Here is a 1,015,396-nt window from a genome sequence, read left to right on the forward strand (position 1 = left end):
GAATCACAGATTGGGGTAAGTCTGGGTTCCACATCATTTCCCGTCATCCAGGATCAACTAGGTGCCTCATTCCATTCTGCTGACGTTTCTTTCACTCGACACGGGATTCAAAAGAGTGAGTAGCATCCTGCAAATTGTTTTTTGAATAATAAAGACACGATGCTTGATCAATGTTTTTCTTCTCCACAAAACAGCTGTTGTTTAAAACTGCTGTGCGACCACAAATCACTCCAGCTTAGCCTCTGCTGAGATGACAATTCTTTCTCAAATGTATTCAAATCAGTACTTATCCCAAACCACTAAGCTGGGATAACTGCAGAGAAATAGCTCACAATCAGCATCCTGCATCTTTTCCATAAACTCTTTGTTTCATCATTGCTGTTTTTTCTACCACCCCGCCCTTCATAGTCTTCAGCGTATTGTATCCTCGTGAGTGTTTGACCCTGCCTCGCCCACCCGAGGAGAAATACATCAAATAGCTCCAAAGAAAAGCTGACAGATGTGTTTGAGGGGAACATCTGTCTGGAGCTATCCCCATGTCAAACGAGGTGCCAAGTGCAATGAAACTCAAAGAAAGCTGTTCTCTGAGGATTGAGAAGACAATAAATTTCATTTTATCTCATCACTTGACTTGATGTCCTTAAGGAGCTCTCTCAGCAGACAATTAGACATCAATTTCCTCTCAAGATCTGAGTTTCCTGCTCTTTGACCCCAGATAACTGCACGAAGAGTGGCTTTGGATGCTGTGTGAGAAGTTTTTGGCCGAGTGTGCGTGCATGATCCTCAGCCACCTCAAGGCCAGAAGGCAACAGATTTTTGGAAAACAAAGAACTGAGGTACTCAACATTACTAGGAACAGCACTTTGGACTAGAGGTTGATAACAGCTCGTGGGAAAACATTTCAACATGTTATTCACTCAACTTCCACTTGAATACAGATGGCTTTTCAAGGATGATTCCAGGTTATTACATCTTGGCTTTAGTCTCATGGTTTTGACCTTTATCTCAATTAGCTATGACTTCTTATGTTATGGTGCACTTGGGAAAAAAAAAAACATTAGTGGTCAAATGACCAGACATTTTGTGAACAAGCCAAAGGGAAAGAGATTGCTCCAAAAATGCGGTAATAGTCCCTGATTGCTGTTTGTTCTTATCTCTAAGAAAGCTCGGCAGGTCACTAGGAGGTCGTTCTTTAAACCGTGATGCATGTTTACAGCTAACAGTTCAGATAATAATTTGAACACTTCACAGGTTCACACTACACCTGCCAGACATGTTGTTGCCCTCTCAAACTTCTTCTTTTTTTTTTTTTTCAGAAATTAACCCGCTATGTACGATGTCATAATTACCAACAGAAAAGACTGCCAAATCTGTGAGGCCCAAGTTTTAACACACCTCAAATATCCATTAAAACTGATTAAATAATTGAGTCGCTATTTTTTAAATCGCAAAGAGTTCATCAGGCTATGACGAACTAAATAGCAAACTGATGATCACCACTGAGGTCATGTCTGTGTCCAGTGATTCTGCTGCCTTGAGAATAGTCTGGTCATTACAGTGAAAGTAATAAAATGGGGAGAAAAAAGAGACTACAGCCAATTTGGTGACTTTTTGAGGCTGTAGTTGTGCTCAGAAATAAATTAAAACATGCTCACAATTACAATGCAAGCATGCTGTTGTTTAGTGGATATACCGTAGGAGGAGACTATGGTTGGAACACTTTCTGTCAACATCCTACACCTGTTATTCGCTGATTTTTTGTGGTAGAGCTCTCATATTTTGACACAAAGTACGCTTATTTGTCATCTACGAGAGAGATGTTTCAAACTACTCCAATTGTATCACAGCTATATGATGATGTGATGTCAAATACAATGAGCTCCAACTTGTAACCTGGGGTAAGAGTGAAGAACACACCACAAAACATGTATCTAAATAATATTATTCCCCTTTTCATGAAGCCTGAGAACCAATCGGAGCCCGTTGTTCCCATTCCATGACGGGGTGTTTGAACACAGCTGTAAATTGAAACGTAAACTTCCTGACCCAAGAGAAGGCAAAAATACCTGACCTGAATACCTGAATACACACACATAACAAACTGATATATACTCTACTAAAAAGGTCTAACTTGGGTAACATGTACCTGTCAGATGTTTAGTCTGCCGCCTCACTCATCGAGATACCATTTTTTCCTGGCATTGAAGTTTTTGACTGCTGTAATAGCCAAAGCGGGACAGCTGAGTTTTCTCTCTGAGTCTTTGTTTTGTCATTTCTCGCAGTATCTGCTCAGCGTCACATGGCAGACAGTATTCTTTGGTGACGGACCACTGTCTTTCTCTGTCTCTACACATCTGATGCAGATTTTTGTTCGTGTCCATACACGCCTCCATCAAGTATGATAGCCAAGATGCATTCAGTTGTCATTACTCTGATTGTTGGAACACTTTTTTCAGACGTGTTGCAACCATCCCTACATCAGTCAGCTATTGTTTATCTGGCCGTAGCAGCACGGCCATTTGACATTAGCACAGATGAAATGCCTCACATTAGACCTCCCTCTAATCTAATACATGTACAAGTAGGATTATTCTGACAAATTAGATTCATCATGACTCTGACTGAAAATATTCACTTTGCATTAAACGAATTTGATCTCGGGATTATTAACTTTTATTTGCGTTACTTGCGCAGCACCCAGCTTGGTGAATTTCACCGTCTTTTTCAGGAGCTGCGTCTGCTTTCAGCGCTACCTGTGGCTGACCAGTTAGTTGCCCAGTTCTCAGCTGCAGAGCGCCTGTCCATCTTTGTCTGGTGAGTGGCAGAATATTAATAGGTGTGTTAAAATCACTAATTAGTAACTGTGACCAGCAAGTAGACGTTGGCTGAATTAATCTGTCACACCACAACGGTGTGAACCCAAAACAAAGCGATTTTGCTGTGATCTGACGGCAATAAATGGATCAAAAGGACGGCGTATTAACAACATCATAATGCTGTCAAAAGCCAGAATTCATTATTTGTCAGGTCTGTCGGCGAGACGACAGGCAAACAACTTTTAAAATGCTTGTTCCCTGAATGGAGTTTGGTTGTGGAAACATTAACTGCTAACATTACCGTGGGCTGATGAAAGTTAGGGAATCACCAAGGTACTAAAATTCATCCTATGGGGAACATGAATGTTTGTACAAAATTTCATGACAGTGTGTCCAGTAGTCGTTGAGACATTTCAATTAACACCACCAGCAACGTCAACCTCATGGGAAATGTCAGAGGATCACCGAAGTCAGGCTGCATCTTCTGGGAACCATGAATGTTTGTCTAAACTTCATGGCAATACATTTAATATCTGTTGTGATATTTCAATCTGGGCCAAAATGGTGGAACAACCAACTGACAGACCAGTGTTAGCACATCTTGAATCACACAGCTTTCTAGACTCTGGTGATTAATATTCATCTATTTATCCTCTCAGGTTAGCAGGATTAGCCTCAGTTTTATGCTTTCCATGATTTGTGCCTTTATGCATGCTCCACCTTCTGTCAGAAGAGTCCCTGAACTCAACGACACTCTTTCCGTGATGCGCCACAGCTCCAAACAAATGACATCTGCCTTACATCCAATCCCATACACACTACACTTTCTTCATTTGTGTTTTATGCTTCGGAGCTTCCTTTATCCCTTTGTGAAAGACCTTGTAACTGAAGGCCGCCTTGCTCGTTGCTCTCACTCCATACTTCTTCCTGCTCCCTTTTCACCTCTTTCCTTTCTGTTCATCCTTCACTGTGGAGCTGTAATGGCTTTAACAGATGCTGTTTTGAAGTAGCAGATAGAAGCTACTGTGTGGCAGTAGATGTGACCTGTGTTCTGTTTTTTTTTTTATTGCTGTAACTAAGCCCCGTAGGCCAGTACCAGCCCCGCTGTCTGTCAGAAATCCACCGCAGTCCGCCACACACAGAGGAACCGAGCGGCTTAACGGACCATATTGGTGGTTAGCACAAGCAGCCCAGTAAATCCTTGCTTACAACTGACCTAACCGACACTCATTTCCCAACTCATCAGACTGCTGTTGTCATTTTTATATGCATTTCAGGAGCCCATTGTTTTCTGGTCATTTTTCTATCAAACTCAACTTGCGGAGAAATCAAATCGTATTGAAAAACATATCTGTGCTGTCTTTTGTTGAAGTTACTTAAACTGGCAATAGACAACATTTTTTGCTTAAATGTATCATTCTGAAGTAAATACTGACTGTAAAAAAATAAAATAAAAATGACACTATCCGCGTATACATGTAGATTAGTTTCCTATAAACTTGCTTTCACAATGTTATTCGGTTTGCCACAGGGTTCGATTTTTCGATTTTTCAGCACAAAGGAAGAGCTGCCACTGCACAGCCACAACAGGAAGAGACATGGTTTTCCTTGGTTGCTATCCCCAGGTAACAGTGGAACAACTGGAATAACTGCAAAAGAAAATAACCCCACTGATGGAAGGTGAAGAGGGAGAGTGATAGAAACCAAGGTAAAACAAGAATGCACTAAATGGAGAGCACCGGTGTTGCGTCATAGTCTGTTCCCCTGTTGATATGTGTTTTCCCTAATGTTTCTTCTACTAGATCAGTAAGTAACAAAACCTGCCTACATATTAATACAACAGAGTGTTTTATTCTGCCTTTTCATAGCACTGAGATCAGGGTTTCCAGGTCAAATTGGGATTCTTACGGTTGTTTTTTTGCTTTGGACTATATAGCCGGGCTGCTAGCGGTAGCCATGTTGCTAACACTGTTTTTGCGACAGCGGCGCCAACAGTGAGTCAAATGCTATGATTGGAAACTCTACGGAGAACATCAATTATTATCAAATATGAATGTTGGAATAAAAATTTTAGTTTCACTGTATAATTAAGCTTACTTCAAATTACGAAGAAGTTTTAGTCGAAGTCAGATGTGCGCTGTCTTTGTATAAACAGGGTTGAAAATTCTGCATGCAGGTTAGTAAACTAAAAATCAGTTAGCAAGGTAAGTAACTCTGTGGTGCAGTAATGCTTTCACAACAAAATGTCAGACAGAGAACTGATTCTCCAGAACCCAGAACAGCTGTGTCAGTTTGCACAAGAGTATACAGAGGAAGACGACGTAAGCAGAGAGTAACAGACATTAAAAAAAAAAAAAAAGATGGATATTGCTACTTCATCATCGATTAACCAACCACCAGCCTCAGGAACCAACAGACAGCAGCTGGTGTTCGAGAAGTTGGAATAAGTCAAGTGTGACTCATCATCCTAAGTTTCATCACGATCTTGCAAGTAAACAGCACAGTTGACAGAGTTGTGCATCCCACCCAGCTCGAATGTTTTGGTCTAAAACATGGTGTGAATCACGTGGCGGTCCAATCCGAACTACTCATGCCCAGGACATCTGTCCTGCCAACCAATTAAACATGGACCACGCATAAGAAATGTATAATATAGAGATATTATCTCTGCTGTTAAAATAAGTCAGAGAATAAAATGTTGTTTATGGACAAAATCATAATCAAGTTTTAAGCTGGGTGTATCACCTGAACCATTTATTTTGAAAAATTGTACAATTCAGCAAAATATTATAAAAGCTAAGTACAAAAGTTAAAATATGGCTGCATGCTTTGGCAAATGTCTGGAACTGTAGACATGCAAAACCACTGGTATGGTCCACCAAATCCTGCAGAAAAGCTTCTTGCATAAGGCAATCCAGATTTCGAGAACATGAAGGAAGTAATATTGTTCGAGGAAAACAAATACTTATACTGACACAAACAGACATCCTGAGTTATAAATCTTTGAATTTGCCAGGAAGACTGATTTCAGCAGAAGGCTTATGTAATACAACAGTAGTTGTTTGTTTGGAAACATTCAAGAGTAATCTGAAGTATGTGTTTCTGAAGTATCAGCAGCAGCAGCACGTGCATCTCAGAGTTTCGAGGGAAATTCTTAATATTACTGATGTTTGTTTCAGCAGTACACCATCTCCAGGGCCTTTCCAGTAAACCCTCTGCTTTGGTTAGATCTAAACAATGACAAGCTTCAACGTAGTAGATCTGGTGTGTGTCCTTCTTAATTGTGTTTAAGTGTGTGCTGCTTTGTACACGTGAATTATTTGTCCCTACTTCCAATGCATCCCAGTCCTTGGGTGGCTCCAGAGCGAGCTGGTGAGCTCATTTCCATTACATGTTGTGTTTTGTTGGTATTTCCCATTTAATCCCCCCTTCAGTCCGACACTGATCTCTGTAGTCGAAGGACAGCTCAGGGCAAAGGAACGAGTCTAAAAGCTCATAAAATCTTGAGATCAAACAAACCGTTCATTTTCAATATGTTTGTGCGAGTGACGAGAGCCATACTGGATCCTCTTATCTAAATATTGTGCAATGCCACTCCCTCCAGGACTCATCACTTGATTTGTTAAGCAATGTTTGGTGGTTTTCTCACTTTTTAAGACATAATAAAAAGGAAGTGAGTCAAGTTCAACCGCAGCTTTGTTGTATTAAAAGATAAGGCTAGCAACATTCTACATTTTTGTTATCCTCTGCAATTATTTAAATTATAACAAAGTAGTTTGATTGTAAAAGCCTAAGGCAGAAGATTTACTTGCTGTTGAAGCACACGTTTCTGTAGACAACTGGCTGTGTCGTGAACATACAGTAGTTGTTCACACACTCGCCTATACACTACAGGAGTCACCGGGGGATCCCATGAGATGGTCCCTGTTGTCCGTGCTGCCACTGATTTGCTAATTGACTCCTGACTCTGTCACATCCCCATACTGGCACTACACTGTTCATACCGTTCATGTGCATATTGCATACACGTAGTGTTAATTTCTGCAAAAGTGCACAACCAATGCTCCCAACGGACGCAGGGTACGTGAGCCAGCCCTCATGCGTACCCGAGCACATTAAACAAAAGTATATCTTTGGCCTTACCGAATTGAGACCGATGAAGGTACATGTGTTGCTAGTCACTTAGGTATGAATGCGCCCCCCCCCCACCACCACCACCATGTCTGTCGGGTAAGCGAACACTGAATTTCACTTGAGCTTATTTCACTTAACATTATTCCCCAGATATGATAGGAAAGGTCACTGGTTGCTTCATGCTCCTTTAAGCTTAGAGCAACTTGGATGTGATTCCATTCAGACTGGGGAGGGAACGTCACAACCCACGTCTTCACAGACTGAAAGTGATTAGACTGGTGGTTAGAGGTGTAGGGGGTCATGCCTGAAGGTCTGTGGGGGCGTTAATGAGGCTTTTCCTTAAGTGAGCAATCTCTAACAAGTATAACAATCTTATTCTCTCTCATATGCATTCCAACTAAGTAGAGTAATCACCCTCGGGGTTCTCAAACAGCTTTCACCTGGTTGTAAAACTATTCAGATTAGTCAGCGGTGGAAACACCCTGGGATCTCCATGGTGTCATAAGGTTGTCATAAAATAACTTTACTGTGTAACTGCTGGTATTAACAGGGCTCTTTCCTGTCCTGTGAGGGAAGCCCTTCATTGTGTAACCTGTGATCACAGGTGTACAACACACCGGGGTACAATCTCCTCTTGATGGTCGATTATTAATGTAGAACTGGGGTCTCTGGTTGCCATGTCAGATGTTGTTGATAAAGACTTCTACTTCAAAGACAGTCTGTGAGGACAAGCTCAGTGATGTTTGTCTGACTCAAACACTTCACACTGGTAATGGATCATCTCAGTGTCAACATGCCAAAGACAAAACCATGATTTCAGTCAAACTTAAGGAAACAAACAGGACTTCTTAGAGATTGTGTTTGGACCTGTAAATGTGTGAATAAGTGTATGTGTGTGTGTCTGGCTGTGTGTATATGTGTGTGTATGCAAGAGTGTGCATGCTGACCCGGTTTAACCCTTTAAAAGATTGTCTGTGGGGTTTCCAAGGAGTAAAGCCAAGCCAGCTGCTGCTTTGTTCTTCTCCCAGGTGTCTCTTATAACTCACCCCTGCTGCGCTGCAACTCCTCACCCTCTCCTCAAGCTCAGATTGTGTCACTGAAGAATCCATGTGATAATCTTTAACAAACTTGGCAGCAGAATTTAGTACAAACACTTTGTTGCTTCGGACAAGCCTTTATAATCTCCTGTTTTGGAATTCAACATGCATCATTGCGCAATTGGTATGGCCATATCAGAAGTACATGAAGATAAAAAGGTGAGTGGATCAGTGGTGCCAACACAGGAGCTGTTAACCTTTAACCAACCTACCTTTACCCAAAGATTACACTGGATGCAAGTAGAAGTCCTGCTGGAGCTGGGACGGAGCAGGTACGCAATGCAGAGGAGATGGTGCTGCTGCTGTGGCTGAGCCGTGACGGAGCGGAGTGGAGCCGGACCGGACACGTATCTGGTGGAATCTAGGGGTTACGTTCAAGCCCTTTGTTCCAACAAGTTCACATAATGCTGATTAACCCTTCACCGCCAAGTAAATGTCTGTATTTCACAGGCACAGGACGCTCAGGTTTTTAAATTTGGAATCTGTGGGGGCTCTCCTGCACTGGCGCACTGGTGGCCTTGCATTTTACAAATGTAAAATGTCAAGTCAAATGTAGTATTGTTACCCAATGCTTTGTTATTGACGGTGAAATTATATTTTTAGGAAACTTTACAACTGGAATTTGCAGCAATGATTCATGATACTCTTTTTATTGGATTTCACCGAGCGTCAGCTGTTATTTCAGGCCTGCCAAGCTATGTTAGTCACCCTTGATAATTTATCAGAGTCAAAGGATTACTATGACTATGCTAGAATTAAACAAAAAAAAATCCCTCTCAATGATCACCTGTGAACCACTGAACTGTGTGGCGCTGACTGTCCCTGCAGAGACCCAGCCCTCTGCCTGTGTTTATTTAATTCCTTATTATTTGTTGTGTTTGGGACGTTTCTGTGCATTAGAGATTCTGGAGAAAGATAAATGATTGCTGAGTCTCATTACCAGGCTGTCAAACACTGATGCTTTGTTTATCAACCCCAAGCGTCGGTATTTAACGACCTGAGAATGAGTCTCAATTAATCAATTTTGAAAGGCGTGTTTACAAACAGAAATTGACAAATCCTGCATAGTGTTAGAGATTGAACAAATCTCGACTCGTGACAAAAACAATGAACATTCAGGCAGTTTATTTCTTGTTTACGTCAGTTTTCAGGACACTCCCGTGCAGGCCTTGTGCACACTTCTTTAAATCAATTCTTGCCAAGCACCTTGGTAACCAGGAAACATTTATAAGCCTCAATTAAATTCCAATTTTACACCTTAAGTCATCTGGCAGCAGAAACTGATTACTAAGAGACAACGCCTATGTGTGTACAGCTGTACGGTATAGTGAAATAAGCAGTGAGAGGTGACAAAAGTGAGATAAAGCTTGAGAGCAAAGCAAAGTACTTCATGGGCAATGTTATGTAAGGAGCCATTTTCAGACGTGGAAGAAGCAACGTTGACGTCCTCGTCAAGCTGTTAAAGTGGTGACGGCTTTTTGTGATTCAGATATTTGACTTTGAATAAATGTACCTTCCGGCTTCATTCAGTTGACAGGATATTTACAGACAGAGCCACGTGCTCGCAAAATATTTAGCAGCTGGTGAAATAGAGGAAGCGGTATCACTGGTGGAAAACAGGTGAGTTGAAGAGTTTAATAAAAGAAGGAAGAAGAGTGTTTTCTGTTTATTTACAAACTGCAGTGGTCCTGGATTTAGGCACTGATGAAGGACATTCACCTCCACTTCTCTCAAGTGATTAAACATCGACATTTTTATGTTTTTGTTTTAGATAGAAATTTCTGTATCCTGTTCTATTTAATCAAGCAAACAAGCAATCAGAGTTGTTTTTTTGGATATTGTTCTATTGTTCTACATTTTTCTCTATATTTGATGTTTAAGCGTGGGCTTCGTTAATTGTTTCAGCTGGCAAATGGCTGACTGCAGTTCTAGTCATTTGTAAGGAAACCTGCAGATATTTCCAGACTTTTTTTTTTTTGGGGTGACCAAAACTGTTTTATTTTTCATGGGAAGTTGGACCATCTCCATCCTGTGATCGTGGCAACCAAATCAGGTATTTTAAGCAAAACTATGATGTTTTCCTAACCCTAACAAGTGTATTATGTGCCTTAACCTAAGAGAGCATAAGCACAGTGTTGTGACAAGAGAGAAATAGAAAATTAAATCAAAACAAACGTAAAGTTGCAACATAAAGAAACGTACAGAGTTTTAACTTATCTGTGGTCTTGCAGAAACGTACTTAGCTAACATTTATTCTGGCTATCAGCTTTGTTTTTTTTTTTTTGGCCTTAAGGAGATTCGAGGAACATTAGATTTTGATTTTTTTGTCCCAGAGGGAGATTTGTTTCCACAGCTAGTGCAACACAGAAACATACAGATATAGACAATACGTAAAATCTTCATGTCTACATTCATTCATCGCAGCTCACAGCACTTTCACATTCAGTTGTGTTCAGGGCTGCTACAATAGAAGGGACTGAATGAACAAGCATTCACTCAAAGTAATGTTTCTGAACATCTGATGAATTTAAGTCCAATATTCACTTTTTTTTACATCTGTTTTTTTGTCTTCCTGAATGAGATGTCTCGCGAAATGCTCAAATATTGACCAGATAGTCATTATCTGTGCTGCTCCACCTGGAAAAATACAAGGACATATGTCGTGACATGAATGAGGATATCAGCATTGTGTAATTTGAAAACGAGTTTCGATGGCTATCACATGTTGTTTGTATATTGTGTGAGACATGTATTGGCTTGTGCTCGCAGTCATAAAATATATTGAGTGAAAATGATTTGAAAAAATTCTTGAACAAATTGAGAGGCACTAATTATCAGTGGAGCGTAATACATAGACATCGGAGGACGTGTTCTGGCATGTCTCGAGGATGTGAGTCACAGAAGTCTCACATTTGGCAGAAAAGTGGTGGGTTTTCAGACTGTGGCTTACATCTGTGGAATTCATGTAAAGGGGGAAAAAAAATATCAGAGATGATGGAAGTTTGCGGGAAGAACTGATGGAAAGTGGATTTTGTCAAAAACTTGGGCGTAAGGAAACAATGTCCTTGCGCCATTAAGGCATGACTGTATGATTGCTGCTGGAAAATTGACCACAAAATCGATTTTGATATGTGGGTGAGGACGCGAGCCAAGGGATTTCCTGTTTATAGCTAGTTCCATTTCATTGCATTTATTCCACATGGGTATATACGTATGCAGCTCCACGCATCCTGGGTTCGCTCCCAGATTTATTCCCAGACTTTATGAAACTATTAGTGGCTCCCGTTTGTGAATGCTTTTTATCAGTCTATGATGTACATACTTTGGAAGGATATCAAACCGCAACAATGGGTTTTGAGGCGGAGATCTAAACGTACATGTCTATGAGTTGTGAGCTGTGAGCAACAGACCCTGAGGCTGGGGGCTCCATTACAGGAGACAATGCCCTCTGTGTGTAAGAAACAGCCAGCCGCTAAAAAGCTTTGCAATAGCGTTTGGTTATTCGGCACAGTAACCATCAATGTATAGTCGACTGCAATGCTCAGAAATTGTTTTGTTTCTTGTTTTATCTATTTTTAGAATGAAAAGAGTGTCGTTAGATTGGCCCACTAACTAGATCTTAAAGGAGACATTTTATGCTCCTTTTCAGGTTCATAATTTATTTTGGGTTACTACTACAATAGGTTTACATGCTTTAGTTCTTAAAAAAACACCTGAGTTTTCTCATACTGTCCAGTTCTGCAGCACTGTATTCCCCCTCTGTCTAAAACACTCTGTTTTAGCTCCTGCCTCAGTCTCCTCTGATTGGTCAGCTTACACATGCCTGACCCAGCACCGCTAGCAACAACAGAGCAACTGCGCTAAATCAATTCTCACGTGCCAAACTACCTGCTAGGCATAAATTATGAAAATGTATGACATGGTGATGTAGTGTGATGTCACAAAGTCACAGAATTAAAGGTGGGACTACTGACGAGACGTTTCAGGAGCAGTGTTTTCTGTGTGAGAGATGAGCTTCTGTTGGTGCAAACTTAGACTTTTCTCGCTTTCAAGATCTTTTATGTACACAAGAACCTATAAAACACTGAAGGAAAGGAAAAAAATCAAAAAGCACAATAGGTCTCTTTTAAATCCTGAGGAAAAAAAACAGCAAAAAAAAATTGGGGTCCAGATTTATCACTCATATTAAAAATACATTAAGTTTCAACTAAAACATGGGTGACTTATGTCTCCCCTCTCATGACATAACAAGGACTCCATATCAGTCCAGCTGGGGGATGTACAATAGCATGTGGTCTTAAGACTTGCTCTCATCCCTTAACTCTGGCGTCGACCCAAATGCAAAATTAACACAAGATGTTGGCAGATTCAACATTTTGCCGAAATCTCTGGGAAAGGGTTTCAGTAGCAGTGGGGCATGTCATAGAAACAATGGTGAGAGAGGCTAAAGGTTAATACACTTACTTACCAAGCACAGAGAACCACAGTAACAGACACAGGCACTTATAAACACACACAGGGACTTTGGGTTTAATGAAGTGCTCGGTTTCCACTGAGAGGAGATTAGGGTTGAGGGGCAAACTGTGGGAACAACTGGAGAACTATTCAGCTTGTAAAAAAAAACAACCCAATATGATATGTGAGCAAACGTTTTTTTCCTACAGGTTCAGGTATGCTATGCTGTTGTTTTGAATCCATTTGTACATACTGTACATGGTGTGTATGAGTGTGAGCCAGACTGTTTGCTAGCCTGTGTACACCGCGTGGTGGGACAATAGCAGGATTCTGCCCAGCGAGGCCGTGGGAGGAAGGGGACAGAAGAGTCAATGAGTGAAGAGGCTTCTGGGATGCGTCAGCGCAAGGCCATGATGAGGGTGTAGGAGGACGAGCCCTGAACTCAACAATGCGCAGAGGAACAGCCATTCAGTCGCCTCGCAGGAAGACACGCATGCGACCACGGGCACACAGTCAACAAAGGGTGCAGGTGAAATTAAGCCATTCATCCACCTTCCCTGTGACATATGGATAGCTGGAAAGCCTCAATCAATGACTGCTTCTTTGGAGTAGAATTCACTGGCCATTATGGAAAAGACAGAATGAATACTGAATATTTCAAAAGGTTTCAATACGCATTTTCTGTATTATCAATACACCAGCTTCACTTTCTCACTCTCTCTTCTCGCTGACAGCGAGTTGACGCCCATCATTTTTAAAATGATGTTTCCATAAAATCGCCAGGTAAAACAGGCAGGGCTACGGCGAAGGAAAAAGTTTTATCTCACTGTCTTGTTAAAGACTTACATGACAAGTTATGATGGAAGTGATACACAAAATGTCCAAGTCTCGACCAAATGACCTCATCACTCATCCCCACTGGGCTGAAGGATAGCTGACATGAAAGGTTCACTTGACTTTAATTACTTCTACTTGTATTCTTCTACAATATTTTGTATCCATCACAAAACAGATAGAAAAACTAGTTAAATACAGTTCACACAGTGAAATATCTGGACAAGTGGGATGACTGGACAAAGGTTTTGCTGTTGCGAAATTCAGGAACTTTTTCCAATTTTGCCATTTCCGTTAAGCTTTATATCTTTTGGCCTCTCGTGGGTGTATTTGACTTATTGGCATTGACGTATTTGGCATTACAGCTCAAGAGTGACAGGAAATTGGGATGAGAGAGGGGGGTGATGACATTCAGCAAAGGGCCACAGGTTAGAGTCTTACCTTGGGCCGCTGCAGTGAGAGCACAGCCTCTGTACATGGGGCACGCTCTCTACCAACTGAGCTAGCGCTGCTTGATTCTTTAGCAGATGTAAATCTTCACTGCTTTTAGCATCCTAAACACTGTATCTGTCAGGTTTTTCAGGGTTGAGTGAACTACCCCTTTAAAGCACCTGGATGCGTAATAAATGCAGTCACGTGACGCTCAAATCAGAGCAGTGTGACATCATTCTTGGAACGATTGAGATGAATGGGGATGTGTGCTTGAACACGAGCGTGTGTGTCTGTTTCAGCAGGCTTGTGCGTCCCTGAACAGCAACTCTGCGGCAGGTTAGAAACCTGTCCAACCGCTTCCCTCATATTTGATTGAGATACATATCGAGCGTGGCTAAGGATTAGCCCGCAGTTAAGTGCTTGGAAAAAACAGTCGGGGTATTTAGATTTGGATGTGGATCTCATGCTGGTGCGGGCGCCCTACGGCTGCATATCCGAAGAGAAATTAACAAATATATCGTTCCAGGCCATGCAAATACTGGAGACGGTGCAGTAATGTGCAGAGAGCATCTCGATAGTTCAACCCTGTGTGGTAGTGTCAGGACAAGACTTCAAGTAATGCAGGAATTTACAGAGCTGTAAACTGAAGACCACACATGAAAGCTGGATTGTCACTCATCCCAGGTATGACAACGCATACACTCACACACACACACGCATTGTAAAAAGGATTCACACCCAATTTTAAAAGTACCAAACCCTGACAGAACCACAAACAGTCTTGGTTCAATGTTCATGGGAAGGGTGTGTTCTGTTTATTACTTTTTCTAAAGAACAAATTTGTCATTGCTATTGAACATTAGCTCACTGATATACATTTTATAAATGACAGAAATAAGTGAAACTGGCCAAAAAGGTAAACCTAAACTTGGACAAACCGCCTAAGGTTACAAAACCTGATCAACGACACAGTTTTTAAATCACCTGCATTTAGGTCTAGGCCTGAAACAAGGTCAAACTCACGCACGCACATCCTCCAAACCAGTCCCAGTGTCGAAAATGCCTGAAATATGAGGATATTGGTGCACTCTTGACCTCCTCTCAACCCCTCCAGCCCAAAGTGCTCACCCCTCCTCAGCATTTCTCACCCCGAACCAACCCTAGAGTGGGGTGCGGGGTCATAGTTCACCGACTGGGGTTTCCCCTTTCAGACTCAGCCTCGATAACAAGGGCCGAGGCAGTTTTGACAGTGACACGAGCTTGTTCGCACACACCGCCTCAAGAAGAGCCACGCCAGCTTTAGGGAAATGCCCACTTGGGTTTGAACTCGTCAGCAGGGGTCAAAATTCTTGAGCAGAGAGAGATCCCTCTCAAGTTTTCACCTGTGTTATTCCTTCCAGGGCTCATTTGAACCCAATAAAGTTTTTCTCATTAACAAAGAAAAAAAAAACATCAGCGTTTCAACTCGATGTCAATGGAATTTGCATTTTCCCAGGAGGAGTAGAAAGGGATGACACTGACACACAATCCTTCCTTTCTTTCATTTTTCTTTTTCTTTTTTCCTTCGCTCTCTGTCTGTCGGAGCAGAAGGGTGGGATGTCTGTCTGCTCAGCGCCAGGGGCTCTGACAGCGATACGGTTCAGGTCAGAGAGGAGCTGTGAAAGAGAGAAACGCATAGAACCAGAAAGAGGGTGAGAAGGAAAGACGCAGAGACGGGAAAATAAAGATGCATAAACAAGAGAGAACTGTCAGAGAGCGACTGTTGTGATACTGGAGCCCGGAGGCCCTGCTGAATGCAGGGTGTGGCTGATCTCTACCAGGGTGAGGGGATATCATAGTTGCATGGTTCGACTCTGTCTTCCATTTTTTCTCTCCATTGACAAGTAGCAGCGATTCATTCCTGTTTGCAGTAGACCATCAAAGTTCTATTCTTGTAATTTCATGAAATTCAATGGACTGCGCACATCTTGAATGTTTGGTTTGCGAAAGACTGCATATTTTCAATATCAGCTTCTGGAAGATGGCAGTGAAGCACATTTCTGAAGTGCTCTGTCACTCCTCCGCACCAAGGGCATTCGTGGTTTAACCACAGGCAATGCTGAGTCTTCATCCAAGGTAGCAATGAGTCAGGTGTGGAACAAATAATGGCAATCCTTGGAAGCTTTCACTTCACGAGGCAAAGCCTGACCTCAATATGACGTCAAGTCTCGATGAACAGAAGTTGAATCATCCAGGGGTGCAAGTTTGTTTCCACTAATGTGCGCAACAGACAAACTTTGATGAAACGGTCAATGGAAAGAGAGAATGAATAGCAGCAGCTAGGTGTAAATTATGAGCAGCTGTGAATTTTTTTTTTTTTTCTATCACGGCGCACGTGGAAAGGGTAGGCACTAGGACCTGCAGTGAGCCACACAGGAGGGAGGGAGCAGCTTTGGGACTGCTCTTGCTAAACTTTTAGAACAATCCATTTCCCAAAGAGTGTGGGAGGGAGACAGACAGAAGTGAATGGCCTGAGACCTGGATTCACAGCTTTAAAAGCAGGAGCGGGATTTGGAGTTTGGGATAATTCTGCGCCGGTGCCCGGAGAGAAGTGAGGTGGAATATAGCAGGGTTCATCTGGAAGTTGTCAGTCCCTGGGGCAGAGAAGTGAAGGAGCATTAACAGGGTGGTGAGTCCTACCTTGTTCTTTTAAAACTCTAATTAAATGTGGTGTTAATGTGTGGAGGAGTGTGTGCAGAGACATGGAGAAACGGGAGGAGGGGAGAGCCTCTCTGAGGGGATTCACACTGAAATTGCCGTCATACCTGTCATTAAGTGAAAGTGGAGCCTGGGAATTGAGATTGGAGTCAGCAGCAAGCCAGTTAGTCCTCCTCTGTTGGGGGGAGAAAAATTCCAGCTGAGTACCACACGCTAAGAAAAAGTTTTGTTGGGTGATGAAGTTTGTGTTCTCAGATAAAATGGTTATCCAGGTTACACTTTAGGAGAGGAGAGGGTCTAGAGATAAAGAGAGAATAGAGGTGAGGATTACAAAAAAAAAGTGGGGGTCTCCAAAAACACTTCAATGGGAACCAGTTCACTGTTCAGAAAACTCCTGGGACATCAGGTTACCTTCTTTCTCTCTCTCCCTCTCTCCCCCTTTTTTTCTGTCCGTCTCTCTCTCTCCCCCTCTTTTTCTATCTGTCTCTCTCTCCGCTCATGTTACACAACCCTTAAAGGACTTGTAGATTGTGATGAGCTCCAGTGTCCAACATGAAGTATGCTGCTGCTGAGGTTATCCTCTGCGTCTGCGGGTGCGGCCTGGTGCTTGCACGGGTGTGCAGCTGATCAGTGTTTTATACGCTTTCATATGTATATTTGTGTGTGATTGTGTTTGTGTATGCAAGCGTGTGTGCTAAACACAGACCTCATGCCTGCCACTCCTACCAGGGAATTCCTTTCGGGCTCTGACAGGGGAGGAATGTCACCGCCGACCAACATTTACGCACACAAATAAACATTACAGTAGGCTTTAACAGTGTCCTGTAGATGCAGGGATTTGGTTGGCAAAGTCAGTGTTATGTTGATCTAATTTGAGCCTGAAGAAGATGTAATAAATGTAGGTAGGAGTCAGCTCTTCTTAAAACACACAAATGTCTTGACATTGTCCACTTCAACTTTGTGTGTGTACATCTGTGTTGGATAGTAAAGCGTATCAAAACTTTCGGCGCAGGCCAGCGAGTAAAGCTCTCTCAAGAGAGAGGTGCTCTGTTCTGTGCAAAAATAAATGTTCTAAATTGTTTACGAGCCTCAATTTTGCTGCCAGTGTGTGCCGGAGGGGAGCGGACTGTGTTTTCATCACCTCTCGGTTGGTCCACAGAGGAAGTGGAAAGAGAAAGCTGCAGCAGTCCGGCTATATATCTTCGGTGACATCTCAACAGATACTGTACTTTGTCCATGTGGTTAACACTGGATAATTCAGTGCACATTCACTTTAAGGTCAATGGAAATTAATAAGCACACATTTTTGTGGCCTTCACTGTATTGATTTATGCATTTGATGTCCTGTGTCCTCTTTAAAGGTGCAGTTTGTAGTGTTGGGGAAGACATTTTAATCAGATGAGAAAGGTCTTCTTTGACTGACTTTTTTAATGCCTAAACAAACTAGATAAACAAACTCTCTTTCTTTTCATGACTGACTAAACTGAATAAACAAACTGACCTTAAAATACAATACGATTTCATACCGTTTTACTTTGTTTATATTTGGCGGGCCCTGCCACCTTTCCAGCCTCAAACAGTGTTCTGGGGACCTCATTTTCCTCTGAGAACAGCTAGTTTATTCAGTGTGAGTTTGTATTATCACCTCATTGAGATTGTAAATATTAAAAGTGAGTTTGAATTTCTTCTCCAATATTACATAGTAAAAATTATTTATAATTGTTGGTCTCGCGATGGCGCCCACCGGCTTTTCACATTCTGCGAAGAAGAATAAAAATGTTCTGTAGCCAATCCGAACATTTTATTGTCACTCTCCCGTCATCAGACGACAGGCAGCAGCCTGCATAATCTACATATGTCTGGTAAACCACAGAAAATTAGATCGACCACACATATCATATCTCACATTCTGGCTCTTTGATCGAGTTGGCAAACATCCTCAAACATAACAATGTCAACAACCATGAGAAAGTGCAATCATATTTTGGAGGCTAGATACATAGTCAGCTTTATACGGCTTAACATTTTCAAAACAATTTGTGTGTTTGTTTGTTTGTTGGTATGTCAGCAGTATTACACATAAACTACTGAAAAGATTTCCATGAAACGGGTCTTGGCCTAGAACAGACCCCATTACAGGTGCAATATGTAAGAATTGGCCACATTTAAAACTTCAAACAAATAGGGGGCAGCATATCACCAGAGTCCGCGCTTACCACTCCTTTCTCATGCCTTTAGCTACTTAGCTCAGTTAGCCATGCAGCTAGTGGTCCGGACTGGGGGGTGGGAGTGGTATTATGATAAAGGGCAGGCTGGTGCTAGCTGGTTAGCATGCTAACTTCAGATACCTCTGCAAGACAATACATCAACGTCTTTGAAATAACATAAGAATTCTATTTATTTGCATTCTGTGTATAATTTTAATTAATTGTTGAATGTTTTAAACGTCTGTTCTTACATATTGCACCTTTAACATTCTGTGCGGATTGGGATAAAGGGACTGATCGAGGACATTTTTCTCATTTTTTTCAACAATGTAAGATTTCTTGACTCCACAACAGAGGAGTTGGGCCTTTGCAGAGGTATGCGCTTGACTGAGTGCCATTCTAGTCTTCGGTATGGATCAATACCGCTGCTAACACTCGACCAACTGCCTGTACTTTGGTTTGTAATGTTTGTCTGTTTACAATGTATCTTGGCTCCTGTGACAGCTCACCTGTCCATCACTCATGCAGAAGCTTCCAGACAAAAGGGGCAAGAGTGATACAGCTTCTTTCCTTCAATATTATTATCAACAATACATTTTAAATTATTTTTACATGGCTTTTAATTGCAAAAATGGGTGATATCTGTTACTTGGTTGGAGTTTAAAATGGTCATACTCTATATGTGCTTCAAACCCGGACGTTCACTCAGTGGCATTGCTAAAAACAGCTTCAGCCATATAAACTAGTGTGTGTATGCGTATAGAGGGCAGATGGACAGTGCTGTTTTCCCCGCAGACAAAGATGTCTGTGATTATTCATGACCCTCTCAGGTTTCCCTTTGAAGCTGAATTACAGCTTTCCCTATGTTAGCACCTGTGTGTGCATGTACGTGTGTGTGCATATGTGTGTGTGTGTGTGTGAGCGAGAGAGAAGAGGGAGATAAAGGGTAACACTTTACAATTAGACACAAAAAACTATTGAGTAGTTGCTATGGAACAAATATTGAATTTATTTAATTGTTACTATAATAACTTTTCTCAGTACCCATCGTTAATAAAAAATAAAAATAAAAAAATTTGGTGGGTTGTTCTCTATGTTACTATGCATTTTATTTAACCAAACAAAGGTATGAGCATTTGGAATATTTGCTCTTTTAAAACTTTGAGTTCATCTACATTAGTATTGTTATCTGTCGTATTATTAGCTAAAACAGCCTGGCTAGATGTTTGGTAGTTAACAGGTAAAGCAGACAGTGGTTGGATAGATTTGTCCCCTGCTTATCAGGGGGTATCTTGGGATTTTGTGTACTTTATTCATGAGTTCAGAGTTCATGCATTGAGGCGTGTGCATTATCACAGCTGCAAAAATGCACTGATAAATTATAATCCTGCCCATGTCTAACAAATTATCTTTATCATACAGTTGCCAATATCGGAAAAAAAGTTTATAGATAAATAATTTTGTTCTCAAACAGCTCAACAGTCATTACTGTCAGATTTGTATGTATTTTAAAGGTTATTCAACTGCTGTTTCCAGCATGCAAATCTATGAGATTCTACTCACACAGATTATGACAGTGGAGGATCCACCCCTGAACAAATAAAGGATGGAAAAGTGCGAGCTGTCTAGACTGCAGTGTTGTATAGGACACCTGGGCAGGGGGGAGGTTGTGACAGCACACCTGGACTGTCAATTTAACGGTGGCTATTTCACCTGAGGGCCTCAAACCAACTGAAACAACCATAACAGTCAGGTTATAAACACAAATATTATTAGAGAAAAGGAAGGTTCATTCTCAAAATTATTTTAAAGGCCTTGCAAAGTTTTTCTTTTCTCACCTAAACACAATCTTCTGTTATATCACAAACATTGTTGTTGTGAAACCTAATGCACGGTAATGGATTTCTGTGTGCTAAAGCATTTTTTCTGCAAATAGTTTTCTTTTCCTATTTTATTTATGAACTCATCTTCGAAAGACAAGGTGGCTAAAGGTGACTTTCCGAAAACGACAAACTGGAAAATGTGAATAATTTTTTCCACTTTGCAAAGCTATTTTGGTTGAACTTTCAGTTACTGCTGTTGTCCTGCAGAAAGTGTCATAAAGTCTCCGCACAAACTGTTTGTTCCAACTTGCCCCCAGAAATTCCTCTACTTTGGTAAAGATACCACCAGATTTAGTTTGACTTGAAGACTTCTAGCGTTACTAGAAAATCTGGAGCAGTGCCAGTTGGCAACAAGACAGTAATTAAAGGTTTGTTCACACAGAAACATGACATCGGATCGCTCCATCTAAGAAAATAATATCCTATTTATTTTTGACCCCAGGCCCAGGGAAGCTGACTTCTAGAGCACAGAATTACCTTGTAAAGGCTACGCATTGGATAGTCTTTTGTGTATTTGTCCAGTAATTTTGTGTCACTCTGCAACACCTTATGTGTGCATCGGTTGAGTTATATGTCAACAAAATGTAACCCGTAAATGTGGTCAGCCGTATTAATTTGCTCATTCACATGAATTGTATGGCGAAGAAGGAAGTGCATTTTTAATAAAAGGAACAATAAAATACCATCCTTTTATTTTCTATTGTTTTTTTAAATGTTTACATTTTAAAATTAAGTTGACACATGCTGCATGTTTCTGCATGTTTTACTAGTATGAAATATAAGCATCCATCCCAGTGTCTGTCCAACCTTAACTCAGATGACACAACAGTTACCTTCCAAGAACAAAACATATCATCGAGCAACAGAAGGAATTTCTCTCTGTGAGAAATAGGAGTCTGAACATCTTGAACAAAGCTGGCATGTTTGGGAAAAATGAGGAGACGATAATTCACAGGTCAAAATGTAAACCCAGGCCCTGCTTGGGTTATCTTTTGGGTCACTAGAGCTGCAGTCTGGCACAGGTCAATGCTCAGAATGGGGTAAGAACATCTGGTGTAAAGTGAACCAGCTGAAGTGTTCTGTGTGAAAGCAGTGGGAGAGCGAAGAGGTCAGAGTTCGGGCTCCAGGTGACGTCTGTGTTTGTGGAGGAAAACGGGGGATCTGGAGGGTCACGGCGGGTCAGGATCCTGAACCGTGTGGCACTACGGGAGCAGGGTGGAAAATACGGAAACGTGACATCACCTCTCTGCACTAATTCTTGTTGACGTCTCCTTTACAAACAACTTCTCACAATGTTTGGGAAAAAATTTATCCAACAGAAATCTGGGCTAACGTTGTTTGACATTCTGTAACTTACTGGATTTGGACCGAACTGTTGTCAGGCCTGAGCTGCATTCTTTTGTCCCAGCACCTTTTTTCCCCCCATATGGACCTGGTTTTCAGCTGCTTCGCACTGTACAAAATCAAGAATAATACACTCCTGTGTTTGGACTTCTCCATACATTGAAAACTCAATCCAGGACTGTTGATGCAAGTCGGTCTTTGTGTTTGACTGTTGAAGACCTGATTTAGACAGGTGCTCGATCAAAGGGTTTGCCTGTGTCTGCGTGTTTCTGTGCCGGCGCACATGTTGCACTGCGTATGCTCTTAAAAAAAAAATGACAACTGAATGTGCCGACATGCCTGCTCATTCCACATTAAATGCCTCTATGACTTTCAGCTATGGCTCGCTCTCCTCTCCTCTCACGCAGCCCAAGCACACAGTAGCTGATAAATCACTAAAATTACCGGCAGCTTTTCTTGCTGCTAAAATAACAGTGTTGTGGTCTTAATCTGTTGACTGAGTGCACGTCTGGTGTTTTGAATTGTTTCACCGCAACTTCTTTTTATATGTGTGTGTGTGTGTGTATTTGGATTAATGTGATGACACACTCTCACTCTCGCTCTCCTTCCCCTTTATCTCCATTGCTCGCTTCACTATAGCTTGTCTGGACATGAAACTCCCCGTCGTTGCCATCAAACTTGATCTTGATCTTGATCTCGCTGTCGGACATTTGATGTTTTTTAGCTGTGCAATAATCTGCTCAGGATAATGTTTGCTCCGACGAATAAAGAAGTACAGTGGAAATCTATACATAAACCACACCGACATCGGAGGAATGCCGTTTGTACATGCGTATGAGCAATGTGCGGGAGTGTACGACTGTATGTACATGTGTGTTTGTGTTGGATACTCATCAGACACACACACACACGCCTTAGCCCCAAGGATACAAGAGAAGCCACTTATTATGCACTTATTTGGATTATGCCGATTTGAGAATGCACAGCATGCAGGAGGATGAGCCACTGGCTAGTCATAACAGATTGGTCTCCTACACAATGAGTAGAAAATTAATAAGGCCCCATTCTTCTTGTAGTTGTTTTAGCCAGACAGGATCTCAAAGACAACACAAGGGAGCCGGCGTGAGGGACTTAACGAGGAGTTCTCTCCCTACTCTGACTTCAAACAATCCATTTCGTCCGTCACCAAGTTTTGTTTTAGTTGGGATTGATGGCGACGCGAGGAGTTTTAGGCAGGATGACGCTGTAGGAAGCCATTTCTCTCTGCTTTCCAAGCTCTAAAGTGAATATTAATTCATGTGCTACGTGCAGACTTGCTGGAAAAGAGCCACTATATCTCTTTCAGCATAGCTCTGCTCACACGCTGAACATGGCACACCGCTAACAGACAGAGGATGGGCCTGGGAGGTCCCACGCAGACAGGTGGTTGACATCAGCCAGAGGGAGGGAGGGGAGGGAGATATGGACCGAGGGAAGCAGAGAGATACAGGAGAGAGAAAGAGAGAGATGACAGAACGATGCGGAGACCACACAGAATAGAAAATGGCCGGGTCAAGTCTTCGGTGAGAGGGGTGAGACTGCAATCAAACAAACGGCGGGAGTGGCGACAACATCACATTTTTACACTCTTCAGAGGATTCGATACAGTCCTGACAGGACCATCTGTAACAGTGAAACAAAGTGGACTGTGCTCGTTTGTTGTGTATGATTACATGGAGCATGAGCGTAGGAAGCATTTAAGAAGTGGGTTGGACAGATTTCGACACAGATTTGGGGGCTCTGCCCTAGAAAGTCTTTTAATAAAGTTGATTTCATTTAATGTATTCTGGCCTTTTTAATATTTATCTGGCCATAGTAGCATGACAAAAATGATCAGTAGGCCTACATTTTGCAATTTGAATCCAGAGAAAGTGCCCCAGATCACATATTAGAATATTTTAAAAAAGCTAAAGGTATCTAAATTGATTAAACTACTAATGTATAGCTTTGTGGCACAAACTCATGATATAATGTACTTTTTCTAGCTAAAAATACATTTCAAATCGAAAAATAACTCAAATTCAATGAAATATCAAAATAATGTTACAAAATGAATCGCCAACAATGGCTTTTGCTGTTTTTGCTCCTTCTTTACCTCTTCATTTCGTCCCTTTCTTTCTCTCCCTCCATTTTAGCCTCATGTACCATTTTCCTTTCCTCCTTCCCGTCATGTTTGCCTTCTTCCTACCTCGTTTACTCTCTTTGTTCGAGGCACAAAAATGTGGTGACAGTTTGTGACCTACCTTAACTCAGCTGCCTTGCATCGACACTTCAATGAGTAGTAATGAGTAATGAGTAATGAGTAGGCTGATTTGAATTAGTTTTGAGTTTAAGTTCGCAAAAAGGTTTATGGCAATCCAACCAACAGTTGTTAAAGTACAGTTTTTGGCTGTCAGATATGCATGGTGGCTCTTAAAAGTCACACGGCAGCAGGATGTCATCATGCCAGTGAGATCTTTACCTGTTTTGCTTCAGTATCCTGGAGTGAGGTACTAAATCTCTTCATGCTTCAGAGGTGCCACACTGGCTGGTTGAACTTCCACAGCGAACAACTAAAGAAAATTGAATTAAGTTTAAATTGGTGTAACATGGATTCGATTAGTTAAAGTGGAGGGCATAGCTCAACGCTCAACAGCCTCTCAAATATCTACTTAAATCTGCACTTTTACGTTCAATTTAGTTAATTATGTGTCTCAAGACGAGACTTAACCAAAACCTTTTTCTGACTGATTAACTCTTCTGCCCTTCAGATGTGGAGAATATTTAAACGTTGACTACGAGCGCATACTTTCATTACAGAATACAAGCACTGACGTAAAAAAAAAAAGAATACTGTACATGCATATTCAAATGCCTGACGCATGTTATACCCATTTTTCGTCTACGGGCCCACACCCATGCTGATGGCATCAGACAAAAGCGCAGCACAAATGGGGCGTAATGGAAAACTTGGGTGTCTGAGTGAGCACATCTGTCTATATACGCCCACGTGTCACGTGTCAAATTTACCTGCGTGACTCATTCACCGTCGCTCCTCCGCTGTTTTGTTTACGACGGCATGCAGTCAAAGTTTAACATGCAAATCTATATGCTCAATTGCGTTGACTGTACAAGCTGTGAAAGACGCATTCAAATCATAATGTAGATATCAGACTGTAAGGTGAGTCAAATCGACCTCGAGATGATGAGCTGATGACTCATTCCAACATTAGTCTGTGATCTTTATCTGAAACGCAGCTAAGGTTAATTTCACCTGATCCGTGTCAGCGATTTCAGTCACATACATGCTGATATAGTCATATTCTGCAGGAGGATCAGTATCAACATGAGCAAACCTCTGCTTGGAGAACATAGATGCTTTTCAAGTTCTGCCCCGGTGGATGCCCTGAGAGTAAATAAGCAACATGAGCTACAACACAGCTGAGACAGCTGGGTTTCAACCTGCTGGAGCAGAGACAGCAGACATGTTTTGTTTTCTGTTAAAGCTATTGGGAGGAAAGACACTGCAATGAAACTCTTGTGTCTCTTACTCCTCAGCTCTTTGTAATTCCCCGTAGCCTGGATTCCTCCTTCCTTCCCTGTCCTCGAACTCTTCTTTGTATCCATTTCTGACCCACTACAACCTCTCTGCCTCTTTCTATCACAAGCGCCTTTATTCACTAAATTCCCAAGACATCTCATTGCCCATCTGTAGCCCACCCTCCATTACTCGCTGCCTCTCCCCATCCCTTGATGTCTCTGATTCCTTCCTCTCCATCCCTCCGACTACATCCCTCTCCTCAGCCAGACAGGCATTCTTGCCTCTGGCCTTCCTCCTCTCACTGCTCCGCTGTGGGATTTTAGATTCTCACCAGGAAGGGGGAGTTATTACCACGACCATGCCAAAAGATTAACCACTTGTCATGAGAAGATTGTTGAATGTCAAGGTCATAAAAACTAGGGTCTGGAAAACATGTTAATCATTGTGTTCATCCTGCCTTCAAGGCCTGGAGGACCAGCCTCCCACGTCTGCTGGTCCAGTGCAGGGAGAGGGTGGGTCGACTGGGGATGGGCCTGGTTGTGGGGAGGTAAAAAAACGGGGAGAAGACCTTTTACTCACACAGTCATGGTGCTCCGATTGTGGTTTTGCTTTACTGCCAAAAGAACATCATGCCTGAAGTTCTGCTGGGGTCCAAGACAGCAGCAGAGAGTTCATTATGAGGACATTTAACAGCATCACATCACTGAAATTAATTATCTGTGACAACCCAAGGTCCCATCGATAACATTTTAAAGTAGACAAATCTTTTTTTTTTTTTTTTTTTATTAAATAATACATCAGAACTTGTAGAAAGGTGCAGAATACAAGTATAGTTTTTCCTTAAAAACAAAATCATCACATGATTGTTATGTTTATGTCTGTGTAAGAATTTCAGATGGTTGGCTCCAGCTTCTAACAAGGTTTGTCAGCTAGTAGTATAACGACGGCGTCATCATGCCGTGTCTGTGTTTCATAAGCGATCACGAGTCTTGGTATTTGCCAGTTTGTGGTGGAAAAAACGAAAGACTGGCTGAGTTTTACATTATGCGCCCAGCATACTGTACTTTCCTAATGTTAGAAGCTAGCGTAAGCGATGTTCACGTTAGCTGCCATTAGCAAATGTTAGCTAATGTTGCTAACACTAACTAACGTTTGCTATGTAGCGGTCGCAATGTTAACTAGTAACACAGATCATTCCAACAGCGGTGTTGTCAATTGAATGCCATGTTAGTGGTTACAGTAGGTGGAATGTTATCAATAACACCTTTGAAGAGATGTGACAGCCTCGTTAGGAACGTGTTAAGGCGTTTTCACATTAATGTCTGGAAGGTTAAAGTTTAATGTCCTGAGCTGTGCTGACCTTTGCCATCAAAGCCAATCCCTGTTGCCCACTGCCTGAACAGAAAGATGAGTGAAACACCAGTTACTTGTGTCTCTGAATTTCCAGAACTCCACAACAACAAATTGGCTTCATGTCAAGACATGACTAAAATATACACATATTTGCTCTATGAAATATCAGCATGCATCTGCAGGTGCCAGGTTTGTTTATAAAACACTGTCTGAGTCCCTGAAACGGAGGAATCGACTGCTAGCAGCGTTTGAATTGTAGCCAACGGGAGACATTTGGAGAACAGGGAGTCCAGATTAGTAAATCCTGTGGCAACAACACAGAACAAGACACTTGTTTTTCACTTTGAATGTGAATACATGTTTAATTGTGCTCATTCACAATAGTTTGTGATGTCAATCCAAATTATTTCCGTTGCATTTGCATTGCTGGAAGAATGAGCTCACTCATGTTGCCATAGTGTCTTATACATAAACACAAACATGTTGCCCACCTGCCCCGAAACATCTCCAGAACCATTCCTATTACATAACAACAAACAAAGTAGGCAGTTTCTCTGGGAAAGTTCCACAAACCGCATTATTAAACAACAACAAAAACAATAAAAACCGATATTCCTTGGTCAACAAAGAGCTGCATTGTTCAGTTTACAGTTTCTATTTGCCACTCGTCTCTTTCATCCAAATGTAATTACTGAATTTCGCTCTCAGCTAAAAAATGTTGTTTATTTTGGAGCTCCTTCACAAACACCACAAGGATTCAATCTTTCTATTATGATGATTCAGTGTCCGACTTACTGTAGGACAATGTGGGATGAGTCTGAGGTTACACTGTGGACATGTCTCTGCTTTGCTTTAAGAAACAACTCTGGAACAAATAATGTGCCGAGAGCCGACTTATAAGAGAAGTGTTACGCATAGCTGAATAAGTGTAAAATCTCAGCTGATAAAAAGATCCTCCTCTGGACAGAGAGATACAGTATACACCGAGCTTGTGGTTCCTGGAACTGTGTTTCATTATCTTGGACGGGAATGTGAGCCTTGTCAATGTTGAAGTGCCTTGAGCCTTTTAGGAGAAAGACATAAAGAGTGTATGGAGACTTCAGATTCACATCTGTATGTTTTCGCACCTGTTGACTGACAGGAAGATTGGACAAATGCAATGATTAGGTATTTGGGACATTGGTAGACTTTTTTCCTCTTTGCTTTGACATCTACTGGTCCGGGACAGTTTGCATTAGGGAAAAAGTCAAAATGGAGCCATATGCAGACAAAAGTCCAACTGTCTTAATGATCCCAGCTCTAAGACAAATTCCTTCCACTGTGAATGAAATCCTTTTGTCTGGGATTCTGGCATGTCTTTAGAGAAATCACTCTGCAGCTTCTTAAGCAGTGGCCAATTATTTGTAGCCCATAATGCTAAAATGAACAAAACAAACACAAACCACAGTCTTGGTTTGAGATGGCCAAGTTGGAAAAGAGATAGGGGTATTATCTACGGATATAATCAGAAAATGGTTACGCAAGTTTTCCCAAAACCCAAGGACCTGACCGAGGATCCACCTCTGCACCTGCACATGTGCACTTGAAATCTGTTATTGATGTTTGACCCTGAAATTGCCGTGTATCCAGGGAAGCTACCTCTGGCTTTTAACCGTGAGAGAAAAGACAAACCTAGGTCAGATTCCAGGAGCAGGAAACTGAGAACCTGGATAACTGACAGATTGACAGGCGGAGAAACAGAAAAGGGAACCAGCGAAAGAAACTAAACAGCGGGAAGAAGACAGTGGCTCGTTGCCAAAGTCTTCTGCTTCATCCACAGCTTGGCGCCCTGCTTATTTTGAAGATACTCAGAACAGATACAAAGCCTTTTTTTGATCACAGCTAGTAAAAGGAAACACTGAGCAAAATGGGGCTATATTAAATCCTACAGGCGCCAATGCATATAAATGCACACATGCTAATCAAAACAGGCAATCAACATCAAACACGGACTTCTTGACGACTTCTTCGTATCCCCCCTTTCACAGCGTGGCACCGTGTTCATTTAAGGTTTTATTGCAGGTAAATTTGTTTAAAACGGTTGCTTGTAAAATCTGATGCCACAGGAATATTTCAGAGATCTTGTTGGCAGCGTGTTGCTGAGCTGGAAATCATTCAGTGGATGAGTGAAGTAAAGCGAAATACCCGCCAGTATCAGCCAGCTAAGTTGAATAAAAGGTCAGTCTTTTGAAAGCTACTTGTAGCATTTGAGTGCATGAAATGAATTTACGCCAGACATATTTTATAGCTGCACTCAGTAAACCCATCAAACTAATACAAGCCGATGTCAAGAACTCCACATATGTTCCCTTTTCCGTACTGTAGCAGTTGTTCGGCTCGTACTTCAAGAGTTTTCACAGTAAATGCTCTTTTGTTCTGCATGTCTTACGTGGTTTGTCATTACAAATGGAGTCAAGTGCTTTAACAGGTTGTGCGTGCCTGTCAGTTTGACGTTGCCTGTCTCTCTCTTCCTGTGTCCTGAGGCCGCAGCGGCAGAGTTCAGTGTTTTAAGTATCCCTGATGTACAACAGGTGCCTTGGTTCTCACAGAAAATTTATTTTAAACATGAAGACGAGGGGAAAGGACAGGGCAGAAGCTGATCTCTCCCATCTCTGCTACTCACATTACAACTGTCACATGGATAAAGTCTGATAGCGGTCACTTTTAAGTTTTTTCAGTAAGCTTTGGATTAGGAAACAAAGGTGCAGATAATAACTTTTTACTTGTAACTAAAGGAGTATCTGCCGTTTTGTTGACAGGGATTAGTTTTTACCACCCTCACTTTAAAGTCCGGGATGTAATGTGAAGCAGTTGCATGTCGCTTCATTGTGTACGTAAACGAATTGTAACGTATTTTAAAATTGAGACCATCCCTTTCTTTCTCTGTTGTCTGTGACAGCCTGTAAAATAATTTCTATGTAAATAACTAATGACGTTTCTTTTCTGAGAAAATCCCAGGGATGCGTAATGTTTGTGTTCGCTCTTCCTTGAGCATCTTTTCCACTCTGGTATAGTGCTAACAGTGTGCAACGCTAACGCTAGCTTAGAAACAGAGTCCGCTAATGTCAACAAATAACCAACACTTGCCACAAACACAGTCCAACAAGTCTAAAGTCAAAGTTAACACTGTGTCACCTGTAAAATACATCGTAATATTGTCGTTTTACCTCGCTCTTGTTAGCTAACAGGAGCTTGCTTGCTAATGTAGATGAATTTTTTTGTAATTCGACAACAGTGTTGATTTGAACAAACAATTAATGATATGACGTTAAGGTGTATTCCTTTCGGCTTACTAGCCAACACCGATGCAGAGCAGGGGAAGTCGAAAAGGAGTCTTATTTTATTCTTGCAAATAGCAAGCTAGTTAGTAGGTCTATCATAAATAAAATATAGCAGCATTACAGATAGCAGTTTTATTCTGAATTATTGTAATTTACAACCAGCATTCAGTGTTCGTTTCAGTTTTCAGTCACTTGTATGTCCCATGCCCAGAATAAAATGTTTTTTTAAGTTTCAGACAGTACCTTTAAGGGTTGGGCCGATGGCAGAGCCATGGACTACTAATCCCTGACCATCGTAACATCGTGATTTAAAAGGCTCCCCACCAGAGAGCACAATTAAGTGGCGTGTCCCCTCAGAGTTGCCATAGGGCAAGAGTTGTTGTTGTTTGTTATATGTGAGGAGAGGAAATGAAAAGAAGTATCTTGCTGCTCAGTGCAACATTACGTCTCCATGTCCTGTTAATTATTTTTTCATTAAACGAACCCAGGACTCTCGGTTGAATTTGTGGCTGCAGTGTTTCTTTTCCCGAGGGCCGCTGTTTCTCTCAGTCATGCTGTTTTTATACACAGTCTTCTTTTCCCTGGCTCGGCAGCTAACATTGTTTTATGCACACGAGGCTGAACAAAGCTAAGTCATGGGCATGTGAGTGCGGAGACGAGGAGGCTTTTATACCCGGCACAGGCATGTATGTCGGTGGTAACTCTGCAGGGTGAGACAGTTGGAGATTCATGTCAGAGCAGTGTTGGGAAACAGCGGCGGCAGCGGTGAGCTAATATGCAACTGCTGCCAACACTGACGGGACACGCTGCCTCAAAATCATAAACAACGACGTCATTGTCCATCACGATGTTTCACTGGAGACATCGGCATATGCCAATTCGGCAGACATCGCCCAACCCCAGTACCTTTAAAGCCAAACACAGCTGCACCATGTTGCTGTTGATTTTTTAAAATTGTCTTCAATGTAAAAACTGAGCAATTTGAAATGCAGTTGTATAAAGGTGCACTGAAATATTTAACCGAGAAAATAACGTTTTATTGCTATTTAAATGTTTTCCAAAAGTTGACTTTAAAGTGTATAGGCCTTGACCTGTGCTGTGTATCATAAATACGGGAGTTTTAAAGTGTTTCCAAGAATAGTCAGCTCACTGGCAGCCGTTCCACAATGTTTGGAGAACGTAACTTCATTTTGCTTTGACAGACGCTGCATGACATCATTCTGCGTGACAAAAACTTGATTCGTGGCAGTATCTTGGCTGCTGCATTAGCTTCACATTGCGGCTTGTCCAAACTGTGACAAGCATACTGTCTTAGATGACAAGCTTCAATTACAACTGGGAATGCAAAAGGTGACAAGGCAACACAATGCACATGTAAATGCTGTTAGAAAACCTCCATTTTAACTCTAAACCCTCTATAAAAGTAAGATCTAGTCTGTCCTCAAAAGACTGAGCCTTATAACTCGAAGCATTTTTCGGAAATTGCTTTTCGACCACTAGATACCAGTTCCTCAGAGGAAATAAATATATCCTCAAACATTTGGATGCGTGTAAAGGTGAAGTTGACCTGGCAGTCATCCTTCTTGATAATTATTTCCAGTGGATGACAGCGGGAGGAACTGCACTACATCACCGATGAGAGACACAGAAAAACGGTTTACCTTTCTGGGTTTTTCTCTGCATCACCCTCCCTCTGTCTCTTTTCTCTCTCTCTCCGCAGCTGTCAGTCTCTCGTTCTCACCCCCTCATAATCTGACGCCGTTGTCAACACTCCCGGCGAGAGGTGTGTGTTTGTTTGGGCGAACTGTTGACGTGACACTGTTGCTCGTCTTTTAACAGGGACTTGTATCTAATGACTAATGTATCACACAGAGAGGAAGAAACCTCTGCTAAATGTAAACTAACCTCGGATTGATGGCAGGCAACGCTCTCCAGAATGGGCTGTGTTTTGGCCCACCTGCCTTGTTGTCATTGTATCACAGTCAACACACTGTACTGTAACCACATGCAGTCATTTGGCAGCCTGTAGGTACCAGAGTCTGATCAATGGAGCATCTTGAGGACTGGCAGACTGAATTAAAATGTGTTACTCGCTAACGCTACATAATCAGTATCAGTAGATATGTGGCTGGGCTCCACAGCCTTGGGCTAAGCAATTAGTCTCTGTCTGAAGTATTTTACTCTCATGCTGCATGACTTATCTCTCCACATGCTTTGATCAAATCCTCTTCAACCAGGTAGTGCCACGCGGCGCCTCGAATGCTCGTGACAGTTGAAAGCGATGGATGGCCCAACAGAAATGGTCCTGATTTACAGTTTGGCGTGTGGAATCAGCCTGTTGTGAGAAAAGGGAACCTCCTTAGAGCCGGGGACGTTACAGTGAGCCACATGAGGCTGTTTACATAAACATCCTCCTTGGTGCAAACTGTATGAGGCATGAATCATAAAAGGATATCAAACAACTGCTTTGTTTATGCCAGTGTGTATTAATACAGTATGTGGAGCATCTGGAAATATGAACCATGCTGTGTCTCTCATTTCTCTGGTATTTGCTTAAATGGTTTTGTAATACCTGTGTCAGGACTGTTTTCTAGAAGCTCTCTTATTCTCCCATGCATGTTTTCCAGCCTGGGTACTAAAGAGGAAAGCAGCTCACCGTCCTGTGCACATTAACATGCAGGGAGCTTTACAAAGCACTCCGAGACTTCCTGTTTTGTCTCTGCCATATGGATGGCCTTTACCCCACCGTTTGATATATGATGTACGTTAGCATGTAAAAACCATTGGACCATTTCAAGTGCCATTTTCCTCTCAACACCTTGCAAATGTGGCTGAATTATCTAACTCTCCAGCGTGTCTAGTAAACACAATTTCTGGAGCAGAGCGTGGTTTTGTTTCTGCAAAACGACAACACAAACAAACAGCATTGGGAGCGTGTCCAAACTATGCTCGCTGAAATACAGGAGGGGCATCTCTCAAGCTTGTGTGTGCATGTGTTTGTTATTTTGCATACAGTATTTGTGCGAGGCTGTCGGAGGGATCACCAGACAGGTTCTGATCAAGTGCTGAGGTAATCCCATAAGTCAGAGGTGCTCTCTAAACCGCTCTGACCCCTGTGCTCCTGCGCTGCAGTGTTTACGCTGGCTCCGCTGGCATTAAACACAAGCCACATATTTTTGACATTAGGATCCTCCCGGCTCACCCTGGGCCATGTAAATAGTGTGCTGCCCGTCAGCCGGGATCAATCAGCTCAATGCCTGTTTGGACCATCTCCATATGTGCGCGAGTGAGTAGGTGTGTGTATGTATGATTGCATCTATTGAAGCCAAAATATATCAGTCAGGTTCTCAAAAGTTTCAAACAATCCGCTCACTCCATCTGCAATCCCGAAGTGACCCCATGCAGCGGTTAAAGAAGTGTTCAGATCTTTTTATTTAAGTAAAAGCAACAATATCAGAATGTTCAAGTATTTCATTACATGTCAATACCCTTCATTTAAAGATTTTACTTAAGTATAAATACATAAGATTTATCTGAAAAGGGTAGACTGACCACTTTTGGAGTCACAGACCATTATATTATATTACAATTGCTGATTAATTAACATGTAAGCAGCTTTTAATGTTGAAGCTATTTGGGGGTAACGCCTTTGCTTTTGTGTCTCTTAATCATTGTATTTAAGAGCACATCGCATGCTTTGCACAATATGAAAAACGTGGCCTACAGAACTGAAATCTCGAGCGCTTGAGCATTCTCAAGTTGTGGGAAAATACCTGAAAAATGATTTAAGAGGCTAAACTTCTCTCACGCATCTGAGTGGCTTTTTTTCTTATTGAAACAAAGCCAGTGACATCTTGATATCTCTCAGCTGCTCGGGGCTGTCTTTGAATTCTCGTCCATGCAGGCGATGCAGGCAACACTGACCTCTTCTGGTTATCAGACGCCATACTGGGAGGATTTCAATGCATTTGTCGAGAAGACCTGTGAGACTCAAAAGATTAACATCTCACAAGCGAGGTCGTAAAATCAAACATGTTCGGCTAAACATTTACAACACTACTAAACTTTCCAACACGCACCAGCAGAACGTTGTAGATAAGTCAAAAATACTGACACTCCGGTTTCAACTCACCTCAGCGACCTTCTGAGTGTTTGTGTGGGAGCAGGGTGTGTGTATCCGTACACATCACAGCATCTGAGCATGCAAACTATCCATAAAAAACAGCCCTACATGCATTCCCACATGCACGTGTGTGGCATGTGTTTCTAAGATGTTCATGGTGGATTGCTTTACGCTTGTTATATGTAACATCTCATGAGGTGTGAAATGCCGCACATTCCAATGTATGGCATGTCTAAACTCTGAGAGTTAAACATGGCGGGTGTGAGTGTGTACTTTTCGTGAGATAAGGTCAGATAACGGGAGACTGTGTATGTCTTTCAGGGCAGCGGTGGTCAGGGGAAGACAGATGAGTTTACTGGTGTTATCAAAATCATCTCATCTACCCTACTAGGCATGTTTATGTTGCTTTGTTGCACTTCTTGCACTATTTTACGACTCGTTGCAAGTTGACAGTATTTCAGTTTGAAGAAGAAAACTAGAACTAGTTCAATTTTGTTTTCTCTTGTCCCTTTTACTGTAAACATGGAGACTGTGGTACAAAAATATCTTGCCTGAAATAATGGTGGTTAAAATATGCTGTTTTTCTTTTGGCTGTGTTTTTGTTGCACAAAGTCGTCTTTGCCACTCCACATTAGTATGTCCTGCTGCCCTTAAGTTAAAATTAAGTCTTGACTGATAAAGGAAGACACATCTCTACATATTCTTTACGTTACCAGTATGGATTTAGTAAAATACAGATTGCACAACAATTGATATACTGTGTATGAAAAGCTGAATTGTGAATCCATATGTTTAACTTAATTATTTGGTCTGTATGTGTGTGTTACAGAGCTGTGGTTCAGGGGGTCCAGATGGCAGGCATGAGGGGCCCGGCCTGCACTGGAGTCTGGCTCTAGAGTCCACAGGGGCTCCCACTTCAACTGGACACATTCCACAGGTACGCATGAACACTCAACACGGCAACACACACAATTTAGCTGCGTTTTGGTGTACTGGTAGTACTTTTGGTATAGTACCCACAGAACACGTGGTACTGTACCTGTACCGAAACAATGGATCTGCTTTGCGTTTCCACTGCAGACAGTACTCATATATGTAGGTTGGGGTTGTTAACAAGGGCTATGAGGGTTACCCAGTTAGTTTTTCTAACAGGGACAGAGTAGAGTGGACTTAACTTTTGAGAACCTTTAATGACCAAAGATGCTCCCGTGATTGTAAAAGGAACAAAACCTTTTCTCAATCAAAGCACTAACCCTAACCCTCACTGACAGAAAATCTGTAGGACAAGGCTATTTTTTTAAGAATTACAGCATGTATGCATGCTAGGGCTGCAACTATTTATCATTTTGTCAGTTAAAGGTGCACTATGTAGTTTTGGGGAAGAAAATCGAATCAGAAGAGAAAGATGTTCATTGACTGCTTTTTTTTATGCCTAAACAAACCAAATAAACAAACTCTCTTTGTGTTTATGACTGAATAAACTGAATAAACAAACTGTCAGTACAGGACAACACGATTCCATACTGTTTTACTTTGTTTATATTTGGCGGACCCTGCCACCTTTCTAGCTTCGACCTTATTTTCCTCTGAGAACAGCTTGTTTGAGTTTGTATTATAACCAACTTAAAATTGTAAATATTAAAATTCTGAGTTTGAATTTCTTGTCCAAAACCACATAGTGCACCTTTAATCGAAGAGAAAGCATACCTCCACCATGGCCCGACAGTCCCATCTTATACTCACTCATAGATACCAGCCATCAAGTTTTTATATTATTCCCTGAGGAAATAACAGAAATGTTGAAACATCTGTCAATGTGAAAGAAAGTAAGAAAAGTTTGTAGATCTGTCCCTTTATCAGGATCTGCACCAAAATTTCACAGGGTTTATTCTGGGCCAAGACACATCCTCCATCCAGGTTTTGTAGAAATCTGTTCGGTAGCTGTTGTGTAATCCTGCTGACAAACCAACCAACAAACGGCAGTACTTGACTTGAGTACTGGATACTGGATACTTAGACAACAACCAGCTGAAGCAACATTTTAGTTCCTTAAAAATGTGTTCCTGGGAGTTAAAGTGTCTGTTAAGTGGAAGCGCAACTTCTCAGTCAGCAGATCTCAAGCTGTATGTAGATTAGGTATAGGTCTACATTGTCTGATTTCTTTTTCCTGTGTTCGGCTCAGGACGTGTGCCCATGAGGTCGTCACCACTGGTCCTGCTCCTCTTGATCGGCGTCCAGGCTCTACTGAACATGGGAGGTGGATTGGCCTGGAGCGACGGGGCAGCCAACCACAAAGTAGGACAGCGGACGGCAGCCAATCACAGAGCAGGACAGCAGCAGACAGCAGCAGGGGACCACCTTTCTGAACACCATTCTTCACAGGAACATCGTAGGACCAGCCACCACAGGACCAAGAGGCCCCATCGGGCTGCTTCACACTCCCATGATAGGAGCCCTGTCGCCGGGCACTCTACGTCAAATTCCCCCCCGGACCCATCTAGCCCAGTGGTGGACCCCAAGCTCTTCTCCAAGAGACGTTACCGCTCCTCACCCCGTGTTGTCTTCAGCGAGGTGCCCCCATCACATGATGCCCTGGAAAGCGAGGGCTATGACATTGAAGGGGTGAGGGGGGCGAGGGTAAGGCGCAGAGCAGGATCGCACACCATGCACCGAGGAGAGTACTCAGTATGTGACAGCATAAATACCTGGGTGGGCAACCTGACACGAGCCACAGACATAGCTGGGAATGAGGTGACAGTGCTGCCCAACGTTACAATCAACAACGTGGTGAAGAAACAGTTCTTCTATGAGACCACCTGCCGATCCCCCACGCACAGAGGCTCCGGGACTGCAAGCGGGGGAAGGCAAGGGGGCCGGGGCGGCAAACAGGGCTCCAAATCAGGCAACTCAGGCTGTCTGGGCATCGACAGTCGCCATTGGAACTCCTACTGCACCAACACACACATATTCGTAAGCGCCCTGACCATCTTCAAGGAACGGACAGCATGGCGTTTCATCCGCATCAACGCCGCATGTGTGTGTGTTCTCAGCCGGAAGTCTTGGGCGGGACGACTGGGGCACTGACCGGGGAGGACGACTCGTGACCAGTGAACTATGAACCAAGCACACACATTTCTACTAAACAGCCACTGCAGCTTTATTGCCAATACTGTAATCCTCCTCCCCACCTCCAAACATACACACACGCACACAGACCAAAGCATTCATCCGACACACACACACTCACACACACACACACACACACACACACACACACACACACACACACAAACAGCTTCATCTATCCAACCCCTTGGCCCCTGACCCTACCTCAGTCTGAGAAGTCCTGGTTGTTTTAAGTTATGAGGACTGCATGTCATATTTATGGTTTATACAGTCAAATATGAAAATATATACAGTATGTGTATATATACAAAATGAATCCAAGCTTTTAATGTTGTTGTTATTGTTGTTGTGTTGTTGATGCTGTTATTTATTAAACACCTCAGTACTTGCCTGGTGTCTTGTGTCAGTTGAAGATAGTGTTTATGTCTGCGTTTTGGCTTTAAAGCTGCTATAATCAATATATTTATATTAATAATGAATAAATTGTCATTGTTTGGATGTTTACTGTTTTGGTTCAGTCTCACTGCTCTCCTCGGCATTGATTCAAATGCAACAGGCAGTTTTTTTCAATAAACAAAGCTCTAATAAACCCAACGTACAATACCTGTCCCGCTCTAAACAGCCAACAGAGACAGTTAGCGTCTTGTTTATTTGGCCCGACCAGAGTAGAAAAGAGAGTCAGTATTGTCCAGTGGCACGACTCCAGGTTAATGTAAATGTCAATGCTGCTCTGTTTCTTCTCAATGTGTAAGAAGGCAACTGCTCTCCATAACAACTCTATGAGGTGATCATATTTGATTGTGTTTACTGCCCCCAAGTGGCCAAAAATCTAATAATGCAAGGTTTGATAGGCCCACAAACTGCATGTGTGCTCAAATAAGAGCAATAAGTGCATATGAGCCCTGTCACAAGATGACTCTAGGGAAATGGATTGTGCTCAGAATAAGTGCACAAAGAATAGGGTTTTTTTTTTTACTTTTTTCCCTAATATTTGTTTTATTTGTTTTATTTTCTTGTGAAATAGTTACATATAGTAAACAGTCTGAAAGAGCTTTGGTAGATCTGCTCATAACAACATGTGAATATATTAATACAAGACAGAATATTATGAAGATGAAGATATTGGTTAAATAATTTCCAGATACATCTGACTTTGGTAAAATTAAGTTCCAAGCAGGGTGAAGCCGTTTTGTATGTTGCACTGGTTACCTTCATAAAAACATAGTTCAATATATACAGTCCTGGTCAAAAATGTATTTCAAGTCAGTCTTTAGTCCCAATGATTTCTACAACTCTCATTTTTATGCGATGGAACGAGTGGAACACGACTTTCAAACATTCATGAAGTTTGGTTCAATAATTAATTTATTAAAGTCGTCTGGAAATGTGACCACGTCTGCTGGTTAAAAACTATAAACACAGCAACTTGGATGATTGATTTAAGTGATTATAGAACGTTGTGTCACATGGCCTCTTAACCTGCTCTGAGTGATTATGATTGATAACGGCAGATGGCTTTTCTGAGCCCATTTTAATAGGGCTTGTTTGATACACCCATTAGACTCAGCCACAAACACTACAATGGGAAGGTCTAAAGAGCTCAGCATTGATCTGAAAGAGCTCATTATTGATTTGAACAAGTCAGGAAAGTCACTTGGAGCCATTTCAAAGCAGTTACAGGTCCCAAGATCAACTGTACAAACAACTGTGAGTATAAAGTGCATGGCACAGTTGTGTCACTGCCACGATCAGGAAGAAAACGCAAACTATCACCTGCTGCTGAGAGAAAAAAGGTTAGGAAGAGTCAACCAAAAAAATTAAAAAGCAAGTCTGCAATGAATTGAGAAGATGAGAAGATCATTTAATCTTTACCAAAACAGAAATCTCTGACAGGATTATGTAAGAATATGCCTCCTGATAAATAAACCCGATACCAAAAGAAAAGGAGAAGAAAATGACTGTGTTCTGCATCTCTCCTCACATCACCCCCATCCCCGGGTGTCAGACTGTGCTCTCACCTTCACTGCTGCTTCACAGATCGTACAGAACACGGCGCTTTTCAGCTCGGACTGTGTTGCCAGGAGACCTCATCGCAGCAAGGCTTTCTGATCAAAGGTTTTTGAAAAGGTGACCTCGGGTAACCTTTTACTTTGGCAGGAGCTGCAAACGGGCGGTGTGGTTTGTTAAACACTTTCTCTCATTTCTTTTGCTGCGGCAGCTGTGAAGTTGTACAAGGTGGTAACCTGCACATGAAGAGTGAAAGGTTCAATTGAATTCTGGCTGCAAACTATGAACCACCACAGACCTCCGAGTAGACTGAACGGATGGTCTCTGCATTTTCTTCTACTCATGACTTATTCCATATCTTATACTTTTCAAAATTGGGTTAAAAAATTATAATAAGCATCATGATAAATGGTGAATACAAAGTTAGCTATACTTTAGTTAATAGTCATTTGACTGTTAAAGAAGACCTATTATGATTTCCCCTTGTGTGTCCTCTCTCTGATAGAAAACACTGCAAGTGCCTGAAACTCCTCCTCACCAGTATGTCAACATGTCACACATTTGCATAATGTATGTCCATCCTGAGGACAAAACACCCAGGCATAAACAGAGTAATGTAGTTACCTACAATGCTGTACTGAGTTCCCTCCCCAGAAAGCTTAACAACCATTCACACCTGGGCTCACCTAGCCTTAGAAACCCACATGAAGGCCGGTTTGGTCAACGCCCCACAAGTGGCCGTAACGACTCTGAAACTCAGAGCTCACACTTGTCCTTAACGACTCTGTAAGGACACCCCCACACAGAGTTTAAAAGCCTGCAACTCCCCTCCAGTTAGTAACCCAAAATAAAAATATGAACCTGAAAATGACCACAATATGTCTCCTTTAACGAACACCACAATGCTTTATAAACCATATATTAAGCAGAGTAGGGGTTTTGGATTGTGGCCTTTGATGACCCTGATGAAGGCCACAAGTCGAAACATGTCGGTCTAATAAAGTTGTTCTCTGTACTCCAGGAGCTTTTTGACCTCCTTGAATGATATATTAAGCATTTCAAAAGGTTATAGCTGCAGCTTTACAATAAACAATTGTTTAATAAACGATTTATAAAGCATTTCATTGTTTGTTGTCAGGGAAATAAGTATTAACAAAAGTTAATTAACCATAAATTTACCATTCATTAATGATGGTTATAATAAAGTTGTTTCCTGCTCAAGTAGGCAGATATTGATGTGGATGAATACTGTGAATGTAAAGCACTCCCTACCCTCATCAGCTGCTGTCAAGAAGCCTTTTAAAACACGTCACTGTCATTAACACACAGCACAGCTTTCCACTATAAATAAATGATGCAATGTTCGCAGTGTGACCCGTAGATGGTGCTGTGCAGCCACAGATAGAAGTCTCTTCCCCCACTAGATTCTCCTTCCAGTTTGTTTTATTGCAGCTTGATTACATTACAAAAATTTAACATTGAAAATAAAAAATAAAAATAAAGAAAAGCCTTCAGAGCTTCAGTTTAGCTACAGCTTGACTCGCCTCCTAATAGCGTGAGACCATCGCTGACCCTCGCAGCCAACCATTATCACAGTCTGTCATCAATAATGACCTCAGAGCTGAGGAAAAGGTCCAGGCCCCGACCCAAACATGGGTGTAACAGATAATAACAAGCCTCTACCGATACCACCCATTCAAGGGAGAAGGAGAAAAGCAAGGACTTTATTCAAATCCAGAAGATATTTAAAATAACCAACACAACCCGTTAAATTAATTTAACTTTGTCAGTAATATCGAACGTGGCCGCAGTACTATCTGTTGTCTAAAAATACAGAGCTATTGAGAGGGCCAAACCCACAATGGACCTATGAGCTTCAAAACAACCTCGACAGCTATTATTATGGAGGGTCCTGTTCACATGTTTGGAATCACATAGCTAATCCACCGAGAGGGACGCAGTGGTCTTGTTTCAGAAGTCTTATCAGCCTTTCCTCTTTTGGCTCTGCTCTGGTTGGCGTCCAAACTAAACTGTTTTTGTTTTCTCCCCGTCCTCCACATCGTCCCTTAATGAGTCTGACAGCACAAAACTCCTGCTGCTCCGAGGAGCTTTGAGACAGCCACATGTGCGACTGGCTGAAAAGAGCCACGCGTTGGTTATGATTCACATAAATACATCATCCACGCATTGGTTCTCGCCCCCTCTCTTTCTCCACAATGTTATTCGTGTCTGACCCCTTCTTCCCTCCCTCTGCTTGGCAGACCGCTTTGTTCCTCTATAAGGACATTTTCTAACCAGCGCCTGATTTCCCAGAGACATAAATGCACTGCTCTTTGGATGTCCCCCCTGCTCTCCATGGTTGTGGGGAAAATATTTATGTCGAACATGGTGTTGCTGCTGAGTTTTACGCTCCCAGTCACGGATGACACTGAGGGAAGAAATCCAGCAGAGGGGCCACTCTTTCCATTTCATTAATAGCAGACTAAGTTTGCGTCTTGATGATTTGCACAACGCATGCAGGGATAAGAACTGCTTTGAGCAATAGGTTGACTTTGGTGGAAAACAACTCAAGTAACCGAATTATGTGGGCAGATTGTAACCACCTTATTTTTAGAATGACATTTCCATAAGTGTGCTTTTTTTTGTTCTCCCACAAACGATGACTTATGATGAAAAGCCTTTTTTCTTTTTTCCTGGAACAGATTTTCAGGCCATCTTTAAAGATTAAGTTGAAAGAGGAGGACGGCAGATGATAAACGTGTATGAAGTAAAGCTCTAAGTGAAAAAGCAACTTCCTTTTTTATACATTTGCACATGTATTTACTTCCGTAAGAGGTTTTGCATGTTACTGCACCAACATCTGGTTCGGCTGCACAGGAAATCTTTAGAACAGTTGAGCTACTGCAGTTAGGAAATGCCTCAACGCCTCACCAGTGTGGTTTATCTTGTAAAAAGACAGTGAGTCAATGTGATTACAAAACAGTTCTTCTGAAACATCTGTTCCTGCTGTCTTAATAGCGAGCTATTACAGTAGCCTAATTCTTCCATCAAATAAAATAACCTGCAGGTTCCTTAACTTCATATCTGCTGATAAAATGTTGGGTGGTTCGCCTTTTATGTCTTCATAAACATGAGAACGTAGCCCACTATAAATAGCAGTTAAAGTACAAGATGCCGCTATATTGCAATTTTATCCAAACTGAAAAATATTGCAAGGTTAGTATACTGATGTGGAACTCTGACTCATTACAGGATGTCTGGTTTGAACTGGCACAGTTACTATTTCAAACTCAAACTATGTCACTTGAACCGCTCAATAAGCAGGAAATAATAAGCTTGTACACATGTTATGGTAGAAATGTTTGTCACTACATTAGCTTGCCACCACCAGTAATGAAGAGAGTGTGTCTCAAAATATTAGCTTCAAAATATCAGCTTAATGGACAGAAAAAGCTTCTCAGCTGAACGAAACTGCTGCACAGTAGATTCATGATGCAGTCACCTGTTCCTTGGTTAGTTTCCTCAGTGATTTCAGTTTTCTATCTTATTTACCTTTTTAAAATCAACTTTTAGGTGCAATATTTGCCCTCTTTCCATAGTTTTATTGCTTGTTTTTATATTTTATTCTCAATCTTTTATTATATTAACTATTCATTGTATTGCAATCATTGTGCATTAGTCTTTTAATGTGTTTTTTTCCCCCAGTCACTTGCAAAGCACTTTGAATTGCGTTTTGATTTGTTTGCAAGGTGCTATATGAATAAAGTTTGATTGATTGAGGGCCTGCAGGTAAAAGTCCGGGAACCACTGATCTAAAAATTCATAATTTATCTTATGATTATATTTTGTATTATCAAACTAAACCTGCCAATTAATTAGTGACTTAAGTTTTTAAATACATTTAGTGGAGACAAAAGAATATTTGTCTCTGAGCTGTTAGCAGCAGAGGTATTGAGTAGCAGAAACTGGAAATACTCAAGTGTAGTACAAGTAATTAATCTAAATGTAGCCTACTTAGTTACTTTCCACCATTGTAAGTACCAGTATGTGCCTAAATACAAAAATGGACACACTGAGGTTAAACAACTGCTCTGCCAAACATTTGCCAAGTCCCCATCGTGTAGTCTCGGCCCCCCCTGCGGCCCCCCTCCGTATTATTGAAAGGGGCGGTCTGGAAAGAGTTTAAGCGGATCCTGCGGTGTTTTGTGTGCGTGTGTGTGTGTGTGTGTGAGAGAGAGAGAGAGAGAGAGAGAGAGAGAGAGAGAGAGGGGACCGCTTCTTGATGCACAAGTGTTCTTACCGTTATTGTTGTCACAGCGTGCGGGGCCAACACAACCGTCAGAGCTTTTTTTGCGGGAATAAAGGCGCAACGCAGACACATCCAGCCGACATGGGGAAGGTGGAAGGAGGAATGAAATGCGTGAAATACCTTTTGTTCGTGTTCAACTTTATATTCTGGGTAAGTGCACGCTCGCCGTTGTGCTGTGTGTGTGTGTGTGTGTGTGTGTGTGTGTGTGTGTGCGTGTGTGGATGAGGTGTGCGTTAAATGAACGCGGAGCAAGTGCAGCAGCGCAGACTCCTCACTCAACACAGCTGACTTTCACACCCACGTGTTTATTTTAGGAACAACGCTGGGACTGTTTGGACATTTCGGCATCCGTCCTCCTCTCGTGGGTGTCCTTTGTGCAGTATTTGTCAGTGGCCCGTCCGGCGTGGCGCGGAAAGGGTGACTGCCTGCTGGTCTTTTAGTTTTGGCTCACCAGGCTCAAATCAGATTTTCCACAGAGGGAAAAACCCGCCCCCCTCCCTCCTAATTTTTCCCGGGGAAGCGTGTTTTTAAGACTGAATGAAAAGACAGAGATTGAGGGACAGCATGGAAAACTAACTCGGCAGTTGGCTCACGCACAGCTTCATTAACAAACGCCGGAGAGCTGATTGATAAAGTGGCACCCACCCTGAGGCGCAACACCCCCCTCCACTGCTTCAGGAGGAGACACAAGAGTCACTTTAAAACAAACTGTCAGGTGCATGTGAAAGGTGTGTGTGTGTGTGTGTGTGTGTGTGTGTCCTGCACATAATTTGCACATGTGACATCTTTGTCAACTCCAATCAGAGTGCTTGCTGAGTTTACAAGAAGATTGTGAATGAGCTTTGTGAGTGTGTGTGTGTGTGTGTGTGTGTGTGTGTGTGCCACCGTTCTCACTCCTCAGAGGGGACGCTCCTTTGTGTGTGTGTGTGTGTGTGTGTGTGTGTGAGAGAGAGAGAGAGAGAGATTTTCCAACAAGCATCTGTGGAGTGGATCAGGCGCTGAGTGCACCGTGAATGGATCCATTGTGACAGCGGGACAATAGCATAACTTCAGTCTGCTGCTCCTGCCTGAGCACTGGGCGCTGCAGCTCCACCGGTCCCACCATTAAGTTGTCCTATCTCCACTTCCCCACATCCTGCATGGGTGTGGCTGATGCTGAAATCTCCCTTTTTGATTTCATTGTGCCAGAGAGGTGAAGATGAGAGGGAGAAAGGGGATGGGCCGATGTCAGCAGACACAGGAAAACACAGAGAGGAAAGCAGGATGGGAGAGAAAAGGGTCATTGGGAGATTGAGAGGGATATTCGTGTGTGTGCGTGTGCGCGTGCTCACATGGCAGAAGAGGGACAGTTGGCCTGAACTTGACCCAGATAAAGATAGGAAATGGATCAGTATCAGGATAGCAAGGATATTCTGTGTGTGTGTGTGTGTGTGTGTGTGTGTTTTGCTGCTCTGATTTGGTCTAAACAGTTTTGCACATTCCCCGGGCTGCAGATAAACAGTGACGACACTCTGCTCATCATCACGGCATCACAAACACCCGGGGCCGCAGCCCTCCCTGTTGATGGTGGAGTGAGAGATGATGAGATGAGTGTGTGTGATGAAAGCGGGTGGAGGAGGGGCAGATATGTTTCCCTTTAAACCCCCCCCAGTGAGCTCTGAGTGGACAGCAGTGACACCAAATGTTGTCAGCAGATGAAAGCTGTAAGACATACTGACACTCATCCGCTTCAAACACAAAGATGTCTTCACCTGCATGACAAAGAGTGTCACACACGGCCTCATTTGACAAATCACGGCCATCAATCAGGTCTTCCAGAGTGGCTCTGTGTTTATAAGCCTCCCTGACTTTACGTCACAGCATCATGATGTAGTGAGATTCCTGCACGGCTCTGTTACCAAACCGTCATTAATATAATGCAGGCCAGGCTCTTGTTTATATTACACTGATGGCTTCGAATGCAACAGCCGCAGCAGAACATCAATACCTTTCTGGCTCGTCAGGCCTGTGTTTGTGTGCCATAGTTCACTGACTGCCCTATTTAGTCAAAAATTAAGCCTGTGAGGTAAACAGTGCGGGCCAAACACGGCTCAATGTGCGAGGAAGATGCGGCACAAAGTGTGTTTTCCCACATTTGTCCTTCCAGTGTTTTTTCCTCCACATCAAAAACAACTGATTTCACACATTTTGTTTGGATTAATGATTGATTTGGTTTGTTAATAAAAAACAGTTGGTTTAATGGTTACCTGTGCAACGGAAAGTGTCTTTTTTTGTCCCTTCCTTTTAAAAACAAAAGGCCCCACCAGATTCAGGTAGATAACCAACCCAATCACCGGACTAAATGTTTCTGCCATCCACGGATGTGTTGCAACTTTACATTGCTTTCGGTTCAGTTTTCTATTTTATGTTGTGACCATGTGACTAAACCAAACCATTGTCTGGTTTGGTTTAGTCACAAAAACACTTGGTCGGGGTTTAGGAAAAGATCATGTTTTGGCTCAATATGACTGTTCTGGTTGTCCCGAGGTCTCTTCAGAAACACCAAGTCTGTGGCCACAAACACAGCTGGAGATGTCCCAACCTCTTGTCAAAAATATCAGTTTTTTTGTCGTCTGGAAATTCGTCTGAGGTTTCCCTAAAAATATCCAGTAGTTTAACGCTTATACATGTTAAACGGCTGCCTTGAACTGCAGTCACTGGCATCCCGTCCACCTACCGATATCACAGTCGGGTCATAAACATGTAATCTGAACATGACATGATTTGTAGAAGTGTCAACACGCTACGTAGGACTTTGGCACGTACGAATGCGAGCAAATCAGCAGATTGCAGAAACGTTACCTCCTAACATTTTGTTCCGGCGACTCGACATGAGCATAGTGTTATTGTGTGGCAGCCTTCACCATCTACGTTTGTCAAAAATAGTCGCCTTTAAATGTTTTTGTCTTAATCTGCATTAAGTGGTCCCGATTTCATCGTTGAACAATCTAAAATAAACAAATGTAATAAGCAAATTTAAGAAATGTGTTTAAAGCGGTAAGGTAAGATCAGATTGTCTGACAAAAGGATTATCAGTCTGGTTTTTCTAACGTAAGAAGAAACAGTCACAAAATGGTCACGGTGTTCAGGATTATTTTTCCGATTTTGTACACAGCAGTTATTTTGAAGAGCCGCCCAACATTTTAATGATTTCTGGTAACACGCGCTGAATTTAAAAATCAATACTGACAGCAAACATTGCTCCAGCCCTACAGACACACTCAACTGCGTGTGCTGTTGATGTGTGCCGCCACGCTCCCCCCACCTCGCCCTGTGGCGGCGTACAATGGGATTTACTCCACCCATAATTATCTCAGTCCTATTTACACTTTCCTTCTGCCCATCATTTTTAATATGTGCTTGCATCTGTTTTCCCAAACATATGCCAGACAGAGGGGCCGTGTCTGAGCAGCTTGAATCACTCACCGATCACCGCGGGGTTGAACACAGAAGTAGTTTACAGTTGTTTTGCCTGCATACTTTTGTTTTAATTTACACTAAGACTTTTTCCTTAAAAAAGAAAGTGGATAATGCCACAGACTGTCTCTGACCAAGACCACAGCCCTGTGTCAGCTCTGTCTCTGTTCTCATGGAAATTCCCCTCACAAAAACACTATTTAACTGCGCCGTTAAAAAGTCGGCCTCACGCTGTAAAGGAACCTCAATAAAGCTTTGACAGAGAGATTTCCATCCCCGTCTAGCAAGATCCAGAAACTATCCTCAGAGGTGCGGCTGGTCTCACTCCCATACAGAGACTTATACAGGACATAGATCGGAGCTTTAACTCAACATGATGTCGATTCTGCTGTCTGAAGAAAAAAAGATGACGGCTCCTCTATAACAACTTACTCTCCCTTCCCTCTTTCATTCTCTCTTTCATTGTGTCTCCCTCCTATTGTGCGCCAAAGCGTATAGTCACAGGGAGACACAGGGTCTTTGTCCTTTGGGTGAGGTTGGGGCGGGTGCAGGGGAGGAGGGGAATACATGGAGATAAGTCAGATGGGCAGGCAGGCGGGCGGGCGGCAGGGTAGATTTGGGAGGTAGAGAGGCTGTGAGAAGGGAGGGGTGTGTCTGGTGTCAGACAGGGCGATGATGGCAGACTAAGTGGTGGGGGGTAAAGCGAGGAGGCATGTAAGCAGTGGGGTTAATGGGACCTTTGGGATAGTCGGGCTCATGAGTGCCATAGCTGCGAGTGTACTTAGCACGTCAGCTACTGACTGCAGTGTTGGTTGTAGCCCCCCCTGTGCTAAAACGAAAGCTTTCAGTGTGGTATGCATCTGGTTTTGAAAAGGCTCCTAAATGTAGCCGTAATAGTAATGAGGTTTGGCTGAGCTCTTTGCAATCGCGAAGCAACCACCTGCTCCTCCATACAGCAACAACACAATACAGCTTGGGACGAAACGCCGGCAGCAGTCTGCACCTCACACCTCCAACAACAGCATCGCACCATCGGGTGTTCCCACAAATACCAGTGTTAAACAGATCCAGAGCCCCTCTCCTCCCTAATCCAGCCTGGTTCAGTAAGTCGACATTTCTCCAGCCTTCTCTTCGCGGTGCTTTATGGCTTTGGACCTGCTAATCCTGAAACCCCACGAGCTCAGCTGTCCCATACATCACCACACATGACACTAAATCCTCCGTTTGGGAGGAAGCCGGCTTCCCAACACCTGTCCTTTTCTGATGCTTTACAACTGAGCTCTTGGCTTCACTTCAGACCAACGGCGTAAAATATAACCTGTGGAGCTGGAGCGGAGGAGTTTGTAGAGTCTGAGAGAACGAGGATGAGATGCAGAAGAATGAAAGAAAAAGTTGCAAAGGCAGACAGGCGGGGCAGATTTGGTAAACAAGCGATCACAAAGCAAAATGAAGACACAGGCGTGGAAGTGTTTGTTTGTGCCATGGCAACACGGTTTGTTTCTCTGGATAAATTCACTCGCCAGGGCTCAAGGACATAGAGACAGTCACACAAACAGCGGTCTACCTAGATGCTGGGATCTAGGACAGAGAGACCATGTGACGAGCTCTGCAAATGACTCTCCATTTAGACAAATCATTGTATTTCTCTGCACACGAACACACAGACACTGTGTTGTTTTGGGGGAAGGTATTCAGACTGGATTATCCTCAGTGGGCTCAGTGATCATTAAAACCTCTCAGTATTGATCAAAGCTCCCACCACAGTCTCTCTCTCAGAAATAAAAACAACATTTTACTTCAAGGTTTTCAGACCACTTACAGGATAAAAGTTCTTTTGCCGGAGTCACTTTGTCTTAACGCAAGAGCACTGCAGGGATTTCAGTCGATGTATATTGATGGTGGTTTGGATGAAGGAAAATATGAGCAACTTGTAACCACATTTCCAAACAAACAGGAGAGCCTGTTAAAGCTCAAGGTGCCACACTGCTGCCCGCAGCCAAGAGGGTCATTTCTCCCTACTGGAGAGCCAGAAATCAAGCGAGGTGTTTTACAGTTACATAACTTTTCTGGGGTCTAGCAAACTTAGATGGTTTAGCACACCAGGATGATACAGATGGATATCAGACCCATTGTTTTGACCCAAGATACTACATTTAACAAAACTAACTCTTGAAATGATGCTTCTGTTCGAAGGTCGGCGGGCTCAGAGCGGAAACTCCACAGCACCAGTTGCTTTATTTATGTGGAAAATCACACTTCAAGCCCTCTGAAGGCCTGAAAAGCAGGAACTTCCACTGATGTGCTTTAGATGAAAAGAGCATTGTGTTTGCACTGAAATCAATCCGCAGGAACGAGATAATAAGAGTAACACGCTTCATTATAACATAACGGAACATTTTGATTTTCCACTTTGTAGTTACTGATTTTGTATGTGCCATTTTAACAATTATTATATATTTTACCAGAGGGGAGAAAAGGAGCATGAGGGACGACTAGTCAGCAAATACAGTTGGCATTTATTAGGGTGCGGTTACAGTTTGAAGCCTGCATGCACATTAGACTGTGGACCAATTGTCTACAAAAGTCCTTTATTTGTTACTTTTCCATGCATGATTTTCTTCTAAAGCTTATTACAAGTCTTTCTGCCCTCTCTGTCTCTGCAGTTGATGGGATCCTTTGTTCTGGCAGTGGGACTGTGGCTGCGTTTTGACCCAGAAACTGTGTCCCTGCTGAATGGTGATAAGGCTCCAGACACTTTCTTTATTGGTGAGTACCGTAGCACACCTCAGCTAATCTAAACAGCAGAAGGTGTGCAACAACATGCCGTATCTCACTCAACACAATGCTGTTGATACGGCTGGCCGATATGGTCTTAAAGTAATGTTTCCCTATTGTTAGGCTATATCTTGATATTTAGAAATCTCGTCAAGAGCACTTAATAGATGCTAGGTTTGGACGACAAAAACATCACAATATTTTTGACCACGTATCTCGATAATGTCGATATTTGAGGGATGACGATCAGTAATATGGATAGAGTGACTAAGTGGGTAAGAGCAAGTATAAAACAAAGTAGAGCAGACTGATAAGTTTAGAAAATGTCATAATTTTACTGTAGTGCAGCCTTTAAAACTACCCATTGAAAAGATTGTCACTGTTTTCTGCACATTTGCATTAACTTGCTGCTGCTTCTTCATGCACAACCCAACCTACCTCAATGCTACCTGGCACCTCATGTAAATAGTGTAAATATCTTATTTAGTTTATTTAGTCTGTCTTTATTTGATTCGTATTTATCTTTTCCAAGTTCTAACTTGTTTTAACATGCTGACTTGTTTGTGTCTGTGTACAAGTACTCCGCGTGCCTTAAATTGCCCCCCGGGGACGAATAAAGTATTTTGAGTTGAATGGAATTTAACTGTTGAAAAGACGTTCACAACCGGTTCAAAACTGAACGTTTTTTCACCAAATTTGCACATAAAAGGATAAAAGTTGTTTTTAAAGCAGTAACTAATATTCTAATATGCTGCCAGTGAGGGGTGTAACCTCGTATTTATTTCCTCAGCTTGTGGAGTTTGCTCCACACGTCTTGTGCTTTACAGAAGTAAGCGCAATGTCTTATTTTACATAAATATGTAAAACTGCTCGTATTACAATGTCCTGGAAGCTTTTTGTTCTTAGCACACAGACTATACAGTTCCATATTTATGACATTTTACATGAAAAATTAAATGTGTTGAAATGACATCTGTTTGTAGACCACATCCCTTTGTGTTTTGCGCTCCGTTGATGTTGTTACCGCATTTTAGGCCATTGAAGCGACGACGAAAATAGGTCGTAGAGGCTCAGACCAGATTAAAAATGTAGCACATTATGTTTCTTTTTAAAATTAATTTAGCCAATTGTGACATTTCCACAGTAGTCTGTCCAAAGTGTCATTTATTAGTTATTATTATTAGTATCATTTTTAAATACACCGCACACATACGTATCAAACTGTCATGTTAGTCTCATCTGTCTCTCAGTCAGGAAAGGGGTTGTGAAATGTTTTTTTTTTTCACATGATTCAGTACAACTGCTTCCCATGCACATTCACACAGACACACACACACTCCACAAGCACATATAAAAGCTAACACATGCACAGAAATGCGGTGTAAGGGAAAAGTATTCAGTGCTCCTCTGTAAATCATTCTAACCTCACCTCTGCGTGGTGTTTGACACGCATGGATAGAAATCTACATTTGATTAAAAGTTTTCTGAACGCGGTCGTGCTTCGTTCACACCGGAGATGAGTGTGAATAACAGGAAATGACTGCAGTACATGGAGCGTTAATGCACGAGGGAAACCACGGGGCGGCTCAACACCTCTCCGTCAGTCACCCTGCCCAAATGGAAAGAGAAATCGAGGGAGAGTGACAGAGTTGTTCTAACTGTCTATGGAACATGTCATATGGAAGAGGACAATTATATAAACAGATGGGGATCCATGGCAAAGGTCTGAAGGGAAAACAGGATGGGACGTCAAATAAAAATGACAGTGCAGAATGGGAAAGAGGAGGAGGAGAGAGGAGTGTTTAGCTGTCCCGTTCAGGAATGCCCTTCTCTTACCCTCTACTTAGCAGTAAGTGTGTTAGTCGGGATAATGTCAGTTATTTTAACAGTATCCAGACTAAACTACTCTCCTCCTGATGGGCGCTTTACTTCCTTCTCTGGAGCCAGTTTAGCGCTCACAAGTGATGGCAGTCAAGTGTTCCAGAGATTTACTTTCTTACAAGAGCCCATAATAACATAAAGATATTTCCTCACTTCCTCCTTTGTACAGAAAGTGTAAACTAAGGCTCTTTTGGACTGGAGATGGGTGGCCTGTGTCAGGTCCTCTGAGAGTACAGTGCTACACATGGCTTTGACAGTGAGAGCTCCGTCCCCACAGACACAGCTGAGAGCGGCCAACAGTTGCTACGCCTCGTTCCCAACCCCTTGGCTTCAAGCCCACGCAAAACATGTCTTTAATTTTTTACTTTGAAATTACATACAATAAGAAAATGAGAACAACTTGAGACTAAGAGCTGAAGGGAAAACCAATGCAACATTCAGCCAAGCCAAACCAAGTAGAGAACCAGCGTCTCTTTCAGTTTGTGACGACTGATCATTTCATAATAATAATGATGAAGAAGAAGAAACTTAAGCTGCAACACAAAAACAACACAAGAACTCAATAATTCACATCACATCAAGCTTTTTGTTTGACACAGTGGGACCCTATGAACTGCCTTCCTCTCTGGTTCCCACCTGAGCCCACATCACCTGGGGGTTCACTCGTCCTCTCTCACCCCTCTATGCAGAGCTGTCGCCTAGCAACAAAGTGCACCTGTAGGAGTGCACTAGAGGAACCAATCTGTTGTTGAATTCCTCCCTGCAGACCCACCCTTCATGTATCTTTCCTAATCAGAGGGTTAATGGGAGATCATCTAAGAGGCCGTGAAGAATTTCCCCTAAATCAGGCTCCTGACTACGAGGAATGTCATGAGGACGCCATATAAAAGGCACAATAAAAGTGGGTCCACTCCTAAAACAGGAGCTGACAAAGCCCCGATCACTTTGCTGACCACAAAAGTAATACAGTCTGAAATGTTAATGCCACTGTCTGAGCTTTGCTTGGCAATCTCCAGTAGAGGACTGGTTAGTTTTACATTTCTAGCTCTATAACGCCCACTGCTGGTGACTCTGTAAATTAGACTCGCCAGATGAAATGGCTGGGAAAGGTTTAACATGTTGGAGTGAGGAATCAAACCACAGAAGCACAGTGAATGCAACTTTTTGGGGGCTTTTTAGGCCACTTTATGTTGATGAATAAAATGTACAAGAGTTAAAGTTATTTTAATTGTTATTGTCTTATTTACCTGCCTTCTTGTTTGTTTGCTGACTATTTTTCTCTGTTCCCTCAGGTGTGTATATCCTGATAGGAGCTGGCAGTCTGGTGATGCTGGTTGGTTTCTTCGGCTGCTGTGGAGCTGTTCGAGAGTCTCAGTGCCTGCTGGGTTCAGTGAGTACAAATGCATGTACACTCGAGAGCAAGAACTGAGCAGAAACGCTCATAATGCTTTCCAGTAGTTGGAAAATACCTTAACGTACACATATTTTTCACAAGTACCGTACATTTATCGTCATCTGTGGATTTTTCCAGTTCTTCGCCTGTCTGCTGATCATCTTTGGCGCTGAGGTGGCAGCGGGGGTGTTTGGATTCTTAAACAAAGACAAGGTACATTTATTGTTTTGCAGCTTGAGTAGCAGGACGAGTGTGGTAAATCACAGTGGCAACACGTCATTCATTTCTCCTCTCTCACACAGATTATCGAAGACGTTCAGAACTTCTACGGGACGACCTACAATGAAAACAATAACAGCACGCTAATCATCTCATACCAGAAAGTAGTAAGTAAAAAAATGTGTTCTTCACGAAGAAAACGTTCACATCAAAAGTTACTTGCTTATCAGTGCAAAACAACGAAAAGCTAAAACATGAGAAATAAACTCTGAATTTGAGGAGAAAATTACTTAAAGGTCCAGTGTGTAGGATTAAGTGGCCTCTAGAGGTTAGGAAACAGATTGCAACCAACTGAACACCCCTCATCTCATCACTCTCTAGAGCCAGTGTTAGGTTTGTTCATTCTGGGCTGTAGGAACATGGCAAACTCCATGGAAGAGGACCAGCTCCCTCTGTAGATATAAGATGTTCATTCTAAGTTGAAGAGAACACAACAATTTCTAGTTAAGGTAATTATACAGTAAAGAAAACATAATTCTGAATATTATGTTACTTTTCAGCCAATATATTCACCCAAATCCCCCCTAATGCTACACACTGCACCCTAAATGCTAATGAAACGATCTGTTCCTGCAGCAAGTTAATTTAACATGACAAGGACTAGAAATAAGACTCTGATAGGTGAGGTTAGAGGTTAAAAAAAGATAATTCATCTCATATTTCTAAATCCAAAATTAAAAATTTCAAAGCAAACATAACTGTTAGCAACATGCTCCCAATTCTTTAATGTGTTTCCTTTTTCCATTTCCAGCTGAACTGTTGTGGAACCATATCCAGCCCCTGCCCTGATGCCAAACCAGACACCACGGTAAGATCTATCACCGGCTCCTGACTCAGGACAGAAAATTGAATTCTGCCTCTTTGTTGTCTAATGAATAGTGTACGAATCATCACTCCTCTTTGTTCTGCAGGACTGTGAGACAGGCATCAAGGACTTCTTCAACAGCAAGCTCTACATCATCGGGTACGTGGGCATCGGCATCGCTGGAGTCATGGTGAGTCAGGCTTTCAGAAGAACTGAAAACAAGCAAATACTTTGTTTGTGAGAGAGAATGATTTTTATTAAAAGTCTGTTTTCCTCTCGACAGATCATTGGGATGATCTTCAGTATGGTGCTCTGTTGTGCTATCCGAAACAGCAGGGAGGTCATCTAAGCTGGATCGCTGACCTCTACCCCCCATCCCCGAAAGACTGTATAGCCGTCAGATCAAATGTCAACCTCTGTCCATCTTCCACCCAGGGACCCAGGAATTACCAATACTTCCTTTCCACTATGGTGCTCACCCGGCTCCCCTGACCCGATATTCCGCTATTTTCTCTGAATATTTCAACATTTATTTGCTGCCACAAGTTGCAAACATTCTGATAAGACTTAGACCATTCGCATATCCAGTGGGAACAGTATCATTTCTGCTGCTGACCTGACAATCTGTCAAATTGTTTTTCCACATGGCCATTTGGCTACCGCTACAAATTTTAACCCACATATTGTCGCGGACGTGTCAAAGCTTTTTCACACAGCCTTGACACTGACCCCTCGGCTGTGGGAAACTGTAGCCCGAGAGAGCAATCTGAGGTGAAAGCAGCTGAGTTTGCTTATCCGTGCACACAAATGAGCACACAGACACACAAGCGCAGCAATGTTGTGTTACACGAGACCACAGCCTTAAAAAAGGTTGAAGGAATCTCGTAGGGAACCCTGATTGGTGGAAACAGAGCGTGGTGTCAGGAGAGGGAATGGCCAGCGAATGTTTCGAGCATGCTTTCACCATGCAGAGCGCTCTTCCCCCACACACTTCTAAATAAACTGAACAATCCACGCTGAGAAAGATCTGCTGTGATCATAAAGGAATAGTTCAACATTTTGGGGAATACGCTTATTCACTTTCTTTGAGTTCAATCAATAAAAATGTAACTCTCTGGAGAAAGATAGCTGATTGTTGAGTCTCATCCACAGATCGTCTAATACTGACATAACGGGTCGGCATCGACCAACTGAAGTTGTCAGCATTTAAAGATCTGGGGATGAGACTCAATAATCAACTATCTTTCTCCAGAGAGTTACATTTTGTTGCTTTAAAGCAGAAAACTGAGAGCACTCTCATGTCTGTATGGTAAATATGAAGCTATAGGCAGAAAACATTGGCTTCAGCGTAGCATAAAGACTGGGAACAGCACACGAAAGATTTTGCTTTTTAGGCGGGTTTTGTTACCTTTGAGCAGAGCCAAGCCAGATGTTTCACCTGTTTCTGGTCTTTACTCTGAGCTCAGTAGCCCCAAGGGAAAAAGTCCTCGTCTGTTACAGACACCCGGTTACATAAATACCACTTTCTACAATTTCTTTGTAATGTATATGCTCCCTTACATAACAGTACTCGGAGTCTCTGTTGACTGTATGTCAAGAAGATCTTCCTTACATGTTTACAGGCTAAACATATACCCGCCAGTCAACTGAGAATAGGCACTGGGGCTGTAAATTGAGTTGTCCAAGCCGGCTCTTTGATCCCTTCCAACTTCCGTCTTTTTCCCCTCTGTGCCTTAAAAGTACAAACAACAAAACCAGAACTATCCCTCTCAAGACATGCCCAACCTGGAACCACTTCCTTTTATCCAGGGTAAATCAGGCCACTGTTAATTCTGTAGAGTTTATTAAGTGTCAGGACTCCGGTGTGTAAATATGTGTGAGTTTTCTTCTAGTTGTACATTATTTGTGGCTGATGTGATGCTAATTAACATGCTGTGTGTAGACAGAGGCTTGCCGTAGTTGTACAGTGTTGTAGTCATGACAGTGTTTGCAATAGTCAAAGCAAATCCACACAACTAAAAAGAGCTTCTTAACGTGCCTTTTCTTTGATAACGAGCTATTTTTCAACAACAGGCTGTCCTATCCTGAACGTAGCAGAAGGTCGTAGCACACGTGTACATATGTTTGTAGAGTTGGACTGCAATTAATTGTCACACACATTTGACGAGTAGCACATATGGTTTGAGTCGCCATCAAGTGTCACAGTCGACTGTGTCGCTGTGCCAAAACAGCTGAAGTGGCGAAAGCAACAGTTTCCCTGCCAAGTATTTCAAAATCCTCTTGGTACTAAAAAAAAAAAGAAATCTGTTCTGTGGACTTGAAACATTGTTTCGTACGTCCAAATGATCAAGATGTGCTGAATACAAGCTTCACCATGTCACACTACACTTTGTCAGTGTAATGAGACACAGGTGACGATAAAATTGTGCCACTTCAGGCTGTTTGGGTGCCACTGTGATGGATGAGGTGACACAGCAGAGTCGGGCTGTTGCTTCAGACGCTCTGGTGAGTTAAAACAGGATGAACTGGGAACGGTTTAGTGCAACTCAATCCACAGAGCCGTTGCTGTGTTCCTCAGTTATATTTGTTTGAGCAAATCTGGTGATGTGAAGACACTGTGTACACAGTCGAGCCTTTCGTAGTTGATTGTGTGTTAATTTATTTTAATACCATTCCAGGCTTCTCAGGAAGATAGGTGTTTGAAGTTTAATAAAGCTTTTAAAGTTTTACACAGTTTCCTGTGTCGTATTTCATCATGTTTTTACATCATATACAAATCATGTAATGTCAAATTCTCTGCTTATGGCAAGGTTAAAATATACCACGTATGTGAGTCCACAAGTCCACACACTTCTGATTCTCTCCAGTAACTCTGCATCTTGCCAAAGGTAATTTATACAGGCTGATCTTATCTTAATTATACCAGAATTACATTAAAAAAAAAAGCATAAAAGGATTATTCTTGATAACAGATGACGAAAATGAATCCCCTCTGCGCACAGTTGCAGTTAATTAAATAGTTATATTTAGCTTTCCAAGTGTAGTATACGTATGTGTACTGTAGTTGTGGGTATAAATATAGAATAGATCATGTGATCCCCAGGAAAGCCAGGACTTATCGGCTGTAGTGTGCTAGAGATGTTAGAATGAGTTGTGCAGCTTGTGAAGACTAAAAATGACCAGAGAAGCAATTTAATACAATTATACCTTCAAACTGACAAACATTACGTTGTAAAGTGACGTCTTTTATAGTTCCTCACAGCTGATTTATTTGATATCCCCAACGATTAAGTAGGTTTCCAGGTTTAGCCGCACGAGTTTCAGCTTTCTGCACTTGAGCTTAAAGCACAGCTGAATATTTAGTCGAGGGGCTGGTTATGCGTGTGACGAGCCAGAGGCCTCAGGACTCCCCTGGGTAGAGTTACTCCTGCACTGCAGCATGAGCATTTTTGCTGCCACAAACTTGTCTGTGCCAGCGACGCATGTGTGGAGGAGTACGGTAACACCTCTTTAAGCTTGCATCAGAAAACATATCATCATGTCCACAGTCAACCTGCTGTGATTTCCACCTTCATGTTATAGTTCACAGTCAAGCACCACAAGTAAACACTGCATTTAAAAATATTTATTCAGCATTTAGAAATCTTTATTTACATGCGCAATTCCAGAATGAACTCATAAATAATTATTTCCAACTGATTGAACAGTTTCAAAAGGTCAAAATGTTAAAACTGCTCAGTTTGAGAAAACTGGAAAAACAAACAAACAAAAAAAAGAAAAACAGGAGAAACATTCACATCAGCAAAATAGTCAAAAGTACTTGGACCAATGACATTTTCCAGAAGAGAGAGAGCACAGCCCAGCCCTGCACCCTGTTCTGCTCCTACATACCTGACATGACACGTTCATGCAGGCTCCTGTTTCTCTAACACCTGACCATTCACAGACAACCACAGTCAACTAAGAGAAAGTGGCTATATGCAGGTCATGTTGCACTTTTTTCCAGAAGACTTGGTCCCAAAAGCAAAGCGAATCCCATCAATACAGTCTCGTCCACCATCAGTCTAGTTCACCACCTTCGTGACAAAGGAAGAAAGCAGCTCCCCCAACTGCAAGAAGCCTTGTTGAGCTGCGTAGTTTCAGCTTGCATGTTACATAAAAAAAATTGTGTAGGCTGCCACAGAAGATTCACTGTGCCCAGTAAAAAACACCCAAACACCTCAGCCACATTTGTTCTGAAAAATAAACACCAGTAAGCAACTATGGTCAGCTGCAGTCTTGTGACTAACTATAAAGCAGCGTGGGTAAGCAGGCAAACAATTCACAAGCACTGTGACAGAAAGCAAAACAACACAGAATCCTTGTGGGGGCATCACGGTGGACAGCCAGCCCAAACGTGTTGTTCAACCACTTCAGTAATTCAGATGGTTTCCAAACTACGGTCAGAAGACAAAACAAATACACTATATACAAAGACAGGGGCCAACGTCCATGGCCCAGTTTCACATGTAACCCTTTAAAACAGGATCGAAGCTATTCAAGTTTCAGTATTCTGCCTCTGTTATTACTTTGTAAATGCTCCCAGGCACAGTCAGGTCCCCTTTTGCAACACTGTGTAACAGCGATCACCAAGATGTACAGGTTAGGGTTGCAGTGAAAGGTAACTGATAGGGGGCATATTTAAGGATAGGAGCTAAATGAGACGAAACAGGGGCAAAGGTTTGGTGTTCAGTCTGACTTGGGTGAAATGTTGAGATATGTCAGGCCATCAAGTCCCCCAGTGAAGGAAGGAATCATTTCCTTGTAATAAACTCAGCTGAAGCCCATATAGACAGGCCTGTTTCAACCTCAATCTCCTAAATAAGAGACAGTCATGCTAAAAGGTGTACTTTACAGCCATTTTGAAATGAAATGGCATCTGTCTGGTCCATTTAGCGTTTTACTCTGAAAGCCTCAGACAATAAAGAAGGTACACAGTAACAGAGAGCTGGGTCCATGGCTATGCCAGGGGCATAGCTGCCTGTAATTTAATGAGGCGGCAGAAAATACTAGGAAACAGATTGTTTATGCAGAGTAGATGTTGTGGGGGGTGTACCCCAGCAGGAACTCTCCAACTCCTACAAAGTACACAACCTGGGCAATGCCAAAGAGTGGGGCAATAACCAGAGCACGGCAACTTGCCCCCTTGAGGAACGCCGTGGGACCCTCCTTCTTCAGGATCTTTCTGCAATTCAAACAAGAGAATGAGGGTTAGCATGTAACCAGCCATTCATGTGAACCCTGCATAATGTTTGATGAAAGTCATTTACCTGATACAGTCAGCTACTCCATTGTACGTTTCCTCATTAGCTCCTTTTTTGAGTGACTGCAGCCTCGTTTTTACCACTGAACAAGAAACACAGAGCTTATTTTAGTTGACAACTTAAAACTGAAGTTAAAAATAACACTGAAATTCACACATTAACCAATAATCGGCATTAACCGAGTCGCTCACCGTCACAAGGGCTGACTGTCACAGCAGCAACGCAACCGGCCATGCAGCCAGACAAGAAGGACCAATAGAAGGGCACAGACGGGTCTTCAGATGAGCGCCGGCCGAGCTGGTGCAGATGTGCAAAAAGAGGGAAGTACACGACAGAAAATGGGATGTCCCTGGAAAGGCAACAACAGCAAAAAAAGATCACATTAAGAGACTGTTGAAAAGGTGGAAAAACAGTCCAACAAGAGCGAGCATCCACTCCCATCTCACCTCATCAGTGTGGCTCCGAGTCCCCTGTACAGTCCTGTGACTCCTTTGGTCCTCAGCAGCTCTCTGGTGATTTGTGTGGCGGACACTCGCGTGATTTGAGACGCAGGGCTGGTGTTGTAGGCGCGGCTCAGAACAGCACTGGTGCCCCCCATCTTCAGGGACGTTACTACACTGGGCATCACCCTCTGCTGGGCCGCTGACAGGTACAGGACACGTATTACAATCTGACCAAGGAAATCCCAAAACTGATATATATCCTGTGCATTTCCGTGTAGTTACCTAGCCGGCCAGCATCCTGCATCTGGATCTTGAGCATCTCCATGGGTGTGGTGACAATGACCTGGCACATTCCTGCACAGCATCCTGCCAACATCTCCTTGAACACCGTCAACCTGCTACTGAAGACGCATAGAAACATAAACGGGGTTGTGAACCAAGCATGACAATGCGGTACAGCGTCTGTCTTTTGGCGCCAACACTCACCCGTCTTTGCTCAGCTGGTGGCGGAAGAAGTCGTTAGCGGCTAGTTTGATGGCCTTCTCGGGGGTTACCAATGTGAGATTCACTGCAGCACCTGCAATACCAAGAAATGTCCATGACAAACTGAATTCTGATTAGACATAACTTATTTTAATTTAAAAAAGCAGAGCTATAACAACGACAGCAAGGGGTCTGTAAAGGAAATCCCCTCTCTGGATTACAGAGGTTGTCAATGGGATTAAGCAGTAACAGTTTTATGCGAGGCATAAACAGTCGTAGCTTCAGCGCAGGCCGTGCAGTGACCTGAGGTTTATGTGGTCACGTTCGTACGAGATGGACCGCTGACCCACTTCTCTACGAGCCTATTTATATTTGATCCGAGTAATAAGATATGAGAGCGTGGAGAATGAAAACACGACAAACACATCTGCATGATAGCCATAATCTATTTACGGAGGTCATTCACTAGGCACGTGAAAGAAGATGGCGTGGACAGCGTCCCTGGTCTTACCTCTGTACATGCCAAAGTAGCCTTCGGATTTAACTGTTTTTATTAGGCAATCCATCCTGGAGGGAAAGAAATGAGAGAAATTCAGACTACAATTTGCTCAAAAGGTCTATTTACCACAAAAAAGGATACATTTTCTTTTTTCATTCTGAGAATTTGGACCGTTTCTCAGGTTTAATTCTTGGAAGTAAAGTCACTGACACCTTACTCATCACTAGCTTATCATTCCTTGACATTCAAGGACTGTATTTCCTGCATTCTGGTGACATTTACAGAATGAAAATAAATCAATAAATAAGTAAACTGCAATATTTTTATGTCAAATAATTATAATTTTATTCTTAATTGTCAGAAAACAATGCAAAATAATTCGCCCTCTTCCATAAACGTGCGTATCTGTTGCATAAAGTAATATTTATCACTTTTTATTCATTCATTTTTTGCCCCGGCCTTTTAGAGTCCAGCACAACACTGCCCTATGTTTGCCTGAGGGGGACTGATGGAGATTAGTGACAGAAAGATCGGCATGGCAGATTTTACAGCCCTTTAAAACTTTACGTAAGAAACAGGTTTTTTCCCTTCAGGGTTTCAGAAAGCTATTTAAATGCTCTTTTTCCTCTCCATTATTCTGTCTGTCTCTCACTTCCTGAGGATGACGAGGAGCAGCAGTACAGCAGACTACACGCTGTACAGTGCCAGAAACAGGTTTTGATAACTAAAAAGGGGAGACAGTGTGAAAAATTGTCAACGATCTGGAGAAATATGGAGGAATTGTGACCCTGGGAGGAAACCAGGAAAGGACTGTGAAAATCGTGAGGGTTGGCAGGTCTGGGTTGCGGTGGTTCTTACATGTTCTTGTAGAGTTGCTGCCCGCTGCGTTGGTTCTGCAGGCGGGTCTTGGCCAGGTCGATTGGGAACACACAGGTGACTCCTACCATGCCTGCAACCCCTCCATTGATCAGTTTGGCTGGGAGACTGTTAAATGACAAGTCCAAACAGACATGCGCACAACAGTCATTACTTTTTCTCGTCACATTCCTGCATACGGAGCAAGATGGGGCACAACCAGTTGAAATTAATCTAAACCAGCACAAGGACTTGTCAGCTACAGGACAAGGTCAAGGACATTATCTTCATAGGAGTGTAATTCATTATGGCTTTTAAAGCGTATGTGTAAGGCATCAGGATTGCTACAGGACTGGGTATAGGGTGACTGCTTCTGGGAATTCCCAAAATAACTTGTCGACACAGTACATTAAACATCATATGAGCAGGAGGCATTACACATCCTACGGCTTCTGTGATTACATCTCGAGAAACAACAGCTGGCAAATGAATAGGATTAAACAAATCGAAGCATGCTTTATAAGGAGCATTTGGTGCGTTGTTCTGACAGACAGAGCAGCTTCATACCTAATCTGTTGCTGGGCCATGGTTCTCGGTTGTTGTCAGTGCAGAAGTTGGTCAGCACGGAGGAGGACGAGGCCGCAGAGGGAGAGCAGGCTGAGAGTCCCTGAGAGACGCTGAGCAAGGCGAGAGCAGAATGAAGCACAGGGTTATATATATAGAGAGAGGCAAGTCCAGCCCCGCAGATCCAGGGATAAATTCAACATTACTCTCCACCCACTGCACCGCCAGCCAAGAAATGGAGCCAGGGTCGGTCATTACCCTGCTGAAAAATCAAACCACAATCCAGATAGCTTCCAAGGATGCACCTGACTACTGCGTGATGGATTTAGTTCAAGAGGCAAACAGGTCCTCTGTCTAAAGCCTAACGAACTATATACACCCAAAAAGACAGATTTTAAGATTGCAGTCATGATTAGTGAAGATGATTATTTTTGCATCATAATTTTCATTTTCACTGAAAAAAAATATTAAAATCATGATGTTGAGACATTTTTTGGAGTCTGTACCAAACAAACATGTTTTCTTACAATACACTAGTCACAATTAGTTTTATTATTTTATTTTAGTTTAGTTTTTTTACTTTTATTGCATACCCATGCACATATGCACCCATATCCTAATATCCCTGACTAATTTTGAGTAGTGCATATTTTTTTTTTTGTTTTTTGCTGTCTGTTTCTGTGTCGTCATCTTTTTTTGTTTATTTATTTCTATGTATACATATACATTATGTAAAATTGCTAATGCTGCTTATGCACACATTTTACCTTTATCAAAAACTTGCAGCAATATTATCTAAATTATGCAGCCCTGCCATGGACTGTGTGAAGTCAATAATACATTTGTTTTAGTGAAGAGACTCAGACCGGTTAAATGACATGAATATGGATGTGCAGCTGCTGTCATACATTATCTGGGTAATTTCACTCACGGTAATTAGAAAAGTTCTACAAGAAAAAAAACTATAAGTGAGAATATAACGACTTTTCTCTTAGGCTTTCACCATTATTCCTCTAGATGTGCCTATACATGCAAAGACATGTCGTAAACTCGAAAACGCCTCGAGTTGTTTAACATAGCAATTATGTAATATGACATTTGGGGGAGCAGGCGTCAAATACTGAAAAAAATGAGCATGGATTGGCCAAAAATGTAGTTTCTGGTATCACATTTCAGCTCAAAATAAAACTAAGGGTTCATTATTTTAGATGACAGCTGGTGAAGACTTGCTGAAACTTCTAATCAGAAAGCCTCCAGGTAACAGAGTAAGGTGTAGCACTCATTTCAAAAAGGTAACTGCGTCTTCCTCTGAGTATATCATTAGATTACACAAGCATGGATAAGCCCGCACTTGAACAAAATGTGCACATCTGCTGACAAAGATCTCATAAAAGGTTTTTAAAGCATGCATGAGTAAGAAAGACTCTGGTCACACCAGCTACACTTTAAAAAACGATTGCGCGTCTACATCGCTTTGCACGGTAAAGCGCGTGGGACAAGGCTTCATGGTGCATTCAAGAGCACGTCGTGAACTCAGAAATATGGACTCGAATGGCCACGGAAGTTGTTTAAAACGGGAAAGATTATATTTTTCTTTCTTATTTTCCTTTATTGAAATATTTACTTCCGCCAATTATTAAGAAATGCTGCAGTAAAAGCTGTTGAAAATCACCACACAGATACCTGGTGTGAACAAGAATATGGTGAAGTTTATAGAAAACAATTTGATTTCATTTTTCTGGGATTTCTTTTTAAAATATGCCAGTATAGTAATGAATGCGTATTGGTAAGACGGAAGTATATATTTGAACAAAGACAAATAAGAAAGAAAATAGAATCTTTCCCGTTTCAAACAAACGTTCGTGCGCATATTTCTGAGTTTACGACGTGCTCTTGAATGCACCAAGAAGACCACCAATGCACTTTACCGTGCAAGGAGATGTAGACGCGCAAGACGTTTTTTTAAGTGTAGATGGTGTGACCGCAGTAGAAGAAAAAACCTACCTCGAGATGAAGTTGCAGTATATAAAGTTTAACTGCTGGCTCTTCCTCCGCACCGGGCTGCAGCAGGACTCCCTGAATGAATGACGGCGCCTGCAGCAGCAGCAGCAGCAGAAGATCCGGGACTCTCACACCTGACCTCTTCTTGACCAATGTGAGGAGTTCATTTGTAAAGTGGGATGGACCGACGCCTCCCAGAAGAAAGCTAACCTGCTAAACCAGGTGAGCATGATGCAATGTGTGCTTGAGGTTGTTTCATTGCAGGGATGAGAACTGTGTCTAACACAGGCCACATTGATTAATTCATTATTTGTTTTATTTATTTCTTAATTAATCATTCACTTTCACTATTGCAGTCAGGACTGGTTTGGTGCATGGCTCTCTGACACACTAATATGTCAGACGCAATCATCAACTTCACCTGTGCCTAGATCAATTCAATTGAAGTGAATGCGCAACAAGGATAGTCGGTGTCCCTTTATGCCCGTAAAAAACAAAATAAATGATTAAATCGGAAAAATAACAAATAATCATTTCAGGGGGGCTGCAGAGGAAGAATGGAGGAGTCTCATAGCCAGAGGAAAGAAGCTGCTCTGTAGTCTGTCGATATATACAAACCATTATTAACCATTACAATTAAGAGCATTTGTTGACACCACTCTTGCTAATGTAACAGCTTCCAATAGAGAATAGGTCTGATAAAAGTTTGCAAATGGCACTGGCAAAGAGGCGGAGGAGAGAAACAAGGAGAATCTGTGCTAAATGGGTGAACTCAGCGACAGATTCTGCGATGCTGAATCGCCCAAAAAGCCTCATACAAGGGCCGTCTGGGACAAATTGCACCAACTAGAGCAACTGACGGTCCTGATAATGCCCGATGGCCAACCGTCGGCCTGGTGTATCAGCGCCTAAAGTATGTACAATGTAGGCTACAGAGTGTGTGTCCTGCAGGTGCAGACATGAGACTTTATCGAAATGCACTCACTATGCAGTCATTTATTTCCACATATTCCTTGTTATCGCTTCATTTACACAGGCAACACAATTCACAACAAAGCTATAATGCATGCTCAACAGTGTTTTATTGCAATATCTTGCCTAACAGTCTAGAGATAACAGCATAGCCGAGGAGCTGAAATGCACCACAATAACATCACTGCCAATCGATAAAGTCCAGCAGCTGTATCATGTGCTATCCATGTGCATTGCCGGTATTAGCGTGTTCTCAGGTTGTCAGAGCAGGCTGCCTCTTGCTTTTCATACCGCCAAGAGTTGCGGTGCATCGGTCATAAGAGATTGGGCTGGCGCGGACACAGTGGTGTGTGCGTGCGTCACAGCGCCTGCAGCTGCACTGGTGGGCCACAGGATAATACTGCTGTGGGTTGACATCCTGAGGGCAGCCCGGCACAGAGGTGGTTCGGTACTCCAGGGACAGAGGCACACAGCTACGCTGGATCAGGAAAATTCTCCCGAGCCGTCCCCTCAAATTGGTGTCCTGAAAGAGGGGAGACAGGGTTGTCAGAGGTGAGGTTTGGTAACCCTTCATCACACACCTTCATCACACCCACCTATATGTATAATATGACCTATTGCTTAGTTACCACATACAGTACAGTGCTCTTTGTTCATTTATTTATTCCTGTGGAAAGAGGAGAGAGTGATTTCAAATGTGTCTGAGAAACCTGCCACTTCTGTTTTTTGGGGGGCTCTGGAATTTTCCTCAAGTACATTGAAAAATGTTTTACTTAAAGCCTGGATTATACTCCAAATTGGACAGTTACACAGACAGCTGCATACACCATGGGTGTGTGGAAGTTCTGTTTGAAGTTCTGTTTCACCACCTCGAGACAACATTCTTGCAATCGGATCAGACTCGCTGTGACATCCGTCAACATGCTGATGTTCTGACCCATGAATGGTCATTAATAGATTACATGACACACCTTGATTGCCCGCCCCCTCTTTTGCAATGGATGAAGAAGAAATGCATAAAGAAATACATACGTTTATGGAAATAAATAAGGAGAAGAATACAGAAATAAACACATATACATACACGAATACATTTAGAGATGTAGCGCTTTAATAAAAATAAATCAATTGATGAATAAACTGGAAAATTAAAGTAAATAAATAGCTAATTAAAGCAGAAGCACCAATGTATGTTACATTTTATATACAAGTATTTTCAATGTCTTTGGTGCATATAATGGCATATTAATTTATATATTTGTTTCTGATTTGGCAGTTTCAGTCCTCCATACCCACCTGTGTGCCACTGGAGCTCTTGGCACTCTATCTCAGCATGTGGTACCCACTGTTCAGAACCTTTGACTTATATTAGACCAGAATCTCACCCTTGAATCACCTGTCAAAACTTACCTCTGCCGTATGTCATAATATTAACTATTTTTTATTTGTTCTTATCTGTGCCTAAACTATTTTTATTTGTTGACTGCTGACTGTATTTTATATTGAATGCTTTCTTTTAATTGCCCTTGGGTGTGAAGCACTTTGTAACGGTTGTTTTCGAAAAGTATATACAAAAGTTATTATATTATTATTATTATTATTATTATTATTATTATTATAGGGACACATTTTGTAAATCCACTGCAAAATGAAGCAACTTATTATGCAGCACAAGTGGTTTAACAGGGCAGCGATGTGAAAGCTTTTCAGTTTTTTCTTCCCATGGAGAGGCCACTGCTATATTTGTGCAGTACATCTGTACTGGAAAAGTACTGGATTTCTTTTAAACAGTACCATTTACTTTTGTAAGTTAGAAACCAGTTCTTTCAGTGGAACGCAAGCCTTATCCTACATTATTCACAAGATAAGACACGTAATCTGAAAAGACAAGTAAAAGCCACAAAATAGACTTTGCATACATTAAGCTTTCAACTCAACAAAATCATAAACTAAAATGCTCAGATTAAGAGTTTCCATGAAAAGTGTGACAGAGTGTGTAGCAGTTGTCACCTGGGTGTAACAGTAGCCGCTGCAGATCGTAGTGTTGACAGCCACACACTGGCCACAGTCCTGCCTCTCAATCCATATGGTGTGATTCTTCAGCATACAGGCACACGCCGTCCATCCCGTCATCGTACACAGCAGCATGCATTTCAGCAATAATGAGGGCATGCTAAAAGTGCAGAATGACGTCAATATGTGTTGAATTTAGAAGAATGTGATTGTAAAGGAAATTATTTTAAATATCCAAGAGAGCTGTTGTGTCCACTCTGTTCCCAAACTCTCCACTGTTCCTCTCCTCTGAGAATATCTGAAAAGCTCATGTGCAGCCATCCTCTTTTATCCTAACCCTAACCCTCCTCAAGTGGCCCCAGCACACTTCAGTCTACATCATCATTCCAGAAATCACATGTCAGCCGTCTCAAACGTGTGCGGCTGCTGAAAAACTGATCCATGTGTTGATTCCACACATTTTAGGAAATGAGAAGTCCGCCTACCATCTTGTCAAATAATCATAATCACATAATCAATTGACAAAATAAAATGTCAGTGTCTTCATGAATAAAAATAATAAAATACAGATTAAAAAAAAGAAGTGATTAAAAAACACAAACAGTAGACATGACCCAAACCACTGAAAAAGCAATTAAAAAACCAAAACTTTACATTAAATTAAGTTGATTAATTAAACGGTTTCAAATTGCTATTAAATAAATCTGTATTCAATTTGATTATTAATCGTGATATCATTATGCTGAAGCTGGGTCAGCACACGTGTTTCTGTCTTACCTGAGTGAAAAGGTTATGCCCTCCTTATCTAAGCCTTTAATGCGTCCATTATTACCATCTGTTCCTAATGTGAGTAGCCATGTGCCCTCAGATTTTTCCCCAACAAAGTGGTCAATGAACGTGTTTACCAAACACAATTGAGGATAAAGAGAGCCCATAATTCTTCCTGGTGACTAGAGACTCGGGAACTGAGACAGTTGACAGTTAAACAGTAAACAGATATTATTCTCATTATTGTGAGAAAACAATAGTAATAATATTATTCATAATTATTCATTGCAATTATAACATTACATTTATTCAATTTTGTAGTAGTAGTAGTAATGCCAAATATGGGTATTTAGCCCATAATTCCTAGGGGGGCTCCTGGTGACCAGCTCTTGAGTTTGAGAGTTTGTTTACTGTTTGTAAACACAGGAATAACTCTTTTTCATTTCAGAAACCTAAAAGTACGGACGCAAAGAAGTTCCATGCTTGTGATTAATTTTTAATGCCGTTATCTCAAGATGACAAATTAATTATGTTGTACTCTAGAGATAACAAAGCTTGTTTAATCATGATAACAATCAAAAAGAAAGTTTTCCCTGAGTGATTTGATCTACTGTAGGGGTATTTACATTATGGCTAGGTACTGTTAGTGGTAGGCTTACATACAGGGGTCAGTTTAAGGCAGATGTGTTACTATTCAGTAGGCTACAACCAAAAGCATTTGTATTGGCTTAGGGAAACTACCTTTAGTGGTGAGTTTTTGAATGGTATACTCACCATGACAGTGCGCCATAGTCCAGGTGATATGTGAAAAAAATTTCACTCGGTACAGTCGTACAGTTTGGGGCCCTGACAACAACATCTCATGGCGACCATTTTACTTTCTGCCATGACAGAATTACGCATCTCCCGAACGAAACATATTGATACAGAAAAGGTAATGTATACCCCTATGTTTTAATGGTCAAGGATTACAGTGTCACGATGAACAGTATCATACATTGTTCAGGTAAGCAGTTAATAGTGAATTCAATGACGTTGTAAAAAGGAAACTTGAACCCATCTTTCGACGGGATTACAGAGTGGTGTAGTGATGACGTATTTTTGCAGGCTAACCCGGAAGGTTAGCGTCCAACAGGAAAATTAGGTCCACAAACTTAAGTCAAACATGCATTTTAGATGAACACTTTGAAATAACATGAAAAAAGACATTGAATTGTATGTAAGCTAGTGCGTGATGCAGGGGTTTTCCACCCAGACGTCGTTTGTAAACAAACATTGTGATTCTTTTGGTTTATAAAGTATGTTCATAAATAATTAAGATCGAAGTGTTGATCAATAATGTGTACTAATTGATCTGACATTTTTTAACTTAAATTAGTTGCAATAGTTGTGAAGACGCCATCTATGCATGTAACCCCATGATCTCTGATAAACATCATAAGAAACAAGAGGCAACAACCGTCTTGTCTGTTGATTATTGATGATGTCGTTATCTCGAGATAACAAAGCTAGTTTTCTCAAGATAACGAATAAAATAAAAGTCCTTTTTTAACTCAAAGTTGAATTCTGTAATCATTTACATCAATATATCTGCAATTTACACGGTCAACTAAACTACAAATCTGGTTCTAATTAGACTGTAATTCATTAAAACACGGACAGTTTAATTAGTCCACTTTTACACACCAGACACACCTGATTACCTGATTTTGCCACTATGTTCTGCTTCTGACCCGGCCCCTGATTTTGTTATTCTGTTTTTGCTTCACATCTCTCATGTTGGGTCACAGTTGTGTAACAAATCCATCAGATAATTGGAGAAAGTGGGTCGTGGACAGTTTACCAGCTATCTGCCGTGACACAGATCCAGTTTTTTTGAGACGAGTGGATTATTATTGGTGTGAGTTCATGAGGCAGGACAGCTATCTAAAATATGGATCTATAGTGGCATGCTGACAAACATTGTGAAGAGCAGGTGGGCAGATTATAAATCAAGGTACGATACCTCATAGGACATGAAAGGTTTGTCATACCAGGTCGTCACAGGGTTGTGCTTCGGTCAACGCCACAGATAGAAAGGTCCGGATTTCATTTAGGAACAGGCCAACTACAACTACAACGACTCCGATAAGGCCCTGGAACTGGGTCACACAGAAACATGAACCCCTTCTGTTTTAAAGGGGCCATGCCCCAGCCATGACCCCAGGACAACAAGTTCAGACAGTGTGCTTAAGAAATCTTGAAAATACTGTTTGATTTGGCTTAATTATGAAGACACCTATCAGACCTTTAAAAAACCCTAACACTTTATATTAGTATATTAAGTACTGCAGTGTTACAGTGTCATCTTTTATACAAACTGTGTACCAGAACAGTTCATACCAATACATATAAGGCCTGCGGAAAAAAAATCACTTTCCATTTTCCTATCAGTTGTTGATCAATCAGGAAACGGTAAAATGATGAACATTCATGAGATTCCCTACTTTATAGGACTTGCCTGCTGGAACCCAGCAGGACAAAATTTGAGCTTCCCACCCTGAGCGTGATGGCCGCCGTGTGAATATGGTCTATTCCATTATCACAAATGACCTACTGAACAATTATCTGAACGTTTGGGAGTAATTGACAGAGAATTTATAGGCTACTGTAGTTATTTTTTAACATCTAAGGACTTCTGCATCACTCAATAGCCTATTGGATTTTATGTCAAACAAGCAATATATACTATACATATATACAATATACTTTCATTCTATGGAGAGCCTCTGAAACAAATTTCGTTCTGTGTTCACTTGTTGCTCACTGAATGACAATAAAGTCTAAGTCTAAGTCAAACTAAATTAAACTTGGGGTACTTAAATTAACAAGGGGGTACCTCTGTGTGTTTTACTTTGCAATAAATGTCCAGGGGACACTATATTGTCACGGATACTGTCAATACTGTTGATTGTCTTAATTGTTTATTAACCAGGTGTGGACAGTTTGCATGGTCTATCTAATTCTGTTTTTAAAACTGTCTTTATTAACAACATAGAAGTATAATAACAATTGTCACACAAAAAAGTACCAAAATAAACTTTGTAGAAGCCAGAGGAGTCCAGAGTTAAAAAAAAAAAACACAACAAAAAAAAACAGTGTACTTCCTTTAAAGTGTTTTTATTATTATTGCTATTATTATTTATTAAGGTTTATTATTTTTTTTGTTACCTGATGCTTAAAAAAAAGAACATTTTTTTCATTCAGTGTGAAAAACGGATGAAAATGTGGGGGGAGAGTAGTCTGAATTGGGTTCTGGAGCTGTGCTCCACCTCATACATCGCACTCATTCGCCAGCCGCGAGCGATTCCAAGCCAGTGAGCGTTGCATCCGCTGGCGGTGCTGAGAAACTGCACCACACAGCTTCTCCTGCTATAGATGCTCACAATGACCCATGTTTTCTGTTCACTCGCTCACCCGAGTCAGGTGATGCCCTGCAAGGACAACTATTGGCTCTTGTCTCAGACCTTCCCCGAGGTGATTGGTGGAGTGACGAGCACTCAGCATGTGACCTCTACAATGAGCTTCCGCCCACGGAAGTTAGACTGCGAGACACGTCGTATTAATACAGCGGCAGATGTACATGTACTCTTTGTCACGGTGCGTTTAAATACTAAATATCGTCAGTTGTCGCTGAGGCTGTCAGTGAAACGAAAAACCCCAGTACAGTCATTGTACAGGTTTTGTTTTTACTTCTTTGTATTTTAGGTATATCAAGATGAACAGTTTGGTGGACGCCCGTGGCATGCTGGGAAAAAGCGCCGCTTTTCATTGGTTTCTTTCTAATCTAGTTTAGACTTAACTTGCTCTGACCACCTTTCCAAATAAAAAACAAAAACCTTCGTAATGTCGCGACTTTATAAGCCTACGGGGACGACACAGAAGGTGAATGCTTTATTGTAACTATAGTCAATATTTCTCTTTGAGTAAGTAATTTATTCGGATTATAATCTTCTATTGGAAACTACAAACAGATTGTGGGAACATTTTGATGTTTACTCGTGAAAAGTAACCTACTGATTTGGACCAAAAAGTGTAATTTTCCTGGAACTACATTATGAATGTAGTTGAATTTTGTTTTGTTGTTTGTTTGTTTGTTTGTTTGTTTGTTTGTTTGTTTGTTTTTACTGGTATTTGGTTTATTTAGCAAATTTTCAGTGTTTAATTCCCCAAAAATATACATATGGGGGCAACTGTAACAACACAAATAATACCCTCATATAAAAATCCAAGGACCACAGTAAAGACCCAAGAGTATAGATCTGTCTGTGCTAGTTGCAATTTGAGAATTACAAATGCTACGAACAAAAGGGCCAAAAGTATGTTGTTAAAGAAAATATTTAATACATAAATACACAATTGTATAATTAAATACCAAAATAAATGAATAAATACATAATAATATAACAAAATCTTTAAGTACATGAATTAATATGCAATTGTATAATGAGTGCTTTAATAAATACATGAATAAATCATTATAATAAATAAATCATTTTACAAGTGAATCTTAAATAAATTATTGATAAATAATGATTTAATGTAATGCTTAATTGTCACAATAAATAAATCACAAATTAATGACACATCAAATCTGTCTAATACACTTGTACCCTTATACTTTACTTTTACTTTTAACACTATTACTTTACTTTTATACTTAAACACATTACATGAGCAAAACAGTTGCAGGAAGAAGAAACACTTCTTTGTATTACCTGCCTCTTTATTATACCAGTAGCAATAATATAAAGGGCATCTTGGAAGAATTTCCCATTAAATAAAACAATTCAACATTTGCTTTTACAACACCTGACTGCATTTTTTAACATTACTCAAGGGATCAGTCATTTTCCCACACATTCCTTAAAATGACTCCATTTGACCAGTAGATGGCAGGAAAACTCAATCTCACATTTTGTTCTCAGTCATGATTGTGATACTGTGTGCCTGCATCTCTTGGTGTCATCAGTTTTCTTTTCCTCATAGGCAGCTGTTAACATTATCAGTCACCTGTGCAGCAATGTTTAATAACACTCCAGGACCCCGAGGAGATGTCATTATCTAAAAACTAAAAGCTCGACGTGGCAGGTGTAAAATGAACTTGGCCAGATGTCCCAGCTGGCGAGGAACACATTCGTCCCTCACATCCCTCAGCCCACAGGTAAGGTATTTATTGTCCTTTCATTTGAAGTGTGCGCACATGCACACAGACAGCTCCGTAGGCGGCAGTGAACATCCTGCTCCCTTGGTCATACAATAAGTGGCCAAGGCAATGTCCTCCCCACATAGAGAGACAAAAGCAAAGAAATAGTGGATGATGTTTGACAGAGGAAAAAGAGATTGTTGTGAAAGAATTATGAACTTGTGGTAGACTGTCGAGCTTCACAATGAATGAAATTAGAAAATAAAGCATCTCCAAGGACGGTCGGCTCTACAAGGTGTTTCTTGTCTGCGCACACCAGATGCTAACACATTTGTTTCACCTGCCAATATGGCAAAGAAAGGAGACATCTCTTGAAATTGATTATACAGCTGCCAGTGTTCTGCATCCAAGGTATCATCCCCTAAAAGAAACGGCAGCCTTATTTCACAGAGAGATATTTCTGGGGGCCATTCTTTTTTTTTTTTTTCTCGAGTAACCTTGGTACACCTCAGGAGGAAGAGGAAATAGTTTGACCCAAATCATCATCGGTGTCCTTGAAGACACACTCTTATTAATAACCTCAGGAATCTGGAGACCACCTCTACTCCTCCTCCTGTCTCCTGTACCCTATCCTAACTTTTATTCCACCTCCTTTTTTGGTGTCTGTGCACCTCCACTTTCACTCACAGAGGCCCCCACAGGGCCTCAAAATCAATCTCACAGAGCTTAAAATAATCAACCTAGTTGTAGAAGAGGGCTTACCAGCAGTAACATGTACAGTAGCTCACTTCCTCACGCCTTCCTTTCACTGAGAGTGAGGACTGCCAGCCACCTGAGGACTCACGAGGTTTCCGTTAATTTCAGTGTTGTTTTATTTCATTTGATTCATTTATTTCATACATGTGCAGACTTTTTCCATTTATTTCCCTTTATCTCAGAGTTTCCTTTAATGGGCTTTCCTTTCTTACATTTTTTTGTTTGATGTTTGTTTTTTTGTCAAGGAAGTAACAAATGGGCACCTACGGAGTTCTTACTGGTGCTGGAAATCCTTGAAAATACTTGAACTTAAAGGTGCAATATGTAAGAATCGGCCATCTGTTGAATTCATACGCAAAGCAAATAAGGAGAAGGAGTTGTGTAACCGCTAACTGTAGCTGCCATTAGCTAGTTAGCTCAATTAGCTGTGCAGCTGGCGGTTCAGACTGGGAGCTTGGAGACCAGATGTGTGTTGGTGTTAACACCACTAACACGGGAACCAGGGGCTAGCTGGCTAGCATGCTAACTTCTCTGCAACACAATAAATCTCTTGTTTTAGAGATTGTGTGAATGTAAAGAAATAGCATTTTTTAAGTTACAATATTTATGTATTCTGTTGCACACACTCCCCTGGCCTCCGAGCATCCAGTCCAGCTAGTTGCATGGCTAACTGAGCTAACTAGCTAACGGCAGCCTCAGTTAGCAGCAGTAAGCAGTTACCTAGGTGATATCCTGTCCCCCATTTGGTTTGAGTATGAATTTAACAGGTGGCCAAAAAATCCTACATATTGCACCTTTAATGATGAAGTTAAATAATCGTAATCGCCCTGTATCTTAATATGCAATTTACCTCAACTGTAAAGTGATACTAGCAGACCTGTTTGTCCTTTCACACCAGCAACACGGTGAAAGGGAGAATAACTTGGAAACAAACAAACAAACAGAAAACTTTAAGATAAACTTCATGATACCCTGTAACTGCTGGATAATTACAGTGAAAAGGAGTAAAGAATAGAACCCTTAGTTAAAACATGTAGGAAGAAAACATAACAAAACTAAATCCTGCCTATTAAATGAAAAAGGAAGAGGGAAATAAAGGTTATCGCTGCTCCATAATTGGTGACCCTTGTCTCAGTAAGTTGTGACCCTCAGACAGCTGAAGAAATATCATCGATCAGCCATGCAGGATAAATATAGCACCTGGAGGCTGGCCTGTAGCCACCGCTGCATACGTCTCCTCCTCACTCGTTTGGGTAATTAACGACAGCGTTCACAGTGACGCATCCAGCTAAAACTTCAAACAATCCCTACCCCTGCCTGTTACAACCTTTAACTAATGAGTTCTCCTGCCATTTAACGCTGCCACCACGAGAAAAAAAAAAAAATTGGAAAACTGTAGCCTTACCCAGGTCTGATCTAAAAGACACATTTAATGAAGTACAATCCACTGAAGTCATGGCTCTCTCTCTTTGTGTTCTTTCTACCTTTTCATCCTAATCCCATTGTGTCTGGTGAAACTCTTTTCAGGCGGCTATTGATTTGTAAAGGTATGCAAATTGTTCCCAGTAGTGAAGTCAAGGAGGCATTGCCCGGCCTACATTACAACTCAAATATAGCTGCGCCAATTAAGGCCAACTCTCCTATGCTACATTAAGCATGTGGGAGAAATCATTCTATATTAGCGTATTATTTATCTCCCAATGCCGGACTGTACAGACACATACCTTGTCAGCGGTGAAATCAGCTGTGAGGTACAGCACACTGAATTCCCCACGATTGTGAGCACTTTTGTAGAGAAAACAAAAATCTTTTTGCCCTTTGTTGTTAAAAAACAAAACAAAATCTGAGGTTTTAGTTTTGTCCTGATAGTGTGAATGAATAATGAGTCTGTTTATGTTTTTCTTTATTCCATTTCTCTCTTTTTCTTTCTCTTTTTTCAGCTGTCAGAGGAGGAGTGAAGTAATTACAACCTGCCTCTGACCCACACTGGCCCGCAGCCCAATGAAGGGCTGGAGCAACAAAAAGAGAAGAAGACGAAGAAACAAGACGCATTAATAGACAGGAAAATGGGAGAAAAAGAGGAGGAGGAGATGGAAGAGGAGAAGAAGAAATACAGGAAAGTGAGTGAGTGAGTGAGTGAGTGAGGGAGAGAGGGAGGGATGCTGGAGATGAGTGACGGGAAGAAGAAGAGGGCAGGCGAGATGAGAGGACAGGGGGGCGAGCAGGATGGCAGAGGGAGAAAGGGAGGGTAAGCTTCCGACAAAAGGAAGTGGGAGACAATCCAGCAAAACACATGGTGAGTGAGTAAATTTGTGTGTGTGTGTGTGTATGTGTGTGTGTGTGTGTGTGCACGCATGCACTCACACACACGCCTGAGCAACAACGTGGCAAGAGAGTGCAAGCAGTAGATGGTCACAGCCCTAATAGCATTATATTACTTGATGCCAAATTTAAAATATACGGCACAAGGCTAGATTGCAGGCTGTTAGGGATTTGATTCTAAATTAAGCCTCTAAGGGGAAAATTTGCATGTAAATCCATGTACTAAACCATTTCTCTATGTATGCACAACAATTAGAGGCATTTAAATCAGAGAGTTAAGACAACCGAGTGGGCGCCACGGCAGCTCATAAAGACACGTGCGCACGCACAAAGGAGTGTGCTCGAGTCGGGATGATAATTATTAAAATGCATCGTTTTCTCAGCCCCTATTCAAGCCTGTGAGGTTTATAATAGCTGATAAGTATCTAAACTCGCAAACACAAACACACTCGCGAGCACACACGCACACGCACACACACACACACACACACACACAATCTGCGAGTAAAGTCCCAGTGTAGAAAGGGAGAGCAGGGGAAGCAGAGGAATGGAGATAAAACAGTGTGAGTCGACAGAGAGAGAGAAAGGGGAAGCAGAATGTGACAAAGTGAGTGAAGGAGAGCCAGAGCTCTGAGCCCTCCTTCTAGATGGCTGCTGGCCTTGAAGCCTGCCGGCTCCGAATGGCACATTTGGCACAGGGATGTTTGCTCCGAGTCCACCAGGCTACGATGCATTTTGCTGCGCTGCCTGTTGTGCTTTAATGGCACAATTTAGTTGACCTCTTCTCTCTGCCTCGCTAGAAAACAGTCTTTGTCCAGCAGTGAAGAATGGACTTCAACAGTGAGTGTTTTTTTTTTTTTCGAGCTTGGCTTTGAAGCCCCCGTGGAGGTGAGGGTCAGCGCTTACTGTTGCAAATACAGTGACTCATGGTCATGATTCAGAATGAAATACAGTGGTCATCTCACACCTCTGCACCTGCCAGTTAGAGAGCCGGCATGTAATGATGCTCTCTCGGCCACATACACCCGGTAACGACATCTTACCAGGTTGTTGTGACCTGATATCAGCGTCCACCACATGATGGCCGTGCTCGTTTTCTGACGTTTAATATACCAGAAAGTAACAATCTACTGCACTCAAGTACATTTTAAAGGTACTTGTACTTTGCTTTACTTTGTCTGCTACTTTATACTACTACTCCACCACAATTCAGATACAACTGTACGTTTATCGCCTGGCATTGCTAGAGACGTTCTCCAATGTTTGTTAGTCTGGTCCCTCTCAGTTCATTTGATGAATTTTATTTATTTCATTGTATGTGATCAACAGGTGCAGAAACAAAATCACTCTGTAGACCTTCAGCCAATCAGAGTAACTAAACATGTGACGCAGCACAGAGTGACACATGCAAATTTTGGTGGTTCTTGGTCCGTTTTAAAGCAGGAATAATATAGAAGCCAGGCGTGTTTCTGAAAAAAAAATGGACATGGGTTAGGGTTAGGCAAATGCAGCACCAGAATCTTGACTCATATTTGATTGGTTCTGCCTTGGCAGGTTGATCTGAGTTTCATGAGCCTGGACGGACCTGCAGACTGGATGCTTGAGTAGCTAACGACTGAATTTTCACTTTTGGCCAAACTTACCCTTCAATGATTAGTGGTTTCCAAACTCACAAAGTCCAGTTGGGGCTCCTTGACTTGTGTTAGATGTCTTTCAATTGTTTATTTCACCAAAGAGGCATTTCACCAATAACGTGTCGTGGCTTACTGTAGAATTTTCAGTCCAAAACCTGCTAAATTAATAGAAATTTGTGTATCACGGCGAGTAATTTCCAGTTGACTTTTTTTTTATTCATTGTGGTATTAGTAGAAAGATCTGAATACTCCCTCCAACCTGTCAAATACCCAGGAGAAGGACACAAGAACAGACACAATTCACACTATTGTCAGACTTGATCCCACTTAAAGGTAATTTTTGAGGTTGTATTTGCCCTCAGCTGCACGGTAAACTAGAGATCATCACTCTAAACTGTGATTTACCTGAATTTGCCTGCACATACACTGTGAAGCTGGGTGTAGCTAGTGCAGAACCAGCAGAAACCTTCACTGATGAGACTTTATTCTTGGTGTTTCCACACACACACACACACACACACACACACGTTTGTACAAATGTATTTTCAGCAAATGGAAGCTGCAGCAGACTCAAGGTCTCTCGTGATTGTCGGAGGGAACAGACTGTATGCAACTGGACGAATAGGAAAAACCATAATGCCACACAGCATGTGTGTGTGTGTGTGTGTGTGTTCGTGTGTGTGTGTGTGTGTGTGTGTGTGTGTGTGTGTGTGTGTGTGTGCGTGTGTGTGTGTGAGTGTGTGTGTGTGTGTGTGAGAGAGAGAGAGATAGAGATAGAGAGAGAGATTTGGTAGATAAGCGTTTAGAACAGGACAGAGATATCTGTTGCTTCTGTATCAAAATCATCTCTCTCTCTCTGTCGTTCTCTCTCTCTTTCCACACACACACACACACACACACACACACACGTAAACCACTAACAAGCATGTGCACGGGCATGCAACCTCACAGACACGTAGAAACCCAGTAGTTAGTTCCTGCGTCATTACAGTAGCCATCTGTCAGTATGCAGGCACACACACACACACACACACACACACTTGGCTGTGTGTGTGAATCCACTGCAACACACACATTGCATTTATACAAACACACACACATTCACCCAGGGAATGTCTTGACTGTGCCCTGCTCGCCCAGCTATAGTAGTCTGATGGATTTTGCATGAAGCGTTAGATTAACGTGGATCAATCTGAGAGGTGAAAGGTCTCCCTCTCTCTGTGGCGCTCTCATTTCTCCTCCTCTCCTCTTCCCTCTCTCGTCTCTCTCTCTCTCTCTCTCTCTCCATCCCTACCCACATGAATCTGTCTGTTTGTCTGCGTCTGCCAAAGGCTGATGTCATTGTCCACCAGCGTGCCTCCAGTGTGTGTGAGATGAAATGATGAATGTTGAGGTATAATCCCACGGTTTAATCCCGGCCACTCCCAATCCGCTGTAGCCCGCACACACCGGACAGCCGGAGCAACTCCTCTGACAGACGCACAGACAAGACAGCTCTGCTTTTATTATCACCATGAAAAACGAAAACATGCAGGCTTTTTGGAGGAGGGTGGAGGACACACATTTGGGCCTCCAGCAGCCTTTAATAATGATCTCACATTATTCAAAGATGCCCACCTGCTAGGCACAGAGAAAGAGAGAGGGGGAGAGACACACACACACACACACTCACAGAGAGAGAGAGAAAGAGAGAGAGAGGGAGGGAGAGAGAGAGAGAGATGAAAGATTATTTATTTCTCATGGGTGGGAGACAGTGAGTGAGTGAGAGTGAGTGGGAGGGAGGGCGGCAGTCAGAAACAAGCAAACTAATTCTCACCGAAGAACAGACAGTCGTGCCAGAGCTGGAGCTGCGGTTAGTTCACCTCTCTGACGCTCTGAACAAAGAAGCTTTATCAGCGCTGTGATTTTTCTTTTTTTTGTTCTTTTTTTTTTTTGTTTTGTTTTTTTTTCTCTTCTCATCTCGAGTCCGGCTGCCCAAGTAGGACCAAGAGTTTCCATTTTGGATAGGGGGGGGGTGCTGCAAACACACGCGCCCACACTACTTCTCCAAGCCGCGACAAGTCAAGGTAAGGCTGTAAAACTCAAAGCGTGCTGAATTGTATTCGCGTTAACAATTCCGTTTAATCCCTGCCGGGGGGTCGATACAGAGATGGTTATCTTTTCTTGTTTGTTTTTTTTAAAATCTTTTTTTAAAATAAAACAAGACAGGGACGTTTTCTGCCGCGCTGCTTCTCCTGCTCCTCATGATGATGGTGATGATGGTGGCGATGCGCGCTGTGCGGCCACCGCGCGTAAAACAGCTGCAGTGAAGAAACTGGCACACGGAGAGCCGAGGAGCGTCTGGCTGCTCATCGTGCCAAAATAAAGTTAGACAAGGTGCAGTTTATGCAACAACCGACTTGTTGAATTTACCCTAAAGAAATCACGCCATCACTGGAGCGATTGTAACGAACTTATTGTACATTGGTGTTTTTCTCCTGACTGTAGCCTGCACATTAACTGTCTGTGAGATTTGTTTAATGTTCAGGCTTTCTGCGCAGCATTGCAGTGAACAAAAAAAATGAAGAAGAGAAAAAAAAGATGGTTTCATGATGATCTCTCTGAAGGTTTTAACATTACAGTTGCTCCACTCGGGGTGCTCATTTTGTGCCATTGAGAAGTTCCTCCAACAGAGGTATGGCTGTTTCTGTGATAGTCTGGAAGGAAAAAATAGTCCTCTTTAGTCCTCCTCACACCTTCCTCCTTCGCTGCCTGCTTTCTGTGAATCTGCATCCAGCGTTTTTTCCCCCTAGTTATTCACTTGTTAATTATGCATTAAACAGTCCAGAAGCACTAGCCACTTTACTTTCTCCATACTGGGTCAGCATATTGACTGCAGGCTTGTGCTGAATAAAGGCTGGTGCTGTTAGGTTTTAAAGTTGGCATTTGAAATAACCGAGAGCAAGCTGCCTCGCTGTTGATGCCCAGAGTTCGAGCCGTACGACTGTGGCAGCAGAGCTACGTGAATAATTTCATATAAACATATCAGAATTGATTAAGTGCTTATTACAAGCCACAACAGAGGGTACATCATATTTCATTTTTGCAATGAAAGCAAAGTCCACCCCCTACTGGCCTCATTAACTTGCTTTATATGAGCTTGTGCAATCTGATAAACGAGGAGAGCAAAAGAGAGGAGAGAAAACATCACAGGAAATCTAGTGTAGGCTACTACACTACTGCACCCCAGAGAGGAACTAAAGGAGGTTGCTGAACCAAGAAAGCGAACAAAGTGGCAGAGGAAAAGAGGCTGGGGATGACAAAAGGGGGGCAGAAGAGAGAAAAAGTGAGAAAAGAAAAAAGAATATGTGGTGTGCTCACAGATTCGTCTGAACTGCTGTGTGTTTCCCAGCACAGTTGCTTTTAGCCTTTGGATGGCGAAGAAAAAGCTCACTCTGATTTTACGTAACAGGGTGCAAAGAACCTTGTATCAGGCAACATTTCAGGTGCCTCATCTCTCGCAGTTCACACCTGTCTGCTGAGCTGTGAGCTGCACTGCACATGTCACATGATGGTTTTAACCCTCTATCTATCTATCTGTCTGTCTGTCTGTCTGTCTGTCTATCTATCTATCTATCTATCTATCTGTCTGTCTGTCTGTCTGTCTATCTATCTATCTATCTATCTATCTATCTATCTGTCTGTCTGTCTGTCTGTCTGTCTGTCTGTCTGTCTATCTGTCCGTCCGTCTATCTATCTATCTATCTATCTATCTATCTGTCTGTCTGTCTGTCTGTCTGTCCGTCTATCTGTCTGTCTATCTATAAGTCTCTCTCCCCTCGTTCTTCGTAGTAGCCACTGTCCTTTAAGTCAACCTGTAAGCTGCAGTATTTTATGTTCGAACTCATCTCTCGAGACCTCATTTAGAGTTTGTGGAAAGGCTGCAGCCTAAAGGACAAAAGGCTTTCAAATCATTTGTGTGCCTTTTTCATTGTGTACTGTACTCTTCATGGCCAAAACACATCTGCTATCCTAGGATGTCACTGAGCAAGTCAGATAACTGACGAGCTAACACAACACCCACATAATCAAACAAAGCTGGTTTCAGTGATACACTGCCTGAGTGTGTTTTCAGGTGTGTGTGTGTGAGTATGTACTTTATGTTTTTGTAGTCGCCAACATGCTTTTTTTGAAAAAAAAAAAAAAAAAATTGAGAACGGAAGATGCAGCTCAGGCTATGACCTTCATCTGCATGGTTAAGCCTGCTGCCTTTTAAAAGTCTGAGATTCATTTTTGGAGATTTTCAGTGGACTGACCTTTTATGTGCACTCACTAGTGACAAACATTTGGAGGATGAAGTATATCAGCAGATTATTAATGGATAGATAGATAGATAGATAGATAGCCACCCAAAATTACACATATCAGTGATCCTAAAACAAAATGGCTGTTGCAGCATGACAGTGACACACGTACGCTACCGGAAGTTCGTCATATGGTTGCAGTTTCATTTTGGCAAGAAAAACTTGGTCAGGCTATCAAAAAAATCATTGTTAGGGCTCTCATCACTGGGTTACTTCTGTAACTTCCATAACAAATGTACCTACTTTACTTCATTAACTGACGTTCTGTTACGTATGTGGCGCTACTTGACTACGTTAGCGAGTCAAAATAACTTGGTTTCGAACTGCAGCCTCCTGAATTAAAGTCCTGTTCTTGTTTGACCCATCCGTTCATGGAGTTGTCACCATTTATACTATTTCTTGTCACTTCCTCTTCTACAGCTGCAATACCTACTACAGCCACTAGGGATCGCCACCAAACAACAAACGTAAACATGGGTCGTAATGACCTGATTTTTCAACCCACATGGAGGACAGGCTAATGATTAAATCGTTGACTTTTCACTGTGATGAATATCAGTTTTAATTTTCACGTAACCATTTTATCTCATCTCAATTCTTCATCCATTCACTCACTCATCCTCCTTGTCTGCTGTGGCTAGAAATCCAAGTGTTAACAGAGACAAGTGAACCGGCTTCATGATACCTGTTATCAGGATCATCACTGTTAGTTATTGTGAAACAATTTAGTTAAAGACTGACACGGACCTCAGGACAACTGCTAGCAGTACGGAGGTTGGCTAACAGCCAAGTTCTGCAAGAAATGTTCTTGCCCATGACAAACTGAAATTACAAACTTCAATCAACACACGACATGCTGCCAACACTGTTGTCATGAGTGTTGTTTGTGTAATGCAGTGTCTTGGTGCTTTAGCCTCCTTTGTTTCTTCTTAGACGTACACGGGCGCGCAGAGTATCTTCTTTTGTTTCTTTCATGGCAGACTTCATACAAAAAATGCTGCATCCACCCATCTGAATGTAATTACACGCATGAAAGTACGAGCTTGAACCCGTGATGACGGATGACAATTTTTGTGGGGGTCAAATTTCCCTCTTTTGCACATCAGTGGGGATGCGTTCCCCAGTCCCCTATGCAAATACACACATGAACACGTGCATTTTCATAATCATGTCTATTTCCAGTTGATTGAATGCAGATAAAAGGCATTCCCCAACATTTTTAACATTAGAATAACAAATTAAGAGGAGATGAAGCTTTGAAGAAGGTATTCACTCTCTAGCGTCTGATTAGTTGTGCTGTTGAACAAGCTGAGCATCAATCGCTGGTTATTCTGCTGACTTGCGTCTCAGTTTTGCTTTGGTTTTAATTTACCAGCCGGGTTGTTTTATTTAGTAAAAAAAGAGAAAATGCTGACAGGGTGTTATGGTCATACTGTATAATCAAAGATCGAGAAGTGCCTGTTTTCTGTGTTCATATTTCCATGTTTTAAACTCAATTAAATGGAAGAGAGAGCTCTGATTACATACACCAGCCACTCGCCGTCACTTCTATTGATTAGCAAACAGTCCACCAAGGGGCAATGAATGTAGTTATTACAACACCTGCACAATACAAATAGATTTCAAGTAATGCCTTTATGATGGATAAGCGGCAGAATGGATGAGGATGGTAGAGACGAGTGATCCTCATGTTTACAGTTACATTGGCGGTATCGATCAGCCCACATATTTCTCAGAGTTGACTCACTGCAGTCTGAACTGGGAGGTTGAAGGAAATGTACTATTTTAGACAAAAAAAATCTGAGATATAAAAATCTTCAATATTGCTTATTGATTGCCAATTACAGATTGGTCAATGCTGGAGAGAAGGAGCGCATCCGATCCAGTCGTGGTCCAGCGGATGAGATTTATGTTTGTGTGGATGCTGCTGCAATGCGGGCATCAATATCCCATTATATTGTAATGGTATATCATAATGGCTGATAACAGTGGATGTAGTAAACGCCCTCTGATTCTCGTGTGGTGTAATCTGACTGTTTCCCACTGAGACTCTGCTGCTGAGGCACAGGGAACAGAGTCTTTGCTTCAATCTGCACCACCATGTCTACAGCCACAGAGATCTTCCATCACAGCAACCAGGAACAGTTACAGATGATGGTTGTAGGAGATGAAGAGGTGCATCAATCCATCAACATGACTTTTTGAACCCTCTGTGTAATGTAGCACAGCGATCGCTCCCTGCCACCATATTCGTTGGCCTATAACGATCCTTGCGTGTCCCAGGGGCTTGGAGAAAATGCTGTTGTTTACAAGGATTTGGCAGCATTGGCCAAGCTAGAAAAAGTAGTTGTTAGTGTAGCCAGCCGTGCTTATTTCCACACACATGCCACCTATGTTACATAAGGATGAGCTTCAGGATGAACTGCACACACAGCATATGTTTGTTTTTTTTTCCCTGAACTGAGTTTGGTGCCAGAGGTTTCTCATGTACTGCCCTCCTTGCTCATCTTCTGCCTCCTTGCTCTCACATCTCATCTGCTCCCTGCCTCCTGCAGCTGAGCCCTCTGTCCCCACCTGAACCCCCAATGAGCTTTCTGTATATATCCATCCATCTATCTGTTACGCTTACTGGATATAGTGTATAATATTGATATGATCCATGGGCCTCATGCAAGAAGATTTTCACATTTTTATACAAATGTGCTGTCAGGAAAATACGACTTTAACACCTAGTGGTGGGCTAGCCAGCAACATTTTAAAACATAGGCCTCATTAAAGCGCAACTCCACCAATTTTACACATTAAAGTGTGTTTACAGGTCTTGGAAGGGTACTACTGAATATGTGAAAAAGTACTTTAAAGCCTCTCATGGCTCCATGGGACGCTGCATGTAATCTGATAAACTGTCTCCAGTGATGTCACACATTGGCTAAGTTGCATTGTGGGTAATGTAGGTGCCAAGTTTTGAAGAGGAAGAAGAAAGCGTGGGATTTTGTTTACGTACTCAGGAGTTGAGGTCGCACACCACTTGAGTAAAAGAGTGAAAGCTAAAGGTAGCATGACTATCATTCAAACTTTCATGTGGCTATTTCCCTCTGTGATATATATTTTTTGTAGCGCACTGAGCAAAAAACAGTTAGTTGCTCTACCATGATTTCTGATATAAGCAAATGAAAACACCCATTAGCGGTAGCTGGACTACAAGAGGTAGAGATGTAATTTTGGCTGATTCCAATTTTATTATTCCTAAGAACTATGATTGAAAGCACACACAAATAGTTTTGCAACCTTCATCAAATGAAAAATTCAAATGTATGTTGATAATAAAACATTGCTGTTAAATAATGCCAGGCTCTCTCACTCAAACAAATCTGAAAATAAAGTGCTTGGACGGAGCTATTTTGTACAAATGTGATTTATTCAATCCACCTACAATGCTAGTAAAGAGATGCTGCGGCCTAGCCAGTGGAAGCTAACAGTTGACAGAGCTAAGCTAGTAGCAATTAGCACTCACTGGTTGTAGTGAGGTTAATGGATTAACTGAAAGAAACAATGACTGAACAAACGAATCAAAACAACAGGCAGTTGACTATTGGGTAAGTGTTTTAGTTGCAATTGTAACATTTCTTAATCTAACAATGAGTAATTGATTGTAGGACTAGCCCAAGCGGCAACCAGCTAACACTATGGGTAGGCTAATTATCTAGAACAAACGCAGTTGCTACGCCAGCCACAGCAGGTAGGAAGACGTACTCTACTTTGTATAGCTACATTATCTTTGAGGAGACAGCATTGCTATTACTTTCATCAACACTGCTAGCAAAAAGTGATTCTGGGGTTTAGCAAATGGAAGCTAACAGTTGTAGCCTAACCTACAGAGCTTATAGCAGTTAGCACTCGCTGGTAGAAGTTAGATTCATGGATTGTTAAGCCGTAAGAAAAACGTAATGAACCAGCTAAGAAACAACAATGAGGAATGTGTTTTGGTAGCTATTGCAACATTGTTTAATCTAACAGTTAGTAATTAACTTTTGGCTCAAATGGCCATAAGTAGGTAATTAGCAGAACTGACACGGTAGCTTTAAGCTTATAATTATATAGCTGCACAAATGAGTAGCCGTTGTATAACTGTATTGTAATTGGAGGCGATACAATATTATATTCCACATTTCTAACTCTTTCTGGCTGTTGGATTTTCCGTAGCTTGCATAAAACAGTATTTCAGTCAAAGCTACGAAATCAACAAAACATTCACAGTGGCAGGAATCCCACATTAAGGTCACTGCCAAAATCGGATCATCTGATCCCGGGCCAGGGTTCTGTTCACCAAATTTTAGCCAAATTCACTCGTAACTTGTTGAAATATTTTGCAGACAGAGAAACAAAGATGGGAGAGCACAGGCATCGACCAACTTCACTGGCAGAGGTAATGAAAGAATTTCAGCATGTGTACACCAACACACAGAGACATCAGCGGCTCTCCCTCGCACACAAGCACACTCACAAATGTGTTTTTGATTTTACTTGTACTGTTGCGGTGGGACAATAAATATTAGAGCCAAACTGTAGTGAAACCACAAAACTACAAGCTCTGATTAAAACAATGAATCAAAGTCTACTAACATGTAGCAACACAACACAGCCGGGGAGGAATTAAACTCACAAAATCCTCATGGAAAAAGAGATCAACATCGTGCCAGGCTAAAATGAGATTTGCAAAGCATTGCATACACATGAGTATGGTCTTGCAATGCAGCCATAGTTTACTATAATGTAAAATGAGCTGCGTTGAGTTAGAGACTCAAAGCTCTGTCTGCTGTTAAAGGAAAATTCTGGTATTTTAAAACCTGGGCCCTACATTTATATGTTTTTGTTGGGAAATGATTCATACTCACCAAAAGTTTTGGGAATTGGTCCAGTAGATGACCTCAGCTGGCAGCAGCGACACGGCTGCAAAGTAATCCTTTGGGTCAATTTCAACCATTAAAGTTACGTCCACAGAAAGTGCTTGTTTATGCCATTTGAAGGCTGATGCTGTTATTCTGACAACATTACGGAAATGATTCCGATTCGCTCTGAAATCTCGCAGAGGTGAGTTGTTGTAGGGAAACGCAGGTGGAAAGAGTTGGTGAGAGGAGTTTGTAGTTCATCTAAAGAACTGCCAGCCGCCTTTTATTTCCAAAGTCCTGGCTAGATGAGACAACAACTGTAATAACTTCTCTCTAACACTCATTTCAGTGCGAGACTTCTCCTTACACAGCACCTGTGTTTCTGGTTACAAAAAGCATCTTATTATTTAACAAAAAAATCTCTCTCTAGAGGAATCGTTTCCGTAATGTTGTCAGAGACTTAGAATAACAACCTCAGCCTGTCAGTGGCAAAAAGACGCACTTTTAGTGGACGTAGCATTTGACGATCAGAGTTGCCCCAAAGGATTACCTTGCAGCCATGTAGCAGCTGCCAGCTGAGGCAATCTGCCAGACCGATTCAAAACATTTTGGCAGTATGAATCATTTAAACACCAAAACATGTTAATATAAGGCACTAGTTTAAAAATATGGCAACTCCCCTCAAAGAAAAGACGCTGGTTTTCAATCATCTGTATGCAAACTACTGTTGTATTTCAAGAAGGTGAACAGAGAAAGCAAATGTCAATGATATCCCCACAGTGTTGCTTTCTCCACCCTTGAAAGGTTGTAAGCACACGAAATAAATTACACAGCGAAAAGAAATTCCCTATTTTATCATTGTGGTTCTGTGTTCAGGCACATGTAGCCTTATTTTACATTCATGGAGTCTATTCATTTTACCCCAGGTTATGGCAGCAAATCTCATTTCTTTTCCGCGTTTCAGAAGTTTGCTTAAAATTACCTTGACAGCCGGACAAGAAAACATAGCCATTGATTGCTGACCTTTACTCAATAGTGTCTGACTTCTGCTTTAAAACCTGCAGAGTGGAAGAGTTGGGGGGAATAAATGAGACAAGATAGTCTTCCATAGCCAGCAGTTTAGAGGTAATCATACTGATAAAAAATGTGTTTTTCTGCGCTTTGACGTAGGATAGTGAATAAACCAGTATTATAAATACATGTGGGGGGAAAAAAACAATGAATTACTAATGAGTTATCCTATCCTCGTGGCTCTGTAGTGACAGGAGAGAGAGAGGAAGGGACATTGTAAGTGACAGGGAGACAAGGAGGAGATAGAAAGAAAAGATAGATTAGAGGGGAAAGAGCAATGGAGATGGAGAGACAGAAAGAGTAGTTCATTAAAGTTGCATTCATTACCAGAGTCTGTGTATGATGTCCGCTCTGTCTATAAGTCCTCATCTGTCATTTTTACATCTCCTCTTCCTCTCCTCTTTTTCCCCCATTTCCGCTTTTCGTAATGCCTCATCTCACCTTTCCCGTTCCTCTCAGGCCATCCCTCACTTCCCTGTGCCTGTGTCTCGTCATCTTTTCTCCACCTCTCCTTATTTATGTCTGTCGTTAGACTGTTGTGTGTGTGAAGGACTGCAGTGGCCTTTTGTGTGAGAGGAATGAGCAACAGAGAGAGGAGACAGTGAAACCATCCTGACGTAGTTTTTCTCCAAATTGCCCCGTGGAGGCCAAGAAGCATACTCTGACATACTCCACCTGGCCCAAGTTCACACTATCTGAGTCCATTCACCTGTTAATTGGGGTTTTTCCTCATGCTGGTCCAGACTGAACAGAGCTAAATTTGGAGCCCCTGGCCGTGCTGGCTCACCGTTTCTTTGAGTTCAGTAACAAAGTGTCGAAAACTGGGCTAGAATCTGGGTCAGCATAGCTGGGACACAGATCAGAAAATGACATAGAAGGTACGAATGAAACCCCCAAAATACTATACGCACAATCGAGTTTAACCATGATCACTTTTACGATGATGAAGCTAAAAAAAATTGGACAAAAGTAATTATAACTTAAGTGTCAAGGCTGTCGTTATAAGTAGCAGTCGCTTATTGCTTGCTCGTTATATTTGTCATTAGGATTTATGATGTGTTCTTCCTCCACCAGCCCCAGCTACATCACCCCTTACGTAACACCCCAAGCTGTTGTAAAGATGGATCCAACAAGCTACTGCTTTATCAGTCCTTCAACTGTGGCTCCCCATCCAATCATAACGACGACTGCCAAATCTACTACCCCTCATCTTCTGGTAGCCGTACCCCCGAATGACGATATAGCTAGGGCGAGCTAAGTACAGCCCAGCACAGCACTTTTTAATTGAAAATGATTATGGTTGAGACTTTGCACCAGAGGGGACGGTTAATGTAGAGGAAGACGGATACCTGCAATTAAACATACTGGGACAATAAGGTATATCTGCAATGCACTTTTCATTGTACAGGTGGGAAAGCGAGTGTCGCTTCACTTTGGGATGAATATAGTCTTTAGTTTTGCGATGCTGCTACAAGAAGAAGAGACAGAAATAGGAACCAGGAAGAGTTTCAGCTGCTGAAACTCTTTGCCCGCTCTGTAGCAAAGACAACAAGAGAGACGAAGAGATAGGATGGGAAATGGAAAGAGGTCAGGACTGATCCGGATTTATTGGCTCAGCTGGTCATAAAGGAGGCTTTATCCTCACATTGCATTATGCAAGCCAAGATCTCTGCTAGCTACAGGTGAGAGATGACTGCTCAGCAGACACAGATTCTCTCAGTCTCTCTGTCTCTCTCTCATCTTCCTCCCTCCCTCCCTCCGATCTGTGTATTTCTCTCTCTTAGGATGGATGAGTTTAATACTGAGGTGGTTAGAAACAAAGGCAGATTCCCTCACTGAGGTGCATTCTTTACTCTCTCTGACTCGTGGAATAAAAATCAAGCGTCGCCTCTTCGCCCTCCTCTGATCTGGCTGCCTCTCCTCTATTTCCTCCACCCTTTGGCTTTTGCCTTTTCTTTCCCTTCCCTCTGCTTCCTCCTCCTCTCTCTTTCTCACTGTACCATTAGGCATCTCATCGATTGTATAAATGCATCTAGATGTTTACAGTAAGAGAGAACCAGGTATTGAAAAGGTATTGACACTAATGGATGCGCTCAGTCTCAATGTCTTCCACTCAGTCCTTCACTTATTCCCTCGCTTTAAGCCAGATGCTCGCACACACAATACAGCCTAGGCATCCCAGGTAGGATCTAAAAATGCCTCCGAGACAACAAACCGGTCTTTTCTGGAAATCTCCTCTCTTTTTACAAAAAGACTAAAATAGAAGTACCATCTGGTGCATAGTGACGCACAAACTCGTCAGTTTAAAGTTTCATTGATGACAAATTGGCAACATGGACCGTCAGTAATTTGTCCTCTAACCTCCAAATGTTCAGTACAGTACAGTAAAGTTGTAATTGATACATACACATGCCTACACACCTAATAGATGGGTAATTGAATATATCAGCATGCTTGATGGATAATCCGCTCAGAAAATTCAAAGCCATCAGAAATAGAGACAGGCGGTCTCTGTGCACTCCTAAAGGGACATGGTACTGAGAAGCGGGGAAACAAGTGTCAGTGGGGGAGCAGGATTGTGTGAGGTTGACGGAGACAACCATTCTAGTCTACCTCATCAAAAAAAAAGAGCTAGAGAAGCAACAGCAAGAAAAAATGGCAAGAAAAGCAGCTAAATAGGAGAAAAGCTAGAGCATGCTCTGCCTTTGCTCTGACCTGGTTCCAGTTAATCCGCCTACTTTACACGATGAACATTACCTCCACACTGTATTTATAGAGCCTATTCGTGTGTGTTTTTGTGTGTAAGCCGGTGTGTATATGAATGTGCCATGTTTGGCCATGATTGTAGAGTAAATGCAGTAAGACCATGTCATATAGGGCCAGGAGGTCTGGTAGCACAGTTTGAGAACAAAAAGGACCCATGTTTCCCTCCTTAAGGCTGAATGTTGGAGCCATTGTGGAGGCACAATATAAATCAGTTCCTGTGATGCCTATGAGACGCTTGTTCCAAGAGGAAGCAAAATTCTCACCTTCTCTCTTGAAACACAACGTCAGTAGTTTACTCTTCAATATGTTGTTATTGCTAACATTTATTGGAGTTTAAAGCGAGGGGACTTGTTGGGACATTTGCAGCAGTGCTATGCAACATCATCCAGCAAAGCCCTGTGTTAGCCAGTCGCTACACACATATTTCTGGTGGATAGCTTTGTACGAGTTAAGATAACTGCCTCCAGTAAAATTCTGTCTCGGAGTATTATAAAAATTTGTGCAACAGAAGAAATTGTTGGCAGGTAACCTTTCTATGAAACCACTGGATGTTTGTCAAGGAAACACTCAGTTTCAACATTTGTAAGCGTGACAGCCGTGGGTATTTTTAAGGAGACCTTGGGGCATTTTGAGGTGTGTTGCGCCAACAAAAAAACAAATATTATTGACAGGAATCGCCAGCTGTGTTTGTGGCGCCAAAGTGTTTTAATGAGACCTCGGGACATCTCCAGCCATTATATTGGTGACCAAAACAGGTATTTTAAGCCAAATCACAATCTTTTCAAAAACCTAACAAACTGGGTTTTGTACCCAAACCTAACCTGACCATAAACGCAACACTGTCACAACATAAAATTGAAAATTGAAGCTAATGAAACTTAAAATTGCAACAAAAACAAATGTAAAGTTTCAACATATCCATGGTTTGCATAAATGTACATTGCCAACATTTATTATGGCAACTGGGTTGCCAATCTCTGCTCAGTTTCCATCCTGTTTAACGCCGTCTCTATAAATTCTGTTCAGATAAAACCAAAAATTTCAATACATTTACTGTGATTTGTGATTCACATCAGATTGCTTCCGAGCACCAGGGTGCGTAGTGCCTGGCGCTTATGTTGTTATCGCAGCAACCCACCCAGATAGGTTGGTGTTGTCAGAACTGATCACTTACAAATAATAGTGCGGACACTCCGTCTCCGTCTTAGACTCAGAGAAGGGTTGTCGTCTTCAATTTCGAACAAGACTAGCCATGTTAGCGGCTCTGTGAGGCTGTACATGGGCTGAGCGGTGCTTTGAGCTGAATGCTTAGGTCAGCAACTAAACTGATGTGTAACTAGACAAAAAGTACAGCTGAGGCTGATGAGAATGTCAGTTGATTAGCGGGTATCTGATCATAAACCAAAGTATCAGAGTAATTTACAATCAAATAAATTGAATCAGACAGATCCAATGTTTAGGGATCCCTTAAATCGTCACAAGTCATCTTGAGGTGGACATTTAATGAGTGCGCCAAATTTCATGACAGTCCATCCAATAGTTTACGAGACATTTCACTCCTAACTGCAAATGTCAACCTCAAGGAGAGGAAAAGTCAGGAGATTACTGAAGTTAGTAGGGCAGTAGGAGAACCTTGAATGTCTGTCCAACACATCCAGTAGTGGCTGACATATTTCAGTCTGTGAACAAATTGGCTGACCAACTGACCGACATTGATATCCCTATCACTGCACTGCTAGCTGTGCTACAAAAATCAACACTGGCTGGAATCACAAGACAGGGCGTGCTGAGTTTTTTCCGTATGAATTCTGAATTCTGTTTTTTGTCTCTTACATCATTTTCACTGCACACCCTCCAGCAACCTGTGACTCTGGTGCAGTATAAGAATGTCACAGTCGGCAGACATTACTTGAATGTATTTAGCATGAGTGAGTAGAATGACTTGTCCAAGTTGGCATTTTCTCAGTTGAGGATGTAGAAGCAGTAAAAAAACAAATCTTGACTTTGAGGCAGTGAAGACACCGGCTCCATACATATCGAGCTGCAGTTACATATGCACTTCTGACTCCCAGAACAATATGGCCAGTGAAAAGACAATTTCCAATTCGGGACCAGGAATTCATCTTATTATTATTTGATATCCAGAGGCTGCTCTCTTCTCTACTAAAATGGTAACCCAGTAGAAAGCTCTACATAAGCTCACCTCCAGCAAGCTCCACAGGTATACTGGATGCTATAAGGTGTGAGCGGTATACCCACACACTGTTTAAAAATAGAGAGGGCCCTGACAGTCCTACACGAAGCTTCACAGCAGAGACCTCTCTGTTAAAATGGTCTCTAGCCTTATGACTCTTATCCAAAAACTTCAATCACTACTCCTTTCTCCTCCTCTTCTCTGCTCCTCCTCCCTTCTCTTCCTCTCTTCTTTCTCTCCAGGGAGGGGATTTTGCTTCTATAAGTCTTCTATCACACTGAATATTTCTCAAAAGCACTTTTTTTTTTCGCCCTCCTAGCGCACATACACACACGCACAGTGCCGACTTTCTCACGGAAGTGTTCTCACTTTCATTCCCTCGCGCTCTTTACATCATGTCGTCTTCCATACTTTGTCTTCCTCTTTCATTCTTTCTCTTTCTTGTTATCTTCATCTCAATCTTATTTTCTTCTCTGAATGCTCCTCTTTGTCTAGCACCAGTGCTCACTCTTCATCCTCTTCATTTAGCTCTCTTCTTCTCACTTGCTCTCAACCTAAACCAAACCTCTTTACTCCCTCCTCCCTCATTTTTAACACGTCTCCTACAGTTACTTCCGTACATCCTCGCTTGTTATTACAGGAATGCATTTGAAATATATTGGCCTTAAAAGGATTTAATACTTGAGAATCAATACATTGTCTCCTTGGCCTTGCCATTTGCTATCTCCCTGCTTTGTGTATTGATTATTTATAACCAGGTCCCATCAATCTGTGTACAAATACCACAACTTTATACTTTCAAATTGCCTGCACCGCAAACCAGTTGCCAGAATGAATCTTGGCAATGTACTTTTCTGCAAACCACAGACATTTTTAAAACTTATATTTCTGTGTTACAACATTTCTTCAGTTTCAATTTTCGATTGTATTTTGTGACAAATCTGTGCTTATGATCTGATCTGGTTAGGGTTAGGAAAAGACCTTGTTTTGCCTTAAATACCTGTTTGTGCCACAAACACAGCTGGAATTGTCACGAGGTCTCCTTAAAAATATCCAATGGTGACATGCTTACAAACGTTGAAACGCTGTCTCGAGCTGCAGTCACTGGCTTGGCATCCTTCTGGCCTGTAACTCCACCAGCATGCAGGTGATACATCAAAACCTTCCTGTTAACATCCACAGAGAGCAGATCCAGAGTCAGGTGATGTCATCATCCATAGTCAGGTGACTTTTGTCATCATGGTAACGATAATAAATACATAATGAGCACAGTTTGGTTAGGTGTATAGAAGATATCTTGGTAGTATGTGATGTAAAGTCTGTTAGGTTCACACGGGGCACAAACGCTGGCCTCCTGGGGGTAAAGTCCTGTGTTTATTTGGCCGCTTCATCAAAACTCATTCTCAACCTTTTTGGACTTTCTCACTCAGTATTTGAAAACATCTGTTAATCACAAATCTTAGGGGGAAGGGTTGGCGTATCACCTGCACTGACAGTGATTGGTTGTTGGGACAGTTCAGACACTTTGCTGTAAATTAGCTGTGTTGTGGTTAGCTTCACTGGTCGTTGAGGTTGATCTAAAGGTCCTACACTATTGAAGTAGCTTTTTTACAGGATTAGCCTCACAGAAAGTGCAGCAAAAGTTTCAGAAGAAGTTCTCCTGAGCAATTTCCTCAGCCGAGGTAACTTTTCATATGAATGCACTCCTAATGTTAAATGAGTCAGAGCATCAAGGAAGATTGCATATAGGAATTTTACTCATCTATGAATTATTTATGTGGTGTGCAGGATAAGTCTATTTTACAGCCTTAGACAGAGTGTGTGTATGTGTGTGTCCTGTTGATTCATCCCCAAGAGTTTTAATAATCTGCTTCTCGTCTCGAAAATTAGATTCTTCATTTTGTCATCATTGTTAGTCAAAGCTTGCTCACTACCTTTGTGTTTTGCAATGCCTCCAAGGCTCTAATCCAGCCGCAGAACACAATCACTCCTCTAAATTCCCCCAAAGCATTTAGAGGCATCTCATACAAAAGACAGGTGTGATTCTCACCAAAATGACAGGTCTATCATTTCCCTTCTTCTCATACCCATTCATCATCTTCCTCTGATTGTGATGACAAGACATTTGTACAAAGCAGTTCGAGACATTTGAAAAGAAGTCCGATTAGAGGAACTGGTTAATATTTCATACATAGTTAGATGCCACACAACAGCAAACTACACAACAGCCCAGAGAGTACAGACGCCTGCAGGAGCCTCGGGCTAATTACACCAGAGTCTACACTCACTGTGCACCTCTTGAAGACTGAATGGGGACTGTGAAATTATACTGTCTGCAACTGTTTTTTTGTTTCCTCGAGACTAATAAGAGAAGCAGGCTACAAACCAAGCAGCATGAATACATTTTATCTCTCTGGAGTGAAAAACTGCAGTTTGATAGCTGTAATATCTCCACATTTTGACCAAATGATCTACGTTAACAATGAGAACTTAAATATGGAGGGCGGACTTTAACTCTGATGTAACATAAACATACAGATACAAAGTCTGCAGAATTGTTTAGAATGATATGGAACAAATTGAAAAAAACAAATGCGTATACAGTATATACAGGGTTAACAAATACTGCAGAATTGCATGTTATAATGAGAAAGAGGCCCAACATTGTGGCAGTGTTTGCATTTGTGATTTACAGTCGTTACTTCAAAGTAAAAGTCCCTTTAACATCCCCCTCTGAAGTGCCAAAATAAAAGCAAAGACAATGTTCACAGTTGTCTGTATTGTATATAAGCTGTTTTAATACCACATGTTTTTTAAAAGCTGTAATGCCATGTTGCAAATGTCTTCTCACTTCAGAGTGATGTTAAACTTCCACTCATGTTGTGTTACGTTTCGCGACAGATGGAATTTGAACTGCAGGGTTCTCTGGATAAATAGTTTAGAAATTGGACATCCTGGACAGAAAGCAGCTAAACAGTGGCTGAAAAGTAATCCTCTGACCTGTGTGTCTGTTTGTGTATGTTGGTGGGGTGCCATTTGTTTTTTGATTACATTGTGCGCTGCTGACATGCCCGAGCTGGATCATGCCCAACAGCAATTATTCCATAATCCTCCTCTTCCTCACTGCTCTCTCTTTTCTGTCTTTATCATCTTTTTTTGTCCTTTCACTTACCGTCTCGCTCCCACTCTAACTTTCCCATGTGGCCAGATGACCTCATTTTCATCTCAAGACTCGTGCTTGAGCAGGCTTGTTCTCATCACACACAAACATGCACACATGCAGAGGTGCTTGTGCAGAAGAAGCATGATTAACGACAGTAAGGTGCGTATTATGAATATCTCTCTAAATGCTTCTTTCTGCCCGACACAGACTGTTGCATACACCCATAGACTGTGCAGCATCAGACATTCCAGCACCTACGCTAATCTATTATGAGTTCTACTTCATGCATTTTTATATGTAACACATATGTGTATAATGGTGTGAGCTGTGTCCTTGGTCCCTTTGATGTTTATGCTTCCCTTTTCTTTTTGAGCAGAAATGTGTGTTAGTGTGTGTATGTGTATGTAAGGAAGAAGCCTTCAGGGTTCAGATCGCTGCAGATGTGGCAAAAACAGAAACAACCACCTCTAAAACCTCACAAGGCAGAGCCGTCCCTTATACCCCCAAAACTCAAAGGCTACTCTTGGGAAGCTTATAATGAGCAGCCAAATTAAGCAGAAAGAAAAAAATACAACTTTCTTTTTGTTAGAGGCGTCACAGGTTGAAATACTGTCTTTGAAAAGTCAATTATCTGTCAGCCTTCAATATCAATCAGGAGAGAATAAATTCCTTTTAAATGGGTTTTCAAGGATGAATTAGTGACTGTTTTCAGGCATTTAATTATGCAGAATAATGCATCTGAGTTTCAACATCTACCATATGATAAATTGGCCATTTACTCTGACAAAATGGTTGCTGGAATGAAACATCCACATACACTGGCAGAAGCTGTGCACCAGGATGTGGTACACAAAAACAGCACCAAGACACAAACGATCTTTTCTTGCTGTTTCATAAAAAACAGGAAAGAGAGTCACCATGATGCAGCTCTACTCGTGTGGTTTTTGTTTTTATTTTTTCCTTGTCTTGCAGGGAGTGGAGCAATTTAGGCTCATGCTTTTTTATTGACAAAAGTTTGCCTCAGCACAATAGGAATAGGATTCTTTGCACACATGTATGAGACAAGGGAGCGTATTTGTATTCCCAGGTCCTGTGTCCCAAAGGTCTTATGTTCCTAAGGCTGTATGCTCCCAGGGTGCTTAGTCACCAAGGTCATATGTTCTCAGGGTCCCCCATTTCCAAGGTACTATGTCCTCATGGTCCTATGTTCTCATGGTCCTGCATTTTCAAGGTCCTATGTTCTAATAGCCCTGTGTTGTCATGGTCCTATGTTCCCAAGGACCTTTGTTCTCATAGTCCTATGTTGTCACGGTCCTATGTTCATAGTCCTATGTTCTCATGGACCTATGTTCTCAAGGTCCTATGTTCTCATAGTCCTATGTTGTCATGGTCCTATGTTCCCAAGGACCTTTGTTCTCATAGTCCTATGTTGTCACGGTCCTAAGTTCATAGTCCTGTGTTCTCATGGACCTATGTTATCAGGGTCCTATATTCTCAGGGTCCTATGTTCCCAGTGCCACTTTGGAATAGAGGTCCTGCATTTCAAGGTCCTATGTTCCCAAGGTCCTATGTTCTCATAGTCATATTTTGTCTTGGTCCTATGTTCATAGTCCTATGTTCATGGTCCTATGTTGTCACGGTCCTATGTTCATAGTCCTATATTCTCATGGACCTATGTTCTCACAGACCTATGTTCTTAGGGTCCTATGTTCCCAGCCCCCCTTGGGAATAGAGGTCCTGCATTTGTAAAGTCCTATGTTCCGAAGGTCCTATGTTCTCAGGGTCCTATGTTTCCAAGTTTTATATTCTGCTAGCACTAATTAACCCTCCTACACTAACTCTAGAGCTGGAGAACATAGGACCCTGGGAGAGCACATATGTAGAACTGGCGAAAATAAGACCTACATAGGACACTGGAAAATAGGAATGACTCATGAGAGGGACAGGAAGGACAAGCAGGAATAGAACAAAATAAAGTTGAACTACTTTTGGCATTTAGCTACATTACTTGGCACTTCAGTCGGAGGAGATGTAACATACAGATTCAAGAAAGAGAGAGTTTTATTGTGAGGGAGAAGTGAAGGAATAGAGTAAAACTGTGGAGATGGTGGAGATTTCTCTGCTGCCAATTAGCTGAACATCCCAACTTGGGAGAAATAGTGCTAGAGGGTTATATGACAGAGTGTCAGAATCTGTGAAAGGCTTGTGTCTGTGTGTTAGACTGTATATGTGTATTTATGAGTTTCTTACTTTGTTTACGTGTGCATGTGTGTGTGCATGTGTGTGCATGTATACTGAGGTGTGAATTGAGCCTCTCAATTGAAGTCTGGGTTTTTGGAGAGGCACTCTGTGCGGTGTGTCTAAAGGCCATGTTGGCCACAAAAGGAATGAATTAATGCAGTCGTGATCAATGGAGACACACGTACAACTTCATGTGTGCGTGGACACACACACACACACAAATGGATGCTGCGAAAGAAGGTTTTGCAGTTTAATTTATTCCCCAGAGAGGGCAAGCCTAACAATGAGACCAATGGCTAAACACATGTATGTGTGCATTTGAATTTGCCCGAATGTGAGTGTGCATGTAGGTGTATCGTGGGTTGGTGCATTAGTGGGTATGTATGTGTGAAACACAGAAAGTGAACAGAGGTGTGTGTTTGTGTGTGTGTGTGAGAGAGAGAGAGAGAGAGAGAGAGAGAGTTCTCCCTTGACAGGAGTGTTTCTCAATCATCCAAAAGTGGATGAAGTGTAACCAAAAGTGCCCCTGCAGCACGCACACACAAATTAAGTTGGGCGGTAAAAGTAGCATCAGCTCATGTCCCTGAGGGGAGCTGCATTTTCAGTCATTGATATATTGTGTGCTTCTCGAGTATGTGCGAGCGTGCAACTCTTCAACTCCGTGCTGCAGATTTCTGGGGAGGAAAACCACTTTACATCTGATGTTGTTCTTCCCCACTGGCCGCCCTTGTCACAAACACACATGTATTATACACACACACTCAACAAGGCCATGAGGTTTACACATAGCTTCTCCTTGAGTATCTCATATCCTGCGAATGTTTTATAGTGATCTCACACTTCTCACACTTCTGACACATTAGCAACAATTCCTCCTTCTCTCTGTGTTTTGTCTAAACTCAAATGTCTGCTGAAAGCATTTATGTTGTATTCGGTGAGGTGTGCGTGTGTTGAAGCTGACAGAAGCCGTTCAAATCAGCGCTCTTATCTTTGACACGTGAGCCATGTGCGACATGGCTGTGTCTGCCTCACATGGCAATTTTTTCTGCACCACAAACGCTTTGCATGAAGACAATTTTTCCCAATCTGCATGCGTAAGTGAAGCAAGAAACAGAGTTTGTTGTGTTTTTTAGTTTTGGATATTTTATGAATACAACATTTATTCATAATGAAGACACGTGAGAAAGAGCAGCATTGTTTTCCCCATACTTAAAGGCAATGTAAAGATACAGTGGGGTCCGGGCAGACGAAAAGTCAAACCAACAAACCAACATCATCACATGGAGGATTAGTTAAATAAAGTCCTGTCAAAAGAAGGCTGTCTTGCAGTGGTCTCAGAGGACAAGTAGCAGTTTCTAAACCACTTTCCAGGAGAGGGAACAAGGCCCAATGCTTGAGGTGGGCTAGGAAATGGCAGTTTCAGAGTGGATGGCTGGGAAAAAGTCCTGTTTACTGATGAGTCCAAGTTTGAGATTTATGGCAGTAACAAAAGAGTGTATGCAATTAGACTAACAGGAGAGAGAATGATACCAGAGTGACATGCTCCACCCTCTGGTTTGCATCTTTGTGGAGAAGGATTCACACTGCAGCAGGAGAATGACCCCGAACTCACCTGAAACCTTTGCAAGACCTACTTGAAGACCAAGGAGGACCAAGGAGTCCTGACCAACAAGGAGTTTCCTCCACAGTCACCTGACCTCAACCCTACTGAAAATGTATGCGGGCATTTGGAGACTAAGAAGGCCAAGCCAAGTTCAGCTGTCTAACGGGACAGACTGATATACCAACTACATAAGAGATGCTAGAGTTACCAGAGATAACTGGAAGCAACAGCAAGATGGTTCATTGGTTGTAAGTGGGCATTTTTTAATGTTAGGTCGACCCTCCTCTCAACAAAGCCCACACAGGAGGGTATTTTATATCGTGAAAATGACAGCTAAGGGAAGACGGAAGGCCAAAATCAAGAGAGAATATAGTGTTTTCAATTTAATCCACCTTATTGGAAACAGTCAAAAAGACAAACTACCAGGAATAAAACCTCAAACAGGAGGCAACACAGGTGCAACACAGCTTCAGTCAGTGGTGGACATCTTGGGTAAGATCAGTCATGCATTCACCAGTACACAGAAAGCTGTGCTAATATACACTTGGGGTTGCAAAAGCACACAAACAATGGAGAGTATTGATTGTAATTTAAAAAAAAATTCATTGTTGCACACTGGCAGGTTTAATGTTTGTCCTTGCCCCATTCAGAAGGCACATAGCTCAACAATGAAAAGTGTTGTTCATATAGGATGTGAGACAAAATATGGGTGAGGCGAAACATTAGGTGCATCCATTACTATAATGCAATAAAGGGCAACAAAACCACAAAACTATGACTTCAGACTGCTGAAAATTCAATCAATACTTCTCTGACACAGTCTTATGAAGAACCGAGCCATAGACACTTAACAAATGTGGGTTTTCTTGCAGGGCAGTGGTATTAGATGGTATCACATTGTGCATGTGTTACATTTATTCCATTGTTGCATACTTTTGAGTGTTTAGTTGTGAGACAGTCAGATGCATGGTATTCTGCCACTGGTCAAAGCAAGTCAACCAGATATGCCAAACACAGACATATGGAAAAGTAGTCCTTGTAAACTGTTTGGAAAAGGGGAGGCCACTTCTGAAATTACTTGGCAGATAATTGGATACACTATCTGTCTATCGCTGTCTATCGCAGGCTAACATCAACCAAAGATCAATGAGCCATATGAGTAGTAGGAGAGCAATACCTCCAGCGGAGCCAGTTGGTAACTCAAACTTGCCGAAGCCAGTTAAGAGATGGGTGAAAACATCTTTGCAATCGAGAAGAGCCTTTAGTGCTGTTCTTTACTGTTCTTTCAATGACAAAATATTCTCCAGTTCTGATATAACTGATGTTAAAGCAGCTATGCTAACCTGACTGAACAGTCACTTCCAGGCCTGTAGCTGCCAGTAGGTGCCAGTGATTCACCTGAACCACTGTGGTTCAGACCCAAGCACATGACTTGAAGCCTGGTAGGATGGATACTACTCTCAAGAATCCAGCTGCCTTGCAAAGTAAAAAGCAACTAGCTGATCAATGGATCACAATCACAATGTAATTAAAAGTGCTTGTGCAATTGGATAGGCGCATTAGCCATCAGACTGTCGGTTGATCCAATGCTTTGGTCCAGACTGAAATATATCAACAGCTGTGGATTGGCAGGAAATGTTCTACAGACATTCTTGCTCCCCAGAAGCTGAACTGTACTTTTGACTTTGGTGACTTTTTCCTTAACACCATCAGCAGTTCATTTTCTCCAGGGAATCAATCAGTATCACTTTTATGATCCCTTTTCCTCTTGGCCAACATCATTTCAAAATGTCCATTTTCAGATACAATGCACTTTTTGTCAAGTCCTAATCAGCAAATGTTAGCATGCAAATATTCTAAACAAAGATGATGAACAGGTAAACATTACTTGAAAATACCACAATGTTATGACTGTAGACTCTCAGTTGTCCTCAGCACTAAATAAATGTGATATAATTTAGTAAGTTTAATGTACAGTTATATTAACCATGTGTAACCAGTGGTGTAAAATAAGCATATATTGAAAGACTTTTTAAACTTGTTTTTTATCTTAAAAAAGCTGATGCGCGTATTTAAATCAGGAGTGACCTACAGCCTACAATGCTCCCATCTGAACTTCTATCCTCATGTTGAGGGTGAACTATTACATTACAGGATAAATCAATCAAAGGGTGTGGGGGGGGGAATCCACTGGAACAGATGGCTTTTATTCCACAGGAAGAAAAGTGTAAGACAGACAACACACCAAAACACGAAAACGACACAAAACCTCATGGTAGAGCGATTGAAAAGACACTGAGAGAGAGCAGGCTCTCGCTGTTGTTCATAAATATTTCTTATTTATATAAAAACACTAAATGTGTGAAGCACATACATGCTTTGTGCAATAGCTTTATATAATTTATTTATGATTGCCTTCCTTTCTCCTCCCCAACACTCACTCTCTCTCGCTCGCGATCATGTAGAGCCTCTGATTTTCTTTTGATTCAATGTCTAAATTGAGAAGGAAGGATTCATCCATTTTTCCACACAGTCCTAGATTTAGTCAAAAAGTTACTTACACGCACACACACACACACACATTCACAAAAAAAGCACACACCATCCTTCGTTCAGTCGGTGAATTGTTCACGTACGGTGTGTATGTGTGTGCCTGCAGGTCTTGCCTCAGGCTATTCTGGTGTCAGAAAGAGCGGGCCTGTCAGCCAGACATTGCATCATTCTACGTAAGGTACAGACACACATGCACACAGACACACACTTATGTCCGAATAAAAAAAAGCTACTCTGTGGCCCTTCTCCCTGAGGACACACTTACTGTGTAAGACCTGCACAGATCCACTCTCCTAATGAGGGGACAGGAAACAGAGCACACACAGGAGGGGAGAGTGAAGGTGAGGAGGGGAGATTTTTCTGACAGAGTGGTGTAAGGTTTACAAGCAGATGAAGCCTACAGTATCATTCAGTATACGCCATGTGCTGTGTATTCATACAGTGTGTGTGTGTGTGTGTGTGTGTGTGTGTGTGTGTGTGTGTGTGTGTGTGTGTGTGTGTGTGTGCATGAATTTGGTATATGTGTCTGCATTTGGGGGCGGCTTTCTCCCTCTCTTTCTCTCTCTGGGCAGATGTGATGAATTTTCATTAGAGCGTTTCCTTATTAAGCCTGTTTCTGGCCTTGTGTATGCCTTGCAGCCACACACACACACACACATACACGCACCACACACATGCACAGGCCTTAGATGAGAGCCGCTCCGTGAGCAATAAGGGAATTAGTGTTTATAACAAGCTCAGAGAAGACCCCTTACTGGGAACTCAGTGGAAGAAGCAAATGTAATGGGTACGGATGCAGCACACACACACACAAGCACACGCAGATACATGATACGCACATACGTGTAACTCTTAATACTGTAAGTTGTGCGTATAAGTGTGTGTATTTTGAATGGTAATCCATTCACCCTCTTTCTCATTATTGTATCATTAGTACACTTGATTCTAAGGAGCACAGTAATGCTGATAATTGGCCTTTCATCTGCTTATTCTCTTCATCACTATCAGTTCTTCTCTCCTGCGCCCATCCTCAACTCCCTTATTTGCCCCACTTTCACGTCACAGCATCCTGATAGAGCCTGGGACCGACCTCAGGCGCCGCTCAATATCAAACGCACACGTTCGTCAACTTGGGCAATGAGCTCATTAGGAATCAGTGGACTGATTTCTGTTTAATGTTTAATGTTATTATATTCTTTTTGTAGGCTATACAGATATTAAAGACAATTTAAGTGCTTTTAGCTGCGTCTAGAATATTAATCGCATTATTATTTCCTAATTGCACTTGATGCAATTCTTATATAAGGTTGTGAATCGAATGAAAGTTTAAACCTGAAGCGAAAAGTCAATGTGTGTTAAGTCAAGTAAATCATGGGTGGTCTTGGTTGATCAATAAGGAACAGGCAGCAACTGTCAGGTCTTGTTATGCACAGATGGAGAGACGCACCCTGAATTGCACGCAAGAAACACACAAATGATTGCAGTGAGAGCAAAGTGTTACTGCTAATCTTATTAAAGGTTGAAAACCTGATGGTAATGGTGCGCTTAATTACACCCAGGAGGGCTTTTGGGACACAGAAAATTTCCTTCCATTACGCTGAAGGTGTGAGAAAATGCAAATGTCTCATCAATTTATTTATTTCCTTTACTTGCGCACTCGTTAGATTAGAGGTTAGAGCATATTCACATGGCGGCCATTTTCCTCAGATGTCACACTCAGGGTGGGAAGCTCGAATGCTGGGATAATGTGCTGCTGTGTTCCAGGTTGCAAGTCATATAAACATAGGACATATGACAAAGACTGAGAAGATGATGCTAGTGAGAATCTGATGAAAAATCAGGCCATATTTCAAGACAAAACATCGTATTTGATAACCCATTAGCTAGTGATAGCATTCAACCGCTTCTGTGTCCGAGATGTTTGTCGATATTTTTTAATAAATGTACGCCTCTTCTATCATGTTGTGTATGTTAGCTAGGGAATGGTTGAATGCTAACACTATGATCAAATATGTTGTTTTACCTTGAAAGATGGCCAGATCTCCCTCTACATTTCCATCAGATTCCCTACATTTATAGGACTTATAGGCAACCTGGAGGGCAGCAGTACAACATTTGAGCCTCCCACCCTGAGTGTGATGTCAGGAGAAAATGGCCGCCATGTGAATATGTTCTATCAGTGGCTGTAATGTGCAGGAATGGCAAACATGCCCAGAATCTTCCATTAGTGATAGAACAGTTGGGGTTGCCACATCAGTCGTAACCCCTGATGTTTCTCTCCCCATCTTGGCAAGGAATCGTCGCGACTGAACCTTTTGGGCTCTACAAAAATGGGGATGGGTGAGGGCAAAACGACAAGATGAAAGCCACGTAGAGGCAGCGAAGGGGGGGGAAGAGCAAGACAAAGAGGCATATAAATGAGACGACCCCGTCGTGTTGTTGAAAGGATAAACGTGCAATTCCTTTAGAATCACACACCTGTGTCCATACTGCCTTGATATAGGCAGAGTGACATGTCAAACACTAATGAGGGACACATATATCCAGTATGCCTCTCTGTCACATTAGGACACTCATATAGTGGCACGCACTGAGCCGTATAATTCGTGTGATGTATGCTCCTTGTGGCAGTCATGCAGTTGTGTGTGCGTGTGTGCATGTGTGTAACTCAGGTGGTTAGTGCTGTGACATGCGAGGCCTGTCATCTCTTGTTCACACAGGCAGAAGTAACCTGAGGTCGTCCACAGACCCTCTGCTGCTCCGACTCTTCTCCTCAGGCAAACATTGACATATTTGTCAGTGTATTTTTCACACGCACGCTTCTCTCACGCATCTCTCTCTCTTGTTCATCTTATCGTACCAAAGATCTCGTGTCACCTCTTAACAAAGCCGATGCGGCATCACTTAATCACATTGTGCAGATATCTGGATTTGTGTTGTGGTGATGCCGATAGTGATAATGTTGTTGGTTTATCGCTGTGCTGCATCTGTGTGACAGTGACAAGGACACGCCGACACACCTAGACTTGACTGACAACACAAAAGGACTCCGCAGAAGTAGCTTCGCACAGCAGTCGATGAAATATTGGCATAACATACATAGTCACGCTTGTCACACAGAACATACACTTATACTGTGATAGACTGCTTCCTCTTCAGCATGTCAGTCTATTTGCGTTTTGTATTTAGTGCTGAGCTGCAAAATGCACCATTTTACTGTTCGCCTGTTGGACTGAGCTTTTGCTTAATAGGATAGGATGGCTAAAGAGATGAGTGCCAGTAAATAGCAGATTTTCTTAGAATAACCTTGACGCCGAGAACCTCTGAAACACTTCCCCTCTGAGCTGATAAAAAGATCTTCTATTCCATTTGATTCATTTCTGAGCCTCGCTGCAACCTAAACACAACACTTGTGAACAAGCACACCGACACACTCAGACGCAGAGACACGCAGCAGCAATCTGATTTTAAGGTGCTGAAGATGAAGTGTGATGTTTTCTCGGATAGCACGGCGTTCCTTCACACCTGAGTCTGTGGGTGCCAAAGGGTGTGCATTTCAAAAGCATAAGGAAAATATACTAAACGATGCAATTGTAAAATGATTCTTCATTTTATATCACACGACGACATCCCCTCACCCTTGTTCATAAGGAGGTACACAGATTTTAATTTAAACTATGTGAATTAAAAAGAGATCCATTCAGTGTTTCTCATTTCAGTTTTGTTTCATCATACCAAAGCGTCCCGTTGTCTGGACCCTCATTATGAGCAGAATGTAATTTTGAAGCATCCACACCTGTTACATGATCGGATGAGAGCCACTATGAAGAGACAAGTGCAATCATTGCCTATGATGTCAAAACAGGTGCCTACACACTCCTAGAAACACTGACTCATTTTGAAATTAGGTTGAATCAGTTAAGTAAGGTTAGACATCCCTCACTTACTTTTCAAAACTCATTTGGTCTTTCTCTGTAAGAATCTAGGCACATTTATCTATTTATTTTTAATTTGGATCCCCATAAGCCACTGCCGAGGTAGAAGCTATACTTTCTGGGGTCCGCACAGATATTAATCACATCAGGATATGAAACAATTAAAACCCTGAGGCAGAAAGAGAACAAAACAAATAAATTACAAACACAAAACAAACCCCCCTCCAATGAATCAACAACAATACAATTACTAATGAGAACAAAAGTACTCACAAAGTACAGTTTGAAAGCACAGAAACGCACAGTAAAATGAATAGGAAACATGATGAGGACAGCTCCTCATCAAAGGGTAACTCCACCAATTTTACATAGTGAAGCATGTTTGAAGCATTGAAAAGGAAGAAGAACGCATGTTAAAGGAGGTGACATAGTGTCCATAATGAGTCTATAACAGTGTTATAGGACTGCAATGCTCGGCCAGTAGACTGCTTTTCAAAACCTGGCGCCTACATTACCCACAATGCAAATTAGCCTCCAAGTGACAACACTGGAGGCAATTTATCAGAATACATGCAGCTTCCTCTGCAGCCACAAAAGGCTTAATACTACTTTTTTTCAAATATGCAGTAGTACTCCCCAAGATCTGTAAACACAACTTGGTCTGTAAAATTGGTGGAGTAACCCTTTAATGATCATATAGCCTGATATTATGTAGCAAAACCTGTTTGGCTGGTGTTCTGTTCCATTAGATATTTTTTCAAGGGCCTTTTTAAAAACAGTTTTAATTGTAAAATGTGTAAGTATCATTTCAGAAATAATGTATTCACTGACACGTTCATAAGTGACAGCTTCACCACATACCAATGATGACATTGGATGCAGACTGCAGATTGTTTTAAAAATGTGTTTGACAACATTACTCATTTCTGCCGTTTTAGTGTCAAAGCCGCCAGAGCACAGTTCCAAGTTTTGTTGATTCAAAGCAGCTGTGATATGCTGTGCGATCAGCGGCGGTGCTCGTTTTTATCTCTGGTTTTGTGCCACCTTTCACAATGCGTGCCATGAATTTGTTTTGCAGAGAGTTTGCCCTGTCAGCATGCCTTCAAGCGTTTTCAGACTTTGGGGACAGTCCCCCATTCGCTTCTTTACATGAGTCACACAATGCATTATCACACATAACCTGTTAACACATAGCTACATGCACCCACATGCGCATGGAGACACACATACACACACGTTCACCTGTGCAAACATTCACACACGCATAGCTGTGAAGCTGTGAGGTTGAGAGGTACTCTCAATCTGCCTCTGCAGTTCTGTGTTTTACACTTTGTTCTCATGTACACTATTTTCTCTATCCACCTTTTCACTTAGTCACAGTGTACCTTTCTCCTTGCCTTTCTGTTCCCGTTGCTTCTCACCTCTTTCCTCATCTCCCATCTTTTCCACCCTTCTCCTCTCATCTCCTTTCTTCTCATATCCTCCCATATCGCCTCCTACTCTCCGCCAACTTCAAGGTTGGTACTGACTCAGTATTCTGCAGGTATGGTGTTTTTAAGGCATCTAAGTTTTTAGGGCGAGAAACGATCACCAGTGACAAGAGAGAAGAAGGACCAACGCATACAGTATGTAAAAGAAAGGAAAGACCATAAACTGATCTTCACACCTGATAGTCTTTATGATGCCAGCTGCCTTTCAAGCCTTCCGGGCGTTAATATTAAAAAGGGAAGTAAGAGTAAAGTTGCACCCGTTGTGACTGTGGAGAAATGGGAGGAAAAGTTAGCAAAAAAAGTTAATGCCAGTGTAAAGATACGTTCAGTGATTTTGTCATAACACCAGCACATCACCAACATTGTTATTACTACAGATATTCCCATAGGAATGAATGGACTTCTGGTTGACCCGCCTCCGTACTCATATGTATGTGGAAACGAGGCATACATTTCACAAAAATAATGGAGTATAAAAGTGCCACATGTGTCGTTTTTCCCCTCTGTTTTATTTATTTATGCAAGGAGACTGCATTGCTGAGGGTTCACACTCAAATCAAAAGACTTGATTTGACTCAGCCAAATGTTGTAAACTTTTGGCGTTGTGCACCTGAAATGCTTCCGACTTTGTCTGCATCACACCAGGGCTGTAAGGAATTGTGAGCGCATACCTTATGCCAAAGGAGATAATACAAGAAGGACTTTTCTGTAGCATTTACAGAATTCGCCCAGATGTTATCACAGCTGCTGCTTCGATATTTACAGGTCATTACACCCTGTTATTAACCTTCCTAAGAAAAAAAAGACTGTTTGACCCATGTGAATGTGACTATTCAGGTATATCTTTGAATTTAGAGAATAGAAACAGCTGTGTGGAAACACAGCGCTCAAACATCTGAAGAGTTACTGGCGAGTGTATCTGCTGACCCTTGTTGACAAATGACATGTGGTGCTTGGCAGTTGTCACCATATTTCAGTGGGGACACGCTGTTCCCACAGGGATTCATGTGCTCCATTCACACCAAGCTGGCCTTCACCTTCACTGTCCTGGACCTTGTTTGGGAATGTTGCTGTGCTTACATAATCTCCTGGCAAAACTAGGCCTTTTCAATCCACCATTAAACTCCCCTCAGTCTCAGTGGGGCATTACACTCACACACACAAGGGCGCACATATGGACACACATGTGCGCGCACACACAAACACACACAGATGTATCGGCACATGTGACATATCCCCATCAACCTTTGCTCTTAGTTAGACACACACATATAAACTCATGCATGCACACGCACACACATACATTGCATCCCAGCGCTCTGGATTAGGTGTACAGATTAGAGATTAGGGCCAGCAGTGGGATTACACAGTGCTCTGCAGCCCCGCCTCCATCATAGATCAGAAGCACCTCTGGCCCTGTCAGAGAGAGAGAGAGAGAGAGAGGGTGAGGGTTTTACGTATCTGATATTCATTTCTTAATCCTAAATTAGCATCTGCAAAATGCCATTACCTCGGAGGATTTCAATTGTCTTTCTGTGCTCAGTCCTCTCTATTATAATTCTCTATTTTCTCAATTCCTTCTCTTCCTCCATCTCTCTCTCTCCCCCAACTTACACACAAATCCTGAGGCCATCTTCACAGCAATACTAGCTCCCCCACGCATCATTCACATTAATCTAAGCTTCCTCTCAATTGTCCCCTTATCACATATTTCCTGACTTGGTCAATTCCGCGGATATGTCTTGATGGGCTCCACAGAGACGGAAGATAAACTGTAGGTCCACTCAGGGAGAGTCAAACCAACAGAAATGAATCATCCAGCAGGATTGTGTATGTCAGGTATTTCAGAGAGGAGAAAGGATCTTGAGGATAGATGGCTGAATCTTCCAGGGAATCTGTCTCCTACAGTAGATGGAGTGTTAAAGGATGTGGGTGAGGATTGCCTGAGGACTGTGGTGAGATGGTATATCGATTGCTGATTCACTATCTAGATCCTTGATTTTCTACCTGGGCGTTTGGGACCTCCTGTGGGGTCACAAGCTATTTCAGGGTGGACATGAAAAGAAGAATGTGATGTAAAGTACATATATATATATATATATATACACACACACACTGTATATACTGTATGTAATCATCGGAATGTTGGTTTTTTTCCTTGTGAAAAGCATTTTCAGGCGCAATACTAACAGTGAGCATTGCCATGAGGTGAAACGAGGAGTTTAAAAGGTCATGAACTACTGATCTAGATAGATAAATCCAAACTCACACACGCAAACTCCAAACAAAAAACTAATTTTCCCGTCATTAAAACCCAGCGCTGTCAGTGTGACGCGGGGTCTGCAGTGATTGCTAAACAAGCCAGCTGCTTTAGGGACGCGGGGACACTGCCCTTTATAAATAAAGTTTAACTTGAACTTGACAGACGTTGCACAGAATCTGCAGACTTTAGCACAGTAGATAGAAGCTTAGTGGGTAGCTTAGTATCTGTTGACAAGGCTGGCACGCAACCAGGCTGCCAGAAGCGTTAGTATCCAGATTCGTTCAGAAGTTGACTTGGCTGCGTCTGTGGTTCTCCAATGAACTGTGCATTTTCGAGGCTAATAGTAACACGCTCCCTCAGTGTGTTTTTGACTACAACCACTGGGGGCTTTCATAATGTTTCATCAGTACCTCATTTCCTCTTTAACATGCTTGTCCATGCTGATCTGCAATCCCTTTATCTGTCTGTTACCTAAAGGTATCATCAAAATAATTTATGCTCTCCCCCCTTTGTAGTGAAATGATTGAAATGTTTTTTTGTTCACTTCTTAGGTGAATGCCGTCATGCCATTTGGGTGCCTTGCCCTGCGAGATGGGCGGACTTACGATAGCATGTCTGATGTCACGGACAAATATGAAATCGGACAAGTCCTCCGAGCGTAAGTATGCGTGCATCTCTGTTGCCTTTTTTACCTCCACTCCCATGTAGAATTCATGAGCATGTTCCTATATTCCCCAGCAATCTTTATACTCTTCATGAATTATTTCAAATTGAATTTGATCCATTGTCCCTGTAGATTTGCTTTGGCATATCAAACAGTTTCACTGAAGGAATGACAGAAAGTAATAGCATGAGGCTAGTATGTAACAGGCTTAAAGGTGCACTATGTAGTTTTGGAGAAGAAATTCAAATTCAGAATTTTAGTATTTGCAATATCGATGAGGTAATAATACAAACTCAAAAATATTTATTTTTACAATAGCTGAATAAACAAGCTGTTCTCAGAGGAACTGTTTCTCTGAGCACTGTTTGAAGCTAGAAAGGTGGCAGGGTCCGCCACATGTAAACAAAGTAAAACAATATAAAATTGTGTTGTTTAGTTTGTTTATTCAGTTTAAAGAAAGATGTTTATTTTAGTCTCTTCTGATTAAAATGTCTTCCTCAAAACTACATAGTGCACCTTTAAGAGACAGACCTATTTTCAAAGAGCTGATAGTCAGCTGCTTTGACTGGCCGTTTCCTTCCCCTGAACACCTCTCCTTGACACATTGGAGGCACACACACACACACACACACACAAACACACACGCACACACAAACACACACACACCAATCAGTGTAAGAGGCCATATGGCAACATCAGCATCTGGCCTCAGAGATTTCTGCTCATCTTTTATATAACACACAGGCACACACATTAACTCAGAATTAAGTGCACACATTTGCTGTATATGCGCTCGTCTTACGGGAACGAGGAAGATAAAGTTGCTAAGGCTGTGGTGAAGATATAGTATGTGCTTGTTGCTTTGTATTTTACTTTGTGTTTTGAATCAAAGAAAGAAAGAAAGAAAGAAAGGAAGAAAGAGAAAGAAAGAAAGAAAGACATCAGATTTCCTGGTAGTATTTATTTCGCATGAAAGATTTAATGTGAAATGTTGTAGTGTACTTTTGCCTCACACAGCTTCTTAAACCCATTTGGGTGAAGTACTGTATGCCCCAAAGGCTCAAAACCAGACGATGCCCATCTGATGGCAGCAATAGACCCATTTTAGATTTATTATGACCCTTTTATTCTACCCAACGACTCTCCCCCTAATTAAATTCTTTCACTGTGTTTCACCACCACAACAGTCAGTGCACTTTGTCTCCCTAATTTGAATATTATGCCGTCTCTCTCTCTCTCTCCAAAACACTTCTTTCATGCTCTAACATTATATCTACTTTCTCTGCCTTCCTCTGTCTGTCTGTCTTTCTATTTCCTTTTTTCTTCTTGCGTAGGAAGGAGTTCTGCGAGCTGTGCCTGGCTAAGGACAGACAAACAGACAAGGTGTTTGTCTGCAAGAAATTCCTCAAGAAAGACGGCAGGAAAGTCCGCAAGGCTGCCAAGAACGAAATCATGATCCTGAAATTGTACGCAGTCAGTCTGTGGACAGATGGGTGTATAACTGATGGGTGGAGAGATGAGATGAGATGAGATGAGATGAGATGAGATGAGATGAGATGAGAGAATGTTTTCTTACTTTTCTGTTCATATTTCCAGTCACACGATCCACAAAATGACTTCATTTAACACTGTTAGCTCAAGTGTTTGTAACGTCTGCTTGCACTGATTTTGACGTTTCTACCCAGCTACAGAGATTTTACACCCACATGATCTTCTTTGTATTTAAGATTTTTCAAAAGCCACAGAATGCTTAGCACCTTTCAATTTCCTGCGAGACCCATCGCTTTTGTGAGGTTACAGTCTGTGAACTCTTGTTGCTGTTCCAGGGTCAACCACCCAAACATCCTTCAGCTGATAGACACGTTCGAGACCCGGAAAGAATACTTCATCATCCAGGAGCTGTGAGTGTTTCTTTCCTCTTCATTGCTATTTATTTTCCCTGACAATTTGTTCTCAAGTGTGTGTCTTAATTGTGCATGTGCCTTCATGTACCTGAACACACGCAGATCAATCAGCTAAAGGGTCTACCCTCTTATTACTGTGTGCTCTGTTGCTCCCCTCAGCAACAGAGGAAGGTGTTAGATTTTATGAGATATTTGCTCTTAGTAACACTCAACATTACTCAGTGCTCCTGAAGCACTGCTTTGTCGTAATAGGGTCTCTACAGAGAATTCCGGATCAATGCGCCAGAGCGGGGCCCGATCTGCGTCACTTGTGACTAGTGCACTTTCAACATTTGCGATTTTATTTGAAAGCATTGATCGAAGCCGAGCGGGCAAAATATTTCCCGTCTGATACTGAAATACAGAGACAGACTGCACTCAAAGCGATTGCAATCATCTGTATATCTGGTGTTTGTTCATGGCTCACATTTGCCCAAGCAATAGCCCTCCTGCTGCCGGCAATACGTGATGATCACACCCATCATTTATGCTCTCTCGAAAGTTAACCAAGTCTATCAGAGTAATGACCAATAGTCTAGTTTTTAATTGCTCAGCAGCACTAGCTTTAGGCCCGTAGAAGCAGATTGCCTTTCTAATGGGCAACAAAACAAGAGCACAGGGCTTTTGATAACTGTGTTACCGAAAGCTCAAAGTGGATTATTGTGCTGCAACATGTGGCACCAACTTGCACTAATTTTTATTAGTAGATTTGTTGACGCGTATGCTGATGTTTGTGTGCGTTTGACTGCATGCAGAGCCACAGGAGGAGACGTGTTCGACTGGATTCTGGACCAAGGCAATTACACAGAGAGAGACGCCTCCAATGTGATCAGACAAGTACTGGAGGCTGTGGCGTACTTACACTCCCTCAACATAGTTCACAGGAACCTGAAGGTACGCGCTCACTCTCTTTCTCCCTCTCCTTACTGTTAAAAAGATACACGATCCTCTAAAAATCAGATGTATGTCAAAAAAGCTTATAAAGTGAGTGGCTGTCTTTTCCGTCACACCCCAGAAAGAAGTTTCCAGTCACAAGAAACTCAACTGAGATATTAAAGTAATTCAATTATTGTCCTCTCAGCTAATGACCCAACATTTGATAAGCTTTTTAGCAAGGGAGGAAACACTTTCTTTATTGCTTAATGCAATTTCTAGTGACACACAGGGGCATATGCAGACAGATTCAAATCTTATCCCCTTTCATAAACACATTAGGCTGGAATTGCAGCCTCTCTTGGGCTTCTGACTCCCCCTACTGGTAGAAGCTGTGATTGCCTTTCGGTCTATATGGTGTGGACTCAAATAGACTGTATAAAATGGCATTTTCAGATCAGTGCAGAAATAGACATGAATTCATAAAGGCAAGCCAAGACGCTTCTTTTAATCAAGAACGTGTATTTCTGGCTTTCTCCTCAGTACCCTTCATCTTCAAGAAATGATTATTATTAAGACAAATTTGATTTACCTGATAATCCATTTCTTCTTCGTACTTCAGGGACTTGTTATTATATTTACCTCACTCACTGATCACCTTCAAGATCAAAACACAACTTATAAATCAACCTCAACTTTTAACTTTGACTTAACGGGTTGTCTTTCAGCTTGAACACAAAACACACAAACAGTTAAACATGAATACAATTCATAAAAGATCTGATAAATATCTAAAACATATGCTAAAATAATACAACGGGCTCTTGTCAAACAAGAAATATCTGTCATCATCCAACCCAATCACCAGTGGTTTAAACAGCATCCGTTCATCACAAACCCAAATTATGGCTAATGGCTAATGACTAATGATCAGCTGACTCATCTAAAGCATAAATACAAGAAAAGGTCTTTGTTGACTCTATGATTAGGTTGTAGAATAGTTCTCAGCACACCCCAAACAAGTTTAGCTTCCAAAGGATGTTCCACCAAGTTTTTTTTACAGGTTTCTGTGGTTTGACCATTTGATTTCTGATACTGTATCAGCTCCCATATAGGAGTGTAGTCAGTAGGTGATTTGAGGGGTGATAAAGGGGGACATGATCCCTCTTGCTTGCAAAATGACCAAAATGCACCCCCCTTGTTAACCTGACATCCGCACTCTCCATCACCTTGTCTAGTGTTAGTTGCTAGTCTGGTCTGCCTATATCATTGATCCGTGTTCTGACTGAGGTTTGTGAAAGTTAGAATCTAAGGCCTCGACCGCGGCTCTAAAATATCAGTAACCTAACCACGCTGTGTATTGATAAATGCGTGGCGCTGTCCTTGGTTCTGAAGTAGCCGACGCGTTTGTAATTGTGCGTTTTTCTCAGGTCAGGTTTGTTTTAGAGCCATGATATTATCTAAAATGTATGCTATAAATACTCAATTCTATATTATATTATAGCCTTTAGAGTAGTGTCACCTTCATGATCAAAGTGGCAAGGTGGCGGGTGAACATGGATGCTTCAGTTTGTGTGTGTTTGATATTATGATTTTATTCATTCTGTCCCTCATTTTTTTTAGCTGGAAAACCTGATGTACTACACAGAAAACAACCACCAGAAAGTAGTCCTGCGAGATTTCTACCTGTCCAGGTTTGAGAATGGACCCATCACAGAGCCATGTGGAACACCAGAATACCTGGGTAGGATACGCTCTATTACCCCATCTTCTGATTTTGTATACAACTTTATTCCTTATGTTCCTATATCTCTCTTCTTCCTCTCATCTTTTTCCATGTCCTTCCATTAGCTTTGTCTGCTGTTGTGAATACAAGCCTGCAGGCGTGCTTTACCTCTTTGAGTTCTTTACTTCCTTCTTCCTTTGAAAATGATAATCTGTCAAAGGTAAACTGTGATAGTGAAACCAGTGAAACACATACACAGAGTTGAAAGCACCTAGCCCTCAACCTCCTCCTCCTCCCACTCCTCCTCTCCTTTCATATCTTCTGATCTCCTGTGTACTGTCTCGCTCCGCTCTCGCTCCACTCTCTGAGGTTTATGCGAGGGCAACTTGGAATGCAGAACTGTGCTTTGGCCTTGTTCTCCACAGTGAAAGGTCAGGACAGTTATATGTAGTGCTGAGCTGAGTAATTAGACAAATAAATAAGGGAAGGGAACATAGGCCCTGATGGGAAAGGTAAGAGAAAGGAAGGAGTGCAAAATGGAGCTCTTGTCTACGCAGTGTAGAGTTTTGAATAATGGCCTTTGATGGTTTATAAATGAAAACCGTAACTCTCTCACTCTCTCTCTCTCTCTACGTCTTCTCTTCTCTTTGCTGTCCCTCAGCTCCTGAAGTGGTGGCTCGTCACCGATATGGTCGTCCTGTGGACTGCTGGGCTGTGGGTGTAATTATGTTCATACTGTGAGTCTCCGTCACTAAATACCAAAACTATAATTCAACAAGCACGACAATACAAACCGAGCTGCAGCTGAATAACCGCTGTTTGAGTTGTAACAGACATTTCCAGGAGTTGCTTGCACACTTACAAAATGACTTCCCTTCCTCTGTTTCTTTATGTATGTTCCCCTTTCTGCAGCCTATCAGGTAACCCTCCTTTTTATGATGAGACAGAGGAGGAGAACACAGATTTACATAATCGCATCATCTTCTGTCGCATTGTTGCTGGTGACTTTGAATTTGATTCTCCGTACTGGGATGACATTTCACCTGCAGGTACATAGCTCCACCACACGATGGCAATAAATACCCTGTTGAATTTTCTCTGGCATGAAGCATTGAAGTGTTGGCAGACAAAAGAAGTCTAATATTGTATATACTTGCCCATTTGTAGGCTAAATTTAAACCCGCTGTAAGTGATTTTTTTTTTTCTTAATCTAAGTATCAAACAGCTCTATATTCCAACACTTATCGCTGTTTTGAGTGTTTGGTCAGTAACCCATGTCTCTCCTCCTCCTGCTCATTGCAGTGAAAGAGAATTAACATTTTCTGGTATCCCTGCCCACTTTATCCAATCAGGACAGAGAACGCCAGAAATAGGCAGTCCTGTCTGCTTGTGAACACATGGAGAGCAGGATCCTCCTGTTTGCTACTGTGTCTGGCTAATACCGCTGCGTGTCCATGTAGTGATACAGGGAGGAGGGAGGGCATTGCTAACTGCAAACAGCAGAAAGTTAAGCTAAAAGCCACGACAGCAGCTTTAATAACTTAGTTTTATGACCAAATGTTTAATCATCATGCATGATTTATGACTAACAAAATGTACATTCTCTCTACCAAAAGAAGACTAACTATTGGTATTTTTTCCCTAAATTCAAATCATAAATGATTAGAATACGTCTTTTCTGTTTCTCTCAGCTAAGGAGCTCGTCTGTAGACTCATGGAGGTGGACCAGATGCTGAGAATCACTGCGCAGGATGCACTTTGGCATGAATGGTAATTGTGTGCACAAGAGCAACATTTTGGCACACATCTACAGGATTTGCGCTCACTTACTTACTATCTGTCCTTTGTGCCAGGATTGCAGGAAACGGTGCGTCAGAGAAGAACCTAAAAGATGGTGTGTGTGCCCAGTTTGAGAAGAACTTTGCAAAGGCCAAATGGCGGGTATGGATTCACTCTCACTCTCTTTCTGTGGCAGTAAATGAAATTGGTGATAATACAGCCAAGTAAGCAACAAGAGAAAAGGAGAAGTAGGGGGAAGGATAGTTTACACCAGCGGTTATGACTATAACTGGTTTATTTGTAATGGTGTTTGCACTTAGCGTACAACTCTGCAGAGGTTTGTTTTAAATTTGCAAATTATATGGAGATGATCATAAGGATGTCCTGGAGGTAAGAATGCAGAAGACCAAAGAAGGAAGAAGTCAAGATGGCAGTGCCAACCTAACAGCATAAGTAACAGTCATAACCCTCTTCTCTCTTTCCCCATGTGGTTCCAAGGAGTTAAAGGTATTGTAGTTCATTATGAGGGAGAGTGAAAGGACAGAGCATGGGCAGAAACTCACCTTCTGTCCAGCATGATTCATATTTAGAAAAAGCATCCTTTTAATGGCTGAACATCCTCTTGAATTTAAAAGAGATTTCTATTCGTTAAGTTTTAAAATGAATTCCAGTGAAACATCAGTCAGCCTTGGGATGTATTGATCATGTTCGGGCTGGTGAAACGACTCCTCATAAGCTCTGTTCCTTCCCACTGTCACTCTGCCTGTCCCAGACGAGATCCATCCACTCTGCCCCACTTTTCTTCATCGGATTAGACCCAGATGTTCAAAGTGGCCCACTCTGCTCCTTTCTTACTCCTCATCTGCACTAGTCTATAAACCAGATTGGTTCAAAACAAGATAATGATCAGCAACAGGGAAGATGGTTCGTGCATTGCTTGTCTAGTTTTTATATATGTGTGGATAAGGAGAGGCAGATATGGAAAGGATATAAGGGATATAGGCCACTGTGGACTGTTGAACTGCAGTGATTTGAACTCTAGGGCCCTCTGTCATTCCTTTTACGTGAATCCTGGCTCATCGTCCCATACTGTTCCTCAGTGTTACATTCAAGTCATACTTGAAGCTACTGTATACAGAAGCTGCTCAGTCAAGCCATATTGTATTCAGTGATATTTCTGTGTCCACATGGCTTTTTCACTTCCAGAGAATCAAATCCCTGGTTTAGAAACAACTTCTAAGCTCACACATTTCCCTAACTCCTTCAGTGTTCGCAGATCAAAAGGAGTCCGATGGGTGTAAGAATAAAGGAGAAGGAGATTTACACTTGTCTGGTCATTCACCTTTTCCTGTCAGCTAGCAGTCAAGGAGTGGCTTGGGGAGAGTGAGTCTTGAGATTGATTTAAACCAGGGTACAATCTGTCATAGCCTCCTGGAAGTAAACAACTGGCACTAATCTTACTGCACTGTTCACTTCACACAAATCACATCTAAGCGCTTAGTATGATGAGTCTTGACAGGCTTTTTGTCAAATGCTTGTCTTTAAAGCTTATTTTTTATGCTTTGCCAAAACCAACTGTAGTATCAGTGTTGTTTTTCTTTTAGGGAACTATTCAATATGGATGTTACTGCAAAAACACACACATTGTAAATCGAATTCTCTGTACACCACAATCCTTCTCTACTTTTTCTTCTCCTGTGTCTCTTTTGCAGAAAGCGATCCGTGTCACCACCTTCATGCAGCGCTTGAAGAATTCTGAGGCACTGAATGACAGTTCAGCCGAGGTTCAGGGCAGTGAGGAGGCAGGAGATGGTGAGGGGGGTGTGTCCCAGGGGACAAGTGATGAGGGAGACAAAGGGACAAGTGATGGAGGGGTGACTTCGAGCAGTGTGTCCTTAGAGGTTACGGTTGAAAGTACACCTCCAGGTATGGACGAGGAACAGGGGAGGGGTATTGTCGGAGGAAAACATGATGAGAGAAAGATGAGCACAGGCCCATCTGTAGGAACTTCCCCATCAGATATTCAAGAGCCCCTCTGTCAATCAAATGCAGTCCCCAAACTCGCACAGGAGCAGCCTGATAAGGTTGGTGCAAAGAAAGCACCAGGTGATGGAACCAGGAAAATAGCTGCCAATTTGGGTCAAAATAAAGTTGCTCCAGAATCCCCCGTGATGACACCTGACCCCTCCAAGCTGTCAGAAGGTTCTTCGGGCACTAACCTTGACAAAAGCCACACAACCGCCTCCCCTGAACCCAGCAGCAAACGTAAGATGGCTGCAACGCTCCATGGCCCTCCACCCACAGGCTCTACCGCTGCAACAGCCTTATCAGAGAAGAAGCCACCTGTGCAAAGGGAGCAGAAGGATGAGGCCGACGGGAGCTGGTGTCAGACACAAGTACCTGAGGCAGTGGCAGAGAGGTCAGTTGCAGCCTCAGTCACTCCAGCGATAGAGCCTGGAGCTGGAGTGGATGTAGGACTAGGAGTTAGGTTAAGGGGTGATGGCAGCCCTGTAGGTAGAAGGGATAGGGATGCCAGGAGAACCGACAGACACAGTGCTGAGTTTAGCCTAGCAAGAGTAGGTCCTACGCCTGGACAGGGTTGTTATTCAGTAGGAAGCTCTGCTAGTTTGGGCCGTCATGCCACACCATACAACCCAGACGTTGGGACTTTAGGAATGGGGATAGCAGGCAGCTATGGGAGTCCGTACAGCTCCCTGTATACAAGTGGAGGAGGTCTAGGGATGTACGGGACTGGGCTACAGCCTGGAGTAGGTGGAAGCAGTACTACAAGCGACTGGCAAATGGACAGTGTGATCGAGCAGATAGAAAAGCAAATGGCCGCCGTGCTGGAGAAGATTGAGGGAGACATGCCCTCGCTGCTAGAGCAAATCAGTGACTGCCCAGCTGAACCGCCGCGTGCCCGGAGCACACACGCCTCACCTGCCACCTCCCGCGCACGCTCCTCGCAACACTCCTCGACTGCGACCTCATCCACTCCTCCACCTCTTCCAACCTCTCCCAGGCCTGCGCTACCATCTCTCCCTCGCCTTACTATCCCTCCTCCCTCCTATCCCCCACCCTCCCCGCCCACACAATCCCCATCGCAGGCTGCGGGCGAGCAGGAAGACAGGGACGGACAGAGGGATGCTGCCCGTTCCAGCCAGTCGCCCAGAGCTGGGATGGGCAGGGGGCTATGAAGCTGGTGTGCATGATGCAATACACAACACCTGCAACACTGGATTTATAGTTTAACCTTGAGGATTTAAAGACTCTGAATCACTGAAAAGTATCATCCACTTTCTCCTCAGAACAAAGTAACCATGCACTGTTGTTTGGTTTGGACGTGTGTTCATATTGAGAATACTGCTAAAGAGAAATCTCCCTATGGCATTCAGATACTCTTGTGACTGGAGTGTATAGGGAGTAGTGTACTGTATCTCCTTGTATAAGAGCTACACAGAAGAAAGATCTCAAATCTTTTTTCCATCTCAATTCCAGATTGTATGCATGAACGCTCACCACACAACCTCTTCATACTGTAATCCAAGCACTCTGCGCAGTTTGCAAATCATGAATCTACACAAACAAGACCATTGTGGTAAAGTTCTCTGTTATTCATGAGAGGTAACAGTTGAGGAAGTGTTATGATTTGCGTTATTCCCTACAAAATGTATATACATACAAAGAACTGGGATCCTGATTTTTGCTCTACTCCCATGTGGTATACTTCCTCATATCCAAACTGACTGTACTTTTTTTCAAAGCATCCCATTGCATTATTTTCCATTCCTTTTTATTTATGTAGCTATTAGTTCTATAGTGAGGCTGCAAAATCATGAGCTTGCAGTCACACAGTTGTACAGAAGTATGTGAAAACTGAACTGATCAAGCCTTTCAATTGGCTGCTGCTGGAGATTGTTTTATTATATAGTGTATTTAAACTTGATATGTCACCCAAAGTCTTGCTCCACACCTGTTTGAGAGCTTGAGAAAAATATTTAAATACAAGATATTGTATAAAGGCTTTGCAGTAACACACACACACACACACACACACACACGCACACACACACACACACCTTATTTCCTCATCTTTTTTCCAAGTTTTGCCCAGAAAGTTTGTTTTCATTTCTCTCCAGTTTTGTCGCCACGTTCATTTGGTAGGCTACTGTTAAATGGACAGTGTTGTCTATATTTGCTCCTTTTTATCATGTAAAAAACGTCTTTCTGAATTTCATTCTGCTTTTGGATCTATGTATTACCAGGTTCTGTGCTTTTCTCCCGAACAAGTCTAGCACCCACAATTCTGTCCCTATGTAAACTGTGCTGTTTGCAAGTCTTTCAATAAAAGCACAAAAACTATCTTGCTCGTGAGTTGTTTCCCTTTGAACCTTTAAAAACAGTTTTCTCATAGCTATAAATGCAATTACAAGTATGTTTGTTTTTTCCAGTGAAAGAGTTGAAGTAACTTTTATCCAATGATTTCTCACAGAAGTTTTATGTTGCATCGCCATGCCTACAAGTCCCATCTGGCCTTGCGTGAACTTCGGATTAGTCCATCCTTGTGAAGACAGGGGGGGTGGAAAACATATTCGTGGTTCTAAACAGTTAACATACGATAAAACCACCTAGCAGTGTGGAAATAAATATGTTTAATCCTCTAGATAATGTTATTGAACATTAAAGATGAATAAGAGAATCTACTTATGATAAATCAATCAGATACGCATGTCGGTAAACCCTCCGGGCAAGAATGATGGTTGTGCCTGTAACGTGCACATGTTGCTGCTTTGCTTTGCTTTCAACTGAAATAGAGTGAGGGGAAACGGTTCGGGAACAGCCGGGCAGGCAACCGTCCAGCGGAAAAACTCACACTGAGCCCGCCACCCTGACACACTTTTCAGTTTGCAGTCAACGGCGGTGTTGAATTGACACGTTGTTTGTTAGGATTCTTGCTTAAATACAAGCCGATTTTAATACTACAGATCAGGCCGAGTAATATCGGATGTGGTAAGTTCTGCACACTTGTGTAAGCTCCCGTCTTGGTAATGTTAGCCCCAGCTAGTTTGGCTAACGGTAGCTAGTTAGCTAACGTAGCGGCACAAGTAGGAAAAAGTCGTTGGGTGGCTAGATAGCTTGAAAGCTAGCGCACACAAGCTAACAACTACGCAGTCGTTTGATCTGCGTTATTGGTAGTCGTTAACGTTAGTTGCCGTCGGCTTTCGTAACCATTTCATGTGCCCCCTTCGGCTACGCGTTGCTAACAAGCCACTGTCACCTAACTGTTGATGTTAAATTGGCATTTGCACATTTTATGTGCACGAGAGTGCTGTCTTGATTAACGTTCTGTGATAAATAACGTTAACGGTAGCTGGAAAGCTAGTTGGCTACAAACATGAGATGGACGCAGTGTTCAGAGGCAGACACTAGAGCTAGCTAACTTGCAGCACGCAGCGTTTTATAGAGTATGATAGAGTAGGAGTCTCAACAGATGTATTTCGGTTAACGTTTCGACAGCGCGACAATCGACGTTACCACAGTAACGAGATATTGGCCAGTGTCTCCTCTTAGCTTGTCAAGTTGGGGGGGAAGCCTGTTAACGTGGATGATATTCTTACGTCTCACCTCGGATAGAATAGTGGAAAATGGTGTTTTTTATCATTTCGAAGCAAGAAGATGAGAATGGGGATCCCCTCGACATGTGTACCCGAGAATATGCGGCCCACTCTTTTCCAGGGCCTTTGTCATTTGCCAGGCACCCCCTCCCCCAATACTCCTCCTCGGCAAGGAATGCTCACCCCTAACCTCAATGTGACTGAGGGCCCAGACGCTCAGCATCAATATAGCTAACAAGTAGCCTACCTAATGTTGTACCTGTCTTAATTATCATTGCAGCACACTTGACAAGTGAGTGTTTTGCTGAACTCCGGAAAGTGCATCCTAAAACCACAGTTCCCCAGTTGGCGTTGCAGTGATAATAATGGGTTACACTCTTAACATGTGTTATTTTCTTTTGTAGTGCATGGAGGCATGTCTGGTGTAAGTTTTGTGCGTGCAGTTTAGTTCCACAACGAGGCGACTTCTCGCTGACCTATCACTGAAACAAAGATGCTGTTGTTGATTGTCTCCATTCACCACCGGTGGACGGGTTTTTACTTTGAAAAATGGGGAGAGAACACTAATTTCCTGCAATTGAATCAGTCACGCTCTGTGCACGCTTTAATAATAAATGCATGATGCTTCTTAAATGGATTGCTAGAGGTCCTGCAGTTCATTGTACAGTAATATACATGGCATGCATCTTCTGGTAGCAGGGGCGGGATGAATGCGCTGTGGCTTCGGCTCGGCAGCCAATGAGCAGAGCGCCTGGCTGAGCAGCATGCTCACAGCCACCCTTTCCTGTTGAATATTTCAGCCCATGCGTCACAGCTCCTCCGCCCCTTTCTCCCCATCTGCCATTTTGGTTTTGTTCCCGTCCGCAGTCGCAAAGCCAGCAACGCAATTACATAGAAGAGACTCTCGGCACAACGACATAGTGACTCGACAGTATAGTGCAGACCATCCTAATCCCGCATCGCGTTTCTCGTCTTTGTACAAACCGTCGAATTTCCAGCCATCGATATTACTGACATCTAGATACTGCGGGAGAGGAGCGGGTTCGCATTGGGAAGGGACCGAGAAGGATTATTGGTAAGAAAAGCGATATCAATGGAGCACGAGTGTAATGGCTAGTCTTTCATTCGCAGAAAATACTCAAAATGAGCGTCAAAGTTAAACGGCGTCTCTTTTCAGGCGCTGAAGCGTGAAACCACAGTATTGGAGGAGCTGTGCTAGCTAGCTGTCAAATTAAACCCGTTGCTATCTTTTGCGAGCAGGTTGCAGAATAGCTACAGCTGCTAGCTTGTAAAGTTGTGTTCCGCACTGGGGGTAATGCAGGCCTAGGCCGAGCTGCTAATGGATCGGCTGGCAGTCTGGTGTTTTCTTGCCTTTAAGTTATTAATGTTACGACTCGGTCTACTTGCCAAATCACTTAACTGATTAGCGGCACGCAACCTGCTTAATCTGTTTGCTCTCGTCGTTGTTAACCGACATTTGATCCACCTTTCTGAAACGTTAAATGCTTTAAAATGTTTTGTTACCAGCTATGTTTTAGGTTGTGCAAATGAACTACAGTAACGGCTCGAAGCGGGTGGCTCGGTGCTTTGCTGTATCATGCCGGATGCCTTCATTTTCATTTTTGACGATCAGCGACAGTTCAGGTTACGGTGAAATGTGGATTTTATTTTAAGCCTATTGTGACGTTAATTGTTCAAAACTCGGCCCAACTCGTTTTATTCATTTTACGGTGTAGGAGGGTTTATAGACGGTTGGGTTTGACTTTGAAGGTGCAGCTGGATGCGGAAATTGTGGCTGTTCTCGTTTGTCGTGGGGTGGGAATATGTTCGAGATCCTGCGGCCTATTTCACTTCCCGAAGTGACTGGGTTTGGCCGGATTATTCCGTTATGCACAATTCACTTGGATGTAAAATTTTTCGATATTTTTTCCTGATAAACGCCCTTTTTTGTCTTCATACCGAGGATAGTTCCAACGACATTGTATTGTCCGTGTCCACACCTGCAAGCCATCGTGAGGTGTTGCTCACTTTACCGCAGTGAAGTTTTTAATGATTCAGCTGTTTTTGTTGAAACGATGTTGGCGGTCCTTAAATACCGGTATAATACACAATGGAAGTACATAAACAAGCCAGCGCTGTCTCTGAGCATGAAAAGAACTGATAATGCTGCTATTCATGTCTCTTCTCAGGCAGTTCGTTTTCTAGCAGGTTTGTGTTTGGCCTGCATCCAGCCCAGCTGCTCCCTAGACTAGAAATCCTCTCTTCAGCATGAAGGGGATTGGGTAGCATTTAGCCTGAGCGCTCCTCACAATGGTGGCATAGCTTTGAATTATGTATTTTTCACTTAGCTGAATCTGAATTGGAAGCCATTGTTCCCACAAAATACAAGCATGTGCTCGGTGTTGTCTTTTTTTCTTTTCTTTTTTTTAAAGAATTGTTAAAGCATTCAAACTTAAATTCCCAATATTTTATCTATTGTAAACAAATTGATACAAACTTGTAACGTGAAAATATTGAGCACCTGCATCAAGCAAGTTATTGTGCCTTGTATGACCTGTCGTTAACATTGTCCTTTATTGCACAGATGTCCAGCTCGCCGCTGTCCAAGAAGCGTCGCTTGTCAGGAACAGACACGAAGACGGGATCCCACTGCTCCTCCTCTAACTCTGTCAGAACTGATCTGTCCCACACACCTGCCAACGTAAGCACTAATACATAAACTTAAGACCATTTGATAAACTTGTCTCACAAACTCAAGGCAACTCCTGTTGTGTCTCCCCAGGGCATGGCTAAGAATGGCAATGATGCTGAGATCGATGAAGGCCTGTACTCCAGACAACTGTAAGCATAATCTCTGTAAAATTATAGTCCTATCGAAATGAAACCTGACGAAGCAATGCATAGTTGTAATGATGATACTTTCTCTCCTTCTGTAGTTACGTGTTGGGCCATGAAGCTATGAAGCGCATGCAAAACTCCAATGTCCTCGTCTCTGGTATGAGAGGTCTTGGAGTGGAGATTGCTAAAAATGTCATCCTGGGAGGAGTTAGAAGTGTCACTGTGCATGACCAAGGAGCAGCAGAATGGAGGGATCTCTCCTCTCAGGTGTGTGGAAGCACTCACATTCACATTTTACAATAGATCAAACCAAGGTGACAAGGCTAAGTAAAACGACCGTGAAATCTGGGTAGAAAACTTCCTTTCATCATTTTTAGTCATAACTAACATGTAAAGATACATAGTTCAACGCAGTGGTTTGACCTATCTGACATTTCTGCTGTGCTTATTTAATATACTGTATTGCTTTGCTAGTGTTCTTGATAAACCAAATCAATGCAACAATGGCATCTCGCCACTGGTCAGGCTTACTGTCACTACTAGTTTTGGTTCAACCTCAGCTGTCATCTAGTCAGTGGCCCAACAGGTAAATTAGGTTCCCAGCCTAACCTTTAAGTATTATTATTAATGAGATGATAAAGCATCATGCATACATTTTAGATGAATGAGATGTGTACATGTTAAAATCACATAATATAGTAGTATTTGACGGTGGGGTTATCGATCTGGAAGTTGCCAAACAAATTCTGATCGGTTCTATTGTATATGATTTTCTTTTTCAGTCATACAGACATCGGTTCACTAAGCCATTGTACTTAGAGATTTATCTGGTGTTCCGTGGTCTTTAAGCCGTATTCCAAAGTGCAGTGCCCCTCTATCTGTTATGAGTCACTCGTGTTGTATTGTTGACATCCAAAAACGAGCACTGTAGCCACCCCCACCCTTGCTAACCATGGACTGACCCAGATTTATCAGTGGGTGGCCTCTCCCTGGGTCATAATCATAGTAGAGCTAAAGCCTGTTTTAGGACATCATTATAGTGGAGAGATTGTTTAGGCCTATCTGCCTGAGACCCTGAATTCTGTTGTCTATTTAAAGAACAGGCAAATGAACATGTGAATAGAATGCTCAGGTGTTAAGTCAGGAGGCTCAGCAGAGAGCCTTTTTTTGTGACAGAAATGTATGATTGTGATTAGAGCTGTATGTGAGCTGTGTTTGTGATCATCCAGTCTAGAGTCCAGAGTTTAACCTTGTGCACAGAAATATTTCTATTTCTGCCACTGGCATTTGTCCCAGTCTCCTTTTTATTCAAGCTGATTTGAATAGCCTATTTCTATTTCTGCCACTCACTTGACATGTCATCCATCTTTTATAGGAGGTGGCCTTGAGTCAGCCACTGAATCTTAGGCAATGTCCACAATTAGCTACATTTTGAAAACCCATATTTTTTGCAACAAGCCAGATATTTGTACATCTGAGAACAGATGTGTAAAAAAAGAAATGGAAACTGCTAGCTGGATAAACCTGACCGTCGGTGTCACATTTTCTTAAACAATGACATATTCATGCACAGACCTGTTTTGAGTTGTGCAGCAAACTTGTCAGCTCTAACTTTCTCTGATTGCTCAATTGAATGTCACTGCTGCCAAAAAAATACAAATTGTGTATTTGGCTATATAGAAACACTAAATTAATCATTGTTCATTAGCCTGACCGAACAGAGGTTTAAACTGTGTGAAACCAATTGAAGTCACTACATTTTGTCTCTTTCTGCACTAAATTAAGGCTGTGATTACCTCATTTTTTCAGCCAACAGAATGAGTAGATGGAAATATTTAGACTTTTATTCTAAGTTTAGGGATTTCACTGAGGATGGAGAATTTTCCCAAAATATAGTATGGACAAAAGTGATTTTCAGTTCAATCTGAAAACATAGAGGACATGGCCTCTATCCTCCCTTATAGCCATATTTGGCACTCATTCTCCATTATTGGCAGTTATTTGTTGGTTGACTTTGTATCAATTCTTCCCTGACATCTTATATGTTTTTGTGTGGTCAGTTTTACCTTCGGGAGGAGGATCTTGGCAAGAACAGAGCAGAAGTGAGTCAGACCCGTTTGGCTGAACTCAACAATTACGTCCCTGTGACCGCCTACACCGGAGCCCTCACTGAAGACTACATGACCAAGTTCCAGGTATGACTTTGGTACAAGCTAGCGCCACACTCATTCAGCACTCGGAGAGGAAAGAACATTTTAAATGTCTCTTTTTGCAACCTAGGTGGTAGTACTGACTAACTCCAGTCTGGAAGAGCAACAGCAAGTCGGAGAGTTCTGCCACAACAAAGGAATCAAGCTGATTGTCGCAGACACACGTGGTCTGTTTGGGTAAGATTCTGATCCTCCTCGTTAATTTACTGTTTGCATGAAGTGAATACCCCAGCTCTCAGTCAGTGTCTAAAATGTATGCTCATATATTCTGTTTTGTAGCCAACTTTTCTGTGATTTTGGTGAGGAGATGATCGTGTATGACACCAATGGGGAGCAGCCGCTCAGTGCCATGATTTCCATGATCACTAAGGTTAGTCGTTGGATTGAAATTATTTTTCTGGGCACTCACTTCTTTTAGGAATAAAGAGATGTTTTTATTTTGATCCTAAAAGTTGCTCACTCTTGGTTTCTCCAGGACAGTGCAGGGGTTGTGACGTGTCTGGATGAGGCTCGTCATGGCTTTGAGAGTGGAGATTATGTCACCTTCACAGAGGTTCAGGGTATGACAGAGCTCAATGGCTGCCAGCCAGTGGAAATTAAAGTTCTGGGTAAGATCTGTTTATATTTAGGGAAATGTAATGTAAATGAAAGACACATTTTGGTTAATCTGGTTATGGCTGTTGCAAATTGACATGACTTCATCTCTTTCCAGGTCCCTACACCTTCAGCATCTGTGACACAACTGGCTATACAGATTATGTAAGAGGAGGAATTGTCTCCCAGGTCAAGATGCCTAAGAAGATCGCTTTTGTAAGTGGCTGCCAATTTTCCTCACTAAGTTTGTTTTTTTGTTGTTTTTTTACCACCAGCAAAATGCAGTGTTTCCCACAGAATCAGAATTTAATTGTGGTGGTGGCTGTCCAGCTGGGGTGCCATAGGGCGTGAGCCGGCTCACTTCCAGTTAAGCGCCCAGCTAACTTGAATGAAGATAAAATGTAATTGGGCAGCTCTTTTAGACTCTCCGAATTGCTCAAATTCTGACAGTTTCGCGGGGGTTGTGCGACTTTTATTACCGTTTTACAGATGTCTTTCACAAAGTTGCATCACAGGACGATGTAATTGCACGGCTTGGCTACGGCAAAAACTTGCTTAAAGGCCTGGCGCTCTTTGTTGGGGCTTGATTTCGACAATGAGGCCAGCAGTCTTCTATGCAGAGGAAGTTAGAGTCAGGCCAACTGTGTTTAATAGTCCTCCTCCTCTTCTTCGTTGGTTTTACCGGCGGATTAAAAACCACATCGCCATCCACTGTATCGGGGTATATAACATCGTGCTTTTCACTCACTGATGAGCTGTCTTGAGTGAGTGAGAACGAAATGCATGACTTCAAAGACAGAATCAATATGTGCCAGCCAATGTTGATATTGTGGCGGACCGCCACAAGTAAATTAATGTGTGGGAAACACTGAAATGTCATCATAATAACAGTGACACCACATTATCTGCTGTTGTGATCACCAGTGGAACTTTTTATATGAAGTCCAACCTCACAATCTTGTGTGTCTTTCCCATGCAGAAATCCATCTCTTCTTCCGTGGTTGAGCCAGAGTTCGTGATGACAGACTTTGCTAAGTTCGATCGTCCAGGACAGCTGCATGTGGGCTTCCAGGCTATCCACGCCTTCCAGAAGAAACACAACCACCTTCCTGCACCTTGGAACCAGGTAAGTCTCACTCACGCTGGTTTAGATAACACAAATGGCTTAAAAGTACTGTGGTTTGATTTAATGATTATGGATACACCGAGCTATTTGCTCTATGCCATTAGTCTTTAGACTTGTTGTGGTGACGTTGGGGAACTTGTAATTTAGCCATTACATACAAAGCAAAAAAATAAGATAAAACTGAATTGGTGCTTGTCAATTTTATTCATCATTTTATAAATTGTTGTAACAAGCTGAGCTGTGTGTATTCCAGGCTGATGGTGAGGAGCTACTGACGTTGGCCAAAGAGGTGAACTCTGCCCTGACGGGGTCAGCCAAAGTGGAGCAGTTGGATGAGGCTCTTATCAAAAAGTTGTCATTTGTTGCTGCTGGTGACCTGGCCCCCGTCAATGCCTTCATTGGAGGACTGGCTGCACAGGAAGTGATGAAGGTCAGTTATGTGTTGTTTGGGGATTGAAGTCCTACGGGATCTGCTTCATTGATTTGTTTGTATTTGATTTTTAAACTGTACTACTGAATACTGTTATTATACTGTAAGTGAAGGAAATGGGTTATCAGTATTAATGTTATCAGTGATCATGTTTGGACATTTACTGCCCTTGCATGTCTCAACATAGACTTCTTTGTCATTCTGTTTTGTTTTAAATATTTGTTAACATGCTCTTTGTTCTTTTAGGCATGCACAGGGAAATTCATGCCCATAATGCAGTGGCTGTACTTTGATGCCCTGGAGTGCCTGGCTGAAGAGGAAGGAGTCGAGCTCACAGAGGAAGAGTGCGCCCCGGTGGGTGTTCAGAGCAAATCTCACACTAATAATGAAGACGGATACACATGATGGTGCCAAACGATGGTGTTAAACCTGTTTATCTGTCTTTTCTTTTTTTTTCTCCCAGAGGAACTGTCGATACGATGGGCAGATTGCAGTATTTGGCACCAAGCTGCAGGATTTACTTGGCAAACAGCGCTACTTCCTGGTGAGTTGGCCAATGGAAAACTTTCCAACACCTCCTCTGGCGTCCTGTTGCTAAGGAAGATTTAAAGGATGAGTCTGGTGATGGTGATCGAGTGACAAAATACCAGACGGTTATTTAGTCTGTTTTTTGGGATTTGTCAATAAAAATTTAGATAATATGGCCAGCCTTATCCTTTAACAATCACATGTCTCTGACGTTGCCATATTGAATTATTTTTGACCTGATGTACTGCAAGCATGCCCTGTAAGCATAATATAATACTTGTGTTTCTCTAGTGACCTCTGTAAATGGATGCTGTTTGTTGAATTATGTCTTAACGTGGTATATATAGTACAACTTGCTTTGCTCACTGAGAGGTTTCATCATTCCAGGTTGGAGCAGGTGCCATTGGCTGTGAGCTGTTAAAAAACTTTGCCATGATTGGACTGGCTGGTGGAGAGGGTGAGGTCATTGTGACAGACATGGACACCATCGAGAAGTCTAACCTCAACAGACAGTTCCTCTTCAGACCATCAGATGTTACGGTCAGTTTCATCCCTGCTTATCTGAATCTGTTGGTAGACAAGTAGGTAGTGCACATAAGTTGGGCCTTCATTTATTGATTGAATCTGGTTTTTCTGAGCAGTTCTACATATGGATTTCCTGTTCCTTGTAACTCCTGAGTGCACTTAATCTGACTGCTGCAGATGGATAATGTCATGGTACAACATTAGACGGAGGCACAGAATGCCTGGGGTCATAATAGCTCATTGTTGATGTGTTAGTGCTGGTTATTTCATGCGATGAGAAATGAAATTCAGTGACATTTCAAAGTACAGATTGATATTGGAACAGTGTCATTGTCCCAATTAAATTGTTTGCCTCAGTTTATTCAAGGGAAACATTATGATACATAAATTGTGGAGGAACACACAGCTGACAGACAAATGCTGTAGTAACAATTGTTGGAATGTTGTGATAGATGGCACCTCAATATTAAGGACAGCAAATCATAAACAAAGATCTAATATTTTTATGTGGACTTCTGTCAAGTAATCGAGAAATATTAACACAGTATCAGTTTTCTTTTGTTCAAAATTTCACATTTTCTCTTCATCAGTTGTAATACTGATGGTAGATTTTGTGTCTGTTTCAAATATCCATTTGAAATGTTGGAAGTTGGTCGCTAGTAACATTTCTAATAAGTATGTATGTGGCAACAGAAAATGAAGAGCGACACAGCTGCTGCTGCAGTGAAGCAGATGAACCCCTCCATCAGGATCACAGGTCACCAGAACAGGGTCGGTCCTGACACAGAGAGGGTTTACGACGACGACTTCTTTGAGAGCCTTGACGGAGTAGCCAATGCACTTGACAATGTTGATGCACGTAAGGGACACATGAATTTAAATTAGTGTTAAGTGTTAACTTTAAAAAAATGTTTTATGTATTTGTATGGCCCTCTTTAAGCTCTGTCTTCTGCCTTGTGTTTGTGCAGGTATGTACATGGATCGGAGATGTGTTTACTACCGTAAACCTTTGCTGGAGTCCGGTACTCTGGGTACCAAAGGCAATGTCCAGGTTGTAATCCCCTTCCTCACAGAGTCATACAGCTCCAGCCAAGACCCACCTGAGAAGTCCATCCCCATCTGTACCCTCAAGAACTTCCCAAATGCCATCGAACACACACTGCAGGTTAGTAGGTGCACAGGCATGGGGATGACCAATTTAGAATTGCAGTAATTGATAGTCTTATTAGTCAAACACGCGTGTTGAACTCAGTCATACCACTTTATTCTGATTAGGATAAAACAGTTGTATCATTTTTTGTGTGTGTGTTGCTAGAGCGCAATTGACATGCCATAACAACTTTTGGTAAAAATGTTTTCTCATTCTAATGAGAATTCTGCTGCAATATTTCAGGGAATTTTCACGAAATTATTACATGGAGAAATTAGTTATTGTATTTGCAGCCCCATATTACGATACTAACTTTTTACGTTAAAGTTTTACACATTGTACTCGTACTTTAGTGACTTGAGTTTGTAATTGTGTCCATAATGTCCTCTCTTCAGTGGGCCCGCGATGAGTTTGAGGGACTTTTCAAACAGCCACCGGAGAATGCCATGCAGTACCTCACGTGAGTTGCCTTCTCTGTCATATTTTAAAATGAGCATGTGACATGACTGTAGTTGGCTGCACATACATTGTGCTTGTTTCATCATGAAATTTTAGATTCAGAAAATTTTGCATTAATAAGCCTGCAGACAATGATTTCTTCTAACATTAATAGTTGGAGATGGTGATGCTGTTTATGGAAATTTTATGACTGCATCAAAGGGCATAGCATGGTTGACGTATTTTTTTTAGGGTTTTGATATTAAGAAGCTGTTGGCGTACTTTGAACTATATTTAAACTTTGAAGAAATGCCAAGCTTTAAGGGATCCTGCTGGGTGAACAGCTAAACCAAAAGTGACAGCTCCTTGAACGTTTGAAACCAGCTAATGCAATTTATGATCATTGTTGTTGCAGAGATCCAAAGTTCATGGAGCGTACTCTGAAACTTCCTGGTGCTCAGCCTGTAGAGGTGCTGGAGGCCGTTTACAAGAGTATCGTCACAGACTGCCCCCACAGCTGGGCTGACTGTGTAGCCTGGGCACGCAACCACTGGCAGTGTCAGTACAACAACAACATCCGCCAGCTACTGCACAACTTCCCTCCAGAACAGGTACATATCAAGCTTGCTACATGATGAATATCAAAGTTGTCTTCGAATGCTTGATGTCTGGTCTGGGAGTTCCCCCGATATTTTCATGCAAACTTGAAGTAACCCTTTAAATGTAATTTCTTTCTATGTTAATTATCCAAATTGAACATGCCTTATTGCTAAGTATTGTAGCCACATGGGCACTGCTCAGTACTGAACAGACCTTAAAATCCCCAAGTATTGCTCTTGCAGTTAAAGTATATAAAAATGAAACAACTGGGTGTCAGACAGAGGCAATTAAATGCACGACTCTTGTCATTGCTGGTGTTTGAGCTTCAGTTCTCCCATTCCTCCAAAGAATTTAGATAAAACTCAACTCCTTCTGCATTCTTCACATCATATTCAGCTCTCTCAGCCCCCTGCAGACACAACACAGCAGTGTGTGCACTTATGGAGTTATGTATGTTGTAAAATGCAACACAAAGCATGAAGAGAACTTTAGACCTGCAATGAACTAGCGATCTGTCATTGATGGTCTCCTGCTTTTTGCATCTTTCAAACCGGTTGAGTCAGAGCTTTGTTTTGTCATAGAGAGGCTGGCAATGTCCTAAATAGGTTAGGGTTAAGGCATCGACTGTTAACCACTGTTCATGGAGACATTTGTTACTTGTCATTCCCATCTCTCAACATTTGTCATTGTCAATCCAATTAAGGCATATAATGCCCCAAAACATATTTTTAAATGATGAGAATTGTTGTGGAACAGTTGCTGCAAAATTTACATTTTATCATTTTGCATTTTAATGGTGCTAATAATTTCCTTGTGTCTCAGCTCACCAGCTCTGGTGCCCCCTTCTGGTCTGGCCCAAAGAGGTGTCCTCATGCCCTAGAATTCAGCACTAGCAATGTAAGTATGGCTTTCTAATATACACCTGCTTGACCACTATCTGCTCTGAACTGTTCATCCAGTTTTTAAGATGATTCAATTTAAAAAAAAACAAAAACAAACTTTATTTGTTCCGGGGGGGCATAATGACAGAGGTGCTCTCTTTTGTAGGAGCTGCACATGGACTACGTACTGGCAGCAGCCAACCTGTATGCCCAAACGTACGGTCTGCCAGGCAGCAGTGATCGTGCAGGCGTGATCAAGATTTTGCAGGATGTCAAAGTGCCGGTCTTCACCCCTCGTTCAGGGGTTAAAATCCATGTGTCGGATCAGGACTTGCAGAACAGCAATTCCTCTGTTGGTAAGACGGGCAAATCTGTACATGTACAACAAGGCATCCAAAGTCTCGCACACAGTTTTTGGAGAGCTTCAGCTAAAGAAACGTTTCTGTGAATGATTTACTGTTAATGACCCCGATTCAATGTATAAGCTATTTTGTATCCTATGAGACGCATGCTCAACTGACCTTTTGTTTATAGATGACTCCAGACTGGAGGAGCTGAAAACCCAGCTGCCCTCTTCTGAAACCTTCCAGTTCAAACTCTGCCCAATTGACTTTGAGAAGGTACAGTCTTTCCTCCTATATCTAAATTCCTGTGAGATTTTTTATTCCTGTTAGTCCTCAACACAATCTGGACTGATTGGCGTTCTGTTTGAGTGACGGTGGTGGGCTCTCTGTTGACAGGATGATGACACCAACTTCCACATGGACTTCATTGTAGCAGCATCCAACCTGAGAGCGGAGAACTACGACATTCCCCCCACAGACAGACACAAGGTGGGGGCACACACTTTAGACCTGGCATTGACTTTTGAATAAAAAACATTTTTAAACTCCAGATGATTCTTTGCAAATGTTCTGATCTCTCCCAGAAAGTGCCTGCTGAATGTGACAAATAATAATGTCCTTTTCTTTCCTCATTACGCTGGCACTCGTCAACATCCAATCCAGAGCAAGCTGATAGCTGGCAAGATCATTCCTGCCATCGCTACGACCACAGCAGCAGTGGTGGGCCTGGTGTGCCTGGAGCTCATCAAAATTGTCCAAGGACACAAGAAGCTGGAGACATTTAAGAATGGCTTCATGAACTTGGCCCTGCCTTTCTTTGCCTTCTCTGAGCCCATCGCTGCTCCCAGACACAAGGTGGGCCACTGCATGTGTGTCACTGCTTCGATGTCCAAATGTGTCCCCACTGCAGAAAAATGTTTTGAGCTCCAGTGATGATCCAGCCATGCTAATACTGATGCACCAGGCAGATGCAGTTTGTCTGCCTGGGTGCAAATGAGTTCAACTCACCTTCTCATGCTGATGTGATCAGTGTGTGCTGAGGAGAAAAATCAAAACCTATTTACTAGTTTGTCCTCTACCCTGCTGTTTTTTATACATTTTCAAAAACCTAGGCAATAACTGGTTGTGAAGTCTTTCTGTGACTGACATCATCATTGGAATCAATCCTCTTTGTTTTTGCAGTACTACGAAATCGATTGGTCATTGTGGGATCGCTTCGAGGTCACAGGGTTGCAGCCCAATGGGGAGGAGATGACACTCCGACAGTTCCTGGACCACTTTAAAGTATGTTCTCATCAGCTCGTCTCTTCACTGTGCCACCATGCTGTTTCAGATGTACCAAGTAACAACAATATTTTTCTTCTTCCTTTTTTTTCCTCTTGTCAGAATGATCATAAGTTGGAGATCACCATGCTCTCTCAGGGAGTGTCCATGCTCTATTCCTTCTTCATGCCTGCTGCCAAACTGAAAGAGAGGCTGGACCTGCCGTGAGTGTATATTCTTTACATATATGTGCATCCTATTTGTTGTTTAATTCATTCATTGTCATAATCGTGTTCCTCTGTGTCCTGCAGGATGACGGAGATTGTGACAAAGGTGTCCAAAAAGAAGCTGGGCAAGCATGTGAAAGCCCTTGTGTTCGAGCTATGCTGTAACGACTTGTCAGACGAAGACGTGGAAGTGCCCTATGTCAGATACACCATCCGCTGAGCTCCACACTGAACCCACCCACAGGAGGGTGGGGATGACAGGGGTGGGAGATGGGGGGTGGGTGTTCTAAGTGAGGTGTTGAGGTTGGGGATCGATGGGGTGGGTGGGTTGATCCAAGTCGGCTCTATTGGATCAATCAGATTTTTTTTAGGCCTGTGGTTTGTGTAAACCTGTGCCTGAGTGTACATAGCCCCAGTAAGCTGATTTAAGGATACCTGTATGTGTGTTAGGGATCCAGTTGGTGCTCGGCTGTGGGAACAGGGGTGTCACGGGAGGAAAGGAGCATGTATACTGGACCTCCTCAGTAGCAGAACCTCTCCACTGAGTTCATTTATAAGCCTTAGTGTTCTCTTGACACTCCATCGCCCAGCTAGTGTCCCTCTGAAACATCCTCACACTCTTTACTAGCCTTCAGCACTAAAGGAGGGATCTTTTAATCAAGCCAACTGTCTCCCCTCCACTCTACTTGCTCTCTTCCCTCCTCCAACCCCTGTCTCGTAGACCTGGTCCCACATTACTGTTTTTGTTTGTTTTTTAAAGATGCACCTCATTAAGTAAAAGATGTTCAGCCAAGAATCCCAGAAATAGTTAATACGTTTATTGAAAATCCATCAGCCCCCTTGATTCTACCTGAAACCCCAAATTTGAAACTGTAGAAGCACCTGAGACTCATTTAAAGTAGAGTCAACAGCCTCTCCTGACTGGAATAATAATCAGAGTATCTCACGCCGGCAGAATAGGTACCCTTGCCGGTTTGAGGCGCCCCTGCAACCCACCTCATCCAGCACTCTGTGGCATTGGAGGGGCTCTTGCACATGACATCATTTTTTTTCTCTTTATTTTCTCCTATATTTCATCTGTTTTGTTAATTTCTATTTTATTTTTTGCGGGTGGGAGGGCAGACAAAGTTTCGGCGCACACACCTTGTAGATCATAAACTTTCTTCTTTCTACTTTGTTAACTCCAAATGACATTACAGTATAAGAACAAGGCAATGAGATGTATCTTGAAATGGGAGCACTTAGTGTGATAGTGAATAAACATGTAAAAACATACCTGACTCTGTGTGGTTATTTCACTTCTTGGAAGGTTGTTTGGGTATAAATGTAATTTAGTATCTGATTGAATGTGTCGCTTGTGGTGTAAAACCAGAACTAATAGATATTGATGTGTTTTTTCCTGTGTAACCTGCCTTTGCTTCTGCTTCTGTTCATCAGAAGTGTCATTATAGAGCACATCCAGGAAACACAGCCTGAATCAGCTAAACGCCTACCTGAGAAATTAACATGAAAGCCTAATCAGATTCAGCACTCGTTAAAACTTAAGTTATAAATGTATTTTCACTTCCACTTGTGCATCAAACTGCATTTTCATTTCTTTTGGTCTGGAAAGTAGTGAAAAAGCTGTTAACAGTTTTAGGTAATAAGTTTGAACAACAGTTTTGAACCCTCCTCCCTGAGTTGAGCGGATACATGAGTATGTGCAACTCTAAAGGATGTGGTCGATTTGTGAGATGAGGAAGAAAGTGAGGAGGAAGGAGTACACTGAGCTGTGACAGAGCTCCCTGCAAACAGCTCGGTGCGTTAATGAAACGGTGGGGGGAAAAACACCGGCGTAACCTTGGATTATTTCAAACTTTTCTCACTTTGAGAATGTGTAATGTTTCTGTGAAGATGCACTGAAGAAAGAAGAGAAGATGGAAGTGGAGGAGACCGGTGAAAAAAGGACTTCCTGGTATGATGCCTAACATTCATCGCTAATTTCTACCTCGATGTCCCACAGACTGTATAATAATGTCAAGAGAGGGATTTACATCCACATATCAGTTGGTCTAATTTAATTTATCAATCTTTTAATTTCTGTCAAAATGAGATGGGGGGGGGGGGGGGGGGTTTGCATTAAACTTCACATTACTGATGTTGTAAATGTTCAAACCTACCACTGAACCTAATACATTTTTACTGTATACTTGTACTTACCTGTTGGCTAAAGGCCACGCTAATAACCATTATCCTACATAAAACCTACCTCTGCATGGGATCACATATGTTACACTACATGTGTTACTTATCTGCAATCCTTGAATAAGAAAAAGATGATTTCTCCACAAAAAACAGTCTTAAATTTGGTTTCAAGTATCTTGAAAAGGTCTTAAAAAGTGTTGATTTAAGTGTCAGCTACATATAGATGATCTGATTTAACAGGATTGAATATTTAAATATGTAGGAGGCATGAAAGGTATTTACAGTTCATGGTGATCAAATGTTTTTGGTATTACTGTTCTGTATTCTAAGCTATGTAATCTTTACCTTTCTATGAAACTCTTACTTTTTTACCATACTAACTCAAATCACAGAAAAATCTGCCAAATTGATCATTCAGGCACAAACTAGCAGGATCACAGGCTGTTTTTAGATTTATCTTAAGTAAAATGACAAATGTGTAATGTGATGGTTTGTTTTTGGGGGGTTTTTTGTTTGCTTTTTGTCCTTTTTAGGTACGTGTCACCAGGAGAGACACACTCCATCCCCTGTGACCATGCTGGTGTAAGTCACGTCACCTACCTTATTTATTTAACTCCTTATGTCTAAAACACGTGGCCACTTTCCTACAAAAAACTCACTTGAATGTCTGCTTTCAGAAGAAGAGAAAACAAGACCCAGGCCCTGAGACTGTGATCAGAATCATGGAGGTGAGAGGCACCGTTTCTCTCTGTCTCTTTGTAACTAGCGGAAGTTAGTCAACCGTACCTTTGTGACCACAATATTGAGTGCAGAGCTGAAGAGATACATGAACGCTGTGTTCAGCTCTGCGGCCGCAGAAGCTCTCTGACAGCACAAATCTTGGTTTTTAGGGCGCATTTCAGCCACTGTGATTTTCCACTTTTCCTGTTCTGCTGTTTGATCATGTTGTGAAATAGTCCTTTGTGTAAGAGGACAAGATACATTTTTGCTGCCGGTATTTAAACATGTCTCGCTCTGACTATACAGCTGATGTGGTTAGAGTGTCAAAAACAGGCAGACATCTTGTGTTTTACTACAGAGGCACAGTTTCAGCCTTCTTCCTCTTTGAAAGTGTCACACAGGAAATGAGAGATCTGCACCGTGCACCATCTCAGCCCACTCCACATCTCTCTCTCTCTCTTTCCACTTTCCTGAACTGTCTCGTGTCTGTCTCTCAAGAAGTACACTTCTAACGAATTCTGTTATGTGGCCTCTACTTTCTTACCAGGATGAAGAGGAAGATGAGGAGGGTGAAATGATGTCCGACCACATGAAGGATTCAGAGGTGACTGTTCCTCTTTTGCAGAGTCCCTGATGTGTTAAAGTCTTCTGATGTAAAAAGCCAGTGAAAGTCTAATGAATGACCCCCTTTGATGAGCATGTGCGCCATTTTGTTTCTTAAGTCTTAATGTCTGATTTCATTTAAGGAGCCCAGTAACAAAAGGGTCAAACCTGTGGGGAAGTCCAACAGCCTCACAGGTGTCATAACCCCAGTGAAGACCCCCGCTCTGAAACGCATCGGACAGTCTATTTCGGTAACAGTGCACAAACGCACTCACGCACCTGTTGTCATACAAATGACTTTAGCGTGCAGACGTTCAACCACTCTGCCCTTTTCACAGCGCTCTATCAGTTTTCGCACAGAGGCTCGACCTTTGCCCCCGGCCTCCCTGCGCCCTCGCTCAAAGGCCTCATCATTTCCACGCCGACGCAACAGCCAATGCTGGAGTGACACTGTGGAGAGTCACGACCTCACTGTGAAGGAGATCAAACGTCAAGAGGTAAAAGTGACGGCTAGTGAGAGAACTTCAGCTGCATAAAACTTCATGAACAAAATGCAGTGTGTTGGGGGTATCTGGGTCAGGCTGTGGTTGCAGTGTGTGCAGGGTGATTAGTGTCTGTGCTATTTCTCTGAAGCTGCTCTACACGGTGATTATGAAAGAGGATGTGAGCTGGCACTGCAGGCTCAACTTCCCTTATTGAACAATCAGCTGTAAAAAACTGCCCGTCTGTGTATTTCACATCAAATGCAAGTGTGTTCGCACCCACATGTTGGTGTTAATGTGTTTCGACTCTCCTGCAGGTGATTTATGAGCTGACTCAGGGAGAGAGACAACTCATCGACGACCTCAGTCTGGTCAAGAAGGTGCTTTTCCACTAAATTCTGCTTATGCACGTCAAATGTGTTTCAATGTGCGATCCTACTTCCTGACATCAACATCTCACACTTCTTTCTGCGGTGCATTTATTCTTTCCTAATCTTTGCTACCAGGTGTACTATGAGCCCATGCTGAAGTTGACCATCTTGACAGAGAGTGAGCTTGGACAGATATTTGGGACACTGGACTCTCTCATTCCTCTCCATCAAGGTAAACACTCACTAATCATGTACAAGGCAACGGATGAACAGTTGTGAAATAAGTGTTCAGATCTTCTACTTGAGTAAAAACTGTGAAAATGTTCAACTACACATGAAAATTCTGCATTAAAAAAAGTATGTAAGTATAATCAGCAAAATGTAGTTCTAGTATAAAATGTAAAAGTACCTATAGCGCAGTTAAATGCTCCCTGTCAGTGTTTTACTATTATAACTGATGCATTAATGTGTATTTTGCATTGTATTATGGTAAATGTTTCAGATTGAACTAATTTTAACTTCTTTTTTTATACAGTTGGGTAGTTTAATCTACATCAATGCATCATATTCTATAAGGTCATAATAATAATAATAATAATAATAATAATAATAATAGTAATATCTCTACATACAGAACTTTTCATGAGCTCAGTTTTCAGTTATTTTGACGATGCATTTTGCAGCTAATCCAAGAGGGATTTAAAATGTTTGGTTTTTTAGCTTAAAGATGCAATATGTAAGAATTTTAGTTGCGAATGTTACTGTACTTATGTACTTAGTTTCACCACTGTTGCTGAGTGATAATTAGACACTACGATTAGTTGAGTTCCAGTGTAATTATGGTAATGTTGGTTCAGACAGTTCTGTGCAAATGAAAGATTCAGAGTAAATTCTAACATTAAAAAAATTAGTTATAGAGTCATTTATTACAGAGATATGGTACATATGGCAGTGTAAAAAATACCCAAATGTCATAATTGAGTGAAAGTAAAGATATCATGTTGAATATAACTTTGGTAAAAGTGAAAGACACCCATACGGACAGTACTTGAGTAAAAGTATTTAAGTATTTGATATTAAATGTAATTAAGTATTAAAAGTAATTTCATTTTCGAGCAATACATGTACTTAAGAATCAAAGGTATACAAGTTTACGTAAAAATTATACATATATTATTTTATTGTGTCTTTATTCATTATTGTTCAGCTTTTTTTCTGATTATCAAAATCAGTGGGTTTTTTAAATTTTTTTAATGTGATTTATGTGACTAATGCAGTACGCAACATGCAAACTAACTAGTAACTTGAAATGGATGTAGTTGAGTTAAAGTACCTCAACGTTGTATTTAACTATAGTACTTGAGTATACAGTATGTACCTAGTTACATCTCTCACTGATATATTGTAAATGTTAAGTCAAGATTAATTTGCCTAAAGAGTAAATGTGTAAAGCCTCACTAGGAGACCACGTTTATTCATTCACTTTCTATGTTTCCATGTTATAACTGAGTTTGCTGATGTCATGTCTTTTTTTAACTAAAGGAAGTTGAGTTGAATTAGCCAACTCCGTCTTCGAGATGTAGTAACTCTGGCATTCAGTCAGCAAAAATAAATAAGAGTCCAACACTTGTGTTTGTGTTTCATGCCAGATCTTCTGGGTCGTCTCGAGCGTTTGAGGGGATCAGAGAAGACGGTCGGAGAGGTGGGGCCTACTCTCATGAACTGGGTGAGCATTTCCATGGAAACTGAGAGAAAACTGAGAGAGAAAAAGAGAAAAGGGCTCAACCCACCTTCACTCTCTCCAGCTCCAGTAGTTCCTCTATTATGTTCCTCTCTAAACCAGAGTCACAGAGTTCAGCATGTGAGCATCTCTGCTTATGTTTGACTCATTTGCTCCTCCTTCTCCCTGCAGTTTCCTTGCCTGGAGGCCTACGTTACGTACTGCTGTAACCAGGTGGGGGCTAAAGCCCTGCTGGACCAGAAGAAGCAGGAGAAAAGAGTGGAGCACTTCTTGCGCCTGTGTCAGGAGTCTTCGTTCAGCAGGAAACTGGACCTGTGGAACTTCTTGGATCTCCCTCGGAGCCGTTTGGTCAAATACCCACTGCTGTTGAAAGAGATACAGAAGTGCACACCTGCAGACCACCCGGATGAGGACACACTGCCTGATGCTGTGAGTCGCTGTCCCACACATTCATGTGCATACGAAGGTCAATATGAATATCTCCCATTGACTTCCACAAGATAATTGCTAGATCCAAATGTTAACCTTCTGGACTTGCAGACTCTGACACCCATGTGGGACTTCAGACTCCACTTGTCATAAAAGGATATAACAAGACTATCTGGACTCCACATTGGCAGTTTAATGCAATATGTGTGCAGATTCTGTTGCTCTAAATAGACCTGGGTTTCCTTTAAATTGCAGTAAGTCTTTATAATAACCATGATTAATAAAAAGTAAATTATAGTTAATTAAACTTTTGTTAAGTTATTTTACTGTTAAACAATGAACCATTAATAATACCATAACAAGTATTATCAACATCAGTTGCAACTTTACAATGAACAATTGCTTAATAAATAGTTTAGAAGGCATTTCATTTATTTTTGACAGTAAAATAACTCTTAACCAAAGGTGAATTAGCTATAAATGAATCACTTACGAATGATGATGATGTAGCCAAAATTGCTAATATATTATTTCGTTTTCAGTAAAACATCTAATTATCTATTTCTTATTTTGAAAATCTAACCAGTGGTCAGATTTGTACCTTGTACCTACATAAAAAGTAGCATAAAAACACAAAAATCCTAATTATTAAGGCCTAGGACTGTTATGTATGCGGTGCTATATCGAATATTAAAGCAGCATTATGTAGAAATTGGCAATTTGTGCAGTTTGGTGAGGTAAACATGTATGTGATGCTGTGATCCTACCCTCTCACTGAAGTTACATAGTGCAGAAACAAGTAATGGGGGGGCAGAGTGGCTAGGACAGAGACCTCATTCACTCTATTACAAGACACTACCATCAACATTATTCTGAAGCTGTTATTTTATGGTAGAAAAGTTACATAATGTGGCTTTAATGAATACTAAATAAATACATATGTACATTTAGGCTTTATAGGTTGCTACAAACCCATTAATTTCTTATTATGTGGTCCATCAGTCTGCAAGCGTGGAAAGTCCAGACGTTTGGCTTTAGGTAATATTATGTTGCACACGTGCCACAATATGCAGCAAGAGATCTTTTTCTTACATAACATTCAAGCTCATATTTGAAGCAGGAAGCTATCAAGCAACATACTAAATGTTCACTTAGATTTTGCTTAAATATACAGTATGAGTTGTGTCCCTTTCAGAAGCCAGTCCATCATTTTCCTTTTAACTCTGAGATCTAAGTTGTAGGAGATGGGACTCTTTCTTCATCACCAAAAGGCCACACACAATACATTGTGTCACTCTTTGTTCTGCTCAGTTGGAGCTGATCCAGAGCATCGTGGCGGAGGTGAACAAGAAGACAGGCGAGGCGGAGTGTCAGTTCTACAGGCGGGGTCTCAGCTACCTCGAAGAGAGTCAGAGACTACCAGAGATCCAGCAGTCCCGCTTCCTCTACTGCCACGGAGAACTCAAGAACAACAAGGGCCAGGTAGAGGTTCTTTGTTGTTGTTGATTGACCTTTGAGGGGTTCATCTGAAGTCAAATCTTCCACAATACAGGATCCTGAAATACTGACAGATATGGGACCTCTCTGCCCCACTGCAGATTCTTAGGCCTTTTATATGAGCGCTTTATCACCCTGTATTTAGAAAGAGCACTTTGTATCATCACCTTGTATTGTAATTGTCACGTCTATATAATTTCTAAAAAAAAAAAAATTTTTTGTGAATGACGGATGATATTCTGTGGTAAGCAATATCTCACTGGGTTTCTGTCTCGTCTGTTAGCGGCTGCACGTCTTCCTGTTTGAGCTGGCTTTGGTACTGACCAGACCTGGTGAAGACAGAGATGGAGGTCAGGTGTTCAATGTGTACAGACAGCCTCTGCCCAATGCCTTGCTCAACCTGGAGGAGATCCCAGATGGGGAGGCAGCTGGAGGAGGCACCTTCAGGGGAGCCTTCACTGGAGGAAATGATAAAGGTAACAACTGGCCATAACTACTTAACCATAATTTAAGCTCACCAGACCAAGGCTCGCATCAAGGCTTTAACCTGGAAAAAGTTGGTACTAATTATTGGCCTGGCTTATTCTCTGATCTGATACCATTTTTTTTTTTTTGTCAGATGACCAGAAAAATATGTTTTTTGGCTTTGATGCCAAATGATAATCAAGTATTAATAATCACAATCTGCAAAGTAACTAGAAGTTAAAGTTATCAAATACATGTATCAGAGTAAACAGTTCAATATTTGCCTCTGAATTTTAGTGGAGTAGAAGTATAAAGTAGCAGTGTTTACAAACAAATGTTTTATAAAACATTTATTAAGCAGTTGTAAAGGTTAATAAACATCGGTTGCAACTTTACAATAAACAATTGCTTGATAAATGGTTTATAAAGCATTTCATTGTTTGCTAACTTTGTTAATTTGTTAATTAACTATAAATGTACCATTCACTAATAATGGTTGTTTTACTACAAATGTGTATCAGTTCCTAATATCAATCGTTCTACTTAATTACTATTGATCTGTGTCAGCAATCAGCTTACTCAATTATCAAAACTGTTGACGATGAATGTTTTGTTGATCAACTAATAATTCATTGTTTCAGCACTACAGTAAAATACAGTATACATTCTTTATTATTGCATACATGACCTGCATACTTTATGCCTCTCCTCCCATGTTTGCTGGTGAAGTGAGGGATAAAGGAGTTACTGTACATTCAGGCTTAAACTGAGAGAGAGTCATGCCACTCCACCTCATTACTTGAAGAGAAACTCACTCTTTCCTTCCCTTCTTTCTCTCTCCATCTCACAGTGAGGAACTGTTTCCGTGTGAGCAGCAGAGGACGCTCCAAACTTCACCCGTATTGCCTGCAGGCCAACGACTCCTTCAGCAAGCAGCAGTGGATCACCTGTCTGCGCCAAGCCATCGTGCACTCGCGAGACAAGATGGCTCAGACCAGCCAGTCGCAGCTCTCCCCTCACGCCGATCCCGCCCTGTATCACATAGCCGAGCTCAGCCTCAGCTCGGACACAGAAATGGCAGACCATACCAGTCGCTGACTGTCGGACTGATCAGCAGGAGACCTGGGGAGTTTCTATACACCTGTACATTGATATTAGAGAACATGAGAGACTATCTGTGAGAGATGAATGTGCTTAGACACACGCAAGAAAAAGATCGTTTTCGTGCATTTTGTGACTGTGGTGATATGTGCTTGTGCGTCTTGGGAACAGTATTACTGAATGTAAATGTAAAATGTTTTCATTGTTTTTTTTAAATAAACTGACATGTGAAAGTTTGTCGTGTTACCCTTGGCAAAGTACACAAAGACAGGTCTAAGTATAGCCAACAAGATCTACAAAGAAAAGATTAGTGATGATTATCCTCCCTCCCTCTCCACCTTTCTCTCTCCCTCCGTCTCTCTTTGACACCGGTGACAGTGCAGGAGAGAGAGGTAGACTTTCAGCTCTAGCCTACAGACACACAGTGAAACAGTAGACGTCCCCTTATGCATTTTTAACAGCTCAGCAGGTGATGGGAACAGTTTGGTTGGGACACTTTGTCCACAGATAGAGTGACCAAGTGATCAGGTGAGTCCGAACCGCTCTGTTTGTTCGCTATTTGTGCTTTATTTATCAGGCTTCATTTGCAAACTAACTTTGTTTGCAAGATTATTGCCCTGTAACGGCAACCAGTTTTGGCTTTGGTAACATCTCAGTGCACTGGTTGTGAGATTGGCGTGTTCTTTATAACTTAAATAGTTGACTCTTTCATTAATGATCACTTGATGTGAGATCTACAAACATCTCTTTTTGTAAATATGCACCCTCAAGCTTTCTAGTTGATGTCAGGATCATTGAGATCTATTTCAGACCTTGACTTTCTGAGCAGTCATGCTTGCTGTAATTACGAGAGAGAATTGTGAGCCAGAATGGATCAACTTGATCTATTCAAGATAAGGATTTACCTTAAAGGGATACCCATTCACAAATGAATCCTGTTCTTTTCCCCTCAGCTCTGAATAACGTTCCTCGTCATTTTCCTGGTGAAAAGAGGATAATACTCCATCGTCTGTTTTTTTTTATTTTTTGTTTTAAAGTGGACTCTCTTTCTGTCAGACAGCTTATGAACTGCCCTCACAGTTTGCTCACTTTGACCGTGCATGTGAAAAAACTGAGGTTCCAGTCTGAGGCTGCGAACCATCGCTTTTTTTTCTTTGAGAAGACCTTCGATCTATAGACACTTCTGAGGTTTACCAATAAAAACAGGATGCCTGGAGCCAGTGGCGTCAACGTGGAGGGCTCTTGTGAGGCCCTGTGTCGGACCCTGGTGTCTCAGAACGGCCTCCAAAGAGAGACGGCCGACATCTCCCAGTCTGTCCTCTACACCTCACTGATGGGCCTGCTGCTGGTAGCTGACAACGAGGTGTGCAAAACATAAATGTGATTTGTGCTGTAACCCTCAAATCCGGTCATCTTGAAAGTTTGTTCTTCATGTAGAAGTTATGGGACACTCGTGAGACAAACATAAACACAGACAGAGAAATTAATGGAGAGCACACCAACACACACGTGTTTAAGCACCTGTCAGCACTCCTTGGTCTGTAATAGGATGAATGCTTGAGGCTGACCTCCTTTTAGCCTGTCTTGTTATGTTAATGAGATAAGAAGACTAAATCTGTCCCACTGATGCTGTACACACACACTGACATTGCAGGGTTAAAGCAGACAGGCAGTGACACATCGTACAGACACAGCCAGGGGTCAAATAGTAGGGCGTGCACGCAGGGAACTACATGTGCATACAAGTAAAAAGGTATGCTGTATACTGTACTTGCAGATGTAAGTAAATCGCTTCCTGTGTTGTCTTTGTTTTCCAGAAAGAGCAGCTCACCTTAGGAAGTGGAAGAGTCGGCCTTAGAAACATAGGAAACACAGTAAGTGTTTAACAATGTGGGATGTGCTTTAAAGGATAAGTTCACCCAAAAATTTGAATTTCAGCCATTACCTACTCATCCTCACACCGATGGAAAGTTACATGAAGTTTTGTAGTCCACAAAACATTTCTGGAGCCTCACGGCGAAACGGCATGGCAGCATTCTCCTAAATAACTGCAGTAGATGGGGACTTCTTTTAAAACAACCCCAACAAAAATGACTCCATACAGCTCATCCAGCGTCATCTGAGTCTTGGAAACCCCAAGATCTTCAATATTCACTCCTTGGACGCGTGGTCAAGCTTGTGCACCAACTTCATAGGGGGTGAAGGCTAACGCTTTTAGCTTAGCGGCTACAGTGAAGATTTCGGTGCTCCAGGAAACTTGGAGTATTGAGCCATTTTATCTTATTTTTGGGTGAACTTTACTTTAAACAACCCTCTTTGAAGAAACTCTTCCAGGATACTTTTTTTCAGTATAAACATGCTCACTTCCTCTATGCTTGGTCTCCGTAGTGTTTCCTGAATGCAGTAGTCCAGTGTTTGTCTCACACATGTGGCCTGCGGGACTACTGCCTCCTGAAGCTCTACAGGCAGGAGAAGTTCTCCAAGGAGGATGCTAAGCTCACTGAAGGTATGTTCCTCTCTCCTGCTGTTCCCTCCTCTTTCTTTTATTTGTGTTTTCTCATCACTCCTTATCTTCCTGTGCCAGCCTTCTCTCAGGTGCTGTTGGGCCTTTGGAATGAAAACGAAGGGGACACAGTTGTGAACCCACGACAGTTTTACAATTTTTTTAAAGAAGCTGTGCCATACTTCAGTGGTTACAGGTGAGAATATAGATGATGGATTTGTTTTCCTCAATTTTAACTGCATCTTCCAGTAAGATGTTTGTGCAGGCAACATCATTGCTATGCAAATGCTAGAGCAGTGCTGGGTTGCTTTGGCTCCAGTATTGCTGCTCACAGCTTTCTCGAGAACCGCTCATCCAAACTACTTCACTCTAGACATTGCACTTCCTTAGGACCCCGGCAATACACCTGCCAAGTGTGAAGTCAATTTGGTGAACAGTTGTTGAGAAGCTCAAAGCACAGACAGACAGAGACCCCTTCGATTTTAGTTAGATGCTATCAAACAAAATGCTATTTATTGCTATGATATTTATTCAACAATATTAACCTCTTTATCAGCACAAGGACAAGTGAGGATGTGAACTATTTCAATTCATTTTCCACTTTCCCACGAGTACATATGCTGTTTTTTTGGAGACTTGTATAGAAATAGTTGCCTGTAACATTGACATGAAGAGGAAATCTTCCTGTGTCTCTGTATTTAACCCAGTCAACAGGACGCGCAGGAGTTCCTCAGGTTCCTTTTGGACAAGCTGCACACAGAAATCAACCGCAAACCCAATGTGCGACGAACAGGGAAGGAGACTGAACAAAAGTACACCAGATTTAGGTGTGTGTGTGTGTTTGCGTGGAAAAGATCTAACCTTGAAGCTTTTACAACCTTTACGTGACTTTAGTTGTTTTCTCATATTTTGTCCTCGCTTAGGATTTCCGAAGAGGCAGCAGCCATGTGGAAGAAGCACTTGGAGAGAGATGACAGCAGAGTAGTAGGTGAGGAAAGAAAATCCAGTCATGGTGACCCGTCAATCTGATCTGTACAACCGCTGATGATTCCTGCCACCCGTCTCTCACAGACCTGTTCTCAGGCCAGCTGCGGAGCTCGCTGCACTGCTCGGTGTGCTCCCACTATTCCAACACATTCGATGTGTTCTGTGATCTGTCGCTGCCCATCCCCAAGAGGAGCTCTGGCGGCGAGGTCACGCTGAGGGAGTGTCTGGACCTCTTCTCACAGGAGGAGAAACTGGACAAGGAGAATTCACCAGTGAGTAAACACAGAACTAGCAAACTAATGGATTATAATACAAAAATAGTTTCTAAGTTTGGGGTCAAAGGCCAATGACGTTGACACTGTGAGCTAGGAATAGTGTAGTCCAAAAAATGTGGGTTTTTTTTGTTATCCAGCATAATTTTGATTGTATTAATTTTACTCATTATATATTCACGCTTATTGGAAATGGAGAGTGAATGTTAACTCATCCACTGCCAACACTAAACATTTTTCACTGTCTCCTGCTGCTGAAATCTCCGATTATGCAGTTCATTCATCTCCGATAACAACTAAAGTAGACTTATAAAAAGACACTCAATTGGTTATAGGTTTTCTTTTGTTTCTATCTTCATTTGTTTGTGCATGTTAAACATCATTGTAAGATAAACAGTACAGTTATAGAGCATCAATAGACTACACAATAGAATGTGGAGAAGAAGGAAGCCAAGGGCTTTTACGGCATTGTCTACAATGCAACATATAATCATAAACATCAGACAAAGCACACAAAAATAACAACAGCAGATAAAAGAAAACTTACAATCAAAAACACGATAAAACATAATAAATATGAATATCTAGTATAACATCTTTGGGCAAAAGTAATGTCAATAAAATGATTTGAATATAAATGAAGGTCTGAGGAATTGTAAAGAAGAACGTTTTGGAAAGTGTCAGCAAATCTGTTAATCTATCTATCTATCTATCTATCTATCTATCTATCTATCTATCTATCTATCTATCTGTCTATCTATCTCTCTCTCTCTCTCTCTCTCTATATATATATATATATTAAATATATATACTTCAACACATGCATGTGTTGAAAAGTGTTATCATTAGAGATAAGATTTTTTCTGAATGAAAAGTATCTTGTTTAGGTGATGATAGTAAGACCCCAAACAATATTACAATTGTTAATATATGGTGAATAAAATTGTAGTACAAAACTGCAGTGGATCACACTTACATCAATTTTCCGATGTATTTGATGTGTGTATTTGTGTGTTTCAGATGTGTGAGAGGTGTAACAGGCATACAGAGTGCACCAAGCGGCTGTCCATCCAGAGGTTTCCCCAAGTTATCGTGATCCGTATCCTTGGCAACAACTCTTTTAGAAACCTTGCAGATAATAATGTTATTCAGTGCAGTTATGATGATACTTAACAGTCTCCATCAGATCTGAATCGTTTTACAATGACACGGTGGTCTATCAGTAAAAGCACAGTGTATGTATCCTTCCCACTCACTAACCTGGACCTTGGACCTTATGGACCCATCGACTGTGGTAAGAAAATGTATATGTATATTTCTCATTTATACCTCCGTCTGTGCATTATCTCCTTTTACAGGCATGCTTTGGTGTGTAACTGAGTCAGTATTTGTCTATTTACCAAAAATGGAATTCAGTGAAAGGTTGAAATAATAAAATGTGCAGGAGGGGTTAAAGATACACAGGCCATTTGTGAAGGTTATACCTTGAGAAGAAAGAAAAGGAGCCATGAATTGGTGGTAGTAATCATTTTAACACTCTCACACCACTAGATAGATTTAACAAGATTTTCTAAAGGCGGTTTTATAGAATTTTATTTCAATAGTTGACAGTTAAGTCAACTATTGAAATAAAAAGACATGGAGAGAAAGAGATGTGAAAGAGTTGAGGACAAGGTCTCCAGCAATACTTGAACCATGGATGTTATAGTTGTTTTAATGGCATGTTGGCAACAGGTAGTTTATTCCATGATGTGCAAACTTGGAAAACTGAAACTACTTAGTTCTGGAGAATGGAGTGAGTCATTATGTCAATGTCCGTCCCAACAGGCCCAGTGCTGTATGACTTATATGCAATCTGTAACCACGCTGGGACTGTGAACATGGGCCACTACACAGCCTGCTGTTCAGATGAAAATGGATGGTGCTTCTACAATGACTCCAGGTGAGACTTGCCCTGCACATGAATTTAATAATAATAATTTTTAATCGCAACCTTGTAACGACTGCATGCTATAGACCTACTGTTCAGACAGCCTTCTGCGTATATGTGTCATCTGTATTAAGATCATTCCTATATAAACCTGGAGCTGTTTCTCATGATAACTCTCCATCTACCCACCTACAGTGTGACTCCAGTCTCAGAGAACCAGCTTCAAACCAATCAAGCCTATGTGCTGTTCTACCAGCGCAGCAACAGCACCACCACCACCAACGTTAGGAAATAGACCAGAGACTGGCTGAGCCAGGCAGCCAATCAGAGCAACTTTACCTCCAGTGTCCATAGAAACAAATAGAAGCAGCAGTGCTGCCATCTATGAACTTCTGAATGAGCTCAAATGAACTCTGAGGAGGAAAGAGGAGCTCCATCGCTTTAAGTGGGCTTGAAGAGCTGATCTTCCCTTCTAAATCATGGAGAAGCTTTTGAAGAGTCTCGGTATGAAAGCTGGGACGGCTCTTAGACGGACTGTAGCCTCACGAGTCTGTGTCCTCAGGCAGCAGCGAGTGGGGTACTTGCACATTATGCAGAGCTCTTAATGTGACATGGTCACGATTCATGCTTGCTATCAAACCGAAATATGCAAAAACAAATCTTCGGTGTAATAGAAATAAGGCAACATTTCATTACTCCGTTGTGACTTGCTGTAGACTTACCTACTCAAATTATCTGACTTTATTTCATTTTCAAATTTTAATTTAAAAAATATTAAATTATCTGTAGCCTAACTATCTATACTGTCTTTTTTTTTATCTTAATATCCCGCCACATGGATAGTCACCCTTAAAACCTGAAAATATGAAAATGAGCTATATTTTCCCTCTAACTGAATTATAATTCCTCTCTTTCTCTCTCTCCCTATATATATCTATTCATATGTGTATGTTTATTTATTTTTTACATTTGTGTCTACTTTTATTGTACATATGGACAAATTGCACTGTTGAATGTATTGCATTACTGACATTTGAATCAGTCAATAAATGACCAAGGAAAAAGTCAGTCTATTATTATTATCCTTATTATTATTGTTGTTGTTTTTGTTGTTATTATTATTGGAGTAATTTACATATTTCACTCATTTGTTAATATGCAATAAATAATAAAACTGTATTAATATGTAATATTTTATTAACATTGAGGCATATATTTATACATACAAAAGTAAAAAAAACAAAACAACTTTCTCAGCCTGCTGACGAATGACGTTATTGTGCGCATGCGTACGAGGGGTGGGCGGAGTTTTCCAGTCGGTCAGGAAGAGGAGAAAGGCGGACACAGAAACATCAAGCGGTAATCACATTCAACGGTAGCTTTTAAACTTTAAGCCGACTCTTGTTTAAGTCGCAGACGTATGAGGATAGTGCGATGAACGCTGTAGTTATAATTTCAGGGAGAATACCTTGAATGACAGCAGTCCAAACCACTGGAAACACCGTTAGCTTTGCTGCTAGCTAACGTTAGCTGGTTTGACAGGCCCAGACTACACTGCACAGCCTTTCAGCAGGAATGGGAACACAGCACGGAAATGTTATATGTTTACACCCTTTATCTCCGAGGCAGTCTCTCTGCCGGCTCGTTTTGGATTAGGTTTATGTCGTTCAAAATTATATTTTTAGTGAAACTCTAGGATATAAAGAGGCTGATGTGTTGGCGTTACTAGCGTCCGAGCTGTTAGTTTTACCGTTTAGTGCCAACCAAGAGGAACTGTTGTTGAATCATAGCACGCATTGTAATTGCAGCATAAAGTTTAAAAGGCGTATTCATCCTGTTTGTGCATCGGTGCACTGCTGGTAAAATTATATGTTTGGGTGTGATGTCAGTAGAGGGTAACGTTAGTGACTTGTGGTAACATTTTTCTTAAAGTGTGACCTTATTTTGGACTACTTTATTTTAATAGATGGCTGCTATCAGGAAGAAGTTGGTGATAGTTGGAGATGGTGCATGTGGGAAGACCTGTCTGCTCATCGTCTTCAGCAAGGACCAGTTCCCAGAGGTCTACGTCCCCACTGTGTTTGAGAACTATGTGGCAGACATTGAAGTGGATGGGAAACAGGTAAGATTGAAAAAGCACCAACCCCAAACTGGGGTTATGAGAGAACCAAGGGTCCTTGAAGAGACTGTTTATGTGTTTGTTTGTTTTGCATTTTGTTGTCGTTGTTTACTTAATTATATGTCGCTATCAGATTGTAGAAGTTGTTGTTGGTTCAGACGTGTCAACAAATTGTGAAAATGTTCCTGCCACTTTACCAGAGTCCAAGGTGAAATCTTCAAATTAGGGTTGCAACTATCTAAAAATTATTTGCATTGTCAATTAAGCAGCTGGTTATATTTCCTAGATTAATAACTTGATCTGCTGCACCCAAAGAGGAACGTTTTACTATGATGTCATTGCAGCTCTATTTCAAGTTTCATGTTTTCTCCCACCAATGGTAAAAAAAAAAATCCATATTTTGTGTGTAGAATAATAATAAAAACAGCAAATATTTATACTTGATGAGGTGAAACGAGGGAATTTTTGGCCTTAAGCCTTGAAAATTACTTTACCTTTAAAATGACTTCTAGTCGTCCTTTAATAATATAGTTGCTGATTAATTTTATGTATCTAATTGATGCACCTATTTAATCGTTTCTGCTCTGAGATAAACAATTTTCCTGCAGTTATTTCTGAAAAATGACTGATCAATTTTGACTCCCATTTGCCAAAAAGTACAATACCATAAACTTAAACTAGACATGATTTTCCTGAACAGATGATGGTATTGATGTTGCAAGAGTGAAAGAATAATCTAATCTGGGACTGCTTAATCATGTAACTTAAATGTTTTGATGGCCTTCCTTACGTATCCATTTTTCATGATTCTATCCTCACATGTACAGTAACTTTCTTTCTCTTTTCTCAGGTTGAGCTAGCACTTTGGGATACAGCCGGTCAGGAAGACTATGACAGACTGAGGCCTCTCTCCTACCCTGACACTGATGTTATTCTCATGTGCTTCTCTGTAGACAGCCCTGACAGTTTAGGTATTGTCTCTGCCACAGTCACACCATGTATTGAACACCTTGTGATTGTTAAATTGAGGTATGTTGCTAATTACTGCATTCTCTCCCTCAACTCACTGTAGAGAATATTCCTGAAAAGTGGACACCTGAAGTGAAACACTTTTGTCCGAATGTTCCCATCATCCTGGTGGGCAATAAAAAAGATCTGCGCAATGATGAGCACACCAGACGAGAGCTTGCCAAAATGAAACAGGTCAGTTTTTTTGTTCAAAAGATGCTTAAATGTGCATATTTAGTTGGTATGAATGTTATCATTTAAACTTTCTGTCTGATGTGTGTCTCCAGGAGCCAGTTAAACTTGAGGAGGGCAAAGACATGGCGAACCGCATCAGTGCCTACGGCTACCAAGAGTGTTCTGCCAAAACCAAAGATGGTGTGAGGGAAGTCTTTGAGATGGCAACTAGGGCAGCACTGCAGAGCAAGAAACGTTCCAAGAAGAGCAACTGCCTTCTGTTATAGGCTCTGAAAGAGGAGGGAGCTGCCGCCAAGCACAGATGGAGAGGGCATCTTCCGATAAGATTTGATATGGGGGAAAATATTGGGGGAGGGCCCTGTAAAGTTTTGCGGATGCTCAATTTTTGATCACCCAATAATCCTCAGCAAATTAAAGCAGGTTTCAAATTATTTGATAGGCTTCTACACCTTGGTCCTCGTTCTATACATTAGGTTTTGTGCCATTTTGCTTTTGTCTATCAAAAACTTTCAGATCTATGAGTCTGTAGGGCAGGTGTTGGGGGGGTGGGGGTGGGGTTGGGTGGCGGGTGGCTGACTTGAAGTTGAGTAGATGTAAATGGGTTGAAATGTGCCACAATTTGAATGAAGAGAGAAAAGGTCCTTACCAGGCCAAAGACAATGGGGATATGAGAGAGAGAGAAAAAAAAAAGACATACACAAAAAAATAGGGTTGAATTAAGACCATGTTTAAGTGGATTTCACACAGTATCGCCTACATGTAGTGCCTTGAGAGCAGTGGTCAAGAAGAGTAAGTTGTGGGGTAGGGATTCATAACTTAGATGGGGTATTATTTTGTCATTTGTAGTTTCCACACATCACATTTGTGAATGCTTTCTCCCTGTCATTGGCTTGGCTCCTTCAGGCCCATATTCTGACTCAGGCGCTATGCAGGGGTATGCCTAAACTAGATTGTATGAGATCTTTTCCCATTACTTACCTGTACTTAAGAGTGTGTGTGTTTGTTTGCGTGCGTGTGTGCAACTGTATGGTGGTTTGTTTTCTCCAGTGCAGGTCTGCATGCAGTGAATGTGTGTATATTTGTGCGGGTGTGTATTAACATATGTGTCTATGTACTGTATGCATGGAAAGGCCTTTTGCGTCACTGACCTAACCCCTTGTTTCCATGCCAAAGTTACCCCTGATGGCCGTATTTTATGGCTCCGATGGGTAATGGAATTAACAGCTATTCAGAGTGACATAGAAACCTTCACTTTACTGGAAGACATTGTACTATACCTAGAGGCACAATCAGGTTAAACATATTATCAGTTTTTAGGACCTTTTTTGTGTGTACCGGAGATCCATTTGATTGTGTTAATCAGTGGGTCAAATCATGAGTGGTTTAGTTGATAAGTTGAATATTCCTTCACATAGATGATAGGCTTATGTTATTACTATAATGTCCATTATGTACTGTATGTCTTACAAGGCTTTGTAAGGACATGTTATTGATGTGTATTTCAAGTTTGCCTTTTACTCAACTCTCCCCATTCCCCCTTTTAATGATATTGTCATTATTGTACTATAACTTTTTATTATTGATGTCCCTAATTTTCTTAGTATATTTTAATCATTTTACTTAAACCTGCTGTTATGATCAGCTTATGTCAGTTAACTGATAAATTGTAACCGTAGTATTCTGTTTAATTAACTGAAGGTCAAGCTTGGGTTTCAAGGCTGGAAGGTCCTGGGGGTGGGCTGCTAGAGCAGTTTGTTTATCTTTTTTTGGTTGTTGTTTTTTTTTTTTTTTGTATTGTGACATATAACAATTTTTGGATTTTTTTTCTTCCCCCAAATAAAGCTGATATTAGGGGTTTCTGTTGTAAGGTATTTATGTGTTATTTGATTCATTCATTTATTAATAATTAACAATCTTACCTACATTTCTGGTCTTAATTTACTTTTTTCCCCAAATAAAACACTCATAACCCGTCAAAATATGTGATTCTATGATTTTGTATGTGAAATAATGAAGACATGTACAGAAACGCATCAAATAATACCGTGCATGTCCTCCTGGTTTGTGGAGCACTCGTTTCGGGTTGGCCTGCTTGTCTCGTCCAATCATCATCGACATTAATGTGTTCGCTGTCCAAGCACCAATCACATACCAGAATCAGGTGTAGGTCCCTCCCACTCTGGATTGTTGTCTTGCTGTGGCCATTTTACACTTGGTTCCCTCAAAATAATTACACTTGGCTAGCGCAAAAATAAAACACTCTTCTCTCCTGGGCCTCAACGTGACATTCACACAACTGCCTTTGGTTACATGTGGCACCGGTAAGTGTTTGTCTTATTTCACATACAATTGCGTTAGTTGTGTTTGCAGCGGTTGGCAGGCGTTTCGAAACAGCGGCTCTGCCTGGACTAGCTAGCCAACCTCAGGCTAAAATAGTTAGCTTGCCTGCTATCCGAGATGACCGCCACACGTCATTGGTGAATACTCCTTTTCTACTACTTTATGGATTGTCAGGATGAGAACGTGCATTGCATTACGTCCCACGTGTGTTTAAAAGAGTTGTAGGGCTCTACCTCTGTTAATAGTTCGTGTAATTTGTTAAGCAGTGACAGAAGTGACATTACTGCAAGTTGGAGAAGTCAGTGTTCAAAAATACAGCTCACCCGGTTGCAGAATGTAGACAATGGTATCTACCTCTGGGCTCCTTTTTTCACCTAAAGTCTTCGCTTATACGTTTTGACTCCGTTTTTCTAAAAGGCAAGATGTGTGTATGATAGGGCTGCAACAGTAACTGTGAGTCTCCTGATTAGTGCTCGTCATTAAAAAGAGTAAATTGCTGATGTACTTCCAGGGTATCTGATGCTGTAACCAAATAGAAAAAGGACTGTGACCAGGAGCAGAGTCATTGGATCAGTATGGACTATGAGAGGAGGTGAGTTACACATTCGTGTTATACTTTTGCATCTTAAGGAGTACATGTGTCCCTCACATTGTCTTTCATGGTCAACAGGGGTGGACGAGGTGACCGAACAGGTCGCTATGGCAGCATCCACAACAACGATCACAACTTTCGAGACATGGATTATCGAGGCTATGGCCAGGAGGATGAGGAGGAAGAAACAGACAGATCATACGGCCATGACGAGCAAACGCTAGGTGTCCATGACCTCCAAGAACGCCTGGGGTTTCACCACAGAGGAGATGGGCGGGGGGACATTGGTTGTGAGGGGAAAGGGCTCCTGTGGCCCCCTTCCACTCAGTCGCAGCCTGATCTAGCCCATCCCATGCTCCAGAGAGAGGAGGATGGATCCAGGCGGGAATTTGAGCAGTTACGGACTGGTCCGCAGGAAAGGGGTCGGGGGAGAGGTGGAAGAGGCTTTCCTGAGAACAGTGCCCCTCATTCAGGAAGTAGGGATGGCAACTGGGGTCATGGTGGTGCCCATTCTGAACAGATGGAATACAATATGGCACGACAGAGAGAGGAGGAAAGGTTCTCTCGCGGAGCACTGAAGAGAAGGGTAAACCATAACAAGTCCATCCTTGGTGTCATAGAGCTGCTACTAGAGCCTGGCCGATATATTGGTTGGCTGATATTGGCCTATCACAGATATTTTGGTATCGGTGTATAGGTTGCCCGATATGTACAGATATAGACTTTTAGGGATTAAATGCAGAAAAGTATGCTTGGGATAATTTATAATTATTAAATTCTCAGTGAAGTTTACTGTATCAGTGCACTGATGTTATTTGAGACAAAGTTTAATGTTGGACTGTAAAATATCCTGTCTCCATTTCATATCATTTTAATTTTGTTGTGACATCAGTTGCTAATCTGTGACTGTTCTCTGCAGGCTTTTCCAGTGGGGGCAGAGGAGCATAATTGTGGTAGCGCTGGTCCAGGCTTGTCCCTTGAGGAGTTGGATCAGAGGGACCAGGACTACCGTGCAGATCTAGACCACAACCAGAGGCCAAGCAACATCATAATGCTTCGCATGTTGCCACCTAATGCCACTGCCAATGAGGTACGTTTATGTCTCCCAGGCATGTTTGTGTGTCTACAGTGGTCAATTGAGATGTTGATTGGCATTAATGGCAATAATGTCTCTGTGTTTTTAGATTCGGGCACAACTTCAAGAGCAGGGGATCCAGCCGAGAGAGGTTCGCCTCATGAGGAACAAATCTTCAGGTGAGAACTAGTCCATTGCCCCGAATTTGTTTTCTGTTCTTTACTCTCCCTTCGTGTCACACTCATCCATCACCAGCTCTTTCATTTTCATCGCTCTTTTGGGTTGATTAACCGTATCTGTTCTCTCTTCTTAATAAGCGTCCTCCCTTTTCTTCTCTCTTTTCTGTCACTGTCTTTACTCATACTCTGAAAGCAGGATATATAGCTGATGCAAAGAAGACATTTATACTCATATAAAGGCTATTGCTTAGATTTCTGCTTCAATTCTTTGGTCTGCTGGTGTCTGAATTCGAGCTAGTGCCCACAGCAAAACATCCATGCACGCTTCGAAGGAGAGCAGTAACCATATTTGCCTCTGAGACAGGAAGTCATGCATACAACAATAGGCTTTAGATCTTCACTTCATGGCTTTAATTTTCCTTTTCACCTTGGCTCTCTTATTGTCTTTGCCCTTTCATGATTCTGCCTCATCCATCTTGAAGTGCGATGTGTCTGAATAGATTAACAATGCTCACAAACTAACAGTGTCATCTGACGAATGAGCAGCGGAAGCAGAATCTGTTTGATTGTGTGTATCATTGTAGCTATTTTTGAATGTGCGAGTGTTGGGATATGTTTGTGTGTTGCAGCTACCTCTCAGCTACGTGAGTGTCATCCATACCACTCAGAAAAGCTTGTCTTTTTCTAAAGGTTTCCATTAAGGTCATTGTCTCACTGGCCTCCCTCTTTGCTAACTCACTGGTTGTGTGTAAGGTGTGCCTATTTGAAACAGGCACACTTACCCACACTGCTCTGTCTTAATCACCCCTACGTCACTGTTTCTCTGTTTTTAGAACAAGTCATTCTCAGTTTTAACTGTTTAAAAGATGAACTTTTGTGATTTTCACACAATACATAGCGTTGTTTAAAAAAAAAGTTATAATTTTAAATATGTTGTTTAATGTGTTGTCAATAAGTAATAGTAATGCATGGACAAGATATGCAGTGTTTAAGATGAGACATTACACCACAGTGCTACATAGTTCAGACTGCACCTGACTCTAAGAGTAGCAGATATATGCGTGTGTGTGTGTGCTTGTGTGTCTATGTGTGTCTGTTCTGCCTGGGTGCTTCATCAATCAAAGCCAAAGAGCTCAGACTCAAACTGATGAGTGGCTAGGGTTCTCCCTCTCTCTCCCTCTTTCCTCGACCCTGTTGAGTTGCTTGACATTGCGTCCTCCCACCCTTGTAGAGAATTTGACAGTGGCTCCTCAACTGGCTGTCAGGTGTGTTATTTCCAAGGGAGAGAGGAAGCAATGATTTATTTTATTAGTGCTGATACAGGGTCTCTCTCTCTCCTCTGGACATGAAGCACTAACCCCTCACTGCGTTGTTGTTATGTTGTTGTTGTTGTTGTTCGGTTACCATGGCGCTGGGCGGTGTCCAGGTCAGAGCCGAGGATTCGCCTTCGTCGAGTTTAATGTCATACAGGAGGCCACGCGCTGGATGGAGACCAACCAGGTCACTCTCCCCTACACAGACACACATACACATATATACATGCATACAATGGGACATTTGGGTTAATATCAGGACAAATGTACAGTCACATCATGCCTTGTCATATGCACATGATGCATTCCAGTATGGTATAGACATGCAGAGTGGAGAAATATTTTTTGTCCCTGAGGTGGGTAGGTAAGTCTTCATAGTCTTTATAAATAATTTTTTTTCTACCGACACAGAATTTCACAAACAGGCAAATTCTTTTTACATCATGCTGACATCTGTCTGTCTGGGGCCCAATGGCATAGTTTTCATAACTGGACCCTCCCAGTCACAATGCTCATCATTTGTCCAATACAAGCTCACTCTCTCACTCTCTCCTAAGTTTACAGTACCACCTCTGGGATAGTATGACAGTTTGAATATATTTCCTCACATGGTCTATTGTATGTTGAATCGGAACCACTGTAGCACTTCATTTTCTTGTTTTTGAACCTGTCATATCCGGGTCATCTACCATTATTACATCTTTAGGATGGAGCTATTGTCTATTTTGGGGTTGAAGGTGGTGACAGTGGGATGGGATGTGTGGAAAACTGTGAAAAGGTTTCCCCTTAAGGGGGGAGGGATGACACAATTGAACAAAATACATTGCGTCCTTAAAAATGGATACCCACACACTACACACCATCTCAGTCCGTCCCAGTTTCCTAAAGCTGAAGGTTGCAATTCTCTGGTGTCCTCTTTCTTTCAGCCTCAGCTCTACTCTCTTTCTCTGTCCCCTCTCCCTCTCTCTCACTCTCGTCCCTTTCAATCTCTCTCATCTCTTGTGAGATGAGGCCTTTCTCTGGCATGTGTGGCCTAATTATTGCTGATAATCATTCTTTGTTCCCCCTCCCTCTCTTTCTTTTTCTTTCAGGGCGTGCTGTTGATTCTGGGACAAAGAGTGTCGATGCACTACAGCGACCCAAAACCGCGTGCCAATGAGGACTGGCTCTGCAACAAGGTTGTGTGTGTGTGTGTGTGTGTGTGTGTGTGTGTGTGTGTGTGTGTGTGTGTGTGTGTGTGTGTTGGCATTGTTTTCCATGCATAATGAAAATGTGTATCATCTGCATGTTTGTCAGCCACTGTAGTGGCTCAGTCATTTAAGATGTTTTTTAACAGCAGCTCATGTATCATTTCAACAGTGTGGTGTGCAAAACTTTAAAAGAAGAGAGAAGTGCTTCAAATGCAGTGTGCCTAAATCAGGTAAACTTTAACTCCCTACAGTATATATCACAACTATTCTCCCTTTTATAATAACACAAGCTCTCGCTCATCATATAATGATAAATGCCATGTTGTCCTCCCCCAGAGGCTGAGCTGAAGCTGCCCCAGTTGCAGAGGGATTTGCCTGTTGGTCTCCAGAAGGAACGAGCCCAAGGCTTATTGCCCTTACCAGCACCCTACCACTCTTCTGGTCCTACTGTCAACCCAGGACAGGCTGCACAACAGGCAGATGTTGCCAATGACAGTAAGTCCATTAACTGACATTTTTCCTACAATGGCAATCCACTTTTTGTGTAACCATTGTCATATACCAGAAGGTGGTTTTCCATTGGCACTTTTGGCTGCAAGCTGATTCGAATTTCCGTTACCACTTAACCTCGCCAAGTTGAGCCAAGCCACACCAATGCGCGGCCAAATTGTCCTGCCTCAAGCGATCTCTGGTGGCTTCTCACTACTGCAGCCATCCCAAAATGACCCCCAGTCTCCCTCTCAAACAGGCATATGTTACAAAACTCAAATCTTGTCTGTACAGGATTGCAAAGACAAAGACATTTTTAAAAGTCTTTGTTTTCAGCTCTCAGTACTGACTGTGTCTGCTTCATTTTACTCTTTCATCGTATTTGCTTTCAGCTGTTTGGGGAGTCATGTTAAGTTACTGCTGGTTAAAACCCAACATTTCATAACTTGGCTGTTTCATAATAAAAGCTTGTAAATAACAAAACAAAGGGATTATTTTGTGAATAATTTATGGGAAAACAAAACCCATTTACTCCCAATTTATAGGTGCTTTTTGCAGCGGCGATTCCTTAATAATACTACAAGGACAAAGAGTATTTACAGCCGCTCCTTTGACCACTTCTCAAGTCAAGTGCATCATAAGTTAAAGACGCACCTTCAAGCCAGAGAAGCCCTGTTGAAATGACAATGCAAATCCCTGCCTGCTTTTGCAACACTGTATAATACCTGGTAACTTAACTTAACTTGCATTGTTAATTTTTGTGTTCTCCTATTCTCTCCTACAACAGCTCTGATACTAAGAAATCTTGGCCCGCATACTTCATTGGAGGCCATCTTATCAGCTTTGGCTCCTTTTGCTACTCTCTCCCCTTCCAATGTTCGTCTAATCAAGGACAAGCACACACATCTCAACAGGGGTTTTGCCTTTCTACAGCTCTCTACCATAGTGGTGAGAAACATGAGACGACTGACACACACAAGCACAAATGCTAGACAAATGTATTTGCAAGTTGTCAGTCGCTTAGACAATAACACGCAGTTCTCTGTATGTTTTATCAACAGGAGGCATCTCAACTGCTCCAGATCTTGCAGGCTCTCCAGCCAGCTCTCTCTATAGATGGGAAGACTATTGTGGTTGAGTTTGCCAAAGGCTCCAAACGGTAAATACTTGCACACCCAAACTTGGCCGCAAAGAAAACAAAAGAGTGCTGCATGTTATTGCTATGGCACTGAGAATAATATTGTGGTTTCAAGTCGCCTATTGCCACGTCACCTTAAACTGAAATTGGTCCTGTGAATAACGTGCATCAGAAGTAGCTTAAGAGAGGATTACATCAAATAAATTAGCCTTCAAATAAACTGTTGTATTTTAGCATCACATGAAAAGCTGTTTGAAATGTAGGTTACCAAAACCCACTGAAATCCTCTCTGTGCCTCTTTTCCATGCCAGAGATGTATTCCTGACAGATGGCAACAGAGTGAGTGCTGCTACAGTGGCCAGCACTGCTATCGCTGCCGCACAGTGGGCTGTCACGCAGGTAACCTGTCTGAATGACAAACATGATGTTGCAACTTGTCTTTAATTGTATGCATTAGGGGTGCCAAGATTCCCCAAATCCAAGATTGTAATTTTGTGTTTTTGTCTCATTCCTTAAAACCTTTTTTTTCCCCCAAGACTGCTCAGAATGGATCAGGAGGCCAGAGTATAGATACGGCAGTGTATCAGCAGGGGGCAGCAGTGACATACAGTCAAGAAGGAAATGAATACTCCGGGCTTGACGGCACAACCTTCAAGGCCCATGCAGATGCCAGGGTTGCTGCTTTGCCAAATGCAGGAGCAGCCCTGATGGGGACATACACAGGAGGAGCAACCCCAGGTTGGTATATATAGAGCATATCATCTATATGACCATACATTGAACTGGAACTGCAACTAAACTTAAGCCATCTGCTTGTGTGTGCATGCTGATTTGCAGCTGCCATTTCATCTGAGGCAGTGACATCTGGATCAGCAGTCGTGCAGCAACCACTCACTCATACACAGACTGCTCTCATCACCACAACTACCACCACACCAGCCACGCAGGTACAATATTTCTGTTGTCTCTTCTTCTTCTGTCTCTTGTATTCTTGCATTACTTCATGCCATTGCTTTCTTGTTTTTAAGAGGTCTGTCCCTCGACAGGTTGAAATAGTGGGAAAACCACAGCCAGCTTCTACCAGCCAACCTGCTACCCCAGGCACTGAACACGAGCTCCAGCAATACCGTAAGGCTACATGTGTCCAGTGTTACCTACAAGTTGAGAATTTATTTCAGGTATTCAACCCCAAATCTATGTATTTGACCGTAAAGTGAGTGTCCTGTTTCTTTGACTGCAGCTGTGCCAGATGTGTCCACATACAGTTATGACGAGAGCTCTGGCTACTATTACGACCCCCTCACAGGACTCTACTATGACCCTAACTCCCAGGTCAGGCATGGTGAATGTACTGCACTTTAAATGTTAAGCCAGCACTTTCTGTAAGACATTTCTCTGTCTTCTTACTCAGCATTTCAGTCTAGTTTTGTTTGCCTGTCCTCTTTGCAGTACTACTACAACCCTCACACTCAGCAGTACATGTACTGGGATGGAGAGAAGCAAACTTACATTCCTGCTGCCACTGACCAGTCGAACACAGAGGGTGCTCCCATGAGTGCGGCCCCTTCAGACTCGCTGTTTGCTTCCCCTGGCAGCAAGGAGAAAAAAGACAAACCCAAAAATAAAACAGCTCAACAGGTACTCCACATACTGGATACAAGTTCAAGTGCTGACAAATGTGCAGAGTTAAGTTTCAGTATGTATAATTTAACACCTCAGTTATTTAAAAATGTAGACTTCATCAAGGAAGTATTTATTTAAGGGCTACTGAGATGGATTGCATTATATTGTGCAGGCACTGATTTTACTGGGCCATCCCCAGAGTACGACATTGCAAAATTGTAAATCTTCCTCTGTTCAGTCCATTTAACTGGCTTACTTGCATCTCTTGGGGTTTATATTAATAGATTGCCAAAGATATGGAGCGCTGGGCTAAGAGTCTCAATAGACAAAAGGAGAACATGCGTTCCGTCTCCTCCTCCCCTGCTGTCGGCTCTACAGCTCTACCACCAGGATACACTAGGGCACCTGGCCACAGTCGCCTAGATGACCGCAGAGAGTCTGCTAGTGCTGATGCAGGCTATGCTGTTCTGGAGAAAAAGGTAGGTGACTCTGACACAGACACCCATGTTTAGCTGTTAACACCTGGGGCAGTAAAGTATCATAGTAAATCATGTTGCCCCAGTGCAAGTAATGTCTGCATAGGATAAAGTAGTCCTGGTAATCCCACTGATCTTGTATTTTCGACCTGCAGGGGGCACTGTCTGAGCGGCCTCAGATGTTTCTGGACCAGATCCGACAAAGTACAGAGGTGTGGACCTGGTGACAGTGATCTACTTGTTATGTATCCTGTGTTTGTCTTTGTTCTTTTTGCAGAGGATGTTGGAAAACTGTTTTCAAGCAGACTATCTTTATCTGTGTCTCATCTTATTTCCATAGCGTTCCCCACCTCAGCAGCAGGGTCTGGTCCCAGCCTACAGCGGAGAAACTGATAGTGAAGAAGAAGGAGGCGAGAGAGATGAGAGGGAAGGGAGAATGACAGACTGGGTTAAACTGGCTTGTCTGCTGTGTAGGAGGCAGTTCCCCAGCAAAGAGGCCCTCATCAGGCACCAGCAGCTCTCTGAGTTACATAAGGTGGTTACACAAACAGTTTACATGAATTTTCACATTGTTACAAATGTTGCGAAAAGTGATTAATAGTGAAGTGTTTACTCCTGGCTGGAAAGAAATCATGTCTTAACTTGCACCTCTTTACCTTTCTGCCCTCAGCAAAACTTGGAGCAGAGAAGAGTCCAGCAGGAAGCTGCAGGCAAAGAGGTTGGTCAGGGTCTGACTGCTGGAGTTAGACAGCATTACATAGACTAATTATGTTTGTTACAAGGGATGTACTGTAACAGTACACAGAAGTCACAGTTCAGTACATACGTCAGATTTGGGGTCATGGTTCAGTACGAACAAAAAATCTAAATACATATGGCTGGATGTCTTTAAATTTATTTGACAGTAATGTAAGCTAAAGTTGTTATACCAGGTGTCCACCTAGTTCCACTTTATGGGGGCATAGAAATGCATTAAAAATAAGACATTAGAATATTTTTATAATTGCATTTAAAAGACAACAAAAGCAAGCAAATAAATAGTTACAGATTAAAAATAGGTTATGTTTTGTCACTTATTGGCAAGCCACAGTAATGTTTCATTGCCTTATTTAAACGACCTGACCGAATCAGCAGGCTCAGGTATTCAGGAAGTTTGTTCCACAGGTGGGGAGCAAAGAAACTAAAAGCTGCTTCACCTTGCTTGTTAGTGCATTAGCGGTAAAGACCAAACATAGACAAGTAGGTTATGTATTTTTGAAGGGCTGATAAACAACAAATGTTTGGGTGAGAGTGAGTGTAGATCATAACGGTTAAATTCTCGCCCATTAACGCATTATCTCACCGTAGTGTGATAATCGGGTGTATTTTTCGTATGACTGCAAGCACTGGACTATCTGTTTTATGATGGTTCGGGCAGGATACATGTACTGTAGCGTCGCAGTTTGTTACTTTGTTTGTTTGTTAATTTGATTTCATCGTTCTCTTTCTTTGCAGAGACTTACTGATGGACCTGAAACTCCTGATCCTAAGAGGAGGAAGTTTAACCCCATGTAAGCAGCAGTGAAGTAACAAACAAGACTCTCCATGTCGATTTACAGTTGATGTATGGTGCAGAAGTGGCCTGCAAATTTACAAAATACTGGATAAACCATTCATTGTTTCTCCGTTACTTTTTAAGTCAGGGTGATCTATTTTAACTACAGCTATGTGTGGTAATGTTTGTAATTGGTCTGTACTGACCATGTAAGCCCTGCTGTTAACTCCATACAGCACTAAATTATGCCAATACAAGCGTTTGCCAGAAATTGTGGATGTGACTTTGTCTACTTGCAGTTTCTTTTATGTGTGTGCTTAACATTATTTTGTTCTCTCTTGCCTCTTTAGTGATGGGATCACAGGCAGTAGTCTCGGTGCCAGGATGCTACAGGGAGGTGTGAAAAAGGGGCTTCTATTGCGCAACATGCAAGTGGAGTGAGCAATCACCCTAAAGCCTCAACTTCCTGACCCAGACGGGACAAGGACAGAGCCTAGCACACAACACTTCACCATTAACATTATATAGATATCTATAGATAAACCTCTTAATTTTGGTTTGACTTCACATTACCTCAACAGTGGTAAAAAAAAACTCATGAACTGATCCTGTAGCAGTGGACGTCAGGATATTGCACAGAATGCACTTTTTTGCTTTCTTCCTGAATGATGCAGTTTTAGTTCTCACTTGCTTCAGAGCTTGTATGTGATAAACAAGCTTAATGTGGTTGGGAAACATTTGCTGATGGAAAATGAAAGATCGGTATAGATCTTTATGGCAGCAAATGAGATTTTCTAATATTACTATGCACCATAGATTTTTTTTTTTATTTAATGCTATATGCCTTGTCATTCAGTGAATGACTGATCTGGGCATGAACTGTGTGTACATTTTAGAAAAGACTTGCCTCATGAACTGGACAATGTCACGCTTACAGTGTGTAGATGAAGAGTGTCTGAGTTTGTCATATTGCAGGTATGAATTCACGATGTAATAGTTACGTCTGGAGAATGTTTTTTATTTCTGTATTTGTTCAATAATGTGACTCTGTTTCATCAAGCTTATGTAAATTAACTCAGAATAACACATTTTCATCATTATTGCTTATTGGTGTCTTGTTTGTGCAAGCCAGGAAACTAGCTAATGTTTTGACATTTTTCGTGGAGATGTCCAAATGTGTTTTTGCAAAAACCGTGGTTTGAAAAGAGGAATGCACTCTCAGCTCTTGTTATGAAGTCTCCAATGCAACATCTTGACCTGCTGAAATCAAATGAGACTCCCAACCAAGGACGTTTGTTTACATCTGCTCCCAACACTCTCGTGCTCATGTTGCGACTGTAGCGTTTCCATGGCAACAACGACAAACGCAAATTTTGGTTTGCTAGCCGGGATAGTTAGCTAACGTTAGATTTATCAGGGTCAACACTATCCGCTACCTACTTAGTAAGTGCACGTCGTCGCATTTCATTATTTGTAATAACGGTTTTAATGTAAAGTTACAAAGTTGAACTGAACAAAGTTTAACAGGATAGCTCGCTACTGTAAATTGCAGCAGTCACACACAAAGTAGCTACGAGCTAACTTAGCTAAACTAGAAGATTGTTTCTTTCATTATAATCTAGTTAAACCCAGTGCGGTATAACTAGCTAACAGTTAGTCACTTATCAACTGGTCCGCCGCTACTTTTTGTTAAAACAAGTCAAACTGACCAGGATGTCTGAGATGGATGAAGATGCAGTCTTGTCGGATGTAGAGGGAGAGGAAGAAACGCATCGAGACGGAGTTGGAGAGGGCCATGAGGTAAAGTCATCTGAAGAAAAACTTCTGATTCATATCACGAATCACGTAATTAACTATGATTGCCCCACTTTTGAATATAGTTAAATACTGTACAAGTTGGACTGTAGTATTGTGGTATTATGGCTCTAATTTTTATTACTAATTTTTAAGCAGGTGGAGTAAACAAAGTCACTCCACTCACCGTCTACCATTCTCTAATGAACCCCAGCTGTCATTTACTACCTACCCCAAACATAGAGGTCAGGTCATGTATTTAAAGGATAAGTTCACCCATAAATGAAAATTCAGTCATTATCTGCTCAGCCCCATACCGATGGAAAGGTAGGTGAAGTTTCGTAGTCCACAAAATATTTCTGGAGCTTTACAGCAAAACACTGTTGCCACATTCTCCTAAACAATGGAGGTAGTTGGGGACTTGTTATTTAATAACAGCCTCTGCAGCTTGTCCAGCGTAATTGATTAGAAAGATGTACATTTATGTCTCTCCTTGAGGCCGAAATCTTCACCCTGTCTGACGTGGGTATATGAAGTGGGTGTATGAGCTCCAAGAGACGAGATCAAGTGTGTAAATAACGTCTTTTCAAATAAATGAAAATAATTGGGATCTTAGAATTTTGTGAGACTCGGATTACGCTGAACGAGCTGTATGGAGCCATTTTATATGTTTCAGTTGCTTATATTACTTTTTGAAACAAATCCCCAACTAATTATGTTGTTATGCTGTGAAACTCAAGAAAAGTTTTGTAGACTATGAATCTTGTCCCAACTTTCAATCGGCATGGGGGTGAGTAGATGATGACAAAACAATGAAAAGTGTGTATGTCAGTGGCATCAGTGGTGTAAATGCGGATGTGTGGAGAGATTGTGTGATGTAGATGTTGATAGAGCAAAACAATAGTTAGTAGGAGAAAAGCAAGAAAGACCAGCCCAGTTAGCGACAGGACCTTTATATCCCCCAGAGCACTGATACCAGTTGCTCAGGATCAGGCTGCTACTGCAATCAACTTCCTCTGGTAACCTCAGAGAGAGAGAGACAGGGAAAAGGACTACAGTGACCAGCCTGCACAAACACTCACACTGGGTATTAAGCTTGTCCAGATTTTTGTAAAGTGAGGTCAGTCAAATGAGGGATATTATCATTATTTCTTAGGTGTAACAAACTCTTATTAATCAGCAAGATATTCCTCAGACACCTGGTGCCTAATCTAATATATATTTGAAAAGGCCTTGACATAACATTTTTGCAAACCTGGTAACTTTAGAGCTGAGGGGAAACAAGTTGGATACCACTGAAGGCATCAACCTTCCCAGCCTGCGACGGTTATATCTGGTAATAAAAGTACTACGATTTAGTGTTAATGCCGATATTATGACCCAGAGAACATAGAGGTCAGGTCATGTATTTAAAGGATAAGTTGAAATAAATGAAAATTCAGTCATTATCTGCTCACCCCCATATCGATGGAAAGTCAGGTGAAGTTTGTTAGTCCACAAAACATTTCTGGAGCTTTACAGCAAAACAGTGTTGCAGCGTTCTCAAGTTCGCATGTGAAGCTCCAGAAATGTTTTGTAGATTATGAAACCGAACTTTCAATCGGCATGGGGGTGAGTAGATGATCACAATGTTCATTTTTGGGTGAATTTATCCTTTAATTTGCTCTTAATTGCCTCCCCTACCCCTTTTCAAGGAAGACTCAGAGGCCTCCAGTTTATCCACATGTCAGATGTCATGAAATGCATTAGTTTGGGAATATGCACCATTTAACCCACAACATTAAATGAAAGGACGGGGTATCTAGAAGGGTATCTACTCCTAATACCGTAGTGTGGAGTCTACTATTGACATCTAAGTACTAGTTAAGAGATCATTTGCCCCCTTAACACTGCACTCTGAGGCTGTGTTGCTCCCACAAAGCGTTGAGGTTGTGGATGTTTAAGTTTAGAGATCACTAGTAATTCACGGGAAGTTCTTCCTGGAAGGGTTCATTTCTAGTTTAAAAATTCCATGGGTCGTTTTGAAGGTCCTGTAGATGTTCTTGTGTCTGGACTTGGCCCTGTACACAAACACTGGTTGGGTGTACTCCCCTGTGAGTTAAAACCAACAACACTTTGGATGAGTATAATCCTTCGATGTCTTCCATTTCACAGGTACAGCTTTGCCAACTGACCCAAGAAACCATAAGTCAGGGGCTCTCATTACTGTGCCGAACAGGAAATGGACTTGGACATGCATTTGTCAAACTGGACCTAAAAGAAAAGTAAGAGGGCAGAACTGGCTGCCTTTGCTCTGTAACTTCAAATTGACATTATCCTTCTTTAATTGTGGCTATCTCTTTGCTTTGTTATCACTGTACACCTCAGAAGACTGAACGACATAGCTGCAATCAGCAGTTATATCCACCTACGTTTTCTGGATGTGTCCAATAACCACCTGACTGATCTCTCTCCTCTGGCATCTCTGACCCAGCTGCTCTGGCTGAAGGCAAGGAGCTCTCCTTGATTATACATTTAAAAAAATTACATTTCTGGTGCTGATATCATTCACTCTAACGGATGGTAAATCTTGACTGTGTCTTCTTCTTCTGTAGGTTGACAATAATGCTGTTGCTTGCTTCAAAGGGCAACCATTCGCTCAGTTGAGCTATCTGCAGTGGCTGGGTATGGCAGGGAACAGGCTGACAGAACTGGATGGTCTGGTGGGGCCCGCCATGGAATGTCTCAATCTTACAGGTTTGTCTATTGTATTTGAGTTCGGATAAGTGGTATGTTTATGATATAGAGACTGACTGCTGTCATAACGTGGCTCTAGGCTATGACAAAAAGGATGCAGCGTGCAAAATGAACAAAAGGCATTTATTATGATTAACTTGAGAACCTAAACTATGAACCTTTAAATAAAGCATGTACGTCAGTGGCATTAGTGGTGTAAATGCAGATGTGTGGAGAGATTGCGTGATTTAGGTGTTGATGGAGCAAAACAATAGTTTAAACACAGCAAGAAAAGATGCATGCAAAGGGAGAAAAGCAAGAAAGACCAGCCCAGTTAGAGGCAGGACTTTTATATCCCCCAGAGCACTGAGACCAGTTGCTCCAGATCAGGCTGCTACTGTAACCAACCTCCTCTGGTAACCTCAGAGAAAGAGACAGGGAAAAGGGTTACAATGACCAGCCTGCACAAACACTCACACTGTGTATTAAGCTCATCCAGAGTTTTGTAAAGTGAGGTCAAATGAGGGATATTATCATTATGTCTTAGGTATAACAAACTCTTATTAATCAGCAAGATATTCCTCAGACACCTGGTGCCTAATCTAATATATATTTGAAAAGGCCTTGACATAACATTTTTGAACCTCTCTGGCAGGTAACAGCATTCAGAGACTGAACGGTCTTCAGGGTGGCTGTTTTGCAAACCTGGTTACTTTAGAGCTGAGGGGAAACAAGTTGGATACCACTGAAGGCATCAACCTTCCCAACCTTCAACAGTTATATCTGGTAATAAAAGTACTACGATTTAGTGTTAATGCCAATATTATGACCCAGAGAACAGACTGCCTATAACTATTCTTGCTGTCATTCAGGCTCAAAATGTTATCAAACGTCTGGAGGGTCTAGAAAGGTTGGAGCGCCTCACAACCCTTCACCTTCGAGAAAACCAGTTAGACACTCTGGATGGCCTCAGCTCCAATATGAAGTGTCTGCAATACCTCAATGTCAGGTACACAGTTGTATCACAGTAGTACAGATTTGTGTCATAATTGTGGTTCCCATCATTATTTCAGTAAAACATCAAATACACCAGATCTTGTATCCAATTATATGTGTCTCTCTCTCCCTTAGAGGGAATGCAGTCTTAGATGAGACTGCCCTGAAATGCCTTGGGCTTGTGTCAAAGACTCTGCGAGCTTTGGTCCTTTCTGGGAATCCTCTGGTGGAAATGGTAGACTACCGGCTGAGTGTGCTGATTCTCCTGCCGCAACTTGAGCGACTTGACAAAGAACCTGTGACCCCTCTGGAGAGGATTGAGGCCCAGGAGAGAATAAATGTAAAGATAAGAAACATCTTAATTCTCTTTGCGACTGATGCTCTGCTAGTTTTTCTAATGGCATGTGTGTCTTTTCAGGAACTTAAAGAGGAGGAAATCTCAGAACCATAAAGACTGGTAATGATGTCCAAAAATGAGGAAGTGTTTCACTTCCTTAAAAGCATGGGTCTGGTGTGTGTGTGTGTGTGTAAGTGTGTGCCTGTGATTGTATTGCATAGAAAGTAATGTATATCTTGAGAGATTATCTTGTATGATTGGTAAATTTATACAATAGGGCTGCTGGTGTCATGTTCTTGCACTAACTTTTACAGCCAATCTAATTTTCAAACAATAAAAATGTTGAAAGTTTTAATTTCTGATGTATTAACTTTATACAAATGCAAACTGTAGCTAATGTTTTGACATTTTTCGTGGAGATGTCCAAATGTGTTTTTGCAAAAACCGTGTTTTGAAAAGAGGAATGCACTCTCAGCTCTTGTTATGAAGTCTCCAATGCAACATGTTGACCTGCTGAAATCAAATGAGACTCCCAACCAAGGACGATTGTTTACATCTGCTCCCAACACTCTCGTGCTCATGTTTCGACTGTTGGATTTCCATGGCAACAACGGCAAACGCAGATTTTGGTTTGCTAGCCGGGATGGTTAGCTAACGTTAGATTTATCAGAGTTAACACTATCCGCTACCTACTTAGTAAGTGCACGTCGTCGCATTTCATTATCTGTATACTGGTTGTAATGTAAAGTTACAAAGTTGAACTGAACAAAGTTTAACAGGATAGCTAGCTAGTGTAAATTGCAGCAGCCACACACAAAGTACAGTGGTGCTTTAATGTTTGTGAACCCTTTAGAATTTTCTATATTTCTGCATAAATATGACCTAAAACAACATCAGAATTTCACACAAGCACTAAAAGTAGATAAAGAGAACCCAATTAAACAAATGAGTCAAAAATATTATACTCGGTCATTTATTTATTGAGGAAAATGGTCCAATACTTATCTGTGAGTAGCAAAAGTATGTGAACCTTTGCTTTCAGTATCTGGTGTGACCCTCTGGTGCAGCAGTAACTGCAACTAAACATTTCCGGTAACTTGATTAGTCCTGCACATCGGCTTGGAGGAATTTTAGCCCATTCCTCCGTACAGAAAAGCTTCAACTCTGGGATGTTGGTGGGTCTCCTCACATGAACTGCTTGCTTCAGGTCGTTCCACAACATTTCGATTGGATTAAGGTCAGGACTTTGACTTGGCCATTCCAGAAAATTATCTTTATTCTTCTTTAACCATTCTTTGGTAGAACGACTTGTGTGCTTAGGGTCGTTGTCTTGCTGCATGACCCACATTCTCTTGAGATTCAGTGCACGGACAGATTTCCTGACATTTTCCTTTAGGATTTGCTGGTATAATTCAGGATTCATTGTTCCATCAATGATGGCAAGCCGTCCTGGCCCAGATGCAGCAAAACAGGCCCAAACCATGATACTACCACTATGCTGTGAAATTGAAGAAAAGTTTTGTAGACTATGAATCTTGTGCCAACTTTCAATCGGCATGGGGGTGAGTAGATGATGACAAAACAATGAACAGTGAAAGTGTGTATGTCAGTGGCATCAGTGGTGTAAATGCGGATGCGTGGAGAGATTGTGTGATGTAGATGTTGATAGAGCAAAACAATAGTTAGTAGGAGAAAAGCAAGAAAGACCAGCCCAGTTAGAGGCAGGACCTTTATATCCCCCAGAGCACTGATACCAGTTGCTCAGGATCAGGCTGTTACTGCAATCAACTTCCTCTGGTAACCTCAGAGAAAGAGACAGGGAAAAGGACTACAGTGACCAGCCTGCACAAACACTCACACTGGGTATATTATTAATATTATTCATCAGCAAGATATTCCTCACACACCTGGTGCATAATCTAATATATATTTGAAAAGGCCTTGACATAACATTTTTGCAAACCTGGTAACTTTAGAGCTGAGGGGAAACAAGTTGGATACCACTGAAGGCATCAACCTTCCCAACCTGCGACGGTTATATCTGGTAATAAAAGTACTACGATTTAGTGTTAATGCCGATATTATGACCCAGAGAACATAGAGGTCAGGTCATGTATTTAAAGGATAAGTTGAAATAAATGAAAATTCAGTCATTATCTGCTCACCCCCATATCGATGGAAAGTCAGGTGAAGTTTGTTAGTCCACAAAACATTTCTGGAGCTTTACAGCAAAACAGTGTTGCAGCGTTCTCAAGTTCTCATGTGAAGCTCAAGAAATGTTTTGTAGATTATGAAACTTGACCCAACTTTCAATAGGAATGGGGGTGAGAAGATAGCAGGGAACAGGCTGACAGAACTGGATGGCCTGGTCGGACCTGTCTTGGAATGTCTCAATCTTACAGGTCGGTCTATTGTATTTGACTTTGGATAAGTGGTATGTTTATGATATAGTGACTGACTGCTGTCATAACTTGGCTCTAGGCCAAGACAAAAAGGATGTGGCATGCAAAATGAACACAAGGCACTTATAATTAACATGAGAAACAAACAATGAACATTTAGCATTAATTAACATTCACCTGCCGTAACTTGAGGGGCTTGACAAACCTGTCGAACCTTCTCCCCTCGGGAGAGGATTGAGGCTCAGGAGAGAATAAATGTAAAGATAAGAAACATCTTAATTCTCTTTGCAGCTGATGCTTTGCTAGTTTTTCTAATGGCATGTGTGTTTTTTCAGGAACTTAAAGAGGAGGAAATTTCCAAATGATAAAGACTGGTAATGATGTCCAAAAATGAGGAAGTGTTTCACTTCCTTAAAAGCATGGGCCTGGTGTGTGCTAGGTGTGTGCCTGGGATTATATTGCATGGAAAGAAATTAAAGTATTTTGTATGATTTGTATCATTTGTAAATTCATACATTAGGGCTGCCGGTGTCATGTTCTTACACTAATTTTTACAGCAAATCTAATTTTTAAACAGTAAAAGTTTTGAACGTTTTAATTTCTGATACATTCATTTACATTATACAAATGCACACAATCAGCTGAAGTGACACAGCGATGGCAGTGACTCAGGAATAAGAAGTCAGTAGTGTTTGCAGGCCACACCATCCTGTGTTTCCCTGAGTAAGGATGAGAGAGCAAAAACTGCTTCCATTTCCCTGTTGGCAGCCATCCAGCTGCAGCTTTAAAGGGACAGTGACATACCATGAACATTTATGGAAAACCATGACTGCACACTGAGCCTATTGTGTGCAACACTTTGTTTATGATAGTAGTTTGATGTAATCTTAAGTTGCCAGTGATATTTCATCATCTCGCTGTCACACCTTGACCACAACCAGGAAGTAAGGTGGCCTTTTCAAGGAAGAGATTGCACAATGTGTTCAGGTCTTCAGAGTGTGCAGTGCAAATTTCTGATAATTTAATAACAATGCCATCTAACAACATACAGTTAGATGGCAGATGTTTTAGGATCTTTGCCCATTTACTAGTGATTTGCTCATTTAAAATAAAAAAAAAGGGGAAATGGTAAGAATGCAGTGACATCAGAGTATTGTATTTACATGAACTGAGAAGGATTTGTGAAAGCAGCATCTCCTGCGCAACTCCCCACAGCTCCTCCTCCAATCATTGGATGAGGGGGGCGTGGCTGCCACAGGAGACATAAATCCCCCTAGCCTCTCTCGGTCTTTGGGCTGTACTTTCTCCGGGCAGCTTGCAACGGCGTGGCGCAGCTTTGAACTCCCGACACCTGGAAGCTCCACCTGAAATAACCAAATTTAACTTTCCAGGCGGACTCGGTTCTCACGAAGCAAACCCTCCACAGACACGATGACTAGCTACCACAAGCCCGACGAGAAAACCCTGCAGGGGCTGAAAGACGTCGCTAACAAGCTCAGGATCCTCTCCATCAAGGCGACATGCGCCTCCAACTCTGGGTAAGTCATTCAAAGTTATGTAAGGTTGGATTATTTAAAAAAAAAAATCACACAGCTATATATGAGGAAATAATGGGACATATGCGGTGTAACGTAAACTTGCTGTAGGAGACGCACGTTGTTCCTGCGGGCCCAGGTTGCACGTGCTGCAGATTATGTTCACGCGGTGGAACAGCTAGCAAGTAATTATGCTAACTTTCATAAATGTTCAAGCTAACTTGCGTCGTGAGTTAAGTTTGGTCTCAGTCTACTGTAGTTTAAGCTAGCATAAGCTAACATTTTGTGTGTGTGTGCCCCCACTTTTCTTTTAAAGCCGCTGACAGATGAAAACAAATGACAGCGGCTGTATCGGTAGTTGGGTTGTGTACAGTAAATGCAAGCTAGCGCATAATTTATGTCTTTCAGCGGCAGCTTGATGAAACTTCCTCGTTAGCACAGAGCTGCTTCTTCTAGCTAACAAGAAATCACATGATCACGCCAAAGGACGAGTCTCGTGGTCCCTTTTTTACACTCTAATTTAAAGTTGCAGCCAATTTTAACAAGCCAGACAGACGCACAGCAATTGAATTACTGTCAGGAAATCAGTCATGTATGAGAAGAACCACCGGAGGCAAAGGGGCACCTGTGCTGTTGCCTCATCCTTCATGCCAGAGGTGTTTTATTTTTGGTAACCCGATTACTTCCTCTTCCCTGTCAAGAATGTTTTACTGTATGTTGACGCATGTCCAAGCGGGAAAAGTTAACTAGGATGCCTCATTGTGAAAGGGGCGTAATTTTAAGAGCGTCTGTAATCCAGAGATTATAGTATTTGACCTTTTGACTTCCTAGTGTTCTGCCAATATTACGATTGGGTCTATACATCTGTGTACACATCAGCAATGCCTGTAATTAATTGAATACATCTCATTAGCTGGTTGTCAAATGTTCAGTCACTTATTCATCATCTTATTTATGGCATTTGCAGGAATCCAGAAACCTTCAAACAGGAAATGTTTGTTGGTAAACCGGTTTTTCTCACTCCTGTTTCCTTATATGATGAATATCCAGACTATCAGGCAGCCCATCTTCTGTTAAACAAGTTTTGACGCCCTGCGATCAACGCATAAAGGTCCTCATTGTTTCATAGGGAACATTGCACCGGAGTGTCATTGCTTGGTTTTGGTATTCATGAATTTACTTCGGTTTTTCCTTTAGCAGGTTATCGCTCAACAAAAGGACAAGGGGTAAAGAAGGCACTGGATCTTTTGACTAAGATGTGTGTGTGAATAAGATAAACCGGTGTGTTTCCAGCATGGTTTTAAATGATGCTATTTGTAACTTAACCCACTTAGGGAAGCTGAGATCCTGTTGAGTAACGTGGTATTTCTAAACATGTTGAACAACACTCGACCCACTATGCAGTAACTAATAGTTTCACAAGTTTGTTTGTTTTTTTGTTTTATAAAGGCTCTGGATTGTAACACAATTGATTTGATGATATTGCAGATTAACAATCTATTGACATGTCATATTCCTAATCCAAAATGTGGGTCAGATTTACTCATTGAATGGTTTTCCTGGAATGACTGACTTTTGGAAGTGCAAGGATGCCTAAATGTAGTAACACACGCATGTATATGTGCATGGTGTGTGGATATTTTCTTTATGTCTTTACTGTGAACAGTTATCAACAGGTTGCCTCCATTTTTCTCTCCTCAGTCACCCAACATCATGCTGCAGTATAGCAGAGCTCATGTCTGTGCTCTTCTTCAACACCATGCGCTACAAAGCAAAGGACCCTCGCAACCAGTGTAACGACCGCTTTGTGCTCTCAAAGGTCGGCATGCATTTCTTTTCTGAGATAAATTGATAATCTACAGTTAGTCAGCTGCCTTTAAACACTCCCCCCTCCCCCTCTTGATCTCAGGGCCATGCTGCACCTATCCTCTATGCTGCATGGGCAGAGGCAGGTTACTTGAAGGAGTCCGATCTGCTCAACCTGCGCAAGATCGACTCTGACCTGGAGGGCCACCCCACTCCAGTAAGCGAAGATCCTGAGAACAGAATATAATGTAAAGGTCACTTTTTATATCTGGTTTAATGAATTCCCTCTTTCCTGTTTACCAGAAACTGCAATTTGTTGATGTGGCCACAGGATCTTTGGGACAGGGTCTTGGTGCTGCCTGTGGCATGGCCTACACTGGCAAAAACTTTGACAAATCCAGGTGAGTATGTAAACTAAATATGTGAATTCATTAGGGAGTTCAAATACTTGCAATAATCCTGCTTTTGAAAACTGGTATATGGAAATCTGGACCATCTATTTACAGTTTTAGCCTTCAACAATAGTCACTGATCTAAGTTCACAGTGAGTGTCCAGCCCCTGGCTAATAAAAGCTTGTAGGTTATGAGGTCACTGATTCTGTAAATGTAACAATGTCATGCTTACTGTATAATTCACAAGAGCTTTGTTTACCAAGGGTGTTATGGCTTGAGTGGTAGGCAGGGAACTCCCTTCTTGTGGTGGTGCCTGATGCCAGGTAATCTCTTTAATGGATAAGTCTGTAGTAGTGTAGTTGTAATTGTGTTAAATTACTCCCCAGCAGGAGCCCTCAGTGATGCCAAGAGGTGTTTGCAATACTCGATAAGTAATTGATGATTATTTGATTTATGGTCCGTTTGAGACTAAACTATTTAACAAGGATGCTTCTGTTGGAGTTAATTCATTACTGTTGCTGATTTGATGGGCAGTTTTTGAGTCGCATGGAAATCTAAAGTGGTTAGTAACCGGTGAGCCTTGCGTATACATATGTTTGTTCTAAAATTGTTATTGTGATAAATAACAGATTTGATTAATTCATTGTTTCATAGGGGCAGTTTGCTTATCAATAATTGTACAACAAAATCAAGTATTAGATGGAGATCCGTTCTGCACAGCAGAAGAATGCAATTGTTAATTTTAGACTTTGATATAGTAGAGAGTTGTATGGATAACTGCTTCCAATAAAGTAGCTAGCTTATGTTTCTGTCCGAATATTAAGACCGTACAGTGCAAGAACCAGTGATGGGAACAACTGGCATGAGATTGATTTTGTAATGTTCTTGACTCAAGACCGGTGACTTGTTCTGTAATACAGTCATTGGGCTAAAAGTTCTGCAATCCTGTGGTTTTTCCCTTTTTTGAGAAGTCCACCACAAGCCTCAGCTCAACAGACACTGATTATTACATTATTTTGCAACCATCGTGTAACTCGTTCTTTGGAGAACAACACTAATATTTCGCTTTTCTATATGTGTTGTAGTTACCGTGTGTACTGCATGTTGGGTGATGGAGAGTGTGCAGAGGGCTCTGTGTGGGAGGCCATGGCCTTTGCCTCCCACTACAAGCTGGACAACTTGGTGGCCATCATCGATGTCAATCGGTTCGGTCAGAGTGAGGCCACATCCCTGCAGCACGACTTGGAGACCTACCGCAAGCGCTGTGAGGCCTTTGGGTCAGTACCAGTTTTCCTCAGCTCTTATCTAATATTCTTGGAAACGCTTTTAGGTGATGGCCCTGAATACACCATCAAAATCAAACCTAGCCTTTACTGTCATATTTGTATTTGTGCATAATCAAGTCTCTGCTGCGAATAAGTTAAAAAGCTGCTTCTATAGATTTTAATGTTGTCTTTTTATTATCAAACTTCTTGGGTTGAAAATTCTCTTGGTCACCCCTCTCACATAAGGTTTTGCTGTATGAAGTCCTCTCTACCCTTCTGGCCTCTTGACCTTTCTGTACTCTCTCTGCTCCCCCTTACTCAGTTAATAACTTGACGCTTAACATGTTTGTTCAGAACTCAATGTCCACGTGTTTTGAGTTAATAATTGTTGCAGTGTTTGGTAGAATGTTAAAATTGAGCCATGTTTTTGTAGGTGGAACACATACGTTGTGGATGGACATGATGTGGAGGAGCTGTGCAAAGCTTTCTGGCAGGCTCAGCAGGTCAAGGGCAAACCCACTTGCATTGTAGCCAAAACATTCAAGGGCAAAGGACTGAAAGGTAAGTCTGGTTTTCAGATGGTGAATATTTGAACCATTTTGTTCTTTTATGAGTTTCGTTAAGATTCTTTATTTCTTTGTAGATATTGAGGATCGTGAGAACTGGCATGGAAAGGCCATCCCCAAGGACCGGGCGGCTGAACTCCTCAAGGACCTTGAAGCTCAGATCCAGGTCCCCAACAAGACCTTGAGCCCTGAGCTGCCTAAAGACGACGCGGCACCTGCGGACCTTAGCCCCATCTGCCTGCCCTCACCTCCACCATACAAAAAGGGAGAGAAGGTACTTTAAGGCGACACCCAAAGCATGTTTAACAATGGGTAATAAGCCCCTTCAACAGTCACTTAAAGGGTCTTGTGGGGGTTTAAGGGCAATGATGTTGAGCATAAGTCTATCAGTATTTGCGATAACCTTTTAACCTACATGTAAGTCAGACCTATTCAGCTACTTTTAAAAAAAGGCCAGATTTGGGAGAATGGTGAAGTCTTAAGGGGCCAGTTTGGTTCTCTCAAATTCCCTCTGCTTAGTAGCCTAGGTTAAAACTTTTAAATGGCAGTACTTTTGACATGACTAATGAATGGGCTAATAAGCAAATAATGATCAAAGTGCCAGAATACGGTTGTTAAAGGGCCGCGTTTTCGGCTTCCAGTTCAAGAGGTCTGATTATAATTGCTTTGTCATTAATTACCTTGTTAATTTTTCCTTCCTGTCCTGACAGATGGCCCCAAGGCGTGCATATGGTGCAGCACTGGCCAGGCTGGGCCAGGCAAGCCAGAGAGTGGTGGCCCTTGATGGAGACACCAAAAACTCCACCTTCGCTGAGACCTTTAAGAAGGCCTTCCCTGACCGCTACATTGAGTGCTTTATCGCTGAACAGAACATGGTACGTGTTCCAGAAGACAGACATGAGAACTCAGACTTATAAAAGGGGATTAAACTTAGCTCGCTTGACACTATTCGCTACCATAATCTGCTCCAAACTGGTCTAATCTGTTACTATTCATTCTTTAGCATAGTAATCCCAGCCTCTGCTGCTGCTGCTTGTCACTTGTACCCTCCACGCTTGCTTAATCACATCCACTTACTGTCATTAAGACTAACTCCTATCACTGATGTCTTTGCTCACTGCTGCAGGTTGGAGTGGCCATGGGCTGTGCCACCCGTGACCGTACGGTTGCATTTGCCAGCACGTTTGCTGCCTTTCTCTCCAGAGGCTATGACCAAATCCGTATGGGTGCCGTCTCCCAGACAAATATCAACCTGGTCGGGTCCCATTGCGGAGTCTCCATTGGTAAGCTTTCTGCTCAAGCGTTACCATTTTTCTTTGGAGCAGAGTGTGTCCCCTCTCTGACTGATGTTACTCTGCCTTCAGGTGAGGATGGTCCTTCCCAGATGGCTCTAGAGGACTTGGCCATGTTCCGTGCGATCCCAACATGCACTGTATTTTACCCCAGTGATGCAGTGTCCACAGAGAGAGCTGTCGAGCTGGCGGCCAACACAAAGGTTGGTAGGCACCCTAGTGTTGAAGTTTGTGTACCAAGTTGTATTCACAATGATGTGGGAATCGCATTATGTTCTAACTCAAACCCTACATTCTCAGGGTATGTGTTTCATCCGTAGCAGCAGACCAGAGTCTGAAGTCCTCTACTCTCCTGATGAGAAGTTTGAAGTGGGAGTAGCAAAGGTAATAATCGATACCATGATCATGCGCTTTCATCCTTGTGCATAAAGTACCCATTAATGACAACAAGATATAACCCTGAATGCCCTTACTTCACAGGTAGTGCGCCAGTCTGACAAGGATCATGTCACTGTGATTGGAGCTGGTGTGACTCTGCATGAAGCCCTTGCTGCTGCTGATATGCTGGCAAGTGAAGGTAAGCTCACACTGCCCTCTAGTGGATTAAAGTGGCTATTTAGACCTACATATTTTAACCACCATCCACAATTTTTAATGTTGAATAATCCACTGGATGGAGGCCTAAGCTGCCCAGTTAGCTTATTCTGCCTATAGAACATGTCTAAAGTAACGATTTCCTATAGGGAAGAACATCCGTGTGATTGACCCGTTCACCATCAAGCCCCTGGATGCCTCTACCATTCTGACCAGTGCGAGAGCCACAGGGGGACGGATCATCACTGTGGAGGACCACTACAAGGAGGGTGGGTTTCAGTGTCCCATTGCACGGTTCTGCAGTCATGTGCACAAATGCTTGAAGTGCTACTGGTTTGCTCCAAGTAGCAAGTGTTTAACAGTTTAGTTTTGTGCAGAGATTTTTCTTGATCCTAAGGGTTCAATAAGGGCATCACCCTGTCATCTCTAATGTGAACTGATTGGTTTCTGCTGTGTGGATGTGCTGACGGTCTGTTTCCTCTGTCCAGGTGGTATCGGTGAAGCAGTCCTGTCAGCAGTCGGCGAGGAGCCCGGCATTGTTGTGACCCGGCTGGCAGTGTCCGTAGTTCCCCGCAGCGGAAAGCCCCAAGAGTTGATGGACCTCTACGGCATTAGCGCCAAGCACATCGCCAACGCTGTGCGCCAGACCTTTGCAAACTGAGTGTGCCTGACTACCTGGAGATGATCACATGAAGACCAGTAAACTGATGTGTTCAAGTGCCCTCTTGTGGCTTTCACATAGTGCAGTATACTAACCCTGTATTATTACTCCACTGTGTGCACCCATTGTTCTTCTGCAACGTTCCCTTGTTGTATCCAGATACATTGTCAAAATGCTTCAGATTCAGGCCATGACCATCATTTCTATTTCACATTCCTTACAATCATGCTTCATGTCTTCTCACTTTGTGTAAAACAGTTACTGTTTGTCATGAATCTAAATGTACTTTATAACTTTTTTTAGTTGTGTGCAGTCAGACTATAGTGCTTGTGTTAACGGTTTTCTTCAGCCCCAGTGTGAAAAGCTTAGCCTGTTTGGTCATGAACTGTTATGAACTGAGCATTCCTGTTATGATTCCTGGCCGCACGGCCATCACACAATGTTACTGACGTTCCAGGTCTACAGTGTCATCCTGTTTTTGCTGTGATGTGCTGAATTAAAAATAACAAACCCAATGTGGTCTTTTGTGTTTTGTCATGGTCGGTTGATTAGGTCTATGGAGACGCCCGGGACCTCGTAGCTGGTCAGCTATGTAGTTAACAACAAAATCAGGCTCACTTAGATTGTGCCGCTGATATAGCTGAAGCCTTGCTAGCTGTCTTTAGATTTTGCACACTAATGTGTATATTATCTGTAACAGCAAGGCATAATGCTATTTCAGTCTGTGTCAGGCCTCGACTGAAAAGATATGTGACATGGTGATCGATATGCTCCTGCTCCTCTGAATGTTTCCTGCAATGAGTTAATATACTACAATAGTTTTGTTTTCTCAAGATCTCGAATTACTTACATTATCTCGGAAAACGGCAGTTGTTATTTCGAGATTATAACTCGAGATAAAAACTCGAGATCTCGAGTAAACAAATGAAATTCACTCGTTATCACGGGAAAACGGAGTAAATAAAATGTATGAATGAATGGCCCTTTAGGGCTTCCGTAGAAACTAGAATGGTATACATGGTAAACTTCAGCATGTTAGCATGCTGGCTTTAGCATTTAGCTCAACGCATCACCTTTTGGTTCTGTTTAAAGCTGCTATCATGGCTGTAGACCAGTTAATTTATTTTAATATAAAATACTATAATACTATAAATACTACAATAAAATACTTATATAAAATATACTCCATTAGTTCTTCATTCAAAAACTTAAGTAAAAGTATAATCACCAAAAAAGTCAAAATCACCCGTTTACAGCTAATTAGCAAGTGTTAGCAGGCTTAACTAAAAAAAGTGTCAGTGTTTGTTTTTCGACTATGTTGAATTGTCTATGTTGCATTTTACTGCTGTAAATGAGATGTTTAAGGTTGAGCTCATTTTACAACTTTACTTGAACTACTCTAATAATATTGATTTTATAATATGGAAGTTTCATCTATAACTTCCTCTACTCTACCACTATTTTATTTAGCTTTGAATTCCTTTCCCATGAACACCTAATCCTTCACTTTCTCATAAACAATCCACTTTAAAATCAGCAAAGTTGATTTTCTCCAGACAGGAAAGGTATAAAGAATTCTGAAAAGAAACAAGTAACTGAAGCTGTCAGACAACTTTACTGGAGTAAAAAGTACAATATTTGCCTCTGAGAAGTATTGGAATATGAATATAAGGTAGCAAAACTACTGTTGGTACCTTAAATGTGTACTTACAGACCGTTCTTCAGTAAATATTACATTCCAGCATTGTTTTAGACTCTTAGTTTTGTTATTGTTTATTGAATGTTTGGTCTACGTGGCTTTTACAGATGATGTGATGTGTCATATGTTCTGAGCTAGCAGTGCTCAGACTGTCTAGTATGGGACAACTTTATTCAGTGAGAAAAACGAGGCGTAAATTGTGCCGAGATGTCAGAAAAAGTGCATCACGTCACAGCAGAGACGGTAAAGCGTGCTGTGTGTTGGAGTGCACTGTTCTCTGCAGTGGAAACTGTAAATCCAGGGTGTCGTTAGACTGAGGTTAAGGAAAGGGTTGAATGTGGTCAGCGGATTACTGGACGCTCCTGTCAAGATTTAAATAAATAGTCTTGGGATCACTGTTTACCTTGGATGAACACACCAGGAGTGTTTCAGTGTTTAGTGTTAAGTCGTCCAATGAGCCATTTGGAACATGTCTGGGTTTAGCTGTTGTCTCTGACTCATCAGCTGGAAAACAAAATCGGCCAAAAATGAACACATTAAATTGACGTAACTGATCTGATCGTTAATAATGATGTCGAGGGAGCTTGTTAATCACAGCAGCTGTTGTCTGGGACATGACAGCATGCACACACATTTTTGACAGATTTAGTGTGTGTATGTGTGGTTAGTGAGCAAATAAATAGGGTCTGTCAGCAGCTTTCACCCCACAGTGAAAATCCCAGCTTGGCTCAACACTCAGCCAGTGGCACCTGCTTGGCTTGGCGGTGAGTGTGCAGCTTACACACTCCAGAGTACATGTGTAAGCATCACCCAGACAGTATGCATGTACAAAATGTAAAGACGGGCTCATTGTTCATTTCTCAGGGGTCATGTTTGTCTTCATACATAGACGCTAGTGGAGCTTCGCCAAACAAGACTGTCTCTGAGCTGAACTGTCTACCAACTCTGTCTCCTGTTGGAAAACGTCCAAGATCAGTCTGGAAATACACAAAACTGACTGTGGCTCACAAATTCATGCGTCAACCCACATGATGATGAACCTCCAACGAGATTCTATCACACGTGTATGAAACTTATTGTGTTCCAGTTTCTATCTTTTGCTCCCTGTCTGTCTCTCATGTCCTCCACAAATATCTGCTTTCCACCTAACGTTAGCAGACAGTTATGACAGGGCGAGGAGACGAGGAGCAGGGCGGGTCTGTATATTTCATGGTGCAATGAACCAGGGCCTTTATTAACAATGTGAGAGTTTTTTGTTTTTTTTTACCTCTCCGCCTCCTAGATATTCCTTCCCACCGTTGTGCTCTTACTTTAGTTCAGAGTTGGGGGCATGTGCTATATGCTTAAGTGCTGCTTGTGGCTGACTCACGACAAAGAAACTGCACCACAGCTTTCACTACAAGTGTTCATGATCTCTAATTCTGTTTTGTTTTTTTGAGACTTATCCTCCTGTGTAAACTCTCACGCTGACAGCTCCTCAGAGTTTCCTCTCTTTGGCATAATCGTCTGCACTTTCTGTGGATTTGCTTCATAGTTTTGGACTTCTCTCTCTGACTGAAACAGCTCAAACTGAGTGAACATCCAACCATGCCGATGCCAAGGACTTGTATCTTATTTATCTTTCTGTGTGGCACAGTTTTACCAGGACAAAGCCAGAACTCTTTGCAGGAAATGGATGTGCGCTTGGAAACCTCATCTGAGTCCCCTGAATTAGAAACAGCAGCCAATCACCTGCCAGGAATGGATATGAGGGTGACACATGTTTCAGGTTCAGCCGTCCCTGCTGGTAAGTCCATGGTTTTGTCTTTGAAATGCTTCCTGTTCCTGTCTGCATGATCTTGGTTTTTAAATGCTTTAATAACTCAACGTTTTCTTTCTTTCTTTATGTCTTTATCTGCTAATCTGCTCCGGTTTATGATTGGTGAAGAAGAAAGTGATGATGAGCGTCTCGTCTTGGAGGCAGAGCAGGAGAGGGAGCATCCCGGGGTGGATTTCAGGAAGCTGAAGGCCGGTAGAAGTAGGAGAGGTGCCTGGGGGAAGAGGAAACACGCCGCTACAGTGGAGGCCGCTGCATATAGAATAGTATGGCACTTGATTCTGCTGTGTGAACACAGAAATGCTAATTTATAAATGTAGTAAAAAACAAAAGTTGTACATTTTATCCGCCATGTGGGAAGTTTTTAAATCTCTTTTCAGCTACGTAATATTCTTGTCTAAGACTGTGTTGGTTGTGATGTGCTGCTGGTTATTGTAGGCAGGGTTGGGGCGACCCCTAATGGGCTGGAGAAAGCGTGGAAAAGGAGAGACCAGCGCTCTCCTGGCAGTCCTCAAGGAGCTTCATGCTGAAAAGTGGCAGCTGATGGATCAAGGGAAAACACAAGAGGGGGAAGAAGAGGAAGAGGAAGATGACGATGATGAGGATGAAGATGACGATGATGATGATGATGATGATGATGAGGATGATGATGATGAAGAAGAAGAGGAGGAGGTTTGTTTTTGTTTTGCTTTAATTCATTGAATCACTCAGTTGAGTTAATGAAGTCATTTTTCTCTTGTGTAATTATTTTTGAATTTCCTGTGTCAGGAAGAGGAAGAAGAGGAGGAGGAGGAGGAGGAAGAAGAGGAAGAGGAGGAAGAAGAAGAGGAAGAGGAGGAGGAAGAGGAAGAAGAAGAAGAAGAGGCGACAGAGCCCCCAAGCAATCAAACAGAGACATCCTCTGAGTCCCCTCTCAGTGAGTGTCAGACTGCTGACATAGAAATCAGCTGCAGGGGCATCGGCCTGACTCACCTGCCCATCATCCAAAACCTGCAGGCCAGAAGGCTGGACATGGCAGGTGTGTGTGTCAGAGATGTTGACGTAGATTAATCACACAAAATGAACATGTTCGTGCTGAGTTGAATGGTAGAAAATAGAAGTGGACTCCACTGATTACATATGAACTGGTTTATCATTAAATCGGCTTATTTATTAAGTTTCTCAGGGGTTCTGATTCGTACTTTGACGCCACATGTATTTATTTACCATTTTACCATTTAAACATTGAGGATTATTCATGATTTGCTGTCACAATCACTTTGATATCTTATTAGTATATTTTTGGAGAGAAAATTTGAGGTCAAGATTGTGAATCAGTTAACTGAAATCTAAAAATGACATTCCCTGACCATATATTATTTAAATCAACATCAAAACAAAAGTTCCAGCATGACATAAGTGTCAATCAAGTGACATTCAAGTGAAGCCATTCATCCAACCTAATGACCAGAGTAAGTGTTGACAATGTATGTTTCTGCCAGCCACAGATATGTCTTATGATTGACACTTAATATAGAAATTATGACATGATACCTATGACATGTACACATTTGGACATATCCGTGGTTTACAGGCACTTAAGCAACATTATGTAACTTTATTTATCTTTTTTATTTATCTTTCAAGAAAACAACATCAGACTCATCGCTCCACAAGATTTCTCTGGAGTGCCGAACCTGGACACATTGGACCTGAGCAAAAACAAACTGGATGACGAGGCTTTCAGCCAAAACCCCCTGTCTGTGAGTAACTCAGTCAGCAGCCAACACAGCTGTCCACTTCTTCACTGTCAGTGTGTCAATAGTCCAGTTAAATACTCATCTGCAAGTACATCACACCTAGTTCTATTCTGCATGTTTACATCTTGTAAAGTAGTAAAGTACATCTTACTTCTACATTAGAGTTCAGCTGAAGGGTATCAGTGCTTATAAACACTTGAGTGTTACATGATGTATGTGCCATGCGACACAAGTTCACAGGGACACATATCATATCATCCAATCATAGAACTGCAGTTCCAGACCTGAAGTACCACACCAGCCTGCTCCGCCTGCACTGTCACTGTCCCTTTTATGCTTGCGAATGTCACGTGTAGTTGTTCATATTTAAGATAAATAGTGTGTCATCATGTGACTTTCCTCCTCCAGAACTGGAGAGAAAGCAGTGGTTTCTAGCCAAACTGTAAAAAATAGAAACAACAAATAGGAGAGGCAGAGCCCGAAGGAAAAGAAACAACAAACAGAAAGTTCTCTTTCATGGTGCTACATGTTGGAACTATCTTCTTAAGTGTTACTCAAAATGACTTACCAGTTAGGCTCCTCACTTGCCTCAAACATCTTTATGTTCTGCCAAAATGAGGGAAACCCTTCCAGCTAAAGCTTATTTTGTTTTTAATGTTCTATTTTGAGTATTTAATTGAGTGGTTAATATTCACTGGAGGTTAGAATAACATAACAATGAACACAGAAAACAAAGAAACAAAAAAAGAAGCTACAAAGAGTAAAGCTCACTGCCTGCCAGTGGTACAAATGTTATAATTGCAGCAGATATTGTCATAGGTCCCGGTAAGAGGGGACACTGACATTTCTACACCTGTAGGTCCAAATTGCATTCACTATTGTTTGTCTTTCCTTGGTCTGATATTGACCCAAAAAGCTCCCTCTTGTGGAGAATCTGCAGCCTACTGAATGTGAATGAGTGTGTGAGTTACGAGCCAGTTTTATAAGTCACTTTGCATCTAATTACAACAGAAATCAAGCTGCATCCTGTATCATTACGGTAATAAAAGAGCACTGCAGATTGCATTAACTAATCTTTTCCAAGAATAACCCCTGGTCTAACCTCTAAATGACCACATGCCAAACACAGATCCTGACCACGCCGAGGCAGCACACCACACTCTGACCAATCGTTACACGTCACCATCAGCACACTCACAGTATTGGCTGGACGGACCTGTTGGAATATAGCTGCAGCCAATGATGTGGAGAATAAAAGGAAATTATTTTTAGAGGAAGATTTTTCTTCGTTTTTCTCCTCACATCCCAGTAATGACAGAGGACTGATGGACTGGCGCGAGGGACACTGCAAAAGACTCAGTCCACTGCTTTTACTTGACACACATCAACCACAGCAGCTTTCACTGAGGAGCCACACAGAGTGGCTTTACTAAAAATACGACATGATAGATGACATGGAAGAGATGCACGGATTTTAAATTCTCTCAGTTGGTTTATTTCTGTGAACTCTGTGACTGTGTCCTGCTTGGCAGGTCCGGATGGAAAATTATGGATTTCGAGACTAGCATCCATTTAGTCTGTTTTATGTCTCCTTTTTGCTGCGTGTCATGTAGAACTTGACCTTTCTGAAGAAGCTGAACCTCGATGGCAACCAGCTCACCAGGATCCCAGCGCTGCCGCCATCTCTGGAGGAGCTCAAGATGAACACCAACAAGCTCAGTGCACTCACCCTTCACTGTTTCACCGGTAGGACTTCTGTCTGCGTACATGGAAGAGGAACAGCATCTCTTATTAAAATAATGATGATATTATTTTGCATGCCCCTCTAGGTTTGACGAACCTGTTGAATCTGGAGCTGGAGGAGAATCTTCTCCACGAGGGAAGTGTGTCACCACAAGCCTTCAGACCACTAAAGAAGCTTCTGAAGCTCCAGTTGGACAAGAACCGCTTCTGTTCCCTCCCTCTGGGCCTTCCTCCCTCTCTTCAGGTGCACTGGTATCAATTTACTGAGTCCTGTAGGGAAAATACTCCTCCTCCTTAAAGGGCAAGTCCACCTATTTTTACACATTAAAGTGTGTACTACTACTACTGCTGCATATGTGAAAAAAATATGCAGTAGTAGTCTCTGGTGATGCCACTCAGTGGATAAGTTGCATTGTGGGTAATGTAGGCTCCAGGTTTGGAAAAGGAAGAAGAATGTGTGAAATACAAAATGTGATGTCTCTGGTTCTGCTATATCAATTTAATTATTTGTCCACAAAGAGTGTGCCTACATTACCCACAATGCAACTCAACCACTGAGTGACATCACTCATCTGCAGCTTCAGTTGGAGCCACAAAAGGCTTTATACTACTTTTTTTCCACACATGCAGCGGTACTCCCCATGACCTGTAAACACACTTAAATGTGTTAAATTGGTGGAGTTACCCTTTAAGGACTGTAGCACCTAATAATGTAATAGTTTCCTGAAATTGTAATAAAATGTACACTGAACTCGAACACAAATGAAATAAAACCTCATAATGCAATTACTCAATCAATAATGTATTACATTATGTCATGCCTTATTACATTATTGGGAATGTATTACATTTTCATTGGGTAGTTTATATTTTTTAATTTTGACAGTTAATGTAATAACAAGTTAATTTTCAGTCCAGTATCCTACATTTTGTGTTTGGAGTTTTAGAAAGTTCTACACTTTGGGTTTGAAGTGAATTACTGGGAGGTTAAAGTGCAGACTTTGAGCACCACACAGACATATGAAGATGGGCAGACACTTAGAGACGTGCAACAACATCCTGATCTTATTACGTGGGTGATGAGCTAACTTCTTAGGAGACCACCATGTATAAAGATCCATTTCATGTACAACGAAATGCAAGTTTAAGTCCCTAAGTTCTCTTCAGAAAGCCAGACACTGACATATGGAAATGAACAATGCCACCATGATGCCCTAAATCAGATATCCCTGTCTGTTTGTGTCCTTCTTTTTTTATAGGACCTAGAGATGAATGAGAATCTGATTGGGGAGGCGACAGAGGAGGCACTGAGGGGCTGCATTCATTTGAGAGTGCTGGACCTGAGTCACAACCTGCTGCATGAGCACAGCTTCGGCAACCAAGCCTGGACCCGTCTCAAGTACGTCCATCGATTCCTCCATGAATCCATCCAGAGCTGTTGATTTTAAGAAGAATAATGTTCTGCAGTTCTTCTGTCAGCCACAAGAGGGTAGACTGGTTTCATTTGGGATCCTGAGCCCTTTTGTTATCTTATCAGTTGGTGGTTGAGGCACTTAAAAGATTTAAGATGTTCTGATTACTGCAGTTAGCAAGGCTTTATAGTCCCCCTGGGGTGAGTTCTTTTTAACAGCACTGTCCACAACAGGATGGATTGGCATTGCACTCTCCACACATCATCACACAACAAAGACAGATAGAAATAGATGACTCACAGCACACAGTACCCTACAAGTCCCTCGGCGGGTCACCCTGTTTAGGGCTGCTGTGGCTGTGGGTTACAGACTTCTGCCAGAGTGAGCCCTTCTACACCTCAGGGTCCTGTACCTGCATCCAGAGGCTAGTACATCACCTATCCTCAATATCAATGGATGAGGCAGATGCTCTCATTCACACACAGAAATGCACATCACACACGATCCAGACCAGTACTTTCATCTCCTTTATCATGTCTGTCACTTTCGTGACATGTCTGACCGATGATCACAAACACAGACGCATTCTTCTCCTGTTTTCCTCTTCTTTATTTCTCTCTGTCTCTCACACGCACATACACACTGACACACACAAAGCACGCATGCATACATATCTTAGAAGTTCTGACAGCTGACCTTGTGTACTTAGATGAGCAGGGGTGTGGGGGAGAGCTTGAGGGCAACTGTGTGCCTGCAAGGGTGTGTTTGTGCATATATGTCTCGATGTTTCTGTGATGGTCTTTGTGTGTGTGTGTGTGTGTGTGTGTGTGTGTGTGTGTGTGTGTGTGTGTGTGTGTGTGTGTTGTTTAAATATAGTGAATTCCAGTGGGTTTTTTTCTCTGCTCCCTGGGATCCTTGTGAACCACGGTGGGAGCTTCAGGGAAAACTGAGGAAAAGAAAATGCTTAAGAGAGAAAGAAAGACAGGAAAGTGCTATTAGAGAAACGTTGGTTTTTACTGTATGACTGAATGATTACATTAGAGAGGAGACACAAATCACAAATATAGTCAAGGTAAAAGTGATTGAGGAAATGATGATTATCTTGTTATCGCAGATAGAAAACTGTAAAACACTAAACCTGGTCCAAAAAGTGACAGAGAGATAAAGGACGAGTTTGAGTGAAGCTAAAATGGAGGAAATTCAACCAGGCTGCTCTCTGAGCCTTCGTTTGACATCCTGACCTCATTAGTGGCGAGAGCAGCGGTCCCCTCCTTGGCACTGCAGGCTTATTATCTGGCCCTAAAGCTTCCTTCAGCACTTTGTAGAGTGTGAACAAATTCTGCTGGACCTGAACTCCACCAACACAGCAGGAGATGATACCTTAAAGTTCATTAGCGAGACCCCGAGTGGCGTAAACCAAGACTCCTCCCTGTAGTTGTATTAGATATCATCCTGCAGACCTTTAAAAATGAAATCCACGTTGAACTCTTTGTGGAGAAATGTAGTTATCACGTAGCCCTGTAGAGTGGAGAAATAGCCAGAAAAAATGGAGAAACAGAATGAAAAGTAAATGGGTTAATGCAGAGTGCTGGTTCTGGTTAGTGGTGTGCCTCTGTTCCATGTCATGGAGTCCGTGTTATTGTTACCTCCTGCTGGGGTTCAGCGACTGGAGGCTACCGTGGAGGATACTGGAACCTGGGGAGTGTAGTTTGGCCCACTGCCACCATCTTACCTTATTTTCTTTTAAAATGTAGATGTTAAGCACATGTTTAACTAGCAGAGGTGGAAATAAATCATAGTACTGTATTTGAGTACAGTACAGCTTTTAGGTTCCTGCATTTAACTTGAGTATTGCTGTTAAATTATACTTTATCCCTTAACTCCACTACATTTCAGAGGGAGTAACTGTACACTGTAAATATTAAAAGTTGACTTTACTTGAAAAAAGTACTACTTGGGTAATTTTGAGGTAATCGGTTTCCTCAGTTTTTTAAAGTAAAGTTACTTTGTCAGATTTTACAGTGTACTTTTTTTAATACCACTTCAGCTTTAGCTGCTTTGTTACATTAAGCTTTTACATACAAAGATAAACTTGTTTAGACTAAAATATAATGTTTAAAAAAGATGAAATATGATGCAGTGCATAGTGGGAAGTAACTAAGTACATCTACTCAACAACATTTATTTGACAAGTTAAGTTACTAAAGCTGTGAGGCTCCTGAACTCACCCTTAACATTCCTCTGTGAATAGTTTATTCTTCTGACTTGTCTGTATAGTTTTGTTTCTTGTGTGTTTGTAACTTTGAGAATTACAAACAGAGATGTTTTTATACAATCTGATATTGCATAAGGACAATTAAACAGATCTTGAATCTTGAATCTTGACTATAAAGATTAAGCTACACAGCAGTATTTGAAATGAGACCCACTTTTACCAGCTGCAACATCAATGACTTTGAATGAATGATATTTCTACTCTGTGGTATTAGTAGTTTTCTTTAAGTAAATGATTTCAGTACTTCTTCCACCACTGTGCAGTGTTACAGATTAAACAGTCAGTATGTAAAGTAGTTAAAATCAGCCCCATAATAACATACTGTATATCATGATGATGACATTTTTTGCATAAAGAATCATTTTTGTCTGATAATACGTCTGTGCTGATAACATCGCTCCTCGCGGGATGAAAATGTAAATCACACACAAATCAACACAATCGCTTGCTATCTCCTGCCAGCACTCAATCCCGTCATCTTAAATAACAATCTTAGTCCCTTTTTGTGGTCGATCAAAACTTAACAGTCATCACGTCAGTGCTGCTGGCCGGCAGAGCTGACTCCAAACTCTCCATGTTCACTGAGACAACCAGAACATGTTTTAAATTACCCCTGCGGATTAAAGCTGCGTAAGCATCAGTCCTTCCAAAAGTCCAAAATAATAGAGTGTCATGGGTAATATGTTCTCAATTCTAGCTTCATTTTCTGCCATTTATTTAGATTTTTATTGGGAAAATGATTACAATCAGGCCTTTCTGCATAAATTACCTAATACTACAGGGTATTATGCAGCTTAACACAACAGCCTTGTAAACTGTTTTATCAGTTCAAAGATTATCAGGAGAAACTAGATTGAATGCATTAAGCGTTGTCTACTTTATTTTGTGTTAGCAGTTTGTGTCGATTGAATGGTGTTTTTTGCACATTCGGTTTGAATTAGTTGTGTCATTTTGACAGACAGGCTGTCGTTGGACAGGATCTCTGTGTAGATCATCGCTAATGGCTCAGACTGACTGAATGTAGGCACAGGTTCAGCAGTCATCGCACAAAAGATGTGTCTGTCATGTTATGCTGTGACATGTCCAAGCCTTGTGGGACATGTAACGATCCATCAAATTGGTTTCGTAATAAGCTTGCATAAATGGGAAAACAAGCACACGTGCACACAAAACACACCAATTGATCACACAGATGTCAAGTGAAAACCTCTTACTTTGATTAAGTTAGCTTTGATAAACACATTTCATGTATATATAGTCTGCTACATATGCATACAAATACTCATACTGCAGCAGGTATTACTTACTTACTGCATGTACCACTGAGGTAAATTGTTAAAGTCATATTTTACGTTTCAATTAATACAAAAGTGCCTCAATCTGTCTCCAACAGAGCTGAAAAATTGTCTAAATGATTTCCAGATAGCTGCTTAATAGATTCAGTGCACACAGAAGCCTGCAACATGGATTGAGCTGAAAGCATGCCGTGCCACCATCCATCCTTCATTCAATTTTTTAAAGTCCAGTCTTGGTCTGTCTAGTCTGCATGAAGCAGGCGCTCTTCCTGACCACATTACCTACCTTGGTTAGGTTCCCAAAACGTGTGAGACAGCTTGTGTGTTGCTGGCACGACAGGCTACATAAGTGCCTCTGTATCTACGTGTGTTAAAGAGAGCAAGATCAACGCCTCGGCCTGCTGGTTCCCATTACAACCCAGCACACTGAGGATGAGCAGGGCACCAGATTGATTACTCACACACACATTTGTGCACACAAACCAATTTAGGTTTACGTAAGTTGCGTGTGTAATTAATTACTGTTGGAAAGAGAGTGCTTTTTCAAACTCACATGTTTGTGCCTGTGTGCATGTTTATTTGTCTGTGTATGTTTCTTCTTCACATCATGTTGCACATACTCAGGGTTGCGTATGTGTTGGTGTGAGCGTATGTGTGTAGGTGCCAGTGAGTGGGAGTGCAGAGGGTGGAGGACTCTGAGAAGAGAGGACTGTGTGTCCCTCCGCTCATTAATACCATGTGGAGCTCTACGCAGCGGCGGACTGCTGCTGAGCTTCCTGGCAAAGACTTAGAATACAAATCAGCAGCAAACAACTGGTCTGAACTGGTCCTGCGAAACAGATAGAAGGATAAATATTTAAGGGGTTTAAATTTCAAGCTGAAACCACATGTTCCATTGTACCACATGTACCACAATCCATAACAGCCACAATACATATAAGTTAAACAAAAAGCCTGCTGAGTGTTCTGTGAGTGTTGGCTTGTGTGTTCTGAGTTAAATCTGTCATTGTGCTCCCCTCCCCTCTGCCTCAACTTTGTTTTCTATAAAACATTTAATGGTTGTATTAATGTGATATTTTATTACACCTCTGTTAAGCTGAGAGGCATGTAACCAACGTCAAGTTTCCTGGAGTCAATAGTGGACCTTGCTTTACAGAACTGAGGGAGGAAGGACTCGTGCTAACGAGACCTTACCTGTGATACAGAAAAATTATCAGAAATTGTTAATTTTCTTCCTGCTGATGGTTATTCTTAATGCGGGTCAGAGTCTGAGAATGACAACTATTTTTATGACAGAGGGCTGAGGTTGAATTTAGGAGTCTCACAGCCTGCAGAAAGAATCTGCTCTGTAGTCTGATGGTATGGCAGCAGATACTTATGTATCTTTTGCCAGACGGAAGCAGAACAACTGGCTTATAATATAACATTTTATCTTACAATAGCCTTGCTATTGAGCTATACCTCGCTGTTGGCTTATTATTATAAAGACATAAGATTACTAAGGGATGTTGATAACTTCAACAAAATCACTATTGCAGAGCAACCAAATCTGTTAGCTGTAGGCTTACATGTAACCTGTGTTTGAACCGTAATGTTACTAAAACAAACTTTGACCAAAATACCTATAAAAACAATCTGTAATATTCTGGCAGCAGGGTGCACCAAAACATACAGAAATTAAAATACAGTTTTTAGCTTTAATTTTACAACTAATATAAGATATATCTTTCTTTTGCTCACGTTCGAAACGGAGCAAATGCTAGCCAGATCAAAACCTTTATGAAATGAGGTTGTGGTGCTCATGCAGCCTTTGTCCACTTTGGCCACCAGAATCTGATTTAGCTGCTTCAAGGTACCAACGTTTTGATTTATTTTGTGATTTTAACCCCACTTCTCATTGTTACACATCATCTATCTCATAGAAATCCCAACCCTTAACCCTAAACCCCACAAAAACACCAATAATTAACGTCTCCTGGGAGCTGTAAAGTTCAAGGGAGGAGAGTTAATGCAGAGGCCTTACTGTAAGTCACCTTTACGAGTAGCAGAAGTGCTGAGACACTGAACATCAGTCAACCCAATGCCAGTTCAAGTGCCTCCTCCATCAATAACCCTTCACGCTCTCTCTCCTCATTGGTCTCCATTGCACTTGACTGTGTGGTCATTGGCTGGTCACCTTAGGGTGGTCTGGGCCCATTGGCTGTTCTCTGTGGTCTATGGATGCTAGAAAACAGGAAATGAGGTTCCTCTCCTGCTGTGAGCTGTGCTGTAAACTCACAACAGCTGTGCAGGATCTTCCAACAAAAACACTGAGCCCCTGTACTACATCTTCGCCTCAGACCCCTGAAATCTGGTCCCCCCCTCTATGGCCGTTCATTCTCTTTACTGCAAACCACACATTTTCATTCCCCTATCTGCCACTCAGTCACAAATCCCCCCTCAAACTGCCATGGTCTCTTGCATTATACCTCGCCCCCAGGCCCCATTATATCCTCCCCTGCTGCTCCCCATGAGTCCCCCTCAGCCTAGCCTCCTACTCTGCACTGCTGACTCCCCAACAGCGCTACGCAGGGGTCCAGTAACTATAAAACATGAGGCCTGCAGTTAAAAGCCTTGGATTTAGAGAGGAAATGGGCATCCATTATTATACTTAAGTGTCAGTTTTAGAGAAATTGAATGAATTATGCTAGATTAAAAGTCAGTTGGATTCATTCCCTTGGGACCATGAATGTCTGTAGAGGCAATCTATCTAATAGTTGTTGAGATATTACAGTCTGGACCAATGTTAGGAACTGTCCAACAGACTTAAATTGCCACTAGAATTGCTGAAAATATCTGAGAGTAGAATTTTAAATTGAATGTCGTCCTCTGTGTGTTTCCTCTTAGGTCCCTGGAAGCCTTGGACCTGTCCTACAACCAATTCACCTCCATGCCGCTGAATCTGCCTCGCCATCTCCGTAAACTGACCCTCCAACACAACAACATCAATCACATCCCCTCCTCCGTGTTCCGTCACGTGCGGCCCGGCCTGCAAACCCTCCAGCTATCCCACAATGCCTTGAGCAATGAGGGTGTAGAACGGTTCTCTTTTGTTGGAACGTACCGTTCACTACATGAGCTCCTACTGGACAACAACTATCTGAGGGACGTCCCACGCTGCGTTCGACAGTTTAAGAACCTGAAGGTGCTGCGGCTGGATAACAACCAGATCAGGTAGAGTTGCGCTTTCTGGGAAGTCAGTTTTTCTGAGTGATTTTCATAATGCGGGGATAAGCTAAGTGCTTGCCAGCATGTTACCCAATCCTACCCTAATACCATTAGCTCTGCTGGTGCAGCCCCCTTTGGAATTACTCTAAGGAGCTTGGCAAAGACGCAAAGAAGGATATCGTGGAACATTCAGTGTCTTATGGAAATAAATGTATTCAAATGGACATTTTTAACAACAGTCCTCATCAGCAAAGATATGAAGTCAGTGACTATTGTTGTCTTATTACTGTCTGTGAACTGTACCAGACTACTTGTGACCAAAGCAACAGTTATGACTGAGCTTTACATGACGTGTTTTTTTGTTATCACAGTCAGTAGCCAAAATCGATGGACATACTACAAAACTTCAGTACAGTCAATAAACAACTGTAGAGAAGTGTTAGAAGGACCTTAGATTTCCTGAATTGATGTAAGAACCAGACACAAAGCTGAGTTGAAATGCATGTGGGAAGTTTTGTTACAGAGATCTCAACAAGAGTCTGCAGCCATACCATAAGCACAGCCATCTTTTGAGCTAAATGCTAATGTCAGCATGTTAACATGCTCATAATGACAATGCTTATATGCTGATTCTCCGCAGGTAGCATGTTTGCCGTCATGATGCTGCATGTTAATATTATGTCATGGGCACAAATTCAAGTCCTTTGAAGCAAGTCTTGCCACTTGGCAGCCATCTTGGCAACACCATCAGGCAGTTATTTTGGGTTAACAAGACCACTTTCAATGGTCAAAGGGTCATAAAAGACGCTGAGAAGGTCTGGTGACTTTGCCCCATAATGAGGTTTAAAAGGTCTTTTTAAAATTCTTTTACAGCTCATTCCATCGTGACGCTGTCGGCTCATTCCGTCAGAGTGGTTGAAGAAATGCGAGTTCAATGTCTAATCTTTAAATAACCTAAATTTTATTGGCAATCCTTTGCATTTAGCCTGATATCCCTTTCTCCCCTGCTTATAAGAAGTTTGTCTGCAGATGCACCAAGTCGGTTGAAACTGTCATGAATCTGAATCGCACCTGTTGATCAGTTCAACGAAACAATTCGCTGATATGTTTCCCAGTTCGGTTGTGATAAAGCACATGATTGGCTTTTGGGGGGAATAGGCGGGATACGTGCCATCCAACCGCCATCTCTAGCGTTGTCTCTTGTGGAGATCATATTTGTGTCAAGCGTCTTAACCTTCAGGCTATCAACGTACCCCGCATCATAAGTTTAGCATATATTCGGTCATAAACCAAAGTACTGGAAGAACTGAGGGTGACATGAATGTGTGAACCGAATGTCATGTCAATCCATCCAATTTTGGTTAAGACTTTTAATTCAAAACCATGAGTGTGAACCTTGTGGTGACAAAGAACCAAGGAGATCATCTGACACAGAATACGCATTGTTGTATGTCTAAAGTGTTTGCATTTTGTGTTTGCAGGGTCTTGAGGAAGTGGGAAGTGTGCCATCCTCGTAATTCTGGCTCCACCTTGGCTTCGGTCCACTTGGAAAATAATCTGCTGGAGGTGGAGAGGATTCCTCCAAACGCCTTCACCTGTCTCATTGATGCTCAGGGACTGGTCCTCTATCCACAGCAGGAACACTCATACAACCAATAGACAAACATGAAAAAGACACGTACCCACAATATACAATATACGCATGTGCATCCTTGCTCATGATGACAACCTCATGGAAAAATAGCGCTATCATGTAGTCGGCTTAGTGAGTCATCATCTCACTATCATTTTATCATCTCCAAACCCATCATTTTCTCTCATATCTTGTCTTTGATAAGGACAATGACTGTAATGTTTAAATGTATTAAATCAATGTGTAATTTACACTGTAATGGAGCTAATCTTTTGATTCTGGTGGATGTGTAAAAGGATTAGGATCCAGATCTGCTCGAAACATTGGTTCTAATCTGTCTTTTCATTAAAGTAATTTGTTTGAGAAAATGAAGACTGAAATGGATTAACTCATGTTTCCAGTCTAAGTCTGGGAGCAGCAGGAGGAGTCTTTGAGCAGAAGTAAAGTCGGGGTGTTTCAATGTGACTGGGGGGGTCATGAAGCAGTCAGATCTTTTGACTGCAGCGTGGGGGTCCCTGAGAGAAAGCGGAAAAATGTCTGGTGACATAGTGTGAACCTGAGGGGCCCATTAGGAAGGAAAATATCAACATCACGCAGGTTCCCTATTACCAGATGAGTTCCAACATAAACATCCACCACCAGCCGCTCAGTAAAAACACATAGAGTCACTCTGACTGTGACGGGGGCCTCAGCGAGGGCCTCGAAACATGTATAGGTGACGTCAGCCACTGTAGGATTATGTACGGTGATTGGGGTGCAAGTATGTGTGCGTGAGAGGAGCGGGGCAGCCCATTATTTGGGTTAGCAGGAGGGAACATGTTAGCGCAGAGTGGAGCTGAGGGACAAACAACAATTTGACTTTTAACACACAATACAGCGATTGTTCTGAAAAAGTATCTAAGCTGATCAGTGAAAGCTGAGAAGAGCAGCAGTTCATGTGTAGCTGAGCCCAATAAGATGTGGCTGAAGAAGAAAGAGAGGAGAGGAGATTTGAAACAGAGAAGAGAGGAAGGCAGGCAATTTTGCGTTTAGAGCCATTTTCCTGTTTGAGAGCTAAAGCCGCTGGAGCTCTGGTGTCCTGCCAACCTTATTGACAGAGTGACTTCCCAGAGCTCGATGTTCTCTTGCTTTCTCTCTGTGTGTATCTACCACTATCTCACCATCCATCTTCAGCTGTTTGTCCCTTCTCCCTATGCCCTTTTTTCACTCTCACCCCCTCCTGTACAGTTCAATACACAATACACTAACAATGCACCATTCTCCTTTCTCAACATATCTGTGATCTCGAGCCCCCTCGGAGATGCTTTGAGCTTCGCGGTGACATGAATAGGAGCCTTGTCCACAACATTTCAAGGCCAGGTAGTAGTTATGAGGACAACACAACAGAGCAAGAGGAAAAAAGCACAAACCTTGCTGCACTCTCCTCTCATCCAGTATTATTACCTATATACACTGTATAACTCCATTCAGGAACAGGACATATCAATGAATCAATCAATGAAGGTTATTTACACCCGAGAGATCATCAAAACAAAGGAAAGGAAGAACTATAAGAAGGAAAAATAAAAATAAAAACAAAAAAACCTATGTAAAAAAAACATTTAGTTACATCAAACCCCTAAAATGTTGCAGTTATGCCAGATAATTGAATAGATAAAATAATTATCTAACAATATCTAATTAATAATAATAGTTGGAAGGAAAATAAAAGTACAGTTATGTTAAATGGTGAATGGCGAAAAATACAGTTATTTAAAACATGTAGATGTCTTGATTCACGTTAACGTTGAACGTTCACGTTGCTAAAACGGGCACCAGATGCATGCGCGGGGCCACCAGCCTGCAGAAAGTCGTGATATACTTGTAGTGAAGAGAGGGCCATGTTTTGTCCACTAGAGGGGCACCCTATAGGGCAGTGTTTTTTCAAACATGGGGGCACCAGGGGGGCGATCCCACCGCCCCCTCGAGTCCACCAGTGCATTGTTGTCTGTTGCTTTACACCAAATCCTACTGCAACAAACATTCCACAGAGAAATAAAGCAACCAAACATAATATTTCATGTGAGCTGATGCAAGTGTGAGCAATTCAGTGTTGGGAGTGTGAGCTCTTTAATTTGTTAATCTGCCCGTGCAAGACACAAAAGTATATCACTTAGACTAATGAACGTAATTAAAATGATAAAACGTTGAGTCGCGCTCAGTGTGTGAAGTGGTAATTTGCCGGCTGCTGTGCACTTGCTGTGTTGACTGGCTGGCTCCAGGTATAAGTTTTCAACAGTGAGCAGCTTCTTCTGTGCCTCCAAATGAAGAACAGAAGGTCGCCTGCAGATGCCAGAGTTACAAAAGCAGGAGGGAGGGAGGGAGGGAGGAGGAGATGGACGGTTAATAAGGGAGAAAGGATGAATGGGTTGTCAAGAGGCAAGCAGATGACAAAGTTAACACGGTTATGACAACAGAGAACATGCAGGGTCTGAATATGTGATGTGAGCACACACACATGCACACATATTTATACTCTTCACTCTCTCAGCCTGGGCGTGTAATCACATGTTAGATTTCTGCTCTCAGTCTTGTGCATGTGGTGCAGCCTCCATAATTGTACAGTCATTTTTACAAACAGCACATTACTGTCTAAGAAACTACACATTCACATTTATACTGCACTTCCTACACGTACAGGCAGAGTCGAAGCTGTGCATAAAAAACGACCCAACTGCATCAGCCCTCTTTTTGCAGTTTCCCATCTTTGTTGCACAGATGGATGCTCCAGCTTTGATGTCAAATCCTCCAACCTCCCCTCCACAGCTCGTCACATGGGGTATTTTCACATTTGACAGGCTTGCCACTTCAGTGCCGTCCATCACGCAGCGTGTGACATGGCTAAACTGTTAAACCTGCATCGCGTCACACCAGACAGATGTTTCGCATCCCGCCGAGCTCAGGCCGGAGTCCGTTTGTGAGAGGTTGACCGGAGAGCGGTGTTGTGCTTTTCTTCTCACATGCTCTGCCTGTTCTACCCGGCTACAGCAGCTTCCTGTGTTTGTTATTGGAGGAGTGGGGGAGTGCTGGCTGATAAAATAAAAAGCACCAGTACACAGACACAGAGAAAAGCAGCTGAAGACTTATTTTCCCTGAGTTAGATGGCATCAAAAGCGGGTGAAGCGAGGCGAGGACGTTGTGTCTCATCCTACATGTGATTGGGTTCCAGTGTCAAGGGTCAACCCTTTGGAAACAAGAATGTGCTTACTTAACCGATCGGCCATTAGCCCCGGTGCGATCCTTTTATAGCCAGCAACTTTAATGACTATGAAATAAACTTGCATTGGGCTGAAATCCAAAAACACAGAAACAACAATATGGTCAATATTTTCTTTCTCCTCTCTCCACTGCACACAAAGGCACACACACACACACTAACTGCATGGCAGCACCTACGCAAGAGCGCTAACAAGTGGGTGTGCTAATCTCTGGAGACACGTTAGCTGAACACTCGTAGGACAAAAAAGAGTTTAATTTGGATGCCAAGCCCTCTAGCTACAGACCAACACCATAATCAACTGAACCACAGTGAAAGAGAGCGAGAGAGACGGGCAGACAGCAGAGAAATAAGGAGTGAGAACCAGAGAGCGAGACTGAATCTACAAACCAAGAGAGGAAGCAGAGGGAGGAATGTTATCTGCAAAAGACCTTTATCAAAACTGTGTCCCCCGCCAACACCCCTGCAGGGCATTGATCTGGTCTGCATGCCTTTTCCGCCACTGTGGTTACTGCACTCTGTGAGAGAAAGAAACAAGGCAGGAGTGTCAGCCCCCTCATTTTAACAGAATTGATATGGACGATGAGGGACGTGATTATGATTTTAAAATGCTACTGAAGCAGCAGAGCTCGTGGATAATGTGTACAGATAACAGATAACTGCAAACGTCTGTGTGAGGCCGACTCTGCACAGGGCCGGGGAAGAGTTTCCAGATGGTGTGGCTTGCCAAACTCACTGCCTCTGCTCTGGGTGCTGGCAATAACGGAGCAGAAATCAGAGAGAGTCAGTGAGAAAAACATTTCATCCTGCCAGAGCAAAATTTAATAGAAAACTGCAAGAAGACACAAAATCATACGTTTTATAAACACAGTGCTACAAATACTTTTTTCCGCATGATTTCGGTGGAGCTGGGTGTGATCACAATGTCCTATCCAAGTGCTAATCAGAGAGAAATGTGTTACTCAGTGTTCCTGAACTGTGACTCAGACAACATAATAAAAACCGCTGAGAAGTATAAAGTAAGGATGCGTGATATTGATTTTTTTTCAGCCAATACCGATAATAACCTGCCTCTCAAGACCGATACGGATAAGATTATCAATTATTTTCAAATTTTTTAATTGTAAAAAGAAGTTCAAAACCTGTAGTTTAAGAGGCTCGGATGCAGTGAGGAAAGACGGATGATTTAATGTCCAATATACAGTAGCTCTAATATGATTTGTTGTGTTAAAACTCTCGGGACACTTTGTCTGCTCTTCTCCTCCTTCTTCTCTTTGTTTATTGGCAGGTTTCAAACAAACTGTAAAGGTGCACACCTCTACTTACTGTATCTTGTTGAAGGGGCTCTATTTAACAGCCTGTTGCAGTTTACAATCACTTCTTGATCAGATTTAATTCCCACCCAGTCTTATCCCAGCTGTTCTGTAGTAGCTGTTTGTCTCTGTGCCTGGGAGACCTAACATCATACAGGTGTTTAAAACTAGTGGCTAAACTGTTACACTGCCCCCCCACGACTACCGGAGGTATTGCTCAGTTGGTCCGTATCTGTAAAAGCTTCCAGAAAACAGGAATAAGGACGAAATGAATGCAGAGTGTGGACAGAAGGCCCCATACCCGTATGCCTCTCTAACATTGAGCATAAATGTGCCTTAAGCATATGTTGTTTAAAGCTGCTGGACTTTGGATTTCTTTGAGAAGGACTTGGGTCGATTTTCCTCAACAGTCCAATGGATGTGACTTCCGCTTACGTAAACCAGCGACCGGTTTACACCAGAAAACACAAGTTCCAAAGAGCCCCTTTAAGTCAATGAAAGCAATTTGGTTCGAATCATCATCCATATTTATCAGCTATAATTTCACTGATATGATAGCTATGATAAAAAAAATTTCAATAGGGGGCCGATAAATTTAAGAGTGGTGTAAGGATGACATATTTTTTTAGGATAACTCCTATGGGATTTTTGAACTGGATTTTGGATTAATGCCATAAATAAACTCTGTGGCAAACACAAGGTTATGATACTTACACGTTTTGTTCAGGAACATGATCTTCACAGACGAACACCACCTTTGTAATTTTCGAAGCGTAAATTGAATTGCTAAAAGTAAAAAGCTAACGTTAGGCTATAAACGGGCTACAGTGCAGTCACATGACTTAAACGTCACCACCACAGTCTTTCTACACAATTACTCCTTGCATTTTGTATAAACTGCTTACTGTACAAGTTGTAAAGTTCAAGTTAGAATAGTTTGTAACTGAAGTTGGCCTGTAAAGACTTGTTCGGTGTGATGACGTTTAATGTCCCCGTCTACCTCTGCAGTCTCATTTAGGCACTTGTTAGCAACCGCCATTTTTAAGACACGTAAGCGGTTTATAATCATACAGTGGGACATTTAATGATGTATTTGGTGTCATAGAACAAAATGTGGTGACCACGTACCTTATTTCGGGCATTTGACTGAAGATTCAAACAAATTCATTGACTTTGAAACAAGGGAGCTTTGGAACTGATTTCTGTGTTTTAGGACGCGTTGCGACACCGTTTTTTCCCCCTAAAAATTCAAATGGTGGCTACATAAAGCTAGGTTTACCCTACAAAACCCTCTCCGACACTGAGGTGATGCTGGGCAAAGAATCACATTAATGCCACTGCACAAAGACACATTTTTCTAGCTCTTGACTTTAAGGTTTTATCCGAGGAGCGACAATATTGTGGTTTCCCCGTGGTGTCACTGTAGGCCTATGTCGCAATTACACTGTAGTGAAGTCTGTCTCAGACAATACCATGTTTTACTTTGTGTGCTAAGTGGTAGTGCGAAAATTACAATGTCTTTTCTCAGCAGTGTCTTCTGAAGCAAATTAATTACAGACCTCAGGCGCAAAGTTCAGACACAGAGCACCGTCTCCTTCTCTTTGTTCCTCTTGATGAGACATCACCATGATTTTACCATGGGGGCAATGTTTCATGTACTTGGAACAATCTCATTCAGTGGTTGCACACAGGTTACAAGCCAGTGATACCATGAAATCGAATATTTTTTTTGCTTGATGCCACTTTATGAACCATCTTAAGAGTGCCACTAACTTTATATAACTTTAACACTGTGCCAGCTACTATAGCAGCACTGTACTCAGGCCTATCCTCCTCCTCCTCCTCCTTCCTCCTTCCTCCATCCAAAAAGGGGAGAAAGGAGGCTGGCTCGCTAACTTTATGGGCTTGACCCCCCCACCCAGCTCTCAGTCATTTCCTCGGGTTTGGACTGGAGCGAGCACACACAGTGCCCTGACACGGTTCGCAGTGGCACACGTTGGCGGAGGAGCTGCGGTCGGATGTCAGAGGACCCCGGGGAAATACTGCAATAATCTCTAAATGTGATGAAAATATTAGACGAACTTTTTTTTTTTTTGGTTTAAAAAAGAAAAGTCTCCGGGATAAAAATCAGCCGCACAGAGAGAGAAAACACCCTTCAAGCTACAGTTGTTTGTTTTTTTTGGATTTGGAATTAATATCTAATTTCTGTCTATAAGGTAGGGGAGATGAACTTTAGACTGATTTTACTCGTATAAAAAAGAAAAGAAAAGAATTATAAAGTTTGTCTGACGTCTAGAAACTGTTAAACTGTCGTTATATTGATTTGATATCAAAATAATTTAGATTTAAAGTGCCTGTAAAACTCTTCTGCTACATCTTGACCTGCATTTTCACTTTTTTTTGCACTTTTAATTTGTTTAACTTTTTCTTTCATCGTTGTCTAGTGTGCAGAATTTGCACCACACGGCGACACTTGCGTCTCATTTTCTTGTTATTTCTCTGTCGCGATTATTACAAGAGGAATAGTATCCGTGTCATCGACCTACTTAATGCGACCTGTTTCATCCTCTGGCGCATCTGATGCTGAAACCTCAGCTCTTTACTCCGGACTCACGCTAGATGGCGCAACGAGTCTCTGAACGCTGCTGGGTGGAAGCTATCATTACTGGATGAGATTATAATTAAGCAAAAACTTTTCTCTCCACTCACTTTATTCTCTAATTAATGCACCTTTACGCTCTCACCCTGCTGGGAGTGCAGCAGGGTATGTGCAGCAGCTCTTTGAAGAGTCCCTGCAGCATCATTTAGGGAGAATAATTATAGTGAAACGTGCCAATCAAGTCAACCTCCTCTGGTACACACAGCCCTCTGCTGCCCTCAAATCCAGCCTCTGCACACACACACGGTGCTCAGATCGAAAAGTGTTGAGAGAGATGTTGCCTGAGGGACTGTATTCGGTAGGATGATTGCTGCGCCTTTCATCGCTGTGGTTTTGTCACATAATGTGACGCAGACAAACATAGTTTTAATGGAAGGGCTTTTTTTCCCCCTCATCTGTGCACGTCTCCAATCATTCTTAGCTGTCAGTGTATTTAACTAGGTCACCTTTAAAGAAAGGCGTCTGTGGAGTCAATGGTCGGCCAAGCTGATGCTCCAAATCCGTCTGTTTCCTTCCTGCCAATTAGCCAACCTGTGGGTTGACCACTCTGCACCTGCTCGCTGATCGGGTCTGTCTGTCCGTCCACCTGTCTGTGTCAGCGTTGTGTAATTCACAATTTGCTCTAACTTCCCCTGCAGCTTCATATTTCCCGGGCAGAGTTCAGGTCTGAGGCCAAATCAGTGGTTACATTTTGAATTAAAGGCAGGGTTCAGCTCGAGCTCTGGAAATGTTTCATTTTCCATGTTTTCACAGTCAAACGTGCTGATTGTTCCCTTCTGGTGTTTGAAAAAGCAGCCATTGTTTACAGTCTCTATTCATAGCCCACTTATGAACTGTGGGATACTCCACATTCTTTGATTGAGGCTCATCTGCCCACAGGCACGGACCCTCAGGTCTATTGTCTGTGATTCTGCCCTGCTTTGTTGTCCTGCATTGCTTTTTCTCTCCGTTCCTCTCTGGTTAGGCCTCGTCTCTGCAGCGTTGAGCAGCTTGCCACCACATCCAAGCTTGGCGGCAACAGAGAAGCTGCCAAACAGTTCCTTTTTTTAGGGATAGCAGTCACCAAATTACAGCCGCTGGGGCAGTTAACTCCACCCGAAACGCTCCTACCGGACCCGCCTAGCACTAACTTGTACTGTCTGAAAAGTACATGAAATTGGGTTGTGTGTTTTGTGTGTGTGTGTGTGTGTGTGTGTGTGTGTGTGTGTGTGTGTGTGTGTGTGTGCGTGTGTGTGTTAGTGTGTGTGTGTACCTGTCTGTCTGTGTGTGGAGGGAAGGAGACAGGGAATAAGGAAATGAGGGAGGCCAGCCAAATGACCACATCATTTTGGAGGTGGACTTCAGATTTTGAGACCAAAATTTATGGTTTACATACCATTCGTGTGTGTACATGTGAGTGTGTGTTTGGGCCACAAGCAAACATTTGTGTGGGTTTTCCATTTGTGATTTTTTTGAGGTGTCAGTTTATTGAGCTTGGCTCCTGCTCAGAACACCATGATGGTTTGAGGGGAGAAAAAAAAATACAAAACTTCTATTGAAACAAACGAATATCCCGGAGCAACGCCCTTCAAATTAGATTTGTTGTCTGCAACACAACACTGAACCGTGTCAGATATTTTATGCTCCGTCAGCACTGCGATCACGTCGAGCTGCCATGTGAAGTTAATCGACACTGAGTGTTGACGTGGCGGAAGCCAGTACACCAGCGTTGTGGCGCCAGCTGGCACCTTTGGTAAGCTGCCTGCCCCACCTTAACTCTGCTCACATGACTGCAGACACAATCAAAGGAGTGCCCCTTAATGTGGACGCAATGATAAAATGGGACTGTAGTGTGAGGCTGCACGGATCTCCAGCTCTGAGGTTTCATGCTGGTGTCAAAGGGTTCAACGTCTGCTTAAGAGACAGACAGGAACGCATTAAAACGTGTGGTGATGAAAGGAGTTGTGTGATGGTATAATTTCGTGATTTTACAGTCGTAGAAATTAAAACTTTCTCCGTGGGGAAAAGGTGGAAGCGACTAGTGTGAGCCAAGAGAAAACGGAGCTTGTGTGCACGGGTGGGTGGGAGGTATCACTGCGGTCATGGGAGACCAAACACTCCGAGAAGATGATTATTCTTGGCACCACGGAGAGCATATAGCTTAAATATATGTTTGTTTAGGTTGACGAGGGCAAAGGCCGCCTTGTGGGAACTCACATCAGAGTAATTGCGGTGGGTGTGATGGCTGACATGTGCCCACCGCTTGATGGATTGTGCGTATAGGAAATGTAAAGCTAATCTCAGACACCGAGTGTGGGAAACTCAAACAGCTGATGCACTCGTAGTGGTGGATCCCTGAAGGCACCATCTAACCCAGATGGTGCTTTCAGGGACAACTCAGCGTTTTATTATCAGTTGACATTAATCCATCCCTGTACCCTGTCTCATGTCTTCTTTCTCTGTTGCTTTTTTTCCCTCCTTAAGCCTGTTTTCACCTTTTAAATCCAGGAGTAAACCACTGGAATTCACATCTTCATTCAAGTGTCTGTCTTCTGGTGCCTGTTGTAACAGCTTCAACCACTTTTGGATATGCCTGTGTGTGTGTGCGTGTGTGTGTGTGTGTGTGTGTGTGTGTGTGTGTGTGAAGAGACAGAGATTCACGCTAGGCATGAGCCGACACACCTTCCACACAGACGGGGAATTTCCTCCTCTTTCCTCTCTTCTTTGTTCTCGATCGAAGGAAAGTAATCGTCGCTGCGGAGAGAGGATGGAAGCTAGACTGTACGGCCAAAAGTACGCGGACACCTGAGCATTAAATTCAAACGTAATTGTTTGAGCATCTCATTTAAAAAGCCAGGGACGTCAGTCTGCTGCCACAACAGCTTCCACTCTTTTGGGAGAGAATCGAGCAAGACTTTTTTAAACTGGCTGCAGGGATTTGTTCCCATTTCAAGAACGTTAATGGGGTCAGACACTGATGCTGTGTGACGATTCCTGGATCGCAGCTGACGTCAGACGCTTCAGTATTATGATATCTGTCTATTTGAACTAAGAGGTGTATAAACAGCTCCAGACTAAAAAGAATGCATTTTTACACGGGTGTCCACGTACTTTCAGCCACATAGTGCAGCTGCAAACTCTCACACATCCTTCTTGCCTATGCCGGTACACAACTCCTACTCTTTCTTTCTTTCTTTCTTTCTTTCTTTCTTTCTTTCTTTCTCTCTATCTGACCCCCCCTTACACCCCACAGCGCCTCAGAGACAAGCACAGTGCTCGAGACGAGAATAGCTGCCCATCCATCCATCCATTAAACCGCTCTTGGCCTTTTGGATGGGAGGAGAGGCCGTGGCAATAACAATTAAAATTGAAGCCTTGGGTTTTGTTTTCCTCGCAGACCGGATGTTTGACGGCTCGCGGCATAACTGCAGGGAGAGGAGAGGGATTCATACGTGCACACAGCAGGGCCAGATAAAAGTGGTTATTACAGCCAGAGAGGCTGCGTGATTGTGGGATGTAGTTCAGTCTTAACGTCATGTTGTGTTTATAGTAGTCTTACACGTCCGGTCTCCCCTTTTTTCTTCTCATCTATCATCCCCAGCGCCTCTGCCTGCAAATCTCCATCCACTACCACGTCTCGACAAATCATCGGTTGGACGGATGAGAAATGGCTCCACAGATGAGAGCATGGGTGCCGTATTTTTAGATTTACGATATATGTTGTTGCTCTTATATGTTCAGAAGTGCAGAAATTGTAGGCGTCTGAGGGTGTCTTCTGCGTACGTCCCAGCTCTTTTGAGTGTTGCGTGTCATTGTGTGATGCTGACTATATATGCCCTCGCTGTGTCCTTTTGGCTGCATTCTTCTGGCCAAGCCAAGGCCGGTGGTGTTTTTTTCTTTTTTCTGCAAAATGGTATAATTTGGCAGCTATTTTTATTGCATGGAGCAGACTACAGGGGCCAGTTATTCATGCTTCCAGACCAGGTCCATATCAAGCACAGGCTCTTTGTTTCACTGATTTTAATCTGGCGAAATAATACTTTTATTCCCTCGAATCCAGCTGAAACACTCAACAGTTGCAGTGGATTGCATAAGCAACTTAAACCACCTAAAAATGGATCCTTTACTCATGAACAGTCCCCAAAGATTGGAGGTTATGAGAAGTCAGCAAGTGTTGAATTGATGTGCTGTAAAAATCATCACCCACACGCTGCGATGTGTGTACTCTGACCACATTCTTCTTCGTGGGGTGTTTTTGTTGAGGCTCTACTTTTATAATTTAAAAGATCAGTATCAGTTTAGAAAGTTTTTTTTTTCATGAAGCGTGGAATGAGAAGCATTTCCCCCCAACATTAAAAAGCCCTCAGAACCAAACTCACAAGCTTTGTTATTGCAGCCTCCCTTTTAAGCCTTTCAAAGTTGAAAAAACTGAACAGTCAGTGCTGCTAAAAGTAGTGCCAGGACATTAGGTCAAACAGGCAGGACGTGTGTTTAAATGGTTTCACATTAAGAAGAATGGGATTGAGACAAATTACTGTTTCAAGTTCGGGGATGTCGAAAGTTCTGACACATTTGAACAAACACTCTCAAAAACTCTGTCCAAAGTCTCTCTCAGTCTCTCTGTTTACCTTCACTCCCATTCATTACTGTTATTCCTCCCTCTCCCACCCTCTGCTCTTTAATTTAATCCATCTCTTGGTTCCCAATAATGCTGACAACCAAACTTTGCATCCTGCTTCCAAAGAACATTAGATCATGTTGTGACAGGATCCTACAACTTCCCTGGAAAGCCAACTTGCATGCTAACCACTGGCATCAAGACTTCGCAGCTGTAGGATTACGGAGCCGGGGATCAGAGGAGGAATTAACACGACGGGGTTAGAGATTATCGGGTTTTAGGTCACCCAAGGGTCCAGTGAAGGACTGGGCTTCACTTCACAGGATTAGCTTCAGGTTAGAGGTCACGGCTTCCTTGTCTGAGGATCAATTGGCCTGGTAATAATTAGTTTTTCTAGGCATTAGATCTTAGGTTGAGTGGGAGGGGCCGGCTGCTGAAGTGTTGGTTAGGTCAGTGCAGACGGGATAAAGGAAGGAAACAAACACGCATGTGCTCGCATGTCTGGTGACCTCAATTTGCAGTGTGTGTGTGTGTGTGTGTGTGTGTGTGTGTGTGTGTGTGCAGCTATGACATCATGGAGTCTGTGTTTCATGACATGAGGCTCACACACATGTACATGCACACAGACGCACTTGCACACCCAGTTTCCTCTCGAAATGAATGGCGGCTTTGTTTGACCGCTCGGCTGCAGGAATAAAGTTTTCCATCGCTGAGGTGATGTCCTGCAGACTGTATCTGATTGGCCGGCGAGAGGAGACTTGCCCTCCAGGGAATGGATTCGGTGTGCAGGAAGCAGACAGTGGCACTTCGTCAGTGTGGTTTAAGTGACTTTCTTTCCCAGAGTCGACTCCTGGCAAGTTTCCCCGGGGGAATGAGTGCATTTCTCCTCACCAGCCTGCACCTCCTGGTCTGCCTGTGAGGTGTGGTGTAAACACTGAGGCTTTGTAATTAAGGACAAGCAGACCATTTCATAATACTTCAATGTCCATTTATCGCTCACCATCACCCATAGCTATTAATTTAATGCCCTCGTGCACATGGGTTGGATTAACCTGTGCAAAGGTTTGTTATTGGGCTCCTGGTGACGGCCCTCACAGTGTGCACACACACACACACACACACCCGCTGTCGCTCACACGTTGCCAGTGCATTCAGCAGACTATACATGGCAGCATTATTATTTGCCCCTGAAACCAAACAGTACTTCTATGCTGGATTAAGATGGTGCCAGGTTTTTTGTGCAGTCGTCAGTCTGTGTGGATATTTGGAATAAACACAACTTTTTAGGAATGTGTGCCACGTAAGCACAATATGGCAATAAAGCTCTTAAAACTAGATTTCAGTTTTGTATTCATAACTCTAATTAATTAAATTACAAGTATCAACTGATACACAGTTGGTGTGGGCACTGGTGGATTGGTGGCCCCCATGTTAAAAATTGATAATAATTGATACAAACAGGCTGGAAACACCTTTTAGCATCACGCAATTCAATTCAACAGCACCACAAACTAGGACAGCTCCAAAAAAGACCATTAAGTTGAATCAACACCTCTTTAAAAAACATACTCTTTACCTCCACCAAGGGGGTTATGTTTTCGGATCCAGGAATTTTCTCACTTTCTTTAACATTGCGAGATTGCAGGGCGTTTTTCTACATTTTTGCTAATTTCTCAGGGAATAATACATAAATCTTCAAGTCAGGACAATTTGATGCAGATCCTAGTGGTGAGCTTAAATCATGGTTAAGCAGTAATGGGTGGTTGAACATTTACAGGGCTACCGAGGTTGATATTAGATTAGGCTTGTTTGAATTAAATGGGACTGCAGGGCGTCGGCGGAGGTATGCGCTCTACTGAGTGCCATTTTAATTTCGAGTGCAGGATTTATTGTAGGGCTGCATTACTTCTGAATTGTTACAACCTATAAACTGCCTGCAGAGTGTATATATATTGATGTACATGAAACTGACGCTGCTCTCCTTCCTCTTTGTGTTTCCTCATGTGTCTTAGTTAAAGATGCTGCCACACTGCTCCCTCCTGCTGCTGCTGTGCGTGGTCCGGCTGCTCTCCCCCTCCTCGGCCCTGCCCTTCGAGCAGAGAGGCTTCTGGGATTTCGCCATGGACAGCATGGACAGCATGGACAGCATGATGACGATGATGAGGGACGAGGAAGAAGGCTCGGCCGTAGAGGAGATCCTCCCCCCTGACATACCCATGTGCCCCTTCGGCTGCCACTGTCAGCTCCGGGTCGTCCAGTGCTCTGACCTCGGTCAGTGAGAGTGTGTGAAACAACAGAGATGCATGTCTGGGATGCTTGGTCATCATTTCAGAGTGTGTGTGTCCGTGTGTGTGTGAGCAAGACCCACTCCAGCCTTGCATGACTATCATAGCTTCAGAGACTAAAGCCCCCCTTTGGTGTATTATATAAGGGAGGAATTTCTTCCTTGGAGATAATGCTGGTGTATTTTGACAAGGAAAGGCATGTCTTTGAGGGATTTTGTGTTCCAGACTTTGTGTGTAGATACTGGGTGGGAAAGGAAGACAGGGATGGTGTGAGCAGAAAAAGGAAAAAAGACTGGGACAAGAGGAGGAAGACAAAATAAGACGGAGAAAGACACAGTAGTCGACATAAAAAAGGGAAAAACTTTGATGGGAGGAGATGAAAAGTTTACAATTTCCTCACTGTCTTTAAGGAGCTGTTTCATGTTGTTTTTCGGGATGTAGACGGGATGTTTAAAGGAAAGCCAAAACAGGAGGAAGGGAGGATGGAGGGTTGGTTTTAAAGGGATTTAAGAATGGAGGAGAGGGTTAAAAGGAAAGGATGATAAAATACATAAAAGTTGTGTTTATGTGTACACTCGAAGAGGTTTTGAATGAAAAAAAAAGGACGTGAGGATGACGAATATTTACAGTTATGAGTTCCAGGAGACAAATACACACATAGAGGAAAGGATACAAAAATATTTAGCCATTTCTCGATCTTAAAATATGATTTCCATGATGCTTTTACAGTCTGACTTAATTTTAGTCATGTTTCCATATAAGCACACGCTACAATTTCCCAACTGTGGATATAATAAGTGCACGCTGTTCTTCCTGTGTCTATTCTTACGGGAAGCTGCATGCACTCGTATTTGTGGATATAAAGATTCCTCACTTTATACTGGCTATATAACTCTAATAAGCTGTCTGTCTTTAGACATAATGGTTTTGCCGAATCATCATTTTACAAGCTCTATGTATTTACTGTCCCCAGTCTCTCTCTGCAGCGAGTAAATGTGGAAGCGTATAATTTCCGAGATGTCAAGTGCTTATTTAGAGCAGATGTATTTTGGCGATGGCGTCTGTCTCCTCTCAGTGTGCATCCCGGCATGATGTCGGGTATTTGTGTTCAGGGGCGCTGGGGTTTAGGAGGGTGCTAGTTTTGTCAGTTTGTGGTAAGGGCTTTGAGATTTGTGGCAGATGCGGGCGAGGTGCTGTGGTTTGGAGGGTTTAGAGGGTTAAGAGATTCAGTTAATCACGGTGTCGGCAAAAGTTTTTCTCAGGTCTGTTTATTGTGTCTGACACGGGCGTACGAATGAGAAGGTTTCCGAGAGCTGCAGGTGTTGACTGGAAGGTGAATATTTCCTACCGCATGAATCCGCCTGGAAACATTCTGCACTTGTAGAGTCATATTTCTCTCACAGCAGCTGTAATAGCTTTATTATATTTGAGAGAAGTAAATCATAGAGGCTGAGTTTGGTTTACAACTTAATCTTGATCTTTCATCCACAACTTTAATGAATTGATCTGTGCTCCCTGGAGGCAAAAGGCTCATTTTCTTGGATGAGGCTACACCATTAAGTTCCTCTTCTCTCTCAGCACTGCGAGGACGTGGTTTGAGCAGAATGGCAGAGGGAGCTGCTGAGGGTTTGATCCTGTGTGGTGACACAGGAGGGTGTGGCGCAGTACAACCAAAGCCATATATCTAAACTTAACTCTAGATGGACAGCTCTGGGTAGAGTCCTGTGGGTCAGATGTGGTTGGTGGCAAACTGGATCCCAGTGGGACAGCTGGCGCTTTCTCACCAGCGAGTCTGGTTGCATCATGGTCGTGGTCCAGATGAGGTCGGGCCTGGTCGGCATTCGCTTACAGTGGGCTGTCTGCGCCGCTGACCACATCTGATACACCCGTCCACGTGGCTCTGTGATGTGGTCTTGTTAATGAGCACTGGTTGCTGTGTTTGTGCGTGTGCTGAGTCATTTTTCCAGAGACATCCCTTTGTGGAATTATGCAGGTGTATTTCTTAATGCTGACCAATTGATGAAACCAGTGGTGGAAACTAACTCAGTACAGTATTTGTACTTTATTTGTATTTCCATTTCTTCTGATACTTTTCGGATATTTCACTGTTCACAAGCAATTAAATGATTTTAAATTAAATTAAAATGACCAATAGAATGTGGAGAAATAACTGCTTGGATGTAATGAAATGCTCCGGAAATATCTGCCGAAGATAGCATGCTAACCAGCTAGCCCTGGCCCGTCACGGTCATGGACCTATTACTACTGGACACAGCCTTGCTCAATGGCGCATGAAGCCAAAAGTGCGCACTACAGATGCTTCTTTCACAATATAAGCTTATGGGAAAAAGTCTTCTTGGGATGCAGTGCACCACGTGACGATGTAATTACACGGTTTGGCCACTACGAAAACTGGCTTCAAAGCCTGGCGCTCCTCCTGCGGGCTTGGTCACGGTCCAACACTCCCTTGCTGCTCACAGTCCAAACTGCTAGCTGCACAGCTTACTGAGCTAACTACCTAATGGCAGCTACAGTTAGCACAGGTTACTCTTGTGATTTGCTGCCCCCTATGGGTTTGGAGGATGAATTCGGCAGGCAGCCAATTTTTGCATATTGCACCTTTAAGCAAATGTAAAGGTTTATAAACATCAGCTGCAGCTTTAAAATGATCATCCACATTCATATGTTCAACTTCATTAACAATCTCCAAAGAACTATAAACAGTAATTGCAACTTTGAAACAATAATGCGTAATTAAATTTATAAGCAATTCATTTTTTGTTACAGGGAAAAAACTCTCACCTAAAGTTTATTTAACTATAAATTTACCATTTATTAATAATGGTTATCATAATGTGTACATTTATTTTTACAACATCAGTTACTAGTTACTTTCCAGATTAAGTTTAATTCTACAAAATATAATCAACAGATAAATTATAATATTATTAAATCAATGGCCAATAAACCTGATATATAATAGACATTATTTTAAAATGGGCAATTGTGTATACTGAGTACTTTTACCTTTTTATGCTCACACTTAAAATACTTTTACTTGAGTAAAAGTGTATTTTTACACTGTGGTAATAACAAAATCAAGAAAAAACTCCTGCACACCGTTCACTTCACTTACAATTAAGTTTAATGACAACATTTCGGTACTCAGACCTTCATCAGGTTCTCTCATGACCATCAAACAACCTGATGAAGGTCTGAGTACCGAAACGTTGTCATTAAACTTAATTGCAAGTGAAGTGAACAGTGTGCAGGAGTTTTTTCCTGATTTTGTCGGCCCTTGGTCTTCTCCTACGCACCTGTTGATCCACAGGTATGCAAAGGCTGTACTCCGTGAATCTTTCTACACTGTGGTATTGAAAATTTTAATTAAGAATAACATCCACTTGTTGCACCCTATTCTTGCCCTTTTTAATGTGTTGCTCGGTAATCAACACGTATAAACAACAGTAATCATAACAGCTTTTGGCAAACCTGTCACTGCGTGTGTGTCACGGAGAAGCTGAAATTAAGACACGTGCATTCCCGCATGGAATGACAGCTGCACCGCTTACACATTAACACGCAGCTTGTATAATTTCTCACTTTGTATGTGTCAGGGTTGTGCCCTCTCTTTTATTTGATGTGTGATTTTTTGATTTAAGTCGCATCCTTTGTGACTTCTGTCAAATGGAAACCAGATGGAAAACATCTGCTGTCCCCATCTGGCGTGAGGGGAACACACGTTTTTGTGTGTTTGAGAGAGTGTATATATGTGTGTGTGTGTGTGTGTGTGTGTCGTTGTCAGTGACAAACCAGTAATGTTATGACGTCTCTGGGTGACCTCCATGATTGTGTCTGTGTCCACCTCTCATTAAAATAATAGTCGAGGTGGCCCAAAGTGCTCATTTGCGATTGTGTGGGTGTGATTGGGTGAATTTTTAGGCCTGAAGGAGGTTTTAAATCACACAGTGACTATTTATTTTCCAAGGTCTATGTCTGACTAAGACATCCTAAGAGCTCGCCCATTGAAAACAAACTGGTTTTTTGGGTGTTGGTTCAAAGTCATCCATGGAAGCATTTAATGGAGTGTGATTCCCCTCTGTGTTTTTTCTGGTCTTGTCCTCAGGTCTGACCGAGGTGCCAAAGAATATTCCTCGGGACACCAAGTTCCTGGACCTGCAGAACAACCGCATCACTGAGCTCAAAGAGAACGACTTCGCAGGACTCACTAACTTATACGTAAGAGACGCACACGGTCCGGTCACATTCATAATGTCCCTCTCAGCATTAGATCAGCACCTCTCAAGGATGTGTAATCGACTCAGCTCAGCTTGTGTTGGCCTCAGTGGTGTGAAATGTCATTATGACCCTCCGTCTCCTCAGAGATTTAGGGGTTCATTTCCTTTCTTTTTCGCCCTCCGCCGCCCTTTGCTCTGAGAGCTTTAATTGTATTAAAGTTGGAGCCCGAGGCCAAATGGGAGTATCCAAGCTCACATCCTTGCCTCTCTGAGCAGAAAGGATTTGCTCACTCCTGACCTGCTTTCAAGAGCGCTGACCAAAAGCAATATTAAGTCTGGCAGTGTAGAAAACTCCAGACATGACATTACACAATAACATCTCTATTAAGGTCTGTTTACCTCAGCCTACATCTGTCTCCATCTCCCAGCCAGCGCAGGTGGGAGACAGTCTGTTGGATGATGGACTGCTGCAAACACGAACTCTTGTGCACACTTGTGAATTAATTTAGCCTTCTTTTTATTTTCCGCCTGTCTGGGTGATGTTTTCACACAAATCAAATGAAGTGGCTGTTGAATTTTGCCTCTCCGTTATTGCTTTTTTTTTATAGGGTCTGTCTCTAAGGAATAACCATATTTCCAAAGTCCACCCCAGAGCATTCGTGCCGCTGAAGCACATGCAGAAGCTCTACTTCTCCAAGAATCTGCTGACCACCATCCCCAAGAACCTGCCAGCTTCTCTGGTTGAGATGAGGATCCACGAGAACCGCATCAAGAAGGTGGCAGCTGGAGCCTTCGCAGGACTGAGCAACATGAACTGCATAGGTCAGCATTTCTGATGACTTTAACAAATTTAGGCTATATTCGGAGGTTCCCACCACTGTCTGACATTGGCAGTGGACTTTGAAGATTAAAGAGACTGTATTTTATTTCGTGCCACAAATATTCTCTTCATCTCGCAGAAATGGGAGCAAACCCCATCCATAACAGTGGTTTTGAGCCTGGAGCCTTCAAGGGACTGAAACTGAATTTCCTGCGTATATCGGAGGCCAAACTGACCGGGGTGCCAAAAGGTAACAGCTCATCTGTGTGACTCACATATCTAAACATTCACACAGACATAACACAGGCTGTCTTTGAGGCGATAGTTCAGCATTTTGGGAAATACACTTATTAGATTAGCTGATACTACTGTGACATCTGGATGCTAAAGATGAAGCCAGCAGCTAATAAGCTTCACACAAATGTTAGAAACAAGAGGAAACAGGTGGCCTGGCTCAGAACCTCTAAAATCCATTAACATGATATATCTCATTTGTTTAATCCTTACAACGGTGTCTTCGCTTGTTGCCTGGCAACAACATAGTGACCACATGGCTCCAGGAGGTCACCATTCCCGGAAAAGAAATAATCTGCCACGCAACTGCCTACATAACCACATTTTTTTCAACAAAATCAAATCTCACACTAAAGTAAAGCCTTACAAGTTTGGTGTCTGCCTTTCAGATCTCCCAGAGAGTCTCCATGAGCTTCACCTGGACCACAACGAGATCCAGGCTGTGGAACTGGAGGACCTGAGCCGCTACAAAAACCTGTACAGGTATCTGTCGCACTTCGGCATCACACTCTTTTCCAACCACAACTAATTCCTTCCTCCCTGTGGGATTTGCTTGCATACCTGTTCTTGAGAGATACATGCCCAGCCGGCAGTGCCCCTCAGGGGTAATAATATGAACTACATTGACATGCTGCTAAAAAGTAGCAGGATAACCGGTTTTAGCCAGTTCATGCTTATGAGGGATTTCCCACTGTAATGAAAATAGCAGTTTCTCTCCCTCATCTATCATAAGGTGAAAACTTTCTAACAAGTATCTTAAAGGGACACTTCAGCCCCAAATCAAAAATACTATGATATTGGTGTGATAATTTCTGCCTTCCCTGTTATATAAAATGGAAATAGATGGCACTTGGCCTGCCAAAATATAAACTTGCAAAACTCAACAGCAATGTCTCTTTCCCAAAATCATGAGCCGGTTATAGAGCCGGACCTATTTGTGAGCAGTTTAATGTAACTATTTTCTTTCCGTATTACTGAACCACGCCTACATCGGGGTGTAAACATTAATCATTTGCTCAGCTTTAACGTCATCTTGCTTAGTTAGCTCAGTTAGCTATTGGGTGCCATCTATTTCCATTGTATTTCAAGAGAGTGTCAATATCTGTAAAACTTAGCAACTCACACTCATCACACAATCTAGATGGATAAATTGCACGACAGACAAGAGGAAAAATATGTATTTTTATTTTGGGGTGAACTGTCCCTTTAAGCTGGTTTCTTTAGCAGGCCTTTTTGAAAGCACAGGCTTTCTCTTCTACTCCTTTCTTATGTTACACTTGTGTAATGTAATGTGTTATTTTATGGTCACGGGAGTGTAAGGCTGATGTGGCCCTCATTCTCACCTGGCTCAGTACCTCCGCCTTGCACTGATATTTATCAGGGAATTTGCAGCTACTCATGCTCACACTCGTCAAACAGTTAAGCTAAATGTACCTTGCAGTGGCCTAATTTCTCCCAATTTCACATTTCTCCTTCGTGTCTCACTTTTTCCAGGCTGGGCCTTGGCTATAACCATATCCGTAACATAGAGAACGGCAGTCTGTCCTACCTCCCCAGACTGAGAGAGCTACATCTGGAGAACAACCGCCTCACCCGTGTCCCCAGAGGCCTCCCAGATATGAAATACCTCCAGGTGAGTCTCACATGCATAGATTTTGTTTCACGCGATGCTCGACTCAACCTCTACGTCACTACTCTGCTTTCTAGGTGGTGTACCTTCATTCCAACAACATCGACCAGGTGACCGTGGATGACTTCTGCCCTCGGGGATTCGGGATGAAGAGGGCCTTCTATAACGGCATCAGCCTGTTTGCTAACCCTGTCAACTACTGGGAGGTGCAGCCTGCCACGTTCCGCTGCGTCAGTGACCGGCTGGCCATTCAGTTTGGCAATTATAAAAAGTAAAGATGCTGAGAGGCGGAGACAGAGAGGGGAAGGGGGTGGAGGAGGAGCAGATAATTTAAATAATGAAAGAAACCTGAGAAACAGAGGGAGGGGAGCTCATATTTGAGATGATTATTATTATAATTACTATTGTTGTTTTCTGAGAGATGAGAACTGATGAGTTTGAAAGAGAAGTGAAAAATCCAAACACATAACTTGAAGGGAGTGGAAAGCAAAGTTTTTCTGCATTTTTGAATTTAAGGTTTTGAAGGTTTTGCCATCAGAAATGGATGAAACAGAGGAGACTCTCTGAGAAGAATGTTTTCCCCCGGCCTAAATCGATGAAAAATGAAAACTTGTGAAGCATTTCATCCCATGTTTTGTACACAATAGTTCTTATTGTGATAGAAGTCATTTTTCTTTTATTAACATTTTTAAGATTACGAGTTAAGAAATAGAAAAGCAATGCATTATAGATTTTTTTAAATATACATAAAAGGTGCTCTGTGTGACTTTCTGTGTGTGCTTGATTTGGGAAAAACATCACATCGTCCTGTTTCACCGATGCAAAGCCATTTGGCCCTCATTTCTGTGATTAAATTGTACTGTATTCATAAACAAGTAGTCACAGATTTGGGGCTATTTTTTAATCATTTACAGTCACAAAAACCATCGTACGCAAAAAGTAGAAACTTTAATTCAAGTTAACCAGTCGAAAAACATTTTTGTACATATCATGGCAATAAGTACATTCTAAAATTCCCTCCGCCAGTGCAAAACATTATTTTCTTATTGATCTGAGGTAACTGAACCACGAGCCTGCCTGTGCAAGGAGTCTATTCTGTGCCTTTACTAATATTATGCTGTCTGTATGATACTTTAATACAGTATTCCTTGAGGGGACACTGTAGTGGGGGTTTGCCCCAGTTAGAGAAAACACACATCCGCTTTGCTTTGAGACAATGAAGGCAGTGTGTTTACATAGTGCTACAAACAATAGTAGTGTTAATGCATTGTTTTGCACAGTTTTTCTGTTATGCTTTATCTGCTTCAGGGTCGTATTTAGGTTGGTAGACCTATGTGGAACTACTCTGGCCATAAGTATTCTGTCTCTGTTCTGTTTCTGTTCTGTAATCTGACAAGCTATACTGCTGCATGTGAATAAAGACATTTTTAGCCTGCTGCATAAAGCCAGAGAACAACTGATGCCCCTGGGTTGGATGCTGTGTGAATAATAAAGAAGAAATATCACTTTGTGTAGAGAAAGTTTGAGTCCACACTTTATAATGTACAATTTATAATACAAACACATACAGCAAGATGGAATGATGGGAAATTAGGTTTAGGAGGTGATATTGTGGACAGGATGTGTCATCAGGTCCTTAAGATGTCTTAAATTTAAATCTACTGATACTGGCCCGAAGTCATGAAATTGTCATGGGTTTGAATCAATTATTTTAAATTATTTCAATATGAATATTTAATCTGATATTTAAAAATGGAAAACAAATTCGGAATAGCAACAATAACCATTTGTAATTTGCACACATACTTAAAGGATAGTTCACCCAAAAATTAAAATTCACTCATCATCTACTCACACACATGCCCATGGAAAGTCAGAGGATGTTTTGTAGTCCACACAACATTTCTGAAGCTTCACAGCAAAACAGCAAGGCAGCATTCTCCTAAACAACTGAAGTAGATTGGGACTTGTTTTAAGGTTAAAAAAACAAGACAAAAATAAAAATAAATTGACCCATGCAGCTCGTCCAGCATAACCCAAGTCTCTTGAAGCCCTTAGATCCCAAACTGATTTGAAAAGACGTTATACACAACCTCCACATGCCGTCAAGCTTGTGCCCCGACTTCAGATGGGTGAGCTGTAACGCTTTTAGTTTAGCAGCTACAGCAGAGATTTCTGCTTTAAACAGGTGTGAATCAGTTTGGGATGTCGGTGCATTACGAGACTTGGATTGCACAATCGAGTTTTTAACATCGCATTACATTCTCAAAATTGCAATCAGAATATTTAATCTGATACCTTTAAATGGAAAATAAATTCAGAATAGTCACATTAGTCATTTGTACACACGCTTAAGCTGCCAACCCAGTCGCCACAATAATGTGGCAATACAAATTTCTGTGGATGTGTTGAAACTCTACACTTCTTTATGGTGCAGCTTTCCTATTCTTAAGGATCCATTTTCTATTTTATGTCGTGACAATGCTGTGCTTGTGATTTGGTTTGACTTAGAAATAGAACACACTACACACGTTATGGTTCAGAAAGGATCGTGTTTACTTGCTCAGCTAACAGTCTTTTTCAGATGAAAAGGATGAAAAGTGTTTAATTTATGCTCTGTGATTTTCATGTTCTTTGTGTTTGTGTCTGAGAATTATTTTTAGCTACTACACATGTACCGACTGGTCGCACCACACTTTTTTGGTCACATTCCTACTATATTGTGAGAGTCTTTTGTCTTTTCTGTGGGATTCAATCCTACAATTTGAGGCTCTTCCCCAGATTTCCTAAGTCTGGTGCTTTCACAGAAGACTATCTACAGCAGTAATGATGAACACTCACTCCCACACATTTTCACACTGGCAAAATACACTTAAACACGGGGTAACACTTTATAATATCCATCACTGACAATGGGAAATTTATAGTTAATTTTAAAAGCAACATCATGTCACTCAGAATCATGTTGATGGTACAGTGTCTAGGATCACGGCGTTACATGCATGTTTACTTCAAGATACAAGTTTTAGACACAAAACATTGTTATAATGTAATGAGACAGACCTGAGGTTCGTATTTACAACAGCGGTGTTGCACACAGAAACTGTGGGGGCGCCAAACTGCACAAAATGCCAATTTCTACATAATGTTGTTTTAACTTTACTAAATAGTTATTTCACTGTTTACAGACAATGGAATGCTTAATAAATGTTTATAAACATCGGTTGTAACATTACAGCCATCTGGATAATGTTTCATACGTGAACTACACAGTATTTTTCAACCATTTACAAAGTCTTAAAAACATCAGTTGCTTAATGAATGTTTATAAAGCATTCCATAACAAATAACTGTTTACTAATTATCTGTAAACTTAGCATTTATTAATGATGATAAAGAATAAAAGAATACAGATAATGTGGAGTTACTTATCCAGCAGGTTTGGTGATAATTGGAAGTTGTGGGTTAAAATAATGGTTTAAGTATTATTATTATTATTATTATTATTATTATTATTATTATTATCATTATAATAATAATAATAATAATAATAATAATAATAATTAAAATAAACTTTATTAAGGCCAATATAACACTTTTCTTCACAAAGTTACAAAGTGCTTAACAATAAGAAAATCAAACCAGACAAGGCAGATGAGACAACAAAAGTTAAGATCAGTGACGATCAATTAACTTAATAAAGTAATAAAGTGTTAATAAAGTGTCCCGTGTCTCTGATTTTTCCATGACTTCCACACTAGCGCTGCATTCAGAGGAATGAACGGCATTTATCATCCATAGGTGGCAAAAATCACCGCTTTTCAAATGTGCCGCTGGACGCGTCACCGCCGTGCGCCCCGGCTCCATCTGATCCAATGGCACGGTGAGACAGCAGCGATGAGGCAGAGCGCACTTGCCTGTGTTGACACTGGACCGATATGCGGCGATGCTCTTGCGTGTGAACGCGTTTGCAGCGCTCTCTAAGCAGCCACGGGGAGATTTCGCCTCGGATGAGAGATTAGGAGGAGGAGGAGGAGGAGGAGGAGGAACAGCGACCAGCATCAGGAAGAAAAAACGGTATCCGTCGGTCCATCTTCTCCTTCTCGGTGGTGGCGGCGGCGGCGGCGGCGGCCCGTCGACTGTGAGAGGAAGCCGGGGGCTGGATTTGAAACGTCGCAGGGGATGTGCTGGTGAGTCGGCTGGCGCTGCAGAGCTCCAGTGCAGCCTAGAATAAAATCGTCGGATTTATAAGCGACCTTTGGGGTCTAGAGGAGAAATCCTGCAGCGTCCTGTCGAATAAATGTAAATAATGCATGCTACCACTGGCTGCACAGGCCCAACGATGAATGCTGATAGGCTAATCACCTGAACTGGAGGCTGTCCTGATAACCACGGCGCTGTTTTCTGCTCTATCGTGTGACAGCCACGAACCCTAGTTTCCCAGTGATGTATCCAGCTGCACAGGTTTTTCTTTAACATGTCACTGTTTGGACTGAGGCTAACTGTGGTGCTGGATTAACTGAGCTGCAGGCATCAGCGTATCTTCCATGCACGCCCCATGGAAATGTCACAGCTGAAAATAAGCCCTTCTAAATAAAGAAGCAAACATGACATTCGTTTGTAGCTGCTTGTCATTCCCCCAGCTTATTTTAGCTGACGGAAGATAATGCTGAGCACGGGTGTGTTGCTGCTGTGCTCCCACTCATTCACATCTCCTCTTTTAAATCACAGAAAGCTTGATGATGAAAGGAGGAAGAGGAGGAGAGATGTGGAGCGAGCCCCTCCTGGCCCAGAAGAGGTTTTAATCAGAACCCGTGCAAATCCAGGTACATCAAGACTGACGTGATGCACAATAATAAGAAGCAATAAGTGTAATTAACCAAATATATATTTTTCCTTGCTTCCCAGTGAGGTCAGGAGGTGATGGCAGTGCCGTCTGAGCTTCACCACCACTACTACCCGTTCCTACAGATGGACGCCCGCCTCCTGCACGCCTGAGCCTGCACTCAGCGCTGCCTCCTTCCCCTCCTCTCCTTCTGCCTCTCCTTGCTCATTTCCCACCTCTTCCTCCACCCTCCTCATCCAGCTCTCCTCCCATCCCTCCATCCTTTCTCCCCTTGTTGAATTTTACTCAATTTTACTTTATTATGGCGTGCTTTGGCCGCTCTCTGGACTCCCCGTGCACACTAGCCTTGCTGGTGGGCTTCCAGTTCGCCTTTGTTCTCTACTTCTCCCTCGGGGGCTTCAGAGGCCTGGTGTCCGTCCTGGTGCACTCCACGGAGCCGGAGTTTGATTACTCTCGACCTCACGATGTCTATACCAACCTCAGTCATCTGGGAGTTCCGCCTCCCCCGCCCCGCAACTCTGGCACTGGACCCCCTGCCACGGGAGCACCGCTGAGAGACTGCCAGATCCCCTCCCCGCTGCTGGGTGTGTGCTGTTTTATGTAACACAACAGTGTGGCATTGTGCTAAAGCCAGACAATCAATATCAGTCTTTTCCTTTCCCCTCCTCCAGTCGGACCTGTGTCCGTCCACCTCTCCTCTCCTCTGTCTCTGGAGGAGATCAGACAGAGGAATCCGCTGGTGATGCCAGGTGGACGCTACCGGCCTCCAGACTGTGAACCCCGTCACCACACAGCGATAGTGGTGCCGTACCGGAACCGGCAGACCCACCTCCGTGCCCTCCTCTACCATCTCCATCCCTTCCTGCAAAGACAGCAGATCCACTACAGCATCTATATAGTACAGCAGGTCAGGACATCTATGAGTGAAATACTGGTGTGTTACATGTGAGGGATAGTGCTTCACAAGGTGTCCATTAATCAGGAATTAATGTGGACGCAGAGGCCAGACCATTAATTCCTGATTATTGTGTCACTCTGTCACTTATCCAGAACCAGCGTTTTACATGGTTACAAGTCGCTAATCCTTGTTTCAGAGAGTGACTTGTGATTAAGTCCACGTTTCATTCATTCAAATCTAGGTTAGTGACTGTATTTAGTAAATACTGCTAACATTATTATTGCATAGCCCACTAAGCTAACACTTCTAAAGCCTCGAAAGTACAACCATTGTGTCAGTTACTATGATACTTTAGTTTAGTATCACCCATAATTGTTTCCCTGGTGACCTCCATGAGAAACTCATGCCTTTGGCTCAGCTATTAGCCAGAAAGCTAACAATACGTTATGGAAGCAAGATGGAAAATCAGTAACGCTGTGTATGGTTGAATATAATCTGACGGTATGTTTATGAAAAAGACTAGCTAGCCAGCCATTTCATTGTCCCCAAAGCAATATAATTTAATATGATATAAGATTTCAACAAACAAATAATACGCCATGTGTACTGTCGGCTGCTGCCTGAAGTAGCGAGTCGGGTAGCGATGGGAAGATTTTATCATTCCAGAAAGATGCAGGTGATTTTGTGGGAGAGTGCATTTTATCCAACAACCAAAGCAGGCCTCATGTCAATGCACGTCATTCATGGGCAACAAACACCCCAGCCAAGAACCCTTAAACCGGAATAAATTATGTAATGACGGACATCTCATGTAGATTAGTTGAGCAAAATTAGAGCTGTGCAAGTCTTACTTTGCATCGCACATCCTGCGGTCTGACCATGAAGCCCTAATTAACTGGATATTTAAAATAACAATATTACAAAAAATATCATCACAAGCTGGCATCACAGTCGAGTGCTTTGTACTTGTCCATGTGTAGCTGTGTGTTATATGTGTGACTGTTTCTCCAGTGGGGGAACGGTACCTTTAACCGAGCCAAGCTGCTGAACGTCGGCGTGCGGGAGGCCCTCAGAGATGAAGACTGGAGCTGCATCTTCCTGCATGATGTCGACCTGCTGCCTGAGAACGACCACAACACCTACACCTGCCACAAGCAGTTCCCCACACACCTGTCTGTGGCCATGGACAAGTTCAGATACAGGTAGAAGCACGGGGTGCATGTGTGCGTGGATGGACTCGTTTATAAATGTATTGTGCTGAGACATTATTTTCAAGATTGCACATTGGTGATGTGACCCTCCCAGGCTGCCGTACCCACAGTATTTTGGTGGGGTGTCTGCAGTGACCCCAGACCAGTACATGAAGATGAACGGCTTCCCTAACCAGTACTGGGGCTGGGGCGGAGAGGATGATGACATTGCTGCCAGGTGAGGAGGGTGAATGCACATCCTGCATGAGTGATCTGTAAACTGTGCGTGTTGACATGTTCAGCCTCAGAGCGACATGCATGTGTTTCAGCCTCTCTGCTTCTTGTACTTTCTTTCACCCTCTTCTGTTACTCATTCATCTTTTTTTCTCATATTTACTGTTTAGTTACCACATGTTCTCCTTTTCTTTGACTTTTGGTTTTATGTGTTCTCACATCATCTTTCATCTTCACATCCCCTCCCTCTGCTCTGGCTTTGCTGTGTGTCTCTTGGAGTGGGCTCAGTGAGTACTTTGTTTGCATTGTTAAGCTCACAGTTTTGGGCTGGGTCAGTGCTGGAAGAAGTATTTAGATCCTTCACTTGAGTAAGTACTAAGTACTAAAACAACACTTTGAAAACACTCCCCCACAAGTGAAAGTCCTGGATACGAAGGTCTTGGGGAGTTCTACTTCATATGTGAAAAAAATAGTATAAAGTCTTTTGTGGCTCCAGAGGAAGCTGCGTATGTAAAAATTGCCTCCAGTGAGGTCAATCAGTGGCTCACTTGCATTGTGGGTAATGAAGGCGCCAGGTTATGAAAAGCAACACTGTTGAACTCATTATGGACAGTTTTAAAACAAGTTATCAATATCGATACAGAAGAGATATCAGAGATATCATCTTTTATTCCTAAAACCTGGAGCCTACATTACCCACAAACCAACCTCGCTACTGAGTGACATCACTGGAGGCAATTTATTGGATTAAATGCAGCTTCCTCTGGAGCCACAAAAGGCTTTATACTACTTTTTTCACTTATGCAGTAGAAGTCCCCAAGAGCAAATTAGTGGAGTTACCCTTTAAGTACAGTACTTGAGTGAATGTGTGTACCACCACAGGGCTGGGCTGAGTGCTTACACGTTTTCAGGCAGTTTTCAGGCTAATGAGATTTCTGTGCTGTGGTCCTCTCTCTGCACTCTCTGCTTGTTAGCATTAACTCATTATGATAGAAACTGAATAGTACGATAAAATGTCAATTGAAAAGCATTCGCTTATTATTGCATGAAGCAAAAGTATAAGTAGTATTTTTCTTCTAGTTTTTGGAACACTTTGCCTTTCGTGCGTGCTGTTCACATCCTCAAATACATCATAAACTGCCTATACTTAGATATCTGGGGTGGTACAGAAGCAGCAGAGATGGAAAAAGGGAACCACAGTGTTTCCACCTCCTATAGCCCATAAGAGTATGTTATTCTCATACATCTCCCACAATTCAATGTTCGTTTTCTTTACTTTTCTGCTTTTAAACTAGAGGCTAGATGTACTCAGCACAGAGTGTTGCTGTTGTTTTTGGTTATAGAAAATAGCATAGAAAGTGCTAGGCTTTGTTGATGTAAGACTGTGCTGACTCGAAGATTTAGTTTTCCAGTTAAATTCCTGTGAATGAGAATCTGCGGTTCCTGTTGACCCCTGTTTTGTGCTGCCTACCCAGAGTACGTCTGTCTGGCATGAAGATCATGCGCCCTCCAGTGGCCATTGGTCATTACAAGATGATCAAGCATAAAGGAGACAGAGGCAATGAGCAGAACCCACGCAGGTACAGATGGACACACTCGCACACACACAGAAATTATGTAGGTATGTTTCCCCTTTGATATAATCTTAGGTGATAGTTTTGAACAATAAAACAGTGATTTTCACATTGTCATATAAACACTTACATCCGGCTTCATTCCCATTATTGGAGACATCAAATAATTATCAGAATGATGTTGTATTCCCCTTTTTGTCCCCACCCAGCCCTTCACATGATACGTTTCTACAGTAATGGTTGTTTCTTATTTTGCCGATACTGTTTTGTGTTGGGTTGACATTTCTGCTCTGCTTGTTCTGTCGAGCCAACAATTTCTCCTGCCTCAGGCGGCATGCTTATTTGTTTTCAGATTTAAAAAAACACATAATTTTTCTTTGTCAGTGATGTTCAGCACGATCTTCTTGATTATAAAAACAAGCTCCTGCAAATCAGCTGTAGCGCCACAAGTCATATTCACATGGGAAAATATCTCAAACTTAATTAAGACTGACCTTGTTCCCTGTGTCAGCAGCACTTTATTAACTTGTAAGGAGAGGGATTCATGTGGCGTTGTTAGAGGAATAATTCGACATTTTGGGATGAAGGCTTCTTTCTTGCAGAGAATCACATGAAAAGAGAAATCTCACTCTCATATGTGTCTGTTAGCTTAGCCTAGCATGAAGACTGGAAACGGGGGGAAACTGCTAGCCTGGCTCTGTCAGTTAAAGGTGCAATATGTAAGAATTTTAGTTGAAAACATTCAATAATTCAAGTTATTTAAAGTTATCGACAGAATGTTAAGAAATGACAGTTGTGACATTAGGATGTTTGTTTATTGTGTTGTAGAGATATCTACAGACATTAGCATGCTGACCAGCTAGCCCCAGCTCTTCCCAGTCCAATGCTCCTGTGCTAGCTGTATAAACTCCCGGTGTTCCTAGCTTCCAGTCTGGACTGCTACCTAACGGTAGCTAAAGTTAGCAGCAGTTAGTTATTCTGGTGATATGTTGCCCATTATTTGCCTCATATTTTGAATATGAATTCAACAGTACTCCAATTCTTAGATATTGCACTTTTAACAAAACCCGCCCACCAGAACCTTCGGATTTTGCTAAATCACACATTATATTTCTTTTATTTAGTCTGTACAAAAGCCAAAAAGGAAACAAAAATCTGTACTTAAGTGTAAAAATGACATGTTGTGGTTTTGTAGGCCTTATGTGCTGGAACAGAGGACAGAGCGAAGCTCCAGTATTTATGCTAAGCTAACTGTTTCTTGGCTGTAGACTCAAATCTAGTGCATGAACATGAGAATGGTATGGATCTTCTCATCTCCTGACAAGAAAGCAAGTGAAATACATTCCTATTTTGTCAAACTCTTCCTTTCCCATGTCAAACAAGTTTGACCCTGAAACAAACACAAACTTGTTGCATTATATTCGTCTTTACAGATTTGACCTTCTGAAAAGGACCAGACTCAACTGGCGCTCTGACGGCCTCAACTCTCTGACCTACGAGCTCCTTTCCAGGGAGCTGGAGCCTCTCTACACCAACCTCACCGTCAACATTGGAGAAGACCCGCGTCTGCCTCCGGGGAAACTACCCATCATTGTGAAAGCAACAAACCCAGTCCACCAACGTAGCACCAGCAAGACCGGGGACAAACAGGAGAAGAGGCAAGAGACCAAAGGGGCTGTGGCGGCAAACGTGACTGTGGTCAAGCCTGTTGGTGAAAAGACAGAACCTGCCAGGTCGAAGGCAGCAAATCAGACAACACAGGAGAAGACAGGTGTGATGAAATAGGATGAGGTGAATAATAAAAAGACGGCATCACATCTGTAGCATAAAGTGGCTTCGCCCTTCGAAGGAGAGCAGTGTAGATCTGCTCTGTTGTGGGACATAAAGTACACCAGCTATTTGTGCTCAGTGCAGGTCAGGGACACTTGTGCAAAATATCCGGTGAAGAAGCCACTTTTGTCTACAGGGGTGCGTTCAGGACCACGACTGAGTCACCTCTCAGTTTGACATCCAACGAATGTGACTCTGGCGCTAGTGACTGACCCAAGTCTGCGGTTGGGCTCCCGGCCAATTTCAGGCCAGGCGAAGAATGGTGTAGGACTCAGTCAGATCCGAAACAAACTAAATGAAAGTATGACAGCAAATATATAAATCTCTGCTCTTTTCCAGACATCGCGAGTTGTTAGCAACCCATCTGCTGCCAGAAGACCTGCAGCTTCATCCAGTTAGCTCCTGAAAAACTGCTGCTGTCAGTCCGCCCCACTCCACGGTGGGTTTGTGTTTCTGTGCCTTCTCTCTTTTATGCGCATTTTATAGACTCGTATACTAGTTGCTTTTAGACGCTGACCTGGGGTTGATTTTTACCTCTCCTGCGTCGTGGCAAATGTTTGAAAGCAGGGAGGCTAAAGCTGATCCTAGATCAGAGCAAATGATTCGTTCCAGGACTGCCGTTTTATATTTGTGTGCATTGATCAGGCGCTGACCAACTCCATAGTTATCAGACAATTCCTAGAGTTTATATTTCTATAGAGAGACTTCTTTATTTGTTTACTGGTTTGTTTTACTCGTCTTTCCTTACAGTCTGGTGCCTCTCTCTCTCTCTCTCTCTCTTTCTCTCTCTCTCTCTGTCTGACATTTAGTTTCTAGACAATCAAATCATATGAGAACATAAATCTGTATCCAGCCACATAACGAAGTGAGGAAATATTATCATGACTATCTAGACTGTTTTCTATTATCATGGCATGATAGTTGTCGTCTAGTTTGACTATATTCTCGATACATGGATAGACCTGTGCTTCTGATATTATCTGTGATTTTATTCTTTTTCATTTAGATTAGTCAGGTATGGAAAAAAAGCAAACTTGCAGACAATATTGTAGGCACGTGGCTACACATTTTCCAATTTCAGATTGTGTTTTAATGACAATAGTACTAAGAAATGGTCGTAGTCACAACAAAGCACTGTGTATAGATCTAGGTCAGCTTTTTACTAGAAGGCCTGATGTCCTCACAGAGGGTCTTTCAGTATACTACGAAAGATGCATCTAAAAGCTTATAAATGAGTCTCTCCTTGTCTTTGTTCATCTGCTTGAATGAGGCTTTTGTGTCTTGAAGGAAAGGAGACAAGGAAGAAGGAAACACGTATATATATTAGACTAAAAATTTAGTAGTTTTTATTCTGAGGGCTAGATGCATGTCGGTGATTTTCCGTTCATTTTTCATTGACATTCAGTTTGTTTGTCCACATCAGCTGTCTGGAATGTATTATTTAGAGTTTCGTGAAGGGAGGGTTTATCAGGTGAGCTCTCGTAGGGCATGAGGTTTGTTGCTGCTATTTGACTAGAGAAATGGTTAACTGTATAATTAATTAGCTTGAAAAATGACATACTGTAACACAGAGTTTCTGGTGTGGAATTGTGTTTGTTCTCATACTAACAGGTAATGTGTTATATATGCTATTCTGAATGTATTTAATTTATTAATTTATTTGTCGAGTCGTGACAGAGCTAAATGCACTGCATTTTAGAGCAGATTATTATCCCTTTATACGACATCTCCGTGTTTTTATGTTGACATTGTGCCTCATGAAATAAGCCCATATTACTGGAGGACTGAAGGCATACATCTGGGTTATATGTGAGCGCCCTCAAGTGGCACAGTCTGGCATAGCGCCAGCCAAGAGGAACCAACAACTGAATGAAACTGCAGTGTTGTGACATGAATGTTAATCATTAACGTTGGCCATTCACAGGTTTCAGCCAATCACATCTTTGCATTGCTCTGTGTGGAGGGTTTCTCGTTTTGCGTAGTAACACATGATTGATCCTGCCGGCTTAAAGGCGTAGAGCAACTCTTCACTGGTTAATAGAACCAAAAAAGTACGTGGTGAGAGTTTTATGAATGGAAATAGTTTTATAGAAGGAGTCTATGTTTATTTATGATTAAATATAAACTGTTTTAAACAAAGAGTGCTGTACAAACAGAGTACACTGAGAGATAATAAGGCCTCATTTCTTAGCTTTATAATACATAATAGTTTAGTTGCATATCAATAGATAATATGTCCTCCATTTATCATATTGCCTGGGACAACGCCTGTATTACGTGAAGCAGCGACACACTGAAAGCTTTTAAGGACGTTATGTAATCTCAGCAGATTAATCAGCAACCTGTGTGCTTACCTGGAGATTGTTCTATATTTAATAAATAGGCTAGTTTTTATAAAGGATGTTTTCGCATAAATGTTGGAAATATATACTGTGTAGTCGAATGCAAACTCAGCAAACAGGATTGGAACTTCTTAGTAACATTTTTCATTTCATAGAGTCGCGAGTTCATCCTGTCATTAATCAGTTTGAGGAGTGTAAATGTGATTGCCGAGAACAAATGAGACGTAATTAATGCATTACATCACTCATAATGAAGGACCATGATATTTGTTTTTCGTCATCTTATGTTGCCTTATTTACTGACCTTGTCTGAATATGAAAACTTGTGTGTGTGAGACTGAGTGTGTGTGTGTTTGTGTGTGTGTGTGGAGAGCAAGGTCATCAAAAAAGGCAACAGAAGCAGTGAACTGTGGACAGTGTTGTGACAGAAAGCAAATATGTCTACCAATAAAAACACATGATGATAAAATGTGTCTCTTTCCATGTTTTCTCTCATGAATTCACAAAACACACTCATGCAGTGACAGAAATGTGGAGATACACATAGACACACACATGAACAAACACTGTACTATAAATACATCTAAATACTTAGAGTGATGCTCAGTGATTACTCCCCCACAACACTCGAGGCCTCTTAATGAATACAGGCTTTAGCATTTTGATTAATGCTTCCACAGCTTTAACGTTGCGGAGATCAGATGCTCATGCTAGCTGGTAGATTAGCAGTCATATATCATCATCAACACATGAAGTAGGGCAATCTAAACCTGCGCTAACCTGTTACATCACCCTGTGTATTGCAGGCCTCAGCGTTCTATGTGGGCATAAAGAGCAGGATTAAAAAGTTGGATATGAGATCATACCTATAAATAGACAGTAACCCCCAGCTCTGTACGTTCGATCTGTTTCATAATCCAAAAAAGCTGTATGACTCACCGAGAGAGGGCAAAACACAAACTCATGAACCAGTTGGACAAAAAGAGCACCGTCCCACAGATCCTGATGCAACTCCAGCACAGACTACAGCCTCAAATATAGCACATTATACTAACAGGCTTTCCTGTTCAGAAGAGGTATTAATACTATATACTGTAGCTTTACTTGAAAAGCAACCATCGTGGCAGGTGAAAAGGATGGGATAATGGTAAATGCCAAAACATGGTCTAACAGTCCCACAAGTAGAGGTAAGCCTTACAGACAGCATTATCTCAGGGTTGATAACATTAGCTAACATTAGCCACCATAAGCTGCCAGATCGAGTCAGGCTGTAGCAGCGTGTGTTTCATCAACTCAACCCTTCATTTGTGAGAGAAAGACTGTATTATTTCCTATTTAAAAAATGTGCAGTCCCTATTTAGCTAACTTTCTATAAAAATCATCGAACCATATTTTTTAGTGCTTGATCTCAGCTGTAGGCTGGAATTACTGCTTAAACCCATCTCTCATGGGGAAGCAGACATAAACAAAATGGAGATTTGCGTGGTGCAACAACTTGCTGCATGTAACGTGCTGTAACGTGTTTCAATGAGAAAATCAGAAGGTTAAACGAGTGTGGATGAGTGGAGAGACGTGGTCAACGCGTGTTTTCTATTCCTCAGTGAGAAGTGGAGGTGAGACATTAAGTTTCTGTCAATAGTAGTATGCTAGCCAGTGTTAGCCTCAAGGGCTACAACACAAAATGGAGATTAGCAAAAAACAAAAGCAGAACGATAAATTAGTCTGGATGAGTCACAGTCAACACGTTTTCAATACTTCAGTGAGAACTGGAGGTGAGATTTTAATTTTCTGTCACAGACAGTATTATGCTGGCTAACATTAGCCTCAAGGGCTAGAATGGTTACCGTTGCTTGGCAGCACTGTCAGCTCAAACATGTTTGATATCAATGGACGACCCTGATAAGTTTGTGAGCAGTTCAGGAGGCTTAAGACTGAATCTGTAAACCCCTTACATTACCAGATAATATGTACTGTACAGCATATTTTGAACAGGCACTACACTAGTAAGGGGAAATTAGGATCCTGGTGCCATTTCATACCTCAGCAACACAATAGGCATTTCCTTTTGGCCCATGGCCAACCATTACATTTCAGTTTTGCCCCCTGAAGGGAAAATGGGCACCCCTGGTCTATACTAAACACACTATAGACGGATGTGGGCCTAATGTTATAAGACATCACAGCGTAATATCTTCTTTTAAAGTCGTCACACCTGGGCGTCTGTCTGCGGGACGTTCTGTGATGCTGTCACTCTGTGATGACAGCAGTGACAGTCTAGTTTGCACTTTCCCTCCAGTAGACTGACACACTGGCCTGCTGAAGTGACCGTGGCAGGCAGACGCAGAGGGCTGAGGCAGCCTTTAGTCACCTCCTGTTACTGTATAGGCCTAGGAGACACAGCTGACCTCTCATACCCTCAGCAATACTTCAGCCCTCTGAACACACACACGCAAACAGAATGATATAGACATATGGTCCTGATATACTGCAGCACATAAGTCACACTAAAATGAACACTGGTGAGAAAATTGAGATGAGAAAAGAAAGAAAAATCTAAATCTCACCAGTGTTACAATGTTTTGCTTTTATTTTATCAATTTCCAGATCATTTCCTTACGATAATGGCATTTTCAGTTGTTTGTTTTTATTCTTTCAAGTTAACAGTGGGTTCACCGTAGGCAAGTCATTTTTACAAAGCTATACTAAGCATTGTCCACTTTTCTTAAAGTCTAGTCTGCATCCATTTCATAACAGAAGAAATAGGTCATGCTGAATTACAGGGCAACACACATGCCCAAAATACTACTAACATGGTGAGCTGGGTTTTAATATTTGACTCAATCTCAGCTATGATATAACCTAAAAGCAAAATCCTTGAAACAATCATGTAATGCCTATTCATATTCGTGTCATAGTCATTCAGGGTGGTTTTACTATGGCACATAATGCATATATACACTGTAAGTATTTGCATATGAGCTATTAAAGATCCAGTGTGTAGGATTTAGTGGCATCTAGCAGTGTGGTTGCAGATTGTAACCAACTGAACACCCCTCCTCTCAACCTCCCGTGCGGTGGTTGCTAAAAATGTTAAAGGTAGACCTCACCATCAGCTGAACATCAACACCATTAGGCTACCAAGCGCCTGTGTTTGTTCGAAGGTAACATTACGAGGTAAAGTACCATTATATTGATGCCTCAATCCTCACAGACACATCATATTGTATAGTCACATCTTAGGTTCGCTAATGTTTCTCAAACACTAGCTAACTACCTAGCTAACATATAACGTTTCGCAACGTTACATTAGGAGTGGATAGTGTTCATAAAACTTCAGGGTGCACTGTAGTTCTTGCTGTCGACTTCTTGAAGCTTTTATTGCCTGACTCCCAAAAAAAGATCTAATAAAACTATGGTGGAGCTGTACGGGACTGTACATACATTGTGATGTTTCTTATGGTCAAGCTTGTCCGACCTAGCAACAGTAACTGAGGGGGGTGGGACATCCATAATCATTCACAATATCTCCATAACACAATGACAAAGGCCAAAACTTTTTAGATCAAAATTGGTTTTGAGTTTTAAAACTAGCGTCTGCTTTACGACAGGAGGAATGGAAGATTTTGCACCGCTGCCACTCTTTTAGTGTGATTCATTGCCATGCATCACTGTGACTATCCACGATAGTAGGTCAAAACATTTGGTTATATAACCACTCTTAATGTTCTGCTCTGAAAATCATCGCATCATCATCGGATATGGGAATAAAAGAAAATGAGAGGATGTATCAAGATCCCGGGGGCGTCACACGCATGGGGGCTAAATAATGAGGAGGAAACGGGATCAGCCGTCAGGGTCGACAGGGTTGGACCCTCGTCCCTGTGTCATCCCACGGCTGCTCAGCTGTTCCTGTCATCCATATTTGCAGCCTCAGTGGACAATTTGCTCAGCCGCAGGCCCTCTCAGTGCTCACAACAACACATAGATCAAGTGAATTAATTCTGCTATTGTGGCAGCGATGTGGAGATCTAGGTCATGCAGTCATGGCTCAGTTTTTTCTTGTGTGGCCACCTAAAGTCATGTCAACATCCTCCTATCCTCCTCCAACAATCTGACCTTGACATTCCCAGGTGATTTTCCACAGAGGTGTCTGTGTGCGTGTGTGTGTGTCTGTGAGCCTGTGACGGTGTGTGTAGGTGTGTGTGCCTGTGGATACGTGTGTGAGTGTGTGTGTCTACATGTGTATGAGGGTTTTATCTGTAGGTAGCAAAGGTATGATGAGATGTGTTATGAAAAAGAATGAGCCTGTCTATACTTAGGGCTCGCCTGCGGCTATGTGTGCATGGGAGAGAGGAAGAGAAGATAGAGAGCACAGGAGTGGATGTGGGAGGGTGAGCAGAGTGAGGGAGGCAGAGGGAGGATGACAGAGAAGTGAGTAGGGTGGGAGGGAGAGGAGGGAGGGTGCAGCGGAGGGGACTGTGACGCACGCTGATCGGCCGTGCTCGCCACTGATTGGCTGCCGCCGCTGACAGTCAGAGGAGCTGGGAGTCAGGCACTGCTAGGAGAGCAGATTATGAAGCGGAGCTCAACCAGCGGCAGTCTCCTTTCATTGTCTCAATGGCTGCACACGCGTTCCTCCTCTGCTCCCTCGCCTTGCTGTCTGCTCTCAGCCGGCCCGGGCTCTCCTTCACTGAGGAAGAGCTGCAGCCGGGACTCACCTATAACGAAGTGCCTGAAATCCTGGACAGAAGGTAAATCCATCCTCTCTATGGCTGTGAACAGAGGAGGGGTGTAGAGGAGGAGGGGGTGGGGGGGGAGGGGTACGGGGAGATGCATGCAGGGATGCTGGGATGCTGATGTGTTCTCTCAGGGTCTTTCTTTCTCTCCCTCGCCTCCTTTCTCCCCCCTTCTCCCCATCTCACCTTGGGTGCACCACAAATCGCAAATGCAGGCAGTGCTGGTGTGTCAGAGGGAGCTGAAGCTGCGAAGCTTTGTTTGTCTCAGTCTTGGGGACTGCATCAGACGCTGCTCATCGATCACGGATGGGGCTGTTGTCTCTGTACAGTAGTGTCGGTCTGGCAGAGGGGAGCTAAATAAGGCTGGGGCAGTGGGCCTGCAGGAGGAGAGAGGTACAAAGAGAGAGAGAGGAAAGGAGAGAGGAGAGAAGAGGGGGAGCAGCACGGAGGGAAGGTAAACAAGGATGGGACAGGGAGGAGAGGAGAGGATGCATCAGGGATGGTCTGTTGGGGTCTGTTTACTGATGCAGTCATTGAGAGAGAGAGAGAGAGAGAGACAGAGAGAGAGGGAGAGTGGAGAAGGGAATTCTAGCTGGCCATGTCTGCATAATGCACATGCAGTCCTGCAGGTCAAATCTGGATAAAATATTCAGGGCTCTAACCTGGAGGCACTCAAACCAGTGTCACAGGGACAGGACTGAGCCAGCAGCCGGGGCCTTTGCTAGCACCAGTCCCTGCCTGCTCACAGAGACATCAAGGCAATAATATTGTGCGAAAGCTATGTAAGGCTCTTGAAACTATGCCACGCTCACACAATCCTCTATAGCGCAAATGCTGCAATTTCTGACTTAATGCTGTTTAATCATTGTACACTTTCAGGACAGTAATACACCTCAGAGAATGAAAGATTATGGCGGTCATGCTTTCGTTTACTGCGCAAACAATCTTATCTGTACACATGTTAGGACACAGATAACTTGGATTAAGAATTCAATATACACTCTCAGGGGAATGCTCTCATTGCAGCTCAATCTGGCGTTTGTGAAACCCTGACAGATCCCTATCTTAACTTTTCACCGCAGTCACTCCGACAGAGACCGGCTGCGTTAATTTCTCCTGGGGTTTTGGGCCTATTCCCCAGATCAAACTTTTACGCAACTCTGCAACGTAACAGTTGCGGTCCCCAGTCGCAGCTCCATTCTCAGCTCTGACACACTCCAAGATGCTGTTATATAAGAGCAGCCTTTCATTTCAGAGGGCCTTGTAGGGTGCATAACATCGGTTGGAAATGCAGAGGGAAAGGTACAGCGAGTGCGAAGCCTCCACTGCTGACAGACATGTGGGTTGCAGGAAGATATTGAAGAGAAAATGTTCAGTGAGCATGAGATACTATGACAAATATGGAACTGGACTGAGAATGATAGCCCAGAGCTTTACAAATAATTAAAAAATACCAACCAGAAAGGACCCACTGGATGGGTATATATTTTTCTGCCTTTAACAACCCCATTCATCATCATCCAAATACTTTCTAGGAAATGGGTTAGAGGTACATTTTAGCTATAGTGATGACTTTCTCCTATTTATAACAAAACAACTGCAGTTCAATAGGTCATAAATAATTCAACACATTCCCCATGTTTTATATAACTGTCATAATCTCTGTGCGAGCGATGTTTCAGAAACAATCCGAGCACAAATGCATTTACGCTGAAAATGAATATGGTCCAAATATGGCACCAGATTAGGGTCCAAAGACTAAGTTGTAATTTTGGAAATGACCTCTTTTACTCATCCGAGGCAGAGATAGAGAATGAGAGGAGATTTTTGCAGCCGTAGCTCAAAGTTGTTGAAATGACACGATATTGATGCCGTTATAATCTTTTTATTGCATAACAACGACAAAACAATTATACATTCTAAAAATAAAACACTTGTAGGATTTGTAAACTACAAGTAACAAGTAACAGATGCTTCTGCACTGCAAGACTTACTCGTATGAAGATTTGTTGTTCGTTAATCACCAGTGGCTTATGGATTATTTGTTTACGTCTATTTACTTCTAAAGGTTTGTCAGTGTATCGTAACATGCGCTTAACTTTGTCTTAAAACTGTTAAACACTGACAATCTGACACAAATATAGAAACAGATTAGTAATATGTATTGGATTACCAGTCAGTTATCCCCTTTTCAAAGAAAGATTTTGGTTTACGGTTTTGCTAATTTTAGCAGTTTTTAAATATTTTTTAACTTCATAAGTATACATGCACTGTTGATTTTGCCGATAGACAGATTTAGAAACCAAAAAAGGGACAAAAAGTTCACGTCAAAGGTGAGAGTGCAGTTATGGTGTCAAAGGGTAAACGCCAGCACTGGGTCACAGGAAGATTAAGATAATTCTTACACTTGACCTGAGGTCATATTCGACTCTACTATCAAAGCGACACTGAAATGGCAGCAGGTCTCTCTGAGCAGCATCCTGGTAAACTCCTAAAGCTTAATCTGCACTAATAAATCTATTAATAGGCCAGCACCTGCACAGTGTGGGATTAAGACATGTTTTCCTCCTGCATCAGAGACACTGTTTACCCGAGCATCCAGTACTTTTTAATGATCGAAATACGAAGATGCTTTACGTATACCCCCAAAATAATGCTGTCTTTGAGCGCATAGGTAGTTCAACCTGTACAGTGTGAAATACTATCATAGCTGGGTTTGAAATTTCATGTAGGCATAATATAAGGAAATCTGAGTACAAGAACATATCAATGTAGTCTGATACACTATTGATATACACAATGACAATGACTCTAGTCTCAGAAACTAAAATCTAATGGCTTGAGGTCCACATTCAATGGTTACCTTTTGTGTTCTTCTCATATTTCTACTACAAATAGTAATTCAACATCATGGGAAACAGTTAACTACTATACTCAACAAAACAAACAACTAGATATTACTCCCCAACACTGTATTCCTGTACACACGCTTGGATTGGCTGATCCTGGTTCACGGAGAGTCCGAGCGCAGAGGCTCAGCCCTCTGTCGTAGCAGAGGAGAGGAGGATTTGTTTACAAGTTTGGGAAGCAGGCACCACACCTTCCCTCTGCTCAGCAGCAAGCAGCAGAGCCACAGATGAAGGATGATCATCAGCTATCCATCTACGATCTTGAATAAGGACGTCCAGTGAATATAAGTGTATTGATCGAGATGCCATCAGTAGCAGAGATGGTTCTCAGTGTTGTTAATATTTAAAGCCAGGCACTTACTTATCCAAAAGTAATTGTGATCACAGCAGACTTATAGACATTGTAATGTATCCCGGTTCATATTGTACTGTTAATATGTTATGTGTAGGGGCATGTTTGTACACTTGCGTGCGCGCATATTTGGGGCTATATGCAGAGGGAGCGAGGTGAGCCAAGGAGTGGCTCTGGCATGGCTTTGATTATATAAAGGGCCTGTTCAGCACCCAGGCACCGTGTGACAGGCTGAGCCAATGACGGGGCCGCAGCAGTCCTGGGTTGCTGACCTCGCGAAACTGGCACAGGAACAAACGACTGGGCTTTAGTTAGCACTCACACACACTCATGCTCGCACAGACTCCTCTGGCTCCTTTCAGCCAGCTGAGGCCTGGGTAGGTGCAGAGGAAGGAGTGCTTATTCACTTGAGTTTGGGATGGGCTGGGGCGAGGGGGGAGGAGGCGGGTGCATATGCAGCTTGTTTGAAACGACACAAACAGTTGTTAATCGTGACTGTAGCTGAGCATTGTTAACATAGATTCATAAATATGTAAACCAGATATGGCATTAAGACGTCTAGGGGGATTTTTTTAACCTTTGTGTGGTTCGGTTTCACATATCAGTGCAGGTGATAAGCGTGCAGCGTCCAAGTCGCTACCATGCTGCTGAGGTTTCAGTCACAACTGCCAAAGGCGTAGTGCTTTTGGCAGCTCATTCATACACAAATGCTTACCCAGCATTCACCTGGGCAGATGTAAATATTTAAGTAAACTGTCATTTTGTTACCCGTGAAATAGTGGATGCAGACATAGAAGGAAGCGGAATGTCTTGGTGCCAGCATGTGTTCACAGACGCAAACACACACGCAAATGCCAGAGGAGTCTCTAATAAGCCAATCGCGATGCTGACGTTCGGGCTGGCAACCGCATGGGTTACGGTTGGACACCAGCATGTAGGCCGAAGAGTTTGTTTCCAGGAAATGACCTCAGAGTACTGTACTGTAGGTCCCTGCTGATCCCTTTCGACAAACATCATGAATTTCATTTGATGTATCGAAGAAACCCGCCTGCAAACTCTCCAGCAGTGTGACAGGCGACCCGCCACAAAGTCCAAATCAATGCTAGACAATGAAAGAGTAGCCTGCATCTAAATGTTGCATACCGTGAGCTAGTCTTACTGCAGAATGTGAGCCCATCTGTTTTCTTGCTCTTTGTTTTACTCAGTCAGCTGAGAACATGAAGTACTATTAATGGAAAACAATCAATTATTTTTTAAAAAGTACAACAATAGGATCATGGATGTAATGGATGAAATGGATATATTAAGTGAATATATGTGCAAGAAATTAATCCAATTATGAAGAAAAGTATATGTTTGATCATATTCCACAATGTGACTAAATAACCTTAAAGTGCTCCATTCAACTCAATTACAATGCTCGCGGTCAAAATTCAATTGTACTGGATGGGTGTGGAGCAGGTGCTGATTTGAATTAACACTTGAACTGTCTAGAATGCCGTCAGCTCTGACATCAGGCCTTAATCTCTTCATCTTGTTCACGGCCTACGTCTCTCCATATTTGGGCTCCAGTGGACCTGGCCTGTGCTTACCACTAATCCTAATCCATCTGGCGCTAAACTACACAATATTGCCCAGGTGGAAACTGCACCAGACGGGTAGATAACTGCTGCAGGCTGCTGGAACTGATATGTCTGGACCTGCTAATACCTTTTTCATTCGTTAGCGGCTGCCCAATTCTGTTCACCTTAATCTTGGTCTTTAACTGAGCCGCTGTTCCAGGAACAATATGCATAATTGTTTTAAAAAATGTAAGAATGGACTAAAAGGATGCAAAAAAAAAGATGTGTGGATGTGTCAGGATCTGAGATCCTGTGGATGGCATCCATGGATGAATGAGCCAACAACACAGCCCTAGAGCCAATCAGTGAAAATGTCAAAGTGATGTGAGAAGATGCGCCTTTTCCTTGAATCTGTCCAAAATTGAGATTTGAGCACGAAAATGCAAGTCAAACCTCTTCATACCCTTCACATTCTGAAAGGAAGAATATGAGAAGCTTTATGGGATTTTCTTGCCACCAACAACAATAACGACACCGCCACAAGCGCGATAATATTACAATTTGAGATTACTTGTAAATCACAAGACAAAATGAAAATAAAAAGTAATGTAGTACAAATATAGGTTTTGGGTAGATTTCCTAACCCTTTCTATAACACAATGAAGGTTAGTGTTGCTCTTTATAGATCACTTATCTACAGTATATGGGGTAGTTCCACCAGTGCCTGGTTCACTGTCTGAGAGAAACAAAGTGTGAACAGTCCATGACAACAGTAGTCACAGCTATTGACCGGCTTCTGTGCGTTTATATTTAGTATAAACATTCAGGTCATCCTCAGTCTATCTTGTGTATCTTCTTCTAAAAAGGCTTTTCCTCCAAGATCACAGCGTTACTATTCAACTAAAGATAACAGAGACGATATCACAGATGAACATCACTTTTGTTGTGCCGCAATTCATAAAATGATTTGAAGAACTCGTGACTGAAGCTGATAAACAAACAGACTGCCTGGTGACGGCACACTAAAGAAAGATTCCACTTGTCATGGTTTAGAGGTTTTAGGGTTTACCTTTTACAAGCCCATTATACCTGGCTATTGTGCGGAGATTAGCGAGCCTGACCAGAAGCTCACGGACAAGCAAGGACAGACCAGACAGTCAGTCAGACTATTGGGTGGACCATCACAACAAGCAAAACTGCCCATGTCAGCACCGCTCAGTAAGCCCATTGCTGGCGTATTATGTCTTTGATTAGACAGTTAAAAGGATCAGGCTAAGCTTTAAGAAGTCCAAGGCTATGCCGGGTTTAGTTGTAGGTGAGAGCACGACAGCGAGGGCAAGCACGTGAAGGAAAAGGAAGTGGTTTGTCCTCCGTCCCTTGTGCACTATGTAGGTCAGTCCACCATCAAAGATCGGTCATTTAGAAAAAGCAATATACAGCATGACGACTGAATTCCTGCAACATGGCACTGAACTTTTTTACTTTGTAAACTTGTAATAAAATTCTGTGGGCAACTTTTTTTGCAGCTGTTCACTGTTCATATAAGACTTTATTGGTAATATGTTGCAAAATGTGTAATATAATAGTCAGTAAATTGTACTAAAATCTTTATGCATTAAATTTAACATTATGGCCACTTCCACTACATATACTATATTATATAATATACTTACACTACATTAGGGTAGTTTTGTAGCTACATATATTTTGTAAATACGATGCCATACAGAGAGAATGTAATTACTTATATTATATTACTTATATTATGTTTTCACCCATGTCCGGTTGATTGGTTGATTTGTTGGTTGGTTTGTTGAGTGGTTGGTTGTTTTTTTGGTTGGTTGGTTGGTTGGTTGGTTGAGTATTTTTTTGGTTGGTTAGTTAGTTTGTTGGTTGGTTAGTTGGTTTGTTGGTTGGTTGGTTGGCGTGTCAGCAGAATTACACAAAAACTACTGAACAGATTTCAACAAAACTTAATAATAACTTTTGGTGTGGATCAGAATAAAGGGATGGAGCTAAGGTGTGTAGGTGTGAATGTGAGCATGAATGGCTGTTTGTCCCTATATGTCTGCCCTGTGGTGAATTGGCGACTTATCCAGGGTGTACCCTGCCGTCGCCCAATGTCAGCTGGGATCGGCTCCAGCCCCCCTGTGACCATGAAAAGGATAAGCAAATTCAGATGGATGGATGGATAATGTATGGATCTTGATGAAAAGTAATCAGGCACATTTAGGTGGCTGGTATCTATGAGTGTGTACAATTAGATGTGGATTCTAGATCTTCAATTATGGTGAAGCAGTTACGGGTGACTTAAGTTTAGAGTGATACAGGGGTATTGATTTTGAAATTGGATTAGACTTGATTGAATTAAAGGGGACTGTTGGGCCCTGATGGAGGTATGCACTCTACTGAGTACGATTCTAGTTTCTGGTACTTAGCCTTTAATCGTGTACCGTAACAAAACATGCTTTGTAGACACTAATTAAGTAGCATATAATTACACTAATATGTTGTGTGACGTGTATAAATCATTATTGGACCAAATATGCAAACACTGTCTTCACAAAGACTTATATGTTTATTTATTTTACCACATGAAATGCTCTTGGAGGTGTTCTTTTATGTAGATGAGCCTGCAAAGCTTTTTTTTGTCCCTGTGTTTGCTGCAGCTGCATCAGTACAAAATGAACTTTCCGGCTCAAGGGAAAATGCTAAATCAGCACCCCATACATTAAGGAGCATTATCAAAACAAAATAGAAAGGAAGAAAGAAAACTTCCACGTTTCCCTGCATCTTGTAATAACAAGACCATGTTTTGTCTTCTGTCTTTTCCACAGCAAAGAAAACCCCAAACAAGCAACAAGAGTCACATCAAGTAAGTAACAAATGTGGTATGACACAAGGCCTGATTCAATCAGACCTGCCATGGTTATTTTGATGCTGATGTGTTGGATAGATAGTCCTGACAAAAGCATTTCATTCTTAATGCTGGAGACATCCTTGCCACACCGTAATACTAACAGATTTTGAAGTGTGACGTGTGTGTGTGTGTGTGTGTGTGTGTGTGTGTGTGTGTGTGTGTGTGTGTGTGTGTGTGTGTGTGTGTGTGATCCATACACCTCACTGGCAGTTCAGATGTGTTGTTATATTTAGACCTTTTGACAAAAAGGGCAGAAAAAAATGATGGTGTCGTTCCTTTAATTATGTGATTGCAAATCATATGTTTCTGGAACAGGATGAAGGGTATTTGTAAACACTGAACAATACTACCGTAACTGTGAAACAGACTGCTGATGAGTCACTGTGATGACGCAAAACAACTGGAAATAGATAGGAGCCTGAGCACCGAGGTGTACGCAGGATCTCGTTGTGCTTGTGTGTGTGTCTGTCTGTCTGTGGCGTGTGTGGAATCGGCTGAACTTTTATGATTATGTTGCAATCTGCAATGCAGCATTGCAATCAGCTTAATATGTATACTGATATAATCTCTGTGAGTGCTGTAATGTGTGTACGTGTTTCCAGGTCAAGATGGTGGGTACGGCTTAGAAAGTGAAGAGGTTATTTTGACGCCTGAAGATGAAAACCCACTCAGGAGAATACTGCAGGTACGCACTCTTTTTCCTTCTCCCTCACCATCTCCACCATCTATCTTTAGCTGTACATACAAACACATACACAAAACAAAACAGGCCGCACTCACTCAGCCACACTGCGTGACCTTGGATGTAGGAATATTGTTGGTCTCACATTCACCAGAGGTAAGACATGCTTGCCACCCACACATATGGGAGCACTCTGACTAGACGAGGCACAGCTACATATGTTTCGTAGCCTCTCCTAAGCTACTGTATTCACTGCTGTTGCTTTAAAATGTAAATAAACAAATAATAATAATAACTACCTCATAGCCACTGTGAGCGCCACTTTACGTGTCTTTTAAAATAGTGCTGGATTAGCCCAAATGCCCTCCAATGAGATGTGGCCTTTGAGAAAAAAAGATTAAACAGCCAGAGGGGGCAGTTTTTAATATGCACAGCGAGGAAACGCAGTCTAACAGCAACCAGCGCTATTATGTGCAAATTCAGTAAAGAAACACTGCTCATCCCTCATTTGAGATTCAGCTGTTTGGAACACTGAACTTTACATATTACTGCCATTTCCTGGTCAGAATGAAGCTTAAAAGACAGGGGCAGTTTTTTTTTTGTTTTTTTTTAAATCCCCTGTTAAATAATATATCACAGCATGAGAGGGAGCTGCAGTAGGCTATGCACCATGCAAGCTTGCTGTGGATCAGTTTTCTAGAATGAAGCAAGAGCTGCTAAATGGTGATATACAGATCACACCGACGCATGTTGTAGGAAAGGATGATCTGACTGAAATGGCTGCATATATATATTGAAGAATGGCATAACATGAATGTGTTCCTGTTCGATGTCTGGAACATCCAAAGACTGCATTTCCAGAATAAGGTTTTACAGTTTGCCACTTACATCAGTTGATGACTGGCCTTTATACACTTTGGCCATTTGTAGTCAAATACCTGGTGAAAACTTGATTCAACAGTTGGATAAACAAATCATCTTCATAAAGCTAGACTCTCTTATTCAAAAAGAAAAAAACCTTTAGGGCATTTACCTTTTGTGGGCCACATCCTTTTAAGTATCCAGACACACAGCTCATGAGTATGTCTCTACATAAAAATCTGATCGCCCTCTAGAGGACAGTCAAAGAATACAAAGCTGCTCCTTCCCACACTTCAGTTGCCAGTTTACTGCAGCTTCTTTATTTCTCCTGTGCTTAATTCTTGTCTTCATATGTTTCACAGCCTTTTAACTGGCATCAGCCAGGGATGTCTCTCAGTAAGAGGAAGCTGCTCCAGTCTCTGATGGGGCCTTATGGCCCACTGAGCGTGTCTTACAATGGGAAGACCTGCATTCTGTTCAAGGCAAAGCGCCTGGCAATCCGCTACAGGAACCATACCTTCATTGACCTGACTGAGAGGGTCTTCAACCCCAACTCACCTGTAGACACTAAAGGCTCCATCTGCACCAAGGAAAAGGCGACGTAAGTCACTGACCGAATAAATGTTGGCAATTTATAAAAATATAATTTTTTTGTCACCAGAAACACGGCTGACACTGAGTTGGTATTAGAATTGGTGAGATAATGATAATAATAATAATAATAATAATAATAATAATAATAGCTTTTATAGCACCTTTCACGAGACCCAAGGGCGCTTTACACAGTAGGATAAACACAGACAAACAAACAAACAACCTTATGACTGACAGCTACCTATGAAACATGGATAAAGAAACAATATGATCTAAGATACATGCTGTAGCTAGAATAAAGTAATAGTTATATATTTGTTCAGATCAGCTGGGATTACCTCAGAGTTGCTGCACTAAATCAGAAGTTTTAATATCTGTGTTTTTGTTTTGCCACAGGCTTTCATTAAGGTTTGGCGATGTGGAGGACTTGCGAGGTCTAGTAATCAGGTAAAATACGTGTTTACCTTAAATACAAGTGAACATGTGTGGACTGTACATGTCACTAACCATCTGCCTTGTGTCTTCGGCCAGGCTTCAGATGTCCAACACTTTTTATGAGGCAGCTGGTCAAAACTGGTTCACACTAGACAGCGTCCACATCCACTACAACTGGACCCAAGAGGCCACATTTAACGCCAGCGAGGTCTACGCTCCTGCCACCTCATCCTACCATTGCCAGCACGTCAGCAGCCTGCACAAATATGACACCCTGCTAGTGCCCAGCTCCCACACTGACACATCAGCTAACTGGCACATCACTTTCACTGATTTCCAGGTACACTATCGCACAAGGGGCACTGCTTTTGTTGTGTAATTCTTCTCTTAATGTCGGCACATTCACTGTTATATCATAGCCTTTTGCTTCCTGTTTCCAACATGTGCATGTGTCTGTATGTTTGCCAGCCATTTTACCTTTGTGCTCCGCCTGTTTGGCTGTCAGTCAGTCAGCCTGTCTGTTATCGTCTGTTTGGCAGTCTGTCAATCTGTCTGTACGCTGTCTGTTTAGCCATCTGCTAGGCTGTCTCAACCTGTCCATCTGCCCAGTGTCTCAGTGCCTGGTAAGCCAGTTGTCCTCTTTAGTTTAGCCTAATCTCATCTTTCCGCCTTCTTTCTATGTTCCGGCAGATCCAGGCCTTCAACGTGCAGTCGGACAAGTTCGCGTCGGCCAGCGACTGTGCCACCTTCCTGACGCCGGCCATCCTGATGGGCTTGGTGACATCTCTGATCCTGCTCCTCGTCTTAGCCTATGCCCTGCACATGGTGGTACACCTCAAGCACATCGACCGCTACGAGGAGCACAAAGCCACCGTGTACTTTCCCCGCAGTCCAGAGGCCGAGTTGCCAGACAAGAACAGCCTGTGAGGGAAGCTGGAGGACGACAGTGGGGAGAGAGAAAGCTGAGAAGCAAAGCCGAGGGGAGTGCAAGTGAATACAAGAGTGAAAAAGTATCCTCCACAGAATATTTGTTCAACAAAATGACAACTTTGCCTGTTCATATGAAAACCCTCTAAGTCTTAACTACTTTAAGTAAACGCAGACCGTGGTTGGATACTTTTTCTTCTTTCCTCATTGACCTGCATTTTGGCATCCACATTTTGAAGAAGGCCTTTGGATGTTCAAGCCTCCCCCTGAGAGATGGTTCATGATCCTAATGTCAAAGGTCAAGGACAGACCCAGGGCCCTGAAGGGCAACAGCGTATACAGGCCTTTACCCCAGTCAGCCATTAAAACCACAAACGGCTAGCACCTGTAGCTAATACTGCTAACATCAGATGCTCCTGATTATACGTATGTATTACATGGTGTCATATTACAAGCTTCCATCACACACACATTGTCTTTCCAGCTTTCATTACAGTGTACTTTGTCTGATACTGCTGCAAGAAATATATACTTCAAACAGCCAGTTTTATAGCTGAAATAGCCGTATTAGCTGCATGCCATAAAAGGCTGGTCTATCTGGGCTAGCACAGTGTTTCCTAATTACAAGGATTACAGAGAGTCTTGCATGAGTACAGCTTAAAAATAAAACAACATGGCACAAAGCAAAGGGAGCTTAAAAAGCTTTGGAGTGAAGCAAAAGGAAAATATTGGGAACCACTGGTCTAGCATCTGGCTGGAGTGAACGGACCAGCAATACTGGCCCTTCAGAGCCTCTGGCGTCTCTCAACCCCACCCCTGAACAAGACTGCTGCTTGGGACTTAACTGTGAAACGGCCTTTTACAGACCAGCCAGACGAAGGGGGTTCGACAAACTAGCACAACATTGGTTAGCTGTGAAAGCACTAACTACAAACTATCAAAGACTATACAAGGAACTATGCTGCACAAGACTGCCCATCTGAGGGCGTGGCAGGAATGCGGGCCTTGCGCTGACTTGACTCTCTGAGAGTCAAGCGTTTGGACAAGGGAGGCCATGGGTCCTCCATCCACACCACTGGGTTTGACTGCCAAAGTGAAGCCACAAAGGAGTTGCCATTAAACATGGTGAGAGACGGAGTGAGACAATGTGAAAATGAAAGCTAACCGTTACAGCTATGTACAAAACAAAAACACATACATGTACAGAAGTGTCACTCTGCGGAGGTCTTTTTTTTATATACAACGTAATCATGAACTACTACTAGGTACAGGATGACTATGCTAATCCTCATAACCAAAAGGATATACAAAGCTGTAGATACATTAAGATCTCTATACGATCATAGCTGTTTACTATCTTCAAAATATTGCACAACTAATAAACATAGGTACAAGTAAGACATTGTGCTATGAGGATTGGTGAAAGTATCGATGCATATGATTTTTTCTACAAAGTATTAACATAATACATTGTCTGTCTATTTGTTTTAAGCTGGGCCAGACAATGTGAGGTCCAGTCTCATCTAACTGTAAATTACAGTACAAATTCCTACCATAGAAGGACGATACTATGGAATGCCGTCCACCCACCGGGACTTATAGATGCCATTATTATGCCAGAAGCCACACTAGCAGCAGTAACAGCATCAGTAAGTCATTACTACTGATAAAAACACTCAGCATGACAGTAAATAGATATCTTAACATTCGATATGGCAGTTCTGTCAATCTGTAGCAGTGTGAAATGTGTTCTTTGGTCATAAATGTATCCTACAAACTATGAAATGAGCGGAGGCGGTTTGTCCAAGGACCGACTGATGTAGATTGAACAATAAATGATATTCAGAGGAAAAGGTGTGCTGTGTTTATATGTGTCAGAAGCTGTGTTGTACCGCATACAAGAGCACACTGATCACATATTTTCCACAGAGTTTTCCTTTTGGTTTCAATTGCATCATGCATCTCGCAAAATTTTTGATCATGTTAATTGTTACTTGACCCACAGCTTTCCTGACCAGTGTCCAGGTCTTCTGCCAGCTCCATATCCCCTCCTGAGTGCCATCTGCTCTCTCCTCTCACCTCTCTGACCTATAATGTCAGTAGCCCAACTAGGACAGTTTACCCACCGGCACCTGTCCAATCAAACCTCCCTCCTAGGAAATCAAAGCCATATGATGGATTGCAATCTCAAACCAAGAGCTGCAATCTCTTTCTCATGTCTGCTGCTCATAAGATGCTGCATCCAAGAACCTTTTCCACCATTTCAACTATACAAATGACTCATCTTACAATGTCACACAGCATGTGCCCAGTGTGTTGGCAATCACTGTCTATTGATTATTTTGAATCTGTCGGTATGCAAGGCTCCCATGACATCACATGAAAACACGTTGCTATGGTAATTTTATTCCTCAAATATTATTTTTCAACTTTTTTCAACATCACAAACAGCAGTTGGACTGGATTCAATTAAAAACAAAAATGATGTCCATGTCATTCACACCCCATCAAAACTCAGTCACATTAAAAATTTAATTTTGAATGCTCAGTCAGACATGCTTGTGTGCTACAGTGACACCTAGTGGCTGTAAGTGGTTGTGTAACCAGTCAAAAGAAAGGAAGTAGTAACGTGTTTTAGCTGTGTGATTAGCCGACTTTTGAATGGAGTCACAATTTAAAAGTCAGGATTAAGTTACAGCTACTAATAGGCTCTATTGTTTTGACATCTCTGGGGTGGACTGATGGTTGGTTTCCTCAGGTGACGGACCGGAAGTGAGCGGCAAAATGAAGAGGACCTGCACACCATGAGGTAACCCAAATGTCTGCCCAGGAGTCGTCTTTTTTAGGTGAAGCTAACATTACATGTCGTGTTTGAAAACTTAAAATGAGTAGTTTTTGTTTTCAGATCAGGAGTTCTGCAAGGGCGTCACTAAGTGTCTCATTTAAGTGTCCCCAGCATCCCCAGTGTAAATAAACCTCTATCACAGCAGACATTTTGAGCACAGGTGGAATTAATAACATTAATGATGGCTGCATTCCATTTAGGTGAGAAAAGCAATCCATTACACCTGTGACTCGTCTCTTGGCTTGAAATGGCGAGCTTGATAAATGTACAGTACTCTGAGTTCAATCAACTCATCAAAAGTAGCTTATAAAAAAAAAGTATCATGCTAGCAGACTTCCCAGCATGCATTGTTTGAGAGTTAAAAACAATAATAATTTTAATGACATTTAACATTGAAGAAGGTCGAATAGAGTGCTGCAGAATGAGTCCTAAAACTAATATATAGGTTCCTTGCATAAAACATGGAAATGAGCACTTTCCCTGGTTCCCTGGTTGCAAAGTCAGTGTTTTATATTATATTTGAATCATGAAGTGTTTACGTGTCTTAAAAAAGGCGGTTGCTAAGGTTAGACCTTTCGGGGACATTAAATGTCATAATGCCAAATACAAAGACTTGTCCTTCTTTACAGGCCGACTATTACAGATTGATCAGTGCGTAGTAGGAAGCTTATTGGTGATGACATCAAAGTCATGCGACCGCAGTGTAGTCTGTTTATAACCTAACGTTAGCTTTTCACTTTTGCTGATTGCATTTTGCTCTTCAAAAATCATAGAAGCGAAGTGTGCGTTTGTGAAGATTATCTTTCTGAACAAAGTGTGGGAATATCATACATTTTAGCTTGCCACAGAGCTTGCCACAGGCCTACTTGTGTACCGAACTGAAGTTAATGAAGTTTATAACTCAGCCCATGTCAAGTCGGTCCCTGATAGGAGGGCTGTGATTGCTTGTGTGACTCTAGTTAATGCATGGAGCATGTCAATTTATAATTCATCCACCAGAGGTTAAGAAAGCTATACATTCAGTAAGGTGCACAAGAGTGAACATCGTTAGTTTATACTACAATACATTTACATTATTTTTCACATTGTTCATTGTCAAATGTGGTGATATTCTCCTTAATAGAGCGACCAGATACAATCAGGCCTAGTGTTTAACAGTGTTTTTTAATGTGTTGGAATTTATTTGAATTTTGCAGCAGATTATCTGATGAAGGATTTATGGGACTGTAACAAAGATGTAGTACAGAAACTATATAAAAGATTGTGTGGAAGTTTTGTCTCCCCTTTAAAGGCCCAGTCCTTAATTTTTTGACCATGTAGATCTGGGCTTATTTCTCAGACATATTTATATTAATGGCTGTAATTTATGTAGAGCTGTTATCCAAAGCGTTTTGCCATGTATTCACCTATACTTGCACACAATTTCGGGTAGGAGAAAGGTGTCAGACAGTGGACAACCCCCTTTACCTCCGAATGTACCTCAAATCTTTACAGTTGAGTGTGACTCACAATGGTGCTTACAAAGTGTAGCGTCACACGACATGCTCTAGATGTCAGTGTTTGCTTGTGTCACAGTTCCTGTTGCTACCTCTGGTTGTTATAACTCCTGATAAATGAATTATAAAAGCCACAGTAAGTTTAGCATCTACTATGAACAGTTATGAAAGGACAAGAGTGACAGGATTCAAATCTCTCTTACTCGATGCAGAGAGTAACACGGTCAGTGCCAATAACTTGTGATGACAACTTCAAATCAAATTAATCCGTGGCAGCTTGCAACATGACAGCGCCAAAGCTTCACATTAAATTGAACAAATAATGCACGCAAACTTTCAAGGAGGATGAAAGAAGATTCGTCAACAGCTCTGAACGGCAGGGGAAAAGATTCTATGTGGTGACAGTGAAGCTGGAGGCTTTTATTTAACCAAACTTCCCCTCAGTGATCCACGGTTCCTCTCTGAGACATGGACAGAAGAGTCATGTTTAGTGTTTGTTGTTAATCTCTCCCTGTGCAGAACTCCAGAGCGAGGATCCTCAGAGTGTTCCAAGCTGGGGATTCAGACTTTGTGGCCGCAGCCTGTGCAGAGGCAGATAGGCCTGCCTGTTTTATATGTAAAGCTGCCAGCCAGAAAGCACGGGCCCGCAGGGTACTCCGCACAACTCCTTTGTTGCAGCCAAACTGTGACGGGGTCCCACTGTCTAAGCTGCTTTGCATTCTGGGAGCACAAGGGATGGGAAGGACACTAAGGATGGTAGGTGGGTAAAGTTGGACCTTTTAAGGAATCCATGTTCTTGTGCTTTTTACGCAGCTGGCCGGGCCCCGGACGGCGGCGTCCTGTTTAAAATTGCACTGGCAGGAGACAGGAATACGCTCTCCCTCTAACTCTTTTATTCTCCAACCTTTTCTTCCATTTCTCTTTGTATATTCCTTGTTTGGTGTGTCCACCGCCGCAAACACGTGGAGATAATGTAACTCAGCCCTTTCGTGGCAGGGATTACTCTGCACTGTCAATCACTGATTCGGCCCAATGGGGCACTTTGATGTGCGTTAGGACTCGATGAGTTGACTATTAATTGAACATCACAGTCGAGCCAATCAGAGCCTCCGAGTTCCTCATCCTCTATCAGCACCACCGCAGTGAATGGCCTCATTTTAGCCTCTTGGGTATGTTATCATTGCAAATGAGTTTGTTATCAACAAGACAGCCTAGGCTAAACAAATAAACAGTCCAATGGTGGTTCGGAGGAGCTTCCCTACGTGCTGCTCGACAGTAGCTTGTATATTTTATGAATATGTGTGTTTTGTTTTGCTTTTCGGGTGCAGATCGCGTGCCGTAGAGATAAATATTCGCTGTTATAAAAAGGCTGAAAATTGATTTTTGTGCCAAGTGCTTGGGCTGCGTTTCAGAATCTGACAAAATAATGCTAAACTAATATAATGACTGAGAATATACAGTGTTTGTCACTTGATTTGCAGCTGCGTAGCACAATGTTGCCAAACCAACACAGAGAAAGCAGACTGCAAGAAAGAGGCATGCTATCTGGTTCTGCTCAGTCTCACTGTAATTTCCTGTAACATGGGGCATGGCTCTGGTTCTCTAGGCAAACAGTTCGCCTTTGAAGAATGATTTGGAAATATACATTTTAATAAGGTGCACTGAGGCACGGCCAACCAGACACAAGAAAAAGATAAAAAGGAGATTGCATATCTGAAATAAGCTGATGACGGGAGGGAGGGGGAAATAAAGGAGAGACAGAAAATAATGGGGCTAAGGAAAGGACTTGTAACAGCAAGGTGTTTTTTCTTTAATTGAAGTGGCTGGGGAATGTAAAATGGAATAGCACGCTTTGGGCAAATCAGTTGTGAACATGTTGTGAATGTCGAGCACTTTTTAATCTGCTTCACAAAATAATGCAAATATTGCAGACGTCTTTGTCGGCTCGCCTGTTATTTCTCCACGTAATGAAGCCACCACTCCCATCAAGTCTTTTCTTCCAGGCAATCAGACAGCTGCTTGAGTCATTTCACACTGTTTTTTTTGAAGATGGAAAAGCAAATTGACAAGTTTGCTCTTTAATACAAAAGTCAGACTTATCCAGTTTGTGCAGTGGAGGGTTTTTTCTTCTTCTACTTTGTTATTGCCGTGGACATCCCTCATCCCAGCTCTCTGTCTGTCTCTCGTTTCTTCCTCTTCTCTTGTTTCTACCTCTCTACTCTCTCTTTCCGACCCCTCTATTTTTAGGTAGAGTGCTTTTAATTATGCATGTTGTCATAGTGCTTTTAGCATTACTGTCGTTTAAGAAGATGTGTGTAAGTGTGAGTGTGTCTGCGTGCGTGTGTGTATGTGTGAACATTCCCTACTTTCTGTTTGTTTACCCAGCTTGCTTTGCATCTGAACACAACCCTGGTGTGAGGACACCGTGTCAACTGTAAGCTATGAGAAGCTTTGGCCCTCGGGAGACCAGCAGTGCAGACATGACAGTTTAGAACAGGGCTGTCACCATGTCAGATATTCACTACACGACTGTTGTGGCCACATGAATAAATTCATTTACAATAACATTTTTGTCGCGATATCTATAGGAAATTGAAAAAGAAGCGCCTTCAACCAAAATCATCTTTAACTTTGTAACTTTAAAGTCAGTGTACATCGGATTCCTTAAAATGTCATTGATTTCTAACTGCAGAAGAGCACGCTGAGATGAAAAACCTTGCAAAAATACTTCTACGTTGTTCTCAGTGTACACCACGACACAAACGAAAAGTAAGACTGGCCTGGTTTCCTCACAGACCAGGAGTGTGTGGATCCATGCTGATTCGACACCAGGGTGACAGTCATTGATTTCCAACACACTCTAAACACCAGATTGAGACCGACAAATCTTCCTCTCCCTCTACCTCTGTCACTCTGCGCTCCAGTTTCTTATTTTTCAATTCACTGGCACCTTCTTGTTCCTCTCATCAATCCTTAAAAGCAGATGACTCCTTCCCATCACTTCCAGTCTCTCTCTCTCTCTCTCTGTCGTCCTTTCACCTGTGCTCTCCAACTCCCTTGTTTTCCCCTTTTCCTCATTCAACACTATCCGCCCTCTTTGTCTTTGGCTTCTTTCATCTCCTCTCCGACCATCTCTGTCCCTCCTCGCCCAGGCGCTTCATTGTTTTGATATATGACCTAATTACTTGGCTAATTGAAGTTCTTGTAGCTGCCACACAGTTTAGTGGCGGGGAACTCTGGTCGCCTTTACAGTATGCATGAAGGTCGTGGTCGGTGTGAATGTTTGTCATTCTCCTGTTCTGCACAACTAAGGAAACTTAGTTTTGAATCACATCGAAGGCACATAGATCATCGACTCTTAACAAAATATGCCAGTATTTCTTCGTTTCATAATGTTCTTTGTCAACTACTTTATAGTGGGTCCAAAATACCACAATTCCCCCCACCATTATAGGACTGGCAGTCCTCCATCGGCCTATTTCTTTTTCATAAAGGGTCTAATGTTCTGATTTTTATCTGCGAGCAAAGGAATTGACTGGTGTATAATTGCTTTTAAGCACAATTATGGTCACTAATATGCATCCCATTCTGTAGATTTTTTCAATGACAAATTAATCTTTGGCGTCCTTTAAGAGAGCCCGAAGCACTCATTTCACTCTTGTCTCCTCCTGTTGCTTTTCACAGGATATCTTAGCCTCTTCATTTCCCACTCTTTTCTTTTCTTTTGCTGAAGAAGCTGTTTCTTTCTCGCAACTATTGACTGTTTGTCAGAAGACACCAGATGTAGGACTGTGCCGGTCTGCGTCTCCTCCTGGTCTGTCTGCTGTACAGGAGCTTGTCTTACTTTAAACTACCTAAGTACTTGCTTAAGTAGCTATTTACTCACTTAGTTCTTGGTTAATCCGATCAGAACAGCTTGGAAGCATTTAATCAGTACATGCACTCATTAAGAGCATATATATGTACGGATACAAAATACATTTTGGAACAGTTATACCTTCAAATATCAGCTTTAAAATCATTTTTATGTTATATTGACTTGGATTAAGGAGGATGGTGCCTCTTTCGTTCCCGCTCCGTGCCTCAGACGTCTCTTCTTGCACAATGTAACTTCGGTTGAGCAGGCTTATTGTTCACAAGAATTGTTGATACAAAATTGATACAAATTTATAACGTCATTCACGGATTTTAGTGAAAGTAGATAATATTTTCTGACGTAACCCTAACCCAGGATAATTGAAGGAATTGAGCTAACTGGCTAACGACAGCTACAGATAGCAGCAGTTAGCGGTTACTTTAGCAAGAAGTTAAGCTGTCTGTCCATCACAAAAAGTCAGAGCAGCCTGAAGACATCAGAGGGGAAAAATTCCCCATAAAATATGATCCTGGTCGGAGCTGCTGCAGATTACCTTGATGCGACAGTGGTGTAAAAGTGAATTGCACTGAAACTGTAGGAATACCCAAATGGCAAAAAATACCAATTCTTACATAATGCTGCGTTAAAGGTGTGACATTTAATATGCTCTTTTCAGAATGTATAATATGCACTATAAAGAGATATAAATGAAATGTTTCACCCTTGAATAGAGTAATAAATTAGATGAGCCTTGTAGAGAGCCTTAAAAGACCAAACTATCTTGTTGTTATCAGACTTTTTTGGTAAGCACTTTTATCACAACTACATACCTCTAAGAAACCATGCTGGATGTGAGTGTTCATTAAAACCCTTCCAATCTAAACATGACCCAAGACATTTGGTTCCTAAGCAGAAAACGATATGACCGTGACTGAACAATACCCTTTCAGTGAAGTTCACTAAAGTGCAAACATAAAACATTGAAAAAAAAAAAGATGATTAATTAAAATACCTGAATTATTCAAAAACTGAATAGACGACTTCAAGTTTATGATCTGCTCCTGGAGGCTTTGGGGCCCTAAGCAGCTGCTAACTGCATCGTGCTTGTGCCTTAGGCCAGCAGTACAGATATTCTCAGGTGAAAGTTTGAGAGAAAATGGGAACATTAGCCATGATTGATCGTCTCTTGCGCCATTTATCCAAGAAAGAATTTCTGAACTTTTATCGCTCAGGAACTACTTCCAATCTTACAAACTGAAAAGTATATGGCATGCACCTTCTTTAATATGAGTGAGGTTTTCACACATGTCTAAAGTGTAGATTTTACATGTTATATAATGAATAATGAGTAGTTCCCTTAATGTGACTGAATTGCACCCTGTGGAGAAAACCTGCCTCACTTTTTCGAAATGTGTTAAAATGACATCTCAACATCCACAGCAATTTTCTAAAGAAGAGATGCCAGTGTGGAAAATTAGGCTACCTTTCAGCAGCACCGGAGGAATCTCAGAGTCTATCTCCGAGCATTTTGAATCATCTTTTCAACCTAGTGTACTGTATTCTGACAGCCATGATTTCTCCCAAAAGCCTTCATTCACTCTCCATCTGCTTTAACATTCCTTTTCAAAGAACTTACTTGTACAAGCGCAGACAGCCTTTGCCAACATTAGACATCAAATGTTTAATTCAAGGACACACTTTCCAGTAATGGAGGAAAGCCCAGAAATCATCCTTTCTTCCAGTCCTGATTTCGCAGGTGACACAGCAGGCATTAGCTCACCTCTCTCTCATCATGGCTACCACCGCCCCCTGCTGTTTGCCATGGTGAAGCTTGGTGCGGTTTGTCCTTGTTCTTCGGGCCCATGAATCTTGCATGCAGTGGATATTTTGATCCATGACAGTGCATATTCCACCGGCGGCTGCGTTCCATCTCATCAAATACGGTCGTCTGTTTCTTTGCCAGTGCTGATGGAGGAAAGACATCTCATTATTAATTGAATTAAGGGGAGTATTTCTGGAGCAAGGTGAGTTTTGAGCCTGGTAACAAAGAATTATTTATGGAGTGCTTTGAAATTCCCAGGCACTAATGGGACTGAGCTCCATCACTGTCTATACAGATAAGAACATCGATGCTGCCTCCCGCCTTCTAATGTAAATACAAACCAGCCTGAGCAGAGATGCTTTTGCTCAGCGATACCTCAAAGCATAGAATATAACGACCTAATCCCCATAATTTAATATAAAAATAGTGACTGGATGTCTAATGGAGACTGTTGTAGACCTTGAGGAAGGAAAACTTATCTGATTATGATGACCATAGCGCTGTCAGGGGTGCAATTCCCTATCCCCTGCTCACTATAGGCATGGGATCATTGCCAGTAGTCCAGTAAAAATCTGGACCATGAGGAGCATGATACAAAAGAAAAATCATACAGGAAGCTCATTGAAGTATCAGCATATCCAGTTCAATCATGCCAGTACGCCTGTGCCTTTGCCACTGATCCTTTATTCTGTGGTGGTATGCAGAATTGACCTTGCTGCTAATGAGCTGCTAGAGATACAGGATAGCTGCGAGCCCTGAGGTCAAACTAGGGACAACAACAGAAAAGGCAACATGGCACAGTGATGAAGCTCTCATAGCCACATATAGTCATCTTTTAGTAAAGTCAACAGCATCTCATCAGCTTAGGATCAAGAACAACAACACAACATGTAGCTTCTTCGTGCAATAGTTGTTCCATATACGGTTGTTGGATGTTTTATGATAAATGCATAGTTTTTTGTGTCTTTAGATCCCTCCACTACAATATTAAAGATCAGCTCCAGTCAAACTTTTTTTTTCTCGTTCCTACAGTTGAACGTTTGAGCTTCACTGTGTAGAATGATGTGTGTTCAGAGTTTGACACTATGATTAGTCAATATTTGTTTCACTGAAAAATCTGATTTTAAGGCCCATGAGCATTATTTGTGACATCACCAATAGGTTGAAAGTCAATTGAGGTCCAATTTTCAGCCAAAACAGGTGTAAGAACTTGAAGCCTCCAGTGTCAAAATGTTCTCACTCCCAATTCGTCAAATACAGAAGCTTGTTCAGTGGACGTAAACTTCAAACTGTAATATTCTGCCTACCCCTTTAGGAACAGTTTTGCATGTCGAGGGCTCTGCAGTCAGATTAGCAATAATGTCACAACGTAATGTCAGGTTACACTTTCAAAATAAAGGCTCCATGGTCAAGTTAGCAATAATATGTAATATCCAACATCTGGCTACACTTTCAAAATAAAGATGGCTGACAAACAGTACACTTATTATGACATATGATGATTTTTCGAATGTTATAAATGTTGTCAAACAGTCACGGTTTGGTTATGTGTTTGGGCACAACAATGATTTTTGTCACCAATATCGGGTTAGGCACTGGAAAGGATCATACTTTAAGTTAAAATAACTTCATTCAGTCCTGCAACGTAAGTGACGTAAAGTAAGTTGCGTAATGCACCTATGTTAACTTACCTACGTAACATAATGTGAAAAAAAAATCATTCCTGACTCTGAAGGGAAAGTCCAACCCGGCTCATCCCTGACTTGGACTTTACTCGCTCTTTATACTGCTGCAGTAGAGGGACGCAACGTGCTGCCAGTGCACATACACTGAGAAATCTTGTGTCCAGCAGTTAAACTTTTGGAAATTAAAAGATAATTACATATTCATAGATCCTGGAACTTTTATGGAAATTTTAATAAAGATAATTGAACTTTTGCGAGAGAAAAAAAAAGGACATATCAGTCACGACTTATTATTCAAAATAGAGTGTTTTATGTACGTCTTAAAACTTGTCTGGAGGGGATCATTAATTCAGCAGAGTTGCAGCTAGTTGAGATGAGATGAGGCATTCAGGGACTCATTTATCTAGTCTTTAAAATGAACAAAAAATAATGCTCCTAGTGTAAAAAAAAGGATAAGATAAGGATTTATCTTGTATTTGATGTTGCAGGTTTTACATTAGAGGATCACGGGGGGGATTTAAAGCCAACACTATTGGATAACAAAGGACTGGCACCATCACAGATGAATTTTCAGTATGTTTTTTTTTTTTTTTTTGCTTCGTTGAAATGTCAGGTACAGTCGAGCCCAGTTACCACCAGCTTTGGTACACTCTGCTCTCCAAAGTCAGGTGTGATTACAGCGTTCAGCACCGAGGAAATGGCGGTTCAAGGAGAAACAAGAGGGGTTGTGGGCGTGTGAAGATGGAAACGAGCACTGGGTCATTAGTCTTTGATGTTTTTTTTTTCCCTCCTCTGATGTGACCCATGACTAATTCTTCTCCGCACTCTTTGCATGAATTGTGGGTGTGTGCAGCACTTTATTATCTATGAATATATTAATAAATCTATCTATCACCGCATTATTTTGTTCATGATCTCTAATAATTTCAGGTCTTGCTCGCCACATTATTAACCTCATCCCCGTTGCGGCTGCGTGCTACACCTCGGTTTCAAGGTTGACTATACTGTGTAGGAGAATCCCCTGCTAATCCAGACTTTAGCCTCCTACCTCAACGCCCCATCCATCCAGAAAATCTCCTGGGACATGTCTCCAGCTCACGTGCATGAATCTATCATTAGGAATTATGCAGAAAAATGGTCGGTCCCTAGATAGTTACTGAACTGATATTTTTTTTTATGTTAATGAATAATATCACTGGAACGATTTTATTCTCTCTCCAAACTAGCTGTATCTTTTGGAACATGGCTACAAGCTATTATAAGAATGGATTGGGAGACTAATGGCATCTCATGGGACATGAGTGGCTTTACATAGTGTTGTCTCAAGGGGGGTGAGACAGAAAGAAACAAGCCTTGGGAGTAGATAAGCCTCACGGGGAATTTATGGCCAATAATGTTATTATCATCGGACTTTTGTTTACCTTGAAACCGCTTCAGCGCTTACAAGTATTTGCTCAACTTAAGTTCACAAAATCATCTATCTGTATAACGGCTCCAAAAGCTGGAGTAAATATGAGAGCAGTCCAGACGTCTAGTGAAGGAGATCTGGAGGGTACGGCAATAAAAGGACCAGAATGGGATGAAAATAACAAATAAGAACCGGGGACAGAAATAACTTATCTTCATCCTATCCACCCTCTAGTCCTCATGGCGAAGACTTTCTCGAACTGAACTGCACAGATATTTTTCTCCATTTCATGCTTTATGTCGGTTTTTACTTGGCCATCCTCTCCACTTACTGCTTTTATTCAGGCTGCTTAGAACTGTCAAGTGAAATGGCCCTGCTTCGCTTGGTAATATTCCTATAGACAAAAACACTCTCAGGGGAGACTTTGGCCTTGCGGATAAAACATACATTAGGTAAAGAAAAATCCGTCCGACTACAGCAATTGTTGCAGGTTTCCAGGAGCGAACATCTCATCTGTCATTTTGCAGATACTGTTCTTTGCAGTCGTCTCCCTTAGTATGCATGAGTGTATGTGAGTGGGTATGAATGTGTGGTTGTTTTTATCCTTCTTGTTTCGAGGACATTTTAAATTGTTTATTTGGTGACATTAGGAAGAGATCGAAATTTCACTGCACTGGTAACTTGTTTATTTCGGCACATCACAGTAAAGTATTTTACTCCTTTGAATCCTTAAATCCAAAATAAATTTGCCCTCCGAACACTGTTTGTCATCTCTTGACCTCAAGGGAGATGATGCTTAAAGGATAAGTTCACCCAAAAATTTAAATTCAGTCATTATCTACTCACCCTCAAGTCAATGGAAAGTTGGAGGAAGTGTTGTAGTCCACAAAACATTTCTGGATCTTCACAGAAAAACAGCGCTGCAGCATCCTCCTAAACAACTGAAGTAGATGGGGACTTGTTTTGAATTGTAACAAAACAACTTTAAAATACATAAAATGGCTCCATTCAGCATATCTGGCATAATCCAAGTCCCATTTTGACTTGAAAAGGTGCTAAAAGATTACCCATCTGAAGTGGGCAGTGTAAATATTGTCTTTTCAAATGAATTTGGAGACTGTACTCAGAGCCGTTTTATGTTTTTTTCTTGTGTGTGTGTGTGTGTGTGTGTGTTTTTTTTTTACATTTTAAAACAATCCCCATCTGTTAGAAGAGTGGTGCAAATATTGTTTTGGTGTGAAGCTCCAGAAATGTTTTGTGGACTAAGTAACTTGAACTCAGGCTGGATTTAGACCAAATCAGGTGGTGCGGCCAAAATTGCAGATCTTCCCATTCATTTTAATGAAGATGGTAATTTTTGGTTTTGGCTGCGGCGATGCTGGTCGCAGGGTGTTCTGGAGAAAAATAAGTGCAGCCGGTTGCGGCGAAAAAGTTGAAACATGCTCAACTTTTTGAAAAACGCAGCTTGGACGTCACGTTGCGGTGGCCAATTGCATAAACTGGTGATCAGACGTGCAGCGTGAATGAACCACAGTGGATTGTAACATCATGTGTCACGTGCGACGATCACTGTAGGACCAGCATGCTTAACCTACTCTGACAGAGGCATGAGCGTAGATCATAAACAGAGCAGAACGGGTCAGGAACACAACACTTTCTTCGTGTACCGCTATGTTTCTCTTCTGATCTCACTCGGTTTGGTCTTGACCCACATACTGAGTGTCAAAGGTGAGGGAGGCCTGTAAGCAACAGGGCACCACCTCTGCAGGGGTAGAATTAGGCTGTTCAGTCGGTGTTGATCCCCTGACCGAGCATTGCCAGAATCCTTCCCGCTCTATGTGAAAGCGATCCGTCGCCTGGGGTCCGTCGCCTGGGGGCTCTCTCATCCTCTTTCACCACCCATATGCCAGTGGCACAACGCCGCTGCAGAGCACACTCAACTGTCATGCTTTTTATGCAGCCTAACTGACTTATCATCTGGTTCTTCCCTGCTTCCGCCAAGAGCCCGGACACCCACGTTTCCAACCACACACATGCACGCACACACTTTTCTTTTCTCCTTTCCCCCTCTCTGTCTTTTGTCAGCACTTTGCCAGCAATTCCTGCTTCACTGAACTGGGCATACAGTGCATGACTTGATCTGACATGAAAGCTAAGGGCTAGCTATTATAGCCTCGTATTAGAGCCCATGAGTGGCTGAGGGAGAGAGAGAGAAAGAGAAAGAGAGAGGCAGAAGTATGGCGTAATTCAAAAACAACAATAACAGCATCCTCGGTAGCCTTTCTTCAGATCCTGGGAGTAAGGAGGAGAGAAAGTGAGAGAAAGGGGGAGAGAGAGGGAGGGAGGGAGGGAGTGAGAGAGGACGCTAGTCGCATCACTCAAGAGGAGTAGGCGTGCTCTCCAGTGCGCTGCATCGTTTGATGATCTCCCCGGTTCCCCCCCTCCTGAACCTCCACTCTCTGCTCTCTGCGGGTGAGGTCGGTCAAACAAAGCGCCCGAGCGGACTTTCCCTGCCGGAGGAGTCGAGCTCGACTTTCCGCCGAGCAGCAGCAGAGCCGTGAGCACGGCGCCGGTCAGCGGGGCCACACCGCGGCACTTTGGATAACTCACACAGCTGAGGATCCCGCTGCTTCGCCAGGGCGCATCGCGGCTCATCCGCGTCCCGCACCAAGAACCAGCTGAACACATTGCCATGAACGCTTCAGTCAGTCAGCATAGGTGACTTTTGATTCCCTCTCTCTCTTTTTTTTTTCTCCCTCTCCTTTTCTTTTCATTCTCTTGGATTCACTGGGAGAGAGAGGAGGGGGGACATCCACGGTGGCAGCATAAAAGCTCCAAACTCGCAGTGTGCGTGCAGGGAGGGTGCTTTCGCCCAAGATGCAGGTGGATCGGGGCTGCGTGGTCTCCAGTGCGTGGTGTGCGTGTCTGCTTTTACTTTTCTCAACTCTGAGCACCAGGGTCACCGAGGTGGGAGGAACCCACCAGAGCATCCCTCCGTCCGTGTAAGTACACGCTCCTTTACGCAGAGGTGCCGCGCATCAATTGATTCTCCAAGTTTCAAACCTCGATTAAAAAAATACTCTGCACACAATATTTGATGGCCTGTTTGGATCTCTGTTTGAATTGTTCCCACTGCTGTTTAATGGCGGGCGCATTGTGTGTGATGCTCCCTTTCCCCCCCAAATATCTCACTTTTGTTGTATTAAATAAAAATGAGTAGGGTTGCAAATGAATGTTCATGCATCAGTCATCATCAGTCAAAAAACAGACAATCCCCCTGTACTGTAGCCTGTACTGTATGTATTCAGATGTTAAAATGTCTCTGTATCTTGCTCCTGTGTGTCTGCAGGGTGAAGCTCTGGGCTTCAGCCTTTGGTGGGGAAATGAAGTCCATCTCTGCAAAGTACTCCGGCTCCCAGCTGCTGCAGAAGGTGAGCGCTTTTACTGTCTGAATACAACTTCAGGTGTCAAATTGAAAGTACCTCCAGGAACCTAAAAGGATTCAAATATTATTCAAATATCCACATGGCTCAACTGGAGCTGGGTTTTCTCGTGGACAGGCAAACTCTGGCAAAATATTGAGTATGAAAGAGGAGAGGGGAGATTTTCTTTCAAAAAGGAGCTCAACTATCCATGAAATATATATATTTTTGGTTTTCTTACAGCATCCTAGTGTGTAAGAGACACACACTGCATTTGCTGATTTCTTTTTTGGCAAAGATGAAATTATGTGATGCTGTGTGTAAAGCAACTGTTTATTTAAAAGCTTTAAGCAACCTTTTCAGACTGTTCAAATTGCCGTCAGAGAGGAAATGACTGCTGCTGCTGAGTTGTTTTTTTTTTTTTTTGCGTTGAGAGAAATGTCACTCTTCATCTCTTAAAACTGTGGGTCCTGTGCTTTTTTAGCCACTTGAGAATCGGTAATGCATGTCAACTAGGTAGGCGCAGATTTAAAAGCTTATTCAGAACGCGTGCCTTTCAAATGAGTGTCCAATTCTCAAGCACTCCGGCAGATGCATTCGCACGGGCGTACACACAGATACGCTCCTGAAAGCAGCAATTTTGTTTTCGCTAAGCAACTGAATGTTCCTCACATTTCCAACACCCCCTTACCTCTTTCGTACCTCTCCGCGGTCCCTTTTACACGCCGCTTTGTTGCATTAATGCAAGATTTGAGTGTGATGGAATGCAAATTTTCCTAATGGAGGGTCAGTTGATGAAGCATGAGTCGAAACTGGCTAATGGATAGCCGGTGGATAAAAGGCCAAGCTGCACAGACACAATGCTGTGCTCGGGGGCAACAGTTCAGGGTACTGGTGGATGCAGAAGACCTGCTGCACAACCAGGACGTGTGTCTGTCACTTCCATATGTACCCTATACATGAGTGCACACACACACACACACACACGAAAGTATGCACATGACCACACACTGTATATCCACACGCAAAGCCTCGTAGACACACATGGGGCCGATAGCGTGGATTTCATCAGCCGTTGAGAAGGCAGCGGAGTGGTGTTATCTTTTTGACAGGATAAAAACTGTTCCCCCCTCTCATCTTTTTCTGCCTCCAAAAAGGAGATAACCCTCCTACAGAGTGACGACCTCTTTATGAAATGCAAATGAAGGCCGCGGGGTTAATTGAGCAAAGAAAAGACTGGAGACCTCTTTGTGGGGAAAAAGTGCATCTTTTAGCCCAAACTGGTATGTTGCTGGATTGCATGGTATCGCCAGATGCGTGCAGGATGTATCAGCACACACATGCAGTCACAGTGTCCTGTATGTTGTGCTCCGTTGCGTGTCCGGTACAGTCTATTAGCTGCTGTCCAGAAAAGCTGAGGAGGGACCACAGTTCCCCTGAAGGCACATATGCTTTTAAATAGGCATAGAAAGAATGAGGGATGTACACTGTTGTACATAGAGGGGAGGATGGTACCGAAGAGAAAGGACCAAGGCTTGTGTGTGTGTGTGTGTGTGTGTGTGTGTGTGTGTGTGTGTGTTTGTGTATCCCCTGGGCATGGGACAGATGGACTCAGTCTCTCTTCAGTTATCTCTGTGACCCCAGCGTAACTAAATTCCCTCGGAAATAACCATACCTCTGCAAACAACACACACACACACACACACACACACACACACACACACACACACACACACACACACACACACACACACACACACACAAACACACATACACTATGCATGCAACTCAACCTGAATCATGCTGCGTACAAAGAAGGATTCTTTGATTGTTCAGGCATTTTGCTCACAGTGTACAGCATAGTGTAATTTATTTATGTCTGAATGTTTGAAACCATCAGACCAGAACATAACAAATGGTATTTCATTGTATTGAAATACTTTGAAATATATGTTTTATATATACCATCTTTTTCACTAAAACTCTAAAATGGAAAAAAACAGATGGAGCCAGCAAATGTGAGGCAACTTTTTTCTCCTGGTTTTATATTTAGTTCACATTTTGGTCCAGTTTTCAAGTCTTGAATCCGTTGTGGCTCACGCTGTTACTTTGTGTTCCAAGTCGAAACGCTACAATTAGAATTAGTTATTTCCTTTGTGCAGACTCTGCATTAATCTGATGCCGGATTTGGTTTTTCAATTTAATCCTCTCCAATGAGAGTTATTCTTAAAAAAGTGCAAAAGTGTGATAAATCATAATTGATAACATAAACCCATGCAATAAATGACTTTCTAAATTGACTGACAGCCCTAATCCAAACACATTAGTAGCTTAATTTAATATTTTCATAGATAATTCATTAAGATGCTGTAAGTCATTTCACTTCGAATGAAACAGGGTTGTGGGATCAATTCTAAATAGACAATTAAATTATTTTATGACCATTAAGTTGTGAAACAATATGATTCCCAGACGAGCCTGCTAGGGTAAATTGAAAAAGTTTAATATGACTTTTGTTAAAATAAGTGGATTTGTTGCTGCTGTTTTCACACACTTTTTATAAAAAAAAAAATTAAATTTTTTTTAAAACTCCACTTGGCCTTTCATCTACCTTCCACCCCCACCCTCCTCTTTCCTCTCCTCTCCTGTCCTGATCTGTCCTCCCTTCCCACGCCACAGCCCACTTCCTGTATCCATCGGAAACAGCTCTTGTTTCAAGGTTAGTCAGGGCATATGTGTGTGTGTGTGTGTGTGTGTGTGTGTATGCGCAATTGTGTGTCCCTGAAGAACAAAAAAAAAACACATGATCAATAACTCCTCCAATTTGTTACACCAATCGGATGTTAGCGGTATTCTCATCACTATATGTACAAATACATGCACACGTGGAACACTGTACATTATATAGACAATATGTACTGTATACACACATCCATACTAAAGATGGGAGACTTCTGCTTGAGACCCATTAAACATCTCCCACTGATTGTTAGAATTGGCTCTGTGTGTTTTACCCTCTTCACTGCTATTCTGTTGAAATCTTTAATTTCATGTATCATTGAGCAACCTGTCTATATGAGCCACTCTGGCTGCGATGGCTCAGTGTGTGTGTGTGTGTGTGTGTGTGTGTTGTTGGCCTGGACTGGTTTTCACCTCACTGATGTTATGGCTTCCTGGAATCAAAGTAGTGGGACATTATTCCACGCTGAAGTAACTTCAAGCCTCTTGGTAATGGAAGATACCAGACAAATGATCATTCTGCGGGATCGCCACCGCCGCTGTCTTGAAAGTTATCCTTGCACGTCTGCTTTCCTATTTTTAAAAGCATAAGCAGTAACCTGAGGGCGGGGGATAGTGTTTGCAGTTTGTGTGTGTGTGTGTGTGTGTGTGTGTGTGTGTGTGTGTGTGTGTGTGTGTGTGTGTGTGTTAAGTTTGCATACCTACTTAAAGCATGCTCAATCACACACACACACACACCCCCTCTCTCACACTCAAAGACGCATATACAGAGCAAAAGAGCCGAGGATGATAGGAAGGTGTAATGATGTGTGACAAGAGTATGCTGGAATCGATTTGCCTGGGTGGGGAAGAAGAGTGTGTGTCTGGGTGGTGTGTGTGTGTGTGTGTGTGTGTGTGTTTGTGTGTGTGTGTGCACACGTATGGTCACTGCTACAGAGTGGTGCCACACCGTTCTCCTTTACTACAGCGAGACAGTCACATCTCTGCTGACAATATTCCTAAAGAATTAGCCCACAGAAGACAGAGTTGAGTGGTTCCTCAAAAAGAAGCGGTGGATGAAACATATATAATATTAAAGTCATCCAGTGAAGAGGAAAAAGGCTTAGACGGAGATGCACCACATGCACAAGCTGGTTTATGGAGTATAGAGAGAAAGAGAGGGAGGAGACGAATGTCTTTACATTTGAATCCAGTGATGTCGGCAGTCATCAGCCTTTGCCACTAAATACTTAGTACTTACTTAATAATAAGTTTGTTATCGCTAAGTGATTTGTGTTCAAATGAATGTACGAGCATCAAGTAAAATACAGTTTTAAAATCTTCAGAAAAAAGAAAATATTTATTTATTTAGAGCCCGACTGATATATCGGTTGGCCGATGTCACTGGCCTATCCAAGATATATCAGTCTCTCTTACAGTATATGCAGCCGGAATGGCACCGATACCAAAAATTTTTTTTTATAGAGATCATATTGCAGATGAAGGTGCTTGGGGTAATTTGTAGTTATTAAATTCCCAGTAAGTTAACTATTTCAGTGCACTGATTTAAGACGATAAAGTTTATTGTTGAACTGTGAAGTACCATGCCTCAGTTACACATCTCTGTTACAAGTGTTTGATAGCCATATTTGAGGGATCATCGCAAAAAATGTGTGCGTATCGGCCGACATGTCAGTATCGGAATTTTGCACTTACCTAATATAATCAAGTAACTTTACATAAGTATATTATGTTAGTTCTATACTATACAATATGACAAAATACACGGAAATGAAACCTTACCAGTGTCATCTTTTCAAAAAAATAATAAAACCGACCTTTCTGCTTGAAACTCTATCAATGAATCTTTATTTATAAAGCATCCCTTGTGCATGAATGCTTTGCTTGTCTATTTTGCTTGTGTTTCACATAATTTAACGCGCTTCACTAAGATCAGTGAATTTTGAATCACACGATGACTTAAGTGTCGTGCACACACAACAGCGTTGTGCGTTGATCTACTGCAGACTCGTGTGACAAAAACATAAATTGATATTTCTACAGAACGGGATCTCGGGATGTTTTGTCTGTTTGGGGAAAGAGATCTTTTTTTGTTCTGAATATGTATTTTAGTCACACTAACCAGATTTAAGAGCATGACTAATTACCTAATTCTGAAGTGGAAATGATTATGCATTTCAGTTTTTCACGTTCATTTAAAATTAATTACATATTTGGATGAGAACAGTGAACAGTGGAAGAATGACTCTCGCAATATGAGTTTTTTCCCCGCTCAGTCCTCATATTAAACAGCACTTAAAGTTTTAATTTGATTTGGCCTTCCTTTTTTTATTTACAAACGTTCTGCATTTGTCATACTTGTGTCAAAGAAATGGATGTAGTTTGAGTGCCTTTTATTTCTTTTACCGAATTGCCCTTCATTTGTTGAGAAAAAAGTTTTATTTAGATTAACAATAGATTATGTCTTCAAGCTAATTTGCTAAACTCAATACAAGAATGATTTATGTGTTATTCCTATTGTTCACATATACAGAGAGCCTATAGGAATCTAAGTGCCGCAGCTACAACTTAAGGACACTCAGTGCTGGATATCCACAGTATTGTTATGGGGAATGTGTGAATTTCAGAGGTCGACATTCGTTAAATACTCACAAATGACACTTCAAAGGATGGTGCCGTCAATTTTTTAGATTTTAAACAAGTAAGTCAAAATCTAAAACTATGTCTCCACCTGACTTGTATTCTTGCAGAAGGCTTTTATACGATCCTATGGGGAGATATATAATCAGAAAGCTTTACAGACTTACTTGCTACTATGTTCTGGATGAATTTAGACCACCTCGGTGTTGACTGTATGGCAGCTGTTGTGTTTCAGCTTGATAGGGAAAAATGAGGCACAAATGATAGCTTTCACCTGAGTTTTAGTTGCTACAGTAAGTATTTTTTGTCTATGAAAAATTAAAAATGTGAGTAACTCCATCACTTGTCCTTCAGACCCATTTGAAAAGCATTTTACTTATTTCTCTTTTTGCCCTCTATTTGCTTTTCTTGCACTATGGATGACATTGTATATATATATATATATATATATATATATATATGTATATATGTGTGTGTGTTTGTGTGTGTGTGGAAGTGGAGAGGGAACTATGTGTGATGGTGCCAATCTGCTGCCAAGGGTGGGTGATGGCTGAGGCGTTCCAGTGTAACAGTGTGTCAGTGAGGGGGAGACGGCTGCAGATTAGATTTAGCTTTGGGAAAATTGAATAGCTGTCAGGTTTGGTTCAGCACGGCTGGCGATGAGGTGAGGGACGGGGGTGTGTAGGGGTGTGTACTGATGACTGTCCCTCTTTCCCTAACCTCCCCCTAACCCTCCCATCTCTTCTCCTGCTTCTCGCTCCCTCCCTCTCTTGCTCTCATTGACCAAAGCATGATCTTGCTAAATTTGATTCCTCCACTGCTCATAGTAGAAGGGAGAGGCAAGAGAAAGAGGTGTGTGTGTGTGTGTGTGTGTGTGTGTGTGTGTGTGTGTGTGTGTGTGTGTGTAAAGAGAGAGAGAGGAAAGAAGCAGGGAACGAAGGAGGAATGTCGTGTCACAGAGTTAATTACAGCGTTAGCAGGCGGGAGTGCAGCCTGTGCTGCTATCCTTTCATGTCCTAGCAGGCCAGCTTTAGCCAACACAGCCACTCACTCATACTGTAATTAGTGCTTTGTTGGTGAGAAAAGCAGGAGAAAAGCCACTGTGAATCAAACACCCTGCCTTTACTGTGGAGAGCTCTGGAGCAGGGAGCGGGGCCCTTTGCTACCGGATTAAAGACCTTAAATTCTTTAAGAGCACAACTGCTGACGCCGTGTTTGTGGGCTTAGAAAATCAAACGTCTTTTGATGACTTGTTGTGCGGTTTAACTCTTTGATTTATCCCCAATCTCTGTGACTAAGTTCATTTGCCGGCGTGAAAAGTGTTTGATTTAGTAGTTCATTTGTGTTAGTGAGGAAGTTGATTTTTCTTCCCAGTTTCCTGAAGTTTCTGCACAAGATACAAGTGCACACACACACACACACTCTCAGTGTTTGCATACAGTGTGTGAGTGTGTCTGTGTGTGTGTGTGTGTCTGCGCTGTTTGGATGATGAATGTGAACACTGAAGATAAATATCCACTGTCATCTGTCATCGGCTGTTCAGGTCTGGCTGTGCCTCTGTCGGCCTGCAGATAAAGAGAATCTCACCGTGGCTGTACACCGGACATTAATGGACACACACACGTATACACACACACACACACACGCCAGGCGCACACACACACACTCACAGATTTCTGTAATTATGACAGATTGTTCACCTGGTGTATGCAGCGAGTAAACATTAGCCAACTTGCTAAAGGGGCGGGACCAGTACTATTAAGCACATTAACGTGTGCGGCATTGTGTGAAGGACTGTCTGTGACTTGCTGCTGTCCACATCAATCATCCATGCCGGTTGTTTGGGTCCAGCCTGTGCGCTGTAGGTAAAGATGGCCCGCATAAAGCAATACACCGAACAGAAGAAAGGACAACAGACCCATTACAGCTGCTCCATCAATCACAAATACCTCCTTACACCTCTGCATGCTCAGATAATTCTGGTTTATGCTCAGAATTAAACATGAACTGGCACCCCAGCTCGTTCTCTCTTTTGTCTTCCTCTCTTTCAACCTCTCTGTCAACTCTTCCCTCTATCAACATCTTCACCCATGTGTTTTTGCACCCCTGTTCCTCCCCCCAATTATTTTCCTCGGTCTCTCTCCCCTCCCCTCTCTATGTCTCTCCACCTCTCCCTCCATCCCTCCGCTTTAATAATGGATAGGATGCAGCTATGGCGCTAAAGAATACATGGGAGGGGATCTTGGGATATGCCAGCGTTTGGTGCAAGTGTCGATGCCCACACCCACTAAAAAAAAATTGTTCCGCTGGCCAAGCACAATGTCGTGCACTCGCTGCACTCTCGGACGGCCTCACTATGCGTCCCAAGTCACCCCCCTCGGCCTCTACATCAACTGTGCCAACGTACACACACACTCTCGCACAAACACACGCCTAGTTTGGCTGTACTTTATGGAGGCCCGCACTGCGCCCCATCTGCACAACACTTCTCATAGACTGTGAGAGTGCTGCCAAATCGAGCTCGGTGGGACAACAGCGGCCCCTCCTCCTAATGACCTTCACCTGTACTTGCTATCATCCCGCACAAACACACACTGGGTGGAGGGGTACAGTAATGCACAAACACACACATTTTAGAAGGTTCGTTTTTTTTTAACTCTTATCAGTGTATATTTTAGTTTCCTTTTGTGTCTCTACATGCCCTGTAGTGCACTTATTGGCTAGAGGCCTGCGTTGGCTAATGTGCAGATGACACTGTGGTAATGCTGAGCACTGAGTAAGTGACAAATGATTACTTAGACACAGAGGATCAGTATGGATCGATGTTGAGCCGTATTGATTACATGGTGTTGTTGGCATGTGCAATAACAAAGACAGATACGGTGTGCAGAGTAAGAAGTCCACGTTTAGTCCTTTGAGAGGAAATGTTGCTTCGTCAATAAGGTTTAGCCCGTTTCTCAACTGCACATAACCCATTTTGAATTGAATTGAAATCAAGTAAGTTTTATTTTGGCAGGAATGTTTAAGTTCCGTTATTGCCAAAGCTAAACCAAACATTAAAGAATGATTCTATTTAAAGGATTAATACATTTTTAATATCTTAATCACTTACAAACATTAAGTTTAGAGCTTGTTTCTCTCAGTTTTTGACAATCGTCAGCGCATTTCGTAGCTACTACTGCACACTGACTTGTCTCCCCACATAGACAAGGTTGTATTTGAGTGATGGATGATACAAGGAAGGGTCTGTGGTGTGGTTTGGGTCTGTGGTCTTCAGTGATCTCCTCAAACAGAGAAGTTTGAGTCCTGATGTCTCGTTGAGTTGCATTTCATAATCAGATCTGATAGAGCCATCTCAAGTTGAAGTACCAAAAATCCCCAGGGTGCACTGCGGTCTTCAGAACCAGAACTTTTGAGGTCGCTTCTTTCTGGGAAGTTGGCAGCAGAGATATTTCTCTTGGCATGTGGCCCGGGTATGTGGGACTATCCATAAGTAATATATGTTTTTATTGTTTGAGAGGGCTCACTGAACAGAAGCAATTGGTTAAACTGTCAATTTATGGTAAAGGCTGCGAACAGTTTTTCACTAAAACTAAATATGTGATATTGTCGTGTCAGTCACACACTTGTTTGCAAGAAACCAAAAGTTGTAGTGGGCATCTTAAACCCAAAATTGCTGATGAAAGTGTGAAAAGACGTCTGATGCGCTCAGACTTTGTTGAAAGCGGTGACAGTATGGATTAGACGTGCAGTAGTACAAATTCGTACTTGTCTTCAGGTGTGCGGAGTGATACTTGGCACTCTGACAGCTGAGAAACTGTCCTTAACTTTTAGGGATGCCTGATAGTATAAGCTTTAAAATGAAATACTGACATTTGTCTGAAATGAACATTTCTGCTGATGTGACAGGCATGATAAAGCTTTAATTATGCGTACCCGCTGCGAGCTGTTAACTGAGTAGTTTTCTTGTTTTGCCCTATAAATTGGTATATTTTGGTAAGCATTGTATCTCCACATCTGCCAGTGGGCCATAACAATTAGAAAATGCATTGAATATATGTTAATTCCACTACAAGAGAAACTTGATGTGTTCTGTAATTAGGTGTAAAAGTAATATGTGAATATATCAGTATGGGCATCGACAATTGGACACTTTGATGTGGAAATTAATGGTATATCGGATATCGACAAAAATCCAGTATCCTGCATCCCTTCTTTTTTTTTGAATGACACAGCATTTCCTAACAGTGATGCTGACAGATGCTCCCCACACTGCTACCTTCTACATGAGACCTCCCAGGATCTAATTGATCTGTATCAAGATTGTTTGTTTATCTTTTTTTTATAAATCAGTTATTGTATTATAACCTGGGCTGTAAATGTGTTGTGAATTGTTGATGTTGTTCATTTTCTTTAATATACCCTAAAACAAACTCCTCAGTTTAAACTTCATGTTCTACATTCACTTCAAATTATATTTATATGTTCAGTTCAACTTCACATTCTCCGCTGATGAACGTTTTGCAGTTCTTTCGCCGCCACAGATGGTGCATTTATCCTCTCCCCCTTTCATTGTGAGGCTTCCAAAGCAAACTCGAATGAAACTGCAGGCCAGAAAGTGTAACTTCCCCTTATAACTCTCCACTTGCAAGGATGAATATTACCTTTATACATCTACCACAATGTTTTGCTCTCCCCTTCCACTTTCATGCTGGCTGCTGCTAGAATCAATTTGAGGCTGGGAGACTGCGTGGAGTGGAATAGGGAAGCAGCAGGCCGCATTGTGCATGCCGCTAAGCATGAAAAATGTTTTCCGCGACTCTGCTGAAACCAACTGAATGCAGGCAACTACAGATAGACTGTGGACTATTAATCAGTTCCATGTGAAAAGATTAGACCTGCTCGTGGTGCTATTAAGTTTTTTGGTGAAGTGAATTATGGCTGTCTGAAAGAAAAAGTGGAGAGGAGATAGTAGAGAGACTACTTCCTGTATTTGCCTCTTAAGTTTTGAAAGGCGAGGCTGCCTTCGCTTCATAAAGAGATTATTTCAGAGCAGATATGTTCCCATGCTGGCACCGATGATGTCAGCCTCAGCCCTTTGGGAACTTCTGTGTGCGTGTGTTTCTAGGTGGGGGGTACACCGTGATGGCAAGGCATGTGAGGACATTGAAAGATGGTGGTCATTAAAGGGAGCAGGGATTTGGCACCCACTCTGAGGGGCAATGGTGCATACCCAACAGACGCAGTGCACCCTGGGACAAACTCCTGAGCGTCGCTACCAGCTACGCCATAAGGCCTCGTGTGTGTGTGCGTGTTCGTATTAGTGTACAGCTGTTATTCTAGTGTTCCTCTCAATAGCCCTCAGGCAGCTGTTAAACACTCTATCAGTGCAAAAGCACCCATGAGCTGCGGGAGGATGAATGTGTTGAGGAGTGAAATGGGTGAGATGTTTAAGTGGTTTTAATTATGCTGGAATAAAAAGGAGCAACATGGGTTGTACGGGGTTAAACATCCGTCGTCAGCAGTAAGTAATGAAGCGGGGATTATTTTAATTTTACATTTTTGCCCTATAAGCATCAACGTTCTGTGATCTCTTCCCTGAGTTCCTGGTAGGATATGTTAGGACTCTTTGTCCATTTGACCATATTTGTCACTGTATTGGAACAATAGAAAAAACAGCAGAGTTGCACACCACAAATCCTCTAGAACATCTGTCCAATTACAGAATTATGCTCAGAAAAACTATGAATCACAAAGAAATGCAAACCAAAAGACCGGAAATACAGTCATGTTGAAGCTGTAATCTAATTTCACGTCGCAGTTTTTTTGACACATTTTGGGATAATCTTTCTCGAAGTTTTGTTGAATGGTTTGAAATCCCACATTTCTTTGGGTTTCATTTCTTTTGAGCATACCTTTGCCCGCAGGGAGGATGTGCATGAGGTATTGATTTTATTTGTTTTTCTGAGAGATGTTTCAGTTTTACGCTCCATGGAGGCAAACCACCATTTTCAGCTGGTTTAAAGTCGCAACAATTAGTGGATTAATCAGTTATTGACTGAAAGAAAATTAATTGTAAAATGAAACCTTTCTTTTTCTCATTTTTCAAGCAAAAAAGTCAAATATTTTCTGGTTCCAGCTTCTTAAATGTGAAGATTTGCTGCTTTTCTGTGTCTTTTATGATTAGAGCCCGACCCATTCTGAATATTTCAGGCCACTGCCCTTACCGATATTAGGTTATAAAGGAAACTCTGACATCAGTATATAAGGAGACATTCTTGTATAGAATATAAATATAAACACACATTTTTAGCAATGATCCTGCAGATGTGGCTATCAAAAACATGTGCCACAGATACTCATGTCATGGAGGCAGAATATTTTAAAGTTTAACAATAAACTTATCAATATCGATATATTGGCCGGGCTCTATTTATGATATTAAAGGAAGAGTCTTTGGGTTTTGGACTGTTGGTTGGACAAAAGAAGCGATTTGAAGATGTTACTTTAAGCTCTGAGAAATTGTGATGAGCATTTTTCCTGAAATAATGATTTTTTTTTTTTACTGCACTCATAACCCCCTGCTAATTTCCATTTTTGAGTTGTAAGTGAAGCTATTTACTGTTTTCAACAGTAATTTCTGATTTTTGCTCTTCCAATGATAACACATTGACAGCTGCTGTCACTGCTGTTAACACACTGAAGAATAGGAAACCAGCGTGTCACAGTGATGATAAAGAAAGACTTGTAGGATCATTATTTAGCTGTTGTTATCTGTCTAGACGTAACAGAGCGTTAATCGATCAAAAGCGAAGAGATACCAGATTTGGAACATTGTTATTAAGCCCGACAGAAGGCAGTATTCAGTTATCTTTCGTTGTAATCAATCGTCAATGGAATTACGTTGCGTAAAAGATTCAGTGTTTCTATCTGGCAATCAAAATGCCTCCTGGGTGTGGTTTTGAATATTTACCGTATGTGGTCAAGCATGTATGTTCAACAGGTGCTTTATAACGCCTCAGATGTGGCTCGATGAAGCAGAAGTGAACACCAGATTTATTTGCTTTTAAAGAAAAAAATAGAGACCAGAGTGCCACCTGTTAGCCATCCCACAATCTGGTTTGCCTCTCCAGCCTCTTCGGCCTCTGACTGTGGGTCTGACCATCTGGTAGCCGTCCAAGGCCCAGCGGCAGACCACGATTAAACTTTTCCGAGCTCACTCCTTGCAGCACAGTCTATTTCCTATCAGTCGCTGCCCTCTTCTTACATGATTGAGTGGTCCGTCAAGGCTGTGTGTGCGTGCACGTGTTCTCACAATCCTCCCCGTTCATTCACAGCGCATTGATCTGACTTTGCGACACCCCCGCGTTCTGATCGAATTCTGTATTCAGCCCCATTGATAGATTGCATTATGGCGAATGGAGCAGCGACGAAGGTGCGGCCAGTCAGGCGAGAAGAGTTTTATCCGTGTTTAAAGATGTCTTGTTTTTATGTCTGTGTGATTAGCATTTACACTAAGTGTTTAATTTACATTTTGTCTGTGCGCGCGTGTGTGTTTGTGTGTTTTACAATCCGCGGGGAGTGTCGCTGTGCCACCAGATACGGGACTCAGACCAACATGCTTTTGAGGCAGGGAGGACAAGCGTGAAATTAATTGTTCCACTTCATCTCCGGCCAGCGCTCTTCTTTTGAGGGAACAATTTGTCGGCTGGCATACAAGGGAGGGCATGAAAGGAGGAGGGCATAGCAACGATTTGCCGTTCCTGGGAGATCCTGTGATCCAGCAGTGATTTCCTGCTTTGGATTTGGGCTGACGCTCCTGTCCCCGGCGCGAGTAACAGACTTGGAGTTTTTCACAGAATGCAACATCAGTCAAAGCGCAATTGTTTCTCACCCTCACTTTGTGTTTTTCCCTCGTTTCTGCACATACACACACTCAGACACACACGCAGTAGTTGGCCCGGTGAAACTGTGGCAGAACGCAGAATTAACTTCAACCACGTGATGCCTCTGGGTCCTACCTCTTACCTTTTTCTCTCCTCACCTCCTCTCTCGTCCCTTGTTTCTCCACCCCTCCTCCTCCCAGAGCCATGTTGGCTGTAATTACAAACACGGCTTTGGGGAAAAGTGGCGCTTTTATATGGAATGATGACAATGCAAGATGTTTGTCCACCTGAACATGTTTGAGGAGAATACATGCTCTCGCACTGTAGGCACAGGAATGTAGCCTGCATAAATTATTAAAGTACAAGCACCAGCGGGAAAATACTCCCCATTTGTGGATTTCTGTCCTGGGATTTGAATGTTGAATAATTCAGGCAGGTCATGTCTGACAACATTTTATATTAGGTAATTAAGTTGTTTGGGAAAGATTAAGTTGACATATAGATTAGGCTGCAAATGTTTCGACTGTCTCATGTCAGATAGAGCTTAGATATTATATATCTTTCTGAGGACGCCATTGTATTAAAGGGCTATTTTTGATGTGCAGTGGTAATAGATGTATTTAGATCGTATAATTTAAGTTTGTTTTACATTGTTTTAAAGGTGCCAGTGTGTAGGATTAAGTGTCACCTAGTGGTGAAGATGTAGATTACAACCAACTGAACGCCACTCATCTCACCCTCCCCTACGATGGTCTAGAGTGTTTGACTTGTCCATTCTAGGCTATTGTAGAAACATGCCGTTGCAACATGGAGGACTCTATAGGAAGAGGACCCGCTCACTCTGTAGGGATAAAAGTCTCATCCTTCCGTAACAAAGGCACAACGATTCTTAGGCTGTGTCCGAAATCACAAACTACCCACTATATAATGGAATATATAGTGAATTTGCCATTTTGTAGTGCTGCTGGAATGTATAGTGAGATTTATTATACCCTAGTTCACTCAAAGTATTCCACAATGCATCGTGATAAGTAGTGCACAACTGATGATCACCTACCATTATATACCATCATGCATTGTGCTGGAGGAAAAAAAATGATGTGAGTGGTGTCCAAAAGTGTTTTCTCATTTGACCGACAAGCTCACTGTATAGTCCACTATATCAAGCTCCCTGGGTAGTGAGTGGGGAGCAGTGAATGAGTGGGTGATTTCGGGCACAACCTTAGTTTCAAGTGATCATACACTAATGAAAAGATTATTATGAATATTGTATTCCATTTCTGCCCCTAACTCCTACACACTGGACATTTAATGTATTTATTTACCATTGTAAAGCTGTGATTTGCAGCTACACCCTAACCTAAGTGACGTATGAATAAGAAAAACTAGTCCTTACTACTGTTGTACGAATGAATGAAAGAAAGAAGAGTATCGTATTGAAAAGAGTGACAGGGAGTTCCTCATGTTCCAGTTCTTTTCATACCCCTTTTTTCATTTTTTCCTAAGTCTGTTGTTGTTGATCAGTTTCTTGAAGCAACATGCGTTTTTTTCCGAGCTTCACTTGAAAGTTTGTCATGGACCCTAGAAAATTTCTTGATTGTAAGACATGTTTACTCATTTCAAGGGCTATCAGTACATCAGAGAGTCTGTTAAGTGGACTTAATGGTCTCTATGTCCCTGTGTTGTCCCTCTTGTCTCCTCCAGCACACACACACACACACACACACACACACACACACACACACACACACACACACACACACATTAAGAGGCTTCTCTTAGCCTCGTCTCTTTTGTTCATCAAACCAGACTCATCCGTTTGCAGTCAGACAAGCGGGCGCACAAGCACACAAAACAAACAAGGCTGCTTTTTGTGAATGAAAACCAAATAACGCAGCTTGAATGATGCAGGATACTATAGCGCACAGTCTTGTAATTCAGGGTCGCACGCTCGGCTCCTTGGCGCATGTTTCTGCCTCTTGCTGCTGCAAATGTTCTGCCTGATATACTGAGCCAGAGTGACAGAAAACATCTGAGCGGCAAACAACAAAATCAAATCAATAACGCTGTTTATATGTTTGCTTTTAGTTGTTTACATTTAGCTCACATGCTTCATGATTTTATAATTAATTTGAAATCATGATTTGCTCCTTCGACTTTTAACTATGTAACCCATATATGTGCTGAAAGCAATTTGATAATTAATAAGGGAAGAATCCAAGGAGAATGTTTGTGTCTGTGCACAGATGTCGGAGTGTAAACATACATCTTTTTGCCAGTGAGTGTGTGTGTCTGTGTGTGTGAGAGAGAGACAGAGAGGGAAGGAAAGGAGAGATTCAACAGCTGTGAGATTGTGCGAGAGTGGGCTGAGGTAAAGTGGGCTCTGGTGACGCGTAAAATGAGCTGGGATTTGGGGGATTGGGGTTCAGTCTTAGTGTGAAATGAAGTTTTTCCCCTTCATTAATCACTTTATTGTCAAGCCCCAAGGAAACGAATTACATAGATACAAACACATAAAGTATTATGTCATTCAGGAGTCTACTAACACTTGATTATAACCAGCAGAAAGGCACAAAGACAAACCGTGCTTGTGTGCATCTATGTGTCATACCGACTATGGAAAAATGTTTAGTATGAGAGCTGCCCTCTTCTATATCTGTTAGATCAACTGTATTACTTTGTTTTATTTATTGAGTGTGCATACATGTGGTTGCATGTGTGTTCATGCAGGGTGACACATGCCTATTTTTTCTGTGTGCTAATACGCAGCCTGGATATCGCGACTCTAGCCTCTGATTGTTGTCCCACAGTCAGAGCGCACTGTGTAGGAGAGAGATTAGCAGCATCAGCTCATTCATGTGATGCAGCACAACAAAGGGGGGGCGACAGAGTTACCACAGACCATACAGTATGTGTCACCACTGGTTGTCTTCAACACAGCTGAAACTGCTTTTTTCAGTAGATACATGAGGTAGCGTTAGCAGCCTTATCGTGCCCGGGGAGAATAAATCTGTGACTGGGCTGCGATATTGTTCGTGAGCACACAAAGTTATTTTTGCTTCGGAAAGCTCCGTCTGGAGCTGAACCTTGAGCTGCTCTACTCAGCCCGCCTCAATTGGCTGAATAAATGTTAAAAATATAAGTTTCTGCAAAAAACAGATATTTTGAAAGTTTTACATTTCTTTTTGTTGCATTTCTTAAGGTTCAATTTTCAAAGGTTGCCAAGCCAGTGAACACAGTTGGAGACCTCATTTCAACATTTAAGTGTGAACCCACTGGATATTTTTACGGAGACCTCGGGAGAATGTCCAGCCATGTTTGTTGCAACAGAAACAGGTGTTTGTAACGAGATCTCTCATAACGGACATCTCCGTTTGACTGTATACTTTATGCAAACACAGTGAGTCCCAGCACCCTAAACTACTGCAGATCTCTTAGTGTGGTTAATGACAGTATTGCTAGCTAACTGAAAACTGATTTTTTTTTTTTTAAATCATCCCTCTAGTGACTGTGTTGTAATCAATTAGTTCATCAGTTCCTGACTGGACACTTTGGTTAGGTTTCTGTAAGCACTGAGCACTCAGAGTTCAGAGAGTTCAGCTCAGCAATTTTCTGAAGTGTCATCATGAAGCACACAAGAGTATCTACAGGCTAGAAGAGAAAGAAGCATATGGAACAAGGAGGTAGTTATGAAATGTCAAAGCTGGTTACGCGGGGATGAGCGAGGAAGAGAATCAGCTTGCGTCAGAAGAATAAAGGTTGAATAAAATAGGGCTATGTTCAGGGTTCAGGATGTGCTGAGAGAGGAATGTAACAGAAAGAGAAAAGTCATTCACAACAAAACTGAAAGTTGGAGTTGTGGCTTAAGAATGCTTATGAACAACATATCTAAAACCAAGGCAAACTAGACAATTTCTGCAAGAGGTAGGCAAGAAAATGTTTTTGTTTTTTTTGTTATTTTACATATTTGCATGAACCGACCTTTACAGTACAGCCCACGTCTTAAATATATCTGGCCTACATACGTATATCTCAACAGCTAAGCTGGCAATTAAAATATTTTTGAAATCAAAAGGAATGAGGAACAAAACAAGAGCAATGGGATGTGAAATAAATAAATAAATAAATGAATAAAGGAACAGCTCCCTTGTTGGTTGCAAAAAGTTTGATCTGAAGCCCAGCCCAGATTGTAGGTAAGCAGAAGTCTCCCTGTTGAAATGAGCAGTACATGCGTGACTGGTAAATCAGGTCAGTATCCAGGTGCACAAGCCTGAGCCATTTACAAAAAATGTAACAATCCTCGGGGAAAAGTGAAAGGGAACATTATTTTGTGCTCATATCAGCAGGAGTTAGCAGCGATAGTGGACATGAGCAGGTGCTCCAGCCTAGGACACGTAGAACAACTAGTACATTGCCTGTTCAAAACACGACGTTCGGCACAGATTATCTAGTAATTTAAGGAGTTTACAGATCCAGTCTTAAGCCTCCTGAACTGCTTACAGACTCATTGATATTTGTGATTTAAAATATCCATTACACCAGACCACAACAACCAATGAGAGAGGAATCCCAGAGCAAGTGATGGTGCCTTCAGGCAACGGTAAATATTATAGCCCTTGAGGCTAACGTTAACTAGCATACTCCTGTTGTCAGAAATTTAAAATCGCTGTCAACACGTGTTGACCGCGTCTCTGCACTCACCCAGACTCATTCAACCTTCTGTTTTTGTTTATTTCTCACTCCAACGCTTTACTACAGCAAGTTGTCACACTAATCTCGATTTTGTTTACATCTGCTTCCCCATGAGATCACGTGTGAGGGTCACATGTCCAAATCACACTAAATTCGACACTGCGCTTCCTTGGGTCCTCAGCAATAAACCTGCCAAGTGTTAAGTAGATTGGATGAATGATTCTGGAGATGTACAATGAACAGACAGAGAGACAGACACACATTCCTTGCTTTATATTTGGATATTTGACATTCGATGGGTTTTTTAAACAGCCACAATATTTCTGACACTGCAGTAGCAGCAACCCTAGAGCTGGAAGGGTGTTTCTCTGTCTGGCTCAAGGACACTTCAGCAGAGTCCTTATTAACCGAGGAGCATGAATCTGACTCCTCTGATTGTCGTCTTCTTCACTGCACCACTATCCTGCTGTTAAACTTGCCATTGAAGCCTGCTGTAGAAACTTTCCTCTGCCTCTCCTGGGAAATGGTAGTTCTGGATGTGTGTCAGTTGGCTTTCCTGTGAAGATGATGTGATGTGAAGAGGATAGCTTCAGGCTAATTAGGCCTGGTCTGCCCTGGTCTGCTCTGGTCAGCCTGAATGCACACAGCGCTGCAGACAGCCTGTGGTCAGCTGGACCCTCTCAGCCTCTCACTGACCACACAAACCTGATCGCAAACACATAAACACTTCGGTTCAGGCTGGAGGCACTCGGTGCTTTCCTTATGCCTCTGTGAAGTGTTTAATATGTGTCAGTTCTGGGCTAGTTTAGTAGTGCTGTGGCCAAAAATACACTGGTTTCAATAGAAAAGAGAGAACAATTCTTAGCTATGACTGCGTCCATGAAGTCAGCCCATTCATTTTTATAATTAGCAAAGGAAGTGGGTGCAGTAGAGAAGGAGGGAGATGAAAGAGGAGAACGGGAGTCACACAAAGTAGAGAGAAGAAGCCCTAGTGAGCCAGCGAAGGCAGAGAGGACAAAGAGAAAATTGGTGAAGAAACCAGTCAAGCCAGTTCAGGTTTGAGTTGCTGCTGACCTGTCAGCTTTAACAGCCCACAACCAGCAGCAGCCAGGAACCAGGATTGGCCTAAAAGATGGATGTTCTGTCGCTCTGACATACTGCAGTTGTCTGTCAGGCAGAGGGATTATCGCTCTGATTTTCGTACGGTTACGGTCGCTGTGATTTGGCTTCTGAGTCATCAGCCAGTCACTTTGATTGGCCACAGAAGATGTTACTTGAGGCTGCAATTAATTAGCAGTGCGGTTGGGTGAGGGCTAAAGGTTTGTTTTAGGAAATGTCAAACTTGTGGTTGCGGTGGTTGGTTGGTTCTTTCTTTCTTTCTTTTTCTTTCTTTCTTTCTTTCTTTCTTTCTTTCTTTTCTTTTCTTTTCTTTTCTTTCCCTCCTTGTGACTGATGCAATCTTGCAAACCAAATGCGAGACAGAAGCACTTTTGGATGGCTGCACCGGGGCTTTTGAAGACAATTTTGATACTCCAAACTGTTTTGCCATGACATGCAAATGAATTTGGCAGCGAAGGCGCCACTTCGGCAGCATTTCAAAGACGCACAGACGGTTCAGTGTTATGGCTGTGAACAGGGTGTTGATGCTATGATATGGAGATAAAGATGAAACAGTGAGTGTTTCCCTTCGTGAGCCTGATTTTAATTCAACCTTCCCTGGCTTTTTATTGTCAGTTCCTGCTTCTCCTTGTCTTTAAATCTCTCTCCTGCCTCGCCTTCGCCTGGTGGAAGAACTTTTACACTCTCCCCTCCTCCCAGATTCCATTATACTATAAGTCAGACACTCATCTTCTCGAAAAGTACCTTGATCAATCAGACCCTCTTTCCTCTAATCACTATAATTGCTTAATCTCTCCTACCTTTGCTCTTATTTTAATTCTTTCCCAAGCACATTCCTCTTACACGATGGTTCTGACATCACAGGGATGTTGTACCTTCAGGCTCACTGGCCCTTGCACTTCTTATAATTGGTTGCTTGTAAGGATGAATGTAGTAATTAATGGATTTGACCTTTACCTATTGTCTTGTATAGTGTAAGTCATTCTGCTTACTATTTATGTCATAAAATATTAAAGTCAATGTGAATTTTGAACCTACTTCCCTCTGCTAGTGCCCATCTGCAGCTCTACAAACACAGATAGCATTTCACACACCCCTCTAACCTCCCACTTCAACTCTCTACTTGCTCTTTCTTGTCATCAATCATCCCATTTCTCTAGTTTCTTCCTTCACATCCCTCCACCCTCCCTTTCTTTCTTTCTTTCTTTCTTTCTTTGTTCCTTCCTTCCTTCCTTCCTTCCTTCTTCCCTTCTTTCCTTCCTTCCTCTACCTGTCTTTGCATCTCTTGAATCCCTTTGCGCCCACACAGTGTTTGCTCTCGCTATCACACTCTATCTTGCTCATTCTCTCTTTTTTCTTCCTGTTATCTCTGGTTCCCCTTTCTCATATGTTTTTCTGTCTGGCTCTGGCTTTCTCTTGGGCTGGGGAGTGGAGAAAGCAATGCACTCATAATTCTAACAAGATAACAATCATTGATCAAACCCGGTGTCCCCTCTGAGTGTCCGTTTCTGTGCTTGATTGCTTGCACTTCCATTGCACAATAAACTGACTTGTCTTAGTTTGCTAAAGGGACTGAACATTTTTGCAAAGCCTCTCTTCACTTGCTACCTTCAGCTACAACCACAGAGCCCACCCCCTTATAAAAAGTTCTTGGTATGAAGCAGAAAAATATCGCTCTCTGTTCAGCGATGTCCTGCAGTTTTTCAGATGACTGCCTAAATCCAAAAGCTGCTTGCTGCCTGAGTGTCTTATGCTGTCCCCATTCCTCCTCCCACCGTGATCTCTCTCCCCTTCGCCCTGCTCCTGGTGTGTGTTGTTGCACAGGAGCAGCTGAGAGCATGCGTCTTAGCAGGTTGGCATAACATTAGAGGGGGCATGCTATTTGATATGGCGGTAATCTTCCGTTAAATCCCCCAAGAGTGAAACACAGCCGCCTTCAGCTTTGCACACATTTAAAAAATGGTTTTCTTATTTTTTCCCTTTTTTTTCTGTACAAGTATACCCCCTGCTTACATCAGCTCTGCATATATAGTGTATGTGTGTGTGTGTGTGTGTGTGGCATGTATGGGTGTGGAATTAGCAGGACTTAATGTCACTGTCCCCGGCTAAGGCCCAGTTAAGTTAAGAACCCCGGTATTGGTTTGGAGCAGAATAATGTGATTTAGTGGAGTGCAGATACTGAGGACATTGGTGTGTCATCAATGCTTAATGTGTGGTTGGTAAAATCTGAAGGTGGTTGATAATTCTCTTGGCTGAGCTGATTGGTTTCCGTTTATATATAGATTAATTTGGGGAAGCAACTCCTACTGAGCTGTAGTCCACTGCTGAACCACTGATGCTGCATTCTTGGTATTATAGATGATGGCTGTATACTATTATTATATATTTCTATGTTGTAATTTTACCACTGCTGCATCTCTTAACCCTGATTGAATGTCTGCTCATTGATTGATTTTCTTTTATTTTCATGTCATGCAAGCAAAGGGCCAAACCCTCATCGGTTAAAAAGACAACAAAAGTACAGTTGTAGCGGTCAAACATTTAATTTCGTTACGAAATTACTATTTTGCAGCTCGGTCTTAAATAAAATATTCTGCTAAAATATTCAGCAAAACAACACCTCATCCTTAATCTCACCTGGGTCACGCAACAAATAGAGTCTGTCCTCCTCTGGAGTGTGATTAAACCTGCCGGCCTCTTGGGCTAATGGTGGTGTTCCTGTTCATAACTGTGCACACAGTGATCTTTGTCTTTTGTTTAAATTGTACTTCACATAAGGTTCTGCGCTGTAGCTTTTCCTCATGAGATAATAAGTTCATATTTTTTGCTTATACCATATATGAACAGACCATGTATCTTTATACACAAAGTAACGTCTTCTGGAAAACGAATGACAAATCATTCAGGTAGAATTAGGATTTCAACTCATTAACAATCAAATATCGTGTTAGTGAGTCTCTGATCAGACATTTTCACAAGTTTATTCTAGAGCTGAATTATTTGACATTTATGTCTGATGTTTGGAGGTTCCCATCCAAGTTTTTCCTCAGGTTTCTCTCAGGTTTTTTTTCCCTTGTTAAACTCTGATTTTATGTTTTTTCTATCAAAAATCTTCTGTGAGAATAGATTGTGTCATACACTGTAAACTTGTGATTTTACATATTTAAAGACACTAGGCTATTGCATACTCACCTCCAAAATATACCTACAAACATATTAGAGCCTGACCAATATATGGGTCGATATTGTTTGTCCAGTTTGGTCTATCACAGATATATCGCCTTAAGTGTATATTTTGACTGATTTGTACCAAACTTTTGAACAGAACATTAAACAAAAAAACATGCTTTGGGTAATTTATATTTATTACATTCTCAGCAAAGTTTACTGCTTTTGTTCATGGATATCATTTTGTACAATAAAGATTATTGTTTAACTGTAAAATATTCTGTCTGTGCTACATATCTTAATGTGTAAAGTGCCTGATGACCACAATTGATGGATCTTTGCAGGAATGTCTCTGTGTGGGTGCATATATATAGTGAATATATATTAGACTGCAATGTCATTATTTTATTTCATAACTGATAATTATGTATATTTTTACCACTTAGCCTTATGACTCCAAGCTGCTCGTATACAAGATTACCACATTTTCCCCATCACCTTGCTTTTCCTGACATGTGAGAAAAACTATACTTAGTAAAATTACTGTAGATACAATTCTGAACATTAACATGAGCTCACACTGGGACATGCATGCCATGAAGTGTAAAATGTATTGCAAAGGAAAAGATTTTTCAGATTCACTTTATTGGAATGAAAACACATCCTTTAGTGATTTAACTGGTGTGGTAACTGTGACCTGATAACATGAATGTGTGGTTTTCCTCCAGAAATACAAGGAGTTTGAGCGGGCGGTGCGGGTGGAGGAGATCGATGGGCTGCGGCTGGTGAAGAGGCTAGCAGAGGACATGGAGGAGATGTTTGACAAGAAAGCCCAGGCAATGAAGGTACTTGTTTTCTACTTGAATCTCTAATCTCTTGAACCTTTTAAATTAAAATACAAAACAACTCCTATAAAAGCACTACAAAATGAGATGTATGTTATGTACTGTTGCACTGTTGTACATGACAAATAATGTCATTTTCAGTTGCATTGGTGGATCTATCACTAAAGCTGAAAGTGCTGGTCTGAGGTCCGTGAAATCACTTGGTGGAGTAGTTATTTCTGACCACTGTGCTGACCCCATTGGATGTCTGAAGAGGTGCTGTCATGTCACATTGCCACAGTGTGACGAGACACATCTTGGGTTTGCCGTGTGTGTGTGAGAGAGAGATGTGAGAGACTGGCGGCTGTGGGTGAGGTGACAGACAGAGAGAGGCTGTGATCCACCAATCAGTGTCTGTGTCACTTTATTGATCTGCTCAGGTCAGACATCAGCATCTACTGTAAGAGGCCACTTAAGGACAACGCTCTATAAACTGAAAATCAAAATCTTATTAAAAATCATAAACTAGAATCATATTAATTAGGCTAATATCTAGGTTAGAGTGAGTCTCCATCATCTCATTTGTAGGTTGACCCGCAATAACATGAAATATTTCCAACAGAGTCCAACAGAGTCTGTTTATACCACCAATACACCGACCAAGACACATTCGTCTCAGAGAGAATAAGACCAGGTGCCGCTGTGACACAGGCGGTTAGCTCATTAATCCCTGGCAAAGCTCAGAACTCCTAGAACATCATTGATACCGACCTCAGCCACAGTCGGTTCACTGCTGCCGTCTGGCAAAAGATACAGAAGTACCTGCTGCCGTTCCAACGGACAACAAAATAGTTGTTCTTGTGTAACATAAAAAGACTACAAGTTGCATTTCATTTTATAGCCATGTGTTGCAGAATGACAAATAAATGAACCTGAACCTTGAACTCTAAAGTTGATTCTTATTAGAGCCCAACCGATATATAGGTTAGCCAGTATTATTGGCTGATATTGACTATCACATATATATCGCTATCGGCGTCGATGTGGACCGATATAGTTCTTTTTTAAAAAAGATTATAATGCAGAAAAACATGCATCCGTATTATATTCCCAGTGAAATGTTAAACCACATTTGAGAGATCAGTGCAAAAAATGTGTTCCTCCCTAATATTGGTTATCGGTAAAAATCGAGTATTGGTCGGCCTCTAATTTTTATGCCTTCGGTAAATGTTAAATGGTGATGGGTTTGCCTGTGCAAGTTTGTCCACTTAAATGTCTGTTTCAAGAGCAGACCAACAGAACACTGACAACAAACGTGATACGTCACTGACATAATATCACTCAGCCAGCCTTAACCATGGTTCACCATATTATGTAGTTCTAGGTAAGATTGCAGGTAATCCACAAAATAAATCTCCACAAAATAAATCTAGCTACAGTACATAACATTAAGCTCCACGATGTTTAAAAGTCTTATCATGGCGCAGATTAACCCGTTTCTGCTGCCCTCCCTGGGTGTCTAATAAAGAATTATTATTTCTAGTTTTTGTGCAAATTTATACCACGTACAGAGGATTAATCCAATCATGTCAAATAGTGTCTAATAGCATAAAGATCTCCTATTTGATTTCTTATTAGAGTATCATTTGGTAATAAGGTCTCAGTGTAGTATTTGGTCTCTGACCTGATCTGGATCTGAACGCTTCATTCACCACTGCTGTCAGTACAGTATGAACACACTCATATCTGCGTGTGAGCTAAATGTCTTTTAATAGTATACCTGTGTGTGTGTGTGCGCGCGTGTGCGTGTTTGTCAGTGTTGTAACAGGCGCAGTTCAGGATGTGTCCACGGTGCACTGCCTCTCTGGCAGCAGCTCTAGCTCCAGGTGATAGATCCTATCAGGACAACATGGTGCTGTTAACAGAAATTGGATTTCTCTCTGAGAGTCTGGTCCAAGGATACGAGCTGAAAGGAAAGCGAGGGAGGGAGAGAGAGGGGGCCACAGAGAGTGACACACCATTTCCATGCTTTAGCTGTGCTTCAGCCTGTGTCATTATACTTATGTATGATACCCGCGCCTGCTCGGGTTGCATGACCGTGCCTGTTTGACAGAGTTACCTCCGCTTTGGAAGCATCTCCACCTGTCCACATGCACAACAGTCTTCGCCGAGCGCATAGGGAAGATGATGTATTTCATGCTAACATGAGTCATCTGACATTTAAAAAATATGCCTCCTAGGCTTATACAGTGATTTGCTGGCATGGAAGCAAGGCTCTAATTGAATATTGCTGAATGTTGTGTTATTAACTCCTGTAATAGAAAATTAAGGACTTAATCAGTTTTCTAATAATTATGAACATTGTTTTTGGATTCAATCACTGCTACACCCTTTCCAAACCAGTGTTGAATGTGTTCAACGAACATTTTTATCTGAGAGAAACATGTCTTGTCAGCCCATTTCAACTGTCTGATAAACCTGCATGTTGACAAGCTTTGCGGTTTGTTATATTTAATCTTGTGACATAGTTGTCTGTGTGTGCCACCTCCACGAGAGTGAGCTAAACCCCTGGAGATTCTCTAAAACCGTCTGCCAGGATGCTGGATGCCTGATAATTGTACATCTCGTGGGGGTTGTGTGCGCCACTGTGCTTTCATACGTGTGTTGAATCAAAGTTATGGGGGTTGATGAGAAGATTAGAGGTAATATTGGTCACAGGCAGGATGGAATTGCGCTACTGAAACGACAGATGAAAGTCACGGGAGGAACAGAAGGAAAAAAGGCATCAAAAATTAAATAAACTGGAGGAGCGACAAAAAAGGCCCCGTGCTTACATCCATGGAGAATTTAACTCTCGTCAGCTGCCGTCATGATTCCACTTCACCTCCGCCTTCCTCATTTTGGCCGCTGCCAGTCGTCCCTGTGATGAATTGTTAGTCACGAACACACAATGGAAGTGTACGCGAGTCCTTTTCCCTCTTCTTCTCCATCTTTCTCCAATTTCTCTCCGCTTTTATTACCAAAACTCTCATCTGTCTGGCCCTAGTGTCTGCCCTTAAGCATCCCCTCGCTCCTTTGTCTGTCTCTGCCCTCTCTACTCCGCCTCTTCCCATCTCTCTGCTTTTTGCTAAAGTATATGTGGCGCTTCAGCGATTCAATTTCCGTGCAGGCGCTCTCCCCTGTCCGTCAACGGGGTTTTATCTAACCGTCTCCGCGTCGATTCCCCCCTCTTTATCGCTCGCAACCACCTGCTAAGAGACAGCAGCCTCTGCTGCTTTGAAAGGGTTCACCTGTAAATATGTGTGTATGCCAGTTGATGTCATTCTTTTTAAGTGCATACAGGTCAGAGAAGGTTTATGTTTTCATTCTGCGTGTTAAGAATGATGGCTTTGATTTGGAGAGAGGACGATGATATGGTAGGGGAAGCTTAATTCATGGTATTTAAGCTTCCTGCAGGTTTTGGGCGTGGTGCTGTGTGTGTGTGGAAGAGAGCCCGGCGGAGCATTTGTATGTGTGCGTAATTGCATTTAAAATGGTTGTTTGATTGTGTTTATGTTTCTGTCCCCTCTCCCTTATCATCTCTGCATTATTGTGGCGAGCACAGCCTCCTCTCTGTCTGACAGAAAATAAAACTTTCTGTCTCTTTTCAGTCGCTTCAGCCAATTTAATTGCAACTCCGCTATTAAAGATAAGATTAAAGGCCAATCAGACCGCGTTTGAAAGTAAACATGGGCTTGTGTCCTTGTTTGTAGCCTGCGTGCGCGTCTGCCTGTACTGTAAATCCATAGCGACGTGTGTGTATTTGTGTGTTTATTCCTGGGCTCAGCAAGCATATTAGCTGAGCCATTGTTACTTTTTAATTGCTATTACCTCCATCAGTTCCTGAGTTGGTGGGATATTATCATCGTCTGGCAGACAGCAGCCCCTCTCCTCTCTTGTTCTCTACTCTTTCTATCTCTTGTGAAAAACTTGTCTGCTGGCTGGAAATGGAGGCGACAGCAGACCGTTAAAGAAACAGTGAACATGTTGTTATCAAAGTTGAAAGGCGTGGAGCTATTGTAATGCCCTCTTTGAAGTCAAGCACGGCTGTGTTTCATGTGACAAATGCACTTCAAAGCAGAGTGGATGCCTTGCTGCTAGGGCTGTTTCTCCTGTAATGGCATTCGGGCGCCGCATGCTCTGTACCTGCTGATATCATTTACCTGTGGCAGCTACGCCTCTGTAGTCCTCAACATGATTACCAGTGTAGCGCTGGGGAAGTCTGCATGGGTGTATGTTAAAAATAAAAGGCACACACAGGACTTTAAATGAAATTTCTCTGCCAGCAAAAAACCTCCTATGAACTTTAATTTTGGTTTGCTGACATGCACGGGGAATTTTAAACACAGTTTTAGCATTTGAACAATGTGGCACAACTCGTCCTCTGCAGGAGAAGATTTCAATTAAGATGAACATTTGAAAGGAAATTCTTGTTTATGAAGACTTGGGTCTTATTTTCATACTTTTCGACTGTCATTTTTTGTCGGTAGTGGTAACATTGCATCTTTAATTGCCAAGCACATGACAGCGCTGCTGGAAAGAAGTCTGAAAGAGCAGAAAATCAAACAATCAAACCTCAAGGTTGGCCAAACTCGGAGCCGGTCGAAGAATAATTTGGAGAACACGAAGACGAATGATAAAAACGGTTCTTTTTGCAGCCAACATCCGTCACAGTTTAAAGACTAACTTCTCGCTTCAAATTTGGTCGACTGTACTTACGACCGTTTTAGTGCTCAAACACACAATTTTCTTCAACCATTACAGGGTGTTCACTTTTGATTTCGCCTTCCAATAAAAGAGGTTTAGAAATTCTGGCGTCAGCTATAAAAATAAGACCCAGGTTGAGGTACACCACAAATGTCCTGTAATGTCACATGAATGCCAAGCTGCCATGTAGCACAAACTTTATACGTCGTTCCAGCAGATCAGTTAAAGAGAAGAAATGCATTGATGTGCGTTTCCATATTGTTTTTCATGCCGCTAATTCTCTAGCTGGGTGCCATTAAACCATCATGAATGAGGTCCAGTACTAAACTGTTAATAAGAAGTTTCTTTTTAACTTCAATGTATCACTATGAAGTAAATGTTGATTGCACAGTGCAATGGCCATAGGACACCTTCTCACAGGGTAAAGGCAGTCAGACCGGCAGCCCGGCACCGTTCCTATCTGCTTTCGCACCTCCATCATAGACTATTTTCTGTATAAATGAGGTTACCTTTCGTCCTGTGTTGTTGGTATTTGCTTCTCTAAGGAAAATGGAAAATGTTTCAGTTTTATTTGTGAAAGCACAAATAAAAGCATAAAATCAATAATACCACTTGGAAATGCTAGTGGGGGAAAGTTTGTTCCTCCTTAACCTGAACATTGGTTCATGCCAATATTTTCATAGCCTAAAGTGTGATTGATTGATCGGTTGACTGATTATAGCACTTTTTTTTTTTATTTCTACACCAAATTTCCACCTCTGCCATTCATAAAAAACATATCTTTTGCAATATTTACACTTTTTATTTTTGAATTTCCGGTGCATTCACTCAACGTTTTCATACGCACATTAAAAATATGTATAAACAGGTGGATAGAAACACACTTTTTTTTTGGTGTGTACTTCAGTTCGGGATTATTATGGTGTGGTCCGGGCGGCAGTCTTGTCCTGCCCTTTCCTCCTGTCTGCCCTCCTCGCTGACATACCACGCTGTCACGCTGAGCTCACAGCACTGCTCCTCATTTCCCTCATTATATTAGCTGTCCTCAGTCTCAGATCATTGCCACGTCTGTGTGTGTCTGTCCGTGTGTGTGTGTCTGTTAAGAGTGATGGCTACTAATGACAGGCAGAGGAGCCAGCCAGTGGATGTCAGGACAGCGGCAGTCTCTTCCTCCTTCTCCTTCTCCTTCTCTCTGGTTGTTTTTCTGTCACCAAGAAATCACAGAGATGGAATTGTTTTCTAGAATGATGAAATTGGGATGTGGACAGGAAGGAAGGGAAAGGTAAATGTCAGGGAAAAAAGTTGGCAAGTAGTATGACATGAAAGTGAAGTAAGTTTGAAGAAAGAGACAATATGAGACAGAGGAGAGAGGGATGACAAGGCTGCAAGCACTCCATATCCTCTTCATATTCCCTTTCAGTCAGCAGAACCGCTGAGAACCTGTCAAGTATTGATTATTGGGACTTGACGTCTCAGAACTCCCCTCCCTCTCTCTTTCACATTGCCTTTGAATCTCTCCAGCATGCTCTGACTGCTTGGCTCGTACCCAATCTAAATGTGCAAAATAGAGGAAGCAAAGTGTCACAGAGCACTTTTCCATTTTGTTGATGCTGCAACTCTCCCCTTGTTGGTTTGACAATATTAATTGCTGTCCCCAGTGCTATTGATGGGCTGACCCGAGCCAATCACGCTCAGCCCTGCTCAGGCCTCGATGGATCAGGCCTCTGGCAGGGCCGGGACCCTTAGGACCTGCTCTGATCCAGTAGGGCGAGGCTTAGTTAGCATTTATTCTTACAAAGGAGGAACAGAAGCCAAGTTATTTCAAGTGCATTAGCTTATGCATGTACACTTTATTTGTGTAAGGTCACGCATGTCAAAGCTACTGTCTTCACCTGCGCACAGAGCTGATAAATGCTGCTGATCTAAGTAGCAACTCTGCTGCTTCGAGGCCGATATGTTGAGACGTCCACCACAAATTATAACTCCAGAGGATGATTATGGAGAAAGAGAAAGGGGAAGGAAGAAAAGTTTAAACCCAAAGTACAAATGCATGCTGAACCAACAGCACACAGCACCTCTGGGAATGTTTTTTTATGTGAGTCTACTTAGAACTGGAGTTGACTGCGGTCTTGTTCTCGGCTACCTCGGGAGAACATTCAGATTCAGGCCACTGCCCTCCCCTCCCCTCGGTGGAGGGAATGTGCCGAGGCAAGGCTTAATGTACTGCTTCAAAAAATGTCCAGGACTTCCGCTACCAGTCAATAATGTATGTGACCCCCCATACACCCCTCCTCTGCCTCTCTGGCAGCGGCTGTGAGCGTAGCTCAGCTCTGTATGACAGCTTTCTCTAACTTTCACGGCTTTAGTGTTACATTTATAATGGATAGGCATTTGTTAAGGTCAGTGGCTTCAACCGTCGGGAAAGCTACCACACGGCACAAGAACAATAAGCCAATCAAGTTGACAGCTAAATGAGGGGGATCGTTTATGAACTTTTGAAAGTGTAAACAAGCGCAGTCCTTTGTCAGGCAAATCATAATCACAGGATGTCAGATAATGAAAGGGGGTAGATGAGAGCAAATGTCAGGGAAATAGACTGGGAGGGAGGAAAGGGGCGGATTGAAAAATGATGAAATAGGAACGGAAATTGTGTTTAATTGAGGGGGATGAGATTGCTTCAACTTGAACAAGGAAACTGGGGGAACATTTGAAAAGTAGGATTTGGTTCAGGCTCAAAAAAGTTACTTCTAAACCGGTCAGAACCAAAGAGAAGGACATTTTTAATAGGGACTGGCATGAATCTAACAAAATGCAAAACCGGATCCTAATTTCTTCTTCATAGGTATCGTATTCTGTGATGCTATGCATCACCTCAGCCAACCTGACAGCTTCAAAGCATCACTGAAAGCACCCACAAAGCAACAGAGGGGAGATGTGAGCTTGTCAACACAACACATCGCTTCCTGTGGTTAGTTTTAGGCCAAAAACAAAACGACAAATAAAAAGAGCCTGTGGGAGTTAAGAGAAAATGGAGTCTGACCCCAAGCGGACCAGACTGGTCTGGCTTAATCAGGTTTGTGCCGAGAAACAAAGCAGTAGTGTAGACAGAAACCAGCAGAAACACATCAGGGATCTGTAATCAGGTAGAAATGCCAGACTCTTCTTCCAGCGCTAACAAGGCTTGTGAATGCGGATGTTTGTGTATGAGCGTGTGTGTGTGTGTGTGTGTGTGTTTGGGGAGACAACAGGGCCTGCCTCTCTGACTGTGTCAGTTTAATTATTGCTGTCATCTCGTACCGAGCCCGAGCCGCAGCAGAATGATTTGAGAAAAAAGGAAAAGTCATTTCCTCCCTCTTTTTAAACTGCATCATACACTTTGGCAGGACCACCTATTGACAAAAAGACATGACAGGCTCATTTGAATATATGCGAGAGAGACGCACAAACACAGGCAGGCAGATTCGCCCACAGCAACACAACATACACAGAAAGACAAACGCACCACCTGGAGTGTTCATCCTGGTGATGTGCTGGAATTGAAATTCACAGGAGTGAGTAGTACCTACTTATCTCTGATCTGTTTTTCCAATTGAAAAAGTCCCTGCTACTATGCAAGTTATTTTTGACAGAGAGCTTTAACTCACATCTTCCTTCATGGTTAGTTACACTACATGAATGATATGCCAGAATAGATTATCTGCAGGTGGAATCAAGTGGTTAAATATTCAGCAGTGCAGTAGAGATTAAATTACCATTGGTCATGTACGATGATGACATTTTGTGTAATTTTTACATTTTTGTCATTAAAGGCAATCGTTTTTCCTATGCACAGGAATAAATAGACTCAATACTAATACATTGTTAACAGACAGGAGGTTTTCACAATAACTTCTCACAGTAAACTACTGTAATTATGCTTTTGCAGTGCATGATGGGTAATAATTTTGTATGTAACAACAAAATGCTGCTGCTGCTGAATTTGAGTTTAAGTGACATTCTGAAGCGACAATAAAAAAGTAAAAATGCTACATTACTAGGAAATACTGTAATTAGGCTACAGAACCATACAGTAATTTACCAATACAATGTTGTAGTTTTACAACAATGTACACATGCTAACATACTAAAAGCCTAACATGCTAACATGAAAATGTAACATGAAAACAGCACATCACTGTAATATAACTGTAAGTTGACAACTACCAGTGTTATTACAGCACCACAATGTAATCTTACATCAAAATGCAGTATTTTCACAGTAAACCTCTGACTAGGTTACTATAGAGACATATTGTCTTACTGTGATTTTCATCAATATTCCTGTAAAAATAATTACAGTATACTACTGTGAATTTACTGCAATCATTAGTCAGTAATTTACTGCCAAATTACAGTAATAATCTTCACAGTGTAGTTTCACACATAGAGTTTCAATTTCAGATTACAGATTTCATTACACACACACACACAGACACACTTGCATACTCTCACATTTGATGATTGGCATTTGCAAAAGCAGCTGCGAGACAGAAAAGGTCAAAGGGCTAATATCTTAACACGTGTCAGCGGAGAAAAACATTAACACTCGCGCACGCAAACACACACCATCACCCACTCGCTGAAAAGTGTGTTTCTATCGACACGGGCTTCACAGGCAGCGTCTGACATTTCGCTGGGACTGTGAGGCTAAGCGTTCAGACCTTTAGAGAATGTTATTCTCTCATTCCTCTCTCATCCTCCCTTTATTCCACCGTCCTTATCTTTGTTTGTTCCAAGAGCGCACTTTGTTGTGGATCTCAAGCAGATGCACCTGCCGGAGGTTTTGCCTCTCAGTGCCCTGATGCACACACACGCATAAGAAATTCCTGTTAAATTCTAAGTAAGATCTGACGAAGTCCAGGCCGGAGAGGACACAGAGGCATCCACTGTGTCTGTTGCTGTTCTCCGTCAGACCAGGAAGTAATCAGAAAACAGCGTACACACGAATCAATAGCCAAACTGAGCCAAGCACAGAATGATATGCAACGATATGCAGTGGCCAGGTGTGTTGCTATGGTGAAGGAAATGATTGGCCAGGCTCTAGATTACAGTGTTCGCTTCCCAAAACAGCCTGCCTGCACACACACAGCAGCAGCACAACACACACACACACACACACACACACACACACACACACACACACACACACACACACACACACACACATAACCTCACACATGGCTCAGCTGAAATAAGCCGGCTGATTGCAGTAGTTTTACGGGTAAAGCCATTTGAATGGAAATGGAAGTGCATTACCAAAACTCATAGACACCAGGAGCAGCTGTGAATGAGAGAAATGACTTGCTATGAGAACATACTATGCACATCACAGTTGGAAGTAGAAAGAAGTGCTTGTGTGTATGTGGGGAGAGATCGCTGAGATTCAAGCTGTTAGTCAGGGCCCGAAAACCTTCCATCAGGTCCTTCACCTTTAGCCTGTTCAAAATGCTGCTGTTTGCCAGCTATTACAACCTTGTGCTTCTTTTATTGAACACAATTTTCTTGGCGTCAGACCACAGGCCGTCACATCTTCAACCATCAACACCAGCATAAAAGCTTTTCATGGCAAAGCAGTTGCACAGATCAGCACCTTTAAACATCAATGACTCATTACTCATTACCAATTCCAGCACTGGTCGTCCTGCTTCTTTGTCGTGTTAAACAAACTCACCCGCATCCCACACAACGCCTCCAGAATGATTCCCCTCCCGTACCCCCAATCTTTCAGCCATGATCGACAGAGCCGTGACACGCCTCGCACTCATAATAGCAAATGACACCGATCGCCCCCTCAGTGCATTCTCCAGGGCACTGCTCTCCGGTCGTAGAAACCGGACTTGATGACTTGTAGACTTGTTGACAATGTTTGTAAAGATGTAGCTGTATCTGAGTGTATATATGTGTATTTGAGTATGGGTGAAGAGGGCAGGGTTATGAATGAGTATAGTATATGTTTGGGCCCAGGTGTATGTTTTATGTATTGTGTAAATTGTATGTTTCTTTGTGGAATATGCAAAGTATGTAAATTGAAATATCTCCTAGCGACAGACATGCAAAATAGACGCATATTCACTAGTGCTGAAATAATTAATCAATTAAAGGAGCAACACAAAATAATTGACAACTCATATATCAAAACCAGCTCTGTGGGTCATAAATGAATCATAAATGATTTATGAAAATATACAAAGGTGTCACTTTGTCAATTGTTTTACATAACTTTTCACTAGTTTCCGGCTGTTGTTAAAATTGTTGATTAATTGTTAAAGGATAAGTACACCCTGAAATGAAAATGTTGCCATTATCTACTCATCCTCATGCCGATGCAAAGTCAGGTGAAGTTTCGTAGTTCACAAAACATTTCTGGAACTTCACAGCAAAACAGCATTGTGGTATTCACCTAAACAACTGAAGTAGATGGGGACTTGTTATAAAACTTAAATAAAACAACTGAACACAATGTAAAATATCTCCAAACAGCTCGTCTGGCGTAATCCAAGTCTTAGGAAGCCCCCTATTACAAAACAGACCCGAATTAATTTGAAAAAACAATATTAACACGCTCCACACGTGGTTGAGCTTTGGGTCCCCATTGACTTCAGTTGTTTAGGAGAATGTTTTGTGGACATTAAAACTTCACCTGACTGAATTTTCACTTTTTTGTGAACTGTTCCTTTAAGTCAGAACAAGAAGTACTGATATATTTATTGATGAAATGTACTATTTAACATTTTTTTAGATAGATTAATTGATATTGAAAATCACAATTTTATGCCCTATGACACAGAACACACACTCATGCATTCAGTAATTATTGTCTTACAGCAGATATCCAAGTGCTTGAGTGACATGTGTTTCTCAAACACACCATCCATGAAGCCAGTGTGAAGGTTGGATTCTGATTCATATCAGCAGAATATGAAAAGGAAAGCAAAGGAAAATGCAGCTCATAAAGTAGGGAGAGATGCAACTTACGTTTCTCCGTGATTATCTTTTATTTGAGAATGATGACAGTTACATCTTCCCTGCTTCTGACGAAAAAAAGAGCTATTTCAAAAGATGATGGCGAGAGAATGAGAGAGAGAGAGAGAGAGAGAGCATAACATTGACTCAAAGGCACACAGATACCCACAACACCCTACAGGCACACACAGCAGACGGTAGCAGCGAGAGGGTGATGATGGAATGAGTGTGTGTGTGCTGTGGAGTGTATGAGAGAGAAAGAGTGCATGTGTAAAACAGCATGAACTGATGATGGAGTTTGTTGTGGTAGTGTCCAAAGAACCTGAGGCAGTCATTACCTCTACTGCCGAACCATTTAGGAAAATAGCCTCTTTTCACAAGATGGCCAAAAGTCTGTCCGCTATCACTGTCTGTATGTGTGTGTCCCGAGGGGTTGCAGTGTTGCTCCAGTGCTGAGGGGCACTTATAAAGCCAGTTGTAAAGCTACTTTCTGCATGGGTGTTTCTCTGCCTATTATTATTTGACCCACTAATCAATTCACTTTTGTACTGGCACTATTACATTTCTCCTCTCTGCTTCTCCCTTAGAGACTGGTGGAGGCAGCAGAGTTAGCCCACCTACAGCACGAGGAGGATCCAGACCTACAGGTACGTGTATGCGCACTATGGATCTGACCACACGTACATTACTACAGTCAACACGTTCACTCCCTGTTTTTGTAAGCTGATTAATTAAATCATGCTGTAAATAATTATATCCTACAGAAGCCAGTGCTTGTGAGATTAGTGAGAGAAAAGGCCCAGCGATGACAAGGGCCTCTGTAAACACTACAGAGGAGAGATGGGGAGAAAAGGCATTAAGAGTCTTGTTCTTTAGTCTGTTTCACTTGACTGGGCTTAACAGTCTTTTCTCTTGTAAAAGTGCATGTTAGCCCACATCTCTCTGTGATCATTTTTTTCAGCATAGGTCTCAGCCTGCTGCCGTCAAACTGTCAGGTATTCACAGTCCAGCAGGAGCAGATGCGCCAACAAGCATGCATACAAAAAAAAACATTGGTGTTTTTCATTGAAGTAACGAGTGACGCAAACAGTGACACACAGCTCACACTGTTTTTATGTGCTTATGGCTGTTAATGAATGGTGCCAACGTTTGCCAGACTCTGCAATCAATGCTTTGTGATCAGCTTCACATGCGTCTGTGGTGAGTGCCAGAAGTAATTCTACTGGTCTCCAGCAAGTTGCTTTATTTCTAAATGCTAAAAAAGTTCTTTATATAAACTATCACGACATTGCAGCAATGAGTTTCATACTCTCTGATTATCAGTCTGGCCGATTATTGAATGATTATTCAACATTCAACATACATTAGCCAAGATCACGTTCTCAAATGTCTTGTTTTGCCCACAGCCCAAAGATCTCCAGGTTACTGTCATAGAGGAGTAAAGAGAAAAACAGAAAATATTCACATTTAAGAAGCTGGAATCAGATAATTTTTGACTTTTGATTTGTTTGATTCGATTTGTTTTGATGTTTTCCAACTTGGGTGTAAGGTTTATCATCGTTGGCATCATTCAGTCCTGATTACTGCACACAGGTGTTGATACACTGTTAACAGTCTAGTTAGCTGCCATAGGTTGTCAGCCATTATGATGTAGTGACTCTTGTAACTGTATGTTAAAACATAAATGCCCCAACCTCACTGTAACTCAAATTTCTCAGTTGAAAATATGTTAGATACAAATATGTAAATATGAATATAGCTCACTCAAATGTGTCATGTCTTACAGATCATGTTGGACAACCTTTACTCCACCCAGATCAGATGAGGTTAATATTTAGCAGGAAACCTATAGTCAAACTCTTCAGGTAGAAGCCACTAAGTCAGTGCATCATGATTGTGCCTACAGATGTATGATCGGACGTGGGAAGCATGCATATTTTGTCAGAGGTGAAGCAATTAATCCTCACGATTCTGTGCCAGAATTTACCCTGTGACAAACACATTTTGAGCCGGAAACATAAATTGTGAATTATTTATGGTTTTATATCACTGTCATATTGCTCCTCAAAAATAAAAAAAAACACATTTCAGACTCTTTCCTGTGAGTTCCACCCTCGGTTCTGCAGACTTGGGCAAATGCATTCAGCTAATCATATCTGCATACACACCCCCAAACCCAGCCTCTGCTCTCATGGTTCTGCCTCAAATCCATTTGAGCAGCTTTAATTTTTAGAGTACAGCTTTGTATTGTGTGTGTGTGTGTGTGTGTGTGTGTGTGTGTGTGTGTGTGTGAGCCAGAGAGAGAGAGAGAGAGACAGTGGGCTTGTGATGTTTTCGCCTGAGTTCGCTGCGCCTCGTGCACATCTCAGAACAGAGTTTATAAAAGTAGGAGGAGCGACAGCAGAAACTTGAGTTTTAAAGAGGAAATATGATGCTAAGCTGACTTGGGAGTATTTGCTGCTAAACTACTTATAAAGTCTGTGGCGCGTGTGTTGTGTGTGCCTGTGTCTCTGCCTGTGGCGGTGAGTATGTGTTTACTCTGTCAGCTCTTTAAGGCCTTACAGTGAATGCCCAGAGGTTTTCTGCTGTCATGGGCCATTAAAGAGGATCAATTACTAAATTTAAGCACTGACTGTTGTCCACTCCTGAATCTTCCACTCATAGAGCCCCTTTACTTCTTTCTCTTGATTCTCCAAAGGCTGTGCAATTTCTGCTCCTTTTCCCTCTTTTTTAATTCAACAAAGGTAACAACAACAGACTGAGAATTTATTTTTGATCCTCAATTAATTGTTTAACCAATTTTTAAAAAGAAAACTTTCATATGATTATAAATGTATTGGTCGGCCTACATCGGCCTATCACAGATATATTGGTATTGGGGTATACACTTTCTAATGTACACCGATATGATATAACAATATCAAAATGATTTAGTCCCTAGTATAAGTATCTTTTCCAACAAAAAAACCTTCAGTGCCGTTCTTTGATCTTCTTTTAATGAACAAAAGGTTGTTCAGTTCTGATAAAACTGCTGGGCCACTGTTGTTTACAAGCCAGCAGTCCCTTCTCACCGTCATCACATTTAAACTGTGCCAGTAGCTGCCGCCTCTATTTCCTCAAAGGACGCTGATTGGTCTGATCATTGTTTGACCGGCCACAAGCGTATAGCTTAAAGCCTGGCTAGACCAATTTGCGGGATTAAATATCTGGGATCTTGGGAATTCAGCTGCCTCACAAGGTAAATGCCTTGGTCCCTTGTTAAAAATATCCAGTGGTTTCACACTTACAAATGTTGAAACACAGTCTTGAACTGCAGTCACTGGCTTAGCAGCCTTCTCGCTTAACGCTACCAACATCCCCACCGTCAACCAACACGAAAGCCACGTCACAACATATAATGTGAACATGATATGACACTTATTGTAGTCGTATCAGTTGTTTGCAGAAACATTAACTTCCAACATTTTGTCGTGGCCACTGGGTTGCAGGTACACCAGGAGATCAGCCAATCGAAAATGTTGTGACATTTAATTGCAAAATGGCAATGTGTTTCTGTATTTAAAAAGTATAGACTGCCACCCACTCCCTATAACTGACAGTGAAGAAATTTACAACAGAACAAGAAACTAACACACTCAGTAGAAAAGTTTATCTAATACAAAACACACTAATGAAACGAAATGGGTTGGTTACTGAAGAGTAAATTATGAGATTTCGCTTCTTGTAAACTGTCAAGCAGGTGGAGCACATAAATGTATATTATATATGGTTACCTGAACCGGTTTTATATGAGGTGTACTCGTTATCTTTTAATGCATCTCCCTTTATCTGTACTTGTGTATGAGTGTGTGTTGTTGTGCAAGTAAAACAAAACTACCTTCACAGATACGTGTTTCTCATCGTCAAGTATCTGTAAAGGCAATTTTGTGTGTTCTTGTGGTCATGTGTTTGTGCATCTGCATGTCTGTGTCACTTGGTGACGCTTGTCTGCGTATGTTTGTGTTGTCATATGCTGCTTGAGGGGCTGTAACACTGTGTGGGCTCACAGCGGTGCTTTATGCCAGTAATTACTTGGCGGCGATGAGATGAGCCCAGCAAAGTGAGTGTCCCTTTTGTTTCAGCTTAAATCACATAGCTAGAGAGCTGATAATGGCTGATAGAGAGCCTATACTGTTTCACAATGTCTAGGACAGAGTGAGATGCCATTATCAGGCCAAAATCCCCTCTATTCAAGAAGACCAACATACCTGTATTATGTATGTAGGATGCCAAAAAATGTAGGGATAGTAGGCAGGGGAAGGAGGACAGAGAGAGGGAAGATGAGGGAGAGAAATAATACTATCAATTACACGTACCTGGCAGATGCTTGTTGACATTGGTGTGTGACAATAGTAATAGCATTTACCTTAATCGGAGAATAACATAATGGCAGATGCAGCGTTACTTCATTACAGAGCTTACTCATGACGCTTTGCGTTCTACTGCACAGAACGGGATGCAGGCAGGAAATTTGCATAAAGGCAACACAGATAAACTTGGAGAGTGAACAGAGAGGGACTCCAGCCAGCCAAAACACAAACGAAGAGATCGTGGGCTACCTCTGTCACATGGTCGTGGTTTGGATGTGAAAAGTCTGATATGGACCACAAAACTGTACTTTGCATATTATGTCGCAGATCAGTCCCCACAACAGACTCTAATATTAGTATATATTTTTTGTTGGGTATGTACTGTTATTCAAAATGTAATAAGAAGTAACGTAAAATAAAAGATTACAGATATTTTTTCATTAACTTGTCCTTGCCATGTCCTTAAACGCATTGTTATGGATATAACATTGACCTATGTTGGGATATGAGATGAGGTCATATTGCACAGCCTTACAGCACAAACAGGTTTTCACCGCTTGCTAGTTCAGTAAACTCATCATCAACCTCGTCATCATCATAAATCAGTTAATCAAATTCAAATTCCAAGCAGCTTTATTGGCAGGACAATATAGATTTGTGTTTGCATAACAATTATAATAATAAAATAAACCAACAGATCAGTAAAATCATAACAATACAAATACATAATATAAATACATAATGAGACTGAAACACATAACAAACATAATTATGTTCATGATGGCTGTATTCACGCAGATATGTGTGAATCCAACCAGCAAAATACCACCCGTCAGGGTTCGGTACAATTAAATCACCATATTACAAGTTTACCATAAGACCTCAGCATTGACAGCACAGAATGGTTAAAAGAAACATATGCTTACCTGCATAATGTTTATTATCATCCTCTCTCCTCTTTTATCCTCTCCATATTCTTCATCATTCTCTCCCTCCTCATCGTCACCCTGCCGATCCACTGAAGTTTGTTTGGCCTGCCTAAAGTCTCACTGACTGACTGACTGAAGCAAAGTTACGCTGACTTAAGTGATTACCGAGTAACATCAATGGGAAATAAAGGACCGACAGAAACACTTGCATCATATTTCTCAGAAAATGTATCAAAGTATTGAAAGATCTTGATAGTTACAGACGAAGTGTCAGTCCAAATGTGTGTGTGTGTGTGTGGGAGTGTTCGGCATTGTGTCCCGACACCCGTCACAAATCAATCACTGCTCCACAAGCTTGGTCGTTCTGCATCAATGTTAGAGAGTGTGTGTGTGTGTGTGTGCGTGTGTGTGTGTCTTGGTATTTATCCTTAGTTAAGCAGGTTTTACAGAACCTCTTGGCAAACGATGTCGCAGCCATTAATTTGTCTTTGCTAATTGTGTTTTGATTGCCTGAGCGTAAAATGAAATGGTTGAACATTCTTTAGTTAGGATCGCAAACTGCTGTAGTGTTTTTATGTTGCCGTTTCATGCATGAATATTAATATGCATGTACATTCAGTGTGAACACTGTACGTGTACACCTGTGTGTGCGTGTGTGTGTCTGCACACACTGCTCTGATGGTGGCATTTCTAATGGAGCTTTTTACCGCAGAACATGGTGAATAGATGGTAATTATCACCAGCTGTGCTAAAAATATCACGTCTACGCTGTAGGGTGAAACCTCCTCCATCACTATTCGGGGGTTTATTATAAAATGTTTGTGTGTTTTTTTGCTATTGGATACATATTTGGCTGGCGGGGGTTTGATAGGAATTTCCTTATCTATCCTTTCCAGAGCTCTTCTGCTTCCATGTGAAATTGGCACGGTAATCTGCTGCGATTTTCCTCCCTTGCTCTTTTACCCGCAATGCTCGTGTACTGTAAATAGGAAGGCAGAGAGCAGTCTCCCATGCCCTCTGCAGCCAATGAAATCCTTCCTTGGAGGTTGGAGACAAACAGCCAATTGCCAAGCCCGATGTTGACTGAAAATGTAGCCCCAGTCTGGAGGGAGCAGCGGGAGAGAAATGCTTAATCTTTCCTTTCTCTTGCTCTCCCTCTTTTGTTGTCATACTCCCCTGTCTAGGGCATTACCATGGAGTGCAAGAGAGGTGGCCACATGCTTGTTGATTTGCCTATTTGCTCTTCTTATTACTGGCAAAAAATATTTGACCCGAGTGTATCCAGAGCATCTTCTGCTTCACGGCCAGTGATGCAACGGTGTGATTTAAAAAAAAAAAAATTTTCAGCCATTTATTCAAGAGTTGGCCTTGTGTGTCCAACGTGCACTGCACAAACACACCACACACGCATAGACACCACTTCTTCTGCATCAAAAAACGCATTCTTTTTCACCTGCTTGCCAAATCCAGACTCAAAGCATTTCAAGGCACCCTACGCTACAATCTCAGAGAGACTGGTTCAAAAAGGTCCCCGACAGAGAGCCATGGTGCTACCTTGAATCGCCCACGTCTGGAACGCTTATGTGAAAAAATGAATCAATTTAGTGGAACTCAGCTAATTGTTGCCCCTGCTTTTATATATTCGTATCTCCACAATTCAGTTTTGGGCCTGGAGAGTCAGGAGAGATAAGCACCGACTTATCCAATTATTATTTTCCTTTGGACAGAGAACGTTAGCCACTTATGATGGATAGAACTTTATGTATATTTCAACAAATCCACACTTTTTTATTAACCTTTAATCTTTGTTAAGCATTACTTGTAACATCAAAAGTAAAACTTAGCTTTGATTAACACTGATAATTGTTTGTCTCTTTCTCTGCCACACACACCACTCTGCAGCAGAATAGTTTTTAGCCTCACGTGCCTGCTGTAGAGTTTACTCATGTTTCCCAGAGTGGGCGAGCCCAACATTTAAGATGCGTGAAGAAGGATTTTAAGCACAGCGCATGAACCCCTACTTGGCCTTTCCTCTAAGTTGTTTTCTTAATCTGCCGTCTTGTTTGCTCGCTGATTACCTGTATCCATGCCCCCTGGCTGTTTTCCAGTCACATTTCCACACTCTGGGAGTGGTGTCTCCCCCTTCCCTGACTGTGGAGAAAGAGAGAAGGGAGGTGGGTGAATAGAAAGGGAGAGTTGAAGTGGAGATGAGAGTTTAAAGTGAACACCAGAGGGTGGAGCGTCACGGTCAAACCCCCGCTTCACATGTGGTCTCCTCTCTGTCTCGCTCTCTCTCTTCTCCCCTTGAGGATGTTGACTCACTGTTGTGCTTTTTGCTGCAAGAGTATTTATCAGAATCAACAAGAGTGGTGCACGTGGGTCGCACATATACTGTATCTGCTTGATGTGCACGTAGGCTATTAGGCTGCATAGGTGCTCTTCTATAAGGCAAATGGCACTCCTGCCTGTAATGCAGTGAAAGCAGGTACGTCTTTTTGCCGTACACATTTTTGCCAAGCTAAATTTTGAAAGTGTCCAATCGAAAATATTCAGGACTGCCCCGAGAGCCACTCCTCCGAAACACGTGAATGCTCACTGGCCGACTACACCAACACCTCCATAGTTCTCACTGGCCAGCTGGGAGATGAGGTGGCTAGTTTGCTACTTTCCGGAAGCTTTCTTAGCTTTTTCAGCCTTATTAAGACATAAATAAATCATTGTCATCACTAATCATATCCAACCATATACCTCATGTCTCCCTCACATAAGAAAACACCCAAAATTATCATAATGAACGTAAACAACAAAATAGTATGTTAGTATTGGGAAATTCTAGCTGCAATTTCTTTACCGTTCTTGTGCCACTGGCTCGCATATAGCTTTCGCAATATGTCCACCTAGCCTTGTGGAAGACTCCAGTCATGTGCAGTGAGTGCACGGGGAGATTGCGTGCTGGCAGGCAGGTTCATAAACAGATAAGTAGCCTGTCTAGTCTTCTCAGGGCTGAATGAAATGGCCTCATTAAAAGTCTACAGCAGTCACAGATCCTGATCTCTTTTCTTTCATTTGTCAGTGCGTTTGTTTTATTGATTGCTGTCGGGATGTTAAGAGATTTTCTACAAATATAACAAAAGCTGCTTGTAGAATAACTTAGAAACCCTGGCTTTATAAGTAACATTGCTAAAAGGAGAGCCACTCAACTCAGTGATTGCAGGGAAAGACCTGTAAGTGTTGCCTCACTGTAGCGCCTATCTTCCTACACAAGTCTCACTCAGCAGGCACAAAAATATTCTGACAAGTCTGTAGAAACCAGTTACATGCATGTAGAAAGTATATAGATGTAGCATAATTTCTTCTCCTTCTTTTCAAGTTGTTTTACATGCAATTAAACTTGAGAGAATATTAAAGGGAACATATTTAATGGATAAGGGTCTTCAACTGCCGATTATTTTCTTGATGAATCAAATAATTTTTTCCTCCTGAGAAATGTCAGAAAATGATAAATAACATATGTTCATTACAATTACTCAGAATTCAAGCTGAGGTGTTCACACACACAACAGTCCAAAAACCACAGATATTTGGTTTAATGTAATTAATAAAGAAAGGCAGCAAATCCTCATTTATAGATATGTAAATTGGAAATATTTTGCATCTTTCCCCACTTGAAAAGTGAAATGGTTCGTCAATTAAAAAAAAAAGTCATCAATTTATTTATGTAAATTGATTTAATCAAGTAATAGCTTCAGCTCTAAAATCAGAGGGTGTTTATTTTAGGCAATTAAACTCGCGTATAGGCACAGTTGAAGCCTCACCTGATGAAATACCGAACCACTTTTTTTTTGGTTTGACCTTTTAGACCTGATGAAGCAAAATGTATGAATGTATTCTGCTTCTTTAATACTTCCATTTAATTGTCATGTAAATGAATATGTATTGCTTCCTTTGTACCCTTATGGAGAACACTGTTAAAACAGATACAAACATATCAGTTTTGTTGTCAAACCTTAGATCTATCCCATCTTTGGGCTTGCTGTATGTTTTGAAACAGGAAATATGCTCCGCTGTTTACCTCCAGTAACCCCTCCTCATCCTCTCCCTCTGTGTCTGCACCACACTGAGTGAGTGGGTGCTGATAGAACGTGTGCGATCTCTCAGCGTAATGCACTGCAGCGTTAAAGATCAGGTTGTTAACACCATGATCAGGGACTGCATTAGTGGCACCGGGCACTCCTTCACTGTAAAGCTAAAATGGCATAATTGACTTACTCAACACATACACCCACACTTGGATACACACAGACACACACACAGACACACACACACACAGTTACTGTACACACACAGCTTCAGCTGATGCTCTAGAGCATGCACAAACAGGCGCACACACTCCGTGGTTTGCCCCTGCCTCTATTCACACTCCCACGTTCACTCCCACACCGTTGAAACTCAAAAGCTGATGGGTGCCGTTTTGATCAAAATTAGAGCCCACATGCTGTGAATTTAAACAAAGTCTATTAGCAAACTCATTAGATGTTGTTTGTTTAGCTTTTATTTACTTTACTTTATACTCTCTATACTTTTAACTGCTAATGTCTCTGGTGGCGTTTTCTCCTGTCTCTGCCTTTTCTTTCAAAGTATTTCAAGACACTTACTTTGGTGTATAGAGCCAGAACATCTGTGCAACTTCCATTGTTTCTCTGAATCGAGTCGTAACTGTTCTTTCTTGGATCCTGAGAAAGTCGCTGCCATTGTAAAACCAACTTCTTTGTGTGAGTGTCTGTGTCTGTGTGTTTTGTTAAATTTGCTAGTCCACTGTCTGCATCTGGAGAAAAAATAGCTATAGCTGCTGGAAATTGCTTTTATTTAGGACCTAAAATGTATCCTATTTCCTTATTCCACCTATCATACACAGAGAGAGGAAAGCTGGAGCTCAGCCAGCGAAATGGGAGAGACAAACAAATAGAAATTGAGACCAGACAGATACAACCTTGGCAATTGCAACAATGGTCTCACAGACAGAGCTGATAGTAGCCAAACCTTGCCAATGAGAGCTGCATGCACACGAGGGAACATTTGAGTTAGATACTGGGAAGAGACAGAGGGTGATGAGGAGCTTGATGAGGATTGCATGCAGCCCGTGAACAATGGGAAGAAGGAAGCAGGCTGAGCCAGAAAAGGAAAGGGATAAATCAGGACTGGAGGGAGAGACAGAGGAAGTGAGAGTGAGAATGATACAACAGGTACTAACGAGACAATGGCAGAAGGGAAGACGCGATGGGGCCTGGTCTGCTGCGGGTGCAGTCGGCTCTGCATCTGTGCACCGTGTGTGAGTGTATGTTCCTAAGTGTCGTGTAAACAAAGCCCAACATTTTTAAGAATCCTAATTTTGACTTCAGCCATTGAATAATTTAGCTTGAGGCCTTATCTTGTTTTTTTTTTTTTTTTGGAAAGACGTTGTCATTTACTTTACGAGTCCCTCTGCACTGACAGTTATTGTGTTTTCATAAAAGCAACTCTGACATGTCTGACTTGTGAAAACCTTTCTACAGCTCCCTGTTGCTCCGTTTTGCTTATTACACCATTTGCGGGGAGATAATTGTGCTTGTTCAAAGTGTTGAATGGTTTGAAAAGAACGCTTGTGGCTCAAAATGAAGCAATGAAATAAATGAATAAAATATTAAAGATAATTGAGCAATCACAAAAATAAAAGCAGGAGTCCTAATGCGCTGATTTTCAGTTGATGCCATTCAAGCATTCTTTGCATTTGTGTGTCTATGGATTTTTTGGAACAACATAGTGAGAGTGACCTGGCGAGGTTGTGAAGGTGATAATTAGTTGTGATTAAGGCTGTCTCTGGACACCAGGGCCTGTTTTGGCAGGAAGTAAAGATACAGTTGCCAGGGGAAGAGAAGTGAGGTGCAGAGCAAGCAAGAGATGGATGAACAGGACACGTAAGCAATTCTCCGCATTGAAAAACGGTGCCAGAGTTTCTCACCGCCTGAAGGTCGTCAATCCTGCAAACTCACCTAATTTCTATGCCACGGGACACTCTCTCATGTCAGCGGCGACGATTTTTTGATTGCAGTTCAAATGCCAACAAGGTTTTGTAATCCTCAAGCTGCCTGTTCAATCTAAGAAGAATATTACAAAAATTGCATGAGATATTAGGCCCAGTGAAACAAAACTGTGGGCACAACACTGGCATATTATCCCCTTTAAAGTTGATATTGCAAAGTTGTTAGCAAACAGTTGCCTGTTTATAAATTCAGCTGACACAGAGCAAAATTAGCATTCATTTGGAGCCAGGTTTCTGGACACCTGGTGGTCGTCGTGAAACAAATTGTAAACAACATTTAAATAAGTTAGGTATGGAAATGAAAAACATAATAAAAAAATAGAAAAAAGATACAGATACATATACTGTATAAGACAAACAGTCATCCAATCATATACATGCACAAGCACACAAATCAACCAATAGAGCACCTACAAAGGTGTGTTGGTTTTGTGGTCATGTGGTTTCAGGCCAATCATTGTTAAAGACTGACAGAGAGGTGAGGGGAGTGTCCAATAAAGGACAGGGACGATACCATGTTTTGTCAATAAACTGGTCAAGAGCGATGAGTGGTACTTAAGTTTATATAGAACAGATCTTTCATAACTTTTCATAAAGTGCTATACGTGTACATAGAACAAGTAGGAAGAGCAACAAAGAAAATCATAAAAAGCATAAAAAGGGTAAAAGAAAAAATGAACAACAAAAACAAAACAATTTCTCATAAAAAAATCTTCAAAACCTAATAAAAAATGTCCTTGTAGCTCTATTTTGGTCTAATATCTGCCTCTTTAGCTGCTAAATACTCCAATAGATAAATACACCAAGGCCCTAACTTTGTCTTTATCTGCTGTTTGGTACTTGAAACACACTTACTTTGGTTATTTTAGAGTCTTTTTTTCTTAAACAGTTACAGCAACGTCGCTTAGAGAGCGGTGAGCCTGAACAGTGAGGTTTGAGGGAGGAAAACCAACATAATGAGCTGAAAGACGCGATAATGCTCCGTAATGTAAACTAGAGCATTACATGATGATTATCTGTTGGTTCTTCACTATGAATATACCATTTTCACAAACAAGTAGTCAAGTGATCCACCGCTGATATAAAAATATTGATTAAAGCTACTTTAGAGTAGCCAGAATAGTCACCTTTGCTGCTGTCACAGCTAATTGTCCCATTTTCTTTCCTTTTTCATATGAAATCATATCCCGTCCTGTCCTTCGCTTTTATCCATTCCTGTCATATCCTCTTACATTCTACCCTTTCCTATTCTGCCCTTTCTTTTTGCCTTATTGTATCACATCGTATCATATAATCTGTGCATGTCCTGTCCAGTCTTATCATATCTTATCCTTTATTCCTCTCAATGACTTCCTCTCATCTTCCTCACGTTATGTGGTATCATTAATAGAAGGTTATTTGAGATGGCTGAAGCTTTTTTAACTGATGTTTTGCTTTTATGTTGATGTTTTTCTATGTTGTTGCTTTTCTGTTTGTTAATATCCTGCCTGTGTGATATTTATATCTAAATGCTATTATTTTGAAGCACTTTAATGTTTGTTTTGAAAAGTGCCACATAATTGAATCGAATTACACACTTACTAACCAAAAGTTTACCTCTCTTAGCTGAACTGCCAGGTTCAAAGCAGTCATTTTGAAGACATATGGACTTTTTCTTATTCAGTCTTCCTTGTTTATTCATTTCGGTCTATCCTTTAAAGCACAAGGCTGAAGTTGTTCCCCTAAAGAAACAGCAAAACTCAAATAAGAATGTCCTTGTCAAAGTCAACTCATTTGGATTCTGTTCATCCTGTTGAGCTGATAAAAAGAATAGGTACCATACTGGTCTTAGAAAAAGGCTGGTATCCCAAACATCGTAAAGGTCAATGTAGATCAGATTTTCACAATTGGTGGGTCAAGAAGACCCGAAGGTGAGTTGCATACTAATGTTCTGTACTGACAGAATGAAATGCTGACAATGCCAGTTCTGCACTGACTGGCACTGTATGAGAGGTTGCCATATGTTTGTCTATTGAATCTCACTGTGGCTCTGTAACCTTTGGCCTCCCCAGACTATTTTGTTTTGCATCACTCATTACACATAAAGCGAAGGGGGTTGTTCTTTTACAAAAACACTTCCGTCGAGAGAGGGGAAACATTGGCAGAAATATGCAACTATGTGCTCCCTCACCTTGAAATGGCAGTGTTCCCCTTGATAAAAGGCTAATAAGCCTAATCAGGCCTGATTAATTACACCGATAGGCACTGCGTTTGCCAGCCTAATTGATGGCTTTATCTGTGTTTTGCACCGGGCTGAGGGGATGATGGGGTTCCTCAGGAGGAGCTGGGAAGATTTAGCCCAAATGAAGGTTAGTGGTTGCTCAAATAGAGAGGGAAGGATCAGTGAGGCATTTAAAGAAACATCCACCAAAGTGAGTGCTAGGAGAATGAAATACCTTTGGTGTCAGGATTTGGTGATGAATCGAAACGGTATTGTGACTTTTAAATGTGTTCTCTATGCTGTTTTCTCTGTGCAGATTCCCCCTTTACTTGGACCTGCAGTCTCTAAAAAATCAAAGTCCAGAGAGTGTCTGTCTTCCTCTGAATGATAACACATGTACTGAGGCTCTGTATTGGACTCTTGAGAATAGCAATTCATTCTCCTCAGAGGCCTCTCTTCAAATCCTATTCTCTTGGTCATTACAACAGAAATCAATGTGGCCTTAAGCCATGCAATCACCACCGGTCACCTGTGTAGGGATTGAACCGCTGCCGCTGCCGCCGCTGCTTCTGCTGCTGCTGCTGCTGCTGCTGCTGCTGCTGCTGCTGCTGCCACTGACAGTCAGAAAAGTAGAATCCCTTTTTATTGAAGTAGGAAATAAAGGCTGTTCTCCATCAACCAATATTTGACAGCACTTGTCATGCATAACCAAAATTGTGTTGAAGATGGCAATAATGTATTCATTAACAGTTCAAAGCAAACTTCAGGTTGTTTTTAATGAGATAAAAGTACCTCCAAATACATTGAAAGCACACAGGCTTCACATGCAGCAGTTTTATAGGCCAGCTACTGCACTGCACCTGTGCTTCTAGAAGCCTGTGAAGGATTAATATACAAAGACAGATGACACCTTAAAAAATCGTCCAAGGTTCACTCTTTTCAGCTTGAATTGACATAATTTAATGTTTAGTGTTATTACATGTGTAACTGTAGTTCAGTGAAATCTAAACATACAAAAGTATAGAAGCCTTTTTATTCTAAAATGTCAAATTTTTCCTTTATCTCTTTGTCGTCATTGATTCTGCATCGGCTGTAGCCTTTGCAGGCTGTGGCCCTGTGTGGTAACTCAGACTTCAGAGCCTTTGGGATGCAGGCAGCCATGTGCTCTATATTTATCTAGCTCTATGATTTATTAATAGTCTACCCAGTATGCGCAGTACTAAAAATACAGTGGAGGCAGAGCACCACATGCAGCATCTTGCTAGGAAGGGAGTGTTGGAGCTGAGAAGAGATTTGTCAACTCAGCAGCTTTCCACTGTAACAACATGCACGTCTGGGATGATCCAGGGCCTCGGGTTACCTCAGTACGCAAACTCCTCTCTGACTCAGCACTTAAGTGACCCAGTCATTCTTTGCAGTGGTAACACGATTCAGCAAGTCGAACATATTGACACCGAGGTGCACGATTCCGCGTAAAAGATTCAGTAAACGCCTGTATTTAGATTTATTTCGCTGCATGTGGTATCTCATCACTGTCTCTCTCCTTCTGTTCTCCAGTATGAATACTTCAATGCAGTGTTGATCAATGAGGTGGACGAGGTGGGGAACAGTGTGGAGCTGGGAGGAGAATTCATCCTGCAACCAAACGACCACTTTAACAACATTTCAGTCAACCTCAGTCTCAGCGTGGTCCAGGTGCCCACCAACATGTACAACAAAGGTATGTTCAGCGCCTCTGACACCATCACCATAAAAATACGCACATATTTGCCACTCGGGAGCTGACATGTAAGTGGATTGTTAAATAATTTAGATAATTGAAACCCCAATCTAAACCGATCAGTCCAACAGTTAGTATGTGTGTTGCACATGGACGTACGTCTGCGTCAGGAGGAGGATTTGAGTTAATTAACGGTAACTCTTTGGATCATCCATACCACACACTGACTTAATTAGCAGTTAAATAATCAGACATTGTGCTAATTTACCATCCACTCAAGTCCAACCAATGAAGTCATGGCCCTGTACAATGCTCAGTGGACAGAGTGAATGTCATGTCGGCTTAGCCCAGCTACCAGAGGCAAAGAAATTATAAGGAGAGAGAAAGAGAGAGAGCGAGAGGAAAAGAGGGAGAGAAAGTAAATGAGAGAGAAAGTAGGTTAAGTCAGACTGATGGAAGGTCTGAGCAACAGATTAATTACCGCAAGGTGGAAAAAAGAGAAAAAGCAAGTGAGAGTGGCAGGAGGAGAGAGAATGAAATGGAAAGAAATTGAATGAAATGGCGAGGAGAGTGAGGCTGGCAGAGCGATACGGGGAGAGGAAGAGTAATTTTGATTTGATTCACGGGCAAATGTGTAGAATCACACACACACACACGCGTGCACGCACACACACACACACACACACACAGCTTCGAGAGTTTTAGATCTGCAGGCTTTGTTCACGAGCAGTGATAACGTGGATGTATTGGAGACTGCAGGGAGCTCGTTGGTGGGCAAAGTTCTGCAAAAGGATTCTGAGAGGCTTGCCTTGAGGGAAGGAACATGTGTGCAATTCTATAAAACTTTTGGAAAAACCTTTTTAAATTGCTGTCCTTTAACGTTGCTTAAGTGTGTATGTCTGTTATTAACATAGCATTATCAGTATTGTGAGCAGGGCATCTCTCCTGTTCGGTGTTCACATAGAAAATAGCGTGCACTATGCTACTGGTGCAGGTGTTTATAAATTATGATCCAGTTCATTACAACTTCAGAATTTTTGTCCGGACCTGGCTGAGCCTGTAAAAGACTGTCCCGAAGGGTCCCAACAGGGTCTGGTCGGGTGTCCATGCTCAAGTGACACTCCGAACATCATGTCAGTCATTAATCCCCCGGTGATCATATAAGTCGTAAGGGTCACATGAATTGCTAGGTACTCCCCACCAGTCCATTATAACCCAAGAACCTTTCAGAGAGTCAGAGAGTCTGTCCAGTCCAGTTGCCTTCGTTCAGCACTTACAAGGAAGAGGCTGCGTTCTTTTTCACAGCTTTATTCTGTATCTCAATATAACTCTACCTTTCTCACACATATTACCAAATCGCTGTCCTCTGAACATGTTGTGTATGCTGCTGAAGAGCCAGCTGTAGCCTGTGCACTTCATAAATGGTTTGGTGGCAGCGGTGATGAATTAGAGGTTAAGTCCATCATAGCAGAGAGCTGCATGCCCCCGGAGATTAATCGCAGGAGGAACCACGCCACGTCAAACATCCATCTTCTAAACTCACATCGCAACCACAACACGCCCCACACCGTCATACTTCATGAGGCTACATGACAGGAACACGCATCGTGGATGCAGTGAAGCCATGCGCACATTTACAGCCGGTCGATGCACTCTAATGTCCGTACATTTACCTTTATATAGTCACTGAGATGTTCACGTTCATGGGAGCACATACACACACCCATCACTTCTCACTTCTCTCTGTTTCTGCTCATGCTTCCTCACTCCTCCTTGGTTAAAACCATCCTCCCTAATCATCCTCTAATGAAGTGAAGTTGATTTCAGCTCAGATTGCTCCAGCTGGTGCGGTGGTAAACCTACACAGTCTTCTTTTTTAATCTTAGTCCGTGCTCCATGTGCGAATACATAGAATCACGGGGCACCTTTGATCAGATTGAATTAAAGAGTGCATTAGTTGAGATGAATTTAAATGACAGCTTAGGGGGAAAGTAGAGCCCGTGCTCTCTGCCTCATCATGACGAGTTCAGATCGTAATAGACACTCAAACTGTGCACCAGAAGTGACTGTATTGTTGTGTAAATGGAGCCTGGATCAAATCCAGCCTCCTCTCCACTCCACTCTATAGAGGTGGATGGGTGTTTACTATCAAGAGAGGGCTTTAGTGTGCTAGCTTCCAGAAGACTAATTCAATCATGGCTTATTGGCATGACTGTTGACAGCAGAACAATGTTGCCAGCATAGGAGATGATGGAAAATCTGTTATCTGCTTTTCTTTCTCTCTGTCCATTAGGTGCTTGTCTGTCCGGCTGTCTCCCAGTAATTTTCTGCCTGCCTTTCTGTCTGCTTTCCTTTTTCTTTTCTTTTTTTATCCCTCTCTAAAGGCTTTTGTGTATGTGTCCTACAGTACGATTGTGTCTGTCTGTCTGTTCATCCTTTTCCACTTCCATCTTCCCCACCCTGCCTCTGAACCGATCAGAATTGTGGTGGTAAGCAGCCATAATAAGCTTGGCTGCGTGGTTGCCAACTAGTTACATACATGACACTCTCAGTCTGTAAATTGAAAATAAGCCTCAGCGATTGGATATGCCCCACTATGTATCACAATCAGTTTGGATAGACTTATGAGAAAAAAAGCTGCAACACATATTGTGTAGATGAGACACACAACATATGTTACACATGCACACACGTTAATACTGCCCTAGGAAGGCAGAGAGCAGCTAGCAAACTGTCTTGCATGCCGGTTTAGGCTGACTTTTTTTTTTTACCCCCTTAAATAATTGCAATAGAAGTAACATAATATTCTGGATTAATCTTAATGAAATACAAGGCAAACTGCAGTATCTCCAAGCAAAATTGGTTTCTTCAGGTTTCCTGTTCATTTAAAGCTGCTGTAAGCGTTCATTTCTCATTAAAATAAGTGTTAAATAGCTCTATATTCCAACAGTAATCACTGTTACTAAGTGTTTGGTCAGTATGTCTCTCCTCCCCCTGCTCATGCAGCAAAAGAGAAAATAAATGTTCTGGTATCCCTGCCCACTTTATCCAATCAGGACAGAGAACTCCATAAAAAGGCGGGGCTGTCTGCAGGATCTTCCTGTTTACTGGCAATGGCTTAATAGTGACAGCTGCCAATTCCAGCGCAGCTTATACTACCAAACACGCCAAGGGAAGACGAAAGAAAGTGGCAAAGAGAGCTGCCTTGAGCAAAAGAAAGGAGACGTCCAGGTGTGGTGACGTAGAGAGGATGGAGGGGATTGCAAACTGCAAAACGGACAGGAAGTTAGCTTAAACGACAACAGCGCTTACGGCAGTTCGTAGCTCATAGAAATACAATTTCGCAAAACAAAAAAAAATGACAAAAAACAATTGAATGCATTTTAATATGTGCTTTAAAGGTGGCTTAATGTTTACCACAACAAACTGCATCAGTTCTACTGGAGTCAGAAGCTTGAGATGGGAGCTACTTAGCTAGCTAGCTTCAGCAGAAGTTGTCGTCATGGTTTCAGGATTTAGCTGCTGCTGTGTGCGTGTGTTGAATGATGAACTGAAGTACCAAGATATCGGTTCTTCAAAAGCTAAGGACAAATAAATAAAGAACATTTGTTTTAGTTTGGCCGTCTGATAGATTTTGCTGTAGCTATCTATTCTGCTAGCTGTCTGTGGCAGAGCGCTTTAGGTGAGTTAAGTTCAGCACGTATTACTGAGCTTTAGTGCAGTTGCTGCAGCCAGAACGCAGTAAGTGCACAGCTTTTTACAGAAATTATACTTTTCTATGGCATAACATTTTTATATAGTAAAACAGCTGACACAACGTCTTAACTCGGTTTTGACAAAATATGTACAGTAGCTCCTGCATTTCGCCTTAGTAGAGCAGAATAATCTACACTGTATTCCTTTCATATCATCTTTTATCTCTCTAATTATTTCTCTCTACTCGCATCTTTTAACTCTATTTCACACTTTCCCTGTATCTCTGTGAAATTAATAAGGTCCTGATTGTGATCTGCGGAGGTGCAGTGTATGATACAATGTGGTTCAGCAGGCAATAGAGAAAGCCTGTTCCAACCTCCTGGACTATAAAACATTGTTAACCGTTTTTTACTCAAATAATGTTTTTCTTTCCTCTCCGTGCCTTATCTGTGTCTATCTTTGTTTTTCCCTCCAATCCTTAGACTCTGCAATTGTCAACGGAGTGTACTGGTCTGAGGCCTTGAATAAAGTGTTTGTGGAAAACTTCAAGAAGGACCCATCACTCATATGGCAATACTTCGGCAGTGCCAAAGGCTTTTTTAGGCAGTACCCAGGTAAGTGTGTGTTTGTTTGAGAGGGCCGATGGCATTAGCTACGTGTGTCTGTGTGTGTGTGTGTGTGTGTGTGTGTATGTTTGTAATTAAGTTGCTGTCTCCCCAAAGCAAAGGGTGGGGTATGTGGGAATCAGTGACAGCTAGAGAGACTGGAGGCTAACAGGGTGAGAGAGCTGAGGAGGTTGAGGGGAGAGTAGATAGAAGAAGAGAGAGGGGCGCAGAGAAGAGAGACAGGTGAGAGAGTGTGTGTAGAGATTAGAAAGTGGGTGAAGAGGAAGGGTAATATTAATATTTCCTTGATTGAATAAGAAGCAGCATAATTAAGAAAAGTAGCCTATTGAATGGAATTTGTGAATATATATTCTACATGGAAATCAACGGAAAGGCTTCCTCTCTTTCTTATTTTTTATCTTTTAAACCTCTTTGACCTGCATGGAAGTTATTTTAATTATGCTTTTGTAATGTCATACATTTCAGTATATATCTGACTATCAAAAGGCCTTCTCCACTGACTTAGTTTTCTGACCTGAAGGTCATAACTACATAAAGAGAAATTCCATTCAGCTGTATTCCTTAAAGCTCACTGAAAACACTGGTCGTTGGGACCATTTCCTTCTATTTTTGGTGGACTACTTCGTGTAATTTGGACATGGGGAGAGTTTTCAGAAAAGGATGTTGCTGTTGAATTTTTTAGTGTAATTTTCCAAGGCTCTGAGCACTACATTCACCTCCATTGTACTGAGGTTGCAGCAGAATCTCAAATCTCTATCCAGAAGCCACACAAAGTATGTGACAAAATATATATTTTTGTAGTTCAGGTGAGCCAAATCTATAAAAATTGCATTCTGTAGGGGCAGAGGAAGTTTTGAAAAGAAGATGATGAATTAGCGGTCAAAGAGCAGATGTCATGCCCCCTTTTTATGTTTCAGCCAAGGTAGCACTTTGCTGTCCCTTCATATAGTTGATGCAGATTCTGCACTGTTGTAGTACCGCATTTATCTTTAAATTGTGATGCTGACTCTGTCTCTTCAAGGGATCAAGTGGAAGCCAGATGAACACGGGGTCATAGCTTTTGACTGTCGTAACCGGAAGTGGTACATCCAGGCTGCCACCTCTCCAAAGGATGTGGTCATCCTGGTGGATGTCAGTGGCAGCATGAAAGGCCTCAGGCTGACCATCGCCCGGCAGACTGTGTCCTCCATACTGGACACTCTTGGAGACGACGACTTTTTTAACATCATCGCTGTAAGTCTGTGCAGATGTTCACACAGCTGTGAGGGGGGCTACATGAACTGCTTCACCTCAGTGTTTTTGAGATACACACACACACACACAAACACACATCCTCTTCTCCTCAGATTAGAGGAAGTGCTGGAACGAATCAGCGTTCTCTCCTGTCACGCTCACAACCAATTAGTAGTCAGCTGAATGAAGATTTGAATTGCAAAAGAGACAGTTGTGATTGGATCCCGCCTCAGGCAACCAAACCATTGTTATCGCATCTCATGCTGATGATGTATGTGTGTGTGTGTGTGTGTGTGTGTGTGTGTGTGTGTACGTGCGTGACAATGCACTTGCACATGTGTGTGTCTGATGGTATTTCACATCAAAACCTAGCGAGTCACTTTGCCAGCCTCCCTTCTCTTTCTCTATAGAACAAAGTCTTCATTATCATGTGATATCCTAATCATGTTATTTTGAAAATTATTCCTTTGAAAAATAAAGAAAAGGGGGATTTGGACAATCAGGCGGAAACATATTGTTTTCCCCAAACAGTCTTTAAAGGGATGTGTCATTTTGACTCATCAGTTTCTTCTTTCTTCTTTTAATTTGTGCTAACTTATAAATATATGGAGGAATTTCTCCCACAGAAGACAGGCAGTTGTGTAAAAGTTGTTATGGATTTGGTCTTAAGTAAAATGCAGTGAGAGAAGAAGTCTATCTCATACGGTGAGAGTTTGTGCACGTGCATCTATGTGTGCGTCTGTCATTGTGTGTATGTGCTGCACATGCACACATTTGGGTGCAAATTGCTGGCTTTGGACGAACAGACTTTCATTCTCTTTCTTGGACTTTGAAGTCTAATTCATACTCATGCATTAAATGGTGAGTATTATCACAGAATGGCAGGCACTGGGTACATTGTGTACTGTACAATGTGTGCATACCATGTGTGTGTGGGCTTTTCATCAAGATGAGTGAAGTTTTCACATTTTGTATTTTTAAACATTAGATTAAACATTTATGTAGAGAACATTTTAAGTGACTCAAAATGCTGATGTTAATTATTCCTTTTGTGTTCTTGCAGTACAACGAGGAGTTGCATTATGTGGAGTCGTGCCTGAATGGAACTCTGGTCCAAGCAGATGTCACCAACAAAGATGTGAGTCTCGTTTTCTCCTGTTACAGTCAATTAGGAATCATTGAAGATTTTTAATGATGGAGGCTCTGATTCATGGCTAATAGAAGAAAACACAAAAAGAATTCATTCACAACAGTAGAAAGAAACTTGACGTTGATGATGTATTCTTTATTTATGTCTCAGGAGGAACCACAGGGATCTGCACAATGAAATTTTTGTACAAAGGCACTCTAATTTTAAAAACACAAAAATCTAACAATACAGTATAATGTTGGAAATATGGTGTAGACAGTAAGAGATGTATACTATATGAAAAAATGTCACTGACATATTGGTATTGGCTGACATTGTGCAGTGTGATTATTGTTCATTACGTCCGGTACTTATTCACAGTGTTACACAAATCTACATTGTGCATGCATGTGTGTGAGTGATGATGTGTGCGTGATCTGTTAGGCTTGCAAATAAACTGTCTCTGTGCCAGTTAGTGCGAGTGGTGACACTCTGATAACGATGTCCAGATGGCAAGAGACAGACTAGGGACTGATTGGCGTGACTGGAGTCCTCATGAGGGGAAATCCACTGATTTCACACAAAAGTCCGTGCACAAGTTTTGAGGTATACTACTGTGAGGAATACTAATATTACTACTAATACTACTGCTAGCCAAGCTGATGACTTAGCTCCACACCCTCATCCAAATATGGTCACTTTTGGTCACTCCAAAAAATGAAGATGGCAGTGGGTAAAATGACTCAAAGCTTGAGAACGATGGGCCAAACACTGATGAGTGACTTCAAGGTGGCTACGTCCACTTCTTTAATACAGTCTATGGATTTGCTGAATAGATTGGAGACTTGGTTGTTTGTATATTTTGATTGTGTGTATGTATACTGATTGGACTGTTCTTACCAGACGCTTTCATTAGGATGGCACATGTGAGAGTGTTTGCTATTACTATGGCATGATGCTCCTTTTTTATCTCTGAGTCTGTGCTCCTCTCTGTTGCCTTTAGGCTCCACTTCAGAGTACCCACTTAAAATTCCATCTCTTCTAAATTCTTAAGTCCATTTAGAAGTTCAATTTATAACTGGAATTAAAAAAATTTTATACCTCTAGTCCAGACCAAACCTTTGAGACGCAGCTATTTACGAGCAAATGCATGGACTAGTTTCCATGCACCACGTGCAAGTACTGTAGAATATTGTGTGTGTTCATGTTTGCACGTGTGCCTGTTGGTCTTAAAGTTAATTTATGTTTATTTCTAAGTGAGTGTACACTTATGCATATGGATTAGCATTATGTGTTTAATTCCAGATGGTAGTTTAATGTTGTGTAAGTCAGCCAGCTAAGAGAGGAAGGCAGTCTGTGCCAGCAGATAAGGCTAATGTCTTTTACTTCAGCTGAGGGCAGAAAGTGACTGTCACACTGGAGACTTAAACATTTTCAAAATCTGTTTTTTCGTACCCAAACTTCAACTGGGTCATAAATACCTGTTGTCAAGCTCCCATGGGACACACATTCATCTGGCAATATTACCACGAGTTGTTATTTCTCTAATTAGGCTTGTCAACAGGCGTTTGAAAAAGTTAAATCCGCCCAGCATGATTATTACTCACATGCACAACAGTTCCAGGCTAAAATTTAAAGCCTCAAAGGAAAACATTCACTGATTTTTAACATTATCTCCAAATAACAGTTGTTGAGCAGTTCTCTGAAATGTGACTGAAGGTGCTTCCTCCAGTTATTTCACGGAACTGACACCAGCTGAACAAACAAGTGAGCTTCAGTGTCCCACTTGGGTATTTTGTTTGAATTTTGTTTTAGGTGAGTGCAACCCAAACAAAATCAAGGATATCTAGGTTAGTATTCAACCAAGATAATCAATCAATGCCAATAGAGCTTTGGGTGGTTATTTATATGCCCCATAATCATTTACTCATATGATGTTGAACTACATGTTTGGAAAGTGTTTGATAATACATGTCAAAGCATGTCTATCAACTCACATAACCACACTGGATTCACGGTTTTCGCTCAGCAAAACCAACCTCTTTTTCTGCTCTCTTGCTCGCGGATTTATCAGAATTCCACCTGCCACCATGATGTGATAAATACTTTGCTATAAAATGCAAAACCTCAGGCTTCAACAAGCTGCAATTTAAGATAATTTTGTTCATTTATCATTTTTTCCCTGTGGTCAGGCCTCATTAAGATGACCACTGTGATTATTACTGAGCATAAAAGGTTTCTGAAGCATTAAAGGATTTGATCTCCAATGTACATTTCGGAGCCTTGTGACGAAGCACAAAAGGTTATGCACATCCGGCATTGCGTGTGCACGTACACTTTCTGAATATGCCACTTAAGTACACTGCTGCACAAAGGGATTGAACATAACCTGCTGTGCTGAAACAAATCTCTTCGATCTTAACTCACAATCACACACACACACATTCGCGCGCAGCGTGTGAAGTTTGCTGCGCCCCAGGGTACAGCCTTTTCTTGGAACCGATTAACCTTTTTATCCACATCAAACGAAAGGTTGTGTCTTTTTGCCATATGGGGGTGTTGTTAGGGACGCTGGAGGATGTTTTGGCGCACATATTTTTTGTGCTTATGCCTGTGTGTGTGTGTGTGGGTGTGATGCACGTTTGCATATTTGTTCCCAAGGCAAGCTCTGATATGGCCTCACGCTGCTTGGGCTCCCTACTGTGTCTTGTGAGACTTTTATTCTCCCATCGGTAAGGCGCAGAAGAATAAGCGAGATGAACGTGAGTTAATGGAAAGGGAAGAAAAATAAGACGCTGGGGAGATGGTGATGTAGGTGGTGTAGGTCTGGGAACACCCCAGACATACATAAAAAGTGAGAGATAAGGCGTGTAATGCCTCTGTTGCCAGTGCTAATATAGCAGTATGTAAGAGGGATGCTCACCTACATAGGTGGAAATGGTTTTGACAGAAAGATTCAAAAGGAAATGTTCGAAATGCCAACAACTGGATCTAAATAGCTATAAATAGATTAAACTGGATAATGGGATTTGTCCATCTGTGTGTGTGTGTGTGTGTGCATGAGTGCGTCTCGCCAATGGGCTGCTGCAAATAATGAGACAAGCACATGAGACCTGTTAGGTTGCTGACAACATTAAAATCATCATTAACTGCCATGTAGATAATGTACCCACATCTACAGTATGAAGAGACGCACACACTTGCGTACACAAGCGAAAACAGGTCATTTGAACTCTTTTAGTCAGTGTGTGACATTTCACTCCAAGATAATGTGGCAGTTTGCCTCAAAAACAGACTCAGGGCTGAGTTAAAGAGCCCATTAGACCGTTAAGACCAATTCTGTTCACACACAAATGATGGTAAATCAAGTTCAGTGAGATACGATGAGTAAATTAAGTCATATCTTTACATTTTCATCTTTTTACTGTCACTATCGCCTGCCTTTGTCTCCTTTTTCCACCTTAAAATTACTAATGACCTCTTTTTCTGTCTCCCTCTGTGTTTTTGGCATATTGTCACCTTGATCGTAATGTTTCCTCCGCAAACTTTTATTTTTTTCAGCATTTCCGGGAGCACCTTGACAAACTGTTTGCTCAAGGCATTGGTATGTTAGACATAGCTCTGACTGAGGCCTTCAATCTTCTCAGTGACGTAAGTAATACACTCACGCAAGATCAAACACAGACACGCTCACACGCACACGCACGTACACACAGCTTCATGCACCAAATTAATTAGCGAGCTGTAATTAATAGCTAAATCAACAAAATCATGCAGAAACCAAGTAAACACGGCACTTGATGAGTCAGGTTACTGGTTCGACATTTGCTCATTATGAACAAGCAATTAATCAAACACACAGGCGCACAAACACACACACACTTACCTTCCCTTTGTAATGCTCATATTTTAATAACATGTACCTAAGTGTACACTAGAGTGACAAGTGTCTCCATTCTGCAAAATGACTCCTCTCTGTAATCTTAGGTTGTAATGAACTCTCAAGGTAGCTTGCAGCTTGTGTGCATGTGTGTATTTATAGTAAAAGGCATGCTGACATTTAATCAGCTTTTACAACATAGAAAGGTAAGTCATGTAAGTCACATTCTCTTATTGGAAGACACTAGATGAACTGCATTAACGTCCCTCTTTCTCTCTTTAACTCCAGTTCAACGAGACCGGGAGGGGTAGTGAGTGTAGCCAGGCCATTATGTTGGTGACAGATGGGGCAGTGGACACATACGATGCCATCTTTGCCAAGTACAACTGGCCAGAGAGAAAGGTAGTGTATTAAACACACAAACGCGCAGATCACCAGAGGTGTCGTGTCCATTCGAGCAGGTGGGGCAAATGTACCACCACATTTTTGACATCTTGTATTTTTATTTTTATTTTCTGTTATTACCTCCACCAAGGAGTTTATGTTTCTGTCCTTCTATAGGATAGTTGGTTGGTTTGTTAGCAGGAATACACAAAAACTACTGAACTGATTTCCACAAAACTTGGATGGAGGAGTCTTGGCCCATATTGACCCCATTAACGTTTAATGTGGATGATTTTTTTTCTCACTTTCTTTGATATTGTGAGATAAGGCGTTTTTGTTGATGCATTCATCTTGATGAAAAAAAAAATCTGGTCTATTAAGCTGGCTGGTATCTACTGTATGAATGAGCACATTTTGCTGCAGATCCAAATAAAAATCTGGGTTAAGCAGAATTAAATATGTGTTATTTTATATTCAATTAGAATTGAAGGAGGCTGTTGGTCCTTGGCGGAGGTATACACTCGACTGAGTGCCATTCTAGTTTTATTTCATTGTATCACTATTTTGTTTATAATAAGCATGTTATGATGATTTTATACTATGAGCCAGACTTACTTTTGTAATTATGTCATCAAAAACCCTTTTTTCCTATGGTTTTGGTTTCTTCCAAAAATTGCCTGATGAATAGGTTTGCTAACAGCAGGTACGCGCGCACACAACACTTACAGGTGAAGGTGTGTCGCTGAAGTGGTTAGAAGAGCAAGATCCCTGTTTTAAACATGTGAAAATGAATTGAATTAGTTATAATTGCCTTTGAGAAATATAATGGGATCAGCTAAGCTCGATTTACCATTACGCCTCCTTCGTAAACCTGGTGTTCCAGTGGAGGATAAGCAGTGGAGGGCAGTGGACTAATGCCCTCATGTGGCTATGGATGTCTTTTAAAGTGGTTATTGAGAATGTGCTGTCCAAAAATGTGTAACTAGGAAGTAGATCCATTTGACGTCATTTAAAATGGAAACCAGGGGATACATTATGGTCAATCCATCAATTAACAGATAAAGTGAGAGGGATTATGTTTCATAGAGTTAGAACACTGATTACAAATAATAAACAGTACAACAGAAAGTTTCTAGAGAAAAACTTCACCTCATGCTTCATCTGACCAAGAGGACTGAAAGAGAAAGGCAAGCAGGATCACTCGAAAACAAGAAGTGTCAGTGTTTCCCATGCGGATATTTTGTTTTTTGTTGTTGTCACATTTCAGAGCATGTTTTTGCAAACTATTAGTATTTGGCTGAGTTGTTAGAGAAAGTTTTTGACAAGCAGAAGGTATTGAGCGGGCCCAGTATGGGGTCCTTTCAGGGTGCTCTAAAACAGAGTTAAGTATGGCCCTGTCTCTGAGGACTGAGCTGTCTCTCTGCTGTCCTGCAAGGTAATTGTGGTGCTCTTCTGACATGCCATGAAATGAAATGGGAGGAGAGAGGAGATGGGGAGGAAGAAAAAGGGTTATTCTTAGGTAATTTTCTTCTGTAAAAGAAAGCCTGCAGGGTCTTCACTCTTAAAAGGTCGAGGATAGAAGTACCGTACTAAAGGCAATGGTGGATGCATATACCGTAAATGCATGCTGTATTAAGGCATAAGAGCGTGACTGTAGGGGTACACATAGAGTACAAACTTCCATCTTTTTATACACATTATTGGCCTATCGTAATCGTGAATATGCTTGAGCATAAATTTCTCTGCACTCGTATGAGTGCCTTTATGTTACTGTAAATGCTGCACTTCTATTGTCATGTTTTTGTGTGTGTCTGCTGGTCGCTGTTTGCACCCCACCCCCTTTCTTCGCTCCTGCCTCAAGGCTGAACAGCAGTGAGCGGAGAGGGGACAAGGCTGCTAGATAGTTCCATTTAGAAGAAGCCCCGCTGATAATAGAAGTCTTCGGTCTCTGTCACTCTTTCCAGTTTCTCTCTCTCTCCACTGCTGCTGGTTTTTAATGGCTTCCTTCCAACCAGCCCTGCCAGATTCACCACTGTGTAGCATCACACTGAGAATATAGGCATGCTTCGGAAAAAAGCTGAATGCAAATATAACTATCTGCATACAGATGGAATTTATTACAAACGGCTCTGGATAAAGGATCATAAAGAAAGCATTGCCAAAATACAGAAAAACTTCAAATACATCACATAATGACTTTTTATTTTACTTTAAACCAGTACTTTCAGAGTGATACAGAAGACAGATAACTGCCTTTAGTAGATATAGAACATTTTTATGTCTGACCTCAAAAGGAATTATATATATATTATTGATCACAATAATTGAGTTAAAACAAGAGATGAAAGTATCACACATCATCACGCCCACTCCCAGACTCCAGACTAACTTTTCATACTGGTTGCACTGATGTGTCTAATTTCTTTATTTAGGTGCACCAGCACATAATTTAGGTGCAAACAATAATCAATTTGAATTGTATTTCTTCATAAAATATGTGAATGATTGTAAACAGGAATAAAGATGAAAATACATGTTTTTCGTCATTTAAATCACAGCACATGCAACAAGAAATTACCTCAACTGTTTAAGAAATAAATTGCTAAATTTCAGGCGCACCAGTATGACCAACGAAAATGTTGACACTTGACAACGCTGACGCATTTGACAGATATTTGGGCACGTGCGTGACCAAAGGAGCCTTGCATGCATCTGAACACACATAGCCATAGTCTCAGCTAGTCTTGTTTGAATGACAGCTGTAATACTTTTCTGAGCATGTTTGCTTGTTGTCTTATTTATAATTCAGTACTGTCCTCCTTCACGTTTATTTTATATATATAGTTGAGAATTTGACTGCTCCAGTTGTAGCTGCTCAGTTATCATAGGATTTTTGTTCCGTTGTCATTTTCATTACAGAAGATTTGTTCAGTTGTTCCCATGGCAGTTAAAAGCTTTAATTTCCAGGTCTCACTTGGTCTCACATTTTATTTTAGGTTGTTTTTCTGTTATGAAGAACAATACAGAGCAATTAAGCACAGTGCGACAAACTGCTACAAACAACCAGAGAATAATTAATCAAAGAGCACCTGGCGCTTGGTCACATGTGTGAGACCAAATGCTGTTTTAATATAATAGCTTGTGCTATGCATCTACGTTTGCCTAAAGTGGAAGTTCAGAGCCAAATACAATCAAACCCAGCAAGAATTACCCGCTAAAATAAAATGAGGAATAATTATTGCCGGTGAATTGGGAATCTCAGCACCTTTTAAAGTGCCAAATAATGAAATAGGGAAAGAGAACAGGAAAACATATGGCATTGATTAGAAAAGCAGTGGTTGTCTCCCTCAGAAAGGTTGGCCACTTTCTGTCTGTAGTGGCGCCAAAAATTCTTTTTACCACCTGAAGCCCAGAGTCCTCCGGGCCCGTTTGCATCGCGCTCCAGCCAGGGATGATAGCAGCTATTCTAAACAGTGCTTGTGGCTCCACCAGGTCCAACATGGTGTGTTTCAGAAGCGTCCCTGAAGTGGTCTCGACTCTGCTCCGTAGATCATGTGCGCGTAGTCTATTTATAACAGAAGCAGGAAGTCAGACAGGAACGACAGAGAGCATCTGGTCAATTTTCAAAATAAAACACCCCTTGCAGACTCAGGATCCAGTTTTGCCTTAATACATCATCATTAATTACATAGCCCATGGAAGATTCCCAAAAAAAAAAAGATTATGAAGCAGGAACAGCGCTCCACTTCTGAGGTGCTCCTGGTGGTGTCATCACAGAGATGGGCCCAGTGGAATCGAGGCTTGAGAGTGTAGCCTGCTTGGCTCTCCACAGACACCTGAGCTTCTGACAGATTGTCTGTGTTTGGCACATGGACCACGCTCGGGGACAAAAATCTGGGTTGTGCCATCAATGTATTATGAGAACAGGATATGGTGTTGCAAGATGGCACAGATTCATGCCAATTTAAGTTGTTCGCTGGTCGCACTGAAAAAAGTTCTTTAGCTATTTCACATTAGTATCTTTAGGCCTGCACTGAAATGTCATAAAAATGAGTGTGTTCATATGGGTCTAGTCTAAAAAAAGGGATTTCTTTGTGATTTTTAAGCCAGAGCATTTACATGATTTGCAGTTTGGACAGTGGCCACAATGCCAAAATCTCTGCACAGACCAGCACTGATTGTAGTGGCTTGTGGTGCATAGCCACAAATGTGGGCCATGTTGCAGAGGAAAGGGGAAGCTAAACAAAAACAGATGCTGCATGTTGTCCGTCCTTATTGGCATGGGCTGACCTTGAAGGTAAAGGTATGAAAAATCGTTCACTACATCTACTTCTCTCAGCTTCATATGCTGGGCTACACACAACCTTGCCCATGCCTGATTGTGCACCGTCCTTTGTGCACTGCCCATACCTTATCTGTTGCCACCATTTGGCAGTGCATCATGAGAACCCAGTGCCCGTCCTTTGCCATCATTGTTTCTGTTGTCCCAATAGTTAAGGGCTAACCATCATTGCCTGGCGGACTCCAAACGAGAGGCACAGTTGTACATGTGTCAGCCAGAAGAACAACCTAGACTGGTGATACCATGAGCCCGAGGAGACAGGGTGACGGTCTCCATGTGGCCTTGTGTCCCGACCTGATATGTGTGAGGTACTCCCTGAGCTGCATCTGTTAGAGTCAGTAGTGCAACCTGGGAATCCACCACTATGATCAGAAACCATGTCCTCTGAAAAGACTCCAGCCTGCTCAGAGCCCGTCCTCTCACACAAACTCACTGTGTATTTCTTACATACACTTCAACCTGCTCCCGTAAAACCAGTCTCAAAAACACCAGATAGATTTTCAGATAAAATATTATTTTTGTAAAAAGTTGAAGTTTGTTAAAAGTGATTATCAGCAATTCCTGAGTCTTTGCCAAGTGTGATCGAGTTGGACCTGTATTTCTTTAAAAGTGATGGTTCACCTGCTTTGAGTAATAGTAGAAGAAAGGCAGACTTTGAGATAAGGAGATTTCATTAAAAGAGAAAAGATAGATTAATAAGATGTGTTGGTGAAGGAGAAATAAAATCAGTTGCTAGCTTCAGCAAGTGCGTCACAGGGTTATCAGGGTCTACTGATTTTCTAATGTTTAAAAGCTTGAATGCCTTGTGTACCACCGCGGTAGAAACAATTAAAATGAATTCAAGCTGACCTAGATTTGAAACCAGCTGGGCTTTTATAACCAACGGTAGACCTGTCTGGCCCTAGTTTATGCTACATATTGCATGAGACCATTAACATCAGAACAATTAACCCTCTTTTATTTTGTAACAGTGGGAATTGTGACTATGTTACCCGGAACATTAAAACACGTGTAGCCTCACAGAATCGCTTTAAACGTTTGTATGAATGTTTACGCTGGAGAATAACTTAATGAATTATTGATTTGAGTGCTGAATACATAATGTAGGAGCGTGAACAAACAAACATTTCTGCATATGTTTATACAAAAAAGGTGTTTTAAACGACTGTACAGTGCGTGCATCAGCCTGACACTTGTACATGTGTTTCTCTCGTACATGCCTGTGCATCTGTGCGCGCATGGATACATACAGATATACTTGCATGTCTGTGCCTTTGTATGTGTATGTAGTTTTACTCCTGCCTATGTACAATTTGTGCAGTCAAGTAGGTTGAAGGTTGCATGCTGTGACTCAAGCCCATACTAGTTTTTATCTCCACTGAACTTAACTCAACTGTAAACCTCTTCAATATTTAATAACCAGCCCGCTGCAGTTTGACCTCCAACTTGGTAACGAGTGAAGGATAAAACATAAATAGAAAGCCCCGCTGTGACACCTCTCACCCGTAGCTCTACATGGGGCAGTTTTTATCATATTGACTGTGTTGTGTTTTCCTGTCATTTTGGCAATGTTATTCAAATGGCTGAGGTTTGTATGAATAGAGGATGATTACGGTCTAGAAGATAATGAGGGCGGCTTAAAAATGACAGTCTGACAACTGCACTTATTCACAGTGAAACTCATTACAGCTGACAATAGAGCAGAAATATCCATACTAGAAAATGAGAGCCTAGAATTAACTGTCTGTAGTTTATATCTCTGTCAGCAGAAACTGTTACAATCGCTATGATTTATAAGGAGTTCATCTATCACACGCTGCAGTAACAATGAAATAAATATAATTTAATACAGAAGTATTCATCAAAAAAGAAATGGCATTCACATATAAATAATATTTTTGCAATTTTCAGACCCTTCTATTGAGAGCCAATCATCCAAAATCAGATAAAGACACACACATACCCACATACGCACATGTCTGTATACATACACGCAAACACAAATACGAACAGACACAGGCTGTCAGGGTGAAGGGAGGCAGTGAAAAATGCAGGCATGGGAGCTATGGCAGCTGTGCCCCCAGAGGCTTGCATCTGGTCCAATCCAGCAACCTGCTCTTCACACACACATACATACACACACCTGCCAACTACACCTGCTGCTAGAGCCAACTGAGTACTGGCGGGCAAAAATGGGTTTGGCAGCAGTGAGTTTAAAAGATTTTGTGGATTGAGCACATGAAGCTTGTGTTTGGCTTCTTTAACTCACAATATTTACTTCACAGATTTGTGCTCATTCTAACTGCAGATTCTTGACATCGACATCTTATTTCGAAACCTCTATCTGTTAATCCTTAATTGTCTCGTTTCTTGAGTTGATAATATTGATTTGAGTTATTTAAACTTTAAATAAGATCTAAAAGACAAATTTCAGGCTTTCATGAGTCCATAATTGACTTTATTAAACAAGGAGAAAAGGTCTGCTAATCACTGGCAGATAAAGAATGAGTCTTCTGCCTGCCTTTGGCAGTGTTATCTTCTGTTTGGTGGTGTGGTGGGCCCTATCAAAATGCGATTAAAATGACTGACGGAAGCTATCTGCTCTCTCTCTGCAGGTCCGCATATTCCCTTACCTGATTGGTCGAGAGTCAGCCTTCGCAGATAATCTGAAATGGATGGCATGTGCTAACAAAGGTGGGATCTTACAACACATGCATCCACTGCTGTACTTTTTTTCCCCTTCTAATCTCTTTTTGCAGAAGAAAGTTGCTGCATGCTGCTGTCAGCTGGGCGAAAACGAATACATTATGGAGCTCAGGATTTGTTTGGGGGTGTTTGTGTATGTGTCTGTGCGTGTGCATGCAGTTACATAGACATGTGTTTGTCAGTGCTCATCAGTATTAGCACATGTATTTGACAGCAGGCATCTGGTGCCAGTTGCACAGACCAGATATGTCACATTACATCTTCCTCTAAGCCTAAAGTCCAAACTATCTCGACGATACACCACTCTCCAGCTGCTTTGTGTGTGGTCATGGTTGTCTCAGTGCGTAGAGCACTTTCCTTCAGGTTCTATATTTAGCCTGGAGGTGGGTGACAGAGACAGTCTGGCTCCATTTCCTCAGGCAGCCGTAGATAAGACAGGCGAGCCACAGGTCACAGAAGGGGTGTGCATGTGTTTTTAGCTGTGTGTGTATGTGTGTGTAGATAAGAGAACAAGGGCATCCACAGTTACTTCGAAGTGATATCAGAGAACTCTAGTCAGTTTGAGGGTGTTAGTGCTGATGATGAGACCGTCGTGTGTGCGCTTGTGTTGCGCTACTTAAGTGCGTGTGTGTGTTCGTATGCCGCATGATGATTCAGACTTGTGAAGGCGACATCCTCTCCAGCCTGCAGGAGCTGTGCAGAACAGTCTTCTACAGAACATTTGGTTGTATTTCTTCACTGCTTTTGAAGTTTCTCAGGTGAAAAAAAAACTACCATGTGTGCAATGTCACCAAAGGCTGTCATGTCAAAATCTCCCCCTATTGCCTTTGAGTGGCGCATAGAAAATTGTGAAGTGTCACAGCACATGGAGTAATGATAAAGTAATTGAAATAATTGTAGGACTGTGGGATTTAATTACCGTTAACGCTTATGGCTGTACCAGCTACTAACAGGCCACACATATTGCCAATCAACTGAAGTTGGATGAGCTTGACTAACTTTCCGCCATTGCTCCACCAGTTCCCTGCAGTGTCGCTCACTCGATTCTTGGCTCACGTAGGTCCACTCCGGTCCTTTTGTTGTTTTATCAACCGTGCATTGAGCTCATTTTGGTTTAGGGCTGCACTATATTGGAAAAAAAACAACACTGGAATATTTTGGTTTTCTGCTAAATTTATTGCAATATGAAGAAAAGATAACTTTGCTGGCTCTATTTGGAAATAATTTATCATTCTAAAAAGATTGGGAGAACATTTTGTCAAACAATTGATCATGAATGAATGTGATTGGTGGTTGACTGTGCATACACAGACTGTTTGTCGCTCACAAGAAACAAACTCCCATATTATATCTATAAATCCGACTTAAGTATGTAATATCAGACAGACTTCTCTTGTAGATTAGCCATGAGTTGAAAACAGTGTGATTTTCCTTTTGTATTACGTATAACGATAAATTATGCAGGCCTAGTTTGATTTCAGTTCAGCAACCACAGACTGAAACATAATACTTCAGGGATGAAGGTTATCGTTCATTGTCCATCAAGGTCTTGACCAAAACAGTTACGCCTTCAGCCACACTTTTTCCACTACTCTCGCTCCCCTGGCGTCTGCTAGGTTTGACTGGCTACCAACCAAATACCTTGTATACAACGCTTTTCATGGGACAAATAATTCAATTCAAAAGTTGACCACAAAAAGAAATCAGAGTGAAGTTCTCTTTAATGTCTATGGATTTGGAATCTTATGGGTTTTTCGCCTCCACCTCGTCCATTATTTTCATGTACCGTGACACCTCGTTGTGTATTTTTGCTTACATATCACCCGAACCAAGGTCCTTTTTAAATAAATTAATGCCCTCATCCTGACCAGACCATGCTGAGGCTGTCCTGTGCTGTATGCACGACAGGTGCAACATGTCACTGAAAGCAGGGAGCATTCATTTTTTTCCCCACTCGGCTCATCTCGCTGGCCCCGGTGGCTCAGCCCGAAGGACGCCCTCAGCCTTCCAGAGGGAGCAGTCATTCTTCACTCACTGCTGTGATGAACGATGCAGTTAGACTGAGGCAGCTCGCTTTGTGTGCGACGTGAGTCTGTGTGTGTGTGTTGTCATTGTACTGTCTGCTGGAATAATAGCTGGACCAGAATGTCTCTGAGGATGAAAAGGAGGAATCTGTCAAGGTTCACTTCCAGGTCAAGTTCGGGGGCAAGTGCATTCTTGTTGCCATAGTGATTGCAGTAGTTGTGTGATTTTAATGTTTCCAGTGTTGGTGTGAGATTTTTGTATTAGTTAATTTTTTTATGGTTGCAGATTTAAAATGAGATTATCAATGATTTATCCTTACTGTAGCTATTGGAGAGGATACTCGGCATCCCTCATAGATCTGTGTCTAGACGCTAACTCTTCTCCCTGTGGAGTAAAGGTCGTTGCCGGGAACAATGACCCCAAAAATCTGTTTCCTCCAGCTATGATTTTCTCCTTGACTGCCTCACGGTGATGAAGGCACTTTGCTGTTTTTACGGATGGCTGGAAATGTGGTGGTCCCCCTCTTTTCCCCTATCTCTGTGTCACTTCTTGTCCTCTCTCTCCGTCTGTCTTCCTCTTGTCCTGATTCCTCTCTTCCTTCTTCTTCTCCCTCTTTCTGTCCACCCCCTGCTGAGATAACAGTATATTCCCTCCTGCACATGCACATTAGCATCATAATGGCAGCATTACCATCGTAGGAAATGGCATTGCATTTGGTTTAACTGAGATGGTTTTTTTTTGTGCATTTACATACTACTTACCCATTCACAAACCCATTCTGGTTTGCTCTCACTTGTATATCACTGCAGGGAATTCTTCAGCTATTCCTCACACGTGTGTCAAGGTTTCCCTCTGCTTCATCAGGCAAATATCTGCTGCCTACCATACTGTATTGTACTGTATTCCAGATGTAATTTCTGCTTTGGCGTCAGTGTAAATGAAATTGGAGCAATGGCTTGGAAAAGCTCACATAGCCAAGCCTATACTGGATTTGCTGCAATGTGAAACTGTTTCTGAGACACAGACTGTATTTCTGATCTCTGTTTCTGGGCAGCACAGTGAGTGACGAGACTGAACCTGTTCACTCTGCATTGTTTGCCAGCATCTTAGTTAAGTGATTCATCATCTTTTCTCTTTCTCTCTCTGCCCAACAGGCTACTTCACTCAGATTTCCACATTGGCAGATGTGCAGGAGAATGTGATGGAGTATCTGCACGTGCTGAGTCGCCCCAAGGTGATCGACCAGGAGCACGACACGGTGTGGACGGAGGCCTACATTGACAGCACTGTGAGTTGACAATGACGTCTCTCACATGGCACTGGACTCCAGGTCCCACAGTACTCGCTAAACACACACACATCAGCTGGGTTGTGCCAGTATGGGTCCAGAATAATCTGTGATCAAGTCAAAGATTTCAACTAAAAGGGACAGTCCACGCTAAAACCAAAAATGCATATATTTCTCTTACCTGTGGTGCTATTTACCCATCTCGATTGTTTCAGAGAAATTGATTTCAGAGAAACTTCTCTTTCCAGAAATCATGACCCAGTTACTCAAGATAAACCACAGATCTTGTCAGGGGCAGTTTCATGTAGTTTTCACTGTTTTCTTCCTATGGACCACACCCTCTAACTGTATCACCTGCAGAAGGAAGTGTAACATGTACTCATGGATCAGAGGCTCCTGCTTGTGACAGCATGAGCCATTAATGGCCTCCTTTTCGGCTGAGCTGTAACACTTAGTTTGGTTAGCTTAGTTAGTTAGCCTGTCATCCATGAGCAGATGCAGGCCTGGTGGTTGGTGGGTTGCTTTAATAGAATGAAAATAGCTCCATTATAAAACTGCCTGTGGATTATTTTGAGCAACCAGGTCATGATTTCGGCAAAGAGACATTGCTTGTGAATTTTTTAAAATGTATTTTTTTGGCCCTTTATGCAAAACACATGCCGGGTGCCATCTAGTTCCAATAATTCATTATGATTGAGAGAAGGCAGATATGGCCAATATCCCAAAACTCTGCAGTGTACATCAAAGCAATCTCCCAAATCGGTCACACCAAAACAATCGAGATGGATAAACTGCACTTCAGGTAAGAGGAAAAATATGCATTTTGATTTTGGGGTGAACTGTCCTTGTAATCCATAATACACTTTGATTATAAAAGTACATTTATATGTTTGGGATTCTAATTAATTAAATAATCCAAATGAGAATAATAGCAAAGAAACGCAAGCAGAGGCTTGACAATGTGTTTTGCCTTTGTATGTCACTGGATGTGTGAAAGTGTGTGTGAGCAGCAGATGGAACCATTAAGTCAATGAGCCTCCTGTGTGTGTTTGGGAGTTGTGTAGCGTGAGTCGAACATACTGGGGCACAGTGGTGAGTTAGTCTCTGATCTCTCAACCTCATAGCCTGGCCAGACACGTATTATGAAATGGCAGTGAATAGGGGCTCAGCACACTCAGATAATCACATGCATAGCTAAATCCCCTGTACATGCTTTATAGTTCTCTCTGGCGCAGACAGTATCACAGCTAAAACACCAGTGTAGGATCCTCTGCTGTCCCTAATACAAACCCAATATACTACAGTATTCATACATGCTTCTCTTTTGTTAAAGTTAATGTGTTTGGCTGTAAAGAGTAAACAGCAGCCAATATTCCTCCACTGTTTCTGAATGGAAAACGTGAGAGAGAGCTTCAAAAATATGAGGAGACAAAGGCAATACATGCAGGAAATGGACTCTTTCTCTCTGAGATCTTTGTCATAACCCTCATTTTACCTTTTTTTGGTTTTCCTCTGCTTATTTTGTTCTCTTTGCCCTCATTGTCCCCGTCCATTTATCACAGTTAAAGTACATCCACCCAACACTGACTCAACAGTAACAGCTTAAGTGTTGTTTCCTCTGCTGTGACCCTCCCAGCCATAAAGCTCTCCTCTCTTGACACAGTCGCTGTTTTTAAAGTCAAAGTCAATGTCAGTGGATTTTTATGCGCCTACTGGTGCTGGCACTCCGTTCAGTGGAAACTGCACTGAAAGGCTTTCTCACACATATCCGCAAACGTATTGACCCTTTCTCTCCTCCCCTCCTCCTTAATCTGTTCTCCTCAGCTCCCCCAAGCTCAAAAGGTAAAAAAAAAAATTCTGATGTGAGGTCATCGCTGTATTGTGCTGTGTTGAGTGCATTTCATGTGCATGTGAGTTTTGGTCTCTGGTCTCCGCGATACGACGACATAGTCTGGGTGAACTAACTACCATACTGACCCATGGCATTTTCTTTTGTGTCAGTGTCGTGTGTCGCTCCTCAACCACCCGATTCAAGCCATGCATCGTGGTTGTCATAGGTTCAGTTGATCGCTCTCTTCTGCACGCCTAATCAAGCACACGTCTTTGCACACGCTCACACTCATTGATCATTGGTGATGCTGTGTTGGCCGTGCTTCACCAGTATCTCCAGGGGCTGGCAGTGTGATCATGTGTGTAAATGTGAGGCTATATTTTTTGCTCTTGTGCCTGTGTGATTTTGGTGTGAAAACAAAATTGCCTGTCTTATTTGTTTTGGTAGAATCCTTACAGAATATGCTGTTTTGTCTTCTTCTGGGTGAAAATCCAATAGCCTATAATGACTGGCGGGATGATCTGTTCTGATGCCTTTTTTATCATTTTCAGTGTTTTATTTTTCAGTGTTTTATGAATCATATGTGGGTTGAGATAAGCAGCTCTATAATCATAACAATGATGATGAAGGCTGAACAGCAGAGTGCTCGGCCCCCCCGTCAGCATGAGCTGAGCACAGAGCAGTCCCATTAGACAGCTGGCAGACCATATGTCTGACATAGTACTGTTAGTGTGATAGACTCGAGCTTATTGACATCGAAGCGGCTCAGCAGAAAACCGAAATAGATATCACATTGTCAGACATGATAATTGGGATTAGCAAGGAATCTGCACTGCTTCTTCGCATGTAATCACCCCGGCACAGCTCAGGCCTGGGTGCTGGGAGCGCACACCCACAACAGTCCCCTGAAATTAAAACAGACAGTGGCAGAGAGACACACACTCACACACCCTATGATGTCTGATAGCGTCTGATAAGAAGTTAGCAAAACTCCTGGGATTGGCTCAGGGTTAGGGAAGTGATCAGCATCTGGTATTTATGTCTCAGGGCTGATGTGTATCATCTTTCCAGATGTACCCTTCATCCTATCTTTTTCCTCTCCTCCTCCACCCCTCTCAGTGCAACCCAATAATCTTCCTGGCCTAGCATATCTCCCCTTTTTTCCCTGCGTCTCCCTCTGCCTCCCCCCACCTGTACTCTCCCCTCCCTCCCCCTCCCTTCTCTCCCTCCTATCCTTCGTCTCACCAGCTTCATCCATCATTCTCTGGCTCATTTGGCTTTGTTTCCCACTCTGTCGGATGAACTGACACTGGAGCTCAGGGATGGTGGGAGGGAGGTGGGGGTGAGAGGAATGTGTCGGGAAGGGGGTGGGGGTGTATTTGAGGACAAGTGTGGGGAGGGTGAGAGAAAGGATGTACAATACTTGAAGAGAAAGAATCTCAGTAAAAGTCAGGAAGAGGACGTGCACGTTTTGCACTGAAGACAGACAAATGGGAAAGCTGAGAGCAGCTGATTACCTTGTGATGACAAATTGAAGCAGTAAGCTGTTTAAGGTATTATGACTGATTAATAAATGCCGTATTTTAAAGCAAAACTGTCAATATTAATCGAGATAATGTGAGATTTTGTAGATATATCCCAAAAACACCTGTGCATTAAAAATGTGTGCTAGGTACCGTGCCCTCCACTGGGTCAGTCTGACACTCTGGCTCTCCCAGGAGCCCGCAGGGGGCCCTGGCACCAGGGCTTACACACACCAACATCATAAACCCGATCTCCGCAGAAACGAGGGTCACCTCGTCCACCAGAACACAATTTGTCATGGCAACCTAGATTATGAGGTGTCCTTTGGGATACCAAACATAGGGCAGGGGTGTGTATCTGAGCCCTCTGAGGGGTGTAAGTGTGTGGGCATTTGTGTCAGCGGGGAGTGTGTTAGTGCCCGAAGAGGTTCTTTTTCATTATTTGACCCACAGCAGGGGAAAGGACTTACACACCCTGTTTGCTCTGACTTGTTCAGACAAAGCGAGACAATGATGATGCAGATTTGGCCCAAGTGTGCGTTGAGTCCTGACCTTGCATTGGAGGCTGTAGGTTATGTATGATAAGTCAGATTCTAGATACAGAGCACTCCCTCAGGGACTACTGTTGGAGGACACTCATTTAGGGTTCAAGGAAGTCCCTCTCTCATCTCCCGGGTTTGGATAATGAAGCACAGGTTTAAAGGTCTGTCCTCCTCTGGGAAGGGTGAGTGAGTTTCCTCTGTAGCCGTGCTGTTGGCTTTGAATCCAACAGATGCAGTTGCTGGCTGCCTTTCGCCACGCAGCTCTTGTTATCTGCTTAATTACAGTATGTCATTTCCCAGAGCAGCTGGGCAAGCTTGATTTTCACCAAATGCACATAAACTGAAAGTAAGATTAGTAGTGAGGTACGAAGAGTACACATCTGATGAGGCTGCTCAACAACATTTCATGGGGATCCACAATAAACGTCAGTCCATACGCTTGCACACCGTTGATATATGATAGACCTGAGCTTGGGAATAGATTTTGTATTTTTAGATGAGCCTTTGCCCGTTTTCCTTGTCCTTTGATCGATCCAGTTCTCCAGCAAGCAAGGCTGTCCATTGTTACAGCAGCTGTACTTCGGTGTGCTGTGTTCTCTTTTTGATGTATAATACTGCGTCCTGGATTTGCTATTACCAGCTGTCTGAGCACAGGTCACCAATTCCCCTTTCCCCACTGTCTGAGGGAGACAGAATGGATCCTTGCAGTTTCCTGTCATTACCTATTATTACTGGAGGTAAAGGGGGGGTTGAGCGCTGCAGGAAGGAGACTGTACAGGGGGCATGTAATGTTCAGTTAAGAGGATTGTTAAAATGGAGACGTTCCATCAGAAAAAAATGGTGCTGCGATCTGATATTTAAGTCAATCCAACAGAAAGATGCTCTTTTGGTCACTGCAGCAGAGCAGATCTTGTTCAACACACCATCTATCTTAACACAATTGTGGCTGATGTTCTGGGATTCATATTGCACTTAACGGACCAATTACTTGAAAATGAACTGCGTGAGTGACTGACATTTAGACAGTTCCGACATTTCTGAGTGGGCAAGGTCAGACCACGTTTTTGCCGAGCGCGAAGCCTTCCTCCAGTATCTTCATAACAGTGTCAAGCTTTCATCTCTAATGGATCATCGTGAGATACAGACAGCCGCCGGAAAGATAAATATCATAATTATTCCAGCAGTCTTTTGGGAGAGAAGATACCCAGATCCGAACTACAAGCACTGCCTTTGGATAAGCTTATTCTGCAAGAGATCAAAGCCAGGCTGTGATTGAACACATTTTAAGGCAAATAATAAACATGAATAAAACATGTCATGGAAGTTTTGTGGGTCCCGCACGAAGATAATATGACGAGGTCTGCTGCAGAATTCCTATCAGGTTCACCACTCAAGGAACGAGTGTTATGCAGCTTGAGATAATCACTCACTGGGCGTCACCAAGCAAGATGATTCATATAATACGTGGGATGCCATGTAATGTGCTGTGCAGTTGCATTTCCTATGTATAACGTTTCATCATTAGCTTCCCTCTTCTCCCCCCCTCTGTCTCCCCTTCTCTTCCTCACCCTCTCGATTGCTCTCTTTCACTGTTCTTCTCTCGTGACTCACTCAGCTGGAGGATGGCCAAAGTCCGGTTCTAATGACCACAGTCGCCATGCCAGTGTTCAGTACCAAGAACGAGACTGTAAGTTCAAACGGAGAGCCGTAGCACATTCACTGTCACTACTATCATGTTTCCCTAATTAGTTTTTCTTTTCTCCAAAAAATTGCAGTTGGATTGAAAAACTGTGCAATAACTTATTGCATTAATCAAAAGGATTTCTGACAATAGACACAAATTGTGAAATAATGGTTAATTATGTTTTGTATTTGACAGACGCTAATGTCAGTTTGATTGGAGTTTAAATTAGAATACAGTAAAGCATCACTAATTGAATTTACTATGTAATAAACAGATTTTTTTAAAATCATAAACAGTGGGTCTGTAAGAGACGATGTTATGTAAGTAACCTTTCAAATCCGACTTCATAACATCTGTTATGTGTGTGTTTCCAGAGAAACCGTGGCATTCTACTAGGCGTGGTTGGGACGGACGTGCCTGTTTCTGAGTTGCTAAAGACCATCCCCAAATATAAGGTACCGCTCACAACATAATTTGCTGTGTCAAGAGTGATTGGTCTCAAGGGTTCATTCCCTGACATAAGTGCATCTAGAAGAAAACTGGCTGGCTGGCAGTAAATGTTGTGGGCTTACCTCCGGTCAGCAAACAGCGATATACTAAAGAGAGAGATATACTTTCAACACCTGGAATTATTGTCATTATTTTGAGTTTCTCTAAGTCAAAGATGCAAAGAATATTGATGTGCATTGCAAACCTTGTGCAAGCAGGAAAGGTACAACGTGTTTGATAAATTACTGAAGCATCTCATACAGCAGGACAGCAATGTGAAACTTGTCGAAAAAACACAGGTGCTGGCAATGAGGCGTCGGACGCGGTTGTGGAGAGACGTTCAGTGAATAAGATGAAAAATGCTTGTTGCTGGGTATATCGTCGAAGAGATGATAGTTATGTAAAAGTTATATAGTAATATAACGACCAATGTAATTAATTACTTCTAATAGCATTTAATAAGTAAAATAATATTATTACTTTTTTATGAAGTAACAAGTTAAAAGTAATATATTACACTTCCTGAGTAACTTGACCAACACTGCTTATCACATCTGAGCCCCTGGGTTGATTGATAAGCCCTACCATCTACCAGCCAGCCAAGCCAAAGAAGAAAGCAATAATATGACAGGTGAGGAGCATACTGCTCAACCAAACATTAGTTACTCATACAAATAATTATAGATATCAATGGCTATAAAAGACACACCTTTTATAATCACAACAAAACTTATATCTTCACAAAGGGCTTAAAGGATTTTTTCTAAACGTATAGCGGCGCATATGACAGTCCACCTCCACAGCGCAGTAATTGAATGCCTGTAGTGGATGAGTCAGAGTTTTTGTTGAAGTTTTGACACTGATTATTCATGGCTCCTTCTTCAAGTCCAATTATAACAGGAAAATTATACACTTTGTATACTAATGCCATCTGATAGTATTCCCCCATCACATCCACTGAGTTAATTTCTTTTACTTCTAGATCTGAAGCTTGGTTGCGTGTAAAGTAAGGCTTTGACATTTGAAAGTGTGTGATTTGTCCAAGACGAATGACGCCACCCTCTTGTGTTGTGCTGTCCTGTGAGGTTTTAGTACAAAGACAAACATTCTGCCAGTTACAAAGAGCTTGATTAGCCCAGATTTACAATTAGGTACCGATTTTGTCAAGCGTCAATTCGATGTGTGTGTGTTTGTGTGTGTCTGTGTGTGTGTCCTAGCTGGGCATTCACGGCTACGCCTTCGCAATCACCAACAACGGCTACATCCTCACCCATCCAGATCTACGGCCACTTGTGAGTATTACCTCCAGCACCATTCAAATGAACCTTATTATCATAACAATCCCTTTTCGGGCGCAGAGATTGAAGTTCAAATGTATTAATTTATTTTGTACACGCGACTGAGGAATACTAACTCGTGAGTTCATGTCAAGTCAATTACTGATTTCGTTGTTACATTGAGATGACGATTGACGTAGAAAATTGGTGTGTAGTAAGTGTGGGTGCTCTACGTGCCTTGCAGCGTGCGTGTGTTGGCTGCGCGGCAGTATGTAGATGAGGAGAGTGTGTTCCAGGCCTCCGCTGTGCTGTGAATAGACAGAGATACAGCTTCTGAATGGCTGTGATTAACTCCATTGTACTCACTCACTCCTCTCACAAGAGGATGAGGGGAGAGAGTGCAGCGAGAGAGCGGAGGGAGACGGAGGAGAGCGAGGAACCTGCTTTAACGTGAGAATAGGTGCAGGGTAACAAAGCGGGGTGCAACAGTGGGTGAAAATGGAGGGATGAGAGCGGAGCAGACGTGGAAGAGAAGAGTTAGCAGACAGTGAGACAGACAGACAGATGGTTTGATAGCGGCCTAATTAAAGATGTTAATGAACAGTGTTTAACAACTAATGAGGGGTGGGAGGCTGTCCTCAGTGACAGATGAATGGAGCACACACGTACATTAGACACATAAACATAAACAATTCACATTAATAAGCTCAATATTCTGGGCACTGCCATCTTTTAGAATATTACGTCGTATGTGTCCATTCAGTGTAAAGCTACCACCAAGATACGCTTAGCCTAGCTTAGCCCGCTTGCCTAGCAACCTCACATATACAACCTCATAAATATTTACCGCACGTAACTTCCTGTGAAACCACAACCTTTCTGTTTGTCTACAATTGAAATGCAATAATTGAGCTTTCGAGGGGCCAGTAGGGTGAGGGACAGACAATTTGAGATATGAGTTTTTTCACAGGCGTCTATTTATTAATGAGGGGCTTCTCCCAAAATTGTCCACATATTTAACATCCCTTCCACACACAGGGCTGGTAAGTGCTGCAGGTTCCTAGGTTTAAGTTAATCTGAGAAAGACAGTGTACTTTGAAGCTTGATACTCTGGATGAAGTGGGTCAATACAGAAATCTAGCCCTTTCATGCATAAATTATTAGATCACGATGTAATATTTTTTTTCAATTTTATTTTGATGGAGTAACGTAGATGTCCATGCATAAATGGTATCAAAAGTGATTTTGCATTAACTGTTCAATCATTTTATTCCAAGACCGGGAGAAACTATTTTTTTCGTGCACTGAAAAAACATCTGTCTAATTTAGTTGGTTTTTTTAATTGTTTTTAATGGAATTTTTAAAATTATTCTCATTCATATCCTGTTTTTGTTAAGAGATTAATTTAATCATCATAACTGATTTTGTACATTTGAAACAGTTTCATGTTTTATATAAACCCATACGAGATCTCAGTCTCAATGGGGTCTTTTACTTAATAGATAGTTTAAATGATTATTATGTGCAGCCCTAGCACAGAGCAGTATACTCTTTGTATTTCATTTTCTTCAGTGTTTCTCTCTGTGCATGCATGTGTGTTTACATGGGCCTACATGTCCAGTACGGAGATGGCAAGAAGCGTAGGAAGCCAAACTACAGCAGCGTGGATCTGTCGGAGGTGGAATGGGAGGATAAGGATGACACGGTGAGGCACTTGTTGTAAATTTACACTAAGCATCATCACAGTACCCCTCGCAATAAAAACGTCATGTCTAAGTTCGCTATGTGCTTTGTGCTGTTAGCTGAGAAACGCCATGGTCAACAGGAAGACAGGGACCTTCTCCATGGAGGTGAAGAAGAGTGTTGACAAAGGGGTGAGCAATCCAAAATTCGGAATATGCACGAATACACACAAACAAGCACTTTTCCGATGGTCCCCAAGGGGGTGCCAGGGAAAATACTCAGCAGGGAGAATCTACTCTGCCAAGGGGTTGTTACACTTGGCACAGTGATGTACAGGATTGACTTGGGGATTTTATTTTCAGATTTTGTTTGCTCTGCATGCACGAGTGTGTGTCTGTCTGTGTGTGTGAGCCCCTTATCTCCACCGAGCACATGTTGCTGAATACGGGAGAGACAGCAGCCCAATGATTCTCTTTTACTACTTGCCTATCTGAGAGAGAGAGAGGGAGAGAGAGAGAGAGAGAGAGAGAGAGAGAGAGGGAGAGAGGGGGGGGAGTGAGGCATTCAGGTGTGTGTGTGTGTGCCTTCTTTGCATTTTCAAAGCTTAGTGAAGAGCATTATATATTAGCCTGAATATTAGGCTTTCAATATGTAAATACAAATCTGCATCAATATACACATTCATATGTTCACACACATGCATATTCACAAACCTTAGCAAAATACTCAGAATGCAAAAAAAAAACATAAAAACTTCTGCCTGCAGAGTAACAGGTCATGTGGCAGACTGCCCTGCATGCATGTACTCTCTGCACCACTAGATGGAGCCAGACTGCAGGGAATCAAATCAGATAGCGACCATCGCTCTGGCTGCTGTTTACTGTAGCGTATAATGGAATGTATTAATCTCTTTTATTTCAGAAACGTGTGCTGGTGTTGCATAATGATTACTACTACACAGACATCAAGGGGACTCCTTTCAGGTAAGAATACTTTTCTGTGGGCAGTGAACTAAGTTTAGATTAACTGAAGCGTCAATTTTCCCAGTTTTCTTTGCACAACAGAGAATGGCGAGTTGTCATTTAAGGAAACGTTTCTTTCTTATATTTAGTCTCGGGGTAGCTCTTTCCAGAGGCCACGGAAAGTTTTTCTTCAGAGGGAATGTCACAGTGGAGGAAGGTAGGACATCCGCCCTAATTCGTTCTCTTCTTTACTCACTTTTAGTCTTTCATTGTCCTTGTGTTGTGTGTTTCTCACTCAGCTGACACGTCTCACCCAGCTACAGTGGTGGTAGCTGCAGATACTTCACTGAAGAAAAATGTAGAAATATCACACTGTAGCTATAATGCCAAATAATATACAGTATATATTATATTATGCCTTTACAATGCAAAGGTCCTGGTATAAGAAGCATAATGTACTTGTTTGTTTATAGTACATTTAGTAAATTAAATTTTTTATAGGTTAGATTTATACTTTGCCATATTTTTGTTTTAGGATAAGTAGCTCTATAATTTATTGCCAATGATTGCAGTCATTAATCACTTCATTTATTAATAATTGTGCAAGCCTGGCAAGTCTTTGACATGCTAATAGTGTTGAATTATTTAATGCACTGCCATGTTTCATTTTTCTTTCGATTAATAAAGTTTTTTCAGTGAATGTTTGAAATGAAGAACATGAAATGCAGAATTCTTTTGACGCAGGTGTCAAATATACGTTCAAATATACAGTGTCTATAGCTTCAGTGTGCATCTTCATGAAATAGATGGAGCCACGCTAACATCACTAAAAGATTACTAGTAAAAGTGCGCAGAATGGCCCCTTTCAGATCTTTATTTTTTATAGGATTGTTATTACCAGTAAAACTACTTGTATTAAGATAATACTTAAGTAAAAGTAAAAAGTATTCTTCTCAAAATGCTACTCAGCATATTAGTGTTTTAATCATTGATGTTTAATGCATTATCAATTCCAGGCATTCAGTCAAAGAGGTTTCTGTTTCTCCAAATCTTCAGTCTGAGTGACTCCCAACTCCTGTTCTGTTCTGCTCAGTGGTTGTGGGCACCTCTCCAAACCTGGGCCTGCTGCAGAGTTTTGTGTTTTTTTTGTCGGCATGTTAGGGTTTTCATTCGCCCGTTTGTGATCACATAGCGTTATTGGCTTCAAGAATGCAGATGAAAGCTTTAGATATTAATTGAGATTGTACTCATGTAATGCACACTTGAGTAAAATTACAGACATGAAAAAACACTTGTAGAAGTACAAGTACCCCCCCCCCAAAAAAAAGTTATTTGAGTAGCTGTAATTAGTTACATCCTACCTTATACTGCTGATCAACAATCATACAACCTATTTTATAAGCTGATCATGTATCCATCTGAAATCTGCAAACCAACTTGTCAAAGTAGTTTTAAAATATGTTAATTTGTATGGTGTAGGTCAGTAAAGAGTATAATATATAAGTACAAAATAGAAGAAAATAGAAACAAAAAAGTAGTGAACAAGTACCACAAAACTCTTTTTCCAATCCTAGTCTTTCTTTCTCCAATTTCTCTCTCTCTCTCTCTCTCTCTCTCTCTCTCTCTCTCTCTCTCTCTCACACACACACACACACACACACACACACACACATACACACGCACACACACACACACACTACTCATTAGTAATGCAGCGATAATGAACTTGAAAGCCACAATTGGACAGGAAGTTAAATATTTCTTTACCGGCTCCTTAGGTGTGTTGTCCATGTCTTGACAGTGCGTATGTCTGCCTCTGTCTATGTGTGCCTCTGTGTGTCTATTTTCACGTCCAGCCTCATGCATGTTAATATTCATGTGGTGGTGGTGGTGGTGGAGGCGGTGTGTGTGTGTGTGTCTGTGTCTGTGTTTCTCTAAACATGTCCATCATGCGGAGCCCTCTGAGCATGACTTGGCTCTTCCTGATCTAATCAGACCTGTCACATCCATTCAAAAAACACATTTTTCACCCCTGGTGTGTGTGTTTAGGAGTGTGTGCATTTGAGGTGTAGATGCCTACCCCTATTATTATGAGTTCATATTGAGTGCTTTTGCTGATTTAGTTTGAGATAAACGCTTTTTATTTTGTTACAGGGCTTCATGACTTGGAGCATCATGACGTAGCGCTGGCAGACGAATGGTAAGATCGACATTGCTCTATGTTTCTGTTCTGACAATAGCATCATTCCTTATTTACGTGACATTGTGATTGGACTATATCCACCATAACTCCCTGATTATAAAAATCAAAGAAATCCAGAATCTGACTACAATACAACAGTTATACAACAGCTTTGGAATCTGCATGACTTTGACTTGATGCTTTGTGTCACTTGATGACTTGTGGTCACCACGATTGGGAACCAACATCTAAACAAATTACAGTAAACGCTTTTCAAACTAATGCCTCTAAATGGGAAAAACGTCTTTGTTTTACTTCACATTTTATTCATCATAGATGCCTTATAATGCAAAAGTAACTGAAAGCAAGTGGATTGTATGGAAGAGCTTTAGTTGAGGTTAGAATCAAAGGCAGATAATCACCTAGTGCGGCTTGGACCACATTTATTTGTCCGAACCCGACCAAGTCTAAAAGAGTAGTAACCGCATCCGACCCTAACTCGACAGGCAGTTTTTTTTACGTCCGAACCTAACCTGAACCCAGTGCAGATAATGTAGGCCGAAGCATTGAGTTAGTGTTACCCTGTCTGATACGTAGAGTCCCACATGAATATGACAGGCTCAGGTCCGGTATCCATGCTGTATTATCATCTAAAAAATGAGTGTCTGTGGTACATGTTCTTATAAGTTGTAACCAATGTCCGTATCACCCTTCCTTGTTATATTGCAGGACATACTGCAACACAGATGAGCACCCAGAGCACCGCTACCTGTCCCAGATAAAGGCAATCAAACTCTACCTCAGTGGACACGAAGGTGACCTGCAGTGTAAGTAACAAAGTCTTTTACAAACCCAACATTCCTCTCTCTGCTCATAGAATTAAATAAAGATCATGGTCAGGGGCCAGTGCAGGTTTTGTGGCTGATTTGTGTTAAAAATATATATATATGTTTACCTTGTTAGGTGACAAGGAGCTGATTCAGGAGGTTCTCTTTGACGCAGTGGTGACTGCCCCTTTGGAGGCCTACTGGACGAGCCTCGTGCTCAATAAGTCTGAGTGAGTCACTTACTCTTCTTTTTCCATGCTCTGATTAAAAGTTGTTTCTTTATATATATATATAGTCGCAACACAAACTGAATTGCTTTCACAGAAAACCAAAAATCTAAGGCTCTTGTTAAAGCTTTGGTTCTGTTTTAAAGGGGATTTTTTGTTATTTTTAACCCTACCCTATATTTAAATATTTTGGTGCTTCAATCATTTATACTTACCAAAAGTTTTGGAAGTAGATCGCCTCAGCTGGAAGCCAGGACACGCCTGCAATGGCTGCAATCGATTTCTTTGGGGCAACTCCCCCTGTCAAAGTTACATCTACCAAAAGTGATTGTTTTTGCCACTTACAGGCTGAGGTTGTTATTCTGAGTGTGTGACTGACAACATTACAGAAGCGATTTCTGCGAATATAGATAACCATGACTTTGGAAATAAATTCTTGCTGGCAATTCCTCTAGGTAAACTCCAAACTCGTCTCTCCAGCTCTGACTCAAGCTTCCACCGTCTTCTCCCTCCAGCAGCAGATATTTCAGAGCAAGACTTCTCCTTAAGTGAGTCTTGTGCTTCAGCTTACAAAAAGAATCTTATTTCTATTTTATTGTCAGACACTGATAGTAACAACCTCAGCCTGTCAGTGACAAAAACAAGCACTTTCAGCGGACGTACTGTAGCTTTGACGGTCGGAGTTGCCCCAAAGGATTGCATTGCAGTCGTTGCAGGTATGTCGCGGCTGCCAGCTGAGGCAATCTACTCGAGCGATTCCAAAACCTTTCGTGAGTATGAATCATTTACACACCAAAACATGTATGTATAGGGCCCAGGTTTAAAATACCATAATTCCCCTTTAATGATGAACTTATGGCTGTGCAAAAATGCAGGTAACTGTCTGTATTTGTCATACTACACAGGAACTCTGACAGAGGGGTGGAGATAGCCTACCTGGGCACACGAACAGGCCTGTCCAGAATTAATCTTTTTGTGATGCCTGACGAGCTTACAAACCAGTAAGTATGCTGAGTGTATGTATTCAATGTATGTATACACAGATATAAGCTCAGAAGTGTGTGTGTGTTGATTGTCTCTTCGCTTGTGATTCAAATGAGTAGCTACTATGTTTTATGTTTGCATCCTCTGTATCATCATCACGTCTGTGTCCTGTCTGCTTCAAGAGACTTCCTGACAGCTGAAGACAAAGAGGGGGTGTTCAACGCCGACCACTTTCCTCTGTGGTACAAGAGAGCAGCAGAGCAAGTTCCTGGTACCTTTGTCTACTCTCTACCTTTCAACACAGGTTAGTTGTGAATCTCAGTTTTCAAAAGATAATTAATCAATTCTCCCCAGAAAGTCACATTCATTTTTAGGGATAAGTCTGTTATTGCTTACATTAGCTATTATTAGTGTAATATAATTAAATGAACCAATTATTGTTTGGAAGTTTACCGAGAGTGAAGTGGGCAAGAGTTCCAATAAGGTAATTTCCATTTTGTTAAATCCACAAATAAAACTGGATACCCACTCGTGTTAGATAGAGCCCTTTTCACATTTCTTCCACCCCCTCTTTTCCTCTTTCACCCATATTTGGTCGTTTTCTCTCGCCATGCATCTCTACCTCCCCTTCCTCTCTTATTAATTCTGGGCTGTGTTCTTGTGGACAGGACTGATTGCTGTGGGTTGAAATAAGATATGTTAGGAAGAGGTTCAGCCCTTTCCATAGTGACTTGGCCAGAACACACACACACACACACACACAAACAGACAGACACACACACACACACAACACACACACACACACACACACACACACACACACACACACACACACACACACACACACACACACACAGGCACCTCAATCCTATGCAGTTTAACAATGTCTCTAAAAAATGGTTTCCCCTCCAAAGGGAGGATGTGTTCTCATCTGTCCTTAGCCTCAGGCTTTCCATTAGTGCCAGCTAATACAAGTGATCTGAAAGCCTCTTATTTACTCACCGGACTTGCCTTGGATGCACTCTTCCTCTCAGGACTGTGGCAGTAAGCTATAGCCATCTAATAGTATTTGTGTGGTATTTATGTTCGATGTTTCTCTCTCCAATCACCCTGTGGTCAGTTAGAACTAATATGAGGAATTGTGATATGAATCTAATGTGAACTCTAATATGTGTGTGCCTGCGTGTGCTGTGTTTGTGTGTGCTTTTATATGTGTGGCTTAGGATCAGAAAACAAGAGCGTTGTATTGGCCAGCACTGCCATTCAGCTTCTGGATGAGAGGAAATCACCCATAGCTGCGGGTAAGTGGGGGCTCAAGTAGCTCTTTCTTTCTCACACACTTCTACATCGACAGCAACTGTGATACTGTCTTTCTTACACTGCTGTAAGACTTTGTTTTTCTGGTCGACACTTGCCTACCCCTACTTATTTCCCTCTTTTTGAGATGAAACACTCGCTGCCCACATATACTGACTGTATAGGCGAGAGAGCAACACAGCACAGCGCTCACATCCATGAGTATTTATGCCTCAATGTATTATTAGAACTCAGTTTCATAAACGCCTTTTTGTTCGTTTGCCTCTGTGTTTATTTAAGGCATATTGTGGTCTAGAGGATTTCATTGTGGCCGGCCTCGTCTCACGTCCTGGTGACTCAGAAGCCCCACAGTGTCACGCCCTTACAATGCATTTTGGTGCAATCAGCAAGTTGATGGGATAAAGAACAGCCCATGTTCTGTTAGCCATCAGCGTGGTTGCAGAGGAAAGGAACTGCAGATTAAGCGGAAGAAATGGGTAAAAAGGGGGAGAATGCAGATATAGACATATGGTTTCATAGTACCTAGGGTTTTATCTTCAGTGGAGTGATATGTAATCTTTCATCACCACTAGCAGGACTCCAGGGTGCGGCTATTCTGGTCGCATTGCATATGTGCTGACATAAAAGTACGACTAAACGTTTTCATTGGTTGCACCAGTGCGCCAAGTATTCAGTAGGTTAGATTTAAATATGTATAAACATATATTTTTAACAAACACCATTTGGTTGTGTAAGCAGTTGCCTGTGAACCTATATTTTATAAATGATTTTGTCCACATATGGCAGGATTTTATATACATCTTGCACATGTGCAGTCCATGTCTATATCTGTGCATGTGCGCGACCGTACCCTGTACTGCTCCTTAATTCCTTGCACGTAAACAAGACAAATTGTTAGACATCACAACCTTTAAACATAGTTCTCTTCGCTTTTAAGTAGGCCATTGATTATTTTCCTGTCATGAAAATCCCAGACCACACATCATCATCGGCGGTAACCATTCCACCTGTCTCAGGTCCGAAGATGTGTAATCCTTAACAACCATTGAGGTTATTGTTCATTCTTTTTGCATGTGCTGTGAATTAAATGAAGAAAACCTGTATTCCTGTTTACACTCATTTACATAATGTGTTAAAAATTAAGTTCCATTGGGTGCACCTACATGAAAAAGTCAGGGGCACCAGTACTACCACTGTAAAAGGTTGGACTGAAGTCCTGCCAAGGGCTGCACAATTAATTGTAATATAATCAAAATCACTGAGTGGTCAAGTGCAATATCCAATTTGCAAAAAGCTGCAATTTTTCCCTAAAGGTAAATTGTGTGACAACTCAGCATTTTAATGAATTACTGTGGCGCTGCGTTGATGGCCTGGCCTATAGATCTTGTTTTCCAGGTGTAAGAAAACATGTTTGGTGCAGACCCGAACAAATGTCACCTCATCATTATTAAAAAAAGTGCAATATGATTTTTTTGTCCCCCTCTTCCTGAAGGCACTAGATGACTTCTTGGAATCAACATTTTGTGAATCATGCATTCATGTAATTAGGCAATTTATTCAATTGATTGTCATGTGCTTTAACAATCAATTATCACTTAGTTATTAATAATGTATTAAATACAGTATTTTCGTTGCCTTTCCATTAGAAAACTGATTGAACCACTGAATCACTCTAAGTTCAATCCAAAATCAGAGTTAGGGGTTAAAAAAAAAAAAAAAAACATATGATAGACACCAAATTACTTAAACGATGACCTCTTTAACACAAAATAGTGACTTCATTTTTAACTGCTCCCATCAACAACTGGCCCAACACAATCTAACCCATACCAAGGCTCCTAAACGACTAAAATGTAATGATATCAGTTTGTATATAATGCCTTTTTTTAAATATTTTTAAACTCCAAACTACTCATATTTTAGTTAAATATATTTCTCATACTTGTCTTTTGTATGTTATTTTGATATATTTCATTGGCCAGTATTCATCATTTGTAACAGGTACTTTTTGATGTATTTGTGCCCATCTCAGATTGTCAGTAAATACATTTTTAATCACTTAAGTTCTTAATGCCGATTAATCAGTCAGTAATCATTAACATCCCTAAATGCAATGATGAGGATGATAAGTTAGGAAATAGACTTATACTTTTGTTTGCAGGGAGTTAACATAAAGAAAATTGGAAGCACCTTGTTTGCAAATTCCTTAATTCCTTATTATAGATTCAGACACATTGAGCAAAATGTGAACATACAAAGTTGCTAAAATATGCAGAGAGGTGTTTCTGGCTCAGTGCTACTCCCCAGGCAGCTCTGCTTACAGTAAGGTGCCTCCAACTGTCTTTATGTTTATTCTCTGCAGGTCTTTTGGAAGTCCTGTTTTACATTAGTAGCTTTAGTGATCACATTGTACAGATGTCTATTCCTATCCAAATACAGTCAACGGTATGTGGAGTATTGTAATCCTTTCCACTGTCCATCATATGTGACAGGGACTAATGTGGAGCCCAGCTTTTGCCTCATATTGAAAACGTTGATGATTATCTACGTAAGGACTTCTGTCAACAAATGAGGACCACTATTGCCAGTAGAGGAATCACAGAAAAAGATCTGGACAGAGGAGAGAGGGGGGAAAAAAAAACAAAGAGAGGAGAAAGAGGAAAATCTTTTGGAAACGCAGTGGTAAAATAAGAGAAGAAATAAAAGGGCAGAGAAAGAGAAAATTATTTCACGGTGCCTGAATGCGTTGACATGAAAGCAGTGCATTGTGGGTACTCTTGGCCCGGGGGAAACCACTGGAGCAGAAGGACAGAAATGGGAGAGTCTGTGCAGTGCCACAGCACACATGCACGCAGAGTATGCATCAGTTTTGTAGCAGAGCGGTACACAAGCAGCCCACAGTTTACACCAGCCCACAGAATTACTTGACCCTGATGACTTGATCTCTATTGTTTTAAGATCATTCTCTCAAATCCTGTTAAGCAGCAATCCAAATGACTAATCAGTAACAAGGTCTCATGAATACCCTATTGTTTCATCGGATGCTGATATGCAGTGATGACGATCTTTCTTGCCAGATCGGGGGATGTCTGTAAGGATGATTTTATATAAGAGAGTCAGATGGGAGGAGAGATGTAGGCTAGAATGCAAATTTAGCGTGGGCCGGTTAGGGCCAGTTTTCACTGCCCTGCGCTCCACTGAGCTGTAGACTTGTGAATACGCTAATACACTAACTTAACAGGACAGGCTGATGACATCACACACCACGGGCCCTGCAGACATCGCTTGAGTCACAATGTTACGGTGTTCGTACATACACACGTGTGTGTGCCAGCATGGCTCTGTGTGTGTGTGCCAGTGGTTGTGGTCACATCCTGAGCCACGTGCAGCGAGTCTGCTGCTGTAATATAAAGAGCCATAAAACTCAGGTCAAGCGTTAAAGGCATCTGTGTACATTCATGTGCCTCCACACTAGACTGAGTGAGCAAGTGATCACTGCCGAGCACACATTATCAATATTTGCAGAATAATGATGGATGTTTGTTTGACACAGCAAGCTACATTTTAAATATAATCTAAAAACGTTGCCTGATTATCCTCTCGGTGACATTTTAAGTATATTAGAATTAAAAGACAAAGAAATCTGATTCACCAATGAGCTGATCTTGTGTTGTATAATACTTCAGCACTCTAGTGATAGTACCAATGAACTCCATGAGGTAAGAAAAAAGAGGTTGTGCAATATCCTCAAGGGAAAAATAATGTTATAGATACAAACATATATATCTCTCACAAGTAGATAAAGATCAAAATAATATCAAGTAATATTTTCATAGAAATATGTGTTTCTATCACCACTTTCTCCTGTCATGTTATCTGACATAATGACGCGATGGAAACTTCCTGTGGCACTTTGGACAGAAAGCTGCAGGGCTGCAGAATTAATGGAAATATAATCAAAATGCCAATATAGCCAAGTGCATTATCCAAATTGCAGAAGCTGACTTTTTTGAGTATGGTCAATAGTGTGACAAAACAGCATTACAGTGTTAAATACTGCAGTTCTGCAGAGATGCCCTGGTCTGTCTGATATTGCCGTGCTGGTGTTGTTCCTAGAACATCATAATTAAAAGACATATTCTAAATGTGACAATATTTTTATGTAGACAAATTATTTGAAAAATTGTGAATTGACCATTTAAAAACAATTGTTGGTTCCAAAATGATTGTTTTGTTTATATCTGTGTAAGAATTCTGACAGTTGGCTCCAGCTTCTAACAAGGTTTGGCAATCGATACCATCATGTGGTATCTGTGTTTTGTCAGCATCCAGAGTCTTGGTAAACAAGTTGCCCTGCAAAAAAAAAACAGTTAGCAAAAAACACTGCTAGTATTAGCAGTGTAACATTCACTAGTTAGCATCAGCAATGTTAGGTAGTACAACAAACTGGCAACCACTTGAGGGGGCAGAGGATTTGAACAACAGCCATGTTTTTGATGCAAGGGGGGAGATGAGATGCCACATTTATTGTCTGAGTGTTATCAATAACACCTTTAATGTTGTTCCAGGGTCATCACTGCAACTCACCAATCAGGTTGTGATCTCATAGCTTTGTGGTTCTGGTTGGTGTTATTCCTCGATCATGATTAATGTTGCCCACTCATGGGACTAGGATTTGAAGCTCGTTTAGGATATATTGTTATACACTTAATATTTTTAACACAAGTTCACTTGTATTTTGGTGGTTTTCTGTCGAGTTTAGGCAACTATAATACTTGTTTAGGTTTGGTAAAAGAGGTTTTGGACTAAAACAGACCCTTTCAACCATGTGTCAGAACCACATATTTTTCCAGTCTCTTTCCCAGAGTCACAAATCTATGACATCATAAAAACATTATGATTGGTCAATGGCGTTGATGGTCCTGAAGCAACATTAATTATAATGTTCCAGCAACAACACCAGCATGACGACACAAATCTTGTTCTCCAGCTCAAAAAAACACGTTTGTTTCGCGAAGCCCAACAAATGTCACATCATCGTCATTTTAATAGTTTTGTAAGTGAAAATAAAAATTGCAGTGCTGAAATAATCATTCCCACAAATCGTGAATCATATCCAAATCGTAACATCTGCCAAAATATTCTCTGTTTTTTTCTCCATGTAATGCTGTGCTTCTGTGTCAGCACTGCATTAAATTGAGAGGGGCAAAAACACCCATGCATGTATACTTATTTCAAGATCAACACTCTAACACTTTAAATGAGGGGTAGTTTCCTGCTTTTTGAGAAGTTGGTATTACTATCTGAAGAAATTGCACCAAGGTGGCGAAATGCCTTGTTTCCTATAAATGATACGTTTTCTTGCACGTGAACGTCAGAATCACTCTGAAGTGGACATCTCATTCTTTCAAAATACCCCTCTTTTAAAGATACTTACTCCATTTATGCCTTCTCAAATTAGTCGCCAGTATACATACAGCAAACAGGTAAATTGTTCCCCTTTATTTTATATAATACATACTAAAGGACATGACTACCATTATGTGATCAGCTTTAACTCACAAACAAGTCGTAAACTGTAGATGTAAAACTGTGTGTCTGTGGGTGTGGCTGTGTGCAGCAGGTTGATACTTCAGAGTTATGAACCCGTAAAGTCAGAGAAAAACAAAAAGGCTGAGTCCAGGTTTTGTTGCTGTTTTCGTTTTAGTTTGTTTCATTATTGCTTCAACGAATCTTCCCTTCAGTTGTCAGAAAAATATCCTCTAAGAAAACATATATCTTCTTCAAAACTATATCACGTTATTAGGCACAAACTCTTAAATTCTCTATAAACATGTGCGTACACACACACACACACACTCAAGCACAGATGAAACACTGACACAAACAATTGTTCTCACACTCTCACATTAATGATACAAACAACTTGGAACAGAACTTAACTGACAGCAGCTGCCTACTATGAGTTTTCAAAATGACCTCAAAATCACACTCAGAAGAGCATAAGACAACCAAACTCTGATATATATATATTTTTTTTAAATACCAGAGCTTTACTATAATACCTACAAATACACAATTATAAATATATAGCGATTTGTTCATATCTGTGATATGCATTTCTCAGACAAAATGGAATTGATTCCTTTTGGATTCTTTGGCCTGCCCCTCAAACCCGCATACAGTAGAAGATACTCTTCTCGTCAGTGCATAGTCAAATACCTGTGGAGTTTAGCTACCCAAGTCTCAGACAGGAGGTGAACATACACGCACGCTCACACATAAAGAATCTCCCTCGCTTTCTTGTTTTCTCATGCACTAACACGCACATGGCATCCAGAGAGGATTAGGTTAAAGGGTTGAGGCCCAGGTTTTTATGTCCAGGGTTCATGTTATCGTCTCCTAGGCGATAGCATTCTCCAGTGGTTCCTTCTCATCTGCTGTGGCATGATCTGCCCTCTGCGCGGCTGCCAACTCCTCGTTCTTCTTTAGCTCCCGCTGATATTTGGCCATGATAGCAGCGTAGGCGCAGCCGTACACTGCTGCAGCCAGCATCATCAGACACACGATCCCACACACAACGCCAGTGATGATTACCGTGGCGATTGCGTGGCGTAAGTTGACAGGCCGATGCCGCTGCTTAGGTTCACACTCTGGAACACTCCCTCCCCCTCCTCCTCCTCCTCCCCCACCACCAAATCCCTCCCCCATTGCCATGGGGATGTGGAGAGCGTGGCTGGAGGGATGAGCATGGTTGCCATGGGTGTGGCCTCGCAGTAACCTCTCAGATTCCAGGTGGTGTATGTTCGCAAACAGGTAATGGTAGCTTGTGGTCATGCAGGCGTGGAAGAGCTGGTAGGGGACTTTCTGCAGGTCTCTCTCCCTCATTTCTTCTGGCTGTGAGCAAATCACCTCATCCATCACTCCACCTTTGGATCAGAGGTAAATAGTTGAATCAGAGAGGGATGGTAGGAAGGAATAAGGAGGCATGCATCTGTCAGCTGCTGTGTATTACAAGCACATTATCTGCTACTAATTGGCCATTTCCTTCGTGGCAGCTTACTCCGAGGACACCATCATAATCATCATACCTGAGTCTGAACCAGCCTATTACTTAAAATATTTAATAATCTAGGGTGTAATGTCTTATTTTAATAGGCCATTTTAGCAATATAGCGATATGATTAAAAGCTAAACAACAGGAGCCAAAGAATCAAGCATATTGGAGTGATAAGATAGGACTGCCCTCTGTTTGTCCCGTAAATCTCTTTATTATTCACCTCTCTCTGTAACCATGTCAAGCTTGCTCGGTCACACGCTGCCTGCCTGATTAACCACTGGCTTTCTATTAAGCACACATCCTTGTATCTGGGTCCATTGTTCTGTTTTGCAGTAATTAGAATTTTCAGCCTTTAAGACAAAAGCAGTGTCAGGGTAACATTGGCATGTAGGCGGGCCAGCCGACTCCGAACGAGGCTAGCTTTCACTGTACAGTGGTTATTTTGTTATCTAATGCACGCTGGGGTTGGTCTAGCATAGAAAATAATGTAGCCTGCAATTTAACTCTTAATCACCCATGTTCACTCTATCTCTGGCTGTAGAGATCAGCACCATGGCTGGAGGAGCTGCTGCATAGGGTATCTAACATCACAATGTCTCACGGGAGAGTGTTAATGCTGCATGGCACTTTTTTGCTCAGCTTAAAGGTCATAACATGTTACAATAAAGACTTGGTAATAATAGTATAAGAGCCGCAACAACCGAAATTCCTTCCACGGCTACAACCAATAACATGAGACACACACACGCACGCATTCCACCAACTTTAATATCTGGACAGAGCTTTTTGCCTGGTCTTAACTCCACCATGTCAATCTCTCCAAGGACAAAATATATAAACACTATATCCATTTGGGCTTTATTTTAATCCCTGAAAGAGACTCTTGTCTCATTGTGTGAACTGGCATACAGTCCTGACATTTCTACTCTGGTACACTAGTAGTTTTAGGATACTTAAAGGTTAGTATTACCATAATGTATTATTAACATAATTTTATGGCAGGAAAGGCATTAAGATGGACGGCTGCTGGAAACATTACAGACATTGCCCAGCTTTAGCCTAAAGCTACAAGTGGTCTAACCTTTAAAGACGTAGGTCTCCAGCCAGAGTTTGAGGCCTATGAGCTGGCAGTCACACCTCCAGGGGTTGCCTCGAAGTGTGAGGCTGTCCAGGCGGGTCAGAGCCTCCAACAGGGAGCGGTCCACTCGTGTTAACCTGTTGTGCGCTAGCCCCAGGTGGCTAAGGTTCCTCAAACTGTCCCCCATGGCTCCAGGAAAGCCCCACAGGCTGGAGAAAATGACATGGCAGGGAAATAAGATACAATGAGTTTACAGTGTGCATCGGAAATGGGTGAATAACAAAAATCTGTTCCAGTTTTGTTGCTTAACCTGTTGTGTGAGAGGTCAAGGTGTGAAAGCGAGCGGATAGGTCCAAGCAACCGCTTGTCAAGCTCTCTCAGGTTGTTGTTGGCCAGGCTGAGGCGCTGTAGAGTTCTGAGACCCAGCAGGGCAGTTGGTGAAACCGACGTTATAGAGTTATTAGATAGATCAAGAATGCGTACAAGGGGTATTTCTCGAAAAGCCATTGATCCCAGGCCCCTGATGCGGTTATCTTGAAGATACAGTTCTTGGGTGTCTGGATGCAGTCGTCGGGGGATGTCATATAGGCCTCGACCCCGGCAGTCTACTACTTTGGTGTTGCTGTTGCAGACACACTCCTTTGGGCAGCCGTGCGACAAAGACAGGAGGGAGAGGAGGGCACACACCAGTACCACTGTGGAGACAGGGGGACGCAATATTGGATGAGACATTTACAGCTAAATATGATAAAAATAAAGCTACATATATGTTTTTTAAAGTTATTTCTAAAGATGTGATCTCCTTCATCAATACCCGAGACTACTGTTACATAACTGCATGGGCTACATTCAAACCACAGTGTTCAACTGCCATCATGACCACCATCTCTGAAGTAAATAAATGTCACAGCAGACTTTTGGTTTGGCATAAATATTTGAAATGTACGTATAAATACAGTTGAAAATGAAGTCTTCGTGTGAGACAGAAAACTTTGTTTTTGCTCACATAGCACTGTTCTTTGTCTGATAAACAAGAAAGTAAACTTATTACTAATATGCCAACTCCCACCTCCCACCCTCCCTTAGACAGTGGCCCTTGGTGACTTCACCAAAGCTTCATAACCCTTCACCCACACTCCACCCACACACAAATCCATACACAGCAGATATTGGGTGTCTGATTCCCTTTGAGATGACTTCACATGTCCATTGCTTGTGGAACATTACGGCAGTATTTATAGCACTGGCTTGACTAGCTCGAGGCTCGATGAAATGAATCTCAAGCCTGGGCATGTAACTAGCTCACAAGTTACACTCCTAGAACCTGAACCAATAGATTAGCTGCACGATGTTCACGTCTGTAAACTAAACAGCTAAAATATCACTGTAACTCATATCCACATCAAATTATGGAAACACACTGTGCAGCCATTAACTGTTAAACCATAAAACCATTGACGAATGTTGATTTAAAGCGGCACTATGTCGTTTTGGAGAAGAAATTAAAACTCAAACATTGCAATATTAATGATGTAATAATACACTCAGAAATATTTTTCCACAACTGAATAACAAGCTGCTCTCAGAGGAAAATAAGGTCCCTGGAACACTGTTGAGCTAGAAAGGTGGCAGGGTCCGCCAAATATAAACAAAGTATGACATTGTGTTGTCCTTTAAGTTCAGTTTGTTTGTCAGTTTATTCAGTCATGAAAAGAAAAGGAAAAGAAAAGAAGATTTGTTTATTTAGTTTGTTTAGGCATAAAGAATGAGTCAGTGATGATCTTTCTCTTCTGATTAAAATGTCATCCCCAAAACTACATAGTGCACCTTTATATTGGACAGCACAATCTAATTGTTCAAATGCTGTGGTCACACATGGACAATGTAATGTGTGTGCTTCCATATTCTTTATATAAACACTATTGTAACATAGTCTACTAATTAGACTGACATCTACAAGCATGTAAAAATCACTTTGTCTGCCTGGCTGTTGGACTGCTTGTAATGGGCTGTGATTTTAAAGGTTTAGAGAAGGCGCAGGTGCTCCCAGGTCTAATCTCAGGTGTTAGTTCGGTACAGTGGCAGTGTTGCTGTTATAATATTGCTTCAACAAAACCCATCAGAACATGGCTGGGTTGAGATTTAGCGCGCTCAAGTGCAAAGCCCCGTGTTAATTGCACATTCGCTAGTGCACGGAGAGAGTGTGTGTATGCAAGAATGCTTTCAAACACACCTGCTTACACATGTGTGCACTTACTCGTAAACAAACTCATATACATAGGATGCATACATGGACACACATAAACAGCATCAGCCCAGTGGAGCGTTGTAACAGCAGCTCTGGAATGAGGTCAACACAGGAGAATGGCTCTTTGCTCTGATGTGTCCCTCCAGCCCCAAAGTACACACACAGAAGCTTGCAATGACATGCACACACAACCCACATTAAGTACCACTTCAAATCAGCTCTTTAGCTGTGTCAATAACAGGGAACACTCAGAGGCAATTTTTGATGTACAGCTATAAGCAGAAAAGTGTGAAAGTAATGCTGCCATGTGTGTTGAATCCCCTCAGTTATACAACAGTTTACACAACATACTGATCTCAGCAGCCCACCTTGCCATGTTAATATACAAATACACACAAACGTACGCACAGATGCATTCATGTTGATATTCTTCCCCTACCTCTCATATCTGCCAGTCGTCCTTGGGCCGCTTGCATTCGATCTTCTTTTAGCTCCCCCTTTGGATTCTATCGACTGTCATTGGTTGATGATCCATTAGCCATCAGTAAGGTTGTGATGAGCTGTCCTGACTCTCATCTGTGTAGGCGGATATTTTCAATATGAAAGGTATGAATTTGAGAGGCAGGAACCTGTGTTGCCCTCAGGATCCCCAACACTGCCGGTGAGGGCATGCAACCCCATCAGAGCGGGCAGATCAGAGCGCAGAGCTTACTGCCAGCCAGCCAGCCAGTCTGGGAATCACTGGAGTTAGGGAGCTCTGCCTCTATCTCTCTTTCTCTCTCTCTCTCTCTCTATCTCACTCTCACTCTATATCTCTCTGTGTAGCTCTCTCACTCTCTCTCAACCCTCTCGTTCTGTCTCTTGTATTTTTCTTCATGCTGTTTTTTCGCCCTTGTTTCTATTTTCCCTATCTTCTCGCTTGATTCGATTTAGTCTCTGCTCCTCTGTTGAATCCAAATCCACACCCTGACCTATGTATCTGTGTGTGTGTGTCTCTCTCTCTCTATCTCTCTCTCTCTATCTCTCTTCATGTTTTGCTCTCTGGCTCTCCCTGTCCCCAGTTGTATTGGTGAGTGTGACGGTGTGTCAGCTCCCAGCGGACAGCTGTGCCTCTTAAATCACACACACAACACGTACGCTGACATTAACGCTGCCTCCTATTGCTCTGGCAAGAGTTGAGCAAGACAGAATTAGATCTGCGTTGTGTTGCGTTGCGTCTACACAAACACTCAAACACTTTTCAACACGCAGGGAACACAGTCGGAGGATGCCCGTTGCTGTGGCACGCTCTGATGATGTTATGCATGAGCCGTGGGCAGAAGGGCTGGCAGAACACGCCCCCAGCACAGCAACACAAAACGCACGAATGCACACTTACACATGCACACACGCACACAGCAGGATATTAAGCTGTTGCAGTAACATGGATTTTTTAAAAAAAAAATTTATTTATTTATTTTGTGCATGTAAATGGATTGACTGTTAAGCTTATATGAGCTCATGGGTCGCTTGAAGGAGAAGCAAAAAATGAACAAAGGAAGAGACAGGAAGAGATTAATGATCAAATCATTTCTAACGATGGAGTATGATTAAGCTTACACGCTGACCTTGGCATGTAGTACCCTCCCTTGTATTTGCCCTCCTGTCCATCCATATTTGTATCCTTTCTTTCTGCTGAAGGGCATGACAATTATTTTCATTATGTCATATACAGTAAAAACCGAAGTCAATTTGTGTCTTCAGCTTATATTTAGTTAATCTATTGTGGTGAATGTGTGAAGATATCAGCCTCAAGAGGAAATAATGCACACCTGAAGATGCTTTAAAAATACGTGAATGCACCTCACACACACACACACACACACACACACACACACTCGTGTTCATACATGCACGCTTGGGTGCTCATGTGCAGCTACATAGGAAAATACATCCTCAAATGTGTGATGACACCTTTCTATTGGCTAAAAGCCCATATGGGTGATGTGTACAGACAGTCTGTTGTGTTTGTGCTGCACCGTCTAAAAATGTTAACCATCAAGTTAGAGGGAAAAAGCAACTTGCCCTACTATTCCTCCTCTGCAGATTGTCATAAATTATCACCATGTGGATCTCCTGTGACGCATTTTATGCATGTGGCATGAAGGCCTTAAGGGCAATCGACAGAGATGCTTTGCATGATTTGAATATTATCTTTTCTATTAAATATTACGCCGCATTCACTGCCAGATAGTTTTTAAGATAATTTGAATCGCTTTGCTGGATTTTGCGGCACCGATTAGTCAAGTCTCAATTTTCTCTCAATAAGAGTGCACAGGAGAGGAGAAGCCAGCGGAGCCCAAGTTTTGTCGAGTATCAGCATCCTTAACAACAGCCTCATGTTCTGCTCATCGTCCGAATGTTGCTCAGCATCTTGACATGAACCAACCCTGTGCTCAAATTCAACACCATTTGCGAATCAGACAGCCCTGTCGCTTTTTATGACACTTATATGTCGGTTTATGTTTGTCCTAGAGGTGCTTTTGCTGTCACTAAGATGTGAATTGATGCAAGGAAAGAAAAACAAACATACATGATACACATGAGCATGTAACCCACACAAACTCAGATGCACTCTTGCTCTGATGGATGTACACATTTGTACAATCCTTATTAGAATCCCAAATACCTGTAGGATTTAAAGCGTTTGTCAGCTCTTCCTGCCTGGGATTGTTCCGATAGGAGATTGGTGATGGGGTGGATTTGGAGAGGATTTGATGTCTCTTCATCTTTGGACTTATAAACCCAGCTCAGGGCATAAATAGCCCCAAGTTCTTAAATCATAGCAAGGGAAATTAAATGTTCCCCCGTAGTACAGAAAATTCCCGAGCATTAGTGAGACAGATTTGGGCTTTTGTCTTTTTGTTCTGAGCCGCCTTCCAGGTGGCAGCCAACACCAGTGCACTTTTAACCCGAATGCAGTTTTGCACAGCAAACTCTCATGTACTGCTTACACTGGATTTATGTTGCGATGAATTATTTTCCTTGCAGTATAAGAAACTATATTATATTACTATATTATATTGCGATATTCGCTTCAAACATCAGATGTCAGATGTTGTTTTTACATCTTTAAATTATTCGAAGGTTTCATGTGTCATAATTCACAGTATTTTCCGACAACTTAATTCGACCTCCTTATCTTTTTTCCGTCTCAGTCCCTATTTGCTTTATTTTTACAGCTTTTTTATTTTACAGTAGATGATCCTGTCTTTTATTGGCTTAATGATCTAGGTTCTCCCTGGTTTTATACCATGTGTGTTTCCATTGCTGTTGCCCAGCATCTTAAATTAGCCTCTCCTCCTGGGTTTTCCATGTGGGTGTAGAAATGGTGGGCTGCTGAAAGGATCTGGCAAAGCTTATGACGGGATAATCTGCACCTGTTCCTCTGGGCAGGGGCTAAAACAGGCCGCAGCAGCGCCCCGCTGCACTTAAACAATCACGCAAACACACAATCACACTAAAAGAACTGCAAGCCAATAGAATATTTCTCTCTGATAATGTTCCCTTCATGTGTTGACATCCAGTGAAGCTTTCTGTATTTATTTGGTTTTAAACTACTGCTTCAAGCTTTAAGTGAGGAATCTTTTGCCTCTTTGGAAGCCAATATATACCAGTATATAAACAGTATAATACCTCTAATGACCAACAATATAGTTTTAGGAAGACTTACTCTGAAATGCAGTATAGTATGATGATAATGTGTATATAGAATCAATATTTGTGGGATATGAGAATCATTATTCTTTCATTAATAACTCAAGGAGGTTATGTTTTCATCCATGTCCAATTGGGGGTTTGGATCCAGTCCAGATAAAGGGACGGATCCAGGTTTTTTTCTGACTTTCTTTAATATTGCGAGATATTTTCATTTATTTCTCAGGGAATAATGCGTGGATCTTGCTGAAAAACATCAGGGGTATTTAGGTGGCTGGCATCTATAAGTGAGTACAATTTGATGCAGATCCAATCTGGATCCAGCAGAATTAAATATGTTTTATTTGATATTGGATTAGGCTTGATTGAATAAAAAGGGACTGTTGGGCCTTGGCGGAGGCGTGAGTGTCATTCTAGTTATATAAATATATTAAATATCTAATCGACAAATTGGATTATATTAATCATATGGCAGTAAGACAACACTGACTTAATATTTGTTCTAACGCAACAGTAAGATATTGATCCCAATCCGGTCAAATATTCCCTCTTTAATAGCTTCTAATTAATGGATAGGTTGTTCATGTGCACTTTGAGATGATACAAACATGATGCATTAATTGTCAGATACCTCCCCCATAAATCCATAATTTACAACACAACTAGTTTTTGCAAAAGGAATTAACTTTAATTTGCAGGTGTGGGACGCCCAGGTTGCAAATTAAATCTGTGAGCAAAGGATTTTTTTATTATTTTTCCTGTATCTAATGATAGGCCGATTGTCTATTAACTTCATACAGTGAATCCAATCAATACACTGTACCTGCCTTGATGTATTTTAATGTCCCAACTCAAATGCCACATTCTCTTCCATTCAGTTTACTACCTGCGGCTGCTCTGCATTTGTATGACGCTCTGAGATTTTCTCCTGGAAAGACTTACAGACCCCCAAAAGCATGGTAACCCCCCCACTGAGAGAAAGCCAGGGTCTGAGTCTTAGTAGCAGGGGGTAAAGGGAGAGGAGGACTAGGAGGAGAGGAGGGAACTTAAAGCCTGTGGTGAATGTGTCAATCTTTCCTCTGCCGGCTCTGGAAAAAAACTGACACATTTAATGTCAGCGACTTTTTTTTTTCCAGTCAAGGAATTCTGGTCAGATCTGTGCATTTAGGGACCTGCTGGGATGAGGCTTATGGGAGAGAGAGCAGCTCTGTATACCAACTCTGGAAATGCCTGTCGGGGTAACAACAGGGAGGCAGACTGAGGAATGGGATGGATTTCATGTGGGCACGGGGAGAGCGGTCTGGTTCAGAATCGTGTGAAACTGCATTTAAAGTGTGGTTAGAGGCATCTGTGAACATGTGAGCAAATAGTCCAGTGTTATGCACACATACACTAGGCCTTCCAGAGAAATAAGCTGACACATGTATGATGCAGGGTGTAATTGCTCTTTTGGCCCATTTTGGCCAGCAGGGTTTTGTTGCAATGGATGTGTTCCCTCACTAGGGGTTAATGAAAGATGCACTTTGACACTGTGTGTATAGTAATAATCTCTCTCTTGCCTGTAGGATGACTTCTTGTGTGATACAGATCACAGTGCACTTGCACACAGAGCACACGCATGTCCTGTCACTTCATCTCAGTGACTGTGTTGTTCTCTTTCAGCTGTGGGCATCCAGATGAAACTGGATTTCTTTCAGAAGAAATTCTGGACAGCCAGCAGACAGGTACACATGGATAAACACAGTGTCCTTTATGTACTTGAATAATAACTTAACATATTTCTACATGTTATAATGTTGGATTTTTTTGGTCGACCTTTAAAGGTACGATATGTAAGAATTGGCCAGTGCTAAGCTTGGGAAGCGTTGGTGTTTTCACACCTAGCGCAGGAGCTTCTAACCAGGACAGGCTGGGGCTAGCTGGTTAGCATGCTAACTTTAGTAGATACTGTATCACTGCATCACAGTACATAAACCTAATCTTACTTATTGCAACTTCAACACATAAAGGTCATCAATGTGTTTCTTTCCATTTATTCATCTGAAAATGATTTTAGACGACAGTAAAGGTTTTCAGCTGACAAAAGGAATCAATGTTCTCGGCTACACAGCCCAAATATTTGCTGTGACACGTCGATACAGTATGCAGACGTCTACTTTCTTATCTTACAGTGTGCAGCATTAGATGGGAAATGCTCTATAAGCTGTGACGACGAGGTCAGTCTGCCTTCCTCTTTCCGATCAACCGTCCTTGCTTTTGTCGCTTTAGCTTCTCACAGCTTTTATAACACTTTGTTTTCTATTTTACAGAACATTAACTGCTACCTCATTGACAACAACGGCTTCATTCTGGTGGCAGAGGACTATACTTTGGTAAGACATCGACACACAAAGAGTCAGATGAGACTGTGTAATACTCTGTTTGAAAGTAGTCATAGTTGTAATTTTCAAATGTATTTTGATTCATTATCCATTCACAGTACAGAATTGTATTGTCTGCTTATCACAAACGAGGCCCAACATGGGCTGGCTACTCCATAACATTTCCAAGCTTTTGCATCCGCGTTCCACCTCTTGACCACTCAGATCATCCAACCAAGGCCTCTTACTGTGAGTCTTCTCTGTGCCCTCTGAAAATCCAAGGGTGATTGTGCCTTTGCTGTTAGGGCTCTGTCACTCTGGAATAGTCAACCCCTCCTCAGATCTGCTGAGTCTGTGCACAGCTTTCCAAAACTTCTTAAAACCCATTGTTACTGACTTGCTTTCCTGGTAACGGGGCTTTACTTTATGTAATGAGGACTTTGTGCTATTTATTTATATGGTTTTACATGTAGACCATTTATTTATCTGTATCCTGTTCAGCAATTTGTAACTTTAGGTCCTCTTATAAATACAATTTTATAAGAGGACCTAAAGTTACAAATGTTGTTTTGGGGAAGAAATTTTAATCAGAAGAGAAAGATCTTCATTGACTGTTTTTTGTTTTTTTTAATGCCTAAACAAACTTTCTTCATTCTCATGACTGAATAAACCGAATAAACAAACTGACCTTAAAGGACAGGGCCATTTCAAACTGTTTTACTTTTTATATTTGCCGGACCCTGAAGTTCCACCTTTCTAACCTAATAGACACAATTGTGATTGTGCCAAGTGCGAGTATACAAGTTGTACTGTATGTAAGAGAGGTTTAAGATCACATCAGAGTACATGCGGTGAGTCAGTAATGAACATGTTGAACTCCGACAATGAGCTAAAAATGTATCTGCCTCCCTTTTTATACAATATCCTTCCTACGTCTCATGCATATTGTTGTTTCGACTGCTCTCAAGGAGACATGGTGCTGCCCCAGCAGATACCCTCTGCTTAGCTGTCACCAGACATGCTGTCACTCCAGCTTTGGCTCATCTAGAAGCCAGTCCGCTGGCTGTCACTGCCCTTCCTTTCCCCTGCATGTTCTTTTCACGTGTCTCTCACTCGCTGGCTCCTCATTCCGTCTTAATTTGGAGGTGATGGGGGGATAAAGGGTCCGCATGTCAAGTTGTTTCATCTCATGTGAAAAGTGCCATTGACTTAAGAAGGTAACATTAATGTGATCCGGCAACATTTTGTATTAAACTTGCGAGTGGTCTTGAGTTGGGCTTTTGAGGCAAATCCGAGCTGTTTTTAGGAGGTTTCAGGGGTGAGGTGCAGCTGGTGGGATTCTCTGCCTCTCAGGTGTCAAGAAAATTACAATGCAGAGGGATGGAGGGTACGTCTCGCCCTCCCGGTCCCAGTCTGATAAGGCTAATGGATGCTGATGGTTTCATAGCTTTTTTCCCCGTGACGTCACCTGGCCTGGAGCAGTTTGGACAGCCAGGAGGAATCATGTTAGTCGGTCAGGGTTCACATGGGTCCTTATAATCCTTGATCGTTGGAAAAAAATCAAGGCAATGGAAGTTTTTGAAAATAGAAATAAAACGACATGGGCCACTGAAAGTAGTTGAATTTATATATTTCATCCAAGAATGGAAACTAGAGTTCTTTTGATATTTCTTTTTACTTTACGTTAGTAAATAGGATTCATTCCTCTGTCTGCATGTGTCTCCTGTAGTTGTTTTCACAATTGAGAAATGTTCAAGCTGTCTCTCTTTTTTAATGTTGTCTGTGAGCTCTGTAAAGCCTAATAGTTCTCATTATAAAAATTCTCAGTGTTGAAACAGTAGTTTTCTTTGATCTGTGTCTCAAACTGTGCCGTGTTGGATCACTGAGTTGAGGGAATTGGGCCTTGGAAGTCTGAGAAAACTCCTTGAATTTACTGTTATGCTGAAACAATTACTTGATAACATAAAGGTAATGGACAATATAGTCAATCAATCAAGTCTTTTATCAAGCTTCTCGAATGATACGATCTATAGCAACCTAACTTCAGCCACTTTCAAGGTGCATGGAGAAGGCAAAATGTCTGAAAAGGTCAAAAACCTCAACAACAATTCTTGTATGAAGAACTCAACTGATAGACCAAAGCGTTTCGGCTTGTGGCCTACATCAGGTTCTTTATTTTTATTTGGATAGGATGAGGTGAAGAGAAGGTTGTTCTCTCTGCAGACAATCAGAAACTGCCTCAAATGTATTTGTGCAACATCATGTAAGATTGAAAATGACCAAATATTTGTTTGTGCTGTGGGAAGCTTAATGTGTGGTAAATGTCATTCATAGTTCAGTCCCTAAAAAGACAGTAAGTACTATTGAATCACTGAGTTTACTCTTGGCCACATGGTCATTTCCAGAACAGATAAAGGGAAACCATGGACCATTTAACAATGTCAGGGGGATGGTGCCTGCATGCTTTAGGGTTTGGTAATTGACAGTTTCTCTCATGCAGTTTGATCTGGACTTTGCAAGTGACAACTGTTGTACCTGTAAGAGCTTCTAGCATTTTAAACACATAGTTTTTTAAGGGGATGTTAGTTTTACATTTACATTTTGTTATGACTTGTTTTATTAAATAAAATCAAATCCCTTTACCCTCTTTTCTCAGACAGGGAAATTCTTTGGAGAAGCAGAGGGAGCTGTAATGAGTAAGCTTCTACAGATGGGATCTTTCAAGAGGTAAGTATTTCAAACTGCACGTGTGTGTGGGTGTATGAGTTTGTACTTATAAGTGCCAGCACAAGTGCATGTTTGAGTGTCTGTGTGTGTGTGTGTGTGTGTGTGTGTGTGTGTGTGTGTGTGTGTGTGTGTGTGTGTGTGTGTGTGTGTGTTTGTGTGTGTGTGTGTGTGTGTGTGTGTGTGTGTAGGCATGTGTAAATGTATGTGCATAATATCAGGCAGGCCACAGAATGAGAGCATGTCTCCCCTTGCGCTGACAGCTCTTAACTTGGCCAATCGTGTTGAGCTATTCAGCGGTGAACTCCGACCCCTCGCTCAGCAGAGTTCTCCGTTTGGGGATTACAGCAAATCTTTTCCTGAAACGAAGGAATTAGGCAAAACTTGAAGTCACACACATGTAGACACATTCACGCATATACCGCTTGTTGCAGAGCTGTGTCTCCTGGAAAACGCCAGGAGCGGTGGGTGGCGACTCTCTGCCATTAATTTGGAAATTTAACCCAGGAGGATAACTTTCCCAGTTTAAGAGAACAGAAGTGCAGAGAAATAGACACAGACGGACACAAATTGTAGTTTGACATTGGAGTTAAACTGGTTTAATCTAAAAAATCTTGGCATTTTAAGAACTTGCACAGTTCAACGTTTAATTTACATTCAGATAGAAGCTCCACTACATTTCTAGTGTTGCATTAGCATTCAGTTGTGCCTTTGGGATGTGGGCGAGGAGATTTTAGCCACACTGTCTCAGTGCATAAAAATCACTGGTGACAAATCATCACACAAGTCGACAACCACGCCTGTTTATCATCGGGATGAAGCTCAAAAGCTGACAGCGAATAGTTTACAGTCCCACTCATAAAAGACAAAGAGGCCTCCGAGTGCCTTTGCTGAATCTTTAAATGTCGGATGATGAGGGATTGTTCAAAATTAAGGACGACAAATGATGAATGAATAATACGACCCGTGTCGGTGAAGCATTAGCATGATGAGTAATACAGCTCATAGGTTCTAACACTAATAAATCCAATATGATCTGTCTTAACCCAGTGCCATCTGCTGGGAATAAATCTGCTAAGTTGCGGCATGTTTTTTTTGTCTTGATTAAAAAACATTAAAGACGTTTTAAAGTGTTCCACTTAAAGTTGACACAAGCTGCCAGCCTCGATTTATCCGTCGGCGTCGGGGCTGCCGATGAAGACGTGCACGTGCGCAGATTATTTTGAATTACTTCAGGTTTATCCATCTTTTTTCAAACGAGCGATAGAAAGAGAAATCAATGAAAAGCTCCCATGCAGAGCAAATGAAGGCCACGCTCACACAGTGTCCACACAACTATGCAACCACACACTCATAGACAGATATTACACTGGTCTGAGTTTGCTGCTAACACCATTATGTGGCCTGGCTTAGTGCTAATTGGTTCCTGGCTGTGTGTTGGAGCTGTGTGTCACCGGTTCCGCGACTGAGGTTTGAACGTCGCCTCGGGCTGCGGATAGACCGGGCCGACTCAGGCATCACACACATGCTTGCACACAAAGCATTGTCAAGTATATAGGGACTTATCCACAGGCTATGAGAAAGACTGTCCAGTGTGTAGGTGTGCGTGCGTATGTGTGTGTTAGGAACCCCTTCAATAACCTCTCACAGACAGACCCAGACCTCACACCCTCAGGGTCCACTAAGCCTTTAAATCCTCTGATATCCCCCCAATATCCCCAAATCATCTGCGCACACACACACCCACCTTCCTACATCACTTTGAGGAACCTCTGGGGAAGCTCTCTGCTTTCACTCGCTTTCCTTTTCCCATTCTTGCCACATCCATCCAATATATTATCCGTAGGTAAAGCACCAGTTATAGCAGAGGTGGGATCTTTGCTTCCTGCTCCCACACAGCCGTCCAGAAGGCCCCGCAGGCGTGTAATAGTAGAGATAATGTGTGAATCAAGGCTTATATCACCTTATCCGGGATGTATCTTCCCTGACAAATGCATTGCTTATTAAAGTCAAATCTGTGAAAACATTCTCTCTATCTTTACCTCGTTTTATCTCTGTTTCTGATGTCTCACTCTCTGTCCTGTCTTTATCTACTCAGGGTCACTCTGTATGACTACCAGGCTCTATGTTGGGTTTATTCAGAGAGCAGTGACAGCGGCCACACACTGTTGGATGTGAGTACTGCATTTTTTACTGCACAGATCAACCTTTGCAAAGCTGGAAGAACATGTTATGTGTCTTTAATGTCTGATCGCTGTTTCCTCTCTTTTTTCTTTAGCCTTACTTTGCTTTCTTTTCCGTCATGAAGTGGATCGTGACTGAGCTTGTCATGTAAGACTTTCTGTGTATGTGAGTGTGTCTTTTGTCCGTTTGTAACAGCACACGCTTGCCGCATACATGCGCTCTCTTGAGGACTCGTACGGTGGCCTCCCCTGTCAGATGAGGTTAACCGTGTGTTTGTGACTGCACATCAACTGTATGTTTGTTTACGAGCTCCTCCACATGTATGACGACTCGGTCATCAGTGATCACGAGCTGTAATGGCTACCTGATGTTTCCTGTTGTGCGGGTGCTCCTCTGATGCCATGTCGTGGTTGCAGAGTCTTCCTGGGTGGTCTGTTGTGGCCACAGTGCATCATGGGAGGTTCGGTTTGTCTGTGCGGATTTTACAGGCCGTCACAGTGCAGAAAGTTGTTTCGTCTTTGAAATATTAGTGATTTTTGGATTTATGTGTTTGATTTTCCGTGCATGCTTTACTGCGCTTTATTTAGTTAAGATATGAATTATCACGTATGAGTCAGTGGACGATATGTAAAAGTTAGAAACGTCCAAAGCTTTGTAGTTTTTAACTTTGTAAGATCAGAACTGCAGGGACAAAATAAAACCCAATCATCTGTATGCACAAGGTGATTTATGAGAGAAGGAATTTTACTGTTTTGGACAAGTCGTACAAGAGTGAAGAGGAAAAAAAAAAGCTTGCGTCTAGCTATTAATTTGATTCACCACTTAAAGGTGCACTCTGTAGTTTTAAGATCATCACAGCCTAAACAAACTGAATAAACAAACTCTCTTCGTTTCCATGACAGTATTTATATAAAATATTTTATATATGTTTGTATTTCCCACCAACTTTCTAGCTTCAGTGTTTTTCCTCTGAGGACAGCTTGTTTATTAAGTTATGGAAAAAATAAATATTTTAGAGTTTTACCTCATTAATATTGTAAATATTACAATTTAAATTGAATTTATTCTCTAAACTACATAGTGCCCCTTTAACTCACATGATACATTTAAGATTCAGCCAAAAGCTGCATGGTCTGAAAGACATACCAATAATTGACATTTCTCTGAAGATATTTAAGTCCCACTTTTTAAAAAAGTTTGTCATGATTTGATTGATGAGGCATCTAAGGAGCATATAAACCTGGTGGGACTGTGTCAATGTGCAGGGCTTCATATCAGTGCCATGTCTTCTTTAAAATAAACATTTTCCTCACCATAGTTGTTGAGGAACTTTTTATCTTTTATGTAAAACGTGGTTGGAATGCAGCAGAGGGAGTTACAGTATGTATTATATAAGCGTGTGTTGGAGTGTATTGTTATGGCCGATGTCTCCTCCATATTTAGATTCCTGGTCGAGTTTAACTTGTACAGCTGGTGGCACTCTGACCTCACAGCTAAAGGTAAGGACGCACTCTTCAGTAATCTGCTTGTTCTCTCTCACTCATGCGCACACTCATATAAAAGTATACAGTTTATACTGTAATTTTAATGATAGTTTACACACAAAAAGCACTGTTTATGTACATACCGAATGAATTTGATGCATGCACACAGCACTGTATAATAAGTACTATAAGAGCTGCTCAAATCACTCTACAATCACTGGTTATATTTGATACATGAAGTGCTAAATAATTTTAATCCTCAAATAACAATCACTGTTCAAAAATGATGATTTACCTAAAAGTGATTTGTGATTTGCTGTAAGTTGTTATGATGATAATATATATGTATAATTGTTTTTTAAATAGAATCCTTTACAACTAAAAAGCTGATTTTTGCCTGCACAAAAAGTCTCAGTAGCAGCATTTATTACGGATGTTAATTACATGTCAAATGGGTCCATATATATTTTTATATTTATTTATTTATGGTCTTTAATTTCAGTAACAAATATAACCATTGGAAAAAAACCAAAACCAAATGGAAAAAGATACGAAACAATTGTTTTCCTCTTTTGTAAAACAAAAAAAAAGAAAAAACACGAAAACAAAAAAGAGCAGAAAACTGTTCTTTATTCTAATTGTTTTGAACTGAATGAATGTTATCTCAAGGGTTATCACTCAGCATATCCATGTGCAACAAAAAACAAAAAAGGCTTAATTTTTTAGTTTCATAAAGACTGTTTTAACTATAGTAAACGTTGCTGTCTCACTAAGAAGAGAGAGAACGTTTTAAAATGTCACATCTTCTCAGGTAAAAAATGCACATAACATAAATGTTATTTTTATCCACATTTGCGTATTTATTTCTCAAAGAATAACGACGAAAACATTCACTGACGCGTACGCTGTCTGTTTTTTTATACAAACGCTTGAGTTCACATGGAACAAAGTTCATTTCATACAGAATAAACAATCAGTGTTCTCACCGCTGACCTTCTGTCTTCATGTTCGCCATCTACCCTCCATTTCCTCCCTGGTCTGCGTCAGTGTGACCACTGGAAAAACAGAATAAAGAGGCACAATCCAAACCCTAAAAGTAAAAATGGCAGAACACAGAATTACCTCAAGTGACCTCAGTTAGAGAGAGAGTGTGTGTGTGTGCATATTTGTATTTGTTTGTGTGTCCAGAGGGGGTTATACTCGATGGTTTTATGATCTGTAAGGATGTGTGTCATATTGGAAGTGGTGGGACTCAATATCCGCTCTGTAACAGGAGTTAAAGGCTTCTCTCTCTCTTTCCTCACTCTGTCTATCCCTCTTTCTCTCCCTCTCTGGTTTTATGTCTTTCCTTTCTTTTTCTGTCTCACTTTCTTCCACAAGCGCACACACATCCTCATATGACTACCGCCAAGCTCTGAATTCTGCGATGCCTTTTGCTTTATGGAGTGTTGAATACTGTTTGCCTGTCTGAAATTAAAGCCTCACTAAGCAGCATCACAATGTAGTATTAATTCCAGCCAAAACTAATATGAAAATATTTCAATGTGAACGTGAGAGAGGGGGGTAAGAGAGAGAGAGAGAGAGAGAAAGAACCACAAAATGAAAGTCTATAAAATGCTTTCCCTGCGCACTCTTATCCCGAATGAAGTGAAGCTGGCCATCGCTGCTCGCCAAGCAGTCGAGACAATTTCACAGCTGGCTAGCCTCAGGTCTTAGCAGCACTTTCTATATCTTTTTACAATAGAGACACAGGCCTGTGACACACAGCTGAAACACCCCAATTTAGCAGCCCGTAACCCAATCTACACAGCCTCTCAGCCTGAACTAATCCCAGACGTTTATACGTGTAGGCTGCATTTCTCACATGCACGTAGTTAATATACAACCCCACACACACATACACACACACACACATGCACACACACACACACACACACACACACACACACACACACGTTTTTCATGCAATAATGCTGCACTGCTAATTAAACCGCTCCATTTGAATCACACACATAATCCACCATCTTTAGAAATCTGTGCCAATGCCGAACTTGAAAAATAAAACAACATGTCTTTAAATGCAAATTTGGATTATATCGGTAGCTGCTTTAATAAGCCAGCGTCAAAAGCACTGACTGAAACAGAGGACTTTTCCATCCTGCAGACTTGTTTAAAACCTCTGGGTGGCAGGAGAGTTCAAGCAATGTTGCATAAATGTCTGGCCTAGATTTACTCTGGAAATGTATCAGGACGAGATGCAGCTCCGGTCCAGAAGTGCTGCTTTCTTTCAAACGTGTATATTTGCAAGGATGTGGTGTGTTTGCTTACAATCTATTTGCATAAGTATTTTAAATATATATTTGACTTTGAAATGGATGTTTTATGACTGTCTCACTCTTTCCATTCTTTCTTTCTTTCTTTCTTTCTTTCTTTCTTTCTTTCTTTTTTCCTTCCTTTCTTCCTTCCTCAAGCTCAGAGGATGGGTCGGACCACGCAGGTTCCATGTGACACAGAGTACCCGGCCTTCATCTCTGAGAGAACCATCAAAGAGAACACAGGCAACCTCGACTGTGACGGCTGCATCAAGTATGAGACACACGGACGTGCGAAAAACATATTAACAACAACACAATAAATATTTGTCTGCTGTCACAAAAAAGCATTTTTTATGTCAGCTCGCTGCTACGTGCCATAAAATAAGCTAACACTGGAAAATAAATGATCCTGTTAACACTGATAATTGCGAAATAGTTTTAATCTCCATAATCCCTGATAATGAGGAACACGTTTAAATCATTTGTTGTCTGATGAAAACGCTTTTATCCAGGCAATCCATCACACGCAGACACTCACTCTCTGCTCCTGCAGTATGAAACACGAGGCATTCAGAGATGAGTGAGAGAGGTGGAAAAAAGGCTTCCTTTAAAAATGGGAAAATGAGTGTGGTCCCCATTAACAATTTGGGCTTTTCTGTCAGGCAATTGTGGGGTGTTCTCTGGATCCCTCCAATGGGCCCTTCATTGCTCCCAGCTGTGGAGCTGCCAGGGAAGCTCAGAACCCTGTGTTTGTGTGTGTGTGTGTGTATGTGTGTGTGTTTTCCTTGTGTGTCCGCTGCCGGTAAAGCCCCACAAGGTCAGCAGGGTAACCACTGCCCTGGGTGCTAGGAGTAAAATGCGGTCGGGGATGCAGTCAGACCCCAAACACACACGTGCACACACACACACAGCACCCTCTCTCACACACTCAGACCCACCTTCCCACCCGCCTGCGAGAAGCGTGCTGCAGAGAAGAATTGCCTCATCTCCATTGATGACACCAGAGCCAGATTAGCGGGCAGGACTGTGCGCCTTGAGCAACATGCCACCTTCAAATAAATCTTTTTTAAAGCACAATGAATTTGACAAAGTGAAATGGAGTTTTTATTTCAGTTATGTGGATTTTTATAGCTCATATTAGTAATAGAGGATATTGGTGATAAACATCTGTTTCACGTTACAGGCTGACTGAGGCCCTTTTCTCTCATATTTTCATCGAGACGCGTGTGTGTGCGGCTATATGCTTTGGGAAATATACCCTAAGCTTTCGCCTGTTAAACCTCTCTTTACTGTATTATGACTGTGTGTGCACGCGTGTGTGCGTGACATCGGCATTTGTATTTGTCCCCGACTTCCTGATGGGTGAGACAGACTGACAGAGCAGAAGAAACAATGAAATCTGGTGGATGATATAATAGCTTAAGTGGCCCTATAGGATGATTTAACCTCCATTAATGTGTTGCCAGCTTCTCTAGACTGTAATATGAGATTTGGGACAAAGAGTGTGTCGTGTGTATAACCAGAGAAGGTCTTCAAGGGGACTATTAGCAACAATACTCACAGCCATATATCCTACAGCTCCCCGTGCTCTTTTTCTTTCTCCCAACCGTCCCAGATGAGCAATGTCCCGAAATGAGAGGGGTTCAAAGCCGCAACGAGCAACAGTTTCAGAGCTACACTCAGATGTGTAGACGTGGTTTCATCTGGTATAGATTCTTGAAATATCTTTTTGTTCTGGGTCACATAAATAATCACGGTATTTCTATAGTTGTGCATGTTATGATGTTGTCACTCTCAGCGTGTTAGAAGGAAAGTTTTGTTTCTTTAATCCAGCTTTTAAATCAGATTTAATTCTACACCTGCAGAAGAGAAGTCATTCTATGATATATGTACCAAAAAAAACAATCTTTACAGAGACAGCATTTATAATTAAATAGTTAGGTAATTAAAAAAGTTATGGGCACTCCCTGATGCACATTTATATCTTAGTATCAATAATCGTTTTAAAATTGTTATTATGTGCTTTAAGTGTTTTTACATGTTGAATTAAGGTTTATTTTTCAGTTTTCTGTCTAACTTTTCATAGCAAAAAGTCCGCTTTTGACATTTTTTGATGAAATATCCCATATTTTTGTATTTGATGTTTCTATTTTTAAATCTTTTCATAGCTTACGTTACTCAGCCTTTGTTATAAGCAGGCTTGGGGAGAAACAGAATACATGTAACGGGATTACATAATTAGGATACAAAAAAAAAGGTGACTATTCTGGTAAAGTTACAGAAAGAAAGATGTAATTAGAAGGATTACTAACAGGATTCCAATTTTAAAATAAATAATGAAATACTAGTCTGTAACAATGCACATGCACACACAGGACAACACTTCATGAGTCTAACACAACATCAGTCTCATCTTGCCCGACTGATGAATACACAAGTGTGTATTTTTACAGAATACTTGTTATTAAGATTTTCTCTGGTATTTATTTGCATGTGTTTGGTACTGAAGTCACCCAAAAGAAACAGAAAGTAATCAAGTTACATCTCTTTAACATTGCGATACTTAGATATGTTACTGACTACATTTTTTAACAGGTAATTAGTAACTATCGGAATTCATTTTTAAAGAAACCCTTCCAACTCTGGTTATAAGCTTTCAGCTGCATTTGCGTCAACAGCAGCTGAAAGGTAAAAATCCAGAAATCATTTCAACATTTCAAATATAGTCCCCCTAAATTTAATTTGTGTCTTGGCATCATGTAAAATGTGTAAAAAGGCCGTAAGAAGAGAAACCTGGAATCATGGTGCCCATGTTCTCCAAAACTAATAAGAGAAATGGAAACAAAATGAAAGCATTGCTCTGAAAGCTCGCCAGTCCATTTGTTGAGATTTTATTGGAGCAACTTCAACTCATTGAATAAGTAATTGCTAAATTACACATAGTAATTACTGGTCAAATTTCCCAACTGCGATGACAGGTATTTCTTAAAACCATACAGTGCGTGCAGTTATGGTTATGGCTAGTTATGCAACGATTAAATCATTGGAAAAATGTGAACATTCTCTACAGAACACACACACACAAAAACACTGCATTTCACCAAACCCTAGCTCAGACGGATTTTACTATGAAAGGCAGAAAAAACGTTGCTACTGTTCTGCATCAGAAGCATGTGTGAAACATAATGCATTGTGAAATATTATGAGTTTAAGTACAGCCGACACTGCAAAGATAAAGCATTTTTCTCTGCGATCAAAAAGTGTTGATAAGCTCTACTTTATATCAGCTTCAGCTACAGACTGTGTGAAATGTTTCGTCAGAACCCGTGAAGAAGAAATGTCACCACTTCTTTGTGTGTGTCTTTATCTCTTGCTACAGAACAACAGCTTTATACTTTACATCTTTCTAAATCCTTACTTCTTTTTCTCTCTCTGCTTTATCTTTTCTTGTGTGTCGCTCACTGCCTGACTGTGCCGTTCTCTCTTTTCTCAACATATCGGACTTCTTTGTCGTTCGTTTCTCTCACAGGGATCCATAGCGCTAGGAGACCATGTCAAGAAGACGACACGGTCTTTACCGTCCGTCTGTTTGTGAGAGAGAGTATGCATCAGTGTCTGTCTGTTTGCACAGTGCGCACATCCTTGTGTGTGTGCATCCATATGTGGTGTAGTGCTCCCTTTCCCAGTGCTGGGTATGTTCAAGGCCAGCAGCTGTGCTGTCAGGATGTGTTTAAGTCTTTTCTCCAAGAACACTTGCTCTGCTTTCTATCAGCGGGCTGAGCTGGGCCGGCACGGCGCTGTGCAGGGGTGAGCATGGATTATTAAACATCAGCAGGTCCTAATTCACCCTGATTGGATCTGGCTTTGCCTATTTGCTGTGATAGTTTGGTTGGTTTTGGTTGGTCACGGTGGGCTGGCTGTATTAGGTTGCGGTGGATTGGTGCTACTCTGGGATCAGATGCTGTTTGTGGTCAGATGAAATTGGTCATAGTATTGAATTAAGGATGGAGATATTCCTGATACTAGGTCTGTTTAAAGGGATCAGGTCTCTCCCTCTTTTCTTCACAAGCGCTAAGAAAGGGTATGCATGTGTACAGTATTTCTGTGCGTGTGTGTTCACTCAGTCAGACGTGCATGTTCTCATACGTGTCTGATAAATGCCTCACGGTGAACTCAATAAATCACCCAGCTGCGGCAGAAGAGAGGGAGGCAGAGAAGCGAGAGATAAAGAAAGAAAGGGTGACAGAAAGAAGAGATCATCTTTACGGCCTCTTTTCTTCATAAAGCTCATCCACGGTCATAAATCACTGGCCTTGAGGCCGAGGCGAGGCCTGATCTCTCAGGCCAGTAAAACACAGCCATGGGAAGCTATGAGCACAAAAGTGTGGTTCCCATTTGTCTCCCTTTGGAGTGTTTTATATTCGGCAACACTTCATTGGTGCTCGCCTTGGATAGGATATAACAAAGACAAAAGAGAAGGGAGGGGAGAGATGGGGTGGGGGGGGGTTAGTGTATACTTTCTATGTGAGTCTGTTGGTGTGAGTCTGTCTCTGTGTGTTTATTGACAGCTGGCAGTGAGACAAGTCATCTTCTTGACATGCGTCCAGTGGAGTCTCTTCAGTGCATTCCCCCCTCTGCCACAGGAGAATGCGAACACTCTCAACACAAATTCTCCGACACACACATGGAAATTTACATCATACCCGTGCGCCTTGTCTACTTGCCAATCCAGCACTCAACCCTCCCTCGCTTCATCTCCCTTCTTCCTTCCTCATCTTTTTCTTTGTTTCTGGCTGTTTGCTCTGTGATTGGCAGGTCCTTTGTGATCCAGCAGATCCCCAGCAGTAATCTCTTCATGGTGGTGGTGGACAACAAGTGTGACTGCAGCATGTTCGAGCCAATCACCATGGACCCCATCGAAATCATGTATATCCTTCACTGGCCAAAAACTTGAGAGGTGGGGGTGATTGAGCGCAGGACCTCAGTGTGCATATTCTTGTCTGTTGGTGTCCTGAAAGAGTGGGAGGATGATTTTAAAGCCTGAGAACTACATTTGACAAGGATGTTAAGAAGAGTAAAGCAACAGCTACAATAAAACCTTCATAGATTAAAAGCCACAAAAACTGATAATTGTCAAGGCTCAAATGTCAATTGGATGATGAATTTTGCAATAAACTGACTCAAGGGAAGACGAATGAGTGACTAAATGAATTAGTGCTTTTTGAGGACGACTTGAATGTGTCGTACAGCTGGCCTGCTGCAGTCTTTCCCATTTCTCCTGCCCTGGGAAAATAACAGAATTACCCACTTATGGTTTTTAAAGAAGTCTATTTTCACGCTCCTGTGATTGTAACCATTATGCCGTGGTAGAAAATAACTAAGAACATTTACCATTCATCGTAAGGAGTACTTTTACTTGGAAAAATATATTTTGATGCTCATACTTTTGTACTTTTACTTCAGTAAAAAAATGTAATGCATGACTTTTACTTGTAACAGACTTTTTCTACACTGTGGTTTTGACACTTTTACTTAAGTACAAGCTTTGAGTATTCCTTCCACCTCTGCCAGTGTGTGTCCATCAATGATAGAGGGATGTAAGTGGCATAGAGTATTTAATTTGTGGCGAAGCCATGGGGAGTCTGTTTGCACTCTGCCCCTCCAGTGGTTCAAAGAGATGAGAGCGTTCTGTGGGACAGATCTGAAGCTAAGGCTTAGAGGCAGCACTCTACTAGACGTCGGTTTCACAGAGCTGTGTGTGTCTGTGTTTGGGCTGTGTTACACAATAGCCCACGCTATGATGGGATACTGATCGATAGCAGACACAGCTCGGAGTGGAGTTTGACTGAAAGTACTTAGCTCGTCACCGCATAGCTGAGCTCGGTTCTCTTGCAATGTGCATTTCTCTGGATTTTATGCAGCACAGTCACGCTGTATATACATGTCCACCGCTGTTTATTTTGTTGCGGGGTGCTTACTGTAGCATAAAGCCTGCTATTCCGTTGCTATGCGACAAAAGAAAACTCCTCAAACATTGCTACAGACTCTGCTTTCCTTTTCTTTTCTTGCTCTTCATGCTGTGAGCCAAAGTATCAGCGCATCCATAAGAACCTCTCTTCTCAGGGTGCAATCAAAAACATGCGTTCCTTTCCATTATAAACAAGAAGTACACTCCAGCAGGAAAACACCCTGCAGAGGGTACACATTTTCTGTTATTGCCTTAACGTCAGCTGCACATAATGAATCTCTCAAGTGCGAGAGGTTGAAGATGCAAAAGGACAGGAGGCGCCCAGATACCTGTCACCCTTTTCACCCTGAGGTACTTGCCCCACGAACACTACACACACGCACACACACTCACTGTCACCGTACTTTCTTTCATCATATATCCCCCCCCCCCCCCGCTAATTCTGCTTCTGTGTTTTATTAAAATATTTCACATCTGTCTGTATTTTGCCCCCCTCTCTTTCCAGGAGAACTCAATGGAGTGCGGAGGAGCTTTGGGTCTCACCCCGTCTCTCACAGCAACACTGCTCTGCCTCCTCCTGGCGCTGTTCCCTAGGTGACCAGAGCTGCAGAGCTGGCCACGCCTCTCCATCCAGAACCCGGCTTGGATCGGCTCGGCTCGGCATGCAAACCAATCGCAACAATGCCACAGAAAAAAACACTCCTGCCCCTTACAAAATTGCGCCCAATTCCAACTCACCACCTACAAGGCCCCTAGCCCTGAGGTTCCTCCCTACAAGGCACTTATTTGAAAGGATTGATAATGGATAGCTATTACAGCTGCTAAGTAGTGATCATTAAGGTGCTTTAGCAATATCACATGAGCCACACGGAGGGGAGAAGGTTTTGAACATAGTAATAAAGCCAACAATGCACGTAGTAGCTTGAAAACTGCACAAGTGGTCCCACTGACACTCACACCGCTACGTTCAGTCCTTTCAGGTAGTAGCAAAGGGCTGGGGTCTGTAGCTGGGCTTGGAACTGGGCATTAGAGCCACGTAACACCCATGTGGAGAAAGACAGGCGCACCCTCCCTCCCCGGCCCACTTTGACTTTTCAAGTACAATAATGATTCTGAGGATAAAAAAAGAAAAAAAAAAAACTGAAGATGATTCTCTGTGGCTGGGGTTACAATGAAATGTTTGTCTAATGATCTTTTTTTTTCATGATGAGAAAAAAATAAGTTCTAGTCTATATATGAAGAAAAAAGAAAAGAGTTTTATTTATGATTTGCAAGTGGTACCCATAAACTGTGACTATGAGATTTCGAGTCCTCTGATGTGAGTGGTTGTTAATATTTGAGCTTTGCCTTATTGAACAATATTGGTCCTGTTTGTGTACTTTTGAAATAAAAAGATGTTTAAAATTTATGCGGCTGTCGAAAGGCTTTTAGTGAGGCAGAACAAAAGAGTTAATACAAAGCATCAGTTCTCACCCGTATAGATAGTCTGCTGTTGGCAGATCTGACTGATTAATACAGTATCTGCTCTTAGTGGTTTATTGTGTGGAAATGTTTGGCCTGCACATGCATGTATTTGTGTGTGTGTGCGTCTGGTGTTTCGCTCTTGTCTCAGTCATGTCAGCCACTGCCCCAGAGGCCTATCCCCCACACAAAGAGAGACAATAAAGACCATGACACCAGAACTGAAGGCCAACCACAACATACATCTGTATTTGTTTAGGAAATAGACACAAACAATCCTTTGACATTTTCTGACAAACATTCACATACATGCAAGAGCAGGATTCCTGTGACATCCCCTGTGTCTGCACACAGAAGAGTACAATAAGTAAAAACAACAGAAGTTCTCAAAGACCCCGTCAGTGCCTGCAGGAGGCCGCTCTGCTGTGGTTTCCATGTCAACACCGAGGTCCCTGTGGTCAACAACGGGCCATGCTTCGTCTCCATCTCTTTCCCCAACTCTCAATCAGCCAGACCTACTAAAGCTACTTCCTCCTCCATTGTAAAGGTAATTCTCACCGTCCTAGTGGTTCAATCTGTTCTCGACTGCTTCCCTGATCCTGTCCCTTGAGCAAAACTGTGTCACTCTAATCATTTCCAGTTGATCCGGATCTATGGTCCAAAAGACTCCCCGACTTGCTGATGGGTCGTTTATCACTGCATAATGGGACTGGAGCTGTTTTGGGTCACGCATCCAATCCGTTCTGTGATTCCTTCCTGTTTGCCAGATGAGTTATGGGAAAGTGCATCCAATGTGTGTACAAAAGACAGACTTGGGAATGCAATCTACTTTCTCAGGGCTGTTGCTGCAATGGCAGCCTTGTTGCCACCTCGGGGTCCTGTGAGTGATAAATGCTCATCTTTGTTTTCTGTAAGCAGTTTTTCCCCACGGACTGGAAGGGCAAATGTAACCCAAGCAGATGCCAAAGAAGCTCTTTTCCAAATATCCCCACTACACACAGCTCAAATGCGCTTGTTATGCAGTCGAGAAGGGTATTCAGCTAGTTGTCTTTGTGTGACTGTGTTGCAGGGTGCAATAGTAAGTCATACTTTTACCATTTTACACCAACATTAGTGTGTATATGCAGATTTTTTAAATGCATGTAAACCCTTGAAAAATAGGCAATTGACTCTGTTCCCATTGGCTGTAGACGAGCTTGCCTTTCTGTTTTTTTTTTTTCGGTATGTCACCTTTTTATGTCACAAACGCACATAAAAACAGGGAACAGCAGAAAGCAGCATAGAGACCAGTGTGATGTTGTTTTAATATCTTTAACATCAAATCTTTCAAACTGAACTTTGACTGAATGCTGTTCGAGCATTGCTTGACCGTAGATGGATGGAAAAGTATTAACACGCCAACAGTTTTGTACAAGTTACTTCCAAAATTAAATGTATTACATATTACTAGTTACTTTCATTCAGTCGTAATAACTTACTTTACACATATTACTGTCTGTGTAGCGTAATGTGTAACTTATTATACCACTTTTGCATTACTTTCACCACAGATGTATGACTAAGCATTATAAAATGGAGGAGGTAAATATTGTTTCATGGAAAGTAATTAAAAAAATGTATTGCATTTCATTACAAATCCAGTGTTGGCCGAAAATTGCATAGCCTAATAAAAGTTCTTCTCCAGAGCACAGATCTGACAGTGGTTACCACTACATGTATGTATTAAAACAACAATATGTAGAAAATTGGCATTTTGTGTGATTTGGCGCCCCCCCACAGTTTCTGAGTGCAACACCACGGTTGTAAATACAAAAGTAAAACAGTTAAATAATGTTGCTTAAAACTTATTACCAAAATCCTGTTTGAAACATGTTATATAACTCCATTTCTGCTTAAAGTGATATATAACTGTTACTATTGTACCGCGTTGCCCTCAACACTCGACGGCAACATCCAGAACTTAACTGTTTATAAAAGCATCACACCAGAAAAGGTGTCTCCCACTCGAGACAAAAGCCAGAGATATGGCTGTCCAATGTGAAAGGTTTTTTGTATCCATTTAAAACAGAAAGAAAAAGGAAAAGACAACAGAAAAATAAAAAGAAACAAAATCAAAGACTGTATGTTGGGAATCCATTGACAAAGACATCTCTGGTTTTGTTGAAACATATGTGTTTTTACAAGTCTGGCTCAGCACTCAAATGTTCACGTGGACAAGCCGGTTCAAACCTATAACCCCTGTTCATCAAAAGAGACACACTCAAAGACAGAGCGAGTGAGAGAAACATCACTGAAGGTATTTTATGAGCAGGCGTCCACATTCCTCCCCAATGATCCGATCTAAGCTGCTGTTTGTTGTGGGAAGGAACCCCTGAGAGAGGAGTCACTGATCACTGGGACACAATGCCCCGGAGGGGCCCTGCAGTTCAAAACACACCCATCCATCAGCACTCACACCACTCCAACTCTGTTTGCTCGCCATTATCTTGACTACATGAGAAATCTCTGTCGGAAGACAGATGACAGTGAATCACACACAAATTCACACATTCAAGCGTTTGTGCAAACATCCACAGTCTTAACCGTGCATTAACACACATTTATGAACTCAACGTACACACACAGCGGCGGTCACGCAGAGGGCAAAGCTTTTGGTGTTACCTCCAATGGAGTAGATAACATTGGTGGTTTGCATTGAGGACCACAGATATGTTTAAATGGAAATGATTCTGAGCAGCTGAACCACACCAGGACCACACACAGGCCTGGTGACCACAACACGCCACAGCTAAGACAAGCTGGGAAAACACACACACACACACACACATGATTCTGTCAGCATTGTAATGAGTTGGTATTTAAATTTTAGTAGGATTTTATCCCTATGGACTGTGCATTCGCTGCGTCACTGTCATCCATTAAATTTGTTTTACATGGAGTCATTATTTTCGTCTCTTGCATCGTAAGCATCTCAACTCTATCCTTATTCGCCTCCCTCTGCACCTTTCCTTTACCTTTTTTCCTGCTGCTCCCTGGCTGAAGTGGTGATAATGACCAGACCTCCTGACTACCTCCCCCACACATGTACGTACCCATACACACACACACACACACATACACACACATCAGAGACTTAACTGAACGAAAACCCCAAAGACAAATTTGTAACTGTGTGTGCCAGGAGACACACTAGTGCCAAGGTTGAGAGATGCCAGCTGAAAACATACTCCCAACACACACACACTCATACACAGAGTTAGTTGTGTACCCCATGCTGTGATAGGAAGAAAAGCCTTCAGTACATATGGACCTCTCGGTGAGCTTGAGGACCTGACAGCCAGCTGTACTAATACTGTGTGTGCGTGTGTGTATGTGTGCGTGCGTGCGTGTGCGTGTGTGTGTGTGTGTGTTCAAGACAGAATGAGAAAATAAATGAGAGTCTGAGAAACTTTGTGCTGTGATCAGGATTAGCACGCAGTATATATTTGGGAGGAAGAGTGCACGTAATTCACCAGCTTGTCGTTCATCAGTTTTCTCTCGGACAGGCAGCTTACTCTCTTCAGCTAAATATTGAATAACAAAACCAGAACAAATCATAGGCATATATTTAGCATTCCACTCTGTGTTTGTGCAAACAAGCTGAGGGAGATTTTTCAACATTAGCATATTCAGCGGAGTCTTTGTAGCTGCGATCTGAGCTCTGCCAGCCAGTCGAGTCGAGGAAAAAAAAGCCTCATTCGGTTACACATGGCAAGCCGAGCAATGGCCTGGAGGGGCATACATATTGGCTCCCTCAAACAGGAAGTGGCTAAATGGAGACCCAGGAGCCCCTTGCCTTGCCTCTGCCACTCAAATGCGCCCAGGCTGTTTTTAGAGCGTAGGACAGTTTAACAGAATGGACAGTCAGAAAGAGGAGAGAGGGGAGGGTAAGCAGCGAGGGAGGGAGGAAAGCTAGATTGGAGGTCAGGGAGGCAACGGAGGGAAAAGGCGGGCTGATTGCAACCGAGTAGGTGGTCTAACAATATCATAGCTGGAAGCAAGCAACACCACTGGCTCTCAGCCGCAGTTTGTCCCTAGGTCTCTGTGCTGGATTAGGATTGCGAACCACCACAAGTGTATGAGCAATTTAAAGTTCCCTCGGATCACAGTTCATCAGCATCAGCATGTTTGTCTTGGATGGAGGACCGATCAATGAGTTAGGGACTATTGGCTGTTGGCTCCCCCATGCCTGCTATAAATCCTGCTGCGCTGATGAACACTGAATGTTGATGTGATAATTGATGCAGTGTTTTTTTGTACATGGCGTCTCTGGGCATGGTGTGGTTACATCAAACTTTTATAGAAGTCTGTGTGTGTGTGTGTGTGTGTGTATGTGTGTGTGTGTGCGTGTGTGCATTTGTGTGTGCGTGTCCATCTGTCGTGTTTGATTTGTATCTTTATACCCCAGCTGGAGAGCTGCTCCTGCTAACTCTCTATGAACTCAGTGTGGACAGGACTAAATGGTTGCTCTTATTGGCACATTAGTGTGTATGTGTGTGTGTGGGTGTGTGTGTATGTGTGTGTGGGTGTGTGTGTGTATGGGAGTGTGCAAGCATCGATTATACTGGTTTTGCCTTTTTAATGGAGTACATACATCTACACTGTATCTAACCATAAATAAAACTATAAAGCAAGGAATCCGTCTGCATGTTATCTTACTATCTCAAGAACTGTTCATCCAATCTACTTCATACTTGGCAGGTTTGTTGCTGAGGACCTAAGGAAGTGCAGTGTCAAATTTGGTGCAATCTGGACATGCCACACGTTCAATATTAAGGCCGTAGATATACTTGCTTTTAATGACGTGTTCAGGTACGCATCAGGGCTGGCTTGCTTATCCTACGTCCAGTTGAAGCGTCGGTTGTGCACGTCCAGAAATTATCGCTGCAGGCCTGTATGTCTGCACGTAATGCGATATGCACGTGAACGGTAGGAGCAATGCATTGCAAGTGCGAGGATGTGCCAGAGTCAGGAGTCGGTGAGCAAGTCAGCAGCAGCAGGGATAACAACGGGACAACGAGCTAACGTGCCATCTAGCAGCATCCTCCATTAACACAACTACCATCACGACACAGTCAGTTGTCAGTGCGAAAATGTAGTTCAACAGCAAGTATATCTCCGGTCTAATGAATTTTGACTGAACAGCGAACACCACTCTGTGCAGCAGCGGGGGGGTTGCTTCAGCGCTCTGGCTTCATGGCTCTGAAGACTGAAGCTGAAAAAAAAAACAAAAGTAGAAGGTTGAACAAGTCTGGATGGGTTGGGAGATGCAGCCAACACAGGTTTTCTATTCTCCTGAGAGAACTGGAAGTGAGATTTCAAGGTTTTGTCAACATTAGTATGCTAGCTAACGTTGGCCTCAGGGGCTAGATTGTCTACCTTTGCTTGGCAGCATCCTTAGCTGTTCTGGGACGTCTCTGTCATTGGTTGTTTAGGTCCAGCTCAGAAAGTACTCAGATTTTTAATCATAAATATCAAACAGGGTTAGGGTTGTGTGCATGCGTGTGTGTGTGTGAGTGTGTGTGTGTGTGTTTGGCCAGACCAATGAGCCGCATGTTCTGTGCACGCTTGGCCCTGGGACTTCAACGCCCTTATTTTGCATAGCAGAGCAGTGAAAGGAAGGCTAAGATTACAACCACAGGGCCTGACAGAAAAATCACTGCAGCAATGTGACATTTATATGCCCTGGTGTCCCCCACTCGCCCCCTCCCTCACCCTTCCCTCACCCATCATTACCCTCTTGACCGAAGGACTATCCGAAGCCTTGCTCTTGACACCGACCGCAGCCCTGCACGTCCCCCTGTTCTCTCTCACCCTAACCACCATCATGGCCCTTTTCTGTATCTCTGATCTGTGTGTCAGTGCGCACACAGCGCAATACATTTATGCTTATGCGTATAGTATGCACTTGTGTGTGTGTGTGTGTCGGTTTCATGCATGTGGTCCTCCTGCTCTCTCTCACCCTAACTGTCTGGAGCATTTAGAGGACATGACATCACGGAGGGGTAATGTTGGGCGCTGACGTGTGTTCTGCGGTGGAAGCTAGCTGGGCTGTGACGCCGTCTGTTTGTTTTTCGAGATCCACAGTCAGGCAAAGGCCCGGGGAGCTGGTTGATTACGGCTCTCATTTATGTAACTGCTGCAGTGCCACAGTTAAAGGCCATGTTGTAATTAAAAATAATCAGGGCTGTAAATATACTGTGGATATGATCTCGTCATAGCTCAGAGGGAGTGTGTGAGTGTGCTCGTGTGTGTGTATGGTCTGTCTGTGGGCGGATATGAGTGTTTGTGATTCATATTGCTTATTAGTGGGTGTATGAAGTGTATTATTAATGAGCTGTGTAATCTAAGAGGCCTGCAGTGTGTCATTACTGAGAGAGGAAAAGAGGAAGTGAACGCACAATTGTCCAAAAATGGGGAGAGGACGAGAAGGTGAGGCTGAAAGAGGCCGAGGCTAAGAGAAGCAGGAAGAGAAGACACGTCCGAAATGACGGACGAGGGAGCAGAAAAGTGTGTTGATAAATGAAAAATATGCACATACAAACGGACAGTGGTAGTATTCCTCCAGAAATGCTGGCATCATTCATGATATGTACATACACACTGCGCTGCTTTGACCCTGACATGTTGCTGTGAGCTTTTTTTCTTGCCTGGTTCCGCCTGAGCCCAAATCACAACATCTGCTTGTGTGGTTTGTAGTCTTCTCCCATTTTTTTCTTGCCACCTTATTTCCTCCCCTTGTCAGTGGACCTTATCCCCCTTTATTATTGACCTTTATTTCCTTCCCTTCTTCCTAAACGAATTTCCTCCTCTTTTCATATGGCCTAATTTCTTCCCCTCTCAGTGGATCATATCCCGCGTTCAGTTAACTTTGCATAGAAATGGCCAGTAGTATCCTTCAGAGGGAAACGGTTACATTTTCACTTTTGCCACCTGATGAAAGCACAGCCTTTAGGCTGAATTCAACTGTCCGTGTTCGTGAATCCACACGGAGAAATCTCAGCTTACACACAAAGTTATAATCAGACATAAAAAATCTCTCAGCTTCTGGGCTCGTCATACTGTTCTGACTATCGCCATCACAGCCAGGGTTAAGGACACAGGGTGGGGCTGCTGCTCTATGCAGTGCCTCCCAATCAACTCTGAGGCCTGGAGCTGTTTATCTGAGAAAATAATTCCATTGTAAACCATTCAAACACAGCACAACCCGGTCTCACCAGCCAAATGCCCTGCCATTGTGTTGATGGAGAAGAAATGGGCCTGATCCTAATAAACTATGTATTTATGGACTGGGGGTAACAAGTTGAGTCAGAATGGTAATTTTGGCAAGCATTTGTTTATATACTTTTTAACAATCTTCCCTGGTGTAAACAATGTGTGTGGTTTTGCGAGCGCTAAATGCCCACTCCATTAAACAATCAGACCTCTGCTACTTCTAAGAAACTCGGTTGCTGCGAAGGCATAAACTTGATGATCACCTGGTCGATAAATCTTCCAGAGAAATTACAGCTTGATTTTTAGAAGCAGTGAGAGGTAGCATTGTTACAGGAAGGTAAAAAGAATGATGTTTCAGTGGTTCAAGAGCTTTCGCAAGAATTCAGTATATGTGGTTGAAACCAATGATTTATAGATTTTCTTAACAAAAGAAGAAAATGGATTCCACAGTGTATTTACACTGTGCCAGTCCAGAAAAAAAAGGTCTGGTTATTCTGGGATACGTGAGGAAATGTTTTCGGTTGTTTGGACGTCTTAAACCACTCAGAATGATCAAGAATGGCCCTCGACGCTGCTAAATTCACTAATGTTCTTACTAAACAGTGCTGAAGGGGAGGGAGAATAATTATTTGCTATTTACATTATTCAAGCTTTGTCAAAATTGTTCAACATTAACAAGTTTGGCTGAGAATGTGTCCTTGTTTCTCAATGAAAACTATAAGAGAAGTAGGTGATGTGAAAGGATGATGGAGTACAAGTGATTAATAGATGAATGGTACCTGCAGCACTCGAGCTGGTCCGTAGGACGAGGAGCTCCTTAATAAGAAAAAAATGAAGTGAAATGTCAGAGTAAAGTAGAAGAAAGTTGATGATTATCTGCCATACGTCATCACTCAACTATCCTCTCAAAGGAGTGATAGAAATGTTTCTACTTTGTTGTGCTTTGTCGAGACATTTTTCCTGAATGACTGTACAGGCGAATGAAATGTCAATCATTTAGTCAATAATAGAAATGGATCGCCAGTAACCTTTCTTTTCATGGGTGGCAGTAAAATTTTACAGTGATAGCAAAGTTTATAGGGAGCCAGTTTAAATGCTGATGGTTTCATTTTTCTCTATCCACTACATCCACTTTGCAATCAACTTTTCATTCATAATGACATGTTGAAGCTGAAAAACAGTTTAAATTAGTGCAAATTCATTATAATAAGTGGCTTTATTCTATATTTTGTACAGTGAAAGTTAGCAAAAACTACCTTGATAGGTGCGAAAGAAATCTGATGGATTGATATAAGTCAACAAAATGTCAGACAAGCAAATGATGCTTATGTGCCTCTTGAGCAATGAAGTGTTCCAGTAAACAGAATAACTGCTTTACTTGGACCATCAGAGCAGGAGTGAGGTGAAGGTTTAACCTCAGGAATGACCTTTAAATGTTTTATTGTCACTGGACCGGTGAACTTGAACAGTGCAGTTTATTATCTGCTCTGCTCTAGCTGCCCCACCCATAATCTACACATACACACAACTCAATAACTCAGTGACCCGACTCAATTGCTGACCACGTTTTTCCTTTTTCCAAAGCCTCCTGACTTGAAGATTAAGTTCTGCTTGCAGAGCCCCCTGCTTCTCAAACAGGTGTGTTTGAAATTTTGATGTGGGTCTTGTAGTTGTCAACTGTGATCAGTGTGTGTGACAAGAGGCACACTCGCCTGCTGGGTCCAGTCTCTGCACCCCACCGGCTGCCTGTGACGAGGCGCACACCTGGCAGCTTGCGTACACACATGCGATTGAACACACACCTGGTACAGACACACCTGCCCCTGTTGTCAAAGTTGTTGAGCGGAGACAGGGCGCAGGCAAGGAGGTCCACCAGAACAGCCAAATAAAAACGCTCAATTATAGAGTCAAAAGAGCACAAGAGACATTCAGAGGCCTGCCTAACAATTTATGCCTTCTTTCACCTTCAATTCACCTTCACCCAAGGGCGTAATTTACATTTTAACTTTTGGGGAGACATCTGGGAACTACTCAAGACTCCTCAATTATAGTCTGATTCATGTTCATAACACAAGGCATATGCTATGTAACCCTTTGGCACTCGACACAAATTAGAAGTATATAAACATAATTGCTGAGAGACAGAGTTGCACTTAACTTGACATCCTGACCTGGACAGTGTACAGAGAAAGGGGCACAATGGCAAGTGAGCAGGATATGAATGTGGTAGTGGAAGTGCCAATTTACATCGACATCTCTAGTGTTGCAGAAGAATTAAGACACGTCCAATTATTGACTGTAGAAACATGAGCAAGAAAAAGGAAATAATAATACAAAAAAGTTCCATTCCCTTCCAAATGTTACCATGATTTTTAGATAACAAGTAAAAACGCGTGTCAAGTAGAAAAGGTCACACAGTTGCCTTCACTGTAGGTGTACTTAAAATCAACACCCACTCCACCGTTGAACTCTGCTGCTCTGGGTAAAAGTGTCAGCCGAAACACCTTAAATGTAATGTTTTCATAACATGAACTATGTTCTATGATAAAATTCACTAAAGTTTATTTTTGCAAATGTTTAATGAATACCCACTTCCCTCATTAATCTCCCAGCTAAGCACACCGAAGATAAACAGTAAAGCTGTTAAACAGCTGAGCTGTCCCACATATTCAGCCCTTCTTATAAAAACCTGGAGGGCCGATACGCACTCCAGACTTGGCAGATCAGTCTAACTTTGGTTTGAGGACTTCCCTAGTCTTTTTCTCCTGTAGTTCTCTGTCTCTCTTCCTCTCTCGCTCTCTCTTTCTTTTTCTTTTTTGGAATTCACCTCCGTAATTTATTTCATGCAGGAAAAAAGACATTGTGGGCTCATAAATCACAAGCACTTTATATAAAAAGAAATGAAAGCCGCCTGCATGTGGGATGTTTTAACTCACATTCTTAGCAATTCAACATGTAATAAAAGAAATATGGAATTTTCACCTCAGGTCTCTATCAATAAAACAAATGTGAGCAGTGAATATGCTCTGTGTTCCTGTGCTCACACCGTATTATGACATTTACATAACTTGATTTGTAAGCCAAGTCTGCAACAGTGAGGCAAACAGAGTGCATGTACAGTAACTCTGAGTGTGATCTACACCAGGGCAAAGACAATTCTTATCACAGCAGATATATGGTTTAAGACCCTTTGATGACCGAGTTTCCCAGAAGACTAAAAAAGGTTTGTCCACAGACAGGTTTATACTTCAGCTTAAATTTCATGCTTAAATCTTCCGCACTAGACATTACTTGTACACTAATTTTTGCTTCATTGCCAAAACAAAACCAGAGAGACTAAATACACTGTAGATGGAATTTCTGGAAAGCAACATGGGCTGACATTCATTAATCACTCATACATAAGAGAGGAAATCAAAATAAATGAATCCTCACACACTTTTTGATGTGCGTTCACCCTTAAAGGAGCCTACCTATGGTCTCAGGCTAATTTGGGCGCTATACACGACGTGGCAGCTTCATTTTATTTTCCCCTGTCACATTGAATCCATCATTCTGCATACCATTTGACTTATAGCATAACTGCCAGTCTGCTAAAGCCAGCCCTGATCACTTTAATCTGTGCTGCTGTTTGCGGGTTTTAAACGATCAGGTTGTACGAGGCTACAGCGATCTCCCCCGTGGAGAGATCTTGTTACTCTGGGACACCACTGGCAGCTCCTACTACCTTCTCTCGCTCATTTATCATCTGATGGTTGTAGATAGCCACTTATCCTCTAGATATGAAGGGAAACACATGATTTTCTGGTTGTGCAAAGGCAAAAGGAAGCGCATGATTTTCAAAGTGTGTAACTGATGAGAGATGTTAACCTGCTCTTATTCCTGGAAATGTATGTAAAATTATCCTAAAGGCCTATCCCAGTCTATCCCAAAGTAAATTCAAAGCTGTTGTTGAACCATTTGGAGCACATGCATGATGTTGGGCTCTTTTGAGAGGCTGTAAGCTGACTCTTTTTCCCAAGCTGTCAGAAGTTTGAACACACTGAATTATTTAGTTATTTTTCTCGCATGTTCTAATGCAAAAATAAGTCTTGTCTGCGCGATCATTCATTGGCTGTCATAGGCTCTAGGGCAGGCATAGAAGCTCTTATCTGCTTAAATGAGCTGTCAATCAAACGGCTGCCATCTCAGGAGCTCCGGTGTCGAGGTATAATGGCGTCTGCTGTGAAATGAGGAGGTTTTTGTTGGGTTTTTTTCCAGATAAAAGCATGACAAATATATGAATATAAATTACTTGTTACTGAAATGGATCTAGTGGATATTTGGGAATAAGAGAAGACAGTTTTTGTTGGAGTTTGATGCACCACTGAAACACCAACTTAATTGGTGAGTTGGCAAAACTTTGTACATGCTAGTTTGTTAGCTTGTTTGTTTGTTTGTTTGTTTGTTGATTGTACCTTCCTGATGTGGTTTTATCTGGCATGAATACAGTCATGAGAACCTTAGCCTTCTAACGATGTATGGCATGACTATGAACTTAAATTGAGCCGTTTGTCTGTTTGCTTGTAAAGTTTGTTGAACTGGCCGACCGGGCCGCTTGAGTCTCTTTCAGTCATAAATGTGGATTGTTGCTTTTGAATATGCCTCTACTGGCTGGGGGATGGACATGGACTTGTTTAACATCCTGCTAAAGCCGGACGGCATGTAGTTCTAGCTACATGTGCGTGTGTGTGTGTGCATGCTTGCATCGATGCATGGTGGTGATTTGTGTTCTCTCAAAGCCCTCTATGCTCAGGGGAACAGCCATATATAACCATAGTGAAGAAGACAACCATGTCCTCCCACTGTGTCTGTACAACCCTCACCTTTATTCTGAAAAAGCAGACTATAGGGTTGAAATATGGCGTTATGCATGTAATGCTGTCTGACTTTTACAGCAGAGGCTGCAGAACGCATCTGATGTCGCTGCGACGTTGCAGCTGTTGAGAAAAAAAAATACGCGTTTGCAATGCTTTGAAATGAAGTTCTGTAGACTAACACCGTTAATGAAAAGTAAAAGAAGAAGTCTGTGAGCTGGTTACAGCAGTAGGTTAAGTAAGTACACAGTCTCCCTCAAGCTACAGTGCAGAGGGACAGGTCTAAAAGGAATGTCAGTCTCCTAAAGCCCTTCGGGTAAGGACGTAGGAACCACGGTCTGACCGAGAACACCTGCACCTTATAGAGGCCAGTGTACAGAGAGCTTCAACATCCTGATCCAACATACACATTATGAATGTACGCTTTCACGCAAACACACATGCATGGGCTGAACACACATGCACAGACACACACACACACACAAATATGCATAAAAGCCATTTGTGCTTACACACACAGCACACATCCATACAAATATATAAATATACACCGCTTGTGTCATCTTTTCCACAGCTTCCTAACCTTTTTCTAACTTCAGTAACATTTTTTGCATCTTTTCCCTCAAAAGGTAAAGTGCAATGAAATACTATCCCCATGTTATAGAGATGGACAAGACCCAAAAATGCTCTACACTCCCAAAGAAACTTCCCCTCTGCTCCTTTTCAGACTTTCGGGAGGAAAAAAAAGCCTCTTCTGGAGACAGTGAGTTATTTGTACAGGTCTGCAGCATGTCTGCAAGCTGGGATGGGTGACTGGTTTTACTGGTCTACCTCTGCTCCCCTCAGAGAGACAAAGTGAGCGGAACAGAATGATCTTGGGCGTAATGGTGGAAACAATTTTCCTGGGCAGACCTGTATGTGGGGCCTTTCAGTGAACTTCCTCATTAGTGTAGCTTGCTAGAAATGCTATTGATTGTGCAGGATGTCTTCGGACTGAGTTCAGATTTATTAAGTCTGAGATTCCAACACAATGTACAGAAGCAAGCTCTGTCCTCTGCATGGCCATTCGAATTGTAACACCTGGCGTATTTCAGGTTTCTCTCGTCAAAACGAGAGTTTAGCTGAGATTCAAACAACTTCCAATATGTGTGCTTTGGTTCCTCGCCATCTTATGTGGTTTCATTCAAGCGGTATAAAAAGAGGTGGCACAGCGGGATACCTTTATAATCTAATCGTTTCTCATTAGCCTCGCCTCAGGGCTGATGGCAGACGGCACTATGCATCAGGTTAACACACCGCCTAAGTTAGTCTTAGCTTGTTTTCCTAGGCAGACGGCGCTCCGTGGCTCTCCAGCAGTCATTAAGAACCACAGCACGAGTGATGAGCTAAAGGCTAAACTGGAGACCGGCCGGGAATCAGAGCGCTAAAAACACACACAGCTTTCAGACAGTGACGGCTGGGCCCCATCCAACACCAACCTTTAACGCTGTAGCACCTGATGTAGCTCCTTGTAAAATGGCCGCCCACGCATGAGACTCCACAGGATCAGAACGATGCCCTACATTGTTACAAGGACAGAGGACTGTTCTCACTTTCTTTTCTGGCTGTCTTCTGTGTAAACAGGAAATCATTTTTCATTTTTGTTGACATCCAAAAGAAAGAAGAGAGGGAGAGATATATGGTAGAAAGGGGCTGAGAAGAGAAGGGAGACAGTGAGGGAACTATTGAGACCAGATATTTCCCCTGTTTTGCTGCAGGGCTGCATACATTTCGTCCATGTTGTACATTTGAGCTTTGGTGTCGGAAAGGCCTTCCTTATTGCATTATCCACCTCCGAAGCCGATCTGACATGCTTTCAGGTTTTGACCTAAGTAGCGTTTTGCTTTTTCATCATTACAGTTTTTTCTTGACAACTCTGGACATTTATCCATTAATAATCAATAAAATAGGAGAAAAAGAGAAAAGGATTAATGCCACATTATGTTTGTGCCGAAAACCAGAACTGAATGTGCTTTAGGGGGTAATACATTATGTCACATGCATTTTACATTTAGAATTCAAAAGTCAAACATGGTTTCTATGCCATTTACCGCTGCTGTTTCATCTTGTTTGCTGTGAAATCGACTCCCACTCGGCATATATGAGCTGGAGTGGAAAACGAATAGAGATTCCAAGCGCATGTGAGGTATGTGTTTCCTATGAATAAGATAACTGGCCTTTCTCTCAGCTTTGAGCTCATGTCAGACTATATGAAGTCAAAGTATACAAGTTTTTTGGAATCAAAAGTGCATTATTATTCCCCGTGTCAGTAATGAATAATGTTTTCCATCTCAAGGATGAAGACTCGGGAGAATTTTACATGTAATGATGTGCACTGTAGTATGTATTTATGTGTGTGTGTGTGTGTGTGTGTGTGTGGGTGGGTGGGTGTGTGCATACATTTCTGAATGTGTCTGAGAGACCCTGGGGAAGCCAATTTCTGGGTGTAAGAAGACCTAAAGCTGGTCCTCTCATTCAGCTTGACACTGTGGCCAATCATAACCTTTCCCTGGGTTCCCTCTGTAACTCAGATCAAGCTTAAGGGGGCCCAGAAAGCCACTCCATGGGCTTGCACACACACACAAACTCACACACATCACCAGCCCGGTGCCAGAACCCATTCATCAGGCCCTCATAGCTGGGCCCTGTCAACCTCCAGCCCCAGGCCTGTAGGCCTCAAGCCAGGGGCTTGAGTTCCGGGCTCCCCGCCAGTCTGTCATGGTGCTGGGCCACGGGCCAGCCTTCCATCAGCTTTGATGTGCGATGCATAACCAAATGGCTAAAGAAGGGTGGCCCCTCAGCACAGGAGTTACGCAGCACACTGAGCGGGTCAGTGAGCAACCATAAGCATTCAGCGTATGCATACACACACCGAGGGCAGACTTCTCCAAAACATGGTTTGGGGAAGGGTTTTGGATTTTTTTTTTTTATTGAAGTTTCCATAGCATATGCTCCCTGTTATACAATTAAATTGAAGCTTGAAATATTTTGTATTCTAATATGATTAAGTGGGCTTAATTGTTTGATTTGGAGGATTTATAGAGCTACCTAATTAACATTGCGATAAATACACATTTTTTTTATTGCTCCACATGCTGAGCTATAATTTGTCAGATTTTCATCATGTTGAAGACTGAAATGCAGCGTTTATGGCACTGGTGCACTGGAGGCCTGAGAGATTGATTACATCGGAGGAAAGCAGGCAGAGCCAATGAACTGTTGAATTATGTTGTGTTTTAAAGTCGTGTGCCAACTCTCATCTGCATAGACAGGTTAGTCCCCCTCTCTCCATCTCACTCTTTCACCCAACACATAAATAGTCACAGGCACTCATGTACAAAACCCCCACATTTACACCCTCACACACGAATGTAACAACAGATTGCGCAATACTCATTGCGAAAGATTCTGGTGGAGTAAAAACAACATTCACGTTTCAAGAACAACAAACGTTGATAAGTATGTATGTGCTGATCGACAGTTGTTGGGTATTTCCAATATGATATGAACAATGAATGGAAAAAATGTGGTGTTTTGATCTAATCTGAACCATAGTTTTTGTAACCGTTGTCTGACCTTGATACCGCTAGAGGAGGAAATGTTTTTACCAAAACACTGGACCGCAGCATCACCTCATATCTCTGGCTGCCTTTTTTTTTGCTTTGTTTTGTTTTTGGTCCCTCTCTATCTCCCGTTTTTTCTTATCTTCCATTTTTCGTTTCTTCTCTCTCTGCTTTATATCACGAGGAATGTTTTCGGAGCAGCTCCTCTGTCATCTTGTTAAACAGAATCAATTAGAGCTGATGAGAAAGAGTATCCATCTTTCTCTGAGGTTAGTGGGGCTAGGCTGGACAGGCTACTGGAACCAGCGACTCCGATGCATTGGTCTTAAACTCGGTTCCTCTTTAGGGAACCCAAGAAACGAACAATGCTCTTGTTTGAAAAATTCAAAATCTCCCTTCCAGTGTTTATCTGCAGGAGTGGTCTTAAAACAACAGTAAAGAAGTACTACTAATATGTGACGGCAATATTTCAGAATCTTTCGTCCTTGCCAAATCAGACAAATAAACACGACATACAATATGTGGGAATAAGGCGGCCTTTCTGAGCCCCCCTCTAAGAAAAGTCAAAGCCAATAGGAAGTGCGAATGTTCCACGAGCAGACACAGGGCCTTACAGAAGGATATTCACCTTTAAAAAGGTGTTAGGTTTATTGGATCTAGTGGGACATTACCTGCATATCCAGCTATGCCATTTTCCGTCTGCACTGTGTTGATTCATTAACCACAAAGACCTCAGTGTAAAGACCCTGTTTAAACACCTTATTTCATTAAGTGCTTTTTAATGAGGGCGCTAACTAGCCCGGGTGTCAGTCATCAGGAAAAAGACGGCCAAAGCTTTTGGAAAAATCTGTTTTTTTGTGGTCTATTACATTTTTCCTGTGATGGTAAAAGTTATGATGAGTGTGTGTGTCGATTCTTCTCTGCTTCTCAGTCCAAGCGCATCTTGTGTGACCCGTGTTGGCGTGTTTTTTTTTTTTTTTTTGCATGGCGGTTCCTCAATAAAGGAACTGGCAGTGGAACAGTTCTTTCTGCTTCACAATTGCATGACTGGGGCTTCATGCTCTCTTGCAGTAGTGAAACGGCCCATTTACTGTGTTTGTTTTCAACGCAGCAAATTGGTTTGTCTTGTTCTCCGATTGATTTGACAAATCTTCGGGCCGTGGCTCATCTTCACTCAGCGCTCAATTCTTGGCACTCAGTTTCCATCCATTTCGAGTATCAGGTTTTCCCTGCGCTCGACTGTAAAAAGGCTACGTCCCGGTCTACACACCAGCCATTTACAATTCTAGTTCTTTATACCGAATACATTCCGTTATTTCATTTTCTCATAATCAATTTCATGTCAGTGGCAGGAGAAAGGAATCATTTTCTTCGTATTTTTATTCTATTCTCTGTAATATTTTTCAGAGATTGGTTGGTTTGGATGAGAGTCTATGGGAGAACTGGCCTCCATTTGACTGATTGCCACTGGTGGCCAACGACTCACTGGGATCCCTCTAAAACCTGAACATCAACACTTCTCTGATATGCTTCATTAATATGAGCATTAACGCAAATTACTTCATCTCAGAGACCGGGAGCGCATCAGTCACTGTCCATCTGCTTCCCCTGCTGTTTCCTCTCCCTGTTTTTAACCCCTCAGTGCAGTGACAGTGAGTGTGTTCGGCTTCTTTTAAAGTATGACATGACTGCAACCACAATACAGGCTTGTCTTATGTACCTGCTGTACTCATGTTTCAAAACAAGTTTGTGCTACTTGCTTTCAATTTGCATAAACAAGTTCTGCTTCTGCAAGGCTGAGGGTCATGTAAGGTGCAACTTCAAACATATTCTTTAAAATATTCATACCCAGAGCGATATCAGTAAATTAACTTTTTGGGGTGGGTTTAACAGGGTAACATGAAAAGTGTGTTAAAGGTCGCTCATAGTGTTGTATCTACAGAAAACTGCCGCCAGAATTTACAGCCCCCCTTGTCTTTTAGATGCCTTAAAGCAAGTTTCCGCTATATGGCCAATAAATTTACTGTTCTGGTTCACTTTCACCGCTCTAATTGCAAGAAGTGAAAAAACTGACTTGGTAGAGACCAAAAAAGAGCTAAAAGAAGGTGGATATTGGACTTACATTTGCAAAGGTGGACGGAAACATTATTCCAAATGAAGGATTATGTTATTCTGTTGACACCTGGAAGAGTAAATGAGCAACTGTTTGCAGCAATAGCTTGTCTTTGCTGTAGCCATCTTTGGCTGTAGTGTTAAGCTGCAGATAGCAAGTAGCTCAGTTAGCCTTGGAGTCTGCCTGCACCACAACCCTGGGTGATGGGGGAGTCACAGTGGGCAACAGGGCTCAGTCACGACGACTGGACACCAGACTAGGACTGAACACAGCACATGAGACTGACGGATGCCAGGTCGCAGACTGGGGTTACAGAACGGAGGCGATTTACAGCGGCTCTGACCAGGACTGACTACAAGTATGAGAAGAAGAGGCACGAATCAGCAGAGAACAGGGAGAGATTCTGGGCGAAAACGGCATTAATTTTCACATCTTACTCTGTGAATTGAGGATTTCTAGTATGTTTCAAATTAAGTTTGAAACTTGAATTCAGACATGTACAGCTGTATTTTTGTTTTTAGTAAGGGAAATAGATTTAAAAATATCTCCTTTTCTTACATTTTGTGAGTTTGTTTTGTTTACCTGTTAGATTAAGTAGCAAACTCTCTGCTTTTATCTCCCAACTGAAACTACGGAGGCAATCAAAATATCACATCTTCAGGTAAAAGGTGGTATTAGAAGACAGGACAATGCTTCCTTGACCTAACGTCAACACTGTTGTTTCTTTCTGATAATTCTATTTGCAATTTTGAATATTTTAAACAACAATTCTGGCCCTATCTTACAAATTGCCCCAGTAAATGACCATATACTGTAGGATACATTCTGTACTATGAACACCCCAGAGGTTTGCAAGAAAAATACTTTTCACATGGAGATAAGTAACATGTTGTGCTCCCCGAAGCTCTCAAATTTCTGCCCGTGTTTCCTGCATATATCCGGAGTTTGCTATTATAGGTAATATCTTTTTCAACAAATAATTTGCTGTGTGTCATGTTGCATAGTACAGTTTGTTTTTTACATTGCATTCAGCCATCTCTTACAAATATCGGGGAGCATCATAGGAGATGTAGATGTAAAGTTAGTGGTAGACACCAAGGATGAGGATGGAAAAGGAAGCTCAATAACTACCATATGATAGTTTAACCATAACTGGGCTGAGCTGCACTGATGTCGGAGCAACCCCAGGGGCCCACTTTAGCGTAATCCACGAAGGCTTAGCAGGCTGACAGAATCACTCAGCTACTGGCTCTGACCTGGCACTCAGCTCCCTGTGGGGCAGGGCTACACACACACACACACACACAGAAACACATATACACATATACACATCACTACCACCACCAGAGAGCAGAAAAGAAAGAGAAGATCCCATGGCAAACCACAAACAAGTACGTTTGTTCTGGGCTTGTAAACATGTGTCATTTTGTAATATATTGCATGCAAGGAAGCCATAACGCGAAGATGTGATGACAGTGAGTGTGTATGTAACCAACACTAACTTAAAAGGGAGTGGAAGCACAAAGCACCAGCGTGTAGAAGAACTGCAAATCAGATGTGGAAGTGGAATACTCCACAGTGAGTGTTTGCCTTTTTCATGAAAGGTCTGTGAAATCGATTAAAGCAAAAATTGATTAAAATGACGAAAAACATAATTTGGCAAGGCCGTCATTCTGCGTGACGCTTGAGTCAGAATAACAGATCGTGATCTTTTACTGTCCTGTGAAGGTGAATATGTTTCCACATCTGTGAGCAATAAAGTGAGATGATCTGCAGTGCACTACTTCAGTGCTGCACGCACACACACACACACACCAACAGCTTTTCTGCCGTGTTTACATTGCCAGTCACAATTATATCCTCCATCCCGCTGCTTTGCAACTATATTACCTACTAAAAGCTCTGGTAGACGACTTTAGCCAGTTCAGCAGTGCTTAAGAACTCACTTGTGGATTGGTATAAATAATTGAACTGATCCTGACTCCTCTTCTCTAACACACACACTCGTGCACACACACACAAGAGCCTCAGTCATGCACATTGAGGAATTGTGACCTATATGTATAACCTTTCTATTTTCAGCCCGAGTTGTGCCCCATTGAAACAACTTGTGGTGCGAGTGGTTTCTGGGGGGAACACTGGGATAGAGCTGGCAGTGAGGGAAGGGGGGAGCCGGTAACTCTGTGGCACCGACCCGTCTCTCTGATCCAGTCCAGACTGTTTGCGACGTCACGGTGCGGCGTCCTGCCCTCTCTCTCTAAAACACGCGACCACAATCCCAAATAGCTCTAAATGCAGCTCTGCGGAGCACTCTCATTTTGGCCCCGTTGACGCTTTATGAGACTTTTACAGTAAGAGCCGGGGAATGGAACAAGCTCCGCTCTGGTCAGGAGGGATGAGCTCTGCCAGGGCTGTTGCACTGACAGCTCATGTGTTCTGTTTTCTGAGCACAAAACTGGCCCGCGCTGATCAATGGAGAGTGTTTGTGGAATTGTTTTCTGTTGTGACAGTTTTATGGGGCCACAAGGTAGAGTCTCGTGACATATAGCCTACACCAGAATTTACCCAGCCATGATGTAGAGTGGTAAAAAAAGGGGGCTAGGCCAGAGTTCAGGCTGAGGTTTTGTTTCACAGATGGTAAAATGTGGTGTTAATGTATTACATACATACAGTACGTGCAGCCTGGTATATTGCAGCTACGGTAGAACATTACTTCAGACTATTCAACGGCAGGAACAGAATCAACAAAATATTTATGAATCTACAAAGTTGCGGTCAGCAGATCTGGCTTCAGCAGAGCGTGGTTGCCTTATATCAACCAGCTGCTTTGTTTTAGGAAAACACAACTTGTCACGTAATCGTCCTGAAGAACCCCGGAGGAATTTTAATGCAGGGGAAGAAGAATAGAGTGAAACCACTTGATAAGCCGAGCGAACCTCAGTTTTTATCCAGCCTGTCCCATTCATCATCATAATTATCACCTTTGCATGAATACAAAAACACGCACGCACGCACAGAGATGCAACCGAGCATTTAAGGCGCAGTAAATGCTTGAGTTATTTGCATATTTCAACATGAATCTTTTCGGGGAAGAAAAACTTTCCTGTAAACATTTGTTGCTGTTTATTTTCTTTGAGAAAATGAGATTTCAAAAGAATGTAGCGCAAAGTGAGAAGGATGGAAGACAGGCTGCTGTTTTCTTGGATAAACTGTGAAGAGCGGATGACAAAGGGGTGCAGAGGTTTACGGCGGCTTAAAATATCCGCCGAGCGCCTCCTTCTCTAAGTGTGTGTGCACTTGCGAAGCTCTTGCGGCGAATGCTCAATTGTGTGTGTGCAAAAGCCAAAAAAAGACACCATTGTTCTCTGCAGAACAGGCGTGTAAATATTTACACAGTTGCCCGCACTATCTGTCAAACGGTAGGTGGGAGCAGAGGCAGGGGCAGGTGGAGAAAGGCCTGCCAAGTTCAGACATCCAAGCGTTTCGTTTGAACATTTGGAAGTATCCGCACCTCCTCCTCCTCTGGCTGAGTGAGTCAGGTTAAGTCATACCTGTGCACCTGTGGGTTTCAGGTTGCCTAAGCCTGGTCTATCTGTACACCTGGGTTTCTGTTTACGCTACCGCTGGAGGAGTCCTGCTGGTATGAAGTCAGTCAGTCACTCTGACATCCCGAGGAGCCTCGTCCAGCATGTGCAAGATGTTTCTCACCTTCATGTGTATAAGAAATCCAGAGTTGAAAGGTCATGTCATATCCTTATAAACCCTGCTGTTGACAGAAGGTTCAAATAAAAGAAATAATGAATAAAATAAACTCTTGTTGGACTTGGTCTCCTTTGAGTCTTTCTCCCTACTTGCTAACCTTGCATCTTTCTCCTCTGCTCTCCTTTATTGGCCTATGTGACACCGATCAGAAACTTAAAAAGTTGTCATGATGTAAGATACTTTGTGCAAGTGGGTGCACATGCAAGTGCGCAGACACACACACACGTGGGCCAGTTGACAGGGTCACATATGGGATGTGCTCCTAAAGTCAGTATCATTTTACCAATGTAAATATTAGTCAATGTCAGGACCGTTTATACTGTAATGGCAGTCCTTCAGCTCTACTTTCCTTGAAGCACTTTCTCTGCGCTCCTTCCCCCTCCTTATTACTCCCCTCTCATCCAGCCCTCATGTAATCCCCTGTCTCTCATTACCCAATCTTCTCTCCTGTTCTCTGCATCTCCTCTTGAGCTCCAGCAGTCCCTGACAAGGCCCAGTCGTCTTCCAGACAGCCCCGTTCCCCCTGCACTAAAAAAAAATCCCCCTCTTCCTATTCTCCTGACACATTATGATTAATCATTCCATTAACTGATCCACCGTCGTTGGATCGTTGAGGGGCGCTTACGATACAACCTCAACCGCCCTCGTGAGAGACACCCAATCTTCAGGCCATCTTCCAAAGCTCTCAAGCAAACCCTCCTCGTCTTTGTTCACTGCACGCCTAAAACAGCTGTCATCCGATGTGGGTTTGACGGTCTGTCACTAAATCTGCCCAAGGGTGAGGAGACTGAATGAAGAAATGTAACCTGGTGCAGAAAAATCCTAAAATGCTGTTACGAGTTAAAAGAAAAGGAAAAGTTACACGTTGCTGTGTGGAATCTGTGATCAAATCTTTAAGGGGATTTAGTAACGTAAATGCAGAAAGGAAAAGGTTTATGCAAGAAGATTAAAGGGACCGTTCACCCCAAAATCCAAAAACTACATTCTTCTTACCTGTAGGGATACTTATCCCCTAGATTGCTTTGGTGTGAGCTGCCGAGTTGTGGAGCTATTGGCTGAAGAGATGTCTGCCTTCTCTCAAAAAAACAAACCAAAAAAATGGAACTAGATAGCACTTGTGGAGCTAAAAACACCAAAAAATACATCTGAAAAACAAAAACAGCAACGTCTCTCTCCAGAAGTCATAACCTGGTTACTTTAAGTTAATCCACAAACAGGGTTGTGAGGAGTTTCATGTGGGAACTATTTTTTCTCTACCGAAGTACAATAAGTGTGCATCTACCCAGCACGTGAACGGGGTCCTGCTTGGCGGAGTGCGTGTTTCGTTAGCTAGCTAAATTAGCTAGCCTCTTGTCCATGAGTAGGTGCACACTTCCTACTGCGGAGTGATACAGAGAGAATATAGTTCCTTCTGAAACTGCTCACAACAAATTCTGTGGATCATCATGAGTTATGATTTCTGGAAAGACACATAGCTGTTGAACTTTTTAGACGTATTTATTTGCCACTTTGAGCTCCTCAGCAGAGTGTCATCTAGTTCTATTGTATTGTGTCAAGAGAAGGCAGACATCTCTACAGTCAGTGTCTCAAAACTCTGCAACTCAACCCAAAACCATCTTGAGGGATAAATAGCACTGCAGGCAAGAGGAAAAATATGTATCATTGACTTTGAGGTGGACTGTCCCTTTAAAGAAAATGAAGTAAAAAGGCACAGACATAAAACAATACTTCAATAATAATGAATGCTGTGAGTAAATACTTCTCTGCTGGTTTTACATTTGATATTTATTGAAACAAAAGTAGAGCATTGAGCCAATTTGTAAAAAGTAACAAAATATCAGCTATAACACATTACATTTAACAAACCTCAAATTCATGGAGAAGCTTATAAATATACATAGTTGGATTGGTAGAAACTGTTGGTCTATTGAGAATCATCACAGGGATAGTGAGCAGCTCACCGGAGTGGTACTGGAAATCTGTGGAGACGATCAAATCTGAACATCTGTGATATATATATTTATATATACGTGTGTGTGAAGCTGAACTTGAGTGAGAAGAAAGAATCTGTGTGTCAAAACAATAAGGTGCATTTCCCTTTACAAAAACAGTGAAGAGCCGCATTAGTGACAACTAAATCTTTTTTTTAGAAAAAGTGACTTCAAAACTTGGGGATGACCGACTTGATATTGATCTATGATGGAGATGTTTTTCTGTTTAAAGCTTAAAAGGAGGATGTGGTTAAAGAAAATAAATACAGTTTACTGATTGGTTGGATAGACATACTATATACACAGAGCATGGAATATTTCACCACTGTAACCACAACATTGCCCATATATATTCAAACCATGTTAAGTATTGTAGAATAATGTTAAATGGATAATCTGAATTAATATGGAAAACAATGTAGGCTATAATATTGATATATTTGCTGATGCACATTAGTAAAAAAAAACAAAAAAAAAAACAAAACAGCTGAACAGACACGTACAGACAGTTTTAAGCCTCTGTATCAAAGTGCATAATGGTGGAGGGCTTGTTGCAGCACCTGGGGAACTCTAAGGCTTCTGGGACAGCTTAATAAATGGCCCAATCCCCAAAACAGCCCTCATATTGTACCCACTGTACTCCAAGGACTCATACCAACAGTGTTCCTTACTCTATATACGTGTTGAGAGGGGACAAGTAGACTTTGGTAAGGATGTGAAGGTTGGTTAGGGACTGGACCCGCGAAAACACATCCGTACACTACAGCACACAGGCGGTCTCCTCTCAACACAGTCGTTCTCAAACAACAAAACCAGGACCTCTTGGTCAACTGTGCCACAGATATCAAACTCTACTCTTGTTAGGAAATGGAAAAGCACAGTCCTATTTCGCAATCAGCGTGTCTCATCTGACAAGAAAGATGGTGTTTTCTGAAATTAAAAACAGGGTGGGAGTTGGGTGGGTGAGATTTCCAGCCAGTTTTAGGCACTCAAAGGGGTTAAAATCGGCTGGTGATGACTGGGGGCCAAAATAAAACATAACAATCTCAAAATAAATATTTCACGATACTCTCAGTTTCTGAAGACATAAGATTTTTTTTTTTTAAAAAAGAGTCAGTCTTTTTGCAATGGCATAATTGTTTAACTCTATAAATATAATTTATATAGTTTCTTCCATTCTCTCTCTGTGTTCAACTCTGTTGCTCCTCTGCTCATGAATACATACAGATGTATGCCCATCGTCTGCAAGCAAACACACGCAGGCAACAATCCTCTGCTCACTTGCAGACGAATTGGTCTACGATTTTGGTGCAGCGCTTGCACTTGACGTAGCAGCACCAGTGGAACTTGCAGTGGCAGCGCTCCACTATCTGGGCCTTGTACTGGTCGTAACCGCGGCCGCAGCACATCAGCTCACACCCGTCCATGCCCTCCGAGGTCTTGTTGCAAAGGCGCCCCACTGTGCCCAGGGAGCCTGTGGTTTGGTTCTTCAGGCAGTAGTCTGGACTGGACTCGATGTACACCAGATCGTGGCTCGTGGGAGCGTTGTACCTGCTGTGCATCTGCACCATCTTCCCACGTGTGTTGAGCTTCATGGCAGCGGCGCTGTCGTACTTTTCCTTGAGTGCGTCGCCCACCTTACGGAAGTCAGCCAGCTGCAGCCAGCAAGTCTTCAGGCTGCAGGAGCCTGACACCCCGTGGCACTTGCAGGACACGTGGGCAAGGTCCGACACCGTCTGAGTGGAAGAGAAAAGAAATAACTATTTGATTAACCAGATGAAGAACATCTTCTTTTTATGTGGCAAACTGCAGACATGTACAAATGACACATGCTTCATATTTCTTTTTGACCTGTCTTCGTAAATATTTGCACAATGTGCTGCTCATGATCTCATTTGGCATAACTCTGCCATAAAGGACCGAATGATCCTGTCCATGTCTCCACTGGTGCGTGGAATAAACCATTGTCCAGTCATTTGTCCTACTTGAAAGAGAACAGCCTGGCAACAGATATCTGGCATTACGTTTCCTCAGAGGTGGTTTCAAGATGTTTGGAAAGGAAAAGAAATCCCAGATCTGCCTTCAATGACTCCATCTCCCAACAGATCAAAGCCTCAGGAGGGGAGAGCTAACAGAGCTGTTACACAGATGATCAGCCGGGATCTAACTGATTGACCTGGATTGTCTCACTTCCAGCTCCTCTTGTTCTTTTATCATGGGTTGGTGTCATTCTGGGTCCTGCAGTCTTATATCTTTCTGCTTTTTTCTTATCTGATTACATCTTAAGACCTTTGTTTGTGTGCATGCGTATAACATCAGCGTCTTACCCTCCTTCCCGCCTCGTTATTGTGCAGATTCATCTGCAGCCGGGCGCTCTCATACGAGCCCTTGGGGTAGCTCTTCTCCCTCTCGCGCGCGTCCACAAACTCCTTGGAGAACCTGTAGCCGTAGTTGAGGTTGTCTCCGCAGCCGCCCCACAGCCAGTCTCGAGGCAGGTCTTTGGGGCGAGCCGCACGGCTGCACCCACAGCTGGAGAGCTCCCCCTCTCTGCAGGCACGGCTCACCGCGTTCACCACCCCTGCTGCGCTGATGGCGTACGTGAATGCCGTCTCTCGACTGCCTGCAGACACACAAACAGGAACATCACGTCATTAAAAAAAAAGTACAGAGTAAATGAGAAAAGTCCATGGCTTTGTCCAAAGTCACTAACTACCCACTATATAGTGAGTGTGCCATTTAATAGTGCTGACCGAATGTATAGTGGGAAGTATCCCACAATGCTTCTTGAAAGCAGTGTACAACTGATGGTGTCTAACCAAGCATTAGCAGCTGGCTAGCTAGCAACCCCTGGGAAAGGAGTTTTTCCCTTTTTGCTCTTTTCACTTTAAGGCTGTTAAGCTACAAGTCAAACAGGTCAGCTGAAATCATTTTAATTCAGTAAATACCTAACCTTCTAATACAAATATCGTGAAAAAGTTGTAAGATAAGGTGTACAAGTTGAAATAAGGTAGACAAAAATGCTACATGACTACATAGCCAATCTACACATGTATTAACTAAAAGGATTTGATTAAAATACAGTGAAGCAACATTACAGGGTGTTTCAGTTACAGCAGTAAAATCACTACATTGATTTTTTTTTCTTGGCAGGCACGAAAAAGGTCAAGGGAAGAGAAAGCTTATGGGTTTATGGGTCAGTGTATTGGTCTACACAGTCACAAAAACAGTATATTTTATTTAGAATAATATACTGTATCTACTTACAAAAAGCCAATTTAGAAAGTAGTTGAAATAAATACGTTTAATGCTGACACATTTAAGGCAGATATTGCAATAATTCTCGCAATGATAACAATACTGTTTGACTTTAAGAAGCAGTGTATATGGTTTGGCATGGGAATCACATTCCAGTTCTGGTGTTGGACTGGTTTTTGGGCTGGTTTTATTGGCCACTGGGCTAGTTTGGTTACACAGACCTGGCAACCCATCCAAATGCATGCATCATTTGGCATAATCGTCTGCTGCATCCATTTTTGGAGCTCATGTACAGTACGTATATTTATTTTATGCTGAATGTGTTCAACTGTCATTTCATTTTAAGAATTTGAACCGTGTTATGAGACATGATGTCATATGACAGCATTCACCATGCGATTACAGAGCACTTCAGCCAAGAGCTGCAGGCTCCTCATCACCATTATGTTGAACGATGGAATCTGGTTTGCTGTTTTTGGGCCTCAGCCAGAGAGAAGAGAGCGCCCTCCAGTGACGGAGAGCCTTCTCAACAAGCAGCTTGCCTCGCACCCAAATTCAAAGTGACAACAGCTCTTTCACTTTATCTGTCATGACAGACACATTCTGGAGCCATTGCTCATTACATCCCACTGTTTCTACCCACAACATTTCCTCTATAGAGACAAGAGTGAGAAAAACAAAAAGAGACTACGCAGTTTTTTTCTGTCACCGAATGCTCGATCCATTACTACCACCGCACAAAGCCACAGACTAGAGGAGAAAACCAAGATGAGGAGATAAGCGACTATAGAAGAAGCAGCCGACCAAACTATAAGTACGCGTGTTGACATTGAAGACTGGGGCTGCTACAAAATAAAAATGCACAGCTCATATACCTGCCGGGCCAAACCTTTAGAGAGCACGCCGTAACGACAATAACAGATGGACAGAGAGCGGGAGATGAGGGAGGCGAAACAAAAGACAACTGAAGAGATAAGTCAAGAAGAAGACGTTGAAGAAAAGAACAGAAAGAGGAAAAAATGGAAAAGGAGACACATGCATGCACTTTATATCATAAAAGGCAGTAAAAGACTGACAAAGAAGTGAAGGGATGGATAAAGAACCCATTTGGAAAGGCTGAAAGATGTTCTAGAGGGGGAATCTGGCAGGAGCGGAGGTGATCACAGACGGTGGGGGATTTATTAGTTCAGTGCAACTTTTAATCCAGCCTGAGGATATTGGCCTAATAGTGGACCTGTGGATGGACAAACTGTCATCTCCCACACTGCTGCCTCCCTTCCCCCTGTACCCCCATCCTGGAGCTATAGCCAAGCCAGAGGAGAGGGTCTGAACTCCGACCGCGCCAGCACCCCCTGGAGCTCAGTTTTAAATCACCAGCAGCCTCCGAAAGCCAGCAGACAGACAGACAGACATATAGACAAGGTTTTCAGATAGACAGCTGTAGAGGGGAGGACGTGTTTACTTGGCCCAGAATGGACTCAAATGGGGGAGGAAGAAGAGGAATGGGAGAATGGCGGCTGATGAGGTTTCTATGAAGACTGATCTGTGGAAGGGGAGTCAGCAGCAGCAGAGACAGACAGAGAATAAGCGAGAAAAGTGTGAAAACATAGACACACCTCATGCAGGATGTTACGAAAAAAACTACCGAAAAAAACATTAGTGTCACCTCTGGTATTCATCCATGCTGTTTCAGTTTATGATATCATCCCGGTAATCATCAATATATGCTTAAAACTTTAAAATAAAGACTGCATACTGGAATCACTTTAACCTCGCAGTTTGTGAGGAACAAATATTTTTATTGCATCACAGATAGGACACGCGTCTTTTTATTTTAGTGAAAACAATCAACCGTAGAATCTTAAAAAGTAATCATAAATCATAAGGTCTTCCTGCACAAATAAAGGTTAAATAAATGTGGTGGTATTTTTAAGCTTGGGATCCGTAGTAGTAACACACATCTGATTTAAGTTGTTTTTGTTGGCGATACAATGTGCAAACCATGCCTTCAGCCATGGCAACAGGCTCAGGCAATTCAAAATAAATCAGGAAACCAATATAGGACTGTACGTCAACAAGATAGACAACTTTTTCGAGTCATTCGTTTGAGGATATTCACGATTATCAACCCATCCGTAGTCTTGATTCTCGTCATCTGATCAGTTTTCAGTGGAACTGCTTTCTACCAAAAATTAAAAAAGAAAAGAAAAGAAAAAAAATTGTCACCCAGTGTTGACAGTGTGTTCTGTGGATTATCCAGAGTCATGAGAACAAACTTTCTGGACAGACACGCTGCTGTTGAGTGCATTAACTGTTATTTTTAAAAACCTGTGAGCACCACAAACGAAATTCCACTCATCATTAATTCCATTAAGTGCAGAAATGGATGGATGGATATCTCATAGCCCGGAGAGAGGCGTGCAATCGGAGTATGTGAGAAAAAGCTTTTATTTATATAATTTTGTTTAAGGAATTTGGGTGAACTGACCCTTTAAAGACCACCAACGTGAGCAAAACACACACCCCTCCGCATGGTCTTACTCGAGAGGAATTTGAAAGATTCCCAAAATGTGCGCACCAGAAGCGCTGACCAGTCTCGGAAACATCAAAATGTGATCCATTCAGATTTTGGCGCTACGCAGCCGAGCCTGCTGCATCTCTGCTATAATCACAATACTGACATTGCATAGATTCATTATAATTGAGCTGGAGAGTTATGATCAATAAACGTTAAACCCACCTTTACTTTAGCCCCCGAGGTATAAGCTCTCATCCAAAACAAAACTAAAACAAACCGTGTCGAATGAGCCTCAGATCCAGACGCTGGATTCGCTTTTAAGAAAGGATTAGAACGCTCTTAAACTTTCTGTAAGAGATCTACACACACGCGCGCACAAATTCATATAGACAGACAGTGTAATCTCTGATAGGTGATATATTGGTGCGTACACTCGCTGCACTCTCATTCCTTGTAAATACAGGGCAGCCATACTCAGCGCCACAGTGCGTGTCTGTGTGTGTGTGTGTGTGTTAAATGAGATTAGATTGTGTCCCATTCATCAGGGGAAAAGCAGCTTCTCTGCCTCCCTCCTGCTCCATGTCGGGAGCTGGTTTAGCAGGCCAAAGCCACATGTGATTTATCCAGCAACCTCACCCACCAACTATTCCCTCCACACAGCTGCTGAGAATCAGCAGCTCCATACATTTCACACACACACACACACACACACACACACACGCACACACAGAGGGTAAGTGAATCAGAGGGAGGGACAATGGAGAAAGAAAACACACAGGATGTACAGAATTTGAACAACACTGGTGAATCTGACTGCCTACTTTTGTGACACACATTGTAGTACTCCTGTGTGTTTGTGTACATATTTTCAAGACTATGTGATATTTGATACATCCGTTGCTCATTTCTTACCTATTTGCATGACCCGTCCAAAAACAGAGGAGTTGTCCACAGTGCTGCAGTTCCAGCGCCGGTGTCTGAACTGGTACTGGCACTCTCTGATGCCTGTCTTGGCACCTTCGCCGATGTACTGCATGTGGTCCTGGTAGAGCTGGCACAACTTCTTCTGGCCCTGCGACAGGCCCACCAGCTGGCTGCACAGAGGCTGGGCACCGATGATGTAGGCCTCGGGGATCAGTAAAGGGTTCATGGCCAGAGACCTGGATGAGAGGCACGAGTAATGAAGTTATTTTCACTCATTATGCCATTAGGATCCAAGTATATGCAAGTTTTCAGGCCAAAGTCACAACCGCCGGCTGATTTCTCCTGATAAGTTATGATGATCAGAGAAACAAGGTGCTATTATTTATTTAATGGAGTAAAACCCTGCATACACGTTCATGTGCTATTTCAGGCCAAGATCACGCAGCAACTGGAAGCAAAGAAAAGAAGAGTCAGGGTGGAAAAGGGGAATGATGAGGAAAAGTAGAGAATAGCCCACCCTACGGCTCAATGTGGACCACCAGTTGTTTTGAATTTGAAAACTAATTACAGAGAACATTATTTGTGAGTAAAAATACACTTTAAATATGTCAAAACCATAATGATTAATTATTTCTTTGAGCATGGTGGACAGGGTCATAATTTGCACAGGAAGTCAGTCAATTGAGGGAATTTGGGATTGTGGCACCATTTTGCATCTAAACAATACAAGAGGTGTTTGCTTTTGGCCCACGGCTCACCATTAAGTTTCAGTTTAGGCCATCAAAGGGAAAAAGATTGGCCACCTCTGGAATGGAGTAAAATAAATAGCACATGAATTAAAAAGGGGCTAAAAAGAGCAAATCTGACACTTTTTAAATTTTTTTTTTTACTTTTTTAATGCATCACCCTTTATAGCTAAGCAATGCCGTCCTGACCCCTCAACCCAAGTTCCCATTTCTGATTTATTTTTTTAAGAGGCATTAGGAGGAAAAGTCAGAGAAAATGTACATCATTTTGTTTGGCAGAAATGTCTTTTTCACCTCTCTCAACTCGTCATAAAGTCTTAAAGGATGGCATTTACTTAGCTGACTAAAAAAGACATGTCCATTTTTGCTGAAGTGCATTTGATGATGGCGGCTCCCTCACATCGACTCAGCACAACTCTGCGCTATGAAAGTTGCATACCTTTTTACAGAACCACAACATTTAAGTAACAGCTCCATACATTTTGTGCAAGAGACAGAAAAAAGAGAAAGACGGGGACAAACGCAGTAGAAGCAGAGAAGAGGAACACCAGTATGAGCATCTGGTTCCAGGCCACAGGACAATTAGAGGAGCCCATCCCTGAGCCCTAAGAGAAAGACAATTAGCCCCCAGTGTAACCTGATCGACTGGGGAAAGTCAGCAGCGGGGGAACCCAACATACACACACACCAGAAAAAAAAATAAAATTAACATACACATGCAGGCTGACACTCACACACATACAGTCGGCCGGCTCACTGCTCTGACATCCTAAATCATTCACACCTGTGTGTCCTCTCACAGAGGAAACGGAAAGACACACACAGTTAGAGCTCCAAACGCAGCTTTCCAAAGGCTCTGCGGTAACTTGTTATTTGAACTATAATGTAGTCGCCATTACACATGAATCCACATGAGACCATTAAAATGTGTTTATCTGGACAAATCCTCTTTAAATTATTTGTTTGAATGATTATTTTCATATAATTTCACCATCACCACATGATGTCAACACCGGCTTTGATCCGCTCATTTGAAGTGAACACAGATCTTACACAGTGAGTGTGGCTTTCCTGTAAATGTTCTTCTACAAGCGCTCAAGCTGCGATACACGAGCGCACAATTAGACAAAAACACAAACAGCCACAGGATGTAAAGAGCTGTGATTTGCTTTAAGTAGTGCTTCTTTGGTGCCTGGTAAACAGTATTTTCCCCTATCAGGAGCACTCAAAGTGCGGTAAGCTCAAATATAGACTTTTCTAATGGCAGCAAGACGCGTTTCTACACACACACACACACACACACACACACACGAACACACATGTACGCGCAGTCACACACAGTGCTCGTGTTTGCACATATTTGGACGGCGACTCATAAACCGCAACTTTCTATGTTTTCTATAATATTCATAATTTTGGTTTTGGCAATATGCGAAGAAAGAAAATAAGGGAGAAAAAAGGTCTTCCTGCAAAACTAATGTGCTACAGTCAGCATGTTGTGTTGCTTCATATGTGGTGCAACTGAAGCTGAGGAGGCTTACTTAGCAAACACGCACACACACTCGCTCGCACACAAGCCTGAAAGTGAGTCTGAAACTAAGACAAATATAAACAGTAACAAAATGTTCTCTAAAAATCAATATTACCCTAAATATTTGGCTTTCTTCGCGGCTTATTTACTCTCCTCGGGCACTGCTAGTTAAAAATGTGACTCATCTAACAGTCTAAAGGGAAGTGGCCTTTTAAAAGCTGACACACAACACACACAATAAGACACACACACACAGACATGCTGTACATATGGAGACAAAATGAATGCATACCACCATGAGTTGGCCTCCACCACCACCTGCATGAGGAGTGTGAGGAGTGTGAGGGCAAAGACACAGTGTCTGGAGTCCAACAGCCTGCCAAAAGGCCAGCAAACCGGCCGACACACACAGCGCAGCCCCAGGTTCATACTGCCGCTGATCTGAGGGAGGACAGAGAAAAAGGTTTCACGTCAGTCTGCCTGCCTGCCTGTAGGTTTGACTTACACACTTTACTCTGCTTAGTACAGTAAAAACACAGAGGCAGATATCAGGGATGTCAGAACGTATGAAGGGAATGCAGGAAAAATCCTCTCTTTTACATGCAAACAGCGCTGTGGATGTCAGTGTGTGTATGTGTGTGTGTGTGTGTGATGAGAGGCCTGAGGCCATCAGTGCCTCTACAGCAGAGCAGTCATTTGGCAGCAGGTCTGAGTGTGATTCACATAAGGCTGATAGACGTGCAGCCGGAGAAGACACAACGACCATGAAACCCCATCTAGACACATTCCTGACAGTTCATTTTACTCAGAGACAGAGAGCCCAGGAGAGTCCTACTCAGATAGTGAGTGTGTGTTTGTTATTTTGAATCTATTTCAGTCTACATACAAACTGTTAACATAAAGGTCAGAAGTAAACAGTCAAAATTTTAACTGTTTTAAACGTTTTTTTTTTTTTAGTTTGACAATAAAATAAGATTAAAAATATGAGCTAGAATAAAACACATCATTTTGTTTTTTTATCCCCTTTGCATCTGCAGCCCTGCTGTATCTGCTCCTTGTGACAGGGAATTCAATTTGCTCAGTTACTTAATAAGAAACAAAAAAAAAAAGACAATAAAATTGCTGTTTCATTACGGTTAAATTAAAACACGTTTAATCTGATTTAAAGAGAACTGGCTTTTTATACAAAACGTGTAAATAAATAAAGAAAACATTTAATTTAAAAAAACTTCCCTTGCGGGAAATGTAGGCCTGTATGCTCATTTATTACGTAATTTAACAAATAACGGTTATGTCGGTCTTTAAATCATCACAATTAATTTTTATGGGCATTAATTGACCGTGGATCAGACAGAAATGAGCCACGTCAGCGGATGACAGATTATGGCCTGGCCATACTGTGTGAGTCTTTACCCTAACGAAACATACAGGGAATTAAAAAAGGAAAAATGAATCATGCCTGGTGATATAGTTTGGTTGCTCTGGCTTAAAATAATTAGCCTTGAATTTGCGAGTTAAACCGACGTGCCAGCCTTCCACTTGGGCCGTGTGTGAATTCTGGGACTGAGAGCAGCTCTAATTTGTCACGCTGCGTTATTTTCCAGGGTTGAGTCGTGCAGACCTGGGCCTGCCTAATACTCATTAAAGACCAGGCCAAGTTCACCATCACTCACCCAGCGCGCGCGCGCGCGCGCACACACACACACACACACACACACACACACACACACACACACACACACGAGCATGTGCTTTGAGTTTGCGCGCCCCTGCACTAATAGTTGGTGAGGTTATGTTATGTTCCTTGTAGTTCCTCCACATAAATTAAAGCATTAATCCACAGAGGGCGGCGGTTTTACACTGATTTTTCTTTTTTTTTTTTTAAAGCAGCTAGTTGGAGCTGCTCCGCTGCTTTTAAAAATGTGTTTTAATTTACGATTATTAATTAAAGTTCGACAATTAAAATTGTTGCGCCAAGCAGCGGGAGAGACTGAGCAGCAGGGGAGAGAAGTGACGCACAGGACTCATCCTGCACGTTAAAGTAACCGTCACGATGCTACAGGTGCGCGCAATTATCTGACATTCCACAACTGAGTCTCGGCCAATCAGAGCAGAGAACGGTAATTATTCGTTTTAAGAAAACAAAAAAAACAAAAAACAAAACGCGAGGCTTTTCTTTTCTTTTAATTCTTTCATAGCCTCATATGTCTTCATTTCATTGACCGCAGCAATTCAACACTGTACACTGCTTTTTTTTTTTTTTTTTTACTTAAATGTGCATTCCTGCATTCGGCATCCACACGCACGCTGCGTAAATCCTGCGCTCCGTGACCCCTGGAAACGATCTGACCCGAGTGAAAAAAATTCCCAAGCACTTGACTGGGTGACTGACGGCTACCTTGCAGATTTTTGTCGGCGAAAGTGGCATCAAATTGGGCAAATTTCAGGAAGAGAAATAATTAGAGCCCCGTCTGCAGGATGATAAAACACCGGGCGCTGCTCGTGCAGCGGATCATTTAGGAGGCTTTTCTTTTTCTTTTTTAAACGAGCCATGTGAAATCAAATCGATTTACATTAAACCTGAGAGTTAAAGAGGGGAAAAAAGTTACCTGCCGTTTATTTTAAATGAGAAAAATGTTCTTGGGTTATTTAAACATCTTGGGCCTGTGTCTTTTCTTAGTTTTGGTTTTCTTTGGCCCAAACGTCTCATCCAGTATTATATTTAAATAAAACAGAATTTGAATGATCGGAGCAACGAATGCCTGTGAAATCTGTGAAGGGAAAAGCATTATGGTGCAGGTTTTAATGCATGATGACTCTTTTAAGCGATTATATCCACAGTGTGGCCTGCCTCTTGAAGCATTTGGAATTTTACGCCTGGTGACAGTGAATTATTAGTTTTTTGAGGGTGTAGGTGGGCAAAAAAAATACAGAATTAAATCTGGGAGGAAGTGAATAAAAAGCCCCTCTCTCACAATGCACGGCTCCGTCATTTACTGACCGAGTGAAATATTATCCGCATTTAATAGCGCAAATGAGGAGCCTCTTTTCCTGCCTGTCCTGTTGTTTAAAAAACCAGGAGAGGGAGCCAGGTACAAGGATTTGATGAGGAGAAGCAGCACAAAGAACAGTACCTGACTCTGTCATGGGGACCGTTAACAATTGACAGAGAAAGCAGATCGCTCTTTTCTCATCTACATCGCTTTAAAACATGCAACTTCTGGTTATTTCTTTTTTTCTTTTTTTTTTTTTGGCTTGATGCGTAATTTGTCCAACAGGACTCTGAAATATGGGGTCACAGTTAGAGGAGGAGGAGAGAGAGGGAGGGAGCAGCATGTTTCACACATCACATCTGTCAAGAACTTTGTCCACATCCATTTTGGAGGCAGTATTATTCCAAAAAAACTAAAAAAGGTCCCACTGAAACAAGCATTTTCCACTCTGCAGGATAAACTGCGGTTGCATGGAAAAGCGAGTGAACCAGGAGACCTTTAGGCTACTCACCAGGGAGCACAGCCCGTTAGAAGTTGTAATCCACTTTCTGCAGACGATATCAAACCAATAATCCCAGTGCAGGCCAGGTGGATTTAAGATTTCCTTTTCTGCCAAGTCTGGTCGTTTTATCCGGATCTCTTGTTGGAAAGTGCTTGGTTGGGGTGGTGGGGGGGTGAAGAGCGCGTAATGCTACAAGTGAGAGTTCTTCAGGTTTGGTGTTTTGGATGAACACGGACGCCACAACAATCACTGAATGCGCTCCGTGCGCCAAACAGTTCAGAGGGCCGGGAGGAAGCAGCGGGATGTGTAAAATGTCCAAAGACAGTGTGAGGGAATGATCAGTTCCTTTAACGAGTCAGTGCGTGACTGTGCGGTAACTGTTAACAACATAAAACCATCTACGGCAACCCAAAGTGCCACTGGCGGAAACGTCTGGTGTACTCTGTCGATTGTCTTCTAATTTAAAGCGGCCTACTGTTATAGTCCCTATCCAAGTAAAAAAAAAAAAAAAAAAAAAAGATTATATCTATGTCAAACCAAAACCATGGAGAATCTCGTTCTGAGCATTAAATCCAGCCGCTAACACGCTCAGGTCATCGCGCGTTTTCACCTGCGGAAAGGTCCACACGGTGATCCTCGCCACAAACGACTTGTCAATTTACCTTCCATTCTGTGCAGAAACAAAACAACAAAACGACTGTGACAATTCCTCTGCTCGAGTTAAAAGTCCTCACATGCAAAGCAAAAAAAAAAAAAAAAAAAAAAAAAGTAAGTCACCCGCCTCGCAAAAAAAGAAAAAAAGAAAAAAGAAAGAAAACAGATGCCACAATTAATCGGCTCCAGACAGTATGCTCCAAAAACTTTCCGCGCGGACTATCTCCAAACAGTGCGGCTTGGCGAGCGCGCACAGTGCCAGGGGGAGGAAAAGAGCACAGCGTGTGAACAACAGCGGCTCTGCGGAGGCTCCGAGTCTGTCGTCCTCCCGCACCGTATGTGTGCGTCTCAGTGTGCTGGAACTGCAGAAAAGTATCGCCGACGACTCTTCCCTCCTCCCTCTCTCACCTGCTCCAGTCGCCTCCTTCTCCCAAACTAGCACGCCGCGGCACGGATGCGCAGCGCAAAACCTTCAGATGGCGCATGCGCTTCACATTTCTCCTCAGATGTGCCTTTTTTTTTTTTTTTTTTTTTTGTACTCCTCGCAGTCACCCAACTTTCAAGAAGCGAGGAATTTCAGTGTAGGTAAAAAAAAAAAAAAAAAAAAAAAAAATTGTGGAGGGAGACAGAGAGAGAGAAAGAGAGAGAAGGGCGGAACAGGCTGTAACAAAACAAGCGTCTCTATTACCTAAAATAAACTTATAAAGCACCCGAGGCTATTACCCTATCCATACCAGAGCAGAGTTAGAGATTTTCACTGGCAGCAGATCGAGTTACCACTCAAGAAAAATCAAGACAAGCAGGTCCATATCGTGTGCTTACACAGGCTGCTCTCATCACCTGAAGGCCTGGTGAGCACTACGGTCATTACGGTAATTATTATTTTATGGTACATTATCTCAAAACATGCTGCAGGAATCCTCCGGCTCACAGTTCCATATTTTTCAATGAACCCGATGATGAGTGTCAGAGGGCAAAGTGTTTAATAGTTTCACGTGTGTGTGTGTGTGTGTGTGTGTGTCACTGTAGATTTCTCCAGGTTTCTCCGCACACACTGAAGGCATTCAAGGGTGAAAGCCGTGTTATCCTCGATTGGAGGAGCTGGACAGAATTTGGTCCGGATTGAGGAAATGGAGATAGAGTAACAGTCGGTAAAAGAAGTAAAACAATGCTAAAATTAATGGAATCACCTGAATGTCTGGCTGGATGCCCAAGTGAAGGCTTGCCTCAGGTGAGAGAGGGAGGCGAGGAAGGGTGGAGATGGATCCAGACATTTTTATGATGCTGATCTTGTGGCAGCGTTAGTCATGTACAGTCAATCTTATAGGTGTGCTACAGATCTAATTAAAAATCAGTGCCTCGACCCAGTGGCAGAGTCAGGATGTTCCAGGGGCAGGGGCGGAAGAAATAATAAGGGCACCAGCACGCTCCACATCTATAGAGAGGGCGCCTCACCACGTTTTCTGGGTTCACAGCCTTTCACAACCTTTTTGACAACATGGACCAAGCACAAGCTGTAGTTTTTCTGGTGGCCCGAGAGGGGGGCACCCGCCGTTTGCGTAAATAAACATTTTAATGTTAAATGTAAATTATTATTATTATTATTTTTAAATTAGAAGACGGTGTGGCAATTACATCAGCTACCTTAGTTCCTACTGGGTGTTTGAGGCCCAGTGCTGACCCAGACCAATTCCTGGTCCATGGTCTGCGGGTTGGGAATCCCTGCCTGAGAAATGCAGCCTAAAAGGCACTTCCCCATGTTGTGTGTGTTGGAGGGGCACCCTAGAGGGCACTTTATCATGCTTTATCTACCATAGGGGCATCCAAGAGGGCACTTTCGCTGCATTTTTTCAAACATAGGGCACCTGGAGGGTAACTGTAAGTGATAAATAATGGTTCATTTGGCAGCTTTGTGGCTTTAAGTTGTATTTGCCTTTACATACATTGTATGCAATATTGTGGAATTTTCTAATTTCTGTCTCTAAAAACAAAACATAATTGTACATGAAAAGCTTAATTTTAAGTGCCTATAATGGAAAAAATCACAAAAAAGATCAGCAACTTAAAAAAAAAAAAAAAAGCTGATTCCAGCCCTCCACAAAAATCCTTTAATATAACTAATAGTGCTTCTGGAGTGATTTTTCATTCTGTCACATTTTTCCACAAAGTGAACATCTCCAGGAATGAGAGTCTTCGTGTGACTGTGAATACCTGTGGCAGGACCGGGTGTGTGTGTGGCGTGTGCCCTGCAATATCGTGCAAAAGTTCTGTTCCCAGCTAATGTTACCGTGGTGGATGCTGGAGGCTGCGACTGCGTCAAAGAGCACTTAAAACATGCTCGGCCACATTTCTGATCCCTCACCATGCCTCGCTACCCCTCCCTCCACCACGTTCCCCTAGGAAGAAAACTGGGCAACATCTGGCTGAGTTTATGAGAGAGTGAGAGAGAGAGAGAATTGGTAGACCATGAAAACTGGGGAGAATTCTTTCTTGGGCAGTGCAAGAGTCTATTGTTGTAGTTGCCATTAGTGGCGGTGAAACTTTAATCTTGTGAAAATACCCATTGTTGCGATCAAATTTACCAATAACACTGCAGATGTCAATGTTCACATTATTGTCTTTCCGATAAAACACACGTTGCAGTTCTTGTGAAAACAACTTTTATTCACACAACAGAAACACGCTGACCACTGCAAAACACTGTGGAGCAAGTCAAGGGTGGATGCTGCTACCCCCAAACCTTCACAGTCCTCACAGTCATGGAGCCACACACACACACACACACACACACACACACACACACACACACACACACACTGTACAAAAACTGTACATATTAAGGAAGGGCCAGATGGAAACACTGTTGAATCAAAACACAATACTGTACATTAATATCAGCTCAGGTCAACCTCTGGTACAGTGAAAAAAAAAAGATGACACAGTGTTTTAAAATGCAAGTCACTTCATTATAAACAAATCAGCCACTCAGAGTCACAGGATTAATATATAGACAACAAAATAATACATCACTCATCAGTGTAATGAGTCACACAACTTAAAAAAAGAAGAAGAGTGGCACTCAAAACTGTTTCGGACGTAGAAAAGCAAACAGAACATGATATTGGTTCATTAAACAAACGCACAGCAGGCTAAAAGAACACAAGGAGAAATGTATAAACAGACTGCTCTTACAGTAAGCTGGCTCATTTGAGGTCAGCGATGTTTCCTTCCCTTTTAATAAAGGTCCTGATTTTTAGAGAAGGTGTAAGCTGATCCTCAAACTGATCTTTTTGTGTTGCATCTCTAAGCCCGACTTTGCCTTTTCTTGTTGATCCCTCCGCAGGAAGTGGGAGACAGTCAAACAAACGAGTGACTGTGGCGGTTTTGTGGGTAGTCCGAGTGATTCAGATGCACGTCAGTAATTTGTTTCAGCAGACAGGGTTGTCTCCTTTGGCACGGTACATTGAGAAGGTCTCTGTGGATTGTGGATTTTGAGGTCCATGTTGTGATATTTACAAAAAAGATTTAGCTGCAGAAGTAAACACATTCATGCCATCATAAACCAGTTCGGGATTGGCATGGAGTTTACGGCTAGTTCCACTGGCTCAGCTCAGCCACACTGGTAGTCGACAGCGGTGCAGTGATTGTCGGTTGATGTGGAGCCAGAACTCTGTAGCACCGCAGTACTGTAAAATGAATCCAGCTCCCAGTCTATTGAAAACAGCTAGGGAAATGAAGGCAGTGGACCGCTTGCCAATACCTTGGAGCTGCACGCTGATGACTGATGCTCTGGTGAGGGATATTCAACCACATTGGGCTCAGGTCCTCAGTGAAGGTGACATTCATCGGTAAGCAGGAGACGTTCTGACCGGCTGAGCAGTCAAATGGTGGGCCCTTGAGTATGTGTTCATCTGTTTATATGTACGTCCGATGGTCATGATGGTGGGGAAGTATGGGCCGGCTGAGTGTTCATGCTCGCAGTTGGAGCTGTTGAACCTCTTGGTACCTGGCTCGACAAGCAGCTGTGGAAAGAAACATTGAGAAAGAATAATCAGTATGAGAGATCAACCGCAAAAAAATGAAAAACAAATGCTGAAACCCACACAGGGATATGAAGATGCATCATTAAGCCAAGGATATCAAGTTATTTTTAATTTCTTCAGTCTTCTTCCAAAAAGGTTACGTCAGACAATTATATTGCTTGGTAATGGACAAAGAGAGCTCAGACACTCAGGTCTAGTGTAGATCCTTTGTTTTTTCTTAGGTTTAGGTCGACCATTTTCTTCCTCTAACTGTCTGGCGAGCCTCCAGAGCTCCTTAAGAATGCTCTAAATGCAGCTGGCAGCAGCCCAAACATCAAGTGCTCATTAATAAAAAGAAAAAAAAAAACTATTGGAATGTGTCTGTTATTCAGGCTGCACAGCAGTCAGCAACAACTCACTTCTTTCCTGAGGGTTAGGTTGGAGGAAAAAAAAGAAAACAATGATGTATGTCTAGCTTGCTGGGGGCGCCTCATTGGCTGAGCAAACAGGCCCCAAAATAACTACCAATCACTGAGGACGTTATCATCAGTCACTCAGAAAGGGCGTAGTGGAAGAACTCTAATACAAACTTTGTATGTAGGGACCAGAGATGTTCACAGGTAAAACGGGAATATGTTGCAGGATATTTTTTGAGCTGTGCAATGACCCTAAAATCAATTACCGAATGGTAGCCTCTTAAGTTAGTGTGTGTTGTATGAAGAGGAATGTCAAATCGTATGTCCAGGTCTGCAGGGCTGCTCACACTCTTCCTGTCTCCCTCTGATTGGCTGCCAGGCAGAGAAGGACCATCCATTACAGCCAGGAGTAAATAAACATGCACAGCAATTAAAGGTGCCATCATTTGTTATGCAACACAGGGCGGGCGTGTGTGTGTGTGCATGTGTGTGTACACATAAGCCTGCTTGTGTGTGAGTATGATCAAATGTGTGTCTGTGCATGTAGATGTTTGTGTGTGCAAATGTGTGTGTGTGTGTTGGACGCCATTCTCAGGTTTCTCAGCCGTCGTCTGCCCTTAAATTAATGATTTGGGGGCCAGAGAATCAACAAATATGGCCCCCGGCAGGGTATAATGGAGAGCACGACCTGCCTGTGGATGTGTTTGAAGACCGCTCCTCTTTCTTCTCTGTCAACACCTCACTACCTCCACACAACAGACACATTCACTACACAAACTTACGTGTGACGCCTGTGTTCGTGTTGGTAATGAGGAAGTGTGTGTCGCGATGTGGTCATGAATGTGTGTACGCTTATCGGCCTATGATTATTTTACATGTCAGCGTGTTGTGACGGAGTGTTAAAATCATATGGAATTTTATGTTCCCAAGTGTAAGTCCGGCATTTGTGGTCATGATTATGCCAGCTTTAGAAACATGTGACAAAGCAAAGCATATTATATCAGCCAGGAAAGCTACAACCGCACTCGGGATAATTTAGTGAGCTCAAATGGCTCCGACAGGCTGCTTAAAGCTGTTTCAGCCCAAAGGTCATTGTCCACAATTTTCTGCATCATCAGCTGCTAAAAGCAGCAAGAAAAGCCAGCTATGCGTACACCTCAGTGCACAAAGAGAACTTTTCACACAAGTTGTACAATGGGTAGCACCTTCTCTGTAACTGATTCAAAGATTTTTTTGAAAATTAGTATAATATGATTGAAAACAATCAAACTTAAACCAGATGCCTTGACTGTTTGTGTCCAGATGATTGTTTGAAGTGACTTGTTCCAATGGATATTTTTCCATTGTTACCTGAAGATAATTCTTTAAGCAACAATGCATGATGTGCAGTGGTTTGGCGGCTTCAAGGTATACTATGCAGGATTTTCCTAAAAAACAATATATAGACTCATACAAAAGTAATCCCTTTCAGTCATCACTTATGACACACTAGAAGCATGTGGCAGTGTCTGTATCTGCAGATACCCTGCCCTCTGTCTGTGTTTTCTTAATTTGCTGTGTTTGAAACATTTTTAGGCATCTACCTTTAGGCAGTGGGTTTGTAGCCCTGAGCCAATAACAGTGCAAAGTTAGGACTAATAACATAGCGACCACGTTACATTGCTGTCTTGTCTCTCTACTCTGCTCTGTCTGCGTCATGAGCTGCAGGTCTGTATGTCTGTTTGACCAAGGGCGGGGCTGAGATACATACACACACTCACAGAGCAGAGAGGCTAAAAAGGTTTGCGTTTTGGCTAAATTCACACAAAATCCAGCATTGTAGCACCTTAATGCAGGGTTGTGTGAAGGTGTGGGCGTGAGTATTTGTACTTTCGAGTGTTACCCCTGTGAAACAACCACAAAATAATGTTTTGCTTCTCGAAATTACTGCTTTGTTCTCTCCATATACTCTCTCGCTCGTTTGCTGCTGCTCTCTGTCTAGCTGAGCCAGGGAGGAGCCAACTTTAAATGGTTTGTTTTCAAACATCAACCAACAAGTCCTGCCCAGTATGCGTGTAAGGACTGTATGGGTTGGAAAGTGATAAATTGCACTATAATATCAAAACCGTGACCTGAAACTTCACGGGAACGACTACTGATAAAACTAACATTAACACTTGACACTGACTCCAACAGATCAGAGGCAACCCTACCATTATCACACTGAGCCACTTCACTTAAAGTAGGTCAAAGCATATTTTTCTCATGGCTTCAATCACACATATGAATGTACATATTTCCGTGTCTCTTCTGAGATTTGTTTTAGGTCATGATTGCATGTACTTTCCTATTAAATCAAAAATTGCTACCATATCAATGCATACCTTTGATTTGGCAGAATATAAATCCATCTCCCTCTTGCAGCACTCAGCCATCATCTTCCTTGAACTCAAATCAGCCATTCCTATCTTCTACTCCCTGCGTAACCCTCATCCTCATCCCCACTCCTCCACTCACAGTGTGCTTAATGGTGGGATCAGACAGGGTGAACACATTCTCATATTAATACTGGTTTAGTCACCATCTGGAAAATGATTGACTGAATGTTTGAACCATTTATATTGTTTATTAATTAAAACATTTGTTGCCAGTATTGTGTACCTACCTATAGAACATACCACATCAATGTCTAGTAAGTGGATAGGTAATCTAAATGAGGCTGTAAGGCACCTGTAATTCTCCCAAATCCTACTAGTCTGTCTTTCTGTCTTTGTCCTGAGGACTGGGTATCAAGCCTGAGAGTCTGGATATGAGCGACTGAACCTCTTCTTGTCTTTAAGTGCTACTAATATAAACTGCCTGTTAAATGGATCCTTGCAGAGTTTTGGGACCACCAGTGTAAAAGTGCTGGTCTTTCACTTTGAATTACCCTATGGTTGGTGTCCTTTCACTCCCACAGAAAAAGAGAAACAGACCAAATTCAATTAGCAGTACAAAGATTGGTACACCCCCCCCAACTGCCTCACCTCGGTCTGCCAAGAGGAGAAAGGTGAAACAAGCCATGTGGTGGTATGAAGGGGCAGATTTACAACAGAAATGAAACAAGAGATAAGTGACAACTGGCGACTGAGCTGACTTTCTCACCATTCTTTCTAAATAGTCATACATATTTCTTTGTGTTGAGACACTTGAATGCAGGACTTCTTATGTGACCACAGAAGAAAAGATCATGTTTCTGATAGGATTTAACCCCAGAGAAGAAGGTCAGAAGAGAGGCAAGTTTGACAAAAGGCCTTGCAAAGAAAACAAATCACTCTTATCATATGTCTGACTTATTGAATGCAATGAGTTAATGTGATGGAGATTCAACCTGCTAACTGATGGTAAAAATGACACAATGCAGCATTTATATTGCTTCATTGCAAGGCAGTGTCTCAGGTAATCCATTATAACAAGTGTGATAGGAAAAGCAATTCAAATTTGGTCCATGTCCAATTCGATGATTTGAGGTCACAGGTTGCCATGACCTAAAACCTCATATTAGATGGGCAAAAAAAGAGAAAGATTTGTGTGCACATGCCTATCCAATCATTTGTACACCATAGCCCTTTAAACAGCTTTAAATATGGTCTACATCAAGCCATCCCAGGAAGAGAGAACATCTTCTCTGCAACAATTGCTTCAAGAGCTCACTCTTTCTTCACCACATTTCTCCCTTTTTTCCCTCTCTCTTTCTTTTTTCCTGCCTGACTTTTACAACTTCCTCCTGGTTGGGGCTGCAGCTCTAACCCAAACAAAACTCCATTTTTTAGTTATTGGCCCTCATGGCATGTAATGGAGAATCAAGCTAATTATCCCTACAGCTGTTTTCACTTGCTTTTTATGTAAGCAATACCTGGCTGATCCAGAGAGCAACAGTGAGGCCCTTCTTAGCGCTCCAGGCCTCCAGGCCGGCTGGAATTAGAGAGCAAAATGCCAGGTTTTCCTCCCCCCAATACTGCCCGTGTGTACCCCTGCACCCATCTCCCAGCACACAACCCAACCCAAGCAAAGCCCAGCCCGACTCAACCCCCTAACACACCCAAAAGCTTTCATTTCCACTCCCTTGTACACCTCTCAAAACTCCCCCTTTGATGTTGAACAAAGCTGCTCTTCAGCAGCTAAGATGGATCTGTATGACAAGCGCTCATTTTCTTCCACTGATGGTCCCTGGCAATTAATGAAGGAGGTGAGCTAGGGTGTGGCTCGGATTAAACAGTAACCATCTCCTGCTGTCATAGGACTAGAAAGAGAGCGGGTGCAAAAAAAAGAAGAGGTGGGGAAAGAAAGACAGCGGGGTAAAGGCGGGAGAGAGGGGGGTAAAGAGTGAAAGAAAACAATCCCTCAAAGGCTAATTACATAATTTCCTTCATCTGAGCAAACACATGCTGGGTGAAAGCAAGTGTGAGCAAGCCTCACAGATGCCAGGCAAAGAGGTGCTGAGGAGACCTACTAACACAGTCTGCAAGTGCTTCCAGCAATAGTCAGCCTACGCCACAGAGGCACTGAGCCAGATCTCAGCAACATTATCTGCGCTGTGTGTAGCTTTTGTAGGACTCATATCCAAAACCTTAGTATTGATCCTCCCTTCTGTAGCAGTCTCAGAGTAAAGTTATCTGTGCAGATAAACAAGTGCTGGTGTAACGTTTCCTTCATTCCTCACTGCAGCCAGGAATCTGTTCAGTACAAACACCACTAGGTGGAGTTGACTGTTGATGAAAAAAAAAAAAAAAAAAATCTCATGTATCAAACTCATTAAACTCCCATGGAGGGGAAGTGTGCATCTGTAAGGGAGTCAGTCACGGTGCACGCTTCACATGTGCCATTTTCAGAGAGCTGTCTTTTTGCTCTAACACTGGCGTGCATCGACTCCACATGTCTCCTCAAACTGACATCTGTTTTGATATTAACAGAGACGGAGAGGCAGAAAGACAGAAGGAGACACTGGTAGCAATTTAAAGACTTCTTTTATTTCGGCTAAGTTATAGTAACGACTCTGCCAGCTACAAAAAGTAAGAGAGCAATCCCTCCCTTGAACTCTCTCCCTCTCCCTTTCTCTCTTTTTTGTCTCTAATCCTGTGAGGAATGATGGAGGGCTCTCTGTGGAATGGTGGTGAGTTCCCTGAGTCCGGCTAAGGTGTGCCAGCGTACGAATGAAAGGGGTGGAATCTGCAGTACCTGCTTCTAATGTGGAGGCTGTTTTGACATAATTTGCCCTCACGAACACGAGCACCCCTGCACAGGCACGTATGCATGTATGTACTGTATCTATGCTTGCATAAAAGCAGTGCATGTGCATGAAAGTTGAGATTCTTGCACACAAATATAAAGTCACAAGTATCAGAAAGGAAGATTCAAAACATGTTATTGGCAGGACAAGTTCAAATATTCATTTATCGCTCAAAAGCCCCAAGGTGAAAAATTATCTATGTTCATGAAAGTGCATAATGTTCATGCAGATCCAAAATACAGGTTTGCGCAACATCAATAAAAGGCGCATGGAATTCTCTCTGCTCCCAAATTCCTCCCTCCCCCTTTCTGTCTCTCTTGATCCGTCTCTCTTAGCACTCAGGAGTTCCTCTGACTAATCTCACTCATTTACTCCTTCCAGCTTTTTTGTCTTATCATAACAGGATTCCACCTCTTTTCCCTTCTCTTACTCTGAGCACAGTATGAGTGGCGGTGCTTATGTTATTGAGGGTAATGTGGAGAGCTCTACTGCATGTGTCAAAGTCTGCCTGTGAGTGCCCGAGTGCCTGTGTACACAACCCTACATTGCACCTATTTTTCACATTAAGAGTAGTGCAGGGACCCTGGTGAGATTGTGTCCAGTCATATTGACCTGGAGCTAAGCCGTGAAGTGGAGCAGCGGCGGCCCGTCAGAACCTAGGCCGACCAGCCCTGAACGCGCCTGCATCCTGACACCAGTGCAGGCCCAGCCAGACAGGGGAGACAAGTGAAACCCGAGCCCACATTAAAGCACCTCCATCAGGTAGGAGATCAGGGGAGGCCTCCATGCTCTCAGTGTCTGCGGGGGTCCGGGCCTCTGAGGCCCTATCTCACCTCCATCTGGAAAGAGAATCTGAGGGTAGTCTGATGGTCTGATAAGAGGCCATGCCGACTGACACGGTAACAGCCTCTCACCCCCATTCGCATAAACCGGAGTGGGTGCAAGCGTAGCTGTGGTGCACTCTCATGCGGGTATGAAAGGGAGGGTGGAAGGCTTGGCGTGGGGGGTGTGGGTGCATGATGGCATTCATTTTGCTTTGAAGGTTTGACTCAGGAGCCGTAAATGTGCATAGGCGCTACGCTTGCAGAGAGAAGTTATAGCGTAACGTTAAAACATTAAGAGCTTCTTTTGTGCTTTCTTTATTTTCTGTGTATCCAAAAAAGACATGATGTCATAATTAATTTGTGTGTTTAATATGGGAGGAAAGTTTCCGTGCGAGAAATACAGCATATGCTGGAGTCAAGACCTTGTTCCCGAAAGACGGAAAAGAAGGACAGAGAGCCAGACAAATGGTGACAGGCCAACTCGGAAACATATATATATATATTACAACATATATTCACAAAAAGTGTTTCTTCTCAACTACCTTCCTTTTCATATTTGTGTTTGCATGTGTGCATAATCCCAAAATACCACTTGGCTATGGAAGTGCTATTAATGCTCCACCCTCCTCTTGATGTCTTCTCAAGATGACACCAACTCTACTGACCCATCAGTCCTCTGTCCTGACCCGACTCGTCGCTTCCTCTCTCTCGCTGCCCACAGACTCACAGTTTCTCCATCTGTTTTATTTATTGCCCATAGTTGAGTTCCGTTTCTTAACTGATTTGCCCTTCTACCAAACCAAGCTGGAGACAGAGAAGCAAGTTTCTTCCAGATCTTTGTTTCTACAGTATAAAAACTGATTTAGCAAACTTGACAGAAAACAGACAAAAAACTGCACCTCACATTTAATAAACTCCTGCCGGACTTGTGTAACACGAATAAGAAAAGGCTGATTACTGAGCTTCATCTGGGTTATGGCAATAGAGATTTTTGGATGTGAGCCTAATATGTAAGTAGAACAGGGAGTAAAGTCTGTGTATGTGTGTGTGTGTGTGTGTGTGTGTGTGTGTGTGTGTGTGTGTGCTATGGAATGGGCACAGAGACAATGAAGCTGGAGCGCTGGATTTAAAGTGGTTTGGTTTGGTCTGGTTTGGTCATCTCAGATCTATTTCGGATCACTTGAACCAGTTAAGCAAATAAATGTGATCCTTCAGATCTCAATCTGCTCCGAAGGAAAAACACGCTCACCTTTACATAGGTGTGTGTTGGTGCGTGTATCTGCGCCTTCATGTGTGTGTTTGCCTATGAATCTGTATCTGTGTGTGTGTGTGTGTGTGAGACACTTGTGTCAACACAATCTGATAATAATGTCTATTCAGTAGCTACAAGTATTCGAGGTAGACAGGTTCAGACAGAGATTTACACAGTCAGCTAAGATTTTTGTTTGGTCATCAAACATTAGAGCCCCTGCCCATCCAACGTTAACAATGTGTTCATTTATTCACCCATCCCTCTATGGACGAGGGGTTAACTGATTTTGTTTTGTGGTTTATTATTCTCTCTTAAGTATGCGTGTGCCTCTTTCTTGCAAATCACGGACAGGCCTGGCCTATTTTACTTCGCTGTATTAAACCCAATGCAAAGTGTGTCTGCAAACAGGATCTGAGATAGAGTGACAAAGTCGAGGTTGATGTCAAGTGGAGTCAGTGTGTTTATGCAAGCACAGCTGCACTGTGGTGCTTAATACTATTTAAGTCCGGTCTCAGGAAGAACCAATCATGTTGTTGGCCGAGTCTGTTTGGTGCTCCTGGGGTCAGTATAGCCCCAGGACATGAGACACATAGGATATATGGTGGGGATAAGGAGGGAGTCTTTTACAATGCCCGGTGGTCTGCTAGTGATCTCTACCTCAGTCTGACCTGTTTGTCAGTGGGTAAGAGAAAAGGGTTGAAGAAACATGCAGAAAAGATGCCAACAATTAATTTTAAAGTTGCTAATGATGAGCATCACTCTCTCGCAGGTGAGATGAACTGTAGGTAAAGAAATACCTCCTCATTAGAAAGAGAGTAAAGAAAACACTGATAACTAAATCTTAAAGTTTAAATAATGATGCATTCCTGCTTTAGCTAGATTCCTTAAATACATATAAATATCACAGCAAATGGAGAGGAGTGTCTTTGTTAGTCTGTGTTTGCATGTGTGTGTGTGTGTGTGTGTGGTAGGTAGACCAGGTTGTGGGGTCCAACTGCTCGAAGGGGGATGATCAAAAAAGTGGTAAGGGGGAATTTTGGAGGGGATAACCCACTTTTGCAGCCTCAGGCTTGAGAGATGGTGTGTGTGGTGTGGCAGTGTGTGTGAGATAAGCTGCATTTCGAACCAGAACTCCCACTTTTCAAGGAACTAAAAGGTTCCTTTCGCTCGTAGTTGTTTTGTTTCCACCATGTTTTATTTAAATAACCACCAAAAGATTAGGCACATTTTACTCACAATGAACTGAGGGCCATACCTCAATAATAAAGAAAAGTCATGTGTGTGAATACACGACTATGACGATCATTGGTCCATAAATTGGATGCTTTCTTCCGCAACTCCATGTTGATGTGTGCAAGTACGAGGAACAAAAACACAAACTGGTTGGCGGCTGCAAATTGTTTTCAAATGGCGGCTGAAATAAAATGCTCACTCTACTCACCGGCAGCCTCACACAGAAATGTGCAGCGCTCTAAACCGCCACCCCCAAAGTTTCTGTGCTTTTGGAAAGTACTACCCTTCAAGGAGGGACTCTTTGGACAGTAAAGTTAAGGGTGCAGTTGATAGTCACTTCCGATCTCCTTTCCTTATGAATTTTCGTTGACGTTGATGGAAAATGCCACGAGTTCAAGGAAAGATGTGCATGTGAAAGCATACAGAGGAGAATACGACTGCACTTACTCTAGGCTATGTAATGTCACTGCGCTGCTTTAAACTGTGATAAATCGTCCAGGCACTGTCTCTCCCTCTTCATCTCTTTGTATTGTTCACGCATTAGTTCCTTGTTGTTAACTTGCTGTGGCATACAGTTTGTTGTCTGATGTAGTTTTAAATGTTCACAAATGTTGTATGATTGTATGGAAATAATTAACTTTATGCAAGACAGGCATAACATGGAAGGGAATCTACTACTGTACACATAATCATCAATCATCAAGTTTCAACCACGTTGGAGTAAAAACATCTGGATAAAACGTCTCCTATCGCTTTTGCTTCCTGATTATGATCTGATTGTGCTGTAGTTGTTATGGCTGATACAGGCTGTGGATGTGTGGCAGTTATCTCCTTTCCTTTCCTAAAGGATGGTCCAGTGAATTGAATGTTAAAGGAGATACAGAAGGAGGCACTGAAGCACTTTTCCTAAGCATTTAGAGAATTCGAACAGCTCTTATCATGGCTGCCACTTCCGATACTTCGGGGTCATTTCACACAAGCAAAAAAGACTTAGTGACCACAGCTTAAGTCCCTGGAACTTAAGTAAGACACTGGTCCCTGTGGTGGAAACACAATGACTTCCTCCAAAGGTTCCCAGTCCTTGTGTAAAGTTCCTGCAGTGGAAACGCAGCCATAGAAGAAAAGGGAAGAGAGTGGGATAGGGTGAAACAGGCTAGAGGGGTCCCTAATAAGACAGACATTAAAAAACACTTAAGATATCTGGGCCAGTTATGATTCCTGAGACTACTCTGAACTAAAAAAGCCCTCTACAACACCAAGCCCCAAAAGATGTAAAAAAATTGTTCAAGGTGACGTCGGTGACTAAAACCACCAACACTCCTTGTGCAGCCATCTTGAACCTTTAACAACCTTTTGGAGCGCTCCATACGACACTGTGGAAAGCCCTGCCAGTGAAACTTTAAGGGAGATACTGCGGAATCGTAAATAAGCATCGTAGAAAGTGACAGAGGTTTGGCTCTGTGCGCAGATACAGAGTAAATAATCTTCATTAGTTTTGACAAAGTGACTCATAGTTTTGTGATATTTACTGCAGAAACACACTGTACCCATTAAATAAGCGCTGATAGAGCCATCCACACTGACAGCGCTAAGGCTCGCACTTAACGTTTAGTCTTGCTGTGGGATTAATGCAGCAGGTTATGATGCAAATCCTCCTTATTATGATAGCCAGGGATGATATAGAGCGTAACATATGTAAACCTGTCCTCACTCTGTTTGTGAAAGTCTGTGATTTGGAATATCGATGTGCTGGCTAAGTTAGGGATCACTTTTCAACTCTGGTTCATTTGACTCATGACGTTCTATTCCAAACATCTTGTTGACATCAGGACAGAAAAATAGATGCTGATAGTTTGCACCCTAATGAACTGTGAAAAGGTGATTTAGTGAAGCGTTTGCAGACTCCCAGAAACTCTTAAAATTAACAGAATGATATGTTGTGTGTGTGTGACTGTGTATGTCTGTGTGTGAACTTGGTCCATTTTGTCTGGGTGGTACTGGGAATAGTATCGGCTTAAGGCTGAAAGAATTCAGGCCTCCCAAGCAAGGTCATGTGCTGATGTTTAGTACGAGCTTTCTCAGGTCACAGACTGTGACTTTCAACCATCACTCACATTACCCCACATCTTTGAGTAGTTCTGTTTAACTGGCATACCCCACATCTCTCCCCCAGTTTGCTGTAATGACAGGTGACAGCCGTCTCAGTCCACTTACATAGTTGAAGGAGAAGTCAGCCCGAATAGTTGCTCCGTATGAAATGGACATTGCATGGTAGATTTGGTATGAGAGCTTTAAGTAGGGCAAATATTTGTAACATAGATTTATATTTAACTGAAGAAATGTCTTATTTGGAATTCCTGGAAAGCACTTTCATCCCTCAAGATAATATTTCTGTATTTAAAGGTCATATTGATAATGTTTTTACGTAGACACATAATTAAAAAACAATAATACATATACAGTACAGAGCTTGTTGAAAGGTGCGGAGTAAAAATATCCTTCAAAACATTATAATGATTGTGAATTAATAATTTCATGAATGTTATCAATAGGACCTTTAAAAATATAATAATACAAAATATAAACAGAAATGTGAGTTGCTGGTTCTCGTCACTCTTGCATTAAATTTCACTGACACATACACACTGTAAATAAAAAATATAGCTGAAGAATTGAAGCAATTGGGCAGCACTCTAACATCACAGGTTCACATTTTTCTAGTCCTTCTTAATTAGGGAAATAAAAAACAAAACAAAACAAAAATACCTGGTATCAAACTGAACTGAGGTGCTCGATAATTAAACACCAAACTAGGCCATAAAAAAAGCATACGCACGATCAATCTGTGCAAAAATCTGGTCAAGTTGGTTCAAGCTGGTTCAAGTCCGTCTCAAAACAATACTTATATGCCCTATAAACATTGATGCGGTGAAATAAAGTTCAGTTCTCTTAAACTGTTTTTGCTTGCTGTATCATGCCCCCTATTAAATGTGAACCTTTACGAATGTGAGTGCATTGGAGGTGATCGGGGAGAAAACTCTCAGCCCTCATTCAGGGCAAAAATATATTCTAAAGGTCAGCTGAAGCTAATATGAGGTTTCAGCGGTCTGAATTACACAATCAAGTGGGTTTGTTCCAAAGTCTTTTCAGTACAAAATTCCCTCTTTGTGCTTTCCCAGACAGTGCTTATCTTGCTGAGCTACAGTGGAGGGATAATAACAAAAAAGAGAGAATTGTCTACTAAAGAGACAGTAACATTGGAAGATAACCACTTGATCTTAAGCTGAACTTTGGGATATATTTTTTCAGGGAATGAGGAATGTGGATTTTGTTCTCCATCACTTCCATTGCATTAGGAAAGGATCTCTTAAAGGATAACTCCACCAATTTTACACATTGAAGTGTGTTTATAGGTCTTACTACTTACTTACTACTAGGGAGTACTACTGCATATGTGAAAAAAAGACGTTCAAAGCCTTTCGTGGATGCATGTAATCTGATAAGTTTCCTCCAGTGATGTCAATCAGTGGTTAAGTTGCTTTGTGGGTAATGTAGGCACCACGTTTTGAACAGGAAGAAAAATGCGTGGAACAAAAGAGGCGGTATCTCTGGCTCTGTAGTATGGATTTGGATTATTTGTTTCAAAACTGTCCGTAATGAGTCCAACAGTGCAATAGGAGTGTAATGCTAGATCAGTGGACTGTTTCAAAACCTGGTGCCTACATTACCCACAATGCCCCTGGAGACAATTCACATATGCGGTAGTACTCACCAAGACCTGTAAATACACTTCAATGTATAAAATTGGTGGAATTACACTTGAAGAAGAAGGAGAAAATGTTTCTTTTTCACATATAATCACACTCAGTACAATAGAATGAAACTTCTCTACATTTAACCCATCCCCTGAGGAGCAGTAGGCAACCATTGTACCAATGGACCAGCTCCAGCTTTAGGCCAGTGCCTTGGTCCAGGAGGATTAACGTAATATACAACCTAATCTACATGAGCACCTGGGGGAAACCCACACAAGCACAGGGAGAATGTGCAAACTCCACACCGAAAGGCCCTGCCTCAGCAGGGAATCAAACACTAAACCATCTTGCTGAGAGGCGACAGTGCTAACCACTGAGCCACTGTGATAAAAACAGCCAGTATGAAAAGCAAGCAAAATCTGTTTCAATGTTAATATGGGCACCTGACTGTTGCTTTAAGACAGACTTGTAAGCCTATCTTTTCGGAATGTGTGTTTTGAGTGAGATGCCTATGTCGGATGACGTTTCTGAGCCAGCTGAGTGGTAAATGTGCCCAGCGGTGGTTAAGCAAACAGGGATTGCTCCCTGAAGTGCCCTGGCCTCACTATACCCACTGCTTAGCTTGGCATCAACTCTGCTGCACACTGTATAGTAAAGCTCCACACCGCAGTTTGATTCCTACTCTTTAGGTCAAAGACGAACTCTAACTCTAACAAGCATCTCCGTCTCGCTCCCCCGTCCGTTTGACTCAACATCTCTTCTTGTCGTCCCTTTTAGGTCTGCAGAATGGTGCATTTGACATGTTACAGCTCACCACAATAAATTAGCATCAGCCCCTGTAACATGTGTGCAGTGTTTGTGTTACATGGGTAGTGTTTCTCAGGGATAATTGCATTGTGTCTCTCCCCACCTGGACCCTGACACATGTTCAACAGCTCAGACAGACACGCCCAACCTAACACACTCACGTCAGAACGGCCAGAGCTCCCAGAGAAAGAGGGCGAGGGAGTGAGAGAGTTTGTGCCTCTCTCATCTCCCCCGTTAGAATGAGAATCAGGCTTATTGCCAAGTACGTTTTTCACATACGAGGAATTTGCCTGGGTGTTATGGTGCATAAAAAGGGAACACGTTTAAATGCTGAGAAAAAGCAAGTAGTGCTGTAGAGACACAAATCTAAAATAAAAAAAATGACAATAAAATATTACAAAATATAAAAATATGTATAGGTTATTGAGCAGGAATGTGCACAAGTTCATAGTATAGCGAATACTTGAAATGTGCAAGATAGTAATCTAACGTAGAGTTATAAAGAGACAGTTGGTGGAGCCAGTCCTCAATTCTCACATCCATGAAAACTCGTGCACTCACACACATTCCTGAATGTTCATAAACTTGGAATGCCATGTGCACCATTGTATCAGGTCCAATTTTTCCTCCTAGAAGTATGCATTGTTTCCCACACATATAGTTTCCTTGGGCAGACATATTAACAGCCGCCCAAGTATATCTGGCGACCAATTATAGCATTTTATAGAGTACTTTTATTTTTTGATCTGAACATGAGAACAACGCCATCCGCTATCAATGAACTAGTGGACAATCAGCCCTCGCTCTTCCCCTCTCGTCTCCTGTCAATCACACATGCTCTGCAAAGAGAGAGACGCTCTCTTGTATTACATCCCTGCTATAAACGCACTGATTGTGATGCAGCCTCTCCTATTTAATGTACTGTAAGCCTACTATGACATTTTGTACCGACTTGTAAGTGCACTTGGTTGTTGTGATGTCGTTCGATGCACGTTGGTTTTGATCGGCTACATATCAGGCTTCCTTTCACCTCACCTGCTGTTATGACAACGGAAAAAATCCTAAACGGGAGGTGTGTTTTTTGGTTGACTTAATAAAACCTGACTGCTGACGGAGAAAGCAGATAACGTTGCTGGGAGAGAGAAACAGAAAGACAAGCCAAGCCACACTAATGTAGACAAACTCCGCTGAAGAAAGTTGATTTTTGAATCTCATTCTCGGGTCGCCAAATACCCCCCTGCTACAGGTACACTGCCGTTCTGTGGGAAACACTGGTATGGATACATGATGAAGAAAAAATAAGCAAGGCCGCTGTCTTGTTTGATTCCTCACCTACCTCTACACATCTGTTCTCAAGCAAAATCATGGGTAACCTTGGCTTTAACTGCGCACTAAGTGGCTCTTTGACTCCAGCTACAACTGAATGCAACGGCTTCTGCGGTGAATATAATAGAAAATCCCCTCCAATTTAAGATTTACGTACACTTACAAGCGCATTCAGAGCACATGTAAGGAAGCAGCAAATGACAAAGACGAAACAAGACGGGGAGAATAAGAGAGAGGGAGAGAGAGAGAGAGAGAGAGAGAGAGACAAACAAGCAGTGATGTTTAAAAAAAATGAGCGTAATAACAGTGGTTAAAGCCTGCTCTTTCATTGAGTAAATCTGGCCGGGGCTATTTCACACTGTAGGAATCTCCTGTCGACCAGATCAAAGGCTCGCCCAGAGACAGAGCTCGCACAGAGCACAAGGAACAGGTGACAGCTCCGACACACACGGAGGCATTTACACACGCACACGCAAACCCCCTACCGCCGCACACACACCCACATATTTTAATGAACACACAGTGAGATCAGAAAGCAGACAGTGACAGCTCCTTTTGTGTCTGGATGAGCCTGTGGGGAAGTCTTTCTAAGGGAACCCATACGTCTATCATCTGCGCTTCGAAAACCACTTAAAGAGAGTCAATACAGGCTACACACACGCACACACACAAACACACACACACTCTAAGTATGCAGTGGGTATGACAAAGTACATTCGGCCAAGTATGAGCGTGACATGTACCATATGAGTAGAACATTGATGAGACTAACACATGTACGGTGGACATCTAGCTAGTATAGGAAGCATGTGGGACTCGAGTGCAGCCTTATGATGGATAGATCTAATATAGAGTGGGCCATATCCAGAGGGGGTGAACATAAGGCTATGTCATCACGGGCCCATCTCTCTCCATACCTTCCATCACTTTTCACTCCCTCCCATAAACAGCAGGATGGGGGATACTGTAACTCCCACACACAAGGACACAAGCATTTGCAGGGAAAACACACGGGGATTTAGGCGTATGCGCACAGAGGCCTACTCCTTTAATTGCAGTAGAGTCCAGACGCACACACAAAAGCACGCATGCATATACACAATAACATTTTCACAAAGAGAAATTAATCCCGGGTGGTCTTAGACGCAGCAATGTTTCCACTTGAGAAAGCTCTGGTTTTGAAATCACGCGATCCAGTACATACTGGGTTCAAACTGCATTCACACACACATACGCGCACACAACTGTCGAGTGATTTCCATGGAATAAAAGGGAAATAAATGTGTACAGTAGAGAATGGAGACAGAAAATATGACTGCAGGGCTTCTGGTGTACACCCAAGTTCACACACCCCACCCTCTGTCTCTCAGCTATTCAGTCCCAGACCGTATCAAGCTGAGATGCTGTATGTTTAACATGGGAAGGTCCCACCTTAAACATGGCCATTATGCCCAATAGCTTTCGCTGTTTTCATAGAATATGAGAAGATTACACAGCACTATGACGGGCCAATTACGTCCTCCGCTAAAACACACCTCTGTAGCAACAACTCTCTAATGATGATGGCTTAAACGTTTTCACCAATAGAGCCCTTTCAGCTGCCTGGGCAGTCACACACAAACTGCTGGTATACCTACACACACACACATACACAGCCAGAGATGCTGACTGAGTCAAATTGAATCCTTGTGTTAAGTGTATAGAGCATCCCTCCACACCACAAAGGGCTGTCTGTTTTTGTGTGTGTGTGCGAGTTTGTGTGAATGTGCATGGCATCCCCACGGGCCAACTTCTGCAATCAGGTCAAGGATTGCTTGGTATTGGAACTGAGGAAGAAAGAGAGGGAGACAGAGTAGAAGTGCCAGCCTTCCCCTCACATCTTCTCAACATCCTCTCTCCATCCCCCTCTCCACTCAAACCTGTGTCACCTCTGACCCAGGTCCAATTCACTACTGTCATTATGCAATTAACACCAATTAAGTCATTTGGTTGTAAGAATGTGCGTGTGTGTGTGTGTGTGTCTGCATGTGTGTTTGTGTGTGTGTGTAAAGTATGTGGATGTGTGTGTGCACGCATGATAGGGCAATTACAGCAGCACAAGGGAGCCTTTTGGAAGCGGAGAGCACTGCAATCAACCAATCAGCCGTCAGATGGCTTTGACATGAAAAGAGAGCATGGCCCCTGCTAACCCTGGGGGTCAGCCCCAATTTACTCTATTTACCCACTCAGGAATGACTCTGTGTGTGTGAAAGAGGGAGACACAGGGAGGGAGGGAGAGGGAATGATGAATAGGTATGGAAATATCTAAGGTAGTGAGTGGGAGAAAAATAGAAAAAAAAGGCGAAGGGAAGGAAGGGAGGGAGCAGAGGGATGAGAAGCCTTGGGGTTGTTGGGCAGGTGAATTAAAGTGGGCGAAGTGGGGGTGGTTGAGTGGAGAGAAGGGGATGTGGGGAGAGGCCTTCAGGTTGTGTTTGCAAAGCTAAAAGGCCAGCAGTTGGAGCCCATTTGCTAACAATTTCCCCTTGGAGAGTGGCTCTACGCATACACACTCCGCACACACTTTTCCTGTTCCACAGAGCACAGATGAGGAATGACAACTTCACACTTGGCTGGAGCTGCTAAACAGTTAGATGCTCCATCATGATAATAGGGCTGTTTCTGCTAAACAAAATGTAAAAAATTACTAATACAACAGCAAGGGATTTTTGGATTACGCCAGTTTCTGTCAGTTGTTTGGATCCAGCCTGTTTATAAAACCATACTTTCGCATGTTTTATCCCATTAACCTCAAATACAAATCATTGTATATATTACTGCTGACCATTTTACAAAGAGTATCCTAAGGTTTTGGACTGAGTTTCCATCTTACAGGCAGCTGTCTGTGATTTGAACGTCGAACAATGGAAATTGACTTGTAAATACTTACCAGAGACAGGTAATCCTTCTGCGAGCAATGTTTATTTGTACTTTTGTCCTTTGTTTTTGATACAAGATGCATTAATTACTGTAATGCATTGGGATCCAGGGACCATTTTGGAAATTCTCCTTGGTGATTCAAAAGCACTCTTTGAATTCATGTGCTATGCTGTCAGAATATTATACTCAGTAGACAAACAATAATCACTCAATGAGGCTGTGAAAGGGTAACGCAAATGTGCTGGTTTCTTCCAATAAAAAAAAGGTTGTTGCCTGGCAACCAACACAGCATTCTTGAAAATACAGCAAAACCAATATATCCAACCGTTAAGCTGATATTGGCCCATCACAGATAGATAAGTATTGGTATATTTATTGACCAATGTGCGCTGATATGAACAAGAGCTGTAAAATAGTTGCATATCTTTGTCAGTGTGCATATTGGCTGAAATAACGATGTCAGAAGTTTTTACTTCCTCATACAGCAACACTCTCCAAATTCGGTCAGGTCCTACTTGAATCTCCCAGCTAGACGAGCCTTCAAAACAATCAGTGGCCAATTCACAAAGATTGCAGCTGCTGATAGCAGCACGAACTGGGCATCGATCGCAACTGCTATCTCCTCTGTGTCAAGGTCTGATTCACAAAAGGTATTGCGCTAATGATATTACAGTGCAAACACGGCCATAAAAGTTTTGCAGCTGAGGACAATTTGCCCCTTGTTTTGCACGTGATTGTAATTATCCATGTGGCAAAGTGTGCAAACACACACACACACACACACACACACACACACACACACACACACACACACACACACACACACTGAAATGACAGCTGACAGCAACAGGGAGGAAAACAGTAAAGATAAGATTGGCTGATAGAGATTGTGGCAAAGATTGTGAGGGGTGAGAATGAGTGACTTAAGGAAAGTTAACTTACACTCTGCTTCATTTCAATCAGGGAAGACTTCATGAGAGTGAACAACTGTGTTATTGACACATGCACAATAAGGATTAGAAATATGAAAAGTTGACTCCCCTTAAAAATGCCCTCACAACTTTTTAGCAATGATGCTCACACACAAAGAAAGTGTGTGTCCTCTGCTTCAAAGTTAACCTGTATTGATTTTACACTTTATAAGAGTCACTGTTTGTGTAGCTCTCCCTACAGAACTAATCAACCTGCTGCTCAATAGCCCAGCTGTGAGGTCTGGTGCCAGGGCTGAACTGCAGGGCAGTGAGTAAAGTACAACAGGACCAGTCAGCCCCTCATCACACCAAACAACCTCCTGGCTACAGAACAAGGGGCGGCAGAAAAAGCAGAAACAGGCAGAGAAACTTAAAGAGAAGAGAAAAGTGAAGTAAACACAGATGCTCAGTATTTCCAGTGCTCCTGGTCAATAATATCACATATCTGACGCAGGTTATTCTATATCTATTGTGTGTGTGTGTGTGTGTGTGTGCTTGCATGTGTGTATGTGTGTGTGTGTTTCAGAGCAAAACTGGGCTGCTCCAGGGGTCTTAGATGTGGACTGTAATCAGGACCACATGATTTTGCCGCAGGAAGTCCTCGAGCAGAGGACAGGAAGCAGGAACACAAGGACCACATCATTAGTCTCGCTAGTCCCCAACCCCACAGCCAATAGGAGCCTCGAAACGGTGGGAATGGGTGTGGTTGGTGGTAGGTCCATGAGCGTGCACAAGTGCTATACATTTGTATTTGTGTGTGTGGAGCCTGCAGGCTGGTATTAATGACTTATTTGTTTATTGAGTGTAATGAGTCCAGGTTGTGTGTGTTTAGGAGAAAAACAGCAAAACTCTGGAGCTGGGTTGGGCCTGCTGCCAGTATACTGGTGCTAGCACGCACACACACACTCAAATACACACACACACACACACACACACACACACACACACACACACACACACACACACACACACACACACACACACACACACACATTACCAGACAGTGAAGACAAATGAGAAGCAAATGGTTTCATTGTAAGCTATATGCCTTTTCTCTGCTTCGCTCTGTCTTATGATGGTATAGTTTTGAAAACGGTCCGTCCAAAATACTCTACCACACACACATGCACACACACACACACACACACACACACACACACACACACACACACCAGCACGCACACGCACACACCTCTCCCACCAACAGCCCTCCTACCACATTCTCACCACCCCTTCCTCCTCTGTTCTGCAACCCATCAAGACTAAAGAGGCTAATTTCTGTCGATGGCTTACAGGTGGCCAGTGCAAGGTGAACCACATCCACTCTGTTGGCCGGCACACAGACACAACACACACACACACCGACACTTTGAAAAAAAACCATGCCTCTACCCAACCCTTTTATAAACCCAATGCCAAACATCAAAGGGAGGAACACACCTTAACACACCTCAAAGGCAGCAGAGACACACGGTTACGCATATGTGCAAACACACACACACACACACACACACACACACACACACGCACACATACACATTAAAACATCCAAACTCAAACATATGCACACTCGTAAAACCTTAAAACATGAAGGATTTCCAACAAATGGTTTGAGGGTCAACCCCAGGCCTGGGACTATCTCATGTTTCCAAACAGAGGAAAAAGCCTTCATAAAAATCTCCACACTGTTACAAATACTCAGTTCCTCACAGACCTTTGAGCTGTTGCAAAAAAAGTTATCAGCATCAATCTAAAAATGAGACTTTGAATCTTATCTTTGATCCTGGAAAGTTGCCTTTTGGAAATAGAAATTCTTCAGCTGACAGCAACAATCTAGTGAGTGTGAGGCGACTGATACAAATGACAGCAATATTATGTGGAATGAGGTTCGCTCCAGCTCTAAGCTTTGTGTAATTCAGTTCCCACAATTTGTCCATTATCTCAGAAATGTCATCATTCTTCCAACTTAGCACGTGTCACTTTCAATATCCGTATCCAGAGTTAGCCGGAGTAAATCATGACACAGACTTCTATTACCGTCTTCTGCCTCTGACTGAAGACAGGTGAACTGGTGACATGCTTTGTGACATTTCTCAGGTTGTTGGTTTAATGCTGCCTGTTTTTGATCATTCGCTCCCTCTCACACAAGCTCCACATTCTTTGATATCCATCTGTCTCCCTCAGTCATCTTATGAAGGTTAAGAAGCATGCTGCCAAATTACAAGACCGGGCTCAAACTCTTACATTCGTTCCAACCAGCAGAGGTGCATGTGTGTGCATGAGTGTGTGTGTGTGTGTGTGTACTTCTGCACATGTAGATTGGATTGCAGCTCTTTGAAGCCATGCCCTCACCATCATTAAACACAGTCCCAGAGCCTGGAACAGCTTTCTGGGAATGTGTCGATAGCTCACACAGACACACGCACACACTGCAGTGCCAGTAAAAATGACCAGCTCTCTTTGAAGCCTGTGTCACCGTGCAAAGTGATAAGATGAAAGCTGATCATCCCCCTCAAAGAATCTTGCAAAGCCTCGAGTGAACACTGTGCCGACAGGCCTGCACCTAGGCCAGGAGTGCCTGACGGGTGCCAAGCTAACTGCTACATGCCACACTTATCAGCTGCTATCTGATTGGACAGCGATTGCGAGCTGCCACTTGGCAATTATAGATTAAAAGTGGACAAGCTCTTTTGACAAAAAAGGTCTTTTGATGTTCTGCGGCACACATGGATTCCAGACCAAACTTTGACAAACAGGTGAATGGGTGAGATTGAAAGAATGCTTGGTAAAAGTGAAGAAAAATATACAGTATTTTTCAATTATTATTTTTACTTCCTAATACAGCGATGGCCCCCCAAATTATTTTATAATTTGTGTGTGCATAGTATACAGGCGTGTGTCTTTTTCATAACATGACTCTGCCACAGTACTTCAAAATGCGAAAACACTGAAATTATTTATACTGAAGCCTACAAATGTATACATTTTTTCAGTCGTGACAGTCAGAAATAAACATATATTAAACAACTGAGTAAATGCAGAAAAAATAGCGCAATAGTGTTTGTCTTGCTATTTAAAGCTGCAATTTAAGTGTACTGTAAAAGGCAAAGAGAAAGAAAATGCTAAACAAATGTACCATTAGCTTCCAGCCATTTTAAAAATGTAGGATGAAAAAATGACAGGATAACTGTCATAAAAATCAAACATGTTTCAAATAACCTTCATGAGAATGATGAGTGGCGATCTGATCCATCACATGCTTTCTGATCTTCTGACTACCAACATCAGCCGGCTCAGACCGTAACACACTCAGTCCAATGCAAGGATGTCATGAGAACCGATGCTTTTTTTCAGGCAACGTAAAATATCCATAGGTTCTAGTAGGGTACTGTCCTTCTCGTTCAGTCTGTGCCATCTCTCATCAAAATACGCAGGAGTTTATGTTGAAGTACATGGGATTCATTGTTTTGTTTTCAGATTTTACTGCGGTATAGAGCTGGGTATCAGGAACCGTAGAGTTCCACTGGTATTGGTGTTGATTATACATTTCTGGAATTGTGACAAACCTCGTCCAACGTGGTCAGATTATCGGTGACACACAAATCTTACTACAACCTGCCCAGCAATGATGTGCGTTACCATCTTTAGGAATGCCGAGCAAGGCAGAAGACTCTGACACCAGGGAGCGCAATCCTGGCTCTCGCACACAAACACAAAAATGAGAAACAGAAAAGAGAAAGGACAAAAGAGATTGGGAGGGGGAACATAAGAGAGAAAAGAAAAGATACAGTGAAAGTAAGGAGGACTTAATCCCCGCTCCCTCCCTGTGGAGGCGTGCAGGCAATGGTGGAATGGCCTGCTCACACGCATTTAAACAGGGGCTTATCCCAGCACTTTGATACACCTCTCTATAATTGCCTGTGTACATATCTGCGTGTATGTTTTCGAGCGTATGTGTGTGTACGTGTCTATGTGAGCGTACAATGTTGTCATGTCTGTCAATCTCGCTCATTATGCTTAATCCCCGGGATGACACTCTCAATCCTCTCTGTCAACCTGGGCCTTTGCAGCGGCACTCAGGCGAGGAACTGGGTTTAGCACTTGCTCGCTCTCTTCGCACACACACACACACACACTCGCACACACATACGCACTTGTCAGGTAACACCGGAGCAGGTCACAAAGAGAAGAAAGCATTTTTGCTGGGCAAGAAAAGCAAACAACTATCCCACATCTGTATACGTGTGTGAGAATGTGACGGAGAAAGAAGAGAAAGAGGGAAAGAGACACACACACACATGCACTCGCACACACACACACACACACACACACACACACACACTTCAGATACAAAGAAAGAGGAAATCAAGCAACACTTCCTGTGTTTGGAAATTCAAAACTGCCACAAAGCGATGATAGAGAATGAGTACAGGGAGGCTTAAACTGATCACTGAACAGCAACACAGTTTAAAACCCACAGAAATATCTACAGCTATTCATTTTTCTGTTGACCCCCCCCCCCCTTCTTCCCATCCCTCCCCCATTCTCTCCTCTCTCCCTCTCATCTCTCCCCATTTTTCTTTCCACCAAAAGGGAATCCGAGAAATGTCCACAAAACATCTTTCACCAGTTGTTAATACTGTTTCTGCTTTGCCATGATAAAGTCACGGTATGTTGCCTCATTCCACCCACCCACCCACACACAGACACACACAGACACACACACACACTCACACGCATATAAAACAAAGGTGGACCTCATGCATGCAGTCATATAAACACGCGCTCGCTTGAAGTTATTTTGTCGTTTGAGGATCAACACACACATAGGAACAGTTTGAAAACTGTGAATTCTGAACTTCTTGCTGTTTCGTCCAAAATACACAACATTTAATCAGGCTCTCCTCCCGCTCTCTGACATCAGAGCATCAGATGATAATGTGTGTGTGTGTGTGTGTGTGTGTGTGTAGTGGTAGGATGAGGCAAAGGCCCGGCCGACTGAGCTGACATAACAGCTGACATCACTGATAAAACTTCTGGCCTGTGATCTCAGTGTGTGTGTGTGGCGCTCGACTCACCAGTTGGCAGCAACAGCTCGGATCTGGCAACTCCTTTAGCTGATCTGGCAATCACTAGCCCTTGTTGACCCCCGATATTGAGGGGAAATATGCTCTCAGTAGGTGGCATGTGTATGTGTGTTACACTTCCCACAAACATCCCACAACGAAATGATGTATCTGAACTTTATGGGTGTACTGAGGCAGTATTTTGGGTATTAATTTGGGAATTAAGGAGAGAAAGAAACAAGACTCGGGCAAGAAAGGAGACAAAAAAGCCATTCATTTGTAGATGGCTTGTTTCTAAGTTCAAAGGGACGGGGCTTGTCTTTATGCGCAAATGTATAAAATGCAAGGGAGTCATTCTTTTGAACGTGCACACACACACACACACACAAACACAGACGCGTACAGGACGTGCACACAGACAAACACACACACAAACAAATTATGGCTGAGCCCAGTTATTACCTAAGCAAACAGAGTTAGTCTGAATGGAATGCCTGCTGTGAGACACACCAGTTCCAGACACAAAGCCTCGCGTTGCAACAGCGAAACAGACACACACATGCAGTTCTGAGACGCACACACATTACACACAAACACTGTGTGAGAGAAATAACTATGTGTATATGTAATTAGAAGGCAAAACAAAGAGAACACATGTTTGGGTCTTGTTTTCTGGCCTACACTTCAGTTCATTTGCACCGCAGTGCAGAAGGGTCTGCTAAGCCATTGTTTTTGATGCTGCTAAACACATGGTGGCTTGCTGGAGAAGCAAGAGGGTGAACATAACCGTGGATGAACATGTGTGTGTGCCATTATAGTTGGCTGGGGAATATTATTAGCATAGAACAATAAATACTGTAAAATATAGATTTTATGGAGCAGTGATTGTTTGGATTTTATTCCCTAAAATATTGTTTTTCATTCCATAAAAGATTTTTGTTTCTCTTTTGTGTTGAACCAAACATAAGTATACACAGAAGTGCACACATGCACACATGTTGCTTGCCAGCAGACAAGCTTTATTGTTTAAGAGCATGCGCTAATGAGGAGCTATGTTTCACAGCTAGGAGGTATTTGTCACATTTTCCCTTCTTTTACTGAAATACATCAAAACTCAAATAACTTACAGCTTACATTATCAGTCGCAAAACACCCTTCTCATGAAACTGATGTCAAACCTAGCGCAACATTAAATATTGCCTCAACACTGCTCGGATTCACCTGCTGAGCATTTGGTGAATAATTATTCAGCACAGCCATCGTTCATTGAGAGAGATTAAAAGAGAGAGAGGAGGCAGAGAGAAGGAATGTGACTGAGAGAGAGAAATTTAATTGAGACGCAGCAGAGAAAGAAAGATTGCGTTCGCTCTGGTATGCCATCTTTACGATCTGTCTGTGAGAGAGCTCGTGAAAATTGAACTCAGGTGTAGTGTGATCCCGAAAAAGCCATTTCCCCATTAGGTCTATGGAATCTCACATAAACAAATTACACAAATACTTTCTCTATAAAGGAGAGGGTGAGTTTTCTCTAACTGTGCAGTGAAACCTGAGCGGGGCCTTGTTTATGTGTGTGACAGTGTGTTTACATTGTCCTCCGCTCCCATCCCTTCAGATGGGGAGAACTCCAGGCCTCCGACAGCTCTACTCCTGTCACACTACCTGTCTGTCTTTGGGATTTATGTTATGTAGAACATATGCCGGGTCTTTACGTGTGTGTGTGTGTGTGTGTTTGTGTGTGTGAGAGTCGGGAATGCCAACCAGTGCTCTGTCCTCATTACAACCAGCTTAACCACTCGAGAGTGATGAGTTCAAGGATGGAAGGAAAGGTTGGAAGCCAAAGAGAAGAGAAAAAACAATGACTAACGGCCATGACTTTGAACCGCCTGTGATTATATCTTTTATGTAAGGTCACGCAGACATCACAAAGATTTCTTTGTCTTTTTTCCTAACCTTTAATTTGTCCAGTAAGTTTTCTAATGCCTGCAACCACAACCGCAGTCATATCAAATACACTACCCAAAACGTTTCATTCACTTCATCTTGTGGATTGATTCTGCCTCGTTTAAAATGGCAAAAAAAGAGTAATTGATTGACCTTTCATTCATGAGGTACAGATTTTTGCCATTTCATGTTTGCATAACTGCACAAAAACAAGCACCATCTGCTTGGCTGCCAGTGAGTACAAGGAAAGGATAAATAAAAAGTTTGATAAAAAACATGGATCAGTTTCAACTTGTGGAATGCTAATGTTAGCTGGCTAGCTTGAGCTTTCACCCCTGCCCGCACTATATCCTGTCCCGCCCGCTGTTTGCCACAGCAAGCGAGTAAATTTCGCTTTCGCCAGTTCTGGTCTGACCGCGGCATAATACAACCACAGCTTTCGAATGTTGGCCACTGAGCAGTAACACTAGAGCTCAAGCAGAACCCATTTACCCAGCCAAGTCCTACTAAGAAGGAGACTGAGGATTCAATCCAACAACCTTGAACTCACAAGACCCTTTCTCTAACCTTGAGGTTTGTGTCTCATTGTCAGCACACAGAAATCTATATGTAAATGTATTCAAATAAAGCCGAACAACAAGTGCAATAACCTTGCAATATCCCTGGACAAACCTCAGTGACCTGACCTGATTCATAATCCTGACACCTAGAATGAGTGCGCAGTAAACTGCAATGCTGTTCCGAGATCAGTAGGAGAGGGACCACCCAGCAGTGGAGGTAATCCCATAGCTGCAGGGTTGAAGCCTTGCTGCGTACACACTCTGACAGGCTAGGCCACTCCTGGATAGGATATTAGAGTGGAGGGAAAGTACAATGGCATCTATTGATGACTGGTGTTAGGTTTTATCCTACCGTACTCTACTCTGCTTTTGGTGAGAAAGAATAATCAAGCAAGTCTCTCTTGCTCAGTTACCTCTCTTCCACCCTTTGCCAGCTGGTGTACAGTTCAACATAGTCTTAATTACAGGTGGGCGATAGCTGTTATTTTCTAGAGCAGGTTGTCTGTCACAAGAAGGTTAATGTAGTTCCTCTGATATCAAAAGTTAATATCTTCGTCAAATGTTTAGGCCGCCATGTGCCAATAGACTGAAGTCTCAATAGAATAGTCAGACTTTTGAGTATCAAAATCAAACCATCAAGCAGTCCATTAATAGTCAGACAGACAAAAAAAAGTACACAAGTGAGCACTGACTTGATAGAAATAAGACTGGGAACCGAACCTCAGTACTTTTTTGACATAGAAATGTGTCCATAGTGCAGAGCATCAAAAACTGTCATGTTAAGCTGGATTTTGAGATGTAATACTCATTTTTTGATAGTTCCTTATACACATAAAACAATTGCAGATTTCACAGACAACAAAATTGTACCAGACACATTCATCTGGCCCACATTCCTTGTGGAATGATGGCACTTGGGCAGTCCACTTCTGATCTGAGCCAGGAGCAGGCCATACCATGATCACATGTCAGCCAAGGGTGAACCATATAAACCAGACATGGCCAAAGTCTGGGCCACAGTTCATTTCTATTCTGATCTGGGCTGAATCTGGCACAGACTTAGGCCAGTTCTGGTTTATTTGGTGACATGTGGCCATGGTATAGCCCGCTTATGGTTTAGATCAAGCAAACAGGAGTGGTCCACCCAAATGCCATCATTCCAGGCGGTATGTGGGCCGGATGAATTGTCTGGTGTGGGCCAGATTTGGGCCACAACAATTTTGTCATCTGGGTTGACAACTGCTATTTTCTGGCATTTTGTCTTTATTGATGGTGACATTTGAGGTGGATGGAAACAGAGTAAAAAAAAGAGAGGAAGGGGATGACCCTAGCAGACCTGAGGATACCGAGGTTACTTAAGCACACAGCCCAGAAAGAAGAGGAAGAACAACACGTTAATATTACTCAAGAGATTTTGGTATTGGGAGTAAAATGTCAATACAGAGACTTCAAAGGCACCCATCAGCACCCCAAGGGAAAGCTGAGGAAAGATCAACTTTATGTAAATGTCCTCTGACACAATGCTTGCAGTTGTTTGCCACTCCTTGGATATCGCTTCCAGCACAGATGCAGGATCGGGAAGCTATTAGTAAGAGCATCTTGCCAAGGCGTCAGTCTTGCCAATGTTGTATCATAACAGTCAGAACAACACCTCCCACAAGGTCGAAAAAGACAGAAAAGCTATTTCATACTCGGGAAACAAACTGCAACAGGTAATGGACTACTTCCCTGTGTGCAGTATGGATGCGAGATCACATCAGAATCTGCAGAGTATGTTAATTATGTGCTCACCATAATACACCCATAAAGTTTCATGAGAGGCCAGAGATTGCCAACTACTTTGTGTCTGTACGAGCGAACATAGCGTGAATCAACAAAACTTAGTTTTGACAAAGAACATTGTAATTGTCCACTTAGCACCTAAGGTTACTGTGGGCAGCTATCTCCACTTTGAGCCTCTCTGGATTGGCAGACACACAGAGCAGCCCACTGCTGGTTCTGTTTTAGCCCGTCAAACACACTCACATCAAACACACAGCCAGCGGCACTCTACAAGATCTAGAGATGGAGAGAAGAAGAAGAAAAGAAACCGAAAGAAATGGAGAGGGAGCGACAGAGATGCACTGATTCAAAGCAACCCCCAAAGTGGAAGCCCCGGGATAAACAACCAATCAGAGGAGAATCGCTGTCTAGCCCAATCAGAATGCATTCCAATGAGAATCCTCTCCAGACCCGAAACAACTAAACCCCGGAGGTATGCACATAAATACGACACATACACACAATGTGACCTAGATACACAGCAGTATCTTAACTAAGGTCCTGACGATGTCTGGCCTTAGAACATCTGAAACTCAAAGAGTCTGTATTCAATCTGCGCTCAGTCTGAATCCTCGCTCTCTAATGTAAATTGCAACATGAGTGCAAACAATGCTTTATGTGTATGTGAGTTTGTGTGTGGTTTTGTTTGTTTGTGTGTGTGTGTGTTGGGGGGGTCCATGATTCCATTGCAGACAGATGGGATTGGTGTCTTGGCTCATTCCTGGCAAGGATACCCCTGTTTCAGGGAGAAGAGCAAGGAGGATAGTTGTGGGATGCGGGACAAAAGGACATCAGTGTGTGTCTGTGTGTGTGTCGAGCCTGTGCGTGGTGTATGTGTGCATGACTTTGAGGAGATAGACTTCCTTTGGTTTGGAGTATAAAGAGTACACCATGCTAAGGGTGCAAGGGATTTGTGTGTGCGAGACTGTGCGCGCACAAACAAGTTTGCGCTTGCCTGCTTACTGTACGTGTGTGTATGTGCACGCTCAGTTGTTTCCTCGGCCAGTGTGTGTACACGGTCGCATGAGAGTGTGTGGTTGTATAGATCCCCTCTTGGCAGCGGCTGTGTAAGCCGAGGAGGGTCTTACATGGGCTTTAATCCTGTGCTGAATGTCATCGTACAAGTGTGGCTTTTCCATGGGCCCAGATAAGAGAGAGGGAAAGAGAGGGAGTTCTGCTCCACATGTGTACGTTGCTTGCATGTGTAAGTGCATACATGTATGGGAAAAAGAACACGCCCTTGTAAAGTAGCCTGACCCATCGGGCTGTTGACAAGGATTATAGCTGTGACATCCAAAAAAGATGTGAGGGACAGACAGAGCAGCTACAGCACTAATCTGCTTGTCTGAGCTGATCTAGCGACAGGGAGAGAGGCCGTGCTGGCATCCAATTCTTAGGTTTCACTGGAAAACACAACCTGGCTGAAAACACACCACTCAGCCCAACAAGCTGAGCTGTGTTGGACTAACTCTTAATCAGGCCAGGGGTTTGTATACTTTTTTTTTTTTCAGTGTGGGGCCCAAATGAGAAGTTTATTCTGTAGCCCTAACACTCAGGGGCTTTAAAACATTTTACTACCCATGTCATATGGGTACCCTGCAGCAATAGGCCTGTGACCCATTTTGGGATTTGAAGCCTAAATTCAACAAACATTACGCAGGTTGGTGTAGGTCACTGATATCGAATGTCAGAGGCTCTTCTTTTGTGGGAAATAAAACACACCATAACAAGTCACACTGCAAGACATCAATTATGGACGAAGGTGTTGCTGTTTTGACAAATGGCAACACAGCACATCTCGCTTTTTACAAGCTTCCCAGACGTGGACGACCTTTGGGAAGTGACGGGCTAGCGTGAGAAATAAACTGCAGCCTACTGTTATACGAGGCCTAATTAGTGGTCAGCCCTTAATGTTGAGTGGCAGTCCAAAGGTTGTTGATGTTATTACAGTAGCTCCGCGATAGCCCGAGCTATGAAGCCTCTCCGCTGACTCTGCACCGGGATGACTTTCAGCGGGAGGAAACAGGTAAATTCCTGTTAGTTTTCCTCTTCAATTCTACAAGGAGAGTCCGATAGCAGCTCTGGCATTTCTAGAATACGGAAAGAAAACAGTGAAATTCCTTCTGCTATTACTTATTAAAATACATTTAGTGTTATTTCTCCACCACAGTGTTTCCGTGGGTGTCAATCTTGATCATAAATGTTTGCTTTCTATTAGGCGATTTAAGAGTATGTACAGTATGTCTGCGTATGTGTGTTCGTGTGTGTGTGTGTGTGTGTGTGTGTGTGTGTGTGTGGTGGTGCTTGAGTCAAAGCATCAGGAGCGCTGTATGTAGCAGGGTGTGACATCCTTTAAGTGAGTGGTACAATATCAGTAGTGATCAAGTGTCACTTATAGTAAAGTCGGCAGGTGTGAGACCTCACCCCTCCCACCCTCCCACCTCCCTCTATCCGTGCCTCAGAGCAGTGGGCACGTCTATGATTGGCAGCCTCGGGGCGGGTCCATGAGTTAAAAACCCAGTTTGGGGAACAACACAGGACTTACCCAAGACCTGAGGCGGTGTGGTATTTTTAGTGCTTTTAGTGTGTGTGTACGTGCATCCGTCTATGTGTGTTTGTTAAAAAGAGCGAGAGAGAGAGAGAGGGAGAGGGGGGAGAGCACAGGAAGTCTGAGGAAAATAACAGGTTTAAAGTCAAAAGGCTGTGATTCCCTTTTCTCTGTCTCCAAATCCCTATACCTCCCTCCATCAGTGCCTCTTTGTAGATGTTCAGACTTTCTCTTTGGGATGTAATCCGGCTTGAACAGGGGATCTGACCTCCAGAGCATCCCACTGAGAGTTCTCTCATGCACAATGATTTTGCTCTATAACACACACACACACACACACACACACACACACACACACACACGCACACACAAAAATGCACGCAATGTTCACAAGTGCCTCCCCAGGTGCGAGGTTCTCCCGAGGGAAGGGCTTTTGTGTGCTGCCATCTCCATAAGCTCACAAAACACCCTTATAATCCTGCCAATCCCTCTCTTTCTCTCTCTTTCTCTTTCTCAATATTTCTTTTACACACACAGTAAGAACTAACGCTACATATAACTAACGATATCCAATCTGTCCCCCTCCTGTCCTACAGTTGAATGTTTGAGCTGCACTGTGTAGAATAATGTATATTCAGAGTTATAGTATAAATTCTCTCTGCACTCATTGAAAATCTTACTTTTAAGTCCAGAAGAAATGGCTAGTCACGTGCTATTTACCTTCGGCATAGCTACGCTTTTCCTGTAAAAACAGGCAGAAGTCAATAGTGCGGTCCATCCCGAACCGCAGAGCTACCAATGCTGACTCTTCCAGTTAATATGACCGGACCGGGACAAAACAGCACAGCGGCCAAGAAGACGGAAGCCAATATGACGGGAATACAGTACAGAGGTGGTTTTCTTGCTTTGGCTCCTGGCAACCCAGAGCTGAGTCAGCAAGAACCACTTACTAAGCTAACGGGAGCTAATTACTGTGCATTTAGCGGAAGTTAGGAGGCCGCGTATGGCACCAGTCCGAAGGTGTTTTATTAAAAAGCTGCTGGTTATCATGCAGTTACTTTAGCAACAAGTAAAGCTACCTGTCCAGAGCTGGGCAGTTGTACAGTAAGGTGAGGTGAGCGAGGTCCGCTCACTCATAAAAAAAAGAAAGCATTTATTGAAAAAATATTTAATATACGCCCCCTAGTGCAGGATGAGTCATCAACATCTTAAATGTGTTTCCAGGAAGTTATAAACTCCTACCTACGAAACAGCTGTTTTTTTGCCACTGTTAGGCCTGGTGCTGGCGTACAGGTGAGATACGGAGCAAGACACATGTGATAGTGATTTTGACTTCATGGAAACTTTAATAGGTGGGCCTACCGACATGATTTGTGACATCACAAATAGTTTGGAAGCCAGTCATGCAGCGTCTAGTGCACAAATACTGATAATTAACTTTAGGAGTAAAGTAGGAGATATCTTGTGTCCAGAGGACTTTATACATCATGTACTTTGGATTTTTTTTTTATGAGGGGAGAAGGAATAAGTGCCAAGATTTAAATATGCAAATTTGACTTTTTTTCACCACAAAAGTCATGTCAGACATGGTTTAGATATTTTTTTGTATGCCTTAGTAATACATGTGTGGAGGTTATCATTAAGATCTGCATTTCCAATCTATATATAATTTTGAATGCATTCTGGGTCTCTGTCAGCCAACTGTTAAAAAAATATCTGGATGTGTTTTTTGGGAATGGCATGTGAAGGAGCGATGGAGATAACTGATAAGGAGTAAAACAGAAAGAGGAAAAAAGGAGGCAGAGAGAGATGAAAAATAGCGACAGCTTGAGGTGTACTGATTTATGACTGTGGGCCGGCTGAGCCATTTCTGCTCAGAGAGAAACCAGAGAGGAGTTTACAGACAGACTGAATCACACCTGGCATGTTCAGACAGTCAGGGGAGAAAGAGGTGGCTCGGTAAAAGTACTCCAGCCGACAGACTTCGACGAACTTTGAATCTTTCAGTACTAATTTAAAAAGCAATCACTTGTCAGCACCATGTAAAATTGCTTGCATATGCATAGCCAATCAGGATAAGCCCATTTTTTTAGGGCGAGTGTTACTTGCAGAGTGTCTGTGATTATGAACCTGAGCCAGTGAATCTGTGGCCACAAATGAGAAAGCACTACAGTGCAGTCATTTAAATTACACACTAGAGAAAGAAAAGTAGGTGCTTATTGTCTTCTGGCAGATGTGTTTGTACACTTGAACTTAAAACCCCAACAACAACGACTGGGGAAAACACTTAATGATTACATTATAGCAACGTGCTTTGGTAAATCTAGTGAGGTCAAAGCACTCAGCAGCGTACTGTACAAAAGGACAAAGAGGCATTGAGACCATATGTTGAACTGGGGATGCTAACTAGACTGTGTAAAATACAGATTCTACAAAGGTATTGGGACACGCTTCATCCAAAATTCAAAATGCCCTAAAGCATCTCACAAACCCAAACTGGAACTAAACTGCTAATAAAATGAAATCCTTAAATACTATTAAACTAAAAGTACAACTGAAATAACCTCGGGCCAGCGGACAGTGATAATGTCTGGGCACATGGCCAAGTGTGGCTGCAAGAGGATGCTGACTCATGCCACCATCTGCGGCCGCAGGATGAATCCCATTTTGGTCCTACTTGGCCAGCTTGGATGAGAGAAGAAGCTTGCCAGTCTTGAATAAACAGGCCTCTGAACAAATAACATCATCTCCCAGTCGAGCATCGGTTGGGCTGCCCTTCATCTCCTGGGTTGCCCATGCAGGATCGGATGGATTAATTTTGGTTAGATGAGCACACACATGCAGATTTTCATTGCACGGATAAGCACTGATGAGAAGGGATTTACCTGAGATCATAAGTATTAATCTCTGCTCCTGAACATTGGCAGCTCAGCACAAGCGATTGCGTGTGTGTGTGGCCGTGTCTCTGCGTGTGTAATGAGTGTGTTGTGGGTGGGGAAAGGGAGTTTACTCAGACAAACTGCCTTATGATCCACACATCAGGTGTCTAACTGTCCTCTCCAGCATCTAACTTCAAGAAAACCACAAAAAACAACGTGAATAAACTTGTCTGCCTCACAACATTGCCAGTCCTTCCTTCCTTCCCTCCAGCCTCCTTCCCCCACCACCTCCTCCTCCCCCTCCTCCTCTGTCTGCTGGGGCTGAAGAAGCGTCTCTGGGTCCTGTCTGTCTACAGCTTCATACACCGACAGTGACAAAACAACTCTGTCATCGCTCTCCATTCACCAACTTGAATAATAATGTTCATTGCATTATACACACCGATATATCATTGTCAAATTAAGTACACACACAACTCGAGATGATTGAGACTGAGCTCCTATCTCAAACCAAAAATCTTAATGTGGCAGAATGTCAAATCCCTGTCCTTATTAACAGAATAACATTTATATATTTTTTGCATTTCAAGAACTACAGCTTCCATTAGTCTTGGACTAAAGGGTCATTTTTTGAATGCTAAGACCCACAGCACCATGCCCCTTCACAAGAAAACGGCCCTCTGGATAATAATTCAGGTGCTGTTTCAAGATGGACCAAAATAGATACAACACACAGCGTGCACAGATGTCATTGCTCAGGTGTTGCTGAGTTATTGACTTCTCTCCACTCATGTTCACCGGGGTGGAACAACCTTTGACCTCACGGGCTGATGATGCTGACAGCTGGCTGAGGGATGGCCTCGGTCAGACGCCTCTGCTGACCTCAACTCTGTGGTTCACCGGTCACCAAAGACATGCTGCAGAGCACGGCTACACACGTGTGAGGAGGTACCCACGGACCCTAACATTAGCCGAATTCACACAAGGATATGTATGTACACACAATCACACACAGAGAGGGATCATTGGTCTGCTAGTCTACAGCCTCGGCGTATATAATTAGAATGATGACCAAAAAACTGTCTTGTATTCACTCCTGAAATTCTAACGAGTACCGATAAATGAATTAAGTTGCGTTGATTGCATGATTACAATATCTCTTCAGGCAACTCGTAAATATGTGTGCCATCAGTTTATAGTTATTAAAGTGTGGGGTAATAGTTGTTTACACTGAAGATTCAGCCACACAGTGAGCAAAAAAGTGGCAGGGCTGGCTGAACCATTTTAGATGCCGCTGGCAGACTTTTCGTTCAAAGTCAACCTTGAATTAAAACGTACCAATTATAATCTAGTAGACCTGATATTTAAATTGTGGTATTTTGTTTACTGGCGAAAGGCATGCAGACTGCTATTATCAAAACGGTAAAATTGCGGACACTGAAACGTGATGTCATTTCCCACAGTTACAGTATCAATCTGTGAGAATGTGCAACTCAGTGCGTTGTTAGGCCACTGAAAACCCTTTTGAAAAACTCAAAAAGAGTATTTGGGTCTGTATATTGCTGTAATTGATGTCATATTTTCTATAAACACAAATGGACAATGATAATGCAATGATGGAAACGAGAGATAAAAACAGCTGCTGACAATGCTGTATTAAAAATAGCATTATCCAGGAGGATTCAATGAAGGGCACGTCATGTTTTCCTGCCTCGTTCATCTTATTCTAGCCAACCACAGAGAATAAAATCTGCTTCCTGTTTACGCCGGCACACGCATGTCTAGTGTGTGAATGCCCGTGGGATATGGATATAAAAGTTCAGGTTCAGAGATTATTTCTGAAACAGTGCTAAAACACTTCGAGCTGGAGGTCGTTTTTGTTTTAAAACCCTGTTCCCAAAAATACCTGTGTTTGTGTGGACTAGGCCTTAGAGTCTCTCCAGACAACGGCGAAGAGATTTGTCTGCCGGTCACAGGTGCTGCTGGAGTCTGCCACAGCCGAGGCAGAACAGAGTTGGCAGAATTAGACCACGCAGGCCAATAATCAATAATCCGCCAATTAGTAACAACGTCAACATTGCTTCAGTACCAAGAAGAGTGCATGCCACAGGTCTGGCTTTGTCAATAAACAAGATTTTACTCTGTGGCATCCTCACTGTCAACAAAGCGGAGAAATGTCCTACTTGACTAGCTCTGTATGTCTCTCAGTGATGCCTGGGTCAACTCCAGGATAATGAGTAATTCAGTTATCTCAGAACAATAACAAATACAGTTTAACATTAATTGTTCTCTGTTTTATGCTGTAAACCTATCAATGACTGACAAAAAATTACAAGAACACACGACAAGACAAAAAGTTTCTCTGCCTTAATGTGTCTGTGCACCAGATTTTTGTCCTCCTTCCATTTTTGCAGTAGCTTAGCCCCTGTAGACTGTTGCACAGTGGATCCAACTATCTAAAAAAAAAAAAACCCTTCCAGCGCTAATTCATTAAAGGACACAGATGTAAGTCACATTTATTCAGCAGCTTATACAAGGCCCTTTATTGATATCAAACTAAATCAATTGTAAACGAGAATGGCACTTTAGAGCGCATACATCCGCTAAGGCCAAAACATTAATACACCTGATTTTTCCAAGATCCACGCGTTATTCCCAGAGAAATTAACGAAAATGTCTGTCCCTTATCTGGACTACTCTGGGTCAGTAGACCCGTCCTTCATCCAGATTTCGTGGAAATCCATTTAGTAGTTTTTGTGCAGTCCTGCTGATCAACCAACCAAACAGACAAGGGTGAAAACATAAACTTCTTAGCGGAGGTATTTAGGCATTTCTGAAAGATCTTGTGTTTTACTGTTCCCTGGAGTTCACATGGGCAGTTTGTAACAACACGGAAAAACATACATGTCTACTGGTTTATTTTACAGTTTGTATAAGAAAGTGATGAAAAATGCACCCAAATTCTGACTTTCATAAAAGTTCAACCTTATAGAAATGAGTCATTCATGAGTCAGTTCAGTTTTGAGGCTAGCTTTGGTCGGGAGGAGCACTTGAGGCAGTTGAGAGACAAGCACAAACATTTCTGTGACACTTGAACTAAATTGCATTTTAGAATAATAAATGGGATTGGGTATCTGCTGTCCAATTTCAGTTTCCCACTGAATTCAAACTCCTTCAAGGACTTGCTTAATTTAAGCCGCACACACACAAGCGTGAGATGCTTACTGGCATACACAATGTAGACATACAAACACTGCATTCAGTGCAAACACAGCATGGGCAAATGAAAGCCATCTTCTTGACTTGTTTTAACCTGAACAAGGCCTCCCTCCTTCCTGCATGCATACACATGCACACGCGCACACACACACACACACACACACATACACAAACATATTTCTGTCCCCACTTGGAAAGCCTCTCAGCTTCTTTTCGCTTCATTCAGTACAAATAACTTCACGGTGGGATAAAAGCATAATGTTTCCAGAAAACCTCTTCCCCCCACTTTGCTTCACTCTTTTGGCCCCATGCTCTCCTTCACTTTTTCCCTCCAACCCCCTTCTCTTGTGCTCTCTGTCCAAAAGGACATTCTTATTTCATTAAAGGGAGGGGGGGGTCTGGGAGGCCAAGAGGGTAAACAAAACCTCTGTAATCAACAGCAGGACATACACAACCACAATGAGCCAATCAGAGCCTGGTGTCCTTTAGGACAGAACCATAGCTAACCAACACAAATCCACACCTGGACGCTAAGAACTTGAACTCGCCAACTCAAACTCAGCACATAAGTTTGCGTGGAATTCAACATGTAGCCTAGCGTTGGGAGGCAAGGTTATCCATAAGAAACACCAATCAAAGCTAGCATGCTCACACACACATGCACACACACACACATGCACACAGATCCCCAGCTATTTGTCTATCGGTGCTGTCATCTCTGTTTGCTCATATTAGGGAGGGCTCACTCAGGGACAGGATATGGGGATTAGGTCTGGCCTTATTGCGCTGTAGCTACACACCGCTAAATGGCTCCCATCTGTTCTCACATAGAGGATGGCTAATACACGTTAGCTGCGCTCGCATTGTGCACTGCCAGAATAACAGCAGTGGATAGATGAGTAGCACTGATATCGCTAGCCACAACACCACTCTGTGCTAAAGGCTAATGTGCCGGGCTTATTCTATTAGATCGGGATAAGAAGCACTAATACACACATACACACACACACACACACACAGACACACACACACGCCTTTGTGATATCTGATTGGAGATACCGAAGCAGTAGGCTAGTCACGGGTCTAACTCTAGGAATATACGTTAGAGCAGGGCGAGTTGAGATCTGGGGAGAGGTGGAAAGAACGGGAGCGATGGAAAAAGATGGAGAGATGGAAAGAGAGGGAGAAAGGGGGCAGTGTGGTCTGTTTCATTACGGTGAATCCTGACACTGCTGCATTCTCAGCACACATGGACTGGATTATAGGCTATGTGGGCTGCTCCAGCACTGTATAGCTCAGCGACGCTCTCTCGCACACACACACACGCTTGCAAATGCGCACACAAACATCATAGCTAAACACACTAAAGCTTTGCGCTGCAGGAAGACAAACCATTTGCTCACACACAAGCTATAGGACTCTTAATCCCAAAGGCAGCGGGAGGGCAAAGTGCACAACTACTAAGACATTGAGGTTAGTGATAGAATTTGCTTGTGATGGTCCACCTGTGGATTACTGGGGGGAAAGAAGGAGATGCACTGGAAACTATGAGTATACCATGCTGCCGGGTTTTCTCTCTGGTTCCCACATAAATATATTAGCGCCCTTCCCCTTTCCCTTTCTTTTCCCAACTCTATCTTTTGTCTCTCGCATGTACATTTATAAATCTTTTTCTTTGTGTACTTTTGTCTTACACACACACGTGGATTAGCTCCAAGCAAACCATAACCCTCCCTGCACAGACCTCTTTCCGCAAGTCTGCGTTCAAAGGCATCCTGAGTCTATGGGGGGCTTCGATATAAAACCCCCCAAACAGGAATTATCCTTTATGACTCCGCATTCTTCATTTTATGCTTTTTCAGCTCGCAGCCTTAAAAAAAAAAGCGTCATGACTGTTCTGGGTTGTATTGAAATTAACTACCCCACACACTGGCACAAAACAGGGTGGGGTAGCGCGGTAAAACTTTACTACAACTGAAAAAGTGGGGCGCGGAGAGACAGACTTATCCATCTCTGGTTTTTCTCACAGTGTCGTTTTTATCACCTATGAGCCCTGGTACGCTCGCTTTAGGCTGCTGGGTGTGTATAGGTCTAATACCAGAGTTACCTATACAGACATGGAGTGCACACACACAGCACGCAGCACAACCAGAGAGCACTTCACAGAAAGGCAGCCATAAACCTCTGAATAAACTGAGGCTCTTTAGTCGAGTGAAATTCATAAGCAATGGGAAAAGGAGCCGGGTTCTATTACACTCTCTTCTGTCATAGTTGGGTAATGCTGTGGTTATTGTGGTGCCATCAATGTTCCCGGCTAATGGTTACTCGAGCCCACTGAAGAAGCCTATTGTGTAGAAGATCATTAAAATATCTAGAGCAGATATACAGTACTACAACCTGGCAGGGAGTACAGCTGTACACAATGTAAATTTTGTACATTTAATGCTTCTATTAAGGTTTTGGAATCAAGCTTCAAATGTATTTTGTCATATTTCATGACGTCATCACCCTATACGGAAATACATATAAATCCTCAAACCGTGTTTCATCGGATTAAATGGGTTTATCTTTTAATCTTTTTTTTATTAAATCAACTTGCTTTAATGACTATAACTTGTCAGTTTGGTCAACATAAATAAATACTTGCACATTTACATGTACATACATTTACATGTACTTGTTTATGAAAGGCTAAATCTAACAAATATGGATTCAAGCAGAATATTTTGTTCGATACAAACATTGTGGATTTGGGAAATGTATTTTTCATGAAACGCTGTGCAAGCTGAATGCTGATTCAGAAATGTCAACCTTATGAGTGAAGCCTCAAAGCTTTGAACTATTCGGCACTGCCCAAGCAAGGAGTGTATCAGCTCTAAAATAAGTAGGAAAAAAGCTGTCAAATAGAGACTCACTGTGAACCAATAGATGCAGGGTCGCACTGGTGATGGTCATCATGCCCATATCCCCTCTTCATCATCCTGTGAGAAAGAAAAAAAATCATCATCGTCATCATCCATTCATTAACCATCCGTTTACTCGTGTCAGAAACTGCATATATGTGGCAGAAAATGGCTCCCTTTTAAAACACACTTTTGCCCAGTGGTTATGTCGTTACAAGTAAGTCTCACTGCCTGATCTTATGGTCCTCCTAACCCCCTGTGGATTTTAATCAAAACAATCCTGTTCATGTTCCTCATTCAGAAAAGCTGTGTATGATATCATGAAATGCTTTCCCCAGGATAATTGTTAGGGAACCAATAACTAAACACACAAGGGGTTTCCTTGGGGCTGAAACTGTGCAGACAAGAGCCCTGCTAACAGGAGGGCTAATTCACTCAGACACTAACATTACAATGGTTAGCACGAGCTGGTAGATCGCTGTAGCCAATCCCTTGCCTGCACAATGCTAAAGTCTATGCTAACGCTACACAAGTGCAAAAAACACAAGGGCCTTGGCTGTACTCCACAGTGGCTTTGGTTGGACTGAGTGGTTGTGACAGGCTCGGTAAACTCAGTAGGCTACGCCTAAGCAGCTAAGCTATAGATATAATGGCCTTTCAATGGAACATGCTCAATGCTAAATGCTAACATGCAGTGAACGGCTGTGACAGGCCCTGTAAACAGAGCCAGACCTATAACCACTCATTCTGCCAGGTTAAACACACACACACACACACGCACACACACACACGTGCACGCAAAAACACATACACACGGAGACACACACGCACAAACAGGCCAAATACCATGTGCTACTTCTCATAAACGTGAAGCAGGCAGCATGTTAAGGCTTAGAAAAAAGCACAACAACCCAGAAGAAAAGGTTGTATAATTCTCTCTGATAAACACTTTATGGCTGTTTTCTATTTCCTTCCGAGGCTGCTGCCAAGTATCTGGCAGTGGTGCTGGCATGGCTAAATGAGAACAACGTGAACACAACTTCCCCGTCAGACTGCACACAGTCCATGCTGAGACTCAGACCTGGGGTGCATCTCAAGAGGCTAAATCGACTTCCTGTGCTTGTCTCCTCTGATTAGATTTCACCTGTCCTCGGACCATCACAGATTAAGTAGAGGACTGGGAGTCTAGTTAGAGTATTGGGATGGACCCGCTAACTGTAGCTTTGACTGACATGTGGTTTGGCTGCTTGGGAAAACCTTGAAGTGTGCTCTTATTTTTGTGTGTCCGCAACTCCAGTGCATGCATTTGGTGCTTATGGGTCTTAAACAGCCAGTTGGATGTATGCAGTGCGTATGTGTTTGAGCAAATGCAAATGCAAATGCAAATGCAAGAAAAAAAAAAATGCATGTGTGGTCACTGTTATGTTATTCATGGCACTAGCTGTATCTTGGAAAGGCATTGTGGTCTCCAGGGTGAGCGTGCAGACCCTCTTCATCATCATTATCATTATCATCATCAATCATCTTTCGAGTGGCATTCCTGGACCCGCCGATGCATTGAACCACTGGCCCGGCCGCACTCGGATATTACATTTGAAAGGAAAAAGATGGAGGGAGAGAAAGGACTGAAGGGAAGAATGATAGAGAGACAGGGAGAATGTGGGCGGAAAGAAAACACATCAGGAAGAAAAGCGATGTTCAAAGAACAGACAGCAGAGGTTTGATACAAATAAAATATGTGGCAAAAGCTTTGTGAAAAAGTGGAGAAGGGAAGAGAGAAGACCAAGTGTTCAAGAAAAACAAATAGAGTAATTAATCACATTTGAAAGGCGGAGATTAAAGGAGATGTGAAGTCCGGTGTTTGGAGGGAAACCAGTCTTACCTAAGGGACTTCAGCCACATCCAGTCTGTGTGATCTGAAGCCCCATGCACACACACACACACACACACCTCGGAGTCCTTAGTCTGACCTCTGCCGAACTTCCCCATTAGGTCAAAGGTCAGATATGAGGAAAAGCCACAAGGTGATAAGCTGACCTCTGTTAGCAGGGTCAGTTGTTTTAGCTCGACACAAGAGGGTCAGCGACAGAGACGCAACTAAATCTGAATGATCTGCAAATTTACACATTTGTTGGCAATGTCTTCCATTTGATCTACTTCGAATCCATATTTACACCCCTCCCTTTTTTTCATGCCTTATCATGGCTTTATTTGACAGTACAGCTTGAGTGAGAGGAAACAGGCTGAGCGAGAGCGGGGGATGACATGCAGCTAAGGGCCACAGGTCGGATTCAGACCCTGAGCCGCTGCAGCGTACGACACAGGCTCCCTACCAGCTGAGCTACTGGGGCCTCCCTTTTCCCCCCATTAAAACGTATTCGACTTTCATTGTACCCCAAATGTTCAATACAAAGCGTGAGCCATCGCAGTTCCCTTTTACAGGCATAAAAATTCAACTTTAACAGAAGCATAATCCCGCCAATCTGCTCAGATTTATGAGTTATTTTGTTATTCCCCACATTCTTAACAAGATTTCCCAGCAACCCTAATAACACTTTCTTTGCAAGTCCAACTTGAAAAGTTGAAATATTGCTTGCAGAGGGCTACTGTTTCATATGTCAAAGACTATAAACACTGCTGCAGTAAAACAGAGCTGGTTAGCCATATTGAAGGAAAGATATTTATATGTGAAAAATAGAGGAGAGTAATGTGTGATACTAAACACTGGACCCCTGCAGCTCATAGTTAAATATGAAGCCTACTGTGGCCGCAAGTATTCTTCAACACAACAGAACAATGCGGAGACTTGATAGCTTTATAATATTATTTCAGCAAGTCAGATGAAAAACATAACATAACTTAAGCTAACAACTACACAGCTAGAATATAAAAATAGTCGTCGTGGGATTACAGAGGCTAAGCTACGCTCCATGTCATTTCTTTCTCCGCTCTAGACTTCCACATACTGGAGCATATGCTGCAAAAATGGTTAACATTAGATGTGGATTCATTCTATAGCTGAATGTTGTCATAAATTTACCCTAGTGTAATATATAACTCAAGTGTGTCTGAGTCTGAGGTGAGTGCATATGGATGTCAATCAACACCAGACCCTCACATTCTTTTCAAAAACAAAAATAGAGTCTTTCCACAGGCGTAAAAAAGGGCTAACATAACATTAAAACCAGCTTTCCAGTCCTCTTTCATATTGCCGAGGTATGTGTGGGGTGATGCGTGCATGTGATTGTGAGCTTCTGTGTATTTGCGTGTGTTGGGGAGGTATTAAGGACAGGGGGATCCCCAGCGCATGTTTCACTCCAATTAAGACAGCAGTTATAGAAACATTTATAGAAACATGTAATAGTGCCTATCAAATAGAACAGATGTGGGGATCTATGCTGTGGAAATCCCCAGGTATTCGCCTTAAACCCCCAAACACACAATCGCACACACGCACTTCATCTTCATAGCTTGGAATCCCCCTGATCGCTACCTCTTGACAACAATAGAGCCGTGATGAGTTTATATTGCATTCACATAACTCAAAGCCTTTATCAGCTGATGGAACGACTGCGAAATCACCTCTGTCTTTCTTTGAAGGAGCGATTTCATCTGGGCACACAGTATCAACAAAGACTCAGGTGTGCATCTACACGCGCGCACATACAGCACAGGCATGCACGAGGCTAAAGTATGCACACTTGGATGCATGCACGCTTGCACGAACGCACAAACACTTTGTACTGATAACAACAACAGTTTGTTCTTCTTCAGCTGTCTTCAAACAGACACATTAGGATTGTCCTCGGGCAGTCTTGGATATGATACTCAGACAGGGAAGAAGGAGCTCAAATGAGAGATGAGTGATACATAAACTAATCTCACACACAAATCCCATCGATCAAAAACACTCATTTGGCAGTTTTCCCCTTCAGGCTCCTTATCTAACTGATATGAATAACTCTGACTTGGCAGCAAGTAATAGGGCTGAGGGAGAAGAGACAGAGGAGAAGTGAGAGGGGAAATTTTATGCTGCCGAGCCCGACCACAACTGACTGGTAGTCGAGACAAATATGATATCGACTTTAAAAGCATGGAAATGAGAGCCCACAATATGTCATCTTGTGTAAACAAGCCCACACTTTAATCCGGCTGGTGTGGTTGAGTGTGTGTCCATGCACATCATACTGACCGGGTCCATAGGGGGTCGGTGGTTGGCATGAGGGGGCCCTCTCGGCAGGCTTCGGTGATGCACGTTTGCTGGATGCAGGTGGTGAGAATGGTGAGGGTGATGTTGGGGGTGGATGTGTTCTTCTTCGTAGTTATCCGCTATGAGCTTCATTCTGCTCTGAGTCTGCCAAGAAGAAGAGATAAACAAGTAAATTTATAATGCATAATTATAAGACGCATACACTGGGCCATTTATTTTTTCTCAACACTGCTTATTTGTTTGTTAAATATGATCCTGGGGTCTGATTATGCTGAGAGATTCTTGGAAGGGGGAGAGCACGTTGAAAGCCATCAAAGATCATACAGACAGTGCCGCTAACAACACTTGACAGGTCATAAATTGAGTGAGTCGGAGTGCCTGATGAAAATATTGTGAGTCTGTCAAATGTCAGTCAAATTGAAGATTATCATTTAATTGGATTATACGAATCCTGGTAAGAACAGTTAGTGAGTGTTCCATTCAGCCACAGGCGTTCTGGCCCGGGTGAAGCAACCTCATTCTAGATGTCATTGATTAAAATTACACTCAAGTATGCATGCCTGTAAATGGGTAAGTAAGACTTTGTGTCCTTTGTTTGTGTGTGTGCATCTGTGTGTATTGGTGTGAGTGTTTGTGGAAGAGGCTGTCAAGCCGCCAACATCATTGCTTTGGAGAGAGATAACAGCCGATCCTGACTAACGTTAACAATCAGCCTAAATCCAGTGAGGCCAGCTGTCTGGGAGATAGACAGAGACAGAGTGGGTGCGGATATATTGACAGGCTCAGCTTCATTCCCTTAACTGCAGATACTTCCCCCGGAGGGGGGACATGACTGCAGAGCGGGAGGTGGGTTTGTGTATGGGATGAAGATGATTCTGAGGAAAGATATGCACACATCTCTCATCCAAAATGTTGCGGCTTTCCTGCTTTAAATGAGACACAGCCGTGGCAGGAAAAGAAAAAAAGCCTGAGTCAGCTGTGACGATAGGAGGAAGATGGTGTTACAGTAGTCAGCAGCCTGGGGACATCGCTGCTGAGATAAGGAGCTGCGGCCTAATGACTGAGGAAACGAGCCAGTCGGGATCACAGGAGAGGATGTGGCTGGTATTAAAGAGGTTAGCAATTAGCTTAAATTGGAGAAGAGCTGCTTAGATAAGGTGAGAACACTGACACAGTGGGGAGAGGGAAAGAGATAAAGATGAAGAGTGAGGTATGGAGGAGGGCGCAGACAGACACCAGACCAGTGGTTAGAATAGTTAAAGGCTAGGTTGAGGTGTCGGCCCTCCTTGACCTCAGGTGTTCACACTAGCAGGTGTGATGAGGTGGAGCTAGCCTCAACGAAACAGCTACAGAGCTGACACCTGTTATTGAGGCTGGGACAATTACTGTCATATACCATGCAGCTGATGAATCTACTGTACAGCTACACAGTACATGCTGCAGCTGCTTCCATACGGACTCTAATAATGCTGTCTAATTCTCATGGAGAAATATTTTCAATACTAATTTGTGGCCAAAAGGTCCAGAAGGCTAACGTGTGTTTAGTCCATGCTGCTAATCCTATAAGTACTGTATTACTTGTTCCCGTTCGTCTAATTACAACCATATTTGGTAGGATGAGGAGCCAAATGTCCTAGAATGTGTTTGCATGTGTTTGTGTGTGTGTGTGTGTGTGTGTGTGTGTGTGTGTGTGTGTGTGTGCGTGCACATAGTTAATATTAAATGACCTGACACACACAAATGAATGAAGTGATGAATTGCTTCTGGAAGAGTCTGACTGTGTGGTCAGGGGCAGCCCACATGTGGCCAAACAGACACACGCATATGCAAAAGCACACACATCAACTCTCTACTTGCAGGCGTATTGCTGCGTGCATGTGTAAAGAAGGTGTGCGCATATAAAATGTCTGTGTGGTGGAATGTGTGTGTTTTAATTAGTGTTAATTACGGGCTCCGCAGAGTAAACAGCTCAGTAATGGCCTCCAGGCCTGCTTGTAGATCAGGCAGCCTGGAACGGACACAGGTGGCACTGCTGGTGGAGGAGACGAGAGAGGAGAGTTCTTCATTGACATCTCTAACCATAACAGATTTGGCCTATACTTTATGTGTGTGCAGTGAGCGGTCTCTGCATGTGTATCAAAGTGCAGCTGCTGGTGTAAACATGGCAGCAACGGTCTCGCTGCTGTGCTCACAGCTGCATCCCAAACCTCAATCCAAGCGCTCTGTAAATCACAAGCCTGTCCTGATTAGAACAGAGCTGTGTTAACACATATGGACGCAGAGGGCTGACAAGAAGGGCCTTAAACAAACAGGCAGCTGGGGGGAAGGCTGCGCAATTTTCACAACACGTATACAAATTCCTTTGATCAGCTTTGTTTGTGTGTGTGCAACATTGCCACGCTGACCCAGATAGTTTTACAAAAGCTCTTAATAGCACACCTCTGAGAACGCAAAATGCCTCTTTCAGCATAGAGGGGACGGATGCTCAAGTTGGTCCAAAAAAAAAGGCTGAAAGAGGAAGAGGGAGGGGAGAAAATCACAGAAAATGGCACACCTCTGAGGACGCCAAATTCATCTTTTCTCAGCTTCAAAGCACTGGCGATGTTTCGTCATCCATCACAAGGATGAGACCACTCAGTTCCCACATGCGGACACATTTGTTCTGACTCTCTGCTCGAGAAGTCTAAACACTATATTCATCATGTGTATGCATGTGGCTGTATCTTTGTGTGTTTGTCTGCGGTGAAGAAGGCCTCAAAGGGAAGCAAACTGTCTGAGAAAGGAAAGTTTGTCTAAGGCTGCCGGCTGTATGCACATACACACACACGAGATCTCCCAAAAGAGGGACGAGGGGAGGTCAGACAGGGCAGCGCTATCTGTAAATCTATCTGCTGTCTACAGATCGGCTTTCTCCTATGAGACTCTGAGCTCCATAATTCTTCGGCATTTCCTGGTCAGTTTCCTTCCGCCATTGGCTGGTGAGGACCTGAGGAAGGCAACCTATCCCGATATGTGTGTCAATGGGTCAGAAGACAGAGAGGCGGTGTGTGTCATGTCTCCAGGGAGTTCATTCTGTGAAATGGAAGGAACCCTAGTAGTGCAAAATACTCCCTATATGAACTACTTACTTTACAACCCCCATAATCCATTAACAGATGTACCAAACTTTTAGAAGGCTGGTGCTAGGTGGCCGTGGCACTGCCTGGTACAACGCAACACTTTGCAGTAGTTGTGAAATCGAGGACTTTTAAAAAAACAAACAGGTTTGCATAAGAAAGAGGAAGCAAAGAAAGTTTGAATACATGCTGCCCACTGCTCTCCTCTCCCATCCCTTTCCTTCTTCTCTTTTTTCTCTATGCTCCAGCCCCGGGGGCCACATATTTGCAATTAAAGCTCATCACATCATCAGGTGGACTGTAACTGCTGGTAACCCAACGGGAAAACATGACGCATCCAAGTGCAGTAAACAGATAATAGGCTTTCCTTGAAATTCCTTGAATAGAATTGCACCCCCTAGGAACTGTTTACCGTTTACAAGGCACGAACAAACATAGGTCCGCACTTAAAATGCACACCCGGCCACTGCATCTGTTGACTTTTAAATGCACCATGTTTCCCAGAAGCCCCTGTGACTCAAGAGACCGTATATGTGGACTCCCCGCTGCTGGTTCATTACTGTTAGCATTCACGTTAGCTCAGTCAGTGATGTGGTCTGACCAGACCTTAATGACCCGCATACCTTCATCAGCCTCAGGTTATATTGAAAGCCAGGGCATCATGGGAAGTAGGCGTGTGCACGTAGGTATGCGCGTGAGTGTGTTCCGGGAGACGCATGACCAGAAGATGTATGACAGAAAAAGTCCGCTGGTGACTCAGTGATGATACCTACCTACGGTACGTCTGCGCCTTGAGTGCTTCTAATAACTCTGATTGCAACAGGATTGTTAAGAGAAAAGCTTGGCTCCTGTGTTTATGTGCCTGGATTTGGAATCGCAGCTCCTGCTTGATTAGCTTGGCTTATGATGACTGAACGCAGCAAGTGGTTTGAGGCGGGGAAGTCTACTCTGTTAACTACCAGGAATTATTAACCTCTATCTGTTCCTGGTTTCAGAGTTCAAAGGTCTGCCCATGAGGCTGCTGTCTGCAGCAGGTTTGAATTTGGAGTCCTGCTTTGATTCACAAAGCCAGAATCAGTCCTAAACGGTTGCCACAAAGGCCAGGCTCAATTTGATTAATCTGCAGGGCAGTCAACCTCTCGAGCGGCAGAGCTGTAAATTTAATTCATCGTTTATATGCATGTATAAAAAGCTGTGTGGTTGCTTGTGGTGGATGTACCTGCTGCTTGAGCTGGTGCATGAGCCTGTCTTTCTCCCGCTTCAGAGCCATCACTTCCTCTTGGGCTTTCTTCCTTTTGGAGGAGGATAACTCCAGCAGGGCGATGTTAGCATCCTTCTCACTTATGGCTGCCAGCAAAGCCTGCTGCCTGAGGGGACGTGGAAAGAAGGGTGCAAAAGGTAAGAAGAATGTTGTCATAAATAGAGAAAATATCTTTACAAAGTGTTCATATTTATTTCAAAGAAAGCTAAAATGCAAAAAATGTTTTGAAGTCATAAAACAGACAGGTGGACACAGAGACAACGCCCACAGCCTGCGTATGTATGCAGATGTTTCAGCAAATCAGTCATTCCAGAACTCCTTAAACTCAGACAGAGAATCCACAGAAAAGGAGCAGACATCTTTTGAAGTGGTCTGCTAATCGCTGTCTTAGTGGTACCTCAACGTGACTCATGGCTGTGTGATCATGTAATGGAGCCTAATAGAGCAGGCTGAGGAGGATATGACATCTTTCCTCTGTCACCACTGGTTACCACAGTTTGTGTCTGTGAGTCTGAGTGTGTGTAGGGACGGGGGTGGCAACATGACTGTCTACAGGTGCAGGGGAAAAGTACCACAGCGTCATCATGCAGACAACCAGACGTACATATTTGAACCCACAGGAGGGGAATGCCTTGCGTAACCCCCTCTAGAGAAGTCAGAGTGGATCGGTGATTACTAGCCTCGTCATCAAGCAGGATGTCGTAAATCCAGTGTTGTGACAAACATTCTATCCGCCTACTCTCGTAAACACACTCAGAAGCACAAACATATTTCAACGGATAGCCAGACACACACACACCTCCTCCACTGTGGCCATTGACCCCAGGTACACCGTAAAACACATATTTAAGTCTCTGCAAAGTGCATCTGAATGACCACTGCAGGAGTCTAAAGCTGTCTAACAAGTTTGTAGGCACTGCAGATATGTTAAGATGGATAAACATGACACGGCTGAACTCCAGACTCCTAAATCGCATTTGAAATTAGAAAGGTATTAAACCAGTATGAGGTAGGTTTCTGTGAGGTGAGGGGTATAGGAAGAGGAGGGAGGACTCAATTAAAAATTGACCTGCATTGGAGTGTTTTTATTCCATGATTTAAGTCCCTGCAGAAATAACTCAATTGCGAAAATAAACATGCTGAACTCAGAATAAAATCCTGCTGGCCCGGGACTCAACATTCAGTGTTTTTAGTACAATTATCTGCATGCCGCATCTGGATTCTGGATTCTCCCATTCGAGGCCATTAATAGGCCCCTGTGTGTTTGCGCGTGCTCGAAGGTGTGCTTGCATGTTGGGTGTGTATCTGTGCGTGCACGCATGTGGGTTCTGACATGGATCGGAGCGGCTAATCACACCATTAATCACAGAGCGGGACCGACGTGACACTTTTCGTCTCCCCACACCTCCACTGTTATTCCTTTTAATGCGCACTGTAATGGGAACACACACACACACACACACACACACACACACAAGCGCACAGACCTACAGTGGACTTGTACCAGAGCGAGTGCTTTTAAGTGCTTGACCTGGCCTGTCACGATGTAGAATGTGGAAAATAACCAAAAATTGCCATCATCAAGAAATTCAATCAAACAACAGTGGAACTGATTTTGAATTCTCTTTTCATACGGTTCAGTTTTACATCCACTGCCAAAAAAAACCTAATGATGAATTTTGCACGGGCACAACGGCAGTCCCAGCTCCATTACTTTATCTTTAGCTGTGTTAAATAGAGTGAAGAGGTGATGCACAGAGTCATATATGGGCAAGGAATGCAGCACAATGTGTCACATTCATAAACAGTGTGTCAGATTAACAGCCCTAACCTACTCAAAGGATGGCCATCTTTACACCACACTGCCAGACATGGAAACTCCCATATGGGACCAACAGTTACACTTCCTTATCTCCTTTAACATTAACTGCATGCAACTACAGCTTGAGCATTTTTTTCAACTTAGGTCAGCATGTGACAGTAAATACATGCGAATAATCGCTCACTAAGCTGGAAAAACACAGTCACCAATACGTAAGCAATCTAATTGGGTGATGCATTTAGTGCAGGGGCGACTTGGTGGGAGAATAGGGTGCGGTGAAAGGTTGTGACGTCTATAAGATCTGTGAATTCATGTGAAAATACAAACAGAGATCAGTCTCTTTCTGACCACCACTGAGTCACTTAATCAAGCATTGTTTCACTTCCATTCAACAAGTTGCCTCAGCTGAATGAAACTGATGAAAGCCATTGAAACTAATGAAAGATAATAATGATGTGATACTTTTCAGATTCCAGCAAGTTCTGCCAGGGCCGGGGAGTTACTCTACTTAAGTCAATTTTTCAGGTATCTGCACTTTATTTAGTATTTATTTTTCTGACAACTTTTTACTTGTACTTACATTTTAACACAAATATCTGTACTCTCTACTCCTTACATTTTCGTCTTTGCACGCTGCCTTCCCAACATCAAAAAGACTGATTTAAACCAGTGCATACATATCAGTGCATATCACGCATGGCAGATGCAGCAAGACGAAACAACATAAAAGCCGTAACAAGATGGAAACAGACAGAGAGGGAGACCTGAATGGGGAGGAAAGGCGTGTTAGTGTTTCGTAACTGCCTGTATTTTCCTATATCCTCACTTTGTTGCTGTGCTCACGACACTTGACCAACCAAAAATGTCGGTATTTGACGTCCTGGGAAAGAGACTCAACAATCAACTATCTTTCTGGTGCATTTACAAACAGCTTGGACAAATCCTACTTTTTATACATTTCAGTTTAATAGTCTTTGAATTATATTAATACAACGTGAGATTCAGTGAGTTTTGCACAAAAATGGCCAGTAGAAATGTCCTTCAGGGGGATACTAGTTACTTTTATACTTTGAGTACATTTCAGAGCCAGTACTTTCTTATGTTTACTTGATTAAAGAGTCTGTTTGTCGTATCTGGACTTCCACTTGACTAAAGAATGTGTGTATTGTGAGTGTTGCAATGAAAAACTCATGGGTTGCTTCACACAAAACCCAAGTAGTTTCTGTGCGTTGACACTTCCCTGTGAAACTACAGCAACTGTAGACCTCTACCAAGAAGCTCTACTCAAAGAGACGTAGTACATGTTGTCTCTTTGTGACCTGTCTGTGAATACATGCTCGTCACGTCCATTTCACCTGCATTCCCTAGCACGGGTACCGACTTCGCGACTGAAAATTACTGATCGACCCTAAAACGTTCTGAGCAAAACGCTAACTAAACCTCTGAATCGCAGTGGCTGCCATGCTTCACTGCTTAATCACTTCCAGGTTCTAAATGAAAACAACAGATTAGAGCGCTGTCTCCCTGTGGGTGCTCTCTGACTGGTACTACAGGATTCTGCTGAGTGATGTCTTCCTGAAACAATAAAAAAGGGGACATTATTATGATTAGCCCTCCTGTAAACTTTGTCTCCCACATCCTCAATCAGTGAATGTGTGTGAATGGTGTGTGTGTGTGTGTGTGTCAGCGTGTGTGTGCTGATTAGTATTACTAACAGCCTTTGAACCTGAATCACACTGGAGTATTTAATCACATCTAATTTGAGTGGCCGCTTGGCCTTAGTTGTAGAACACACTTGCAACGTACATGAATCTAGCAGACAGGCTTCATTTATCAGACACACACACACACAGGCCAGACACACACAGAGACAAATGCTTGTACTGTATCTGCTAGCTGATCTTGAGTGGGTGAACCCTTTCTCTTTCCTCCCCTCTCGTCTCACTCCCTGCTTAACTTCGACTTGGCGCGTCCTGGACAAACAAAGGATTATCTTAATTTCCCTTTTGATTGAAAGTGCGACAATGAAATGGTTCTTCATGACAAACTTGTGATTAGTCTTCGTAAAAGTCGGACCCCATGCACGGTGAAGTCATAAGGCAAATAAATCCCACTGCAGGATCTCCAGAGTCAGAGATCCCATCTATTATATTTTTTTTTTATTCTATAACAGTATTTTGGCTGAAAGAGTAAACATGAAGCTCACACAAACTGCTGTGCATTTATATATATCTCACATACCTATGATAAAGTAGGATAGAGAGAGCATGAAAGGCTGCAGAAAAGCAGAGGCCGGACTGACATCTTATTTATAAGGGGTGAAATTCTCAGCTGAACTACAACATGTGATTCCAATTGAACCTTCATGGTCCCTGGGACATATTGAGACATTTGGATCTGCAGAGGTGGGAGATGGATGGCTAAAGTACATGACCATGCGAAGAGAGGTGAGAGGTAAAGGGAGGCGGGGGGTCAGCGGAGACGATATGGAACGAAAAAAAGGAATGCGGAGTGGAAGAAGAGAAGGGTAAGGAGACGTGAGGCGGAAGGAGATAATTCAGGACGAAGGAATGAAAAACGAGGAGAGAAGACTTTGATGAAGACATCCTTGAGGTGGGGCTGCCATCGAAAGGACTGTGATGTCTGACTGAACTGGATGGGCACACGGATTTCTGGGCCACGAGGGGTTAAGATGGGGTCGAGAGTGAGCATGAACACAGATGCGTACATTGGCAAAAAAAGAAATTCAAAGAAAGAGAATGTTAGGGGAGGGTAACTGCGGATGTGAAGGAGGGGAGAAAGCACAGCAGAGCCAATGGGTCAAGAGCAGAAACGATTTCTGAAAAAAAGGAAAGCGATGGCAGGAGATGAAGGCATTAGACGAGGGAAGAGCATGTGTTTGACAAGAGTGACTGCCACCTGTGCTGCATGAGAAAGAAGAGAAGAGTGAAGAAAAGGAGAGGAGGAAGGGAAGAAAGCGGCAAAGGTAAAGATTTAAGAGTCCCAGCCTACCCTAAATCAGCTCAACGCACTCCATGTTGTTATTCCTAGGCGTCACGGTTGAGGGATGTGTGTTTATAATTTGTGTTATGACTTACTTGAAATTATGAGTGTGGAGAGTCAGTGGGACAGAAACAGATGCGTCCATGTGATGCCCGAGGGAACCATCAATACTGTCTGCCCCTAAGTGCTATGTGTGCATGTGTGCGTGCATTCGCCTGTCTGTGAACACATTTGGGCTTTCATGTCCGTGTGTGCATGTGTGATGTATTTTGTTAGCAAGAACATGGGGAGCCCACTAATATCTGTTCCCAGAACATCCATTATGAGGTCTTCTAGTTTGTGATCATGCCTTTCCACCACTTAACTGTCCGGGTCTGCAGAAACATTCCACGGGCAGTTTATGGCCGGCCCTTGATTGTGAGTGTGTGAAGGTGCGGCACAAGGCCGGGGGCCCCTGGCTAGGCGGTACTAGAGGCCTGCGGTGAGAGCAAGCAGAGGACATGAGAATGGGGCATGGTTGAGTGACACTATTATTTATGGCCTTGGAACACTGTGTTATTTACAACGGAGGAGGTAGGGAAAATGTCTATTTCCAACATAAAACACACGCTCTGGATTCATTTGAGAAGCTCACTGCAAAGCCAGAAAAGATGCTAAATCTGTGTTTCAACTCTAAATGTGGGTTAAATGTAATTTTATGAGGTCCAAGTTTTGGCTACCTCAGGTAGGATTAGCTCCATGCTAACCTGAAGCCACATGCCAGATGCATCTATTACCCACTTCCTTCTGTGTGCTTGCCTGGATTAAAGCCTTTATTTATCTTAATCTATGAGATAGGATACGCACCACAAATAAAACTCACATGGCTGTCTTGTTTGAAAATTCATGTCAACTCCAATATCCCTCTCGAGCAGCTATATTAGACGGCACATGCTAATACTAAGCTTCACGCAAGAATGATAAACTTTACATGCTAACCTTGAGCTGTGCTTCCCAAGAAAAAAAAACCATGACAGCAGATGGTTCTCCCAGAACTGGGCCAGGTTCTGTGTGTTTTCACTTCACTAATAAAATATACAACCCACTTACTCTGCTCACCCCCACTCCCACACTAGTGGTCTGACCGTCGGAAGAGGAGAAGGGGGGAGGGAGGGGGTGGTGGTGGTCTAATTGAAAGAGTATGTATCAGTTTTACAGCAACAAGAGGGAAAATACGAGGGGACAAAAATCAACAAATCTGCCAAAACTAGCCAAATGTTTAGAGTGGTAGCAGGGACGAGGAGAGATGGCTGACTGCTCCCAGAGATGAGCAGGACCAGACGGCCACCGCTGCATTCCAGCCCAGCCCAGAGAGAGAGAGAGAGAGAGAGACAGACAGACAGACAGACAGACAGACAGAGAGAGAGACCAGGTGGCTGTGAGAGGGTGTGTGTGTGTGTGTCGGTGCGAGACAAATGAGATGAAGAGAGCATTCTAACTCTCTCTCAAAAATCTTGTGAATGCAATAGACAATATCTAAAAGACATAAATATGATTATTTGCTTTCTTTCCAAAGGATGAGAGGATTGATCGATGTCTGTGCATACTGTAAGGTGCAGACCTGGATGATTAGCCTAGCTTAGCTGAAGAGAAGAGAAGAGAAGAGAGAACAGATGGCTCGGCTCCCTCTAAAGTTCGAAAACTATGCTCCAAACATCTCTAAACTTGACTAATTAACTTAATTATTACCTAATAGTGTTAATTAGGCTTACATGTTACATTTGGAAACTATTTCTTGGTAAACAACAGTCAGATGCTACACTGTGCATGTGCATCCCTACATCTTGTTGTCCCTACAAAACACACATTGTGATAATTAGTAAGTATCAGAGGGGTTGTCTGCATCCCTCCACCTGACTCCATCTCCATACTTAACACAAAGATTTAAGATTGACAGTATCTCAGAATGGAAGCAGTGTCTGCACAAAACTGTTGAACTATTCCTTTAAAAAACACAAGCTCTGCTTGTCTTTGACAGAACAACTATTGTGGTTAAGTGTCCTCTCCATTGCATCGCCTTCTGAGGATCAGCTCAGGGTCGGGAGGATTCCTGTTGTTGTAAAAACAGGAGAGATAAATAAACAAGGCCTGGTGGGATGTCAGTGATGATCATGATGTCAGCGGCAGATTTTTCCGATTTGGAAGACCTTGAGGGTCTCCGTGTGTGGGTATGTTTGCTTGAGTGTGTGTGTGCGCATGTGTAAGTTTGGTCTTTCACATCAATGTGGGAAAAACACAATCCACATCAGATTAGTCAAAAGCCTCTGCCAATCTCCAAAGCTGTCAAGCACAAGGCCCACCTACACAGGCCCCTACCAATGAGGTATAGCTCTGACCCTAAACCTCTAGGGATCTACCAATAGCTGAGCAGCATTTTCCACTCTCTTGAAGGGGAGGTGTGTTTTTCGCTTTTATCGTCGTTCAGCTGACTGACAGTGTCTCCCCAAGGCAACAGAAACAAGGCAGGGGGCTGTACTGTACCACACACGTGTAGAGCTCCCCTGCATAGCAGCCAGACACAAGTACATGCATGCACACACACACACACACACACACACACACACACACATACACAGCAGCTGGGTTGTTTAAAGCTCCCTGTCATCTGAGAGAGAGGTGAGGGTCACAGAATGAGTAACACTGCTCCAGTCACACTACTGTAAGAACACACACACACACACACACACACACACACACACACACACACACACAAACAGAGAGAGAGAAACATACACACATATGCAGCCTGTTAAGAAAAAGCACCGTGGCCTCAGTATAAACACTGATGAGTTATGCCCCCCCACCCTCGTCTGTCTCTGATCCAACTGTCCCACAACCAACCTCTCGCCATTTTTAACATCAAAAGATGAGACTATACAACATGTGGAAAAGGAAAGAGTGTTTTTTGTTGAGGTCAGATGACGACTTTACAAATAAAAGTAGAGCCACCTGTCAGACATATGTTGTTGTTATTAATTAGTCTTATAGTCTCTAAAATGTCAGAATCGTTTAACTTTGCTCAAGCACAATATGACATTTTTAAATTTCTTCTTCTTGCGAGTCCAAGTGATGCAAGACAAAGAAAAAGGGCAAATCCTCACATCTGAAAAGAGCAAAGACTTATCATACTTGAGTTTTCAATCCACATTCACAATGGTGTCCATTTTCCTCAGACATGTACAGCGTGGGAAGCTGAAATGCTGGGATTACGTTATACTACTGTTCCACGTGCGAGTTGTATAAACGTAGAAAATCTGACAAATCATTATCATTTTACCGGCTCCCCACTGACAAGTAACTGACTCTGGATGGTCATCGGGCTTTATTTCAAGTTAAAACAAGAAATTTGATAACCCATTAGCTACTGTTAGCCGACAGCTCATGTTATCGTTCAACCACTTGCTAACTAACGTTTCTTTCTATCTAAAATAAATGTTCATATTTTAGAATTAATTCACGCCTTTCCTATTGCACCGTTTCACACTATCAAACAGTAATGTTAGCTAGGAGGTGGTTGAATGCTAACGTTAGCTGCTGTTTAATGAGAACTAATGGGCTAGCGAATTTGTTGTTTTACCTTAAAATATGGCCCAATGTCCGGACAGATTTTCACCATCCATTGTCTTTTCAGTTGCTGATCAATCAGGAAATGGTAAAATGATAACAATTTGTCATATTCACTATGTTTAAAGGACTTGCAAGCTGGAACACAGCAATACACAATTTGAGCTTCCCACCCTGAGGGTGAGTCAGAGGAAAATGGCCGTCGTGTGAATATGGTATATCACCTTTCCGCTTCGGTTTTGTTTCTATGTGACACAATCATAAAAACAACATCTTTATTTTGCACTGTGCTGTATGATAACTGTAAAACACTATGTACATCTCACATTAGATACAAACAGGAGCCTCATTTGTTCTCTTTCTCTTTCTCTTTGTCCTTACTGGTATGAGTGGAGCCTATACTCTAAACTGTCAGTAATGTAAACTGAAAATACCAGGAGGACACCTTCTGCGTTGCGTCATTTAAAACAGAGGGCCTCTGCACGGTCTTGTGTGTTCCTGTGTGTTAAAATAACCCTCTGTCAAACAGTTCATCACAGGCTCTTGTACAGGAAGGCCACCACAATGCGCTGTCTTTTTCTCTCTCCATCCTCATTCCATAACCCCTCCTCTCCTCCCTTTCTTTCGCTAATCAAAGAGAGGAGCCCCTCGTCGGAGGAGAGAATGGCATCACCTCCGCCTTGGACTTGGACCTCTCTATCATTCGTCGTCTCTCTCCCTCTATCATTCTCTATTTGGCTCTGTCGTGCCCTGTACTCACTCCAGAGTGGGGCTAAATATTAAGTTCAAGGAGGTTATGCAAACACGTTGAAACAGCCATCCTTGGCCTAAGTATTACCCTGAACCCTTCAATTACCCGCCTTGCTTTCCTCTCTCCTCATTCCTCCTGCCTTTCCTGTCCTCCGTACGGGTTTCTCTCACTCCGGTCATCTAACTGCAGCCTGGAAATACAGCGCACACTCATGACGTGGGGCCAAAAAGCCTTAAAATATCAGGGGCAGAGAGTACAACGTAGCGGCGTACTATTACACATGCACACACACACACACACAAACGTGCACCCCAAAGACACACGTACACACAAACCGATGAAAGACGGGTCCAGAAAACAGTGGGAGCAAGTACCCCTGGTGTATTTTCTCTGTGTTCCAAATGTAGGGCCTGGCGGTGGACCACAGCTGAACCACAGCCGACATGCGGTGGAATGGGAGGCCACCACACTCACTTCCCTTAAAGGAGCCATGGAGGCACACACACACACACATACAGGCGGTCACAGTATAACACATACACTCACACACAAGCTAAGACACACATATACACACATGTTCAGCAATTTCCTGGATAGCACTGTCATGACGATGGGAGTCCATGTTTAAAAAGCGGTTTGAGGTGAAGGGACAGATCTGTATGGGCTGTTTCCCACAATGCTTTGCCAGACAATTACACAACCCAATTAATGTGGTTACTACAGCGCAGCTAGGACCTTACTCTATGCAAGCCGAGTGTGCGTGTACCCGTGCGTGAGATAAGAAGTGTGTGTGCGCGCGCTCCTTTGGCCCGTATTACTCTCAGAATTATAGCTTTCCTTGGAGCTTGGACCGGTCGATTTCCCGTCAGTGTGTAAAGGACACACAAGGTCACACTAACATTCACCCCACACTCCATCAGCCAATCACAGTTATTTCCAATCACAGCCACATGAGCTCAGCTGTTATAAAAGTTGCATGACCGGAGAACTACAATACCCACAATGTGTTTCCAGCAGAGAGCTCCAATTCCTTCACAGACTGAAACCTTAACCTTAACCAAATGTTGGGAGAGACTGTTTTTTTTTTTTTAAAGGGAAAAAATGGCTTTGAAATTTAATTATAGTGGTAAAATTTGTCATTTTTCACAGCTACTGCAAAATGTATGCTTAAATAATGTGCATATACATTTTATATATAAGATAGTCTGTCAAGCTCTGTAATGCAGTAGTGGAAGAAGCAGGTGCTGCTGCTGCAAATAAGTAATGTGTTGATGTTTTGAAGTACTGTGGGATCATGGGAGTTGTCTTCATTGTTAAACGACCACCAATGTCGGTGAAAATCTCCCTGACGTGACTCAGAAGAGAGAAATATTCACGGACAAGGTAATGTTTTAAAGTTTTACTCACGTTACATTTAATCACATTCAACGACTTCCTTCCTCACTCTCTGATGTATCGTCTGATGTTCCTCTGGAAGTTTTAGCAACAGGCAACCGAATGAAACGTGCTGTTACTTGAAGAAAATTACAGACTTTGGGTTTGAACATTGTTTGAAACATTTTTGATAATGTAAGTACACAACTCAGCAAAATATATCAGAGGTGCAGCCAATTTTAGACAATTTAATGTAAATTTTAAAAGTTGACTTCAGTTTAAAATAGTCAGGAAACCAATTTCTTCAGAATTACAGAGTAAAGAATCATATTAAATTCAAGTTGTATGAGCTAAAAAGTTTCCACAACTTGAAATAATTAGTCTAAGCGATTTTGAAATAATCAATTTCCTCAATTCTTTTAATTAAGATCACTTTGTAGGATTTTACAGTGTACTAGTTCTGCACTGATTTGACTTAAGTAAATCAAAGTATCAAAAAAAGTACTTATTATTCAGAATTACTCCAGTGTTCAATGATTATTATTCTTGCACGCTGATGTGTTAAAGGTGCAACACATACAAATAAGTAACAGTTTTGACATTATGACACTTATCTATTATTTTGCAGGGATAACTACTGAAGATAGCATGCTAACAAGCTAGCCCCAAGCTGTCCTGTAAACACCAGCCCACCCCTGGTGTTTTGAGTTCACAGTCTAGAACGTGTTAAAAGCAGATTGTGGTTACTCTGATCAAATGCTGCCCCTCATGCTGTTTTGAGCATGAATTTGACAGGTGGCCTATTTTTACATATCGCACCTTTAATGTGTAGGATGAGGATTATCATGATCATATGCTGACTGCAGATCTGGCATGTAAAATCTGTGAAGTGATTTGAAACTATACTGTAGTGGAGTCAAGACGTACAGTATTTCCCTCTGATATGTAGTGGGTTAAAATAAAGAAACTAAAAGAATATAGTGTCTTTGAGTAAATGTCCTGCATGTAAAAAGCTACATGCGTGCGGATTATCACATATATTGAGCACGCACACACACACACGAATGCACATCTGCTAATAATTGGCGTCCCTTTGATTCCAACCTTGGTTAAGAGTTTTCTTTTAATGAAGGATGGTAAAATGTAAGTAAAACAGAAAAAGCTCAAACTGCTCTGCTTTGTGTTGAAGCAGCAGGAACCGCATGCTTTCTTTACAGTCTGCTACACAAACACACTCTGACCACATACTAACTTATATAGACTTCATTAGCCCGGCTTTAAAGTGCTTTAAAACGTGCAGGGGGAAAATACATTCAAAGCAAAACATTATGAAAGAAAGACAGAGATGCAGACAGACATAAAGTCTCTCTCTGTGTTTCTCTCTCTGACACACACACACACACACACACACACACACACACACACACACACACACACATACAGTGGGCCAGGTGAAGGTGCTGATTAGAGGAGCGGTTGCCAGGTCTGGACAGGTCTGCTGTATATTTAGACAGATCTGTGAGGATCATGGGATCAAAGAGTAACATGATTGCTACCTGGCCTTCTGATAAAAAACCTCACTATTATTTCCCTGTCAATACACACAGGAATACACACATTTGGAAGTACAGTACACACATATCTGAGCATGCACACACACTCGTATAAACTGACAGTCGTTGCTCTCAGCATCGAAAGACAAACAGTAGGCGCACAGGTAGACACAAGAGTACACACTCACATATACACACTCACACACACACAGACAGACAGACATATACACCCACACCGCTCTATAATCTGGGTAATTTGTACGTTGAAGCTGGTGTAGACAGATCATGCCTCTGGTACATTGAGCCTGTTGTGTCATTGCATTTGCTTGTTCGTCAGTCGGTGTGAATCCCCAATAGAGACATACCCTCACTTGTAAAGTATAGTGGTTGTGAGCAAATTTCGTGTGAAGAGGACGAAACGACTCGCGCTCTCGTCATAATGGCACTTCTTGCTGGTAGAAGATTGAGCGCGCGTGTGAGTTTTATGAATTTACGAGGGTATGAAAATTGAAGCTGCAAGCGGGAACACCCGAAGGTGTGCATGCAAGCATGAAACAGCACAAAGCGTGTGCTTTGTAATCACTGCATCAAAAAAGTCCACTCGCTTTTTGACCTTTGGGTTCCCCGTTTCCTTTCACCTTTATTATGTTTTGTCTGAAGTCAGCACAAACATGCATAAACGGATCCACAGACAGCACGCACACATAAACGCAGACGGTACTGAACTGTGAAAAGTGCTCGGCCAGCCCTTCCACACACCTGTGCATGGATTCCAGCATGCGTCTGGTTTTTAATAAAGAGAGCAGTGGTAGTGTGCAGTCAGATGCTGCTGACAGACCCACTGATTTCCAGATAGATAACACACACACATACACAGCCGAGCCAGCTCCCTTGGTAGATTACATCACAGTTATTTTAACAATGGCTTCCACTCAGTCCCGTTGCTGGCTATGGTTACATACAGGAGTGTGTGTATGTGTGTGAACGAGTTGTTTTATTTCATTCTGTGTTCACTTGAATATGAGACTCAGAGTTTCAGTAGGATTTAGAGGCCTAGTCCACACGTATACGGACATTTTTGAAAACAGGATTTAAAAACAATTTTTTTTTTTCATCCGGACAAGTGTTTCAGCACTGTTTCAGAAATAATCTCTGTCCATTATAACACACCTGAAAACACATCATATGACCATGCACGTACACTGGGCATTCATGTGCCGTTGTAAACAGAAAGCAGATTGGACGATATGGACCATTTTTACTTTACTTTCTTTACTTGCTTCCACATAACTTTTTCAGTGAGATGCACCTGGTCTCATTTTTAAATACGTTATGTCAATAACTATAAACAGGAATAAATGTGCAAATACGATTTATCTTCATTTAAATCCCAGCACACGCAACAAGAAATTGTGATAACCTCAATTGTGTAAAAACGAAGTTAATAACGAAATTTCAGGTGCATTGGTGCGACCATTGTAAATGTTTAGTCGTGCAGGTTTTTAGGCACCTGTGCAATCAAAATAGTTACACCCTTGATCCCTGTTGTATTAACAACTTCATACACTGCTGCATACACTGATAAGACCCAATTAAGAAGCGAAGTCGTGCATACATATACAGTGACCACTGGGTTTTTTAATATCTTCACCCTGGAAGGAGTTTTCCAAAAGGTCAGTTTTCAGTTACTTAAATGCTGTTTCCATGTGCACAAAAGGTCAAAACGCATAGAAAAGCTTTGCTTTTAAGAAATACCCATGCGCATGTGGACAGGGCCTTAGTTTTCTTAATCTTGCATTAAATATACATCGGGCACATTAAATGGGTTACACAGAAATAAATTCAAGATGTTTATGTTTATATGTAAAAGAGGGACACGGCTTAATGCCTCTGCCTCTATATGTGTGTGTGCATGCTGTGAGCAGGCAGTAATAGTATTACCATGTGTTGCTCTGCGCCCCACTGACATTGGAGGGTTGTGGGTGAGAGTGGGCTCATTATCTTAACGAGTTCCTAATGTACCCTCACTTCAGCGCTGTTTCTTAGACACACATGCAAACAAAACTACAGACCTGTGGGGGCACTGACATCACTCCTCTCTTAAATGCTACTCAGCTAAGATGCGCAACATTACATCTTTATCAGGTGTCCCTCATGTGTGAATGGGAAGGTTATTAACAGGCGATCAGTTACCTTGAGATCATCAAACAAATCTAGAAAAACATCATTCTCACACTTATAGAGTTTAGATTGTTTTATGGAAAATCTGGCAAAACTTTATTATTGATATCTGACAATATCCTGACAACAGCATGTCTGAGCAGCTGTTATAAAGAGAGGTTGGTCAGTGACTCTGTTGTCTACTTAAAGTTTACCTCACAGAAATATATATGTAAAAAACATATACACAGCGATTAATATCATTTTCTTTTCATTCACTTTTATGTTTTTTGCTGGGAACATCTGGCAGGCCTAAACAAACCTAATGGCGGCCGACTTTGGCACGCGGACCCCACTTTGGACCTCCTGACCTAAACAGAATGTCTTCTCTCTAAACACTGAATAAAGCCAAATCTGATTTTCTGTACAGACAGAGTCCTGGGCCTGCCCTCACCCCCCTGAGTTGTTTGGTCTTCTGCCACTGTTAGACACAGCGGGGGAAATTGAGGTGTGTTTGTGTGTTTCCTGGACTTTGAAGGAAAAACTTGGTGAGATAAAGAGGATTACAGAGTCCAGAGAAAAACTCGATCTACAGCTACAGTGTGGCGGTACGGTGGGCATTAACTAACAGCCCTCATTATTGTGCAAAGTGGGCCAGAGACCAACTCGGAGCTGCAGAAGATCCAAAGTTGACTCTGTTGGGAAGGGTGCCGACACATACAAACATTTTGACATGGAAAATGTGTGTGTCACAGAACAGCAACTTTAAAAAGAGGTGACGTGAATGCGAGGAACACAAGTTCGCGAGCAAGAAAGAGATGTTTATTGCTCTTTTATCTGCAGTCATGCAGTCACACATACCAGCAAGCTGCTTAGAAGTTTGGAGAAACACTGGCACGAAAGACGCTGTGACTGACATGTCGAGATGTCTGCAGTGTGCAAGCGTGCAGACACATGTGGGCGTGTGTTTCTGTGTGTGTGTGTGTGTGCGTATGACTGCGTTCAGTGTTTATCCTGCGTGTGTACTGTTTTTGCCAATGTGTCTGTGTGCGCGGGTGTTTATTGTACACTGAGCTCCAAAAGTGACATGTCAGGACACTGATGTCAGGAAACTGAGACACTCTGAGTCTGACAAACAAACCGTGCCAGGAGGAAGATCCAAACAATATGCCACAATTGCTTTATTACTCAGTGTTTGCCCTAGGTGTCATGTTACTGAAGTCTTCAATGCCATAAAAGCCGACTCCATGGTTCAGCACTGTGTTTGTGTGTGTGTGTTAGCTCTGGCAGAGGCTCCCCTATGACTGGTTATATTGGACATGCTCAAACAAAGCCAAACACACAACAGGAGCCGCAAGCAATTAGGGCCTGCCATAGTGCATAACTCCTCTCTGAACACCCTCTGTTTCCTTCTCGCCATCCACCAAACTCTTTCTCCTCTACCACGCATTCACCATGAGCCTCCATCCACAACTCCCACGCACTCACAGATCAATCTCAGCAACATTTGCACGCTCACTCTGCGCTGGCATCCTGTGTGGCACCAGTGGCAATAACACTGTTTGCGTGTGTGTCATCTTCAGGATTAAATGTTAACCTTGGTGGGCAGAACATCGCTGACTGGCACGGGAATGCCTGTAATACTAGCAGGCAGCCTAATCTTCTGGATTAATACATATTAGGATGATTTAGCAGAGGGATGGGTGGGCCCTGTGTCTCCATTTCATGCAGTCATCGGGATACATTTGTTCTATCCACATCACGACTACTTGCTGTCCTCACTGTGCTCATTGTTTAATGCCCATTAAAACATACACTGTATACATTTCTCATTGTGGTTCTTCACTCACTTCTGCACAGTAGATGATTAAGACATCCTGTCATAGCAGAGCAAGGCAAGTCACAGTGAGTGATGGACATCCAGTTTGAATCAGATCCTCTGGAGCCGGAGTAGAGGGGTGATATCTCACTGCCTGTGGCTTGGACAGCAGACACACTGAAGATCTGTTTCAAATCAGCGCAAGAAAAACGGGTAAACTCAATCTGGGTCAACCTCTTTCTCCCTCTGCCCCCCTCTCCTCCTCTCTCTTTGTCTTTCTGTCTCTCTCTCCCTCTCTTTCTCTCACTGTTTTTTTAGGTGTGTCTTTGGCCTTTTGTCACTAAACACCTCATAAGAGAGATGTCTCTTTCTGCAGAAAGCGAAGGAGGACAGGATGGAGAGATGGAGCAGTGTTGCAGTTGTAGTGAGAGTGTTGCCTATGGTGTATTGGGGGGGGGGGGGTGTCTGCACCAGTTGTGTACTAATACAGCTAATGATTGCCATCTGGCCAGCGAACACATTTCAGTATTCTTGTTTTTTTCATGTCACCAGGGCATTATTCCAGCCCAGCCTGTGTGCCACTTTTTCAAGGCAGACCATTACTTAAAGCTTAAAACCCAGTTGGAATGAATAAAATGCTGTGCTCAGATGACAGTAATAAAGCCAGAATCATCTACATACAGAGTGTTTACGAGTGCATAGCGGCGCATGGTGCAAGAACTATGAACAATGACACAACCATACACACACGCAGCAATGTTTATGTGCTCAAGGACAGGTATGTGTATCCGCATTTTGACCAAAGTGCACACCGATTTCTGAGTATTTCAGGGGACTGCATACCTCTGTATGTTTGTCCTATGTGTGTAAACCTTTTGTAGTGGCTAGCATAGCTCTCTTGTTACACATACACATGTTCTTTATGGGCTGGCTAATGGAGCTGAGCTCTTCCTGCCTCTGTGATGTGGTTTACTGTTGTTTGATGTGCTCAGGAATCCTGCATAGGAGAGCACCCCGAGCCGATCTTATCACATAAAAGCCCTCGCAATGGAAGAGGACACTCAACTCTCTTTTTTTAACTTAATAGAGATCTGTGTCCCTGTGAGGCTGTGTGTGTGTGTGCGTGTGTGAGTAAGTGAGCGCTTGTGCACGTTTGCACCATTTCTTTAATTCAATCGAGTGTGTAACCCAAGGCCAAACACACACATTTGATTTCAGTAAATGCTGAACCCAGAGACCTGTGGCTCAGAGATACCTCAGTGCACGTTATCGTGAGCGCGTATGTGTGTGTGTGTGTGACAGAAGGAGAGTAAGAGACAGTGGAAACACAGGGACTTTTGTTATACATGTTTTCTTCACCTCGAAATCATATGTGTTTGTGTGACGACTGCATGTATGTTTAAGAACAGGCTCATATCATGTCTTAGCTCTCTTAGCTAAGCATGGTTTATATTTTTATTTTCTCAATAAGTTAGATTGTCAAAAACCACTATGGAGCATGTGAGTGGTAATTTGTTTACCGTAAGTGGATGTTTTTTGTATGAATGTTCAAAAGTTTTCAACACAGGAAATATCTGTACAAAAACGGATGGAGAAGACTGAAATATAAAAACCATGCAAGCCAAAAAAAATGTACTGAGAGTAGTGATGGGCATTTTACGTAATTTCCATAATATATTTCTTGCATTTAATTGTTATCTAGTACTGGAAAATCTAAAAGTAAGAGGTCCAAAATGAACACCCAAGTGAAAACGCAGGCAGGGGTTAGGGTTAGCCTACTGTACCTTGCTGAGCTGCGCAGACTGTAGAGATTAGCCTAATGGAAACCTTCTCCTTCCGCACAGCTTCACAGCAGCACATACCAGCACTACTAGAAAATTAGGTGACAAAAGATTGCATGTTTTCTGTCTCTGCTGTTTTCTCTTTGTGCTTAATGAACAGATGGTTAACTATCGAGCAAGTTGTACTGTAATCTGCAGGTCACTTCCATATTTGTGTCCTAATATTTCTACTCGGTGTTAATACAGATCAGATCAATAATCAGCACAAAGCTTGCCAGCTGGGCTGAAATTACAGGATAGATATTTATGACAAATACTACTAGCAGGTAGTAAAACAGCTATAACCAGGACACGAATGAGTAAAGAGTCTCCAGCAATCCTGGAACAGACAGAAATAGTTCAGGTCGGTCAGGACGACTTTTTCTGCGAGACATGCTACTGAAAAATGTGAAAAATACTGGAAAAAGTGGAAATGTTATTTGAATCATCACTGTGTACATATTTTGTTTGGAGGTCTGTTTTATTTCCGTCTGGATGGTTTTACATGACTCAAAGTTATGAGTTATGACTCATAAGTACCTCTACAATTTTAAGGACAATCACAGACACTGCAATGTGGCCCAGCTTCCTGTCACGTATTTTTATGTCTAGCACTTTGCACTACAAATAATGACCCTGTCTGTTGTCCCCGTCGCTGTCTGTCTGTTGTATTTCTGGCAAAAAACAAAACAAATAGAGTTTTAATAAAATAAATAATTGTTCAATGATATGTAAATGCTATATTATGTAGCCTGTGCTGCATATTCATAGATTTTTTCCCCAAAACTTCCAATGATCAGTCTTCTGCGTTCTGCCTCAAACAGAGAAAACACAAAACGCTTTGATCCACTATAATTTGTCCTACCTGCCCTTTCACAAATGGCACAAAACATTTTGTCAATTCCATCCATTTTCATGTCCCGAAGGTGTGCGTTAGGAAAACTATATTTATATATTTTTATACGTGCTATATTTCAACCTTTTATGTGCCTCCAAAAAACGTTTTGAGAGTTTGGAGACATGTTTCTAGCACCGTGTCTTTGTGTGATCGGCTGTCTTGTTGAACTTGTTGAACCTGTGCCACTCTGGTTTGAAACGTCGTTAGCTGTTGTTGCATTTTTCATTTCGTGCCAGGCTCAGGGCCCTTTTCGCTGGGATGAAGTGGTTGTGCGGTGACAGAAAAAATGCTGCGAATGATTAAAATGAAAAGGACACATGAATAAATAAAAGTTCTTTCATGGTCACAGTTCCCCAACGCACCTGTTTATAAGACTTTCAAGGACATTGTAATATTTGTATATGAAGTAGAATGTGAGATAGTGGGAGGCCATGCCTTACAGCATAAAAGCGTGACTTGATGATAATAAATAATAATAATAATAATATTCTTAACGTATATCAGAGAAACAGCCATCACTGAAAGAGTAAGCTCTGGTGATTCTTGTATTGTTTTTATGGCGTCTGTGCCTTCAAGTACGACAGAATAGAAAAAGTGTGTTTTTTTGTCACAGAATGCATCAATGGGCGATACAGTTTAAGCATAAACACAGACAGAAATGAAAGGAAACACACCATCCCAGTAACAATAATGTGTTCTCTCCAAAAGCCTCACACACCATAATAACGGATATGGATACACATCACTGAGGTTTGGGTTACAGTAATGTCAGGATACACACATGCTGTCTTGTTCAGGCTTTGATTATTTTATGTTAAAATGACACGCCAAAGTGACACGACATGTTGCTCTGTTCTCTGATCTTGACTTAAATTACTCCAGACGTAAACACGCATACGCTCATATCAAGAAACTCATGAATGGCCACATTCTCAATCACGCAGACACACACTGTCTATATTCTGTGTTTCATCTACGGGGCTGAAAGTCGTGCCATTGTCTTTGCTCACACTCCCTCTAGCCATTCTTGTCTCTGCAGGCTCCCTGTGTTGTTTACTTAGTGGTGACCAGTCCTGTCTCTGCACAGTCTATCCTCCCACATGAAGGCCTTTTCTGTCTTAATGATGCTAGCTTTAAAGATGAAGGACTACTCAGATTAAACTGTGGTTGCCATCTTGAAGAGATGTGACGCTCGCTCCAAATAAACTTTGGCTTTTCAGTTTGTGCGTTTTTCTTTTCTCTTTCCGTCTCTGTTCAGTGGGTTTTGGCTCGGCTTTTTCTTGGACATCAACTCTGATATTGTAAAAGTGAGACACAAGTTTTATTGCCGAGTTGTGAAAGTTAACAGTGTCTGTGATGCTTGTGAATGGTAATTTCTCTCCGCAAACAAATAAGACAAATGTAGTTTTCGTTTTAATGAGATCTCAAATCCTAGTGGTAACATCAACTCCAGTGACCCCTAATTTCTCTCCTGATTTTATTTTTATTTTCTTCTTATTCTCTTTCCAGCATTCTCCTTTCATTTCCTCTACTCCCTCCCTCCTTTCATTTCTTCTTCTCTCCACTCCGTTCCAGTATTAAACTGTGGATACCCACCGGCCCCGAGAGAACAGTCATGTTTCCAATATGTCTCCATTTAGCAGAGACCAAATGAAGGAGAGCAGGGCCAAAACAAGAGCAGGAAAAATCATCACACAGCCACTGGCACAATCTGCTTATCTTTCACTGCTAATAGCTCTCATGCTCTTCACATCATTGCTCCTTTGTGCACGCGTGCACGCACGCACGACACACACTCACAGACAAATGCATGTATGCACATGCTGTCCTTAGCACACAAACAAATTCAGTGCGCACCAGTGAGGATATAAACGCTCATCCAAACTTGCTTGGGCTGTTTCCTGCCACTGCCGAGAAGTACATAATGATAATTACAGTTTGGGTCTACATCCCTGAATTAACCAGATCAGACACACACACACAGAATCCAGAAGTGCCAGGGGCTGCTTTGGTGTGTGCTGACTGGTGCGCAGTGTTGAAGCAGCCCGGTGCTGGGAAGCAGTCCGTTCTACTATTGTTCTCTATTAAAACCTCCTGGGAACCATCTCAACAAGATGGAGAGAGCCGCGGGGCCAATAAAACATAAGTCAAGCCAACAAAGAGTCAGAAGGACTGAACTCTTACTGAGGTCTTTATGTAACAATATGTTACTCTGATTGAGGAACACTAGGTGAGAATGTGTAGAAGTAAAACGGCAAAGGCAAAGACAGAGCTCTCAACATTCGGCCATTAAAGGTCTTTCCGCGCGCTGACCCGGTAAAAATGTGAAAAACAAAGACAGAGGCACATTTTTACCCAGATACAGGCAGACAGACGAGAAGCCACAGAGGAGAAAAAAATTGGAGCCGGCACTCAGGTGTGTGCGCCAACCGCAGAGGCTTGGAGGTGTTTACAGTGTGTGAATATATGCCAGTAAGCCTCATTGACTCACTTGTGTGGGTACACCAGCATTTCATGTGCCCATAATGGTAAACCATGAGGGCATTTCACAAAGCCACTGTTTTAATGGCTGTTTTACGGCGCAGCAACATATTACACACAGCTGCATTTAAAATAACTCATCCCTCTTTCTTTCTAAAATCTCTAAATGCTGCACTTTGGGCTTTCAGTTAACCCTCTGTGCTCCATCTCTGCTGCTATCAAGGTTCAACAACAACACCGGGTGGCACAACAAAAATGCAAGTTGTAGTCCCTTTATGCTACGTAAGAAAAAACATGATTCATGGTTGAGTGCAGAGGAGAAGAAAGGAAGCTGCTTTGTAGTCTGGTGGTATGGCAACGGATACTTCTGTATCTTTTGCCAGATGGCAGCAGAGTGAACAGAATTTGGCTGGGGTATCCTTTGGGCTCTGTGCAGGAATGCATATCTGCACATCTCTATACGTATGTGTTTATCTATCTATCTACATTTAGATTTGGTTTAGTGGCATATCTATCCATCTACATTGACATCCACCCCCCTTCCTTCCTTCTCCTCATTCCTTAGGTGACCCCTGAGGGCAGGACCGTCGTTCAGGAGGCCGTCACTGGTCACCTCTGTGTCCTAAGCTGCCTCTTTTACGGCTGCAGGGCCCACCTAATCTATTGCCCACTCAGGCATACACTTGAATGCTACGACATACACACACACACACACACACACACACACACACACACACACACACAGACTTCCAATCAATTAGTCTTGAGATTTATACAACCGGGTAAACTTGGGGGTGTTAGTCTGCCTAAGGCCAATCAGATTGGGCTTTCCCGAGACTTCTACACCAGCCAAATGACACTAATTAGCTGTGTGAGAGTGTGTGTGCGCGTGTGCACGTGTATGTGTGTTTGCGACTGACACTTATTAGCATGGCTAGTGCACCTACTTCCTCAGGACCATTTCCTGTGATAGTAATTATTAGGTATGTGTGATAAATTCCAGGCCTTCTTCCACCCGTCCAGAGATACAATAGAACAAGAGACAAAGAGAAAAACAAAAGAGAGCAAGGGGGAGCACTTAATACTCAGAGGAGGTTAAGGAGGACAGTGTTAAAAGAGTGATGAAGTAAAAGTTAGAAGAGACGATGTAAGAATGATTTTGCTCTGGTGGGACAAAATGTAACTCTGGAAGGTAAAAGCAGTTTTCACATGCAACATCTTTCCATTCCCTCCTTGTCATGGCCTCTCCTTCTCCTTTTCTAGTTGTCAATCACTGTATTCTTTTTGTTTTCGTGTGTCACATTCACCCCATCTGTACTATGTCAATCTTTAGTTTAGGACAAGAAGTTATTTCTGTCCGTGGAAAGACCCTTCCATATCTGTCTATCGCTGTCTTTAACTCCTTTTATCCTCTTCATTCTCTGAACGTCAACGCGTCCTTCAGGTCAACATCAACTTCATAAGACAGCTCTAGCCTTCAAGTCATACAGTCATACACTGACTTAAGAGACAATGTCACTTTAACCAGCAACTCCATAGCTCACAAATCCTCTCTACTATGACAGCAACCAAGAATTTACCTTACTGTAGGAAAAAGGGTGTGTTCATCTGTGTGCCAGTTTCACAAAACATAAAGGCATAATACACACAAATTGCCTTTAAAAAAACACAATGTATAGACTCGCAAAAACAATCTCTGTCAATCATCACTTATGACCCACTAGAAGTGTGTGATGCTGTCTGTATCTGCAGACACCCTGCCTGTATTTTTTGTTCAGTTTTTTACTGTGTTCAGGATGTTTAGGGGTGTTAAGCTTTGGGCAGTGGTGTGTGGCCCAATAAACAGCACAAGGCTGAGACTCTATTGAAAAGTAGTGACCAGATTACATCACTGTCTCATCTCTCTGCTCTGCTCTGTTTGTGTGAACTCAGGTCGGGGTTGAGCTAGACGTACACACACACACAGAGCAGAGAGATAAACGAAGGGGACAAAGCCTGCCCTTCGGCTTAATTGGCACAAAAAACAGCAATGCAGCATCATCCTGCGAGGTTGTGGGCATTTCTATTTAATGCTTAAGCACGTAACTACTGTAAAAACAATCAGAAAATATCAGTTTTATTCCGCTAATTTTGTTTACGACAACCCTGCTCCCTCTTGTCATTCAGTGTCTAGCTCGCTTCACCACTGCTGCTCTCTCAGTTGAGTTGAGCCATGGAGGAGGAGCAAACTTCGAATGGTTTCTTACCAAATAACAACCGACAATTTCTGCATATTATGCCTTTAAGTCAGGGTTTACATACAGTACAGGACATAAAACTTCAGCTCATATTTACTGGGTGGGCCTATGCTCGCCAAAAATACTATGTGGATATAAGCACCAATAAAATATTAATACATAGTGATAAAAAAAAAATAACCATAATTGTTGCTAGAACAGCCAAACCCTGAGAGGAATGAGCTCACAATATGACGGCTGCATGAGTGCAGTCCAAGAAAATTACATGGTCTGAGAAAAATGGGTCAAAAGTACAATTTAGGGCACTTAGCCTCCAGTTGCATCAGCTGAATGGCACAAAAACGCCAACTTCAAACATGTATCTGTGGACTGTTCGCTCCACCCTTGAAGCTTACTGTATGGGACCCAGGTAGTTAAGTCTGTCATTACCTTACTGTACTGAACAAAGCCTTAGAAGCAGGGATTTCCATGTGATGAAGCCCTCCATTGACAAAACCTCAAAGAAGGAGGAGGAGGACTAGGGTGGAGCATGCCTCGGCCCTGGCATAATAACACGCCTACAGGCCCGACAGTCGACACGGTCGAAGGTAAACACGCGTGTCAGAGGGCACGGGAGCACAGACAGACATGATGAATGGCCCGAAGTTCCCACGAGGCAACACGCATACAAACTGGGCTCGCGGAGAGAGGAAGGTGATGTGTGGTCAGCCCCCTCCTCTCCATTGCAATACAGAGAATCCCATTCACACACCGCACCAACCCCTCGATGTCTCATCATTACTTATCACAACAATGGCACTGTAACACCATACGTGCGTGCATGTGGCTGGGTGAATGTGGACATGTGTGCATGTGTGCTCCTTGCATGCCTTTCACGAGATTTTGCAGCTTTTCTTCCAGTGTATGTGAACGTAATTTCAAAACCATACGAGTTAACGAGTTAATGCCGCTCGGATGAAGACACGAGATTGTAAATATACTTTTTCCGGCGTACACTTGTTTCAATGAGGGCGTGTAAATGCGTGTATATCTGCGCATGAGTTTGTGAAGCTGTGTGTGTGTCCAGGCCCCTCGGAGAGATCAGCGAGCGGGGACATGACCTTGCCAGTACAGCTGGTCTCTCTGTGTGTTTAGTCAGAGTAACCATGGCGATGGTGCTCTGCAGACAGGATGTCTACGTCGGGGATTTGAAAGTCATAACGTCGCTACTGCTCTAAGCTTCATTATGCCATGGATTACTGTAACTAGCCAACAAACGGATACATAAAGACGCGTCACCGGCAGAAGTGGATTTCAAGGTTACAGGTGAGAGGTTATTGCCATCATTTCCAATCTGTAGAAAAGTTTATTTGGCTTTGTGTGAGGGAGTGGACTTAATCAGATGATAAATACGAGTGAGAATTAGATTTGGCTGATTTCGCTTTTGCAGAATGGCACAAAAGGTGTGTTTCTATTCAAATAGTTCACATGTTCTGGTAAATGACAATAACTGTACAAATATTCAAGGGAATGACATGAGAAGAGTGTTTAATTGATATAATTGAATTGTTTTTAAGATACATTGTTATAAGAATTAGTTTCTTCTATGTGGCGTTTTTCTCCAACATGTTGGGGTGTTTCTGTAAAGTAGAGAAAAATTAGAAGATGAAGCAAATTAGGCTCTCAAATGTGTAAAATTCACAGGGATTTAGGATTATATATTTGCAGAAATTGAATATAATAATTAGAATTATGTTTTCATTAGTGTATAATCACCTGAAACTAAAACGTGAACAAATGTGTAACTGTACCTTAGAATGAGTCTTTTATGTCTACAGGACCTTATCAATAAAGTTTCTACAGTAGCCCAGAATGGACAAACAAAGGCCTTTCGCCTTATTTTTTCAGAGGAGAGGGTGAGGCGAGGGGTCTTCAGCTGGTTACAGTCTGCTAGATGCCACAAAATCCCACACACTGGACCGCTAATGCTTTAACGCTTGTGTGAAAATCCAAATGCGAATCAACAGGTGGATGTGCTTTACTGTTGGATGTGCTGCAGGTGTTTGTTGACTCACCTTGTGTCGAGTCTTTCTACTCTCACCCATTCTTTTTCCTCTCTCTAGCTCTCCTCTGCTAACCAGACTGCGCTCCCTCCCACCCCTCACAGCTCTACTCCATCTTTTCCCTCTTCTTTCTTCCACCACTTCCTCCATCATTCTCGTGCACCCTCCCTCCCTCCATCGATCACCCCCTCCATCAATCACTCCCTCACTCCATCATTCCCTTTTTTCCATCTTTTACTATTTCCTCCCTCGCCCTCCGCCACAACTTCTCTCTTTTCCTCCATCTACTGTCCTGCACAGTCGGTCTGCTAATGTTTGCGTGATTTTCCCCTCCATCTCTCAAATTGTCGACTCTCCCCTTCTCTACCTCTAAAAAATTTCCACTCTGTCAACTCTGCATCTCTTTACGCGCCTGCCTCAAAGCGGCCGCTACCTTTTTCTTTGCTCTATCATCATTTTCCATCACTAAAATGTAAACAGAGATAATATCAGCTACATTCCCAGTGTCTACAGGAGGATCAGGTTCAGTAAGCCACTGCAGTGTTGTGGCATGTAGTATTATCCCATTCAGACTGTGGAAACATCTCAATGACTTGCTATCCAAAATGTCCAAACACATAATTTCTCTATTGTGCACCTACACCCTGTGACCCTGGACTCATTTAATGACTAGCTCCTCTTGAGGCCATCTGTGTATGCGTGTGTGTCTGTGTGTGTGTGTGTGTGTGTGAATCCTGTACAGTATGGTGGAAACTCAATCTGGTGTGGGGTGATAGAGCAGACCCGCACCGCTCCTTATACATCAAGCATTTAGCTCTATATCTGAAAAGGGCAAATATGAATATGCTCTCTCTCTCACACACACACTCACACGCACACACACAATACAAGCGAGGAAACCCAGCATGCAATGAGAGGATATTGAAAATGATTTTTTCCCCTCTTGTCTCTTTCATTAACAGTGTTGAAAAGCCAAGAGTCTGTTCTCTCTCTCTCTCTCTCTCTTTCTCTCTCTCCCTCTGGCGTGTACACACACACACACACACACACACACACACAGACATTAAAAAACACACACAGAGAGCTCCCCAGTTCACTGGGGAACGTGCCTCACATGGTTTGCTTCAGCTGGTCTTCTTGACAAATGCCACATTACAGCGGAGAGAAGGAGAAACTTGGCATGCAATCAAACTTCTCTCATGATTTCTAAGATTTGAAATACTTCAGTTTGCGTAGCCCCTCCATTCCATCCTCCCCTCCCCTCTCATTCTCTCTTTCTGTCTCGTTTTTTCTTCCTTGCTTTCACTCTTAACTCCCTCCTTCTCTCTCGTTACCTCTCTTTCCCTGCCTTATCTTTCCTGTTTAGTTTCCCCTGTGCTAACTTGGACCAGAGCTGTGCTGTGGGAATACGGCCCCCTTTTTACAGCAGAAAGCCAAAGTTTGTGTAAGTGTGTGCGTGTCTGCAGACGTGAGTGATTATATGTGAGTTTCGCTGAGGTTGTGTGTACATTCTGTGTGCGTATCTTTGTGGCTTGTTTCAGATGGAAGTCAGTCTCACGAAGCTTCGCCCCCCCCTCGCAATTCAACAGTCCTTTAATCCTCATCATCAGTGACCCCAAACCCCTGCCTCCAACCTCTTCGTACACACAGACACACACAGAATCCGACGCACGGGGGACCACACACACACTCGTGCCCCCCGTGCCCTCTCCATTAGCTCTTACCAGTGTAGACTTGCATTGCGTCAAAGAACACAAAAGGAAAGAATCCCATCTACTTTGTTGCTGTTTTTGTCAACCAACCATCACACTAACCTCCTCCTTCTTCTTCTTCAGACATCTTTCTGACGTTAATATAATAATGATTTAAGCCGAGTGCCAGTAAAGTACAAAAGTATCATTCACATGCCAGGTCCAGGAGCATTTTCCTAATTTTACGGACATACCTAGAAGCATGGATTGTGTCTGTATCATGTGTAAGACATTTCCTCTGCTAAACATCCCTGGTAATGTTTGGATGGTGGAAATTGAAACAGACAGGAAGATGGCTTGTATCATAAGTGCGCGTGTGTGATACACAGGGGCACTTTCCCTTTGTGCATGTGCGTATACTGTAGCAGACGCAGACGCACACACACATTCTTTTAGAGTTAGTGTGATCAGAGGGGCTCGCGAGGCGCAATGGATTTTAGAAGTTGTGTTTTCAATACATAAGTGCCAGCCTTCCCTTTTGTACTGCACCGAGTGGCTGACATTAAAGGCATTTCTCTGCAGCACATGACAGCCAGATATGTGGTTCCATGCTCCTTCAATCAGAGCGCTCAAAGCAAACACACATGTAGCTGCTCCACTGACAGATCACTGAACTCGCTCACACATTCATACGTACTCGCCGACACACACTCACACATGGAAACGCAGCCAGTCCCGCACACTTCTGTAACTCTCTCTCTGTCACACACGAATGGAAAAAAAGCGGCGGCACACACGCTTTTTTCTGACCCGCTGTCGGAGGCTGCACCACCTGTCCTCAATAAATGTAACTTTTCACAAGGCAGCTATAGACGCTGGCTGATCCTGCTTCAAAATACACCTCAGCACTGATGTCTTTATAACACTCATGCACAGATGCACATGTGAACAGGTGAGCGGATAAATGTGCCTGATACAGTATTAGACGCAGGTTTCTGCTGTAGCGCTGAAGCTGCTGTGCTGATGAAGCGCTACGCAAATCATGTCGATGTCAATAAAAGATGCTTGAGCATATACTTTTATGAGTTGGGTGTTGCATTCACTACCACAAATACTTGTGGTTTATTTTACTGGAAGTCTTACTGCAGCTACTCTTGCACTGCAGTGCATGCAGATGCAAATGCAGTTTAATTAATTCACATAACTTAGAGAGAAAAAGTTGAACCTGCATAGCTATGAATGTACAGGATATAGCTACGGAGGATGTGATTATTATTCTGTGTGGCCTACAACGATTTGAAAAGACTTACAGTACATCTGTTGAAACAAGGAAACAAGTTAAGCAGGGTAGATTAAAGCAGAAAAGATAAGATATTAATACAGCGCAGTGTGAGACTAACTTCATCTCCAGAATCTCCTCCAGCTGTTTGCGTCGTTCTGAGCGAAGACTATTCAGGTATCCGTCTCTCTCATGCAGGGACTGCTGAGTGGAGGACAGGCGCATTTTGGTGGCGTCCAGCTCTTGCCGTGTCTTCTCCAAAGCCCCCATCAGCTCCTCCAACTATTTGAGGGGAGACGAATACACACAGGTTAAAATATAATCAACACCTACAAGGGAAATCATGTAACATGTTATTTAAAGTTCAATATGCACAGTCTATTATAGACTTACGCATGCACGATCACACACATGTACACATGCATATGGTAAAGTCATGAAACACACACTTTTATGGGTTTGAAGGCCAATTTCAGGGGGTGTGTGTATTGGAATGCTAAAATTAGGTGAAATGACTGCCTGAACATGAAAACAAATCACCAGTTGACATCCAGGAAGAGATGAAAATACTGAGGTCAAAGGTTAGTTGAATGATATGTACTTTGACCCCTGCGCTGAAAAACAAGGGTTCCCTCTTCTCTCCCACCTTTCTCCACTTATTTTATCTCCCTCTCAAGTGTGGCTCCACTTCAGAGCAGGTGAGAATAACGCTCAAGCCCTCAACTACGTCTCCTCCCTCCGCAAACACATGCCCTCCAGCCACACAGGCCTGCGTGTCCAACCTGAGTGGCGTCTGACACACAGGATGTGACCTCAGGGCGTCATTATCCTGAGACAGGAAGTATCTAATTGTCTCACAAGTACTTTACAATGGGATGCATTACTAGGCAGGCTTGTTCAGATGATGTGAATGGAGGACTGTGGGAGCTAACATTTATCTTCGTTTAATTCTGATGATTTGCAGATTTGTGATAGACGATAGTTAAACAATAAATTCGGAGGCATTGGGTCTTGAAGACAGGGGGAAAAAGTGAAAGAGAAGCAAAAAGAGAAAAAAAGGTTTCAGGGGAAAGCACTCCATGGGGTAGGACATGAAAAAAGGAATGGGCCTCTTTTATGAAGGGGCCAAATCGTTCACACATTTTCAGGACACTCTCCATCTCCGCCGCTTTTCTAGGTGTGTTTCACAGATGTCAGATAACGTGCTCGCCGACTGGTCATGAATATCACATATGGAGGGAGAGAAGAAAGGCTGAGAGCAAAGCGAGGGTGGAATAGAGGAATCTGAAATGGTGGGAAAGTGACAACTTTCAGTCATAACTTCCTGGGAATGTAACAAAGCATTGTTTGTAATAAAATACACCCCTCGATCCCTGCCAACAACAACTGACCTGGTATCCAGCAGTATTAACAAGACATCAAACTGTCCAAAATCACACCACGTTTCATGTTTGATGTCTTCTTTCAGGCTTAAAAAAATCCAAGCCAGTCTTTTCATCTCGAGAGCCAAGGGTCACACACACAAAACTCCATTTACACCCACCACATGTCTATCAACCCTCATGCGCCAAGTGCCTACCTCCAAGTCCCCCATTAGCCAGCCACCCAGGCTAGACCTCACTTCACAATCACATCATTAATAAGGAATACAATGCATTTTAGTGAAATTAGGGACCTAATCAGCTTAGCCGAGAGCCTGTGCGTGCTAATTTAGCTCAACTTCAAGGCAAAGCCCCCCAGCCAGGCTAAGGCTCACTAAGACTGGCCCAAAGCCCCTTTAGTTGCTAAGCTGATTGGGGGCTCAGAGGTAAGGGCCAAATCCCTCTTGTCCATTTGCGTCGGTGTTGCTGGTTCAAAGGCCTAGTTCAAACGCCACAGAGGGGGAGAGAGGGAGAGAGACAGGAACAGAGACGAAGAGAAAGGGAGAGAGAGAGTGGAGGTAATCGGGCAAGACAACTTAAGAAGGCAGATGGGAAAGAACGAGGCCCGGGACAATGGACGGACAGCAGATATGATGGCAGGAGAGACAAGAGACAGAGAGAGGAAGGAGAGGGGGGTGTGAAGAAAAGTGACCCCAGGGGCATTACCCATGCTCCATTTCAGCAGGTCAGGCTGATGGAGGACTTTCAGCGCATTACACATCATGAGACTGATTACTCCGGGACAGAGGAGAGAAGAAAGAAGAAAATCAAGGAAAGAGTGAAAGGAGAGGGGGGGAGGGATGTGAGAATGTGAGTCTGGCAGGGCGCTCTGAAATGCTGCCAGGGTCAGGTGATGTTTCAGAAGGACCTGTCCCTCCCTTTATTCCTCACCAACATCCCTCCTCACACACGAAAAGTCATTTTCCTCCGGACTGACGACTCTGTAAGTGCATGTTAATGGCATGTTGACTCGCTGACTCTTTTATGCGGTGACATCACGCTGGTTCACATTATTCATAGTGATGACAGCACCAGGCAGTGTGCATCAACGACTGAGCAGCTCCAGTGCCACGCCAAATGGGCATCTTTCCTCGAGTCGCGGCTGCATCTCTGTTCTCATGCGCGTCAAGTGCAGTCGCCAGCATGACTCTTCGCTGGCTTGCTATGTTCTCTATGTATAGAGTCTGGTTTGAATCGAGCGAAGTCAATGAGCGTTAGCATGTCATAAATTGGGAAAAGGTTTTCCCGATTCTTTGGCTGCAAACAGGTTAACTCAGGTCAACGCTGAATCATCCACTTCTATGCGTGCGAAAAGTCCCACAGACATAAATATTATTTTCTTTCAGACTTCTCAGCGGATCAGAATATTGTTTGATAAACACAGTATCCAAGCTGACTGTAAGTCGAGCGTGTAAAGTCGAGAAATTGCAAAAAACAAGCCACAGTTAGCGTTGGCTCGCACTGAATTTTCTAAACTGAGTCTGACCTTTTACTTTAACACTATCGGCTTCTATCTTTATGTGTGTGTGTGTGTGTGCGTGAGTTGGAGCATATGTGTGTTTGAGGCAATACAGCCACCATTCTGCCTCAAAATGTTGATTCTTGTTTTAACCGCAGATTGTTCTCAGGTTACTTGTGGCACTCATCAGTAATGCGAGGTCATTCTCATTCAAATGCACGCTCACACCAGGAGGAAACACACTCCCCTGCACTGTTTCTCTTTCCCACCACAGACACACCTATGCTCCCACACACACACACACACACACACACACACACACACACACACACACACAAATTCACACACGTACACTTTTTTGGACACACTTAAAGATGTGGGCCGACCAGCTGGAAGTCAGACAGATAGATAGCAAGACATACAGAGTAGAAAGGGCAGCCTGTGCTCCGTCAAGACTACGAGACTTAAGTCTACAAACTTGTTCAGGAATTCTGATTGCAAGCACATAAATTCACAATATGTTAAACACATGGTGGGATGTTTAATGAGAGACAGAAAATAAAATGCCGCAAGTTTTTGTCTCAGTTTTGAATTTCAGTCCGGAGGCAGAAAATAATCCACTGCATGTTGACGGAATAAAAATTGAATTATGAAGAAAAGAAAATAACAGACAGGAAGAAAAGGACAACTATCCACCTTGTAATAAGGGTATTTGTAGGTTAAGAGGTACATATTAACAGATTAAGGATCATTCATTCACCACAGTCTGCCTGCAGTTACATTCTTAGCCACATGGGGGTGCAGTTAAGTTCCTCATATTCCCTCAGTGGTCCTTTTTAGTCCCAGGAGAGCTGAAACCTGGACTCTGTTTTAAAGGTGGGCCACACTTCCTGTTTAGGGATGCGTTAAACTATCAGTGTGTGTATGAGTGTGTGTGTATACTGCGTCTTGAGTCTTTCATCAGTGTGTGAAACATCAGGTAAACCTGTCTCTGGGCCTGTACTCGGGCACCCTCCTCTTGCGCCCAGAGAGCCTCCCTATGTGCGGAGGTGTTCATGCTCTCCCTCAGTGCCTTCTCCAACTCCCTGATCCGCTCTGCCGTCTCCCGCATGGCATCCTGGGAAGCTGAAAGAGGAGGCTGGGGGGCCGAAAAGATTTCAGAGGAGGGGGGTTGGAAGCAAAGTAACAAAGCCAGAGAGAGAGGGTTTCTTGTTGAGCATACTTTTGTTTTAAAGGCTCGTCATTAAATGTGTTTTGCACGGGAGTAATACTTCACTGACAAAAGAAAATTTGACAAAAGGTGTATTTGTCGGACGCTTCGCTAAAAGTCCAGTCCATGTAAAATAGAAACAAAGGAAACGCTCAAGAAAGCTAATAGCTGCGGTGAGAGAAGAACAACACTTCTCCAAGAAAAGAAAGAGACACAGCCAAGACAGAAGAGAGTGATAAGTGATGGAGAGAGAGTGTGTGTAAGTGCTATGACCTTTGCCGACATCCGTTCGAGTGTGCGCATGTGTGAGTGTGGATGTGCGGAGCAGACCGTGCGCGTTCACATGCACAGTTTGTGTGTGGCCTCTCTGACACCCATGGTGAGTGGGGGAAAAGGATCCCTCTCCACACTGGGTGATGGAACTGTGAAAGAAAACACTGGACAGAAATAATAAACCCCCCCGATTCTCTCTCGCTCGTTTTTTTTTTTTCAGACGTGCTCTCCCACTCCTCAAAAAGTTGACTCGCCTTCGAGTTCACACGTTCACACTTCTGTGGGAGCCGTGCAGAGGAGACACGTTCAATTCTGAACAAAAGAGTTTAGTTACACTTGTTGCAAAGAACAAACTAGGGACGTGCCAGTTGGATACTCAGTACATAAATCCACAATAGCCAAAAACACCACATTAGATGTTGTAGGAAAGGAGGTTAAAGTCACTTAATAACAATGGTTGCATTGCATGTGAGCAGGGTTGGGCAGATAACTTTGAAATGTAGTCAGTTACTGAATAGAAATGACATGGCACAAGTAGTAATGTAGTCTTTTGGATTACATTTTTTTTGCAACAGAAATACTGCACAAAAAATATGTTTTCTCTTTAAACATATCAAAACATTTTCAATGCAATTACAATGCATTTTGCATGTTCAGCATTTACAGTCTGTGAAATTAAATTACTCTTACAAAAACAGAACTGACACAGAAGACAGATGAACTGTTCTACAACCTCCACCAAGGCCCAACAGTCCTCTTCAATCAATGATTCAATATCAGATGAAACATATTTAAATTCACATGATCTGGATTTTTATTAGGATCTGCATCAAATTGTATTCAGTCAGATACCACCTAGCCACCTAAACACGCCTGATTTTTTCATCAAGATCCATTATTCCCTAAAAAATGGTGTGAAAATGGAAGGTGTGACGTCACAAAAAACGAATGCAAAGAAAACTCGAAGACACCATAACTAGTAAAGGGGGAAATTGCTGACTTCACTGTGAAATGTTTTGATGTTGCACTGAGCCACACTACAAACACACTGAAATCTCATCTCTGCCTGTAAAAGCAAGTTAGTGACCTTAGAATGCTTGCAGGTACACAGCTGATATGTGGAGCTCAACGTGAATGTGCATGTGTCTAATGTTATAACTCAGTCTGACAGCACTTTGAATAGACTTTTGTTTCGGTATTGCATAAAATGAGCTCCAGGCTAAACATTGCCATGGCTCGCACATGGGGAATCTATTGTGACGGAAAATGAGGATACGCTAAAAGCACTGAAAAAGGTCAAGTGAAAGTCACTTTACCAGACAGTGCCAGGGGAAATTTGTTTTGAATTGGTACCCTCAATGTGGCTTCTATCATTAAACAAGCCTGCAAGATTTATCAATGATAAATAACTGGGCTCCTTCACGAAAAAAAAAGGCTGTTTATAACCAAAAAAAGTCATAAAAAAGCTGGCTAATTCAGTGATACTGACTAACATAAGAGCAATGGGATTACCCCTGAGTGTGATGGGAAAAAAAGTGCCAAGCCAGCCAAATCACAAGCGGATACTTGTGGCTCGTCACGTCAGCACGACACAGCTGGAGGTGAGCGACAAACAGCCGCACACACCCGTACAGAGGCATGCTGTGTGCGTCAGCAGTCCAAAGCTGTAATTGGATGTGACAGACGGGCAGTAATTCGATGCACCAGAATCAACAAGTTCTGGTCTGACCCCGCCCAACAGACAGACACACGCAAACGCACGCACGCACACACTCGTACACACACCCCACTGAGATGGGGCTGCCACCGCTGGACCCCCGAGTGAAACCTGACCAGAAAACCATGTCTGTGTGCGTGTGCGCAGAATATGTGTCCGTCTGTCTGTGTCAGTGCATGCTGCGTGTTATGTGAGTTTTATTAGTGAGAAGAGAATATTGCTGACTTTCAATATAAAGAATGGAAACAAGAGGGCACGGGAGATAGGGAGATACAGACAGAGGGGAGAAATGGGAAGATAATTGCCTCTGCAGCACCAATCATCACCTAATTCCCCTGGGAAGGATCATTACGGAGTCTGGCCCTTTCTGCTTTGATGGAGGGATTATAATCACTAAAATAAACTAGCAGTGAGTGAGAGAATGCACCATTCCAGCAGCTGTACACCTATGATCCCCAGCTTCACACAAACCACTCAGTATAGCCTGATCCAGGCAGACGCAAACATCTGTCTCTGTCAAAAAAAGTCAAGTGTGTGGCATCAAACTCTGTGTTGTATTTCACGATCCCAAAAAATGTTAAGTATGCGTGCATGCCCAGAAGTTTCATATACGGTTTCAGCGAAGTGCACAGACTGTGGGAAAAAGGCTGAATCCATCTTCTTAAATGTCCCCAGATTATAAGAAGAGATTCTACAATCCTGCTAAATAGAGAGGGGTATAGAGTGTCGCTGATGCCCCTCTGTTACAGATAAAAGAGAATTAAAAGGCCTGTGTGAAGGCTCGAAGTGAACATTTCCGATGTGTGTTTTCTCTGTGTTTGTGAAGTGCAGCGTGGCGCGATGGAGACGATGGAGCGGAGAGATGCTATCGGCGAGTCCCACATAAACTCTCCTGGATGGACGGGGAGAGGGAGCAATGAGGGAAGGCCCTGTTTGTTTGTGTTTTCCCTCCAAGCGTGCTGTGTTCCTGATGGACCCGCAGATAAACGGAAGCAGAGAACGAGCAGGGGAAAGAGAGCGAGGTAGAGGCCGCGATGCACCCCGGCTGCTGAGCAAACAAAATATAAAGAATATAGACTGTATTTATAAGATATCATCACAGATAGTAGGGCCTGTTATTGCAATATGAGACGAAATATCTTCTCAAATTTTGGATTTCGTTATATTGTGATATGGCATACAGTAAGTGTGTTCTTTTCCTGGTTTTAAAGGCTGACTTACAAAAAGGTGATGTAATTTTCAGAATTTTCATGATATTATTATATCTTTATCGATAATGAGCTGAAGAATGTGGTTGCCTTTTTTGGTAATCTTTTTAATGTATTGCTGCTTTAATCATCAATATTTATTATATATTATATTATACATTTTCTCATGGTCTTGCTTATTTGTTCAACATTTCATCACATGTCATATGTTGACCGATGAGAACCTAAAGCTTTTTCCATATCAGAAAGAACTTTTAAGTTTATCTTTTATCCATAAAATGTAAAGCTCAGAGCACATCTGACCACAATTTTTTTAATGATCAAATTTCAGGTTGTTTTGTTGAAACGCTTGTTTATGTCAAGGGTTTATATTAAAACAAATGTTTACAGCTGTGCTCGCAGCTCAGCTTACAGCTCTTAGCATACAGCTAACGGCAACATTTGGACAAGACATCTGGACACCCTGGACAAGACACCAGTGTATCACAGGGCTTTATACTTTCACTCCACTACATCTTGGAGGCACTTATTGTACTTTTTACTCCACTACATTTTTTTGATACCTTTAGTTACTACTTACATTGCAAATTGCATGCTGATGTTTGAAGTGAAACAATCAAGGGATCATGAAATAATTTTTACGATTAGCAAAAGTGGTGGACAGACAGACATCCATCCATGGAACCATGCTGGTAGCGTATCTATCGGCCAGGTTTTGCACCAGCATAAACACTATTTCTGGGCAATATATGATAATACATGCAATTATATAAAAAATGGTACATCAAGAATCTGTCTCCTGCCGGACTAAACTCACTTGTTCCCAAGTGAGCCATTTCGCCACCACTCCCGGCTGGCGTATGGAGCTGATTTCTGCCGGACTAAATGCCTGTCTCTTCCACTTAGCACTGACTCTGAGATGCACTGAGGGAGGGAGGGTTCTCTCTGCTCAGAGAAGCAGAATTATACAGAGAGGGAGTGAGAAGCAAGTAGAGAGAGATAAAGGAAGGGGATAAGATTATACTTTCCAAAGAAGGGCTTGCAAAAGAGGTGAGACGGAAAGAAGAGAGGAGGGCAGGAGAGCGCAGTATGAGTCAATCTGCTTTCTTTTGGGATGAAGAGGTGATGAAGAGCTAGCTAGAGGCCAAGGAATGTGCACATATGCACACACACACATATTCAAACCTGTGATAAAGAGTGTGGATGTCCATCAGTCAGAGCATCTTTCCTCATCTCACCCGGCACCGTCTGCTTCTGGATGTTCGGAGACTTGATTTGCCTTCAGACAGAGATAGATGGGTGACAGCAGATAAAGTGGAGTAAAGAAAGGTAAACCAAGGTAAGGTATGGATGCAAACTCCTCATGCACAATATACAATGGCCCCATTTGACTTTTAAAAGATTTTTCTAAACCAACAGTTTGAATTTGTGGTGCATTTGTTAGCGGGTGTTTATTGTTAAATGCAATACTGATATCCAAACTATAAAATGTGTAGACATTTTTTTTTTGTTTTACTCACAACTTTAGTTTGATCATTCTGTTTCACCTTATTTTCACAGTTAAAACAAAGCCTGCATATTGCATCACACAGGTAAACAGCAGGGCTGCAGTGTGTACAGTAAAACTGAGAAGTGCTGTGCGTACGTCTAGCCTTTGTAACTTGGCAGACTGGGACAAGACAAGACTTGATCGATGGAGGTGAGACACTGCTGTGTAAATCTTTCAACAACAAAACACACAAACACATGCAGACAGGAGATGCAAGCACACGCACGCATGCAAACACACATGCTCAAAAATAGATACGTGCGGGAGGCGAGTCGACAGATAAGAAGGCAGGAGGACGCGCGCGCACACACACACACACACACACACACACACACACACACACACACACAAGGGCATGTGTTGAAAAAATAAATTGGGGCAAGTCTATAGCCACTGCCAGAAACACACACACAGGATAATAAATCTGTTGTCAGTGTTGTGCATTGCTGAGGTTCTGATTACAGAGCTGAACCGTGTATTAACCAGCCAGGATGGCTGTGTATTTACCTCCACACTAAGGCCTGATCTTGTCATTTACCAAACTTACTTGGCAAGAGAATTATGGCACACACACACATACACACACACATAAACACACACAAACACACACACATAACTAGAGACAATCTTGAGATGGGAGAACACCAGCCGCGACATCCGTCACCATGTTCACGTTCCGACTATGCTATTACATCAGTGTTCAGTAGTCATTATGACATTACTACATTAGTACTCAGTAGTCACAGGTCAGTGACAAAATAATATTCAAACTTGGTTTTCATTTTGCTCTCAACTACACACCTTTGAAGTGTTGTGCCTGTATCTTGCACAGTTGTGATGCTATCGTGCTGACAAAATCTGTCTACAGACACACAGACAAACAATACCAGCACTGACGTACTCAAATAATCAAAGTACTCAAAACAGTTCCCTTTACAAATGGCTCTCCAGGACCACATTTGCCACGATGACAGACACACACACACACGCGCGTACACACACACACACACACACACACACACACACACACACACACACACACACACACACAGACTCACAAGCTGTCACTTCTGGTAAATATACAGAAATATTCATGAACACACATGCCAACATGAACACACAGTCAATTCGCTCGCTTGCAGACACACATGAACCCACAGAGCCCACGCACCATAAGACGCACACAGCTGCACTTACGCACAATCTATATGTTCGCACAAACACTCTCAAAATAGAATCAAAACACGCTCTTTGAGCTCCCAGATTGGCCTTCACACTTTTTTTTTTGTTTTTCAAAAAAGTGTGAGAAAGCTGACAGTGACAAATTAGCGCTTAAGAGAACCCTCCAACACTGTAAACAGGCTGTGACCAGGCAGCTGCTAAAACGCGCCACATTATTATTCCATATCCACACTGGTGTGTTTACTCAGGGCAAAACCTACAAGCTGCCCCCACATACGGGCAAATATTTGCTGTCACAGCCTTTAGAATGGTGTGTGTGTCCGTGTGTGTGTGTCAGGTTTTATGAGCGATGTTGTGGTGCAATTAATGTGAAATACACTTAACAAGATGATGAATAAATTTAATACACACTCCCCTTGCCACACACACACACACACACACAAAACATAGTTCAAAAGCTTTGAGGAATTATTTGTTATAATAAGAGAAGACGGAGCAGGACAGGAGAACTTTATGTCAGTATTTATATGTGATATTACTCTCCCTGTACAAACACACACAGCGTCGGTCAGTTTATCAGGCCTGTCGTTTTATGTCTCTGGCTAATTTCTTTATTTCTTTTTTATTAAAATGACACGGCTGTTGATTTTACAAGTTATTTTTATCTTTCTTACAAGTGGGTTATGAAAAGTGCTGCGTAAATAAAGATAATCATTCAATTCTGTTGCCATTGTGAATGAAGTATATGTACACACATGTGCACACATGTTTACACAGTGGGGAGGAGGAGAGGAATCTGTTTATACTCGGACCTTTGATGTCTCTGTGTGTGTTTTTACTAACTCAGAGGCCTGTCCATGGAGAACAAACTTGCCATGAGGGCATATCAGCTATCACACACAGCCGCTACTGGTACAGGTGTATAAACCGGCAGACTGATAGCCGATACGCCCCCATCAACCCATCAGTGCAAAATGAAGTAAGTGTTTTGACCAATGTGAAGGCAAATGAGGGCACGTAGAGTGTGAATAAGGAGCAGACGGGCTGGGCTGCATGTGAGTGGAAAATGCGAAGGAGAGCCATGATTTGTCGATTGCCGAAATGAGTAAATTCATGGGGGGAAAATAGTATTTTATTGCCGTGACACTTCTTAGAAAGATGAAGTGAAAGAAAGAGAGAGCACTGTGCACGAGTCCAGCCATTTCCTAAACCGAGCGTAATAAGTAATTTTTCACATTTCCTCTCGCTTCTTTCACCTGGAGCACTCCACGCATCCGCCTTCCAACATAAGCAGCTCCGCTTTATTCCTGGCTGTCAAAGTACAGCTCTGTTTTTTGTTTTTTTCTTTGGTCCAACTTTATCTCTTCTACTTTCCTTTTCCTTTATCCCTTTGACATTATTTTCCTCTTCGTCTTTATCCCTCATGTTTTGTCTGTTCGAACTCAGGAAGCGAAAAAGAAGATCCTCTCTTCCCAAGAGGATAACTGCTGGCGTGCCGTCGAGCAAGGCCCAAAAGCCCCGTTTCCACCGAGCAGTCCGGTTTACTGTAGTTCAATTCAATTTTGCGTCCCCATTGTTGTTGGATTGTTGTGGATGATACCACAACAACTGTTCTGTACTGTCCTATTCTGTTGAGGTACCTAGCACACTGATCCAGTACTTAAAGGTGGAGTTAAAACACTGCTGACCACTGATTGGTCAGTCCGTACAGTCAGAGTCGTCTCGTCCTCTGCGCTCTGAAAAAGGATTTCACTTCCTGCTGTTTCAGCGGTCTTCTGGCTCGCTGCCTGCGGTGCCTAGGTTCCTTGTCGTAATAAATAAACACACGTGTGCTGCTTTTAGAGTTTGTGTGGTTGAGCAAAGGAGAGAGAGTGGAGCGCAAGGAGTGAGTGGATGAGCGAGAGCGGCAGAAAAGTGACGGTAAGTGCGAGCGGAGCAGAGGAAAACAAGGTTAGCAGTATGTATCTGCTGTCAGTCGGGCAGTTATGTACAGTATAGGTCACAGTGTGTCACTTCAGCGGCTTATTAAGTGTTAGGACCAGTCCCCCGTTTTTTTTCAGTTACCCCGCAGCCGGCCAGTAACAACCCTGCCTACATTTAGGTGAACTGTCCGCAGTGGCTAAGCAGATCTGGGGGTTAGGTGCAGGTAGCAGTGGTTACGTAGGGTTCAAAAGGGTATACCAAAAGTACTGCAGTGGAAACACAGCTAAACAGTAACTGAATGACTCCAGTAGAGCTGCTGAGCGGCCAATAGCAGGAAGCTGCGGTCACACTGGGCCGCTCCCAGATCTGAATGTGGGAAACTGTGAATATTAAGTAGGGTGTTGCTGGAAAAGAGCATGCATTCTCAGTTGACTTTTCCTGGGTAAATAAAGGTCAAAAGGAGCAATAACCACTACAGAAGAAAAAAAAATCTGATTTCTATCTTCCTTTCATAAACCTTAATTCTTCCTCCTGTCTTTTAATAAACAGCAGAGCGGTAGAAAATCCTCTGATTTCACATTGCTGACAGGGACACACACCAGGGCGGTTACTACACAGGGTTGGACAATATATGGGATAGCAGGCAGATATGATCTGAATGAAATATATTCTCTGTAGTGCAAAAAGAGGAGGGGTACAGGAAAAGGAGGGGAGGACAAGAAACGTGGGGATATGAAAGTGTGGCATAACAGTGACTGGAGTCTTAAGTTTTATCTGAGGCGCTCGTCTGGATGCAGCGATGAAAGATCCAAACAGAACGAGCGTGTTTCTAATGATAGATGCTTTATGGTGCTTAGACATGTCTTATCGCAGTACAAATAAAGTTTCAATGTTGCTTTAATGTATTGTCTGTGTGCGTGTGACAGGGTCAAACAGAAAGGAGTTAGCGGTTAAATGTAAGAAAATGTAATGTGATGCTCTGTTTATGGAGCATTGTCTAAGTATTTGTGTTAGGAAACACCTCCTCTCTGCTGCAGGTGCAACTTGTCTATATTTCACAATAAAACAGGAAGTTTGGGTCATTTTCAAAGCTAAAATGCCCATTTAATTTGTCTGGACACCTGCAAATGCGCACAGTTTACAAACATTTTCACATAGAAATATTATATACAAAGTCTTTGGAGGTTTTGTGTGTACTGGCGCTCGTGCATACAGTGTGTTCGCTTTCACAAGATTGATGCGCTCTACATCTGGAGTTTGATTATGGTCATAGGAAGAAGGCCAACAGTGATATGTGCGCATTTAAATAGTTGTTTGTGAGAATATTTTTCCGCCAACAAGCAACGATTCATATCAGCCAACAGACCCGACGCTAACATGTATTCTCCCGGACACACACGCGCACACTCACACACATACAGCATGTACATGTATACGCACGCACGCCTCCTTTATCCTGAAACCCTCCCTTACATACCAGAGTGCTTACCACGTCAATAGCTGTGATATGGTGAGACTGGAAGGCTGATTTATTTTTTCTAAGTCTAGCTCCCACATCACCGCAGAAACATTAAAAGTACAGGACAGGAACAGCATTAAGAAAAATAATGAAATAACCAGTTAACAAAAATAGCCATGAAGCAAAGAGTGGAGGGAAAAGAGTAAAAGAAACACGGCTTTATGTTCATCCAACATAAAAAATCTTTTGTCACAAGTTACATCTCAAATTTATGTAACTGCAGATGCTTTAATGCAACAACCTCCGTTCACTGGACTCTTTCTCTTGTACTTTCTGAGAATTAATTACATGTTAACTACATAAATTACAAAAAGATGAAAAATGATACAGGGCAAACACTCCAACTGCTACTTAATCAAATGCATGGGGAAAGGGTAAGAATGATTCACTCCTATTATGTCATACCGTGAAATGTATTCATTATTCCACTTTTGTCCACCATATCTGCACGAAATGCTCCAGGGGAGTGTAACCATGGCTTTCAGAGCTTTACTTACTTTTAGCTTTAGCGCTAACAGCAGATACAGATGCTTTACACAAAGCCTGTTGGGTGTCTCTGATCACAGATGAAGTTTGGCCCTACACCTACACACATTAAAGCAAATAAAACACCAACACTAAACTACCTCATGTTTTCTCTGACGGCCTAAAGTTGATCACCAGGAGATCTAAGCTATGAAATAGCTGTGAGTGAGTCCTCCATGTGCTGGAAGGTATTTATGATAATGACCTTCTGGCTACATTCATCCTCGACTCTCTCTGCTTCACTGCCAATTGGATGAGAAAGTGTCTATTTCCTCATCTGCTCCTCTTCTGCTCCATCCAGATAGCGGTTAATAGGCCATCTGACCGAGTTCCAACAGAAACAGTCTGATTAAAAAGACATTCATCCTCTGCCAGACACATCTCACACAGTCTTACACAGAAGTCCAATCAGCACACAGAGACACTGCCCACTCTGTCAGATATCACGTGTGTCAGACACACACACATGCAAAATTCTTGTGTCTGTATTAAAGCCCGACCGATATATATTGCGCCATTATGAAAACTCTTTTTTACAGATTATAATGTATAAAAAGAAACATGGAATATATCAAATTCCCAGTAAGTTTACTGTTTCAGTGCCCTGATGTTATTTCAGTATACAATAAAGTTTGTTGTTCAACTATAAAATATCCTGCCTCCATGACTTATCTTTGTCACGAGTGTGTGAATACCACATTTGAGGGATCATTTAAAAAAATGTGTGTATTACAGCTGAAATATCCCTATCAGAATCTTTTACTTCCTCTTATTGGTATTGGCATCAGCCCCAAAAATCCAGTATCGGTTGGGCTCTAGTCTGTATATATGTTTAATGCTGTTGATAAGACTGTATGTTTTTCATAACTACAATAACTTTAAACCTGATTAAATAAATTGATTTCAATATTAACTGCATTTGAAACATCACAGTTTTGTAACTGTAAAGGCTCAGCTACACCAAGTGTTTCTGTTCTCACTCTTTCTTTCTGTTAACAACTGTTATAAAGTGAGGAAAATGAAATAAATATAGACAAGTGAGGGTACAACAGGCTGAAAAAAACCTTGTGAACCAGCTTAAAATGGCCCAGGGCAGCAAGTTCAAGTTCAAGTTAGCTGTACTGTCATGAGAGCTATTCCCCTCATTTGGGTTTGGGGGGAGCTACATTAGCAAAACAATGGTCGAGGGATCCAACACTGAGACTTTGTTTCGACCTTAAAGGACAAGTTCAAGCTACTTCAGACGGGTGCATGGTAACATTTTTAGCTTAAAAAGCATCAGGACAGGACAGCTATAAGATTTCAGCTTTCAAATAGTGTAATTAACAGCTTTTCGAATCATCTCGAGACTTGAGGAGATTGGATTATGGCAGACGAGCTGTATGGAGCCATTTAACATGATTTTTTCACATTTTCAAACAAGTCCCTATCCACTTCAGTTGTTAAGGAGAATGTTCCAACACTGTTGTGAAATACATTAATGGAGTGTAATCATTAAACCATGAAACCAGTATTTTTCCTGAGACTATAATTGTACCATCAAAATCTAGAATTGTTGCATCCCCAGCAGCTATGTACTTAAATAGTACATAAAGTATGTGTTCATGTGCTTTAACATTAAATACAATCTTTTCTATTCTATTCTATATATGTATGTTTAGAGTGGCAGTGTTTGACTGCAGTGGATCGTCCTCTGATAACCTACGGCTGACCTGCATGTGACCCCTGAACTGTGAGTGCTGACCAGACGGAAGGGGTCAAACCGATAGGAGTGACTGGCTGACACTAATGAGACAGCAGCCCCGATAAGATGGACGAGCTGCGGTGAAAGAAACTCTTCCAATGCTTGAATCCAAACAATCCTGCCTCGCAAATGGCTGTGCACACACGTGCACAGAAACTAAACGCACAGATTAACACACACATGTGCATGCGTACACTCCGGTGACAGCTGCATGTGAGTAGCAGACACATGTAGAGGTAGAGGCGTGACGCATGCATGCACGCGTGGAAACAGAGAGGAGACTGTGTGAACGAACTATGCGGGAGCTACTGTATCCCTATTATACTTGATGCTCATGCGTTCCCACACAGTTTGAGTCAGCACAAGGTTTCCCTGCCAGAGCAGAGAGTCTGTAAAACGGGTAATGAATGAGGCAGGAAACTGTGTTGGATCCAGCACATGCAGCCCATCCAGACCCATTCGAAACCATTCATGAACATAGCTAGCGTTAACACACCTGATGGGCCAATGTGTGTTTTAAAAAATTGTTCTTTCGCAGACATTTTTCAAAAGAGAAACCACCTACTATCAATCTACATTTACTGACACGCCAGCCTGCAGCTGATCCAAGTGAAGATAGACACACTTTGTGCAAACGCACATACAAAAACATGTCTCTTTCTTTGCTTCTTTTTCACACATGCTCGCACACAAACATGAAGTGAATATACTCACAAGCACTCACATACAAGTACCTCTGTGTTGGCATCAAACAACCACTCATTTGGGTACATATGTGAGCACCATGCCAATCCATAAATCAGATGATAATTGAGTAGCACTGTGCCAGTAATAAACAGAGTAGTATAAACAGCCAGTGTCTGGGCTGGATACACCACCTCCCACTGGCATGCTGCTGGCTGCCTGCCTGGGTTAGACACACACACACACACACACACACACACACACACACAAGAACACACACACACACACACACACACACACACACACAAACACAAATGCACACACACTTGCTGTACGGTAATGCAAAGACAGAAGCAAAACCACCTATCTGTTGTGTTTACAGAGACACATGTGAAAACATAGTATGATATGAGGATAAACACACATGAGAGCACTCACGATAGCGGTGAGATGTGAAGAAGCCTTTCAGAAGGCAGCACAACAGAGAGTCTATAGGTCTCCAGTGATATACATCAGGTAAACATATAGAGTCTCTCATTGTGTTGTTGCTGTGACAGGATTGTTTGCCATAAATGCATTGCACGTTTACTGTCCCGCTGGGATAGTCAAATCTGAGCTTTCCTGGGAATCAGATTTGAGCCAAAAACGCCCCAATTTCCAACTTTATACCTGGGAAAGTTTTAGCCTAACAGTCATGGCATGATGTCAAGAGTGAAGGCTATGGACGGTGACGGCGGTATGATGGTATGTCAAACAGGCACGCTAAGAACTACTTACCCAGGTCTGCAGACGCTGATACACAAAAACAAACAATAAAACATTAAGCCAAATGATGAAAAGCAACACATGTTCATCTGTCATGGTGTGCATTTCTAGAGTGTGATTACATCAGGCAAAAAGCATGACAGCGTGGAAGTGGTTTCAAGTGCTGGGAGGACACAATCTAGACAGTTTACGTCTCGTGGATTACTCCTTTATAAATAGAGCACTTAGGAATGAATTGAGATCTTACAAAGATCCGGTCACTTGGAAGGACACGGCTCTCTGAGGACACCCACATGGTGTCTTGTGATGGATATGAATGTGGCTGAATTTTTGACCCTCACCTCTCAAGATCAGCAATTTTCTTCTCCTTGCATGATTTGTCTATTTCAGCATCCCTCAGAGCTGCCATTAGCCTCTCCACCTCCGCTTGCGACTTCCCAGATTCCTCTCTGTTGCGGGCCACTTCCTGCTCCAGGAGCCGCAGACGATCTGTGATGTCCGGACACTTCCGGGATGCTTCGTCTGTGTTTTGGGTCTTTGGGGACACAGAGGGAGTGGATACATTAGGTACAAAGATAGCCACAATGCACTGTATACATTATTATTAATGCAGCATTAAAGCACATACACAGCGGTCAGTTAAGGACATCTCAGAATTAGCTTTCAAGCACTGCTGCTTTTTTTAGGTCATTGTCAGACTTCAGTTAAACACTTCAGTTTAAACTACAATTTGTCACACTTTCTTTAACAGCCATTAGCCTTAGCTGCCCTGCCAGTGTTTTCGCTAACACATTCTTCCTCAGAACCCCTCATGAACCAGCTACAGCTTAGTTTTGAATAGTCTAACTCTAACCCTAAACCTAACCCTTTAATAAACAAACAAACAAAGCTGACCAACGTCAGACGAGGCCGATGAAGTACTGTGAGGCTAAGAGAGGCAAAGTTTAGCTGAACATGACAAAGCTGGGGCAGATGGATGTTGAGCTAAGCGTGACAAAGTGCAGCTCAGACCGATTAAAGTTAAATCAAGTCTGGCAACAGAGAACTGAGTTCATCTGAGATGTCCTAGAGTGGCCTCTGCACAAGCACACACATGCAAGCGTAAACAAACAAGAGGCATAAAAGAACCTACCGTTGGGCTTGCAGCTGGTAGTCTATCTACTTTGGTTGGCACCTACAAGTTGATACAGAAAGATGGAAAAGACTTAAAGTATAGTTTTAAAATTTGAACATCCTTTTACACTGTAAGATTGGATACTGACAGTTACACAGGGTCACACGTGAGATAATCATGCACGGGGGTAGCTTTTAAATTTCAGGGAAAAGGTAAGTCAATCCTGAATATGCGGTTAGGGTCACATTCTAGCTGAAGCAGAACCAATCTGTACCCTCATCCGTTCTCATCCCTTCATCACCCGCCCCCCCTGGTTCCTCCGCTGCCTGTTTGTCTGTGGTTTGCTTCTATCAGTCTTCTCCCCGGGGCGTCCGTCATGTCGAGTTTGGAGTTCAGTCATTATCATTATAAAATTACCGTCTCCCTCCGTTTGGCTGCGATTTTATAAGACCACCAAACATCTTAATTTTTTTGTTGTTGAAAAAAGAAAAACGGCAAAGAAGCACCAGCACTGATGAATTCTTTGTTCTCTGAGAAAAATATCCCAGAGGAAGTTTGCAACCTAGAATTATCTTTCTCTCTGCTTCTCCCTCTTTCTCTCGGTCTTTACTTCTCTCTGTCTGCTGTGTTTGCGAAGATTGTTTAACTTGTTGAAACAGCTGAGGCCACTCGTTTAAACATCATCAAGTGAGCGCGCACGCACACGCACGCGCGTTGAGCAATTTCTTGTCAAGTCTACATAGGTCTGGGACTGTGCATGTAGCTCTGCGTGGGTCTGTCATTAGAAAAAAAACCCAGAGGAGTGTCTGTTAACTATTAGAACTCGCCAATCTGAACAAGAACCTCTTTCCAATTATAAGAAACCCACCAGATAAACCCTATACACAAGTAGGCCCTTGCATATTGGAGATATAGCCATGGGCGCAACACATGTTTGAAAGATCCAAAGCCTGATTTATGGTCGGGCACTCGACACGTTTGGTGCTGCTTGACAAAAATGACATGTTTTCGAAAATAAAAAGTGTTGCTGGACACTTAATTGTCATGTAGCGCACCTGGGTCATATTTTGTCACGCAGTGTGATGAGGTAGTCGCTTAAGCTGTTGGAGGTTGATGTCTGGTTACCATGGAGACAACTAAAACTTTTCCAAAAAGCATAAATAGAACATTTTGCGTGGCTCTTTAATTTTTGTCGCACAAAGTGTCACTTTTAAGTGCCATCAAAATATCAACCATGACATTGCTGTTGTCTCGGGCTGTGTTTTTCTGTGTACTTTTGTTCTGTTCACACATTTGTGTGTGTGCAAAGTAAGCATTCGCACGCATATGTGTGTCATGGAACTGAGTTTGACTAACCTGTCTACAATATACAGTAAGTGTCACCATGTGATCTTAGAGCCCCATAAGCTAGTCACTGTATGAGTAAACACATGTGCCTGTACTGAGGATTAAATGCTGGGAAAAAGGGAACACTCAGCCCTCTGGAAGGCAAGCAGAGTCATTGTTTACCTCGTGCTCACCCCCATTACCTCCACACCTAGCCTCACACACTTGTGCACACACATCCAATCCAATCTTAGCTTGCACAAAATGCATTAGGCCTAAGTGGACCAGAGTTTGTTATGTTCTTTTAGGGGAAAACACAGACAGGAAGAAAGCAGGGGCTGAGTGCACGGAGGGTCCAACAGGAATTTGTGATATTATGACAGGAGGGGGGAGGCCTGTAAAGATACGATTACATATATGGTCACCAAAATTATTATTATCATTCCTGGAAATGTCTCTGAAGTGTAAATATTACAAATAAGTTAAATATGTGTGGCCACCAGGATCTGCACTGGGTTATTAAACTACTGGTCAGAAGATGCCCGGCCACTGTGAGGCTGGGTAGCATTTACAAAAAGTTCCTAAAGGTGAGATGTGTCTCTATTAAGATATCAGTGGATGTCATTGTTTGTCTGTCAGTGCAAAAATCAACATCGGATATTGATGTTATCATCAAAACGAAACAGAGAGCAACAAGAAATGAAAAGGGAAAAAAAAAACTACAAAAAAAGGTAAGAGGATATGACATCCGCCTGTTTGAAAAGACCAGCCTTTTCAATGGAGTTGAGGTGTGGTGCCTTCATGCTGACTAAGCCCAACCCTCTCTGGAAAGGTCACCGCTTTCCCTGAGGATCTTTACTGTGTTCCTCTTTGAAGAGCAAGTGTTTAGTTCCAGAAGTCCTTTATTAACGTCGGAATCAACAAATACTGTTTTATGAGAAGAGGATGAGGATGTAGTGAAGTCAACTGAGCTCTGAGGTCAAGATAAAAAGCTCCGCTAACAGCTTGACTGAGTCTGTAATACAAACATCTGCAGATACAGTGAGTGGGCCACTGTGTGTACACGACCTCGTGGCAAACACAAGCGCTACATCTGGATGAGAGGTAAATGGCTACAGATCAGCACTGTCAGGCAGAAGATCTCTCCATTTTTGGAAGTATTTGTGATTAACATCAAATGAGGATGCCTCTCATACAACTGTTGGATTAATCTATCCATCTCAAAAAGCGTTTACTGGGCTGACGTTGTGGAGGTGCAACCATTTTATCCACCTACAGCGATATTATAGTCGTACTGAAGGCCCAGTGTGTAGGATTTCAGTGGATTTATGGGCAAAATGGAATATAATATTCATAATGATGTTGTCATTAGTGTATAATCACCTGAAACAAACAATTTCTTGTGTTTATCTAACCTTACAATGAGTCTTTCATATCTACAGAGGGGGTGGGTCATCCTCCTTGGAGTTTGCCATGTTGCACCGCCATATTTCTACAGAAACCCAGAACGGACAAACCAAACACTAGCTCTAGAAAAGGCCTGTCTTGTTTTTGTATGTTTTTAGCAGCCACTGTGAGGGGAGGTGGTGAGATGAGGGATGTTCAGTTGCAACCACATCGCTAGCTCTACCACTAAATCCTACACACTGGACCTTTAACACACGACAGTGAGGAAGGATAATTTAGCTAATTTGATCAGGACATTCCTTTATTGTACTAAATAATATATGTTCCATGTAAACAAACCAGCTTCTCTTTTAGTCTTGTTATAGCTAATCTTTACATTAAATTCAACTGGCAGATGCTTTTTGTCCAAATCAACTTGCATTTAAACTGAGTGAAGACTGAAGAATTGAATTGCAAAAACAGATAAAAGCCCTTCTAAAAATGAATAAATCAACACCAGATTGATATTCCCTGAAGTGCACAAAAGGACATGATTCAGGAAAATATATCAAAACAGATTTGTGTGTTGGCAAATGAAGCCTTCAATTGCAACCCTCATCAGCCAGATTTATGTGTTAAGTACAGTATAAACTATGGTCGCATAGACTTTTTTACTTTTTCTTTTTTTCTTAGAAATGAGACATAAGTATGTGCTGTTGAGTAGGGCTGCGCGATATGGTAAAAACACAACTTTTTATTTTTCACGGTCGTGACAAAGTGCAGGCTTTGACCGCGGCTTTCTGTTTAATCATTTGACTATTCCCAGTTTCACTAATGCTGGATTCAGACCAAAGGTGGCTGTCAGTATAAAATCAGGTCGCACACTGGCTGACGGCACTGAGGTGAATGTGCGCGTGTGGATGTGTTTGTGTGTGTGGTAGGTTAGTTTGATCAGATTTTAATCTCAGGCACCGTGTCAGTTCACCTCTGACCCACTGAGTATTACAGCCTCACAACCTTTCACACTCCACTGCACTACAATAGGATCAAACACACAGACACATTCAGACATTCACACATCTGCACAAACACACACCAACAGTTGTGTCTGCGCTGGCATGCATGCATGTACAGCCACACACACATGCACATACTCGCAAAAATAAACATGCAAGCATCATCTGTCTTTTTGAAGAAGCAGTAAGTTTACATAACAGGTCTGATTGCTGCCGAGTACACAAAATAGTCCAATTATGGCAACACTTCTGTCAGAGTGCGAATCTGCTCGCTACAAAGAGACGCTGAGCTGCTGTCCCTTTCATGTGGTGCCGCATCAAAATTCAACAAGATATCATTTCACAGGAATGAGATGTGTGTATGCTTTTTATGAGTATAAAAGAAAACATTCTCATAAATTCTGGCAGGGCGAGAGTCTGTCCTGGCTTGTAAGCCTGGAAGAGGAAAAAAAAAGAGAGAAAAAAGACAGCAAGGCCTCTGACTTGGCACCCGAAAGGGGATAGAGGGATCTTTTACGTCCATAAATCACTCTCTCTTAATTCATCCCTTTATCCTGCGGGACGAAGTGCAGGCAGGCCCTTTGCAAGGGAGTTGCTGACAATATTGTGGATGCTCACAGGGAGGTAAGAGGGTGAAATTACTGTTACTGTAAATGTTAGCAGTGTAAATACAGGGTACAAGTAGCATATTACAACCACTGCAGTGTGGCTGTAAAGGTAAATTCTTTTAATTCTTTTTGTACAATAAAAAATAATTATAAAGTGTTGTGATGTGCGTTTGAAGTGTTCAGCAGTAAAAGGGTGTGAGAAAGGTACTTGTTATTATTTGTTTTATGATGTCTGTGAAATGACATTTTGGTGTTGGCACAAGAGTTGCAGAGTGTGCAAGTCTGTTGTGATGCAGATAACGATGAAATATTAATAGCTGTCTGCAGTCCACACACACATACCAGACTGGAGTATTACTTGTATCAACATGCAAACTGTTGTAACCATGTATATTTTGTATTTCAGATATCTAAAATCTAACAGCATTTCTTAAAGTGCAAACAAAAAACTTCCGCTCCCCCTTGCGTTTCCAAGTGGTTATTGTTGGTGCCACTGTCACAAAGACAGCTGGACTGTTTCCTTTTTCCTCTGAGTAGCAACTACCAACAACACAACTTCATTTTTCTGGAAGTTTCATATTGTTGCTACAAAGCAAAAGCTTGTCTATTGCCAGTGTCAAAGAGACATATTATGCTTATTTTCAGGTTTATAATTCTATTGGGTTACTACTAGAATAACTTTGCATTCTTTAATGCTCAATAAACACATGAACTTTCTCATACTGTCCAGTGTTGCAGCACTTTACTCCCCCTCTGTCTGAAATGCTCTGTTTTAGCTCCTGTCTCTTCAAGGCCCCGTCTCGAACATCCAGTCTCCTCTGATTGGTCAGATAACACACGCCTGACCCAGCAGAGAGGAGCTTCTGTTGGTGCAGACTTTAACCTTTTTAACTTTCAAGACGTTGACACACAATAACCTATATAACACACCGAAGGGAAGGAAAAAGATAAAATAGCATAATAGGTCTCAGTGTCCATACTGACCTCTCCATCAGGCCTTTGGTTCTGGGTCGGGCCGGAATTCACAGGCTGACTCTGCGAAAGTTTCTGGGGCAGCACTGCTGAAAGTCTGTCCTTTAATTCTTGGTTCTCCTTCCTCATCTTGTCCAGCTCGTCCAGCCGAACCCTGTCCTCCCTCTCCTTCTGCTCACGCAGATTCTCAATCACTCGCTCCTGAGATAGTGAGATAAAAAAATAAGAACAAGGGAAAATAACATTTGGTGAGAAGTGTGTGTGAGAATAAAGAACAAAGCATAGATAGCTATCAGCCGCATAAAAGTTCTTTAAAATTGAAGAATTGTTATAAAATGGATGTTATTTCACTTCCTTTGGGCAAAAGTTTGTCAGTCCTTTGTGATTGCAGTTCTTTCCTATCATTATTGACAATTTTCAACCGGTCTCTCGCTGTATAGGCTCGCCAGCATGCTTCACAAAGTGAGGCCAAAGACAAATTCATAAATGCCTGTTATAAATAATACTACCATAAATAATTGCAGGGACGTGAGCAGATTAGAGCCAAGTAGAACAGAGCGAGAGGAGGAGAAAGGAGGAGAAGAGTTGAGGGACGGAGACAGATTTATTGAGAATGGATTGGAGAGTACTGTAGATCACTTCCTCGCAACTCCACATTGCCTTCTGATAAACCAAGTTGGAATGTTTACGCCATAATTTTCTCTATTCTCTAATCACATCGGACAGCGGGAGGACCACGGCGTTGGGCATTGGTCTGAGACCAGTTCCACACCATGGGTGGCAGAGAATGCAAGGTGTGTGTAGTAGGTGTGTGTTAAAGTGCATGTGTGTGTGTTTAGGTGTGGACTGAAGTGATTATCAAGGTGTTTACTCAGGTGTTTATTTAGGCACAGAGCACAGCTCAGCAATGAGGCTTTACGATGTGGCATCGCCGCATGATTGGCAGCTTTAAACCCCCGGGTAATTGGACAAATACACCCACTAACTAGACCTGGCACACAAACACAGTTCATAGTGGGCTTTGGAAGAGTGGGCCTGAGAGAGAGAAAGAGAAAAAGAAAAGAGTGAGAGAGACCACATGGTTAATAGGTCCTGGGTGTTTTCCCCACATTATGAAATATCTCTAGGATGTTTGGGGTTTAGGGAAAGAGAGCAGGATGTGATAATAAAACCTGCCTATATGAGGCTGAAGTGTGGAGCACATGTAAACACAACAAAGACTCTCACATAACAAAACAGACGGGCACACACGCACACACACACACACACACACAAACACACCAAAGAGTAGGGTTCGGCTTGGGCACAATGCCCTCGACTGTTAATTAGAACCACAGCACTGTGGCTAGCGACTGGCTCCAAGAGCAGGTTTGTGACAGGGTGTGTGATTAGCAACACACACACTCGCTCTTGTAAACACATTACACACACCCTGTGATGACCACAAAAGTCTGAGAAGCTCGCCAACGCTCTCCTCATCACAGCTGAATTATATGTAGGCTGCATCAGAAGTGGTTTCTGGGTAAACAGATGGGCCGTGGCAGAAAAAGGATTTACAGTTTATTGTGCCATTATGCTATTCATTTCAAAGTCTGTCGGCAACAAAAACAAATTTAGGTGATAAAAGATCATTTTAAGTGAAAACATCTCTGTGCTGCGCTGGTCCAAAAGGAATGAAGCACACATCAAGCAACATCTTGTCAGTTAATAGACAATAGAGGATTCAACACAAAGAAAATAACGCACACACACACACACACACACACACACACACACACACACACACAAACATATTTTACCATTTTATACCTCTAGGACTGACCAACTCCGCTTCAGCTTTTTTTCCCCATGTGTCTCTTGTGTCAAAGGACTTGACATTGTGTAAAAAAGTTTCTTGCGAGGAAGTGTTGTTGCCGGTTTTAGGACCAAAGTTGTATCTACCAAACAGAGCTCCTGAAAATCACTCAGTGGCAATGCTCTGATTTCAAAATGTCTGAACTTTGCCCGACTTTTAACCTCACCTGAATGCCACTAATGAAGCGCAAGGTTAGTTCAGGCAGGGCATGTTGCAAGTCGCACTTTTATTGGCTGTCTGGCATTCACAAACATTGACTCATCTAAAGTTGTGGCCAACATGTCAGATGAGAAGGGCTTTGCTAGCAGTCAACTGAAACTGCAATATACGCTTGTTTAGGGCTGTACTAGTAGCGATACCTTGACTTCGATACCGGTTCATAAACAATACATTTTTCAATATAACCTTTTTATTAAATCCGTTTTAATAACCCGCAGCGGGCATCGTCTCTGGGCGTAACCTAGTCAGGGAGCAACCATTTTGTTTCAGGAGGATTACGCCCCACAACTCAGCTCGTCACAGCTCAAACTCATCGAGAGCTCCCTTAAAAAGCAGAGATTCCAGCCAAATCTAACTGTGTAACCATTTGCTACAAAATGAAAGTATAATAAAAGTTTCCCTGGTTGAAATGAAGCATAGCTGTTAGATCAGAGAGAGCACTGAAGTCGCACACAGAAATTAGCAACAGCTGTTTAGATATGCTTCACAATGACTGAGTCATTCACAGCTGTAGCTAGTAACATGTAATCATATTCATGCAGGCGTACCGTGTTGATATTAAAACCTTATACTAATCAGTGTTACTCCGAAGAAAACACTCATGCCAATGACATTTACTGGCGGGGCTACCTACACCGCTCCAGCCTGGTATTACGTGTTGTTGATGTAACCAAAATTCATTAAGGGGGACAGGCTCTCTCAGAATCCTTTTCACTGTTAAGATTCAATGAGAGCTCCTGAACTGAATAACCACCTGCTATATGGTCAAATGGTCAGTTCCTTGATGTAAATGTCTCTGACTGAAACAGCATTAGAAGCACCACTCAAATTTGTCATGTAAGCTCCTTTAGAGTATTTTCTATTGAGCGTGTCCCTTTGGTCTCTAACACAAGTGGCAGGTCAGAGAACCGGGTTAACTCAAGCTAAAGTTGCAAACAGAAAAATAAAACCATACACACATAGAGTATGTGCACATTGGAGCCTGTTTCCAGCCACTGGAAAACAAGTAGTGCAGCTGGACATCCACATCTGTCCTAACTTGGAACTCTATAAAGTCGCAGCCAATGCCAACAAAAAGTAAACTAGCATCCATCTTTTAGCCTGAAGTACAAACAAACATGTAAATGGGAACCATTTTTTAAGCCTGCATTGCCAAAGCGATCGTTTTTTTAGACCATAGTACCAACAAATGTGTGCAAGCAGCAACTTTAAACATGCAACAAAGCTAAGCAAGACCGAGCCACTCTGAACTCAAGCCAGTCAGTTCAAGGTAGAGCTGCCAGGATTCAGCATCTCCACGGTCATGGTCAGTTCTGTGAAGTCATACAGTCTGCTCCGAGGTTCAAGCCTGTTTCCAATTAGAAATCACCGGCACCCTGTAACCACGAGTGCAAATTCATAAACACATGGACACTAACGACTTGTGTAGACAAGACAAAAAGGAAAAACTCCATTAGCAATATCATTCCAGCTTCTCAAGAGTCACTAATTTACCCAGGGATACTACAAAATCACAGGGGTTTTATTGGGTAAATGATCTGTGTGATGAAATGCAGGTCATTTTACTGAAAACAAAAACACCACAGTGGCCAGCGAAGCATTCAATCATCTTCTAGTGTTAGCGGCCGCATGCTAGCTCAGAAGTGTTGAGGTGAAGCTTTATGGAGACCAGCTGCTCCCTCACGTTGCCAGAAAACAACAAATGTTGGATGTTTACGACCAACATCCAGCCGTCCACCCATGTGGAGTGAGTCTGCATAGTTCACCTTGATTCACGTGGCAGTTGCAGCTCTGCGATTTTATTCTGCAATGGGTCTTACGGAGGCCAGGAAATCCAGTTTAAAAACAGCCGTATATTATGACTGCATTTGCCAGTATTGGTGCCACTTGAACAGGACTTTACAGCACATCAAGTCTGTACTGTCCCTCTAATTATGTTCACTCAAGGTCACTGTGTTTTTTCCCCTGAATGTGTGCATCTGTGTTATCGGTTACAGAATTCCCATCCCTGTCTGATGCCTTGTAATTGCATTTCTCTTGCTAGCTCTGTTCTTTCTCTTCGTCCTTCATATGTCTTGCAGAAGTTACTAATTTTTTACTCTGCCTCCACCCTTGCATTCCTTGACCTCTCCCTCCCTTAATTCTGAGGCCACCTCTTCCATCAGGGCTGTGCCTCTTCTGCCATTCCACTTTTCCATCCCTCCATTCCTCCCCCTTTCAAAACTTCTATCCTCCCCTTATTCTATAGATCATTCCCTCCCTATGTTCAGCACAGTTACAGACGGGAACTAATCCTCTGTCTATGTTCACCTTAGACCTCCCTTCTCCCAGTGCCTCCTTCTCTCCCTTACTGTTTCCAGAGTGGACCTCATCTAGTGTGGCCCAAAGTCTATAAATTAGAAGGCTGTGTCAGTAAATTATTGCAGTGAGTCACAGCAAAGCACGAAAATTAACTAAGCCGGAGGCCGTGCACCAGCTTCCTGAAAGACCAGTGTGCCTCGATGGATAAAAGTTTCCACACCAAGGGGTTCTCTAATGGTTTCGTTTTGTGAGATTTTATTGTCTACACCTGACAAACAACTTTAAGTCCCCACATTAATAGTGTGCGTAATTATTCACACAGCTATTCTATCAGCGCATCGTCTAGCTACCTCGACATTACCTCAAATCTCTTTTCTCAGCAGTTGCCGTCAGCTTTTCCGGACCTCCAACTTTACCTTTTTGTGACAAGGCCATCCTCACCCTCCCCTCATCCCTCCCTCTGTTCTGTACCTTCTCTGACAGGGCTTCCTCCAGTGTGGCCAGGGCTGTGTCTGTGTTGCTGGAGTCAGTCTGAAGGCCCTGGACCCTTTCCCGCAACCCGGCCAGCTGTTTGTCCTTATCCTTTAACTGCTCCAACAGGTTCTCAATCTGGGGAGAGAAGAACAGGGATACATAAAGAAGAGAGGAGTTGAGGTTAGGAGCAGGTTGATGTGTAACAAGCACATAATCATAAATTAATAGAGCCATGGTAGGAAAGTTTAGATGAACCTGATAGGAGAGAATCAAGATGAAAAGTATAAAGCCTTTTTAACCGTACTTGAATTTGTATAATGTTCCCAACTGGACTACTGTGGGTGGAGACCTTTGGGTACCAAAGTAAAACAAAAAGGAATCATCCCATTGACTGCTAATTCATCGCCAAGATGAATCTAGACACCGAAAACTGTCTGTGGCCTCTGGCTGCATTCTCCAATTTCCTGCGGTAATGTCTTCCATTCTGGCCTGGCATCTAAAAGATGAGCAGCAATGAAAGCCTCCACTGTGCGGCTTGGGTCAAGACATTCGTGTGTGGATCCAAGAAGAGAGAATTTTACTGCTGAGCAGAACACTTAGCAGAGAGGTGTAAATAACAAAACCCCGTGGATAGTGTGACCAAATCAGTTTCAGGACCACTTCAGTGGTATTATACGAAGAGTTAAGTCAGCACATCAAATTACGGGACTGTTTCTCTGCATCTGCCTTTCTGTGGCTAACCTCATGTCGCTAAAGTGGTGGTGTAATAGCCAGTTGTGGTGCTCAACTGCCTTTATCTGATGAACATCCGCAAAACAGAACGCAAACACACACAAAGACACATGCTCAGGCACAAACACAAAACGCTCTGGGCTGTCCCAAACAAAACATTAGCAGATGCAGCTGGAGTAGGACACAGTGCAATGAAACTCCAGAGGTCTACAAATTAGTTACAAAGGGACAAGCACATCTGGTGACAGGACATGGTGACTTGCTTGTGGCTTATACTTTCTAAGAGCTCAATCTACATTCCTTTAAATTCTGATTAATATCCTCCACAGAAGGGAGGCTGCATTTAAGAAGTTGATGGACTCCCCGAGATTCCTTGGACCGATTGGCATAGAGCATATATTTTCCTGTCTCCAACTCTGTCTTCTGTACTGATTTTTTTTCTACAGACAGACAAAGCGCCATTCACTCACTGCTGCAAAGCATTAATACCACATTTGACCCAAGTGGTCCTTTCTCAGATCAGGGCTTGTGTGGTACAAAAGAAAGGCACAAGCTCTGAAAAGATTTCATTATTTAATGAACATGAGAATCCAATAAAAACAAGAAAAACACTTCGGGCCATTGAGAGACCGCATTTTAACTGAAATGGTGACAGGGTAAAAATGTCCAGTGGGGAGAATGAGCTGCATTCCAGTCATGGGTACATAGATAGATAATGTCCAAATCTCCGCAGCTATTTTACAAATGAATCCAATTAGACTGCAGACTTTGGTGTTCTCTGCTCCCCGGAGGACGAGAGCGAGGATTTAAAAGAGCCATCTTGGTTTTGGCAACGGAGGGAAAGTGGCATGGGGGGTGGGAAAAAGCAGCCGGGGACCTTTGGCAGATCTTGATAGGTTAATGACAGTCATTACACAAACCAAGCTACAGGCTCTGCTAGGTCGGCCCAAGCGATAGGGACATTCAACCCTTCAGGGAATGATGGGAAAGCTTCACACTACCAAAGTCATATAAAAATTCCCACCAATTCATGACTGTTGGATGGGATATATGGGTGGACACTTTTAGAAACAAAGGGACTGATAGAAGCGAGGATAACATGGGTTTCTTGATTTATTCTCACTTGTTTTGCTCATTTTAAGTGTGTGGGCTGAATTGGTGCTTTTCATGTATTTTCCAAAGGATGTAAGCACTCAAGAGCTAAAGCTAGACACATTATAAGCCACGATCTCCACTTCATGAAGCACCGGTGAACCAGCCCTCCAACATGCAGTAAATAAATGGCAAACAAACTAAATATCTCACTTTGGCCTCTAATTGTGGCAGCTCAGTAGCTTTGACATACCTTGAATATGCAAAAAAACACATGCACATGCACTCATGCATACCCATGCTCCCCGTTCCTATGGGCACCACATGGCCCTGTTTCAGGTCGAATTGAGCATGTCGCCTCTGGTCTTAGATAAATGATTACATTCTTCACCAGGCTGAAGTTTTCTTTGGCCTGGTCGCACGAAATAACAACCCCTTGATGAAATATTTAGCCTCGTCGCTGGGCCTTCTGTGAAATTGGGCAGAAAAACGTTCAACGCAACTTAAACGTTATATCGGCGGATGAGGAACGAGCCGCGGGAGCCGTGGATATGGGAAAGAGGGCAAGGAATTCTGTCAGAATTCTGCAAGTCAAAACATACGGAGAGAAATGCCTTTTGTGGACAGGCGAGGCTCGGGGCAGCCGTATGCCTTTCTGGGAGAGAGAGAGGGGCCTCCCTCCCAGTAGCTCAATTGTTATGATGAGAACAGCAGTCATTCATTTTATCTCTCAGTGTATGAGGCTACCTCAAACTATACTCCCGCATCTCACCCACACACAAAGACACACAGCCAGACACACACACACAGGCTTTTATCATTAACCACTGTGCATATGTCATCCCACTCTCCAACCACACACACCTCCCGCTGAAGCAGACCACCTACGTTAGTCAGCTACCATGACTCTATAGGCCAGGCACTGCGGTGTGGACTGTCTTTCTCAGTGAGTGTGTTACCTCCTGAGAAACCATGACGTCTGTCTCAGGCCTCTCCCACACACATGCCCCCCCACTGTTTACAGCCGTCCTGTTTTGACTCCGATAACTTTATCAACGAGCTGATAGGAGGGGACCAGGTTCCCCTTAAAGGAGGGAGTGTTGATGCGTGGTTACCTTTTACTGACCTTGACTTTGCCCAGTTGCAGCTCCAAAATACAGCTGAATAGTAAAGTACTAAAGCATTAGGAGGTGGTGGGATGTGGAGATTTGGTTACCAGTGATTAGGTGCTAGGCAATATATACAATACATATCAATATTGTGATGTGAGACTATTTACTGTCTGAGACTTGAATATTATGATATGGCATAAATGTCTTTTCCTGGTTTTAAAGGCTGCATTACAGTAAAGTCATTTTCCCCATTACTGACGATTATTTATCATAAATCTCATTGTGCTGATGTTTTGTGAAAGTACCAATAGTCATCCCTACAATATTGTCACAATATTAATATTGAGGCATTTGGACAAAACATTTTTTATGAAGTGCTTTTGAGGAAATTTCAAAAATATTGAGATAAACTGTATACCGTGTATTGCATTACAGCCTAAAAATACTGAGATATTATTTTAAGGCCATATCGCCCACCCGCACTAATGATTTGTCAGTCAGCAACTTTTGCAAAATATTAATAATTTTAAATTAAAATATATTTCACCTTTCAAGAACATACGTAACAAAGGAACTCTGTCTCAAAAGACAGAAAAGAAAAACAACAGAACATAAAAACAGCAACAGACAGTATAAGTAGACAACCAGCTAAAAACAAGAAGCAAAACAAATTTTAAAAAGTCAAGTCTAAGAAGTTGTTAAATCGCCTAATTGTCATCAACATATTTATGTAAAAACAAAGACAAACTAGCACTACGTAGAGCGCATACCTCCGCCAAAGCCCAAGAGTCCCCCTTTTATGTTCGGTCAAAGGTACCAGCCACTTAAAATAGGCCTAATTTTTTCATCAAGATCCATCCTAATGCATGGATTCTCTGAGAATTTAACAAAAAGTAAAAAAAAAAAAAAAAACTATCTCGCAATCCTCAATCAAGTTTTGTGAATTTCTGCTGACAAACCGACCGACCAACAGACACAGGTAAAAACATGACCTCCTATGCAGAGGTCAAAATGTACTGTACAGAAAAAAAAGGGGGAAAGATGGTTCACAAATAATACAAAATAAGTATCATGAACTCAAATCAATCAAAACATAATGAACTATAATACATAAAAATGAACTAGTGATTTTTACTTGCTAACAAGTTTAGCAACATAGTCTAAATATTACTGACATAATTATGAAAAAGAAAAGATACAGAGAGCTTTACAGCTGCCATATTAGAAATGACTGAGATCCTGCAACCAAATCACTGGTTAACAAATGATCTGATAAACTCGGTGATGCTGCCGCCAGTTTCTAACATATCAACTAGTTGGTGGAACTAGTGGGTTAAAAGTAGTCGGTTATATCGAAATTTGGCTTGTATTCATCCTCAAATGAGTGACAAATATTTTGAATTAGGGAGGGGAAGTCTCGAACAATAGCTGCCATATATTCATGTTAAGTTACAAAGTAAATAGTTGTCAACAAAACAATTTTGATTCTCTTTCAAGTGGGCTTTGAAATCCTTTGGGAACCTTGGTGTGTCATTGTGTTTGCAGTCTGGAGAATCTGATCGTGATTAGGACAAGCTGCCTTCTAATGTAATGGGAGAGACGCTGGTGAAACAGTATCAGGCCCTGTGTCTCTGGCGAAAAAAAATCGTGATCTAAAAGCAGCTTGTTCCGGAGCAGAACCACAAACTCGGTCGACCCGTCTGTCTTCCATCCAGACTAAGGGCTAGAACTCTGTGGCCTCCAGAGGAATCATTTCTGCAGAACACAAAGGAGACCAGCGTGGAGCGTGACCACCATAAAAATCATTTGTATTTTTAAAACTCTTTTGGACCAATAAAAATACCAAACAATAATTGGTCGCCCTTTCTGAGAGGCAACTCATTTCTCTATGCTTGTCATCGCCTCTGAAAATATGACAGGGACAGTTGTAAAAACCCAGAGATCCTGGCACTGACACGTTCGTGCGCACACACACAGCCACACACATATGCACAGAGGGACAATAACCGCAAACTGAACAATATGTAGTAACACACAGTGTACTTCCCAAGAGAAATCTAGGTCAGAGTCAGACCGAATCACGATGAAAGAAGACATTCTGGAAATATCATACTGCTACTTTAAGTCCTCCACGATCACGTACTGCGATCCAAGCAAAGCATGTACATATTAAACTTGGAATTTTATTATGCTTGTGTGTCAGTTACAGTATACTCAAACATGGACACCTGCATACTGTTCCCATCTCCTGCTATCAGCGTTTGTTGATTCCCACATTAATAAAGGACTTCCTCCAGCTCCGGAGCACTCAGATGTGGCTCTTCAAAGAGAAGCACAGTCTGGTCATGAAGCTCAGGGAAGACAGTGACCTTTTCAGTGTGAGGAGGGGGTGCTTGCACTTCGTTTAACCCCTGTCCCACCACCACCACCACCCCGTCTCTGCCTGTGGAACAGAGCAACATGGGCAAGACTGACAGACAGTTGGAGTTTGGATACTGTGTAAGTTGGCGCCCCCATGTGGCAAACAGTCCGATTTATCCACTTGTGACAACTCCAGTGTTCAGCTAAAATGAAAAATTGTGTTTTCTCCGAATTTACTTGCACAATTAAGCAAGGCCTTCACCTTCACCTTCTACATGCTCAATCTTCTACACCTCATTGGAAATTTCCCTGAATAAGAGTAGCAGCTAAACATGTATTTGTCAGGAAGCATTACACTCCACAAATGGGGTTAACTACTGAAAGGCAACTGCCACGATATAGCTGTTAAGTCCCCACCAGATCTCCTCAGACAAGCTGAGTCGACTGGCTGGGAACGCAAGGGGCCAAGGTAACAGAAAAAGCAGCAAATGACACCTCTGCCCTATTCCCCTCAAATGACCTTCCTGATGTCATGCTGCTTTGCTCGAGGAGCCATTCCTCGTCTGTTATCGAACAGAGCGACGGAGCACAATGACTTCATAAGACGAGTGGTGCCCGAGAGAGGGAGGGAGCGAAGGGAGGGTCAAGAAGCACAGGTTCTGAAATCATCCACACGTTTCTAAACAAGGAAAAGTATAGGTCATTATTCTTTTCTGTCGGAGAACAGTTTCCTCCTCATGGAGAGAAAAAAGAGAGTCACAAAGAAGAGTTAAAAAAAAAAAAAGAAAAGAGGCCTTTTCTGGGTTTTTTTGATCTGTTGGTCAAACCTTTTTTTTTTCCATCCAAACCAAAAAGGACCATGCAGAGGCAGGATCCCCCATTGACAAGCTAAACAAGGAGGTTCTCGCCTATCCTACAGCCCAAAAAAAGTTTTGTCAAAGTAAAACTGGGAGCAAACGAAAGAGACAGAATTTTCTACGGGTTTCACTACGATTACGACCGAGGCCTGTGACTCTCGCAGCAGCTTCCTCTCAATTGCCCCAACATTCATTTTGCTCCTAACCACCAGCGCCTGTTTAGAAATACAAAGGTGCTCTGTGTCCACACCCACACACACACACACGCTCATTTAAATGCACGCGCACAGACACACAAACATACGCAAAAGCCGAGAGAAATACACTATAAATACAGAGGAGCAAGCGCACAGATCCAGATGAATATGCATGATGTAAGTTTTACATTTTGTACTTCCCATGACCTTGATTATATCTTAACAACTAAAGCACAGCCTCAGAAACATCAAATAAAAGCAAAGCAGAACACCCACAAAGTAAGAAATAGAGAGAAATTAAGTTAAATAGACTGAAAAAAGACCAGGAAAAAGAAGGCAACACTAAAATCAAACAAATTATTCAGTGGCTGGGGTATCTGGCTCACAAAGGTTATAATTTAAGAACAAATTACAGATATCATAACTCTAATTTCATTTATGGAATGCGAATGAAAGGAGTGAAACAACAGTTGCAACACGTGATACTTGAAATAACAAAAGAAGTAAAGTACTGCATGCAGACAAAACGTCAGGAGTTGCAAGGAACTGCAGACAAGACCTCCATGACAGATGAGTGCTGCCATCATCAGCAAGCTAGGAGGCAAGGCCTTACCCAATTATCTTAATATTGTTTGTAGGCCAACAGCACACTACAGTCATTTTCCACATATTTTAAACCACAGTCTACCTGGAAGCATCGTCACAATACAGGAATGTCTAACTTCGATAGAATATTTTGGAAAATATCAATAATCGATACCAAGTTCGATACCATGGGGAAAAAACATTGAGGGCATAAAATTTAGATTTTTATCAAAAGGTAAATATAAGAAGCTACATGTCCTGTGTGTACTGTGTGTTAAGCACAACAGGGCAGCATGTATTACATTGCTGTCAGAGAGGAGAGTGCAAATACGGAGTATTGAAACTGTTTCAAATATTCAGTACTGATGCTTATCGATATTTCCATATTTTTGACAGCACTGCTGCCTGGACCGCTCTGTGTTTGTTTGTTTTATTGCCAGGGAAAAAGCACTAACATATGTGATTATTCAAAAAGTCTTCAGTTATTTCCTCACAAATAACTGCGTCACCAAAAACATTTTGTTTCTGAAAAGTAAGAATTATGTTAACATTTACACCATTATTGCCTGGTTTGGAGCACAAACAAAGGCAGAGGCAGTTTGAGCTACAGATGCACCTGAGTTACTTCCATAAGCTGCAACTAATCTTATATCGCTGCCAAACTAGAGAACAAAAACTCTCCAAATGTTCTCCTTTCATCAATAAAACTGAAAGATTACCCAGAAAACTGCAACCTAATTTCTATTTTTTGTAGAATATATCTGAAAAGTTTAAACAAAAAAAACCCAAACACTAAAATAAATCCTATTTTAGCGTTAGGGAAACAAAAATATTTAAGTAGCAAGGTAAATGACGCCCACTGTATGTCTATGTGCATAAAGGCATTTGCATAAGGACCCACATACACAAACAGGAAACCAACTTCACTTGTCTAATTCTGTACATCCACTGTAACGTGTGGCTTATTCCCAACATACAGCACCGATCTTGGAGGAATACAAACACACACACACACACACACACACACACACAATCAAGCTGTGATTATTATCTTGAATGTCCGGCCAGGTTCAGGCGATGGCGGCTGCACATAGCACTTACACACATGACAGGCAGACATCCTCCCCCACACATTCCTCCAGAAAGTCATTCACACAGAGACCCTCCACTGCATTCATACATATGTTATAGACACCAGCACACACACGCAGACATGCAGACTTTACACACACAACACAGATGCAGACATGCACGCGGAGAATGACAGACAAACAGCGAGGAAGACGAAGCGAGTGTTGTTTTCGTAGTGATTCCTTCTGCTCGACCACAGAGCGAAATGAGCAGGGAGAGACTCCTGCAGACCCAGAAGTGCTCAATGAAGACAGATTGCACTTGTGCAAGCTAGTCTGTACGTGAGTGTGAGTGTGTCTGTGTGTGTGCCGGCCAACTTGATCCACGTCCATGCTCTTTAGGCTCAAGACCCTATCTCTGCCCCCCCTCAGCTGCGGAATGCTGCAGTGATTGCTGGGTAATTACCCCGACGCTTTATTCCTCTGCTCCCAGCACCATTAGTATTAATTCTCTTCTTTTTCTCTTTTTTGTAGAGGGAGAATGGACGCCCTTTGATCTGAGAGGAGAAAGAAGAGAAAGAAAGAGAGAGAGAAAGAAAGAAAGAAAGAAAGAAAGAAAGAAAGAAAGAAGGACCACCGGCCACCCGGTGGGGACCACAGCAGCCGTGTGCCAACCTGTAGCTTCTGACCCAGGCCCACCTCACACTGATCTGGTCAGAGAGGCCAAATACATCATACAGTCATATGTTTTAACTGAAAGGCAAAGGGTCAAACTGTGACACACATTCATCTGAGCAGGTTTTGCCTGTCTCAGACACTTACAGTATGAAAAACATTCTGACACGTGACTGCCAACAGGTTAGGTCAAAACAGGTCAGCCTGAGTAATGGCTTGTGTCATCATCAGGATACAGTCAGCTTTAAGTTCTTCATCAAGTCTGCGAGTCACCGAACACGTCTGGTTTCCCGACGTGAAATGCATGTGTTGTGGTCAGTAAGGACTTGAATAGCTCGAGCCTGACACATGGCCCAACACTGGGTTTGTCTTGACTGATGTGTAGCCTGGCTCCAATCAGCCCGCCTCGGGCTCTCACCATTAACCCTGGCTGATTGCTGATAGGAGCAGAGGGGGATACAGGGGGGCCTATCACAGGCTGTTTACCGGAACCTCCCCAGCTCCAACAGGCTTATCTGTGGCCATGTCTCTGCACTGTGATTGGTCAGATGGAATCCATTAGGATGAAAGGCATTGGTGGCCTCATCACAGATCTATCAAGATCACACACACGCAGGAACGGACTCGTACAGTAAAGAGTTATCTGTAAGGATCTCCGAGAAATACAGATGTTACACAGACACAGTTGCTCACCTGGAATACTCAACCCCACAGTGTATCTGTTTATTAACCTGTGAGCTGCACAATGTGAAGCAGCCAGTGCAATCTGGTCATTTTGGGAAGAGCCAACACACATAATATACATACTGTTTGAGGGCTGTGCATATAGACGAGGTCAGACACTAAGGTGGTGTCAGCCTTCATGCAACAAGTATTCTAGATGTTTTATAGAAGCCTTTAGTCAGTAATAATATTCAAGCTTTATTTAGCTCTAATCATTTAAAGGTTAAACTACAAGCAATGGCCTGTTCACCCTGCTGTCGTCTAGCAAAAGACACTCCTGAACTCTTACTCAGCACTTCACCATATATATATGTTTCTCTTTTGTAGCATAAAGGGACTGCAACTTGCATTTTGTTGTACAATCGTGGTTGTAATGAAGCAAATGACCCTTGAATCTTGAATAATATTGCTTAGGGGTTGGTATCTTTTCAGACATTTTCAAATACAGGTTCCAATACACTAGTTTCTGTGTCAGTATACTTCTTGCAATACCTCAGTCTGAGAAATGTAAAGCTTTTTTCTACTACTTTCATTTCAGAATTCACACTTTATTTAGCATATTACTGGGATTGGGTAAGTAGCTTTGACATTTCACGCTTCACAGAAGAGGCACGAAAACTTTAGGGTTGAAAGGCTCGAAACAACAAGTTGTTCAAACAAGTGTTTGAAAAGATGAACAGAGCCAGAATCTACCGAACCACTGACTAAATCAAGAACCGCTGGAGAATTTTGAAGGCAGCCTACTAACGACTAATGGATGATCTAAGAGGAGAGTGACGACTGGCGGACATAACTTGCTACGGTGTGGATGTAGAGTTTGAGGATACCTCATCTCAGACTCCTGTTCCTGCTCAAGGGGACATCAGCATGACTGGTGAGTAATGAATGAATAAATCGAAATCATCTAAACACATGTTTATCGGATTATGTTTTTTTGTGTTCATGTAAACAGTTAAGTTGGAATCTCTAATCAGAATGATTTTGCTCAGATTGAAGAAAGACTGTCCATGTATACACAGATAAAATTCAGTTTTGTCTAACAAGTTCATGAACTTTGCTTAGAGAACATTAAAATGAGCTGTTTCCAGATTTAGATCAGGAATAATCTGAGGAGTAGACTAAGAAGTAATAGTAATAAGTAAACATGACTAAAAATCTGACCGAGCATTTTATGCCGACAATAGTCTGTTCTGTAATCACATTTTAGTCACTAAACAAAAAGTATTGAGGTTTCATACCCAGCTCTTAAAAAGGGTGCGACATTGCACATAATGAACTTTTTGGTTCTTATTATACGACTGTTTTAGGAAGTAGTTTAAAATGGGACGGAGAGATCATGGTCCATCATACACATCCGTTCACAAAAGCAGTTAGCAATGCTCATGTTTGTTTATACAATAAACACTGTGCCCATGCTGGACTAATATTTTCCTTTCTATCAACATGCAGCGCTTCCCCTCGCTATCCATATGCATAAGTGCCAGTGTTGTTTTGGGGCGGTGTGTAAAACATGTGGGAGGAGGGAGAGAAAAGAGAGAGAAAGGAGCAGTGAAGGGGTTTTCGGGAAAACATGGGCAGCATGAACCTGCATGGCCACAGCAGTTTGCGCAAGTGAATATGGCATTGATAGCAGAAGATTAGACGGTATGCATCCATGCATTACAAGGACGAGAACATGGAGGGTATTTCAACAAAAACGCAAGCTCATAAACTTAGGAGCTCCACAGAGAGACATCAAAGTGGGTGAGAGGAAACAGAGGAAATGTAGAAGGCCGGGGAACATCTCTATCTGTATATCACTCTCTCCCTCTCTCTACTTTTCTTCACAATCAAAGGCCGTGCCGTTCCGATGACACCAGGCCAGAGCCAGCGATGACACCAGGCCAGAGCAAGTGCTGAAAGAGTCTGGCAGAGGGCGCACTGAAACAGAGCTGGGCTCCCCTGAGAAAGTCTCGGGAGACCTGCTAGACACTATCATAAATAACAGAGACCCTTGTGTAGAGGGCATCCTTCTATATAGACACACACACACGCAAACATACACACACATGTCCAGTGCAGCTCTAGCAGACGTAATCGAATCTCCCTGTCTGTGGTTGCTATAGGGAGGGAACATGATAGGGGATACTATACTTCTATGCACACAGCCAGCCTTTTTAAAAGCATGAATATGGATTGAGACGACCACAATGTTTGAACATGAATAACACATGTATGCCAAAACCGCACCACAACCGGCCCTGCGTGTGTACCTCCCACACCCCTACCCCCGCGGCGAAAAAAGAGGAAAAAAAAAAAAAAAAAAAGGAACCAAAAATGAAAAAATAAATAAATAAACGCATCATTATGCATTGGTCACGGTTTTCGTAGACCGAGGGCTCAAACAGAGCGGCCACTGTTCTGTGTTGTGATACATAAGTCCAAAAATGCCCACACGAACCTAACATGTGTTATTTTCATTCAAAGAGCAGTTCCTCATTACTTTTAGTTAAATTCAGCCTCTAACTATTAGGATCAATGTGAGGCTCAAACAACGGCAATGACATCATGGTGCAGTGCAGTAAGTGCATGGAGAGGCCCCATAGCAGAAGACAAAAATCCTCATACTCGCCTGAGACAGAAAATAGGGCAGCAATGAGTGATGGCTGTGCTGCAGTTTAAGGTAGTCTCTGCGACAGTGAACTGTAATGATTTCAGTGTTTAATGCCGGGCTATCTTTGTGTGGATATTTCTCGAGTATGTTCAGTGTTGGGAAAAAAGGGGCTAAAGAAGCTTATTTACGTTTCAGAAGTTCTGCACTTCAAACATTCATGGGGGTAGGGCTTCACGATATAGTAAAAAATAAAAAAAGATTGAAATTATTAAGACAGATAATATGATTTTGATATGATTAAATTACGATTAGTTGGAATGATCATTTCTGCATCACAATTTTCATTTTCACTGAAAAAAAACCTGATAAAAATCATGATGATGTGACATTTGTTGGGGTCTGTACCAAACAAACAAAAACTTCACTGTAATGCTTTGCCTTTATGAAAAAATCTTCTTCGATTCAGATATTGAACTTGGCTAAATGAACTTGGATTTGTTTTGTTTTTTTCGGTTATGTTTTAACTTTTCAAAACAAGTCTCCATCTACTTTAGTTGTTTAGGAGAATGCGGCAACGCCGTCTTTATGCGAAGAGCCAGAAACATCTATTGTGATATAGTTTGGTTTTTTGTGAACTTTTTGTGAAATAAAATTAATAAAAGGTCAGTCCAGTAAAGCAGACAATCACAGAAAAAACAGAATGGCTCGAAACATCCAAAAGAACGCAGTGACAGGGAGGACAGTTATGATTTACTCGTCAAAGAATACAAAACTGCAGAACTGCAACAAGAAGAGATCCACAAACTAAAGATTGATACACCAAACAGACTCCCTGTTGTTATTTACATCATCTTCTCTTCCATTTTATATTACACCCGCAAAAACATCCCACAGACTGTTTTTGCTCTTAGTTCTCCAGATGTCAATTCCTTGTGACTGGGAAGAGAGCGAGTTGCGCACACACACACACACATAAAAAGGCAGAAACACATTATGACACATCAGCTGAACTGTCATCAGCATGTGTCATCATCACCAACACTCTGGGTGGTTTGGGAATTGGACCCGTTTGTAGTCAAGATAGAGAGCATGTCATAATAATACAGATGCATCTCGATGACGCTGAGAGCTGTCCAAGAGGATGACACATGTCTGTGTGTGTGTGTCTGGTATAGATATTGACTCTTTTATCGGTGGGGAACATATACAAGAGATTAATAGCCCTATTAGCCCTATGAACTATTTAGTTGAGTCATTCAGAGCTGATAATTTTATGAGGAGGAGGCCCGCCAAAACTTTTAAAAATGATCTAAGCTAAACCTCATCCCATTGTGTCGCGAAGCAGCAACGGTCACAGCAAAGCTTTTTAGATGAATCACACATCACAGAGCTTTCAAAAGCATCTCTGGTGACCCATTTTCAGCTGATCCTCTACCCATCTTACCTTTTGTGTATCCAGAATGTTTTGTCATATCAAAATACTTCCCCTTTATTGAGGAAAATGTGCCCTTGATATTTAGACACAGGAAGCATCAGGGAAAGCTTTATCCTGTGCTGGGAAGACTTCAAACACGCAGGGTCGCTCTTTGTTTTTACGAGGGGAATGCAATGACTTTTACAGTATGACACGAGGAAGGAAACAAGTTATGCTTCCAGTGTGCACTGCTGTCTTTCCCCTTGTATACAGATTTGTAAGTTATAGCGTCCTGGAGCAGAGACATATTTTGTGAAGAAAAAGGATGTGCGGCTCCCTAAATCATAGCTTAAAAGCCCAAATGTTTCAATATTTTGGCCTCGGATTTAAGTTTTGTATTCCACTGAACAAGTTCACCAAAACATTTTTTTTTGTCCTGTTTAGAAATGTCACCACTGAGTGGTTACTCATAACACGTTACACGGTAGGGTTGGTTCACCCAAATCACAAAAAAACATATTTTCTCATGTCCTCTGGAGGTTTCTAGCCATACAGATACTTTTAGTATTATTTGGCCAGGTTTTCTGGCGCCACCCAAATACATCAGAGATTGATGGAATTTCAGTTGTGGTGCTCCCAGCGTTGAAAAAATATATTTAAAATTTCTACAGCAACATCTCTTTCCAGAAACAATGTCCTGCTTACTGTGGGTAATCCACAGACCTCACTGTAAACAGTTTTTATTGGAACTCCTGACTTCTGAAGACAGATTCACTGTAAAACTGTTGACAGTATGTTGACAAATGGATTTGTTCCTGGTGAAGCCCAGTCCAAAATTTGGAGCGTAAGTTCAAAATGAGGTGAACAACACTGTAGTGTGTAGCTGTTATGTGACTCTTCTTTTTGTTATGTTATATTATTGGTATTGGCTTTGTCGTCTGACTCAGAATCAAACAGCGGATGTTGTACCTGTAGTTATTTTCTATAGTCTGTGGCCCAACAGGTAAATTATTTCTCCAACCTAATGTTAGTGAAAGTGCTGTTATTAGAAATGAATGCATCAAACATACATTTTAGATGAATTAGATGTATACACTTTGAAATAACATAATGAAAAAAAGGCAATTAAAGTGTATCTCAGCTAGTGTGTCATGCAGGGGTTTTCTACTCGGAAGTTATGATCAACAAACATTTTGACTCAGTCTATAGCTGAAACTGAGAAAAGGCTGAGGCTGATGAATATTGAGCTAATCCTGTCAAAGATTTAAATAGACCAAAAGGCTCCAAACAGCTAATTAATTACATGGTTTAAGTAGTGGAGAGTGAGGAAACGGAATCAACCTGCAACATTTTATCAACCTTTAACAAACACAGTCATGTGTGCCTTCATATTTGACTTCATATGTGGATGGGAAGATGGAGTCAAAAGCTAAAAAACTCCCTGTCGATGAAGCATGGAGAACAACTTTTGTGTGAAGAGATACAGAGATGGATAGAGATGGAAAGGCAAAGAATGACCAAGGAGAGAAAGGCCTTTCAAATGGCTGAGACCAGGACTACCTTCCAGTACAAGAAGGAGTCCATAGAAAGTGACAGAAAAGCCTTAAAGAAAGAACTCAAGGCAAAGCAAAGGAGAAGGAAGGCCCTTGATGCAGAGAAAAATGCTATGTCTGAGGAGAGGAAGGCCTTCAAGATAGAAAAGAAAGATAGAAAGATGGCCATGACGAGAGAGGCCTTCATTCAGGAAAAGTCTGACATGCAGAGGTTGAGAGAGGCTTTCCAGTTGGAAAAGGAGAACATGGAAAAGGAAAGAGAAACCGAAGGGAAGATCGAAGGGAATATCCCATGAAAAAGAAGGCCTTTGATGCTGAAGATGATGCCATGATCGATGACAGGGAGGTGTTCAAGATATAAAAGGAAGAGATGGCAAAGATAAGGGAAGGCTCACATTCACGAAAAGGCTATCTTCCAGAGAATGGGGGATGTTTTCCAGCTGGAAAAGGAGAAGACTGAAAAAGGAAAAAAAGAACTTAACAAAAAATGTAAGAGGAAAAAGGCTTTTAGTGCTGAAGAAGCTGCAATGTGTGAGCAGAGGAAGGCCTTTGAGATGGAAAAAGATGAGGAAAGCCTTCATTCGAGAAAAGACAGGCATCCAGAGGAGTTGGGAAGCACTGGGCAAAGGCGCAGACAGAAGAATAATGCATCAGTGAAAGAACAAAGCGACAAGGCTGTCAACATGTCAGAAAGATCATCTTCCAGTGTCATTGAACAAGGCAAGTGCAGCCTTTAAAGGAAAAATTTCAGCAAAAAACCTTTCAAAGAGCAAAAATACAATCACAGAATCTATAAAAAAAAACCTTCAAAATAACCTTTCACATCAAAAAGATTCTTTCATTGACAAGTAAGTGCTTTTAGGTTGTTTACAACTCAATGATGAGATTTTTTATGCTCTTACACAGCCTTACAAACTGATGGCAAGGGTGTCACAGGCCAGTAGCCTATGAATGTGCAGAAAATTGATGTAACGACAGATAAACATCGGCCACTGCTATAAGTGAATGTCATTTTAACTGCCAATAGGCCGTTAGCGGACAACAAGTTGAATAGCGGCCGATACCAATGTTCAGTAGATGCAGTATGTCGGTTCATCCCTACATACAGTACAGTGCAACTTTGTTACATTTTCCAACATTTTCAAGAGTGATTTTTTTAGTGTTTGTCACAACAAAATAAGTTACATTGGCTATCAGTCAAAGGACAGGTCTTTGTCATCATAGTACATATCTAACAGCATTTAAAAATGTCATAATGATGAATAAGCATACTAATTTGAGATGGCTGAGCTCTTGTTGATGGTACTGGAGTAGTTCAACTACTTCATTGTGCAAAAATCTGACAAAAGCTAAAAAAAAATTCATTGAAGTTACTAGAGTGAGCTTCACATTCAGGTCAGCCTCAACACATCTGTTGAATGTGCGATTAGTGTCAATGCTGAAGAACATGGAGTCACCATTGAAAATACATCCTCAGGTTTTAGATTTGTGCCTGGGGAAGACTTTATTTTGCTAGCAAACACTTAAAACACACACAGGCCTCTTCAGTGTATTTTATAATAGGCCAGAAGCAACTTGTAGCGAGTATGAAGAAAACTAGCTATGACTCCTAGCGCCAGTCCTGCCTCACCCTTGGGACACAGCACTATAAATTATAGCCCCCAGGGATGGATGGGAAATGGGAAGTCTGGAATACCAATCAGATTGTGGTCAGTGTATACAGTGTGACTAATGGAGTGAAACACCTGTCGGTTCACAGTGTAAAATGGTCTGGTTCTTCATTCAAATATCACTTCTTCTCCAAATAATTTCATCTAAACACATGTAAGACAGATTATATTTTAATGCTGAATGAAAACATTTGTATGTTTTTGACCACACAAGTCATGTATTCTTTATATCGCTGACCATTTTCCAAAATGTGCTGCATCACTGCTCCGATTTCTAAAAAATAAACTGTGGCATGATGAATGAGTCAAACAGCTTTTAAGATTGGGAGCGACAAGAACAGAAAAGGAAAAATGCACAGGGTTCGCAGAGGAAGAGTGAGGACATCTGCAAGGACAGATGAAAACCATCTTCGAGGGGAAAAAACTAGCCAGTGAGAAACAAACCTTCAGCCAACACAAACCAAATATTTGCCATCATCCAACCTTATGTCGCTCTTTCCATCGCTGAAATTAGGAAAATGGCAACCGAGGCATACAGTAAATTAGCCCACAATAACTACATAACAAAAAACGTAAAATGTATCTAAAAATGTCTGAATAAAAAACACCAATAGTGACAAAAACTTCCCACCAATGCCTCCAGAATGAACCTTCGAGTTCGTATCAAACATGAACAAAAGGTCAGTAAGCAGAGGGGCCCCATATATCTGCTACAAACTAGCTTATTAAGTACAATCTGTAGGAGGGACCCAGAGGAGTGCTGGGTGCACATGAAGGTCATCGTTAAACTTCTAACACAGAAACACCTGGAAGTCACACAAACGTAATAATGCATCTGAACATATTCATTTGCTCATATATACACACACATACACAGACTGATGGCACTACATGTGACCTTTGGAGCCTTTTTTCCATTAAACTCAGCAAGGGGGAGGGCAGGAGGAGAGAGAGGGTGATCTAATTTGAGGACATGAGAGGAAACAAGGAAGTTGAGAGGGAACCTTTATGTGTGTGTAATTGGTCTATGGGGGAATTGCCAACATGCACACCACAGGTGGCCACGGGCCCTGCCTAAATAGCTAACCTTATAAAAGTCATTAAGGCTTCGCGGTGAGAGGGTTTGTGCATGTGTGCGAGCAGGTGTGCACAAAGATGGATGTGTGCTGCTCTGGGAGCAGAAATAAGATGTTGCTGTCACTTATATGTCTCATCCACTGCATCGTAAAATGTCTGTCGGTGTGTGTTCGCCATATGTAACAGTGATCAACTACGGTAGGCACACATTCAGTGATTCATTTAGCAAACACTATTCGCAAAGACAGCAAGAGGATGTGGCAAGAACCAGAACAGAGAATTAATTGCCGATATGGCTGACCTGACAGTGTGCGAGCCATTTTTATTTTTTATTTATTTTTTAATAATATGGCCGATTATTCAGGGAGAATAACCTGATGTGGTGACAGTCAATAAACCTGCCATTGATCAAAGTTCTGCACTTCTTTATTTCCCTATAAAAGTGATTTCACAGTTAGTTTTTCCTGGCAAAGGTAGAATGAAAAAAGAAAAAGATTTAATTCTTTGAATGTGTTTTTTTTCCCCTTTATGAGTGTCACCCTAATCCTGACTATAATCAGAACTTGCTAACTCTGTTAAAGCCGCATCAATTGATCTTTTGGTCACTGATATGTTATCACCTTATAAAGCTGATATGGTTAGAAAACCACCTGTTAGAAAACTTTGGAGCAGTCAAGAAGAGATGTTTCTGTCCAGCTGATGTCCTTGATGTGTTTTAGTCTCCACCATTTCAATTTTGGATCACCCAAGTTAATTTTGGCTGGGCTTTTTTTTCTCTAATTACTGATGTTAATACTGTTTGCCTTCCTTTGATGGCTTCTAGTCTTGCTTTATCAGAAAAGATATGCTGTGGCAGGCAAATAGCGCATCTGGTTGATAATGAGACTTTTCACCTTTTCCCAAACATTTTCAATGCCGAGAAAGCGTATCATTTAACCGCTACAATTTATTTTATAACAAGCGACAATGAAACAGCCTATTTATCATGTTTATTTGTTGCTGTGGATTGAGTAGACCAATACATCCATTTGTTCAGAACACTGACACTTTAATTTTGTTTAAGGAAATACCATCTTGGCTCAACATGCACCCACAATGCTGCTTCTGCTTTTTACTATGTTTACCAGCTACGAGCTAACTTTGTCTGCCATTCAGTTCTGGGCAGGGTTACTTTTTCGCTAAAAATAGCTGCCTGCTGCAAGTGGAAACGAGCTAATAAGAATAATGAGAGTGAACCAAAACACTACTGTTGCAAGACAAACTGATACATAGAACTGAAGGGAACTGCAGAGTCAGGTAATAATTCTCCGTGGGTTTGTGATCAGTGCAGCCAGCTTTAATAAAAATGTTCTGCTTTGTGAACCAGTGAAAGATACGGCCTCTCCAGAAGGTCTTGTCACATTTGACAAGTTAAACTAACTTACAAGGAGTCTGTTTGATATGTCCTTTGGCTACACTGCATGCAATACTTCAGGCACTGTGTGATGATGTAAATATCTGCACTCACTTACCTTCTTCTGTAGGACATTAACCTTCCTCTCCTTGACGTCCAGCATGTCCTTCATGTCTCTGATCTCCCCCGTTAGCGTGCTCTTTTCGTCCGTCAGGTCCTGCAGCTGCTTGGTCTTCTTGGTCAGGAACTGCTCCTTCTCCTCCAGTCGCACCCGCAAAGCATCTACCTGGAAAAGACCAAGACAAGAAGGTAACTGATAAGCTGATAAGAAGCACAAACAGACAGATATAACTCAATATTCATAGAGTTTAGCCAGACAGGCAGATGGGACTGGCCAGCATTTAGGCTGAATGTAATCTGTAATGGACAGACAGTTTGATGGACAGGCGAAGACGCTGAAAAACAGAAACACTTGTCGAAATACAAAGAAATACACAAAAAACCCAATGAAAGCTTGAACCAGGATTTTCTTCCACTTCTCAGTCAGGTGGCCCATATGTTACCATTCAGCAGTGGAACTGACGTGTCTCAACACATTTACTTGTTGACATTTGGAAGTAGTAAAACTTCAGCTTTGACCTACTGTCCATAATATGAACCACTGTGGACTGATGCTGTTTAAGTGTGTGTGAGAGAGAAGGGGCCTGGAGCCCGTCCCATCATTTGTTACTGACAGTGCTGTGTGATTGGGCCAGCACTGCCATAGATCAGACTGCTCACACACTTCACACTCACACACCGAAATCCTCCAATGTCTGGCTGTGCGCAATGAGATGAGTGATATCTGAGCTCACTCCAGAACTTCTTATTGGACATATATCAGCGTTCTGCCGCGCCGCCTTCAGTGACATACACACACACACACACACTCTCAGCTGGCTGTCATGAACGTGCTCCTCTGATCCTCTTCAACACCTGATTACATTTCCAGCACTTTTTGCCATGGCGCAATGAGTGAACCCATTTGAACTTAATTTTAATTTGTCCGTGCGTGTTTTATATGAATTCGAGACACACACACACACACACACTGTAGACAAAGGGAAGCAGTAAGGAAGGGCTTGTTAACAGCCATTTTAACAAGCGTTACTTGGACACAGAGGGGACGGTGTGAAAACACTTAAAGCACAGGCTCACAGCGCTCTCCAGCTCATCCTTCAACTATTTCACAGGGCACTCAAGGTGATCCATAAAGGGAGAGAGCAGCGGTGGAAAGTACATCTACTCAAGTATTATACCTTAAAGTAGGGCTGGGTGATCAATAAAACTTTATTTTCAATTACGATTTTGGCTTCCAACCATTATGAGAACAAGGAAGTGTTTTCCAAACATAGGCTTTACTTGGGTGGCCCAGGTAGATTAAGCATTGCCCAAATTCTAACTTTTTTTTTCTCAATAAAAACTAAAGGTGCACTTGTCATTTCCAAATGCACACAGACCAGCTGACCTTCATGATCAAAGTTTTTAAATTTACATTGTGCTGATACATTCCCAACATTAACTTATGCATTGAAAAACATGCAGGAAAACATTCAAGATGTCATTAGTTGCCATGTGTTTCCCTTGCTCTGCTACTACTTGGGCTCACTGAAGCACGAGTGGAACTGCAAGCTGTTCCGCACAACTGGTACGAATCAACGGCTGTCGGCGGATGTGGAGCGCCAAAATTGAGATGAAGCCTTTTGTCAGACGCTGGGCGACCCAATGCTGAACGGTAAAAACGTAACTCAAAGCACGTAGATGAGTGTGTGACAGTGTGTGACAGTGTGAGAGTGTGTGTGTGTGTGTGTGTGTGTGTGTGTGTGTGTGTGTGTGTGTGTGAACCTTTGGGAAACACTGCAAGATAACTGAGATAAAATCATTATTGCGCCGCATTCCGTTTCGCAATGATGCTCTCATTTTGTCTTGTTTGTTGTTGAAATCCAGGCATGTTTTGTTCAGCTCGAGGCAAGACGACAGAAAGAAAGCCTTCGGGTCAACAAGAGAGGACAACAAACAAGAAACCAAGTCAGCCGTTTAGACACACTTTGGTTTCATGGAGTCCGACAAGAAAAAACAACAAATACTGTGCATGATTTGTTGCACGATGATCTCTACACCACAAGGAAACCAAATTTTAAATTATTTCTAAAAATGCATGTCTCTAAAGTCAATGAGAAAAGGTGTTAAATCATCATGATCTCAGCATTGACCAAAATAACCAAGATTATGATTTTTGGCTGCATAATCGAGCAGCCCTACGTTCAAGTACAATCCTGAGGGAGGAATACTGGTTCCTACAGATGAAAGAAATAGTTCAGCATTTTGGGGAAAAAGCGTATTTGCTTTCTTTCCAGGAGTTATATGAGAAGATTAATACGCGAGGGTATTAGCTTAGCTTAGCATCAAGACTGGTGGCAGAGGGAACAGCTAGCCTATAATGTTCTCTCCATAAATCAAAAGTACGCCTTGCGGCACCTTTAAAGATGACCAATTCATCTTTTTTCAATTTGATATTTCTATTTGTGAGACACAAATAGACGTAAATGTGCATGTAGGAAAACTTTCTTCGACCACTTGTTGGAAGAACTTTAGTGAACATAAAGTGACGAACCGCATTGAGAAAAAACATTAACATGACACAAATGAAAAATAACACATCAGACAAACTTAGAACACAACTGAGAAGCACAACCTCAGTTACTTCCTACCTGCCTGTAGGTGTGTGTATGTGCATGTGTAAAATGAGAGTGCAGAGCCGCAGACACACTAAGGGCTCCTCTCTAATGCAGTAGCATTAGAAGCAGGCCAGGACCTCCAGGTGTAAGATGGCGAGGTATTTATCTCATATTGCTCCACTGGCAGACAACCAGAGTCTAATACTGAGCCCTGCTCTGTCCTCCCCACACACACACACACCCCAACACACAACCACACACCAGTGACACCACTAATCCTTTGCACGTACAGTGTGTTAGCTCATGCGCGTCATCCTGCGCTGATGCCCATGTGCTACGACATGAGTGCGTGTGCGTATGCATGTGTGTTTGACATTGTGTGTATAAGACAGAATAATGGGGAAAGAGAGACCCCCTCCTCTCCAACCCCACCTGGCAAGGAGCAATTTAGCAAGAATGTAGCAGAGAGGCCTAACAGGAAATCCCTGCTGTCTCACCTGCGCTGGCCCACTAAGCTGTGATAGTACTGTACAGACACCCTGCTAATACCCTCTTAAAGCACTCACCACTGCCAGGCGCAAAAAACAAGGAGAGAGAGATGGATCGATGAGGAGGAGGGGATGAAAGGAGGAAGAGGAGTGAGAGTGAAAGAAGGCGGATAAAGACGATGGGAATCATTCCTGGGCTTGAGCGTATTAACACCACAGACATGCTGCTCCTCAGTTTTCTGAAACTTCTCCTCCATCAGCAGGTCTGTTACAGGAAATACTGTATGACTTTATCAGCTGGCGCACACGCTGAGATGACAGACAGCTAACAAGTCCCGGTGATTAACCTCTCTCTTCTCCTTTAATTTCCTCTCCAATTTTCCTTTCCCCGTAGAGTCGTTCTTCTCCGCGTCGTCTTCCAACAACGCCTCTCTCTCTCACCCCGTCGCTACTACGTCTCTTTCAACACTCCATCCTTCCAGTCGTGCTCCAAACTCTCCAGGAGTTTTCCTACTGCCGTTTAAAGGTGCGGGTCCTGTGGCGAGACAAAGTGACGTGTCGGTGTAGGAAATCCCTCAAGTCCTCAAGCCAGGTCGTCTTTGAGAAAGAAGGCTCACATTACCCCACTATGACTTTGTAGGTTTGTGGATTTGTGTGTGGATTTGTGTTTGGATGTGTTGAAGCTGTCGCGGTGAACGAATGTCCCCTGCAGTGATTTAGGGTGGCTCAACAGCTTGGTATGAGGTTATTAGCTCAAGTTTTAGTTTTTGTTTTTGCAAATTACTTCATGAAGTAATGAAGAAATTTGGTGGTTGTGTTACAGTTGCATTATCTCCTGCGGTCGTCATGGTCGCCAATTTACCCTCATGTGACTTTCCACTTCATGTCTTTGTCCTTTTCCCGCCCTTTCTCTGTGTACACTTGTGTTTCATCTGGCTCATTAGCCCTTGTGTATTTAAGTCTGTCTTTTCCCCTCTCTTCCTGTCAGTTCGTCTGTTTTCCTCCTGGTGTTGTTCGTCTATGTTTGCTCCTTGTGTGTCCTCAGTGTTCCAGGTTTTGCTCCCTGTCACTTTCTGGTTTGTTCTTTGTTTTTGCATTCTTAGTTTTTTCTTGGATTCTCTTTTATTGCCTTTTTGTTGCCAGCCATTTATTGCCTGCATTTAGTTTTTTTGAATACTGGCTTTCTAAATAAAGCTCGCCTTTTGCTTTTAGTTTTTTGTCAGTAGCCTGTTTTTTCAATACTGCGGTTATCTCGACAGCCATGCAGGCTTTAGGACAACTGAAGTACCCAGTCTCTCATTCCTACACATTTTTTGTAGGATATGAAAGACTTTTCAAGAAAGTGAAAGGTAATGGAGAGATGTAGAGGTGCTCACTGCTATCCAGTGTGGCCCAGTTCAAATCCAAAGAGGACATTGGAGATTGCATTCAAGCGCTCCTCAGATACATGTAAGATGAAATAAAAACACATCTATACTGTATCACTCCGTCTTTTCCCAAAACCTCACTTAAACTTTCCAGCCCTTCACTCAGCACCGTATCATTTAAAAAAAAATGACCTTGATATGTTTTCAAGATTCTGTGGTTGCAAAACTATTAATTCTTGGGAATCTCTTTAAACAAATAAAGCCAAAAAGTTTCCGACATATGCATGCACACATGCATATATTCAACAGTTTTCTACATGCATGTACCTGCAATTAAACATGCAACCATGCACACAAGTGCATAAACACACACGCTCATTCTCCTTGACTTCCTCTCTCACGCTTGCAGCGACTGCCAAATGTGGATTCTGGACACTGGTTAGCAAAGTAAAACAGAGGCTTAAAGAAAACAGCTTCTCTGTTTGTCCTCACCTCCCTTTTTCCTGCCTCACATTTCATCATAAAAGTTTTTCTGGCAGGCAAATCTGCAAAGGTATCAGGCCCAGTGTCGGCTCTGGGCCGCGATAAACAACATAGGGACTATATGAGTAGACCACAGTCATAACGGCAGAACCAGAGACGATGGGGGAGACCACAGCAAAGGCCTGGGGACGCACTGATACTCACATACTCGCACACTGACAGTTGCACTCTTCCTCACCCACTTGGGTGCGAGCATAGTCATAGGATGACCGAAGAAATCCTAATATGATCTCCTAGCTCTATCCAGCCGTCACATATGCACACACTTCAAGAGCTTTACTCAGTCTTGCTTCTGTTCAAAGTATAAGTTTAAATGTCACCTCAGCTGACAACAACATCATAAAAGTTGTTAAACCCCAAGAGTGGGTCTGGTGGAGTGTATGCAACGCCTGAACTCAAGTCTGCTCAGGCTGCTGCAGTGCATGACACACAGCTGTGTGAGCGATTCACTTCGTCTGGCTGTATGACGTCCAACCAGCCTGTATAAATACAGCAGAGGACAGCCATTACACTTAATTTATTTACAGGCCTGTTCTGTGAAATATATCATCAAAATTTATGAAATAATATTCGACTAATTCATGTTTGTCTAACTGTTAATGTGGCCAAGTCTGGATTGTATCACTTCAAGAGGGAAGGCTATTTCATTTCAGGATGATGCTGGACCACCAGAGAGTGTCCCATATCAGCTATAATCAGTCAACTATCTATAAACCACAAAACTCTCATATGATGAATAAGGAAGCGAACGAGTGCGGACTGCTGGGTTCAAACAGCCAGTTGCTGTTAGGTATGCTTTCACTCTGACTAATGTCTGTATTATTACAGATTGGTGAAAGGTGAATAAAACCCAGCTTATGAAATACGTGTGTTTACATTATATACACTGTACTGCCTCACACCTGACTGCGGGCACCTTTTACTCACACAGATGTTAGAAGGAACGGTGCTAAATGATCCATAGTTTCCTGGTGAGGCAATAGAAACTTCCAAGAGATGTCAGGAGGTCACTGTTGAAGGTTGTGAGGTGAGACAGCCTGAAGACCAAAGAGGGATTTTTTTCATATGAGTGAGATCATGCATATACTGTACGTGTGTGTGTGTGTGTGTGTGTGTGTGTGTGTGTGCGTGCGTGTGTGTGTGTGTGCGAGCGCAGGTGCAAAGTCAAACAGAAGAATGAGGAACTTCACGGATCAACTGTAAATAAAGGCTGAGCTTCTCTAAGACCCTGCGCTGATTCTGGGTCCCTTCAATTACACACACGCATACAACACACACACACACACACTGCATATAGAAGTACTCGCCAGACATGACGACACTGGGGCTGATCTGTGCGGAAATAAGGGATGCTCCCTGTAGTGCGTCTTAGTCTGGGTGTCATTTGATGATGTGTCATCAAAGACAAGGGTAGGGCAACAGTCAGAGCTCTGATCAGGACGGATCACCTTAGGGCCGGCTCGGGATAATAAGCGGATGTAAACTGCCTCACAGCAGGGGCTGCTAGGTGGAGAGAGGGGCACAGTCTCGTTGTACACTCCGACATCTGTGGATCAAACTGTGGCAACACAGCTGTCTGCCCACAGGCTACAGGGAACATGGGAAAGTGCGGTCATAAAAAAAAAGACAAGGACTCATACACGCACAAAGAACTCCCAGGATCCGCTGACAAAAGGATCTTTGTCATCACAATGAATGAATGTTTTCTGCCAAAGCATAAAAGTCAATCATGGCATGCTTTTGGTATTGTACCAGAGGATGGATATATGACACAGAAATGTTAGGGACTCACCCCGAGTACCGTCACACTAACCCTGACTACGCACAGCTGCCTCAATCCCTCTTTCGCCCTCCATCCATCATCATTACCTCCCCACCCAACAGAGATGGACACACACACACAAGATACACAAACACAACACACATTTGCGCATATAAAGGAAGAGACGCTGCAGGCGTTCCCCCTCATTAACACTTGCTCCTTCTTTGATTATTTTTCCTGATCATTTCCAGCGCCGCACGCCAGTTGCTACATCCTCTTTCCAGGGAATCCATTTCCTGTCAAACCACACTGCACAGTAACTCTGGCAAACATGTGCAGAACAATCGCAGGTCTGCTGTGTACTGTGGGTGCCTGAAATCAGATTGATTTCAGCTTGATATAAACCAGTAAAACAGCTCCTTTTCTGTCATTCTTCTGGTCTGTTTTACACACCCTCATGATCATGTGGTACAGAAAACACTGAACAACAACTTAACGAATAAAAACCGACATAAGGGAACCATCTCTGAGAGGATTGAGCAAGCGCTCCCATCCACTGCTTTAAAAAAACAATTCCAGCATGTGAGCCTTGCGCAGATGAGCGGTCACTGTAGGCTTGACAACAGTGTAACATTACTGTAAGGCAGCTGCATTTTTAAAAGGCAGCAAACAGCTTCGCATGTATCCATGAAGTTTTTCTTCTTCAGTGCCAAAGCAAAAAGCTTCCACACATTACTTCTCAAATGTTGTCATTATTATCTGTTCAGCTTGGCTCACTACTTTCCACTGTTTTGCATTGAGAGACAAACAATTGTCTCAGAGCAACAGGGAAAGTAAAAGATGACGGCAGTTAAAGGAATATAAGACACAGCCTGTTGCACAATGTGAAATGAATTTGGCATCATTATTATTACACTGAATATTTGCTGTAAGTTGTTCCCATATTATGAATAACGTTACATTACATAGAGCTCTTTAATTCTTTCCTCACTGACACATTTGCTGTTACTTAGTCACATCACATGCAAATATCTGAAAACTACGGTGCTACAAAGAACTCTGTCACTATCAGCCTGCAGCATGCAATGTGCACATATCTGTTGTCGATAATGTAGACAACATTATCGACTATCTCACTGTTACTGCACGGAAATAACAGGAGGGAGAGCACAGAGCAGGGTGGCTCGTGCATCTCGTCCAGCAACAATATAAATCCACAGTTAATCAAGCTGCTACACTTTAGTCACACTTTTGCAGCCAGTTAAGCTCTTCCCACTCCAACTATTCATGCTGCTGCAGCTGCTACTTTAGAAGAATAAAGCCTTTCGACGAACCTTAAAATATTCAACGTCTTTCGTACATGATGGGTCTTATTCAACTTTTAAAGCCAGCAATCGATTTAACGTCAGCTTTTCAACTTTCAGCATTCGCACAGCTTTTTCTACAGAAATGTCTTTCTCTAGTTATTAAAGGGAAGATTTTAAACACAAGCGCACCCCTCTGTGTACTGTGGCTGCTTAGAAGAAACAAAAGAAGGAAACCGATGATTGTACCCGACATCTATACTCAACAAAAACAGAGAGGCAACCAAACACTCTTAAAGCTGAAATGTAGAAATGCTTCAGATGAAACATGCTGGATTGGGGTAAAAAAACGTTTGTGTGAGTATATCATTGCGTTTGTGTGTGTGTGTGTGTGTGCATATATATATATATATATATATATATATATATATACATGCGTGCATGAAATTAGAGGTTAAGTGGTCTGAGCAAAGCAGTGTGACCCTGAGGGGAGAGGAGATCAGAACAAAAAGAAAGGAAAGTAATGTGTCTGGCTCTATCAGCACCTCACTGCCTGCTGGTTAACCAGCCACTGACAGCAGACCAAGAAAACCCGTCATTACCCTGTGTTTGTGTGTTTTTGTTTAGTTTCTAAATGTGCAAAAATAGAACAAAAACTTACAGCGAGCACACACACACTTCCCAAAGACCTTCACGTAGGATAAATCATCCCTCAAATGAATTTTACCCCAGATGTCCTTGAACTTAACGGCTCATATGAACTGCAGTATGTGTATTTCTTTTTAAGACAACACTAATGTGCATATGCATAAGTAGTCGTCTGAACACACTCTCGTGTTTGTCGGCTCCTTCGTTCACGCACTTATTTATCCCGTTCCCTGTGTAAACCATTAAATATCTCATCCCCATTGTGACCCCTATAACTCCATTTTATGGCTTTTCCACATGGCCTCTGAAGAACTCGCGGGGGCTTTATTTTGGATCGTGCCATGTTTGTTCTGGGGGGCCCCGCCGCTGTGCTACTCACACTGCATCCCAAACCGCACCACCCCATGAACCCGGGAGGAGGCTGTTGGGCCTGAGAGTGGTGGTCACTCAAGTTCACATGAGGTCACATCATAACTGGTCTGCAGTGATCCAAACTCATCACACCAAAGTTGATAATTAGTGGTCAGCTTGACACAGGAAATGTTTTCCATGAGCTCAGCCACCTCAGTGTTGTCGTTAGTGCGTTCATCAAGTCCTCACCAATGTTAAATAAGTCCGACACTCTTCCTCGCAGTGGTTCTAACAGATGGGGGATGAGGATGGACAGAGGAGAAGGTGAATTAGGCGAGAAAATGTGTGGGAGAGAAGACAGATGGAGTCAGATAGTGTGAGGGAAGAGAAAATATGGACGGAGGGAGCAAAAGGGAATGAGGCAGAAAGAAAGACAGAGAGTGAGAACACAGCAGGGGGAGAGGACAGGGCGGAGTGTAACCAGGTTGAGACCACATCTTTTCTCTGCCTCACTACATATATGAACCATCAATCAGCAAAGAGAACAAGGAAAGATCAACAAAAATAGTCCAGCAGGGACCACAGCACACCGTCCCCTCGCATCGCTCACTGACAAAAGCTCACAGCCTCCTACATCCATCAAGCAACTCCATTCTCTCACTTCTTACTTCCCCTTTACTCCATCTATCTTTAATCATTCCCTCTCCCGCTCCAGATTCGTCCTCTTTTTGTTTTCACTCTTCATTACTGTCGCTACGGTTGATGTTTGCAAGTCATTTCTGAGTAATTTCTATCGTTTCCAAGTCATTACACTTCAACCTCAAAATCAAAACTCAGCAGAGGTCTCCTGGCAGACAAACTGCGAACGCCAGTGATGAAAGAGAACGCGAGACGTTTAAGGGTCACATTTGAGAAAGTCAAAGTGAAACACCACAGACTGCTGCCTGTTAACATGGACATGTTGCCACATCGCAAAACGTGCCGCTACACGTCTAAACTTCTGTTGACATTTAGTGGGAAATAAGCTATCAATTGTTATATCACAGTGTTATTTATGTGTTACTTTGACTTGAGCACCTTGAACCTACTTCAGGTCTGGATTTCCCCTGTGTGGGTAAGTGGCCACCTGCGAAGTGCGTGAGTGATGAGTATGTAAATCAAAGCTTATCGACCTTCACAAAATGAAAACCTCAGCTAATATATGCCAAAGACATTAAACACAAAATGATTTGTTGCATCAAAATATTGATGGCAATAACTCTATCAAGGATTCAGTTACGACACAAGAAGACAGCAGAGACAGTAATAACAGGTCACAGGGAGAATGCCAAGAAATTATTTGTGCTAAGAATACAATTTCTGCAATACCTTTTTAACCAATGAACCACAGACAGGATCTATTTTTTTGGTGAAAGTAGAGAGCAGGATCAGACAAAGACAGTTGGAGGGTTCAAGGCTCGAACAACCATCCTACCAGCAGCCGATCCAGTCCACACTCACAAATCATTTCTGGGGATGCATTTGCTCAAAAAACTCCACAACTCGACAGCCAACATCCCTCTCATGTGATTCCATGTATGTGTGCGTCAGATGTGTTGTCCAGGGAAACATGTTCTTCATAGCTAAAATGAAAATAACCATGTGTATGAGCCTACCTGCATCTCACTAATGAAAAAATAAAGCCTTTCTGCGTCAAATACAGTCATGCATACAGTAAGTTATATGCAAATCTCAAACTTTACTCACTGTTATGTAATGTAATGCAATGCAATAATTATTATCATCAAATATTATCATCATTTTACTAATATGCACAATTAAATTACTCATTCACACAATTTCTTCATCAAATCTTTTTGGTGATATAAATAAAGGGACTTTGTGCCCCTTCGATAGAGACATTTTAAAAGAGCATCTGTTACTCATGTAAAAAACTGTCAAAGATGTATTTATTTATGTGATCGCATTCCCCCAGTGATGAGTCAACAGTGTTGTAATAAGCAGGCTTGATTTCTAAAGATTGTGTCACATGGCATAATGATTTTGTATAAATGTTACATGTTAACTTTTATTTAGTTGTTGTCATGTTCTGTAGGACACTGTGCAATGTGCATAACACACACATGTCAGTGGCATCTCAATTTGGTTTTTTTTACTTGTATGTATGTATGTATGTATCTATGTATGTATGCCTGCTAGCATGTGGAATCTGATTTTTCTTGTCTTTTTTCTCTCTTTCCAATCCTTTTTTATGATTCAATTTTTTTCTTTCCTTTTTCCTTAAAGGACTAATGTAGTATTTCCTCTGAGGGTTTTTTGTTCCCTCCATCACATCTTCTGTTGCTCGTGTGTGTTATAATTTGTATTATTTGTGATTGTGTAAACCAATAAAAACTAAACAAACAAAACAGAAACAAAGAATATGATTAACAGCTCCAATAACAGCGCAATTTTTAATTTTTTTTGACAATGTTTAATTGTACTGATTAAATTGTCTTCAATTTTGAGTGTTATCTTATCTTTAATAGACAAATAGTCTTATGTGATTACTTTAATAGTCCAAGTTAAAACTTCAATTTTAAGTTTCTTATTCAAACGTCAGGAAAACTTGTCATTAGGAACGTTCCCTTTTAAGTCAGAGGCCCTCTTGAAGAAAGTTCTACTTTTGTTTAAGTAATACTGGTCACGCTTAATTCTTGGCAGCAATTATGTTTTTTTCATTGTTGCATTGCAATTTTTCTTAGTACTTTATACCATGCAACCATTGTCTTGAATCAATAAAATCTCAAGGAATCTGAATCGGAAAGAACGTCACTTTGTCCTGGAATCTCAAATCAGAACCAGAGGACAAAAAAACAAACAGTTTTCCTGATGTACAGTAAATAAATCTGAGTCGATGTGCACCTTAGCTTGTCATCACATGCACCAATTGTGACTAGGAGCAGCTGAATCAAATAAACAGGCCCACACGCCTCTTTCAACATTATACTCTCAAAGAAAACTAAACAAAGTCAAAGCGTATGCAAGCCCCCTTTGCCACCGGGATTTGGCCTGTTTCTTTGTCGCTGGCTGGTTAAATATGCAGGAAGGTCTCTGATAGGTTACCTGAGCTGCTGGAGTATTGTTACAGCCCTGCATTGTCCTGATCGGGGCAGGAGAGACGCATACGCATACTGTATTAAAGGGTTAAGTTTCCACAGACGTGGGCAGCAGACTCACAATGCTCGCGCACACACAAGCACACACTCATTATTTTCCACATTTTCCAGTTATCTGGAGACGTATTCAATCACGCCCATTTAGGAGCCGTCCTTAACTCTGACTGACAAATAAATACACTTCCATTTTCTCATTGCCTCACTCACAGTGGCCCCTCTGTTTGCTGACTGCTCCCGTCTTGGTCCCATCCTGATGTGAATTGCTTTAAGAGACAAGTGTCGGTGAGATGAAGCTGCTCCTCAGGTCTGGGACACACCAGTCTGTCTCTGGGGGAGTGGACTACTGTACCAATCACTGTCATTCATGATGAAACCCACCAGGCACACACACACACAAACATGTATATGGGGAGGGATATGATGGGCTAGTAGCAGGGAATCTTGGGCTCTTGAGGAATTTTAAATGAGACTTCGAAACAGACCGCTGAAGGAATATGAAGTAATAATTAAAGTGGATAGAAGGAATGAGGTGAGAAGGGAGATCCTGTGAGAACGGCTGCGCTTTCTAGCCGAATGACTGACAGACAGTAAAGGAATGCAGGACCATGGCTGGCTTCAAGCGCACTCAATATCTGTACTCATCCTCTGGTTTGCCCACTTAGCCTGGGAAACCCTAGCCTCTCCTAAGCGGGGGGAAAATGCCACTTCAATAGCAGGAAAAAACTACTCGAGACCGGAGATGAGAGTCGAGCAATCAGCACTGACAGCATATGTGTTTGTGTGTATCTGCGTGTGTGTGTGCGCTGCAATAGCCTATGAGAAGTGTAAAATAAGACTACTGAGGACAGTGATGTGCCCAGTGTCGGGAGCGTTACAGTCAATCATGTATAATTCCCTTGTCACGCACCCACGTTAATGCATAAACATGCATATATCTCTGTTATACACCACCTGCCCACTCAAGGGCATCACTTTCATTTCAGCTTCAGCTGAGTCATTTACTGGCTCAAGCAAATACAAGTATAGTCTGCACCACCAAGAATTATATGTTTTAATTGTATAATATTTATGTGTTAGGCAAAAATAACTTTATATGTAAACTTTTAGCACTCAAACTGGCATCCAGACCGGATCAGTTCAGTTCTTCATTAATACTTGCATCAGTTCTTTTACATTATGGAGTAATAGCTTTAAAAATATATCATTTTAAAAGAAGAAGAATTTCAGAGCAGGAATAGAAGAGGATGTTTTAAATAGATCTATCATTTTTGTAGAGCAGCAACATGTTCACAACGGTATAATCACTAACTTAAAGGGTTAACAATTTGTAGTAATTTACATGTATTAATCACTTTTTTATTTACAATATGTGAGCAGATTGTGGAAAAAAAGGGGGCCATGGCCTGTCTCTGTTGATTGCCTATGCAAGCCTGTGGATGTTTTGTGTAAGTTGTTTAATGCTGCTGGAGTGTGGATTTCTCTGTAAAGGACTCGATTTTCCGCGGCAGTCTAAAGGATGTGACTTTATGCACAATCTTGAGTGCCTCGTCTCAGTGCCTCTCTCCACTCCGCTCACGGAGTGCAAAGTAGCTAACGTTAGTTTAGAAATGGAGTCCGCTAAAATAAATTAAAGAGCGGCTTCCAGCACAAACACAGAAGTTTTACAGAGCCCCTTTAATAGTATCTCACTTGAAACAAAACTAAAATGTCAACACAGCTGTTGACTTTGCTACGCCACGTGTGGTTGTGTGTGTTCTGTTGGTACCATGCACAACTTTGGATAATGGAAATTCTAAAATAAGCATTTTAATGTGTAAAGAATTTAACCGAACTGACTGCTTGGTGAAAACAAGGCTTCACTGACAATCGGAAGAAATTCAACATCTCGTAACATGTAATAAGCTTCATGACCTTTAACTGAACCTGCCTTACACCCCCACACACACATAGACTTCCACATAATGTACTGTATTCATTTTGCTCAGTGAAGTTTAGCACCTTAAACCAGATATTGGCTGTATGACTGCCTGATTAATGTCGGCAAACTTTGGCCATCTATGTTACAGTGCATCATGGCTAATAGTTTACCACAGCTGCACAAAGTTAAAAAGAAAAATAGCTAGCCACCAGTGGTCATTATTTTCAGCAAATCAGATGACTAAAATTTCCCCGACGCTGGTCTGCTGCAGCCACCAAAATTTGTCATTAACTGTGAGTGAAAGAGCGGTGAAATTTGTGAGTTGAATCATAAATTACTGGCGGTGACGTGTCTCCTGGTCTTGCCTTAAAGTTGCACCTATGACAACAGGACACACATGCACACACACCCATTTCTCTAGGACACACAAACAAACATCTACACACACAAAACCACCCACTGAAAACCAATTCCTTTAAGTATGATGTATTCAGCTAACTGCGAGGGCCAAAATTCCTTGCACATGTATGGACAATTAGGCCTAATTTTGGCCTAAATTGCTTCCTGTAATGATGAGTGGACATAGTTAGTGAGCCGCTCTCAGCTGCCCAACACAAAGGGATCTAAAGTATCAGTTCCAAGTCCAGAAAAATGCTAAATGCTCTCCGATCTCCACCCACCTCGCACAAATACACACCTCCATCTCTCGACATACAACCCGCCCCCGTCCCTGACAGCAGTGATAAAATCATTAGAACCGCAGCGTTTGGAAACTTCAGAGATGAAGAAGAAAAAGCTGCCAGCTTTCTCCAGCCTTCTGACTGACTGACCCTCCTACACGTTCAAGCCCACTGGTGGACTAAAGGAGCCACACGCATAGAGATTTTTTCCGCCCACCTCAACGTCCAAGAGAGAAACAGAAAGAGAAAGAAAGCAAAGCAGAAGAAGGCAGGATTGTGTACACTTAAGTATTACATCTGAGGTCCCAGTAGGTGTGCTTGTGTCATCTCTCAAGTGTCCATGCATGCAAATAAAGGCTATTTTTCCAAGATCACTGCACAGTATCACTGTGAATGTGCCAGTGTTAGCCAAACAGCTTATGGTCTCTGTTGTGCTTGGACTACAAAACTCCAAAGCAAAGGACTGAAAGCCAAAAAAAAGAAGTATTGCAGGAGACACACACACCAAAATGGACAACACTGAAAGCTAAAAACAGTCTTCACATATTCTAGCCCATCGTTGCCATAATCAGCAGACATCATGGTGAATGTTTGCATCTGTGTAGGTGGATTTGTCCGTCTGTCCGTCTGGTGTGCGTGACTGTAATGTACTGACCTCTGTCTGCAGCGTATTGGCGCGCTGCTCTTTGGCGCTGAGCGACTCCTTTAGCACCTCGATGTGTTGCTTGCAGTCCGAGTTCTGATTGGTCAGCGTTTCCAGTTTGGTCTGCAGGGCCTGCATGTCTGCCTCCTTCCTGTTCAGCTCCTGCTTCTGCTGTTCTATCTGACAATCACAGAAACACAAGCAGACATTTGTTACGAAAACCTTTTAGTCATCATTGAGTGAACTGATACACTCTCAGATGACTTTGAGGTAAGGTCTCAAAGCGAGAAGAAAGTTGCTTTTTTGTTCATGCAAACATAAATGCACACACACAAACCAGGCATGCGTCCTGCAAATGTGTTGCTGTGTTATATGACTGGATCTGACCAAGTGTTGTAAAGCACACATTCCTTGGAATGAAACAATAGAACTAAACATATGAACAAAATTAAACACATCATAAAACTGTAACTTTTTCATGCTACTAAGTCAAATTAGTGTCCCAATTGGGGTGGCTATGGCTCAGGGGTAGAGCCAGCGTCTTGTTATCGGAAGTTGACTGGTTCGATTCCTCTGGTCTGCATGTCGAAGTGTCCCTAAGTAAGATACTGAACCCCAAATTGCTCCTGATGTGCTTTGGAGCAGGATGGGCCATGGCTCGCTGGTTAGCATGCTAACTTCAGTAGATATCTCTGTAACACAATAAATAACACCAATAATTTTTCATTTTCGGTTGATAATTTTAGTTAATTTTTTGTTTATTCTTAAACTAAACTTCTTACATATTGCACCTTCAAAACTATTTTTTGTATCTATTATTTAGACATGAGCTTGTAAGTTTTAATATCTAATTATGTCAATTGTACCATGACCCATTTATTTGGCGAGAAGCTACATAACAATATTGAATTATCACCCAGCCCTACATTATCGGTCCTCACCCGGGGGACTCCCAGGCCTACTGTCTGCTTTTTGGACACACTAAGCCAAACAGCCAGAGGCTGACAAACACATGCAGGCAGACAGAGTTATGGGGAGCAATATTACACTCACATAGCTGACAGATTACAGAATGTTTCAAGGAAGGCCATCAGAACAGGATAGAGAGCCACAAAGGAAATCAAATGCACTAACAGAGGGAGGTCTCTGTGCTGAGGCGAGCTTTGTGCAGAAGATTGTCATCTGTCTACTGGTGCCAAAAATGCACAAAGCTGATTCGGAGAAGAGATTTCTCTAATTGTGTGAGCAGTATTCAACTCATAACAGGGGACTGGACCAGAACATGGCCAATCAGCCCTCACTCAAAGAAGGAAAAAGCCCAAGAGAGCAGGGATGGAGGGGGCTGAATAATAGGAGACATGGAGGGGGGCAAAAGGTGAAGCTGGAGACTGTAACCCCTTTACCACTGGCCAAAAAAACAACAACTAACATCTGGCTTTTTTTCTTCAGTGGGAAAGGGTACAATCGGCTTTAATTCCGAGGTTAACTGACTCCGTGCGAACATAATAATTTTCGCTATAATGCGTGTTGGAGTTCTCGACTATGGTGCACAAATATTTTTCCATCCGTCTTTGTTCAAGAAGAGCTCGAACATCGTTCAGTCGGTGTTGACTTTGAAAGAGAGACTGAAGATATAAACCACTGTAACACTGTCACTGGCCTCAGTGCTGCTTTCAACTGCTCCCTGTTTTTTTCTGGCGTGTCTGTGACGTTGTATGTGACGCAAACTCATCTACTGGGTTTACTCCAATTCAAAAACGTGCATATACGCAACTTTTGGTATAAAAATATTAGACGTGAGACGTGATTGGAGAGGTGAGACTGGTGAGAGGATATAAGGCAGGGAGAAAAAACAAGTCAGAAAATGGGTAGGGAGTGAACCAAAAATATGACCAAGTGATAGAGAATTAGATCATATCAGGAATTCAAAGAATATCGAGCGAAATAATGGGAGATGAGAAAGACTGATGAGAGTGGTACTTCTGCTTGTTCTGTAATCCAGGGCTGTTGGGTGGGGAGGAGGAACTTGGGAGCTGTTCTGATGGAAGACACAATCGGGGACAAGGCCTGTTCCTACAGAGACACAAAGACAAGTGAGACAGCAAGCCACTAAACTACGGCACACAGCCAGCTGGGAGACTTCAGACAGTATCCCAGCTGGCTGTGTGCTCCTCCACACTCCTCCTCACTCATCCACGCTCCTCAACCACACAGCTGAAGCTTCAGAGTGTTAAACTTTGTGAAGTTCTGCTACAAATGATTTGCTGGATAAATAAATTCACCCGCTCTAATGCCCGATTATCATACTTGAATACATTTTTATGTTCTTTGAAGCCAATTTCGAGTAAACCAAAGCCCGGAGAGGAAACCAGAGAGGGCAGGGATGCTGTCCTCGCTGGTTTCTCTTATCACAGTCCCACCTCAACACCAGTCACCACCACTGCTGAAAGACCAGGACCCCAAACACTTCAAGGATATAGAATGAATCTGCGCATATCCGTGTGCGTGGTGTCTTTCTGTGTAACGCAGAAAGATGAGACATGGGAGAGCGAGGCCAGGGCCGTCGCTGTGATGTATATCGTCCCAGGTCATTTGGGTGAGGAGAGAGCTCTTTCCTCTGTCGTTGTAAGCTCACATTCATCTGTCAGGGCCCCATTCATAAAAACATCTCTTTTATGATTGCATCAGGAAGTTCCCCGATGCAATGACAAATGGACCCTACAAAGAGCACCATTAATGAAGCAAAGAGAAACATTTTCACATGGAAAGCAACTTCAAGGACACTCAGCTAGAGACTCTGTGAAACCTGAGACGGCAATTTTTAACATGGTTTCTGTACGCTATGTTCGCGCGCATGTCAGTCCATGCACTGCTGGCGTCCTGACGAATAAAACCAGGATACAACATGGGATATTGAAGTCTTAGTCAGGCCTTTCCAAAGCGCTTCCTGCCAGCTAAAGGTAGGACAGTAAACAGACACGATGCACCGTAAGCTGATAGGCCTGAGCTTGCTCTCTCAGACCAGTCACTGATAGGAGAGCAGCACAATGCTTGTTCATCGCACAGGTTAGGAAAGTAACGCACACGAGCGTTCAGCAGAAAATGAGAGGAAAAAACAACCTATAACCTGAATATGAAAAAACACATACATCTTTAAGCATAGAGGTTCTTGGAATCCATGCAACACCAGAGGCTAAGAGCCTCGATAGAGCAGCCAAAAGACACAACACACTGTAACATGCAGCATGCACACAGCAGGTTCTCAAGCAGTTATAACTGATGCATCTACAAAAATGCATCCACGTTCATGCAGTGTGAGGTCGTCTCGGGTGGCGTGCACAGACATTCTACCTTAGTCTTCATGAATTTAGAATGGCTCTTGTAGACCTCCACCTGCTTGAGCTCATCCTGCCTGTCGTCAGGGTGCAGAAGGCCGCTGGTCTTTAACATCTGGACCTCATCCTCTAAGTCTCTGATGTTCCTCTCCAGGGAAGAGATCTTGGTGTCCTGCACCGGCAACAGTAGGCAGGCAAAGAGTCAGCAGAGATCTGACTTTGGAGATTAGGCTCTGGATTTTGGTAAGGGCTATACTATCTCACTGTCTGTTTAGACAATAACCTATTGTTCTATCAACTTATCTCTCTGGAATGTTAAAACCACATGGATACAGCCCAAAAATAGCAATAATCATGCAAGTACATCATCGAACTGCTTCAAGTGCTACAATTAGGAACAATAAGAGATGAAGAAAAGTGTTTATCTGTTTTTTAGTATTCATGGGGCAAACTACACTCTGATGAGTTTTCTGTTTCTGACTGAAGATGTGCAGAGTTTCTGCCATCACAGAAAACAGGGGAAACAAAAGGGGAGCAAAACAGGGCTAACAGCGAAGCACATTTTCAGTACAGCTGCAACGATAGATCGATTAGTTAACAGAAAGAAAATTTAATTCTAACTTTTTTGATAATTGATTCATTGTTTCATTTTTTTTCAAACATAAATGTAAAACATTTACTGGTTCAAGCTTCTTAAATGTAATGATTTGCTGCTTTTCTTTGCCTTTTATGACAGTAAATGAAGACTCTTTGGGTCTTCGGAAAAAAGATTTGCACTTGTTTGTTCACATGAAAAGTAAAAGATAATGCTTGTACGTAATGAGAAAAGAGAGCTTAAGGGATAAGTTCAAACCCCAGCTCCTTTCTCATCTCCGCACAGCTGGTCAATCACAGCGTGTAGTGAGTGAATGTCGGATAGTTGGTTTTAAAAGGTTACAGAAATCATCAGACACATCCTCTCCAATTTGGACATCAGAAAGGTTTCCAAAGTGGACCATCAGCAAGCAGTTCTGATGAAGCATACCAGCAGCCTGAAAAGTATTTTGCTAAAATACCAAAATACTTTAACAATTGTGTGCAGCCAAGATGTTTTCCTTTGCATGTATCTACGAGGGAATGGAAGGGACTGTCATGGACAGGTCCTGAGGTTGTTTAGCTGCATGGGTTAAGACATACGTTAAATGCTAAACCTTGGAAGAGACGGGAAAGGTAATTGAATAAATGGAAACAGATTGCATGATGCCATCAGCACAAACCACAGGCAACATATAAGCATCTGACCTCTATTACATCCTGTGACATCAGCCCTGCCTAGCTCACTCACGGTGCAGAGTATACCATCCTAAACACACAAACAGGCGTGGACCGAGCAAACAGGAGGGTACGTTTGACACACCGACACACACAGGCTACATTATTCAATCATTTCCACTGCTTCACATTGATCTCTGTAGTATAACTTATGCTTGATCTCTAATATATGATTGCTATCTGTTTCTGCTCCAGAGCACAGAGAGAAAAAAACATCACCCAGAGGAAGAGAAACAAGGCAAACCCAAAGAAAACACAGAGGGGAATATCAAAAACAACACTGAGTCGAATGGGAATACATGGAAGAAAAGCTGGGCCTCATAACCTCTGAAATATGAATGTGATGGTGCTGCAATCCAACTCAGGAAGAATTTATCATCTGGACAGAGAGAAACAAAAATTCTGTGTATTTGTAGATCGAGAGGTGAGCACTCGTTACTGTACCTGCCAGATAACGTCAGGATCAAAACAGAAAGGAGGGTTGGTGTTCTGTAATCACAAAACGTAAATAAAAGCCGCTTAGAAAAAAGCAACAGACAAAAAGTGATGGACATGACACACTCATACAAAGTTGTCATTAATACTCAACAGCATTAACAGAGGACATTTGTTTTCTCATCTTAAGCATCAACATCACCAGAGGAAGACCGCTCCACGTCATATGTCAAATCCTTCTGGCAATGTTCGCTTTGCCTTTTTCTAATTAATGCAGTCAGATTTAATGGGGCCTCTGTCATGCATTTACAACTCTGTGGGCATCCCGGCCCAGCACATGTGCCGTTTGTTAATAGGCAGACAAATCACAAAGTATGTGTGAAAAATAACTGTGGTTTTGCTGTAAAGGAACCACTTTTGGAACAAGCGTTTGCTCAATGAAATGCTAAGTGTGTCTGTGAGGGTGTGTGTGTGTGTGTGTGTGGGTGGGTGGGTGTGTGGGTGTGCACGGAGACACATGTGGAGTCAACTGCATTTTTCACAGCTCGAGCTACTTCAAAGGCCTGAGATGAGAGTGAAAGCTTCCATATGTGACATTTGAAACAAATTGAATAAGTGCTCTACTCTGCATGGGCCAATAATGGCCTTTACTCGGGCATGGTCGCCATACCGACACAAGGCAGCATCAAGACAATGTTTCAAAGATTGTTGGTGCATGCGAGTTTGTGTCTGCATGTACAGGCGAACCAGAGCCACTGCTCACATTACAGCAGAGCTCATCAATAATTGACGTTTTGTTGGTATGAAGCTGACCTCAAAGTAAACTGGACTACATGCTGCAGCTACTCACGAAATAAACTGGCGAACACGTTTCTCCACAGCTGATGCTGTAAAACAAACACTAAAATTTATGAAGCTGATAACTGAGACTATTACAGCCATACACACTCCTCATGTAACACATTATCATTTCCTCGCCGATCCGCTGTAGGTCCTACCTTCATTTCAATGACAGTCTGCAGGGCCCTAGTCTTGGCCGGATCAGCCTGGAGCTGGTTCCGGCGATGAAGCTCCTGTGGAGGGACGCGGTAAAAATAAGCCTGGCGGCTCATCATCTTTAGCACTTTCCAACACCCACAGCTTCAGATAAGATGCACCGATCCGTCTGACCAGTCCCAGTCTCTAGGTCTTTTCTTTTAGATGTTATCTTCTACTGCGCATCCTTAAAAATTCTTGTTTTGCAAAAAAGAAAAAACTTTCCTCTTATCTTTAAGCTAGTCCCTGTTGGATGCTCTCCGGAGGACTTCTTCCCGTCTCTAACAGCGTATGCCGGTGTCTGTTTTCTCCGCTATCTCTTTTTCTGTCTTTCAGTCTCTATTCGTTTGCAGGAAGGACGCACACTCAGCTATAGGTATCATATGAGTCCGTCTACATCACTCTCTCAATCGCTATCTTTCTGCTTCTCACTTGTTGTCTCCGTCTCTCTCGCAGATGTCTCTGGCACGCTAAAGCTCTTGCTTAGCAACACTTTCTGCCAGCACATGCGCTACACTTCTTCTATCAATAATTAATGGTGGCTCTGACCTACAACTATGCCCACACAGAAGCAAACACACGTTCAAACTAATGGATACACACACAGAAACACACATGCTGTTGCACCGCAAGTTAAACAGGCTTTTTGAGCATATTGGGAATTTTGGAAGAAATAACAATATTCTCAACATCTAATATAAACTGCCAATTACAAAAGCCTCAAAAATGACAATAGAGCTAAATCAACACTTCTCTGAAAGAGTGTCAAAAAGAATAAAGGCTTCAGTCAAAAAATTGAGGGAAGCCTGCCAGCCAGTTTACACAGCTACTTCATTCACATGTGAGTCACTGCAACATCTATCCAACACAAAACAACCGTCATTGTTGCAGCTTGGCTTTAATCAGCCTCACACCACCCCACATCCACCTGTAGGCTCTGACTCTTCTCTCAGTGGGAGGGTGTCTGATATCACAACAGCTATCACATATCTGTTCGTGTATGTGCCTGTGCGAGCTCGGAGTTGCCAAACCAAGTAAGTTCTGCTAATAGCAAAGCTCTCTCTGTGACAAACGCCCAGTTCACACCCAGAAGTCGCCCAGCCCCACCACTTACTGATCTGTTGACCACCAAGCGGCTCCACTGGAGCAGCTGGGGGTTAAAGGGCACCTCAGCGGTGGCAAGTTCTGCTCTGTCAATCCCCACACACATTTATCTTCACTGAACCGCGATCTCATCAAAGCTTTAGGCCGCCACTTCCAGTTTCACAGAGGATTCATTGCGACAATTGCATTGGATTTCACACTGCTATAGTGAATGTATGGTGTGCTTAAAGTAATCGTAGACAAAGTTGCAGGTGCCAGAATAAACAAATCTATACATCTGCACAGTAGGCGATAAAAGTGAGGGCTGCCTCCTGCTGCTTCCTGATTATGTTATAGGCAGCAGAGAGGAGAAAAAACTGCACATGGCATGGACACGCATACAAGCACACAGGGACTAATAACTAATATAATGTATGTATGTATGTATAAGTATATAATGTAGCACCTCTAAGGAAAATAAACTGGCTTGAGGGACAGTGAAAAATGAGGGAAACAACCTCTTTCACCAGAGGGACTGGCACATAATCCAAAGGTGCAGATGGATTAAAGGACAAGGAAACTGCAGTACAATCAAAGCCAAAACAATTAGAAAAAATCACAGACATTTGGTAAAGACAAGCCGTCAAAATCAGACAGACACCGTGTGAAGATGGGGCATTTCTATAAAGGTGGCTTTATAGCAGCAACAAAAAGATTATTATTTGTCAAAAACCTCATTGTGTTAATAGTTTGTGAAAGTACCATTTGTCATCCCTACAGTATTGTCATAAATGTATATTGAGGTATTTGGCAGAAAATATTCTGATATTTGATTGTGTTTGCCGGTCTGAGCTTTTACGGGGTGCTTTTGAGGAGATTTCAAAATGTTGAGATATATATTGGGTATCATAACAAAGCCAAACATTTGTGATATTATAGGAAGGCCGTATGGCCAGTTTTCACAGTGAGTTGAAAGGAGATGAGACTCGGGCCTTATCCTCTTCAGTTGTGGATAAGGAGGGATTACAGCTGTCACAGCAAGCCTCCCACAGACGGGCATGCCCACCGCTGCCACACTCCTAATCTTCCACTGACCATATGTGTGTTAATGTGTCACAGTGAAAGTGTGCCTGTCTTTTTGTCTCCCTGGGCACATTGGAGCATTAATTCATCCCATGGAGAGAGTGTGTGTATTGACTCCTTGTCAACAAATGGTTAGAGTACAGTTAAGAGTACAATGGGGGAAATTAAGTCATGCAAGAGAGCATGTCGTCAAAGAATGTCTCCTCTGCTCCACATGTGTCAGAGGACCGAGCATATGGAATGAATAGGATCAAACGTAACACTAGAGCAATAAGTGCCGGCATCCTGAATGAAGGATACGGTCAAAAGGTTCAATTCTAGCCTGAAGGCAATGGTGTCATATATGCCATGCGCAGACTAGAACATGCACAGATCTCACACACACACATTCATCAATCACATTCCCATCCCTTATCCATCAGTGAGAGAAAAAGGAAACAGATTTGCTTGCCCTAAATGTGTCCTCCTATCAGCTCAATGGCTTTTGAGAGAGCCGTTTGAAAAAGACAAAGGGAAAAATCAGAGGGAGAGCCTTGCAGAGGAATAGGGAGGGGGGTGAGGAGAAGGTTTGAGGGGTGTAATTTTGTCCCGATAAAGTTTTCCGCTCGAACATTCTGGGAGATCAACAGAGCGTGGCGAGTGTGCGGGGTGTGGTGGAGAGAAGGGAGCATTGGGAGTGTTTGCTGATGGTATTTACAGTGGTCCTCTAATGTTAGTTGAGAGGGGCTTCATTAGCGGAGGCTGAAAGCAGCCAATCAAGATCCTAAAAAGCCCCACCCAGAACAGGCTTTTCACCAATTAACCTAAGCAGAAGACATAGCACATCAGCCTGGGGAGAAAGAAAGAGAGAGTGGGAAATGATGACGGACAGACGGAGATAGAAAAGCAGATGCGAATGAAGAGAGGCAAAGACGTCAAAATGTCTCAACTGATAGGCTGGTGGCATTAGAATATGAGCGAGAAGAAAAAGCAGGAAAAGAGTCTCCAATAAAGACGTTTTTGCTGACATGAACTTTAAAAAAGCTACATTTCTGAAGTTCCGTCACTGTTAAAGAGAGGATGCGGGGGCTCGGCAGAGAGGGCCGGCCAAAAACCACAGCAGGACTTCTCAAGCCAGTCATACTATAGAAAAAAAAAGGGAGCCACAAGTCCTTTGCCCTTAGGGTCTCAACACTCGGCCAAATCCACAAACTCAGTCATATTGATCGAATACTGGAAGAGACGTCATGTCCAGAGCCCTTAAGGACCATCTGAAATCCGCAGCACGATATGTACAGTATGAAAGTAGATATGCCATCTCCAGTACTAATCTCACAGTGAGAGTGTGCATGTGTGTGCACGCCCTTGGCAGCAGGTCAGAACTGGGTAGGAGCAGACCAGTGGTGCGGCTGTTATTATTGGGTCTGCAGGGACCTGGCGGCTGGGGAGAGCCGATTAGGCCCAGATTTATGCCTCTCAGCATGAGTGTGTGTGTGTGTGTGTGCCATCACACAAAACTTAACTCACAGTTAGTGCAAGGAACCGCCACAGATGTTAAAATCTAATAGAACACTGCCGCTTTGTGGACGTTATTAGCACTGCAAACATTACATTTTCCAGTAAACATTAAGAGGAAAAGAAGAACTAAAAAACACAACTTAATATATGTTTGTCAAGTGTGACCATTTTATCTCAAGCACCAAGAATAGGCTGACATAAGATGTGCCAGAGATCTGTGTAGAGTCTGTGCAGCTGAAAGCTGACAAATCTGAACAGGAAACACAAGTGAGAGCGCACCACTACACACACAGCATCTCCTGACAACACACATCAGCAGGTGAAGGACTGATGGAGCTCTACATCCAGACATTCTGTACACATGATTTCCGTACAGAAATAAAGACGGACAGCTGGTTAAAGTAACTTACACCTGGTCGTGGTCTGTAAGCCCAGAGAGAGAAAGGAGGGAAGAGATTTCAGTTCTCTGAGGACCCTTACTCTGATTTCCACCATATAGGCCTGCAGTGATGAAATGTAACTAAGCACATTTACCCAAGTACTGTACTTGTTGTAAGTACGATTTTGAGGTACAGTACCCGTACTTTACTTGAGTATTTCCATTTTCTGTTACTTTATATTTCAACTCCACAACATTTTAGAGGAAAATATTGTACTTTTTACCCCACTACATTTATTTGATAACTTTAGTTACGAGTTACTTTGCAGATGACAGGCTGCATCAGAGCTAAAGTGACCGCTAACTGCTGCAAACTCCATCTTCTTATACATCAATGACTGTAGCTACTGTTAGCTTGTTAGCTCAGCTAGCCGTGCAGCTAGCCAGACCACCAGGAGAGTGTTATTGTTATTTACACCACTAGCACAGGAGCTTTGTACCACTGGGACAAAGAGGTTTTCAGGCCCAGGGCTAGCTGGTTAGCATTCTAACTTCAGGAGATATCTCTTCAACACAGGACTTCTTTGACGTAACATCAAAACGTCTTCACATTCTGTTCAAAATTTCAGTTTTGAACTAAAATTCTTACATATTGCACCTGTAATATAATATTTTTCACTTTTACTCAAGTATGGCTTGGGTACTTTACAACACTACAAGCCTATAGGTTCATTCATTTGCAAACCCAGAAGTTAAAATATAAACACAAATTTAAGGTGATAATCGTCTCTTCAAGGAATACAGAGAAAGCCCCCATGCCAACATTCAGCCACGTTGAAAGGATAAATAAAACGCAGAGGTGAACTGAGAAGGGAGGCATTTATTATCCCGGCTCCAGCTAAACAAGCTGAGTCATTCAAAGGAGAGTAATGGGCGCAGTAATGAAAGGCAGTTGGGCTGGTTTCCTTTGCAGCTAATCAAAAGAACTAAGAGTAGTGCCCCCTAATAGAGGCAATAGCTGCACTTCCATCACCGACTCGCCTTCGCTAACCATGACAAGTGCAAGCGTAAAGCCAAATAACCACTTCGACACATAAACAAAGGCGAGACGCGTTCACGGGAAGCAGAGTGTTTCTTATGGTTAAATAAGTGCAAGAAATCCTTCAATTAATATGTAATCAGGAAAACATTTAATACTCAAATTCCACATCCAACTTGACCCTTCTTCACCTCAGTGTTAATAAACTACATTGTTTAATCCTTTTAACTGATGAATGGCTTTGTGTGTCTGAATAATTAAAACACACTTTTAAAAACTGTTCTGATTCTTATTATTCACTACTGGAGGTTTATTCACTACAGTTTAATACGTAAAAGTAGCACAGTTATTAGGAACTATTTTGATACACTACTTATTTGTTGTACATAAAACAACATTGTCAGTGAAGCTGGAACATGCATTTAATGCATCAACAGTATATCATTCATTATTTTAAATGTCATCCTATGATTCCTATGATTTGAGGGCTAGCTCGGTAACTTTTAAATTACTACTAAAAAAAAAAATAAAATCATTTATTTTATCTTATATGTAATAGGCCATGCACAGTGTTAAAGAAAACTCTTACAATCTGATTTACATATAATCCAAACAATAACAATACAACTGCAAATAGCAATTGAAATAGCTTTCCAGTACACGAACATTGAGTCTGGCACGGCTAACAAATCAATTCGTTTCACTTTAAGTCACTCTTTTAGTTTGGCGTAAAAACTGAAAAATTAGCAGCTACACTGCAGCTTCAGCTGGTCATGCACACACTTAACACACACACACACACACACAGACTCCATCACCCCATCTCAACCTCTCTCAGAGGAGGCCAGAAGGAGACGAAGGAAAAAAAACGAAAGAACAACACTCGCCTCTCTTTTCAATCAGGGCGGTCAGAGTGTTTTCCCTCATTAATCATACATTAATATTCAGACAAACACAGCCTGTTTTTCTACCTTAGAAAAACACTCCTTTCTCCCATCTCTCCCTCTCTCCCACCTCACCTCACCCCTCCTCCTCCATTACACCCAAAGTGTTAAGCTGTCAAACGGTTAAAAATAGCACAGCACACCGAGTGTGTGTGAACAGGTACTCACCTTTTACACACATAGCATGGTTGGGTCCCATACATTACACACGGACACGCACACACAAATACACACATGTGGCTGCATTGGCATGGGCTGCAGCACCCACGCTCCCCTCTGTCAAAATCATCACAGTGACCGAACACCCGGCATGGGTGGATATCCCATCAGCCACCGGGAGCCCAGCGAGGGAGTGTCCTTGCTAGAAACGCTAAGCCGACAGGCCCCAGATGTGTACGCATACTCATGTACAAACACACAGACACACACACGCAATCATTTTGACTGGACCAGCAGACATGGAGGCGGACAGACAACACATAGACAGAAAAACAAGAACATTATGAGACAAACAATACCAGAGGCTGCACAGACATGCAATGCACACACACAAACACACACACACACACACACACACACAGACAGACAGACAGAGAGGTAGAGAAATTAAAGGCTAAGAAGATTTAGGAGTTAAAAATAAACAAGGCAGGAGTGAGGAGCACAGAGCAGCCTACTACTAGCCCTCCTGGCAGAGGCTACAGAGACACCTGTGCTTCACCATCGCTCACAGGAGGGCTCGTACCCTTACATTTGCAATCAATAAAGAGTCTCTGAGGAAGACAGAAAAACAGGAGAGAGTGAGGTATGAGCATATCAATAACAAGTATCTTTTGTTGCATTTAGATAGAAAATTTTTGATGGGCTGCGATTATTTTTAGCTACACTGCAACAACAAGCTCGCTGCATGCTACATGCTGTTGAATTAAAGCCAAATGTTATGCACAAGGCACAGACAAGTGGCATACGAGCAACTGCCATATCAGCATGTGCATACCCAGGAATACACAAACACCCACACCCACGCACACACACACACAAACCAGTCAGATTGTAAAACTGCATGGCTGAACACAGGCTTAGAGCTCTCCGTATGTTAATCTGGCCCATTGATAAGACCTGCTGAGCTGCTTTCTGCTCACACACTCGCCATAATACAGACACACTCATGGGTACACAAACGCAGAAGTACAGCATGGAAAAATCTATCACTTTAACCATTAATATGTATCATAATCTGTTTGGAATAAAAGATGAAATGCTATCCTCAAGCTTTTAAATAGCCACCATGCACTAGTCAGTATGAGTAATGGTCAAAGTGGAAGTCATATTCAGCACTCAAAAATGTTCTAACAGTAATTGCTTTGTGTTATTAATACGGGCAACTCATTTGTGGTATTTAATTCACAAAAATAAAAAGCTAAAATTATCCAATTAAAATGATATATTATTAATAAATATATATACCAACATACTGCCCAGCCCTGCTGTTACAATCTCTCTCACCTCTCTCACATGCATGTTCTCCAGCTGTGTTTCAGCCTCCTGCGCCGCCATGGTTATGATACCAGTCCGCTGTCCCCGACCCCAGTGTCCCTGAGCCTGACTTTGGCCTTGGCCCTGTAGCATCTCCAGCAGCCTCTGGATGCTCTCGTCCCGGGCGCCCAGCGTCTGCTTCTGCGAGTCGATTCTCATCTCCATCTCCTCCATGGTCTTCCTCAGCAGGAACAGCTCCTTGGCCTGCCGCTCGTGCTCCGACTGCAACCGGAAGAAATTCTCCTCTGATGGATCTAGAGGAGGAGATGAGGAGAAGCCGTCACACCCAGGCACCTGGCAGGGGCTGCAGGGCCGGAGTGAGCTAGAGCTGGGCGCTACCACCGGACCTTGGCTGGTGGTGTAGAGGGGCTGATTTGGGCTGTTCCTTGGCCCGGGCTGAAGGGTGTTGGCTGGGCTGACTCTCTGCGCAGCTACTGCAGTGTTACAACCATAACCAGGGCTGTGAATGATGACGTCAGCTTCCTGTTGCCTGGAGTTGTAGGTGTTGGATGGGCTGGCTCTCGGGCTGTTCTTCGGTCCAGGACTGTGAAGGTTGCTGGGGCTTTGTCTGGGGCTGTGGCCAGGGCTTAGCCCTCCTCTGTGGTCCTGCTCCGTATGGAGTTCTCGATAGGAGCCAGAGTTTCCTTGCCATCGCTGCTGCTGCTGCAAGCGACTGTTCATCTCCCTGTGAGCCCTCAGCTCCTCCTGAAGCTCCTGAACTGTCAACGGAAGCTGCTACAAAGACAGAGATTGATCAAAATCTGATACATTAAAAAACAAATAAATCAACACACTTTGATGGCAAACACATATACAAAAAAAATATGATTAAAACAGACCTTGTTTCTTCTGATATCCCCAGGCTGCAGCAGAGTGTGAAGTGTGACATAAGAAAGAGAAACACATGAATGAAAGCAAAAACAGAAAGCAGATTGAAAAAGTATATACCCTATATATCAAACCATTATGTAGATTACTTCAAGCTGTTGGGTGATGGTTACCTAATTTGGCCACCAGGGGGTGATATTTCTCTTCAAAACACAAGGAGAATGTAAAGAGGGTACAGTAAGCCAAAGTGACTTGGGTTTGTTTGCAGGAGATGAGCGTCAACAGGGAGAAGGACAGGATGAAAGGTGATGTTATTCCACATGACACAAACACATCTGCAATTTATGAAAACAAAGAGAATTACATTTTCCAAATTTACAGATTACCTCAACCTCATTTTTCAACCCATTAGACAGTTCATTATCAAGGTTTTGTTTTTTGGTCAGTTACTGTTTTATTTTTTAGTTGTTTTATTTTGTAGTTATACCCTCTTGTGGCTTGTTATCACGTTCTACTTCCTGCTCACCTGTGTTCCTAGTGTTCTGTTTCCCCTCCTGTGTTCTGTTTCCACTCATGTGTTCCTAGTGTTCTGTTTCCACTCCTGTGTTCCTCGTGTTCTGTTTCCCCTCCTGTGTTCCTAGTGTTCTGGTTCCCCTTCTGTGTTCCTAGTGTTCTGGTTCCCCCTCTTGTGTTCCTCGTGTTCTGGTTCCCCTCCTGTGTTCCCAGTGTTCTGGTTCCCCTCCTGTGTTCCTTGTGTTCTGTTTCCCCTCCTGAGCTCCTCCCCTGCCCGATATTCCCCCCACACCTGTCTCACATCAGCCTTGTTAGCTCTGCCCTGTTCCCAGAGTCTCTCTACCTGCACCTCATCCCCTCGTTAGTTTAGTTTGTATTTAAACAAAACGCAAAAATAATTATTAATTCATCCATCTGTAGGTACATTTTTCCAGAATTTTTCTTCGGTGTACCGTCGTATAGAACGGAACAATTTGAATGTCATGTGTCTTTTAAACCCATGACATTTAAAAAACTCTGAAAAATCTTTACCTAAAAATAACTTTTATGGGTTTTTCAACAATGTTTGTCTGCACACTGTCAACGATGTAAAAATGGACTGATGAGGTTTAGTACTGCAGTGACTGATTTGTCAATACATTTATCACTTGAACAACTGATTACAAATGGGCTGGGTGCTGAGTGTTGCTGTGGACAATACATTTCACTCAACATTCCTGCTTTTGGCGTATGACACAGTGGAAAGTAAACCAAAATACAATATGCTACTTTACATTCAAACCTCTCAGCTTTACTGACTGGAAAATGGAAATTCATTCTAAGCTTGAAACCATGGACACAAGACATTCTTGATGATTGACTGAGCACAGCAGAAAAGGCTGTAAGGAAATCAAACAAAAGGGAAAGAACAGACACAACGGCATTTAACTCAACACATAGTATGGGAGTGAGAGATTCATTTACACACACACAATGAGCACAAGTGAAATGACTAATCTTTGCCTCGGTGTGACGATATTACTAATTTTTGCTTGGATATTCTTACTCCTCTGCTCGAGTCCAGAGGGTGGGGAGCACCAAGGACACAGAGTTGAGATGTAGGAGGAAGGCGAGGGTGGACACAGATAATCAATGCAACAAGCTAGCACTGAATATCAAGTCAGAGTGGGTGGACAGTCCTCCGCACAAACACACATACACACACACAGCCAAGACTCTAGACACAAATACATATGCACGTGTACACACAGGCATACGCACACACACACAAAAAACAAACAGATGGTTAGGGGACAAGCCTGGTCACTGCAGCTGAGAGAAAAGGTGACATTCCTTATGCTAATTAAAAAGTTCCCTTGTCAGACCGAACTCTTCCCAGAGTGTCTCAAAGGGCAAAAAAACAGGAGAAACAGATGAAAAAAGAGAAGGAAGGTGATAATGCGAAAGGCGAGATGGCAGATAGAGGTGATAAAGGAAGAGTGCGGTGACAGCAGATAAGAGTGAGAATAACATTTTCTGCATGAGATACCGCTTTTTATTTTTCAAAATAAACAAGGAATTGGACAAAAAGTTGCTTTTATCTGATTTTAAATGATAGGGGCTGATTGTGAGATAAAGTTGAGGTTAAAGTTGCAATCATTATGAGCTGGAGCTGAACTAGCCCTAGGTTTGTGCATCTACAAGAGAGAGGGAGGGAGAGTGTAAGAGAAGACAGAAAGGGAAACATAAGAGATTATAATATAATGTTTTATCATCAATATTTTCCTAGCAAGCAAAGGTAAAGCAAGTTGACATACTTAGTCACAGCCCCATCAGAAGTGAATGACTACTAAAGTTGGACACATCACAAGAGGGTGTGTCGCATTGATTTTTAGTATAAGATTCACTTTTATTAATCTTGCTAGAAACATTTAAGATGGTGTGACTTAAGATGCTGCAGGGGACTGATCAAGGACAATGAGTTCAGCATGAGGAAAAAGACAGGCCACATATGAGGGTAGGAGGACGCATCGCAACTTACACATTTATTGGTTTCGGTCAGAGCCTTACAGTGTGCAAGATCGCTTCTGTTAATTATTCTCGGGATAGTTTTTCCGGTGCCACTATTCCCAAAGATTTTAAAATGGATTCTATGAAAATTAACTAATTCTGCTATAGTGTCCTATTCAATGTTGCTATTAGGGTTGCAAGTAATGATTATTTTACTATAGATTAATCTGCAGATTATTTCCACGTTTAATTATTGTTTGGTCTATAAAATGTCAGAAAATGGTGCAAAATGTCGACCAGTGTTTCCCAAAGCCCAAAATGACATCCTCATATGTCTTGTTTTGTCCCCAACCCAAAGTTATTCAATCTACTGTCATAGAGGAGTAAAGAAACCAGAAAATATTCACATTTAAGAATCAGAGAATTGATCGATTATTGAAATAGTTGGTGGGAACTAATCGATTAATCAATGCAGCGCTAGTTAGTATTAAATACAAAAGGTACACCTATGCTTTTATTGTCAGAAGGTATGTAAGAGATACAATATCATAATCAGTATCAATAGATAGATAAAAATAAATAAAAATAAAAGACATTACACAAGAGTGTATTGGTGTGGGAGAGACAAATGAGCTGACACATGACAAAACAGTTATACACTAGTTGTATTGGTCTGTCGCTTGAAGGAGCAGAACAGAGAGGAACATATCCATCTATCACAGACAGAGCCATGTCAGGACAAGCCTACAGACACAGAGACTCATAACATTGAGTGTCCTGCTCCATTTTAATGCTGCAGACACAATCTCAGCACCAGTAGTTGAGCGGCAACACACATTTACTAATCTGGTAGTTCTGTGGGTGTATACCTGTATGTGATTGGTGCGTGCATAGTTTTTTTATTATCCATTGTATTTTTTATTATATCATGTCATATTATATTATATTATTTGGTGTGGATCCAGATAAAGGGACAAATCCAGGATTTTTTCCTTACTTTCTAACATGCGAGATACCGCGTTTTTCATCATTTTCATTCATTTCTCAGTAAGTAAGGGAGTGATGCACGGATCTTGATGAAACAAATCAGGTGTATTTAGGCAGCTGGTATCAATGATGCAGATCCAAATAAAAAATCTAGATGTAGCTTGATTTGATTTTGGATTTGGTTTGATTGAATCAAACGGGGTTGGGCCGTTGCGGAGATATGCTCTCTACTGAGTGCCATTCTAGTTTATGATTTTTTTTTAATTTATAGTAGTGTGAGATGCAGATCTTCATGCAAATTTAGCATACAATTCTGGTTGTTAAGGAGGCATTTTGTGAAACATTGAAAAACTAAAACTCTATAAAGGAAGATTGTTAGTCTGTTTTCATTTTCAAAGTTTCTGTTTTATCATGTTTGGTTTTAAGACCAGAAAAAAGGGAGTGTGCGTGTTACAGTGTCCTCTCACTGCATGACAATGTGAGATAAAAAAAGCTATAAATACAAATGCAGAGGTGGCTCCTTGGTTACAAAAGGGAGGAGTCAGACGGAATAACGCAGATATGATCAAAGTTTCTGCACGCTTGTATGAGTCAGATGATGAGTATTAAACACATTCAACGGAGACTTCACAAACTACATAGTGTGAATGATCCCTATAAAGGATTAATTACATATATCTTATGCAGATTCACATCCTTCTACTTTCCCACCAAACAATCACCGAAACACAGGGAATTAAAGTGCCACACAGACAAATGGACATGCAGACGGACAGCGTGAGACAGGAAATGAAAGACAACGACAGAACATAGAGATACTTTATCGCAACTATGCAGTGAGACAGTCAGATGGATAATGCCTCCGAATGAGTGGGACGGGACAGACTGGTCACTGTCCATTCAGGAGTAGCTGTGAGCATTTTTTACAATCTGGCTAACACACAGAATGGATGCCACCAGGGCCCGTTCCCATGGAAACACAGACAGCGCTGAGCCTGGCAAACATCTTTACAAATGAACTGCACAGGAGTCTCTCTGTGCAACCTTGAAGACAGGAACAAAAGGTATGATGTGCAGAGGAGATGGGCGCGTCAACACAAAAAGTCTCAAAGTGATGTGTGAGCGGACAAAGCAAAGAGTTTGGTTTCAAAATGAGATTTCCACCATTTGACGTCTTCTCTCATAAAGAGACTGACTGTTCGTCTTCAGAGTGGAAAGATTTGAACAAACTCTTCAATTTGTCATTTTTCTCACCTGCAAATCCTCTTGGTTAGTCCTGATATGGTCCTTCAAAACCGAGGTCCTCACTCCCTCCTCCCGCCTAACCCCCTTGTCTCTTTTCACATCTGGGCTCCAGAAGTTCACGTTGTTCATGCTGGGCCCCGTCCTTCCATCCCTCCCTCCATCCAGCTCTCTCCTCAGGTTGTCATTCTCCCTCTGCAGATCCCTCAGCTGAGCCTGAAGATCAACATCTCCCCGTCCAGTTGAATCCACTCCCTGTGGATGTCTCCCTGACTGGCGCCGTAGACTGGAAGTCCCTGCAGGCTGCGAGGTTTGGTCTCCATAGGGGTCTGACGGGTGATGCAGCCCATAGGAGGTGATGTTTGGGCTGCTGCCCGTGGCTGTCGTGCGGCCAGTGTAGGACGAGCGGCTGGTGCTCCTGCCCAGCGTCATGGTACCTTTAGGATACCCTCCAGAGGGTTCCAAGGATTCCCGCTCATTGGGGTACATGGTGCCTGAAGTGGCATATGCGGCACTCAAAGACTGGATATTCTCCATAGACAGGGTTTTACCCCCTGGCGCTGTCGCTGAACCATGAGTCACTCCTTTGTTTGCTGCTGCACCAGGTTTGATCTTAGAACCTGGCCTCGACACCGACCCTTGACCTCCAGCCACTTTAGACGCTGGTGCAGGGCCACCTCCTGACACAGAGCCTGGTTCTAGCCCCGAGCGGGAGCCTGGTGCTGAGGTTACAGCCTGTTTTCCTTTCCCCTGTTTGGGGGATCTGGAAAAGCGTGAATGAGATGTGCTGCCATCAGTGTGCCCACTACTCTTCGGGCCAGCAGACAGCTTGCTCTGCGAGGGCTTGGCTCTAATGTTAATAGGCATTTTTTTATATGGCAAAGGTCGACTTCTGACAGGAAACCGTTAAGGTCTGGAATATTTTCATGTCTCTTTATGGCGCCAGAATGAATAACAAGGTTGAAAATAAAGGCCACCTCTTGGCCTCTCAGTTTTCACGTGTCCATCCTTGATTGTAAAGGGCTTGAGGCTGAGTCTTATTTAGTCCTATTAGAAGAAAGTGGCACACTGACTGTTTGCTAGAGGACACACAGGCCTGAGGTCTTGTGCTTTCAGCTACAGAGCAGGACATCATGGATTCTAGACAGGTGAGAGAGGGACAGACATTGAGAGAAAAACCAATCATTTTTAAAAGGGAAAAATAGGCAGCTGAGTATCACCACATTGGTCATAGGGATGGTTTTCACACTCCTGTCTAAACAGAAGCATCTGTACAAGAATTGTGTCTAAATAAAACAAAAACGTCTTAAATGGCAGAGTTATGATTTAAATCCAGAAATATCTGAATAAGTTACCAAGCCTTGAAATCTGATCTCAATGCCAATTTTCAGTATAACAATAAACTTCATGTCCAAAATGACATCAGTGCACTGAAACAGTAAACTTCACTGATAATTTAATAATTTTAAGATACCCCCCAGCATCTTTTTCTGAATTATAATGTCTGAAAAAAGTTTTCCTATCGCAACATATACGCCGATACCATAGTATCTGTGATAGGCCAGTATTGGCCAACAAATATATCAGTCAGGCTCTATTAGAGACGGACATTTAGTACATCGTGATTAAGTGGTATTCAACCCTGCTCCTAGAAATCCACAGTCCTGTTTTTTCCCCACCTTTTCTTGCTCAGGTGTGGCCGATCAAGGGCTGAAAGGCTCTTGATCAACTGAAAACCTCTGCCTCCACTAATCACGTGTGGGCAGAGCACAGGGGATAGTGAAAAGATGGTGGGTCCACAGGAGCACGGTTGGGGACCACTGATGTAGAGGAAAAAGTTATCTTACTATTAGTACAGTATTCAGTGAAGAGAATACAGGAAAACAAAGTCTGTTTAATCACCAAGCTATAAATTAGTTATGTAGAATACTGCTAGTTTCTTGCTCATTAGGCACAAAAGACCTTGCACAGCCACCATCACTTCAGTAAATGGTGAGAGAAAAGCGAGCAGCTTCACCATTTCAGCACCATGGACAGCATCAATCTACCGTCACAAGCATGGGCTCTAATGCCTGATCAGGTCTGAAGGAAACAGGAAAATAATAGTGTAATTGGCCATTGCCATGGCAGATTGCTGAGGGAATTGGAAGACCGGACTTTGTTATCTGCAGTCCCTCTGGGGCACTTACAAAACTCATTGTCAGACATAATCAGGGCTGAAAACATACCGGTACCTTAGGCTTCCACTAAAAATAGGCACAAGGAATTTAGGCTAAATCACAATTGGAAAGTACAGCATGATAACACTGTGATTATTTTTGGTACAAATTTAGCATTATACTCCATGTCTATCATACATTATTTTTGTTCACTTGTTGTCTTTTGAGGCAAAAAGCTGTACAAAAAGAAGGTCCACAGGAAATCAAAGTAAGCACAACCAAGTCCAGGATGGACCAGATATTGGGGACTGTCTGCAAAGCAGAGGCAAATCCAAATCATAATCCCACCTCTAATCCAAGAGGATTGGATGCTGGTAGTCAGTGCACGGGATGCAACTGAGAGATTGGTTAAGTCTGCTTGTCAGTCATAACATTGCTGTCAATCCCTTATCCATCATTGTTGGAGACAATGAATTTAGCCTTATGTGATGAGAGCAATGGAGCCACCAGTGCTGTGAATAACTCTGGAGCACTGCCTCTGCAGTTTCATCCCAAATGATGACGCCCAAAGTTAAACAGCAAAGACAACTGTGTGTAAAACAAAGGAGCTGCACACATGTCAGCTCGCTACTATTAAAATCTTTGCCTACAGATATCAGATGTCATTTGCATTAAGATGGAGGTTTTCACGAGTCAGCGCATCTGGTCAGTTCCGGTGGGCACGCGCCCAGCTGTAGCCTACGCCTCCTTTTCAAACTAGCAGGTCGTTAAAACTAGCAAAGAAAGAAAGAAAGAGGGAAATAAAATGTGGAGCCCGTGTAAGCAGCAGGAGACAGCTCACTTCACGTACCGGCCTCAAACCTCTGCACTTACTTCTGAGTTGGCAGCCAGCTGTTGCCGCGAAGAGAAAACTCGAGTCGCCTCCCCAAACAAGCGACAGCGGTGTCATTCCCGTGATAACACTCGTCCATACGAGCCCCTCTCTCTCAGCTCCACATGCTGCCAACCTGACGTCCCAGCCGTGACCCCACACAGCACCACATTTCACGTGCGGGCACGAATAAAACGGTCTTTGTGCATGTGAGCACACAGCCGGGACACGGGCGCCCGAATAACTCTACTACGACCACGGCATGAAGGATTAGTTTCTTGCTCATATGCACACGGCTACATGAGTTCGAGCTAGTACCTTACATAATAATTAATCTGCCACACAAACTGAGAGCGCAGAGTTTCATTTGTTTCCTAAATGTTGCCGACATGATGTCACGAAATCCAGGTGTGCACGCAACGACTGTTGAGCTCGAGCTTACCGGACAGGCACCTCTCCATCACCGTGAAGTCCCGACCGACCCCTGTCCGACTTCGGCTCAGGCTCCATGATCTCATCGGCTCAGCTCTCTCATGATGACCTGTCCTGCCATCGGGTCCTCGTGGGCGCGCACTGCCGAGCTGGCGCGTGCGCGACCCACGCGGCATGATGGGGCAGCAGGAGCAGCCTGATGATTGGAGGGCTTGATTTGTTCATACACCTACATGAGCGTCAGCTGGCTACGGAAACCCGTTACTGCCGGTTAAAGACAAAAGATGAGATGAACACCAGGCTTTGTGAAAGAAAAAGTATTCCTTTGGTAAGTCATAATTGTGAGATAAAAAGTCGCAAATATGAGGTGCAAAGTCCAAATAATGAGATAAAAAGTCAAAATTGTAAACAGAAAGTCAACATTTTGATATAAAAAGTCATAAATATGAGATGCAAAGTCGAAATAAAGAGATACAAAGTTAAAATTTTAAACAGAAAGTCAACATTTTGATATAAAAAGTCATAAATATGAGATGCAAAGTCAAAATAATGAGATACAAAGTTTAAATTTTAAACAGAAAGTCAAAATTATGATATAAAAAGTCATGAATATGAGATGCAAAGTCAAAATGAGATAAAAAGTCAACATTTTAAACAGGAAGTCCACATTTTGACATAAAAAGTCATAAATATGAGATGCAAAGTCGAAATGATGAGGTAAAAAGTCAAAAGTATTAGATAAAAAGTCAACATATATCTAATCAAATTAATTGTGACTTTTTATCTCGTAATTTTGACCTTTAATATAATAATTAGGATTTTTTTTATTTCATAATCCTGACTTTTTTCTTATAATTTCGATTTTTCATGTCATAATTATGAATGACCATATTTTTTTAATAAAGTCCAATTGAGTTTATCATATCAGATGTAGAGACAATATAACTCATCTAAAATTACAATACATGGTTGAATAAAGCCGCAACTTCTCTCAAAAATGCTAAAAATTGCAGACCTGGGGCAGGGCTCACTGTAGCTCTTTGTGAGATTTATGAAAGGACTGCAGGTGTTCAGTTCTCATTCACTCAATATAGCTCACCCTGAAAACGAGTAAGAATGACTATTTTTGTGTTAGAGGTTTCACTCTCAGAGAAGAGGTGCCGTTTCTCAGATGGTATTCACAAGCAGCGAGACAATAAATGAAATTTGGATTTCAGCCCACAGTCTAAAATAGGTGTACAGCACAACAAGCTGCATCACCCACGCAGCAGGTCTGTTTGTTGCACGATTCCTTTATTTCTTTCAGCATTTCTCCATGTCCTTTTGTCATTTACCGTTCTACTCCTCTACTGGTCAGCAGCCTGCAGAAGGACTTCAGAAAGGCTTCCTTGCTGTCTGACATCTTATTAGGAAATTAGTGTTGCTGCACACCAGACCTGCCCCAAGTTATGTCTACCTCTTCCCCTGTGAAACTGTCAAAGAGGAAACTGTGAGACATAACAGGTGACTCATGTTACTTTGAGTGACTGCAGCAGGTGAAGTTTTCCGTCATATGCAACCTGTTAGAAAGAATAATTAGTTTCATTTCCTCCTAACGTCTAACCAAAGAGAAGTGAAATTTTCAGAGGGTGGGGGGTGTTCTATATGCAGACACGCCAACCTACTCTCTTGTAATACTTGTGAAATCAAGCCAGTCAAGTGAATCAGGTCCAGTTTATTTGTACAGTCAGATATCAACTTCTCAGTTTACAATGTATACAGTGTCTCGATTAACTTTGCAGCCAACAATAGCAGCATGTCCCTAACCAGCCCAACCTGTCCGAAGACGAGGATCAGAAAAACAAAAAAGAAACTGCACGAGAGAACGTTTAAAGATCAACAACAAATTATGTCGGATAAAACAACAGAACACAATCTTGGAAAGTAAAATATATACATGGAAAGGTTGTTACTTTTCAGTTTTTAAAAATGATGCTTACATATCGAGGAACATCAACCATGTAGCTGTCATTGTGACACAAGAGAGGGTAAGTTTGTTAAAATGAGGTAATGGGAAGATGAAAATTCTCAATCACCAAAGTGTGATCACATAAAACTTTCACTCATGTTGTTGTCATAAAATTTGAGGTTATCTGATGACAGTGCCATTCTCACTTGGTTCCAGAAAAGGGGTTGAGCCCTTGGGTTCCTCGGCCAGGACAACACGGACTTCCTGCACAACCGTCTCCGCAGCTGAAGGTACTTCAGTTTGGGAAACATCTCATCGAGCAGAACCAGCACAGCTGCATCCACCTTTAGATGTAATCAGAGTTAATTTGGTGCTGTGAAACCATGGCAACATCTCAGCGAGGGTAAGATTCACACACAGGAAAATAAGCTCATTTTACTCACCTTCTCATCCAGAAGCCGCTGTTGAACCATGAAGAAAGCCTGGCGGATCACACCGTTCACTGTCTCAGTACCAGCAGCACTGCTGGACAGCACAAACACTGTCTTCACACTGCTGTACACAGCATTATGTAGATTTTCAATACATGAAAGCCCAGGAATCCAGTCCCTCTCCTCCAAACAGAGACAAAACCTCCTGTGATCGGAGTTCTCTAGGTTGACCATTAACTCATTGTAGACCCAATCCCTCACAGCATTGTTGCTGGTATCAAACACCACAAAAGCGTCATAGTGATGTTTCGAATCATTCCCAGCCAGCTGGGTATAGCCCTTATGTCCTGCCCAAAGTACCTGCAGGCAATACCACAGGTCCCAGCCATAGAGATGCTTCAGTAGGGGCAGGACAGTGAACGCCACAGCCAAGAAGGAGCAGACGAGGAAGGCTAAGCCACCATATATGTCCTGGCAGGAACGCTGGTCCATAGACAGAATACTCTCGCCCTGTTGGGACTCTGGGAATTGACAGTGAACATGTGTGGTGAGATAAGGGATCTTTATAGGAGTGCTACGCAAAAAGTCCGCAAACCAAGATGAAACACAGTCACATTTGAAGGGGTTGGCATGCAGGGTGAGTTTCTGAAGGGCACTACCTCTTTTAAAGGGGTCAGGGAGAAACTGTTGGATCAACTCTTTGATCTGATTGTGGCTGAGATACAAATATCGCAAGGATCCTGCCTGTTTGAAGAAATTCTGAGGAATAAAGCTAAAGTAATTGTGACTGAGGTCCAAGAGAGAAAGAAATTCTCCAAATTCTATGACCTCAGGAGGCAAATAGGAGAGCCGGTTCTGACTGAGGTCAAGGTAACTTAAATTTCTGAGTGCTGAGATGTTCTGCCATGGGAAGTAGTTCAGCTGGTTGTTGCTGATGATGAGGGTCTCAATGCTTCCTGGGAGGCTGCACAGATCCTCTGGTGAGATTGAGCTCAGTTCATTGGTAGAGATGTCCAGGTATGTGAGGCTTGTCAGGTTTTGGAAGAAATAAGTGTACCTGTTGTTGTCATACCCCCACATAATGTTCAGGTTGTTTCCATTGAAGTAGAGGTACTTCAGAGAGCTGCTAACCAGCCGTTCATCTATTCGCATCCCAATGCCATTGTTTGCCAGGCTTAGAACTTCCAAGTTAACCAGACCTTGAATGAAAGCTAAACGATGGCCCATGCCTCTCATCTTAAAGTGAAACTCATTGTTGCTGAGGTCTAATACCTTAAGAGTGGCATTTAGTTCACTGAAAGACTCGTTATAATAAAAATCCAGTCTATTGTACGACAAGTTAAGAAAAACTAAATCTTTCATGCTATTAAATACCCCACCCCTCAATGCCTGGCTCATGTAGTTGAAGGAAAGGTCTAAACAAACAGCATTTTCCATGCCTACAAACACCTCTTTGTGAAGAGACATGATGTCATTTTGAGAGAGGTCAAATGTCAGGTTATTTTGGCAGTAACTGCGCCATTGTGATGGAGATTTTGACCCAGCGTCCTCCAACAAATCCAGCCTGTTTAACTGATTGGATTCAAGGACGTCACTTCCAGGTGTGATCTTTCGATCTATCAGCATTAGGGGTGGCGCAGTAAAATCTTGTGTATACAAGTTCTGCCTCTGACAGCTGTCCTGTGCTGCGATCTCAGATGACGTACTCGAGCAGCCTGGAAGGAAACTAAGAATGTTTTGGGAGAGGTCAATATCGATAAGAGACGGTAATTGTGTCAGAGCTTTCAAGCTGCAATTATTGATGAAGTTCATTCTCAGTTCTAGTTTCTTTAGATTTTTAAGCTTGGACAGAACGTTTAGGCTCTGGTTTGAAACAATGTGGAAAAAGTTGCCACTCAGGAGAAGAGTTTTTAGACCAGATATATTGCCAATATGTGGGGAGAGGACCAGTTTGGGAAATGTTTTCAGTGGTTCATAGTTATAGATAAGGCTAATCCAAGTGAGGCCCTTCAGATCTGAAAAGAAGGTGCCATTCCTTATAGCATGTGCCAGGAGGTTGTCAGAGAGGTCCAAGCCCTTTAAATTCCTCAAAGGTTGGAAAAGATCCTTTGGAAATGTTCTCAGAGAGTTTCCTCTCAAGCTTAGGAAGGTGATGGAGCTGTTCTCAGCATAGAATGAATTGGAATGTAGTTTTAACGGACGGTTATCTGGGCAAGGAAAGCAGGGCCTGGCAGCATGATCGCAACGCTGGCAATTCCACTCCAAAACTAAATGATTGAGGAAACTCAGGTTGGCAAATGATCCTTCTAAAACCTCTGTGATTGTATTCTCCCTTAAATCCAGAAGCTCCAGTGAGCGTGGAAGCCCTTTAGGGATAGCCGTCATGTTATTATACCCCAAAGTAAGGTTTTTGAGTTTAGGGAGCCCCCTGAAAACCTCCTCGCTGATGTTAAAGGGCTGGTAGCAAGGGTTTGCATAAAAGCAGTTCCTGGAGAGATAGAGCGCTTCGAGATTTGGAGTTTTTAAAGGGTGGATAATGTGCGAGATGCAATTCTCATGCAGATCGAGAACTTTCAGGCTTTCAGGTAACCAAGGTATACGGGTGAGGCTGTTTCCTGACAGATTAGCAAATGTAAGGTTCGATAGGCTCCTGAAGGCATCATCATGGATCTCCATCTTGCATGAGCGGTCGTCGTAAGCTCTCAGGCGACCTGGCAGACAATTTCCCATGATTTTCAGAGTGCGAAGGTTCTTGAGACCTGATAAGTCATCCGGCCCCACCTGCTGTATCTGAGTCCAACCTAAATTGAGTGACACTACAGTTTCAGACTTGATGATGGGGACACGCCTGAGTGGTCTGTTAGAGCAGTCTACATAGGTGGTATTCATATCAGTGTCACATGGGAAGAAGCTGGTGTTTATGGTCCTCGCTAATTGAAGAAGCTGGCAAAGGACGGTGATATATTTCAACATACCCTGAAAAGAGAAATTGATTTTAGTTAGTGCAAATCCCAGGTTTGTAACGTCCATCAGACTTAATTTAGTTTGTACTACAAAACAAATTCATTACTATTATTATTATTATTACATCATGACAATGTTATGTCTTCTTGTGAAAATTGTGTCTTCAAGTAAGCATGTAATGCTGTGATCCTACCCTCTCCCTGAAATTACATAGTGCAGACACAAATGATAGGGGTGGAACGGCTGAGACAGACGCCATTCACCGTATTACAAAGATGATTTTGAAGTTGTTATGATAAGGTGAAAAGGTTACATAATGTTGCTTCAATTTCGCACTAGATCAGATATTATTCAGTACATTTTCATCGATATCACCAAATGTGTATATCTGCTGTTAAGACAGGTACAAACTGCAAAAGACATCACTGAAAACAATCAATTTCTGTGCTTATAATTGCAACAGAACAGGCACATAATTTTCTCACTGTGGAACGTAATGCATTTTGATGGCAGAATCAAATGTTATTTTACTCACCATAGTGGATATAGCATGCATTTTAAAACTCATAATGGGATCAAGATGAAGAAATGTTTAATCCAGGTCGGGAGTGGAAACATCATCTGTGGTGTGCCAAGGTCTGTGCAGTGACATAAAACTATCTTCATTTAAGCAGAAGTGAAAACATGTGGTCATATGCAAATCATGTGACCTACTGTAAGTCAAATCCACGTGGTTCATGAACATTGGATATAGATTTCACCTGAAGTGAAATGAAGATTTTACAGTAATAATTGTCCTTTATTAGAACCACTCTGGGAAATATATAAAAAAAACAAAATTACCACAGGTTTTCCTTCTCTGAGGGTAGAGACAAACAAAAAAGAACAGTGAGAGGAAAGTGTTTTTCTGTTGGTGGAAGTTGGATGACTTCCTAATTTGCTATAAATTCTAAAGAAAATGCGTAAGGGAGTAATTCACCATCTGCTTCAAAAATCCTTAACATATGCACATGCATCCAAAGATTCATCCCACACTGGTAGTATTTTTACAATCGCTTTATTAAGTGCACGGTATCATGAAACCAAAACAGCCTTCATATTAAAAAAAAAACAAACAGTTCCAATAAGCAGAGTAAAGACAGGTTGTGATCCTCATTTCTGTGAATCCAACCGCAAGTTAACACACTGAAAAGCCCTTTAGTTTCTGTGTGAATGTAAAGAGTCAAAAATAAACACTAAAAACTGTATGAATAAAATTTGCTTGATTAGTCAAACCTGCTAGCCACAGGCAGTTTACAAATAAAGTAAAGGAATACAAAGTGTGTTCTGGTCGGAGAGCACTCTCAATGCTTTGGCTTTGGATCGGACCTCACACTGTCCTGGAAACAGGAACAGAATATCTCGTACACACAGTAGTGTCTTCCTATCTTTTCTTGGCAGCAGAAATGACACACTACCAGGTATTTATCTGAAATGTACAATCACTGACACAAGTGTTGAATCATCCACAGAGCGATGTTCATAAAGCCATCAGACTCAGCATCCACCTTAGAGAGAGAGTGATTGTTCCCTGGGTACCACAGCAACCTAAACAACACACATCAGAGCATGAGTGAATGAACAATAAAAACCCTGTAGTGCAGTGCAAATCTGACATAACTGATAAAACACGTTGCTTACCGGACTGGGACCTGTTTTGCTTTCAGAGCTTTGTAATATTCCAGTCCTTGCTTGTTAGGTACACGCTTGTCATCTTCTCCTATGGTAAGCAATACTGGTGTCTGTACCTACATGACAGATCATCTTAGGTTACTGCATTGTGTAACAACACCAAAGTGTTATGAAGTGATATACACACAGTCAAAAGACATAGACAGAAATACACATACCTGTGGGACATGTTTGATGGGGGACTTGTTCAGCATCTGTTCCCAAACAGCAGGATCAGGTAGGCAGTCTGTGCTGTAGTCGAACCCAGCCTCAACCATGCACCTGCAAAAGTCATGGTTACAACATCAACAGAAGGAGGGGAAAAATAAATCTGAAAACTGAATGGCTTTGAGCTCTTTTGTTCCTGCAGTGTTTGTGTGCATTATTGAACAGTTCCTTCCTCGACGGTGAGGCAGACACATGCCCTTTATCCCACTCACTTGCTTACAGCTGTCAGAGTTGAACGCAAGGGGTACAAATGATAAAACAACAAATGTTGAGTGGTTGTGCGCGACTGACACAGTCAGGAAATGAGTAAACAAATGTGGGCAAGAGTGTGGGAATGTGCATGCCAAGATGTACCAGTCTGGGATGTCAGTGCTGCAAACCATAGAGGCCAAATTGGTGACGGGGTTGCGAGCCACGCAGGCCTTGTAGAACCCTGGGTACTGGCCAATCAGATGACAGGCCAGGAAACCACCGTGGGAGCCCCCGGAAACTGCCACCTTCTTCATGTCAAACTCGCCACTTTTAAGGACACTTTCAACAGCAAACTGGTGGGAAGAAAAACACGGAGGAACTGCAAGGTTGGTGGTGGTGAAGAAAGAAAGACACATCGCTAATCACAAGTCGGGGAGTGAAAAGAAGAAGGGAAGACTCAATAAAACTATGACTTAAATAGAAACTACAGTAACCTTAGCGACATAAAGAAACCAATTGAATCGACAGTTTATAAATATAAAGCAACACTGAAACTGATTTTTACCAGTGGGAGAAAAAGATACCATTATAGATTATACATTTCATGACTTAAAACACTTGACAATCGTCGTTTTACCACCGCATTTGTTGCATTCTTACTTGAACATCCTTGACGTCCTGGGTGCCAACATTGCCAGGTAATGAGAGGATACTGTCCTGGCCGTACCCAAGAGAGCCACGATAGTTCACTAAGAAACAACAAATTAAAACAACAAACAAAATTTATTTAAAGCCGACAGCACTCTAGCAATGACCAAAGTGAGCTTGAGAACAGGTTGCTGGTTCAAACCCTGGGCCAACTGAAAACATGGACAAGAAAAGTGAACTAGTCGTGCTTTTTGTGGCTTGCAACCTTACTACAACCATAAGCATGGTTCAACAGATTCAAGATATATTGAGTTGCAACAACTTCCCCATTTTAACAAAACCAAATGAATTTGCATTTTTAAAATGTATTCATACTTTAAAGTTAAATAGGATGGATGAACTTGCACATACTACGCACAAGTTCACAATTTTTGAAAGATCTGTTTAAGGGTTCAAGCAGACACACTCTAAGTCATCAACAGTCCATTTGCTAGAAAAGCTTCACACTCTCACATTCTCTCAGCTAAATGTACGAGGCAACACACAGTTGTGATTGGTGCCTGTGAGAAGAGAGCAGCCTGGTTCTTAAGCACATGAGAGCTTGTTAAATGTTCACAAGATAGAAAAAACGAGAAAGCATCTTGAAGTGGCTAAAAAAATTAGACTCAAGACTGTATTATCCCAAGGGGAAATGCCTTGATGGTACGCAAAATAAGTACATACAACAACAACACAGTAAAACACACAACATCAAAACAGCAATTACAATCCACACTATGTCTCCAACTACCTTGTGTCAGTAGGAAACAGCATGTGAACTGTGCTCATCCCCTTCTACACATAGAGTACATATCCTATCAATAGATAATCGAGCTCCGAGCAGCTTAAACATGAACTCACCCAGTAATACGGCGAAGCCCATCCTGCACAGCACAGACGGGGACAGAAGCCACTCAGCTACAATCACTGAATGAGGACCCCCTAAGTCAAAGAAACCAGGTATGTAATATACAGATAGACAGTTTGTGTTAAAAGCTGTGTGTCTTCATGTGCTCAGATCAATATGTGACGCATCTCAGGACTGTTATTGAAGAACGTTTTGACTTTGAGAATATGATAAGAGGGGACATATTATGAGTGCCTACCAACCAACAAAAAGGTGAAATAAGATATCCAAGTCAGTTTTTGGGGGCTGTCTAAGTCAGAAATCATGGGATTCCACAAGCCATTCAGATTTTGTCCTCCTTGTGTAAACTGGAGCAAAAACACCCTCAATCTGAGAATCTCTATCCAGTTTTTAAAAACTACCTTTGCCAAGCTACGCCATTATTTTTTTCCCATCAGCACCACACTGCTAGCATTATGTTAAAGGTAAGAGCTAAGCACAGTTGCTCTGTTGTTGGCTGCACAGACCGTCACAAATCACTACATCGGCCCCCAGCCTCAGAGGACATTAGAGCTGAGTGGATTAAGTTTATTTTTGATGGCCACATCCCCATAACAACTGGAAACCTCTTGTGCATGCTAACCTTTATACTTCCGAGAGCCAGTCCAAAGCTATGAGCTAAACATGGGCACTGCTCTGTTGTTGTCTGCAAATATCAACCCAAAAGGCCTCCCATGTGAGGATGTCAAGACCCAGTGGATTTACTTTGTTTTTGACGGAAACGTGACAGAAATTACTGGAAAACTATTGAATTATGTGTGTGTATTTCATTCCGAGACTGCTCCATTGACTTTCCTGAGGAAGTTCAAGGCTGTGTGAATTTTACCGACTGTGTTATACACGATTGGACAAGCTTAAGAATGGATCGATGAAGGGCTAATTGAGACCCGACCTTAAACTTGTAAACTGTAAGTTATGCCACTTTTTATGTTGTTTTGCTGTTTAATTTGTAGCTCAGCCTGTTGAGTTAGGTGTCAGCATGTTGCTCGGTTAATGTGGATACTCCCAGTCTGGGGCAATGTTAGACTAATGTTGTAATATTGGGGGACAATCAAGAGAAGCTAGTAGTCGGTTTGATGGTGGTAACTGTTTTTTTCATGTTGCTTTTTGTGTTTGTATGACAGTGCTTACATGAGCTTTGGTGTTATACGAAGCCTGTTTTGCTCTGGGCTCCTCGCTTGTATGTGTGTGTGTTAAAGCAGTGTGCAAATTTACTTCATAGAGATGCCTCGAAGATAACAATATAGCTACATGTGAAAAACAAAGGTCAAACTGCAGGATTCATTTGCTTTGCAAAAGTGTATATCTCTAGAGACAGGGGGAATAGAGCTGGTGATGCACTGGGCAGTATGAGATTTATGTGTTTTTGAACATTAGAGCATGTAAACCTATTTTAGTAGTCAGCCAGAATTAAAGTATGAACTTGAGAGTGAGCATTATGTGTCTCCTTTAAACATTTTGCCACCAAGAGCACCATTGTCATAGCAACTGTTGACAATGCCAAACTTAGCTGTAGCAGTAGCTCTTGATTGAACAGGAACAAATCCTGATACAGATTCCCAGATTCAATTCTAAAAATAAACTCAGCATGAATTAATTATACATGTGTCCTACTTCTGAATGTAAGAGCATTGATAAATATATATATGTTTTTGTTTATACTACATTAACATTAACACTGTATAACATAATACTTATAACACAAATATTACCTAACTGTTCAATTTGTTTATCACACTACAGAACCATAATGACAGTAACCAACCATGAGGAACGGCAATAAGAGGCAGCTTCACTCCATCCTTCACCTCCTTTGGTTTGATCAGCAAAGCTTCAAAATCAAGGCCAGCTAGAACACAGAAAAATTAGTTAGACCCATGAAGATGTCATACACTGTTCTTCAGGTGTCCTAAAAACAGCTAAATATTTCCAACCCTCTCCACAAACTCCTAAACTATCCTTCCCGGCTTAAAATAAACCAGTCATCTCAGGAGATTCTTCCTGTAAACTCCTTTACTCCTCGTTCTGTCAACAGAATTGTCTGCCATTTTATCATAATCACTTATACTACCTCATGTTGCATGTATTATTATTTTGTACACGTTTTAAAAAAACAATATGTTGACAGATCAGATAAACCCAGTTACTAAATTCAGCCTATGTTTATTTTTTAAAAAAACAGGTAGTTGTTAACTTAATGTACAGCCCCAAAAATATTATAATATACACGTCCTTAACATTTTATAAGTTACCTGTCCAACCAAATGTAATCCAATTTGATAACTTTGAGATCAATCTTATGTTTTAAAGCTCATAATTTTCACTTTGCTGTCCTAAAGATGTTGATTCAACCCTCTGATTATTCTTAGGTTGTAGATTAGTGGTGGCATCGTACTAGTCTTCAGTATATTTAGAGATGTTTCTGGCAATTTGACAAAAACAGAAAAAAAACGATGTACATCTAGCTTGTACTAAAATGAAGAATTTGTATTCTTACGGTATTGACTGTTGTCTTGCTCTGGGGGAGGGGTGAAACTCAAGATCTGCCAATCAATATCTGGCAACTTCTGAGAGTCCTCCAGAGTAACCCAGACCACTTCTTCCTGAGATTCCCTGGCTGGAAGGAAACCTACCCTCTGGGCATAGAAGTGACATTGCAAATGGGTGATACAGTAGCTAGATTTATTTTTATAGTACTAGAGTACTAAAACTGAGTACAAAAGTTTAATTTATGCAAAAGTATACTTAATATATACTATGGGAACACTGATCGTACCAGACTTGGTGGGCAGTTTGGAGAGGAGCAGCTAACCACCATCAGATCTCTCTCTACGTTCAGCAGACACCAGTTACCAACATCAGACTCTACAGACGAACAAATGTAGAGCATCATTAGATTCATTCAAGCAGTCCCAGCATGCTGATGTCAACATCAAACATCAGTGAACAAGAACCTGAGCACGACGCCAAAAATGATAAATGTGTCGAGAGACTCACTTGAAGTCAGAGAGGTGACGCTCCCAGTGTTTATATCCACCATCAAAAGATCCTACAAGAGACAACTTTTTTAATGAAAAAATAATTACAGTACTCTCAGTCTAAATACTTTGTGCAAAATCCGAAAAATTTAAAGCTCTGTTCTGTTCTCGTCAATTTTTGTCATAATAACAAGCTATTTCCAAGAAGTAGACTGTACCTTGCGGCTGCGCTGAGGACAAGCAACAATAACACTCTGACTATCAGCTGACCAGCACTGAGGGGACAACTGAGAACTGTAGATACCGGCGAAGCCATCTGTGAAGCAGCAACACAACAAAGTTTCATAAATTGTGGAAAAAAAAAGGGATGTGCATTTATGTAAAAATAAATCAAGTATTCGTTACCCTCTCCAGGTCGCTTCACCACATCCACTACCACTGAGGTCTTCTTAGTATACCAGTCATACTAGAAATAAAATTTGCAAACACAGAGGAAAGCATATGAAAAAAATGCATTTATTAACTCATGAATGTATTTTTGCTTCAACAGATGTATGTCTACGGAACAGAAAGCCACAAGATGGAGCATCGGGTGAATAAAAACATCCAGTCCTACTTATTCTTTTAAGTGTGTGCAAAGCACTTTGTAAAGAAGGGAAACTACATGTGTCTTATGTGGAAAAGAGGCTCTATCCTGTCTTACCATACAGAGCCTGCTGCACTGCATGTGTGGTCCATAGACGGAACACTCCAGGTAAACAATCCTACAGTGGTCTGGGCTCAGCCTGGGGGAGCACACTGCACTGGTGCCTGATGACAGCTGCTCTGAGGGACACAACAAACAAATACAACACACATGAACATCTGCAACAGAGTCAAGCTATATCCGTTTATACCAGACCAGTTTTCTGATGTGAAATATTCAGGAGTTAGTTCAGTGTGAAACGATCCGTTTGGGTACAAATTATCCATTCTAGAAACATCAAGGGTCACGTATTTTGTTGTGGTGCTTCACTTCATGCACATTTAGCTGTATTGTCTCCAAGGCTGAACACAGAATGAAAAATGTATGTAAAAGACACACTTACCACATTTCCCACCAATTAGATCCACATAAAACAAAGATGACCTGACAGAGAGAAGAAAATGTGAATAACTTGCAGTTTTAGCCTGTGAGTCTTACTAAGGAATTTTCTGAAAGCTTTCATTCTTATCTTTATTTAACGTGAACAGTAATCACCTCCTGTTGGGGCAGTACTTGAGGCCAAGTCTGAATGGCTCATGCCACCAGCCCACAAACACCACTCCTGTGTCACCTGGAGCCCAAAATGCCTGCAGAGACAGAGTACAAGGAGGTGAGTGCACTAGAAGTGCATAAAAACATGTGTCATTGCACATGTTGCTGTACCAACCTGTCCAGGTGAGATATCTTCAGGTACTCCCTCCAGCACAGACACATTGTCACCCTCGATGTCCAGAACACAAAGCACTGGACAGCTCTTACTGACCAGTGCCTCTCCCCAGTCCTCGTGGAAGACAAACTGCTCCCCCTGCAGGAATGGAAAAGCAAAAACACTACAGCTTAAAAAGGGACTGTAAACATTTGAGCAAAATCTTTTAGGTTTCAAAACTATTAATTGCATTCACTTTTACAGCCTCCTTTTTCTCCACTCTCATGGTCTCCTCCTCGTCCCCAATAGAAGACAGCTCTGGTGACTCAGTCTACAAGCAGAAAATGAGAAATAGATAACAAATTATTACCTACTAGTATGACCTTTTATATTAAACTAATCCTCCCCTATCTACAATAAATGAACACAAAATTATATAAAGAGCAATTTGCCGTAAGAGCTTTTCTATTCTTACAGCCACACCCAATCAGTGTGGAAGGTATTTCTCTTTGGAAAGGCAATGGAAAACACCTGTGGTGAATTCAAAAGGAAACCATTCGCAAAATAACCTGGTTTGCAACGCTTCTATGATCAAGTGACAACATGCCTTTCAGTGGTGTGCAAAAAAATGTTGTCATTCATTTGATCCGGTTTGGCGAGTGTTTATCAGCTGAAGCCATTAGTCCACCACTGAAGTAATACAATATCCAGCATGAATTTGGAGCTTAAAGATTTTCTAACTCTTCAAAACAGAGAACCACAGAATAGATACCAACTTGTACCAACTACTTTAAAAACCTTTCAATGACATCGAGGAGAATCAACATGCTTTAAATTTTCAACAGAGCAGCGCAGCCGTTTTCTGATTGAATACTGATTAACCATCAAATTAAGTTTTGCTGACAGACCTGGAAGAAGGATTCTGCCTTAGGTTTCTTCCTTTCTGCCACATACAAGAGATGGGTCTCGGAGTGGGACCAAACCAAGCAGCCAAACTGATCTGTGGGTGCAGAGCACATTGTGATTAACTCCTGGATTGGCACAAAGTTTCAAAGAAATTGGTAAACAAAAGAAAAAAAGGATTTTAAGTGCATAAATGTATGACTCACCGTCTTCATAGACTTTGCCATGCTTCTTTAAGGCTGTTAGATTGATGCTCTTCATCTTGATGTTTTTACTCCAGATCTGAAGGGTCACAGAGGTCAGGAGATGAGAAAAGACAAAGACATCAGGTTCAAAATGCAACGTTACATGAGGTTTAAAACAGGCTACAGGTGAAAAACGTAGCAGAGCAGAGATACAGATGAGCACCATACAGGGGACAATGCTGGGACTCAATGCTGAGTCTGAGCCAGACAGACAGCCACAAACCTCCAGAAACTGTTTGTCCTCTCCTTTGATTGTGCACTCTCTGACAACTGCCTTCATTTCACCCGTGGGGGAATCCTTACTTAGTAACCTGACAGGAGAAACATATTCATGAGACACTGTTTGCTCTCGGTTAGATCTATATGGGCAACTCCGGGTAAAAGGACAAACTGTTTACATACTCTCCCTTGATCTCAGTGCAGTTTCCTGAGGCTCCAGAGTAGACCACCGACTTGTCATCGTGGAACACAATGTACTGTCTGCAAAATTTGACATTCTCATTCCTCTCCAGATCACGCTGGCTCCATTCTGCAGAAGAGAGTAAATACTATCAAAATCAATAAACACGTGCAAATTTGAGAATCTTAGTATGGCAGAGACTAAACCTACCTGTGTAGATGTTGCTGTATTTGCCCCCATACTGAGAGGTGACGACAGGTCCCAGATCTGCTCTGCTCAAAGAAGGGAAGAGACTGAGTTCTCTGTAGAGACTGGCAATTTCCCCAGGGTTGGTCATCACCTGACAACAAGCAGCAGAATAACTCACACTGCGTCTCAGTGATATAAACTGTCTAACAGCGAACAATGCCCTGTTCATGCCCTAGCTAGGAAGCTAGCCAGCCGGCCATAAGCAAGTTTGTATAGTTAGCTAACACACTTTACCACCACAAGCAGGAGTAACTTTTATAGCGTTAAACGCCGACCTATTCCTTTACACACACCAGTCAAGCATTTGCGGCGTGATAAACAGAGCAACCAAGTGAGGAGTCTGGTCTGTTTCTAGCAATGTTTGGTGGATTCAATTTGACCAGGAAGTTCCTGTGGCAGCTGACAGAAAACAACCGATTCACTCTCAGTCAGCTAGCTTGACTTGAAAGGTGGCTACCGTTGAGACATTGGGGTAAACCAGCTATTACCATAGCAGTGACCGCGTAATTAACAGCCAGCTAATGTGGCACATTTGCACCCATATGAGGTTTATTTTTGCTGGATATGGTTTCTGTTCAGAAGCAAAGAATACGTAGTGAGGTATAATCATACCTGTGACTCCATGGTAGGAACAGTGTGTGTCGCTAGTCTGCAGATATCAATCCGGTGTAAGCACAATGGAGAGGGGTGTTCCCATTGGTGTTCCAGTGGGGAGCTAGCTTAGAATGCATACACGTCTACTACAGCTTCCTGTGGCAAGCTAAAAAAATAAAAGGAAACACCTGGGAAACAGTAAACTAAATTTGCCAAAATACAGGAATTTAGGAATGAATTAATGATGAATAAGAATACAAATATCTCCTACAGAAATCTACAAACAGTGACAGGCAACTTGGTACGCTGTCCACTAAATAGTACGGTTTATTCATATGCCTATGCTTTTATTTTGAAGGCAAATCACATCCACAACACCCAACAGGAAGCGCTAGACAAATAAAATAACTGCGCTTTCATCGCCCTCTTGTGTTGTAAACCGTAGTGATTGTAGTATATTACATTGTGCTTATTCAAAGTCACCGATTTTAGTGTGTTGCATTCCCTGCCAAAGCACGTAAACACGTTTCAAAATCACTTCGTAGAAAGAATTCATTCAGTTTCTTATGCGTGAATGACAACCGCCGCACTGTTTCTGTCAGTCAGCTGGGGTAGGTGGGGTCACAAAGAGCCAAGATGGCTGACTTTGAGGAGCCGCTGTCAGATGAGGAGAAGGTCTGGACACTATTTTAAGTCTTTGCTTAACGCCAATTTCTTTGAATTGTAGAGAGGTACAGGTGTTATATGTTCACATGAAGTAACAGTTAAGTTTTGGGAAGAGAATGCCACTTTTTGCTCACGTATTGAAACGATAAACTTGTGTTTTTAGGCTACTACTAGCTAACTAGCCAGCGCTAGTCAAAGCTTATAGTCGGCTAGCGGCGGAATCAAACGCTGATAAAAGGGTTTAAACTGTGGACGCCTGGACCGAAAACTTTTAGTAGTTGTAGGATTCATGGAAATAGAAGTACAGACGCCCATTTCTAAAATTCGCTTTGCAGTGTTAATGTACATCTGCAGTAATTACAGTGTAGGCTACGTATCCCTCCATATAACGCTAGCCTGCATTAGCGGCTAACGTTACTTTGCTTTGGATTTCTGGGTCAAACAGATTCAGTTGCAGCTCAAATACTTGTTGGCCTCACATGGCTCGAGATCAGGATATGTGTGCCCATAGTTTAGATGGAGCCCGTAATACCAGCGGCAGATACCATTTGGAGAGGCACTGCTGAAGTTATTGTGAATGACAGACTGCTGCACTTCTGCTACTGTAATTTCCATGTACCCTATAAGACAATTATCTGAGCATCTGCAGGGTTCAAATTCAAAGCTAGACACAACAGTGGCGACATTCTCCTGATAAAATCGGGCGACATTTAAGATTAAAGATCTATTGACGATCAACCGAATGACTGAGGGCAAGATGATGGCATGGCTTTACAGTGACACGACACATAGTCTAGACAAGCTGTGTGTAATTCAGTGAGTGTCCAGTCTGTACTCATAAACTCTTTGGATTGTCGACTTGTTGATGTTTGAGTACAGATTTGTTTTTCTTATTGAAGAGAGAAAATAATGTGTATTACAGGCAAAAATATCAGTTTGTAGTGTCTCTGTGTATACTGATTGTACGGCAAGGCACATTATTCTTTCAATCTGTATTTTATATACTATATTTACTGCTTATTGTCGTTATCCTATTCTATTTTTATTAATATTTTTAAATCAACTTTTATGTGTATTATTGTATTTTATTCACCATTTTTATTACTTGTATTTATCTTTTATGCTTTATCTTTTATTATCTTAACTTATCATTTAATTGCAATTGGCGTGCATTAGTCTCTAAACCCGTCTTTGCTTTCTTAGTATCCCCTGGTTTTTCAATCACTTGTAAAGCACTTTGAATATCATTTTGGTCTGTATGTTCTTACCCTTAGCACTTAAATCATAGCACTTATGTACTTAAGGTATCCTTGATAAATAGCAGCTACTATGGTCAGACGAGGGCTTGAAAATTGTTTATATTTTTTCATTCTTACTTTATCGACGGTGATATGTTGTGGTTTCTTTCTTGTGACAAATGTTCTTATTGTAAGTCGCTTTGGACAAAAGCATCTGCTAAATGCCCTAAATGTAAATAGAATAGAAGAGAATAGAAAAGATTTTTATTGTCATCATTTCAAAAACAATGAAACATAGATAGCAGCTCTTAGTTTGACAAGTAAATATCAAATATAAATAAGTATAGAAATAGATAAAAATAGTAAACTATATACAACAAGATAAATAGACACGATTCAAGTTTTCTATATTGTTGAAAGGTGTTATATAAAAAAGTTTGATTAATTGATTATTGTGATAGCTAAATTAGTTAATCACATTAAATTTGCTTCAATAGGTCCGCATAGCGGCCAACTTTGTGACTCATGCCCCTCCGGGAGAGTTCAATGAGGTCTTCAATGGTAAGAATTTGCATATTTTGACAAAATGCCAATGATAATAATACTGTAATGTAGTAAATATAATCTGATAATAATATTAATAATAATTAATTAATAATAAGAATATTTTGTCTTATAAAGCACTATGATAACAGTGGTTTCTTTTGTCTTGCTAGATGTGCGGCTTCTTCTCAACAATGACAACCTCCTCAGGGAGGGGGCATCACAGTAAGTAACGCTCAATTAAGACAATCATCACATTTGAAATACTATAATTTACACAGTTTGAATAACCTGAGCCTCTATATAAGGATATATTTGCAAAGTGTAGTATATTATATCTTTGGCAATGAAGAATATGAGTAAGGCCAGTGTTCTCCAAATGGTCAGTGGAAAACATATGTTGAAAGCTTTCTGGTGTCATTGTCCAGCTCCTTTGCCCAGTACAACATGGATCAGTTTACTCCTGCCAAACTAGAGGGCTACGATGAGCCGGTATGATTCAACCTTAAGTTTCTCCTATTTATTCCTGCAAAGCAAGCAAAAAAGCCAGAATTTTCAATCTTCCTCGCCTATCTTTATAGGTGCTGATCACAGAGCATGGTGACTTGGGTCAAGGACGTTTCCTGGACCCCCGCAACCGTTTGTCGTTCCGCTTCGACCACCTAAGAAAAGAGGTCAGCGATGTGCAGCCTTATGAAGGAGAAACGGCCCTGAGAAGCTGGAGAGATGCCTGTGATACTTCCCTTAGTGCCTATGTCAAAGAGCACTACCCTACTGGAGTATCCACGGTAAGGCATACAAAATTGTGACAAAATAGCAATATAAGCGGTATAGCCTACATTTGACGCATGTCCATACTTACCTATATAATTTGTGTTTTGCAGGTATATGGGAAAACGGTTGATGGTCAGCAAACGATCATAGCCTGTATTGAAGGACATCAGTTTCAACCCAAAAACTTCTGGTATAGTGACCTCCTCTGTTAAAAAGCATCTCTAAATATGTGTACATGTGATAGGAAATGGTGCTAATTGGTATAATATTACCCAATAATAAATGTGAAACATGAACAGTTTTGCCTTTTAAAAAAAATACATGCTCAAAGTGATATAATTGGTCTTCTATTAAGGTTCCTGATGCTGCTGTCTGGTTATAATGTAGGACTGCTCTTTATTTCTCTAATGCAGGAATGGTCGCTGTAGGTCAGAGTGGAAGCTTACCATTGGTCAGTCCATTGCTCAGGTGGTGGGAGTGTTGAAAATCCAGGTGACTTGAATTCACTGTGCTCATCTTTCTTAATTATATTATTTTTTTCAAAACCTCCAGCTTACTAATGAAGTTCTTCTCTGTCTCCTCAGGTGCACTATTATGAAGATGGGAATGTGCAGCTGGTTAGCCATAAGGAGGTAGAAGAATCAATACCAGTGACTGTAAGTAAAAAGCTTATACATAAGCAGTCTTTCAACAGTAGTTTAAACGTTATGTTGTTCAGATTGAGACTGGCTGTGTATTCACAGAGGATATCATTCATTGTTATTGGGTAAAAGGTGATGGATGTGATGTGTTTTTGAAACAGAATGAAAGCCAGACAGCCAAGGAATTTGTTGACATCATTGAGAATGCAGAAAATGACTACCAGGTAAGCTACCTTTTATTGACTACATGTTTTGTATACTAATAATTAAAATTACTGCTGTTGCATACATGAAGAACCTTTCTTTGAAATGTAAAAATATTATACTAGATGTTTGTTTCCTCCTCTTCTTGCCCTCAGACTGCAATCAGTGAGAACTACCAGACCATGTCTGACACCACCTTCAAGGCCCTGCGTCGCCAGCTGCCTGTCACACGCACTAAGATCGACTGGAATAAGATCCTAAGTTACAAAATTGGCAAGGAGATGCAGAATGCTTAGTGGAAGGTCAGGGACTGACCAGGGAGACACCTGCTCCACTGGGCCCACAACCCACCTATACATGCGCAAGGACTAACCAAAGCAAAACTATATCAGTATGGGGCATGGAATTAATATTTAAAAATAAACAAAAAAAAAAGTATAACTGAAGAGTTGCAGATTGTTAGGCACAGATATCCATCTGCTGTAAGGTTGCAGTTATGGAGATAATCGTGGTTTGGAGAAAAAGAGGTTACGTCTGGATGTGTGTTGTGAAAGAGTTGTGTTGGGTCAGTGTGCAGGGCTGTGCTCAGGACTGCTACATCAAAGAAGGAATCACAGACCTCCCTAGATTCAGGTGTCAGACGTTAAAATATTTCTTTTAGTTAAACTGATGCAGAACTTGTTCATTAAAGATCTTAGCACACATGGAAAACTACCAAGGCAGCTGATGAGAGAAACTAAGCACACATTTCAGAGGCATAAAAATATGAATTGTTTGAAGGTCTTCATTTCATTGTTGGTATCGTGTATGGTAGAATTGGGAATCAGGTGCATCAGTAAAATCGGGACATTTTCATCTGACATTTTAGCTGGTATCAAGCTTAAAGTATTGCTGAACTGACAACTTGGTTATAATTTGCCAATAAAAAACTGACAGTATTTCTACCTGTTCGCATAATAGCATGATCCTCAGCATAGCTCTGTCCTTGCACTGTAGACATTTATGTTTGTCGGTGTCCGTCAGGGCTGAGGGAATGTTTACCTGTTTTCTGTTGTGCTCCACTGATGTACGTGTCTCCACCCATGAAAGCTATGACGACTGAAATAAGATAAAGCAACTTCTACGCTGCTGCATCTCTAATGCATTTCTGTTCTTTTACTTCGGCAACACCACCTTCATTGCTGTACAGCTTTTCCTTTGTGAAAGGAAAAACATACTCATATTAACCAAGATTTATTTGCCAAAATCTCTTTCCTATGGTAAAGAACTCCATCCTCCCACCCATGTATGCAAATTTCTATTTTAATATGCCGGTTTTTTGTTGGAGTATTAGAATATTGCACTCCTGACTGTAACAAGCTGTTTGTGTATTGGTCAATGCCAATTGAGAGCAAAGCAGTTGCCATGTAAGGCAAGATCATATACTGTATATGTTACATGACCTCTGTAAGGCCACATCATACTGTATGTGTTACATGACTTCTCAGTAGGCTGACTCTGGATCAGTTACTTGTTAGCTATACTATGTGCAGTGTTCAACCCTCACACTATACTACAACTGTGCGCCGATCAGTTATAAAGCTCAAGACTGTACTGCCCCATTCTGTTGTACAAATAAATGGATTGAACATCTCGGCTAGATTGTAATTTTCCTTCAACGTCGTCGCACACAACCCTGATAGCCTATTAATCAAGATTGATTGTGAAGACTGGCATCTGAAACTTTTTTAATAGAAAAACTCTGACACCTGTAAACTGCAATCTTTTAAGGCATTTTCAATTTATTTAAAACCACTAGATCTTGAAGCTGATCATGATATGCATATTTACTAGAGACAGCTGACAGAGACAGACAAATGGTGTAAAAAAAACTACAGGTTGAAACTGATTGGCAAAAATAACAATTGCTTTCAATCAATTCTTGGTTTTAAAGCCAGAAATCATTTTTAAAAAACACGGTAAATCTAAAACAATCATCTGATGTGTAGCACTGTTAGAACAAGACACAAGACAATAAGTAAACTATTTGACAGATGCTATAGAAACAACAGTTACAGTAGCAAGATTCAATATGTCCATTATTGGAATATCCCAAAGGGTTATCACATATTCATGACCAATAGTCCTTGATTTGGGCGGATTAAGCTTCCCTGAACAAAATATAACACAAAGTGTAGACAATGTATCTTACAGTAATGTAGTACAAAGTGTGCTCTCCCTTTTCAAGATAAGATTCAGTGTATTCATGACAAGTTCAAGAGAGAAAAAGCAGAACATGCATGTGTAGTTCATTCATAGAGACAGGAATCATCTGTGAATTCTTTAAACCATCCATACAGTACAACATTGTTTTCATGGAGCCCCTCCACAACAACTGCATTAGAAAAACATACAAAAACTACTCACTAGTTTATTGTGAAATGGTGAAAGCTACACGTTTGCTATACTTTACATCCATATACTGTACGTTAGCCCTTCAACTTATTACAGTTTTGCTTCTGACCAAAGTAGTCTTCTTTTGATTCTAACAAGACGATTTGAGCATTAAAAGAAAACGGAAAAAAGAAGTTTTGCAAAATCTCTTTCTTTCTTTGAGACCGAACAGGTCTTCGGTTTTTTTTTAATATATGTTTTTTCTTTTTGTTTTTTTAAATACCCTTAATACAGGTTTAAAGTGGAAAATAACATAAATATTTATATTCTAAAACTTAAAACTTTGACAAAAATCTATATAAAAGGAATAAAGACATGAATGTTAATAGAAATATTAAATCAAATAAAGAAAATCCATAATATACTACATTTTATTTCAAATATTTATTTTCCAATTGTTCTTCAAGTTGTAGTACTGAAGGTGTGACAAACTTAAATGAGTCTGAACCAGTCCAGCTTTGAAGTGTCAACTAGATATTAGTGCTATGGAGTGGGTTTAAGATGGAGAATCCAGTAACTGTTGGTTTGGGCCCGACTCATTTAGTTAGCTGCTAGAAGACAAAAGCAGGTCAGGCTCCTTGGCTCCCTCCTGCCCACTGTTGCTGTGTCCACAGTTCCCTGTCAGCTCTGGGAAGAGACTGGTCCGACTAGAGTGACTTGGGGAGCCTGGAGTTGGACTCATGCCCGGCTTCTTGGGAGGGATCGGAGGCGGATGGGTCCTCTCTGAGCGGGGAGTGAGGGGGGAGCGGATGCCTGGCGACAGAGGCCCTGAAGAAGGTGACCTCCCCCCAGGAGGTGATGCTGCTACGTTGCGGTAGTCTGTACCAAATGGCGAGCTGCTGATTGGTGCCAGCTTGACGCCAGACTGCTGGCTGGTGAAGCGGGACAGCACCTGAGTGACAGTGTTGCGGGCCAGCTGCTTGGCTGTGCTGTGCTCTGGTGGGGGAGGGATGGATGAAGTGGTGGGGGAGAGGTCCCTGGGGGAGAGAGGGCCACCGTGCTGCTGCTGCTCCAGCTCGGCCTGGCTCTGGAACTTGTGCCTGGCGGCCTGGAAACGCTGGTTGACTCCAGCCTGGTAGGAGGACTGATGGAAGCCTGGGCTGCCCAGGCGCTTGGCAAGAACAGGGGAGGAAATGGGGGAAGAGGAGAGGGAAGAGGAGGCTGTGCTGGAGGGAGACTGAGGATGAGGGTGAGGATGAATGTGAAGAGGAGAATGTAAAAGTACTCCTGTATTCTCCACCACCCCTCCATTTTCTGCTCCCCTGCCTTCCTGTGTCAGTTCTGTCTCTTTATGAATGTGATAGCCGTTGACCTTTGACAGTGAGGTGGATTTAGGAGTGACAGTTGCCTTTCCGTCTGGCTCAGTCTGAACAGAGGTGGACACCACCATCATCTTGGAAAGCGACTCTTTCACCTCTGTCACGGCCTCCTTTGCCTCCTCTTTACATCCACCTGTTTCAATTAACCTCTTCCTGAGCTCCTCCAGCTGTCTCTCAAGCTCCCTACTCCTCTCCTCCTCTTTGCTGATCCTGGCCTTCATCTGCTCTCGCTCTGCGTCGAACTCGGCCAGCTGGCACTTCGACCCGGCCTCCAGCTGGGCTGCCCTGCCTTTCTCGTCTTCAAGAACCCCCCGGAGCTTCTCCAGGGCACTGGTCTCCTCTTGGAGCAAGGTGCGGAGTTGGGAGACCTTCTGAGCCTCCTCCTGAGCCAGGCTGCTGGCTTTCTGGAGCTCAAGAGTCAGAGACGAGGAGAGCTGCTGCTGCTGGGACAGCGATTCCTCCACCTGGCTCACTGCCTGTTCATGCTCCCTCTCTAACCTTCGCACTGTTGCACACTCCACTTCCAACTGGAAAGAGAGGGAGAGAGATTAACGAGTCAGTGTGAGGGAGCTTTTCCAAATTTGGCCACAAGGAGGCAAAAGAACATTACTTTACATATGATCCAACACAAGATGAGAAACAATCCCCCTTTTTTTTTTAAATCACAGTTAGCAAAAAAGGAGTTTTCTGTGTAAAACATTCTGATATGTATTTTGAACCACACTTGTTGCTATAATTAAGTTGGCAGCAGCTGACTGTCTTTGTATAAATGTTTAAATGGACCTCATTTCTCTCTGTTCTAGGCCTACTTTAAAGGTAATACTCTCCATTTTTCCATTATTTGCCAACAACATCCATGATCCTGGCTCTAACGTCTTCATGATTTCATTCAAATAGCTGATTTGAAACAGATCAAGTGGTATAAAACATGTATTATTTGGTTTATTAGACACAAAGCTTATAAAAATAGGGCTCACACAAAGCACTGAGGTTTGAAATGACTGACATCCTCTGTAGGCGATCGAATTCCCGTTTCCCTCCCCGCTTACATAGCGTCTAATAAACTACATTCAAACGAGGTCCACTTGAGTCACACAGAAGTAGGAAAAGGGATGAAGGACAGTTTGTGCTGTTTCAGCATTAGAAGGCAGAGGAAGACATGTAGTTGTTCATGTTCTGCCTTGTTAAATAATTATTTGCTTACAGGGCATGTTTATGGAAAGTTCAGCTTTCCATGAGGTCAGTAAAGGGTGACTACGCAGCTTAAAAGCTTTGATGAGTAATGGAGGGAAATGGGAGGTGATGAAATACAATCGGGTGTATGATTAGTGGACAAAAAACAACACGTGCGGGAAAGCTTGAGGAAGAGTGGGAGACACTCAGGAACCCTGTCTTACATAAGGCCCTTGAGCGAAGTTTGTATAGTGGATGATTGTGTGCTCACAGTGTGCGTGCGTGAGCTGACCTTGCATTAGACATGGACATCCATTATCTCAGGTTTCCTGGGGCCATAAAGCCCCGCGGCTGCTGGACAACTAAACAATGGCCTCTTCCTCCTCTGTTTCCTATGGAACAGCCCTGTTCTTGTGCGTACGGGTGCCTGTGTGTGTCTGTACTGTAACAGGGCAGGCCCTCTCTACCCTACTGAGTTACACAAGGGTTGCACCTTCCATCTTACAGCTACCCCACTGTGAACGACACGGTGCAGCCAGGTAGAGGAGAGGGAAAGGGAAGCAGAAAAATCTCTTCCACCAGATGTGCTCGTCTATCAGCAAGTGAAAGCTGTGAGCACCAGTTTTGCTGAGGCTTACAGTACACGTGGGCTTTTTGATCTATTACACGTCAGTCATACCTGTTGCAGCAGTTTGTCTCTCTCTGTCCGCAGCATGAAGGTGAAATCATCGCTGTGCGCAGTTTCTTGGGCACGGCGTCGTTTCTCCTCCTCCAGATCAGCTATCATCTATCAAACACACAGCCCAATGAAACAATTATATGACATGACATGCAGATGGATTTCTTGCTGCAGGATTCAGTGCATGAATTTTACATCCTTCTCAAACTAGCTAATTACCTTTCTTTGATTTATTTTCCTTACAGGAAGTTCCCTGCACCGCACAGTATTGCTGCTGTGACACGTGGCCCCTGACAAATTCAGCCCGTGATGCAGAGCCTCCTTTTCATTACAAGCTTCTATTGTGGATTCAAACGAAGCGTCAAATGTTTTTCTTCATGTTTTGGGACCAATGATGTCATTACCCTAAAAATACACTCAAACAAAATTCCCATATTTAATGATCCAACACGATCCTTCTTTTGTGCAACAACATAAGCAATTTACTTTTAGAGTCATTGTGATTATATAAATGTAATGTTTCGATTGTTCGACTGCTGCTGTTTGTTCCCAATTAAGCAGCAAGTGGGATCAAACCACAGCATGAAAGCTGTTTTTAAGTGGTTACATCTATCTTTTTTTTTCTTCCCTCAGTTGGACTTCTTGACTAAACAAGGCTCTGGAGTTCTGTGTTTGGATCGCATGAGTCGGAGGCAATACTACGCAGCCACCACTTGAATCTAGTTCTACAAACGGGTATAAAATATATATATATATATATATATATATATATATATAATTGGCATTTTGTGTGATTTGGCGTGCAACACCACTATCATAAACACAAATCCCAGGTCTGTAACAACTAATCAGACGTAATTGTAGGTGTGAACTACAAACTTATTACTCATTATGTATAAACATGCAAAAAAAAGCTGTACAGCATTGAAATGTTTTGTTATTGTGTCAACAATATCAATAAAACTTTGAAGCTTCAAACTATCGGTTCAGCACTAATTGCAAGGATTTGTCTGATCATCAACTCTCTACAGTTCACTAATAGACATTCTGTAGCTTCTGTGTTTATGACTCAGGGTGCACACTCTGATGCACAGCTTTATCAGTGCACACACCGATAAAGCTGCATATCACCCCTGGGTGCGGCTGCCGTCTGTCTGCCTCACTCCTCCAAGCCAAGTCTACAGCTGAATCACGGGGACCAATAGACACACGCATACATTCACACACACAACAAGCCTATTGTACAAGTGTGAGCTCCAGTCTGACACTGGCTGGCTGACTAGGGCATGGTCCCCACACGCAAATTTGAGATGGGCGAGCTGTGGAGCTCACTGAACGTGTGAAAGTGTGTTAATCGTATATGAGTGTGCACTGCTACTCACCCTCCTGTGTCTGTTTTCAGCAGCAGCCAACTGTCCCATCATCCTCTCCTGCATCCTCTTGCAGTGGGCCATGACCAGTTTAAGCACAGCCAGAGGGTTTGGGCCCACCGCCCGGCCCTGGAGGTGTGTGTGAGGCTGGGTGAGCGTGTTCTGGCGCTCCTCGGGCTCGCTGTCCCGCTGCAGGGCCAGGAATGGATCGCTGAGGTCATACTGGCCGTAACGCTCCTGGACGAAAGCGTCTCTGTGCTGAGCCTGATGGATACACACAAACATACAGCACACGTGTAATTGTGTTGTTGGGTCATTTCATTAACTCCTACCACACAGTTTTTAGCAAAGCAGGCAACATAGTGGCAATAAGACAGCAGGTGCCAAGAGCTGTGTATGATAATCCATGCACATGTTCAGTCCTGTCTGAGCAGAGAAAATGACCAGTGTGTTTGTGTACGTCAGTGCGCCGATTTGAGAGGATGAGGTCTCCTTTCCACACTGCAGCACAGGAAAAAATGTGGCCAGAAGATAACATGAGGCCCGACTGCCAGTGCCAAGAAAAACACAAAGTAACTCATTTCAAACACACTGTATGTAAATACACACACTCGCGCACAAGAGAAGAGCTTTTAGGTAATACGCTTACATATTAATATCATCACAGTAGGTTTGTGTGTTTGTGTGTGTGTGCAGGAAATCTTTGCGGACTGATGTTATTGTCAGTGTGAGCAGATGGTCTCTCCCCTCAACCCAAACACAAAGAGGTGAGGCACGACTGTCAACCCCCACCAGGGGCAGATGTTAACTCCTCCCCTGGGACGCAGGGGTGAAGGACTGGGCCATGAAATCAGACGCACACATAGAGCTGTTTCTAATGAAGAGGTTAGATTAAACCGAATTTTTTTTTTATAATAACTGAATAAAAAGCGACTTGTTTAAGAGTAAAAGTGAGACCCTGAGGGACAAAATATTGCAGCTCAACCAACGTCAGTGTGAAACGTGATGGGACCTTGTTGACCTCGCTCCGGGTCACCCTGATACAACGTCATCAGGTCTCATTAACTGCATACAGTGAGTTGGTTCGAGTTCCAGAGGCATGCAGGATCAGCTGGCGGGGCTAGTGATGTCAGCACATGCCGCGGACTTCACACCACGTGCCTTCGGGACAGCCGTCGCTGTCTCGTCGCAGTCCTCATCAGACACCGCGGCTCTCAGGCCTCCCTTCAATCCCCCTGCCCAAACATGCATGGCAATACATTCCTCTGCCTGTTCATCATCGTTTCTCAGAAAATGCCTCTCTTCACTTCCGCCTCTCTGTCAACCGCTCTTTTTCACACGCTGTGGCAGCACAAATACACACATAGACACAAACACACACACACACACACACACACATCCTGAGGGCATCAGTAAGGAGGCTGTATTTGAGGCTCTTTCTCCCGCTGAACAAAGAATGTGACCCTCAGTGAAGAGATTACAGGACTTCAACAAAGACACTGTCTCAATGCCTTCAGTCTCGTGCATTGTCTCCATGGCTGACCCAGTGGGCCTCAGTGTGTGAGAGTGGGTACGAGTATAGTATGTATCTCTTTTTCCTTTTTTTTGGTGAATGTGAATGTGTACGTGTGTAAAAGTCTGAGTGTATGTTTACTTGTGGCTGTGTGCTCGCGTTTTTGTGCTGGGCTTTGGAGTAAAGCTGTAAGGCTTTTTTCATCAAGCTCGGGACAAAACTGCAGCTTCCTGAGGTAAATAACTGTTTAAACAGACCATTAAGGGCCGGGCTGAGATTGGATTGTGTGTGTGTGTGAGTGTGTGTGTGTGTGTGTGTGTGTGTGTGTGTGTGTGTGTGTAGCAGTCCTAGCTGGTCTCCCATGGTTTTCTTGGGATAGTTCTGATCATAATGACAGAGTGTGCTTTTCTTTATGAGAGGGCACAACAAGCAAACCCTCTCTGCTGCAAAGCTCTCATTTCTGCCCGACTACTGATGACAACTGTCTCTCCAACTAAGTCATGGGAAGGGGCTGTGTTATCTGCTGCTAATATACCTTTTCCCACTGTTTCATAATCGACAGTTACGCTTTTCAACTTTCATCAAGTATGTAAGAATTCCTCTGCAATTTCATGCAATGTTGGAGTGATCAAAAAGGTTGTGCTCGGGTATTTCCTTCTTCAACAGCCTGTATCCTCCGATGCATTCTCGCAGCTTTAACGAGGTGCGAAAGACAATCTGATGCTTTTCACCTGGAAAAAGTCTCTGTCAGTCAGTTAGCTACAGCCTTAGGGCACAATCATGTCCTTGTGTGAGCTGAAAAGAGCCAGGGAGTCCTGTTACCTTAGTGAGCCTCTGTAATGAGTCTCAAACAATGAAGTAAGCTTCTAGCAAGGACAAAATTACAGCTCTGAATGGTACCGGGTGCATATCTCCTCTTACAAATGTACTGCTTAGCCCTTAATCTGGCTCCTAAAATCATGCTGAAAGAACAACATTGCAATCAAAAATGAAGATGAATACATACTCATGGACATATATACAGTATGCATGTGCATCTATGAGCACAGCTGGCACATGTCTGCCTAAGTGGTTCGTAGCATGACTGGCTGTCTCCAGCGTAATATACAGAAGCGTTGCAGTGGGGGTTATGGGAAAAGTATGCATTCCTGGTGAATTAGCCCGCTCTCCAGAAGAACAGTTAGACGCAGAGACAAAAGGACAGCAGGACCAGACCTGTCAGATATGAAAAGCTAATTTCATGGAATTTAAGGAGTCCTGTGCAAGAGTCTTTGCAACAAGAGGACAGAGGACAATGCATCAGGATGCTCCAACATTTCACTTTGGTTAAAGGAGGAATATGTAAGAATTTTAAGAGATTCAAAAGTTAACGAAAATTCCTCATCAGGATGTGAAGAAATAGCAGTTTTGAAAATGTGATGCGTTGTTTCAGAGATATCTACTGAAGTTAGCATGCTAACAAGCTAGCCCCAGCCCATCCCGGCCCACATATCTTACTAGCAGTGTCAACACTCCCCTGGTCCCCGAGTTCCCAATACGAACGGCTAACTGAGCTAACGGCAGCTACAGTTAGCAGCAGAAAGCGGTTACTGAGGTGATATGCTGCCCCCTATTTAATTTGTGAATGAATATGACAGGTGGCCAATTCTTAAAATTCTAATTAAGAACATTTTAAAAAATAGCTAAAACTATCAACAAAATGCAAAGAAATAGCCGTTTTGAAATTATGATGTCTATGCATTGTGTTTCAGAGGTATCTACTGAAGTTAGCATGCTAACCAGCTAGCCCCTGCCCGGCCCAATCTAAATATCCTACTAGCGAGGTAAACGCTAACCCTCCGCTGTTCCCCAAGCTCCCAGTCCGTACCGCTAACTGAGCTAACTAGCTAATGGCAGCTACAGTTAGCAACAGTAAGCGGTTACTCTGGTGGTATGCTGCCCACTATTTGTTGAGTATAAATTTGAGATGGAGCAAATTCTTATGTTTGCACCTTTAAACAGCAAAATAAACTAATAATGAGGTTGTCCTTGTCAAACCAAAAAAGTAGCACATGTATCGAGAATCTGGATTATAAACCTGCAGTGCAGGGAAAGTCTCGGGCGATTGTTTGAGAAAAGAAAAGAGGACAGTAGGTCAGATGCAGACACACTTGTGTTGGATCCTGTTCAGATTTATGACTCTGGCCTCAGAGTTTTCTTGGATGAAGAAGCAAGACTTCAGTAGTGCAGTTTATCTCCCAGGGAGTGGACAATTACTCTGCTCTACTTCTGTAAGAGAAGGAAACAGTCAATGGACCACTTGTCAGCCGTGTTGAATAACAGTCCTTGGCAGGTGAGGGGTATCAGTCCACTGGCAGTCACATCTGATTTAACAGAGCCGGTGAGGCTGCAAACTCAAACAGACACAAAGGGCTCTGACCCATTTTGTTGTGTGCTGGGCATTAGAGCATTAAGAAATTACAGAACAGTCAGCTGGGGAAACTCCAAGAACTTATTAAACAGTGTCCAAGGCCACAAACAAAATAGAAGCTGAATTACCCATCGATCAATTTCTCATAAGATTCAATTCAGTCTTAACACTGTGGCATCTCTCCATCTCTGATTAACTGATATTCGGAGAATGAAAAGGTTTGTCAAAAACATTATTTAGTGCCTCACGCAGACGGTGCAGAGAACAGAGTTGGGTGAGAGAGAGAGAAAGAGAGCCTTTATAGCCCCCTTTTCATTTATAGCAGCACAGCGCAGGTTAGTACATTCACTTCAGTTAGTTAAGGTTACACTGATTCGTTTGTCCAGTTGATGCAGAACCACTAAGTATCAGTGTTTCCAGCTTTAAACACTATATTGGCAATTTGGGAAGCCAGTGAGGGATCATGCTATTGTTTCAAGGTTGTGGGAGAGAGAGAGAGAGAGAGAGAGAGAGAGAGAGAGAGATGAGATTTTAAATGTTTGCTTTTTTAAGTGTAAGCTAAGGTGTACTTACGGCTTAAGCTGTATCCTCCACACCTCCCACCCACACATTAACCACAGATGGCACTAAGATAACTGGGCAGACACCAAGCAAAACCTCACTTTGCTTTATGGGCCGTGCAATGAGACAACTTCCAAGTAATGTTTAACAGCCTCAGACGCTATCATCAGTGGTTTCTGATGAAACGTGGAAGCAGGTGCTCTCACCCTTTGGTCAGACGGTGCATAGCATATCATTAGGAGGAACAAGGAAGTGCTCCGGTGTTTCTTGAAAAAATTAAATAAACAGAATTAGCTCTCTGATGGCGACACAAGCACAAACCTCATTGAGAAAGCAGCGATTTTTCTTATCTCAGACGTGGTTTGGCCTGACCTCTGATATCACTATTTTATTTGTAGCGGGCAAATACTCTCCTGTTCAGTGCAAACAGGGTGGAGTTTTTTTTACCATTACAGGTATCACCCCTCTGGATCTAAAGATAGGAAAGGCTTCCAGACAAAAGGCATCCGACCAACAACATGTGCGTGGTGCGCTGTGTGTAGGTGTGTGCTTCTGTGCAACCGTTTTTAACAATAAAAGCAAGAAGCTATCATTGGGTGCTTTGATGTCAACCGAACATTCAGGTCAGGGAGCTTTACTCTCGCAGGCCCCCGGGCTCAGGCTGTTGATTTGAAAGAGCTTCACTGACATCATACACCAGTGTGCGTTGCAGTGTTATAGATAGGCACTGCTTTGCTGTGTAGTTTCTGCTCTTTACTTAATCATACTTTCCCCTCACCAATCTCGACAACATGTCCAAATTGGGCAGTGATTCTTGTACAGTGACAGAATACACAATCTTATCTGAACAGCACACTCTAGCCAGGCCCTATTGTTTTATGGAGTCAGGAAAAGACGTCAGCCTGCAAAAATAGATAAAGCATTTTAGGATTACAGGATATGACACCATATGAAAAACAAAACAGGCGCTGCTGAGCATGACTGGAACATTCTAACCACCGCAAACCTGGTCGCCAGCGCGAATGAAAACCACTGTCAAACAGCAATATGTTTTACAAGAAGTTGAAGCAGTTTTAGCTACTGAGAACTTGCTCTATGATGGATTTATGTGATTAAACGGAACACAATAACGGCATTAGCTCCAATATTGACGTAAACAATCATCTACTCAACAGATATGCCACTCCTGTTGGAATGCAGGACCTGTTTCTGCCGTCAAGTTCTCAGGAATGTTCCCTCTCGTAAAACTGCTTATCTGTGTCCTTGGTGACGAGAGCCAAAAACAGTGCGATCAACAATCTGTAGAGACAAGCCCCAAAGGTGACACCATCTTATGAGTAATGAAAGCAAACACTGATACACTTCCAAGTCCTCAGGGGTTTTTCTGGGTGGGAAGGAAGGGTTAAAAAGCGCCTGAATGCGGTTGTCCCGAGCAATCTAAAGGCATCCCAAGTACTTGCTGCTGAGAGGAGGAAATATTTAAAGTCTGGATTGGAGAGCCTCCCTGCCTTTTTCACAACCCTCCTCACATGCAAGTAAACACAGCGAGTTTGGTCAATGCAGTATTTAAGCTGTACAGACTGAGAGGGGAGAGCTCTAGTTAGAGAAAAACACTGTTTGTGGCAAATCAAGATCCAGGCTAGAAAATGAGCCAAGAGACAGAGAGGGACAGACAGTACGTCCTGGGTGCCAGAACAATGCGCAGAGACAGAGCTCGCTATTGGACTATATTGGCCTGCTATCAACCCCTTCTGCAGCCACATGTCACACACAATCTGCCCGAACATGGACGACTCATTCAAAATGGTATACACACCCCCAGTGGGTAGAAAGGAAGTCAGTGATTTGAGCCTACAACTCTGTACATCCTTTCCACAATAAACACCACAGCCTCTAACTGGCCCACAAGAGACCACCAGTGTGTGTGTGTGTGTGTGTGTGTGTGTGTGTGTGTGTGTGTGTGTGTGTGTGTGTGTGTGTGTGTGTGCGCGTGTGTGTGTGTGCATGTGTGTGTTAGAGTGAGTGGGCAGATAGGACATGGGTCATGGTCAAAGATGAAAGACCCCCCGTAATGTGGCTGTGTGTGAGGAAATAAGAAGGAGGAAAGGAGGAAGAGGGGGGAAAACAGTATAAGTAGAGATATGGAAAGAGGAGAAGTTCAGACAATAAGGCGACTGTACATTTGTCCTAAGGGAATGACTGTGTGTGTGTGTGCGTTGAGTTTCGGTTCAAACCCTGCATGCGTCAGATCTGGACAGATGCCACTGAAGATGCATCTGAGCTGGTGCTGGTTGGAGCAGCTTCCCCTCAGGTCTCATGATTAAAGCCTCGCTCTCTGGCTAGATAAACTTCACTATCAAAGCCTGTTTATTAGACCGAGACAGTCAATGTTGCTACTTGTCCTCGTCACAGCTTCGATCACTACTTCAGACAATGAGTCAAGCGTTTAGGGCTCGAGCAGGCTCACGGAGCGGCTGCTGTGGTCATCAGTATGAAAGGCGGCCAGAGGCACGGAGAGAGACAATTGGACTAGACTCAAACACTGCGAAGCCTTGTAGCCGAGGAAAAGCTGAGTGAGTGAACTGCACAAAACTGAGGATTAAAGGAGGAAAGCCTGTGACAGAAATCATCTTTAAACATTAGACATCTTCAATGTGATACGGTTGTTGTTGAGTAAAGCCAGCATTAAAGGATCACCCAAAAATGAAAATTCAGTCATTATCCACTCATCGCTATGGGGATCGGCTGTCGGGTGAGGTAGTCCACAAAACATTTCTGGAGCTTCATAGCCAAAACAGTGTTGCAGCATTCTCCTAAACAACTGAAGTATCTGGGGATTTGTTTTAAAATGTAAAAAACAACTGAAAAACCCCCATATAACGGATTCATACAGTGCAGCTGGTGCAATCCAAGTCTCCCGAAGGTTTGAGATCCCAAATTAATTGGAAATTTCCTCATTCACACCCTTTTTTTAAGCCAAAATCTTCACTCTAGCTACTTAGCTATAAGCCTTATCTGAAGTGGGTGCACAAGCTCAACCGCGTGTGGAGAGTGAAAAAAAGTCTTTTAAAATCAGTTGGGGATCTGCCCGCTTCTGAAGACTGGGATTCTACCCAACAAGCTGTATGGTGGCATCTTACAGGGTTAATAGACTTAGTTAGGTTAAGTCCCCTTCTACTTCAGTTGTCGAGGAGAATGCTGCAACACTGTTTTTCTGGGAAGCTCTTCGAATGTTACCCAACTTTCCATTGGCATGACAGTGAGTAGATAATGACCGAATTTTCGTTTTTTGGGTGAACTTATCCTTTAAGGTGCAGTACAGCCACCTACCACAACAAAGCAAGAAGGGAAAGAAGTGAACATTTTTGAGTGGTACTATTATTTTCACAGTTTTATCATGTCTGTATTACTAACATGATAAGAGTTTTTTATCCTCAACTATCATGGATATCTTCAATACTATGTTATATCGCAACATCCTTGTATCAGAGGTTGTCTGAGGTGTCTGTGTCTTCATATTAATTAGTGGAAATGCACAGCAATCTCTGACTGACTTGAAAAACGGCATCTTCTCTGTATTTTCTAAGCGCTCACTACGCAGTTGGATGCAGCTGATTGTCAGAGGCAAACAACTATTACAAGGATTTAAACTATGCACCCTAGGCAAGGTACCAAGTAGCCACCGAAGTCCTCCTCCTCCTCAGGGAACATTTTGTTTCTGCTTAGCAGCGAGCGGATATTCCTGGATTAAAACTAATGTGAGTGCAAAATTACTCAAGGCACATTTGAGACACAACAGGTAACAACTGCAGCCTGTCTGAACTGGGTGTCGACACAATGGGGACATATCTGGGTCTGTGTAGAGCCCGAATTGGAAAAAAAAACAAAGTTGAAAAAGAGAAATAAGGATTTTATCTGTTGTGACCAGCATTAATGTCGGTGCTCGGTGGAATGAAAGGCCTGGGAAACCAGAATGACTCCTGTGCCATTGTCTTTACTAGCTCTGTTTCCCTGTTTTCCTGTTTACACATCCCCTCCCTGCTAGCTCACATTCTTTTTGGGGGCTGTAATGCTGAAACAGGTTCATTTAGTGTCCTTCACAAAGGCAGGCGAGAGAGCGTGTTATAATTTCATGGGTTGCAGAGTTGGCTCTTATATTATTTCTCAGTTATAATTAGTTATATATGTGAGGTGTGCTGCAATATGTATGACATATGTCCATCCGTGTGTATCAGTGGCCAACTCACCCTGACGGCATGTATGACCACATCCTGGGCCTCCAGCTCTCCCTCCAAGATACTGAGGAGAGTCAGCAGCTCTGCTCTGCTCAGAGCCTCCACGTTCATCTTCTCATCCTTAAGAGATAGAGGGAGTGAGAGGGAAAAGAGAAAGAGGTGTTTTTTTTAAGAGTTATTTCAAGAGTTAAATAAGCTTCTGGGTATTATAAATGGATTTATGTGGTAGCATGTCTGAGTGCATTTTGAGTGAGTGAGTGAGTGGCACGGAGCTGATATTGGATGGGACTCGGGGTCCCATCTGTGGCCTCACTGGGCTGTGCTCAGGGTTATAAACAGGAAGCCATTAGCATATCTGCATGTTAAGTTGCTAAGGGACTGAGGACAGCTGTCTGCTCCATTCAGTCTGCACTGTCCAGGTTCAGTGTGCTCCAAATACCAACAGAGTTAGGCAAATGTAATTGTCTGGCACACACTTTTAATGTACTATCCACCCCCGCCACTCCATGCACTGTATCCTGTGATTCATCAGCTAGGTCCAGTCTAGTCACAGGGTCCAGACATAACACGCCAAACTCAGCTGACATCACCCTTAAAATTAAAAGAAAGAGAGAAAAGAAAACACAGTTGGCTTCATCCTTTTTAAGCAGGGATGAGGTCACTTTCAGGTCATAATCATGTACAGGCTGTGAAGTCGGACAAAAGGAGCTATAATGATCAGCCTGTCTCTTACGACTCACGTCAAATAACAAAAGCCCAGTGCAGGATCACTTAAGAGTTTACAGTCCGATACCGATCATTGGTGATCAAGCAGACCGATGACTGATCCGCATTTGCAGTAAAAATTCCAATCTTGGTGTCAAAACTTAAAATAAGCAGTGATGGGAGTACAATTTACTCAAGTCCTGCACTCAAGTACAATTTCCTGCTACTTTGTGCTTCACTCCACTACATTTATTTGTTCATTTTAGTTACTAGTTACTTTGCAGTTTTAATTGGCTCTTGTTTGGGAAGTGTAATCAGTCGTTGTAATCGTGTTTTGGGCGGGGCATTGAGTGAGACCACAGTGTGGTGACTACAGACAGAGCATCAGCAACAGGACACAAACAACACTGATACCGGTAATTGTTAAAATGCTGATTATCAGCCCCAATACTTCTATTGCAGTTGCTATTCCTGTGCAGTGTGTATACCTCTTTAACCTATACGAGATACAGATGGGTGTCAGATGAAAATAAATCCCACGTAAGGTGTCTCGGTAAGGTGTTGGGCTGCCAGAACAACTTCAGACTTGTTCCTCTGCTGGAGGGATTAACACCATTCCTCCAGAAGATTTTAGTGTTGTGATGGTGGCGATCACTCTATCTAATGGGTCCCAAATCTACCCGTGTTCAGTTGACATTAGATCTGCTCTCTGCAAAGGATATAGCATACAATCCTTATCCTTTTCAAAGCTTAGTGACCCTTCATTCCCTGTAGGGAAGCATCTGCGTTTGTTATGTTTTTCCACTTATTTGTTCTGGGTCTGCCTTGGATTTGTCGCCCGTCTTCTGTATTCAAAGTGAAAGCAACAGCCTCTCCTCTCCTCTCCTATTTACTTTCTTGCAGCAGAGTCCAAATTCCTCTGTGCACTTTGTGGATCGCCACAAATCATCAACGTGTGAATCAGCAGATATTTACTGGCTCCTTACTTGACGCGCGGGCTATAGCGAGGGTGGCTTGCAGTTCTGTGATATTAGCCGGCTCGGATAATAGTGTGTGTTTGATGTGTTGGGCTGTCAAAGTAGGCCAAACTCGCTTTGTGTCACATGATATCTGAAAATCAGCTTCCATGGAAAATCATTCCAGCATTCCAGGGATGCCCGCACCATGGGAATCATCACTCAGGGGTAAATCCTTGAATCCCACTCTGCAGCCCACATTGGTTTCAAGTGGCAGTGCTGCAGTTCGGCTTTGTGAGGCTCGGTAGATAAACTGATTGGCAGCCAGATGTAAATATCTTGACAGTGCTGTCATGAGATGGTACATTACTGCAAATCAGCAAATGATCAAGTCATGACAGAAGCCAGCTGACAACACAAGCCAAAAATGGCTCCATGTCAAACTGTTGACTCTTTTCCGCTTCATTTTCCTTCACCCTCTTCACAGTCATCTCTCTCAGGTACAGCAAACAACATCTGGGTTAAACTTTAGTCATCTTGGCTGAGGAACCAGGAAAGGATCTGTGCTAGCGTGCTCAAAGTGCAGGACAGGCTGCTGCTCAGCGTGCTCAGGGCTATCAATGATCGCAGTGGTTGCTGAGGAACAGCAGAGGATCCACCTGCCGTCTTGGGCCTTTGTCTGACACAAGGGACTGTCATTATTTTCCGTGCTGGCAACATGCAGTTCAATTTCGAAGTGTCACAGATATCACACAACACAACAAATTAGCCATTATCTGTATAGATTGCCTGGAGTGATAATGGTAAAATCAATACTGCATCAATAGCAGTGAAGTACACACACCCATTAGCCTGAAAATGAACTCAACACAGGACCCCTGGATCCCAGCGACTGCTGCTCTCATCTACCATCTATCTTCACGCTGAATGACATAATCATTCAGCGTTAAGTCCTGCCTATTTTGCTGTAATGGCTGTAAAGTTTCACTTAGCCAGAAATGCCAAAGCCCCGTGCAGGACGAGCACATATCAGAGATCTGTCTATGGACTTTTGCATTTTTTTTTGCTTTCTCACTAAAAAAGAAAGAAGGGGGGAAAAAAAGCCAAAATTGGAGATATAATCACTAGAAAGCAGAAGCAGAAATCTCCACAACCTTCCGTGTAAACATACCTTCATGCGCTCTGTTCCGGCCGCATTAATTGTTCTCCAGATCCCAAAACGAGGCTCCACAACAGCGTGAATCAAAGCCGTCCACTGTCACAAGCGCTCTGAGGCGAGGGCGAACAACAGACGTTCAGGGACGAGGCCGCCAGCCAATCAAAGGGGCGTAGTGCAGCGTTCTGACCAATGGCTGGCGGGCTTTTCGCTGGGGGGCGGGGACAAGGGCGTTCCCGGGTTTGTGGGATAAACCTCTTTGTTTCGGACGTCCAGTGTTGAGTTGTGTGCCCGTCGCTTGGTCTCAGTCAAGTGCTCGCAGATTCGTCCTAACGATGGCGCAGTTTACCCCGTTTGTTAATGAGAGGAACTGTCTAAGTTTTAAGCAAACGCCTTCAGTTAATAGTGAATAATGTAATCATCTGAAATACAAGCCAAACATGTATTAAAGGAACGATTGTGAGTCATGCTCCTGCACAGACACAGCCATGAACATAGACACACATTACTTCAAATCCTCTTAAAATTGACGCCTGGTGGAGAAAAGGGGCTGGCATCGTGTAAACACAGTGTTTCAACTCCCCTTAATGGTCAGATGACAGTATAGCAACATGGCCCACGACCTCTCATCATGCCGAGGGGTGAGCATGCTGAGAGCACGTCAGCCATGTCTTTCAGCCTGTTTCCTCAGTTTGGTGTATTCCGACTATTATCATTTGGGTTTGCAGCCCTGGGATCAATGAAATCAGCCTGATTTGGGGGGGCAACGCTGGCACTTAATGTACGTTTGTACATGAGTAAGATTTGTTCCCCACCATTTTTTTTGTAAATACCTTATTACCAAAAAGTGCCTTTTAAAATTCCCTTTGGGGATCATCCTGTCCTAGGCATGAGCAAGGCTATCAAAAAATATTAACTAACAAGTGAATTTAAATTAATCTTCATGTGCCATTGTGCATTTTATTCACCTGCTGTAATTATCTACCTCTATCTACCTTTAATCACATGCGGAAGACTATTTAAAAATGTGGTTTTCATTGGAGCCCTCATCTCCCCACGACTTTTCGACACAAGCTGACGCCCTTGTCAGTGATACATGGAGATCATGACTCAAAATATTGAAGCAAGTAGTTCAGGTTTTTGTCAAACAATATCAGTGTGAGGCCATAGTGGGGAATAAGCTCAGAGGCATAATATCCTTACATTTGAAAGTAGGCCAGTTATTCAGTGAAACAGAATAGAAAAGAGGGAAGGCATTCTTGATTTTATCTACTTGTGCTGCTCTATGACCTGTTTACAGACCCGGTCCGACTGATAGGTATAGGAACAGAAACCTGATAGACGAGATTTTTTTTGTTAAAGCATCTGCTCCCAATTGTGTGCAGTCATTGAAGCTGAAAGAATAAGATTTCCACAACAGTGTTCTCACACTACACACCTGCATGTCATTGTCGCCTTTGTACACACTAGACTGTAAATCCAGCAGGCTATAGGTGAGGCTCTGATGATGACATATTTCAAAGCTCAGTCTCATATTCCCCGAGTAACTGCAATATTGGAAAGGTGTAAAGCACTGCAATACAATCAGTTACAATTGCAATTATGATCACATCAAACTTTACAACCTATTTTGCAAGTCATCCTGAATCATCATGTGAGAGTATGTTAGTGTTGTATTTTGATGTAACATGATGGCACAAATGGCAACGCTTGTGAGTTTACTGCTGGTGGAAGTATTCAGATTCCTTCTTAAAGTAAAATTACAGCAAGAAAAAAAACACTCCATTGCAAGTAAAAATCCTGCATTTAAATTTTCCTGAATAAAATTATCCTGTAAATCTTATTTAAGCCACCATTGTTATTGTTACATAAAAGAAGCAAATTAACATATGTGTATTGATTGTATTATTATTCTTAAAAATCGGTTTATTTTTTTATTGCTGATGCATTCATGTGTAACTTAATATCTAAATGTTATAGCTGGTTATGGTGGAGCTAATTTTAGCTACTTTACTGGGTTATGTCATTTGTATGAAAAATATTTTGCAAGGTACCTACTAATATAGCTGTCAAGTAATCTTAATACAGTAAAATATCTACCTCTGAAATGTTTAAAGTGGCATGAAAAGGAAATATTCAACAGGTTTATTTTAACGCCCGCTATTCAATTTTGAAACTAAGTAACTGACTTAAATCAGATATAAGCTTTATCAAAGGCATTTACCAAATTAAACGTACTTCTATTAAATAAATGAAAAACTCAGTCACAAACGAGGTGTGGTTGTGAGCAAATCAGTAATGTCTGTGATGCCATGAGTTTAATGTGGTGTAGGTATGAGTGTGTATTAATGCAGAATAAATCAAATGTACCATGTGAGTTTAAAGGCCTGGAGAACAGAATGTGATCATGCCTGTTTATATTGTGTCCTGAGCCAAGCACACTCGTGACAACTTCTCAGCTCCACCCTCACTGACGTGCAAAATAAGGAGCAAAGGACACAGCCACCCAGAAAATACCAACGATGTAGAAAATTAGCTAAGCTGGAATGATACAACTGAACAAATGTAAACTTTCTACAATGAGTTTTTGCAATAAACTAATAACAGTCTTCACAAACATTTTTAACAGTAATGTTAAATTGTATTCTGTTATAAAAGGAATTTAACTTGAGAAGATAACCAAGGAAAAGTTAGGGCAACAAAAGTTGATGCACACAGTAGCGGTAACATATCACAATTCAATTCTATAATACTTGTGACAAGGCATTTAAAACAGCGATGGTGCTCCCACATATCGGTATTCTTTAATATTCAAGATATCAAAAAGATTACAACAAATCATATATTGTACAGTAGTCCCTTAAAATACATGGAAATAAAAACACAACTGTTTCAGTAAATCAGAATGACAACAAACATCAGCAGTAGCTTGGTTAGTAGAATTTAGCCAAGACAAGTTATTGGCCAGACTTTAAAGCTTTTCTTGTTACTGAATTGCTTAATGAAAGTATATCAGTTTTGCAACATGCTTTTTCATTTTAAATGCTCTCTTTTAATTAGGTGTTGGGTAAAGCTTTATGCTCGACATTTAAAAACAAAGTGAGAAGTACCTTACAGGTTACAGAATTAGCTCGAAGGAGAATCGGCATATTCTCTTGGGACCAGCTTCAGATTGATGGGATTCTTGGGTGTGGTAAATCCATCATTACCCAACTCCAGTGGGATCTAGGAAAACAAGAAATGTGTCACAAATGAACCTCCAACAGTGCTCTAAACACCCAATCACACATAAAAATCTGCCAGACCATAAAATGTCTTCTTACATCTGTCTCTTTGCAGGTGACAAAACTGAACTCCTGCAGGATCTCCACTAAGGCCAACCTCATCATCAGGAAAGCAAATCGCATGCCAATACAGTTCCTTGGCCCAGCTCCGAAGGGGAGGAAGGCATAAGGATCTACGTTGTCTTTGTTCTCTTTGCTGAACCTGGAAAAGATGAACAATTATTTAAAGTTGATGACTAAATTTGGGTTAAATCTGACCTTAACCTGCCATTGGTCTTTGAGTATACCTTTCAGGTTTGAAGGCTTCAGGCTCAGACCACAAAGCAGGGTCACGATGGAGAGTGTAAATTGGTATCATGGTGACAGTTCCTTTAGGGATGGTCAAACCGTTAATTTCCACGGAGGCCTTTGATACTCTCTCTAACCGATTAGCAATAGGATACAGCCTCATTGACTCATTGATCACCATTTCCAAGTATTCCATCTGCATCAGGGCTTCATAGGTCGGCTTACCCTGAAGGGAGGTACAACATAAAGTACTCATTAGTTAGTAGTACAGAACCAGTTGCTCCATTGAATATTTTCTAGTGAGAAACATGCTGTCTTCCCTTATAAACTTGTATAATGTAATGTTGGTCTATTCTGTACATGCAACATCTATTTCACATCTGTCTGTCAAGGGAAAGGGATGCCTCCTCCGTTGCTCTTCCTGAGGTTTTCTTCCATTTCGTAACCTGAGACATCACGTCCACATGAATTGGACGGACGTGAGGTCACAGTGATCTCTGACATCTTGACTACAAAAAACTAAGTGAGTTTTTTGCCAAATTTGAAGAAGTTCCCTCAAGGCATGTCTGAAAAACTGTGTTCACGAGAATGGGATGGATGGACAGACGGATGAAAAACCCCAAAACACACTGCCTTCTGCAGCAGCTGTCACCAGAACCGAAGCATTAAAAAATACTCAAGTGACCTTTTCAGGGAAGGTTTCGTCAATCTCTTCTTGCAGGATCTTTTGGATCTCAGGGTTGGTTGCCAGGAGGTAGGATGTAAATCCCAGTGTGCTGCTACTGGTTTCATAGCCAGCAAAGATGAATATCATGGCCTGAGCAAGGATCTCATCGTCAGTCAGCCCTGCAACACAAAGACACCATGATTAAACTAGTTATACTATCACGTCAATCAAGTAACACATCCTAATTTTGTTCTCTGGAGAGTCTCAACAAGCATTAGCTTGTGATTGAGCAGTCTTTCTTTCATTCAATCAACTTGAACTTTACCTTCCAATATCTGACTGGACGATTATGGCACTCAATGGGTCGTCACTAGTCTTTAACTGTGATTTTAAAACTGGTAAAAGACTGTGACTGGAAACAATGTCAAAGTTCTTATAAACTGTCAGCCAAAAATTCGGGATATCCCACAATTGACTCCCCGTAGTTTTGCTGATTGGTCCAACACTTTCACAACTTTTTAACCTGATAAGACCATATTTGTAAGATGACATTTAAAGGAGACATTATGTTCACTTTCAGGTTCATAATTTAATTTTTGGTTACTACTAGAGTAGGTTTCAACAGTTTTACTCATACTGTCCAGTGCTGCTGCTCTGTATTCCCCCTTTGTCAGACACTCTGTGTTAGCGCCTGTCTCTTTAAGGCCCCCCTCCTGAATACCCAGTCTCCTCTGATTCGTCAGCTCACGCATGCCTGACCCAGCACCGCTTACAACAACGCAGCTGTACTAGATCAATTCTTACATGCCAAACTAGCCGCTAAAGTATTCAAATGTGTGACATGGTGACATAGTGTGATGTCACAAAGTCACAGAAATAAAGGAGGGACTACTGACAAAGCTTTCACGAGCAGTGTTTTCTGGGGGAGAGAGGAGCTTTTGACCTTTTAACTTTTTAAGGTCTTTTACAGTACGAGCAAAATTAAAGCTTTTTATTGAAGAAGAAAGTGACCCCTCAGCTATGACTTCAGAGAAAATCACAAGCTTTACTTCCATCTCTACCTTTTGTGGAATTTGGATCCACTTTGTTGTCCTCTGAAATCCGAGCGTCAACCATTAACTGCATGAAGTCCACTCGGTTCTGCATGACAAAACAAGTGGACATCATATTTCAATTGTGTTTAAGGGAAAGGTAATGAACACAAAATGTAATAAATTGGCCAACAACAAAAATGCTATCAAATCCATTGTAGCTGTTCACTGTAGACACATACTTGGTGTTTGTTCTTATTCCGGTCTGATTTGATTGTGTTTAGAAAGCTGTAGAAGAAATCCAACACTTGAGCGGGGAAGAAGGACAAATTCATCTTCTCAAAAACTGGCAGCATGAATGGAAACAGAACTGAAACGAATAAGAATTGAAAAGATGTCATTACAGTAACTCAGGGCTCGAAATGACAAGATAGACACTCTGGTTAGAGCATAATGTCTGACATACCCGCAAACACAAGCAAGGGATTCAGTAAGTTGAACTTGACCATTTTCTTAATGTTTGTTACAAAAGGGTCAGAGGGATGGTTGATGGAATCAATGTCCACACTGAACGCAGTGCCGGTCACAACATCCATACTGTAAGGTCCAAATACTCTGCAGAAAGAAAGCAAACACGTCATTTCAATTAACTGATTCTGGAAAAAGAAGGACCAAGAAAAAAGTTAAGGTCCAGGGTGTAGGATTTAAGGGGATTAAGAGGCAGAAATTGAATATGTTAATCATAGTCATGTTTTCATTAGTGTATTATCACCTACAAATAAAAATCTGTTGGGTACAAATAACAATATCAGATATTAGAACTGAGTAATACTGATCAAGAGTCTGAGCCCAAATATCATGACAAACAAGACCATTACTCACTCTTTAACCTCGATGACTTCGTCTGCCTCTACTTTCTTTTGAAGACTCCTCATCAGGTTACTTGAGTGTTGCAGCATTATCGTGTACATCTGCCCCAAAGGATAAATAACAAAAACATTAAATCATTTATGTTTGCACATGCGAAAAAATGGTGCACATTAAAAATATGTTAAAGGGGACCTATTATGCTTTTTTCATTTTTTTCCTTTCCTTCAGTGTGTTATATACATTCTTGTTCATGTAAAAGATCTTGAAAGTTATAAAGCCCAAAATCCACGCCATGGGAGCCCCTATGCGCCACAGAAAATACTGCTCCTAAAGTGCCTGAAATCAGCAGTCAATCATCAGTAGTCCCGCCTTTTATTCTGTGACTTCTTGACATCACACTACATCACCATGTCACAGATTTGCATAATTTATACCTATATTCACTTTAGAAGTGAAGCTAACTGGAAGCTGACAAGCTGACACGGTGAGTGGTGCTAGCTCAGGCATGTGTGAGCCGACCAATCACAGCAGACTGGGTAAAGGCCTTAAAGAGGCAGGCGCTATAACAGTGTTTCAGACAGAGTTGTGCTGACAGTGCTGCAGCACTGGACAGTATGAGAAAACTGATGTGTTTTTGAGCATTAAAACATGTAAATCTATTCTAGGAGTAACCCAAAATAAAATTATTAACATGACAATGAGCATAATATGTCTCCTGTAAACAGCAGTGTTTTTCAAACCTCCTTCAGTCGTCCACTGGTGAATGATGGAGAGAGTACACTGCGAATCCTCTTCCATTCCTCATCTTCGACTATTGATACAGCATCGCGCAATGGTCCATTTAGGCCGAAATCCTAAACCACACACACACACACACACACACACACACACACACACACACACACACACACACACACACACACACACACACACACACACACACACACACACACACACACACACACACACACACACACAGGATGCCTTCTTGACATTGTGTTTTTTCGATTAGTATTGAGATATTAACTTGGAAAACTGCCCCTGGTGTTTTTTTCTTACCCGTCTGTTAGTGAAGATAGAGTAACATTCCTTAACCAAGATCGTTTTGATCATAGCTGTGTCCATTATGGCCAACACAGGCTGCCTGCCATCGTACAACCTTGTAATGCAAAAGCAGATATTGTAGGAACCCAGTTACAGCCTGGAGCACTGCACGAAAATTGTGTGCTATGAAAGACTCCCTCTTCCTTAATAACAAACAATATAAGCACACACTTACCCCCACGTCTTTCCATATTTCTGATAGCATTCTGTGTCAAAATTGTGGACGCCCTAAGGAAGAAAATGAGAGAAAAAGGTATCAAATCAGTCAAAACCATGATCAGCAGAGTATCTGCTTAGATCACTGTACCAATCACGTGTCTCACCTTTGTGTATTCCAAAAACGTCCCAATAAACGGCCAAGGTTTGGGCCCAGGGACGCCTATTTTCTTGAAAAAGCCATATGGAGCATATCCATATCTGAGAATCAAAAGCAGGATTAGAGAACTGACACCAAATCCATCTGTTATTCCAAGTTGTTTAGTCTACCCCACTGTTCTTTCGTAACATCCCTCTGGGCTTGATCCTTTTCATTCTTTGTCTTTGTATAGAGTTTCGTTCATACCGCCTTACTGTTTTTTATGGTTAGTGTAAGGAACACGAACACGTTTGAAAATAAATTGTTTTTTGATAATGTGTACTTCTTTCTTAGTACTAGGACTATACATGTTAAACCACTTGATCTGTCATACTGTAATAATTAGATCCACTGTGACATTATCCAGTCTGAACAGACCAGTGTGTCAGGTGAGCCGACCATAAACCAAATGATAGTTTGCCCTGTTCCCCTTGTCCTGTCTACTTTATCGCATTTATTTCATTTCAACATTTCAAGTGTTTTTGGCTTCAGCTTTTCATTTTCCTAACTCCATGGTGAAGAGTAGCTAGTAAGTTGTTTAGTCTAAACTTTCAGTCCTGCAGTGCAAAGCATTATCAGAAGAACTGATAAAACTGCCTGGTAGCCATTTAATGACATGCATTTTACAGCTCTTTGTACCTCAGTGAACGTCATTTTTTATCTGCCATGAGTCAAGTTGTGTTTTACATTCCCTCAAATGGTGACAGAAAGGTCCCTAATGTTATTCAGCTATAATTTGTTTGCACTGATTTTATAAAGGTTCTGTGAATTCAAAGGCTCCTGCACACCTATGGTACACTCACACAGGTGATTTTAATTATTTAAGATGATTAAATCTCTTCTCACAGCCGCGTGGGAGTGCACAGACTGAGCTTGACTGACCTCTCCCTTTCTTTCATGTCAGCTCCATTGTTCCTGTTTAGCAGACATGTGACTCGGGCCATTTGGTCTCAAGTAAGTCCCGAGTTGAGCTGCGCAATACATTTGATAAATATAGTTATCGTTATATCAGACTATATGTTGTCTATATGTTTGGATGTCTTTACATCGTGACTGTACTACTGGTTCTAATACTTGGCCGTACCCACTTTGTCATTACATCCCCGTTTCTAATGATAATTGATCAGAAATCTCATTGTGTTAATATTCTAGTGTATTGTCTAAGCACCAATATTTATTCCTACAATATTGTCGCAATATCAACATCGAGGTAGGGCCTAATTGGCAAAAAATACTGCGATATTTGATTTTGTCGCCCAGTCCTCACATTTATGAAGTGCTTTGGAGAACATTTCAAAATATTGAAGTATAGTCTACTAATGATATTATTGGCCAATTTATGTAACCGGTTCAAAAAGAATGAAACAGAATTGTGTTTGTATTATAACTGATAATCAGCTGAATAAATGTAATTAAAAAAAACAAGTCATTTTATTAAAGCTTATTATTTCTCAATTTCTTCAACAACAACAAAAATCCAGCAGCCTTTATGTTAACAGCTATCCAACGCCCAACCAGCCTTGGTGCACCCACACAGGTGCACTCCCTCTGACTGGCTCAGGTGTGAGGCTGTGTCCTGGTGACTTTGCTGCGCCTGTCAGGGTGGAACAACGTTGACCTTTGCCTTTGTTTATAGTGCAAGGAATGTGATCTGCTCATTTCATAACTCTCTGTGCGGCCGCCTGCGACGTTTAGTCCAGTAACAATCACCACTTGTTACGTAATAGAGTTTGCTTGAGTTGATGACGTAACTGAAGTAGCTCCGAGATTTAACGATACTGTAAACACTTCCTGTCTCTCATCGGCTCTAATAGAAAACCTGCAGATCTTTACGAGGTGAATAACAAATAACAGTGAATATGAACTGCTTCAGATTTCTTGTAGCCTATTAGAATGCATTTTTATCAACTATCATTTTATCCGCTGACTCATCGGTTTGCGACAGCTTCACTTCCCACTTGTTGATTTCGATCCTCACTGTAAAATCAAACAAAATACTTCCGTATACAAACACAGAGGACTGCAACAAAAGCAAAACACACTTACACTGCGATGAGAGTGAGGACAATTGCTATTAAAGTCCAGGTCTCGATGGAAAGGTCCGGATAGAAGCCCATCTTTCCTCGAGGGAACTCCTGCTGACTTCGGTTGACCACCTCCCTCCTGTCAGAGTATTTAAGGTCCGACCAGAGGCGGGCCCAACGGTGGAAAACATGCTTGCTGCTGGGTGGTAGTTATGCAACATCTTATCTTCCCAGTTAGTCCCAATGGTCCAAGTTTGGTGTACTAACGTGCTGAGCAACTGAAGGTAGTGACCATTCACCTACTACTTTGTAATCTGTAAAGGATCTAAAAAAGTCCTGACAGAGTAATATTCTCATGATTGCTGCCTTTCTCATCAGGAGAAGAAATATTAACAATGTTTTCTCATTATTTAAGTAACCATTGTAAAACCATGACAAGTGAGGTATGTTGGTGGAACCAAATGTTTTTGTTTGTCTGTGGGATAAACTGCAGAGTCACTGTTGTGTTTTGGTGCTCAGCTTATTGGAATGGGGACATGGGGAGACAGAGTGAAAACCCTGTGTTCACCCCCAGCTCTGACTGGATAATTCTTTCATTCATTTCACTGAAGTTTGGCTCAGGTCAAAGGGACATAGAAGATGCCAAGTGTTTCATCGTTTTCAAACAAAACAAAGGCAGTACTGTTGCCTACTGTAAGAGGAGCAGTGAATATAAATGATGAAAAACAGTGACACACAAGCAAGTATCAACCAGAATTTCTTGTTTGAATGGCATGAAACGTTCGCTGGCCTACTGTCAAACAGGCCTTGTTCACAGCAGACATTTGGACTTGACATAGTAGGAAACGCACAGCTGGGACTAATAACATTAATGGAGGCAAGCACAACAGCGAGACGCTGACAATGAAGCAGATAAACGGCATTGACCCATGTTCCACACCTGTGCTTTTTCTGGTTCTGACATGTCAACATGTCTTCCTTAAAAATGCCTTTGATAAAAAATGGCAACCCATTAGTTATGTAATCAACAAATCACCCTGTGCTTCGTAGAAGCAGACTTGACAGAGTTATTAAGGCTTAAGAAAATTACAACGTCCAAGACTTGTGACAAATGAATATAAGAGGATGTACAGCTTTCCAATTAATTCAAGAGTTGACACACGTAGACCTATAAATCACATTTAACGTTGGTTTTTTTATGCAATTCACGTTTGCTCTTTCTTCTTCTTCTTCTTATTTACCTGCATGCATTGTTTCTCTCTACATCAAATGTTAATGCTTTTTAACAGTCCATTGTCGTCAACTTTGGTCTAGAGCCTGAGGTTATCGAGGGAAGAAATCAGATAAATCCCCGTCGACCTTTAGTCGTATGCATCACCCTGTATTTGCTGCTGCCAGTTATTTTTCCACACAGTTTATGGCTGCAGTGATGGCTTTAGCTTGGTCAAAGGTTTTATGCACAGTTACAGGTGATTAATAAGTATGTCGCTTGATTTTGTAATTCTGTATTTAGTTAGAGTTACTTCCCACTGACTGTTTGAAGATAGACGAATATGTACGGTGGCCCTGAAGGTCAAAACACAACAGCATTACAGAAAAGTGTTTTTTCAGTAATGTTGTTGTGTTTTGTCAAATGTTGTATGTTGTGTAATGTTGTTGTATTTTGTGTAATGTTGTTGTGTTTTGTGAAATGTTGTGTTTCTGTAATGTTGTGTTTTGTGTAACGTTGTTGTATTTTGTGTAATGTTGTCGTGTTTTGTGTAATGCCGTTATTTCTGTTATGCTGTGTTTTGTGAGATGTTGTGTTTTCTGTAGTTTTGTTGTTTTCTCTGTGATATTGTTTTCTGTAATTTTGTTGTGCTTTCTGTAATGTTGTTGTGTTTTGTGAAATGTTGTTGTTTTGTGAAATGTTGTGTTTACTGAAATGCCGTTGTGTTTTCTGTTATGTTGTGATTTGTGAAAAGTTGTTTTCTGTAATTTTGTTGTTTTTTCTGTGATGTTGTGTTTTTCTGAAATGCTGTTGTGTTTTCTGAAATGTTGCGTTTTCTGTGATGTTGTTGTGTTTTGACCTTCAGGGCCACTGTACATATGGGCCCAGCAGGAGCACACATGGCTGCGAAGTTATACATAATTCTTTCTCAGTCTCTATTTCTCTCTCACTTTCTCCAGTCATAAATTATAGATATCTGCCATATATCCTGGTCCCAGTGGTATCACATAGATATGTAAATTACAGTATCTGTACTGTGGCAGTGGCAGCTGAAAAATATCTGTTAAAAAAACAGCAAATGGAGAGGTAAGTGTTTTCTCTGCCTGGCTTGGGCACAGTGAGACACAACAGGTGAACGGACCTCTGCAATATCTTGGCAGTCAGCTTCGGTATGTGTACCTTAAAAACCACAATTGGCCACTTTCTGGTCAATGCATGAAGCACATGTTAATGCAACTGCATAGGAAGACGGGTTGGTGCACAAATTGTTTTTGCATAGACCTGTGAAATCTGCTTTCACAACCATCTTTGCTACAAACAACAGCATTTCTTGTTTAACCTATGTGGACATCACATCTGTCAGTGTCTCCCGTAATGCTCTAGTTTCCTGTCATCCCCACACTCCATCTTGTAAGATCCATTGTTGCTTCCTTGATTTGAAAAATAAATAAATAAAAAAAAAACCTCCATCAAAAAGTCACAAAAAGACGGCCCCTGCTGACAGGCCCATTGCGATGTGAGGAGGCCGCCTTTGGCTGTGGCTGGGTCAGCTGAGAATAAATAGAGTTGTTTTTCTCATTTCGTCTCTCGTATTTCTGTGATCCCATGTGAATGAATCAATGTCAACACTCTGTGTGTGTGTGTGTGTGTGTATTTGCGTGCTATGTGCCCACAATTTTGCAAATGCCTGTCTGCCTGCAGCGCTACGCTGAGCAGTACTGCTGCTGCTGCTGCTGCTGTTCTCGGTTTGCCTCAGATCAATCTTGGAAAGATGAGTTTCCAAGTAGAAGTGAGAGAAGGCCATAAGAGACAGATATAGTTTTGAAGAGAGGCCAAAAGAAACAAGAAACAACCAGTGATGAAGTCTGAACACAAAGCAGGGGGAAGACTGAGAATAATGCGCAAATATATCAAACAGACTGGAATTTCTCCAGAGTTCAAAGCTAACATTTCTGACAAGTTGTTTCAAGTTGCTCCTGGGTGCTTTGCCAGTCAGTATTCAATTACACGCCTTAATGCAGTTCAACATTCAGTACAAGTCGAAGATGGAGTCGTTAGACTGCAGTTACACAGTTTTTGATGCTATTCTGAGTGGGGAGAGAAATTAAGAGGTGTGTAATAGCAGCTGGGTGGCCGATGTGTCCTCCAGATGTTGTCTGGGAAATGGTAATTGACCTGCTAATGAAGTCTGGGCTCCTCCTGTCAGCTCCGAGCCTCAGAGAGTCTGTGACATTGGAAGGGACACCTGCCTATCTGCCCAGATGACAGCAAACGTGAGTTGTAATGAGACACACAACAAACTGACCGCAACGCTCTCTCTCTGCCACACACACTCACGCACATTTCTGCATGAACATGCCTTCACGTTTTTGATTAATTGAATAAAACCATGCCTTTTTTTATTCCTTTAATGGAGAGTCAGACAGCACTATTACACTTTTGGTCACTCTCACAAATACACACATAAAGTGGCAGAGATGTCAGATGTTAATTGCACTCTCCTGCGGTCGGCCATGACCACCGTGGCTTGCCTGGTGATTTGGCGGACGGCCTGGTGAATGTCACCTTCTTTTTTTTTTTTTTTTTTTACCAGTGAGTGTGTGTGTGTGCGGCTGTGTGGGTGTTTATGTGTGTGTATGTCTCTCTCTCTTACTGCCCTGCATGTGTAAGCAGTACATGGTGAGTCATGCTGGGCAGAAATGGGAATATCTGGCCGCAGCTGTTGGACAGGAGGAAGAGATGTTTTAAATTGCAGCATGGAGAGGAGGCAGACGACTGTTATTGCCAGGTAGTTTTTGAGGGGCAAAGCAAAGTCACTTTATAGCACAATCACTATCTTAGAGGCACAGCTGAAAGCCATCTGGTCAGCACTTGAAACAGAAAATGTTTCATTATGACTGCTTTTTACTGACATATAATTCCTGTCATACTCTGGCTGCATAAGACTTGGGTGTGTTCACCAGCAGAGGGCAGTGCAGGGTAACATTTGTGATGGCCACATCAGACAGCAAGAGAGCTTGTAGATATTAAGATGTGAACGGCCACTCGTCTTTCATAGATAACCTTTTCCTGCCTTTTAAAAGGTCATATAATATGGTGCCTTATTAATTTTACAATACGCTCGCCCACTCTATCACAATTTCACTCTGATGAAATGAAATGATGAGACACACACTTTCTAATCAGTGTTCTTTAGCTTCTAGCAGCTCATTGCTCTGTGCTTCTGTAGATTCTCTCTGCAGGCTGCTGTACCTTTTGCCAATTATTTTTAGTCCTCTGGGCATTCGTCTGGCTGCACAACCTCGACAGTATCAGTGTCCAGTGGTGGAAGGTAACTAACCACATTTACTATACTTCCATTGTGTGCAACTCTGTGCTCTACCTCACCATATTTCAGTGTTAAATATTGTATTTTTTCATTCCCTTAACTTATCTGACAGCTGGAGTTACAATCTAGGTGGAATTTGTACATAGATAAATATCTGATCTGATTATAGAATACAACGAAGATTATTTCAGTGGATCCCAACCTTTTTGACTTGTGACCTCTTGAATAATTTAGATTTGGAGTTGGTGCTCCTTGAAATACTTTACTATGAGTTGTTAGCAGCTGCACCACATTTTGATTTCACTTCTAAACTTCTCATGCCATTTCATCTAAATCAAACATTCTCAAACTTATATCAACATTAAGTAACTTTTTTTTAGCCTTAAAATAAGGTAGAATAAAGCTGAGATCACAGAGTCACATACATGTTTCCTTAGATAGAAAGTTTTCAACACAAAACAATGTTATGAAGTAATGAGTTTTGTTTGTAGTTACATCTGACAAATTGTTACAGACCTGGGATTTGTATTTACGACAGTGGTGTTGCACTCAAACTATGGGAGGCGCCAAATCGCACAAAATGCCAGTTTCTACATAATGCTGCTTTAACCATCAGTTAATGTAAACATTTAATCACAAATATTTTAATTTCAAACTTAATTTGAACATAAATTAAATAAAACCTTTTTAGAAATGTATTGCAAATGACCTGTTACGGTCCACCGACCCACCTGCAGTACCTTCACAGCTCACCAGGGGGCCATGGCCCATACTTTGGGAATCGTTGATCTGAAAGACTGTTTGAGGCCCAAAGATGTAAAATTATCCATCAATTAACAATACAAAAAGAAAATAGAGAATTATGGAGAAGTCCAAAAAATTAACACAGATTTATGTATCAAAATATTATTTATTCTCTCCTGTCCTGTTGATTATCCTACAACCCCTCAGATTCATTAGGTGGTCCTTTGGATGGGCCCAACCCTCAGGTTGGGAACTACTGGCTAAACTACCTATAAGTGTATATAAGGTAGTTAAAACTAGCTCCATCTTGACCATCTACAACTGTCAGTCCCAGGGGATATTTTACTGCACATCCACTACTTTTAGGTACATTTTACTGGTAAGGCTTCTGTACTTTTATGTGTAAATGTGTATTTTTGCATTGTGGTATTGCTACTTTTCTATAAGTAAAGGTTATGAGCACTTCCTACAGCACTAGCAGTATGTACAAGAGGAGCCTGGTGCAATATGTCTCTGTGCAGCAGCAGGTACAGGGACCCCCCACCCCAGGGAGCTGAGTAACATTGTGACTGTGTCCCGACTCAGCTACTGCAAAGTCACACACCTGCATCACTGTGACGGCACACCGCAGAGTTTAGACCTTCTGTCTCTTTATGTTTCACATACTTGTGAGACGGGAAATGTAGGTACAGTTTTTTTTTCCTCTGTTAGACGGAGAGGGAAAACAGAGGGAAGAGAGGGAGAGGGGAGGGTTAGGGGAATAAAATCTGTATGCAAGACTGATAGAGACACTGATGCAAGCTTCGGGGTGTGTGTGTGTAATGTTTACTTGTTCGATGCCAACTCCGGTGTCCAATCTATCCCATTAATTTAGACAGGAAATCATGTCCTCCGTCTGGCGGCCACTTTCGATGAGTTATGGCTGCTCGTCCAAGCGAGCTGTTGTGATGAAAAGCAACTTTGCTGTGGAAAAGCACACCAAGAAACAAGAGAGCACATAGCCTATGTGGATTTACAGCACACTCACACACACAAACAGTACAGTGACAGGGTGATTTAGTGGCTTTTAATCATTCCTAAATTGCCTGTCGTTCCCTCTCTTAGAGCAGCACTTGATTACACACACCGGTACACTACATGAAACAAGATTCCACTCCAGTCTGGCAGTGGGAGTGGCCTGGGCCAGAGTTTTGTGGTCGTCGGGGCTTGAACGTTTGAGAGTCCATTACATTGTTTCCGGTCCGACACGGGGAGTGGGAGGAAAGTGCAGAGTGAGCAGGGAGGGCAGTGAAGCCTACATAGATCTGGACTGTAAAGAGCAAGACCGTGAAGACCGGAACTCCATCACTGTCGTCAGTGGCGTGCGCTCGATCTCTGAATCCACTAAATCCAGTCGCTCCACATTCTGCCGCCTTTCAAAAGGATTTCTGAGAGGTACACAGCCAGTTACTTGTGATTTTAAATCCCAGCTCCATGTAGCACCAGGCCGATGTTTCAAACAGCCCGAGGGTAGAAAGCTGTGGTTAGTGTCTGTGGTGTCCTTATCTGACTGCTATCATAATGCACTGTTATAATTTACTAAATGCAGTGTTTACAGAGCCATCATTTCATCACTTCCACTGAGCTATTGCACGAATTATGTAGGTTAAAAAGAACATCAGAAAACAGCATCTGGTATGGATGGATAGACAAATGGATCATGGATAAAAACAACTTTTAAAGAATGCATCATGTTGGAACATGTACATCTAAATAAAATCTATTTAATTTCTTGTTTTTCTGAACTTTAAGGGGCAATATGTAAGAATTTTGATCTAAAACATTGAAAGACTAACTAAATGTATCAACATAATGTGAGGAAAAAAGGGTTCTGACATTGTGTCAAAGACATCCACGTGTTTGTTGCAGAGATATCAACTGAAGTTAGCATGCTAAACAGCTAGCCGCAGTCTGTCCTGTCCTGTAATACCACCCCAAGCTTCATGTCTGGACTGCTAGCTGCACGGCTAACTGAGCTAACTAGCGACTGGCAGCAACAGTTAACAGCAGTTAGTGATTTCTCTGGTTATATGCAGTGCCTATTTGTGAGAAGTGGCCTTGCTCCAACAGGTGGCCAATTCCTATATATATTGCACCATGCACCTTTTTTTTAAAAGACACAACATGTAACATTTCTGCATGAAAATAAAAAACAACTAGGCCATTGTTATAAATTTTGTTGAGTCGTGTACTTATTTGATCTAAAATGGTTCCATCAATGTTTAAACCCAGAGAAATCCACATTTTTATCGAAGGTACCTGTGCATTTCACCAAGTGAGGAGGGACAACGGCGAACGTGACTGAACGTAACGTGAATGAAAATGTAAAACATTACCTCGTCCATGAACATTTCTGCCTGAGTCACGTACATAGATATTCATCAGCTCATCAGCAGAGGTCTATGTTTAACAGTGAAGACAACAACTCCCATGATCTCACACGACCTAGCGGCATAATGTAAATACTGGGTTTAAAGTGCTTGAAAATCATTTCTCTCCTTTTTTATGAGCAACCTGAAGAGATAAAACTCATCAGGAATTTCAACTGCAACTCCACAGATTAACCTTGCGACCCACTGGAAGTTCTTGACCCCAAGGTTGGGAACCAATGCCCTAAATGAGTAAACGTGAACCGACATGTGAATCAGTTCAGTTCAGCCTGAATAGCGTGCACAATATATGTGTGCGTGGAGTCTGTTCAGACCAGATGTAAGCAGTTATGAACCCTGACTTGCAAAAACAACATATGTGTTTTGGTTGCAGCTGCAGCTGTATACACCCGGGGCTTTTTAAGGTCATATTTGGAGATTGCTCTTTAATACTGAGGGCATTTTTAGAACGTGTGAAAGCTGCTTGGAGATGAGAACTCATAATCTCTCAATCCATTTTTGGGTTGTTTTGAAGGGTTTAGAGTTTTGCTTGTTTGTTGGACATGTGCCTGGGTTCAGAATGTGTGACCACTGTCTGACTGACTACTGACCCTGCTTACTAGTAGGTCAGAGATTAGCACAACACACACATATGCACAGCTACACTTAAAGAGACACATGTGCCCTGCAAAGCTCCAATTACATACAGACAGATGCTCAACAGGAGGGGAAAGCCATACTTCAACATCTTAAATAAGTCTTATATGAGGATCTGCAAATGAGGGCAAAGTTTATACTACCAATGTTTAAAGTGTACTTTTGCTGAACGGCAGCCAGGGTACTCTGATGATCACAAGATAGAAGACCCAGGGAATTTGCCTTCATTTTCTAAGTTTGTTGTGAGTCAGTTGTTAAAAATACAACATCACATTTAACTGTGACGTGCTAAAATATAGAGTAACAGGAGAAAAAGAGACATAAAGTCAGAGAACGTACTTATTAATGTCAGTTACACAGCATCTATCTAAAGCATTCAGCCATCATAAGCTATTGGTCGTCATTACCAGACCAAATAAGGATGTAGTGACAAAGATCCTGAGTGTAATGAAATGGGCGGGGGCGACTTGAGGAGGAAGACTGTGTTGTTTCTACTTTTGAAAGTTGCACAGTCTCGATTTAAATCTGGCAAGCCGCAGTGTTTTCTTTTTTTAACTGTTAACTTGGCTCCATTTTGGCCTTGTGGGGGATATTTGGAAATGTCAGCCCATGTGACCGTATTTTTGGAGGTTATTTTATAGGATACCGCTGGCATCGTTTTCATAATGAAGGAATATGTCACCGAAATGCAACATCATGCCTCTATTATGCGATTTGAATAGGTTTTGGATGACAATGGAGGGCTGTGGCACAGAGGAATAAGCAGCATTTGGTTTGTGGCTATACAGGCACGACTTTAGCAGGGTAAATTCAATTATGATTTTATTCCTTTCATTGGATTTCTTGGTAATATTAGGGAAAAAAAGAGCTTGAGCTTTATCCTTTAAGGAACTTCAGGCAACATAAGTAGGGCATCTTTCTTCACTTGAAAAATCTACAAGAAAGTTAGAGCATTTATATCTCGAGCTGATTCTGAGAAACTGGTTCATGCACTCATCTCAACTTTGACTACTGTAATGCGGTCTTTGCTGAAAAGGCACAGCTCCAGCTCATTCAAAATACAGCACTTCTCACCCGTGCATACAAAGCTGAACATTTCTCTCCAGTACCTAAATCACCTCATTGGCTTTCAGTACAACACAGGATCAATCTCAGAAATGTTATACTAATATTTCATAAAGCTCCGAATTATTCTCTCCAGTACATTTTTTTGTGTTCACTGAAACAATTCAGTCAAACTCCTCAGGTCTTCATGTGTCCATATAGAATAGGATCCAAGGCTAGTGAGGGTGCTTTGGAACAAACTGCAGGACAACCTGGATGGTTTCTTAGTCAATGGTCAAGTCATTAGCCACCAGAACCAGATGATTCACTTAACTTTATCTCTTCGTTTTCATAACTGAATAAACTGGGAACCTTATTTTCTCTGCGAACAGCTTGTTTATTCAGTTCTGTAAAAAAGGATGAGGATGTATAATTACCTCAATAATATTGTAAATCTTAAAATTCTGACTATGAATTTCTTCTCCAAAACTACGTAGTGCCAATTTGAAGCTTGCTTTTTGTTTTTTCATCCATCTGTCTCTTTGTCTTGCATTTGGGTCTTTGTTGCAAAAGCACAACAGATATATTGTTATAGATTCATTTTGGATATCAGCCTCGAAACTCATTTATCCTGTTTTTTCTTTAATTAGTCACTCATTTGTATATGTCAGTAATTACCCTGACTCTTTAATCAAGAAAAAAATGAAAAAATGGTGACAAAACGGTTATGCCCTCTATTTACATTTTAGACAGAATTACAGAACCGGACACAATCAAGGCGAGGACAGTTTTATTTGATGAAATGTGATATATGCAGTGCCATTATAAGTAATCAGAAAGATGGCCTTGGTGACACTGTCCTGCTCCTCATTTACAGCACTATTGAATCCCATAAAAGACAGAATCTATTTCTGTGTATGTCTCTCACCCTGTTACAATGTGTCACCATCCCTCTTCCTCCCTGCATCTGTGTGTGTGTGTTTCTGTATGTCCCCTGCAGCTGGTGTGTATGACTAAGTCTGGGGCTTATTGAGATGTATAGGGTGACGCAGCTGTTATCATACTAAAGCCTCTAACTGTGTCAACCATTCTGACATTGATCCTAGTTAAGATTTTCAGAAATGCGCACCGAATACACAGTAAAATACACATCGCACTGGCACATGTGCCATGTTTCCATCAGATTATAGGTGTGTACGTGCCTGCGCATGTGTGATATGTATCAAACTCATCTTACTTTGCCCTCAGAGGTAAACTCTGTAATCCCCAAAGGAGGGAACAGAAAGGTCCTATAACGTGCATTTGTTGGATTTTGGCTCTATCGCTTGTGCCAACCCGACATGGATTTACTGATGGTAAATCTAGTAATTCCCTCTTCTTTAACCTCACAACGAGAGAGCAGCAAACACGATGGATTAGTGACGGCCCAAACCAACCAAGCTTACCTTGTTAGCTGCTGATGTTACAGTCAATTACATCTGTCAGAGAGCATAAGAAGAGCTCAACAGTGGTAAATGTTCTATTAAAGTCTGAGTACCTAATTCCTCTATCAAAGCTGACAAGACTCCCTGATGAGCAGTTTCCTGTTTAAAGGGCGTTTTTAAAAACAATCTGAATTAGGTCAAGTCGGTGTTGGTCCTGGATCATCATAATAAATGTTGCTTCAGGACCATCACTGAAACTGACCAGTCATTCTTTTGTAATGTCACAGCTGAGTGACTCCAGAAAACAGAAAAAATATGCACGTGTAAAGAAAACCTTTCAAACAATTGTTTAACATTATGAAAGTGTATTTTGGACCAAACCATGTTTCCATAACCTAACCAAGTATTTTTGTTGCCTAAACCTAACCAAGTATTTTTGTTGCCTAAACCTAACCAAGTATTTATAATACCTAAACCTAACCAAGTATTTTTGTTGCCTAAACCTAACCAAGTATTTATAATACCTAAACCTAACCAAGTATTTTTGTTGCCTAAACCTAACCAAGTATTTCTAATGCCTAAACCTAAACAAGTATTTTTGAGTCTTTTACTTCCTAAAACCTAGCCAAACAGCGACAGAAACTGATAAGAAATGGATAATAACAAGTGAACTTAGTGTAAAAAATATAAACATTGAAAAGTACAATATGTTCCAAACAGTGTACAAGCCCTACATTTCACTTAAGGGGCAATGGATCAAACACCTAACTTCTGATTAGTGAACAGGTGCTCTACCTCCTGAGCCACAACTGCTCCCTGTACTACTGTAAGGCCTCACTTTTATTTCGTCAGCTGGTGCACACCACCCCACAAATCCACATGCGCATGTAGTAGCAAGTACTTGAGCATGCACTTTACAGTATTAAGTGCAGTGTGTTATTTTGCATTAAGGTCTATTACTGCTCGCATTATGATTCCCTGGAAGCTCCATGTTAACAGCGCACAGCCTGTATGAAGAGCTGTTTTAAAGCTCTTGATGGTTTGGCAGCTAGCTGCCTCACTGAGTGTACGGGTTCTCCCAAAGTCTCAGTTGCCTACCTCAGCTGTTCAGACCCTTGTAATGGAAAATTCCACAGGTTGAACCTAATTAGTATACATTCCTATAAATGAGTTTGATGGGGAAAGAAAACAGAGCGATACCATCATCCACACCTTACAAATCGACTTCTGGTTCAACCTTGAGATGTTCCTACTGCAAGCTTACTGTTTTCCTGTGCCATGGCTTTCAGCTTTACCTCTATATGGTGGCGATACCAATGGGGATAAAAACCAAGTTGTAACTAACAGAAATTACAGAATCTTTCCTGAGAAAGATGCATGCTGAGCCATTTCATACACCTTTCTCAGCAAACTCAGTCATCGTCAGCATGGAAAGAAGTGCATTGTGGGAAACGAATATACATTGAAGCTTCATAACAAATGCCCAGAGGAAGTGGGGATTAATCATACTCCAGCCTTGCCTGTCAGTGTGGTGACGGACTTACACTGCTCATGGATCACACAGCCTCCCATGCTGACCCACCATCCATTATCATCATTGCCACATTGTAGGAGCAGCAGTGGTACTCACACACACACACACACACACACGTAAACATTAGATTTTGATCAATACTTTGAAGGCTAGAATTAACTGGTGCTGCTGGTCGAGAATCTGATGTTTACTGTATATGAATGAGTCAGACAATAAAAATGTAAACAATCTGCATCACATCCATTATTTCTGAATGTTGACACCAACAGGCCAGCGTTTCATTTTTAATACAAGGTGAATATCTGCTTGATACACACAGAAGGTTGTTTTTCTGTTTGGACAGTCCATGATGCACTGTCGTTAAGGGAGTCGTACTTCTTTGTGTGCTTTTATTCTCCTTCTCCAATGTTCCCAGCTGCTGTTGAACACAGTGCACGACACTGTGGATATTACAGATGTGTGTATCTATGTGTTAGATATGAGGCCATGTTATTGACTTATTTATACCTGTCTGACACTACTCTGCTGCCTGAACAGCCCGAGGTGTGAGAGAACACAAGAACACACACATAAATATTTGAAGGTTGCAACACTAGACACACACACGGACACACGCACACAAAATTACACCATTAAAAGAAGCAGCAACTAAAGAAACAACGACCAGGAAGTTTATCGGTTTATTTACAGCAAACATATTTATGTTTCGAGGCACCTTACAGCAGTCACACCACTCTGTTTGTTAAACATAAGGCAACAGCTCTCAGCTGGTTAGCTTAGCTTAGCATAAATACTGGAAACAGTGAGCCTGGCTCTGTATGAAGGTAACAAAAATGTTTTATCATGTATTTTTAACGTCAGGTTTTAAACAACCAAGATATAATGTGTTTATTATTGAGCTTTATTGAGATGCTTGTTGGTGGATTTTGTTTCCTTTGGGCAGAGCCAGGCTAGGTGTGTCCCCTGCGTGCTATGCTAAGCTATCCAGCTTCTGGCTTTATCTTCATATTTACCATACAGATATGAGAGTGGTATCATTCTGACTCTTAGCAGGAAAGAAAAAACATATGCTGGTGATGCATCTTTCCAACACTGAAGCATGAGAAATGGAGATCCATTATCTCACCTTCAAAACGCCTGCGCTGTCAAGTCACGGAGCAGACAGTTTATTTCAGTGTCCTCGGACTGTTGTTCTCAGTGTTGCCTTTCATACTGCTCTGCACTTTGAAATCTGATATGTGCAGCCGTCCAGAGTGTCCAGACTGAATCACTTTGGTAGAAATTTGATTTGAATTGCATTTTCAGAAAAACCTCCAAATGTGGTTTGGATCAGATTAGCAAAAATCGCAATCTATGTGTTTATTTCGCTGTCCAGACTTTCGAAACTCAATCTGGATAAAATCTGTAATTGCCAAAAAACAGACTTTGGCTGGGAGTCTGAACATAGCCTTAGTTCAGGCAGAGCAGTGAAGCTAGGACTGTGTTGGCCTCAGCGGTTTGATGCACGCTTTTGGCTCATGCCATCGCTGTTGGTTGCCACAGCTCCTCCAGTGCTATCCTTATCTGAACCAAGTTGGCTCAGATTTAAAGAATGATGGGGGAATAGATGGTTGCAGCAAGTTGTTCAGGTTCTAGAGAAGAGCATTTTCTAACTGTGTAACCATTGTATTAGTGGTCAGTTTCTTGACAAATGTGTTTCTAACTGAGCTGTATATTGCTGGATGTGTATGCAGCCATGCGCATCCCTTTCTGTGAGTGTGTGTGTGTGTTTTTGCTATGCTCACAACAGTGGAACGAGGAATTTGTACATGAGCACAACCTCAGACTGATGAACTACCCTGCCATAGTGACAGTATTGCTCCTGTGGGTTTTTTAATCTTTCACAAAGCAGCTCCTTTTTATATGTTTCCCACGCAGTGTAGTCGAGAAAGTCCCTCAGAAGCATTTTAATGCATTATCATGAAAGTGTTTTGAATAATTTGCTAAATGAGGCTAAAGATTCGAAACAGCTTTAATTACAAGCATACAGTGCACCTAATAAACTGTACAACATCTTAATGGCTGTTCCTTATCTAGAGTTTACTTTATACTGTTAAAGCAGCTGAGTAACCTTAAAGTATGAGCAAGTTTCACTGATATAGATTTAAATAACTTTTGGACTTTTGGAAAGACTTCCTCACAGAGCTGTCACATTTTTCTGCCAGCTGTTATCAGAAAAGTGATGATATGAGTTAGAAATAAGTCTCTGCTGGATGGTTTCATTCTGACATTTTCAGGTTTTTGTGTTATTTATTTTGACAGTAAATCATTCATCTGGCAGCTTCTTTTGCTGCTCTCACCCCTGCAGCTATTTTGGCGTACTGGTTTTACCATCATTCTTATGATTTTTTTTTTAGGTCTAGATATGGTTATATTATATAGTCAGTGTATCTTTTTTTTCTGGTTGTCCGTCCAACACTTTTGTTGCTCTTGGAATTTTTACATGTATAACTGCTGGCCTGGCTCTACTCAGTTCGCATTTCCACTACAACTGGGCTACCTACTTGAGGGTGTGTCTTTAATGACACGCTTGTCTTGGGAAACGGTCAAAGGACTGGCTAACCAATATGGAGTAAACTGTCACGATCCCCGGAGTACTATCAAACAATTAAAGCTAACAAAGCGGTTTCAAAACAAGTTTCGTTTCCTTTAACTTCTTCACAGTAAAAATGTTGTCATTTAAAATCTTATGAATTATGAAGCAGCATTCCAGGAAATGTTGGATTTTCACCAGCACCCAGTGAGCAAAAAGTGGTCTAGATCACGTCTTTTAGACGTCATTTATGGACATCCAAGACGTCTAAAAGACGTCCTCTGGGGAGCCAGAATGAAAGTTTTTTATACGTCTTTTCTGGACGTTGTATGACGTTTATATGTCGTTTGTCGACTAATTCTGGCTGTCCGTGGACATCCAGATCATAGCCAATATGAACGTCTATTCTCAACTAATTCTGGATGTCAGTGGATGTCTAGATAATGAGACGTTGCCTGCTCAGTGGGCAGTAACTAAACACGACCCCTGAAACAGTAAAACACAGCATGTCTGAAAGTACAAGTAGGGACGGAGGAGAGACATTAAAGAGATTCAGTTGGAAGCTACAAGAGTACTGACGTCAACACACAGACTTTTTAAAACATCTCTCTGTCAGAGACACGCTTGTCACCACAGCCCACTTAGGCGGGGTGGGCACGGCTTGGCTTGGCTCAACTCAGCAAGGGTAAAACTGGTGATGGAAAAGCAGGTTTGTGCGGCAGAGCTTGACCTGGCCAAGAGTGCCATGATAAGCCCCTAAAGTATAGACTTCATGGTCCCCAGAGGATGATTCTCTGACTTGTCATTTAGCATCGACATCAGGTCAAAGCATTCAGAAACTCGTTCAGCAGCACATTTGTTTCACTCAGTAAATTGTGATGAATTGCTTTAGGTTGCATTGAGCGCCCTTAAACTGACCTTCAGAAGTCTTCACTCCAGCATGCACCCAAATAAAAAGCCACTATCTTGGTGCAGATCCATTCACAGTGTTTTCGAAAGCATAGAGACGGTAACATCCATCCGAGGAAGGCAAGGGTGACTTTATATTTAAGATTTCTCTTTTTCCAAACAGAAGTTGTTCCGTCATGGTTTTACTTGTTCTCATGTGTGAGCTGGAGCTGTTTGTTGTTTTGTTTTTTATTTTTGAAAAATGTGCCTCTTCAAGAAAATATCTTTCCACGGCAGCTATTTATGCAGTCCGGCCACGTTTCTCGACTGTTTCTCTCTTCTCATTTCTATTGCATCACTCGTGAGCTGTCACTGCAGGCACACACACAGCCCTGCATGTAACATACGGTGAGATGATTACTAATTACTAAGCCTCCTGCTTAGCAAACCTTTTCCATTACGCATACAGACACACAAAAGCTCTTGCACGTAGATGTATCACACAGCATTTTGACATGTGCGGCACACTAGGACTCCGCAGGAAGCTGGCAGAGGTGTTGCTAACTTTAATCCCGACGTACAGTGCTGCAACAGTTCCTGATCTGATCCATCTTGGTTGTCAATAAAGAAGATCAAAGGATAAAAGCTGTCATCTCTATAAAGACATCAGTCTCTCTCAGCCCAGAGGAGAGTGCCTGCTTCCGTGACCAGAATAAACGATTTGTGGATATAATCAGTGAATGACCCAGAGCCATGTTATTGCAATTATCTTCAAATAACCAACACACGGTCTGTCCCACTTCATGAGTAAACAGGAGCACATGTGGGACACCTTTTTTTCTCTGGGATTTATGGCAATTTTTTAAAAAATGGTTATGTAAAAGGGTGATTTTTCAAAGGAGTGAATAGACGAGTGCTTATTTTCAAGCAAGCCAGGAAGGAAACTGTGTGTGAAGAATCCTGTGTGAGACTGTGTTGATCTCTTTCATCCATGTATGCGAGAGAAGGAGGAGAAAAAGAGATAAAAATCTGTCGTCAGAGGAGGCTCAGAAGAGGGAATGGAAAGAGGGCTCCGCAAACTCCATCCATCTGCTGCACAGTGTTGCTTTTTGCACCATTTCTACCACCTGCATTAGAGAAACTACAACTAGAGAGTGAAAGAGGGAGAGATTGTAGATCTGAGAGTATAGATTGCCATTCTGTGTCACTCTCATCTCTCCATGACCAAATCTATTTCCTCAAAGGAGGCTGGAAAAGCTTTTAGCCGGTGCTTGAAAATGTACAGCACAAAAGACACATTCATGCTGTGATCGAAGGTCATGCCATAAAGTGTCATGTGGAGAGCTGAGCTTTTGTAAGGTGCTCTCAACCCGCTGCTCCGCCGCTAAGACCTTTCAACCTCCCGGCTCTTTTTCCTCACCGCTGTAAGGCTGTAGCTGCGAGGAGGCAGCCGCATGGATGGTACCGCAGCACTGACTCTTCTGGCCTGTAACTGCTAAATGATGCATGTCCAACGCGTTAGGGTGTAAATCATGTTAAATGATACATGGAACCTAGTCCGTATGCTCAAGTGGTTCTATATGGTCCAAAAAAGAAAAAACTACAAATCTGTGAGAACCACTCATGGAGAGTTTAAAAAAAGATTATCCTCATTAGAAAAACGACCGTATAGGTCGACTGTGAAAGCATATTTACATTTTTTGTGAGGCTGCAACCTCGAGTTGCCGTAGTAATTATTACGCCAGCAGAGGGGGAAGTCAGGCAAAGTAGAAGATGAAGGGCAACATGTCCACTTAAAGGCTTTCCTGTTTTATGATGAAAGTATATCCTCATGTGTCATGTTTCACTTTCCACTTCCTCTCTTTGTCTGTTTTCCTGCCCTTTATGTGTGTGCACCTCTGTCGCATTAGTTAATCAGTCCCTGTGTTATTCCCTCACTCTTCGTTGGTTTGTCGGTTTTCTTCCCGTGTCTCTAGTCTGTTCCCTGGCCCTGGTCTTGCTGTTGTATTTTGCCTTTGTTTGCGGCCTGTGTCCTTGTCTTATACTGATTTGTTCTTAGTTTAGTTTTTTTGCTCTTGTCTGCCTTTTGTTGCTCATATTTTGGGATTTTTGTCCTTTGGATCAGCTTTCATCTAGGCTTGCTTTCAGTTTTTTAACCTGCCTGCCTTGGTGTTCTGCATTTACTGTATATTTCTAACCGAAGATACATGAGTAACGTAGGTAATTAAACCCATATCACAACGTTTTCCTAAACCCAACCAAGTAGTTGTACATGTAGTGCCTAGACCTAACAAGACCGCAAGCGTATGGCAAAGATCATGTACGCCAGCCGCTGGTACGCTGCAACAGTCATGTCATTTTGGGATTCTGGCACTTGACCTATTCAATCGTTTAGGTATGAGGTGTGGAAAAAAACACATGTTTCTGCTTACAATGGGAGAAATCAATGTAAAAGTTAAATTATTCCATTACATTGCTTGAATTCATAAATACTGACGTAATCTTTTAGAAATACAACATGAAAAGGTGTTTATGACAGGACCAATCAAAATTTTTGTAGATATACATTTACATTCATTATTGACGAGGACTTATAGATTAAAACACATCGTTATCTCAGTTTAGTGTGTTAATTAAAAATAGGCATCAGTTTCAAGGTGATAGCAGGTTCAAATCCGGTTTTGTAGTTTAGATAATTACACATTAAAGTAACACAATATCATCATTGTGGAGACTATCACACAACTAGCTGACTAATCACCATTATTTTTCTTCATTGCATTCAATACACAACCAAAACAACAGCTCCATGCAGCAGCTAGAAAGCCTCAACAAGTTTTCAGGAAAAACCTAGAAAGATATCTACCAATGCTTGAGCACACAAACACATACACACACATGTACACATGCTTAAGGGAAAAGTAGAACTCAGGGGAAATCAAAGCAGGAGAATAGAGGAGGCTGAGTCATTCGGGCTGATTTAAAGAAAAGCAATCAGCCAAGTGTGGACATCTGGACTGATCTGTATTGCCCACAGATAGCCTAACCGGCAGGCTCAAGGTCTCATTATGGAAACAGAGCAGAAGAGCAGAGCAGGAAGATCACAGCAGATACAGTGCTGCTATCTCAAATGTTGGCTCAGTCCAGTTGAGTTCAACTTGATGTCATTCGTCAAATCAATTTAATTCAGCGAAGGTGAATTCAACTCAGTTTCCTACTGAATGTTTTCATCCCCATCACTTCTGCCAGGGAGGAAGAGAAAGAGTGAACGGCGGGAACACATAAACATCTTTTCACAGCAAATGTTTTGACTTGTCATTGCAGGAAAAGCAGCGTGTAGCAGTGTAACTAATAACATTAATGATGGCTCAGTTCCATTAAGTGTCTCATTCAGCCATCCCAGTGAGCCAGCATGCACAGTAAGGTCCCAGGAAATGGCTCACTTGGATGAAATGTGGCCATCATTATTCGTACCACTTTTCTCTCTATGACATAATTAAATATCTGATGTGGAAATGGTCCACGGCTTTGTGGCGACTGGCTGACGTTATTCATGTAACACAATACAGAATATTCTTTCCTTAAATCTATTCTGTCCCGCAATGGCTTTTTTTTTTCTTCATATGCCACAATCATTCTGTCTCATCAGAGTGCATGTCAAAGCACTGTGGCGTGTGCACATTGACAGCAGGAGGGCTGGAGCCACGGCAACACACAGTGCAGTGACATGTCACGGTTTGATGGGTGGTGGACAATACACAGGTGGTGTCTGACATACCTGTCCGTCTGTTCCCTTGCCTGTGTAAAATATGGACGGAGCTTCTGGGTCGGAAAAGTGAACGCAAAAGGGCACGAAACCAGCGTTCTCTCTAGTAGCCAACAGGGGGTGGTGTAACTGGTTTCAAGAAGAAGTAAGCTTATGAGAAAATGACCCTACTCCTCACTTGATTCACTGCCTCAGTAAACATTTTTCTGATGAGTTTATGGTCTCAATTGCCAGTTTCAAGCCTTCGTCAACACAGCATGATGTTCACTGTGTAAATGACGGGCCTATTTAGAGTAAAATAGACAGTAAAGCAGGGGTTGCTTCAGGGTATGGCTACCTTGTGACTGACAAGTTGCTACCATGGTGACCAAATATCAGGATAGAGAACACAGAGAACACTCCTGTACAATTGATCCAATTGATCAGTCCAAAGTCCCGTCCCACTTAGTTACTGTTGCTAAGTTGGACCAGCTTGACAGAGAGATGCCGACGCCGCTCCTGTTTAGCCAGCTTTATTAGATTTCTTTCTGGGAGTCAAACTTCAAGAAGCCGACAGCAAGGACTACAGTACCCAGTAAAAGGATATATGCTCCAGTCTTTGCATGGGACAAAATTTGTCTTTGGGGACAGACTAAAAACAAAACTCCTTCCACATGCTCAGGGTAATCGAGGTACAGGTACAGGTTTAACCATCTTCTTTTAGCTTGTTTTTGTTTTCAAGTAATTCATAGTACATATAAGTTTAACAGGAAATGGGAAAGTTTACAGAGGTTTATCCGGATACCGAGCTTGCTCAACTGTGATTTAGCACAGAGTGAAAATGGGCAGAACTTGGGACGGGTCCATTCTTATTTGGCTTAAAAGATGCCATCACTGGGTCCAGTATCCAGATCTTATAACACATCCATGCATTTTAATTGTTCCTGCGTCTCACATAACCATAAAAAACACATTCATTTCCAAGTAAGACATGTTTCATTGTTGCATGAAATGACATCAGCATGAATATCACAGCATGACATCGTTGAGCCAACCACGGCCTCTGTCAGTAAATCAAACACCAGGCGTTATCTACCTAATGAGAACATGGCATGTGTTGTCCTAGTCAGGCCATTCATTTCCTCTTCCAGAGAAAAGAAGCGGCAGATAAAACTGTCACGCCACCTGAAGAACACCGACAGACCGAACCTGTTAGCTGCTTCATCAGCTCTGCAGCAACACGATCACACAGTCCTGATTGAGATTCTGATGACCTGTCTCTTTTAATTCAACATGCTTCCATACCCTTCGGCTAATGTAATATTTGTTAACAGTGGGCGCCTGCGATTTTGTCAATTATCCAAAGTTTTGGGCTTGTTTATCCATGTGAAGTGTCCCCGGCTCTGCCTCTGAAGAAGATGACAGCTGTGCCGTAATCAAATCAACAGCATTTTCATTCTGTATGTGTGGCTGGGGATAATTGTTTTAACATTTAGCAAAAGGTCCCCACACATAGCTCCCCCGTAGAAACATGTTGATTGTGGCGTAGGGATCCACATTGGTGAAATTATGTAATGGCTGGAAGAACGTGTTTAATGCACTGTGTGGTTCAGTATAAGTGAGCCTGAATGCCTCTCTGTCTTAAATTCGGAGGCTCATAGTCAGCCGCTTGGCACGGTTGACCATATAAACTTGGCATAGCGGGAGATTTGCCTCGACAAAGCTTTCTGAAACAGACTGCTAGCATTCACAGCGATATGAAAGGGGCTCTCAGGTTTGATCCATTTGTGTAACAATTCATATCCCTACAAGCGATAAGAGAGCAAAGCTGCACGCTGAGCTTAAAGTATTGGAAATAATGCACCACGCACTTAGGTATTACGCTATCAAATATAACCCTTTGAAGTGCGAAATATAGAGGACTTTTAACATCTTAGTCAGGTAATGATAACGCATACAGTACAAGGGAACCAAGACAGAGAATGAAATAAATGATATGAGTGCGACACATGACTTCATTCATTGTGTTGTAGCTCAGGCCGGGACAGAGTACAATTCCAGAAGCTCCCCTCTCAAGATGAATACTATTGTTTGCCTTCGACTACCACATTCAGTATTTGCATTGTCTGTTGTGAAACACAATTCAATCACACCAGTGACTTCCTGAGTGTGGTGGCTCTGTATAATCATAAGAAAACATATTTGCCATCTTGTACACTCTGGTTATCTCTGCGTGTGAGAGACAGTCAGAGAGGGAGAGATAAAGCACTGTATGTTAATCTGTGTTTTGAGTGTGTTGTGCATTATAATGCAGGTTACTAGGTACCTCTGGGAGCCCTGTCTCCCATCTAAATGTTTAATACTCTGATGGATGTCTGGAGAGCAAGGAGGTGAAGGCTACTATGTCTTAATAAGACAACATGCGAAAACACACACACACTCACACACACACAGAAATGGAGATACAACGAATGCAAACAGGCATAAACAGACTTTCACTCTAAGTTCATTAACGTGAGGAGAACTCATAGACAAGGATGTGATGAGCCATCGCTTCGGCATTTTCGGTCCTGCTCAATTTCCTCTGCCGTTTCATTACCTGGCATCCTTTCTTGTTTTTCTACCTTTAGTCTCTCTGCCTCTGAGCCTCGCTGGCTTTACTTTCCCTCCCTGTCTCTTTGAATTTGGAGGAGTGAGGAGGATGTGTCAGCAGCTCTAACTTGTCAGTCTACAGTTGGCAAAGCCTGAAAAAAAAAAGAAATTGTTGAATAGTGGGAATGTGATGGCGTGATTAGGAAGAATATTTGTGTGTCTGAGTGCGTGTAATGTCATTTTTCTCCAAGCCAAACTTGCATGTTAGATATTTTTTGACTCACAATGTTGATGATTCAAAGGGATATATGTCTACTGTAGAAAAATACCCCTCGTCTTTAAAACGCAGCTTACCAGAAAGACTTGACAGCAACATGCAGGAAAGCACAATCATTTTCTCCCTACAGTGTGCTTTAGTTAAACCCATCAAGGTGATCTTATTGATGTTATTGATAAACCCGGCATAATGGTGGCGATTGTTCTTCATCTGTCAGTCAGCAGCAATAACATCTGATTGGTTGTAATCAGTTGCACGAGCCTACGGATGACTACAAGAATGAATCATTTTTTTCCATCTTGGCACTGATGTAATGGGACTGCGCTGTTTATAATAGCTGGCAGCTTTTGATTTCAGCACGAGAAAGGCGGCGCCGAGGGTGAAAATCAAGCACGCTACCGTTGGAGAAAGACTCCCTCTGTGCAGCCAACTTCTGTCAATCCAGTGAGGGGGATGAATCAAAGGCGTTTCTAAATTTAGCCCTGACATAGAATTAGCGAGACGTTCTGTAGTAGAAAGCAATGGACTGCCGGTTACTAAGCAACTGGTGCTAGGCAACCTTGTTGGTAAGCATCGATTGTGCTTTAGGGGAAGTTGGGGGCTGATTGAGGGCGGGGTGTCTTCAAAAGCTAAAAAAAAAAAAAAAAAAAAATGTCTTGCTGCTTTGAATAATCTGGGTGTCTGCAGTTGCTTTTCAGGGAAAATGGGTGGATGTGAAAGCCTTGGATAGCATGGTGAGCTCCTAATAGCTGTTTTCCTTGAAAATCTGTCAGGACATGGTGTCTCTGACAGAAAATAACTCACGTCTCCCAACAGGCAGGAGGATAATAACTGAATTGCCATGTTCCGACCGAATGAGCGCCTTTTGTAATGGCATTCGTCATCACCTGCTGCGGAACTGATAACGTCATCAATTACCAACTCATTTCTTAAGAGGAGGTGGACTGTGTTGCATTCTGATCAAAGTGTGGAGCTTTGATGTGGAGCAGAGAGTGTGCTGCGTGCACACAAGGGCACATAAACGCGTCGGAATAAGCTGTGTGTATCTTTAGAGAGGCCAATCAAACCATTGATTTGTACGAGTTGTGACTAAGACAGATGGGGAAAGACAGTGAGCGGCCTCGGCTCTCAAGATTTGGAGTTTGGATCTCTCTCGTTTCAGAAGAGATTTGTTTATACTCAAAAATATTGATCAGGCTGTCGGAGACTCTAAGAATAACAAATGTGAAATCTTAAATCAATTGCTTTGGCTTGTCTTAGCAGGCAAACTAGAAAGACAACCTGGGCCGCTTTCCTCAGGCTGTGCGGTATAAAACGCTGCCGTGGATTGTAAGAAATGGCTCAAGAACATTATTGCTACATCCATGAATAATACAGAGCATTAGCAAGCCGACACGACAGGCCAATTTTATTCTTATTAAAAATTCACATTTTTGTGAGAAGGTCGTATGTATGTTGAGGCGTAATTCCATTTGAGACTGACCGACGCTGTGCTACAGGAACCCGAATGTCACTGAAATTCATTTTCAGACGGATGAAATTATATCAGAGTTTGATCCGCACACAACCGCACGAACATCCGCACATGGACAGACCCTCAACTATGTTACGCGGGGCAAAGCACTCTCATGAGAGCACAAGTGCACTTAAAACAGCTTACAGGAAACGAATATCGAACCATTCACTTGATGATGCTATTCATTAGGTGCATCTGGATGTTTAGAGCGGATCTCTATCTTTACTGTCACTATCAAGGACCCATGCTGTTCCCATGACCCCCAAATGGATGATTGCTGCGAACGCTACAGGCCAACAGCACCACCTGGATGCCACCTGTTATTCTGTAAGTGGTTGAATAGGAATAAATTCCCCAGACCTGCTGTTTGTTGAGTTTTGGGTGCCAGTTTTGATCAATATTGGTGTTCATTCATCAGTTAAAGGTAAGACAACACAAAGAGAGAGATGATGTCTTGGAGCAGCAAGTAGGTAAAAGGTAATATAGAAAAGGGTACAAACCTACAATGTAAAGAAAGAGCAAACGGAGGCGTTTGGTTGATCAGAAGCCTCTGACTTGCTGCACACACACACACACACACACACAAACAAACACGCACACTCAACAATATATGAGTATTGTATGAGTGTCATACTGTGTGTGTGTGATGCAGTGCCCAAGAACGGTCATTACAGCAAGATTAGCCTCTCATCCCCTGTGAAATAGGCTATTTCCAGCATGGTGGCTGCTGATTTAGGAGGTTAAAGCTCCGGCTGCACCGTAGCACAAAGGTCACAAGGCTGTTCTATTTGTTTGAGGTGTGTCTGAAGGAGGCCGGTGGGAGTAGGTTGTTATGAAGGGCGCCCTGATCGGGACCCCCTCTCCACACCTACGCCCTCTAAAGCCACAAAAAGGAATTGGATGTATTGTCAGTGAATTTGGAACCCATTCATGAATTCTAGTGACTTTTTTTTATCCTTATTTCATGAAGCCAGATGTCAGATAATTTGGTCTATGGTCAAATATCTGCCAAAGTAATGACATTCCCATCAACCTAATCTGCTAATAAGCAAATGTTTGCATGCTAGAAAGCTTAACGAGGACGGTGAACATGGTAAACATAATACATGCTAATCATAAGTATGTTAGCTTTGTCACTGTGAGCATGTTAGCATGCTGCATGTAGCATGTAGACTCTTGTTAAAGGAGACCTATTATGCTTTTGTTTTCTCATTTCCATCAGTGTTTCTATGTACTTGTGCATGTAAAAGGTCAAAGTCCACTCCAACAAAAGCTCATCTCTCCCACAGAAAACTACCTCATCATTAGTGTTGCCTTTAATTTTGTGACTTTGTGACATCACACTACTTCACCAGGTCACACATTTGCATAATTTATGCCTAGCGGTTAGATTGGCATGTTATTTAGAGATTATGAACCTAAAAATGAGCATGATATGTTTTTCTTAAAACTAAAAATGCAAACGTGGTGAAACTCTCGAGACACACTCGTTATTTACGAAATGCACTGCTATTGTCGCGACACTAATAATGTGTCAGAAAGAGAAGAGCAGCACAACACATCAGACACAAAGCTGCACACAGCACATATAATATAATGCTGCTGTTTTGTACAGTAGCCTTTGCCCACATCTAAAAAACCCAGTCAGCAACAATCCATTTTCAATAAGCTCTAACAGGTTAGCACAGCAGCCAATCAGAAGCCCAAAAATCCCCTTGGGTAATCGCTCACCTTTCAAAACTGCATCCAGCAAGCTTGGCATTGTGCCTAATCCTGAACGAAATCTTTTATATCTACATCCCACGCACTGATCCTCTCAGTAGACAGAATAGTCAGCCCATTGAGTCTGTCTTCAACCTTTGTAAAGCCCTGCTTTGTCACTATAGCTGACATCCAAACTGAATCTTACAATTTCCTACCTCCTTCCTTGCTCGCCTACACATACTTTTTTTGTTTTTTTAAAGAATCCCCTTTATGCTGAAACCATGGCAATCAGCTGATCTTCCAGGGGTTTTGCACCTGACATACGGTACATAACATGTTACATGATGAATGAAAAATTGCTTGATATACATAAAATCTGTATACGTCACTATAAATAGAAAAAAGCAAAACTTAGAGTAATATTCAATAGACAAAAATGTCATTAATACACAGTTGAAAGCTGTACATACATTTAGGTTGAATACTAATTAAAAATAAATATAAAGATGAGGTTTTAAAAGAATTAGAATCATACTGCTCATCTGAAGCAAAACACAACTATGAATATTATTTAGTCTGCCATCTACATGCCAATAAGGGGTTGATTTATTTTTATTTTTTTTAAATTTTTTATTTATTTATTTTTTTCAACAGATTTTCCCGAAGCCACTTACAAATATTGAAACACAGTCTTGAACTGCGGTGACTGGCTTGGCAGTTCTCTCGTTTGTAACTCCACAACCGTCCCTTCCACCTTGCCGACATGAAAGTCTTCATCCATGTCAGGGACTAGGCCTGGTCATTTAGCTTCATCTACCTGTTGTTTGGGTTCACCAGATACATATACACCAAAGGCACGTCACATCATTACACGGGATAGGCTAGCTGTGGCGGAAAACAAAGTTTCTTTGCAAAGTTTCTTTTTCATATCTTTCATAACTGCAATGTGATTGCAGTGACAACTTTAATGATGAACATTTCATGTGTGCTTTGTGATTGTTGGGTAAACCACCAAATGGAAAATAAGGATAATAATGAGAGACCTGGTGGTGCCTGATACATTTCTTCACTCTCTTTGTTGCAAACAGTCCACCAAGCCGCAGCTGTCAATACACTCTCAGGTACTTTCTTTACTCCTGCTGCTTTATAATCTACTGTGTATATGTCCCATACTGTGTGTTACATAAGAAAACAACCATTGAAAAGAAATGCAGATGTGAAAAAACCACAACAACCTACATCAACATCACGACTCCAAGCTTAAGCACTTGTGTATCAAGAGTTTTATATCCTTTCTGTAAGTATATGAACGGCTGTTTATTCAAGTGGCGGAAAAGATTAAACTGGCAACGTTTCACACCAGTAACACCTATTGTCATTAAAAGCTTTAATCCGGAATTCATTTTTTACAGATTAAAATACCTCACCTAGGAGGTACAGGTGAACCTTTATCCACGCAGCACTAACACAAACACAACTAACTTTAAACCACACAGATTCCTCGACATCAAAGCTATTCTTCCTTGTTGCATTCAAATGATGACAATACATCTACTTACCATCCCTCGGTGATGCGAGTGATTTATTTCTGCTGTTTCCCATTCAGGGCTGTGCGATTGTGATTCATAAAGCCACTGTTTGTGTTTGTGAAAACAGAATGCTATCCATCCTCATTAGGGTGCTGGGAAGATCACTCATTTTCCTGTCTGAGCAAGCTGCAGCACGCACACCATACTCCCCCTGTTAAAGCAGCCCCCACCGCACAGCACTCAACACAATGCACTGAAATACACTATAATCACTGAGCACTTGTTTCACCTTACAAACACAATAGAAATAGCTGCTTTTCACTCAAACTAATGCTTTTTGATGATACAGGCCAAGTGATATGATAATCCTTGTTTATGTTTACCCTTATGCACAGAGTAGCAATAAGGGCACCCAAGGCACTTAATGTTTGAGTATAGCAAAGGTTAAAAACTCCTTTTATTCACATAACACCTGCTGACACTAGTAGAAGTCCAGGTCTGGCATATAAAAAAACAACAAGATCATACACACATACACACTATTTCCTATTATCCGTCAATCCATGGACAAATGAGTTTGGGTGATGTATGTTTGGAGGGAGATCACCCCAGCTTTAGCCTGCTATCTAGTGAATGGCAATTGGCCTTCATATCCAGCGTCAGACAGAGACAGATGAGGTAGGATTGTTGGATTACAGTGGTGTATACACGTGCACGTGCACAGTGAACCTCGGCCAAAGATAAACTGATTTCAAGTGAATGCATGTCTATGTGTTCATTTATCCTCCTGATCTAAGTACAATGGCAAATTTGGCTTTTGTCCCTCAGATGACCTTGATGCTTTACAGAGATTGTCCTGCCCTGGGGGCCTTCAGGCTTTCACTCAGGTGTAATCTGTAATCCATACATAGTTTAGCTTTGTATTTAATGTGAGTTTTTTTGACCAGATTGTCGATCACAGATGTACATCTGTACCAGAGAGATATCTTGACATTGAACAACTTGAATCAAAGGGGCGGCTGACCAATAAAAGGCTATAGGGCGCCTATAAGGCTGCATTTATCTGTATGTTGCATTTTATTGCTGTAGATGTTTAAAGGTAATCCCCTGTCGAATTCCTACTCAAAAGACATAGGGGGCAGCATATCACCAGAGTAATCGCTAACTGCTGGTAACTGTATTTGACATTAGATAGTTAGCTCAGCTACCCATGCAACTTTGCTCTTATTAGCTATCTCTGCCTGGACTGGGGGCATGGAAAAAATTTACATATTGGACTTTTAAAGTTGAGCTCATTTTAAGTACTTTACACACTGTCATTGTCATATCATGTCATATTCATATCACTGTCCTATTCTATAAGATCATCATATGTTTGTAGTGTCACTGTCCTTCTCATTGTGCCAGACAAACGGCCTGTTTTCAGCTTTGTGACAAAGCATTTTCCAGCTTATCCAAGAGGGTTTTTAAAGAGATTGAGAAGGAGGAGGATTGTCCCAACATTGTATGTCTTCATTTATATCTGTCCAATAGTTGAATTGTAAGTAGTTTTATCAATTGAACTTATCACATTATCACTGTTCTTTATTCTACCCTTAGAAGCAATTACCTTTACATCTAAAGGTGTCTTGATGGTGAACTCATGAAAGGCAGCCCATCTGTTGGTGATCTGTGTAATGTGCAGCCACATTGTAAAAATAGTACAATGCAATATTACAATATCATCTGACTCAGGTTAATTTATAAAGATAACGTCACAACAGTTGCCCCTTGGCAGGAGCCGCCACTGTCCATAACCTTATATCCTTTTTTGAAGAGTAGACTGTTACCTGAAATGTATTACTCAATATTTAAAGAACACAAATGATTGATAGCCTCATCTGAAGTGATTCTATTTTGATGCCTAATATCTTCATTAATATTCTGTAATGAGTTTTACATTCATGCCACCGATCATTGTGTCAGAGCGGGTGTCACATTTTTTAAATGGTGGCTTTCTCATTTTCTGGATGGGGCTCTTCTTGTGCCCTTTATATCATGTTTAATTATCTTTCTCCTCTTGGTCTAGCAACACACACATACACAGACAAAGGTTAGATGCATGTATGTGCACACACACAGGAACAATCTGAAGGCCCATGTATTGTTTTATGTGACCTCCTGTTGTTACGGGCCTTTTCTCATAGGCTCATAGCAACTTCTTGTCAACATGCAGCGATATAGGATAATTAACTGGGGGCAGATCTTTAACATGCGAGTGAGTAAACAAGGAGGTTTATCATTAACCTTCATTCTCTTGAGAATTAAGTCAAAAGGCTTCAACATAAACAAGGTCTATTGGATAATTACGCAGCAGAAGCAGTCTTTCAAAGCTTTTTATCATGCTTGACAATGATTAATGTCTCTTGTTTATAGTGTACTGTATTGTGTTGATGATACAGTGATAGTGTTCACATCTATTTTCCTCTGATGGATTTTGTCTAGCTATTATCCAAAGCTGAAAGCAAGTGGGCTGAATGGGTTGTACCTGTCTTTTAGTGTTTTGTGCAGTGATCAGACATCTTTATTTTTACTGCCTCCATGACCTTGTACTTCTACCTGAAATTAATCACTGTCAACAGGAAAGAGGTTTACAAAATATTCAAGGTCAAAAGTCTCCAAGCTCTTCTTAAACCTTTTAGCTCCCAGTGTCGGTGGGATGCTGGGAAAATCTCTTCGGTTCACTGGAAAGTACAGACAGGAATTTTGTTCAAAATTCTGTAAACTGCAGTCTGAACAGTCTGAAAAGTCCAACATCGTACCTCTGGATGAATAAAGTTATTTCTTGTCGCAAACAACTAGATGAAAAGTATGAGTTTATGTTTCTGTCACAACCTTGACCACACATCATAAATTAAAAAAAAAACTTACAAAAATGAGCTTTATTAAAACCAAGTGTCAAAAATGTATTCTCAAAACTTCGGCCCTCCAGGTTTCTGTGACACAAATTTGAAAGCTCCTCCTAATGCATCAAAGAAAATGAAAACTTGGAAATCTGTGTCCCATAATCCTTCGAGTGCTAGTCAGCACTGGTGGGTGATCGCCCCACCCTGGGACCCCTATGTTCAAAAAAACACAGTGAAAGTACCCTCTTGGATGCTCCCATGGTAAACAGAATATGATAAATTGCCCTCTGGGAGCCCTTTCAGCTGAGAAAATGTGATAAAGTGCTGTCTCTTCACTATAAATATATCACAACTTTCTGCATGCTGGTGCCCCCACCGCTGACATTTGGTGCCCTTTTTATACATTTTTTGCCCCTGCCCCTCAAATAAGTTATGAAATAACAATATGACTATGTCTTACCCACCAAGTCACTGATTGCCGGGTGTTTTTGACTCATGGAAAACCTCTGCAAGTTATAAATATCCCTGTCTCATAGACATTATGTAAACATATTATGAAATCCTTTTCCCAATTGTGCAGACAAGCATAATAGCTTTCTGGATTATGTTTGGAGGAAACATTTTTGAGTGAATGACGCCTTCATTTGTGAACCACACTGGAGCTGCATGTTAGTGGTCAGGGTGGATGGAGGACTTTGACTCCAGAAATCAGGGTTACATGAGCCGCGTCCATTGAGTTTAGCCATCAAAAACATGTTGGTTAATGTTAGCAAAGACTGTGGTTTCCGTAAGTGTTAACAAACATGTTGTGCCTCTGCTGACTTTTGTCTGTTTAAAACTAAGGTTGTGATCTTTCCCTAACCTGAAACAAGTGCTGCCAGCGCCAAAACATAACCGAAAAAAACATATCGGCACAAAATATACAGAAATATGCTGTCTGTGAACATTAAACTGATGTGACCAATTTCAACATGTCTGGATTTGCAATATTTTCATTATGCTAATGGAAACCATAATCCAGGCCATGTTTTATTCTGTTTCCTCCTAAATGTATTTCCTGTTGGAAGCTAGTTGTATTTAAAGGTCCAGTGTGTAGGATTTAGGGGGATTAAGGAGGAGCTACAAAAAAAATGGAATATTCATGATGACGTTTTCATTAGTGTATAATCACCTAAAACTTGTTTGTTTGTTACCTTAAATGAGCCATTTTATATGTAGAGTGGGAGCAGGCCCTCTTCCATGTTGCACCACAATCGTTGTGTTGTAGCCCAGAACAGACAAACCAAACACTGGTTCTTTTTCTTTTCTTTTTCGGTTCTGGGGGCCACCGTCTGTAACCTCACCACTAGATGTGACTAAATCCTAAATACTGGACCAGAGACAAAGTTGAAATCATAATGAACAGACAGACAAACAGCTGTTTCAAAGAGAGTAAGCAGCCTGGATATTTTCTTGTTGTCAATCACAGGGCATTACAGGGAAATGGAAGTATCTATACCAGCATGTCCTCCCAATGAAATGACAAAATACATTGTTCATGCCCTTGATTGACACATTGAAGGGTGTGATGATCGGACCCCCCTCTCTATCTGTGCGTTCCAAATCATGTGCTGAACTGAAATGTCAACAAACAAGTAGGTTATAAGCCATGATGCACTTGGTTTCACTAGTAGATTTCCAATCTTTAGATAGTAAACAACATATATTGCAGGGGGAGTCAGGGAAGCTGTAACACTTGCCAGGACTCTGGCTGTGCTCTATTATACTGCTGCTCTTTCAAACAGAAAAAGCTCTTCAGGTTATATTCTCGAAGAAATGCCTTTCCAGGACTGTGATGTAACATTATTTTTCTATCAAACTGTTGGCTCAAATGAAAGACAGAAAACATTTGTCTTGATACGTGCTGTGTCATAACCTGACATGCCACATGGCCTGGGAAGTCGCTGTTAGAAACCGTTTGAAAAAAGGGCAGGCACTTTCAAAAAATACTTGGCAGGTGATTGGAGGAACTATCCGTTTATCACCATCCATCATGGGCCACCATCTACCAGTCAGGTCAGCAGTAGCAGAGTGCTACTAGCGGTTTGTTGGTAAATCAAAGCAAAAACATATTTTCCATCAAAGCCTTCAGTACTGTTCTTTTCTCTTCTTTCAATAAAGAAATACTCTCCAGTTCTGATATAACTGATGCTATAGCAGCATCTACGCTAACCTCTTAAGGAGCCGCCATTTTCAAACGAACAGTCATCACATCTAAACCACGCCCATTGCTGCCAGTGGTTCGTGAAAGGACTCTGATTAGCTGAACCACTGTGGTCTGGCAGCATGTGCCCAACTTGATGCCTGGCATGGCCATGTGACACAAATCCAGCTGTTTTGTAGCAAGCTGGGTCAGCACCTGGACACTGACTTTGCACCACAGGGGGTTACTAATTTCTGCTTCACCAGCGATTCAGCGATCACAAAATTTGACCAACTTGTGCCTCTGTGGGTACTTTGGCATGCAGGGGGGTTTGAGTCAAGAGGTTGTGCAAGAGAAAGGAAAAAAAATAGAGATACAAACCCCTGGAAAGCCTCAAGGATAGAAAGAAAAAGGAAAGTGGAGAAGAGAGAAGGAATAAAAGCAGGACAGCAGGTTGGAGGGTCAGTATTGACAAAACGCTGTGTGATATTCCTGGCAATCAGGACAAAGCAAAGCTGGCCATATTTTCTACATGCAGTGCAATTCTGCCAACTTGGTAAGTAATTTTGCCAAATGGAGGCAAGGGAGGAGAGTGAAAGGATGAAATAAGTTAAGACGAAAAACTGGCACTAAAAAAGACCAAAGGGGAGGTTAGGAAAAAGAAGGTAACAAGGATAAAAAGAGGACGACGAAGGAATAAAATTAAGAAAGGAAGAAAAGAAAACTGAAAAGAGAGAATGAATGTCGAAATGATGGCAGGTCGGCATGTGTCTTTGAGGGAGGTGGGTTGATATTTCTGCAGTGCAGGCTGATTGTGCCTGATTGGTTGGTTGTCTCAGCAGAAATCCCCACATTTTACATTTCCATGCACAAGGTTACTCTTTTTGTTTTGCTAAGCAAAGCTTTTAAAAGCCAAATTGTGTTTTCAGTGAAAGTAGGCAAAGCCAGTTAAAGGGATTGGAGTCAATAGCATTTTAAACAAGACGACAATTTGAACTGTTAACCACTCAGTGCAGAACAAAGATTTTGTACATCGTGGATAATGTCTGCCCCATCACGGGGAGGTTTGCGGCGCAGACTGGCAGACACACACTCTCACTGGTTCTCTTGCCTCTTTTTTAAACACACAGAAACATACCGAAGCCCAGTGAGCCACACAAGGCTGTCCGACAGTGTCAGTGTTAATGGCAGAGTAATCCTGCAGCCTGAGCTCATCATTGATGTGCTAAAATACATTTCCATTGATTTTTGCTGAGCCATACTCAAAAACTCTACATTATGATGAGAGAAGTCAGGCAAGGGCTGCTACTGTACACTGTATTGTACTGTACAGCAGTAAAAGCAGTGTTATAAAAGGAAAACCCATTAATAGGTGGCCAGGAGTTTTGACCACATGTCAGCTTTTGCTTGTGTTACTGCCATGTGACTTAGCAGATTAGATTTCTTGTACATCATCTGTATCACAGGGACTTTTGGGTCTTTCAGCAATCCTGCATCTTTCTCAGGCCACTTGGCCGGGGGTTGATTAGGCCAGTGAACGGCTGGACCAACCCTCTTTATCCAAAGCCTTTTTTCGGCTCTCTTGCTGCCTCTGTGATGCACTTAATGGCTTTCTCCTGCGGCACACCTGTGCTAACAAGGAGCTTAACGGCCCTATGGAGAGTTTGCCCCGTGAAGCCTCTGCAGCAACCCTTTATGTTACATCTGGCTCTCACATACCAGCTCCTTGTACCTCATGTGCCTTGTCCATCCAGTCTTCACCTAACTTGCTTGTTTCAGACTCCTCTCACTGTTGTGTGGCCTGAAGTTAGGCTGTTTTTTTTTTCTGCTGTCTGCTTTAAAGGCTGAGCTGATTGCTCTGGCTGCCGGTGTCTGCTGTAACCTTTGACCATGCCACCGGTGATAGCGAGCGTCTTTGAAGTGAGGATGTGCTCCATTGAATGTTAATGCACAGTGGGCATGCTTGTGTGTCAGTTTTAATCCAGCCGAAGTGGTGGGTATCTACCAGCCACACGATAGCCATTTTCAAGGTAGCTCCCAGAAATTAGTTGTTAGATTTGCACTTGTTTCCAGTTTACGTCCAAACAATTAAATCTACAACAACACCAAAGTTCTTCTTCTCCCAGAAGCATTGCAAAGCTGTGACATACATGCATGAAAACACTGTGAATACCCTCTGATTGTGGACAGCAGAGCTCAGCTTTAGATAATCCCAGACTGGTATTGTAGCAGATTCCTCTGCTCGCCTCTGAATTTTTTTATTCTCTAGCCCAGACTTGCTCTTTGTGTCAGCTCTGAATGTGAATAATAGCAGGCAATGAATGAGACATCACACAAGACAGGGTCCCAGAACAAGAAAGCGTGAGAGAGGGAGAGAGAGACTTTAAACTCCTGTCTACACTCCACTATAACCTTCTCTTTTCTTCTCTTTTTCATTTAAAATTCAGTCAGCTGTTATTGCTGTGTGCATGTGTATGTGCCTCACCGGTGGACTCAGATGCTCAAAGGAACGCAGCAAAAGTGCCCTCTTGGATGCCCCTATGGTAGATAAAACATAAAATATTGCCCTCCTGGGTGCCCTTCCAGTGGACAAAACATGGTCAAGTGCCCTCTTCACTATAAATATATCACAACGTTCTGTGCCCCTGCATACAGGTGCCCGTTTTATTTTTTTGCCCGTGTCCCTGATACATCTACCGCTGACGTGCATGTTAACAGGCAGTGGTTACATGTTGTCTTACTGGAATAACCTGCTCTCCTTACCGCCTTCCTTGTAAACAAGGATTCGGGTGACATCAGCACCAAGGGAGTGTCTGGTAAGCGTCTGGCTGGTCATCCTGTCAGTAACTGAGACTCTGATAGCCTTGAGTTATCCCTTTAGTTGCGTATATTTTGATCCTTAGTGTCAATTCACGTGTAACGCAATACACTGTGGAGCTGTTTTTGTTACCTTGTCATATACGCTGCCAGTCGGACCATGCTTGCACACCTATCCTCTATCCTCTACAAGAGTTGCCAGGCTGCAGGTCTCTGGCAGTGCCCTACTTTGATGCACGATAAGCATCGCTCCAGAAATGCTTCTTTTTTATGGCTGGCATCATTACAGGGCATTCAAAAATAAAGATATGCACACTCATTCCCATTTACACACACACATGCATGCACACATACACAGCCTCGGTCCAGACATCAAAGCGTCGGGAGGAGGCCTCGCTGAGATGAGCCTCATCGGCCCTGTTCAGCAACAGGAGACACGCAGCCAACTAAAACATTTAAAAATCTAGGTTACTGGCACGCATGAATATCTTATGCAGCTTTTTTGTTTTTTAATGTGGGAGGGTGACACAGTGATTTGAAGCTGGGGGAGAGATGTTACACGCCTCTGCATAGCATAACCTGATTTTCTTACTTCTGCTACAAACGCAGAGGCAGAGATGTGTTATTCTTTCATTTGAATTGTTCACATAGTTAGTGCTAACACTAACACACGTATGGCATTGTGCCTAGCGGGCATTATAATAGATGTCTCTCAGAGCAAGTTGCTCTAAATACATCCTTGTTAAAAAGTCATCCATGATCTTAATGAAAAAAAGAGGTTTAAATAGGTGTTCAAGCTCCAATCAATTCAGGAGACAACCCTGCGGGCAGATCTGAAATGGTAATGATGTTTACCTGGCAATCAATCACTTGTGAGTGGAACCAGGCCCAATCTGTTCAGGTTGATCTTTTCTGCTACCCTCTGAGACTTCACCAACATCATTCACTGCTGGGGAGGAACAGTGTGTTTCAGGCGTTAGCTGGAGATTACATTTTTCTCTGACTGAGCGCTAGTGCTTTGGTCAGAGCCCACATGGGATGCTTTCACCAACCTGTGCGTTAAAAACCTTTCCATCCGTACACGAGGCATTAAATTGCTTTTGTCAGAAAGCAAAGAATGCAGCCTTAGCAGTCAAATAGCATGTAAAATAAGATGCACTATTACATGCACTTTGGATTGAAGCCAAAGCTGGAAACAAAGATGTGTTTAGTTCATTCTTGCATATCTTGTGTCAGCAGAATAAACTGCATTATGTAATAGAAAGGAATGAGGAATGAGGTCATTAGCTACCGTATATCTCACAGTGTATTGTTTTTTGAAACAGATAGAAATCTAATCTCCACAACAGGAAATTTGGTGTTCTATGCATAATCTGATCCGATATTTGTTGTTGTCATGGGCCAGCAACAATATAATATATATTTAATGGAAGACTGGAAAGTTTTAGAAGTCTGAAAAACACAATTATTTATAAAAATGAATGTGTGATAAGGAACAGACGGTGTGATTAGCCAGCCAGCCCTTATCAGAAACACAATCATAGACTGACTGTAAAGGTGTTAGGTGGCGACAGCTGGAGTAATTATTAGTATAAAGAGCGAAAAGTCTGTATAGGGAGGAGAGGACGGAGTTGAACAGTTGGGTTAAACAAACACAGGAAGCTGTCCGTGTCCACTGTGAAGATCTTTTAAGTCCCTAACATAGTTTTGTCACATACATAACGTTACGCAAGTTACTTACGTACAGTAGGTACTGTATGTTTGTAACTAAAGTAACAGAAGTAATGTAGTGATTTTAACCCAAACCACAATGTTTTTCAAAACTTCACCAAGTAGTTGTTGTTCATAAATCTAACCAAGTAGTTTTCTTGCCTAAACCTAACCAAACTGCAACCATATGATGAAGGTCCGGTACTGTTGCTGGTACTCTGCAATGGTTATGTTGTTTTGGGAGTTGCTGACAATCAACCTATTATGTGTATTACACCTATGTATTGTAGGTCTATGTTTTCTATCATGACTTTTGAAAATGGGCATTTTATTATGTGGTCTATTGGCATCAACTCGCTTTTGGAGCAAATTTCAGCTGGCCATTCAAGGAGCTGCAGTTTTTGGCACTACTGCGTCGAGACCCCGCCGTCACCACCACAACATGGACCAGTAAATGGACTGCACTTGAAATAAAGGACTTTTCTACCTTCCTCCAAAAAATGAATAAATAAATAAAGCGGCTGACCCTGGGATTAATGCTGAGCCACGGTCACAGGTGTTCACAGAGTGTAACACTGGAGCAGATGTCCTCTCCGGTTTCCACCAAGCAACACGCTGTTGGATACAGTGTGTCCATTTTACATTGAAAGGACGACGAAGCCAACCAACACCCACAAAGATTTACTAACTGATCTAATATAGAAATGTCAGTCTAAGTCCTCCTATAGTAAAAAATAAATTACCAGTGGATTTTATTGCCTCATAAAACCACAGTGATGAATGTAGGCTTAGCAGGTATTTTACAGCTTGCGTCTTAATAAAGTGTGGGAGGATAGGGCTGGCCTTTAAGATAATGTAGTCCACCTTCTCTTTGATCCTCCGGGGTGGGTGGACTGGCGTGTGTTGAACAACACCACTCAACCTCAGCTTTATGGTAATGTGACTCATTACGGACAATGACCTTGAAGGCACGATGCTGCTAAGGTTGTGTATGCATAAGAACATGTGTTTGTTTGTATGTGCAACTGTGGTTGTGTTGGTGTCAGTGTGGAGCTCTGCAGCTCATGTGGGCCATTATGCAGATATATTGCAGCCTTTGGCATTCACAAACCCCGGATTATATACCCCACACCAATGCGGGGTCGTTATGCTGTCTGTACTACACATCACTGTCTTCCACATATGAAGTCATTCAACATGTCCCTTTGTCTTTTGCGCTCCCTCTGCTGTGTTTTCTGTGTCCCAGCATGCATCAACGTCAGCCGCCCTCCCCACCGGCTTCTGATTTATGAATCCTATCCTGGTCTGTCATTACCACCTCCAGAAGGGAGCATTGATGGACCAATATGTCGAGTCTGTCACCAGGAGAATCGGCTCATGTCCGCAAACATCATGAATATTCTTTTGACAACCTGTGGCCTGCAGCATCTCAGATTCAGATGATATATTAGAAGATGATATATTAAAATGTTACAAGACAGTCTGGCTTATTTAATTTCAGAGGGAGATCAATTTTTTTGGCTCCTACAAAAGCGATGTTTCATAAGAAAATATTTCTGTGGCTGTCATTACCCTCCATGCTTTGTTCTCAATTTATCTCTGGCTCCACACTGTAGGCCCAATGTAATACACGTCTGTTTGCTGTTCAGACCCCCTGAAATAAGATAAATCGGTTGAGAACTTCTGTTCAAAAAACTTGTAATATTGTTTGTGGAACAGGTGACATCTTTCTCTATTGCTGTCTCTTTCTCAGTTTCTCTAGCACCTAATTCTCAAACAGCATTTTCACAGACATATTCCCAGCTTACCAGCTGCCGATCCTGACCATCATCGCTGAAGTAGTCGGCATTAGGACAAAATGGCAACATGAAGTCTAAAAATACCAAAAGGTCTATTAGTCTCCTGTGATACTTTAATTACACTTACCCAGGGCATAATACATTTTAAATATCAAAGGCAGAGGGTCCTATCTATCTATCTATCTATCTATCTATCTATCTATCTATCTATCCATCCAATTTCTGCTTCAAATTGCCTCTTTAAAGTCAATGTATTCTCTTCATGGACTTTCATTTGGCTTACTTATTCAAAGTCGTCCCTGTCAAAACAAGAATGTTTCTCTCTTTCTTTATCTTTTGCATTTGTGTGAATTTCTGTGCATCTACAGTATGTGTACACATCAGCCTGTTCGTGTGTGATCCTCCAGGCTTGCTTATCCTCACATGAACCGAAACCTCAGAATAGAAAAGTGGCCATTCGTGAGGGCAGATTCTGTGCACACCCATCGGTCTTCTTTTATGTGTGTGTTTGTATGTAAGCGCGCGCGTGTGTGTGTGTGTGTGTGTGCATGTGAGCACTACCCAGTGTATGTCCCAAGGATATATTAAAGTAGATTTATGCACACCATTGGTGTAAAGAGTTCACTTGAGGCTGCTGACTCCCAGGTAAACTCTATTAGCTGGCCTTTTGTTGCTTGGATGTCCTCGATCCGTCTGCAACTCTTGCTCTCCTACCCCTGACATTCTCTAGAAGTTTGGATGACAGGGAGGTTTGTTCAGTCTTGTTTGAAATAATAGTTAAGGATATCTTTTTTGCACTCATGATTTCATTTTACCAGGCAACTTAAAGCAACATGATGTAACTATTTTACCTTAAAACTTCAATTCCTCTATCCATCATACATCCTCTTCTACCGTTTCTCTGAGGCTGAGGCCAGCCACCATACGGAGGAAACTTGATCCTGTTTGTCGATGGGAGAAGTCGAGAGTTCAACTGAAAGGTGCCTTCTTCCTGTCGAACAAACTTTCACACACCTGTCCACACACCTCTTGGTGCCTTAGTAGTCCACTGGACCAAGAGGGTGATGGAGGAAAGTCAGTGTGCTACAATGAATTTAATCAGACAACAAGTGAGACAATAATTAGCTAGCTTGCATGCTATTTCCAAACTGTATGTTCAGTGGGTGTTGTAAAACAAACAGCTATCTGTGATGCTGGTACAGCAGATTGTAAGCTGTAGTTTCCCCAGTAAACACACCATCCTATTCGGCTGTCATTGCTGCAGTGTCACCGGGCTAGGCCGAGCAGACAGGCCGGGCCCCTAATAGCATTCCACCGCTTGGTCCCCAGGCTCCAAAAACCTAATTCTCTCTGCAGGTCAAAGCTAGCTGTGCTAGTGGTGTAATCAACACTTTTCTAGTGCCCTGAACTCCCAGTACACGCATAGGACCAAAGGCCGCATGGCTAACTAAACAGCAGCTACAGTTAGCAGCAGAAAGCCATTTCTTTAGCAACAAGTAAAGCCTCAGGATGCTCTATAAATCAGTAGTTTAGGCAGAGCCGTCGGAGGACATCAGGGATAATATGATCCAGTTTCACTTAAAGCAATGAATAAATAATACGCTTGAGCCTTTATATTCATGACAGTGGTGTAAAAGTGGTTTGCACTCGAAAACTGTAGAGGCGCCAAATTGCAAGAAATAACAATTATTGCATAATGTTGCTTTCAGGCTACCTGAGGTGAAAATCAAACCTTGCCTGGCCAGCAGAACCCAGCACCACCAGCACTGATGAAATATTCAACAACTCACCAAGCCCTGGCATGGAATGGAAGCGACAGATAGCCGCAGGTTTGGTGTCATCACTTCGCCTCGCATTCACATGAATGCGCCCAAGTTACAAAGCACAAACATCAAACACACACAGACACACTTAGAACTCAATAAAAGAAAAACGTTAGCATGCACACACATTCCTCCATCACCACTTCAATACACACAAACCTTGTCAGTACTTAATGTCTCGTTCTCTCCCAGGCTGGTTTCAGCTGTCATTCAGAGATAATGTCTGAGATGTTTCCATACCTTTCCCTGTCCTCATGCATTCACCACACTGACGCAGATACAATAGCCTAGACGATAGAACCGATGATATCCTGGCCTCCCTATTCAGCCTCTGTCCTCCTCTCAAAGACTCGATTATGTGTAACCCTATGCCCAGGCACAACACCACAAGCTTGGATGCATTCACCGCTGTTTCCGACAACCTAGAGGACGGAATTGCAATTCATCCTGGAGCTTATGCCAGTCTCTTTTTTTTTATTCCACCCACCTACCGCGGGTGGCATGGACAAGACGGTGTAATTGATCTGTCAAAAGCCTCATGCCAGAGGGTTGCATTTGGGATTCTGACGATCCTTCTCAGTTGCTCTTGCTCCCCTTGATCAAGAAACAGGCCAGCTATTATCTGTAACAGCAGAGATAGGATTGCTTGCTACGTCATGTCGTGTCCCTGACAGCCAAGAAGAGGTGGACTCATTGCCTTCTTCAGAAACAAACGCCATTGAAGAGCCATTTTTCTGCTCTTTTGTGTAAGTGGTTTGCATTGAAGCATAATGCTTCAATTGTTATTGGCTGTTTTTTTTTTCCTGGCAGCAGAGAGTGAAGTGGGACAAAGGCCTAGTCAGAATGTTTAAATCACTTGATCAAAGGCAAAGTTGTTTATCTGAAGCTTTAGTGCAGCTGACAAGTATTTGCAATAATCACCACATAAATGTTTTAGAACTCATATCTCAACTGTCTTTATAAAACTGACTTGTGTACATCCAGCAGCATTTTCTTTGGGTTTGCAATCCCAATAGAATTTATCAAAAGAATTACATTTTTATGTGTTTGATGGATTTATGAGCACTGATGATAAGCAAGCCATGAGGGAGATAATACACAATAACAGTGGTGATAGGGCAGCCCAGTTTCCAGGATAAAATTTCGACAGTTAATGTATCTGAACTGATACATCACATTTGTGAATCATGGGCTATGTACCTTAATATCATGTCTGGAGGTGGAGAGGATGGGTGTGGAGTTACAGACAAGAAGGCTGGCAAGCCAATGACCACAGTTCAAGACTGTGTTTCAACGTTTTTAAGTGGGAAACCACTGGATAGTTTTGACAAGGCACCATGGCATTTCAACAATTCTAAGTGTGAACCCATTGGATATTTTTAAGGTGACCTCAAGACATCTCCAGCCATGTTTGTGGCCACCAAAAGGTTTTTTAGGTAAAAACATGATCTCTTCCAACCCTAGCCAAGTGGATTTGTACCTTAACCTAACCAGACCGCAAGCACAGTGTTGTCACAACATAAAACCAAAAAACTGAATCTAAAGAAACGTGAATTTGCAACACAGAGAAATGTAAAGTTTCAATGTCCCTGGTCCCTGGTGCCGCATACAGTGGGTGCCCTTTTTGTTTCTTTCGACCCTGCCCCTCAAACATCCACAGTCCGCCAATGAATGAGAAAACAATCTGTTTGACACTCACTCACTCACTCACTTACTCACTCACTTACTCACTCACTCACTCACTCACTCACTCACACACTCACTTCATGCGGGCACTACTTTTACACCATGACAGGGCTGTTTTCCTGTTTGATTTATTTCATCTTACACTGAGGCCAACACATTTATCATTTCTGATGTTTTTTCCAGTTTTGGATGGAGCCTCTAAAACACTCTCTGTGAGACAACATTACGTGCACATAAAGCTGATTGGCAGCGATTCTGCACACCTCTGGAGCGCCGACACACTCAGTGGCTGTTAGAGTTAATGTAGATCTATAGATGGTTGGGATAAACAAAGCTGATATTTGGTGCAGCTAATTGATTCCTTATCTGGGTTTTTATCATATCGCACAGGCATCTGCACTTCCCTTTTCGTCTCTTCCCATCTCCCAGCTCAGTTGCTTTTGTGCCTCCAGCTACTGGCGCAGGATACATTTTCTGGGCATCATAGTTAATATTCAAATCACTTCATTTTGATGCAGGTTTCTTAGCCTCAGAGGACCTCCCACTTGCCCGTTAAGCTTTTTGAACAGATAAAAACCCTTGGAAAATCATGAGAGAATATTAATGGGAGAAAGTGATTTCAGCGTTGAGTTGCTGAATAGAATTGGCAGAATGATGTGAGTGATAACTATCACGCTATATCTGCTTTCTCATGCCCTGATTACCCTTTATCCGTCCCCACAAGTCTCTGTTGTAACTATGTTTCTCGCTTTTTATACTTTCCGATTGGCTGAAAACTCACTTGCGGCACCCAAATAATCTAATGGCAATACGAAATGAAGTATTTAAGAGTGTTATTGTCAGGAATAGTTTTGTTCAGTGATCTAAAGCATTTACCTTATATTTGGAAAAAAATGTTTCGAGAAATGTTGAGAATTCAATGAAGAAGAGAGTGGAAAACTATGTAGATTTCAGAGTAAGTGGTCAGAGAAGTTATTCTGAACCGAGGCTCAATCATTTATATTTCCTTCAAGGCAAATGTGGAGGAAACTTGTAGACTGGAAAGCTGAGATAAGAGTCAACAGACAGAAAAATTGAACTCAAAATGGACCAGAATATAAGATTTCATATCACTGTAGTAACACTTCATTGTTCTTATTCTTCTTCTTTCTGAAGTTGCATTCATACGTAGTTGGATTTTCCAGTTCTCTGGCTCTAACACAGCCTAACTTTCTTCACATGAATCCAACAGATCTTCAATTGGCAAAGTGAATATATATAATTTGGCCCAATAATCTGTAGCTTTCTCTGAAACAACATGTTTAAATCCCTAAATGTGCATCATACTGTACGTGGAACTGCAGCGCAACGACTCTAGCAGCTGAGTCACCCATTGCCCGGGTGATGCAGGTTTATTTTCAACCCACTTACTGGCATCAAAAATAATTAAAGAAAGGGCAGGTTCAATGAGCACTCCCCATCTGCCTGTGGAGTGGAAATGACACGTTTAATATCCTGCTCATCCTAGTATAGCAGATGCACAGCTCCACCTCATGCGCCGGCTGCCACGGAGAGGGAGGCTCAGATCCAATTAGAGAAGAAGTTTCGTATACAGAAACACCGATATAAACAGGGCAGTGTAAAAACTTGCAAACGACAAACTCGCTTCCTAAATGACGATGAAAAGCTTCAGAAAGTAAACTATCACATGATATCTGATGCCGGGGAAACTGCAGCCTTCATTCAGGGTGATAAAGCGACTTAATATCCACTGTGTCTGGGCCGCTCTGTTCAGTGGTGCCAGGAACAATTACCGTCATCAATAAATGATAAATGCCAGAACAGAAGAGAGGCTATTTCTCCACTGAGGAGTTGGATCTCAGTACAGATGGATAAAGGACTTTCACTTCTCTGCTCTCAGCGATAAGTGGAAAGGCAGAGGTTGAGACATTGGAGGGGGATTGGAAAACTAATTCATTTGGGATAATGATCAGAAAGAAGTGCAGATAACGATGGCTGTAGTCACAACAATATTAGAATAAGGGACCATTCCAGGTGGCGGCAAATTGTGGCGGTAATTGCCTATTAGCTCGCTTTAGTTGCGTGCGACTGAAATGTAATATTAAAAAAAGCTTTGATGTTCTGCATCGTGAGTGTTCGCAACAGGAGCTGAAGTGATACAACCATGACTCACGTCAGATGTAATACCTGCATCATTAGAGCAACCGTCCTTCTGAGGCTTGCTGTAAACACCAGTATTAAAACACAAAACGTACGCACTCTTGCCAAAGTTTGATTGCACCTTTATTGTACCGGATGATTTCAGTCTTCGGAGACCAATACCCATCCTGATGGACTCTCATATGTACATTTTGTACCTGCTCACAACAGTTTTGTTTTCCAGCTCAGTGGATTTATTTCTACTTCTCCTGATGCACCCAGTAGTGTACAATAACTATTTCAGCCCTGTATGGTTGTACGGGAGCTACAGTCTGGCATCGTGATGGCTGTGAGCAATTTGCGTGCTCACTCAACACAGCAGTCGAACCAGTAAGGTCCAAGTATACCCTGTCATTAAATATAGATGTGTGAGGGACTATAGAGAGTACAAAAGGAGAATGTTCTGATCGCTAAGTCCTGAAAAAATTCTAGGAAAAAAAATAAAATTCTTTCTACATATCAGAGCAAGGGTAAATGCGTTGCTTTGATTCAGCAGTGATTGCTGTAATTGCTTTAACTCAGAGCTAGAAAGAAGAAAATAGCAACAGCAATCATAGCGACGGCTACAATTGTGCATAATACTGTTCAACTAATAAAATCTGTTACCCAGTAGAGTTATCCCCACACTGGAATTTCTAATTTCGACACAATACCTTGAAATATATCAGCATTTGATACCATGAACGATACTACGGGGAAAATTGACACAACATAGATGGCATTAAAGGAGGCCTACTGTGCTCTTTCGTTTTTGTTTTTTTTCCTTTAGTGTTTTTGTTCATGTGCATGTAAAAGATCTTGATTAGTTAAAAAGGCCAAAGTCCACATCTACAGAAGCTCCTCGCTCCCGCAGAAAATACAGCACCGGAAATGCCTGATCAGTAGTCCCGCCTTTGATTCTGTGACTTATACTGCTTTTCCACTCCATTCACACTTCCCGCAGGCAAGGCAGCCTGTCTGTGATTTTTATCTGAAGTTAGCCGGGCGCTAAACCGGAAGTTAGCCGGCTTGGTCGGCGACCCAGGTATTTTCAGGGGGAATACAGTGCTGCAGCTCCAAACAGAATGAGAAAACTGATGTGTTTTTGAGCACTAAAGCATGTAAACCTATGTGGGCACTGAAACTGTTTGTGTGTGAGCTCACCGTCAGAGAGGATGGATCTACTGGTGTGTCCATACTGTGGAAAATTAGTTTTGAAATATTCTGAACGGATGTTTTTTGACAATTTCTGACAACACTGGTACCCAGCATGTTTTTTTCTCCTCAATACCACCGACATCCCCCATATCATCCTGCAAGGGGATATTTGTGGACCTGACCAGATTTTACCATACATACAGGGTATGTAAGTGCTGCTGCTGCGTAGCACTTGGACAAAAAGCCTGCATTTGTGTGACAGACATGTGATATGCACCTTGCTATTCCCTGCCACCCAAACCAACAGAGAGATATTTGTCATTTCAATCTGTAACATGTCTCAGTACACCTCATCTCACACAGTCTGCTGGTTAATGAGAACTGTCAGCCATGTGCTCACGCACACATCTCATTCTTGCTCACATACAATATATACAGCATACACACACACACACACATACACACACACACACCAGACACATGAGTGATTTCTGCAGACACGCCTCCGCTTCTTTGTCCTAACTAACTTCTCAAACTGTACCTGTAACTCATATAACTCAGCAGTCTGCCGCTGTTTTATCACCTCAGTGTGCGTTGTCATGGCCTCATTTCCGCTACACTGACGTTGGAAAATTATACCTGACACACTTTAATATTTGATAAAGCTTGCTTACTTCTTTGCTGGTTGACTTGTGCCTTAATACAGTAGCTGGGAGCTAGTAGCTTGATGAAAAACCTACTGTTGTTCTGCACCACACCTCTCAAGTTGTAAATCAACCTAAGGACTGTCATTTGCTTTTATTGACCGAGACCATTTTTCCTCTATTTCATTAATTTTAAATGAGGCTTTATTCACTTTAGAGCCTGCTTTGGGAACCGTGTTTTATATTGTTTCCAACGTTTTCATATTCAGACACTCGGGTTTCAGCAGACATACGTCTTTTTTAAAGCCAAACAGTGACACATGCGGTACTGTATTTCCCAAAGTACTTATAAAACTAGTTCTGACTGAGATCTAGTACTTGTTTCAGATACTGGAAAGCCATTTTGTGTCTGAAAACTTTTCCCAAGCCTGCTGCTCGATGCAGTTGAGTGTCACTGGTGTTGCCTATGACGTGATTGACCCTCAGGCACAGTGCCTTCCTGGCAGCTTTCCGCTGCTGTTTCATTCTCATTCTTTTACGAAACACATGTCAACTAAATCCCCCCCTCGTCAAACATATGCTAGTACAGCACTTCTGTAACCGCTTCACACATATATTTTGTTGGTCATTGAAGTGGCAGGCTGTTAAGTTTCCCAGCACATGATTAACCACAGCAGTGCCTCAAAGGAACACGAGTCACCGCTGACGGTTCAGTGTGGTTTGCGGTCACAGACAGCGTATGGCCAAGAGAGGAGAAATTAGCACGTGCACAAATATACAGACTAATGTCCAATGATGTAACATTAATTATTGCAATCGGCTGGAAAAAAGGGCACGGCAGCTGTTTTGGAGTTGTTATCGACCACTTGTGTTGTCCAAGTAATTAACGCAAGCTGCCAGTGTTGGCCTTTTGTCAATACTGACTTTTCCTTATGCGACATTGCGGATAATTATGCATGAGTGTTACTCATAAAGCTGAAAATCTTTTTTCATGTTAAAGTGAACTTTTGTGAATTTCAGGGCAATTTTTGCTCCCCTGCCATATGGGCCGACTTAATGTGGCGCTGTGAATAAAAACAAGGTTGAAACACACACTGAGCTCCTGAGTTCTCCATAAGTGGGGAATATAGTCACAAAGCGAAGAGGGCCCCTACCATTAGAGGCTCTTGAGATTCTCACGAGAATCTTGAGTCATATATTTACTCAAGTGCTGTACTTACGGACAATTGAGAGGTATTATACTCATGTTTCCATTATGTGTGACTCATAAGGAGTAGGAAATATGATACTTCTTACTCCACTCTATTTAACTGACAGCTGTATTTACAAGCTATTTTGAGATTAGACATATATATATATACATATATATATATATATATATATATATATATATATATATATATATATACACATATGTCATGAGCGTACCTTAGTCCGAAAAGGCCACCGAGCGCGTGCTTTATGCTAACGTTATCCACTTCAGGAGTGTGTTGCTGCCTGGGCGCAAGGGCTGTGTGCTTTGTGGTACTTGGTTAGCGGCTGAACGACAGTCTGTCGCTGCTGCTCACAGGGTCTGTGTGCTTTGTGCTACTGCGTTAGCAAGCTGCTAAAAAGCAGGCTCAGCGGCCGTGTACTGTGAGCGCAGCACTGTCAACGCTAAAGATACCCAACTGCCTTATGTCTCAACTACAGGTAATAAAACATCTTCTGTTATCATAAGGAAGGCGAACAACAAACGTGGCTATCGTTAGCACACACCGCTGTCAAGCTAGTATGTTAATATTAGGACATTTTGGCTGCACTTTCTCTGCTATTCCTGTGCCGCTAGCTTTGTGAATAGCAATGAGTGCAAAAATGCTTCTAGGATAACTTGCCAACCCTAGCTTTAAGGTATTGGTATTGTTTCTTAAGTATTGTGCTCTTCTGTGAGCTTTTATTCAGGTGATAAAATACTGAATTAAGTATACAGGTGTAAATGGAATCCCCATGTGTCTCTTATTAAATGCATCTCATCTTTCTGGTCTTGTCAGCTTGAATTATGATGAAACTCTACTCAACTTTGCACTCAGCATGCACACAACGCACACAGACCTGTCACTCATGCAGGGAAAAAAGGGTTTACTCTTCCCAGTCAGTTCCACTTTCTTTCCCAATTTTTGCATTTTCTACACTGGTCATTTGCTCCCTCTCTGTCTCTCTCTCTGTGGTGTGTGACTCATGCATGTTTGTACATATATAAGTGCTGCTGCAGGCTTAATTTATTTCACGCCGATGCTTCTGCACTCAATCAAAAACATTTTTTATTTAAATGTTATATAATGAGTGTTAAATAAAGACAATGACATATTAAGACAGAGATGCAGGCAGAGCTGATGCGATGTGGATCATGATTTAATTTCCCCATGGTCTAAATCAGTGTCCTTGGAGACTGCTTTGATGGACAACCTCACTGTGAGTTGTTTATGCTCCAGTGAAAAAGATTTCATTAGCAGACTTTATATGGCTGTAATAAAAAAAAAAAAAAAAAACTACTGTTGAGGGAGCCCACCAGTCAGACTGATATCTGTCACAGTGGTACACTCTGTTCTGCTTTGAATGCCAGTGCATGTTCCAAACTCTTATGAATATTCACAAGCATGGTATGGCCCTTAAAGGCCAGTCAGGGCTCTGTTTCATAGCCAGCGCTCTTGGCAGTGACTGACAGTGTCGCAGCCCATTTTCATCCCCAGGTGATTATCAGAGGCATAATGGAGTATAGGAGTATATATTATTTTAAACAGTAATGGACTAATGTATCACATTTCTAATAGGATTTGCAGTAATATTATTACAGTTACTGTGTCCAGCAATGCGTTACAACCCAAATATAAGTGTCTACAGATATTTTTCAACCTGGTCAGACCCCATCCATTTTAACCTTTGTCAATATAGTCATTCTATACATGGTTAGATTGGACTCAAATTCTGTCATTCAGTTCATAAGCAAAAGAGATAGAAAAAAGTGATGACTCTCTACCTTTGAAGTGGTCATAACGTTTGATAATTTATATTCATTTAGTGCGTAAGGGTCCACTAATCAAAAGAATTAAAAACAGTTTATCATAAAATGAATCCAAAAAAAGTATCCTGTGAAGTCCAGCTACTGTCTGCCGACTTCGTTCTTAAATAAAACGATACCTTCTTTTGGCAGGAGACATATAGCTTTTCTTCCTGCCCACTGTCGTTGGGTATGTTTGTTTTCATTGTGTAGCTGCCTACAACATTAAAGTGTCCCCATCTTTTACTGTTTAGTTGTCACCCCAGGACAGCCTCCGGATGTATTGCAAGTGCTCACAGTTTGGAAGGCCAACCAGCTCTTTCATGTATCTTTGCTGCCATGATAGAAGGAGCTGTTTATGGTTAACAACAAATGAACCCACGATCCTAGGCAATTATTTTCTATTTTCCGTTTGCATAGGTGGGTAGTTGGGTTGCATGGAAGCCCTACTATTTAAAAAAAAGACAGAAAAAAGGTAGCAAAAGTGCCATCTTGGATGCCCCTATGGTAGATAAAACCTGATAAAGTGTCCTTGATGCTGCCCTTCCTGCGTGCTGGTGCACCACCACATACACCTGGTGCCCTTTTTAAAAAAAATTTCATCCCCTGCCCCTCAAACACCCTGAGTCCGCCACAAGTGTAATTAGTAACACATTTCTTTACACAGACAGTTATATTGTAAGGTTACTTATTACTTTCAAACGATAGTAACTAGTATTATGTAATACATTACATTTTAAAGGTAACTTGCCCAACATTGGTAGCACAAAGAATCATGGGAGTAATCACATTATGTGGCATGCAGGACATATTCTGTATGTTTCTTTTTTTTTTTTTTTTTTCATAGAACAGCTCACAAAGGCATTGTGTGGTTGTAGGTGTGCATGGAGATGGCAGGTAGTGAGTCAGTAATCACAGTAACACAATAGTCTGACCCAGCACTGTAACCACTGTGCCACAAAAAGCAAAGCTGCTTCATTACGTGCTAGCATGTGCTGCTGCACATACGGGGCATATTGCACACGGTTTTACAAACACACGTCTTTTATTTGTCATTCAGTGTGGGTGTTCTGTGCAGGCTTGGCCTAACACAATAAACAGGAGAGTGAAGGGGAGCAAATTCAATTTCACCTCTCTTATACCTACACACTTACAGTGAAATGAGGACACGCATAACAAAAGAGCTCTGATAAAAAAAACAAAAAAAAAACAGTCACCCTATTTTATTAGATTTCCATTTGGGTCTCTATGTGCATGTGTGGACTGCTACACACAGGGAGATATGGCCACACACACACAAACAGAAAACCACATAGGACCGCATTATTCAGATTGAGCCCTGAGAAGCAGGCGACTGATGCTCGCCTGAAGAATATAAATTGACTTCAGAAATGATAAGAAAATAAATTGGTTGGGTTTATCGTAAAGCCTCGATGGACGAAGTAGGGTCATGTCATCACCAATATTTTGCTAATTTGTTGTGTAACCTTGGCACAATCAATACATTGTGTACATCAAGTGTGATAATTTTGACCCAAACCACAATGTTTTCCTAACCTCAAAGGTTAAATATACGAGACTGACTGCCACTAGATATCACACTAGAGCACCAGCATCTCAGACCACAACAAATGCATGCTGTGCTCATTCAGTGAAGTTGTGATCAACACAATGTGGCATCTGAACACACTCTGCTCAAATATGTGTTACTTTTAAAGCGTGGTTTTTGCTTAAAACATTTTCAGAGCCATATTTTGGGGGACCGAACAAGGAGACTCATTTACTCTCTAGTCCGACTCTACAGGCAGAGGGGAACAAAGTCCACAGGTGGATGCTGCGGTACTGGCGAGGGTTAGAGCAGCAGAGGGTGAGCCACTGACAGTGACACTTTAAATAGACCTAGTTGCTGGTGGCAAGACAAAAACTCGTCTGACACATCACCTGATCCAGAGTGCTTCATTTTCGAGCGATTCAGCTTCAGGACACACTTAGTAACACACAGGGATGATTTAAGCCTTATTGAATTGTTTTATGAATCATCAGCAAGGAAATGAATGCGGAGGGACCCAAGGACATCACCTAAAATAGTATGAGTAGATTATAAAAGGGGGTTTGACATAGTGTAGGTTGCTTGTCTATGGCCCATGCTCCAGACATAATCACTCACAAGTTGTCAGATAGCCAGATTATAATTACATGCTGCTGAATACACCACTTTTCTCCAGCACCGCAAGGAATATCTGCTGCTCCATCAGGAGAGCACATGCTGCAGCAATCAGAGATGTTTGCAGAACGCTTGCTGAAACGTTGGACAGTCAGGCAGAGTCGAACGCTCAAGCTGTGTGTGTTTTCCCTGTGTGTACACTGGCTGTGTTGTTTAACATTTCATACAGTAACTCTGCCTGGGCGCCGACACCAAAAAAGCTTTTTCATTCATCCTTGTCATCCATCCAATATTTGATTGAGTCTCTGCGAAGCTGCATTCTCCAGGAAGAATGTGATGTAATGACCACATCCTTAAACAGCAGCCATCATCCATAAATGGGCCGAGGAAGATTCTCAACATTGTGATAACTGTGGCAGAACAAGCGCATCATTCACATCAAGTGCTGTAATTTCCCCTCCCTGGTATTTTCTCTGTCATTACCAAAGCCGCTCTCGACTATTGTGATGTATTCCTGGAGTGAGAGTCTGTTTCTCCCTGCACTCAGATCTATATTCCTGGCTGGTCTTTTCACTTTAATATTCACCAAACATTTTGAATATACCATGAGGCTTATGCTGCAGCTCGACTGCTCTAATTGCAGAGATATAATGTTCCTCATAAGATTTATGAGCTATTAATCTGTTCACGGGGAATGATTCATGAGTCTCAGAGTTGGGAGACATATGATTAGAGTTATTCATTTGTCACGGCTGCCGGAGACATAAGGCTTTAAGCTACAGATATTTCATCCAAACTGCGGTGACGTTGGCCTCATCCACAGTATGCTCGCTTTTACATTGCAGATGATGAAAAAAGTGACATGCAAAATTTGTGCAAGCTCATTGTTCTGTCTTTTTTTTTTCATTTGTATTTAATGAAAACATCACATATTGCTGTAGCACCACATTCAAACCCCCCACTCATGTAAAATATATTATGTTACACACTGTTGAGTCTTCAAAGTTTATAATGAGAACTGTCTGCATGGAACAGAGACTACAAGCCAGCTCATGCAGATAATTCAACTAATGAAGCAAAGCCTGTGAGCTTGTTCAGGCAGTCATTTTGAGTCCGCCGCTACAACCTCACTGCGACATATATCCGAGGCAGCCTTTTCGTCGAGGCGATGTACTTAAGCCAACGGTGCTCTGCTCGTTCTTTTACTCAACAAGTCATCCAAATCAAACTACGAAACATGTTGTTTGTAGTTTGTAGTCGGTATCGGCAGGACGACGGTGGCGAAGGCTGTAAAAAAAAAGCAGGAGTCATGGTCAAGTTTATTTGAGGTTATCAGCTGTATAGACCGAATCACCGTGATGTCAGGCTGACAACAGTCACTTCCTGGTTGAAAACTGGCAGTTTGCATTGTGGAGATATGTGAAATCGTCAAACTTGTGTTTTTCCTTTGTCATTTTCAGCATGATGTATAGTTAAACATGTTGGTCCGACCTATCTGACATTACTGCTTTACTGTGCTGCTTTGCGAACATCTTTGATAGCTCCACAACAGAGATGTCAAAGACTAACTGCTAGTTTTGGGTAAACTAAGAATTCATTTTCATTAACTGGCAAACTAGGTCTCCAACGTAACGTTAGTGAAAGTGTTGTTAATAAAAAGAGATGAACGCATCAAACATGAATTATAAATGAATTAGATGCACTTTGAATGCATGATGAAGAGTTTCCTACCTGGAAGTTACTGTAAACAAACATTGTGATTCAGTCTATACAGTAAGTCATTGCGCAAGGAGCTTATTATGACCCATATAGGATTATTGTTGGCAGCGACCTATAGTAGTTTCACATAATTTAACTTAAGACATGATTTTAGCATAATCAGAAATACTGTGAAAGAAAGTAATTGCAGTGTATTTCAACACAGGAAAATAATAAAAAAGAAAAGTTCCCATTTAAAACAACCTTTGTGGTCCTTGCACAAGCGCCTGTGCACTTTGCAGTACAAAGCGATGTAGATTTCAGAGTCAAATATCTGTTGGCTCACTGAACTTATGATTCAAAAATCAAAGGTTTGATATGCCTCCAGGTCTATCTTTTATTTAAGGCCGTGGACTTGAGATATTGGGTTGTCTGGGTTTTTTACCATTTGAACATTTATTCATATTGCAAGAGAAAATCAGCACCCTCAAAACATACCTGCAAACTCCAGCAAAACTTTCTGCCCTAATAGAGAGAGATGATTTCCAATCTACCGCACTATGACTACCGTCAGCCTTCTGGCAATGTACAGGACATTATATTGAGAGAGTAGCTTTAACTTCGACTATTCAGACTTAAAGGTGCAATATGTAAGAATTTTAGTTCAAAGGGGCTCTGTAGAACTTCTCAGTGGTGCTGGAAGCAGCCACCAGTTTATGTTGTCTGACTCAACAAATCGCCCACAGGCTTGTTTAGGCGACAGAGAGAGACGTGGGAGGTCTCGTTTTTCACGTCACGTTAAAATGTGTTTAAATATGGCCAATAAAAAAGTGATAAATGCACATAGAGCCCCTTTGAATTGAGTCTGCTATGTTGCTGTCCTTGTGTATTTCCCACACAATAAATCCACTCAGCATGTCATCTCAGGCTACGATATATTTCTCATCAGATGGAGCACAGACACACAGGGTGATATAAAAAGGTAAACTGGTTGAGATCTCCATTGAGGAGTGATACAGCCAAGGAAATTCTGCCCATTTTGACCTGAGCTGACCACCGCAGGAGCATCTGCTGCTTTCCCTCCTTTTTCTGACAGCTGGGAAGAGGATCTATCACACTCCACTAAACCCCTTTATCTTTCCCTGTAACCCTCTGACACACAATGGCTTACACACACACATGCGCTGCTCTACTTTTAAAGTTTATTTTTCACCAAAGCACCATCATGCAGGATGTTTTTTCTGGCCAAATGGATTTCAGTTTGGTTTTTTGCTCTCATTCAGTCATTTACACAACCATGTGAATTAGTTTTAGGGCTGGTTTGTCTGTTTGAAAGCTGACTCGTTAACGGTGCTTCACTCAAGCACTTCAGGCACTGTTAATGATAGGTAGCGCAGGACAGGATCACCCTTCATTACTTAGCATAACAGAGTATTGTTTTTCCTACATTTGGCTTCTGGTTCAAAATGTGTCGGGAGTCATTTACAGCTTCTGTTGGTGTTTTAATTCAGCTGCAGTGCATTTGTTGTTACCAACAGGCATTTACCCTTGAATTCATTTACTGTTTGTTTTTGTGTAAAGTGTCTTATATAATCGCGCAGGTGATTTTAACTAGCGAGGTTAGCCTGTCAGCCTAGCTGTCTTCCTATTGAGCTATGTATATACACATAATAGTAGAACCAGTCACCCTTCTCTCTTATTTGTCTCTTTAATGTCTTATTCGGCGATGAGGTTGGACGGGGCGGGCTACATCAGTCACGTCGGTTTTGGCAGCTCTTCCAAGCACTGAATGTAAAAAAGAGCCATAGCGACCTAATGTCAGCATGTGGCTAGCTAACGTTGCTAACATTTATCTATCTATCTAGCTACTTACCTGTACACGTCTATGGTTAATCTCTGTGCTTTTTTATTCATGATTTTGTTAAAAAACTTCACTGTACAGTTTTTTTTTTACATGTTTGATCCTTTGGATAGATAAACACACTTTATACAAAAACATACAGTGAACTATATAACAATATATTCAAAGAGAACTGTGAAAAGTGAAGTATTTCAACTAAATTATGGATGAAAAAGCACTGGGATTGCACGGGAAGCAAAAAGACGTGCGGTTCATAAAGCGGATATACGTCACACTACATTGTGCAAGTGGAGAATATGGATCACAGCAAGTGAAATGTCACATGTGTCTATGTGTTGGCCAGCCAAAACCCATCAGGCATTGAAATCAAAAGAAGAATTCACTTCTGCAATGCTGTAATCTTTCTGTTCGATTTTCCAAAAGAAAAAGCCAGGAAATGAAAATAACAATTCAATAGCATCAGACATAATTCAGCCGTATCCACTTGCTGAGATAAAGATGGCTCATTTCATTCACAAAAGAACGTACAACACGATCAGTACTCCTGCTGCTGATTTATTTCCTTCACTTTCAGTGGGAAAGGAGAGCCGGTTTGGTTGCATGCATTTTATGAGGACCGCTCAATGTTGACCCTGGATCAGAAAAGCTCTGCTGCCTCAAATAATAGACTAAATAGTTGGAAAAGGAATCCGTAGACATCCAGTGTTTGGAGAGGAAGAGAGAGGCAGGGGAGGGGAGTTAAAAGTGTATTCATATCTGGAACAGACGGTCAGGAAGACTGCATCATATCCTCTCACTGCTTTTCTTAATTTGGGTCCAAGGCTTACAATTAGCATGATGGCTCAAAACGAGGGGTGCTTTCACACTGTGATTAAACCCTCCACACTGCAGTTTAAAGCTGCTCTCTGTCATCCCAACCAAAAGGCTACTGCCGATTAACTTTCAACAGTTGCCTTTGCCTTCCAAAAACAAGGCATTTAAGGCTGTCAGGGCTTTTGCAGATCAAACATACAAGTTGAAAGAACCATAAATAATTTTTTAGAAACACACCTTCGCATCCCATCAGTGTTCATACTCCTGCCGCTTCTCCAGTTGGCTCTTGGCTAACTAACACTGACTGAGCGAGGTTGGTGTGAGCGCCGGTTCCCTGGTGCTTACTGTGGGTTACCTTTGTGTAGACTGAATAGAACATCTGTGATCTAATAATATCCCTTCTACCATGCATATTTCATGTGTTTTCGCAGCTATTTCTCAAATCTGCTTTGGTGAGTCATTTAGTCATACATTTGGATGTCACTACATACCTTGGCAAATCAGGTTCCATTTCCTGCACAAATTACTGCTCATGTTTAATTCACGGCCGATACATACATTCTAATTTGACCGTGCTAAATTATTAAAGTAAAAGATGATAGATGATGGGAGAAACATTATTTCTGTGACTTAATCATACCGAAGTATTGAATGCAGAATGTAAACTGAACATTTGGCCACAATAACACCGATGACATATTACTCCCACTTCAGTATATTTGCCAAGACAGAGATACATTATCAGTTACACTGTTAACCAATCAGTGCAGTAAATAATTGACCTGAAGTATCAAGACATGCTTGTAAGCATAGAAAATAAGTGCACACAGAATTGTTATTAAACTTAAGGGAAGCATCTAATCCTTTCTCTTTGTTCAAATATCAACTTAATTAATTAAAAACTAAATTACTTTCCAAGATGTAATTAAATTAGCAAACCTTTACTCAGCCAGTCAGGATCAGCTGGCTCAACCATGCAACTGCACTCTTCATCCAGTCCACAGACACCTCTGACATAGCATGTAAACCAGGGTTGACAAGTCTGCTTATTATGAGCAACTTTGGCCTTGTTTTTCTGTAAAGTCGCTTACAAATATTCCTCTCCCGCCGTGCACAACACAAACACGTATAGACCATATTCACATTCTTGGGAATCTGACCAGTTGTTATCATTTCACCATTACCTGATTGATTGGCAACTGATAAGGAGGAAACATTAGGCCTTTTTTCAAGGTAAAACAAGGTATTTGATAACCCGTTAGCTACCGTTAGACCACAGCTAACTTTAGCATTTAGCCATTTCTTAGCTTACGTAACTATTTGATAGTGTTACAATACGTGTACTGTATATACAGTATAATTAATCAAGCGGCCTCTCTTTCTCGCACATTATGTAATGTCACCTGTTTTGAGTCTTTTTACCCCCAAGTCACTTCTTTTGGGCTTTTTACCATTGGCCTGGTTGCTTGTTTCTCTCGTGAGATCTGGCAACACTGATGGTAACTCATTAGTATGCTCTACCTTGCACTTTCCATATGTAATAATTGTATTTCTACCTCTAACAGGACTCTATTCTCTTTGGGACTGGAGCCCAATGACTCTGCTGACCTGCTGCAATAAGATCACGGTGACAACTTGCCACGCGCAGATCTGATTACCTGACACCATGCATACAAATAAGTCAGACGGGGTCAGCGCCTCTTTCATCAGTTGATAGTGGAAAGGGAGCTAACCTCATGTTATGCCTGTCAGTACTTAAGCACAGAGATTCACAACCATGACTAATGCAGTGAACGCTCTCAGTGTCAGTGTCCAGTGTTCAAACACAAGTGTAAACCATCCGCGTTACAGGTTCTGAGCCCAAAAGTGAGCTAACATGGAAATATACCCAGACATGTCCAATAGGTCCGACACTAACCGGACCGTGACACACACACTTCCACTTACTGTAATATGGTCACTGATGAATATCTGGTGATTATTCTACAGTTCTAATAGCAGCAGGGGATTTCTCTTGACTCTTACGTTTCTTTCAGTGCCTGATCATCTTTTCTTTTTTGCTCTAAATTTGCAACATGTGCTCCAAATTAAACAACAAAACGCATTTTCCTATCTGGGCATTTGTCTGTGTCAAAACCCTTACAAATCATTATCAAAAGAATACTTTTGTTTTAGGATGTGACAGCTCATTGTTTGATTAGTTTTTGGGGTTAGGGTAAGAGTTGAAAAAATAAACAGCTGTTAAAGTCCAGTGTTTTACTGACCCATCCATTTCCTCACTGCAGACTTTTCTTCTTTGTTCTGTAATAATCTCAACCGACTTCCTCCTTTGCTCCTATCTATCATAATTACTATGGCCGCTAGAGAGCTTTGAATGTTAACATATGTCGTTTTGGGGCCCTTGCTGGAACGACTGATTCAGCCGTTTTTCTTGGGAGGACGGTCTCTTCCAAAGACAGCAGAAATAAATTGCTGGACTCAGCACCTGAGCTTGTTTAGCTTTTGGATTGCGGACACAAACCAGCCATCTGTGTTTCTGTCTATAAAGAGAATAGGCCCTAAAGACCCAGAGTAACCTTCCTTTTTGGTCAGGGACAAGTGTTTCCCCTTCCTTTCCTGGCAAAGAAGAGCATCCCAAAGGTGAGAATGATCAATGTGAGAGAACTGTTGAATGTCAAGGTTTGATTGAGGCCTTAATCATTTCATCATCAACACATATGCTACATTTAGACAGTAGACGGGGCCATGACACAGCCTTCAACAGTCATAACAGCCTCGATGAGTTTAGCCGCGAGATGTAAAGTCAAGGTTGTCAAATTAAACAGGTTTTGCTGAGCACAAGCTACGACAGAACCGTGTTGAACGGCCCCAGGTTGTTATCCGCCTTTGCTCACTGTGCTGCCAGATGGTTTAGGTCTCCTACTCCCTGACCAACTTGCCAAGCCAGGTAATTGCAAAAAAGGTATTTAAAGTATTATGTCAGTGATGTTAATTCGCTCTCCCAGATGTTATCTAGAATCCAAAAGTCTCACCTCCGTCACTGGAGCATCGACGTCCTCCATAGTTGAGGTTTTGACCCTAACCCACGAAAGTCACTCTTGTGACAGTTGGACGCATATACTGCGACAGTTAGTCACAGCTTTGGGGAGCAGTCAAAATGGTTTCAATGGAGCTGATACCTCTGAGCAAAAAGAGCCCAACAGCCTGTGCATTTCCAGCTGCTCCATTACCCCTTGAGACCCATGCTCGGCACTGAGACACTCATTGCTCATGGGAATTGACAACAGTGATCGGACTGCGTCACATCATACAAAGCCACACTTGAATAAGTTATCATCGCAGGCAGTGGCATAGAAATGAGGACCACCAAGTGCAGGCAGTCTTACCCAGTTGGTCACAACAAAGCAGTAACACTGGTATGTTTCAGCCAGGACTAATCTCATATTGGCATGTCTTTTTGCATGCTGTACAAAGACATGCTAATGACAAGATGCTGAAGGCAGTGTAATCATTCATTAGAATGTATTTACTTAGATATTGTTTAAAGACAATGGGTTTTATGAATGATGCAAGTGCAAAATGAATTCCTATGTAAAACCTTAATGAGGGGAGATGAACACTACTGTCTGTTCATTGACAGAAGAGATTTATCTTATACTCATTAATGGAATATGTTGAATTTACATAGTATAAAACATCGTACTGTATATATTCTATTCAGTTGTGTCGAAAATGCTACTTCCATAAATAATTAATCATTATTTTTACTTGGTTGTACGGCATAAAGGCATAAAGGCCCTGCAGCTCCCAATTGATCTGGAGTGAGAGGGAATGTCGTAGCAATGGCTGCAAATGTAGATGCAATACAATTTTGCTAAATCTTTGTTTTTCTTACTGTTTATTTTTGGCTTTGTTGCTACACATGTATTGTCTATGGCAAGAATAAAGGATCCAACACCACCCCAGGGAGGAGAGGAAGAGAGTCGGGATAAGAGCCATGCTAATCCAGCTTGAATTTTAGGCTGCTCCTGGCTAACTTCTGGTCACAGGGAAATGAAATTGACGAAATGGGACTCAAATGGGCTGGCCGAGCAATGGGAAATCAGAGAGTGTTGTGCACACATCTTTACAGAGACCTGTCTCCACCCAAAGATCCTGCATCAAGGTGTTGCGCTAGATGGGCAGAACGTGTTTAGAGCCAGCAGAAGGCAGCATGAGGAAAGGTGTTTACATCATTGATGCTTGGTGCTCAAATGCAGTCCAGAGTGGATGGGCGGTAATTCCCTGATGTCGGACTTTTATGTTATCACCATCTTGTTGTTGCTGTTTACATTCACCCAGACGCAAATTGTTGTGTAATAAATCACTTTGAACCTTGAAGTTTTATGGTCATGGTCTGGTCCCTTGACAGTCAGTGGTCTTCTCCAGTGGATGTGATGTTCCTTTGGTTGCCTTTACGGTGGTATTTAGTGCTGATTTAATTTAATCTTGCAAATGATCCTGCATTGATTTCCCTAAGCAGTCCTGTATGAAGTCACTGCATGGGTCAGTTTTGATGAAACAGTAATGTCACTGTTCTACTGCTTGCAGGCCTTTAGCTTAACTTCTGCATAGAACAGACACAAACCACCATCCTGCACCTGAAAGACAGTCGACAAACAGTCGGTACAGAATGGAAGTGAGTCCATTCATTCATGTGAGCTCATACAGAGAATATGGGGGAAGTCAGCGTAACATGTACCTGCGGTCAATCTGTGTAACAGAGTCATAATCATTGCTTCCCCGGTCATAAATCACAATCAGAGGTGTAGGGCACAGTTACACACTCTAACTGTACCATAAAGGAGGATAGATAATGATGTGATGAATCATGAAGAGGTGAAAATGAGGATGAGAAATATGGTGACAGCACAGGAGATGATGATGATGATGTTGACTATAGAAAATGTTTACACATCACAGACAGAGCTCACTTGAGACATACTTGCAGCATTTTTAACCGATTGAGTCTGATTATTTTCTGAAGGTGAAAACTAATCAGGGTATTCTCTTGAGGGTCCCAAAATAGAGGGGATAAAAATGGCTGGAAAATCAGTGACCTGACCATTGTTCGCACTCACTTTGCACAAAAACAGCTGTGAGCTGCATGACTTGTGTGTGTGTGTGTGTGTGTGTGTGTGTGTGTGTGTGTGTGTGTGTGTGTGTGTGTGTGTGTTTATTGGGTTGTTGCAGTAATCAAAAGCAGCATATGGAGAGGGACGGGCAGTGTTGCGAGTGCTGTTAAGAGGAACAAGGAGTAGCCGGCAGCACACTTAGATTGGATAACTGCTGTTGATTCTCTTTACCATTTCGACTATATGGCCTGTTGGTCTGCTCCGATAGCTGCCTGCTGCACTCTAAATATTAATCTGCACCGAGGCTCAGTGGAAACATTAATATAAGCAAGCTCATACAAGTAGCCTATAGGCTAATACAGACTTTCCAAGGGTACTAAAATAAATTTCCACAGCCCTATCATTTTCGAGGGTCACTCTATGAATTTTACATATAAAGATATGTTTACAGGTCTTTGGGAGTACTACTGCAACTGAGCTACATCACTGGAGGCAATGTATCAGAATACATACAGCTTCCTCTGGAGCCACAAAACACTTTACAGTGTATACTACTTTTTCACATATGCTGTAGTATTCCCCACCTGTAAACACACTTTAATGAGTAAAATTGGTGGAGTTGCCTTTTAACGCGAATGTTATCTGTCCATATTCTATAGCAACATTTACTTTAACTTTTGTGTTTCCCTTAATTTTCATCACAATCATTTTAAACATGATTGACCAAATTTCATGACAATGCATTTAATACATTTTTAGATATACAGTTTTAGTCTGGACCAAGGTGGCAGACTTGTGACTGACAGACAGAACAACACTGTCATCCCCTGAGCCGCACTGCTGGCATGGTTAGTAAAACAGCTTTGATGCATTGTGAGTGAGAGTGGTTATTATTTTATGATGCACAAGATTTTGGTGCAGAGCTACAACTCACCTGAAGTTCACCTCACTCTGATCATGTTCACTCATAGTCTCTCTATTTATTTACTCCGTCATTTAATGCGCGCCCCTTTCTGGGTGATAAGACAAAAACAATGTGTACAAACTGGTAAAAAAAACAGTCTTGTGTCATGTGTTTTGTTAATTCTCAGTAGGCTTCAGCTTGTCGGAGGCATGTCCTCAGCTTTAGCTGTCTCTCAGTGGAACTTTCAAAACACACGGACACACACAATTTCTTCTATCGTAGTCCCCCTAATGATAAAATGGTTTCCATTTGCATAAATTATGTGTAATTTATGCCCTGCCTTTTCCCTTCCCGTGTTCTCATTGACAAAGAGCTGAGAACATTAAAAAGAAGGCTAATTATCAACTCTGTGGAGAACAAGCAGACAGGTTATGAAAACAGGGCCAGTTCTGATCTGATATAGGTCTATAATTATGCTCCCTATGCCATATTAATAATTAGAGTTATCTGTTGTGGTGCATACTTAATTCTATGTGACAAAGGTAATGGGGTCTCATGTGTATGCTGACATGGAAGAAAGTGTCTTCAGTTGTAGAACAATTTCTCTCCCCTTTAGAAAGTCAAACCAATGTCACTGTGCAGCTATTGTTACAGATCCAGACTCATTTTCCAGTGCAAAATCTCATGAGCCGTTTGATTATTTGGGTGAGTACCTATCTCTCTACCCTGATTTATTCTGCTGGAGCGGGATGAGGAGAAGGGATAAGAGGGTGGTGCAACAGAGGAATGGTAGGATTGACGAAATGGAAAAAGAGAAGTCAATCCCTGATTGAGTGCTGGATCAGTCAGCTATGTTTGCTTCTCAGCCTGGCTTCATGTTACACGCTCCGACGCTGTACACATTGTACAAAGTCATTTAGCAGGCTCCGGACAAAGACTGCTTTCTCACACAGGTTGAGTCGACTTCAGAAGACATTTGCGAGATCAGGGAGTGGAATATGGTTTGGTTGAGAGGTCTGAAAAAATTGGGCAATGGGACAAACATATGGTCTTTTGTAACTATCACACTTTCTTACTATCATCATCCACTGCACTGAGTTTCTGCAGGGTGTGGCTCAGAGCTGACAACACCTGTCTCAGAGAGTAAAGGATTCGGGAAAAAAATATGAATGACTCTTGTTGACTGAGGCTTGTCAGATCAGTACATATGAGTGTGTTTTACTGGATCTAATCACATTCCTATTTTAATCTTGACTGTCTCGTACTGCTAAGCACAAACACAGGGACACACACTTGCATAAATATATGCATGCCCACTCGCCTTTAAAGTGATTTTAAAGTGGGCTTTATGTAAAATCATTCTAAATAAACAATACCAAGCAAACATATAATTTAGTGTAATTTACCTTGGAGGCAGTCATAAACAAATCTAGTTGCAAATCAATTGAAATGTTTACCATGGCTACTGATGGGTCTGCATTTCTTGTCTTACATTCGATAGCCTGACACCCATTAACCGGTAACCAAACAGTTCATTATTAAGATTAAAGCGCAAAGTAATGTGAAATACAAGGCGCTTTGCTTTAAGTCCGGTGCTCAGTAAACTCAATGAGCACTGCATTGATGTTTCAGGTAGTTGTGAAGTTAACTTTAGTTTGCGAGAGCTGTCCAGCAGTTGCTTGTGTTCCCCGGCTAGCTTGACTTTTTCTAGCCCCTACGTCTTTTCAAACTGCTTTTCCCTGTGTCACAGTAGTCCTTGACGGCATTATATTGTCCCGCTCAAGGCACCGAGCTAGTTCTTTGAATCCATCAGAGCTCTACCACGCTGACTGGCAGCATATCTCCTCAGACCAGCGCATCACACTCTCCCCTTGGCTAGCAGCGATGTGATTTTTGCGAGCCATCCTCAGACATGCCAGCAGGTAGGCCTGAATACTACTTGGACTCAGAGTGGAAACGGGCCGCAAACAGCACTACGCTTCTGATAGCAAAACCTTGTCCCTTCTCTGCAGACTCTGCATTAATATGCAGGTATCTGTTTAAAGAGATTAGCAAAAGTCAAATTAACCTGCCATACTGCTTCACTCCCCTTTCAGAACACTTTTCTTGACTAATGTACTCGGATGAAATTGAAATGCAGAGGGTCACCTGAACTTCTTAAAAAGACCCTGTTAACAGGATGAAAAGTTTCAGATAATCACTTGTATTGTATTTAACCCAAGTTACTGACTGCTGCTAAACTTCTGAAGCATGGTTCCACCTACGATGAACAGTAGCTGGCAGCCCACATACACTTGAGCAAAAATACAGACTCTCACACACGTACGCAGGAGCATGCTGATATGCAGCATTAGCCCGGCTCTGTGGAGAACACTCAACAGTTTCTGTATTCATTAGTATTCAAATGTTTCTCGTCATTATTAATTTTGACCTAACGCATCAGGGCCCGGGTGAGCATGCAGGATCAGCCAGGTCACCGTGTGGAAACACATCGCTACCATCATTTCATTTTCTACTTATCTTCAGTATCCATTGCTATGCTGCGACTGTAGAGTACTGTGCATGTTCAAGTTGGGACGTAAAGAGGTTGTGTGTAGGCAGGTGTGGTTACATAAACATCTTTACCAGGGACATAATATATATCAGTCTATTTATATTTGCCTTTATTTGATGAGGACTGTATAAAGTTTTACATATTAGAGGTTTTTGCAGGTCTGTGGTCAGAGATGATTGAAGTGGTAAACACGGTGATTAATGTTGGTGGAGCAGATATACCCTCAGGGGCCAATGTATTTGGAACACCTAGATAAGATCAACAGATCATGCTACCTTTAACCTGGAAAGGATAACTCCTCTCGGTCTTTTTCCAGGGAAGCAAAGCTATGACATTACAAAAGCATGATTGTTCCATTGCAATAATGGCCCTAGAGCAACATTAATTTTCCATATCACTCAACACACACTCATATCAGATTGTGTATACCTATCACGTTGCTGAGTGTAGTTTAAGCTATATAGCTTATGTTCGTCTTAATCCCTATTTATGGTCAGAACAATAACAGTTCAGTCGTTGCACACAGTCACAGTGTGCTGCCACCTCTAAAGAATACAATCACTTACACTTACTACAGGGAGCCTTTCGAGTCTGTGTGTGTGTGTGTGTGTGTGTGTGTGTGTGTGTGTGTGTGTGTGTGTGTGTGTGTGACTCCAACTCTAATGTAATTCTAACACACAAGTTCACCATTCAACACACTAAACTGCTGAGAAATAAAGAAAGGCATCTATGAATGGTCTCACTTTGGGTATGATAGAAAAATGTACATGCGGAAATTTGAATCCGGATTTGAAATAGACAATCACAATGTCATTAAATGTGAAATTTTACATTTCTTACTTTTTACTTTAATTTTCATTCACTTGTGAAAACGTCTAGTTTCCACTGACATTATCTTGATTTCATTTCGGTTCACATGTTAAAAGCCTATCACATGTGATAGCCATTAGGGGCCACTATGCTCCATTTGAAGTGATTGTTGGATGGTTGGATGAACTTTTTGAATCTGGCAATCGGATATGCACGGCATTTCTCCCAGTGATTGGCCAGGTATGTGGAGGTGTGAAAGACAGCTGGGTTTGAACTTCTCTCGTACCCTTTTCTTTTCCATTCTTAACACTAGATTTCTGTCACTTTTTGTGTGAACATATGAGTGCTACACCACAAATGTCTTCCAAGAGAAATTGTCTCTTTCTTTATTCCCATATGACAGCTGAATTTTCACCCTGCCTGTTACAGTGGCCATTCTGCACAGTTATAAACACTTTTTCCCTCTGACGTGGTTGGACAACACAGTGTTCGAATTAGTTCGGGCATAACCAAGCCCTTTGGCTGAACCGAGTTTCATTCTTGTGAGACTTTGTGTGGTCTCCCAGGCCTCTTTTCTTGCAACTCTCTTTCTTCAAAGAAAAAAAATCATAGGCAATTTTCTTCATGCCATATTCTCTATCTCAGACCTCTTCCCCACAATCATTTTTTTTGGGTCAATTTTTCTCTCATGGCTGACAGTACTGGGCCAGCTGAGTGTTGTGGGACCTGCATTGTGACAGATAGGACTCCCACTTCCCTAATATCCAACTGCAGGCGACAACCAGCTCCGGGAGAGTGTAATGGAAAACCTGTGTTTTGTCCGCAAACTGACCCTCATGCTCCTGAAAGAAAATGAATGCTCCTCACTACATTTCAAAATCGCACCATGATGTCATCTGTGGTCTGGATGCAGGAGGCCCTGGGGCAATGGTCAGCATTCCCCTCTGCCACACTCCTGGTGTTTACACCAAAGTGAAAAATGTAAAACCTGGAAGCAGATCGATGTCTGGGGGGATAGCATTCTCACTCAGGCCTCGGTGCTCACGATGAAAGCATTTGCCCACACAATGCATAAATAATGTCATATCTGATGCTCCACATTTGGAATAGCACCAAAGATGGCTGATAATTGTGGTCAGGGGCCTCAGAAAAAGGACTCGAGATAAGTTTTGATCTAAAGTATGACTTAAGCAGAAAAAGTCAAAGTAGTTATCTATGAAATCTGATTTGAAGTGATCCTAAGACTAAAGTATGATTCTCAGGACAGTTTTATAAATGAGGACCTGGGGCTGTTACAAATTTATGAATGTTTGCAGCTGTTTGGAAAATGCTCAACTGAGTTCCCAATGGTGCATTGATGCAAAAAGATATCTTAAAGCAATGTTGAAAATACTTCCAAATAACTTCTGCTGCTTAGGGGCTCACATTGAAAAGTGGATTTATCTTCACGCCTGTTTATCAATCTGACTGCAGCAATCTGCGGAGGTGACCTCCATTGTTGGGTGTTCATGTAATGATGAATGCTGACTGAAGCTGAAGGGGAAATGTACTTTATCTAATGAAGATATTACATTGAGGAGACTGTTAAAAGAGAGAGAACCGGCGTCTCTGATGAGTGCTGAATTCACTGAGAGTTGACCAGAATTTAAACACATACACACATGCGTGCGCTTACGGCTAATCAGGCTGTTTGGAGCATGAGTAACGCAAGTAAACACAAATGATCCTGCGGTCAAACTAACTTCGCTGGTGGTGAATACACCATTTAACAACAACCATCGCTGATGAAAATCTACCTGACGTGAATCAGGCACAAATGTTCACAGAGGAGGTCATGTTTTAAAGTTTTATTTGTGTTGATTTTAGTCTCATTTACCAGCTTCCCTAACCCGGAAGTCGCGATGGGCAACCAAATGAAATGCACCATTAACTCGAGTACACTTGTGGATATCTCTGGGTTTTTAGACAGAATTCCTACGTATTATATCTCTAAGTTATTTAGATTAGTTTATAATTCCTCATTCACCGCCACATAATTCAAATAGACACATTTTTGTTTCAAGTAGCTCCTTGTTTGAGTGTTTCTCTCAGAGAAGCTTTTGAAGAGTTGCATCCCAAGAGCATCATTCAAAAGAGTCCTCAGTCAAAGCTACATTAGCTCATCTGGACGCCCAACACATCCACTTTTACAGCTTTCAGCATTCCATTTCTGAGTTGTGGTATCACATCGAACACACGCAGACTACATCACAGGGGCTTGCTAAGGAATAAAATATCACCGCTTCAAAGTGAATCAGGTATTGTGATCCCTGCTGAACTAATCTGGAGCTGATTCTTGTTGCTTGATTCATGTTTGTGACTCTCAGCATATGGTTGATTAAAGCGAGACACACTCCGTAAGATTATGTGCCACAACACTTGCCAGGCTAAACAGACCCAAAGGGGACAAAAGTAACAGGATTTTGTTGCCTAGACTTCCTAACAGTGACTTGTCTTTATCAGTATCGGTATATTTCTATCAGTGGTCAGCCGACAGCAGCATTGCTTTTTTGTCCTGTCCTGGTTCGGCTGTCTCAAAGACCTGCGCCAGCCATGCTCTCAATGCCACATGCTGACTTTGATCACCTTCCTGTTGGCATCCAGAACTCACCGCCTATTTGCTGCACTTCCCTCCTGTGGTGCTCCTCTGCAACACTGACAGTGAGGCCTGGGTGGCAACTTTTGCTGGGTTCATTCTCCGCAATAGAGTGACAACCTGTGACCTGTGCCACAGTCAGCGGCCATCAAGTGTTGCTTGGCATGACCAAACAGAGCAAATCAACTGGCTGCCCTGCGCTCCTTACAAGATTATTCATTACTTCCACTCCATTTTTTGATTCCTTTGTGGTTGGCCTTTAGCAACACCCCATCTGCAATTTCATAAAGAGATCTCTGGATATGAATGAAGAATCTGAAGGCAAGAGACAAGATTTTGGAATCAAAGTGGTACATTTGTTGTAGTACTGACCAATCCTGCTTGACTGCGCTTTGGATGCATGCAGGTCTGTGTGGAGGCGGAATAATTTGGCTGAAATGCAATCTCATTATCCACTGGTTTTAGTCTGACAACAATTTAGCCTTAAATGAACTGTTTTACAGTAATTTACATTTGTAAGTGTGAAACCCCTGGATATTTTTATGCCAACCTCGGGACATCTCCAGTTGTGTTTTTTGTGTATTTTAAGCCAAACTATGATCTTTTCCCCAACCCTAACCGAATGGTTTCTGTGCCTTAACCCAATCAGATCATAAGCACAGCATTGTCACAACATAGATAGAAAATTTAACTTAAAGAAAGTTACAACATAATGAAATATAAAGTTTCAACATATCAGTGGTCTGCAGAAACATACGTTGACAGGAACATTATGACTGGCTGAAAGTTGCAGGCATTCAGAGTGAGAGAAAGGAGAGAGACATGTGAAGGACATCTCTCAGTATTTGTGTAATTTTATGATGAAAAAAAAAACATTACTCAAAGCCCTGGAGACATGTCTTAAAGCCCCACTGGACCTGGGTGTATGACATGCTTGGATAATAGACACAAACAATGGTCTGCCATTTAAAATATACACAAATGATCCCTCACAATTGGAGATCCACAGATTAAACGATCAAAGGAGCAGCACTACGTGATGTTGTACAATACTGATGACATGTCATTATGGCCAAAGTGATGTATTTGCATACAGGGACACTACACTTACAACAACTTTCAAAAGCAAGGCTGGAGAGTTGGCAGGTAGTTAGTGAGCACATAACATTTTACCATTAATGCTGCTGTCAACGTTAAAGCTGAGCTGAACTTCAAAAGCTGTTTGGCTCTCGCTTGTCACTCTAATTGCCACTATATCTATGCGGATCTCTTGACAGACTTAGAAAATGTCAGTTACCTCCACATTTAATTAGTTTTAACAAGAATACTGAGGGGAATCAAGTTTAATTAACTCACATGAATTATTCCAATGACTAGAGCTAATTTGTATGTCACACAGCGATATTGTTTAGCTGTTGTTGTGTTGTTTAGAGTATGTGCCTGTTACAAAATTTGTTTATTGCTGCGAGTATGAAGCAGATTGGAGTTGACATTTCAGCATTGTGATGTAATTTCTTGTGGATTATCGAGTGATCACGATCAACGGGGACGCACGACACCCTTTGTGTATAATTACACTGTATAATTATCTACTTATTTATGTTCAAGTTGAGTAAAGAAGACAAGTGACTGGCCGTGGTCCAGTTATTATCATCAAAACTAAGAAGCCCTCTGAATATCTGATCTGAAACTATGCATAGTGCGTTTACAACTCATCAACAGCATGAAACTTCCACATGGACTCACACTTAAATTTGACCTTGTTCCTCCCTGTGGACACTCAGTCCAACTTTGGTTCCTCTGCAGAATCTTGAGAGACCTCATTGTGTGATAATTATAATTGTTCTGACCTCATCACGAACTGCCTGCGGAGTGTATTTCAAACATTGTACAATATTGTAGCTGTGTGTGTTTTGTGCTGTATCACATGCATATGGATGTGCATGTGACACAGCCCTAGGTGTTCAGTCTGCAGTGGCATCACTCTGATGTTCTTGCTCCAGATGTCTCTCTGCAGGCCACGATGTGCACGTGTGTGTGTGTGTGTGTGTGTGTGTGTGTGCGCGCGCACGTGTGTGTGTGTGTGTGTGTGTGTGTGTGTTGTGTTTTCTCTCCTAAGAGCTTCACAGTGGGGGGCAGCACCAGGGTAAGAGGTCCTTGGTGCTATAGAGTGTGACGTAAATGCACAGTGCTGTCCAGGACCTGAAGCAATGCACTGTATTGTGAAAGGTCATGCTTGTGTGTGTGTGTGTGTGTGTGTCATGCTTGTTTGTGTGTGTGTGTGTGTGTGTGTGTGTGTGTGTGTGTGTGTGTGTGTGTGTGTGTGTTTCTTCAAAGGTCTATTCCCTAATTTTGCCACAGATGTTACTGATTACAATCACAAGGGTCATAAGATGTAAAACTCAAATTTATGATGACATATTACTGAAGGGTCAGATGTGACTTTTAATCAAACCACAGTTATGTGTACATTCAGTGTTACTCACCAAATTGCATTGTGTGTATCTTGAGCTCCAACAAATGCACTGAATTTTCAAGTATTTCCAAATCCAGACAATGTTTACATACATGTTTTCTTTGCATCCTTTGTTGGCACCCGGTGTGTTCCACCTCCATCTTTTGATCGGTGGCCAAATAGACTACATTGCTATTTTACTGTTAGTACATTCCAGTTATACGATGCATCGCAATGCAGACGTGGAAGATGCTGCATCGATGCAAAGACAGAGCTTGATCGAGAGTCTGCAGCTTATGTCGATTGTTGATAGTCTGGCCTCAGCTGGACAATAAGGGTTACATCGCAACGTTGCTCCCACGCTTTCAGTTGTGGGCGGACATTAGGTTAATGCTACTTATGTAGGAGGTATGTCAGAGGGAGGTGGACATCAAGTGCGAGTTATAAAAATAAAACTTGCTGAGTATTTTTTTTCAACGGACATCTCGGGGGACATGTTGGATTTTATGAACTTGCTGGGAAGCACGAACTGGACGAGACCCTCGCTGAGCGTGACTTCCGCCTCACAACGATTACTAATCACGTTAGCAGCCATAAATAATAAGTAGTAATAAATAATAACTCTGAGAGGTGTGTGCAGCAGAGTCAATAAATGCCTTACCTTAGAGCTGCTATGTGAAAACAATATTATTGTACAATTATGGACACTATATACTACAACAAATGTGCAAGGCACTGTAGATGGAAAAATGTTTTGTTTTTGTAATGTTCATGTGTTGAAAAGATGGAGCTTTTATTTTGTAGACTGCTGCAGTCTGATTATTGGAAGGACTTTCTGAATAAAGGGGGAATTCAAATGATGAAAAAGTAGCCATGAGGAATATAGATCATTGAGGACGGCATACACTGAGATGCATCGCAATGCATCGAGAATCATTTTTGCATTCGAATTGTTGACGGCTGAATTGTAATTGAATCGAATCGTGAGGCCAGTGAAGATTCACACCTCTACTTTCATGTGTTAACTTCTTCAGTACAGCGACCTGACCTACAACTAGAATGGCACTCCAGGGAGCGTATATACCTCTGCCAAGGCCCAACAATCCCCTTTTGAACTCGCTCATCAATACCAGAAACCTAAATACAATTTTCATCAAGAACCATGCATGAAATTAACAAAAAAATGCCCTGTCTCGCAATGTTTAAGAAAGTGAGAAACAACTCCTGTATCCTTACCTTCATCCGTAACCAAAAGTTAATGGGGTCTTTTCCGGGCAGTGTAATCCTGCTGACTAACCAACAGAAAATCAGACACGGATGAAAACATAACCTCCTTCACAGAGGCAATAAGCTTTTAGTCGATCTATTTTAACATTTTTCACGCAAAGTGTGCTGAATACTGTGTACCATAAACATGTTTTAACTTTCTAAGTTCATAGGTCCATTGTCAAGTCAATAAACATTAGTTTGTTTAATGATGTACCTGCACAGTGTAGCTCTTAAAGTTTTGTTGGTCCATATTTGTACTGAGTCAACAGTGTGGTCTGCAGCTCTATGAAGCTTTCAGAGTATTGTTTGGGTTCACCACAAGCTGAGCCTCGTGATTTTAGCATGCACATGGTTCCCAAAATTCTTGTTTGATGTTTCTGGAAAGTGAGATAACAGCACTGTAAGATTGTGGTCATTATTTTCCCTTTTACAAACTAACCATGAACCATCTGTTGATATTTGCTTTCAGGTTTTTTGTTGTCTTTTTTTGTTTGGTTTTTTTATCTAGTTTGCTGTTTGACAAGCTCCCCTGTCAGCTGTCTGTGGTGAAACCAGTCATGTTTCAGCCTCCTATCTGGGTTGTTTATTAGATTCCTCGGCCTCTACTGGGATTCATTCTCGTGTTCCCATGTCCTCACCTGACTCCAAACGCAACACGCTTTGCCCTACTACCATCCTCGGCAGCAATGAACACGATACCAGGAAGAAAACAACCGAGCGCTCTGACTGAGTAATCTGCAGAAGATTCACCTGGTTAATTGGAAAAGGACATCAAAAATCTAGACACTGACAGGGAGTTAACAGGTCCATACTTAAATTCTCAAGTCTAAACCTACTGTCATCTTATAATAATCCTTAAAATACCATTGACCTAATTTGAATGGGCACTTCTGGGAAACAGTGAAGTTTTAAGCCCTTAATCTTTCCTAAATCCCCTTCATTACAATGGTGTATCTACATACATTTTGCGGTGCTTTATGATGATAAAGCATCACGTTGCACTGTCTTTGAGTGTAAATGTCTTTGTGTCCCCCATGGGCTGTGATTAGTTTACTCCCCTTTAGACCTTCAGACAAAACTTTATTACAGTTTAATTTTTGACTACAGCCCTGCCAGGTAAGTGCCCTCGCCCAGCCAAGCACGGTGCTGCTGTCTCAGGGGGGCTACAGACAGTCTCAACACAGTGAGCTGAGTCTCGAGGAACCCAGGGGGCCTGGGTGCAATCCTCCCCAGTATAAAGCAATGATGATGGTGAAATCTCCAGGGGGAGGAATGCAATCTCTACGTGATTCACCACTTCAGTGTCTGGGCCAGCGAAATTGACACCAACCCACATGGTACAGGTCCAGTCAGATGGAAAAACATGTCTTTCACCTTGAGAGTTGACAGGATGGGACAGAACAGAACTTTCCCTTCCATTAATTCTGCTGCAGTGTAACTCCACTGCAGTGCATCTACTCTCTGCTCTGCACAGTCAAGACATTTTCTATTCCTGTAAAGCATACAGTACATGAGCATTTTATGAATAACATATTTCAAGATTTATTATGAAGCACCAGGGGGTGGAGAATGTCGACCCGATGAAATATTCTGTTACATACTCTCATTTTACTGCGGTAAAAGTTTGTGGGCTCAACTCTTCGTCTTTAACTTGAGTTCAGATTTGAGGTGCAGTGGGATTTACATTTTGCTAGAAAGATCCCTCAGCATAACTCATGTGGGGTGCGAATGCTCTGTCGAAGCAGCTGACTGTTCACACCTTGATAAGCTGATAGTATGTCAGATTTATGTATGTCTGTTTCTCTGCCCCCTGGTGGCCAAAAACTGGCTCAGCGTAGCTTTAATATTTTATATTGCCTTTTGCACCATAGCAACTTAAAGGAACAGCTCGAAGTTTTGGTCAACAGTTCAGCACATAAAACCGCAACCTGTCATTACGTGTTTTTGTGCAGATTAAAGGTGCAATATGTAAGATTTGGCCATAGCAGGCTAACAGCTGATTAGCTGGTTAGCTGGTTAGCCGAGCAGCCAGCAGTCCAGTGCTTTAGTTGATATTTCTGCAACACAAGAAATAGAGGTCTTTGACACAGTTAACCCTGTCATTTCCTCCCATTAAGTTCAAATATCAAGTTACTTTTGGATATTTTAAACCATAATTCTGACACATTGCACCTTTAAACAAATGACACATCTCACACTAGCCACCTTCCAGTCTGTATGCGAATGCTAAGCATATGTTTGAATTTTGATGCACCTACTTTTAATGTCACTTAACCTTCACAGGGCTAATGCAAACAGAATTTATGACGGGGGGGGGGGGTTCTTTCAACATTTGCATTCTGTAACAAATACGGTATATAGTGCTTAAACCCAATAAATCTCCGAAATGACTGAGGGAAATTCCCGGCAGCACAGCACCAAATGTAAATGTGTGATATTTTCTTTATCAATAAGTGTTCACTTGATATGTAAAAAGAACACTGCCAAAGGACATCAAAGGAATTTTTATGTTAAGCCATGAATATTTCATTTTGGTTTTTTATATTGAATATCTAATTAAATCTCTCTGTCCTCAGGGGAATATACACAATGATGCTGCAATTAATTTGATACTTAAAGGCAATGAGCTGATAATCCAAGAACACACCCACTGAAACAGTATGTGATCAACACTCATGCTTGTATGTTTACATTGAGAGGCCGGTGAAGAGCGGAGGTTTTAAAGAAAAAGCTAGACGCCTCGATAAAACATTCATGTGACAGCGGGGATGAATAAAACATATACGGGAGTGATCGAGGGGTCAAGCAAGCGGTAAATGTGGGCGTAGCTGCGTGTTTTAAGATGTAAATATTGTTAAGAGAGAGACGTTTGCTGCGTGGCTCAGACTGACTGAAATACTTGAGCTGCCGGCTCGAGAGAAATAACCCAGCAGCCCTTAGTTCTCTGTGGGGGGGGGGGGAAACCAACCTGCGCTGCGATTCTTTATGATAAGAGTCATCCATTATGCATGCGTTCAGCTTTGAATATTGCAGGCTTAAATAAATGATACCGCCATTGCCTGGTATAGATAGCCAATGCCAGGGTAATAGAGGCTTAAAGGAGGAGACTGACAGACAGACTGATGGTGGAAGAGGTTGATGAGGTTGAAACTGAAGAATAAGAAAAGTTTATAAACCTCTAATCAATTAGATAAGCTCTTGTGAATTGTGCAACCAGATTTCCAGGAGCAGCTGAGCTCCCTTTTAAGGAGTTATGTGCTCCCCCGAAAAAGAAATAAAAAGTTGCAATTTTTGGGATACGGCTAAAAGTTTATGTTATTTCATTTGAGAGTAGTTTGTAAGACTGATAAATATTGTAATGAAATAAAAGAACATCTAACTAACCAAAGGAGCACAGCAGCCAGACTCTGCCTGGAAAGTGAAGCGGTCTGTTTCAGGCTTGGATCAGTAACATTAATCTGATGTGAGTGTGTTCATCTGTGTCAAACAGCCTGGCTTGTGACAGCAAAACCTGAGTTGATTGAGGCTGTCAAGCTTCAATTTATCACTGCAGAAACCTGTTGTATGTTTATGTGCGTGTATTTCCTTATAGTAGAGGTTCAACACGTGCATGTATGGGTAAGGCAATCTTATTGTTGCTGACATACTGCACTATTTTAGTTTCTCAGTATGTGTCTCTGCGATGTGTGCATGGTTTGATGACCTCCTAACCCCCAACATAGACATGCTTTCTAGACACAACCCACAAAAGACAATTTACAAAATCGAATGGCATTTAGATGTTTCAGTCAGGAGCAATGTCAGCCTACCATCAGATCACGATTACTATGCTTTATACAGCTTGTCCTTGTCAGAAAACTGGCCATGTAGGTCGTTTCTACAAGGAGCTTATCACAACTAATGTTTTCCATTTATTGTGTGGAATGTGGATTTCTTAAGTGATGATCTCTAGTGGCTGTAGTAATTATGACAGAAGTAAAGAATAAACACAGGGCACATAGTATAATGAGCAGCAATGTCAGCACATGAGGGAGGCTGGGGTGGATTGATGGGTCAAACTCACCCAGACTTTTGCCCAGCAGATCCCTATATGTGTCCCACGTAGAACCAAAAGTCAACTTTTTACTGATTTTAGCTACTTCTAACTGCTTAACGTGTAGGGGTGAGCCACCATTAGCTACAATTAACTGTGTCTATCAGACCAACGAAATGAACAATACTTGGATTAGGTGGGGCTTCAAATGGAAGTGGGTGGGACTAAACAGAAGTTGTTCATCCAAACCTGTGATTGATATGGGTTGATCCGGAATTTGGCATGGTTTACCTGGATGACACTTGTACGGGTAAAAAATCGCCTACATAATCTGTACCGGATATGCCTGATAAAAAATAAAATATGTTACCAAGTATAATCGCAATAATCACGGTGATATGAAAAGTAATGATTTCATTGAAAAGTTGTGTTTAAAGCTACCAGAAGAGTTCTTGCTAACATTGATTGCATCCAACTCTCTTATATCACAATCCGGCACATTCGGCCTCTTTGTTCATGAACCGTGACTAGTGCTCCATATTAATGTGCGAACGAGAACGGAGTGATCAATGTGGCTCAAGGCTTTGAAGGGAGCAAAGCAACAACCTCCCTCCTCTTTCCCTCTTTCTCTCAGTTGCCTCTTTCATTTCTCCTCCGCTGCCGCCGCCGACCCCAACAGGCTGCATTTATCACGCCCTTGTCAGAAAAGACCACATGAGCGCATGAATATTCTCCCTCACACAAGCGAAGCATGACGCAATCTATTTCAATGTTGTGTTTGTATGCATTAGTGGGATGTGTGTGGACGAGCAGTGACAAGCGTTCAGTAACAGTGTTTGGGAGGCCAACGTTTCACACTGGAGTCACATCGCCAGTGGAGAGGCTTGGGATTTGACCCACATGCGATTGCAATAAACTCAACGTAGAGAAGACTGCATTAATTATGAGCCTGAATGTACTAAGACAAGCACAGATGCATAAACAGGAAAAATGTAGGAACATGTGATCGTAAAAGCTCTTTCTGTCCTCTCTCACATGTTTGCTCTTCTCATTGTCATGCTGCAGATCAGACTCGTCGGCTGGCTCGCTTGAAAGGAGGGCACTGTGTCCCCGATAGCAGCCACTTGCAGTTTTCCCAGTGAATCCTCCCGTTTTCGGTTGAACCACTGGCACTCTGCTCGGATCACCTCGCGCTCCTCCACCGAAAAGAGCTGCTGGAAGTGATTGCTCTGTGATTGTTGTGTAATTTTCCAGGGAATGGTGCGGGAGAGAGTAGAGAGAGAATGATATTTGTGAGCTCTCTTTCTGAACTGCGCAAAAAGATTGCAAATAAAACAAGAATCCTGTTTAAAATGGTTTCTTATTGCTAAGTAATCTCTCGGATGGGGAAGGATTTTGACACTTCATTTGACTTAGGGGAATGCGGCAACTGTGGCATGTTTAAAATGCAAAACAGTCGGATTATACTTCTGCAGTATTTAGACTCTGTCTTCTCGCATTTAAGTTTCTTTGTCTACTTCTCCTTACTGTATTGTGGAAATGCATACATTCTCAGGTAGATTGCTGAACCGTGAGTGACCCATTCAATGGAGCTGCCTTCGATGCAGAAGGGAAGGTATCACTGTCTTAAATGGGCTTTGGTTCGAAAAACGTGTGAGGATAAATTCCACAAAAAGAGCATGCTCATCAAGTAGCACAGAAGAAATGCTAAGCTGCTTTGAGAAAAAAAAAAAGAAGAAGAAGTTGGGTAGAATTTGCTGTGAAAAAAAGCGTTAACTTTGAATACGGGGTGTCATGAGAGTGATGGGTCTCCAGAGATGCCGAGGACTAGTAGTACTGGCGTGGATGCAGCCCATGAATAAGGAATTAGGCCCCAACGTCCTTTGGGCAGCTGACCGCTATCCCACAGAGCTGCCCAGGTCTGAGCCCAAGGGAGGTTCGTCTCATTCATCATTAACTGCGGCTTAAGGTGAATGAAGGAAGAGAGACCGGAGAGATGAAGGGAGGGCTAGACGCTGCGGCAGAGGGATGGCGACGGATGAAGGCAGAATTGGAAGGAGATTGTTGGGGGCTTTAGGAAGCAGATCAAGTTGAGAGAGCATGATGATGTGGGTGGATAAAAAAGAATCGAGATCTGGAAGGAAGACTGAAAAGGGAATCATGAATTAAAGAGATAAAACACACTCAGGAACGGATTGGTGGAAGGTGTGGGATGAAAAAGGGGGGGAATGACAGCAGGGGAGGAAGCGAGTGAAAGGTGAAGGATGCTTGGGGCAGAGAAGGTGACTCCTGGGAGGAGGTATCTCCTTTGTAAATCCGGGCTGATATTCCTGAGGAAATCAATACATGCAATCACACACGCGGTGACTTGACCTCGCCTTTTACAGATGACTATGATGGTCTCTTCAGCTCTGATTTGCATATGTCCTATCATTACTGTGATTGCGAGAACAGAATAATTAAGTACTTTAACCAGTTCACATGTAGGTCAATGTTAATAGTTTTTTCATATCAGCAGGAGCAGTGGAGAGATCACATTAAGTAGCTGATGAGACACTTGTGGAGAGGCAAAGCCTCATTTGACCTTATTTAGACTACTTTAAAAGTAAATACAGTACACTGCTGTTATAAAACCAGTGTTTGACAGTTTGAACAGAACTAAGGATATTTGCCGGGGGCCGGGCGGAGTGGGGGGGCATAGCCGTTGATCAGCTGATCAGAGCCAGCGAGCACAGGAGGGGAGAGCCAGGCCTTCTGGAGGAATAAACACCCAGAGTCACATCGGGTGGCGCTCTGTTTCAGCGGGAGGAGAGCTCATAGATTTCTTTCAATCTTGTGGGATTAAAAAGCTGATTTATCTTCACTCCTGTTTATCAACCTGACTGCAGCAGCATTCCAGGAAGGGGGATTATTTATTGTAATGCTGACTGGAGCTGGAGGGGAAATATACTTCACTTTATTAATGTAACTTTACAGAGAGGAGAGGGGAAGAAGAAGAGAGAGAACTGGAGTCTCTGGTGATTGACCTGAAGGATTGACCTGAATTCAAACATACAGACACACACACACCTTTGATGTGTGTCGTAAAAGTCTATCTGACATGACTCAGGCACAAATGCTCATGGACATGGTACGAATGGTCTAGTCATATTTGTGGACTTCCTTCCTGACTGTATTCTGGAAGTTATAGCAACAGGCTACAAAATGAAACCAACCCAGTTAAACTATTGATTTGTCTGGGTTTTAACAAAGGTCTAGTCAGTTTAGACATTTTATTGCAGAGCTCTTACATATTATATACTTAAAACTTTTTTGTCCAGCATTTACAGCTGTGCCATTGTTAAATGGTTCCCCATTTCACAATGGAACTACATAAAAGTCAGGCTGAATAGATGGGTTTTTGGTTTATGTTTTAAAATATCAATACCTCTCAGCTGTTCAAATGGCTTGCAGCATAGGAAGCATCAGTTTTTGTTGTGCTTTGTTGAACAGCTAAATGAGAGGAACCAGAGCAACTAAGGGGCCTTCCTGGTTCACATACCAAAAGCATTTCTGAGGTACAGTCTGGTGCGAGGCCATGTTGTGCGATGTAAACTACTAGAAGACTTAAAAAATCAATATGAAAACAGGTAGCCAGTGTAAAGACTTCAGAAAGGGCGTAATGATAACTCTCCTTTTGGTCTTAGACTGCACTCAAGCAGCAGAATTTGGAATGACTTGTAAGTGATTAGTCGTACTCTTTGGTTGACCGAAGTGCATTACAAAGGTCTAGCCTGCTCATGACACTTCACCCTATTCCAACTGAGTGAAGCAGAGACAAGATATTTTCCATGCAGAACCCATAGCTCGTACTGTAGTAAGAAGCTGATAGAGAAAATGGGTTTTCACGGCCTTTAAGAGGTCACGAGCCAAAAAAAAGGTTCATAAACCTGTTATTTAACCGCGACTTTAAGATAATTCAATAATGTATTTCTCTCCCACAGCTTAACGTGGATGGCTCATTTTGGAGCAAAACTCTGTCCGTCTGTACTTAATTGATGGGCTCATCTAAAATGGAATAGCAAGCTGTCGGCAGCCACCAGCTGTGGACTCGCATGCTTGGTCAGCCAGTGTTCAGCTGTAGCTTGAACACATCCTCCTTCCCTCTCGCTGTCTTTTTCCCATGTCTTTTTCCTTTCTGCTTCTCTGCTTCCCCCCTTTGTCTCTCTGTTTTGACACACGAAGCTCAGCTAAATCAACAAAGTATGACAGCTCCGGTGAAATCAGCTTCTCAGCGAACAGCGGTTTCTGCTCAGAAGGGCCGCCTGTTATCGATTTCCAATGGAATGGGAATTCAGAGCATATACATACTGTATATTCTGCTGGAGGGCCTAATTAATTCCCTGTTTTGATGGGTGTCCCAGAATGTCTTGGCAGATCACTCGTGCTGCTTTCTGATTGCCTCTCTGTGGGTTTCCATGTATACCTACATTATCAGTGTTGGAGCCAGCAGCAAAGATGTCGAGGAAAATGCTTGACACAGTATGTAAATGATGTGGGGTAGGCTCAGAATACAGTCATGGTGTTATGCTAGAGGTGGTCGCATTGTACAATGTGAGAGTTGTTCACGCAGGTGTTCCAACTTCAGTAGAATACATTCGGTTTGAACATTTGGGCGTACTTCAAAGGAGAGCTGCAGCTTGATGTGTGTCTGTGTGAGAGTGTGTGTGCGCGCGCTTCGATATGGTAAAAACACTGATGCATTGTTTGAGGAAACCTTGATGTCGCAGACGAGTGTGTCTGTTCTGAAGCAAAGGGCAAATCAACTGATTATTAATCAACTTGGATTGTTATAATCACTCAGGCTGAGACGCTATAATCACACTCTCCTCGCTGACTTTGATCATCTTTTCACAGCAGTCAGAGAACCGCAGAAACTCGGCGAGGCACACAGGTTTAGGAGCGACTGATGAAAACCAGATCAAATGTTTCCTTCCCTCTCAGTCCCCTCTAAACTAACAGGCGGAGAGGCTGTTGGTGTTTTTTTCCTTCGTTAGGGTAGTGGATCAGGTGCATTTTGTAATTACTCTGTGACGGGGCGATAATGCAAAAACACACACATGCAAACAAAGACGCAGACACAAACCGACAGACACACAAACCCACGCGTGTGCGCGTACGTGCACACACACACAAATGTCTCTAGCAGGTCAAGAGTACACAGCTGTTTCATGGTCTGCAGCCCATTTTAGCTCTGAAAATACATATACCACAAATAGATAGCTGTCTGTGTCACTGATTCTGAGCGTTTCTGTGCAAAAAAAGTCTTAATTTTTACAAAGAGAGACGGAGACGCATCAGCATTCAGAGCGCCTGTCATTGCCGTCATCAGTTTCCACCCATGTGGTGAGGATCTAAGGCTGGGTGACACATCTTAATCATTGGCATAACGAATGGAGGATAAGCCCCTGTGAATTCAAGCCTTGGTCTGACAGAGGTGATCAATAACTCTGTATCACGCCATGTCGTCAGGCTCCGCCTGGCCTGCCGAGGAGAAGGCGTCTTCCCTGATGCAGGTATCATTATCCAGCTCGCTATCCCTCACATGATGATGATGTCTTTCTCTACAACAACCGTCATAAAGAAAGCTCTCATCTGACTTTGAAGGGACAGAAATGAAATAAAACAATCAAAGTGGCAGATATGAGTTGTTGACTGCGGAGGACCTATCAAAAGAATGATCCAAGTATGATTGTTTTTGTAATTTTGAGCGTGCAGTGTTTGTGACAGCAATGCTCAGGTGAAGACTGAAGACTGCAGGAAGTACAGTAATAATAATTCAACTCAATAAGGGGCAGGACGTATCATAAATTCCTGTTGCCCACCATTAACAAATGAAAATTCATTCATTATCTACTCACCCTCATGCCGATGGAAAGCCTGGTGATGTTTTTTAGTCCACAAAACATTTCTGGAGCTTCAGAAAAATGTGTACAGAGAAACTTCACTGGACTTTCCATCAGCATGGGAATGAGCATGATTGAATTTTCATTTTTGGGTGGACTGTTCCTTTAATATGTAAATGTTTGCATCTTACAACCAGCTTGATTTAAAAAATAAAATAAAAAGGCTTCATATTTCTATAAGAACAGGCACTGCTGTGCATCCAGAGAGGCTGAGCGAATAGTACATGAGTGTGAAATAAAGTTTTATGTGACTGGAATTGAGCTCATTTGTTCACATATTCATAAATGTATGTAGAAACTGTGAATTAACATTCCTTAACTGATGATATATGAAGTGTGAATTGATCAAAAAGTCATATTGACTTGATCATTTCTTAAAGGGAATCATGATACATCCGATCAATCACAAAGAGTCATCCATTAGTTAAATATATGATTTTTACATTAATATAAAGTGTTACCATCATCCCTATACCTCTTACAACTCATCTATACTTTTTTCTGTTCTTTGAGGCTGAAGTTTCTTGAATGGACCACTATTTGGCAGCGATATCTCTTGTGTCCCCCTATCACACAACTAATGTGGCGAAGCACTGATTCAGCAGAAGGCAGAAATACAAGGATACTCTGTAGCAATGTTGAATCTTCTTTTCATGCCTGTCTGATTTATGGTAATAAGGCTTCAGAGGAGCTTCCTGAATCTACTGTGCTCCTCTCTTTTCGGGTTTTTGGACGAGAAGTGCATTTTCAGCAAGAACACAACAGCAAACCAAACCATATGCCACAGAGTAAATGAGATTACATCTCATTATGATTGGATTCATCTGCTCTGAATACAGTCCAGCTCTCCCCGCCCCTGGACTCTCCATTACCAAATTACTTGGGGCCACTGGGTGGACGCTGCCACCAATGGACTTTTTAAAGGGCTCTTTAAATTCTGAATCACATGTTGCCTTTTAGCCCATTTCCCTTTTTATGTGCAGTGGATGGAGCTTAATCAAAAAGACTAATGTGTCTACAAATTAGGCTTTTTTAAACCTTAGACCATTTCTACCTCATTTCATGTGAGACTGGAAAGCAAAATGTATCTAGGGTTGTAATATTCTTTTTACAGTTGAAATTGGATGTTAATTAAGTTTATAGGAAGTTTTGAATTATACAATAAATGTAATCAATTATAGAACAGATGTTAGATTAGCTGAGGCTGCCTGTCAGTTAGAAAGAACAAATGAATGCACTGAATTCTAATAAGGTCACAGCTAATTGTTCATATGCTGATAAATGATTAGCATTGAGTAGCAGGGATTAACAGATGCCAGAGTGACAGAAATGCCAACTGTATGGGACAGTGGATCAAAATATGGAAGTCTACTCGGCAACTATGATTTTATTTTATTTTATTTTTTTCAATGTAAATCTCCACGATAGTCCAAGGTGATTCAAATCCATTTATATGGATCTACAGAGCTTGTAGAAAGGTGCAGAATAAAACTCTATTTTCCTCATAAACATTATTATGATTGAGAATCAATAATTTTCAAATGTTTGTCAGGTCCAAAATGATTGTATTGTTAATCTCTGTGTAAGAATTCTGACAGTTGGTTCCACCTTCTCACAAGGTTTGTCAGCCAATTGTATAACGTGTAAAAATGGCTGATTTCCACAGTATGCACCCAGCATACTGTGGTGCCCTAACGTTAGCTAGCTAGTGTTAGCAACGTTAGTTAATCTTTGCTAGCTAAGATTAGCAAAGTATTTATATATGTTTGTCAACGTTAGCTAGTATACAAACTGGCAACCAGTTGAGGGGGCAGGTGATTCTAGCAACAGCAGTGCTGTAAGGTGAATGCAATTGAAGGAGGGAGATGGGCTGCCACATTTAGTGGCTGACTTTTATCGTTAACATCTTTACGTTCTCCTCAGTGTTAGACTGTGAGGAGGCAATATATGTATTGTACCAGTTTCAGTCCACTGATGATGCGCAGGTTATAATTGGTGCGATTGGAGTGAGGCCAGAGGAAAATATGGAAGGATATTAAAGCATTGCTCAAATTTGGAGCAGGAGTGAACTTAAGAGGTTTGGGATAACAACAAAATGAAAGGAAATAAGACGGTGGTGAGGATAAACGAGGAGAAGGAAATGGAGTTTTTCAACATCTTTATTAGTACAATACTCAGAGGAAGTGAATGCCTCCTGTGACGGTTCCTCCTGGTAAGTTTTCCTTTGCAAAAATGCATTCTAATCTTCAACTGAAGCCAACGTGAGGCTTCAGCTTTATGACTCTGAACAACATGGCATCTTCCAGGGGTGTGCTGGGAAAGAAATTTTAGCACAGGACTTATCCAGGTCCAGTCCAGTCCTGAAAACGTGCAGCACGCTCTCATGCACATTCCAAATGACAGCCACACAGAGGGGGCTGGTAAAGAGACGGACAGGGCCATACAGCCGGTAATAACTTTATGGATTTTTTGACGGTCTCCCGCTCACCGATGCATATCTTTCAAACTTTCAGGGCAAAATCCCTCTTTGTGTTGCTGTTTGTCTCTCCGCAAGTTTGTCGATTTAAGCACAAAAAGGTTTATATTAACTTTTGTTGAACTTTGTCATGCATTTCTGCACAGAGCAGGCTTGTGGACTGTGCTCCCGTCTTGCGCTAAAATTGCTTAAAGAGAGAATCTCTTTGTAGCCAGTATGAACATGAAGAGAGGCTGTTTCAATGTATGTAGGGATAATATAGGACACACTTGAACATGGTGAGTCCATCCTTTAATCAGTGAAAATAGAGGGCCAGTTAATTAAGATATGCAAACAGATAAATCATTTTGGAAAAACCTGTGCACAACCTTCCATGACAGCCTTGGTGTCTTCTGAAAAACTCTTGCTTAACAACACTAAGTGCTCATTTTTCAGGTTATCTAATTAATTAATGAACATCCCCGCCAGGCATGTTTACTATTATCATTATTAAAAACTTCTTCCTTTCCCCTGTAACTGATTCTGACATATCTCACTTCTATCTGTCTTTTGCAACTAGTTTGCATGTTTAGCTGGCAATTATCTGTCTCAGGATTGATATATTCAGTTATCAAGCTCCTCTTCTGTGGAACCATCTTCCTGTTTTGGTCCGGGAGGCGGACACCCTCTCTACCTTTAAGAGTAGACTTAAGACCTTCCTCTTCGATAGAGCTTATAGTTAGGGCTGGTCCAGGACAGGCCCAGGCCTGTCCTGGACCAGCTCTTAGTTATGCTGCTATAGGCCTAGTCCGGGGGACAATGACACACTGAGCTTCTCTCTCCTCCCCTCTCCTCTCCTCTCCATCTGTATACATTATGCCTGTATACATGCCCCATCTCTGCATGTCACTGACTTGCTTCTTCCCCGGAGTCCTTGTGCTTTCTAGTCCTACAGGCTCCCTTGGATCCTGGCCGCGCCCGGGTCGTGGATCGTGGATGCGCCCACTGCTATGGCCCTGCCTGATCGTGGATGCGCCCACTGCTATGGCCCTGCCTGATCGTGGATGCGCCTACTGCTATGGCCCTGCCTGATCGTGGATGCACCTACTGCCATGACCCTGCCTGACACCCACCACTACTGTCGCTAATATTAGTCACATCTCTGTTACATACGTTCCACTACTATTATCGTACTGCATTGCTACATACCATCCTTGCCATTGATCATTACTACTGTTATCACTAGTAATCACATTTCCATGTGCATTTCATCATTATTGCTGTAATACATCTTTGTGTACTTTCACTCCTGTCAACCATCGCTTATAATTGAATACATTGTGATCTCGTTGATCTGCTCTGTACATGCGACATCTATTGCACGTCTGTCCGTCCTGGGAGAGGGATCCCTCCTCTGTGGCTCTCCCTGAGGTTTCTTCCACATTTTTTCCCTGTTAAAAGGGCCTTTTTTGGGGCAAGTTTTTCCTCACTCGAATCGAGGGTCGAAGGACAGAGGGTGTCGTCTCTGTACAGATTGTAAAGCCCTCTGAGGCAAACTGTGATTTGTGAATTTGGGCTATACAAATAAAATTTGATTTGATTTGATTTGATTTGATATATTCTGTTCACACAGCCCCTCTTTATTGCCGATAATGAAAATGAGCCAGATGAGAGCAGGAGGGCTGAGCCCATACACTGGCTGGGCCAGGGGTAGTTTACTCTGCTCTCTTAATTAGACCCCTCCAAATCCCCAACGCTCCTGTCGGCAAAGTTTGACACAACCTGCTCTAATTGCCAACATGCGCAGATGTGATAAAGTATGTTTGCTGTAGGATAAGAGGGATTAGGATGCACTCCATGCACAGATCTTGAACCTTCGGGATATGCATTGGGAACAGGAGGAAATGTTTATGTGTGTGTGGAGGTTACTACAGAGAATGAGATGTACATGGTGAGTTAAGTAATGCAGCATCAATAGGATATTGAACCAGGTGTCTGTGGTGAGATTGGTGAAGTGTTACTATCGCCTTGAAAGCTGAATTCATAAACAGAACTCCTGAATAACAGATTAGTGGAAACTAATTTAAAATAGATTACAGCCTGCCATCCTGCAATATCCCTCATGCCCTTGAATGATGGCTCCAACCTCTTATTAATTACAGTCTCAGGTCTGAGGGTTTAAATACTTTATTAACACCATATTTGAGGTCACTGCAACTTTCCATAAATGGAGCAGTGCATGACTTTCCATATGCTTTTGCATATTACCAAGTCCAGAGCAGACACACATTAAAACCGAGCCGATATCCCTTCTCCCTCCGGCTTGAACTTGACTATGGATCCCGCAAAGTGGGGCCACAAATAGAACTGGTCCCTACTGAACCACACAGTCCTGGACACATCCTGAGCCAATCAGCAGACGAGGTAGATGTCACACATGGCCATAATGCCCAGAAACATGGAAAAATGGGTCACATGCAACAGTGACATACAATCCTACAATCCAATGTATCTATCCATATTTCTATCTATCTATAGATATATATATATATATATATATATATATATATATATATATATATCGAGAGAGTAAGCCTTTCACTTTGGCAAGAAAATGTTGTGCAGTGCAGTCAGTTCACTTCTTCGGAGAGGGCACACTGGAATTTGATTGATGGATTTTGACATTGGCATTGTCCTCTCCATTAAAGTGTAAAAATTACTCTGAATGCTTATACTAAAATAGAATCTTTCTCCCTGGCCAGTATTCCCACTTGAATTCCCGTATGGACTGCGATGTATTCATTAGTCCACAGATCACTCATGGCAGGGTTATGTTCCGCCATATTAGCTATGTATAGAAAATAATGAGTAATGCATATGCATAGAGACAGACGCAATCTCAAAGCACTGAATAAAAAAAAATGAAACTAGCATACCACCTTAGTACAAACACCTACTCACACAAACATACATGCACACATTTGAATAATTCATTTATGTCCACTCTATATAAAACATATTCACACAACATGCACGTATGCATACATGAAATGGCTACCACCCATTTATTTATGCCCTTATTATACACTCATATGTTGCATTCACGCAGAAAATAGAAAATCAAACAGCCATGCTTTTGTCCTTTAAGGCAGCGTTGCTGTGGTTACTGCATAAGCGTTGGCCTCTTCCCCATCTCCCCACCTAAAAGTGACGGTGTGATCAGCGCCAAGCCTCTCACCACCACCCCAGACCATTACTCTGTCTGCTCCTATCCTTAACAGTCATCAGTTTCTCTCCTCTACCACAAAAGGACAGCCAGCTCTCTCTCCGAGTTACATTTGATCTTGTCAAAGTCACTGCTCACATTGCCAAACCCGGTGAGTGGCTACAACCATTTTTTTTGTGTGTGTGTGTGTTTTTTTTTTTTTTTTGCCCTTGTGTGAGCGTGTTTCGTGACTGTGCCTATCGTTGTCCCAGTGGATCGCTGCAAATGTGTTCTTGCACTCGCATGTGTGACAGAGGTTGTGGCAGCAGCACTATTTTTGTGTCTTTCATTATTTTGTTGTGTCTTACAGGTCCCTTCGGTTAATCCCCAGCAGACTTGAGATCGAAGTGAGAAGGAGTGGAAACACAGATGAGAAGTGGAAGGAAGGAGCTCCACGCTTCTATGAGTGATAACAGCATGTGTCGACCCCCCAGGTCTCAGCCAGGGGTGATTGGAAACCGTATAAAATATACAGTAAATCCTCCAAGTGATGTGTGCATAGTGAGAATCTGAGGAAAAATAACTTTTTTTATCCGTCCATCATCATCTACCTGTCAAACCTCAACTTGCCTTTTCCGGTTTTGAAGAGATAAGGAAGATGGGGAGTTCAACAGGAGATAGCTGAAACATTTCTGACTTATTCAATTATAGAGAGTAGGCCTAGATGTGAAAGTTGAGCCGCAGTACTTTGGTAAAAAATTTAAATTAAAGGTGCACTATGTAGTTTTGGGGAAGAAATTCTGAAGAGAAGGATCTTCATTGACTGATGTTTTTTATGTCTGAACAAACTAAATAAATCATCGTTTTCATGACTGAATAAACAAACTAACTGTTATACTTTGTTTATTTTTGGCGGACCCTGCCACCTTTCTAGCTTCAAACAGTGTTCATGGGCACTTATTTTTCTAGAGCAGCTTGTTTGTTCAGTTATGGAAAACATAAATATTTCTGAGTTTGAATTATCACCTCATTAATATTGTAAGTATTGAAATTCTGAGTTTGAATGTCCTCTACGTCTAAACTACATACTGCCCCTTTAACTAGACAAAATCTGTTTTGCATTTTGCCAGGCAGAGTTTTATGGTCGTTTCCTTGCTGACTTTGTTGATAAAAAGCCAGGAGGCAGCACTGTTCTACCGGACAGACCTGCCCTGATTAGTGCTGTGCACCCTTATTAACCTTCAATGATTAGTTCTCATCATCACCATTAGGATGCAGTGCAGTTCCAGGTATTTAAGCAATCATCCAAGAAGATTCCCAACTCCTTATACAAATTAAAAAGAAGATGACCAGCCTTGAAAAGAGATTGGTTTAATTAGGCAAAAACAGTGAATCGCTATTTAGTTGTGCACAGGACTTAATGACTGTATGGATTGGCAAAACTGTCAAAGACAGAATCAAAGGGCTCTGTTCTGCTTTTGTCCCTTTGTCTGATGGATTTCCCCCAGCCAAAAATCAGCAAAATGATTCCATGTATCCTAGATATGTACTATGTTTGATTGCGTATGCTGCATAATTGGATGCACCGGAGCCACTGGAATGAGAATTGAGCGCTCTATTAATCTCAGTTAGAAGCATTAGAGATGAGTCACAGAGACTTTGAACGCAGACGACTGGATAAACATAATGCTCCTTTCACCTTGGACTGACTAGAAGATTACTTTTCACACAAAGGAATAACTCCTTGTGTGTGCGTGCTCGTGTGTTTGTGTTGAAGTTGGTGGTCTTCATTATTTTATGACCTCCTTGAATCTAGAGCCAAACTTACAGAGGAATTGCCCACATTACCTGATTGCAGACATATTGGTATTGATGTATATGTCAGCTGAAGTGAAGACAAATCACTCTGCAGAAACACCAAACAAGTGTAAAATGGTATATGGACGTCATTTATATAGTGCTTTTCTAGTCTACCCAACCACTCAAAGCACTTTACGAGAAACACCTCATTCACACACACACACACATCCATATACTGACAGCAGAGGTGCCAACCAGATCATCAGGAGCAATGCTGCGCTTTCTATGGCAAGTCTCTTGCGATATTTCTGTGCTCATCCATTCACACATACTCATTCGCTATTTGCATTTTACATATCAATTTGGGAGCAATTTGGGGTTCAGTATCTTCCCCAAGGACACTTCGATGTGTAGACTGGAGGAGGCAGGGGACCATCAACCTCTAAAGCCAGAGGAGGCAGCGTTCAGAAACATTTTTCGACTGTAAAATATCCCACCCAATATTGGTCAATATATCAAGAATATTTCTATTGTTTGTTTGTTTTTTCTTGCTCTAAAAAAGCCAATACTGGGTTGACTATAAATCCCCTAATTGCTACACTTGTACAGTGGCTGTCAAGGCATTAATGGTCCGCATTCAAATAAAGTAGAAGAAGAAACCAGAGGCTTCGGTTGGCTTAATGTTGGTCATTAGACATCAGGCGATAGATTAAAAAAGAAACTTGACCTGGAGGTTGAACGGGACCACGTACATGGAAGCTGTTTATCCCCTGTACTGTGACTGTTGTGTGATATGTCAGACTCAGCTTTTCAGGCTCAATTACTGCATTACTGTAAAACTTAGCAATGTTTCACCCACAGTAGTGTTGTCCTAAATGTAATAAGTCTGTGTTTTTACTATCATATCAAAACAAATGTTTGACAAGTGAACTATGCCATATTGCAACACATTCTTACTCCCAACATAAATTGAAAACAAATCAGTCTTGACTCTTGGTCACTCACAGGAGTCTGGCCCCTTGGGGTAAAGTCAAGCGCACTCCCATCCAACCACTCCTGCGGCTGTCTACTGTTTTTATACTACATAAGAGGGGGTGCATCAAGTGATGCTAGAGGGGTAACTAAAGCCTCAAACTGACAAGCGTAGAGCTACTGACCAGCTGCTGCTGTATTGTACTCGTTGGGAGTTGCAAGTTGATGTAAATTTGTTAAACAAAAGCATTAATGTTGAATTACAGCCGGGGCAAATGGCCATTTGTTAGATTTATATATATGAATTGCTTGTTGTACATTTCGTGGCAATCTATCTAATAGTTGTTGAGATACAGGCAGTGAATCCAAGTGTTTGACCAATATTGCCACGCAGCTGGCATGGCTTTCGCTTAAACAAATAAAGCTCAGCTAGTGGTGACTTCCAGGTTCATTCTGATATTGTTGTACCATCAAATATTTACATAGACATTGTAAACACACAAAAAGGCCAAGTCAGAGCTCTTGTATTGTGCCAGCACTACTTGAGGGTGTAAACCTTATACAGGCGGTTTTAAATTATATATCTACTGTTTGCCATATTGGTCCCATCAGGGTATTAGTATGAATGATCTGTGAAAGGTGTTTAGATTGAAGCTAGAAAAAAAGCACACTTTGTATTACATTCCTGCCCTTGTAAAGTAAAGTATGCTGTTGTATGGATGTGTGTGTTGCTCTGAAAAGGTTACTCTCGCTGTGTGTCCCTCTGGCTCTATGTTCAACACTGACTGTGACTGATTAAAGGAAAAGTGTGTCTGCTCAATGTAAATGTGATGGTAGGGCCCTGACAGGTAGATTGTGACTTACATGAGTGTACTTCTCTGTGGAAGACACAGTCCTGAACACCATCATTGTTGGAAGGTGATGAATTTCACTCCAGGAAAATATAGGAGTGAATTATTTAACATGTATTGAAGCGGTGTTACTGCATTAGCCTCGATCTCTCTGTCAGTTTTACGCATTTTTATTGTTTTGTTTTTTTAAATTACTATTACAGTTATGCTATCCCGTTCCTGTCAATTATTCAATTATAGCTACCCGTCTCTTTATTGGTAATTCAGAGTTGCATATCACAGTAGTTCCTTGTGCACCCTCTTGCATTGAATGTGTTTCTGCCTTCAGCTGCATTTCAGGGTCAAATTACTGCTTCAGTTTCCGGCTGTGACTCAGGATGTAGAGCGGAATATCTCCTAATCATAGGGTGGATGGTTAAATCCCCTGTTGCTCCCGTCCATAACTCAAAGTGTCCTTGGGCAAGTCACTGAGCCCCAAAATGCTCCCAGTAGTCAGCACCTCACATGCCAGCCAATGGGTGAATTTAAGGCAAACTGTAAAACACTTTGGATAAATGCAACCATTTACCATTCAAAGGTTTTATTATGCACCTGTCAATGCAGGTAAATTTAATGCAGTCAAGGTGATGATGGTGTCTTCCTACAAGACCGCGTTTCTTTCTCATAAAGGTGGACTGTCCTTCAGTCGAAGGGTGGCCAGTAACAGAACGGAGGAGGTATTGAATGGAAACAACATTCTTGTGGTGGTTTTCACAGCTGTGTTCCTCTCCTTTCAAAGTCTGTCAATCACAGCTAAGCATGATGACGAGACACCATTTAGACTTGAGGCATGTTCAGGGGCTACATCTCCAAGCTAAAGCTGCACCTAACAGGAGTCGGATGAGGCTTCTGGGGAAAACAAAACATAACTATCCTCCTTGGCTAATCTCCATAAGTGATTAGACAAATGACGGGTAAATGAACTAATTTCTAAGGACCCATTTCTTGCTCACAGGCATACAATGCAAGATTTCTCAGCTGCTGTCAGTTAGTGATTTTTGGAACCCATTCCCAGGACATCAAATACCGATGCTTTAATTTAGCAAGCAGCTATTCCGAAGCATCTGTGTGACAACCTGGGAATGACACTTAACGCTTAACAACTTTCCCCAGAATCACTGATGCCAGAGCGCTGGTGTATTTCAGGGTGGGTGCAGGAGGGGCCTGTAGGGTGCCCTCCCTTCACTTAAAATATACCACGACCTTCTGCATGCTGGTGCCCTCTGCATAAAATTGTGCATAGTATACCTTAAGGATTTTCAGTTAAATTAAAAAACAAAACAGAAAGAGCAGATGCAGGCCCAATGCAGACCTGTAGTGATGAACTCATGGTCCTAATGTCCTGATAGCAGCATAAAGCCGTGTCCGTAATGTATTTTAAATCATGTCCTGATTCCATTATAATGCACTCATCACACTTTAATAGGATGGCACATAATGCTCTCTGAGCAACACTTCAAAATCAATTAAAGAGGCTCTTCTTTTTCACAACGTCAGCAGTTTTTACCCTCCAAACTTTAAGGCAGAGTGCAAATAAAAAAAGAAAGAAAAAAAATCACATTAGTCCCTTGAAGCACTGACAGAAAAGGAAAAATGATGCTACCAGCCAGTCTTCTGCTCTGTTTATCAGCAGGAGATTTTGCTATAATTAATTTTCCTGCAAGGGGAAGGGGATACACAAACCTGTTCTGTTTGAACGTTATTAAACCGGTCGGTTTCAAGTGAGTGGCCTTCCCAAAACACCACTTGATCAGCACAACTGGGAAAGAAAAGCAAAAATACGTGACACTTAAATTAATATAGACGGTGTGAGAAAGATGTATTTTTTTAGCCATTTTCAGATAGTAAGGTATAACACATCTTTAATGAATATACAGCTGTCTTTGATGGAACAACACAGACTACCTTATTGATTCATCCTACAACATATACTGAAGGGTCTGGATGTGTTTACAGGGAGGTTGGATGTTCGTTGGCACTACATTTTCTGTGAGCGTTAGTATACGTCCAGAATATCAACGACCTCTTTTCACCTCTGATTGTTCTGCCCTGAGGTGCAGGCTGATGAAAGAGAAAATTGGGAGTAGAGAGTCAGAGGTGAGTTTCAGAACTTTTCTACAAGCGTCACTGCTTGAGGGTGAAAATGATCCTCGAGCCTGTTTGCAAATTCATTGTTGGCTCTTACATAACATGACCCCGGTGGAATTAAATCTACATTGTTAGTATCACACATTCCTTACATTGGCACAATCCCTGAGTTTTGATTGGATTTTGTCCTTCATCTTTGAGCTACACTCTTAGAAATAAGGGTTCCAAATGGATTCTTCTTTAAGGGCTGAGGTTCTACCCTGAACCACTTGCCTCTGAAGAACCATTTTTCTTTTTAAGGGTTCTTCAGAAGCAAATAGTTCCATCCTCCTTGAGACCCTCACAGGCTCTCCTGTTGTCTCCCTACTTATTCACCATTGTTCATATTTGACCTCTTAAAAACTGTGAAAGGTTTCATCCATTGGTTTCATCCATTGGAACATTTGGTTCAACATTACACCCTTGAAATATAAAAGAGTTCCCGGTAGAACCTCTTCATTGGATTCTTGATGAAACCCTTGGAATATAAAAGGGTTCTCCGTAGAACCCCCTGGATGGGTTTGAGATGAAACCCCTGGAATATAAAAAGGGTTCTCCATGGAACCCCTGGATGGGTACTAGATGAAATCCTTGGAATATAAAAGGGTTCTCAGTGGAACCACCTCGTGGGTTCTTATTAGCACGTGAGAATGTGAAAAGGTTCTTGATAGAACCTCCAGAAAGAGTTCTGGGTGCGACCATTACACTATAGAGAGGTTATCTGTAGAACCTCTGTGGGTGGTTTCTGGGTGGATTTCACGAATGGACCCTTTCTGTTGGGCTCTAGGTAGAACCCTCTAAAAGGGTTCACCGTCAAACCTTTATAAAAGGTTCTACCCGTAACAAGAAAGCGTTCTCCTATGGGGACAAGCCGAAGAACACTTGGTTAACTGGTTCTAGTTAATACTTCTATTTCTAAAAGTGTACAACAAACTTTCAACTCTGAGCCAACTTGACGAGTGAAAACTCAACAGTGGTTATTGCTACTTTCCTGAAATGAGCACGATGATTTACAGTCAAATCAAAGGGTGATTTGAGGTAGTATACAGAGACTGCTCTGGCAGCACTGCTCCCCTGGTCGCTCAGTGAGAGCCAACTCAGTTTGGGCACCAGTAGAGGAAGCGTGATATTTTACAGGATCTGCTGTCTTGGTCTCTTTGTGTGCTGGAACGGGGCCAAAAGCACATCTATAACCCCCTCTGTGTCACTGACTGCCTCTCTGAACAGTAGACAGAGGGGCTGCCAAGTCAGTGTTTGGCACACCAAGGATAAACTCCACCACAGTGAGGGACTAAATCCCCACTGGAAGATTTGAGATACCTAATGGGGATTAGACAAACTAAGTAGGCAGGTTGTGGGGAAATTTATGAATAGCTGAACTCAAGGAAGCCAGCAACAAACAAACAAATGCACAATGAGGGAAATGTCAAAACAAAGCCTCTGCGTTCACTCATCTGAGGAATGTGTATACGAGGGAAATAGTGGTTGAATATGCGGTTGTGTTTATTTTTATTGAATGCTGTGTGCGTGCGTGTGTGTGTGTGTGTGTGTGTGTGTGGCCTTGAGGTGGCCATCAGCAGTCAGCAGAGGTATCAAGATAACAGCAGCGAGAGCGATAGGGAAGTGAAATTAATTATCAGCCTTACCTCAGCATTTATATCCGTAAACTGTGCTCATTATAGATCAGAGCTGACCAGAGACGCTTTAAGTCACATCTTTCACAGAGGAGGTTAAGAATTGCTATTAGACTCACATACACACAAACAGCATCAGTTGGGAAACAGAATTATCTGATTACGCCACAAGCGATCACATATTAGCATGTTTATTAGAACAAAAACACACATTAATCCTCATCCTACCAACATATTTAACAAGAAACGATCATTATAGCAAAAAAAGTTGGCTTCTTTATTATTAGTTCTGTTATTAATGTCATCTAAAAATTTATTTTTTAGAACAGTTACAGATGGTTTGCATATTTTGCAAAACAAAGATACGTGTTTCTGTAATGCAAATTGCAGCTTTTATCCCGAGTGCAATCCTCATTAGTGCTTCAAAGCTTATTTGCCATCGTTTGAGTTGTGTATCATTATGTTTAGTTATTTGAAATGTTTTTATTCATATGGTGAAACCAGCCAGGGTCATTTTGACTGCAATTAAATCAATCTAAACAAACCCACAATCATTCAGCACTTTCTAAACTGTTTTCTGCGTCTGTGTCTGTCTTCTTCAGAATGACTGACAGAGCACCTCTATCCCTGTCATGGCTTTGGGTTTTAGTTCAGTAACTTCCTGTATTAATTTGAAAGTTCACGCTCTTTGTGTAATGTTTTGCTTTATACTTCCTGTCTTTGTTTTTCCTGCCAGTTTTCTCCGTCACCTGTTGCCCATTAGTTAATTAGTCCTCAGTGAATTTATTGTCTTGTCTGTCTCCCTTTCAGTTGTCAGAACATTTTGCACTTCACGTCTTAGTTTGCTAGTCAATGTTTTCTGTGTTATCTGATTTACTTAAGGTGACTACGAGGAACTTTCTGTTTTTGTTGATTCTAGCGGCCCCTTTTGACAAAAGCCTTACGAGATCAGCATCTGCTGTTGTAAAGATCTTTGTTAGCGATTATCGACGGCACATTAACGATAACTATATAAAAATAGCAATTTTTTCGCTGATGGTCTAGTTTGCTGTTACAGGTCATTTATAATCACCAGAGTAATCACAAGACTGTTTCATAAACACTTAAAAGTTCCTCGTAGTCCCTTTAAGACCTGTTGCTCATCTGTTTGGGACCTTGCTTTGGTTTTTTTGGACATTGGATTTTCTGCCTGCCCCTGTGATTTATTTACTAGTATTGGACTGCCTTCCTGGTTTTGACTCATGCCTACCTTCCAGTAAGCCTTTTCACTTTCATTTTGGTATAAATAAATCATCACACTGCATCAAGCCTTGCCTCAGATTTGCATTTGAGTCCATCACTTGTATCCTATACTTTAAATCAGGACTCATGGCAAACATGAACTCAAACACTTCCACTTAAAACTGCATCTCTGCACTTTGACCACCATTGGTATAATAGTGATGTTAATAATAATATGATAATAATAATAATAATAATAATAATAATAATGTTTTTTTTAAAAAGTCATGAAGAATGCTTTTACAAAATCATGAAACACTGGAAGGATAGAATAAAGCACCTGTGAGATATGACAAAAAGTACCTCTAGGTTAAAGTAAAATACTATAATGCATTGAGGGCTACACAGATTCATGTACCTGTTCAGTGTGTACTGCACGAGGTGATTGTGATGGTCACTCTGCTGTTGCTTGCTTTCTGTCTTCAGGGCTGCAGACCTAATGGGAGGTTAATCATCAGCATTGGACACACCTGGGCCTGGTGTGCCTCATGAATATAAAACCAGAGCAGCAGCCAGTCTTTGGGCAGAACACCTCACTACACGTCTTCGCACTGTGGCTTCTTGGTTCCTTTAGTTTGGTTTTACAGAACAACATCCATACAGCCCATCTTCACTCTTTGTTGTAAATATATTACTTTGTTGTTGTGTTTTTGTGCCAGTTTACAAGCAGGATGTGATGGTGATTTACTATTTAAATTTTGAATTCTCATTAAATATTGCAAAATAAATGGTAAGTTTTACAATTTTCCTAATGTTCTTAATATATTAATAATAATATTAAATAATAATATTCTTAATATAAGCAAACAATTTTATTTTCACAATTCAGTCTAGTTGATACATTGAAAGGATGTTTAAGAATCATGTATAATTAGTACAGTAGTTTAATTCATTTGCAAAAACGCATTACCCATATTAGCAGAGGGTTTTCTTTTTCATCCCTTCAAGGCATTGGATTATATTACATTATTTTGTCCAAACTTTGTTCAAACCCACAGAATTTTCTTTCAACTTCAAATGGAGATGCAAAATAAGAAACTTCTTATGCTAAATGTTGTCTTAAAGGATGTGCAAGTAATTTTAAATCTGTTTTTTTTACAATCCTGCACCTTGGGGTCCACTGCCCTGCACGGTTTAGATGTTTCCCTGCTTCAACAACACCTGACTCAAATGATCAGCCTGTCATTAAGCTCTGCTGAAGCCTGATAATGACCCATTCATTTGAATCAGGTGTGCTAGAGCAGGGAAAAACATAAAACATGCAGGGCAGGACCCCCCCCCCCCCCCCCCCTCCCCTTTCCCCACTGTCTTAAATATTTCCCGAAGCTTTGGTTTGAAAGTTGTACTCAGTTTAAGTTAGAAGGTTTAACGAGATTATTGAACATATCTGAGTGACAGGGAGGAATAAGCTTCAACTAACAGTTTTTGAGATACATACCTTCCTTACATCTGTGGAATAACTATAACGCTGCAGCCAGGAGACAGTTGGCTCACTGAGCATAAAGATTGAGAGCAGTCATGCTCTGTCCAAAGGTTTGGCTGGAAAAATCTCCCTACCAGTCCTTCTGAAGCTTAGTACTTAACACCTTTATATCTTGTTTGTTTAATCCATACAAAAACAAAACAAGTAACTAATAAAACCAAAAACTGTTGTTTGTTCATTTTTTTTAAAAAACAATATGTATGCTAAGCTAAGCTAAACAATAACTGGCTGTAACTTCATATCAAGCATACAGAAGCGTAAACCCAATGTTATCTTGGTCGCCCCCTGCGGGCCATTGGAAGGACGGCAGGTCTGAGGCACTGCTGCACTGGCTTCACTTTTCAGAGCACATTCTTCGAGCACATTTCCCAAAATCTCAAAGCTACTTAGGTAAAGTCTTGAAGGCTGAATATGCAATGAGACTAAATGATCGTGTTCATTTTTAAGGTCATCTAGAAGACTGGTGGACTCAGTGGAGATGATTTTACACTTACCGTTAAATAAACCTATTTACCCAACTAATCCTCCAAAGTTTTGTCAGTGAAACACAAGTAGTTTGTTTTCTCAAGGCACTGCAAGAGGATTTAGAGTTTTAATGTCAGCGTAGTGTCTTCAGATAATAATTACAGAGGGCAGTTGACCATGAAATTCAACCCACCTTGTTATTCAGTGACATTTGAATTATTGGAATCGCTCACAGACTCATCGGTTGAAAAGGCCAGTCTCCGTGTGGTGTGTGTGTGTGTGTGTGTTCATGTGTGTCAGTGATTGTGTGTTTTCTGGAAATTCCAGTCTTTTGAGAGCCAGGTTGAGTTTAAGGTGTGGGGGACATTTTTCACAGGCTGAGGTCATTTTGGGCATTCTGTGTTTTATCAAGAGGCCGGTTTACGGTCAGGGACTTGATTGAGCCAACGCTTCTAAGGAGAGCTATACAAGGGCACAGAGGCATAAACAAGCGTGTATGTGTGTGTGTGGGTGTGCTCGTGTGAATGTATGTAGCTGTGTCTAAATAACAATCACTAGCAATTTGTTATTTTCAAACAAGAGTCTATAAAATGATTTCCGGGTGAGTAATATGGTGTTTGTGCAGAAGTATTAATTCTTCATATGTATATCCATAACTAGACTGAGATAACCAGTCGGTGTGTGAGCTGGATACGCTGACCCTATTGATATTCCAGCGGACCATATGTATTGGAAGGATACGATCCCCGTTGACTCAATTAGGGATGCATCTTGTTCGGCAAAGCATTGAATAATGTGGGGACAGAGACATTGACACTGCCTGAGTCTGAATATAAATGACCGTGCACAGGGCAAATTATTCTCCTCCAGATTCTGAGCTATAGCACTGATGGCTGTATCACATATTTCAGGCTTGATTTACATGATTCAGTAAAGCACTGAAAACGTCAAACAGGATCAGCTGGTATCCATCAGAATAACATGAGCTAACCCGGTACAGGATGAGCACAAGCCGCCTGTCCAAAGGAATTACATAGACCATACACAACATGGGCGCAGTTTGAACTTAAGAATTGGGGGTCCAAAAAAACAAAATGTAGAGGAAATTTTAATATGAATAACAGAAGCTTTGTTTGCATGAAAATTAATAATCCTGATACCAGCAGGTGCATCATCATCCCGACTGATATGTCCAATGAGTGATTGAATATGGTGAGAATTAACATTGTAAAAGAACGTACACAATCTGACTGACCAGACTCAGATCCCAGCTATTAGAGTTTCTCCAGAGATGACTCTTTATAAATACATGATCGCCCACCCAATACTGATTCCCGTCCTCTTGAAAGATATTGGATCTGGTGAAAAGTACTGAACTGATCATAATGTAGAAGCTTTTGCATGATATAGTCATTTTACAGTCGTGTGCTGTAAAAGGCAGAGGATTGTCCGGAGATTTAATTACAGTACGTGCTCCAGCTGCTTCTCTTCAGCGCAGACAGTGATTGCTCCGAGAGCTTTTCCACTGGAGCCTTTTTCTTTACTCGCTTCGCCTTCATGAGTAAACTTACACGTAGAGATGAATGCCAGACTCTGTAGACACCCAGGCCGACAGGGAAGAATGCAAGCAGAAAATATCAAGGGTGTAGATATACTACAGCTCAGACTCTGCTGCTGGAGAAATACAGCAAAATATTATTTTATAACCTTTTTTATTGTAGCTTTCTGTCGGGGTGAATAAGTATTGTCAGGTTTGGTGTGGTTCATGCCCTCCATTAACATGTTTTATGCATACTGTATAGTATCACTATGAAAGGTAGTGCCTCTAGAATCTAGAGATCTAATAAAACCCCAGAGGTCTTTACTGGATCCAAGTCAGATCCGGTCATTCTGGGAAAAAATATACCCAGTTGAACCGAGTGAAGTAGCATCTTGTTTTACTGCCACAGGTGTCAGGTCTGTGTCGCTGTGTGTAATAGACTCCGATTGTGCGATCGGGAGAAAACATATTCCAAAATCAGTTGCATATTTTAAAGAATTGTGCTAAAATGGGACAATTATGTTTTGGAATTTTCTTCACAGATATTAAATTGGTTGGAAAATTATAGTCATGTGTGTCTCTCCCAGTTGACTACAGAATGTGTTATTGTTGGAGGAGGCGGTGAAAATAGATCTTTTAATTCTACTAGTCCTTGAAGCATTAACAAATTAATTTAGTTTCTATGACTTAATACTCATTAGGACATTATTACCACATTGCTGCTCTTTTCAGCTGTAGCCTCTTGCTGATTGATACCAGTGTTCTCTCCCTTTTATCTGTGCAGGTTGACCACATTTTGGATCGCTTAATTATCCGTCTAGGTGTTTGGATCGGGTCTCTCTTCTATGCAGTTTAGTTTATGTACATTGGGTTCAAGTACATTTTTCCACTGGTCCTTTTTGGTCAAACGTTTTGGAGCTGTGAAGACCTCTGCTCTACAGGGCTAATGGCAGTCCACAGTTCAGGAGGGTCAGAAAAATTGGATCTAAAGAGACTACTAAGTTTCAGAACCAAAATGCTCTGAATCTTAAGGAGCTCGTCTCGCTGAATGCATTTAAAGTGATCTAAATGACTTGGAAGAAATGGGCTGTAGATGTTTTGAATGTTGATGAGTGTTTTGATAGTTTTTGTCTCAGCAATTTGTTACCTGTCGTCTTTTTCTTTAGTTATATGTCTGGAACCGTGCAACTTTGCTGCTGCCTTTCTAGAAAAAGAGATCTTAAAGAGGTTTAATCTCAATGAGACTCCAGTGGTGGATGTTTGAGGAGCAGTTTGAGCAGGCAGAAAAAACAAGGGCACCAGACGTATGTGGTGGGGCACCAGCACACAGAAAGTCGTGACATTTATAGTGAAGAGAGGGCACTTGACCACGTTTTGTCCACTGGTAGGGCACCGAAGAGGGCACTTTCGCAGCGCTTTGTTTTTGTTGTTGTTCCTCCTGGCTTTACAGAGCTTTATAGTGAGTTTGAGCTGTCCGTCTAACAACTTAACTGTTTTGGTTCATTGACCACAGCCTAGTTTTTGTCTGTTTTCAGCAAAAAGCTCTTAAAAATGCACTGTAACCTTGTCAGGATCAAACGGCAGACAAACAAGTGAACAACAAGCTGGTGAACAAAGTGGAACATTCAGCCATTGAAGTGCAGACACTTCCCTCAGATAACCAAAATAACAACATTTTAGTTGGTTTTTGCATTACATTGCCTGCACCAGGAATATAATTTGCTTTAAGCCATAATATCCTCATTGTAATGTCCAGCTCCTCCAGCTCTGGTCGGCAGTCAACATTACAGTGTCAACACCCGACAATGGAGGTCACCTCTGCGGATCGCTGCTGCACTCAGGTTGATAAACGGGAATAAGAATAAATGCACTTTTTAATCCCAAGCGTTAAAACTTGGTAAATGTCTTTAAGTTTTGTTTTGATAAGGAGCCCCCTAGCGGCAGACGTTGGGACACTTATCGTACATTTACATACATTTTATTGAGTGTGATTATGAGATTTAAAGTGTGCACATGAGTTCTGATTGGACACACGCACACAAAATCCCTCTTTTTTTCATTTATGTTTTAATGGTGATTTTTGAGTCTCATTTCCAACTCCAAATGAGACACAATGAGACTCAAAAATAAACTTTTCTTACAAATAGCACCTTCAAGGTAAAGGTCCCCGTACTTGGAGGGTGTTTACAAACACTGCACTAAATGAATGCTAATGCTCGATAAATGACGAGTGTGTAAAAAGGAATCTTTTGCTCACAAGTTGCCAACGTACAAAGGTGATAATATATCAGCGATGTGTTCACAGGTTGTTTCAGCTGCCCCCAAGTGGCCAAAAAATAAAAAGAATTTAAAATAAAAAATAAAAATCAATAACTGCAGGTTTAATTAAAGTCAGGCCTCTTTAAGCCCCCCCTGCTGGGATGTCTCCTGAGGATAACTCAGCTGGCAGCAGTCGTCTCTGATGTGAGAAAATAATATCAGAGCTGCACACGCTGGTTGGATATCCGGTTTTTTTTTTTTTACCCCAGAGGAGAGGAAACCCTTTTGTCAATGAGTTTTGACTGATGACAGAGAAGTGCATTTGTTTATTTATTTACTCATTTCTTTTGCTCACGAGTGAGTAACTCAGTTCATGCGCATCGTTGTGAGTCCTTGTCGAGGTTTCCCATAACTGCGCAGAGAGAGAGAGAGAGAGAGAGAGAGAGAGGCGGAGAGAGAGCGCTCCTCCTCCTTCTCCTCCTCCGTCTCTTCTCCACCACTCATCCCGAAAAGCCAACCCAAGACGGTCTGTCCTCGGCGGAGTCCTCTCATCATTTCCCCCCCTTCAACATAATGGGAACTGAATTAAAACAGCAGCGGTTCGTCCGTCTCCGGCACTTTTCCGTTCCCACCTCAGCAGGAGCGTTTGTCTAACGTGGCTCTCCTCCTCGCTAAATAACTTCTTCTTCTCCTTCTTCTCTCCCGGTATCGTTTTTTGTAAATAACCAAACCTGCGACTTGTTACTAAACTGCTCCGGAAGAAGGTCGCGTTGCTGTTGGATGGAGGATTTAGAATCGGTGAGTTGTTTGTTTGTGTCAGCTGTGTTTTTAGTTGCCAACCTGTTCGGGGAAATGATCTCCCTTTTGCTGATTGTGTTGAGGATGAGTGGCCAATCTGTCACCCAGAACATTCAGAAATGTCTCTTGAGAATCGGGTCACAGGCATCTGAATTCAGTCGTGAGTCGATTCTGAATAATCCTGAACTACTTTCATTAATTTGGAGTAAAATGCAGATTCATCTGTGGGTTTTCTTGCTGGAACTCAACAGGTTTTTGATCTCTTGCCTGCATCCCCCTCTCTCTCTCTCTCACACACACACACAAGAAGACTAGCCTTGTAAATGTGCCTGTTTATAGAGAAAACCTACAAATGTCCCTTTACATGATACAGCTGCTTTGCTGTGAACCGTGGTCCTGAGGAGGATGCTTCTTAACCGTAACTCAATAGAGAGGATGTGAGAAATACAGCCTTAAAGTAATTATAGGGAAGATGATGCTTAGAGGAAATTGCAGCATGTCCCCGTAATCACATTAAAGCTCACCCCATCAAATAGAAGTTATTTTATTTTGCACTGTGAAGATTTCTCACCCTAAGTGTGATGTTCAATTGTATTTGCATTAAAGATACTTTTTTGCTGTCTCAGCTAGACCGCCTTGTTAGGATTCATCCCCTACTCGATTACTTCCTCGCCAGATCTGCTCGTTTGCCGTCCCTTTGCTCTCTGACACATCTCTATCGCCCGTTTATCTCGTTCTCTTTGTCAGTCGGTCTCACTCTTTCTTCACTGACCTTCCTGCTCTTACAAACCCGCTCTCTTCCCTTTTATAGATGGTGAATGAGCTGAAGTCAAGCTGGTTGTGAAGGTGCTGGACTTGTTCCCCCCTACGCCCCAAGCCGGACACAGCATGGCGGCGGGAGTAGCGGCATGGCTTCCCTTTGCCAGGGCGGCAGCCATTGGCTGGATGCCCGTGGCCAATCTGCCCATGCCAGTGGCGCCCACTGAGAAGAACAAGCGGCAGGATGAGCTAATCATTCTTAATGTCAGTGGACGGCGCTTCCAGACCTGGAGGAACACTCTGGACCGCTATCCAGACACTCTGCTGGGGAGCTCAGAGAAAGAGTTCTTCTTCAACGAGGAGACCAAAGAGTACTTCTTCGACCGGGACCCTGACGTGTTCCGCAGCGTTCTCAACTTCTACCGCACAGGCAAGCTCCACTACCCACGCTACGAGTGCATCTCCTCCTATGACGAGGAGCTGGCTTTCTTCGGCATCGTCCCAGAGATCATCGGCGACTGCTGCTATGAAGAGTACAAAGATCGGAAGAGGGAGAATGCAGAGCGTCTGATGGATGACCAGGAAGACAACAAGGACGCGAAGCTGCCCAACATGACCTTCAGGGAGACCATGTGGCGGGCTTTCGAGAACCCCCACACTTCCACCATGGCCCTCGTGTTCTACTACGTCACTGGCTTCTTCATTGCTGTCTCCGTCATCACCAATGTGGTGGAGACGGTGCCCTGTGGCTCATCACCAAACACGAAGGAGGTTCCATGTGGCGAGCGCTACACCGTGGCCTTTTTCTGCATGGACACGGCCTGCGTCATGATCTTCACCGTGGAGTACCTGATGCGCCTGTTCGCTGCGCCCAGCCGCTACCGCTTCATGAGATCCGTCATGAGCATCATCGACGTGGTGGCAATCTTGCCCTACTACATCGGCCTGGTGATGACTGACAATGAGGACGTGAGTGGCGCCTTTGTGACGCTCCGTGTTTTCCGCGTGTTCCGTATCTTTAAGTTCTCCCGTCACTCGCAGGGCCTGCGTATCCTCGGCTACACGCTGAAGAGCTGTGCCTCGGAGCTGGGCTTCCTGCTCTTCTCCCTCACTATGGCCATAATTATCTTTGCTACCGTCATGTTCTACGCAGAGAAGGGTTCAAGCTCCAGCAAATTCACCAGCATCCCAGCCTCCTTCTGGTACACCATCGTTACTATGACAACGCTCGGGTAAGAGCAGAGCAGACACCTCTTTTATCTGGTTGCAAGTGCTGTGTGCGTGCGTGTGTGTGTGAGTGAGCGAGCGAGCGAGCGGATATCTGCCTCTGTGTGTGATGTGTGTACATGTGTGTTTGCAGTCGGGTCTGTTGTGTGCGAGCAAATGTTTGATTATGATTTTACTTGAATTATGTGTCTGACTCCGTAGCCGAAAAAGCCGCAACTGCTTCAGGAGTCGCCACCAACCTTTCAAAGATGTACTTTACAAACTTTCCGCATAATGATAAGAGACTACAGAGGAAATGCACTCTTCTCTGCACTGTGTTTGTACAGCTGGCTGTATTCTTCTTGAGGAAAGCAGCCATCAAGATGTCCAGTTCCAGTAATGGCTGTTCCATTGCATGCCCTTTATACATAACCAATAACAGAGAGAGGGAGAGAGATACAGGAGATTGCAGAGGAAAAGGGAAAACTTGAATGTGAAGCAGAAACATTAGATAGGAAATGGAGAATCATAGATTACACCATTACCTTCCACTCCTACTTGCCCTGTGGTTAGTGTCAATGCTTTCCAGTTCGGAAAGAAGTGAAACAGTGACTTTGCATTTCGAGAGCTCTCCTCCTCCTCCACTCGCTCTTTGTTAGTTACACTAGTTGCTGGCCTTGAAAATTAAGTGCCTCTTGGTACAAAGGCGCTGATGCAGAATATTAAAATGCTCTTCATTCTAAGAGGAGAGTGAGTGGTTCAGTTATATTTGCGTAAACAGGCAGATGTAATTATTGTTATTAACTCACAACTTAAAGTCATTTAGTAAAAGTACTAAATGTTGTTATTTTGCGCTGAATTCTTAATTGACCTGATGTTTTGTTTGCTTTTTACAAGGTCATGAATTGGCTTTGAGGAGCATTTTGATGCCTTCACTTGTCATCATATATTTCCACCAGACGTTTTATGATAGTGAGGGGAGGTGCGCATATATCATTAATTTAACACTTGGTGCACACACACACTCAGGGATCACACACTCAGGGTTCTGTGATGCGGCACTATTAGGCCTAATGGTAATGTCTTTCATGAGCGTCCCCTGTCGTGGATGTGTGAGTCAGGCTGAGAGGCTGACAAATTGCAGCATCCTGCTAAATGTCAGAGTCATGGAGGCCATAAATGGCTCTGAGCTCATTGCCGTGACACACTTGGCACCCTGTTATCATGTCCTGCCATTCACAACCTGCTCGGAAGATCTGGTGTTGAGCAGATGTTTGATTCCGGACCGGTTCTTTGGTCCGCGGCGTTCTCTGCTTGATCATGCTAGTCTCTCGCACGCTGCCTGTCTCTTCCCACTGGAGTGAGACCTGAGACGCTAAACGTGTCTCCTGTTGCTTTTACAGTGGGATTGTGGAAGAGCTGTGTGTGTGTGTGTGTGTGTGTGTGTGTGTGTGTGTGTGTGTGTGTGTGTGTGTGTGTGTGTGTGTGTGTGTGTGTGTGTGTGTGTGTGTGTGTGTGTGTGTGTGCGTGCGTGCGTGCGTGCGTGCGTGCGTGCGTGCGTGTATTAAGAAGGGGGTAGTTGTTGAGCTTGGCCTCATCAATAAAGCAGGGGCCAGAAGTGGGTGTCAGAGTGACTAATGATGTGGCCCACTGCATCTGCTGACTAATGTAAACCTGCCTGACATTCTGGTCTCTGCTCTCGGTTTACGTCATAAACACACACAAACTAACCATACACACACACACACACACACACACACAGAGAGATGATATTGAAGGCATAAGGCAAACATTTCTGTGTATTTGCATTTGTGTGCATGTTCAAAGATCTTGTATGTGGGTTTTTTTCTTGAGTGGGCGTAAGTCTGTTTCACGGGGTCTTCCAGTGAATGTGATTTCAGATTCGCAGGCAACATCTTTGTTGGAAGTTTCTCCACTCTTTCCCCCAATAACTTGCATTTAAATGTCTGGAAAAGTGTCTAGAGTCTCCTCGATGCAGCAATTTTATACTCATCTGACTAGATGAGATGAAAGCCAGCTCCCACAGACGATGTTTTCCTTGACTTCTCGTCTTGTTGTCTAGGTGCCTCAGGGCTTAGTGTTATGCTGTCGACAGTGTGTTCTACTTTGTTCTCCTTGTGGAGATGCTCGTATCATCTGCACTCTCATGTTTAATTTGCTGCTAACGTGTGAGCGTTTGCCCAGGTATCTGTGCGGGACTCGGAGTACGTGTGTGTTTTGATTTTTTTGTCCGTGCGTGTATGTCAGATACTGTGCTTACATGCACATGTGTGTATTCATTAGCTTTAAGACTAACAGCAACAAGGGTGTCCTATATGTGCCACAACCATGCTAGTTTACTCACAGTGGCTTTTTGAGTGTTTTGTTTATCCAACAATACTAATCCAGCCTCACTCACAGTCCATAATCCCCCAACAACAATGCTGAGTAAAACACAGGTGAATAGCTTTTTGAAGTGCAACGCTCCTGCAGAGTCTGGCCTTAGAGACACAAGCGGAACCAGACATCTAGTCATTGCATCTGACTTTTTGGTTGTATCAAAAGCGGATTAAAGGCAGACAGAATTGCAGGGGACATATTTTGGAATAAACTGGCTTTGGTACAAACAAGATAACAGTCTGAAATCCCCCCCCAAAAAAAGCACACCCTAAAGGCAGCGCTGCTCCTCATGACCAACTGGACAAAAAGAGATTTAGCCACCCATGCAAGTTAAAAAGCCACCAACCAACACTGCAATCCTCAGAGCCCTGTGCTCACTCTATGGCAGAGCTAAACAGCTTAGCTCAAATCCTGCAAATGAGGGGCAGGCAGGCAGTCAGGCACACAGTGGTGAGGCTTTAGCTAAATCAGAGACATTTAGGCAATAGGACCTGTGAGGGATTTTGTTCCCCAGGTTGTTAAACAAATTGATTTTGACCTTTGAGTGATAATAACTTTGAGCATTTGTCATATTTGGTTGAACCTGTACTGTAAACTGTATCCTGGCAGGGGAAGAGCAAGAGATGTTTTCTGGTGAGAGAGAGAGAGAAGCAGCAACTGCTACAGTAAACAAAAGCTTTTCATTACTGGTCCATATAGACTTCATGTTGCTGAATTCTCATTTGCATTGTGAAAGAGACATCATCAGCTAATGAAAGAAAACTTGACTTAATTGTCCTATCTTGCTCCCAGCAGCTGAGTTTCTAATGATCGCTAACAAGACCTTTTGTCTTTTTGTTTTTGTTTCATTTACTCATCATGATCTGTTCAGGGAATTTTGTGTTTATGTTTAGCACAGGGACAAAGTGCTTTTATGGCTTGCTTTTTATTCATAGTAAAATATATTGTCAAAGCTAAACCTCTTAACGCAGGAGCAAAAGTTTTTCCTCCTTTAAAGTCCTCTGTGCTGAATGTCAAGCTGAATTTTATCAAATGAAGGTGGACTCGTAAAAGTGTGCCATAAAGATGCCCACTTCTGTTTTTCATCTCTGGAGCAGCTTACCCCAAAAACCTCTCTCTGTTGTTATCCAGATAGAGTAAAAAAGCGGCTTAAAGCGTTATAGATCGTCACTTCCATCAGCCTGCTGCTGAGACAAAGGGTCCACTAAATAATGAGGCTATTGTGACTGATTGAGGAAGTCAAGCTAGCACCATTACAGCTCATGTATATACCACTATTAGCTTTTAGAGTAGAACGTAAAAAGTCTGAATAGCTCATAATTTTTCAATTGACCAATTAGATCTTTGTTGGAAGAATTAGGAATGTTGACATAATTTCCCTGCATCGCTTACTAGCTACAGAGCTAACTGCTTTTAAGTTTGAGTTTAAGTTAAAAAGTCAGTTTCTATCCTAGCAAACTGGCAGCATGTTTACACCAAATTTCTAAGCATTAAAGAGGCTATGTTAAACCTCACAATACTTGGCTGTAGTTTAAATGGAAGCCTGGTGTTTGAGGGTGTGAGTATTTCAACATCAGGGGTCAAAATTAGCCAAATTCTGGCCGGCATAACGGTAATTAATTTAGCTTACCTTTTACAACATTAGACAAACTGTGAAGACAACAAGATAGTGGGACAGTTTCAGATGTTAGGTATTTAAAATTATTCTAAACACATGAAGGCCTCAATATTGTTAAACTGACGTTAGCTTCCTACCAGGATAATGCTAACGAACTTACCGCCAGATCAGTGTCAAATGTTACAACTAATACAATCAATGGACTATCTGCAAGGACAATATTCAGCTATGAGTTAACCCAGTGAATACAGCATTTTCTTTTCTCCTCACTTTCCCTCCTTTTTGCCATTTCCCTCCAAAAGCAAGATGTTTTGCTTACAACATATGAATGATTTTGGTTTCCTTGTCACGTATAACCAGACTAGTTGCATACATCACATTGAAAAAGTGCTTCTTCTTAAATAAATGTGTCCCACAACCCCCATAAAGTGGTTGTTAATTTACTCGGCCTCGAAAAGCTTCTGCTTTTTTAAATAAACATTCAAGATCTGCATAATTTTTAATATATATTGATGGTAAAATGGCTGTGCTTTTGCTCATTTTCACACCAAAATATCCTTTTCAGAACATCATCCCCACTATTTTATTATTGCATAATTTGTATTTGATGTCTTGCAGTCATTTTACGAGGCTGTAACTGACAAAGCAAACAGTGTATATTTGTTAGAGCAATACAAAACAATTCTCGTAAAATGCAGTCTATTGTATAACAAGACATACCCGCTGCTCCCCACGCTTCTTGTCATCTTTGCGGACTCATTAGGCTGTATTGCATGCATAAGTATTGATGAGAGCTGGAGTGTTCTGGTTGTGTTGTAGTCATTAGCATAGCCACTCCTGAGTGTGATTAATATCCTTATCAAAGACCAGCTTCTTTTGATCACTGCTCCGCCAAGATCAATGCGCTGCTCTCCGTCTCCCAGACAGTCATACAGGGCCTTTCACATACGCTGCTGTTTGCAGTGGTTCTGCATGGGTTGCATGTGCATGTTGATGATGTACTGTACTTTGAGTGCGTGTCCCTGATTGTGTACATCGCGTTCACACCGTAATTGTCTGTCCATGCAGTATCTTCAAAGTATGCATGAGTTAACACCCTCTTTCGCAACTCCTTGTCAACAAGCTCAGATTTATAGAGTCTTTATTTTGGAGCCAACAGCCTGTGAAAGACGATGATCAATGCAGATGAGCGACTATTGATTTGGGCAGTAGTAAGAAATGTGGCGGCCATTGTTAGTGCTACTAATTAGAATTGGTGATGAGAGTATGACTGAAAGATAGCACCTAAATGTGATGCCACTGACCCCTTATCTTGGATTTATGAGAGCAGTTAAGGAAGCAATTTGTCCATGGTGATTTAGGTCTAGTCTGTTCATGACCTTTTTCTTTGGTGAGGTCAGGATCAGTGCTGAGCTGACCTGCACTCACATCAATTAAGACTTATTTGAAGTTTGCATAATGATATGAGATCATGAGTGCATGACACGCCTACAGTACTGCAGTGGGGTCGGGGCGTGAATGATTCATGGGTCTATCATGGCTACTGTAAATTCAACATGTAAGAAGAGATGTGAGATTAGAGCACTCAGCGTTCTGGTTAATTAGAAGCCATGTAATGAAATCTATGTTGAAATGCAAATCATCTACTCCGCTGTGTGTACAGTCAGAGTACTCCAGTGCATACACTGAACCAAATTTATATATATGAAAAAAAGTCCCCTTCAATATCCCCAATTTTCTCATTAAATCAAGATTAATTATTCATGAAATACTAAGAGTTATTATCATGGGTTTTCAAGGGATTTACTCATGGGATTGATATATGGAGATTTTCCAGGCAACATTTACGTTTACATTTGGCAGACAGTCTTATCCAAAGCGACTTACATTACTCTTCAGGATTCATCATTTAGACGACATCATCAGTTCAAGTTAAGGCATTAGCTGAACGTAATGATGTGTGCTGTACTAACCAGCTTATACTCGCTTTCTAGTGTAGATTTCAGTTTAAACAGCACCTGGCAGCCAGTCGTAATTTACTGTTAAATATTTTCCTTTCTGTTGAAAATATTGGACAGGCATATTGGGGGACGAACCTAGAGCAGCAAAAACTACGACTACTTACTTTACTACATTATGTAAAACAAAGCTTTGAGCGGGTTGTGTTGAGTTGGTACCATCAACATTATTCTCACAGAGAATCCCTGATTTTTATTCAAGGCAACGGTTTCATTTGGTCGCCTGTCGCTATAACTTCTGGGGAAACATCAAAAGATACTTCAGAGAGTGACGGAGAAAGTTGGCAAATGTGACTTAATGTGATTAGAACTTGAAAACACGACCTCATCTGTGAATATTTCTGCCGGAGTCACGTCAGATAGATTTTCATCAGCAATGGTGGTTGCTTAAGAATGAAGACAACAAATCCCATGATTCCACACTACTTCACAACATCATCAAACTGTGTCTTTAGTTTCGTTGTTGTAATTGAGGGACCCCAAGCAGCAGCAGTGTAAATGCAAATCAAACAAAAAAATGGCAATTTCTACACAGTTGAAAATGGAGCCTAGAACAGCTACATTGTATACTAGACTGCCATTTTTAGCACACGGGCATACACAGGGGCCTACGAAGAAATAGAGCACAGTGAAATGTAATGGACATAAAGTCACGGGTCAAAAATGTCACTTCCAAATGATATTGCCTGAAGCTTTTTTTGTGGTCTGTAGGTTGGCACAGTCATGTTTTCTTTCCCTAACCTTTGTGTTTTTTGCCTTCTTTCTGTCTTTTTTTGGAGTAGCAAACAGCCAATAAAAGCTGGGGTACAATAGGCATCTGGCAGGAATCCAGCTGAGTCTACAAACTCTAAATAACAGCTAAGAGACTGGAAAGGCTTTGTAACTTAATTTTAATATATCAGGGCTGGTCATAAATTATGGATTAATTACTTCTCCTTACCCACACTGACAGTGGTGGGTGGAACCCAACAACACAACATAACACAAGTCCAAATTCATAATAAATTGAATGGACTTAACAGATTATGCTCCTATTTCTCTTATTCCTGAGGAGAATAAAAGCCACGTTTGTCTATAATATCTTTGTCCTCACTTAAAGGCAAGAAAATGAAAGCTTAGCGAGCGTGAGGGTATTAAAAAAGGATTAGCACACCTAAAGTCACCTTTGGCCTTCAGGTGGTTTCTATACAACGCTGACCTCCAGCTGAACTCTGTTATCGAAATAAGTCTTCGCGATGGTGACACGCTCACACACATATACGCACAAAAGCATGTATCAGAAAAGTGAACCTCAACTTTCACCTCCCAGGTGTTATTCTCCCTCTGTTTGTCTGTCCTCCTCTACATCAGTCTCCCTTCAGAATGGAAAGAGAGATACTGTGCTCCATGCCACTGCCTCTCACCCAACCCCTCTGACCTCTATTCTCATTTCTCCAGCGACCAAAGAAAAACACCAGGAAGGAGGTCACAAAATAGAAAAGTCAGTCCATTTTCACCCCTCACACCTCAGCTGCTTCTTCTCCCTCTGTGTCTCTGGAGTGGCCTTTGTGATGGTCAGGGGTCGGCCAGCCAGTCAGTTTGCCGTATTCTGAACACTGAAATTTTGACCGTTAACTGAAATTCGATAAGGAGTTTTTTTGTCTCCAGATGGCAAATCATATTGACTTGATTACCAATAGGCAAAAAGACTTAAGTTAGTGCAGCCATCACTAATTAATTACTGGCTGTGAGCTTCAGAGTGATTATGCTTATAGTGGTGGACAATATGGATGAAATCTACCTCCACATTTCATGTGATAGCATCAGGATATCAATTTTCTATTGAGCACATTTTCTGGAAATATAGTTGAGACACATAACAAATAATTTCCTCTTCTTTCTTCTTCTTCTTCTTCATTTTTGGAGCTAGAACTCTCAAATAAGTCCAAAAAACTAGGCCTGATGGACTTGGAAAAGACAACATGCAACATATTTTTGATATTATGATAAAATACAACCCATATTGAAGTTTGTATCACACTATTCATATTTTCTGGATTTTATTGATTTCCCTGCTCCAACATAGCACGCCAAGAGCATTCAGCTCAAAACACAGCGTAGGCCAAGTCTGACAATGAAGAGCCCCATTAGCAGGATGAATCCATGAATACCATAGTTCTTTCATCCATTTTTACAATCTTTGTTTTCTGGTATGTTGTAATAAGAGGGCGACCGATAGGAGTTTTTAAAGGCGGACATAAAAATGATAGTTGGAAAGAAAAAGCTGATAGCTCATTAATCGACCAATAACCATCGCTGTTGGAAATCAGCTTTGACTTTATTTGAAACTGGATAATTGTTGAACTAAAGATCAAACTCAAAGCAATAAATCCCTAAATTAAAAAATAAATGTTTCATTTTTGAGCTGTTATTTTCCCTCAGCGTCACTATTTCCAGCTGACATTAAGTGCATGTAAACTGGTGATGTACGTCCCCACGAGACTGGTGGAGGCTGCGCAGCCATCTGCCGCTATCGAGCCAAGTTCCAACAATACAGATCGGGGTCCTATAGGCGCCAATGAATCGGTCGACTTGTAGTTGTAACGATTGTTAAACACTAAAAGGGCTTCTTGCTTCTCTTCGGCTCCTTCTCCCACGTTCACTACCCCTGACCTTCTCCGCCTCTTTTCCTATTTTCTTCTGAACTGATGTACATCCTGAGGCTGTTTGTGTGCATTCGTGTGTGCATGCCCAAGAAATGTTTACAGTCTGTTTGGGGGTGTTTGTGTCCAACTGTGAAAGCATATGTTTTCATGTTTAGGAGATTCTGTTTTGTAGCTCAGTGTACCTTGCTAAAGCAATTATGTGCCTCCACGTTTAGTTTCGGCTGCTGATTGTGTGATACTGAGGTTGTTATAAATAGAGAAAAATCACTAACTAATTTTCCAGGTGTGTGGTTTCTAGGTACACGGCAATACCTGTTTTCCCTGTTCTGCTCATACCAGTGAATGTAACTTACGACTGCATTGATCACCGAAGGGGACACTATATTTTGTTTTGCCTGGTGGTCAGACGCACCTGAGCACAGGAGCACATATCCCCAAATCTCAACTGTGTGTGTAAATGCTGCACCTGAACGTGAATGTAAAGTGGTTTGGTAACATTTGTTTGGGGGTTGTTTGAAGTTGATGCTCTAAAGAAAAAGCTAATTTAGGATACGAATGAACAAGAAGTATGGCAGCAGTTTAAAATAACACAAGCCCAAGGAGTGTGGAATCTTTGACGTTGCACCCACTGGCTTCCTTATCATGACCTTCATTTGTCCTTGATAACAACAGCAAATGAAAATGGTCATTTTCTTCAGCAGATGAGAATTGGTCCAAGAACCTCAAAAGAAATCTGCAAACAATCGATAACCTTTATATTAAGAATAAATAAGACGAGATTAAACATATACAAGGAACTGTGCCAGCAGCTGGTACCTGCTGCTTGTGTTTTTGTGTTTGAGGTCACACAAGTCAATACTGCACCCCAGTCTGCCTTCCAAAATCTGCCAGTGAAATGATTCTTTTCAGCTCTGCTAGATGCTCACTCAGCCTCCCCTGGTCTATTGCTGGTATGTATTTTATCCTCTTTCCATGCAGAGATCTGGATGGTTGCCCATTTTTTGAAAAGAGATATCGAGCGCCAAGCCTTTAAAGCTTTTGCATTTACCTGGCCACCTGTCAGCCAAAGGGGAAGGAGGGGTTTGTTGTGGCCAATGTGACTCTGAAGGGTAATTGACAGGGAGGGTCTTTCAGTGAGGTATTTCAAGCATGTGCTTTATTTTGCCACCCCCTTTTGACGTGCCATGCATGTAAATGCTGCCCTGTCGTAGGACACAGTGTCCTGACTAACTTCATCTCAACTAACTGGGCAAAAGACATTGGAGTGATGCTCAAGGTGTTGAAGGAAAAAAAAACACCTAGTATGACAGACGTGTGAACATTTCATTATGGAAACTGTCTCTCCCTCTCTTCATCCCTCCCTCCCTGTCTCTCTCTCACTCTCTGTCACAGCTGATTGCCTTCGGCAACGGTCCTTCCAAGCCCACTACACTTGTGCCCACTCCTCCAATTCAATTACCAGCAGGCTCTCAGTGAGGAGCCTGAAAATGAGTCAGTGATTATCAGTTTTCAGGGTGTTTAGCAGCATCCTGGACAAGTGATGGCTGCTGCCCGCTGAGTGGCTGTAAAGGCGCTTGGTGAAAGCAAACCCACCACACCAAACCTCATTATCATTTCCTGCAGCATTCAGACTTTACTCTGTGGAGTAAAGGAGTGGACTCGGTCTGTGCAAACACATCAAGACTCGTGTTTTGGCCTTTTGCCTGTTTCTAGCTTGGCTACCGCCTCGGCTCTTGTGATGACAGTGTCAGTTTGTCAGCTGGTTTCCACTTAGGTCCGAACTAAAACATATCTAGACAACTATTAGATGGATTGATGACTCTTCATCTATCGGCATCATGAGGTAAAAATTGTATTTGTCCAATACATGTATCGGGGATCATGAGAGTTTTTATGGACCGGTTATGTATTAAACTTGTATTCATGTTAAGTTTTGTCGTGTTTGCTGGGTATCTGGGTAATTTCATATCCAGGAAGTTGAGCTTTTTTGGCTTCTTGAGCAGCTTTTATAGGTATGATCGAGGCTCCACCTCAAAGCTGTGTCCAGATTCCCCTTGATCCATGGTGCTGATGTTGGTAATCGGCGCAAAGCATGGCTATGACTAAGGACAGCTATCACAGAGCCACTAACGTGACTTTAGACTCTTGGTTTACTTCTTTACATGTTTCTCCTGTTGCAAGTTAAATCTTGGAATTGCAATATCCCTAATTCAATTCCACTTAAGAACCTTTGTTTCACGTTATCCCCTTCACTTCCCCGTTTATTCTCTGTTTTTACTGTCACATGACCTATAACGGCACAAAAACATAAGTCAAACTAAGGGAGGGCTGAGAGGAAAACTCAAACAAGTTGCTGATTATACACCAGAATCCCTCAAAGTAATTACTAGAACAACAAACATTCATACCTGACTGCATTTCTAAACAGTGTTTACATTTTCTTCTGATAAAAAAAAGATAAGCTCTGAAGTGCATGTACCTGTTTCAAGTAGCATAAACACTAAGTCCTCCTTGGTTTGCTTTCACTTTCTTGCATAAATAAGGGCTGATTTAAGAGGACGATTACGCCATTACTTAGTTATGCATTGTCGCGGTGGTTTTATTGGAGTGGCTCTTGATTTAGTTGGCTGTGAGCAAACACCAGTATGTAAACAATTATGGATTAGACAGTATTGTGTCCACTGGGCAGACACGCTCATTACCGGGTGGATAATGGGAGCTGAAAGTGAATGTGAGTGATAGTTCTTCATATATGTAGGCCAAGTTATAGAAATAAATCGCCTCTCATTTCCCTGTGGAGAATGTGATAAACGCTGTCTGAATGACTCTGATTAATCTCCTCAGACTCGCAGCCAAGGCTTTTGAACAGGTAGACGTCATTGTTCCACTTTTTTGTGCTCTCGCTCTCGCGCTGACATACATGCGTTTCCACTCAGTCCCACGCGCGCACACACATACACACCCTCTCTGTGTCAATGGATTTCTGGGCGTACTGTAATTCATAAACTGTGTTCTGTGCTGATTACCCAGGGTGACAAAAGCAATTGTTCTGCTACACTAAATCTGTGTGGATTAATGCTTGTCTCTGGAGCTGTTCCCTCTGTTAAGTGTATGTGTGTCTATGTGTGTGTGTGTGGGTCGCCCTCTCCTCTCCTCTCTACTCCACCCTGACAGCCTTGATCTCACTGGATTTCATGTTATGACATGTTGATTTGTTGCAGTTTATAAAAAAGTATACTCCTCACTTAATGGTGAAACGTGGTGCCCATTACTGATATTGTGTTGGAGGTCTCTTTCACTGTGTGTTACCATTCTTGTGTCATGACATGGACGTGGGGCACGTCCTTCACAAAGCTAGGAATCAACTTTTTTTGATCCAGATGTCTTTTGGGGATTACCCATGCTGAGGGATTAACCCTGCCATGTGCCATCTGACAGCGCCGAGCACTGCGAGGAGCATAAAAGTCAAGTCATGGACTAACACCATTAATAGATTTCGGTAAGCCGTTTTTCCCTTCAAAGGTTGACTGGTGGCAATATTAATTCAATTTCCAAACCCCACTCGTGAGTAGCCGTCTTCCACCTCTCCGCTCTGCGAGGAGCGAGGCCACGGTCCGCTGACGCTCAATAAGAAGACTCCTCAAAGGATTTCCACCAGCCTCATTTCACAGGACACAATCTGCATTATGTTTATAATCTTATTAGCATTGAATTAACAGCACATCAATGACCTGCTCAAAACGGAGAGCTTATAAATCCGTCCAGTTCTCAGCTGATATGCAGAACAGATTTAGAAGCACTTCTTGGGGCAAGGGAATCATTGGAGCTATCAGTTTACTGTGGGTAACCAATCACGCTGAATGCACCAGAAGAAAACCACTTTAGCTGTTATGGGGAGACTGTCCATAACCTTGGTATCGTATACATAAACAATAGACTTCAATCTTGCACGTGAGGGACAATTGAACACATGCGCTACGCGAGCAAATTGATTTTTTGTTTCTCTGCAGAGGCCTGTTAGACAGAACATAACCTCAATGTCCAGATGCAGCGTCTAATATAGAAGAGCTCTACCCTGGAAATGCGACGCTGTTAAGTGTACGTATTGTTGGTAGTGTGAGGAAATGGGGTTATAACATTCACAGTCAGAGCATGAAATATATCAGCTGCTGTTTCATTGAGAATCTCATCTGCAAAAGTGTCAATTTAGAAACTGCAACACCAGATTTTATCTTTTGTTATCCAAGTATGTTTTTGGAAGAGCCTGTTCATTTTCTCCCATAAATCATTTTTACAGATAAACGAGAAGAGATTTAATTTAGTAAGAAAAAGTCTCGATTGCATGTGCAATCCTAAATGCAATCTCACTTTATCAGCTCTCTTATCACTTTCCTTTATCTGATTCTCTTTATTACACATAACACGCCACTGTCTCTGTCTCTGCCTCTCCTTTCTCTTCTCTCTCCACCGACAAAGTAATTTTGTTGTAGAAACAAATCTTTAAGAATTCATTGTTTTATCAAAAGCTGAACATTTCCAAGAAGCCATTATAATGCTTTGTCATTCTTCTTCCTTCCTTCCTCCCTTCTACCCGTCCTTCCTTCCTTCCTTCCTTTCCTTCCTATGACTTTGAACTGGCATTGTGTGCAGGCACAACGTCCCCTCCAACCAGGCTATATTGCAATTAATTTATCACTTTGTGCTCTACACTCAATAGCCTTGGGCATGTGTAGTCACACAGCAGGAGAATCTCATTTCCCAGCATGTTTAAGAGGTGAAAGAGAGAATCATCCGCCGTTCATTAGTATTACTACAAAAGTCAGTGATGAGGAGGAGAGGGACGTAGCATTAGGACATGTAAAGACCATTTGTCTGATCTCGGCTTCTGTGAAATACACAAACATACAAATACAACATGGACTTAATCACATTTCAGCGGGTTGTCACATTTCGGAGAGTATTTTTGGTAATGAGAGGAAAAACACTAAACGGAGCCGGCGCTTCAGTGAAATTAATATCGAAATTTCCCGCTGCTGCTCTTGTAGAATGAGAATTAACTGTGTCTTTCTAAAGGGACTCACTGCTGATAACACACAGTAGGGAAAGGCGGTATCCAATGTTTGGTAACTTGAAATTTCCATTAGCTCTAATGGCAGTAATGGCACGTTACTCCAGGCGGATTCTGAAGTAATTTTAAAAGCCTCTGGAGGGAGAATCTAAAATAAGAAGTAAATCTAGGTGGTTGCTGTTTTACTGTCACAAGATGATGGCTGCACTCTGGCGAGTCATTAATCCTTTTAGTTACAGTGTGAATGTTTAAAGTACTGATCATTATCTTTCTTATATGTTTTGTTTCACTTAAATATACAACTTTTAATGCAATTCTGGAGAAAGACAGTTGATTGTTGGCTCTTCTTCCCAGGTCGCCACATTGACACTTTCACACCGGACAAAAAACTCACTAACATCTGGCTTTTGTCTTCAATGTGAATGTGAACTCACTCCCGAGTAAACTGACTCTGCAGTAGTCACAGGTTTTCATCGTCTCCACCTCGGATCGGCTGTAATGTGATCAATACACCCGCACTTTCCAGGCTTTACACTGTGATGTGTGTTGAAGTCAAGGCCGGTGGCTTGTTGATACTTTTCTATCCGTCTCTTTTCAAGCATCACTAGCTCATCATTCAGACAGTGCTGAGCTTGAAAGAGAGACTGGATTGAAAGACATTAGGCTTCTAAGCCTGTCAGCTGCCTGATCAGTACTGCGCATGTGCAACTCTCAACAGAGATCAGAAAGAAGGAAGATGTCTCACTCCTTAGCAACTTCTGTTTTTGTCAGCTCTGGAAAAGACTATTAAAACTTAATTAAGACTTTTTAAAACAGGTTTGGTGTCTTCTGGATGTATTCTCACAAGGTATATGATCTGCTGCTTTCTATTGTCCCCGTTTGTGATAACAAACGTGACTCACAAGGAAAAACAAAACAGAAAGGCAAACTTAGACCAGGTAACTCCCAAATTTTTAGGGAGTTACCTGGTCTAAATAAGTGGCGTATATGCAGTAATTTCATTGTAAAAGTGGTAATACCGATGCTTTGGGGTTGGATCTTTGATCCGTGCTGCCAACCCAAAGCATTTGGCAACCGGTGATTGTGACTCAGCAATCTGTCTTTCTCCAGAACCACAACTGAAGTTGCATTGTGTTGCTTTAAAGATATGTAGATTTAATATTTGGGACTACAAAACAACCTAATGCAAAAATAAAGACCTGAGACTGATTTAAACTTCTATAAATAGGCCAACTTTGCTTATAAAAGCTACCAGCAGGCAATTTTCCCCACTTCATCCCTTATCTTCATACGTCTAAATTGGCTCTCTAAAAAGATTTTCCCCGCGGCGCACCACAATGAAATAGGATAATACTGTCCATTTTAAAAATAATAACCCCAATAACATCGGTCTATGAAAAATGGGATTCGAATAAACAGCAAGTTTTTATCCATTTGCTGCCATTTTCACTATGCAGATCGCACAGCTGCTTCGAGGTTTGATGGCTCGCTTGTCATTTGCTGCAAATCAAAAATGCTCCGAAGCTGCAGCAGGTGAAATCATTTTGATTTAGTGGTCACATGTCAGTAATGACAATGTCATGTCATTATCTCCAAATACTATGGACATTAGATTTGAGATAGTTTCTGCATTTCTGAGAGACATTTATCAGAAACAGAAAAACACAAACCTTGTCAAACTTAAAAAAAATAATATTTTTCTTTTACTTTACAGTTTATACATCAGTCTGTCTTCCTCTTCTACATCCAATACTGTGCATACCATACTGAATGAGTTGTCTGCATGACTAAAATCACCAGCACCGTCCTGGGGGATTTATCTCTGCAATCCAGGTTCCTATCCACTTGCATTACCACTGTGGCTAATCAGTGTTGGACGGTGATGATAGCGGCAGCCTAATGGGTGGATATAGATCAGACCGTGGTGATGGATGTTGTGGTCAAGTGCTCTGGACCGTAATGAATGTTCCCAGGCCAGGTGGAGCAGGCTGGCAGCCCCGTGGCTGTGAATGGGGCAACAGCTTTCCAATAGTCCCCCCCGGCATGTGCAGATTGTGGCCGTACACACCTCTGGACATCATCCCTCGGTGCCTGCATGAGCTCTACTCCATTCACACATGATTTGACGAGCTGCATGTATGCATGAGCCAAATCATCAAGAGAGAAGAGCAGTTTAGAGGCTGAGGGACGGTAGAGCGACATCACACAGTTCCAGAAGTGTGGAGACACTGTTTCTGTGTTGGTTGCGTTCTCGCTGTACCGTAGGGAAGCTGTGACTTTTAAACAGATGCAGATGAGGCTTGGGCTGCTATAATTAGCAGAGGTTGGATTGTGAATTGCACATTTCAACGTACGCTTGTGTGTTACCTATTTTCTTTCCCACAGCGTTTCCAAACAGCTAGAGCGGAACTTGCACCTTCCTTGAAGACTTGTAAATGTTAAATGTTTCTTCACATTCGTAAGTTTGACCATTGTGCCCTGTTCTCTCGCCAAGGCAGAAGACGAGAGGATGCAAACAGAGTGTGAAGCAACAAAGATGAGGTTGAAGAATGGAGTCCAACTACCATCAGACCAGCAGAGAGAGAGTGAAGCAGAAAGGGAGTTTTTCAGTCCTTAAGTTCTCATGGAAGACAGAGCAGAGATAGAAAACTGTCTGCGTTCGTTCGTGTTTCGAGTTTTTTACTTTCCTTTAGAGCAGCTCTTAGTCGCAAATTTGGCCTGTGCTCCAGTCTCCAGCCGTGAGGTCATTGATGTGTGTTCTATACAGAAAGCATGCTGGGAAACGGTAACAGATTTGAGCCAGGCCCCATGGACACCAAGGACCTGGCCAAGTGCTTTTAGAAATTCACAGATGGCCGCTATCGAGGGCTTTACCGTTCCAAATGTGTGTAGAGAAGTGCATGTCTAAGTGCACCTGTGTCTGTTTGTGTGCGCATGTATACAGGCGTTTGTTTAAGTGTGTGTGCTTACATAGATACAATCAGAGAAGCAGTTTGAGTCTGCTGCAGATTCTGCAGAAATAATGGTTGTTTCAAGATAGTAAAAAGCATGTTATTTGTGAGCTTCAGACTCCACAGTGTGCAGAGGATTGTTGGCCGAACTAGTCAAATTGTTTGCAAGCCATCACAGACCATCAAATAGTCTGTGTTTGTGCTACAATATCAGATGATGTTTGTGCTGCTTCACAGAAAAGCTTCATTTTCCTCCCTTGTTTACATCCTACTCTCTCTTCATAACCAGATCGAGTTAAACAGCTTGTAAATCCTCCCTGTTTTTCACCTCTGCTTCTTGTTTTTTTTGCTTGCAGGCATTATTGCCGTGCTCTTAGCTGCTATTTTTAATTTTCTTGGTCATGCCCCCACTGGAGTCAACACTAAATTAATGAACAAAACAAGGCTGCAGTGATTATATTAGAGGTCTGCAACTCAACCCGAGTCCAACAAGTCCTGAGGGTGTTGGCATGTTTGGTATGAGGCCGGTTATCTACGTATGCAAACAGAGACGATGCAATTATTTCTTTTTAATGAAGTTATCGCAAGACGAGTTAATCATTTCCTTATCTCAAGATATTAAAGCACGTTTTTCTCGTGATAACATGTTAATCTTAAGAATTCAAACGGCCGATTTCTTTAAGATAACGACATCATTTATCAAATGGGAATAACTTCAGAAGATTCATGAGAGTGAACTATGACATAAACACACTGCTCCGTGCAGGAGTTTCAGTTTTTATGAACTTTTGCTGTAAGAATTTTTTCCCTACTAATTTTGATTTGAGGTTGTATACACTGTCGCTACTATATATACTGTATATATATATATATATATTTAGTTATGATATATTGCTCGGCCTTAGTAAGATTGAAGAGTCTGATGTGTTGATCAATAATATCCTTTATCGGATATTTTCAGCATAAATCAGTTTCTACAGTTGTCAAGATGCCGTCTATGCATGCTAGCATGGCACTTCTGACCTTTGATAAACAACATAAGTAGTAACAGGAACTACCTTTTTGTTTTTGCATGATAACCGGTTAATTATCTCATTATCTTGAGATTACAAAGCTTGTTTTAGATCGAGATAAAGTGATACCGTTATAAGGGGAAAACAAGCTTTGTTATCTTGAGATAATAATAATATGATGATGATGAACACCAACACTTTAGTCCAGACTGAAATATCTCAGCAAGCGTTGGATGGATTCCCATGAAATCTAATACAGACATTCATTGTTCCACGAGGATTAATCATAATGAATGGATTGACATGAAATTTGACATCATGCCCCCCTCTGGAGGAATTATAATAACTTTTATGATCCACTATCTTTCAGGCCGTCATCAGGTCAGGATTTACTACTAATACTTTGGTTAATGAGCAAATACCTGCAACACTGATTCCCATCAGCCTGAGCAGGACTTTGAGTTTAGTGCTAATTGGGAAAGTGAGCATGTTCATCCACTAAATTAACAAGGTGAACATGGTAAACAGACCTATTAAACATTAGCATGTTAGTGTGCTGATGCCAGAGTACAGCCACCCAGAGACACTTCTGTGGCTCTAGACCATTAGTTTTGTTATTTTGTGTTGTGCTCTGAATATTAAAATAGTCATGATACATTTTTCACAATGGAAACTGATAATTCTGTCTGCCAGTCAAGCACAGTTGGGTTGTTTGTGCATAAAACCACTTTCCACGGGATGATTCAGAGAGACGGAGACAGAGAGGGACAAGAGACAGTCTCCATTGGAGACAGATGCAATTATGATTAGACCAAAGTCAGAGGACGGTGCAATTCATCAGGCCATTTATGAGAGGATGATCAGATAAATGCTTTGGTAAGTGGAGGCCAGTCACAGCACGGGGTGATTGATGTGATAGCCATATAATCCAATAAGTGATTGTGGCCCCTAGACTGCAGCATTACAAACAAAAGACGTATCGCAGAAAGGGCAGATGTGATTTTGCCAAAATAGATCAGACTTTCTCTGTGTTATGATTCATAACAGTGTCCGGTGTCTGGACCGATTTATTGTGTTTAGTATGGTGTTTGAAAAATTGTCTGGATCTGTTACTGTTGTTTTGATATTGCTCCATTATTTGGATTTATTGATTGATGTCACTTAATCCATCTCGGCTGTGTGCGTGAGTGTTTCTGTGTGTGTGTGTGTGTGTGTGTGTGTGTGTGTAGCTCTGCGTCTTTTCTTTCAAAGCCCAATCATTTCGGGATTAACTAGTGATTGAATGGCTTTATGGATATAATCCTGATTTGATTTCATTATGATATGATTTTTTTTCCCCCCTTTCTGCTGCTTCCATAGTGCACTCAATTTAATTTCAGCACATTCAATTTACTTGGTTTTATCGAGGCTTTCGGCACCTTCGCCTCTTGGCAGGGGAGGAAAATACTGGGGGCAACAGTTATCTTCAGTCACCCATCTGAAAAAACGGACTGTAATTACATCAGTTACGGTAGGTTTATCTCTACAGTCGGGCATCTTATTGATACCGGACGAAGTCAGGATTTCATCCTTGACTTTCAAATGTGGAAATGCGCGGAATAGATGTCTCATAGCCTGCCAAAGCCTCTTTTACTCTGTGGTGTGAACACCTATTGGCATATATCACACATGCAGGCTAAAAATAGAAACCATCCACACTCCCATCATCAGCCCCTCCTCTCCGCCACCTCCCCTCCCTTCTATTATCTCCCCTTTCTCAACACATCCCTCTCCTTCTGTCTCCTCCCCACCCCCTTCACATTCAAACGGCGCAACTATCGCACACACCGCCGTGCACGACATACACTTTGTATCCTAACACGCGAGTCGAAAAGCACACACGGAGACGAGGTGTTACCAGTTTTTTTTTAGGTGTCATATTTTTAAACATGTCATCTGCTGCCCGACTATTTGTGTTTCCGTGGTAACCCTAGGCTGTAAATGAGAATTATGTGTTGAGTAGAGAGTTAGAACACACACACACACACACACACATGCACACATACACATTCAGAGCTGCAGCAGCAGAGATTCCCACCTAAGAGGATCAGCGGTGGCGTGTTAAGATTTCTCTCCTCCATTTTCAATGTAACCTAATCCCAAATTTGCTCCAAAAATGTGTCTCCATCTGTTTCGTTATCACCGTCGGTGTCTTTCTCTCTCCTCTGCCTCTCACTTTCTCTCTCTTGTAACCACAGCTGCATGTGTTTAATTACTGAGGTGACCTGATAAAACAGTGTTGCAGGAGTGTGTTTCTCTTTATTGCTCCCCTCTCTTTTCTCTTCAAGAGCAAAGAGAAGTCAATCAAACTATTCTTCATCCGGCACGGCGCATCTGATTAATACACAGTGACTCACTTTGTGCGCCCTCGGTCTACATCAGACACCTGTTGTGGCTCTAATTGAACAGTGTGACTGTTTATCACGGTCAGATTGTCATCCGCGCGGCTATATATGACGCCGCCTTTGTGAAACATAGACAGGATCCAGCTGTTACTCTGAATAGCTCTCGGCTTTTTGAAGGTCCGTTTCTCAGCTTTTGGTCGAGGCTTAGTTTGGTGTACGCGTGAGACAAATTAGATGTCTTCTTCTAAGTCCATTAGTTCTAGGCTTCCTATTTGTTTTTTTTTTATATCTTCTTCTTGTGCCTCTTCTCCTCTGTGTCTTTATAAAGAAGTGTATGTGCATGTTTATGTGTGTGAATGCCTCCCTACAGGCTCCTCTCTGCTGATGATTGCACTGGCCATTTCCCTCTGAGGCTCTCCCCGGATGACAAATTCGCACATCCGTTATCAGCCTCCTCTTTTCCACAAAATCAATAGTCTAACCTCAGTTTTCTCTGCATATATGGGATGGAGTTGCCACCGTTTCTTTTCAGTGTGTGCATGCAGTACTGTGGCTACTCGTGGTGCAACAGATTACAAAACCCACGACTCAGATGGTTTTGCCGTTTGAAGTCACAGATGGCATAACTTTTTGGATCAGCGAAAAAAAAGGTTAGGGTTAAAAACTAATTTCAAAGATGCGCTACTTTGGCTCCGATGTAGCCGCCTCTCTGTATGTAGTGATGTCTTTCTCAGCGTTCCATCCACAGCGCTATCTGATTCGTTCTGACCAACACTGCAGGCTACTGTGCTTGACAGGCACGCACAGTTTACCAGTCAACACCAGTGAATACTGTATGCCCCAAACACAGCATGCATCCATCTTGTCCGTTCTTTCACTGCAAAACTGTTGCACATTGGGATAGTTAAAGCAACATTATGTGGAAATTGGCAGCTGTTTTTTTTTTTTTAAGCTAAAAAAGTTAGATAATGTTGTTTTAAAGATTGCAATTATCTGCGGCTTAAAAGTATGCTGAACTGTGAGGGCGGGAAATCCGTATAGATCACGGATCAACTGTGTTCATTTACACCAATAGAGTGGTGGTAGCTACCGACATAGAGAAAAACATGTAAACCCTTAAGAGAGACTAATGAACTATTGCTGAACACTAGGGGTCGACCGATATGTTTTTTTAGCCATTAATAGCACATCCACTTGTTGACTTTCGCCCACTCATTCAAATTAGCAGAGCCTCGACATTAGCATACGTTATCATCAGCTAACGCTACATGTAACATGTAAGAACACCAACTCATACAGGCGAGCTGCAGACAAGCTGATGTTATCACTAATGTTACAACAAAGTGCATTATTCAGGCATTTTCAGTGGTGTAACTGGGAAACTAGGCAAACTTGTCACAACGGAAACAGATCGTAGGATTGTGATGTTTATAACTTCAGAAATTCCTTCACGCTCCGACCATTGCCACAGTTGAATGAAACACCTGTCAGAGACGGGCATGAGTTTATATCTCATGTGTTATTAATTCGACGATGTGGAGTAACGATGTGTAAGATGAGACGAGAGGAATAGGGCAGGAAAAAATGACGTTGTGGGGAAAGGTATATGCGCATGAAAGATGCACAGGACGTTGACAGAGTGCCGTTGTTGCTGAACGCTGCAGACAGGCATGGAGATACCTCCGGCATTCACATAAAGAACGAATGGCAGCATGAAACATTCATCTATCATTGCATCGTCTCTGATTCTTACTGTACTGCCACCATCTATTATTCATCAGCACAGAGGATGAGGAGCGACAGACATGATGAGTGCTCTGTCAGTGAAAGAAGGGAGGCAATTGTATGCAATAATGCACACTTATTGTGTACACACACACACACACACACACACACACACACACACACACACACACACACAAACGTCCCACAAATGTCCTTGGAGTATGAGTATGTGAAGTATATGTAGGGACATATATGCACTTTAATAATGCAGTATTTTTCTCAGACAAACACACTGGATGTTTCTTCTTTGATTCTGGCACTGCAGAGATTGATAGAGCCGTAACTACAAGTGAAAGAGAAACATTTAAGTAGTAAAGCAACATCATCTGACTATTTTACTTTTAAATAACAGCTTCAAAAACATTTTCACTAACTTATAATAGAGCGAATGATTCCCCTGTTCTTGCATAATGGATCTTTTGGTAAGTGGGTACGATCTCCCGTGTTCCAACACCAGGCCACACACCACCCACTATGTCAGTGAAACTGGATTTGATAGAGCAGCTCAAGGAAAAAAAACAATAAAGTTTCCTAGTGGACAGAAAACTGTACTTGCAAAGGTAAACGCTAAACACTGCTAACTGTAGCCAGCAGCTAGCCGACTCTGCCCAGACTGGACTGGGTGCTTGGAGCACAGGGGGACTGTTATGTTGACACAGCTCGCGCAAGGGCTTTGGACTGCCGGGAGAAGGAGGTTTGCAAGCCAGATAAATGCTGGCGATTACCTGTGTCGGACTTGGCACCAGAACTGGGTGACTAGGCAACGGAACACGGCTCAGCAGCCTCCACGGACATCATGACAGAGGCAAATAGACCAAAGAGGATGTTGACGAACTGGCTTTGCGAATTTAAAAGGCTGCAAGGCAGACGCTGAGCGGGCCTTCTTTCCTTTGGACTAGTGAGTTATATTAGCTGGCTTGAACGGTTTTACTTCCTTCATGTTAAAGTTCCCATGAAGCGAAAAATTGCTGTTTAAGTGTTTTTATCACATGTTTTGCTCCATATCTTACCCATACACCAGCATCAAGCCCAACAATGGCAAAAAAAAGCCATTTTGAAAGTATTCTTAGTGGAAATTCATTAAAAATGGTGATGGCTCATCCTGCACTCTGGGGCGTATGATGATTTTTCATCAAATAAACAATTTCTTTATTTTTATCACACATGCAGGCAAAAAAATGTATGGTTGTATCAAAAGAAGAACGTTGCCAAAGGAGTGTGTTGCCAGGGATCAGACCTCACTGATTACTGTACAGAGACATGGCTTCATTTCGTAGTGTTCAGGACACACCTAACTGTGCTGAAGCAACTAGCATGTTTCGTGTTAGCAAAGTTGGCCACTCAGTAGTTGTTGGTCGTAAGTAATGTAATCATAACAAATGCACATGTCCATATTTACAACAGTGGTGTATAAGTGAATTGCACTCCAAAACTGTAGCGTCCCCAAATCGCAAATAAAACCCAATTCTTGCATAATGGTTCTCCAATATGTCCCATTAAAGATGAATCTCACTGAACGCAAACCATTTAGTAAAATCAGCCCTTTTCATGGCTTCCCACAGAGGAAAAAAAACCCCAGTGTGCTTTTCTGTTTTACAGTATGTGTGTGTCGTCTGGTCGTGCATGTGTGATGCATGGTGGATTCGTTGCCATTAAAAATCATCCCCTTCATCATTCTGCATCGTCACCCAACTCTCTCGGCAGGAGTAATTAATTTCACACCAGTGATATTGAGGAAGACAGGGATAATGTGCCAAAGCTGACTGGCTCAGTGTGAGCTCTCCACAACATGAAACCAAAGACTGATTACTAATAATATTTACTAATTTTCCAGCGGATATGGTAACTTAAAGCCACACTGATCCCAGCAGTTTGCCGCTGTGTGAGGCAATTAACCCTCTGCCTTGATGGCTAGAAAAGACTCCCGATGTGTTGGAAAAGAATAATTTACTCTAACTTAAAGTGATCATGGTGTATTCTTCACAGTGTGTATGTTCCAGGTCGGGAGTGACAATTTTGTAAGAGCGGTAGGTGGCCAGATGGAGAAAGATACTGAAGTTAAGAGCACTCTAAGTACACCCACCCAATGCTGCCATCAACGCTGCTGCCATCCACATTAATCTGTGCATTCAGCGGTGCACCGGTGCCTCATCCTCCTTTTGACTTGACTAAATGTCCTCTCCAATCTCCTCTGCTCCCGTCACCTGACTGTTTTTTGCCGGTTCATTCAGTTTGGTTTCATTCAGCCCATTCAGCCCGGCTCGGTTAACTTATCCTCCTTTTCACACCCTCTCTTTTCCTTCACCCCACTCTGCCATCACTCATCTTTTCAAAGGGCTCCGGTGTTATTTACCAAAAATGTAATGGGGGTCGAAGGTTTCTCAGACAGGAAGGGTGGTGTGAGGAAAGACGAGCAGGGGGAAGATGAAGAGGTAGACGGGGTTAGACAAGGCTGTATAATGACCTAGACGGGCTGTGTAATCAGTCTGTCTGTCTCTTAGCTCGGCCGGAGCTCCAGGTAGCTTGTGGGGTCACAAGAACGGTGCTTTTGATTGGTGCGGGGTTGTCATGGCAGAGTCATTTGGACGGGCATCGCCGGCAGAGAAGTGGCCGCAGGCAACCCGCTGACAGAATCTTCCAGATTGACGAGGGCTGACTTTCACCCCCTTGACCCCTCTCCCTGAGCCCTTGTCCCGATGAAGCGGGTGGGTGGCAGAAAGAGCTATTTTTGGTATCAGGGTCGTCGTGAGTGTTGAGAAGACACAATAAGTGAGATTACAAGTGGAAAAGAGGAGTGTGGAGGCGGCGATGTGCTAGAAAATAGTGAAGAATGGTGAAGAATTTAGGAGACCGCTGTTTTGTAGAAATGTTTTCAGATTTGTCATACAAAGATTTTTTTTTTCCCACCTCGCTACATACAAAAGAAATCCATTTGTAGTGCTAAACAAACTGTGTTGCAGGTCCTGAACAAGCATGTGTACTTGACTCAGTGAATTACTCATCAGCTCAGTTGCTGCTTATTACTCATAAGTAGCAGACAGCTATATATATTGGATGTTTGAGTATTGTAGCTCTGTTCCTCTCTGTTCCCTCTCTCTCTCTCTGCTCCATGATTCTTGGACATAAAAGATGCAGAGTGTCGTAGGTGGGAGAGTTGTGTAAGTGAGGAGGCGCAGAAAGAGATGGTAGGTCAAGTAGCCCTGATTATGTAAAAAGAGTCAGAGAGGGTTGGAAACACATGCTGCTGTACCTTTGCAGAGATTAGATTATGGGAAGATCACACTGAGTGGGATTGTCATTGTGTGCCGATTGAGTAACCCTGACATGTCATCCCTATTACCTTCTCTTTTCTTTAAATTCGGTCTCCAGTTACATGAGATCAAGCACTCAACTTCATTTTTGCTTCTATTGAAACACCTTCCCACTCTCTATGACTCCCATCTCTCCTCTTTTCACATACACCCTCATACTTTTTCTCCCTGCAGCTCTAGTCCCTTTACAAGTTGCATCATTTAGTTTCTCTTTTAGATGAGCTCATGTGAATAAGATGGGCTGGCTGAGCCTGGAGGTGCAGGAAGTCTGAATACAAGCAGTGACATCTGTTCACCCCCCAGGTACCATAAGATGGACGTACAGCTGTCTGACACACATACAGAGGTACTCTGCAGTTCACGACCCTCTACCATTTCATTTAACATCGGACGTCTAGATTCATTACTCAGGTTCACTCTTTATATTTTATGACAGTCTAACGTTTCTTAGAAACCTGCATGCCCGTTACTGCCTCTAAAGGTAAGGGCTGTGTAAAGAGAATCAAACTAACACACAATTCATTCAAATGAATTTTGAACGCAACCAACATAGGCTATGCTTTCGCTTTCCATTCATTTCTACGAACAACAAGGCAAAATAATATTTGCTGCTGTTAAAAAAAAAAAACCATCAACATGCCACTGCTTGGCAGCAATGAGTGGAAGGCAAATAACCTAAGGTCAGTTTGATAAAATGTATCATTTTCAACTTATGAAATCGTGGTTTTAGCCTACAATAACCAATAGAAGTCCATTGCCGATGGCTGACAGTCATCGACTTCTTAGCCCTGTACCACTGTCACGATATGATTAAAAAAGGCTCCCCATCAGAGAGCACAAGAAAGAAAAGAAGTGTGTTGCTGCTCAGTGCACCAAGGTTACGTCTTATTATTTTCCTGCACAGTTAGGCGAACTGAAGACGCGTGGTTGCATCGGTAGCAGCAGTGTATTATTTTTGTACTGAGTGTGTTTCTTTCAGTTGTGCCTGTTAGTTTTCTTAGGTTAGCTTGCTCAGTATAGCTAGCCTGCTAACATTGTTTCAAAGCTTACGAGGCTGCACACAGCTAAGTGGCGGACATGTGGCGTAGAGACAAAGACCCTTTTAAACCCGGCAAGGAGATGCATGTTGGTGGTGGCGGGAGGCAGTTTTCTCAGCTGGGTGAGGTCAGTGAGTCAGAGAGACAGTGGGGAAAGAACGTTGACAACAGTGGTGAGCTGGTGCGGCTCTGGTTCCACACTGGTTACTCTTCGCACCTGAGCCTGAAAACCTCTTCCTCTCTGGTGGTTCAAAGCTCCAACCAATCAACACTCCCCTGGTGCTCCGAGCCCTCAGTGCACGCAGGGGTAGTCTGAAATGATACTTAGCACTTAGTGGTTTCATGCAGCTGTGTTGATTCATACATGCATGTTGACAAGTGATAAGGTGTTATTTTTTAATGTCACCCACACTCAAATGTACTATACAGACTATCCTTGGTTATGAGTGTAATAGAGGTACCAGCACATACGTAACTGCCACTTTTCATGACTATTTCCACATCCTTTTATTCATTGCACCCCTGTGGCAATCTGCCCTGCTGAGAGCAGATATGGAGTGTAAAGGAAATGGAATTACCACACTCGAAAATCTGTGCTTTTATTTTCCTCCCACATCAATGAACGCCAGACATCTGATCTGAGTGGGGAATTAGCCTATATAGCGGAAATGGGCTCTATATTCACAATAGATGACTGTGTGTGTGCGTTAGTGTTTGTGTTGCCTGTGTGCACACGTGGGCTTGAGTCTTAGTCAGACTCTGAGTGGGATGGCGCAGGTGTTGGTGTGTTGCGTGTGTGTTAATAGGGGGCGGTAGGAGGAGAGTATAAGCCGTCAGCTTACATGCCTGCGGCTAGCCCACCTTATTCATGACTTTGATCCAGTGCTCCCAAAAACGAGCAACCCAATCGAGGGAGGGAGCTAAACACAAGTGAGCGGAGGAAAAAAAAAACAAATGGAACAAATGGAAAAAACAAATGGAGAAGAGGGAAGATAAAGCTGTGTGGGGAAAGAAGCGGGGAAGCGATCAGGTGCCTGGGATTGATCAGTAAAGACCTGAATGTTGATGGATAACTCTTTGATTGATTGTGAATTCTCCAGTCTGCCTCAGAAGGATAAGGGGAATGGACAAATGGGGGAGGAGCGGTAAAGGTGTGCGGATGTGATGAAAGAAGGGATCAACAGTGATTTCCCAGAAGGCATTGAGATGGATGAATGAAGAAGAGATTTTGGATGGATGCAGGCAGTTGAGGGAAAATAAGAAGACTTTATTAAATGCTTTTTGGTTGGAAGTATTATAGCTGGGTGCCTGAGGGGAAGCCTGTTTAAGGTTTGTTGTGGATTTCAGCAACCCCTGAGCAAGGCAATGAGCCCACAACCCCCCATTCTGATTTGCTGTATGTCTGTGTTTGAGATTATGTATCCTTGGTGCCATTTTTAGTCAATAAAATGTCATATAATACTGAAAAATGCTCATCACAATTCCCCAAAGCCTTAAAGGTATGGTTTGACATTTTGTTAAATGCCATTTTCGATTCGTTGCTGAAAGTTAAACGATGAATAAATCAATAACAATCCCTTATCTATCCATTAAATATGAAGCTATAACCAGGAGGCATTTAGCTTAGCTTAGCATATAGATTAGACAGAAAACGCTAGCCTGGCCCTGTCAAAAGGTTCAAAGGATCTGCTTACCAGCCCCTCTAAAGCTCATTATTTAACACATTATATATTGTTTGTTGTTTATCTGCTGACAACATTGAAATACGTCAAAATGTGGGACTGTCATGCACAAATCAGCAAGTAGTTTAACGTTAGCTAGCCAGCTAGTTAGCTAATGAGACAACAGCAAACTGGTTGTGATTGTTTCATGCTTGCTGAAAAGAAAAGGACAGAAATACATGGAAAAGACAGAGTTCTCATAACCCTCAGTTTGAAGTGTGCCTCTGAAAAACCTCCATTAAGAGGGCCATGTAGCCCGAACGCTTCACCCTCCCTTTCTATGCCAACAAGAATTTGTATGGGGTTTCCTCATGGCAAGAATAACTTAACTTCTGACAGTGTTGAACAATTCCTCTATTTTTTTCTGTTTTCGTCCAACCAACAGTCCAAGACATTAAAGTATTCAATTAAATTGATTTCAAACTGATAAAAGAAGCAAATCATCACATCGTGAGTCAATATTTGGTCTTTTTAGCTGTCTTCAATGGTTAATCACTAATTAACATAGTTGTTGAAATGATTGATTGACCAATCTTCCAGGGCTAATTTAAATTGTTGGACGACAAAAATGCAAAGATTAGAGGAATGAGTGTCAGACGATCGCTGTCATCATCAGAGTGATATCAGATATGGAGAATTAATGAAGGGATGCAGTGGAAGCCAAAGAAAAGCCTTGAGCCCTGATAGCACACTTCAAATCAGTATCCATGAATCACTCCGTGTCCCTTCCTCTCCACCCTCTTGTCTGCAGAACGATGAATGGCATGTCTTGGGATGACAGTAGTAACGTAGCTAGCAGCTGGGGCCTGTAATGATAGAATCGAGTTAGCCCCGGGAGCACGCTCGCCGAGGTCTCGCTAACCTTGGAGCAACTACAAAATAGCCTAATTCATCTGCCATGAACCTCCAGCTAATCCAGACCTGCTGTGAATCATTAATGGCCGCTCATCTAATTCGTCAAACGGGACTCAGAATGTGATCTAAAGTCGTGTTTTAAGACGCCGCCAGACTTATGTGTAAGACACCAAACGCATGTGCTCTATACTTGGCCTCGTATGAAGGCTGCCGAATCTGCAGTTTGGCCTTTCTCCAGGGAGGCATTACAACATCTACTCGGCTCTTTTTCCTTTTGTGTTCACATGTTACATGGTCATTATACCGACATTAGACGTATGAGAAATGTAAGCTCATGAGGCTGTAATCCAGTGAGACGCTTGAAGTGATGCCACGTAATAACATGTTGTGAACTGGGATTTGTACAGACATGGAAAAACTAACACGCGCAGAAGATGTACGGCAGAAACAGAGCTAAGAGATATGTTTGAGCGGCGAGGGAGGGAAGAACGAGTGATGTGGATGGATGGATTCGGAGTCCAGCCTTCCATGCTGTTCCCAGTGGAAACCGATGAGGAGGTGTCCAAGGCTGCTTGATCTTAGATTCGATGACTGTGCTCTCGCAGTGGCATAGCACAGCACTCCACACATGCTCGCAAATCCACGTGACACACACACACATTTCCGTTGCTTTCATCAAGATATGCCCAAAATACAAATGAACTGTTATTAAAGCAAAATCTCTCTCCTTTTAGCTACAATTTGGCACCTTTTAATTCATATATTCTTTGGAACAGTTTGGACGGCTTCTAACACACTGAGTCATTTAGAAGATAATTTAATAGGCTGCAATCCCAGTCTATTTTCACCGGGTTATTTTTTGATTACAGCAAATCTCTATAGAAAAAAAAATCTCTTTCATGTGTGCTGTGTTCCAGTTGCGATGGACTTCTCGGTGTGTTCAACTCATGTTCGATGATCATTTGAGTCATCATAGCTCAGCGCTCGGGGATCCATACGAGCGGTTCTGGCAGGCTTCGCCGAGACAGATGGACAGCAGACCTGATACTGTCCTGGGAGGCCTGAACCGCTGACTTGTAGCAGTGGGGTTCAGGAGAGGGGAGGATTGGATCACCCCAGGAGGGAGTCAGAGCCAAACAGGAGAGGCTAGTCTCACGCTAAGACACATAATGAACCAGGTGGAGGTGTCTGTCTCCCTGGTCGGAGGGGGAAAGGAGAGGAAAGGAAGGACGGAGGGAGGGAAATGTGAAGAAATGATGGGGGGTTGGACAGGGCTAATGGAAAGTTAAAGTGATAATTATAACGTGGCTCAAGCATGATGTCATCAGGGTAGAAGGGGATGGCAAACTGCCAGTGGTCCTGTGCTATTATGTGTGTCTCTGTGCCCTGTTTTTTTGGGTTGTGTCATTAGGATGTAGTTATCTAAGAAGTAAGTAAAAACAAAAGCTTCGACTCTGTGATGTTTTTAACTCCGTGCCTAAGGTGATGCTTCATTCCCTTGTTTTCTTTTGTTTTGAAAAGGCTGAGCACAGAAGTTAGCCTGAGAACTTCAGATCCCTGTTGTTCACTGTTTACTTATTTTCAGCCTTAAGCAGAGATGGAAAGGTTGTGTAAGTCAAGACCTTTCCCTTCTTCGCACAACGCCTCACAATGCCTCCGTTCATCCTCTGTAACTGTTTACGTATGTCCCCTGTCAGATCTGATGTTAAATCCTCCCGATCTTTGTCTGATGGAAATACGAAACTGGTTGGATTCCCGGGGATCCGGAGAAGATGGGAGGAGAAGAGAGCAAGGGGAGTGAGAGGGTGGCAGTGCGAAGCACGCGCTGTCAAAGACTAATGCTGGGCGCAGTGATGTGGGGTAATCTGTCAGTGCTAACAGATTGTCTGATAGGGTAAATATGGCTCGTTGTGGTGGCTGGCCGGCTGGCCGTCTGCATCTTACTCTCTCTTCTCTCTCTTTGGTATTCACGGCCCGTGGAGTAACGAATATGACGAATTATCCAGAATCTGTTGCCCGCGGTTGTAGGTCGGAGAGGAGCGGCTGGACACAGTCCTCTCTCTCACTCACTGTCTCTTCAGCAGACACACAAACATGCAAAAAATGCACACATACACCCGAGAGATTAACCCTGCAGCCAGAGAGAGGATTTGACGCATTTGGGGTTTTTATCTTTTTTATTCGTCCAATTGGTATTCAGGTCTTTTGGATGTGAATGTTTATACGCTCCTCTCATTTAAAGCAAATAAAACCTCCTGCCTGCTGTTTTGTGTCTCATCAGTTGGGCATGTTTTGTTAAAGTGAAGAAAATGGACGAACATTAAGCTCGTTTGTTCGGCTCTGCGGGTCCTCGTCCCCGCAGCAGAAAGTGGCAGAAAGGAACAAGATTTGTGATGTACAACTGCCATTTGGAAGGGAATACTTTCCATTTCAAATGGGATGTCATCTCTTGGCTTTCAAGCTCTTTCGCACAATGCCGCAATTTGTATGAGGTCATTTTGTGATGGAGGATGTCCCATCCTCTCTTTCATTATGTTGTTCACAAAGTGTTTCAGTCCCGTAGAGAGGAGTCATTACTGTTCTTCAAAGACAGAATGGAGATAGTGGTATGTGAAGTGAAATGCTTTGGTTGCAGATAAGGTGATATTGCATGAATTACTATTTTCACATCTGAGTGTTTTGCTGAATGAGAGGTACATTATGCATCCTTATAATGTATGTTTTCATCAAGCGAAAACACTGTTTTCATATCTTGAAATAGTATATGTGCTATGAGGCTCTAACTTGCTTTTCAGTTTTCTTTTTCTGTTGTTGCCATTAACTTGTTTTCTTTATGTGAAATGAACATAATTTTTGCATTATGAAATTCAAAGAAACATTTCCTTGATGTTTATGCTGCACTGATGCATCTCCACAGTCTAATTTATGCAGGCACAAACCTTTGTAGTGTTTAATGATCTCAAGAAAGCATTACATAGATTTAAAATTGCGATAGGATTCAGTTGAAGCATCCAGTTGTGCTCGACTTTTGGGGGTGGAAGGCTTTGTTTGTCTATTCTTCTTGAGAGAGGTAAATTCAAGCGGTAGTTGTCCCAGCCCCAGGATGTTGGCACCGAGGAACAACAACCAAGACAAGACCAGTTTAGGAATGTCTCGCTTGTAGTCGCTTTCGCTGGTGGAGAAATTCAGCACATCTCAGCTGCTTGCTTCCTCTTCCTCTTCCTCTGTGGAGGACACTGCCTGGGTTTAATTGATTAATCACAATTAGATAAGGGCCGGTGTGTAACCACAAGCACTGCTGGGCTCTTGTCTGCCCTGCCTTTGTGTGTAGATGCTATGTAGCTAGCAGGGCTTAGCCTTTGTTTTTACAGTGTGAAACTGAAACTAAAAGATTCAAATGAGGAAAAGATGATATAACAAAAACAGGTGTAATCTGAATTACATGTTAGAGATAATGAAGCAACATGTCACATATCACATTTGTTATAATACTTGGTGGACAATGGTGGAGGTCTATGGCACAGTGACGTAAGATATATCAGCAGAAACTTGTAGTAGAAGTAGTAGTAGTAGTACTTTCCATGGAATTAGCTGACAGTATATTAGTTGTTAATATATTAGTTGACTAAGGGCCTATTCACAATTGGTATCTACATGTGTCCTTAATGATCCAATCACAAGTGGACAGCTCTAAGTTCAGGTGTGATTCAGGATGCGTTCAGGATGCATTGAGGAAGCATTTGAGATCCGATTGCGGAGACCACATTCGGGGGTGGTCTTTTGCAGTGTGTACGCACATGTATCCAACGGCGACACTGAAGGACCGCCTACTCCGCTGACGTCCTCTGCTAAACAACAAGAAGAGGCCACAACCACAGGCAGAATGGAGTAAGCGCTGTCTGATTTTCATGCCGTTAACTGTAATGTTTGGGCTCTCTTAATCTGCCAATGTTTGCAGCAGATATTTGTGAAAACACAGTCTGTTTCAGCCGATCCAATCATTGAACTAGTAACCACAATATCCGCCTTACAAAGTGCGTGATTTGAAGAGTCGTTGCATGAGGAGAAACTTAACAGACTTTTTGAAATGGCTACAGCAATGGCCGAATGCAAAACATTCATTTGTTTCTTTCCTTGTAAAAAGTGCATTTGTTGCAGCATCGCTGTACCAGCCTGTCTGCTTCCATGTCTAGATTGCGTCTTACTTGCCAACATTTAGGAGCTGTTTGAACAGTGTTACAACTGATTTCTCAATTTATACAAAATGTATAAAAGACAACATTTTATTGAAGGTAAACATGTCAAAACTCCCTTAAAAAATCACTCAATTGTGTGAGTTGTTCTTCATAAACTTTGTGAAACGCTGTCTATGACACATCTTGTTAATTTGGCCAATATTTCCTTTTGTTAACAAGATATTTCTTTGTGTAAAAAACATTGTGTCCGTTTGTCCCAGTGATGTATGTGTTCATTTGAATATAGACAATATATCACAACTGGTCCCTGGAGACGCATGTGATTGGATTACGCAGGACGGCCGTTAATACCAGGCCTGATTTCCCTCAGAAATTTCTATTTTACAGATTGTAACATTCTTACTACTATATTATGCTGCATAAGCAGTTCCACCATCCCACACTCTCACCTCCTCCATGACACCTTTTTTGTATCTTGTTCCTGTTTTTGTTTATAAAGTTTTTTGAGCCCCCTCAAAGCTTCGAGACGCATATTTATTAGTCATTTCTTCTCACACTTCACTAAATTGAAACGCTCTGCTTTAGCGTCTCTCATTGTCATTATAATTTTGCTCCAGCAGAGCTGTCGAACTGCATTTTACACTTCTCTGGAATCTTTGGAAATTACAATAACCCACAGGTCAAATAACAAAATTGTGGTTGTAAATAAAAAGGCATGAACATTGTTTCCTGAACATGCACAGACAGTGATGAATGACTCCTGGTGTGGGTGCATGAGTGTGAGTCGGTAGCAGTATTATTCTTGAGCTGATTTATTTACTGCTCTGAGCAGATTGCCTGTTTAATTGTGATTTAGCAGAAGTCTCAGCTCAGCACTTTCAGCCAGGGGACAGTCTGGGGTGGAAGTATGTCATGTGGGGAGAACGTTCAGAGAATCGGGAACAGGCATCTCCCGTCATCCCAGGGCAATTTATCACCGTGTCTCCGCCTCTAATGCGAGCGTGGTTAAACAGGAGGTCTTGATGGTGGCTGCAGTTTTAATATTCGACTCAATCAATAAAAAAAGGCTGCTTTATTTAATAGCGTTGGCCCTCGAGGCTGTTTGGCCCTGTTTAGGTTTCTTTCCGCTTTCTTGTGTAAACATATATTAGCTGTAATTGAACAAACGGTCACATTTGCACGGCTGAATGCGCGCTACTGTCGCTGCACGCCGGCCAACCTGACTCGGTGATCGCCACACTTTCCTCTCTTAACTTCTAATCTCACTGTCGCTTCCTCTCTCGCTGTCTTTCTTTCACGTTTCTGCCTCAGTCATCTGCATATCTCTTTCCATTAGAATTAATTAGGCATTTTAGTTAATTACCTGCCTGCTTTAGCATAATGGCAGCACCCCCGCGCAGTTGTTTTATGGAAGCGAGGACAGCCGACATTAACCTCTTTTCATTGCATCCGCGCCGTCTCTCTTTAACTACTCCTCTCAGTCCACCTTCTGTACGTTGTTGCTGTGAGCTCTCCTGCCAGATTTTGTTTTACTTTTTAAATATTTAATCCTTTCTCTCCATGCTGCGTGTCGAAGGGCAACATCCCACTTGACATAGTTGGAACAAATCCATGATCTATTGACACTGTTTTCGGTTTCTCCTCCTCTGACAGCATCTTTTTAAAAACGTGTGTTTGTTTGTGTCGACTCTGTGTATAATCTTGGTTTGTGCTGGTGGGGCATCTCATTTACTCAACAGGCTTTTATTTGCTTTTTATGAAGCAAATCCTGCTGCTTTGATTGCTTTAAAACAGAGTCTCTCCATTATGCCTTATTAAAAGAGAGAGAGATCCCACTACAGTGCGACTGTCACTCCAGGAAGCCGAACTTCATTGTTATTCTTCTAAATTTCCACTGGATGCTGGTGACTTGTTATTCCGGGCATCTGGGCCTCTCTGCCTGCATCTCACTGCATGTGTCTCTCTAAGTGCCCACTGTTGTCAATATGACGCGGGGTTGGCCGCACCCAGGTGTGTGTATGTGTAATTATCAGTGCAGAGAACTTGTCTCCATTCATTTTTAATGAGCAATGAGGCTGCGTTGCCCCCATTAATAGAGAATTAGACCGTCCATCAGCCAGCACATAAAAGCCTTGTTCTCTGCATCTGGGGTGTAGACTGTACTGCGAGAGGCGGTTAATGATGCGGCGTGGCTCCCTGTCTGCGCTGACAATAACTCAGAGAGCTGGAGATGGACAGAGTGAAGTGAGGAGGGAGAAAAAAGAAGGAAGGAGCAGGGATGGGAAGGAAGACTCAAGGGAGCCCTTCAGCACTCACAACACTGTCAGTGTGAAGCAATGAGGCTTAACTACAAGTGCCGGGGTTTCAGTGGGATTCATTAGCATGAGACTTTAGTGTAGAACTTTATGATGTTATAGTAACACATCTGTGAATGCATTTGTGTCTCTGTGTGTAAGTGTGTATATGTTAAAGGAAAATCAATTTTACATATATTCAGCCATTACTCTTATTGGGTATGTTAACATTTTACCCACAAACTTAACTGCTGAGATCCGGGAATTAGATCATGTTTACTGACACCAGTAACTGAAATGTATCAGAATATATGAGTCTATGCACCGATCTAAAGCCAATTAATTCATATTTTTTCAGTTTTTCTGTTGTGTTTTGTCTCTCTTGCATGACAGACACTTTAGTGATGATTGGATCTTCAAGCCCTTAAATTGTATATGATTATCAATTGGATTATGCAAACTGTGATTATTTTCCCTTACTTGGAGAAAAAAGTGGCAGGGAGGCGCTCCGGTGCGCCCTGGCACCACTACACCTATGAGCGTATTGACTGACTGTCAAGCCAGATAATAAAAGAAAGTTCTCAGGCATTCATTCTCTGTATGTATTTGTGCATGTTTTACAAAAGGTTTAACTTGAGCCAGGCCATATAAATATTGTTATAACATAGTTCAACAGGGAAATGATCACCAGTGGTCCCACAAGCCACAAGTTGTAAATGAACCCCCAGTTTGTTCATATTGTCTTTGATCGTTGTTAGTCATCACTTATTCCAAAGAAAAGCTGTGGTCATATTTAAGTGGGTCTTTAAGACCGATCATGTGATAAGTTTAAGTTTCAATTTGTTTCTGTCCAAAAAAGGGATGGTAAAACTGTTGTCAACCTTTCCCTGTTGTATTATGCTTAGCCATAGCAGCAGCTATTTTGATAATAGGGCTGCACCTATGGATTAATCTGTGCTAGCAAGCGGACCAGTCACAGTCGTGTGATGTGCAGTTATGTTTCTGGGAAAGGTGCACATCAGGTTACAGCGTAGGGTATATACATCTCACAGTAGCATAAATCACGCTTGTATTTAAAGTATAGTGAAGATGGATTTACTTCCTTGTGATAAGTTGAGGCATGGTACGCTGATCGATGCATGTACTTCATACATCGATCAGCGCGTCGCCCCAGCCCTATTTAATAATGCATTAACGGACCGTTTTCTGGACTATATATCGAATAAACAATACATTACCGTAGGTCTTGGAAATTGTAATGCATTTTTCTCACAGTTTTCTGTTGCTTTATAGAATCAGAATCAGCTCGATTAGCCAAGTATGAATACATATTCAAGGCATAAAACCCATGTTGCCCATGACTGTACTGTACAAGAGCATGTGAAAAGAAAGTAGCTGGTTGCATATATTAAAGTGTGTGTATATATGTATGTGTTTGTGTGTGTGTGTGTGTGTGTGTGTGTGTGTGTGTGTGTGTGTGTGTGTGTGTGTGTGGGCCAAGGCAGCTACAGTACCTGGACTGTCTGGCACTGTGCCCTATCTTAGCTCTGCTGTTTCTCCCGTGAGTGAGATATTTAAGAGTGGGAGCAATTTATTACCATAATATTGAATCATGTCCCTTCTTATGCTCAGTAATGAAAAATGAATCGTTTTCCTGTGAAGCTCCTGCAGGAGATAGTGCCCGAGCAACTTTCCAGCCATTACACAGAGGCACACACGCTGTCTGTTTGCTGAGGGACCGGACCAACCTGCTGCAGCTCGACCTCCATTCATTTCTAAGAGAATGGAAAATCACATCAACTGGGCGATTAGTCAAGCCTTCCTTCTTTGTGATGTTGATGATTTAACCTGAATTAACCTGACCGCTGGGCGTTCTCGATGATCAGTGTTGTCAGTGTGATGAGGCCGACACACAGATCTTCACCAGGCGCCGGCCCTGCGTCGCAGCAGACTGTGACGGGTAACGAGGAACCATTGAACCCTCACCTCAATTTCCAGGGAAATGACAAGGACAAAGATGGTGTGTTTCACTGGCAGGAGCACCGAAAGCTGCGCAACACCTTTTGTAATCTATGATACTCACAATAGAGCAGCAGGCGGCGTGCAGGGTGCCCTGCTGCCGCCTCATGTAAGGTGTGCCACATTGCTCTTCCTGTCACAGAAGGAAATAGGGATTTATCATAAGCCTTTTTGTGAGGCAGTATCTGGAATTCATTGTTTCTGTTGTGTATTGGAAAAGCCGTATTTGACCGTTTGTGCGACTGTGCTTCATTGGGAATGGCCTCATTCAGCCCCTGGCAGTGCCCTCTTGATCCGCCTCAGGAGTGTGTTTATTTTGGTCGGCTTCATCCAAATGTTTACCCGCATCACATGAGTGTCTAATGCCTCCCAAGAGATCCCTGTGTCCTTATGTGTGTGTGACGTTGGCATGTGTAAGTCTGGAGTGTGTGCACTGTCACATAGGTCTCTGTGGGACCTCTTTGCATACACACTAATTACAAACAGGCAGCTGAGACCACCGGGGACAGCGACAACATGCTGACGCACTGAAATCAGATAACAAACAAACTTGCACTCAGACACACACTCATCCTGAACTCACACAACACTTTGTCTTTACGTAATTGTTGGTTCGGGGACAGAAAAGCTTTTGTCGAGGTATTCATCTCTAAAATGAACCTCTGAGTGACCTTAATAAATCCAACTCAGATTGTTGTTTCTAATCACCTTTGGCCTTAATGTCTTTTCCTCTTGAGGATATCTGGACAAAGAGGATTCGGGGCTTAAATGTGGCACAGATGTCCTGAAAAAGGCATTTTTAAGGCGTATTGCTCTGTTTCAGTGAGTTGCTCTTTAAATATGTTTGTCATGCATGCATGCAGGCACAATGACATTCGGGTTTGGACCCACATTTATTTAGGCAGACACACAAACCCATGCACACTCTCCTGGTCATAGACAGACAGATCAATGAGAGCTCTTAGACGAGCTCTATGTAGGAACAAATCATTAGCTCGAATGGCTTGTTGGAGCACCAAGCGACAGCATTCAACCAGAGTACTAATGTGTATGACATTGTGCATCAGGATGTGTGTGTGTGTGTGTGTGTGTGTGTGTGTGTGTGTGTGTGTGTGTGTGTTTGAGTGGGGACTATTGCTCACTAGTAGCAATGTTCTCCTTTACAGCCTTTACCCTGTCGCTGTAAATTTACCGCATCACTATGACCCAAAAACTCTCTCAGCCCAAAGATGCTACAATTGCCAAGAAACATGCGTGCGTGTGTGTGTGTGTGTGTGTGTGTGTGTGTGTGTGTGTGTGTGTGTGTGCATGCGTCCGTGTGCGTGTGTGTCCTCCATGCTCCACTGACTTACTTTAGAGTCCAGTCTTCCTGAGTGCCCACATTAGTGGGCACAGAGAGCGATCTGGACTGCCTAATACAGTAGCACAGTGGCAACCTGGAGGCCACAGTTAAGCACAACAACACTGCTCCTGTGGCTTGGCATGGCTTTTTAGAAAGAAGGACTTGCTTTATTATCCTCTGCATGTGTGTTTGTGTGCTGAGAGACAGAGAGAGAGAGAGAGAGAGAGAGAAATCTTGGCATGTTTGGCTGGCTGAGTGGATATTTTAGAAAAGTCAGACATACCAACAGATATTGAATTTCATCTTAAGTATCAGCATGGAAGACATATTGGACGGCAGAGGAATTTCTTCAACAGCCCTTATAGCCTAAACCTGTACAAACAGACATGTCAAATATTGCTTTGCACTGTCCACCCACACTTTATTCAAGAATTCACATTTCCTGGTAAATGTACCTCGGGCGCTACGTTCATTTTCTAAAGCATGCTGGATCGGAAGGTGATTTATTTTTACGTATCTGCACCGGCGACAGCCATAGCTGGAGGCGTCATGTTTTGGGGTTTGTCCGTACATACATACGTACGTACCTCCATCTGTCACATTCTCATCACCGCGATATCTCCCTTGAGGGAATTTCTTCAGCTTTGGCGAAAACGTCCATTTACACGAGCTGATTAGATTTTGGTGTTCAGTAGTCAAGGTTACTGTGACCTCACAAAACACGTTTCTTGCCATAACTCAACAAAATAACAAAAAATTACACAGCTGTCTAATAGGTTTAAAATGGTGAAGTGGTGGTATTTCATATCCAACAGGTCAAAGGTCATCTTCTCGGTGACATCTAATGTGCAATGTTCGTGAGATCGTGACCATATTTCACATTTAGTTTGATACTGAACTGGTGAAACCTTGGAGCTGTGGTGATTGTGGTGTTCATGTGGTGGTGGTGTTTTTATGTTCAAGTCAGAATCGGCTTCATTCTGCCACAGCTTCTTGTAGAGAGGGTGAGGAGGGTTGATGATCTTATCCCTTATCCTCCTCTCCACCACTGCCTCTCCTCTGTCCACTTCACATCTGATCACCTAGCTGGCCTTCCTTAACAGCTTGTTGAGACCGTTGACCTCCAAGTCTGGTTGCACTAGCCTGCGAAGATCAGAGCACTGGCTACTTCAGACGAACAAAAGATCTGTCCGAGCCAATCACACACACTAAAGGATCTGAGTCTTCTCAGGAAGAACAGTCTGGTCTGTCTTCCTCTCCCTGGACGATAGTGAGGACGGGGGGTCTTCTGTTCCCCTGATAGTCCATGGTTTTGCTGATAACGAGCTTAAGGTGATTGTTGTTGTGACATGTGAAGAAGCTTTCTATTAGTCCCCTGTGCTCCTTTGTAGAAATAGTTTTTAAGTGGAGACAGCATGTTTCTTAGTGAAGATGATTAACTGGAATCATACATGTCAGAATAGTGATAATTTCCATTTCACAGAAAAACTACCACTTATCACTTTTTATCAAATTTTTCAAAGTCGGACAGACTAATATAAAACTGGAACTTGACTGGCTGGTGGAGGCGTACAACTGTTAATCCCAATTCTAGTTTTTTAGGTATTTTGAAATGCGATGCACCTGCTTCGAAGAAAATGAGCCTCGCCTGTGCCGGCTGCCGTGTCTGTGAACACAGATTAGCACAGAAGATGCCGAAAATCAACATGTGTGTTTCAATACTGGATTTTGTGCTTGCGGTGTTAGTGACTTATTGAACCTTTAGGTGCAAATGCATTGACCTCAACCTGGTAAAGTATTGATTTGCTTCAGGGGATCTATAATGAAATTAGTTGGGTTGAACTGTTCATTGCACGAGGTAGAAAAGATCCTCTATTAAGATGTTGTTCTAGAGGCTGTAATCTACAGAGGCTCCACGCTCCCTCAGATCAGCTCTGAAGGAATAATGAGGGAATATATCAATCAAAGGTGATTTGGTTTCTCATGATGATGAGAATGCTTCCATTCAGCCTCCAGTACAGAAGGTCAGGAAAGGTAGCAAAGCAATGGCTTCGCACATTTGCTTTTCTTTTTGCTTAAACCTGTATGTATGTTCTGGGGCATGTGTAAGACTGCAGACAGTGTTGCATAAGACAAGACCGCATGAAACATTGGGATGGGCTGTCAGCAATGTCATATCATTAAAGTTTAAGTATTGATGAAATAATGAGGTCCGTCTCCGAGATGAAAAGGAATAAGACAGGAAGTGTGGACAAGTGATGTTGAAGATGTTGTCGAGAAACATAACATAAACAGCCGCGAAGAAGCACAGTGCAATAAAAAGACAACATGTACACACCACGAGACCTGAATGTGTACATGAGCTCGCACAATAACACAAACACACACATGCACACATGCGCACTCGAGGCTCATTTAGGGTTGAAGTCAGTCATTCCCAGTTGAACTCTGGGAAATTAGGTCTGCTCCTCCATGACCATGCTCACTACGCTGCTCCATTTGATCCAGATATAGGGGTCACAGGTGACACATCGGCACACGCACGCACGCACGCACGCACGCGCACACACGTGAGGCACGCCAGGGTTTGTTCTCTGTTAGCTGTGTACGTGCGTGTGCACAAAACAGAGAGATTTGCCGGCTACTCAATAAACCTTTTTTGTTTATCCATTTTGATTACAAATCTTGTTTTCCAAATAGTCCAATAAGTGCGTGGGCAAACATGCTCAATGCACACACATCTCACAACACACACGCGCAAACACACACGCACGCACTAACTCACACAAATTCTCTCATTCAGCGGAGCCATTTCTGAAACCTGGGTTAATATTTGTATGGATTATTGGCCTTTGTGCTTATCGGCCGCACCATATTGGCAGACTAAAACCTTATTACCAGCCTATTGAACGAGGAAAAAGGTTTTCGACAAGCACACATAGTCACGCACTCGCAAGCCGGTCTCACAAAGACACACACAAACATTTATTCAACATGCAACAAAGGCACACATTTTCAAACTGAAATGCACCACGGCATGATAGCAAGAACCGACGTCCTGGCTGAGGTAGCCAGAAGTTTGAGGCGGGTTCCGGCTCATTCATTCTGAAAGCTGCTGTAATAATTGTTTGTTTTTCCCACTTTATTTCCCTCCAGGGAGAGTAAACAAATAGTGTTATGAAAATGCCTCTGATTATGGATTGAGGCTCTTTTTCTTCTCACCGATTAGGATGCCTAATAACATTATTTGAAATCTATTTTAAACTAATGACATCCGCAGCTTCACAAAGACCTGTTTCGTGTTCAAAGGCCCTCGCTTCCTCTCCTCTCTCGCTGTGCTCCTTCTCACTGTGATCTCATCTGCTCGCTGCTGCTCCTCCTCTATTGATCAGCTGTCCTCTCCCCCTATCTGTCCATACATGTCTGGGGCCGCCTTCGCTCCCTCACCTCTGCATGTTTTTAACACCCTCTGCACACATTCAAGGGAGATGGATGGGTACAAGTAAAGATGGAGGGAGGGGGCAGGGAGCTGTAGAAGTGTTACCGCTGGGCTTTAGTGAGTAATGACTGGTCTTATTGCTGGCAAATCAGGTAGGCTCTCCTGAGACAGAGATGAACAACCTCTGTGTCCTCTCCGTCACTTCAGCAGCGTTCTCCTGTGTGTTCAATCCACACTTCTCCTCTTCCTCCTCTTTGGTTTTGACAGAGAGATGCAGAAGACTTACTCCACTTTCTTTTTTTGCGCTCTGCCTTCTTTAAAAGTACCTCGTAGTCATCCATATAACATTGTTTCTCAGCTCTCCAACTCGGATCTCTCACCCATCCCTCATGCTGCTGCACCAAGAGTTCCCTTAGCAACTTTCTCAGATAGATGAGGGCTTTTAAAGGGATACGAGGACAGGGAAAAAAATTACACATAAGCTGCACGATCACCAGGGTCGAGTCAGATTACTCAGAATATGTGACATTTTTTTGTTATTTGTAACATTATCCATTGAGTTGCACAAAATGTAATCCAATGGAAATACTTTTGGATGACTTCAAATGTAATGGAAATATTGCACCTTAAAGTCACAATATTTAATCCTACAAACTTTCTTCTTTTCTTTTTCAATGCATATAAAATGCATTTTGCATATTCTACAGTTACAGTTGGTCAAATCAAATTAGTCCTCACAATCACAGTTCAGTCAGACAACTCACGATTTGAATATTTACTACAGCAAAAGAACAATTAGAGATTCAGATCTAGGCTCCGACCTCGTATGTTTGCATGAAGATATTGAGGAGTGATGAGCAAACATCCTGAACCCCCTAGTCCGAGCCTGCAGGTGAATGCTGGGGTAGTGATGGGGGTGGAAGATTCAGGCCGTTCACAGTCTGAAGGGAGAGGGCAAATTTTTACCTCCACCAAGAAGGTCATGTTTTCACCCATCCACTATTAGTTTATTGGTCAGTTGGTTTGTCAGAAGGATTACACAAAAACTACTGAATGGATTTCCACGAAACTCGGAGGGAGGATGGGTCTCGGCCCAGAATAGACCCCATTAACTTTTGGTGTGAACCCAGAAATGTTTTCTCACGTTCTTTAACGTCGCATTTTCATTTATCTCTCTGCGGCTAAGGCATGGAGCTTGATGACAAAAATCAGGCATATTTATGTGACTGGTAGGACTTGATGAGGACCCTGATATAAATCTATCATTCTTCCACAACACAGTGGCGATTATGGTTCCATCTGCATTGTTTTGTCATCCTAGTGGCTGGCTGTTACAGATCTGGTAAACTTAAATTATGGTTCAGCAGTTATCGGTGGTTTAAAACTTTACAGTGATACAGGGCTAGAGTTTGATATTGGATTAGGCTTGACTGAATTTAAGGGGACTGTTGCGCTCTGCTGAGTGCTATTGTGGTTGCAGCTTAGATAGACCGCCAAAATTATAGTTCATAGAAGTGCAGATGGAGTTGGCTGCCTGAATTAGCTTGCAGGTGTCACTCCATTACTGGCACAAACTAAGGGCCACATGGAGGACTGTGCTCGTGTTATGTAAGTAGAGCACTTACTCAACATTTCTGGTATAAAAAAGGAGCTTTTCATGAAAAAAAGTTTCATTATTTTAAAATGTCCATCTTTTACAGATGTATTCAAAAATGAAACTAATAAATCCTTCACAATGGAGCTATAATCTACTTATACATTTTTTCAAGTGTAATCTGGGCTGATTAGAGTTAGTAATATTTTCATCTGGTTACATAATCCTGATTACAGGTAATCTGCTACAACCACAACACAGACTGAACGAGCAAAGATGTTTCTGTTTTTGCTCTCGCTGGCCCAAAAGGCCCCGCTGGTACAGTATGTAATAGACCTGTCGCCGAACCTCTTGCAGAGTTTGTGTTCCAGTGTCAACAGAAAGTGACAGATATGTTTCTCAGTGTGGGAGATTGGTGCTGGTTGTCAGAGTGAGCTATAAGTGGCTGGGTATTGACATCATACTGGGGTGCCAAGTCTGTCTGTGTGTTCATTCCTCTTCCTGACAGCTAATGAAAAACCTGTTTTTGATATGTCACTTTCGCTCCCTTCTGGTACATATATAGCAAGGATTATATGGCGACATGACTGACGAGTGTGTGTGTGGGTATTGTGGGTCCGCATGTGTGGGAGAGAGAGACAAGAGAATTGACAAGTTGGAGAGAGACTCAACAAGAGAGACGAGTGCGAACAGGAGGAGGAGGAGGAGGAGGAGGAGGAGGAGGAGGAGGTGGTGGAGGAGGAGAGCACATAAATTGGTGGCATGTGTTCAAACATCAGGCACATCCAGCAGAAAACACAGAGAGACATTCAGTAGGTCTCCATGTTCAAATGTCAGGCCCCAGGTTATTTATAGCCCCTCTAATTAAACCATGCACCGTGCCCCTCTCTCTCTCTCTCTCTCTCTCTCTCCTGCTGTCTCTCTTTCTCTCTCCCTCTAATTCTCCCATGACCCTCTTTCTCACCCTTTGCTCCTCCTCACTCTCTCATTTTCGACAAAACACTCTCTTTCCCCTCGCCCGTTTTGCCGTCTTCTGCCAGGCTATCCTCCACAGGCCAGTCATTAGTGTGGAAATCCTATAAATCCTGTTTGATTGTGATCCCGCGCTGTCTTTTATGGGAGCCTTATGATAAACACAGACACACTTAATCTGCTGAGATTAAACTCTGTCTCGCCCCGTCAGTCTGGTGACAGGAACACACACCCAAAACATACACAAACGCACACTTATCGCACACGTATTGTTTGAACAAGACTTGATTGTCAGCTGGCTTACTCTTGGGAAACGGTTGCCATGGTGACTCCAGATGTAGCATCTGAGGGTTGTTGTTGCTCTGTATTTCCAGCTCTGTGCCTCCTTCCCTTGTGATACTAACTCTATCCAACACCGCACTCAGAGGGGGCCTTAACCCAGATTATGCACAGCATCTAATTATGCATCCATTACCTTACAGACAATGCTTCATGCAGGACACAAGGCTTCTTGTTCTGTCTCTCAAGGCCGAACTCTGCCTATAACTGAATGAAGTGGATCAAAAAATGTTCCTGAGCATCGTCATAGTCACATTTCACTGCTGTTGTACATGTACAATCATGCATGTGATGAATAAATCTCTTGAACTTTGAGCCTTGCATGTGGAATGCCACGCATGTCAAAGGTTGAAGACACAGGTTGAGGTTAAGGGGCTAATACACCAGACTCTGACCTTTACACTGGTGCCATCATTTAGCTTCCCCCCCCCCAATCTCGCCCTGAGGCTTCACACTGAACACCAGCCTGCTCCTGAGGTCTGCTGGTCTTGACTGTCCCGTTTCACCCCTCTTTGTGAGCACTAGTGCAGTGCTTGTTCAAAATAACATATGATGCATTATTATTCAGCAAGCTATTGAGCAATGAATCAGTTCATTCTTTTTTAATTAGTTAGTAAAGTTAGTACACTTAATAAATAGACATATTGGTCGCTTGCGTTGCAGTAACCGCTGCGGTTATAAAGTTGATCATGGATTTAAATGGCAGCTGTATTTTGCGGGTAACATTATTATTGTTATAATAGTGTGGCGAGTTTACATAATATGAGTTCCAATGGCGCTGTTCTTGTTGGCAGTCCAGTTGTGATAGTGGTTAAGTTGCTGCTCCACACTTATCTCCATTTTGTTTATGTCTGCTTCCCCATGAGATCATGTGAAAGGGATCATGTGTGCAGCTTCAGCCTGCAGAGCCAGTTAATATTGAATGTGTCGCATTGAATGTGTCACATGCGACATCAACAAACCTGCAATGTGTGAAATAGATTGGATGAACGGTTCTCAAGATATGTGAAAAACAGACAGGCAGAGTCCTGGCTTTATAGTTAGATGTCTCATGTGTTATTGTTTTGTCACAGTATGAATTTCAACAAAAAAAAGGATTCAATATTATTATGCTTTGGTTTATTAGAGCTGCAATGAAGTCCATTCTTTATGCCAGCAAAGATTTTAAATAATTTTCACCATCATTTCATGGTTTCAACACATCACGTGCCGTATGTCACATGCCTGCAGCTAAATGCTTAATCTTTGCAAGCTTCTGCGATCTGATGGAAACAAACGATGCAACAGGACTGGTTTCACCCTCAAACAGTTGAAGTGTTTGGCTTACTGCGCATCAAATTTTGACTTGTTGCTCCAAAAATGTCAGCCTGTGCCTGCATTCGAACAACTCCAAACACTTCTTTGTTCGACAGCATCTCATTCTGCTGTTGCAAAATCAAACAAATTCATAACACATCACGTATCTTATCTGAATCATGCAGCTTAACTACTTAAAACCACCTGACTCTTTCTGATGTAGACAACTGGCATGCGGACTACTGACTATTTAAAGTGCCCGTTTGAGTCAGTGGTTGACGTAAGGAAAGCTGTGTTCTTGCCATGATGTCCACCTCATCAGCTATCCATAGACTTGTTTTCTCTCAGTGGTAACGTCGCAGTAATTGTAGTGATGGCAGCTGACGTAAAGAGGCGCCTATAGTTGGGTGGTGGCATCAGTTCTGCAGTGCTAAATATTTAAACTGCCCCGTGTTTGTGTGGGCGGGTGTGTTGTATGTAGATATAAGTGTGGCTGTTGCTATTTATATACATCCTCGTTCGTATATGGCTCATCTTCTCCGCAAGGATGGGCAGTAAAAGCTGTAATTAGGATGCAGGGACTAAAAATAGAACAGCTGACGGGAACGTCTCCTGCTGGTTTGAATGCAAGCATGTGGGCTTTTGTGCATGCGTTTGTGAGAGTGTATGTGTGATGAAGCAGCGAGTGAGCCTGTGTGTGAGCCCATATGCCAGCCTATGCGTCTCCTGTGTCCAGTCTGTGAGATCTTGCCCCCTCAGACCAATTAAAACCTTGTTGCAGTGACACTTGGACATGAGGCGGGGGAATTGTAAATCAGACGCTCATGTTGCCGTCGCCCTCTTATCTCCGAGCAGCTCGTCATCCCTGTTTACACTGAAATCTGTGGAGTAGCTTTCTTTGTGCCTTGCTAGCACATCACAATAACTTGTGTGAAAATGAAATGTTCTCTAATGGAACCGCTGACAAATACTGCAATTAGCCCGATCCAGAGGGAGCGGCGGCGCTCTTTGCATCCCCAAAATCACCCCAGCGGAGGCAGGAAATAGCCTGACTTCATTTCTATTATCACTTAGCTTTGCATACAAGGCAGGCTGTTAATGCTTTTCCTGCAACCTGCTTCCCCTCCAGAACTCAGCTTCTCTTCTTACACAGGTCTCATTACTGGAGTCATACTCTCTCTCTCTCTCTCTCTCTCTGCATAGAGAAATGCGTTTCAGCGTCACACCATCCACAAACTTCAGCAAGACCATCTCTAAGCCCCCCTGCTCTGGGTGCTCGCTATGGCTGCAGGCTGTTTCATATTCAGAGCCAGGCTCGATCAAAGGATCGGTAAATCAGTAATTATAAATGAGTCTGGACGCATTTCACACCCACTAGCAGGTATTAGCCATCAGTAGGCAGAGTGGGTCTGCCACATTAATGGACACTATTTGGCAATGCTACACTTTGTCAGGCCGTGCCAGCTGCGGCTTTTTGGAAGGGGATGTTAGAGGGGAGGAAACGCACGAGAGACGGAAGCGAGAAGGTGAAAAGAGATTACTTTTTTGCTGTGGGGCAAAATGGTCTGAACTAATCCTAAATGGTCTCTTATTGAAATGCGGGATTATGTTCATGTATGTATGCATGGCAACCTTTTTACGACCTTTAAGCACACTTTTCTTTGTACCTGCTCATTCACTGTGAAAAATGACGCTGCTGTAGCTGCTGTAAAAGATATTGGTAGCTGTCAAAACATATTGTTGATGCTATTAGAAAAGTAAACCGTTATGCATTTTGCTAACTTTACCTTTACCATTGTGTCTCTTTCACTCTCAGCTCAGTCCAACACCATTAGAAAATACATTGAAGTCACCAAAGTGTTTATCGCCCTCTCCGTCCACCTCTATTGAAGGAGATGACTTTGTTTTCCATGTGCATGTTGACAAATAAAGACTTATGACTGGCTCATGTGTGAATCAGCAGAGGGCACATGATGAAAGGCAGAAGACTGATAGAGTGGCTCTCCTCACTTAGGATTCATCAGCTGGCACACTGGAAGGAGAAAGGTAGCGTGGAAGTGAAGAGGAGCCTCCGGAGAGACAAATTGAGACCCGGCGAATTGGCATCAATCCGTCCTGATAAAGACAATGAGATTCATGGAAATTCAACGGCACTATTAGTTTTTTAGAGCGGGAAAGGTCGCCAGAGGAGATGGTTTGGTGACTCATGTGTGACACTAATAATCCCTGCGTGCGTTTGAATACAGTATGGCGGCACGCCAGATGACACTTTAATGGCAGTTACATCTTCTTTATGGTGATGTACAGTCGCTTTACCTTTCAGAGCATAAGGAGTGTTATGGGAGTTCAATGTAGTATGCATAACAGCTTTCTTGCAACGTTAGACATGAAATATGTGGGCGGAAACCCAACTGGGTCCAGCTGAGGCCTGTCTGTGATGACTTGGATTTATTGATTAGTGACTACCCAACCTCTGTTCAGATTGAGTAGTTTCTCCTGTTGCTGCATGTCCTAAGTGATGAGTTTCCATGCATTGATTTTCTTCTTCAACTGCTTGTAACCCACTTAAGTTGCATTTTAAAGCATCTGGAAGCCTAGTTAGAATAGAAAACAACAGCGCTCCTGTTTCCAAAGGGAATCACATCAGACGTGATTGATTGACTCCAGGTTGTTGCTCCTGCACGTCACAGGATATTTGATAGTGAACCCAATCACTACAGTATACAAAAAGATGGATGACATGACAGCTCCTCAAAATAACACGCTCTCCTCCTGGTAGCTGGCTGCAGTATAGGTTGTAAACCCCACCCCTTCCAGGTTTAGTATTTAGGAGATGGGCCAAACTAAAAACTCAAACCTTCTGTCATTTAGCAAGTTTTAATCACGCTGATGTGTGTTCGGTAATTTTTCTGATAAGATTGATTTTGATTAGTTATTTCATGCTCAGTGTCTGGCTCACCAACACAAGATGGCAGCTCTGTGGGATATTTTGGCTTCATTTTTGTACAGTTGGAGGAAGTGGAGGCATATTGTAAATCTTTATATACAGCCACTGGACAACTTTTGACTCTTCAGCTGATATGATGTTACTTTGAGGTTCAACTCACAAGTCTGAATATATGAGCAGGAAAGTTATGGCCGTGGTTAGAGCCATAGATTCTAACTAGCACAAACCATAGTCAGATAATGGATCAATAGATCAGGCAGACTATACTAACGTATTCAACTAAACAACCTCTCTGTTCACTTTTTCTGCTCCTCTGGAATCAAGAGGGGGGTTTGCAGGTTGAAAAGGGGGATGCCTTTTGGTCATTTTGCTGAAAAGGGGGGTGGATTTCCATTCTCGTCCCCACTCAAATCGCCTACTGCAGACAGTCCTGTCATTTTCCCAGGGCACTGTCCAAATGCTGCATTCACGTGCTCCCTTGGATGGTGCCATTTCCCGATATGACTTTCTTACCATCAACCCAATGTTTACTTTCGTCCATCACGTTTCAGAGTCATATGACGTCAACTCTACAACTCGTGTAACAAAATTTGGGACTTTCCAAGTTGTTGTTCTGACTTGAGAGGGCAGTCACGTGAATTTTCCCAATTTCCTCCTCCTGCGGTTTTGTTACGTTCATGTTTTTTTGGTTTTTATTTGTTGAACAGGGACCATACAGCTACACATGTTTTACATACAGATATCATTGAAGTGATGCAAAAGGACCCATAGCTGACTCAGTCTCCATCCCTGTTTAGATCTTTCATACTGGTTTGATCTAAACTATCGTGCCCTCAATGATGCTGTTATACATAGAGACACTTTTGTGCGGATGGCCTGAAACCAGAGATAACATTGGTCAAAAAGTAGATAAATGTGACGTCAACTAGCTGCACCCTGAACTCTTTGAGCATCAAATCCTGGATTAGATGGAGGCAGGAGCTGCTGCATCTGTTGTACACGTGTTTTAGATAAATTTGCCCTCATCTATTCTTGATTTCTCTCTCTGTTTTTCTTCTCACCACTACAGGTATTTTCCTGGCTCAGCACTATATTGATTTATTGAGCTGCATTTAATTTATAATGACCTCAGGGAAATTAATGTTGGTTTCGCTAGCTGAAAATACTTTTACCTTGGAAGTTTGTGTTTTGTATTTAATTTTTTTCTGCCGTTCTCACACACTTTTACTTTTATTGCTTAGTCTCTGGAATTCAGTCGTGATTTTATTTGCCCCTCGCAATCTGTCTGATCGTCTCCTTCTATGTTGCATTAAAATAAAAGAGTGGAGGCAAAAAAAAAACAAGTCACGCCTGTACATGGCATTAGTCCCGGGTAATAGCGGCGCATGAGCAAGAGAGGAGAGAGAAGAAGTGAGAGAAAGAGAAAAATAGAGGTGAGAGAAGAGAGAGAGTGGAGAGAGGTATTCACATTATACTGGGTTATGTAATCTCTAGAGGAGTGCTTTTGTTTGTGTTGGTTTTGCATCCATGCAGTGCCATGGATCAAACAGACAGACAGAGCCTAATTGGGTTCGGAAAGGAATTGTGTGTGTGTGTCTGTGTGTGAGTTTGTTTGCCCACTCATGCATGTGTGTATGGCAACTTAAACTCTCTCTCTCTCTCTCTCTCTCTCTCTCTCGCTTTCTCTCTCTCTCTCTCAGATTTTTCATACTCCTCCTCTGTTGCATAATTCATGTCTCTACTTTTCACAGCACAACGCAAGGGCGGATTTTCTCTATGCCTCTATTATAGCGTTGATCTTGATAATAAAACTTGTCATAACAACATCTATAGAATCTTTTCATGTTGCTGCTGAACATTCAGAACAAATAAAGCCTTCAGTCGGGAGCTTGGATTGGATAAATGCTGTGAACACTAAGACGTCCTGATCCACAGTGATATACAAACAATGATGAGATGAAGATGATTTTGGAGTAACAGAGATCAGTTTTTCACTATTTAAAGGAAAAGGGTCTTTCTTGCTGCTAAGCTGCTCCTCTTGTTGTTTGTTTCCAGTCGTTAAGCTATTTACTTGTAGCTGGTATAAGTATCACATATTGTCCATGCTTTATGTCAGTCACCTGACGCCTGCACCAATAAAACTTGGCCCTGACTGCAAACAAAAGCATTTCAAACTTTTCTATATTAATATGATCTTTGCTAGTGTGTTCTTAGCCATGCAGCTTTGCAGCTTTGGTCTGGGGATGTCAACGGTAGTCAGTCGGGTTGTTGTGGTACACTGTTTTCAAGGTATACCATGGCATAAAAATGGAAGGTTATCATACCTTTCTCTTATCGAGGGTATTGGATTGTATAGTATTAAGGTAAGGAGTTAGGGTGTTTCATGTCTGTCTGACATAATATTTTGTGAAATTATAATAAGTGTTTGTTCAACCGTGAAATCCTTCTGTTTTCTGCCACCGCCTACTTGTGCACGCCCATTGCACATCTGAAGAATAAAAACCAACAACAACACTTCAGAGATGACATGGTAGCCTGCACTTCCAGACACGTATCCTGTGTGCACCAAGACGATCGACTGACTGATATCGGAGTGATAACTCTGACGGCGTTGGAGATGTTGGGTTTCAGAGATCTTTCATTGATTTGTCACTTGTTGAGGAGGGTTTACTCGGGACAGATTCGTGAGCCACCGAGTCATGTTTTTATTTAACTCTGGGATCTTTGTTTTTGGAGGATATTAAAATGAATCAGCCTAACCCTAACTTGCAAAAGTCACCAGGATAAAGTCAAGCTTTTGTTGTATCTTGTTGATCTTTACAAATCCAAATAGCGCAGTCTAACAACGGCAGAGCCGTCAGTCGTAGATTCAGGTAACACCATATGTTATCCAGTGAAACTGAGACTTTCAAGGTAGGATAACAATCTCAGAAAATGTCACAAACTGTTGTAGCCCTAGGTGTCTTCCACTTGTTCCAGATGTTCATGATCCCAAGTGATTGAATCTTAATCACTTTGGTGATCCCCTGACTTTTCCACTATTGCTACCAGCAGGTTGCCATTTACAATTTTAAGTTAAATGTCTTAACGACAATTACTTATGGATGTTCCTCTCAGGATGAACTGTGTAAAGATTTTTTAAATGTATTCCAATACCTCAGTTTATGACCAAATACTAGCAACTAATGACATTCCCATCAGTCTAAGCTGTATTCAGTCCACTGCAGTAGAGCCTCGAAGGATGGCAGTTTAAATGACAGATCAGCAATGTAAAAACAAATATCTACTGTAACTGCATACATTATTGATATAGAAATGTTTTCACACAAGATTTTTAGCCCTAACTTTAAAAACACATTGTCCTTGTACAGCGGTTAATAGCAAAATAAAAATAAAAACAAAAGAAAATGAGAAAACATTGCAGTTTTTTTAATCCCTGTTACCCTTGACATCCTTCACATTCTCCTTTTGCAGTTTCCAACATCATTATGAAAAGGAGGCGTCCTTAAGGGGACATAACGAGACAGACTCGCAGATAATGCGATTTGACAGCATATGCTGATTCCCATAAGATAACATGTCGGTTTACTCACACTACGCACACGGATACACTACGAGCAGGCGTGCACATCTCCAAAGGCTCCTCACACACACCACAAGGTCAAACAGCACTGCTCTCTCCCATCTTGTCAGTGCAGTTTGAAAACATAAATAGAGACAGATGCAAGGAGAGAGGGAAGGACTGACAGTGGCTCAGAGAAACACAGACAAAGGGAGTCGGGACGCAATGTGGGACAGCGAGCAGAGAGAGCAGTGTGTGGCCGCGGGCTGTTGCCTCACACTGGGCAGGATGAGTGGAGGATAAAGGCAGGGTTGCAGCGGTCTTGGGAGGAGAGAGGAATGCATTATTAAACAAAATTTTGACAGCAGTGTTGGTTCTGACTTAAAGCCCACACTGCTGCATGACAAGCAGCTCAACAATTCATCACAATTCGTGTGCTTTATTAGCAGAGTACAACTGTTTCCCAAAGCATACCAGCTGACATAATATTGAGACTTTGGCAAATGACCATCAACAAAAGAATAATATCAGTAAATATTAGTTTTATATGTAATAATACACTATGCTAACCATAAACTGTGGTCAAGAGTATGTTGACAACTTTGCTTTTTCTCTTGGGATGTCTTTTGTGGTTTAGCCAGGCTCTTTAGTTCCAATTTCCACTACAGCATACAATAATAAATCTGGCAACTTCTAACTTCAAGGCTTCCTGTCTTAACATTACAATCCCCCAGTGCACAAAGCAGGATCCATAAGTAGAGACTAAAGAGATTTCAATGTTTTAAGTGAGGCAAAACTTTTTCTGTCCTGCACAAAACCCCAACCTCAAACACATCATACATCGGTGGGATGAACTGAGCCAGGCCTTATCGCCTAACAGCAGTGCCTGACCTCGCTGCTCTCGTGGCTAAATGGGAGCAAATCCCTGCAGTCAGGTTCCAAAATCTTGTTGAAAGCCTGAAGCCAGACGAGTGGAGGCTGTTCTGGCAGCTTATTAATGCCCATGGCTTTGGAATGAGATGTTTAACAGTCACATATTTGTGTGGTGTTTGGGTTTAGTCCGCGTGAACGTCCACAAACTCTTGGTCGTGTTGTGTATTTATAAAGAGGCTCACACAACTTGGACTTGTTTACTTCGTGCTGTATGCACAGTACAGTCATATAGAAAGAGAAACTTGGAAGGGTCAGTTCACACCCAAATAAAAAACATATTTTTCCTCTTTCTCTGTGACTGTACAAGAAAATAGTCATTTCATGGAACTGCTCACAACAGAGTCATGATTTCTGAAAAGAGTCTTTGCAATGGATTTTTTTTTTCAAATGTACTATTGTGGTGCTTTGAGCACCACAAACTGAGCCAGCTAGTTCCATTATTTTCAAGCAGAAAACAGACATCCTCAGATTAGATATGTCCAAAGCTCGGCAAGAGGTACAATATGTATTTTTTTTATCTGGGGGTGCACTGTCCCTTTAACAGTACACATTCATTTCTCTTAAAGGAGACATATGTTCATTCACAGCTTCATACTGTTATTCTGGCTTATGACTAGAAAAAATGTACATGCTTTAATGTTCGAAAACACATTAGTTTTCTCAAACTGTCCACTGCTACAGCACTGTATTCCCCCTCCGTCTGAAACGCTCTGTTTTAGCTCCTGTCTCTATAAGGCCCCCCTCTTGGATACCCAGTCTTCTCTGATTGGTCAGCTCACACACACCTGAGCCAGCATCGCTAACAAGAGAGCAGCTGCTTAATTGATTCTTACATGCCAAACTTGACGCTAGGCATAAATTATTCAAATGTGTGACTACTGTGGGAGAGAGGAGCTTCTCTTGGTTCAGACTTTGGACTTTTTACATCTTTTACATGTACAAGAACCTATATGACACTGAAGGAAAGGAAGAAAAACAAAAAAAGCATAAAATGTACTTTAAATTAAGCTTGGACTGCATACATGTGTCACCTTTTGAGCACAGCTCTTACAGTGTGTGTAGCCTGAGATGAATACAGTTCTCACACACTGAAGATGTCCCGCTAGGGGCATACACTTTGTGAGATGTAAGGGCATTGTGGGTTAACTGTCTGAGGGCAGCAAGGCTAAAAATAGCTCCCAGCACAGAGGTGTGACTCAACAGGCTCGGAAAGAGGTCAGTGTGTTTGCACCTCTCCTGGTGTGAGCATCATGTGTCTGCGAGGATGTGTTATGGCCTCTCCTGTGCACCTGTTTGTTTTACAGTGCCGGTGCAGCCTGCTGCCATTCATCTGTGTTTTCAGGTTTGCATCTGTACAGTCCAATTTGTAATACAGACAGCGTGTTTGACCTTGCTGTCCCCCTGAATCAACTCTCCCTTTCAGCCTCTCTAATGAGAGTGACTATAGTCACAGAGAGTCGCAGAGAAGGGAGAAAGAAAGAAAGATTTCCTTAGCTTTACAGTCTCCTTAGCTTCACAGCTTTGAACACTCCCTGTGCTTTAACCAAGAGCTGAGGGAAGAGCGTGGTGACGAGCTATGAATCACAATCTTTTTCACGGGTAGACGAGTTGAAAAGGAATAGGTGATTACAGGTGTTCTATTTTGGGAAAGAAAGAAAGGGAGGGAGAACAAAAACGAATGAACGAGAGAGAGAGAGAAAGAAAGGCGTCAGTAGTGAGAAGGGCGGGAATTCTCTTTGTTCCCACTTCAAAGGGCACTCGAAGGCATCCAGCGCCTTTCAGTCAGGGCTCATTTGAGATATCATGCATAAATAAAAAACCATGACTTTGCTCTGTGAATATAGGTTCTCGTATAGAAGCTGGGCTTTAACGGAAGATGTGAGAGGAAGCTGTTCAGGTGATAATGAATTATAATGAAGTGAGAATTGAGACGTGGATGACGCCATGTTGGAGCAAGCAATGTTGCAGGCGTGTGGAAGATGCTCCACGCTGTAAGTTTCAGTGTGTGTGTGTGTGTGTGTGTGTGTGTGTGTGTGTGTGTGGGAAATGGCCACAGGTAGTAGTGAACCATAATATCATTCTAAGCGGCAGATCTCCTGGGCACAGAGCCATCTCCTTAGGGATTTCAATTCCGCCATTCCCAACACAAGAGAAGGTCTCCACAGGTAGAGTCCCTCAGGCTCACCTGTTATCTCACTCCCTGCAGGGCCCCGAAGCTTTCCCTCGACTTCTCTGGGCGCTGTGTCTGTCATGGGTTTCTCTCTCTGTAGCTCCGTACAGGCGTGGAATCTGTCATATGAAGTGTGGCCTCTTGGCTTTCACACATTTAGTCTCTATTATAGAGAGGTTTCATCTTCACTGTTCAAACCCCACCTGGCTGTTTCATGTATTATTGAGCATACAGGTGGGCAATATATTGTGTTATATATCGTGATACAAGACTATATATCAACTTGTTATAGCGTGATATGGCATAAGTGTTGTCTTTCCACGCTTTAAAAGCTGCATTTCCATAAAGTGACGTCTTTTTTCTGAACTCATCAGACTCTTCAACCAAAACTTGCCTTTACCAACATGGTCATTTTATTCACATTACTGATGATTATTTTATCAAAAATCTCATTGATTTAATGTTTTGTGAAAGTGCCATCTCTATTATACTGTTGAAAGTTATTTGGTAAAAAAGATTGTCATATTTGATTTTGTTTATGAAGTGCTTACGAGACATACTGCAAACAGGGTATGCAGATATAGTCTTAAAGGTGCAATATGTGAGAATTTATTTCAAACCTTTCTAAAATAAACTAAAATGATCAACAGACTCTGAAGGAATAACTGTTTTGAAGTTATGATGTCTGTGTATTGTGTTGTAGGGACATCTGTCTCTGTGAAGACACCAACGCTCCCCTGGTGCTCCGAGCTCTCAGTCTGGACTTCTAGATGAATGGCTAGCTGAGCTAACTTGCTAACAGCAGCATTAGTTCGCAGCACTTGCCGGCTACCCTGGTGTTATACTTTTACATATTGCACCTTTAAGAAATTGCAGGATTAATTTAAGGCCATATCACCCAGCCCTAATTGTGCATCTGACACCCCAAGTTTATTATTATGAGGCAGATGATGGATTATGCAAGAGCCTCGAAGCTTTCTTTTAGAGCTGCAACGATTTGTTGATTAATTGATAAGTTAGGCGGATGAAAATTAAATGCCAACAATTTAGTTTCATTTTTCAAGTAAAAATGTCAAAACATTTCCTGGTTCCAGCTTCTTGAATGTTAGGACTTGCTGCCTTTCCTTGACATTTATGAAAGTAAATGAAGAGTCTTTGGGTTTTGGACGGTTGGTTGGACAAAAGGAGTCATTTAAAGATGTCACTTTGGGCTCTGGGAAATTCGGAGGAGCATTTTCATAATTCTTTGACATTTTACGAATAAAACATTAAACGTGAAATAATCGATTTAAAGAAAGGTTATCATTATTTGCCGCCCTAGTTATCGGTCATCTGGCACCCAAGTAGTCAATCCAGCTGTCTTCAAGCAGAGCTGAAACTTTTTGAAACTTTTTCCTGAGATTTCCTCCGGTGGTTAAAGCATGAAAGATAAGCCCTCGGATACAATACAGGGTGCGGGTTCAAGTTAAAATGGAGGCCACCGAAATGAGAGGGCTTTGTGAGCCTTAGCCTTTTGGAGCAGTGGGACTTCAGCACCAGATCTCATTCCTTTGACTGTAAGCCACAATCCTCAGCCCTGGTTCTCAGTGGGATAAGATGAATCTGAGTTTCCACTGCTGCTGTAGAAAATGTAAAACAATTCTTTCCTTTTTTTCTTGCTTTCCATATTTCCTTCTTGCCCTTTTGGATTTGTCTTTCTTTCTTCCGCTTCTGCTTCATTACTAAATCTTTTGCTAAATTTGCATATGGACATACAGTACACCATGACGGGTAGACGGGTATCATGCCTCTACACAGATGCTTGTGTTTCTCTCTGTCCATTTTGATGTTTTTCCATACCAGCTGTGAGGCAACACGCAGAACTTTAGCTATAACAACAGAGAGAGGAGAGGGCCTCGGGCCATGATGTGGAGCTGCACCACTCTTTCACCAGGGGGGAGGAAAAACTGGGATGAATTATTCACTGCATTTCATCTTCTCTGTGGCACTTTGGGTGCTACAAATTGCGCTGTAAATGTTTAAGCCGAGGCAAGTGCATCATGTCAGCTGCAGTGTGATGGCGTACAGAGGTAACGGATCAGCCAAACAAAGATGAGGAAGAAGTGCCTTATTTATATCATATTATCATTTTAGGAGTCACCCTTTCATAAACTTTTAGACTGTGCATCTGGAATTAGCAGTTGAATTATTACCTAGTAATGGGAGAATGAAGTAAGTATCCAAGTTGGGTTTTTAAATGTGATGACTAGGAAATGTAGCACAGTACAAATACAGAAAAAACTTTGGATTTTACAAGTAAGTGTATTGTAATGACTGTAAATATGTCCTAATGATGGCACTTATTTAATTTGCCAGGCTTGTTGGAAAACTCAGCTACAGCACAGAAAGAGTGGCCAGCCACTGCGAGCAAAAAGGGTTTCATTCTTTTATTTGGAAAACGATCTGCCACTGAAGTGTAATGAGTAAAAGATTGGGCAGATTGTGTTTGTAATCTTTTTTTAGACCAGCCCCTTACTGCAACACAGTTTTCAGTCTCAACTGATTTGATTTGCAAATTAACTTTCATACTGATTTTCAAGCTGTATCTATCATGATTGCCAACGATTATTTTGTTGTCACTCTATTAAAGGAGACATATTATGCTAATTTTCAGGTTCATAATTATATTTTGGATTACTACTAGAATAGATTTACATGCTTTAATGCTCAGAAATCACATCAGTTTTCTCGTACTGTCTAGTACTGCAGCACTTTATTCCCCCTCTGGAATAAACGCTGTTTTAGCTCCTGTCTCATTAAGAGAAGCCCCCACTCCGCTCTGATTGGTCAGCTTACACATGTCAGATCCAGCACGGCTAAAAACAACAGAGCAGCTGTGACTTTAACATGCACAACCTTGAAGGAAAGAAAAAAGAAACTGAAAAAGTGTAAATAGGTCCTTAAAAAAATGAGAGAATGTGACACTGAGGTGCCGTCAAACCAAATAATGATCACATACACAAGATTTATGTGTGTGTTTGCTCGTGTGTGATGAGCAAATGTTTACCCATGGGGTTCCTTCTTCTAAATGTAGTACTCACAGGTGATGTCATCGTCATTAAGACGCATGCTCCTGCTCCCACACACACCACTCACCGCTGTTCTCAAATGAAATAATGGAACAATACATGTACACTCAGTATTTTTAGAGACTTGCTCATCTCTGCACAATAGCCCGCTTTTTTCCCTACCTTCCATTCATATGCCCCTGAACCAAAACTGTCTTACTGGATATGAAGACGTCTCTATGTAGCAGTTCTTTACACAACAGAGACAAATGTTGTCATGATAATACTTCGCGTTCATTGTTCTGTCTCTTCGCATTCTCCCTGCTGCAGTTGAGCCGTCCTGCATCTCCTTCTTTTGATGTTATTGTGTTTCCTCCTCCTTAATTTCCTGCTTTGTCTGTTTGTCTTCACTCTGCCGCTAGCCTACGTACACCCTACACACACCTCCCATCAGCCCCTTGAGCTCCACATGAAACACCACTCTGTTGCTCCGCAGCCAGCCAGCGCCTGCTGCTTTGGAGTCGGAGCAGCAGGCTGACAGTCGGCAGAGCCTTACAAGGCTATTCTCAGCTGCCGCTGCTGTTGCTGCTGATGACCCGCTAGACCTGTTCTGTGGTATACTGATGCGGTTCGATATGCAGCGTGGGCCGTGTAGGAGTCACAACACTTGTTTAAACACTCACTCTCTTTGGCTCACTGGAGCTCGCCCTGCATGCTGAATTTAGCTCCAAAGCTCTGTCTTTTTGTGCCTTCTCGCTGTGTAACCGCTCCCTTTCCTGCTGCGTTGCGTTTTTCAGTTTTGCTTACATTCAGTCTTGCTATGTCACTTCACTTTGTCTTTTCTTCCTTTTGCATTTTGTTTATTACTTTCTGCTTATACTTTCTTATTTTTCTGCACTGTTTTCTGTCCTTTTTGCACCTCCCTCTGCAGTCCTCTCCTGATTACTGAGGATTCATTCTAATATCCATGAAAGGGTATCGGGTTGCTGCAGATTCCTGTCCCAAATTTTCTTCTATCACAATTCATCTTTGTTTCTCTCCCGTAGAGCTGCCTTTTTTCAGCAGCCCTGTGGGAGTGAAAAATAAATCTCTCATTTATGTGTCTTCTCAGTCTACAAAAGACTCTGCGGAAGAGGGTATGGCCACCGCGGTCCCAAGCCAGTCATCGCCTAAAACCATGCTGGAGGGGGATACAGGTTGAAGGCAGAACAGATTAAATGAGCCAGGAGTCATTGGAGCCCCAAGGGCACCACATTTTGCCCCAATTAATTGTGTTTGTCAGAGCGTGAAAGTCCAAGGTCCCCTCACTGGCAGTAAGGAGAGAGGACAGAAAGGTCTTGTACGGCTCACTAGTGCCATCACCTCCCAGACTTCTGCTCTCTTTTTTCCATTCCTGGGGTGTCTCAGCAGCTGGCCTGGGGCTGCAAGTACCCAAAGCTTTCAGGTTTGTGAGTTTTAGCGAGTTTAAGTTTGCACCACTTGCTGATTTAGTGGTTAATTTGAAACAAACTTTAAGCGTCTCGTGAGTTGATTACATTTCAGCCAATTATGGGTGTTTTGGACCAACGTTTGAATGTTCAGTAATGGACCACAGCTTTTGGCTGCGAGGGACCTGAGGGGCTCTGGGTTATTGTGAATGTAATTGTGTGGAACTAAACAATGGAGCATCAGCCACACAGACAGCCTGTGGTTAGCCCGACGCAGCCCTCACTGATGTGTTTGCGAGTCTGTGTGTGTCCTCATGCCTGTTTGACAGGTTTTGTTTACATGTACATGGAGTTTGGCTTTCAGAAAATCACTCTCGAGCAGAAGCGGTCATCAAGTTACAAGCCGAGGGGAGGGTGGCGGTAAGGTAGACCTCTGTGCTTCTTTGCAGTCTAATGGCTGGATGACAGGAGAAGAAGCTGCCATGTTCTGGCTAAGGTTAATGTTTCGAATAGAATGAAGTGTTACATCTAATTTGGCTCTTGTAAAGGTCAGTGCGCAGAGTTTGACTCCTGCACATAACATGCTTTTGACCATCTCTGCCGTGAGCCCCTGTTCTTTTTTTGGGCATGTCTTGCCATCGGACTAAAAGTCAACTTGACGTGTGGTGAAATATCAGTCTTGTCATAATTAACATGAACCCTCGTTTCACGGATGGGATGTGAGAAAGAGCAAGTGTTTATCTTGCGTGTATAGTATCTAAGAATGCTAATTGCAGATCTAAGCCACCCCTCCTAGCTTACCTCCCAGCCATGTAGCAAAGAGGCTAACTTAGTTTGAGTATTTGGCCAAAGGCTTTTTCTGTGAACCAGGCTTACTCACACACATACATCCTTACACATGATGCTGCTGTGCATACAGGACATGAACACACACATACACACACACTCTCTAAACACATACACAAGGCAGGAGCAGGAAGCATTCTGCTTCAATCACATCAAATTATAAGAGAGGCTAATATGGAAATGGGATAATAGTCGTGTTTAGTTACACACTCACGTGTTCACGCTGCTCTCTTGCAGACTTTCAGTCTCTGAAATGGAAAAGCTTTCAGCTCAACTCCAAATGTTTACCAAGGAGAATGGAGTGTCCGTCTGTACTTTTTCCATAAACCTGTTAGTTGGTTGTTTGAAGCTGGTGACCAAATCGGTGTTTCCCACACATATACTTTACTGGTGCAGACCACCAAAGTATATTTGGCAACCCATTTTTACCCATCCACGATTGGTTAACTAGCGGACAATCTGCCCTCGCTCTACTCCTTCCCTGAGCTGACATTGGCACATGCTCTGCAGACACACAAAGGAACAGAGACAGAGATTTCTTTGGTATTACATCCCTCCTGTAAACACACTGATTGTGATGCGACCTCTCCTATTGAATGTTGGCCTACTTATGCCATAGTTTTGTATGAAGTTTGTAAGTACTCCTGGTTAATGCAATGCCAATAAGCAGCTTAGGCTCAGGAGGTAGAGCATTCAACCACTGCAGCCTGCAGTACACGTGTCGAAGTGTCCTTGGGCAAGATACTGAACCCAATTTACTCCTGATGGCTGTTACAGCTGCGTGAGTGCATATGAATGGTGATCGCTCCGAATGAGCTGACTGACTGACACTTACTGGTATTGTGAAGAGCTTTGAGTGGTTACTAAGACTAGAAAAGCGCTATATAACTGCATTTTACAACATATGTTTCATTCGTTTTGATGGGCTACATGATTAACGACAAGCACATGCGCTCGCGTGCTGTGGTGAGAATGGAATCGGGGTGAAAAAAATCCAAAATGTGAGAACAACTTTATCAAATATACTGCTGGCGAAGAAAGACAACAGAGCAGACACATACTTTTAGGCGAGGCAAGCCAGTGTGTGTACATTAAAGTGGACATTTAAGCAAATTGCTAAATTTTAAACCGATTCTGAAAAAGACTGCCGCAGGTACACAGCCATTATGTTGGAAACACATAACCAAATTAATAGGTTGCACTGAACATAATTACAAAGACTGGGGTTTTTTGGGGGGGCATAGGCCACCATGATATTTAACAATCTTTGACAATTTTCTCCACAAAGCATCTAAAACCTCTCCGGAGAGACAGTTTATCGGTAGAAGTAATAGCGCGGTCCATGAAGGGACTGTTTTGCTCAAGTAAAGCGGATCTGTCTTAAACAATTTTGCATGCTCAGGAGAGTGCACTAAAAACAGGATTTTAAATGAATATTTTTGCTCTCCGTTGACACCAATTAGTTCCCCGAACATCCAGTAAGTGGAAAGTGAGAAATAATTTATTTGATAAGCGTCCCCTTGGGTTAGCCGGAAATCTCTTCAGAACTTCTCTCTTAGGGTTCACGAGGATGGCCCTTAGCAGTGGCTGTCAGGCAAACGCAGAACGGTAAATAGAAGAGTAGAACTCGGGACACAAAGGAACGGCAGCAGCAGATTTAGTGTGTTTTCCAGCCTCTTACAGTTTTTTGTCTTCGGACCGACACGTTCCCCGAGGCCGACAGCAGCGATGTGTATCGGAGTTTCTGTATGTGGCTGGTGGTGCAGTGTTTTATGTGTGTCTGAGACCTTGCACAGTCAGGTCTTGGAGTTGTATATTCCTTCCCTCAGCCACGTTGAAATGTTATGACACAGCGATTGGACGCAACATATACAGCTCAGTGGAAGGAATGTCAGGCCGTGACAGGCTAATGCTACTGTGTGTGTGTGTGTGTTTGTGTGTGAGAGAGAGAGAGAGAGAGAGAGAGACTGCCTGGATCTGCAAATATGTATATGCGAGCAGCGGGTGTGTCGCCGCCACATCTACACACACTCTGGAGAGTGTGGATTTTCTGTTTGTGCATCTTTCTCTCCGCCACTGTGCATGTGCTAACACAGAGGGACCAGGCCTGCTGCTGTATCTATTAACAGCACTATAAATAACATGTTGTTTTCCCTCTCTGCTATCCATATTAGTGTTGATGAGGGTTGTATTTGAGCAAGAGGCTGACCCTCTACCAATCTGGCAGGGTGCAAAATGTTGGATGTCGGGATCAGCCATAATGTCTTGAAACAGTCATGTTTGTTCCCGTTGTGAAAGCTGTTGTCTCCACATAGATGCTTTCTTTTTTCCCCCTCAGCTTTGTCTGTTTGCATGATTTATCCATATGCACACATTCACTTCCTCCTCTATAGCTTCTTCAGCTGCTTTTGCTTAAGTTAAGCCACATGGATAGGTGGATGGATTAAAGGTAAAGAGAAGGAGAAAAACATGATGAACACCAGATTTAGAGGAAAGAGATGTGTTCATTCCAAGCTGGTCAAGGGGAGAGTGGGCTGGGAAGAGGGCAGAGATTTGGCTGGAACACCAGCTGCTTGGGTGCAGAGACGGCCACGAGGGGAACAGAGGGCTGGAACAGCCAGCTGGAGAGGGCAGAGGGCAGGGCAGAGCGAGCAGGAGAGAGGACCGGGCGCACCGGCTGTCAGGCAATCTGCACAAGCTTCAGATACAGGTGGGCTGAGAAATGTATAGACCTCTGGGAGGACTTGAGCAAGCGTGAGAGAACACCAAAGAGACGTGGATCAGGGAAAGGAAAAGAAGCTGGGTTTGTGTACATGTGTCTCTCTCAACATCTGTTATGCCTGCAGTGTAATTCCAGGTGTAAGATATCGTGTGCAAATGTGTATCAGTCCAGCCTTTGAAGGATGACAGAGCAAAACATGCACACATAGGTAAACATGTAGGTAAACGCCATTTCCAAGGAACTGCCACTTTTTAAAAAAAATTATTTCATTAAAGTTGGATTAGATAACTTTTCAACCCACCTAGCGTTTCCATATGGTGTTATTGTTGATGCCACTGTCGCAAAGACAGCGTTAGCAACATAGCTACCACTAACTACCTGGCTGCTGTCCAAAACAAAAAAAACCAACAGGTAAAATCAACAGGTTGTATTATTAAGTAGACAGGTTTTGTTACTTACTTATCATGTAAAAAGATTGCCAGTTTTTAACCGTCTCAAGCCCCAGTGGTAACAGGAAACGCTTATTAGCAGGGGAACAAGCTTTGACACAACACCAGAGCTTTCCATCAGGCGAATGCCCGTCTGTTCAATCTTGTTTTACTTTGGATTCTATCGCTCTTCCTCTTTGGATTCTTTGCCTCCTCCATCAGTGGGGTTCGTTTTCTTTTGCAGTGTAGACTTTCAAGGTATTCCAGTTGTTCCACTGTTACCTGGGGATAGTGACCAGGGAAAACGCTGACTCTTCCTCTTTTGGTTGCACAGTGATTGACGGTCTTCCTTTTTCCTGTAATTCAACCTTATTTTAACCGGAAAAATCCAGCGAACCAATGAGAATTATAAACCCCCTTACACCTTACCATGCGGGCACAATACTGTGCATCATTGCTGCCTAAAAATCGATACATTATGTTTTGTTTTGTCTTATAGTTTAGGTTACTTACAATGTGACAACACTGAGTTGATAGTTATTAATTTAGGTTTTAATTAATCTGATTTTTAAAGTTAATTATATTTGAAAAATCTACTCATGTGAACATTGGAAATAAAAAATGGATTTCCTACATTTTTCATTTGCACCAGATTATTAATAATGATGAGCGCTGGCTGGAGGGGGGGCCCCCGGGAATCTTATGACCTAGGCCCCAACAGAGTCAAGACACGCCACTGAACACAGCAGATTCTGTGATGTACATGACACAAGGATGTGTATTCTCTCTGTAACGCATCACTTTCTCTTTCTTTGCTCTTCATCTTGAGCCCTGTATCACATGAGCAATATCAAAGCTATCCCTCTATAAAAAGTTCTAGACAGCACAACATAAAACTGCAACCTCAGCCACAGACAAGTGTCAGATCCTATGTTGTGATATACTGTACAAGAACACACCGGACTATGTCTGGCTTTCTGAGTATGTGTGTGTATGCGTGTGTATGTGTGTGTGTTGGTCTGGACATGAGCCAGACAGGGATCCCAGCCAAAGAAGGAAGAGTTTAATACAGAGCACGTCTTAAAGGGAGGGTGAGGGAGCAGCTCATCTGCCCACGGAGAGTGGCAGAGGTTAATGCAATCCATTTAAGTGGACATAGAGCCCGTTAAGAGGCGATCAGGAGAGCAAGAGACTAAAATAAGTCATTTATTGAAGCCCACTGTGGATTACATCTCTTTGTTTATTCCGTAATAAACTGATTAACATTCTGCATGAGTGTTTCTTAGAATCAAATATCTTCTTCCCGGATAGTTTGTAAAGTGTTCTAATATTTATGAGAGGTTTGATGTTTAAGTAATTAGTGCTCATGCCTTTTCTTTCCTTCTTTGAGCCCTCACAGAAAGAATTGCTATGAACACTCTGATTCTCCGAAGACAATCCATATGTTTGCTAATGAGTCTGGCTCGCCCAAAAGACACCACTTGCAATTTTGTTATTGACCGATGCTTTTGGGTGCCGTGCAGAACAAGAAAACCATGAAAGAGTTTGGTCTCTCTCAGCTTCGAAGTGCCTTTGTGAGCGTGGTTTGGACATGTGTGCACATGTGTGGAAGGACGTCGGGGAGGAGGGAGGTTGCGCGCAACCTGATAGATCGGTTATCCGCAGCATTAGAGATGGCTGTCTGATGGATTAGTGTGAGTGGCATTAGCACTGATGTGTGATGGTGATGATTTATGATGCCTGGATTCCCAGATCTTCCATCCTCCTCTGCTGATCCCATTACAGCACACAGGTTTTAAATCATCCCAAGGCTCTGGTTTGTGTGTGTGTGTGTGTGTGTGTGTGTAATGCACGTTTGTTCGCATGCATACGAGAGCCCTGCACGCATGCTTCTGTCGTATTTACATAATGTGTGAGTTGGTATAATGCGGCACAAACTCTGATCTGAAAGCACATTTGTGTTAAGGACGGCATGTTTCCTCCCTCCTTCATTCATCACCATGGTTACTAATTGGCTTACAGTGCATGTTAACAAGCTGTCATTTTCATGTTGGCCTGTGCTCTCAGTGTGGAAATTGTAATGGGTTAATCTCCAGCAGTCTTACAGAGTCACTCTTTCTCCCAGCATCTCTTGCTTTCAAGGTTATTTTTACGTTTGACCTTGAGGAAAAACTGACCTCTGAAATTAAAATGCATCAGTGCTTCTCTGTAGCCTGCCCTCTTTTTCTTTTACTTCCACCCATCCCCCCTCTGCTCTCTGTCTCTCTCTCTGTAGTTTTGGAGAAGATATTCAGACTCAGATTTTTAATATTTACAATACTGCTGAGGTAATAATAACACTGTTTGAACCTTGAAAGGTGGCAGGGTCCGCCAAATATAAACAAAGTAAAACCATATGAAATTGGGTTGTCCTTTAAGGTCAGTTTGTTCATTCAGTTAATTCAGTCATGAAAACGAAGACAGTTTGTTTATTTAGTTTGTTTAGACATAAAATCAGTCAATGAAGATCTTTCTCTTCTGATTATTAAATTTCTTCCCCCAAAACTACAAAGTCCGCCTTTAAAGTATCTGCTCTGACTTCACTTAAGTCTGCAGTGTGCTGTGTCCTCACTTGCTGTAACACAAACCCAGTCCTCATTACATGTCAGGATACATGACCAGCTAATTCTCCACATCAAAACCTAACCTGGCAACCCGACACTACACCCACACCGACCTGACTGCGTGCTACCGATGACAGCGCTGCGAGACCGGCACGGTCAAAGATCAAATAGCTGTGCACAATTCGCACATTAACCTACATCTCCATTCTGATTTGATAGCAAAGGCCGGTCATTGAAGGGTAGAGTTGCAATGTGGGAGGATATAGGTTTACAGAAGGAGCCGGGATGTAACTTGGCCTAGCAGTAAAGGGCCTGCATGTCAGTTCAAAGGCTGCCCTTATTTAGCAGGGGGAAATGCCAGGGATGAATTAGTGATGTGTTGGAAAGCTCAAGAGGAGAGGAGAGCGGGGACTGGTGGATAAATAATGTCTGTCATAGTACAGTAAACAGTGCATGTAGGCAGGTGTGTGTGTGTGTGTGTGTATATGGGTGGGTGGGTGTGGGAGCGCAGTATGTGCTGTGCTGTATAGTTCATACCTGTGCATATATTTACTGTGACACTCGACAGCTTATTTCTTGCACCCACACAGCCAAACAAAAACACCTACATGCACACTTCCCCCACCTGTCTGTGCTGCCTTGTTCGGCTCTCTTGCCTGTTGTGAGTCATCTGCCCAGTTGGAGCGGGCACACGCGCACACACAGAACACACACACACACACACACAGGTGACAAATTCCAATAAGGCTCAGAGCAGTTTTCCAGCATGTGTGCACAGACTGTCTGACATTTGGTCTATGCCCTGGGGGCCTCTGCGCATCCATTCCACCCCAGCAAAGAGGCCTGTCACTGGGCCTCCTCTCTCCCACAGGTAGCCTCCCTGGAGCTCACCTGTTATCTCTCTGCCTCCTGTGCCTGAAGCTTTCCCATGGCTGCCCAGGGTGCTGCCTCTATTGAGTCACACGCACACACACACACACACACACACACACACACATGTGCACACAACAAACACACATGCCAGTCTCGCCAGGCAGTGAAATAGGACAGGAGGCTGGGCTGGAGACACCTCTCCTGAGCCTCAGTTATGCCCTAGTTTCTCCTGCAGCCTACTTTTCTCCACTCACACACACATCCAGACAGCTACCTTCATTCTCAGACACTGACCCATGCTGACAGGCCAACTGTTGGTTGGTTGGTTTGGGGGAATATTGCTGCTTGCATGCTCTTTTGATTCTCACGTTTAATATGTATAACAAGATATTTGGGGCTGCCAATCAAAGCCAGCATTCACTAGTTTTCAATCTTATCCATGTTTACTTTTCACGGATAGAGATGTCAAGTTGTAATGACGTGTTATCGCCGACAATCTGACCGGACAGCTTATTGACTAGCCTAAAGCAGATTTAGAGGCAGCAGCCAGCTCTAGTTAGCTATATCGACTGCCTCTCCATCAGACTTGGTCATAGATCAGTACAGTCGATGCTGCCGTTGTGCCGGACGCTGATGAGAAGAGCCATGTCGGCCATGTTCGCAGTCAATAAGTCAGGCAGCGTAAAGCAGCGTGTGATAAGCTCTGCCCGCAGCGAGCCAATATTCTTGGCCGCAGATGAACAATCTGACAGAGACATCTTTGATTCAAGGAGGGATGAGCAGCAAATTGTGTGTATCAACTCCTGCTCTCGCCTGAACTCGCTCTCAGTGATGGAGTGGGATCGACCCTCGTTGGATATTCTTCTCTTGGGCTATATTTTTAACTCCGCGATGTGTCGTTTCAAGCTGCACAGCACCAGAAAGAAAAGTGCCTCTGAAGTTGTGGCTCTCAGAAACTAGTTGAGTATGAACTGCACTTAAACCAAATGGGCTGAGTGTTCACCCTTGGTATGATAGATTAGCGCTAAATGCTAACAGTCCTGGCCCTGCTACCACAAATGTGTTTTGCTACCACTAATGGGTAATGTAGCCCCGCTCTAATGTAACCTGCCGCTGATGTTAATGTAACCCTTTTAACCGCAGTGACATGGCACTCTGTATGCTGCTCAGTGTTGCAGCACTCCTGAGTTACCCATGACAACAGGCAACATCAAAGAACTGAGAATAAGCGGCGGCTTTGGTGTTGAAATGGAGGACGGATGAGAGGGGATTGTTTTTATGTGCGAGGCTCACCGAAATGTTGAAAATACCCGGCAATATCTACATTTAGGCAGGGAGGAAGACAGACACATATGCCCTCATGTGCACAGTTCCTTTACTTCCCTTCCCCTCACACCACTTAGGCGTACGGAAGCTTTTATGGATCTGCTTTAATTGATTAGACGGGCAACAATTTCATCAGCAAAGCTACAGGATGCGTGCATGGGAAATGGCTTCACCTGTGGAGTCACATGGGAGTGCAGGCGGCAACGGTTGAACCAGAGCTTAATTAATTTCCATCTCCTTTTGGGAAAAAGTTCAGTAGTTCAATACTTTAGTCAAGTCAATCATTCTAGACCTGCTGCACCAGCGGGACCCCTGAGAGGGGTTCTTATATTGAGTTTGTTGGTACATTGGGTTACTCATTGACACGCCGACATTGAATTGAGCTGTGAGAATCTGGCGGTAGCTCCACCGCAGAGACCCGAACCGGGGAGCAAAAGTAGAAAAATAATCGCACAAAGCGACGGTAACTAAATGTGGGGGAAAGCAGACACACACGCTCACACAGAAGTGTACAAACATGCATGCACTCACAAGCCTAAAGCACACGAACGCACGCGTCCAGACGGGAGGAAATGGTCTGGCCAAGTTAAACAAATGCAATCACTGTGACCTGAATGAGAGGCAGAGTAGATCTGACGTCCTGAAATGTGCTTCTCTCTCCCCTTTTTCTATCAATTTATCTTCCCTCCCTCTGCTTCATTTGGTGTCCGTCTGTGCCGAATGACCCTCGAATCCCACAGCAGTGCCCCGTCCCTTTTGTTTCCTCCTCACTACAGTCTCTTTTTCCACATTTGCATTTCCCTCCTCTCCCTCCTTTATTGTATTTTTTTTTTTTTTTACCTCTAGTGTCTATTCCTGTTTGTCTTTGATCCCTGTGCTGGGACCAGCCAGCCGGTCACCTTGCTGTTATGACCGTGCGCCCGCTGCAGAGTGGAGATGACCCCTGAACCCACCAGGCTCTGACCTTTCTCCCTTTCTCTCCGCTCTCAGCTCCAGCCTTATCTATCCACACAGCCTCGCTTTTTTCATCTTTGAACATCAGTTCCAGCAGGGGTCGACGACAGGGAGGACATTAAAGGTGCTGGAGTGAACTGGGAACATGTGTTACAAAAAAAAAGGAATCAGATAAAAGAGGTATAGAATAGAATTGATAATGAAAAACACTTGATAATGCTGGCTTAGATATAGTGTATAGTATATAGATGATGTGGACCATGGATGACAATGACCAGCATTTGTTGAGATAGATAAATCGCCACAGCTATCACTGAAATTTAACGTAAAATAGAGTTGGGAAAATCAGCTTTAAATCTTCGGAAAAAGGCTTATTATTTTGTCAAACCACAGTTGAATACAATAGAATGCAACGTGTCTTAATAATCAAATAATTACCATGTACATTCCCATTTTTTTAATCCAATAATAATAATAATTTCAGATAAGGGTTCCTCTTCTCAGTGGAGCACAACCCATTCTGGACTCTCTTTTTTTTTTGTACGTTAATACCAAAATATATAAAAGAGTAAATCTAATACAGAAATATTAGGTGATGTTTTTTTTCAAATTCATTACTTGTTTACAATTTTTTGGAAAGACGTGATTTTGACGTGAATGCAATGGAAGGGGGAGATGAAATGCCAAATTTAGGGGCTGTATGAAACTGTATAGGTAACAAACAGGTAACAAACAATATCGTATTATATTATAATTATTATTATATAAACAGTTCACTAAAATATGTATATGAAAACATTTTAGGTGAGAAATGTACAATGAACAGGATGGTGGTTCCTATTTTATCAGAGCAGCCTTGTTTTACTGTTTGATCGAAGTTTTTCAGCCTCTATTTTCACAGTACAGAAACAAAATGGCGGCCATTTCTCGTTCACGATCTTGCTCTCTCGCAATCCGACTATATTCTTTGTGTGCTTGGATGCAGGCATACAAAAATGGAGAAGTACAATGTGTCATTGATACAACAGCCCTCAAACAAGTCATCTGGAGTCAGTTTAAGATTTTTTATTTGCATACAGTAAATTATCAACACTGTCGTGATACAAAGCTGGTTGGAAATCGACAATTAGTCATTGTCATTAGCTGTAGATGTTTGGTCATACGACCGAAGTATTGGACCTGATGATGGTGCTAGATGAAAAGTTAAATGTTCACTGGGTGAGCCATGAATGTGGACCAACTTTCAATCCAATAGTTGTAGAGAGATTTGACCGGAGTCCAAGTCAGTATGATTCATCCTCTGGGGAACATGAATGTCTGGACAAAACTCAGTGGCGTGCTTGTTCACATATTTCAGTGTGGAACAAAGTGTCGGAACGGCCAGCTGATACACTGATATTGCTGTAAAAATATACCGTTTGTCCTACAATTTAATTTGATTACCTGGCAACTAATTTGATATATCTGTCATAATCTAGAATCCAATTTATTGTTTGGGCTTTAATTGTGTGGCTGACATTATAACCGCTGTCTCATTCCTTTGTGTTCTCTCCCCACCTCTTTCCTTACACTGCAGACTATAATGTCACACGCTGTTGGAGACATAAAACATAGAGTTGTGCAGGTTGTAGTTGCCTTGCCTCCTCTGTAACTTTCATTCCCAAGTGAAACACTTTCCACGTCCGTGCCTGCACTATATTTTGTTGTTGTCTCGCATCCAATCTCAGAAATTCAAACATTTCTCCAGGGATTCATGTTTCAAACTGAGTACAGTTTGTTCTCATTAGCAACATAATTGAACCACATATCAAGGTTATTGTGCCCAAGCTCCTCAACCTCTCTCTGCTCCTCGTCTCTGCCACACCGACACACTGCTCAATGTACCCAAGCTCACAGAGATAAATGGGATCCTGTTTCAATTACCAACAGCCATTACTGGTTTTATCCATACATCCACTCGTATCAGCCCACAGAGGCTTGAAAGTATTTCAGCTCTTGTAGAGATATGCCTATTATCAGGAGTCCTGTGCATAACCAAACTGACACGCATTAAAAATTACCATATGAACATAGATATGCACACAGGCAGATGCACAAAATGCGTTAATGGCGCTGCTATTTTCTGTGAATTAGACAGAAACAGGCAGTCAGTTATGCAAGCTTTGGGGACTCGTCCTATCTCAGATGTAATTCATATTTAAATGTTGTTATGCTCCCTCTCTTGTGGTAATTGTGTTTGCACTTCCTGGTTACTCTTGGAAGTGGATTCGCTGAAGCATTCTGTTGATAGCAGTCTGGTAATCGCTAATTACAAAGACAGACACATACGCAGGGGCACGCACGCAGTCACACACACCCATGCTCATGCACAAATGAGCAAAGCTTGTAGCAGGGTCCCTGGCTATTATTCACTGGCTTCCTGGCAAGTAAGTGTACTCACGCTGCTTAATGGGGCTTCTCTAGGAAACAGCATCTGTAAAATCACAGAGAGCTTTCTGTAGAAATGTTCAGAATTTGGGTTTTTCACTCACATCTCATTAGTTGCTAGAGCACACAAATGCTACTATTTGAGCAATGGGGTGGTGCCTGGATGGGAGAACCAGTGGAGCGTGGAAGTGATTACCACCGGTTGCAGTACTCCAAAGTCCAAAATAAAGCTATCTTTAAACCTTAACCCAGCATTATCACAGTACAGCAGAAACAAGCTGTAAACACACACTTGAAGTCTCTGTGCCAAACGTGTTGCATATTTAGGTACTAAATATTCACTACAGCTTGTTTGTTAAGGTATAGCAGCTAGCCATTGCAGGTAGCGTACAGTGAAAACTGAAAACAGCTGCTAAGTACAGTGAGTGAACTAAAAAAGAAGTAAAGTACAAGAGTGTACAACCAAATCAATGAGCCGAAAGACGCCCACACGCTCTGCAGTACTCAAAGGCAATGATTCTCTGTGGGTTCATTACTGCGGGCAACCCCTTTCACATGCAAGTATGAAGTTATGTGAGCCTTTGTTTAAAGGCTTTAATGTCTCTTTTTGGAGCATGTTTTTAAATCTTTCTCCGACAGACAAGTTAGAAGAAGCTAAATTAGCTTGAGGGGTCATTTGATGTGCATTTTAAGCACTGGTTTTAGCATTGTCATGATTTTTGATCAGTCCGTCCTCATGTTGATTCCTCTTAATTAGACCGGCAACGATGAGTCGATCAAAAGCAAATGAATTGCAGACTGTTTTGATAGTCGATTGATCGTCAATTTGCCAGCAAAAATGTCTGAAGCCCCAGCCTCTTAAATTAAACATTTGCTGCTCTTTTTTTGTCATTTATGATAGAAAATAAAGTCTTTGTGTGTTTGGACTGTTGGTTGGACAAAAGAAGCAATTTAACAATAATAATAATGAGAAAATTGATAATGAAGAAAATCATTAGTTGCAGCCCCACTCTGAATCTGGATTCATAAAGCCTTTTTCTGCAAGCAACATTTAGAAAAACAGTAAGACAATTTATATATATATATATATATATAAAAATATAATATTATTTTCAATAACAACCACAGTGTTTGTTGTGAATTACTCTGCTGGTACCATGACCACTGGCCAAAGTTTAAAATGTTGTTCCGTGTCTGTTCATGTCTGAGGTAATTCGATAAAGAAACTCTGTGTTGGCAAGAGCTTTGTCCTCCTCAGGGTAAAACCTGTGCTACATCCAACAATTGAGTGGAGCCATTGCCTAGTAATGGCCAAAGCTCATAATATTATATAAGCACGGTGATGGTAACATTACCCTAGAGCTATAGAGTAACTTAAAACAATGTAGAGCCCCCCTGGACAATCAAAGTCATGTATTCTCTTTGAAAAAGGTCAATCAGAACATAAAGCACACAAAGCTGTGAAAGGCAATTTTAGGATGAAACTCTATCAAGGCTCAATCCCGTTTCCAATTTTTACCCCAACCCCTCATTTTCAAGTGGCCCCTTGCCCCTCAGATGAGAGTTACAAGTGTTTAAAATCTTCCCCTTTGAAATCGGACAACCCTTCAAGACCCTCATACATCATCTGTAGTCTTTCATGGACATTTCCAATATGCTGTCTTCAGCTTTGGTGATTTTTCTTGAGTTACCGTGGTAATCCTGGTGTTATCACGATGCCCTTTGCCATTTATCTGATGGAGATAGAAAAGCATGGACGCTCACACCTCGTTCACAGTCTCACACACACACACAAACGCACAATAAACTGCCTATTACCTGGCCTCTAGCAGTGCTTTATAGGCTAACATTAGCAACCTGTGCTCTTACCCTACCTGTCTGCACTGATATTATAGGACTAGTACCAAATTTTTGGTGGGGGATGCAGCATTGAAATACGTCAGAATCTGGGACTGTCATGCACAAATCAGCAATTAAAATGTAACTTATAACATTAGCTAGCTGGCTTGTTAGCCTCTGAGACATCAGCAAGTAGCAATTGTTGTACGCTTGTTTGGTTTGAAGTGTGGTTTTGAGGGCCTTGTAGCCCGCGCGCTTTGCCCTAGCCAAGAATCTGGACACCATGTCCCTCGGCATTAATCTCTAAACAGAGGGGTAGGGCTATGTGGTAGGGGCATGGGGTGAATTGGGATTGATCCTAAGTGATAACGTAGCAAACTGACTGTGTGCTCCAGAGAAATGGTGGCAATCCCTCGGCATGATTCACTGTAAGATTGCTTGTGAAGTGAGTGATGGTAATGACCTTTCCTCTGTGTGCAGTGCGGTGTGAGAGTAATGCCCCTCCCTTTATCAACTTATCTCCGTGTTTCTTTCTGCCATTCCCCTCTCATCACTTGACAAATGTAAATGAGGAAATGGCCTGTACCATATGTCTGCCTCCCACTGCACCCCGGAAGGCAAAGAAACTCAATGTTGCCGTCGGCTGCTTTTGTGTGTGAAAGAAAAAGAAAAAACCCACCGTCGGCATGTGGCATGCATGTGAAGAAATTGATTATTCTGATGTTAAAGGGCAATCTAGCTAAAGTGACATTTTGTTCCAATAATCCTATTACTGTCAGGCACAGGTGGTTATATCTTGGATTCTCTAGGAAATGAAACAGTAATAGCACACATAAAAGCACCTTTCATTCCAGTTGCAACTTATGCACATACCTGATTCATATATGGCAATGCAGATATTGCAGCAGCAGTTTTGTCGTCTCCCACATATGAAATGTCCCTCATATGATGGAATTGGCGCTCAAATGCTGCCACAGCACTTTTATAATGTAGTTATATTCACATGGTCAATGCAGAAGTAGTCCTTAATATTACAGCGACCCAGTGGTTCATTCCATCCACACAATATCTCCCGGGCTCTGATGACCCGCCTCCAATATGAACACAATAGATTACTTTAGCCGTTAAATGAAAGCGTTTCATGTCGGTGAATGACAGTAAATGTATTGGAGGAGCAGCCCGAGGATCAACTTTTAGATTTCAGCATGCCGTTGGTATGGTTCCCACCTTTCACAGTACGCAATATTTATTGTGAGAGTTGGTTGTTAAGGTTGTTAACATGCCATTCAAAGAGCACTTATTCACATAGGGGCTGTATACTGTGAAGTCTGTCGTGACATTCTTGATGTGAAAACAACATTAATGACTTTTATTGTGTTTATTTCTTTAGCCTTGGCTTGTGAATGGGTTGTTTGGTGCAGGGGTGTTGTGTGCAGTCATTTGCAATTGGGAACATTTTGTACCTAGTAGTTTTACCGATGCACACTATGCACCGTCTGAGCTGCATTTTGTGTTGTGGAGAATGACGAACCTTGCTCCTAATCAGCACGTCTTGTGCAGACGAAAACCTAAAATCAATAATACTTGGTAATGTGTACAAGCCATTCTGTTTTTTGACCTCATGTGCATTCTTAAGAGGTGACAGCGGGAGTCAAAAAAATGCCTTTATGCGTCAACTATTCAGAAGCTCGCTGGTTGTTTTCCTGGAATATAACTCCCCCTGTGATGTGGCATTTCAGAACAACTGCATTGCTCTGAGCCTCCTTTGCTGCTAAGGATCATAAAGCAGCACTCTCCAAATGAGACACTGACAGAATAACTATTTCTCAACCTTCTTGACTCTGTTAATAAGCACACTTGTCAAGCAATCTGTTCTCCGAGTTAAGTCTTAGTTGAGCCCCGCAAATCAGGATCACAATCAAGGTTCATGTCTGTGTTGAGCCGTCTTCAGGGAGCGCTGAGATTATTATAGCTCCATTGTATCTGATTTAATCCATATTAAGACATCGTCTGAGGCACATTTAACTAAACATATCCGACCCTGCTGCAAATTAGCATTGACACTATCTGAATCTGGATCCGTTTCTGTCGACTCATCTCTCCGCTCTCGGCTCTTCTCTTATGTTATCTTTCTCCTGCACTCTTCCTCTTATTCTCCGTCCGTCTCCCTACCTGTTGTTCCTCCACCTCCTTATTTCTTTCTTCCCCGCGGTGACATTTGTGGGGGTGATTATAGATGGTTGTCCCATCCCTGAAGAGCCATGTGTCATCAGAGTTACTTCCATCTGAGTGAGTGGCCATGAAATGTCAGATGAGAGTACAGATGGATGGATGGTTGAGGGTTAGAGGCCTGGAGAGACAATCTTTCACTCTGCTGAACCCAAAAGAGCTTCATTGGCCTGTGACAGGCTGCCCAAAGAAAATGGAGCTCCACTACTACTTATGGATATCTTTATGAGGCATCATCTTTTATGGCCGCTGCTGTAGCACTTTTATGTTTCATAGTGGAGCTCAGCTGTATAATGAATTTATAGATACACTGAAATTACCTAACACCGTCTATATTCTTAATCAATACAGTGACATTTGATGGTTTGCTGGAAGTTGAAATGCATTATGTTTATATTGAATATCATATTTCTGAAGTCTGGAGCAGCATTGATTGTATTTGTTATGCTACTGCTGAGCCATAATTCTTTGTTATTGTTTATCAAAGTCCTATCATACTGATATTATTAGAATTGATTACTATATAATGTTTTGTAAATTGGACTCTCAGTCTACAGTCATAACCCATTTTCACAACAGCTTAATTTATTAAGTTGGAGCACAAAATTAAGTAATTTGTCAAAAATATAACAATGTGGCTTATCAACACTGTCAGGAAAGGACTTTGAAAAATGTAAAAAATCTTACAAAAAAAAAGGCAAAAAGCACTGGACAAATAGGCTTTAAATACTCTTTAAATCCTTATTGGTGCAGGCAAGTACGTGGTATCACCTTTTTCTAACAGGGACTTACCCACTTCAAATACACAGCGACAAAAGAAACACAAAAATCTCTATTTTCAAATAGCTAACTAAAGCTGGTGTAACGTTTGTGTAGGATCATCTGACTCTGATAGCTGATAAGAAAAATATGTTTTCAGGACCTTAAGGACCACAAATGTTGGCATATATGAGTTTTGACCACCCCATTTTTTTAAACAAAAGCCAACAAGGCTACTTAAAAGACAAGTGGGCTGGTAACTTAAATAATCTACACTGAGCTGAACACTGTGGTGCTGACATACTGTATATAAAGGTTTATAGTGTGAGCTGGTGCTATAGATGGAAGCTTTTGTAGCTGTCCATGGTGCTGAAGAGATGCAGTTTCCTCAGCAAAACATTGGCAAACTCCCTTTTCAAAATGGTTTGAATAAACAAATGATCCCTAAAGATAACAAAGATGTTTTTTTCCATTTTTTCTTCTTTTTCTCTCAATACGACAGCTCTATAATGATGTTTCTAAACTTATAAACCTCACTTGCTCAGTCAACACACACAAATGCAAACTAAACATAAAAATCCTTAAACACACAATCCCGCCCACTAACACTGAAAGCTCTGCCTCCTCCTGTTAGTGATTTCAGTCCTCCGGCGGGTCAAACCACCCGCAAGGGCTTGTGGTCCAAACAGAATCACTTAGCCTATATCTGAAGGGAACTGAGGAAAATTGCAGAGGAATCACATGGGATTTGGTCTGTAAATGGAAACCCAACCCTCAACATGTCATATGTTCCTGTCCTGGCTCCCTCTCCCTCCCTCTTTTTTTGAATAGATGCGTCTTATCCTGAACATCAATAAAAATATCCTGAACATCAATAAAAATGGCATTATGATCTTCCAGCGCATGCATAAAAGCGGTTTATGACCCACAAAGTGAAAACAAATTCCAGCAATAACTATCTTCTTTGTGACTCAGCTCGAATCAGTTCATCTCAAGCTTATTGTGCAGATTGTCTTTAGTGAACCCATACAATAAAATGACAAGAAGAATCAAATATTTGATCTTTTATATCAACAATGTTTATGTCTGCCTTTTCTTGATTGTTGCCTCTCACATGCTTCTTTTATATTCTGCTTGTATGCTGGCTTGGTTCCTCAGCAGGTATTTAAAGGGATGAGTTGTGCCGTCCTGACCTGACATGACATGACCTCCCATCATCACAAATGTGTGTGTCTGTCAGCCCTCAGACAATCTCTGATAAGCCCATCCATCACACATACCTTCACAAGAGCACTCAGTCCCACTCAATAACCCCTCATAGACTTTATTAATATAACCCGCAGGACCCGGCCCTCCGGCGATGGCCTGTGACAACCCTGACCGAGGGCTGACCTGCTTCCCACCTGAGCAGGGTGTTTGTGTACATGTGTGTATTTGTGTGAGTGGGTGTGGGCATTCACCTTATATTAATTTAAATGTGAGGATGTGGAAATTATATATTGTAAAGGGGGGGGTGCATTGTCTGGCCAAAGAAATAATATCACATTGAATTTCTACATTTTCAACATTAAAGGAGACATATCATGCTCATTTTCAGGTTCATAGTTTTATTTTGGGTTACTACTAGAGTAGGTTTACAGGCTCAAAAAACACATCAGTTTTCTCACACTGTCCAGTCCTGCAGCACTGTATTCCCCCTCTGTCTGAAACACTCTGTTCCAGCTCCTGTCTCGTCAAGGCCCGCTCTCCCTAATACCCAGTCTGCTCTGATTGGTCACCTCACATGCCTGACTCAGCAGAGCTAACAACAGAGCAGCAAATGTGGGACATGGTGATGTAGTGTGATGTCACAAAGTCACGCAATTAAAGGCGCGACTACTGACGAGACGTTTCAGGAACAATGTTTTCTGTTGGAGAGAGGAGCTTCCGTCGGTGCGTTCATTGACCTTTATTTAACTTTCAAGACTTTACATGCACATGTACCTATATAAAAGGAAAAGAAAACAATTTAAAAAAGCAAAATAGTCAGCCCTTAAATGCATTTAAAGAGTATTAAAGAAAGTTCAGTGAGGAGAGGCTTTGAAGACAATGTGTCAGGATGAAGTAAGATGCATTTTTATTGTGAACAGAAGGAATAAACGACGTATTAGGTGTTTCCAGAATGAAGGAGACTTCCCCTCAGAGTCTAGACACTGGTAATGGTGATGAAGAATGGTGCTTGATTGGGGACAACTTCGACAACTCCTGATTGGAGGGTTGACCGGAGGTGGCCGGGCATCCACAGTTGAGGTGCTGAAAGGGAGGAGCTGAATGACAGCAAAGAGAGAAAGACAGCGCTTGTCATTTTACAAATGATTGGTTAGTAGAGGACAACGTGACAGGTTGTGAGTAGATGGAGGGGAGAATGAGCTGGAGGAGATGAGGGAGGGCAGGAGAATACAACCGGGAGGCGGTGATTGTAGTTTGGCACAAGCTCCTTATGCTGCTAGCTACAATACATCACCCTTCTCACATGAGTCACATGAAGTAATTCATCCAATTAGCATAGCCATCTAGTTTGCTACATGACTCCGTTGGTTTGTTCACATAGTGCAGATCTACTAGTCAATGAGATTATGTGAAGTTAGAGGACATTGAATACCACGTTCTTTACCTGATAGATAGGCAGTCTAAACCTTAAAGATCGATCATGACCAAACAATCCTCAGACCACGCAGCGAACTCATATGTGTGTGTGTTTGTGCACATGTGAGAATGTGGTAGGAGAGGGATCAAGGGGACTGATGGGGAGAAAAAAACCTCCTGGGTGCACTGAGAAAATATCTCTCCCTCCAGTATATTTCTCTGCTTATCCATCTCCTTCCTCTCTGAAACATTTACCGCCACCTCCATCCCCAGTTTCAATGAAGTCTCACAGCGTCAGGAATGGCCTCAGCATTCATCCAGACAGGAGGGGAAGAAATTACGTCTAACCTCGCTTATCACACGCACACACACACATGCACAGCCTCACACCACTTATTACGGCTTTCTCTTTCTTTAATGTGTGCGAGCACAGCTTTATCTCTGTGCCATGTATAATGGTGCAGAGATGGTATCATCAGAGACGGGCTAGCTCGACTAAATGGGAGCGGCAAATTGACTGTAGTATTAGGAGAGAAGGGCCTCTATCTGGCAATCTGATAGGATCCCATTAAAGAAGGCTTGCAGATGAATATGATTAGCTTTTCATCCCTCCTAATGGAAACATCTTCTGAAGAGGGGAGGAGATGAAATGTTTTGTAGTGATAGGGCCTCTGTACCACTGATGGGATTGTTATTGCCTAATTTGGGTAGAAAGGCCATTAAAGTTCTTGGAAGGGACGATGAATGTTCTCTGTAAGTATACTCTCAGTTATGGCTGCGGACCAGCGGTTCGCTGTGTGTGGGCAGCGCTTTGCTTTGTTGATGCGAAAAAATGCCCTCCTCTTAAATGGCTTCGTATTGGACTTGTTTTTGTGGAAATCAGTAACTAATGAGTCCGAGGTTTCATCTTCCTCCCCGAAATGACCTGCATGGGCTTTCTGTGTGTATTTGTGGTTTGAGTGTGCGTATTTCTCTATGTCACCGCCCTGTGTTTTTACCATCTCCGACCAACTGTGACAGAAGTGCTTCATTAGATTATGAAGTGACTATCATGAGCACAACTTCTTAAGCAGATTATTGTTCATTTATTGCGAGCCTCTGGGGTCCTGTTTGCCGAGTCCTCAAATAACAACCAGCGTTATTCTCTGTGATCCGTCAGAGTGAATGAATTTGATGAGTGCTATTAAGAAACATGTTATTGGATATCTGCAAGACTTGAAAGAACTTTTAAAATATTGATAGGGCTCCTCGCACTGTTTAATGTCATTGCTACGCCAACGGCCTCACCCCATTTCCTCAGGTTGCTGTGAAGCATGAGGCTCAAACAATAAACAGCGTAACAGAATAACACAGCCAGAGACATTTTTTGAAACATTTCTGTTTTTAAATGGGTTTTTTTTACAAGTCAACATGTTCAGACTGGTGTGTGTGCAGCCAGTTCTTTTATATGCAGGCGATCCTAGCATCCTAGATTAACTACATCTGCGTCCTGCCAAGCCTACAGGGGCCTCTAATGTACATCACAGATGCATCAGGGGACCTATGCCACATGTTGTTGTATCCAAGTGAAAATGTGTCCATCTGCCATGTGTTAATGAAAGATCAGTACAAAACCATCCGGAGACGGTACATTTGATGTTTTATTTTGTCTTCACACACTCAGAGACCAGTTTATTAGGTTCACATAAAAACTAATGTAGTCTCATACAACAGTCCTGCAATAATTCCCAACTTTATGAAGGTTATAATGTCCGGTTTTGTTTAAACAGCTTCCAAGATGTGTTTACTGGCAAGGTTTGGGTTTTTGGTTTAGTCATTTCCTTTTTTGATTGTGTAGGTTCTCTCCACCTGTGTTATGTTTTGCTTTACACTTCCTGTCTTTGTCTTTTTCCCTGCCCTTTTTTTCCCTGTTCACCTGTGTTTTTCCTTCAGTCTTTTTCGGTTCATCTGCATTTCCTGCGTCTGTTCCCCGGTCCTGCTTTTGTTCCTTGTGTGTCCTCAGTGTTCCTGCTTCTTTTCCCCGTGGCTATTGTTGTTCCTAGTTTTTGTATCTCTCTTTAGTTTTTTCTTAGATTCTCTTTAGCCTGGTTTTGTGCCTGCCTTTGTATTGCCCGCATTTTGATTTCAGCTTTGTTAATGAAGCTTGCCTTTTGTTTTTTAAACCTGCCTGCCTCGGTGTCCTGCATTTGGGTCCTTTTTTTAAAATATAACATTTATTACATTTTAGAGGATGTGGTCTGTAGTGCTACAGAGTTGTATTGCATTGTACTGAAACATTTTTATAGAGTTGTTTACACTAAATAAACATCTCTCATTAATTTTATTGGCAAAATATACTTTAAGCTCTTCAACATTATTCTTTGACCTATTGTCAGGCTATGGCCCTCTTAGCTGATTGTAAATATTCTTTTGCATATCAATCTACATTGCTACATTTTTTTTTTAATTATTATTATTAGTAATATTTGTATTCATATCTCAATAAGTAAAGCTGTTACTACTACTGTGGCTGCTGTACAAGTACACAAGTACAATACAGTACACACAGTACAATGAGTAAATGTACTTTATCCCAACGATACACAATACAGTGTCAGTACTTGCCATTAAGATTCCCCTTCCCCTTCCTGTCTTGCCCTCCTCTTTTATAAGTCATTCACTCTGTGTGTGTGTGTGTGTGTGTGTGTGTGTGTGTGTGTTTCCATTATTGCACGGGGGCATCATAACCTCTCTGTAATTTACACTACGCGCTCAGTGACACCGCTACATCTCTCATTTTCCACTGTTTCTGACATGTCACATTTCGTTCGGGGCGAGTGTGACGAGTCGGAGAAGAGACATATTCCCTTGCAACATTTAGTTTCTGTCTTTCTGGCTTTGCTTCTCCTTCCAGCCTCTTGGCGCCATCCAAACTGCAAATTTGCAAAAGATGTGTTCACAGATGAGTGTCTCCCTGAGTCATTATCTCATTTGTCTGTTTCCTCAAGAGAATCAACATGTCTTGCACATGTGCTTCGTAGTAATTGTGCAGCTTGAGATTGGCATGTTTTGAGGACATTTCCATTGTAGATATGTAAAACCTAACAAGGATTGACTATAATAACTCACGGCTAAAAAGCTGCATCATTATTCTTGCTGTGGCTGTAATGAGGATGGATTGGATTATATGAATACTTGGGGTTAGACCATTTTGATTGTGAATTGCACGTTTATGTAACTCACTATGAACACAAAATGTTACCTAACAGACACAGAAATCTCTTCCACAATCAGTCTTAACATAAGTGCGAACATGTGTAACGCTGGATGCTGAAAGGCTTTTTGTTTCAGGTTTATTTGCAGCCAGACTTCGAGTCAGTTCCAATAAATTCAGTAGAACTTCTTGTTTATCTGGGAACAAGAACAAATTACCTGCACTTTTAACTCATGAATAAGAAATGAACACCATTAGAAATAAAGGTTGCTTTTCCAGCATAAGTTGTGCTCTTTTAGCTTTTGAATTTCTTCGCCTCCGTCTTCTTTTCCTTCCACTGTTGATTCTTGCGGCTTGTGGCTTCTTCATTTGGATAAGAAAAGGAGGGGATTTAATGTAGTTATTGTAATTGTGTTGTCTGCCTTTGAACTCTGGACGAGATTGCTTTTGACTTGCAAATATTTCAGATTGAATTGGACTAAATGACTTTTGGGAAATGTCTCTGGCATTCACGTGTCCTCCTTTCTCCTCTGCAAAGGTTAATAGTATCTGCTCTCAGTGAATGAGTCAGTGGACTTTAGTGGGCCACTGAGTGGCAGAGGAGGTTTGGTCGGAGGCTCTCTCTTTCTCCCTTGGGCTGGGATGGAGTCAGCAGGTCAAGCTCTATTCAGGTGGGGACTGACGCATGCGGTGCGGAGAATCCTAAAAAGAATGAAGAAAGCCTTGTACAGGAGAAATGAATGGGCAGCGAGCTGAACCGGTTGACAGTGTGTTGAATGTGTGTCTCTACTCGCGTGATATGAATGACCTCCTGTCGGCTGTGCGTGACGAGAAGTTTGAGCTACCACCGACAGATTTTATTAAATGCATAACAAGACGTTTCACTCAATTTGCTCTCTCTCTCTCCCTGTCACCTCTCTCAGGTACGGAGACATGGTTCCTAAGACGATTGCAGGGAAGATCTTCGGCTCAATCTGCTCTCTGAGTGGGGTGCTGGTAATTGCCCTGCCTGTCCCTGTCATCGTGTCCAACTTTAGCCGCATCTATCACCAGAACCAGAGAGCAGACAAGCGACGGGCGCAGAAGATGCAGGTGAACACAGTTTTATTTCCTTCAACCTGGGGCCCAGAGGGTTGGACCTCCAGCCCAGAGGGGAGCTTTGACGTGTCTCTCCCCCAGAGGAGAGGATTCTGCAGGCTAATGATGTGTGTGTAATGCACATTGACTTACATTCACATTTACAGTCGGTGGGTGATACGTATTCAGTGAGGATCACCAAACTTTAATGGACCTTCTCCCATGACATGAATACCTAAACCCTGACCTTCCAATTTTTTCCTTTGGTCTGCATACATATAAATCAGGTTGGAGGAATTTTCCCTTATACCCAGAATACTGATGTCTCCCTCACGAAGTGTCTGTGTGCAGCTTGCTAGGTCAAGAGGCAGCCATGAGACTTTGTCGATTGTTTTTACCACTTTCTAATTAGGAATTCTTGATAACGAGTTTGTAAGCTGTAACTAATGGCTTTATTGATGGTTAACACTGATCAGATACTCCTTTAAGCCATCAATAAGAACGACTTTAAGGTCGTCAGGCTGTGAAAAATGTGCTACCAGCAGGACACTTTGTCCTATTCGTTCTTTGATAAATCAGGGAATTATCTCTGATGAGCCAATGACCTGATAGAAAAACCTGAAATCTGCCTAATCTTAGACAAAAATCTATTCATTATGTAAAACTAGAGACCTAAAGGCTTATTAGGAAATGTGGAACACACAAGCAGAGTATTTATTAATGGATTACCCACATTTGCATTTTCACTGCATTATTAACTAAATTGAAAAGATAAACAGTTGCAAAGGGATTTTACACCGACTGGCAACCCCAAACTTGTTGTTATTAAAGGCTTGTACCTGATATTTAAAACATTACTAAATGCTTTATTTACAATTAATAAAGCTAATAGTTGCAACTTATAAATTATTAGAAAGTGGCACTAGGTTTTTTTTACTGTGGCAAAACATTGCTGAGAAAAATTGTTAAAAGGCCCTTAAATATATATGTAATTTAGTTCTTATCAAGAGGGTGGGGCTCGGATGTAAATACATGATACATGATCATGTACTTAATGTAGGCATCAGGTTTAACCAAAACCTACGTAAAGATTGGTTAATTAGTTTATACAATTAATATAATTATATAATATAAAGTAATTATTACTCTAGTGGCAAAATGTGCAACTAGAGTCTAAAAACTGTTTTTTTCACATATTCATTAGTATCACTCCTGTAAATACACTTTGATTTCTTAAAATTGGTGGATTTACCCTTTAAACAAGATTACTAGAGTTCATGTTATGGAGGAAAAATAACACTAGAAATGAGTCTTTAAAGCATTAAGAGCTCTTTCTTGACATCCATGATCTGAGCTGAACAAAGTCGTTCTTTTACTCTGTAAAATATAAAACTCACACAACCTGAATATTGTCGATAACACCCCAAACCTGTTTACAAACCGAGGCTAACTCCTAAAAATAGTCTCAAAGAAGTGAATATCAGCATTTTCCCCTCCTTGCACGGTCTTCTCTGTGGGTCTGTCCTTGTGAGGAGATTTTATCCTTGTAACTAACAGGCACAAATTTATAAAGGGATTATGTAAACTCGTGTTTAAACTGCGGAAGATTTAAAGATCCTATCTTCCTTTGGGTAAATAGCCCTGCCGTTAGACCTTTAAAGAATCATGTTGTGGTGTGTCCATGAGCCAAACTTGGGGAGCAGCATCAGCTGGCGCGCACACAGATCTGGTCTGGTAATCATGGTTTGAGGGCAAGCCTGACCGTTGGTTCTCCTGAGATAGATGGTAGTGTGTTTGTTGTTGAGCTGGCAGACATGCACACACTGACACATATTTTCAGAGTCCATTCCTCTCTCTCATCACTCTCGTTCACACATCTCCCAGCAAGGCTTCTCACTCCTTTTTCTTATATCTTGTCCTCTCCCCTTATTTTTCTGCTCCTCCTCCTCCTCCTCCTCCTCCTCCCCACCCCACCCTGTCTCTCTCACCCTCTCTGTGATTACTGCCATCCATCTCGGCACATGCTCTCCGGTTGTAGTTTAAATCTGTTTAAAGTCCTGCAGTTCGACCGCGGCCTGACCGCTGCCCATTCTTAACTAACTGTAACCTTGTCTGCCGAGCGAGACTCCGGTGTAACAAAGCCAAGTGTGCGGGGAGGAGAAGACACACGGAGGGGACGGCAGGAGGGTCAGAAGAAATTATCGAGATTGAAAACCGGTTGGAGCTGATGAGATGTATAGTGTTGACGCAGAGGAGAGAGAGGAGCGGTGACGAGGAAGGCCAGAGGGAAGGAGGGAGCAGGGGAGGCAGGGGGAGAGGAGAAAGGGGGAAGAGCTGGAGGCGATGTGCGTCCTAATGCTGTGTTCTCTCCTGAAATAGCCATCACCCAGATGAGGTGCTGGCTGGAAGGAAGGTGTGTGTCTGTGTTGCCTTGTGTACGTATGTGCATCTGTTTAAGTGCATGTGTCTTTGTGCGTGTGCGTCCACCGTACTTCCTGTCAGCTTAGGCCCTGCCCTTGGTCTGTCCCACCCTCCCGTGTGTGTGTGTTCTCACACTGAGCCGCAGTGTGGTGCAGTGTCCCAAACACCAGAACAGACACCCACGCTTCCAGAAGCACCCACCAGCTAGCCAGTGTAGCATGACGGCGCTGTCGTCATTAACCAGCACTAAATGACTCCCTCAGGCAATTGAATGCCTCCCCGGCTCGCCCGCGGTGAGGTCAGCGATTTGCTCAAGCACCCATACATCCAACGGATACGTTTCATAACAGCATGACTCAAACATCTTATCATCGCCTTCATAATAATATTCCACCTGGATGCTTTGATCCCAGAGAGCGTTATTACTACGGCAAATCAGAGGATAAGTGCCAAGTGTGATGATAGGTTTGCAAATGTGATATTTTAGAGCATTTAGGAGATGCAATCTGTGCTCCATCTCTGTCTTTAATTAGCCCACGGGATTAAGTGTTGCTTAGCATTTAAGCTTGTGTGCTTAAGACCACTGAAGTGTGTCTTGAATTACATATTGTGCGAGCTTCAGTGGTAGAGGCTGTGGAAATTATATATTTTCACATCCCAACTGGTTGTTAACTGAAACATCCCCTCTCCCTCTTTCAGCCAGGCTAGCAGCTCTTTGACTGTATGGATGTTAATGTCAGGCAGTCCACCACTTTGGTCCAGATTGATTATCTCAATAACTAATGGATGGATTGGTACGGAATTTTGTACAGACAGTCATGGTTCCCAAAGGACGGATCCTAATTAATTTTTCTCAAGGTTATCATTTGTGGTTCAGAGAGAAGTATCCTGACAAGTATTGGATGGATTGCCATGTAATTTGGTACATATTATATTACATTTTACAGATAATTTGATGAACTCCTGACTTTACATCTCGTGTCATCCATCATCAGGCCAGGTTTTGTTAATGACCAGATACCTGCAAAACTAATGAAATTCCCATCAGCTATCTAATTAGCAAATGTTAGCATGCTAACAGGATAAACTAATATGGTAAACACTGTAAACCTCAAGCCTCCAGGAAGTGCGAGAGGCTTTGAAGCCGGTTTAACCCAGTGTTCATCCATGTTATTACCACACCAGGGGATGCACACAGGCCCAAAGAGGCTTTTTCCTGTAAGCTGACACTGTGAAAGAAGTGGCTGTAAAACAGTGGATAAATATCTTTAGTAGTATCACAGCCTCTGCAATGTCATCCATTTCACTGTTTGGTTTATTCCGTCCGACAACATTTAGAAAGTCTAGAATAACCAGACAATTAAACAAAGTTTGCAGAGAGCTAACCAAGAAGTTAGCTAGATGGGCCAATGTAAATCACTAGTACACCTCCTCTATTAGCCCAAAGATGCGGAAGCTACGAGAAGATTTGGGTAAATTTATACCCAGGAAGTCCAACTTTTTTGGCTTCATGTGCCACTTAGCAATTTTAAAGGGGAATTCCTATATTTCTAAACCTGAGCCCTGTAGCTACATGCTTTGGTGTGTAAATGATTCATAGGTATCAAAAGTTTAGGGCCCAGGTTTAAAAACATCAGAATTACCCATTAATAGGAATGAAAGGGCCCCTGCTACTAACGCTGTATCCACTTTCTCTTTAATACATCAATGGTAAACCTGATAGACAGCATTGTCACTGGGAGGCTGTTACTGTAATATGCTGTCATTAGCATTTAGCTCCAAGCTCCTGTGTGCCTCGAAGAGCCACTAGCGTGACTGTAGACATCCTGTTGTATAATTTGAAGCAACTGTGATGTATTTTACTGCATTTTATAAGAGCTACTGCTGACATGTGTTCAGCTCACTCCATGTTACATCGCATTAATTTAATGTTCTTTGACTCTGGGTTGGCAGTCTCTCACACTATAAAAGATCAGTGTCGAGGGTGTATGATCGAGCCATTACCATGGTTTGGTCCAGCCTTTCTCTGCTAATGACAACTGTGATCTTTAATGCCTCAACCGAGCCATGAATTGTTCAAGCACGCCTTATCCTTCAGTACCCCATTACTATAGTCCACGTAGCATGTAGTGTTCTTTAATGCTCCATAACCTTAATGACAGATGACCTTCGCAGCCATTAAGCCAACCATTTAGCAAGTATCACTGGTCATTTACCATCGCAAAACGTCATTTGTTCGGCATTTATTACCTGCACATGGTTATATGTCACGGAAAATCCATTCCTGCTCAGATCATTTCTGAGAATAAGGCGGTGTTTAACTGAGAGTAAAATAGGATAGCCGGCCAAGATTGCCTTTCACAGTACTTAAACAATGTGGAGAGACCAGACAGGAGGAGAGGAAGTGCAGCATCCCTCAGCATTTACCAGCCACGTCTCTTCTCACCCCTTTTTTCTCTCTTAACATGCTTCTCCCCTCCCTTCCTGCCCCCAGTTCACATCCATCTTTATTCAGGTCTAATTGTTAGCTGTTCTGGGCTCCCATTACAATTAGCCATCCATCTGGGTGGTGGTAGAGAGACAGCCCCTGATCCATCTCACTGCACAAAGGAAAGATACATGAGGATGCCACTAGTTGCTGTGTGGCACAGGAGGAACACACAGCTGAGACACAGAGACATACAGTCTCTATCCTCCCTCCCTTTAGTCTTCAGTGTCGCTACGGTTGTTCTACAATGAATTGAATATTTGAGTCCTTCCCCGTCTGCGTGCCTGATCCCGTAAAATGATCTGAAACAGAGAGTCCAATCTGCAGGGGTTACTCGTTATTGGCTCCTCTGAGCTTATTTGCATAAAGCTAATAATATCCTCAGGTAGGTCCAATTACACATTCTTAATAGTACACCTGACAGAGGGCAGGATTTAAAATGGAGAATCACAAAGGGCAAGTTATACAAAAGGATTAAAAGAGAGTGGGGCAGGAATTTAAATGAGCTTAACTTCTAATTGTGTCTACAGCGTTCTCCTGGGTCTGGTTCTCTGGTGCTATGAAGAATGTGTCCTTGTGTTCTCAGGTGGCACCTGGTTAAGGACAGATGCAAATGACCCCCTTTGCCCATATACAGCAGCAACAAAAGGAGCGCCACAAACAAATTATTTTGTAAATGGCTCGTGTGACTGATTCAAGACAACGCACCTTTACCAGTTTTCTCGTACTTGGGATTTTCTCTTAGGTGAGCATTAAATTCAGGAGTGGTCCGGACCTACACAGAGATTTGCTGCCTCTACACTGGGAGAAAAAGTTCAAATATGATACAAACTATGATATAAAATCCACTAAATAAAAATATACAACTCAATTCAGAATTAATATCCTGTTCACCATATTGTCATTAATGGTTTGCCAATTTACTAAGAGGATTTTTAGATGCTGTGATTTTTATTGGCATTTTTTGGAACCACAAATTATACAGTTAAGTAGCTATTAAGGAGTATTCCCGTTCAATACTCTCTGAAAACTGCCTCAGGGTCTCTATGGAACATCCTTCATTATATCTCAGTACCTCACAGTGTTGCACCACCTATACTACTAACTTCTCTATCTGCTTGACCGTCACATCCCGTTGACCACCTGCCTTCTAAGTTGTGCAGCATTTTACTTTTAAGAATTTTGCGCCGTTCAGAGGGTTTGTTTTTTTGATGGGGACTCGGAGCACTTGTCGGACCATATTTCACAGAAAAAAAGGGGGAGATTTATCATAAGAACTCAACAATTCCCAATGTCAGCTCTATTATCTGCCTGTTGTCGCATTTTTACCTCCACCAAGAGAATATGTTTTCACCCCTTGGGCAATGGTTGGTGGGTGTGTTGGTTGGTTTGGTTGATTTGGCTGGTTTGGCTGGCTCACTGGCAGCATTACACAAAGACTATTTAACAGATTTCCGGATAAAGTAATTAGATTTTGGACACTGCGAGAAAGGGTGTTTTTTAAAATAATGCATGGATGTTGTTGGTGTATTTAGGTGGCTGGTATGTATGTCAGCTCAAAAGGGGACTGTTGGGCCTCGGCAGAGGTATGCGCTCTACAGAGTGCCATTTTAATTTTTTTCTTTACATTTTACAAATTAAGTGTCTTTCAGTCATTTTCTTGAACTTGAAATACACCATTATCATCTAAGCCCACCCATTGATTGTCAATAGAGAGAGAAACTTTTGTGTTTGATATGTTTATTGAGTTTCTTCCTTGATTTCATAATCACAAACCCTTTTGCTTTATTGCCAAATCCCCAATCTTGTAAAACTACCCACTGAGACAAATGCAGCACGTACCTTGAAGAGATAAACAGTTCTGGGACTATGTTTGACAAAATGACTCATTGGTAAATCACGAATCCTGCCTCAGGTGTAGAAAACAGGAAAATCTATCAGTCTCTCTCATTATTTTGTTTCCCATTATTGTTCCAGCGTCTGTTAAGATTAATTTGCCATCGTTGTTCTACCTTCTTGTCTTTTTCTCACTTTGACTGAAAATCTTTCTCCAGTTCGACCAGTTTTTGTTCTTAAACTCTGTTGCGGTTCATGAGCATTACATCGGCTCAGGGCTTACCGGCAGAATCAAAACAAAAACAAGTCGCTCTCCTCTCTCTCTCTTTCCCCTTCCCCTCTCAGTCTCGCTCCCTTTGCTCCAAATCATCTCACTATTGTTTTTAGCCCTCCCTCAGAAGGTTCAAGTCAAAAGGTGAAGATGACTTCTGGCTGAGAGTGTTTTGCCCTTCTAGACAATCAATAAAGTCGTCTGCACTTTGCAAGAAGGCAGCGCAAAAACAGAGAGAAGGAGATATGTTGACTGGGGACTTCACTGAGGGGGGTCAATAGTTCTGTTATGAATTATGTCCTTTGTTAAAAAAAACATCCTTAACTTCAGCGTCACAGCATCTTGCAGGCTGGGCTGTACTTTTCTCTATAAAGTGGAGGTAATCCAGGCTTAGTAAAGGTATTTCGTCTCTGAGTGGTGTTAGTCCGAGGTTAAGCTGTCTGTGCTACAGTGGCAGACTTCTGTGGACTAGAGGTGTCGGGGGACTTGATTTCCACTGAATCAATTCTTGCCTTCGTTGGCCTTCACTGGCTCCCAGACGGATTTCCTAAAAGTCAGTTCTTCCCCAGTTTCTCTCCTGCTTTACTGTCTTGCCCTCCTCTTTTATAAGTCATTCACTGTGTGTGTGTGTGTGTGTGTGTGTGTGTGTGTGTGTGTGTGTGTGTGTGTGTGTGTGTGTGTGTGTGTGTGTGTGATATTATAAAGCAACATACCTCAGACTGACTTATTTCCTTCTGGCAGGAATGTCAGCATGTATAAAAGCAACTCTTTAGATGAGTGGCAGCTGCAAAACAAAATGAGACTCTTCCACAGCTATTTATATGTGTGTGTGTATCTGTGTGTGTGTGTGTGTGTGTGTGTGTGTGTGTGTGTGTGTGTCCTCATCAGATGGTCTCCTCTTTCGCTCATACGGTTTCGAGGCAGGCCTGAGGCGGAACCTAATCTGGTCTCATAGCTCGATTGCTCCACTTTTCACTCAACCAAATCCTATACAGGCAGTCTGGCAAAGATGCAACTCACAAGCCGGCATGAATTTTTTAGCTTTAACTTTCAATTTTAAAAAATGAACTTCTAAGAAAACTTCCTGGCAGTGCTCAACGGAGTATGGCATGGGAGCTGAGTGAATATGTAGCAGGGTTTTTTTTATCAGTTGAATGAGGATATGCCAGTTATGATCCCTCAGCTGGCAGCAAATGGTGTTAAAATGAAGCATTTGTGCTGGCTTGCATCCTATAGCTATAATCTTTAAAGTGTGATTGAGCCTAAAATGTGGCTCCGTGGCAGGAAAGAGAGAAACAAAGAGGAAGAAAGGTGTTTGGATCAGTTTGTTGGCCCTTGGGTCTGTGAAAACATCTGGACTATCTTACCCAGTGATATTGAGCATCACTTACCTGATTGGTTGGCAGGTGTTTGTACTATTTTGGAATATTGAAAGCTACTGTTTTTCCAAGGTGTTTGCTTGAAAGTTCTGAAATTGAATTACATTTATTTTGGTCCTCTGCAGCATACATACCTGTTCTGTAAATCCTATGTCCTTTGCATTCATTTTCTCTGTCTACATTGATGGAGAACTTATTTCAATACAGTCATCCAAAACACAGCAGCTAGCTACATAACACAAAAGCCAAATTAGCATTCTGATTCTCCTTATCATAAAACATAAAGGTCCCATATTGTAGAAAGTGAGATTTTCATGTATTTGATCATAAAGCAGGTCTATGTACTAAATAAATAATTTGAAAGTGTGAAAATGCTCAACCCTCAAAGAAACACGCACAGCCAGTATTCAGAAACTGCGCCTTTAAATGAACCGTCGGGACCTCCGTAAGGTTGTGATGTCACAACTATACAGTCACTACCCTCACCCATGCCCGTGACATAGCAACAGTTGCAAAAACACCAGCAGAGTTGATGTGGAAACACAGTTTGCGGTGCCTGCTCAGGCCTGTGAGAGCTGACCAATCAGAGCAGACTGGGCTTTGAACATTAAAGCATGTACACATTTTATAGTAGATAAAAATAAAAGTATAAACATAAAATGCATTTTAAAGACATGAATACATATGTTGTTCTGCACCTTAGCTAGTTGTAAAAGCGACCAAACAAATATTCACTGGGGAAGAGTGCACTGCAAACATCAGTTTGTAGACTTAATAGCTAATTGACTGCTCAGCTGCAGCACGTTAAACAGCATGTAACCATATCTGGAGATATCACCTGAGTCTGTTTAGATGCTTAAGTGGTCTTTACTCTTCATTATCACATTTAACAACACACTGTCTGCCCATTGCTTGTAAGTTACAGCCTGAGTTGGTTTATTTTGTCTCTCGCTCCCCTGCCAGTGCTCAGCCTGCCAGCTGCTGCCAATCAATCAAATAGACACACCCCTCCGGCCGATGAGACGAAAAGAAGCATTTGTGATATTTTCTCCTTTTGACAATTAAAAAAAATAGGTCATTCAAAGTTCATTCACATTCAAAGAACACATTCGCAGTATTTTTGGACTGAATGTGATTCAGCTCGTCTTTAAGAAGACAGTAAGATATGTATGGAACTGAATTTACTGTCTCTCATGTGTCTTTTGGTAATATTTGAATGTTTAGTAGTTTGGAGTGACCACAGGCACATTTTGCTTTTGATAACACAAAACTTATGCTGAATCATTGTATGTGAGGGGGAAGACTGTTGCACCACTGAGGAACAGTTTATCTTGTTACACTCTTTGTGCTGTGTGTATGCATGTGTGGCCATGTCTGTGCCTGTGGATATGTGGTGTCTATGTGACCATATGTGTCTCTGTGTCAAGGAACGTGCAGCAGATATTTTTTTGGGACATGTTACCCTCCACATAGCGTTCTCTGTGTGCGTAGGTGTTGATGACAGCCTCGTGTCAATGGCGTCCTTACACTCCTGTGTGCACTCAATGATGCTTCAGCAGCAATTCAGGCTCAATCTGTCGTGCTGTGACTCTCTGCCTGAAAGCACAGATGGGCCTTAGACACGAGTGCCCAAGGTCCCGAAGGCCCCGGGAATCTATGAGAGAACTGCAGAAGTAGATTCAATCTCGCAGGACATGTTCTTAACATCCACCCCCATTGCCCCTGCACTGCCTGGCAACCAATGCCATAATCACGGGCTCCGGTTTGTGTGGTGACCCCAGAGAGACAGTCCCATTGGTTGAGCACGATGCCAGAACATAAAGAAGGGTTATCCCAAAGGCCTGTGGGAGTGCTGTGCCAGCACAAATGTACATAGGTGTCAGAGTGTGAGGGCACAAACAGAGCGAGGAAAAGTTGTCAAGGAGAGCAGAGAGGAGGGTTAAAGAGACAAACTGAGGGTGAAAAACAGACATTTTGGGCAAAATTTAGTTATATACAATATATACAACATGTTCTCACTTCAAACTTGGTCAGAACACTATGATGGCAGCTTGGTCAGAACACTATGATGCTCTACCTAACCCTCCAGCGTCAGTTTGACATATGACATATGACATATTATGACCTTTTGACTGTTATAACATTGTGAAACGGTCATGATTTGGCTAAGTTTAGTGACCAAAGTCTGGGCCACACTTCATTTCCCTTCTGGTTAGCTGGATCTGACCAGACTTGGGCTAATTCTGGATTTTTTTGGTTTACTTTTGGCTGATATGTGGCCATGGTATGGCCTGCGTGAAGGCTTAGATCTGTCAAACAGGAGTGGGCCACACAAGTGCCATCGTTCCACGCGGTATGTGGGCCGGATGAGGGTGTCTGGTACAATTTGGTATCTGGGAGGCAGGGAAATATTACATGAAATCTCTTAATGAGGTGTTTCTCCTGCTAAAAGGGCACATGTGGATTTTTAACCTAAGTTATGTATTTAAAACCAAAAAACCTAAGTCACAGAAGATGCACTGAACTATTATAGGCCTAAAGAACATAAGGAAACTGAATATAAAGTACACTAATATAAAGTTTATTAAAAATATGTTTTTCAGTAAATGTACATTGTCATCCACGTGGCAATTTACTTTTCCAATTTTCCTGCCTCAGCTAGACAATAAAGTTTATGCTATCCTATTCTCATCGATGTTAATGATGTTTTAACATAAAGATTTTATAGTGATTTTTGTTTTGGCTCTCCTGTAAAGTCAGTCAAATATCACTCTCTGGTTCTCATCCCTTTAGATAAAGATGGCAGAGAACAGGAGAAGGTGAACTGTTTGAATTGAGCTGTGGGTTTGTCATATAAACAGTAAAGATATGCTTCTGTGCACGTGCGTGTGTTGACATTCACTCCTGTTTATCTCCCCTGCTTCTCTTTGGATTACTAAATCACAGCAGGAGCTACCTGCGGGTCAGCAAACATTACCATGTTTTAAATGAAACTCAAGTGAGGGGATGAGCTGGAATTACCATACATTACCATACACTTACCGAGGAAGGTATATCTGCTGGTATGCTTTACGGCTCGTATGTATATGTATGGAAATTCTACCATGTAGATGAGGCGTGCGTGCATAAGCACACATGGAGATATACAAACACACATCCACACACTCAATTAACCCCCCAGCGGTGTATGGGGCCCCCTGCTAAACGAGCTCTCTGTGTGCTCGTCATTAACACAGTTCACATTATCCTTTCACCGACTTCCCTTCAATGAATCCGTCATTGTATTTTAAAATTCAGAAAGCGAAGCAACAGATACACACACACACACACACACACAATTTGCAGCTGCACGGAGTCTGACACCCAGCTCTTGACTTTGACGGGAAAATGGCGGGCCTCTGAGAAGTGAGTGACTCAGATTACACTATCCTGTAAAGGCAGTTGTTCTAGTGACTGAGAGAATTACTGAGACCCACATTTTTTACACAGCCTGTGTACACTAAACCAACGCGCACTCAGACATGTTTTCACACACATTCACCAGATACAGTGCGCTTCAAATAGAGCAAAAAAGCAGGACGTTGGAATAAAATCCTTCCTCTGTGTCAAAGCTACTGATGTATAAAGACTTCACTCCGAGGACCAGAGTGGATCTGTTCTTCCTCGTACTCCTCCTCTTACTCTTGTTCTTCTCTGCTGCTGGCTGCCTCACAGGAGAGATTTGACAGCGTGAGAGAAAGAGAGGAAAAAAGAGAGCGGACTGTGCGACTGTGCTGTACGGGTTTGATGAATAAAGATGCATTTAAGCTGACACTAACGATGTAGAGCATTATGGGCCCGGACACTTCCTTGATTTATTTTGCAAAACAAAACCGCGATCGTAGCAGCACAGCAACAGCCCAAATAAATTGAATTCAGCGTTTTAAATACAGAATGACACTGAGCCGCTTAATTCGTGGAGGATTTACCTGCTCTGCTCCGAGCTGCCTCTCTAACTGATTTTTCGTCTCAAGGAATGTGCTATCGTGTAGTCACCATTAATCATGCATAAGTATCACAGGAGATCAGAGCGAATTCATCACAGGAGATCAGAGTGAATGCTTTAGCAGCACGTGTTTGATTTGATCTATAAGATCTCAACTAAAGTATCAAGCTGTAGCTCAAATCGTTGGAATGTGTCAGGATGGTACCCAATCATTCTGACATACGATGTTGTAAAAGCACTGACTAACAGGTGTCTTCTGCTGTATGGTCTCTTTGCAGAAAGCCCGCCTGGCCAGGATACGAATATCCAAGACAGGAAGCTCCAACGCCTTCCTCCACAGCAAGCGCAACGGCCTGTTCAACGAAGCTCTGGAATTCACGGTAAGACCAGCCTCTGAGCCACGGACGATGCTTCACTTACATCTCATCATCATTTTTCTCTCAGTATTACCCAACCTAATATGACATATGACAAGCCTGACCTCTGCGTCTCCTTGGAAAAACACTTCTGAGGATTTCAGCAGTGAAGTCATTGGATGCAGACCCTGTCCTTCCCTTAATTATCAGTTCTTAGAATGCACCCAGCATCCCATCAGAGCAGCTAGCTGTGATCTCATTCGATAAGCGGCACTTCTGATGCGAGCGTCTCTGAGCCCAGCTGCCCAGCTGAGGAACAGGCTTCAGGCGATGCAGCAGGAAATGTAAACACAACTCAAGGATGTTCCTTGCCTCACCAAAATGTTGCGGTTCACAAGCACTATAGTGGCCCGGGGCTGACACAGCGCAAAACAAAAACAAGTGCTTCTTCCTCCCCCGGCCGCTCTCTCTTTATGTGTCTCCATAGCTCTCTCTCTCTCTCTCTCTCTCTCTCTCTCTCCTCAATATCAATTGTTGAGGACAGGATCTGAACAGCACCAGTGCCTAAACTCAGGCTGAATAATGCATTGAATTCATATTGATATTGCCTTTAGGGACACTATATTGCATGGCTGCAGTGTAGTTTCTGGATGTATGTAGTTTTAATATATCGGGTTATGTTTCCATTTATCTTGCTTGGAAGCAAAGGGTCATGTCTAAAGCTTGCCTGTGCGGTATATACTGAATGATTTTATTGAATGTTGTTTAATATTTAAGATTATTTCTTGACATAACAGTGTTAGGAGAAACTAAGTTACAAAGTTTGCAGAAGTTCAAGATTTAAGTCACTGTAGACTGCACACTGCTTCACTGGTAACACCATGCCACCAGTCTTATAGGTTACAGAACATTGGTAATATTGTAGAGCAATGCATGCATGTTTTCATTATGCTGTTGTTGCATTAACCCAAAAATGTTTCCATAGTGTGCAGCTACAGCTCAAAAGACTCTCAGTATTTCAAGACTTTTTGCTTCTTTGCATCGATAGTCATTTATTTAATACATTTTCTTATGCAACAGAAATATAATATGTCCATACATAGATAAAATAATCAAATAGACATTCTATGTTTATCAGTATTTGTGTCAGTTCAACAGTGTCATGACATTGTTTTCACCTTGTAATTACATATTACACTGTTATGAAGAGTTGACGAGGAACATGTGTTAAAAATGTGTGTCATCTTCATAAATCATATATTAAAAATCAATATTGAATAATGTATTTGCGATGTACTATTAAATAAATTAAATATTAGTAAATTATTATATAGTAAATAAATTATATTATTGCAGTTTTTCATATATATAATATATATATATATATATATATAGATTTTATATATTATATAAAATCTAATAATAAATGCTAAATGTGTTTTAAGCAATATATTTTTAAATGTCTATCAGTATATATTACCAATGTATTACCAAAATGTACACTCAATACTTTTTGTAATATATTCTTGAAGCTAAATTACAATTTATTGGCATGTATTGTCAAATATATGTTGACTTCTTCCATATATTAAATACATTTTTAATATATCCCATTATATTTTTTCAGTATATGTCAATATATGCTTGTTCTGTGAGTGTTATCACATTACTAGTGTCAGTTTGGACTTTACAATAGTTAAAGTCGAACCAGGCTGGCTAACCAAAGTCAACAGCTTATTTAAAGATACAAATGCATGCTCTGTAAAATGTTAATTGTTGTCCAATTCATGTTTAATTCTAAAGCAGCTATTTACTAACAACATGCAGTGCACCATGCAGAGCGACAGTGTGTTTTGTCGCTCAGCAGATCAAGCTGTTTCCAGCCTCTACAGTATGGTGGCCACCTGGGTGGTGAGCCATAGCCGCCTCCAGACAGACTGCTGATATGAGCTTTCAGTGGCACGTATAGAGGAGGACAGAAATAACTCAGCCTAAACACCTGTGTTTTACTGCTGCGTTAGGTGCAGATACGCAGCATGAGCACAGGTGAGCGGTCTTGGCTAAGACAACCCGAGTCATCGGAGCAGGAATGCTCCCTCTCAGCAAAGAAGCCTCTGCTTACAGCACCAGCCACCCGCTTAACAAACAGAAAATTGCTACTACAAATCTTCCGAACATGGCATTTTACTTGCCTTTCGGCAGTGCTGTGGAGCATACAGGATCAGGGCAGTATTTTTGGCTTTGTTTTTTTATAAACACAGCTCAACTCCAGATTCTGCTGGGAGGGACTGATGCAACCCATTGAAAGTCTGTATATGTGAAGCGCTGCGTTACTTCTGACAAGAACAATGATGGTATTCTGCAACATACTGAGGAGACATCTTTCCCAGGCAACTCCCAAGCCAAAGCTATTATGTCCAATATTTCTAATAACAGTAATGCAGTATTCTGTGGGTAATGCTTTATATTAAAGCCCTCTTTAAATCAATTGTTTTCATTCATAAATTGGTTATATTTATACAACCCAAAATCATAATCACATTGCCTCAGTGGGCTTAACAATCTGTACACTGAACTACATCCTTTGTCCTTGATTCATTTTGGAAACTATTAAGATAAGTGTTAGATAGCTCTATATTGTAACAGTAATAGCTGTTACAGAGTGTCAGTGACCCATGTCCCCTCCCCCTGCTCATGCAGTAAAAAGGAAAATACATTTCCTGGTATCCCTGCCCAATTTATCCAATCAGGACAGAGAACTCCATAAAGAGGCGGGGCTGTCTGCTTGTGAACGTGCAGAGAGCAGGATCCTCCTGTTTGCTGCTATGTATGGTGATTACCACTGCTCCTTTTTAAGATGCTTGATAACTTTAAGTGTAAATAATAGCATATTTAGCACGTTTATTGATACATATAAGACATTTATAAGCACTAATAGGAAAGTTGTTAACAGTTTATGAGTTTCTTAAATTTTTTTCTAATAGCATTACTAACACATGAGTTTAACTAACTTACCTATTCAACTATTTCACTTTTAAGCTTTTAATGATGCTTTGTTATTATTAATATATACTTTAGTATGCATTATTAGCAGTTAGCTATGCTTTTTGCAGCTACCAGATCTAAAGTGACAATGCCTTGTCAGGGTTTAATAGATCCTTTTTTGGGGCATTTAACTGTTAATGGATGCTTAATGAAGTGTGACATATCTGGTAAGATGAATTTGTTTGTTTTGCTGTTACAAACACTTATAAGAGGCTTTTATTAATGTTCTTAAGCAGCCTATAAACCCATAACAAGTTTTTCTGACTGCTTATAAACAGGCATGGGGAGTAACGGAATACATGTCACAGGATTAGGTAATCAGTAGGGGTGTAACAATTCACCGATATGAAGAAAATTGGGCAAAAAGCAGTTTGCTGCTTTTAGAAGCTTGTAGAACAGCGTTTCAGTTCAGTGGTAGCACGACAAATTGTTCACCTGGTGAGATGGCACAACTTAGCCACAGCTCGGCGAGGTCTAAAGTAATCACGGCATCTATAGCCCAGTTTTATTGCTTACGACCTGTCTGCGTTTGAATGTATTGCTATCATTAGCTGTATTCTGTGACTGCTGGTAGTACTGCACACCGTTAACTGTCATTGTCTACTAAAAGTACGTACTGAATTGAACCATACTGCACACTGTTTACTGTCTACTGCACAGTGCACACCTTTAAGTTAATCCAACTTTTGAGTTCGTTATCAGTAGTAGATATTTGTTTGATTGTTAATCATAGGTGTGATTTTATACACTTAATATTACTAGGAAGCAGATGATACAGACAGTCAGGGACATCCAGTTCAGAGAGGTCCACTGCAGACAGATCCAGCTCAGACAGACCCTGCTCATGGAGATCCAGGCAACAGGATAGTTGTTCCTCAGATCCAGGATGAGACAACAGGTGTGTTTTTTATACACTGAGGTATAAGCAGATTAAGATGAAGGTACACATAAGTAAGAAACTGAAACACGTCCAGTTGCCTACGAAACAGCACCTAGATTTACCATGACCTGGATGACTGAGAACCTTCATATTTGGAGGTACAAGGACAATGCCACCTCATAGAATTGGCTTATTCTAATTCATAATAGAAAATGAATGTCTACATGAAAAAAAGAATTGTATCGGATTGTACCGAAACTGGATCGAACCCAATTGTACCAGATTGTACCATATTAAAAAGTATCATCCCTGAATCGTATTGTAGCCCATGTATCTAGTTACTTATCGGATCGTCTTATAAGGGAGAGATGCACAAAGTGGCAAAGTAAGAAAGTTACATTACTTTCATTATACATTTTTAAAATAACCCTCCCAACCCTGCTTATAAATGTCTTTAATCTATCAATAAACATGTTTATTACACTATTATTAATGTTCATAAGCATCTTGAAAGGACTTATAAGGGCCTTGTTACCTATTAACTACAACTGTTCTGTTAAATATTAATTAATTATTGTTAATTAATAGGACATCTGTTTTAAATATTACCTGAGAAACAGAGTTGCCAGATTTCAGAATGTTAAAATCCTTATATATTAAGGTTAATGTTTTTGAATATGATCTTTCTGCACAGTGTTTCCTGACTCAATAAACAATAGAAAAACATACATTAAAAAATATAAGCAAATGAACTGCTGAATATTAACATTCAAATCTCTACCTTCTCGGAGGATCCACAAGGCTCTCCAACAGTGCACATTTACTCTGACTCACCTCACCACTGCCCAGAAATGAGCTTCGCATCCAAACCACCACAGACTCTAGAAAATAGCGCCCACTTGTTTCACGCACAGATACACACACAAATAAACACATAAACAGGCCACAGCATAAAAAATAAGGAATATGGAAAACAAGTCATTAAGGAGTTGCCTGTAGCCAGCCCTCGCAATAACAGAGATGGAGGCAAAATGTCACGATGGAATTTTTTATATGAATTGTATATACTGTATATCCATTAGGACTGAGTTGTGCTAGAAGTCTCCCTTCCGGCACAGATCAATGCACCGGCTCCACTGATGTTAACCGAAATGCCTCTCAGGGTCAGAATAGTAATGTTCCCTCTGACTGACTGGCATGACCGCGGTCCTGATGGGTGTCTGTTGTCGGTGCTGACCTGTGAACACTAGTAAAACTCTGCCTGTCTGTTCTCCTTTTGTCTCCTTCTCCAACTGAAGCAACTTCCATACAAGATGAACCTTTCAGATCAGGTACAGAGACAGCAGCCCGGCCGCGCATCTCCAACATCTGATTAGAGTCTTCCTGGAAGAAAATGTGGCATAGCACTCACTGTGTGTGTGTGTGTGTGTGTGTGTGTGTGTGTGTGTGTGTGTGTGTGTGTGTGTGTGTGTGCGTGTGCGTGCGCGTGCGTGTGCGTGCGTGCGTGTGTGTGCGTGTGTGTGTGTGTTACAGAGTTCCACTGAGGAGGAGCAGCGGTTAAGCAAGTCTACATCTCTGTTAGAGAGCCAGCACCACCACCTGCTGCACTGTCTGGAGAAAACCACTGTGAGTGCACACGCATACACACTTTTTATGTTAATAATATGGCATTAATATCTCAATTAATGATCAATCAAAACAACTTACAGGTCCTTTGTTTTTTGTTTTTGTTGTGTAGATTTTAAAATATGAATTTGTTTCCAATTTTTTAATTGGTGCAGACATCCATACATCTCTCTAGCTGCGGCTCATTAGGGGGGAAAACAACAGACAAACAGACAGACGTAATGTGTTTAGATCTGCAGTGTTTGTATGTGCTTGTGAAGCCCGCTGTAGCGTGATGTCCGGTACACTGCATTTCCCTTCTGATACACGCTCGTCTGCCTCTATATGATCCAGACGTGCTGTCTGTTTCAGCCCAGCGAATTGGAGAATCCAGCATGCCCTGCTGCACACGCCCAAGCTCTCATTCTTGACCTTGTATATTTGTGAAAATGAGCCACATTAATGTAAAGTGAAACCTGAAATAACTGATTTTGGACACCTAAGGGCTGCTGGAACGAGCTGTAAGCACACTGGCGTATTATTAGCTTTAAAATTGACATGGAGGAAAATGTGAGTAAACAGCTTCCTGTTTACACATGCAGCAGAGGAGCAATATTAATTCTCTGTTTCTATCTCCACAACCTCCTAAGGGGAATTATGTGGATCTTAATCTCCTTTATGCTCACCAGCTAGCTGTTAACTTTGTCAGTCTGCTTTTTGGAGCTGTGGCAGGTAAGGTACAGTAGGTTTTTTGGGGCTTTTTAGCTCAAGACAGCTGCCTGCTGTGCCTGAGAGTAAACCAGAATGGCTCCAAAGCCAAAACACTGAGCCCAGAGTTGTTGAGCTAGGCGAGGAAGGCTGCCAAGGCCAGTGAGCACAATGCAAAACTGAACATTTGTGAGTATGAAACCGCTGGATATTTTTGACAGGGGACACAGCGTTTTAACATTTGTTGGTGTATTTGTGGCACCAATACCAATTATTATATATTATTATTATATATATACTTATTCTCGCAGTTGGGTTGCACATTCTCAGAAAAGTTATTGAGCCTATGAAGCAGAAACTGACAGGCTGTATCAAGCCATATACGCATAGTACACCGTCATAAATATAAATGTTTCAACTGTCACGTCTTTTTTATGACCCCCCCTGTGCCCGTCTCGTTCTCTTTGTCTCTGTAGAACCACGAGTTTGTGGACGAGCAGTACTACCAGCAGAGCTACCTGGAGGCGGGGCTGCAGAATTACCCGTCTCGAAGCCCCTCCCTCTCCAGCCAAGATGGCGTGACGGGCACGTGCTGCACCCGCCGAAGCAAGAAGCACCACACCCCTTTACCGAATGCCAGTGCCCCAGCACACATGCAGCCTTTGACACACACGCACACACACCAACAAGGCTTGCAGGAGCTCAGCACCATCCACATCCAGCCCCTCAGCACCAGGTGAGCTCAGGATATCCAAAGAAGACAGTAAAAAACTCTGATATCCTTCAACTTGTGTGCTTTGATGTTATTTTTCTGTCGCATGTGTATCCAGAAGCTAATGAAGAAAATATGGCTCTCATCCACTAATCAACTTTTTCTTTCTTTTGGGAAGTTGTGTTTTTGCTTGTGGCTGTGGCTTTCATCTGTGCTGGTAGTGCAAAATCTTAGCAAGTTACTTCTAACCAGACTGTTAGAGCTATTGGCCCCAGTAATGATAAACAAGGCTTTCAACATTAGCCTAATTAGCCTTCATATAACTAATGTTAGCTGACAACGAGGTGCTGATTTACTTACAGATTGTCCCCACAACATTACCCTCTTGCAAAGTCTTTTGACAGTGACTGATTCTGCCAATCATTTACTCAATTAACTGATAAGTAGTTTTGTCTATAGTATTTCAGGAAAAAAATGAAAATACTGGTTAAAATCTCCTACAGCTCAGAGAGTTGTATTTAAAGGTGCAACATGTAAGAATTGACCAACTGACAAATTTATACTCAAAACAAATAAGAGGCAGCAGATCAACGAGGTAACTGCTAACTGTGGCTGCCATTAGTAAGTTAGCTAAGTTAGCTGCGCAGCTAGTAGGGTTTTTGGACCAGGCCGGGGCTAGCTAGTTAGCATGCTACAGACATGATAATGTCAAAACTGCCATTTCTTCACTTTCTGTTGACATGTTTTCAACTGATATTCTTTGATATTGTCCCTGTAAAGAAACATTACGCAACTTTTTTACCTTAAAATAACACCTTCAGAATCATCAATTTCTACATAATGTTGCTTTAAAGTGCTTGTTTTGTTCAACATGAAACACAAAGACATTCAGTTCACTGTAATATATGATAAATAAAGCTCTAAGCAAGAAACAACTAACCGCAGTATCATTAGCAGCTGTGTTCACAATAACACCGGTTTTCTTAAAGCTCCACAAAACATGTTGACCCATTCACGGTAATGATGTTTTTCAGGGTTGTTTGTTCAGTTTGAGAGTTTGTAACGGGCACTTCTAAGGCAAGTTTCTCCTTTGGGAAACAGCAAAAGCAACCTTGACCTTGAACAGTAGATGTCAAACGAAATCATTCACTTCTCCTCAACCAGAACCGGTCTGGGACATAAAGTAACCTGTCTGTCCTGTAAACTGTCTTGGCCGGCTTTTAGCAAATGTTTCTACTAAGACAAACTATCCTAAGCCTTAATTTTCTTTTCTTATAGCCGTTCCAGTCTGAACATGCGTGTAGACGAGCCAGCACCCCTGAACTGCCAGAGCAGCCAGATCACCACAGCAATCATCAGCATTCCCACGCCGCCAGTGACAACCCCCGAGGGCGACGCTCATCTGCCCGCGGGCCCCATCCACCAGAACGTTGTGAAGGTGTCCGCACTGTGAAGACTAGAGTGCAGGCGCGTCACACAGAAAGACAGATAAAGACTTATCGAGACAGACTGAGGGACAGAGGAGGACTGGTGAGGACTGATGGAGGAGAAGGCATTTAGAGTCCTGGTCTGGTCACGGTGAAGCCTGCCCTCTGCTGGTCATGTACTGTAACGACATGGACTCCCTTTACAGACGGAGGATGGCTTTTAGATACAGTATATTCATGTTAGTGGTTTGGTATGCGTGTGTGCGAGCGAGCGAGAGTGTGCGTGGGTGAAAGAGTGAGGAATACGTGTAGGGAGTCGTTTTAGATGAGTTCCCAGAGTCATGTGTCACTGTGCACAAAGCACCTTTTTATGATTTCCACTTCAGTTTGACTCTTTTTCTGTTTGTTTTTTTTGCAGGAGATAAAAGGGAAAAGGAAGGAAACACAAAGGGAAAGAAACTTTTTTTTTTCACCGGTTTAACCCTTCCCTTTTGTTTTGTGTTATTTGGGTCCTCTCACCTGTTGATAGATAAACACGCCACTGTTACGTTTCAGGTCCAATAATATTCCACTCCAGTGAAAATTCTTTAAAAGATGAAATATGGTCGGTGTGTCTGTGACGGCGTTACCAGTGAGTTTCATATTTGTGGATGAATGTATGTGACTTTTTGCTAGATAGAGGAGTTGTGATGTTTTTGGATAGGAGGTATGTGCCTGTGTGTATGTGTGTGTGTGTGTGCGCGTGTGTGTGTGAGATTGTGTTCGTCTCAGTCGGTTGAAAACTTGTGTTTCAATTCTTCTGGAAGTCTCTATGGCTCAGTATATGGTATATTTGACTAGCTGCCACTCTGAAGGGTTCACCGTACACGTTTCTGTCTGAAATTCTCAGCTGCGAGCCTTTTACACAATATGTGCCTGTTTTTTGAAGGAGTAAAAAGAGATTTTTTTTTGTTTTTTATGCTTTTCCGAATCCTTCTCCCCCCCCTTCCCCCTCGTTCTGTTCCCTTTTGGCTGTTGCAGCCCAAACAAACCCTCAAACGACTCAATTCTCTGACAAAGAAACCAAAAAAAAAAGTACTTTTTTGAATTCAAACCACCACAATTAAAAGCACAAGGCGTTTCGCTGAGAATTTCTGACACAAATCTGTCCTGAGCCCTGGTTCTTTGTGAATATTGTTAATAGAATATTTTGTAATATTTCACCATCGTTTGGCAGAACCAGTGAAGCTGTCTTCTCGTTCTCTCTCTCTCTCCCTCGGTCTGTCTCTCTCTCTCTCTCTCTCTCTCTCTCTCTCTCTCTCTCTCTCTCTCTCTCTCTCTCTCTCTCTTGTTGTTGTCCTGTTGTATCCCTACCTCCTGTGTGAACAACAGTATGCTTTCAGTAGTCTTTCTAGCTGTCAACGTTTTTTCTTCCCCAGACTCAGCGGGCATTTTTCAAAGTTGTTGAGTATGTGTACTCTATGTGGTTAGGAAACTTGGTGTTTGTACTTTTTGTCCTCCTTGGTGTTTCAAAGGATTTTATTTACTTTATCTTCTGGAGAACTTAAAGCAGGGAAGTCTGTTGTAACGGTGACCGCAGAGACACTGAGGACACTGGATGATGCATCCACAGATCTCTGTCACCTAAAAAAAAAGAAAACACACATGCTGTTCTGTCTGTTCTCTCGACTCGCAGCCCCGACATGTAACTTTAGTATTACTTATCATGAAATCACGTCAAAGTTAACCTTTGTAACTATGGACAGTGACCTTTTTAGCTCTGCGAACCTCCTTACTGATGCCTCTCTTTTGGCCTTTTTCATCTTGAATGTCCTTCTGAATCCAACAGCTACACGGACAGATAGGTCTGTCTTTGGATGGATGAGACCGCCGCCGTGGTTTCACCGACGCAGAGCAGCGCAGCTTCAGTCAGAACAGACTGAGCACCCACTTCCGATGTCGATCAAGAGCACACAGACAGGGCTAGAGATACACCGATATATCAGCATACTGTCCATATCAGCCAAGAGCATATTTCAAAAGCAATACTGGAATTGGTCTTATATCATGTCTGCCCATATGTAGCTGATTTTTTCTGTAGAAGTAGATTGTATTTAAAAACAAACTAGCAGCAAAATGTATCACGGTCTTTTTAGAAAAAGTATTAAATTACCTTAAGATGGAGATGGAGATATCTGAAGAGCTTAATCAGTTTTACACATGCATTTGTACTTAGACTTACAAAAAAAAACACATATCATGATCATATCAGCCAAAATGTACAGCATAATTGGTACCATATCAGTGCATCACCACACAAGAACCTAAGGTCCCTTGTAGACTCCTCTGGTGAGCTTTAGTTCTCTCTGATTCTGAAGTTAGTACAAACTCAGATAATGCCAAAAATATCAAAACACGATGCGTCTGATATTCCTAGAACAATTGCTGGTAATTTAGTACTGTACCCAGTGGCAACAGCTGCCTAGATCCGGTATTAGTGTATAGTCAAACTGTGCGAGCGGGGGGAAAAAAAAGAAGACAAGCACAGACAAGTAGAGCTTTTTTCAGCGTAATTTTAAAAGTGGGGTTGAAGACATTGACTTCATATTCACAGCATCAAGTCCGACATTTAGATTCTATTGAAAGCTACAACAAGGGTTTGACACAGGTCATCATGGCAGAAGTGAGGTTCCCTGTATTATTTGTTGCTAGGACAGTGATTAAACGTGATTTATTTACCGCTTCCCTGTTTCAAGACAGGTTGTTTTGTGTCAGCTGCACTTTCAAATGACACAGTTTGAATTAGTATGTAAGCATATTTCCAGCTCAAAGTGTCAAAGGATTGCATTTTTTTTCCCGTTTACAAACAACAAAAGCAGAGGTCTGTGATTGTGTTTGTCTCTCTCTTTCTCTGTTATGTACTCTTCTTTGATCGTCTTTTTTCTGGGCTCAGTCAGTCTTCTCTCACTCTTTGCTTTGCCCTCCTATGCCACCTGTCATTGTTGAGACTACTGCTGTGCGTATCTTGTCAGGTGTTGGATATTATTTATGACCTTGTCTTGTGTCCCAACTGTGAAACGCCTGATAAAACATCTATATCTGCCACAAATACAAAATCTCTGGGCTCTCTTCTTCACCAGTCTCGAAATCACTCTGTGTGTGCACATTTAGCTTCAGTGGTGTTTTTAATTCCAGTTTTTAAAGTCCATACGTTGAACCATCAGGCCCTCAGTCTTAGGGGACACCCTGGGATGGAGGACAAGATCTTGCTGAGTTCAGAGCGAAACTGTCTGGTGACTAAAGTATAGATGAGGGGATCCACTGCAGCCTGCACACAGGTCAGCACCATCGCTGATGTCTCCAGCTCCATCAGCAGCTGTGGAAAAAAAACAGGAGAGACGATGGGATAGTACACTGACGGGGGACTCCTCTCCAAAATGCTTCTGCAGGACAGCTACATTGTGCTCCACAGGGCCAAATTCATGATTAATCCAGTTGAGTTAAAGGACAAGTTCACCCAATAATGAAGATTCAGTCATTATCTACTCACCCTCATTCTGATGGAAAGTCCAAAAAACATTTCTGGAGCATCACGGCAAAATAGTGTTGCAGCATTCTACTAATCAACCGAAGTAGATGGGGACTTGTTTTAAAATGTAAAAAGAACAAATGAAAGAAAACACAAAATGGCTCCATACAGCTTGTCCGACATAATCAAAGTCACCAGAAGATCCCAAATTGATTTGAAAAGATGTTATCTACCCCAAAATCATCACTGTAGCTGCTAAGCTATGGGCGTTAGCCTGAGCCTGTATGAAGTGGCTGCTCGTCAGCAATACCAGGGTATAAATAATGTCTTCTTCATCAATTTGGGATCACAGGGTTTCCAGAGCATTGAGTTATGCCAGAGCCATTTTATGTAATTTTTTCAGTCGTTTTTTAAGGATTTAAAACAAGTCCCCATCTACTTCAGATGTTTAGGAGAATGCTGCGACGCTGTTTTGCTGTGAAGCTCCAGAAATGTTTGTGGACTCAATTTTCAGTTTTGGGTGAACTTATCCTTTAAGCAAAAATCATGTTTGAATCGCTGAAACCAGCCAATCTTTATTTTGTTTTGTTTTTTATATATCACTTCATTTGTTATAAAATTGTTGGTGATTGATACATCGACTGCTGCTAATACTATGATGCATTATCGCAAGTTACATCGAGTGACCAGAATTTTATAAATAGCCATGCAAAGAAACCCTACTTAGCATGTTCACTTTGTGTTTAATGCTTTACTGTTATGAGGCTGTGGGTTTGTTAGGCTGAATTATTTGGAAATTTGGATGTTTCCTATATTCGGTGCAGGTTTTATAAATCTCCCAAATCACATTGGTCTTCATTAACATTGTACAGGGTTAACAATAAGGTACACAAACATGTCAGTAGGCTATTTACTAAGGAGCAAGTGAGGAATGATCATAATAATTAATGAATCACTAATAAGTAATCCCTTAATAACTGTGATTCGAGGACTATACAGTAGTTAATGATGACTTACTGGTGAACAGACTGGGTGATACTATATTAATTAACCATTAGTTAATGATTAAGTCATTAATATCTATGAACCATTATACTGACAACTTTCTTCATGGTCACATTGCACGGCTGCTATCTAGTTTTAATCATTAGTTACTATTTCTGTGCACCCTCAGGTAAAGTAGTTACAGTAAAAGCCTGATGAAACAAAGCCACACTCACTTTGTCCGTGTCCTGCCATGAGATGACGTTCACAAGCAACAAAACCACCATGGGCACCCAGAACAGCGTGAACGCAATGATAATGTATCCAAACCGCTGGGCTACCCTCCCCTCCATCTGCTTCTTCCCCCGCTCCCGAGCTCCAGGTGTCAGAAGACAAACTGCCCCCACGATCTCCGGAGGTCTCCCCGGGGAGCCCCCTGTGGACAGGCCCGCACAGGGGGCTCCGGCCTCGGCCACCAAGAGCACCGTCCGGCGGGGAGGCAGCGGGCTGCCGGAGCCCACAGAGGGCAGAGGCCTGAGCGGAGCTGTCCGTGGTGCTGAAGCGGGGACACTCAACAAGCCCCAGACGTGCTCCGACACCCTCGGCTGCAGCTGGACTCCCCGGTTGAACACTTTCTTTCTCTGCTGCCTGACGACTTTGAATATCCGCGCGTAGTGGACGACGATGACAGTCAGGGAGAGTCCCCACACCGGCACCAGCACGTAGGGCCCAAACGGATCCCAATAGTGAAGCCGCTCGTCTTGGTGCCACCTTGTGTGCGGGCGGCAGAGCATGTAAAAAAGCGCCTTTTCAGACAGAATCAGAGAGATCACAGCCAGGATGAGGCCGCACGCCCAAATGGACAGGATCCAGAGGCGCACCCTCGCTTTCCTCCCCTCGGTTTGAAAGGGGAACGCGATGGCCTGGAAGCGCTCCACGCTGATGCTGACCAGCGTGAGCAGCTGGACGCAGCTGCACAGGGCGTAGGTGAACTGCTGCAGGGTGCACACAGGCACCGACACCTCGCTGTCCCTCCCATATCTCAGGAAAGAGAAGAGCAGCAGCGGCGTGTCCACGGAGCACTTCAGGAGGTCACTGGCGGCCAAGCTGACCAGCAGCGCGTTGTTGCAGGTCCGCAGGCTCTTGATCCTGAAAACAACCCAGCAAACCCACAGGTTCCCGGGCAAACCCAGGACTAATGCTAAGGTCAAGACTGTGCAGTTGAATATGAGAAACATCATGTCCGTGTGGCTCTCATAGGGCGCGTCTGTGTGGTTCCAGAAAGTGTGCGCGTCCATAATTTCACCTTCCTCTCAACGCGTGAAACAACTTTCATTCATCCTAAACAGATCCTTCTCCTCACTGCTCACATCAGAGACATCCACCTCTGCTGCATTGTTTAAAATGGTTACATAAAGCCACAGATGGTGAGCATTAGCTGAAGTGGGCCCCTGGTTTATTTTATTTCAGAGTGTGTGTGCCCAGCACTGATTGGGTGAATGGTAGGTAGCCTGATTAGCCTGCAATCAGCATGTGGAGTTGTCTGACCTTGCTGAGCCCTGCTGAGGAGATTACATACAGTAGTAGATTGCACAATTTTGGCCCCTCTTCTTTATGTTCCTATATTTAAAAAAATCAGATCAGGTTAAGGGATGTCCTGTATACATAAGAAAAGATATTTTCACAATTGAACACTTCATCAAAATACCAAAATTGCCAAGTGCAGCATCCAAATCACAGGAGCTGCAATCTGTAATTAATGCTGCAGCGCTGTTTTGCTGTGAAGCTCCAGAAATGTTTTGTACACCACAGACTTTCCATTGGCATCAGGTGAGTAGATAATGACTGAATTTTCATTTTTGGTTGAATTTATCCTTTAATACATAACATGCAACTTATAATATGCTCATTAACATTACTAAGACTATAAAAGCATTAATAGCATCATGATAAGACTTAAGAAATGTGTTTCAAGTTCATAGACACTTAAAAACATCAATAAAAGCCCCATGAGTTTCTTATAATTGTTTATAATAAGCATTGTAAACACAAATATTGAGATTAAATAAATGTTTATCAATATATCGGCTGATATAGATATACACCGATCAGCCATAACATTAAAACCACTGACAGGTGACGTGAATAACATTGATCATCTCATCACAATGCAATGTTCTGCTGGGACACCTTGGGTGCAGGCATTCATGTGAATGCCACTTGACACGCACCACCCATCCGAACACTGTTGTGGACCAAGTACACCCCCTCGTCACAACAACACTACCCGATGGCAGTGGCCCCCCAGCAGGACAATGTGCCCTGACACACCGCAAACACTGCTCTGGAACAGCTCGAGGAACACAATAAAGGGCCTGAGGTGTTGATCGGGCCTCCAAATTCCCCAGATCCCAATCTGCTCAAGCATCTGTAAGACGTGCTGGAGCAGGTCTGATCCATTGAGGCCCCACCCCCCAAAAGGTCAAAATCGGCCAACCGATATATCATTCAGATTCAAATGTGAGTTTTGCTTATGTCTTATAATCAAACAATAAACATGTTTATTATGCTATGTTAAGTCATCATCTTACATATGTTAATGAATATCTAATAAGGCTATAAAAAAACCTTATTACCTTCTGACTTACGCTTATTACAAGGACCTTAATATAGAGCGCTACGTGCCGCATCATACCATAATAAATGAAGCATTGTGGTGCTACTGAGATATAATAACGACTTGTTGGTACTGTCCAAAAATAATCGTAATTATTTTTGCTTAGCGTTCAGCCCTACATTGTATCAAAATAAATAAAGACAATCACAAGATTGTTTCATATCATGTGAAAGTGTAGATGCATAACAGAAAAGGGCTTTAACATAGTTTCCCCATGCCGGTAATTTATTACAAAAGTAAATGGGACAGACATTATATGGCATGAATTCATTGAAAAATACACACTCAGAACACTTAAGTGCAATGTGTTAGACTAGAAGTGCAGACGTTTATACCCAAGTCCTGCCATTAATTCAGACAGTGGACTCAGAAACAACGTGACTGAACATTGTGATTACCAGTATGAGACCAGTCAGCGTTTCAGGAGTTCCTCCATGTAGACAGCATTCATACGATAGGCTGCCATCCAGTTTTGGGCTACACTGTAGTAGTGGTTTTGGTAACCTTGCTCTGGATAAGGAGACATGGAGGCGTAGTAGTCACTCCAAGCTCTGTAGCTGGCTCTCCAGTAGCTTTCAGCGCTCCACTCCTCCTCCTCTTCCTCTTCTTCTTCTTCTTCATCATCTTCTACATCATCATGTTCTCCTTCATCCCTTTCCCTCCAATTTCGCTCCTGGTTGGTGTTCTCCGAAATCTTCTTGCTCCGTTTCACAATCTTTTCTTTAATCGCTCTTGATTCGGGTCTGCCTGTCTGTGCTGGAGCTGTCTGACTGGATTTCTTGCTCGATTTAATGACAGATTCATAGTTTTCCTGCTGAGATGAAGCTCTTCCATTAGATGCACAGGTTGTCTGGGGATATATCTGAGGTGCAGAAGTTTTGGACTGGGTGGGCTCTGCCTTTGGTTTGGGCAGAGTGGGTGTTTGTTTTGCTTCAGTCTGAGGCTTAGTGATTGCTCTGTTTTCACCATCTTCCTTGACGGATTGTGAGCTAGATGAACCAGACATTGACCTTGAGTGCGAAAGATCAGTTTTCCACCGTTTTCCATGTTGCTTTAAGCTTTCAGCCTCGTCATCATACAGTGTGAAACACTCTCTATGCCCGCTCTTCTGATCGGGGTCACCGTCCTCCCGACCTCTGAACTCCCTGATGACATCCACTGATCTCCCCAGCCCTGTGGTAATGAAGCTCTGGAAGTCCCACTCAGCCTCCTCGAAGGTCATGAACCTGGAAGTGCAGCTCTTGAACGAGCTGAGAGGAGGGATCTTTGGCAGAGCGTCCTGCAGCTCTTTTCGAGTCGGCACCACCTGAGGAGGACTCTGTGGACGAGCTGGAGTCACTTTTCCAGGCTTCTCTGTGACACGCGATACCTGTCTAGGTGCTGGGTACGTCTTTTCTGGCTTTCTTTGCTCTGGAACATGATCCGTGACCGACTTTGCATGCCTTTTCTTCTCCGTCCTGGAGGAGAGCTGGGATAAGGGGCTTGGAGTGGCAGCCTCAGTGCAGACGTCGAAGTCACAAGGCTCGTCCATCAACCCAGGCTCTATGATGTCTAGAACAGACAAAGATGACACTTGGAATTACTTTTCCACAATAAAACAAAGATGTGAATGTAACACCAAAGAGAGACAAAGTCGACTCATGCTGCATGTTAAATAGGGTTGGGAAATTGGGCGAATATGTCAGCTACCAGAGATTAGTCTGAGGCCTTTGACGTGGACATAACACTGGTGCTGCAACATAGAACATGCACAAGCAACAGATGCACTGCATTTGGTGTTTATAGTACGACGCTAAGTTACAACCCCTGTCCATGGTAGGAGAATGAAAATACATAATATAAATAATGGTGGAGGATTTTTTACCATTTTATTTTGATAATTTAATGGTCTGTCTCTAAGAGTGAGTCAGAGCCACCGCTCAGCACCAGACTTGTTCAGCAAGCTTACTCTGCAGCAACTGCAGAGAGAGGCAGCGGGGGAAAATGTTCCAAGCCTGAATATTTACACATCTAAAAAGGAAACAATACCAGGAGCTCTCAGTTGTAAAGCAGAACTCAGGGTGAATGCGCTCTTGAAATCAAATTGATCCAACTTAGAAATAGAGAACACATGGGCTTACTTCAGGCACATTCGCAGGATGTAGTTAAAAAGCCTTCATTAGTTAGGGCATATCAGAGTAAAAAACAAAAGAAAAAAATCAGAAAAGGAAAGAAACCGAGCGGTTTCAACCGACACTGGGTCTTCCTCAGGGCATGACTGGAAAGTGCAGTCAGTCACTCTAATAACTAATAAAGGCTTTTTAACTATATCCTGGGCTCGGTGCGAGTATGCCTGAAGTAAGCCCACGAGCTTCCCATTTCAATATTTTCACATTTGTCATTGTGAATTAAAGGATAACTGCCAATTTTACATATAAAAGTGTGTTTACAGGTCTTGAAGGGTACTGCTTAGAAATACGGGCCACTGGTTCAGCATTACACTCCTATAACACTGTTGGACTCATTATGGACAGCTTATAAACAAATGATACAGATGAATCAGATTTCTCCTTTTCAAAATCTGGGACCTACATTACCCACAATGCAACTTAGCCACTGTGTGACATCACTTGAGGCATTTCATCAGATTACACACAGCTTTCTCTTTTTTTCATATGCAGCAGTACTCCACAAGACCTGTAAACACACCTACTCTTAAATGTGTTAAATTGGTCGACTTACCATTTAAGGGTTTATTTTGACCAAACCAGAGCTGGTGAAAGAGAAACTGAGCTGGTTCTGGCAAGTTTTATTTTGTGTTTGCTGAATTCAAATGAGTGAGCTTGTGTAACCTTAACTAACTCTCTGCTCGCACACACCCCTCAGCTGAAACTCACCAGGCAACGCAGACAAACTCAGGCCGCACTTTTGAGCGATGGCCATCATCTTGTTCTCCTCCTCACCATGGCAACAGTAGGTCACAGCCAGCCCCTGAGTGCCTACACAAAAAAATGTAATCCTGATGAGAACACATTCGAACAGGAAGGGATAAAAGGAGGGTGTGTGAGCTGTGCGTCCAGGGAAGGCAGGTGCATACACACACACACACAGAGGCGGTGTAAGTGCAACCTCAGATTGAATTACCCTCCGTTTCCGAGACAACACACAAGTTAAGTCAAGATAATTATAATTAAATGCAGATGATTAGGAAGCTATTGACCTTGCTGGGTAGGTCAAACCTGCTAATACTCCAGCGGCTCAAGCTCATTTTCAATATGGTGTTTAATGCAGTCAGAAGGAAGCAGGAAATGCTCAAGCAAATCAGATCTAATTCAGAGAAAAACAGCGTGGGAAACAAACAATCGTCTTTACTTAAACATGTATGTAACAAATATTGCAGCAAAACAAAGCATTTTCTCTCCTTTAAATTACATTTAGACCATTTTAGTTAGTGCGCTCATTTCTGTGTTGGAGACTAACCGAAGCGTCCTGCCCGTCCAATTCGGTGCATGTACGTCTCCCAGTCCTGCGGCACATCCAGGTTTATCACCAAGTTTACTTTGTCGGCATCTATACCTCTGGAAGTCTGATGGGAAGGAGAGCACAAAGAGAGAACAACCAGTATTAAAAAGCAGAAGACAATCAGAAGCCCTAGAGGAGATGCATTAAGACAAGAACAGTAGTGATGGGTGACATGGAAAGCAGCACAACGGAGAGGATTTGTGCGTCTCACCAGGTCAGTGGAGATGAGCACCCTGCACTGGTACTGCTTCAGTTTTGACATCGCTTCCAGCCTCTGGTCCTGACTCAGACCACCTGTACAGGTCATCACACACATTAAATCACATCAACTGGAAACAACTCGGCAGAGACAGCCAAGCTAGAGGAAACCAGCCACTGAGCACAGCAATTAATGCTTCAAGATTGTTTGCGGTATCTTTCAATAAATTCACCCTAAAATGAAAATTCAGTCATTATCTACACACCTTCATGCCGATAGAAAATCAGGTGAGTCCACAAAACATAATTTGTTTTTTTAAAACAAGCCCCCATCTACTTCAGTTGTTCAGAAGAATGCTGCATCTCTGTTTTGCTTCACCTGACTTTATAACCGCATGAGTGGTGAGTAGATCATGACTAAAGTTTCATTTTTGGGTGAACTTATCCTTTAACTGCTACATCTATCAGATGTCACGAGACTACGACAAGTTACCCAATCCCACAATGATGCGCAGTCAAAAAAACCCAATCAGAACACTTTCAATCATAGGAAAAATTATGAAACCATCAAATGTTCGATGTCTTTACTTTTTGAATTAAAAATAAATGATTAAATTATCGAAATTACAAATGTTTACATTCACATTATTTGTTGAGTGACTCATTTTTATTACAACACTACAAAAAAATCACTGCTTTTCCAGATGCACTCTCACCTGAGATACAAACAGCAGGTAAGCCTTTGGAGGACAGGATGTCCGCCAGGTGCTGAGCCCTGTGGGAGCAAACCACAGCAAAAATAAAAAAGCTGTTTCCAGAAGATACATCATCAACTCACCATGAATCAGATCGAATGAATGTCAAGTATTTATTCAAAAATCATCAAGAGCAAATACATAACTGAGATATACCTTTCTTGGTGATAAAGATCAACAACAGCAGCCATGAAGAGGAGGGTAAATGTGAAAAACCATACATTACCTTGTGTGTAGGTTGGAGAACACCAGGGCCTGGTTGAATGGGATTTTACTGAAGAGCTCCATCAGGTGCTGCACCTTCTCCTCGAAAATCTTGTGAGCCAATGGATGGGACTGCACCAGCTTGTAATACTGTGTCAGACCTGGCAGGGGGCGCACAAGAGCAACACAGGAGAGAATACTTTGAACCAGATTTTAAGTACATATTTCTTGTACAACTTTTTTTTTGCGACTGATTATGTACCAAAAGGTATATTCAGCCTTTTTTTGCTCCAGGGTCTTACCTTTAAGGCCCATGTCATTGGGATTGAGTCTTACAAAAGTAGGCTCTCTCATGTAGCGGGTAAGGTGCTGTGCAAGGGATTCTGGGTAAGTGGCAGAGAGGGCCAGCATCTGTTTGTTCACCGGTAGAGAGGAGAAGATCCAGCTGGAGAGACAGAGCAGAGGAGATGGGTGTTTTTTTTGTGTTTATTTTGAATAACATCACAAGCTGTTTTATCATGTAAGTACTTAAATATGAGTTCTGATGACAGACGTGCCTGTCCATCTTACTTTATCTGTTCCTGGAAGCTGCCCTCCTCCAGCAGCTTGTCTGCCTCATCCAGAACAAACAGTCTGATGCTGGCAGTGGACAGCATGCCAAGCTCGATAAGCTGCTTGATACGACCTGCGTACACAACCAGGAGAAAAGTTACAAAACACAAGTGGCAGCACAACGCTTACATAAACATGCAATGCCTCTCCGCTGGCCTCTTACCAGGTGAGCCCACAGCTACGTGGCACTTCTTCAGATGGGGTTTGTCCTGACTCACGGGCCTGCCCCCGATGAAAACGTGGCACTCAAGGCCCTCCATGGCGCAGCCTATCGCCATGACTACCGAGTGGATCTGCACCGCAATCTCGCGTGTAGGAGCCAGGACAAGAACCTGCAGGAGGAGGGGAAAGAAAGGGGTCGTTTGTGAGGAAGGTTAGATGTCAACAACCACTTACGCTTGATTAAGGATAGACAGGTGTTGGGGGGGTTTCCAATCAGTAAGACCCCGAGGTTAATAAGATTACAATGCGCTAGAATGCAGCTGGTTCATCAATAAGAGGGGACGTACCTTTGCTCTTTGTTACAAACTACTGATAAGAACAAGAACGATACATTTCTCCATATTCCACTGAACAGCTCGAGTTGAATGCACTCACCTGAGTCGCAGGATTCTCCAGGACCAGAGAGTCCAGGGCGATGGTGCAGAACACGCACGTCTTCCCCGTGCCAGACTTGGCCTGTACAATCAAATCTGAAACAGCAGATGGACAATGTAGAGCTGCGCAATTCATCAGAATAATCAAGATGACAGTAAATTAAACTTGATTGGGTGCAATGTTGACGCTTCACATCTAGAGTGCCTAATCTGCTGCGCCAAAATCATGTGCCTCCTGTCCTCAATTAAACTGTCCGACCAATCAGAGGTGTTTCTTCAAGGACACTGTGACTAGCTGCTCTCTGCTTCACAGCATGATGTCATCACAATGCAAGATGAGGAGGCATTTTTCTGAAATTTCTCGAAGTAAAACATGCAAGTCCAATAAGCTATTTCACTTGACGAAAGAATTATTTAAAATCAAGATGAATAATCATCATGACAATAATGGTGGTTGTCATTTTAGCCATTATTGTGCAGCTTAAAGTACAAGGATTAGTTCACACATATTACATTTAAAAAAAACTGATTTTCTCTCTTTGTGGCATCTCTATAGCCTTTTTGGTTTGAGTTATCACCAAGTGTAAAACATTTTTACTGGAACTACATTTAACAAGAGCGCAGCATCTCCACACTCCGACATGGTTGGTGATGGTATGAACCTTTCAAGTTGGTTTCAGAGGAGACATCTCAGTTGCAACTGCATGTTCCAGTGGGGTTCAGAGGGGAAAGGTCTTAAATTTTAACACAAAAAATCTTCTCAGAGATTTGGAATCCCCTCGTGTTTGCATAAACTACAGTAAAGAAACATTAAAATGTAAAATTATTGGTTATCTTTACAGTATATGGGCCACGAGAAGCAGTTGATAATCACTTTCGGTATCAGCTGACAAAAATCCTCATTTTCTCTTCATAAAGACTGGATACTGAAGTATTTTGGGTGAGGGGGGAAGGAATTTGACCTGCCCTGCCCGAAGTGAGTCATTTTACAGAAACTTAAAATAAGACCGCATTATTCCATAACTCACTGAATCTATGAATACACATAAATGAAAGCTTAATGACTTTTTATCTATTTTCTAACTGGTGTTACCCATACAGAAAGTAACACCAGTGACAACATTCATGAAATGCATTTTACAAAATGGCTGCTAGAGGGCATCAAACAACTCATTAAATCATGTAATTCAATCCATCTGCATTATACTTTTTATTTTTTTGGTTTTACAATTCTCTACTAATAAAGTCAGTCACACCAGTGAGATCTACTAAAAAGCTTCACATGAAATCTTGAGATAAATGTGAAAACTCATAGCTGAAAATATACTGTGTGGATCATGTTAATCTTCAGGAAATAGGTCAGAGGAAGTAAAGTGATGTCATCGGTGTGATTTTTATTTCAAAATAATGGACTTGTCACACAGTAACACCAGTGACACAGCTCAACAGTGCGATTACCTTCATTATATACTGTTTTTTATTAAAAAAAATTATATGGAATTAATTTTTTTAATGTCATTTCTAATCATACATTTGATAGTTATGTATACATTACTGTATTTTAAATGGTAGAAAAGCAGAGTTTTAACTGAAAATACAGCACTTTCCTTCTCTACATGACTGTGGGGACAAGTAGGTCTGTGGTGGCTGGAATGTTAAATAACTGACTTAAAATAATATATTGCCAAACTGATGTCCCAAGAGGCAGTAACTGCTCAAATAACCTTTTGTTTATTATAAAATATGAGCAAAAAACTCAGGTGTATCATTTTCTGTAAAGGCTGGGGGCAGAAAAAATGACTTTTCCATTGAATGACCCAGAATAAGGACTCAATTTGACTTGTCAACGAAAGAAATGACTAGAGACATGCACTAAACAACTTGAGTCACATGTCTACGACTGCTATTTGAAGTTAAATAGTATGAAACTGTGCAATAAAATCAACTCTGATCTTCATCCTTCTGTTTTTAAGTCTACACAAAAGACGACAATGTCACTACAGCAGATCCGTTGTTAGATACAATCAGGAGCCTGTTTCTGCTGCTAAATAAATACCTGTTGTACATCATCCATAAACAAACACACTATCTGCGATACACACGAGTGGCCCACACACATCTGGTCTCATGAACCCACCAAGTCCGCAGCGGCCCAGCGGGATCGCCTTGAGCTGGATCGGGGAGGGTTTCCGGAAGCCTGCGGCGGACAGTCCGTCCAGCACGGCCGGAGACAGCAGCAGGGAGCTGAAGTCGATCCCCTCCGACAGAAGCACATCATCGCTCCGCTTTCGCGTCTCTATGTCGTGGGCAGCTCTCTTCATGGAGGCAGCCATGTTGACTGTTTACCGCCGGTGAAGCTCAAACGCAGCTGTTTTAATGAGTGTCGGAGCAGGCTGCTGCCGGCTGCAGCGCCCCCTGGTGACCTGGAGGGGAACTGATCGTGTAGAAAACACAAACAGACCCTTTTCTTTGATATCATGTTATTTAAAGGTGCAGTATGTAAGAATTTTCCACCTGTCAAATTCATATGGAAAACAGTTAGGGGCAGCGTATCACCAGACTAACCGGAATTGCTACTAAATGTAGCTGTCATTAGCTAAGTAGCTCAGTTAGCTGTGCAGTTAGCTATGAGCTTGCAGTGTCAGGGAGTGTTGGTGCTTACACTGATGAGTCAACATAATACTTAAGCATCATAACTTGTTCTCACATTTTGCACCTTGAAATAGATAATGACGGACATGATGTGATCTATGGAGGTTTAAATAAACTTTATTGACTAGGCTATTATCAGAACAACCTTTGCATTGCAGATTGTAAAAAAAAAAATCCTCTAGTTGATGTTTGTCCCTCTTAAATTATTTGGTAACAAATCTTGTTTATCCATAAGCAAATACTCATGTTTGTTTTTGTTTTTTTTGTTGTTGTTTCCCCCCCCCCCCAATTTTTTAACAAGCCATCAAGCCGGCAGTTATGTCTTTTTATTAAATTAGGCTATTATTAAATGCATTCTAGTCCAGGTGCTAGAATTTCTTGATACCTGGCAACCCAGAAGGCTTATAGTACGGAAGCCCTAAAGGGCCATGCATTCATACATTTTATTCACTCCGTTTTCCCGTGATAACAAGTTAATTTCATTTGTTTTCTCAAGATCTCGAGTTATTATCTCGAAATAACAACTGTCCTTTTCCCGAGATAACAGGATAATTTTCTCAAGATCTCGAATTAATTATATCGTTATCTTGGGAAAACGGCAGTTGTTATTTCGAGATAATAACTCGAGATCTCGAGAAAACAAATTAAATTAACTGGTTATCACGGGAAACCGGAGGAAATAAAATGTATGAATGCATGGCCCTTTAGGGCTTCCATATTATAGCCAATTTATAAAGCATAGGTAAATTATTTATTAACCATTGACAAAGTTGTTAATTACAACTTGCAAAACCTGTATAAATTATTATAATGTGGAGCCCAAATGTGCTTATTGATATGACATTTTTAAAAAAATAAAAACTAATTACACATGGTCTGTTGAGGCAAAGTATATAAGATTAGATAAGATAAAATAAGATGATAAGATAGAGATTAATTTGTTGTTCGAAATTGTTGTTAACAGTTCCAACACAAAGTAGGAAAGACTGAACATATAAAGAGTGCAAAGAGGAATGTGTATTTTGTGACTCTAGTTTGACCTCATATTATTTAGATATTAGAGTCAGTCGGGTGAAGAAAAACCTGGTTAGAGACACTGAGCCTGAGTCATGCTGCAAAGACCTCATGTTAAGCCTCTATCTGCAGAGTAATTCAGCGTACACAAAGATGCCCGATGTTAACAAGCTATAAAGCTCCTTCTGGGCCTTTAACCAGCAGACATGCGCTTTAACTCTGATCCTAAAAACCATATTGTGTTACTGAATCCCTGCTTCATTACTCAGGAGCAGCTGTAAAGCCAGCAATCATGGAAAGTGCAGTCTTACAGGATATTAGACAGAATTATTGTCTGCACAATCCGGATCTACGGATTTGGTTTTCAAGAATTAAATGTCATGGCCCAGAGCCTCTCTCGTCCTAATAAGAAGGTCCTGTCTCCTTTTTCTTCTCTGCAGCTGCACCAGAACAGCAAACATGCAGCATATGTAGAGACAGACTGCAGCGGCTGCTGATATTATGGGATTACTTAATTCATTTTTTTGATTAACCAGCTGTCTATTTCTACTTTTTCTTTCCTTTCATATCTTGTGCAGCTGTTTATTCTTTAACCTGTGGATATTTTGGACATATTAGTCCTGAGCTAAAGTTGCACATGGACAACTGAAACTTAAGGAAGCAGTCTCTAAACTGAGCAATATGGATGACCTTGTCCTCCATGGAAACTCCTCACAGTCTCACAGCTCAGCCGACACAGCGCTCCTGTCTCCGACCGGCTACACAACACTGGCTGTTATCATGGGTGTGTTCTCTGTGGTGGGGATCATCCTCAATGTCCTGGTGATCGTGGTGACAATGAGACACAGACAGCTCAGACAGCCACTCAGTTATGCCCTCGTTAACCTGGCCGTATGTGACCTGGGCTGTGCTGTGTTCGGAGGTCTGCCCACCACAGTGACCAATGCTGTGGGATACTTTAACCTGGGACGTGTGGGCTGCGTGTTGGAGGGCTTCGCTGTGGCCTTTTTCGGTGAGTGTACATGACAATTACAACCTGGTGTGATTTCATTTTCACAGTGGTGGAAGAAGATCCTTTACTGAAACAAAATGAGCAATGCAGCAATGTAAAAATAACCCAAACTAAACTAAGTATCAGCAAGAATTTCAATTCCAGTGGTTCCTTACTATGTAGGGGTCGGTGTTGCATTTGTGTGTTGCATTTAATAAGCTTAACATGTTTTTATGTCAAATCTTTATGAGAAAAGCAATGAGAAACTATAACTGTTAGGGAGGTTAACTGTTTCCTTCACTGTGATGACAAAAAGGTCTGTTGAGTCAGTATGTCGACTTAATAGCTCAAATAATGAGTTAGTATCTCAAAATTATAAGAAACTTTCTGACGACTGACTGACGTATCTCAACATAATAACAGTATCTAAGAAATGTTCTCAGAATAATAGGGAAACCTTTTCAAAATAATGAAACATTCTCAGCTCAAAATAATAACAGATTATCTGAAAACAAAGGGAAACGTCAAAATAAATACTCTCTCAAAATAACGATATGGTATCTGGAAAACTGGAATATTCAAAATTGTACTTAGGTGTCGTACTTAAGTTTTTACATGTTTCTTCTCTTCTCTCAGGTATAGCAAGTCTGTGTACAGTAGCAGTCATTTCTGTTGAACGCTACATGGTGGTGTGCTATCCCATGGGTGCTGTCCTGTTCCAGACCAGGTACAGTGACTGACAGCAGCATCACACAGAGAGCAATTATTTATTTATTGCTCCACCAGCATGTTACACAGCATCTCTACTGTCCTCAGACATGCAGTGGCTGGAGTGGTGCTGTCCTGGCTGTGGTCGTTTGTGTGGAACACCCCTCCTCTGTTTGGTTGGGGAAGCTATGAGCTGGAGGGCATCAAGACCTCCTGCGCCCCCAACTGGTACAGCCGGGACGTCGGGAACATGTCCTACATCATCATATACTTTTTCTTTTGCTTTGCCGTGCCCTTCTCTATCATCACGGTGTCTTACTCGCAGCTCTTGTGGACCCTGCGTCAGGTGAGGACTGCTCAGTGATGAAAACACTTCAGTTGGTTGTACCAGCATCACGATAAAAACCCTCGTGCTTGTATTTTGATCTCCCAGGTGACCAAGCTGCAGGTGTCTGAGGCTGGCAGCACTAATCGCGTGGAGGTGCAGGTGGCACGTATGGTAGTGGTGATGGTGTTGGCCTTCCTGGTGACCTGGTTGCCATATGCTGCTATGGCGCTTGCTGTCATCCTGGACTCCAGTCTATATATTGACCCCATCATTGCTACTATACCTGTTTACTTGGCTAAAAGCAGCGGCGTCTACAACCCCATCATATATATCTTCATGAACAGACAGGTAATCCTCCATCACGCACATTTATATTCACAAACAATAATATAATCATTCACTGTTATTTCTCTGTATCCTGTGCGTGTTTCCAGTTTCGAGGATACGCTGTTCCCACTGTCCTGTGTGGATGGAACCCGTGGGCCTCAGATCCACAAACATCTGAGGTTGAGACCACGGTTGCTTCTATCAACAAGAGCCAAAGAGTCTCCCCTAAAGAATCGCTAAAAGAATAAAAAGTGAACAGGAATCCTGGCTGTCTCACTCCTGAGGACAACAGACTCACATGGATGGAACAAGGATGTAGAAATGATGTGTATTCAACATAGGAGCATCTGTGAAAAAGAAAAAGGAGACCATGCGTTCAAACCTGCCTGTTTCATACTGCCGAGGTTGTCACAACCTTTTATGTATTCTGACATAAAGACAACCCCCTCTCTTGTTCTCTGTCATGGATATTGTTGATCGTGTATAATTCTTTTTGATCGCACCACAGGGGATGTGGGAGTTGTGTCACATTCACAGCGTGTAAAGATTCAATTCCACCCAAAATGTATATTTTATAATCTTGTTTTAGATATTTTGCCACTGTGATCGGTCTACTCTGTGATTTTGTTTGACTGTTCTGTACAAGCAACATCCGTGGCTCTTCCTGAGGTTTCTTCAAATTTTTTTCCTACTAAAAAGTTTTTTGTGGAAGTTTTTCCTCACTGGAATCGAGGTTCGAAGGACAGAGGGCGTTTGTAAAGCCCACTGAGGCAATGTGATTTGTGATTTGTGATGTTGGACTATGTAAATAAAATTGCCGTGACTTGACCTACATTTGCACAGAAACAACATACTTACATGGTTTGTTTAAGTTAAAATGCATGCATGCACGTTTGTGTGTATGGATATAATTTTCAAACCGGTCATAAACTGTTACTAGGTACATTTACTCAAGTACTGTACTTAATAGTAACTTAATAGTACTTACCAAATAAATGTAGTGGAGAAAATGGATATACACACTGTAAGTTACCTCAAAATTGTACTTAAGTAAATGTTCTTAGTTACAATCCATCACTGATTAAGAGGTGTACATATGGTGCACTGTAAGCTAGACGAAAAGCATGCACAAACTTGGCTGAGCCCAAATAAAGAGTCTAAATGTTGGGGTTAGGGTTAGCGACCCCTTCTTTTAGTGAACGTAAATATTTGTGTATCACACTAGATAGAGATACGTTTCCAAAGGATTTATGACAAGAAAAAAAAAAGTAATTACATGTTTGTTTTTTTTAATTTTTTTTATTAGGTGTACACATCCCCTTTGCTTCTTTAGGTCTGTGCTCAAACATGGTACACACCCCTCGCACACAAGCAGACCTTTCTCACCTATATATGACCTTTATGGCTTTCATTGATAAAAATCATAATAATCAGTGTGTTATACTCCTTTGCAACATGATACTTCACTCCAGCCTTTTGGATCCAGCATGTTAAACAGCAAGGAAAAAACAAAAACCTGTCATCAGTTTAGTCAAGTCTCACAGTTTGATCATTCACAGTCACTTCTCGTCCTCTAAATAAACACAAATGCAATCATCCTATCACCTTGGCTTTTTATTGATCAAAGAAATATTGCTATGACTTTCATTAAAGAAAAAGCTAAAAAAAAAAAAAGAAAAAGAAGAAGAAGAAAAGCCAGAGTGTGAATAGCTGTATCAAACCTGTACACTTTTTGTATATACAGAGTGAGGGATCATCTATGTACATGCTACATACTGTCACACTCTGGGTGAATAAGTAGTCCTTCTGACAGGCACCGACGTGGGATCACTTCACCCTTTCTGAATCCATTTCAGGAGAAGACGCAGAAGTGACCCGAGGTCGGTGCCTGCAGAACTGGAAACTCCAATCTACACTCACAAGCCATCTCGTATAGATACAGTACATGTTGACATGACGACTGATTGGTGTGTGAAACAGTTGTGTGCTTGAAGGCCAGGCGCTCGGAGGACTGACTTTGGTCCTGTTGTTTCTGGCAGTAACGCTAACAGCAGGAAACAACAGCGTGTTTGAGTGCTTCAAGTCCTGCTAAACAGGCTACATAACAGTTATAACAGTACTGTGCAGCTTGAGCTCGAGTCAGATTTGTCATACAAACGATCTGGTCCCAACGCCGGCAGCACATCACTTATGCAGTGTTGTCTTCGTCTTATTTAAGGCCTCTCTTACCGAGGAGCCGTTACAGGTTAATGTGGTGTTAAAAAAACGATGTCCCATGCAAGATTTAAACCAACTGGAGGTATTCCTTTTCCAGCAGCAGCTATTTCACATACCAACTGAAAACAGCTGTGTTGTAATACACAAACATGCTTGAAGAGATGACAAGTAAAGACATGGGTAAGGTAGTCACTGAACAGCAATATTATGCTCAAATGAACGACACAGAAGACGGACAGGATGATGCCGAGAAGTGATTCTTCTTCTTCTACTTCACATACAGTCCTAACCAGCTTCGCAAAGAGTTTCAGGCCATGATCGACGTACTCTGCTCTACTGGGGGAGACATACGAGACCAGCTGTACCTCACAGCATCCACAAAACGACATTAGCAATTAAGTCCTGAGCTCAAGGAATGTGCAACATGTCCCCAGCCAGTCGCCACACTGTTCCGGTGGGAACACAGTAAAAGACTGAGAACAGCATCCTGGAATTATCATTGCTTCTGACAAGTAAAAAGTATGCTCGTATATACAGATTGGAAAAAATTAAAATAAATGGATAAATGCTCGTGGAGTTGGGCAGGAGAGGTTTTGGGAGGGGGGGGAGGGTTGTTGACTGTTCTACTCATGATCTAAAGAGGTAAAAAAAAAAGAAAAAAAAAAAGAAATCAGGTGCAAAGAGAACGTTTCAACATCAACACCTGTACAGCACACGACAAATCAAGACAACTTCTGAGTCAGAAGAGGAAGAGGGTGTCTACGGATAAGCAGGCGAGGATTTGTACACTTCCTTTACCCCTCTGTTCTTACACGTCGCCCTTCTTGTGCACTGAAACAGGAGCGTCTCCCAGCATAGTGTTCTTTACAGCATGTGACAAATGTGTGTTTTCAATTGTAACGTCGTGTCCAATTATGGTCGGTGAAGGTAAATGTCATACAGTTAGTGAGTTTCTCTTTTTTGGTTCATTATTTTGATTCTTCTTCATTCTACTATCTAGAAAAAAGTACTTCCTACTCTGCAAGAGTGACTGATGAGGTAATGACAGCCACCCTGACCTCTACTGGACAATAAGGTGCTAAAGTTTCTCTCTGTAAACTCCGTTGATCTCTACACACTCGCAACTTTCAAGTGAGCCATCCGTGTGTGTGTGTGGGGTTGTTTGTATATTTAAGAGAGGTACGGAAAGAGAGAGAGAGAGAGAGAGAGAGAGTATTGTTTTAAGGATCATGTAATAAAGGGCCAAGAGGTTAGGCGAAGGTTTCAGGGTTGAGGTGCAATATTCAGAGTTTGGATTCAGGCTGAGGCGTATTATGAAAAAGCAGAGTTCTACAGCTCAGTCTCTTTATGTACAACAAGAGTCCAAACCAAAAAAAAGGATAACAGAAGAAGAGGTTTCATCTCTTTTTCTTTGCCTTCGAATCGTGTCCACTTCTCACTCCTTCTTCCTCACAGCTCACTGATACAGCAAGTTCGGTTCAGTCAGCCCACGTCCCAAACGCTGCCCTCTTCTGGACAGCAGCGGTAGTAGCAGCAAGGAGAATCTTGTACTCTCCCACTTTTCTTCCAGCACTTCTCTCATTTAAATTTTTTTCTGTCTTTAGGTTTGAGCCGAGTCTGTTTTATTAAGTTACGCATGAATTCTTCAGCTGTAGTTCTGTGTGGTTTTGTTTCCGTGTTCCTGTGTGTGTTTTCTTCTTCAGTGTGTGTCCTTGTGTGTGTTTGTGTGGCAGCGTGTGTGTTGCTCCTTCAGTGTGTGTGTGGCAGGGTCAGTGGATGCATGTCTGACAGGACGGCTCCGCGTGTCACTGTCCTCCTCACCTCAGCGCCCCCGCCAGCACTAAAACAACACACTCTGCCTCCTGCTCTTCCCCTGGGCTGGAGAGAGAGAGAGAGGGAGAGAGGGAGAGAGGGAGAGAAGGAGCGAGGGAGAGAGGGAGAGCAGTGAGAAAAAAGGTTTGGATTTCATTTGGACACACTAACAAACACTACCACATCACACACTGCAAATTTCACTCCATGCAACATTCAAATTTACACTATAAGGCCAAATGCACTGGACACACACAGAGGGCTGTAACTTACAATTATTTTCCTTGTCAGTGAATCCACCAACTTGTCCATTACTCATTCTGTCTATTAAACTAAAACCTTCTGTGACATTATTAAAGATGCAAAACCTGAAAATATTTCATCTAATAAGACGAGGAACAGCAGAAAATTCTCAAAGAAAACCTGGAACCATCACATTTTTGGCATTCTTATTAAAAAATTACTGAAATGATTAATCAATTACTAAATAATTTATCGGTTTATCTTCTTAACTTTCTTCTATTTCTTTCTTTAGGTTAACTTTTATACTTTATGGTGTGTCGACGCTGTGTTCATGGACGGTTAGGTTAAAGCCCCAAAACCATTTAGTTAGGGTCCGGAAAAGATAGTGTTTTGGCTTCAAATACCAGTTATAGTACCCAAAAACACGGCCAGACACTTCTCGAGGTCTTGTCAAACATACCTGGTTATGTCAACACAAACATGGTGGGAGAAGTCATGACTTCTTGTCAAAAATATCTTTTTTTTTTTTTGTCCCCACCTACACAGCAGAAAATTGTCCCAAGTTCTCCTTAAAAATATTCAGTGGTTTCACACTTACAAAAGTTGGAACACAGTCTCGAACTGCTGTCACTAGTTTTCCCCTCCACATCCCCTCCACATCCAGGTAGGAAAGTCAGGTCATTAACATGATAATGATGAACATGATACGACACGTTCTGTCCAAATGTCAAGATTGGTACGCAGCCTCTGACACGTACAAACGTGAATGTTTGTGAGGCTTTGCTGAAACATTAACTGCCAACATTTTATCCTGCCGACTGGGCTCTCCAAAATCATGAGTAATTAATAAGCTGCTATAAATGATTCCACTCTTCTGGGAAGGCTTTCCTGTAAACTGGTTTTAGGGATTTGCTGCCATCAGCCACAAGCGCATTAGTGAGGTACTGATGATGAGTGATAAGGCCTCAGCGTATTCAGCCAAAAAGTTGTTGATGGGATGAGTTCATGGCCCGTATGTATCAAACTGCTAAAATATGAAAAGATAAAAGTAAAAATCTTCACTTTTACTATTATTCACACACTTACAAGCTATTAATTACATTTCTTTCTCTTAAATTTAGGAGTAAATATGCAGCACAGAAGGAAGAGCTCACAACCACTGAGATTTCTGAGTGTTATTCTATTTTATCATTTTATTCTATTTGTTGTAACGGGTGTAAACATATATATTGTTTCTGTTTTAAGTTATCTATTAACTGGTTTTCTTTTTGTTCCCATCTCAGACGATCACATGATTTCATCTCCATGTATGTGTGCTTACACAGCATGTTTGTATAATATTACTAAAAATATATGTGCTTATTGTTACTGGAGTTCGATCAACATTTAGCTTAAAAAAACCTAAAACATATTGGCTTCAGCAGAATATGAGTCATTGAGAAAGTGTGAGGATTGCTCCGTAAAGAAAGAACACTGGGCTCTTGTTCTCCGAGCACACGTGATCAATCAGCGAATAACTTTTACCAGTTTAGCATTAGATCATAACTGAGTGTATTTCTTAGAGGTTAGATGACTAAAGGGCTCAGTGGACCTGGTTTTTTATTCGAAAAGGCACCGTCATGTTCAAATCTGAAAGGGCTTTCCCCAAAACTGTAGCACACTGTTGTCTACAAGCCAGAGAAAAAAGCACACAAAAGTATGTGGACAGATACTTTTGGCCATATAGTGTAGCTGTAATGCTATCAGTGCCAGTACTTTAACAAGAGGATTATTTATGTAGTTCTACAACCTGTAATACTGTGTGTAATCTCATGTTGCAGAAGCTAAATCGTACTTACCAGTAACTGTAACACAATGCAGTGAAACCAACACTACAGTAATACTAATTGAAAATGCATTTATAACACACAACCAACCAAACACACGCTGAACCAAACCCTCACTTACAGACTCAACAAAAAGGCTACATCTCTCGCTGCAGAAACCTAAACAGGACTGCAAATGAAAAGAATCAAATGTCTTGATCCCCGTCCGCTGACCACATTATTTTCGTTTATGAATACATTGTTGCCCCTTTCATCCCTGAAATAAACGCTGGGCGTGGCTCACTCAGAGAAAAAAGAGGATTAGGTAAGTGAAAGCTGAGATGATGCATGTGGGTGCAACGCTGGAGATGTGAGGGGAGGCCAGCGGGAGCAAGAACAAGGAGAGGGATTAACAAACTACAAAAAATAAATAAAATGAAAGGATGTGAGGCTAACAGCTAACAAATAATGTGTTGTTTTGGTTCAGGGAATGCAGGGTGAGAAGTGAAATGTGCCAGCGTTTAGTCCAGACCGCCATACATTAAGCGGGACTGCAGCAAAGACAAAGTGCAAATGGACAGATGGAAAGAGGCCAGGTGACAGCAAACAGATAAAAGAGGGGCGGGGGCTGGCTAGAAGACAGACAGAATGAAAGAGACCGTATTTACCAGAACGGTAGGGGCCACTCAGCCAGTGGAAGTGGAGGAGAGATTGTGACTCTGAGCCCTTGGATTGGCTGCATCTCTCTGGAAGTACTGCGAGGGTGCAGAGCCTAGCTTATGGGCCACCGCTTTTTAGGGTTAGGGGGGAGAGGAGGGGAAGGTTGGGAATATTGAGGTGTTACGGAGGAGTTGGAGTAAGGGCACACAAGGGAGATAGAAAGGATTAGGGGAAAGATGAACATTGCGAAAGAAGAGAGAGCGTGGGTACCAAGGAAGAGAAGGGACAGTTTATCAAAACATGACAGAGAGGCAGCGGAAGCAGACAGAAAGAGACGCACACAGGCCGAGACTGTGATAGAGACAGAAACACTGAAGTCAATCTGAGCAAAAAGGCACACCAGGTATGCACAGTTAATGAATCGGGGTTGCGACAAAGGCAAAACTCCTCAGCTGCTCTTCAGTGATCATAGTATATTAACTGTATGCTAACTCAATTGTTGGATGTACGACTTGTTGTCTATGAGCAGATTTCTGTCTCAGCATCTTTCAACATCCAATTGTTGAATTTAAACGTGAATGTTTACACTGTAATGATGCACCTACTTTTAATTCTGACAGCTTAAATTCTTGAACCTTGTTCCTGACACTGTGTATGTGCGATGATCGTTTTTTTTTTGGCAGGATAGATTATTTCCTCATCGTAGAGTTGTCAACTCGCTACATGGCAAAATGCTCTTTTGAGCACCTAAAATCATTGTACTAGTAGTGGACTGACCGTCAGACTTACATTGCCATCCCCTTAGAGCCGCGCGGCTAACAAAAACTAGCACATTCAACAGTATTTGTGTTATAAAAAATACTTGTTTTAAAGTGTCCTGCAGCAGCTATCGTAAATATTGAGGAGCTGGAAGATCTGTTTGTAGGGTAAGCATGACTCTTGCAATAGACTGTGTGCGACATGTAGGACCACACAGTGACATGAGAGACGACATAAAGCAAACAGAGAGAAGAGAAGGAGAGAAGAGGAAGAGGACAGGGAGCAAGAACTATCCTCTATCATAATCCAACTAAGAATTCCTAATTTCTTGTTTTTTCCCCTCTATTTTTCTATCTCGGAGGACTTACTTGACTCTGGGTAGACTGACGATCTCTTCCCTGGATCTTTCTGGAGCTGAATGCCTTTTACAGAGAAGATGGATGCAGCTGGAAACAACAGAGGGTTGGTGAGAGAGTGTTTCTCTACACTACTTGTGTATGTTCACCATGTCAAACAGTATGTACTCACTGTCTGCCAGTGTTTGAACCTGCTCCCCAAGGGTTCGGAAATACGATTGTCTGAGTGCATCCTCAGCCGATACCCGCTTCTTTGCCTCAAACTGCAGTCACACAGGGACAAAGAAGGGGATATAAAGACAAGATTAAAACACAATCCATGACATTAGGGGTACATATATTTAAAGTGTTCATCATTAAATGCGATATCCGTCACCTGTAGAAGCATAGACAGCAAGTCATGACCATCGTTGTCTATCCTGCGTCACGGAAAGCAAGAGGGGAGATGAGAGAGAGGAATGGAAAAGAGAGAGGGATTTGAGTGCGAGTGTGGTCCAATGCTGAGCTAAGCCTTATGGAGCAGTGAAGTGTTCCTGCCATTTCAACAGAGGCGGAAACGCTTGACTCAAGTTCCGACTGAAAATCAATCCTTATCTTGTTTCATCTAATGTATCACAGTCACTTAAAGGATAGGTTCACAATAGTCAGGTGCCCATATGGACATGGCAGCACGTTTGGCTTGCTACACTCATTCCTCCTGTCCAGAGTGGTTTTTAAGAGATTTGTACCCAAATCAATTTCGGTGGAAGCGAAAGCCGACCAAAGCCACAGTCTGTGCTGACGTTAATGGGGCTTTAGCAGTCTGAGTTAGACAAACTAACCGATTATCTTCTAAAGCTACAGTCTTTTGGGTAATAAATTTGCTCATTATGTGATCACCCGTCGATACACACACCCGTAGCTACATACCTGGGTGCGTGGTTGACGAGGGGCTCTGCTTGGTATCGGGGGAAATTGTACGTCTTAAACTCCTCACTGGTGGTGATACCAGGCCAAGTCTCTTCTGTCGGAGTACCTGTTGAGGATATAGATAAGGTAAGTTAAGGATGATCAGTCAGCATATGTAGAGTGGTAACGCACACACAAACACACAAAAGCTTGAACAAGCAAAAGCCATTAAGAATTCCTTCTCTCACCAAGGATGCGGAATATGAGGTGAAGCTCATCCTCCACAGTCGATCCAGGGAAGAGAGGTCTGCCAGTGATCATCTCATAAAAGATGCAGCCCACACCCCTGGACAAAGGGATAAAGAAGTCAAACAAGCAAGCATGAACACACTACTTCAATAGATGCCTTGCTGCACACAAGTGAGTCCGTAAGAATTTAAATGCAGGCGCAAGACAAAATGACAAAAATAAGACAAGCTACCCCAAACTATGAGTTCTCCAGTATATCACAAACATACTGTCAAGTTCAGGACATCCAACCACAGCCAGTGTACTCATTCCAAATCCAGATAGAAACTAATGTACCCAAAGTACAGTAAAGATTAAATGTGTTAAATGACGCAGCAAAATACATATTTGAAGGGAAGCTAGGGGAAATGACAGAAACACTTAAGAAGAAGACATAAAGTAGGAAAAAAGCATTAAGAGAGACACAAAACAAAACAGGGGTAGTGTTTTGTTTTTCTCTTTAAACTGTGTAGATGAGCTGTAGATGTGTGTTTGCTCACCACATATCGATGGGTGTAGAGTACTCAGTGGAGCCCAGAAGCACATCTGGTGGTCGGTACCATAATGTCACTACTTCATTGGAGTACGTCTTTGTAGGAACAGACTTGGCTCGTGCCAAACCTGCCAAACACAAAAAGTGACGTTAATATAAATACTGCTTCATTGACTTTACTTTATTTATTTAATGTTGTGGGACACCTCAGGACTTATCAGAATTAAGAACATATTTTTAGCATTTTGACTTTTACACACTTTATCACTCTATTATTATTCTACTGTATCTATTATTTAAATTGTATTATAATGGTTCATGTCAGTGGGCTATGTTATTCTAAATCTAGATTCCTGTTTTATCCAAAGAGCAAATAATCATCTAGTAATTTACAAAGCCGAATCAAATTAAGTAGTACTGTAAAAGCATGTGCCACAGCAACAATAATTGCTGCAATCACAATCATGTTCTGATTATTGCCTGAGGAGGGCAGTGTTGGGTGATTAGTCACTCCAAACTGTGCTGTCTGGCTGGGTCTAAGGAGCAGTATGGCCTTTAGGGGCCGCTAGTAGGGTTTTTTAGACCTCAGGCTTCTGCTTTGTAATACATTTTCTGTAAAACCAAAATAAAATAAAAAAATAACTCTGTCAAATATGTCAAAAAATAATAGAAGATAATATGCTACTAATTAGTTAAGAGGTGACATACCAAAGTCTGCCAGTTTGAGCTCTCCTTTTTCATTGATGAGCAGGTTCTGGGGTTTGAGGTCTCTGTGAAGGACCTTCCTTCTGTGGCAGTACGCCAGACCTCGTAACAGCTGGAATAGGAATATCTGGAGAGAGGAGGAGATGAGGATGACTTTTTGTTACTTGATACTTGTTATCACATTTGATATTCAGATGTAACCAAGTAATTTATTGTTACAGAAAAACATCGAAAAAATGATTATGAAATATTGCAAACTGGAAGTCAAGCTCCCCGCCAGTGTTTTGCCCCTGTCTAAAGCGTAAGTCAGGACACACTGAAAGCTCTAACCAGATTTAGAGCCAGAATTCTCCTCAGTACTGAACACATGTATTACTTTGCATTACCTTGACATTGTGAACACTCATGATGCTCCCACAGTCATCCATGTACTGCTTCAGATCTTTTTCCTAAGGGAAAGAAAGAAAGAAAGAAAGAAAGAAAGAAAGAAAGAAAGAAAGAAAGAAATGCAGATATTTAGTTTGGTAGTATACGTCCTCTCACGACTCAGACAATAAACATACACATGCACAGTGCAGACACTCACCAGGTACTCAAACACGAGTGTCAGGCACTTGTCAGTGTGGATAATGTCATGGAGAGTGACAATATTGGCGTGCTTCAAGTCTTTCAGGAGAGACACTAGAAGGGGGAGACATATCAGAGACTGTCAGTCAAACACAGACAAACCTCTGAGGCGAACAAAACAGCTCCTAGCTCACCAAGAGCTCAGGGAGCTACCAGGCAATATGGATGAACAACTACTATACGTCCCAACACTGTCAAGGCCTTACAACTACTTTACAATATGCTCCTGTGTTGACCTGTGAGTTGTTTTATTACCTTCTCGGATAGCTGTGCAGGGCGCCCCCTCCTCATGCTCCAGTCGAATCTCTTTCAGAGCGACCAAGTTGTCAGTTAACTTGCTTCGCCCCTTGAATACTGTAGCATAAGTCCCCTGCAGAGATAGGAAGTATGTGAATGCAGTGTGAAAGCTGAGCATATGAGGAGTTTTCAGTGTCATGTTCACTGATGTTCTCACCTCCCCGAGTTTGTCCAGTTTGATGTAAGTCTCGAGTTTCCCGAAGCCGATTTCAGACTAGAGAGGACAGAAAGAAGACATTAGGAGTTTGATTAATGTGCATTTATTTTTGCTACAGCCTGACAGTAGGCCAGGTTAGACTAGGTTAACTATCCCTAGAATGAAGTCCTCCAGGCCAAGGCTGTTAGTTCAGTTTTCAGACCCTGCTGTTGCTGCTGACATTTGGCCTACAACTGCAGGGGGTCTGAGTCACCAGGCCTTGTTATTCTGCGTGTCTGCCTGCGCTAAAACATTAGCTTGGATTCTCCGACACTTACAGTGTGTTATCGAGCATCTCTGCTGCACTACATGAAGCTGAGACAGTTCAGCACCAAGAACACTGCAAAGAGTAAACAGCCATGTGCAAATGGCATGTGTCTGATTGGACTTAAAGGATAACCCCACCAATTTAACACATTAAAGTGTGTTTACAGGTATTAGAAAGAACCACTACAGCTGTGAACATGTAGTAAAAAAGCCTTTTTAGGTCTCCAGAAGACGCAGTATATAATCTGATAAATATTCCCTCAATTATGTCAATCAGTGGCTAAATTGCATTGTGGGTAATGTAGGCACCAGGTTTTGAAAAGGAAGAAGAATGTGTTGAATATGCTAAAACTGTGTCTTCAAAACCTGGCACCTACACTACCCAGAATGCAACTTAGCCGCTGTGTGACATCATTGGAAGCAATTAATCAGATTATGTTCAGTTTTCTCCGGAGTCACAAAAGGTTTGACACTACTATTTCCACATATGCACCAGTATTTCCAAAAACCTGTGAACACACTTCTTTTGTTTAAAATAGGTGGCATTACCCTTTAAAAGAACTGGCTGAACCACTTTTAGCCTAATTGGTTCTGTGGAAATGCGTGGATCTTTTCAAGTTAGGTCACATTTTTCTAAGCGGACACTACATGAATGCAGGTGCACAAAAAAACACCTATTAAATAGAAGACAGTGGCCACGTCTGTCTCACTGTATGTTATCTCACTGTTTGATATAAAGTTTGGTCAGACCTCTGATATTGACAATTAGGGTACTGGTTGTGTAGGTCATTGAACATCACATCATATCACCATCAAATACATTTCATTACACATAGACGCAGGCACACATGCTCGCCTGTGTCTCAGAGGGAGAGAAAAGCTACGTTGGCCTAATCTGAACAAATTTCTCCACAGTGCCTCCCTCCTCCTGTTGTCACTTTAATGCTACAAAGTGATGTCATTGTCAGCTGCACATATCTTCTTTGGCCACAGGAAGTCAGTAGAGCAAAGACAACCAAATATGGCATGCTCTCCGTCACTACAGATGACTTAATTACATGTTTACGTCTATAGATTTCCAGCAGGCATACTTCAAACCCACGTGCATTCTGAATTAATCCAGAATTCAGTTAATGAAGGTTTTTCTGCATAATGTATGTGGCCCCTGGGTTTCAAGGTCGTGAATTATAGATGGATGTAGCTCTGTCAAGCTGCGATACCCACAGGCCTGTCGCTGTTTATCCCTCTTCCTGTCACTTTTTCCGCACTTATTTGTCTATCTCTGTCAGGCTCGTTTCGGCCGTGTCTTTTAGCTGCGTTCATCTCTGTGAAGCCACCCATCTCTTTCAATCTTGCGCTGGCCTGTCCCATAATGATGCTGATACAAATGCCAGGCCAACGCTTGGCTCCACGCGTGTATGAGGGGGAGGGGTCTCCAGTGACCAAGTTAGCTGATGAAGCATGTGATCTCTTTAAAGGCATGCCTAAAAGCCAACATCAGAATGAGCTCGGACACAAGATGACACACTTAGACACTGAAACAAATGTGTGTGTGCGCAGAGGTATGCAGCAAAATTTGCATAATGAATTAATAATCATATGTATGTTTTTTAAATAAAAACCTAGTTAAACCTGGCAATTACCGGCTCATTTTCAATGCTTGAAAATGACAGAAACAAAGAAAGACAATAAAAAATGTATGAATACAAACTGTGGAGATCATGTGCATCTGTGTTCATGTACATATACTATGTGCAGAGGCATGTGCAGCATGAATAGGACTGTGTGTGCCTGTAGGCGAGAGGATATTTGTGACGAGACACACAGCCTATGCTCAAATGTAAACACACTCCCCCCTGCACACACACACACACTGCTCCCATCTCTGTGTTTGTGACAGGGGCTGTCAGGAGCTGTTGCTGAGCTGTGCTGCTCTTTTGGCAGGGGAGTCAGCCTCATGAGCAAAACACACACACGCACACACACACACACACACAGTGACACACAGACCTCCGAAAACATACAAAACACACGTGCATTGCACCCCCAACACTAACCCCACTCCAGAATTAAGTCCTCGGCCTCTTGTATTGCTCAAGTGTCTGTAAAACACAGCGAGGACCGAGCTCTCTGCTTAAAGCATGCAACTGCACTCTCTGTTCCTGCGCCTCACAATCCTTTTCTTATGTGTGTGTGTGTGTGTTTGTGTGTGTGCGTCTGCCTGCGTATGCTTTCGATGGCATTGAGTTCATTTCATTCCCAACGCTCCAGTGAGCTTACTCAGCAGAACTAGGTCAGACCAAGTTTTAGCGACAAAATTAAAGCAACATAAAACCAAGCAAAATGTGTCCTGCCTGAACCTGTACAGGAACTGAGAAGACGCACAGAAGCAGAAGGAAGAAACGTGAGAAGGGAGATGTCTGCGGCCGGGTTCTAATGTGCATTGAGGAGAGTCCATTACCAGATTTCACTTTTTAATTCTCCCTGTGCAGCCTGTAAGCAGGATTGATGGGGAGAGAGGATGCATTGAGAGTATTGAGTGGAAGAGGGGAAATGACAGCCTTTTGCTAAGAAAACATGCAGCAGGCGGAGGGGAGGCGGGATGTACGAAGAGCCCTTTCATTAACGAGATGCAGCCGGTCTTCAGAGCGTCAATCAATCGAGCAATAAGCATCTTGTACCGTGTCACCTTTTTCATGTAGACCTGTCGATAGCAACAGACAAGGCTTGAGCCAAAGGAGTGGGCCGACACTTGAGGTCAGTTATTATGTTTTATTTTTTTATTACTTAACAACAAAAGCATAATATACAATATGGTATATCATGTTGTTATCGCATGAGTATTGTTTTTTCCTGGTTTTAAAGGCTGCATTATAGCGATGTGCTGTATTTTTCTGAACGTAGCAGACTGTTCTACTTGTTTAAATCATTTGCTTAGTCATTATATGGACATTACTGATTATTCATCAAAAATCTCATTGTGTAACTATTTTGTACCAATAGTCATCCAATAGTGTCGAAATATTGAGGCATTTGACAAAAAAGATTTTGATATTTGATTTTGTCGAGTATAAATGAAGTGCTTCTGAGAAGATTTCAAAATATTAAGATACCATGACAGCATAATATAAGCAACGAGAGAAAGGTACAGAAAAGGTGTCTTTGACATCCAGTTTTACAGTTATCAGGTAAATTATTCTGTCACTGCAGAGTTGAAAGAAAAAAGTGAGCGTTACATAACACGGTCAAGTGTGTGTGGTTTGAGATAAGATGGCTTCTCTTTCCTGAGCACCATGAAACTCTGAATCTCATTGTACTGCTGTAAATAATTGATTATCAATGGACATCAGCCATGAGAGAAAACGGATACCAACCAACTTCACTTGCATTAGATTGGAAGCGATTCAAAGATCAAAATACACGGCTTCAAATGTGTGTATCTGTTACGAGACACCCGACACATGTTCTACGTTACGGTAACCAATGACAAGCACACTGATAGCCCAGGCGCCATCATAAGCTTACCATCATTCTGGTAAACTGTGACAGAGGAAGTGCACTTGTTCTTTTGTGACACAGCCGTATGACTGAGGGGTGAAGACATGCCAACATTTTTAACCTTATTTGAGTTTTGACCCATCAAACTTCTTACTCAGAGATAAAAGCTTTTTTTTTTTTTTTTAATTAACCATTCCATAGTTCAAAGGCTTGATCACCCCAAGTCACTAGTCAGGCTCAGGGAACAACCAGAAAACTACCATCACCTGATCTAAGAAGGCAAGAGGTTAGTAGATCGTTAATTTAATCAGGGGCTCGGTCATGTAAAGCCTTGAAGGTCAACAATAGCATTTTTAAATCAATGCAGGAAGGCTAAAATTGGGATTATAGGATCTTGTTATCATGAACCGGTGATGATCCTGGGAGCAGCATTTTTAACAAGTTGATGAAGATGGAGGGAAGCCTGCATAATACTAGTATAGAGGGTGTTACAGAAATCAAGATTAGCAAAAATAAAGCAGGAACAAATTTACTTTTTACGAAGTACTATGATTTCTATGAGTGCTTGAGTTTCTTAAAGTTTTTTCAAGGAACTCAAGCAATTCCAGTTGCCTCCGTATAGCCCTTAGATATACCATGACCTTGATGACTGACAATCAAAACCAGAGGCAGGGACAAACCTGCATAATACTTAAAAGGATAGGAGGGATCTAATTGTTTTAATTAACCAACATTACAAGAAACATGACTAAACAATCCCCTTAACTTGACTTCCTGTCAGTTCCAGCCACAGGTGCTCAAACTGAATTAGGGGGCAGAGTGAAACTCAATGAGGAATGCATGTAAGTTGCGACCTAATTAACTCCAAGCCTCAAGCTCAGAGCATGTCAAAAGTAGGCCTGAATCATACCAGGTCAAACTTTATTTTTGCAAGGATGCATGACATGAAATTAAGTAAACAATATGAGCCTCCCTAATAAAAATACTCCAGCTTTAGCTTTCTGCATTCACTGTGCATGCACAGCAAGGAGACAGAGATAAAATAAAACCTTTACCTTCCTGCTTCCTGCTCAGCAGCCATTTGTCTTTTCTTACACTGCACTCCTCACCACATATTTGTTTATATCATGTCTCCCTGTCCTTTATTGTGTTAAAATTCTCTTGTCATCCCCCTCTGCATCTTTCCCTCTCCCCTCCTTGCTCTCTGGCTCACTTCAAGGTGTCCCGGTGTTAAATCCTCCTCAGGAGAGGAGCTGCAGCAGATGAGCCTGACACTGCTGCTGAATTATTGATTGATCTATTACATCACATGCATACAACAACCCCTAAAGGTGCACAGCCACACAGAAGGGAACAGACTTAAGCATGTCAGAAAATGTCCGCCACTCCTTTGCATCGCAAAGACAGTCTATCCCCTTCTTCTTAAACCAAAAACCTCTCTTCTTCCCTGCAAACCTCTCCTCAAAGACACTTTCCTTTCATCTCTGTGAGACTCCTGCAGAATAGCTGCGTCATTAAATCGCTTCAAGCAGAGAGCTAGAGGCAGGGCGCCGGCCCTGTTCAATAATTACAGCAAAAATGGTTGATGGAGGCCGAATCCTTTATGCTTTCCCAAAGTATATCGAGGCATTAGGTGTATTAAAGTTGTGGGAAATGTATCAGTGCAGCAGACAGAATATAATTTTAAAGATTGAAACGCGCTCCTGCTTTATTCATATAAGGGGAAACTTGACACAAAAGAGATAAAAAAAAAAGAGTTCTCTAACAAAAATACAAAGGGGCATAAAAGGACATGCTGCATATTCATGAATATCTGCCTATTTCTACCCATCACCCCCCTCTCTATCCATCTAGTAACAAACCCCTCCTCTCTCTCCCACCCCCTGATTTATATCCATAATGCTTTTGGCCTGGATACATAATACAGAATGAATTTATCATTCATCCCCCTACTGAGCCATTGTCAGCTCTATAGCATAACTCTATGTGTGCTTGAAGAGTCTATGAGTGTGTGTCAGATGATGTAATGGTCTTATTCAATCAGTTCAGTTGTGCACAATAGCATTTTTCATAGCAAGTTCATATTAGTTTGGTGTCAAAACAAAACAGCATCAAAAGAGCAGCACACACCCAGCTGTACCCACAGAAGTCACCATGCAGATGCTAAGAAGTGACCAACGCAGCATCAAAGCAGCTGACCAGAAATTTATTTTCAGCTGTTTTGCACACAGATATACTCAGACAAAATATACACATAGACACAATGATTACTGACCAATGAAGCGCGTCGTAGCCTGCGGCTCATGGGCTTGTCAAAGGGCGGGCTGTTCATGGCAAACTTCTCCAAGTAGCCCTCCGGTAGCCTGATATCAGCTGGGAGAGACAGACGTTTGTTTATGTCCTGAAAAAGAGAGGCAGAGGGGTTCGAAAAGAAGGAAAGAGGTTAAAAATATACATCACATGAATAAAATGTTAAAATGTATCAGATTTTATTTCAACTGAACATAATAAATTGAAACCTGTAAGTCTATGACAGTGGTAGGGGTTTCCATACACATTTATATGTATTTAAGCATAGTAATTCAATTTTATACCATTGAGGCTTTAATATAAGATAATATATCTGTAATTTATTATCTTTAAATTTTCGGTGTAATATTCAAAGTTAAATAATTCAAGACAAAACAGTTTTTTATTTTTATTTGAGTCATTTAAAGGTCCTAGTGCTAACATTTTTTGTAGACAATTCATTTTTCAAAATAGTACACACCTACAGAGGTTGTAGAAATGTGCAGAATAAAGGTAACTCTTTTCCTTAAAAATATTATTATGATTGTGAATCAATAATTTAAAACGTTTGTCGAGCTCAAAATGATTGTTTTGTTTATGTCTGTGTAAGAATTCTGACAGTTGGTTCCAGCCTCTACCGAGGTTAGTCAGCCAATAGTATAACACCGTTATACTAAACTATACTGCCTTAAAGTTATCTAGCTAGTGTTAGCGGAGTCAGCGTCAACAAATTGGCAACCACTTGAAGGGGCAGATGATTTGAACAAGAGCAGTGTTCTGACATGAATTCGATGGCAGGGGGAGATTAGTACCTGCATCAGCTCTACACTGTCTTCTTGGCAGTTCTTTGATCACTTTGCCTTAATTGATCACCATGATCTGGCATCCGAAACTCTTACTCCAGCCTTGCTTACACGGCCTACTGTTGTGCCACTTAAAAACCTGCTATCTGTTTTCTCCATCTGTCACTCCTGGCAATGAGATAGTCAAGCGACTGCAGCTCAAATACACACTTTTTGGGTGACAGGTACCATCTGCTGTTGTGAATGACCGATGGATGACAAAGTGAATGAAATGTACGTTGAGTGAGGCTGAGTGAAGGCCAGTCCAAGGCCACTACATGATGGGACTAGTTCCAAGTTTCAGGCTAATTTACAGAAAAGCTTGTTGGCAGAGTGGGAAAGTTGGCACGCTCAGAAACTCATCTGGAAAACACCTGGAGCCACTCTTTTTATTACTAAACACGCTTGATATTTTCCTCTTCTACTCGTCTGCCTAGTATAGTTTCCTTCTCTTCGCGTGTGAATTTTGAGAATTATACGTAGGTCGATATGTGTTGTGTACTCCACATGTGCTGGAATCACTTCCTGTCCGTTGCTTGAATCCAATTTATGTTTACTACTTTCCCCACAATGCATTGCTCCTATATACTATCCATGTAGGACATGTTCACTGGCAAGGTGCCAATCACACGTTGTTTCCATGGCAGCAGCAGCTGGGCTGGCCCACTCCCAACAGCCCCACGGTATGTGTCCTCGTTGTAAATGCGCGAGATGATATGTGTGTTTACATGTGAGCGTAAGAGGGAGGGTACGTATGCCTGAAGATCAAAGGCAGAGGGATTTTACGCCTCTAATGGTTTTATCTGAGCTCATTGGCTAACATGACAACATGCAGTATTACATACACGCCTCATGACAGTAACACACTGCAAGGTTTCGACATATACCCTCAAAACATACACTCACACACACTTAAAACGCCAAGCAATGCTCCAGAGAAATGAAAAATAAGCCATAAACACATGCACGAACATGACCTCCGGACTTTGACCTGAGTAATTCACACATTTGTAAGATGCACCGAATACCTGAATCATAAATGAGTAGAGAGCACACACCATATTCAAGAAGAACAACACATTAAAGCTGCATATTCCTCCCAGAAAAAAAAAAATTCTTGCATTTACCAACTGATACACTTCCTATTTCATGCAATTCAGAAAGCTAGCAAACTCTGATGACCAAATCAACAGATCCAGACTATCCATACTCCTGTACAAATGTGCCAACAATGGACAAAATGACACTCATGCCCTCTTTTTCACTGGTATAGATGGAATAAAGACCCACACACAAAAACACACACACAAACACACGTGTCCCCATACTCACAATGCAGAACAGCTCTAGTAGCTCCCTCATTGTCCTCCTTAAACGTGTCTTTCTATACACTCACACACATGCGTTTTCCACGATGCATGTCTCTGACCTGCCACATGACTGCACACACAGTGACAGAGAGAGAGAGAGAGAGAGAGAGAGAGACACTGGCACTGTGGTAGAGTGCCATCCACATGCTCAGAGGAGGAGGAGGAAGGAAAAAGAGGAGGAGGAGAAGGAAGAAGAGGGGGGGAAACAGGAGCAGAGGAGAGAGGAATGGACAGATTCCTGAGGGGGGAAAGGCAAATGGGGGGAAGGGGTGAACGGAGGGGGATGGCAGAGAGGAAACATTGTTTTTCTGTTCTCTCCCACCGTCATTTTGCCCTCCATCTCTCCTTCTTCCCTCTTATCACCTCCCGAGTCCTGCTCCTGTGGATCTCCTCTTTCTTTGTCATACCAATAATTATTCCTATCGCCATAATTACTCTCTCACCCCAGAATTTTCCCCTCCTTCACCGCCCCCCCTTCCTGTTTCTCTCTCTCTCTGGTAAAAATTGGTCCAAATTAGTCCCTTCCACTGTTCACAGCAGTCACAGGCAGCAGCCTGTGTGTCCAGAGGCATTTCCCGTTAATACTGCTGCTCTCATCACTCTGCAACTCCCTCAGACAGACGCACACATACGCACACACTCTGGCCGAGACATGATCACATACTCAGGTATGTTGGAAAACAACGCAACAAATAGCAACTTTACCGGTCCATAGATAGCACAGGTGCACTCACTCACTATTCACTATGTGCATTATTCCAGCACAGTATATACACTAATTATTGGGCTAAAACAATCAAGCTACCCTAAAAGTTTGAAAATTGATGGTTGAAAAATTGATGGTCATTTAACTGAGAGCTAACTAACGTCATGCTTTGTGCAGACAGGGAAAAAATACCTACATTTTGATGGCAGATCCTGTAGATCAGGATGATAGTGCTCTTTGGTGAACAAACTATGTAATGGTGACATTTTCTAAATTCCTAAACCTATTTTGGCATCTCTACGTCTCTACTCGGCTATTTTTGTTCATTGTCAGCTGACATAACATATATCCCAAATGTATTTGTAATATTCAGTAGGCCTATAAAGACCATAAAGCCTATTAGCCTGTAATTTCTTGCAGCTGTTAAAGCAACATTTATAATATAATTATAAATCTTAATGAACCAATAACAGAAATTTAACTTAATCGCTGTATTTTTAATCAATTTTAAAAAATTTAAGTCATTGGCTAGGACGAAAGTACAAATAAACATATTAGAGAGGCGAGTCATTGTCAGATGTTCATTTTTTTCTTAAAGTCAAAAACATATTTGAGAGCCTGAGTCTGAGTCTTTCTACTTGGGGATGCACGTTTGCAGGATAGGAAGGAGTGTTTGATGTGCTGGCTGTCCTTGGCAACCTGCGTTATTGCGGCAGCTCTCTCGGAGAGCTAGCCCGCTTTGGTCAAACTCTTTGGAGAAGGGATCAAAGACGAATCCAGATTTACCATGAAGAGGGCCAGATTGGGGCATTCACACTAAAATGACACTGGCCTTTTTTGTTGGGGATTGCGTGAGCGAAAGCTCAGATCCTGGCTCCGAACCAGGTTTATCACATAGCTATGACACGTTGTCATCTCGATTCTCACATGAGCATGAGTGTGAAAAAAGACCATGAATGTATTTCAGATTTTACTGTTGTTTGCAATATAGACTGTTCTCATGTTGCACTGCTTCACTGAGATTTATTTTACATAATATTTTTATTTTAGATTTCTTATATGGTCGATTGGTGATATAGAAATAATCACTATGGGGCTGATACATTTGTGTCCCTATTGGGGATAAAAATAATTCAGTAAGGATATATGGAGGTGAGGAAACCCATCTATCTCCCACGGGAAACTGCACCCAATTCAAAACACTAATTCCCTATATAGTGAGTAGTGAATACTGAATACTGAAGGAGCATCTGTTTTCAGATCCAAGGTGCAATCTGTGAGATGTGTATCTGTCTGCCCATACCTCATTAGAGATGCGCCGATGGTGGTTGTTCCTCATACGGACCCTGACTGGACTCTGGACCTCATCAGAAGACGTCCCAGATGCTTGGTCGCTCTCCCCATCTGAACCCATCTTCACATTCTCATGGACGATACCTACAACACAGACACAAACAGACTGTTATTGTCAGGAAATGCACTTTACTTTCATCCAGCTCAGGTCTTTTGGACTGTTCTTGTTTTTGTTTGATAGCACTATTTCTCTTTCACTTTCTTCTCTTCCTCTATCACTCTCTCCATGTGCCAATCAGAGGGCACGACCTTTTGTCCTTCTTAGATTTCATTTACCCCTCTAGGAATGCCATGGTAGGGTCCCAATCCCGAGATGATGGATTGTACCACCCGCATTGCAGGGGTGTTAGCCAAGTGTGTATAAAATGCCATTGGTAAGATGAGGAGGTCAGAGATCGATATCACCCTCCATGCAATGGGAGCTTTCCCGTCTTTGCCCGCCACCCCCCACACCTCCTTTCCCCACGCACTCCATCTGATTAATGAGTCACGGTGCAGCAGACAGGACTGCCTCCTTCAATGGTGTGGGGGGAAGGGGTTTCTCTTTGGCTTCAGTGTATGGTGCCTGATAGCTTTCAAGTCTGGGTCATGTACAGTACGTGTGTGCATCTGTGTGTGGGGGTGTGTGTGTGCATGTTTTTTTGTGTTTAGCATAAGAAACGGCTTCACAAGAGGGAGTGACAGATGTTAAAGCTCACTTCTAATGCTGGTAACATCTTACCATCATTTACTGTTTACATTTCAAACAGCCAACATAGCCGGAGGAGTGACAAATAGAGGGAAGATTATGGGATCGGGGTGGATGATTTTGGTAGGAAGGAGAAGCAGAAAGAAAAATAAGTCCCTTGAGTGACTGTGACACGTCAGCCGTGAGATAAAACGATTGAGACCCGGATAGGTTAAACTATTTATCATAGCGCGCCGTCTGTCAGCCGTGGAGTGGGGCAACACCACCTGAGGCCAATTCCAGGTCATTTGTGTGCGTCTCTTTCATGTAGTCAAGGTTAGGATTTGAGAAAGATGGAAAGTGAATTAAAAAAGCAACAAAATAGGCTAATAGGCTAGGCTATATCTTTTAATGTATTATCTTTGTTTGTTGCTTTGCTGGTTAGCAGGATTGTACAAAAACTATTGAATTCCACAAAACTTTCATTGGAGGATGGGTCTCAGCCCAGAGCAGACCCTTTTAGTGTGGATACAGATAAAGGGACAGATCCAGGAGAAATTTCTCACTTTCTTTTACATTGTGAGATTAGGTGTTTTTGACATTTTCATTAATTTCTCAGGGAATAAATGCTTGGATCTTGATGAAAAAAAAAAACAGGCATATTTAGGTGGCTGTAACTATGAGTGAGTCCAATTTAATGCGAAAAAAATTAAGGTTAACTGAGGCCAGCATTAAATATGATTGTGTTTTCTTACTGCCACAAATAGCCAGCTACCTGTGTAGATCCCAGCTGCTGTTTTCTGCCTACATCTGTCCGTTGGTCTAACTATCTGTTGACAAAAGCAGCATATGCTCATTAGCAATACACAATCCAAACACAATCCATCTGTGTAAATGCTCAGTAAACCTCTTCGTAGTCACTTTAATATCCAAGTCTGATGTACTGCCTGTGGCCTCAAAGCCAGACACAAGAGTACAAGCTACGCATATAGAATAGCTTGGATACGAAAACTGAGCGGCCAGTAGTCATATCAGGAATCAAGCCTCACAGCCCTGATGGTGAAACATTAAACTCAAGGTAACTGACACCAGAGTGAGGGGAAATCGATCCAGGATATCTACATTCTGCCAGACGCACACACATGACCACAGGCTCACGACGAGCGAGTATCCAGTACTGGTATTATGTCATAGGTCTCTCTCACTTTCAGAAAGGTCCTGATCTTGTCTGTTTTTGTAAACAGTCAAGCAGATGCGGGTAGATGAGACAAGGTGACTGACCTGGGAGGAAAATTCCATCACCTGGGCCCTAAAACAATGTGATATAATTTTCTGCTAACACATACAGTAGGTGCATTTGTCTCTGATACACGAGCATCCCCAACACACCTTCTCTCCCCAAAGCTAACACAATCACGCGTTCAGAGGACAATCTTTTCCGGTCTCCCGCAGGTTCTTTCTGCTCCATTTCCATAGCAGACTAAGAGCAGACAGTAAATGTCATGAGTTACCTCTGCCTCCCTGTGTGGAGCCAGGCTGGCCTAGTTAGGGTTGCTGACTCCCCGCTAGCACGTCTGGAAGAGTGAGTGGGCTGCTTTTAGGTCCATCCTTACCTCACCCAGTTCTGCCTGTACTCCACTTAGCTGAAAATCCATCACTGGCACATGTTGGCAGGGCCTCAGAAAATGATTGAAACGCCAGTGGTAAGGATGTTAAGAGAAGTAAAGTAAGTGTAAGACTCGCTTCAAGAGGCCTTCAAAGGGTAATGGAAATCCTGTGATTTTTTTCTGTCGTAAGCCCTCACTCGGCAAGGCCAGACATTGAGTTCAGTGGGGTTGCTCAAGGGTGTGCTGGTAGAATTAATATTCACAGTCCACATCCAGTGCATTACCACTATTATTACTAGGCTTTCAACTGAATCGTTTTACTTCTTCTTTTTGCTCGTAGGCCAGGAGTTTTCGAAACTGTTTTGTGAGCCAAGGACAGCATGCTGTCTAAATTGAGTGGCACGAAGAGAGATACTGCAGCTAACAAGCAAATGAATAAAAACTTGGGAAAAAAAAGAACCTGAAGGTCACTTCGCTTCTCTAAGGAGTCCGTGGGATCCCTGAAGATACCCACACACTGCCATGAGCCAAACCAAAGCATCTCTGACTTTAAAAGGTCCAATTTATAAGAGAGCTGATTTTTGAATCTCATTCCCAACTTGTCAAATGGACGCTTTGGGATTGTAGATTGGGTCGGCTGCCATCCAAAACCATCAGTATTTGATGAGTTTGGAAAAACAAAGCTTCAGTATTTCAGTTTGAAATGAGACTCAAAAATCTACTTTCTTACAAATTGGACCTTTAAACCAGCCACGTAAAAGGAAATAATATTTTGAAACCAGAGACTGTCTTAAGATGGGATCACACCAGCCATAATGCCTATCACCATGTTGATGTTCCAACCCAGGAGTACTCATAAGTAATTACTACTTTATGACATTAATGCTCAGTACTCATGGGTCAGACCACGCCCATCTTTGAACTTGCCATTCATTTTGACTACACACCTGTGAAGATTAATGACTGTATCTTGCACCTTTGTGAAGCTATAACGCTGACAAAAGTCTGTCCGCAGACATATAGGCACCTGGCAAAGTACTTAAATCCACTTTTGTGGTAGTTCCCAGTACAATAGGTATCTCCAGGACCACATTTTGCCATGATGATAGACACACACAGACCATTACCAGACAACTCTGCTGTGGCTGGTAATAATAAGTTTAAGATGTTCAAAGATGTAGGATCAGCAGATTCTGAGAGGAAGCTACGCAACCAAAAAATCCACGTGTTTGTATCTATACGACTTTAGCACACACTTTTGACCTTAATTCAATGTCCAACAACGTGAAATCAGTGTATATGGAATGAGAAGACGTCTATTCTGGGTGTTTATGAGGCACAAACATGCAGATTTCCTCATGTAATCATCAACTGAACAACATTCTCATTTAGAAAATCTATCAAACTCGTACATACTGTTATAAAAAAAAAACCTTCTGTCATCTGTTATCAGTTATTTTATAAATTCAAAGAAACGGTGGATCAGGATGAAGATGAACTTGGCGATGGAGATGACAGTGATGAGACTCACCGATACGGTTTCCTGGAGGACGGCACGAGTCCAGCACGCGAAGCATACGGAAAGGTGACAGCCTCAGCGGGGTGTCTCTCTCCCCCATTCTCATTCCCTCTCCCACTCTAGCCTCCCCAGTCCGCGAGTCTCCCACACCGGGAGCACGAGCAGGGCCCCCTTGGGGGTTGCCTGATAGATCCATCATCCAAAGGATTCAAAGCAGTGCAATTGAAAGCAAAAAGTCAAAAACACATATCACTAATAGATGAGGAATGAGTTCAGTCCAGTCTTGGTTTCCAGTCAACAGTTCTGGGTGGGACCCAGGCGTCAGGAGTTGTAGCTGATTGAGCGTCAAAATCCAATCTCCCGTCTGTCTCTGTATCTCCACGAGAGCTCCGCGCAGTTAAGAACAGGTCTTACATTGGGAGGACAGTGCAGACTGCACGGGCACACGAATCACAATGCAACAACTCCCTCGGCTACTACTCCACTTTAGCACACACTCTCTCTCTCTTTCTCTCTCCTCCTGTAGACACTCCCTCTCTCCACCGCTCCTTCCTTCTCGCTCTTTTTTCTCTCTGCAGTCGCACTCTGCTTGCTGACTAAGGAAGGTCAAACACCGTCCAGGTAGGCAAAATGCTGCAGAGACAGTCCGACACACACAAGCTGAAAACTGTTACACCCCATCATCTCAGAATAACAGGTGTCCTGTTTCCATCTATAGGATTAACGCTGAAGCACACACACACAAACACACACACACACGCACACACAGGTGCAGAAACTTACAGCTCCTCCTCAGGGAGAAAATTACAGTCTGGTGGTTCAACTACCTGACCTCTTTGGCTCCCAGCTCTTTCCTTCTCTCTTGTTACTTTGTCATTCACAGTCCAGTATCTTCTTCTTTTTCCTGATGTTTTTCTCCTTCCCTCAGATCTCCTCCTTTTGTCCTCCCTGTTCTTCCTGTTATTCAGCGCACCACTCTATTCAGGCTGTTGTGCTGCTCTCCTTCCTTCCACTCCCTCTCTCTCCTTCCTTGCCTCTGGCGCCCCTATCAGTGCTTTCAGTGTTGGGAGTCCTCCTGCTCCCTCCCTTCACCTTGCTATTACTCTCCTCCCTCTCATGTGATACCAATCTCTCTCTCCCCCCCTTCCCCCCTGCCGCTATCTCTCCCTCCCTCGCTTTTCCTATCTCTGTCTGGGTCCAGAGATGGTGTTGAATATACAGTACAACCGTCTCTTCCTATTCAGGAGCCAATGACAACATTTTCTGCCTGATCAGCCTCTTTCTTGCACTCCATCTCAATCGCTCTATCTCATTCGTCTTTCCTCTCTCTCTCTCTCTCCCTCGCTCCTTCCATCCCCTCCGTCCTCTGCCTCCTTGTCCTTATCTCTCTCTAGCGCAGAAATTGAAACCCTGAGGCTTTTGAGTGACGCCTCTGGCGTCCCAGCTCCTATCTTCCCCCTCTCTCTCTCCACACCTCCTCTCTCTCCTTCTCCCTCCGTCCTTCCTCATGGACCTGAGGCACAAGCCATTATTCATGTCACACATTCGCACTCACATTCCCCTAAACATGCCACTCCACACACGGCTTCTGCACATCCCCATAAAAACTACACACGTACAGGACTCCGTGTGACACACCTGCAGAGCATGCATAATATGAACAAAGACATTCCTCAAACTATTCAGCAGGATGTACTGTAGATGTGGTAATACTGAAGAATGTGTTGTTGAACTTGAAAGCACCTGTGTTTTCTTTGTACAGATCCCAAACTTTCACTCCAAATGAAAATCTCCAGTATCGACTAAGGGAGGAGGCACAACAAGCTTGTTTTCCTACAGTAACCAGCATGCTTAAAGCAGGGTGGGAAGCACTAAATTCTTTTAAAGTGGCTGGTAGATTTCAGACACCATTTAAAGATTTACTGTGTAGTAAATTTTAGATATTTATCTGTAAGTGACTGGTGAATGATCACATTTTACAAAGTTACATCCCACCCTGGCTGGTCCTATTGCTTTCTTGATGCATGTATTAAAATGATCTATAAACAATTTCCTGTTGCAATACAACACTAAGGCATCAATCCTAAATGTAAAGTATGGAAACCCTAAACAGTCATGGGTAAAACATATTATTTCCTCCCTATTCCCGTGATAAAGAGTTACATTTTATTTGTTTTCTTGAGATGACAAGATCATTTTCTCGTCATTTGATCTTTGTTATCGCGAATGAACTAGACAATTTAATCCCTTATTACAAGAAAACAACAGATTGTTCCCTCTTATTCCTTAGAGCTTAATGTCTCTTCTGTCAGCAGTGCCATGCCAACGTGCATACATGGGATCTTTACAAGTGTTGCAACCGATTGAAGCTGAAAATGTCAGATCAAGGAGTACCTTTTATTAATGCCAGAAATTCATAAGTTCATGTGGTTTGCTTTGAAACTCCCAAAACCCACCGCACAGAGCAGTGTGCATGTAATAGTCCACTCATATGAATCTTATGAAGTCATTTTCTCATGATTAATTATCTTGTTATCTTTGGAAAACAACATTTGGTAACTCTTGATAATCACATAAATAACTCGTGATCTCGAGAAAACAAATGAATTTGAACTCGTCGCAGGACAACGGAGGAAATAATATGTTCGACCCATGACCATTTAGGGCTTCTGTAGCAAAGCAATGGGCTGTTAGTTATGAATATAATGTATTTGATTGGACCAAATAGGCCAGATTATTGAATATTTTTTGATGATATCATTGGTTGGATTACACTATTAGCACAGTCACTAATGAAGGTGTAATGTTTGCTAGGTGAGTACGTTTACTTTAGTACTATACTGATGTACAGTGTTAAGGTGCTTGCACCGGTTTGCATTTTATGCTATTTCACAGTACATTTTTACTCCATTACATTTCAGAGAATGATCATTAACCACTTTTCCCTTCATTCTATTATTTAACAGAGATAGCGACTAGCTACATGTGAGACTACGATTTTACATGCAAAACATGATTAGTTTATAAAATATGATGCCTTGTTAAAGATTAAACAACCCAGCAACAACATTAAATACGTGCCTACATGTGAATGCATCAATAACAGACTAATGAGCCAATAAATTAATTACGCAAAAGTGAAGGGGGCATTCTGCATAATGAGTTTTGATATTTAATGTTCATTTTGTTGCTTATACTTCTGTATTTTTAGTCAAATTAATTCATTGTGTTATGTATAGTATTATATATTTAATGATATAATTTGTAGTTTCAGTATAATTCATATATTCATGAATGCAGAGCTTTTACTTGCAATGCAGTATTTCTACAGCATGGTTTTGCTATTTTTTATTTAGGTGAATCTGATTACTTCTTCCACATTTGGAAACAGATTTCAAGGACATTAAAGATCACATTTAATGCAACACCACTGTGTTGGCATCCACAATGCCACCATTTCATGTATGTGCGTCCCTCTATCTTTCCTATGGACCCGTGGACCTAACATAAAAATAAGTGTTTATAGAACCTGAATGTGTTGAATGGCAACTGCATCCAAAATGTCAGCGAGATAAAGCATTAAATGCCATCTTTTCTCAAAATATTCTTAAAATTTCACACTATAAAAGGTGTTCTTCAAATGGGTTCAATAACTGTGAGATAAAACCTCACCTCTCCCTTCATGTCAATAATCAGCTTGTCTTGTAGGCTTTTACTAACAAAACTTGCTCATGCAGAAAAGCTTGAACACCCTACAAGTCAATAGTGATGCACTACATCATAAGAACATTTACACAAACACACAATTATACTTGGCAGAAGCTAAGATGGGATGGTATTATTGGCTTAGATAAGTAAACATGTGAGATGGCTGGCAAACTGCATACTTGCACACATCTTGAAAACATTTTTAATCTAGCTAGGTGTGGGAGGTGTTTTAAAATAAATATTTATTTGAGGACTGTGCGCAGTGTTAACTTCAGCTACTCCACAAAAGATGTACTCATGACTGTTGTCTTGGGCCAATTACTTTATAATCAAAGGCCCTATTTGTAACAAAAGTTGATTTTTTTTTAGTCTCATTCCCAACTCATTAAAAAACTGACGCTTTGGGACGGTGGCCGACCCAACCTACGATCACAAAGCCTCAGTATTTGGTGAGTTGGGAATGAGACTCAAAAATGAACGTTTCTTATAAATAGGACCTTCACTGTTAAAAGTTACTCTAAAAAGCTCATAGGGGGGCAGCATATCACCAGAGTAACTGCTAACTGCTATACTCTTTGCTTTAGCTATTTACAGCTGGAGATACGAGTTGCTGTCAGTTAGTGAGCTCAGTCAGCCATGCAGCTAGTCGCTCTATTAGCTAGTTGAGTCTGCCCTGACCAAGGGTTCGGAGCACTGTGGTCTGGCAATAGGACCGGACTCAGCAGCCTTGCAGTGAAGAAGGCCGGACCAGGACCAGAACACAACCGCAAGCCAGTAGGACCACAGGAAATACAGTGGCGAGGCGATTTACAGAGCAGAAGCCAAACAGTGGAAAGACAAACCAAGACATATTTGATTTGTTTTATTTTGCAATTAAGCTTGTCTTCGTTCGATAAGAGAGAGAAACTACAATTCAGGCATATGGTGGCATGTTTCAGTTTAATAAAGAAAATAGGTGTAAGAATATTGTGAACTGTAGGGAAATCGCAGCTCGCATACATCTTTCAATGGAAACTATGTGGGGCTATGCTATTGGACTGTCGACTTTTGAGGTACAAGTGGTATTGCGAGACAGGATGGGCAGGGACGAAGTGGTTAGCATGCTAACTTTAGTAGCTATTTCTGTAGCACAGTGCATACGTCTTGGATGTTAACGCTTGTTTCTTCACATTCTGTTGATAATGTTAGCTCATTTTTTGAATATTCTGAACAAAAATTCTGGCAATATCTTACTGATTTCTTGCCTAAATTGCATTCAAATGAAGACTAATGGCCATTTAAAGTACATTGGCAGACCTATATTGATGCAGAGTGCTGCATCCTGGAGCTTAAGAAGTCAAGGACAAAAGCTCACCACTCAGCCCTCCACCCATTACCGTCTCTCCGTCTCTCTGTATTCACAAGTGCAACTGTATACATCAAAGATTTCTCTCTTGCTCTGTGGCCACCTCCACATAGCTTTTCACTCCCATCAAGGGTCTCATTCACTCTTCACCTTTGTTTAAACATCTTTATTGTCACATTTGCTTGGCTACAGTGGCCCTTCCAAGTAAAATCTATTGTTTTTCGACATTTTTCTTCTCACAATAAATACCACAGTCTGCCTCCAGACTTGGGAGACATTAAAAATCCAAGTGCATATAACATCCCTGAGGAACAGCGAGAAACGCACTCACAGGGCTGGAGGGAGGGAGAATTTAGACTGCGGTAATTACCTCTAAACCTTTTATCTGCATCTAAGGAATCTTATTATTCAATTACTGGGACCAGAGCGCCTACTGTCAGCTACCGGCTCTACATGTGCTGGTCCCCAACGCCTCACCCACCCCCTTCGTTTCCTATATCACCAGCATTCTTTAGCTCTTCGCCGTTAGCGTAAACTACAGTAACAACAAGCACACATAAAGCTTACAAGCGCTACTACATAAAAGGAGTCCACTCCATTGTTCTTATTAAAGCCAATGAGCAAAGAGGGTTAGTGTGAGCAAATGGCCGAGAGTGCAGGGGAGCGAGGGAGAGGGCTACAGCGATTAATGCAGTGTTAATGCATTACATCAAATCCCTGGCACAGACAAGGTCTCTCATGGTGCGCAATACACAGGAAGGGATAAGGGTGGTCTGAAAAGCTTTCCATCCTTCATCTTCGGGTTTTATCTGGAGGTTAAATATAGTATTCTGATGTATGTAGAGAGAAAGAGACGGAGGCAGAGGGGAGAAAAGAATGAGAGGAGACATCTGTGACAGTATCAGAAATAGCAGCCTGCGACAGTATTTAGAGAAGAGTAGGCAGCGCTCGGCAGAGTCCCGTTTCTCTGTAAAAACAGACAGCAGGGCAGACTAATCCTCAAAAGTGTAACTACAGATCTTTAAAGGGAGAAAAGGATGAGGTAACCAGTGGAAAAGCAAAAAAAAAAGAAAAGCGCAGTGCTCATCTTTCCTCACTGTAAGTACAGTGCTGTGGGAGTGGGTGTGGGCCCAGTTAGCAACAGATGAATCACAAACCTGTAAAAGCTCTCTGGCTCTGGCTCGGGGCCAAACACCTCTAACATACACGTATAACAGCACAGTCAGGCCCACTTACACAGATGAAGAGTATATTTAATTGAATACTCCTATGGATGGATGGAGCAAGTTAGAGAAAGCCAGAGAAAGGGTGGGCAATCTCTTTAGTGCAGCAGGAAAGAGAGATTGCATCATCATGTCGCTCTATTAAAGGGTGCGACGTGCTCTGACTGCTGAGTGGCACACAGTGAGTCAGCTAGACCAACCAGTGGGAGACGCACACGCACAGACAGCCAACCTCTTAACATTTCAAAGTACACCTTATCATGATTTTATAATAGAATTGCATCTACGCTCAGTCCTGAGTCAAGCTATGTCCTTTTTAGGCTTTTTCTGAGCTCAGAGACAGCTGTGGACTTCAAAGAATGAAGTCACTCTGCCAGACCATTGGTCTATGAGCTTAAAACTGATATGTTCACATATTTCTGCAGGTTACTGATACTTGTCTACTTGTCCTCACCTTTTAAACGGTACACTGACTTAGCATTTATAATATTCATAGAGTATGACTTTCTTCAGTCATTCTTAAAACTTAGAAACATTTATTTTCTTTCTAACAGTATCTAAGATTAGTAGATTATACCACTGTTATTTACATCCACCCTTTTTTGTGTAAAGGAGACACATTATGCTTGATTTCCGATTCATAATTTGGGTTATTACAACAATAGATTCACATTTAATGCTCAAAAAACGCACACGTTTTCTTAAATTGTCCAGTATTACAGCACTGCATTCACTATTCCAACACTCTTTTTTAGCTCCTGTCTCTTTAAGGCCCGCCTCCCAGAATACCCAGTCTGCTCTGATTGGTCAGCTCACACAGGCCTGAACCAGCACCACTCAACGTGTCTCTAGTCAGCTTTGTCGTGTTTTTAGTTTCCAGTTAGCTTCACTTCCAGAGTAAATATAGGCATAAACTATGCAAATGTGTGACATGGTGACATAGTCTCTTGTCAAGAAGTCACAGAACTAGAGGCGGGACTACTGACAAGGCGTTTAGGCACATCTGGAGCAGTTTTTCATGCAGGGGAGGGGAGCTCCTGTGGGTGAAGACTTTAGGCTTTTTAACTTTCAAGATTTACATGCACAAGAACCAAACACGCAATAATAAGTCTCCTTTAATAGGAGGCCACAGCTAGGAAATGGTCAGCTCGGCTCAGCAAAAAGACTGAAAGCAGGGGATTAAGTGCATTTCTCAAAATTTAAACTATTCCCTTGACACTCCAAAGATCAGCATTTGATGCATCCTTCTACTGCTGCCCAGACACTACAGTAGCAGCAAAAAGTACTGACAGCTGGCATCCATTATCTGGTTTGATTTGTAATGTAATTTACATGTTAATATTTGATCAGTTTATTTATTTTAGGCGAAGTTCTTTTACAGCTTATTTTTAGACAGCGTCCAACATTTGCCAATGTTGGCTTCTTTTGTTAAAGATGTGTTATATAGGTTCTTGTGCATGCAGACAAACACTTGAAGTGCCCGCAACACCTCGTCAGTAGTCACGCCTGTATTTTCGTGACTTCTTGACATCACACTACGTCACCGTGTCACACATTTGCATAATTTACCTATGTTGGTACATGGTAGAAGTGAAGCTAACTGGAAGCTGAAAACAAGACAGAACCAACAGGAGACATGATGAGTGATGCTGGTTCAGGCATGTGTGAGCTGAACAATCAGAGCGGACTGGGTATTCGGGAGGCGGGACTTAAAGAGACAGGAGCTAAAACAGAGCGTTTTACTCAAAGGGGGAATACAGTGCTGCAGCACTGGACAAAGTAAGAAAGCTGGTACATTTTTTTGGAGTATTAAGGCATGTAAACCTATTCTAGTAGTAACTGAAAAAAAATTATGAACCTGAAAATGAGCATAATGATTTCTTTAATGAAAAATAAAAGCTATAGCCAGCCCTATGCTACTGTCCCTATTTCTTTCGAGGGTTCATTTAAGGTTCATCCAACCATTCCTAACGTATTCCCAGCTTGCAGGATCACAATGCACTGTAAGTTCCTGATACAAGAATCTTGTCGGCCAGAGTTCAATGGATGAAAGGAGACTCGTTGTGGTCTATCTGCAGTTCACTCAGCCGAGGACTCACGGGATGCGCAGCACAAAGCTAATAGGACTCCAGTGGAACTATCACTCCCCTTCCTCTCTGTCTGTCTGTCGCTCCCTCCTTTCATCTATACTTCTCATTTCTCCCTCTCCATCGCCCAGTCCCCCGCAATCAATCTTTAACATTTTCTAAGCTCCATTTCACTCTAAAACCCCATCTTCGAAATCGAAGTCTTCAGACGCTTCCGACTGCCTTCATTTTTGACTTTGCCTTCCTCACTCCATCCCATCGCTTGTGATATAAGCCGTTCTGGCCCAGTGGGAAATGAGATTACTGGGATCCATATAGCTACGGACCACACGTTCCATTACATAATGCAGACGGACAGACAGAAGGAAAAAGTGATTGTGAACGCATGTTTGTGTTGTGAGAGTGTGTGTGTGTGTGTTAGTGTACATTGGATTAAGGTCATTAGAGTTTTAGCCTTCCAGAATCGTGGTAAATGTTGGGAGGATGGCCAGGCTGCATCATTAAATACGTTTTTTCACTCACTGAAAACCCACACACATGCATGCACACACACACACACACACACACACACACACACACTCACGCTCTACTGAGTGGTAAGCAACGTCTACATGACATCAGTGTGTGCATGTCTTTTCCACCCACAGGTGGCAGTATTGCTCAAGCTTGCTCTGGTGAAACACTCATAAAATTATAATGTTAACAGCTGAATATTACAGTAAGTTATTCTTAAAACATGCAAAGAAAAGAACATATGGAAAATGTATCTTTACCGCACTACTGACAGACGGAAGAAATGAAAATATGCAGAAAAAATGGACAAGGAATGATACAGGAAACAGTGCGGTGAGTGTAATGTGTCCTGTATTCAAATTAGTACTTTAATAAGCAGAAGTACAGAAGTAGTAGTAAGCAAGGTTGTTAAAGTATCAGAAACATCCTGACAGTATTATATTATTTGCTTATTTAGATTAGATTTTATAAATGGATCATAATGACCCAGGCTCAATTTGTGCGTTTAACTGTCATCTTCAAAGTAGCTACTAACTAAACCTGTCATATTAAATATAGTGGAGTAAAGCTACAAAGTAGCATATAATCAAAGTACAGAGTTAGTTTCCACCACTGGTTTGTTGTGAAATGTCTCCCTTATTGATTTCTGGCAGAAAATGTGCTTCAGAATTTGCTTCAGTTCTCGAAACTGGATTAAACCGGTCTACTTCACGCATCCAGATATATGGTTTTGTGTGCTTATGAGTGCATGCATGCATCACTGTGTGTATGTGTGTGTGAGTGTGTGTGTGTACCAAGAGATCCAGTCCTGTGCAGGCTCAGGAAGGCTCTGTCTCTTTCCAGCCCCCCACCCAGCTCTCTGCGCAGGGCGGTGCGGCCCAGATGACCGGCATATTGACGCAGGAAGGAGGGAGCGCTGTGTGAGGCGGGAGGGTGCACGGCGCACACCACCATGGGCTCTGAGACACACGATGCCAGACGGACAGCCGGAGAGAGGGAGCAAACGAAGGGAAAGAAGAAAAGAGTGCGAGAGAAGGCGAGAGAGTGAGGAGAAAGCAGGTTGGCACGGATGAGAAAGAGAGACAAATAAATAAAGGGAAAGAAAGGTGTATGAGTTGAAGAGAAAGCAGAAGAGAACAGAAGCAGCAGGGCAGAGACAAAAATTGTGGGGAGGAACGGGAGAAAAAGAGAAAGAGGAAAAAAGACGACACAAGGTCACAAAGAGACCAGAGACAGAGAGGAAGCAGAACATGTAGGAAAAGTACAATATGTACTAGTGATAGATAAAAAGGTGGGAATGCATACAGCTGCTGCACTCATGTTAGAAGAGAAAACAGTTGTGAAACACAGTCATAGAAATAGCCATCAAAGAGTATGAGGCATGAGGAAATGCATAGTGGAAAATAGTGTTGAGTCATAGACTTATAAAGACTGATTGTGAAAACCGGAGAGTCAGAGAAGAGACATGCTAGAGGCCCTTTGGGAAACAGGACTACAATATAATATTGAGCTGTAACAGCTCAATTAAAGTCTGTGGGTCAGATTTAATCTTATGGATAAGCAAATTCTCCTCTCAAAGCAAAAACCTAACCCAACTCGTCACAAATGTGTGGGACACGCTGCCAGCATGCATGTATCATCGTCTCTCAGTCACATTCATTAGTATTAATGAGTCCTTTTGCAGAATGTGGGTGGAAGCCCACATGTCACATCTCCTATATTTCAAATAATCCTCAATTTTTCTCCACATGGCACTGTAAATTCCTCTGTGATCCCTGAGCATTAGGGTTTAATGTTCCTCTAAAATCCTCACATGATTCCCCTCACATTCCCGCCTCCGAGAACACAGTGGAGGAACAGATCTGAAGCCGGCGCCACATTGCTTCTAATTAGCACTTTGAAAAATGTGAGGCGTACTTTCTGCCGCCCTTTAGCACAGTCTGACTAAGATATATAGAGATGTGGAGGTCACTGGGGTGATACAGCAAGGGGGAAAGGCAGGAGGAGATGGTAAGTACAAGATGTGGAGCAGTGGTTAAAGTTTAATGTCCCTCTTCTCATCCTCTACATCACTTCCTCCATCCTACTGCCTCTCTCCTCCTTACTCCTTGTGCTCTCTGGAAAAGAACTGACATAGCTCGAGCTCTTGAAGACTAAAGAGAGATGTAAAAATAGGAGGAAGAGGACACAGAAGGCAGGGAGTGAAATTAATCAGGTATGGAGGTTTAGATGTTGCAGCCTCGGAGCTTATCACAACAACAACAAACATTATCACTCCCTGTACTCAAACCGCAAAGCAGCCGACATCTCTAGCCTAAAACACAGCACAGCTATATTTGAACAACGACACCTTTTTTCTTGTTCTCTCACTGTCTGTCTGTCTTTACTCGTTCTTTTTTTGCTCAGACAAAAGCATCCACTGAAACAAGAGGCAACCTCCCTCACTCTGTGTTCTGACCTGGTTTCCGTCTGGAGCCAGAATAGGACACAAACAAAAACACACACACACACACACACACACATAAACACACACATAAACACACACACACACACATACACACACACTGTTTATGTTAGGTGAGGTCTTTGATTTTGCCATAGAGAGCCCTGCAATCCTGGAAGACGCCCAGCAGATGGCACCCAGAGTTTCTGAGAATGACATTGCTTTTTTTTCCCCCTTCATGTGAATACACACATATGTATCTGAAATCACAACAAAGCTTTGTGAATTCAAATCCATTTCCAGTATGCTACTTCCCTCAGTCTTGAATGATTGACCAGTGAAAGAAAAGTGAACAGACGGTGATGAAGCTGATGATGAGGTGAAGATGATGATGTCTGTATGACTTCATGAGATTAGTGCATAAAGTACGACGGGAACATACTGTTATATGAGATGCAACATACAACAACAATTACATTATTTCAGGGTGTTGTTTACTGTGAATAAAAGACATACAACCATGGAGGACCGCAATATCTGCTTTTGCATAACCTTCCTACATCTCCTTCAAGGATCAGTCATGACCTCTATTTTGACTCCCTCTCCACCTACACCATCATTTGCAACCACTACATCAGTTAATGCTTCTCTGTGTACTCAAAAAGCTCCAGATGAAGTCTAGAACTGTCAGAGCCCATGAGAAAGTGCTCTTTAATAACATGGTCAGCCTGCTCCTGTGGGTGACTGTAGCCATAACAGATGTTGAAATCAAACTAATCACTGAGTGACTCCCAAGAGGGTAATGGAGGTGACACAATTACTCTTCATCATAATGACAACACACGCTGCCTTGCTACCTAAGCTTTCTCCTCCGTTTCTTACATTATGATCTGAGATACTGTATGTACATGCAGTATACAGACGAATACGGCAAACGATTTGTGTGTTCTGCCATCTAGCGTCGCCGCCATTACTGCGGTGGCAAATCAGCGCCTGCTGCTACCTGCAGCATGTGGGGTTGGATTAAAGACACTCGACAGTGACCCCCAGTTACTGATGAGGTAACTCATATGGATGGAGATCTTAATAATATAATTTGAAGATTTTACATATAACACATTGGTTATGCTAATAGTCTGAATGGATAATGAGAAATAGAGAAAAAACCTGACCATCTGCCACAAGTATTGTGTAATACACTGATGTTACAGTACAAGCTGAATAATAAAACAAGAGCCGCATTTAATCATTACAGACGTTTGCCACTACTGTTGAAGCAGCTGGGAACTATACAGGTTCTTCCAGATTTTACAGACACTGTTGTCAAAAGTAACATTACATAGAAAGTGAAGGTGAGAGTAGTTCACTTATTTGAAGAGCTTGTATTCAAACGCGCAGATATTGTACAGAGACGCCACCGCACTAATGGCAACTTGACTTATTCTGGTACTTTGCTGGATTCATGCATAGATAAAACGCACATCTGCATGAGTATTGCACACATAAATTATTCACATGAAAGATATTTGAGTTTGTGTGTGAGGTGCTTCTGTGTACCTGAGTGCGACTGCACTTGTTCACATCTCTCACCATTGTCCCTGGCTGCGGATGGCTCGTCCAAGGCCATCTGCTCAGCCAGTTCAGACAGGGAGTCGTCGACGGGCCGAGCGCTGCGTAGAGACATGGACAGCCTCCGCTTGATTATCTTCATTCTGTCCATCTTCTCAACCGCACCACCGGGGCCCACAGGCCTAAGGGAGAGGGGAGGAGACAACAACCAACATCATCATTATCATCATCAGCACCACCTGCATCCCCATCATCATTACCACGGCCATTGTTCTCATTATAACCATCAACAGCTACATCCACACTGCCACGTTAATCTTCATTGTACAGTGAAACTACTGCAGTGCAGCCTCGGCGCATTTTCCGCAGTTCTTTGGGCTCCCGATGATTGTGTTTGCTCACGCAGCGTGTGTTCTCATTGTTATGTATCCCAAGTGCAAACATTGCAGAATAAAAGACACACAGAATGAGAGAGCAGACCCACAGAGACACAGAGAACGAGAGAGAAAGAGAGCAACAAACAAAAAAAAATTACAAAAATAACATGGAAATGGCTGACAATGCAGCTCCCAAGAGGTTTCAGACAAGGGTGGCTCTCCCAAATGAGCTGTGATTGACATACATGTTAGTGGCTCTTCCATTAACTATCCACACTGAAGTCATGGCATTCAAGGCAGTATTATTGACAAAATTATCATCAGAATAAACTTTTTCCTGCTCTATACACTATCTATGGCTGACAGTAACCTAAGCTTGTGTACTGTGATGGAGAGCTAGTTTCAAATAATGTATAAAATGAATGTGGAGAGAAGAGAGAAGCATCCCATCCTCAAAAAAAATGGGAGAAAAAGCACATATTGTTTTTCCAGCAAAGTGCTCTTCATATTCACCCGCCTGTGACCCGCCTATGTGTATTGTGTATTTGTGTGTTTATATCTCTTAACGTCAGAGAGCTTTCAAAGTTATATATATTGTTCAGAGTGCCCCTCAGCTGACTTTTAGAATCTGGTTTATGAGTGTATGTACAGTATATGTGTCTTTGCATGTGTGTAGTTATGTGTTGAAGTCACTTTGTGTGTTGTGTTTCTCTTCGCTCTGCTTCACGGCCCTGGAGGTAGAGGCAGCTATGGCAGAGTATATCTGTCCCCCTTCCACTTCCTGCTACTTCTATCTCTAACCCATAAGGGCTGGAGAGCTGACATGCACAAGTGCGCGCACACACAAACACACAAACACACACACACACACACACACACACACACACACACACACACAGAGACAGGGCACCCACTGCCTTTCTCTTTGTGTCCAACCTTGGAGGCTTCAACAAAAGCCATTCATCCTTTCAGGCTCTCAGTCTTTCAGGCCTATTAGAGACAGCCAGTGCTCTGAGGGAATTCAAACCCAGTGATCCTCACTCAGGACGACTGGCTTTCTTTCACCAGAAGATGCGCTTAGGCGAGTATCCATTGCTAACAACATTGCCTCTGCCAATTTACATGAGCCCAGCTGGATGAGGTTTACACCTCAGCCGAAGGCGTTTCTCCAAAATGGAAAAAAGTTTAAAAAAAAGGGAACAAAAGAACGACTCGCATTCATTTCATAACATCCGTCACCCATGGATTATCAGTATGGAACGAATCTCCCTCCCCCCTCATTTGCATGTTTTCCCAGACTTCACTAGAGAAGAATCTCCCTTGGACAAGGAGACTTGGTTCTCCTCGTGCGACACCGCAGCCGTCATCCGCAAATTTTCAGAAATAAATGACTCACATTACGGGGGAACAGTGATAATATAATGCACCACTTATTATCCAGATAAATACATACCAGTGTTATCACCAACACACTTATGCTCACATCCAGGCATGTGCACACACATGGACAGACACAAAGTAATTTCTAATTTCACAGTCTTCATCTTATCTCTGTTGAATTTGCACAAACAGTGATGAAGAGGGAATCTCATTACCCAGCAGCTCATAAAGGGAAACACATCATTGTACCCCTATATATTTTAAATGTAGCTGAAGATTTCCAATTTTATTTCAAATATGACGAAGTCAGGTGCAGTCTAGCTAGTAAAGAACAACACAAAAGAAGCAAACAACATTTATCTTATTGAAATATTTAACCAACTTGCATATTCCTATCTAGTTTGTAACTTTTTCCATCTGCTTAAAATAATATTTTATGAAACACCAGATCCACTTGTCAACTTTGTAGTAGTATCATTGTGCCTTGATTAAATCTAGCCTTTTATCGTTTAATGCATCATGCAAATACATAAACATTTCTGCCTGGCAACTGCATGAAAGTGGCTTTTAATTACTTTCTACCCCAGTTTTTGATGCTATTTTTAATATATGTAAATCTTTGCTGCAATGCCACAACATGAGCTAATAGTGAGGCTGCATTCAGAAACAGACTTTCACACACATTTTAGAGTGTACAAGTGTATGTGTTGGTCAACTTGTAAAACAAAAAAAAGTTCCATGAAGAATAAAGTGTTATGAATGCGCGTTGGATGTTAAGTGTTGTCTGGTGCAGATGGAGGTGGCAGTGTGAAGAGCTTGGCAGAGGCACAACAGTGAGTGGGATGAGACATGTGGCTCCAGGCTGCAGCATGTGCAGGCCACACTCACCAGACACCCGGTAAACCACCGACAACGCTGATGCATAACTCCCACTAAACGCAGGGACACACTCCAGATGACGGAGGCCGCTCTCACTCCTTCAACCACGCTACAAGCGCTTCAGCTGTTTGAGTTGTGTTTGAAAACGCTACAATGAACTGTTAATGAATTCAGCGGCTGTGCGATAAAGCAAACACAAACGAGCAAAGGTTAATGGGTTAAGTGATACAAACCAAGAACAACTAAAACCCTCGCCATCTTTGTATTATAGTTATTTGTGTTTGTTAACAGCCTGTGAGCACGTGCACGTGTTTCTGCATGCCTGCGTGGGTGGTTGCATGGATGTGGTAGAATGGAGGTAAGGTGAAGTGACACACCCCTGAGGAGGACAGGAGGAGGAACACGGTCTGATTTATTCAAGACACACACCATTTGGGTTGCTAGGTTACAGGCCCAGGCTGGAACCGCAGTTTGTCTCTGAGGTAAGGAGAAGAAGAAAGGAGACAGAGAGAGGCGAAAAGCTGAGAATTCACATTTTACATCTCTCCCATCTCCCCTTTCGTTATACTCTCCCCCCCGTGCACACACACACACACACGCTCTCACACACACATGCTCATGTCAGCTATAAAAACTTCCAGCCCTCCAGTGCTTGGGATGCCACACAGTGCTGCAGCACGCGATCCTTGCCAGCCTTGCTCCGGGATTCCTCTGCCAATTATGCCTCGGCTAAAGAATGAATGGACCTGAGGACCTGAGTCTGCAGTATACACAAACACTAACTAGCTGGATGTTCGACACACACATTTAAAAACAGAAACTACTTCTATCAAGCCGGAAGAGAAGATTTCAATAACTTGCGAGGCCATGATGTGATATTGTCTTTCCTCCTCCTCCTTTCCTTTTCATGACAAACAAACAAGCGTTCTTCGGCATTTCAGTGGCACATGAATCATACGCATGCATGCACTCGCATACAATGTGGCAGAGTGGAATGGGCACTCAGTGGCACTCCGAACACCGCTTGGCGCAGCGGCCTCAGGATGCATGAGTAATGCACAAATCTGCCCAACTACAGAATCCTACACACATTCACACAAACACGCGCATAAACCAAAAGATAACCCAAGAAGTAGTCTATTCTCCTCATAAGCCCATTGGCTCCTGCTCAGCAGCTCTTCTGTCACTTAACCCAAATCTGCAGAGTTAGATGAGAGGAAGGACTTACGGAAAGAAGATCAATGAATAAGCGGAAGGACAGGACTTCAAAAAGTCGAGGGATGAGATCTGAAATATTCCATCCACTTTCAGCCACAAGAGGAGAGAGTCTTCCTCTATGATTTTGGGGCGATCTGACTCAAAGGGGTCACTCAAAAATAGCTTTGACCACACTTAAGGCTGGATAATAATGGCTGAAATCAATGTCGCAATATTAAAAGGAATATGTTTCCCAATATATTGTCCAATAATAATCATCAAATTCCCGTAATGACCTCCACTGTTAGTTATTAGATCAGGTGAAACTTTTCACACGCATACTCTAAATGTAAACATGTACAATTAACTTTGCAGAAGTCATTTCAAAGACTGAAATTTGTAGAATAATAACGCAGTATGATTGTATCATCATGATGACTCCACTGAAAGTTTGTAGATGACAGCACTGAATAAGTGGACAGGCAAAACATCATTATTTAGCATCATTAGACATTTTAATTATCATGACTGACCTGGCGCTCTTGTAAATAGTCTCAGTGAAACCCCTCCTGGTTAAAAGATGTCATTGTATGACCACAGAATAATGCACAAATGTGTAACATTCAAACCAGAAGACACAGTTACAGGGACGACCTATGCAACTGTACAATACTTGGTTTTAGGACTGTGCACAAGCCCCACTTGGCAACACACAACAAAAAGGTAACACAAGTCTTACAAGTCTGTATCGTGTTTTAAAAGACTGCAAAATATGATGAGGCCCTAACCAAAGCTGTAGTCAATTACTGTAATAAGACAGGATATGCAGTAGTAACACATGGCTATTATTGGTCTGAGGTGATTAGTGAGGTTATTTTTGCTTTGGATGTAATGATGGATAGGCATGATTTCAATCTGGACATCCCACACTTAGATGGACATCAATAATTTAGAGCTAAATGATACTCCCAACACGCCTCCGAGAAATGAAGTGTTCAGAGCTTTTGCTAAAGGCAATAATTAAAAAAAAAAAAAATCTAAGTCGCTGTTATTATACTACTTCCACATATCCATCAGCGGACATCCACGAGGTTATCGACAGCACTGCGGGACCGGACTGTCACATCTGCGGACGAGCGAAGCCCCCTGACCATATCCCACGTAACGAGGCATGACTGCAGGCACAGCGCACATAAGTGGGCAGCGAGCAGCCGCACGATAAATATCACGGGACTCAGACCAAAATCGCGTCGGGGCCTGGCAGGCAGAGATCTACCTTACAGGCCTTTTGCATTTTCGGTCAGCTCCTCTCTCCGCGTGTTTTCCTGACGCAAGTATCCGGGAGGGGGAGAGTCAGGCAGGGCAAAGAAAAGTTACACAGCCGCCCGGGATACACTCGGAAACTCATGGAAATGGCACCGGGATCATCTCTGAGGGGATCCCGAGGTTGTGATTGTGGATTTGTTTTACATGTTAGGGAACCCGGGACGATCACAAGAAGTCAAATATAAGACTATAGCTCAAGGGAGTTAAATCTGAGTCGGTCTGTGTCCCGTGTCGCTGAATCACTTCTATCTGCTGTGGTGTTTTGAACTGTCGGGTCTGTTTTAACGATTTTGTATCAACATTACTTCCACTTGCGCAATACAACCCAGAGAAAAAGCACGTAGCACCTTTTTTGTTTTCACGAACCAAAGACTAACTCCACCACCTGCAATGTCAGGTGATAGGACAACCCCTGGTTGTGGTTCGCTTTCTTGACGTCCCGGACATTGTCAATACGGGATCGCCAAAAGCGTGGAGAGAGGACATGAACTGTGCTGTAGCGCTGCCACTGACCTGCTTGTGCTTCTGCTGCAGGAGACTATTGTTCCGCTTGTGTGTGGTAATCCAGGCGGCACGCTGGGATGAATCCACTGCGACAAGTTCCTCCAACTACTTTGCTGTAAAAACGCACCAGATCGCTTGAAAAAAAGTCAGGTGAAGTCTTATCCCTGTGTCGCACGGCGTGCCGCAGTGTCCCGTCGCCCGAGCGAGTGCATCGTTGACCGGTAATAACGCGTTATTCGCCTTCACTTTCGCTCATAAAAACAGCACCGTCCCGTCCCGGCGATGATCAGCCATATCGCTGCTGCTGCTGCTGTGTGGATCCCAAGTGGAAGCAGTGGCGTGATCCCGGAAAACACCGCAAGGGGTGTGTGAGTGTTTGTGTGTGTTTGAGAGGGACTGTAAATGTGTGTGTGTGTGTCAGACTCTCCAACCCCCTCACTCTCTGTGTGTCTCTGTAAAATAAGGGGGGTCAAATAGATTGATATAAGGGGCAATGCCACCGGGGAAATTAGCCTTCATTATCCAAGCTCCATTCCCATCTAGATGCGCACCTCAAGAGAAATTCCTTGTGAATAATGCATGGGCTGAAAATTATGGAAATCCAACAGTATCGTCCATGCTTAGCTGGCACCGACATGAGCAAAATAAAGCTGAGCATAAGGATAATTATTTGGCTTGCAGCGTTGAAATTGGCTGATTTTTTTCCCCTTTGGTCCCAAAAACTGAGAGACTGCACTCACACTCATACACATTGTTACCGGCCACAATGTAACACAGGAATAGTTGACTCAACTGGATTACATTGAATTAAGTTTTTAACAAAGCAGGTAGACTTGTATCCATTTGATTTAAATTGGCTACAGGGTGACTTCTCTGTGAAGGTCTGATGCCAAACAATTCACATTATATTCCTCAAAATGTTTCTGAATCAAATAAAAGCGATTAAAACTAAATTATTAGGCCACTTTTTCTTTTTCCAGGGGATCACCTGGATCCCCAACAATTACGTCAGAAATCACAGATGACACAGCAACTCAGTTGATGAGGAGGGCTCTGCCTGCTGGTCTTCATCGCCACCGTGTGGTTCATTTCAGTAAAAGCAGCATATTTTCATTCATGAGCCAAAAAAAAAAAAAAAAAAAAAGTCCTATGTAGGGACGCTACAATCAATAACATCAAATGCATTTTTGAAGCCTGTAGGAACAGAATAAGTAGCCTATCAAAAATGCTGTTGCTTAAAGGCTTGGTAAAGTTGGTTTATAGATTGTTTAACAAGTAATTTACTTATACCATATTTACTTTAATAAGTCCTGAAACTCTCTAAAAGTGGGTGCAGATGTGTTAGGCCTAATATTATATGCAGCATGTCACAAAAATACAAAAATGACTAGAGGGTTTTGAAAGCTGATTTAGCTTTTTATTAACATCTTCTGTGGCCTGTGTGAGGACACTTTCCAATGTCTGAAAGAAAATCTGCGATGCTGTCATATAATAATAATAAGGGTTATCTTATTTACCATTCTTAAGGCACAAGAATGGGGGGTTGGGTTATAGGGTTGGAGGGAAGAGGACATTTAGGAGACAGGGGTGTCTAATGAAAGCCACAGTCACGTTGCATTATGAGGAATGTAGGATCTAGAGTTTCTAGAGCTTGATCCATAGGCTACCGTAAGAGATTAAAGTCAAGACATGTCTGTCTCTGCTGCTTCGATCTTGACCATTCTTATGAAGTTTCCCCAATTTTAAAGTGCAATAGGCAGCTTAATTGCTGGAATGGGATTGACAATATCGGGCCTGTGTCCTGGCAGTGTGTAGGATTTGAAGCAACATAATGAGTAACTTAAAAAAATAACAGAAATGTCACATAACTAACTGGGATTCAGATTTATGACTTATAACCTAGCTATTGTCACATCCTGTGTGGCGCAATCCTGGAAAGTAAATTTATTCTGAGACAGCTAACTTACTTTCTACTTAACATGGCGGTAAAGGTGCACTATGTAGTTTTTGGTGAGAAAATTTAATCAGGAGAGAAAAAACATTTATTGATTAATTTTCATGACTGAATAAACCAGATAAAGAAACAGTTACAGTTTTACTTTGTTTATATTTGCAGGACCCTTCCAAGCAGCCACCCACTGATGACACATTTTTGTAGGCTAACCCAGAAGTTAGCGTCACTCTGATTCCCTCGACAAAAAGCCTATGGGATTTTTTTATTGGATTTTGGAGTATTGTCGGAAATAAGATCTGTGGCAAACACAAGTTTATGATACTTGTATGTTTTGCTCAGGAAGATACTCTTCACAGACGAACATCACCTTTGTGATTTTCGAAGCGTAAATTAAATCGCTAGAAGTTAAAAGCTAATGTTAGGCTACGTCACCACCACTAAGCATCGTACAACACAATTACTATTCACATTTTCTGTACATTGATCAATGTACTACAAGATGTAAAGTTAGAGTTAGAATAGTTTTCAACTAAAGTCGGTCTGTAAAGACGGACTAGTGAGTAGGAGACATGATGAGGTTTAATGACAACTTCTGTAGTCTCATTTAGCCACTTGTTAGCAACTGTTGTTATTAAGACAGGTAAGTGCTTTATAATTAAATTGTGGGACATTTAATGATGTATTTTATGTTGCAGAACAAAACGTGTAAAGATCTTAAGCCTGAACTCCTTTGAGACTGACTTTGAGACGAGGGAACCGGATGTGCCAAAATGCTAACTGACTTCCGGATTTTATGACTACGAACTACACCACTCTATACCCCTTTGAGTATGGCCTGCTTATTCAATCATGAAACATATGAAATAAATGAATACATTTCTGAGTTTGAATTAATAACTTATTAATATTATAAATAGCCTATTAGCTTTCAGTGTTTGGATTTCTTTTCCAAAACTTCATAGTGCATCTTTAAGTAGCTTATTTCCATTCTAAGCTACTTTACCTGTTATCCTTCTTCTGCTGTCCCACAACACTTTAAGGCAAATATTGCACCAGCTCCCAGCATTCTGACAGCTACTAGCTACCAGATAATACATTATTACAATATATTTACACTGCTGAATTGACACTTTTACTTCAGTAACCGATATGAGAACTTATTCGTGCTCCACATATTAAAAAGTAATTGGTCCGAACCACCGTTCCGCCCTGGAGTTGACCGTTAGAGGCCGCTACCTGTTTGCTGTCGGACCAGAAATGGCGGCTCCCCTGCAGTCGTTAGCTTGTCCGTCTTGTTGTTAGGCAGGTTGTCAGGGGCAGCCACCAGCCAGTTCGCTAACACGGGATTAACGGATTCGAGTTAATGATGACACAGTTATTTGTCAAAGAAAACGACTGTCGTCATACCTGCTTTTTCGCTTGGAGCTGCCCTGCTTCGTTGGGTAAAAGCAGCGGAGACGACAGGGTGTATTTTTATCGAAACAGCCAGAGGTTTGCTGTGCGGTTTTGCCCCGTAGCTAGCTGTTAGCTAGGTGTGCTAACGTCAAGCAGCTAGCTTACGTTATCAGGCAGGCGTAAGGTGATAGACACTGGCAGTAACGTAACCCAGTAAATAGCACCGCAAGCTTTCCATTGCGTTTCATTCGTTTGGTGCGAAAATGGAAGACTTTCAGGAACATTTCATGGGCCAGGAAGAATTCAACGAAGACGATAAACCATTATTATCGCCGTTCAATCCCGCCTTTCGCCCCACTCGACTGCACATCCAGAGAAGTAGTATCTGCTCTCGGGCTTATTTTGTCGTGGTCATGGTCTTTTTCCATGTGTACATCCTGAATGTGATCGGCTTGCTGCTCTACGTGCACTACAACAACGGCCCCGGGGATCTTGTTAGCAGAGACGGGGCCACCTCAGCATCAGTCAGCGACAGTGGAAGCCCTCTGCCCCACCCTGCCCCAGCCTCACCCTCAGGAGAGCTGCATGTGGAGGACTACAGTCAAAGTTACAGCCTGCCTCGCATTGAGGGGATACGGGTAGGAAAAATTGAACAAATTGTATAGCATTATAAAATACTGACAAAGTTAAATATAGTGATGATTTACATGAAAGTGAACTGCAGCTGGAATTGAAAAGGTTGGAGGGTGAATCTGTGATTTTGCTGCATTGTTTGGATTTTAATTTCAGTATCAAGTTCATCAGAATTTAATGTGACAGAAACCTCCTATGCAGCGTTCATGCATTTGATCCCTTATGCTATGAGTGTGTTGATGATGCCTTTTTGCCCATCTGCAGGTGGGTCATGTCCAGCAGGTGTCCTTCGTGCCAGACAAAACACATGAGATGAAGACAATCAGCCTGAAACCTCTGCTGTTTGGTATGTGCACCGTGATCTTTGGGTATGATCTGCTATTCAGGAATAAACTGCATTTCATCAGGTTTTACAAGACAACATTTAATTTCTCTCAAAGCCGTACAAATATAGATCAGGGATATTTACTTAAAATTCATAGATATGTACATTTTCTATTAAACATCTGTTAATTCTTTGACCTTAACTGCCCGAGAGACACAGTGTTGGTTTTTTAGGAGCTTCTTTGTGACTAGCTGACTGCATATTATCATCTTCTAAACAGAAGTTTTGAACATGATTTGAAAAGAGTAGACCAAGCATAAATACAGTTGTAGGTATTAAGGCAAATTCTAAATGCAGTGTCTATCATTTTCCTATGCAAAGTTGTTTAATGCTTGAATCACATCTCAGTTCTTCATGGATTTTCTAACTTGGCACATAATCCTAGCTCCTGCATCTGTGTTGTTTCCATTTGCGCGCAGCTGCCACCAGGTTCTTGTCTCGTTTTTTCCAGGCGTAAGCCTTATTGACCACCAGGCGGTCCCCCTGCACTGTGCCCGTTACAAGGAAGGTCCCACCGCGTGGGTGTTGTCGTGTCATGTTCCTTACACAGGTGGCATCTCTTTCCAGCCACAGTTCAATGCGGGAGCGGATCTGCCCGCCTAACAGGGGTCCATGCTTCAGAACTTCCAGTTTGGCAGCTAGCGAGAACTGAGACAGGCTTACTGGACTATACTTGAGCCGTGTTAGACGGAGTTTCACAACTGGGAAGAAAGCGGGTAAACACAAAGCATGAAGGGCATGAAAAACTTGTAAAATATGTAGGCGAATCAAGAAAAGCACCAGACAGAAATGAAGAAGTGGAAGAATATTAATACTCACCAAAATCACTCCTACAAAATGTCTCCAGTGTGTCTTTTGAAGAGGAGGCCTCCTCCAGCTCACAATCCCGACAGCTTGCCTGAGGCACTGAAAAAGTCAAACCACTAATTTAATCATTCGTTGAATCAAGTTGACTCAAGCGTGCGTGTCTGCATAGTCACTTTCTTACCTCTACGCCCCCCTGTGTTAACAGTGCTGTTGTTGACGGAGGAGATGCACATGAGATGGTCTGCAGGATACTGGTCACAGCGTAGAATTTCTGGCCACGGGTAGCCATAACAACTCATGATTGGAGCACAGCTGTCCCGAACAGATTCGCACAGACTCCTGCAGGGTGATATGAACCTGATAAAGAAGAGATGGAGAGGGAACGTGGGCAGCATTGAAAAGATGAGAGGATCTGAATCAATAGTGTAGTGGTGGGGAACAAACAAGGCTAGATTAGATAACATTTGGTAGCTTGTTTTTCTTTTTCTCAACCTAGAGGTGCTAATGTGACAAAAATTAGATTATAGTGCTTTGATGGCTTGCTTTCAGTGTGAAACCAGGACCTTACCTCAGAGACCAGCACCAATTAGCCTAGCTTTCACAAGGTGTTAACCCTTGATGACCCTGCTCCTATTTAACATTACCATCAATCCAGTGTTTTTTTCTATCCTATTGATGAAGCAGGTCAGCCTTCTGTTAGGGTTCTTTTTAAACTGGGACCCTGGCTACCACACTACTAGAGCTGCAATGATTAGTCTGTTAATTGATTAGTCGACTGAAAGAAAATTAGATGCCAACTATTTTGATAAGTGCTTACCTTCTCAGTAACTTTTCAAGCAAAAAAATGTCAAACATTTGCTGCAATTCTTTCTTTTCTTCCCATTTATGATGGTAAAAGAAGATGCTCTGGGTTTCAGACTATTTGTATTAAAGAAGCAATTTGAAGATGTTACTCTGGGCTTTGGGAGATTGTGATGAGAATTTGTCCTATATTTTTGGCAAACATTTAATGGATTTTCACTAGAAACAGTCAGCAGATTAGTTTATAATAATAGTTGCAGCCCAACACATTAGCACTACTAAATTTAAGTGCATTTCTAAACAGAAACCTACGAACAGCTGTCCCCTGAAAATCAGAATTGTGACTTCCAAAGACACGAAAATGGAAAAGGGTTTTTTGTAAACTTACCTGTCAAGGCAGATGGGTGCGAAGAGAGAGCAGAGGAAGATGCGGGCATCAGGGTGGCACTCTCTGGCAAGTAGTGGCAACCAACTGGCACTCTGTTGAACAGCCTCAGCTGGAGACTCATGGCCCAGCAGGTTGGGCATCCTCATGGTGTCATAACCAATGTTTTGGCACAAAGCCATGCCTGACGGGATAGGGACACAGCGAGAGGAACGACGGGGCTCCCACAGCCCACCTTCACCAATAGAAAACATGGACCTGAAGCCAGTAGTTGTGTCAGGGTCCCCCCACTCCTCACCATCCTCTTCTGCTGCTGCTCCTGGTCTAGAAACATGAATATCTCCAAATCCAATTTCACTGTTTCCCTCGATACTTGCCCTTTCCCTGCCCCTGTCCTTTAGTCCAGATCTAACTCTACCCTCTGCCCTCGCTCGGCCCTCCAGTCCTGCCCTCACTCTACCAGGACCCAGCGCTATTGTGCTGCTAGGCCCAGCAAGCAGAAGGAGAAACAGTAGGGAGGCCAAATGGGTGGTTTTTCTTGGGATAAAATGAGGGCAGATCACCGCAGTCATCCTGGGACAGAGGTTGGAAAGTAGGAGCAATCCCGAAGTGTGTCTCTTCTGTGTGACAGTGCAGGAGAGGATGGTAGAATAGGTGTATTTATAGTGGGCGGTGATTTCATTTGCATATGAAGGGGTAAGGGGAGGTTTAGAGAAGGGTTGGGGGGAACATTAATGTATTATTAGAGATGTGAATCCACTGCATTTCTGAGCAGATTTAAGTGTGTTTGACAGAGATCAAGAACAGTAAGGTGGATGATTTGACATTTGGATACTTTTGGCTTTGGGCCATTTCTGTCCCCACAGCTGGAAGTGAAACTCCTCTACACTTAGCTTCATGCATTTTCATTCAACACACACCTAACTACCCTGTTCCACCCCTGCTGCTAAGAGGGGAAGGTTGCATATTTTTATGAATACTTAATACTCGTGAGAATACAACCCTTAAAGAGAAGTAAGTCAACATGTAAAAGCAAATGTTTGTTACAATTGATTTATCATTTAAGACTTTTTTTCAAGAAAAATGCCCCAAGTTATCTGGTTCCAATACTGAAAATAATCTGTAGTTGCAGCTCGTGTGTGTGTGTCTGTCTGTGTGTGTGTGTGTCTGTGTGTGTGTCTGTATGTGTGTGTGTGTGTGTGTGTGTGTGTGTGTGTGTGTGTGTGTGGGACACAAACAAAATTCGTGTCGCCCTGCTGTGTAGCCATGGCCTGATTCCTGTTCAGACAAGCAGGTCACTTCCTTTCCGGGGGGAGAAAGGAAGGCTCAGTCCCCCTTCAATTATATCAGTTATCCAATTTAATGAGGCTTGACCTGACAATAGGAATTAACCAAGTGGGTACAGTGTAAAAGACACGGGTGACAAACAAGGTCTCTACTGTACAGGCAGCCAACCTGCCGGAAGCCTTTTATTAAGAGGGGAAATGACTGACAGACATGGATGGGATTGAGAGGAAGAAGAGAACAGGAGGGAGCCATGAAACAGTCATATGTGCCCTCACACTTCGTACAAAAATATATATAATAGAATAAATATATGGTGTGATATAATGTGATTGATTCTCTAGAAGCCCAGGTGGACATACAGAGGAAATGTTAAGGGACAGATATCAAAATTAGAGACAACATGGAAAAAATACTAAGTATAGTAGGTGTAAATGATTCTTTTAGGGCTTAGTACTAATTAATATTAGCAATCATTGACTCCCAGAAGCCCACATTGTTTCCACCCTCCTGTGGGAGAAGTCCAGTGTCATTACTCATTAAACCTACCCGTGGGACAGTCTATATCACAAATGGCTCGCTGGGGAGTGACAAAGGGGAATAGCTTGTATTCATTATATTCACAGTCTATCTATACTATAACTGAAGAGTTCCTGCGGTTTAACACCTACTCAAACGTGCAAGAAGTTATGTGCTGTTGCTCTTAAGATGTCCTAAGTAGTTTTCCACAGTTAATTCTAATGTAATATTTATGTAACTCATTGTTCCTGTAGTCTGGGTTATTTCAACATTGAAATTAATTTAGCACCTGTATGATCTTTTATAATACAGATTAAGATTTTTTAAGTCTGTGTTTCAATGAGAAAGTCTTTTAGTAATGCACTTTGATTAGAAGTTTATGGGATTTGTCTTGGTTTTTAGGGCCCAGACATACTAATCACACTTAATTAGCATACCCTGATCAAACTATCGCTAAATTGCCCCTTTCACACTGTTAGCCAATCTAAAGTAATCCATTTAGTCTGACAGATCAAATCAACACTGTCAACAGAGATCTTCTAATCCACTTAAAAGTCAAGCACTCACTCACCAACTCAGGTGTGCAGTATAGATCCATTTGACATGTTTGTGTGTAGAGGGAATTTTCTGACTTTTTGAAATGAATTTTAAAGTGATAGCAGCAGTGATAGATTCTGCGGTTGAAGAGAAGAGGTTTCAGTGCATTTGCTTTTTTTTTTTTTTTCAATTGGTGGCTTCACTGCTACCTAATCATCCCGTGTAATCCTCACGTGTGAATGTGTGAATCGTTATGCACTAAAGTTAGTCTGAACCCAGAATGTCAGCCACATTTTGCATGTTCTTGATTAGCGTTGCATAATCTGCAAGCCACTCTCTTTGATGAATGTATATGCTTGATCCTCTCTCTAATCTTGGGTAGAAGGAGGGCCTGCTGGTAATATGGTAATATGGACTTTTCATTTCCCTAAATGTTTATTTGGTTACATAGTCTGGCAGTTAATTTGGGCTTTGAGGTTTTTTTCAGTTCATCCTGGGAAAAATATAGACTCCACAGACTCACTCCCATAATTTGTCATGGAAAAACATCTTGTACATCAGATGATTTGGGTGAGAATGTGAAATAATTGTGCCCCATTTTGAGATCAGGATCTTTGAAAGGTATTGCCAGCATATGATCGCGCATGTCCAAGGCCAAACTGCGTCTTAACATTTGCCACTGTTGTCTTTTTCCTGTTCCTTTCAGAGATCCCTGGCTTCCTGTCAGAGGAGGAATGCCGTGTGGTGGTGCAGCTGGCTCAGCTCAAGGGTCTGATGGAGAGCCAGACAACAGCACCCAGCCAGGGACAAGAGGAGTCAAACCAGCCACTGCTTTCTTTCAGCACAGAGGAGGTCTTCAGTCTATTGGACCTAAACCAGGATGGGCTGCTTCAGAAGCAGGAGGTGACAAGAGAGAAATATCTCATTTTCATATGTCTGTAAAGCTGGAAAAGGAAAATACATTTCCAGAAAAATCCATTCTATGTGATTAAATATTAGTCGAACTGTCAGAATGTGTTTTGCTTTTTGTTGAAAAAAGAAAAATATTCTGTTCTCTCCTCCAGATTGTGAGTCACTCACGCTCTCGAGATGGTACTTGGTTGAGCCCAGACAGTTTGCGGCAGATACTCACTGGTCTGGAAGACTGCCCAACAGGTTGGTGCCCCTGTTATTTGTTTGTGTTTGCCAAAGTGTGTTTCTGTACATATGTGACTGTTTGGACTAATATTTTGTTTTATGATGAAATGGGAGAAAAGTCAGAGCAAATTAGCAAAAAATGATTCAGTCCCAATACAAAGACTGGGATGCTGCTTTTTACTTTTAACAGCAAGCATATTTGACATGGTTTCAATTCTCATTTACCACAGTATCGATACACCCATACCAGTTGCGCTTTATTGCTTGACACACATACTGACGTAGCCACAGAGCCCTGCCTCCTCTCACTCACCTGAAGTCATGTCTTCTTGTCACTCGTTTCATTTGCTCCAGAAAACAGCAGAAATACTTGACATTTGAGGCAAATAAGCAAGGAAAGACAAAGCGTACAAGCATGCCCACTTGCAAGCATTTGTGCTAACGAGCAGTCTTGAAGTAGCACAGGATCGTGGGAGTTGCTTTCTCCATTGTTAAACAACCACCATTGCCGATGAAAATCTATCTGATGTGACCCAGGCAGAAAAGTTCACAGACGAGTTAATGTATCACAGTTTTATTCTTGTTACGTTTATTCATGTTCACCAACTTCGTCCCGGTGTCCCAGAAGTCATAGCAACAAGCGACTAAATGAAAGCAGAGTAACCTTAAATAAAATTATGGATTATTTAGGGATAGAACATTGTTGAAAACGTTTAGGATAATGTAAGTACACAACTCAACAAAATATAAAACGGAGGTCTATTAATCTTTAGACATTTTAATTTTTTTAATTTTTTTAAAATGTTACATATTATATCTCTTAAGTTGAAGTCGGTGGTTCAGTTTGTGTGTGAGTGTTTCAGCAGTGGTTGTGTACTGGTAAGAGTAAGTGGCTGACGGGTGGCTGTGGTTGCGTGCGAGTCTTTGTGAGTGGCAGGGCCGGAAGAGGGGTGACACTGTTTTGACCTGATGCCATTGTGCCAGGCGTTGTACACATCCCAGTCCGGATGTGCCTCATCCTATCTCATTAAAAACTGATTATTCTCCAACCCCTTTTTCTTAATTTTCCCCCGGATCCCCTGCACCCCACTCCCTCCTCCACACTCTGTCGTTAACCCCCCCAGTCCACCACTTCTCTGGCACCCCAGAGCTATTGTTGCGGCTGGGGCGCGGTCTCCCAGGGGAACTGATGGGGGCCAGACATTCATTCATTCAGCTGAGAGTAACAGCATACGGTTGGACAAGGAGGGAAGGAATGGAGGAAACAGAGAAAGGAGGCTGTTGTAGCCCAAACTGGACTGAACTGAAATTGTCATACTGTATAACTGAAAGACTGTAATCATTTCACGGGGCTCCATTCATATCTATATTTATGAGATTCGATTTTAACTGTACTTTTATGTCCCAGGCTCCTGGCTATATGAAGGAATAAAAATAGCCTACTAAAAGATCGTGTGCGTGTGCTCCTTGGCAGGGATGCTAACTTTGGGGGACTTCAGACGGGTCTATGATGTGTCACAGCGCCCAGGGCAACAGAGAAGCAGGAAGCTCCGGAGTCAGTTTAAACAGAGAAGCAAGCATACGTGGCTTTACCAAGGCCAGGGATCCCACCATGTCCTGCACACGCTCAGGAACAGGTAATTACACATACACACGTTTGTCATGCTCTTACAGTAGCAGACAATACAGTCATGTATTGAAATATCGATGAGTTTTCAGTTTTATGTCTTTTTCTCAGAATAATCAGTCTGACACGTCTGCCCTCTGCACTGGTTGAGCTGAGCGAGCCACTGCAGGTGATTCGCTATGAACACGGAGACTTCAGTAATGCCCACCATGACAGCAGCCCTTCTCATTCAGAGACTACTTGCGCACACACACGATTGGCGGGAAACACATCTGCTCTCGCAGAGGTCTCGTGCAGGTGTGTATGATACATGTTTTCTTATCAGTTTATAATTAATTTCTGATAGTTTAGCAGTTATGTCAGTTTACAGACAATGTTATTATCTCTGCATTAGCTTAGCTTTTCATTTGACTTCTCTGAATGATTACACACCTTTATAATGCATAATGCAGTTTGTAAACATGTATTTACCTCAGTTTTTTGGTAAGGATATGTAAGGATAATTGTTTTAGTTTATGAACACACCTGTGAGTTTGTTCAAACATTTTTATAGTGAGTTGTTCCATGGTCAGGCACTAATTTCTTTGTTTTCTTACCTGTTTACCAAACATATAACTTTAAAAATAAAATTTGTTTGTCAAAATATTGTGATAGCTTTTAGACAGTTATTCACAGTGCTGGTGCCTTAAACATAATAATGTCCCTATAGGTACACTTTCTTCACAATAATCTCCATTTGTCGCTTCCTTTCCTGTGTCATCTCAGGTATCTTACCATGTTATTCTACCTCAGCTCTGTAGAGGAAGGTGGTGAGACCACCTTTCCCGTGGCAGACAACCGTACCTATGAAGAGCAGGTGAGTGTGCGTTCACAACCCACAGTCATATCCCAGCAAAGCCTCTTTTTATGCCACTGTGAAATGATAACAACTGTACATGACCTGACTGCTGCTGATAACACGCAGATGGTGCTAAACCATGACTTGGAATCTGACACCGGCTTGAACACAGTGTGCCAAAATAAACGATTAGACACAAGCTGTTTACAGTTTTGTGTGTCCTAGGCACTGGTCCAGGATGGAGTTGATTTGACAGACACTCAGGAGACATGTGGCAGGGGGAACCTGAGGATGAAACCTACTGCTGGGACAGCTCTCCTCTGGTACAACCACCTCTCTGATGGTAGAGGTAAGACCAGAACAGAAAGACTTAGCTGTATCGTTTAACGCACACATATCTAGTGAGCCCTCCAGTATGTTGATTTGGGTTTTTAGTATTGTACAAAGAAAGGTTTGTCAAACCCCATGTCATTAGATTTTAAGCCTGTGTCCAGGGAGATACAAGCACACAAGTGTGTTTTCATCGCAACTTCTCTGTGGATTGTCACTGCACTGAGGTAAAAATATATCGCATACAGGGACCTCTTTCAGGATTTGTAAAAAGAAAAAAAAAACTTGCCTGTGTCAGCTGATAGGCGGATCATGGACTGTGAGCCTGTGGGTGAACAAAGTTCAATGAAAGTGCCAAGGTTTTTTTTGTGCCTTGTACTCTCTTTTTCCTTGTCAACAGTCTTCTCAGTTTTCATTCTCTGCCTCTTTCTATAACTCATCTCATTGGATCTGTTGTGAGGTTGTGCTGTGCTGTTCTCATAACTTCTTGAACTGAATAGATTTTCTGATTGGATTGATTGAATTCTGGGAGAGTGGGCCAGTTTGATATGAGCACATACATATCATAAATGTTATACATATCAATACTCATTTTCTGAAGTATCGATTACAGGTACCAGCTGTGCTTTCTCACTGTCTTTTCTCTCTGACAATGAGTTGACACACACACCACTGCAGTGCCCACATAGCCCCGCCTCCTATCACTAAAGGGCTGTCTTTTTGTCACTGTGTTAGCTTATTAAAGAGGGACGATTCAGAGCCGTCTGCCACTGCTTGTGGTTGGAGCAGCTGGAGTGCTGTTTGGAAATACTTAGCATTTGAGGCAAATGAACAAGGACAGTCAAATGATAAAAGCATGCCCAGTGCAAGCGATGCAACAGATCAGTGCTAATGAAAAGTGCTAACACAACAGATTTAGACTCAAAAACCTTAACAAGGTCAGCACACTGTAGCTCTCTTAAGTGCGATTTTATTGGCACATACACAAGTGACGTTACACATTAATGCTCTTCTTCACAGTTAGTTGACATAAAGAGATGCCATCTTTAAATACAAATGCTGTAAGTGAAATATAAAATCCTCATATACCAACCAGTGATACTGCAAGCGCTTAAATGTAAAAAAAAAAAAAATATCCAACAATATTGCTAACCTGCTTACAGCACGAAAGAATAACATCAGGCCAGTAGGCCATAACTTCAATATGGCCAGATCTAAATAGAGGAAGGAGCATGTCCATATGCAAGAAATACTACAGATCAGTGCCAACTTTAGGTGCTAATGCAACAGATAAAGTAAAGGGAGTTAATTACCAACACACCTCTATAAAGAATTTAGAGGTTAGTGGCAGCTACTATTTCAGCATTACTGAAGCACTAAATAGGATGGCCCAGTAAACTGTTGATAAGTGTGTTGCCCTGATGTCGGCCCAACAGCTATTTGTAATTCTCAAATCTATTGTATCAAAGTTAAACAATTCAGTTTCCTGACAGCATTACCATTGGACATCAAATAAAATACAAAGTATAAAATTGTGGTCATTACGTTGCACAAGGACAACATTTTGGATTGATTTTAAAAAGAAAAGTAAAAGAATGATCTGAATTGAATTATCCAGTGTTATCTCTAAAAGTTGATTAGGGCTTGTTGTTGAGCTTTTGTCTGAACTCATTCATCCTCTCTCCTGGTTTCCCTAGGCTGGATGGGTGAGCTGGATGAGTATTCCCTGCACGGCGAATGCCCAGTCAGGCGTGGGGTGAAGTGGGTGGCCAACAGCTGGGTAAATGTGGACCCAGATCACCAGCAGCAGGCCCGCTACCAGAGACTAGTTGCACAGAGACATCAAGCTAAGTCAGGCATGGAGGAGCATTACCAACCTCTGTCACACAGTGACCTCCACCAGGATCTATAGCTGGGAGTTTTTAATAACAACACAAAGCGACCGTAATTTTAAAACTTGGTCATTCTTGCAACTATGAGGCCAGTGAGGCCTGGCAGACTTTTACACAATTTCAGATGCTGTAGTCTAAATTGAATTTGCACAAAAATCATCCTTTTCATTGAATCTGTCTTGCATTATATTATGTCTCTCAAGCTGCTGCTTGGATATCCTCATTTACTTCACACATCAGTCAATCTCATTTGAAGAGTTTGGTGAATTCTATTATAGGATTACGGTAGGCAGATGCATTGGTTTTTCTCTAAATTCATTTTTAACATACATATAGATAACATATTGATAAAATAGAGCGAGTTCTCTATTAACTTGCACCTTGAAGAAATTATCACAGGATACCAGATATATATGGATACTATGATGTGAGCTGGAAAAGAAGCGGAGACGTCTAAGAGATAAGCCTGCTTATCTGCCTTCCATTTAGGTTTACTAAGCATCTGGCCCTGTTGCAGGTCAGTGTTATTTAATGTAGAATTTAAGCCTTTTGTTACAAGCCATATCACAATATTCATCTGTGAATGTGTTCCTGAGGGAAGTTTTTTGTGAAATCATTTATATCTGTTCTTTTTTGTTTTCAGAGTTTATAATAAAACTATTATTTAATAAGGGACTGGCTGTGGGAGAGCAGTCTTTCAGGTGTAATATGTCTTTGATATTCCAACTTTAGTGTCTCTTATCCTCACAACCCGAAAATATTTAATTGTCTGAGATATTTATTTGAGTGATATTTATTACCATTATGGTTTAATGAAAGTTAAATGAATGCATATTTATTACAGGTTGATGTTGCACTGAATTTGTTGCTGTATTTTATTGTGTTTGTTCTATGTCATGAAATATATAAAGCAATGTTTTATTATCAGTGGTGTTGTGAGTGTGATCTTTCACGCAAACCTGTACGTATAGACAATGTCCACAAGATGTCGCCCCAACGTCAAATACAACACTACAATATCTGAGTAAATTATGAGATAGTTCAGAAATGGTTCATTCATTCAGTGTGATTTAATTGACAACTGCTGCGCTAGCATCCTGTTGGCTCCAGTTCACTCTGTGTGGAAGCATAGACATATTGATTTATAACCCTTTCTTGTGTCTTGTTACAGACAGACAGATAGATAATGACTTTATTTGAGAAGCAAGACGAAGGCCCATAGGACACTAAAAGCAACAGACAATATATTCAAATACGAATAAAAAAAGTTTGAAAATAATAATAGCATGTACAATCAATAATCACCATTTCATGATGGCACCTGCACATTCAGGATGGACACTGACGCTCTAAACCGGGGCTTCCCAAAGTGAGGCCCACAGTCCAAAGTTGGCCCACCATAAGGTTCGATTTGGCCTGGCAGTTTTTGTCTTGTGAAAAACTAGAATGGCACTCAGAAGAGCACATACTTGCACCAAGGCCCCTGTTATTAAATCAAGCCTAATCCAGTATCAAATAAAACATTTAAATGCTAGATCTGAATGTTTATATATCTGACTGATTTTTTAAAAGTCTTCAATGTTGAAGAAAGAGAAAAAAAATAGCTGGATTCGTCTATTTATTTGGGTCTGCACCAAAAGTCAATGGGGTTTCATAGTTCACTTTTAAACCCAACACATGCTCTTGTGAGTTTTTATTCCCCCCAGCCACAGTGCTTGTGGAGAGCTAAAACTAGAGTTAAAGGGATAGTTAGGGTCTTTTGATGTGGGGTTGTATGAAGTACAGTTGCACAGTTGAGAGAATGTATGAATAGACCCGAGCTATCCCTTTAAGCACCCTTCACTGGTGAAGATTACAGGGACTGCAGCAGAGGGGGCCACAAAGTTCCTATAGGATCCATAATGGCAATGTATGTGGGCACCAGGAATCCGAGCTACACCCCTGTGGGAGACCGCACAAAAGCCCCAATGAAGGTGGAAGGAAAGTCGGTCCCCGCCGTCTGGAGAGCAAAATTACCAGAGCTAAACGCCCTCAGACAGCGCTTTGGGACATTTCTCTACAGTTATTTGTGTGTTTTCAGGTCAAGGACGCATGCAGTGCCATAAAGCCATCCTTGTGACTCTTGTCGTTTTGACTGAGCGCTGCTGCTGATGCTGTGCGCACCGCACTGGGCTGGCCTCAGCCAATCACGTCAACCGGCGGCGCGAGGAGGCGGGGGGAGCGTCCGTCACAGCTAACGGACCGTGGTGGGGCAGGCAGCGGCAGATCGCATTCTTCGTTTGTCGAGCTACGGCATCACGTTCAGGTTCATGGACTTCTGACTGGGCTTTCTTGATGAAAACATCTTCACCCTAAGGCGCAGTATACTTTTCATTTAACTGTTATCCATGAGATTCTTCAGGCTTACCTTCAAGTGCTTCGTCGACTGCTTTTGAATCTCCTTTGTCAACGGCTCAACTGACTGCGGCGCCTTGTGACATTTTTCCATCTCTTAGCTGAGCTGAGGGTTTCCAACTGTGTGTTGATCTTAAAAAATTAAAAAAAACAACTGCGATTTTTGAAAAAAAACAAAAATTTCGACAAGGCGAAATAACAAACTCAGAAAATCAAGAGACAACTGGAGCACTGCCCGCTGTGGCTAGCGTTACATCTCTGTGTCTGCCTCTGTAAGCCCGCCGGGTGCCTCGTTAGCTAGGCACATTGATACAACTTCAGCAGCCCCCTGGCTCAAACCAGATACAGTAACATCTATTTCTGTGCTGCTACCCAACAACATGTCACCTGAGTTGGAAGAGAACAGCCAAGGTGAGTATAACGAATGACCTCCACTGCCTAATAATGCCTTATTATTATTCACCATAGGCTCCCACCACTAGCTTAACCATGACCACATGCTGATGGATTAGAGCATCCCTGCCTCAGCCTGTCACATTTTTCGTTATAAGAGCAATCCAGCTGCACTCTGTCTGTATTCCTCATCACAATTTACATCCACTTATGTCTAACTTAACACCAGAGCAGACTTAACTGCATAGGAGTCATTTTTAAGCTGAATGTGGTCACTTGTGGTGAATACAAAGGATATTATTCCACAAAGAAATAATTCTCAAGTTTTACATCAGTGTCATGAGGGTTAGGGTCCTCGACATAGACCTGTTTACACTCTGAAAAATAGATTATTTTAACTTAACAAGTGATCTGTTTGATTGACCTTTAAACATCACATACCCTCCTTGCTCATATTATGTTAAACCACAGGTATCCTCTTATTAAGTTGACATCCCTCACCTTCCCCTCCTCTGTTCACACACACACACACACACCCTCAAACTGCTCTGATCTGGATTCAGCTGCCTTGCTTTGCATCCAGCACAGAGCGGCTGACTGATCATCATCGAATGGCACGAATGAAGACACACACACGTTGCTTTTGCTTGCGTTTGAGTGTAGGCGTTCGTTCAGGCAGCGGTGTGTGTGTTGAATAGAGAAAAGGAGAGCTTTGTGAGTGACGGAAGGAGCTCGAGATGTACCTGCTCTCTGCTGTGTCGTACCGCAGCACACTAATCACTCTGTCAGTGAGACAGGCAGAGAGGAGAAGAGCATCGGGGGAGGGTTTAGTGATGACATTACATGTGCAACATGATTATAGCCCAAATACTAACCGTGTAAGGGCAGTTTATGCAATAAAAAATCTTGTAAATTAAGTATGTCAGCCCTGTTAAGGCTTAGTGGTTGATTGTACTAATTGGCTATGGTTGCTCTGACGCATGAATTGAAACCCCGGAGTCTCCCTCCTCCATTCAGTACAAGTCTGACACTGTGGTTCCTCTGTCTCCAGCGCTGACTTGTGACGTGATGTGAAGTTGTGAATGCGTTTGATATTAGTAATAAAAATGTAATGTATGAATTTCCATTCGCTCTCCTTGCCTTCTTCCTTCCATTTTCCTCTCGTCTGACGATTGCACATCTTTTCCTGTCCAGGTGATATCAGTCTCCCCCAGTTAGAGGCAGGGACCCTGTCCGAGGAGGAGGGCGGGTCAGCTCACCCCCTCGTGCCTGTGCCTGGTGCGGGCCCAGGGTGTGGAGAGGGCGGAGGGGCTGGTCCACCGCAGACCCAGGATGGGGCTGCAGCCGGGACAGGAAATGGGGCTTTAGCAGTACCAGCTGTGGAGAGGGAAACCTGGACCAGACAGATGGACTTCATCATGTCCTGCGTGGGTTTTGCTGTCGGCTTGGGCAACGTGTGGCGGTTCCCCTACCTTTGCTACAAGAATGGAGGAGGTGAGCTTCAGGAGCACTGTGGAGGACTCTTTGTTATGAATGCACACAAATGAACACTATTTTAATGAACATATGAGGAGTCTCCTAAACCCAATCAAGTCCTTTTCAAGGTTGATACACACAAGTACAGATGATCGTTGAATGTTAATGTACAAGCAAATGTCATGGAATAGTTCATATAAATTAACAAGCTATTCACTGTGCGCCACATAATTGTTGTTTGCAATCTGGCCAATGATGTTGGTGTTTTAAAACTTAATCACTCACTTTCCTGTCCACCTTATTCCTATCCCCCATGGTAGCTTGGGCAAATTAGCGGCACGTCTTCTGGCGCATCCTGTCACTTAACCAGAACTGGCATTTTCCATGGTAACAGGACGCTAATCCTTGTTCTTCGATTTGTACGCCGTATCATTCATTCATGAAGATGTGAGTCAGCGACTTTATCAAGTAATACTACCAACACTAATACTATTGTTTAGTCCACTTAGCTAATGCCTCTAAAGCCTTGAAAGTGCCACCAGTGCATCAGTTATTATGATATTTTGTCATTTGCGCTAGTTCTGCTAAGCACCGGAAATATCACCCATAATAATTTCCCCAGTGACCTCCTCAGGAAACTTGTCGAGGGGGTCAAGCATACACCCCTGAGGGTCACCTGGAAGAGGTGTGTCATCTGTCATAAATGTCACATTTAGAAACATTTTGGAAACTTGCAATTGTTAACATGCAGACAACTTCTTTTCCTGTGTTGTCCGACAATCCCAGGTATTTGGGTTCTGTTGGTGAAGAAGTCCAGTATATTCACTAAGAAAGGGTGGGACTCAGGCCTCAAGTGCTGATTTTGTCTACTAGTTTCATTGTGGTGATTGTGTTGAATGTTGAGCTGAATTCAATGAAAATCGAGAAAACTTCTTAAGCACTCTTAAAATACAATGAAATATCATTCATAAGTTAAGCAAAGGTTTGGAGCTGCTTTGATCTGGAGTACAATACACATTTTAAATCTAGATCTAGAAAGTTTCCCAAATCTAAGAGTCATCCTGTTTAAACAGTTAAGGTGAACTTCTGACAGTTGGTAGGACAACAGTGAAACAGCCTGAGCAGAGGTAATATTTTAATAGGCGTGATAGGTAGGGAAAGCATGCGTGGCTGTGAGCACGTAGCTGAAAGCACGTGGTTTCACTGTATTTATCATTGCTGCCTGTTGCTTAACAGACACGCTTTGTACAGTTTGCCCTACAGTGTTCCTGCTGCTCTCTCACTCGCATATAAGGTATTTGCGTTACGTAACTTTGTCCATATCCTTTTCTGTTTTAATTTATGCCAACTTGTCGAACAGTAACTTGCCCTTACTGCCACTTTTGGCCTTGGCATGTCTTATCTCTGCCCTACCCACTTTACTATTTTTTTATGAGGTGTAACATTGAAATGAAACTGGATGTGTGTGCGTGTGTCTGTGTGTGTCTTAGTCCAGCCCTCCCTCTCCCTCATGTGTGTGTGTCTTGTGACCCATGGCTCTGATACCCACCTTGTGGTATCGTATAACAATGGCCTGCCTCACACAGTCCACCCCCTGTGTGCTCCTGCCCAGCACTCATGTAGCATACAAAGGTGCTCTCTCCCACTCGCCTGTTGATAAGGAGGCAGATGGATATGTCACACAATAAACGTCCTGTGACTGTGCCCGTCCTTTTACTCCCCTTCAGCGTCGGCACGGTCACATTTGCCACAGTGCTTCGGTTTACGTCTTTGACTGACCCAGGGTACACCTTGTAAGCACAACAATGTTATCAGATAAGGGCTGGGGCTCTGAGTCAGAGCTGTTTGTCGCTGAAACAAGGACGCACTTTTGAGACGGTACTAGATGAATGTAAAAATAAATGCGTGGAAATAATACTCTGCAAATCTAGGTTATTTATTTATTTGTAACTCAGCTGCTGGGCCTGGTGTGTCTGGTCCGGTTATGATTAGAGCGGATTTACTTAAGCCTATTAAGGGTTCAGTTTCTCGATGATTCGGCCAATATTATGGAATATGTCAGTGCAAGCATTTTCTCCATTCATTCCATTCACGCCTCCCATTGCATCTCTCTCCCTTTCTCTCTCTCTGTCTCTCTCCCGCTCTCCCACCCCTTTCTCTCTTAGACTCACTCTCATGAATGTTTCCTTATAAGGCTGCAGCCCTCTGCTCTCAGAGAATGACATAAAGAATGATGGACTGAATGAGGCACAAATTGTCAATCAATTGCACGGCTGCAGAGCCAACCAGGTCGATGCCTTGCTGTGTCATTTTTGTATTTGTTGAACCTGCTCCACCACAGCGTTGTCCCAGTTTTTCTGCCTCTCTCTCCTCTGATGTATCCATCTTTCCCTCCTTTCTTCTTAGCCTCTCTCTGCTCTGCGTCATGGCTGGTCATGTGACTCCCTTCCATCTGCGCACTGTAATGGCATCACCCAGTATGTTACTATACAAAGCAAATCATTGCAGTTGGATTACATGAGTTAAATGACCTATGCCGCCTTTTTCATTTTTTCTCTACTGTGTATTCCTGATCTTGACAAGCCTCTGCTATGGTATGGGAATCCAAAACAGAGATTATTTATAGAAGAAACTGAGCACTGCCTCAGGCCAAACGACTACTAATCAAAATGATTAGAACTCCTCAATGTCACTATCAGGACTAACAACTCCTGCTGGGGTCTGTTGTCTCACTTTCTGTCTTCATTTGATAGTCTTTTGTCTGCCTCCGCTCCGTGCAGCTGTCAAGTTCAAGGACAATACTTACCATAACTGTCCACACACTGGTGGAATGGGAGACGATGCGTTAATCTCCCACATACTGTACACCGTCAATGCATCCGTTATCTGTGGCCTTGTCTAACCTCCTCCCTAGCTCTTTTGCCCTTTATTGCCTCGCCCTCCTCTCGACTGTTTCTTGTTGTGTTTAGAGCTCGATTAGTAAGAACCATGTCAATGTTTGAGCAGCCTGTGTGCTTAAAAACTTGATAAACATGACCTCTAGTTCTCTACTGCTGAAGTTCTGCCAGTATGACTATATCCTCCATGAGCAGGACATAATCAGCCTCTTAACTGTAAACAACAAAAACTCACCATTGATTGTATTAGGAATAGCTTTATGTAATGTTACTAAATTAATTCTCTCAAGTTTCGAAGATGTTGAGGATTTTTATTGAGATCGTGTCATGATAATTCTCACTTTATCTTTTCAAACCTCTTTCTCTTCCTGTCCATCTCCATTCCTTTCTTTGGGCGGCATCCATCTAATGCATACAAATTGTCAAAAACACATTGTCTCATGTTTGAGATCTTTGTTGTCCACCTCAAAATTACTGAAGAAAATGATTATTTGTTCCTAATTTTTGTTTTCCTATTAACAAGGTTCAGGCTATGTGGAATGTTATCATTTTCTATTACTTACTGGGCATATGATTGACTCACACTCTTGTACTCTTTGTAGTATATGAAAAAGAAGTCTCAGAGCAACTAACCTTACACATTAACTTTCAAACTTTACTGAAACATGCAATTCATTTGCCTTTCCTCCTGAAACAACTGCTGTTTGAAGCATAAAGAATGCCACATGTGATGTCTGTAAGTGCAATGACAAGGAATTTATTGATTTGATACCGTTTATATCATCATTGCATAAGCCCAGAGCAATAAACCACTATCATTCTGTAGTCATATATTTCCTGATGCCGATCGTTTTCTTTGGAACATAAGTAATTATAGTCTTAAAGTGATATTGAATGTTTGGCCAATGATAAGAAAGTATTTCACAATATGAGTTAGTTTAGATACAGTGTTGTGATTGTGACCATGTGATGAATCTATGTGTTGCAGGGGTTTTCCTGATCCCATACTTGCTGATTGTGTTCATCGGGGGCATCCCAGTCTTCTTCCTGGAGATTGCACTGGGACAGTTCATGAAGCAGGGAGGGGTTTCTGCCTGGAACATTGCACCCCTCTTTAAAGGTTAGAGTGTTTGACAATCATATTTCTCTAAAGAATCTCATTTTATTGCTTGCTCATCATCTCTGATTTGTAAACTACATCCCAACATACCTCCTTTGCCTCTCTCATTCTCTGTCAGGTTTGGGCTTAGCCTCCATGGTGATAGTGTTCTTCTGTAACACCTACTACATCATGATTCTGGTGTGGGGCCTCTACTTTCTCTTCCATTCCTTCACCAACCCACTGCCCTGGGCCACTTGCGGACACCCCTGGAACACCCTCAACTGCACGCAGGACTTCCGCCGCGCTTGCCACAACCGCAGCGCTGGCCAGCTAGCTCTGCCATCATCTGCTGCCACCCCCAACAACCTCCTCTCCTCCACGTCCCCGCTGAACTTGTCTGCAGCCCAGTTCCTCCTCAACGGCAGCTGCGCAGAGGCTGAGGGCATGCGCTCCCCTGTCATCGAGTTCTGGGAGTATGTTATAATGACTTGTCTGGGAATTGTCATGGAGGAGTTGAGCAGTGTGTCATCAGTCTTAATCATTTTATTATTTAAAGTCAAAGCCATGAAGATTTTAAGACATTAAACCACTACCAAATTGAATTTTAGGGGTTTTAGCAATATGAACCCAAAGTTTCCGTCATGCAGACCTTTATTCTGATCCTTCTAATCTTGTTTTATGTCAGTTATGAAATATATTTCATTTTTCTGACATTTATCAGGTGTTAACAAGGCCCTATAAAAGCCTCATTTGACTTGCCAAATATAATTCAATATAATTCAATTCTTTGTCCTCTTCCTCATAGGCGTAAAGTGCTCCGTCTGTCTGGTGGGCTTCACGAGCCTGGTGACATCAGCTATGAGATGGTGCTGTGTCTCATAGTCACCTGGATCATTGTTTACTTCTGCATGTGGAAAGGAGTTAAATCTACTGGCAAGGTAAAGTCTTTTCTGGCTGTACAATTCCAGATTCTTCGTGTAACATGTCACTATTTGGGTTTATGGTGTACAGACAAGTATTTATGGCTTTAGCATACATGAAATGTTACTTGCCACTGTCAGGGGTTATAGAGTGCAGACTAATATTTGCATGGCTTCATGCAAAGGTTTAAATAATTGCAGCATTTTGCCCTTTGACCCCAAATCAGCTTTGGTATAGTGAGAGGATCAGTGTCTAGACTGAAACACATATGAACACAAATGTAAGCGCACACGTTTATTCTTCAAATGTTTATTGTGGAGTTTGTGGAGCTTTTTGCTCACGTGTATTTATGTTAATGTGCAGCTTAAAGTTTCAGTCAGGCTATAATCTTTGACTGATCGGCCAATCCCTATTATATTATACTGTACATGCATATTGTTCAGGGTGACTTCTATTCAGTAGTTGAAAGAAGATGCCTACTACTCTTTTTAATGTGTGTGCTCTCAAACATTAGCATAATGAATACATCCTTATTTTATAGCACATGGAGATGTCTGTATTTGCATACCCGTGTCTCCAGAGTAGCCAAAGCTCGTAGAGCAAGTGAAAAAATAATGAAGGAGATTGAGCCAGCCGGCCAGCTGTAAGCCGATTAGTAACTTTCCACCATGTAGATGTTTGAGAGCTGGAATGGGGCTTTTTTTTGCCCATGTTCGCCCTAGATCAAGGCAAATATGTGCTTTCTCACTACTTTGCTTTTACCATAGTGATTTAGCGGGGACTTGATGCTTCTAGTAGGTTAGCAGGGGGCGGCTTTCGCAGCATAACTTTACAAGACTACTTTCTGAAAAGGTCTGCCAAAAACCCCTGCTATTGCAGGAGGTTTACAAATTGTCTGGCTTTCCATTTACAGGCTACCTTTTCTTCAAAGTAACATGACAGGGCCCATTACACATCCACTACAGGAAGGACCTAATGGGCTTCTACTTAAGACTTGAGTATTTGCAAAGAAGGTAATTGCTTAATCAAAGTGATAAAAACATACTTGGGTGCAGTTATGTTGAAACATTTCACCATAGCAGATGGACCATGTTGATAAGCACTAAACTTTTCCTGCTAGCTTGTTAAATTGATCATATAATTACATTTTTCTGTGTACTTAGTTACTTCATGTAATATGAGGAGTGTAAATATTTGAAGGGTGTACTTTGGAGTTTTCTACTTTACTTAATGCAAGTTCTGATGCATAGTACTCAAACACCTCCTCACAAATTTATGCTACGGTATCAAGAAGCGTACTTCATAGCACTCTTCTTTCATCTTTCTGTAGGTTGTGTACTTCACAGCTCTGTTCCCCTACCTGGTACTGGTCGTTCTCTTGGCCCACGGAGTCACTCTACCTGGAGCTATTGATGGGATTGTTTACTACCTGAAACCTGACTGGTCCAAACTTGGAGAAGCACAGGTATAATTTTGCGTTGTCTGTAGAAAACACGACAGATGTGTACATCAACATCCAAGAAACACAGGTCTACAGATTGTAAAACATTACTCGGATTATTCCATATGTCATAGGTGTGGATTGATGCTGGCACCCAGATTTTCTTCTCCTATGCCATCGGACTGGGCGCCCTGACTGCACTGGGCAGCTATAACCGCTTCCATAACAACTGTTACCAGTGAGTCAATACATGCATATATACATTTAGGCTTTCTTTCAGTCTGACTCTATTGTAAAGTGCCAAAAGATCACTTCCTTTCTCCTTTAAACACCCTTTTAAATGTGTTGAATGAATGTGGTATTGTAAGGTCTGTGCTGTTATCTGCATTTGCCACAACCATTAGACTTAAATACACTGTACTGTATGACTGCAGGAAGTATAATTGAAGGCCGAAATACCTCCATGCACTCACATTTTAGATGTAAATTAATTTCCCTCCCTGATCAAGATAGAAGCAAACAGGCTGCCTGGAAGAGTCATAGCAGTCCCGTCAAGCCCTGAATATATGCAACAAGCTCTTTTTTTATTTTCAGGCAATCAATCCATAATGTTTTTCTTAAAAAGATAGACCTGATTTACATTGTTTCTAGGAACAGTGGACCTCACTATTGCTGTTTTTGTTGGCTGGCTTGTTTGGTAGATATGTAAACATTTTAAGACCTTTACACGGTAGTTTGCTCCATAGATGTAATAAAGATAATTGTTTTTGTAAATCTCAGCACTTGCATGCATATTTGGAATGCCCATAATAGGAGGAGCCTCATGAATATCCTGCCATCTGACATTTTCTCTTCCTTGACCTTAATTGGAAGTTAAAGGATGAGTTCAGATTCTGAGGTATGTCAGCTCAGCTCTGTTTCTCACACACACTTAGAGAAGCCCAGGAATAGCTGGAATAGCTGGAGAAATGTGTATTTAAACTGCTCACAGAGGCCAGTCAGTACTACATTTAGGACTCAGGAGTCCTTAGGTCTTGATCACTTGCTTTCAGACCACACATCTTGACTTCACATGTCTTTTTTAGCCATGCATTTTGATACATAAGTGGTCTTCACATGGCTTAGGCTTATGAAGTATTCTAGATAAACCAAACACTGGCACTTAAGAGGGTTTTTCTAGATTTTGACGGTTTTAGGGGAGGGTGAGACAAGGGATGTTCAGTTGGTTGCAGCCTGCAGCTACAATGCTAGATGCCATTAAATCCCAAGCACTGGAGCTGCTTGGTGCTTAAGACCTAAAGGATACCGTCCAATAGTTGTTATTAGATGATAGCACACTAATCTTAGTATTCAGCTCAAAGCAGAAGTTATCCAAAGTAACCTGAGGCTAAAGTATACTTTATGGGGCCTGTATACTCCGTTAAAAGTGCATGTCGGATGGTTGAATGTCTTTGGAAACCCCCTCTAACCACACCAATCTGATGTTGGATTACAGAGGTCTGTGGTCTGTTGGTGTAACTTCCCAAAACCGTCGCACTGACATTCCAACCCTCTTCACACAAGGGTTGTAGAAATATCCCATTTCTGTTATCATACGCTGTACATTTTCTACGGTATTAAATTCTACTTTATTAATCTTATTAAAAATAATATTTCAAGTCTATATCAAGTTTCTCGTCCGTTAGGACATAATATTTTATTACATTCCAAAACAATGTTTGTTTAACCAAAACCCCCCCTGTTTTCATTCATTCGGGGTTATTGTAACGATAATAATAATTGTAATAATTGTGTGATACCATTAGAATCTCATACTGTCTCAACCCTACTTCACACGGTGATTTCACCACTCCTGAAATGGACTGATAGAACTTTTCTTTCTAACAACCAAGTGTAACACTCTGAATGTCTAATATTAACAATATCGTACATCCCCCCCGTGTGACGGCCAGCTTTAACTCCAAGTAAATATAGTTCATTTTGATGTGGTCATACAAGCCATTGTACAAACCCCTTCTTTTCTACTCTAACCTGATCTTTAGACTGACGGTAGCAGAGCCAGGTCTGGCTGTGTCGAACCGTGTCTGACGAGGTCAGACTGAAATCAGTTTGGGGCATCGACAGTAGTAGTTGTAAGGGTCAACAGTAAGTGTAAAGTTGTCTCCATTATTGCCTCATAGGGCTGCTAGTGTGGCTATAGCCTTGTCTTGTTAAATAATTGTGGTCATAATATGGTCTGTTTTCTTAACCCAAACACTCACTCTGAGTTGTTTTGATTATACATATCGAAAAGAATTCCTCTAAGTACTGTTTCAGATTGATAGAGCCTATTGACGGTAGACTGAGTGGATGTTGCCTCTGAACACAGCTGCAGCGGTGTCATAATAATCATCATGGTGCAACTCTTGTTTATACATTCTTTATATCAGGAAGGATTCTTGGCCGGCTACACTTGACTTTTCAGGATTAACAGAAGGTCAGTCCTCACTATGTGGACCAGATATCAGGGATGTTATTAGAATTAGAGCTCCAACATTCATTATAATAATGTTAGATATATTTATATTATGGAGCGAGTAGTCAATATGGGGGTTTCCTTTCGCTTTTCCACCCCTCTCAGACCTGTAGACAGATGCCCCATTGGCTTATTTGGTCTCTGCTCTCAACCTGCCAACTACAAAGACAACAACAGCTTTCAGAGAAATTACTATTGATCCCTAATTCACCATCCGTCCATCTCTGCTGCTGCCAGTGCTTGTCTTGAATGTCTTTCGTGAGCCTCATGTTGCAGCATATTGTAGTGCATCTTTTGCTCACAGTGTCCTGTTCTGTCTCCCCCCTTTCTCTCTTCCTCTTTCTTTCTCTCTGTGTGTGTCTGTAGGGATGCATTCTTGCTGGCTATCATCAACAGTGGAACCAGTTTCTTCGCAGGCTTTGTGGTGTTTTCTGTGCTGGGCTTCATGGCTGCAGAGCAAGGCGTGGACATCAGTAAGGTAGCTGAGAGTGGTAAGAAATACAGCTTCCGTGCGAATCGGTTGCCTTAAACCCAGTGTAGTGAGCTGAGTATTGACAGTAAGAGCTTTATTCCCTCCATGTCTGCTTATGACTAACTACTTCTTAATGTGCAGGTCCAGGCCTGGCCTTTATAGCCTACCCCAAGGCTGTGACTCTGATGCCTCTGGCGCCACTCTGGGCTGCACTTTTCTTCTTTATGTTGCTCATACTGGGCCTGGACAGCCAGGTAATACTGACTATTGACACATTTGAGTTTGTTTGTTTACATGCACGTCTTAACGCATTATAGAAGGCATTTGTCTTCGAGGATCTTGAATCTATATTTTACTTCTTCATTATGCTGCATTTTAAATTGAAGCTAATCTACATTTCATTTTCTGTCACTTCCTCTCATTCAAGTGCGACAAACAGTCGAGACGCATCACGTCCAGTTTTAGCATTGCATTTCTTAGCAGCCTGTTTGTTGTGTGTCTGTTTGAGCCAGTGCCTACATCCATTGTTTTACAGCCCAGGGATTTGTCAATGAGCTTCTGTCTGATTCACACAGAGACCGTCTGTCCACTCTCCAATCCATTCATTTACTCTCACTTTCCATTCTCTCCCTCATTTCTTCTCCATCCATCTCTCTCTTTTTCCTGCCATAGCCACATTGGCCGTGCGCATGCTGCCATTTCTGGTTAATGATGTAAAAAATAGCTGCACAGCTGTTGTCCTCTCAACTCATTCCGGAGGTGGAAATATGTTTTTGTACAGCAAAGAGACGCGTAAACATTCTTGCACAGGGAGGAGGGGTCTCTGGATTTGAGCTGACATGCTCACCTGCAAACTCGGTTATATGTCAGATACATCTGCAGTAGAGTAGTAGTAGGGTCAGGGTAGTACACAACTTAATTCTACTTCTAATTATCATTTTCTTATAATTTCATTGTCTGCTATCTCTTTACTTTCTTCCTCAGTTTGTTGGGGTCGAGGGTTTGATCACGGGAATCATGGACATGCTACCCCCTAAATCCGCCCTGGGCTCCTTGCGGCGAGAGGTGGTGGCGGCCATCTGCTGCGTCATCTGCTTCCTCATCGACATGTCCATGGTCACTGAGGTACATTGAGGATTTCCAAGAGTTTTCTTATTTTTCTTTTCTTAAGTATTCTTAAGAATTAGATGGGATGCACTCTCATTTGGAGGCTGGCAGATTATAAGACAATGAAGACTTAAGAGTCTCTTAACTGAGCATAAGATTGTTTTTCTAGCAGACTATTATTTCTATTGGGGCTGGATGATATTTCTTTAGAATAATGGCACCATATTTTTAGGCTCTATTGCGGTTCACAATATATATCGCAACATTTTGAAATCTCCTCACAAGCACTTCATAAATGTGAGGAATGGGTGACAAAATCAAATATCACAATACTTTAACTTGTTTTTTTTTTTTACTTCAGTTTTTTGGCACCGTACAAAACTTAAAAAATCTAATCAAATAAGTGACGTGTCAGTGATGAACAAATCAGCTCTCTGAGCTCTTATAAATGAACTATGGGAGCCAGCTCCCGTCTTCGAGCCTTTATTTTTTAAAATTATTATTAATATTTTTTATTATGACAGGATGATGAACATACTTGTAAATAAGTTCCAGAAACTTCTGACTTTGGTAAAATTAAGACCCAAGCATGGTTGGACTTGTTCGGTGCACTTGCATGCCAACACAAAAGACAGTTCAGTATAAATCCAATGTTCAATACACATAGTAGTGTTTGATGTTTTTACATTATTTAAGGTTTTATACCGAACATAATGTAGAATTATTAGAATTCTGGAAAGTATAAGGTTTAGTATAATAACATTGATTAATCTAATTGATATACTGTATGCGTACTCATATCCGTCATCGGTAAAAACAGCGGTATGAGAGCTCAAATAGCGGAGACAAGGCTGGAAATAGGTCGCACATACAGTATTAACATGGTGGTCTTGAGGCTGACTGCCCTCTTTGTTTCTGTCAGGGAGGGATGTATGTCTTCCAGCTGTTTGACTACTACTCTGCCAGTGGCATCACTCTGCTGTGGCAGGCCTTCTGGGAGTGTGTGGTGATCGCATGGGTCTATGGTGAGGCAATACAGTACAATTACAATACACACAGCAACACAAACTGCACAATTCGATGCATTATCACATAATCCCTAATGTAATTTCTCTCAGGCGCGGACCGTTTCATGGACGACGTGGCTCGTATGATTGGCTATCAGCCCCTGCCCTACATGAAGTGGTGTTGGTCCTACATCACGCCTTTTGTCTGTGTGGTAAGTGCTGCTCTGTGTGTATTTTCTCCAGAAGCTTTACCTTCCAGATGCAAACAGCTGATATATTCTGCGCCTGTAGGCAGTGTTCCTGTTCCACGTGGTGAACTACAAGCCCCTGAAATACAACAACGTGTACACTTACCCCTTGTGGGGTGAAGCTCTTGGCTGGGCATTGGCCCTGTCCTCCATGCTCTGTATCCCCGTCACCGTTCTCTACAAACTACTACGCTGCAAAGGCTCTCTGCGGGAGGTCAGTATGCCACATTCTCCTGTGTGTGTGTTTCTGTTTGTAATCGGTAGAAAAATGCGTCTCCTTGGATACCGCCCACCCTCCCCTGTCTGTTATTTGGTTTGCTGATTTCTTCATTACTCATTAGCGAGGGCTCATTACAGACGGCTGAAGCATCCGTCCAATAAACAGCTCATCACCTATGTGCCCTTCACTTTCTCCGTGTAGCGGTGGCAGCACCTAACCACCCCAGTTTGGGGCAGACATCACCTGGAGTACCTGGCCCCTGAGAGCGAGGCCAAGCTGCTGCCCCCTGCAGGAACCAAGAGTACACTGCTCTTCGAAAGTGTCATCTGACGAGCCGAGCCCCCACAGAACACAGAGCCAAGGTCGCCCTTGTCATCAGCAAAAACACACAGACACACATACACACACACACAAACTACACGTAATACATGCACACCACACAGGCCTGGTGAGGGCAAAGCGCAGATTAACACACCCCATAGTTATAAAAATACAGAAAAAGCCCTGGACAAATGGACCAAAGATTAGATGGGAGAAGAACTGAAACACACCCACACAGTCATCACATGCTGATACGCCCACTGCTCTGCTTTCTGACTCTACCTCGCTGACTTTCTCTCTCTGCTCCCCGCCTTTGTGCTGTCCCGTCTCGTCCTGTGAGTGTGATGTGTCCAGTGTAGTTGTGATATCTTCCCTCTCTGTGCTTTCCCGTCTGTCATGGTTTCAACGACCTCATCCGTCCCAACATGTCGCGCCATTTTTGTGCTGCAGAAACTTAAAAGATCCTGAAAATAACTTTCTCAATGAAAGACCTCATTTCTGCTGCTGATATGCCATGGTCCGAATGTGTGCGTACGAGTGTGTGCATGTGTGTGAGGGCGTGAGCAGTATGTGTCGGACCGTGGCAGTGGTGTCTTCATTCACATGTGACATTGTTTGTGGCCATTGTTTTCTGTATTCTCTTAATCAACTGTACAAAAATAACTTCCATTTGTAAAAAATAAAAAAAACAAAGATTCAACAAAAAGAGACAACGCATCACCACTTCCAGCTGTGTGTTATGAACTAACTTAAGTATCCAGTGTATTGTAGGGTCTGTGAATCAGTGTTAACAATATTTGGAGGGGATGATGATCAGAATTTCCACCTTAAAGAGAAGAAGAGAAACTTTAGAATGAATTGTGCAAGGAGCAGGAGACTGGGTGGTGGGGAGGGGAAAGAGACGTGATGCCATGTCAGGAAAGAAGCAATAAATGACAAAATAACGATGGATGCAATGTGTTTTCATGGCTCTTTATTTACATGGTCTCAATCATACTTTATTGATAAGACATACAAGGGAAACATATCAGGAAGAACTTCAGGATCACAGTCCAAAGAATACTGGAGTACACTGTTTAAGACAGAAAGCCCTACTCTGACAGCACTGGACCAGCTTTCAGCTCCATGTGAAGCGGGTTAAATTCCTTTGTTCATACAATAGATATGTACAGAAAGTATTCTGGTTGAATCACATTAAAATATGCTTCACCTTTACATTTGGGTAAAAAAAATAAACTCATCAGATAGTCAAACAGTTCACAGACAACTGGAGGTATAATCAGGTCAGGTCAGGTTGGTAGGGAGCGATAAGCACTGCCAAGGAAGTGTGTGTTCTGTAATTAAAACACCTGACACCTGACAGTGTTTACTTTGGAGTGGTTATTCCAAGGAACCAATTGTTTCTTCAGGGAAGTTATTTTTCCAGTTTATGTAACTGCACATATAAATGGACCTTTTAAAGGAGACATATCATGCTCATTTTCAGGTTCATAATTTTATTTTGGATTACTACTAGAATAGGTTTACATGCCTTAGTGCTTAACAAACACATTTGTATTCTCATACTGTCCAGTGCTGCAGCACTGTATTCCCCCTCTGCCTGAAACACTCTGTTTTAGCTCATGTCTCTTTAAGGCCCCCCAGTCTCCTCTGATTGGTCAGCTCTGACATGCCTGACCTAACAACAACAGAGCATCTGTGCTAAATCAATTCTTACATGCCAAACTAACCATTAGGCATAAATGTAGTGTGAGGTTAAATTAAAAGTGAGACTGCTGACAAGGCGTTTTTTTAAGAGCTCTTTTATATGCACAAAAATGTATATAAAACACAGAAGGAAAGAAAAAAAAAAACGAAAAAGCAGAATAGGTCTCCTTTAAAAAAAATAACATTGTTATGGCTGGGAGCAAATGTCTTTGAGTTAGCTATCTAAATCAATTCAATACAAGTGAAACATGTATGAGCATTTATTACAATACAGTGTTTAGCTTCCAACAGTTATGATATCAGATGATAACATGACACTCGATCCCAAAAATAGAAGGGAGCTCAAGATGTCAGAGGGCTTGTGTATACTGACTACAAACACACCCACAACGTGTTTAAGTGCCGCTGCTCTTTTTCAACGTAACACCTATTACACCATATTTGCAATTCAGCTCAGGCTTTTCAACTTTAGGTGTTTTAGAGCAAATGAGCGGTAATGTAAGGGCTGAGCATCCCTCCCAGTTGACAAATAGTTCCCTCCCAGATGACAAATATTTACATTTTATTGATTCATCGTAGAAGACATTTCCTTTTTTAAAGGAACAGGAAGGCCAGCTGCATCGGGTCAAGACATTGAAGGACAAATGTGTGCACACACATCAAGACCCGCATTTTCATAGCAACACCTCTCTCATGAGTTTCCCCTTATAGTCAACCTTTCACTCACTCTCTACTCTCTCACACAGGCTATAAATACAGACTCCTATTAGTCCAGTGTTACATTCTCCCACTCAACCCCCGCCCCTCTTCTGTCTCGCGCACACACACACCACAGAGGGAGAGAGCTGCAGTGACGTATTGCTGGCTATCTCATTAGACGATATCATAAAAAGGCTGTTGCCACAGCAACGGCTCCCTGTGTTTCCATGGCGACCAGCCGCCATGTCAAGGTGGTGCATTCTCCCCCACTGAAAGGGGAGGAGACCAATGACGACCAATGGTGTGCAGCTGAAAAGCCAGCCGCCTGAGAAGAGGAGGAGGAGAAGGAGGAGGAAGATGGCGAACAGTCTGACCCCTGCTGGTCACATCTGAGTGGTGCAGGACAAATCCTGAAAAAAATGGAGGGCAGGAGCATTTCACAATATATCACAGCAATAAGTGATAACCGAAGCTCAGAAGTGTAGCTGATATTCATAGTGTTGAACTCACAAGTACGAAGTCGTCGCACCCCAGTTTGCGCAGAATATGCAGCACTGCATCGTGGACTGTGACAAACAGTCTGCTCTTTGGGATGGACTCTGAGAAGAAACCTGCAGTCTCCAGCTGCTCCACGACACAGGCTAATATTTGACCACACAGAAAAGCATGCAAGTCAATGAGACAGAGAGCATTTAGAGATTATAGAAATAAATATTTATGTTTGATGAATGTGTCCAACAGGGAACAATGTGGCGCCACTTAGGCTGAGACCTTGAAGCATTCATTATCTCAAGCTCCAGTTCCTTGAGTCTGCATTAAGGACATTAACTTTGTCTCTGTTTTGTCTGGTCTCCCACTCACCTTGGCAGCCTGCTAGATAGACGTCCAAATCAATCTCTCCAAAGTCCCTGAATATCTGGGAGAAAGGATAGATAAGATTTGGGTTTGTTTTTGTCTTTTGAAAATGGAGATGAGCATGCCCTATCTTGTCCCTTATCTACTTATTCAACACTGATGATGAAATGAATGTCAATACACACACAGATCCTAACACACATACATTTTTCATGGTCTTCACAGCGACTGTGTCCACAAAGCTGGTTGTGGAAATGTCCAAGATGATGCTGTGCGTGGCCGATCCGCATGGCTTTTCCTCATCACCACTGTGTGATGCCTGGGTGTTGCTGTGGCCATCTGTGTCTGAATCGGAGTCTGACATGGCCGTGCCATGTTGGTATGCCCAGTTTACTTGGCCATTTGTAAAAGTTTCTTTCAGGCTTAAGGCCACATTATTCTCCTGACTCTGTCCCTTCAGTTCTGCAGAGACCTTCCTCTGATTCACCTCTGACTCCTTCAAAGAGAATGTGCCATTGGACAAGTAGCTGATTTTCTGTCAAAAAGTTGAAAAAGCAGAAATTATCAGTGCAAATCGATTATTGTGTAACTTGAGGTATCTCAAAATGTATTATTTAGGACATCATACTTGTTTTTTTGCCTCCTTTTTAGCTTTCTTTTTCTCCTTCTCTTGTTTACGCTTCAGCTTCGCGTCTTTCTTCTTCTTCTGTGTCAGCAGCTTCCCAATTTCAATTCCGCTCTGCACAAGAAGCCGAGCATCAACATGAGAGCGAGAGAAGAAGAAGAGAAAGTGAGAGAGATAATGAAAGCAATTAAGGATGATGTAGACAGTGGACAGGGATTACGTCTTGTAATCACACACACACACACACACACACACTTTCGCACACATACACACACCTTCTCTTGCAGGGCCTCCAAGTACATCTCAGCATTTGTGTAGTAGATAGTCGTAGATGAGCGGAAGATTTTGATTCCTGGAATCTCTTTGGCCTGCGGGGACACATCATGAAGTGGAAAAGTTCAGAAACTCACACCCTGTTCTGCGCTCATGTGGACTCTGAAGGTTGAATGTACTCTACCCACAGTGTTCCTTTACTCTACCCACAGTGTTCCTTTACCCTACCTACAGTGTTCCTTTACTCTACCTACAGTGTTCCTTTACTCTACCCACAGTGTTGCTTTACCCTACCTACAGTGTTCCTTTACTCTACCCATAGTGTTCCTTTACCCTACCCATAGTGTTCCTTTACTCTACCCACAGTGTTCCTTTACTCTACCCACAGTGTTCCTTTACCCTACCCATAGTGTTCCTTTACTCTACCCACAGTGTTCCTTTACCCTACCCACAGTGTTCCTTTACTCTATCCATAGTGTTCCTTTACCCTACCCACAGTGTTCCTTTACTCTACCCATAGTGTTCCTTTACTCTACCCACAGTGTTCCTTTACCCTACCTACAGTGTTCCTTTACTCTACCCATAGTGTTCCTTTACTCTACCCACAGTGTTCCTTTACCCTACCTACAGTGTTCCTTTACTCTACCCATAGTGTTCCTTTACTCTACCTACAGTGTTCCTTTACTCTACCCATAGTGTTCCTTTACTCTACCCACAGTGTTCCTTTACCCTACCCACAGTGTTCCTTTACTCTATCCATAGTGTTCCTTTACCCTACCCACAGTGTTCCTTTACTCTACCCATAGTGTTCCTTTACTCTACCCACAGTGTTCCTTTACCCTACCTACAGTGTTCCTTTACTCTATCCATAGTGTTCCTTTACCCTACCCACAGTGTTCCTTTACTCTACCCATAGTGTTCCTTTACCCTACCTACAGTGTTCCTTTACTCTACCCATAGTGTTCCTTTACCCTACCCATAGTGTTCCTTTACCCTACCCACAGTGTTCCTTTACTCTACCCATAGTGTTCCTTTACCCTACCCACAGCGTTCCTTTACTCTACCCATAGTGTTCCTTTACCCTACCTACAGTGTTCCTTTACCCTACCCATAGTGTTCCTTTACCCTACCCGTAGTGTTCCTTTACTCTACCCATAGTGTTCCTTTACCCTACCCATAGTGTTCCTTTACCCTACCCACAGTGTTCCTTTACTCTACCTACAGTGTTCCTTTACCCTACCTACAGTGTTCCTTTACTCTGCCCACAGTGTTCCTTTACTCTACCCATAGTGTTCCTTTACCCTACCCATAGTGTTCCTTTACCCTACCCACAGTGTTCCTTTACTCTACCCATAGTGTTCCTTTACCCTACCCACAGCGTTCCTTTACTCTACCCATAGTGTTCCTTTACCCTACCTACAGTGTTCCTTTACCCTACCCATAGTGTTCCTTTACCCTACCCATAGTGTTCCTTTACTCTACCCATAGTGTTCCTTTACCCTACCTACAGTGTTCCTTTACTCTACCCATAGTGTTCCTTTACTCTACCTACAGTGTTCCTTTACTCTACCCATAGTGTTCCTTTACCCTACCCATAGTGTTCCTTTACTCTAGAGTTACACACATTTTCAAACAAAATTTTCATTTAGTTGTATCTGGTAATGCAGATTTTTTTTTTGCTGGATCTGAATTACTCTATTTTAAGATTGCAATTAAAGGGACAATTCACCCCCCAAATAAGGATGTCTGCCTTCTCCCGAACTACACCATATCACAGTGCAGAAGGAAGCATGAAACTACTCGTGGACGAACACCTTGTGTTCATGACAGCGTGGGATGTAAACATTAAGGCCAGAAACGTGGTCCACGCCGGTGTGCAGGCACAAATGACAATGCCTTTCATCCGCGTACTTGCTTGGACCACATTTCTACAGCAATGCTAGCAGCACTGTGATCAACATGTTGACGCAAGCAGGTGTAGTGTTTATCTTTGTTAAGTGTGTAAGCCTGCCTTTAAGCATTTAAGGAAAAGTGCAGCTAAAGTTGATGTCATTAATTTTGCAGGTATTTAAAATCCAAAGTCTCACCAAACTCAGTAGGTTTCATCCTTTGTGAATCATTAATATCTGCACTAAATTTCAGTCTTGACCAATGTGGTAGATTGACTGACTGACTGACTGACTGACTGGCATTGTCATTCCTAGAGGCAGCATGCCTGAACATTTATTTCTACTGAAGAAATAGTGAGATGACTGTTCACTTCAAAATTGTGTTATATATATATAATTTGTATGAAATGACCCTACATTTCTGTGGATGAATATGGCACTGAGCAAATGTAATGTACCATGAATAACTCTTACCTCCTTGTAGGTGTCTGTGTCCAGATACAGGTCGGTGCCTGGCACGTGGCCCAAGATAGAGTAGCGGGGTCTGAAAGGTAATAAATGTTATTATTGCAGAAGTAATTGCCCTTCAGCTCTGTAAAAATCATATTAAAATCTTCCTTTGTGAATGAGAGGTGTGTAGTTACACTTGTGTTCTGAAGATGACGGTGAGCATGGAGAAGACAATGGAGACAGCCAGGCCCAGGTCCAGGTTGAGCAGGATGGTGCTTGTGAATGTTACCAGCCACACCAGCTAGAGGGCAGCGTGAACAGTTAAAGTCAGCGGGTTCAAAGAGCCCAGAGGTTCACACAGTATTTAACTGAGGAGAGTGACTCTTAAAGAGGATTTAGTCGTACCAGATCAACCTTGTTGGTCCTCCACAGCGTGGGCACGTCCATGAACTGCTTGAACATCCCTTTCAAATTCACAAATACTATGGTGGATAAGACAGCCTGAAGAAAACACACACACACACACACACACACACACACACACAGATGTATTCACATAGCCTTAATGGTTATTAAATGGTTATTAAATTCGCTGCCAAGAGAGACAGTAATCATTAAAAAAAATCGACTGGAGGGAGAGTGTTACCTTGGGAAGATCTTCAAAGAGGGAACCTATTTTTAAAATTGTGATCAGCACGATGACGGATGAAATCACTCCGGCAACCTGATAGTACACACACATACACACACTTTTTGAACAATAGGCCTAAATGGACTCAAGTTGAACATAATAATTAGATGTAATCAGAGGTATTTGTGCTGTTTGTGCACACATGTCTGAGTGTGTGTTTACTTGTGTCTTGCCCCCGGTGCTTTCCTGTACGAGGCTGCGAGACAATGAGGAAGTCACAGAGTAGCACTGAAAAAAGCCACCAACAGTGTTGCTGAGACCTAAGGCAACCAGCTCCTGCAAAAACAGAAACGGCAAGACATTTAGACATTTAGGTTAGAAACCGATTATCTTTGAGACATTTAATGCTATTAATATCTTAAATCCATGTATATCTGGAGTTTGTAACCTTCAAGTTAATAACATAATGCACTGTTCATGAACTTTATGGCCATGTCAACGCTTTGCTGCCACACTGAGAGCAGTGCCAAGCACGTTTAAGTCACACTTGATTGCATAAAGCTAGTTGGACATTAATGATTTAGCAGGCCAGCTCTTAGAGACTGTGAGTGCTTCCCAGCCTGTCTCTCTCCACAGCAGAATGATCCCAGTCACATGCCTCTGCAAGTGTGTGTACGTGTGTGAATAAGTCTGCGTGCAATAGATGAGAATAAAACCCCCCCTTCTGTATTTCTTCACATGCACATGCAAAATAAAAGAATTGTGGAGAAAGCTCCTTAGTGTGTATATACCTACAAGGAAACGGTGATATGACCTGATGTACTACCAAAGGGAAGATGGTGTAGTTCAATCTCAGGTCATTGTCTTGCATAAAGAATTAATAATAACAGAATGAATAAGGGATATATAGAGATACATTTTCTTCTGATTATGCACTTTATTTTTTTACAACCTCGTTAACATTTGCCACGTGCAAAACCAGGAGTCAAAAGCAAAACCTTGCTTCTGTGAGGTGAATCCTGCATGGCTTTGAACATGGCGTTGTGCACTGGGAGCGGCTTTATAACATTTGTAAATGGACTTGAATAATTACGGGCTTAAATGCATCTTTTGCCAACTCCTTAAGAGGTTTAGGCGATCCAATTTCAGTCTGTTATTACTCTGAGGATGCAAAGTCAGACACTAATGTGGCCTAAAATGATTTGTGAAGGGGGGCTAGGAAGGAACAAGAGGAAGTTCTTGTTCTAGTTCTTGAAGTATGGAAAATATAATAATTAGAATAACAAAATAAAAAAAAATTTCTTCTTTATAACTTTAGAAGTGACAGAAACAACTAAAAACATGTAACATGTAAAGATAAAACCATGTAAATTTTGTTTATTGTCATGGTTTGGGTTTTTTGGTTTGTTGATGTCCTGTTTTATTTTGTAATTCTATCTTGCGTCTTGTTGTCACTCTACTTCCTGCTCTCATGTGTTTCCAGTGTTCTGTTTCCCTCTTGTGTTCTCGTGCTCCTGTGCCACCTGTCTCACATCAGCCTCATTAGCACTGCACTGTTCCCAGTGTCTCTCCACCTGCACCTCGTCCCCTCCTTAGTTCAGATTGTATTTGAGCCTGTGTTGCTTCCTCACCCTTTGTTGGTTTGTCTGTTCTCGTCCTTCCTTCCTTGCTCCTGTGCCTGTTCCCCCTCTCTTTGTTTGTTCCCTCTGTCCCTGATTTGTGTTCTGTATTGTCCTCACTTTTTGTTTTACTTTTGTATTTAGCTTTTCCTTGTTGTGAGTTGTTTTTGGTTTTTTTGCCTGCCACTTTCACACTTTCTGATTTTTGAATGTTGGACTTCAGCTCATTAAAGCTCGCCTTTTGTTTTCAACCTGCCTGCCTCTGTGTGTTTTTTTCGTTAGGTCATTTTTGTGTATATAGTGATATTTATAATTACTTCACTGTTAACAAACAATGAAAGTTGCAATGACGTTTGCAATACTTTGTAAATGGTTTGTAAACACTGTGTGGTTCATCTATAAACATTACTTGGATGGCCTTTATAAAGTTGTAACTGATGTTTACAAACATTTACAATTGCTTAATGAAAGGTTTATAAAGCATTTCATGTTTGTTAACAATGAAATAACTATTAACTTAATTTTAATTTAGTATAAATTTACCATTTATTAATGATAATTATTCCAAAGTGTTACCGAAACCATTTGTCATTGCTTCTGTCACACATCAAAGATTGCTTTTATCATTCATGTCAATAAAAAACAGAATCAGGGTTTTTGAAATGAATTGAGCACCTAAAATAAATATTTACAGAAAAAACGGAGGTCTGTGGAGTTATTCATGGCTCTGCTGTTGGGGGCCCATGACAACCGAAATATTTTTTCCACTGATGTGATAGTCATGCCCAAGTTTGACTTTTCCCTATGAGTCAGACAGGAACACAGGTTCCAAGTATAACTCTCACAGCTGTTTGTGAGTGTCCCCTTGAATATTTTAAGGCTTGTGTGTGTGTGTGTGTGTGTGTGTGTGTGTGTGTATTCCTCACCTGGTTGCTATCCACCTTGTAGCCATACTTGAGGCCAAATGTTTTGCCTAGGGAAATACTGATGGCGTAGCCCACAATGGCCACTGCAAAGGCGTCGCCTATCACCTCTGAGAACAATGTGGCATCTGGAGCTTGAGGGGCTTTGAGCCTGGAGCAGGTGGAGAAGATAAATGGTTTAGGTTTGTATAACAACCACACACACACCGGCGTGTCTGCAAACAGCTCAGGGCAGCTCACATCCTCCCAGAGGTTTGTTTCAAAACTCTAATGAGCTTCTTGTCTTAATATAGAGGTGCATGTCTTAAACTCCAGGAGCATGTGCGACTTTGCTGTCTTGTACTCGCAGCAATTAATCTTGTTGTCGTTTGGCATTCTTGAAAAAACATCTCTCACTTCCATTAATATCAGAAGCTGTCAGCTAAAATTAAAGTCAAGCACAATCTGCTATTATATCCCACTGTATATTTGCACGTGCTTTCTTGGGACACTGTCATTACTTTTCCATCACAGGAACAGAAGCATGTTTGAAATAACTCACATGAACACACACTATGATTCTTTTCCTTTGAGTCTCACTTTGTCTTTGGCACATTTGTGTCTGTGATCTGGTGAACAGTCCTGCATAGACTTGCAATAGCTGTCCTGAATCTCACCACTTCCCTTCCTATCTGTCTCTTTCTGTTTTGTCCACAAACACACAAACACACACACACACACTCAAACATTGCAATCACACAGAGATAAACGTACCCACTGGGAATCTCTCCAACCACATCGATACTGTATTTATTCGTCAATCCACAGAAGTGGGTGATGATTGTTGCTGCTATGACCTGTTGAAAAAGGCACAAGGAACACTGTGTTAATGTGTGGGGTCAAACCTTCAGTACATAAGGTGCCTTTTTCAGTCATGAGTGCAGAAAGATTACTGTGGTCAGGATGCCCTCTGCTGGACTATTAAATGAAGTGACTTACCACTATGAGCTCTATCGGGATGGGCATAGGCAGCTTCTCTCTGTAGCAAGCATTGACTTCTTTGACCACGATGAGAACTGCCAGTGCCACCAGACTGACCACCAGCTCTGGCACTTTGGTCTCAGGCAGCAGCCGGCAAATATCCACCAGAGTCTGTGAGGAGAGGGAGAAATCATGGATGCTGACCTCTACGTAGTTTAAATGCAACTTATTGATATCCGTTTTTTCTGAGGATATTCCCATTTAGATGCAATAACTTCCACATTTGAGACTACACAGGTTTTCTCTCTCCTTTTGTTGTGTGAGGACTGTATGATATTCATTATGCAATATCAGAATTAAGTTATCAAATATCATTTCAGTTGTGATATTTGATTTGGATTTTTAAAATGGAGTTGTCTATGACAAAGCCTCAATGACAGAACATGGAGTTTAACAACTCTTGTGCTAACTGGTGCACTTTGTTTGCTGTATCTGCCATTGGATGATTTGTGAAACTTTTTCTCCTTTCCACATCATGTACATTTTCTATAGTTTGAGACGGATGCTCCAGTGGTTCGGAGAGTGCTTATCCAGCAAAACATTGCTTTATAAATGTAGTACAAAAGTACAATATTTGTCCTCAAAGTGTAGTGGAGTGGAGCAGAAAATGAAAATACTCAACTAAAGTATTTTTAAATTATACTTTCGTGCAGTACCTGAGTAAAAATACTCAGTTACATTCCATCACTGCTCGCTGTCACAGTGTCAAGGGGACACTTAAATACAACTTTTGTAGCTATTGGTGAGTTATCCGTCAGAAAATTATAGAGACCTTGGTTTTTAGGAAGCTGTGATGGACATTCTTTACTATTTTGTAGACCAAACGATTAATCTATTATGAATTAATTGGCAGATTAATTGATAATGAACGTAGCCCTTAGTTGCAGCTGTAATGTACTCACATAAATAAGAGAGAGTGGACCTGTGAAGCGCGCTGGCTTCACTCCAAAAAGATACTTGAGCTGCGAGATGCACACATGACATGCTGATCCTGTGGTGTAGCCACGGACCAGTGGCTCTGACAGGTAGGTGACCACGAAACCAAACCTCACCACACCCAACAGGATCTTAGAATGGAGAAAGAGAGAGCACTTTAGTCAAAATCTGTGAAATATGGCTTGAATTTGTTGTTTTGTACCTCAGTAAGGCTCTAAACACTTTTATTTTGGTCAGGATAGACACACAACACACCTGAAAGAGTCCAGTCAGGACTGTCAGGGAACATGCAATCTGTACTCTGTATGCATCCCGTGCATCAAGGTCCACACTTCCTGTTTCATTAGTGCCATTAACAATAAAGTTGCTGTCTGGTGCCAGCCTCTCCGTCACACTCCCAATCATGATGCTGATCACAGCAAACGTACCTGAATATACGAAACAAGAGCATGTAGACACAAGGTCATGCACAAATAGCAGCAAGGATGGATTTATTCACAATCTTTCAGTTATTTACTTTTTAAATCACACACACTCTGTCACTCACCTATGGAGATGTGTCTGGAAGTACCAAAGATGAAGTAGACCAACACTGGGAAGAGGGACGTGTAAAGGCCGTACACCGGGCGCAAGGAAGCCAGAAGAGCATATGCCATGCCTGAATTAGAAATACAAAAATAATAAATAATAAATAAATCAACAACAATAGTTAAGGCTGGACACATTTTGTTTCACATTCAAGGAGTAGTCAGACTTTTCTGACTTGAGTTAGATGAGAAGAATGACACCAATCTCAAGCACACAGTATGTAATTTCAGTCAGAAGGGGTCTCTCAATCAAAACAAAGCGAAAGACATTTGCTGGGTGTTGCATGGGGAGGGCCAGGTGGAGTAGGGAGGCTGATCAGCTGATCAGAGCCAGCCAACTCTGGATGACAGAGTCGAGCGTAGAGCCAGAGATTCTGGAGGACTAAACACCCAGTGTCAGGATTCTGCTCTGATCTGGAGCCGTTTACTGACAGAGAGCTTAGAGATTACTGTGTAAACACTACAGAGAGGAGAGGGGAAATGAGGAGAGAGAACCTGAGTGCTGAGCTGTATTATTTAGGTTAAACACAAAGATACACAAACCCTCTGTGTGTCGTTGCTTAAAGTAATAACGTAATCTGGTTGTTTGGGGTGAATAAACACTCCTGGAATTAACAAATGAATTAGTGCAAATGTAGTCAAATGCAGTCAAACTCTTTGCCGGTGGTAATGATTTAGTTTGATTCACGTTAAGTTTAGTTCTATTCATGGACTTTGTGGAGGACCTTTAAAACATCGTCAGACATTTGGGGAAATGCACTTGCTTGCGTTTGTTTGCATTCTTTCTTTAAATCCTGTCATCTCTCTCTCGGAAAGACAGAAAGAGAATAAATGCATTCCTCAAAAGGCCGAACTATTCCTTTAAAATGACCAGTTTGCCAAGTTTTTGAAGCGTGATGATGATAAACTCCGAACTCTCTCCACTGTACACAGTCATACATACAAACCCTGTGGCAGATGCATGATGCCCACACTGCAGCCAGAGATCAGGTCACCGATGGCATTTTCTCTGATGGAGTAGTGAGGCAGCCAGCCGAGAACGGGAACCCAGCTCAGCACCGTGTGCTTCAGCCTCGGCACTGAACACCTGCAACCGTCATCACAGAGATTTATAGAGAGCACATAATTTCACATTTCTAATCTTTTCAGTTAATGTCTGTATAGGTTTTGTTTTATATTTAGTTATTTCATTTAAAAACACAAAAGGAACGGTTGTAAAAAACTCATTAAAATACCCTAAACTAGACTTGTGAATTGTAACACCTGCTAACGTTTTTATCAGCTGGCCTGTAAAACAGTGACACACGAGACAACACCAGCATGTCAGCGTGCTACAGTTAAATTATATTGACACATAAGGTGCGGTAGTGAACAATATTATAATGTGAGACTGTCTGCAGTCACTAATATGAGATATGTTATTAGATATTGTCACATTGACAACACTTAGATAAGTCCTGTAATAATTTTATTGCTTAATATTAGAGTCTTGCATGCTGCGTCACAGGTAATAATGAAAGCTTCGACTTAATAAAATGTTGAACTTTGCTCAGCCATCAGCATTAAACCACTCAGTCTAACATTGCACTCCAATTACACTGTTAGACTCACAGCAAAACCTTTTTTATCACCTTTTTTATTCTGTGCATTCTTCCTCCTTTTAAAAACCTGGCACCTACGTTACCCACAATGCAATTTAGCCACTGAGTGACATCACTAAAGGCAATCAATCAGTTTACATGCAGCTTCTTCTGGTGCCACATAAGGCTTTATACTACTTTTTCACATATGCAGCAGTACTCCCCAAGACCTGTAAACACACCTGAATGTGTAAGCTTGGTGGAGTTACCCTTTAACTAATAACACATCCCCCCACACCCTCCCACACACACACACACACACACTTGCATACACACATGCATACACATAAACTCATGAGTAACTTAACAGGTTGGCAGTAAGACAGAAAAACTACATTCAAATTCAAACTCAAAGGTCTGTTTGTCAGTTTGTGTCATTGTCTTAGTTTTGTCCAGACCTCCCTCCCCAGTCTCCTCTCCTCTGTTTTTTTACCTCAGGGACTCCTTCACCCGTTCACCCAGGGTGGGTTTAGTGGACCACGTCCCTTTCTGTGCCACTTCATCCAGATGTAACTCATCCAGGACCTTCCTCTGCACAAAAAACTCCTCAGCTGAACAGTTCCGCTTCTCCATGTCCATGTGTGTTAGACCCGATTCAGCAGACCTCTGTAAAGCCAGTGTCTCCTAGAGCTCCTCTTGCTCTGCCTGAGGGGTCTTCTTTACTGTTGCAGTTGTACAAACACTGTGTAGTGAGAGTTAAGCCTCCTCGCGCTCGATACTGATAGACAGTGCTCGTGTTTGGACTGTGGGAGTGACAGCTCCTCACCTGTCCTTATAAGAGAACAACCAGCCCCCGACATGTGCCTATGCATGTACTCACACCTGAGGTATCGTGAGTGTGTGTGTGTGTGTGTGTGTGTGTGTGTGTGTGTGTGTGTGTGTGTGTGGTCATTAACTTAGTGAAAAACTACAGCAGTAAAGCTGAACTTTGGTGAACTACAAACTATCCAAACTAGTTAAATGAGATACTAAAACAACACCAATGCTACTGTTTAATACACAAATGTACAAATGATTTATTTCTATGTAGTATTTCTTATATAAAGCACACATCTCACTTGGTTGTGGAACAGACGGCAAGCTGGTTAGGTGTGTGATTATGCGCCAGACATGGCAGAAACATCTTATCTTTATGGCTGAGATAGACTACCATTATTTTCACCGTCAGCAGGAAAGTCGGGACTCATCGTGCTACTGGCATTGCCCAACGTGATTTATTGAATTTGGCAGTCCTAGAAAGGAAGTTTTAAAGACTGTTCCCAACACAACTCAGATAACGGAAAGGAGAAGATTTTGCATAGCATATGTGTGAAGTATCTGTGACTATGTTTTTAGTTTAGTTTAATTAAAACCTTCTTCCTTTACTCAATCAAATGTCTCGCTCTGTATTATAGATGTTTCTTTGCTCTTCATTTGACGTCTGTGCTGCCCAAACATTCTGCCCAAGACCACTCAACATCAAGTGCATTACTCTCATACGACAGTGAGCCTACACAAGTATTATGTACACATTTTAATGATCAAGGGTCACTCTTTGTCAGGCCTATCCAAGGCATTACACATTACACATCAACTTACATGTGAAACCTACAAATGAACAAAATGTGGAAATCAGTAATATCGGTGGTGTCAGGAGGCCCTGGCCTTCATTGTTTTAAGTTGTGGATCACTGTGATCTCAGATTTGGTCACCGTGATATAGCATCACAACTGTTTTAGATGCAGACATAAATTGTAGTGTTAGTGGTAAATAAAATAAAACAAAGTACTCGACAGAATGAGCTGATTAACACGCTCTCATTTTCAGAACAACCTCAAACCTTAGAGTTTCATTACAATCTGTATATGTCACTCTTAATTTAAAAAGGTCAAGTCAATTTTAGTTATATAGCGCCAATTCAAAGCAAACGTTATACCCCATGAGCAAGCATTTTTCAATTGTGGAGATGAAGAAAAAGCTGCCTTAAAATAACTATAAAAGACAAAGATACAGGTATATCACTTCAAAACATGTTCAATACAAGCTGATATACATCTTTGAACCAGGTAACCTTGTAAGACAAATTTGTCCTTCACAATCCTGACAGGGCTCCTTCAAATCAATTCTATGCCTTTGTTGAGCTGGTTAACATTTAACAGGGTCTTTGTCAAAATGACTCTTGTTGATTGAGGTTTATCTCGTTGTTCAGTCTGAGCGGAATGAAGGAGAATGCACTGAAATGTTAACAGAGAGAGAATAATGGACGTTTGAGACAAGCAGGTTAAAACAGGATAGGTTAAAGCAGAAAAGTAAATAATGTGATGAGTGTCAGGATCCTGCTGAACCCGCTATGTGTCTCTCCAATGGGTAATTGAAAAATAAAATTACTTATAGGGTGGTCAGCATAGCCAGTACACTAAATAGGAGACTGGCTTTTGTTTGTCTTTTTTGTTTGTTTGTTTGTTTGTTTGTTTGTTTGTTTGTTTGTTTGTTTGTTTGGTTGGTTGGTTGTTTTTTTTTTTACAAAAAAAAAATTGACTGAAATTTCTTCTCACTTCAGTGTTACATTTGACCCTGCACTCTGCATTTTAGTGATGTGTACTTGGCAGGACATCTTTGTGATTTATGATGATAATGCTTCACATTTAATCTCTTCAGTGTTTTATGTTTCAATCCAGTTTGTACTGACGGGGAGTGGTTGAAGATAAAATGTCTGCGTCAGTAGGTAATAAAGCTGCAAAAGCTGTATTTTATTTTATTTCAGCCTTTGATAAAGAAGAGCAGTTGGTGGTATACACTGCTTATGTAATTACATCGCTTTAAAAACCAAGTGATGTAACTTCACTCCTGCAGCACCACTGGTCATAATGTTTCTCTTTGTTTTATACATTGTAAAAAAAATAAAATAAATAAAAATAGTGTCAGTGCAGCCTTAAATTCTTAAACTTACTGAATATGAGAGGACAAGTTGAGGTAATTTTGGAATGATTCAAAACAAATCAACTTATCTAGTCATATAAACTTGATATTAAATCAGTTGTACTGAAATTCTTTAGTTTACGTGAAATAATAATTCAGTTCCTATTGTGTTCTCGAGTTGAGCGAACACAGTCTCTCAGTTTCTTTCAACTGGAGCTCCAAAGCTGAAAATACTTCATCCACAGGTCGGTCTACTTAAAATATATAATGTTTGCCGAAGTTTGTTGAATCACCTTATCACTGCAATTAACCGCTCTCACCAGGGCCTCCAACAGGGGGGAAGACCAGGTCAGCTGTTCAAGGCCCTCTAAACCTTGGAATAATCTGCTAAGGGGGGTTGTGGAAATCTTCTTGTCTCAGGGCCGAGCAAGATTATCAGCAGCGCTGACTGTAGCTGCTCTTATTTGAGCTACTTTGCACCCATCTTGATATAAAACAAGTAGGTTTCTCCCAGTTAATACTTCAAAAGTTTTGAAGTGTGATTGGATACTACAAGACTGAATTCAACACTAACCTGTATCATAGTAAGCAATACTTTCATTATTGTAAAAGTAAACAACCGTGACTTATCTCAAAGTGTAGCCTATTAAAGACACACAGCAATTTTCCATTTCATATTCTTTAACTGTGAAAGAGAAGGGTCTGAGGAGAGTTTTCCCTCTCAGACAATGCATGCTGGGAAGTGTGCTAGTATGCTGATTATGTTATTTTAATAGAGTAAATTCATCTTTTTAAGTCAAAAGACTTAAGGAGTTCTTTATTAGTAGATTAAGCTGAATTCCTGTTTGGACTTTAAGAGTGTATGTGTATGTCGTCATTTCCGAGCCTCTCTGGGTTTTAATGTTTCCTTATCCCCACTGGAAAAACAAGCAATTCATGTTAAAGAACAACTAGCTCACAGCCAGGAGAAGATTTTTAATTTTGTGACTGAAATGACTAACAGGAATAGATGAGTGTTGGATGTAACAGGAAGCGTTCCTGCACATATTAACCATGGCCACTGTCACATACATGTAAATGAACTGCGAAAACATTCCATAATCACTCACATGTCAGCTCATTTACAGATTATATGATTGTTTATTAATGGCAGGATTTTCCAAAGAAAACACAATGATCACAATCATATGCGATGACCCATTACATGTGTGACATGTCATTATCTACAGAGACCCTGTCCTCTCTATGTTTTTTCTTATTCGCTGTGTGCAGGATGTTTCTGGGAATCAAACTTTGGCCAGTAGGTGTGTTTTACACCGAGCAAATAACAGTGTGAGGGCTGCAGGTGGTAGACTGAGTAGTTTTCAGGGGGGTTGTATTACTATCTGGTGTTGTTGAGCTGAGGAGGAGGGGCCATCTTTGAATTTTGTGTCCTGTGCCTGTGTAGCTGGTTGTTTTTTTAAATTTGCCAAGGAAGTTATGCTTTCACTTTAGTGTGTTTTTTTGTTGTTTTCTTTTTCAGCAGGATTATGGAAAAACTTTTGGCCTGATTTTGATGAAACTTGCCAGAGCCACTGAAGCCATGCCCCCGCTGCTGCACAGAGCGGTGTTAGATTTATTAATGTTTAATGTGTCGCAGGTCCAAATTGCCCCAATTTCAACACTGCACTTTCATGGGTCCACAGCAACAAACCTGCCAAGTGTGAATGAGATCGGATGAGTGGCTCTCGAGTTATGTGAACCACAGACAAACAATCAGAGATTCCTTGCTTTATCGTTACTTCATCATGATCAAAAACAACAAACATGGTGACTTCAGTATTGGGAAATTCTGGCTGCACTTTCTCTTCAATTGTAGCGCAAGTAGCTAGCAAACAACTTTAGCAATAGTAGGTCATAAAAGTGATAAACAGACAGGTCTTTTCCTTTTCTTTTCTTTTTTGGCAGAGCATTTGATTTATTGATTCCTGTAGGTATGTTAAAAGATTTGCTGAAAATACATTTACAAAGACCAAGACTAAGACAGTAATATATCAATATCTTGAACCGAACTGTAACTTTTATTGTCTTCTCTCTTTTAATGTGTTTTTAATGCAATTTTTCAATGACTTTTAATGTAATTTTATGCCCCTGTGAAGCACTTTGAGTTGCCTAGTGCTATACAAATAAACTTGCCTTGTATCCTCAAAATCATCTATTTTCTAAATGCAACACCTACTGCAGCCGACATTAAATAAACTTACTATAGCTTTCGCTATGTAAGTGCTGCACAGGAGAACAAACAGAATAAGTGAGCTGAGTTGAAATAAACTCACTGTCATCTCCTGATTGATACGCCACTCTAAGTGAAAAATACGGGATCTCATTGATAGCACTTGTCTTAACTCTTAAGCAAATACAGAGATAACTTATTTAACTGCTGGGATTAAGAGCTGAGGTGTTTGATAACCTGCAATGGGTTTCAGATTTCCTGAAAGCAAGTCACGTTTTAACCTGACCTAGTTTCTGAAAAACGGTATCATTTGTAGATAGCAGATAGGAAGTGGTAAAAATAATAAAGAACATAACAGCTCGACATTAACACAGCAAGCAAGCAAACATTTATAAAACACTTAAAATGGCAGAGAAGAGGATAAATACCAATATATTTAATCATAAACCGTTTGGTGTATTGGATAATCTGACATTTTTACCTGATGATGGAGCTTAATGAAAAGTCGGGGCATCGTGAATCCGAGGTATTACAATTTATCCTGTCGTTTCACTTAAAACTACACATGACAACCTCACGGTAGCACTTGAGGAAAAGTCAGAGGCTTAAAAGAGTCAAGAGGATTCATCCTTTTGGGACCATGAATAGTTTTGAGTTACGTCAGCACACATTGAAGCTATATTGACCAACTGAGAATTAATAAACTCAAAATGAAAGTTATAAAATGAAGAAAAAACTCAAGAAATGATTTGCTACTGGGATGCTACGTAGTTTTTGGTGCAGAGGAGAGATCTTCATTGATTTTTTATGACTAAACAAACTAATTAAACAAACTCTTTGTTTTCAAGACTGAATAAACTGAATAAACAAATTGACCTTAAGGGACAACACAATTTCATACTGTTTTACTTTGTTTATATGTGGCGGACCCTGCCACCTTTCTAGCTTCAAACAGTGTTCTCAAATCTAAAATTTCCTCTGAGAACAGCTTGTTTATTCAAATAAATATTTTTGTATTTATTGTTTGTATTATTACCTCACGGATATTGTAAATCCTTAAAATTTTGAGTTATAATTTCTTCTCCCAAACTACACAGTGCTCCTTTACATTGAGCAAGAAATGCATATAAAGATATATACTGTACTTCTCAACAAAGTGTTGTTCAGTTTGAAAATCAAACATTTTAAAGCGAATTCAGCCACTTTCACTTCATCTATAAAAGCAGATTCTTGCTCTTTAAACTGAGGCCTTCTTGACGTACACACTCGACCAAAGGTCCTGGTGAAGAGCTGGGATCACAGCTGACAGCGTGATAGCGCCGTCACCGGCACATGTCAGCAGGCTCACGTTTACACATCCGGACTAGCAGTCACTGATTAAGCTGCACAACCCATAAACTGTACGGGACACATTGTCTTGCTCATGCTGTTGTGTAATACACTACATTATTCTCAACGGTGCACGTGAATATGGTTAGAAAACAATTGGCCTGAAATAACACCTCGTTCCCCAATTGGACCTGTGACAGAGTCAACAACATGATGATCATATGCTGTGTCTGTAAGCATGTGTGTGAATGTTTGACAGTAGAAAACACAACAACATTTTAGATAAGGGAAGAGGTGTGACAACACTTCTTGTTTGTGATTGGACAGAGCCCACATCCCTGGCAACAGTTCAGTGTCATTTCCTGTTTGTGTCCGACTGTCAGCCACAGTCCTAACTCTTTCAAGTGTACTTTTAGGGTTTAAGGGACAGTCAGGGTTTCCTAAGTGGGGTTGAATGTGGTTCTTATCGATAATCAGGGTATTACAGATGGCGGTCGGCATACGCCAAGTTAGGAGAAGCAGCAGGAGTAATATGGGGATATAAGCAATGTACTGCTGTAGATGGAGTAAGTAGTAAAATGTATTTTAGACACCTAAAAAACATCAGTATCAGTTTAATATTCTACTATATTTGGAATATTTGTATTACTTAACATTGCCATCAGACAGCCCTCTCTGATAGCTCTCTCCAAAGAAACCAGACTCCTTTGATAAAAACAGCCATTTTAGGCTTCCCTTCACACCACAGCTGCTGATCTTCTGCTTGACCCTCAGGGCCACCGTAGGCGGATGAGAAAGAAAGAAAGAAAGAAAGAAAGAAAGAAAGAAAGAAAAGACAAAAACAATCACCAATAAAGTTACTAACAAATGAGATTTTGACATCATTATCAGCTCTGACCTCGTACGCTCCCCCCAATGCCTTTTCTAAACATTATGCTTCAGATTTTTGCAGTTTCCAGATGAAATTCATACTTTAGATTTGCCCAGCCACCTCTGGAAACCCGAACAGACCAGCAGCAACATTGACACTTGCTGATCTATTTTAAACCTTTTAGCACAGTGAGCATGCTGTTGCCCACACTCACAGGCAGCAAATAGCAGAGAACATAAGACAGATCTACCAGCAAACAAAAATACAACAACTGGTGAGGTGTAGTTTCAGATATCAAAGCTGACGTCATCTCAATTCAGAAACTTCTGGATCCTGGCCCTGAGGACGCCACCGGTATGACTTTTATAACTACTCTTTTGTTGCATGTGCTTAGCTAAAATCATGCTAACATGCTACTGCTCATAAGTGACTGCATGTCTGCCTGGAGTGAGATGGCCTGACAGTGACATTATGGTTGTGTGTGAGCTGGTGGGCCAGCTGCTTGGGGGCAGACCCAGTGCAAGAAACTAGTCAACATTGAGGAGACAGGTGGTCATCCAGTCCAAGGACGTCCCACTCTAGCCAAGCTAACACCATCTGAGAGATGAAGAAATGTTTACTGCACGCTGCATTAGCCTATTGTTAAATAATCAGAAAAACAACAACAAAATAAGCATGAGAGACATCTTCCTGTCCTTTGTGCAATCCATGAGTCTGAATAATGTGTAATTAGAGGTGAAAGCGATCGGCCATCAAAGCTAGATTTAACCTGAATTCTTTCAAGAAACAATCAAAGGTCCCAAATGTTTTCCACATTTATTATATTCACAATATAGTGACCATAGCGTTCAATAGCAGTAAATTTGCTCATTGAAAACCTGCATTGGAAAAAGAGAAAGTGGAAACAAATGTTCTCTGTACAAGGATCCACTTCATTGAACACAGCTATTCCAGTCAGACCAGTTATTCATGTTTGGATTAAGATCACAGCTGTTTGAGCTCAAATTACAAATAACACAAATATTATAAAGCGAATGGCAATTTGTACAATAGTTTCAATTCACCCAGTCAGCACCCAGTATTTAAATACATCAAATATTTTTTATGTCTTGCACAACATTTTCAATATGCTACTGTTTTGTTTTAGGAATGTTAACAAATAGTTGTTAAATATCATAGTTCAATGCACATATTTTCTTTCTTTTATTTATATTTATTTTATTTTTATGTTAATTTCCCCTCTGGGATCGTTAAAGTGATTCTGATTCTGAGTTGAGGGAACATTCAATGACCCCAATCACAGCAGCTCCTCACATAAACAGCAGTTCATTGATCAATGAGTTTCACTAAAATCTAATATTTTTAATTATGTTCTTCTGAGTCTGTCAGAGCATGTTTTCTGAGGGGCCTGGCTGTCTTGTTGTTGCTGTGTATTTTATGGTTTACTGTGGGTTGGATAGTTAAATCCTACCCAGTACTTAGAAAAATTATCCTAAAAGAATGAAGTCCAACGATAACTGACCTGAAGTGCTTCGAAACCAGCAGTCAGTGGAGCAGGTTTCTTCCTGTGGTGTTCACCTTTCCTTTCCTGGTCAAACCTTCAGCTTTCTCACTTTGGTTCCTTTAACTCTTAAGAAATTTTAAATAACTAATAACGTATATATTTTTTATCATTAACCAACTGAAACTATGACACTTTCTGAAAGCATGTTGATGAGTGCAAACATTTAATTTTAAGAGAAGAAAATACAACGCTTAATGATGTTAAGTGTTTTAAGAGCATGAGGAGAGTGCACAGGTGTAGAGGTTGGGTCTGGTTAAGGTGGCGCAGGGAGAAGCAGGCTGCATGCACACCAACAACTATTTAGTGTGCTTCCCATCTGCAATGGAAACCAGAAAAAGGCTCCCTGTGGACGTCATTTTTTTCATTGCTGTCTTTTTGTAGTTTCAGCATCTGCCTTAAACAGTGCGTGACTAATACGCATTGTTTCTTCTTTTCAGCCCCATTAATCATCTCACATCACCCTGTTATTCGTTGACCCACTAGAGGAGTCTTACATTTTTACTGTAAGATTTTGAATTTGTGTATGAACCAAACCATTTCCTCATTTTTCTCTTATTGTGTATCTGGCACTACTCTGCCACAGCGTCCTTCTCTCTATGCTGACTAAAGCGGTCCAGACCTCCAGTGCAGCGGTCTATGGACGCACCAGTGGCGGACTGTGCTCAGGCAGAGCATGGCTCACTTCTGCTCAGGCAGTTGGAGAGGATGAGGGCAGCTGAGGAGCTCACTGATGTGGTGCTGCTGGCAGAGGGGATTCCCTTTCCTTGCCACAAGGTGGTGCTGTCTGCATTCAGCCCTTACTTCCAGGTATCATGGCCCCACAGTTACTGAATGTTATTGTGCCCATATAGGAAAATACATCATGATGCAGCCTATGTTTTGCAGGATGTTGATGATGCTATGAGACTGTATTTGTGATCACGCTCTATTGTTTTGATGAATCCCATTCGTCCAGGCCATGTTCACATGTGGTCTGAAGGAGACCCGAGGAGGAGAGGTGCCTCTCAGAGACACTCCTGCTCAGAGCCTGGAGCTGCTGCTGGACTACATGTACCGAGCTGAACTCCCACTTTCCAATGACAACATCCAGGGAGTGGCTGCTGCTGCGTTCCTGCTCCATGTAGATGGAGCCTTCAGGTGAGGAAAGACAGGGAATTTATCATAGTTATAAACTAACCTCAACGGGACTTGTACAGCCTTTATATCAGGGGCATCAAGATCATTTTATTCTACCTGTATGTCCTCTGTAAAGTATAGTAGCAGTGAGAGGTGTAAGTAGTATAGAGGACATTGACTTAAAGTATGTTTAAAAGAATTACTAACAATATTTTGGTCCCATCACCACCTTGTGTTAACTGTTTCAGGTTGTGTCAGGCCCACATGGAGGCCCGTATGGACCCCTCCAACTGTGTCGGACTGTACCACTGGGCCCGAGACATGGGAGCCACTGTTCTGTCCGACTGCGCCTTGAGATACCTCTGCCAACACTTTGCAGAGGTAGGGCTTTCAGTATTAGTCCACTCAAAATATCATTTCCCTCAAACATTAACTTTATGTTTGATAAATACATATAGGATTTCCATGTAATCAATGACATAAGTTCTATGTAAAGTATATATCAAATAATGCAAATTTTTTCCATCATGTTGAGCTGGTGTAAATAAATTAAATTGGTCAGTTAGTCCGTTTAAATTAAGTTTTTCAAGTATTATTCTTAAAAGTAATGCTCTACATATGGATTAATCTATATGTAATGCATTACAGATGATTACTTTTATGTATAATACTTGAAAAATTGCATTTACCTGATTTAAGCCGACAAATTTAATTGAAATATATACATAGCATACATACATAAATACAAAGCTCCAAGATGGAATATTTTATGAGGCCTAGTTATCATTTACAAAAATAACTGTTCTTAAAGGCCCCTTAGGACCGACTTTAATTGCTCACAATTATTTCCTAATTTTCATTGTCAAGATTCAGAATATTTATTAGCATAAAATGATAAACAGCAATATGTCACATAAGATAAAAAGACAAAAACTAATTTAAAGAGAAAAAAAAGCCTCATTACATTTCAGCAGCCTTTCCTGTTCTGTTTGTCAGCTACTTGATGCTGCCACTAGGGGGCAGCAGTGACTATTTTTTTTTGCATATACTGTAGGGATGCAGAGGTGTTGGGATGCTTTTGTAATGACATTGTTGATTTGGCACAGATTTACACAGGGGATGCTGAAGACATGTCCCCACCACACTGTCAAATGGTTAATTTGTCCCGATTATTTTTTAAAGGTGCATTATGCAACTTTGTTTAATAACAGTTTGGGTTACATAGTTATATGTTCTTGAACTGTGGGACTTCTAGATGGGCGATGTGCTCTTTTTGTTCTCAACAAAACTACAAAAAACATATTTTCTTCGGTGTTTACAAACATAAACAAACATAAAAATATGGTACATCAAAAATGCATGCTTGCTTTTCTATTTGCTACTCCTTATCTTCACTTTTCAACACAAAGTGATGCCCTTGCTCTTTCCTAGCATCCTCTATACAATATTTTTCTATAACCCGGTCCTTGCTGTCTCGAGGTTTGTGAAGAAGAAGAAGTGCTGGAGCTGGATGCCCAAAGTCTCGCGGATCTGCTGGGTTCAGATGACCTCAACATATCGCAGGAGCAGGTTGTGCTGGAGCTGGTGCTGCGTTGGGTGGAGAGACGAAGGGGGGACTCGCAGAGTGAAGCCAAGGCTGTGGAGCTGCTCAGGCGTGTCCGACTGGAGTTTGTGGATCCTGGATTCCTCCGTAAAGCCAGGAGGAGAAACCCGGTAAGAGACACACAGAGGGGAAAGGCCAATCTAGACATTATCCACATTTATCAAGGGATTAGAAGATAGAAAGACTAGCATACATATCAATGATCTTCCAGGTTTTGCTGCGGGATGCTGAGTGCTTTGGGATGATCGACGCTGCCCTCCAGACTGCAGGCCTCTGTGAGACATCCGCTCCACCTCGGCCGGCTCTTCGTTACGGCATGGAGACCACAGACCTGCTGCTCTGCTTGGGTGGGGTTAATAAGGAGGGGGTGCCTGCCCGCCGTGGAGGACTGGCTGACCTCAGTTTTTGCTTTGCCCCTCATGCTAGAAAGACTTACTACATCCCCTCTCCCTTGAGGGGCTGTGGAGGCATGGGACAGATCACAGCGGGGGCAGTGACGCGAGACAACAACATCTTGGTGGCTGTAGAGGCAGAAGATCGACACAGGATGAAGAGGGTGGATATCTACAGGTGTTTATGTGTATACAGACATAAGAAATACATATTTTCAAATGAAACCGCATTCGCCACAAGATCTAAACAGTTTGTTTATGTTCCAGGTACGATAATTCGGAGGACAACAGCTGGATGCAGCTGTGCTCAACAGCATATAGAGACATGTACGCTTTAGGGCTGATAGGTGACTGCCTCTATATGATAGGCGGTCAGATGAAAGTGCATCATCACTACGTCATCACAGACAGTGTGGAGAGATGGTCGCTGAAGAGAGGAGGCAGCTGGCTCAGCTTCGCCCCTCTGCCGCTTCCCTTAGCCTGCCACTGCGTCGTCAGCCTAAAGGAGCATCTGTATGTGCTGGGGGGCTGGACACCGCAGGTACACACACCTGTCACTACACACTCTGCATGTCAATATGAAGTGTGCAGTAGATGGATGAGCTCAAGTGTCCTTAATAGTCTGTCCTCAACCGAACACTGAAAACTTTACCCACATGTATCAGTAAAGGCTCAATTATTATAAGAATATGAAAACTTGCTTTCACAAACACCTTCTCACTATGGTAAACAGGGTACAATATTAGCACACGAAGTAGGAGTAGTTGTAGGTCACATATTTATGCACACCAATCAGTATTTCACAATACTTGAATAAAAATGTGATGACAGTTATGGGGTTATGTTGCCAGCCCTCTCAGTCAAATGTGATCAGTCCACACCAACACGGTTCTGATGAAATGTTTTTTTAGTTGTTAAACTCAATAAATAGGAATGTTTTTAAATTTTGATCATTGCATATTTAGCAATGTTAAAACATTTTTCAAGGGCTGTAAATCCTTGGACAGTAACTCAAGTCGCAAGCCCTGTAAAATCAGCCCAGGCCAATTTCCACGAATTTACAACATATCATGTATACTGTACCCGTTTTGTTGAATTATCTTTTGTTTACTGTTTATGCTTGTGACAGTAGTGTAAATACTTAACTACCATCCAAAATACCTAAGTAGTTTTTTTTATTGCACCTCCATAATTAAGGCTACGGGAATAAGTATTCATACATGCAATTTTTGTGCACCTGGCATTTTCTTGGTGACGGTATCTGCCCATTTACCCATTTTAATTTAGCCCTGTCCACACTGGCCTGACTCTCCTGTCAGCTGGAAATGGAATTCCTCCTGGTCCGGGCCTGCCCTCTGGTGGCGGCATTAAAAAAAGATATTTTAAAAAAAGACACTGGAACACCATGTAAATCCTACATATGGTGGCTTTAAAGCAACTCAATGAATTAAATTTAGATGTGTCAGAGTCAGTCTAACACTCGTCTTCTTAATCGTTTCCCCTCTGAAGCTTCACCTTCATTTCTTGTCTATTTCTTCCTCCTTCTGTCCAACTCGCTCTTCTCCTCCCTCAGCACCAACCAGATGAAGAGCCCGACAAGCTGAGTAACCGCCTGTTTCAGTTTGACCCTGGCAAGGACAGGTGGAGAGAGTGTGCCACCATGAAGTACTCCAGGTACCGCTGCGGCACGGCTGTCCTCAACGGAGAAATCTACATACTTGGTAAGACTGCAAACAACCTCGACAGAAGTATTTATTCTGTATTAGAGAAAATGGAGGCAAAAGATGTGCGTGTGTGTGTTCTTCAGGTGGTATAGGATGTGATGGAGAGGACAGTGGACAATCACGTCGCTGCCTGAGCTCTGTGGAGATCTATAACCCAGACACAGACACCTGGAGGGCAGGACCGACTCTGCCCACATCTATAATCTCCCACCGAACCAATGCCTCTAATATAGGAGTCGTGGAGGGCAAGCTCTACCTCTGTGGATACTACAAAGGGGCCGGTCAGTTGGTGAATTTTTCTTTCTTTTTAGTGCGGTCTCTCAAAAAACTTCTCTCTAATAAGTTTAACTTCAGGCTGAAACTTTGCGTCTGCATCAGAGCGAGGGAATGTCAGCAAACTGGTGAGGCAGTATCTCTGGAAATTAGATTTTGGTCAGCCGTAACTTACATAGTACTTTCTCTCATGACTGCAGGCCGTCATGAGATCATCACCAAGGAAATTTTGGAGTTGGACCCTGCAGACAATGTGTGGACGGTGGTGGAAAGACGAGCAGCCATGCATGACAGCTATGACGTCTGTCTGGTGGCTAACCTCAATCCTCGAGACCTCTTCACACCCTGATTCATCTCCTCCTGACTGCCAGGAGACGGGATGTGTGTTTTGTCTTTTAAATCCTCATACCCAAAAAACAACATTTGTTAGTTTCTTTAACAATTACACAGATGACCTTTTTCAAAAACTATTCACGTGAGCGTTTTTCTCATCTTCCACTGCTATGTTTAAGGTTTGGGTTAGTTTGGGAAATTTAAACTTGAGACGAGAAGGGAGAGATTGTGGTCAGGGTTTGAAGAAACCAGTTTTTGTTAGCTGGTCATAGGATGTACACTGCAGTCTGTGGTGTCACACACCTCCTCAGGCTTTACTTCAGACAAAAAACATTCATTGATCGAGTGAACACAGGAGGTTTTGTAGTTGCAAAACTTATTTGGCATTTTCAAGGAATAGCTGCCATTTGGGGATATTATTCTTGCTTTCCTGCTGAGAGTTCAAAAAGGAGAATGACACCACTCTCACATCTGTCTATTAACTATGACGCTATGGCTTAGCGTAGCATTAAGACTGGAAACAGAGGTAAATAGCTAGCCTGCTCTGTCCAAAGGTGAAAAACAAGCACACAACACTGTAAAAACAAACAAACAAAAACGTAACATAGGTGCCCTGTGAAGTTTTTGGCCACTAGCAGTGCTACTGAGCGATGTTGAGAAGAGAGCGGGTCCACATTTTGTTTTGCAATAGCATGTGACTATGGTGTGTGAGCGTTACATAAATCCAAGATAATGTTAATAATGATAACAAATACATAAAGATAAGCTTTGCAAATGTTTGCATAGGAAATACACTCACTGTACACATCCTTGTTCACAAGAAAACTCCACAGGGCACCTTTAAGTTTTTGAGCAAATCTGTGTAAAGCACCAATAAATGACATGTTTGCCATGAATGAATGTTTAATATAAATAAGTCTAGTGGTCCTGTCATCCAAAAAATCACTTTTTACATTTGTATTTCCTTTCAAATGTCAAATGTGGGGTGTTTCATGTGGTTTTGAAGTAAAAACAGTTACATTTAACCCTACAGGATCTGCCATGACTCGTTCTCTCTGACTTCAAAGTCTCATTTTCCTCCCACATTTATTATCACTCGGCTCACCGCATGGCGCAGCGTCAACAAACACGTCTGACTGAAGTGGTGGATTCACGGTGAGCGTCTGACCCCGCATGACATTCCGCACATGCCTCCCTCCTCCCCTCTCCCCTGCTGCTGAGACGGTCACATATGAGCCCTCGGAAAACCCAAAGTGATCCCAAATGAGTGTGGCGCGCCGGGAGAGAGCTGTTTTTAGGATCGAGGAGGCTCCACCCATCGCTCCGCACCATGTGGCTCCTGTTGCTGTGCTTGAGGAGAGAGAAAACGTCACGTTGTCTCAGTGTGATCCCAGTCTAGTTTGCAGCTCTGTATGGGTGACGACGCGCGCTTCGGCTGAGTAATTTGGGGATCCGGTCCCCGGTGACAGGTGCGCACGGTGCGCAGAGAGGATGGGCAGACGTGAGACGGACAGCAGAGGCGCGATGACCACCAGCCACCACTCCGAGCTCGGCTGTCTGCAGGACGCGGCATCCAGCGGCCGCCACGCCGGAGAGGAGCCCTCCAGGCTGGGTGCCCGCCGTCCCTGCAGGACCCCAGACGTGGAGGCGGAGGGCCGGATGGAGGTGAAGAAGCACCAGCACAAACACAACTTGAAACACCGCTATGAGGTGATGGAGACTCTGGGGAAAGGCACCTACGGGAAAGTGAAGAAGGCGGTGGAGAGAACAAGCCTGAAGACGGTGAGTGAAGGATTATTTCTCATAATCTTAAATATTAAACATGCGGAATCAAGCACGCTGAGGATGGTGCACAGTTGTGCAGTATGACGTTGTTTCTGTCCCACACATGATCTGTAGATAATGTGACATGTTAAAGGGGCACTGTGTAGTTTTGGAGAAGACATTCAAACTCAGAATTGTAATATTTACAATATTAATGAGGTAGTGATACAAACTTGGAAATATTAATTTTGTTCCTGTTCTCAGAGGAAAATAAGGTCCCCAGAACACTGTTTGACGCTAGAAAGGTGGCAGGGTCCGCCACATATAAACAAAGTAAAACAGTGTGAAATGATGTTGTTTGTTTATTCAGCCATGAAAACAAAGTTGTTTATTTAGTTTGTTTAGGCATAAATAAACCAGTCAATGAAGATCTTTCTCTTCTGATTAAAATGTCTTCCCAAAAACTACATAGTGCACCTTTAATCATGTTTTTTGTCCTCCTGGGAGGTATTCAGCAGCCCTCCCGGTGAGTTTGTGAGTTACCCATTGCTCATTGAATATTAATTTAGAGGTGGAGTGCTCCTGGATGGCTTGTGTGTGTGTGTGTGTGTGTGTGTGTGTGTGTGTGTGTGTGTGTGTGTGTGTGTGTGTGTGTGTGTGTGTGTGTGCGTGCACGTGTTTGTGGGCTGATGCTGAACCCAGTTCTTGCTTCCTGTGTTGCCAGCCTGAGATGCCTTTGGTCTGACTCACTCAGCACTTGAACAAGAGGGGATAAAATTACTACAATAGGTTTCCTCCAACAGGAGTCTGACCCCCTTCTACCAGCACACGATCACATGAACATACTCAGACAGACGCAATAATATGACTTGTACTAGTTCGACTTCACGCTCTTTGCATATCCAGGCTGCCAGATTACACTTTGAATGATCGTGGTCGGGGTTTTAATCCCTCATTCTGCTGTGATCCGAGCACAAAGAGACAGATACCCCGTCAGCCTTGAATTCCCCCTCTGTTTTTTTTAGTAAACAAACACACTGTAATAGGGATAATCTTTTTTGCAATCAGATTGTGGAAGTGAGACTGGGGTAATTCCTCTGGCTGCTTACACTGTAGCTCGGAGACCTACATCTACATCTGAGAGAGAGAGAGAGAAGGGGGGAAAGAAAGAGGGGAAGGTAGGAGATTGATGAAGAATATAAAGAGAGGGGAGCAGAGAGAAAAAAAGCTTTGCAGTGTGTGTTTGTGTGTGTGTGCGCAGGGTGAGTGGGTTTGGTAGGACAAGGGGAAAATGCTGAATTCTTTGAGCGAGCAGCCAGCACATACCAAGGATTCCTTGAAACAAAACGGACATTATTTTTGGAAACAAGACCAGGGGGCTGTTGTTTGAGTGCGGGAAGGAGGCAGAGGAGGAGACAGGAGGAAAAAGAGGAGGAAGAGGAGAATGTCTGAGATGCCGGAGGTGAACGTGACTAATTTACAGGAACAAACAGGAGGAAAGGATGATGAATATGGGGTTCAGGTATGCAGGGTCATTATTCTGTGCTATAGTTCACTTACACTGGCTGGGAGCCTGAGCCTGATTATTTATTCAACATCTTATTAAAAAATAAGATGTTGAATAAATAATAAATGATGATGTCATTGTTCTGTTAAATGTTTATAAAAAGTTACATAACTTCTTAGAAACAAAAACCCACTCACAGATGTGTTTTTTTATTTTTTCAAAAATAGTCAGACCATATTACGAGTCAGATTAAAGCAATAGTTTGACTATTTTGGAAACATATTAAGTTCAATTTCTAGCCAGATGTTCGCTGAGAAGATTGATACCACTGAGGAAGCGGCTTGTTAGCTTAGCTTAGCATAACGATTGAAAGCAGGAGGAAAAAGCTAGCCTGAGGTAATGAAATCTAACTACCAGCAACTCTAAAACCTTAATGATCAACATGTTATGTGTCATTTGTTTGAGTGCTAAAAGAGCAGGTTGTGCGCGGTACTTTTAAGGGAACTGACAGAATTACATTGATTCTACCGAGTACTGTTTCACATCTAGCCTGAGGAAACACAGAGTCAAACATAAACTATATCCAAAAGCAAAAGTGTTTGATAGCCTGAGAGTCAGTAGCACGCCTGCAGCCAGCGCAGCACTCAATCACATAGGATTGAACCCTCTTACATGACCGACGAGGCATCAACATCGTCACTGACATGTAGCTTGGTGGAGAAGACAAGTGGCCCTTTTACTGTCTTGGTTGACACTATCTTAGAGAGAGAGTGAGAGTAAAGTAGTGACAAAAGGCACGGTTGGGTACCAAGACCGAATTACCAGTGGTACCAAACCCTAGAGAGCAGTGACCTCCTTAAGTCTTGTCATCACCAGCGGAGTCTACAGGAAGTCATTACACTCGGCCAAGCACATAATCCTCCCTCCTCGTCAAACCACAAATGAACATAGGTATTGAAATGGTTTCAAATATTCAGAGTTGATATTTATAGATATATTGATATTTTTGACAACACTAGATGGCAGGGAGATTTTGCTGCTGACTACAGCTTTTTAGTGAATAGACAGGTGGAATCAATCTTCTCATCTGAGTCTTGGCAATTGTCAAACTATTGCTTGTAGTCGGCTGTTTATCTTTAAATGTTGCCACAAATAAAGCCAACTGTGCCAGTTTTTGATTTCTGTGAGTACATTTGGATGTCGGTATTGAAACAGTATATTGTCAGGCCCTACTTGCACGTGTCCGTTTCCTATCAATAAGCAGTACTCTAGTAGAACCAGTTCCTCGTTATGGCAACAGTGTGTGTGTGTGTGTAGCTGGACGACGAGGTCAACGGTCTACTTGGCAAGGAGCCTGTTTAGTCCTGCTGTTAAATCTTTCACAGATGCAGCAGGGATCTTTGGCGATGCTCAGGGCTGATGGGATGTGTACTTGTACTGTGTGTGTGTGTGTGTGTGTGTGTGTGTGCATGAATTTGTAAGAATACTACGACAGGAAGTCAGTGAGTGGACACCCCCAACCCCTGTCATGACTTCACACACACACACACACTGACAAAACACCTGCAATAAGTCAGCAATCTAAAGATTTATGGAATTGGGGAATATTTTTTGTCAACACACAAATATGAAGAAGATGAAGAAGAGGTGGGAAGGAAACAAAAAATTGTACGCCCGTTTCCTCTTCTACACATATTTGCTAATAAGAATATCTGATTACATCTGCATGACTCGCACACATATCTACTTATGTGCTCTCCGTGCATCCTGTTACAGTTTGGCGCTTTCGGCCGATATCTCACACGCAGGATGAACAATGAGACATTGTTAGTTAGAAGGATACTTTGGAGGTCACACTTAGACATGACGCATATGCAGCACATTTGCATGCAGAAGGGTGAGATCATATACGCTCATTCACACACTTCCCTTTCACACACGTGCCCATTTAAAAATGCTCTTCGTGCCCTGAAGGCTGAACGATACCCAGAGTGTGTCTCTCGTCTTTGTGCTCTGCTGATCAGGCCTTAATGCCATGGTTGCAGTGGTAAAATGCGAGCCTTTTTGCCCCGAGTCCACATACTTTGACTTGCTTTATCCATTCCTTTCACCTGTTAGCTGCCAGCTACGTCCTCCCTCTTCATCCCTGCGGCTTATTTCATATTCTCCCCTTTCACTTTTTCACATTGCTTTCCCAGCCAGCAGGTATTTGGGTCAGAAAACATTCACGAGCATGCAAGCGTACACACGTTAATAGCCCCCCGAGCTCGGACATGCGCCATTCAGCTGACAGCAACTGAATACGTGTCTGAATACTTATCTCTGACCCAGCAGCCAGTACCTCTGGCCTCGTATCTCATCGCTTGTATAACGAAAAGATACAAACCTAAAAATGTTCTCCTTCACTGGATAGCGTCACAGTCAAGTCCCTGGAGTGTGTTTGTCTTGTGTTGCATAACTATGGCAGTTGATGGAGCGTGTGAATTGTGTCTTCCAAAGTCTCGTAGACGTTTTTCCCGGCAGCTGAGAATGCGGGAGTTGTGGCCCAGAGGAGAGGCCAGCTCATCCATTGGGACATTAAAGGGGTTGACAGAATTATTCAGTGGTATGATGATCAGGGTTACGTTAGAAAGTCGTCCTGAAGCGTCATCTGCTTATGAAACCACATCTTCTTCTCGTTTGTTCTTCTAAATAGGACACTCTGATGCCTATTTGTCTGTATACTGTGCCATTTTGGTGACAGTGGCTCTACCCAAAGAGGTTTAGGGGCTCACGTTTCGGTGTGTATGTGTGTGTTTGGTGGTTGGGGGTTACATCGGGGTACAGTGAGTGCCTGGGATTAATGAAGTAGAGTGTGAACAGTGCAGCTGTCAACCTTCTGCCTCTGAGCGTGCTTAGATCACAGGAGATCTGCTCTCACCATCCAGGCCTTAAAACCCTCATAATCACCTCTAATACCCACAGATTTGATTTGGGTACGTTTGTATATGTGTATCGACAGTATGTATGTCTTTGTTTCCATGCATGTCTACAGTATATAAGTATTGCATTTATCAATGTTTGTTTGTCCTTATGCGTGACTCAAGTTGTTGTGAGGGAGGTGAAGGAGAAGAGGGTTAACTGGTGGGTTTGCAGAGGAATTAGTGAAACAGGAATCTGTGTTTACTGGCACCAGGTCTTCTGTGAAAATTGGCAACAGCAACAAGGCTTGCTGTGTCACTAGGGGAACATGCGCCCCCGATAACCTACGGCTGTTTTCTTGCTGACGAACATGACCTCCAGAGCTTTGTTCAAGAATTACCCTTTCAAAAGTTGCCTGTCTACACTTAAGCACTAGAGTGATCAAAATATGTGTGATTTGAACATAAAGGTTCAGATAAGCGAGCACAGATTCAATAATGTGTCTTCTCTCTCAGGTGGCGATCAAGTCGATCCGCAAGGAGCGCATCACCGACGACCTGGACAGAATTCACATCCAGAGAGAGATCGAGATCACCGCCTCGCTCAGGCACCCGAACATCATACGCTTCCACGAGGGTAGGTCTGCAAACGCAACACACACACATAGCACACAAGTCCCAAAAAACACAACAATGAGACACAGTTGCACCATACAGACATATGTCTTCTTAAGCATGAACACTGCACAGCACTGTGTCTTATTTTGAGTCGACCCCGTTCTGCAGATGAAAATAGTCCGCAACAAATGCACAACATATCTTAACTTGAGTAAGGTTCACTTAAAGGAACAGCCCCAATCTGTTAAGGCAATAACATCATTTTTAAAGAGTCTTCAGAAAATCTATCAAGAGGTAAAAATTATATCGAAATATAGAATATCAGCCTAATCCTTTATCCATTGTTGGGTTTTATCTTGTTGGCACTTTTTGACATGTTAATGTGACATTGTATGAGCGTACTGTATTTCAAAATCTTTCTCAGTTTTACAAAATAATAACACAATGAGATTTTTGATGGATAATCATCAGTAATGTGGATAAAATTACTTAGTAGATGAACACAAACTGTACTGTAAATGTGTCCTGTGCAGTGTTCGAGAGCCGGGATAAGATCGTGATCGTGATGGAGTACGCCAGCAGGGGAGAGCTGTACGATTACATCCAGGAGAGGAGGAGACTGCCAGAAACAGAAGCCAGAGTCATCTTCAGACAAATCACATCTGCTGTCCACTACTGCCACAAGGTATATACACCCACATAATTACATGTTGCAAACACACGACTGGAATTCAGTCGGGAACCACATGCAGGCACGTGCTGTATTGCATGCTGCGGTATTCAGCTGTGAACAAGCAAATACAGTACCACTAAATCCACTAAATCCTAATCCTGCGGGAAAACTTGACTCGAGTTTTCAGATCTCTCTGGGTTAAGAGCGCATTATCCCTTGATTGTCACACACTGACACATTTAACAAACAAGTTGCCTCAATGAGCTTCCTTTGGCCCTCCGCTTTACTGTAAGCCCTGGCAAAGGAACAAATTCCTCTTTGTTTTTATTGCTGTGTACATAAAATCAACAGCAGAGCCAGAAAGCGGGAATTATCAAGGAAATACATAAATCCTATTAGTACAGAAGTGCGGTACAGAAGAAGCGAGGACTTGTGCCTTGCAGTCAGCTGAGTTGGATATGACAGAAATGTTTTTGTTTTCATATCGGTCTAATTTTGGCCGGTGAGCTTCCTCGTGAATCCTTCACCTTAAAATCAGAGACAATCACTCAGCTGCTGTAGCTTTATAGAGGGCAGGGAGGTGGATTTAGTGCTCCTCGTGCCCTTGAATATTGTCCCAAAATAGACATGAATGTTCCGGCATGAATGAATTATTGAATGTGCCTCTGAGGTATGCAAGGCGCATGGAGGGATTATTGAGGCTTCAAGAGAAGAATGAAAATAATTCCAAGTCATTTGATGCTTTTTTTCCCCCACAGTGTTTATAGTCATTTAAAAATAGCAAGAATAATAACCTGGCTAACCACATGAGTTTCTTCCTTATGCTTTTCTTTCTCCTTCTTTCTGCAATGCATACACACTCATGCTCACATTCTGTACATACTGTGCACAAAACATGGTCTAAGGTCAGGGGTCATTTCCTCCACTTAAGTGCTCTGAAGAGGATGTAATTAACGAAAGAATGGAGGCGATTCTGGCTCATTAGCCTGTGGCTTTAAGAGAAACTGACAGCTGCGTTTAAGGTTTCGCTGCCTCACGCGGCTTCCTGGGTGGCCACCGTTGTCTGTAGCAGCATTGTCTCTAATATGATTTGCTACCAGGGAAACATGAGCGATCCTGCAACAAACTTTTCCTCCCATCGAACGTCCAGTGTGCTCCTCAGCAGGCTCCACAGCTGTCCACACTCTGTGGCCTCTCGTTGGCTCCCAGGTGCTTAATGCCTTCAGGGGATCAAATCACATCTCATCAGATGAATTAACCCAAACAAAGCACTTCCTCTTGCCTGTCGATTAAACAGCGAGAGCCTTTCTCGAGGTTTTAGGGTATGTTAGACACACGGCCCTGCAGCACGAGGCCCGAGTGGAATGTTAATGGTCATAAAATTATAAATAAAAGACAGAAAAACGCACCGTGCACCTCAGGCTGGGTTTATATTGTAAACTTCACACCCTTCAGTGGTACGCTTGCATGCAGAGAGAAAATATTTGACTGTAAACTGGAGGGAGGAGCAGCGCAGGACCTCATGTGTCTCTGCTCTCTTGCAGAGCGGCGTTGTGCACCGAGACCTCAAGCTGGAGAACATCCTGCTGGATCAAGATTTGAACGTAAAGGTAAGCTTGATAGCATGTACACAAACTGAGCCTTCGTATCACTTCCTAATAGAGAGGTGTGGACGCGCGTGTTTGGAAAAATAAAAGAGTTTCCTTCCAAAAACAAGACAGGATGAAAAGAAGATAAGTCATCTGACAAAAAGCATTGTTGGCCTGAGCGTCTAATACATCACAGTGCATGTACTGGCTCATCCGCAGACATGAAGACATGAAGAAATACATCTTCATGACACACACTGATGCATTCCGAGAAGCCATATATTTCCACTGATATGTATTTAGCATGCTGGAATGAAGCCTCACGTAGTGCAGCTGGTAATAAAATGCACACAAACTGCACATTCAGAACAAACATCGGAGAACATTCTGCCCACAGTAATTTGAATGTGTTGTTAAACCAGGCACACCGAAGCAGCACAAACATACTGCCAGGTCTTATAAAAGAACCCAGGGGTCACTCATTGCCTTATTTGGGTGCTCCTCTCCTTATATGGGAGCTGTGCACGGCCAAAGGGGAATGCAGGGAATCCGATGGCAATCGCACCAATCGGAGGGTTTTAAGTTCGCTCCGTCTGTCCGTCAAAAGAAAACACCACGTGCATACCTCTCAGCGGCTCTTCATTCATTGTAAACCTCAGGTTCGCCACATCGGCCTCTCACAGCAACCGCCGCAGGAAATGACCAAGGCTCTGTGCAATGCATGTACGTGTTATGTCTGCACAATAGCTGCCTTAAAGGAAAAGTTCATCCAGAAATTGAAATTCAGTCTTCATCCACTCAGCCCGTGAACTTTCATGGTCCACAAAACATTTTTGGAGCTCCACAGCAAAATGGCATCGCTGCATTCTCCCAAATAACTGAAGTAGAAAGGGGGAAAAAAACAACCAGAAAAAAATTGAGGCACATGTAGGCTAAATGTATAGTGACAGGTTCTAATTTAGGAATAAACTTTTACTAAATCGTTCTTTTAATGGTTGCCGTCGACTGATTTTATCTCTAAAGTTGCAGCAAGTTCATTTGTTTTCTGTTTTCTGAACTTAGAGTTTTGTCTGTTTAATGTAGTCATGAACTATGAGACAGCACCAGTAGAGAGATGATAGGAAACAAGGAAGAAAGAGAAGCAACAAAGGGTCCCGTTCTGACGAGACTGGATCAGCTGATAAATTCATTGGAAAAGAGGCACATTGAAGACAAACACAAATATAGATCTGATCTTAGCTCAGACAGACGGAATGATTAACTTTCACTTTCACTCACATCATGTTATCACCACAATCTCAAAAGGCAGTTCAGAGATTTGCCCCAGTAGACTGCGAGGCACTGTAGAGCATTAACCAGTGATCTGGTTCAGTCCAGCATGAGAGACTGTGGCTTCTCACAACAGACCATGTAACTCCCAGGCATTTATAAAGTAGTCGTTAATATGTAGTCTTTAGGAGAAAGAGTGTGTCTTATACAAGGCGTTCAACACTGCAGGACACAGAGCAGCTTACACAAAGTAGAGCTGTATAAACCACATACGTATGAAATTAACTGTTGTATACACATTGTCATCATCCGTCTGTGAGGTCTCTGTTCCCCGAACCTCTGTTCCACGGATATAAAGCTGTCACACTGATTATTTTTAACACCGGCGGGGCTGATAGAGGGCTGGTGTTCATGTGAGTAATCTCTTCAGATAGAGAGGAGCCTCGGCATGTCTGCGTATGGCTCTCGCCGCCTCGAGTGAGTGATTGTTCCGTTACGTGAGCGTAAGCAGCCTGATGTTTTTGGCCCCTCTTCTCTTTCCTCACTCACACTTATGCTGGCAAAAGCTCTGCATACCTATTTTTGGCTCCTTTAAAACGGAATGGCTTTGAGTTATTGTGTTTTTGCCACGTGGGTAGGAGTTTGCGTCACGTAATCACTGAACAGGAATCTGGATTGCGTGAGGATGAGTGTGAGCGTTGAAGGAAACGAGCAACTGAAATCTATGAAGGGCCCAGTGTGATCAAACAGCCCATTATGTCAGAGAGTTTAACAGTTAGGTCGTTAGTGCATGTATGACCGAAGCTCACTGGCACTTAAACTTGACATAAAGACGTGAACACACAGATACACACACATGCTGGACAGCTGTGAAACTTGTTTTTTATGTTGTTGTTAGATTTTTGACATTTTTCAAGGTTTCCTACCATCGCCTGCTTTATTGGTCCACTTTTTAGCATCACTTATCTCCGGCTTTTTATTTATCAATAGATTGATTGTGATGAACACTTTGTGTATATGAAGCACTGAACCGAAGGAAAAAAACCCAAAGCATAACAAGTCTCCTTTAAGGACTGATGAAGTTATCCAGTCTTATTCTAGCTCAGAAACAAGTAGTTGCACAGGACACAAAAACATTATAATCTAAATTAATGATTTTATCTTCTCTTCTTCTCTCCAGCTGGCTGACTTCGGCCTTTCCAATTATTTCCAGAAGGGAACTCTGCTGCAGACCTACTGTGGGAGTCCGCTCTACGCTGCCCCAGAGATAGTGAAAGGTCTGCCTTACCAAGGCCCAGAGGTGGGTCAAGACACTGTTTTTCTCATGAGAAACAGTTTGTTGGTTTTTATTTCATTACACCACAGTGTATTGTTCATATTGAATCACGCTTGATTCAATCATTACTTATGTTGACTTGAACAATGCACCAAAACCAACAGTAAACTGCTGTAAAACCAAAACAAATAGTTGAAAGATGGCAAAGCGCTCCACAGAGCTGAGGAGAACTACAGAGTCAAAACATGAGGCACATTTTCAGACAATCCTACCATCATTTTTTTCTCACATAAAATGATATCAAATCATGCAGCACCTCATTGTATTAATCCTCAGAGACCCAGACAGCAGTCGGGGGCTAAAAATAGCTCCAAAATGTGTAATAGCTTTTGGACCACTAATCCTGTCCATATGCTTTAAGTGTTTTTAAATGAGTCAGGCTGAAACTTAGTACATAGGAATGTGCATGTCATGTTCTTCATTATGTGTGTTTTTGTGTGCTAGGTGGACTGCTGGGCACTGGGAGTGTTGCTCTATGCCCTGGTGTACAGCAGCATGCCGTTTGATGGTGCGAGCCACAGCACGCTCACAGAGCAAATCAGACAAGGTCGCTACCGCAGACCCAACCCTCCCTCAGGTAAATCTTCAGTGTCCGATGTGATTGATTTTGTTTTTTTGTCCTACATGCATTCTGCTAATTTACATGGTTTTAGTCGGTGCGGCTGCTATAAATAACCGTCGACTCTGTTCCCTCCAGACGCCTGTGCCCTTATCGACTGGTTGTTGACGGTGCGTGTGGACGAGAGGGCTACGATAGAGGACGTGGCCAACCACTGGTGGGTGAACTGGGGTTTTGAAGAGAGTGTGTGTGACTGCCCTTCATCTCCGCATCAAGAATGCCCCTCCCCGCTGCTGGCTCGCTACATCGACTGGCAGAATCGGGTCGCAGCGACCAGCAGCATGACGGTTGACCCCGAGTGCCTCCCCTCAGACTCCTCCTGTCCACCACAGCTCGCTCCCCATCCCTTTTACTTCAGCTTACCTCTTAAGAGCGACCGCGGAGGAGGAGGGAGGATACGTGGAGGAATGTCAAGCCTCAGGAAGTCACGCAAGGAGAATGCAATTCCCCAGACTGCACTGGGAGCTTGTGGTGGTGTTTGTTCGTCAGCTGCCTCCTCTGCTGCGATCTCCGCCACTTCCACCACTGAAAGAAAGAAACCCAAAGGTATTCTCAAACCCCAGCGGAGTTTTGACTCAGTCTTTCACAGCCCTCCTAAGGAAACCTCTCCCTCACAACTATGTAACGCTGCTCCCCAGCCTTATCGAACACATACACTTCCCCACACACACGCTGATGTGCTGTCCACCAGTCTGCCGCCTCCCTCTACATTCAGTCAACCCTCATCCAAAATGCCCAAAAAGGGGATACTAAAGAACTTGTATGGAGGGGAGTCGGGGTATGGTTCATCTCTAGAGAGAAGAATCTCTGGAGCGGGAGTTAAAGAGAGCGATGCAGGTGATTTGTGCTCCCACAAACAGCAAACTCGTCTCCCAGCAGCAGAAGACAGCCCCACCATGCGCACAGAGGCCGTAAGAAGAAGGAAGGGTATCCTCAAACGTAACGGCAAGTTCTCTCGCAGTCTGGATCTTCCCGATGACCACCACTCGTCTCCCTCCTCAGCCCCGTCGATATTCCCCGAGGCCCTGCAGCAGCTCCTCCACGCCACAGGGGGAGCCGAGGGCCGCCGCAGCCGCCCCTCCAGTGTGGTGAGCGAGGACAGCCTCTTCTCCTCCGATTCCTTTGACTTACTAGACCTCAGCGCACAATCACGTCGTAGGATTTTCTCCCGGGGGATGCAGCACAGTGCCTGCAGCTCAGAGGAGGACCTGGAGCAGCTCAGAGCGGAGGCTGACAGGGTGGGTGGAGACGGCAAAAAACACAAGGAAATGCGAACGTAAGTCTAAGGAACGATGGACGCATCAGTTCTTTAGTTCACTTTCCTGTGAAAATCACTGCCTGCCATCTTGAAAAGACTTCAGTGAACTGTGGAAATGTTGCATATCAAGTACATAAACTGTATGTACTGTAATCTGCACTGTTATCATTGACATTTACATGTAAGTTGTATTCTGAATGCAGCACAGTGTCTGACAAGTCACCTAGTGACACCTAAAGGCAACCCAGGATCTGTCGAATTGCAGAGATGGTCTGTTTAATGAACTCAGTCCGACCTCACCTGCACAATAGATCCTCTTTTGGAGATTTGTTCCGGCAGAAATTCTCTTCAGACGTTTCCTGAAAGTCTGGGCACTGTAATCTGATTACATTAGCACTACAGGTTTTTTGGAAACCATCTTGGATATGTGATCGCATGTATCAGTATGTCAATAGAGACAATAAACCGACAAGCCATCCACCTGCTTTCGACGGCCATTTTGCACATAACAAATCTGGAGGAAACACTTTTTACATTCAGCTGAGGTTGAAAACTTGGTGTTTCAACAAAAGTAAAAATGTGAAACAGACTTGGTGAAAAACACTGACAGTCCTCAAGTTAATACATAAAACCACAAGCATAAATTTCACATTTCCATCTTTGTCTTCCACCTTTTTGGGAGTTTGACTGACACTCTAGCTCTGTGAGGTTGTTAATGGCACCTGAGTGGTGAATTAGCTCCACCCACTGTTTATCTTGATGCAACAATGGTAGTGACCAGAAATGCATTTGTTCTATGTTTGGATGGAAACCTGACTATTAACAGCTCTACTGTGAGGCTAAATTCAGTTAAACTAAACTCTTGTGATACTTCAGGGTAACACCTGTATTTACCCTATTTTATGAGTTCTATATGAACATTCAATAAATGGATTTATAACTCACTAAAATGTTGTCATAAGCAGATTAAGGACATTTTAAAGGCTAACTCCACCATTTTTCCACATTCAAGTGTGTTTACAGGTCTTGGGGAGTAGTACTGTATGTAGTGTTTATGGATGTACATTGTTGTCAACAATATATATTCTCCTATAAAGACGTATTATTACTGCGTTTCACTATATTGTCATTTGTTGTTTATTGACCAGCCTCCACTTATACGTGACCACAGGGGGAGTTGTAAGTTGTTGACTCATGTAAATAAATGCTTATTTGCATACAACTTCAAAATAGTGTGCTATGAACCGTTCATTAAATGTTTATACTGTATAATGTCTAAACTTACTCTAACAGGGGATGTTAAAGTAAAGTGTTTCCTATTTCACCACATGTTATTGTGTATGTTTGTATTACACAGTGATGTACTGTGCACAATTTGCTCCTTTGCACCAACAGACACAGTGTGAATAGCAGATGGATCACATTGCTTTTTAAACGTGACATCACAGATGCTGCTGCGGACATTGAAAAAAAAAAGTGATGTATGCAGTAGATGTAATTTCTCTGTAATTTTCATACTGTGAGGAAAGAATTCTTTGAGCTTTGTTCAAGCATTTCGTACTTTTTTTTTTTTTTTTGAAAAATGTAATAAATTATGTGAAACTGAACAGATTCCAGTTGTTTTCTGTTGAGACAACAAGAAAAGCAGCAGGAGATGAGAGATGAATGAGCACATACAGCTTTATTCAAGATGAATATTATGAAGCTCTTACATGAAAAAAAGGACATTTTAAGACCAATCACCCTTTAACTTCTTCTCTACACTGAAGGATGTTTTCTCCCTTTGGCCCCGAACACAACACAATACAGGGAATTCAAAGAACGCTGTTTATGAGAGACCAAAAGCATTTAATTGACTTCCAGAGTCCTGCGTCTCCATAAACACAGAGCTCTATCTACCCCACACACTGTTTTCATTATGGCGCATGCACTAAAGTAAAAATGCATTTGAAGGGAGAAAACACTCAGCAGAAGAGGTCAGATGAGACTTTCGTGAACACATTAAATACTGCTTAAGGTCTGAGGCTACTTGAGGAGAAATATGTCTTTGAAATGTCACTTTACTTCAGGTTCAGTTTACCTTTTATTTGATCATTTAGTGTAAGGAGAAAGATGAATACGTGCAAAACTACATGTTGGAAAAAGTTAAGGAGCGAAGCATTGAGTATGACGCATGCATGGATTCCCTTTGTTTCCTTAACTGGCTTTCACAAAGTGCTTTTCTAAACACATAGCGCGTGTTTTGCAGGCCTCTCCTCTGTTTAATGTAGAGAGCCCATCAGTCCTGTCACGTAAAAACCTCAGACCGCCAGGTTTTCTTGCTATAAGCAGTTAGACTATTATATTTTCTTCTATGGATTGACAAAATTCTCCAACCTGTTTAGATAAGAAGTTATTATGTGTTGTTTAAAATCTTTGGGTCCCTTATTTCCTGAAAAGCTTCCCTTCTGGAGAAGTTTTCACAGTGTAAAGATGAAACAAAGCGAAGCTCACCAACACGTCTTGTTTAGATTGGGATATGTCTGGTATGGCTGACTGCACAGAGCTTACTTTATACCACCCACTAGCATGGTTTTAACTCATGTTAGTGTTCCAATGCATGGTCTAATGACTTTAATGTAACTGGTTGATTGATGGCAGAAAAGCCCTGGTTCATTTAGCCTGTGATGGATGAAGTCCAGAGCGGAGGTCTGATGGTGACAGTTCAAAACAGTTGTAATCTCCTGTCAGTCACACAGCTCCCACTCTGTTACACAACAGCTGCCATTTAACTATGTTTAGCTAATATTTACACTGCACGCGCATGACGGACAGCTGGTGTAAATATGAGTGAATGTGAGTCAGGATATGTGGTAGTTCATGTTGTTTCTGTGACACCTCATCATTACTAAACAGATGGTGTAAACACAGAATCATTGCTGTATGTTGACTTGATCTGGCGATAAAGATGTTAAAGTGCCCTTTTTAGCGACTCGAGCTCTCCAACAGGCAATAATGGGCTACTAAGTTCAAGTCGCTGTCATCAGTTTTTACACAAAATGAAAGTAATATAAGAGAACCAAATCAAGAGTTAATCTTATGCAGTTTCGTCATCAAAACTGTTGTTGATCAGTTAAAATAAAATGTAATTTAATAAAAGTTTCCGATCAAAGCTCTGTTGCTTCTTCAATGTTTTCTTCTCTAATACACTGGTTTCAAACCTTTTTGACTTGTGACCCCTTAAAACGACAGAATGTCGACTTGTGACGCCTGAACCCAGATTGCATGTGTCTTTTAGCTGTGACCTGTGGTTTAAATGTTGGTGTCCATTTGAATGCCAAACATCATAAAATATTGTTGGCTGACAAAATATTTAGCAGCAAAAAAGACTCAAAACTGCTTTGACAGGACTTTGTGATGATGGGACTGTTTTCTGATAGAAGCCACAATACCAAATCTTCAACAGGAGAACGTAACTGGATACAGTATACTCGTAAGCGTTCTTGTTGTTTAAGCTAACTTCTAGTCCGTTTTGCAGTTGCCGATCCCTCCCTCACTCGTATGTCACCACATTTGCACGACTCCTTTGTGTTTGTGAGGCAGCTCTCTTTGCCTCGTTCTTTTCTTCATGTGTTTCCTTTGCTTGTCTCAGAGGTAGCCGGTAAACAGGAGGATCCTGCTCTCTGCGAGTTCTCTGTCCTGATTGGATAAAGTGGGCAGGGATACCAGAAAATGTCATTTCTTGTTTTTACTGCATGAGCAGTAAACTAATACAGAGATATTTAACACTTATTGTACTGAGAAAGTGCTTTAAGTGGGAAATATTATACTTTTTACATTTATTCTACAACTATAGTTGCCATTTACGGTTCAGTTTAAGATTTTACCTAAAGAAGATATAATGAGTTCTTAAAATATGATTCACTGATTCACAGATTAATTGTTTTCAACCTTTTTATCTTATCACCCCTTACAAAACTGTGTTATTATGGGAACAGATTCTCATTTCAGATCACAAGTCTCAACAAAAGTCACATTAAACCTAAAAAACAGAAAGTCAAATAATCATTTCCTCATTCATAATCATCTAACGACCCCTCAGATTTATCTTTTAAATTAAGATAAAAAATAAAATAAAAACTTCTTTGCTGCTTCTGCATTGTTTCAAACATTAATCTAATGGGTGCGACAACTTGGTTCCTCCTATACACCTTGCCGTGTCATGTTATAAGGAGTTACAGTGGTTCATTTGAAATCTGATATGTGAGCAGACCAGAGCATTAAGCTGAATGGTCCACATAATGGTCTCCTTCACTGAGGGGCTCAAGAAACCAAAACGAAGACTTGGCTTTAATAGTCCGAGCCGGTTAACTGTAGGGAAACAGCAGCTTAGAGCATTTAAGTTGTGTGTGGGCCTCCTGTCAATCACACTTACAATTTCCCTAAACAGTGAGGACTCAATGGCCAAGGACTTTAGAGATGATGAAGTATTCCAACTATCTGCAATGGTTACTAATGCAAACCAGGGGGAAGGGGTTCACAGCTAAGTCTTGCAGGCCAAGAGGCTTTTCTTTCTGTTCCCTCACGTGTGGATAAAAGCACCGTTGAGTGAACAAAAGCAACCAGACTTTACTGGTTTGTAGGCTGATTATGGGACTCAGGCAGTTAGGGAACAGTAGCATTACGATGGAGAAATCCTTGAATACCCACATGCTGAGGCTGCGAGTCCTTGTATATGTTTTTTTAGAGGACACAGCCCCGACAGTTGGACGAAGTAGTAATACACCAGGAAAAAAGTACTGGCATGAAAATCTACTCAACTAACAGCACTGCTTATGACTTTTTTCACTGTAACATTGCAGTCATGTTGTGTCTTAATCCAACAGAAATTGCTTTTTAATCAAGGTCATAACTTCTTGATGACGCTAAGAACAACCACGAGGCCTGGTCAGATAGCAGTTCTGATGTCAGACGCCCGTGTCTCTGAGGTTATTTGACAATAAAACAAAATGATATCTGTCTGCACAGACAGCATCTTCAAACATCCATCCATGACCTCAAAACCAGAACATCTGATGATATATTGCCGTTGATAGAGGCACAGCTGTCCTCTTCTCAGTCAAGATAAGACTGCGGGAGGATATCACATATAACTTCAAGATATAGACTAATCTTTGTTCTTAAGACTTTAGACATATGTATTGCAAAAATGTAGAAAAAACAACTTCAGTATCAATCCAGGTTAGGCACAAAAGTTATGACAAAAGAGAAATGAGGACATTATTATTGTGGCGTAAAGCAAAGTGTACCCTTTATAATTGAACAACAGTGCCATCTTGTGGCCATTTGGTGTAGTTGGCCAACATGTACATGTGTACAAAGGTTACAAAGTCTGTGTGTCTTTATGTATTTGTCCTTTGCATATCTACCAAACTGTTCACCTGATCTGCTTCACACTTGGTGGGTGTATTACTGGGGACTCAAGGACGTATGAGTGAGATCAGGGGTGGGGTTAAGGCCAACCTTTAGACCTCAACAATGGGGAAGGATTTTGAAACCAAAGCCGGGTTCTGGTGGTCCAACTCTCGATGGGGATTATCACGGTGAAACCCTTGTGAATGAAAATCTGAAATGCGTTTAAATATTCTTTCTCCTCTCCATTTCTCTGTCTGTCTCTCACTCATTGAGGATGACGAGGCGCAGTGGTACAGCAGACAACACGCTGTTCAAAATGTTCTCAGAATAATTTTAGTGTGAAAAAATATACATGAACACATTATTTCAGCTGGGGGTCGACTGATATGTTTTTTTTAGGGCTGATTCCAATACTGATGTTTAGTAATCCAGGAGACCGATAATTGACATTTCTCAAAAGTTGAATGTAACCAACAACAATTTACTCAAGTACTGTACTTATGCACATTTTGGAGGTATGGAGGCCTCAGTATTTCCATGTTCTGCTACTTAACACTTTCACTCCACTGCATTCATTTGATCAATTTATCTACTAATTAATTTGCAAATTCAGATTATTCAGTGCTGATTGGCTATTACTCGTCACATCAGTGTTGTGGACACTGAGACCATGGAGCGGTGTCCACTGAGGTTAAATGGAAAACAGGACATTGTCTGATCACTAGTGAGATCATGTGGAGATAAATCCTTACAGGAACCTGATTTTACTGGTATGGCAGGCTTGCAGAAGGTTTGGCTTCATGAAAAATATTACACAGCTCTTGGTTTTTGCTTATGTAAAAGATCTCAGATCTCACTAGTGATCAGAGAGTGTCCTTGTTCCATATCCTATTTTCTGTTTTGTCTGCTTTGCATTAGGCTGTGGTTTATAGTTATTTATTTTTTAGTTTCATTTAACACTTAGTTAGCTGTGTGAGCAGGGTGTACTCTTCCTCTTTTCCGGGTATTGACTTCAGCTCACTGAGACACTGTTATGGATGTGCAAATAGACATAACGCATAGATGGAAATCCTGGGGTGGAAAACCATTTCTGCTATTAGAAATGATGAAGAAATAGGCCCAAAAAGGATGGTTTTACATCTAAATTACATCAGTAAATCATTCTCTCTTTCTCATTCTCTGTTTTAAAGATGAAGTAGACTGATGTATATAACACTCACACAAAATGTTCTGTGGTAAGAATAACAGAAATTCTAAGTGGATTTATAAAGCACACCCATTTAGGCTATTAATTGACAATTGGTAAACAATCATAAAAATCAAGTGTATATGAAGGAACACAGCCAGCGACAGGTAATTTCAAAACGTTTTATTTTACAACTATCCAGTCTCCTAAAATACAGAAAATGTAGGTAATGCACTTTATTAAGCAATGACATAAAAGACAGAACTGTAGACTGTAAGACACAAGACAGAAAGTATACCTAATCACATTGTTCGTAACTGCTTGGAGTACTATGCTGCCACTGTACTATTTACAATGAGACATGGAATCATCAGGTATTAATACCTCAAAATATAGCATAAAACTTGTACAACTGCCTGCAAGACTTAACAGCAGATTGAAATCATTTTCTGAATTACAGTATGTTTAGAACATCGTTTTAATTCTATACACTGACAGTAATTGACATTTATTTGGTTCTGTATTCAGAATTAGCTTTATTCTTATTGTTCAAGTCAATGCAATTATAGAGCAGCTCCCAACACCTACAGCTGATAAAAGGTAAGCGCTTAAAACCAACCACAACAGTTGTTAAAAACCTCATTCAATAGTTAATAGTTAAGCACACCAGATTTCAAATGAAATTTATATGACGTTCAAGTCTGGACTTGAAGCCGTCCATTTAGAGATGTTATTGGTTGATCGTAGCAAATTTTATCCATTTGGATTTGTGTAAAAAGGGCTAAGTGGTTTGTCTGATGTAATGTAAACACCCTTAGATCCATCCATCCAGCCGACAGCTGAGGGGACACCCTGGACAGGTCGCCAGTCAATCACAGGGATGACACATGGAGGAAACCATTCACACTCACACCTACAGGCAATTTAGATTCACCAATTAACCTAACCTGCATGTTCAGGCAGGACTTACTAAGTCCTGCCTGAACAAGACTTAAGACTTGTTGAACAGAAAACAGGAACAAACAGACACTGAACCATGACACAAGCATTAGACAAAGCCCAGTAGGGGAAAAACACTGGAGCTCAAGCACAAGAAAAATCACTACACAAGAAAAACTCTGGAATTTCACAAATTTGAAAGATAGAGCACTGGTTTAGTCACTAAACAAGACGGAACAATCTGCACCAGAGTGCAGAAGAGACCGGGTCGATATAGCTGAGGTTGATGAGCTGATGATCTGAAGGTGCGCCTCTCGGCTGCTGCAGATACCGCTGCCACACCCAAAGACACAGACAAACACAGGGAAACGAGCAGGTGAGGGAGAAGGGAAGACAGATATTCTATAAATGTGTCATATTGTTTATTGTGATACCAATAACGCGATTTTTAAGTATAGTACTATGAAGGGCAGTGGTTATAAGAATAAGTATAAGAGTAAAAAGAGTATAAGAATGTCACACTTTCCTTCACATTCCTTCCTGAACTTATTGGGTAATGCATATTGCCCAATAAGTTTGGGTGTTCACTTACCTGAAAAGGGCAGTGACTAATCTGGTGAGGTGAGATATAAAAACCAAGTACTGTTCCAACCCCTCAGCAGTCTAAACATGTTTTAATATTGTTTGTGTGGCTATCCTGATATATCTGCTGCTTGTTGGACCAACATAGAAAGTGTTGGTTAGCCACAGATACTTTCCGACAGCTACAAAACGCTCAAAGATGATGGCAAACGAAGGAAAGGTAATGTATCATGTAACTACACATCACACTTCATTTTTTCAGTCCTAGACAACTATAGTAATTATTACTGTACTACTTAAGATTGTGTATGTTTGTTGTCAGTTGTTGAGTCCAAAGTCAATCTACAGCTTTTCATTTTTGCTCCACCACATACATGTTTTTAATTGTATCTATTGATTTTATTCCTCTGTAGCTGTGGCTTCATGTTTGAATTCAATAGGCCTCATTTAAGAAAATGTTTGAATTCTTATCCTTTTGCAAGCTCACAGAGCCCTCGAGAGATTAGAGCTGGTTGTACTGGTACTCTTTTGGGTAATATTTTCAGACTGTGTCCGGCAAGGTGTTTAATGATCCCGTCCACGAGCATTTGGAGTTACACCCACTTCTCGTCAAAATCATCGACACGCCACAGTTCCAGAGACTTCGATTCATCAAGCAGCTTGGCGGGGCCTACTTTGTTTACCCTGGAGCATCCCACAACCGCTTCGAACACTCCATTGGGTATGTCTGCATTTGTTCAGATACACAAACACTGTTCTGTGTCCTAAGATACTCAATCCTAATGACAGGTAATCGACAATGACATGAACAAAGCAATGACATTAAAAGGTAACATTGCATACCTTAGTACAAGTATACAAGTCCATATTTTCTGTTTTGCAATATCATACGATAACTGAGTAATGAGTTGGGTTTTTTCATTATTGTGCTATAAAGGGTGGCACACTTGGCAGGAGAGCTTCTGCGAGCTCTGAAAACACGGCAGCCAAAGCTTGAGATCACTGACGAAGACATCCTTTGTGTGCAGATTGCTGGTCTCTGCCATGACCTGGGTGAGTAATACATACCTTTTTCACTAGTACATGTGAAAGGTTTTAAGTGGTAATTGCTGGTTGTGATTAAGAGTAAAAATGACAGATTGACAGTATTTGGCAAATTGTCAATAAAAGCTGGTGTTGATCTAATGTACAGCATTACGGCAAGTATTAACAATTAAAGGCTGGCCCCTAAATGAAGAAAATGGACAATGTACAATTTCGGTATTTTTCTTTTAACCTGTTCCAATTTTAAAACTCAAAGGTTCCTGCAGATATTTCAGATTAAATGCCTTACAGGAAAGAAGAGGAACGGTACGGGGAGGCCATTAATGTGAAACATTTGCAGTTTTGAATTTCATTGAGATCAGCTTAACATAAAAACAAAGAATGGTGAAGCGGAAAGTTTTGGTTAAGCTCAAAAGAACTATAGGCAACAGTGTTTGTAGCTCTTCCAAACCGTCATGCTGAAGGGCAGGATTGAAAGACCAGTCTTCAGAGAGAGAGGAGTGAAGCGATAATTGTTTTAATATACAACAATGGTGTTACAACTTGGTAAAAGATGTGGACCAAAATGCAACAAACACACAGGAGGCAGACAGGATTCAGGAACTAAGGGAAAGTTTTATTGAAGAAAAGCTGAATGATACAAAAAAACAAGAATCCAGGAAAACCAAAAATTAGTCAAAAGGACAAAAAGGCAAAGTAGCAACAAAAGAGCTTAAACAAAGTGCAAACAAAAGCAAAATACAAGTCAATGAAAACACAAGAAACAAAAACCAGAAACATACCACAGGGAGACACTAGGAGCCACTGGAGATAACACAGGTGAGAAACACAGGGTGTCAACACAGGACAAACTGACAAAGACAAGAGGGAGCACAAAGATTATATCCACACACACACTAATGAGGGGATGAGGTACAGGTGGAGTGAGGCGGTAAAAGGGTAAATTCAAATTTAGGACACTTATCAATCATAGTCACTGTGATTCATCACTAACAGCTGTAGTCAGTTTTTTTAAAGACCCATATGGAATCTACTGGTATGTTGATGTTGATGAAAGAAATGTACAGAAATGTACAGTACGTCATCATGAGTTTATCATATTCGTCAAACAGATCAACATGGCTGTAAAGTTAAAAATGATATTAACAGCAAAAAATAATAACAACAAATGGAAGCAGTAGTTAATTTATAACAATGCAATTATTAAATTGGGGGAGAGTAAAGGCCCGTCTCTAAAACTTGCCCTATTTCATATAAAAACAGGCCTGATAAGTTCATGGTAAATGGCAGCACTACAGCACTTGGCACATTCACCCATTCACTCATATTGGGTTCAGTACCATAAGTAACATGCACCTGGAAGATCAGGGGATCAAATCACCAACCATCATTCCTGCTCTACCTCCTGAGTCACGGCTACTCACTTTACAATTCACACACGATAATTATCATGTTATCTTGTATCTATTTCTCTATATCTAGGACATGGGCCCTTTTCCCATCTGTTTGAAAAGTTCATCGAGAAAAAACGTCAAGAAAAGAAGTCGGATCCAGGCCATGATGAAAAGTGGAAGGTAAGTTTTCAATTATATGAAAAAAGAAAATCAGAAAATTAAGGACAGAAACCTAGAAAAGTCTCCCCCTCTATGACCTGCTCTGCTCTCATGTTAAAATTACTTTTGCCGTTGAACACAAGGCTGATTTGCATACAGGCAAGACATGAAAGAAGTTTTGTGTTTGAGTGCCAGCTGACACGCCCCCATGAATGTATCATTTTGATATATCACCAGTCTCCACCAGTTTCTAGTCTCCACCACCACACCAAACTGGAAGGGCCTGCAGTTCTTCTGAGTACCAGTGACGTCACTGGTACTCAGTGACGACCCCCCCCCCATCACAGTGAGTGATTGTTTTTTTTACACTACAATTCTCATATTACAATATGAATGAGTCTGCTTCTGTTGCAGCATGAGGAGGCCTCTATAGACATGTTTGACCATCTGGTGAAAGACAATGACCTGGAGAGGGTGATGAAGGAAGACCACCACCTAGAGCCTACCACGGACCGGGTCTTCATCAAAGAAATGATTTACGGACCTCTGGACACTAAAGCAGCTGAAGACAAGACAGTCAGTCATGCTCATGTGAATTGTGTAAAATCAGTTTCATCATTGCCACAGCAGCCAATACTTAACCCACTCTTGTGTGTCATCTTCTCAGTGGCCATATAAAGGTCGGTCAGAGAACAAGTCCTTCCTCTATGAAATCGTGTCCAACAAAAGAAATGGCATTGATGTGGACAAGTTTGACTACTTTGCCAGGTGGGACTTGTTGAACAGCTGCTGTAGAACAATTCACTTTATGATATAGAAGGATGAACTACTATGTATTACAATGACAATATTCTCTGGATTATTTTAACAATATGCAGGATTCCTCAGGGTGAATTGATTAGTTCAACATATTGAGCCAAATTTCTTCACATATTTCTTAACTTTGATTTATTTCAGGGACTGCCACCACCTGGGCATGAAGAACAACTTTGACCATCGCCGCTTCTTCCACTTTGCCAGGGTGTGTGAGGTGAAAGTCGAGGTGAATGGCGAGAAGAAAGTCGAGAAGCAGATCTGTGTTCGAGACAAGGTTCAGACATTGTTGCTTTTTATCAGATTTTAAACTGCAATCCATTTATCTGATTAGATGTGACTAAACTATTGGTTATCTTAACAGGAGGCGGGCAATATCTATGACATGTTCAACACGAGGTACCAACTCCACAAGAGAGCCTACCAACACAAAGTGAACAAGAACATAGAGACTATGTGAGTACATACTCTTCCCATGTTGGTACTCCAACAACATCTAGCGTTGTCTGCTGTCTGATGTAGCTTATGTCATTTCCTTTATGATTTACTCTCTTGTATGTTACACTGCAACATGTTCTTAAAAGAGATAATGATGTTGGGTATGATTATCCAGGATCACAGACGCTTTTGTAAAAGCAGATGAGCACATCAAGATTGAAGGCTCAGAGTTCACTCTCTCCACAGCCATGAAGGATATGAAGGCCTACACCAAGCTGACAGGTCTGTAGATACCACTGTGATCTGTGACCACCAAAATCTAATCAGTTCATCCTTAACCCAAAGTAGATGTTTATGACAAATTTGAAGGAATTCCCTGAAGGCGTTGTTGTAATAGCACATAACAAAACATAATGCCTCCGGCCTCGGCTATCACCGGCACAGAGGCATAAAAATGTCAGACTGTTGTGCTGCAAATTTCAAAACCAATCACCAGAGAATAACCTTTACCATGTGACAAGTTGTTTTACAATATATTCGTGTTACAAACATGTTGAATTTGATATATTACAGATGATCCTTCTTGTAAGCTAATGTAAGTGGTTAAGTGACTGTCTTGATATTTAAGATAAAGAACAAAAGATTAACTTTTTTATTAAAGTAATATACCAGTAAGGTGCTGAAGATTGTATTTATCAATCATCATCAATCTTTTCATACATTTAAGAGATCAGAGCTGAATTTGTCATTTATTTGACTTGTACAATATTGTTAGATTTAGTTAAGAGAACATGTAATTATCACAAGTCTGCACAAACCTGCTAATACACTGACTATATATTTCTGTACTTATTGTGTGACACAAAATGTAAATCATCATTTATTTCCAAATTTTATTTCCAAAATTGAGAAGATTTTACATGAATAGATATAATAAAGGTAATTACGGGGTATTTGTTGATTGTAAATATATTATCATAGACGATCGGCCTGAAAACCAGTTGAAAATTCAGCAAGCTTGTTTAATCGTGGCTAGACTTCCAGCCTAGAAATACTTCAGAGGCGTGGCTTCTGATACGGCAGCTGCTTTGCCACATCACTCTTGTGAACAAGAGCAGCCAATGAGGTATCTACATGTATATATCTGAGAGGTTATTATTGTAGGTAGTTTTGATCATGTGACCATGCACATTAAATGACACCAGATCCTGTAATGTAGTTGTAATCAGTGATAAACATCAAAATACGGGATTAAGCCAGCCTTTATCAAGGATGTTTAAATAATATGAATTGGATTATTATTATGTATTTAAGAATTAATTATTAAGTAATTTTATCACATAGTCAATTTTTTTATTAATTACAGTACTTTGTAACCTTGTCAAACTCCTTGTCAAAACTCACCTTTCTTCAACTCTGTTACTGTTTGTCCTGTAGATCGTGTGTTTGAGGAAATACTCTTCTCTTCCTCCAAAGAACTGGAGGATGCTAAGCAGATTCTAAAGAGGATCATCTCTCGAGACCTCTACAAGTTTCTGGGGGAAATAAAGATTAAGAAACCCACCAAGGTGCGTATCTAATGTCTCTGTGTGGCCATGTTGCCTTACACATCTGTTTGAAATAATTAACTAATTCACTATTACAACAGAGCTGGATGTAAAACTCTTTTTGTTCTTGTTAAGTGCACATTGCTTGTTTCACTCGACACTATCATTTTACACACCTTGTATAGGTATTTTGCCTGGATTTCATGTCGACCACAGCAAAGTCCAGGGTCATTCCTAGAAATTGAATTTGGATGATGTGATAGCAAAATCATTGGCTACAACTACACTAAGCTGAGCCATTTTTAAATCACATTGTTTTTGTGTGAAAACAATGCCCACACATGAGTTTGCAGGCCATTTTTAGACCATTGAACCCCCTTCCAGTCCCCTCCTAGTCCCTGTGACGACCTGTTTTAATGGACAGCCAATAGCGACATTCCTTACTGAGGAGTTGGCAACAGTGAGCTGTTGACAGTTCAGAGGCTATTGACAGTTCAGAGGTTAAGATGAAAAGACAGAAGAAAAGAAAGAAAGGAAATGTGAGTTGGTAATAATTTTGTCCAAGAGGATATTTATATTTTCTGTCTAACGTTAGACTTGTTGATGTTAAGCTGATGTTGTAATTCAACATCTAACTAGTAAACTCTTGCTAGGTAAATGTTGTTACTATTAACGTTACTAGCCAACGTTGGTGATAATATGGCGGACTTTCCAGTAACGTAACGGACAAAAGCGTTTTGACACTAAAAACTGTATTTAAGATGGTTTTAAAAAGAACATGATTTTTTTATTAACTTAACCCATGTAACTTGAAAACGAGTAACGTTACACATCTCCCACATCTACAAAGGAGTTAGTCTGTGTGTTTTTCGCTTGTTCTTGACATTCCCATCAGTATTTTTCTATACCTTATTCATCTCCACTGCTTTCATTTTAGAGATCAGATGGAAAGCTGGAAACTAACACTGGTGAGGGTGATGGGGGCGCAGGGAGAGCCAGCACTGCACAGTTGCAGGTAGGTGCTATATGAAGGGTGAGGTGATTTTAGTTTGTTGATCATGAGAGGAAGGTTTGAACATGATAAGAAGTGAACACGGTTGAATTTAAACAATAATATAACAAACATGATTTTAATATTGCACTAGCTTTCCCATCAGTATTTTTCTATACCTTATTATCTCCACTGCTTTCATTTTAGAGATCAGACACTGGTGAGGGTGATGCCAGCACTGCACAGTTGCAGGTAGGTGCTATATGAAGGGTGAGGTGATTTTAGTTTGTCGATCATGAGAAGAAGGTTTGAACATGATAAGAAGTGATCGCGGTTGAATTTAAACAATAATATAACAAACATGATTTTAATATTGCACTAGCTTTCCCATCAGTATTTTTCTATACCTTATTCACCTAACCTTAAAGGGTTAGGGTTAGGGTGCTTGTAGTAACTGCAGTCTCGTCGCATTGTGTGACATTGTGATCAAGAAATTGTTTTCCTTTTAGGGTGTTCAGAGCAGGGACAGACAGCTGAGAGACACTGAAGTCAGGGGACAGAGGACAGAGTCATACCATAAACTTACCATGGCATGGTTTACGAGGTCAAACTTATGACGGGGCAGCTAATATGGCTGGGAAGCATGCTGGTGCACAGGCACTGATAAAACAAGAGCAGCCACTAGCACTTCACGTTCATTGTGGAGCCCACTGTACTAATTTAATCACACAGAAAGCTTGCTTAGCCTCTGTTCTGATCAGAGACTCATTGGATTGGGTCAACAAGCTTGGAGTCCTTTTGTCTCATTCAGGGAAGTTTAAGGCGATCCATGCAGCAATAGCATATGCAGAGAATCCATCATGCACTGCAACAAAACCCCTGTGTCCAACGAGATGGACAGTAGGGGGCAAAGCCATCACAGCTGTTTTGTCACAGTATGGGTCAGTGCTGGCTAGCTTGCAGGAGATGGCTTGTGGTGCCTCAAATACTGCATCTACTGCTAATGGCCTGCTAGGGCAGTTTAGGAAAGGCAAAACAGTCTTTGGGTCTCATCCTTGCCTCACCAGTGATTTGTGAGCTTGAATGCCTGAACATCTCTTTTCAGAAGAGAACTGAAACCATTGCTGGCATGCGGGCTGCTGTCCAAGTTGTTAGGACCTCATTCAAGGCCAAAAAAGATGATGCAAGTTTCAAAGCTCTGTTTGAAGAGGCGACGGCTGTGGTTCAGTCTTTAGGTGTTAAGCCCATTACCATTCCACAGACCAGATCGCCCCCCAAAACACTTTATTGAAGGAGCTGAGGTGAGGCACATCAGCCTAAAAGTGCCAAGGACCACTACAGAGGGGAATTCTTTAAAGTCCTTGATATTGTAGATGCACAGCTCAGTGAGCTATTTAACCAGGATGACTTGCTGACTTTGCAAAAGTTGGAAGAGACACTTCTGAGTGGAGAGATTGATGCTGCAGTCATTGAGAAATACCCAGAGTTGAACAGAGAGTCACTTCCAGTGCAACTTTCTATGTTTCGCCTAAACTACTCATTTAGCAACAGTGCAGAGGCTGCAGGGATCATTTGTGGATTAGACTATTTGGGCAAGTGGAAAACCTGGTCAGGTTGCTTTTGGTAGTCCCTGTTTCATCCTCTGAGACAGAGAGAAGTTTTAGTGTCCTCCGCAGGCTCAAAACTTGGCTCCAGTCCACAATGAATCAAAACAGACTTGACCATGCTGCTGTCTGTCATGTCCATCAGGATAAACTTGACTTACTGGACAAGAAGTCAATTTGCAAGCAATTTGTGGCTGCAAATGACAGGAGGAAAACACATTATGGCTCTTTTGCCTAGGCCAGTGTTTTTCAACCTTTTGTGTGCCACGGCACGTTTGACACTGAAATCACACGGCACGCAAGTTATTGAATGCAGGACTGTACAGTGCTATCCAACTTTTATTTGTGACAGAAAACTACACAGGAATTGACATTTATCAGTTCATTAAATCCATTCTAATGTCTTTTTCGTTTACCTTTACCCTCACACACCAGTTAGTTATTGGAAATGTGGAAGGATATCACACTCGAGAATAAAAACAAGTTGGTTTATATGTTAACATTCTTGATGCTGTTTTTGCCTTTCACCTTAACCTTTGCCTGTATCTGTGTCTGTTCATTGAGGCATAAGATACAACTAAGAAAAGAAAATGTATTCAGAAAATTTGAATTCAAATTTTGATCAATATTCTTCCCATGTTATTTATTAATCTACAAAACTGGATGATTAGGCCTGCAATTAAAGAATTGATTTGATATCTATCAGTTCATCACTGGCATTCAAAATGTGTTTTCCTTTACCTTTACAAATGTATCTTTTTAGTAGAATAAAATACATTTGTGAATGTTTTGCAGTGTAGTTAATTTATGACATATTTCTGTTCAAACCATTAACAGATCTGTCAGGTTTCCGATGTGTCCCCCTCAGTGTTAAACTCATTCCTACACCCCTGCCTCCTATTCCCTCTGACAACCTGTTTTAATGCAGCCAAATTCACAACACAGTTGTAGTCATTTACATATTATTCTGTCACTTAAACATAGCTCATAGATACTACATAGATGTGTTTTAGGAGGAGGTAGATTGGGACTGGTGGTTTGATCACTTATTCCTCCTGTTCATTGTCGTTGTGTCCTTGAGCAGGACACTGAACCTAAAGTTGCTCCTGATAGGCAGGCCAGCGCCTTGCATGGCTGCTATGAATGTGTGTGTGTGTGTGTGTGTGTGTGTGAATGAGTGAATAGTTGAGCACTTTGTCCGTTAAGGTTGAAAAGTGGAGTTTAAGTGCAGCCCATTTACATTTTAATATGAAATGTAGGCTAGATGTTATTTCCAAACTGCGAAGAGTTACATCATTTTTCAAAAGCTCCATTTTCTTCAAACATAATACAGGAAAATGGACTTACACACTTCAAACTTCATTTTGGGATGAGAAAAACACTGTTTTGTGTGGACAGAGAGCCAAAACCAAGAAACAAAGATATTCCTCCTGTTTCTTACCCTTTCACCTTCCTCCCTAAGGTTGTGAGAAATGCTTGGAAGGAGGAATTGAAGAAACCGCTCACTGATGGATTGAAACCAGAGGACTTTGTAGATTTGGTATGTTTTTCGTCTAATTACTTTAACTTCACTTTTCTTAAAATCTTGATCTTGATGATTCATTTGATTTGTCAGATGCCCTCTGTTGCGGCAAAATTCAGTTGTGAAAATAAAAAACAACTTCTAGCTCACCTTTGTCGTTTAGGACATTACTGTGGACTATGGGATGAAAGGCAAGAACCCTGTGGATTATGTGAACTTCTACAGCAAGGAGAACCCAGACACGGCAGGCCCGCTCCCCGAAGAGAAGGTCAGAACTAAAGCAATGATGACAAAATATTTAATCTTAGTCTTCCCTTGCATGAGCTGTTTGTGTGTGTTGTTGTTGTTATTCATGGGGCAGCTTCTGGTATGTTAATTTTTACAACTTTATGCTGCTGTCGTTTTTAAGGTGCCCCAATTTCTCCCAAAATACTTTTCTGAGACGATAATCAGGTTTTATTGCAAGAAGACTGATGAAAAAAGTGTGAGAGCTGCCAAGAAACACTTCGAGCAGTGGAAGAAAACTCGAAAGGTAACAATAACATCTGAAAACTATTTCCATCAATTAATCTACCATTCTCTTGCTACATGTATTAACTAATAGAGCTATCTTATAAAGATATAAAACATCTCTTCAAATAGCCTGTTTTTTTCTGGCAAACAATCCACCAACTCCAAATTATCCGTCACATAAGACAAAGACAAGTAGCAGATTCTCACAAGTCATAAGCTGGATCGAGGTATCATTTGGCATTTTTCCTTTTAATGCTGCACTGCTCTTGTTTATACTGATGCACTTGTCTGTGCTTTCTTTACCTACCTGCAGGACAAAGACGATGGACCAGCAGAGAACAGCCCTGAGGTAACAACTAATTAATCTTAAGTTGGGAAGATGAAGATCCAAAACTGAAGAAAGAAACCAAAAACTCCCTGGTACTCATTTATTCATTATGATTAGAAATTATTAAACTGCTGTATATGGTGAGTATGTGACACCATTTTTCTCTAAAAAACAAAACAAAAAAACATTGACGCATGTAAATGAGTATCAATGAGGATGCATTGATGCACATTCAGGGCATGTACTTAGGCCTGTTCAATATTATTCACATATCTTTGTTTTAGTTTGATCATTTTAAACTCAGTCACATTTTAGACTCCTTTCTCCATCTGCAGCTGTAAGTGCCTCATTTAAGACTGAATCCCTGTTTAATACCATGTTAGTACCAAATACATTACATTCTGTCATTATGTTGTGAAAAATCAATCATGGTTACTTAACACGTCTTTGTGTAAAACTGAATACTGAATGTTTTACAGCAGGGTTTATTCAGCCATCAGTCACATTTATGCTTCTGTGTGTATTCTTCATGATCAGGTAAAGATGTAGAGCACTGCATAAAGCACATTTACAATGGAGTAGGTCATTTAAAGTAGACATTTACTTCTTGATTATGAGTTTCAGATATTTAGTGGTGTTCGGTTTTGATGTTAATCATGTTAATCAATATGGAAATCTGATAACATCATGTTTTGACTTTGAGTGATGTTTGATTAAAGTTAATTCTTGGTGGTGGTTGTGGTTATTTTACTCTTTTTTGCACTTTGTATTTTCTCTATCAATATGAAATACATATTTAATAATCTGTCATGCTATACAACTCAGTTTGCTTTCTTTGATGTAACCACCTGTATGAATGTGGTTAAGACAAAATTGTGAAGAATAAAGGGAAACCTACCAGAGGTTATTATAGCCTTTCAACTGTATCCCTATTGAGATGGGTTAATAACAGATTGTGCCTGCTCTTTTTGAAATAAAGCTCTTTTTCCTCTTTGTTGTGTGTCCTCTTGTGGTTCAACTTGTCTAACATTAGATATAATCATATACTCATGGAGAATGGAGATGCTATATAACTATAACAACAGTTGAATTTGAGTTTTTACGGTGCAATGTATTTATAGCAGATGATATGGAACCCCCAAGGTCACAAAGATTATTTTTCTAATCCTATGGCCATGCAAGAAATATGCCAGGACTCATATGAATTAAGAAAAGAATATGACTTAAAATATGTAATGATTTCAGAACACATCTTTAATTAATTAAGCTCATATCAAACACTTTGAATGTATGAAATAAATCTCACAATATGGCTCATGACTAACTTAAAGTGTGAACAAGGTTAGCTATATTTGCTCAAAGTAATTATGTTTCAATATTTTAACTAAATTTTATCTTTAACACATTTTTATTTAATTAAATGTAATTGCAGTGGCTCTGTAATGTGACTTTAATGTCCCCGTCAACTTCTGTAGCTTCACTTAGCCACAAATCAAACACCACACACATAAGCACTTTAAAATTCAAGTGTGGGACATTTACTGATTTATTTTATGCTGAGGAACAAAACGTGTAAATATCTTAAGCCTGTGGTGACCAGAGACTCTATTTCAGGCATTTAGCTGAAAACCTGTTGACTTTGAGAGGAGGGAACTGGATGTGCAAAATTGCATACAGATTTCCAGGTTCTAGGACTCATTACTGCAGCACTCCATAGCATCTAAATATTGCTTTTTTTGAGGACAACCAAGTGAATATTCAAGTGTCAAAAATTCTGACAAAAAATGTTCGAGTTGATCAATTTTAACAGGTAACTCATTATTTTAGAGCAAACAATATGAGTTTCATACAAACATAGGCACCTTAGATGCTGTTCCTGGTTTACACTTTACATTTATCTTAAATATCCAGCCTCTACACAAATGGCCAGTGAAATATGTCTTAAAGTTGATGCTACAGGTCGGACTTACCAAGAGGAGGGTTCAGTCCCGTCCAGTGCTCCGGACCACGTGTGTTTACATTACGACCATACCTCAACTGCAGACGCAGATAAGCAGTTTTCAGAGCCCTCACTGAACGGAATCCTGGGTCGTGACGTCATCACTATGTTTGGCTCCACCCTCCGCGCGCCAATCACAAGGGGGCGACCTGCGTTATGTTACATGAAGGTAATAAACCGGAAGTGAGGTGTTTCACTTGTAAAATAAAACAATACTATATGTGCTGAGGTTAATGTTTACTGATGATCCACAATTTACGTTGACAGTGCACGTCACAAAATGGCTTTTTGTTTGTTAGTTTCTAGCTGTTTACAGTAGGGATGATAATTGTGTTATTGTGCAGGGATGAAGTAAGTAAGTAAGTTAAACACTGATCAATATCCACACAAAAAGAACATTTTGTTACAGTCGTCCAATCCGACATGCAGCAAAAATAGGCACCCCAACCAAAACTATTATCTGAAAACCAACAGAGGAACAAAATGTTTGATTGATATATAAAAATGAAACAACACAAAGCAAGACAAAAATATAACAACAGGAAAATAAAGTAGAAATCGTGATAATGATAATAATGAGTATATACACTGTATTCATCTTCCCCATGCAGATATGAGCATTGCACAGGATAACTGCAGCCATAATTGTAATACACACATGGTGTGAAGTATTATACTAAGAAGAACAAAGTATAAAAGTATAATTGCACAAATACTATTGGATTTACAAACAGCAATTACACAGGTTGTTGCGTAATATACTTATCTAAAACTTTTGTATGAGGTTTATTGGTATTTACTTTGAAATATGAAATTGCAATATAGTTTTGCATTCAGGGTCACAAATGAGGTCGTGTACTTGAATTTTTTTTTTATGTGAATGTGGGCAAGTTTACACTTCACTTGGTTTATTATGTAGGCTGATTCCAGTATTTCCACATTCATGATAGTTGAATTTGACTCCTTCAAAGCCACAAATAATAAAATATAGAATTATTATATTTTCCCCATCAGAATTTTATTCTTAAACAGCATTTATACCTTCTTGTAACTGTAGCTATAACTGTATTTATTTAACATTAAATACTGCTGCCTTGCTGACATGTTTCACAGTGCTTGTCAATTCAATTTATAACGTATTTCATGTGCTTCTTCTACAACAATTAAGTTAAAAGAACCACAGACTTGGGTTATTATCTGCAGGAAGAGGTTCTTCTCTTTGTGTGTATATATGTGTTTGCTTCTCTCTCTCTCTCTCTCTCTCTCTCTCTCTGTTTAGATACAGTACAACTGTAACATTTTAGGAACAATGACATAAAAACCAAATCATTAACACAAAGTGAAACATCTAAAGTTAAGTAATGCAAGACATTTCAAAGGACCACTTAGTACCCACCACTAGGGAGAGTATAAGATGGCAGGGTTTGTGAATAAACCTTGACCACCACATCATCAGGGTTGTGCCTCTTAAACTCTTGTAAAGGCCATTGTCAGTCTACAGCAAAAGAGATGAGGGAGGTTAAAGTATGAAATGAGGATCTACCAGTTTGGTGACCACACAGGAGAACTGGGAGTGTTCTTACTGGTACTCTTTTTTTCATAAATAGCCAGGGTGTGCCGAATTGTTCTTCTGTTTTTTTTCACCTGGTGTTTAATAATTCCATTGATATGTGTTCAGACAATTCTGTGTAGATTTGGGTTCATGCCAGCTTTGTCGTGCTACCACTGTACTTAAGAGCTGTTCTTCAGAGCTTACAGTCTGATTTTTTTCTAACTTCCCATCCTCCTTATGAAATCCAAATCTCTTCCAAACTTTTGATTTTAGATTTGTCGGACATGTTGCTTTTGTTTTTACCTGGCAGGCAATGTTCCACTAATGTTACTGTGATGCATGTCACAAGAGTCTTGCAGTGACATTTGGACTTTTACAAGAGTTTGAAGATGCTGTGAGGAAGTAGCATCATAGCAGCCTCACTCAACTAATTCATAACTTTATAACTGGGCCATTGACCAGAGTACAGTACATTTAGATCGACCCAGAGGTCTGCGTATCGGTGTAGGCGTATCTTTAACTTTGAAACCAATTTCTGATTCATATCAGTTAATTGTTACACCCCTATGACCCATGTATCACTCAGCCCTGAGGTATGTGACTAATTTATAGCTTTAGTACCTATCACTGTACCTTATGCAGCATGGTGGGAGAGTCATACCTCACTTTGCACAGGCTACAACACTGGTACATCTTAATCTACAAGATGATTTTAGCCAATTTTTTCTCGTTGCAAAATGTTCCTGTTCTCAAGTCGCACAAATTGCTTCAGTTCAAAGTGCCTTACTTATTTGTCAGATTGGCAAATCAAGCCTGTCCTACTACGGCCCTTAGTGCTGAAATGATCTCCAGGCCAAACTCTTGATCTTTACATGAATTTAAATGCAGAATATTGGAAGTGGTCACTGCCAGCTGCAACGTCTTCACACATGCCTTAATATTGTTGCCTTGTCTGTGATTTAGACCCTGGCTTGGTTAGGTCTCACTTGTATAAGAGACTTCCTCATTAAATGAATGCTATACATACACGGTATAAAGTACAATCAATCAAAACCCCTTGATTTAAGGCATTTCTTTTTTTCTCTCGTACCTGGCTGAGAAGCAGGCAGCATGGTGACAGTGAACCCCAAAAGGGCAAAGAATTTTTTTATTTTTTCAAAATCTGAACTAAATTTTACCTCACCTGGAAAGTGGAGTTTTCCTTTAACAAACAAGTTGTGTTTTTGTTCATTGTTATTAGCCAAAAAACATTTTGTGTATCCCTGAGGTCTAATAAACATGTTGAATACCTTTCTTTCCTTATAAAACATTTGCAATTTTTTTAATATTTCAAATCCTGATTTGTTTACATACAGTGTTTGCTAGTATCCAGACTTCTTCTTCCCTGCCTTTGCTTGCACATTGTTTGAGTGATTGACCCCAAAGATCTGTGAAAAAGTGTGAAACCATTGGCAGGAGTTTGTAGCACACCATCCACATGCTCGCCTGCATCCTTGTGCATGATTAAAATGAAAATACCCAATGACTGTTATATTAGCAAGCATCATCTCAATTTTTTAACTGCTTGAGGTTTTGCTAAAATTGAAACATGTTTTATCCTGTTGGGTGGATACATTTATAACAACGTGTCCAATTTTTACAAGCTAATCATCTGTTTAGTATGTAAAATCTAACAATTAAGTGTGGCATATCATGTTCACATTAAATGTCTATTAGCCACTGACCAAAAACTGTCTATTTTTCATGGGAAGTCAGACCATCGCCATCTTGGATTGTGGCGACCAAAATAGGTATTTCAGACAAACTATTATTTTTTCCTAACCTTAACCAAGCATTTAACCAGAACATAAGCACAGTGTTGTTACAAGAGACAAATAGAAAATTCAGACTAAACAAATATAAAGTTGCAACATAAAGAAACGTTCACTTTTAACATATCTGTCTCTATAGGAGCTACTTTTATATAAATAAATATAACTAGTAAAGTTAAAAGTATGGAGTGTAGTTTCATACTCTGATAGATGAATGATACAGAATAACATTACACATTTAAAGAACAAAGTGAAGTTCTAGTTTCACTTCTCTCCCTGTGATGAGTTGGCAAAAATGACTTTTAAATGTCAGTATGGGCGTGGGTGCACGATGGAATGTGGCTCTTTAAAAGCAGGACGGCTATTGTTTTTACTCTGGGTGGCCCTACCTGTAAACATGGACGTAAACGTGCGCGATTTGTCCCCTGTGTGTTGTTATTCATATGGCAGCTTCTGGTATGTTATTTTTTACAACTTTATGCTGCTGTCATTTTTAAGGTGTCCCAACTTCTCCCAACAAACTTTTCTGAGAGGATGATCAGGTTTTACTGCAAGAAGACTCATGAAACAAGTCCAAGCACTGAGAACAATCAAGGGGTAACAATTAGATCTGAAAACTATTTCCATCAATTAATCTACTGATTCTTTTCTACATTAATTGACTAATAGAGCTATCTTACACAGATGTAAAACATCTTAAAGCCCAATGTGGCATCTTCAAGTATCTTGTTTTTTTCTGACAAACAATCCGCCAATTCCAAATTATCCGTCACATAAGACAAAGACAAGTAGCAGATCCTCACAAGTCATAAGCTGGATCGAGGTATCATTTGGCATTTTTCCTTTTAACGCTGCACTGCTCTTGTTTATACTGGTGCACTTGTCTGTGCTTTCTTTACCTACCTGCACAAAGATTATTTTTCTCATCCTATGGCCATGCAAGAAATATGCCAGAACTCATATGAATTAAGAAAAGTATATGACTTAGATTTTGTAATGATTTCAGAACACATAATTTAATTAAGCTCAAATCAAACACTTTAAGTGTAAATGCAGTGGCTCCATAAGAAACTGTACATTAACTGAAATAAATCTTGTAATATGGCTCATGAATAACAAAGTGTGCGCAAGGTTCGCAATATTTGCTCAAAGTAAATATGATTTTTAATATTTTAACTGAAACAATAAATCACAAAATGCATCTTAAAAGGAGGGACAAGTGAGTACGCGCCTCCGTGTTCGGCATGATGACGTTTAATGTCCGCGACAACTTCTGTAGCCTCATTTAGCCACAAATCAAACACTATTTTTAAGACACGTAATTGCTTTAAAATTCAAGTGTGGGACATTAAATGATTTATTTTATGCTGAGGAACAAAACGTGTAAATATGTTAAGCCTGTGGTGACCAAAGACTCTATTTCAGGCATTTAGCTGAAAACTTGTTGACTTTGAGATGAGGGAACCGGATGTGCAAAATTGCTTACGGATTTCCAGGTTCTAGGACTCATTACTACAGCACGCCATAGCATTTAAATATTGCTTTTTTTGAGGACAACCAATATGAATTCATGAATCCCCTTTGTCTTGTGGGTGGTTTTTAAATTGTGCAATTTAAGAAGAACCTAATTTAATATTTGTCTCTTGCATTCAGCAGTTCAAAGTGAATATTCAAGTGTCAAAAATTCTGACAAAAAATGTTCGAGTCCCGTCCAGTGCTCCGGACCACGTGTGTTTACATTACGACCATACCTCAACTGCAGACGCAGATAAGCAGTTTTCAGAGCCCTCACTGAACGGAATCCTGGGTCGTGACGTCATCACTATGTTTGGCTCCACCCTCCGCGCGCCAATCACAAGGGGGCGACCTGCGTTATGTTACATGAAGGTAATAAACCGGAAGTGAGGTGTTTCACTTGTAAAATAAAACAATACTATATGTGCTGAGGTTAATGTTTACTGATGATCCACAATTTACGTTGACAGTGCACGTCACAAAATGGCTTTTTGTTTGTTAGTTTCTAGCTGTTTACAGTAGGGATGATAATTGTGTTATTGTGCAGGGATGAAGTAAGTAAGTAAGTTAAACACTGATCAATATCCACACAAAAAGAACATTTTGTTACAGTCGTCCAATCCGACATGCAGCAAAAATAGGCACCCCAACCAAAACTATTATCTGAAAACCAACAGAGGAACAAAATGTTTGATTGATATATAAAAATGAAACAACACAAAGCAAGACAAAAATATAACAACAGGAAAATAAAGTAGAAATCGTGATAATGATAATAATGAGTATATACACTGTATTCATCTTCCCCATGCAGATATGAGCATTGCACAGGATAACTGCAGCCATAATTGTAATACACACATGGTGTGAAGTATTATACTAAGAAGAACAAAGTATAAAAGTATAATTGCACAAATACTATTGGATTTACAAACAGCAATTACACAGGTTGTTGCGTAATATACTTATCTAAAACTTTTGTATGAGGTTTATTGGTATTTACTTTGAAATATGAAATTGCAATATAGTTTTGCATTCAGGGTCACAAATGAGGTCGTGTACTTGAATTTTTTTTTTATGTGAATGTGGGCAAGTTTACACTTCACTTGGTTTATTATGTAGGCTGATTCCAGTATTTCCACATTCATGATAGTTGAATTTGACTCCTTCAAAGCCACAAATAATAAAATATAGAATTATTATATTTTCCCCATCAGAATTTTATTCTTAAACAGCATTTATACCTTCTTGTAACTGTAGCTATAACTGTATTTATTTAACATTAAATACTGCTGCCTTGCTGACATGTTTCACAGTGCTTGTCAATTCAATTTATAACGTATTTCATGTGCTTCTTCTACAACAATTAAGTTAAAAGAACCACAGACTTGGGTTATTATCTGCAGGAAGAGGTTCTTCTCTTTGTGTGTATATATGTGTTTGCTTCTCTCTCTCTCTCTCTCTCTCTCTCTCTCTGTTTAGATACAGTACAACTGTAACATTTTAGGAACAATGACATAAAAACCAAATCATTAACACAAAGTGAAACATCTAAAGTTAAGTAATGCAAGACATTTCAAAGGACCACTTAGTACCCACCACTAGGGAGAGTATAAGATGGCAGGGTTTGTGAATAAACCTTGACCACCACATCATCAGGGTTGTGCCTCTTAAACTCTTGTAAAGGCCATTGTCAGTCTACAGCAAAAGAGATGAGGGAGGTTAAAGTATGAAATGAGGATCTACCAGTTTGGTGACCACACAGGAGAACTGGGAGTGTTCTTACTGGTACTCTTTTTTTCATAAATAGCCAGGGTGTGCCGAATTGTTCTTCTGTTTTTTTTCACCTGGTGTTTAATAATTCCATTGATATGTGTTCAGACAATTCTGTGTAGATTTGGGTTCATGCCAGCTTTGTCGTGCTACCACTGTACTTAAGAGCTGTTCTTCAGAGCTTACAGTCTGATTTTTTTCTAACTTCCCATCCTCCTTATGAAATCCAAATCTCTTCCAAACTTTTGATTTTAGATTTGTCGGACATGTTGCTTTTGTTTTTACCTGGCAGGCAATGTTCCACTAATGTTACTGTGATGCATGTCACAAGAGTCTTGCAGTGACATTTGGACTTTTACAAGAGTTTGAAGATGCTGTGAGGAAGTAGCATCATAGCAGCCTCACTCAACTAATTCATAACTTTATAACTGGGCCATTGACCAGAGTACAGTACATTTAGATCGACCCAGAGGTCTGCGTATCGGTGTAGGCGTATCTTTAACTTTGAAACCAATTTCTGATTCATATCAGTTAATTGTTACACCCCTATGACCCATGTATCACTCAGCCCTGAGGTATGTGACTAATTTATAGCTTTAGTACCTATCACTGTACCTTATGCAGCATGGTGGGAGAGTCATACCTCACTTTGCACAGGCTACAACACTGGTACATCTTAATCTACAAGATGATTTTAGCCAATTTTTTCTCGTTGCAAAATGTTCCTGTTCTCAAGTCGCACAAATTGCTTCAGTTCAAAGTGCCTTACTTATTTGTCAGATTGGCAAATCAAGCCTGTCCTACTACGGCCCTTAGTGCTGAAATGATCTCCAGGCCAAACTCTTGATCTTTACATGAATTTAAATGCAGAATATTGGAAGTGGTCACTGCCAGCTGCAACGTCTTCACACATGCCTTAATATTGTTGCCTTGTCTGTGATTTAGACCCTGGCTTGGTTAGGTCTCACTTGTATAAGAGACTTCCTCATTAAATGAATGCTATACATACACGGTATAAAGTACAATCAATCAAAACCCCTTGATTTAAGGCATTTCTTTTTTTCTCTCGTACCTGGCTGAGAAGCAGGCAGCATGGTGACAGTGAACCCCAAAAGGGCAAAGAATTTTTTTATTTTTTCAAAATCTGAACTAAATTTTACCTCACCTGGAAAGTGGAGTTTTCCTTTAACAAACAAGTTGTGTTTTTGTTCATTGTTATTAGCCAAAAAACATTTTGTGTATCCCTGAGGTCTAATAAACATGTTGAATACCTTTCTTTCCTTATAAAACATTTGCAATTTTTTTAATATTTCAAATCCTGATTTGTTTACATACAGTGTTTGCTAGTATCCAGACTTCTTCTTCCCTGCCTTTGCTTGCACATTGTTTGAGTGATTGACCCCAAAGATCTGTGAAAAAGTGTGAAACCATTGGCAGGAGTTTGTAGCACACCATCCACATGCTCGCCTGCATCCTTGTGCATGATTAAAATGAAAATACCCAATGACTGTTATATTAGCAAGCATCATCTCAATTTTTTAACTGCTTGAGGTTTTGCTAAAATTGAAACATGTTTTATCCTGTTGGGTGGATACATTTATAACAACGTGTCCAATTTTTACAAGCTAATCATCTGTTTAGTATGTAAAATCTAACAATTAAGTGTGGCATATCATGTTCACATTAAATGTCTATTAGCCACTGACCAAAAACTGTCTATTTTTCATGGGAAGTCAGACCATCGCCATCTTGGATTGTGGCGACCAAAATAGGTATTTCAGACAAACTATTATTTTTTCCTAACCTTAACCAAGCATTTAACCAGAACATAAGCACAGTGTTGTTACAAGAGACAAATAGAAAATTCAGACTAAACAAATATAAAGTTGCAACATAAAGAAACGTTCACTTTTAACATATCTGTCTCTATAGGAGCTACTTTTATATAAATAAATATAACTAGTAAAGTTAAAAGTATGGAGTGTAGTTTCATACTCTGATAGATGAATGATACAGAATAACATTACACATTTAAAGAACAAAGTGAAGTTCTAGTTTCACTTCTCTCCCTGTGATGAGTTGGCAAAAATGACTTTTAAATGTCAGTATGGGCGTGGGTGCACGATGGAATGTGGCTCTTTAAAAGCAGGACGGCTATTGTTTTTACTCTGGGTGGCCCTACCTGTAAACATGGACGTAAACGTGCGCGATTTGTCCCCTGTGTGTTGTTATTCATATGGCAGCTTCTGGTATGTTATTTTTTACAACTTTATGCTGCTGTCATTTTTAAGGTGTCCCAACTTCTCCCAACAAACTTTTCTGAGAGGATGATCAGGTTTTACTGCAAGAAGACTCATGAAACAAGTCCAAGCACTGAGAACAATCAAGGGGTAACAATTAGATCTGAAAACTATTTCCATCAATTAATCTACTGATTCTTTTCTACATTAATTGACTAATAGAGCTATCTTACACAGATGTAAAACATCTTAAAGCCCAATGTGGCATCTTCAAGTATCTTGTTTTTTTCTGACAAACAATCCGCCAATTCCAAATTATCCGTCACATAAGACAAAGACAAGTAGCAGATCCTCACAAGTCATAAGCTGGATCGAGGTATCATTTGGCATTTTTCCTTTTAACGCTGCACTGCTCTTGTTTATACTGGTGCACTTGTCTGTGCTTTCTTTACCTACCTGCACAAAGATTATTTTTCTCATCCTATGGCCATGCAAGAAATATGCCAGAACTCATATGAATTAAGAAAAGTATATGACTTAGATTTTGTAATGATTTCAGAACACATAATTTAATTAAGCTCAAATCAAACACTTTAAGTGTAAATGCAGTGGCTCCATAAGAAACTGTACATTAACTGAAATAAATCTTGTAATATGGCTCATGAATAACAAAGTGTGCGCAAGGTTCGCAATATTTGCTCAAAGTAAATATGATTTTTAATATTTTAACTGAAACAATAAATCACAAAATGCATCTTAAAAGGAGGGACAAGTGAGTACGCGCCTCCGTGTTCGGCATGATGACGTTTAATGTCCGCGACAACTTCTGTAGCCTCATTTAGCCACAAATCAAACACTATTTTTAAGACACGTAATTGCTTTAAAATTCAAGTGTGGGACATTAAATGATTTATTTTATGCTGAGGAACAAAACGTGTAAATATGTTAAGCCTGTGGTGACCAAAGACTCTATTTCAGGCATTTAGCTGAAAACTTGTTGACTTTGAGATGAGGGAACCGGATGTGCAAAATTGCTTACGGATTTCCAGGTTCTAGGACTCATTACTACAGCACGCCATAGCATTTAAATATTGCTTTTTTTGAGGACAACCAATATGAATTCATGAATCCCCTTTGTCTTGTGGGTGGTTTTTAAATTGTGCAATTTAAGAAGAACCTAATTTAATATTTGTCTCTTGCATTCAGCAGTTCAAAGTGAATATTCAAGTGTCAAAAATTCTGACAAAAAATGTTCGAGTCCCGTCAAGTGCTCCGGACCAAGTGTGTTTACATTACGACCATACTTCAACTGCAAACGCAGATAAGCAGTTTTAAGAATAGACATATATACATAGATGCCCCACTGAGCACTGAATCGTACGTCGACGTCGCCGCCATATTGGATATCCCTGTAAAAATAAAGGTTAAATAAACAACAATGGGCGATTTGCATTGACATCTCAAAACCTCGCGAATGGGGCCCCATGTCAATCAATCCCACCTCACGTTAACCTGTGTGATGCAGTGTTGCCAACTTAGCGTCTTTGTCGCTATATTTAGCGAGTTTCAGACCCCTCCAGCGACTCTTTTTCATAAAAGCGACTAGCGAGAAATCTAGCGACTTTTTCTGTTGTATTTGGAGACTTGTGGAGACTCTGACGTGAAAGCATGTATCGTTCAACGAGCAGCGGGTGGTGCCGTGCTGTCGTGCTGCCATGGGACTGTGCCAAAGCACCCACAGGCGGCCCAGTCCTTAGAGGACACCCACAGAGGCTGCTTTTCTGTGGGTGCTTTGGCACGGTCAAGATTAGGAACTGCAGCCGGGAGGGACTGTTGTGTGAGGAGTCCTCATACAACAGTCCCTCCCGGCTGCAGTCAGAGCAGGAGAAGTTCACCCCTCGCGTCCAGACTGCGAGTTACGCATGCGCGAAGCCGCCGCTGGCTGATCCCTTTGAAATGTAAAAACGGTAACATTGTTATGTGAATTAATTCACATTCGGTTAGTTTGCAAGCTGAGCTGGACGCGCACTCCTTTGGCCGTGACCGACTCGAGTGCGGCTCTGCCTGGCCACTGCCATGGACGCGGTTATGGTCAGCAACAAGTTACAAAAAAAAAAAGTGTCTCCTAACGTTAGTTGTTGTCCTGTCCTCCTTGACAGGAAGTAGCAGCACTCTATTAAAATAATAGAGCTAGCAAAATAATAGTATTAATTTGCTAGCTATTAGGGTAGAAGAACGTAAATAAGCAAACTTATTATGTTATGGAAATTTTTGCTTGGGGCCCCAACAGACTCTAGAATCGCCTCTGAAAGTGCCTACCTGTATACTAAACATATAAGGAGTAGTTAACGTTTATAATCATCAGAGAACGTTACATACGTTGTTTTTGGTACCTATCTGTTTCCCAGATATATTCGTACGTGTGTGAATGGGTAAATGAAAGGCATTAACTTATAGCACTTGGTAGAAGGGTGCTTTATAAAGTTCACTCCATTGACTTGTATTACTGCCACATCCAATATGGTGGACGTGCTGACGTATCGCAGCAACGGGCCAACCCGCTCAGTGAGGCGTCTATGTATATATGTCTACGGTTTTAAGAGTCCTCACTGAACAGAATCCTGGGTCGTGACGTCATCACTATTTGGCTCCACCCTCCACGAGCCAATCACAAGGGGGCAACCTGCGTCATGTTACATGAAGGTAATAAACCTGAAGTGAGGTGTTTCACTTGTAAAATAAAACAATACAATATGTGCTGAGGTTAATGTTTACTGATGATCCACAATTTACGTTAACAGTGCACGTCACAAAATGGCTTTTTGTTTGTTAGTTTCTAGTTGTTTACAGTAGGGATGATAATTGTGTTATTGTGCAGGGATGAAGTAAGTAAGTAAGTTAAACACTGATCAATATCCACACAAAAAGAACATTTTGTTACAGTCGTCCAATCCGACATGCAGCAAAAATAGGCACCCCAACCAAAACTATTATCTGAAAACCAACAGAGGTACAAAATGTTTGATTGATATATAAAAATTAAACACAAAGTGAAACATCTTAAGTTAAGTAATGCAAGACATTTCAAAGGACCACGTAGTACCCACCACTAGGGAGAGTATAAGATGGCAGGGTTTG

At 42.0% G+C, this 1,015,396-nt stretch overlaps 37 protein-coding genes and 2 long non-coding RNA genes across 69 annotated transcripts; 24 read left to right on the plus strand and 15 right to left on the minus strand.

Moving 5' to 3' along the window:
- Window positions 1–16,270: 16,270 nt before the first annotated feature.
- Window positions 16,271–37,731, plus strand: ngfa (nerve growth factor a (beta polypeptide)). The gene is made up of 3 exons (XM_084367745.1): window positions 16,271–16,436; window positions 35,084–35,191; window positions 36,437–37,731. The coding sequence occupies exon 3, from the start codon at window positions 36,448–36,450 to the stop codon at window positions 37,336–37,338; it is 891 nt and encodes a 296-aa protein (XP_084223871.1). The 5' UTR covers window positions 16,271–16,436; window positions 35,084–35,191; window positions 36,437–36,447; the 3' UTR covers window positions 37,339–37,731.
- Window positions 37,732–43,636: 5,905 nt separating this feature from the next.
- LOC311265379 (tetraspanin-2-like) lies at window positions 43,637–57,014 on the plus strand. The gene is made up of 8 exons (XM_084366983.1): window positions 43,637–43,846; window positions 49,816–49,918; window positions 53,101–53,198; window positions 53,340–53,414; window positions 53,504–53,587; window positions 54,232–54,288; window positions 54,392–54,475; window positions 54,569–57,014. Exons 1-8 carry the CDS (start codon window positions 43,670–43,672, stop codon window positions 54,632–54,634), a joined length of 744 nt encoding a protein of 247 aa, XP_084223109.1. The 5' UTR covers window positions 43,637–43,669; the 3' UTR covers window positions 54,635–57,014.
- Window positions 57,015–57,895: 881 nt separating this feature from the next.
- LOC311264670 (mitochondrial glutamate carrier 1-like) lies at window positions 57,896–64,551 on the minus strand. Of its 2 annotated transcripts, none has more exons than XM_084365737.1 (10): window positions 64,437–64,551; window positions 62,436–62,545; window positions 61,872–61,997; window positions 61,026–61,081; window positions 60,518–60,608; window positions 60,314–60,429; window positions 60,035–60,230; window positions 59,780–59,937; window positions 59,595–59,670; window positions 57,896–59,509 (listed from the first exon to the last, which is right to left on the minus strand). In XM_084365737.1, exons 2-10 carry the CDS (start codon window positions 62,453–62,455, stop codon window positions 59,350–59,352), a joined length of 999 nt encoding a protein of 332 aa, XP_084221863.1. In that variant the 5' UTR covers window positions 62,456–62,545; window positions 64,437–64,551; the 3' UTR covers window positions 57,896–59,349. The 2 variants fall into 2 exon arrangements, with proteins under 2 accessions (XP_084221863.1, XP_084221862.1); XM_084365736.1 differs by having other exon boundaries at window positions 60,314–60,432.
- Window positions 64,552–65,658: 1,107 nt separating this feature from the next.
- On the minus strand, window positions 65,659–67,538 carry LOC311264749 (follitropin subunit beta-like; the record flags this gene model as incomplete). The annotated part of the gene is made up of 2 exons (XM_084365839.1): window positions 65,659–65,928; window positions 67,416–67,538. 2 exons carry the CDS (start codon window positions 67,536–67,538, stop codon window positions 65,659–65,661), a joined length of 393 nt encoding a protein of 130 aa, XP_084221965.1.
- Window positions 67,539–79,536: 11,998 nt separating this feature from the next.
- camkvl (CaM kinase-like vesicle-associated, like) lies at window positions 79,537–121,941 on the plus strand. The gene is made up of 11 exons (XM_084365750.1): window positions 79,537–80,149; window positions 111,146–111,252; window positions 112,593–112,724; window positions 113,085–113,159; window positions 113,957–114,095; window positions 115,698–115,818; window positions 116,462–116,537; window positions 116,713–116,849; window positions 117,492–117,570; window positions 117,654–117,741; window positions 119,292–121,941. Exons 2-11 carry the CDS (start codon window positions 111,158–111,160, stop codon window positions 120,774–120,776), a joined length of 2,427 nt encoding a protein of 808 aa, XP_084221876.1. The 5' UTR covers window positions 79,537–80,149; window positions 111,146–111,157; the 3' UTR covers window positions 120,777–121,941.
- Window positions 121,942–122,386: 445 nt separating this feature from the next.
- Window positions 122,387–137,623, plus strand: uba1 (ubiquitin-like modifier activating enzyme 1). Of its 2 annotated transcripts, none has more exons than XM_084366012.1 (26): window positions 122,387–122,589; window positions 125,779–125,895; window positions 125,977–126,035; window positions 126,131–126,299; window positions 128,093–128,227; window positions 128,313–128,419; window positions 128,522–128,612; window positions 128,718–128,850; window positions 128,955–129,052; window positions 129,816–129,962; window positions 130,216–130,392; window positions 130,639–130,746; window positions 130,856–130,936; window positions 131,308–131,460; window positions 132,139–132,304; window positions 132,414–132,610; window positions 132,991–133,055; window positions 133,449–133,644; window positions 134,456–134,530; window positions 134,681–134,870; window positions 135,049–135,134; window positions 135,255–135,347; window positions 135,522–135,713; window positions 136,041–136,142; window positions 136,245–136,345; window positions 136,433–137,623. In XM_084366012.1, the coding sequence occupies exons 2-26, from the start codon at window positions 125,779–125,781 to the stop codon at window positions 136,566–136,568; spliced, it is 3,174 nt and encodes a 1,057-aa protein (XP_084222138.1). In that variant the 5' UTR covers window positions 122,387–122,589; the 3' UTR covers window positions 136,569–137,623. The 2 variants fall into 2 exon arrangements, with proteins under 2 accessions (XP_084222138.1, XP_084222139.1); XM_084366013.1 differs by lacking the exon at window positions 122,387–122,589 and adding an exon at window positions 124,052–124,269.
- Window positions 137,624–138,096: 473 nt separating this feature from the next.
- Window positions 138,097–146,177, plus strand: arhgef3l (Rho guanine nucleotide exchange factor (GEF) 3, like). Of its 2 annotated transcripts, none has more exons than XM_084366497.1 (13): window positions 138,097–138,302; window positions 139,066–139,114; window positions 139,213–139,260; window positions 139,800–139,856; window positions 139,999–140,106; window positions 140,194–140,352; window positions 140,655–140,717; window positions 140,844–140,940; window positions 142,358–142,434; window positions 142,621–142,878; window positions 144,190–144,360; window positions 144,659–144,851; window positions 145,691–146,177. In XM_084366497.1, the coding sequence occupies exons 1-13, from the start codon at window positions 138,265–138,267 to the stop codon at window positions 145,936–145,938; spliced, it is 1,566 nt and encodes a 521-aa protein (XP_084222623.1). In that variant the 5' UTR covers window positions 138,097–138,264; the 3' UTR covers window positions 145,939–146,177. The 2 variants fall into 2 exon arrangements, with proteins under 2 accessions (XP_084222623.1, XP_084222622.1); XM_084366496.1 differs by having other exon boundaries at window positions 138,098–138,302; window positions 139,210–139,260.
- A 971-nt stretch (window positions 146,178–147,148) lies between these two features.
- Window positions 147,149–152,035, plus strand: usp21 (ubiquitin specific peptidase 21; the record flags this gene model as incomplete). Its single annotated transcript, XM_084366372.1, has 11 exons — window positions 147,149–147,304; window positions 147,759–147,815; window positions 148,330–148,447; window positions 148,526–148,640; window positions 149,152–149,271; window positions 149,368–149,432; window positions 149,516–149,703; window positions 150,724–150,802; window positions 150,890–150,997; window positions 151,531–151,645; window positions 151,829–152,035. The coding sequence occupies 11 exons, from the start codon at window positions 147,149–147,151 to the stop codon at window positions 151,926–151,928; spliced, it is 1,221 nt and encodes a 406-aa protein (XP_084222498.1). The 3' UTR covers window positions 151,929–152,035.
- Window positions 149,623–164,856, minus strand: LOC311265060. Its single transcript, XR_014623532.1, has 3 exons — window positions 164,781–164,856; window positions 160,546–160,652; window positions 149,623–149,682 (listed from the first exon to the last, which is right to left on the minus strand). It is a non-coding gene; the product is annotated as an uncharacterized lncRNA (long non-coding RNA).
- Window positions 152,937–156,826, plus strand: LOC311265837 (rho-related GTP-binding protein RhoA-C-like). Of its 2 annotated transcripts, none has more exons than XM_084367871.1 (5): window positions 152,937–153,008; window positions 153,600–153,755; window positions 154,603–154,723; window positions 154,825–154,955; window positions 155,048–156,826. In XM_084367871.1, the coding sequence occupies exons 2-5, from the start codon at window positions 153,600–153,602 to the stop codon at window positions 155,219–155,221; spliced, it is 582 nt and encodes a 193-aa protein (XP_084223997.1). In that variant the 5' UTR covers window positions 152,937–153,008; the 3' UTR covers window positions 155,222–156,826. The 2 variants fall into 2 exon arrangements, with proteins under 2 accessions (XP_084223997.1, XP_084223996.1); XM_084367870.1 differs by having other exon boundaries at window positions 152,942–152,992.
- Window positions 157,141–168,004, plus strand: rbm10 (RNA binding motif protein 10). 2 transcript variants are annotated; one of them, XM_084366369.1, is made up of 23 exons: window positions 157,141–157,276; window positions 157,807–157,887; window positions 157,966–158,473; window positions 158,807–158,977; window positions 159,072–159,141; window positions 160,568–160,641; window positions 161,546–161,632; window positions 161,814–161,874; window positions 161,981–162,139; window positions 162,921–163,081; window positions 163,195–163,292; window positions 163,583–163,670; window positions 163,808–164,009; window positions 164,109–164,218; window positions 164,300–164,399; window positions 164,512–164,603; window positions 164,721–164,909; window positions 165,179–165,373; window positions 165,526–165,582; window positions 165,711–165,905; window positions 166,041–166,088; window positions 166,865–166,920; window positions 167,255–168,004. In XM_084366369.1, exons 2-23 carry the CDS (start codon window positions 157,871–157,873, stop codon window positions 167,343–167,345), a joined length of 2,829 nt encoding a protein of 942 aa, XP_084222495.1. In that variant the 5' UTR covers window positions 157,141–157,276; window positions 157,807–157,870; the 3' UTR covers window positions 167,346–168,004. The 2 variants fall into 2 exon arrangements, with proteins under 2 accessions (XP_084222495.1, XP_084222496.1); XM_084366370.1 differs by having other exon boundaries at window positions 164,318–164,399.
- A 243-nt stretch (window positions 168,005–168,247) lies between these two features.
- On the plus strand, window positions 168,248–173,101 carry lrrc23 (leucine rich repeat containing 23). 2 transcript variants are annotated; one of them, XM_084366374.1, is made up of 9 exons: window positions 168,248–168,347; window positions 168,604–168,704; window positions 170,853–170,962; window positions 171,066–171,186; window positions 171,293–171,434; window positions 172,069–172,199; window positions 172,286–172,422; window positions 172,545–172,749; window positions 172,828–173,101. In XM_084366374.1, exons 2-9 carry the CDS (start codon window positions 168,618–168,620, stop codon window positions 172,858–172,860), a joined length of 966 nt encoding a protein of 321 aa, XP_084222500.1. In that variant the 5' UTR covers window positions 168,248–168,347; window positions 168,604–168,617; the 3' UTR covers window positions 172,861–173,101. The 2 variants fall into 2 exon arrangements, with proteins under 2 accessions (XP_084222500.1, XP_084222499.1); XM_084366373.1 differs by having other exon boundaries at window positions 168,251–168,704.
- A 3,320-nt stretch (window positions 173,102–176,421) lies between these two features.
- tktb (transketolase b) lies at window positions 176,422–183,775 on the plus strand. The gene is made up of 14 exons (XM_084367713.1): window positions 176,422–176,686; window positions 178,385–178,502; window positions 178,593–178,706; window positions 178,793–178,890; window positions 179,968–180,159; window positions 180,581–180,708; window positions 180,791–180,987; window positions 181,424–181,588; window positions 181,840–181,996; window positions 182,078–182,208; window positions 182,306–182,389; window positions 182,486–182,582; window positions 182,749–182,868; window positions 183,088–183,775. Exons 1-14 carry the CDS (start codon window positions 176,580–176,582, stop codon window positions 183,258–183,260), a joined length of 1,881 nt encoding a protein of 626 aa, XP_084223839.1. The 5' UTR covers window positions 176,422–176,579; the 3' UTR covers window positions 183,261–183,775.
- Window positions 183,776–186,984: 3,209 nt separating this feature from the next.
- LOC311265135 (extracellular matrix protein 2) lies at window positions 186,985–200,387 on the plus strand. Its single transcript, XM_084366486.1, has 9 exons — window positions 186,985–187,041; window positions 187,214–187,447; window positions 187,544–187,793; window positions 188,402–188,517; window positions 190,128–190,260; window positions 190,344–190,501; window positions 191,517–191,656; window positions 198,126–198,452; window positions 199,928–200,387. Exons 2-9 carry the CDS (start codon window positions 187,235–187,237, stop codon window positions 200,103–200,105), a joined length of 1,515 nt encoding a protein of 504 aa, XP_084222612.1. The 5' UTR covers window positions 186,985–187,041; window positions 187,214–187,234; the 3' UTR covers window positions 200,106–200,387.
- Window positions 200,388–206,581: 6,194 nt separating this feature from the next.
- bgnb (biglycan b) lies at window positions 206,582–222,676 on the plus strand. The gene is made up of 8 exons (XM_084365606.1): window positions 206,582–206,864; window positions 213,917–214,175; window positions 218,316–218,428; window positions 219,036–219,249; window positions 219,387–219,497; window positions 219,931–220,024; window positions 221,036–221,174; window positions 221,249–222,676. Exons 2-8 carry the CDS (start codon window positions 213,923–213,925, stop codon window positions 221,444–221,446), a joined length of 1,122 nt encoding a protein of 373 aa, XP_084221732.1. The 5' UTR covers window positions 206,582–206,864; window positions 213,917–213,922; the 3' UTR covers window positions 221,447–222,676.
- A 2,119-nt stretch (window positions 222,677–224,795) lies between these two features.
- b4galt3 (UDP-Gal:betaGlcNAc beta 1,4- galactosyltransferase, polypeptide 3) lies at window positions 224,796–234,548 on the plus strand. The gene is made up of 8 exons (XM_084367557.1): window positions 224,796–225,361; window positions 225,903–225,997; window positions 226,080–226,601; window positions 226,689–226,924; window positions 227,927–228,117; window positions 228,221–228,343; window positions 229,815–229,919; window positions 231,347–234,548. The coding sequence occupies exons 3-8, from the start codon at window positions 226,319–226,321 to the stop codon at window positions 231,696–231,698; spliced, it is 1,290 nt and encodes a 429-aa protein (XP_084223683.1). The 5' UTR covers window positions 224,796–225,361; window positions 225,903–225,997; window positions 226,080–226,318; the 3' UTR covers window positions 231,699–234,548.
- Window positions 234,549–238,632: 4,084 nt separating this feature from the next.
- LOC311264608 (V-type proton ATPase subunit S1-like) lies at window positions 238,633–252,022 on the plus strand. Its single transcript, XM_084365619.1, has 7 exons — window positions 238,633–238,836; window positions 246,482–246,519; window positions 247,167–247,249; window positions 248,470–248,708; window positions 249,098–249,148; window positions 249,233–249,476; window positions 249,827–252,022. The coding sequence occupies exons 1-7, from the start codon at window positions 238,703–238,705 to the stop codon at window positions 250,061–250,063; spliced, it is 1,026 nt and encodes a 341-aa protein (XP_084221745.1). The 5' UTR covers window positions 238,633–238,702; the 3' UTR covers window positions 250,064–252,022.
- A 956-nt stretch (window positions 252,023–252,978) lies between these two features.
- LOC311264905 lies at window positions 252,979–256,971 on the plus strand. Its single transcript, XR_014623500.1, has 3 exons — window positions 252,979–253,108; window positions 254,924–255,164; window positions 256,790–256,971. It is a non-coding gene; the product is annotated as an uncharacterized lncRNA (long non-coding RNA).
- Window positions 256,972–265,624: 8,653 nt separating this feature from the next.
- cacna2d3a (calcium channel, voltage-dependent, alpha 2/delta subunit 3a) lies at window positions 265,625–386,052 on the plus strand. 2 transcript variants are annotated; one of them, XM_084366107.1, is made up of 37 exons: window positions 265,625–266,177; window positions 266,525–266,606; window positions 289,570–289,686; window positions 302,001–302,060; window positions 316,528–316,690; window positions 320,869–321,000; window positions 322,034–322,245; window positions 323,309–323,383; window positions 326,936–327,025; window positions 327,543–327,656; window positions 334,596–334,674; window positions 337,866–337,999; window positions 339,824–339,841; window positions 343,511–343,582; window positions 343,954–344,034; window positions 345,286–345,360; window positions 346,967–347,050; window positions 347,148–347,219; window positions 347,950–348,011; window positions 348,140–348,207; window positions 350,145–350,190; window positions 350,902–350,999; window positions 351,136–351,229; window positions 352,132–352,227; window positions 352,393–352,514; window positions 353,434–353,511; window positions 369,272–369,333; window positions 369,781–369,825; window positions 369,919–369,981; window positions 372,626–372,696; window positions 374,792–374,867; window positions 374,972–375,024; window positions 376,321–376,376; window positions 378,833–378,947; window positions 383,492–383,604; window positions 384,913–384,995; window positions 385,150–386,052. In XM_084366107.1, the coding sequence occupies exons 1-37, from the start codon at window positions 266,053–266,055 to the stop codon at window positions 385,240–385,242; spliced, it is 3,279 nt and encodes a 1,092-aa protein (XP_084222233.1). In that variant the 5' UTR covers window positions 265,625–266,052; the 3' UTR covers window positions 385,243–386,052. The 2 variants fall into 2 exon arrangements, with proteins under 2 accessions (XP_084222233.1, XP_084222234.1); XM_084366108.1 differs by lacking the exon at window positions 339,824–339,841.
- lrtm1 (leucine rich repeats and transmembrane domains 1) lies at window positions 358,552–365,007 on the minus strand. The gene is made up of 4 exons (XM_084366109.1): window positions 364,353–365,007; window positions 361,976–362,360; window positions 361,669–361,874; window positions 358,552–360,456 (listed from the first exon to the last, which is right to left on the minus strand). Exons 1-4 carry the CDS (start codon window positions 364,387–364,389, stop codon window positions 359,930–359,932), a joined length of 1,155 nt encoding a protein of 384 aa, XP_084222235.1. The 5' UTR covers window positions 364,390–365,007; the 3' UTR covers window positions 358,552–359,929.
- A 23,407-nt stretch (window positions 386,053–409,459) lies between the features above and the next one.
- Window positions 409,460–422,831, minus strand: wnt5a (wingless-type MMTV integration site family, member 5a). The gene is made up of 5 exons (XM_084366190.1): window positions 422,162–422,831; window positions 418,950–419,098; window positions 416,369–416,616; window positions 412,011–412,303; window positions 409,460–411,419 (listed from the first exon to the last, which is right to left on the minus strand). The coding sequence occupies exons 2-5, from the start codon at window positions 419,084–419,086 to the stop codon at window positions 410,961–410,963; spliced, it is 1,137 nt and encodes a 378-aa protein (XP_084222316.1). The 5' UTR covers window positions 419,087–419,098; window positions 422,162–422,831; the 3' UTR covers window positions 409,460–410,960.
- A 2,624-nt stretch (window positions 422,832–425,455) lies between these two features.
- LOC311265369 (ERC protein 2-like) lies at window positions 425,456–589,583 on the minus strand. Of its 12 annotated transcripts, XM_084366960.1 has the most exons (21): window positions 589,472–589,583; window positions 586,012–587,139; window positions 581,280–581,303; window positions 580,788–581,175; window positions 580,411–580,694; window positions 570,118–570,273; window positions 568,747–568,839; window positions 566,779–566,946; window positions 551,306–551,473; window positions 532,081–532,218; window positions 527,247–527,435; window positions 521,945–521,986; window positions 521,154–521,347; window positions 520,825–520,839; window positions 512,107–512,200; window positions 507,499–507,651; window positions 503,755–503,915; window positions 475,059–475,206; window positions 470,706–470,867; window positions 466,526–466,591; window positions 425,456–426,828 (listed from the first exon to the last, which is right to left on the minus strand). In XM_084366960.1, exons 2-20 carry the CDS (start codon window positions 586,864–586,866, stop codon window positions 466,565–466,567), a joined length of 3,459 nt encoding a protein of 1,152 aa, XP_084223086.1. In that variant the 5' UTR covers window positions 586,867–587,139; window positions 589,472–589,583; the 3' UTR covers window positions 425,456–426,828; window positions 466,526–466,564. The 12 variants fall into 12 exon arrangements, with proteins under 12 accessions (XP_084223086.1, XP_084223082.1, XP_084223083.1 ...); XM_084366956.1 differs by having other exon boundaries at window positions 580,411–581,172; XM_084366957.1 differs by having other exon boundaries at window positions 580,420–581,175.
- A 1,738-nt stretch (window positions 589,584–591,321) lies between these two features.
- tlr9 (toll-like receptor 9) lies at window positions 591,322–594,729 on the minus strand (the record flags this gene model as incomplete). Its single annotated transcript, XM_084365840.1, has 2 exons — window positions 591,322–591,753; window positions 591,853–594,729. 2 exons carry the CDS (start codon window positions 594,727–594,729, stop codon window positions 591,547–591,549), a joined length of 3,084 nt encoding a protein of 1,027 aa, XP_084221966.1. The 3' UTR covers window positions 591,322–591,546.
- A 1,116-nt stretch (window positions 594,730–595,845) lies between these two features.
- Window positions 595,846–605,395, minus strand: LOC311265541 (acylamino-acid-releasing enzyme-like). 2 transcript variants are annotated; one of them, XM_084367304.1, is made up of 23 exons: window positions 605,307–605,395; window positions 604,656–604,785; window positions 604,448–604,574; window positions 604,269–604,356; window positions 604,007–604,082; window positions 603,806–603,897; window positions 603,154–603,228; window positions 602,919–603,056; window positions 602,747–602,838; window positions 602,595–602,635; window positions 602,210–602,331; window positions 601,912–601,972; window positions 601,725–601,822; window positions 601,526–601,577; window positions 601,305–601,393; window positions 601,026–601,164; window positions 600,294–600,377; window positions 598,483–598,563; window positions 597,595–597,683; window positions 597,097–597,287; window positions 596,694–596,796; window positions 596,485–596,591; window positions 595,846–596,391 (listed from the first exon to the last, which is right to left on the minus strand). In XM_084367304.1, exons 1-23 carry the CDS (start codon window positions 605,316–605,318, stop codon window positions 596,286–596,288), a joined length of 2,193 nt encoding a protein of 730 aa, XP_084223430.1. In that variant the 5' UTR covers window positions 605,319–605,395; the 3' UTR covers window positions 595,846–596,285. The 2 variants fall into 2 exon arrangements, with proteins under 2 accessions (XP_084223430.1, XP_084223429.1); XM_084367303.1 differs by lacking the exon at window positions 605,307–605,395 and having other exon boundaries at window positions 604,656–605,068.
- A 358-nt stretch (window positions 605,396–605,753) lies between these two features.
- capza1b (capping actin protein of muscle Z-line subunit alpha 1b) lies at window positions 605,754–610,986 on the plus strand. Its single transcript, XM_084367701.1, has 10 exons — window positions 605,754–605,963; window positions 607,690–607,753; window positions 607,909–607,960; window positions 608,164–608,227; window positions 608,317–608,523; window positions 608,620–608,699; window positions 608,923–609,001; window positions 609,094–609,165; window positions 609,312–609,374; window positions 609,510–610,986. The coding sequence occupies exons 1-10, from the start codon at window positions 605,925–605,927 to the stop codon at window positions 609,648–609,650; spliced, it is 861 nt and encodes a 286-aa protein (XP_084223827.1). The 5' UTR covers window positions 605,754–605,924; the 3' UTR covers window positions 609,651–610,986.
- A 124-nt stretch (window positions 610,987–611,110) lies between these two features.
- Window positions 611,111–627,997, minus strand: cttnbp2nlb (CTTNBP2 N-terminal like b). Of its 2 annotated transcripts, XM_084367699.1 has the most exons (6): window positions 627,880–627,997; window positions 625,524–625,638; window positions 625,060–625,167; window positions 616,341–616,592; window positions 614,959–615,066; window positions 611,111–613,633 (listed from the first exon to the last, which is right to left on the minus strand). In XM_084367699.1, exons 2-6 carry the CDS (start codon window positions 625,632–625,634, stop codon window positions 612,332–612,334), a joined length of 1,881 nt encoding a protein of 626 aa, XP_084223825.1. In that variant the 5' UTR covers window positions 625,635–625,638; window positions 627,880–627,997; the 3' UTR covers window positions 611,111–612,331. The 2 variants fall into 2 exon arrangements, with proteins under 2 accessions (XP_084223825.1, XP_084223826.1); XM_084367700.1 differs by lacking the exon at window positions 625,524–625,638.
- Window positions 627,998–630,643: 2,646 nt separating this feature from the next.
- On the minus strand, window positions 630,644–637,639 carry LOC311264682 (cytochrome P450 3A27-like). Its single transcript, XM_084365752.1, has 13 exons — window positions 637,510–637,639; window positions 635,432–635,525; window positions 635,284–635,336; window positions 635,064–635,163; window positions 634,745–634,858; window positions 634,017–634,105; window positions 633,601–633,749; window positions 633,377–633,504; window positions 633,165–633,243; window positions 632,122–632,282; window positions 631,436–631,662; window positions 631,188–631,350; window positions 630,644–631,089 (listed from the first exon to the last, which is right to left on the minus strand). The coding sequence occupies exons 1-13, from the start codon at window positions 637,578–637,580 to the stop codon at window positions 630,991–630,993; spliced, it is 1,527 nt and encodes a 508-aa protein (XP_084221878.1). The 5' UTR covers window positions 637,581–637,639; the 3' UTR covers window positions 630,644–630,990.
- A 101,817-nt stretch (window positions 637,640–739,456) lies between these two features.
- On the plus strand, window positions 739,457–850,219 carry kcnd3 (potassium voltage-gated channel, Shal-related subfamily, member 3). The gene is made up of 8 exons (XM_084366391.1): window positions 739,457–739,742; window positions 740,554–741,733; window positions 825,838–826,006; window positions 838,650–838,751; window positions 843,951–843,983; window positions 844,186–844,278; window positions 845,442–845,701; window positions 846,956–850,219. Exons 2-8 carry the CDS (start codon window positions 740,631–740,633, stop codon window positions 847,128–847,130), a joined length of 1,935 nt encoding a protein of 644 aa, XP_084222517.1. The 5' UTR covers window positions 739,457–739,742; window positions 740,554–740,630; the 3' UTR covers window positions 847,131–850,219.
- An 84-nt stretch (window positions 850,220–850,303) lies between these two features.
- Window positions 850,304–852,894, minus strand: LOC311264751 (5-hydroxytryptamine receptor 2B-like; the record flags this gene model as incomplete). Its single annotated transcript, XM_084365841.1, has 2 exons — window positions 850,304–850,459; window positions 851,833–852,894. 2 exons carry the CDS (start codon window positions 852,892–852,894, stop codon window positions 850,304–850,306), a joined length of 1,218 nt encoding a protein of 405 aa, XP_084221967.1.
- A 1,583-nt stretch (window positions 852,895–854,477) lies between these two features.
- ddx20 (DEAD (Asp-Glu-Ala-Asp) box polypeptide 20) lies at window positions 854,478–862,540 on the minus strand. The gene is made up of 11 exons (XM_084366422.1): window positions 862,277–862,540; window positions 860,141–860,235; window positions 859,707–859,875; window positions 859,502–859,616; window positions 859,234–859,376; window positions 858,954–859,092; window positions 858,689–858,747; window positions 857,986–858,068; window positions 857,733–857,838; window positions 857,150–857,251; window positions 854,478–855,824 (listed from the first exon to the last, which is right to left on the minus strand). Exons 1-11 carry the CDS (start codon window positions 862,470–862,472, stop codon window positions 854,686–854,688), a joined length of 2,346 nt encoding a protein of 781 aa, XP_084222548.1. The 5' UTR covers window positions 862,473–862,540; the 3' UTR covers window positions 854,478–854,685.
- Window positions 862,541–864,486: 1,946 nt separating this feature from the next.
- On the plus strand, window positions 864,487–866,399 carry parapinopsina (parapinopsin a; the record flags this gene model as incomplete). The annotated part of the gene is given in 6 exon segments (XM_084365842.1): window positions 864,487–864,817; window positions 865,433–865,523; window positions 865,613–865,850; window positions 865,938–866,180; window positions 866,267–866,353; window positions 866,355–866,399. Coding segments are annotated over 6 exon segments (1,035 nt in total).
- A 1,353-nt stretch (window positions 866,400–867,752) lies between these two features.
- LOC311264825 (cyclin-dependent kinase 17-like) lies at window positions 867,753–913,448 on the minus strand. 9 transcript variants are annotated; one of them, XM_084365951.1, is made up of 18 exons: window positions 913,365–913,448; window positions 904,500–904,693; window positions 901,294–901,458; window positions 887,781–887,914; window positions 883,546–883,671; window positions 877,467–877,523; window positions 877,268–877,382; window positions 876,972–877,066; window positions 876,772–876,834; window positions 876,389–876,512; window positions 875,688–875,808; window positions 875,148–875,245; window positions 874,921–875,026; window positions 874,388–874,430; window positions 874,184–874,274; window positions 874,024–874,101; window positions 872,905–873,026; window positions 867,753–870,254 (listed from the first exon to the last, which is right to left on the minus strand). In XM_084365951.1, exons 2-17 carry the CDS (start codon window positions 904,660–904,662, stop codon window positions 872,923–872,925), a joined length of 1,683 nt encoding a protein of 560 aa, XP_084222077.1. In that variant the 5' UTR covers window positions 904,663–904,693; window positions 913,365–913,448; the 3' UTR covers window positions 867,753–870,254; window positions 872,905–872,922. The 9 variants fall into 9 exon arrangements, with proteins under 9 accessions (XP_084222077.1, XP_084222078.1, XP_084222079.1 ...); XM_084365952.1 differs by lacking the exon at window positions 913,365–913,448 and adding an exon at window positions 913,132–913,318; XM_084365953.1 differs by lacking the exon at window positions 913,365–913,448 and adding an exon at window positions 910,184–910,702 and having other exon boundaries at window positions 904,533–904,693.
- A 330-nt stretch (window positions 913,449–913,778) lies between these two features.
- LOC311264827 (transmembrane prolyl 4-hydroxylase-like) lies at window positions 913,779–925,625 on the plus strand. Its single transcript, XM_084365961.1, has 9 exons — window positions 913,779–914,161; window positions 914,421–914,502; window positions 919,581–919,777; window positions 919,939–920,029; window positions 921,486–921,648; window positions 921,750–921,935; window positions 922,404–922,494; window positions 922,702–922,825; window positions 924,504–925,625. Exons 1-9 carry the CDS (start codon window positions 913,787–913,789, stop codon window positions 924,716–924,718), a joined length of 1,524 nt encoding a protein of 507 aa, XP_084222087.1. The 5' UTR covers window positions 913,779–913,786; the 3' UTR covers window positions 924,719–925,625.
- LOC311264828 (secreted frizzled-related protein 5) lies at window positions 914,605–917,957 on the minus strand. Of its 2 annotated transcripts, none has more exons than XM_084365963.1 (4): window positions 916,538–917,957; window positions 915,530–915,687; window positions 915,361–915,447; window positions 914,605–915,242 (listed from the first exon to the last, which is right to left on the minus strand). In XM_084365963.1, the coding sequence occupies exons 1-4, from the start codon at window positions 917,104–917,106 to the stop codon at window positions 914,923–914,925; spliced, it is 1,134 nt and encodes a 377-aa protein (XP_084222089.1). In that variant the 5' UTR covers window positions 917,107–917,957; the 3' UTR covers window positions 914,605–914,922. The 2 variants fall into 2 exon arrangements, with proteins under 2 accessions (XP_084222089.1, XP_084222088.1); XM_084365962.1 differs by having other exon boundaries at window positions 915,530–915,705.
- Window positions 925,626–926,850: 1,225 nt separating the features above from the next.
- On the plus strand, window positions 926,851–942,163 carry LOC311264824 (sodium- and chloride-dependent creatine transporter 1). Its single transcript, XM_084365949.1, has 14 exons — window positions 926,851–927,503; window positions 928,680–928,979; window positions 932,847–932,978; window positions 933,097–933,433; window positions 933,766–933,898; window positions 935,212–935,346; window positions 935,457–935,560; window positions 938,204–938,328; window positions 938,451–938,563; window positions 939,294–939,434; window positions 940,339–940,441; window positions 940,535–940,635; window positions 940,715–940,885; window positions 941,093–942,163. The coding sequence occupies exons 1-14, from the start codon at window positions 927,473–927,475 to the stop codon at window positions 941,219–941,221; spliced, it is 2,055 nt and encodes a 684-aa protein (XP_084222075.1). The 5' UTR covers window positions 926,851–927,472; the 3' UTR covers window positions 941,222–942,163.
- Window positions 941,199–955,639, minus strand: LOC311264753 (solute carrier family 26 member 6-like; the record flags this gene model as incomplete). The annotated part of the gene is made up of 18 exons (XM_084365843.1): window positions 941,199–944,259; window positions 944,480–944,534; window positions 944,679–945,008; window positions 945,102–945,212; window positions 945,374–945,466; window positions 947,735–947,804; window positions 947,905–948,011; window positions 948,116–948,211; window positions 948,357–948,434; window positions 948,564–948,677; window positions 950,887–951,034; window positions 951,637–951,719; window positions 951,862–952,014; window positions 952,806–952,970; window positions 953,095–953,267; window positions 953,387–953,497; window positions 954,374–954,513; window positions 955,500–955,639. 18 exons carry the CDS (start codon window positions 955,637–955,639, stop codon window positions 944,111–944,113), a joined length of 2,316 nt encoding a protein of 771 aa, XP_084221969.1. The 3' UTR covers window positions 941,199–944,110.
- A 6,938-nt stretch (window positions 955,640–962,577) lies between these two features.
- On the plus strand, window positions 962,578–970,492 carry LOC311264834 (kelch repeat and BTB domain-containing protein 12-like). Of its 2 annotated transcripts, XM_084365976.1 has the most exons (11): window positions 962,578–962,730; window positions 964,524–964,747; window positions 964,896–965,077; window positions 965,305–965,437; window positions 966,536–966,769; window positions 966,871–967,229; window positions 967,319–967,592; window positions 968,625–968,772; window positions 968,859–969,056; window positions 969,249–969,429; window positions 970,415–970,492. In XM_084365976.1, the coding sequence occupies exons 2-10, from the start codon at window positions 964,577–964,579 to the stop codon at window positions 969,395–969,397; spliced, it is 1,848 nt and encodes a 615-aa protein (XP_084222102.1). In that variant the 5' UTR covers window positions 962,578–962,730; window positions 964,524–964,576; the 3' UTR covers window positions 969,398–969,429; window positions 970,415–970,492. The 2 variants fall into 2 exon arrangements, with proteins under 2 accessions (XP_084222102.1, XP_084222101.1); XM_084365975.1 differs by lacking the exon at window positions 970,415–970,492 and having other exon boundaries at window positions 969,249–970,401.
- A 347-nt stretch (window positions 970,493–970,839) lies between these two features.
- On the plus strand, window positions 970,840–984,509 carry LOC311264833 (NUAK family SNF1-like kinase 1). The gene is made up of 7 exons (XM_084365974.1): window positions 970,840–971,163; window positions 976,069–976,189; window positions 976,704–976,855; window positions 978,388–978,453; window positions 980,882–981,001; window positions 981,482–981,614; window positions 981,735–984,509. Exons 1-7 carry the CDS (start codon window positions 970,873–970,875, stop codon window positions 982,934–982,936), a joined length of 2,085 nt encoding a protein of 694 aa, XP_084222100.1. The 5' UTR covers window positions 970,840–970,872; the 3' UTR covers window positions 982,937–984,509.
- A 6,700-nt stretch (window positions 984,510–991,209) lies between these two features.
- LOC311264755 (deoxynucleoside triphosphate triphosphohydrolase SAMHD1-like) lies at window positions 991,210–1,002,322 on the plus strand. The gene is made up of 16 exons (XM_084365845.1): window positions 991,210–991,235; window positions 991,561–991,736; window positions 991,953–992,068; window positions 993,542–993,656; window positions 994,011–994,188; window positions 994,280–994,380; window positions 994,570–994,702; window positions 994,790–994,881; window positions 995,039–995,145; window positions 996,301–996,431; window positions 997,348–997,425; window positions 997,609–997,653; window positions 1,000,468–1,000,545; window positions 1,000,691–1,000,795; window positions 1,000,937–1,001,059; window positions 1,001,354–1,002,322. Exons 1-16 carry the CDS (start codon window positions 991,215–991,217, stop codon window positions 1,001,402–1,001,404), a joined length of 1,650 nt encoding a protein of 549 aa, XP_084221971.1. The 5' UTR covers window positions 991,210–991,214; the 3' UTR covers window positions 1,001,405–1,002,322.
- Window positions 1,002,323–1,015,396: the final 13,074 nt, after the last annotated feature.

This window comes from Pagrus pagrus (genome assembly GCF_965226575.1).
Source record: "Pagrus pagrus genome assembly, chromosome: 11".
NCBI lineage: Eukaryota > Metazoa > Chordata > Actinopteri > Spariformes > Sparidae > Pagrus > Pagrus pagrus.

Bases quoted from the DNA above. Each gene is read 5' to 3' on its own strand.
- ngfa (XM_084367745.1), top strand. From the start codon at position 36,448: ATGAGGTCGTCACCACTGGTCCTGCTCCTCTTGATCGGCGTCCAGGCT.
- LOC311265379 (XM_084366983.1), top strand. From the start codon at position 43,670: ATGCACAAGTGTTCTTACCGTTATTGTTGTCACAGCGTGCGGGGCCAA. The intron at 49,919-53,100 runs GTGAGTACCGTA...CTGTTCCCTCAG, and splicing joins TCCAGACACTTTCTTTATTG to GTGTGTATATCCTGATAGGA. The intron at 53,415-53,503 runs GTACATTTATTG...TCTCTCACACAG, and splicing joins GATTCTTAAACAAAGACAAG to ATTATCGAAGACGTTCAGAA.
- LOC311264670 (XM_084365736.1), bottom strand. From the start codon at position 62,455: ATGGCCCAGCAACAGATTAG. The intron at 61,082-61,871 runs GTAAGAACCACC...CTTTCCCTCCAG, and splicing joins CAGCAACTCTACAAGAACAT to GATGGATTGCCTAATAAAAA. The intron at 59,938-60,034 runs GTGAGATGGGAG...TTGCCTTTCCAG, and splicing joins CTCGGAGCCACACTGATGAG to GGACATCCCATTTTCTGTCG.
- camkvl (XM_084365750.1), top strand. From the start codon at position 111,158: ATGCCATTTGGGTGCCTTGCCCTGCGAGATGGGCGGACTTACGATAGC. The intron at 116,850-117,491 runs GTACATAGCTCC...TGTTTCTCTCAG, and splicing joins GGATGACATTTCACCTGCAG to CTAAGGAGCTCGTCTGTAGA. The intron at 117,571-117,653 runs GTAATTGTGTGC...CCTTTGTGCCAG, and splicing joins GATGCACTTTGGCATGAATG to GATTGCAGGAAACGGTGCGT.
- uba1 (XM_084366012.1), top strand. From the start codon at position 125,779: ATGTCCAGCTCGCCGCTGTCCAAGAAGCGTCGCTTGTCAGGAACAGAC. The intron at 130,937-131,307 runs GTGAGTTGGCCA...TCATCATTCCAG, and splicing joins GCAAACAGCGCTACTTCCTG to GTTGGAGCAGGTGCCATTGG. The intron at 132,611-132,990 runs GTTAGTAGGTGC...TCCTCTCTTCAG, and splicing joins CCATCGAACACACACTGCAG to TGGGCCCGCGATGAGTTTGA.
- arhgef3l (XM_084366496.1), top strand. From the start codon at position 138,265: ATGGAAGTGGAGGAGACCGGTGAAAAAAGGACTTCCTG. The intron at 142,879-144,189 runs GTGAGTCGCTGT...TGTTCTGCTCAG, and splicing joins AGGACACACTGCCTGATGCT to TTGGAGCTGATCCAGAGCAT. The intron at 144,361-144,658 runs GTAGAGGTTCTT...CTCGTCTGTTAG, and splicing joins TCAAGAACAACAAGGGCCAG to CGGCTGCACGTCTTCCTGTT.
- LOC311265837 (XM_084367871.1), top strand. From the start codon at position 153,600: ATGGCTGCTATCAGGAAGAAGTTGGTGATAGTTGGAGATGGTGCATGT. The intron at 153,756-154,602 runs GTAAGATTGAAA...CTCTTTTCTCAG, and splicing joins TTGAAGTGGATGGGAAACAG to GTTGAGCTAGCACTTTGGGA. The intron at 154,724-154,824 runs GTATTGTCTCTG...AACTCACTGTAG, and splicing joins AGACAGCCCTGACAGTTTAG to AGAATATTCCTGAAAAGTGG.
- rbm10 (XM_084366369.1), top strand. The intron at 159,142-160,567 runs GTGAGAACTAGT...GGCGGTGTCCAG, and splicing joins CATGAGGAACAAATCTTCAG to GTCAGAGCCGAGGATTCGCC. The intron at 165,583-165,710 runs GTGTGGACCTGG...TTATTTCCATAG, and splicing joins AGATCCGACAAAGTACAGAG to CGTTCCCCACCTCAGCAGCA.
- lrrc23 (XM_084366374.1), top strand. From the start codon at position 168,618: ATGTCTGAGATGGATGAAGATGCAGTCTTGTCGGATGTAGAGGGAGAG. The intron at 171,187-171,292 runs GCAAGGAGCTCT...CTTCTTCTGTAG, and splicing joins CCCAGCTGCTCTGGCTGAAG to GTTGACAATAATGCTGTTGC. The intron at 172,200-172,285 runs GTAATAAAAGTA...GCTGTCATTCAG, and splicing joins ACCTTCAACAGTTATATCTG to GCTCAAAATGTTATCAAACG.
- tktb (XM_084367713.1), top strand. From the start codon at position 176,580: ATGACTAGCTACCACAAGCCCGACGAGAAAACCCTGCAGGGGCTGAAA. The intron at 178,503-178,592 runs GTCGGCATGCAT...TCTTGATCTCAG, and splicing joins ACCGCTTTGTGCTCTCAAAG to GGCCATGCTGCACCTATCCT. The intron at 182,209-182,305 runs GTTGGTAGGCAC...CTACATTCTCAG, and splicing joins AGCTGGCGGCCAACACAAAG to GGTATGTGTTTCATCCGTAG.
- LOC311265135 (XM_084366486.1), top strand. From the start codon at position 187,235: ATGGGCTGGAGAAAGCGTGGAAAAGGAGAGACCAGCGCTCTCCTGGCA. The intron at 188,518-190,127 runs GTGAGTAACTCA...CGTGTCATGTAG, and splicing joins TCAGCCAAAACCCCCTGTCT to AACTTGACCTTTCTGAAGAA. The intron at 198,453-199,927 runs GTAGAGTTGCGC...TTGTGTTTGCAG, and splicing joins CTGGATAACAACCAGATCAG to GGTCTTGAGGAAGTGGGAAG.
- bgnb (XM_084365606.1), top strand. From the start codon at position 213,923: ATGCTGCCACACTGCTCCCTCCTGCTGCTGCTGTGCGTGGTCCGGCTG. The intron at 218,429-219,035 runs GTAAGAGACGCA...TTTTTTTTATAG, and splicing joins CAGGACTCACTAACTTATAC to GGTCTGTCTCTAAGGAATAA. The intron at 219,250-219,386 runs GTCAGCATTTCT...TTCATCTCGCAG, and splicing joins GAGCAACATGAACTGCATAG to AAATGGGAGCAAACCCCATC.
- b4galt3 (XM_084367557.1), top strand. From the start codon at position 226,319: ATGGCGTGCTTTGGCCGCTCTCTGGACTCCCCGTGCACACTAGCCTTG. The intron at 226,602-226,688 runs GTGTGTGCTGTT...CCCCTCCTCCAG, and splicing joins GATCCCCTCCCCGCTGCTGG to TCGGACCTGTGTCCGTCCAC. The intron at 226,925-227,926 runs GTCAGGACATCT...CTGTTTCTCCAG, and splicing joins GCATCTATATAGTACAGCAG to TGGGGGAACGGTACCTTTAA.
- LOC311264608 (XM_084365619.1), top strand. From the start codon at position 238,703: ATGGCTGCACACGCGTTCCTCCTCTGCTCCCTCGCCTTGCTGTCTGCT. The intron at 247,250-248,469 runs GTACGCACTCTT...TATGTTTCACAG, and splicing joins CACTCAGGAGAATACTGCAG to CCTTTTAACTGGCATCAGCC. The intron at 249,477-249,826 runs GTACACTATCGC...ATGTTCCGGCAG, and splicing joins TCACTTTCACTGATTTCCAG to ATCCAGGCCTTCAACGTGCA.
- cacna2d3a (XM_084366107.1), top strand. From the start codon at position 266,053: ATGCAGGTGGATCGGGGCTGCGTGGTCTCCAGTGCGTGGTGTGCGTGT. The intron at 347,051-347,147 runs GTGAGGCACTTG...TTGTGCTGTTAG, and splicing joins GGGAGGATAAGGATGACACG to CTGAGAAACGCCATGGTCAA. The intron at 352,515-353,433 runs GTTAGTTGTGAA...TGTGTGGCTTAG, and splicing joins CTCTCTACCTTTCAACACAG to GATCAGAAAACAAGAGCGTT.
- lrtm1 (XM_084366109.1), bottom strand. From the start codon at position 364,389: ATGCAAGCGGCCCAAGGACGACTGGCAGATATGAGAG. The intron at 361,875-361,975 runs GTTAAGCAACAA...CATTTTCTCCAG, and splicing joins CTTGACCTCTCACACAACAG to CCTGTGGGGCTTTCCTGGAG. The intron at 360,457-361,668 runs GTTAGACCACTT...TCTGATCCAAAG, and splicing joins GGAGACCTACGTCTTTAAAG to GTGGAGTGATGGATGAGGTG.
- wnt5a (XM_084366190.1), bottom strand. From the start codon at position 419,086: ATGAACCTGGGGCTGCGCTGTGTGTGTCGGCCGGTTTGCTGGCCTTTT. The intron at 416,617-418,949 runs GTATGCATTCAT...CCTCTCATCCAG, and splicing joins GTGGAGGCCAACTCATGGTG to GTCTCTGGCCATGAACCCTT. The intron at 412,304-416,368 runs GTAAGAAATGAG...GTGTGTCTGCAG, and splicing joins TGGACGGGTCATGCAAATAG to GCAGTCGAGAGACGGCATTC.
- LOC311265369 (XM_084366951.1), bottom strand. From the start codon at position 586,866: ATGCCTATTAACATTAGAGCCAAGCCCTCGCAGAGCAAGCTGTCTGCT. The intron at 521,987-527,246 runs GTCAGTATGGAC...ATCAACTTGTAG, and splicing joins ACCAAAGGCCTGATGGAGAG to GTGCCAACCAAAGTAGATAG. The intron at 503,916-507,498 runs GTTTACCTGATG...CCCCTCAAATAG, and splicing joins GAGTACAGGCCCAGAGACAG to TTGGAGGAGCTGATGGGGGC.
- LOC311265541 (XM_084367303.1), bottom strand. From the start codon at position 604,863: ATGAACAGGGCATTGTTCGCTGTTAGACAGTTTATATCACTGAGACGC. The intron at 602,332-602,594 runs GTAAGTGTGTCT...TGTGTCCCTCAG, and splicing joins TCTAATTGGTGGGAAATGTG to AGCAGCTGTCATCAGGCACC. The intron at 596,392-596,484 runs GTAAGCAACGTG...TGTGTTGTTTAG, and splicing joins GCAAAACAGGTCCCAGTCCG to GTTGCTGTGGTACCCAGGGA.
- capza1b (XM_084367701.1), top strand. From the start codon at position 605,925: ATGGCTGACTTTGAGGAGCCGCTGTCAGATGAGGAGAAG. The intron at 605,964-607,689 runs GTCTGGACACTA...TTGCTTCAATAG, and splicing joins CGCTGTCAGATGAGGAGAAG to GTCCGCATAGCGGCCAACTT. The intron at 609,166-609,311 runs GTAAGTAAAAAG...TTTTTGAAACAG, and splicing joins AAGAATCAATACCAGTGACT to AATGAAAGCCAGACAGCCAA.
- cttnbp2nlb (XM_084367699.1), bottom strand. From the start codon at position 625,634: ATGTCAGCTGAGTTTGGCGTGTTATGTCTGGACCCTGTGACTAGACTG. The intron at 616,593-625,059 runs GTGAGTTGGCCA...TGTATCCATCAG, and splicing joins TGGTCATACATGCCGTCAGG to GCTCAGCACAGAGACGCTTT. The intron at 613,634-614,958 runs GTATGACTGACG...CTCTCTTTCCAG, and splicing joins GAGACAAACTGCTGCAACAG to TTGGAAGTGGAGTGTGCAAC.
- LOC311264682 (XM_084365752.1), bottom strand. From the start codon at position 637,580: ATGGGCTTCTATCCGGACCTTTCCATCGAGACCTGGACTTTAATAGCA. The intron at 635,526-637,509 runs GTAAGTGTGTTT...TTTGATTCTCAG, and splicing joins GTCCTCACTCTCATCGCAGT to ATATGGATATGCTCCATATG. The intron at 633,505-633,600 runs GTATGTCAGACA...TATTCGTTTCAG, and splicing joins TCCCTTGCTTGTGTTTGCGG to TTCTGTTTCCATTCATGCTG.
- kcnd3 (XM_084366391.1), top strand. From the start codon at position 740,631: ATGGCGGCGGGAGTAGCGGCATGGCTTCCCTTTGCCAGGGCGGCAGCC. The intron at 826,007-838,649 runs GTGAACACAGTT...GTCTCTTTGCAG, and splicing joins GACGGGCGCAGAAGATGCAG to AAAGCCCGCCTGGCCAGGAT. The intron at 843,984-844,185 runs GTACAGAGACAG...TGTGTGTTACAG, and splicing joins AGATGAACCTTTCAGATCAG to AGTTCCACTGAGGAGGAGCA.
- ddx20 (XM_084366422.1), bottom strand. From the start codon at position 862,472: ATGGCTGCCTCCATGAAGAGAGCTGCCCACGACATAGAGACGCGAAAG. The intron at 857,839-857,985 runs GTGAGACGCACA...CCTTCCCATCAG, and splicing joins TGCTCATCTCCACTGACCTG to ACTTCCAGAGGTATAGATGC. The intron at 855,825-857,149 runs GTGAGTTTCAGC...TGTCTGTTCTAG, and splicing joins GAGTTTGTCTGCGTTGCCTG to ACATCATAGAGCCTGGGTTG.
- LOC311264825 (XM_084365951.1), bottom strand. From the start codon at position 904,662: ATGGACAGAATGAAGATAATCAAGCGGAGGCTGTCCATGTCTCTACGC. The intron at 877,067-877,267 runs GTAATAAAACAA...TCCCCCTTCTAG, and splicing joins CTGCACAGCTATCCGAGAAG to TGTCTCTCCTGAAAGACTTG. The intron at 874,275-874,387 runs GTGACGGATATC...GTGTGACTGCAG, and splicing joins TGCTGTCTATGCTTCTACAG to TTTGAGGCAAAGAAGCGGGT.
- LOC311264827 (XM_084365961.1), top strand. From the start codon at position 913,787: ATGGAAGACTTTCAGGAACATTTCATGGGCCAGGAAGAATTCAACGAA. The intron at 921,936-922,403 runs GTGTGTATGATA...GTGTCATCTCAG, and splicing joins CTCGCAGAGGTCTCGTGCAG to GTATCTTACCATGTTATTCT. The intron at 922,826-924,503 runs GTAAGACCAGAA...TGGTTTCCCTAG, and splicing joins CCACCTCTCTGATGGTAGAG to GCTGGATGGGTGAGCTGGAT.
- LOC311264828 (XM_084365962.1), bottom strand. From the start codon at position 917,106: ATGACTGCGGTGATCTGCCCTCATTTTATCCCAAGAAAAACCACCCAT. The intron at 915,706-916,537 runs GTAAGTTTACAA...CTTCTTTATCAG, and splicing joins GCACCCATCTGCCTTGACAG to GTTCATATCACCCTGCAGGA. The intron at 915,448-915,529 runs GTAAGAAAGTGA...TGACTTTTTCAG, and splicing joins TAACACAGGGGGGCGTAGAG to TGCCTCAGGCAAGCTGTCGG.
- LOC311264824 (XM_084365949.1), top strand. From the start codon at position 927,473: ATGTCACCTGAGTTGGAAGAGAACAGCCAAG. The intron at 935,347-935,456 runs GTATAATTTTGC...CATATGTCATAG, and splicing joins CCAAACTTGGAGAAGCACAG to GTGTGGATTGATGCTGGCAC. The intron at 938,564-939,293 runs GTAATACTGACT...TTTCTTCCTCAG, and splicing joins TACTGGGCCTGGACAGCCAG to TTTGTTGGGGTCGAGGGTTT.
- LOC311264834 (XM_084365976.1), top strand. From the start codon at position 964,577: ATGGACGCACCAGTGGCGGACTGTGCTCAGGCAGAGCATGGCTCACTT. The intron at 965,078-965,304 runs GTGAGGAAAGAC...TAACTGTTTCAG, and splicing joins CATGTAGATGGAGCCTTCAG to GTTGTGTCAGGCCCACATGG. The intron at 967,230-967,318 runs GTGTTTATGTGT...TTTATGTTCCAG, and splicing joins AAGAGGGTGGATATCTACAG to GTACGATAATTCGGAGGACA.
- LOC311264833 (XM_084365974.1), top strand. From the start codon at position 970,873: ATGGGCAGACGTGAGACGGACAGCAGAGGCGCGATGACCACCAGCCAC. The intron at 976,190-976,703 runs GTAGGTCTGCAA...TGTCCTGTGCAG, and splicing joins CATCATACGCTTCCACGAGG to TGTTCGAGAGCCGGGATAAG. The intron at 981,615-981,734 runs GTAAATCTTCAG...TGTTCCCTCCAG, and splicing joins CAGACCCAACCCTCCCTCAG to ACGCCTGTGCCCTTATCGAC.
- LOC311264755 (XM_084365845.1), top strand. From the start codon at position 991,215: ATGATGGCAAACGAAGGAAAG. The intron at 995,146-996,300 runs GTCTGTAGATAC...TTTGTCCTGTAG, and splicing joins GGCCTACACCAAGCTGACAG to ATCGTGTGTTTGAGGAAATA. The intron at 997,426-997,608 runs GTAGGTGCTATA...CTTTCATTTTAG, and splicing joins CCAGCACTGCACAGTTGCAG to AGATCAGACACTGGTGAGGG.